The following is a 1,153,433-nucleotide window of genomic DNA, read 5'->3' as shown; positions in this document are numbered from 1 at the left end:
AATGACCCTAGACCGTGACAAGGTTGCAACGATCTTCCACCTGCAGGAACCGAGGCAAATAGCAGATGTACGATCATTCCTGGGCATGGCGGGATACTGCGCAAGATATATACCGCATTACGCCACGATCACCGAACCACTCAGAAAGCTCCTCCAGAAGGACATACTCTTCGCTTGGACTGCAGAATGCCAAGAAGCATTTGACACCATCAAGCAATCCCTAGCGGAAGCCAGAAAACTAGCCTAGTTCGATCCAGATTGGCACACCGAAATCGTGGTTGACGCCAGCCCAGTAGGTCTGAGTGCCATTCTTGCTCAGACAAACGGTGTTGACACCCACCTGAGACATGTAGTGGCCTATGCCAGCAGGGCTCTGGCCCCCCCGAGTCTGCATACTCTCAAGCAGAGAAAGAGAGTCTAGCGGCAGTTTGGGCATGTGAACATTTTCACAACTACATAATAGGAAAGAAATTCACGCTGATCACGGACCATCAAGCCCTACTCTCACTGTTTGGGAACCCGCAAACTAAAATGGCCCCCAGAATCGAGCGTTGGGGCATTCACTTACAGGAATACGATTATCAGATCATACTTCATCCGGGGGATGAAGATAACCCAGCCGACTACCTGTCTCGACATCCAACAGGAAAACCTACGCCAAGACAAGGTGACATAGAGTACATAAGCTATGTCACCACAAATGCTTTGCCTCCAGGATTTTCACTAGAAACCGTCGCACTAGCCTCAGCAGCTGATCGGTCCATGGCCCTGGCGATCAACCTCACAGAACACAACAAGTGGAAGGACTACAAGAGGTCACTGCTAACACATCCAGATGCAAATCGAGATGAACTAGACAGACTGGCAAAGATTCATACAGAACTCGCCGTCAAAGATAAAGCCATCCTTCTCAGAGGATGCAGGATAGTAATCCCAGCGGCCCTGCGGTCAGACATAATAAAGACCGCTCATGAGGGACACCGAGGAGCGGACAACACCAAAAGAAAACTCTGCTGCCATGTGTGGTTCCCGATCCTCGACGCTTTAGTGGACCGATGGGTAAGGAACTGCATGACGTGCCAATGCATGGCCAGAGCTGAGGCGCCGATACCCCTTCAGCCAACCCAGATACCGGAACACCCGTGGGAAAGAGTGGCAGTAGACCTTAATGGACCCCTAGAATCAGGAGAGTACCTACTCTTGTTCATTGATGAACACTCAAGATTCCCTAACGTAAAGAAATCGTCATCTACAGCCTTTGCTCAAATCGCAGCCGTCTTTGATGAAGTTGTGAGTGAATGGGGCATACATAATGTCATTAAGTCAGACAACGGCCCACCATTCTGCGGCCACGATTTTGCAACCTTTGCCAAACACCTAGGGTTCAAATATCAGAAAATAACACCCAGATGGCCACAGGCCAACGGGATGGCCGAGAGATTTATGTCATCGATCAAAAAGACATTGCAAAGAGCCAGACTAGAAAACATTGACCCGCACCAGGCCTTATGCAGGATGCTTCGAGACTACCGGAACACACCTCATGAGGCCACCAATAGGACCCCGGACGAACTCATGGTAAAGTACCAAGTTCGCACACAAATCATATGACATCCTACCAACAAACCAGAAACAGATCCAGAAGTCTTAAAGAGGGATGCAAGTTGTGAAGAGCGAACCCGCATCCAGATAGATGAAAAAAGATGAGCACGTCCAAAAGACATTCAAGTGGGAGATGAAGTGCTAGTACAACAGACAACAGTCAAGAAGACTGACCCAAGGTTTGCGCCACAGCCACTCCAAGTCACCGCAGTCAAAGGAACTATGGTGACTGCTGAAAACGAAGAATGAGAGATAACTCGGAACTGCTCCCAGTTCAAACTCATGGCAACTCAGGGAAATGAGAGACTGGAACCCCCAGATCCTGAGCCCATGGTACTGGACCCGCGAGTACTGTGGACACCTCCAAGATTCTCACCTCGCCCAGGAACAAAGAGGACAGAGAGACCAGAAGAGGATCCAGGAGAAGCCACTAGCAGTCGGCCCCAACGAGCCGTGAAGAAGCCAACTCGGCTGGTTGAAGAATGTTGAGAGGGTTGTAAGGACATTTGTCCGGGGGTGATGTTACGCCCGCCATGTCTCTTTAAGAGACTAGGATCGTGTCACGTGGGCGGAGTCACGTGACGCGGTGACGTAAGCGGGGGGAGTGGGAAGGTTTTCACTTTCGTTTGTGTATTGAATAAAGGAAGACGTATACTATTCCACAGCGTGTCTGCTCTTATTCCAGCGGGCCCTCTCCAGGCATAACAAGTGCCAGCAAAGTCAGTTCACAGCCCTTCACACTCAGGGATGGTGGCCGGTGCTATGCATGGGCAGTCTGTGTAGTCACCCAGAGCCCTGTACAGACGGTGGACCCCGCAGGCAGTGGCTGCCACAGCATACTAACTGTCCTTGGGGGGGGGGGTCCTGCCGCAATCCATAATTCCTCTCCCATTATGTACTTTTGTGTTATTGGCCACCAGGATACATGTGACTGGAAGGCACAGGGAATCAAACAAGGTCATGTGACCACTTGTGGTGTGGGAGGGACCTGGGAAATAAAGTTCAGTTTGCAACCAACCTCCTGAGTTGCGTGGTTGCTGCAGCAGAGTGTCCTGTGTCATTGGGGGTCATTACGACCCTGGCGCTAAGGGGTTAACGGCGCCGTAAAAGGCTGCGGTGCCGCTAACCCCTTAGCACCTAATTATGAGGTCCCTTTGCGGGACCCGACCTTAACGGCTGGTCTAGACCAGCCGTTAAAGTAGGGACCCGCAAAGGGACTTTCGAGGTATGTACGGTACCGCAATTTGCAGTACCGTACTTACCGCCTTCCCCATTCCCATTATGCCTATGGGGCAGAAATGGGAATGGAGAAGGGCCATGGTGAAATGGGGAAGTACCGCCCTGCCAACCTTGGAATGGGATGGTATTTCCCCATTTTACCATGGCGGACTTGTTACAATACCGGCACCAACAATGGGGCTAATAGCGCCATGGTTTAGCGCCGGTGTTGTAATGAGGGCCATTGTGTGTGGCATGACCGTGTGGGGACAGAGATAAGCCCGCGTGTGACGCACCACTGTAATCCCGACGAGCGTAGAGGAGATGCTCTGCTCGCGGGTACCCTCCAGTTCGTAATACCGGCGAGCATCGAGCGGGTGCTCCACTTGCAGCTGGCGTAACGGCCGTGCTGCCTGAATGGCACAGAATCCATGCCTTGCCACACACTGGCTGGCACTGGCCCTCACTGAAGCACCCCTTGCAAACGAGCATCCCACCCGCAGCAAGAACGTCTGCCGGGCGGCTGGCGCTGCAAGGAGCCTGACTGTTGCGCAAGGAGTCTGCACGTCACTGTGTCATGATTCCTGCCCCTCTTGTACCCAGCCCTCCAAGATATCAGGTTGGAGTCAGACCACGATCACCTGCATGGCCTTCAAGGGCCTCTCCATCCCTCCAAAGACTCACTTGGAGTCAGACTTGGCGCTTGTTGCACCAGACTCACTCACTCCCATAGGATAACATTGGGGATTGGACTTGTAATGCATTGATGGGGACAAGATGGTGTTACGCTCACCTGGCTCCCACAGGGGCGTCGATCTGAACTGGACAGCTGCGGGCTCCACCAATGTGACGCGTAGTGCCGAGATGACAGACTGGACTGGCCCACCTAGGTTCGTTTGCTTGGCCCGTAGGAGTATTCTTCTGCAAATGGAGAAAGGGAATTAACCACCTGTGGAGTTGAGTGTTAACCCCCACCCCCGCTGTTCTCCCCACTGATTACCTTTAATGTCCCCTCTTATAGTCTCACCTGACGGTTTGGAAAGATGAGCTCTCCATCCTGCATTGAGCGCAGGGGCGCGTAGATAACCAGTTGCTTCACTGGTTCGAAGGAATTGGTGAGTTCCAGAACAATATTGACTCTGAGATTTCTGGCGAGACGCCGTAAGTATATAGTTCGTAAGAGTTCAAATGTCTGACTTTCACTCTTGTCCGATTCCTTGCAGGTTGCAGCTTGACCCTAGCGAAGAGTTCCTCGTGGCAACCGGTAACATTCAGGTAAGGATTTGTATTATCCAACACAGTTTGATAAAATAATGTCAGTATGTAACCTGTTGCTTTCTCCCTTATTCAGGTGCTGATAGAAATTATGAAGTCTCGGGGAATAATGCCTCCGGCGGTAAAGTTAGGTAAGTCTATTGTGGTGAGAAGGATTCCCCTTGTTTGTCCCTTTGTTTCACCTTGCTGTCCTTTTGTTCCCCTTAGGGGCCGGGGTGCGGCGAAGATGCGGTGGAGGCTGCGCCGACCCATGAAGAGGTATAGTACCCCCGGCAGTAAAATCAGGTAAGTCTATGGGGGGTAACTAATATTGCCTCTGTTTATTCCCTTGGCTCACCTTGCTGTTCTTGTGTTCCCCTTATGTGCCGGAGTGCGGCGGGAACATGCAGAAGGATGCAGTGGATAGTGAAGATGCTGCAAAGGCCGGTGAGTTCAGCGTGGCGCTGCAGCAGGCGAGGCGACGCGCATAAAATAACTTCTTTCTTCCAGCTCGAAGGCGCGGTGGATCGGGAATTCAGGTAAGGATTAAAGGTATTGCTCTTGTTCTAGCCTTTTCTCCTTCTTTCTCCCTCTTTCTAGGAGCTCCAGACTCGAGGCGGCCGTGGCAGAAGACTGGATGCAGACTTGCAGGCACGGTGAGCGATACGCTGCTGGATGCAGAATAACGCAAAGCATGTGTTGCTCTTCGGGTGTGGTTTAAATAGCCTCCAAAGTAGTCCCAGGTAAGTATTCCTCCTCGACCCCACCCGAGTAAAAAAATAGTCCCTAGGTAAAGTAGTCCCTTCCAAGCTTCTTTTGGCTTGGAGCTCTTGCAGCATGGTCTGCATCAGGTAAGTTTGCAGCATGGTCTGCATCAGATAAGTTTTAATCTATGAGCCTGGCGCCTATGGCGCCAGGACTGACTCTCCAGATGAGCCTGGCGCTATAGACGCCAGGACTGCACCCAAATAGCCCCTAGCAGGGGTTTTTGGGCTTACTTGGAATAACTTGATGCCTGCTTCCGGGGTTGCTGGACTTGATCTGGATCCCCGGGGGTGGGCATCATGACAGCACTCCCCCCCAAGGCCCCTCCTAAAGTCGTTCTTCCCTGTGGTTTTGGTTTGTCTGGGAAATTTCGGTGTACATTTTTTCACCAATCAGGGTGCATGAACATGGTCACTAGGTTCCCATGACCTTTCCTGTGGTCCGTAACTTTTCCAGTCGATTAAATAAAAAAGCTTCAACTTCACCAGCTTGGAGTCCAGGATGTTCTTAACCTCAAATTCGGGTTCCCCGTCTATAAGGATGGGGTCTGGTGGCTTGGTTAGTCTTGTCCCTGGTTGCACTGGCTTCAAAAGTGACACATGAAAGACGGGGTGAATTTGCATATTAGCAGGTAAGTTCAACTTGACGGCCACTGGGTTGATAATGGCCTTAATAGAGTAAGGTCCCAAATATCTGGGGTTAAAGGTCCGTGTTCCCTTTAGAGGTATGTGTTTTCTGGCCAACCATACTTGGTCCCCTATCTGGTATTGTGGAGTATCACTTCTATGCCGATCAGCATTTTTCTTGTATTTTTCTTTCGCTTGTTTTAAATGTGCAGTTGCTTCCTTAAAGGCTTGTGTAATCGTAGCGTGCAGATGGTCCACTGTGGGCATTTCTAAGTGTTGGGGTGAGTCAAGGCCTGAGGTTCGAGGATGGTGCCCATATAAGGTATAAAAGGGGCTTTGTCCAGTTCCAGAATGTACTGAATTATTGTATGCATATTCGGCGATCCAAAGAATGTCTTTCCAATTACTCTCAGTCTGATGTAACATACAACGCAGGTATTGTTCAAGAGTCTGGTTGGTCCTCTCCGTTTGACCATCGGTTTGGGGGTGGTGACTGGTCGATAACCTCACATCGATTTGCGCCAATTGACAACATTTCTTCCAAAAATGTGAAATGAATTGACTGCCCCAGTCAGAGACCAATACGGACGGAAATCTGTGTATGCGAACAATGTTTTTGAGGAACTCCTTGGCCAGTATTGAAGCTGAAGGTAATCCCTTTAAAGGAATAAAGTGGGCCATCTTGGAAAAAAGATCCACAATAACTAGAATGGTGTTAAATCCATTGCATGGAGGTGGATCAGTAATAAAGTCTAACGATAAGGTGTGCCATGGAGTAGGCGGAATGTCTAAAGGTTGTAAGAGTCCAGCTGGTTTTCTCTTCTGACTTTTGTTTTGGGCGCTAATACACAAGACATTACAAATGATTTAATATCCTTTCGCCAGGTGGGCCACCAGAATTGTCTCTTAATTTTAGCTTCAGGATTTGCGATACCTGGGTGCCCCTCCATTAGGGTGTCATGATAATGGGAAATGACTAGCTCTTGTAGTTCCTTGTGTGGCAGAAATAGCCGCCCTTGGTAATAAGGCAAGTCATTGGTGACAGAGTAGTCCGGGCCTTTCTTTACCTGCAGGGCTGTAGGATCAAAGAGTTGCTGGATCTTTACCTGAATGTCCTCTAGTGTCTGTAGAGTAGTCATGCCAAGAATCCTTTGTTTGGAAATTATAGGTTCTGGTTCTGGGTTCACTTCTGCCTCTCCCATCCCTATTCGGGATAAGGCATCTGCTTTACCATTCTTGCAACCTGGTCGATAGGTTATCACGAAATCGAACTCGGCAAAGAACAATGCCCATCGGAGTTGGTGTGACGATTGTGCCTTGGCTGTCTTTAAATACTGAAAGTTCCAGTGATCAGTGATCACAGTAATGGTATGCCTGGCACTGAGAAGATAGTGCCGCCAAGCCTTCAAGGCGGATTTAATGGCTAATAACTCCTTGTCGGTAACTGCATAGTTTAACTCGGGTGCCGAGAACTTTCTGGACCAAAATGCTATGGGTGAAGATGGCCAGTTTCAGGGTCCTTTTGGGACAGGACAGCTCCCATGGCTAAACTGGATGCTTCAGTTTCCAGTATGTATGGAAGTTCAGGGCGTGGGTGCTTTAGTACAGGTGCAGACATGAATTTCGCTTTCAGCTCTTGAAAGGCATTTTCAGCTTGTTCAGTCCACATAAAGCGTTTGTTTTTTCGCAAGAGTGCTGTGATGGGATGTACAACATGTGAGAAATCCGGGATGAATCTGCGGTAGAAATTGGCAAAGCCGAGCATGCTTTGTACTCCTTTAACTGAACTTGGTGATGGCCACTTAAGAATTGCTCCACCTTTCGTGAGTCCATTTGTACTCCTTTTGGACTCAGGATAAACCCAAGGAATTCAACTTCCGTGGCATGAAAAACACATTTTTCCAGTTTTGCATATAGTTTGTGCTGGCGCAATTTCTCAAGGACTGCTCGGACGTGCTTCACATGGTCAGATTCTGAAGAGGAGTACACTAGAATATCATCGATATATACGACAACACAAAAGTCAATGAGTACACGAAGGACATCATTCATAAAGTATTGGAAGGCTGCTGGTGCATTGCACAACCCGAAGGGCATCACCTGGTATTCGAATAACCCATACTTAGTGCGAAAAGCAGTCTTCCATTCGTCGTCCTCTTTCACACGTACCAGATGGTATGCCCCCCGGAGATCCAACTTAGTGTATATGCAAGCGTCCTTTACTTGGTCTAGTAGTTCGGGGATCAGAGGCAATGGGTATCGGTTCTTAACAGTGATCTGGTTCAATGCGTGGTAGTCTATGCACGTTCTGAGGTCACCTTCCTTTTTGGGCACAAAAAGAAGAACAAAGCTGAAGATGCAGGGAACTTGGATGGGCGAATGAAGCCATTAGCAAGGTACTGGTCTAGGTATTGCCGTAGGTGAAGGTTCTCAGGTTCCGTAAGGGCGTAGATCATGCTACAAGGGGGTTGTGCGCCGGGTATGAGATCGATTTGACAATCGTACCATCTGTGAGGTGGTAAGGTGTTTGCCTGTTCTTTTTGGAAGACATCCTGGAATTCTTGATATTCTGGAGGTAATTGTACGACTGATGTGGTGACTGTGGCAGGCCAGCGTTCAGGATTTTCTTTGGGTAACAGGTTTGTGCACAATCCGGGAAGGTTATTCTCTTCTCTCGCCAAACCACGGTATCCCCAGTATTATTTGGAACTGTGGGGCTTTGATTAGATCAAACACAATAGCCTCTCGATGCCCATCCTGACCCAATAGTGTCAACTCTGCGGTGGAATGAGTTACAGGCCCAGAGGCAATTTCAGTTCCGTCGACTGTGGTGATGACATCTGAGGTGGTCTTTCGGCAGAGGGGTAGATTCATCCTGGAAGCCAATTCGTTGTCCACATAGTTTCCTATGGCTCCGCTATCAATGTATGCCCTTACTGCGTGCATACGTGAAGGCTGCCTTGGATCTACAAGGACCATTGGTATGATGAAATGCAAGGTCTGAGTATCCTTCTTCAAGCTCGGCAAGCGCACCTCTACGCTTGTCGGGCGTGGTCGTTTCCCGAGTCTGACTCCATATGGCTTTTATCAGCAGCTCCTACCACCTTCTTGGATGGTTTTACAGGGCAATCGCGTAGAAAATGCCCAGAATTTCCGCAATATAGACACAATTGCATTTGCCGTCTCCTTTCTCTTTCCTTCTGGGTTAAGGGTCCTTTAACCCCTCCGATTTGCATGGGTTCTGAAGCATCTGCTCCTTTGCGGTTAGCGTGGGTTTTGACCAACACCCGATTCTCAAACTTGGCTCGATCAGCCTTTCTGTTCTGAAGTCTGTGATCTAACTGGACCACTAAGTCTATATATTCAGCGCAGTCTTGAGGTGGGTTCACAACTTGAGCCAAGACATCCTTGAGTTCTCCTCAAAGCCCTCGATGAAATAACGTGATTCGTTTTACCTCGGGCCATCCAGTTTCCACTATCAACCTATTAAAGGTTACGATGTAGGATAGAAGGTCCTGGTTACCCTGTCGTAGGGACAAAAGTTTGTTATCCAGGTCCTGTCCTTGGGAGTGCTGGGCAAATAGTCCTTCCATGCTCATTTGAAAGCCCTGAAAATCCCGAAGAATTGGGTCATCCTGATTAACTAGTGGAATTGACCAATCAGCTGCACTGCCACTCAGATATGACAATACAAAGGCTACCTTGGCTTGATCGTTTGGGAAGGCTCCAGGTCTGCATAAAAAGTGCAAGCGGCATTGGTTCATAAACACGGCAAACCTTTTGGGGTCCACGGCAAAGCGTTCGGGCGGAGCTAATGGAATAGTTCCTGGTAGGTTTATTTGCACAGGGTTACTCGATGACACAGGAGCTGGATTTCCCCCGAGTCCTGGTAGGGGTGTTTGTCCAGCCTGGCTTTTCAGTAGTTGCCTAGCAAGGTCATCAGTTCGCTCCTTTGACAAAATCAGTTCTCTCCTAAGAGCATTGGTTTCTTGACGGGCGGAATGCACTTCAGCCCTCAGTTCCCCTAGTAATTGGGCCAATTGGTCAGTTTCTGAGGTATCCATAACGCCCGGGTGGGAATTTGTAGGTAGGTTTTGCGTTCTGTTACGCTCACCTGGCTCCCAGAGGGACGTCGATCTGAACTGGACAGCTGCGGTCTCCACCAATGTGACGCGTAGTGCCAAGATGTCAGACTGGACTGGCCCACCTAGCTTCGTTTGCTTGGCCCGTAGGAGTATTCTTCTGCAAATGGAGAAAGGGAATTAACCACCCATGGGGTTGAGTGTTAACCCCCACCCCGCTGTTCTCCCCACTGATCACCTTTAATGTCCCCTCTTATAGTCTCACCTGATGGTTTGGAAAGATGAGCTCTCCATCCTGCATTGAGCGCAGGGGCGCGTAGATAACCAGTTGCTTCACTGGTTCGAAGGAATTGGTGAGATCCAGAACAATATTGACTCTGCGATTTCCGGCGAGACGCCGTAAGTATATAGTTCGTAAGAGTTCAAATGTCTGACTTTCACTCTTGTCCGATTCCTTGCAGGTTGCAGCTTGACCCTAGTGAAGAGTTCCTCGTGGCAACCGGTAACATTCAGGTAAGGATTTGTATTATCAAACACAGATCGATAAAATAATGACCTGTTGCTTTCTCCCTTATTCAGGTGCTGAGAGAAATTATGAAGTCTCGGGGAATAATGCCTCCGGCGGTAAAATTAGGTAAGTCTATTGTGGTGAGAAGGATTCCCCTTGTTTGTCCCTTTGTTTCACCTTGCTGTCCTTTTGTTCCCCTTAGGGGCCGGGGTGCGGCGAAGATGCGGCGGAGCCTGTGCCGACCCGTGAAGAGGTATAGTACCCCCGGCGGTAAAATCAGGTAAGTCTATGGGGGGTAACTAATATTGCCTCTGTTTATTCCCTTGGCTCACCTTGCTGTTCTTGTGTTCCCCTTAGGTGCTGGAGTGCGGCAGGAACATGCAGAAGGATGCGGTGGATAGTGAAGATGCTGCGAAGGCCGGTGAGTTCAGCGCGGCGCTGCAGCAGGCGAGGCGACGCGCATAAAGTAACTTCTTTCTTCCAGCTTGAAGGCGCGGTGGATCGGGAATTCAGGTAAGGATTAAAGGTATTGCTCTTGTTCTAACCTTTTCTCCTTCTTTCTTCCTCTTTCTAGGAGCTCAAGACTCGAGGCGGGCGTGGCAGAAGACTGATGCAGACTTGCAGGCATGGTGAGCGTTACGCTGCTGGATGCAGAATAACGCGAAGCGTGTGCTGCTCTTCGGGCGTGATTTAAATAGCCTCCAAAGGAGTCCCAGGTAATTATTCCTCCTCGACCCCACCCGAGTAAAAAAATAGTCCCTAGGTAAAGTAGCCCCTTCCAAGCCTCTTTTGGCTTGGAGCTCTTGCAACATGGTCTGCATCAGGTAAGTTTGCAGCATGGTCTGCATCAGGTAAGTTTTAAACTATGAGCCTGGCGCCTATGGTGCCAGGACTGACTCTCCATATGAGCCTGGCGCCATAGACGCCAGGACTGCACCCAAATAGCCCCTGCTTGCTTGGAATAACTTGATGCCTGCTTCCAGGGTTGCTGGACTTGATCTGGATCCCCGGGGGTAGGCATCATGACAGATGGATGCCCCCACATATTTCGGTTCCCAGAACTGCATGTGTGGTCTAGTCTTGTGGGTGTGGTTCAGCCCAGAGCCATCTGGGATACCCAGAGACTATTTAAGCCACACCCAGGCTGAGAAGCATCCTTTGCGTTTTCTGCACCTGCAGCATGACACTCACCGTGTTCGGATCGGTCTCCAGTGGGCCTGCATCTTTCTTCTGCGCTCAGCTCCTGCAAGAACAAGAACACCGTTAGGAACAGCCTTACCTTGCAGCCCTTCTGCCCATCATTCAATGCTCCTTCTGTTCTGCGGGCATCTTCGGCGGTGTCATTCCCATCCCAGCACGCCGCTTCCTAATGAAGAGGAAAAGAATAGAGAAAAGGCATTAGTAAGCATTTTACAGCTCTTCGCTTATTTTTTTTCAAAATACAGTACGAGCTTCAAACGCTTACCTGAATCCTAGCCGCTCTGGGGGAACTGTGTCTCCGGAACTTCTCATCCATCTGCGGGGGGGAAAAGACACTCCAGATTAGCGTGGAAACATCTAGAGGCGCTGCATACCGTGCTTACTCACTGCATTTGTTCTTCATAACCGGCATCCACACTGACAACGTCGCGGCACCTAAAAGACACAGAAAAAGAACTCAGTTCAATACAAATACGAAAAAGGTGCATCGTGCATCGCGCTCTCACTCACCTTCAGCGCCACTCATCTCAGCAGTACACCGCCATCCCCGGACGCCAGCCATCATCTAAGAAGGAAAGGAACGAAGTTAGAGAACTGTTCAAAGACTCATTATACTTACCAGTCGGACTCTCGCCAGTGAAGTAACTAGGCACCAACGAACCTGCATCAATCAACGCGCCCCTGCGCTGAAAGCAGGACGGAGAGCACACCATCCAAGAAAACAAGGTGAGCTGTGGATCAAAGGGAAGGGTTGGACCCCGGGGAGGAAGGGGTTCAAGCACACAGAGACAATAGGGAGTTAAACTCCACCAATCCTGTGTTTCAGGCCCAGTCGCCAGTCGAATAGCCTCAAGGGAAGGGTTCGAGGTTGTAAGAGGCCAGGACCGGCTGAGTGACGTCTCTGTGGATACCAGGTGAGCGTTACACACTGCTCGCATCCAGCAATGAGTGCTTGCAAAGAGGGGGGAAAGCACAAACTTCACTGGACAATAAGCCCGAAATGCTGGAGCAACATTCAACTGCCTCATAATTGCCAAGATAGCTGAACACAGAGATCACAGCTGTCCCCACCACCGGGCTACCTTGGGCGGACGTGGCTCGCCACCCGACTCACCAATCCTGCGTCATCAGCATGGGAGCTTAACAGTGGAGGGACTCTTTCCTGGTGCCCGCGCTTTTCCTTTTCGACACTACCGGCACCACGAATCTTGGCCCGAGGTGGTCCAGATGGATCAAGGAATTCGACGTATACCTGGCCGCACTAGGCCCGCTAGACGATAAGCGCATAACAGGCATGCTCATCCTCACAGCAGGTCCTGAGGTCAGAGATATCATATTTGAGCTACCCAAAGATGTCGAATACATGTACACAGACTTGAAACACAACCTAGGCTAGCACTTCTATGAGCGTTACATGTTTCACACCACCAGTCAACTCCCAGGTGAAACCATGGACAAGTTTGTGACGAGGCTGAGACCGAAAGTAAAACACTGTGAATTTCACCAGTATTCTAATGAGGAAGCCATCAAGTTGCAGGTGATATCCAGCTCTGAGTCCTTAATCCTTAAGAAAGAATTCCTGCAGAGGCCATATACTCTAGCCGAAATACTATTGCTGGCCCGGACGACCACTGCATTGGAACTCCAGGTCTCGACCATGACCAACCTCCAGATCAGCCTGTCGGTCCTGATTAAAGAAGAATCAGTGCACCCCGCCAGACCGAAGGATGACAAAAGCCACTGCTTCAGGTGCAGATACGACTTCCCACATGAGGGATTGTGCCCCGCCATATGACAGGAATGGTCCGCGTGTGGAAGAGATGACCACTTCAGAGCCATGTGCCATGCTTTAAGGACACATAGTTTCAGGGCACAGAGAATGTAGGACATCCCGCTACAGGTCCCCCTCTTCTCCTCTGAGGGATGACAGACACAAGCAGTATGAGAGGAAGTACCACACCAGAGACAGGCACAGCCCGAGGCCCAGACACTCACCCTCACAAGAAGTAAAGCACAAAGGGAGGAGGCGTGTACACAACCTGCGAACAGCCTTCCCTTCGACGAGTTTGTTGAAATCGCCATCAGGCTCGGAGAGTAGGAAGAGAGGCTACCTTTATGCCCTGGCCATATGCCCTGGCCAACCATAACGCAGTGCAACACTGCCCGACATTGCTGCTCATGGTGGGAGAGAGGGTCTTCGACTTCCTGATAGACTGTAAACGTGATGCCAGAAAGCAAATACAGGTGGCTAGCGCAGCCTCCTTACCTCAAGAAAGCTCAAGAAGACATATATGCGTACAGTGCAAAACATCCACTGCCCTGCATTGGAAATTTCAAAGCCTCATGCTCCTATAAAGACAAACAAAACTGCATCACCATCCATGTTATTAAGGCGGAAGCAGCCTCCAGCTGCATCTTTAGCTTCAGGTCTGCTATCCAGATGGGGCTTATCCATGTTTTATACAACTTGAGGGCCAGCAGATAAATCTCACCAGCAGCAAAAATGAAAGTAGTCTTCCTGGCACTATTCAAAGGGGTTGGCAAACTAAAAGGGAGAAGGATAGAGCTTCATATAGACACCTGCATAAAACCAACTGCACACCACTACAGAGGAATACGATTCAATATCCAGCGCCAAGTAGAGAAGGAACTACAATCACTTGTTGACGCTGACATCATTGAGCCTGCAATTGGTCCCACTCCATGGATCTTGCCGGTTGTGTCCGTTCCCAAGAAAGGCCCAGAAAGACAAATAAGACTCTGCATGGACATCCACATCCCCAACCAAGCCATTTGACGTGAATGCCACCAAGCCTCATGCATCACAGACATGATACACCTACTGAACGGGGCCAGAGTCTTTTCCAGGCTCGATCTCAATAAAGGCTACCACCAGGTTGACATTAGAAAACAGTCACGCTATATCACCACATTCGCTACACACCTTGGCTTTTTCCCGCTATAAACGGCTTAGCTTCGGCATATCATCTGCAGCCGAAATCTTTCAAGAGCAAATTCGAAAAGTAATTTGCCACATTCCGCACTGCATTAACTACAGTGATGATTTCCTCATATTCAAAAAATCACAAGATTTTCACAATGCCACTCTCTTGAAAGTCTGCAAAGCATTCAGTGAGGTGAACTGAATGCTCAATACATATATTTTTTTCAGACACATATTTACAAAGGCATAGAACCAGATCCAGACAAGATCAAAGCTCTATCGGATGCCTCACACCCATCAAATGTGGCTTAGGTCCCCATTCCCCATCAGCCATGTGCTTCACCACAGTGGCACCTGTATATCTCTGTCCATTATTTTGATCAATCCTAGAAGAACCGTAAATAAAAACGATCTCTCCCCCTGCCAAAGCATTTTCTTTTATCCTAGGGATTTCATCATAGAACTCTTCATAGATTGAACAGTCGTGCACAGGCTCACCTTCTGTCATTGGCTCAGCTACAAACATGGCAGGATTCACTATTTTGCATCAGACTATTTTAATCACCAGATTTGATATGACTACCTCATAGGCAGAAGCCTTTTGAGATGTCAACATGCCTTTTGGTTTCTCTAAAATAGCAAACAATGCATGCTCTACAAATAACATCATAGAGCATCCCATCACTATGCTTGTAGCCTTCTCTATGACGAACTTGGTGGCTGCCTAAGATTGTTCATACGGAAAATTACCCCTCATTACTGGGTCTAAAATTCCACTGCAATATGCAAGGGGCTTATACCCCAATGTGGTTCTCTGTGTAAGAACTGCTGTCATAAGAGTACTATCTGTATGCAAGAATAAAAATAATTCCTCAGCATAATTAGGAATCCCTAAAACTGGAGCTGTGCAAATTGCTTTTTTCAATTCGTCAAACCCTTCTTCCATTTCCTCCGTCCACACAATTCTTTCTTGCGTTGCCTGTGCTTTCTTTAAGGCTTGTAATAAAGGCCTTATATATGAGCTGCAGTCAAAGACCCATAGTTATATAATCCCAGAAACCTTTGCATGTGTTTTATCGTGTGTGGCTTTGTGGTCTTCAAAATAGCCTGAGCTCTCTCAGGAGTAACCTTTTTTCCTTTGTGTGAAATCAAATGGCATATATACAACACTTCTTGTTGACATTATTGTAGCTTCTCTTTGTTAGCTTTATATCCTTTGTCAGCAAGTGTAATCATCAGTTGCATGGAATCGCGTCTGCACTCTTCCTCTGAAGTGCTGCAAACTAAAATGTCATCTACATATTGCAACACAACACTTTCTAAATCAATATTGCTGAAATCCATCTGAAGGACTCTATTGAAAATCGATGGAGACTCACAGTACCTCTGAGGTAAACAAGTGCTTTTCAGGTGAGTTTGTCTAAAAGTAAATGTTCTCAGATCCTGCGAGTCTTTGTGCAATGGGATTGAGAAAAATTCATTTTTCAAGTCAATCACAGTGAAATATCGTGCCTCAATAGGTATATTACACAAGAGTGTAGCAGGATTAGGAACTAGAGGGAACTTGGCCTCTACAAGCTGGTTAATTGGCCTCACCTCGAATCTTGAATTAGCCTCCATGCCCCCTCCTTCCCCTTTTTACAGGATAAATTGCTGTATTACAGGATGGCTCTGACGTCACTTAGATACCATGATCCATCATGGTGGAAATTGTCTTAAAAATACCTTCATCTGCCTCTCGAGACATGGGATACTGTCATGCTCGAAGTAAAATTGCTCCTGGTTTCAATTTAATGTTCATGTCTCCAACCCCCTTCAACAGGCATACGTCATAGGGGCCTGTGGTCCATAATGAAACTGGCATTTTCGCAATGTCGTCATCAAAATACTCGGGACGCTTTTGTGCTATCATCATCTTCTGAGGAACTTCTCGCTTGATTGCTCTCACCCAATAAGTAATGCTCATTTCAAATATTACTTCTTCATCAGATAGATGATCTCTAAACATATCCTCATCAGTGCCATCAGTTAATCTGTAACCTTCCCCAATGGCTATCACTACACACCATTGTCTGCCTTTATTGTCAACTCCATCAAGCAAAGCCATTTCTCCTCGCACTATGGCTGCTTGTAGCTCTATGGGAAAGACTTGTCCCTCTTCAAAAATAGGTATTCTTGGTCTAAATAAAAATTTATCAAGTATTCTCATATTTCTGCCTGCTAGGCCTGGTAGCCATGTCAACAGAATGCGTATTCCATAATGAAAAGCCACTCGTTCTAAAGGTGTTGCTTGCATGGCCAATTGTCCTGGATATGCCATAATAAATTCACTCACGTTTAAATAATGCATTCCTGGTGTTGAACACACTATGCCTTCATCAGTAAATGAAATTGTCTTATTCAACTTTGTCATTAAATCTCAACCCAATATATTGACAGGTGTCTGCCTTGAATATAGCAATGGCACTGACATGTCACAATCTCCTATAGAGACTGGTACTTCTTCAGTAAAAGGAACTCTGCATGTAGCTCCTGTGAAACCTTGAGTATTCATGGCATTTCCAGACATCGAAAATTTCCCCTGTCGTATATATGAGCGTGTTGCACCCGTGTCTACTAAAAACAAAAAAGATTTGCCTCCTATACTGACGTCTACCCTTGGTTCCTCATGAGGATTGGACATCACAGATAGTATTGAACACCTTACGTCTCCCAGTGAGCTGTCCTATTGCGGATACAGTCTCATTCCAGTCATTAGCTGTCCTGTGCTCGTGCTCTGCTGAATTTGCATAGGTGACTGCTGCGACTGCCCTTGTGGCGGATTGACTGCTACCTGCTGTGTTTGCAAGACTTGCTGCACTCTTGGCGCTTGTGTCTGTTGCATCGTTTGATTCTGAGCAAACCCATCTCCATTCTGCTGTGAATACGCAGGCGGGTTTGAAGTCCTCCTTCTTGAAAATTTACCATTTTGCACAAAACCTTGACTTCTGCACATGCAAGCAAAATGCCCTGTCATCCCACATGCCCCAACAGATAGGAGGAGGTCTCTTAACCTGCCCATCCTGCATATTTTGATTGTCGGTCTGTATATTTTGAAACCCACCCTGATTATTCTGCCAATTCCCTTGATTGTTCTGCCAGCTTCTTCCTCGAAATCCTCCCCTTCCCTGTGGAGCAAATCCATTATTGCCTTGATGAAACTGCCTTTGATTATTCATCTGCGGCATAGTCGCTGTCTGCTGGGAATTCGATCCGTCTACACCAGTCAGCATTGCCCCTTCAATGGAATACTTGGACAATTTTTTCTGTACTAGCTTTGCCTCTTCGCCTTTCCTAGCATCATCTTTTTTGTGATTCTTTTCCTGCAAGAGTCTGCAATAATGCGCAATGGTCAGCTGAATTTCTGACCACGGTTTTGCTTCCATACCCACTAACTTCTTGAGCTGCTTCTGTACTGGGTCTGGTAGCCCTTGGCATAATATGTGATAGAACACAGGTATAGATTTCCCCCAACCCTCACATGTCCCCAAGGCCCACTGCTCTTGGAAATTTTGAATGTAAAAAAGCGGATCATCCCCTTCTTGCATCTTTTTCGTCATTATAGCTCCCATATCAGACGTGTCCAGATATAGGGCCTCATTACACGGATGGCGTTAGGGATTTACCGGTACCGGTAAATCCCTACCGCCTTACTACGAGGTCCCTTTGCGGGTTGGGGGATTTAACGCCTGCTTTTTGCAGGCGTTAAAATCCAACCCGCTAAGGGACCTCGGAGCTAATTACGGCACCGCAAAATTGCGGTGCCGTAATTAGCGCCTTCCCCATTCCCATAGAGCCCTATGGGGCAGAAATGGGAATGGGGAAGGGCAATGGCGGAAGGGGGATTTACCGCCCCTCCAACCTTGGAATGGGGCGGTAAATCCCCTTTCCGCCAAGGCGGTGCCAGTATTTTACCAGCATGAGCCATGGCGCTAATAGCGCCATGGCTCACCGCCTTCCGTGTAATGAGGCCCATAGTATTCTAAGGGCCTCATTAAACAGTAGGCGGTGGACCAAGGTGCTATTAGCACCTTGGTCCATGCCAGTAAATTACCAGCACCGCCTTGGAGGAAAGGGGAATTACCGCCCTATTCCAAGGTTGGCGGGGCGGTAATTCCCCCTTCCTCCATTGCCCTTCCCCATTCCCATTTTTGCCCCATAGGGCATAATGGGAATGGGGAAGGTGCTAATTACGGTACTGCAAATTGCGGTACCATAATTAGCACCCTGGTCCCTTTGCGGGTCCCTACTTTAACGGCTGGTCTACACCAGCCGTTAATGTCGGGTCCTGCAAAGGGACCTCATAGTAAGGCGGTAAGGGTTAACGGTCACCGGTACCATTACCGGTGACCGTTAACCCTTACCGCCTTCCGTGTAATGAGGCCCTAAGTGCTTTCCAGATTGCCGCCCTGCAGTTATTAAATGGTGCTCCAACGTGAGCAGTGTTAACTGTAGTAACACCAGCATATCCTGCTCTCGACCAAACGTCATCAGCTCTTTCTCCAGGAATGGCGATTAGGAGACCCTTAATGTCCCCTATAGACAATGTATTTCCTCTGGTCATCTTTTTTAACTCATGTATCCATTTCCCAGCGCCAGAAGTTAAACTCGGGAGTTTACACCTTAAGTTACCTTTGTCCATCTGGGGCCATGGTATATACTGTGGTCTGGCCCCCCCTTTCTCTAGCAAGGAAAGCTGTGAAGCCCCAAACTCATTTTCATTTCTCATCATTTGTCTGTCCACCACAGGGACAATATTCCTGCACCGCTTTCTTCCTGCCAGCAACTTTAATCTGATCACGTATGGTGGTGATTCCCCCCTATCGCCCTGGAGGTGGCCTTTAGATCAGTCTGACTGTGTCAATGGTTCTGACGCCATATGTATAGGTGTGTTTAAATCCAACAATTGTACTTCTTTGTCCATTGAAAAACATCCCTCAGGACCACATGCATCACCTCTCTCTTCCCCACGAAAGGTATCTCTGTCTTCGTCTGACATTTTATGTGCCCAACTTGTGCAACTTCTCTCTTCTTCATCCCTATTCTGAGTCAGTCTATCTAAAGACTGCTCCTTGTGCTTCGCACTACATGGGGCTCCCTCTGTTTCGTACAACTGTGTACTCTCAAGTCAATCATTTTTTCCCTTCCCCTTTGATTCTTTCTGGACTCTTGTTTCATGATATACTTTATCTATCGCTTCCCCAATACTTTGCTCGAGACGGGCCTGGTAATGACTTGTATTCTGGGAGAACTCCTCTTTATCTTCCCTTACTAAATCTGGATCAGGATTCCTTACTTCCTTCTCCCGGCAATCAAGATCGTGTGCTCTCTGCCTTCTTTTACGTTCTAAATCATCATCAAATTCTCTTTGTTTCCTTGCTTCCTCTCTCACTGTGTCTTCCTCTTTTTTCTTTGCATCTCTTCTCTCGTTTGCCCTTCGTATTTCCTCATCCTTTCGTCTTTGTATTATCTTATCCCTCAGCTTTTGGTTCCTCCTCTTCTATTCTTTTTCTTTCTAGCCTTTCCTGCTCATTGATTGCTCTCTGTCTGTTATCGCGCTTTCTTTGCTCCTCTGCTCTCTCTTGTTTCTTTAATTGATCTTGGTATAAATGCTCCCGTTTCGGTCTATCTTTCCTTTTTGTTCCTTCGTCTTTCAATCATTCCTCCCTTTCTTTATCCTTTTTGTCTTGCTCATCTTGATCTTCACTTTGCCTTACGTCCTCAATGCTTTTACCATCGGGTTTGAGCAAAATCTGACCACCCATCCATTTGTTCTGTAGAAGTGCTAACTGATCAGTTTTATCTCTTTCTCATTTCCATCCCTTTATTTCTCTTCCTATATCTAGAGATGTGCTTGCTCGATCACTTCTCTCTTTACCGCGTCTCTCCTTGTCGCTCGGGACCTTAGAGATTACATCTCTCTCAATATTTCTCTCCGGACCTTTGTCACTGCTTTGCGCAGGTGACTCATATGCCAGGTTGCTATACCCTGCTGCTGCTTTGAGCTACCTCAATGGGTATAACCCATTGTCTTTCTTATTTTTGCCTTCCATTTCAGATGGGGCGGGGGGAGCAGAGGGCTCCTCACACCCCTCTTTGCATACATTGAGTTTCCAATCTACAGGAGGCGGCTCATCTTGTTCCTCCTGCTACATTTTCCAAAGCTCTAAGCTCGCTAGTCACTTGTCTAGCTTCTTCCCCGTATATGCTGCATGCAAATATATTGTCATATGCTGCAGAACTGCCTTCGATAGGGACCCTCCTTGCGGCCATGGCATAAACATTTTGTCTGCAGTTCCTTTAACCCATTTTGTGCTATACTGTCTAAGCTTAGGTGCATGTTTCGGCAACTGCTTGCAGAGGTGCACAAGTGGAGTAATATCCTCCATTCTTATCTCATCTTTTTTGGACTTCTAACACTTGTTTGCATTTATCACAAATTTTGAAAAAGGTATGTTTCAGAAAAACAGCACAATATGAGCGTGCACCACTTGTTGCAGGCTCCAATCCTTTAAAATAATGTTTTTTACTTTAATCTTTCTAAAAAACACCATCGACTTTAATTTCAAAACAATTCGTTTTCTCAACTTTGTGCTTCTCCTTTTGCCATCAATTTCTTTTGCTTATGATTTCATCATTTTCATAATCATATAAACCAAACAGACAAACAGACATACTCGACCGGTCACATATATTCTTCTCTACAGTCTTCCCTAAGACCTGTCTTACCCCCTAACATCCCGCTAAGGAGTTCAAATTAATCTTTTTAGATTCGTCTTTAATCAAATACGTTTTCTACGCCATCCGCTACGGAACTCTAGGTTCAGATTTCTTCTGTTACGTTCTATAAAGCGCAGGCACGGGGCGTACTCTATTATTGTGGTCTCTCCTCACGATACCTCTATTGCTTGGCCTCACTCAAGTCAATGTCTATTCAATAACATTCTTATTCTCAAGTTATGTTTACCCCGCCTCCCTCAGTTGCTCACTTTTCCCTTATTTTACTTCTTTTCTTCACTCATCTCCAATATGTTTTGCCAGCTCTCTCAGTTTTTACACACCATTTGCATGTTTTTCTTCCGGCACTCGGGATCGTATGCCTCTTTTACCGCCTCTTCAACTTTCTGTCCGATCAGCTTCCTGTAGACCATGGGAGGGGATTCTGTGGAAAGCAGGGGACCCGTCACACCGTGCTTGCAAGCCTGGTAATTAAACTAACCACTATCTACGGGGAGCTTAACGTCCTTTCAGCCGAATGGCAGAGGTTGTGCGATATTTCTGGGAGCCCAAAATGTACTTATGTCGATGGGTCTGAACCATCCTCTCCGCTACCATGTGAACTGGATAACCCAGCCCTTTAAGATGAGTAGCAATTACCCTGGAGATGGATGTGGATGCAGATGTTATTCATACATCAATAATCGAAACGACTCAGGTAGTTGGCAAAAGGATAACTGTTTTAATGTCAATTATCTAAAACAGGGAGTACAACGAACATCAACGAATTCTTTCGATCCTGTTACTCAACATATTTAATAAAAAACTGAGATTATATACTCAAAACACGTCATCGGCGACGTTAACCTACGTGTCACTAACGTCATCCTACATTGCAAACTACAGAAACCTATGAGTATGGGTGACAGGCTTTTACTGATCATCTAAGTATATGATAGATACTAGTCTAAAAAGGTGAAACTATGTGATTGGTTACTTAAAGGACTAGTGGACTCAAAAATATTATTGTCCCGAGTGTTCAGGCATGTGGTTTTAAGAAAACTGTGATCGATCGTAAAAACATTTCCTATGCACCTTAACTTCGTTTTCCTCACTTTAACACACGCGAAGTCAAGCAGCTGGGTGCAGCCATTTGTGCTGATCTTATCCATTGCTGCATCACCCTAAGCTCAAGTGCCCTTGCGGCACTAAATCATATCGCCCGCCCCTGAAGCTGACATCACTATTCCTAGCAATATTCTCCACCTATTTTCATGACGTTAGTGGGCAGCATAACCAATCGTGCCCAGTCATCACCTATGTCTTTACGTCAGTTGACGCAGAACCCGGAATATCAACACACACATACTCTCACAGCACAGGGCGTCCCAAAGCGGAATAGAAAACACTATTTTTAAAGGAAACACCAATACTCTGCCATTTATAATATGCTTTTATTTCCCAATAAACGCTCCAAGAACATCCGCCAATTTAGATTATTTAACCACATTTTTAATTTCGTTGTGTTTGAGCATCAAATCTTAATTATGAGTCACACAGTGTCCCTTTCGGTTGAAGAAGTGCATTCGAAGCACCTTAAATCGCAAGGATTCGGCATCAGCTTCTTGCTAGACCACCGTAAACAATGACAGATTGCTCCTTGTCACTGGTACTGCCAAAGGGTATATTGGTCCAGGGCGATCGTCCCACATCAGTGTAATCAAAATCCATCTGTTTAGGTGTATCTGCTACTGCCGGTTGAAGAAACCATCACTCGGTATCTGAAAACAATGACCTTCGCAGAAAGGAAGAATGTAGCTGTGTAGAAAACATAACAAAAATATATTCCAGTAGCTGTTCTTTATTCAACTGTATCCATTTACCCTTTAATTCTGCACCAGGTGAAACATAATAATGAACACAAACCAGAAACAATGGAAACACAGAGAAAACATAGTGGAAAGTTGGAGTCTACCATGTGCTTGAGAGGTTAGTGCTGTGGAGTATGTTTAGCTCGCAATGGGATGACGGAAAAATTCGAACAACACATAGACGGAATTAGAACGGAATATTAGCAACAAACTTGGGGATAGTGGAACCTGGGGGAATCCAGACGTAGACTCCATGCTCACTGTGCTCAGAGAGGCACAGCTCCACCTCACGGATGAGGAACAACAAGGCTGAAACACGTGTATGGGGTTGCTGTAGGTACTCTAGTTAAGAAGGGAATTGCCATAGCATTTCGGTGCTGGACTGCCCATATGCCCGGGACAAAGACAAATACATACAGGCTGTGTTTTCGTGTCTGTCACGATGCCTGCCCCCAGACATCCGGAACAGATCCATCTATCCAGGGAACAGGCATCCACGAAGACTGAGGAATTCCCAAAACCCATTCTAGGGGCTATATGGGTTCAGTCCTGGCGCCGTAGGCGCCAGGCTCATATTGCCATCTTTAAACTGTGCAGGTCATCCTGCAAAGAACTCACGTACAGGCCATCATGAGGCCATGAAGGGACTACTTTCCTTTAGGAACTATTTTACTACTTAGGTGTGGTACGGGAACCCTTTACCTGGGTACTACTTTTTTGATGCTATTTAATCCACGCCCGAAGAGCAGCACACGCTTCGCATTATTCTGCATCTCAGCAGCGTAACGCTCACCGTGTCTGCAGTCCAGTATTCAGTCTACAGCTACACCCGTTTGTGTCCGGAGCCGATCCTAGAGAAAAGGAAAGAAGAAGAGAAGGTTAGAACAGAAAGATTCCCATTTGGTCATCATCTTCTCCTGGAGCAGCCGCACCTGTGAGAAAGGGAAAAAAACAGTTAAAACAACCGTGTCGCATTGCCAGCTGCAGTGCCGCGTCATATTTACCTATCATTAGAGCATCTTCACGACCCAGCACGGTGCCCGTTGAATCGCCGCTCGCAACATCAGCATCTGAAAAAACAAGAATAAACAAAAGGTGAGCGGGGTTCCACCAAAGGCATTCATTTACTTACCGCAAGATACTTACTTGGCATATTACCGCTCAAGGCAGCGCTGGTCACCATTCTACGCTCGACATTTTCGCAAAGGCGCCGCACCTGCAACGAAGATAGAGAACTATTGGTTAATCGCACTTGGAACAATATTACTTGCTAAACAGTGCTTGGTGCAAACTGACTCTTACCAAGGCACTACCTTCATCCATCGAGGCGAACTCGCTCCTCGGACCACGCTGCATGGGGAAAGGTATGAAAGGAGCATGAGTGAATAAACAGACATTTGAACACTAAAATAACTATACATTTGGTTTACACACAACTTACCTCGGAGTTATTATTTGTCTGGAACTCTGCCAAATACCTTCGGATCAACGCGCCCCTGCACTCCAAACGCAGGATGGAGAGTTCATCCTTCCTAACTATAAGGTGAGACTTTACGAAGGGGAATACTAGAAGTTTTGGACGGGTGGCTAATTCCCTTTCCTGCTCCTAGGAAAATCCTCTTGCGTGCCAGGCAGACGAAACTGAGTGGGCAAGTGCAATCGATCATCACTTTGCTACGAGTCACACTGGTGGAGACCGCAGCCGTCCAGCTTCCTTTGGCGCCCCCGTGGAATCCAGGTGAGCGTGACAGAATGCGAAGCCTTCCTACAAATCTCCACCCGTGCATCATGGAGACCTCAGAGACTGACCAATTAGCCCAACTGCTGGGGGAATTTAGGGCTGAAGTGTATTCCGCCCGTCAAGAGACTAATGCTCTCAGGAGAGAACTGATTGTGGCAAAAGAACGTACGGATGATCTCGCCAGACAATTACTTCAAGCTCAAGTAGGACACACACCTTTACCTGGACTTGGGGGAGCTCCTGCCCAAGCTCAATCAAGTAATCCAGTACAAGTAATTTTACCAGGGACAGTCCCTTTAGCACCACCAGAACCCTTTGCGGGGGACCCTAAAAGGTTTGCCGTGTTTATGACCCAGTGCCGCCTGCACTTTTTATGTAGACCAGGAGCCTTTCCGAATGATCAAGCAAAGGTAGCCTTTGTACTATCGTATCTCAGTGGCAGTGCTGCCGATTGGTCTATTCCACTAGTCAACCAGGATGATCCTCTTCTTCAGGATTTTCAGGGTTTTCAATTAAGCATGGAAAGACTATTTGCCTGACATTCTCAAGGCCAAGCTTTGGATAACAAACTTTTGTCCTTGCGTCAGGGTAACCAGGATTTGCTGACCTACATCGCAACTTTCAATAGGTTGGTGGTAGAAACTGGATGGCCAGAAGTCAAGCGGATTACGCTATTTCATCGTGGGCTACGAGGTGAACTAAAAGACGTTTTAGCACAAGTAGTGAACCCACCTCAAGAATGTGCTGAATACATTGACCTGGTTGTTGAGTTAAATCACAGACTTCAGAATCGAAAGGCTGATCGGGCTAGATTCGAGAATCGAGTTTTGGTAAGACCTAAGGACAACGTCACCCCCAAAGGAACTGATGTACCAGAATCTGTGCAAATTGTGGGGTTTAAAGGACTTTTGACTCAAAAAGAAAGGGACAGAAGGCGACAGTTACAATTGTGTTTGTATTGTGGAACCTTGGGCCATTTTTTACGGGATTGCCCAGCAAAACCACCTAAGAAGATGGTAGGAGTCGCCGACAAAATCAATATGGAATCAGAGCCGGGAAACGACCACGCCCGACAAGCGTAGAGGTCCGCTTGCAGAGCATGAAGAAGGACACTCAGACCTCGCACCTAATCATACCAATGGTCCTTATAGATCATCGACAGCCATCTCGTATGCACACAGTGAGAGCATACATTGATAGCGGAGCCATAGGAAACTATATGGATCAAGAATTGGCTACAAGGATGGACCTGTCTCTTTGCGAAAAAACCACAACTGATGTAATCACCACCGTCGATGGGACCGAAATAGCTTCCGGTCCAGTAACTCATTCAACTATGGAGATGCCACTGTTCGGTCAAGATGGGCATCGAGAGAACATTGTGTTTGACTTAATCAAGGCCCCACAGTTCCAAATAATTCTGGGGTTGCCATGGTTGGAAACTCATAATCCTTGTATTGACTGGCGAGAAAAGAGAGTGACCTTCTCGGATTGTGCACACACTTGTTACCCTGAAAGAACTTTGATAAAAAAACTGGCTACGGTCATGAATCCGACAACTCTGCTACCCCAGGAGTACCAGGAATTTCAGGATGTTTTCCAAAAAGACCAAGCAAACACGTTACCACCCCACAGATCATACGATTGCCAGATCGATCTCCTACCTGGCGCTCAAGTCCCATGCAGTAGAATCTATGCCCTCACAGAACCCGAAAATCTTCATTTACGGCAATATTTGGATCAATACCTAGCTAATGGCTTAATTCGCCCCTCCAAGTCTCCGGCGGCATCGTCTTTATTCTTCGTTCCTAAAAAGGAAGGGGACCTCAGGACTTGTATTGACTATCGCGCATTAAATCAAATAACGGTAAAAAACCGATGCCCGTTGCCCCTGATCCCAGAACTACTGGACCAAGTGAAAGATGTTCGTATCTACGCTAAGTTGGACCTTCGAGGGGTGTATCATCTGGTACGTGTAAAAAAGGGCGACGAATGGAAGACTGCCTTCCATACCAAATACGGATTGTTCGAACACCAGGTGATGCCTTTCGGGCTTTACAACGCACCGGCAGCTTTCCAGTATTTTATGAACGATGTCCTTCGCAAACTCATAGACGTCTGTGTTGTTGTATACATAGACAACCTCTTGATATACTCTTCATCTGAACAAGACCATGTGAAACATGTTCATGCTGTATTAGAAAAACTATGTCAGCATAAATTATATGCAAAATTGGAAAAGTGCGTTTTTCATACTTCGGAAGTCGAATTCCTTGGATTTCTCCTGACCCCAAATGGAGTTCGAATGGATTCACGAAAGGTGGATGCAATCCTCAAGTGGCCCTCACCTACCTCCATTAAAGGGGTACAGAGTATGCTTGGATTTGCTAATTTTTACCGCAGATTCATTCCTGATTTTTCACATCTTGTACACCCCATCACAGCTCTTTTGCGGAAGGATAAAAGCTTCCACTGGACTGAAGAAGCAGAAAAGGCCTTTCAATACCTAAAACGGAAATTCACTTTAGCTCCTGTTTTAAAGCACCCATGCCCAGAACTTCCATACGTGGTTGAAACAGATGCATCCAGCTTAGCCATGGGCGCTGTCCTTTCTCAAAAGGATCCTGAGACTGGTCAACTTCACCTGGTGGCATTCTGGTCACTGAAGTTTTCAGCACCTGAGTTAAACTATGCAGTTACCGACAAGGAATTACTGGCCATCAAGTCAGCGTTCAAGGCCTGGCGGCATTATCTTCTCGGAGCTCGACTCACCATCACCGTAATCACGGATCACAGGAACTTACAATATTTGAAGACAGCCAAGGCTCAATCATCACGCCAACTTAGATGGGCCTTATTTTTTGCGGAATATGATTTTGTGATAACTTACCGACCTGGTTGTCGAAAAGGCAAAGCAGATGCTTTATCTCGTATTGGAATGGGAGAAGCATATTCAAATCCAGAAGCAGTACCCATAATCTCAGAGAGAAGAATTCTTGGAATAACTACTCTACAGACTCTGGACGATGTCCATAAAGAGATTCAGCAGCTTTTCGACACTGCAGCCTTACAAAGCTGGTTAAACAAAGGCAAAGATTATTCAGTCATCGATCACCTACCATACTATCAAGGACGTCTTTACCTACCAAGTAAAGAACTGCAAGAACATGTTATCTCCAATTATCATGAGTCTTTGGTAGAAGGGCATCCTGGGATCGCTAAAACCGAGGCCAAGATCAAAAGACAATTCTGGGGCCTACTTGACTGAAAGACATTAAGTCAATTGTACTGTCTTGCGGTATTTGTGCCCAAAATAAGACCCAGTAGAAGAAACCAGCAGGTCTATTCCAACCTTTGGACATTCCACCTACGCCTTGGCATACCTTATCTCTTGACTTCATTACTGACCTTCCCCCATGTAATGGGTACAACACCATCCAATAGTGGATCTTTTTTCCAAAATGGCTCATTTCATTCCATTAAAGGGTCTACCTTCAGCCTCAACCTTAGCCAAAGAATTTCTAGAACATATTGTCCGAATACACGGATTCCCCTCCGTACTGGTTTCAGACCGAGGAAGTCAGTTCATTTCTCAATTTTGGAGGAAATGCTGTCAATTGGCCCAAATCGATGTAAGACTATCAACCAGCCACCATCCTCAAACCGATGGTCAAACTGAGAGGACCAATCAAACACTAGAGCAATATCTACGGTGCATGTTACATCAAACCAAAGGCAATTGGAAGGAAATTTTGTGGATATCCGAGTATGCCTACAACAACTCATTGCACTCAGGAACAGGACTAAGTCCGTTTTACACTATATATGGACGGCATCCTCGAAACTCTGAACTCGACCCGCCTCAACACTTAGAGATGCCCGCCGTGAGCAACCTACACGCCACTATAACACAGGCTTTTAAAAGTGCAACCGAACATCTGAAACAGGCTAAAGAGAGATACAAGAAAACCGCAGATCAACATAGAAGCGAAGCTTCGAAATACCAGATAGGAGACCAAGTTTGGCTAGCTTCAAGACACATACCTTTAAAGGGGACTCGCACCTTTAACCCCAAGTATTTGGGACCTTACACTATTAAAGCCATTATTAATCCCGTGGCTGTCAGATTGGAGTTACCGTCAAATATAAAAATTCATCCAGTCTTTCATGTTTCACTTTTAAAGCCAGTACAGCCAGGGACAAGGCTAACCAAACCACCTAATCCTATCCTAATAGACGGAGAACCAGAATTTGAAGTAAACAATATTTTGGACTCAAAAATAGTCAAATCAAGACTTTTTTATCTGATTGACTGGAAAGGTTATGGTCCACAAGAAAGGTCATGGGAACCAAGTGACAATATTCATGCACCTCGACTGGTGAAAAGGTTCCACCAGAATTTCCCTGACAAGTCGGGGCCAGTAAGGAGAACCGCCTTAGGAGGGGCCTTGGGGGGGAGTGGTGCTGTCACGATGCTTGCCCCCAGACATCCGGAACAGATCCATCTATCCAGGGAACAGGTTTCCACGAAGACCCAGGAATTCCCAAAACCCCGTCTAGGGGCTATATGGGTTCAGTCCTGGCGCCATAGGCGCCAGGCTCATATTGCCATCTTTAAACTGTGCAGGTCATCCTGCAAAGAACTCACGTACAGGCCATCATGAGGCCATGAAGGGACTACTTTACTTTAGGAACTATTTTACTACTTGGGTGTGGTACGGGAACTCTTTACCTGGGAACTACTTTTTTGATGCTATTTAAACCACGCCCGAAGAGCAGCACACGCTTCGCGTTATTCTGCATCTCAGCAGTGTAACGCTCACCGTTTCTGCAGTCCAGTATTCAGTCTACAGCTACACCCGTTTGTGTCCGGAGCCGATCCTAGAGAAAAGGAAAGAAGAAGAGAAGGTTAGAACAGGAAGATTCCCATTTGGTCATCATCTTCTCCTGGAGCAGCCGCACCTGTGAGAAAGGGAAAAAACAGTTAAAACAACTGCGTCGCATTGCCAGCTGCAGCGCCGCGCCATACTCACCTATCATTAGAGCATCTTCACGACCCAGCACGGTGCCCGTTGAATCGCCGCTCGCAACATCAGCATCTGAAAAAACAAGAATAAACAAAAGGTGAGCGGGGTTCCGCCAAAGTCATTCATTTACTTACCGCAAGATACTTACTTGGCATATTACCGCTCGAGGCAGCGCTGGTCACCATTCTACGCTCGACATTTTCGCAAAGGCGCCACACCTGCAACGAAGATAGAGAACTATTGGTTAATCGCACTTGGAACAATATTACTTGCTAAACAGTGCTTGGTGCAAACTGACTCTTACCAATGCGCTACCATCATCCATCGAGGCGAACTCGCTCCTCGGACCATGCTCCATGGGGAAAGGTATGAAAGGAGCATGAGTGAATAAACAGACATTTGAACTCAAAAAGAACTATACATTTGGTTTACACACAACTTACCTCAGAGTCATTATTTGTCTGGAACTCTGCCAAATACCTTCGGATCAACGCGCCCCTGCACTCCACACGCAGGATGTAGAGTTCATCCTTCCTAACTATAAGGTGAGACTTTACGAAGGGGAATACTAGAAGTTTTCGGGAAGATAGTGTTAGTGTTAACCCCTCTACCTCGGGTGGCTAATTCCCTTTCCTGCTTCTAGGAAAATCCTCTTGCGGGCCAGGCAGACGAAACTGAGTCGGCAAGTGCAGTCGATCATCACTTTGCTACGAGTCACACTGGTGGAGACCGCAGCAGTCCAGCTTCGTTCGGCGCCCCGTGGAATCCAGGTGAGCGTGACAGTGTCGTCACAATATGCCCCAACCAACAACCCATTACAATGTAAGCAAGCAATACCGGACAGAAAATTAAACCTTAACTCGTTCATCTATAAACTTGTCTCCAGTCAAATTTACATAATATTTGGTATTTCCATTCTCTTGGCGTAATGCAGAGTGTCTGCTCAGATCAACGGTTGTCATATAATGAAAATACATGTTCCTTTGTCCAGTTTCAAAATGGTGAACCTCATCATTTTTGCGGGTATTACACACCAACCATCCTTCAATCCATATCGAATCCTCCCTTTCCTCCAAGGTCGAACAACAATATTAACCTTGTTTGGAGTGCGTATGCAAAGTTTCATTTTGAAGAAGCAAAGCCACAAATCAAAAACATACTGTACACGATGCGTCGGTGTGAACTCCCCACAAGCAACATCAAACACTGTGACCTTCACTCCATGGGAGTAATTAGCCCGGCCGAACAACGTGGCATTTGAAATATGTTTGAAAAATTAACAAATTGTTTGCTGGCATTCACCAATGCCGCGCTATCGTGAATACTTTTTTACTCATCTATATTGATAGTGAAGGCTGGCACCTTAACATGCACGTGTCTAAATAGACAGAATAAAGGACGCATCCCGCTAGGGAATGAAACCAGGAGAGCAATTGAAAGGGAATCAAATTTTATATAAGCAAAACAAATGGAAGCAAAGAACTCTGCTGTCTGAGAGCGCTTTCCCACATAATACACAAGCAGCACCTTATGAGTAAAAGAAACGTCACGAGTGATGCGCTTACATACAGTGCAAAATAACAATTGTCATTGGTTAACTGGCCTAGTCCAGTATGGTGCATAGGCAATGTCTGTCTACAATTGGCCGAGGATTCAGAGGCGATCAGTTGGCACGTGGGTCAGGTGGGCTCATCTTCGCAGGGTGAAGGTCGGTTGAGGATCTCAAGATGACATAATTCTGACTGAGCTAAACTAAACAATGAAGATCGGCATGTGAAGAATAATAGCTGCCATAAAATCTATTACATCAAAAATAGGTTGCTTTTACAATGAAGGCAAATATATGTGCATTCCGACCCGAGATGTAGTGGGTGCATGGGGCAAGGGTCCTGCTTTCAGGAGTCTTATCAGAAGGTTCGATCAGTGATTTGTTGCCCCCGGCCCTCTTGATTCCAGACACATGGGAGATAGGAATAGGTTTCAGAAGAGAATATATGGCCACACTTGATTTGTTATATGGTGGACAATTTAGGGTGGTCCAAGGGATGGGTCAGGTAAGCAGATGTGTTCAAAGGGATTTGGGGGCATTAGGCCCGTGGACCATGTCTTAGCAAGGAGGGGGGGCATGAGTCGGTCAGCAGAGATGGATGGGGCATTGGGTCTGGAGCAGGCCTTGGTCTCACACCCTGCGATGAGCACATCCTTTCAGTGTTTGATACTTGCTAAAAGCAACATTGGATGACTGTATTTTCTATGAGAAATGAGTCGCGCAGTGCTGGCAAAGGGTGGAGGTGGTGGGGGCTGGCTGTGCGCAGCTCTGTGAGAGGGAGAGGCTGATAATTTGGCAGAGTAGCAGAGTCCTAGAGAAAGAGGGCATTCGGAAGAGACAAAATGAGGTCCACTCTACACACATTAGTAATGCTTTTATACACATATAACTAGGATGGGGCATGCAAATATATGCGATAGGGGTGGAGATGTCTCCCCTCTTACCTCATATCTCATTTACTTATGGCGAGAATGATGCGGGGGTGGAGCAACGGCCACTCCCCCAACATTAGTGATTTCGTTATTTTGCGACAACAGTTCCAGTTAGGGTAAGTAAAGCAGATAACGAGGAAACCATTTTCAAATAGGCCCAGTGACATCTTTCTACTAGGCCCGAAAATCCCTCTCTCTGTGAAAATGCAGCTCTGCAATCCACAGCGCCTAGCTCAGCCAGCCCACACCATTTCCTCCCCATTGCCACATTTGCGTGCACCCTGTTTTCGCAGAGGAATGTGCTCTGCGGATAACGTGAGACACTGACAAGTCATAAATGCAACTGCCCTTCCATCTCCACTGAAGTTCCCGTGCACTAAATACCTACATCACGCCAGGCCTGAGCCGACCGGCTCAGACCCTGGAGTCCCTTTCATGCTGATATCCATCTGACTTTCTCGTGCTCTGATCAGTGAAGGATCCGCAAGAGCTGGCCAAAAGCGGGAAAGGGTAAAACACAGAATGACACTGTATGGCATCCAACAATAGGCACTTCTTACAGAAAAAATGTGACAAAGAGGATACATTTGAAAAGACAATTTGGACGCTATGGCCATCTATGTCGAGCTTTACAGGCCCCAAGCAACCACAGACATGCATGTTTTCTTTCAAGATTTAAATGAATGATTCATAAACAGGATTAATTGTGCATAATTAAATACTTCTTAATACTTTTAATAGCTTTGAAATTCAAGTTTAATAGCATTCCATTGTTCATGTACAATGTTCAAACATTGGGAAACATATCCCAACAGTTATAGTCAGCACATTAAAATCACAGCTGCACCTCATTTATACCGGGAAGTCAACTGTTGAATAAGTTCTGCTTTAGTTGGACAGGGCTCGTTTGCAATGTTTTGTGGCAATGTACATGTCCTAGGAACAAAATCAGGATCGATTCCATGAGTATGCATGGCCAACACAGTCAAAGTGAGATCTTTCAAAGAATCGAATTCCATTTCTGGTATATTGGCTTGGCCACCCATTTTTTGCTTCGTTTTGCAAAGGCCAAGGTGTAACGAGGCATCCCAAAGTTTTCTGCAGTTCTCAAATGTTCTCTCCCAAAGTTCTCGTTATACGCTAATACAGCTAGTAATGTTCTAGCTTGCATTCCGTCTATGCCAAAATGCAACCTTTTGGGTCTGTACTTTAGGCACATATTGTGGAACACCTCCAAATCTCTGGTGTGACAGAATTCTGTGAGTCCCTTTAGGTCTCTTGAAAGAGTTTTATCAAACACGATCTTCTCCAGAGCTTTGTGTGTAGGTGAAGATCGAACCAACCACTTCTTCTTGCGTTCCTGCTCCTCTGATAAAGGTCCATGTGCACATTTGTGAAAATGTAGGTTTTCTGTCCATGATTGAACTTTGGAACAGTGGTGCATCAATGAGTGCCATTTTTCAAGTAGAATTTCCACAGACCCATGACAAGTTTTGGATCTCCACCAAAGATGGTTGCTGAAAGACTGAGACAACTGTAAAATATTTTCCAAACCAGCAGCATTAATTTTGTTATTTACTGATTTGGCAACGTGCCATACATCAAATTGATGACAAATGTTTGGAAACTGCTCTCGCATGGCCTTGGCTATAGAAACATGTCTGTCAGTGGCTTTGAGGTCTATTTGCATCCCCCCCCCCGATTGAAGATGTTCGCCGGATTTTATGAAACCATGTTTCTCCATGGCCACAAAGGATTTACATTCAGACACCTGCACAATCTCCAAACTCATAGTTTTCTTAGTTTCCATGTCTTGAAAGTGGTATGTGCAGTACTTTGCTGAAATTCCTGGGCTATCACACTGTCCATCACCAGCTAGCCTGAACCGTCTGCCAGAGAATGTGCTTTCAATTGACATTTGTTAAATTGTCCAGGCTTGACTAATAGCAGGGAATAAGAATTCTCTCTGATATTTGTAGTACTGGATTTCATCAAGGAACTGAACTCCCACAAATTTACAGAAACTGGACCACTTGCTAAAAGTGGAGCCCCTGAAAAGTAAAGCTGCTGAACATAGTAGATTCCCAGCTGGCACTTTGCCCAGCATCAGTAAAGCGGACCATGAAAATGTATAATGGAGGTTGACACAAGAGGCTTGGATTTTCAGGTTACTGCAATACACAAGTCACATTCAGCAATGGCTCCCCGCATATTTTCCCACTCACTGGATGGATAAATTTCAACATCAGTATAATCCCTATTAGACAGCTGTTGAATACAATGTATTTGTGCTCCTTCATTAGCCAATCGTCCTACATGAATGTGCTTTGTGACTCAACTGTGGTGGACAAATCGCCCAAACTGCCCACACTGAAGTCGAGATCTTTGGCAAGTTCCCCTGTCAATTGCGTTGAAGTTTCAGTCTCTGTTAGTTCAGCTTGTGCAATTTGCACACAAATTGGAGGAACCGTCAACATCGAATGTTTATTTGGTGGATTTCTTTTTGTAGGTGTAGATTGTGTCAAGTGGTCTGTGAGGTATTCCAATGCATCTTCATTATATTCAGTTTCATCTTGTGTATTTCTCACATTGTAGCTATTGTGCAGGAACACTTTGCTGGCTTCGCCGGTCACATTCAATCCAGTTTCAGGCCATTGGACAAAAGCATCGCGAGTCTGCTTATTGACTGGACCACGATGCGCCTCAAATAGTAATTGCTCCACGGTGAAATCTGTTTGGCAAACGGCATCTTTGGTTTCATTTGTTTTCTGTGTCTTTATACTTCTTTTCCATCTGGCCCTCTAAGAAATGGGTTGTAAAAACATGTTCAATGTATAGCACACACACAACAGATAGCAAGCACTTCAAATACAAAACCATGTTATGAAGAAAAGACCAGCCTAAAACACTTCTAGAAAATGAAGTTTGTTATTTACCCTTGTTTTCTTGATTGTGTGTGAAACTGTGGTCTTCTCTGTAACGACCGAACCTGCAAGCTGATCCACCACCTATGATCCCTGTGCCTCCACTTCTAATTCCACACCTTGTGTCCATTCCTTAAATAGAATATTCATTAAAAAAAATAGTCAATCGTATTGGAAATTAAAAACTTTCATCGCACACAGCGCTTACACACACCCTCGCAAACAGTGTATGTCATTTTGTCAAAATATACATTTCAAATTTCACTTAATTGATGGCAAGTGTACTTGATCACAGATCACCGTGCAAAACATACTGATTCTAATGTTGCCCTCAAACATTTTGCAATGTATTCTGCATTAGGGAGAAAGTGTAACATTAGAACTGAAATCATAAAAGTTAGAAACACTGCATGTTTATATGAATGTCACTGTCTAATAGTATCCTATGTAGGATTTACTTTCTTTCATTCAAGGGAACTGTCAGTATGCATACTTCATACTCTGGACCTGCTCCAAATGATGATGTAATTGTAGTCGAAGTACCAGCATCCCCCTGTAACACAGTACTTGTTTTAGTACGGATGAAAACAGCAAAATCGAACAGAGACAATGGGATGAAGACAATGGTACATATAAAAAGAAACTCATAAATGACACATAGGGCCTCATTACGAGTCCGGCGGTAATCGAGGCGGTAAAACTGCCTGGTTACCGCCGGACTCGTATTACCATTCTGCCTCTGTGATTCCCGGAATTGCCGGGGCATTACAACCCCGGTTTTCCGGGAATCACGGAGGCAGAATGGTGTTAATCCCCATTCCCATTGAGTCCTATGGGACTCAATGGGAATGGGGATCATGGAAACACCGGCAGCATCTCGTAATGCTGCCGGTGTTTCCTCGTCCACCTGCAGGCGGGCGGTGTTAAACCCGCCAGGTCAGACCTGGCAGGAACATCACCTCCCGCCTGCAGGAGTTGTGATCGCCCAGCATGGAAACAACGGTGGCGGCGGGTTTACCGCCAAAGTTGTTTCCATACCGGGTGATTTGTAATGAGGCCCATAGTGTAAACAACCGACTGGATACATAAAATATTTCATATTATTTTAAATTCCAAGCATAATACATTTTCATGATTGAAAAGTGAAATAATATTGCCTGAGAGGCGCTTGAAGTTATTGTTGACGCCGGTAAATAAATGGATGCAGAATCTAGCTCCTTCATTTTCGGTGCATTGTCATGAAGTGGTAAAAGGGAAAATAAGATTTGCATTAGATATGTGGGAAGATCCAACTGTCTAGAATATGAACTTCTGCAAGTCTGTAGGGTTCACTATTGTTATAAGGGACGTGTCAGTGGTTTCGTCACATGCTAGGGTCTGTGCTCCTGTCAGTATGCTCTCCTAGAAAAATGGACATGTCAAGCAACCGATTATGAAAAGATTATGCTTCTTGTGAAGGGCACTATGGCATCGTTTTCTATGGTCATAATTAGTTTCTTTGATGCTCCATAAACCCGGAACAGATGTGTAGTAAAATGTTGTATAGTGAAAAAGTCATACAATCTGGTAAATATACAAACTTTAGTAAGACACATTTACACCGAAAGCACCAATTCGTTCATGTAGTTACCTGTTCAGTACCCCACCGCCTACAGCTAATTCATCCTCCGGGACTCACCTGAGGCAGTGTGTGCATGAATAGAGTTGGAATTGCATTTGGAAGCAATTTACGAGACGTTCTGAGGCGATGCTTTTTTGTGTACTGCGATTGGCCGTACATATCGCCTGTAAAGTGCAGGCTGCAGATGTGGAATCGATTGGCCTTCAAGTCTCCAAAAACAGCCTGGGGTCTACTTTCAAACTCGTCCATCGGAAAACCCCAATGTAGAACCCATTCTCTTATTAAATCAATATCCCTCGGGAATGTATGCAGGATTGTGTCTTTACTTTTGACATGGCTCCTAGAACGGCAACCGAAAACCATACAAGTAGGCATTCTTGAAAAATCTATAAGATCTGTATTTTAAAAAAATACACATAATTACTAAAATATTTACTGAATGCATGAGATCGATGGAATTATATCAAAGTTTTCTATGCAATGTTTGTTTTTGTCAAAGAAGCAAAACCTGTGTAGCGTAGTCGAATATACACTGGGATAACTTTCATACAGAATTGATTGATGTAACACAAATCGTAACGTGTTACTCGTCCGTTGAATGTATTTTCATGCATCAAAAGGAAACATGCTTATAGACATGGTCCGAGAAAGATGCGTTTCTATCACAATTTACACTGATGAAATTTGTTATATGTCGAGATCAGAACACTTGAAACCTTATACAATGGTAAAGTCATTCAGATGAATGAACATTTCACTACTGGGTACATTCGGTCAAAATAGAACGAAATTTTGAGATCAAAGAAAGAGATGATTATAGTGAAGTTAATAGGTGACCTGCCTTTACCTTGACTAACCAACAATTAGATTCAGCAAGCAGGGTAGTTAGTAGCAGGAGAACAGGTAGCACGATCAATAGTTCACTTCCAGTGCTCACAGATGTTCACAGGTAGCACGATCACGAGTTGACTTTCAGTGCTCACAGATGTTCTCAGGATAAATAGCAAGGGGTTTATAAAGAATTAGAAAAGTGGATGTGTATGTGAATGAGTGGCATGTTTCTGGCGAGGTCTGAATCAGGGGAGCCTGGAGACACTGTGTCTGGCCAGGCCATGTGAACAATGGCCCCTGTCCGGAAGATACCTTTGAAGTGTACATGGTGTTTGGCACCTTGGCCGTTCCCACCCTGCCAGCCCCCTTGCGAGGGGAGGGGCAAAGGGGCAAACTGCCATTGATACTGGAGGGGGATGGATGGGCATTAGGCATGCGGAAAACGGATGGAACACTGCTGAAGGGAGACACACTTATGTGGATTGCAGGGGTGGGGTCTGGAAGAGGGAAGCCTGCAGACACTGGGCCTGGGGAGGCCATTTGAACAATGGCCCCTTTGCAGAGGTTACCTTTGAAGTGTACATGGTGTTTGGCACCTTGGCCGTTCCCACCCTGCCAGCCCCCTTGGGAGGGCACGGCCAAAAGGTGCGAACTGCCATTAATACTGGAGCGGGATGGATGGGCAGGAGATGTGTGGAAAAGGGACGGAACACTGCTGAAGCGAGACACACTTAGGTGGATTGCAGGGGTGGGGTCTGGAAGAGATAAGCCTGCAGACACTGGGTCTGGGGAGGCCATTTGAACAATGGCACCTGTGTGGAAGATACCTTTGAAGTGTACATGGTGTTTGGTACCTTGGTCGTTCCCATCCTGCCAGCCTCCTTGGGAGGGCACGGCCAAAGGTGCGAACTGCCATTGGTACTGGGGGGGATGGATGGGCATGAGGCGTGCAGTAAAGGGAAGGAACACTGCTGAAGGGAGACACACTTATGTGGATTGCAGGGGCGGGGTCTGAAAGAGATAAGCCTGCAGACACTGCATCTGGGGAGGCCATTTGAACAATGGCCCCTGTGTGGAAGATACCTTTGAAGTGTACATGGTGTTTGGCACCTTGGCCGTTCCCACCCTGTCAGCCCCCTTGGGAGGCCACGGCCAAAGGTGCGAACTGCCATTGATAATAGAGGGGGGATGGATTATTGCAGAGGAGGTGAGCTTAAAAGGGCACCAACCATTGTTGCATGTCACTCATAGACAAGTGAGCATGTCCTTGATTCACTGAAAAATTGAAACAACTATTCATAAAAGATGATTTGTATTTTATTTTGTTGTTCATGTTGATGGCACAAATGTACTACAAATTGTATACTTTGGGTTGTAGCACAGTGTGGGAAAATCCCCTGTACTGACCGCTGTTACTGTGCAATATGGCTCGAAAGGCACCAACGACACAGGCGGGTATTACTCATCCAATGCGGTATCCAAGCCTCCCATTTACCCACCATGTAAACGGATGATAGGCCACTAGCCTGTTCCACTTGTGGAAGAGAAACATACATACTGTATTTAAATGAACCTGGTAAGTGTACAAACCTTATTTCAAAATGCATCCTGTATCCTAAGGCATAGATGCCCGTACTAATGTTACTTCATGGATCAATGAACTTGGGCTTTAAAGTGTAGACACATGACAAAAGTTAACACCCATGCAATCCATAACGTTTGGGGCACAGAGAAATATTGTTACTTGGTTGTACATGAAAGACACATAAGATGACCACTATGATGTCCCCAAAGCGTGAGAGATGTATTGAATTGCGAGACTACATTCATTTGGCAGTGATAGATCAAAGTTATGACAGTATAAGAGACAAACATGAAATGTTAGTGGCATCAGTGGTCAAAGTGACATCACATGTAGCGTACACTTACCCGTTACTTGGATTGCGAGGGCGTCGCAGGTTCGAATCCCGGCAAGGCCAACTCAGCCTTTCATCCTTCTGAGGTCAATAAATGAGTACCAATTTCCGTTGGGTGATATTGTATGTAAATATGTGCTCTGTAAAGCGCTTTGGATTAAGGTGCTATATAAATAACACATCAATGATCAATATAATCCTCAACACGGACCTTGTGAGGCAGGCTGCCCGGAAGTCATGCAGCTCGGTAACGCACGGCGGTGGTGTATCTTCTTCCGATATGTAGACCAAGCATCCAGAGTTTTCTCTGCAGCAACAGTTCTCCTCCTCGCTCGGCATGACCTTGCACCGATTGCAGGTACACCAGGTGGGAACATCTTCCATGCAACTAGGCTCAGGCTCATGATCCGGTGATTCGTCCTCCCAACTGTCATCCGATGCCCCATTGTTTCCGCATCTTTCTCTTTCAACTAATTCTGCCTCGGAATACTGCGGCTCGTACTCGTAGGGCTGTATTGTTGCCATTGTACAACAACATTTAAATCAATGGTAATGATAGTACTAGTATCTGTTCAAGCGGGCTACGAGCAACGAAGATAGCTGAACAGAGCAGAAACGAGTCACAGGCTATACAAAAAAAGACAGTGAAACTATTGAAGAAGCAACTCTGATGTTGTCTGATGAGAAGCGGTCTGTTCATACTTATTGAGGGAAGAGGTGACCTGCCATTTCCATGGAGACACGTCATTAGCTGGGGCACCGGTAACGTGGACACGAGGCGTGCATTCGCGTTGTGAAATGGACCGTACACGTCTAGTGATGTCAGCTTCAGGGGCGGGTGATTGTGATTTAGCGCCGCAAGGGCACTTGAGCTTAGGGCGATGCGTCAACGGACAAGATTAGCACAAGATGGCCGTGCCCAGCTGCTTGACTTTGCATGTGTAAAAGTGAGAAAAACGAAGTTAAGATGCATAAGAAATGTTTTTACGATCGATCAATGCTCAGGAGAGCCACAGTAATAGTACAGATCGTTCCTCCATCTGTTTTCCCTTACTGCCGCGGTCACAGGGTCCCGTATTGCCCCGATTTGCATGAGTTCGGCTTCCTTGCTCACAGGGATATCCGAAAGTGCAGAAACCGGGATTTGAGGTCTTTTCTCACCCTTCCTCTCTGCTTTTCTTGCATCAATTTGCAATACCAAATCCAAGTGGGAACAACCTGAACAGTGGCCAAGGTGTCTTTCAGGGATCCTGAAAAGCACTTATAGAAGATGGCTGATTTCCTTTCTACTGGCCACCCCGTTTCGGCCACTAGTTGGTTGAACTTGGCTAGGTAGGACAGAAATGAAGACACCCCTTGACATAGATTAAGGAGTTCTAGGTCTGTGGCTTGAGTTTTGTAACGGGTATCGAAAACCTGTCCCATGGCATGGATAAGAGCGCCACAATCATACAACATGAAGCTGTTCTCTTCAAGCAGTGCATTAGCCCAGGCCGTGGCTGTTCCACCCAAATAACAAAGAACAAAGGCTGCCTTGGTGGTGGAGTTGGGAAATGCGGCTGGGCGACATAGGAAATGGAGTCTGCATTGGTTGATGAAAGTGCGGTATTGTTTCGGGTCGCCGTTAAACCGCTCTGGGGGGGCCAGACGGAACTGTGTTGACATGATTACTGATACCGGGTTAGGCTGTGGTACCGGAAAAGCCACACCAGAAGCCCCCAAAGACAGACCTGAAGCACCTGCTCTGTCAGAGGTGGAGGAGGCCTGTAATGCATCGATACACCAATGTATTGCCTCATGAGCGGCGTTCATGTCAGCATGGAGTTCTAAGACCAACTGGACCAAGGTATCTAGGGCATCAGCTGTTTCCATCTTTCTATGAAATGGCTTCTGAATTTGTCAGGCTTACCCAGGTCTTGCCTGGTTGCCCACAAGTAGAACCGTCTGTGAATACGCAAATTCTAGTTGCTGACGAATTCTTCCCACAAATGTACCCCTCTTGATGTGTAATGACAAGTAGAAGGATCAATTAGTTGAAAGATGGAACACAGGTACCCTCGATTCGGTGGCTGTAGAAGGAGAGAAAGACAATCCTTAGAACCAGTTATACACCAATCATATACCAACAATAGGTAAAGGCGACTAAACCAACCTTGAGTTGGTGGAAGAGAAATTCCACTAGGCAAGGTGCAGGGTGTGGCAATAGGTGTTCCTGAATCTCTCCTGGCGTAATGGTCTGCAATATGAGGGTAGGGAGTAATGAATACGAGGGAACCAATGATAGAAATAGAACACAGGAAAGAATACCTAATGATTGACTGTTCTTACCAGCAGATCCAAAGGCGGTAGTCAGGGCTGTGCTTGGGGTGATCCGTAGCAGGAGAACCTGTCCCGACAGCATGAGGATGCCTGTCCAGGTCTTCAAATTTTCCACAGTTCAGCAATCCTATCCCGACAGCATGAGGACGCCTGTCAGGATCTCTCAATGTTCCAGAGTTCAACAATCCTACCCCGACGGAATGAGGAAGCCTATTCCAGGTGGTGTACCAATGTCTCAAGTCCAAATCACTGATTCTGGTGGCTGGCAGTAGTAGGCAGAGAACTTGGTTGAGGCACATATTGCAGAATAAGGAGGATGGAAAGGAAGGGGATGACTGCAAGCAGTCCATCTGAGGAGTATACCAATGCAATCCTTAGGAGAATCCGGGTCTGGAAGGGTGCGGGCACAAACCAAGGACAAGAACGTGTAGCAGACTCAAGTCTGTGAAGCAAGCCGGGTCAAAACGGGAGCGGACAGTTACCAATGACAGAATCAGAGTGTGGATGCAGTCTGTGATTGCAGGCCGGGTCAAAGGACAGAGCGGGTGATAACCAGGGACAGAATCAGAAGGCAAAAAACAGTCCTTTAAGCAATCCGGGTCAATAGAAGGGTGCAGGTGGCTACCTGGAGCAGAATCGTGCGGCAGAGACAGTTGTTAAGGCAAGCTCAGTCAGACCAGTTTCAGGTACCAATTAGGATGATGGTCTCGATACCGGACCAGAGAGTTCGGCGGACCGGATCCCAAGGACAAAAGGCACAGAGACTAGTAAGCAGGATACGCTAACAAGAAACTTGGAACCAAACAATGAAAGTGGAAACGTGAGCGTAGCAACTTCATTCAGAAGCACCGAGGCTTGAATGAATCTTAATTTTATGCATGCCACGTCTCAGGAAACGTGTCACATGACTTGGGGCCAAACGCCTCCTCGCTACGCTGCGGCGTACGAGGCAGGGCTTCCATCTTTTCCATGGTAGCTACCAATACGCCAGAAAGGCAGCCGTTTCCGTTTTATGTTTTGGGGGAAGGCAGCTCTAGATGAATGGACTGTCCGCTCTTGTGCCCTCTGGGATATGCTGCCATGCGGATTCCTAACACTGGAGACCATGAAATCGAGCTTCTGGTGTCTTTAAAATACTATTTTTTAATAGACCTCTAACTTCTTCTTTGTTCTGTTCATGCCTTCTGAACAGGAGCTCTGTTCTTTCACACGATTGGTATCCAATGTCAGTTTGCTCCAGTCTTATAAGACCTTGGCTTCTTTGGTTCATCCAACTTTGTTTGAATCTCAGGAGGCGGTTTTCTAACTGCGACACACTAGAAATTAGGCCTTCTTGCTAAAGTCCAGCAATGCTATAATGCGTAGTGCAAACATCTATCCTTTACTTAATCATTTCCATATATGCATATATTGGCGCTTGCCGCAATCTATTCACTATGAAGCTAGCCTCAAGATCACTTTGTCTGCTTGCGTTTCTGCTGCATCTGTGCACGTGTAAAATAGCCTGATGTCTTCATTAGTTCTGTGGCATAAGCTTCTTCACCTCGATCCCAAGATGTCACTTACCCTCAATACTTTCTTGATGCCTTATAGTATATCTTCATTATCTTATGTCTCTACATCCATTATGTACGTCAGCTCTTCTGTGTGACTTCACCATTCGTCTTTGCTGTTTATTTGCTCTGCTTCTTCAGGAATTTCATTTAAACGACCATCATATTTCCTTGTATGCAGGTATGGTTTCATCAATGGGAATCTTGCTTCTAGAATTCTCTTAGGTATCAGTATTCTTAAAGGTACTGCACTGTTTTCACACTCTGATTCCCAACATATTGGTAATATGGGCGAAACAGTTGAGGTGGGGGTACTTGGCTCCTCCTCTACAGTAACGCCCCACATAGCTCCACAGGGGTATGCCCTGCTGAACTGATGTTTGGCCGTCCTGTTTGCACATGTCTTCCCCATGATGCTGGAACTCAAACTGCATGGAAATTGAAGCCAAGACGAGAGATGACGCCACAAAAAGGAAAATGAAAGAATACGCTGATACCCGCCAGAAGGCACGGACGTCAGACCACCAACTGGGCGAGAGCATCATAGTGAAACAAATGGCCACCCACAAAGACATGCCTGCATTTGACCCGAGACTGTTGATAATTACAGACCGGAAAGGCTCCATGATCACTGCAGCCTGAGCTGACAAGCGAGTGAATTGGAATTCCTCCTTCTTCAGAGGTCAACAAAGGACACACTTGAAATACTCGAGGACGACAGCGACAAGGAAAGAGACAAAATTAGGATATACAGGAGATGAAGAAGAATCTACAGCTGAAGGAGAGAGCGGAGGCACCCCCGAACGCCAGCGTGCCGATGGGCGACCCTAACAAGCCATAAAAATACCTCGAAGATGGATCGAATTAATGGGGTAGAACATTGTTATTTTGGGGGGAGATGCACTGTTGTGTTATTGGCCACCAGGGCACATGTGACTGGAAGGCACAGGGAATCAAACAAGGTCATGTGACCACCTGTGGTGTTGTATGGACCTGGGAAATAAAGTTCAGTTTGCAACCAAGCTCCTGAGTTGTGTGGTCGCTGCATCAGAGTGTCCCGAGTCAGTGTGTGCGGCATGACCGTGTAGGGACACAACACACCCTGTCTGAGACACCGACAACTCTCCCTCCATCCAAGGCCCGGGCCTGAAGACAACAATCCTTCTCTCTCCCTGACGCCCAGCACAAACATTCCGGAAGGTCCCAAGGCTCTGCAAATCCTTAAATACTCAACACTCTTTTTGTTATTGGTAGAACATTTAAATGGAGAAGATCCTTAAGTGTGATCTTTCATTTGAATAACCCTTGTTTCCACAAGACCCTAATACGTTTTAACAGTTGAGTATTTAGGTGTCTTATCTATGATGGGTGAATTTTTCTTATGAAAGCCTACACAATGCTACAGTTAGCTCCCCAAATCTGTGTCTTCTTTCAAGACAATAAAAATGTGTCATGAAAAAAACATTTGTAAACTCCCTTATTTGACACACCAAACGCATGTTTGTGGTATTTCACATTGTCTTCACATACAGAATATGCGTATCAAACAATGACTACAACCTGTTAACAATACCACACAGTAACATTTGTGTCTTTAAGTGTTAAAAGTACATTGACAAAAATTCAGAGTCCATTTTTTATCCTCATTTTTTGTATTCTGGTTATTACATTTTTTCATTTATTCGACATGGTGAAAAAGAAAGCTATGCTCATATTCGTTTTGCTTAGCATAGTTTTGTGAGGATTTACATAGTTGTCGGAGTGTTTAACTCTGTTTTGTGTGCTCTTAAACGAGTACGCTTTAAAGACAAACAAAACGTATTTCTACTAACTAGAGCGTGTAAGGTAGCTTGTAAAGGGCCTAAATTGCAGACTGGCTTTGTCACTTAAGTAAAGTATGTGATCCTGGGCAAATCCTCATGTAACTGACAAAATCCTTGGAAGTGATCCAGTTCACGCTGTACAACACAGTTCATTTAAAAGCATCACTAATTACATTGCTCGATTTTTAATAGTCATAATAATAATGACAACTCCATTATACATCACAAACTTTGACTCTTGACTCACTGGTGACACATTCCTGTAATGTAGTATCAAGGGCTCATGTCACTGCCTCGGACGTATTTTTCTTGATGCCAAGCTGATGCCAGTGCATCCAGAATGATCCCACATAGTCCAGTAAGTAGAGCATTTCACCCTGGACATTGTGGATGAGGCTTAGAAGGGGCGCAATAACACTTTCCACTGGCCACAAAGCTATTAACATGTTCAATGGGCAGTGCAGTGGTAGTATCCAGTGGCAGATTTAAGGCAAAGGGCCCTGTAGACAAAATTGGCAGAGGACCCTGGGTAGGCGGAGCTTAGGGTGGGAGGAGTTAATGGCTATCACAAGTGTGACTTTAGTAACAAATGAGCCTGTTAAAAGGATAAGATCTCAGTGTCTTGGAGGTGAGAAAGTCAGAGCAGCCCCCCACCACACACCCCCTCCCCCAGACCGCATCCCATAACAGGCACGCATGACGCCAGGAGTGCACCTAGGCTAAGACTTCAGGAGGCTGGGGGGGGCTAACCCTTAAAATGTTGGGAGAGGCGAGGCGCTATGTTCAGAGACTGTGGGGGAGGGGCAAACATACTTGTGTGGGGGCATCTAATTTCTTTACACGTTCTAATGTTACTTTTATAGGGCAGCTTCAATGTTACACACAGTTAACTCTCTCCTTTATGTTGGAAAGCACCCACTTAAGAACTGCTGCCAGAATGAGTGGTCTCCTGTCCCCTCTCTACCCTTACAGTCACTTCCTTGATTGGAAGTACTAACCCCACATCACGATTTCAATTGCCTTAAAATGTATGCATATGAATGCAGGTGCTAACAGTGAAATGTGTGGGTTAGTAATTGCAGGGCCTTAGTTAACAGGGAAGCCTGGGCTCCATTTAACATCTGTGTCCTGTTCTGTCAGGTCGAGTCAACATAGCCCAACATTTGAGGGTGGGGGGAGCGGGTTGAAGCCTGGGTGGCTCAATGGTGTTCCGCCACTGGTTAAAATCTTGGTGGGTCCACTCAGCCTGCCATCTTAGTGAGGTAGAAGAAACGAGTGCTATTGAGTTGGATAGTGATAACTGACGTTGTCAGGGCTTACAGACGATTTAAATAGCAAAGTGTGCTATACATATAGTGATTATGATTACTTTCCTACCTGTCAAAGTACCTAGTGGTAGTTTTCGTGAAGGAAAGGTGGTACTGATCTTGTGTCATCAGAAAATACCAATAAATGGATGATTTTCCCTCTGCCAATCTATGGTGAGTGGTGTGCAGGATTGATGGCGTCATCAAGATGGACACCTAAAAAGTTCTTAAAATCTTCAATATTTCTGTTATTTATGGACAGATTTTGTTTTCTGCGGCCTCGTTTGAAAGGTATATTCGGGCCTAAACAAGTGTTCCTAACTTTTACTCTGAAGCCAATGTTGTCTCCAAACTTCCCATATTCATATTATGAAACCTCATTAGTATTTTAATTGGATGCACACCTGGAAATCCACCAGTATGAAATGTAAACAATTGCTACTTTATTTTAACCTGTGAAATTTGATTATATACTAGGACTGAACTGTCAAAATGACTCCCATTTCAATAACATACATATAAAGTGTCCGTTAGTGGATCACTAATTGTGATCCACATATGTGCTGTTCACTGTCAGTCTGCTAAGCTCTGCGGTGCGAGAATCATTTTCACACCGCTCATTGTTTCCTCCACATTCACACATGTCTGTACAAGGTAGGTTGTCTTATAGTAACGCGTGCAAAGGACCTGGCCAGAGCATCGCTGCACTGCCACACAGCCCCCCAAAAATGTGCAAAGTAACTTCTGTGGATAAGGTGACTTGCACATTTCTTAAAGTGGTGCAAGTAAAAAAAAAAGCACATCCTCTGGCATGCTTTATGAAAATGTACATCAAAAAGTGTCTACGTACTGCAAGACAGAAACATCTACTAAGGGTATAATAATAATAATCCTATAAACCCGGACCACGACTTCAGCCAAACCCATCTCTCATTGCCACGTCCAACTCTTATGAAGACCGCATGCAGCTGGGGGGCATTAGAATGGAGACAGAAGAGACTGTACGTGTTTCTGCATGTAATGAGGGGGAAATGGACAGTTGGTACAATTATGTCCACTGTGTTCCTCCAAGGATCCGGGAAACTAGTTCATCCTTCTCTCATGGGTAGAGAGATGGCTGGTGCCCGTTTCATACTTCTGGCAGCCGGTGCTATACAGTACCCTATTCCTGAAATAAAGCTTTGCTCCTGCAGTGGTTACCATGAGAGATGATGAATGATTTTGGACATAGGCATAGGTGACAAGGGACTGAGCCTGACCTTAAGGGTGGATGGTGAGGTTGCCGAGGGGTCCAGGTGCTGCTACATGCCTTGTGGTACTGCCTCGGGGGCAGAGTGGGCACAATTCCCCGACTACCCCCAGCACGCCACTAGCGGGAGCCAGAGCATCACCAGATGAGATCCCCACTGGAGATTTCCCTTTAAGGGGAAAACCTCTAGTATGGAAAAGGTGGTCAGAGTTAGTGGACCATATGTGACCCCGCCATACCCCTCAGAATACACCCTGAAGGGACCATAGATCACAGTACAACACAGTACAGGGAGATAGGCCCTAGTCCGCATCAGCTGCAGGGAGGGTAAGGTGAGGCCATACTGCAGAGGACAGCTATTCACATAAACTCACAGACTTACAGGAGACAGGATCAGGCAAACAGAAGAGTGCTGAGCTGGGGCCACGAACTGTGAGTCTATCTTTTCCCACTCATACGCAGTGTGAAAATTCAAGATGGTGGTTGGGCTGAAAGAAGGCTCGTTCTGCAGCGGCAGGTGGAGTGGAACTAAGTATTATAAATTGCAAGATCGCTGTCTAGGTATCAAGAGTAGCCAATCGCAACGATCCAGGCAGGATTACCCACACTTGAACCCAACAAAGGGAGTGAAACGCCAAGGCATAGATAATTAACAATCCCGGACTCTCCAACTGCAAATTGCTTTAACCTAAAACCAGTAAGGACTGAAATCTTGCTAGGGCTGGGCCACCAAAACATGTGTAAAAGGGGAAAAGTAAGAGAGACATCGGGGACGAATTTGGTGAAGGATCTTATTTGAAAATGCGGGACAGAAGAACAGGAGTTGGAACAGGAGGCATGGACTCTGTGAAGAAAAGTAGACAGGGGACAGGGGAAGAGACCCAGGAGCCTGGTGAGAAAATGAGATGAGTAGCTTGAGGCGAGATCCAGAAGGCAGCGGAGTAAGTGGATAATGAGATAGTATCTGAATCAGGGGCACCCGACCAGGTGGTGGTGAATAGTGAGGAGGAGGTGATAAATAGTGAGGAGGCGGTCGTTCCTGATATAGTGATGCTTAGGGATGAGGTGATTTAAGGGGGTGGTGACCAGAGAGGTGAAGTGAGGATGAACGTTTTCAGGAGTTGCAAAGAGGAGAAGAATGGTGAGAAAAGAGGAGAGGTGAAAAGGAGGTGGAAAAAAAGAGAAAAAAGAAAAGAAGGGTTGGAGAAAGGCAGAGGTGGACACAAGAAAAGAGGAGAGGAAGAAGATCGTGTGTTGAATAGGTGAACAACAGAATGTGGGGGAGATTGAGAGGAGAATGCTGTCAGTAGAGGATAGCAGAACGGTATGTCAGATCCTGACAAAGGTAACGTGGTAGTATGGTGAGAGGTGATGCCTGAGCCTGAAAAGGGTGAGCCTGTAGAGGATGGAGGAATGAGCATGTGGCAAAGCTTCGTGGAGGTGCATTTGAAGCATAGGGACAGATATAAAGAAGATCATCCAATCAGGGTAGATACCCCAGGTACGAGTTTGTGGCAAGATGTCAAGGAGGAGAGAGAGAAATTGGGTTGGTGGGCCATAGAACTAGAGCCGTGAGAGCAGAAGGTGGTAAGAAGCCTAGTAGGAACCCCTTTGACGCGCTAACATAGCTTGCTGTTTTCCTATAGCTCAGGGCCTTAGTTTAAGGCTGCCTCCAATGCAACGCTCAATATAGAACCAGCCAACAGACTCCTCTTCAGACTAGTGACCCAAGAAAAGCACTCCCCACCATACTCTAGCTACACAACAACACCACCAAGGAAAGTGCAAATAGCAGAGACTGAAATGCTGCCTAAAGACTGAGAATGACAGAAAGGGACTTCATATGGAATATCTTATATTTTTGTTTTGGCCAATTGATTCCAGTATCTTCCTTCTGTTGTGTTGTGTTCAGCTTCAAAGAAAGACCAGGACATAGGCTTAGCAAGAATTAAGACATTTTGTTTTGAACACTTTCAATCTCCAGTAGAGACACTGATCCTATTGTTTGATCCGAGAACTGACCACAATCTGGTGAACGACTATCCTGACACTAATTATGGAATTTTATGCACACCCTGATGGAATGGGTTTGGATTTCCTCTGTAAGAATTTCGGATACACAGGTGTCAGCAAAACGTATTTTACCATCAGACACATGTTTGATGCTGATCTCCTCTGTGACATGGAGCCGATCCACAGTGCTGGTTAGCGTGCTGCCAGTCTTCATTCCTGGACCTAGGACTAGGCTAGGTGGCTATTTCTAGAGTTTGAAAATAAAAGTGAGAGGGGACTGTGACTCTGCCATTCCATTATAAGGTATGATGATTATAGCAGCTGGATGCGTCTGCATTAGCACCAGTGCTGTTAGATTGGAAGCCACCGAGAAAGTATAAGTTTAAAGTTTGGACCTATAGCAAAAGTGATTAAAGAAGTAACACATGATCTGGGCTATGTGGCAATGCCAGGAAATGAAGTGTTGGCTTAATTTTGACCAGGTCCGTATTAACATTCTCAATGTAAGGATTTGGCCCATGTAAACACCTGTAAACACCTGTAGGGAATAGGGAAGTAATCTAGAAATAATAAGGTTGTGATTAATAAAGTAAAGTCAAGGATGGGATCACTTAAAATTGCATTCTCCCGGCGCTCCCTGAACCTCAGGGTGATGAGTTCCATTCCTATAAGTCTCTCTTCCTCCACGGATGCCGGATGCTTTTGAACAACTCCACTCAATATTACCAATTGTCAAGGAGTTCCCCCCTTCTCACCTGGGTCCGGTGTTTGTCGGTGTCTTCGATCGCTGCCTTCTTGCAAACACTCCTGGTCTTGAACAGTGCTGCTCGAGTCTCGTCTGGTTCCAAGTTGCATTTAGTTCTGGGATCGCGGAGTCCAGGAATCCGGGAGACTGAAGGCTAGAAATGCCCGGGACCAGGAAGGGGGGAAAGGGACAGGAGTGGGTAATAGCACTGGGATAAGGAAACAATACCGCGGGCTACGAACACACATCTGGGCTACTCTGCAATAGCATTGAGATGCGCGGAGCCGCGGAAGGCGTGGTCTATAAATAGATCACGCCGCGCTCAGCGCATGGAGCGAGCAAGGGCTACGGCTCTGAACGGCCAGGTTGGAAGTAGTACTGAATGTAACCCCGTTGAGACAATGACCAGGAGGTCCAAAAGGGGTGTGATCTGAAGTTCATGACAGCATGCCTCCTCCGAAGGCCTTCCCCTCCAGGTTTGCCCGGGTGTATTAGGTGGAATCTTCTGAGCAACCGAGGATATCCTTTCCACTCCACTAGGTATTGAAGATGGCCCCGCTTATACCTGGAGTCACAAATCCGGGACACCTCATATTCCAGTTGGTTGTCAACCAGTAGAGGAGGTGGTCTACTGGATTTTCGAGAGGATTGGATGTAGGGTTTCAATAGGGATGTGTGAAAAACTGGATGAATTCTTTTCCCGGAGTCAGGTAGCTTGATTCGATATGAGACAGGATTGATAATCTCCTTGATGGGAAATGGACCATAGTAGCGGGGAGCCAGCTTGTTTGGTCGTAAGTGTCGGGGAAGTAGTTTTGATGACAACCACACTCGGTCACCAACCGTATAGGAAGGACCTGGTCTTCTCTTGGAATCCGCATACCTCTTGGTTTGTGATCTGGCTTTCTCTAAGTGTTCTTTAGCCTCCCTGTGAATGTTGATAAGAGTTTTGATCCAGGAGTCAACAGTAGGTACTGGTGTAGGGTAAGGAAGAACCGAGGGTAAGACCGATGGATGGAACCCCTGGCTACAATAAAAGGGGCTGGTCTGTAGCGCTGAGTGTTCGGAGTTGTTGTGAGCAAATTCCGCAACGGGTATCAGGAGAGACCAGTCATCCTGGACCTTGGTGGCGAAACATCAGAGATATTGTTCCAGGGTCTGATTTGCACGTTCTGTGGCTCTGTTGGTTTGGGGGTGATATCCTGAAGAGAGGGCACGTTGGATTCCTAGTACCCGACAGAGGTGTTTCCAGAATTGTGAAATGTATTGGGGACCCCGGTCAGATATGATCTTGGAAGGAAGCCCATGTAGTCAGAATATGTGTTCCAGAAATATTCCAGCTAGCTCTGAAGAGGAGGGTAGTTTCATCAGTGGCGTAAAATGGGCCATATGGGTAAACAAATCTATGGTGACCATGATGGTAGTATATCCTCGGGAAGGTGGTAACTCCACTATGAAGTCTGTAGCAATGATTTCCCATGGTTTAGAGGGTAGAGTAGGCTGCAGAAGAAGACCCACCGGTCTTTTGGTATCATGTTTATTTTTGGCACAGGTTATACAAGCCTGGATATATTGCTGTACGTCAGACTTCATTTTAGGCCACCAGAACTGTCTCTGTATAAGACGGAGGGTGTTGGTGATACCTCGGTGCCTGGAATGGAGTGTGTCATGACAAAGGTTTATTATTTTTTGCTGTAATGTCCGTGTAGGAATCAGTAGTGCATTGTCCTTGAATAAGTAGCCTTCCTTGGCTCTTAATTTCCAGAGATTTTGTGTTGAAATGTCCTTCCATAATTCCGAGGATTGAGTTTGCGATCGGACTTCTTCCAGGAGATCAACTGCTTGGGCTACGAAGATCGTGGGAGAGAACATTTTAGGAAATGCCTTATCTTCAGTGGTCACGTAGTCAGGGCGGCGAGACAAGGCGTCAGCGATCAGGTTCTGTGATCCAGGGACATGGGTAATGTGGAACTGATACTGGGCAAAAAAGTAGGCCCAACGTGCCTGACGACTGTTCCTGCACTCCAGTGACTGTAGAATCTGAAGGTTTCGATGATCAGTACAGACTTGGACAGGATGTCTGGCTCCCAGAAGTAGGTGTCGCCATTCAGTGAAGGCTTGGCGAATGGCTAAGAGTTCCTTTTCTAGAACGGAGTAGTGCGTTTCACTAGGAGTTAAGGTTCTTGACAAATAAGCAACGGGGTGTTCCAAATCGTCCTCCATCTTCTGCTTCAACACTGCTCCTATAGCGTAATTAGAGGCATCCGTTTCCACTAAAAAGGGTCGACTTGTATCAGGTTGAGCCAAAATGGGAGCTTGTGTGAACTCAGTCTTTAAACGCTGAAATGCAGTTTCTTGTAATGTTGACCAGACACATGGGGTGTCCTTCTTTAGCAGAGCCACTATGGGTTCTACAATCTCGTAAAAGGTGGCTATGAACTTCCGGTAGAAATTGGCTAGTCCTAGGAAGGATTGGATTTGTTTCACGGATGTGGGAGTAGGCCAGGCGAGAATGGCCTTTACTTTTCAAGGGTCCATGCCAATCCCCTCTGGACTAAGGATGAATCCCAGATAGTGCACAGAGGTAACGTGAAACAAACATTTTTCAGGCTTGGCTAAGAGGTGATGTTCCCGGAGTCTTTGTAGAACTGCCTTAACATGTCCTTCATGCTTCAGAGGGTCTTTGAAAAAAATCAATATGTCATCCAGATAGACAATGACGAAGAGAAACAACATATTAGAGAACACCCTATCCATAAAACGTTGGAATACTGCTGGGGCATTGGCTTTTCCAAAGGGCATGACCAGGTACTCGTAGGACCAAAGGGTGTTCTAAAGGTGGTCTTCCACTCGTCTCCTTCCCGGATACGGATCAAATAATAGGCACCCCTGAGATCCAATTTGGTGAATATTACGGCTCCTCTCACAGCTTCCAGGATATCCGAGATCAGGGGCAGTGGGTACCGATCCTTGAGGGTGCATTGATTTAAGCCTCTATAGTCGAGGCAAGGTCTGAGTTCCTTGGTATCCTTCTTGGGAACGAAGAACAGTGAAGCACTCGCTGGAGATTTCAAGGGTTTTATGGTGCCGTTTTCAAGATTAATGTCTAGGTATTCCCAAAGGGCCTTTTTCTCGGGTTCGAAAAGAATGAACATTCTGCCGAAAGGAATTACAGCTGAGGGATCCGTATCTATGGCACGGATCCTGGAAGTCTTCGGGCCTGTGAGGGGGTAAGGCCTGGAAAATGTCAGTAGAAAATACATCAGCATATCCCTGATAGGCCTCTGGAACTTGTATGACATGGAAACCATGAGTGTTTTTTCTTGGTCTCTTGGTAGCTCTTTAGGAGTTACCGAGGAGGGATCCAGGGATAGACAGTAGGACATACAGAACTCTGAGCCCAGGAATAATGATCCTGCTGTCCAATTGATATACGGATTGTGCTTTTGTAACCAGGGGATACCCAAAACCATGGGGTAATGGGCTGACTTAATGATGTCGAATGTAATCCGCTCTTGATGATGGTTTATGGAAAGTTGGATCTCTTTAGTCTGCAGGCTTATGGGTCCTGAAGAGAGGGGTCTTCCGTCAATTGCTTCCACCGGCTGCATGGTGTTTCGTGTCTCGTACGGAATATGATGACTAACAACCCAGTCTTGATCAATGAAAATTCCCATAGCTCCGCAGTTCACCAAGGCCAGAATGGGATAGGTCTTGTCTTTGGAGGGCGACAGGAAGGCTTGTAGTATCACCAAACTCTTTTGTCCAGGAGAGTTCAAGGATGGAATTGATGTGGAGCAAACATCTCTCTCCCGAATCTCTGCTCCATTTAAGATCAGGAGTTGGCGTTTCCCGAACGCCGAGGTGGTGCCAGAGGACATTCCCTGACCAAATGTTTGTCTGGAGCACAATACATACACAAACTCGTATGGATCCTTCTCAATCTTTCTTGAGGTGATATGGGTCCACGAAAGGCTCCAATTTGCATGAGTTCAGGTTCTGGGGCTGGACTTGGGTTTGCGTCTGTTCTGGCTGTGCTCTCAAAGGACGTCTTGGGTGGGTTTCCCTTGGATTTCTTCCTTTCAGCCTTCCTTTCCTGGATGCGAAAGTCTATTTGCAAAGCCAAGTCCATTAGTGCTTGGAATGAATTTGGTCTGGCCACCCTGGCCAGTTCATCCTTGATCTCTTCGTTTAGGCCTCTCCTGAACAGGGTAAAACTAGCCTCAGAGGACCAATCTGCTTCCTTAGCCAATTTTTTAAATCTGGTCACATAAGTGAGCATATCTTGGGAACCCTGTTGAAAATCCAGCAAGCGTTCTTGGGCAGTATAGACCTGTTCTGGACGATGAAACATGCCTTTAAGGGCCTGTATGAACCCATCGTAGTTGTCTAGGAGGGCATCGCCGGAGTTAACAAGGGGTGTTGCCCAAGTTAAGGCGTTGCCGGAAAGGTGGGATATGATGAAACCCACCTTAGCCCTAGGAGTCGAGAAATAATAGGGCTTAAAGGTAAAATGGACCAGGCATGAATCCAGGAATCCGTAAAGTGTTTTTGCCAAACCATCATACTTGTGAACAATACCGCCCAACAGGGCACCCTCCTTTGTAGCAGAATCCTGGGACAAGACCAATTGTTTGAGCGCGGCGTTTTCCGCTTTAAGGTTTTTAACCTCAGTTGATAACTCTTGCATGCCTCGCATTAAGTCCTGCACGGCGGCTTCCATCTCGTTTTTAGGTTCGATCAGGTGGCGTCTCAAACTGTCAAGGAGTTCCCCCCTTCTCGCCTGGGTCCGGTGTTTGCCGGTGTCTTCGATCGCTGCCTTCTTGCGAACGCTCCTGGTCTTGAACAGCACTGCTCGAGTCTCGTCTGGTTCCAGGTTGCATTTAGTTCCGGGATCGCAGAGTCCAGGAATCCGGGAGACTGAAGGCTAGAAATGCCCGGGACCAGGAAGGAGGAAAGGGACAGGAGTGGGTAATAGCACTGGGATAAGGAAACAATACCGCGAGCTACGAACACACGTCTCGGCTACTCTGCAATAGCATTGAGACGCGCGGAGCCGCGGAAGGCGTGGTCTATAAATGGATCACGCCGCGCTCAGCGCATGGAGCGAGCAAGGGCTACGGCTCTGAACGGCCATGTTGGAAGTAGTACTGAATGTAAGCCCCGTTGAGGCAAGGACGAGGAGGTCCAAAAGGGGCGTGATCTGAAGTTCATGACACCAATTCACCAGCCATGTCCTCTTTGAATGTCCTTCTCTGTCTGATCAGCAGAGATGGCCCTTAATTTGCTGTATCCAAATGGGTCACTCAAAATGAAAGTCTTCAAGCATTACAAGCCTTTGCCTTCCCTTTTGTTCTAAGATACAGTGGGTCACTTTGATTCCCAACATTAATTGCACAGAGGACACTACTTCTGTTTGCACTTTTGTCCAAAAGGTCCCTGCTGCGTAATGTTCCTCACTTTCACCACGTTGTGTAAAATTGAGAATAACAAAAAGGCGATATCCGCCTTTACACTTCACTTTTGCACTATGTGGTGGAAAAGTGTACATGCTGCCCTCAATTAATGACTGCAGGAGGCCTTTACAATGGACTGTAGAGGAATCTGCATGCTTTTGCCTGGTTAGTGGCCATTGCTGCTTGTCAGAGATTCAAGGAGGAAATGGCTGGTGAGGTGGCTGTATAACCTATTATGTCTTGGGGGAGTGACGTGGCCAATTTCCGAGCCATACTATCTGGTATGGCTCGTAATTTCATATGGCCTGCAAATTGGCCAATGAAAAGGGGAACTGTGTGGCTCCCCTGGTCACCGCCACTGTGTAGTGGGAGAAAGCACGTCAGGCGCCCTATTATTTAATGCGCCTGCGGCGTATTTAACAACAATAGTGTGCTGATGCAAAAGCATCAGCACACTAATGAGATGATACCTCCCCTTCCGACGTGGGAGCGAGGTGGTTTTCATTAGAATAGGGCGCTCATGAATTAGCCCAACATTTCAGGGGGTAGAAGGGTTGAAACCCGGTCAGGTCAATGGTGTTGCGCCACTGGTTAAAATCCTGGTGGGTTCCCTCAGCCTGTCATTTTAGTGAGGTAGATGAAATGAGCGCTATTGAGTTATCAGGGCCTAGAGATGATTTAAATAGCAAGGTGTGCTATAAATATAGTGATTATGAGTACTTTCCCTAACTGTCAAAGTACCTAGTGGTAGTTTTCGTGAGGGAAAGGTGGAACTGATCTTGTGTCATCAGAAGGTACCAATAAATGAATGATTTCCCCTGTGTCAATCTATGGTGAGTGGTGTGCAGGATTGATGGCGTCCTCAAGATGGACACCTAAGAAGTTCTGAAAATATTCAACATTTCTGTATTTATGGACAGATTTTAATTTCTGCGGCCTCGTTTGAAAGGTCTATTCGGGCCCCTAAACAAGTGTTCCTAACATTTACTCTGAAGCCAATGTTGTCTCCAAACATCCCATATTCCCAAACCTCGTTTGTATTTTAATTGGATGCTCATCAGGAAATCCATCAGTATGAAATGTAAACAATTGCTACTTTATTTGAAGCCGTTAAATATGATTATATACTAGGACTGAACTGTCAAAATGCAATAACATAATTAGTATGAGCACCCTATTCCAGTAATTAAAATTCCCTGCACAGGCGCTGGAAAGGGGAGATTAAAAACAAATTGGCACCTCATTTTTCTTAAACCGCCTGGGCCACTGCCGCCGCTAATGTCGGCACTGTGCACCGTTATGGCTTGCCTAGGCCACACTTGACAGACGTGGCCCAGGCACCAAAGCATTTCTCTTCCCCCGGCTCATTACCTTGGTGTGGTGGGGGCAGATGGCTCTGCCGCCTGCCTCATAATCTTCACTGGGTTGCCCGCAGTGTTGCTCCTCCACCTCGCCCCCGGACCGTCTCCATTACATTGCTGGGCCAAACCTGACAGATGCGGCCCAGCTGGCTTCTAAGCTTCACCACCCCACCCTCAACCCATCGCTGCCTGGTTGCTGGTAAATAGCCAGTTCCAGCAAACACTCGAGGCAGATTGCTTTTTTTTTAACTCCCCCTTCATTACTGGAACATAATAGCTTTACAGACCCTGTCCTCGAACTGTACCTGGAGTTATGGGCCCTTAAACCTTGTAAAACACCCTCGCTGCACTCTGGCCTTTAACTCGGTTTTCAGGCCACATAACTCCCAGTACAGCCCTCAGGCTAGGTCTATACAGCTTACATGTCAAATGAAGTTGTCCCATCACTGAATCAGGAACAATACACTAGGGATGTACAGATTATGTACAATACTCGTGATTACAATTATTTGGAAGCCATGTTTACACAGAACGTTGCTGTGTGCTATACATTTTGCTAATACCGTGATACTAGGAGGATATTGTGGGGGCGTACCTACTTAGCATCCCGGATGTGCTCAATAGGCAGTCAGCTCGTTTGGAACACGAGTTGTTCTGCGGGAACAAGCCTCTGTTTTGGGCAAGCTGTATGCCTCTCCTGCTCTAGCCTCCAACTGACTTCAGAAGGTTCTGTGTAATGTAAGCTTTTCTTTCTGTGCTGGGCTTTCCTTACCACTCCCCGGCTGTGCCACATTAGATTCAACATCGGGCCCATGGAAATGTAAGATGGCTCTTTTTATAGCTTCTTTTCCATTTCCTTTACGGGCCTTTTGGTTGGGGTGTTCTCTTCTTTCATTAAAACACGCCTGCGTGTGTGCCCCCCCCCCCACAAAAAAGGGGTGTGTGATAGCCAGCTGATGACCTCAGCTGCTATTAGACATACTACTCTTGGCAGCAACAGAGCACACCAATTGGTGACGGCACCGCATGCCGCGTTAAATAGTCCCACATTTGATCGTGCCTTTAACACCGGCTGGCGGGCCGTTACCATCCGATACAGCCCGCTGTCGTGGGTGCTATTGACCATGTAACGCGCAGAGACTCGGGCGATCATTTACAGACTCTTTATGGCAGTGGTCTTCAAACTTTTTTGGCCAGGGCACCCCTGAGCAAAATTTGGGCAGGTCGGGACCCCCCAGAAATGCCAAATGGACAGTATATATTGCGCGCCGTCACCTGCTCCCATCAAAGTCGCTGGGCTCCCTCATCCCACTCCTACCCAGTCGCTGGTCTCTCCCCACCCCATCACACACCCAGGGCTCTCCCCACTCTGCTCCCATCACTATCCCATGGTTCCCGCCCATTGTGCTCCCACCATAGTCCCTCGGTTCCCCCATCCCGTTCCAAACACAGTCTGAGGGCCAGTGGCGGCTGGTGAATCTTTTTTAAGTGGAGGGGCATTAAGGGGAGGTTCGGGGGGGTTTCCCCCTGTGAATTTTTTTTTAAATAATAGGTTAAAATGTTGCATTGTAGAGCATACTTTTAACAAAAAATGGGTAAATAGCCAAACAGTTTGCAATTGTTGCTGGGAGTCCAGGGGGCAGGCATTGATATTTTATTTCTATCGCGCTCGTACACAAGTGTTTCAGAGCGTGACAAGGCAAGGGAGGGGAACAGAGGAGAATAAAACAGCGATCTTACTAGGCCCAGTGACATTGAGAACGCGCAAGTGTGAGGGGAAAAGTGCATGGAAGGGGGGAGAAGTGGAAAGTGCGAAGCAGAGGAGAAACAGATAAATAACAATAAATAAATAATAAAGGCAACAAACAGTGGTAGTGCAGCCAGCAATTTGCAAGTGCTACGTTTAAGGCAGCAGACAGGGTAGGTCTGATAAGTGCAGGAAGAAAGATGGTTCTCCTCAAGTTTTAGAGTGGCAGGGCGCTGTTCCAGAGGGAGGCCCCAGCCGAAGACGGAGATCTACCCCCAGCTCGTTTCTTTGATAAACGACTGACCCTGAGGGAGTTGGAGGTAGAGGAGTGAAGAGCTCGAGAGGGGAGGTATTTGCGGAGGAATAGCTGAAGGTATTTTGGACCGAGGCCCCAGAAAGCCTTGTGGACAAGGCAGAGGGTTTTGAATGATAGATGTCCGGTAAAAAGATACCATCCCTGTCCCCTGGGCCCCACTGGTCCTAACACAATGAACATGATTATGTGTATATGCAAGGCGCTGCACATTCATACAGCAATCACTCTATCATTCACATGAGCATCCATCACCATACACTCACTCATAACGCATCCATACACATGTTTAAATAAAAACAATGAACATAAACGTACCTTCTGCATTGGCCTGTGTGTGGGTGCTGCTCCAGCTGCTCTGTCCGTATGTGCGAGGAGGCGCAGGAGCTCCCCCTCGGACATGCAGACATGCAGTGCCCCAGCCAGCATTTCCAATGAGCTATGCAATGCTGGCGAAGCAAAACGCCCCAGCACTTGCATGGCTCAGTGAGCATGTGCGGCTGGGGAACTAAACTGAACTGTCAAAGGGAAACAGTGTTTCCCTTTGACAGTTCAGCCAGCCCAGGAGCACTCCATTAGCTGGATAAAGCAGCTGAGGGAGTGCTCACTGTTTCACTGGGCTGGCTCCTTAGCTCCTCCATAATGGGTGAGGGGCCACTATGCAGTTAGTAATGTTGACCATTGTTGCTGAATATATCACAATTTACTTACATTTTAACACAAAGCACCCCTTTGGGTACTATTGAAACAGTGGGCTTCATAACTACTCTGGCGGTAGCTGTGCCGGTAAAACCGGCACGGCTGCCACTGGAGTTGCATCCGGGTCTGGCACCCGCGAATGGGCAATTACTAGGTCATGCCGAGTTAGGCGGACATGATAATTGCCCTTTCGAAGGTGCCGGTAGATCCCCATTCCCATTTGAGCCCCATATGGCTCAAATGGGAAGGGGGAGCTCGGATGCACCGGCACCGTTAATAACGGTGCTGGTGCATCCGACGAGCTGAGGTCAGACCTGGCGGGGGCTGTCAAGCACCCACGAGCACAACTCTTACTATGGCGGAACGGTAGCAACGGTGCCGGTAGCTTACCAGCACCGTTGTTACTGGTCCGCCATAGTAGTAATGAGGCCCAGTCTGTGACTAAAGGAATGAATATCCATTTACAACTGTGGGCCACTTTTTCATTGTTGCCTGAGACAGTTTCATGCTTCAGCCCGCCCATGTGGGCCACCCCTACCCATTTCTTCCAATCTAAAAAAAAAAAAAAAAAAAAAAAAAATCTTTTTTCATGCTGAGCTCTCAGGGCCCCCCTGGGATGCACCCGCGGACCCCTAGGGGGTCGCGACCCACAGTTTGAATACCACTGCTTTATGGGTATTGGTATGAAGTGAAATCACATGACACGTTACTTCCGGAAGCAAGACGTCTCGGCCGCAGTACACACCAGGATGTCACTGGATACTTGCCATGCCCACCCACATTTTAAGGGCGTTTTATTCAAGCAGTTTCTGTTGATAACTGGGGGCAAGCAGCTGCCACCTCTTTGGCTGACACTCTGTACCTTAGCTCTTGTTGTGGAATCCATGCCCATCTGGTGCGGTGCAGCAGATCTCAGCTATCAGAAACTTGGCACAAGAACGCTTGTATTTATAGGCATGGCTATATTTTCGCTGTGTGGAATGTGCACACATATGGGTACTGCTAAACACGTACACAGAGAAGAACGTTGTAATTAGGGCTAATGTACAGTAAAGACGAAAGGTCTGCGGAGCCGGGAGGGATATGAATCAGCATTTTCGAAACATACTTCTGTTAACAAATATATATAGTATGCCCAAACGTTATTGTATTGTATTTATTGTGTTTATATAGCGCTTTAATCCAAAGCGCTTTAAAAGTATATATGATATAATGATACATAAATCTTCCAGGAAATTGCATGCAACTGGTTCGAAATTAGTATAACACACAAGGAAACCATTATATTGCATGATGAAATAGTGATATCAAAGACTGAAAACTCCTGTGTACACAATGAAAGGAAATGCACTAGCAAGTAAGAAAAAAATGTCATATTCCGGATGTTTGTGCTCACTACTTGAAAACGTTATGATTTGCGTTGACATTTTTGGGGGTATTTTTGAAGTGCAGATCTAGCTACAAGAAGCAGAGGACTTCTGTAGAACAAAGCGTTAATAGGAATACAGGCAAGGAAGCATCGGGTACAGGAGAGCTGTGTTGTATACAGTTAAGCAACAGAAGCAGTAATTAGTGGTGAGGTGGGGTTAACTAGCAAGTAGGCTCAGAGGTGTTTACGGTGCATGAAGAAGGTGCTCCCCAAAGAGGAGGTACACATGAGCTCCTTTCTGAATTGCATGAGAGTGGGTGCTATTCCAATGTTGACAGAAACGAGGTTCCACAGTGAACGCCTGATTCCTGTTTTTTTCTTTTTTGTATGTTTGCATCTCTAATTGGATAGGTCCTGACTTCTTGTGGAGTGTTGGCCGCCAGAGATGGTAACCTTGTCGGCTAGGTAGGAGAGAGCATGCAAAGTGACTGCTTTGTAAATGATGCAGCTGGTCTTGAAGGTGATGCATGCTTGCAGGAGCATCCAATCTAGTTCTATTAGTGTGGGTGTAATGTGGACGAATGTGCAGAGGTTCTTGAGGTGGGCTGCAGTGTGGAGGACTCTTCTCATTCTGTACCATGGTGGAGGTGGGTAGGTCGGTGAGTAGGACGTTTGTATCATCCAAGTGAGAAAGGTCGAGGGCCTGTACTGTGGATAGAAAGTTATTGTCTACAAGCAAGGACTTCATTTTCCACAAAAGACTGTGTTGGTTCCAAGCTGTGTGCGCTTTCTTTGTTGTGTGCATTGTGAAGGAGAATGCTGTCAATGTAAAATCACAGGGACTTGGTGCAAGGTATCAGCAGTAAGGAGAAGCCCTTTAGGTGGACATCCAGGTCTTGACGTGCATCTGTTCGGTGTTATTAGAGAGGAGTTTGGCATAATTTGGTTTGAGGTAAACACTGGACATCCAGGCCTGTATCAGGTTAAGACAGGCCTTGTCCTCGTGGATGTCTTCGATGGAAGAGATTTTGAAGTAGGATTGAGTTTCATCTGCGTATTGATGGATGTGGATTTGTAGTTGCCCAGGCGGAATCCCAGGGGCTTCATATAGAGGTTGAAGATCAAGGGGAACATGATGTATCCTTTTGGGACTTAACAGGTGACCAGGAAAGGCAATGATCTGCAGGTATCTATCTGGTTGAATTGATTGTAGTCTTCTGCATATGAGGTGAACTACTAGCAAACCGTCTCACTGATTCCCATGACGTTGTGCAATATGTTGATGAGGAATTGATGATCAACTGAGTTGAAGGCTGAAGAGAGATCGTGAAGCACCAGGAAGCAGGGGTGGACATCATTGAGGATGTGGGCAGTATTGTCTACTACTTAGATGATGATAGCCTCCATCCTGCATTTGGGTCTGAAGCCATATTGGTTGGTCTGTAGGTTATTGCTATCAATGTGTGTTTGAAGTTTGCTGGCTTTGTTTCTTTCGAGGATATTTCAAAGGAAAGGAAGGTGCATAATCTGTTTACAGTTGCTGAGGTAATCACAGTCCAGTTTTGAATTGTTTAGGAGCAGGAGTATTTGTACGTTCATTGATTGAGGGATGCATTGACGATTGCCAGGAATGGATGGTGTGCTACTGTGGAGATTATCTTGAGAATGGAGGTGGGCAGGATGTCATCAGAGTAGGAGGTAGCAGTGAGGGATGCTAGGTTATTACTCAGGTCATTCATGGATGGAGGTTTGAAGGTGGTCCTTTTTGTCATCTCACATGGTGGCATGAGTGGGGTGCTGTGTGTAATGTGGTTGGTTTCAATGTTTTGGCTGATCTTCCGGTTCTTGTCAATGAAACAAATGTTAATGGCAGTAGATTTCTCAATGCAATGAGGGATTGGAGGGCCAGGTAGAGGTTGACCCAGTGTTTGACTGCATTGAAGAGTGCTTTGCTTGAATTCTTGGATTCAGCTATGGTCTTCTGGTTGTAGGTGGCTTTCGCTGTGGTAATCAGTTGTCTGCAGGCAGTTTGTAGTTTTCATTACGTCTTCTTACATCAATTGAGGACTTGGACACGCAGCATGTTTTCTGTTGTTTCGGATGCCTCTTTTGAAGACATTAAGTTCTTGTGTGTACCAGGAGGGGGTTGATTGTTAATGTCTGATGGCTTGTTGTTTCTCTGGGGCATGTATGTTGAAGTTGATCTTCAGGGCGTTGTTGATTACTCCTAGTATGCTCTTGCAGTCCTTGTACTGGGGACTGATAGAGAACAGGTGAGGTTGAGGAAGACATCAAGGAGTGGTTCTACAGAAAATTCTTTGAAATAGTGGAATATCTGTGTGATAGGCTTAGGTTGTGTGCTGTTGGTTGGAGCGACGTGGTAGATGGTGAAAGGCATGGCAAAGTGATTAGACCAGTCAAGGGGTATGTATAGTAATGAAAGGTCAACATGGCATGATGATGAGCCCTAGGATGTTGGGTTGGTTGTGTGCTGGGTGAGGACCAATTGTCGAATAGGCTGAACAGTTTTTCGTTCATAGTCTTCATGGCCATGCTTTCTGTAAGGTTGAAGTCCATGAAGAAGACGTTGTTGGGGCGTGTGAGGGAAATGGTTGCGACTAGGCAACCAGAGTTGCCAATAAAGGAGGTGTTGTGCTTCAGTAGTCTATCTAGGAGACTGAAGATGGAGTTTTCACTGGGTGAGAGAGGAAAGTGGCAAGATAGTGGTTCAAAGGTGCTCATACTGGCTACTTTTAGTCTGGAGCATGGCTAGGAAGATTTGTGGATGAAAGGGATTCTTCCACAAGTCTTGTTTGGCCTGTCCCTGGTTTGAATGATATAGCCATTGTGGGTGAGGGCATGTAAGAGATGGACTGAGGCGGTGGGAGCCAGGTTTCATAGGCAAAGAGTTTGTTCATGTGGTAGGTAATGATGTCTGCAGTGCTGCATGTGCGGTTGCTCAGCAGATGTTGATAAGAGGCATTCTGTGAGTTTAGGCCGCCTGTGCTATGAAGTAACGGAAGTGAGACATAGTGGCCCTCATTACGACCCTTGCGGAAATCGACTGACCAGAGCGCCACAGCGTAAATAGCGTTTCCGCCATTGCACGAAGGAGCAAAGTGCGGCCCATTCCGACCCATCGGGCACGAGCACCACGGCATGGCGGAAGTGCAAAGTCCGCGATGGCGGAAATGACCCCAAAACGGCCCACACCGCCGCCGTACGGCGCCCCAGGTGCAATACCGCCACCCCTCTTAGCGGTCACCGCAGTGTGCGCCTACCGGAAAGTACGGTGGCCGGAAATATACGGAAACGGAAGTTAAAACACGGGCCCGGAACGGGAAACATCCCGGCGTACACCTATAAATACACTAAAACCACACAACCACTAAAAACACTACCCTGAGACACACCCCACCCCGTCAACCACCCTAGCGAAACCAAGAAAAATGGGAAAAGCAGCGAAGAAAGCGTGCGACCGCAAGCGGCAGGTCCACTTCTCCCGTGAGGAACTCACCGTGCTAACAGAGACCCTCCAGGAGAATGCTGCCGTGGTCTTCTCCACGCAAATGACCAGGACGGCACTTGCAAACAAGAAGGCCATATGGGCTCTGGTGGCACAGCGGGTAAGTGCGGTGGGGACCGCACCCCGCACCCCACAGCAATGCCGCAAGCGATGGGACGACCTGCGGATACGCGTCCGCGGCATACTCTCTGCCAACCGCAACATTGCCACAGCCACCGGGGGAGGTCCAGAATCACCCATCAAGTTGACCCCCTGGGAAGAAATCTGTGCCTCCACCATCGGAATGGAGAGCATTGAGGGAGTCGGAGGGATGGAGAAAGGAGTGCAGACATCCGAAGATTCAGGTAGGTGGGCCAGATAAAACAATCCACACAGTCCATCCATGTGAAGTACCATGCGTCCACATAGTGCAACAGAAACACATGTCCAGGAGAACGTCCACACACATCGGCCTGATAGCGCACGTTAAAAACCACAATAAATACATAAATAATTAAAAACCCCTAAAACACGCACTACACGTGCAGCAGGCACACCCTAACTGCAGGCTGCCAAACAACTGCACCCTCACTCCACACACAAATCAATGCACCTCCAAGGCCCCGACCCAAAACACCCTCAGGTACCACCCCAAAGCATGTGATACTATGCCATTCCAATTCCCACAGACCCATCAATAACCCTCGCTCTCCTTAACTCCACCACAGGGTCCGATCCAAACGACGAGCAACAGGACACCCCTACCAGCACACCTGCAAAGAGGGCCAAGACCAACGGCCAGAGACCCTCCACCTCAGCTGCACGCATCAAGACACGGCAGCAGCACAAATCAGGTGGCAGCACACAGGAGGGGACATCAACAGGCACCCCAGCAGCCAGCATGCCCACAACACCACCACCACAGGTCCCCCCAATGGATGCCACAGAAGGCACTGCCTCTGGTGGCAGCAGCACCATAGGTGACACCCCATTGATGGCAGCATGCTCGGACACAGAAAACGGGGATGCCGAAGTCAGATCCATCCATGACCTGTCCCAATCCCCCTGTCTGTCCCATCCCGTACAACATGAGGATACCACGCAGGGGCACCCACAAGACGACGACTGGCCATCCCCCCCAAGCCCTGTGGGAAGGCAACATGAGGTCAACAGCCCCTCTGCGACACCCCCGCAAATGGCCATGGCCCAGCAGAGGCAAAAGTCCCTCGACCAGTTGATCGAACAACAGCAGCAACTGTCCACACTCCTCAAGGACCATGCCGATGAATGTGGGGCCACCAAGGCAGACATAGAAACATCAACTGAGACACTTAGGGCAGAAATGGAGAGAGGCACAGAGACGCTAAGGTCACAAATTGAGAGAAGCACCGAGAGCCTGAGGGGGGAACTGCATGCGACGTCCAAAGACGTATGTGCCGAACTTGCCGCAGTGCGCCGTGTGCTCACTGAGCTCTCGCAAACCCTTAGGGACATGCATGGACGTGAGCAGGCAGACACATCATCCGTTGCAAGTTCCGTCCAGGGCAGCCCCCAACGTAGATCTGGGAGGACCCGGCGCTCCACAGGCAGGGGTGGCCCTGATACCCGCAGAGGGGGCATGCAATAGCGACAGCCCACTGACAATGAGCCTCTTTGAACACTGGTGTTCGGGGGGGAGGTAGGAGGGTGGAGGGGGTGTGTTGGGCTCACTTGGGTGGCGGGTCGATAGGGTGTACAACATGATATCACATATGCCATAAACAGTGCACGATCAACCAATGAGATGTGTGGACATTGATCTTTGTGTACTAGGCCATCATAGGCGTATAGTCCATTTCGTGCATGTTCCAGACACACACAGTGCCACGTGTCCCGTGTCCATGTATCAGCCACCAGGCATGAGTGCTAGAAGCATACATCAATGAGATGCTGACGAATGTCACGGGCCTCCGGTGCCTCGCAGACTCCTTGAGGTGCTGCCACATCCCCACCCTCATCATGACCATCATCCGGTGCTTGCAGTTCTGCGTCAGGGGGCATGGGCACATTTCTACGTACGCACATGTTGTGGAGCATGACACATGCCATCACCATCTTTGCAACCTTCTCATGGCGGTACAGGAGTGCCCCGCCAGACCTGCTGAGGCAGCGGAAACGGCCCTTCAGTAGGCCGAATGCCTGCTCAATGACTACACGGGTACGTGAGTGGGCATGGTTGTAGTCCTCCTCATGCTGGTCCCGTGGGTTCCGGACTGGTGTGAGGAGCCATCTCTTCAGTGGATATCCAGCATCACCTGTATGTGGACGAGAAACGTAGGATGTGGGTTGCCATTGATACGTACGCACACCCCCCCCCCTTCCTGCCAGTACATTGCCAAATCACATACCCCACATCATCATGCATGCAATGAGACTCACCGAGTAGCCAGGATCTGTTCCCTGCGTGTCGCTCCATGTAGCGTGGTATGGTAGAGTTCCTCAAGACCATGGAATCATGGGTTGATCCAGGGAATCGGGCACAACAATGCGTAAAGATCCTGTTGGAGTCACACACCATTTGTACATTCAGGGAATGAAATTGTTTTCGGTTGCGGTACTGGGCCTCCATGGCATGTGGCACGACCAATTCAACATGGCTGCAGTCGATGGCACCAATGCAACCCGGTATGCCGCCAAGTGCATGGAATCCCACTTTTGTGTTGGTTATTTCCTGCTCCGAGCGTGGTAGGGAGATGTAGTCGTCTGCGTGCTGCAGGAGGGCATCGAGCACTTGGAATAGTGTCCGTGAGAACAGTGGCTGAGAAATGCCATGCAACTGTCCGACTGTGTGCTGGTAGGTGCCTGTGGCCAGGAAGTGGAGTACAGACACCACCTTCAGTAGGGGTGGGATTGCGGTTGGGCTATCTATCATGCTGACTAGGTCAGCCTGTGTCATGTCCACAATGGCGGCTATGGTGTCCCGGTCCAGACGGTAGAGGGTGTGGATCTGCTCATCAGTGAGGTTGAACGGATGTGCTCGGAGGCGTGGGATTGCGGGCTGCCTGCGTGGTGGTAGTGGCTGTGCTGCTGGCCCTTGCTGGCCCTGCCTTGGCCTCCTCCTCCTCCTGCGTCTCCTCCGTGCGGCTGGTTGTAGTTGTTGTTCGTCTTCTTCTTGGAGTCGGAGCACTTGCAGTGCTATCAGGTCCCCCAGTGCCAACATCGCGAGTCCTGCCGGTAGCATTTCGCTGTGGTTGTGGGAGGAGACTGGGTGTGCAATTTATGTGTTTCCAGGCTGTATGGCCTCCACCTGTGGTGATTGATTCCACCTGTGCAAACTGCTCTCCCCTTTGGCCGAGCACGTCCCGCGCACAACGCTGCAATTCGGGGAATGGTATCTTGCTATTGCAACCATGTATTTGTACCCGATGGGCGTGTAAGATTGGTTGATATGTTCATTCTGCTGTGGTCCCATTGTTTCCCATGCTATCTGTGCAGTCGCGAACGGACTTGTGAAGGGTCAGTGGAACGTAGTACTCGAGTAACGGTGGGCCCTCATGCATCACTGTACCGAGTTGCAACGACGGGCGGGGCGTCCCATTTGTGGGTGAAGGCAGTTGCCATTTTCACACACAGCCGCACTCGATGGAATAATTAGTGATTTCAAACGGCCACAGATGCCTTTTCGACGTGATGTTGCAAATGAGGAATTCGAAGGGCGGCGCTTTCGGTTTCCAGCTAGCGGCGAGGAGATGCCCACAGGTCTGACTGCAAATATAACGTTCTATTGTTCTATGTCCTTGAGACAGGGCCCATGGCGAGGGAGCAATGATTGATATGAATAGTTTGGGATGCGCAATAGCTACGTGGGCGATGAGGCCGGCCATTCCCAAATACATGTTACTTCACAACACTGGATTTACGGGCTGGGGCACTGTGGATTTAGCAGGCTGCATTACGCACAGACTCAATGGACGTTTCTAATGTCATGTGAGTAATTATTCAGGCGTTTTGATCCCGGGATGAGGGAATGATGAATGGATGCATGGGCAGGTGATTTGATGCAGAGTTTGCCATGTACAGGGCTTCTTGGGATCTATCCGCCTCCCCTACGCTATGTGATGCAGGGCTGCCATAGTGGGACCATCGTCTATCTGGCCTTGTTGAGCCCTCCCTGTCTCGACGCGCCCTCAGACACTTGTGTCCATGCACGTTAACATTCCCATCTGATGGATTCTGTTTTGGCAGACGCATGCACAGGTACACTCGTTCGTGATGGTGTTTACACCTAGGTATAGATGGTTATGAGTCGCAAGTGGCTTTGGGGTGGTGATGATCCTTTGGAGTGGGCTAGCATGCATATGGCTGTGGATTTCGTGTGCTCATTGAAGTGAGTTGTTCGAATGTAGTTCTGATGGCCATTCTGTTCTTGTTCTTTTCTTTTGGTTGACAGGTATCTCCTCCCCTTTTGCCACTGCCATCTGTATGCCACTCCTGCAGATGGATTTTACTCCCGACACCTGCTGCTTCGTGTTAATCGGTGGAGCAGCATTACGATCTTATGGGACGATCGCCAGTGGCCCACATGCCCTTACGCAGTACTGGTGGCTCGGAGCAACATTTCGGCCTTTCAGCTGGACTAGTGCCTCCCCATTGGGACGGCCCTGCGGTTGTGTGCGCTTCCTTTTTGCCTTTTCGTACGTGATTGTGGCTCTGTGTACCATGATGGGACAGGGCGTCACACAAGTAGTGGCTGGTCATTTCTTGCGGATGCAGCCCACAATGGTGATTGGTGTTTTGGAGTTCATGGCCTGATGGCTGTATGGGCTTGGTGATTTTGTTGTGCATTAAATTTCTATTCTGATTTGGCCCGTGTAGCGTTTTTCTTTGCAAGTGATGTGGCATGTGCCTATATGTGGGGCGATGTATTGTGAGGAGATCTGCATTGGGTTCCTGCTTCGGGGTTTAGTTGCGTGGTACTGTGCTGGGCGCGTTTGCCTACTGAGCCCGTGAGGTCAGGGATGGGGGCTGCCTATATGACAGTTTGGATGTTGTCATGCTCAGGGGCGGGGGATTGGGTTTTGTGTGACAGATGGCGGTCAGCCAGGTGGACTGGTGGAATGATGTGAATTTCGGAATGTTGCTGGTCACAGGTGCCTGTGTTTGCGTGCGTTTCTTGGTGGGGGACTGTGGTCATGTCCATTGGGATGGCTTCTGTATTCGTGCCATCTGTGACCTGCAGCTCCCATTGGCCCCTCTTGTGTTGCTTTTGTTCGTTGGCATGCATGGGTGCTTTGTACATTTCACTGGTTGCATTGTGACTTCATTGCACCTACAGGGAGTTGTACTTTGTGGGCAGGGAGCGGTGTACAGGCACTCAGTGGGGCCGTTTACGGTTGATTCGCGATGCCGTACTTCTCGCCATGGCGGAATGGTCCATTCCGCCATGCCTGATGGCGTTAGGTACATGTCCGCTAGGGTCGGAATTGGCGTACCGTTGCACCATGGTGGTGTTTGCGGTTTGGCATGGCGCGCGCGCGCGTGCTTAGTGCAGTTAGCGTTGGCGTTCACTACGGTGTCGCTAATGGCTTCGTACTTTGCGGTGACGGGTCATAGTCGCACCGAGCGCTATTCGATGGCGGTATTGCATTTCCGCCATCGTTTTCCCCTTTCCGCAAGGGTCGTAATGAGGGCCAGTGTGTTGCTTATGTCTGGTGTAAGGGGTCTGGCTCTTCTAGGCCTGAGCAACGTCAAACAGGAGTCACAATTGGCTTTGTCTGCCCTTTGCTTGAGGCGAGTAATGCCCTGAGGAGGAAGAGTTAAGAGCAGAATGGGGAACAGAGTAGCTTCACATAGGGCTATAGGTGGGTGAGGGAAGAAAGTAGAGAGAAAAACACCAGAAAAAGCTCAAAGAGAAAAGGATGGAACCACAGAGAGCTGCGGGGGGGGGGGGGGCAAACAGAGAAAAACAGGCAGATGTGGCCCATTAGCAAAGGCCACGGGACCTGTTGCTAATGAGCTCAGAAAGCATGCAGACACAGATACAGGTTAGTGGTGGAGTCACCCAAAGATCTGGAGCAGGTGGGGGGAAAAACAAAGAGTAAAACACCAGAAACGTAGGAAGGGAGGAGGTGCTGAGAGGGATAAAAGCAGGTCTTGGAAGAAAGCAGAGAGAAAAACACATGAACAAGTGGTACGAGAGAGGGAAAGTGCGGCACATATGGCTGGAGGAGGGTGAGGTTAGAAACCAGAGAGAGAAAAAACCCAAAAAGCAGGAAGGGTGAAGGGAGAAGCTGCACAGGGGGCTGGAGGCAAGTGGTGGGAGAAAATAGAACTAAATCCAGGCATACGTGGGCCAATAGCAGGGGTCAAGTGACCTGTGTGACAGTGTGAGGTGCTCGATCCTGCCAGGAGGAAACCAGGGCCCCTCCTGACTTAGTATTCAGTTTGCGAGGGTCTATGCTAGAGCTGATCCTACCCTAGAGATTGGGTGAGGAAACCTGGGCGGAGGACCCTGTTCCTGAACCCCTGAATGTGCCTTGCTTGCAAATGTTGGTACCACTGCCAATCACTCAATGCCTTCGAGCCTCTTTTCTCTCCAGAGTTCTTTTTACTGATTGTAGGAATGCACAATCCAGAGTACAACGTGCCAAAGGAGAAACACAGCAAGCAGGTAGAGAGAGATGACAAACATGACACAGACCACAAGACCTGGCAGAAAATAGCACTAAAATACTACAATATGTCTGTAAAACACCACAAACATGCTCTAAACTCCTTACCAAGTGTTTTTTTTAGCAGGATGGGTGCAGATTGAGTGCAGCAGAAACTGGGAAGATCAGTAAGAGCTGCTGTTTGGAAGTGTTAACAAAACAACATGTATTACATTGGGTGGTAAGACAGCGATAGGAGATGGACACAAGGACATATTCAAACAGTATACTTTATTTTAACTCTAATTAAACCTCCCCTAACTCCTAACACTACAGTGAATTCCCTATTCTCCAAAATAACAAACATTTGCTTGTCAGAATGTCCAACAAATAAAGCTTGTTCCTCCATCAAACCTATGCCAACTTAATCTCTGCCCACTGAATAAAAAGAAACACACTCTAAGTTGTCAATTAGAAAAAGATCACTCTCCCCTTCTGGTGTATATGTGATAGCTGGTTTCCTGACCCCCACTACAGAGTACTCAAGAGTCTATTCGAGATATGGGCCTGGTAATAAGCAGAACCAGGTTTCTGTCAGCTTGTCTAAACAGTTCTTGGTTTGTCTCTCTCTTCTGGGATTTATTAAACACAACCACTTCCTCTGATCTCTATCAATTCCCAGCTACAGGTAGGCTAAGGGATTGCTTAGCTGACCTTTGTTCTCACTCTGCTTGTAGTTTCTCACCCCCTTGTGATGAATCCTATGGAGCCATCACTGACAACCAGCCTAAAGTCCCCATGTGGCATGGGGAAGGCAGCCACTACATGATCCTGACCCTGGGGGTGGTACGATGAGGGAGGATTACATGGGAGGAGATGACTGTCGGGGAGATGTGGTGACTCCATCAGTGGAGATGCAGGATTCTTCCCTTCTATGTGAAGAAGACCCTATAATTCCAGGGATCCTGATGTCATATTGTCATTATTCACATCTCTTCTGTTGTAAAACCTTAAACCCCCTTTTTGTTAGTCACCATAAGCACAATACCATTCACACCCCATATATACATGAAACACACTTAACACTTCCTGTTTCCAATGGATTGTATTTATACACAATTTCAAACAATACAACTATAAAAGGTCTAAAACTCCTGTCGACTTAAAATCTCATAAAATCTCAAGTACTGAGAAGAGGAAGCTGAAGAAAGGAGTTAATGATGAATGAAGGAAACATCAAACTAAACGCGCAGATTAGTGATTATGGAAAGACTCAGCTGCACGGGACATTTAAAACCGCTGAACACCTGAAGGTAGAGATAGGAGTAGGAGGCTGCAGAGCGAGCGAAGCAGGAAGCGGCACAGACAGCAGAAGCAGATGTGTGCAGATGAACCGTGTTGGGTGAACCAGAGGCTTACGAGAACCCGCTTGGAGGCACGCTTACCCGGGAAGACGTGAGACCGGGAAAGGTGCTGCAGAGGTTCAAGAGGAGCCACTGGAAGGTCTACAGCAGTGGCGAGGCTGTTGCAAACAGAGCTCAATATGGGGAAAGCTGGAGTCAATGTAATCCTCAGCAGATGAAGAAACTGAAAGGCCAATTTTGTACAAGTCTCCTTATATGAGAAGTCAATTTGGAGAAAATTGGAACCAGCATTGCCAAAAGCAAAAGAGTATTAATGAAGAAGGTCAGAGTGAAGAAGCTGAAAGGCAAATCTCGTACAAATTTCCTTATATGAGAAGTCAAGTTGGGGAACATTGGAACAAGCATTGACACAAGTAAGAGTATTCATGAAGAAAACCAATCTCCATATACGAAATGTGTGGGGGAAGTTGGAACAAGTAGCAACTGAAGCTGAAGAGGTATAAAAAAACAGTGAAGAAGTACAGTTGTGTTATACTTTGAAAGAAAGGGCACATTGTGTGAAGTCCTGATGGAAGAGACACATCAGGCAGTCAGTCCTTTTAGGAGAAAGATACCTGCCAGGAGAGTATACATGGGGCTCTAGAAGGCCCAGAAGGGCGGGGGATTCCTGGCAGGGAAGTATACCAGGTAAGCCACTCAAAAACCTATGAAAGGAAAAGACTTGATGAAGAGATCCCTGGCAGGAGAGTACACCAGTGGATCTAAAGATGTTATCCTTATTACTTTTTAAAGTGGGAGAGACACTGTTTCCCATCCTTAGACAATCCATCCTTATACAACCCACAATAGCTGTGAAAGACATTCATTTTTAAGAGAGTGTTGGGATGTGCTGCTCTTGGGGAACCGTTGTTTGAAAAAAAATCCCTAAGAAGGGGTCACAACACGACTACTTAAGTTGCAAAGAGATCCTTTTGCTACTCATAGGACCTCATTGTTTGGAAGAGACATTGTTCACCTTTAAGGAAGTGTTGTGTGGAAAAGATATTTTTGCCACTCTTCAAGAACTATTGTCTGAACTGAGCATTTCCAGTATTTTTATCTGAAACAGTTCAGGGGAAGGGAACCATCCCCTGGATCCAAGGATTGTTTTGTTGGATTTATATATTTGATTTTGCACAGTATTTGTTTAGCGATTCTAAAATAAAGACATTTGCCTCACACATTTTTGTTATTCACTTTTAGTGTGAGGGTCAGATACCTTAGACACAGACTGATCCCTAGTTTTGATTTCATAGGCGGGAAACTCTCATTTCGATTTGGCTTTTATCCAACCTCTTTTAGTTAATACAAATTTCTAATGTTGAAAACATTATAACTTAGTGTCTGCCTCTCATTTCTGACCGCTCACACCCTTCAGAAGTCTTCTGATGCTCGGCATGTTCGACCTTGTATCCTTCATGGTTTCTCGTACCCCCCTTCTGAGGCTCTCTGATTATCAGCTTGGACTCACTCAGCACTGGTTAGGTTGAAGTTTTTCTGAACCTTTTCAGGGATCTTCTGACAATCATCCATGAGGGGGCACGCTCAGTCATGATTCGGTTATGGTTCCACTCACCCCCTTCTGGGGCTGTGTTTTCAGACCTCGGTAGGCTTCGGGCTTGCTCAGCGCTGCTTTGGATGTCTTTTTCATGTACTCCCTTTACAGGTCTTCTGGTGATCAGCCCTGCATGGGATACAGGCTCGCTCTCTCACGATCCGATCCCTCCTCTTCACCTAATGAACTTGTAGTGGTTGTGGAGGAGCGCAGAGGCGTTGCTAGGGGGGGCCTAAGGGGGCTATAGCCCCTGATCTTTTGGTTGTAGCCCCGGATATAATCTCAGGAGCTACAGCCAAAAGGCTAGCTAGCCCCCAGTCCCAACAGTTCCGACATCAGTGTAGCCCCGGGTCTTTTCCAGACCTAGCAACTCCTCTGGAGGAGCGTAACCTTGGCGCAGCTACAGTGTTCTTTCTTTGTGTGGATCGCCGGCCCTCGTGAAGATAGCGTCTATCCCGGGAGGAAGCCACTATGCTCGTCTGTGTAACCAGCAAGTGCAAGGGACCCCTTCAGGCATAGCTCAGCATGGGAGAAAGGCCAAGGCAGCAAAAACAAACATGTTCCACAATGCAATGCAGGTCTTCTAGATGTAGAGCAAGGAACAGTAGGTAAAGACTGATGCCAAAGGGAGCAGGCGCAGAGACAGTCAGCCAGAGGCAAGTAACAAAAGAAATCCCCCATCCGAAAATGCAGTGCAGGTGTTCTGGGTGTTGAGCAAAGACCAACAGGCAGGAGCAGAAGCCAGGGAGAACGGGCACAGAGAAAGTCCATACAGAGGCAAGTCGGAGACAGAGTAAGCAGAAATGCTTCCAAGGTTTAGCAGCGGTCAAGATAATAAAACTACCAGCAGAGCCTGACAGCAGGGGCAGAGAGGCAAAAGCGAAGGCAGAGCAGGATGTAGTAGAAAGCAGAGCAAGGTAGAGAAACACTAGCATCAGAACCCTGAAGCGAGTCGAGAGGGTTGTAACGGGGTGAACTGAGGTTCTGGACTTAATGTATACTGTTGTGTATGTGTAAAAGGCTGGCAAAAGCCGTTCGGGACAATTGTGGAGGGACAATCAATGGTGGCTAGTCCAGGAGCGCCACTACTTCCAGGAGGACCGATTCATGGCACGCTCAGCCCTGATCCTGTTGTGGTTTTGTTAACCTCTTTCTGGTAGTCTCCGGTTATCAGTCATTTGTGGGCTACTGTGTCACCCTCCACCCGTTAATCGCACAATGCCATGTACCCTCTGCCCAGCAGCCTTACTAAACTGGGGAGGTGGTCTCTCTGGCCTTCAAGGATCCTTGTACTCATCCTGGTGACAGACTGCATGGTCTGTGTCTTTGCTCCAGTTCTTCCCTTCAACAGCGAAGGGTTTGTCCGCTGGGACTTCCGGGTTGCTTATGGCTACTTCATTTCTCAGCGGCCCGGGATTCATCTGGGCTCCCACCTTGGTCAAAGTGACAGCCTTCCACTGGCTGCCTGTAGTCACACCACACCATGCCAACTGTGTGGCTTTTCTGGTGGTTTTTCCTTTGGGGAGGGACTTTCTCCTTTGCTCTGCAGTGCAGGCTGGCATTTTCTGTTTTCCCGCCCGGATCCTCCCCTTCTCTGGAGTGGCAGGTGTATTTAGATTCCTTATTCGAACAGAGAGGAAGCATCCATTGGTCCTCAGTTCCATAGAGAGGCACAAACTCAAGTAGGTCAGAAACTAAGCCATCCACCTCAGAGGGACCTGGTAACCCTGTTCAGCTCCCATCTAACCTATGAATGCTTGCTACTCTGTCTTGAGGGTAGGTGAAGGAAAATGCTTATTTGGGCATTCCTTGTCCCCATGGAGGGGTCACCTCCAGTGGAATTCTGCTTGCCCTTTCCCTTGCGATGCTGCAAGCAGAGTTTTAATGGGGTCATGGATATGCAATGTGGACAAAATACCCATGGACCTGCAGTGGGGAAAATGTTGCCAGGTCTGGTAGCCACTTTGGGTGGATTCGGCAATTCCACAGACAAAGTGGTCATCGCCAGGGGCACACAGACTTCGAAGGGATGCAAAGGGGCTTATGGGCCTTGACACTGGTGGGTACTGTAGATATGATATTATGTAGCATTACAAACTATGAAATTCAGTGAAACAACCTTCTTACAGGGATGTTATGTTTGCAGGTCAAGAAAATAAAACCCAAACAATTTTCCAATTCTATTTTATAAAACTACCATAAATGTGCCCCCACCATACTAAAACGACCACAGATTTCCCACTGCCCTGCACTGCTCATGAGGCCATATATGCCAATGAAAATGACATCAATTACTTGAGGGGAGAGGACGGGAAGCTACTCCAGTATGGAGTAGAAAGTCGGAGGATCTGGATAAGATCCCAGGAGAGGAAGTAGAATCAAGGTTGGAAAAGCTTGATTCCGAGCTTCACTGTGAAGAGTTTTTCAAGAAGGGGACAGAGATTTTGGAGGAGATTTGTGAAAAATATGCACCTCTAAAATTAAAAGTGATAAAAATATCTAAATCATGGTTTGGACCTGCATTAATTCTTATGCATAAACAGTTACGCCAGGCAAACAAAAGGTGGAGGATTTCCAAACAGGATAGAGATGCAGTGAAGGTAAACATTCTGTCTAAGGAATACAAACTATCTCTCTTCACAGCAAAAAAAGAGTTCCTCCAAAGACAAATTAAACTGGCAGGAAATCAAGCCAGAGCACTATTTGACGTAGTAGCAAAGTTCAGGGATCCTATGTTTATGGAAGCCCCTACCATTGTTTCCCAGGAACAGGCTAACAAATTTAACCATTTCTTTGAAGAAAAGATTCTGGATGCCCAGGAAAATATTTCCAAAGTGAAAATGGGAGAATACTGGGAGGAGCCCCAAGAAGAGTTAAAAAATCTAAGGGGGGAAGCTGAGAGCTTCTATTTTAAAAGCATTGATAAGGAAATGGTGCTGACCCAGATACTCCAACTGAAACCTACCAAGGATCTGGCATTCCCTATACCGACGTGTACAGCTATTCTGTTGGCAGCAAATCTTGCGCCATTCTTAACAAAGTTTATAAACAATTCTTTAATGGAGGGTTATGTTCCACATGCCCTGAAGGGAGCACTGGTAAAACCTTTATTGAAAAAGCCAAATTTAGACCCAACAGTTTTTAAAAATTATCGTCCAGTAGGCAATTTATGTTGGCCGACTAAGGTCCTGGAAAAACTAGTCTGTGGCCAATTTCAGGACTTTGTGGATATTAAGAATATCCTGGATGAATGTCAGTCGGGGTTCCGGCCTAATCATGGAACTGAAAATGCTTTATTAGCAGTTCAGGACGATCTACCGGAAGCGGCGGATAGAGGTAGATCGACAATTTTGCTAATGCTGGATTTATCCACAGGTTTCGATACGATCAATCATAAAATCATTCTCCGATGGATTGGGATGGTGGGAAGAGCTTCAAAAGTAGTGGTAAAATGGTTCAGCTCATTTCTGAAGGATAGGACCCAGCGGGTAACACTGGGAGGGTTTCTATCAGAACTGTTATGGTTAAAATGCGGAGTCCCACATGGGTCATCACTGCCACCATTGATCTTCAATCTATAAATCCGGCCACTATTTGAAATCTTACAGAAGTATGGATTGAGATTCCATTCTTATGCTGATGACACCCAGATATATGTGGAAACAGAGAATATAGAGGAGGCCTTTGAAAAAAATGATCACTGCATGCAGGAAATAAAAAAATGGATGGCATGCAATCAGCTGCAATGAGGCCAAAACAGAGGTAATCCTATTTAGTGCAGGAAGTAAGCTGAGGGCCGAAAAATAAGAAACAACACCACGGATCCTAGGAGAAGATATCCAGTTCTCAAAGAAAGTAAAGAATCTCGGATGTATATGGCAGGAAAACCTGGGCAGCGAAGCCCAAGTAGGCGCCAAGGTGAAGGCCGTATATTATTCACTACGTATGCTTGGGAATGTGCTTCCGTTTGTGGCAGCGGAAGACCGTGCAGTGGTCGTGGGGGTGTTGACTAACTCCCATCTCGACTACTGTAATAGCTTATTGACAGGGATTCCCACCAAACAAATAATGATACTTCAAAGGGCACAGAATGCAGCAGTTAGGCTGATAGCCCATTTGGGAAAAAGAGATCATGTGTCGGCCTCACGGAGATCTCTTCATTGGCTGATGGTGGAGTATTGGGTTAAGTTTAAGATAGCATGTCTGATGCACAAGTGCTATTGTGATAATGCACCAAAATATCTCAGTGCTAGGATTTACCATCTTGAGCCATCCAGAGATCTTAGATCGGGAGATAAAATGCTAATGTCCATACCCCGGACTGAGCAGGTCTCAAAGGGCGATAGGAGGTTCTCAGCCTTTGGCCCAAAGGTATGGAATCATCTACCACTTACCATTCGTTCATGCTCATCGCCGGAAAGCTTTAGAAAGGCATTAAAAACCTTCCTCTTTAAGTAAACCTAAGAAATCTATACACCAGCCGCTACACTGTGAATATTCTGGTCACCCTGATCGATACAAACTTAGTAATCATCTGCGCCCAAATGCAGTTCAGTCTGCCTGGTGCGTGTTAGAAATCCTCAAAATCAAAATCAAAATCAAATAAATGTAACAAAATTTTGAACCATACTTGGAAAAAAAAGAATATTAAAACATATTTTCAAAAAGGGTTAGAGTTGGTTTAAATTTCATGTAAGGGTCAAGACAAGAGAAAGAATACCTTTTATGGTTTGTGTACATTTCATGTTTAGGGCAACACAAATATAAACACTGTGGTAGGTCAGAATCAGGAGACGGACAAGGTGGCATTGTGTCTACCTTTTATTTATTTTCACTCGCAAACCTTTTCTATCCCTGAATCTAAGAATGTTGGCCCTACTCTACAAAGGAAATGTAAAAGAAAGGTGCTTGTCAGGATGTTTTATACAAAAATAACTACAACAAAAAACACAATTAGGCCCTTGGCTCTGTCAAGTAAATGGTGCCTGGTTTCTGGCCCCTGCCCTTATGTGTCTTTCTTAAGAGGACTCCTGCCCCTGATGTACAGTCTAAGCTGATGGAATAACTGTCACTTTGGTACAGTTCCATCCAGTCTATACAAATCTCTCACCCCGCCTTGGGATTTCACTTCTCTTACCCTGCCTTGGGGTCTTGCTTCTGTCACCCCTCCTTGTGCTTGGGGCCTTGTCTCTCTCACTCCGTTTTGGGGTTTCATTTCTCTCACCCCACCTTGGGGTTTTCTTTCCTTCACCCCACTTTGGAGGTCATGTCTCATTTGACCCTCCTTGGGGCCTACGTTTTCTTCCCCTACTTTGAGATTGTGCTACCTTCACCCCGCATTGGGGTCTTGTATCACGTACTGTGACCTTGGGGTCCCTCTTCTCTCACTTACTCCGACTTTGGAGACCCTCTTCTCTCACCCCACCTTGTGATTTTGCTTCGTTCACCTCGCCTTGGGGTCTCGTCTTGCTCACACTGCCTTGGGTCTCCCTTTTCTCACCCCACCTTGGAGTCATGTTTGCTTCACCCCGCTTTCGGGTTTTGTCTTGATTATCTACCGTGGGTGAGACGTATGCTCTGCTGCCTCTGCTGTGCCTCCCAAGCGGAGAGTCTCCTCCTCGTCCAGTTCCGCGGCTGTCTCTCTCCTCCTGCAGTGACTGGTGTTTTATCTTCTCTTGGGCCCGTGGGTGGGCATTCCTACAGTGTTCCCTTTCCTGGTGAGCCGTGTGCAACCAGAGGGTCAGAAACCATGCCAGTCATCCTTACAGTATGTTTCCAATCAACATATAGGTTAAGTCACATGTAGCCAACAAAAATACTGGTATTTTGAACATAGGGAGGATAATGTATATCCCTTTCTAGGGATTTCCTGTCCTTTAAGGGTGGGTTCACCCCCGTGAGATCCCAGCTGCCCTGTCCCATAGGGGGTGTTAAGCTTAGTGGATTCACCTCCCTAGCCCCAAAGGAAGAGTGGGACAAATTCCCCAGATTTGTCACAACACCCTAACAAATGTAAAAAATAAATAGAAGACCACATTTCTAAAGGGAATTAACCTATAAAGAGATGTATTGAGCAGTCCATGATGATAGCTGAGCTACAGTTGTTTAATGATGGCATTGATGCAGTTATGGTTGAAAAAATAACAGGCAGTTTTTGTGGATTCTGCTTTCTTTTGCAGAAACCATAACACTGCTTTAAGAAAGTTTTGTCACTGAATTGTCACAGGGAGGCAAGGGTGCAGGGTGTCTTCTGGAAGCTGGGGCCTTTCTCCATTGCTGCTGCTGTCGCTGGCCTGTTGGCCCCTCTCACCCGCCCGCCAAGCAGCTAAATATCCCCTGTCTTCCCTGCTGGGAGGCAAGGGCACAGGGTGTCTGCTGGAGGCTGGAGCTTCTCTTCATTGCTGCTTCTGTCGCCGGTCTGTTGGCCCCATAAAGCAGTTAAATATCCCCCAGCTTCCCTGCGAGGAGGAAGCCTGCGGGGAGGTACGGGCGTGGGGTGTCTGCTTGAGGCTGGAGCTTCTCTCCATTGCTGCTGCTGTTGCCGGCATCTTGGCCCCTCCCACCCACCTTCCCACCTGCCAAGCAGCTAAATATGCCCTGGCTTCCCCGCAAGGGTGAAGCCAGCGGGTAGGCAAGTGCGTGGGGTGTATACTGGACGCTGGAGCCTCTCTCCATTGCTGCTGCTATCGCCGGCCTGTTGGCCCCTCAAGCCCACCCACCCGCCCGCCCGCCAAGCAACTAAATATCCCCCGGCTCCCCGTGAGGGTGAAGCCTGCAGGGAGGCTAGGGCGCGGGGTGTCTGCTGGAGGCTGGAGCCTCTCTCCATTGCTGCTGCTGTCGCTGGCCTGTTGGCTGCTTCCACCCACCTAAAGCAGCTAAATATCCCCGGCTTCCCCGCGAGGGTGAAGCCTGAAGGGAGGCAAGGGCGCAGGGTGTCTGTTGGAGGCTGGAACCTCTCTCCATTGCTGCTGTCGTGGCCTGTTGATCCCATACCACCCCCTCACCCGCCATGCAGCTTAATATCCCCCAGCTTCCCTGCAATGGTGAAGCCCGCGGGGAAGCAAGAGTGCGGGGTGTCTGCTGGAGGCTGGAGCCTCTCTCCATTGCTGCTGCCGTCACCAGCCTGTTGGTGCCTCCCTCCCACCCAACCACCCTCCTACCAAGCAGCTAAATATCCCCAGGCTTCCCTGCGAGGGTGAAGCCCACGGGGAGGCAAGGGTGCGGGGTGTTTGCGGCCCGTGGCGTTCCGACCTGATGCCCCGAAGCTCCAGACACAAGGTTTAATTATGGGCTATGAGGACCTCTGCTGACTGCTGCTGACACCGGATGACTGAGCGTACCTGTGCCTAAACCTGGGGGTTACGTTGGGGGCTATTTCCTGCTCTGTACTGCCAGCCGCTTGGCACTGTGAATCCACAAAGCCAGAGGACTTTGAAACAGTTAACAACGTTACATACATTTTATGTGATTTCCTGGATTTCAATTGTCATTGACACCGGAGGCATTGGGAAACATCGGAAAATTGGGAAATATTGCCATTATACATTTTATCTGCACTTCCATCTTCTACCCCCTGGCCTTTGGTCTCTCTCACTCACACTACCTCTGGAACAGGTGCAGAATTTTGTGGAGTCAACTTGCCCCCTCCCTGAGTTCAGACCAGAGCTTGGACTGGGATTTGGCCTCGGCTTGGTGAAAGAAACCCAAAAATTCTGCCCTGCCCCCTGGGGGGTGATGCTGAGTTAGCACCCTCTACCAGTCCTGACGCTGCTGACACTCAGACACAATGCTCCCTTTGCCACTGTAGTGCAAACAATATGGCCAAACCAGGGGAAGCGACAACCACTCAACGCTTTGGTGGCCGGGGAGAACGGGAGCAACTGGCGGGCATAATGGCGGATGCATAATGGATGTAACGGCACAAAACCCCCTGTGGTGTCCTTCCCCCGCCCTACACGGCAGAATTCCAGCAGATGCGCGCAGGCCCTGCGGATCAGCACCGGCCTGGGTGAGGCATCACTGTACCTGAGGGCAAAATAAACCTTCACCAGCTGATAGAGACAGTTTGATCTCTCAGGAGACAAACAAGTAATCAAAGGTGTGCCCCAACCATCCCGCACCGTGCCTGACTTAATGCTAAGCCATAGCTGAGTGGCCCACAGGAACAGCTCAACTCACCTAAGCAAACATGGGGTGGTGATCACAACCGTTTTCGGAGAAACAGCCAAGCTAAATCCCATCTCCGCCCACGTGTACACAATTACTACATGCATCGGCAGGCAGGGATGCAAGTGGGACCCTGGCACGGAGAGAACTGGGCTCCTGACCCCTCAATTCATACCCGATATGTCCGGGAGCTGTAGTTGCCATGGGCCACCAAGCCTTACCTCCCGACCGATGGCCCGTCGGGGGGTATGGCAAAGAATCTCACCGGCATCAATAGCAAGAGAGACAGCGCACGAGACTCAACTAAACCAGCTATACGACGGTCTGCACAGCAGCATGCCAAAATGGATGTACAAACCCAGCTATAGACACTCCTCACCGAACTGAGAGCAATCGGCCATAGCACCCAAGGAACAAACGTTACAGTGCTGGAAATCAAGCGAGACATCCAGGACATACAGACCCACCTCAATGCCCAAGCGGAACGCACAACTGACAACAAACAGAAAATAAGTGCACTTGAGGATAACAGCGCAGTGGCCGCCACTGATCTCAACAGCCTCATAAAAGAAGTGCAACGCCTTGGGGCGAAAGTCAAAGACCAGGAAAACCGCTCTCGACGTAACAACCTCCGAATCATCGGCCTCCCCGAACAGGCGGATGGCTTGGACCTTGAGGCATTTGCATATCGACTTTTACAGGACCACTTGCATATGCAAGACCCATGTTCACATACAATTGAATGAATCCACAGGGCCCCAGTCCTGAAACCGGCTGCAGGAGATCGTCCAAGACCCATTATAATGCGGCTTCTTATCTTCCAACACAAGGTAGCCATACTCTCTGCCTACATATCTGTGGGCACAATACATGCGGATGGGTCAGAAATACACATTTTCAATGACTACTCCGTAGAAGTGTCCCGCCGAAGGAAAAGGTTTGCCCCATTATTCACTGCACTTCAAGGCACATCCCACAAATATTATCTGAAATTTCCTGCGGTCTGGTGCATCCTACTAGACAAAAAAGGGCCCTCATTTGACGACCCAGAAGACGCCTGGTGCCTGCTCAGACAACAAGACCTCGTCTCCACAGATTTTCCCACCGATAGTGTGGAGGAAAGACCCAACCACCAAATAGACAAAACTCCAATGACAACAAAGACAGCGGGGCAAGCGACCATGCACAGGCAGGCGACTGAACAGCCCTGACCGCGGAGACCCTCTACCGCCAACGTGATGGGTCCTTCCCCATGCAGTTTTTCTCCAACCAACGGTGCCTTGCAATGGCATCTTAGCATATTTTATATACAAGGATAATATATCCAGGGAGAGACTTTACAACCAAAGATGACAAATTTACTTGCCTAGAATGATTGAACCCGAGCGACAGGCGATAAACTAACCTGCCTTCTTATTATACCAGCCCCTGGACCCTCCTGCCGCCAGGGCCATCCAGTAACACTGGCAACCCTGATGAATCCTACCAACATGCCTGAGGGGCGGCTGAGAATTGTATTACCTGTCGCATCTTTTTCAGTTCATGGGCTTTTGAGAAGCAGTATTGGGATACTGTTTGTTTGTCCCAATGTTAATATTACAACCTACCGGTTTAAGGCCATGTTTGGGTTGTTTAAAGTTGTAAGCACACAGACGCACACATAGCATGTTGACCCATTGTGGCTTTCCCTGGTATAGTCGCACCTATAGTTTTCCAATCCGAATCGCTACACGAGTCTGCCCCTGTGGGAATGGCTGATCTACGCCTTGTGACACTGAACGTACAGGGGTTAGGGCACCCAATCAAGAGACGACGAGTGCTCAACCACCTACAGGACATACAATGCAACATCATTTTCCTTCAGGAAATGGACCACAATGCCCATGAATCGGGGAAACGAAACCGAGGATGGGTTGGGCATCAACCCATTCACCACAAAGGGGCAAAAGGGGTGTCTCAATCTTAATACACAAACACGTCCCGTTCCACACATTGCACACCATCTCTGACAAAGATGGTAGATACGCTCTGATCCAAGGGCCTTATCCAACAACACCCCATAACCCTCCTGGACGTTTATGCCCGACCGGCAACAAAACACGTTCTATGTGCAGGTATTCGCGAAATGCGCCCAGTTTCTGGGGAATCTCACATTCATAGGTGGGGACTGGAACACAATCCTAGATGCGACAATGCATCGCCAGGGCACAACACTATCGTTACCCCCAACCCCACGCAAACGTACTACTTACTAGCACTCATGGCCGATCTGGGTCTCACTAATATATGGCGACACCTTCACCCTCAACACCATGATTTCAAATCTTTTTCCAACTGCCATAAGTCATATTCCAGACTGGACTATTGGATGGCCCCTATGATGCTATCAGACCATGCACCAGTATTCCTTCACATTGAGCTGTCAGACACCCCCACGCCTCCGACAGACCACCTTGCCGCCGAAACCTAAGAGCATTGGCATACTCAGATTTCACTAAGAAGCTCGGCAAAGACATAGACCTGTTCTGGCAGACCAACCTGACCCGTGACCTCTCCCCCACCACCTGCTGGGACGCATACAAAGCCTTCCTTAGAGGGCAATACATATCGTGATGGGCCCACAAACCGAAGGGTTGGAGGGATCGAGAAAACCGGATCTGGCTGATATTGCACTTGCGGGAGCTCAACATAAACAGACCCAGGACCCTAACACATAGACGCGGCTCAACAAGCTTATTGAGGAGCTTAAACAAATCACAACCCAACGGGTGCAAAAATCATTCTCTAGCTGGTCAAAGGCATACTACCAAGATGTCGACAGACCACTTCACTTGATGGCGCTTGCTCTTCGCACCAGACAGACCTCCCAACAAATACTTAGCATCAGGGATAAGAATGGGAATTTATTGAGCAACGAAAAAAACATAAACAAATGCTTTGCTGAATTTTATAGCAAACTTTATGCTAAGCCGAGCCCAATTGCCCCTGAATATATAGAGGCGTTTCTTGCCACGCTCCAATTAAAAACGATAAATGACTCACAAAAGTTAGAACTAGCAACGCTAATAACATCTGTTGAAATACCTCAGGCCATAGCCTCATAATCTGTGGTAAAGGCATCTGGATCTGATGGCATACCAATAGATCTATACAAAGCAATGGTGGACGGAATAGCCCCACTGCTTGAGTCGGTATTCGCTGAAGCATTGACTCGGGGTCACCTACCAAAAGCGATGATGGAGGCCAATATAATTTTCTTTCACAAACAGGAGCGTGACCCAGAAGATTGTGGATCTTACCGGCCAATCTTGCTTATTAACGCGGATGCCAAAATATTGGCTAAGTGCCTATCACTTAGAATCCTGCCACAACTTATCCATAAAGACCAGACCTGATTTATCGCAGGCTGTCACTCAGTAGACAATGTTAGACGACTATTACACATGCTCGCCGGACAGGACAACCCAGACGAACTAATCTTAACGGTTGATGCTGAAAAAGCCTTCAACAAAGTATGGTTAGACTTTACGTTTAGTGCACTCACGACCTATGGGTTCCCACCAACCTTATTAGGGCTCATACGCTTATTATACACAAACCCCCAAGCCTTGGTGACCACGAACGGAAAAGCCTCGAACAAATTCAACCTATATTCTGGCACCAGATAAGGCTGCCCTCTTTCCCCCCTTCTATATGCATTGCCCATAGAACTGCTGGCGGAAAAGCTTTGCAATGACCCAATTTGGAACGGCGTGATTAGGCGGTCGTAGGAGCATCAAATATCCCTGTACGCAGATGATCTCCTAGTCTACGTATGGAACCCCTCAGTATCACTCCCACGCTTATGTCATCTGCTGAACGAATTCTGACCCATGACGGGCTACAAGGTAAACTGGACAAAATCAGAGGTTTTCCACCTCAGACCTGACATGATATGGGACCCAAGCAGGGTAGCCCCTTTCCGTCTCCAACCTCATTCTATCAATTAACTAGGAGTCCCTACGCCCCATCGTTCACAAAATCGCGAACCTAAATTATCCACCCACCATGGCAAAGATCAATGCTGATCTCGCTAGATGGAATACATTACCGCTCTCATTAGTAGGTCGCATTAATGCTTTCAACATGAACTCCCTCCCAAAACTGATATATCTGGCAATGATGCTTCCATGCGCTCCCTCGCAAAAAATGTATAATGATGTGGACAATCAATTGGCCAAATTCATAAGGAGAGGCAAAAAGGCTAGTGTCCGGCTGGAAATTTTACAGTCCTCCAAAAGTGATGGAGGCCTAGCTGTACCGGTCTGGCGGACGTATTAGCAAGCCACCCAATTATGCTGACACATCTGACTCATCCAGTTGGAGAACAATCAAACCTTCCCTTATATCGCCATATACGCTGACAGAAATCCTGGCCATCCATTCCCGAACAAACTACCTGAACGAATCAGATCACACCCCCTGTTATGCCCATCGCTAATCCAATGGCATAAGATGAGAGGACAACTTGGATCCGATACCCGGGCTGCCCCAGCCTTGATCAGTGTACGCGCAATTCTCTCGCTAGGCCTAGACCACACCTTACACAAACACCAAAATTCCTTGTGGCCGGAGATTAGGGTGGTAGACCTTTACGATGGGAAAGAACCTCTGGAGTTCCTAGATGCCAGCAAAGTACTCCACCTCCAGCGTACAGAGTGGATACACTATCATACCATACGTGAGTCGATTAGATCTAAAACAACCAAACAGACTATGCAGGATACCGCTTGCAAGTGAACTGAAAATGGCACGAAACCCTACTGAATGCCCACGATTACACTCATTTTACACCCTTTGCACCCCGAACAACGTCCAGCACAATATAACTCTGTCAATGCAATGGTCTAGTGACGTAAACACTGCAGTAGACGTTAGCGACGTCTACGACTATTTTGAAAACATCCCATAATGTCATACAATATCCGCAACAGAGAAACACAATATAAATTAATCCAGCAACTATACTACATACCCAGCAAACTATACCTCATGGGTCTTGTCCGGCCCCCTATGTTCTGGCATCAATGCGGGGGAACAGGCACCATGGGCCATATCATGTGGTCATGCCCGGCGACACAAAAATATTGGAAAATAATTCACAAGATGATCTCTGTGTCCCCATGTTACGCTCACCTGGTCTTTGTGGAGGCATTGGGGCACGGTTGCAGCCCTCCCGGGGGTGAGGTCGCTCGGGTCCGACTTCGCCCTCTGCGCTTATGTGGTGACTGGTGGTAATAGGTGATGCTGCTCAGAACTGCTCCTGCGTGGAGAATAGGGGGCGTGAGTATGCCAGCTTGTGCACCTGATCCCCTTCCAGAGCCCTTCTCCCAAACCGTGGTACCTGTTGGATGCGCTGCCCCTAGAAATCTCACCTGTTGATTAGTTTTGGCAAGCACTCCGTCCTGCTGCTTCTGGCAGGAGCGTTTGTATGATCTGGACTGAGTTCCTTCACTGGTCCCTTGCACGTGGTAGTCCAGTCCTGCTGCAACTAAGCCACTATACTTCAGGTAAGTGCTCCTGTTTGTCTTTGTCTTTTCTCAACTGTTTTTGTTGTATTGTAAAGTTTGTTGTCATGTATTGCTGTCTGTTCCGCTTTTGATGTTTGCTCTTTTGCTTTCTTCTCTTGCAGGTGATGTTGCTGGCCCGGCAGAAGCTGCGGAGCTCGAGGAGGCAGCCGGAGGGAACGAGGAACGAAGCTGCAGCGGTACAGTAGCTGGTAAATTGTTAACTAGGGGGCGTGCAGGGTTCAAATGCGGCGCAGCCCTAGGACAGATGTTCCAACCTTGTCTTTTTTCTTCTTCACAAGGTCCGAGTTGATGGATGCAGGGCGCAGTGTTGCGGCATCGGGATCAAGATCACTGGATGTCAGGAGATGAGTCTGCAGATTAAGTGATGAAGCACTGGTTTCCTGGAGGTGAGTATGCAGGAGAACGCCTGGTTTCAAAGGTAAGTAAACTGGTCCAAGCGGCGGTGAGCGTCACGTTGCACGCGAGTGCACAGTAACGCAAAGCACCGGCCTTAAGGATGGAGCAGCTTATATAGCTGAGCTTCTGAAGCCACGCCTACCAGGTTCAGCCTGCCTGCCACACCCTGCCACACCCGATGAGTCAGCACATGAAGACCAGGCCTAGGGAGCCACACCCGAAGATTCAGCACATGAGGATGTTCTCTGGAATAAAGGCTTTCAGCTCCTGGAAAGTTCTTGTAAAATAAAAGTACTCCTGCACTGAAATGAAGTAAAAGTACTCCTGCACTGAAATAAAGTGTTCCTGCTCACATCTCTATATGAGCCTGGCGCCAAAGGCACCAGGACTGAGTCCAGCCAGTGCTCCTGTGTTTATGGGTCCCAAAGGGACATAAGTGAGTCAAGTGACCCATTGACCACATCACTAGATGGTGTGGTTTTTGTGTTCTGGGGCCTGTGGCTATGACAGCACTCCTCCTCAAGGCCCCTCTCATGGGTGGTTTCCCCCCTGGCCCTGTTTAAGTGGGGTTATTGTGGTGGAACTGCCTGATTAAACGTGGAGCGTGGACATGCTCACTGGGTTCCCAGGTCCGATCATGGGGTCCATAACCTTTCCAGTCTATATGGTAGTATAACTTGGACCGGACCATTTTAGAGTCTAGGATCCTTTTAACTTTGTATTCTGGTTCTCCTTCAACTATTTCGGGATCCGGGGGATACCTGGTCTCAATGGTTTTAGGAGGGAGACATGAAACACCGGGTGGATCCACATGTGAGCTGGCAATTCTAATTTCATGGCCACAGGGTTGATCACAGCCTTGATAGTGTAGGGTCCTAGATATCTGGGACGCAACGCCCGTGGTCCTTTCAGGGGGATGTTTTTGGATGCTAACCAAACCTTGTCTCCGAATTGGTATTTGGGAGCTTCTCTTCGGTGTCGATCCGCAAACTGCTTCTGTTTCTCTTTGGCTCTGGCAAGATGCTCTGCTGCTTCCTTAAGAACCTGGGTGATGGTTTTGTGTAAGGTCGTTACAGCAGGCATTTCTAATGATTCGAGTGGATCAAAAACAGATGTCCATGGATGTCGACCGTACACTATGTAGAATGGGCTTTGCCCCGTACTGGTGTGAATGTAGTTGTTACATGCATATTCTGCTAACCAAAGTATGTCCTTCCAGGTATCCTCAGTTTTTTGAAGCATACACCATATGTATTGCTCGAGGGTCTGGTTAGTCCGTTCGCTCTGGCCGTCGGTTTGGGGGTGATGACTTGTAGATAACCTGAGGTTGATTTTGGCAATTTTACAACACCTTTTCCAGAATGCAGAGACAAACTGAGTTCTTCGGTCTGATATCAATATTGATGGGAACCCGTGTAGCCAGACAATCTGTTCCACAAACACGGTAGCCAGAGTAGAAGCAGTTGGGAGACCTTTCAAGTGAATAAAGTGGGCCATTTTGGAAAACAGATTTACGACGACTAAAATGGTAGGGGGAGGGAAGGTCTGTAATAAAATCCATTGATAGCGTATGCCAAGGTACTGGGGGTACTTCTAAAGGACGTAGCAGACATGCAGGACTTTGTTTTTGGGACTTGTGTTGTGCACAGGTGCCACATGTTGCGATGAACTGGACAATGTCCTTTCGCCAAGTTGGCCACCAGTAATTTTTATTTATTTTAGTTAGGGTTTTGGGTATTCCCAAATGCCCTTCTACTAATGAATCATGATAGTTTGCGATGATTTGATTCTGTAATTTCTTATCCGGGATGTACAATCGTCCTTGGTAGTATGGTAGGTTGTCCACGATCGTATACTGGTCTCCCTTCCCTAGCCATTCCTGTTGCGCTGGTGGACTTATCAAGTGTTGCAGGTCAGATTTTAAGTTGTCTAGAGTGGTTGTGGCAATCATGCCTTGGATTTGTCCTTCTGGCATGATGGCCACAGGGTCTGGAGTAGTTAATGCCTCTTCTCCCTCACTCATACGAGACAGGGTGTATGCTTTACCATTGCGTACACCGTCTCTGTAGGTGATGATGAAGTCGTATTGTGCAAAGAAGAGAGCCCAGCAGAGTTGGCGTGATGATTGAGCTTTAGCGGTCTTCAGATATTGTAGATTGCGATTATCCATGACGACGGTGACTGTATGTCTAGCTCCAAGAAGATAATGTCTCCAGGCTTTGAACGCTGCCTTAATTGTTAGCAGTACTTTATCAGTGATTGCATAATTCAATTCAGGGGCTGAAAACTTGCGAGACCAGAATGTCACGGGATGCAACTGACCTGTTTCGGGGTTTCGTTGTGACAGGACTGCTCCCATTGCTGCGTTGGAAGCATCAGTTTCCACCACGTATGGCAGTTCTGGTCGAGGATGCCGTAGAATTGGTGCTGTGGTAAATGCTTGTTTTAGCCCCTGGAAGGCTTTCTCTGACTCTGCGGACCAATTAAATAGTTTATTTTTCCGTAGTAAAGAGGTGATTGGGTGGACGATCTGGGAGAACCCGGGAATGAACTGGCGATAAAAGTTGGCGAACCCGAGTACACTCTGTAGCTTCTTTATGGATGTCAGTGAGGGTCAGTTAAGGATAGCATCTACCTTGCGCGTGTCCATGCGTACGCCCGTGGTGTGAGAATAAAGCCGAGGATTTCTACCTCTGTCACATGAAAGAAGCATTTCTCCAATTTGGCATATAGCCGGCGTTGCCGGAGTTTCTCCAAAACTGCCCGGACATGGTTGACATGGTCCTCCTTGGTGGTCGAATAGATAAGAATGTCATCAATATAGACAAGGGCGCAGACGTCCAACAGTTCGCGGAGCACATCATTCATGAATAATTGGGACACCGCTGGGGCATTACATAGTCCAAAGGGCATAACCTGATATTCATAAAGGCCATATTTCGTGCGAAAGGCCGTCTTCCACTCGTCTCCTTTTTTGACTCTTACTAGATGGGAGGCCCCTCGTAAATCTAATTTTGTATATATTTGAGCTTTTTTGACTTGATCCAAGAGCTCGGGGATAAGCGGTAACATGTACCATTTTTTCACCATAATCTGGTTAAGTGCTCTGTAGTCAATGCACGTTCTCAGGTCTCCCACCTTTTGAGGCACAAAAAAGAGGGGCGAGGATGCAGGGGACTTGGACGGACGAATGAAGCCATTTGCCAGATACTGATCGAGGTAGGTTTTTAGATGCTGGTTTTCCTGTTCTGTTAGGGTGTAAATCCGGCTGCAGGGAACTTTAGCTCCAGGTACCAGATCAATTTGGCAGTCATACGGTCTGTGCGGAGGTAGGGTGTTCACTTGCTCTTTTTGAAAGGCATCTTGGTAATCCAGGTATTCAGGTGGTAGTGAACTGTTGAGGCCCAGTATGGTTTCTTTCTTTGACGAACTTGGGTTGGTAAGACCTTTTAATGAGAATCCCTTGCTATAACAGGTGTCGGGACAGTCTTGGGGAAAGGTCAGAACTCGTTTGCGCCAGTCAATCCTGGGATTGTGGGTCTCCAGCTAGGGCTTTCCCAACATCATCTGAAACTGAGGAGCGCCGATGAGATCGAAGGTGATGTCCTCTTGGTGACCGTCCTGACACAGAAGCGTGACCTTCTCGGTGTAATGCGTCACTGGGCCGGATGATAGCTGAGATCCATCAACTACTGTGACGTTTTCCGAAACCTGCTTCTGTTGGAGCGGAAGGCCTATCCGGGTAGCCAGATCGCGGTCCATGTAATTTCCCACAGCCCCACTGTCAATGCATGCCTCCAAGGCATGAATTTCCGACGGTTGCTTGTGGTTTACCAGGAGCACAGAGATGACTAGATGTGAGGTCTGTATAGGTTCCTTTTCACCGCTCGACAAGTGGACCCCTACGCTTGCTGGGCGTTGGAGTTTACCCGAGTCCTGTTCTTCTTCTTCACCCTTGTCAGTTGCTCCAGCTGCTTTCCTGGGTGGTTTCACCGGGCATTCTCGGAGATCGTGACCTGCCTTACCACAGTACAAACAAAGCTGTTGCTATCTCCTTTTCTCCCTTTCTGCCTTGGTGAGTGAGCTCCACAAGCCTCCAATTTGCACTAGCTCGAACTGATCGTGGGATTTGGTTTGATTCTCACAGGGTCGCACATAGACCGACTGCCCTTCGGCCTTGGCCCGATCCATCTTCCGATCCTGCAATCTGTAATCGAGCTGTATCAGGTCGATGTATTCAGCACATCTTTCTGGGGGATTTACTACTTGGGCTAATGCGTCCTTAAGTTCCCCTCGCAAGCCTCGGTAAAAGAGCGTAGTTCTTTTCTCCTCTGGTCAGTTAGTTTGTGCTATCATACGATTGAAGGAAGCAATATATGTTAGTAGGTCTTGGTTACCCTGTTGTAGCGATAACAGTTCATTGTCCAGAGCCCGTTCTTCAGCATGCGTGCAAATAGTTTCTCCATTTCATGCTAGAAACCTACGAAGTCTCGAAGCAAAGGATCATCCTGGTTTACCAAGGGTATTGACCAGTCCGCTCCACTACCTCCCAAATATGAGAGTACAAATGCCACTCTCGCTTGATCGTTGGGGAATGCCTTAGGTCTGCACAAGAAATGTAGGCAACATTGATTCATAAAGATGGCATACTTATTCGGATCGCCTGTGAAGCGTTCTGGCAGGGCCAGGGGAACCCCCCTGGAAGAACCACCTGTACTGGTGTGGGCTGTGGAGGCACGACAGGAGGGGCATACCCCGGCAGTGGGACCTGGCCTGCCTGTGCCTGGAGCCTTTGCCTTGCTAGTTCATCTGTCCACTCCCGGTTCACAATTAGATCCCTCCTTAGGGCATTGGTTTCCTGTCTTGAGGCATGTACTTCAGCCCGTAACTCTCCCAGCAATTGGGCCAACTGGTCTGTTTCAGAAGTTTCCATAACGCCCAGGCAGAGATTTGAAGAGGCTTTGCACTCTGTTATTCTCACCTGGTCTCTGCGGAAATGTTGGGGCATGGTTGCAGCCCTCCCGGGGGTGAAGTCGCTCGGGTCCGACTTCGCCTTCTGCGCTTATGTGGTGACTGGTGGTAATAGGTGATGCTGCTCGGAACTGCTCCTGCATGGAGAATAGGGGGCGTGAGTATGCCAGCTTGTGCACCTGATCCCCTTCCAGACCCCTTCTCCCAAACCGTAGTACCCGTGGGATGCGCTGTCCATGGAAAGCTCACCTGTAGATTAGTTTTGGCGAGCACTCCGTCTGGCTGCTTCTGGCATGGGTGCAGGTATGATCTGGACAGAGTTCCTTCACTGGTCCCTTGCATGTGGTAGTCCAGTCCTGCTGCGACAAAGCCACTATACTTCAGGTAAGTGTTCCTGTTTGCCTTTGTCTTTCCTCGTCTGTTTTTGTTGTATTGCAAAGTTCGTTGTCTTGTATTGCTGTCCGTTCAACTTTTGATGTTTGCTCTTTTGCTTTCTTCCCTTGCAGGTGATGTTGCCGGCCCGGCAGAAGCTGCAGAGCTCGAAGCGGCAGACAGAGGGAACGAGGAACAAAGCTGCAGCGGTACCGTAGCTGGTAAATTGTCAACTAGGGGACGTGTGGGGTTCAAATGAAGCACGGCCCTAGGACGGATGTTCTAACCTTGTCTTTGTTCTTCTTCGCAGGGTCCGAGTTTGTGGATGCGGAGCGTGGTGCTGCGGCGTCGGGATCAAGATCACCGGATGTCAGGAGATGAGCCAGCAGTTGAAGTGATGAAGCACCGGTTTCCTGGAGGTGAGTATGCAGGAGAACGCCTGTTTTCAAAGGTAAGTAAACTGGTCCAAGCAGCGGTGAGTGTCACGTTGCACGTGAGTGCACAGTAACGCGAAGCATCGGCCTTAAGGATGGAGCAGCTTATATAGCTGAGCTTCTGAAGCCACGCCCACCAGGTTCAGCCTGCCTGCCACACCCTGCCACACCTGATGAGTCAGCACATGAAGACCATGCCTGGGTAGCCACACCCAATGAGTCAGCACATGAGGACCAGGCCTAGGGAGCCACACCCGATGAGTCAGCACATGAGGATGTTCTCTGGAATAAAGGCTTTCAGCTCCTGGAAAGATCTTGTAAAATAAAAGCACTCCTGCACTGAAATAAAGTGTTCCTGCTCACATCTCTATATGAGCCTGGCGCCTCCAGCCAGAGCCCCTGTGTTTATGGGTCCCAAAGGGACATAAGTGAGTCAAGTGACCCATTGCCCCCATCACTAGATGGTGTGGTTTTTATGTTCTGGGCCTGTGGCCATGACAAAAGCCTATCAAGAGTTAAGGGAATGAAGCAAATCAGGAAGCAAAGGGAAGGGAGATGAAGCCCTAGTCGTCCAATCACAGAGCAAAGAGGAAAATCTGTTCAGTCTCGAGCATAGGGCCTTAAGCAGACTGACCTTAGATAAGGGTGAATGGGACGAGAGCCACACTAGTTGGGGACTAGATATGTCAGACGAGTAGAGAGAATCCTTCCGTGGGGAAAAGGGGGAGGTGCATGTGCCCCCGAAGGTAGCTTGCGAGTGGATAAGGAAGTAAGATGGTCCGATCTAGAGCAACCTAAGGAAAGGACGCCTGACCCTGTAGAATATCCAGAGCATCCCAAAGCATGATCGTATAGTGAGAAGAGAGAATCACTGCCATGTGAGCAGGTTAAGATCATTGCCAGGGAGGAAATGGTCAGGAACTATTGTCCTTACTATGGATAGGCAGACGATGGGAACCGATTGCGGGTTAGGGTTTACAAAATGTCCCTTATTGGAAAAAGGGGGAGCAAGACCACAGTATATTCCATGGCCGCAGATGGATAAGGATAATTTAAGGTGCAAACTCCCCAGTTTAACAGCGGGCACAGGAAAATGGATTTATGAATTAGAAAAAATGGCAGGAGGAAATACTTTGGCAATAGGGGACATTAAGGGTCTACTAGCAGCCATTCCTGGGGAAAGAGCTGATGACATATGGAAGAGAGCAGGCTATTCAAGTGTGACAGCACAGAACACAGCGCACGATTGAGCACCATTCAATAATTGTAGAGCAGATATCTGGAGGGCTCTCAGGGCATAGTATCTTCACACATTAGACATGGGTGCAATTATGACACGTAAGATGAAAGAAGATGGGATCCTCTTGCTTGCATTCAAGACATTCAAGAGTGCTGGACTCTTGAAACGCGCGAGCCATGGGGAAAAACAGTGGCAGTATTTTACCACATTTTATTTCAAGAGCTGCCCGAGAAAGTACAGAGGCAACTCAAGAAGTTATGAGAATGGAAGCAAAGTCATGGGCAGAAATACAGTTGACTATAGTGCATCACTGTTGACTGTTACAGGAGAAAAATGAGAAGAAAGAAGCGGTTAGGAAACTTGAGGAAGCTAGACTAGTTCAGAAGAATTTTTCAAAATATGCCATAGAAGGGGCAGTACTGACAAGCAGAGAAGGGCTGGGAGTACAGCAAGCAATGAGTACATAGCAGGCGAATAATCAGAGCCCGATGGACCAAGGAGGGAATGGGTTTGTACCACGAGGTAGAGGCGTGGGCTACAGAGGTAGGGGTGGATTCCAAAACAATCAAGGTGAGTTTCATAATGTGCATAATGAGAATCAGAATGCGCAAGGAGGTTCAACCAAAGGGGGACTAGTCAGATGGGTTCCTCCAATATTTTGGACATGTGGGATGACAGGGCACATTGCACGTGTATGTGGAAGCCAAGGGTATGTACAGAATGCCAAATTCTGAAGAGGGGGGACAGCTTATCCTCCACCATATAGCTCACAAGCTAGGGAAGGGTTTGCCCAAGATCAGACGGTGTATCAGGCACAAGCGCCACAAATGCAACCGGCACAGCAACCACAGCAAGCACCATTGAATCCACCGCAAGGACAGTCGCAGAATGCCCCTCTGCGAATACAGCAGAATGCAAACACAGGACAGATATTGACACCTAGAATAGGGGGTGTCACTGTGGTGGGAGGAAATCCTTTCACGGGTACAGGGGTATGGATGTATTCACAATAGGACAGCTCACAGGGCGACTTGATGTGTTCAGTACTATCAGTAATACCAGTTCACCAAGAGGAACCAAGGGTCAATGTGACGATAGGAGGCAAATCTTTTTCGATTTTAGTAGACACTGGAGCTACTCTTTCATGTATACGAGAGGGTAAATATCCAATGTCAGGAATTGCCATGAATGCTCAAGGGTTCTCTGGAGCTACAAGTTGAGTTCCTTTTACTCATGAATTACCAGTCTCTATAGGAGAATGTGACATGTCTGTTCCATTCTTGTATTCACGGCATACCAGTTAACATTTTGGGAAGAGACTTAATGGCAAAGATTAACATGACAATTTCTTTTACTGATGAAGGGATAGTGTGTTTCACTCCTGGGATACATTACATGAATGTGGGCAAATTTATATTGGCATTTACAGGGAAAATGGCTCTGCAAGGTGTAACGAAGGAGCCTGGGGTTTTTCTTTATGGGGTGAGCATTCTGTTGACATGGCTTCCTGGCTTAGTGGGATAAACTATAAGGATAACTGATGAATTTCTGTTTAGGCCATAGATACCTATGGACGAAGAGAGGGGACAGATAATGCCTCTAGAGTTAGATGCAGCCATAGTGACGAAAGTAGACCATGGAGAACAGTGATTGCCACTGGGGAAGGGCATAGATTGACTGACGTGACTGACGATGACATGTTCAGAGATGATCTAACATATGATGAAATGGTGTTGTTCATGAGCATTACATATTGGATCAGAATAGAGAAAAGAGAGATCCCACAGCGAATGGCGATAATGCAACAATGTCCAGTATTTTTTGCCAAAGACTTGGAGAAAGTGCCGGTAAGATAGCTGCTGTGAACTGAGCATGATCTGTAGGTCGCAGGTTCGAATCCCAGCAAGGCCAACTCAGCCTTTCATCCTTCCGAGGTCGATAAATGAGTACCAATTTCGGTTGGGTGATATTGTATGTAAATATGTGCTCTGAAAAGCACTTTGGATTAAGGCGCTATATAAATAACACATCATTATGATCATTATCATTATGACGTAGGCTTATTGAAAGGAATAGATGAAGTTAAGATAAAGTTGAAGCCAGGAGCAATTTTACCTCAAGCGAGACAGTATCCAATGTCTCGAGAGGCGGGCGAGAGTATTTTTGAGACTCTTTAATCACTGTTGGAACAAGGTATTCTGCTACCATCAGAAGCATTGTGCAACACTGCAGTGTACCCTGTGAAAAAATCAAAGGGAGGGTCATGGAGATTTATACAAGATATGAGACCGATTAACCAGATTGTAGAGGCAGAGTTTCCTTTAGTTCCGAATCCTGTGACAATACTATGCAGTATCCCAGTAGAACCTCGATATTTAACGGTGATCGATTTGAAAAATTTGTTTTTCTCAATCCCGTTACACATGGACTCATAAGACATGTCTTAATTTATGTTTTGCCAAATTCGCCTGAAACATACTAGTCTGCCCCAAGAGTACTGTGAGTCTCCATCGATCTTCAACAGAGTCCTACAGATGGGTTTAGGCAATATTGATTTGAAAAGCACTGTGATACAGTACGTAGATGACATTTTCATTTATAGCAGGACAGAGGATGAGTGCAGACAAGATTTGATTCAGTTAATGACTATTCTAGCAGACAAGGGATATACAAGCAGAAGTTACAGTACAGTCAAGAAGAGGTGCTGTACATAGGCCAGTATATTTTGCATGAGGGAAAGAGGGTAACGTCTGAAAGAGCTGAGGCGATCATGAAGACTGCAACACCGCACACGGTAAAGCAGATGCAACAGTTTTTGGGACTATGTAATTATATAAGAGCATGGGTGTTTGATTATAGTTCGTACACAAGACCCCTTTTGCAGGATTTAAAGAAAGCACAGGTGAACAAGGAGAAAATAGAATGGACTGAGGAAATGGAGGAAGGGTTTGAAGAGTTTAAAAAAGCTATTTGTACAGCTCCTGTTTTAGGAATTCCCAATGATGCTGAGGAGTTTTTCTTGTTTTCACAAACGAATGGGACAGTCATGACAGCAGTGCTTACACAGAGGACTACATTAGGATACAAACCTCTGGCATATTACAGTGGGATTTTAGACCCAGTTATGAAAGGACACTTTCCTTGTGAACAGTCATTGGCAGCCCGCCGCGTTCGCAATTGAGAAATCCACAAGTATTGTAATTGGCTGCTCTATTTTGCTTTTTGTAGAACATGCTTTGTTTTCCATTTTAGAGAAACCCAAAGGCATATTGACATCCCAGAGAGCTTCTGTCTATGAATAATATCAAATCCAGCGATTAAAATTGTTAGATGTAAAATAGTGAACCCTGCCACATTTGTAGCTGAGCCAGTAACAGAGGGTGAGCATGTACAAGACTGCGCAAATTATGTAGAGATTTATGATGATATACCGCACGTAAATGAGAATGCTCTGTCAGGAGATGAAATTTTCTTATTCTCTTTATTGATGGTTCTTCAAAAATGGATCAAACAAGTGGAAAAAGACATTCTGGCGCAGCTGTAGTGAGACACAGAGCAAACGGCGAGTTCGAAGTTGTAGCAAGTGCAAGACTACTGTCTCACTTTTCAACACAAGCAGCAGAATTGGAAGCGCTCATTAGCACGCTTGAAAATCATGAAGGCAGGAAGTGATGGTGTACATTGACTCCGCCTATGTGACATCAACAGTACACGCAGGGTTAGCATGTTGAAAAAGGAGGGGCTACACTCAGAGCGGATGGCACTCCATTGCAGGACGCATCTTTATTGGACAGGCGTATTAAGGCACTACAACTCCCAGTAGCCATAGCGATAGTTAAATGCACAGCACATACTAAGCAAACTGGCTTTCTCTCTTGTGGGAACAAAGCCGCAGAAGCCAAAAGAGTTGCATATTCACCAGATATTTCAAGTTTTGATACTCCAAATGTTGAGGAAAAGGTAGTCACGGTCATGGTAGTGATTGAAGGATTTAATTATTTACCAAGAATGCAACTAGTGGAGATTCAAGGCAGTGCACCACAGGAAGAACAGGAATTATGGACGCAAAGGGGGTGTTCTTTGTCCCCTACAGAAGCATTATGGTGACAGGACAGCACTGGAAAGCCTGTGATGCCAGTGGCTTTGTTGAGGGCAGCGCTTGAACGGCTGCACTACCGTGTGCATGTAACTAGGGAGAATCTTGCTGCAATAATTGCAGAAGACTGGCTTGTACCAAAACTGATTGAACATTTTATGTAGTAAATTGCATCGTATGTCAAAAATTTGCAGCTGGGCATACACTGGGAACGATTAGAAGAGTAATTCCTCAACCAAGTGGTCCTCTTCAGAATTTACATATCGATTATTTTGATATGCTGCAAGTATGTAATGGATACAGGTATCTGATAGTGGTGGTGTGTCCCTTCTCCAGGTGGATCAAAGCAGGTCCTTGTACACATGCTGATGTCACTTGCACAGTGAAGTTTTTAGTACGTGAAGTCTTCCCAAGATGGGGAGTGTGTGAGGTGCTGAGATCCAATAATGAGCCACATTTTGTCAATGAAGTATTTGAACAGATAAGTCTGTTACTGAATGTTAAACATATGTTTTCCTCTGCTCATCACCCGCAAGCGAACGGAATATGTGAGAGACTCAATGGCCTCCTTAAAGAAAGGTCTGCAAAGCTCAAGCTGACGCTGATAAAGGGATGGTTATATTTAGCTTTACATGCACTAAGGAATCAGCCTGGTTCAGACCACCACCTCCCACACCACAAACTATTGACGGGGAAGCAAATGAGAACGCCTTTATCTCCTCCATCGAAGAGTAGAAGTGATGCACAGAGTACAGCAAAAATGTTAGGAAATTAATTGAATAAATATTTGACATGAATGAACACTTGTATCTCTGTCATTTCAGATCAACTCAAGCACCAGGGTGGTCGGTCTCAGAACACAGATGAAAACCTTTCAGCAACCGGATTTTCTGAAATTTTATCAGCTCCAAAGCTCTTTTCTGGCGACGCTGTGCTGATTAGAAACTTCACTAGGAAGTGGCACGAGCCAAGGTTCAATGAACCGTATGTATTAGAGAACATTACTCCCTCAGCAGTGAAAGTACAAGGCAGACGAGCTTAGATCCACCTAAACAACGTCAAGCTCTACACTGGCGAGGCAGCAGCACCCCAACGATCGATTCAGAAGCAAGACGAGAAGAATTTCAGCGTGTGCAGACTCGATTGATCACAAAGAAGAAGGATGATAAACCAGCTGATGAATAAATGCAGATTGCATTTGGGCTGTGGCTTGGACACTCTTTATAGATATTATAGCAGGAGTGTAATTCTTTGCTTGAGCCACAGGAATCTTTAAAAATGAACTATAGAGAAATGTTGATGAAACACAAAAATGTGTGAACGAAATTTCGAGTTCAGATTTGATAATTGGAAACGGGAGCAGTACCCCGATTCATTTTTCACTGAATATCTGTTTAATTGAATCTATCATCCTGTCAGACAGAGGTGCCCATAGACTTCTACTTGCTGTCTTTGTGTTCATTCTTCAAGCTTATCCTGCTCTTGTTAGAAGAGATGTGGACTTTTGTACTTTCTTACATGATCCTAAAAATTGACCAGTAATCAGAAGGCTGCTTACAGAGACAGTGGAAGAAATCCTGCAGTTGCAAAACCTATCATAATTGTCTCATTAAAAAAGTGTTTTCCTTCCTTAATTGAGTATAGCAAACATGAGAAATGTTTAAAGTGCCACGGTTTTAGAGAAAGAGCAAGAACAACTAAGTCCAGAATGTCGGAAATGGTGGGGATTAATATGTTGGTTTGTGATATACGTATGTGCCTCCATACGTAGTGTCTTTCTGTTTCTTCTGTACTGCTCTTGATTTATTTACTTCCACTAAGGTAGAGACTCATATGGTTCTCCCCAGAGAGAGAACTCTTCTTGATATACTTAATGATTATTATATGAGCACTGATTTGGTAGTAGTGAGAAGCAAGAGAAATGCAGAGGCAGATCATGAAGGGATAAGCATATATCTAGACAGTACAGCACACTTGGGTAAGAACATGTGGTATCAGCACATGAAAAAGGTGGGAGAGAAAACATCTAAGGAGAGTTTCTATGTTTGCGCTCTCATACCTTATGCCATGGATGCAACACAAACTTTCATTTCTAGAGAAATCCCAGAGTATGATGCCAGATGTCTCGTTCATCTTGCGGAATGCATGACAAGAGGCCAATTTCAAGAAAGTTGGGCCACTTTGCGATGGAGATCGAAATGGTCATTTCCGCTCCAGGATGATTATATCAAAACTACACAGATGGAAAAGGAACCCGCATGGAAAAGCAAGGTGCTTACATATCCTGAGAAAGGACATGAAGAGGTAGTAGTTGTGGAGATGAAGAGACTGAATTGCCCTGATAAAGCAGAAGTAGCAGGATGGCCTGGATGTTGGGAACAAACACAAGTCTTAGTTTATGGACAAGTGAAATCTATGAACAAATGGGAAGGAGGTCCGATGTCCTGCACAGCTCAGCTATTGAAGTCAGAATATTTGCCAGATGTACAGAGCATGAACAATGCTTGTTTAAAGTCATGGGCTAACCACGCCAAGCTGTTGACATGGGTAGAAGATGAATCATACCCAATGATGATGGTTCCATTGATAAATGTGACATTATGCTTTCAGAGAAGGGGGAAAAATAATGTGGGAAGAAATAAAGGCTGCAAGACTATAGTTGACATTATTTGAATGGGCGCAGGGAGAGCCATACTGATGGATCGATATTGGGCTTGTGGGTCCAGAGCCTACATGAAGCTGTCCAAGGACTGTGGAGTACTCATACATGTTCCAGCATTAGTGATTCCTAAACGTGACCTGAACTTTGGAGAGTTTCCAAAAGCAGATTCCCATTTGAGGAATACAAGATCACTTGAATTCCTCAACCGGACAAGAAGGGAGAATTACTTTTCAGTAAACCGAATAGAAGCCTTCGATGCCATTCCATATGAGCACAGGTTGTTCAGCCAGACTTCAGCAATATTCCCAACTATTTTTATGCCAGGGATTCAGACGATGGCCAATGCGAAGTGGTGGCAAATCACTCGCTGGGAGCTCCTGCATACGATCAACACTACCATAAAGGGATTCAACGCTATCAACAAAGAATTGAGGGCAATGCGGTTGATGACTTTCCAGAACAGATATGTCCTTGATATGATCACAGCAATGGATGGAGGAGTTTGTGCCAAAATAAGACCATCATGTTGCATGTTCATACATTCTCACGATGACAAGAATGGGACCTTGACAGAGGCCATAACGTTGCTGATTAAACTGCATGATAAGATGGAAGATGAGACAGAAGATATTGGAGATGACAGTTGGCTTGCATCTATCTTTTCATGGGTTCCACAATGGATGACAAACATCTTCAGGTTTCAATGATTGTAATGTTTGGATTCTGTGTGATCAGCATAATAATTACACAGTGCAAGAAGACAACATAAAAAGGCAGTAGGAATGAAGACCATGATCAATGTCGAATCTGGGTTTGGACCCAAAGAGTTGACTGATAAAGAAATCAGAGAATGCATAAAAGCCAGCATTGTAGCACCTGTGGGAACACATTTCCTGTATCCAGGAAATCACAAGAAGTATGTAGGCCGATGGGTCTACTGTAATCTGAATGGCCAGTGCAGCTAAATGACCTGGAGTGTTGATGAACATATAAAATCAGCAGGATCCCTGAAGGCAGTAGTGAGGATCTGGACCCCAAAGAAGCATTTCTTCAAAAGAGGATATCTAGATGTGGAGACTGGTGAAGGTGTGGTTGATGAATCAACCAGGGGGGGGGAGTATAGAGGAGCAGCCGAATGCCTCTACAGTAAGTCCCGCCCCCATACTACCTGTATGCTTTAAACCAGGAGTTGCGGCATGCACAATACCAGTGACTGTGACTATTCCGAGAAGAGTATTTGAGACAAGGTATCCATTAAGAAAACCCTATCTGATGTATCCTCGCAGAGCTGACAATCTCCTGGAGGAGATCCCTGAAGGAATATGAAAATGAGAGAAAGAGAAGCTGGTAAACGTCACAAGAAATGAGCATGACACGCTGAGAAGAGTGGCTGAAGAAGAGAATGCATGGCCCTATAGAATCTGATGACAAAGTAAAGAATCGAGAAGACTTTTATATGCTGATTGAATATAGCACGTGTGAAAAAAATGCAAGCTGTTTTATAACTGTACAGATGCAGAAACATAAGTAGACTAACTAATAATAAGGATGGCTATACGTAGTGAAAAGACTGCAGGAGGTACCGCCATTATATAGAATCTGGATAGTCAATGTCACAATTTTAGTAAGCTCAACCGAAGGAGAAAGAAGGATGGATAGCTATACGTGTGTCGCAGCAAAGAATTAGCTGGAGCTTGAAGCAAGACCTGGTGTCAAAGGCTGAAGCAGCCAAAACTGCTTATCAGTCCTTGAAGAACAGTGAATGTGAGACGCTGAGGCCTCCCTTGTTAAGTTGCAAAGAGAGAACACCATGGGTGCCATGTTTCTTTATTCACGACAATTAAATGCTATAACAGGGCCGATTCATGGTCTCCTGTCACGTGAGCTTAGGATGAAAATAGGAATGGATATGCAGACCTGGGTTATGATAAGGATGTGCCTATACTCCCTTATATTCCCAGAGAAGGGAAGCTACTACAAGGCCGAGTTCAAAGACAATCTGAATGGCAGAAGGCATGAGCGATGAAAGATATGGGGCTAATTGGGTGTGGAGGCACGGTCAAGTCCACCCACCAGCACCTGGGTACCAGCTTACGTGCTGCTAGTGAATCAAATGTTCCAGAAGGCTACAAGCGTGCCAACCAACTTTGCAGGGCCACACAACAAAGGGCCTTATAGTTTAAGAACCAATAGGATTCTGTGTACTTAATAATTGTTGAAGATGACTTATACTAGGGATGGGCATAAGTTGTCCACCTGACTGTAGAGACCCAATCACAACCCGTCCCTATATAGAAAGTATACTTGGATGTTCCCCTTAAGCCAACCACAATCCCTCGTAGGTTTTTCTTGTTTGCCCTGTGGTATGACATCACGTATGACTCGGTTTTTGCTATATAAGAATGCTTTTTTATGAAATGCATTGAGACTGTGCTGTGCGACGTCCATTGATGTCAGTTGTAACTCCTTGTTTTAGACAATTGAAAATAAAACAGTCGAGAGAGACATTTTGGCAACTTCCTGAGTCGGTCTTCCTATTTGGTGTAAGAGTTATTCTGCATCCCCTCCATAGTACGATGTGTTACCTCAATTAAAGGACCATAAGGGTTCCGCTGCATGCTATAATAGACGTGACACAGGAGTGGTCAGAGGGATGTGCAGTGGTGACCCTAGATGCTATAAAGGCATTTGATTCGCTTAGGTGGGTGTGGCTGTCTCCTTGGAAAAATTTGAAATGGGAGCAAAGTTCATGAGGTGGATTAAGATGCCTTATTCTGGGCCCTGGCAAGAGTCCTGGCGGGTAAACACATATCAGAGCGATTCTCAATACGCAGAGGCACTAAACAAGGTTACCCATTATCCCCCATGTTATACACATTGGCCCTGGAACTACTAGTAGAGTTTCTAAGGGTGGAGTTTCAGGGAAAAGGTCTGGTAGTGGACAGAGTACATCATGTGGTCTTGATATATGCAGATGATATGTTGTTTTATATGCAAAGTCCAGAGTACAACCTTGAGGCCTACCTGGAGGTGTTCGACAACTTTGGGAAGCTGTCGGCGATAGCAATTAGTAGGACGAAATCTTGTATTTTCCCATTGGCAGGATGCAGGGGAGTGGATGAAGCGCGTCTCCCTGACCTAGGGTTACAGTGGAAGGTAGCAATGTTTAGGTACCTAGGGGTCAACATATAAAATGACACTAGGGTGAGCAATAGAGAGAGCACACTGAGGGCAAAATATTGAGTAATGAACTTGATTAAGATCTGGAAGAAATGACCACCCTCTGTGATGGGTAGAATCACACTACTGAAAATGGTGGCACTTCCCAGGTGGCTATATCACTTCGTAAATGTTCCGTATCTCATACCAAGAGGGTTCTTCTGAGAGCTGAAAGGGATGATAGGAAGCTTCATATGGGGGTCAGGGAGGCATTGGTTGGCCCTAGACACTCTACATAAGGATTTTGATGAGGGGGGGGATTACTTGGCCACACAATTACATGTGGCTGGGTGGTTAGCAGACACAGGGGTCATTATGAGTTGGGCGGTAAGGGATACCAGGCACCGTTAAGGAGACCAGTTCCAGTAATCCCTTACTGACCACACGTTCTTTACGGGTCCTGCTAAGGGACCAGGGTGCTAATTACGGGCCTGCTGTTAGCAGGCCCGTAATTAGCGCCTTCCCAATTCCCATTGAGCCCTTTGGGGGCTCAAATGGGAATGGGGAATGGTCGGGTGAATGGGGACTTACCAGGACCGCACAGGTCGGAATGTCCCGGTAAGTCCTCATTCACCCAGACCGGACACAGGCCCGGGTTTGGAGGCAGCCATGGTGCAAATAGCGCCATGGCTGCCTCCAAACTCGGAATGAGGGCCACAGTGACGGTTGAGCATACACTCCCGAGCGCAAGGAAACCTCTGTACTTAATGAAGGAGATGCTATGGCTAAGGAAAGGTAGAATTAAGGATCCCCCATACCTCATACAGTTGAGCAGGAGAATCTGGTCAAGGACTAAGGTGTTGTTAAGATTGGTAGACATCCCGCTGGGTGCAATATACAGCAGAAATGCAGGGGACCTGGTACAGATTAGGATACAGTGGGAAAGCAAAGGGATCGCAACTGTGGGTGACCTGTTTTCACCACAAGGATTGCAAATATTTCAAGAGGTAGTGGAGGAGTATGGAGTAAGCAGTGGACAGGTCCTGGCACATTCCAGGTTGATACATGAGGTGGAGAGCAGATGGCGAGACTGCCCGTCTCCCCCGGAGGAGGACAAATAGTGGAATTATTATATGTAGTCTCAGAGGGGGGAAATGGTGTGTCCAGGATATATCAGGGGTTGCTAGAGGCAATATCCAAAACGGAATCCCAAAGGAAGAAGCAGATGGGAGTTGGAGATAGGCAGAGAGTTTGTGGAAAAATAGTGGAATTGGCATTGATGTTCCCAAAAAGGGTCTCTAGGAATGCAAGTTTTAAGCTGACACAGCAGTACATGCTACATAGAGCCTACATGACACCACATCGTTTTTCACAAAGGGGGGAGAAGTGCCCGAGGTGCGGGGAGTGCAGGGCAGATATGTTACACATGTTCTGGATGTGCCCAGTAGTTTGAAAATTTTGGCAGTATATGGAAATCCGGCTTCATAGGGGAGGGATAACTAAATATAAATGCACCCCGGAATCTTGCTTGCTGGGCATGTTTGCACGCCTGAAAAAAAAACTTGCAAACAGACTGATAGACCTTGCCTGGGTTTTGGGGGAAAGGAGGATTGCCATGGCATGGAAATCGAGGGAGGGTCCAAGAATAGAAGGATGGTGGAGTTATTTAAGACAATGGGCCATCGCTGAAGCTAAGGTCTGGTTTAATGCTGCTCACAGTGTAAAGGGTGAGAACCTTGAGAAAATGGCGACCTGGAACACCCTGGTGCACACATTATTTAGCTCCCCGGATGACAAGCCTGTCTGACTTCCCACTACCAAGCAAAAGATGGAGGAGAAGAGAAATTGGGAGCAATAGACATCCATATTGTGGGGAGAGTTAGACTGGAATGGATAGATAGGGAATCACTTGTGAACCTCTAAGAAGTACAAGCTGTGTTTGCTGTTGTTGTTTGTGGTTGCAAACATGTTAGGTTGGTTATGAGTAGGGAAGTGAGAGGAGCTAGGGGGACTCATTTAACTGTATGATATGATATAAGAGCCAATACTGTAATGAGATGTGATATCTGTGAAAATAGAAAATAAAGGAAATATGTATTTCTTTTTTTTTAAAGTTCTGAGCTTTATCACAGTTCCTTGAATCTCAGGGTGCCCTTCCCCCAAGCCTTTAGTTTACACAATGTCTTTAAATTCACACAGCTCCAGGTTCACTGGCCTAGGTGCAGTTGTTAGACTGCACGGTCCACCCAGGTCACGCAACCAGGACACCTAGCTTCCTCAGCCCACACAAGTTTTTCAGGCTTGTCTCTGTGTATAGAGTAATGAGGTGGTTTTTGGACTTACATCCTTTCTGTTTCCCCGTAGAACATTGAAAGGGAAAAGAACAAGGACATGTCGACTTCCTAAGCCGATTTCCTATGAATCAACATGGTGTGGCGGATCAGAAGAAGCATGTGGACTCTCGGAGGGCATCTTTAGAATGACTGTATTAAATGATATGGTGAAAACCTGACAATCCCTATCGCTATGGGGTGTTCCCAACCTACTTTAATAACTAAGGTGCTCGACAGTCGTCTTCAAATGTCCAAAAAGAATGAGTCCATTATCCCAAAACTAATGCCAACTGACCCGACCACTAAGTTGAAATAAAAAAGAATAAAGTCAGGAGAATGTCTACCTACACCCGACAGGTGCTTCTTATACTGTTCTCTTTAGTCTTTTAAACTCCGGTTCAATAAGTGTTTTTCAAATAGTCTTTTGGGACACGTTGTATTTGCTCATGCAACTCTCTCAACAGGCTCTTGCTGCTCCCTATCTTTGATGCAATGACCTTTCTTGAGTCTGGTTGCTTTATTAAGTTAATCTTGAAAGGGTTTGCATATTCAGGCAAAACATAAATCTCTATGGGATTCTTATTTACTTGTCGGTATATTTCCCCTTTCTCTCCTCTGTATTCTCTTCGCAGTTATTATTTGTGAAGGCTTCCTGAGCCTTCTGCTGCATATCTTCTGCTGTTCTTATATACCATTCATTCAATTCAAACACATGGTTAATCTTCCCTTCTTTCCATGATAATGGTATACTTTCTTGTACGTTGTTATCATAAAGGCTTCCAAGCCTTTCTCACTTTCTTTGACTCGTGTTTCAAACCCTCTTACAGTTTTCTTTCCTTTACCCAGGCAGTTTCAGTGTGTCAGATTTACTTTCTCAGTTTTCTCGCTTGCACTGGGACGAGTTTCAGCGTTCTTATAATAATTCCTGCCTCGGTTCCCATTCCTCCACAGTTCCCATTACCTTTTTGTTCAGATGGGAACATCTCTGGGTTGCGTATGATTCGGGTCACTGCGGGAGTTCTCTCTTCTTCCTTTGTCTTCTTGCCGGCTTCTTTGCCCTACGTGGCTTCTCCTCTCTGCCAACTTTGGTATTTCTCACTGTGGAACTGCATCAGCTGTAGCCGTCTCCCTTCAGTGGTCTTTGGACTTCACAAGCTCTGCGCTCGTTCATGGCCCCTCCTCCAGATAAAGTAATGCTGCATGGGGACCTCCCCTGCTTCACCATGTGATCCTCTCTCTTCGCTCTCTCTTTCCTCTTCGGAGTTAACGAACACTCCTCTTTGAATCCACTTGTCTCAGTGGATAAAGGCTTTTCAGTTAAAGAGCCACCTGCTCTTTTCTCTTGTGGATAGCATATGTTCTCTTGTTCCTTCTTCAAGTCTATATGGCTTGGCGGGGGGGCGCTGTTGAGTAGCCGTCAAGATGGCTGCCTAGCTCTTGAGCTCCGTGCACGGCCGCCCTTTATCCGATGACATCTGCGGACTAATACATCTTTGCATCTACTTGACCGACTCCCTGTCCTCCCTACATCTGGGGCTACGTACTACTACGATCCTGACTCGAATCGGACTTTGGGAGCCGGAGATCTTTGCTGCGGGTGCCTCGAGGCTGCCGCGGCGATCAGAGGGCCACCGGGGTCTCTCCGGCCGGTTCCCGCCACCACACTACTGCCTCCCCTGCCGCATCCCTCCACGGGCCCGCCTGCTAGGACATATACTGTGGCGCCTTGCGGTCTGCGCTGGGGGCGCCGGGGCGTGGGCCGCGCCCTTCGCTGGACCGGTGGCTGCGGCCTGGGCCGTGCCTGTGCCGGCCATCCTGGACTCTTTCCCGTCTCGTGTTCGGGCCCTCTGGCCTGGTGGATGTCCTTCCGGCCGGACTGCCTCTCCTCCTGTGGCCCTCCTGTCGGAGCTACGATCGCTGCCGGGCTTGACTGCGCCGCTCGACTGGAGGCCGCCGGCCTGCGCCCGAGGACTGGGCTGCGGCCTACATCCGCCCGTGCTGCGCTGCTGCCGGGACCTGACCCTCCTTCGGCGGCCCTCGGGGACCGGTGGAACTGCACTCACTAACTATTGGATATTCGCGGAATACACATCAGGTGAGGCGCTGCTGGGGCCGCTGCGCGCTGAAGCCACACTAGCCCCGGATCCGCTACTGGCATACTTCTCTCTGGGCCTTCTCCCCGCGCTGCGCGGCCCTCGGACCTGAATTGGCCTATAACCTGGCCTCTATTCCTTGCTGGTCATCGCCTTCGCTGCCCCAGGTAACATCCGCATCTGCACCTAGACCCACACTCCTGCTGTCTGTACTTTCTGCGGTGCTACCCACGATGTCTAACAGGTCCAGGAATAACAATAAAACCGGGGCCATGGACAAATTCGCTAAAGCCGCCCCGAGGCCCGACTCGGCCCACGCGCCGGCCGACCCGTCTGGCGACCCGCCATGCGCCGAGGTACCCACTACCGACCTCACAGCGATAATGGAATCCATGGCTAGGAACTTTGCAGCTTTCCACGAAAAGCTCGATGACATTAATGCCAACGTTGCTTCACTCAGAGCTAAGCTGGATCAGCAGGGGGTTCGAATCACGCAGACTGAAAATAGGATTGGCACCAACGAGGATAATATCTCCACACTCCAGGGCACTGTGTCCACTCTGGTCTCGGATATGAAGGCGGTCAAGGCCAAATGCGATGACCTTGAATCTAGGTCCCGCAGAAACAACATACGCATCGTGGGTGTCCCTGAAAATGCGCTGAAGGGCCGAATGGAATTGGCGGTTGAGGACCTTTTGAAGGAACTACTAGGCAACCCGGACATGTCCCCCTTCTTCACCATCGAGAGGGCCCACAGGGCGCTGTCACCGCGGCCCAAACCCGGTGACTTTCCGAGGCCCATCATCGCCAAGGTTCTGAGCTTCAAAGACCGCGACCTGATCCTCTGCCTCGCCCGGGAAAAAGGCGAGCTACGAATGGACTCGCAGGTGATCAGGATCTTCCCCGACTTTTCCATCGGAGTTCAGCAGGAACGGCGCCAGTTCCTTGGAGTGAAGAAACTCCTCAGGGAAAGGCACATCCCCTACGCCATACTTTTCCCGGCACGCTTGAAGTTTACGTTCAACGGCAAACTTTATTTCTTCACAGTGCCGTCTGAGGCAGTTAAATTCATCGAGGCACATGTTCCCCTGCACCCTCCTGCTGATGACATTGTGAACAATGCGTGAATTTTGTACTTGCTTTGCGATGCCTTGATACTATGCCTATAGGTAGACCGTTTCCTGCCACTCTCGGTTCACACCCGTGAGTGATCACACCTTTGCGTCCACTTGCATACAATGCGCACCTACGCTGGTTCATTTACGCTCCTTGGGGAGCAACTGGTATTTCGCCCAAGTTATTCCCCCACACTTGCTCCTATTGCTCCCTTACATGCAAAGCTTTCCTGCTCTGGCGGCATTCCCTGCCCTCCCTCCGCGGGCATCGTGACCCTTTCATCTCATGGTCTCGACTGGGATGGGATGCTGGAGCCCTGTGATGTAGGTATCGCTGCCTGCGCCCAGCTGGGTGGGACCGGGATGCTCACGGTATGTCCGCTAACAATGTTCGTTCTGTAACGGAACCTGCCGGTTCCTGGCGTGCTTATGCACGGCAACGGCGCACCCCACTGCGATTGCACTGTTCTTGGAAATGCCCTTGTTGTGGATCAGCCCCTGTTGGGCTGCTGGGCAGTATGGGCCAAGTTGGGGCCGGCCCGGCTCTGCACAGTTGCGGGTGGGTAATGTTCACACTGCTGAAGTTGGGTCGGTGGTGAGGGTGGCGGGTGGGAATGGAAAGTTTCAAAAAAACGGCATGCTAGGGCACACGACACGCACACTGGCGCAACATGAGCGCACTTCTGACTTCAACCCCGATAGTATGCATAGCTGTGGATCTGGGAGGTTCATTGATGCGAGTATACGAGTACTAGCTATCCGCCACTGACATGTCTACTGTCATAATGTCCTGGAACATTCGCGGATTAAGCAATCACACCAAGGCCCGCAAGATCATGGCCTTTGCTAACAGGCATGGCTGTAAGATACTACTCCTACAGGAGACACACTCCAAAGCCCACATTCCGGGCACCATGGCCCTGTCGTGGGGTCCCGCCAGATTCTACACTTCCTACTCCTCCCAATCCAGGGGAGTCCTCACAATGATTCACAAATCGATCAAATTCATTCTGCATAAAAGTTACCTATGCCCTGAGGGTCGCTATGTTATACTGCACTGCACGATGGTGAATAAAGAATACCTACTTGTAAACACCTATTGCCCAAACGTTGACTCCCCTGAGTTCTTTGACGCGATAACTGCCATACTGTTGGGCTACGTAGGGGTCCATATTATATAGGGAGGAGACCTAAACCTTATCCTTGACACCGTCCTGGACAGGACTGGCACGTCCCCCCGAGCCCTAACTAGTGCTGCACGTAGGCTGCATGGCCATATGCAGACGCTCAATATCTGCGATGCCTGGAGGACAGTACATCCCCTGCATCGGGAGTATACCTATTACTCCTCTGTCCACGACAGCTCGTCTCGCATAGACCTGTTTTTAGTGTACAATGAAACCATGGGTGGGGTGGAGGGGTCCTGGATTCTCCCCCGCACACTGTCTGATCACGCTCCAGTCACACTCTCTTTGAGGTTGGGTATACCCGCCCCGACACTGAGCACTTGGCGTTTCAAATCTGAGGCCCTCAGGGACATTGTATTTAGGATGATATCCTCGCAGACATTACATCCTTCTTTGACCACAACTCTCTCCAAGACACATCAGCCGGGGTTAGGTGGGAGGCCTTTAAGGTATACATCAGGGGGATGTCCATCTCGGGGGAGGCCGGGGTACTGAAATCTATCCGGGCTAGCCTGGGTCGCTCTGAGGCCAAATTGAAACAGCTGGAGCAGCAGTCCTCCGCTGGCGCTGATCCTGCCTTACTTCTGCAAATTAGCGAAGAATTGCAGGCATACAATGCGCTCGCTACCAACGAAGTCCAGTATTTCAGCCGCCCACAGGCTGCTAGGAAGTATGACGACGGTGACAGGCCGGGGAGGACGCTGGCAGGTGTGGTGAGGGGGGAATTTGGCCGAACCCAGATCACCTCCATCAAGGACGCATCTGGTAACGTGCAGTGGGCTTACCAACAGATCCTGGAGGTGTTCACTGAGTTCTACAGGTCTCTCTATTCTCAGCCTCCTGAACACGCCGAACGCCACATGCGCGAGCTGCTCGCTCAAATCCCCACCACAGAAATATCCCCCGCTGCCCGCGACCAACTGGACTCCCCTGTGACACTGGATGAGATGGTGACTGCCATCTCCAGCCTACCCAAAGGCAAGGCGCCGGGACCTGATGGCCTCACGGCGGAGTTTTACCAAGAGCATGTGGCCATACTGGCTCCCAGGTTACTGGAGGTCTGGGTCGAAGCGCTCCGCCTTTCTATTCTCCCCCCTTCCATGCGAGAAGCGGTCATCACGGTGCTGCTTAAGCCTGGCAAACCGGAAGACGAGTGTGGGTCCAATAGGCCCCTTTCCCTCATGAACCTAGATACGAAAATAATTGCTAAGATTGTAGCTAACCGCTTTCTCCCCATTATGCCATATCTGGTCCATGAGGACCAAGCGGGCTTCGTTCCCGGCAGATCCACCTCCCACAATATAAGGAGATTGTTCAACGTTATGTCCCGCATTGATCCAGACGCCCAGGCCGTGGCGGTAACTCTGGACGCCCAGAAGGCCTTTGACATGGTCTCTTGGAACTACATGTGGCTGGTGCTGGAGACGATGGCAGTTGGCCCACACATGATCCGGTTCATCAAACTGCTATACACCTCCCCTGTAGCCCGGGTCAGGGCCAACTCCTTGACATCCGACCCCTTTGCACTCTTCAGGGGTACCCGGCAGGGCTGCCCCTTCTCCCCGATCCTCTTTGCCCTCGCAATTGAGCCAATGGCGGACTATATCCGTGCCCGGCATGCCCGCAAGGGGATACGGTTGAAGGATGACCCCGAAATCATATCCCTATATGCAGATGACGTGCTATTATACATTAGAGAGCCCTCGACCCACATTGACCCCATACTAAGAGACATCACCCGCATCGGCACCTACTCTGGCTTCACGATCAACTATTCCAAGTCCGACATCTTCCCGCTCACTAAATCCACCCTACAACCTACCACCGAGTATCCCCTTCGCTGGTCCCCGGACGGTGTCAGATACCTGGGGGTTCAAATTTCCTTGACTACATCCACTCTGCTAGCTGACAATTACTCCGCTGCCGCACAAATGGCCGAAGCCAAGATGTTAAGATGGCGATCGCTCCCACTATCCATGGCTGGTCGTCTTTCTCTAATCAAAATGATACTGCTCCCTAAGCTCCTTTACACTTTCAGCAACGTTCCCGTGTGGCCTGGAAAGGGCTACTTCACTAAACTGCACACACAATGCGCACAGTTTTTATGGCACTCCGGCGCGGTGCGTAAGAAGTGGTCTGACATGGTGCTCCCCTATAAACAGGGGGGGCTCACTGCCCCGAATCTACTACTCTACTGGACCGCAGCCCAGGCCCAACACGCCACCCACTGGTACCCGGACTCCCCAACACGTCCACATGTCAAGTTGGAGCGACTAGCGGCCGCCGACACCAACTTGATGTCCCTTATATTGCACCGCCATTGTATACCTGACTCGCCCATTGACCCTGTAGCTGTGACCATCCACGCATGGAGACGCCTGCTACAGCCGACGGACGGGTCCCCTCCATATTACAAATGGCTCCCAGTGTGGCGCTTTCCTGACTTGGAACCAACACATGATAACGCCTTGGCCCAACACTGGGGAACGCTCGGGTATCAAGCATTGTCCAACTTCTACCCGGATGGCAAGTTCATTGACCCTCAAACATGGAAACGAGGCCACACCAGATCTGCCTTAGAGACCCTCCAATACTATCGGCTACGCGCAGCGTTCCGCGATGCGTGGCCCTCATTTCCCGATGAACCCCCGGATAACCCGGCGATCGCATACATTGCCAACTCGGGCGGCGCCCGCGGTGTCATCTCGTCAATATATAGGATCCTTCAGGAGTCTAGCACAGTCCCAGTGCTTAGGGCGCGCGACTGCTGGGCGAATGAGTTGGGCCTGGAGTTGTCCGACGGCGACTGGGGCGTGATGTGCTTACACACCAAAAGAGTCTCCTTCAATTTCCGTTACCGCGCCATGCAATACAAACTCCTTAATAGGCTTTACTATACTCCGCACAGGACTTCGACATTCGCCTGCACCGCGGTGGCCCTGTGCCCGCGCTGTGGAGCCGAGGAGGCCGATCACTTGCATATGTTTCTGTCCTGTAGGGAGCTATCCGGCTTCTGGGAGGGCGTCTTGAAAACACTCTCTGACATAACTGAAACTGTGATTGACCCTGACCCCCCGGCGATTCTGTTCGGGGTCTGGAAAACCGATGAAACCAGACGCCTTGCTAAGTTCCTAAATATAAGCTGCATGATTGCCAAAAAGTGTATACTCCAGAGCTGGAAAAGCTCTGCTCCCCCGGCCTCCCGGAAATGGTTGCGCTTGCTCACCTGGTCGCGTAGCTGTGAGGAAGAATACTTGGCTATGCACCCCGCCCAGTCTCGCCCCAGAAACATCTGGGCTGAATTTAATGCTTACCTTAGCATCCAGAGTGAGGGCACTCCCGTATCTGGTCGGTCCCCCGGCCCATCGGGCCCTGATCACACTACGTGAGGCCCCAATATGTTCCTCTGTTTTCTCTGCTGGTGTACTCCTTCTCGGACATTGCTTGTCTGTTTTTGTTGCAATTGCTGTATCCCTTTATGATGTGCTGCTTCATGATGTAAATGCTAAGTATTCCTAGCCTTGTGTGTGCTTCGTGTACTCATGCCGTCCAAAAATAAAAGTTTTTTAAAAAAAAGTCTATATGGCTTGGCTTCGGGAGTTCTTAACAGGAACGGAAGTCCTTGTCCCCTAGTATTGTAGTCGAATAATGTAGCTACAGTAAGATGGAATACAAATGGGGAATTATCCAGACCCTTTCCGATCCAAAAGGGAGTTCCTCAGGGTTGGTTTCTGGTCCCAAAATTAGTCTGCATATTTATTAATGGAGAAATAAATGAAATCCTGGAAACCCCAATGGATGCTCCGACAATGGGGGCGGGGGATATACAGTGTTATTGTTCGCAGATCACACAACATTGATCCCTCTGTCACCTAAGGAACTAAACAAGGAATTCATGCTATTTGATGAATTCTGCAGGAAAAATTGGTTGAAGATGAATATTAAAAAGACAAAAATTATGGTAATTGGGGGTAAGAGAAGTAAGAACTCGAGGTTGAATATTGGTGAGGCTAATGAACCAATTTATCAAGTTAAATCGTTTGATTATTTGGGACTCTGAATGACCGAAAAAGTGTATTGGGGGAGCCAAGTTGAGAAGGTAGGCATTGTGCTGAAAAGATATAGCAATGCCATTGCAGAATTTGAGAGGCAAAATGCAGGGGGGTGCTGAGAGTATCAACAGAAATGTATAGGGACAAGCAGGGCAGGCTTCCCTATATGGGTCAGAACTATGGGGAGCACAAACTCCACTAGCTTACTAACCATTGAAAATAGGTTTTTAAAGACCATTTTAGGACTACCAGAATCTACCCCCACAATACCTCTAAACATGGAAGTTGGCCTGCTGGCCAGAGATTGTATAATAAAACTGAATTCGCTCTTATATTCAGTGAACATTTGGAACTCGCCATTCCTGGTAGTCCACAGGGAGGCATTAAATGACCTCTTATCCCAGTAAGGCAGATAAACAGTAAAATGTTGCTCCTATATAAAAGCAGCACTATGTAATATTTGTTGTAAGCATCTATGGTACAGACCAGAATCCATGAACATTACATCAAGGGGCTGGTGAAAGGTATGTACACATTGGCTGAGGAAGAGAGGTGAACGGCTATGCTTATCAATTCACAAACTCATAACCTGTATAGGAACAGGAAATGAATGTGGAGTTCTGAATGGTATCTAGATGTTCTAAGACCAAAATATGCACATGCACTTGATATAAAATGTAGGATGGGAAGGACACCCCTGGCGGAATTAAGAAATCTCTTGGACCTGTGAGTGGTCAAAAATGTGAAGTGGACAACTTTGTGAAGGTTTTTCAAAAGATGCCATTTAATTAAACTCAAAAAGGGTTTGATAAACGCTTCACTATAAATTAAGCAAAATGTGGAGCACTGTTGCCACGTGCCAGCAATAGTTTTTCTGGTTTGGTGTATGGCAGATTACTCAAATTGATAACACAGAGGTCAGTAGTTTGGTTAAAAGGACTGCCGTGCTTAATAGACCAGCGCTAGGTCATCGTGCACGCTTATGCAGTGACGTCACTGCGATCTTGCACGTTCCGGTCCCTGTCTGGCTGTTGGTGCCAATGATATCTTGGATTGGCCCATTGTTTGCGTTTGACAGGCAGTACAGAGGAAGAGTGTCTAATACGATTCAAAAGAAACAAATCTGAGTTTACGGGTACACACAACATTAATGTAATAGTGCTGTATATGAAAGTTTATATTCAAAATAACTCACTAACGCCTCAGTATGTCTACCCTGGCGAAGACTTCCCTGCCTAAAATAAACTAAAGGAAACACTCTTAACAAAAGGCTGTTCCTCAGACTTGTACATACAACAAACTCAATAAAGTAACATATGGCAATTCACATACAAAAAAATCAGCAGTTATATTCAAGATCAAATAACTGTTTCTCCTTGTAACCTGAGTGAATCTCCCTTCCCCAAATTCAATCTGGATTTCAACCGACAGTTTGAAAGAATAAGGAAATCCCGTTTTACCCCAAGGTTCCAATAAGTCTTTCAGCGGAATTTAACCAACAGTTCAAAGTGCTCAACAATTTCTTTGATCTCTGTTGAAGTAGAGAGTTCTTCAAAGTATAAGGAAGTTTCTACAGTTCATCAAGAACAACAAAAAGGCTTCCATCAGGATAATTATGTAAGAGTTCACAACATACTTGCCTCAGCAATGTTGATTGGTCAGGATATTTACACAATGACTTACACTGTGCTTATGTGGACTTGCCACTTCTTCAACATGTTTAACCACACCACAGTACTTCAAATACTTCTGCCTGGCTCACTCACCTGCCAGGCCTATAGTTCAAGGTCCCTTGTCCTGGTGAACTCCCCTGCCAGGACAAGAAAAAATGCTACTACTTCTGCAAGTACTCCTGTGGTTTAGTTTTATTTTCATACAGCTCAAAAGGTCAAATGTGTTAATCAACAACAATTTGGACTACTTCTCCTGGGAAAACATGAGATACATTGGTGTTGTTTTTGCCACACTTTTGATTGCCACATGCAATGCAGGTTATGCTCCTCTCCTCCTGAACACCTTTTGCCAGAAGGGCAGCTTTCCTGCCACTCTTGTGATTTTCCTTGATTGTTCGAAAAGTCTTGTTCATGGAATCTTCGGCGTGCAGTGGACACCCAGCCATGCCGAAGATTCCATGAACAAGAAACCCTTACTCAATCAAAGGAATTACAAGAAGGAATGTAAAATCCTAAAATAAGGAAACAGACTGTGTGACTGTGCAACAACAGAATTATTTATAATCCATTGAAAAGTCATGAACATTTATGTAGCTGTTCTGCAATCTTTAAAATAGAAAATCTCTTTGGCGGACATAGCACATGATAACATACAAACTCCACCTCTTAGTCAACATTGATTATATGAATGTGGGTCTATTTTTTACTGTGTAACATATGTAATGTAGCAATTCCATGATGTTTTTTTTAAGATTATAGATGTTTTCTATATTTATTGCTGAATAAAATATGCTCTTATTTTGAATGACACAGTAGTTTGGAGATTACCTGCTTACAGAATGTTTAAAGTATTCAGGTAGTAGATGGCATACTAACCAACAAGCTGAATCAAGAGTGGGGTAACTGCATTACGAGGCCAGGTCGCCCAACTTTCCGTCAATTTTTAATAGGATGCCTCTCCTCCTGTCTGACGAAAGCGCGCATTTTGCATTCCGGTGTCCTTCACCTTCTCTGCAAGGTCCTTTATTTTCACTAATGGACCTGCTATGTCCAGAAGCTTGTCCTGGCATCCCCTCCAAGCGCGGTCGACCCCCTTCCTGATGTCCCGCGTGGACTTTGTCACGAAGGTGACCATCTTTGGGTCCAGATCAGGTGTTTCTGCCAGCTTCCCTGGCAATTCCAGCCTCGGGCATTCCGACCTCATGCACGATCGCACTTCTCTATCCAGCGGCTTCCTTATGTGCTGGGACATGTACGTCGCTACCCTGGGCGATGGCACCCACTCTGAGGACTTTGGGTGCCCGTCTTGAGGGTCGACGCTTTCCTCGATGTGCCGGGAAGTGTCGTCTCCTTCCCCCTCATCATCGGGCGAGTAGCCCTCATCATGATCCCCTGAATTGTCCACCCCTGGGGCAGGGGGTCTGTCCTGGCATTCTTTCTTCTTGTCCAGGAAGGCTCTCTTTAGGCTAGCGATAGAGTTGCTTAGTTCATGGGGCGCAGTATCCTCCCTTCCACTTGTGTCGGGAGGGGTCAAAGAGTGTTTTCTCTTCCGAGTCGCTTTACGCCCCTTTGAATCAACCCCTTCTGTGGGGTGTCTGGCTGACGGCCCCTCTCCAGGGCTCTCTGCCCATCTTTTCCTGGCAGCTAACTGTTGCTTTGACATGATCGCCTCCAAAACTTCTAGCCTTTGAGTAATAGGCTGTACTTCTAGCGAGAATGCTTGCGTAGGCGATTCTCCTAGCACTCTTCTAAAGCTCTTAGATAAGTCAGGCTCCAGTTGAGAGGGGTCCTCCTTCCACTCCTCTTCGCTCCATTCTGGAGATGTTGATGAAGTCTCAACAGGGCTTTTGTATTGCGCCATTCTTATTTGTCGGCAGGGCCAACTTCTGGGATGTCAGCACTGAGGGGTGAGGGGGCTGCACCAGACACCAAATGTTGTCTTGGCTGTAGGCTTTGTGCTTGCCTAGGTCTCCTCTCACAGGGTTAATTCTTCCTGCTTCCCCTCCGTTCGGCAAATCTTTCTCCTTTTTTTTTCTTTATATAAATACTCTGTAAATACACTGGAGGCCCACCATTACTCTCCACTCTGTGATCTCAATGAAAATCATTGCCCACGAGCATCAGAGAGTTTCCCAGGGGACGACGGGAAGCGTAACGCCTTCTGTTCCCCTGGGTCTTAGTGCTCACCGTGTTGTCCGGCGCGGCTTCTACGAGGAGCGGGGCCGGCTGCCTGAGTAGGGCGCATTCGCTCGCGGCTCCGGCTCCGCTCCTCCCCACTTAAAGAAAAGGAATCAACCAGGTTTACTCACCTCGAAGAAACGCCGGCGCTCACACCGAACTTCTTCTCGCATACGCGGCCGCACGCCTGACTGACGCCGCACCTGAGGTAATGTCATGCATGCTGGACGCTACGCTCGTAGAACAGCTAGACCGTTCTATTCCAAATGGAGGTTATTCGATACGTTACCGGGAAAACGACGTTTGCACTTTGCACGTCGCTAAATTCACGTGACTTTGCTTCGTCACGTGAACTACGGTATTACGTATTTAAGCAGCGTAGAAACTTCACTCGCTGCTTCTGATCGAATCTATTGGCATTGTGTAGCTGAACCTCTGATCTGCATCCTGGCATATTCCTACAGCTACTTATGGACCTTCTATAGCGTGTGTTCCGCCGCACGCTGATTCCTGGAGCTATTCCTTCGCGTGATAATTCACACGCGTTCTCTGTCTTCAAGCGTGGCTGGTCCGGATTGCGACAATCCCGCCCGCGTGTACATCCACACGCGCACTCTGTCTTCATACGCGGCTGGCCCGGACTGCGTGAATCCTGCCCGCGTGTAATCCCACACGCGCACGTTGTCTTTAAACGTGGCTGTTCCGGACTGCGGGAACACCGCCCGCGTGTAATTCCACACGCGCACTCTGTCTTCAAGTGCGGCTGGCCAAGACTGCATAAATCCTGCCCGCGTGTAAATCCACACGCGCACGTTGTCTTCACACGCGACTGCCAAGACTGCGTGAATCCTGCCCGCGTGTAATCCCACACGCGCACGTGGTCTTCACACGCGACTGCCAAGACTGCGTGAATCCTGCCCGCGTGTAAATCCACACGCGCACTCTGTCTTCAAGCGCAGCTGCCAAGACTGCGTGAATCCTGCCCGCGTGTAATCCACACGCACACGTTATTTTCTTCGCGGCTGTTTATAACCGCGTGTACTTTGTTTTTCCTTAAAAAGAGCGCTATTTCTAACTCCTGCATCTGTGAGATTAACAGAAGGATTGATCCCTACATTTAGACATTACTTTCCGTGGGAAGGAAGCTTTTCAAGGATTATTGGAAGGTGGCATTGAACTGAACTTTTGGACGCTATCCTGTGGTGAATTCAACCCGTATCTAGCGTGAGCCTCGTTCCGTTCGGGATAAGTCTCCCTTACTAATTTTCCCTTCCTTGCCGTTTGTTCTACTTTCATTTTCATCAAGAGACTTCTGGATTCTTCTATCCTAAACTAAAGGTCAGTGTGAACATTCCTGTCATTATCTAATTCATCATACTCAGGTTGGAGCAGTTATTCATGATACTTTAATTTGTTCTAGGCTGGCTTTCTATACCTTACCCACGCCCTTTCCAGTGATCCATCGCTCTGCCTGTTTTATCAGCCAGAGGGTTGTATCATTTGGAAGGTCTTCAATTGACTTCACAACTATCAAATCGTGTGAACAGGGATCCGGAAGACCCTACCTCCTGTATCCTTTTGAGTATTGTATCCTTTTCAGTTAATACTTTGGTACATTCTGACAGAATCAGAAGCCATGGAGGGTACGGATCCTTTAGCTGTTTTGACACAGTTGATCAGCGATTTGAGAACCGAAATGGTTACAGCACAGGACATGTTACGGCACCGTATGGACGTTATGCAAGACGCCCTGCATGGTATTCCTCAGGGAGCACAGGTGCCAATGGCTACGGCATCTGGATCTGGGACTACGGCACCCCCACAGGAAACTATTAACGTGGTTATGCCCACTCAGTTTCCCTTGGCCCCTCCGGAACGGTTCACGGGTGATCCCAAAACCTATAGAACCTTTGTAAATCAGTGCCGACTCCATTTTCTTTGCCGTCCTACATCTTTTCCTGATCTAACCACAAAAGCAGCCTTCGTGCTTTCCCATTTAGGGGGCACAGCTGCTGCTTGGGCTAACCCTTTGTTGGAAACGAATAGCCCTTTGTTGTACGATTGTGACGATCTCTTGACTGCTATGAGTAAAGTCTTTGACATGCGTTATTCTACCCAAGCCACAGATTTAGAGTTGCTCAACCTACAACAAGGCAACCAACCCCTTATGTCTTACGTTGCCCGGTTCAATCAACTGACGGCGGAAACCCAATGGCCTGACAGCAAGAAAACGGCTGTTTTCTACAAGGGTCTTTCTGAAGAACTGAAAGATGCATTATCTACAGTTCCTGTGGTTCCTACGGGTTTTCCAGAGTTGCTCGATTTGGTTCTACAAATCGACGCCCGAAGGAATGCTCGAAAGGGAGAGAAAAAGCCCTTCATGCCAGTCTCGGGGCGTTCAGAGACACCAGCAGTCATCTCTAACGACCCTGAACCCATGCAGATTGGCGCCGTGAGAGGCCGATTGTCCAATGCAGAACGGGAGAACCGAAGAAAAAACCACTTATGTATGTACTGTGGTTCTTCCGAGCATTTATTGGCGACATGTCCTAAAAAACCCATCAAGCGTTCGGGAAACGCCAAAACTCGACAATAGCAGGAGTCCCTATGTCGAGTGTTTCATCGGACTCCAGTACCATTCCTAAACATGCACCTGTAATAGTTCAGGTGACGTTACGTTGTGATGAGCGAGAAGTGGTTTCCAAGGCCATGGTTGATTCTGGAGCCACCAACAATTACATAGACATCACTTATGCCAAGAACTGTTCCTTACCCCTTGTAAACAAAAAAAAACCTGAAACGGTGAACACCGTGGACGGATCTGTTTTGACTTCTGGTATGGTAACCCAGGAGACGGTACCTGTTCAGATGACATTATCGAATAACCATTCAGAAGAAATCATCTTCGATGTTATTGCTGCTCCACAGTACGAAATCATACTTGGTCTTGCATGGTTAACCCTTCACAATCCTGCTGTTGACTGGGTTTCGGGATCGCTCCAATATCCTTCGATTCATTGCAATGAACATTGCTTTACCAGTCAGGAGGTGTCAAATAAACAACACATATTGGCCTCTATGGTGGAGGATTCAACTATCAGCGTAGTACATCAATGCGACAATACCATACCATGCGAATACGCTGATTATGCTGATGTCTTTGATAAAGGCCAGGCAGAACAATTACCTCCCCATCGACAGTACGACTGTCCTATCGAATTGATTCCTGGTGCCAACATTCCTACAGGCCGTGTTTATTCACTAACACCTAAAGAAGATGTTGTGTTAAAAGAATACATTGATAAAGCGCTAGCAATGGGCTTTATACGGCCTTCACAATCACCTGCTGCATCTCCTCTATTCTTTGTTCCTAAGAAAGAGGGAGATCTCAGGCCTTGCATTGATTACAGGGCACTTAATGATATCACCATCAAAAACCAATACCCCTTACCACTGATAAACGTTCTATTGGATCAATTAGGCACTTCCAGTTATTTCACCAAATTGGACTTGCGGGGTGCATACAATTTGGTTCGCATTCGTGAAGGCGACGAATGGAAGACCGCTTTTAAGACACGGTATGGTCTTTACGAGTATTTGGTGATGCCTTTTGGTCTGTGCAATGCTCCCGCCACATTTCAATTCTTCATGAATGATATATTCAGAGACATAATGGACCAATTTGTGGTTATCTATCTGGATGACATTCTGATCTACTCATCATCTTTATCGGAACACGTCAAACATGTTTCTACAGTCCTACAAAGACTCAGGGAGAACCATCTTTATGTGAAAGCCGAAAAATGCGTCTTTCATTCACAGGAAGTGGAATTCCTTGGTTACGACATTACCAATCTAGGTGCTCGAATGAGTCGTTCCAAGGTGAAGGCCGTCTTGAATTGGCCGATTCCGCATAATGTCAAGTCACTACAGTCTTTCTTAGGCTTTGCGAATTTTTATCGCAGATTTATTCATTCCTTTTCCAAAACAGTAGCTCCTTTGACGGCTCTAACTAGTTCTAAAGTTCCTTTCTGTTGGAACCAACATGCCCAAGCAGCATTCGAAAAGCTGAAGGAAGCATTTACCACTGCACCCGTGCTTCAACATCCGGATCCAGATCGCCAGTTTCTCGTTGAAGCGGATGCATCCAGTGTCGCTATTGGTGCAGTACTCTCACAAGTTTGCACAGAAACCAAGGAGGAACACCCAGTGGCTTTCTTCTCTCGTAAACTTACCTCATATGAACGAAACTACACCGTCACTGAGCGGGAACTACTGGCTATCAAGGATGCTTTCCGAGAATGGCGTCATCATCTTCTTGGGGCCAAACATCAGGTGTTGGTGTACTCTGACCATAGAAATCTCCAAGCATTCAAATCCATGAAATGCCTTACGGCCCGTCAGGCCAGATGGCATGTCTTTTTTGCCCAATACGATTTCCAGGTCACCTATCGTCCTGCCCGAGAACATGTTAAGTCGGACGCCTTGTCCCGTATGAGTGAAGAGGCGCTTGAAGATAAACCAGTACAGATTCAGCTGTTGGCAGACCATGTGATATGTAGTTGTTCGGTTCAACCATCCTTAAAAACCGAAGTACAAGAGTGGGTAAAAAATCATCCACAAGTTGTCCAGGATATGAATCTGGAAGTACATAACGGTTTACCGTTTACACAAGGAGTACTTTATCTACCAACGCCTTCAATGCGGAATAAAGCCCTCAAATGGAATCATGATTCCTTGATTGCAGCCCATCCTGGACGGAAGAAAACACTGGAGCTGCTCAAAAGGTGGTGCTGGTGGCCATCCATGGCAAAAGATGTTATAGAATATGTATCTTCTTGTTCTGTATGCACCCAATGTAAAAATACTCCTGGTAAACCAGTGGGCTTACTCCAGTCCCTACCTGTCCCTAACAAACCATGGGACATGATATCTATGGACTTTGTGGTAGAACTCCCCCCAAATCAGGGATATGATACCATATGGGTCGTAGTGGATTATTTCACTAAATTGGCTCTTTTTATTCCCTGTATTGGTTTACCAACTGCTGCTGTTCTGGCTGAACTATTCATCCAACATATATTTCGTTTCTTTGGTCTACCATCAGTAATCGTTACAGACAGGGGCTCACAGTTTGCATCCCGCTTTTGGAGAGCTTTAACATCTGCATTACTGATTGATGATAGAATGTCCAGTGCATATCATCCTCAAACTGACGGACAGACTGAAAGGGTCAATTGCACTATGGAACAATATCTGCGGTGTCTGTGTTTGCAATACCAATCGGATTGGCTCACGGTACTGCCGGCGGCTGAATTCGCCTATAACAACTCTTATCATAGTGCCATAAGCACTTCACCGTTCTGTGCTCTCTATGGACAACACCCCCGATCAATACCTCTGGATTCCGGTCTATCCTTGGACACGCCTGCCGCAGGCCGTACTTTTCGTGATCTGAAGAGATTACAGAGAAATGTGAAGCAGCAATTGGAGCAGGCTAAACGACGTGACAAGTTCTATGCCGATGCTCATAGAGTACCCGCACCTGTCTATAAGGCTGGTATGAAAGCCTGGCTGTCCACCAAGAACTTAAGAATTCCAGGCAAAAGGAAATTGTTGCCTAAATACATTGGTCCGTATGTAGTGCTCCAAGTACTTAATCCTGCTGCTGTACGTCTGGCTTTGCCACAACGATGGCGAGTGCATCCTGTATTCCACGTGTCACTCATTAAGCCATTTTCTGAAGCTACTAGACTGCCTGTACGGCCTGTTGCTATTTCTGTGCGGGGTTCAGATGAATACGAGGTACAAGACATACTAGATATGAAACTACGTTCTGGTAGACCTTATTATCTGGTGGATTGGAAGGGCTATGGTCCCGAAGATAGGTCCTGGGAACCTCTTTCTAATATTCATGCTCCTGCTTTATTGAAGCGCTTTCACACAAGAAGGGGAGAGGTTGCCCCTTTGGGGGATGGCACTGTCATGCATGCTGGACGCTACGCTCGTAGAACAGCTAGACCGTTCTATTCCAAATGGAGGTTATTCGATACGTTACCGGGAAAACGACGTTTGCACTTTGCACGTCGCTAAATTCACGTGACTTTGCTTCGTCACGTGAACTACGGTATTACGTATTTAAGCAGCGTAGAAACTTCACTCGCTGCTTCTGATCGAATCTATTGGCATTGTGTAGCTGAACCTCTGATCTGCAACCTGGCATATTCCTACAGCTACTTATGGACCTTCTATAGCGTGTGTTCCGCCGCACGCTGATTCCTGGAGCTATTCCTTCGCGTGATAATTCACACGCGTTCTCTGTCTTCAAGCGTGGCTGGTCCGGATTGCGACAATCCTGCCCGCGTGTACATCCACACGCGCACTCTGTCTTCATACGCGGCTGGCCCGGACTGCGTGAATCCTGCCCGCGTGTAATCCCACACGCGCACGTTGTCTTTAAACGCGGCTGTTCCGGACTGCGGGAACACCGCCCGCGTGTAATTCCACACGCGCACTCTGTCTTCAAGTGCGGCTGGCCAAGACTGCGTAAATCCTGCCCGCGTGTAAATCCACACGCGCACGTTGTCTTCACACGCGACTGCCAAGACTGCGTGAATCCTGCCCGCGTGTAATCCCACACGCGCACGTGGTCTTCACACGCGACTGCCAAGACTGCGTGAATCCTGCCCGCGTGTAAATCCACACGCGCACTCTGTCTTCAAGCGCAGCTGCCAAGACTGCGTGAATCCTGCCCGCGTGTAATTCCACACGCGCTCGTTGTCTTCACACGCGACTGCCAAGACTGCGTGAATCCTGCCCGCGTGTAATCCACACGCACACGTTATTTTCTTCGCGGCTGTTTATAACCGCGTGTACTTTGTTTTTCCTTAAAAAGAGCGCTATTTCTAACTCCTGCATCTGTGAGATTAACAGAAGGATTGATCCCTACATTTAGACATTACTTTCCGTGGGAAGGAAGCTTTTCAAGGATTATTGGAAGGTGGCATTGAACTGAACTTTTGGACGCTATCCTGTGGTGAATTCAACCCGTATCTAGCGTGAGCCTCGTTCCGTTCGGGATAAGTCTCCCTTACTAATTTTCCCTTCCTTGCCGTTTGTTCTACTTTCATTTTCATCAAGAGACTTCTGGATTCTTCTATCCTAAACTAAAGGTCAGTGTGAACATTCCTGTCATTATCTAATTCATCATACTCAGGTTGGAGCAGTTATTCATGATACTTTAATTTGTTCTAGGCTGGCTTTCTATACCTTACCCACGCCCTTTCCAGTGATCCATCGCTCTGCCTGTTTTATCAGCCAGAGGGTTGTATCATTTGGAAGGTCTTCAATTGACTTCACAACTATCAAATCGTGTGAACAGGGATCCGGAAGACCCTACCTCCTGTATCCTTTTGAGTATTGTATCCTTTTCAGTTAATACTTTGGTACATTCTGACAGGTAATCACCTCACAAGTTCTTAAACATCATTTGCTAAGCATTCAACCATCAAAGAATAATAACTATTTGTAAGTGTGGCTATTCACTAGCTCTCTTCCGAGTTAACTATCGAACACATGAATGTCATAAAATGTTGCAAAATGTCAGGTACTTATCTCATGGTTGGCAGTAAAAAGAAAGAGGAAGGAACCTGGTGTAAGGGGTTCTAATACTGGGGACTTGATTCAGATAGGTGGAAGATGAGAGGGCAGGACTACCAGACCCCAGAGGATCATTGGGGTCATAGTTCTAAGATGGGACACTGACTTTGAAACTTTAAACCTCTCAGATTTGTTTTTTTTTCATGGCTAGAGAGAAAAAAGCACAAATGTTACGGTTTTAAAGTTTTTGTTGAATTGCTTATATGGCAGTAATAAAGAAAGTATAGCATAATGCGAGCCTCCTGTCTTGACATAGAATGAAGACTTCCTGAGCTGTAAACGTGGGCAATCTTTATTGTGCCACACACACAGAAACCAGACACCTATAACATAGAATGCATATTGGTCACACACTCTATTCACCTAGGTCCCACACCAAGGGGGTCCCCACAAAATACACTCACTGGGAAGGCTCCAACCAGTCTCGCCTGGACTTCCCTACAATATCATATATGATTCTTTCACCCAACAGCCAGTCAGGGAAGGGACAGAGTCAGGGCTTCCCAGGACTTTGGGAAAACAGGAGAACAGGCATTAGGAACCAAGAGGCCCCAGGGGCCATCTTGACTTCTGTCAGGAATCCACTGATTAATATGGCAGGGGCCTGGGTATCCCAAAATGGAGAATACTCAGAGCTGTCATATCAGCATGAAGCTGCCATCAGCCACTATCATGCTCTGTGGGACACACACAGGTGCCCAAAGCATACACTAGTGGTGCAGGGTTGTACCCCCACCCCTGGGTGCCACAAGGGTATCCCAAGGGTCTCTCTTCACCATGACCAAAAAGAGGAAGAGCTGCACTGCCAGAGGTCCCAACTGGACTCTTGTGCAGAAAGTATCACAGAACACACATGATAAGGGAGTACAGGACAAGGACATGGACGTCATGTCCCTCCAATTCATTTCCAGCATCAAAGGCACATATCAGACATATAAAGGTTCAAAAGTGCCAAGACACATCTCTTCCTAAGGCCCCTGTGAGTGCCTATGGGATGTGACATCCTACCCGAGCTGACTAGCCTACTAGTAATCTCAGTATCGAAATAAAGTTGGATGATAAAACTTAATAAAGCGTCCAAAAGGCCCCAGATCTTCAACTTGTTCCACAGCATGTTCATATTGGCCATACAAATAGGCACATTATTTTCATGGGAGTCTAGTTGAAGGAGGCCATTTGTAGCGTTCCCAACCCTTTCTGAAAGCCTGATTGGAACTTAACATAATGGTTGGTAGAATGTGTCCAATTGTTTAGTTCTGTCAGTAAGATAGATCCAAAGATCTTGCCAACTACATCAAGGAAGGCAATGGAACTGTCATTCATGATTGCCCTTCTTGAAAATGGGCACAACAAAAGATACCCTCTGTCAGATGAGGACTAAGGCAGCGAATATGGCAAGGGAAATGTGCACAAAATCACACAATGAGTAGCTTTGAGTCAAACAACATGCACATAGGAACTGAGACTCATGTATACTAAAACCCAGGAGTGCAAACAGAGTGTGACAACAATTCAAATATATGAAAAGGGATGTGGGGTAAGCACTTAGATACTCCTTATGACTGCAAGGAAAGTCGGCAAGTTCCTTACCCTCTATGCTATTACAGATACTGACAGCGCTAAGCCCATGTAGAGGGCAAGCAAGGACAGGATCTGTGAGCTAACATTCTTGATGGTATTGAATAATAGAACTTAAAAACAGTACTCACGAGGACGAGAAATACCACTTGAATATCAGTAAGCCCACGAACCCTGTTGATCAAACAGGGACCCAGAAAGGCTATACCAGCAATGGGGGATAACTAAATACATAAGACTCAAGACAAGGGGCAAGTAGGAATAGTGATTTTAGAATAGTGAGGAAAACATAGGCATTCACACAGGAGCTAGCTACAACAGCACACCACATGTAATAATCAATGGGAAATAAATGCAGAAGTGCAAGGGAAAACATGGAATGGATTCCAAGAGAAAGTAAAGGAGCAGGAGCAGGGAAAACGAAATTACAAAGGCAAACTTCCCCCACCCATCCAAGGAAAAAGGCAGGAAGCTAATATATTAAGAGGAAAGACTAAAGCATCAAGGTTTACAGCAGCAAAGGGCAAAGTCAAAGAAATAAAGAACACAGGCAAACTGGGCTGCACCAAAGGGAAAAGCACTGAGAAAAGCTGCCTGTAAATAGAGGAAGACAGAAAGGGAAATCTGGAAAGCAGAAATCAATTAAGCTCATAAATTCGAAATCCAGGGTAAGGAACAAAGAATAGAAACTAGGAACTAAGCACAAAGCTAAGAACCAGGTACAAGGGAACAGTCACAAACGGGAACACTGCATCAATGACCAGCGCTGGACTGAAGCAAAGTGAGGCTTTTAAAGCTGCTAAACGAGCACAGGCCTCAGGTGTGCTGATTGCTGCACCTGCAGCCACAGGTGTTGCCTATCCTCCACCCAACCTTGTCCTGCAAGGGTGGAGGTGAAGCAGTGGGCCAGGCATTCTGGGAAGCATAGTCATTTGATTAAAGAAGCATGCTGGCTGCCAAAAACCTGGAATGGATCCGGAAGGGAAGTAGCTTGGAAAATAGGGATTTAGCGCTCCCAATTCATCACAGCACTGTAGCATAAGGTTCAGAGGAAAAGTCCAGTAGGGAATAAACCCCAATTCATGTCCCCAAGTGGTGGGAACGGGAGCAAAGGGAGCGAGTCATGACACCCTTCAAGGGGGGAGGGATTTTCCCGTTCTGCAAGATGTCATTATAAAGAGCAGTTAGGATTGTGGCCAATAATGTAGGGTTACTTTTCAAGATTACTTTGGAAAGGCCATCCGAGCCAACTGCTCGTGATGTTTTGAATTTAGTGATCTGATTATAATGTGTTCCCATGTCAACTCAATGGTATAGGGTCTCCTCTGATTATGAGCTGTAATCGTAAAGTTTCCACCTGGGTCTGATTATAGTTCACTATAATATTCCTCATACTTTTTTGTCCTAAGGCAGGACATTTCACATTACCTCTGTGTGCAAAAGGTAGTCCATATCTATAGCACTTGCCTCTTATGGAGTATCTTCTCATCGGTCAATTGTTCCCATGCTTATTCTTGAGTGAGTGTGACATTTGATAGAGTGACTCACCTTTAGCTTCTTTTCCTGTCTCTATTTGCGCAGAGAGTGCTTCAGCTCTCACTTCAGTCATAGGCAGCGTGAGAATGGTGTCTAGGAGAAGGGGCTCACTTCACTTTTTCTGAAAGAGTGGCAATAATAAAGATCCTCAAGTGATGCAGAGTCAAATGGATTCCTCATTCATGACGTTGTGGAGCTCATAGTGAGCACCAGTTTGCGAAGTCTCGTTCAAAATTAATCCATAGATTCTCCTTGTGCCTGACCGGCTGTATCAGTGTTCTGTTTCGGATTGGAATACGCACTTAGAGCATCCTTTTGTCCTTTATAGGAGTCCATATGAGCAGGCAGGAATGTGGGAATGAGCTCTTCCACTTCATGTCCTACTAAGTTGATCATGTTGAGACTTGAATGTCGTGTAGGCAGAAGAGTCCTCTGTCCCCAAATGCCACACAGAGAGAATTCAAAGTCACTCCCTGTGCGACCGTTGAGGCCACAGGTGGAGATGGTGAACTCCAGAACCGCAAACCTCTGGGACCCCAATCCGCTGCAAGAAAATACTGATTAAGTACCAAGCAAATGACAGTAAATGACAGTGCCAAAATAACGTGAAAAAGGTCTTACCAGAGGGGTCAGGAGAAAGGCAATGAACCTATGAGGTAAGGGTCCAGGACTCATGTGGGCAGGTAGACTGTAGTCCCAATAATGACGTGAGAACCACCTGATGAAAAGAACGTGGTTTGATAGCTGTGAAGCTTGAAAGCAGGAAGTTCCAAAGAAAACCAGATGCAAAAGGGAAATCCGTGTTGCAGTCCAAAGAGCAGTCCGAGTTCAAAGCACAGGCAAATCCAATGTAACAAAGCCAGTAAGGTAATCCAAGCGAAGTCCAAGTAAGCAAACCGAGGTCAAAAATCCAAAAAGAGTCAAGAAATCCAAAGGAACACGTAGCGCCAAACAGGTTGCAAAGAACAGCAGTGAAACAGCGAGTACAGGGAGAGGCGTGTTTAAATACTCACGCTTCTGGCATTACTTCCCATCACATGAGGTGCTGCCGCATCACGTGAGCGGATCCCCAGATCACGTGAGCACACAGCGCTGGTCACGTGACGCGGAAGCATAGTAGCATTCCGCCGATAACCTAGGCGCCAAGGAAGCTGCCAATGCAAACAAGGACGCAACCTGGAGAGCATTCTGTTGCGGGTGAAGCGTGCATGTGCACGCGAGTCATCAGGAGGCCCACGTGAGTGCCGGATTGTGAAGGGGGAATGAGATGGGAGAGAGGGAGCGGGGCGAGATATAGTAATTCCATAGTTCTGGGCAATGGCAGGAGTGGCAGTATTAACAGGTGTGTGTACAAGAGAGGGTGTGACAGATCAGAAGTCGCCTGGCAAATTTATCAGAGGAATTCTCATTGTTGGCCTCCAGGTAGTTCCAAATCTTCTCAAATATTGCTCCCATCGTGCACCAAGACCCTGTGGATCCGTCATATAAAAAGGAGTAGGATGACGAAGCACCGCTGCACTGGATAGTTCTGCAGTGGAGACTTCAGTGTCAGACATGGTGGACACTGTCTGTGAGGGTGTGCACTCTGATCAGTTCACTGTCAAGTGGCGGTCACTACTTTTGTGCCTTCTGATATACCGGTGAGCTTGCTGGTGTTCGTAGATGAGAATTTCTTAGTGAAATTCTGCTGAATTATTTCATGAAGATATTATGAAATTATTATTTTTTTCTTTCAGGTGTGAAATGTGGATCTACATCGATCCCACCTCTGTCACCATTCTGTGGAGTAGGCGGGCGAAACTCGGCTCATAACGAGTAGCTGCATATAAAGAAATTACACGGAGACGGGTGTGAAAGCGTACTTCTTTATTCCTTACAGTGCGTGAAATGCCACGCCTCGCGCCTGCACTGTTCTCCCCATGCCGGTCTCTCACAGTCCTGGATGTGCACCGTGTCTGCACGGATCAACCAGGTTAACCTTGATGATGCTGGGATGAACAGCATTCAATGTCTTGTACGGCAGGCATGAATTCATTAAGGGAACTAAAAAAAGAATTACAAGACCCAGAATTCAAAGGAAGGAACAAAAGCATACATGCCAGCAGGCCCCAGTATATTCCTGAGCTACTAGACCAGTCCTGCTTTATTTTATTTATTTTATTTTTGTATTTATAGCAGCGCACAAAATCCTGAGCCATCTAGGCACTGGTTACATATTGGGAGAATGTAATGGATAGAGTGAATAGGAATGGATAGAGTGGATAGGAATGGATAGAATGGATAGAGGGGATTGAATGGGCAGAGTGGATGGAACGGACAGAGTGGATGGAACAGGCAGAATAATGGACGGACAGAGTGGACGGAACCGACAGAGTGGACGGAATTGGCAGAGTGGACTGGATGGAACTGACAGAGTGGATGGACTTGACAGAGTGGATGGACTTGACAGAGTGGATGGAATGGACAGAGTGATGGAATGGGCAGAGAGGATGAATGGACAGAGTGGATGGAACAGACAGAGTGGATGGAACGGACAGAATAGTAGAACGGACAGAGTGGATGGAACGGACAGAGTGGACAGAATGGGCAGAGTGGACGGAATGGACAGAGTGGATGTAACGGACAGAGTGGATGGAACAGACAGAATGGATGGAACAGACAGAGTGGATGGAATGGACAGAGTGGATGGAATGGGCAGAGTGTACGGAATGGACTGAGTGGATGGATGGATGGATGGACGGAGTGGATGGAACTGACGGAAGGGATGGAACGGACGGAACTGATGGAGTGGATGGAACGGATGGAACGGATGCAGTGGATGGAACGGATGGAGTGGATGGAACGGATGATGTGGATGAACGGATGGAGTGGACGGAATGGACGGAGTGGAGGAATGCATAGAATGGATATAGTTGATACAATGGATAGAATGGACAGAGTGGATGGAACTAATAAAATGGGTAGAGCGTGTAGAATAAACTAAATGGATAGGGAGAATGAGATCGACTGAACTGGTAGAGTGGATGATACATTGAACGAGTAAAATGGATGGGGTAGATTGGTTGGAATGGATAGAATGGATGCAATAGATAGAGTGGATCGAATGGATAGAGTGGATGGAATGGATAGAGTGAAGGGTATGGATCGTTTGGATGGTATGGATAGAGCGGATTGTATGGATAGAGCGGATGGTATGGATAGAGTAGATTGTATGGATTGTGTGGATCTTACGGATAGAGTGGATGTTATGGATAGAATGGATGTTATGGATTGAGTGGTTGGTATGGATAGACTGGATGGTATGGTTAGAATGGATGGCATGGATAGAGTGGATGGTATGGATAGAGTGGATGGTATGGATAGAGTGGATCTAATCGATAGAGTGGATAGGATGGCTAGAGTGGATGGTATGGATAGAGTAGATGGTGTGGATGGAGTGTAATAGATAGCATGGATGAAGCGGATAGAATGGATGAAGCGGACAGAATGGATGAAGCGGACAGAATGGATGAAGCAGATAGAATGGATGAAGCTGATAGAATGATGAAGCTGATAGAATGGATGAAGCGGAAACAATGGGCGCTCCAAAAACATCGACAATATCACATCACTACTCTTACTCTCTACTATACCCCATCACTCAAATAGAACACAGCTATACCCCTGAGTAATTCGATCTAGCTGTCCACATACGAATACAACCTCTTCAACACCTCATTACCCTAATAAAACGCAGCTAGCTGATCACATTCCGGCATAGTTGCTCACATAAGTGTCCTTCCGGCCTAACGCAGCCAAAGACCAGTCTGAATGTCCACCCACCAGACTGCACACATCCAACTGACTTCTCCAGCACCACACCTAAATGCTAGCATGCAGCTACCACCCGACAATCACACCAGCTGTACACTTATCTGGTGCACCCTACGACACTATCTCTCTCTACTGACCAGAACTACGGTTCCCGAGGGCGTTCAACCTACCAGCGCTTTCAGGTCATACCAATGATATATAGAGCGCTATATAAATGCCAAATAACATAACATAACATAACATTACAGGGGATATGGAATTGCAAGATGTTATCAAGTGTGAGAGGCCAGTTCTAAACGCAGCACAAGGCTGGAGAGTCAAAGTCAGGTGGGTTGCAGCCATTACATATGCAGTGCAAGGTGGGAGAGATAAATCAGATAGGTTGCAGGCATTACATGTGCAGCATGAGGCTGGTGAGTCAAATCAGGTAGGTTGCAGGCATTACATGTGCAGCATGAGGCTGGTGAGTCAAATCAGGTAAGTTGCAGGCATTACATGTGCAGCATGAGGCTGGTGAGTCAAATCAGGTAGGTTGCAGGCATTACATGTGCAGCGCAAGGCTGGAGAGTCAGATCAGGTAGGCTGCGGCATTACAAGTGCAGCGCAAGACTGGAGAGACAAATCGTGTCTGGTTCAAACAAGTTGCATATGCAGCCCGGGCAAAGGGTCATAAACAGAGAGAGAATGGTATATGGGGTAAGGGATAACCCAGATGAGACAGTATGTAACCAAAAAGCGAAAACTGAGAATGGGCAGCCATTTAGTTACACAGTTCTAGCGACATTGAGAGTTCTTTGCAGCTTTCCCAGCCCTGACAGTGCCCAGACGGGGAAGGACACAGCAAGATATACATTTTTTTCAAAATTAGTTTTATTGGTTTTTACATTTAACTAACAGTCAGCAAACTCCCCTCTGCTCCCCTCTTTTACTCCCCTCATCCTAGGGTACATCAAAACATTTGGTGCCTTCGCTACTCATCTCGTTAGATCTATGGTTGAACTGGTTTCTGAAATGTCCAAGTTTCGTGCCGCATAAAAGTCTTGTATCTCACAAGTATGCTGGGTGGATCGAATAATTCTCTTCTCAAAGCGGGATGTCTGACCTTCCCGGCTTGTCAAGACCCATCAAAGTACCTATGCAATAGCATCCAACAGTTTTATCTTGTACTTAGCAATTTTGATAAGGCCTTACCTCCTTACATTCTCTCCCTCGTCCTACCTCCAAGCCATCAAACAAATCCTACAGGACGCAATTGCTTGGCAACTTCCCGCTTCCACCCTTATGCCTTCAATCAGGGATGTTACTATGTCTCCTTCTAAGTGCATTGTGCTCCCAGTTGGGTGTCGAACATTGCCTGGGTAAGTGCATTCCAAGACAGTGTATATCCTTGCTTTCCTCTCTCCAAACTCTAGCACTGCTCTGTGCCATGTGACTGTTTCTGCTGTTGCCCATCTTGGTACGTCTCCCCACCATGCATCAATACTAGGACCTGCTGCTGACTTCCAGGCCATGGCTATTCTACACTTTGCTAATATACAAATAAGGTCTTTCATTTTCGCTAGGTGTGCAGTGCACTTCACTCGCTCCATCCACTTTTTCCCTATGGGTAATATGCCCAATAGACAAGCCTCAGGTGGCCAACCGTGCATCTCAACTCCTCCCTTGGACTCCCTGTCCGCAATTGATGCCCAGAAAATGTTAATCACAAGGCAAGTCCAGAACATGTGCAGCATCCCAGCCCCCTCCCCGTCACATCTGGGGCAGCCCTGTCTACTCGCTCCTGGAATCAACGATATCCTGTGCAGTGTCATATATACCTACGGTGTGTCAAATACAGTTGTGCAAGCTTAAATCTAGCATTCCTTGAGACTGGTTTCCTGTAAAGTAGGACTCTTGTCCACTCAGCATCTGTAAACGTTCTACCCAAGTCTGTCTCCCAGCCTGCTCGCACTCGCAAGACTTTGTCCCCTGGCCAGCCCAGCAGTAACTCATACAGCCGAGACACCACATGGCGCCTTTGCAACATGCCATACATGGTCTCTAATGTGCTGTCCTTTTCAATCCCAGTCCGCACCACAGGCCACCTCTTTGAAATTATCATAGCCAGGCGTGTGTGCATCAGAAATTGCCCCTTGTGGACACTGCACTCTCGGTGTAGAATTTCAAAATCAACTAACTTCCCTTCCCGTATTAAGTACCTGACGGTGGTCACCCCTTAATCCTCCCAATGCGTGCTAATCTCCTTCTGCCCATCTCGGCGTCCACCCGTTATCGCGGCCAGGGGAATGTGTGGGGAGTAGGGATCTTTGACACCTATTAAGTTCCTGGCCCTCCGACACAACTTTCTGCCACGAGTCAGTAGGTGCAGTTCCTGTGATATGCTCCCCTTATCCACTCAAAGTACCTCCTTCAGATAGTACAGTTCCACCCAGGGCTGTAGGAGCTGCGTATATAGCAGTCTCATCTGCCAGCAAATCCATAATGAACTGCAGCTGTCCCGATCCATAATATGACTCAAAATTGGGCACTTTGATCCCCCCGCCCTTAGAGTCCCTTTGTAAAGTGCTCAGCACAATTCTATTTCTCTTTCCTCCCCATAGAAGTTCCCTAGTGATACTCTCCGCTCTTTGGAAGAACTTCCCCGGTATATCATAAAATATGTTTACCAGGTGATACAGCACATGTGGTAGCGCCACCATCTTCATTAAGGCTGCTCTGCCAGCCATTGACAGCGGCAGTTTCCTCCAGAATTGCATGGTCTTCACGAGACCATCCATTGCCACCTGCGTATTCCACTCATGGGTATCGGTGAGGTCATGCCAAATGTTTATTCCCATGTACCTGAACATCAGCAGGGACCACTGCAACCCTAATTCTGGCAGCTGGTCTTCTCCCAAGTCCTCTCAGGTCCCCCACCGGGTACAAGTAAGACTTCTCCCATCTAAGCTGTATCCCAGAGCGCTCTGTAAACCTATCCAGGACATCCAACACATAGGGGAGATTATCCTCTGGTTGCCTTAAATAAAGCAGCATGAAGCGATATGACATACCTCGTTCCACTTACTATGATGCCAGCCTCCGCGTATTCCGCCCGCAAGGACACCTCCAGCGACTCCAGAGCCAGGAAGGACAACATGGGGGACAAAGGGTACCCCGGTCTGGTTCCCTTTTCTGATTCACAGCTCCGCGAAATGTGCTTCCCCGTCCTTACCCTCGCCGTTGGTGTTGTATAAACTACACACACCCACATCAGGAAACTAGGTCCAATGTCAAAATGCTCCAGTGTTGCGTACAGCCAGTCCTTTCGGACAGAGTCAAATGCTTTTATAGCATCTAGAGAGGCCACTGCGCAATCCTCATGCATTCTGTTAGTGAAGTTTATTATGTGGTGCAATCTCCTTGGGTTTCAGGGCGTGCTTCTGCCCGGAACATACCGCGTTTGGTCTGGGTGCACTAATGTACTTATCACCTTTTGGAGTCTTTTCGCGAGGGCTGCAGTAAGGACTTTGCCATCCAAGTTTATCATGGAAAGAGACCTGTATGAGCCACACTCCAAAGACGCTTTCCCAGGTTTCAAAATTGGTATAATTATGGATTCCTCTAAACTTTGCGGCAGTACCCCCCTCTGATATGCCTCTTCAAACACCTCTAGAAGTCTGGGTTCCAATACCTCTGAGTATTCTTTATAAAAATTCTCCAGGCAGCCCATCAGCCCCCAGTGTTTTGCCAGTGGGAATTGCCTTATTACCTCATGCAATTCCTCCACTGTCAGCGGAGCATCTAGCATTTCCTCCTGCACTGTGTCTAGGCCCAGCAGCACAATTTGTGACAGTGCCCTCTCCATTTCTGAAGGATTCTCTGTCTCATCCTGGCCATACAAGTTCTAATAGTATCGAGCAAACACTGCATTTATTTCTATTTGTGTCCTCCGAGTTATGCCCCTGTCATCATTGATTGTGCAAATAATTTCCCCCGGATACAGCTATGCGAGCAACCTTCCTGGTTTATCACCCCCTTTATGCAGCTTCTCTGTATATTTGGCACAGTAAAACTTGTCCAGCCTATCCCATAGCGCCATGCATTGCTGTTGAAGCTTTACCAGTATCCCCTCTTTTCCCCCTTCCTCAATATGTCTCTGTTCCACCTCAGCTATCTCCCTCTTAGTGTCAGAGAGGGCCTGTAATAAGCCTTTCCTGATACCACCCGCCTTCCCTATTGCTTCACCCCTCATCACTGTCTTAAAGGCTTCCCACTATGTGCCTTCACTATCGACAATTCCCCCACTGTTCTAAAAAAAACCTCTATATTCTCTGCCATGTGTTCCTGGAATGCATCATCCAGCAATGCCTGAGCTCTCAGTCTCCAGCTATGGATTGGTGGCCTATGTGCAGTTCTCGGTCATGCAGTCACTAGTGGAGCTTGGTCGGAGAGGACTCTTGCTAAATATTCCTTGCCCTCGAACTCCCAATGTTTCCTCTCCCGTGAATATTCGATACGTGTATGCACTGCGTTTGGAGCCGAGTAATGTATGTAACCTCGTGTCTGCCCTGCGCAGATCTCTGCATGTCTGTAAGCCTAAAATGGTTCACTAACACTGCCAGGGTTCTAGCCAGCAGAGCCGGTCATCTGTGTTTCCCAACAGACCTGTCAATGGTGGGGTTTAGCATGCAACTGAAGCCCCCCCAGATCCACAGAGCCCCCCTATACATGGTCGAAATGCGGGTACAGTGAATTAAAAAAGGGTCCAGCATCATGGTTAGGTGCATATGTATCTACAAAACACACCTTGCGATTTTCCAGAAAGCTATGCACCAGAACCATCCTCCCCTCATGGTCCCGTTTCCTATCCTGAACTCTAAAGGGGATAGTAGGTGCCACCCAGATCAGGACCCCCCCTAGTGTATGCCGAGTAAGGTGAACCCACCAACCTCCCCTCCCCCGCTTCTTTGCCAAAGTGCCCTGTCTTCCTGCAGTGAGGTGGATTTCCTGTAAAAGCGCTACTCCGATTCTCTTCCTGCGCAAATAAACTATCAAACTTTTTATGTTGCTGTTGAGGCCCCTTACATTCCAAGTGACTATTCTCACTGCACTAGCTATGCCTCTCGGTCTTCAGGCCTACCGATTTCCACACAGGCCTCTGCACACCCGAATTCTTCCTCCCAGCCCGCTTCCTTCACTTCCAATGCTTCGTCTTACAGTAAACATGTCCTTGATATGGTTCCATGTAATAATGTCACAGCAGAAATGTCGCCTGGCAAGAAAGTCGCCAAAAAATTGCTGTTTTTTGCAGGGACATTATTACATTTAACATGCAGCCACGCAACCTCCAAACCCTCTTTTTTTCAAGGGGAGCAGGGGACACCCCCACAACCCTCACTCCCCTTCACCCCATATACATGGTCACATATATAATGTCGCCACAACTGGTTCCCGGGGACATTATGTATGGCGACCATATGTATGGGGACAATATTATCTGATACCCTTGGTACATAATAAGGCCCCTTGCTGAGATATCCCATTCCAGCTGGTTATACCAACCTAACTTAACACCCAAACAATTGGGGAAGACCAACTTGTCATCCCTCATACCCCAGCACAATGGCCCAGTAACCTGCTACGTATGCAGGCCCTGTGGACTCTGTCTCTCCATCCTGAACTAAAAAAACAACCCCACGGAAGACCACCAGGGGGCGCAGACGCGATGGTCGCTTGAGCCACCATCTCCCTCTTCAAGCCCGCTAAAGTCATCTTTTCGAGCAATGCAGGGGCAACCAAAGTTAGGAAAAACCAGCCGACGGAGTAGATAAAGCGACTCAGCACCCACCCAGGCATAACCCAGGAGACGAAACTGCGTGGAGAGGCAGAAATCAGCTCTCGATCGGGAACCCCCGGGCAGCACAGAAGGCCCGTACCCAGAAAAGCGAGGAGAGGGGAAAAAATGTCCGCCGCCATCTGAAATACGCGCCGCGCGCGTAAGAGGAAACTTAACAAGGAATGGTACCAGCCCGCCAATAACGTCCTGCGCCCAGCGGACAGGGGGAATTCCTGCCCTTCAACGAGATACGGCGGCGACGAGGACAGTCACAGCGGACCGCGGCGCCCGGCTTGCCGGAGGACGTTGGGCGGCCGGCCAGGCAGGCGGCGACCGAAGTGGGCGGCTCGGTGAGGGTAAGCAGTGCCCCGCGCGGGCTTTTCCGCTTTGGTGCCCACCCCCCCCTCCATCAGAGCCCGCTCCTCGGATCCTGCAGTCGTGCTGCGCGGTGCGAACCGCAAGCGAGGGCCTTCTCCCTCTACCCACGCCTCACCTTAATGCTTACGAGCTCATTCTGGCCACGCCGTACCTCCACCCAGCAAACCCTCGCGGGCCCCGGCACACGGCCGCCAGACATCATCTCCACCCTTCTCCTGGCGGGCCGTGCGCGGCAGTCAGCCACGAACACTCGGCCACCCACGGAATGAGGCCCGTGCTTCTTTCACCCAACCGCGGCTCCCCCCTCCTCACCAAGCAACGAGGGCGCAGCGCGGCCATTCCCGCGAACCTAAACGCACAGTGACCACAGTGTCCACCCCAACAGCTTCGACCCGCCGCTCCCACACCACGGATCCCTGCGAGCACCTAACCCTGTGGAAGCTCGCCACCACTAGCGGAGCCTCGCAGCCAACCTAAGGACCATCAAGGGTCCTCCACGCACCTCACAGGGCGCAGAGACAGCCGTGCAGCGGGGCACCTGATTTACCCGAGTGGTGCTTTAGGGGGTGGGGGCGAAACTGAGACCGCACCAAAGTTACTTAGGGCAAATACGTTGGCAACGTGCCACAAAGTCCGGGGCAGCCCATCACGGAGCTGAGAGAGACTCCAGCCGAAAAACCAACCACAGAAACACGATCGAGGGAACGAGCACACCTTTGCACAGCAGTCCTTGCTCACTGCAACAATAGCCTGGGGCCTCCGTAGGTAACAAAGCTGGATCCACAAACCTTAGCAACCCTGAGAAAGTTTAGACGTATTAACGCAACCATGGAAGCGGAAGAAGCCCAAAGCACTTCAGATATTCCTGGCAACGACGGCGACAGCGCAACAAAGTCAGATATCCGCCTGCTGCTTGGGGAGATCAGATCAATGAGAAACAATCTAACTGAAATAGTATCAGACCTACAAACGAAAGTGGCCAAAGTTGAGGACCGCCTGGAAGCGGTTGAAAACAACCAACAATCAGGAGACATCGCTACCATGCAATATGAGGCTAGGCTCCTAGACCTCGAGCAGAAGGAAAGGGACATGGAATCAAAAGTAGACAATCTTGAAAATCGGGAGCGACGCTCCAACATCCGCATAATCGGTCTGGAAGAAGAGCGAGGAGAGACACAGTCAGGCCTGGAGAGCATGGTGAAATCCCTAATCTTGTCTCTCTACGAAGAAACCGACCCCCCGAACCTCGAGTTCGACAGAGTGCACAGGGCAGGGGGCTCAGCGAGAGGCCCTCGATCGGTCCTAATCAAATGCCATTACTACACGCAAAGGCAGGACATTCTACAAAAAGCAAGAATAAAGGACACGATCGAATTCCGCGGCTCTACAGTCAAGATATACCAGGATCTCTCAGCGATGACCCTCGCAAAAAGGAGAGGGTGTCGTCCCCTCACGATCTGGCTCCAAGAGAAAGGCGTGAAGTACCGATGGGGCCACCCATTCTCCCTCACATTCGAGTACAACAGCGAAGAATATAGGCTCACCTCGGTGGAAGAGGCGGAACGAGCTTGCCGCCACCTACAAGGCCCAGCAAGGGACTCAGACGTAGAGGGCCGAAGAGAACCAAAGGGCCCGCGCCGAGATCCAGCTGAAAAGCCCTCGAGAAGAGGCCGTGCGCAACAGAAATGGAAATTTAAACGTTTGAACACTCCTTGAACTGCCTACACTGCATCTCGTGTCTGTACACTGTTTTGGTGCTCTAACTCTGGCCGAAACGGTCACCATGGAGCTCCATTGAAGTTTTTTCTCTTTAATGTTTGTTTGCCTAGGTTGGGTTAGGGGCTTGGAGACACACTAGGTCCTTGTCCACTATTACAGACTCCTGTGTACTCTGTCCCTGCACAAAGATCAAAGTCATAACTAGGGCTTGAAGAGGGGCTCTCCTAAAGTGGCCCTCTTTGGACGAGGGCGTCTCTTTTTTTTTTTCTTTACTCTTTTCCCTTTCTTTGTGGTGAGGATGCCCCTTATAGCATTCCACACAAGGGAAGGGGCGGAGGGGACGGGGGGGGGGATTCATTTAACCACTCAACACAGCAAGCTCGTAGCGCACAAAAAACCAACTCAAACGTACCACAATACAAGGCAGTTTTTTACTAGCTCTAATATGGAACAAAGGGGTCAAGCAAGCCACAATACAAAAAACGCTATCCTAACCCTAGAATATGGCTAACTCACAGGGCATAGTCTTCGGCTCCCTCAATGTCAAGGGCTTAAATTCCCCGCAAAAGAGATCAATGCTAGCGAGACAGTTCGCACAATCCAAACTAGATGTCCTCTTCATACAGGAAACGAAATACATTAAGGGTGGAGAAAGAAAGATCATTGGGAGAGACATAGGGGAAGCAATCTGGGCATCTGGCCCGGAGAAGAAGGGGGGTGTGGGTATTCTGCTGCGTAGGTCCCTGGGAATGCAGGTTCTACATATACACAGGGACACACACGGGAGATACGTCGCGCTTAAGGGGACACTGAGAACACGTACCGTCACACTGTGCGCAGTCTATGCCCCCAACCAGGGGCAATCGAGCTTCACTGACCCCCTGTTCGACTTTATTGAAGAATGGAGGGAGGGCTCACTAATCTGTGGGGGAGACTTCAACGTAGTTATAGATCGAGAATGCGATTGGCACTCAGCTCGACCAAATTCCTTACCCCCAAGCACACTTCAGGGCGACAGATTCTCAAGTCAGCTCAGGGAACATCATTTAATAGATACCTGGCGTGCAACTCATCCAGGGGAAAAAGCCTTTACTTTTTATTCTCCACCACACCACTCTTTCTCCAGGATTGATTACCTACTACTGGGGGCGGAAAACGAGGGTGACATCCTAAGTACATCCCTCCAAATAGTAGCCTGGTCAGACCATGACCTGTGCGCCCTAGAATTAGACCTGGGCCCACTCCCCGCCCTGGACCGCCGGTGGCGATGTAACGACCTGTTATGCAGAGACCCAATTTTCAAGGAATTCCTTTCTGAAGCCATCACAGAATACTTTGACATCAACGACACTGACGGTATGTCACTGAACACAGTGTGGGAAGCAGGTAAAGCTACATTAAGGGGCATCCTTATATCTGAGGGAGCCGCCAAAAAAGGACTCCGGCTATTCAAGGAGAAAGAACTTAAGGAACAAATCACTCGACTGGAACGCTCCCTTAGGGAGCTCCCCACTAGCGATAATGATACTGAAATGAGAATTAGGAAAATGAGAGAAGAACTAAAAGATATATGGAAAGGCAAAGCCCTCACCCAGATTAAGTACCTCAAACAGAAGTTCTTTGAAAAGGGAGATAAAGCGCACACCATGCTAGCGAACAGACTCCGTAAACAGAGGGCAGATAGAGCAGTCCACAAAGTAAAAAATGAACAAGGTATCCCACTCACAAATCCCCAAGACATAGTGTCTCGCTTCTCCAATTTTTATGCAGACCTATACGCTGCTGAGACTGATGGTACCTCCCCTGACATCAAAGAATACCTAACCAGTATGTCACGCCCGCCCATCACTGAAGAACACCTAGAAATGCTAAACGCCCCAATCTCGGCAACAGAGGTGCAGGGAGCAATTTCAGCCCTTAAGGCAGGCTCAGCCCCGGGACAGGATGGTTTCACGCCAGCCTTTTACAAAAGAAACTCTGGCACACTCGCGCCATTCCTCGCCAAACTATTTACTTCCATCTTAGAATCGGGACGAGCTCCCGACTCCTTCACTGAATCTATCATCATCGTAATCCCCAAAGAAGGTAAAGACCCCACAGAGTGTGCATCATACCGGCCAATCTCCCTCATAAATGTAGATACAAAAATTTACTCCAGCATATTGGCCGCCCGCCTCGCCCAGATTCTCCCGCAACAAATCCACACTGACCAGGTAGGGTAAGGTAAGAGGCCGTCAGGGGGGCAGATAATGTTAGAAAAACCCTAGACCTCATGGCAACACTCCAAGAGGCCGGTGAGGATCCCCTCTTATTATCAGTAGACGCCGAAAAGGCTTTTGATCGAGTAGAATGGTCCTTCTTGAGAGCTGTTCTAGAGTGGGTGGGGTTGGGAGCTGCGTGGACACAAGGAGCAAAAGCACTATACCGCTCTGCCCGGGCCAAAGTATTAATCAATGGAATTTCATCGCGAACTTTCAACCTTACTCGAGGTACGAGACAAGGCTGTCCACTCTCCCCTCTTATTTATACACTGGTCATTGAACCCTTCGCCCAAGCCATCAGGTCCAACCCGAGCATCAGAGGAATCCCGCGAGGTGGCAGGGAGTACAAGCTGGCAATGTTTGCCGACGACATCCTTTTATACCTGACCGAACCCTCTACTTCTATCCCCGCTCTCTTCCAAGAGTTGTCGCGATACGGACCCCTTTCAGGCTTCCGGGTCAACCTACAAAAAACTATAGCTGTCCCCTTAAAAGACAACACCGACCTAGCGCTGCGTTTAGAGGCAGATTGGAATTTCAAGGTGCAAACCGACTTAGTCCGCTACCTAGGGGTTAATATAACAGTCTCCCTGTCCGACCTTTTCGTAGCCAACTACACACCACTGTGGGTAGCCATTCAAAATGACCTCTCCAGATGGCGCAAACTCTCCATGTCATGGGCGGCGCGCTTTACTGCTATCAAAATGAATGTTCTCCCACGATTTCTATTTTTATTCCAGTCCCTCCCGGTCATTGTTCCCGAATCCTTCTTAGAAGAAGTAAAGCGCACATTATTAAGATTTCTATGGGCTGATAAACGAGCAAGGATCCCATACTCCACACTGATCCAACCTAAGGAGGTGGGTGGCATGAGCTTTCCAGACCTGGGAGAATATTATAGAGCGTCACAACTCCGCATACTCCCGGACCATCTGTGGGAAAACCCAGAGAAACAGTGGGTGGCAATAGAGAACGACATCTTCACTCCGGTCACCCTGGGAGAGTGGTTATGGGTCCCGAGATCAGCCATCACACAAAGGATTAAGCAACACCCCATTCTGAAGGTATTATGGTCTCTCTGGCGTCCATCCCGGGCCATGCAGGGTATCACAACGTGACCCTCACCTTTGAGTTGCATCTGGTCCCCACCTATTCAAAACTCACTGAGAGCAATCCAGCAATCCCAGTCATGGTACGAGGCGGGTCTAAGTCGGGCGGGACAGCTGTGGAAAAATGAAGTGTTTACAACCAGGGAAGAATTGCAGGCTGACTTGCAGGGCACGAATGTCTCCCCTTTGTCCTTCCTCCAGTTGCGAAGTGCCATGCACGACCCTAGGTGGGGTGACTCGTTAAATCGCCCTTTGACACCATTCGAGCAAATCTTAAGCTCCCCCCAAGCATCAAGAGGTCTCATATCAAAGTTGTATAGATCACTAATCACGAGGGGTCATTGTCCACGTCCACCTTCAGAGGTGAAATGGGAAACCGACCTATCCATAGGAACCCAAGGGGAGGTATGGAAAGGAATATATAGAGCGGTATGGTCATCATCGGTCTCCATGCAATACAAAATGCACAACGTGCGGTTACTGATGAGATGGCACTACACACCCCTTCGCCTATCTAAAATGTTCCCCGGGACATCTCCCTACTGCTGGAGGGGTTGCGGTGAGCAATGTGACTACTGGCACCAATGGTGGGGATGTGACAGAGTCCAGGTGTACTGGCGGGAAGTGCTGGGCTGGATTCGAGGAATAGATGGGGTCCTCAGAAACCCAACGCCCACACTAGTTGTGTTTGGAGTAGAGTCGGAGGATGACGAAACATATGAATCACTAATGTACCTACCACGCAATCTTCTATTAGCAGCCCGAGTGTGCCTAACCATAAAATGGAAATCGATGGTCTTACCCTCAAAGAGAGAATGGTTAATAAAGGCCCACGTAATATACGAGATGGAAAGCCCAACGGCAGCGGTAAATGAATCACGCAGAAATATCGAAATGATTTGGTTGCCCTTTCTAGAATATTTTACGGCATACTGGGAGCCCACAGACTAAGGACACTTGTTCACCATCTTAGCCAACCAAAGGAATTAGGGCAGTGCCCCATGCCACCGGACGATTGCTTACCCCAAGCTCTGTATGGGCTTTTTCCTTTCTTTCAGTGGCAACTTGCAGAGCATACGCAATACTGAAATGCCTATAGTTGTTTTGAATTTCTGTTCTGAGTTGTGTACCAAGCGAACGTGTCGAGTGGAGGGAGGAGTGGGGGGAGGCTGGGGAGGGGGAGGGAGGGGAATTAGATACACAAGACTAGAGTTCATCATTGCTTTGAACTTCTCCCTTCTCTATGTTTCTTATATAAATGTTACACGAAAATAATACAAGGGAACATTGTTGATGCAACCATTATTGCAATTGTCTTGTAGTTGAAAATGCAAATAAAAACATATTTTTTAAAAAAAAAACAACCCCACAACCCACCCCCCAATCCAACAACAACAGCCCAGCAGCAGTGTGCCTGCTGTAAGGAAGGCATGGTATCAAGAATAGACAAACACACGTGATCAACGCCTAATCTAAACCTAAATCTAAGATGGGAGCAAGCTACAACCATCAAATAATAATATGGCAGTCCTATTAGCATTGTGTCAAATAAAAGGGCATATACTAAAAAACCTATTGCCAATCCTTACGCTAAATACAAAAAGAGTGTCGGATAGGGTTTCACAAGAAAGAAAGAAATGTTCACAAATTATAAGTCAGGATGTGTTAGCCGGGTTCTCCCTTCCCCACGTTTTGGGCAAAGGTCAAGGCAGGAGTCTTGAGAACAGCACACTCTCAAGCTTTACCAGCACGAGGCAACAGTTCTGGTTCTCGTATCAGGACCTTCAGTGGTTAAGTCTCTTTTCTATAAAAAGTCTCTTGTCCCCCACAAGGACCTAATGGGTTTTAAAAAATAACCAACAATAAGTTCCTTTCGGATTACATTTGAGGTGATGATTCTTCACCCATGGGCCCCCCTCTCTAATATCAGCCTCCCTTCCATCAGGTTCAGTCTGGCTTATATTCCAAATGACTTCACGATTGCGTTCACAAATCTTAATGGGCCTCATTACACGGTAGGCGGTAAGGGTTTACTGGTACCGGTAAAGGCACCGGTACCGATAAACCCTTACCGCCTTACTACGAGTTCCCTTTGCGGGACCCGACCTTAACGGCTGGTTTTACCAGCCATTAAAGTAGGGTGCCGCAAAGGGACCTCGGTGCTAATTACGGTACCGCAATTTGCGGTACCGTAATTACCACCTTCCCCATTCCCATTATGCCCTATGGGGGCAAAAATGGGAATGGGGGAGGGCCTTGGTGAATGGGGAATTACCGGCCCGCTCACCTTGGAGTAGGCCGGTAATTCCGCCATCCACCAAGGCGGACACGTTAAAATACCGGCGGCAAACATGGCGCTAATAGCGCTATGGTTACCGCACAACATATAATGAGGCCCAATGTCTTTTTAAACAGTTCACCGTGGACATCCCTCTGCCGGGTTCACTTTTGTCAACACACTGTTTTTTGGGTCTTTAGACTTCACCTCACTTTATTGGCATCCCTCCGTCGGGTTCACTCTTGCCATTTCCCAATTCCTTTTACTTTCTTCTAATGCAAGATTTACTTCACTTATGTTCTCAATGGTTTGTCGGTCAAAGACTTTCGACAGTATGTGGATTTTGCTAGACCCCTGTATGACCACTTTGACCTTTTCCTTGTGGCTCCCGTAGGGCCTCCTGGTATCAGTCGTTTCATTCAATGCAAGACCAACCAGAGTCTCTCGAGTGAGCACCCACGTGGTGCCTGACCCCTCTGCAGCTGGTTTTCCCTTCACAATTTATAGTTCTTTGAACTTTCCTCAATGTGCCACTTTGCTACAACACACTTGGGCTATTGCTCACAGTCTTATGTTTCCTTCCACAGAGTTCTCTCGGGTATGGGTCGGAAAGGGCGTAAAGGGCAAGGTCGCTTCTATCCTTATCAGACTCTCGCCGCCTTTCCCCTCTTCTTGAACTACCGTGCTTCGATAGCTGTCTCGTTGTGTGGTCTGCCTTGCTCGTACTGTGCTCTCGTGATCCACCTTTTATCCCTGTGGGGAAGGGAAAGAGCCGTCAGGTATGTGTGATTCTGGTCAATTGCCTGGCTTTGTCTGACCCTTGATTGGGACACATCAGGTAAACGGCTCTGGTGTTAGTCTGTTGTCTTTCGTGATGTGGGAAAGTATTCATGTGGAAAAAAGGGGGTGCAGTGTTACTGAATGTCCTACGTGGTGTTGGAAGAAGGGGAATACTGCGTCTCAACCGTCGGTGTCCCACTTCCACTCCCCGAGGACCCCCCATCCACATGATCCTCCCTCACTGGTACACCCTCATGTACTGGATCCAATAGCGATGGCCGTGTTCTGACCACCTGGATGACAGATCCCCGGGGACTAGCTAAGCAGACACCTTCAGTTTTCTCACGCTGCTCAGGCCCAGCTGTGTTTCTCGCACCCGCCTCCCACATACTGGGTAGCATGCAGCAGCTCGATGCTCCACAATTAGCATCTGTAGAAACAACTGGAGTGTCCGACAATCGCCTACAGTAACTGCCGTCAGGACCCTGAACCCTCCTCCTCTGGTGTCCCAGTCTTATGTGCTCCCGCACTAACTTATGTATCTCTCACTCTTGGCTAAGGGCCGCACCTCCACAGTATCCGGCCGCGCAGAGACACGGTACATTATATGTCTGCCTGGAACCTGCAGGATTCCTTGCATGTCCATCCAAGTCTGTGCTTTCCCAGTGCTCTTGAAAAAATTGAATCTGCCATTATGTAGAATCTTCAATTTAGCTGGATAGATCAGCATGCATTGCAGGCTAGTCTTCCGTAGCCTTTCTCTGGAGGGCCCAAACGTAGCTTTCCTAAGCTGCAACCAGCCCCGTGCAGTCTGGGTATATCGCAAATTTTGAGGAGCCTCTGGGGGCTCAAATGGGAATGGGGATATACCGGGTCCAGGTCCCGCGAAAGGGAATTGCCGGGCCCTCCAAGATCAGAATGGCCCACTAAGTCCCCTTTTGCGGGACCCGGTCCTGAGTTTGGAGGTAGCCATGCCGCTAAAAATGGCATGGCTACCTCCAAACTGGTAATGAGGCCCAATGTCTTTTCTCCAGGTTGGCCACCAATAGCCCTTTTGTATTTTAGTTTGAGTCTTGGCAATCCCTGGATGTCCTTCCACTAGTGAATCATGATAGTTTGCTATTATCTGGTCTTGTAATTTCTTGTCCTGAATGTACAGTCTCCATTGAAAATAAGGTAGATAATTTTCAATGGCGTATTGGTCTCCTCTGGCTAGCCACTCCTGTTGTGTTGCTTGATTCATCCGAGATTGGGGATTGGTTTTCAAGTCATCCAAACAGGTGGTTGCGGCAATTTGGGTCTGGATTCGTTCTTCAGGAATGATGGCCACTGGCTCAGACGTGGTGAAAGCTTCTTTGTCCTCACTCATGCGTGACAGAGCGTCTGCCTTCCCATTGCGTTGGCCGGGTCTGTAAGTGTTGATAAAATCGTATGACCGTGTGTCTTGCCCCCAGAAGATAGTGTCTCCATGTTTTAAAGGCTCCCTTAATCGCTAGCAGTTCTTTGTCAGTGATCGCATAATTCAACTCTGGTGCAGAAAACTTACGGGACCAAAATGCTATGAGATGTAATTGTCCTTTATCGGGGTCCTTCGATGATAATACCGCTCCCATGTCTACGCTGGAGGCATCTGTTTCGACGACGTATGGCAGATCTGGTCGGGGGTGTCGAAGAACTGGTGCTGCGGTGAAAGCAAGTTTCAAATCCTGGAAGGCGTTCTCCGCTTCAGGGGCACAGAAGAATTTCTTGTTTTTTCTCAGCAGGGAGGTAATTGGGTGAACTATCTGCGAAAACTTTGGAATAAATCGACGATAAAAATTGGTGAATCCGAGCACACTTTGTACTCCTTTTGTGGATGTTGGTGATGGCCATTGAAGGATAGCATCCACCTTGCGTGTGTCCATGTGTACTCCTCGTGGAGTGAGCATGAAGCCCAGGAGTTCAACTTCTGTTACATGGAAGAAACACTTCTCTAATTTGACAAACAGCCGATGCTGTAAAGGTTTTTCCAAAACTGCTCTTACATGGCCAACGTGGTCCTCCTTGGAAGCCGAGTAAATAAGAATGTCATCTATGTAGACAAGTGCGGAAACTTCCAATAATTCATGAAGCACATCATTCATAAAGAATTGAAACGCTGCTGGGGGATTACATAATCCAAAAGGCATGACCTGGTACTCGAAAAGCCCATATTTGGTTCGGAATGCCGTCTTCCATCCGTCCCCCTTTTTAATTCTTACATCTTACAAGGTGATAGTCTCTTTGTAGGTCCAGTTTTGTGTAAATTTGAGCATTCTTTACCTGATCTAGAATCTCCGGGATAAGTAGCAGGGGGTATCTGTTTTTTTCTGTGATTTGTGTAGGCGTTCTATAGTCAATACAAGTTTCTTAAGTCACCTTCTTTTTTTGTACGAAGAAGAGAGCCGAGGAGGCAGGGGACTTAGACGGGAGGATAAACCCGTTGGCTAGATACTGATCCAGGTAAGATTTTAGATGCTGGGTTTCCTGCTCCCCTAGAGCGTAAATTCAACTGCAGGGAATTTGGGCTCCGGACACCAGATTGATTTGGCAATAGTAAGGCCTGTGTGGAGGAAGGGGGTTCGCTTGCTCCTTCTGGAAAACATCCTGGTAATCCAGATATTCAGGGGGTAGGGAACCAGAGAGTCCCAGAATAGTTTTTGTCTTGGGTTTCAGGTTACTCACATTTTTGTTGTAGCAGATGTTAGCACACTCTTGAGGAAAGGTCAGAACTCGTTTTCGCCAGTCAATTCTAGGGTTGTGGGTTTCCAGCCAAGGCATTCCTAATATCATCTGGAACTGAGGAGCACCGATGAGCTCGAAGGAGATGTCTTCTTGATGACCACCCTGACACATCAGCATGACTTTCTCGGTATGCTGCGTCACTGGGCCGGATGACAACTGAGAACCATCCACTGCTGTGACGTTTTCCAATTTCAGTTTTTGTCGGAGAGGAAGGCCCATTCATGCAGCCAGATCTTGATCAATATAATTTCCCACCACTCCGCTGTCAATGTATGCCTCCAAGGCATTTACCTTTGATGGTTGTGTGTGGTTGACCAAAAGTACCGGGATGACCAGATGTGAGGTCTGTACAGATTCCTTCTTTTCGCTCGACAAGTCGAGCACTATGCTTGTCGGGCATTGGATTTTTCCGGATTTTGTTCCTTTTCAACTGTTGCATTGTCCATTGCGCCAACTAATTTGTTGGGTGATTTTACCGGGCATTCTTGGAGGAAATGTCCTGCTCTACTGCAGTATAAACAGAGCTGTTGTCTTCTTTTCTCTCTTTCTGCCTTGGCTGACTTAAATAGCCTGCCTTCGGCCACACCCCTTAGTTCTGATTCATGGCCCCACTCTGCCACTCCTAAAGGATGCTGCACGTGCTGCCCAGCTCCTTCTCAAGGCCACGCCTGAACTGGATGCACGTGGAGGTCCCTGCAGGGGAGACAAGACACTTGCACAAAAGTAAAAGTGTGCAGTACACTTATTCATGAGCCTCGTGCCAAAGGAGCCAGGACTGGGTCCAACTGGACCCTCTATGTTGTGGGGTCTGTGGTTCCTGGCCAGTGGCCATGACACTCGTACTGAGAAAGCTCAAGTGTCTACTCCGCTAGCTGGAACTGAACTGTCGGCTCGTGCTGGGAAAGCTCGAGCGTGTGCTGTGCTCAGAAATCACACCTTTCCCATGCTGAAAAGGTGGGGAAGGAAGACCCCAGGCAATCACATACTGACTTATTATTTGAGAACACTTCTTTCGTTATTGAAACCCTATCCCACACTCTTTCTGTAATTAGTTGTTTGAACTTAGCAATAGGTTTTTCTTAGTATAGGCCCTTTCACTTGACACAACGCCACTAGGACTGCCTTATTTTTAATTTGATGGTCGACGCTTGCTACCATCTTAAGTTTAGGTTTAGGTTAGGCGTTTTTCCACCCTGCATTCATTGTTCAATAAACACCCTTGAACTGTGATTATTTGTGTTTGTCTTTACTGTTGCTACCATGAGTTCCTTACGTGTGGTGTCAGGAGTGGGCTGCGACTCAACTGAAACTAATTGGGGAACGCTACGATTCCAAAAAGATAGTCATAGATCCTCTAGACCTTCCATCGCCACCAAGGAATCAATAGGGTTTGGTATCTGTAGCAGTAGGGAAGCTACCATTCCTCCTGGGAAAAGAGGAATGATTCCTACAAACCTGGTTTTGATACCCCCTCCGGGGTGTTAGATTCGATTGGCCCCACAATCTGGCCTAGCATGGAGGTTCGGGATAGACATCTTAGCAGGAGTCATTGAGCCTGACTTTAGGGTAGATGTGAAGGTTCTTTTACACAACCATGGCGAGATCCCTTTTGAGGTACGTCGGGAAGATCAAATTGCCCAGGGGATTTTGGCAAGAGCTATATTTACTCAGTTTGAAGAAAGTGAACCAAATGACACCGAAAGAGGTACCTAAGGCTTTGGGGAAGCTGACAAATCAATTAACATCGAGGAAAGGAAGGGAGAGGGACCCACCATCTCATCCGACCTAGGATTCGACCCAGCACAATGATCCAGTTCTCGCTGAAGCGTTTTCAAAAGCTATTCCAGAAGAAGAAGGCTTAGAGAAGGGGAGTCCCTTTTTCTTTCTAAAACAGGGATTGCTTTACCATAGAGAAACCTCCCCAGAAGGTCTGGTAAAAACACAATTCGTCATACCCAAAAGCCATCAAAAGGTTGTACTAGAATTTGCACATTCTTATCTTACCAGGGGACATTTAGGACAATCTAAAACCCAAGCACATAGTAGTGGAAGGTTTTACTGGCCAGGTATCCACGCCGATGTAAAGACTTTCGTACAAACATGTGAAATATGTCAAAAGACCAGTACACACATTCCAACACCTGCCCCTCTGACCCCGTTGCCGATTATAGAAATCCCCTTTTCTAGAATTGGTATGGAAATAACTGGATTACTTGAAACCTCTAGATTAGGCAACAAATATGTCCTTGTGATCATGGATTATGCAACCCGATATCCTGAGGCATTCCCAATTCGAAATAATATCACCCAGCAGATCCTTAAACATCTTCAACTGTATTCCCCCAAGGAAATACTAACAGACCAGGGCTCAAATTTTATGAGTAAGCTTTTGGCCGAAGTCAAAGAGCTACTCCACTTTACCACCTTGCAAACTTCTGTGTACCATCCCCAGACCGATGGCCTGGTAGAAAGATTTTTTTAAAAACGAAAACTAATTCTCCGAAAGCTGGTAGACAAGGATGGGAAAGACTGGCACCAAATGATCCCATTGGCACTATATACAGTGAGGAAAACTCCCCAAGCTTCCATAGGTTTCTCTCCCTTTGAGTTCCTCTATGGAAGAGAGCTCGAGAGATGTCCTGGACATGCCCCGAGAAGCCTAGAAGGAACGAGAGGAGGCCTCTATTCCCATCTCGCAAACTGCCAGCTGAATGCGAGAACATATGAAGTTGGTCTGAGATTTAGTTTGTACCCATATGGAAAAAGCTCAGAGTCAACAAAAGGCCACTTATGACAAGAAAGAGAATTTGAGGTCATTTTCCATAGGACAGAAAGTTCTGGTCCTCTTACCAACCTCAGAGAACAAGCTAGTCTCCTAGTGGCACGGACCTTATGAAGTAGTGGAAAGAACTGGAACCTGTACCTATAGAGTAGCCTAACCGGATAGAAAACAGAAAATCCAATTATATCACGTAAATCTCTTGAAAGAGTGGAAGGAGAAACCGTCAGACACCCATGCCAAAGTCCTAGCCTGTCTGGTCCCCGAAGACATAGATAACATTGATTTAATTCCTTCTGAGTTATCTACTCAACACCAACAAGATTTAAAAGACGTAGTAATTTCATTTCCCGGTGTATTCTCGGAGAAACCAGGAAGAATACATACAACTATATTGGAACACCTAAAGGTAAAGTGGTACACTTAAAACCATATTGACTCCCAGAAGCTCGTAAGCAGATAGTGATCAAGTATTACTTACCACTCTGGTATTTGATTGGAGCGTAGTTAGCAGACCTCACCAAGGAAGGGAAAGCGTGATAGGTACAATCCAGTCTCAGGAATCCAGCTCCCCTGAATTCAAAGATTCAGGCTTCCTCAAAAGAGGGGCTCTTTTCCACGATGTACCCCTCTGCTAATAGGATGAGGACTAGCAGAGAAGTCTATCCCATAAAAGAGCGGGGGAGAAACACACACCGCCAAACCAATGCTGCAAAGGAAATACAGAATGATTAGGAAAGATATGGTAATGTGGAATCAAATCAACACAATCAGATAACTCTGGGAATACCTAGAGGTTGGTTGTCGTGGTGTAGAGATATGTGTTGCACCTACAAGAAAACCCAAATGTAAGAAATCTGTACTAACTAACAAAGATTCTACCTATGACTGTAATTCACAACACAGACCTGAGAAGTGGAATTCCCATGGGATATCAAAAAGGGAAGGAACAACAACGGCAGGTATAAAACAACAAACAGGAAGGTTATTAAAGGGAGTAATACCCGGTCGGCACGAGGGTCGCACTAGTCACGAGAGGTGAATGAACTGGAAAGTGTCACTTAATGCACAGTGGCGAAGTTCAGTAGGTTGAGGAGTCAATGCGGAGTTCCAGGAATCCACACCACGATGGAAGGGAAGTTGTGGTTCGGGTAAGGTAAACAGACAACTGAGGATGAAAGCAGAAAGTGTCTTTACCTTGTTAGGGTGCTGTTTGGGGAGAGAGAAGGCAGAAGCGGACCAGAGGCGTTCCGAGGTCGGCAACCGGAATCAAGGAATGGACCGAAGGAGAGGCAGAAGCAGTCCGGAGGCGTTCCGAGGTCGGCAACAGGAATCAAGGAATGGACCGAAAGAGAAGGCAGAGCAGTCCGGAGGCGTTCCGAGGTCGGCAACAGGAATCAAGGAATGGACCGAAGGGGAAGACAGAAGCAGTCCGGTGTCACACCGATGCGGCCATGGAAGCTATGGGCAAGATGGAGGCGCTATTAGGACTCTACGGCTTGTCTGTTAGCGGTCTAGCCTTTTTTTGTTACGGGCATATATGGAAGCCACGCCCCCTGCGAGTCGCGTTGCAACTCGCTTTCGCTAACTTTTGTATCGTTCCTTACCAGTGCCTTCCTAGATTTCCTCCCGTCTCAGCATTTCCCCTTTTGCTGCTATATATTTCCTCTGCTGCCCTATCCTGCTCGCCGGATCTTGGTTCTCTTCCTTTGCCTTCCTTGCATATCATTCTGTTTACGTTTTCCGGCTTTGTCTAGTTCTGTTTCTGCTATCTGCTTCGCGCTGCCGCAGACCTGCCTTCCCCGGCGGCCGGGTTCCGACTTGTCGGCTCCCACCCGCTCGGGGTTACTTTCACTACATCTCCGTTCTCTCACTCTCTCTCACTCAGACTCACTCGCGCTCTCTCGCTCTCACTCACTCATTCTCTCTTGTGCTCTTTCTCGTTCTGACTTCTGGCTCTCTCTGATCTTACCTGTTTCTCCGGTAGTACTATTCCCGTGCTTACCCTTCTTTGTCCGCTTCCGTGTGTACTGCGGAAGTCCTCTTCAGCGACTCTTCCTTACCTCTCCTTCCCGGGCTCCTTCATCCAGAAAAGCCCCGCATCAGTGCCGCTATCCTTTGGAGTTACAACCAAGATCATTGTAGAAAGTCCTCACCTGCCTCTGGACCTTCTAATCTACCCGGCCATCGTCATCTGCAGCTACACAGGGTTTTTTCTGCCTTTCAGGCCTTTTCCCTGTTTGAAGGAGTGGGCTCCCCAGGGTTCACTTGACTGTTTGTTTTATTAACGGTCAAAGTGGCCTCGGGAGGAGACCGCCCCTATCTCTTTGAACGTAAGAAGGGGAAAGGATCTCTAAAGAAGGAAGGGGAAGAAGAGAAACCTCCAAAGGACCGGAGAAGGAGGCAGAAGGTACTCAGCCACAGTGAAGATCCAGGTGAGGTGATCCCTGGGAAAGGAGCCTTGGGCAGTGACAGTTTGCAACGTCAAACAGCTACTATGGCCTCCTTGGAGCAATAGCAGGAGATGGTGACAGCAATCCAAGGCCTTCAGGCAGAGGTTCAGAGCCTCAGAACAGAGAATATCAACCTACGTCAACAGGTAGCGGCTCGAGAAGATTTCCGAGGCGATTTACCACCACTGACATTCTCCTTTGGGAAATATGATGGCAGTCCTCAACTCTTGAAAGAATTTTTGGATGCCTGTATGATATACTTTACGTTTCGACCTAAAGCGTATGAACTTGACAGAGCCAGGGTAGGGTTTCTGGTCTCCAACCTTGTGGGTAATGCCTTGGCTTGGGCTACTCCACTGATAGCTCAGGCAAATCCTGCTGTTAATGACTACACTCTGTTCACTCAATTGATGCGTGCCAGGTTTGAAAGACCGGAAGTCCAATATTCTTCCTATGAAGCCCTCCTAGACCTCCGTCAAGGAAACCAAGATGTCCAGACTTATGCTTCCACATTTATGAAATTGGCGACAGAGGCAGGGTGGCCGGATTCTGTACAGCAGACCCTCTTCCGACGAGGCTTACATGATGAACTCAAGGACGAGCTTGCTCGGATGGCACGTCCTGCTGCCTTCCAGGATTTGGTCACAATGTCTCTGCAGTTGGAATACAGATTGCACGAGCGAAGGTCTGAAAGAAGGAGGTTTAGACTTCATCAGTCTATAGGAAACCCCACGGCAAATACCCCTACCAGACCACAGACAGAAGAGCCTATGCCAATTGGAACAACTAGAGGTCCGTTGACTCCCGAGGAACGAAAAAGACGCAGAGATCAGGGTCTGTGCATGTACTGCGGATCCTCGAAGCATTTGCTTCGGAGTTGCCCTGAGGTACCCCCGAGACGTTCGGGAAACGCATCTCCCCGGTCTTCAGCAGGGAAAGGAACCGGGCGGAGCTGAAGAATCCCTGCAATTCTAGGCAACAGGACGTGTCGGGAGAGGACCATAGACTTATGGTATTTACAGTTCATCTTATTTTTGAATCACTCGCTTCATTAGAAACCTTGGCTATGTTGGACTGCGGTGCCGCAGGAAACTTTATTGATATTCAGTGGGCGCAAGAACAAGCTATTCCCCTACATCAAAAGGATTGTCCTTTGCCAGTAGAGGGTGTAGACGGAGCTCCTCTCTCATCCGGACCCATCATCCAGGAGACCGGTCCAGCCACCATGTCTTTGTTTCAGCACCAAGAACAGATTACCTTTGATGTAATTAGAGCTGCTCACTTCCCTGTCATCCTGGGCATACCTTGGTTATGCAAACATAATCCCAGGATTGACTGGTCTGCCAACACTGTCAGCTTTTTGTCGCCGTTTTGCTCGGCTTCGTGTCTACCCCTGGCATCTCCTGTTGAGGGGAGGGGAGTCGCAATTCCAACCTCCTCGGCGGTTGTTCAGACGATTCCTCCGTATTACCAGCAGTACGCCGAGATTTTTGAAGATAAACTACCCCGTACTCTACCCCCACATCGAGCAGAGGGATATCGATCTGAAGCCTGAAGCATCGGTTCCTTTCGGGCGTATGTATCAGATGTCCCTCCCGGAAAGAAGGGCACTGAAAGAATATCTAGATGCCAATCTACAAAATGGCTTGATCCAAGAATCTCATTCTCCAGCAGGGGCCTCAATGTTCTTCATTCCCAAGAAGGACACCACAGAACTCAGGCCGTGTATAGATTACCGGGGATTGAACAGCTTGACTATTCGAGATAGATACCCTATGCCCCTTATAAAGGAGGTACTTGAGGCTGTTGAAGGAGCTTCAATATTTACAAAGCTAGATCTCCGGGGAGCCTATCACTGGCTGGGAATCAGGAAGGGGGATGAGTGGAAGACCGCCTTTCGGACTCCTCTGGGACATTTTGAATATAGAGTCATGCCCTTCGGTCTGGTGAACGCCCCTGCTGTATTCCAGCGTTTTGTTGATAAGATTTTTTCGGACTTGTTATATGCCTCTGTAGTGGTCTATCTGGACGATATCCTGGTCTTTTCTTATTCCCTTTCAGAACATCGAAGGCATGTCACTCAGGTCCTCCAAAGGTTATGGGATAATCAGCTCCTGGTTAAGCCAGAGAAGTGCGTCTTCGAGGCTGCCTCAGTGTCATATTTAGGGTTCATCCTCTCAAAGGAGGGGGTACAGATGGATCCCAAAAAGCTACGGGCAGTCCTTAAATGGCCTACACCTAAGAGTCCCAAGGAGATACAAAGGTTTCTCGGTCTGTTGAACTTTTATAGACGATTCATCTCTAATTTCTCTGACATAGTATTGCCCATCACTCGTCTTCTTAAGAAGGGTCAGAAGTTTGAATGGGATTATGAAGCCGACCAAGCCTTCCAGTTACTCACGAAGACCTTCACGACTGCTCCCATTCTAGTGCAACCTAACCAATCTCTCCCCTTTGTGGTCGAGACGGACGCCTCAGGAGGAGCAATTGGAGCCGCCCTCCTGCAGGCTGGCAAGGATGGAATGGAACATCCGGTTGCATATTATTCTAGGTCGCTCACACCAAGTGAAAGGAATTACTCAGTTTTGGAACGGGAACTACTGGCGATCCGCCAGGCCTGCATTGAATGGAGACATTTATTACAGGGAGCTGCCCATCCTTTTCTGGTCCGTACTGACCACCGAAATTTGAAGGTTTTACAGCAGATGGAGTGTCGGAACTCCCGACATGCTCGTTGGGCCTATTTCTTTTCCCAATTCGATTTTGAAATAACTTACCTTCCCGGAAAGGACAATGCCTTAGCGGATGCTCTTTCTCGGAGCCTGGAGTACCAAGAGAATCAGGGCCAGGATGAAATACTTGTGGGCAAGAGAATCCTGGGAATGATTAGCTCCTTCTTGCTTGATATAGAGGTTGCTACCAGTCGTTCCGAAGTGTCATCGGAGTACCAACCACTCCTGGTTAAGAGGGGTATGTTGTACTTTCATCAGGGCGCACTGTTTCTACCGTCTAAGGAACTTCAAACTCAAGCCCTGTATTGGTGCCACGACCTTCCTTCGGCTGGGCATAAGGGCCAAGGGGCAACTCTACATTTGGCTTCTAGATATTTCTGGTGGCCGACAATGACAAAGGACATTAGGGCATATGTGACGGGTTGTCCAGTATGTGCCGCCAACAAGCAAACCACTCACCGACCTTTAGGCCTACTCCAACAGGAACCTCTACCGTCTCAACCCTGGGAACATATTTCTACTGATTTTATTGTAGATCTTCCCCCCTCTAAGGGGTACACAGCTATCATGGTGACTGTAGACACGCTGAGAAAGATGGCACATTTTTCTCCCTTGCCCGGTCTGCCTTCTGCTCCTGCTGCGGCCGAAGTATTTCTGAGAGATGTGGTGACATTACATGGCCTGCCCCGGACCATTGTGTCTGATAGGGGGACTCAATTCACCTCTCGATTTTGGTCAGCGTTATGTAGCTCGTTGGGAATAAAGAGAGCTTTATCTTCTGGTTACCATCCCCAGAGCAACGGCCAAACAGAACCTTTAAATGCCACCCTCAAACAATATCTCCGCTGTTTCTGCCATCAGGAACAGGACATGTGGCAGTCTTATCTAGCATTGGCCGAATTCACCTACAACAATACCCAACATTCCGCTACAGGATGTAGTCCCTTCTTCTTTACCTACGGGTATCATCCGAGACACATACCTCTTTTTGGGGTACCTCCTACTACAGTGCCCTCGGTTGATCAACGCCTTCATGAGCTTCGTTCCATACAAAAGGAGGCAGTGCAGAAGTTGGAGGCTAGTAGGATCCGCTTCAAGAAATACGCCGATAAGAAGAGATCACCTAATCCCAGGTGGACAGTAGGAACTAAGGTGTGGTTATCAACCAAATATCTTCCACGTTGGGTTCACCCAGGGAAATTCTCGGCCCGTTTCATAGGTCAGTTTCCTATTTTGTCTCAGGTGAACCCTGTCGCCTTTCGTTTACGACTACCACCTAGTCTGAAGAAGATTCACCCTGTATTTCATACCTCTCTTCTGAAGACTTATCATCCCGATCCCATGAGTCGTCGTGGGCTCTCCTCTTCAAGGATCAAGGATCCTGACCCTGAAGAGTATGAAGTAGAGAGGCTGATGGATTCCCGCTACAGACATGGCACCGTACAGTATTTGGTCCACTGGAAAGGGTACTCTGCTGCAGAACGATCTTGGGAACCCAGACGTAACATTCACGCCCCACGTCTACTTAGACTGTTCCATCGCCTTCACCCAGGGAAACCTGGAGGAGAAGGGATAAGGAGAGGGCATACTGTCACACCGATGCGGCCATGGAAGCTATGGGCAAGATGGAGGCGCTATTAGGACTCTACGGCTTGTCTGTTAGCGGTCTAGCCTTTTTTTTGCTACGGGCATATATGGAAGCCACGCCCCCTGCGAGTCGCGTTGCAACTCGCTTTCGCTAACTTTTGTATTGTTCCTTACCAGTGCCTTCCTCCCGTATCAGCATTTCCCCTTTTGCTGCTATATATTTCCTCTGCTGCCCTATCCTGCTCGCCGGATCTTGGTTCTCTTCCTTTGCCTTCCTTGCATATCATTCTGTTTACGTTTTCCGGCTTTGTCTAGTTCTGTTTCTGCTATCTGCTTTGCGCTGCCGCAGACCTGCCTTCCCCGGCGGCCGGGTTCCGACTTGTCGGCTCCCACCCGCTCGGGGTTACTTTCACTACATCTCTGTTCTCTCACTCTCTCTCACTCAGACTCACTCGCGCTCTCTCGCTCTCACTCACTCATTCTCTCTTGTGCTCTTTCTCGTTCTGACTTCTGGCTCTCTCTGATCTTACCTGTTTCTCCGGTAGTACTATTCCCGTGCTTTCCCTTCTTTGTCCGCTTCCGTGTGTACTGCGGAAGTCCTCTTCAGCGACTCTTCCTTACCTCTCCTTCCCGGGCTCCTTCATCCAGAAAAGCCCCGCATCAGTGCCGCTATCCTTTGGAGTTACAACCAAGATCATTGTAGAAAGTCCTCACCTGCCTCTGGACCTTCTAATCTACCCGGCCATCGTCATCTGCAGCTACACAGGGTTTTTTCTGCCTTTCAGGCTTTTTCCCTGTTTGAAGGAGCGGGCTCCCCAGGGTTCACTTGACTGTTTGTTTTATTAACGGTCAAAGTGGCCTCGGGAGGAGACCGCCCCTATCTCTTTGAACGTAAGAAGGGGAAAGGATCTCTAAAGAAGGAAGGGGAAGAAGAGAAACCTCCAAAGGACCGTAGAAGGAGGCAGAAGGTACTCAGCCACAGTGAAGATCCAGGTGAGGCGATCCCTGGGAAAGGAGCCTTGGGCAGTGACATCCGGAGGCATTCCGAGGTTGGCAACAGGAAGAATGGATTAAAGGCTGAGGTACTCCAGGAGCGGGAAATAACCGAAGAAGAGTAACACCACAATTAGCAGCAACTAGTTGTTTGAGCTCTTCGGTTTATATCGTGCAGGGGGGCGGGGCCTCCTTAAGCGCTGTCCATGCGCGGAACGCCTCAGCTGACCTGGCGTCCTCCGCTGCACGGCCAGGTGCCATGGCAACTGATACCTGAGCCATAGCGAGGATCTGGAGCGCGTTGTCCCTCGCATGTATTTCCCGGAAAAAGCAGGTACTGCAGGTCCGTGCCGGGGAAATGTAACAACATCCGCCCCCAAAGACGCCGGCAACCCCCTGGCGGAATGGAAAGCCCTCAAAAGGTCAGGACAATGCAGGTTAGGGAGGGGGTTCCCAGGTACGGTCCTCAGCACCAAAGTCCTTCCAATCGACCAGGTAAAGGACAGTACCCCTGGACACCCTGCAGTCAAGGATGCAGGACACTTCAAATTCCTCCTCGCCATCCACCAAAATAGGAGATGAACGTGCCGGAAGCTGGATCGAAGGAACAAACAGTTTAAGGAGGGAAACATGAAAGACAGGATGGATACGCCAGGAACTGGGCAGCGACAACCTGACCGCAACATGATTAATGACTTTGACAATAGAGAACGGACCCACAAAGCGAGGTAACAGGGAGCGCTTGCCTGCAATCTTCAGGTTTCGGGAAGAAAGCCAGACCTTCATGCCCACCTGATAGATGGGTGCCGGGGATCGATGCGTTTTGGCAGATTTCTGGGCACGTTCCTGAGCCCTGATCAGATGACAACGCACATCCCGATGAACTCGGTCCAAATTGTGGAAGCACTCGTGAGCCGCCGGGTTGGAATCAGGTAAGGCTGGGTCTAACGGTAATGTCCTGGGATGACACCCATAAAGGGCAAAAAAAGGAGAGACCCCTGTGGAAAAGTGGATAGAGTTATTGTAGGCAAATTCAGCCTGAGGCAACGCCGTGAACCATGATTGCTGAAACTGGAGACAGAGACAATGTAAGTATTGCTCAATAGGGACGTTGGCCCTCTCAGTTTGTCCATCAGTTTGCGGATGGTAGGATGAGGAGTATCTGTCATCAATGCCCAGTGAGGCCGTAAGAGCCTTCCAGAACCGTGAGGTAAATTGAGTACCCCTATCGAAAACAATGATCGATGGTAAACCAAAATGGCGAAACACATGAGCCATAAACAGACCAGCCAGTTTGGTGCTGAAGGCAACCCGGAGCATGGGACAAACACTGCATACTTTGTGAAGTAATCCACCACCACCCATATGGTGTTGTATCCCCGCATATCAGGTAGGTTGACAATAAAGTCCATCGATATCATCTGCCAAGGCTTATACGGAACCGGTAGAGAATGTATCAACCCCACTGGTTTGGCCCTGGGGGTTTTAGATTGAGTACATATGGCGCAAGTTGATATGTAATCCTTGCCATCACGAGACATAGAAGACCACCAGGCCCAGCGCCGTAACGCCTCCAATGTGTTCTGGACCCCAGGATGTGCGGCAACAAGCGAATCATGAGACCACTGGAGAGGTGCGGACTTGACCGGGCAGAATGAAGACACGCCCCTGAATGAAAGGTAACCCTTGTACCAGATCCATGTTGAGTTCTGTGATCTCACCCGGATGAATAGAGGCCCATTCTGAGATGATGGATCGCAAGGAGGGTTGGACCGAACAACCACAGATGACCTTGTGAGACAAAAGCGGTATAGGTTCCGTCCTTAAGATCCGTTCACCCGCACAGGAGCGAGATAGAGCATCGGCTGCAAGCTTTGTTTTTGCGGGACGATAGGTGATCGTAAACTGATATTGAGAAAAAAACAAGTGCCATCGTGCCTGCCTGGCAGAGAGGCATTTCATAGACTTGAAAGCCAACAAGCTCCTGTGGTCTGAGTACACGGTCACAGGGTGCCTAGAACCAAGTAGGTGATGCCTCCACTCCAAGAAGGCATGCTTAATGGCGAGGAGCTCGCGTTCTGTAATAGAGTAGTTTTTCTCATATTGTGTCAGTTTATGGGAGAAGTAGGCTACTGGATGTATGTCACCGGAATGAAAACATGGTTGTGACAAAACTGCACCAATCGCATATCCCGAGGCATCAGCTTCTACATAAAACGGGAGATCGGGATCTGGGTGTTTAAGCACAGGAGCGGTAGTAAAGGCAGATTTTAGTTGATCAAATGCATTTTGGGCTTCTGACGACCAGTCAAATTGAACTTTGACACTAGTCAAGGAGGTAAGAGGAGCTGATAGGTCAGAAAAGCCGTTCACAAAATTCCTGTAGAAATTTGTGAAACCCAAGAATGACTGCAGGGCCTTAACTGATTTGGGTATTGGCCATTCTAGGATAGCCTTCACCTTACTTTGACTCATCCGGACTCCATGGTTGGTTAAATCATACCCCAAGAACTCTACCTCAGAGACATGAAAAATGCACTTTTCCGCTTTCACAAACAGGTTATGATCTTGTAACCGTTGAAGCACCGTCCTGACATGTTGGACATGTTTGGAGAGAGTCCGTGAGTATATTAGAATGTCGTCTAAATAGACTACAATGTACCGGTCCAAGATATCGTGAAATATATCGTTCATGAATGCTTGAAAAGTGGCCGGGGCATTGCAAAGCCCAAAGGGCATCACCAAGTATTCGAATAGACAGTAACGTGTTTTAAAAGCGGTCTTCCATTCATCCCCTTCTCTCATCCTGACCAAAATATAGGCCCTTCTGAGGTCTAGTTTTGTGAAGATCTGGGACGATCCCAATTGATCAAGGAGGACCGAGATCAGAGGAAGGGGCTATTGGTTTTTAACTGTTACTGCATTTAAAGTGCGATAATCTATACAGGGACGCAGGTATCCCTCTTTGGGACAAAAAAAAGAGAAGCCCCTGGAGATTTTGAAGACCGGATAAACCCCATGGCAAGTGCCTTCTCTATATAGTCTTTGAGCACATCATCTTCTTTGAGAGTGAGAGAGTACACTCTCCCAGCTGGTATCCTCCCCCTGGTATAAGGTCTATTGGACAATCATAGACCCTATGTGGGGGTAGGGTTTCTGCCATTCTTTTGTCGAACACATCAGCAAACTCAACATACTGGGACGGAACCACAGGTGTGAGAGAATTAGTAATGGCTCCAATATGCATCGAAGAAGAAACCAGTGTCCTGGCTGGACCGTCATGACTTATTCCATGTAATGAAGTGCACTGGGTGTTACAAATGTTGAACGGGAACTGGATCTGATGCGTTGACCAATCAATGGCAGGGTTGTGGAATTGGAGCCACGGAATACCAAGAATCACTTTGTAAGCTGGTGCTTTAATAATATCAAAGGATATTTCCTCAGTATGACCATCCCCGGTACTCATGACTAACGGGACTGTCTGATGAGTGACCAATCCCGAGGCAAGAACGGATCCATCCACAACATTGACTGTTTCCGGATGTTTTTTGCACAGTAAAGGAACTCGTGATGCAGAAACATAAATTTGATCAATGTAATTACCTGTTTCTCTGGAATCTATGATTGCGGTTGCTTTAAATGATACACCATGAGCCGAAGAAAAGTCAACGGGAAGTTGGAACAACCGGACAGGATCCTGCAAAGTAGAGTCCATAGTGAAACATCCCGACATAGGGATTCCGTCTACTGGCGGGATTTGGCGTTTCACGCCTTTCGTTTGGGCTTTTTTGGACACTCTGGTAACAGATGATCTGAGGCTCTGCAGTACATACACAAATTGTGTGACTTGCAGTATTCACGTTGGGTAGGTGTCAGAGAACACTGAACTGCTCCTATTTGCATTGGTTCAGGGGCAGGCAGGGTCGTGGAGGCAGCCTCAGCAGCTGCCGGGGCGAGTAGAGTTGTTCTCTTTTCTCCACGTCTCTCAGCTTTACGCGCGTCGATTTGGAGGACCAAGTCAAGTAGTTCGCCGAATACAGTAGGAACAACTGGGACAGTGGATAAGATATCCTTTAGTTCATCTGAAAGACCCTGATAAAAGACAGCCGTCTTCTTTTCTTCGGGCCAGTCAGTCTCGGCAGCCAGCTGATTAAAGTGGGCTAAATAAACCAGAAGGGAGTTATTCCCTTGTTTGTGTTTCAACAACTCCAGATCCGTGGCCTGAGTGGTGTATCAGGTGTCAAATACCTTGCTCATCATAGTGAGAAGTGCATCACAATTATAGAGAACATGACTGTTAGCCTTCAACAACGGATTTGCCCATGCAGCTGCTGTACCACCCAAGTGCAACAGGATAAGTTAGTGGTGGAAGAAGGGAAGGAACCTGGACGACATAAGAAGTGCAGCTGGCATTGATACACAAATGTTCTGTATTGCTTGGGATCACCCAAAAATCGCTCTGGAGGGGCCAGAGGAAACTGAGTGGTGAGCATTACAGGGGCAGCTTCTTGAATAGGCGTCACGCACAGCGGCCGCGGCCGCTGGCAGTTGTGGAGACGCTGGCGCTGGAGCGGCCATTGAAATGGCCGTTACGCCGCTGCACGTTCTCCAGCCGCGGTCCAGCTTTCCGCCGTCGGACCAGCGGCGAACTTTATTACGAGCGCCAACCCGGAAGCCCGCGCGTTGCAACCTACTCGCGTTAGGCTTCCGGGTTGGTACGCTCCAGTCCTTTCCTCTGTGTTCTGCCCCTCTCCCGTTACCTTCTCCTGTGGTTTTGTGCCATCCAGCCTTGCCATCTCGGCTACTCTCGTTCCTCTCTGGCTTCCCTCTTCCTCTGCAGTCCTTCCGACTTCGCTACTATTTTGGCTCCAACATTTCTTCCCTTTCTTTCCCTGTCTGATTGTTACTCACCACTCCCATCCTACCCTCTTTGGGTAGGCGTTTCATTCTGTTGGGTCCTCTCATTCCAATCATTTCGGCCTGGCATCCTGTCATCATACTCAACCAAGAGGGGTTTTTTGTGCCTTTTGGCTTTTTCCCCTTCATTGGTCTGCCCCGTTTCGGGGGCCCCCCTAGGCCCCGAGTCAGAGGGGCAGGGTGGCGTCCTCTCGAGGCAGACCCCATCTGCATTCCAGAGAAGAGGCTTTGAGAAGAAGGAGATTTGGACTCCAAGCAGAAGAAGAGACGGCAGGTGAGCAGGAGGGCATAAGGGTCATTTTGGATAGTGGTGAGGAGTCGATTGACCCAGGGAGTGATTGTGACAGTTTGCAACGCCCAAAAAGAAGTATGGCCTCCCCCGAGCAGATACAAGAATTAGTGGCCGCGGTCCAGGCCATGAATGTTGAATTGCAGAACGTAAAGGCAGATAATGCGGTCCTGAGGCAGATGATCTCTAATCAGGAAGCTAGAGATTCCGACTTACCGCCTATGACCTTATCCGCAGGCAAATTTGACGGCACCCCAAAGCGCTTAAAAGAATTCTTGAAAGCCTGTTCCATTTATTTTGCCTTCAGACCTCTGATGTTCTCTAATGATCAAGCCAAAGTGGGGTATATGATATCTAACATGATCGGAAATGCCTTGGCTTGGGCCACCCCATTTGTGACCAACAATAACCCTATTATCAGAGATTACAGGGGTTTTCTGACCTTACTGCGCCAGACTTTTGAACAACCCGAGATAACACATGTGGTGGCAGAGGAACTTTTGGATGGGCAACAGGGTTCCAGTGACCTGCTGACATACATCTCCACCTTTAAACGTTTGGCCTCTGAGGCAGGTTGGCCAGAAAGGGCCCAGTATACAATTTTCCGTCGAGGATTGAAGGAGGAGATAAAGGATGAGCTGGCCAGAATAGCCCGTCCTACTACTCTGTCGGACTTATTCTCCATTGTAACACAGATTGACTACCGCCTTAGTGAACGCAAGGCTGAAAAGAAGAAGCAGAAAGCGTCGGTCACCCCTCTACCTAGTGCCTACCCTATGCCCTCACTGTCTCACTCCAGTAATAAGGAGGAACCAATGCAAGTTGGGTCCGCACGATCCCCTTTGACACCCGAAGAAAGAAGACGTCGGAGGGATGCGGGCCTCTGCATGTATTGTGGATCCGATTCCCACTTGCTTCGGAATTGTACTGAAGTCCCGCCTAGACGCTCGGGAAACGATCGACCTCGGAACTGAAGGGGACGAGTACCCGAGGTCCGACCACAAGTCCCTATGTTACGGGGACTGTAGCTTCTCATTCAACCACCATGGACTCTCGCCTTATGGCTGTTCCCATCCTGTTGGAAACCCCGACAAAAGCCTTCACCACCATGGCGCTATTGGATTGTGGCGCCGCAGGAGTATTTATGGATACCGAGTGGGCACACAAACATGGTCTCCCTCTGCTGCAACTGGAAGAAGTCCAGAAGGTAGAAGGAGTGGATGGTTCTCCCCTGTCATCGGGGCCTATCACCCATTCCACTGTTTCCTTGAAGGCGTGCATTCTCCAGCATTCGGAACAGATACAATTTGACCTAATTCGAGCAGCCCATTTCCCAGTTATCCTCGGAATTCCCTGGCTAAGGAGGCATAACCCGCTCATCGATTGGGCACAGAACACCCTGGCTTTTACCTCCTCATATTGTAAACAAAACTGTTTACTCCATGCCTCAGAAGATTTGGTACAAGTCCTTACCCCCCAACAAGAAGGAGTACATGAAGTTTGTAAAATACCCTCAGAATTGGCTAAGTTCAAAGAAGTTTTTAAAGACAATCCTGTCTTGGATCTCCCTCCGCATCGGCCGGAAGACTGCGCCATCGAGCTGGTGCCAGATGCCCTGGTTCCGTTTAGTCGCATGTTTTCATTGTCTCTATTGGAGAAGAGGGCGCTTCGAAATTACTTGGACTCTCATCTGACCAATGGCCTTATTCGTCCCTCCAAATCACCGGCTGGAGCCTCTTTATTTTTCATACCAAAAAAGGATTCCTCGGAATTAAGGCCATGTATTGACTATCGGGGTCTGAACAAAGTTACAGTACGCGACCGTTATCCAATGCCTTTGATAGCAGACATACTGGAAGCTGTACAGGGTTCAACCATCTTCTCTAAATTAGATCTCCGGAGTGCCTACCACCTTCTCCGGATAAGAGATGGGGATGAATGGAAGACTGCCTTTCGGACACCGTTTGGCCTTTTTGAATATCGAGTGATGCCATTTGGCTTGGTTAACGCTCCGGCCATATTCCAGCGTTTCATGGATCGCCTGTTTTCTGACCTATTATTCATCTGTATCATAGTTTACCTTGATGACATCTTGGTTTTTTCAAAATCCTCCTCCGAGCATACATCGCATCTTCAGACAGTGTTGCATCGACTACAATCTCAACACCTATTAATTAAACCTGAGAAGTGCCTTTTTTATAAGTCTTCTGTTCCTTATTTGGGTTATATCTTATCCCATGAAGGCATAACCATGGATCCCAGGAAGGTGTCTGCCATCTTGAACTGGCCCCCACCCACGTCTTTGAAAGACGTCCAACGGTTCTTGGGACTAGCCAACTTCTATAGGAAGTTTATCGGACATTTCTCGCAGATAGTGCTGCTCATTACTTCATTACTTAAGAAAGATGCCAAGCCATTTCAATGGTCAGAAACAGCCAATCAAGCCTTTATTGATTTAAAGAGGAGATTCTGTTCCGCACCCATTCTATCCCAGCCTGATCAGAATCAGCCCTTAATAGTAGAGGCTGATGCTTCCGCTAGCGCCTTAGGAGCAGTACTTCTTCAACTCAAGGATGGACTGGAACATCCTATCGCATATCTTTCTAAGACTCTATCCACAAGTCAACAGAATTACTCTGTTAATGAAAAGGAACTTCTGGCTCTCAAGGTGGCATGTGAAGAGTGGAGACACCTGCTTCAAGGCGGTTCACATCCATTTACTTTACGTACTGATCATAAGAATTTGAAGATTCTCCGAAATATGGAATGTGTCAACTCAAGGCAGGTTCGCTGGGCTCATTTCTTCAGCCAGTATGACTTTTCAATCACCTACATTCCAGGCACCCAAAACAGCTTGGCGGACGCCCTGTCGAGGTGCCAGTCTTCCGAATATCACTCTTCTTCACTTAGTCACACTATGTTTCCCCGGAACCGAATAGTGGGGATAATCTCGTCATTCCTTCAAGAGGTTAAGACAGCAACCCAACCCAATTTGGCAACCACTGTGCCGGGTGTCTTACATCCTCAACTTCGTTGGTCTGAAGGTCTTTTACTGGTGGGACAGCGTTTGTACATTCCCTCTAAGTCCTTACAACTGAAGGTTCTAGAATGGGGTCACAACCATGTTACCGCCGGACATAGGGGTGTCAAAGGTACATTAGAGTTGATTTCTCGCTCTTTTTTTTGGCTTTCTCTTTCTCACGACGTGAAGCAACATTGTAAGTCGTGTATGGTGTGCGCCCAAAATTAAGAACTCCACTCACAAGCCCTATGGGTTGCTGTTGCAACCGGACTTGCCAAGCCGGCCATGGTCCCAAATATCCACAGACTTTATAGTAGACCTGCCCCGATCCCAGGGGTTGACATGTCTTATGGTTACCATTGATACATTTACCAAACTGGCTCATTTCTCAGCGCTGCAAGGAGTGCCATCCGCTACTGAAATGGCCGAAGTTTTCCTTAGGGATATATTTAGGCTCCACGGTCTGCCTGATAAGATCATTTCTGACCGGGGCACTCAATATACCTCTCGATTTTGGGGCGCCCTATGTCAACGGTTAGGTATAGAGAGGGCCTTGTCATCCGGTTTCCATCCTCAGACTAATGGTCAGACAGAACGCCTTAATGCCTCCCTGGAGCAATTCCTCCGATGTTATGTCAATAAGAATCAGGACAATTGGGTGAGTCTTCTGCCCACCGCCGAATTCGCGTATAACAACGCTGTTCACTCGGCAACGGGACTCAGCCCTTTTTTTTGTTCTTATGGTTTCCACCCTCGCGGTATACTACCGGTTTTCTCTTCACCCACTAATATACCCACCATCGAATCCACCTTAGATCAAATAACCACAGCCCACACTACCGCCCAACGAAGTTTGGTATCTGCCAGACGCAGGTATAAGGATTTGTCTGATCAAGGTCGTTTACCAGGTCCTGATTGGAAGGAGGGAGAGAGGGTCTGGTTGTCCACTAGATATTTGCCTAGATGGGTACACCCGACCAAACTAACCCCCCGGTTTATCGGACCTTTCAAAATAATCAAGAGAATTAACCCAGTGGCTTATAGATTACAACTTCCCAAGTCCATGTCTCGGATACACCCAGTCTTTCACTCCTCCCTCCTCCGTCCAGTTGATTCAAGCACCCCTGCTAGAAAAGCCACAGGTATAGTGAGTAATCCCAAGTCTATACCAGAAGAATATGAGGTGTCTGCTATCTTAGATTCCAGATATCGTAGAGGCAGATTGGAATACCTTGTGTCGTGGAAGAACTATCCCAGTTCAGAGGATTCTTGGGAACCCAGGTCATATGTACATGCTCCTCGACTGCTTAAGAGTTTTCACCGAACACATCCGGGGAAACCCGGAGGGGTCGGATCCGGAGGGGGGCATACTGTCACGCACAGCGGCCGCGGCCGCTGGCAGTTGTGGAGACGCTGGCGCTGGAGCGGCCATTGAAATGGCCGTTACGCCGCTGCACATTCTCCAGCCGCGGTCCAGCTTTCCGCCGTCGGACCAGCGGCGCACTTTATTACGAGCGCCAACCCGGAAGCCCGCGCGTTGCAACCTACTCGCGTTAGGCTTCCGGGTTGGTACGCTCCAGTCCTTTCCTCTGTGTTCTGCCCCTCTCCCGTTACCTTCTCCTGTGGTTTTGTGCCGTCCAGCCTTGCCATCTCGGCTACTCTCGTTCCTCTCTGGCTTCCCTCTTCCTCTGCAGTCCTTCCGACTTCGCTACTATTTTGGCTCCAACATTTCTTCCCTTTCTTTCCCTGTCTGATTGTTACTCACCACTCCCATCCTACCCTCTTTGGGTAGGCGTTTCATTCTGTTGGGTCCTCTCATTCCAATCATTTCGGCCTGGCATCCTGTCATTGTACTTTTGGCTTTTTCCCCTTCATTGGTCTGCCCCATTTCGGGGGCCCCCCTAGGCCCCGAGTCAGAGGGGCAGGGTGGCTTCCTCTCGAGGCAGACCCCATCTGCATTCCAGAGAAGAGGCTTTGAGAAGAAGGAGATTTGGACTCCAAGCAGAAGAAGAGACGGCAGGTGAGCAGGAGGGCATAAGGGTCATTTTGAATAGTGGTGAGGAGTCGATTGACCCAGGGAGTGATTGTGACAATAGGAGCCGGAAACCCTGACCCTGAAGCTGAAGCTCCAGTGCCAATGGACTGTGAGGCTGGAGTTGTAAGCAGAGATTGAATAGCGTCTACACGTTGACGCAATGCCCCCTGTGCATTGGTCAAGTCCATACGTAAATCCGTGACCATTTGCACTATTTGATTCAATGCCTCAGTGGTCTCTGTAGACATTTTGTTTTGGCTGATAATTCTGTTACTTACCACTCCAGTATTTGATTGGAGAGTAGTTGTCATGACTCCCTACAAGCGCTGGCCTTGGTTGCGCCGTAGGGGGAATATTCGGTGCAGTGCCATTACACCTTTCTCCTCATCCAAGATGGCCACTGTACTGCCTCCCACTCAGACGGGTTTCTGCTTGCCAGTATTGGCGGAATCCGTTGCTCTGTGCTCCGCGAGCCTGCCTTATCAACAGCCGGAGTCAGATGTGCTTTGCGTCGCTACTCCTTACATTGGCGCCCCGAAGTTCGAAACTAGGTACTCTTTGGAAGTTTTCTACTGAGAATCTTTTCGATCCCTCGCAAAACCTCATCCTATCTCACCTCACTTTCCTTCCTTTCTTCTCCAGCTCTAGGCGTGCACACTCGGACATCTCCGGTGTTTACCTTTCTTCCCTCTCCTGCGGTAGAAGCCATAGCAGTTACCACTATCCGCCCAGCTTGGTAAGCATTGGTTCACACCCCATCTCTCTTTCCCACTACACCGGACAGACTTACCGTAATCATTCTCTTCACTGTAGGGTCTCCCTTCAAGTCCTCTCATCCGGTCTGGGGTTCCCCGCAGAGTGTAAGACGGCAACAGACAAACTCTCAGGTTACACTTCTACCTCCTTACATTCTACCTTACCTCCGACTCTTCACTCCGGTAACCTCTTCTTACTTCCTCTTCAGCCTACGCCAGGGAAGACCGCAGCAGAGAGCCATCGGTACTCTGACTCCCCTTCAAGCTCTGCCCGCTCTCGTCCTGACAACCAGAAGACAACGCACCCGACTCCAGCTATCAGGGTTTTCTACCCCAGAGGGTTTCCCTGAGGTCTCTGCTCCTCGAGCACTTATTAACAGTTGGAGGAGTAAGAGTTTCAGGGGAGATTCCTCACAGGCAACTGCTGCACTTGATCCAGGTTACTGGGAACTGATAATTGATTGGAAATTGTGTTTTCCGCATGACAGTAGTAAGCAGACCTCACCAAGGAAGGGAACGCATGATAGGTACAATCCAACTTCAGGAATCCAGCTCCCCTGAATTCAAAGATTCAGGCTTCCTCAAAAGAGGGTCTCTTTTCCACGATGTATCCCTCTGCTAATAGGATGAGGACTAGCAGAGAAGTCTATCCCATAAAAGAGCGGGGGAGATACACACACCGCCAAACCAATGCTGCAAAGGAAATACAGAATGATTAGGAAAGATATGGTAATGTGGAATCAAATCAAAACAATCAGATAACTCTGGGAATGCCTAGAGGTTGGTTGTCGTGGTGTAGAGATATGTGTTGCACCTACAAGAAAACCCAAATATAAGAAATCTGTACTAACTAACAAAGATTCTACTTATGACTGTAATTCACAACACCGACCTGAGAAGTAGAATTCCCATGGAATATCAAAAAGGGAAGGAACAACAACGGCAGGTATAAAACAACAAACAGGAAGGTTAGTAAAGGGGGTAATACCCGGGCGGCACAAGGGTCGCACTAGTCACGGGATGGTGCATGAACTGGAAAGCGTCACTTAAATGCAGTTGTGGTTCAGGTAGGTAAACAGACAACTGAGGATGAAAGCAGAAAGTGTCTTTACCTTGTAAGGGTGCTGTTTGGGGAGAGAGAAGGCAGAAGCAGACGGGAGGCGTTCCGAGGTCGGCAACAGGAATCAAGGAATGGACCGAAGGAGAAGGCAGAAGCAGTCCGGAGGCGTTCCGAGGTCGGCAACAGGAAGAATGAATTAAAGGCTGAGGTACTCCAGGAGCGGGAAATAACCGAAGAAGAGTAACGCCACAATTAGCAGCAACTAGTTGTTTGAGCTCTTCGGTTTATATGGTGCAGGGGGGGGGCCTCCTTACGCACTGTCCGTGCGCGGAACGCCTCAGCTGACCATGGCAACCGGTACATGAGCTATAGCGAGGATCTGGAGCGCGCCGTCCCTCGCATGTATTTCCCAGAAAAAGCAGGTACTGCAGGTCCTTGCCGGGGAAATGTAACATCAAGGAAGTGAACAAAATGTTGAAAGCCAACATTATTGAACCATCCTCAAGTCCTTGGTCCTCTCCTATCGCGCTGGTCACTAAACTTGACCATTCCTAGAGATTCTGTATCGACTTCTGTCAAGTTAATGCCTTATCGGATTTCAATGCCTATCCCATACCACGCATCGACGACCTGATTGATAAACTCGGAGCAGCCACCTTTCTATCTACCCTAGATTTAACCAAGGGGTACTGGAAAGTTCCTGTATATGGACCGGAAAAGGAAAAGAGCGCGTTTTGAACGCTGCTAGGATTATTCCAATTTAAAGTCCTACCTTTTTGGTCCACATGGTGTGCCAGCCACTTTCCAATGCCTCATGGATCAAATCCTACAACCCTATTCTGATTTCTGTGGAGCTTATATTGACGATATCGTCATTATAGTAAGACTTAGGAGGATCATCTCTTACATTTTTATACCATCATGAAAGTCCTCAGAAACGCTGGCCTAACTGCTAACCCAGCTAAGTACAGATTAGCCCAATCAGCCATAAAATATCTTGGCTTCCTCATAGGGAACGGGAATGTACAACCACAACATGAGAAGGTAAAAGACATCTTAGATACACCAACTCCCAAGACCAAAAGAGATCTGAGAGCTTTTCTCGGGTTAATAGGTTATTACCAAAAGTTTATCCCTAACTTTTGGATAAACAGCCTGGCTAACAGATGAACTTAAGAATGCCAAAGTCCAGAAACTTCAGTGGAATGACGAGGATGAGATATGTTATAAGACCTTGAAGCAGACACTGTGTCAGAACCCAATCCTAAAGGTAGTCGACTTCTCTAAGGAGTTTGTTTTACAGACAGATGCCTCCCTTACAGGATTAGGAGCCGTCCTGTCCCAGGTTTGCGATGGATTGAAATAGCCCATATTATTGACTAGCCGCAAGTTGTTCCCAAGTAAAAAGAATTACTCTGTGTTGGAACTGGAGGCCCTGGCCATCAAATGGGCTATTATCCATGTTAGGTACTACCTATTGGGATGACAAGTGACAGAGTGTGGCTGAGTGTTGGCAGAGTGTGGCAGTCAGCAGGATACTCTGCTTCTCTTTGAATTCCTAGCATTCGTCCATACAAACTGCTACAACAATACCAACATCCATTTTGCAGTAGATTACAGCAGTATTGCAGTGACTCTACAGTCTCTACAGCACCCTCTTCCTTGGATGTGGGACTTACCTGATAATACCCCCACTCCCGACGTGGAGCGTCACGGAGTGTTGGCAGAGTGTGGCAGTCAGCAGGATACTCTGCTTCTCTTTGAATTCCTAGCATTCGTCCGTACAAACTGCTACAACAATACCCACATCCATTTTGCAGCGGATTACAGCAGAATTACAGCAGTATTGCAGTAATTCTACCGTCTCGGAGGGACTTACCTACTAAAATCCCCACTGCTGATGCAGAGTGTTGCAGAGAGTTGGCAGAGTGTGCCAGTCAGCAGGATACTCTGCTTCTCTTTGAATTCCTAGCATTCGTCCATACAAACTGCTACAACAATACCAACATCCATTTTGCAGCAGATTACAGTGGTATTGCAGTAACTCTACAGTCTCTACAGTACCCTCTTCCTTGGAGGTGGGACTTACCTGCTAGAACCCCCACTCCCGACGTGGAGCTTCGCCGAGTGTTGGCAGAGTGTGGCAGTCAGCAGGATACTCTGCTTGTCTTTGAATTCCTAGCATTCGTCCGTACAAACTGCTACAACAATACCAACATCCATTTTGCAGCGGATGACAGCGGTATTGCAGTAACTCTACAGTCTCTACAGCACCCTCTTCCTTTGAGGCGGGACTTACCTGCCAAAACCCCCACTCCTGACATAGAGCATTGCAGAGTGTTGGCAGAGTGTGGCAGTCAGCAGGATACTCTGCTTCTCTTTGAATTCCTAGCTTCAGTCCGGACACACTGATACAACAATACCAACATCCATTTTGCAGCGGATTACAGCTGATTACAGTGGTATTGCAGTAACTCTACAGTCTCTACAGCACTCTCTTCCTTGGAGGCAGGATCTACCTGCTAAAAACCCCACTCCCGACACGTGAAGCAGAACTTTGTGTTTGTTTTTTTGGATACATCAGGCCTCGAAGGCAAGCGATTTTTGTTAAAAGAGACTTGACCATCGAAGAAACTGATAGCTAGAACTGAACTGTGAGCTTGTTGTTACGCTTACCTTGTCTCTGCGGGGACGTTGGGGCACGGTTGCAGCCCTCCCTTGAAGTGGATTCCCCTTGTCAGGCTTCTTCCCCTGCTCATGTGCTATGGACTGCGCTGGTTGTTGGCACTGCCCCGCGAGGATATGAGAGACTGTGAGAATGCTGCAATATGATTGCTGTCTCTCTCGAACCCTTCTTCCCAGTATGTGGTGAGCATGGGCCGACCCATATAGTCTCACCTGTTTATTGATGATGGCGAGCTCTCCGTCCTGCTTCTCACTGTAGGGGTGCGTTTGATGGACCGAGTTCCTCCACTGGCCCATGTGCATGGCAACCCAGACCGGCTGTGGCTGAACCACTCTTAAGGTAAGTGTCTTTTGGCTTTTAGATATTGTAGTATTGATTCTTTATTATTGTCCCTATCCTTTTGATAATGTCTTTACTCCGCTTTCTCCCAATAGGTGATATGCGGCCAAGCGGTAGTTGAGGTGCATGACTTGGGGCCCAATGAGAAGAGAATGGAGTTTGCAATGCTCCAACGGAAGTTGAGTGTTGATTTAAGGTCTAGCGGAAGGATTTGTCAAAGCGCGACCTTAAACGTAAAGTCTTTTGCGAATTCTAAACTGTCTTTATCTCTTTCTCTTGCAGGTTCCGTCTTCCGATGGAATGCTCGTGGTGGAATGATGTTGGCATGAATGCTGCCGGAGGTCTCCAAGCGGAGGTCTTCAAGCGGATGAAGAATGCCTGGGTCTACAATGATGCTGGCCGTAAGCTGAAACAGGTAAGGATGCACTCTGCCTACGGTAGCTCGAAATGGTAAGGATGCGTTCAGGCTGCGGTAGCTGGAAACAGGTAAGGATGCTCTCAGGCTGCGGTAGCTGGAATCAGGTAAGGATGCGCTCTGCCTACGGTAGCTGGAAACAGGTAAGGATGCGCTCAGGCGGCAGTGAGCCATAAGCAGATTAATGAAAATTGCTTGCCTGCGGGCGGGGCTGGCTTAAATAGCCCGTCTCTGGCCACGCCCCTTAGTTCTGACTCATGACCCCACCCGGCCACTCCTAAAGGATGCAGCCCAGCTCCTTCCCTAGGCCACGCCCAAACCGGATGCACGTGGAAGCCCCTGCAGGGGAGACAAGCACCTTGCACAAAAATAAAAGTGTGCAGTGCACACTTATTCATGAGCCTGGCGCCAAAGGCGCCAGGACTGGGTCCAACTGGACCCTCTATGTTGTGGGGTCTGTGGTTCCTGGCCAGTGGCCATGACAGCACTCCCCCTCAAGGCTCCTATCACAGCGTTCTTCGTCCTGGTCCTGGCTTGGTGGGATTGTTGCGATGCAATTGTCTGATTAGTCGTGAATCATGGATGAATTTACTAGGTTCCCATGTGCGGTCTTGAGGTCCATAACCTTTCCAGTCTATAAGGGAGTACAATTTAGATCGCACTATCTTGGAATCCAGAATAGCCTTGACCTCGTATTCCGGTTCTCCTTCTATGATGTCGGGCTCGGGTGGTGCCTCAATCCGAGTACCTGGTTTCATTGGTTTCAGGAGAGAAAGATGGAATACCGGATGGATCCGCATATTAGGTGGTAAATCCAATTTCATGGCAGCAGGGTTTATTATGGCCTTAATGGGATAAGGTCCCAGGTACCAGGGACGGAAGGCTAGTGGTCCTTTCAAGGGAATGTTTTTGGATGCCAACCAAACTTTGTCTCCGACCTGAAAATGTGGGGCTGCTCTTCGGTGTCGATCTGCAAATATTTTCTGTTGTTCTTTGGCTCTGGTCAGATTTCCGGCTGCTTCTTTAAGTATTCGAGTGATGGCTTTATGCAAGGTTGTAACTGCTGCCATTTCCAATTCGTCAAGTGAATCAAAAGTGGAGGCTCGAGGATGTGGACCATGCACTGTGTAGAATAGGGTCTGTCCGGTGCTAGTGTGGATGGAATTGTTGTAGGCAAATTCGGTCAACCAAAGGATGTTTTTCCATGACTCCTCAGTTTGTTGCAACATACACCTCAGGAATTGCTGCAAGGTCTGGTTGGTCCGTTCGGTTTGGCCATCAGTTTGAGGATGATGACTAGTGGATAACTGGAGGTCAATTTTGGCTATTTTGCAGCACCTCCTCCAGAGTTCTGAGACAAATTGTGTTCCGCAATCTGAGATTAGTACTGATGGGACCTGACAATCTGTTCCAAAAACACGGTGGCAAGGGCGGAAGCAGTGGGAGGTCCCTTTAATGGAATAAAATGGGCCATTTTGGAGAATAAATCCACAATAACTAGGATGGTGTTAAATCCATTGAAGGGGGAAGATCGGTGATAAAGTCCATTGACAACGTATGCCACAGTGCTGGTGGTACAGTCAAGGGACACGGTAATCCGGCTGGGCTTCACTTCTGAGATTTGTGTTGCGCGCAGACACCACAGGTCGCAATGAATTGGGCAATGTCTTTTCTCCAGGTTGGCCACCAATAGCCCTTTTGTATTTTAGCTTGAATCTTGGCAATCCCTGGATGTCCTTCCACAAGTGAATCATGATAGTTTGCTATTATCTGGTCTTGTAATTTCTTGTCCTGAATGTACAGTGTCCCTTGAAAATAAGGTAGATCATTTTCAATGGTGTATTGGTCTCCTGTGGCTAGCCACTCCTGTAGTGTTGCTTGGTTCTTCCGAGATTGGGGATCGGTTTTCAAGTCATCCAAACAGGTGGTTGCAGCGATTTGGTTCTGGCTTTGTTCTTCAGGAATGAAGGCCACAGGCTCAGACGTGGTGAAAGCTTCTTTGTCCTCACTCATACGTGACAGAGCGTCTGCCTTCCCATTGCGTTCTCGGGTTCTGTAAGTGATGATAAAATCGTATTCTGCAAAGAAGAGAGCCCAGCGAAGCTGGCGTGAGGATTGGGCCTTGGCAGTCTTCAAGTATTGTAGGTTGCAGTGATCCGTGATGACTCTGACCGTGTGTCTTGCCCCCAGAAGATAGTGTCTCCATGTTTTAAAGGCTCCCTTAATCACTAGCAGTTCTTTGTCAGTGATCGCATAATTCAACTCTGGTGTAGAAAACTTACGGGACCAAAATGCTATGGGATGTAATTGTCCTGTTGTCACAACCGCAGGTTCCTGGCGTTTATGGAAGAGGTGGAAACATGGTGGCCGTCCGACTGTGCCGCCACGTTGTGCTCCCAAGCACTATTAGCGGTCTACTCCTTTCCATCTTGGCCGCCGCCGAGTGTATTTCCCTGTTTACGCTCGGCGGCTCGGCGCGTTGCATCTTCTAATTCCTCTTCGTTGCTAGCGCTACTCAGTTCTCTCACTTGGCGGTGTTCCGCTCCTGTCCTATTTTCCCCTGCTTACCTCTCTCTCTCCGTTGTCTTCTCTTCCTTCTCTTGTTCCGCTGCATCGGATATCTACACTCCGAAGGGGTTTTTGTGCCGTAAGGCTTTTCCCCTTGCCTCGCTTGTCTGTCGCGGGGGGAGTCACCGCTGATTCGTTCCCAAAGGGTCGCGGCGGCTTCCTCCCGAGGCCGACCCTATCTACACAAGAAGAGGAGGACTTTTACTCATCGATCCCACTGAAAGAAGTTGGACTTCTCATCATCAACAGGTGAGGAGGAAGGGGAACTTGAAGACTCTCAGGGTTCGAGTGGGGTGGACAACATAACGGAAAACCCTGTCGATACGTCAGGCATTGTTGATAGCTTGCAACGCCAAAATACTGACATGGCAACTCCCCAGCAACTTCAAGAATTGGTCGCGGCGGTACAAAACTTAAACCTGGAAGTTCAAGCCCTTAAGACGGCAAATACCGCTCTCCAACAGAGAATTACCACCAGAGAACAGCAAGTCACAGATTTACCTCCTTTGCCTCTGGTTTCAGGCAAATTCGACGGATCAGAGAAAAAAGTCAAAGAATTCTTGGAAGCTTGTAATATCCATTTCACTTTCAGACAGAACACCTTTTCCTCCGATCATGCTAAAGTGGGGTTTATGATCACACACCTGACTGGTAATGCCCTAGCGTGGGCTACCCCATTGGAGTCCCAGTCCGACCCAGTGTTACAGAACTTTGTAGCATTCAAGGATCTCCTCAAGCAGACATTTCTTCGCACTGAAAGCGCGCACCTGGCTAGTGAAGACCTGTTGGATGTTCGGCAGGGTGGTTCTGACCTACTCACTTACATATCCTCCTTCAAAAGATTGGCTGCAGAAGCTGGCTGGCAAGAAGAGGCTTAATGCACCATCTTCAGGAGGGGTTTGCGCGAAGAGCTGAAGGACGAGCTCGCTAGGATCCCTCGCCCTGATTCTTTCTCAGATCTCATAAAGGCTGTTGTACGGATAGATTTTCGGTTGACTGAACGGAGGAATGAAAAGAGAAAGACCAGTAACTCCAGCTCTTACCCCCAGACTCACCCATCGACCTCTTCACCTGCCGCTCGTCTATCCACCCGGGAAGAACCTATGCAAATAGGAGCAACCAGAGCGCCCTTGACAGCGGAAGAGAAGAAGAGGAGAAGGGAGGGCAGCCTTTGTCTATACTGTGGCTCCTCCACACACCTCTTGAGAGACTTCCCAGATGTACCCCCCAGACGTCCAGGAAACGAACGCCCTCGGTAGTTGGCAGGACGGACTACCGAGGGGCTTTTCCCAGTTCCTACGTCACTCTTTCAGTTACTTCTGCCCAGCCCTCGGAAGACCAACGTCTCATGGTGGTATCCGTCCTGCTTCAGTTCAGAGGAAAGGAAATGGAGACCTTGGCCCTGCTGGATTGTGGAGCAGCCGGGAACTTCCTGGACACCCTATGGGCCGACAAGGTAAGCCTTCGCAGGATAGCCAAGAAGGAAGACCAGAAGGAAGAGGCAGTAGATGGTACCCCTCTGTGCTCCGGCCTCAATACCCACACCACAGAGGAGGTACGGGTATCCATTCAACAACATACTGAAGTACTGAGCTTCGATATCATTCGTGCAGCTCATTTTCCAGTCGTTTTGGGGATTGGTTGGCTTCGACGACACAACCCTACCATAGATTGGTCGGCAAATCTTCTAAGTTTTCATTCTGCTTACTGCCAGGAGAAGTGTCTTCCAGGACCCTTGTTCGAAAGCGTCAAGACGGGGTGTGCCCCTGAGAGGAGCACGATCCATTGTATCCCAACCTGTCTTCAGGAGTACGCCACAGTGTTCCAAGACCTACAACCCATGGAACTTCCTCCTCATCGACCTGAGGACTGTAGGATAGACTTAGTCCCTCAGGCTCTGGTTCCGTTTTGTAGGATGCATCCCCTTTCCTTGTCGGAAAAGGAAGTCCTTAGACGCTACTTAGATGACAACTTAGCCAACGGACTTATCCGACCTTCCAGATCACCAGCAGGAGCATCTCTATTCTTCATTCCCAAGAGGGACTCCAAGGACCTAAGACCTTGTATCGATTAACGAGGCCTTAACCAACTTACCATCAAGGACCGGTACCCTATGCCCATCATCTCGGAGATCCTGGAGACCGTCCAAGGCTCAGTAGTTTTTTCCAAACTCGACCTACGTAATGCTTACCATTTGCTCCGCATCAGGACCGGTGACGAATGGAAGACGGCTTTCCGCACTCCCTATGGGCTGTTCGAATATCAGGTTATGCCGTTCGGACTGGTCAATGCTCCCTCAATCTTTCAAAGGTTTATGGACCGTATATTTTCTGATCTCTTGGGCCAAAACACCGTTGTCTACTTAGACGATATTCTGGTTTACTCCCGTCAGCCCGAAGAGCATACTCGTCATGTGAAGGAAGTATTACACAGGCTGCAGCGACACCATTTATTGGTCAAGCCGGAAAAGTGTGCTTTCGCCAAATCCTCCGTCTCCAGCGAGAGGATCACCATGGATCCCAAGAAGGTCGAAGCTATTCTAGGCTGGCCCTCCCCTTCGTCGGTCAAGGAGATTCAAAGATTTTTGGGACTGGCCAACTTTTACCAGAAGTTTATTCCCGAATTTTCCAGACTCACTCTGCCTATCACCTCCTTACTAAAGAAAGCCTCCATGCCTTTTTGCTGGTCCAGGGAAGCTGAGGAGAGTTTCATCTGCCTGAAAAGAAGGTTCTGTTCTGCCCCTATTCTGAGACAGCCGAACCAACTGCTACCCTTTATTCTTGAGACCGACGCCTCCGCGGGTGCGGTTGGCGCCGTTCTCCTACAATCAAACCAGGGCCAAGAACATCCCATCGCCTATTTCTCCAAGACTCTGAACCCTAGTCAGCTGAACTATTCCGTCATAGAAAAGGAGCTCTTAGCTATGAAATTGGCTTGTCTAGAATGGAGGCATCTTCTCCAAGGAAGTTTACACCCGTTCCTGATATGTACTGATCACAAGAACCTACAGATCCTACGTCAACAAGAGTGTTATAACACCAGACAAGCCCGATGGGCGCATTTCTTTGCACAGTTCCATTTTCTCATCACATACATACCTGGTACCCAAAACCAGGTTGCTGACGCCTTATCTCGCAGAGATGAGACCTCTCCGGGATACGAGAAAGAGCTCATGTTTCCTCATACCAAGATCCTTTCCGCTGTATCGTCTTTCTTGGAAGAAGTGAGGGAAAGAACCCTTTCCCCAGAAGAAACGCTCTTGCAAGTGGGGAGGACTCCGGTGGATGGGAGGGACGGTCTGCACTTCACTCGAGGGAGGCTCATCCTTCCTTCACAGGACCTCAGAATACAAGCTCTCCAGTGGTGTCACGACTCGAAGGTGGCTGGGCATAGAGGCTTACGAGGGACTTTGGAATTACTGCAGAGATCCTTTTACTGGCCCGGTATGCAAGCCGATACTCAGGCATACATCCAGACCTGTCTGACCTGTATGCAAAATAAACATTCCACTCGAAGTCCTCTTGGCCTGCTTCAACAAGACTCGATTCCCTCAGGCCCCTGGAAGCACATTTCTACAGATTTCATCGTAGATCTACCGGTTTCCCAAGGCTGTACCTGTATCATGGTAACTGTGGACTCCTTCTCGAAGTTGGCTCATTTTTCTCCCTTACCCAGGATACCTTCGGCCTCCCTTATGGCGGAAGTCTTCATGAAAGATATCTTCAGGTTGCATGGTCTCCCCAAAAAGATTGTGTCTGACCGTGGGAGCCAATACACCTCAAAATTGTGGACTGCCTTGTGCAAACTGCTGGGTATCGAAAGGGCTCTGTCTTCTGGGTTCCACCTACAGACTAACGGGCAGACGGAAAGGCTAAACGGGACCCTCGAGCAGTATTTGAGGTGTTTCATTAACCAACAACAGGATAACTGGGTTTCCCTCTTACCAACAGCTGAGTTCGCTTATAACAATTCTGTACACAGCGCACTTGGGATCAGCCCTTTCTTTTGTACATATGGGTACCATCCTAAATCTATAGTACCCACCTTCTGGACTGAGACTCCCATACCATCCTTAGAAACCTCTCTGTCTAAATTAAAGGAAGCCCATAACACTGCCAACCAAAGTCTTCTAAAGGCCAACACCCGTAACAAACTACAAGCTGATAAACACCGGAGACCTGTACCAGATTGGAACAGAGGTTCCAAGGTCATGCTATCCACCAAGTTTTTGCCCCGCTGGGTACATCCTTCTAAGCTATCTCCCCGATTCATTGGTCCCTTCGAAGTCCTATCCAGAATCAATCCAGTAGCTTATCGCCTCAGACTGCCTAAGAATCTTAGTCGCATTCATCCGACCTTTCATACCCTCAATTACGTCCCTTCGTATCAGGGAACAGAAGACAGAATACCCCCAAACTCCACACTTTGCCTGCTCCCACCTCTGAGGAATACGAGGTCTCCCAGATCCGGGATTCTCGTTACCACAGAGGTCGCCTTGAATATCTTATTCATTGGAAAGGCTATCCTTCATCTGAAGATACCTGGGAACCTCGGACCCAAGTGCATACTTCCCGCTTGCTACGTCAGTTTCACAGATTACATCCCAGCAAGCCGGGGGGAACCCGACTTCGAGGGGGGCATACTGTCACAACCGCAGGTTCCTGGCATTTATGGAAGAGGTGGAAACATGGCGGCCGTCCGACTGTGCCGCCACGTTGTGCTCCCAAGCGCTATTAGCGGTCTAGTCCTTTCCATCATGGCCGCCGCCGAGTGTATTTCCCTGTTTACGCTCAGCGGCTCGGCGCGTTGCAACTTCTAATTCCTCTTCATTGCTAGCGCTCCTCAGTTCTCTCGCTTGGCGGTGTTCCGCTCCTGTCCTATTTTCCCCTGCTTACCTCTCTCACTCCGTTGTCTTCTCTTCCTTCTCTTGCCTGCGCCCCGTTATTTCACTCGGGGGCTTGGATTGCTCGCCTCCCTTCGCTTCTCCTGCCTTGCCTCTATTGAGATCTCCTCTCTCTGGCTTCCCCCCCTTTTGATTCCATTCAGTTCCGTCCTCTCAACTCTCCTGGCGGAGCCCTTACCTACCGGATTTGCCGGTATCCCATATCCAGCTGGTCTTGGATTATACTCTTATTCCGCTGCATCGGATATCTACACTCCGAAGGGGTTTTTGTGCCGTAAGGCTTTTCCCCTTGCCTCGCTTGTCTGTCGCGGGGGGAGTCACCGCTGATTCGTTCCCAAAGGGTCGCGGCGGCTTCCTCCCGAGGCCGACCCTATCTACACAAGAAGAGGAGGACTTTTACTCATCGATCCCGCGGAAAGAAGTTGGACTTCTCATCATCAACAGGTGAGGAGGAAGGGGAACTTGAAGACTCTCAGGGTTCGAGTGGGGTGGACAACATAACGGAAAACCCTGTCGATACGTCAGGCATTGTTGATACCTGTATCGGGGTCCTTCTGTGATAATACTGCTCCCATGGTTACGCTGGAGGCATCTGTTTCGACCACGTATGGCCGATCTGGTCGGGGGTGTCGAAGAACTGTTGCTGTGGTGAAAGCAAGTTTCAACTCCTGGAAGGCGTTCTCTGCTTCAGGGGACCAGAAGAATTTCTTGTTTTTTTATCAGCAGGGAGGTAATTGAGTGAACTGTCTGCGAAAACCTTGGAATAAACCGACGATAAAAATTGGCGAATCCAAGCACACTTTGTACTCCTTTTGTGGATGTTGGTGATGGCCATTGAAGGATAGCATCCACCTTGCGTATATGTCCATGTGTACTCCTCGTGGTGTGAGCATGAAGCCCAAGAATTCAACTTCTATTACATGGAAGAAACACTAATTTGGCAAACAGCCGATGCTGTAAAAGTTTTTCCAAAACTGCTCGTACATGGCCGACGTACGTGGTCCTCCTTGGAAGCCGAGTAAATAAGAATGTCATCTATGTAGACAAGTGCGCAAAACGTCCAATAACTCATGAAGCACATCGTTCATAAAGAATTGAAACGCCGCTGGGGCATTACATAATCAAAAAGGCATCACCTGGTACTCAAAAAGCCCATATTTAGTTTGGAATGCTGTCTCCCACTCGTCCCCCTTTTGAACTCTTACAAGGTGATAGGCTCCTCGTAGGTCCAGTTTTGTGTAAATTTGCACATTCTTTACCTGATCTAGAAGCTCCAGGATAAGTGGCAGGGGGTATCTGTTTTTTACCATGATTTGGTTAAGCGCTCTATAGTCAATACAAGTTCTTAAGTCACCTTCTTTTTTTGGTATGAAGAAGAGAGCCGAGGAGGCAGGGGACTTAGACGTGCGGATAACCCCGTTGGCTAGATACTGATCTAATAAGATTTTAGATGTTGGTTTTCCTGCTCCGTTAGAGCGTAAATTCGACTGCAGGGAATTTGGGCTCCGGACACCAGATCGATTTGGCAATCGTAAGGCCTGTGTGGAGGCAGCGTGTTCGCTTGCTCCTTCTGGAAAACATCCTGGTAATCAAGATATTCAGGGATTAGGGAACCAGAGAGTCCCAGAATAGCTTTTGTCTTGGGTTTCAGGATACTCACATTTTTGTTGTAGCAGATGTTAGCATACTCTTGAGGGAAGGTCAGAACTTGTTTTCACCAGTCGATCCTAGGGTTGTGGGTTTCCAGCCAAGGCATTCCTAATATCATCTGGAACTGAGGAGCACCAATGAGATCGAAGGAGATGTCTTCTTGATGACCATCCTGACACATCAGCATGACTTTCTCAGTATGCTGCGTCACTGGGCCGGATGACAACTGAGAACCATCCACTGCTGTGAGGTTTTCCGATTTCAGCTTTTGTCAGAGAGGAAGGCCCATTCATGCAGCCAGATATTGATCAATATAATTTCCCACTGCTCCGCTGTCAATGTATGCCTCCAAGGCATGTACCTTTGACGGTTGTTGGTGGTTGACCAAAAGTACCGCGATGACCTGATGTGAGGTCTGTACAGATTCCTTCTTTTCGCTCGACAAGTGGACCCCTACGCTTGTCGGGCTTTGGAGTTTTCGGGATTTTGTTTGTTTTCATCGTTGCCATTGTCTGTTCACCAACTAATTTCTTGGGTGGTTTTACCGGCCATTCTCAGAGGAAATGTCCTGCTCTCCCGCAGTATAAACAGAGCTGTTGTCTTTTTTTCTCTCTTTCTGCTTTGGTGATAGGACTCCATAATCCACCGATCTGCATTGGTTCAGTTTGTTCATGGGTTTTGGTTTGGTTGCCCCGGGGCTGCATATAGACCGACCTGCCTTCAGCTCTTGTGTGATCAATTTTTTGATTCTGCAATCTATGGTCGAGCTGCACAGTCAGGTTGATGTATTCTAGACAACCCTCAGGGGGGTTGACCACTTGGGCTAGAACATCCTTAAGTTCCCCACGCAACCCTTTATAAAAGAGTGTGGTCCTCTTTTCTTCTGGCCAATTTGTCTGTGCTACGAGATGATTAAAAGTTGCGATGTAGGTCAGCAGGTCTTGGTTTTCCTGCCTGAGAAACAATAGTTCATTGTCCAGAGTTTGTCCTTGAGTATGCCTAGCAAATAATTTCTCCATCTCCCGCTGAAATTCCCCAAAGTCTCGAAGTAGTGGATCATCCTGGTTTACTAATGGTATCGACCAGTCCGCTGCGCTACCTCCTAAATATGAGAGTACAAATGCGACTCTGGCTGGATCCTTAGGAAAAACCCCAGGCCGACACAAAAAAATGGAGGTGACATTGGTTCATGAATATAGCATCCTTATTGGGGTCCCCGGTAAAGTGTTCGGGCGGGGCCAGTGGCACTGCACCTGGAAGAACCACTTGAACTGGTAGTGATGGCTGCGGCATGGGAGGTTGGGCAAGCCAAGGTAACGGAACCTGACCCACTTGGGTCTGAAACATTTGTTTTGCCAAGTTGTCAGTTTGTTCTCGAGCTACAATAAGGTCCCTCCTTAAAGCATTGATTTCTTGTCTGGAGGCATGGACTTCAGCCCGTAACTGCCCCAGTAGCTAGGCCAACTGGTCTGTTTCTGAGGTTTCCATAACGCCCAGACAGAGATTTGTGGAGGCTTTGCGTTCTGTTACGCTCACCTGGTCTCTGCGGGGACGGTGGAGCACGGTTGCAGCCCTCACTTAAAGTGGATTCCCCTTGTCAGGCTTCTTCCCTGGTCGTGTGCTATGGACTGCACTGGTTGTTGGCACTGCCCCTGCGAGGATATGAGAGAGCGTGAGAATGCTGCGATATGATTGCTGTCTCTCTCGAACCCTTCTTCCCAGTATGTGGTGAGCATGCGCCGACCCATATTGTCTCCCCTGTTTATTGATGATGGCGTGCTCTCCGTCCTGCTTCTCACTGCAGGGGCGCCTCTGATGGACCGAGTTCCTTCACTGGCCCATGTGCGTGGCAGCCCAGACTGGCCGTGGCTGAACCACTCTTAAGGTAAGTGTCTTTTGGCTTTAAGATATTGGGCCTCATTACACGGTAGGCGGTAACCATGGCGCTATTAGCACCATGGTTGCCGCCGGTATTTTACCGTGTCCGCCTTGGTGGATGGCGGAATTACCGCCCTACTCCAAGGTGAGTGGGGGCGGTAATTCCCCATTCACCAAGGGACTTCCCCATTCCCATTTTTGCCCCCATAGGGCATAATAGGAATGGGGAAGGAGCTAATTACGGTATCGCAAATTGCGGTACCGTAATTAGCACCAAGGTCCCTTTGCGGGTCCCGTCCTTAACGCCTGGAAAAACCAGGCGTTAAGGGAGGACCCGCAAAGGGACCTTGTAGTAAGGTGGTAAGGGTGTACCGGTACCGGTGTCCTTACCGGTACCGGTTAACCCTTACCGCCTACCATGTAATGAGGCCCATTGTAGTATTGATTCTTGATTATTGTCCGTATCCTTTTGATAATGTCTTTCCTCCGCTTTCTCCCAATAGGTGATATGCGGCCCAACGGTAGTTGCGGTTCATGAAGAGGGCCCCAATGAGAAGAGAATGGAGTTCGCAATGCTCCGACGGAAGGTGAGTGTTGATTTAAGGACTAGCGCGAGGATTTGTCAAATCGCGACCTTAAAAGTAATGTCTTTTGCAAATTCTAACCTGTCTTTATCTCTTTCTCTTGCAGGTTCCGTCTTCCGATGGATTGCTCGTGGTGGAATGATGTTGGGGGCAACGCTGCATTCCGGAAGTCTCCAAGCGGATGATGAATGCCTGGGTCTACAATGATGCTGGCCGTAAACTGAAAACAGGTAAGGATGAGCTCTGCCTGTGGTAGCTGGAAACAGTAAGGATGCGTTCAGGCTGTGGTAGCTAGAAACAGGTAAGGATATGTTCAGGCTGCGGTAGCTGGAAGCTGGTAAGGTTGTGCTCTGCCTGCGGTAGCTGGAAACAGGTAAGGATGCGCTCAGGCGGCGGTGAGTGTTACGCAGTGGTCGAAGTGTACGAAAAGAAGTAGTGGAACTATGTTCCCTGCTGGCCTGCCCCTGCTCCCACAAACCCTATTGCCACAACCCCTCCCACACACAATACACCCCCCCAAACACTTGCACTTGCTGTTTAAGGGAACGTTCAGTGTAGTGCACAGAAAGGGAAGATTTCAACTTCTTCCTACACTTATTTTAAAACAAAACCATTCCGGAACGGTTTCTTTTTTAAAATAAAAGTATAGGAGCTGTACAAGGTAATTTAAAAAAGTATAGGAGCACCGCTCCCGACCGCTCCCGCTCACTTCGACCACTGGTGTTACGCTGCCATAAGCAGATTAACGCGAAGCGCTTGCCTGCTGGCGGGACAGGCTTAAATAGCCTGGCTCCGGCTTCGCCCCTTAGTTCTGACTCATGGCACCACCCTGCCACTCCTAAAGGATGCTGCACATGCAGCCCAGCTCCTTCTCAAGGCCACGCCCGAACTAGATGCACGTGTAGGCCCCTACAGGGGAGACAAGCACCTTGCACAAAAATAAAAGTGTGCAGTGCACACTTATTCATGAGCCTGGCGCCAAAGGCCGAATGATCCCATGGGCATTATTTGCAGTCAGGAAAACTCCCCAAGCTTCCACAGGTTTCTCTCCCTTTGAGTTCCTCTATGGAAGAGAGCTCGAGAGATGTTCTGGACATGCCCTGAGAAACCTGGTAGGAACGAGAGGAGGCCTCTATTCCCATCTGGCAAACTGCCAGCCGAATACGAGAACATATGAAATTGGTCTGAGATTTAGTTTGTACCCATATGGAAAAAGCTCAGAGTCAACAAAAGGCCACTTATGACAAGAAAGATAATTTAAGGTCATTCTCCATAGGACAGAAAGTTCTGGTCCTCTTACCAACCTCAGAGAACAAGCTAGTCTCCTAGTGGCACAGACCTTATGAAGTAGTGGAAAGAACTGGAACCTGTACCTATAGAGTAGCCCTGCCGGGTAGAAAACAGAAAATACAATTATATCACGTAAATCTCTTGAAAGAGTGGAAGGGGAAACCGTCAGACACCCATGCCAAACTCCTAGCCTGTCTGGTCCCCGAAGACATAGATAACATTGATATAATTCCTTCTGAGTTATCTACTCAACACCAACACGATTTAAAAGGCGTAGTAATTTCATTTCCCGGTGTATTCTCGGAGAACCCAGGAAGAGTAAAAGGTACATACAACTATATTGGAACACCTAAAGGTAAAGTGGTACACTTAAAACCATATTGACTCCCAGAAGCTCGTAAGCAGATAGCTCGAAAGCCAACATTACTGAACCATCCTCAGGACCTTGGTCCTCTCCTATCGCGCTGGTCACTAAACCTGACCGTTCCTAGAGATTCTGTATCGACTTCTGTCAAGTTAATGCCATATCGGATTTCAATGACTATCCCATACCACGCATCAACGACCTGATTGATAAACTCGGAGCAGACACCTTTCTACCTACCCTAGATTTAACCAAGGGGTACTGGCAAGTTCCTCTATGTGGACCGGTTAACGAAAAGACCGCGTTTTGAACGCTGCTAGGATTATTCCAATTTAAAGTCCTACCTTTTTGGTCCACATGGTGCGCCAGTCACTTTCCAACGCCTCATGGATCGAATCCTACAACCCTATTCTGATTTCTGTGGATATTATATTGACAATATCGTCATTATAGTAAGACTTAGGAGGATCATCTCTTACATCTTTATACCATCATGAAAGTCCTCAGAAACGCTGGCCTAACTGCTAACCCAGCTAAGTACAGATTAGCCCAATCAGCCATAAAATATCTTGGCTTCCTCGTAGGGAACAGGAATGTACAACCACAACATGAGAAGGTAAAAGCCGTCTTAGATACACCAACTCTCAAGACAAAAAGAGATCTGAAAGCTTTTTTCGGGTTAATAGGATATTACCGAAAGTTTATCCCTAACTTTTCGGATAAACAGCCTGGCTAACAGATAAACTTAAGAATGCCAAACTCCAGAAACCTCAGTGGAATGACGAGGATGAGATATGTTATAAGACCTTGAAGCAGACGCTGTGTCAGAACCCAATCCTAAAGGTAGTCGACTTCTCTAAGGAGTTTGTTTTATAGACAGATGCCTCCCTTACAGGATTAGGAGCCGTCCTGTCCCAGGTTTGCGATGGATTGAAATAGCCCATATTATTGACCAGCCGTAAGTTGTTCCCACGTGAAAAGAATTACTCTGTGTTGGAACTGGAGGCACTAGCCATCAAATGGGCTATTATCCATGTTAGGTACTACCTATTGGGATGAAAATTGACACATGTTATATACCACTCTGTGGAGTGTTAGCAGAGTGTGGCTGAGTGTTGGCAGAGTGTGGCAGTCAGCAGGATACTCTGCTTCTCTTTGTATTCCTAGTGTTCATCCGTACAAACTGCTACAACAATACCAACATCCATTTTGCAGCTGATTACAGCGGATTACAGCAGTATTGCAGTAACTCTACAGTCTCTACAGCACCCTCTTCCTTGGAGGTGGGACTTACCTGATAAAACCCCCACTCCGGACGTGGAGCGTCACCGAGTGTTGGAAGAGTGTGGCAGTCAGCAGGATACTCTGCTTCGCTTTGAATTCCTAGCGTTCGTCCGTACAAACTGCTACAACAATACCAACAGCCATTTTGCAGCGGATTCCAGCGGAATTACAGCAGTATTGCAGTAACTCTAAAGCCTCTACAGTACCCTCTTCCTTGGAGGCGGGACTTACCTGCTAAAACCCCCACTGCTGATGCGGAGCATCGCAGAGTGTTGGCAGAGTGTGGCAGTCAGCAGGATACTCTGCTTCTCTTTGAATTCCTAGAATTCGTCCGTACAAACTGCTACAACAATACCAACATCCATTTTGCAGCGGATTACAGCAGAATTACAGCAGTATTGCAGTAATTCTTCCATCTCGGAGGGACTTACCTACTAAAATCCCCACTGCTGATGCGGAGCGTCGCAGAGAGTTGGCGGAGTGTGGCAGTCAGCAGGATACTCTGCTTCTCTTTGAATTCCTAGCATTCGTCCATACAAACTGCTACAACAATACCAACATCCATTTTACAGTGGATTACAGCGGTATTGCAGTAACTCTACAGTGTCTACAGCACCCTCTTCAATAGGAGGCGGGGCTTACCTGCTAAAACCCCCACTCCCGATGAGGAACGTCGCAGAGTGTTGGCAGAGTGTGGCAGTCAGCAGGATACTCTGCATTTCTTGGAATTCCTAGCGTTCGTCCATACAAACTGCTACAACAATAACAACATCCATTTTGCAGCGGATTACAGCGGTATTGCAGTAACTCTACAGTCTCTACAGCACCCTCTTCCTTAGAGGCGGGACTTACCTGCTAAAACCCCACTCCCAACGCGGAGTGTTGGCAGAGTGTGGCAGTCAGCAGGATACTCTGCTTCTCTTTGAATTCCTAGCATTCGTCCGGACAAACTGCTACAACAATACAAACATCCATTTTGCAGCAGATTACAGTTGATTATAGTGGTATTGCAGTAACTCTACAGTCTCTACACCACTTTATTCCATGCAGGAAGGACCTACCTGCTAAAACACTGACTCCTGACGCGGAGCTTTGTGGAACGTCGCAGAATGTTGGCAGAGTGTGGCAGTCAGCGGGATACTCTGCTTCTCTTTGAATTCCTAGAGTTTGTCCATACAAACTGCTACAACAATACCAACATCAATTTTGCAGCGGATTACAGCGGTATTGCAGTAACTCTACAGTCTCCAGAGAATCCTCTTCCTTGGAGGCAGGACTTACCTGCTAAAACACCCACTCCTGACGCAGAGCGTCGCTGAGTGTTGGCAGAGTGTGGCAGTCAGCAAGTACTCTGCTTCTCTTTGAATTCCTAGCGTTTGTCCGTACAAACTGCTACAAAAATACCAACATCCATTTTATAGTAGATTACAGCAGTATTGCAGTAACTCTACAGTATCTACTGGACCCTCTTCCTTGGAGGCGGGATTTACCTGCTAAAACCCCCACTCCCGACATGGAGCGTCACAGAGTTTTGGCAGAGTGTTAGCAGAGGGTCTTGAGGGGTGTCATGGAACATCGTCATTTTCCTAATTCAAAACTTCCCCCTCAAACACGGAGTCAAATGAAGACGGTATCACCGGAATAAGCGAGTGACACCATGAAGGCTACAGATGTCATAGCGTGGGAGGGAGCTGGTGCCCCCATCCACCGTCCACTCCAGGCCGGAGGGAATGTGAAGGTACTGTCTCCTTCCCCATTTCCATAAATTGCACCCTGCGCATTGTTCTATCCCTCTGCCCGGACCCTTAGAACAGCTCCATGACCACGCGATTCCGAAGCCCGTTGCAGCATTACAGGCTGACAATATGCAGGCTGGGATGGAAGAGGTGGAGGGTCTACGTGTACCGTTGTTACATCCGTTACTTGACATGTTACCCGATGGTGGAGACTTATCGCAAGCCGCACCACATGAGACCGATGCAGAATGCGCAGAGTTCACGTCTTCGGACAAAATACTAGAAATGACAAAAAGAAAACACCCCCTACCCACAGTAAATGAGGCAATTCCAGTTGAAAATGAACTTGAAACTCATGTCATTATTTCGGTGAACATGCCCGCAGAACGACCGCCAATCCATAATCGAACTACAACCCACCAAGGCCGAGAATGCCAATCCCAATCAAAGAAAGGCTCCATAGGTCACATACCACATTCCAATCAAATGGGGCCTCCGCGTTAAAAGAAATCGAGCGGGGGAGTAACAAAACAGCGCTCAAAATGATGCCAAGAACATTAGGTGGCATTTCAAACCCAAAGGCTCTATTCCCAGCTCCGCAATCCACCGAGATATGCCGCACACTAGAAAATCTGGAAAGCTCCTGGAATGATATTTCTGATGCCGATGTCCTAGAGGCCTCCGGCGGCCCAGGTCCACTAAATCGGAAAGACCAACACAAACCTGTTCTTGTTTCGCCCGAGAACACCTTGTCCCTCCCACAAAACAAACCGCTCAGAACTTTAGTGTATCCAGCAAATCAGAATATTAAGGGTACCACAGAGTCTCACGCAAATTTAACCCCCACAACCTCAAACTACGAGCACACAAGAGGAGTATCTGCATTCAAGGAACTTGAGGCAAACACTCAATTGAGTCATATGCAAAAAAGGAACGCTACGACACAAGAGATTTTGGCAGTAGAAATGTCCTTGCGACTCATGGGAATGCCAGACAATACCAATAAAGTGGATAATGATCATCACAGCCTATCCCCCAGAGCGGGAATAACCCATATAATCGAGGATAAAAGTCTCGCTCCCAATCAATCGTCGACTTTTCGGGCAAATCTAGGAAGGAACCTACTGGTACCAAGAAGTGTAAAACAAACAATACTGGATGTAAACGCTGATAAATCAATTTCATCTATGGCGCCGGAAAAAAAGGTCAAATTACTGTCCAATGAAAGATGTGATCCCCTTAGTGCTATGAGTAAGACTAAGAGAGTCTCTCACTCGGGAACTAATGTTAAAATTCCCACAAAAGCACAACAGACAAGAGAACAAAATGGAGATTCTTCATCTGATGATTCAGAGGATTCATTTAACGAACGCTCCGATTGCTACAGCGCTCAAAAAAACAAATCACATGACAGAGGGCAGAAGGCCCGAAAGAGTGGACACCAAGGAGCCAATGCCAGATTTTCAAATAAACTACTGACACAGGATGATCAACATGCCACTTTACAGGCAGCCCTGTCTTCCATAGTAACAATAACACTGGCAACCTTTCTCAAATTATACGAATCTTTGCATGACAACTACAAAGATGAAACAACACTAATTGCTTTAATGCAATTAAAACTGACCTTTATTGAAGCACATATTGAAGAAAACATCATGTTCAAGGCTTTGATCGACCTAATTGAAGAAGCCTGAGAGGATAAATCTTTTCTGTCCTGCTTCCGAGATACTGTGAGATTGCTAAAAACACAAGGTCAAGAACAGAAGCCGTACGATGCTTCGCCTCATTCAAACTTACCTTCACTGCAACCACCCACCTCATTTAGTGTATAAGATTTTTCTGCTTCTACTAATGCGACCCGAAGCTCCTTACCTCAAACAACTGGATCAGCCATGCCTGCACAAGCAGTAGCTCCTCCAGCAAAAAACATCACTAGCTTCTCACTACCGAGCAACGAGAGGATGCCTGATAACCTCACGACATGCAACAAAGAGCAAAGGAATCTTGGGAAACAACCAGTTGGAAAACACACCACAAGTTCAATGCAAGAGGTTTTCCTGATATTCGACCAAGAGGCCCCTATGGACCCATGCTCAAAGGACCTAGGAGCGAGACAAAAGCTAAAGGTCGTCCAACTGCAGAAAACAAAGAATCAGCCCAGGTGCAAGCTGACGGCATCTGGTACCACACGTAACTTTATCAGAAACCTGAAACCTTTGCCAGAAAACCAACGAGAGAACATTTGCCGGAAACAAGAAATTATCTATTCATTGGTCATACAAACAGACAAGACGATGATCCAAACTAAACCATAACATCACTTCCTCAATCGGAAACAAGAAGTGAAAAGCTGCAGAGAGAAAATGATCTCCTACTTCAGCTATCTACCTGTGAAGACGAAGACTTTCCAGATGCGGAAAGCGATATGTCCCACAACATCACTGTGGACATAGAACACGAAGAAAGCATGGAGACGCCCTGGGACCACTCTTTTTGCTTTGAAACACTAGAACAAAAAAGGGTGAAATTAGAAGCAAAGGTAACAAAGGATCAACTAAAACAAAACTTGATGGATACCTTGACTGATCAGTCCAAAGAAAAGAGCTTCCAACAAAGTAAATACTTAGAAACACCACGCAGAACAAAACGACATGAAGAGCCAAGAATTGGTTGGCAATACCACTCGCCAAGGAACTCTATGGATACCATAAGTCAAACACATAAAATCATGCATGAACGAGTTCTTAAGGCAAAAGATGGTCTGATAATGAATCGGGCGAACACTATGATTCTCTTGCATAGTGTCCCTTACCTTACAGTCATTGAGCCAAGAGACATTAAAATTGTAGCCTTTCCCAACGAATCGGAAATGGATAAAGTCTGCCTTCATATCACAACCCAAGCAGTCATGACACTGCTTAGATTAGCAAAAGATGACCTCAGAATCCTGGGTTTTGACCTTAAAGTAGACTCCCAGAATGTAATACCACAGAGGAGAGCCAAACAGAAAGTCTCTTGGAAAATAGATCACAAACAGCAGGTCCTAAATGAAGAAGAAAATCATCAAATACCAACAAGATTATCGCTCATAACCCTCCAAGGTCCCAAAGCAGAGGCAGACCGGCAGCTAATAATCCAACTGACAAAACACACACAACCGGCCTGGAAAGACGAGTAGATAAGGAAAAATCCTGGGACTGGCTTGCGACAACTCTGGCAAAGCCACGCATGGAATAGGCCGAAGTAGAAAATGACACCGGAAATCTACAATTCGGCTTGTGGAACACCAAAGGGTTTCTTCATCTGTTTCAACAACTGGACCCAAACCTGACATGCCTCAATGTGCTATGCCTACAAGAAACATGGGTTAGAGAAACACCATTCCTTGACGGCTTCCCCAGCCACTTGAACATGGCAGTAAAAGGAGCAAGGGGCAGACCAACATCAGGCCTACTCACTATTGTCAATAACAACACAATGGGAAAAGTACTAAAAGTACTTAATCCCACTCCTTTATCACAGATTGTGCTAATAAAAGGTAAAGAATCACAGAACCGAAAACAAGGAGTCCTAGCCATCTCCAACCTCTATTGGAATGTTAAAACCAAAGAAGGTAAGAACTTCTTACAGCAAGACATGCACTGGATTGATGATATGAGAGCCGATTTTGAAGAACCCCAAATTATAATTTGCAGAGACCTGAATATTGACTGTCCGGAAACCTTGAAAAATAAAAACACGACGAGAGCAAATAGTGCAAAGCTAACTCGTTCCAACAAGTGGTTAACTGAAACAAAATATTGAGATCTCCACATGGTCAATGGCCATGTGTTCAGAGACCTATTGGATGCCAAAACATTGGTTCTTGGCTCAAACAAGCAGTACTCTTGATTACTTCTTTGTCGACGGTCCAACATTTACCAACGTCATCTCGCTAAAGATCCTAGAGTCCATAAAGAGCGATCACAGACCACTGATACTTACCTGCTCCAACTGCAATGAAAAAAGCCATGCAAACCAAGAGAGAAAATGTTGGACTGGAAGGGTGATTTTAATAATGGATCGAATAGACTATGGATTGACCCACAAGCACTACCAGCCCTGAGATCAGCCCTCATAAACTGTCAAGGCGAAGTCCGTCCCAACGCGGAAGTAGCAAGAACTCCTACCTCCCCTTGACGGTCTTGGCGCCTGGATTAGTTAAAACACAGGTCACCGCGACCCCCACGGGGAAAGAGGGTTAGGGTCCACGGATTGGATAGGTTTCGGGGTGATAGGATAACCGGATTGAGGATTAGGGAGATGTAATGGATAGGGAAAGGGGTTTTAGGGTCAAGTTGTTCCCAAACTCCGACCTTCTGAGTCTGGACTACTGCCTCTTGGTAGTTGTCTTTGTACTTCCAAGGCCATTCAGTCATGCATTCTTACCACATGCATGCTTTACCCTCAGACTGGAACCCAGCACTTGTTCACCACATTCACAAGTTTGCCCAATCTTGGCTTTCTTCCATAGAAACACAATATTCTATCGGGCTTCTAAATGCCTATCATGTTCCCCTCTTGTTGGGTATTTCACAAGCAGAACATATATTCAGATACAATGCTTTTGGTCACATAATGTACTTAGCTCTAGTGTTCTGAGGTTTCCTGTGCGCTTCTTCCGCCCGCCGGCTCCGCAGACTGTGCGTTGCACAACGATCGGGTCGTTGTCGATAGCAGCTCACTCCTGACAAAAAGGGAGAAAATTAGCCTTTCCCTTCAGTGCCTTATGCCTTTCACAAATGTGCGCTACTACGAGTATGGCATAAACGGCCCGCAACTGGCGAGCTTATTACTACGTTTGCACCCGCAACAGGCGAATGCATGTCACATGCAAAGTTTAGTAGGCTAGTTAGTTCGCGAGCTTCCGCGTATCTCCCCTGTAAGTTTCTCCAAAGTCACTGGTAAGCGGACTCCCTTTCCAATGCACACTTCACTCTGGGTAAGTTTAAATGGCAGGCAATGTACTTATCTTTGACATCGCGGGGCCTGAAGATGAATCCAGTGGCGAGGGCGGCCCCGCAAGAGGTTTCACCGGAGGTCCGTAAGATGCGTCCTCTCGGCAGCAGAGTCGAGCACGGACGAGCTTTTGGGGATCGCGCATGCGCGGCAGCATCTTCGCGCATGCGCGTTGTGTCGGGCGTGGTCCTAGGCGTTTCCTGGAGTGCCGGAGCTGTAGTTTTAGGCCCGGGGCTGCTGGGAAACGTAGTGTTTCTGGTTTTCTATGTCCTGCACACCTTGTACCCCTGCACCAAGCACATCTGCAATGGGGACAAAGGTGGCAGTGACTCAGAAATGTTCCACCCACCATCCCAGTAACCACCCTACCTCCATTCCTACCATATGGGCGTAATGCAGCCCGTGAGTTCCTGACAGTACATCCCCTCCCCGCAGAAGGGCCAGGTTTCGTGGGATGATTGTGATGAAACAAACGTACCAATCTTGGGGCATGCACATTAATGGCGGGTTCCCAGGACCTATCTTCAGGGCCAAATCCCACCCAATCAATCAAGTAATGCAATCTACCTCGCCTCACTCGTGAGTTCAGTATGGCCTTAACTTCGTACTCTGGGTACCCTTCTATGAAGACTGGTGGTGGTCTTTCCATGCGCATATGGGGCTTCGCTGGTTTTAGGAGCGATACGTGAAATACAGGGTGAACCCTCATGTGATCTGGAAGGCAAAGTCGCATCGCTACTGGGTTAACTACTTGTGTAATGCGAAATGGGCCTATGAAGCGGGGCTTCAATTTTCGGGAACCTGAGAGGTGCAAATGTCGTGTTGAGAGCCAAACTTTATCGCCCACTTTATATTCGGGATTAGCACGGCGCTTTCTGTCAGCATACTTCTTGGTTGTGTTCTTGGCTGTGATCAGGTTTAGTCGGGCCTTTTTCCAGACCTGCTTTAACTGGGCCGCTTTGGTTTGTACAGAAGGCAATACATCTGGAATTCGTTCTCCGCTTGGCTGTATCAATGGGTTGTATCCGTAAGTCATGAAAAAAGGAGAATATCCTGTAGAAGCATGTTGAGAATTGTTATAGGCTAGTTCTGCTAACCACAAGAGCTCAACCCAGCCCCCTTCAGTGCCTTGTGTGAAACAGCGAAGGTATTGTTCTAGCGTCTGATTTAGTCGCTCGGTCTGTCCGTCGGTCTCGGGGTGGTAACTACTAGACATCTGCAACTGTATTCCTATTTTCTTACTGAAATGCCTCCAAAACCGTGATGTAAACTGCGTTCCCCGGTCCGAGACTATGTGTTGTGGTATTCCATGTAGGCGAACAATATGCTGTAGGAAAAGATTTGCAAATTCCTCCGCCGTCGGCTGGCCGCTACTGGGTATGAAGTGAGCAAGTTTAGTAAATGAATCTATCACTACTAATATCGTGGTTTGACCTTGATCCGGGGGCAATTCCACTATGAAGTCCAATGATATGGTATGCCACGGCTGTGAGGGAGTGGGCAAAGGTCTCAATAGTCCTGCTGGTTTCTTATGATCTGTTTTGTTCCGAGCACATATTTCACAATTTTCCACATGTTCTCGCACGTCTTTGTGCAAGTTGGGCCACCAATAGTGTCGCTGAAGTAGTTCTTGTGTTTTGTGCACCCCCGGATGGCCAGCCAGTGGAGAATCATGGCACCATTTGAGGGCTTGAGCCTGTAGACTCTTAGTCGGTAAATACACTTCTTTGTCTTGGAATGGTATGCCTTCTTGTAACGAGCGTCTTAACTGTGGGTTTTCCCATTTCAGTAATTCTTTGGCTGTCATGGCATTCCCCACTTGTTCCAGTAAGGTATTGATTACACTTCCTACGATCTTGGTTAAGGGCACAATGGGTTTTGCCGCTTCCTCAGGTCCAGGAGAAACTGATGATTCCGGATATCTGGAAAGTATGTCTGCCTTTTTGTTCTCCTGTCCGGGTCGGTATGTTACCAGGAAATCAAAGTCTGCAAAATACATTGCCCATCGTAATTGCCGTGGAGTGAGAGCTCTTGCTGATTTTAAGAACTGGAGATTACGGTGATCCGTCAGCACCGTTATGGTGTGCCTTGCTCCCAGTAAGTAGTGCCTCCATTCTGCAAAAGCCGCCTTAATGGCTAGTAACTCGCGATCTGCTATGGTGTAATTTTGTTCTGCAGGGTTAAGTTTTCTTGAGTAATAAGCGACCGGGTGTAAATGCCCAGATTGGTCTCGTTGGGATAATATCGCTCCCAACGCATAACTCGAAGCATCCGTTTCCACCAGAAACGGTAACGTTGGATCCGGATGTAACAGGACGGGGGCTGTAGTGAACGCCTCCTTTAGTGACTTGAAACTGTGTTCTGCCTCCGTATCCCACACAAATTTTTTCCCTTTCTTGAGCAGACGGGTAATGGCTAAGCTTTTCTCTGCAAACCCCTGGATAAACCGTCGGTAGAAGTTTGCAAATCCTAGTACTGACTGTAGCTCCTTGACATTCTGCGGGGCTGGCCAATCCAAAATTGCTTGTACCTTATGCGTATCCATCTTAACGCCTTCGGGAGAGAGTATAAAGCCCAAGAATTCCACTGTGGTGCAATGAAACGTACATTTTTCTAATTTCGCGAACAGATGGTGCTCTCGCAATCGTTGCAGAACGGATCCGACATGTTGTACATGTTCTTCCTTATTCCTTGAGTAGATCAGTATGTCGTCGATATAAACAACGACAAAAATGTCTAGAAAACCACGTAGGACTTCATCCAAGAAGTGTTGAAAGGCGGCGGGTGCGTTACAGAGACCGAATGGCATGACCTGGTACTCATACAGTCCAAATTTCGTTCTGAAAGCGGTCTTCCATTCGTCCCCTTCGCGCACCCGCACCAGGTGGTAAGCACCTCGTAAGTCCAACTTAGTGTAAATTGTGGCTCCCCGTACTTGATCCAACAGGACCGGTATCAATGGTAGGGGGTATCGATTCTTGATAGTTATGCGGTTTATCGCACGATAGTCGATACACGTCCTGAGATCTCCAGTTTTCTTCGGAACGAAGAACAACGGTGAAGAAACAGGAGAAGTGGAATGACGAATAAACCCATTCTGGAGATTGGTGTCTATATACTCTTTGAGGTGTTGGTTCTCAGATTCCGTCAAGGCGTAAATCCGGCTGCATGGCAGGGCAGCTCCTGGTTCCAGATCTATTCTACAGTCAAACGACCTGTGCGGTGGCAAAGTTTCTGCCGCCTTTTTACTGAAAACATCCTGAAAATCTTGGTATTCTTGTGGTAATCCTGCTAGCGGCTCTCCACTGTTTTCCTGTGTGGCCCCAAGTACCTGCACCATATGTCCTGGTTCTTTCGTGCACTGTGTGCGGCAGAGACTAGAAGAGAAGCACACTGTTCCACGTGCCCAGTCAATCGCCGGGTTATGTAACGCCAGCCAAGGTAGCCCCAGAATGAAACCGAACTGGGGGGCGGCGATGACATCAAATTGAATGCACTCTTTATGCCCTTGGATGTTCAAAATCATCTCCCCCGTTTGCTGAGTCACCGGTCCGGATATCAACAAAGATCCATCGACTGATCGAACCTCTTCATGTATGTTCTTAGTGGCAACTGGTAAACCCAATTTAACAGCACAATCCAAGTCCACAAAGTTACCGGTTGCTCCTGAATCCACCATTAACGTGATGGTTTGATCCCTTTGGCGTGTCTGAAGAATTCCAGTAACGGTAACATGAGCTTTGTGTACTTGTGTCACGTTACCCAATAGATGCTTGGGGGTACTGTGATGATTTTGGCTCGGCAGATCCCCCCTTCTTACTGGCGAGCATTGGCGTTTCCCGACGAAATGGTGTTCTTTGGTTTAGCCCCACATTCCTTCACGAAGTGTCCTGACTTGCCACAGTACATACACAGTTTTTCTCTTCTGCGTTTTTCTTTTTCTTCTTTGGAGAGCGGTCCTCGGATCGTTCCGATTTGCATGGGTTCAACTTCCGAAGTTCTCTCTGTTGCTTTTGAACCAGGTGCAGCTCTTGGGTAATCCGCTCTTGACGAATACTGTTTGGTCTCCCATTTACGTCTGTCTTGCTTCCTTTCTCCTTGCCTGTGATCTAATCGTAGAGCCAACTCAATCATTCCCGTGCAGGTGGTTGGTTGCGGGTCCACCTGCACTATCAGATCTTTCAATTCCTCTCTAAGGCCTTGATAAAAAAGAGCCAGTCTTTTTTCGTGGGGCCAATCTGCTTCAACCACTAATCTATTGAATGTTGTTACATACCAAATGAGTTCCCTACTTCCCTGCCGTAAAGTGAGTAACTCTCGGTCCCGGATCAAGGAGGCCGCCTTCCTATCAAACATTTTCCCGAATTCCTCCTGAAATACCCCCCAATCATACAGTAAAGCATCGTCTTTTTGTACTAGAGGGGTAGCCCATGCCGCAGCATCCCCCGTGAGATAGGAAATCACGAAGGCTGTGCGGGACTGGGCCGAACGAAAGATTGTTGGTTTTGTCAAGAAATGTAACTGGCATTGAGTCATAAATATGGAGAATTTTTGTGGGTCTCCCCCGTACCTTTCTGGGGTGGCTAAGGGCATGGGCGGCTCCGTGGTCACTTGAACCTGTACTGGAGTGGGAGGAGGCCCATCTGGCAGGGGTCTACCTTGTGCCGTGATTTCATGTACACGGTGAGCCAACGTAGCATAATCCTGCCTAGTCGCTTCTAAAGCATCTTTCAGTTCATGTAGGACGCGAGCTATGTCCTCCATGGTGCCGGAGTTCGTGCTACTTGGGCGCGTGAAAATACGTGGGTCCGTGCTTCTGTCAAGGCGAAGTCCGTCCCAACGCGGAAGTAGCAAGAACTCCTACCTCCCCTTGACGGTCTTGGCGCCTGGATTAGTTAAAACACAGGTCACCGCGACCCCCACGGGGAAAGAGGGTTAGGGTCCACGGATTGGATAGGTTTCGGGGTGATAGGATAACCGGATTGAGGATTAGGGAGATGTAATGGATAGGGAAAGGGGTTTTAGGGTCAAGTTGTTCCCAAACTCCGACCTTCTGAGTCTGGACTACTGCCTCTTGGTAGTTGTCTTTGTACTTCCAAGGCCATTCAGTCATGCATTCTTACCACATGCATGCTTTACCCTCAGACTGGAACCCAGCACTTGTTCACCACATTCACAAGTTTGCCCAATCTTGGCTTTCTTCCATAGAAACACAATATTCTATCGGGCTTCTAAATGCCTATCATGTTCCCCTCTTGTTGGGTATTTCACAAGCAGAACATATATTCAGATACAATGCTTTTGGTCACATAATGTACTTAGCTCTAGTGTTCTGAGGTTTCCTGTGCGCTTCTTCCGCCCGCCGGCTCCGCAGACTGTGCGTTGCACAACGATCGGGTCGTTGTCGATAGCAGCTCACTCCTGACAAAAAGGGAGAAAATTAGCCTTTCCCTTCAGTGCCTTATGCCTTTCACAAATGTGCGCTACTACGAGTATGGCATAAACGGCCCGCAACTGGCGAGCTTATTACTACGTTTGTACCCGCAACAGGCGAATGCATGTCACATGCAAAGTTTAGTAGGCTAGTTAGTTCGCGAGCTTCCGCGTATCTCCCCTGTAAGTTTCTCCAAAGTCACTGGTAAGCGGACTCCCTTTCCAATGCACACTTCACTCTGGGTAAGTTTAAATGGCAGGCAATGTACTTATCTTTGACATCGCGGGGCCTGAAGATGAGTCCAGTGGCGAGGGCGGCCCCGCAAGAGGTTTCACCGGAGGTCCGTAAGATGCGTCCTCTCAGCAGCAGAGTCGAGCACGGACGAGCTTTTGGGGATCGCGCATGCGCGGCAGCATCTTCGCGCATGCGCGTTGTGTCGGGCGTGGTCCTAGGCGTTTCCTGGAGTGCCGGAGCTGTAGTTTTAGGCCCGGGGCTGCTGGGAAACGTAGTGTTTCTGGTTTTCTATGTCCTGCACACCTTGTACCCCTGCACCAAGCACATCTGCAATGGGGACAAAGGTGGCAGCGACTCAGAAATGTTCCACCCACCATCCCAGTAACCACCCTACCTCCATTCCTACCATGTGGGCGTAATGCAGCCCGTGAGTTCCTGACATAAACTGGCAGCTAAACTCAGATTTGGGAGTTGACTATGAACAGTGCCTATCTTCTTTCAGAGTTCAGAGTAATACACTCTGGAAAAGACAGAGTAAGGTCCAAGAAAAAACACTTTTTTGACGAGACAATTGCAGAAAAAAAGAAGCAGCTAGCAAAAGATCTTCAGGCAATAAAGCTTGGACCACTCGTAGCCAGAACTGAAAAACAACAACATCGAAACTGTGTGAAGTCTCACAGAGCGCTAATATATCAAAAAGACCCTGAGCACATGTTAATGACCCTAAGCACAAATCACGCTAAGTTTTTTTGGTCATTTCTGAATAATAACGGAAAAAATAATGGTGCTGTAATGCTGAATCCAATTCAAGAATGTGACTGGATAGAACCCTTTGAGTCGATCTGTGTGCAATCGGAAAAGTCTATAGACACAAAAATCAAAACAAAGAAAGATGCCTAGCCATGTTCCATAGACGTAGACAGAAGTGAAATAAAACTTATGATAGCCAAAGTAAGCGCCTCAAGAGCCCCAGGCTCTGACAGCAAATCCAGACTGGAGGGCAGATTTTCTGTTTTGATCTCTTCAGCGGAATTAACAAGACGAGAACCATCCCTGCTGCATGGAAACAAGCAGTAGTGATACCAATTTTTAAGAAGGGAGATAGCTTGTGTCCGATAAATTACTGACCTATCTCACTTCTAAACGTAATAGGAAAAATCTATGCTGGTATCCTACTAAAACACCTAAAAGAATGGATAAAAGAATCAGGCAATTTCGACCCAAGACAATTGTGTTTTGTAGACCAAGTGGATTGCGGCCTAAACCTTTTCCTGCTTAGCCTTATTAAAATACAGGCTCTAAAAGGAAATGCACATTTATTTCTGGCCTTTATTGATAGGGAAGCCGCCTTCGACAAAATAGATTGTGACATACTCTGGTCAAAACTACGCAAAAAAGGCTGCCCGGAAGACCTAATTTCAGCAATCTCTGCGCTACATACCGAAACATCCTTACAGGTCAGGCTTGACAACATAGGCAATCTGACCAGGCAAAAACTGACCAGAAGAGGGCTCAAGCAACGGAGCCCCCTTGCTTCCATTCTACACAACTATTACATCATGGACATACAAGAAGTATTGGTATTAAGTATTGTTGTATTGAGGTTATTGGACAGAACATCAATAGGGCTGCAACAAAAACTGGATGCACTAACAAAATCAACAAAAAGTCAACACCAACAAATCTGAAATCCGGATATTAAAAAAACATTGCACAAAACTAAAAACACCCTTTAGATGGTGCTTGAACAATAAGAAAATACCAGTTTCAAATTCGCTGAAGTATTTGGGGATAATAATTAGTGCTGATCAAAGTGAAAAACCATGGATTGCTAAACTGAAAACGACAATGACCCAATTTACTGCAAAAGCTCTCATCATAAACAAGAAATTTGCTAAATTCTCCATAGAACCGGTTTTGCGCTTCTACAATCAAAAAGTGGCACCCACATAAAATAGGCCTGGGATGCAGGGCTCGTCCTTCACTGGGAAACCTGGGAAAAACTGGAAGGTGAATATTGGCAACATGTACTAAGACGGCCAAACTCTGTTCCAATGGCATGTATCAGGCATGAACTGGGCCTCCGCTCAATATATTCGCAAATCACATGGAGAGCCCCGACAACTCTTCGTAAATTGGAACTTCCCATGTGTCCTCCCCAGTATAGAATTCTTAAAACAGAAATGAACAAAACCACCTCCTGGGCCTTACACATCTGGAGAGAAACATGCCTCGAGATCCTGAAATCTCTAGACATAACGACACAGACTCTATGTGACCATCCTAAAAGAGTAAAGATCGCCTTAGTTTACGCAGACTGAACAGAAACAGAAAGAAACGTTCCATGTCAAAGGAACATACTTTATCAAAAACCTTGATTAACCTACCTGACACTACACTGGAATACTTCACCAAAAGCATCAAATCCAAAACAAAGAGATCTAATTTTGAGATTTAGGCTGAACATTTTTTTACGAACAAAGATGAACCTCTATAAATATGAAGTGACAACAGACACTAATTGCCAACTATGCGGTCTACATGAGGAATCAATTTTACACCTAATCCTCTTTTATAAAGAGATAACAATGGAACGAACCACATTCTTGCTTGATAAGCTAGAAGCAGAATGTGGTTTGAATCTTGTTCTATGGTGGGAGTCCATACATAAGGTGCTTTCTCCAAAAATAATAAGAGCTCTAGGGCCCTTCCTAGAGGCAATATTTGACAACAAATTTGTGTCTGCTCCATTGTATCACTGCGGCCCAACCAATCCCATAGACACGCAGATATCAAAATAAGCCAAGAGCACGGATCAGGAATATCAGGACCTACATTGTCTTTGAAGCGCTAATTGACAGTCCCATTACTTGGACCTTTTAAATAATTCTTTAAATGACTCTCGTTTTTTATGATGTCATCTCTTGGCTTATGCTTGGAATTCATTTAAAGCAACGGTTTGTATTCTAACCAAATGCTGAATACATTTTTTTAAAAATAAAATATACCACTGAACCCTAGTTTGGATTAGCCAACGCAAAGACTCCAACCCTAGGGTCATGCAATGGTTTCTAGACCTACAACCCTATTGTTTCACCATGGAACACTGAAAAGGAAAAGACCAGAGATAATGTGTTTTTTTCTTTCTCGATTCCCCTGCGAAACAAATGCAGCTACATCGCATGGAGGAAGGGTATGTGAGAAACCTGAAGGCGTCTACCTAGCTAGTCCCTGGAGATCTGTCATCCAGGTGGCCAGGACACGGCCATCACTATTGGATCCAGTTCCTGGGGTGGACCAGTGAGGGAGGACCACCTGGATGGGGGTCCTTGGGGAGTGGGAGGGTGACACCGACTGGTGAGATGCAATATTCTCCTTCTTTCAACACTTTTTCCCCATCATATCAAGTAGGATATTCCAAAACACTGCACCCCCCCTTTCCTACACGAACACTTTCACACAACACGAAAGACAGCGGACTAACACCAGAGCAGTTTACTGACATGTCCCAATACAAGGGTCAGGCAGAGGCAGGCAATTGACCAGGATCACACACACACACCTGACAGGCATTTCCTTCCCCATAGGGATAAAAGGTGGAGCACAAGACCACAGGTCGATCAAGGCAGATCGCACGACGTGAGAGCTAACTCAGCAGAGCAGTTCAAGAGGAAGAGAAAGACGGTGCAGACCGAGAGGGTGACAAGGAGAGAAGCGACCCTGCACTTTCCAACCAAGGCACGTGAATCCTCCACAGAAGGAATCATGAGACCGCAAACAATAGCCAGCATGTGTTGCAGCAGATGTCTAGGGTACGCAAAACCCTCCTCCGCTGATAACCAAGCCGGGGAAGGACGCTGGTCTCCGTAGTACCAACTTTGACTCCAAGAATAAAGAAAGTCAAGCAGTTTATCAGAGCCGGTGAGTCGAGAGGAGAATTGATAAGACACCAAACTGTGTTGAACAAAAAGTAGCCAACGGCTAATTTGAACATCTAAAGAATTAAAGATACAATTAAAGAGAGGGGGAAAACCAGCAAAAGAGGAGTCCAGCACCATGTGGGTGCTCAGGCAGGAAACTCTAGGCTATGACCCGATGATAGAAACTACCATAGCCAGAAGACCTTGGGAAGAGGCGAGAAAAGGTCAAAGTGGTCATACAGGGGTTTGTTTGTTTGTTTGTTTATTTATTTGTATAGCGCTCCTGACCCAGGGGTATATGGGGGCTTAAACATCAAGTTACAGGCAATGGTGAGGAACATTTGTACATTAGTGCAACATATGTATAGTTGCAAGAAAGCAGATAGTACCAAGCAGACATAGTACAGGATACATTCGTACATTAGGCATATATACATAATTTTTTATTTATTGAGTAACCAAGTGATGAGCTTAGTTCTGAAAGGTTGGAAGGTGGGGGTGGATTTGATATCCAGTGGGATAGTGTTCCACAGTTGTGAGGCTAGAACTGGGAAGCTAGATCCACCGGCTCTTTTGAGGGAGTATTTGGGCACTGTCAGTTGTAGTGTATTGGAGGATCTGGTGGTTCTGGTATTCTGTCTTAAGTTGAATTTATTGATTAAATAGGGTGGGGCTAGGTGGTTGAGAGCTTTGTAAGTGAGGCAGATGGTTTTTAGGTCTATTTTTTGTTGGATGGAGAGCCATTTGCATGAGGTTCTTGTAGCCGAGATATGTTCTCTTCTAGGGATATTGAGGGCTGCACAGTTTATTGATTACTGTCTTGATGGCACCTACATAAAGGCTGTTACAGTAATCCAGTTTGGATTGTATAAGTGCTCTGGCTAAAATGAGGCAGTTGTTGGGGGAGATCAGAGGTCTGCAGGCCCTAATTAGTTTACCAGTGTAAGCGGTGGCTGAGGCAGTCATATTAATTTGTTTGGCGAGGTTGGTATTCATGTCTAAATAGAAACCAAGAGTTTTTACACATTTGGTGATGGGAATAGTGTTACCGTCAATGGTGAAGCTGGTGTAACTAGGGCTAAGATTCCGGGTGGTGTTAGGTGAGCCGACAAGGAGCAGTTCGGTCTTGTCATCATTCAGGCAGAGGCCATGTGTGGCCATCCATGCCTGAATGATGGAGAAGACTTCACTGATCCGGTTGGCGTCCGAGTTGTAATTGCCGGACAAGGTGAGGAGTATCTGGGTGTCATCTGCGTAGTTAGTGTAGGTGACACTCAGATGGTCCAGCTTGTTGAATAGGGGCTTTGTAAATATATTATACAAAGTGGGTGAGACACAAGAACCTTGTGGGACACCGCAAGTAATGGGAATAGGGTCGGCCACTGCTAGTGGTGAGAAGACCGGCATGGTCCTCTTGTCAAGGAAGGATTGGATCCATGTGACCACGGCGTGGGAGAAGTGTGCTGCCGATGACAAATGGCTGCACAAGATTTTGTGGTCAACCAGGTCAAAGGCAGCGGAAAGGTCAAGGAGAAGAAGGATGGCAGCCCTACCTTTATCTTTGAGTTTGTCTATCTGGCTCTTGAGGACAAAAGCCAGATTGGCGAGTTCCTAGTAGTTGGTTTGTCTCAAGGTACTCCTGAATTTGTAAATAGGTCACTGTGTCAAGAATATTTAGTAGGAATGGGACAGTGGTGATGGGTCTATAATTCGTGGGTATATCTGAGTCAAGAGTTTTTTTTTTAACAGTGGTAGGATCCAAGATTGTTTCAGATTACTTGGGACCGTGTTATTGGCGAATGACAAATTTATTAATTTGGTAATGAAGGGGGAAAGATCCCTAGCTGCATCTTTTATGATCTGTGCAGGGCACCTATCCCCCTTACAGTTCGAGGGTTTCAAGGATGCTATAATTTTTTCGTACTACAGGTATGGTTACCTTTTTGAAGGTGAAGCCAGAGCTCGTGGCGGTGGGTGGAGGAAGGGTGGGTCTGGAGGTAGGACCATGAGTGAGTTGTTGTCGTTTGTTTTTAGTTTGGAGCCCTGAGATTTTATTAGCAAGGGCATTCTGGATCCCTGTGCACCATGGGTGTCCTTAGTGCAGGTATCTGCAGGAGGAATGGGGTTTTCTAGTTCCTTTAGGATGTTAAAGAGCTCTTTTGTGCTAGAGCCTGCCTGAGTGATCCTGGAATTAAGAGATTCTTTCTTAGCGCATGTGATCTCATTTTTGTAGAGGGTGGAGATATTGGTAAGATTAGTTCTATTATCTACTGAGGGCACTGATTTCCATAGTGCTTCAAGTTTACTTTTTTGTTGTCTGAGAGTTTTGAGCTCCAGGGTGTACCACGTATTCAGGTGTGCTTCTAGTTTCCCTTTGCCCATTTTTAGTGGAGCAATGATGTTGATAGCTTTAGCCATGGAATCATTATAGGCATTGACCAGCAGATTTAAGTCAGTTGTACCTGGTAGAGCGTTCAGTATAGGGGTCACCAGGGGTATTAGGGCTTCCGCTGTGATGTTCCTCTTTTTCCTAGTTAGGCAGGCCGGTGCAATGACAGGCCTTTTATGCACTAGGTTACTGATATTAATGTCGAGTGGGAGGAAGTAGTGGTCCGTCCAGATGAGCTGTACGGGGTCTTTCAGGGTGATGTTGCAATTAAGGGCGGTTACCCAGTCAAGGATTCTACCCTTCGAGTGGGTGGGTTTGGAACAGAGTTGTAGGAGATCATGCTCCTCTAGTGCCGTGGCCAGGGCAGTGGCTGGGGTGTCGAGAGGGTTGTTGAACCCAAGATTGAAGTCTCCAGGTATAATCATTTGTGCTGAGGGTTTGGAACTTTCGGCTACTAGTGAGGTGATATCTTTCTCAAATGAGCCAGGTGGGCCCGGGGGTCTGTAAATAAGATGCAACGTGATAGTACTCTTAGGGGAGGTTTGTAATTTAACTGTGAGATGCTCACATGATTTGAGTGGAGGAGAGGAAACTGGTCTAATATCAAGCGAGGACTTAAAAATGATAGCTACATCACCTCCTCAAGCGTTAGGTCTGTCTACTCTGAGGATGGTGTAATTATCAGGGATAGCTAGGGTAAGAGATGGTCCCGCAGCATCATGCAGCCAGGTTTCAGTCACAGCGAGGAAGTCCAGGTTGTTGGTCAGGATGATGTCGGTGACTTCAATGGAATGGGAAACTAATGATCTAACATTTAGAAGAGCTCCTTTTAGTGTAGGAGGAGTGGAATTGATGGAGGTTACAGTGTGATTGTTAGTCTTGTCGGGTAGATTAGCTGGGCGTTTGCTAGTTTTGTGGTGGGTTCTGGCACCAAGTCTATTGTTACGATCGGTAGGGATGAGGGTAGTAGTTTGAAGGACAGTTAGGTCAGTTGTTATGGAGGGGCTGTAGTCAGGGGTAAGGCGGTATGCTCTCGTGTCGGTAGGGTTTCGCTTGGAGCTAATTGAGTTAGGATATCAGAAAAGTGTGCATGGTCAAAGGCGGGATAGGCAGATTGTGAGACCGGGAGGAAGGCTGGTGTAGTGGGCAAGAATGGTGTGGGGCAGATGATATGGTGATGTCTTGGGCAGGCAGGTCTCGCTAGACCATTTTTATGGGCTATGTAGCTGTTAGCAGGCTAAATACAACTATCAAAGCAGGCTAGATACAGCTATCAAGGCAGGCTAAATACAGCTATCAAGGCAGGCTAAATACAACTATCAAGGCAGGCTAAATACAACTATCAAGGCAGGCTAAATACAGCTATCAAGGTAGGCTAAATACAACTATAAAGGCAGGCTAAATGCAGTTTGAAAATTCAATGCAGTGTCAAGTGATATGCGACTAACAGGACAGGCTAAATACAGCTAACAGGCATGCTGAGTGCAACTTTCACAGTTACAGTGTACATTCAAGTAACTAAGTGCCGCTGTCCAGTGTGAAGTAGTCACAAATGAGTGCATGTGCTTGTGCAGCTGTAGGGCCATGTAGTAGGTGTCTCTGACAAGGGGTAATGCAGCAGGTAGCAAGGGAAGGTCTTTGTAGTGGATTGACACAATGATTGCAAGTGTGAGCAAGAAAGAACCAATAAGAAAAGCAGTAATGTTACTAATGCATTTCAAATCTCCAATGTAGAAAAGAGGCAACACGGTTGTAAAGGCATTTGTAAGAGGTCACTCTGTACAGTTATGCAATTATATTAAGAGAAACAATCTAGTTGGAGTAGTGCTGATTTCTCATGCATACGATGTATGATAGGCAGGGCGCCTAGTTATGGGTCGGTGTGAACGAGATCCATGTCGGGAGATGCTTTGGCGTTATACCAGTGTGTCTTAAAATCTCTTGCCGACCAGTGTTAGTAATTGTAGGGGTGCCGGATTTAATAAGCGGCTGCTAGTAGTTAGACCGAGTGTTGTGGTGAGCAGGGATCTTACCTCAGCTAAAGCAGCGCTTGTCACAAATGTGCAGCCTGGCCGGCCCAACGGCCTCGTACGGCCACGACAGGCCAAGACAGGTGTGCTCCTTAGAGTAGGTCCTTAGGAGGAGGTCCGGCTGACGCCTTTCCGGCGATGGTCGACGGGGGAAGTAGAGCGGGTCCTCCAATGGGAGCTGTGCAGCAGCAGCTGCGAGGGTTGCTTAGCAACCAATGTAAACAGGCACGGCGGCGGCCATTTTAATACAGGCCTCGTGTTGTTCGTATTGGCGTCATGGGCAAATCAATGGGGAATGCCTGGATCAGCAGCCCAGTGTAGCGTAAGGCGCAGGGCTGGGAGTGCACATAGGCACAGGCATGGAATGAGGCAGAATAATGGCTACCTTCTGATCTCCGTCGTCGGTGCAGCGGTCCAGCATCTCGTGGGAGGCAGGTGAGAAAGGGCTCCTGCCCTTCCTCAACGGCTCCAGTGCGGTGTAAAATCCTCTGTACCGTCGAAAGTCTTTGAACAACAGATGATTGAGAAGCTAAGGGAAATGAGTCCTATTTGCTGAAGTCCCTATGAACATTGTGTTGTAATGTTGGCAAGAGTGAATCCGGCAGAGGGAAGTGAATGTCTAAAAGAAGTCCGAGCACAAAAGAGGGAGATCGGGGGGGGGAAGGTTGTCCCCCAAAGTGCATTGAAAAAGGAACTGTGCAATCGATTTGTTGCATACGATATTGTGAAGGGTCTACGCTCGGAAGAGGGAGACCCAGGGGTGAAGCCATCACCCAATGTATGCGTGAAGCAGAACTTTGTGTTTGTTTTGATGGATACATCAAGCCTCGAAGGCAAGAGACTTTTGTTAAAAGAGACTTAACCATCGAAGAACCTGATAGCTGGAATGGAACTGTCGGCTTGTGCTGGGAAAGCTCAAGCGTGTGCTGTGCTCAGGGGTTACACCTTGTCCTGTGCTGAAAATGTGGGGAAGGGAGACCCCTGGCAATCACATCCTGACTTATTATTTGAGAACACTTCTTTCTTTATTGAAACCCTATCCCACACTCTTTAATTACTTGTAAGTACTTGGCAATAGTTTTTTCTTAGTATAGGTCCTTTTATTTGACACGCCACTAGGACTGCCTTACTTTTCATTTGATGGTCACCATTTGCTCCCATCTTAGATTTAGGTTAGGCGTTTTTCCACACTGCATTCATTGTTCAATAAACACCCTTGAACTGTGATCACTAGTGTCTGTCTTTACCGTTGCCACCATGAGTTTCTTACACTATACACCACTACTCTGCAGCCCATGTGGTCCAGGGTGCCGGAATCCACCCAAACCACATTCTCCCGGCATGGATGTGTGCAGCTCTCTGGGGTCCAGCTACCTCCTCACCTGCCGAGCCTTCCAGGGCCCGCGTTGCTGCATCCACTGTCTGCAGGGGAGGTCCTCTGTGTCCCAACAGGGAGCCAACTGCCGGGCAGGGTTCTTGCAGCTGTGGTGCTTTTTCGGTCTTGCAGGGGAGTCGCACCTCACTCTCTGCAATGCCAGGTAGCCAAAGGGGGCGAGTCCGCTGACCCGATCTCCTTTACAGAGGGCCTCCGTCACACCCTGAGGTACATTGTCTCTCGGGCCGCGCCATTGCACTTACCTGCCAGCCTCCACCTTTGTGCTCCACTACCTCAGCGCAACAGTTTCCTTATGGGCCGGTCTCCGCTGCGCTCCGGGGGCCCTCTTCTCCTCCGGTGCCGGGCCACCATGATCTCAGGCAGTGCACTGAATGACTGTGGGTGTCATTTTGGATGTCACAATCTCGGCCGCTCGGCAGTCCTTTCCTCTTCAGCTTCCCAGATCTGGCCCCGTAGCCCCTGCAGCACTGGTTTCAGAAGTGTCAGCCCCCTGTTCCTGCAAATGCAAGCGAAATCTGGCAGTGTAAACTGTCTTATAAAAGGATCATGCAGGAGCTTCACAGATTTGCTGCTTTACTGCATGGCAGCTAGCCACGACCTCCTACACGGCAAGATATACCTGAGGGTCTTTTTAAGATTATTGGAGTTCAGATCGTCTCTTCACTGAGACGGATGGGGGAGCACTAATGTAGTAGTATGACAGCTTCATAGGGTTGGCAGGGGGTAAGGCAGCAGGTGCAGCAGTCGAGGCCGGACATGGGTCTCCTCCTGAGACCTTAAAAGCAGGCCTATAAAGGGGCCAGCATCGCCTGCCGGCTCTCTAGGGGCATCCTACTTTTAAAGCTGGCTGGCAAATCAAAGACAGGCAGGGGCAGGCATATTGGGAGGCACACAGCTACTTTGCTGCTAGAAGACATACATTTTCATTCTGGGACTTGTAGTCCTGGGTTTACAATTGGGAACCCCAGACTACAAGTGCCAGAATGTAAAGTTAAAACCAGGGCTGAACTACCAACTCCCGAATTGATATATATATATATAATGACATTTAGGTCCGTTTTCAACCTCCTGGATTACATCAGCATCTCCTGCACAAACTATGCCAATGACACTCAGATCCTCCTCCCCCTGACCGGAAACTATGACAATGACTCCATGACCATCAACAGAATCTATACGACCACCCAGGCCTGGATGGCAACCAACTACCTATGTCTTAACAATGACAAGACCGAGATATTACTGGTAGGAACCCCTGCAATGCTTGATAAGCTCAACCCTCTATTCTCATCCTTCACCATTAATGTAATCCGGATCCTAGTCTCACCTTAGGTAAAGACACTATGAGTCTATCTGGATGCTACCCTCTCTCTCACGCGACAAGTGAATGCTATTGCATCGTCATCTGCCTACACCACAAAGTTGATAAACGCTGCTAGACAATTCCTGACCCCCTCCAGCTCCCTCACCATTGCTCGAGCAGTAATAGGCGCAAGGCTGGACTACTGCAGTGTGCTCTTTCGCAGGCACCACCCAAAAAAACATTTTAAAAATGTAAACTAGCCCAAAACAATGCCCTGCGATCTGCACTTAACATAGCCAAAAGAGACCCCATATCCATAGCCATCGGCAAGCCCACTGGCTCCCCATTCGAGAGAGAATCATCTTCAAGAAGCTCTCTATCACCCACAAATGCCTGTCAGGCACAGCACCAGCCTACCTGGCTCAAAGATTTTGAGAGCAAAACCCTTCAAGAGAGGTCCAAGCATGCAAATCGCCTTGTGTCACCTAAAATTAACCGGATCAAAGGAGGAGGCTGAAGCTTTCCAGCTCTAGCAGCCAAACACTGGAGCTCACTCCCCCCGATTTTACGCCCTGAGGAATCATACTGTAAAGCCCTCAAAATGTTGCTGTTCACCTACCTTTGAACCTGGCTACACATGCCCTAACAGACCGAAGCGGCCTGATGAGGTTCACCCCACAATGTGTGTAATGTGTATCTTTTTCTTTCCTAAATGTATTTTCATATGTAACTGGTTGAAACAGCACCTTAATCTATTCGGGATTATGCGCTTTACAAATACACAAATGAATAAATTAAATAAATAAATATGCAACAGGACTTTAAATACAATAGTGCATAGTCTAAATCCAAGTAAAAGCAAACCACATGCACAAATCTATATTTTCAAAGCTGGAAATCTTAGGAAGCATGAAGTAAAAGGAAGAATGAGACAGGGACGAATACAGGGAAATAGGAAAGGTAAGGGGATGTTGGAGTGTACTGGGAAATTAGTGAATTATTTAATTGCCATTTATATGAGACTGACACTGACTGCAAGAACATAGCTGCACTGTGTTTGTTTAGAAAGCAGGTTTTACGTGTATATTAACATAAAGATGTAAATGCGAAACACACATGTAACGTCGTCCGCGTCCACCCGATCACGGGCCGTACAGCGACGCAATGGTCAAGGTCACATGACCGCAGTCAATGTAGACGCGCGAAGCGCACCAATAAAGCAGTCCTGTAATAACCACAACTGTGTGAGGTTGTGTTCATTACAGCAGAAGCGCGTGTAGGGCTGTGCACCCCCACACAGGCCCAAAACCTGACAATGGCAACGAGGGGAAATCGCTGTGGCCACCTGCGCAGTGTCAGTGTATCACACTGCTCCTGCTGCGCACGGAGGAAGCCTCCTCCATTGCTGGTCCGATAACGCGCCGGCACCTGAGAAGGACGGGGGCCCCATACACATCAGTGTCAGCCAGCAACACTGAAATTGGATGTGCCAGCACCCCGTCCCCTTGCTGGGAGGTGATTGGAGCATCCAGCAGATCGGACAGCAGAAGGACTTGCCTGCTTCCAGCCATGTACTTAGGAGAGCAGCTGGTGAGTCAACTGACAGTGTTCCCACCCTGCACTAATTGCTAGAAGCAGGCACAGCAATCCCAGGCAGCAAACCCCACGCAAACACCCCACATCAGGCCCCTGCCACCAGGCCGCCCTGAGGATCTACGGGAGGAACAAGGCCAAGAGGGAAACATGGTACTCCACCACACTGTGGCCTGGAGCATACCCACAGGAGCTAACATGAAAGCAGGCGCAGGGGGAACAAACAAGAGTAGACCACACCAACGTGACATCGACAGCAGGTCCGACCCAGAGCATGGCCAGGACCAGGCCGGGCCAACGCAAAGAGAGAGGGATGCATTCCCACTGCCATCCCTGCTCCCATTCGACACTACAGACTCCACCAGTCTGGGACCGAGATGGACCAGATGGATGAAGGAGTTTGATGCCTATCCGGACACCGTTGACCCACAGGAGGATAAGTGCATCAGAGGGCTGCTCACCCTCATCGCAGGCCCAGAAGCACGGATCATCATTTTTGAGCTACCAGAAGATGTCGAGTACAAATATGACGGCCTTAAGAAGATACTAAATGAACACATTGCTAAACACAGAAATGTAGATTACGAAAGACACGTATTTCATACCACAGTGCAACTCCCCAGCAAGAGCATGTAAAGGTTTATGATGCACCTCAAATCCAAAGTCAAGCATTGCGAATTCCATCTGTACACCAACGAGGAGGCCGTCAAGTCACACATTATTGTGGGGTGTGAGTCAATACCCTTAAAGAAGACATTTCTGCAAGTGTAGAGTCACACACACTAGCTGAGATCCTCCTCCTAGCAAGAACAACCTCAGCGCTAAACCTTCAAATATCAACTCTGAGCAAAACCCACATCTTGGCAGCACCCACCATCAAGGAAGAGGTCATAAACTAAATAATGACACACTAACACCCGACACAAGATGTACGGCAGGAGAAGCGACGGTGTCTTCAATGTGGATACAATCTCCCTCACAACGGATCCTGCCCAGCCTTCGGCAAAATATGCTCTGCCTGCGGGGTAGAAGATCACTTCCGCGCATTGTTCCGAAATACCAAAGCCAACAGGTCCAGCCCAACGGACCAAAAGTCACATCGTCACAAGTCGTAGCCTGGGCAATACCTGTAACGCTCACCTGATTCCCACAGAGACGCTGACCCGAACTGGACTGCTACCGTTACTTCTATCGTGAGGCGCAGGGCCCGGAAGATGCTCTGGACGGGGCCTCCGAATTTGGATTGCCTGGCTTGTAGAGTACGTTTTCTGCAGGTGGAAGAAAAGGGATTGATTACCAGCTGGGGTGGATATGTGTTCCCACCAATCTCCCGTTTCTCACTCTTCTTGACCCCCAACTTGGTTTCTGCGAGCTCTCACCTTAGGTATTGTAAAGATGAGCTCTCCATCCTGCTTCAGGTGCAGGGGTGCGTAGGATCCAGTTACGTCACTGGATGGGAAATAGTTGCGGACACTGTGTCCTTTCGTCTCTCCTGCGGTAGCCGTAAGTATGAGTGTCTTTTCTCCACAGGAGCCGGGGCCCAGAAACCTAAAGCAGGTAAGTCTCTTGGTGAGTATTTGTTCTCCGTGCTTAGTTAGTGCTCACCATGTATTCCTCTTATGCAGGTGCTGCGATGTAGCTGGCGTCGTGGCCGCGGTGGAGGAAGGTAAGTGAAAGAAAAGCGACTGCTTACTTCTAATGATTGTCTTTTTCTGCTTACAGGTGCCGAGATGCTGCCGGCGACACAGCCGCTGTCGCGCGTGATAAAGCACGTAAGTAAGTGGAAGAAATGTGGCCGCTTTAGAGCGGGCACCTGTAATGACTGTCTTTTTCTGTCTTTCAGGTGCCGAGATGTTGCCGGCGTCGTGGCCGCGGTGGAGCTCGGCGAGGCCAGGGATGGGTAAGGCAAGGCGGTGAGGCTGCGAGCGTTTGAGAGCGCTGCTAATCTTGTACCTTTCCTTTGCAGGATCGTCGGAGGTAGGATTGCTGAGGCCGGATTCCGGTAAGTATAATTTCTAATGCTCGCCTTCTCTTTTCTTGTCTGTTTGCAGGTGTTCCGGGTGCTGGCGGGCGTGTCAGGAGCCAGGATGCAGGAGCCGACTCGGTGAGCGTCCTGCTGCTGATGCAGAATAACGCGAAGCACGTGTATTCCATCGGGCGTGGTTTAAATAGCAGAGAAGTGCTTCAGGTGTGTGTTCTTCCACCGGCCCCACCCAGGTAAGAAAAGAGTTCCTGAATAGAGAAAATAGTTCCTCCCAGCCCTGATGGCTGGGGACTTCAGCCAGAGTGTATTGTTCTGGGTAAGTATGCACCATGGTCTGCCTCAGGTAAGTCCATCCAAGCATTATTACACAGTTTATCAATATGAGCCCGGCGCCTATGGCGCCGGGACTGAAGTCTTTTATGAGCCTGGCGCCAAAGGCGCCTGGACACGGTCCAAAGGGCCCCTGTAGGGGTCTGCTGGGTCCGGAGATGTGGAAGAAGGGTCTGCTTCCGGGGGCGTCGGGCCAGTCCTGGCTCCTCGGGAGTAGTGCTCATGACAGCACCCCCCCTCAAGGCCCCTCCCAAAATTGTCTTCCCCGGGGGTTTTGGTTTATCCGGAAAGGTTCGGTGAAATTTCTTGATTAGACGAGGAGCATGGACGTGGTCATAGGGTTCCCATGACCTCTCTTGAGGCCCGTAACCCTTCCAGTCAATCAGGTAGAACAGCTTTGATCTGATGATCTTAGAGTCCAAAATGAATTCAGGTTCTCCATTCACTTGAATTGGTTCTGGAGGTTTGGTTAGTCTGGTTCCAGATTGCATGGGTTTCAAAAGCGATACGTGAAAAACAGGATGTATTCGCATATGAGCTGGCAATCCTAGTTTAACGGCCACTGGGTTTATTATGGCCGTAACTGGATATGGCCCCAGATATTTGGGATTAAAAGTGCGAGGTCCTTTGAGTGATAAGTGTTTGGTGGACAACCAGACCTGGTCCCCAAACTGGTATTGAGGGGCCTCGCTTCGGTGTTGATCTGCTCCTCTCTTGTACCTTTCTTTAGCTTGTTGTAAATGTGCAGCAGCTTCTTTGAAGGCTTTGGTAATAGCAGTGTGTAACTGATCCACAGCGGGTGTTCCAAGATCTTGAGGTGGATCGAGGTTGGAAGTTCGAGGATGAATTCCATACAAAGTGTAGAAGGGGCTTTGCCCGGTTCCAGAGTGAACGGAATTATTGTATGCATACTCAGCTATCCAAAGGATGTCCTTCCAGTTGCTCTCTGACTGTTGTAGCATGCATCGTAAATATTGTTCGAGAGTCTGGTTAGTTCTTTCAGTTTGACCATCGATCTGGGGGTGATGGCTGGTTGAGAGTCTTACATCGATTTGAGCCAATTGACAGCAACTATGCCAAAAATGGGAAATAAACTGGCTTCCTCTATCTGAGATTAGTACCGATGGGAATCCGTGTAACCGGACAATGTTTTCAAGGAATTCTATGGCTAGTACCAAAGCTGAGGGTAAGCCTTTTAACAGAATGAAGTGGGCCATCTTGGAAAACAAATCCACAACAACGAGAATAGTGTTGTACCCGGAGCAGGAAGGTAAGAAAGGGTGTGCCAGGGAGACAGTGGAATGTCTAATGGTTGGAGAAGACCAGCCGGTCTTTTCTTTTGACCCTTGTTTTGAGCGCACACACCACAGGACATCACAAATTCTTTTATGTCTTTTCTCCACGAAGGCCACCAGAATTGTCTTCTCACTTTCTCTTCTGTTTTGGCAATGCCAGGGTGGCCCTCTATCAATGAATCGTGATAGCAGGAGATTACTTGCCTTTGCAAATCGGCGTGTGGTAGGAATAATCGTCCTCGGAAATAAGGCAAGTCATTGTTTAAAGTGAAATCCATTCCTTTTTGTAGCCAGTTCTGCAAGTCTGTTGGGTTCAGAAATTGTTTAACTTTTGCCTCAATGTCCTCGATGGATTGTGAAGAAATCAGGCCCAAAATCCTTTGTTCAGGAATTATTGGTACAGGCTCTGGGTTGACAATGGTGTCTCCCATTCCAATCCGGGAAAGAGCATCTGCTTTGCCATTTTTGCTGCCAGGGCGGTAAGTGATCACAAAGTCAAATTCGGCAAAGAACAGGGCCCAGTGGAGCTGTCGAGAGGATTGAGCCTTGGCGGTTTTCAGATACTGTAAATTCCGATGATCGGTGATCACCGTGATGGTGTGTCTGGCCCCAAGGAGATAATGACGCCAGGCCTTAAAGGCAGATTTAATAGCTAACAGTTCCTTGTCTGTGATGGCGTAGTTAACCTCAGGCGCCGAGAATTTTCGAGACCAGAACGCCACGGGATGTAATTGGTTAGTCTCTGGGTCTCTTTGTGAGAGGACCGCTCCCATTGCTAAGCTGGATGCGTCGGTTTCGACGATATAAGGGTGACCTGGGCGTGGGTGCTTCAGTATTGGCGCAGAAGTAAACTTGGCTTTTAGCTCTTGGAAGGCTTGTTCAGCTTCTTCAGACCACTCAAAACGTTTATTCTTTCTTAAGAGAGCCGTGATGGGTTGTACCAATCGTGAAAACTCCGGAATGAATCTGCGATAAAAATTGGCAAAGCCTAACATGCTCTGAACGCCTTTTACAGAAGTAGGTGATGGCCATTTGAGAATAGCGTCCACCTTTCGCAAGTCCATGTGGACTCCTTTGGGTGTCAGGATAAAACCCAGAAATTCGACTTCAGTGGCATGGAAAACACATTTTTCAAGTTTGGCAAACAGTTTGTGTTGACAAAGTTTTTCAAGTACTGTTCTAACATGATTACGGTGATCTGCTTCCGAAGAGGAGTAAACAAGAATGTCATCTATGTAGACGACAACACAGACGTCAATGAGCTCCCTGAGGACATAATTCATAAAATATTGGAAGGCGGCCGGTGCATTACGTAGTCCGAAAGGCATCACTTGGTACTCAAATAACCCATATTTAGTGCGAAACGCCGTCTTCCATTCATCGCCTTCCTTGATCCGTACCAAGTGATAAGCCCCCCGTAGGTCTAGTTTTGTATATATGCAAGCATCCTTCACCTGGTCAAGGAGTTCCGGGATCAGAGGTAAAGGGTATCTGTTTTTTACCGTTATCTGATTCAGAGCGCGGTAGTCTATACAGGTTCTGAGGTCACCTTCTTTTTTTGGCACGAAGAACAGAGCCGAGGATGCAGGGGACTTCGATGGACGAATAAAACCATTGGCCAAGTACTGGTCCAGGTACTGTCGCAGGTGAAGGTTCTCGGGCTCGGTAAGGTCGTAGATCCTGCTGCAAGGAGGAGTTGCACCGGGTAGTAGATCTATCTGGCAATCGTATGACCTGTGGGGCGGTAAGGTGTTGCCTGTTCCTTTTGGAAAACATCTTGAAACTCTCGATACTCTAACGGTAATTGCAAACTGTCGGCCGTTACTGACGCTAGGCCAATGTCTGATCGTAGATAGCCGGTTTGTGCACACTCTGGGAACGTTATCGTCTTTGCTCGCCAATCAATCTGAAGATTGTGTTTTTCCAACCAAGGGATTCCCAGAATTATTTGAAATTGCGGAGCCACGTCGAACACTATTACCTCCCGATGCCCGTCTTGGCCTAGTAATGTCACTTCAGTAGTGGTATGGGTTACCGGCCCGGAGGGGATCTCAGTCCCATCCACAGTGGTGATGACATCTTTAACAGCTTTTGGGCAAAGAGGTAGGTACATCCTGAAAGTCAACTCAAGGTCCACGTAATTTTCTATAGCTCCACTGTCCACGTATGCCTTAATTGCATGCAATCTTTCTGGCTGCTTCGGATTTACGAGGACCATTGGCATAATGAAATGCGAGGTCAAAGAACTGGTTTTTAAGCTCGGCAAGCGGACCTCTACGCTTGTCGGGCAAGGTCGTTTCCCGGTCAGACTTTTCGGAATTCTTGTCGGAAGCTCCTACTGTCTTCTTAGGTGGTTTTACAGGGCAGTCTCGAAGGAAATGTCCCGAGTTCCCACAATAGAGACACAGTTGTATTTGCCGTCTTCTGTCACGCTCTTTCTGGGTTAAGGGGCCCTTTACAACCCCAATCTGCATAGGTTTGGTGCCATCGACACTTTTGGAGTTGCTCTGAGTCTTAGTGAAGATTCGGGTTTCAAACCTGGATCGATCCGCCTTCCTGTTTTGAAGCCTGTGATCTAATTTGACCACCAAATCAATATAATCCGAACAGTCCTGAGGTGGATTTACGACCTGGGCCAGGACGTCTTTGAGTTCGCCGCGTAGACCTCGGTGAAATAGCGTGATTCTTTTCTCCTAGGGCCATCCAGTTTCCACAACTAACCTATTGAAGGATGCAATGTAGGCTAAGAGATCCTGGTTGCCCTGTCGTAGGGAAAGGAGTTCATTGTCCAGGGCCTGCCCCTGGGAATGCCTTGCAAAAAGTCTTTCCATACTCGTCAGGAAGGATTGGAAATTCCGAAGGATTGGATCATCTTGTGTAAGCAGTGGAATTGACCAATCGGCAGCACTGCCGCTAAGATACGAAAGTACAAATGCTACCTTGGTCTGGTCATTCGGGAAAGCCACGGACCTGCAGAGAAAGTGCAATCGGCATTGATTTATGAACACTGCAAATCTTTTAGGGTCTCCAGCAAAACGTTCAGGTGGTGCCAGTGGCACATTTCCAGGTAGGTTGATTTGAACGGGATTGGTTGAAGTAACTGGGGTAAAATTCCCCCCTGGATTGGGCAGAGGGGTTTGCCCCGCTTGGCTCTGTAATAACTGTCTGGCAAGGTCGTCAGTTTGTTCCTTTGACACTATCAACTCTCTCCTGAGGGCGTTCGTCTCCTGGCGAGCAGCATGAACTTCAGCCCTTAATTCCCCCAGTAGCTGGGCCAGTTGATCTGTATCAGAAGTTTCCATAGCGCCTGGGTAGGAGATTATTGGTAGGCTTCGCGTTCTGTAACGCTCACCTGATTCCCACAGAGACGCTGACCCGAACTGGACTGCTACCGTTACTTCTATCGTGAGGCGCAGGGCCCGGAAGATGCTCTGGACGGGGCCTCCGAATTTGGATTGCCTGGCTTGTAGAGTAAGTTTTCTGCAGGTGGAAGAAAAGGGATTGATTACCAGCTGGGGTGGATATGTGTTCCCACCAATCTCCCGTTTCTCACTCTTCTTGACCCCCAACTTGGTTTCTGCGAGCTCTCACCTTAGGTATTGTAAAGATGAGCTCTCCATCCTGCTTCAGGTGCAGGGGTGCGTAGGATCCAGTTACGTCACTGGATGGGAAATAGTTGCGGACACTGTGTCCTTTCGTCTCTCCTGCGGTAGCCGTAAGTATGAGTGTCTTTTCTCCACAGGAGCCGGGGCCCAGAAACCTAAAGCAGGTAAGTCTCTTGGTGAGTATTTGTTCTCCGTGCTTAGTTAGTGCTCACCATGTATTCCTCTTATGCAGGTGCTGGGATGTAGCTGGCGTCGTGGCCGCGGTGGAGGAAGGTAAGTGAAAGAAAAGCGACTGCTTACTTCTAATGATTGTCTTTTTCTGCTTACAGGTGCCGAGATGCTGCCGGCGACACAGCCGCTGTCGCGCGTGATAAAGCACGTAAGTAAGTGGAAGAAATGTGGCCGCTTTAGAGCGGGCACCTGTAATGACTGTCTTTTTCTGTCTTTCAGGTGCCGAGATGTTGCCGGCGTCGTGGCCGCGGTGGAGCTCGGCGAGGCCACGGATGGGTAAGGCAAGGCGGTGAGGCTGCGAGCGTTTGAGAGCGCTGCTAATCTTGTACCTTTCCTTTGCAGGATCGTCGGAGGTAGGATTGCTGAGGCCGGATTCCGGTAAGTATAATTTCTAATGCTCGCCTTCTCTTTTCTTGTCTGTTTGCAGGTGTTCCGGGTGCTGGCGGCCGTGTCAGGAGCCAGGATGCAGGAGCCGACTCGGTGAGCGTCCTGCTGCTGATGCAGAATAACGCGAAGCACGTGTATTCCATCGGGCGTGGTTTAAATAGCAGAGAAGTGCTCCAGGTGTGTGTTCTTCCACCGGCCCCACCCAGGTAAGAAAAGAGTTCCTGAATAGAGGAAATAGTTCCTCCCAGCCCTGATGGCTGGGGACTTCAGCCAGAGTGTATTGTTCTGGGTAAGTATGCACCATGGTCTGCCTCAGGTAAGTCCATCCAAGCATTATTACACAGTTTATCAATATGAGCCCGGCGCCTATGGCGCCGGGACTGAAGTCTTTTATGAGCCTGGCGCCAAAGGCGCCAGGACACGGTCCAAAGGGCCCCTGTAGGGGTCTGCTGGGTCCGGAGATGTGGAAGAAGGGTCTGCTTCCGGGGGCGCTGGGCCAGTCCTGGCTCCTCGGAAGTAGTGCTCATGACAGCACCCCCCCTCAAGGCCCCTCCCAAAATTGTCTTCCCCGGGGGTTTTGGTTTATCCGGAAAGGTTCGGTGAAATTTCTTCATTAGACGAGGAGCATGGACGTGGTCATAGGGTTCCCATGACCTCTCGAGGCCTGTAACCCTTCCAGTCAATCAGGTAGAACAGCTTTGATCTGATGATCTTAGAGTCCAAAATGAATTCAGGTTCTCCATTCACTTGAATTGGTTCTGGAGGTTTGGTTAGTCTGGTTCCAGATTGCATGGGTTTCAAAAGCGATACGTGAAAAACAGGATGTATTTGCATATGAGCTGGCAATCCTAGTTTAACGGCCACTGGGTTTATTATGGCCGTAACTGGATATGGCCCCAGATATTTGGGATTAAAAGTGCGAGGTCCTTTGAGTGATAAGTGTTTGGTGGACAACCAGACCTGGTCCCCAAACTGGTATTGAGGGGCCTCGCTTCGGTGTTGATCTGCTCCTCTCTTGCACCTTTCTTTAGCTTGTTGTAAATGTGCAGCAGCTTCTTTGAAGGCTTTGGTAATAGCAGTGTGTAACTGATCCACGGCGGGTGTTCCAAGATCTTGAGGTGGATCGAGGTTGGAAGTTCGAGGATGAATTCCATACAAAGTGTAGAAGGGGCTTTGCCCGGTTCCAGAGTGAACGGAATTATTGTATGCATACTCAGCTATCCAAAGGATGTCCTTCCAGTTGCTCTCTGACTGTTGTAGCATGCATCGTAAATATTGTTCGAGAGTCTGGTTAGTTCTTTGAGTTTCACCATCGATCTGGGGGTGATGGCTGGTTGAGAGTCTTACATCGATTTGAGCCAATTGACAGCAGCTATGCCAAAAATTGGAAATAAACTGGCTTCCTCTATCTGAGATTAGTACCGATGGGAATCCGTGTAACCGGACAATGTTTTCAAGGAATTCTCTGGCTAGTACCAAAGCTGAGGGTAAGCCTTTTAACAGAATGAAGTGGGCCATCTTGGAAAACAAATCCACAATAACGAGAATAGTGTTGTACCCGGAGCAGGAGGGTAAGAAAGGGTGTGCCAGGGAGACAGTGGAATGTCTAATGGTTGGAGAAGACCAGCCGGTCTTTTCTTTTGACCCTTGTTTTGAGCGCACACACCACAGGACATCACAAATTCTTTTATGTCTTTTCTCCACGAAGGCCACCAGAATTGTCTTCTCACTTTCTCTTCTGTTTTGGCAATGCCAGGGTGGCCCTCTATCAATGAATCGTGATAGCAGGAGATTACTTGCCTTTGCAAATCGGCGTGTGGTAGGAATAATCGTCCTCGGAAATAAGGCAAGTCATTGTTTAAAGTGAAATCCATTCCTTTTTGTAGCCAGTTCTGCAAGTCTGTTGGGTTCAGAAATTGTTTAACTTTTGCCTCAATGTCCTCGATGGATTGTGAAGAAATCAGGCCCAAGATCCTTTGTTCAGGAATTATTGGTACAGGCTCTGGGTTGACAATGGTGTCTCCCATTCCAATCCGGGAAAGAGCATCTGCTTTGCCATTTTTGCTGCCAGGGCGGTAAGTGATCACAAAGTCAAATTCGGCAAAGAACAGGGCCCAGTGGAGCTGTCGAGAGGATTGAGCCTTGGCGGTTTTCAGATACTGTAAATTCCGATGATCGGTGATCACCGTGATGGTGTGTCTGGCCCCAAGGAGATAATGACGCCAGGCCTTAAAGGCAGATTTAATAGCTAACAGTTCCTTGTCTGTGATGGCGTAGTTAACCTCAGGCGCCGAGAATTTTCGAGACCAGAACGCCACGGGATGTAATTGGTTAGTCTCTGGGTCTCTTTGTGAGAGGACCGCTCCCATTGCTAAGCTGGATGCGTCGGTTTCGACGATATAAGGGTGACCTGGGCGTGGGTGCTTCAGTATTGGCGCAGAAGTAAACTTGGCTTTTAGCTCTTGGAAGGCTTGTTCAGCTTCTTCAGACCACTCAAAACGTTTATTCTTTCTTAAGAGAGCCGTGATGGGTTGTACCAATCGTGAAAACTCCGGAATGAATCTGCGATAAAAATTGGCAAAGCCTAACATGCTCTGAACGCCTTTTACAGAAGTAGGTGATGGCCATTTGAGAATAGCGTCCACCTTTCGCAAGTCCATGTGGACTCCTTTGGGTGTCAGGATAAAACCCAGAAATTCGACTTCAGTGGCATGGAAAACACATTTTTCAAGTTTGGCAAACAGTTTGTGTTGACAAAGTTTTTCAAGTACTGTTCTAACATGATTACGGTGATCTGCTTCCGAAGAGGAGTAAACAAGAATGTCATCTATGTAGACGACAACACAGACGTCAATGAGCTCCCTGAGGACATAATTCATAAAATATTGGAAGGCGGCCGGTGCATTACGTAGTCCGAAAGGCATCACTTGGTACTCAAATAACCCATATTTAGTGCGAAACGCCGCCTTCCATTCATCGCCTTCCTTGATCCGTACCAAGTGATAAGCCCCCCGTAGGTCTAGTTTTGTATATATGCAAGCATCCTTCACCTGGTCAAGGAGTTCCGGGATCAGAGGTAAAGGGTATCTGTTTTTTACCGTTATCTGATTCAGAGCGCGGTAGTCTATACAGGTTCTGAGGTCACCTTCTTTTTTTGGCACGAAGAACAGAGCCGAGGATGCAGGGGACTTCGATGGACGAATAAAACCATTGGCCAAGTACTGGTCCAGGTACTGTCGCAGGTGAAGGTTCTCGGGCTCGGTAAGGTCGTAGATCCTGCTGCAAGGAGGAGTTGCACCGGGTAGTAGATCTATCTGGCAATCGTATGACCTGTGGGGCGGTAAGGTGTTGCCTGTTCCTTTTGGAAAACATCTTGAAACTCTCGATACTCTAACGGTAATTGCAAACTGTCGGCCGTTACTGACGCTAGGCCAATGTCTGATCGTAGATAGCCGGTTTGTGCACACTCTGGGAACGTTATCGTCTTTGCTCGCCAATCAATCTGAAGATTGTGTTTTTCCAACCAAGGGATTCCCAGAATTATTTGAAATTGCGGAGCCTTGATCACGTCGAACACTATTACCTCCCGATGCCCGTCTTGGCCTAGTAATGTCACTTCAGTAGTGGTATGGGTTACCGGCCCAGAGGGGATCTCAGTCCCATCCACAGTGGTGATGACATCTTTAACAGCTTTTGGGCAAAGAGGTAGGTACATCCTGAAAGTCAACTCAAGGTCCACGTAATTTCCTATAGCTCCACTGTCCACGTATGCCTTAATTGCATGCAATCTTTCTGGCTGCTTCGGATTTACGAGGACCATTGGCATAATGAAATGCGAGGTCAAAGAACTGGTTTTTAAGCTCGGCAAGCGGACCTCTACGCTTGTCGGGCAAGGTCGTTTCCCGGTCAGACTTTTCGGAATTCTTGTCGGAAGCTCCTACTGTCTTCTTAGGTGGTTTTACAGGGCAGTCTCGAAGGAAATGTCCCGAGTTCCCACAATAGAGACACAGTTGTATTTGCCGTCTTCTGTCACGCTCTGTCTGGGTTAAGGGGCCCTTTACAACCCCAATCTGCATAGGTTTGGTGCCATCGACACTTTTGGAGTTGCTCTGAGTCTTAGTGAAGATTCGGGTTTCAAACCTGGATCGATCCGCCTTCCTGTTTTGAAGCCTGTGATCTAATTTGACCACCAAATCAATATAATCCGAACAGTCCTGAGGTGGATTTACGACCTGGGCCAGGACGTCTTTGAGTTCGCCACGTAGACCTCGGTGAAATAGCGTGATTCTTTTCTCCTAGGGCCATCCAGTTTCCACAACTAACCTATTGAAGGATGCAATGTAGGCTAAGAGATCCTGGTTGCCCTGTTGTAGGGAAAGGAGTTCATTGTCCAGGGCCTGCCCCTGGGAATGCCTTGCAAAAAGTCTTTCCATACTCGTCTGGAAGGATTGGAATTTCCGAAGGATTGGATCATCTTGTGTAAGCAGTGGAATTGACCAATCGGCAGCACTGCCGCTAAGATACGAAAGTACAAATGCTACCTTGGTCTGGTCATTCGGGAAAGCCACGGGCCTGCAGAGAAAGTGCAATCGGCATTGATTTATGAACACTGCAAATCTTTTAGGGTCTCCAACATTCAGGTGGTGCCAGTGGCACATTTCCAGGTAGGTTGATTTGAACGGGATTGGTTGAAGTAACTGGGGTAAAATTCCCCCCTGGATTGGGCAGAGGGGTTTGCCCCGCTTGGCTCTGTAATAACTGTCTGGCAAGGTCGTCAGTTTGTTCCTTTGACACTATTAACTCTCTCCTGAGGGCGTTCGTCTCCTGGCGAGCAGCATGAACTTCAGCCCTTAATTCCCCCAGTAGCTGGGCCAGTTGATCTGTATCAGAAGTTTCCATAGCGCCTGGGTAGGAGATTATTGGTAGGCTTCGCGTTCTGTAACGCTCACCTGATTCCCACAGAGACGCTGACCCGAACTGGACTGCTACCGTTTCTTCTATCGTGAGGCACAGGGCCCGGAAGATGCTCTGGACGGGCCTCCGAATTTGGATTGCCTGGCTTGTAGAGTAAGTTTTCTGCAGGTGGAAGAAAAGGGATTGATTACCAGCTGGGGTGGATATGTGTTCCCACCAATCTCCCGTTTCTCACTCTTCTTGACCCCCAACTTGGTTTCTGCAAGCTCTCACCTTAGGTATTGTAAAGATGAGCTCTCCATCCTGCTTCAGGTGCAGGGGTGCGTAGGACCCAGTTACGTCACTGGATGGGAAATAGTTGCGGACACTGTGTCCTTTCGTCTCTCCTGCGGTAGCCGTAAGTATGAGTGTCTTTTCTCCACAGGAGCCGGGGCCCAGAAACCTAAAGCAGGTAAGTCTCTTGCTGAGTATTTGTTCTCCGTGCTTAGTTAGTGTTCACCATGTATTCCTCTTATGCAGGTGCTGGGATGTAGCTGGCGTCGTGGCCGCGGTGGAGGAAGGTAAGTGAAAGAAAAGCGACTGCTTACTTCTAATGATTGTCTTTTTCTGCTTACAGGTGCCGAGATGCTGCTGGCGACACAGCCGCTGTCGCGCGTGATGAAGCACGTAAGTGGAAGAAATGTGGCCGCTTTAGAGCGGGCACCTCTAATGATTGTCTTTTTCTGTCTTTCAGGTGCCGAGATGCTGCCGGCGTCGTGGCCGCAGTGGAGCTCGGCGAGGCCACGGATAGGCAAGGCAAGGCGGTGCGGCTGCGAGCGTTTGAGAACGCTGCTAATCTTGTACCTTTCCTTTGCAGGATCGTCGAGGTAGGATTGCTGAGGCCGGATTCCGGTAAGTATAATTTCTAATGCTCGCCTTCTGTTTTCTTGTCTGTTTGCAGGTGTTCCGGGTGCTGGCGGGCGTGTCAGGAGCCAGGATGCAGGAGCCGACTCAGTGAGCGTCCTGCTGCTGATGCAGAATAACGCGAAGCACGTGTATTCCATCGGGCGTGGTTTAAATAGCAGAGAAGTGCTTCAGGTGTGTGTTCTTCCACCGGCCCCACCCAGGTAAGAAAAGAGTTCCTGAATAGAGGAAATAGTTCCTCCCAGCCCTGATGGCTGGGGACTTCAGCCAGACTGGATTGTTCTGGGTAAGTATGCAGCATGGTCTGCCTCAGGTAAGTCCACCCAAGCATTATTACACAGTTTATCAATATGAGCCCGGCGCCTATGGCGCCGGGACTGAAGTCCTTTATGAGCCTGGCGCCAAAGGCGCCAGGACATGGTCCAAAGGGCCCCTGTAGGGGTCTGCTGGGTCCGGAGATGTGGAAGAAGGGTCTGCTTCTGGGGGCGCTGGGCCAGTACTGGCTCCTCGGGAGTAGTGCTCATGACAATACCAGGAGGAAAGAACTAGGTTCCGAGAAAGACACCACAAAGATAGACATCACACCCGGAGGAAAAACTCTCCATCAACAGACAACCGCCGTAAGGGAAGGAGGGGAGCAGGTGCAAGTGAATCCATGTCACCTGGCCTAAGCCCCGCCCACCTGGTGCCTTCCTGTTTGCCGCTCTTTTCCCTACTTAAGGAGCCCTCCAGCCTCTTTTACTTTGCTGATGGGGAGCAGGTGCCAGTGGATCTAGGTCACCTGGCCTAATGCCGACCCACCTGGTGCGTTCCAGGTTGCCGTTCTTTTCCCCATTTAGCAAGCCCCTTCCACCTGGTGCCTTCCTGGTTTCTGCTCTTTTCCCTACTTAAAGAGCCATCCAGCATCTTTTCCTTTGCTGATGGGGAGCAGATGCAAGTCGATCTAGGTCACCTGGCCTAAGCCCCGCCCACCTGGTGCCTTCCAGGTTGCTGCTCTTTTGCCCACTTAGCAAGCCCCGCCCACCTGTTGAATTCATGGTTGCCGCTCTTTTGCTTACTTAAGGAGCCCTCCAGCCTCTTTTCCTTTGCTGATGGGGAGCAGGTGCAAGTGGATGTAGGTCACCTGGCCTAAGCACCACCCACCTTCTTAGCCCTGCCTCGTCCTTCCTGCTCTTAACTCTTAGATCGAGGGTGTCTCTCGCCCAGGGGTCCGAGCAAAGGGCAGACAAAGAAAAGGGCAGTTCCTGTTCGGACCAGGAGGACCCAGGACCGGACCCCCTGCTCAGACAGCAGGTAAGCATGCACCAACATGTGTTTACTCCCTCTGTCCCCACATTCCATCCCCACCCCTCTGGTCCCCACGTGATGTTCTGTGTGCCCCCCTCGTGCTCAAGGGGTTGCCTGTTTTGCTTGATTCTTCTACCCCCTCCCTACCCCGATCCAGCCTACTTCCCATCTTCATCTTGTTTCCTGGCTTGCAACATTAGGTGTTACTATTGACTTCTGCAATTGTATTTGCTCTACCCTCTTGCTTCTCCTCTCGTTTTGACTGCTTACTCTCTGTTCTCTCCTCCTCTCCCTTTCTCCCTTTTCCTATCTCCTCCCCTCCTCCCCTTACTTTCTTCTATGTACTTACTCTATCAGAATTGTCCCTGGACCTAGTATGATAGCATTCTCGTCTGTCTTCTCCCCCCTCCCCTTACCTATTCCCCCCACCCCCCTCCAGCACTATCTGAAATTTCCTCAGGCCTAGTACGATAGTCGCTTGTTTTGTTCCTCCCCTTCCATTCTGCACCCCTCTCCCTCACCTTTTGTTTTCTCCGGCTCTACCAGAAATGTTGTCAGGCCTAGTACGGTAGTCACCTGCCTGTTTCCCTTTCCTTCCTATTCTCCCCTCCCTTCCTTATCTATGTCTTAGCTCTTGCACTATCTGAAATGTTGTCAGTTCAAGTACAATAGTTAATTTCACCTCCTTACTGTTCATGGCCTGTAAGAATGTCATTGTATTTTCCCTTGTTCCCTCCCTTGCCTTGAAGCGCTTTGAAACACTTTGTGTATAGGCACTATATAAATAAATGATTATATCATATCTAAACACGAACACGCCTTCCACAAGCAAGTTTGAATCCCAGTCCAGCAGGGAACAGAGAAAGAGAGGATATCTCTATGCCCTAGACAACCCCACACCCTTGGCGCACAGCCCCACATTACCACTAACAATCCAAGGAAAAGGCTTCAACTTCCTTGTTGACTCCTGAGCAACAATCAACGGGATGCCAGAATGTGAATACCAAAGACTCACACAATGTCCCAAGCTGAAGAAAGCACACGTAGCGATCTACATATACGGGGCGAAAGAACCACTATCTTGCCTAGGTGCCTTCACAACCTCCTGTTGACACAAAGATAGGCAGGACCGCATACTTATCCACGTCCTAGCCACGGAAGTCGCAAGTGGGTGTGTGTTGAGCTTCAAACCGGCTGTTCAGATGGGGCTCATTCACATACTATATCAAGTGATGGCAGATAAATACATCTTGCCCGCCGTCAAGATAGTGGCGAATTTCCCCAAACTGTTCAAAGGGGTCAGAAAACTGAAAGGACGGAAGATCCAGCTGCACATAAAACATACAGTCAAGCCAATAGTGCAGCACTTCTGAGGAATCCGATTTAACAGTCAACACCTAGTGGAAAAAGAACTGCTCGCTCGTTGAGGCGGACATCACAGAACCTGCTTCAGGACTAACCCCATGGTTCTCACCGGTACTGCCTGTACCAAAAAGGGACAGGAAGGACAAATAAGACTATGTGTAGACATGCGGGCACCAAACCAAGCCATATTCAGGGAACACCATCAAGCCTGACGCATCACTGATATGATGCAACTACTCAACTGAGCCCAAGGCCTCTCCCGCCTAGATCTAAACAAAGGATATCACCAAATAGAACTCTGTGAGCAATCACAGTACATTACAACTTTCACCACCCATCTAAGACTATTCCGCTATAAACGCTTACAGCCGCAGAGATATTCCAAGAAGAAATATGCAAAATCATCTGCCATATACTGCACTGTATTAACTACAGCGATGATAGCCTGATATTCTGACAAACCCAGGAAGCCCATGATGCCACTCTGATAAAGGTCTGCGCAGCCCTCAGCGATGTAAACCTGACGCTTAACAGAGATAAGTGCGCGTTCAATAAGACCACGCTCAATTGTTTTGAACATATCTTTTCAGAGAAGGAATCCAGCCAGACCAGACAAGATCAGAGCGCTAACAGAAGCCATGGGCCCGACCAACGTTGTACACGTGAGTTCCTTCCTGGGTCTAGCAAGCTACTGTACCCGCTACCTGCCAGACTTTGCCACCACAAGCACCCCTCTACGTTCCCTCATGAAGCAAGGCCACCTTTTCGAGTAGGGACCAACACACCAGGGGGCCTTCAAGAAAATAAGAAGGGACATTGCTGCAGCCGTCTGCATGTTCTACTTCGACCCTAATATGCATACCGAGGTGACAGTGGACACGAGCCCCGTAGGGCTCGGGGCAATCCTGGCCCAGCCTTCAGGGAGTGATCACGGACAGAGACGAATAGTCTTGTACGCCAGCAAGGGTCTCACTGAGGCAGAACAAAGGTACTTGCCTGTGTGTGCAAGCACTTCCACTTGTTCCTATATGGCAAACCGTTCACCATCATCACATATCACCAGGCCCTCGTCACCATTTACGGAAAGCTGACCACCCAAATGCCACTGAGGATAGCGAAATGGGAACTCTGCTTGCAAGAGTATAAATACGTCATCATGCACAAGCCCGGTAAGGATAAAAACCTGGCAGACTTCCTTTCCCGCCACCCACTCACCGGCGTCCAGTCACCAAACAACCATGCAGATGGGTACATCAATTACAACATCCACCAGCCAGTGCCACAAGCCATCTCGATGGCGGAACTTACAAGGTGCACCGCGGGAGACGCAACTTTATCCCTTGCAACCTCATGCATTCTGAATGAAAGGTGAAACTTGGCCAAATCGTCAATACGGAACAATCAGTCACTAGACAGACCACTGTTCAGGTTCCTTGCAAGAGCCAAGGATGAACTGTTCCTGTCGCCATCATCGCTGATACTCAAAGGAGATTGGATAGTGCTACCAGCGTCCGTTCACCAGCGAGCAGTGGACATCGCACATGAAACCCAAAGAGGTATAGTGTCAACGAAGAGCATGCTCTGGGGGAAAGTATGGTTCCCTGGTATGGACAAAATGTTCGAAATGACACAGAAATCCTGCCACATATGCCTCAGTTTGCAGCCCCCAGCATCCCCTGAGCCACTACACATGACGCCCCTCCCATAGGGAATATGGTAAGAGGTTGCAATTGACTTTTATAGCCCACTGAGATTGGAAGAATACATACTAGTGGCACTAGATGAGCACTCCAGATATCCAGAAGCTGAGATGGTGCCTTCCACAGCCGCCACAGCAGTGATTCCGGCACTAGACTGGATATTCTCTGCGTACGGGGTCCCCAAGGTGGTCAAATCGGATAATGGTCCCCGGTACACCAGCAAGGACTTCCACAACTTTGCCAACTACATGTGATTCCACCACCGCAGGTCATGCCACTGCACAGATTATAGGAACACCCCCCACAACTCCACAGGAGTATGTCCAGCAGAGCTGATGTTTGGTCGCCCCGTACGGTCAAGGATATGTCATGAAGCCCAGGATACGAAGGACAGCCAAAAAGAACAGGAGGTGAGAAGAAGAGATAACAGGGCCAAAGACAGAATGAAGGAGTATGCAGACCGCTGGAACCAAGCTTGGATGCAGATTTGAAAATAGGTGATCACCTCCTAGTGCTCCAGAAGTCATCTCATAAAGACACGCTGCCATTTAATCCCCAGCCTCTGACAATCACCAGCATGAAGGGATCTATGATAACGGGTGAGAGAGCTGATTAGACTGTAACAAGGAACAGCAGGTTCTTCAGAAGGATAGGCAACAGTGTACCCCTGACTGAGTTGACATTGAGTGTGGACGACGCCCGGGCGAAAGAAGCTTCCGGTTATTAAGGGGATGAGGACGAATCAGACGTAGAGGAGCATATCTCTCTGAGAGAACCACAAGCCGAAGAAGGAACACCACCTCGAACTGGAGACTGGCCATACCACACATCCATAAATCAAGAAGATGGATCAAAGAAATGGGGTAGGACAATGGGATTTTGGGGGAGATGTAACATCTTCCTTGTCCACCCCATCATGGGACATGCAGCGACGTGATTGTCATGGTCACATGACTGCAGTTAACGAAGCGCACCAATAAAGCAGACATGTGATAACCGAGGAAGCGTGTCACAGGCCGAGCAGGCGTGCCACAGGAATCGAACCTCAGACACTTCCTGTTCAACCTTTTCACCAATGACATCGCAAAGAAATCTCCACAAAACCGACCTGGCGCTGTATGCAGACGATGTTGCAGTCATCTCCCAGTCATTCAGCGAAAAGGAAGTGGTGAAGAACCTGCAAGCTTCATTGGACACCATTGCGATGAGGTACAGCGACTGGCGGATAGAACTCAACACCAGCAAGACAACTGCAACGCTGTTCACCAGAAAGAACATCAAGGAGCACCCACACATCAGCCTCAACGGGGAGACCATCAAATGGGAGAGCAGCAGTCGCTACCTCGGTGTGACCCTGGACAGCAAACTCAACTGGGAAAGCCACATCGAGAATACTCAGCAGAAGGCAACAGGAAAGATGGCACCGCTGTACCAACTCCTGAAGACCAAGTCCATGCCCCTCCGGACAATATCAACGTCTACAAGGCGATCATCACTTCAACCCTGTCATATGCCTCCCCAGCATGGATGACCTGCCATGAGCGACATCGGAAGAGTCTTCAGATAGTCCAGTACAAGGCCCTGCGGATATCATCTGGAGCTCCAATCTTCACAGGGATAGCAGACCTTCAGAGACCTGGACATCGAGATGTTGGACGAACATCTAGCGAAGTTGAGTAGAACTTCTGCCAAGGACTGGATCTGAACCCGAACCCTCTGATCAGAAGACTCACTGCCACCACTGCAAACCCCTTAGACCGCTACCCGCATGTGGCGTTGCCCCGTGTGGGACGCGCACGCGGCGGCGTGACGTTGCACGTCGCCGCGTGCGGTTTAAATAAACGGGGCGTTCCCGGACGCAGGAGAGCGACCGGGGAGCCCGAACTAGATAGACGTGTGTCGAGTGTGGTCTGTCTAGTGTGGGGGCTAATGGGCACGCATGGGGGCCAGGACACACCCCCAACAGTGGCGACGAGTGCAGAGGGATGCCTGGGCCCGGCGGTGAAAGGCATTCCAGAATTTTTTTCCATGATACGGAACATTCGTGAGTGTTTCGTTTCACGCCGTGGCTGCGAACCGTACACGCGGCTGGCGGCCATTTTGTTCATGAGGCCGTGGAACTTCACCAGGCTCCGGTTTGGAGGGTGAAGGTGATCCAGGTCTAATTTTTGGATATTCTGATTGCAGGCAGCATAACCTGCATGCCCATGCCTGGTTTGTGTATTTTACTCCAGTTTTGGGATTCCTACGTCGAGTGAAAGCTAGGGGAAGGACTAAAATGGCAGGGCCTGATTAGTCCACTCCACTGTCATAGCTTATTTTTTGGGACATCCACACCACTGTTGCCTGCAGCAAGGTGGAGACACGGCTCTTCTTTGTTCCCTTCATCATCAGGCCGTTGTGGCTTCTTCTTTGTCTCCTTCATCATCACGATGATGGCTGCAGTGGATGCTCTTCTTCTCTTCTGGTGGCTCGTGGTTGCAAGCTATCCCAGGTGAGCTTGGGGACTAGTCATCACTGCCTCTCCCCCAGTTTGGACTGCCATTGTGCCTGGAGAGGGGGAGGTCTGTTGGTGTGGTGCTGGTGGGTAATTGAGTTTGCGGCCCTCAGGACACAAGGTGGGGGTGCCTGTGCGCTCAAGCCCATGAGTGACATTGATTATCTGGAGGGTGGGGCCGCCGCAGCTGCTGAAGATCCTCAGGACGGTGACCAGGTGGCACAGCCTCAGCAGGCCCTACAGCCTCCAGTGCTTCCAGTACAGCAACCAGTGGCACAGCCTCAGCAGGCCCCACAGCAGCCCCCAAAAGGAGGTGGTCAGGCGCCTGCACCCCAGGCTTTACCCATGGCACAGCTAGGTGCTCCACAAGGACTTCCCAGCATGGCTCAGGCTGGAGCCCAGGCTGCCCAAGCTGCCCTGCAGCCCATCCCTGAATTTGATGCATCGGGCCCACCTTCCAGCATGGAGCCTCGGTGGAGGAGGTGGGTTGCCCGCCTGGACATGTATTTCAGAGCTGCTGAGGTGACGGACGATGACAGAAGGGTGGCCACCATGTTGTATTCGGCGGGGCCTGAGGTCCAGGAGATCTTTGAGTCGCTCACCCTGGTGGACCAGTCTTACGATGCGGCCAAGGCAGTCCTCCTTGCTCATTTTCTGCCCCTTGCCAATGTGGACTACGAAATGTCGGCCAAGCAAAAGGACGATGAGACTCTGGATACCTTTTATGGTCGCCTGTGCCGCCTCTCCCAGGGATGTGCATGGGGGGATGCGGAGGGCATGATGCGCACGATGCTGATTCAGGCATGCTCCTCCGGCAAACTCAGGAGGCAGGTCCTGAGAGAGCCGGGCCTCACTCTACCCCACATATTGGAACTGGGCCGGTGCCATGAGGTGGCCGAGGCTCGGGCCAACAAGATGGAAGCGGGGTCACGCTCGATGAAGTCGGAGGAGGTGTGTGCTGTCTGGCGGGGTGGCAGAGGAATGAGAAGACCTGGTGGAGGACCCCGGGACAGGGCAGGAAGATCAGGGGAGTCGTGCCAGAAGTGTGGCTATGACCTCACCCACCCGACAGAGTGCCCGGTAGTGGGGAGAACCTGTGGCCGGTGCGGCCTGCCTGACCACTTCTCAAGAGCGTGCAAAGCGGCTCTGCCAGTGATGGTACCGAGAGTGGACTCTGCGCCAGAACCGACCACCAAATGTGGCCCAGGTAGACCAAGGTGAGGAGGAGGCCCAGGTGGATGAGGCAGATGAAGAGGAGGAAGAGAACATTTTCTTTGTTTCGAGCGTGGGGGTCCTGAAGGGGAAGAGCAGGAGGCAGCCAAGGTGTGTGGTGGAGGTGACCCGCTCGCCGGTTCCGGTGCTGGTGGACACGGGGGCCTCAGTCAATGTCATGGCGAGGGGACACATCGATGCTATGGACCCAGCACCAGACTTGGCCATACCGAGAGCCCGCATATTTGCTTTTGGAGGACTGGAGCCTATACCGCTGGACGGTGCATTTGTGGCAAAGGTGGAGCACGAGGCCTCGACGATCAAAGCTCGGTTCTATGTCACCCCTGTGAGTAACAACACTCTCCTGAGTTGTGCCGCTGCGGAGGCTCTTGGAATTGTCAGCTTTGCGTACTCGGTGTACTTGGAGGACATCAATGACTTGCTCGATAAGTACGCTGCCCTCTTCAACGGCATTGGAATGATGACTGGTGACCCGGTCAGGCTGCATATTGATGAGTCTGTACAACCCATTGCCCTAAAACACCGGAGGGTGCCGTTTCATCTGAGGGAGCAGGTCGACAGGGAGCTAGACAACCTGGTGAGTCTGGATATTATTGAGAAGGTCGAGGGCCCGACGCCGTGGGTATCCCCTATTGTGGTGGCGAGGAAACCGAAACAACCTGACTCTGTTCGTACCTGTGTGGACATGAGGCTGCCCAACAAGGCCATCAAGAGGGAGCGGCATCTCACCCCTACTATCGATGATATTATCACTGAGGTACAGCGGGCCCGATTTTTCTCCAAGCTAGACCTACGAGCAGGATACCATCAGGTTGTCCTCCACCCTGAGTCCCGGTACATAACAACGTTCACCACCCACCGGGGGCTGTACAGGTATAAGAGGCTGAGCTTTTGGGGTGTCATCAGCTGCTGAAGTATTTCAGAACATCATACTGGGCGCCCTCGCCGATCTGGGGGGTGTCCTCAATATTAGCGATGACATTCTGGTATTTGCCAGGACAGAGGTGGACCATCTGAGAAGGCTGGCAAAGACCTTTGAGAGGCTGCAGTCGCTGGGCCTCACCCTTCACAGGGATAAATGTGAGTTTCTGCGCCCCTCCACTGAGTTCTTCGGGTTTGTGTTCAAGGAGGGGGGGGTGTCACCAGATCCGAGGAAGGTCCAGGACATTAAGAAGGCGCAGCCCCCGGAGTCGGTGTCGGACTTGAGAAGCTTCCTTGGCATGGTGACCTACTGCGGGCGCTTCATTCAAAATCTCGCCTTGAGGTCCGAGCCGCTCAGGGCGTTGACAAAGAAGGAAACGGTCTGGCATTGGGGTCCACTGGTGCAGTCGGCTTTTGAGGACATCAAGAGCGCCCTAACAGCGGAGGACACCATGGCGTTTTTCAACCCGGCGCTGGCGTCGGAGATCATTGTGGACGCGAGTCCATTTGGCCTGGGGGCGGTTCTGACTCAGGTGGACCGGGATGGGGGCATTCGCCCAGTGGCGTATGCCAACAAGGCGCTCTCCAACACGGAGCAAAGATACTCCCAAATTGAGCGGGAGGCCCTGGCGGTCCTCTGGGGTTGCAGAAATTTTCGACTCTATGTCCTGGGGCGTCCGGTGACCGTGGTGACTGACCACAAGCCCCTACTCCCGATTCTGGCTGGTTCATGCTCGAAGCCCCCGGCCAGGATTGAGAGATGGATGCTCGCCCTGCTCGAGTATGGAGTCACCCTGGTGTACCGGCCGGGGGCCAACAATGCAGCGGACTACCTCTCCCGGCATCCCGGAGTGCGCGGGTGAGAGGAGTATGACACCTGTGCAGAGGAGGCCGATGACCATGTCCGGATGGTGGTGGAAGGTGCCACGCCAAATGCGATGCCCCTGTCGGAGCTGGAGGCTGCAGCAGCAGCGGACGAGTGCTTCCAGATCTTAAAGCACTCCATGCAGCACGGCTCCTGGAAGTCCATCTTGGAGGCTCTGGCAGGGCGGACCCAGGAGGCCAAGACTGGACTCGAGCAATTGTGGAAGGTTAAGGACGAGCTGTCCTTCTCGGCGTCGGGTCTGCTGCTCCGGGGTGATTGCATCGTGGTCCCCAGTCCAAGGTACAGGTGGTGATCACTCTGGCCCACCATGGACATCAGGGCGCCGCCAAGACCAAGGCGAGGCTGCGGCTGAAGGTCTGGTTCCCGGAATTGGAGAGAAGGGTGGATGACTTTGTAGCAGCCTGTGTGTGGTGCCAGGCGGCTTCCCCTGTGCAACGAAAGCCGACCATCGAGGCGATGTCCCGGGGGACCCGGCCCTTGGAGGTCGTCTATGCGGACTTTGGGTCAATGTCCGTGGGAACCCACTTCCTCGCAATTGTTGATGAGTACTCACGGTACCCGGAGGTGGAGTTTGTGGAGTCGGTGGCCTTCGAGCATGTGGTCGTAGCGGTGGAAAAGATATTTGCGGCCATGGATTCCCCCTGACTCTGTGCTCGAACAATGGGTCGCCATTCAAAAGTGAGTGGTTCTCGGAGTTCAATAAACGGGCGTTCCCGGACGCAGGAGAGCAACCGGGGAGCCGGAACTAGATAGATGTGTGTCGAGTGTGGTCTGTCTAGTGTGGGGGCTCACAGGCACGCATGGGGGCCAGGACACACCCCCAACACCCCGGGCCATCACTGTGAAGACCCTTTGAAACCAGCCCTAATGTGACAAGAACACACAGACCAAGAAGAATAAAAACCCACGACTACATACTTGCCAACCCTACCGATTTAGGCGGTAGGATACCGCTTTTTAAGCAGTCCTACCGCCTACCGATTTTTTGACACCAAATACCGATTTATTTTTTTTTTTTTACATTTTTTTTTTTTGCCCACGCCAGCTCGGGGGAGTCTTTCAAGGGCTCCCCCGAGCTGGCGTACCGGGAGAATGCCCGGTATTCAGGCTTTTAATGTCAAAGGCACCCACGGCGGTGGGCTAAAGCGCCCCTCCACCGCGGGTGCCTTTGGCAAAAGGCGCCATTAGTCCCCCACCACTCCAGCTTGGGGGAGTCTTTCAAGGACTTCCCCGAGCTGGCGTAGTGGGAGAAGGCGTGGCATGCAGGCTGTTAATGTCAAAGGCACCCACGGCGGTGGGCTAAAAGCGCCCCTCCGCCGCAGGTGTCTTTGGCAAAAGGCGCCATTAGCCCCCCACCACGCCAACTCGGGGGGAATCTTTCAAGGACTTCCCCGAGCTGGTGTAGCGGGAGAAGGCGCAGCATGCAGGCTGTTAATGTCAAAGGCACCCACGGCGGTGGGCTGAAAGCGCCCCTCCGCCGCGGGTGCCTTTGGCAAAAGGCGCCATTAGCCCCCCACCACGCCATCTCGGGGAGTCTTTCAAGGACTTCCCCGAGCTGGCGTAGTGGGAGAAGGCGCAGCATGCAGGCTTTTAATGTCAAAGGCACCCACGGCGGTGGGCTAAAAGCGCCCCTCCACCGCGGGTGCCTTTGGCAAAAGGCACCATTAGCCCCCCACCACGCCAACTCGGGGAGTCTTTCAAGGACTTCCCCGAGCTGGCGTAGCAGGAGAAGGCGCAGCATGCAGGCTTTTAATGTCAAAGGCACCCACGGCGGTGGGCTAAAAGCGCCCCTCCACCGCGGGTGCCTTTTGGCCAAAGGCGCCATTAGCCCCCCACCACGCCAGCTCGGGGGAGTCTTTCAAGGACTTCCCCGAGCTGGCGTAGCGGGAGAAGGCGCAGCATGCAGGTCTTTGATGTAAAAGGCGCCCACGGCGGTGGGCTAAGGGCGCCCCTCCGCCGCGAGTGCCTTTCACAAAAGGCGCCATTAGCCCCCCACCACGTCAACTCCGGTGAGTCTTTCAAGGGCTCCCCCGAGCTGGCGTGATGGCAGAAGGCGTGGCAGGCACCTCATTGTCATTGAATGCACCCGTGGCGGCGGGCTCATTCAATAACAATGGGCTGCTGACGCGCCCTATTCCTATCATTACCTCCTCGCCTGACTATTTTTGAAACTTTAAGATTCCTACAGATTTTTGGTCACAGAATGTTGGCATGTATGCGACTACATACTCAACCCGAGAAGATGGAGTAATGAGGCTAAAGCCTTGGTATCCAAAAATCACTGCTGATGGATACAAATCTATCAAAGAAGAAGAAGAAGCGCTGGGGCAATGGTTTGTGGTCGTGACGTGTTCCTTGAAACAGAGGCGCACATAGGTGTGCGCGCCCCAACACCCGCCAACACATTTTGTACATTTTTTGCAGCGTTGTCCGTAGGAAACACTGGGCATTCTGCTGCTGCTTCTATTCCACCAGCATAGCGTCCATGGCCTGCTGACTTTGTGCTAAAACAGGCATAGAATGTTAGCCAGCTGGGTTGTTTGCGATCTTTTTCACGTACAAAAATAGACACGTTTGTTTTTTTTACATGATTAGAAGAATCCACGTTATTGTAAATCAAGCGTATTTTCCTGAAGAACCTGGTAAAACGTATACTCTAAAAGAAACTATTACGGCGAAAAATATGCATGTAAAAAAGTCGATCCCAATTTTTGGCTTGTTTTTAATTGATGTTACTACGTAATTGACTTTTTCCACACGGTGATCAAGAAGATTCATCGCTTCCTTGAAAATAAAGTGCCTTTCCAACATGGCGCCTAAGCTATCAACACCCATACGCAACCTTTTCTTGTTCGACAGTTCGCTCTCGGTGTGACCCCCGACCTCAACGCCCAGTTTCCAGTCTGGCAGCAGATGCAGCACGTGGGCACTGGGCACTCTCAGGGTCTGCTACAATTTGAGCAGGGGAGCCTTTCGTAATCAGCAGCCGTTCTTCTGTCTCCCCATGGCGGCAGCGCACTGCCTGTGCTATGAAGGCTGCAACTTTTTCCGGCAGAGGATTGTTCTGTCCACCCTTAGTGGGAAGCCTGTTAAGATACGCAGGATCCGGCCCAAGGAGGAGAACCCGGGCATTCGAGGTAACGCAGCAGCGCCCTAGTGGTGCATGTAAAGGCAGCGGGGTCGGATGCGGCCAATTTCTTTCATATAAATGCTAACCATGGTGCAGTGTAATCCTGCAGCCTTCCAGGCGCAGGGAATAGCACGTGTGCCTCTTTAGTACCCAGATGTATTGTTTACCCTAGAAACTTTAGAGACCCTCACCCAACTGGCAGCGATTCAATGCACACAAGGTCTGCACATACCAAAGGCTTGTTACTACCTCTTTATCATTCACTGTCGTATCAAGGATCGCTCTCTCTGTATGGTAAACAATGGCACGTTTCCGACTATCATTCTTTTTCTTTTCAATTACCTTGCACCAGTGGAGTGGTCCTAGGCAGATATTTCTAATACCCATGATTGTTGTTTCCCTGTGTATTCTAATTAGTTGTGAAGCGTTCCTTCTCTTTCTAGAAAAGCCATGTTCAGAATTGAAAGACTGCGAGCCCTGGCAGCAGCCTGTGCTGGCTCAGCTCAGTAGTGTTTACTTTCACAAGGTCCCCGCCCCCTGGCAGTACGGTGGGACACGATATGACTTGATCGCTGGACGAAGAGCAAGGTCCACATTACGTGTAAACTAGCCTTTTCGTAATATTTCGAATTGCAGGTAACCTGCTTTATTTTTAATCCTAGCCTTCCTTGATTGGGAATTGCACGTTAACGCGGTTGTTACGCTGCTTCGCCGATTGCAGTCCTGCAAGCTGTTTGGCAGATCGCTGTTTTTGAGCTGCGCAAACCACCACAGGGATCTGCTTGTCATACGATCCTCATGTGGTGTCTGCAAACAACATCTAGACTTAATTAAATATAAAGGGCCTTGCTTCCTTCTGTTCACATTACTCGTATTTATAATCTGGGCTGCCCAACTGGTTTCGCTTGAGGGCTGAATGTATTTATTTGTTTGCTTGTTACGTGCTTATACAATAAGAATATACTGTTTCAAAGCGCCCACAGGGCAAGGAGAGTGGAAAATACATTATAACATTACATCACAATATTTAAGAGCAGAGGGGACGGAGGGGGATGAACCTACTATACTTTGTGAGTACTCAGAATGTGCATGTGCAGAAAGGAAAAGTGGTAAGTGCTGGGGTTTCCGAGCCCATGTCAAAGCCATGGACGAAGTGCTAGGAATGTTGAGTACTAGACGGCTTGTGCCGCAGGAGGTGTAAGTGCGAGTCTCCAAAGTGTAGGGAGTGCACATGCAAGTGCTATGGAGAGACAGGAGCTGGGAAGAATTGGTTTAAGGACCAAGGACACTGATTCAGCAACTGTGGGATTAGCAGAGGAGGGAAGGATGAGGAAAAGAGGAAAGACTCAAGGAGCATCCGGAATTTGCGAAGATCCTACTCCAGGCGCAGGGGGAGGCTGTTCAGAGGCAGGAGCCTACAGAGGAGAGTGAGCGTCCCCCTGCCCTCTGTTTAGCAAAACACTTTACATACAGAGTTGGTGCCAGAGGAGTGAAGTGGTCTTGAGGGGGAGTATTTAGTAAGATGGAGCTGAAGATCGTGTGGTCCCCGGGCCCAGACAGCCTTGTGGATGATGCAGATGGATTTTAATTTAAGCAGCAACCGGGAGCTAGTGAAGACTTTTTAGTGCAGGAGAGATGCAGTCCCTGGGCTTAAGGCTAAGACTAAGTCTTGCGGTCTTATTCTGGATAGGCTGCATGGGTCGCAGAGTGGACGAAGGAAGATTCAGGAGAAGGTTGTTAGAGTAGTCCAGTATAGAGAGAACCAGAGCTTGAGTCACATTGAGTCTGAGGGAACATGGAAAAGGGTAGAATTCCTTTGAGAAGGAAGAGCTGATAGTTGGGCTTCTTGGCAATGTCCTGAGTGTGAGGGAGGAAGGAAAGAGAGGAGTCGAAGAGGACTCCGAGGATCCTGCTTGGAGGGGGAGTGACCATGGAGGAAGGCCAGAGTGAAAGGAAGAAGGATGGAGCAGGGGACCTAATGGGGAAATAACTCTGTTTTACAGGCATTGAGGCAGAGATCATTGGAGGTGTACCACGACTGGATGGCAGATAGGCAGTCGGGGATCATAGAGGGGTCAGCAGGGAGTTTGAAGAAGGGGGTGTGTTGTCTGCGTAACACTGGAAGTTGGAAAAGAAAGAGGAAATGAGGCGTGCAAGGAGAGCAAGGTAGATGTCAGGGGGACACCAAAGGTGGAGCTGGAAGTAGGAGAAGGGGGGCCTAGGATGACTTGGGAGGAGCGGTTAGTGAGGAAGGACGACAGCGAATCCAGTGCCTGTTCCGAGATACCAAGGGTATCGTGGAGCCTTTGTATGAGGATGGAATGGTTAACTGTGTCAAATGCAGAGGAGAGATGGAGGAGGATAAGGGCAGCTGGGGAGTTGGGAGTCCAGAGATGCAAGCAGTTCTTCACTGGTGTTCAGAACAGCAGAATGTATCCCAAAAGCCTCATAAAGTGTGTGGGCCATACTGTCTTTGGGGGTGTGCGGTGATGTTGTTGGTGTGCAACTTTGAGTTAAACAATGAAACATGTGTTTTAAGGTGTAATTATAGAATTGTGGTGTGTTTTGGTCTTTTGACTTTTTTTTTAATGGCATTGTCACTTTCATTTATTAGTATTGTGGGATGGAAAGCATGCAAATACTAACACCGACTTTAGGCCAGGAAACACTTAATCATTAAAGGAATAGTGCGCTCAAAAATTGTGTTGTCTCGAGCGTTCGGGCATGTGGTTTTAAGCAAACTGTGAACGATGGTAAAAACATTTCCTATGCACCTTACCATAGCTTTCTGCACTTTTACACGTGAGAAATCAAGGATCAGGGCATGGTCATCTTGTGGTCATCGTATCCGGTGCCCCATCACCCTAAATTGAACTGCCCCTACAGCACTAATTCATATCCCCGCCCCCTGAAGCTGACATCACTATTCCTAGCGATATTCTCCACCTATTTTAAGGATGTTAGTGGGCAGCGTAGCCAAACGTGCCCAGTCATCACCTACGTCTTAACGATAGTTGACGCAGAACCCGGAATATCAACACACACATCCTCTCACAGCACAGGGCGTTCCAAATCGGAATAGTAATCAGTCTTTAAAGGTAACACTAATGCTTTGCAATTTATAATGTGCTTTTATTTCACAATAAACGCTCTGAGAACATCAGCCAATTTCCATATTCAACCAAACTTTTTTCGAACGTCAGTTGTTTATCATGAGGCACACAGTGTTCATTTCGGTAGAAGCGCATTGGACGCACCATGAATCGCTAGACTACGGTATCAGGTTCTTGCTAGACCACCGTAAACGATGTTAGGTTGCTCCTGGTCACTGGTCCAGTAAAGGGGCATATCGGCCTGGTGCGATGGTCTCGCAACATCGTGATGGATAGCCAGCCATTTAGGTGTATCTGCCACTGCCTGTTGAAGAAGCCATCAATTGGTATCTGGAAACGATGACATTCGCAGAATGGTAGGATGTATCTGTGTAAAAAAAACAATAGAAATGTGTCTCAATAACCGTCCTTTATTCTAATTTAACCATTAATTCTGCACTGTGTGGAAACTAATGATGAACACAAACCAGAAGCAATGGAAACGCAGAGAAAACATGGCAGAAAGTTTGAGTACACATTGTGCTTGAGAGGTTAGTACTGTGGAGTATGTTTAGCTCGCAATGGGATGGGGATGCGGAAGGTGACGGAAGAATTAGAACACCACGTAGATGGCATTTTAACGCAATATTAGCAACGAACTTGGCGTTGGTGCAAAGTGGGGGAACCCAGACGTGGACTACATGCATTTCGGTGCTGGACTGCCCATGTGTTCCAAACCAAGACAAATACATACAGGTTGTGTTTGCGTGTCGTCACAATTTGCCTCCACCAACAACCCATTACAATGTAATCGAGCAATAACGGTCATAAAATGAAACCTTGACTCGTTCGTCTATGAACTCGTCTACAGTAAAACATAGATTCTATTTGGTATTTCCAAACTCTTGGCGTAAAGCAGGGTGTCCGCTCAGACCAACGGTTTTCATAATGAAATTACATGTTACTTTTTCCAGTTTTGAAAAGGTGAACGTTATCCTTGTTGCAGGTACTACAAACCTCCCATCATTCATTCCAAAGTGAATACTCCCTTTCTTCCAAGGACAAACAACAATTGAACCTTCATAGGAGTGCCCATGCTAACTTTTTTCTTCTGGTGAAGGAAAGCCACAAATCAAAAACATACTGTACATGATGCGTCAGTGTGAACAGGCCACAAGCAACTTCAAACGCAGAGACCTTCACTCCCATGGGAGCGATTAGCCCTGCCTGCTGACTAACGTGGAATTTTGAAATATTTTCGAGAAACAAATGAATTGTTTGCTGCGCTACCGTGAATACTATTTTACTCTTCTACATTGATAGTGATTTTGTTATTTTCTGACAACAGGTCCAGTTATTTTCCTCCCCATTGTCACATCTGCGTGCGCCCTGGTTTCGTGGGGGAATGTGCTCTGCGGATAACGTGAGACACTGACCAGTCATAAATCCAAGTGCCCTTCCATCACCATTGAACTTCCCGTGCACTAACACATGTTGGAGGAGAGGCGGTATATCCCATCCCGCCTGCACCATTCTCGTACCTGGCAAATGATGTATAAGCTAAGGTGGGAAACATCTCCACCCCTCAATCACCTATTTGCAACACCCATGTTTCATATAAGTGTATTAACACTGTGCTAATGTGTATACTTTGAACTCCATTTGTGTCCTTCCTACCGCTTTCTTTTTCCTCTGCCCCTCTGGCGAACTGTTCATTCTTCCTCTCCCAGCACCGCGTACAGCCAGCCCCCACCACCGCTGTCAGCTCAGTGCGTGTCCCGTTCTCGCGGAAATGCAGCTATTCATTTTTGCAAGTTGCGATTATCGAGCCCTGACAATATGTGCTCATCCAAGAATGTTACACCAAGGCCTGCTTCAACCTTAGTACCCTATCCATCTCTGATGACTTACTCATCCCATCTCAACCCCTCCCTGTGAGGCCGCGGTCCCCTGAACCCATGACCCCTATTTCCTTTGAATGCATCTGGTCAGCAGACCCTACCTACCCTCGCACCACCTCAAATTCACCTACCATATACCTAATCTAGAGTGGTCATATATTTTGGTAACACATGTCCCCACTGTGTTTGAAAATGTAAGACTCCTAAGGCCGCAAATCAAAGATCAGCCCTTCTGATAAGGCATCTGAAAGCAACAACCCCTAACATATGCCCCCATAAAAATAACGGTCGGAATGCACCTATTTCACACCAATGGCATCCTTTCATGCAGTGTTTTGCTTACAGTCATTAGTTCTTGCATGCCAAGTTTATTTTGCATAGGTATCATTCCTCAGTCGGAGTCAGGCTTGTTCTATCTGGGCACGAGCATGCTAAGGCAACTGCAGACCACGCGGTTGCTTTCATGCTGATATCCATCTGACCCTCCCGTGCCCTGATCAGTGAAGGACCCACAAGAGTGGGCCGAAAGCGGGAAGCAGGAATACACAGAGTTGTATTGTATGGCCTCCCCCAACAGGCACTTCTTGCAAAAAAAGAATTGATGAACAGGATACATTGGAAAAGGCAATTTGGACGTTTAATAGCTTTGAAATTCAAGTGAAATAGATTCAAGTGGTCATGTACTTTGTACAAACATTGTGGAAGATGCACACTGTTGGTAATCATTTAAAACGGGAAATCAACTGTTCAGCGAGGTCCTTTTTTGGAGGACAGGGTACGTTTGCAATGTATGAGTCCTAGGAACAAAGAGCGAGATCTTACACCAGGAAATGGAATTCCATTTTGTGAATCGGCTTGACAGCCCATTTTTTGCTTATTTTTGCAAAGGCCATTGTGTAATGAAGCATCCCAAAGTTTCCTGCAGTTCTCGATTGTTGTCTACCTCTGTTCTCGTTACGCGCTAATACCGCTAGTAATGTTTGATATTGCATACTGTCTATGCTGAAATGCAACCTCTTGGGCCTGTACTTTAGGCACATATTGTGGAATACCTCCAAATCTCCGGTGTGACAGAATTATGTGAGTCCCTTCAGGTCTCTTGAAAGAGTTTTATCAAACGCGATCTTCTCAAGAGCTTTGTGTGGAGGTGAAGATGGAATCAACCACTTCCTCTTGCGTTCCTGTTCTTCTTCTGATAAACGAGCATGTGCACATTGGTGAAAATGTTGGTTTTCTGTCCACGAATGAACATTGGAACAGGGGTGCATCAATGAGCGCCATTTTTCTAGCAGAAGTTCCACAGACCCATCACAAGTTTTGGAGCTCCACCAAAGATGGTTGCTGAAAGACTGGGACCACTGTAAAATATTTTCAGAACCCCCCTTATTTTTATTATTTTTTTTTTTATTTACTTGCAGCTGTGATTTAAATTATTATTTTTTGTTTGTTGATTTGGCAACGTGCCATATATCAAATTGATGGTGAATGTTTGGAAACTGCTCTCGCATGGCCTTGGCTATCGAAACATGTCTGTCAGTAGCTATGAGGTCTATTTGCATTCCCCTTGATTGAAGATGTTCGGATTTTATCAAACCATGTTTCTCCATGGCCCCTGAAGACGTACATTCGGACACCTGCACGACCTCAGACTAACAAATTTCTTTAGTTTCCATGTCCTGAAAGTGGTATGTGTAGTACTTTGCTGAAAATCCGGGTCTGTCACACTGTCCATTGCCAGCTAGCCTGAACCGCTTCCCAGAGAATGTCCTTTGTTCAGTTTTCCAGGCTTGACTAATAGCAGGAAATAAACCTTCTCTTTGATATTGCATTTTAGCAAGGAACTGAAGTCCCACAAATTCACAGAAACTGGACAACTTACTAAAAGTAGAGCCACTGAAAAGTAGAGCTGCTGAACACAGTAGATTTCCAGCTGACACTTTGCCCAGCATCGGTTGAGCGCAGCATGAAAATGTATGATGGAGGTGGGCACATTTGGCTTGGATTTTGAGGTTAGTGTCAGTCCCAATCGCCAATGGCTCCCCATATATTTTGTCCCTCGATGCATGCACACATTTCAGCATCAGTATAATCTCCAGCAGGCAGCTGTCAAATACCGTGTATTTATGCTCCTTTATTAACAAATCGTCCTGCATGATTGTAGATTGTGATTTAAATGTGGTGGACATTTTGATCAAACTAGGCAAACTGAAGTCGAGATCTTTGGCAAGTTCCTTGGACAATTGAGTTGAAGCTTCAGTCTGTGTTAGTTCAGCTTGTGTAATTTGTACACGAATTGGAGAAAAAGTCAACAACAAATGTTTATTGGGTGGACCTTTTGTTGCTGGTGCAGATTGTGTCAAGTGGTCTTAGAGGACTTGCAATGAAACTTCATTATATTCAGTTTCATTTTCATCTTGTACAGCTCTCACATTGTAGCAATGGTCCAACAAAACTTTACTGGCTTCGCCGGTCACATTCAATTCATTTTGTAGCCATTGGACGTAAGCATATTGAGTCTGCTTATTGACTGGACCACGCTGCGCCTCAAATAGTAGTTGCTCCATGGTGTTTGGCAAGCTGCATCTTTGGTTTCATTTGTTGTCTGTGTCTTTTATACTTCTTTTCCTTCTGGGGCTCTAGGAAATGGGTTGTAAAAACATGTTCCTTGTGAATCCCACATACATTAGCTGGCACTTTAAATAAAACAACATGTTATGGAGAAAACATAGTCCCAAAACACTTTGGGAAAACAAAAAAAAAGTTTATTTTCCCTTGTTTTCGTGATTTTCTGTGAAACCGTGGTCCTCTCTGTAACGACCGCACCAGCAAGCTGGTCCACCACCTCTCATCCATGCGCCTCCTCTTCTAATTCCTGACCTTGTACACATTCCTTGAATAGAACATTGATATAAAGAAAAAGGAATCAAACATTTTTTAAATGAAAATCTTTCATCGCACACATGGCTTACATACATAACCTCGTAAACAGTGTACGCCACTTAGTCAAAATATACATTTCGATTTTCACCCGATTGATGGCAAATGTACTCAATCTGACATCACTGTGCCAAACATAGTGATTCTAATGTTGCCCTCAAACATTTTGCAATGCATTCAACATTGGGCAGAGTTAGTAACGTTGGGACTGACATGATAAAAGTATGAAAGAATGCACATTTATATGAATGTCACTGTCTGATAGTGTTCTATGTAGGATTTACTTTCTTTCATTCTTGGGAACTGTCAGTACGCATACCTCATACTCTGGACCAGCTCCAAAGGATGATGAGATTGTAGTCTAGGTACCAGCATCCCCCTGTAACACAGTACTTGTTTCAGTATGGATGAAAACCGCGAAATGGAAAATAGTCAATGGCACATATAAAAGCCTTCAATGACACATAGTGTAAACAACCAACCGGATACGTAAACAATTTCATATTATTTGAAATTCAAAGCATAATGCATTCTCGTAATTGAAAAGTAAAAAAAAAACCTTGTAGGCGCTAGAAGCTGTTGTTGACTCGGGTAAAGAAAAGGATGCCGTTTCTTGCTCCTTCATTTTCAGTGCATTGTCACAAAGTCGCAAAAGAGAAAATTTGATTTGCATTAGACATGTGGGAAGATCCAACTCCTGAAAATATGATCTCCTGCAAATCTGTAGGGCTCACCATTGGTATACTGGACCTGTCGGTGTTGTCGTCACTTGCGAGGGTCTGTGCTCCAGTCAGTATGCTCTCCTAAAAAAATGGACTTGTGAAGCAACCGATTATGAAAAGATTATGCTTCTTTTGAAGGGCACTATGGCATTGTATTCTATGGTCATAATTACTTTCTGTAATGCTACATAAAGCAGGGACAAATGTGTAGTAAAATGTGGTATAGTTACAAAGTAATACAATATGGTAAATATGTAATTCATCATCCGGGACTCACCTGAGGCAGCGTGTGCACGAATAGACTTGGAATTGCATTGGGAAGCAATTTACGAGACGTTCTGAGTCAATGCTTTTTTTGTGTACTGCAATTGGTCGTACATATTCGGGGTAAAGTGTGCTAGCCTCAGCAGACTTCCTCCCTCCCCTCCACCCCCCCTGGCAGCCAAAGAAAAGCAAAATCGGGTACTGTGTAAAATGACTTGGGGCCAATGTGAGAACACATTTTTTTTTAAATGGCACAAAGATTTGGGCACTGGGAGAAAAGAAGAAAGGGCACAGGGAGGACTCTTGCAGTTCCAGCAGCGAGGGTGACAGCTCCGACACAGGGGTCCGAATCTGGGAGCAAGGATGACCAAGGCCACCTCAAAGCATGGGTCGGGCCTAGTAACAATGAGTCCCCAAGGCATAAATCAAATGCCTCATTTGATTTAACCCTTTCAGTGCCATGGGTATTCATTTCTCCCCCAGTGCCAAGGCCTTTTTTGGTGATTTCGGTATGTGGCCATTCAATGGCTTTTAACTTTTTTGTTACTTGAGATATCTCGGCCAAATTTGGATCTTTTGTTCCCACATGTAGGCGGTCGTAACGCCACCCAGGAATCCTAGGTTGCTGTAGGGGGGTGAGAGAAAATAAGCAAAAAAGGCGAACATTTTAGGTTTTTTCAAAAAATTCCAATAAAATGATGTACAAAGAATCCAGTGGTGTTTTCCTTGTAAGAGCTAGGAACAAATGGTTTGCTGTGCTGAATTCCCCAATTTCCTGGCTTTCAAGAACAGGTTGAGTGGAAACGAAAACATTTTATTTTGATGTGGTTTTCAACTGTTTTTTGAGAGAGAGCGATTTTGGCCATTTTTGCCAATTGGACATGCATGGACGGAATGGAAGAAAATGGTAGGAAAGCCGAATTGGAGGGCAGAAAAGCATATATTTCTGAAAAGTAGACAAAATTCCAAGTTTAGTAAGGGGTGATTTACGTAGGTCGGGCAACAACTAGGTAGGGGAAAATGCCATAGATTGGGCGAAAAGCGGCAAAATGACTGAAAATAAAGGTATGTGGTGGACACGGTTGGCTTAGTACGGCAATGGCTTCTATGAATTTTGAGAAAAGCAATGCTCCGCTACATTCCTCCGACTCTTGCAGTTAGGAAAGCACACATTTTTTGTAGTGTTTTACAAAACAAGCAATACCACAAGCCAAACACTGAGCCATGGTACACAGGCGTTTTATGCTTATGGCCTGAACAGACGCACTTAGCATGTGTAAATCAGGAAAACCAATGTGGTGAGGAACGGCAAGCATACATTTTCTGAAAGAGCACAGGCAGACCTTTTCAAGGGTAGGTGACTTGTGCAAGCTACAAACGTGTATGGTGCCTAAAGCAACGACTAAATGTAGGGCACATTTGGGAAATGAACGGGTTGTGTGACAAAGGGCACCAGCAAATGGGTCATAACGTTTATGAAAACCACACAAACACAACAAATGTTGTACCTTCCCGCGTTCCCACAGGTGTCCTGATGAAAACGGTACCTCACATGTGTGGGTGCACCTACCTGTGTTTTAGGCTTTCCCCTTGGCGCCCAGGTAACACCTGAATTTCACACTTTCTGCAGACGGGCTCTGTGCCCCATCCACGAGCAGCAATGCTGTCACAGGGTGTCCTTAGAAAGGGGAGAATCTCCCCTTTCCAACAACACCTCCCTCATTTCTCCGGCTTGAAATACAGACAGAGATCGAGGGGGAGAAAGGTGAACATTTGCGTTTTTATTTTCACCGCAGCAGCCCGAAATGGCTGCTGCAGTGAAAATTACTTTCACTTTCATGTCGGCGTGCTTTATGCACACCGACGTGAAACTGAAGGTAATCCAGCCCCCTGGCAGTGAGGAGGGACCTCCCCCCTCACATAGCCCGGGGGTTGGATTACAGTTTTAAACGATCCCTGCCAGAGGGGCGGCCCACTGTGAGCTGCACCTCTAGCGCCAGCTGCGTGGGCTGGTGCAGCTGCTTAGTGGGGCTAAGCCCTACTATGGCCCCTTCCATAATAACAATAACATTCATAAATCCCCGTAACCTGCTTACCCCCAATGACAAGAGCCAGAGACTTTCTGAAAGTTGGAATCATAATAAACTTTATTGGAAACGCTCTTATGCAGCCTCCCAGTAGGCAAGCACACTGTTGAGGTGCAGCCCGCACCAGGATCTACGCTCCCTCCAATCTTTCAGACGAAGCTCAAGGCCGCGGACGGCGCCTTTCCAAACCGCAGCACAGATCGATTCCGCCAGCCTCCTCCAGCTATTCACTCGATCCGTGGACCACGCTGTCGCCTGTGTTCAGCACAGCCATCCCCATGGCTCAAACTCACTCCACTGGCTCTCTGATCGTGTCGGACTGCGTCCAGCATCAAAGACTCATGATACGAATGGTGTATCAGGTATGCGGCCTCCCCCTTACATGAATGCCTCGCAGAGCTCCGCTATCAGCGGCCATTTTGGTCATGAGCTCTCGAGTGCCCCCTTGAAGAAATATTTTTTAATATTCCTTTCAGCTTGTCTGCATTTAAATCTGAATAAAAGTATAATAGAAGGATAAAGAGAAAAGCTGTTTGATTTTAGTCTAGAAACCCGTACCTTTGAAGCTGCTAAAATAATTTCACACTTCCATGCCCAACGATTTGTCTTGGTTTGTGTGTTTTATTTTTTTTTAATGCGTCATCTCTTCCTGTATGTTGGCGGCAAAATATTTTTTAGCTTTATTTTCAACTCTTTTCTGACATTTTGTTCACTCTTGCCACACTAGTCCATTTGTTTTTGTAGTCCCTTTGAGATTGAATTGTAAGTGTTTTTCTGAATCCATAAAGAATACCAGTATTGCCAGTTGGCTTTATCATGTAAGTGGCTTAATTTGACTTTTATTGTTCAGCAACAATGCTCAAAACTTGTTGTACTGATGGAAAACCAGAGATGGAGGAAATGTCGCAGAATGGCTAAGTTAGACATTGGGCACAGGAGACTTGTGTTTATTAAGGTGAGTTGCAACCTGCTGCTCTCCAGATGTTTCGGACGAAGGCTCACATGAACCTCACCAACTACTGCTAGGGCTGATGGTATTTCAAAACCTTTGAAGGACACAAGGTGTTGGAATCCTTATTTGCACCCTGGCCTCCCCATTTGACCAAACTATGCAATCGTGTACAAGATGGTGGAAACGCATTGTGTTATTCATCTCCTGCCTCACGAATGTCTCACTCTTAAGTGGGAGCACAGGGAGAACAACCTCATTGCATGCCTCCCCACCCCCTGGATCACTACATAGTGGTAGGCAAGGCCTCTGACATGAAGAGCTCTGGGTAAGAGCAGGAAAAGATTAGGCTGGTCTAGCCGTTGCTGGTGAGTTACAGCCCCTACAACAAACTACATTGCCTTTTGTCACAAGCCATACCAACTGGAGCGCTGTTCCAGAGAGTAAGCAGTGTGTTGTAACTTATTGCATGCATCTTGTCTTCTGCGTACATAATTGGGTCTTCCTTTACAATGGTTAATAGATTTCAGGCAGTTTTGGGAGAATTGGAAACATGCTTATTCCTACGCTTTGTCCCCTTTCCTCCATACTTGTGGCACATTCTGTCCATGGGGATGGGACCGGAGCACTTTTAAAGAATCAAACAAGTAACTTCTTTTGTCCTTGTTTTATTTTTAAGCTGGTCCACCACATGTTACCGCAGCCCTGCCTTCCTGTGCTCTGCATCTATCTTCAGTCCTTTTCTCCGCGGGATCGGGGTCGGACGCACTAGCATTTTAGGGAATATTTTTCTTTTTGTTCCCTTATCCTTCATATTTCTGCTCCTGTTCCAGGGTCTTCTTTCTTCCATCTATGCCAGAGCGTCTTTGGATTCGTGTCTTGTTCTACGTGCAAATGTCTTTTTGTGAGGGCGTATCCCCACTCTGTTTGGAGTGCTTGGTCCCGGAATACCGGTGGGACTCGTGCTTCTACTGCAGATCCCTCTCCATCCGGGAACTCCAGCGACTTGTCAGGTGGGAGGAGGTGTTCTAGCGGATTCCTCCTCCACATTTACAGCGGCTCATTGAAAAAAAAAAAAGGAAGCGGCCGGTAAGTTTGTTCCTTTTTAGGGCACCCCGGCCAGGGGACCCCTTCCCGGGGTCTTCGGGTTCCGGGAGGGGCCCAAGTGGCTCTGGTATCGGGCATCTCCCCAAGGTGTTCTGAAAGGGATCTAACCTGGACTCTGGAGTTTCCTCTGAGGTTCCCTGCAAAAGAGCTGCCAGGACCAGATCTTCATCTGAGGTTCCCCATTTGGGTGCTAAAGTTAAGCTCAGTTTTTTATCTGGGGTTGTTGTCACCAGGGATTAACGAGGTTTCTAAATCTGGAACTAAGTGTACCGAGTCTCGTCTCGAGGTTCCCATTAAGGTGACTAAATGTACCGGGGTTACCTCTGAGGATCCCTGAGTTGGGGCTATATCTAAGACCGGCAAGATCGAGGGGGCCCCCTTTGAGGGCTCTGGCTACGGGAGTGTGGGGGGTGACCCCTCTGCCTTCCCACACTCAAGCCTGTGCTCTAACTTATTCTGCTGAGGGGTCAAAGAAGCTGCTTAAAATCTTCGAGTACCGGCTCTGCCGAGGTTCCCTCAGTAAGGGCTAATTCTCCAGCGGTCTCTAAAGGGTCACAAAAGCATTCTAGATCTGCTACTACCGGCTCTGCCGAGGTTCCCTGTCACAGAGCTAAAATGGAACAGAAGTCCCCGGATGCCCTCATACGTCCTAACGGACACTTGTAAAGCAGTTCACCTCAGGCAGTAACACAATGGCGGTCCAACCCCCTCAGTCTGCTGCCGCCATTTTGACTACCTCACACCAACGCGAGGGGCCTGTTTTTGTGGCTGAGCAACCTTTTCTACTCTGATCCCATGAAGGCATACTGGAAATGTATCCTAAGTCACCTGAACTGCATCCTGCTCTGACCGTCCCTCTGCAGGTCCCGGTAGTGCCACCTCCTCAACCACTTCTAGTGGGACCCCCGCCTCCACTGCTTCCGCTTTCACGTGTGCTAAAGACTCCGGTTGCGCAGTCAAGCCTGCCCCCGGGGCCTGAGGTACCACGTGCTGCAGATCAGGATTCTTTTCCCGCCGCACTGGATGAAGATCAAGCGGACCAAGATTGCGACCACCCGCCCCGCTCGATTGGCGCCTTTCACGACCGTGTTGTGGATATGATGGCGTTGCTAGACCTTACAATACCGGAACCTCTGGCTCCACAAGGTTTTTCTCTCTGGAGCTTTTGCTCTTGTCGACACAGGAGCGTACTGGCCTGTTCCTTCAAACGGATGTCCTGGCCGAAGCCTGCAAGGGTGCAACACCTAAACAAGAAAATGACGCTCGCTACAAGGTACATGTGTCTGAAGACATATCCTTGACTGCATGTCCTCTCACCTCATCAGTGGTGGCAGCAGCCACGCTCCAGTCTAAGCGAGGGCCTTCTCTGGTTTCAGATTGTTTCAGGACCGCCAGGCAGATGCTCCCGTTGGTGGCTCTCGCCGCAAGCAGCAAAGGCAAGGTGGCCAGTTTTTTTCTGGCTCAATAGCCTCCTCTTCAGCAACAGGTGGCCTCCCCGCCGATAAAACATCTAAATGATGTCTTCCATCGGTCGCACGAGACTCTGCTGGGAGGACGAATTTCGTCTCTTCTGGAGGCGTGGCAGACCATCACAGAAGACCGATGGGTTTTGTCCGTCGTCTGTGCGGACTTATGCTTGCCCCTGCCCCTTACCCCACCTTTTCATCTCCTCTTCAGCAGACTGGGTCGCCCTCCCTCAGAGCCAAGGTAAAGAAACTTATAGACCTTGGAACAGTGGAGCCTGTTCCCTTGTATGAGCAGGGGGAGGGCTATTAGTCCCATATGTTTACAGTGCCTAAACCCAACCAGGCTGGCCTGCGCACTATCCCCACCCTCTCCAATTTCAATCTTTCTACCCCAAGAGAATTTTAAGATGATTACGCCCAGCCAGATAAAGTCCTCTCTCTTGAAGGGCGATTGGCTCAGCATGGTAGACCTTCAGGATGCCTACATGCATATCCTGATCTGGAGCCTACATCAAAAATATCTGTGGTTCTCCAGGGGAACGGAACACTTCCAGTATCGAGTGGATACCGTTTGGTCTCAGCTCGGTGCCGCGTGTCTTTATGAAGATGGCGGTCCTCTCAGCATTCCTCACACTGCATAGTTTTCATGTATATCCATACTTGGACGATTGGCTCCTGCGCAGTCCTTGCCCACAAGCCGCAACAGCCAATCTTCAGTCACTCCTCCAGCTCCTGTTCCATCTTGGGCTGTCGGTGAACTGGCCGAAATCGTCTGATGGTTGCTCAAGACCTGATCTTTCCAGGTTTCCATTGGGATACTGTCAATACCAAAGTGTTCCTGACGGAGGGCAGGATTGCAGACCTTACAATAACGTGCCAGCTCTTAGTGCAGTACTCCCACATGTCGGCCTGGTGATTCCAGAGACACCTGGGCGTTATGGCCTATTGCGTGTTAGCCCTACCTCTTGCACGACTGAAAATGAGGTGCACTCAGCTTCGTCTTCGGGCCTGCTGGTCTCTGGCTACGGATCCAGACTCCAAGATGATTCCAGTTCCACCCTCCATGGTCGTTCGCCAGCAACCTTTCAATGGGAACCTCCTTCCAGGAACCCTGCCCACAAGTAACGGTTACTACAAACTCCTCCCTTCTAGTGTCGGGAGCGGCACTGCGTCACCTTGAGGGGTACGATTTGTGGACGCCCCAGGACAGGCGGTCTCATATTAATTACCTAGAGCTCCTGGCAGTTTTTTGGGCACTCCAGGCTTTTTAACCCTCTATCAACCAAGAGTGTGGTTGGAATTTGCACAGAAAATTCTGTAGTGATGTTCTACATCAAAAAGCAGGGGGCACCAGGTCTCCTCCCCTTGTGGACCTAGCTATCCAAATTTGGAATTGGGCTATCCAAATTTGGAATTGGGCTATCCAACACAATGTCTGTCTTCAGGTAGTGCACATTCCGGGTCACATCAATGTGGCTGCAGACTCCCTCAGCTGCCAATATGCAGTGAGTTACAAGTGGGAGATGAACACTGTTCTCACCAAGATCTTCCAGCAATGGGGTTCTTCAGTGGTGGACCTCTTTTCAACCTCAACAAACAGGAAACGTCTTCTCCATGCTTCCAGGGACGGTCTCCGAGTGTCTTCCTTGGGGAACGCTCTCGGGATCCCTTGGGACAAAATGAACGCTTACACCTTTCCTCTTTTTTTGCTGCTGATTCAACGCTTGCTCTGGAAACTCGTTGGTGCTTTAAACTGCACTCTCCTCTTCATAGCTCCTTGGTGGACAGCCAGATTCTGTTTTTTGGAATTGCAGCGCCTGTCGGTGTGCTCCCTGATCAGCTTGCCGCAGATTCCCGATAATCACCAGTTGTGGCACCTCTCTCCACAATCCTTCAGCTCGGTGGCCTGGTGCCTGGGTTGCGGTCATTAGCGCAGTTTAACCTCTCTGAGGATTACATCTGCATAATTCAAGCGGCACGTAGGCCTTCTACGAGAGCTCAGTACAGGAGCAAATGGCTCCTGTTTGTCATTGGTGTCTAGCTAAATGGCTTGATCCCGAACAGGCTTCTATTGACTGTGTCTTGTCTTTTGTATCAAACTTTGCAGCCTCTGGCATCCATGTCTTATCATGCCGGACATACCGATCTGCCATTGCAGCTTATCTGTCCAGACAGTTGCTCTTTTTCACTGGCAAACCCAGTCATCGATAGACATTTTGGCAGGTGGTCATCTTTTTCCGCCGGTTCGTCGCTTCATCCCAAATGGGATCTGAATGTGGTCCTCAATGCCTTGTGTCACAAGCCTCTTGAACCTATGGCCACGTCGAACGCAAGTACCTTTCTTGGAAGATGGCTTTCTTGTTCACGGTTTTTGATCGCAGTAACATCTGCAAGACGGATAAGTGAGCTTCAAGCTCTCTGTCGAACATCCGTTCATAACTTTACACAAGGATAAGGTTGTGCTTCACACTCGCCCTTTTTCCTTCCCAAAGTTGTTTCTGAATTCCACTTAAACGGTTTTCTTTCTGAACCCAGTCTCCGATGCAGAGACTGTTTTACAGAGCCTAGACGCCAGATGAGCTCTGAAGTTTTACCTCAACAAGTGAACGTAGAAGTTCTGTACAACTCTTTGTTACGTTTGGTGACCCATAAGTGAAACCAGCCTCGATCTCTCGTTGGATAGCTTTATGTATTCCACAGGCCAACAAAATTCAATGCCTTCAGCCCCCAAAGGTCATTCATGCACATTTGGTCCGTGGCAAAGCGGTTGCTGTTGCCTTCGAAAAATACGTCGCATGGGAGTTCATAGCAAAGGCTGCTAGGTAGGCTTCTCCTTCGGCTTTTTGCAAACATTGTCTTGACCTGAGCTCCCGGGCTGATGCCCAATTTGGCCAGGGAGTTCTTAAGAATTTGTTCCAAAAATTTCCATTCACCCGTTTTTTCCTTTGGTCAGTGCTTGGGAATCTCCCACAAGTATGGAGGAAAGGGGACGGGACGTACGAGTATGACAGTTACTCACTGTAGTGACTACCTTACTCCTAGTCCATATTTTTTGTGTGCAGTTTTTTTTTTTTAAAGGCTTCAGAAAATTAACTTCTGTTTCAGAGCCTTTTCTACATGGCTTGCAATTACATCATGTAGATATTAATCAAAAGAAGTTTTCTGGTCAAGTAACGTGACCTTTGCACTGCCTTCTGCTCTAAGCTTTATCTAAATGTACACAGGAAAATAATAAAGCTACCATATGTACAAGTTTTTCATGTGTAAAAAGGCCCAGTACAAACCTTATCTGGAGGCCTAAAAACAGTACTTGCGGACACAGAGGATTCCTTTGATACTGATGTTACAGGGCTACACACCCCTTCCACCTTTTTATTCCCGACCAAGCAGTGCATCTCCAAGTCAAAAACTTTTGAAAAAACACTTTTCTAAAGCTTGGAAAATGTAAAAACTAGACTAAAACCAGCATACAACTGAACAAGAATCAAATGACCGGATATGTCCAGCCTGTCTAAAAACCCAGACATTGGGCCTCATTACGAGTCCGCCAGACTGGAATCCGGTGATTCCGTGACGGCGGTCACACTGTTACCGCGACCGCAAGGTTGCGGAATGAACGGCCGATTACGGCTTGTCGGTTGCGCGCACCACACTAACGCGGTAACTGTGTCACCGCCGCGACACGGAACACCCACAGACACGGACATACCACCCCAAAAAGCAGTGGAAAACCCATGACCGCTGTCACGGAATCACTGGAAGCAGAAATACCGTGACCGCGATAACCAGAAACAGAGAGGCAGCCATTAGTTAAACCACAATCCACTGCCATCCTCACACACCACAGGCCAGATCACCTCCCTGAGCTCTGAAAATCATCAACCACTATGGCATCCCGGATTCCAGCAAGAAGACAGCGCAAGTAGAGGTTCAGTGAGGCACAGCTCACAGTGCTTGTGGACCATATAGTGGACCATGCCGAAATGCTTTTCAGCGCAGACCAGCGGTGCGCCACTCAGCAACACCGTAAGGAGGTCTGGGCTGAAGCAGCACGCAAGTGCACAGCAGTAGGGTTGACCACACGCACCGTAATGGACTGCCACAAGACGTGGCATGACCTCCGGCTCAGAGTGCGCCACCTCATCGCTGCACAGCACTGGCACCGGTGGAGGTCCAGCAACCTCACTGAAACTGCAGTTGTTCGAGGAGCGGTGCAACAGTGTCCTGCTCCTTGAGAGCATACAGGGCATTGGTGACGCAGAGGCAGGAGTGAGCCCACCTGTTGATGCCCGTAAGTGCACAAAGCCATGAGTGTGAATGGACCCCATGAGTGAACCAATGGACCCACTGAAACTCCCCCTGTGTCAGGGCAGGAGTGACCCCATGGACCCACCAATCACCCAGATGACGAGCAACACACCCCCAATACATGGCCCCTGGACATGCACACAGTGTGTGACACTACACACACACACACACACACGCACTCTGTATCCCCACAGGCATGACAAGTGACAGCGACAATGCCCAACAGGCGACGCACCGTCCACCTGCACCTGGCTAATGCAGCCCTCCTGCCTGGGATGACGAGGCAAGCTGCTCCAGGACACAGGCACCAGCTGCATCTGGCACGGATGCACCAGCCAACGTCTCCATCCCCATGCAGGCTGCTGCCACACACTCCCACCATGGCCACAGATTCCATCCTGCAGGCCGTCTGCACTGCGGAGGAGGCTGCATCCAGTGGCGACAGTGCCCCAGCCATGCAGTCTGAAGTCGGAGGACAGGAGGAGGGAGACAACATGGATGACCTGTCATCCCTCCACAACCTGCAGTTCAGCCCCCCCCAATGCACAGCCCCATGAGGTCACCAACACTCTCCATGGCAGAGCTAAGTGCCTGCATGCAGCGGATGGAGGAACAGCAGGCCACCCTATCGCAGCTGGTGGAAAGGCAACGGGAGGAGGCTAGGCTGCAGCAGGAGAGCAATGCGACATCAGTGCGTCGGCTCTCCAGGGCCATCGGACGTTTCACCACGACCATTGTCTCCTTGGCATGCCATGTCTGGGAGGGCAACAGTGTGACATCCACCATCACTGAGTCCATGTTGTTTGCCCAGGCGTTTCTTGGACGTGTGCCACCAGTCACACGACCAGTGCCGTCCACCAGCACCACCCCATCAAGCTCCGCCACTGCCAGCTCACAGAGGCGCTCCAGTCGGCTTGCTGGACCATCCGGGGCATAAGCGCCCCCGGAAATAGTGCCATGTGGGAATGGCTGTCCACAAGACATTCTGGGACACAATGGGTGTATGGGGTTGGGCGTGTTTGGGTGGTGGGGGAGGTCCATTATAGGGTTAGTGGTTTAGAGCCTGGTTGGGGGTGGGTACGTTTGGGTGGTGGGTGGGCACGGGTGTACAGCTTTCCTATCAATACACCTTTCCTGCTTTGTGTACAATAAATCACCTTTGAAAACTCTTTCACTAGTGGACATCCGTAATTTCATTTGCAATCAATCCATTTATTAACGTGCATCCTCATATTCATGCAATGCTTGTGCCGCATTCTCTCAAAAGTAAATGCGAATGAGTGCATCCCGTGCATGTTGACCATCTTGTGCCCTCCTGCAAGGGAGTGCAGCAATCCCATCCCCATCAACTCCATCATCATCCATTGTGTCTGGGGGCAGTGGAATGTTCCTGCGCATGCACAGATTGTGCAGCATGGCACACACAAGCACTATTTTACCCATCTTCACTGTGTTGTACAGCAGTGATCCGCCAGATCTGCTCAAGCAGCGGAACCTGACCTTCAGTAGGCCACATGTCCTCTCGATCATGCCACGTGTGGGTAAGTGTGCCCTGTTGTAGGCCTCCTCATGCTTGTTCCTTGGCCTCCGTACGGGCGTCATCAGCCATGGCGTGAGTGCATATCCTGCATCACCTACATGCAATGTAAATGGAGGGGGCATGTCAGTGTTTATGGTATACAAGTCTTGATCAGATGCAGTGCTATCATGTGTCATTAGTCAATCATCCGTATGGGCCAAGCAGTGGTCTGACAATGGGAGATTACCATTCCTGGGTCATTGTTGTGCACATTAGCGCTTGGACATTGGCCAACGACTTGCTGTGTATATGTAGTTGCTCTTGTGGCCAGTAGTGGTTGGCGAGTATGGCATTGTGCAGTGATGTACACACATGGAGGAGTCAGTCAATAGACACTGCGATGATGTGGCTGATGCAGATTATCTGATGTGCACACATCATGTGCATTGGGGGGCAGTGGTGCATAGTGTGGGTGGGTGTATTAAGTGGCTCATGTCGTATTAGCTTGTGCTACCAGAACATGTCTTGGTTGTGCATCTCCTTTGGCAGGGTGTATACAGGCACACTGTGCCCACCTGTCATGTGTAGCTTTCTGATGTGTGGGTTGTGGTGACTGTCCATTACATTGGCCAGGGGGTCATGCATTGGCAGTTGTAGCAGCCCAGGCACACAGGTCATTGCTCTGGACACCCCTCCCTTTTACAGGGGCTGTGCATTGGCAGTTGTACTCACCCAATAGCCAGGTGCTTTGTCCAGCATAGCGTTCCATGTACCGTGGCAATGTCGAATTCCGCAGGACCATTGAGCCATGTGTTGACCCCGGGAAACGTGCGCAGCAATGTGTTATCACTTGTCCAGCGTCGCATACCATCTGTACATTCAGTGAATGGTATAGTTTCCTATTGCGTACACCATCTCCATTGCACGTGGTACTGTCAGCTCTATGTGGATGCAGTCTACTGCACCAATGCAATTTGGCATGGCGGCAATGGCATGGAAGGCCAACTTGGTGGCAATGACCTGGGCAAGGGTATGTGGCAGGGCGATGTGTTCCGACACAGGGGGCAGCAGGGCATCCAGTACCTGGCCCAGTATTCTTGAGAAACAGGGTTGTGAGAGCCTGTGCAGCTCACCAACAGTGTGCTGATACGTTCCAGTGCCAAGAAAATGCAGTACCAAGACCACCTTCAGAAGGGGGGGGGGGGGACTGCCATCGAAATGCCAAAGCGGCTGCTGATATTGTTCTCCATCATGGTGGTGATGTACATGATTGTCGGATGGTCCAGCCGGTATAATGTGTGGATCTGTCCTGGGGTCAGGTTCCAGGGTGAGGTCCTGATGCGGGGTATTACAGGCTGCACAATTGGCTTTGGCATGGGTACATGGTTTGATAACTGCTGCCTGCGCCGCCTCCTCCCCCCCCCCCTCCTCCCCCTCCTCCTCTGCACCATTGCTGCCACCATGTGCACTGCTGCCTGTAGGTTCAATAGCCCTAGTCCCAATGCTGCTACAGCAGCTGCCTGCATAGTTGTGTTTGGAGTTGGCCTGGGTGTGGGTATGGCCCATTTGTAGGCTTCCAGTGGCCTGCTGGGTCCAGCTGCGCTCATTTGGTGCACATGTGGCCTGATTCAGCTCACCAGTCACTGTTTAACAACACCTCTGCTGTGGCGGCGATACCGCCACAGTGTCCACGGTGTTTCCGCCATTTTTGTGGCGGAGTTTCCGTGTCCGTGCTACTCATAATGTGCACAGTGTTACATATTGCCGGTAACTGGGGATGTCGTCACGCTGTGTCTGCCGATGCAGTTATCTGGTGCGTTGACTCTGCGATGGCGGTTTCGGGTGGTGGTATTTCCGGGATCGAAGGTCAGAATTCGGCAGCTGATAAAATGAGGTGCCATAGTAGGAATGAACAGCGATGACTATTATGCCATGGTTCATGCTATAGTGAATGATGGAACAAGTGACACTCCCCTCCCAGGAGATCCTAAACAAAATGTGGAGAACATTATTGATCCTCTGGTGGAAAAGGCCCTGGTGGATGGGTGGATCAGCAATAAGGAGGCAGAATTCTAACCATCCAAGCACTCCAACCAATGTTCCCTCTAATAATTTTTCTCTATGTGCGGATCCGGTTGGCTGTTTTGCGCACATTATTTTCCATGTGCGCAACTGACTAATGAGGAAATCCACTTTGTGAGCTATCGTCGCAGAACAGAGTTTGGAAAGGAACTTCCTCTTCCCAGCCACTGCAATTCTTTAAAAATCTTAAACACTTTTTCCAAACACATAGGCTAAAATAAAATGGCATATGTGATTATACAGAAAACTCATCAACCAGTCGAAGCCTTCAATATCTGCCATGATGGTACCTTGCAAACGTACTTCTGTGCAGAGAAAGATTTCGGCCTCATTACGGGTTTGGCGGTAACTCCATTACCGCCAACTTTACCACTATGCCAAATTACAATTTTTGGGCCTTGAGTGGAGGATTTTCCTCCAGGAAGGGAAATGACAGGGCACATAATGAAGTGTATAGTTTTGCCGACCCTTCCGCACCACAGCCTAGATAAAATTAAACAAGAGCCTTAGTGAAGTTCATTATGGAGCCCTGTTGAAGAAAATCACACATATATGCCTTTTAAATTAATTGGACCAATTCATCAGAGAAACAAGTGATTGAGTGCTTTCTTCTGTAACTATGGGTCCCTCTTCTGTATTGCTTTGTGATCAGTTAAATAAGATGCAGGGAGATGCTAGAGACTGCATGCACACAACACATGGCTATATTGAAAAGCCCCCAGCAGTTGAGCATAGAAAGAAAAGAAGGTGCTGTTGTCTAGATGGGTACTAACGTTTCCTATCCTTTAGCAAACAAGCAACACGTTTCTTTCAGTGTACTGCCAAAACGTCTGACTTGGTCTTTGAAATGTGCTGCTTTGTTCATCACCCGCAAGGAGTGATGCTTCCACCCATACACTTCCCGGCCCCTGTGCTTTGCCTCCAATACTAGTTGATAGAACACTGTAAAAAGTGAGGGATTGTAGCAGTAAACACTCACTGGAATATTTGCAGTCCCACCATACTTTGCAAGCAAGGCATATTTAAATGCCTCAACATATAATGTGCATTTTAAGAATGTCATGACTCTGCATGTACACAATTCTTTTGCAGTGTATTCTAGATAGTTTGCAACATACCCCACCCTTATATCATTGTGTAGGCTTACACAAGTGCTCAGTGAAACTGTTTTTGTATAGAAGTGAGTTACCATATTATGGGGGTCATTCCGAGGTTGGAGGTAAGGAATTACCGGCACCGGTAAGGGTGCTGTTGCCGGTAATCCCTTACCTCTGTATTCCGAGGTCCCTTTGCGGGTCCTTCCTTACCTCCTGCTTTTAGCAGGAGTAAAGTATGGGACCCGCAAAGGTACTTCGGAGGTAATTACGGTGCCGTAATTTACAGTGCCGCAATTACCTCCTTCCCCATTCTCATTGAGCCCTATGGGGCAGAAATGGGAATGGGGAAGGGCAAAAGGTGAATGGGGAATTACCGGTCCCTCCAACCCTGGAATGGACCGGTAATTACTCCATTCACCATGCCGGATTTGGGACGGTTTCGGAGGCAACCATGGAGCTAATTACTCCATGGTTAGCTCCAAACCCGGAATGAGGCCCAATGTGTGAAGGTCTATGCCCAAAGAACTCTGAACACTTGGAAACGATGCAGATTGTGTGAAAAGCATTCTTCTGTCTGAATATCCGGTGCCCTGATACTATGGGCGAGTAATCCCAGGCTTAGTCCATACACTTTATCCCTTGTAGGCTAAGTAAATGATATTGCAATGTTGCTCTCTACTTATAGGGTAATGTTAGTAATGCTAAAGTAGGAGACACTGAGCATCACATTTGCCTTTTCAAAATCTTTAGAGGACAAAATAATGTTTTATAATGCGTTAACTTACAAGGGGGCCGGTTCAAAGCACTTGCGTGACATATGTACAAAGACGAGGAAGTATGAGATTTGGTTGCACATCCAAGTAGCTTGCTTACTTATAATCAGTATCTGATATTTGAGCTGGTAGTTCGATTATATAGTGGGGGTGACTCTTTTGGCAAGGCACAACGAGTAACAGAAATTCTGGTGCGTGAACTTATTCATGTTACAACAAACCTAAAACAAGTGGATGTAGGTACACATCTGCTAACCTTTTGCAGAGCCAAGCGAGGAAGAATCAAGGTTGTCCGGTAGTTTCTCAATGTACTCTGGGGCAGGAGTTGGAGTCATATGGTAAACGTGTGGTAGAGTCAGGTTTAGAAGTCATGGGTGGGGAGGGAACATTTTTGGTTAATGTGTGCAGGCATATCTTGGTTAGATTCTTCTGTTCATGGAGCCAGTTTTTCATATTAATTTTTTACCTCTTTTGTTGTATTTTGCTGTTGGGGATTTTGGGTGCATAGTAGTGTAATTCAAATTAGCAGAATATTAAGACTAGTTTCTTATTTTAAGAGAAAGAAAGTGTCTGGCAATTGTTGTGGCTTGTGCCTTATTAAATCTTTTGTATAGGCGAGAATTGTCTGTGTGTGCTGCTGAAAACCACCTGAGCGGCACCCAGAAGGAAGCTGGGCAAGCGCACATGCAAACAGTTTAGAGGGAACATGGACTCCAACCCTAATATGTCCTCCCAAAAATTCATAAAGCATTGAATCCTCTGTCGGGCAATTAGTCAGGCATAGACTCCCCATCGGAACCATTGTTCCAATTTGTTGACTTCTTTCTAGGGGGGAGAGGTACCAAAACGTAGATCTTATATTAAAGACACAACAGCAATGCTGAATGTATTGATTAACCACTCGTTTGATCCCACTACACAAGTATTAGTGACTTAAGACATCAAATCATTAGATATTAAGATCCCACAATGAGAATCACTACTAGCGGTATAAAAGGTCTTGGAGGAACAGTGGCCTAGTCCGCATGTGCCAATACAGCTTATTCTGCAACTTGTCGATTGCATTGACCAGAAATGTCTTCATATTTGAAGAACAGTTAATCGGGAACTGCAATGGGGCACCTTTTGCAGCTAGTCTGGTAAATCTTTGTGTCTGCTTTTGAGAATGAGTACATCAATGCTTTTTCAAGATCCTATTTTACTATGGGTACGATACATTGATACACGATACACAATCTCTTACAGACTTTCACTCTTGGATTCATTCTTGCAATAGACAGTTTACCAAGAACGAAAGTAGGAACATTATTCAGTTCCTGGATCTCATGGTGGAACAAGGAAGATTGCAAGCCACTACATTTCATAAACCGACGACCAACATTCTTTACTTCTCATCACAGCTACCAACCCTGTCAATTGAGACATCTTTCAGTTTTAACAGTTATTACGATAAGGAACTTTTCTAATCAAGTTGATTGACAGTTTGGCATAACAGCTTACCACCAAACTAATACCACATGGCTACCCAAAGCGTATTTTAAAGTAAACAAATAAACGGGCACATAACATTCCCCGAGATATTGCCTTGCAACCGCATAAACTGGATACTACCCATAACAGTACAACCTCTGCAGTTTTGAGATACTCTCCTCTTGTCAACAAAATCAAGAAAAAGAAATCGAGAAACTATGGCCACTTCTTAATGTAGAGTCAGGGGCCATTGCCCCTCCTTATTTTGCAATAAAGACGTGTAGAAATTTGAGAGATGTCCTTGTGCACAGCTACCATGGCTGACGAACACCTGAGCAGCATCAAACAACACTTTGGTTGTTATCTAAAGCCGCAGGACATGGTCCCTGTGGGCCATGCTAAGTGTGCACACAAACGGGTTGTAGCCAGTCGATCAATATCGGTGGTGGTCCACATGGTTCGCAAAGAGGTTTCACCAACTGTAATTCCAGCAATGTGGTACATTTAATCACGTGTCTGGTCTCTGCTATATTGGAATGCCGGCCAGACCAATTAAACAGATTATTGAGCACAAATCGTTCATCTATACGAAAAAGATTACAGCACCCATTGTATCGCATTTTGTGCAAAACATACAGAAGCAGATTTGAAATGGACAATTTTAGAGCAGGTGAAGCTACCAAGAAGAGGAGGCAACATCAACCGTTCTTTGATATGGAGCAAACAACGCTTGATTTACCGATAGAAAATAGACGAGGCTAGTTTAAATGAGGGGCTTCCATGGCAGCAAATGGAAGTTTTGTAATATCTCATTAAAATCTGTATCAGTAATACATTGTTTAAGGTCACCATGGCCTCCCAATATACCAGCAATTTGTTAAGAATAAGAGGTGGCATGTACAAAATGTACTTTCAGGTCCCCTTAGTAGATATGGTACATTGCCATTGATGAAACAATGAACTACAACATCCATACAATCGGTGTGGTATCGGCCCCCCACACCTCTTCTGTGGGCCTTGAAGTGAGCTCATTTCAAGATGGCTCACTTGGAGGTTCGGAGTGATGCCAGTTATCCAATTTAGAGCAATACCATTTTAAGATGGCTCATCATATGGCCATAAATGTTTTAGTACCGCACGCGCTGTTGCTAAAAAGCACTGTGTTGTGACATAACTAAACAATAGATGACTCCTCTCCAATGTTCATCATCAAGCGTTACCAATTTAAGATATCGCTATGTGAAGCTTTAAGTGTTCCAATCTTATACACTCACTGCTGCATAAACACTTTTGTGGTGAAATAATGAAATAACAGATAAATCAGCGCTGATATTCAGCGGGTTGTCGGGTATGCCATATACGTTGTATTCTCAACAAACTGACCTGTTCCAAGCTGGCACTGCGCATCCCTTTGTGGACGTAGTGGGATCACATGATGAGTAGCCCACAGTTTTGAGTTTAAGGGAAACTCTTCTGCACTTAACGGCCAAGGAAGCAGTCTCACACGAAAAGCGAGTGCTTGTAATACCTATGTAGGGCAAGTGGTATTTCTTGCCTTCCTACAATAATCCCTGCAAATGATATTTAGGTACTTTGGTAAAAAATGGTGCTTTCTTATGAATATCCTTTGTGTCCACCCTAGGCACTGAAATGCTATTCCATCCACAAGACATTTGGGACTAGTGATATCCCCACACTTTGAGAACGTTATTGGAACACAGAGGGCGAGCGTACTGCGTACTGTGGTTCAAATTTCCTTGTATGTAATGACTCCATGTTTTTTTCCTCCATTTTTTTAAATAATTGGAGCACATGTTTTTCTCTCCCATGTAAGATGTTCCCAGACTGTTATATTGAAAAGCATGATATGAGAGTTGTTTGATTGGAGTCTTTTCAATAAGGCTAGATTGTCCTGAAGAAGGTGGTCAAGCAGGCATGTACCACTGAAACCGGTCGACACTGAGAAGGGATATAATGAAGGAGTTTATATACCTAGTGAAGAGATTTTGCTTTCAGGGGCAGCAACAAAATTCTAAATGTTCCTCAATGTTCCACACCATTAGTGTGCTATAATTGTCCACCAAGAAATATTAAAGGTTTGGGTGAGAATTTGTTAAGCCTTATTGGTACATGGATGGTCACCATTACATTTTGTTAGCAAGTGTACCATTTTTAAAAAGGGGGGGGGAAGGAAAACAAAATGTAAAATTTAAATGATTCTTTATTAACATTAGTTGGTATCAGTTCACTATTAAAATGTTTTACATAGTGTCCTGCTTTCCAAGTTTGAAGTGCTAAAGAGAAGTAGGGTGAGTTCTGTCTTTTCCCTTTTTCTTAGATAGGCGACCCATAACCGTCCCCTAGGAATAGACTGGCTGAGATAAGGGATAGTTTAGTTCCTTTACAGGGCAAGAGTGACTGTGACTAGTTTGTCTAGCACGTGGAGATTGAACAAAAACGTTCTCTTATGTGTTCTACATGAAAGTGTTTGGCTGTTAGACAGAATAAAAGTACCCAACAGGCCTTTATGATATGGTATTAGACTTTCGGTTTAAGCATCCAGGTTGAATGTGATGACAGTCATGCTCTTTAAAGAATAAGGACCAACGTGGTTGGGGGGGGGGGTAAATGATTTACCACGTCTAAAAATCATGATCTCTGCGTTGCCACTGGCTGCCGAGCTCCCAGTAGGTAATGCCACCATTCTCAATATGCTGCCTTAACATATCTGACTGGAAGGAGTTGGTAATTATGTTATTTGATATTTGTATAGTGCCTTCTGCCATAGTTATGGCTTTGAAGCCTCGTGGTGTGAAATACCCTTCGGAAGACCGCAATCTGAAAATGAAAAGGGCATTACATTGCATCTGAGTAGTAAATCAACAGGTGACTATTCAACTACTAGCAGAGATGACTAGTTATAAAAACCATGCAGAGCATTATGTTCAGACACAAAGATGGCTGCTGTGTCAGTGTCTGTGATAGCTGGACCAAATCTTTCGTGCTACTTGGCTATATTCTATGGGTGGCAGTGCAAGAGGGGGAATGGGTATTACAAATAGTCTATCAACCCCTATGGCACCTCTCTACAGTTGAGGGCTCTGCTATACTTTACATGCACACTGAATAACATTGTCAGGCCAAAGCAACCTGCAACCCTATCACTGGCTTTTGCATACAGGTATAATATCACTAGTTCACACTACATCTGCCTGCCAGTCCAACCGTCCATCCATCCGCAAAACAAGCATCTGTGAGTTGGCAGATGAGGCGGGGGGGAGGAGGGTTGGGCAGTCTGCAAACTCCAGTTAATTAGCATAAGCAACGGCTATGGGCAGCAAGAACCTTTGGTTCAGAGAAAGAGCTACTTGAAATTTGGGGCCGCAGTCGCCCTATTTTATCTCGCTTAGTATATTGGTTGACGGGCAGCTCACGCTACCATACTCCAGTGCTGTGCTCAGTGGCCTCCTGTGAATTCTGCCCGTCATGGTCTGGTCCTTCTTAAGAAGCGCAAGAACGTGTTTGTCAGGCATTGGTCTGGCAAGAGGCTAGAATCCCTGCTCATTTAGCCCGAGGTGTATCTTGATGTCTCCTTCAAGCCCCAAACTCTTCTCACACAGTCCACAGTGAAAATCCCCCCCCCTCCACTGCCATGGTCCGGCACAAACTCGCCAGGTTTTGATGTGGCACCAGACCTTCAGTATCGGTGATGCTGCAACCCTGCAGGGCATTCTTCCATGAGAAAACGTGGGGCAGAAAAGATGTAGGGTAGGGTGGGGTGTGGATTCCGCAAAAGAAAAGTGCTGCACCCTGGCACAAGAAAGGGGGACTGAGGGTGCGGCAGCCACCGGTTGGTGAAGAGTAGTGTGTTGGCAGTGACCAATGGGGTGGGGGCGGGGGTTATAGGGCTGGGGAATATAATGGACTTTCCAATAAGTCTGCATCTCAAGTTTGCAGTTTCTCTAGTATAGTATAGTTTAGTTTATTATTTGATAATGCGCTCCAAAACCCAGGGGTAGCCGGGCGCAGCCGTAGCAAGAATACCTAGGCTTAGGTTACATACATACTGAGGATACAAACAAAGAATGCATTAATTGTGTTATTGGCAAATATACAGTACAAATATATAAGAGAGACAGGATGTATGTCCTTCCCATCTTGTGGGCAGTGCGATAGTTTGTAGCCCGATATTGGAAGAGTAAGGTAGTCATTGTTCCAAAGCCAGCTTTTCACATTCCGTCTGAATCTAGAGTAGGGTAGAGTAGCTCTCAGTGCAGTAGGGAGATCATTCCAGGCACGGGCAGCTCTAACAGGGAAGCTTGCTCCACCAGCTTTAGTTAGTCTAAATCTGGGAGTTTCAAGTAAGGAGTGGTTAGAGGCTCTAGTGTAGTGAGTAAAGGATTTTCTGGTCAGTCTAGCTGAGATGTATGGGGGCGCAGTGTTGTTCAGTCCTTTGTGTGTGAGCGATAGCGTTTTAAGGTGAACTCTGTCACTGATTTTAAGCCAATGATGGTCTTTCCTGATGTTGGATATGTGTGCTCTGCGGGGTATGTCTAGGACTGCTCTAAGAGCATTATTCTGTAGTATTTGCAGTTTGTTTATGACAGTTTTAGCAGCTGCGTATAGGGCCTTACAATAGTCCAATTTGGACATTACTAAGGCATTGGCTAGTGTGATACAATTGGTTTTGGACAAGTAGGGTCTGCAGGCCCAGATTAATTTGCAGGTATAGGCTGTGGAGGAAGCCAGAGAGTTAACTTGTTTTTTGAGGGATAGAGTGGAGTCGAGGTAGAAACCTAGAGTTTTTGCCTCGGTTGCCACTTTGATTATGCTGCCATCTACATAGAAGGCGAGATAATTAGGGCTACGTTTTTTTGAGGTTGGAGTCGGAGCCCAGGAGCAGTATCTCAGTTTTGTCGTCATTCAGGCAGAGGCTGTGGGAAGCCATCCATGCCTGAATGATGAGGTAAATCTTGTTAACTAGAGCTGTGTCTTCAACATAGTTGCCAGATAGGGGTATGAGGATCTGCGTGTTGTCCGCATAATTGGTATAGGTTACCCCCAATCTGTCAAGTTTGTCAAAGAGTGGCTTAGTAAAGATGTTATACATAGTGCGGGAGACACATGAACCTTGTGGGATGCCACAGGTGATATGTATTGGGTCCGCTGAGGCTAATGGGGAGAGCACTCTCATCGTACGGTTGGCTAGGAAGGATTGTACCCAGGCTATAGCTTCACTTGAGAAATAAGCGGCAGACGCTAGATGGTTGCATAACACTGCGTGGTCCACTAGGTCAAAGGCCGCCGATAAATCAAGGAGGAGGAGCATAGCTGTTTTACCTTTATCCTTCAACTCGTCGATTTGCGTCTTGAGGTCAATTAGGGCCGTTTCAGTACCATGTAGTGGTCTGAAGCCAGATTGGTGTGATCCTTGTAGTTTGTTTGTCTCCAGATAATTTTGCATCTGGAGGTAAGCTACTCTGTCGATTGATTTTAAGGAGAAATGGGACTGTGGTGATAGGCCTATAGTTGGTCGGGATGGCTGGGTCAAGGGTCTGTTTTTTAAGGAGAGGCAGTACCCAAGATTCTTTGAGGTTGGTAGGTACAGTACTGGAACTAAAGGAGGCATTTAGTGATTTAGAAATGAAGGGTGCTAGGTCTCTAGCTGCATCCTTAATAACTTGTGCTGGGCAACTGTCACCTTGGCAGTTGGACGGTTTCAAAGATACTATCACCTTTTCAGTTTCCAGTATGGATATGTTGGTAAATCTTTACTTTGAGTGACTGTTCTGGGTGTATCTATGATGTGGGAAGTGTCAGTTCCAGTGGGGTTCAAGGATGCTTTCTTCTTTGCAATTTTGGATTGGAGGGTTGTAATTATATTAGCTAAGGCGTTTTGGATGCTGGTACACCATTGTTTGTCCTTAGGGACATTATCTGTGGGAGCAATTGGGTTTTCCGTTTCCCAGAGGATGGTAAAAAGTTCTTTAGAATTAAATTGGCTTTACTAATTCTCACATTAAATGTATTCTTTTTGGTTTGGATTATTTCCTTCTTATATTTTTTAGCAAGGTTGTCCAGTAAAGTTTTATTCACAACTGAAGGTGTATGCCTCCAAATAGCTTGGAGTTTACGTTTTTGGATCCGTAATTCTTTGAGTTGAGGGGTGTACCATGAGTTGAGATGAGATTCTTGTTTGCTTTTGCGCAGTTTGATAGGGGCAATAGTATCCAAAGCTTTGGACATTGTGTTGTTGAATGTCTCAACTAGCATATTAGGGTCAGTATTAGAAGCGCTAGCAGTGAGAGCAGGTAGGAGGAGTGGGAATAGTTTTTCCGCCGTGATTTCTTTTTTGCCTTCATGTGGGTGACCGGCTCTCGCCTGCCGGCTCTCATTGGGCAAGATGACTAGGTCAGCAGCCAATCGGTGGCCGTGTTGGTGAGGCAGCTGTAGCACTCAGGATGCTTCTGGTGCGTCGGTACGGCGATCGGCCATCTTGGAATACATCTGCCTCATGGCAGACAATGGAGAACAGCTGGGATTAGGCACGGATGTGCTGTGGGAAAATGCTGCGTGATTTTGCCTCCAAGCAGTGCAGCGCAGCTTCAAAGTGCGGCGTATCAGTTATATTGTGCATGAAAAGCTGTTTCTGCACGAGGGGGATGTAGGTGCCATCCGGCTTAATTAGTAGCTGGCTGATGCATTGGCCCTTTGTAGCGCTGCTCCTGCAGTGCTATGGGAGTGAGCTCCAGCTCATGCACGGTGTCGGTGATGGAAATGCGACTGATTCCTTTCTAACTCAGGGTGGTGAGAGGGGCCATATAGTTAATAGATCTAGATATATGGTTTAGTGGCCTTCCATTGAGAAAGCTACTTGGAGAAAAAGGCTGCTTTTTGAAGTTGCACAATCTGTAGGTTGTGCTGAGACTGCACCACCTCCACAGCCATTTTGGAAGCCTCAGCCTTTATGACATTTGGATTTAAAAGCATTGGTTCAGAAATTAAACCTAGTTTGAGATTCTGAAAAGCCTCCTTTCCCTCCAATTACTACTTTTACTCCACCTATCTTAAAAACCTAAGGCTGCCGCCCGCTGCCTCTACCCCACTGGAAGGAAGCCCTGACTGACCAAAGGTGGCCCTGAAGAGTCCGAATAGGTCACTGTCAGCACCTGACCTATCTGCACATGTATGCTTATAGGGCACCTGGTGAGTTTGTCGTGCTTGGCGCAGCTCTGTCTCTCTTACTCTTTCTCACCCCCCCCATTTTTCCATCTCTCTACTCTCTTCCTTTAGCCCTGGTGGTCTCCATCTCACCCATTTACTCCAACTGCTACTCTTATCACCTCTCCTACCTCCCTCTCGAAGCCTGGAAGGTAAAAGTTCAAAAAAGATCTCCTGTTCTCCAATCCAGGCCTGTCTGTTGCTGACACCTTCGTCAATGCGTCTCCCAGAGAGACTGTCACTGACATCCTCTTTGTGGCCCCCTCCCCAGACCTATGCACTCCTCATATGTCCTGTCCTGTCTCTCCTTTCTCTTGGTCTCGCATTAATGGTGGCACTAGATGGGAAGTTCTCTTGGCTGGCTTCTTATCCTCTAGGTTGATCATTGTCTGTCATGGCCCAGGGCTCTTAGCCCAACCCTCTCCTTCTCAATAGGCGACTCCTGTCTCTCATGAACTTCCTACCTTCTCCCGCATTCGGCCACCCCCCCTTTCCCCTCCTCCACTTCGATGGTCGTACCACATCCCTGTAGCCCTCCTGGGAAGACCTTCAAAGGTGGTAACCAGGTACACCTAACTACCCTCAACTTTCGCTCTGCTGTCAAACACGCTTCTGATTTCGAATGGATTGTGTCCTCCCACGTATTCCTCATCTTAGATATTCGTATCGTCAGCTTTGCTGCTTTGGAAAAAAATGTTCCACACCAGAGGGCACTCTGCCCGATGTGGCGTTGACGTCCTTCGAGGGCTGATGTAGAGTGTCAGCGTCATCAGTAGTATAAATGGCTTGAGCGCCCATTGGCTTCAGTTCAGTTTTTTGCGAAAACGGCGCTTCAGTCTTTTGAGATGTCTTCATCTGACCCTTCTACCCCTAAAAGTGGCTTTAAAAAGTGCCAGAAATGCAGGAAGAAAATGTCTATAATTAACCCCCATCCAGTCTCTGGTGCCTAGGTCCGGGCCATCGAGTTGACTAGTGTGTTTCCTGTCAGACTATGACTAACAAAGCTCTCAAGGAATGAAGAGGTAAATTGGTGGTGGGGGAGGAATCTTCGAAGGCCTTTTGGAAGAAAAATAAGGACTCTGCAGAGTCCAGGGAAAGGTCGCAACGTAAATCGAAGAAATCTAGGTGGAGGAGTTGGTCAAGAAAATCTTTGTCTTCTTTGAAGAAGAGGTGTCACGGATCTCGGTCTTCCTCTTCTTCATCGTCCTCTGATACAGGAGTTATCACCTGTCCATAAAAACATGATTCCCCTAGTAAATGGGAGGCTTTTAGAGGCTCGATAATGCACATCTTCGAGAACGCAGCCCAGACCCCCCCTCGAAGAAATCGTGTGAAGAACATACCCCAGCTCATTCTAAACATGAGAGAGGAAGGTGGGAGACTAGACGCTCTCATTCTGGTGAAAAATCACTGTGGGTGGTTGTCGAGAGAACCCTCTCGGACACCTCCGAAGAGGAGCAAGACGGGCCTATCGGTGCATAAACCGAAGGCGATGCCAGACAAAATGGCGTTAGATGCGTCATCTAAGTCAAAGGTCTTCTCGACGCATCTGTCGAAGACTTACCCGACGCTAGTGTCGAAGGTAGCATCAACACCTTCCTTGACGGCGCTTACATTTAAGGCTCCTTCGACTTTATCATAGCCAGCGTCGACAATATCAACACTTTTGTCGAGGGCAACCATGATTCTGGCACCAATATCGACCCCTTTTGGCGAATTCAAGGTCAATGCCTTCCCAAACCATGGGTAACCTTTTTCACCCTGTGCCCAGAACATACTTTTTCAAGTCTAGGGCCTCTATTTATGAGGACCAATCCTCTGAACAGGAGATATCCCCTTTTGGGGTAAAATATGGTACAAGAGATGTCCCAGAAAAATTAATTGACCCTCAGTTGAAAATGTCTGACCTCTGACTGTCTACAAACAGCTAGTGGTATAGACACGTCACCTAAGTTAGAATTTGATAAGCCTGACCCTGCTGATCATGAAGAAATATTATGAACAGGGTGGTGGAGTTCATGGGGTGGAAAATAAATTCACCCACTTACGAACAGGATGACATGACGGACATCCTCAGTCAAGGTCCTCAAAAGGATCCTGTTCTTCCCTTTCACACAGCACTTAAGAGGAAGGTTATGGCTGCATGGGAAACCCCAGAATCTGGACCAGCAGTGAACAAAAAATTTGCTAGGAAATGCAGACCACCTTCTGACCCTCACTATTTAACTAAGCATCCTACACCTGAGAGCTTAGTAGTCCAGGCATCTACATCCACTAGACAATCTGCATACCCTTCTATTACCCCAGATAGGGATGATAAAAGAATTGATGCCTGGTCTCGAAAGATTTCTTTTCTTCGAGCAGTATGGCTTTAAAGTCAACAAATGTGACCTGCACCCTTGCACGATTCATATACACCCTGTGGGATTGTATTAGTGCAGCGGCTGAACACATTCCTGAGGGCGAGGAGTGAGATGACTTCCTTGCGATTGTGAAAGATGGAAAGGAGGCCTTCAGTCAGGACTGGACACTGCTGACAGCATCAGCAGGTCCATGCCGTCTAGCACAGTGCTACGCAGGTTTGCGTGGCTGAGAAAGTTGGGCTTTGCACCGGATGTGCAGGCCAGAATTCTTAATATGCCATTTGACGGCTTGAGGTTGTTCGGCAGCAAGGCGGATGAAAGTTTGGAGAAGCTGCAGACCGCCAAAGCGGCGGCTAAGTCACTTAGCGCCTCCATACGACAACCTGAGCAACACTCCTACTCAGGCTCATCTTCCTGAAGGGGTCGTCCTTTTTGTTTTTATTCCTCATTTGGAAGAGGAAGAGGAAGAGGAAAAGGACAGTCTAGTCAAAGAGGACAAAGAAAATGTCCTTGGGATGGAGGAGGAAAGGGTGCTAGATCAGCCCCAGCAGCGGCATCTGTCTCCTCAGCCGTCGCAAAGCCTCTGAGGCCTTGACCCACAAGACGCCGTTGGGAGGCAGGATCCCTCAGCATCTGAATGAATGGTGGGGCATTACGTCAGATGCTTGGGCACTGGAAACAGTGGCTCAAGTTTACTGCCTTCCTTTTTTTTAAAAAAAGGCCTCAAGACAATCCACCGGGATACAACTCTGTCAAAATTCCAGATCCGCTCGTGTTGCAGGAAATTTTAACCCTGCAGGAGAAAGGTGCAATACATGTACCTTTAGCGGAGAAGGGTTGGTATGCCCCATACTTCCTCGTCCCAAAGAAGGATGGAGGATTGAGACCCATCTTGGACTTAAGAAACTTGAACAAGTTCCTCAGGAAGGTCAAGTTCAAGATGGTGACCCTTTCTCAGATCCTTCGGGCTCTCTGGCTCTCCAGCTCCAGGACTGGTTGGTATACATGGACCTTCAGGATGCTTACTTTCATGTGCTGATCCATCCCAAGCACAGAAAGTACCTGAGGTTCATGATTGTCAGTTCTCACTATCAGTTTTGAGTTCTGCCATTCGGGTTGACCTCTGCCCTGAGGGTTTTCACCAAGCTGATGGCAGTAGTGGAGGTGGGATTCATGTCTACCCTTAGCTGGAAGATTGGTTAATCAGGACATGTTCACCCGAACAGGCTCAGGCACAGCTGAGCATGACCTGCCACTTCTTACACAGACTGGGCTTCTCCCTCAATTAGAAGTCAAATATGATACCATTCCAAAGACTCAAATTCATCAGAACAGTCCTGGATACTTCCTCGGGCAAAGCCTCGCCTCCCGAGGTGAGAGCTAATTACGTTCTGCAGATGGTAACAAAGTTCCAGAATGCCCAGCATCTGCCGGCCTTCGATTTTCTGAGGTTGCTCGGCCTCATGGTATCCTGCATTCTTCTGGTGCCAGAGGCCAGATTGAATATGAGATCCCTTCAATGGGCCCTCAGGTCTCAATGGTCCCAATTCTCAGGGAATATGTCAGATCTTTTGCAAGTTCCGGTCAGAGTGGCTCAAGATCTGCTATGGTGGGCTTGCAAGGACAATATTCTCAAGGGAGAACATTTTTGGCAACCATGGCCGGAGAGAACAGTAGTGACGGGACGCCTCACTCACAGGGTGGGGAGCTCGTACGAATGATCTGACAATCCAACTGCACATCAACCTTTTGGAGCTGAGGGCAATCGGACTAGCACTAGGCTTTTCTGCCCTCTGTACAGGGAAAGAATGTCCTGATAGTGACGGACAACACAGTGGCCATGTACTGCCTCAACAAGAGAGGAGGCGTAGGGTCACTACCATGGTGCAGAAAGGCAATGCAGCTCTGGTTCTGGGCAATACAAGAAGGAATCTCTCTGTCTGCAGTTCACCTAGCCGGAGAGCAGAACACGGCGGTGGACGCTCTGAGCAGGCAGAGCACAGTATCCCACGATATGGAACTAGCTCAGGAAGGTCCTTCAAGAGATCTTCACCCTTTGGGCAACCCCACAAGTGGATCTGTTTGCGACCAGTGTCAACAGGAAGTGCGAACTGTACTGCTCAAGGGAATTTCCTCCACGAGGAGCTCTAGGGGACGCGTTCGTAGTGGACTGGGTGTCATGAACCATCGAACTCGCCCCTTCTGGGCTTCCTGGTCCCTGTCACGTCGGGCCTTGCACTCCATAATCCTACCAACATGGTGGCAAGCTCAGCACTCTGCTTGCCAGTCTTCACGTTCTACGCAGCGTCATCTATAAAGAAGCCACACCCCTGCTGCCCCGCGCTGCTACTAGCTGTGATCGGACGTGTGTTCCGAACTTTCTCTTGTGCTACTTGCTATCCCCTGGCCCCTGGATTCCCTTCTTTCGACTTCTTCCCTCTTTTCTACTTCCCGGAATCTCTGTGCCGCTTTCCCGAGCCCCCAACACCTTCTGGAATACTCCTGGAGTTTCCCGTGATCCGGGACATCGAAGCTGAACGTAATCTGGAAGCTGAGGACAGCCGAGCGGGCTTATTTAAGTCCCGAACCATACGATTGAAGACTCCACCAAAGGAGGACATCGGGCAACATAGACAGGCGAGAAGGGGGGGAAACCTGTGACACTGGGAGTTTCCACTCCTATGTGCGTTTCCTCCGTTACCCGTGATTCCTCACGTAATCAGGAGGTTGAGAAAGTTCATGAAAACCATGATCCTCATTGCCCCGGACTGGGCCAGGAGGACGTGGTACCCGGACCTTCTGGACATGTCCATCTGCCCTCCAAAACGTCTTCCACAAGAGGAAGGTAGGGTTCTCCATCCAGAGGTCAAGACACTCGGCCTTCAGGTGTGGTTTCTGAGAGGCTGAGATATAAGAATTGGGACCACCCGGACAATGTTATGGAGATTTTTCTTTTGGCCAGAAGGCCGGCAACAAAACCTTTGTACCAGTGTCGTTGGAATAAGTTCAGTAACTGGTGCAAAGATAATAATGTGGATCCTTTTCTATGTGGTACACCTATGGTACTTTCTTTCCTATTACATTTGGCCAATCAAGGCTTCCAGATTGGTACAATAAAAGGATACTTGGCTGTGCTTTCTATTTTTAAGCGCTCCTCAGAAGAGGTATCTTACTTTAAATTCCACTGATTGTTCAATTCCTAAAGGGTCTCGCTAACGTGTACCCTCCAGTCCCTTTTCAAGTCCATGTTTGGGATCTAAATTTAGTACTAAAATGTCTTCCATGCATTCCTTTCGAGTCGTTGCATTCTTGTCTGCAAAGGCTTCTCACTTTGAAGACAATCCTACTAGTGGCTATTAAATCAGCCCGCAGGGTGAGTGAGTTACAGGACCTCTCTTGTAAGCCTCCTCACACCATCCTTCATAAAGTCAAACCTTCATTTCTACCAAAAATAGTCTGACTTTCACTTGTCTCAGAAGATCACTTTACCATCTTTCTATCCCCCCCCCCCTCATGCAAGTAAGGAGGAATAAAGGCTTCACAGGTTGGACCCAAAAAGGGCCTCTCAGTTTTTACATTTCTAGACTGGCAAAATTTAGGTAAAGTGACCAACTTTTCATTGGATACACCGGCCACAAATTGGGCTTGGCAGTAACGAAACTGACCTTATCCAGATGGATAATTCTAGCAATTGGAGAGTGTTCCAGAATGGCAGGTAAAGAATCTCCAAATGGGCTAAGAGCTCATTCTACTAGGGGCATGGCGACTTAAACGGCTCTTCAGAGGGGTGTCCCGGTGCAAGATATTTGTGCAGCAGCCACCTGGTCGTCCATGCGCACTTTTGTGAAACACTATTGTTTAGATTCCACCTCATCCCAAGGGGGTCTTTTTGCCACACTGCTTTGGGAGTCTTATCTAAGATGAGGAATACGTGGGAGGACACAATCCATTCTAAGAAAAAGTTACTTACCAACTGTAACGTTCTTTTGATTGGATGTTCCTCCCATGTATTCCTCATTGACCCTCCCAGCCCACCCCTCCGTACAGTCTACGTATTTTACACTCGGTGTTCCTTGCAAGCTTTCGGTCTAAGGGGGACGCCTTGTCAACTCATCATTTTTACCGAAGCCGCAAATTCTTTTCCAAAGCCGCAAAGCAGAAAATACGAATATCTAAGATGAGGAATACGTGGGAGGAACATCCAACCAAAAGAACGTTGGTAAGTAACTTGTTCATCTGTGTCCTTCTTGAAGACTTTGACCTGTAGGTTCTAGCCCTCACTGAGACGTGGTTCACTGCCAGCTCTGTCACTGCTTTTGACACACTCCTTTCTGAGGGCTACAAGATCCTCTATAAGCCCAGGGCTAACTGGTCTGGGGGCAGAATGGCCTTGATGTTCCCTGAATGGACCCCCGCTACTATCAGTCCCACTCAGACTTACTTCTCTTTTGAATGCCTCATCTGCAGGCTCCTTCTCCGTCATTCAACCGATGAAGCGCGTGTCGATTGCTGCTTTTGCCGCCACCTTCATCCCCCTCTCTTGCCATGGACTCCCATACTTGCTCTGCCCTTGCTAATCTCTACTACTCTTATCAATAACACCCTAAATATCCTTGCCCCTTTTATGAAGATCGAATGAATCCTGCTGCCAAGCTCAACATTTGGTATGACTCCGAAATAGCCTCTCTGAAACGCAAGTGCAGCGTGGCTGAGAGGAAATGGCAAGCCATCCGACTCATCCTCTGAAAAACTGACTTGTCGCCTGGTACAAAGGCAATACAGACCCTCCCTGTACTAAGAAGAGGGCTCGTATCCAAGCCTGCATCTCTGAGGCCACTAACAACTTGGACAAATTGTTGGAAATCTGCAAGGAACTTGCCAAACCTTGTGCAGTCTCCACATCTCCCCTGCCATCATTGACCCTACGTACTTCACTGGTCTCCCACTTCCTTTCCAAAACTCACAACATTCTGTCCTCCCTCTCTTCTACCCCCCCCTCCCCAGCTCTCATGCCTTCCTTGGCTCCCCTCTCCCCTTATTTACTTTTCTTCTCTTTCCCACCCATAGCACCTGATTAGGTCTCTATGAAAGTCTCCTCCAAACAGGTGCTTCCCTGCTCCTCCAGAACTAACGAGGACAATATTGCCTCCCTTGCACCTTCCCTGGCTGATTTCTGTAACCACTCCTTTGCCACCTGCTCCTTTCCACCTCAAGCACTCCTTTGTGCATCCCTTCATTAAAAAAAGCCCTCTTCTGACCCCTCCTGCCCTGCTAATTACCACCATACCTCCATTGCCCCCTTCCTGGGCAAACTCCTGGAGAAGCTGGCCATCTCCCAACGGACCCAACACACAGAATCTGTCTGTTGTCTCCACCACCACCAGTCTGGCGTCAGAGGAGCCAGAGGCACAGAAACCGCTCTACTTAAGCACCCGTGAAGACATGCTCTTACATCTTGACTCCAAATCTCCATCTGTTCTTATCCTCCTGGATCTTTCCTCTGCCTTCAACACAGTCAATCATGCCACCCTGAATAATCGACTCTGTGGCACCCATGGCATCATGGGCCAGGCATGGGACTGGTTGACCCCTTTCCTCTCTGACCGACCTTCCCAGGATCAACTGGGTCCTTTTCTCTCCCCTATCACACTTTCTGTTTGCGGAATCCCTCAAGGCTCTATCCTCTCGCCTTGGCTTTTCAACATCCACCTTGCCCCTTTGGCACACTTGATCTTTCTTCTCTACCTCACTTCCAGTGTTATGCAGAAGACCTGCAGCTCTCCTTCAAGCTTCCCTCCTATCCCTCTCTCATTCCTGACTGTCTCACTGCTATTCAGTCATGGTGTGCTGCAATGATCTCTGCCTTAATGCCAGTCACACTGAGATCCTTCTCATTGAGACCCCAGCTACCACCTTCCCTCCCTCCGTCCCTCTGCCTGCCCTTTGTGGGGACCCATATTCTCTTGTGAGGAAAAAAACCTTGCTGTCCTTTTTGATTCCCCTCTTCTTATCTCCCCATATCGCGGACCTTGTCAAGAAGGCCCACTATCTGTTTAACCTCCTCGGAGACCTTCCCACTTTCCCCCAGAAACCATTGTCTCAGAGCTCTGGTACTCTTTAGGCTTGAATACTGCAACAATCTTTTCCTCAATCTTCATTCATCCTCCCTTCGCCTCCTTCAACTAATCCAGATAAGGATTGCAAGATTTATCCTTGGCCTCCATCTCTGGGACTGCATCTCTCCAGCCCCAAGTTCTCTCCACTGGCTCCTGGTTGCTGCTAGGATCAAATTCAAGACCCTCTGCATCATCCACAAGGCTTTCTGGGGCCTGGGACCCCGCTACACCCATATCTCTCCCTAAATACCTCCCTGCTAGAGCCCTTCGGTCCGCTAGCTCCAACTCTCTGCAAATCAGACCCTTCTTTAAGCAAAGAGCCGGGGGTAGATCTCTCTCCCTGGAATGGTCTCCCTGCCCCCCTCTGGCTTGAGTCAGATCTCCCTAATTTCCAGAAGCTCTTCAAAACTCTCATTTTCTCCTCCTTCACTCTTCCCCTCCCCTGTTAACACCTACTTTCTGCCTTAGTGAATGGAGACAAGCTACCCCCCGAAGCCCCGTGCTGACCCTCACCTCTGCTATCCCTGGCACATGCCCTCTGGCCTCCCCTTAGCACTTGTAACTCGCATCTTTCCCCTTCACATCTTGGCATTTCACTTTTGTGCATTCCGGCACTTGAAAGCGCCCCCCACCCCTTTGTCTAACTTATTTTTCTGCACTTGCATGACCCGAATTTAAAGGCCTAGTAGGACCGTTATTGTATCTTCTCCTTGCCTCCTCCCCCACTTTTTTTTTTTTTTCTTGTGCTGCCTTGACACACCATTTGTTGTGTAGGCACCATACAAATTACATATACATTAACAACCGGGTGATGGTTTAAACCTGATGAGAGAAGTCATTTATGAACCTTTGATAGAATTTTGCAAACTGCCCCGCCCCAAAAATCTGTATGTCCTTTACATGAGTGGGATTCAGCCACGTTTTGACAGCCTGGACCTTATAACCATTCATTTCCAATCCACAGGGGAGATGAAGCCTAAGGATTCTACTACATTGATGTGAAATGTACTATTATCTAGTTTAGCATACATATGTTTGCAACACCATTCAGACATGCACTTGATGTTCTGGATCAAGGGCACATTTGACAATCTTCTCCATGTACACTACAACGAAGACGACCCATTTATTCTCTTAAACAAGGCTCAAAATGTGCACTAGCCATTGGCGAGAGATCATTGACTCTTGTCAATGAAAGTAGTGTGCATGTCGTTAACTGGTGATGGGCCATGATCCAAGTAAAGGTAACCCTCATGCCAAAGACAGGATCTCTGGGTGAGAGACGGGCAAAACAAACTGCCCAAAAAGAATGTCTGATAATACGAACAGCCCTTCAAAGGAAAATACAGGTTTCCAGTGAAGGAGGCTGTTTGTTTTAACTGTAGCAGTCATGGTCCTCTAGTTGTTGGGTGACTACACTTTGATCATCCCAAATTGAAATTCCAGGATGGTTAGAAATGTCCAGGATGGTTAGAAATGTAAGACCAAATAGTCATGAGAGCAAGGAAGTTGATCGAGTCTAAACTATCTGATAAGTCAAACCCAGTGTCAAAAAATCAGAAAGGTAAACTCGTACAACATATGACAAGATCTCTGCACCAGGAATTCAATAAGGAAACAAATGCAAACTACCTCAACTAAAGGATCGGAGAAAGGTCATAAGGGCAAAGACTCAAAAGCAACTATAGATGAAATCACTGGAACAGTCTCAAACTTAAAATATTAAAACATCCATTTTATGTAAATTGGTAGAATTGAATCTGCTTGCTGAGGTACTCGCGTGCACTGTTAAGCAGAGTTTGTATCCAGTACCCTCTGGGACCACTACACACAACTAGGACTACAGGTGTAAGCAAAACCAACCCTTGGTATACGTCTGTACCACACAGTTTCTGGTAGCGAGCTGAGCAGCCAGGCTTATCTGAAGACGGAATGTGAGCTTGTAAGGGTGTTACACAAAGGTCCACGATGACAAGTATTCAGATAGACGCTTGTACTCAAGGTTGCTTGGTAAAACAATTATTAATTTATTACACAATCATTTAAAAACAATTCACTAAATAAGGCAACCAATATCACACACAAATTATACTACAATACTGCTTACTAAGCAGTTGAGCTCCCTTGAAGTCGGAGAAAAATAGTATTGAAGTAGGATCAAAAATGCATACGTTGATAAAACGAATATTACAGTTACTTTAAAACAGTGCAAAGAGTAGTTCACCAGAGGAGTTGATTCAATGAAATAGATAGGCCAAAGTCAATGGGCTAGTGTCTTGTATAAGTAAAAATAGTTCTGGTATTTAAAATGGAAAAGTCTTTGTTACGGGTCTTAGAAGTAGTTCACGGAAGAAAGGTTTGTATGTCGGGTCACAAGCTGACTAGGACTGCAAGTTTGTTTATTATTTATTTATAACTTGCCAAAGTTCCACAAACCTTCGCGGTGAGAGGTGAGTTCTCTCGGTCGGGTTTTCACTGTACCTTATATAGAAGATAAAGATGCAGCTGAAGACTTCTGTTCCTGGCAGTTCCTGCAGATCTCGCTGTTCCTGAGCCTCAGTCCTGCGGACAAGAGGGAGGACATCGGTGGACTCCTGCACGGGGAAGGATCACAAAGCGGGCAAATTGGAAAATCTTCGTTCCCTGGTTAATCCTAACCAGCTCTGAGAATGGTATCCAGGTGGCTTACGAGTTGATTGGTCCTGCCAACTGAAAGGAAGAAGTTGTCCTTGAAGGGGCTTCTCTGTCGAGGTGAACTTGGCGATTTGGACCTGCAGCAGGGCTCCACCAGACAAACCAACGGTCCAGTAGTTGTAGCAGTCCTCTTCCAGCTCGTCTTCGGTTCTTTCGTTCCAATGGCCGACTCTGCTTTTCAGTCCAAGAGACTCGCCTTTTAAACAGTTTTCTCCCATTCATTCTAGCCTAGCTGCCACTCAACCAGCAGGTGGCTGTCCTTGCCGGACAGTCATCCAGCCAATCACGCCAGAGTGCATTTGGGTCTCCTAGGATACTAAGCACAGGAAGTTTCGGGCGCCTCCCTCACTTCCTGCCCACCCCAGACACTCAGGCGCCTGAGGCGGTCTTCAGTCCTGAAGCCCACCAAAGGCATAGAAACAAAGGGACCAAATCTAGTTGGGCGCGCAGAGACAAACTCTAGAAGGACTGTTCCAAAAAGTAATGGTGATAAAAGGTGACTGGGACCTATATAAACAAAGGGGGCTTAGGCGGCATCTTGAAAAACCTGGCTCCTGCGATTTGTAGCTACCGGTGTTCGCGGTCGGGAAAAATCATGGTAGTTCGTTGTAAAACCACTGCCACCAGCCATTTCGATAGGAAAGGGTAGCACGTGACTGCTACATGAGTTTCTAGACATGGGGAATACTAAGTAACCCCTCCAGCACTCTATTGTAAGATAGTGTGTGCTGCGTCTAGGAATTTAAAAAGACGTGTAAAGTCAATTCAACTTTACATTCTCTGGAAAACAGTAGTTTATCCCAGAGAAGGTATTTAAAACTTGGGACAGCCTAGAAAGGATTCCCTGTGTCACTGCACTGAGGTTGCTGTGTAACACACATGAAAAGATGATGCCTATGGAGTTGTCTTAAAACACCATAATCAAACACAAGAGTAAAACACACATCAAAATACATGAGAGAGTGGGGAAAAAGGGCTCACTCTCTCAAAGTTAAAAAAAATCGAGTCCTCAAAATCCAGCAAAGTTCCTGGGGGTCTTTAAGGTGAAGGGGATTGGCACTTTTATGAGAATTCTCCCTAACATGCACCATTTTTCTTTTTAGAAAAAATTCAAAGCAATGTTCAGTGCCACCTCAGAAAAAAGTCTTTCCTCCAGGAAGGGCATATACATGGGGCAAAGGAGAGAACCATTTTGTCTAACAGATTATGCTTTCATTACAGAATACCACCATAGCTGGCATAAGAATGGGGCCACCCAGGTAAAAATGTATAGAGATGCATGCTACTAATCGGCATTAAGACACTCCATGGCTCAATTCTTCACACAGTACACTTTATTGTTAACGTGCCAATTATTGGTAGCCAATAGCTAGAGGCAATTGTACATTTTATGGCCTACACTTATGCGTTTAATGATCTCTGGGGAAATATGGTTTCAAGCAACTTCTTTTCAGAAATTAAACGAGTGGTCCGGACTTCATTCTACACCATGTAGCTCCAGTGCTCCTGTTTTATTGGCACTGCTATATTTTCCCTACTGATAGCTTTTCCCCTCAGTCAACCTCGACCCCCTCCTTATTTCTGTCAAAATGAAGGATGGGAGCACGAGGAATATGGCAAGGGAGATTGAAAAATTAACAATGAAAGATAAAGGATGAAAGGAAAGATGAAATGGTACGGTAGCTCAAAAGAAATGAGAGGGAGAATGGGGAAAGAACAGTGACTTGATTGCCTCTGGTCAAGCTTGATTCCTGCCCCCTCCCTCCACCTGAGGTGAGGCTGTGGGAAGTGACATGGAGTCAGTAGTCAAGTTTTGTGATATTAGTACCTGGCGAGGGCGCAATCCGAATGAAAGAGCCATTCTGATTGGCCCTCGCTGAGTCGTTACCAGGCCGGGAATCCCTCCGTCGGGATTCCACGGCCTTTGTCCCCTGCGGGGGGCGTGGCAGCCCCTCAGCCAATGAGGAGGCTCGAAGCGGGGCCATCCCAGCTCTGAGCCTCCCCGACTGAGAGGCTGCCTTTGCCCCCCTCCGGGGACTCGGGTAAGTCTTTCTTTTTTTTTTTTTTAAATTCCCTTCCCTCCCACCCGCCTGCTCACCCCCCAACTTAACTACTTGTTCCTGCGTCCCCGGCGGGGGACGAAGGAAGCCTCCAGCCGTGTGGAGACTCGGAGCGGGGCCATCCCCGCTCCGTGCCTCCACACGGCTGGAGGCTTCCCTCGTCCCTCGCCGGGGACGCAGATACGTATTTTTTTTTTCTTTTTTTTCCTTCCCACTTTCCTTCTTTTTGATCCTTTTTCGGGAGCGGACGCGCTGGGAACACTTGTGTTCCCAGCGCGTCCGCTCCCGATGGCCGCCATGGAAAGGGAAAACGGACTCAGTTTTCCCTTTCCATGGCGGCGGCCATTTTCTTTCTCATCTTTTTTTTATTTTTCTCCTGAAACGCTGCAGCGCTTCGGGACAAAAAAAAGCTTTTAGGTCCCCGGTCACGCACATAAGCCTATGGGCCCTGGGGCATTACCTGAGTCGGTAATGCCCCCGCTGCTCGGGTTATATTGCTTAAATACGCACCCAGGAGGTGACCTAGCGCTTGCGACAGCCTTCCTGAGTGTTTGTGCCTATTAGCATAATTTAGCCAATGCAGCCAGCAAATGAGTGAGGTTCTTTGGACTCTGAGACACCGTTCTAATGCATTACTTAGAAATATGCAATTGACAATGATGGTAGTAGGTTCATAATAATATGTCATATATTTGCAATATTGCATCTATTTTCTACCAGCTCTAATTTGCATTGCACATGCCATAACAGAAGCAACTATAAAATGACACATCACCACACATATGGAGAGAACTACTATATGAGCGAAGAGCATGGTTACATTAAAAGAGAGCAGTACAAGTGATCATTTTAGTTTAGCAGCTTGAGTGACCTGGGATTTATACTATACTATGCTATGCTATGGTGAGCGATGCTATGGTGAGCGATGCTATGGTGAGCGATGCTATGGTGAGCGGTGTAAAATACCAAACGCTTTTAGTGTCAAAATGCACACAGCAAGACTCCACATTTAACTTGCGCTTTAGGTCAAGATGTGCTGCACACAAACCCACCACGGCTCCCTGTCCAGATGGGTCTGCTTATCTCTCTTCTGCTCTGGGATCTGCGACAGAGCTCTCCCTAGCCCCCACAACCCGAGTCTGATGATTGCTGTGCTCACCCCCACCCCTTTAATCCAGCTTGCGTTTTATATGTAACAAAGGAATCAGACCTATGCGTCACATCCGCCATTTGGGAGGTTAAAGCTTGCCGCTTAGTGGTTGTAACGCTCACCTGATTCCCGTAGAGGCGCCGGTCTTGACTGGGCGTATACCGTATCTTCAAAGGTGATGTGTAACACACGGCTGGCTCTTAAGGCTGGACCTCTGTGCACTGTATGTCTGGCTCGAAGGGTAAGATGTCTGCAGATAGAAAATGTGGGATTAATGAACTGGGTTATTGAATGTCTCTCTCTTCTTCCCTTTCTCTTCTCCTGTAGAACCCCAAAGGTTAACGCTCTCACCTTAGGTAAGTGAACGCCGTGCTCTCCATCTGCCTCGAGGCAGGTGCTGTAACCAGTTTCTTCACTGGATAAGGGGAGCAGGCCTCTTGACTTCAGAGGACTGCTGTCCGTCGTTTACTGCACGAACGGTAAGTTTCGAGTAATTCGAATGTCTTTAAAGTCTTTAGTAATGATGTCTCTTGTTTTGCAGGGTTCCGGCGATGGCGGATGGCGGGCTGAAGTGAGTTGAAGATGGAGACCGTGTGATGAATAGAAGCGCCTGGAAACACGTAAGTAAGCGCTTGTTGCCTGCTTCACGATGCGCTCTAACTGTCTTTTTATTTTGCAGGTACAAGTTCGGGGCGGCTGCAGGGTGCCGGAATACCCACTGGGTTAGATGTGGAAAGGAGTAATGGCACGTGAGTATTAAAGTTCCCCAATGTCTTTAAACGCACCTTGTTTTGTCTTTCAAATGCCGGAATGCAGCGCAAGGCGTTGGTGACATCCGATGGACCAGGTAAGTGAAGAGCTGTCACTGAAGACCGTAATGCTAACCTGTTCTTTCTTGTCTTTATAGGTGTTGCTGAAGACTGGATTCAGGATGGTAAGCCTTTTTCCTTAGGCCCAGGATCAGATGCAGAAGACACGATGAGCGTTCTGCTGCTGAGGAAGCAAAATAACGCAAAGCAAGATTCATCCATCGGGTGTGGTTTAAATAGCCTCCTGTAGTGCTTAGGTGTCTCCTTCCACAGCCACGCCTAGGTAAGAAAAGAGTTCCTGCTTTCCAGAAGAGTTCCAGTGTTCTGAATCTAGGGAGTGGCTCCTGCCCCATCCAATAGGAAAAGTAGTTCCAAACCGAAGAGGATCAGAGACTCGACTGGCAGGCAAGTAAGCAGCATGGTCTGCTGCAGGTAAGTCCACCCAAGCATTATGAGCCCGGCGCTTCCAGCGCTGGGACTGGGCATATTTATGAGCCTGGTGCCACTGGCGCCGGGACTGGGTCCAAAAGGTCCCAATTGGGACTGGTTGGCACTCGGAACCTGGGTTATGGATCTGCTTCCAAGGGAGTTGGGAAAACCCTGACCTTTTGGAAGCAGAGATCATGACAGTGGTCCCTTGTCTGTAGAACATACGACATTCCTATGTGCAAACTTATAAGAGACAGGTGTTGTCTGTGTCTACTGGTTGTCTCCACTATAGTAACTGGGCTTCTGTTCAGTCAATTTGTAAAGCATGTCAATTTCTTCCACACAACTTCAAACTACATTATATTAACTGAGCTTCTGAAGGGTTAACGCATGTCACTTGCTTCCACACACTCTTAACTGTGCGCATGTATTTGGTGTCTTTTGGTGCTTCCTGTCCTTTGACTGCTTATCAGATCTAAATGGTGTAAAAAGCATCTTGTGACCTTGCTACGTGCCGTCTAAGACAGGAAGTTGCCACTTGAGGTTAGGTTTCTCTGCTGGAGGGGGCACGCTACTATTTCCCGGCCTCTTGCAACATGTATTTTCTAAAGCAAATGGCTGCAGTTGCTTCTTGTCAAAAGCACTTGCATTGTGTGGAAGCGTGTGCATTGTATTCTATAAACATGCGCAGCCATTTGCCTGATGTGTGACCAACTGTTTTACCAGGCTCGTTGTCCATAATCCATAACACCTCCCTCAAGGCAGTTTGTCACAGATCAAAGATTTGTAGCTCTATGAAGTCACACCTACTGGGAGCCATGTTTATATAAAAAAAGGTTTCCTATATTGGTGGCTAAGCACAATTTAAGCATTCATATCTTAGTAAATAATTGCTGCATGCAAAACTAACATGAGTTGCTTGATAAATTGATGAGCCTCTAGAAGCATGTTATGTGTGCTATACACAATAAAACTCAGCGGCTGCATCACATTTAAAATATTTAGCACTAATTGCCAACACCAGCATGAATGACTACATGTATCTAACATTGAGGTATTCCGAATGAGTCCACTATATTGTAAATGGACTTAACTGAGAATGCATGAATGAATGCATGTATTTAGGTTAACTGAAAATCGTTACTGGCAATAGTTTCAAGATAAGACAAAGGATCCTTTGAGAATCCATTAGCAATTAACAACCAGCATAGCGTAGCTCCTGGCTTTTTGACCCAATGCATTTTCGACTGTGTAATCTTGAGCACATGCTGACATGTGTGAACTGTCAATAGTTTGAATCAATGTCCTCGAAAAGAAACCAATATGTGAATGCTTTTGTTACCCACAGAGATTTGCACGTGGAGGTCATCCAATTTGTACGTTTGCTTTGCACTCAAACTTGCATCTTGAGGTATAATGCAATATATTTTCAGTTCTTTGACCCCTGACTGAGATGCCAGCCTGGGCACGTTTTGTAGAATTTCAGGCATTCTGAACCCTGGATTATCAGCAAGCCTTCTTCTGACATGTTTTACAAAGGTAGCGGGTGCCCCTCTCTCGCAAGAACAGACATGATAACCTGTTCAGTGGTTATTAACCACTTGAGAGTTCGCAGCCACTGCTTTTACTCACTGTGCCTTTCACAGATGGGAAATATCCATTTGCATATCAGTCTTTGTCCTGCCCAGGGGCAGTCCAGCACCGAAATACAATGGCAACTCCAATCTGATCGAGAGTACCACCAGCAACCCCATACACGTGTTTCACCCTTGTTGGGGATCATCAGTGAGGTGAAGCTGATGCCTCTCTAAGCACAGTGAGAGGGAGACCACGCCTGGTTGCCCCCAGGAGACCTAGGGTTACCAATCCCAGGTTCCTTAAAAAATAGTTTTACAAAGGTAGCGGGCGCCCCTCTCTCGCAAGAACAGACATGATAACCTGTTCAGTGGTTATTAACCACTTGAGAGTTCGCAGCCACTGCTTTTACTCACTGTGCCTTTCACAGATGGGAAATATCCATTTGCATATCAGTCTTTGTCCTGCCCAGGGGCAGTCCAGCACCGAAATACAATGGCAACTCCAATCTGAACGAGTGGCTGCGAACTCTCAAGTGGTTAATAACCACTGAACAGGTTATCATGTCTGTTCTTGCGAGAGAGGGGCGCCCGCTACCTTTGTAAAACTTCTTCTGACATGTGTTAGGAAGCACAGAGGGGACAAAAACAGGATGTGCATGTCGTCTTTTTGTACTGTCCTGGGCATAATTTCCATGTGCCATGTACTCCTGGAACCAGAGAAATCCATCAAATGTCTCGCCTGTGTGTGGTCCCTGCGTTCAGGGTTTGCGAGTAGTCATTGATCATCTTGCGGCTGGCTTGAGTCAGGTTTTGCGACCGAGGGTCCAGCTGTTTCCTTGGCTGTGGCGTCAGTTGCATCTGGCAATAGTCAGAGTAGCTTTCGTCATGTCATGAGCAGTTTATCTTGCCGTGGCATATTCCCATGGCGAGGTGTGGTTTCGGGGGGATTTCAATGAACTTGCAGTAGAATACTTGCAGGAAGAAAGAACCTTTGGATTCTGCGAATGTCTCCATGCACAGAAAATGTTTTGGCAAATCTGCTGTGCCACAGTGCAAGCCTAGATGGTGAGCGTTCTTGGCAAGAAGTGATTCCTCAGCAGACACTTCTGGTAATGGCTAATACTGTAGACTTCTTCCTGATCAATGAAAAATGAAATGTTTTTGAAATTGAGCACACTCTTCGTATCCAAGACGTCTGCAGAGTTCTGCTCTGAACCAGAAATGAGTTGCTTCAAGGCCCTTCATATTGCTACTTGTCATGATTTCAGTGTCTGCAGAAATATATAAGACGAATTCCAAGTATTGGCAACAGCCAGCAGTACCACACACTCGATAAAGTCAGTGTTCTAATGACTGTTTCCAAGGCAATCGATCATTTATGTAGAATACTTGTGGCCACTGCTGCCACCACAGAAAGACCAGTATTGATCCCACTGAACTGTGAATCGCTCCTTCCATTGTATCCTCTGAGGCCAGTGAAGTTGCAATCTGTTTGATCACAGCTGAGTGTGCTTGGAGGTATGTATCTTCAGTGCTTCGCACCGCCAAACACATTTTTAACAGCCGTGCTATGTGTAAGCTCAATTTTGGGTATTCTCATTGCCTTAACGTGAAGCTAGGTCAGTGCAATGATTTCAGTTGAAATAATCTAGGCGGATTCAAAGTGAACCCACAACATTTAACTTGTGCATTTACAGTGATAAGAGTTGGCATTCCCACTGTAACATAACAAGATTGATTGTAATGTACCAGATATGAACCATTAGGTAGGCTATGCACTTGACTGTGAAAAGACACAATTGGTGCAACATGCAGTGTGCATTTAGCATTGCTGCCATAGGAATTCACTGGCTCAGCATGTGTACACAACATTCTTGTAGATCCTCTGCATTCACTTAATGAGTACAGTGTTATTTCAGGACTTGATGGTGAAACGCATGCATGTGAATACGGTACAACATAATCTTCTCTGACCCATGTGTAATTTGCCCAATGCACATTACCCCATTAATGTAGTTCCTGACATATCATGGAAGGTGTTGTTTGAATGGGAATGTTTAGCACCCCGTGCATGATTCCATTTGTTGAGGCTGGCGACCAGGTAGATGCTGCTGCCACACTCTTTGCAAGTACACTAAGCAACAAGAAAGTGGAGCCAGACATCGCCTGACAACCTTGGACAAGTTAAGTGCTTGTATTTGTTCTGGCCATGAAATTGCATTCCAATCTGGGACCCCTCTGCTGAGAGTGTCCAGAAAATCTGTTACCACAGAAAGACTTACTGCAGCTTTTTAGTTGCTCCTAATCCTAGATATGTCCATTTTGAATCAATCCACTAAATCTGTAATGACATCTTGTAGCGGATAAAAACCCTGCTGTAGCGCTTGATCATTAGAATCTGCAGCATGAAATCCTAGCTACACTTTGAGTATGCAGGATTTTCTTTATTGCTTGTGACCAACTGTAAATTCTACCTGTTAATGACGCTTGTCCCACCTCACAAGGTACTGTTGGGTGCGCCTCAGACCAACAGTTGACTGCATTTTAGTTGTCTAATTTTCTTCCTTTATGAGGTTATCTAGAGATTGTATCCCCTCACTCGGGTGATACTGTAAAAGCATTCCTTTGTACAGTTTACCTATGGCTATAGCTTGTGTCAGGGAAGTGTTATGGGAATTCCAAGCCCTATATGGGCCCACACTGAGTCCTGCTTTTCTTTTATTGCATTAATTTGCTTAAACTGCCCATAATACAGGTCTCCCTGATGCATGAGTAATCTGCTTGGTGCCATTGCGTTCTTTTGCTTCTCTATAAGACGCACTCCGGAACTCGCCCGTCTACTTCCATTGTGGGTAGAAGCTAAAGTTCCTATTACTACAAGTGGTCTGGTACTGCGTATAATTTTAAAAAATACATCAAATGTGGGAATCTACATGCCATGTCTAACGTGTGAACACCTTTGATTTGCCATACCTGTTGACCCCAGGTAGACCATATAGGCAGTTTCCCGTCATGTTTGAAAAGTATTCTCTGTCAAAAATGACTGAATCTGCAACATTCATGTGTTGTGCATTATGTGGCTGTGGATGGAATTTATACTGATTTTCAAACATATAATCCCCTGCTTGGTATGGCCTCAGTGAAATATATGGGAACTGTGCTTTGAATTCAGGACGGTCGGTTTGAAAGGGCACTGCACAGTCTTCCCAGAACACATATTTGGGCCACAGAATGGGCTCCAGTTTGACAAGTAAAAAGACATTGAAATATCGCACGTAACACACATGGGGCCCCATTTCACGGAGATCCTCCATATCATCTCATACATCAAATAATGCATTTTGCGCAAAAATGTCTGGAGCCTAGTTCTTAACAGTTCTCTGTATGTTCTGGACACAGGATCACTGGGTGCAAACAGTCTATATTCATCAATCGCAGAAAAGGTGTGACTTTATAGCTGGGCCTTTTAAATGTCTTAAATGATGGCATCCCCACGTGACCCATAGTTGGAGGAAACATTTGTATTGAGGCTTGAGTTTCTGGCTCTTGGAGCTCTCTTGTGTGAAGAACCTAAATGCTTTAGAAGAACTTCTTTGCTTGCAGGTGGAGTGGAAGCCTGGCTCTGAAAATCCCCAGAAGTCAGTGAGATGAAGAACAAAGTGAGGCTGAGCCACAGTAGGAGAAAATACACTGCTAGCTTTTTATAACACTGTTACAGAAAGTCTGTCCAAAATAATGATTTCATTATTTTAGCAACTAGAAAGGCTTTCTGTTTCCAAATTGGCAGACCTCCAGTACCTCCTTGAATTGTGGATGTGTAGTCAAGGGTGGCATGTTCTTCCTCGTCTTATGTTATTTTGCATTTATATAGCACCTTATGTACCATTGGTATGGTCTTAAGGCGCTGGTAGGTTGAACGCCCTTGGGAACCGAAGTTCAAGTCAGTGGAGGGAGTCAAAGGTGCGTGTGATCACCGGATATGTGTGCAGCAGCAATGGCTGCTTCTTAGCGGTAGGTGTGGTGGTTGAGAGATCAATAGTATGTGTTTGTTCTGGCAGGATTTATCCAGACCGATTGTGGCTGCATTAGGCCTGAGGAGAACGCCTGGCTGGGGGGGGGGGGTGTAATCAGCAGTGTTTAGTTAGAGTGATGGGGAGTATGAGGCAGATGTTGGTATGAGAACAGCTATACCGAATGGTGTCATAGTATCTCTGTGTTCTAGTTGAATGGTGGTGTAAAGAAGAGAGTAAGTGTGGTGATATATGATGGATTACATGCTCTTCCAAATGTTCCATACACTCTAAACCATTCCATGTAAGTCGGGCAGTTCTATGCACTCCGGTCCGCTCCACACACTCCGGTCCGCTCCACGCATTCGGGTACGTTCCATGTACTCCGATCCGTGTTTTTCTACGTTGTTTTATACACTCCATCCACGTATTTCCTCGTACCATTCACATATTACAGCAGTACCTTCCACATATTTCCTCCGTTCCATCTGCATATTTCCTCCGTTCCATCTGCATATTTCCTGCGTTCCATCCACACACGTCGCTGTAACGCTCACCTGATATCCACATGGACGCCACTCAGCTGGTCCGGACTTCCGACCACTTCGAACCCTTCCCTGGACTTTGCTCAACCAAGCACTGGGCCTGAAACGCAGTATTACCAGAGGTCAATTCCCTATTGGTCTTGCTTGTTTGTCTGGCCCCCCTTTTCTTCCGTGGGTCCCAACCTTCCCCCGGACCTCTCCTCACCTTGTTTTTTGATGTGGGGCGCTCTCCGTCCTGCCTTCGGTGCAGGGGTGCGTTGGGTGATGGAGGCTGGAGGGTGCCTAGTTGCTTCACTGGCAAGGGCCCGGCAGACGGGGCTTGCTGCGATTTCAGCCCGGCCGGTAAGTGGAATGAGTCTTACAAAATTTCTGATGGCTCTAGTCCCTTTAATACTGTCTTTCTTTCCTTAGGTGATGAAGGTCTTGAGGATAGTGACGTGCTGCTGAAGTAAGTAGGAATGCGGAGCGTGATGCTTATTGGTTTCCTTAGCACTAACCAATGTTCGTCTTTTCCGTGTCCTTTTAGGTGCCGCAGTTACCCAGCATGGAAGCGAGCTGAGGAGTTGAGCGGCGGTGAGAAAGCGCGATGTGCGGCGCCTCTTAAATGTTTTGCGCTAACCTGATGTGTCTTTTCCCCTTTTTTCAGATCGGCGGGATGCTCCGGAGCAGAAGTTGTCCGATCGACGGGAGTTCAAGTAACGATTAAACTCTATTTGCAAATTCGAGTGAGCTAAGTATTGCTGAATGCTTACTAACGTCTTTTCTTCTATTCTTCTCCCCTTTTGTAGGGCGCGGCGTGCTGAGATGGAGATGACTCTGCCGTAGGAATCCGCAAGACTGGGAAGAGCCGGACAGAAGTTGGATGCTCTTCGAGATGAGTATTGGCAATAATGTTCTTATTCTTGCAGGTGCGGTGGCGCTGAAGAAAGAAGTGGGCCTCTAGGAGATCCGAGCACGGTGAGTGTCACGCTGCAGGTGCAGAGAAACGCAAAGCATGTTTCTCAGGCCAGGCGTGGTTTAAATAGTCTGTAGGTATCCCAGGTATCCCTGGGCTGAGCCACACCCGAAAGACTAGACCGCTCATCCAGTTCAAGGAACTGAATTACATGGGGGGGGGGGCATCCATTGCCCCATAATACATTGCAAGTCCAATGCTAAGTGGATCTCAGGACTGTTTGTGAGCTTGGCGCTAAGTCTGAGTCCAAGTAGGTGTCTGGGGAGATGGAGAGGCCCTTAGGGGCCGACTAGGTGGTCGTGACCTGGCTCCAGCCTGATATACCGGGGGGCTGGGGGCAGGAATCGTGACAGCCGCACGTTCCATCCACATATGTCGCCCGTTCCATCCACATACTTCACCCGTTCGTTCCGCTCTACGCACTCAACTGCTCAGCCTACTCATCCGCTCTAGGCACTCATCCGCTCTACATGTTCTACGCACTCACCCGCCCTACGCACCCCTCTGCTCTCATGCACCCCTCTGCTCTCATGCACCCCTCTGCTCCCCCTCTGCTCCCCCTCTGCTCCCCCTCTGCTCCCCCTCTGCTCCCCCTCTGCTCCCCCTCTGCTCCCATGCACCCCTCTGCTCTCATGCACCCCTCTGCTCTCATGCACCCCTCTGCTCTCATGCACCCCTCTGCTCTCATGCACCCCTCTGCTCTCATGCACCCCTCTGCTCTCATGCACCCCTCTGCTCTCATGCACCCCTCTGCTCTCATGCACCCCTCTGCTCTCATGCACCCCTCTGCTCTCATGCACCCCTCTGCTCTCATGCACCCCTCTGCTCTCATGCACCCCTCTGCTCTCATGCACCCCTCTGCTCTCATGCACCCCTCTGCTCTCATGCACCCCTCTGCTCTCATGCACCCCTCTGCTCTCATGCACCCCTCTGCTCTCATGCACCCCTCTGCTCTCATGCACCCCTCCGCTCTTAGGTACTCGTTCGTGCTTACGCACTCAACTGCTCCATACACTCGTTCGCTCTACGGACTAGTCTGTTCAACGCATTCATCTACTCTACACACTTCTCCGTTCTTACATACTCCTCCGCTCTGGGCACTCTTCCGCTCTGCGCACTCTTCCGCTCCATGCAGCCATCCACTCTATGCACTCGATCTTTCCACTCATCTGCTCTACAAAGTTGTTGGCTCATACACACTCATCCGCGTTCTATGCACTCATCCGCGTTCTATGCACTCGTCCGCTCAACACACTTGCCTCTTCTATACACTCATCCGATCTACACTCATCTGCTCAACGCGTTCATCCGCTCAGCGCAATCATCCATTCCATGCGGTTCATCCATTCTAACGATTTCATCCACTCCATTCACTTCGTTCATTCATCATGCATTATCGATTCAGGCCATGTCACTTGTCATACGCACTGGATCCGTTCCGTGCTCTCTCTCTGTTTCATGCACTACACCCGTCTCATGTAATTGAATAGTCTATTCTGTACTTTCCATTTATGCCATGCACTCATACAGTCGGTGTCATCTGTCTGTGTACTCATCGGTCTCTTTTATACATCTTTCCATCCTCTTCTCTTTATTCATTTTGCCCATTTTGTCCATTACACTCATTACATCTGGTTCTTTAATTTAAACCTCATTACTGTTTTCATATGATTTATTCCTTTTTTATCCACTTCACTGCTTTGATCTACTTTGCTCGTTCTATTCTGTTTGTCCTTTTAGTTTACATTAGTGGTTATTAGTTGTCGATTTCTCGCATGGATCTCGATGTTGTATTGTTATTTGACTTATTGTTATTCAAGATCTAGTAGTTTGTTGCGTCAGTGTCATTGAGATGGTGTTATTGAGTTTGGGATAGTTTCCGTACGGGTTGGTTTTAGGGGAAGAGTCAAGTTTTCAGTAGTTTGCGGAAAGACATTAGATCTTCAGTTAGGCAGATGTGGGGTGGGAGTGCGTTCCACAGCGTGGGGGCCAAGGCTGAGAATGATGATCCGCCTAACCTGACTGAGTTTGTTTTAGGTATGGCTAGGAGGCCGGCTGAGCTTGATCTTAGAGTACGTGGAGGGCGATGGGGTTTTAGCTTGTCTTGAAGATATTGAGGTCCGTTTTTATGCAATGCTCGATGAGAAATGCATAAGGTTTTGAAAGTCACCCTTAGGGCCACTGGAAGCCAGTGCAGAGTTTTAAGGGCTGGGGAGATGTGGTCTCTCGGACCGAGCGCTAGTAGCAGTTTGGTTGCAGCGTTTTGTGCTCTTTGAAGTTTATTCAGTTGGCAAGCATGGACTCCGAGGTAGAGGGGGTTAACGTTGTCCAGTATTGATATGCCGCAGAGATTCTGTTGGGAAAGGAGGGATATGGGAAGATGCGCTTTGAGTTTTAAGGTGGTAGTGGCAGGACTTTGAGACGTTGTTGACTTGGCGCAAGAGTGTTAGGTCAGAGTCAAGGGTGCATTCAAGGTTTTTTACTGAGTTAAAGGGAGTCGGTGAGTTGCCCATGGCAGACGGCCAGGGTAATGGGTGTGAAAGAAGCACGGAGTTGCCACATACCATGATTTCAGTTTTGGAGGGGTTTAACAAGAGGTGGCTTTGGGTCATCCAGAGTTCTGTGTTGAGGAGGCAGGAGGCGAGGTCAGGTCGGCAGTTGGGTTTTGAGTTCAGGAGTTTTAGAATTAGTTGAGTTTCATCAGCGTAGTTGTAAAACAGGATGTTGTGTGAACGAATTATTGGTGGCAGGGTGATAAAGTAGAGATTGAACAGGAGGGCAGATAGGCAAGCTACTTGTGGAACTCCTGTGTCGACTGGTCGGGCTTGGGAGGAATAGGTGGAGAGTAGCGTTATTTGGTACCTATCTTTGAGGAATGAGGCTATCCATTTGAGAGCGCTTCCACAAATTCCTAGGGAGTGGAGGCGGTCAAGGAAGATTGAGTGATTGATTGTGTCGAAGGCAGCGGATAGGTCAAGAAGGATTAATGCGGCGCATCCCGCGGAGTCTGCCGTGATTTTAAGGTCATCCCATATTGAGGTTAGGGTGGTTTCAGTTCCGTGTCGGGCTCTGAAACCTGATTGTGCGGGGTCTAGGAGATTGTTGGCTTCGACAAAGGCATTTAGTTGGGAGTAGGCGGTTCGGTCAATGAGTTTGGCAAGGAGCCCGGTGTTTGAGATGGGGCAGTAGTTTTTGGGCTCGAGAGGGTCGAGGGAAGGTTTTTTTATTAGAGGTTTGACATGAACCGTTTTGAATGCGTCGGGGGAAAAATACCTGAGGAAAGAGTCATTTATGATGGATCTTGTGCATTCTCCTGCGCAGGTAGAGGTGAACATTTCTTTGAGGGTTGTGGCCAGGCAAGAGTCTAGCGGAGAGCCGGATGGTTTGCGGGCAGAGAAAAGTTTGAGAAATTGGTCGGGTGATATTGGACTAAAGGAGTCGAATGTTGGTTGCGCAGTGGTCGCAGGCGGTGGGTTGGCCGGAATGGGGGGAGGGTTGCCTGGTGGTTGTAAGAGAGCCAGTTTGGTGGTTAGCGCATTTGTTCTTTCGAGAGCCGTGGCATAAAAGTGGAGAGAGTGAGTCGCCTAGTGATTGTGAGGGGGTCGGGACGGTGGTAGTGCATGCCGGTTTGGTGAATTTGGTGATGATTTTGTGAAGTTCTTTGCTGAGGTTTTTGGAGTTTTGGATTCGGGAGTTGTAGTGGGATTTTTTTTTGCTTTCCGGATTTCGGCCTTATACTGATGCAGGTGTCGGGCCAAGGTGGCTCTGCTCTTTTGGATTTTGTCTTTCTGCCATTTGCGTTCTAAGTATTTATATAGTTGTTTAGTGGTCTTCAGGTCAGGTGTGAACCATTTAGGTAAAAGGCCACGGCGGCCTCATGGTTTGCAAGAGGGAGTGAGCCGTGTTAGTGAAGTGTTGAGCCATGAGTCAAAAGCGTCGGGGGTTCGTTGTTTGAGTTGGCAGGTAGGTGGAGGAGACTGGAGGAGTGCGTCGGCTAGGTCAGGAACGATTATTAGTTTTTTTTTCCAGAATTTGCGTAGATTCAGAGATTCAGGTTCGAGTACGGGAAGTGGGTCAAGTGAGCGAGTGGTGAAAGAAAAAGAAGTGATTGGACCAGATGATAGGGGGGGGTTAGATGTATCCGGTTGTGGGAGCTAAAGATGGCATCAAGAGTGTATCCTTTATAGTGAGTCGGCTCGTTTATGTGGGGTTGGAGGTTAATCGCGTCTAGACCGTCAATCAGAGAGTGTGACATAGGGTTGGTGGGATGGCGAGCCATATGTTGAAATCTCCAAGAAGGGTGAGGTTGGGATGGTTTAGTTGAAGGGTGGCAATAGAGTCGCATAGGATGTTTGAGAATTGTCTATCGTAGCCAGGGGGTCTGTAGATTATTAGGAAGCTGTGTCAGAACGACGGGGAGAGGGATAGTTTAACGAGGAGTGATTTGCAGGCAGGAATTGAAGGGTGATTGTCGATGACAGACGGCGATCTTGCTAGGCTAGGTGTCATTCAGATCACGCAAGTGCATGGGAAGGGGGGGAAAGGGAAAAGTGCATGGGGGAAGGGAGAGGGGGAGTGCAGTACATGGGATAGTAGAATAAAAAAATAATAGAACGGCCAGATGGTGGCAAGTGCAGGGTAAGAGCAGACATAAGTGCTGGTAGGAGGATTGTAGGGAATACAGAATAACAGTCCCCAGGTGCAAGTGTGCAATTGGCAGGGCCTGGGCTAAGGTCAGAAAGGGTGGCCAGGTGACCAGTGCAGTTTCAACCAGGAATTCAGCAGGGGAGAAGGGGAGAGAAAGCAGAAGCAAAGAGGAAGGTTTTGAGGTGCTCCCGGAACCGGAGATGGTTCTCCTCAAGTTTCAGGGAGGTAGGAAGGCTGTTCCAGAGGGAGGCCCCTGCCGAAGAGAGAGATCTACCACCAACTCGTTGCTTTGAGAAGCGACTGACCCGAGGGAGTTTGAGGCGGATGAGCTAAGGGCTCGAGAAGGAAGATATTTGGGAAGGGAGAGTTGAAGGTATTGCGGCCCCAGGCGGCCTTGTGGACAATGCAGAGGGGTTTGAACTTAATCCTCGCAGCCACTGGGAGCCAGTGCAGAGATTTCAGTCCTGGATAGATGCGAACCCTGGGCTTGAGGCCAAGGACAAGTCTTGCAGTCCTGTTCTGGATAAGTTGCCGAGGGCAGAGAGTAGAGGCAGGCAGATTTAGATGGAGGCTGTTACAATAGTCCAGCCTAGAGAAAACCAGGGCTCTGGAGACGGTGAGCTTCTGGGGGAAGGAGTGGAAAGGATGAATAGCTCTGAGGAGGTGTAGCTGGTAGTGTGACTTCTTAGAGGCGTCGGAGATGTGAGGAGAGAAGGAGAGTGTGGAGTCGAAGATGACCCCGAGGTTTTTAGCCTTGCTGGTGGGAACAGGAAGAGGGTCAAGAGGCCGGCCAAGAGCTGCAGGGAAGGAGGGAGGGAGTGGGTGTGCCAATGAGTAGAATCCCGGCAGAGGTCATTGGCGGCACACCACTCCTGGATAGCAGACACAGAGAGGAGGGAAGGAGAGGAGGAGGCCGAGGGTAGCCTGAAAATGAGCTTGGCATCAACTGCATAGCACTGAAAACTGGGGCGGAGAGCGGCGATGCAGTGGGATAGGCGTGCCAGGTATTGGTTGAACAGCCAGGGAGAGATGTTAGATCCCCGGGGGACACCACAAGTAGAGAAAAAGTAATCGGAGTTGGACTTGGGAGGGTCGGTCGGAGAGGAAAGACGACAGCCATGCCAGAGCCTGATCAGTGATACCCAGTTTATCACGGAGATGGTTGAGCAGGATAGCATGGTTGACCGTATCGAAGGCAGAAGAGAGATCAAACAAGATGAGGACACACAGGGTGTTTGGGTCAAGGTTGGAGAGCAGGTCTTGACGGATGTTCAGGAGAGCAGTTTCCGTGCTTCTGGCAGCTCTGAAGCCAGACTGATGGTCACGAAGTCAACCAACAGATTCAGTGTGAAGATTAAGCCGGGAGATGGCCAGTTTCTCCAGGAGCTTGCCAAGGAAGGGAGTGATGGAGATTGGGCAGGAGGGGTCGGCAGAGGGTTTCTTAAGAAGGTGTACAAGGGAGTGCTTCAGGGGGGATGGGAAGACTCCAGTGGCGAAGGAGTGATTGCAGAAATCGGCCAGGGCATGAGCCAGGGAGTGGATGTGGTCCTTCATAGTTTTGGAGGAACAGGGGTGAACCTGTTTCGACAAGACTTTCATTGATTGGACTTGTCTAGAAACCTCGTCAGCATAGAAAAGGGGAAAGGCAGAGAAGGAGGGAGTGGCTGCAGAATGGCCAGAGGAGGAGCAGGGGATGGAGGGAGGGAGGCGATAGTAGGAGAGTGAGGACAGGATGTCCTGAGTTTTTGAAATGAAGTAAGAAGCCAGTGCCGTGCAGAGGGCCTGGGAAGGTACAGGGAGGTAGAGACTGCGGCAGGATTGGCTAATTCCTTGCCGATTTTAAAGCGTTCAGCCGAGTTGTTAGATGCTGCAGAGATGCGGGCTTGGATACGAGCTCTCTTCTTGGTGAGGACGGAGAGTCGGTATTGCCTTTTCAGCTGGCGGCAGGCCAGTTTGTCAGAGGATGAACATGAAGCACTCCATTTCCTCTCGGCCACCCTGCAATTGCGTTTTAGGGTGACGAGATCTGAGTCATACCAGGAGTTGCACTTGGCTTTGGGCTTCAGGCGGATTCTCATGACGGGGGCAAGGATGTCAAGAGTATCAGATATAGAGGAGTGGAGTATGGAGGAGGCTATGTCAGGGTGAAAGTCAGCCAAAGGGGGATGAGGGGGTGAGAGGTTGGTGGTGAAAGCCTCAACTGACATGTGCTTCATGGGTCGGATGACCGAGGAGGTGGGTGGCAGTGATGGAGGTGGCTTGGCCTGGGGGGTAGGGAGGGTGAGGTGGGAGGATAGGAGAAAGTGATCACTCCAGGAGAGAGGAGTGGAGAGGGGGACAGAGAGGGGAAGGTCAGAGGAGATCAGAACATCGAGTTCAGGGAGGTAGGAAGTATGCAGTATGAGTCGGGCCAGAGGGGAGAATGGTGAGTGAGAGAGAATCACAAAGGTCGCGAAAGTGTCCCGAGTGGGGACAGGAGGCATCCAGGTGGATGTTGATGTCTCCAAGGAGGAATGGAGTGGTTGTTGCCAGGAGTGATGAGGAGAGGTGAGTGATGAGGAGAGGTCAGCCCACTCGGAGAGAAAGGAAGAAATCTGACCAGGTGGACGATGGATAGTAGCCACAGTAAGGGAATGGCTTGGGAAGAGAGAGAGAGAGAGAGCCGGCAGATGAGGCATTCAAAAGAGGAGTAGGGCTGCGTAGGAGTGATAGAGGCAGGAATCAACTCAGGGAAGATGAGGGCTACACCCCCGCCAGATCTGTTGGGCCTGGGCGCAGAGAGGATCTTGTAGCCGTCAGATAGGAGCGTGTCAAAGCTGGTGACAGAGCTGGCCGTGAACCATGTCTCAGTGAGACTGAGGACATCAAGGTCAAGTTCTTCAAGAAGGCAGCAGATATCAGAGGAATGTTTGACAGCAGAGCGAGAGTTAAGAGTGGCAATGTGGAGCAGGTTGCCATCCTTGAAGGACTTCCGGGGAGGGGTACAGATTAAAGGTATGCCCTGCGGAGGTGTAGAAGGAGCCAGGGAGGGGGAAGGCAAGATAGCCGAGGAAAGGGGAGGGGGGACAGCAGGAGAAGAAAGGAAGTTGATGAGGCGTGGGAAGCGTCTATCAAAGAGGTGAAGGTTGGCCTGAGGGCCTTGGACCAAGACGGTCCCATTAGAGTAAACCTTAATGATGACCTTAGAGGAGTGGAAGGAGGCCAAGAGGACGTCCCAACGGGTGCCACCATTAATAGGAGAAGAGCAGAAAGGAGACAGCACAGAGACCATATGAAGGGTCCATATGTCAGGCGAAGGCACGACAAAGAGGATGTCGGTGAGAGTTTCCTTGGAGGAGGCACTGGTGTAGGTGTCGGCGATAAGGGAGGCCTGGGTGGGAGGCCTGGTTTGGAGACCAGGATGTCCTTTTTAAATTTATTCCTACCAGATTTAGTAAGGAGAGCAGGATAGTCGATAGAGAAGTAGTCAGAAAAGATGGGAGAGAGAGAGCACCATAGAGTAGGTGAGAGAGGGGGAGACACTGGCGAGAGTAGGCCGACAAGATAGCGACAATCAAGTTGCGCAATAAGACAGACTCTGAGGGTTAAAGAGCTCAGAAATGCTCAACTTTAGAACCGGTGAGAAGCCACATAAGTTTGAGAATCCTGAAAGGGGAGAAAAAGGCCTAATTTTCACAGTGCAAATATTTTAAATACAGAAACAGTGCGTATTACAGCAACATGTGGAGAAGCCACCTAAGTTTGAGAATCCTGAAAGTGGCTCGGCTCTACCAATGAATTCTCTACCTTTTGTAATCTCTTTAGAATGGCCTATAACTAAAGATGTGATGAGAGGCGATGTTGCATGCTGTGACATGGCAAAGTGGGACATGATGAAACCTGGTCTCAAAATCCAGCTTCCCCATTTCACTAATTACATAATTCTGTGAAATCGTTTTACTATGTTATGTGGGACAGTTTCCTGGGGTCTGGCTCCAAGAGGCCACAAACCTAACTGAAGGACCTGTTGCATATAAGGAAAGTAATGGCAATAATGTCTACTACATATGCTGAAGAATGTGTGGGAGGGGAGAAGTTGGGGCTGCTGCATTGCCTATGCCTTGAATGCCTATCATCATCATTTGACGGATCATCTTCTGCAGGCTGCTCACTGGGAAGAGCATCGCGTGGAAACAGAGGTAACCATCTGGAGCGGGTTTCAGGTGATCCACAGAAACTTACCTGGTACCTCTCTTGGGTGGTAATGTGGGTAGGACAGCAGTTCTAGAGCCTTTCACTCAGATTACTTGCACTGCTGGTCTGTGGCCAAACAGTTTTATCATGGATCTTCTCCAGGACCCAATCTCCTGCTTTGAGAGAATTTCCAGGACTGGCCTCAGCAGCTTCCATCTGGAGGGATTCCCTCAGCAGCGTTGCTGCCAGCAGTTGCTCTTGCCTGGATAGGGGGCTGGGAAGAGTATGCAGATCAGGCATAAACATCTTTCTCCCAAACAAGAGTTCAAATGGAGTCCTATTGTTGCATAGAGACTGGCGTGGTAAATTATTTAAACTCCTGATCACTAAGGGCACATGGTGTACCCAGTTACCTCCAAGTTACAGAATGCATTTAGTCGGGCACGCTTTTATGGACTGGTTGGCTCTCTCCACAATTCTGTTAGTTTCAGCTCGGAAAGGATGGGAAAATTGCTGGAGCTCTGTTCCCCATGCCTCTAGTGCTTTTCTCAGAGCCTGCCCCGAAAAAGCTGGACCATTATCATGCAACGTTTGAGTTTCCGTCATAGCTACTACACCCGTAAGTGCATGTATGACTAATTTGCAGTCTTCTTTCTTTTGAGGAATCATCCAGGTGAACCTAGTGCAAGAATCCACTATTACTAGAATGTACTTGTACTAATTTATTGCTGGTAGTGGGCGTATGTGATCCATATATTGGATCTCAAAAGGCGAGGCTGCCTTTCTTAAAGGAACCTGCTTAGGTTTTTGTTGTGGTCCACAGTTTTCTTCAAGCATGTATCACAGTTTGCTATATATTTTCACCTGTTATCGTAGCCCTGGCCACCAGTACCGGTCAAGGAGTAGCTGTGCAGTTGCACTCGCCCCAAAACGGGCGGATGCAAGTCCAGCGTTCGTGGCTGCAATCGGCTTTTCCCCGTCTGCTCTATTAGGGATTAATCCTTGAATATGATCCCCTTGTTTCATAGGAATTGTGACTATTGCTTTGTTATTTTCAATGTCATATAATTACTGGGGAAACCTTTTGGCCTAGGTACAATACCTAAAAAATAAAAAAAAAAAAAAAAAGGGCCTCTTTAATTCCTCATCCATTGCAGTCGCTGAGCGAGTTATGGCTGCTATCGTTTTTCTCACTGTGTGCTCTTTGGCATATTTATCTGCCAATGCATTGCCTGTGCTATGAATGGGCCCTTTAGTATGTGCTCTTGTGTGCATCACCCATAGCAAATGGCAAATCTGTTTAAGATCCCAAACCTGCTTCCAGGGTTGCCTGGAAGCAATAGTTGTATACCAATGCAAATCAGTGTTTGTAAGCCCTGACAATGTAATCTGAGACTACTAGTGTGGGCTTCCCTGCATCTGCATAGCGCAATGCAAGCAATAATCCATGAGGTTAGATGCCTCTGCTGGAGGGGGAAGCTACGATTTCCATAATACATAACAGAAGAAAAGGTAAGCGACAATACGAGGACAGACAAAATGAAGGAAAAGTAAAGCAAGAGGGCAAGTTGAAAGGGAGTAGTGGAGGGAACAGTAAAAAGGCAAGAGGACGAGGTGGTGGAAGAATTAAGTTAATTTATCACTCAGAGTATTCATTAATTTACACACAGGCGGGATGTTTCTTGAAAACAACGTTTGTCCAGTCATTAAAAGGATCACTGAAGCCTTTTTTAACCACCTGCAGTGGTGTTTAAATATTGCCTGGTTTCAATTTTCTGAGATGGGATATGTGATTAATGTAGCTGGAAATATAATAGTTTGGAGTGGGCAGGGGGTATAGTGCAGAAGACAAGTTGATGAATACGTAAATATCAAGGGACCATTGAAACATAACCAGTCCACTCCAACTCCAAAATAGACTGTAGGAGGCGTTATTTGATACATTTCTATGAAGAATGATCCCGGTCTTTGGCCAGAAGGTTATGCAATAAGTCGGGACACACCAAATACAGCGCTAGTGGCAAATGGCTCCTTTTGATTGTTTCTTGGTCGGTGTCTGCTGAAATTATAGCGTACCCCAATAAAGGGGTACATCAAGGTAGACAACCTGGAGGGGAAAATGTGTATATTGTAGCAAGAGCTACATAAGTATGCTGTAGTAACAATCTGGAACACTCTGTAGAAGGAAGGACAGAAAATATTTATGCAAACCAATGGGGGGGGGGGGACATCTAATGGCCCAGTAACATCATTGTTGTAACGCCATGTACATGACCACTCTGTTAGAGGACCTACATAGTTCCTTCTTAATTTACTTTCAAAAGAGTAAGAGGAAAAGAGAAATTTGCAATATTGGGAGCATTCCCTGGTTCATTTCAGATTGTGAAAAAAATTGACTAATCCCAGGACAGAATTTAAGTTTTGAAGCGCAAAGTTGGCGAGCTGTACTAATGGAGAGCTTGAGAATTCTTGGAATAAGACGTAAAGACTGTGAACTGGGGGGAGGGACCAGTTAAGGTTAAGGTTGTAGACTATGAATGGACATGCTGCAAATCAATCCTCCTGCAAGCAGAGCCAAATGGGCTTTTTTCAGGAATTGCTGGCTCTACCTAGATGGTATACGTGGAAAGACTGTAAATACTTTGGCAAGGTTTAGCTAAGTTAACCTGTTTATGCAATACACCAAAGTCAGAAATCCAAGGGCTGAGTTGGTGAATGTCGTATAGTGGGGAGAGACTATAGGCCAAATTAATTCACAAAAACGTTCTTAGTATTTTGACTTGTGCCATCTGCATGTTTTCCGGGCACACTAGATTGCTCTGAAACAGTGGGGATGGGAGAGAGGGGGAGAAAAAACAACTTATTCTGTGGTTGTAGGCAGTGGCTCTGGTTGCATTAAACTCTCAAGACTGCACACTTGGGGAGACGAGGGTGGAGGGGAGAATCCGGGATGGGGTAGCTTTGTGATTCCACATCAACTCTGACTAGTGCTGCTGTCCAGATGACCCATTACAGCAAGTGGCTAATTTTCTCTTCCTGTGGATGGAGTGTCCCGTACATGGGCAGTTGTGTCTGTGCAGCTGATGGTCTGTACTGGTTGGTGAGGACCGGTCTGTATTCAAGGTGCCCAGGAGGGTGTCCCACATAGACTCATTTCTGTAGACTGTGCCTGCACTGCTTCAACAGGTGTCTGTGATGTACTGCCTGGTGTGCCTCCTGCATTCTTGTGCCAATTGATGTACAATCACTGTGGAAATGCATTGTTGCACATCTGCATAGTTTCTTTGCCTTGTGATGCTTACAGCAAGATTTCCTCCTCCAAGATGCTAAGCAACCACTTTTACTTTGAAGTGCGTGCCCACAAAGGAAGCCAGCAGGCATTTATGTTCAAATCCAGTACTCGCAGATAACCACGCAAGGTTGAAAGCCGGTCACCCGCTAGTTGTATGACACGTTAGATTCACCTCACAAAACACGGGCCATTACCATGTTGGTCAGGTTGAACTCGAGAAAGTACCCCAGAGGGGAGAGCCTCCTTTTAGGGATGCGTTAATGTGTAACCCGCTTGGTGTCCTCAAAAGGTTGTAGTGCAGAACAAACATTGGAGAGCAACTGCTGCTGAGGTGCTAAAAATGCCCCATCAAGAGCATGCTATGAGCGTTGCGGTAATCTGCAATGACATTGCACTGCTCATGTATGCTTTACAGAGTTCAAATTGGTGGCTGCTTAGGTCTTCAGGTTGTGCAGTGGCAACAACGTGTTAGCACCGTTCGTGTTTGGCTAAAAGGGAAGCTGATCCTCTGAGCCACAACAACAATTTCTCTTACAGGTTCGTTATTTCTGATAAACTGTATCCCCATGAGGTGAACGACATATGTAAAGCAGGGGAAGTGCATTATCTTGCCATTTTCTTAGGCAGCAAGGAGAGTTGATGTATTGTCGTCTGCAACAAAGTCCATGTGGAGGCGCCAGGGTCTTGGCCACTTTGCTCCCCACCGTTCCCCTCCCCCTTCCCCCGAACGTCAACTGCCCCCGTGGCTTGTGTGCTGAAACACTTTTTGCACAACTTTGTCAGGTGTTGAAGTGCGCACAGCTGCTGCTCCCTTGCCTCTGGTCTTTTGGAGAAAGGAAAAAACGCTGTTTACTGCAACAGCTATGTAGTCCAAGCTTTAACTAATGGCCCCCGTGTCCATGGAGAAGTGGAAAAAGTAAGTAGCAACGCCATAGCCACATTGGCATCGAGCAAACACTGTCTCTCATGGGACTTAAACTATTTCTGACCATGCACACATTTTTCAATAACGCTGCTCTGATGCAATGGAGAAGTGGGCAGGGACATCCCAATGTGCTGCTAGGGTATGGTACTGCAAACATGTTTTAAGTTCTTCCTGTTTATGCCTTACACTGCTGCATATTGGTCACCATAGAGGTGGTAGCCAAGTTTGTGTTTGCCTTCCCTCAGCACACTGTTTTCCGGCATTTGCATGTGACCAAATTCAGTTGCTGTTAATTCTTTGAGAAGTATTGCAGCACGTTTTTCGTAGTTGGCTAGCAGCATGAAGGCTGGCTGGATTCATGTGCGTGTGGTGGTGCTGGTGGAGTTCAGGGTCTTCCATATTAATGAGACCTGCTTTCTGATCCGCAACAGGGCGTCCGTATACACATTGGGGTTGGGGGGGGCGCGATCTTCTAGTAATATTGGTGGTGTCGTTCTCTTCACCCATCTCGGAGTCACTTCTTTTCCAACAACAATGTTGGTTTCTGTTTGGGGCTCTAATGAAGCATAAGCCTTTTCTAGATCATAATTACTGTCTGACTCAGTGTATTGTGGCAGCAGTGATCTTTTATTTTCAGTCTCTTCATGCTGTTAAAGTACTCCTGTGTCGTTCTTCCCTGATGAGATGATCTTCACACCTCAAACCTCTGCACCCAAGATGCTGGGTGACTAAAAGCGCAGCCTCCTCTGATGGTATTGGTGGATACTCCTAGACTAGGAGTGTCGGTATCGGCTAATAATGTCCCCATACATGTTTGTTTATTAAGGTATCCTTTTGTCCCCATAAATTAATGTCCCCATACACAATGTCGCTGGGATAAGCCATTGGTAGCATTATATATGGTGACATTATGTATGGGGACGGGTTGCAGGGATGTCCCCTGCTCCAATAAAAAAAAGAAAACTGGGGTTGCAGGGATCCCCTGCATGTTCAATGTAGTAATGACAGGGGTCATTTTTGCAGGGACATTATTACATGGAACCGGAATGTCCTAGACGTGGTACAATACCTGTGTATTTTCTTGTACTGGCGTGTGCTTCTCTGAGCGACTCCTGACATGCGAGTGTGGTGGGACGGGACTTGTATGATGCCCTTAGTTGACTACATGCAATTCGAGCCTCCACCAGTCCACACCTCAAGTGCTGCTGCAGGAGTGAAAAGACAATGAGCAGCAAGTCTTCACCTGACTCTCGCTAGTTTGTGTACAGACTTAGTGTTCAAAATGTATCCAACTGTGTGCCACCCACCGTGTCCCAGATTCTTTGCTGCTCATTGCCAGCAAAACCAGGTGAGCATGCTGCCCCCGCTCCCCACCCTTATGACTACCATCAGGGATTCTCAGATCCTCCTCCCTGGTATCACTATGGCCCGTTTCTCCTCTACGTGCTTCAAGTGACTGACACTGTCTGGTGTCACCCAGGCTCACCCCCCCATGCCCCCAGCCTCGGTAGATGGCACCCACTTCAATTCAGTGAAGGAATTGCACAGCACTGAGTAAAGCAACTCTAAATGTCATTTTTTTATTGGGTTCCAGTCACTCACTACTTCCACCTACGCCTCTCCCTACAGTTCCTTTTAACATCCCTACATTTCTCTAAATATGCTAATCCTTGCTGAAAGCTGCCTCAGACTAAATGGTCGCTCCAGCCATGGCGTCCCTTAAGGCCATGTGGAGGAACCTCAGTCAAACCTCTCCAAAGGTTTATTCTTGATGAAACGCCCACGTTGAATTATTTGTATGTGTTGTGGGAAAGGAGGCTCGATAGTAGCCTTCTCGAATTCTACAGGTTGCGTTCAGAGAGTTGGAACTGTAGGGAGAAAGCCAAGTGACTTTTATGTTCTTTTTGTGAGGAAAGACTTCATCCTGTGTAGTACCACTTCTATTCTCCTAACTAAGGATCTGTGGTTGACCGTGTCGGAGATAACCGAGCATATGCTGGCAGGGTAGTTTTACTGTCTGGTGATGAGGCCGTCCCAGATGGATCAGAGTGCTGGTTTTGTTTGTTGCATTGGCCCGAATCCTACTTGTGCATGATATAAAATGTTGTTGCCCTCTACATGTTACAGGATTTGCCTTTTTGTATGTAGCTTCCTAGGATATTAGCTGGGTGGGGTAGGATGGAAGGTAGTGGGATCCTGCAGGCCTAGGGTGGCATTTTTGGGCAGCGGTTTAATGTGTGCATGCTTGAAGGATCTTGGTACAATTCTCGATTCCAATAGAGTCCTAGAGAGGATCTCTGCAGATTTCAAGGTTAGGGGTACACTGGGAAGCCATTACTTTCACCAGTTTTTTTGAACTTCACTTCAGTGATTAGGTTGAATTGATTGCACATTGCGTTTGTGATTGGGCAGGCATTGGTAGAGATGTCATAAAGTTCTATCAGCCTGTGCTCTGTGTGTTTGGCTTGCTGGATGTTTTTCTGTTTATTTTGGAAGTGCTTGATGATGCTCAATTCCTGGGGAATTGTGGGTGGGGGGGCGGGGTTACCTGGTTTGTTGCATGATGTAGGGTTTCTCGTTTCGTGGAATATTTTGAAAAATACCCTTCTGTGGCTAGATTGCTGTTCTGATGTGTTGTGTATAGTGACTGCTTTTGGCCTTTTATTATTGCTAGATTGGACACTGCATTCTGTTTGATGTGCTGCTTGTCTTTTTGCTTGGAATTTTTACTCCAAAACTGTTCTATTTTTCGGTTTGTTTATTCAAGGTTCTTCGAGGATATAGATGCTATGTGTTTTTAATTCTATGCAAAGGTGTTAAGTTATAGTGGTGTAATGATGTCCAGTGGGCCAGAAGTGTAATTCTGGCGCATCTGTTTTCTTCCAGGAGTGAGAAATGCGTTTCTTGTGGATTTGGTTTGGTTTCCTATAGTAGTATTCAGAGTTTTTCCAGAAGAAGTGTTTTTGTCAGGTCTGGATATAATCGCCATAGAGGTCCGCATACTTTCCTCCTGGCTACGCCAAATGAAGTGATTATAGTTGATGGTTGAGGGGAAAAATCGGGAGAAAACACGTAGCCATGCCACAGTGTTCTCCCAGGGTGAGGTTAAGAAGATGGGAGAAAGGTAGCCGCAAAAAATAGGCCCGAGAAAACTTGTCACACTTGCACCAGCTTCCCATGCACCATACTTTATAGTGGATGGCAGCTGAAGGCTCATGTCGTCAATCTCTGTGCCTGAAGTTGTTGCACCTAGGGCTCTTAGCAGCATTTTGATTAGATTTCACGCAGGTGAGGCATCCAAGGTACATATGGGAGCTTAATTAGCTACAGAGTGGCAATGATATGGCACAGTATGCCAGTCGCCTAAAATATGACACCATTCTTATGTAGTCACTTCTTTAATCTAATGTGGACTGCTTTTAAATGTTTACTTGCTATTCAGCCTTTGATTTATATTGAGTTCTTGCGTAAAGTTCAATTAAAAAAAAGTTTTTGTCCCACAATGCCAACTTCTCGGCCACCTCAAAAGCAGGCATTTTGTATTAGTGGGCCATTCTGTACTGAGCCAATACTATCCATTGTCTTGTGAATGCCAGCGTTTTGTTCTGGATCTCAACGTTTTATAAAGTGCATCAACCATAAGGCTATTGTTTAATGTCTGTATTTAGCTGTCATTCGAGTAAAGGCTGATCTTTTTTTCTGTTTCAGATTTTGAAGCAAGTTTTATCAGACTTATTGATAAAGTGACAAATGGGTCCAGAATTGAAATAAACGAGACTGGTAAGATCATCTATTAATGTTTTTTCTTAACAATGTTCTATGTCTAGGCATGAGCATTCGCTTGTTTGTTCCTCACTTAACCTATCGTCGTATGTATGCAAAAGCGGCAGGCAGGATGGGTGGACCCCTCACCAAGGCAGAAAATATAGAAAAAAACTAGTCCACTTAAAAAATGGTGTTCTTTTTTCAATGAGACACAAAAATTGGCAATTTGCATTTGTGAGAGGCATCAGCCCCTTGGGACACTTAAGCCGGGGGTGTGGGGGCCTGGTGTTACAGATTTGCCAATCCTTGATTATATGTGTGTGCGTGCTTACAGAGTGGCACAACTAGATGGTTTTAAAGCTGTAAATACACTTCCAAAGGATTGATGCATGTGAGCCAGTAGTTTGGTGTCCGCAAGTACAGTTTCTGATCTATATATGTGAATGGGTGCAAAAACATATTGTGTATACTCCAGTGTACATTGAGCACCACTCTGTGCTCCAGATAAGATTTAGAAGTGGGAGTATTGTACTCCCAAAAGTTGCGAGTAAAATGATTTTTTTATGGGAGTGAAAATGTAAGTGATCTAAATAAGTAATAGGTGGGCACCACCAGTTATTTAAGTACACTTGTACTTCATATTCATTTCAGTATTAGGTTCTCAAATTTTCAAAACGCAACACTTATCGGAAACACACTGGTAAAAGCTGTAGGCACTACAGAGAGAAATATAGACAACCCAAAGTTGCCCTTGGGATTCCTGGTGCTCACTTATTTCTAAAACATTTCGGCACCGTCTATATTACACTCCTTAATTCTTATATGTAATCCACAATTCATGGTAACATTTTCATAAAAACTGATTTATTCATCCACTCTTGTGAGAAGCAGACATTCGCAGATATACATGGGTCTAATAAGCCAATGCGTTTCAGACATTTATGCTAGTCTTCAGGGCGGAGACCCCTTTGATACATTGTCCCAAAAAAATGCAAACATCGAAGAAGAAAAGAAAACAAAAAGGAAAGAAGAAAATATGAATCCAATCATATTTACAAGTTCTGCGTCAAAAAACTCTTCAAATTGCTATGATATAGTACCTTATGTCCTTCTGCTCATAAAGCAACTGTAGAAAACAAATACAATGAGTCTGGTTCCAATTTTGAATCCTCTAAGAGATTCAAAGTTATGGTATATTCACCTGCACCTCCTATAATGGCTATGCCAGTGGATTGTGTGCTGTTGTCCTGAAAAAGACCAATCTAAATGTGTACTGTGAAGCCTCAATGCCTGTGTAATACCCAACTTGCTCTAAACCGTCGGCGTAGTGTTAAACATACCCGATACTTGGAGGATTCAAAATTTTAAGCAGATTCCTTACGGGCCTTCACTATCTGCGGTTGCCACTGGGAGCAAGGAGTCTACAGCAAGGCGGACCAGAGGTCAGTGCTGCGTGGTGTGCAGTAATGCAGCTGGCAGCACTCGACTCCATTGGAGGCATTGAGGTGGAGTACAGAATGAAATGGTGAAGTTGGTGCCTTTTGGTTTTTCAGTTGTTATACGAGCAGGACATTAATGTACTATGCTATAGCAATTTGAGTTTTTTTTATGCAGAATGTGTAAATAATAATGTGGTTAATATTATAAGGGTCACAGCCCTGAAGACGGGTGTAAATGTCGGAAATGCATTGGCTTATTAGACCCACGTAGATCTGCAAATGTATACTTTTCACAAGATTGGATGAATACATCTGTTTTATTAAAATGTTATCATGAATTGTGGATTGCATATAAGAATTAAGGAGTGTATGATTCTACAAAGGTTTTGCTGAACAGAATATAAAAGTTGAAACTAAGATTTAGCTATGCGTTCTGTAGGGGAGGCATGGTATCACACGTATGATACAGACGCAATAGGTACAATTTGTAAAGCCTTTTATTGAAGTTTCTGGGGTTGGAAAACTCCTACTCTGCCCTATAACTAAGATGGGGTAGTCACCACCATAAAATAATAAACAAAACAGTACTCTTAGAGTCTGCCAAATAAAAATGGCTTGGTGGACCCAGAGGTCAGTGGTGTGCGGTAATGCAGCTGGCAGCACCCGACCCCCTTGTACCGCGTTGTTCGCGGATAGTGCACTGGGAGGAAAGAACTGAATGCTCCCAACTCCATTGAAGCCACTGAGGTGGAGTACAGAATGAAATGGTGAAGTTGGTGCCTCCATAAGAATTCCCCCGCCCTCACACAACGAGAAAGACTGCGGCACACGCGGTCTGACAAGGAGGACCCACCCCCGCCTAATAAAGTTTAAGGGCAGCTGCCCATAGAGAGCCCCTGACACACCAGCAGGTCTGCTGGCCCCCGCCACAACCAAGAAGAGAAAACTGAGCGGACTCTGCCAGCCGCGACTGCCGCTGGGTGCAAGAGGCTTACGGCGAGGCGGACCCAGAAGCCAGTGGCGTGCAGCGGCCTACCACAGCTGCTAGCACCCGACCCCGCGGTGCGTGCAGAAAGTGCACCATGAAGAAGGACCCGACTGCACCCAGCCCCGCTAAAGCCAGCGGTGTAGAGCGCAAAACGCAATTGTGCAGAGGGTGCATTTTGAGGACCCCTCCTCACCCAACAAGCATCAAAGACCGCAGCCTACACGGCCGGACAGGGAGGCCTCCCCTTCCTGATAAAATTCAAGGACAACAACCCATAGAGGGCCCTCAGCACACCCACGTGCCTGCTGGTCCCCACCATAACGTGAATTAAAAGAGAAAACTGAGCAGTCTCTTGTGGCGTTGAACACGCCAGAGCAGGTGGGGAAACCCAAATGAGTGACTCGACCTAATTGAAATCCCTCTGTAATAATTTCTACCCCATACTTAGGAGCCTGACCCTGCTGATCCCCAGGAAGCACACCATAAAGGATAGTGTACCCAGACCTACCATCACAGTGACAAAAAAAGCCCATACACAAGGTTAAGGGCTACTGAGGAGATCCTCACGAAACCAAGTGTGGGGAAGAGCGCTACAACCATATACAGAGCGGAATAATGTTGTCCAAACCACCAGTCACCAACAGCCAAACCACGTGCCGAAAGAAAACACCCATACACTCTAACAACACCTATCCTTGGAGCCCAGGCAACCCATAGCAACGCATAATGCCAGGCAACTAAGTAAAGACATTCCAACTTATCTTAATTACAGCTGAAGAGGTCCCGGCAAACAACCAGGCCCTGGAACCCATCTGCAATCATCCTCTGATATGTCCACTCAACACGATCTCGCAACCCAGCTTCTCCTAGTGCAAGTGGAAAAGAAAAAGTTGGAACCCACCATACAGAAGGCACGAAAAGGAAAGGCAGTGGGGAAAAGTGTGACCCTAAAATAGAAGATCAAAGAGATACTGAGGAACTGTTCCTGCCCCCAGGCATTCGGGTACACAATGGAATACCTCCCAAACCAATACTGCTGCGCCACAGGGAAGAGCAGAACTAAGGGCCCAAGCCAACAGAACGCAGGGGGGACACGACACTTCCTCTTCAGAGGCTTTAATACTGGCCCAGATCAGAACACACATATTGGGCCCACCCCATAGCACCAATGCTACCCCCCAAGGTCACATGAGAGTAAAGCAGAAACTAGCTCCATTTGCCTACACCTCTGTGCCTACTGGGACTAGCGACCTCAACATGGCAACCACAGACACTACGGCGAGTGAATCAGCTGCCACAAAAGGGGACATTGCTGCTCTATTAGAAGAAATAAAGAAAATGGGGGGCCAACATTGGAGGTAAATAGACAAGATTACACAGCGGCTGGACAACATGAAAGAAAGGCTTGAAGGTGTAGAAAATAACCAATCTTCCATAGACGCCCTGGAGGCACAGCTCAAATCGGAGGATGATGGAACTAGAACAACAGGAAGAAGATTTCAAACTTAAGCTCGGCAACTTGGAAAACAGGGAAAGACGGAACAACCTACGAATTTTTGGGATTCCGGAACGATAAGGGGAAACGGAGAGAGACCGGAGGAAAACCCTACATGACATTATCGAACTCCTAGTCGCCGACGATGCAATTGATGAACCTAAAACAGAGAGGATACACAGAGCTGGAGGCCCCCCCGGGCTGACCAAGATCCGTACTTGCCCGATTCCACCGCTTTCAGGATAAAACCAGGGTCCTTGAAAGAGCCAGAAGCAGCGAGACGATCACTCTAGGAGGGGCCCAGATCTCAATCTACCAAGATTTATCATTTATGACACTTGCACTCCGCCGGATGTGCGGACCTCTTACAAAGCACCTGAAAGAAACGAATATTCGATACAGGTGGGGATATCCCTTCTCCTTCTCCTTTGAATACGAGGGCAACAAAATTAAATTGAGATCGGAAAAAGAAATGAAGGCATGCATCTCCGAACTAATCGGACTGCGCACAGAAGAGGACAACCGGGAAGAACCAAGACGAGAAGATGGAGGATGGCGCATACAGGGCCCCAGGAGAAAACGTGTGAAAGGCTTGATGAAATACCGAAGAGGTAACGTTTCCCCGGAGGGAGACAACTGACCATCCACAAATATGGTAAGATGGCAATTATTCCAACGTAAAAGAAAGAGGCCTGATTGGAGAAGCATGTTTAGAACCACAACATGGTCAGGACACGGACATGAGAGGGGGGAGGACAGAAGTTGCTCAATTAAGACTGAGATGTCATATTAAGTAAGGGGCGTGAAGTAACGGTCCCCACAGGTGGTTCGATGCAGGACCAGTGTTACCACCCGGGTTCGATCGAACGCCACCAACTTGGGAGGGGAATGGGGAGGGAGGGGGGACAGACGATGGAAAAAGGTTGCAGCGTGATAGTTCAAATCACTCAAAACACTGTGGGACTCAATGGGCAAACAATCTACTGGTCATGGAATATAAATTATCACCCAACAAGAACAAATGATGGCATCATCTGATGATCCGAGGGGGAAGGGACTCCCTTAGGGTAGGGACACTTAATGTAAAAGGCTTGAACACACCAACCAAGAGGTCACTGGTAGCTAGGGAGTTCCGAAGATCCAAAATTGATATCCTCTTTCTACAGGAGACAAAGTATGCTAAGGGGGAGGAACGACAAATCCTTGGGAAGCAGGTAGGAAAGGAGTTTTGGGGCTCTGGTTCATTCAGGAAGGGTGGCGTTGGGATCCTGATTAGGACTGGAATTAACTTTGAGGTGGACAAGATATGGTTATTTGTAGGAGGGCACACCCTATTGATAACGGGAAAGGTTGCAAATGTAAATGTAACAATTGCCAGGATATACTCACACAAACCCCCCCACCCCCCCAACACTGGACAGGCTAGATTTCTTCCGAAAATGATTCCTAAAATAATGTTAGAAGCCTCCGGATACGTCATTTTAGGAGGGGACTTTAACCAGTGGGCAGACCCGGCCAAAGACTGGAAACCTGGCAACCCCGAAACGAGAAACCAGATCAGAGGCGACCGTACTGAATTAGACATGATGGACACTTAAGAAATGAAGGTTGTGTGGAGGATCATGCATCCAGACGATAGAGGTTACACTTTCTACTCTATCCCTCACAAAACATTTACCAGAATTGACCTCCTCGATACCACGACGCACTCAGAAATAATCCTGATAACATGGTCAGATCACGAAATGGTCCTGGTAGACATTAGATGGGAAAACATACTAGTCCTGGGAGGGAAGTGGCGGTGTAACGAGAGTCTCTGGAAAGATGTAGTTTTTAAGACCGAAATGGAGGCTGAAATGAATGAATATCTCAAACTGAACAATAACGGTGAGGTATCCAAGCAAATAGTCTGGGAAGCCGGGAAAGCCACTTGGAGGGGTATTTTAATACGATAAGGGTCCTCTAAGAAAAGGGAGCGAAAGATCATTGAACACAGACTCAAACGAAATATGTCAGCTGGAGTGGGACGTCGGGAGGAATCCGGAGGTAGATCCCGATAAAATGAAGAAAGCACAGCGGAAAAGGAGGAACTAAGGCTGTTGGAACACAAACAAATAGTGCGCAAGCTTCGACTCCTAAAACAGAAATTTTACGAAAAAGGGGACAAGGCCGGCGCACTACTAGTCGCCAGACTTAGAGAACAGAGGGCAGAGCGAAAAGTAGTAGAAATAATTAAAGACAACCCCGACATGATGCACACTTCCCCACACCATCCCAAGTGTTTTGCCAACTTCTTTGAAACCCTATATACCTCTGAAACGAACCCTGATCAGTCGGACACAGAACTCTACCTATCCTCAATCGACATGCCCAAAATACCAAGCCCAGAATCTGAGCTGTTAGAATCCCCAATATCGGAACAAGAAGTCCAAGATGCTATAAAGATATTAACCATAGGCAAATCCCCAGGGGAAGATGGGTACACGGCTGGGTTTTACAAAACCTTCAGCACACAGCTAACACCATTTATGACGGAACTATTTAACGAAATATTAGAGACGGGGATAGCCCCAGACTCCTTTACAAGGGCACTGATCACGGTAATTCCCAAAGAAGGGAGAAACCCCAAATATTGCGGATCATACCGCCCCATCTCCCTAATCAAACTTTTTTTTTGTAACGGATTTTATTGGCATTTAGTCAATTGCATACAGAAATTACGTTTAACAAATAAAAACACTGTGAACAGTTAACCAACAACAGTCTTCGTGCTATGTAGTAATGATCTCAGCAATCGATTTGGGCTAGGGATATAATTATCTAAATGTTCGGGAGTTGGATGGGACTCATGTCGGGAGGCTCCTATTACTTGGGTAGAGCATACGTTCAGTTATGTTAGTGTGGGTGGTTTTCTCAGGGGGGCTTGTGATCCGCGGTGAAGTGTGTGTCTCTCAGAAGGGCCTTCCAAGAATCAAGGGTGTCGTTCGCATTATCCCCTACTGTGTTCAGTCCGTCTTGCCAGGCTCTGGTTCTCCCTAATCAAACTTTATGCTAAAATGTATACAAGAGTATTAGCCGCCATATTAGAGACACTAATGCCCCATCTCATACACTCTGACCAAGTCAGGTTAATATTGGGGAGGCAGGGGGCGGACACTATGCGCAAAACACTTCGCCTCGTCCATACATCTCATACCCTGTCCAATGATCCTGCCCTTCTGTCGATAGACGCAGAGAAAGCTTTTGACATAGTGGGGATTCTTGAGGACAGTCCTGCATAAGGTAGGGATAGGGCTGAGGTTTAGGAAAGGAATACAGGCGGTATACACATCCCCCAAAGTGTCAATATTCGTAAATGGAGAATACTCCAGATGGTTAGAATTAGAATGAGGAATCCGGTAGGGAAGCCCCCTCCGCAATTCTCTTTGCACTTTCTCTAGAACCCCTGGCCCAGAAAATGAGAACTGACCCCATGGTAGAGGGTATACGGCTAGGAGTAACGGAATATAAGGTGGCACTTTACGCAGATGATATATTGCTACACATAACTAATCCTTTGGTATCCATTCCCTGAGCCCTTCATTTACTAGAAGAATATGGTCAACTCTCTGGGTTTAAGGTGAACAGGACTAAATCTATACTATTCCCCCTACAGGGATCGAAAGAGCAAAACTAAACTAAGTTCCTCCCACTCTGCCTCAAGATCGAGCATTCGATCTTGAGCATACAGATCACCAAAACCCTGGCCGACCTATATGAAGCCAACTTCCCTCCCCTTCTCCAATGATTCTCTGCTGACCTGAATAAGTGGAACAAGCTCACAATCTCCTGGTTAGGACAAATTAACGCTATTAAAATGGTATGTCTTCCCCCGGTTCCTGTACCCCTTTCAAATGCTACCCGTTGAGATACCAAAAGGTTTTTTTTTTTTCAAGGCCAAAAAAATGATAGTGCGGTTCCTTTGGCAGGGGAAGAAGGCAATAATTTCATACAACACTCTAAACCAAGGACAAAGGCGGAGTGGGGCTCCCTGACCTAAAAAAATATTACGAAGCCACCCAATTACGCATCTTAATCCCTCACCTACGTGACCACATAAACCCCCAATGGTTCCGTGTGGACAATAATTACTTATCACCAGCTATGGTATCAGAGTGGCTATGGGCCCCCACAAAAAAAGCTTCACGCAGACGCAAAGGCCATCCAATACTGAGCACTATATGGAGCATATGGCGTATAGGTAAAGGGATGCACAAGATAACCACCTGGCCATCCCTGCTGAGCCATCTATGGTCCCCCGGCATGAATGACCACATCCCAACGTAAGAAGATTCCAATCGTGGTATGAGGCGGGCCTGGAAAGGGTGGGGCAATTGCAGAAAAAAGACTTTCATCCCACTCCCAGAACTGACTGAGGGCCTGGGAATAGGCCCACTGTGCACCTTCCAATACATGCAGATAAAAGGTGTCTTAATGAAACCTGATGAGCTGAAAAGAGACCTTACCACCTTTGAAAAACTTTTAGACACCAGGACGGAAATGAATGGCCTGATATCAGCAATATATAAAGAACTAATAGAAGCAGGAGATGGGACCACGGAACTCCTGAGAGGTAGATGGGGAAAGAGACATAAGGGATGAGATAAGCCGGAACCTGTGGGAAACAATGTGTAAAGTGGCATCTAAAACATCCATATCAAGCGCCAGTATAAACTACACACTATTAAGATTCTACATAGATGGCAATACGACCCACTCAGGCTCTCCAAAATGTTTCAAACAGCAAGCCCAAGATGCTGGAGGGGAATGTGGGGAGATGGCTGACTACTGGCACATGTGGTGGGGTTGCCCACACATAAAGGTATTCTGGGATGAAGTCCTGGGCTGGATCAAAGAAATAGATGTTATACAAAGGGTTGCTGACCCTCACATGATTCTATTCGGACTAGAGAAAAATGAATACGATTGGACCAGGATTAAAGGACTGGCCCCCCAACTAATGCTAGCTGCTCGGGCCTTACTGGTAACAAAATAGAAATCCACAACGGTCCCGAGTAAAAATTAATGGATCAATGTAGCATCCAACATATGCACAATGGAAATGATTACAGCTTCACTGCATAGTAAAGCATCGCAATGCGAGGCCCTATGGATGGACTTTATAAATAAACCTCTTTCAAATACTTCAAAGTGCCAACCCGACGAATCCCCAGGGACATAATGTAACTCGAAGGAACCCAAAGATGAAGCACCAAGACATTTAAGGCCTGCCCGATGGGAAATCCCCATAAAAGTAGAACTGTGACCACCTTTTGATACTCGCACAGAAAGTTTGTAGGATGTTTGCTCGACAAAGGGGGGGGAGGGCGGGCGAGGGGAAAGTTGTGTTAACTGTTAGACAGAGAATGGTAGCATGTAAAATGACGTATGCAAGTATGACCAAGCTAAAAGCTCCAATCTCGTTATGTAACCATGACCTCGTAATTATATACTATGTTATGCAAACTGTTATGCACAAAAATCAATAAAACCACATTTAAAAAAAAATAATAAAAATAAAGGGGAAATGTATGCAAAGGAAAATCTTTGTTCAAATTAATACAAGGTAGCTAAATCGGCTCTCCTCCCCACGTGAGACCACACAGAGTAAGGCGGTCTTTGTAAGCAGGATGACCCATTCTGGCTCTGATTTTCAGTATACTAAACAGTTCCAAAATGTGGGTCGAGGTCAGCCTGGCCTTCCACATTAAAGTCTCGCATTCAAACCTCCAAATGATATTTCAACACAAAGTTCACATAGGTCCTCCACTGTCAGGCTCAGACCTTTTTGGACCAAGTTCAGCAAAACTTCCAAAGGGGCTCCCTTGCCCAAGTTTATTCCACTTCAGGTCTCCCTTAGCAGGGCTCGGACCACTTTCGGGTGTCGAAGACTTTCGAATGTGCATGGCTTTCTTTACAGACCTCTGCAGGACCACTTTGACTAAAAGTTCAAGATTTCAACTCCCACTCTCCCCTTCTCTAGGAGGTTATTCTGCTTCCTTGGCTTTTTCACTTCATTCGCTTTATCCTTACAAACAATGCACCTTTCACAGACTTTCGAGTGGGCTAATTCCCTTACCTAGACCACTGTCTTACTCGATATCGCTGATTCCACAGCAGTCTTTTACTTCAAAGTTCCTTCACAGGTCTGCCTTTCCTTACGTCCCATCCACACGCGTGAAGCCTTCACTTACAATATAATGTTGCCACTTCGACTTTCTTCCCCGGTCTCTCAGGTCGCTTGCCAACTCACTGGCTTTGTGCGTTTCTTTCTTAGTTTTACAATTTCCACTTCACTTTAAGGTTAGTACCACAAGCTTGGCTTCTCCTCCCCAACTCTGCCGTTCACCCGGGAGGGTCGCTGGCATCCTTGAAACACAATGCATTCTTCACTTGGGGGAACTGGCCTTCTCCACATGTCTTTTGCGGCCTGTCTGGGGCAACGACCTCAAGTGGCTAGTAGGGGTTTTCGACCTGCTGCTATCGTCCCTCAGTCCGTCGCTCTGCTCCAGTATGTTTGCCTTCACCCTGGAAGTCCTGCACGTACTTGTGTTCCGCCTTGCACAGAGTGTCTCTTCAGGAGTTGCCTTTTATCTCTGTGAGGAGATCTAATTGGAATCGGGTGTATGCACTTGAAATCAATTGCCTGACTTCCGGGACATGTGCAGTACGATGTATGAAAGTTAGTGTTACTCTGTCACCCTCTTCCTCCGCCCAGTGTTTGTTTAAAAAGGGGTGGGGAGTTGGGACCTTAGAGAATCCTACAAACTAGGGTCGGGGTAGATGAACAATAAAGGGGAATACTGCGTTTCACATTCGGCTGTCTCACCCCCACTCCCCGAAGACCCCTCACCCAGGTGGTCCTCCCGCACTGGTCCAACCTCAGGGTCTGGATCCAAAGGTGATGGGCGTGCCCTGGCCACCTGAGAGAGATCCCGGGGACTAGCAGATGAGACACCCCCTGGTTTCTCGCAGTGAGAACCTGGCGTCCCAAGGGCAACTTTGTGTTTTCTATAAGTAAAAATGCAAGTCCACTTCCCAATGGGAGTTTCCTTTTTTATTCTTTTTATTTTTTATAAGCAAGCAAAATAATGTTGTAACTGGAAAACAGATTTTGCAATAATTTCTTTGCACCTAGTTATTGGTGCACATTAAGCTGCAGGTATACTTCTTACAATCAGGCAATTATAATAGTTTATTTCTGTGGTACTACGTGCACTACTGGTCCAAACATATCCTTGGACCTGTGTGGGTGTGAGCAGCGGCACAAGGTTCTGTGTCAGTTTGCTGTTTTTTGTTGGGAGTAGTTTTACACCCTATTTTTATTTTTTGGGATGATTTGCCGATTTTTAGGGAGTAAAAGTAGCTGATTCACCGCTTATCTATAGGGCTGGCACCACTTATGAACTCCAAATCTACAAGAAATAGTTTTAAAAAAAATAGGTTGAGAAAAGGACTGTTGGTTCCCAAGTGCTGGGCCTCCCGAATGCCCTTTAACCAAATGGGGAAATAGCCACCACAATGATTGCCCTGATGATGGAGAATCCCTTCCCACCCCATGTCCTATTCTCCAGCAGAGTACAAGTACTTTTATGTTGCGCCGCTTAAGAGTGCTGGCACAGTTGGGCATAAAAACACAGTGGGAATAATAGAATAAATACTTAATTGAAGAGACACTCTTGATATCCCCATTCCAATAGCCCAGTGTGTTCCCTTAAAGTGTTTGTGGGAGGTACTCCATGTGGTGGGGGGCGCACACCCCCATCCACATGATGTCGGGGTCCTAGGTCATTATGGACAAAATGTCCTTATCCCCACACAGTACTTGTATATAACACAAAATGTGTTCTTGGCATAAATCTATTTTCACAATTGCTTCCAAGCGGAAATTGTCATTTCAATGTGGTTATGATTTCTCACTCAGTATGGTTTAAATATTTATTTTTCTTAGATTTGCATTTCAATCATTTTATTTCTTCATGATTATTGTTTAACAAATACAACATATCTCAATTATTTTATCTTCATGATTACATATACAAAAAACATCACATATATGCCACTTTATTTTTAGTCTTTTATTGTAACAATGTGCTTACAACTTTCGTTTTTTTCAAAGTGACCTTCTAACTAAATAGCGCATATGTGCTTTCAAAATTGCATGTCTTTTCAAATGTTTTTAATTTTTTTCTATTTGTTAATACCGTAAGGAGAAATGCAGCAACAAAAAACATTCCTATCTATTAAACCGTACTGCACCCTCCCCCACCTCCTATTGCCTTTCGGTAGTGGCTTTGGTTCCTGTGTCATGTTAATTTAGCTGCGCATGCAGGTCGTGGGAACTCTGCACAGCATCACTGCACAGTCACAGAACGTTTGCGATTGTATCCGCGGTGGTGCTGGCGGCAATTTTCCATTTTCCTAGTCCCAGGGAGGCACTGCGATTATTCAGGACATCCTCCAGTGCTGACGGACAATGCACCTACGTTACGGCACTGCCTTATAATGTCGGATCACGTGACATTACGGCTTGTGGTCATCCGGCCGGCAGAGACTAGGAACTGTGCGTCTTAACACTCCTGTTCCTTCCCATTGGTTGTCTCGTTCTGACCCTCGCTTCTTTGCTCACGCCTTGCCCTTTGTTTGGCCTCTTTCTGCTCCATCCTCTGCTCCTGGTCCATCCTCCACTTCAGGTCTTCTCCCTCTATTTTCTTCCCTTATCCCTTTCTCTGCCTTGGCCTTGCCTTTTCTACCACCATTGCCGTTTGCCATAGGGGTGGCTCCCTACTGGCTCTTTAGCACTGAGACCCACCTTCTCCCAGTTCAGTGGTTTCCACTGCCTTCACATCTTGATAATTCCGGGAGGTGAGCCCGTGGTGTGGGAAAACCGGACCCTAATCCAGCCTGGGCTTGCAGTTTCTCAGGAGGAAAGGGGCTCTGGGTCTCATGGGGTCACTGACCGCAGCATCCTGGATGTCCCACGGGCCGGTGCATCCAAGAAGATGGATAAGTCATCCCTAACCTCCAATCAGCGATCCGGTAAGCAAAAACCTAGTGACCAGGCTCTTGACATTCTGCTGATCTCAAATTAATGCTATAGTCTCCAGTACTGTAGGCTCAACGTTGCCTCCTAGGTGAGAAATAGTATATCAACTTGCACTCCACTAGCTGGACGTTTCAGCTGTATTCCTTTTTCACCACCTTCGTCGGGACCTTGGGTAGACTATGTATTAAAACATCCAAATGGACAACAATTTACTGTATATTCTATTTACTTTAAAACTGCCCTGTTCTTACTAATGTCTAATCCAAGTCATGGACCTTATTCATTTGCCCCAATTTTGGATCGCCCAGCCACAAGATCATGTGTTCTTGCAGGATAGCTCAGGGGCAACGCAGTGACTTGGAAGCAAGACAATGCATAGCAACACAGGTTTGGATACGGGCTAGAGCTTAAAAACCGGTCCGTATTCAGCATTCAGAAGTATAATTATCCATCAAGCCTCACTGGATATGAATCTGATATGCATCATCTTCAGGGACGGATATATAAACTGTCCTGATTTATTTTATAACCGTTAATGATGTACTCTGGAGCCAATTTCCACACCAAGTGTGTGGGTTTCCTCCTACCTCTGATTTGTGACAGACCTGTCCCCCTTTCTGTTTTCTCTAGAAGAGTTTACTCTGCCATCTTTGAATTTCCTCAGTTACATCTCCTGTATGTTCAAGAAAAATAGCAATTTGCTCTGTCGTTTCTGCTTGAATTTTTGTACGAGCACTAATGCGCTCTCCAATAGTATTTGTGTCCTGGGTGAGATGAAACCGACCTCGTATGGCTCCAACTTCTGTGTCAGTCGCTAAGTGACTGCTCGCTCTGGTCTGTCTAGGGCTTCTGCCAATGAGTGTGAAGGTGACGACGGAAAAGAGCTGCCAAAATGGAGGAGGCAACCCGATAACCGAGGCAGGGGCCTGTAAGAGATTTTGTTTAATTGGGGTAAATTTGGGATTTGGCGGTATTTTCTTACCGTAAAAATATTGGCTGTAATTTGGCAGTAAATTAGTCTTTTATATTTTGGGTTTGGTATCACACTATTTTAGTGACCATACCTTGATGGCTTATATTGGTGTTAATTTTAGTGGTATCCTGTTTTGCGGTATTTATACCTGTGGTATAGCGGTGAGCATGATTTTCTTTTTATACTATAACCCCATCATAAAACAAACCTTTCCTTTCTATTAGAATACCTCCTAGTTATAGAGAGCCCCAGACTTCTGCACTGTCGGAACCCAATGATTTTATTCAGAGCGCCACCTACAGTTTGTGGCAGACATTACTGGTACTACTGACTTATGTACATCCAGTAATCTGTCTTATTTACATCCAGTAATCTATGTATCAGATAGAGACCTCCCCCTCAGCATGCAAGGAAGGAAACTTTCATCACACCGCACACAAACCTGCTTTATAACCGTTTATTGCTAGCTTTTTCTTGTTTGCTATTTTACTTGTATTGGTAAACTGGCAAATGCACTACTGCACTGATATGAGCCTCCCCTTCATACGGTTCTACGTTATATCATCGAAGTACTTTTCATCGTGGGACTTTTCATCGCCACTTTTTCATCGACAAACTCTTTTTTTTTTTAAAAAAAAAAATTATTTCTGTGGGGGGTTCCCCGCCCCCAGACCCCACCGTTACTTATATAATCTTACCCCAACCACAAAAAACACCCCACACAAAATATTTTTTACAAAAGAGTTTTGGTCGATGAAAAAGTGGCGATGAAAAGTCCCACAATGAAAACTACTTCGATGATATGCGTGTATACCCTTTATACATCACTTATGTAAATAAACAGATGCACGAATGACACAAAATCCCATTGGTTTTTATAAATACAAAAAATATTTTCTTATTTACAAGTCACCAAGTCTTACCACTACAAATATTAAACAAACAAACAAATAAACCATGATTTAAAATTACAGCACCATCTGTAATACAAGAGAATAAAACAGAACAAGCAGGTATTTTTGGAACATGGATTAGTGTTCACACGTTCTGAAATTGAAGAAAAATAAACATGCAATGATTTCCTAACTTCCCTACACTCTACTAAATTTGTCACACATACGACATTTCACATGGTCCTCACTTAGCACTTATCTTACCAAGATTGCTATTTCTTTGAAATCCCCCGCACAACCTTGCTATGTTCGCAATTGCAGGCCCAGTGTCAACGCGTAATTCTTCAGCAAGCTTGTGTGGGGAGCGCCAGTTTATCAATGTCCCATAGCTAGCGCTCTACCCCTTTGAACTCCGTCAGTCTTCTCAGCCCAGCATGAACTAACGGCCCTCCGCATTTCTTGTTACTAAGAGAGCTCCGATCCATCCCCTTATTGACGTGGCTTGTCTGATTATATATTATAATGCAGTTTCCATACATGAAGTATCTAAAAATACACGGTGCACTTCATTATTTGAACCTGGCAGCACATTAAGTTTTTCTATGTGTGCTCTGAATATCTGCAATTTCAAGTTGGGCCTGGCTGTGTTGTAAATCCTGTAGTTTGCATACTACCAATAATGCTATGGCGGAGTGCGGAGAGTGACAGTCCTGCTCTGCTTGAGAGGACTGCACTCCTTCCCTCTAATTTCCAGAGTCTTTTTTCCACTGCTGTACTCGTGGGAGGACCTACAGTACAAAACCTGCCTTGAACCGCGGAGCGGCCGCGGAGTGACGGAGAGTGACAGTCCTGCAGTCCTGGCAGACTGAGCAGCCAGGGCTGCCATGAGCTCTCCGCTCTCCGATGAGGATGAAGGCTGGTGTCTCCGTAGCTCGCGACTCAGAGCCACACCAACAAAGAAAATAACAAGTCTGAAAGACTTAACCAACCCCAAGGATCAGACATTGGACTTATCATCGTGCCCAAAACCAAAATCAAAAGGAAAATTGAAAAACACTAAATCAGTCCACACACCCCCGATTAACATCAATCACGCCGATGCAACTAACCTGGAGGCATCGAGTAGCGTGATGGGGAGATCCAGTGTCGGGCTCGAGGCCGCAGCAGTAACAACGGAGACCGTGCCTGAAACACGGGTGTCAATAGCGGAGGGGTGCTGTCGCGGGACACAGCGGGAGGGGCCGCGCCGGGGAGGGAGCCATCGCTGGACAAGCACGGCGAGGAAGAAATGCGAGAATCGTGCACCGATGGAGGTACCCCGGACAGCCTTGGCGCCCCTGGTCCCGGCCCGCCACCTTCCGAATCACTCGAATTGGCCCCTTCGGGCATACCGTCGAGGGTCACGGAGGTGGGGGCCGAGCAGGGCGGGGTGTCGCAGGTAGTCGGGGCGTGGCTCCAGAGCAGCAGGAGAGCGAGGGCCTTGATGAACAGCACTGCAGGGGCCAGGGGGGAGTAGAATCTTCCCCGTGGGCGGTTCCCGTGTTGGATGAAGTCCAGAGTCGGGACTCAACTCGGGAGGCGATCTCCGCTCCTCCCCCAGGAAGCAGCCGGGACGTTCAGGCACAGATCCACGCGGAGCCGATAGATTCAACTCTACCGCCCCAGTGGTGGTCGGAATAGAAGCAAGCGAGGACCAGCAATGGAATTGCAGAACACATTCAAGATCCACTATGTTACAAAAACCTGGGAGCACTTGCACTAAAAAAATCACCAAAAACCCCAAAAAGGAGACTTTAATGAAAGGAAAGTGCCAATCCCTGACAAAAAGTAAGACTACCCAAGGCAGCAACACAAAGTTAAGAGACTTTTTCAATCTTAAGTCTGCCACGAACAAAGTTAGAAGGGGCGAACTGTCAAGACTTTGAAATCTTAGAAGCCCTAAATGACTGCATGCCAGCATCTAAGCAGAGGCGGATTGATCAGCCCTCACTACAGGGCCTACTCCTTGCACCTAAGGCGGACGGGGATCAAGTAGGGGGCGGTATCAAGCAACCATCCCCCAAAGTTGGTGGCCCCAGCCCCGAGAAACAGTTGGCCTACTTCTGGATTCAGAGCCAGTTAAATCCACTTGGAGTCTTAACACAACTCAAGCGACTCCAATCCTAACTCCACCCTCAGAAGAAAACACCTTGCTTCCTTCTCTAGTACCTGAGATCAGTGACTTCAATCTGGCAGAAAAGATGGCTGATTTGTACACCACTACAACGCATTTGGAACTTAGACGCCGGAGGTGAGCCCAGACTCAACTACAAAGGCCGGCACAGATGGAGGTGTAAATTTAGCTCCAGCGTTTACATCCTCGAAGTCTACGGAAAATCAGCATCCCGTACAGGAAAAGCTGTCGGCACCAGTGGTCGGGCAGGAGCCGGTGCTCGCTCAATGCGATAAAAAGGAAAACCAAACCCAAAATATCGGTAAAGAACCTCTCGAATCAGCTCAAAGCGACCTGGCTCAAAAAAACAATCAACAGAAAACCAGCACACCACCACGCATCAAAATTAACCTACAAAAACCAAATAGCAACCAAGATCTGTGGGACCCACTAAACGTGGCTAATGCACATAGAAACTCAATAGACTTTGGCAAACCTCGTCTCGTGCGAGTTCCACACTTCACTGGCTCGAATCTTCAGCGAAAGGAAGAACATTGTTACTCGGGAACCTCGACATTAACAAAACCCGACATGCTCTCAATCATGTCGACAGTTACGATCGGTCTTTCACCCTTCATGAAGCTGTACGAAGGGGTAAGCGATACGCTGAAGGACCACACATCAGTAAAAGCGTCACTATTGACAAAACTGACTTTCCTGGAAGCTTACATCATGTCACAGGAAAGCAGCAAAACGAACCAAGCCAACGAGAGAGACTAGTGCCTCGATGAACAGCTATGCCCTGCAGCTAAAAAGACCACCTAATAAAGAAGCAGGCACCCAAACAACCCCTATCATCGATTTAACTAGGAGTTCAAAAGAGTCGCCGCTAATAGTAAAGGACAAAGAAAACGACGCACCAAAGTCCGAAAGGAGTAAAATTACAAAAACACTAGAGCCAGTGTTTGTGTTAAACAAGTTTACCAAGGCGACGCCTAAAGAAAAAGTCAAACCGACAAAGCAGTTGGGAAGAAAAGTACCCTTGGTAACACCAGTGGCAATCACAAGGACAACGGAAGCTTCGGACACAAACGATTCACCAAAGACATAGAAGACTTTTTAGAGCGGGATGACTTGGTGAACCTGAGCACCTACTCTAGTGAAGAAGCTCTCCCAGAACCAAGGTTGGAGAAACCAAGGAAGGAGCCTAGAACCGTGACTCTGCAACAATCAGAAAACCTAGACCATCGCTCCAAAGAAGAAAGAAAACCTTATAGAGGGGAGAGTGCCAACACTAACAGCAGGCATGAATATTCAAAATACCCTACCAACATCATGAAATCGGGAAACTGTGACGGCCCTCGGCGGAAACGCCACAAGAGAAACGAAAGATCACCCTCTCCCCAACGTGCTAGTAAAAGATTTAGAAACTCGGATAAAACATCATCAGCGTCTCGTAAAACCTCGACTGATTATTCTAAACTCCATTACATCTCGAGAACAGAAAAGTACAACAAAGTGCACACAAAAAAAGCAGCCACAAGATGGATTTTGAAACTAGAACAGATAGAGGGGGAAACGACGACGAGATCACTGTAAATCGTGGCTCAGTCATCGCCCTGTTCAGTTATATTCCGTCATTACATTGCATCAGATCGGAGGACTTACTAATTGTTGATCCGAGTCATAAACGAGGAAAGGCCTTGGGTCATCTATACATCGCGTCCTCGAACGTCAAAAGCCAACTGAGAAAAGACTCCAAAAAATTGCTAAAAATGGGTTACGACCTAACTGAGTCATCTAGAGAAATCACTGCAGGACCGGTTACAGACTTTTCGCACAAACTTGTCCCGCATCAAAAGTGTGACATGGAGGCCATAAACCACCCTCAAGACAGAAGGGGAACATTTAAGGACCATTCCAGGGAAACGAGGGACAATAGTCGACTTTATAATCACAGAATGGAGAAGTCTTCAAAGCAAGGATCGAGAGAGCGTGACTTGAGGAAAACGCAGGGAGTTTACCAAAACAGAGGTCCAGAGACTTCATCCTCAAAGAGATCGTCCACCCAGTCACACCAGGAAACACCCAGGCCAAATGCCGGCGGACGAGATGAAAAATCAGCAAAGACGGGAGTCCCTTCAGAGAACCCGTCGGTAAAAAAACTTGTGGGCTTGGCTGCCAAAAGCGCTACAATAACAACATAAAAGCTAGCAGCCCTCGATTCCGGAGTACGACGACCAACTGCAACTAGATCTAAAGCCACCTACAGGAGAAATAAAGCTTTGCTCCTGGAACACAAGAGGCCACAGTCACCTTACGGCACCTAGTGACATACAATTGACAGAATTCGACGTCCTCTGTTTCCAGGAGACATGGCTAACAGAATTGCCCTCTCTGGATGGCTATTGTCATGCACAACAGATCAGCTACAAGACTACGCACCACCCTGCTTAATACCCCGACACACACTGCTAGACTCCCCGGGTCACAGTCCACCTCCCAAGCTATCCCTTCACCTGTGGTGCGGGGGAGTCGTCATCGCCGGTGGTTTCGGGCCGTGCGCAGGGTCGCACCCAGTTTGTTGCCTCGTTTCCATTGGCAACTCCCATGGAGGCTATGGTCGGGCTGGAGCACCCGATCGCGGTTACTTCCTGGTTCCGCGTCGGCTTCACAATCACGTGCTCAGGGTTCCGCTCACGTGATTGGGAGCCGGCGCACGTAAAAGCCGGGAGTTCGAATCGCTCACCGCTTCACAGCTGTCTCACGACTCTGTTCGGCGTTTCAGGATTCACATAGTTTTGCTGCATCGGATCAGGACTCGGGCTTACGAACCACGGATTGGCTTTCTTACTCCACGGACACTGTCACTCGGAACTCTGCACGGATATTGGTACTTTGGACTCTTTTTGCTAACGCTCAATGGATTGCTTTCGGATTTCCCATTTCTGGCTCTTGACTTCTTGGACCCCTCGACCATTGACTCTACGTGATCAGTCCAAGCTCCCTTTGGCTACACCGGAAGGGCTACAGGTTTCAGTCGGTACCGCCCATCTGGTACACGGTTGCCCGGATCTTTGACGCTCCCTCGCACCAGAACCCCAGGCACTATAGCACCATCCTGCTATACTTCGGTAAGAGAGTTTGCACACTTCTTCATATCAAAGTACTGTGTTTGCCTGTGCTAACCCTAACTTCCTTTTAACAGCCTCTGGGGTCCTCGGCGTCATCAGATCCGGTGAACCATCAAACCACCTGTGGCCTCAAAGCTCGCACAGGGAGTTGCTTTACTTTCTCCCTGTGGGTGATTTGTGGACAGAGGCCCATTACTCTCCACTACGCGGCAAGTCTCGACAGCTATGAAGTCTTTTTAGTCCCTGCAAAAAAGGGCCCACTGGGACGCCCCTCGTCGGGAATCCTGACAGCTATTCGGCACAACTGTGGCTTGACACATGCAAAAGTACTGAGAAGAAACCAAGCCCTACTTATGATTAGCGCAGAGTTGACTGAGATAAACACCTACAAAACTAAGAACGTAAAGTCGCTAATAGTAATTCTGAACATTTACTGGAACCCATCCTCTGCAGATGCCAGGAACTTTCTAAATCTGATCGAGCAAGCGATCGACGAAGCCTCCGCTCTTCAGGGAGCTTCACACTTATTGCTGTGTGGAGACATCAACGCTTCTTGTCACCAGGAAAACCAAAAATGCACACTTAAGCCGTAACACCTTGGCCGGCGTCTCAAGAGGGAAAGCTTGGGCAAACTTGATATCATTGCGCGAGCTACACAACACGACTGAAGTTTTGCCTAAAGAAACTTTCCTGCCCACATGGGAAAACGGCCTAGCCAGCGCAACGATTGATTACATATTTGTCTCCGGCAGTTTGGCACGTTTAATCACCACATACGAGGTGGTACGGACCATCAGGAGTGACCATAACTTGCTGTACGTTACCTGGCCAACAAAACAGTGCTCAGCTTTAAAGTCAACCGCGCCGCTGGAAACGAACACTAGAGGATCAAAAATAAAACTATCAGCGAAAGCAATCAATGACCTCCAACTCAAGTATGACGCCCAAAAACCTAGCCCAACGGTGAATTGGATCGATTACCTACCTCTTCTAGAGGCCTACAAAAAGAAGAGGGCCGAAAAACAACATAGTATTAAGGAAACACGTGTTTGACAAACTCTTGGTTGAAAAAAGAAAAGCGTTAAGGAAAGTGAAGAGGTCAGCCCAGGTCCTGGGCCCCACATAATCAAATCAGCTGGTGACAGAGGCCACCAGGCTATACAAATCAAAGCTCAAACATCAATGGTTGACTTTATACCAGCAAGACGCTGAAGAAATTCAATCAGCTATACAAGGAAACAAAAGCCGGGAATTCTGGTCGCTCCTAAACTCAACCACACCACAAGAAAAATCAGCTATAACCAACGACGTAGGGGAATCCACATGGATAAACTTTTTCAGAACTCTTTTTTGCCCAGAAGAACCCAGAAACAGCAAAATGGATCAACTTGGACAACCGCAAAGACCTAACCCGACAGATAAAGCGCCTCAAAAATTCTAGAGCACCGGGCCCTGATGGGATTACGAATGTGGAGCTCAAAGCACATCCTGAAGAGTGGGCAGCGCTCTTGAGTGACATCTTCCGCAGATGTGCCACTTTGAAATCAATCCCGCCATCCTGGAAGTCGGCAACAGTAGTGCCTATTTTTAAAAAAGGAGTGACCCGGCGAATTATCGTCCAATCGCCCTGTTAGACTGCATAGGCAAAGTGTTCGGCTCCCTCCTTCTAAACGAATTCAAAACATGGGCAAAATCGGCACCTTGTGAGGACTATCTACAAACAGGGTTTAAGAAGAACTCTGGAACAAGTGCAAACATCTTGATAATGAACACTCTGAAACATAAAGTCCTAGAAGGGGGCCCGAGAATATTCATCGTCTTTGTGGACCTTACCCAAGCATTTGACAGTGTAGACAGGTCGTTGCTTTCGGATAAACTAGTGGCATGGGACTGCCCGTCTTCCCTCCTTGAACCCATCAAAGCCCTGTACTCGGAAACCAACATGAGGGTGCGGCTGGACCAACAAGGACTCCTCTCCGCCCCAATTTCAATGCAAAGGGGCGTCAAACAGGGATGTCCTTTGGCTCCGGCCCTGTTTCTAGCGTTCCTGGGCGACATTAAAAACAGCGAACTGAGTGTTCGTAGTTTCCCACCAAAAATAGGGAAAACAAAAGTAGGAAGACTCTTGTACGCAGACGATGTAATACTCCTTGATTACACGCCCATAGGACTGCAACGGCAGATGAGTAACCTGCAGTCATACATGGAAAGAAACAACTTGGAAATTAATGAAAAGAAAACTAAACTTATGTCCCTGTCTAAAAATACAAGAAACAACCCAAACACGTTACTAGTGCTGAATAAAAACCAGATCGAAAACAAAGAAGAATTCAGATACCTGGGCGTCATTCTGGACAACTCGAACGAGACAGGCGTGCAAAACCTCCTAAAAGAAAAAAACTAGAAAACTTACGGCACAAGGCAAAGCTATCGACAGGAATTTCGGTCGATTTTCTTTGACGCCTGTGATCAACTTTTATAAAATGAAGGTGGTACCAACCCTAGTCTACGGTGCAGACGCCATGCCCAATATCCCAGCATCTCTCTGGCCGACCCTTGAGGCAATTTTCTGGCGAGAAATCCTAGGACTCCCGAAGTGTCCCAATAGCCTGCATAAGGAAAGAACTTAGCTTGCTTTCCCTTGAGGGAACAGTAAGATGCAACTCTTTGATGCTTTATCGCAAATGCCAGCTTGCAGAAAAACCGTCAGTGTACGCCTTGATTCTACAAGAAATAAATGACTCAAGTTGTAAGATGCTAAACAGTTGGTCAACCCGGATCAAGGAAACCTTACAAGAGGTCTCATCCGATATGGAAACCCTCAACAACAATCCAGCGAAGTACTGAATAGAGTGAAGGAGCTTGACTGGATCAAAACAGGGGAGAAAGCCGCCTCTAACAAACTAATGAGACACTTGCCTGTGTGCCAGCGAAAACTGAGCGAGCTTCAGCCGTACATAAAACAATTTCCATCCAAGCAAGCGAGGTCCCTGTTACTGAGAGCAAGACTGAATTTGTTACACACTAATGAAATCTTGTCAATACGGGGGTTAGCGACAACAAAGGGCTTCAGATTCTGTGGGCAACTGGAAGTGGTGGAATCAATTCGCCATTTGTTACTCTCTTGCCCTGGGACCTCGAGGTTAAGATCACTGTACTTGAAGCACATCTTTTCGCACTACGTGCTGCAGGACAAAGTCCTTTGTTGGGCGAGGTTAATGGCGGGTGACAAGACCTCGTGGCCGTTAGCAACTTACAACATTTTACGCCGTACACAAGAGGCCTTTCCAACTCCATCAGAGTCGGCGTCCTGCGTCTCAACACCCACCATTTAATAACTTGCATTGCCAGCTTTAGATCAAGTTTTCTTCAGACTTTCTTTCTTATAGCGACAAACTACTTTTTGTAAAAATCCTAAGGATTAATATACAAATAAAAAAAAATAAAAAAAAATAATGCTATGTTATACTGGCAAAAACAATGCTAGATTACATACTATCAAAATGCTATATTTTGTTAAAATGCTATATGTCCTTACATACCCTCCTTTTTTCCGACAATTTTGTCTACCTAAATCCACAATTGGAGGAAACCCAAATAGTTTTTCTTTTTTTCCATTATCCTAGAATCTATGCACATTGGGATATCTTTCATTTCCCATTGTTGCCAATATCATAAGTAACATCTTCATCTTTATAGGCAAAATAATCACCATCCTCCTATCACTAACACCACAACTGCTAAACCCACCATAGTGCGTGCCTCCCAGGTTCCCCAGTTAAACACATCCACCTCCATACACCCAGACTACTAACTGTAATGTTGTTCTTTCTCAAATTCATCTCAATAGTGTGCTTTTCCTTATGACTCAATAACATTTCTACATCCGGTCTATTGGAAATGTGTCCCTTTGAAAAAAACTCAATATTTTCCACTTGGCTTTCCCAAATATCATTTGCAATATGGAATAATATTCGATCCCCAACCGAGACAATTGTATCTTTTGGAACCTGCAAGTAAAATACATTATTTCAATTGCTTGACAACAAAAGTTCCATGATTTAAATGTGTGACAGTAAAATCCTTCATAAAGGTGCTGACCAACCATCTATTTTTAACCAGTTTGGCTTGTGCTAACTCCTCCCCACCCGAATTGATAATGACCACTTCACATCCTCCTGATACACCTGGTTCAGATTTTAAACCACAGATAGCGTCTGTAGCATCAGGAACAAATGGTTTACCTGCACACATGTAATTTTGTTCTTTAAACCTTATACTTATACACCTCAGGCTCCCATGACTGAAAGGCCACCACATCTTGAGTTTTAATTTTTATGTATTTCCCTTCTTGCCAAAATCCCACGTTATGTACCCACTTGTTTGGTAAATAAGTTCAGGGGCTATATATGGGATGCACAGCAAAAACACGATTTCCATTCTTTCCAAATTCACATATAGTGGCATTGCACTGCCCATTTCAAATGCAACTTTCACCTGCATCATTTCGATTTCCCTTTTCGTGAACAATATCTTGCGAAACAAAATATAACGGTATATGTCCTTGAATTAATTGGGAAATTGCAGTTTAGACCTCCCTCATGTAATTTGTCAACAATCTATCAAGAGGATTTATTACATTCATGATCTCGCTCAATATTCGGTCATGCTTAATTATTACCTTTGTACTATGTTGTAGAATTTTAGCCTGTTCATTTAGTAATGCCACAGTCTCATTAACAAATTTCACTTGTTCATCCAATCCACCCCTAATTCCATCCAAGGCCTTTTGGATCATTTTTAGATCGTAAGTCAATTGTTGTGCTTTAGCGCTCAATGTCCCTACTGAAATGGCATTGGCTGTTGACATTGTACTACCTATTACAGCTCCAATAATAGACTTTACCAAAGAGACCACAAGCATTACTGCCCCTCTTTCCCCTCCTTTTTTTTTTTATATCCGCTCACAAATGTCTTTTCTAATTGCATTACCAGATCTCTTATTGTCTGCTTAGTGTCCTCTTTTTTCTCAGTTGTAGCCAATCTTTAGTCTGGTCGGTTACGATCCCAGTTTGTTAATTGATCTTTCAATCAAATTATCAGGGTTCATAGGTCTGTGGATATTCTGGAAAATCATCCTTCTATTACCCATAATAAATCCAGGCGCTTCCTCCACTGCAATGCCAGATGCTGGTCTGGCCTCAATGATAACCTGTGCTTCTGTGTCTTTAAGATTCCCTGCAACCATAAGAATCATCATCCATGTTGCTGGTGCCATCATCAGCATCATCCGTCCTGCAGACTTGGTCTTCGCCCCCGCCCAGGGCTTATTCGGAATTTCCTCCTGTGGACTCCAGGACTCCGTCATCTCTCGTGTCCTCCGACCCCAACCAATATTTGTTAATATTCTAAATTAAATGGAAAAAAGACAGATTAAGTACATAGCACAATGCCAATTTTACCCTTTCTACCACACAAAAACAAAATGTAGTCCAAAATATTCCGATTGACTCTTCCGATTTCTGTAACTAAGCACACGTTTGAGAGAAACAATCATACATATGACATCATACATTAAAACAATTTTCATGTAAAATATTTCAGCATTGTACCATAGTAATTCAACCTGATTCAGCACCTTCTATCAATTTTTATCACTGCACCTTTCTTAAATGTGGTATTTTCATCTACATTTATCTCCACCATAATCATTATATCTATTTTTATTTTTATGGCGTGGGACACTATGAAGACAGTCACTGCGTCTTTCTCTTCATGTACTCAGGACACCTAAGCTGTCTCTACTTGCTCAAGTCTCCTGATTGCATGTTTGGGGTGACGGGGCTTAATTTGGTTAACATGAACACATTTTTCTGTCACCATTTCACCCTCTGTCTTTAATATTTTGTAAACTACTGGGGACATTTTATCCACTATTTGAAATGGCCCCTGCCAGTCCGCAAGAATTTTAGAATTTTTATGTTCACCTTTTCCAAAATGAAATTTATATACCTGATCTCCTGTATTATGCTCTTTCACAGACGTCTTTCTTTTAAATCATAATATGACTTTACACTGTCAGCAGCTCTTTCCAAATTTCGCTATGCAAATGCATGTTGTAAATGCTTCCTCGGTTCTTCCACATATTCATGAACTGTAGATGCACTCACAAGTGTGTGCTCATGTGTCCTGTATAATAAATGTTGTGGCAGTACCATCTTCCTTCCTGTTAACACCTCATGAGGACTGATACCTGTTGCTTTAGCAGGAGTCGATCTGATTGCCATCAATACCAATGGTAATCTTAAATCCCAACTAGAACCTGCCTCTGCTACAAACTTCTTTAATATCTCCACAACAGACCTGTTGCAACGTTCAATATTCCCAGAAGAGGCGGGCCGGTACGCAATATGCAGTTTCCTTTTCACACCCAATATCTGCCACACCTTACTCATTAAGGTGCGTGTGAAATGACTCCCTCTGTCTGACTCTATTCTTTGTGGTAGTCCAAATCTTGAAAATATATGATTTTGTCATGATTCCTGCCCCTCATGTCCCCAGCCCTCCAGGATGTCAGGCTGGAGCCAGGCAACGATCACCTACATGGCCCTCAAGGGCATCTCCATCCCTCCAAAGACCCACTTGGAGTCAGACTTGGCGCTTGTGGCACCAGACTCACTCACTCACATAGGATAACATTGGGGATTGGACTTGTAGTGCATTGATGGGGACAAGATGGATGCCCCCACATATTTCGGTTCCCAGAACTGCATGTGCAGTCTAGTCTTTTGGGTGTGGTTCAGCCCAGAGACAATTGGGATAGCCAGAGACTATTTAAGCCATGCCCAGGCTGAGAAACATGCTTTGTGTTTTCTGCACCTGCAGCGTGACACTCGCTGTGTTCGGATCGGTCTCCAGTAGGCATGCATCTTTCTGCGCTCAGCTCCTGCAAGAACAAGAACACCGTTAGGAACAGCCTTACCTTGCAGCGCTTCTGCCCATCATTCATCACTTCTTTTGTTCTGCGGGCATCTTCGGCGGTGTCATTCCCATCCCGGCACGCCGCTTGCTAAGGAAAAGGGAAAAGAACCGAAAAAAGGCATTAGTAAGCATTCAGCAAATCTTTGCTTATTTTTAAAGACTGTACGAGCTTCAAACGCTGACCTGAATCCCAGCCGCTCTGGGGGAACTTTGTCTCCGGAACTTCTCATCCATCTGCAAGAGGGAAAAGACACTCCAGGTTAGCGTGGAACCATCTAGAGCTGCCGCATACCGTGCTTACTCACCGCATTTCTTCTTCATAACCGGCATCTACGCCGAAAATGTCGCGGCACCTAAAAGAACTCAGTTCGATACAAATACGAAAGGGTCGCATCGCGCATCGCGCTCTCACTCGCCTTCAGCGCTACTCATCTCAGCAGCACATCGCCATCCCCAGACACCAGCCATCATCTACGGAAGGAAAGGAACGAAGTTAGAGAACTGTTCAAAAGACTCATTATACTTACCTGTCGGACTCTTGCCAGTGAAGTAACTATGCAGCAACGCGCCCGCATCAATCAACGCGCCCGTGTAGCTGAAAGCAGGACGGAGAGCACACTTTCCAAGAAAACAAGGTGAGCTGTGGATCAATGGGAAGGGTTGGACCCCGGGGAAGAAGGGGTTCAAGCACACAGACAATAGGGATTTAAACTCTACCAATCCTGTGTTTCAGGCCCAGTCTCCAGTCGAGTAGACTCCAGGGAAGGGTTTGATGTTGTAAGAGGTCAGAACAGGCTGAGTGACGTCCCCGGGGATACCAGATGAGCGTTACAGATTTACCAGTAATGTAGCTGCTGTTTGCGCATTACAATCTGGTGCAGGGATACACTCTACCCATTTCGACATGAAACAAACCACGGTCAAAATATAACGGTTTCCCCTACTTGACCTTTTTACAGGCCCTACATAGTCAATTTGCAAATCTGACCATGGAAGGGTTAAGCCTCTTAATCAGTAGAGCTCTATGCATTGGTGAAGCGGGTTTAAATTGGGCACATACCAGGCACCCCCTAGTGTATAATTCCACATCTTGGGACATATGTGGCCAGTAAGCATAATCTTTCAGTATCTATTAAGTCTTTTGTGAACCTCTGTGTCCTGCAGTTATTGTATCATGCGCATGGTGTAGCATTAGCCCTCTGAATGAAAGGGGTACCACCCACTGTATCTGTCCCGTTATGGATTCTCTGATCATAAGTCCATCCTGTAGTCTAATTAGTTTTTTTATTCTTTAATAACACCCTCAACTCTTGTTTTCCCTGTACAATCATTTTCAGTTAAATGAGTTTGTTCAGGGTCCATCAAATGATTATAATAGATCCCCAATATTGAATCATCTTTTTGCGCCTTAATCAGATCTTGATCTGGAGTATCATAACTCCATTGCACTACTGGTTGTTCTACCTCTTTTGGAGTCTTGGAGCATGTAACTGCATCTGTTTGTATTTCACCAATTAAGTGTTCAATGGGTAACAACTCTCCCATGCCAGCCCCAATCTTGGCCAATTGATCTGCTTTATCATTTCATTCCTTATCTTCTCCTGTAGTTTTCAAATGTCCACGAATTTTCCTCCATTATACTGTTAAATCATTCTCTGACACTAATTTGTCTATAGCTTGTATAATTATCCCATGCTCGAGGGGCTTTTAATTATATTTGATCATGCCTCTTGCTTTCCAGCCAGGCAAATATTCTACAAAGCTATTTCTTGCATAATCAGAATCGGTCACCAGGACAATTTCACTTAATGCATTATCAACTGCAGTAGTTATTGCTTTATAAATAGCTGCCAACTCTGCTATCTGGCTACTCGTAGCCCCAATTCTCATCCCTATACTAGGAATGTCCTCACATTTCAACCAGACATTTCCTATCCCTGATACCAGCTGTTTATTGCTGTCATTTTCAATGTGAAAGGCACATCCGTCAACATATACAGTTGCTTTGTGTGGTGATTGTTCAAACTCCTGCAAACTAGATTCTACCTCTACTTCATCTGACACACATTCAGCTGCACAGTCCTGTAAATCTGCTAATCCTTGAGCAACTGGGCTCTTTTTATTCTGGCCATATCTCACTTCTACAGGAAAGCCTTGCAATGCCAATGTCCATGAAGTAATTCTGGACTGTCCTCGATTGCCTGACCTAATCCTTTTACTGTATAAAAACTGCAATGGTTGATGATTTGTCTCAATGATTACCTTTTCCCCTTGAACAATGGGGTGGAAATGCTGCAACCCCCACAAAGTGGTCAAAAGGGCCTTTTGACATTCACTGAATGTATTCTCAACCTGGGAAAATGCCTTACTTGCATAGTTAATGGTTTTGTGGTTCAAATCAAGTTTTTGAGAACACTGCTGAGCTACAATTTTCAGTGAAACCTATTTCTTTAAAGAAATGTCTGTTTTTTATGGGATACGCTAAGCATGGTGCCTTTTATGAGACATTCTTTCAATTTAGCAACTGCCTCAGATTGCTCCTTTTCCCTTTTCCAGGGCGTATTAAGCTTCAATAGCTTGGTCAATGGTTGAGTAATTTCAGCATAATTTTCAATAAACTTCCTGTTATATCCCGTCATTCCTAATAAACATTTTAAACCTTTTCCATTTCTAGGATCTTTCAATTTCTGTATGGCCTCCACCTTTTTCTTTTGTGGATTTAGGCTATGTTCAGTTACCTCACGGCCTAGGAAATTCACCTTTTTCTTGCACCATTGTGCTTTGTGCAAAGATACTTTGGCACCGGCCTTTTGCAATTGGTCAAGTACATGTCTAATTTCATCAAAATGACTTTAGTTCCTCTTTCTGCTGCATCTGGCATAGCCTTTCTCAAAAATATGCCAAATTTGCTCCCACTACTGACATACCCGAATGGTGTTCTAGCCCATGCGTATTGCGTTTTATGAAATTAAAATGAAAATAAATTCTGAATGGCACACACCAATATCCAGATGTAAGATCTAATGTGGTAAATACCTTTTGTGACCCATGCACCTGAGCAAGGCCTTGCTCAATGAATGGCAGTGGCCATCTAGACCCTGGCGCTCTTTTATTTAACTCCCTCAAGTCTGCACACAGGCGCAATTGACCATTTGGTTTTAACACACCCAAAATAGGAGTGTGTATATATATATATATATATATATATATATATATATATATATATATATATATATATATATATATATATATATATATATTCTTTTTTATTAAAACTTCAGCTCAGCGAGCCTGAAAGCAAACTAACAGGCCGCCGAACTTTTATTACAGCAGGACATCATGTTCTTTCATATTTCCCATAAGAACATTGGCAATTTATGAAGCGTCTTCCGTCTTTCAAAAGGTGTTGTGTATCATTACCATTAAGTTGACATTGGTTCACAAGTTCATTTAGAGATCATTTTCTCGTTTAGATGTAAAGAGTCTAAGAAGTTCACAATGGCACAAGTCAACCTGATGTTATGCCCAGCAACCACATAAGACCACCAGTTCTGAATGTCTAGTTCAACAGGTATAAAGTCCCCTAGGTGGCGCAACCGTCGTGAGGTTATCACAGGGCATCCAGTAATTAGGTGTTCAATGAATTCTATTTGAAGGTTGCAAAAACGACAAAGATTGCTGTTTGATTCGTTAGTATGTCAAAGAAATTGAATTTCCCTGGTGTTCAGTACGTTCAAATGCAGCCTCAAGAATTGATCACGATGATGTTGTGATGGACAGGTTATCAGATATCGACATTGAACATTGAGTTTGTGTTCTCCGATTCCTGATCTCAAGAACGTAGGCTTCGTTTGCAACGGGTCGTAATTCTGGATCCAACACCACGAGTCAAGTTTCTTTTTAACATATTGAGGTTGGCTAAGCAGATCGGCTAGATTTAGATCAGCGTTGATTAGGGCTGCTTCTAGTAGCTGCCGGCAGTCTTCAAGGAGGCCAGGTCGCCCACAACCCGGGAGACGTTCAAATATTTGATATGACGGAGTCAGTGGATTCAGCTTCATCTTGCGTAGCACCATCAGGGATTTCCACATGACAAAGCTGTGCATTGAATTTAGTGAAAGTTCATAGCGGAGAGACACCATTGAGATATAAGAGGGTAAGTGCAATACCTGACGCCAAAATAGACCTTGGCGCCTCTGCCAGAACTGGGCTTGGATGTTCCAGCCCGATTCGGACCCAAAGGTGATGGCGGGTGGACCTTTTGTGTGTAAAAGATTAGCACTGGTTCAAGCGGGAATTTTCCATATTGCTTGTTTATTTTTGAGGCTTGAATACTGAATTGAATCATTCGGTTTATGAGGTCCAACTTCCAATGATGTTCATTGAGAGAGGTGTTGAATGTTATACCAAGATAACAAATGGAATTCACCAAACTCAGAGTGATGCCATTAGTTTTCCACAAAAAAGCATTTTGTTTTTTGGTTCCACCTGCCCCAATGGTCACAATCTTGTTTTTTTTCCGTATTTAATACGAGATCGTTCTTGTTAAGATGCTCATGCAGGTTTGTTAGGAGACGTTGAAGACCAATCTGCGTGAGATCTAATAGAACGAGGTCATCTGCGTAGGTTATGCAACAAATTTTAGTATGGTTTATCATTGGCGGAAAGCATCGGACAGATTCCAGATGTTTCGGGAGGTCAGAGGTAAACAGTTTGAAGAGTTCGGCTGCCAGGGGACATCCCTGTTTCACCCCTTTATCGGTTGATATTTTCCTCGAGAAGTCTCCCTGATTGTTTAAGCGAATCCGAATGGAGGTACTGGAGTGCAGCGCCTTGATCGGTTGCAGCAGATTTTGCAGGCAGTACCAATTTGACCTTTTCTGCCAAAGCTTGTCGCGATTAATACTGTCAAACGCACCCCGAAGGTCAATGAATGCCAGATGTAGTTTTCTTTTTGCCCTTAGGGTTTCTGATTTCAGTGTGTTTAGGATCAGTAGATTGACTTCTACTCAGACTCCTTTGGTAAAACCAGTTTGTCGGACATCGTAGATCTCTTCGCTCCTGGACCACTGTACAAGTCGTTGTCGTAAAAAAGAGGCGAACAGCTTTCCTATTGTGTCTAACAGGGCAATTCGGGCGATAGTTGTTAGGATCTGCCCGATTGCCTTTCTTGTGTATGGGCACGATGATGGCTTCACGCCAAGACTCCGGAACTGTCCTTGAAGAAAACAGTAAGGAGAACAAGGCTTCTATGAATACTGACCATTGCGCTTCATTTTGTTTTAGCATCATATTAGATATCATGTACGGACCGGCAGCCTGCAAGTTTTTCAAAGCACGTATTGCAATTTTAATGTCCTCTTGAGAGATTTGCAGGTCCCACGAGGTCACATTGTGGAGTAAATCAGTCGATGGTTCGCTCAAGGGAGTACTAAATATATTCACAAAATGAGTCTCCCATGCGGTTGCTTCGATTTCATTTGACAAAGAAGGCAAGTGGTGCGAGTTTCCTGCGTTCAAAATTGCCCAAATTTCACGTGAGTTCTTTGAGAGTAGATGTTTCATCGTTAGTTCAGCTTTGTCCTGTTCGATGATAATTTTTTGAGATTTTAACCAGATCCTGTATGTTTGGCGTCAAGCTCGAATTGCACTTCCAAGATTGGTGTCACTTAATCTTGTAAGAGATGACTTTTTCAATGCGGTTATGTCTCGACACTATCATCCTTTTTGCAGTTGTTATTAATGAAGATGAAAGATGCCTGTGGGAAATGCCCATCACCCTGTCCAGATATTTTGACAGTGGCGAAGTTAGCCAAGAGTGGTTTATAGTCAACCGACATGACCTCTTTCTGTTTGAAGAGTTGTTGACTCAAAGTGTAAATTGGAGAGTCGTTCATCCGAAGTCGGTTACCCCCTGCATTCACTGATAACGGGAAGGCATAATTCTTAGCGCATTGTGACCCTTCCAACAAGCAGGAGAAGCACTGCAGATCGTGATCGCTATTTATCATCTCGTGTACCACTAACTTAAAATCTTGTGCAAAGAAGGTTTGAGATACCCAAAAATAGTCAATGATTGATCTTGATTTCGAGTTCGACCAAGTTGCGGACGGTGGTTGATCGCTTTTCACATTACCATTAACCATTTGGCAATTTCGTTTTTGCAGTGCCAAACTCCACATCTGACCTCTTACCTTTACCTCTTCGGTCAATAGAGGAAAAAAAGATCTGTGATGCACGGTCGATTTTAAACCAGGTGCAATTTAAGTCACCACAGCATATGATAGAGATATTCGAGTACAATGTTATGACCTGATCCATACAGCATGTGATGGAATTTAGGAAGACCTTTGTGCTGATTATTTTCAGGATTCCAATATTTATGATTAGCAGATGTTTCCTTGTGGATATGTTATCATCACCAGTCCGCATCAGGACCGCTTGAACAAAGGGGTTTGGACAGCGAGAGTTCACAATTGACCACCAAGGATTGATTTTTATTAGTGTCAAAAGGCCAGATGACGGTCACCCTTGTGCACTTTTAATGGCTGGATTCATTAAAGTGGCATAACCATCCCTTTATGGAGCCTCACTTAACCAAGTTTCTTGAAGACATATGGCAAAAACGTTTTCCAATGAGACATCAAACCTGTTGAATAGATGAGTGAATCCTCTTGTGTTCCACGATAGGAATTCACATGTTTGATCACATACCACTTGTCGTGGCTACTTGGAATTCACTCTGTTCTTCCAGGCGTCATGAGTATGGGAGAGTCTCCTTTTGAGAATTGATATTAGTTTGGCCGGAATTGGCAGAAACTTTCATGGCTTTGCGTATCTCACATCTGTCAAATTGAGTGTTATTGGACTCGGGACTCAATCTCGGATTTCTCACACTTGAACAAGTGTTAGACGGTTCTAGAGTTAGATCAAATCCAAATACAAGCAATTCTTCCGCAGCCTTCAGAATTGTTTTGCGCACTGATGCAGATGCAATATGGAGTAGTACTTGATCGCAACATTTCTCCGTCGCATATTCGACTACTTTGATGTCGTCCGACGTGATGGTACGAAAGGAAGGAATGCAGCTGAAAAGTTTCATCACGTTTCTGCGGTTCAGGTTCAGGTTTAAATCCTCATCCTCCGACTGGAGATTCTGTAGCTGCAGTTTACAGTTTGTGGGGCCGGACCTTTCAGCTTGGTGAACACGGGAAATTTAGTGGGTTGAGTTGTTTTTCTGAACACTAGTTTGTTTTGGGTTCAGTCTTGAGGTCACTGACGATTTACGCACCGGCGATCCTCTTTGTCTTGCCACCTGCTTATTACACTGTTCAACCTGTTTTGTGTTTTTTGGTTGGTTTTGAGTTTCTTTTGTGGCGCGGTTAGTCGCCTGTTTGCAACCCGTGGAGAACTCAGGTTGGTCTTCAGAGTAGGTTGATAAGTTACAGAGGTCAGTGACAGATCCGGGTTGAGTCTTCTATAGACCCGTCAACTTCAGAGTCGAGTCTGCGTCATTTATTTGAGGGGTCTGTTAATCGATCGTTCGAGCGACGTAAGGTCCTCGGAATCGATATCTGTAGGGGTCAAAGAGGTCGGCGTACCTTTTCTACTGAACAACCCAGTTTTGGTTAGAGGGCCCATATTCTGATAACATTTTCTTTGTTTCATTGATCCTTGTGCTTTTTTTAAAGCTGGAATTCCTTTGATTTATGGTTGCTTCTGAAGAATTTTTTTCTGTGCAGTTGTTTTAGAATCGAGAGGCGTGAATGGCATGATTGATTTTGCACCGCCCTCAAAAATCCCAAAAGACGCCGGAGTATTGGAGTTACTATGAATGGGTCTGATAATTCCCCTGGATTCCAAGTTCTTAATTATCTCTGCTAACGACTCTAAGCATGCCAGTGGCAATCTATATTGACGCACAAATACTGGATTTCTACCACACCCCTCTGGTAATATGGCAACATGTAAATTAGTAAGGCCGCAATCATAAGCATCTTTGGCAAACACGTCTTTAAATTCCATAAATATTTTTCTCAACTCATTTTTATCCTCTTCGCGATCACATTAATCTGCTAACAGAATCTGCTCCTCTACCATTTTTGAAAATTCTGGGAAATCCTCCAGTGGAGGAACCTCTGTGCTCTCTTCCAACTGTGTGGCTGTATCTCTTTGCAAAGCTGCCAATTTTAAATATTTTGGCATATTAGCTTCCACTTCAATGTGCTGATTTTCTGTTTCATTTTCATTTAAATCAAATATTATACAATTCTCTTGGTGACAGCACACTGTCTCATTGGAATCATAAGGGTACACAGATTGAATATTAAATATCCCTTTGGGTTGAGAATCCAGATATTCTGGCAATATACCCTGTGCATATACATATATTTCAGGGATATTTCCAATCACCATGTTATTGAAATCTGCAGTATAATGTGATATATTTTTATTTTTTTTATTTTTTGTATGGCCTTTCCTAATAAAGAATTATCTTCTAAATGAATATCCTGACACCCTTTATTATTCACCATAATTTTGACCGACCCTTCCCCAACATCTATCAATGGGGTATTCATAATCCAAACCTTGCTGTTTCATGGATTCATTGAAGCACACAAATGCACCAGAATCTTTCATCTGCTGTCCATTCTTGCACTTTTAGTGTTATAGCAACCTGCTTGGTGAATGCAGGAATAGTAATATCCTTCTTCACCTGTAATTCAATTGCATGTGGTACCAATTGTGCACAATAAGCCTTTCTCTTGTCTTCAAATATGGGCACAGGCCCACCTAGTCGGGACCATATTTTTTGGTTAAGGAAATCTAACACCATGCGCATACTGTGCATGATATCATTGCCCAGATAAAAATCATTTTGTGTTCCACTCACTATCCACGCATTGTGGTAGATGGTTTTTTTGTCCAATGTTAATCTTTATCATGCACCTTCCCGCAATTCTATTTTCAAAATCTGGATTGTCCAAACCAGAGACCTATTGGTTTTTGATTCTAAATTTTGGGATCTCCTCCCTCTCCATTATTCTCTGCAATAGTTTCTCTTTAATAAATCTCCTTTCCTGTTCAAGCGCCAACGTGGCTTTGACCATTTTAGAATGGTCATTTATACCAATGTGAACCCATGGCTGCTCATCTTCCATGTGTATTTCAGCAAGTGTGGTGATGTGTTTTTCTGTGTCTGCTTTAGGAATAGTGTTCTGTTTGCATTTATTCTCTTTAAATAGAAGCACAAAGTGTGTTCATCTATTTCAGTTTGCCATTTCTTCCTAGGATCCAAATAAATCTGCACAGATTGTTTTTCTTTTTCACTTTGCATTTTATCCTGACACATCAAAATGACTGACACTGTAGATACACCGCCACCGCATCATTCAATTTGGCTACCGTATGGCATTCATTTACACTGCTGTTTTGGGACTTTATTTTCTTAGGTCTTAGTGTTTTTTTGGTTAAAGACCACAGTACCCCATTTACCCAATCTATGAGAGGAGACCATCTTTTTAGGCAATCTGTCCCCATCAAGAATGGAATTTCACAAATGGATGTGATCAATAAATACTTCCTGTTTCATTCTGTGTTTTCCTATCTTTGTCAACCTCGGTAACACCCACGATAGGCACCTCCTCACCATTAAAGTTGTGCACTGGGTCTTCACTCTGCCTCATTGTGATCTGATTCTGTGGAGATCTTCCTTCATTGATACTTTTTACCAATTCTATGGACATAATTGTGGCCTGTGCGCCTGTGTCAATCATTACAAATGTATTTCATTTCTCTTCCACAGTAATGGGAGCATAATACTTGTCTTCCACTTCCTCTAAAACACATAAAAAGGGCAAATTCTTACTGATTTCTGGATTCACTTTTCTCAGACCCTTCTCACTTTTGGTTAAGCACATTGGTAAATGAAAGGACATTTTTCCCTCCTTTCTGTCCATTTCCGTTTGAGAAACCTTACTCCTCTCCCCATATTCAAGGGTCCTTTGGAGTGTGGCCACTGTTCGCCCTTCCGTCCGGGGATCATCAGAGTTCACACTAATATTCTCCAACTGAATATGCGTAGAAACATCACCTGATAATTTGCCATTTTCTAATTCTGGGTATTTGTGGGTATTTGGCATGGTCCCAATCTTTTTAACTTCCTCAAAAAAATCTGTGGCTCAAAACTCTTCAGGTGACTGATCTGTGCCCTCCTTTTGAGTACTTATTCTTCCTGCCTGTATTTTATTAGCGTCTTGATTGTCAAGTGAGGGCGTTCTAACATGCACACTTACTCCCTGATCAATTGTATTACCCATGCATGAGTTGTATTTCATAAATCTGTCTCTTTGTTCACTTGGAATTTCATGTTTTCCTTTTTCATTTGTACAAATAATCAACGTTTGATTTAACTCCAGGTTAAACCAAACTTCTTTTTTAGATGTATTTGCAATTTCTATCACATGTTCATTTGCCAGTATTTTCATTTTTAAATCATTAAGCATCTCGGAGTCATTATGCAAAACCAGATCAGGGCAATCTGTCTTTTTAGCATTGCTGGTATCATGACGATTTAGTCACTTATTGGAAGCCGCCCGGTCACTACTAGGGCCTTCTGCTCCCTCTTTTGATGACTGTTTTTGGGCCGTACAGAGCTTTCCTATTTGTTCAGCCAACATTTTCACTTGGGCCTCGAGACACTGGAATCTTTCCATCTCTCTAGAATCTTCTTGCTGCTGCCTACAACAATATTAGTTGTTTTCCTCCTGGTTGAGTCTATTCTGATATCTCTCAGGAGAGTGATTTCTATTGGTGTTGTTTCTGAACTCTTGATTCATGTGGGGCAGGGAGCGGGGTGCACTTATCCTTTGGTTGTAGTCCCCTCGTGGCAGTGATTGATTGTATTGATGTGGGGCATAATTCATACTCTGACTCATGTCCTGTCTCTCATTTTGTGAGTATTGTCTCTCCTGATTACCATATATCATGGTGTTGGGGTCAAATCTGCTCCGTGTCGCCAATGTCTGGTAGGGACCATTATTTCTTTGGTCTTGATTTTGTCTCTGATTATTGTTCATACCTGACATATCAACCCGATATCCTGTCTGGGGCCTGTCTCCTAAGTACCTAGGGCTAATGTAGCTCTCCCTATTGCTAGGGTCATGTGACTGAACCATCGGTGTAGCGAGCAGCAACCTCTGTTGATTACCCCTCTGTTCGGGTGTGATATTATTTTTGCCTAGACTTTGAGCGGATTCTAATGACATTTTAGCTGACCTGATCTCCATTACTGTTGCCGAGGATTCTTTACATTTTGGTTTAGTATCTTTCATTTTATCACTCGCTCTACCATGACAGTATAGCACTTCATATAGTTTTGTACTTTGGTGCACAATCCACTCAAGGGACTTGTCCCCATCATATTTGCGGACTAACTGTGATATGTCTTTCTGCAACCCATAGAAATAGGCAGTTTTAAAATCATTTGAATTGGGATCAAAAGATACATCAAAGCGAGAAAAAGCTATTTTTAAGTCTTGCAAAACCTGGCGAGGGGGCGTATTTGGCCCAGCCGTAATCGTGCATGCAACTTTCTTTGCCTCCTGTAATGACTGGAATGGGGAAAATGACGTCTAATCTCTTTTTCAAACTCTGCCCGTGTCCTGTTCTGCTGTTCATTTAATCTTCTAATGATACTGGCTGTGGGAGCGTCCAGAGTTAAGTGAAAGTATTGTCTGTATTGTTCCTTAGGTATCCGGAGGGCTTTAGATATATCGTGCACCGCTTCTAAATGGTCTTCTATACAGCACTCCCCTCCTTTTTTGAATGGTTTGATTAGGGCCTTGATTTATTTCATTATTTTGATAAGGCTACTTGCTGTGCTTTGGATTGCACTACTTTGTGATTCAACCCATGTTTCAGCCATATGAGATTGGTGGCGGCCCCCAATGGATGTGTCGAAGCAACCCCCCATCCCCCAAGGCGCTGCTACCAAGTTCAGACACCGGCACAGCCACTGGGGCACTATCTCTCTGTGTAGAAATAGAATTCACCTCAATTCCATTGAATGTGGTGCCCTGTCTTTTGTCCTGGGACCTGGAAGTGCATATTTGCTGTTCCAAATCCTTGCACTTTTTAAGGAGTCGATCTGCCTCCTTACGCAAGTAGTTGTTTTCATCACCCATTTTATTAATCACATTTTGCATATCGCTCATTTGCATTTGGCATTCATTGAATTCTTTGTCTCTCTTGTCTCTTTCTTGAAACATTTTAACTATCTCTTGTTCAGCATTTTGAAACTTTCTTTCTCGAAATGTTCTTTTTGTAAAACTTGCATTTCCAAAAAACCCTCGTCTTTATCTTGTCTAATATGATCTACCAATCCGTTCAAGTGTTTTACTTCTTGCTCACTATCATCAAACTGTTTCTTTCTTTGGAACAATTGAGTGTCGAGGTCTTTACACTTCGACTGCATGTCCTTTGACATACGTCCAGTTCTGCTCTTAACTTTTCCTCTTGTTAACTAGCTCCATCTAGTTAAATTTTTAATCTACTAATCAGCTTGGCATAATTTTCTTGCATTCGCAGAGACCTATTTAAAACGAACCATGTCTTGGTACATAGCCGTATCCGACAATCTTTCTCTCCATGTTTATCAGCAGCATTTAATAATCTCAAAAGACAGACCTGGTTATGCTACCTTCTGCAAAAATGTTGTCCAATGGTTCTTTCTGCACTTCCCCATAGATGCGGTCATGCCACTCTGTGGCGTTATTTGATGACCATGTTCCATGTGCCTATAACTTTGCCTCCAGATATTGCACTAACTCTGGGAATGTGGCCTCCATTTGAGACATTTTGAGATTCACTTCCAGTGTCGCACTGCTTTCATAAAATGGGTTCCCTTTAATGCACGCATGGTAGTGTTAGACACACTTGCCACGGCCAGTAGGTGCTCTACACCCACTTTCCCGGCCAACACCCCATTATTTGTAAGAGATTTTGTTTCATTGGGGTAAATTCGGGATTTGGCGGTATTTTCTTGCTGTAAAAATATTGGTGGTAAATTAGTCTTGCATTTATATTGGGTTTGGTATCACACTATTTTAGTAACCATACCTTGATGGCTTATATTGGTGGTAATTTTAGTGGTATCCTGTTTTGCGGTATTTATACCTGTGGTATAGCGGTGAGCATGATTTTCTTTTTATACTATAACCCCACCATAAAACAAACCTTTCCTTTCTATTAGAATACCTCCTAGTTGTCTGTAGAGAGCCCCATACTTATGCACTATCAGACCAATGATTTTATTCAGAGCGCCACCTACAGTTTGTGGCAGACATTACTGCTACTACTGGCCTATGTACATCCAGTAATCTATGTATCAGATCAGACACCTCCCCCCTCAGCATGCAAGGAAGGAAACATTCATCACACCGCACACAAACCTCTGCTTTATAACTTTTTGCTAGCTTTTTCTTGTTTGCTATTTTACTTGCGTTGGTAGACTGGCAAATGCACTATTGCACTGATATGAGCCTCTCCTTTTATACATCAGTTATGTAAATAAACAGATGCATGAATGACACAAAATACTGTTGGTTTTTATAAATACAAAAAATATTTTATCTTATTTACAAGTCACCAAGTCTTACCATGAGTTAAATTACAGCACCATCTGTAATACAAAAGAATAAAACGGAACAAGCAGGTATTTTTGAAACATGGATTAATGTTCACACGTTCTGAAATTGAAGAAAAATAAACATGCAATGATTTCCTAACTTCCCTACACTCTACTAAATTTGTCACACATACGACATTTCACATGGTCCTCACTTAGCACTTATCTTACCAAGATTGCTATTTCTTTGAAATCCCCCGCACAACCTTGCTATGTTCGCAATTGCAGGCCCAGTGTCAACGCGAAATTCTTCAGCAAGCTTGTGTGGGGAGCGCCAGTTTATCAATGGCCCATAGCTAGCGCTCTACCCCTTTGAACTCCGTCAGTCTTCTCAGCCCAGCATGAACTAACGGCCCTCCGCATTTCTTGTTACTAAAAGAGCTCCGATCCATCCCCTTATTGACGTGGCTTGTCTGCCTATAATTTCCACCAATCATAGTAAAACAATGTTGTTCTGTATCAGCCCTCATTTTCAGAGCAAAGAAAGCTTCAGGTCTCCCTGTTACTGTTTCAATCTGTTTCCTGCTGCTTGCATTCTTTCTGCACTCCACAAGCTGAAGAAAACACCAGTGTGCATTTAAAAATGAATCTCCGCAGTGCCACCAAAACATGGATTTCACCTCATTTTGCATATGAGACTGCATGTTAATGTTAGAGAAGTTAGAATGAGTATTTTAGTAATGTTAATAACGTTAGTCGGTTATATATTATAATGCAGTTTCCATTCATGAAGTATCCAAAAATACATGGTGAACTTCATTATTTGAACCTGGCAGCACATTAAGTTTTTCTGTGTGTGCTCTGAATATCTGCAATTTCAAGTTGGGCCTGGCTGTGTTGTAAATCCTATACTTTGCATACTACCAATAATGCTATGTTTTACTGGCAAAAAAATGCTATATTACATATCAAAATGCTATCTCATTTTGTGAAAATGCTATATATGTCCTTACAGGCCTCACTCCTATTCCCACTCCCTGTGTAAGGGGTAGGAATAAGCCCAGAGCGCGCCAAGGGCAACAAAAGAAAGGGGCGGGGGCAAGCCCCATATAAGCGGCGGCCGTTCTGCTAGAAAGGACTTTCAGTTTTCAACAACAGGACGCCCCCTCCTGAGGAAGAGTATTTCGTTTTGGTTGGAAGAGGATCTCGCTTGGAGGTTTCGTGGGAGCTGCACACGGTGTGGAGGACTAGTTGTGAGGACGGCATCGAGCAGAGGAGATCAGGAGCAGCGGAGCGGAGACGCGAGTACCAAAGCTGTCAGAGCTGTGAGGGAGATGTGCTGTGACAAAGGAAGTCGCCAGAGCAGCGTGGAAGTTGGGCTGGGGGAGACGCCAGAGCTACGCAAAAGCAGCTGGGAGGAGGAGCAGAGGAGCAGGTAGGCAGCAACGCTTGAAAAGAAAGGTACTTTTTGCTCCGGGGTCCTCCGGTGACTGAATCAGCAGCGCAAAGCAGGCTGCTTAGAGGGTACAAGACAGGGGAGGCCAGAATACGGGACAAACTATTAAAGAGACCGGGCCTGCCTGGGTGAACGGAAACTTCCCCCTTCTGTGACTGAGGGCTCCTAAGGGAAAGAAACCTGGGACAGATCAGGATACGTTGCATATTGTTAGAAATACCGGGATTGCCTGGGTGAACAAATACTTCCCTCTTAATTGATTACGGAGAGCTGCGCAAAGTGGGCTCCCCTGGGGAAACCGTGCTGGAAGGGACTAAACAACGGTTTGCCCTGGTAAAGCAGCACATGTCCTTCTGGGGGTCTCTGGCGACTGGTGTAAGCTGCGCTAAGCGGGCGTACCAGGTGAAGCGCTCTGAGGGACCAGCTGTAAGAATTTGGGCTGCCTGGTAAACTGAGAGGATGAAAGCACAGGGCCAAGGTGCTAAGGGGTCTGCCTGTCCTAGGAAGGACCTGAAGGCTTTCCTCGCCATGGCACACATGGCGGCTGACAAAAATGGCACAAGCTGGATGGAGCTGGTGGCGTCTGAAATGGGGGTTGAGGTTGCGGGACGCAACCAGAGGGCTGAATCACCTCTGTTGTTCCCCTCCACATCCAATGCAGAGGCTTGGGTGGAGATCCATACCCTGGAAGAGAGTGAAGAGGAGGACGAAGAACAGATTGGGGAAGAAGAGCCAGTTGCTAAAAGGAAGAGGGTCATGTCAGAGAAAGCAATGGCCAGCAGGGGGAAGCTGCCAGAAGATGCTAAGTGGCTGGCGCTAAAGGAAAGAGGATGGTGCAGGAGGTTGTAGCCGCAATGGCACCTGTACCTGCTGAGGCTCCGAGTAATCGTTGCAGTGCTCCCAACGCACCTGTAACCAATTCGGCGGTAGCAGCAGAGGGCACCACGACCTTGGAGATGGTAAAAGGTATGTTCATGCAGTTTATGCACGCATCGGGAAATGGGAGTAATTGGCAAATGTTCTCTAATAATATTAATGCATTTAACCAGTTGGGTAGAAATGCGGAGGCAGATCACCTCCAAGGGGAGACCCTGGCATCAAGAGGGGGGGCCGTGGGGTGGGGCAGGCATTGCTTACGCCTGGGGCAGTTTAGGTGGTAGGAGTGGGGCAGTTGGCACATGGGGGCCATCGCCAACAGGCTCCCGGGTGATAGGACCGTCTTGGTGGGGACATGGGTCAGCAGTACAGGGGACCACCCCTCAGGGTGTGGATGGTCAGGGAGTGCGGCCTATAGTGACACCAGCAGCCAGTCAGGTTTTGGGTGGAGCGCCTAGCAATATTACGGTGTACGGGAGGCCTATGCTGGGCTTTGCCCCCGCAAGAGTGCCAGTGAATGCATTAGTATGGCATATACCCTTGGCATACAAGGAGAGGCTATGGCAGAAAGAATTCCTGGATTTGGTGGGGATGGAACCCGAGGGTGAAGGGAGGAAAGGAGGGGGGGTGGAGGAAAGGTGGCAGGTAGGGAGGTACAGGGGGGAGGGAGAGGGAGAGAACATAAACTGGCTGAGGGGGTGGAAATACATTCATAAACTGTATCTAAAACATGGAGCGGATGCCTGGTTCAATTATGATAGGGGGGGGTTTAGACTTAAGATGTAGGTGTGGCCAGCTATGAAGTGGATGTGGGTGGGTACATAAACAAGATGGTACCTGCCAGGGCAGAAGGGGAGAAGCCACAATATGGGAAAAACAGAGGGTCCTATCCTCACAGTGGTAGGGGGGTCTTTTCGAGGGAACTCCTCCTGGAACACCCATTCCAGCTTCCAGGGAGAGCAGCCTGAATGCTGGTTTGCAGAGGGGAACTGTACCTTTTGTGTGCTTGAATCTATAAGCCTTTCCGAAGGGCAAAGGCTCATGGGGAGACAGCACCACAGCTGGGGATGGGAAACAGCGAAGCAGTGTCAAGCCCAAGGAGAAAACAAAGCGGGATTAAAAATAATTTACCCACACCCATACGATTACAGGCCATGATTCCTTTTCTAAATGTGTACCATAACATTAGCGAGGCTAAAATTCTATGGGAAAGTTTTAGGTTGGGGTTCAAGATTCCTTTCACTGGGACGAAGGTCACCAAAGAGGCGAGCAATTTGAAGTCCGCATTGGTGATGCCAGAGTTATTGGCTCAGAAAGTGGACAAGGAAATGAAGTTGGGGAGGGTGGCGGGCCCGTTCACCCCCCCCCCCCCCCTCCGGAGAATTTGGTGGTGTCACCTTTGGGTTTGCTACCCAAAAAGGAGGAAGGGTAGTACAGATTGATACAGCCCTTTTCCTTCCCGCAAGGTGAATCCGTGAATGATGGCATAGCAGAGGAGCAGTGCAGGGTTCATTATGCATCATTTGAAGAGGCAGTTCAGATGGTGAAAGCCACAGGGAGAGGGGCACTGATGGGTAAGGTGGACATAGTCTGCATTCTGGTTGTTGCCAATACACAAGGAACGCTATCATTTGTTGGGTTTCAAGGAGCAAGATGATTACTACTATGATAAATGTTTGCCAACGGGTTGTGCTATTTCATGTGCATACTTTGAGAAATTCAGCACCTTTCTGGAGTTTGCATTATGGCAAAGGTCTTATGTTTACTGCATTACCTTGATGATTTCTTGTTTCTCAGTAAGGAGGGGACGGGTGAGTGTGGGTCATTCGTGAGATCATTTCAGGGATTGATGGAGGAAATGGGGGTACCGCTGGGCAGTAGGAATACAGTCGGTCCGGCCACAACACTGATCTTTCTGGGGATCGAGATTGACTAGGGGAATGCAGTCTGCCTAGTGATAAAGTGCGAAAATCGAAAGACACTATCCAGGTGTTGAGGCGCAAGGGGAAAGCCACCTGAGGGAGCTTCAATCACTGGTGGGCAACCTTAATTTTGCGGGGAAGGTCACCCCGGCGGGGAAGGTGTTCGCAAGGAGCATCAAGCTCAAAACAGTGGGGCTACAGCACGCGGAACAGCATTGTCCGCCTGGGGCCGGAAGTCAAAATGTGGGATGCTTTTTTGGACAACTTTAATGGGGTATTGCTATGGCGAGCGGAGTTGGACAGCAGTAATGGTCTTAAACTGTGCACTGATTCCTCAGGTTCACATGGATTTGGGGCCATTTTGGGGAGAGAGTGGCCAGCAGCATGGCAGCGCGAGGAGATTACTAGAGATACAACACTGCTAGAGTTGTTTCCTATCATAGTGGCGTTTAAATTGTGGGCCTGACAATTGAAAGCTAAGAAGGTGATGATCTGGTCAGACAACCTGGCAGTGGTGTAGATCAATCAATCAAGGGACATCCAGTAATTCCAGGGTGCTTAAATTGCTTAGAGAGCTCACAAGGAGCATGCTGATGCTGAACATGGAGGTGAGGGCATGGCATATCCCAGGAGTTGGAAACGTGGCCGCTGACTCTCTCTCGTTTGCAGTGGGAGAAGTTTCGGGGTAGCTGTCCGGAAGCAAGCGTCACAATGACACCTTTCAAGTTGCAGTTGGGGTGTCATGATTGGGGGGGGATCTAAGTTCCCTGATCAACTCCACTCTGGCACCCAGCACGGCAAGGAGTACAAAGGGTGCTAGGAGCGGTTCTTGGCCTTTCACAGCGAAGTATTGTCAGAATCACAGAAGGATTTGCCGGTACAGGCTTTTGTGGGATGGTGTTGGCGGTCTGGGAGGTCCAGATCCTGGATGGCATATCACTTGGCGGCAATAGCGCATCATTACAAGTTGGGGGGAGGCCAGATCCCACCAAAGAGCACTACATAGTGATGGCAATGAAAGGTTGGGCCAAGCAGGCCGAGAGGAAGCCAGATGAAAGACGGCCTATTGACGACGTGAAATTACACAGTATGATCGAATGCCTGGGAGTAGTTTGTCAGGATATGTACGAAAAGGTCTTGTTCACGGCAGCCTTCACATTGGCTTTCTTTGGGGTGTTCAGAGTGGGCGAGTTGGTACCGGAAAATAGGGATGGCGGGGGGGTCGGGTTCCTAAGGATGGGGGACGTGCACTTTGAGGGGGGACGGTTGAGCATCTTCCTCAGAAAGTCCAAGACCGATCAGAAGGGGAAAGGTAGGATTATCACACTAGGCAGCATGCAAGGCAGTGCGGTGTGCCCAGTAGGGGGTGTGCAGCGTATCTCCAGAAGAGAGTGCCCACAGGCGAGGGGTCTCATTTTCTCTTAGACAGGGATGGGTCGGTTTTGAGCCATTTTCAATTCAAGAGGGTCATGGATATGGCACTGGTCAAGATGGGGGTTACAGACAGGGTTTTTGGAACTCATTCATTTAGGATGGGGGCGGCCACCTCAGCAGCAGGGATGGGCCTCAATGTTGAGGCGATCAAGCAGATAGGGGTGGAAATCGGGATGTTTCAGGAGGTACATCAGCGCGGATAAAATATAGTTTTAACAGTTCCCTCCATCTCCTCTCTAGTAGCTGCCGCACAAAGAAGGAGGCGGTCTGTTTGAGTGGTGGGGCATTCATTTGTGTCAAGGGCCGGGACGAGCTGGACGGCCGATCAGGAGGAGTTGACCGCCGGCGAATACCGGATATGGTGGCACGGGGTGCCTGGCATGAGATGGGCACAGCTGCAGGGTCACGTGCACAAATTGCTGGGTAAGCAGCAAAAACCTGAGGTTTTGATCTTGCCTCTCGGGGGCAACGATTTAACGAGTTTGGGGAGAGGGAGCCTGATGAGGGAGATGTTTTCCCTACAGGACTTATCGGCACAGCTGGGGGAGACCGAGATTGTGTGGTCAGAAATCATTCCACGGCAGGAATGGAATGGAATGGAGGGGAGCGGAGAGTCACTCAGCTGTGGAAAATTCTCGAAGGAAGTTGAATTGCGCAATGGCAAAATTCTGCAGGGGCAGAGGCTTTCCCCACATCAGGCATGGATTGATCAACCTTAAGTCCCCGGAATACTACTTAAAAGATGGAGTGCATTTGTTGGCATTGGGGATGGAGCTGTTTTATTGGAATGTGTGCACAAAGCTCTTGGAACTATGAAAGAGGGAAAGGGGGGAGCCGCGGTGGGCGGTAACCCACCTTTGGCGTGGCAGTGTTTTGGCGACCAGCGATGAGAGACGAACTCCGAATGAGCCATTGCAAAGCCGGAAGAGTCTTCGCTCTTTCGGACCAGCGCCTCTTGGGAGCCCAAGCGGCGGGGGCGTCTGATGGTATCAATGAGTGCTCAGCTTCCACCCAACAAACGGTGCTCTCTCAGCCCAGGAACACATGCAGGGGCAGGCGGGTCTCAGACACAAAGGTGCCTATTATGGACTTTGGGGGAAAAAGGGGGAAGCAGGTTTTGGATATGGAGCAGTTGCTGCAACTTAGGAGCTATTGTCACTATTGTCTGCTGTATTCATTATGTGTGAAAATAAATCTGCAGCCTTTTTTATGCCAAAAAGAAAACTTGTCTCATTCTGCACCTTACTGGAGGGGGAAAAAGAAGGGGCCAAAAGAATGAGCAAGGGTGATGTAAATTGGTGTAACTAATGGACAAATGCCCAGGTTATGTTGTCCTGCCACAGTCTGTACTTCCTGTGTGGGGCCACCTGTAGATTGGAACAAGGGAACAATAAATCCCTCCATTATGTGAGTTGCGCCCGAATGTATCTCATTCGTGATTACTTGTGTAATTATAGGAAAAGGGGGAATCGGGGCACCCACCTCGTATGGTCCGTCTTGCTGGGCCTAGTCTTGCTGCCAGCTTGTAGGGCTTCCTAGATGCAGGTATTGCACCGGACTAGATTCATCTTGTGCGTCAGTCTGTGAAAATGTATATACAAGAAGGCGTAGTTAGCCCCTCGTGCATCTGCCACTCTGGCGTTCAACCTTTAGGTCTACAAAAGTCCTTAATGAGAGACTGATCATTGTACATTAGTCAGGTGCAACTGTATGCGTACTGTGATGTGAAGTGAGGGAGAAAAGCACTTGAGTAACACTTTGAGATACTTGAAGTGCGTGTATCGCAATGAAGGAATTTTGGTGTAACCGGCCTAATACGGGTGCCTCTGGAAAGGTGCCAATTTAGGCATAACATGTTTAACCAGAATTATAAAGACAAGCCTGCTTGACAGGCATGTGTTGTCCTGTATGTCTATAGACACCATCTTTAACCTGTTTCGCCCTTATTTACATCTGTGCTTTTTCAACGGTTCCCATTCGCCTTCAATCAGTACGAGTGTAAACCCCATCGCCAGGGACAGTTACTGACACCGGTTTTCTGTTTCTGATGAAGGTCTACACTGTAAATGAAAGGGGGCATGCACGGCTGTGAGTTTGCAACTACAGCTACTGATGAACTAGACCCCTCAAACGGGGTTGTTGATAACACCTACTTTGTACACATAAAGTGGTCTGCACTGTAAGTGGAGGGAACATACACAAGCAGGAGTCTGCAGCTACACCTTCAGATGAATCTTGGGAGCTACTAATTCAGAGCTGTGATGTGTCTTCATTCTATATACACACCATGCTTTGTGTGAGAGCACTCCAACTATTTAAAGATGCAGTAACTAAATTGATTACCCACCCACCACAGGACATCATCCCTGTGTATGATGTTGATCAATGGTAGTGGGGATGTTGTTCTGCATCTAATGTGCGACACATGCTCTATGATTTCCATCTGGAGCCTCTGCAGGTGAGCATGTGGTGCCATGGACCCTCCTGGGCCTGGCCTTTGAGTTTTTGGCCTCCGTTTATGAGCGCGGACCCGGCCCGCTCCCCTGGCAGTCCCTGAGATCTGCTTCCTCTCCCCTTCCTCCTCCCGCCTCCCAGCCTGCCCCCGTTCCCTGATTGGGTGTTTAATCCAAAAGTTGCTTGGTGTAATCACCGGCGTCTCCCTGCATGCCCTTTCGGTCTGGAGCCTCTGCAGGTGAGCATGTGGTGCTATGGACCCTCCTGGGCCTGGCCTTTGCGTTTTTGGCCTCCGTTTATGAGCGCAGACCCGGCCTGCTCCCCTGGCAGTCCCCGAGATCTCCTTCCTCTCCCCTCCCGCCTCCCAGCCTGCCCCCGGTACTTGATTGGCCAGGTCAGGTCCTAATTGCACACTTCCCCAAGGAAGCCATCTACCCGGTAGCCCCCACGGCTAAGGGCCCCAAGGCAAAGGGCGGCTCCTACATTGGCGGCTCCAAGATGTGTCTGCGGGTGTCTGCAGGGGAAGCAAAGGAAGCTAGCGGCCAACAGACACCAACAAAACTGTAAGTGTGGTATGGGTGGGGTGTAGAGCAATTACTCTACTCCAGAAAGCCCTCACCACTCTACCTTACCTCTCCATCACATAGACTGCCACAAAATTACAACTTGCATACTTAGAGATTTGTGACCACCAGCCTAATTCATTGCATTACGCACTAACATACTAGCCAAATGTTAACTAATGCCGCACCTATAAAGAACGGTCAAGATTAGCCTGCGTCACACCTAGATAGAAATGTGAATGTTAGCATGCGCCACACTTAGATGGAATCCTTAACCCTAGCTTGCCTCACATCTAGATTGGATGACGAATGCTAGCATGCGCCACACTTAGATGGAATTCTAAACTTTAGCCCGCGTCGCATCTAGACAGGATTATGAATTTTAGCATGCGCCACACTTAGAAGGAATTTTTTACTTTAGCCTACGTCGTACCAAGACAGATGTGAATGTTAGAATGTGCCACACTAGATGGAATTCTTGACCTTAGCTCACGTCGTATCTAGATAGAAATGTGAATGCTAGCATGTGCCACACTTGGATGGAATTCTAAACTTTAGCCTGCGTCACATCTAGACTGGCTTATGAATTTTAGCATGTGCCACATTTAGATGGAATTCTTGACCTCAGCTTGCTTCGTATTTAGATAGAAATGTGAAAGTTAGCACATGCCACACCTAAATGGAATCCTTAACCCTAGCTTGCCTCACATCTAGACAGGATCATGAATGCTATCGTGTGCCACACTTGGATGGAATTCTTGACCTTAGATTGAGTCGTATCTAGATAGAAATGTGAATTTTAGCATGTGCCACACCTAGATGGAATCCTTAAGCCTAGCTTGCCTCACATCTAGACAAGATTATGAATGTTAGCATGGGTCACACTTAGATGGAGTTCTTAACTTTAGCCTGCGTCGCATCTGGACAGGATTGTGAATGTTAGAACACTTACAGGAAACTGTGAATGATGACAAGCACAACACCTGAATGGTATCATGATCACTAGCTGGGCTCACATCGAGACAGAATTTTGAAAATTAGCAAGCGCCACACCTAGACATAATTGCAAGTACAGCAATGCCAACTAACCAATCCACTAACAATCTCATCGCTCTGCATACACCTCTCAAACTCTTACCAAATGCAACCACAAACCTAAAACGCAGCAATCCGCACTAACTTCACTACACTGCAACAACCAGTCTGCTAGTTTGTCCAACATATTTCCTGCCACAAGGGCGCTTGATGCAATTGATGACAGTTTGTGTTTTACAGTTGGAGAAGTGTCTTAACTCCCATGGTTTGCCTTCTAATGAGAAGGATTTAACTTTTGTTGTGTGGATTTAACTTTTGTTGTGTATCTGCACACAGTGAACAACCCGCAGGGATAGTGTTTCGCCACTTGCCTCAGGTTCCATAATGTGGTTTTCACTGGCTGCTCCTCGAATCGAGAATGAGAAAGAGGTTCTTTGAGGTTTTTAGACCTTTTTAAAACCATCTTAGGTGGGAGATCGTTGTGTAGTGCCAGCTGTATTAGCAGCCACAGCTTCTTAACAACACTGGAAATTGAGATTGGATTAGCAGAAGCGACGAGCGGCTCCTGGGTATGCAGCAGTAACCAGTCACCAGGAGCTAGCACTGGAGAATGAGGAGCTACTACAAAGTGTTGATGAAATCTAACTTCCACATGAAATGCAAACAAATAAATGTTATTATTTTTGCCCCCTTATGCTTTAAATGTCACAGATGTGCCCTAATGTTTATTTATAGATTGTCCCAAATTTGCATAGTTGTTTGTTCAGCATCAGTTGGCCTGGGAAGCCAAAAGTAGCTCCTGGTAACTGTTGGTTTTAAGCTAACCAGGTTCTTCTAGACTACAAGCAGGAGCTAAATCGCTCCCAGCGCCCCTCAATTTCGAACCCTGTATCTGAGTTGCGGAGTAGTGTTGCAATAAGTAAGCACACATGTAATTTTTCTTTCTGCCTCAGATCTTTCTCTTGGGAGTAGGAATTTCCTGTGGGCTGTATCGTGCTCTTCTTTATTTTTTTTTATTTATTTGAGTGGCTGATCAGTTTTTTCGGATAGCCCCTACCCCGTCTGTTTCAATCTGGCATCTAAGTTGCTAGCATGTGTGTAGATGTTCTCTAAAGGGGAACCGTACCGACACACTTAGATATTGGATTTAAGGTAGGTTCTGTTTTAGAGTGGATGGAAGCTGTTGAAATGTAACAGTGTGTGCCTGTCTGTATTATTTCTGTACAGACTGCACTTCCCTCTCAGCCATGAACCTACACTTGTTCCATAATCATTCATGACTGTACCTTGCCTGGACTTTTTGCATCAATTGTATTTCATGGCTTATTATGTACCATGATGTATGATGTATGATCTGTATCATGTGTCTCATGCAATACTCTGTGTACGAGCACGATAGAAATAAAATATCAATATCAATCTGTAACATGTAACCATATTCTTATACACTAGCGCCCAGATACCTCAGGGTCAGGCGCGCTATACAAGTAAAATAAACAAACTTCATCTTACTTAATCTTCAAAATGTACAAAAGTGGCCATTGTGTCCATCAGGTAAGATTCAATCATGGTACTCATCGGTTTAAGGAAACCATCTTTACTTTTGCACAGGGGCTCAAGAATGGACACTATTGGTATTCCAGGTTGGTGTTTTTCATCTTTGGGAATCTTGGGGATGGTGTAGACTGCCAGAGTTTTTCCCTCCTAGTTTAAGAATTCACATTCGTGTTCGTTCGGAGATCCATTCTCTATTTAGACCAAGCATTGTGGTCTCAAAGATTTTTTGTTTTATCATCTAAGAGGGGTCCCTATCTAATCTTATGTTTTTCTGTTCCTGTTCAAGGAGATCCGTCACAGTACTTGTGGCATGGGTGAGGGGGCCTCCACATTGCTCATGTGGTCACTACTGCCCCTTTTAGAAATCAGACCAAAATATTGCCACAAAATCAATCCAACCTGCTTTTATAACCCTCAGAAACTTACCATGCTAGAGTTGATCAGAAACCTGCTTGTGGCTGACCTGGAGAAAGGGCATCTATGTGTGAAGGAGACCTAGGTCCCGTTGGCTCGAGTTTGCGGGACCCACTATATGTGTTAATGCATGGATGATTTTGGCTGATCCAAGATGGACTGGCCTTATAGAGGCCCTGTCCACGTTTGGGGTTATGCCGATAAAATTGTATTGCACACACCAGGACTCGCAAAGCGCTGGCAACCCACCCAGTTCCTGTATGGTGACGTTCTTCTGCAAGTCATTACAGAAACCCAACCGAGGGGGAAGGGGTTTAGGCGGAGAAGAACCTGCTGCGAAAGCCTACGCAGGGAAGAGTAGTAGTGGTTTGGCTGCACAGGCTTACTACAATAGTGCAAGCTGCTGCCTTTCAACTGATTCTTAAATTCTTTGTTTCTGTCTCCCAACGTCCAGATTATCCTTGTAAATAGTCTTGTATCCTCACGAAATCCAGGAAACACTGGAGGATATAGGCCTGCCCACCCTAGATGATGTAGAAAGGGCAGACCTGGATGCCCCTATTACAATGGAAGAACTTGAGCTAGTGGTTCAGCGCCTGCCCACCTGTAAGGCCCCTGGGTCAGATGGGCTTCCGAGTGAATTCTACAAAACTTCTAAGCAGGAGCTGCTTCCCCCACTGCTGGCTATGCTTAACGAGGCGTACGAGAAAGGCAGGCTAGCAGAGCCCCTACGAGAGGGGTGATTATTCCGCTTTTAAAGCCAGGTAAGCCTAGCACGGACTGTAAGTCATATAGACCCCTATCGATGCTTAACCAGGACAGCAAAATCCTTACTGCTGTGCTGGCAAATAGGCTTAAGACAGTCATTGGTAAACTGATACATACCGATCAAACAGGCTATGTCCCGGGTAGGAATGTAACTGATAATCACAGGAGATTGCATCATATTATTGATCAAACAAAGGAGGAGACAGGTGAATGGGCAAGTTTCACTAGACGCGGTCAAGGCCTTCGATTCAGTAAGGGGGCCCTGACTGATTGCAACTTTGGAAGGCTACGGAATGGGTCCGGGGTACCTCAGGTGGGTGAAAATGTTATACAGCTCTCCAATTGCTAGGGTTAAAACGGGCGCTATCATATAAGATAAATGTCAACTAAGCAGGGTCACTAGACAGGGCTGCCCGTGGTCGCCCATGTTATATATACTAGCGTTGGAACCATTGGCCGTCTGTCTTAAACAGGTAGGTATCCGTACTGCGGGTGGTCTGCATCTTTTTCTTTATATGCTGACGACATACTGTTGTATCTGCGCTACCCAGAAGAGAACATGCAATACATTCTGGATGTGATGGAGCAATTTGCCGCCCTTTCCGGCATAGTGGTTAACCCCAAGAAGTCTAGCATGTTCCCCCTGGGGAGATACAGATTTGTCCTATGCAGGGGCTTGCCGATATTACCAATACCCTGGCGCACCAAGTTGTTCCGATACCTCGGAATTGACATATACCATACGGCAGGAGAAGAACATACACACAATACGGTGAAGGCATTAGAAGGAATTTAAAAAAGCATGGGATTTTGGTCCAGGCTATCACTGGCTATGATGGGAGAGCTGCCCTGCTTAAGATGGTAGTCTTGCCCAGACTGTTGCATTTCTTTGTAAATATCCCGCACGTGATCCCGAGGCGCTTTTTTGCCTAGTCTCCACAGTTTGTGCAGGGGCATTATTTGGAACAACTCCAGGAATAGGGTGGCCCTTTGGAAATTACAGAACTCTTGTGAAACGGGAGGAATAAACCTGCCGAATGTTGAGCTATACTATTTGGCAGGACAGCTGCAGTATGTGGCGAGATGGCTGTCCGAGGAGGAGACTGCAGAAACCAGGCTGCTGTGCAGGGAACCGGTTCCCTTCTTCCTCAGAGGTGTTGTGGCTGTCCAAACCAGGTTCTAAAGATGGCGAGGCTGTTGGTACTTGGCTGGGAGATGTGGCATAGGGTGTGGCAGATGGCGGGATACCCAGCTCTGTTCTCTATGCAGGTGCCGCTAGCAGCACTATGTGGAGAAGATCCCCAACTGATAAAAGGGGTCCGTACGTACTGGGAACCAATGGGCCTGGCCACCCTGGGAGACATATGGCAAGAAGGGGAGGCATTGGAGTTCCAGAGACTGATAGAAGACACTTGGGTGCACAAGGGGCAGTATATAACATACACCAGAATTGTTAAGAGTGCGAGTGAAGTGTGCGCTGGCGGTGCTCATTGAACAACCGGATGCCACCATGGAGATGATATGAAATTTCAGAGGGTGGGCATGAGATATCCCGTATATATGAGCTGTTGGGATCTAAGGTGGGGAGGGAATTGTCCCAATTGAGACAACTTTGGGAAAAAGAGGTGGGAGAGCCCATGTCGGATGGGCTCTGGGATAGAGCCCAAAGATATAAAGTGTCCCGGAACGCAAAGCTCCAGCAGATCCATTTGTATGTCACACATAGAGCATATCTCACCCCTAGTAAGATCGTCAGTTTTGGTAGCCAGACGACTCAGAGATGCCCTAGGTGTGGGGAGGAGGAGGCTGGGTTGCTACACATGTTCTGGGCCTGCCCGGAGGTGGGAAGATTTTGGTCAGAACTGAAGACACGCTTAGCAGGAACCGGTATTATGCTGGAGGTGGAGTCGGCCTGGGCATGCATGTTGTGGGGGTTTCCCTAGGCCACGCAACTTAAGGCACATTAGCAAAATGAAAGACCTAGCATACATCCTGGCCAAACGAAGGATAGCAATGTGCTGGAAGGCAGCCCAGAGGCCAAGGATAGAGTTGTGGTGGGCTGACCTCCTGAAATGAGCAGAGGCAGAAACAGCTGCTTGGTTTGACGCGGTTTGTAGGGGAGGGGAGGAGGAGGTAGGACCCCTAATTGAATGGAGGCAGCTGGTGGCTACTATGGCCCCTCCTTCCCCCCAGTCCGATCAGAGTGATGCTGATATGGATAACGAGAGGACGATAAACCCGCCTGAAGAATTACAGGCTGATGACATGGACATACTGGTTCAAGTTAGGGGGGTGGGAGGGAGTGGGACTGAAGAACGCAGTTTGTAATGTTATGCTGTTAAACCTGAATACGGAAGTTCTAATTATTGTAATGTTTGGTGGGTTGTTATAAAATAAACATTGTTTTAAAAAAAAAAAGAAGTCTTGTATCCTCTAAACTGGACTATTGTAATTTAATCTTCCTAAATCCCCGAAAAATGCCCATTCATAAATGTCAGCATGTTGAGAATCATGCAGCATATCTTCTCTGCAAATTGGGCCCACCCGATAATATATTGGCAATTATTTGTTGCCTTCTCTTTGACGGTATGCTATATATCAAGTTACGATCACTATTGAAATGTCCCCAAGTCCATTTATGGACAGACCACTGCAGCTTGTTAGTTGGAAAAACAGACCAGTCTCCTTGCATGGGGATATGTAAAGACAAGGTGCCAAACTTCCCCTTATTATTTTGCCATCTAGGATTTGGTGGTGGGGGGGAGACTGTTCAGGCCTTCAGACTGTGGAAACTGCTTCCTTTACATACCATAGCAGCATCTAATCTATTGAACCGTCAGTCCTCGATAAAAACATGTTGTACCCCATATTATGGGGAATCTGGCTGTTGTGGCGTCTATTAATCTTTCCACCAACGCCAGGATACCGCTAGGTGAAAGCTGCACTATATAAATGCAATTAAATTATAAATAGGAGTTGGTCAGAATGGGGAGAGAAATGGAGAAAGCAAGGTGAACATCCAGGAGGTGGAAAGGTAGATGGTAGTAGAGGTTCACGCCAGAGAACATCCATGAACAGGAGGGTGAAAAATCAAGAGGTTTTGAGGTGAACACCCAGGAACAGAGGATGCAGCAGACCAGGTAGGAGAAGATAATAAACTGGGGAAATGGAAAAGCAACATGTGAGAGTAAGGTTGAGAAATCTAAAGGAAAAGGAAGGAGGAAAGGAGACCTCTGAAGTGAGAAGAGCACAGTGGGGATATGTCCTTACAAGGTATTTCCTTACAAGATCGACTTGTACCTTTTTTTTTCCCTAGTGGGTTGTATTTGGTTTGTTGTGAGCGTTCAGGGGCGTGCCTTCAATTGGTGACCCCCCGACGTGATTCCAGCGCCCCCTGTATTTGCAGAGGCTTCCAAGCCGCTTCTCCAGAAGGAGCCGCGACCGCTCCCGAAAACAACGCATGTTCCGAGTGGTTTAGCAGGAGCCATTTAAAGAGAAGTCCTCTTTGAAGCCTGGTGCGGCTCTGAGGAGAGTGCATGCTGGTGTTGGAACCCCGTGACGGAGGAGTTCGGGTAAACGCGCACATGTGAGTAGACTCTTGTAAGCGATAACAAGTAGGGGACAGATGCATGGGGAAGATGGAAAGTGCCGGAGGGGAGAAGGAGAGGGTGGGGCGCCAGCGGAGTGCAGGGGATTAAATCCATTGGCAGCATGTCCTGCGGACTTGTACACAAATCCAACCTTTGTACCCAAAATGTCTGAAAATTGTCTTTATTTCTAGCCAATTTCAGAGACATTTCCCTCTGTCCACTCGCCGAAACACATCGCCAACAACAGATGTCATACCTTCCTGCGTTCCCACAGGTGTCCCGACGAAAACGGTACCTCACATGTGCGGGTGCACCTACCGGGTTGCAAAAGGAAAAGGGTAACCCGCTGGTAACCCCAAGCCTTTCGCCACAGCACAATTTGTTCATGTGGGCAACCTACAGATTTGGGCCTAGGGTGTCGAGCCAGCAAGGAAAACGGGGAACCCCATGCATTTCCCAAAAGAGGACACCCGTGGGAATCCAGAGGTCTGACTTAAGCAAATCGGCCCAGAATTTATTACCCAGAACCCCCGGCAAAGACCCACATGGAGAAGGTGCCCAAGGCCAGGGATATTACTGCCGACTTTGCTGGAGCTCTGGCTGCCCTGCATTACAGCTTCTCCCCACCAGGGAGTCCCGGCAGTGTGCCAATACCTCCCCGAAGGGAAAAGCTGTAATGCAGCCCAGCCGCAACTCCAGGACGGTTGGAGGTGATGTCCCTGGCCTTGGACATCCATGTACCATGTGGGTGTACCGTCCCCTAAGCACAGCGGCAGCTCCAGGGAGCCCCGGCAGGATCCCCATTTCTCCCCGGAGGTGACCTCTGTAACGTAGCACAGCCAGAGGTGGAGCCTGGGCTTGCAGACGGACAACCCACGTGGGAGGCATCCGCTCCCAGGGAAACACGAATGTTCTGCTGGCATTGGTTGCAATTTGTGGCCTGCCCCTGCAATTGTGTCCCACTCCCAGCCCACCAAAATATCTGCCCAGACGGCCCATTCCCACCGACACCACCAACAATCCAGCCCCAGTCTCGCCCACCCCACTGACAGTGGGCCCTAACCATAGAATAATAAAAAAATACTCGCATAATTTTGCAGCTGCTCATGTAGAAAAAGTTGTAAACAAAACAAACAAAAAATGTTACCTACGGTCACCCCAGCAAAAACAAATCTACACTCGTACTTTCCAAGCATGCCCCCCCTTGCAATCCAGCTCTGGTGGTCTACTGAACCTCATCCCCCCAGTGAAAACACATTTGTCCCTTCCTACTGGCAGATATCTGCCCCCAGGGAGGGCTGCACGAGGTCCCCCCCCACACTCCATTTGGGGTGGGGGGGTGAAGCCCACCCCAAAAAGTCAGACAGGCTCCTCAATGGATGGGGCAGTAGTGATTGGGCACCCTGGGGCCAGATTGGCACACCAATGTGCCCCTCTGCGCCAAGGCAAAAACAAAGAACATTTTTTAAAATGGCATGCTGCACTTTAGGGGGCTGAGGGGCACCCTACACCGCCGGGGAATTTTTTAATGTGAAGGGGGGATGCACCTCTCCACCCCAATTGGAGGGGCGGCGTATCTCATGTAGCCCTCCCAGGGGGGCTGATGGCCCCCACTCCATTGTGGGTGGGAGGAAGGGGTTCACCAGCCCTTCCCATTAGAAAATTCCCCATCTGTTTGAGGTGCCCCAATGCCCCCCCTAAAATGCGTCTACCATTTTCACTTTTTTCCTTTGGTAACCCAACTCCCCTTGGTGCAGATGGGCCGAATAGTGTGCTAATCTGGCCCCAGGGTGCCCAAACCTTCCTGCTCCACTCACTGGGGGGGCCTGTCCCACAATTATTGGTGGCCGCCTGACCCCAAATGGGTGGCAGGGGCACCTCATGCAGGCCTCCCTGGGCCTCTTACAAACGGCTGCGTGAGGTACACCCCTCTTCATTTGGGGTGCGGTGGGAGAGGCCATCAAAAATTGTGGGACATGCCCCCAAGTGGGTGGGGCAGTAAGGTTTGGGAGCCTGGGGCCAGATTTGCACACCAATGTGCCCCTCTGTGCCAAGGCAAGTTTGGTAAACAAAGAAAAAAATTGAAAATGGTACACTACACTTTAGGGCGGGCTGAGGGGCACCCTAAACCTCTGGGGAATTTTCCAATGTAAAGGGTGGTGGCCCTCTCGCCTACCTCCCCCCCACACCAAATGAAAGGGGGGGGGGGCTGTCAATCAGCCCTCCCTGGGGGCTTCTCATGCAGCTCTCCCTGGGGTCAGATATCCCTTCCTAGGAGCAGATCTCTGCCCCCAGGGAGAGTACAAGGGGTGCCCCCATTTCCCCTTGGGGTGGGGGGGAAGAGGGCCACCCCCCTTTTCCATAAAATAAATCCCTGGTGGCTAGTGGCCACCCCCACCCAAATCTCCCTTTTTTTGTTTTGTTTTTTTCTTTACTTTTTTTTTTTCATTTTGCCCCCTTCTTGGGGTCACGTGATCAGCCATCTGCCCCCAGGGGGCCCTAACCTGCAGGCCCGATCCTTTGGGGCGTCTGCACACTTATTCCTGGTGCCCCCCCCCTCCAATTGGATGGGGGGGCCACCTCATATACTCCTGCCTGGGGGCAGAAATCTGCCCCCAGGGAGGGCTACAAGGGGTGGCCCCCCTTTCCACTTGGTATGGGATGGGGAGGGCCACAACCCTTTCAGGGGGCAAAAAATTATTCCTGGTGTCTAGGGCCCCACCCCACCATCCCTGTTGCATTTCCTATTTTTTTATTTTGGCCCCTTCCCTGGGGGCAGGTGATCAGCCATCTGCCCCCAGGGTTCTGCACATATGTGCCCCCATGCTTTGTGCGTTGGGGGGAGAGGGCTGCATACTGTAAGCAACCCCCAGCTCCCCCCTCTTCTCAGACAGATCCCTGGTGTCTAGTGGGCATTGCTTGGCGCGGATCGAGCATTCTGCGTCTGATCAGCGCCCAGCAATGCTTTCACAAAAGGTGTCGTTGGAAAGGGGAGAATCTCCCCTTTCCAACGACACCTCCCTCGATCTCCGGCTTGAAATGCAGCCGGAGATCGAGGGGGAGAAAGGTGCAGACTCGCCTTTTAATTTTCAGAGCGGCAACCCGAAATGGCTGCCGCAGGGAAAATTACTTTCACTTTCGTGTCGGCGTGCCTTACGCACGCCGACGTGAAATTGAAGGTAATCCAGCCCCCTGGCAGTGATTGTGGGGGGGACCTCCCCCTCACATGCCCGGGGGTTGGATTACAGTTTTGAGCGATCCCTGCTTTGCAGGGATCGCTCAAAACAAGGTGCCAAAAAGAACAAGATATCTCGTCCTTGGCACTTAAGGGGTTAAGGCTCTCCTAATATTGTCCCCAGTTTTCCTTCTGACAATGAACCTTATTTGGTCAGCGTTGATCAGGCAGGGGAGGAGGGGGGGCAGGCGATTAGCCAGTATCTTTGAGTATATATTAGTGTCGATATTTAATAGGGGAAATCGGCCTATACCTGGTTTGAGGGTCCATATCGTGGCTGAGGTCTGCTTTGATGGCGTCACTGTACCCTTAGTACCAAGCGTGTTAAAGAGTGCCACTAGGAGGGAGCCAATTGGGCGCTGAATATGTTGTAAAAGTTCAGTGTGAAGCTGTTGGGGCCCGGGGCTCGTGGTGTTAAAGCTCTGATGACACACTCAACTTCTTCCAGTCGGATTGGGGCTTCCAACCCTGCAATGTCTTCTTCGGTCAGATGCGGTAGAGCAGCCGACGCAATATATTCTTTCTGTGCCACAGGGGATCTACCCTGGTTCCGCATGGCTTCCTCAAAATGTTCCTGCGCCATGCAGAGTTCGTCCTGCTCCCCGTACAGAGTGGTTCCATTCCTGTCCCTAAGGCCCACGATGAAGTTCTGCTTTCTTGTCTGAGCCAATTTACTGGCCAAGAGGCAGTTGGCTTTGTTACCCCTTGCATAGTAATGCTGTTTCACCGCCATGAGAGAGCGGTCCGTTTCCTTTGCATACAAGGCCTCTAATTTATTCCTGGCGATACAGAGTAGCATGGACCTTGGGGGACCATCCCTTTTTATACTTGTCTTCAATCTCCTGGATCCCCTGCTCCAGGTGTTTCCTCGATTGCTCCTTGCGTCTGTAGTAGGCTGCCGTATGAGAGATCAGGAAGCCCCTGATAACAGCTTTCAGGGCGTCCCAGGTTATCGCCGGGGAAGTGAGCTTCATAGGTTTCTCTTGGAAATATTGTTAAATTGCTTTGGCTATTTCATCTTGTAGGGCTAGGTCATTTTAAAATTGGGTTGTAAAGACGCCACTGTGGTCTGGGATCCGGGGCTGGGTTTCAGGCTCTGGTCTGCAGGCATACCAGGGCGTGATCCGAGAGGAACTTTGGGGCAGTCACGTCACTTGTGTAGTATCGTAATTGCGGGGAGGCCAATATCAAGTCAATTCGGGAGGAGGAGTGGTGAACATAGGTGCAGAATGTGAAGTCCCTCTCATGCAGATGTAACACTCTCCAGGAGTCCACCATCTCCAGTGTTCTGAAGAGGTGCAGGATGCAGAGTGGCACCTTAAAGTCTTTTGAAGATGGAGTCGAAGTTCGGTCTTTGTTAGGGTCCGGGACCCTGTTCAAGTCCCCTCCAATACCTGTTATACCTTCCAGAAAGGGGAGAAGGGAAGCCTCCATGTCCTTGAAGCGTTCTTGGCCTACATTTGGTGCGTATACTGATACCAGAGAGTATAGTTGGCCATAGAGGAGACCCTTAATTCTCATAAATCGGCCCTCCGGATCTTTGACCGTATCGAGTTCATCTAACATTTAGCGAAACAAAATTTCGTGGCATGTGGGGTTTCTTTAGTTTGTCGATTCCTGCATGGGCTGAGGGTGAGGCTGGGATAAGTGTTGGTGAAGCCATATCCAAAACTGCAGTTTGTACTTGCCATTGGCCGAGTCCTCTGTTTGTTCATAGGAGGTTGTTGGGCCCTCAAGTCGGCAGACCCTCAGCCACGCTCTGGCATACCTGGGAGTCCCTCCCAACAGTGCCGGTACTGAGGGCTGCATAGTGCCGGCCCATTTAAAGCACTGATCTAGAATGCCGCTCAACAACGTTGGTTATGTGTGCCTGTACAGGAACATTTTAATAGTTTATTAAATTACAGCATATTAATGCTTGAGTTTTTGAAAAAATTACCCACTTTGACCTCTCTAAATTTAACACATTTCTAGATTGGGATCTCTAGCGAACAAAATGGAAGTAAAAGACAAAAATTCAAATGAACATTTCGATATTGCCAATTTTGGTTGCAGATTCTTTTATTTTTTTTATTTTTATAAAGGCAAAACTATGGCCTCATCCTGCAAATTTAGAAGAACTTTGCAAGATTAGAACTTCTTGAACATGTAATGGTGCATTGGCTGGTGCAACACTCTAATCCACATGTCCTGAGGCGTAAAAGCAGAAATGTTTGTTCATCGACTCAAGCTTTTCAAGATGCACTTAACATATATGATCAAGGGCCAGATTATGACACATTGTTATTTTTTTCTAGGTACCACATTGTATTACCAGCCCGGTCTGCTTTATGGCGGTTCTGTTGAACACGACTGCAATCCACATCGTGGCATCGGCTATTACTTGGAAAGCTTGATCTGCCTTGCTCCTTTTGTGAAAAATCCACTAAAGATAGTACTTCGTGGAGTAACCAATGATCAGACTGACCCTTCGGTAAGCTTTTTTTCTTTTTAATGTGACAATGTCATAAAGGTCTTAAACGTCCAGCTGAAGGCAGAGGCATTTCTGAACTTTCTATTTTTTTAAATGTGCATTTTCATGAGGCCATGTTGTGTTTTTCACGTTATAAGAGATGGGGGGCTGCTTAACCGCATTGTACATTAGTCATTTAGAGCTCATTTACCCTTTAAAGAACATTGAGAACACTGACCCAGACTTTACATGTAAATCATCAAGAATGGACTACCATTCCCATAACTACAAGAATACTGGGATGAGGAAGAAGAGCCGAGTAATGCAGAGCAAATCTGACCAAGAACACCAGTTGCACTCTAGCTGTTGTGAACGCATTCCCGTGGCTGGGAATGAAACCTGTCGAAACAAAGCATAAGAGCTCAGCCGAAACTGCAAGAGGCAGAGCAGCCGAGGAACGAAGGTGGCAAGATGGAAAGAAACGCTGAACGACCTCCACCAGCTTGCAGGAAAAATTTAGTACGCCAGTGAGTACACAAAAGGGAAGCGGGGACACCGGGGTGTATTGGAAGCCATGCCAAATGCGAGTAACTGTTAAGGAAGCAAAATAAAATACAGAGACCACATAACAGCAGGAAGAAAGGAATTGCACTGGCTCAGAATAGAGGACATAGTCAAGTTTAAAGCCATGACGATCGTGCATAGATGCCTCTTTGGAGAGGCATCGACCTATTTTAAAAAAAAAAGAAAACAATTCTCACTGTACACGCCTCAGAGATGTCTAAGATCAGCAGACGTAGGTCTCCTAAATATACCTGATGCTAAACGGGCATCTGAATATGGCAGATCTTTTCCGCTCAAGGCCGCAAACTATTGAAACAGGTTACCCGCTGCCTTGAGACAGAAAGGAAACTATCGTAGTTTCAGGAAAGCACTGAAAACGCTTTTATTCCAATAGCTTAAAGTATTCATGATCTGTCTCAGGTTCGCCAGGACACTAAGAACTCGGAGTCTTTACATCCGTGAATTTTGAACCATCGGTTTCTCTGTGCCCTGATGCCTGCGTGCTTACGGCGAATTACAAGCCCACAGACATTGACAAATGAAGTACATGAAAGACAGGGAGCCAGTGAGCGTTTCTTTTAAATGAAAAACTGAACAAAAGTAAGACTTTCAGGTTTGTGATTGTGTGCAATACACATATGGGAGAAACCCTGGCAGTATATCAACCATGGTGTCATCTTCGATTCCACTCTCCCTTTCTCTCCTCACATCATTGACCTTGCTAAGAAGGCCCAGTGCCAGCTGCACCGCCTCAGAGGTATTCTTTCTTTCCTTAATTTCCCCCAGAAGTTCACTGTCTCCAGAGCCCTGGTTCTGTCTAGGCTGGACTACTGCAACAGCCTCATTCTTCCTCTACTCTTGGCCCTCTGTAACTAATCCAGACCACAATTGTGAGACTTATCCTTGGTCTCAAGCCCAGGAATCTTATCTTTCCAGCCCTGAAATCGCTCTGTTGGCTCTTGGTGGTTGCAAGGATCACGTTTAAGACCCTCTGCACTCTGCAAGGCTTTCTGGGGCCAGGGGCCACACTACATCCAACTCTCAGAGGGTCAGACGCTTCTCCAGGCAGAGAGTGGGGGTAGATATCTCTCCTCTGCAGGTGCCTCACTCGGGAATGGCCTCTCTGCCCCTCTCACACTTGTGCTGGACCACCTGAAGTTCTGAAAGCTGCTCAAGACCTTCCTTTCTTCTCTCTTCTTCTCCTCTGTTCTCCTCTCTCCTTTCTTTTTCTCTTTCTTTTTCTTTTTCTCTTTTTCCCTTTCTCTTTCTTTCTTTTTTCTGGTACCAGGCTCCTCCATCGTCAGTCTCCCCTGCACTGCATTCGGGTCTACCACGCACTTAGCGGTTGTAACTGTAACTCCTTGCACTTACCCAGAGCTGCAATGCCTTGGTTGCACTCACTCATAGCTGCCCTGATTGTACTTCCCCCCTTACCTCTCCCTAGCACTCTTTCCCCCCCCCCCCCCCCCCCTCCATCCTCCCCTTGGGTACCCTCCTCCTTTCCCCTGCACTTTTGCGCTGTTGCACTTGCACATTCTGAATTACACAAGGCCTAGTAAGATTGTTTGTCTTGTCCTCCCTCTGTTCCCTCCACCCCCTTGTCTTGTTGCGCCTAGAAACACTTGTGTACAGGCGCGTTACAAATAACATATTTTAGATAAGGCAGAGAATATCAAGTTTGGAAGTGTGTGCAGAGCCCACATGAGAAAAGCTCTAGAAGGAGAGTACACGAGGAAAATATACAAATAAGGAAGACCGGGCAGGAGAGCATACCAGGCAATTGCAAGTGTGTTCATGAAGTGTGTTCATATAAGAGAACCTTGGTAGGGGGAAGGACAAAAGGCAAGGACAAACCAAACAGTATATAAGAAATACATCACCTTACGGGGCCCTTAGAAGAATATATCGGGACCAGTAAAAATGGCTGTGCTGATCAAGTTAAAACCTGGCAGGAGAGTACACCAGGTATCCTAATAGGATAAAGAGCCAGGCTGCTTTGTGTGCCAGTTGTGTTATGGATCAAAAGAAACTCAAGGAACTGCTATCTTTGAATATACAATAGATGGAAGCGAAATCCAGGGGAAGGAACCACCCTCTGGAACAAGGAACTCTATCCTACTGGAACCTTTGTTTTGGAGTTACACATTTTCCTTTTTGAACATTTATAAATCACTCAAGGCCAAAGATATTACCCATTTCACTTTAAAGTTAATTTTATTAGAATGTGAGGGCCAGAATAGTACTTCGGACACAGGACGTTTTACTTTGGACATTCTGACATTCTACATACCCTTAGTTTTGTTTGAGGTAGAGAAAGGCCTCTTAGTGCAGGGACACAAAGGCATTTTCCAAACCCCTTTTCTTTACTCAAAGGTTTATGGCCAAAACCATAAGTCTGTGTTTGTGTCTCATTCCTGCTAACTCAGTTACCCAGGAACATCCCAGTCAACTTGCACCCACGGGTCCACGTCATTTCCATGGTACTCACAGGCACCCCCTTTTCAGCCCTCCTTTCAAAGGGGTTTTAGGTGAGAAAGGTTGGGGTAGGAGTGCAGCCTCTAGAGGCTCCTCTGCCCCTATCCAACAATTTGCTGTTCATTGAGGGTCCTTCCATGTTTCCCCAGTAGGGGGCCGTAATTATTAATTCACCCACGTATGGGATGGAATCACAACAGACCAGTGGGTGTTGTCAACCTTTTCCAAAGGATATTCCATCGAGTTTGAAAGACGACACCATCCGCCAAGGTTCAGAAGACTGACACAGGAGCATCAGCTGATTCCCCACCAAGAAATAGTCTCTTCTACAGAAAGGAGCAATAGAGCTGGTTCCCCTTCACAAGGTAAACTAGGGTATTTATTCAGTATACTTCCTTGTTCCAAACTTAACTGTTCGCCTTGTTTTACACCTGCGTCCTGCAAATACATATGTCAAACCGCAAAGCTTCAAAATGGCAACCCTACAGGAAGTTATCCCACTCGTGGAAAAGGGGATTACATGGCAACATTGGATATGAAAGATGCATATTTTCATTTTTCAATGTTGCCTGTGTACAGAAAGTAACTGCACTTCAAGGTAGGGTCAACCCACTACCAATTAAAGGTACTTCCCTTCGGCATAGCCTCAGCACAACGGGTCATCACAAAAGTACTAGCGGTAGTGGCAGCCCACTTCTGTATGCATTCTATCCCAGTGTACCCTTTTTTGGACGACTGGCTAATAGGAGACACACCTTAGATGATATTGCAGCACATTAGGGAGACTATCAACCTCCTGTTTCAATTGGGGTTTTCAATCGAATAGAAACAAATAGTCTTGTTCTGAGCCAAGTAAAGCAATTCTAGGTGCAATGATTCGAACATATGACACACTAGTCTTTCCCTCCAACGAGAGGGCAGAAAACATGCTGTTCCAAGTCCCTCATTATGAAGCCGGTCGTTGGAGAACTTTCCGAAAGGCAATGTGCCTTTTCTGAATTATGGCTTCCTGCATACTCCTGGGGCCATATGCAAGGTTGTACATGCGTCCAATACAAGAGTGGGTAGCGAAACAGTGGTCACAAACAAGTGGGCACTGGGCTGATCTATGGTATGAGCTATGGTTCAGCCACTGCAGTGGTAGTGAAAAGAAAACCTTTTGAAGGGGAAACCCTTTCTCAACCCTGCAGTGGAGGCCACCCTAACAGACGCATCACTTTCAGGCTTGGGAGCTCATTATCTCGATCAAAGATGGCACAGCATGTGGGCACAGTCTTTCTCAAAGAAGCATATCAACCGTCTAGAGTTACTAGCAGTATTCAAAGCTCTACAAGCCTTTCAGCATCAATTGTCAGGAAAAACGGCTGTAGTCCTCAGACAGCACAAGCGTCATGCCCTATATAAACAGGAAAGACTGGACAAACTCACTTAGTCTATCCAAACTAGTTCAGAGGATATAGAATTGGTCTTTCAACAAAACACTTATTCCTATTGTCACAACATGTTCCAGGGGAACACAATTGTCTGGCAAACGTGTTAAGCAAAGACATACAGCTTCCATCAGAACACGAATAGGAGTTACACGTAAACATTCTACACAGGATCTTCCGAGACCGGGGTCATCCAGAAATAATCTATTTGCATACAACGGCAAACCCCGAAATGCAGCGACTACGCATCCAGGTTTTCCCAAACAGGGTCCGAGGGGAATGCACTGTCAGTGACATTTGCGTACAAAATCCACAAGATGCACCAGGAACATCTCGCAATGATTCTAATAGCCCCAATGTGAGCAAGTCAATCTCACGCCTGCTCAGGTTGTCGGTTTGCCCTCCATTCAAACTGCCCAGCCCCTATAACAAGTTGTCTCAGCATCAGGGGACAACACTCCATCCACAAACTCTGAACTTGGCTGCTTGGTTCCTGAGGCCATAGTGTTTGGCCATTTAATTTCACCTCAAAGATGCATGGACATCTTAAAGGAGGCATGGAACCCAAACACAAGGCTTTGTTATTTCAACAGATGTAAATGCTTTGTTCACCTTCTAACATCATACACTGCCCGTTAGATTTGTTAGTCTCTGGGTTATTGTCCAACTCTCTTAAACTCTCTTAAAGTCTGTTTAGCTGCACTCTCCGCATGCACCACCTCACAAAAAAGGTATCTTGGTGGAGTGGTCCCTTAAAGCTTTCATGCAGGGGGTCAGAAGACTATATCCCCCAATTTGAACTTCACCCCCAGGGAGGGACTTGCATGTCATTCTTAAAAAGCTTATGGGGACCCCCTTTTTGAACCTATGCATAAAGCTACTCTTAAACATCTCACCTATATGACTGCTTTTCTATTAGCCATGGTACAAGAGCTATTTGTAACCATAAGGACCAAGGTAGTGTTAAGTACACAGCCACGGTTCTCACCTAAATGTATATCCAGGTTTCATGTTAATCTGTTGATGGAACTACCAGCATTCTTCCAAAATCCACAAAACTCAGCAGGACGAAGCCTCCATACACTAGATGTTAGGAGGACAGTAATATACTACCTAGATAAAACAGTCAATAAGGACGACTGATCAATTCTTTTTCTCCTTAGCTGCTGGAACAGAGGGGATTTTGTCTCTAAATCAGCCATTTCAAGATGGATTTTAAATTGCATCCAACTGTGCTGCTAGATGCTATTTGCAATGCAGTAACATGTAGTCCAATCCACAATTTCACGCAACATTATTGCATAGATGCTCATACAAGGAGTGATTCTCAGGTGGGACAGGTGATGTTTAGTCATATTTTTGCCGCTGTACCTTCTAACAACCCACCTCCTTCTCCAGGTACTGCTCGCTAGTTTATGGAAAGTATGTGATTCGAAGCAGATCCACAAGCCTCTGAAGACAAATATTACATACCTGCAATCGTCTTTCTGACACTTGTATCTGCTTAGATTCACATGCGCCCACCCTTGCTCCGCACTTGAAGTTACATGCCGATGTCCCTTTTCAAACTTCGAAAACAAGTCATGCAATACTTTATCTACCACTAGATGTCAGCCTATGCAAAGCATGTGAATCTAAGCAGAGACAAGCGTCAGAAAGACTATTACAGGTATGGAATATTATATATATATATTTTTTCTTAGCCTTGTGGATATGCTAATGGTTTGTGCATATTACATGTCTTGTTTTCCAAATCGAAATGGAAAATCGACAGAGTGTGATGTGTACTGTACCCATGGTCTTTCACGCGTCAAGGTCCTCCAATTGTTTTGTTTCTGACCGGAGGTTGCAGGAAGTATATAGTCGAGTATAAGAGAATGAAGGTGTAAGTTGTCTATGTACCTTCTCCCAACAAGGGGAGAAAGGGTGGGTACATGTGAATCCTAAGCAGGTATAAGCATCAGAAAGACGATTACAGGTATATAATGTTTGTCTTCTGAGGCTTGTGGATCTTCTTAGAATCTCATGCTTTGCCGAGACTAGCAAGCAGTACCAGGAGGAGGAGGCAGGTTGTTAGAAAGGACTGAGGCCTTAACACTGCTTGTCCTACTTGAGTCGTTCCTAGTCTGTGTCCACACAGTAATGTTGAATGAATGTTGCTGACCTACAGATTGCTTCTAAGGACACATTTGCAATGAAGTTTAATGTGGCACCAATGCCACGTGTAGTGTGCTCTAGGTCTAAATGGTAGTTCTTTGTTGGATAACCTGTACATTGTTATATGCATTTTACAATCCATTTAAAAATGGCTGCTTTGGAGACCAGACCACCTTCTCTCCCTTCAGCTAACAAACCAAAGGAACTGGTCTGTATTTTTGATTGCTTTAGTCTTATTGAGATTTTCGTTGACGCTCTCCTAACGTCTAATGTATGGAGAGCTCTCTCTCCAAAGTTCTACCGGTCTTGAAAAAATGCAGGCAGTTCAATGGATTGGTTGACATGGAATCTAGAAATTAACTGTCAAACATTTCTGGGTGTGTTCCTAGGACTACTTTGTTCTTGTGTATCGTGACAAAAGGCTCTGACACTGATAAAGCTTGGAGCTCACTTACCCTTCTTGGGTGATGCCTATAAGAAAAGTGGCTTTACATGTGGGATCTTTGAGGCTTGCTTTGTGCATGGTTTCGAATGGGGAACACATACGTTTTATGCAAGACCATGTTTAAATCACACCCTGGGGGTAGATTCACAATTAGGCGGTACATTCTTTTAACCCCTTCTATGAAGGCTTTCACAACTGGAATCTTCCACCATGAAACCTTGCTCTGTGATGTTGTGTATGCAGAAAAAGCCGCTAAATGGACCTTTAGGGAACTGTACAATAGGCTTGAGTCCAACATGTGCAGTAGATGGTGCACTATGTTAGAAGATGAACAGTCCATTGGATTAACATTAGACTTTCTACACCATGTAACAAATCATTTCCACTGGTTAAAGTAGCAGTGTCTAGTGTAAGGCATACAGTGACAGTAGTGAGATGTCATAGGTTAGGAGAATGTCTCACTTTAATTATCGTGCTGTTCTCCAGCATTGGTGATGGAAAACACTCCCTTCAAGTTCTACGAAGACGTACGAAGTTGTACGAAGACATTTCCGTGGAAAGACACGGATATGGTGTGTAATTATTGCCTTCCTTGCTACCATCGGGAAGAGCAATGACGATTGTGCAAGCTCTTTAGGTTGAAAACACTCGAGGATCGGTGTTCAAAACGCTGGGCGGCATTTGCGTTGCAGGCTGATGCCTCGTCCGATTACCCTGCTGTTGTGGAGGAATCGGAGCTCGAACAAGAGGACTCCATTGGCATTCTTTCAGACGCTGAGGATATTTCTGATCAGGAAACGGAGTGTTCGGTGGAGCCAGTCACCAGCTCAGAACAGATGCCTCATTCTGTTATGGAGGCTCCACCTGGTGAGATTGGTTCATACAGTAAAAAAGGCACATGGGTCGATGCCTACAGTAGAGATGCCAAGTAAAACTAAACGCAGGATAAACTCGTAACCCCAAAGCCAGTTTTGACACATTCATTGACATTCGCTAAATCCATGGCAGAGAAATGTTCTCATCTCCTACCGGGACTGCGTCACTTAAAACATCCTCTGGTTTGAAAACACCCAATGCATGTTACTAAAGGGTTGTCTGTCAACTACCTCCACAAGCATGGATCGTCAGGGTCCATCATTCAAGCAAGCCTCCTTCAAGGCTGGTCTAGCAGATGCTCGGGCCATTGCGCAGGAGCTTGTGGAGTCTTCGTTCGCCCACATCGATACAGCCAGCGGGCGCCTGTGACATGGGGTGGAGAGATGAGGACGACGGCGTGGATGCACGCCACAAAGTTTTAATCTGCGAATCCTGGATCTGCCCTTTGAGGGCGTGGACCTTTTTCATACATCCACTGATGACGAATTAACTAAGAAGAAAACCTCAGCTCAAGCCGCCAAGTCCTTGGCCATCCTGACAAAACCAGATCAGAAATCATTCCCTCACTTCCAGGGTAGGGCCGAGTTCAAACCCTGCGCTTTCTCCGGCTTCAAGGGGTTCAGAGACCGCAGTAGACGGAGACATGACATGTCACCCAGTGACAACAGAAGGAAGCAGCAGAGGACGTTGCACAGGTTTTTCCGCTCCCCTCCTATGCTGGCAAGATGCAGTGGCGTCCATGTCGGGGAACACAGCTTGCCTGTGGGGGGCCGTTTGGCTCTGGAAGCCCCTTTTCAGCAACCACTGGATCCTATCTGTAGTCTCGACAGGCTTCAGTCTTCCCCTTCCATCCTCTCCTCCTTTGTCAGATCGGGTCCCTTGACCTTTTACGGGAGGTCCTTTCGCTCTTGGAGATGCAGGCAATAGAACCAGTTCCTCTTGTAGACTGGGTCATAGACTAGGTCAGGCTGTGACAAAGCAAACCTTATCCAGAAGGATTAGTCTAGCGATTTTGGAATGCTGCAGGCTGGCGGGCAAGGATTTGCAATGAGGAGTTCCTATTAAAAACTTTTGTGAGGCAGCTAAGTGGTCCAAAATATACACTTTCACTAAGCATTACTGCCTTGATTTAAACCTAAATCAGGCTGGAAGCTTTGGCAAAGCTATACTCAGTTCTGTTCATGGAAACCATTAACGACAAAATTCTTACTCCCTCCACCAAAACTAACACTGCTTTGGGAGTATCAAAGATGAGGAATACGTGGGAGGTCACAATCCATTCTAAGAACAGGTTACTCCCTGGTAACGTTCTTCCGACTGGATGTTCATCCCATGTATTCCCCATCGCCCTCCCAGCCTACCCCTCAGTTGAATTTCCCATGCTATTACAGCTTTCGCTCCTTCAAAGCCTAGTATGGTCAAACCCGTTTTGATGCTGGTAGTTCTACTTGAGAAGGACACGAAAAAAACTGAACTGAAACCAATGGGCACTGCACGTGCTATTTATGCCTTAGATGATATCATCTTCGAGACGGAGGCCCTCAAGGGACATCGAGTCGACTGCACCGACGCACATCACCCTCTGCCAAAAAACTATTCTGAAGCAGCTTAAGCTGGATATTGAATATCAAAGATGTGGAATATATGGAAGGAACATCTAGTCGAAAGAACGTTACCAGGGTTAAGTAACTTGTTCTTATTTCCATGAACCAGGGACCTGGAACAGCTCCCTTGTCCTGGCGAAAAAACGGCTTAGCTACTCTGGCTCCCAGTGTCGTGTCTTACGTGTCCCCTTATTTAGTCTGCCTGGGCTGTACGAAGCAAACGGCCAAAAGTAATGTCTCACTGTGATAGCTAATGAGGCAAGAACAGATGTACACTGATATTTGTTAATGAAACAAGTTCGAAAGGGAACAGAGCTAACGTGTTTTGATCCTCTGGGTCTTTTTCTAGGTAAGGTGATAACAAACTGATGTAGTAGCAAAATTGCAACAAGAAAGGCACAACCTCAAAGGATCGGTGTCCTCCATACAATGGCATATCACAACAATGTAGTGGTTGAAAAACCGTATCAGAATCCAAGGCGTATAAGATGCGACCTGATGAAGCCTGTGTGGCTGACTGTAATGGAACCTGCCGACAATGCGGAAATGCACGGTTTGTAGTGTCCAGCAACGAAGAACAGCCTTTGGGCAAGAAAAAAGTTTTTCAACCATTCAATTCTTGTGGTCTGTCATTGTACGAAGGACACAGATCCATTGAGGTTGTGCCGGTCTTGTTTCAATTTTGCTACTATGTTAGTTGGGAATCTCCTTGCCCAGAAAAGGGCCCAGAGGGTCGAAACACATGTAGGCTGTGTTCCCTTTCGAACTTACGTTTCACTAACAAATATTATTGTACATCTGTTCATGCCTTATTAGCCAGCGCAGTGAGACACGGATTCTACTTATATACTTATTGCTCTTGGAGTCTGTTTAGGGACCGGATCTCTCTTTTTAACTGTCACTTGCAGCAGACCGTCTAGTATTTCTTTTTTAATTGTCTTTATGAGCGCATGGTATTCAGCTTCTAGTGCCTGCACTGTTTTGGTTGTTTATTGAAAAGAAAAAAAAAGTAGCAAAGGGTGACTGCTTGCTGTGCTCTCACCCGATATATTGCACTCTAGTTCTCATGGTTTTTCTATGTGCAACTACCCAAGGACAATTTCTTGTCCTCTGCTATGTTTCTGCCACCATCCTTCTTTATGCTCTTATCCTCCTAACCAGTCTTCCTAGCTTCCATGCCCTCTACTGCTCATATCGTTGCCCTCTTGCCACCCTTTAACAGTCTGTCCTCCTCCCACTGAAACATGCTCACTCCCTTGTGACACTACTGCTCTTGCAGCCTTGAACAGTAAGACTACTACTTTTCCTCATTCCACTGGCCTAAGAAAGGTGTTTACCTAATTTTTTTTATTTTTTAAAAGCCAACTCATCTGCCCCTCTTCTACTCTTGCCTCCTTTTTTGAACACTGAAACTTCTGGCAAGACCCAGCTAATTATTATTTCCATCTGCAGGCTCCTTGGTATCATGAACCGCTTCTTCAATGATTGTGATAACCTCCTTGATTCTCTTACTGGAGTCACATTCTTACTTAATCTTGCCTTAATATGACCAAATCCTACATTCTATCTAGACTCCACTACGACAGTCTTCTGTTTGCTCAGCATTCCTTTCTGGCCCACAACCTCACAAAACGATTGTGGTAATTCACTCTTTATCTTCCTCTCTGCACTCCATTCTTCTGCCCTCTCTTGACCAGTTATCGTCTGACCACTCTTCTGCATAACTCTCTGCCCTCTCTCCCGTCCGCTCTGCCCTCCTGCCCGCTCTGTCCTCTCTCGCCCGCACTTGGAGATTTTGTTGGCCTTGGCCAAGGATGGACTTGTATCCGCATGTTGATAGGTACCCTTGTGGCCATTTCATTTTAAAAACACTCCAGAATAAAGCTGTTGCTTCTCTCTGTCTAATCTAGTCCAATCATAGTTCTATGTGACGATGATTTCTTTTGACCAATTTCATTATCGTAAAATCTTGGGATTTGGATCAAGTCATGGTTCTTGATGGCCTCAGTCTTCGATTCTATTCAATCTTGTTTCAGTCTACTTGCACTGAACCCAAACTTGTGTTGCCCTACTTCTGCTCAACATGTCAGTGTGAAGCAGTCCTTCTGCTTGGCTGCACCTGGTCTCTTAAAAGGTCACCTTAAGATTGTAGACCTCTTTTCTGCCTGATGTAGTGTCAGGTTTCCAGCTAACTCACAAAATGAGCAATTTTCCCCCATTGGACCTGTATAGAAACGTAGGGATGGCATCATGTAGGTTCAGTGATCTCGCTTTTTTTGGTCTAGACTGCACTGGCACTGATGACTTACATTGGTTTGCAAGCTACAAAAAAGAAATCCATCTCAGTAGCATGCCATCTCTATGGATTTGATTGATACGCAAGCCTTCAATGAGCTGCCCTACAGATTTTAAAAGAGATCTGGTTACGTTTAACTCGAAGCCAGGCAGCGCTTTCAAACTAAGGGATATGTTTCCCATTTGGGCTACTAGATCGATTTGTTGCCTTTTTATGTACTGCCTGACTCCATCCCCTAACTAGTTGGATTTTAGTTGTTCGGGGCGCATTTTATTTTTTAAAGATTAGTAATCTGTGGGAGATGAGTATTCATTTGAAAGACCAGACATGTTCTTTTCAGTAACCTTTTTGCGATATATATATTTCTGATGTTAATCTGCTTAGAATCACATGCTGTGCATAGGTCCGACATCCAGTGGTCACTGCGGAGTATTGCATTTTGTTTTCGTAGTCGAAAAGGGACGTCGACAAGGCGTGTCTGAAACACTATCCCTATGGTGACGTGCGTTGTACCCACAATCCCTCACGCGTCGAGGTCCCTCAGATTGTTTTTTTCCGCCCAGCTACTGGTCGCCTTTACGCGGAGCTCCTCGAGAGACATTGCAGATTTCATCTCCTCGACCTTTGGTCGTTTTCCTATATTAATATAGAACATATCGATCCCCCCCCTCGACGCTGTTGTGAAGCTGTCTCCGCCGAGCAAGATCTTCGACGGAGGGGACGAGCGGAGGAGATCCTTCGGCGTTGCCGAACACGTGGCCTGGCCTCGCAGGCCATATACAGTAGGGAGAGTGGGGGTCGTGGGACATCTCTGTTTCTTTTCCTTTTCCCCTTCCTTTCCCTTGGGGTGGTTATCACGATTTATTGCCTCGGCTATGGAGAGGACACCCTTTAGGTTTTGCCCGCTTTGCAAGGGCAAGTTTACTTGGAAGGACAAGCATTCACGGTGTAACCGCTGCTTGCCCCTCGATCACAAAGAGGAAGGTTGCACGGCTTGTCGGCTTCTTAAGCCTAAGACTCTAAAAGACCGTAGGGTCAAGAGGTGGGCGGCCTACGCTATGTCGAAGGCCGACGCTTCACCCACCGTTGCTACCACCGACAGTGACGAGGAACGTGATACCACGACCTCCGCTACGGAAGTCGAAAACCCCCCTAAAGAGCGCACACGCGCTTCGTCGTCTGTCCCCGGCCCCGACGGGCTCGGCTCACGCCCTGCTTATGGGGATGAACACCCCGGCGACATTGACGCACACAAGACCACACATAAGCACACAACCCATGGCTCTTCTTCGTCGAAGGCGAAGAGAGCATCAGCGCCCAAGGAGACGCAGGTTCCACCGGCGGCCTCCTCGGACCGTTCGGGTTCGAAGCCCCTCTCGCAACCGCAGCCGCGACCAGCGACTGGGCTTTCGGCAAATAAGGGCGCCGCCCCCAAATCATCGGCCGGCGCGCATCAGCAGAAAGCGCATGCCGCCATAGAGCGATCGACACCCATAACGTCGAAACCACAGCCCTCCGCTGACAAACGAGTCGCTGAGAGCTTGGCGAGGATCGTGGTAGTCGACGCCCACAAGCGTACGCCGAAAGACACGTCGAGCGCTACGCAGAGGTCGAAAGACACGCCGAAAAAGCCCGAAGAAAGTCAGGGACTACCCCCTTCAGTCGAGGGGACCCCCAACACACCTGAAGGCTTTTCGGAGGGCGACGGGACACTTTCCTCGACGTTGTGGGAGAGGTCGAGCCGTTTTCAGCTACAAGACACTATTTTTCCCCCGCTAGACCGCTCAGGGGTACCCCATGAAACCATGGAGAGGCTCCATCTCTGCATGGAAAGAATGGAGAGGTTTATGAATACACAGAACCCTCCCACTCCCAAGAGAATAAGAGAAGGGCCTCAGGAGGACCCCAGGGCCAAGATTCAGAGATTAGTCAATCCCCACCAGGACACAGCCTCAGACTGCCATAGTGTGTATGACCTCACTGGGGAGGAACATTACTTTGAGGAAGAGGATGATTTTATGGACGAGGAAGAGGGACGGAACCAGGAGGAAGGTCTGGAAGACAGCCCAGACTTGGTAGGAGAAGGCTTCGGAGAAAATCCAGAAGAAGGACCTTCTCACCCCTGGCAATCCCCATCAATATATTCCAACACTGATGTCCTGAACCTAAATCCTCCTGACAATTCACCTATTAGAAACACGTCTCCCATTGACGATCAGCCCACATTCAATGCCCTGTTGCGCAGAGCAGCAGCACATTTCGAACTGGACACTGGGGAGCTCTCTCCTGAATTAGACTTTGTGGAAAGAGTAATTAAGGAGAAACCCCCGGTCAGTCAGACCATCCCCTGCCTCGCTTCGGTGAAGAGAAGAATCATCCCTTCGCTGTCCACACCCGCACTAATCAGAGGGGTCAATCCTAGAATTGAAAAACTTTTCACTCCTTCACCCTCAGACCCGCTGTACATCAGGGGACATTCCATTCCGGATTCCCTGGTAGTAACCAATACAAGAAAGAGGGCAGGGGTACCACTTTCCACCAGTGAGGCACCACCTGACAAGGAGGGCAAGCGGTTATATGCCCTTGCAAAAAGAGTTACATCCTCGGCTGCCTTTTCGGCAAGAATTGCGAACAACAATTCTTTGCTCGCTAGCTATGCGGACACGCAGTGGGCCAAACTGCGCAAAGACGCCGAAGAAGCGCCGGAACCACTACGTACACGCCTGCTTACAACTATTGGCGAAGGAACCCAGGTCAACCAGTGTATTGTAAAGAACTCTCTAGATGCGGCAGAAACAGCGGGACGTTCCCTGGTTCAGGGAATACTCCTTAAACGCCACGTATGGCTGCGCAACTTAGGGTTCAAACCGGAGACACAGGCGTCTTTAATAAATAAACCTGTTGAAGACGCTAACCTCTTCGGAAAAGCGGTGGATGACGCTCTGGAGATGGCTAAAAAAGAGTTCGATACTATCAAAACTCTTGACCAAGTCTCTAAGCCCTCTACCAGGCGCGGCTATGGCAACAAACGCTTTTTTCGTGGCCAACGCCAACAACAAAACCAGCAGCAACAGTACCCTGCCACCAATTTCCAGACCAATAGTGGGCAGTACAGCCAAAGAGGCCAGCGCCGGGGCAAAGGAAGAGGGCGGGGGTCCACCCCCAGAGGCTCCCAAGCCCCCAACAACACCAAGTGACGCGAAGATTCGCGTCCCCTCCCATGCAACACCGGTCGGGGCCGGATAACATCCTTTCTTCCAGCATGGGAGGGTATACCGTCAGACCGCTGGGTACTTTCCACCGTAGCCCACGGATACTGCATCGAATTCAACAGTTCCCCAACATACAAACCCCCGAGGGGACGACGCATGTCACCGGAACATCTTGCCATCCTTCTACAAGAAGTACAACAACTGCTGGAAAAAGGAGCCATAGAGGTCGTGCCTCTATCTCAGGTAACGGAAGGTATTTATTCAGTGTACTTCCTTGTACCCAAAAAGGATCTAACAATGCGCCCTGTATTAGATCTGCGCCCAGCGAACAAGTTTATCAAACCCCAAAAGTTTCGTATGGTGACCTTACAGGAAGTGATCCCATTGCTATCACAGGGAGATTACATGACAACATTGGACATGAAAGATGCATACTTTCATATTTTAATGTTGCCAGCGCACAGAAAATACCTCCGGTTCATGATAGAGGGCAAACACTACCAGTTCAGAGTGCTACCCTTCGGCATAGCATCAGCACCGAGGGTATTCACGAAGGTGCTGGCAGTGGCAGCGGCCCACCTGCGCAGGTTGTCCATCCCAGTTTACCCTTACCTCGACGACTGGCTCATAACAGGGGATTCTTACGAAACATGCTTCTCCAATACCCAAAAGACTGTAGACCTTTTGTTCCAGTTGGGCTTCTCCATCAACGAAAAGAAGTCCAGCCTAGACCCCAGCCAAATCAAACAATTCCTAGGGGCTCTAATTCAAACAAAGGACGGCCTCGTCTTCCCCTCCAAAGAGAGGGTCCAAAACATGCTGTTTCAGATCCCTCAATATGTGACCGGTACGCAAAGCAATGCGCTTGCTAGGCATGATGGCGTCGTGTATTTATTTGGTACCTCAGGCGCGCCTGCGCATGCGCCCAATGCAGGAGTGGCTCAACAGCCAGTGGTGTCAGGCCAGCGGACTGTGGGACGATCTAGTGGTGGTCTCGCAGGCCTTAGTTCTCTCGCTACAATGGTGGACAAAGGAAAACCTGGAAAAAGGAAAACCCTTTGCCACACCCGCGCCGGAAGCCACTCTAACCACAGACGCATCCCTCACAGGATGGGGGGGCTCACCTATCCCATCAGACTGCTCACGGAGTGTGGACTCCGAACGTAGCATCCAAACACATCAATCTTCTAGAGTTACTAGCGGTGTTCAAGGCGCTAAAAGCCTTCCAGGAACACCTACAAGGCAGGACAGTGATGGTCCTTACAGACAGCACCACAGCCATGTATTACATCAACAAGCAGGGGGGAACCCACTCTCCAGGACTGTCCAAACTGGCCCAAAATATATGGAAGTGGGCTCTCAAACAAAACATGTTCCTACTGTCACAACATGTACCAGGGGAACTCAATCTGCTGGCAGACAAACTCAGCAGAGATTTCCCCCTGCCCGAAGAGTACGAATGGCGACTGCACGAAGACATCGTCTTCGAAGTCTTCACACAATGGGGATTCCCAGAAATAGACCTGTTCGCTACCCTGGAGAACTCACAATGCCCAAGTTACGCCTCCAGGTACCCCCAGAACCAATCCAAGGGGAACGGTCTGTCGATGCAATGGTCAGGGAAATTTGTTTACGCTTTTCCCCAGACTCCCCTTCTCAACAAGGTGGTGCACAAGATGCACCAGGAACAAGTAACCATGATACTGGTGGCCCCAATGTGGGCCCGACAGCCATGGTTCGGTTACTTGATGGAGATCTCTCTATCTCCCCCAGTGAAACTCCCCTGCCCATACAACATGCTGTCACAAGACGAGGGCAGGACCCTACATCCATGCCCCCAGAACATGATCTTAGCAGCTTGGCTCCTGAGATCATAGAATTCGGACTTCTACAGCTCCCGCAAAGATGCATGGACATCCTCAGGGAAGCCAGAAAACCTAACACTCGCCACTGCTATTCTAGCAAATGGAAGAGGTTTGTCATCTGGTGCAGGGGTAAGAGCATCAACCCAATTGACTGCTCTCCCACACATATTATTCTATACCTGACCCACCTTTGGATTCAGGTCTAGTGTTCAATTCCATTAAAGTCCACCTAGCGGCACTTTCTGCATACACCACTTCCCAACTCAAGGTGTCGTGGTGGAAGATCCCCGTTATAAAGGCCTTCATGGAGGGAGTAAAGAGAATACACCCCCCCGATAGCTGACCCAGCTCCCGGATGGGACCTTAATGTGGTACTTACCAGACTCATGGGCTCTCCATTCGAACCCATGCACAAAGCATCTCTTAAACACCTCACTATTAAGACTGCTTTTTTAATAGCTATCACCTCCATCAGGAGAGTAAGTGAACTTCAGGCTCTTTCTGTTCTAGACCCCTTCGTTACAGTTCAGAGATAAGGTGGTTCTACGCACTCACCCAAGGTTTGCTCCGAAATTCATCTCAAAATTCCACGTAAACCAGTCTATAGAACTACCAGCGTTCTTTCAAAATCCTTCCAACTTGGGAGAAAGGACTCTGCACACACTAGATGTCCGCAGAGCGGTCATGTTCTACATGGAAAGAACCAGGCCACTGAGGAAAACTAATCAGTTCTTCGTCTCGGTGGCAGCAGGAAGAGAAGGGGATGCAGTTTCAAAGTCCACTATTTCTAGATGGATTGTTCAATGCATCACTCTCTGCTATAATCTTGCTAAGAGAGAACTGCCCTTTAGGCCAAGAGCACATTCTACTCGAGGCACGGGGGCGTCCATAGCATTCATTGCAAATGTTCCCCTTGAGTCCATCTGCAAAGCGGCTACCTGGAGTTCTGTGCACACCTTTACAAAACACTACTGTCTAGATGCACACTCTAAATCTGACTCCCAGGTGGGATAGGCTGTATTAAGACATCTTTTCTCTACTGTTCCTTCTCTTAACCCACCGCCAACTCTGGGTACTGCTCGCTAGTCTATGCACAGCATGTGATTCTAAGCAGATTAACAAACATCAGAAGACAATGCATTACTTACCGTAAAAGCATTTCTGATGGTTGTATCTGCTTAGATTCACATGCGCCCACCCTTCCTCCCCGCTCGGATGGAAGGAACATAGACTTCCTTTTATATCTCTCTTTTCTGTACTCATTCACGTCTAGAAGGCTCCCTCAGGGCAGAAAAATACAAACAGAGGGACCTCGACGCGTGAGGGATTGTGGGTACAACGCACGTCACTATAGGGATAGTGTTTCAGACACGCCTTGTCGACGTCCCTTTTCGACTACGAAAACAAAATGCAATACTCCGCAGTGACCACTGGATGTCGGACCTATGCACAGCATGTGAATCTAAGCAGATACAACCATCAGAAATGCTTTTACGGTAAGTAATGCATTGTCATATATATATATATTTCTGATGTTTGTTAATCTGCTTAGAATCACATGCTGTGCATAGGTCCGACATCCAGTGGTCACTGCGGAGTATTGCATTTTGTTTTTCGTAGTCGAAAAGGGGATGTCGACAAGGCGTGTCTGTAACACTATCCCTATAGTGACGTGCGTTGTACCCACAATCCCTCACGCGTCGAGGTCCCTCAGATTGTTTTTTTCCGCCCAGCTTCTGGTCGCCTTACGCGGAGCTCCTAGAGAGACATTGCAAATACTTACTACGGACCTTGGTCCTTAATTATACTTATTATATTGTTAAAGATCCCTCCCCTCGACGTTAGCTGTGAAGCTGTTTCTCCGCCGAGCAAGTTTTCGACGGAGGGGGAAGAGACGGAGGAGATCCTTCGGCGCTGCCGAACACGTGGCCTGGCCTCGCCGGCCAACATACAGTAGGGAGAGTGGGGGTTCGAACTTTTATCTTCTCTTTGAGAATGTCTTTCTTTCTCCCCTATCTTTCCCTTGGGGTTGTTATCACCAGTTATTATTGCCTCAGCTATGGAGAGGACACCTTTTAAGTTTTGCCCACGCTGTAGGGGCAAATACACTTGGAAGGACAAACACAAGCTCTGTAATCGTTGCTTGCCCCTCGATCATAAGGAGGACAGCTGCGCGGCATGTAAGCTCTTGAAACCAAGAACTCTTAAAGAACGAAAAGTTAAGAGGTGGGCGGACTACGCTATGTCGAAGTCAGTTTCCTCACCCGCCGCCGCTGTTATAGAAAGTGACGAAGAGGGTGATAACTCGACGTCCGTTACGGAAGTCATTAACCCCCAGAAGGAGCGCTCGCGCTCCTCGACGTCCGTCCCCGGCCCCGACGGGCTCGGCTCACGCCTTGCTCATGGGGATGAACACCCCGGCGACAAGGACGCACACAGACCCCATCGGCCTAAGCACACAACCCACGGCTCTTCTTCGTCGAAGACGAAGGATCCATCAGCGCCGAAGGGGAGGCAGGGCACTCCGGCGTCTACCTCAGACCGTAAGGGTCTCAAGCCCCACCCGCAAACGCAGCCGCGACCAGCGATTGGGCTTTCATCAAACACGGGCGCTACCCCAAAATCATCCGACGTAACGCTCCATAGAGCAGCCGTCGAGGAACAACGCGTAACGCAGGCAACGTCGACATCAGAGTCCTCTACTGACAAACTCGTTGTCGAGAGCCTGGTGAGAATTGTTTCCGAAGACACACGTAAGCGGACGACGAAACAAACGTCGAATACCGCACAAAAAGCTATAGAAACGCTGAAAAAGCATAAGAGTATCCAGGAACTGCCCCTTTCATCTAAGGGCACTTCGGAACTACCGGAGGGCTTTTCAGATGGCGACGGAAACCTTTCTTCGACATTGTGGGAGCGGTCTAAGCGTTTTGAAGGTGAAAACACTGATTTCCCCCCTCTAGACTATTCAGGGGTCCCCCATGAGACCCTTGAAAGACTCCATTCTTGTATGGAGAAAATGGAAAGGTTTTTGGGAAACCAAAACCCACCCACACCCAAAAGACTAAGAGAATGGCCCCAGGATGACCCTAGGGTCAAAATTCCTAGGCTGTTTCCCCCTTCTACAGACGTATATGACCCCACGGAAGAGGAGCAATACCTCCAGGAGGATAATGAGTGTTTGGGTGGAGAGGAAGAACATGAGGAAGAGGGGTTTGAAGAAGATCCTTACACTAGTGCAGGAGCTTTCGAAGAAGATACAGCTACCTCGCAGCCTTGGCAATCCCCGTCAGTGCACTCAGACCATGATGTCTTTCACCCTTCTCCTCCCAAGGATTCACCTATTGGAAACACCTCTCCCATGGATGACCAACCTTCACTTAATGCACTATTGCGCAAGGCAGCAGCGCATTTTGAAATAGAAACAGGGGAGACTCATCCTGACATAGACTTTGTAGAGAAAGTTATTAAAGAAAAAGCCCCTGTTAGTTAGTCTATTCCGCTCCTGGCTTCTATAAAGAGAAGAATAACTCCTTCCCTTTCCAATCCTGCCTTAGTCAGAGGGGTCAACCCTCGGATAGAAAAGCTCTTCAGCCCTTCGCCCTCTGACCCGTTGTACATCAGAGGCCATTCTATTCCGGACTCCCTCGTAGTTATTAATACAAGGAAAAGAGCAGGGGTACCACTATCCACTAGTGAGGCACCACCTGACAAAGAGGGCAAAAAGCTCTACGCACTTGGGAAGAGAATCACGACGTCCGCCGCCTTTTCAACTAGGATTGCAAATAACAATTCCCTACTAGCTAGCTACGCAGATGCACAGTGGAGCAAGCTGCGCAGCGAAGCAGAGGACGCACCAGAACCCCTGCGTTCACGCCTGTTAGCTACAATCTGAGAGGGAACTCTTGTAAACCAGGGCATCGTAAAGAACTCCTTAGATGCTGCAGAGACGGCTGGCCGTTCCCTGGTTCAGGGAACACTTCTCAAACGCCATGTCTGGCTGCGCAATTCGGGATTTAATCCGGAAACCCATGCTTCCCTGATAAATAAGCCCATAGAAGAAACACATCTGTTTGGGAAAGCAGTTGATGAGTCCCTAGAACATGCGAAGAAAGAGTTTGCTACCATAAAAACTCTTGACCAAATTTCTAGGCCCCCTAAGAGACGCGGCTATGACAATAGACGCTCCTTTCGTGGCCAACGCCAGCAGCAAAACCAACAGCAATTTTACTCTGCTACCAACTGGCCCTCAAACCAGGGTAACAACACCCAGTTCAGTCAAAGAGGCCAACGCCGTGGCAGGGGAAGAGGTTGCGGCTCCAGCCCCAAAGGTTCCACGCCCAATACCAACAAATGACCCGAAGATTCGGGTCCCCTCCCATGCATCACCGGTCGGGGGCCGGCTAACATCGTTCCTTTCAGCATGGGAGGGAATATCGTCAGACCGCTGGGTATTATCCACCATAGCCCACGGATACTGCATCGAATTCAACGGTTCCCCGAAGTACAGACCCCCACGGAACCGACGCATGACACCGGAACACCTCACCATTCTTCTACAAGAAGTAGACGAGCTACTGAAAAAAGAAGCTATAGAGGCTGTCCCCCTATCTCGGGTAACAGAAGGTATTTATTCAGTGTACTTCCTTGTACCCAAAAAGGACTTAACCATGCGCCCTGTATTAGATCTGCGCCCAGCGAACAAGTTTGTCAAACCCCAAAAGTTTCGTATGGTGACCTTGCAGGAAGTAATCCCACTGTTATCACAGGGGGATTACATGACAACACTGGACATGAAAGATGCATACTTTCATATTTTAATGTTGCCAGCGCACAGAAAATACCTCAGGTTCAAGATAGAGAACAAACACTACCAGTTCAGAGTACTACCCTTCGGGATAGCATCTGCACCAAGGGTATTCACGAAGGTACTGGCAGTGGCAGCGGCCCACCTGCGCAGGTTATCCATCCCGGTATACCCTTACCTCGACGACTGGCTCATAACAGAGGATTCTTACGAAACATGCTTCTCCAATACCCAAAAGACCGTAGACTTTTTGTTCCAACTGGGCTTCTCCATCAACGAAAAGAAGTCCAGCTTAGACCCCAGCCAAATCAAACAATTCCTAGGGGCTCTAATTCGAACAGAGGACGGCCTCGTCTTCCCCTCCAACGAGAGGGTCCAAAACATGCTGTTTCAGATCCCCCATTATGTGGCAGGTTGAGAGGTGACGGTACGCAAAGCAATGCGCTTGCTAGGAATGATGGCGTCTTGTATTTATTTGGTACCTCACGCGCGCCTGCGCATGCGCCCAATGCAAGAGTGGCTCAACAGCCAGTGGTGTCAGGCGAGCGGACAATGGGATGATCTAGTGGTGGTCTCGCAGGCCTTGGTTCTCTCGCTACGGTGGTGGACAAAAGAAAACCTTTTGCCACACCCGCAGTGGAAGCCACTCTAACCACAGACGCATCCCTTACAGGATGGGGGGGCTCACCTATCCCATCAGACTGCTCACGGAGCGTGGACTCCGAGCTTAGCATCCAAGCATATAAACCTGCTGGAACTACTAGCGGTGTTCAAAGCACTGAAAGCCTTTCAGGAACACCTACAAGGAAAGACAGTGATGGTCCTCACAGACAGCACCACAGCCATGTACTACCTCAACAAGCAAGGGGGCACTCACTCTCCAGGACTGTCCAAGCTGTCCCAGAACATCTGGAAGTGGCCTCTCAAACACAACATGTTCCTACTATCACAACATGTACCAGGGGAACTCAATCTGCTAGCAGACAAACTCAGCAGAGACTTCTCCCTGCCCGTAGAGTACGAATGGCGGTTACAAGAAGACATTGTCTTCAACGTCTTCACACAGTGGGGTTTCCCAGAAATAGACCTTTTCGCAACTCTGGAAAACTCTCAATGCCAAGATTACGCCTCCAGGTACCCCCAGAACCAGTCCAAGGGGAACGGTCTATCGATTCCATGGTCAGGGAAATTTGTTTACGCTTTTCCCCCGACTCCCCTTCTCAACAAGATAGTGCACAAGATGCACCAGGAACAAGTTACCATGATACTGGTGGCCCCTATGTGGGCCCGACAGCCATGGTTTGCTCACTTGTTGAAGATGTCTCTATCTCCTCCAGTGAAACTGCCCTGCCCGTACAACATGCTGTCACAAGACAGGGGCAGGACACTGCACCCATGCCCTCAGACCATGAACTTAGCAGCCTGGCTCCTGAGGTCATAGAATTTGGACATTTACAACTTCCACAGAGGTGCATGGACATCCTCAGAGAGGCCAGAAAGTAGAGGGAAGAGTATCAACCCTGTTGACTGCTCTCCCACACAAATTATTCTGTACCTGACCCATTTACTGGACTCGGGTCTAGTATTCAATTCTATTAAAGTACACCTGGCAGCGCTTTCGGCTTACACCACTTCACAACTCAAAGTATCGTGGTGGAAGATCCCAGTAATCAAAGCCTTCATGGAAGGGGTAAAGAGAATACACCCTCCAATAGCAAACCCAGCTCTTGGCTGGGATCTAAATGTGGTACTCACCAGGCTCATGGGGTCACCCTTTGAACCCATGCACAAGGCAACTCTTAAAGATCTCACTCTTAAGACTGCTTTCCTAATCGCTATTACCTCCATTAGGAGAGTAAGTGAACTACAGGCCTTTTCGGTTTTAGACCCCTTTGTAACAGTTCACAAAGATAAAGTGGTTCTACGCACACACCCAAGGTTCGCACCGAAATTCATCTCCAAATTCCATGTCAACCAGTCTATAGAATTACCAACGTTCTTACAAAATCCTTCAAATCTAGGAGAAAAAAGCCTGCATACACTTGATGTGCGCAGAGCTGTCATGTTTTACATGGAAAGAACTAGTCCACTGAGAAAGATTAATCAGTTCTTTGTCTCGGTGGCAGCAGGAAGAGAAGGAGATGCAGTTTCAAAATCCACTATATCTAGATGGATTGTACAATGCATCACTCTCTGTTACACTCTTGCTAAGAGAGAACTACCCTTCAAGCCAAGAGCACACTCTACTCGAGGCACTGGGGCATCCATAGCATTCATTGCAAATGTTCCCCTTGAGTCCATCTGCAAAGCGGCAACCTGGAGTTCTGTGCACACCTTTACAAAACACTACTGTCTAGATGCACACTCTAGATCTGACTCCCAGGTGGGACAGGCCGTATTAAGACATCTTTTCTCTACTGTTCCTTCTCATAACCCACCGCCAACTCCGGGTACTGCTCGCTAGTCTAAGCACAGCATATGATTTTAAGCAGATTAACAAACATCAGAAGACAATGCATTACTTACAGTAAAAGCATTTCTGATGGTTGTATCTGCTTAGATTCACATGCGCCCACCCTTCCTCCCCGCTCGGATGGAAGGAACATAGACATCCTTTTCTATATCTCTCTCTTTTCTGTACTCACTCACGTCTAAAAGGCTCCCTCAGGGCAGAAAAATACAAACAGAGGGACCTCGACGCGTGAGGGATTATGGGTACAACGCAAGTCACTATAGGGATAGTGTTACAGACACGCCTTGTCGACGTCCCCTTTTCGACTACGAAAAACAAAATGCAATACTCCGCAGTGACCACTGGATGTCGGACCTATGCACAGCATGTGAATCTAAGCAGATACAACCATCAGAAATGCTTTTACGGTAAGTAATGCATTGTCATATAAATATATACCACCTTCTCCCTGACCACTCCCATATCATTCCCCCTCGAGTCTTTGAAGTGGATATATTTATGTAAGCGCTTGTAACCCATGTCATTCGAATTTTGATTGTTCTCTTGCCTCTGTGGAACAGTTAAAAGTCAATTTAACTGATGTAAGTAGGAACAGGTGGCTCCATATATGTACTGAGGAGGCCATTCCGGGCCAGTCTTTACTGCGGTACTATGAGAGAGGAACAATGTACGCATTTGAATGCAATTACCCATGCTAAGTAACTTGTTTGTTGTCATGGCGTTAGGATTGTGAATAGAGTAAGTGTGGATTGCCACACCCTCCATGTAGCCACAGAAGCCATATGACACAGCCATTTCCCCTACTCTCCCATGCCTCTCACCTTGGTTGCTGTCAATACCTGAATGTGGAAATATCAGGACACCACAAGGCAGGCAATGAGGAGGGTTGTGGATCAATTCAGGGAATGTAAAAAAACAAAGCAAGTTAGGCAGTGCTCCAGATAAGATTTTGAAGTGGGAGTAATGTACTCCCTCTTTTTTTAAAGTGGGAAGCAAAATTATTTTTTGGAGAGTTGTAATTGTAAGTCCATTTCCGAACGGGAGTAATTTATAAGCGAGTGAAAATGTTTACTTGGAAATGGTTTTGTAATCATTATTTCTTTGCACCTAGTTTTTCATGCACATTAAAATATACCTGTTTCTGATTCTTGTGACAGCTAATGGTAATCGCAGAGTATTGCATCTTGTCTTTAGAGAATCGAAAGGGGGATGTCGACATGGGCATGCTTGTAACACTATCCCTAACATGACGTGTAGTACCCAAAATCCCACGTATGTCGATGTTCCTCAGATTGTTTTTTTTCCACCCAGCTAGCTGTTTGTCCTATGTGAAGCCCGTACATTGCAAAGATATAACTTAATTATCCACGACCTTCAGTAATTTAGTCTTCGTCCTTTCATCATTGACGACTACTTCTGGACATCCGCTGAAGACCACTACACATTTCGACGCCTGGTGCTTCGGTCAACCCTGTCGACCACGTGCCCTCGGCCCTCTGGACGGTCCTATACAGTAGGGAGAGTGGGGCCCCGGGGTTTGATTCTTTGTAGAACTTCATCCCCCCCCCCCCTCTTTTCCCTTCTGATCTTGCTTTTCGCTTTTCACCTCGGCTATGGAGAGGACTCCTTTTTAAGTTTTTCCTGTCCTGCAATGGCAAATACCCGTGGAAGGACACTCACCGAAGGTGTAACAAGTGCTTGCCTCGTGATCCTGCAAGTCTCCCAACTTTTACGTCCAAAGACGCTGAAACGTCGGTGGACGAAGCGGTGGGTGGCCTACGCCATGCAGGCCGAGAGTGGGTCCCTCGTTGGCGCAGGCGCTCCGATGTTGAGGCCATTGACCCCTCTGCGGAACCATCAGCTTCCGAAGTGCCGTCCCCGGCCACGACAGCCAGGCCACCGATGATGCTTTGGGGAGACAATATTCCGGCGACAGGGGCACACCCAAGGGTAAAGCACACAACCCCACAAGCTTCCTCGACGGACACGTCGAGTTAGCTACAGACGTCAATGGGCCCGTCGAAGGTTTAGACGACGCCCACCGATCCTCATGATCGGCTGCCCTGCCCACAACCGTTGTCACGGTATGTGTCTGGGTATACCCATAAGGGCCCCTCTACCAAACAACACGAGCGCGGACGCGCCTTCTAAAAGCACATGAGCCCCAAAGGTTTTGGTGGCGGTGCAAACCTCAACAAAGCCTACAGGCACGTCAAACACTCCCCGATCCGCAGGAGCAGCGCAAGAGTCTCGCTTCCATTGTTTCGACGGCAAATAAACATAAAGACGCATCGAAATGTCAACAGGAGTATTCAGAAGGGTCACTGCCCCTCTCTAAGGCAATGGCTGATAAATATCGACCTCCTAAGGACCTATGTCCTCCATTAGAGCCCCCCCCCCCTTTCAGGCCCTCTGGTTCATCTCAATGGACCAGAGTTAGGTTTGAAGGTTATATGGACAATCTTTCAAAGTTTGCTGACTTCGCTGAGAAATGTATTACCACAGAAAGACCTAGGGAGGAGGATTCCTGCCCAACTCTTTACATTAGAGTATATTTCCCCAGGAAGAGGTTTTAGAATTCTCAGAACCTGAAGAACTCTAGGAGGACCCCTATGGTCCGGAAGAGAATCCTTTTGAGGAGACACCAGACCAGTGCCCAGACTGGGGTCAGGAACAGCCGGCAGAGGAAGCACCATGGCTTTCCCCCACTACAACTCCAGATGCAGACGCCCTTTGTCTAGACCCTCCCTCATCGCCTCCTCCGAGGCAAGCCTCACCCATTAATGACCAAATGGACTTTAACGCAATCCTAAAGATGGCTGTAGACCATTTTCAAATTGTCAAACAAGAGGCAGTACAGGACACAGACTTTGTGGAAGACATCTTAAAAGAGAAACCCACCACAAGTCAGGCGATACCATGGCTTAACTCTATCAAGAAGCGCCTCACACCCTCATAGTTGTCCCCATCTCTTACAAGAACGGTCAACCCTAGAGTAGAAAAGCTTTTTCGCCCCTCACTTTCAGACCCTCTGTACATCAGGTGCCATGTCAATCCAGACTCCCTTATAGTCACTACTACCAGAAAGCTGGCCGGAGTGCCGTTGTCTGCGGCAGAGGCACCACCAGACAAGGACTGTAAAAATTTGTATGCCCTCGGAAAGTGCATCACTACAACAGCCGCATATTCCACTAGGATTGCCAATAACACTACACTGCTGGCAAGTTATAGTGACGTACAATGGAACTTACATCAGGAGGGCCTACAAGATGTCCCGGAGCCGGTACGGTCACGCTTGCTGGCTGTTGTCTCGGAAGGGAGACAGGTCAACCAAAATATCCTGAAGAACACCTTAGATGCAGCTGAAACAGCGGTCCGGGTCATGGCCCTTGCCCAGGGTACCCTTCTTAAAAGGCACGTCTGGCTAAAAAATTCAGGCTTTAAGCCTGAGACACAGACATCCCTTATAAACCAGTGGAGGAGACTAATCTGTTTGGAAAGGCAGTAGATGATGCCTTAGAAATAGCAAAGAAGGAGCATTAGACTCTTAAGTCTCTAAATCAAATTACAGCAAGGCCCTATCAACAATGAGGAGATAATTCTCGCTGTTCCTTTCGGGGACAAGCCTTCTCACATTCCCACCACAACCAGTATGGGACAGGGAGTGCAACATGTTCCTCTGGACAGGGCACAACTGCCACAGGTCAATACCAACAAAGGGGTCAGCGAAGAGGCAAATGCAGGGTAGGAACTCCACCCGATGAGGCTCCCCGGCCTCCGCTCAAAAATGACTCGCCAGTCTGGGTCCCATCCCATGCCTCCCCGGTTGGGGCACGGTATTTCCTACACCCATGGGAGGGGGTCACTTCAGACCAGTGGGTGCTCAAGACCGTTGCCCACGGTTATTGTACAGAGTTCAGCCGGCCACCTTGATACTGTCCACCAACATTCAGACCCCTATCGACAGAAAATCTGAAAATTCTTCTACACGAGGTGGAGATCCTTCAAGAAACAAGGGTATTTATTTCGTGTACGTCCTTGAACCCAAAAAGGATCTCACCGTGCGCCCTGTGTTAGACTTGCGCCCAGCGAACAAGTTTGTCAAGCCACAAAAGTTCAGAATTACAACATTGCAGGAAATAATGCCACTGCTAACACAGGGGGATGGTGTCCAGTCAATTCGTCGACCTCAAATTGGTCGAATGACATTTGGTCGACGCAATTTCGTCAAACCATTTCGTCAAATTTTTTTTTAAAATTATATATTTTTTTTTGTGTGTTCGTTTAGGCAAAAAAAGGTTTTTTAAGGCAAAAAAGGGGGGTTGGGGGGGACCCCCAAAAAAAAAAAAAAAAAAAAGGGTTAAAATAGAAAAAAAAAAATTTCGACGAAATGGTTTTCGACCAATTTGCTTCGACCATTTGTCTGGTCGACCAATTTTTTTCGACGAATTGACTGGCAACCAGGGGGATTACATGGCAACATTGGACATGAAAGATGCATACTTTCATATTTCAGTGTTGCAGCGCAAAGAAAGTACCGAAAAGTTCATGATAGAGGACGAGCACTATCAGTTCAAGGTACTCCCTTTCGGCATTGCCTCCAGCCCCAAGGGTGTTTACAAAGGTACTGGCGGTAATAACGGCTCACCTGAGCAGACTGTTCATCCTTGTCTGTCCTTACCTCAATGACTGGCTAGTAACAGGGGATTTGTATGGAACATGCGTTTCAAATACCTAGAAGACGGTAGATCGCTTCTTCAGTATGGGATTCTCCATCAACAAGAAGTCGTCCAGCCTAGACCCCAGCCAAGTAAAGCAATTTCTGAGGGCTCTAATTCAGACCAAGGACGGCCTAGTCTTCCCCTCCGAGAGGGTTCAAAACATTCTGTTCCAGATCCCTCATTATGTAGCCAATCGCGAAGGTGACCGTATTCAAAGCCATGCGACTGTTGGGGATGATGGCATCCTGCATTTATCTAGTTCCACATGCACATTTGCTCATGCGCCCCATGCAAGAGTGGCTCTCCAGCCAATGGTGTCAGGCCAGCGGACAATGGGACGACCTAGTCGTTGTCTCGGCAGTCCTCGTTTTTTCTGTGCAGTGGTGGTCGAGGGAACACTCCTTGCAGGGGAAAACCTTCACCACCCCTCCAATAGAAGACACTCTCACCATGGACGCATCACTCACCGGGTAGGGTGCCGGGGGCTCACTCCCTTCATCACACGGCGCGCGGCTTTTGGTCCCCAGCAGTAGCATCCAACCACATAAACCTGTTGGAATTGTTAGCAGTGTTCAAATCCCTGAAGGTTTTTCAGACACAACTACAGGGAAAGACACTACTGGTCCTCACGGACAGCACCACGGCCATGTATTACCTGAACAGACGGGGGGGGGGGGGCATTGGTTAAGCAAACTCTCCAGGGCTATCTAAACTGACTGTCTCAGAACATATGGCAGTGGGCTCTCAAACACAAGATATTCCTCCCGTCTCAACACGTTCCAGGGGAACTCAATCTTCTGGCAGACATGCTCAGCAGAGACTTCCCTCTACCCACAGAGTATGAATGGCGATTACACTGAGACATAGTCTCCAACGTCTTTGCAGAATGGGGCTTGCCAGAGATCAACTCTGGAGAACGCACAATGCCCAGATTATGCCTCCAGATACCCGCAGAACCGCTCCAAGGGGAACGGTGGCTATATAACCTGGTCAGGGAAATTTGTTTATGCTTTTCTCCTGACTCTCCTATTCAACAAGATAGTGCATAGGATGTACCAGGAATCGGTCAAGACGGTTCTCGTGGTCCCGCCAACCCTGGCTTTCTCATCTGATGACAATGTCAGTCTCCCCTGCGAGGAAACTGCCAAGCCCGTACAACATGCTGTCACAAGACAACGGGGAGACTCTACATTCATGCCTGCAAACGCTCAACTTAGCAGCCTTGTTCCGTAAGTCAGAGTTCAGACACATCCACCTTCCTCAAAGATGCATGGACATACTTAAAGAAGCACGAAAACCAAACACCAGACACTGCTACTCCAGCAAATGGAAACGCTTTGTGATCTGGTGCAGTTCTAAAAGCATCTATCCTACTGAATGCTCACTAACGCATATGATCCTGTACCTAACCCACTTGTAGATTCAGGCTTGGTTTTCAATTCCTTAAAAGTCCACTTAGTGGCACTTTCGGCTTACACCCACGTCTAATAAAAGGGTTTCCTGGTGGAAAATTCCTGTTGTCAAGGCTTTCATGGAGGGGGTTAAGACTTCATCCCCCAATCTCCAACCCAGCTCCCAGATGGGACCTAAATGTGGTATTATTTAGACTAATGGGATCTCCATTGGAACCTGTGCATAAGGCAAGTCTTAAGGCTCTCACTTACAAAACCGCCTTCTTGGTGGCAGCCACTTCAATATGTAGAGTTAGTGAACTACAGGCTCTTTCAGTCCTAGACCCATTTGTCACGATTCACAAAGAAAAAGTGGTCCTGCGTGCTCACCCACAGTTTGCGCCTAAATTTATTTTGAAGTTCCATGTCAACCAATCAATAGAACTACCCACTTTTTTCCAGAACCCCACTATTGTGGCGGAAACAAGTCTCCACACGCTTGATGTGAGGAGAACTTTCATCTATTATCTGGAAAAGACAAAATCACTTGGACCAACCAGTTTTTCGTTTCAGTGGCAGCTGGTGGAGAAGGGGATCCGGTCCGTAAATCGGCAATTTCAAGGTGGATCGTAAACTGCATCACATTGTTACTCTTGCCAAGAGAGAGATCTGCCCTTCAAGCCTAGAGCACACTCTACTCGGGGCACGGGGGCTTCCATAGCATTCATTGCAAATGTTCCTCTCGAGCCCATTTGTAAAGCAGCAACCTGGAGTTATGTGCACACCTTTACAAAACGGTACTGCCTGGATACATACTCTAGGTCTAATTCTCTAGTGGGACAAGCGGTACTAAGACATCTCTTTACTACTGTTCATTCACACATCCCACCACCATCTGTGGGTATTGCTCGCTAGTCTATGCACAGCTTGTGATTATAAGCAGATTCACAAGCATCAGAAGACATGCATTACCTACCGTAAAAGCATTTATGATGATTGTATCTGCTTAGATTCACATGCGCGCCCACCCTTACTCCCCGCTTGGAGTAGAACGAACATAGACATTTTACTCCTTTCTCTCTCTGTACTCATGATACTCCTAAGGCTCCCTCACGGCAGAAATAACACAACCAGGGGGACCTAGACGCGTGCGGGATTCTGGGTACACTACACGTCACGTTAGGGATAGTGTAACAAGCATGCTCATTTTGACATCCCCCTCTCGATTTTCGAAAGACAAGATGCAATACCCTGCAATTACCACTAGATGTCGGACTATATGCACAGCATGTGATTCTAAGCAGATATAATCATCAGAAATGCTATTACGGTAAGTAATGCATGTCTCTTACTCTTTACATCCGGCAGTAGTAATAGCAGTTTCCTACTCTGGTTCTGTGTGTACTACTGGTCCACACATATCTGTGGAGCTGTTTAGATGAAAGCAGGGGCACAAGGCCCCAAGTGTCTGTTTACTATTTGTTGGGAGTATTTTTGCACCCTATTTTTATTTTTTGGGGGAGTATTTGCCTATTTTTAGAGAGTACAAGTGGCTGATGCACCCCTCATCTGTAGGGCTGGAGCTAAGTGATCTGGATTGTATGGAGATGTCTTGGGTAACACAAAACATTCTTCTTTTCTTCCTTTTGGCACATGTATTAATTCATCCAATTCATACTAGTGCTGACCTGTAGTTTCCCAATGAAGCAAGGAATCCAGTGAATTTTCTTGCTGTCTATTGTTTGCTCCCAGCACTGAGTTAGCATGAGCCCAGCTTCATTGTGTTGGTAAAGCAGCGAGAGTAGCAGGCCAAGAACCTGATGTGCGCGCTAGACACAGACTGACATAAAGTTTATTAGGGATCGAGCTGCATGTTCAGGTCAATATCTGGGCAGGCCTGCTAACATCCAGAAAATGGTAGTCAATACAGAGCAATTGACCTAACAAAATACGCGCTCTCCTTCTAAATAGTAAAATTGAACTATATTATGTTTGAGAAAAATTACTTTGAACTAGTAATTAAGAACAGTATATGAGTATCCAAGGTCCTTTATTGAAGTAAGTTTCAGTATGGAGATCAAAACTATTTTTGATACAATATGGCTTCAGTGAAAATCAGTCTTTTATGATGAGGTATTCGGGATTTATCCCAGTTATTTAGATCGGTCCGTATACAAATAATATGCTAATGACATGCACCCATATAGACCTGTAAGCCAACATTGCTCAAATGAGCTAGAACGCTATATAATTAGATGCATATTTTCCACGAAGACAAAACCATTTGCCCCACTGTGCAATAGTTTTTGTACAATGTTCGAATGCTCAAATCCAAATTTACCTATAGGATGCAAGCCTTTATAACGACTTCATAGTCGAAACACATATCGGCTCAGATCTTTATTAAAGAAGGCTGAGATCTTTATGGCTGTGATCTTCATTTAAGCAGGCTGAGATGTTTATCAAAGAAATACCTCATCATAAAAGACTGTGATTGAATATAGTTCAATTTTGCTATTTAGAGGGAGAGTGCGTATTTTGTTAGGTCAATTGCTCTGTATTCACTCATTGTGTTGGTACGCAAGTCCTGCGGTCCAACAAAGACATAAACCTAACAGCATGATTCCAGCTGCATAGCGGTTAATACAAGACTGAGTGTTAGCAAGAGTTTTGCTGTGCTGCATTAATAGACAAACCAGCAGTAGCCATTCTTTAGTTCCAAGAACCTTGTTGATTTATCAGAAAGTCCTGGTCATGTTGCCAAGTGTTCTTCAGTGCACCCAGAATGAGAATGCTACAGCATCTGGAAGGAATGCACAAATATAGGTATCAGAGTTATTCTGTGAAGCAACACAATAAAAATAATCACACAAGCTTGAATACCTATTTTATCCCTGCAACCCTTGACCGGGAGGTCGCATGGTGAAGGTTAAAGGCTCAAATTAATGTTCTACTGGCTGCCATTGGACGAACGCAACAGGCACTGAGCTTTAAGGGTGCCCAATGAGCAGCCATTTAGCACAGTAAAGAGTTGGTGGGGGGGGGGAGAGCAGCAGCAGTGAACACAGTAAACATTGGAGCTGAGAGCCTAGTGCATGCGCGTCCAATCCAGATGGCCTCAGTTATTGGCACAGAGCATGGGCTGGACTTGTGTAGAATCCCTGGCAAGATGGAGGTCTCCCTGGTGTTCTGGGCTATGAAGCTCCTATGCCCTTCATTGTACATTTCCACGATTTATGAGCCCAGAGGTGTTGTGCCACCAGTGACCAAGGCCTCACAGCTAGTATCTCCTGAATTTCAACAGCAACCCTTATGGTACCAAACCATAATCTACTTTCCCTAAAATCCTGACCGATGGTTTGCACTTTGCTGAGACCGAGTAGGATATTGGGAGCTGGCCTTGATTTGCAAATGTACACGTGTGTGGCTAATGCTTTTTTTCATTACTTCTCAGGTGGATCTCCTCAAGGCAACTGCTCTCCCTTTAATGAAGACATTTGGAATAGATGGTGAACACTTTGAAATAAAGGTAAAATTGCAACCACTTTTCCCCATTACTTGAAATGTTTTGACTTGTGTCTGTATTTTTTTAATTTGGAAACATGACTGATATTCAGGGCCTGGCAGAGTGGCTTCTTTTGCTTGTTGGTTTTCCTTGTCCATTGATCAATAGGTGGGAGTCTGGAAAAGCAAGATGGAATCGGAATTAGGTAGGCAGCACAGCCATTTAAATGAATCGGTGAGTGGATGGTGGGGGGGGGGGGGAGAGGTTGACGGAAGGAGTGGGTACCAGGGGCGGGGAAGGTTAAATCCTATTTTTGGAACACAGGTAATGAACCGGAATGTATGTTCAAATGGGTGGTTCTTTGTTAAATTGGGAGTCCTCAATCATGGGTGTGGGAAAAGGATCACTTTCATTTGAGGAGAGAGGGCTGTAGTCCATGTTTGGAGAATCTGACCATATGAACTTGAATTTCATTCATTAGCAAAGTGTAGCATTCTTCTAAATGGGCAGACTCTAAGTAGAAATACCTTTACTCTGGAGCCTGAGCCAAGATCAGATGACAAAGCAGACCTTTTTGGATTTTGATGGCTGTGAGGGTGTTTAGGTTGTCATATGCAGCCTGTGCACGTTTTGGTTAGCATCTGCCCTATTCTGCAGTTTGAGCACATCATGCAGGGCTGCTGGGGAACACATATCCACTCCTCCCCTCTGCCCTCTGGAGAGTTATTGGGGTTCATCATTCTGGATTTATTAAAGGAGCATAACTAACAAAAGATTTGTGCAAAATCTATTGCGCATGATAGTATGCAGATACCACCACCCACTTGATGTTTCCCCAAACGGTTTAGCGACTCCACCTCCCAGGACATGACCAGATGGCAGGACCCTTGAGTCAGTAAGCACACTATTCTCACACAGGCCTGCACATTAGACACTAGACTGTGCCCAAACTGTTTATAAAGATAAATACATTGGTTTTTCATTTCACTTGGCTATGATGGAATCTGGGCACCATTATATAGATGTGTATAGGCGTGTTATAAATGCCATATAAGTGTTTCAAGGCGCGACGAGGCAAGGGAGGGGGAACAGAGGGAAGACGGACAACAATGTTACTAGGCCAGGTGTCATTCAGATCACACAAGTGCAAGGGAAGGGGGGGGGAGAGTAAAACTATATAAATTCGTGGTGCAGCAACCTGTATACATGGATCCAAATAAAAAGTTTACGAATATCCAATCATTGATTCCCTCAATGGGGGATCTTCTTTAGGAAATACTGAAATTGGTGAATGACCAGAGCCACCCAGCAAGGAAGCATTATTTCGGATGCTTGTTAATCTGCTTAGAATCACATGCTGCGCATATGGTCCGACATCCAGTGGTAACTGCAGAGTATTGCATCTTGTCTTTCGAGTATGGAAAAGGGACGTCTACATAGGTGTCTGTAACACTATCCCTAATGTGACGTGTAGTGTACCCAAAATGCCTCACGCGCCGAGGTCCCTCAGATTGTTTTTTTCCGCCTAGATTACTGGTCGCCCTAATGCGGAACTCTTACATAGAGATAGCGTTATTGTCATATTTATCGACTCATTATTCCCGTTAAATCACTTGGACAGTGAATCCTGTACGACGCTGAAGACTGCTGAGGACTTTCGATGCCTATTGATCCGGCCGGCGCTGCCGTCCACGTGGCCGGGCCTTCTGGCCGGCCTATACAGTAGGGAGAAAGGGGTTGGGGTGGCCATATTCTATACAAGTAGGCCTTTCCTCTTTCACCCTCTTTGCTCCCTGGGTTCTTTCATCACTATACCTGTCTTTCGCCATGGAAAAGATGCCATTGAGATTTTGCCCCTCGTGTAGGGCCAAATATCTGCGGAAAGACGAGCAGCAGCCTGTAAACTCCTGCGACCCAAGACGCTTAAGGAGCACCGCTTGAAGCGGTGGCCGGCCTACGGCATGTCGCAGGCCGAATTTTCTTCCCCGCCTTCGCACCCGCAGAAAGAGATGGGGGGGACTAGCAATGACCAGGCCTCTGTGTCGGAAGCCATTGACCTAACGGCGGTCGAGTTACGCTATGGGGAAAACACCCAGCGACAGGGGCGTATACGATCATAACACCAAACGCACAACCCATTGTTCTGCTTCGGCGGGACCGTCAAGGCGTCCCAAAGCGCCAGTGGACACGTCGCAAACTGACGGGATCCTCTGATCTTTGATTGGCAGCCTTCCCCGCAGCCGCGGCCTGCGACTGGGCAATCTAAAACAAAGGGCGCTAGCACTAAAACGCACTTGGCTGTCGAAACGCACCAGGTGGATGCGCAGACGCCGCTTAAGGCCCCAGTGGCATCGAAATCCACTGCTCAGCCTCCGGGTTAGCCGTCACATCGCCCCGTTTCCCCAAGCATTACCGATAGCATCGCAAGAATTGCCTCGGCAGTTAAACTGAAGGAACGGTTGAAAGAGGCGGCGAAACACAAAGAACGGCCTAGAGACATGCCGAAAGACGCACCCCGAACCCTGCAAGGACTACGCTGAGAGCCCTGTGCCTTTGTCGGGCACATTAGAGGACAAATTTCGACATCACTGGGAAAAGGATTAACCCTTTCCCCTCTGGAACCCTCTGGTTCCTTCTCATGGACCAGGGAGAAATTTGAGCGTTGTATGGACCGATTAGAGACATGTGTCTTATTCTGAGAAGCTTGCTCCCAAAGAGACCTCGAAGACCTTCCTTCTACACCTGTATCCAAGTTTCAAAGGACCTTGGATGTGGACCTTGGGGGATCCACATGAGGAGTATACCTTTTGTCTTCACAGATGATGTTATGGACACATGTGATCAGAATGAGGATGCCACTTTTCTGGAAAACTACAATGTGGATGACCAGGCGGATCTTATGGACAATTGGGAAGGTAGCCATCAGGTTGGTGCTCAACCTTGGATGTCCCCTACTCACACCCAGGATCCTGATGCCCTGTGCATAAATTTCCCCCCTCCACTCCGACCCGCCAAGGCTCCCCAGTGGATGATCAAATGACGTTTAACGCCATCTTGAAGAAGGCAGCTGACCATTTTCAGATTGCCAATCAAGAAGCTTTACCAGATTCTAATTTTGTGGAGGATATACTCGAAGAAAAACCTCCGGCAGCCAGGTTATCGCTTTGAGGAGATTGGCACCTTCCTTGTTCACGCCAGCCCAAGCCAGGGCGGTGAACCCTAGGGTGGAGAAGTTGTTTCTTCCTTCTCTGACCGACCCTGCCTACATCAAGGGACATGCCACTCCAGATCCTTTAGTGGTTACCGCTACTAGAAAAAAGGCTGGTGTTCCCCTGTCTACAGGAGAGACACCACCCGATAAGGAGTCCAAGAGACTATATGCACTGGGAAAGAGGGTCACAACTGCTGCTATGTTTTCCACCCAAATAGCCAATAACACCACCATATTGGCCAGCTATGCAGACTTCTTGTGGAACCTGCTGCAAGAAGGCCTTCAGGAAGTGCCAGAACCTACACAGACCAAGTTGCCCGCCATCGTTTCGGAAGGCAAGCAAGTCAACCAGAATGTGCTCAAGAACACTCTGGACGCTGCCGAGACAGCAGGAAAACCCTGGCACAAGGTACCTTGCTCAAGCGACATGCATGGCTGAGGAACTCTGGTTTCAAGCCGGAGACCCAAGCAGCCCGGATAAACATACCCGTTGAGGAGACCAACCTGTTTGGCAAGGCAGTGGACGATGCACTTGAAACAGCCAGGAAAGAACATGACACTCCAGTCCTAGGTGGGAAAGGTAGGGGACGAGGTTCCAACCCCAGAGGCGCCCTGGCCTCTGGTCAGAAATGACCTTCGGATCCAGGTCCCCTCCCATGCCACCCTGGTCGGGGGGCTTGTATCATCTTTCCTTACTGCACGGGAGGGGATAACTATAGACCAGTGGGTACTCAAGATGGTCGCCCACAGATACTGCATAGGATTTGCCCAACCACCCTAATTAGACCGCCAAATCAAGACGCCGGACCACCTGCGAATCCTACTGTAAGAGGTGGAGACTCTTCTAGGAAAGGATGCCATAGAAGTTGTCCCTATTCTACAGGTAAACAAGGGTATTTATTCAGTGTACTTCCTTGTACCCAAAAAGGATCTCACCATGCGCCCTGTGCTAGACTTGCACCCAGTGAACAAGTTTGTCAAACCTCAAAAGTTTCGTATGGTCACTTTACAGGAAGTAATCCTGCTGTTGAAACAGGGGGATTACATGGCGACACTGGACATGAAAGACAAATTTCATATTTCAATGTTGCCAGCACACAGAAAATGCTTAAGGTTCATGATAGAGGACAAGTGCTATCAGTTCAGGGTACACCCCTTCAGCATTGCCTTTGCACCGAAGGGGTTTACAAAGGTACTGACAGTAGCGGCAGCACACCTGCACAGACTATCCATCTCGGTTTACTGTTACCCTGGCGACTAACAGGGGAGTCCTACGAATCAATCTTCTGGTAGACGTGCTCAGCAGAGATTTCCCACTGCCCGTAGAGTAAGAATGGCGACTACACGAAGACAATGGGCCTCATCACGACTTGGGCGGTAACGGTAACGCTATTAGCGCGGACGGTATTAGCCCTACCGCCGAACTCCCCGGTGCTAATAGCGCCGGATCACGAGTTTGGCAGTAATGTAAGTCCCCATTCCCCACTGAGCCCATTCGGGAATGCCCCATTCCCCATTGGGCTCAATGGGGAATCTTCGCGCTCTTATCACCGGCGGATTTCCCGCCGGCGGTAATAGCGCGAATTTTCAGCGGATTTCCCCCCAGCTCAGAGCTGGGGCGAAATCTGCCGAAGCCCTGATTCGGCAGACCCTTAAATCCGGCAGTAATAGCGCTACCGCTGAATTTAAGGCTTACCGCTGAAGTCGTGATGAGCCCCAATGTCTCCAATGTTTTCGCAGAATGGGGCTTCCCAGAGATCGACTTGTTCGCAACTCTGGAGTACGCTCAATGCCAAGATTACGCTTCCAGGTACCCACAGAACCGCTCCAAGGGGAACAGGCTCGTGATAAGATGATCAGGGAAATTGGTTTATGCTCCCCCACGCCCCCCGACTCCCTTACTCAACAAGATTGTGCACATGATGCACCAGGAACCAGTCACCATGATATTGATGGCCCCCATGTGGGCCCGCCAACCCTGGTTCTTTCGTCTGATGGAGATGTCCCTCTCCCCTTGTATGAAACTGCCCTGCCCGTACAGCATGTTGTCTCAGGACAGGGGAGAAACACTGCACCCATGCCTGCAAACTCTGAATTTAGCGGCCTGGCTCCTGAGGTCTGAGTTTGGACACCTTCACCTCCCTCAGAGATGCATGGACATACTTAGGGCAGCGAGGAAAACAAACACCCGATATTGCTATTCCAGTAAATGGAAACGCTTTATCTGGTGCAATGCCAAGGGCGTCAATCCCATTGACTCCTTTCCTACTCACAGTGTATTGTACCTGACTCACTTATTAGACTTGGGCCTGGTGTTTTATTCCCTAAAGGTTCACTTAGCTGCTCTCTGTCTACACTACTTCCCAACAGAAGGTGCTGTGGTGGAAAATACCAGTTATTAAGGCTTTTATGGACGGGGCTAAGAGGATTCATCCCCCAATTTCAAACCCAGCTCCCTGATGGGACCTAAAATGTGGTATTGACCAGACTTATGGGGTCTCCCTTTTGAACCTATGCATAGAGCAAGTCTCAAAGATCTTACCTATAAGACGGCCTTTCTAGTGGCTATCACTTCTATAAGAAGGGTTGGTGAACTACAGGCCCTCAGTTCTAGACCCTTTTGTTACAGTTCAGAGATAAGGTAGTTCTGCACACTCGCCCTCGATTTGCGCCTACATTTATTTCCAAGTTCCATGTTAATCAATCAATAGAACTACCTACTTTCTTCCACAACCCCACTAACATGGCCGAAAGAAGCCTACACACATTAAATGTGCGCAGGGCAGTCCTGTTTTACCTGGAAAGAACTAAACCACTGAGAAAGACTAAACATTTTTTTGTTTCAGTGGCAGCTGCTAGAGAAGGAGATGGTGTTTCTTAATAAGCAATCTCAAGGTGGATTGTCAAATGCATCACTCGGTTACACTCTTGCTAAGCGAGAACTGCCCTTCAAGCCTAGAGCACATTCTACTCTAGGCACTGGGGCTTTCCATAGCATTCATTGCAAATGTTCCCCTAGAGTCCATTTGCAAAGCGGCTACCTGGAGTTCTCTACACACATTTACAAAACACTACTGCCTAGACACTCATTCTAGGTCTGATTCTCAGGTGGGACAAGCAGTACTAAAACATCATTTCACTACTGTTCCTTCTCACAACCCACCTCCACTCCGGGTACTGCTCGCTAGTCTATGCACAGCATGTGATTCTAAGCAGATTAACAAGCTTCAGAACACATGCATTACTTACCGTAAAAGCATTTATGATGGTTGTATCTGCTTAGATTCACATGTGCCCACTTTTCCTAACTGCTCGGGTGGAAGGGACATGGACGTCTTACTACTTTCTCTCTTTTATGTATTCACTCACGTTAGCCATGGGCTCCCTCATGGCAGAACAAATACACTCGGAGGGACCTCGGCGCCTGAGGAATTTTGGGTACACTACACATCGTGATAGTGTTACAGGCATGCCTATGCCGACGTCCCCTTTCGATCCTCGAAAGACAAGATGCAATACTCTGCGGTTACCACTGGATATCGGACATATGCACAGCATGTGAATCTAAGCAGATACAATCATCGGAAATGCTATTACGGTAAGTAATGCTTGTCTTATGTAACCTTGACTGGGCACGTCTTGCAGGGCTTGCAGAGTACCTGGGCCTACAACACCCAACTCGAGGTTGAGCAGCTGGCAGAGGGGGTTCTGGTTGAAGTCCTCATCCAACGTCCTTCTGCCAAAACGGGGATTCCACTGCAAACCGATGTAGTCTCCCTGGCCAAGAAGGGTTGGCTCAAGCCCCACTCGGTCCAGCCTGTCAATCGACACCTGGAAGCAAAGTACAGGCAGATGGAGGGGGATACACTCTTGCTGTCGATCCATCCTCACCCACACTCCTCAGTGAACGCTGCAGCATCACTATACTCCAAGCCTCAGTTGTCCTCCGCGCTGCTAGGCAAAGAGGAGAAGATCTTCGAGGCGTACAGCAAGAAACTCTAGTCCAACGCGTCCTTGCATCTTTGTCAGGCCAACGCTGCTGCCATGCTGGTAGCTGCTAACCAAAGGTTATGGCGGGAAATCGCAGACTTTTTTCCCAGAACTCCCTACCCAGATCCAATTAGGGTTTTAAGGCCGGACTTGTTGAGGCCAAGCTGGTGGCGCAGGACCTCATGGAATCCATCATGGCCCATATGACACTTCTGGCCGTGCCATCTGTATCGCCACGGACATGAGAAGGACAGCCTGGCTCCAGGCAACAAAATTTAATCCGGACATCCAAGAACGCAAATTAGATCTACTGTTCGAGGGAGGTGGGGGGTCGGGGAGCTTCTTCCACTCCACCATGGACGAAGAGCTGGACGAGAAAAAAAACAGCTCAGAAACGGCCAAGACTTTATCAATCTTGACAAAGACCACGTCCAAACCGTGCACCCAGTCACAGCAGCGCTCTGAGAAGGGGTGTACGTACGGAGGGTTCCGTTGCTTCCAGGAATGGAGATCCAGGCATCCGGACTGCTCGCTGTCTCCGAACCTGCGCAAGAAACAAAAAGAGGGACAGGGGGAGTGAGGGCTTTTTCCAGTCCCCCTCCTCCGCGACAGCCTCCGAGGGAAAGGTATGACACGCTCCTTCGGGTCCACATGTCTCCAGTGGGGGTGCAGGCTTGCTCTCCATGCATATTTATGGTGCCAGAATTTCGTGGAGCCTTGGATCCTCTCTGTAGTATCCACTGGGTACTGCCTCCCTATCCCAGCCTCTCCTCTGCTCCGACAGGTTGGGACAGCAAGTCTTCTGGCGGCGATCCGTTCGCTCGTAGAGAGCCAGGCAGTGGAGGAAGTTCCAGCCTCCCAGTGAGGCTTGGGCTTTTACTCCTAGGATTTTCGCCATTCAGAAGAACCAGGCGGGCCTGAGAGTTGTGCCACACATTTCCACCCTCAACCTCTCCTTACCCCTACAAAAATTCAAGATGGTTACGCCAGCTTTTATAGCAGAGACATTGTGCAAGGGAGACTGGATGTGCTCCCTGGATCTGAAGGACGCGTACCTACACGTCCCGATTTGGCAGCCCCATCGTTCTTTCCTACAGTTCAAGGCTACCATTTTCAATACAAGGTCCTTCCTTGTGGCCTCAACTCAGCCCCCAGGCTCTTTACCTGGCTAATGAATATGGTGGCTGTGCTCTTGAGAGCGCAGGGCCTCCACATCTACCCATACCTCGACGACTGGCTCGTCAGGGCTACATCTCCGGAAGCGGTTCACCACTTTTACCATGCCATTATGAACACGCTGCACGATCTGATCTCTCCTCGCTCAATCTCAAGTCGCAGCTGCACCCCACGCAGACTTTGACATTCTACGGCCTCATCTGGGACACCTGCTCCGAGAAGGTATTTCCTTCGGAGGACAAGATCTCGGCCATCAAGAGGGCACTGCCCACTTCCTCGGCAGAGAGGCGACCTCGGCATGGTGGTACCAGCATCTCCTAGGTCTCTTGGTGGCAGTCCTTTTAGCCGTTCCACACACAAGATTGAGGATGAGGAGGATTCTGCTGCACTTCGCGGCCTCATGGAACCAGGAGCGGGACTCCCAATCCGAGATGATCAACGCTCCTCCATCTCTCCACCCGGACCTAAGATGGTGGGCTAGGGTCTGCAACCTACGGACAGGCAAGCCCTTTCTGCCACCCTCCCTGCCGGCCACGGTCACCACAGACTCCTCGCTCGAGCGCTGGGATGCCACCTTGGATGATCTCTTGAACCACAGCACCTGGACTCGACAGGAGCAGGAATACCACATCAATTGGTTAGAGCTGAACGACATCTGGCTAGCGCTCAGAGCATTCCTACCACTTCTCAAGGGCAAAGTTGTCCTCATCCAGACCGACAACTCGACCCGCATGTACTACATCAACAAACAGGGAGGCAGCAGATCCCCTCCTCTGTGCAGACTGGCAATCGGCATGTGGGAGTCGACCCTGGAAAACGACATCTACCTCAAGGCAGTCCACCTCCCGGGGGAAGCCAACGTGGAGGCGAACAGGCTCAGGTTGGGAACTGACAATTACGAGTGGCAACTAAACAACCTTGACATTAAGGAGATCTTCAACAGGTGGATTTTTTTGCCACCTGGCACAACCAGAAGTGCCCTCAGTTTGCCTCCTGGCAGGGACACGGCCCCGGCTCCCTGGGCGATGCATTTCGGCTTCAGTGGATTGGCATGAAGGCTTACACCTTCCCGCCCACTCCACTGATTCACACAGTGATTTGCAAGATTAAGGAGTCTCGCCAACTCAACATCATTCTAATAGCTCCATGGTGGCCAGGCCATGCCAGGCCATGGTTTTCGGAGCTGCTCAGCCTCTCGGAGGTGCCTCTGATTCACCTTCCGACGGGCCCAGCACCTCTTCTGGCTCAACAAGCGGGCAGGGTCATCCACCCTGCCCCACAGAAGCTAGCCCTCACAGTATGGTACCTGAGCAGGTAATGTTGTGACACCTCAGCCTCTCACAGGCTAATCTGGAGGGGTAAGGCTACCAGCGCCCAGTATAAAAGTAAATGGACCAGATTCTGCTACTGTGCAGTCTCCAAGGAAATCGACCCCCCTGGTATGTTCTTAGGACGACGTGCTCTCCTTCTCGGTGTACCTCGCCCACTCTGGTGTGCAGGTGGACACCTGCCGTATATATCTTGCAGCCATAGGGGCTTACAGGAACTCGGAGGAGGGGGATCTTCTACTCCAATCCTATCGTCAAGAAACATTTCAATGGGCTTGCAAGGCTCTATCCGCCCGTCAAGAGGCTGCACCCTGTGTGGGACCTCAACATAGTCTTGGGCGCTCTGGTGCACACATCGTTTGAGCCAATGGCGTCCACAGACATCAGGCTGGTCACCATCAAGACGGCCTTGCTAGTCGGCCTCATCTCGGCGTGTAGAGTCAGCGAAATACAGGCGATGGTTGCCACTGAACCATATACTACCTTTCACGGGGACAAGGTAGTCCTGCAGACGCACCCGGCATTTATGCCCAAGGTGCTGTCTGTTTACCACTTGAACGAGGAAATGCTCCTTCCTACGTTCTTTCCCGATCCCAAGGACGAAGCACAGAGGCTGCTGCACTGCCTGGATGTCAGGTGTGCCCTGAAATTGTACTTGGAAAGGACCAAGGGCTTCCGCAAACTAGACTCCCGGTTTGTCACTTTCGGAGGCTCAATATCAGGCTATCAGACCTCCAAGGCCTCCATGTCTCGCTGGATGGTCTCGGCCATCAAGGAAGCATACAAGGACCAGCACAAGCTTCTTCCGGTCAACATGCACACCCACGCTGTCAGCGCCAAAGCAACAGCCATCACATTCCAGTGCCATGTCCCTTGGCAAGTCATAAGCAGGACGGCCACTTGGCCCATTTGCTCGGCTTTCTGCAAGCATTACTGTTTGGATGCCGGCTCTAGATCTGATGCGGCTTTCGGACAGGCAGTTTTCAGGAACCTATTTGCTTAAGGAGGTTCTCCTCTGCACCCTGGGGCTACATTCAGTTGTAATCGCCCAATTTCAGTATGGAGGAAATGGGACGGGACGTAAGAGTAATTATAAGGTACTCACCGTGGTGACTAATGTACTTTTAGTCCTTAGTCCCCTTTCCTCCATATGTCCCACCAACCTCCCCCCTAATAATACTGGTTTTATTAGGCAAAGTTTAATCTATTGTCGACACATCAATGGGGACTGAGGTGTGGCGCCAGAGGGCGGAGTCAGGGCAGCGCATGCTCCCTGGGCCGCACACCTGTGCCTCTAAATTTAAAGGGGAAGAAGGTTTTTTCTAGTGAAAAAGGTTTTGTGTCCCGTCCCTTGGAGGGGACACGACGCCCATGCAATATGGAGGAAAGGGGACTAAGGACTAAGAGTATGTTAGTCACTACGGTGAGTAACTTATTTATTGGTCGATGACTTATGCACTTTGAGACAATTCTTGTAGCGAGTGGCAGCCTGTCTTTGTACATTCATTTTTTGTCCCACGTAGGGCAAACATCTTTCTTTGCTTCTACATTTTGAATGGAAGCTCTTTTTTTTTGTCCCTTGTATCGCTTTGTCAAAGTAGCCAACATGTATATTCTTCTCTTTCCCAAATATTGTATTCAAATGCAAATGTTCCTTCAATGTCATCATTAATTTAGTTGGATTCCACTGGTTCATTGCAAGCCATACATAGTTAATTACTATTTGCATAAATAAAATAATGTAATGTTCTATATAGTAGGGTTGCAATATTGTTAGTCCATGTCAAAGCTGCGTGGTCACTGTTAGATCGCGGTCAACATAAACATAATCCAACATGGATTCACTGATACCATTTGTCCAAGCCTTATTGTTGGAGTCGACTCCTTCTTTGATGTCATTTGACCCCGCCCCATGTTAAGTCACAGGAAGTGATGGTACATCACCTTTCATCACTTTACAAAACAGGAAGTTGTATTACATAGTATTGTTCCTCAGTACACTAAGAAACATGGTTATGATATCACAGTAATATGATTTGAGGCTTGCGGAATCTGCTAGGATTCACATGTTGTGCATAGGCCGACATCTAGTGGAAGCTGCAGAGTATTACTGTTGTTTTCGAAACTCGAAAAGGGATGTCGGCGGGGCGTGCCAGTAATACTATCTCTAGTGTGACGTCCACTGTACACATGATCCCTCACGCGTCGAGGTCCCTCAGATTGTTTTTTTCCACCAATCTAGACGGACGCGTATAGCGGAGTTCCTCTTTTGGCATAAAGCTATTGACTTATTTCAATTATCGTTAGTTAATTCTTTCTATCCTTTACTTCACCGACCTTCAAAACATCACACTGGTGAAGACAAAGAAACTGCCCTGTTGAAAGACTACCGTGACGGACTGTTCGGCCTTGGAAGGCCGTTCCGGGCCACGGCCCAGACAGTAGGGAGCGGGGGGCGCACTTTAGGATGCATATGCCCCTTTTTCTACACTACTTTTGCCCAGCTGCCATAGTTTATAGTTATGGACAAGACCCCATTTAAATTCTTCCCCAAGTGCAATCGTAAATTCCAGTGTGTCAAAGCATTTAGTCTGTAACTTGTCTCCCAAGAGACCACATGGAAAAGTATTTTCGAGCGTGTAGTCTCTTCAAGCCCAAGACTTTAAAGGATCGCTCTACAAAACGCTGGGCCCACTACGCCAGGCAGCTCGAGGCCATGGAGGTAGAAGGCGCTTTCAGTGATGGCAGCAACGCCGCAGTTTCGGACGGTGAGGGCGACTGGGTAGCTCCAGCTACCCAAGCGCAGGCCCCCGACCCCGGATGACAGGCCGGTGGCCATGTTGTGGGGGCTACAGCCGGCAGCGGAAGCGCATCAAAATCACACACGACTAAACACATAACCCCAAGTCGAGGTTCGACACATGGGTCGAGTGTTCAACAACGCACGGCACCCAGGAAAAGGTTTGTTGAGTCCCTGTCCTCTGGACGTTCTCACTTGAGATGGCCGCACGACAGGACCCAACCGTCGAAAGACAGCAAGGGTGTCGCGCGTAAAACTCTCGGTGCAGGCCGGTCATCCGCAGACAAGGCTTCGGCCATTCCCACTCCTGAAAGTCGTTGCTCAGCATCAAATAAGGTAGTAGGCCCCAAACAGCCCAAACAGTTGGATACACACGGCTCTGGGCGCCAGGCGGGAGAAACAGTTCATAAGAAGTCATCCTCAAAGACCCCTCATAGGGATAGAAGCCCTCATAGTGAAAAACTTCTCAGAAAGAGAAGCGTAAGGAAACTAGGCCCATCCCTAATGAGGACAAACCTGTAAAGAGTAGGCCTACAAAATCTAGGGTTATTCCTCCCACAGATGAAAATGTAGAGCTTCCTTTCCAACCCTTGATAATCCCAAGTTCGCCAGAATGGTCTTCACAAGACATAGATAGGGTAATGAGGAGGATGTCCTTTATGGCCAATTTCTACAAGAAAGACCCTGCATACTTCCAGAGTTTCCAATCGACCCTGCCCCCACCACAGCTCCCTCTAGGTCTCAAGTCTCTGCTCATCTTTCTCAACCCCCCTTCTAAAAGGTCTCATACAGAAACTCCAGTGCGTAGCACAGTCCTAGAGCTCCATGTCCCGGACTCCGAAAACAAGGACCTCTCAATTGTAGAGGCAGCTGGCCCTCAGTACCGCGAGGAGGCAGCAGACCTTTATTATGGGGATGATGAGGACCAATAGGCTGACCCAGAGGCCAATATGTACCCGATAGATTCACCTATCGATCAGGATCCTCCTACAGTTGATTCTCCTATTGACAACCAACCCCTTCTTAATTAGGTGCTAGCCATGGCGGCAGAGCACTTTCAAATTGACACCTAGGAGGATAAGGACTTTGTGGAACAGATCCTTGGGGACAAGAAAACAATGGCGCAGTTACTCTTAAGTCCCATCCACTTTCCTCCATACTGTATGGGCGTCCCTTCCAAGGGACGGGAGACGGAACCTTTTTCACCAGAAAAACCTTCTTCCCCTTTAAATTTGGAGGCGTGCGCCCTGACTCCACCCTCCAGCGCCACACCTCAGTCCCCTTTTCTGCGTTGACGGGAACGGGCCGAATTCACCAGTGCTCCTGGGTTTGACTTCAGCCATGTAATTCCACGTGCGGATACTTTTGTCTTTTTTTTGTCTTCTCTCAGGTACTCGGTCCTCGGGTGTCATGCCCCTTCCCGGCGCATATCGACTTCTACAGGGTTCAGCAGGTGTCCAGCCTGCAACAGGCTCTTCCCAACTTCAGACCCCAACGCCCTCTGCCTTCGTTGCCTTGGCCCAGACCGCGGTTGGCAATCATGTTCGGCGTGTGACTCGCTGTCCTCGAAGGCACCGAAGAACAGACTAGCCAGGTGGAAGGACCTCTTCCAGAAGTCGCCCCCAGAGGATCTCGAGAACTTCGTGAAACCTCGTCTCGGGTCCAAGGTAGGTCTGCTATTTTCCAGCGCACCCCACAAGGGAGACTCCCTCCCAGGGACTCTCCCGTGCGGGAGGGACTGGTCAGGTCCTTCCACGGACACGTGCACCGAGGCTGGTTCAGCTACCAGCCTTTGGGTCCTCGGATCCTCCTGGACGCAGTGCCGCGGGGCCAGAAGGTTCTGGTACCAGGTCCACACCCGAGGGGCTATGCCCTTTTACAGGCGCAATGGCTGAGGGGCTACGCCCCGACAGGCAGGCCGTCGAGGGATTACGCCCTAATACCGACAATACATCCGAGGGGGGTGCCTATACGCAGCTCTACCGAGCCCCGGGTCGAGTGTCACACCTACCGGTCAGTGTCGGCCTTGTGATCCACACGCGAGAGTTTCGGATGAGGCCGGACCCAGTGGGCTGGGCAACATGTCGCAAGCACGTGGCAGGTAGCTCGACAAAATGGCCGCCGCGCCAGACTGGAACACCCGTCCAACGCCATTGCAGGAGTTCGGCGAAGAACACATGTCAAGGTGAGACTGGTCGCAACCAGGTACGTGGCCTACAGTCTATCCTTCAAATGCTCAGGTCAACATTCCCATGAGTCCATATGGACTGGGTACGCAGCGGCTCCAGCAGCCCCCCGGTGCCCTGTCGGTACCCCCTGCCACCTCTTCGGCCAGCGAGTAGAGGCTCTTCGATAAATTCCTCGGCCTCATGAGGTCTCCTCAGATGGGGGTTATTAGCTAAAGGCTAAATTGGCTAAAGGCGCACAACATAAAAAACCAAAAAAAGTGGCAAGTGTGCCCTTGCCTTGCATTGTGGAAACTGCTTATATGGAACATCTAGAAAGAGAGAGAACCTTGCTGCCTAGTGCAAATATGGCGTCAACAAATGATTTGATCTGTCACAAATTTGCATTTGCCTATGCGCGTGCTCACGGAGAAGCATCATTGCTTCCCTTTTTTTTCCACTTTCGCCGTTTCCCCTCCCACAGTACCCCTTGCTCCTATGTCCTCCAATCGAAAAAGCTTCCTCAGCATGAGGATGGATGAGCCTTGTTCGATCGGCGAGGCCACTAGTGATCCTCTAAGCTCATCCCCCTCTGCCAATTCTGTTCTAGCCCCAGTAGTTTTGGCTGCATTAGAAAAACGTGTACGTCTCTGTTGGCCCCTCCACTCCGGTCACACTACCTAGTTGTAGGAGGGCAGACGTACATCTACATTGCAAGGACAGTGAAATGTATGACAATTCTAACATGCCCCCGGGGCATGTAGCTTGCAAAAAATTGATACTTGCCTCACCAACAGATATACCTCCCAAGATTGCACCCCTCCCTGACAATAACAAATCTATTCCTCTAGTAAATGGCCAGCCTCCTCGCCTTCCTCAAGGACTCCAGCTGCCCCCTTGGGCTTTGATCTCCTTGAGCCATAAGAGGATCTGCAAATGCTGGAAGCATCCTACCCTGTACTAGCGAGAATTTTAAATCTGCTAGACCGAGGGCATGATTATACCCATTACGAATTAAGGGACTGCAAGTCATCACTGAATCAAATTCTATTTAAGATTAATAAACTAGAAGGATTTATTTTTGCAGACTCCCTTCACTGTGAGGGATTGGTGCAGCCCTCTCAGAAGGACATCCCTGTCGGCTCGATAAGTACTGCCATGCAAACTGAGCCCACAGAGGATGAGGCTTCTAGAGGCACGCGGCTCATAATACCACCTACTGTCTACACCTTTGCACAATCATTCGCACAAACCGTTGCTGCCACACAGGAGGCTCCTACAAATCAGATATTCACTCATGCACAATTATGTCAAAGGGTCATTAGCAACTCAACCGGTGAACCATGGCACATGGCCTAATGACTGAGGGGACGTGGCTGCGGCAGTGCCTGAGGGCAAAGAGGCAACTCCCTGAGCCGCTTTGGTATCTCGAGTACCTTGCTTTCCACCTCTGGTACTCCTACGTTGGCCCCCTTGACTGGCAGCTCCTCTCGATCTACCAAAGGAAGAGTAGTACCGAAAGGAACCTCCTCTCCGTTGCTGTCCCCTAGGACGAAAAGGCAGAGGTTGATGTACTGCAGCGCTCAAAGACTTTGCTGCAGCTTTGGAGGTCTGCAACCTCTCAAGGTTCTCGTCAGCCTTGCTGCCAAAAAGATGGACACCATCAAACGGCATGTTGAGAAGCTGGGATTGCACATCAGGAGCAAACCCTGACTTCCGCAACTATGCAAACATGCGTGTCACGGTGCTCGCAGCCATGGACCGACTGACACAGTCTGCTGTGTCCAAACCCAACTGAACGGCTTCACACATGGCATCCTTGACGGCTTCTCTCGAAGGTGCGGACGGAACGGTGCCTTGCGATTCGAAAATCGCCATCGCCTGCTGGCGGAATGCGTCCCATTCGGCCGGCGATGAATACTTGGTGGGTAAAGTCACCTGCTTTTGGGCAGAGTCCTCCAACGAGGATAGGGAAGGCGACCGGTGACAGCGCTTATGAGAATGCCTAGAAGAGGCAGAGGAATGGCGGAAACCACTCCGAGACCCCCTGGTCTTACACCGACGCGGAGAGTCGGTGCTCGAAAGCCCAGCAGATTTCGACTTGCAGGTTTTAGAAACCCCACCTACCGATAGTTTCTTCTTCCGCTCCTGCAAGGCCTTCGATGACAGGGACTGGCAGTTATCGCGGTCGTTGGTGGCGTGGCTTTCGCTGAGGCACCAGAGGCAGACGTCGTGTGGGTTTGTGATGGACATTTTGGAACCGCAGTCCCGACACTTTTTAAAGCCCGACTTCGGGGTAAAATTAGACGAAGACATTTCGCTAATCAAAGTAGAAGAACCGAGCACACCGACATTCCAAAGTGAACACGTTCGCGGAAAAAACAGAACCGAGGCTACGGGCGTCGTGCGTCCTATATATAACATCCGGTGACGTTGACTCTCGACGGAGGCACTCTAAGGACAGCGTAGCGACATCATCGATGCAGGACGACTACCACAAAAATGTTCCGAAGCAGCACAGCTGTGGACATTACTGTCATAGATGTGGAATACGTCGGAGGACACAATCCCCTCGAAAAATTGTTCAGGAATTTAGAAGCTGCATTTGAGTGCATTGGACATGCAGCATGGTCAAAGGTGCATCAGGGATTTCCAGGTGGAGGGGCAGCTGACTGGGTCTGGTTGAAGGGGCATCTGATCAGCAGCAGTGCTAGGAGTGGTGGGGGAGAACGACTGTGTGTGTGTGTGTGTGTGTGTGTGTGTGTGTATATATATATATATATTTTTTTTTTTTTCTGAGGCTTGTGGAATCTGCTTAGATCACATGCTGTGCATAGGCAGACATCTAGTGGAAGCTGCGGAGTATTAGTTTGTTTTTCGAAACTCGAAAATGGGTGTCGACACAGGGCGTGCCAGTAATACTATCCCTAGTGTGACGTCCACTGTACCCATGTCCCTCACGCGTCTAGGACCCTCAGATTGTTTTTTTCCGCCATACTGGTCGGAAGCATTCCGCAGAGTTCCCTGGCCTTAGCCATAATTTTGCTAAAATATATTTCTCCACCCCAACGTCGGGTCACCGAACATCCACACACTACGCCGGCCCGGAGAAAGAATCAACCGTCGAGAGCTGCGCGACGGATTTGGGCCTCGGAAGGCCTCTGGCCTCGACACGGGCCTTGGAAGGCCTCTGGCCTCGGCCCTGCAAGTAGGGAGAGTGGGGGGTGGACATACTCTACACTTTTTTGGTATATAGGTACATTCTTATATATTCCTACACGTATTAGTCCGCTGCCACAAGGTGCGTATGGTGGGTACCCCTTTCCAATTTTGCCCCAAGTGCAACTGCAAGTACCTTTGGGTTGACGGACACGCCACGTGCAATCTCTGCTTACCGAGGGACCACCCCAAGGCTAACTGCAGAGCGTGTAGTAGGTTCAAACCGAAAACACTCAAGGACCGTTCGATCAAGCATTGGGCCCACCACGCCAGGCGTCAAGAGGCCATGGCAGCAGAGGGCGCCTTTAGCGATGGCAGCGACGCCGTGCTTTTGGACGGCGAGGGCAACGTGGCGTGAATTGACAGCCAATCGCAAGTCCCCGACCTCGGAAGATCGTCCGGCAAGGCAGCTATGGGGAAGACCTCCGGCGACACAAGCGCTACCCACAGCACTTCCACAAAACGCATGAAGTCCAACCGAGACTCGACACGCACGCCGAGTACTCGGAAAGAGGCACATAGAGAACGGTCCGAATCGGTGTCCTCTGGGCGTTCTCGATCTAGATCGCCGCATGACTCCAGGCAACCATCCACTGTTGCCAAGAGTGCCTCGCTCCCCAAGGTAACGGAGGTTCGATCGTCGGAAGACGAAGCCGACCTCTACACTTGAGAGATAGGGACACTACCCCCGAACCTTGGCGCCAGGTGTCGAAAGGCTCCGTAGGGGCGATAAAACAGGGTAAACACTCTTCCACCCACGGGGAAAAACAACAAAGGAAGCAGTCTCAGCCTCCTTCCACACCTCAAAGCATTCTACTCCACATCAACAGTTGGACAAGTCTCAGTCTTCTGTTATCCCAAAGACCCCTGTTCAAACCAGTAGGTCTAGTCAAGATAAAACAGGGACAGGCCTCCAAAAACCCTGAACATTTTCTCTCTTATACCCCTGATGGGTCAACAACCTCAGGCTCTAAGGATCCTATACCCACAAGTAAGAAGTCCCGGGTTGAAGTTCCTACTTCAGACCCCTTCAGTATACAGCCCTATTCTCAATATCCGGGAGATCCATCCTTTTGTGAGGATCCAGATTTGGGCATGTTGGAAGAACAAACTGGGACAGGCTACAATGGGGATGACTAGGACCAAGAGGAGGAGGAGGAGGAGGAGGAGGAGGAGAACGACGACCCAGAAACCTACAGGGTAGATTCCCCAGTAGATAAAGAACCCCCGGTTACCGACTCCCCGGTCTACAACCAGCCTCTCTTGAATGAAGTGCTGTCCAGAGCGGCAGAACACTTCCACATTGACACCCAGGGTGCTCAGGAAGAGAGGGACTTTGCCGAGGAGTTAGTGGGAGAAAGGAGACCTGTTGCCCAGGCCATCCCTATCCTTAAGTCAATACAAAGAAGGATAGACCTTCCCTTGTTAATCCCAATCTCACTAGGGCGGTAAACCCCAGAGTTGAGAAGCTGTTCAGGGCAGCCCAAACAGACCCACTGTACATAAGAGGGCATCTGAAACCGGACTCCCTGGTAGTTACAAACACCCGTAAGAGGTCGGGAACACCCTTGTCATCGTCGGAAGCTCCTCCCGACAAGGAGAGCAAGAAGATTTATGGCTTGGGCAGGAAAGTAGCCTCCACTTCCGCATACCAGGCAAGGATTGCCAACTCCACCACCCTGCTGGCGAGTTACAACTGCCACCAGTGGGAAGAAGTCACGGCACTCATATATTCCGCCCCAGAACCCTTAAAAAGCCAATTGGCATGAGTTTCAGCGGAAGGAAGAGTCGTGTCCAGTTGCATATTAAAAGCAACCTTTGATGCCTCGGATAACGCCGGCAGATTGATAGCAGAAGGTACTGTTATCAAAAGGCATGCTTGGTTGCGATGGTCTGGGTTCAAAGCCGAAACCCAGGCATCATTGATGGATAAACAGGTGGAGCCAGAACTATTGTTTGGAAAAGCAGGCAAAGGACGTGCTGAAAAATGCCAAGGACGAGTATGAGCCACTCAAATCCCTAGGCCAACTAACCAATAAACCCCCAAACCAGAGAGTGAATGGCAAGCCCCAAAAATTTCGCATGACTACTCTCCAAGAGGTAACCCCCTCCTAAAAAAGGGGGATTACATGACAACATTGGACATGAAAGATGCCTATTTTCATATTTCCATGTTCCCAGCGCGCAGAAAGTACTTGCGCTTCAAGGTGGACAGTCGGTACTACCAGTTCAAGGTACTGCCCTTCGGGATAACCTCGGTTCCAAGGGTATGCACCAAGGTACTGGCGGTGGCGGCAGCACACCTACGCATGAAGGCAATCCCGGTGTACCCTTACATGGACGACTGGCTCATCACGGGGGAAACCCCAGTAATTTGCAGAACAAACATTCAAAGGACGATCGACCTCCTCGAATTAGGTTTCTCAATAAACGAGAAGTAGTCAAGTCTGGTGCCAAGCACCTCCAAACAGTTCCTAGGAGCTATCCTAGACACGCAAGAGGGTTGACCTTTCCATCAGACGAAAGAATTCGGAATATACTGCTGCAAATTTTGCAAAATCAGGCCGGTCGCCAGATAACGGTACGCAAAGCAATGCGTTTGCTGAGCATGATGGCGTCATGTATTTACCTGGTCCCCCACGTGCGCCTTCGCATGCGTCCCATGCAGGAATGGTTGGCGAAACAGTGGTCTCAGGCAAGTGGTCAGTGGGACGATCTAGTGGTCGTTTCGCCAACACTTGTACAAAGCCTTCACAGGTGGACAAGAGAAAATCCGTCCAAGGGGAAACCCTTTTACGATCCCGCGATACAGGCGGTAGTCACAACCGATGCATGCCTGACAGGGTGGGGAGCTCACCACCTCCACCACACAGCTCAGAGTCTCTGGTCTCACTCAGTGGCCAAGAATCACATCAACCTGCTAGAGCTTCTGGCAGTATTCAGAGCGCTTCAAGCGTTCGAGCCCTACCTGCTGAATCTGTCAGTGCAGATCTGGACGGACAGCACTACAGCCATGTTCTACCTGAACAAGCAAGGAGGGACTTGTTCGCCAAATCTGTCCAAGCTTGCCCAGAAAATTTGGATATGGGCACTCAGACGGAAGATCTTCCTGTCATCTCAACATGTTCCAGGGATCTCAATTCTCTGGCGGATGCTTTGAGCAGAGATCCCCTCCCACAGGAACACGAATGGTGTCTACACAGAGAAATCGTAGAAGATACCTTCTCTCAGTGGGGTTTCCCCCGCTATAGACCTATTCGCCACAAGCGAAAAAGACAGTGCCCAGGATTTGCATCCAGGTTCCCCCAGCCAGACTCCCAGGGGAACGCTCTGTGGATGAACTGGTCAGGGATGTTTGTGTACGCTTTTCCACCAACACCTCTCATCAGGAAGGTGGTCAACAAGATGAACAGTTAATCAATGATTCTTGTCCTAGTTGCTCCCATGTGGGCGAGACAACCGTGGTTCCCACATCTACGCAGACTAGCGGTGTGCAAACCCATCAAACTCCAGGGCTGGTACAACCTACTGTCCCAGCACCAAGGTAAAAACGGTGCATCCTCAACCCAACTCAATGAACCTGGCATCATGGCGCCTGAGGTCATAGAGTTCGGACTTCTCAAATTACCACAGAGATGTATGGACATCCTAAAAGAATCTAGGAAGCCAAACACGAGGCACTGCTACTTGACAAATGGAAACGATTCGTTATCTGGTGCCAGAATAAGCAAGTCAACCCAGTTCATTGCACTCCTTCCACAATTGTCACATACATGCTCCATCTGCTGGATGCAGGACTGGTATTTAACTCACTGAAGGTACACCTGGCAGTGCTGTCAGCATACACCATCTCCCATAACAAGGTGTTGTGGTGGAAGATACCAGTGGTTAAAGCTTTCATGGAAGGAGTAAAGAGACTTCACCCTCCTATTTCAAACCCACCACCAGGATGGGACCTTAACATGGTGCTATCTAAACTCATGGGCACACCATTCGAACCCATGCATGAAAGCAGTCTCAAACACCTGACTTATAAGACGGCCTACTTGGTAGAAATAACATCTATAAGAAGGGTCAGTGAAATTCAGGTTCTATCAGTGCAGGATCCATTCTTTCTCCAGCATGGGGTCTGGCATGGATTCACATGCTCATAAATATTCCCCGTCGTCAGGCCCGGAATCCTCGGTATAGAAAAAAATCAGTATCAGTTTCGTTTCTGAGCTGTCTTTCTCAGTAGTAACCAATCACTGGTCTCTGGGTCATACTGCCCCCAGCCAATGACAGCCCTCTCCCTAAGCCCCGCCCCTGGCAGCCATCCTCAGATCTTTACTGCACGTTCAAGTGCTGGGAGTCCTCGTGCTTAGCTCTCGAGCTTTTGCTGCGTTTTTGCGCTTTTTCAGGAGATTTTCTCATTTTTTCGGTTAAATAGAGCCTCAAGCTCCACTGTTTCTACTTCCGATCAACGGGGATCCGTTTCAGAGTTTCTACGCCCCTCAAGGGTGAAGATTTCATAGAGTTACGCTTTTGGAGGATTCCAGAAGTTCCGAGGCCTACCCCGGACATGGCCCAGGAGAAAGGGAGCTCGACGCCCGGGAAGCTATTCAGGACCTGCCCTGGATGCCAGCTTCAGAACGTTTTCAAGGAGGACGAGCATTTGTTATGCCTCTACTGTCTTCATGAGGACAAGACGCACAAGGAAAAGGACTGCGCGTTTTGTGGGAACATGTCGGAGCGGACCATGAAGGATCGCCACCTCCGTCTCGCCAACTGGCTGGAAGGTAAGAGCCCGCCAGGCGAGAGGAAGAAGAAGTCCGAGCGGTCTTCTAAGTCCTGTGAGGGTGCTCCGGTGACGGGGGCCCAACAAAAGGCTAAGCACCGCGAGTCCGCGGGCACCGGGAGCGCCGAACGGTCGGGCTCCTTGGCTGCCAGGCAGGGCGCACCCTCCCCGGCGCCATCGACCACAAGCCAACGCTCTGGCTCGGGTAAGAGGAAGTCCGAGAACCCGGCAAAACTTCTGGAGAGGCCCCGGTCGATCTCGAAGATTCCGGCAGAGGGGGAGCGAGGCTCGGACCCTCCCCCCAAGGTGAAGGCCCCAGGCGTACAGAAGGTGACGTTGGCCTTAATTCCCCCTGCTAAGACCTCGATTGAGGATGTCGCCGTGGCCCTGGCTCAGCCTGTGGAGGCTACGCCAGTGGAGGCGCCCTCAGGTACCAGAGTCTCCCTGCCACCGCGGAGGGAGTCTTCTTTCAGGCCCATTCGAGAAGACCCCCACGATGTCCTCGTTGGAAAGAGGGGGGGGGGTTGGTGGCCATCGTGGATACGGACACGACCTCTGAAAAGGAGCTCATCCAAGTCGTGGAGGAGGCCCAGCCCATCGGGAGGGATCCCATCGAGGGCGACGAGGGTGACGGTGACGCAGACGAGGCTCCTCAAGAGCCCTCGCTCCCGTCGTTTCCAGCGCCGCAGGACACCTCGGTGGCCATTTTGTCAGCCATCCAGTCCTTATGCTCGGAGATGAGGACTAGGTTGCCTCTTCCCCCGACGGAGGTACCTGAGCCAGACCCGACGGAGGAACCGGAGCCAGGACCTTCGGGGAGCCCACCACTTAAGAGGAGGAGGACGCATCCTAGGCCTCCTCTCCCGCCTCTGCGGCCTTCTCTGCCTTCCCCCGGGTCCACTACCCACAGGGATGATACAGGCATGGACACGACTAAGACGGGTACGGATGACGACGGAGGCGACGACGGGACGTGTCCCCCGTCGCCCCCTGCCCGGGCGTCCCCGCCCGACGAGATTGGATCCTTCCATGCAATGATCTCCAGGGCATCCAAGCTCTTCCAGCTCTGCCCCGAGGAGAAGGAGGGGTTCCTTTACCAGCGGCGCGAGGCTAAAAGGAAGACGGTCCTCGCCGTACCGCTTCTTGATGACATCTGGGATGAGGGGCTCGCCCTCCTCAAGAACCCTGCCACGGCTCCTGCGAAGAGGAACCATTAGGAGAAGTAGTACCGGGTCCCCGACGCTGCCCCCTTGTGCCTTAGGGTGCAACTAACCCCGGACTCGGTTGTTTCGGCGGCGGCCAAGAAGAAAGCGGGGGGGGGCATCGGCCTCGACTTCAACCTCCCCTCCGGACGGCGAGGGTAGGAAGCTGAATGCGGTGGGACGACGGGTCATCTCATCTGCAGCGACGACCATCAAGGCGGCCAACGCCCTGGCCATCATAGCCCGCTACGACAGGGAGTTGTGGTTCAAGATCGCCCCTCTGTTGGACTTCCTTCCGGATGCCAAGAGGGCTGAGGCCCTGGAAATCTTGCAGGAAGGTGAGATTGCCTCGGACCACGCCATTACGGTGACTACGGACATCGCCGACACCGGTTTCCGTCAGTTGGGCAACAGCGTTTGCCTGAGACGATGAGGATGGCTCAAGGCAACGGATTTCCGCCAGGATGTTCAGACCAAGGTTTTGGACATGCCCTTCGATGGGAACAACCTTTTCGGCAAGGCGGTTGATGAATCCCTTCAGGCGATCAAGATGGACACGGAGACAGCCCGTGCACTGGGTGTGCTCCAACAGCGACGGCCGTCCTTTCGGAGCTCCGGAGTCAGACAGGGTGCCTCCAAGGGAGCGGCAGCAGCTCCTCTACGTACCGTCTAGCGGCAAGGTCTTCGTTGCAGGAGGCCTACAGGGGACGCGGCGCGGCAAGTCAGGTGGATCCCGCCGTCGTCGTCAAGGAGGCAAAGCGGCCTCCAAGCAAGATTGAACCGACTGTCGGGTCGGGCCCCTGCCGAAGCACCCCGGTGGGAGGCCGGCTGACGAAGTTCGTCGGCGTGTGGGAGTCCATCTCCACCTACTGTTGGGTGCTGGACGCCCTGGCCCTGGGGCACGCCCTCGAGTTCCAGGAGAGGTGTCCCCGCATTCCTCCCGTGGCCAGGAAGGAAAATCACGTCCCTCAACTGCTGTTGGAAGTACGGGCGATGCCCAGGAAAGGTGCCATCGAGCTCGTCCCAGAGGCTTCGGGGCTCCGGAGTTTACTCAAGATACTTCCTCGTGAAGAAGAAGACAGGAGGATGGCGTCCGATCCTGGACCTGCGACGACTAAACAAATACAACTTCCACATCCCTATTCTAAAGAGGCACCTAAAGTTCCTCAGATTCGTGGTCAAAGGGTGTCACTACCAGTTCAAGGCCCTCCCGTTCAGATTGAAATCGGCGCCCAGGGTGTTCACCAAGTGCCTAGCACCGGTGGCGGCGCGGCTGCGCCTGCAGGGGATCCGCGTCTACCCCTACCTGGACGACTGGCTCATACGGGCAAGGACAAGGGAGCTCGCCGTGGAACACACTGCGAAGACCGTCCAGCTGCTCACGGACCTGGGGTTCTCCATCAACTTTCCAAAATCCCACCTGGTCCCGTCGCAAGTCGCCCTGTTTCTGGGAGCTCAGCTCGACACAGTGGCGCGCCGGGCCTCACCGTCGGAGGAAAGGATAAGGACCATACTAGGAAAGGTGCAACGTCTACTGGCCACGGACGTGGCCTGAGTGAGGTCTATCAAGTCCCTCCTCGGAATGATGTAATCCTGCATCTCTCTGGTGCCCCACTGCAGACTTCGGATGCGGCCCTTGCAAGAATTCCCCGACACCCACTGGATCCAGACGACGGGCAGCTTTGAGGACAGGATCCCGCTCGACGAAGCGTTCCGTCGGGCGATACGATGGTGGGGTGTCCGCGCTCATCTGACAGCGGGAACAGGTTTCCTAGCCCCCGCCCACCAGGTGACGGTGACGACGGATGCCTCCCTGGAAGGTTGGGGAGCGCACACCGGGGGTCTCCACGCGAGAGGCCTTTGGTGCTCGGAGGAGAAGGCTCTCCACATCAACATCTTGGAGCTCTGTGCAGTGTTCTGGGCCCTCCGGTCCTTCCTTCCATCCCTCAAGGGCAAGGTGGTGAGGATCTTCACCGACAACACCACCACAATGTTTTACATTCGGAAGCAGGGCGGAACCAGATCCCCTGCCCTGTCCAAGGAAGCCCAGGATCTGTGGCATTGGGCCGTTGCCCAAGGGATGTTTCTGGTACCCTTTCATCTGGCAGGGATAAAAAACACCATCGCCGACTCACTCAGCAGAGAGCTGTGCTCGTGCCACGAGTGGGAACTGCGCCAGGATCAAGTGGACCGACTCTTCCGACGATGGGGCAAACCCCAGATCAATCTCTTCGCGACGGCGGCGAACTCCAAATGCCGGAGGTTCGCCAGCAGGTTTCCCCAACCGAGAAGCATGGGCGATGCTTTCTCGTTCACCTGGGACGGCCTGTTCCTTTATGCATTCCCGCCGTTGCTACTCCGGCATGTCAACCAGCTCAAGAGATCCCGGTGCAGGATGATCCTTGTCGCACCGGCGTGGCTGAGGCAGTTCTGGTTCCCGGACCTTCTGGACTTGTCAGCGTCCACACCAGTCAAGCTGCCGACGGACGCGGATCTTCTCTCCAGAGAAGGAGGCGCCATTCTTCATCACGAACCAGAGTCCCTGAACTTGCAGGCCTGGCTCCTGCAGCACTAGAGTTTGGAGGATACGACATCCCGGCCGACTGCAGAGAGGTTCTTGCAAAGGCCAGGGCAACCTCAACTCTCAAGTGCTACGGACATAAATGGAAGAGGTTCTCTGTCTGGTGCTGTGCATAGAAGATTAACCCTCTGCGGATTACGACCCTTCAAGTATTGCTGTACCTACTGTCTTTGGCCAAGGCTGGCCTAGCTCACGCTTCCATCAAGGTACATCTGGCTGCCGTCTCACATTCAGCAGAACTACAGGACGGGCGTCCTTGTGGTCTCATCGTCTGGTGAAGGAATTTATGAAAGGACTGTTCCGATCATTCCCGCCGGTGAAGGCCCCTGCCCCGGCGTGGGAGCTCAACGTGGTGCTAACTAGGCTCATGGGGGCCCCATTCGAGCCTATGCATTCAGTTCCGTTGAAGTTTCTGTCGTGGAAGACCGCATTCCTCGTGGCCATCGCCTCTGCACGACGAGTCGGAGAGATCCAGGCCCTGTCTTGCAAGCCTCCATACTTGACTTTTCACGACACAAGGGTGGTGCTGAGGACGCACCCCTCCTTCATTCCCAAGGTGCCGTCAGACTTCCACCTCAACGAGCCCTTGGTGTTGCCAGTTTTCTTCCCGTCGCCTTCGTCGCCGGCCGAGAGGACTCTGCACTCGCTGGATGTAGCTAGAGCGCTGAAGTTCTACGTGGACCGCACAAAGAGTTTTCGGAAGACATCACAGCTGTTTGTGAACTTTGGACCTGTGAATCAAGGGAAGGCTCTCTCGAAGACTTCCATTTCCAGATGGCTCTCCGGCTGCATCATGCACTGTCACCGGTTGGCAAACCGACCATTGCTAGGCCGTCCGAGGGCCCATTCGACCAGAGCGATCGCTGCTACTACGGCGTTCCTGTCTGGTGTGCCCCTGCGCGACATCTGCAGGGCTGCTACGTGGAGGTCGACGCACACCTTCACGAGATTCTACTGCGTCGACCGGGATTCCAGGGAGGTGTCCAGAGTCGGCCAGGCAGTGCTGCGCAACCTGTTCGCCTAAGGTGAGCCTGGTGAGAAGGTAAGAGTTGCTTAATGTTGAGTTGTTGTATTGCTTGATATTGAGCCTTTTGCCACCTCCCGTGGTTGTGCATGTGTATACTGCTATGTATTCTATTCATGAGCATGTGAATCCATGCCAGACCCCATGCTGGAGAAGGAACAAGTTACTTACCTGTAACTGTTGTTCTCCAGCATGGGTCTGGCATGGATTCACATGCGAACCCTCCCGCCTACCCCTCTGCGGCTCTTCACTTGGTCATACTGCCACTTCACGTGCTACCAAATCTGAGGATGGCTGCCAGGGGCGGGGCTTAGGGAGGGGGCAGTCATTGGCTGGGGGGCAGTATGACCCAGAGACCAGTGATTGGTTACTACTGAGAAAGACAGATCAGAAACGAAACTGATACTGATTTTTTTCTATACCGAGGATTCCCGGCCTGACGACGGGGAATATTCATGAGCATGTGAATCCATGCCAGACCCATGCTGGAGAACAACAGTTACAGGTAAGTAACTTGTTCCTTACAGTTCATAAAGATAAACTGGTTTTACGTACACACCCTAGGTTCTCACCTAAGTTTATTTCTAAATTCCACGTGAACCAGTCCATCGAGCTTCCGGCTTTCTTCCAAGACCCACAAAGCTCGGCTGAGGTGAAACTACACACCCTAGGGCGGTCCTCTACTATGTAAATAAAACCAGACCGCTAAGGAAAACAGATCAGCTGTTTGTCTCCGTAGCTACAGGCAGGGAGGGAGATCGCGTCTCTAAAGGTGCCATCTCTAAGTGGATTATTAACTGTATCCAGCTGTGTTACTCTCTTCCTGAAAAAACTCTGCCTTTCACGCTAAGAGCCCACTCTACAAGAGGCATCGGGGCCACTTTGGCTTTCATTGCAAATGTACCCCTTGACACCATTTTCAAAGCATCTACTTGGAGCTCTATTCACACTTTACTCAGCACTATTGCATTGACACCCATTCCAAAGCAGATGCTCAAGTGGGACAAGCGGTTCTAAGACATTGATTTGCTCATGACCCTTCTCACATCCCACCTCCTCCTTCTTCTAACACTGCTCGCTAATCTATGCACAGCATGTGATCTAAGCAGATTCCACAAGCCTCAGGAGGGATACATTACTCGCCGTAATCGTATTTCTGATGCTTGTATCTGCTTAGATTCACATGCGACCCACCCTTCCTCCCCTCTGTGAGAAGGCGCATGGATGCTTGTAGTCTTATCTATCTGCTTGGATTATCTGTACTCGCGCTACTCCTCATGTCAGAAAAAATACAATCTGAGGGTCCTAGACGCGTGAGGGATCATGGGTACAGTGGACATCACACTAGGGATAGTATAACTGGCACGCCCTGTGTCGACGCCCATTTTCGAGTTTCGAAAAACAAACTGTAATACTCTGCAGCGTGTGTGTGTGTGTGTGTGTATATATATATGACATCACAAATGCCATTGATGACATCACATGTTCATTTACTTTTCATGAAAATTTTGTAGAAGGGATTCTTAATATAATGACAAAAACGTGTCAAGGATCATTGGAATACATTTCATGAGCTACTTGTGTAGAAACATAGGTATTGTGTGCAGCATACATGATGGAGGTGCAATATTCAGAATCTTGTCATATTGAATAGTGAAATAACTGCTTTCTTATTAGAGTTTTGCGTACTGTGAAACATGTAATAAGTAGCTAATAAAACCCACTTACTACATAATTGCATTATTACAGACAAAACACAGAGACAACAACACATACAAATAGGAGTATATACAGGGAAAGTGAAGTAAGCAAAAAAGCAGCAGTAGTAGCAGAAAGTGTTCATAAACTGATTATTTTTAAGCAGAGAAATGATTGCTCTGTTTCAAAGCTGCTACTTACCCTATGTATATGTATAACATGGTGTGATTGGACCCTAACGAAAGTAGTGCGAGTACAATGTATAGAAATATGAGCACATACAGGGAAAAAAGTACAGTCATAAAAAAAGAACTATCAGAAAGGGCTGATAACTCTATGGATTATCTTCATGCACAGAAATGATTGCTGTCTTTCAAGCCTGTCTCTTCCCCTATGTATATGTTTCATATGATGTGACTGGACCTTAAGGGAATCACTGTAAGAACATATTTGAAGAATAAGTGTACAAATAAAGTACCTTTTCAATTTTTAGTTCCCGACTGTTACTGAAGAAAACCATGTGGCCTAGATATGTCAGTAAATGAAAAAAGGGTGAGGCAGACATGTGATGTCATCAATGACATTTGTGATGTCATCTTTGATGTCCTGGGTGTTAGTCTTAGTGCACAGTGGTGGCACGGGTTATGGTTGCTTAGCTTACCATAACTGGCGAATTTCATGGGGTTTTCGGTTTTACTTTGAGCCATAATGTCCCGTTTATAAAGGTTTTTTTTACTGAATTGCACAGGTTTTTATTAGGGCAACCTAACCATAACATCCCTTTAACAAAGTTTCTTTTACTGAATATACACTTTAATCATGTGAATTTCGGAGATATGTACTATAATTTCCTTAATTGATATACATGTAACATATAACATCCTGAACCCCCTCGCTAATGATATTTGAAGGGCACGGACTGAGTGCCTGTCTGCAGACGGGCGCGGACGTGATCAGCACTACCCAAACAGTCAGGGGCTATCTGAAATTGTTCTACTATGCCATATGAAAAATGCTAAGTTTAAAAGGGAGCACATAAACACATTATAAGTAGTAATAAGTAACCATTCGAACCTACACGTCTCACACATTACCCATTCATTTAATTACCATGTAGAATAAAATGGATTATACCATAACAAAAAAAGATATGCCTCCAACTTAATTACCTCACAGAAACTGTGCAGCTAGGAGCGACAGTAGAGGAGCATAACACAACGAAGACCAATTACAAGAAAGTAGTAAGTGCACTTCATTTTTCTTGTGTGTATACTGTTTGTATGAGCTGCAGAACAAATAATGTATTTCTGTTGTTTTGACACAGAAATGTGCAGTACTTTGGAGTGGCTGGAGGATAATTTTCCGCATGGCGAAATGTCGGAAGATAGCGATAATAATGGTACACACTTCTCTGAATAAGCAAATTAATAGTCAGTATTTGATGGGCATTTAACATTTATATATATATTTATTTTTAACAGGCCAGATAAAAAATGAAGAAAGTCCACCAAAGGACACACTACAAGACACCCTGAAACGAATGGAAGACAAAGTGGACATGCTAAAAGAGAATTTTAATGGGTTAAGGCAATTTGTGGAGGAAATCGTGAAAGGAAAAATCAGATATCACTGTCCCACCTGCACTTGTCCCTCTTGTCCCCCTTCTCCATTTCCTAGTGAACTATCCCCAAACCCTTAAGAAGAACAAACGTTTTGATGAAACTTCCATCCCTTCATCCCCTCATAACCAGCCTGTGTAAAAACCTAATTCCCCTATATTTGTTTCAGTGTCTCATTCCCCCTCTCTCTCTTGATGCATATGCGTTTAATAAAAAAAAATTGTATGTTACTTTTAGTGGAATTGTTTGAATCTAATTTTTTTTTTTTTAAAAGTCAAAATGTCTGCGGACAGCACGCCTGTTCGGCCTGTCTGTAATCGATAAAATATGGATATTCTAAGGACAATACACATGCCCGTACCATTCGCAACTTTTGCTGGAACACACCAGCGGTCCAAGATGTCTGTAATTCAACAGAATGGGGGCGTCCTAAGGTAAGGACATTAAACCTCTCTGTACTGTTCACAACCAAGATGAAACTTAGAACACAAGAGGTGTGCGGGATGTCTATAAATGATCAAAATGGGAGTCTCCTAAGGACACTATACCTGTCCTTACTTTCCAAAGCCAAGATGGAACTGTCCGTAGAACAGGCGCGGTGGCCGGCATGTCCGTAGTCAAACAAAATGGAGGTGTCCTAAGGACACTGTACCTGGTCTTACAGTCAGCAGAACATCTACGCACATGCGCAACATACCCGTAAGGCTTGCGAACATTACGCCTGTCCGTAACTGTCAGTCTCAGTTGTGTCGCACTTTTAATTACTTTCAGGACCCGAACACTGTCCGTAGAACACCTGCGCGCATGCACATGACCGTTACTGTGCATTTGGTGTCCAACAGGCACCCATTTCCTTCGCGGATATATTCACGGCGTCCTCATGTGACTGCACCCACGCTGAGCGTGTGTCCTAATTTGCGCACTTTGTCTGCTTCCGCAACATTTCAAAAGAACTTGTGCAGACATGACAAATTATTTTACAATGGCCCTAGCTTTCAACATATTGTTTAGAGCTTTTTCAAAGCTTTTGAGTGAACGATATGGTCACGAGGCGCATCCCTCCACCCCTATAAAAGGCCACACCCCCAAGCTCATCTTCATTGTACTTCTGGCTATAGCAGATTGAGTTTTGCTGCCTTTACTGCTGTAGCGAACATTATTTGACCAACCCGAACGGCATCCACGGCTGCTGTTGCCACATCAGCCTTAGCACCACCCCAAACCCTCCTCCTCCACCACCACCACCCCCCCTCCAAGGGCCCGCAGAGGGAAATACGCGTGAGGATGTAGAGAGCGAGGAAGAAGAGGATGAAGAAAATGAGGTGGGGGAACTCCCTACTACCAGCACTCGCCGGGAGTCGTGGGTGTGGCGGTTGTTTACCGTTTTTGGTAACGTACCAAAAGCACGTGCAAACCTGGTCACCTGTAACCAGTGCAAGTTGGTGCTGAGTCGTGGGAGACCTGGTGCGTACAGCTTTGGTACAACAACCATGAAGTGACACCTAACTTCGTTCCACGGTGCGGACGCTCGCAAGGTGGTACCATGTAAAGAACGTAGTAGGTTGAGTTCCTCTGCAGCATCTTCCATGTCTGATCCTCTCACCACAAGAGAAACTCCTATGGGAGAGTGCATCCCTCCAGCTGCCTCACAGGCCATTTGCGATGCTGTTGACCCTTACCTTTCAAAGGTCACAAAATTGTGTATGTACCGCGATGCAGTACTCTGCAGGGGGAGAGTTTTCGAAGTGCTTTCGAGACCACGGTCACGGAGCACCAGAAGATCTGCTAAGGCCCACCCTACATCTTTCTCTCTCCACCTGCCCTTTCTTATCCCCGTAGTTGGTGTCCCTTCCTTACCCTCCTTTACCCTCCTATCCTAGTGTGTCGTGTGTGTAAAAAAAAAATAAAAAAAAAAAAATAAATTAAAAAAATGAAGAAAATAAAATATAAAACAAAATTTAAAAAAAGGCTCTTTTCAAAGCCGCCTTTCTCAGTTTAACAATGGAACTATCAAGTGAACGGTGTAGGCCCCCGCGTATTTTTCAAAAAGTCAGCGGACAGTCGTAGGACACACACAAATTTAGGGTGCAACCGTTGCAAAACCACTGCACATTTCTCTGGGAGTAAGTGGTGCCTCTGAAAAGAGCCTTTTGGTGGTGTTTTGTGTGTTTGAAAAACTTGGATTCGTCAAAATGTCATGCAAAATAGGTGACTATGAATGCAAAAAAGGTTGCAATGCATTTTGTACATTTCGAAGAAAAATCTGATTGCCAGCATATGTAAGGTGGACTCCATCTCTACGAAAAATGAATGTGCTACGAAACAAAATATTTTCATTGTGGAAAGAGGACATGCCAACATCTCTTAGAAAGGCACAAACAGCCTTATTGACATTGCGCCTCGCTTTCTCTATTTGTGGACCAAATAAAGCACTACGGAGCCACATTGGTCTTTGTGCAACACGGGAAAAAACTAGTTGGCAATTTGGAAACATGTCCATGACCTTCGCAAGTCCTTCCTTCATTCCAGAGACATGCCCTAAACTGTTTCCTCCACAATGAATGATAGTTGTATCAGGATGACGCTCTGTCTGTAAAGTAGCACAGAGAGGTACCAAGTCCAGCCACTTCATTCCACTGTCATGATCTCTGCTTCCAAAAGATCAGGACTTGCCCGACTCCCTTGGAAGCAGACCCATAACCCCGGTTCCGAGTGCCAGCCAGTCCCAATTGGGACCTTTTGGACCCTGTCCTGGCGCCAGTGGCACCAGGCTCATAAAGATGCCCAGTCCCAGCGCTGGAAGCGCCGGGCTCATAATGCTTGGGTGGACTTACCTGCAGCAGACCATGCTGCTCACTTACCTGCCAGTTGAACCCCTGATCCTGTTCTGTTTGGGACTACTTTTCCTGTTGGGTGGGGCAGGAGCCACTCCCTAGGTTCAGAACACTGGAATTCTTCTGGAAAGCAGGAACTATTTTCTTACCTAGGCGTGGCTGTGGAAGGAGACACCTAAGCACTACAGGAGGCTATTTAAACCACACCCGATGGATGAATCTTGCTTTGCGTTATTCTGCATTCTCTGCAGCAGAACGCTCATCGTGTCTTCTGATCCTGGGCCTAAGGGAACAAAGGCTTACCATCCTGGAATCCAGGCTTCAGCAGCACCTGTAAAGACTAAGAAAGAAGAGGTTAGCACTACGGTCTTCAGTGGCAGCGCATCTCTTACCTGGTCCATCGGCTGTCACCAGCGCCTCGCGCTGCATTCCGGCATCTGAAAGACAAAGGCTTACCTACTCTTCGCATGCTCCGGAGGTCTTCGCACTGCATTCCGGCATCTGAAAGACAAAAGCTTACCAGCTCTTCGCACGCTCCGGAGGCCTTCGGCGCTGCATCCCGCATCTGAAAGACAAAAGAAGGTGCGTTTAAAGACATTGGGCAACTTTATTACTCGCGTGCCATTACTCCTTCCCACGCCGAATCCAGTGGGTATTCCAGCACCCTTCAGCTTCTCTAAAGCTCCGAACTTGTACCTGCAAGATAAAAGGGACAGTTAGTGCACATCGTGAAGCAGGCTACAAGCGCTTACTTACGTGCTTCCCGGCGCTTCTATTCCTCACGCGGGTTCGATCCTCAACTCTCATCAGCCCGCCATCCGCCATCGCCGGAACCCTGCAAAACAAGAGATATCATTACAAAAGACTTTTAAGACATTTGAAGTGCCCAGAACTTACCGTTCGTGCAATTAACGACGGACAGCAGTCCTCTGAGATCAAGAGGCCTGCACCCTTATCCAGTGAAGAAACTGGTTACGGCACCCTGCCCCGAGGCAGATGGAGAGCTCGGCGTTCACTTACCTAAGGTGAGGGCGTTAACCTTTGGGGTTCTACAGGAGAAGAGAAAGGAAAGAGGAGAGAGGCACCCAATAACCCCAGTTCATTAATCCCATATTTTCTATCTGCAGACATCTTACTCTTCGAGTCAGACATACAGTGCACAGAGGTCCAGCCCAAAGAGCCAACCGTGCGTTACACATCACCTTTGAAGATACGGCATTCACCCAGTCAAGACCGGCGCCTCTGCGGGAATCAGGTGAGCGTTACATCCACTCACTGCATGCATGCATGCCAGTGCACTTCCACATGAGAAAATCCAAGATCTGCAGATATACCACAACGTTCTGCATGCACCTTCAGCCAATGTATCCATGAGTCTCCCAAAATCCAGATAATCTGTTTTCGAGCACACAGAGCCACAGCTGTCTGTTCTCCTCTCAGGAAAAAGACGTTCTCACTAAATCTCTCAGTTCAGAACACACCCACTGAACTTTAGTGACCAATCCCTAGCTTCACTCATTCTCATTTGCATGCGTCTCCACCCCAGAATCCCTGTTGGTAATACGCACTGCCTGCAGACTACCGCCATGTCCGCGGACATGTAGAAGATCGGAGCATGACTGTACATTTAAATAGTATTCCCCTTTTACCCTTTAAGGTGGGCCCTGAAAAGAGCCGGTTTTATTTTTTTTGCAGATGCCTGAGAGACACCTGTTTTTTGTATTTATTTTATTTTTTTTCTTCTTACTTTACTCCTACAATCATCACAGAACCTTCTCCAAAGCAAGTCTTACATTCCAAAAGAACATGGCATTTCCTAAAAAAGATAAAGAAACACCATCTGCTTCAAAATAAGCCGCATTACTGGAAACAATGTTCTCGTGGCTGCAAAAAAACATACCGGCTCTTTAAATGAAAGCACGCATGCCGCGATTGATGGCACACCTACTAATACTTTGATCTGGACAAAAAAACAGAACTGTTGTCCCATTTTGCTCTAGGAAGTAAGCCAGAAAAAATTACTTTCGCATTTGGAAAGATGTTAATGACTGCTTGAACCAACTGCTCCAAATCTCCCAACAAAGAAGGTGAACTCACATAGCCGAAATGGCAAGCACCATAGTGCAAATCTACCACATGGGGACTGGTCATCCTACGCATATCTCTGTAAACTTGGAGAATTGCCGCTAAATTGCTGCGCTCCACACCACGTTCATTCCTCTGACATCGAAATTGTTTGTCACATGCCTACATTCGGAATAGTGCTGTAAACCATGGAGAAAATATCTCCGAGCACCAACACCCTGACTGTCTCCACCTCGGCCATCTTCACTACACACACTCTCTTTCGACACAAATCAATAATGTCAATATCTGATTGGCTGATGCCTACAGTCACCTTTCCATGCTGGATTTGCTGTAGAACCCTGTATGTGGCATGCCCCACACGCGGACAAGCGCAGAGTCCGTGCGGCACCTAACTCTTAGCCAGTCCTTCTACCCTTTCCACAACACTCACAAATCCATTCCCTCATTGGACACAGCTAAGCAGTCACACAACCATCCACCAATCACATCCAAGACCTCTACATCTAACTCCGTCATCAGAGTTCCACACTTCAAATGTACTGTTGATCACTCTGACTACAAGTCGCATGTCATTGCAAAGCACCCACTTCAAAAACTACTGTGCAAGTGTCGCGGATTTCTACTTACAGCTCCATGCATACCCACAGGTATGCATATTTTATTCAGAGAACATGTGCAAATCTTATGATTCCATTTAAACAAATTAATACCACTAAATCTGCATAGCAAATGCATACCAACGCTCCCGCTTTAAGTGCAAGACTTCCGATTTTTCATTGAGAAATCACTCTACTTCTTACGGTCTCCTGCATAACCTGTACATACGTACCAACCCTCCCGATTTATGTGCGAAACTTGATTTTCCACTGAAAAATGTCACAATATTTTACTGACGTCTGCCTAAATTGATGCTACTTCCAATGCGATCGTATGAGAGAAATAAACGTTCCCGATTGCTGTGGTAACATCTCCCTCTCAGGTGCTCCCGATTTTTCGCATTCCTACTTATAATATGAAAGAATTAAATTTTTTCCCATCTACTATAATGACCTATCACTTCCAAACCTCTCTGCTATGGACAACACAGTTTTAAAAAAAAAGGGAATTTCATGAACTGAAAATTGTACTAATTTGCGAAGCAGGTTCAACTAACATACTGCAAATTACATATAAAGGCTGCACATAATGAAATGAAATGCACACATACACTGTGTTGAGATATCAAACGAGAAAACTCCCACGAAAGCTGAAAAATGAACGTGTACATTAACATCACTGCTTTAAACACACAAAATTACTAACTTCTTCCTTTTACAATTGCAGTGAAGACTACTCTCCTGAAAATCAACAGTATCTACACTGCAAACAACATATCCGAAGAAGCCTGCTCATTCCACAAAAAAAGAAGTACAGTACTCCCTTTATATTCTTACTGTTCCTCAAAGAGACTGTGTGGGTTATATATGGAATTTGCGCACCAAAAAAACATTGATTTCTGAACCATTCTGCCCACAAATCCCCATTTATTAAACAAAGAATAACAGCCAGAATGGCACAAATCCCTGTGTTTTTTTAACACAAATAACATACACAAGCCTTAGAATATTAGTAGTACAAAACAAATAGCTGTTTTAATGTTGTACCATTACGTTTACTGTTAATGCTTCTCCTCCCCACTAGCTCACTTTCTACTCTCATCTGAAGCACAGTGTAATAATATACAAACAGAAAAATAGCCTTTCCAACTCATTGTAACTGCCCAATGCACATTCACACACTACCACAAACATCTTCCCCATCAAACTCATACACGCACGCACACAGCACACATACATTGTAAAACAGACCAACCCATGCCTTCTTTTTTTTTCAACAGACCCCAAAGAATGCCTACCAAAAAGCAAGTCTGTAGAAAAGAATGCCGAAATAGAGCAAATAAAAATAAGTGTCCAAAGTAAGCATCCATCTCAAGCAGAGTTTGTACAGAACGTTGAAACAAAACAGCTAATAGTCATTGAGCGAAACAAAGGAAGCTTCAACTACAGAAACTGTAGCTCCTCTATCAAAATGTGGCACGAAACAGAAAATGCTTTACAAAAATCCGGCTACCACTACTACTAACAATGCTCCTGCAAATCCTGATATACTAGCAAGAACCCATAGTAGAAAAAAGTATTTTAGCAAAAATGTTCCGCCACAGAGTCCTTCAGAATCTAATAAGAAGAGTAGCAAAATCATCCTCAACCCTTAAAACCTACTGTAGAAAATTAATCCTACAAGCTCTAGTAGACGGTGCAATCCTTCTCAAAAGGAAGTTATTTATTTTAGTGTTAAATAGGATGAAACCACTAACAAAACAAAGTACTAAACTACAAAAGAAACTGCTCAATAAACGGAATGTCAACAAAAATAACTTCTTAAATATTTGTGGAGGTGAATGGAGTCACACGACCACAGAACCATATTTTAATGAAGAAGCATACAAACAAAATCAAACACAATTGCCATCCATAGCAGTGGACGAGGCTATGAAAAAAGCAATAATACCATCATGGAACAAGAAACACTGCTTACAAAAGTATCACCAGAAAATTCAGAATTACCTCTCCATTCGACTGAACCAGACCGTCCAGTATACAAATGGCCGTGCACGTCAATGTGTAACATTCCTAACAAATCTTTCAAATCTTTACGCCAGTTCCTCAATTAGTATATGAAAGGTAAAGCCAAAATGAAAAGGAAAGTGCTGCAAAATATGGATACCTGTCCAGTGCGCAAATACACAGGACTACAAGGACATTCATTAGGCTGCATTTCAGGACCTATTTGCAAAAGCACCTTCCATGATATCAAAATGATATCAACACATCATTCAAATGTAAGAAATCTAGTCTATTAACTGTACTATGCTTTAGAATTAGCCAATTTAAATAACGATCTTCTGCATGGTACACCCAAATACCTACAAGAAGAAATTGACTGTATCCAGAGAAAATATTTTGGAAGTGAAAGCCACTTACAAAATGCAATAGTTTTAGAACAGACTAGCAACAATTCTGCACATAGCAACCTTCTATTACACACATACAAAAAAGAAATACTAAAATTTAAAAGTACATCCGCTGAAGTACCAATCCGTGTGTATGTTGCCGCAGACCTTTTTACAAAAGTAACACAAAAACTATAGATGTACCATATAAAAATAGTAGACATGAAGATTCCAAATGGTTTACATTAGCTCTCTACCTTTTAGCAGAAAACAAATACGAAATAGGTGAACCCCTAATATATTACAGTTACTGCACTACAAAACTTGACGACAACCAAACTCCTTCACGTGCTTCACAAATAATTTGGAATTATTCCCACTACCAATACCCCTGCAACAACTTAATTTGTATGAGAGCATCATAATTCAAACAGTTCACCCATTTCAAGCAATAATGCGCCTTCAACCAAAAACAGCAAAATTACCTCCCTCTGAATTGGTGAAAGGCATTGGAGGCAAAGTAGTTTTTTGCCATTAGATCTGACAGAGAATGTGCACACTCTAGGAGTGCAACGTCCAATAGAGCATTCTTTAATTGTCTTAGTAAATGATGTACCAACAAAAGAAAAAATAATTTGGCAACACCTCGTGGACTTACATAAAGTTAGACAAGCTTTGCAAAATCTGAAAGACAATAATGAATACTACAAAGAAATAAATACTGAAGAAAGCTTAAGGGAAACAACTGAAGTAATTCAAGAGAAACTGGTCAATTTGAACATCTGGATCCTGCTGCAGTATCCACTCTTTTGGACCATTACACAATTCATCCATTGCACTCTAATGAGAGCATGGATGATGTACTAGAAACTTACCAAATGCGACAAACTAAAGGTTCACCAATAAGCATATGGGAAAAAAGTATAGAAGCACCTGCTTTTCCACTGCTATTTCCTACTGGCAAAGGAGGAAGATATGATGATAGACCCACTCAGATAACAGCATCAGAATACTGCTCATTACGAATGTATTCTGAAGATCCCAGATTTAGACAAAATGTGGAATACATATTCCACCTACTCTTTGAAAGTGAACTAGCAACCCTATGTTACGGAGTTGCACACATATTGAAATATGGAACCCACTTTCAAAATGTAAGCTATGCAATTAATACAAAAAGTGCAAGAAAAAGATGAGGTTTTACAATCCAGTATAACAAATCTGTTTGCAAACATGCGTGGTACGAAAGAATACTGGTTCCGACGGCACGGAGATGTACGTTGTATGATCAGAAACCTTGGATCACCCACTTGGTTTGTTACATTAAGTTGTGCAGAATATGCATGGGAAGATTTATATGATTTCCTACGCATATCAAACAACAAAACCAACATAGATATACTAACACCTGGAGAACTTTGCTCTCTAGATCCTGTTAATGTTTCAAGATATTTCCACCATCGTTTCATTGCTATGCTACACTTTATTTGTAATAAAACTGGTCCGCCCCTCAGAGAAGTGCAACACTTCTTTTGGAGAAAAGAATACCAAGCCAGAAGAGCACCACATATCCACATGCTTTTATGGATCAAAGGTGCACCTAAATTTGGTCAGGACAGTGATGCCACTGTTTTGCAGTTCATCCAAAAATATGTCACTTGTGAAATCCCTTCACAAAGGACACATGGTGACCTTCGTGGACAGATTGTACAATTTCAAAGACACAAATATGGCAAATATTGTCGTCACAAATACAAAAGCATAGGGAAATACTACACCAAATGCCGCTTTGGTTTCCCTAGACCAGTTACAGAAACAGGTGAAGTGAACAACTTCATGTCCTCAGTTGGACATAGTGTTAAAGGTAAATCACCCAAGAACACGTATTACATAAAAAGAACGGAAGAATCAAAATATATCCATGATTACAATGCAATCATTGCCCTCTTATGGAATGCAAACATAGATGTGCAGTACATTGCAGACAATTCCACTGCAGTTGCATGATATGTTACAGCCTACTTAACAAAGTCAGAAAAAACAGAGCTTCAAGACCTCTGGAATGACCTATTGTCATGATGCCTACCCCCGGGGACCCAGACCAAGTCCAGCAACCCCGGAAGCAGGCATCAAGTTACCCCAAGCAAGCCCAACAACCCCTGCTAGGGGCTATTTTGGTGCAGTCCTGGCGCCAGGCTCATAGATTAAAACTTACCTGATGCAGACCATGCTGCAAGAGCTCCAAGCCAAAAGAGGCTTGGAAGGGACCATTTTACCTAGGGACTATTTTTTACTCTGGTTTGGCTGGGGAGGAATACTTACCTGGGACTACTTTGGAGGCTATTTAAACCACGCCCGAAGAGCAGCACACGCTTCGCGTTATTCTGCATCCAGCAGCGTGACGCTCGCTGTGCCTGCAAGTCTGCATCCAGTCTTCTGCCACGCCCGCCTCAGTTTGGAGCTCCTAGAAAAAAGGGGAGAAAGAAGGAGAAAAGGTTAGAACAAGAGCAATACCTTTGATCCTTACCTGAATTCCCGATCCATTGCGCCTTCGAGCTGGAAGAAAGAAGTTATTTTATGCGCGCCGCCTCGCCTGCTGCAGCACCTCGCTGAACTCACCGGCCTTCGCAGCATCTTCACATTCCACCGCATCCTCCTGCATGTTCCCGCCGCATTCCGGCACCTAAGGAGAAGACCAGAACAGTGAGGTGAGCCAAGGGAATACACAGAGGAATATTAGTTACCCCCCCCATAGACTTACCTGATTTTACCACCGGGGGTACTATTCCTCTTCACGGGTCGGCGCAGCTTCCACTGCATCTTCGCCGAACCCCGGCCCCTACAGGGAAACAAAAGGACAGCAAGGTGAAACAAAGGGACTATCAAGGGGAACTCTCCTCACCACAATAGACTTACCTGATTTTACCGCCAGAGGGATTATTCCCCGAGACTTCATACTTTCTCTCAGCGCCTGAATAAGGGAGAAAGAAACAAGTTACATATTGACATTATTTTATCGAACTGTGTTGGAAATTGCAAATCCTTAACAGAATATTACCGGTTGCCACGAGGAACTCTTCACTAGGGTCAAGCTGCAACCTGCAAGGAATCGGATAAGAGTTGAAAGTCAGGCATTTCAACTCTTACGAACTGCATATTTTTCAGAGTCAATATTGTTCTGGAACTCACCAATTCCTTCGAGCCAGTGAAGCAACTGGATATCAACGTGCCCCTGCACTCAATGCAGGATGGAGAGCTCATCTTTTCAAACCATCAGGTGAGACTATAAGAGGGGACATCAAAGGTTATCTGTGGGGAGAACAGCGGGGGTGGGGAGGATTTACACTCAACTCCACGGGTGGTTAATTCCCTTTCTCCATTTGCAGAAGAATATTCCTACGGGCCAAGCAAACGAAGCTAGGTGGGCCAGTCCAGTCCGTCATCTCGGCCCTGTGCGTCACATTGGTGGAGACCGCAGCTGTCCAGTCCAGATCGACGCCTCTGTGGGAGCCAGGTGAGCGTAACACCCATCCTCAGACAAAACACTATCTCAGAAATTGTACAGCCTAGGCATAAAAATGCTCTCCTATAGAGAATGTGGTGCCTATGAAGCTGCGGATCGTTTAACCAGTACTGCTTTGTGTGGAAAATCAGAACATATAGTATGGCTAAGTCTTGGTCCTGCTAAATCTAGCAAGAGTTCTCAAATCATATGAGGACATAGAAACAATTGCCAAAGAATTATCCCAACAGTCAAGACATTTTATAAAACAATTTACTAGAAACATACTACCCGAACAGGACTACCACTTTGGAAACCATGTGTCTATACCACATAGCCCAAAACTTTGCATACAGAAATAATATAAAACCCGGTGAAAGCAAGGGTAGATATAGAGTGACAGATTGTGAAGGCAGCTTAGTGAAACTTACCAAACGAAGGTTAATTAATCATGTCAAATTGTCATTAAAAACTCCTCAACAGAAAGAACTATATTACATGTTCCTGCTACAACTTTTTTAAACCATGGAGAAAAGAGGAAGAAATACTAGTTAACTATGACTGCTCTGAAGACGTTTTCAAAGCAAATGAAAGCGCTATCACCGATGTGAACTTTACCCAGTACAAAACAATGTTGCACAATGAACAGCAACACGAAGAAGTCCAGGCCCAACAGATAAGGACACTTCCGACAGTAGTCAACCTTCTGTAACAGGAAGTAAAGAACCACTAGGACAGCCACTGCTAGCAAATGAGGCAGAATTCGCTATGACAGAAGTGGAAAACACCATATGTCACTATGAAGAAGATATAGAAGACTTAACTGTACTACAATCAAAACTTAAGAAAGATCAGCGCACCATTTTTGAAGAAGTAACAAAAGAAATTGCACATGGTGTACAACACGAAAATAAAGAATGTACCTGTCAAAATTACAAACCTATACTGCTATACGTCATTGGTGAAGCTGGTTCAGGGAAAAACAGTCTTAATCAAAATCATCAGCAAGTTCCTTCAACAATTGACAAACAACAAACTGTCAGCTGTTGTAACTGCCCCCACAGGTTTAGCTGTCTACAACATAGGCGGTGTCACTTTACACCGTTTACTACTCCTTCCATTAGAACACCAAAATTAGACTATTACAAACTTTCTGCAGAAGCTGCAATGGAACTACGCAGAGTATTAAAACAAATAAAAATGCTACTGATTGATTAAGTGAGCATGGTCTCCAACCTAATGTTGGCTTTGATTCACCTCAGATTGCAAGAAGTACTTAAAAGAACTACGAAGAGCTCTTTGCAGGAAAACACATTATCGTTTTCGGAGATATTCTACAATTGACACCAGTAAAAGGTGAACCTATTTTTAAAACCTTAGGACACAAACGCTGCTGTAAACCTGTTGGCAGCATAGGAAATGTCAACCTTTGGCAACGTTTCCAATACAGAGAATTAACATAAAACATGCGTCAATCTGCAGACCTCACTTAGGCCAACATTTTAAAAAGTATTAGAATTGGTGTACTATCTCAAGAAGCACAAGCAGTATTGAAAAACCGGCACATTCATGCACTTTATGGCGATAACGCATGTGCTACCGATGTTATGGAACAATTGGTGCACAAAAATGTCAATTGTATGGCCTTAATGCCAACTCTTGCAAGCTGTTTCAAATTCAATGAACCAATGTTAAAAAAAGAAATGCAACCAATAATTGAAATTTGCTCCACAGACAAACTAGAGGTACATGGTATGACACTACCCATGTGTCAGCAATCCACAACAAGACTAAATACCTTAGAAAATTCAATCTCCAACAAAGCTTAGTTGGAAAAAATATTAAAATTATCCTTAAATTGTAGAGTAATGCTTAAACGGAACCTTGACTTGGAGCAAGGGCTAGTTAATGGAGCACTGGATACAGTTGTTGGCTTTAAAACATACCCACGTGACAACAACTTTCAGTTTGTCAATATTCGCTTTGACAAACTTTCAGAAGTAAAAAGGATAGGGGGCTCAACAGCTTGATTCCTTCTCTTCAAAGACATGTATGTACGTAGAGAACAATTTTCTCTAACTCTTGCATATGCAGTCACCATTCATAAATCCCAAGGTCTTACCCTAGACAAAGCATTGATAGATATAGGAAACCGTCTTTAAAGAAGGCATGAGCTACGTAGCACTATCACGCTTACGTACACTTGTCTGTCTATTTCTAATCAACTTTGATGCAAGTAAAGTGAACGCTGATATTCCTTGCATTTTAGAATACAATAGACTGCGTTCACTGTACACCCCCCATCGGAAATCATATCCTGTTCCAGAAAAAGGAAAATGTTGTAAAAGAAAACTAATTCAAACAGAATCTGACAGCAAATCCTTCAAAGAAAAGAAAAGAAGCTAATACTTCATAATTTACCACAAGCAAAGAAGAAGGTATTAGGGAAAGTAAATCAGTTACTTCTTCAAAGAAGGAACAGAAACTCAAAAAATCACTCAAACAGAACTACCTGGTCCATTCAAATTTTCAAATGAAACTGGTGTAAGTTGCTACGCAAATGTAGCAATGAATATTCTATTACAGTTGCCACCAATTGTTAACAACATTTACTTACACAGTACAGACCAATTGTGTTTGCAAATGTTAGTCCTTCATAGAAACGCAACAAACAATCCTGACAACTCGTATAGTGTTCACGGAATAAGACAAGAATTGGACTACTGTGCTGAAATGATGAGATTCACTATAAACTCACAAGAAGATCCACAAGAATTTCTAATGTACTTACTACAAGTCCTCGAAAACAAAAACATACCTATAAATGAAATCTTCCAGATTTCATACATGTGGAAACATACATGCACGCTCTGTAACAATGTGACACAGGAACAAATCCCAAATGAGCGATTTGTGTATGTATCCATACCTAATTGTGAATCCATTCCATTTCAGCAACTTCTACAAAATGCAAACCACGGCAGATTATGTACTATCTGCAATTCAGATAATCGCTCCCCCCTTACTGATACAAACGCATAGTAACTCCATAATACTAATGCTTCTATGTTACAATGCAGATGGTACCAAAAACAACTGCAAGCTGACTGGATTCACACACGGTCAAGTGTCACTTGGTAAGAAAACCTTCACAACAATAGGTATAATCTACCACGCAGGAGCCACAACCAATGCAGTGATAGTAGCATTACTGTAAAGCAGAGATTACCAGCAAATCTTACAAACGCATATTTAATCTTCTTAAAGCCAAAATTTAATAACTAATGTGTACTTGAACAATAACAAAAATTCAAGTAAGAGACTATAAACAGTTAGAATACGCCAACAGGTAACTAACTGCCCAAGATTGTATAACGATCACACAGATAAATGACTACCACAGATTCGTAACAAAAAATGCACAGTTAGAATACGCCAAGAGGTATCTAACTGTTTAAAAAATCTGCAACAGGCCAACATACATAACATTAATCAGAAACAACAAGTGAACACTCAAAGGATACAAAGAAATAGTTTGTAGCATAGCAAAGGAATGTTTTTTTTTAATCCGACAAGGATTTTTTTTCCCCCAGACCCAATGATTTGAAAAACAAACACAGAAACTGAGCAAAATGCACAGTACATGGGTTTGTAAACTAAATGAGGGTAAAAAAAGCTAAAATGTCTATAATACAATGTAATAAGTCTTTATAAAATACAAACACTAACATGCTCTTTTCTTTTATCACAGAAATAGAAAAAAGGATATTTCCTCCAAGTACTAAAGTCATGTAAGAAATGTATTGAATCTCAACAAAGTAAACAATAAGTATAATTTCACACATTTCATACGTATTTTAATCTATACGTCTGATCTATGGCAGAAATCTGGTGCAGTAGCTGTAGGCAGGGCCCAGAGTCTTGGATGTATAACCTACGACCTACACCCTGCGGTCATGCAACCAAGACTGTAGGTCCTACCCACAACCATCGCAGCATATGAAAACCATGGTGGCTTATAACTGCACTGCCTATAACTTTGGTCTTGGGTGCATGCACCTAAGACTCTAGGTCGTGCACACAACCGCCGCACCACATCACACCCATGCTGACCTATAATGTCAGTGCTTATAACTTCAGTCTTGGGAGCATGGCCTTTGGTCCCAAGACTGTAGGTCCTGGCCACAACCACTGCATCACCATTGTGGCTTATAACTGCAGTGCTTATAACTTTCTTCTTGGGGGCATGGCCTTTGGCCATGCACACAAGACTCTAGGTCCTGCCCACAACCACCACATCATATCACACCCATTGTGGCTTAAAACTTCACTACGTATAAATTTGGTCTTGGGTGCATGCCCTTTGGCCATGCACCCAAGACTCTAAGCCCTCCCCACAACCACCTGATCGATATGCGATACTATGGGGGTATCTATTGCTGTGATATCCTGCAGTGGTTGTGGCCAGAGCCTAGAGTCTTGGGAGTATGGCCTACGGCCAAGTGCCCAAGACTCTAGGCCCTGGCCACAAACACTGCAGCATATCGCATGCATGGTGGCTTATAAATCATAAGCACACCCATAGAATGAAACATTTTAACTTCAGCATACACTCAATTTACAACCAGGACTCTAGGCCCTGCCCACACTTACCAGATAGATATTCAATGGTATGGGTGTGGTGTATGAATGTGATATGCTGTGGTGGTTGTGGGCAGGGCCTGGAGTCTTTGGTGTATGGCCTACGGCCTGCGGCCATGCACCCAAAACTCTACATCCTGCCCACAACCACCGCACTATATAAAACCCATGGTGCCTTATAACTGCAGTGCTTATAATTTTTTTCTTGGGGCTTCTAGGCCCTCCCCACAACTACCTGACCGATGTTCGATACTACGGGTATATGTATAGCTGTGATATGCTGCGCTGGAAGTAGCCAGGGCCTAGAGTCTTGGGTGCGTGGCCATAGATAATTGAATCTATAGGTGTGTAGTATATGAAACCCATGTTGGCTTATAACTTCAGTGCTTATAACTTTGTTCTTGGGTGCATGGCCAAAGGCCATGCACCCAAGACTCTTGGCCCTCCCCACAACCACCTGATCGATGTTCGAAACTACGGGTGTATCTATAGCTGTGATATGCTGCGGTGGTTGAGGCCAGTGTTACGCTCACCTGGACCCCACAGGGGTGTCGATCGGACCCGGACAGCTGCGGCCTCCTTCAACGTGATGTGTAGTGCAGAGATGACTGTCTGGACTGGCCCGCCTAGTCTTGTTTGCTGGACCCGAAGAAGTATTTTCCTGCAAGTGGAGACCGGGATTAACCACCTGTGGGTTTTAGTGATGGCCTCCCAACTGTTCTCGCTCTCCCCCACTAATCACCTCCGATATCCCCTTAGTAACCTCACCTTATGTTCATAAAAGATGAGCTCTCCATCCTGCGTGTCTTGCAGGGGGCGCGTAGATACCAGTTACTTCACTGGTTTGAAGGCGTTGGGAGAGTTCCGGTAAGTATTGACTCTGAAGTCCCTGGTGGGATTGGTAAGTATCAAGTTCAAAGAGTTCAATGTGCCCGATGTTCACTCTTGTCCCCTTCCTTCCTTAAATTGCAACTGAGTTCGTGAGAAGAAGGTCTCTTAGCTGCTGCTGGCGTTCAGGTAAGAGTCTGTGTTACCCAACGCTGTCCGGTAACTATTGCATGCGTTAACCTGTTGTTTTTCTCCCTCTTTACAGATGCGGCATATGAAAATGTGGAGAGTTATGGAATAATACCGCCAGTGGTAAATCTGGTAAGTCTATGGTGGTAAGAGGTTGTATTTGTTGATTCCCTTGGCTCACCTTGTTTTTTCTTGTGTCCCCTAGGTGCCGGATTACGGCGAAGTAATGATGGAGACAGTGCCGGATCTAAAGATGCTGTGAGAACTGGTGAGTATGGCGCTGTGCTGGAGCTGGCGAAGCGACGCGTGCAGGAGTGATGTACTTTCCAGGTCCGGAGATGAAATGGTTCCGGAATTAGGTGAGGAATTTGAAATAAGTTTGTTTTCTAACCTTGTCCTTTTCTTCTTTATTCTAGGAGCTCCGGATTCGAGGCGGGCGTGGCAGAAGACTGGATGCTGGCTGCAGGCACGCGGGCGTGGCAGAAGACTGGATGCTGGCTGCAGGCACGGTGAGCTTCACGCTGCTGGATGCAGAATAACGCAAAGCACGTGCTGCTGTTCGGGTGTAATTTAAATAGCCTCCAAAGTAGTTCCAGGTAAGAAGTTCCCTAGAGCCACGCCCGAGTAAAAAATAGTCCCTGTAGCAAAATAGTCCCATCCAGGCCTCATGTAGGCTTGGACTCTTTTGCAGCATGGTCTGCATCAGGTAAGTAAAAGTCTGAGTCTGGCGCCTATGGCGCCAGGACTGATTTCTATGATGTTCCTGGCGCCTAAGGCGCCAGGACTGAACCCAGACAGCCCCTAGCCGGGGCTGCTGAGGTTTAAACAAATGTCTGGATGCCTGCTCCTGGAGCTGAGGGCCTTGGTCCTGATGCCCGGGGGTAGGCATCATGACAGCCAGGGCCTAAAGTCTTGGGTTTATGGCCATAGATATTTGAATGTATGGGTGTGCAGTATATAAAACCATGGTGGCTTATAACTCCAGTGCTTACAACTTTGTTCGTGGGTGCATGGCCTTCTGGCCATGCACCCAAGACTCTAGTTGCTGGCCATAGCCACCACAGCATATCACACCCATTGTGGCTTGTAACTTCACTATGTATAAATTTGGTCTTGGGTGCATGGCCTTGGCCATGCACCCAAGACTCTCGCTCTCCCCACAACCACCTGATCCATATGCGATCCTACGGTTGTATCTTATTGCTGTGACATGCTGCGGTGGTTGTGGCCAGGGCCTAGAGTCTTGGGAGTATGGCCTACGGCCCACGGCCATGCACCCAAGACTCTAGGCCCTGGCCACAACCATCGCAGCATATCGCACCCATGGCGCCGTATAAGTCAGGAGCACACCCATAGAAACAAAATGTTAACTACGGCATGTACTCAATTTTAATATTTGCTAACACCACGCGTGTCCTTCGAACAGTTTCAAGTTGCCTGGTCAGAGCACGGACGGAAGTACTATCCTTATGAGACCCCTCATTTTCAGTAATTACAAACATCCCGGACAGGGCGGGCATGGCGAATACATCATTAGCACCTGCCGCCTAAATAAATACAGTATTTCACCCATCTCTTACTCTCTGAACCTCCCCAAGCACTCTGACACACCAAAACAGTTTCCGAAACAGCATTTCGTCTGTGGTCGCCACCACGCTTGTCGGCGGATCCAAGATGTTGGGTGCATCCAAATAATCTGACGCACATCACGACTCACTCCAGCCTATCGGCGGACACGTCACGTGTCCGCGGTCATGACGCCAGCCCCTTAGCCAATCGGTATCTTGTCCGCGGAGCTAACAGGGAAGTGTGACCGCGGAGCGGACATAGATATCACACATTTTTTGAGACATACTTTTTGGTTGTTTTAAAGAAAACTACTGGACGGATTAGAACCAAATGTACAAAAGCCCACTTTCTGGACCAAGGTCGTCGTCCTGCCGCAAATTTGGTGAAAATCTGTCCAGAGGTTTGGCCTGTAGGCGTGCGCAAAGTGTTTGTACTTTTCTTTAAAACAACCAAAAAGTATGTCTGAAAAAATTTGTGATATCTATGTCTGCTCCGGACATAGATACCCCATAAAATGTACTCCTTCCCACATTCTAAATTATATGATCCACTTGGTAGACTCTGGGTTAGTAGTCAAATCCATAAAGGTCCACCTGGGAGCTTTATCAGCGTACACCACCTCTCAAAGTAAGGTATTTTGGTGGAAAATTCCAGTCATTAAGGCATTTATGCATGGAGTAAAGAGACTCCACCCTCCAATTTCAAACCCACTGCCAGGCTGGGATCTCAATGTAGTACTCGCAAAGCTCATGGGGCCCCCATTCGAGCCTATGCACAAGTCGAGTCTTAAACACCTGACATACAAAACTATCTTCTTAGTGGCTATTACTTCCATAGGTTAGTGAATTGCAAGCATTGTCAGTGCAGGACCCCTTCTTTGTCATACACAAACACAAATTGGTTTTACATACACATCCTAGGTTCTCTCCCAAGTTAATTTCCAAATTCCATGTGAACCAATCCAGAACCCAACTAGCTCAGCGGAGGTGAAACTCCAAACACTTGATGCAAGGAGGGGGGTCCTTTACTACGTAAACAAGACTAGACCGTGTAGGAAAACAGACAAACTGTCTCCGTAGCACCAGTCGGAGAAGGAGAGAGCATTGCCAAAAATGCCATTTCCAGATGGATAGTCAGATGCATACAACTGTGCTATTAATTATCAAACAAAACACTGCCTTTTACACCAAGAGCTCAGAAGGAGCACAGGAGCTACTCTGGCATTTATCGCAAATGTCACATTATACAGCATTTGCAAAGCGGCTACATGGAGCACAGTGCACACTATCACTCAGCACTGCTGCATTGACTCATTCCAAAGCAGATACACAGGTGGGACAAGCAGTTCTAAAACATATATTTGCCGCTTATCCTTCTCACAGCCCACAACCTTCTCGTAACACTGCTCACTAATATATGCATAACATGTGATCTAAGCAGATTCCACAAGCCTCATAAGGGATACATTACCCACCGTAATGGTATTTCTGATGCTTGTATCTGCTTAAATTCATATGCGGTCCACCCTTCCTCCCCTGAGAGAAGGTGCATAGATGTTATTTGAGCTTCTCTGATATGATATTTATCTGCTTGGATACACCTGTACTCGCGCTACACTTCATGCTACCACATGTCAGAAACAAAACGATCTGAGGGACCTAGAAATGTGAAGGACCATGGGTACAGTGGACATCACACTAGGGATAGTATTGCTGGCACACCCCGTCGACGTCCCTTTTTGAGTTTCGAAAACAACTGTAATACTCTGCAGCTTCCACTAGATGTTGGCCTACACATAACATGCGAGTCCAAGCAGATACAAGCATCAGAAATAAGATTACGGTGAGTATCTATCTCTGGGGAAGAGTGGGGGGAGTGAGCCGCCCAGTAGGTTCTTCCTGGCGTGCCCTCCCTCCATAGGAGATATGAAATGCTAGGTTGTCGGCCTCGCTCTTTTGCTGGACTTTCTCAGCAAATGGAGGGGTGCAGTCGTTCATCTGCTTAATGCAGTGTTTTTAGATTTGGGAACTATGGATACCCCGACCTGTGCAGCTCCTTCCCACCACACCTTTGTTTTATAATATGCTTCTCTGTCTATGTAAACAAAATCCACAACTCGTGTAAGGCCTGCTCCCTAAACACGTCGAACTCTTACCTGCATGCAGCTACCAAGTGGTTTACACTTAATAAACATATACAAACAAAAGTTATTTTTTTGCTTAAAAAAATAATAAAATTCTGAAATTGTGTCTGCTTCAAAGAACTCTGGTTTGCCAGATGAGGGGGGCTGGGGCATACAGAGGCAAAGTGACTTACCCACGATCACACAGTAGTGTTGGGTCGGGAAGCCAGGAGTCAAAGTCACATCGTGTTGAGCCACAGACACTTGGGGCATAATTCACAGAAGCGTTTCATAATGGCAAAATTCCATTGGAAACCGCTCTGTGGATTAGGCCCTTAACCTTCAAATAATTGGTTGCTCCATTGCGAGGTCACGTTCAATTTTATTGTGTTATCTACATATGCTTTTGCAACTATACGCTGAGCACCTTTTCCCTGCAACTGACCAGTAGGGTAACTTAGTGTGTTGGCTCCATCCTGCTAAAGATGTCGGAGAAAGAGCTAAATAAATGGATCATAATAGTTGTACAACACAATTGGACTGATTTGCAAAATCGTGTTCAATGGGATTTTTCCATTGAAAAATGCTTTTCTAAATCGGGCCCAATTTATGCAAACAAACGCTGCTAAGATGTACGCTCAGGCTACAGGTTCAAATCCGAGCATCCTCTGCCAGGTTTTTAGGATTGCGCAGTCAACAAAATGGATGCTATTGACTCAGGCTAATAATAACACATGTGATGCACACTACTTTGAAGTTATATACCTGTCCTTTCCTTTGCCGATTCTGTTTTCTCTCCATGGACAACGCAAAACGGGGGAAGACTGTCCTGATCATGACTGACCACACAGACACTGCACTACCTCAACAAAAGAGCAGTGTGGAGGTCTTTACAACTGCAGGGAGACTGCAGCTCTAGTTTTGGGAGTTGCATGACTGGATCGCCTTGCTGACAGTTCATATAGCCAGTACGGAGAATGTAATGGCGCATGCCCTGAGCAGACATGGCTCAGTTTCCCACATGTGGGAGTTGTGCCATGAAGTTCTTTCAGAAACCATAACTATTTAAGGAACCAGTCAAGTGAATATTTTGTCCTCCCATTTCCAATAGGAAGTGTGAACTTCTTCTGTAGGAATTTCCCCTGAGAGGACCGCTGAGATGAGTTTGTAGTGGACTAGAATTTTGTACTTTAAACGCATTCCCATTGGGCACCGCCATCCTTCATATTTTCAGCAGATTCCTAAGAACCGTAATCCTGATTGCCCCTTTCTGGGCCAGCAGAATGTGGTGCCTGGTCCTTCATGACATGGTCATCTGTCCGCTGTGGTGTCGTTCACAGAGAATGGGCTTGCTCTCATAAGCAGGAGGCCTGGTACTCAACCAGAATATCACAACTGTCAACATTCACGCCTGGCTTACTGGAGCCTCCCCAAAAACCTCATGGATGTATTGTAAGGCCAGCAACAAAATCTCTGTAAAACTGCCATTGGAAGAAATGTTGCAGCTGTTGCAGAGCTAATGAATTAGATACTTATCTGCAATGCAACTACAGCACTGTCCTTTCTCTTGCACCTTGCCCGACTGGGGCCACAGGTGACCACGGTTAAAGGTTATTTGGAATCGCTTTCATTTTTCAAGCAAACATCTGACCAAGGATCGTATTTTACAATGTCTATTGTGATTCAATTTCTTCAATGACTATCTAACACGTTTCCCCTGACTCAATTGTGCCTGCCTGGGATTTGAATCTTGTTCTGACCGATCTAATTGGCCCCCCTTTGAGCCAATGCATTCTGATCCACTCGGGCACCTTACGAGGAAAACTATTTCTGCTTGCAATAACGTCACCATGTATGCTTATGTTTAGTGAATTGCCAGCCCTATCATGCAAGCCTCCCTTCACAGTTTACTTTAGGGGCAAGGTTATGCTTTGAGTACGACCCAATTTTCTCCCCAAGGTGGTCACTGAGTTTAATCTTTCACAGGAAGTCCACCTAGCAGAATTTTACCCTCCACCTCAACCATTGAAGGAAGAGGAGAGATTACCGAGACAATGCCCTAGAAGGGCACTGAGTTTTTATATTTCCAGAACCAAGGACTTCAGAATTGAAGACAGGCTTTTCATACGTTACACTGGTCCTACACCAAGTAAAGCTGTGACATCGCAGACTGGTCATTATGGATAATCCTATGACCGTCTGACTTATTACTACGTAATTTCTTCATTGTAACTCTGTACACTTCATTTGTGCATTCCTCTGTTCTACTTCTTAGGCTGGAGGATTGCTGTCTTCTCCAGAAGGTTCGAAGGCTCCACCAGCCTTCCTTTGGAATGGGTGTTCATCCTCACTGTCTCCCCAGGATACTCACTCTGTGCTTTTCCAGCCCTCTTTATACAAGTTTCTATTAACTCTGTCATTGTTGTTGGACAGAATTGATATAAAAGTAAAGATACTGCAACCTTTCCTGCCATGATGCCCCTAACCTTTCCTGTTTTATTTTAAGTTGTTCTATTTCATTTGTTTTGAATGGGATGATTTAAATGTAGTGTGAGCTACAGTTTTGTCCATTATATCAATTGGTCTGATGGAGAAAATATGAGTTAAGGAAATAATTATTTGAGATGGCTTGTATTTTTTGTTTAACTTTATTTTTCTTGTCATTTCAGATTGTTCGGAGAGGAGTGCCGCCAGGAGGAGGTGGGGAAATAGTTTTCTCTTGTCCAGTAAGGAAGGTTTTAAGACCCATTCAGCTAACAGAACCTGGGAAGATAAAGCGCATTAGAGGAGTAGCGTATCCTTTTATTTTTTAAGATGCTCTTGACCCATCAATAAGCGAGGGACCAGTTTCTGGAAGAAATCCTTGGTATTCCATTAGCTTTGTAATGTTTGGACTATTTCCTATAACTGCCGCTGTCCCTTGCTGGAGAGCACTGTGAATGTGTTGCTCTGTCAAACATCCCAGTGATCAGGGTACTAACAGAGTACTTACTTGTTTGTCTTTGCTCTCAGTAGGCACAAAGATCATGAGAATTTGACATCTACTACCTGGTTTGTGCATATATAGTTGACATATATTATCGAGATGCAAGTGGCAGTATCTAACTAGGTAAGTAAGCCACTCATTTTCGAACAAGCCACTGGACAGGAAGCGGGTTAGTACCATCATTTGCAACTGAGGTGTGCATTTTATATGTACTGGTTAACAGAGAACTCATAAATGTCAAGCCACTCTAAATTTGGAATACCAATCTTACTCTAGCAGGACTGAACATTGTATTTCAAATAGTTAGGGATATTATGCTTAAGCTCTGCAGTGAGGTTATTCAGGTGTCTTCCTGGCGTGTGTGTTGCTAATGATTTCCTTCAAGGTCCCCTGGCTCTCGGAGTGGTGGTCCTGACAGAGGAGCACACTCCCACCTCTCAGAAAGGCGATTAGGTGGTTCACTGGTGCAGTAAACGCTGTCTGTTAAAACAAAATAAGAGAATATCTGCACACTATATTTTTATAAAAATATTTCTGATGCTTGTGAATCTGCTTGGAATCACATGCCTTGCAGATAGTCTGACATCTAGTGGAAATCGCAGAGTATTGGCTCTTTCTTTCGAAGATCGAAAGGGGAAGTCGACATGGGTATCACTGTAACACTATCCCTAATGTGATGTGTAGTGTATCCAAAATCCCTCTTACGTCCGGTCCCTGGGATTGTTTTTTCCCGTCAACCTAGTTAGTCGCCTGTGCGGAGCTCGCAAGAGTTTTATATTGCTAACTTTGTCCCTACGGTCGTCTAGTCTCCTGACTAATCCTCTCGATGACTGCTTTGTGGGTTTCCTGCCGCTGAAGACGTCTACACCTGCTCGGCGACTTTTCAACTGTCGACCGCGTGGACTTGGCCCTCCGACTGTCGACCGCGTGGCCTCGGCCAATCGGGCAGGCCCTTACAGTAGGGAGTGGGGCCCTGGGTTTATTCTTCACTAAGAATGTATTTTCTTTACCCCTCTCTTTCTCTTCTTGGTCTGGCTGCTGCTACCCTCTGCTATGGAGAGGACGCCCTTTAAATTTTGCCTGTCATGTAACAGCAAGTTTTCTTGGAAGGACACCCATCGCCGTTGCAATCTGTGTCTTCCTTGAGACCACGACGAGTGCTCATGCAAGTCCTGTAAGCTCTTTCGACTGAAAACGTTGAGACTGGCGGACTAAACGGTGGGCGGCCTATGTTATGCAGGCCGAAAGCCTTTTCCCCCCTCCATTGGCGCTGTCGTTTCGGAAGAGGAATCCGTCGGCAGCCATGGCTCCGAATTGGAAGCCATCGACTCCCTCAGCGGAGCCTACAGGCTCCCAAGTGCCCTACCCAATCAGGCCACCAGCTCTGTAATGGGGAGGTCACACCCCAGCGACAAGGGCACCCACGCACCACTGATACCAATACACACAACCCCTAAGGCCTCTTTGACAGAGTTCTCGAAGCGCACAATGCCACAGGGCTGCCGAAAGGTTTGATGGCGCCTTCCGACCCTCAGTTTGGCTCCCTCCACGCAACTGCCTTTGCGGCATGCGACTGGGCATCCCTCGAACGGGCATTCACCCCAAAAACATACCATCCTTGACACACCGCCCAAAAGCGCACAAGCACCTAAGGCCTCGGTGTAGTCACAGTTCGATTCAACTGGTGAAAATCCGCAAAAGCCTTTTGGCTATCATTTCTGCAGCCACAGTGCACAAGTGCACCCCCTCTCCTCGAGAGTAGTGTTCTGAAGCCCCCCCACCCAGCTTCTCTCTCAAAGGCCTTATTAGGAAAATCTCCCCCTTCTGGGCAACCTTTTCCACCCCAGACCCTTCTACCTCTTACCTATGGACTAGGGAGAGATTTGAATAATACATGGACAAAATGGCCCAGTTTGACTTTTATGACGGGTAAATTACACCCAAAAGACCCAGGGAAGAGGGCTACCGCCCCATTCCTTAAAAAACTCCAGAAATTCCCCATCTCTGCACAGGGACACCAGGAAGATATCTTGGATGTCCCAGAGGACCCAACAGAGGAGGATACCTATGAGGACATTAATCCCTTTCCACAAGACACAGCTGATCAGGACCCAGACTAGGATCAGCATCAGGCGGGGGTTCGGGGCCCTTGGCTATTACCAATGCATACCCCTGACCCGGGCGTCATCTGTTTGGATCCCCCTTCTTCGTCCTCCACAGAGGGATTAGTCACCCGTTGACAACCAGATGTTTAATGCAATTTTAAAAGAGCAGCCGATCATTTCCAGGTTGCAACACATGAGGCAGCTCCAGACACAGACTTTAAGGATATCCTCAAGGAGAAGCCTCCGGCTAGTAAGCCATCACCTTCTGATCCCCTTCTGAACTCTATAAGGAGGCGCCTGGCCCCTTCCTTGCTGTCACCGTCCCTCCCGCAGACGGTCAACCCCAAGGTTGAAAATGTATTCCACCCATCGCCTTCTGACCCACTCTATATAAGGTGTCATGCTACACCGGACTCAATGGTGTTTACTACCACTCGGAAAAGGGCAGGGGTTCCACTGTCCTGGATGGAAGCCCATCCGGACAAAGACTGTAAAAAGCTTTATGCCCTCGGTAAACGGGTCACCGCCTCTGCGGCCTACTCTACTAAAATCGCAAACAATACCTCACTCCTGACAAGTTACAGTGATGTGCCTTTTCCACGAGGGCCTTCAAGATGCCCCAGAGCCCACCCAATCACGCCTGCTGGCGGTCGTGGCTGAGAGCAGACAATATTCCCATAACATATTGACGAACACTATGGACTCTGCTGAGACCGCTGGATGCACCCTAACCCAGGGAACCTTACTTAAGACACGCCTGGTTAAAGAACTCTGGCTTTAAACCCGAAACTTGGGCCTCTCTAATCAACAAACCAGTTGAGGACTCCAACCTTTTTGGGAAGGCTGTTGACAATGCCCTGGAGACTACGAAAAAAACACGAAACACTAAAGTCGCTCAGCCAGATCACAGCTAAGCCCGTTTAAAGCTCATGGGGCTATCTGCCCCTCTTGGTCCAAATCTGCTGATGTTATCACCTCATTATTATTTAATGCACCCTCTGTCCCAAAGGATAGCTGTTCTGACTGAAACTCTGACCTAGAATGCCTGCGAGTCATAGATGGGGCTAAATGACATACCAGGCCAGGTAATCCCACCAAATTGCCCCCTAAAATAATGACCCATAGAAGCAGTACTAGAGGAGGAGGTGCCCACCTGCTTATGCATTGTTAAACCAAGTTGTTGGAGAAGGAAGGGGAAAGGGATAGAGTAAAAGAAGTTACAAATGCATTGGCAAAATAAAAAAATGGCAGGAAGAAATAAATTAGAAATAACTTTAGAAAGTTTCTTAGAAATATTCATCTACACTCAGCCAGTATTTCTTTTAATGCCGAGCCTTCACAATCCCCTTTTAGGCTTGGTAAAAAAAAAATAGAAATAGGAAGGAGATGACTACTCGGTCTGAGACCCACAATATTTATAAGGGGTCTATTTATTTGACAAAGGTAGTGTCTGATTGAGGGGGTGCGGGGTGGGGTGGTCTTCTTCCTTGAATCTGCAGAGGTCTGAAATCCCCTCTATTTCAGCGAACTTGGTGATGATGGTCTCTAGCTGGACTAAAACTCAGGACTAAATTATACAAACTGAGATTAGGTAAAGTCCAAATTATTTGCTCACTAATGGGGGTGGAGCTTTAGTCCGACATAATGAGGGTTGATTATGGATCAACACATAAAGGCTAATATTCCACAGACTAGTTCTAAGGGTACTGCTCCATTTCTTTCTTTTTTCTGAGGGCTTAATTGGAGCTCTTCCCCAGACTATTTCACACTTTACCCATTTTCTTTATATATATATATATATATATATATATATATATATATATATATAATGTTTATTTTAAACCAGCGCACAGAGGACAGCAGTACAGGTAAATGAACACCTTATAAACCCCCAACCAGTTGTCAACAAAGAGCAGGCAAAGTCCCACCTGTTTATGCCCCACCCCCTCCCCTGATTCCACCCTCCTCCTGGCCCGGCCCAGAGGACCCCTCTGCCGAACCTTCTCCTTCCAAGTTAGTACCCTCCTGGCGTGGAGGGGTTTGTTGGTTAAAGCCGGAAACTTTAGGTCATAGTCTAGAAATGGTGCCCAAATGTCAGAAAAGCGGTGTAGGAGGCCTGCTTTGGCTGAGACCCTTTTTCCACGATCAATATGTCCCACATTTTTATCCACCAAAGCGGCATAAATGGCCCCTCTTTGGCCTGCCAGGAGCAAGCAACTGTGATTTTTTTTTCCCAGCCAGGAGAAATTGGGTCAGCAGCTTGGCTAGTTTTCCGAATCTTGGGTAAACCCCTGGAACCGGGACTCCTAATAGGATGGGCTCTGGTTCTATTGGAATTGCCACCTGCATGATGTCTTTTATCGTCACGATGCATTGTCCAGAAAGCTTTCACAATTGGGCATGACCACCACATGTGGAAGTACGATCCCGGCTGTCCACATAGGTGCCAGCAGCCGGGGTCTAGGGCTTGGTTAATGCGGTGAAGCCTGAGGGCAGGGTAGTACCAGCGTAAGAGTGCCTTATGAGCACATTCCCTATTGGTTTTTAAAAAAAACATTTTATTGATTTATAAACACAACCAAACAATGCAAACCACACAATCAATACATATTTCAACAGATTCATTATACATCTCAACTACAAGTCACTACTTCCCTCTCCCCACCCCCTATATGAGTCTAGTAATTTGAACATTCTGTTTCCACAACCTATGGTACAGTCTCCATCCACAGGATCCGCCGGGTCTTCTATAGAACCGAACAGTTCGGCTATCAATAGCTTCCAGGCCATCAGGGACTCAGTCTCTTCACACCCACCCCTGCTACTCGCGTCTTGCCATGCCATGGTTTCTGCTTCCGCCCATTTTTGTAGATCTCTCCACCATACATCCACATTTGGCATGTGGCACGTCTTCCATCCCATGGCAATTCTCCTTTTAGCAAGCACATAAGCCAGATCCCTCAATTTACCCACATGTTTGAGCTTATATGACCTTGGGAACTCCCCCAGCAAACAGGCCCATACCGTATCCACTACAATCTTAATGCCTTTTTTTTCCAGTCTCCCTTTCACTTCCCTCCAAAAGCGTTCTATAACCGGGCATGACCAGAACATGTGCACCATGCCCGCGTTCTCCTCATCACACTTAGGGCATGCTTGCCGTCCCGTGTTTGCAAATTGCGACATCCTCCAAGGCGTCATGTATGCCCTATGCGTTATATACAGTTGAATCTGTTTCAGTCTAGCATTTCTGGACGCCTTCTTGTGATATCCCTGCACCCGTTCCCACATTCCATCCTCCATTGGGGCTCCCACTTCCGTTTCCCAATCTAATCTAATCTCAACTGCGTGACCTCCTTCCCCACTTTGTGCATCAGCATTTCATATAGTCTATAAATCTCGTGACCACCATCCGCAATTTTATATATCATATCTATGGTGGCGTCTGCTTCCTCTTCCAACACAGTTTCAGGCCATGTTCTCTTGATACACTGTGCCATTCTATGATCTGTAATCTACTGGCCCTCGTGCAACCCAGTTTCTTCTCGCAGCCAGGACTACCCCCCTTGTGTTTTCTCGCCCCTTAAAGGTAATGCTGGAGCCCTCCCGCCAAATGTCTCCCATTGTTGCCACCCCAACCGGTTCCCAATGATACCCGAGTATCCTACGTAGCTGCACATCTGTGCCCGTTAATGCGACCAATGGTATCTCTGGAGAGCATGGGGTCGGGTTCCCCATTATCTGGCATGCCCTGCGCCACATTTTCCACCCCATTACCATCATTGTAGGGCGCCCTATCATTTCCGCCCTGGGTACCCACATCATCTCTTTCAAATAAAATGGAGCACAATCTCGTCCAAACAGCCTAAGTTCTGAGGTCTCCTATTCGCCTTGTTGTTTCTGGCATAGTAGCTTTGCTTGGATTTGGCTAACAAATGTGCTGTGTTCTCTGCGTAATGAGCCTCCAGTCTTTTCCGGGCAGCCTGTATAGCCCGTTGGGTTTTTATGGACCAGCCTTTACGTTTATGATCTGATTCAGCTTTTTGGACCTCCTCTTCAAGGAGTAGTCTGGCCTGTCGCTTGCGTCTGTTGAACACTGCCCCATACGCAATCAATTTCCCTTCGCACCACCGCCTTCATGGCGTCCCAAGGCTGGGGAGGTATCTCCATTTAGGTTTTTCCTTGAAGTTTTTGATCGTTTTGGCAATCGCTTCTCTGAATCATTTAATTGAGAATGGGTTCATGCAGGTTCCATCAGCGTTGCGTGGGTGTATCTGGGTCATTGGCCCGGAGGGTCAAGGTTATTGGAGCGTGGTCGGACAGTATCCTGGATCCGATGGTTACTTTATCGACATAAGCCAGGATCCACAGGGAAGGCAGCAAAAGGTCGAGCCGGGAAAATGTCCTATGCACAAGGGAGTAAAAAGAGAAGTCCTTCTAAGTGGGATGAAGCACTCTCCATGTGTCCACTCCTTCCAGAGTCAGAAAGAAGTGAAGGAGGCTGATTGCGAGTTTGAAATCTTTGGGGGTCAGGGAGTGTGATTTATCTTTTGCGGAGTCAGGGACCCCATTAAAGTATCCCCCAATGATAATTCTGCAAATGGATGGAGAGTATTGCCCAGTGCCTCATAGAAGGCGTCTTGTCTGTCGTTCGGGGCATACACTGAGATGAGTGAATACAGCTGCCCCAGCATGAGGCATTTAACTGCCATGTAACGGCCATTAGGGCATTGTTGGGTCTCCAGAACCTGTGGATTCAGTTCTTTTTGCGAAGAGGATCGCTGTGCCCCCTTTTTTAGTGCCACTGGAGGACAGGAATTGGAGCGGAAAATGCCTGCTGCGAAGACATGCGAAATCCGCTGGCAGAAGGTGTCTCTTGTAGAAAGGCCACTGCGTTTTCCCCATCATGTAGTCTCTGCAGAGCGGATTTTCGTTTGGCGGGGAGTTTAACCCCCCCGTATGTTCAGCGAGACAAACTTCAGCATCAGACGGGGGTTGAGGAGACATCGAGGCATCTGGGGGTCCCAGACGAAGGGACTGGGATGAGCGTGAGTCAATCATCCCCCGGGTAGTTTAGTTAGCATGGTGTCATCTTGTGGCTGGGGTTTTAACATCGACCTCTAACTGGAGGCCGAACTTAACACAGTTTGGGAAGCTGCTTTTTTTGGTCCGGCGTATGCCATGGCCAACGGGGCTAAACCTCTCCGTCCAGCCAACCAGATAGCAAAGTCTAAATTTGACTCCAAGGGAGATTCGGTGGCATGCGCCTTGGAGCAGGGCATGGGCCGTGTGAAGCCTGCAGCGCTATTCTTGTAGCTTCATGTTCCAGGGACGTTTATTTCCCACGGGGACCACAGATGGTCATTTCCCATTCCGGCTCTTCTGCACCTTAGTCCAAGATGATCGCCTCGGTTTAGGGAAAGAGTTGTTAATTTCGCCATCAGTTGAGAGGTTCTTTGTACCTCCAGGAGATTCTGGGTTTAGGATCGCCACAGCATCATCGAGGTGGCTGATCCTGCGCAGAGTTCCTTTATAGGACAATTGTAGGGCTGTCGGGAAAAGCCACTGATATCGGACTTGCTGGTCTTGGAGGAAGAGCGCAAGGGGCCGGAGGGCCCTTCTCTTTTGTAACGTCAAGAGAAAGAGGTCTTGATATATTTGGAGTGGAGAGCCTTGGAATGTCGGCTCATCACGGGATCGACCTATGGCCGAAATGGCTTCTTTGGTGCTATAGAAGTGTATCCTTGTTATCACGTCTGGGGGGTGGGAGTCCGACTCCACTCCTTGGAGAGGGCACAACCCCTGTGTGCGTGATCCAACATAACCTATGCTTTATCCAGGTATGGCAACAATGATTGGAAGAAGTCGCCTACATATTCAGCCAGGTCTTTATCCGGCACAGAGGAGGAGGTGGGGGGACCACTTGGATCTGCAGATTGTTACGCTGGGCCCTGTTTTCAAGATCCTCCAGTTTGAATTTGAGAATCTCGCTTCTACTCAGAAGTGCCAGTATCGAATGTTGCATTTCCACAAGAGTTGCAGAGTGTTCTTGGGTGAGCTCCTCCACTTTGTCCAGCCTCTGCTCTGCGTCTGCGTCCGTGACCCTTTGGTCAGTCCTTTCTATTTTAGTGGAGAGATCCATCATGCATGATCTAAACTCCGACTTGATGTCTGACATGAAGGCTTGGATGTCCTCTTTAGTTGCCAGCAGTGATTTGTCTTCCAAGGTTTCTTGAGGCATGAGTTTTGGGGGCTCTGATTTTTTTTTTTCCCCCATATCCGCTGAAAGCATCATGGTAGTGATGTCGGAGTCTTGGCGGATTTCTTATGCCTGGCCATAACCTTAAGTCTTTGCCGGGGTCTCATCCTTGTGATGTCGGGAGAGGAAAGCTGAGGAGAGGAGGTTGAGGGGGGGAGAATCCAACCATTATTGCTGCTCTGATAGACGGGGAGGGGGCCACTGGGTCTTGCAAGGCCCAATGTGGAGGATCGTCCCGCCTGAGGCGCTGATTCGATCTTGAAGTGGCGAGTATGTGTGTGAACTTAGTTCCTGGGTGAGCGGCAAGGGTACTTGATGGAATCATCAGCGAGCTGGGCCCAGGAGGGAGGATCGCCAGTACAGTGGTGGAGGTTTAGGGCCCCCAGAGACTCACTGGAGTATTAGTGGCCCAGGAGGTGTTGACGGCGGAATGTATTGTATTGTATTGTTTATTTATATAGCGCTCCGAGCCCTCAGGCAACTGGGCGCTTGCAAAGATTTAGTTACAGGTACATAAGAGGCGGATACAAAATATAATGTCATGCAAGGGTCAGGTATACTTTGCAGTGTGAATAAGCAGATATACAAAATACATACAGTAGATATAATATTTACAAATGGAATGCTGATCAGGTACTGCACTCCCTGTCGGCTTTTGCAGTGTTGAGTTCCCAGCCACCCTGGATGGTCATGGCCAGGTCCCGAAATTCCAGGGAAGTGTAGGGTCGTGGGCCAGGGTGCCCCAGGAGATAGGTGCCGGTCTGAAGATAGCCGAGGCCAAGGGAGATGGTACTTGGCGGCGGGGGGGCTGGTGTGGGCTAGGGCCAAGAAGTGGTTATACTCTTGAAGTGCTCCCCCCCGCCCTCCATTGCGACTGGAGATCTCGGGGAGGGGGTGGGGAGGGGGACACTTACACCAGGGGCTCCAGGCGATAGAGCTGGATGGTGCCTCCACTGTGGCCTGCTTTCCCGCCGAGCCCGGCTTGATTGTGGAGAGTAAGCGGATGCGACTCTAGTAGCCCTATGTAGAGCGTAGTAATGGGGGCGGCCCGTGTTGTAAACCGCGAGTACCTTTTCTTAAAGCATGTCTGTAGATGTTCTGCCGTTAAAGAAGCAGCTCTTCTCGCCCCACCCGGAGCACCCAGCAAGCTGAGCCGGGGAAGCGTGGGGAGCCCAGTGTGCGCCGAGCCGCCCAGCGACGTCAGGATGCTGCTTGCGCGGAGGCCGGCAAAGCTCGCCTTCTCCTTCTCCTCCGCCACCGCCTAGCTATTTGTTGTGCGTTTCTCTTCTCCCAGAGGTCGTCCACAGGGCTGGTCCGCCACCCCACCCGGGGCCAAGATTCCATGGATCAGAGCGGGTGGTCTCCCCTTCATGGCGATCGCGGCTGCAAGCGGTCAGGAGGCGCCATTCTCTATGGGGTGTTGGTTAGGCGGGAGACAGTCAGCGGGCAAAGTTCTTTATGCAGCAGATCGCTGCAGTAGGCATCTGCTGCAAGCCTCCAATGAGGCGCTGTGGAGGTGCTTCTGCGGCCCGTCTGCCATTTTGGAACCCCTGGTGGCGGATGCCGCAAGTTTCGCCAGCTGCGTTCCAATGTTTTGCCTTGGTTAGGGACTTGTTTTGCCACCCTGAGCAGCTCTAGCGTTCCGCTCGCCAAAGCAGCCTTCTTTTTCGTCTCTAGGACGGCAGGAACATCATTTAATTAGGCATCGCCGCAGGCTGCTCACAGTGGCCATTAGAGGAGCTGCCACATCGCTGGTGCTCCAGGCCACGGCCCCCCCCCCCCGGTTCTGTTCCTCTGATGAGTAGTACTGAGTGTAGCACCCAGACGGGGAATCTTAAACCTCCCTCCCGTATGGGATTTTGAGCCACAAACACCATTTGATATTGAGTGTCTGTTGAGAATGGGAAGTCAAGAGATGGTGTTTGTATGGCTGGTCGGCCGGACCCGGAAAATTCCTCACTTGGTCTTGGTGACCTGGTGAATATAATACTTAAAACAGTCTGTAATAATTTCGACACTGTCAACTAAAGTTATGATTGGGACTAAAGAGAGCCTTGTGGATGATCAGCAGGGACGGAGATTATATTTTGAACTTCGACTTTAATCCAATTTGAATGTTGTTTTGAATAGGACCAATATTGTGAACATTTCTCGTGAAGTTAGATATAGTATATGTGCTGTGATGAAAGGGAACAGTTTTCCACATGATTCAGGCACTGATTTGGTTGAAGTACTTTTTAAATCTTCCTTTAGTGTTAAATCTATATTGACAGAGACAGAAGCAATCGTATGCTTGGGCTGCACCTTTTTATATAGTGAAAGAAGAGAAGGGGCATCTAATGATGCTGCTGAAACGGTCCAGCAAGTACCATGGATGCCCATTGTGAGTGTGGGGAAGTGTCTGGTTTGTTTGTGAAGGGGACGGAAAATAAGCAAGGGGAGGCTTTCTTGGAAGATTGGGTTAACAAAAACAAAGATGAAAATGGTCAAGCTGGCCCAGCATCTTGGAATCCTATATTGGGAATTTAAGAAGGATGAAGTAGGAAACGTTCCCCAACATCTGACAAGTTGTCTGTTAGTGTGGAATATGCATGGCTTCCACCGTTTTTATAAATTATGACGCTGGAACTCAATTTGGAAAGCATGACATAATTTACCCTCCCGTCCCCTTTCCTCCATCCTGTATGGGCGTCCCTCGCTATGGACGGGAATTGAACCTTTTTTTCACCAGAAAAATAACACTTTGCCTTTAAATTTAGACGGGCTTGGGGTCGCTGCTCTGTGAGCATGCGCTCTACTAACCCCGCCCACCAGCGCCACACCTTTGTCCACTATTCTGCATCAACGGGACTGGATCACTTTCACCAGCGCACTTGGGTGAGGCCTACAGCCTCGTAATTCCATGCACTTTCAATAATCTTTTTGTTTTTTCCAATTTGCCAGGTTGGAAACACAGTCCACCAGTGCCATAGTCTGTCCCCGGCGCATGTCGACTGCGGCTGGCTTCAGCAGGTGCCTGTCGTGCGACGGTTCTTTCCCCATATCAGATCTGCACGCACTTTACCTCCAGTGCCTTGGGGAAGACCATGGATGGGAAGGCTGCTCAGCGTACAATGCCCTCACACCCCGGTCCCTAAGAAACAGGTTGGCGTGGTGGAGAGTCATTCTCCAGGACACCACCAGAGACCATGAAGGAGTACGTACTGTAAGGAACTCATGGTGGCAACAGTAAAGACAGACACAGGTGATCAGTTCCAGGGTGTTTATTAAACTGCAAACGCAGGGTGGAAAAATGCCTAAACTAAACATAAATCTAAGATGGGAGCAAGCTTCAAACATCAAATGAAAAATAAAGCAGTCCTTGTGGCGTTGTCAAAATAAAAAGGCCTGTACTAAAAAAAAAAAAGCCTATTACCAAATCCTTACAACTAATTACAGAAAGAGTATGGGATAGGGTTTTCAATAAAGAATGAAGTGTTCACAAATAATACGTCAAGGTGTGATTGCCAGTGGTCTCCCTTCCCCACGTTTTGAGCACGGGATAAAGTGGATCTCCTGAGCACAGCACATGCTCGAGCTTTCCCAGGATGAGCCGACAGTTCTGTATCAGCCATCAGGTTCTTTAATGGCCAAGTCTCTCTTCAATAAAAAGTCTCTTGCTTTTGAGGCCTGATGTATCCAACAAACACAAAGTTCTGCTTCACGTATACTTTTGGTGATGGCTTCACTCTTGGGTCCCCCTCTTCCGGGTTTAGAGCCTTCGCAAAATTGTATTCAACAATGTTAAGATGGATTTCTGAACTCTGAATTGGTGGGCAGAGGTTCAGGAGGCCAGCCTCGTTTCTTGGAACAGGGTAGCCTTCTGGACAAGCCAGACCAATCAAGGTATCTTGGTGGCGGTCAAGACTAGGTCTCAGGAGGGATGAGGGTCACTGAAGGCCTCAATGAGCACACAGAGTAAAAGACACTTACAAATCACTCAGAGTCAGGTGTAGATATATTAAAAATACATATTCATTTATTTCAAGGCCTTTGAGTTTCAAACACTCAAATCACAGTAATACTTATTAGACCAACACACTCCTATCTAAATACATATATACAAGACCAATGGGGTCTAAAGGGTTAATGCACGAAATGGGTCCACAACCTAAAGGGGAAGGAATCAGGCAGTGCAAATAGTCTTTAGCCCCTTCTACATCCAATACACTCCTAACTAAGAGGCAGTCGGATCTTTAAGACGAGGGGAACCTAATGCTCAAAAGTACAGGCAATGCAAGTGCACGCAGTGGTTCCAATGGGCAAAACAGGGTCTCTTCGGAGGTCTGTAGCAACTCAAGAAGTTGGGTGAGGCGATGACGAATAGGTTCCCACTATTCGAGTAGGGTCTCCACTTGAGGGCAGAGTCGGTTCCAAGAGTTGGGAATAGGTCGCTAGTTCGCACTAGCAGTAGAAAGGAGAGGGGCCCTCAGGGGCCACTTGTGCGTAAAAATGGATGGAGGCGCTAGGGGCCACCAGCTAGGGTTGTGATTACTCTCCGAACCCCGACGCACTCCAGACCAAACAGCAGTCAAGTCCACTTCGGTTGCAGGTTCAAGTGCAGCAATTTGACGGTTCTGCGGCTTTCAGCGGCAAAGATAGTGATGATTCCCAAACGGGACAGTGGCGCTTTCTCCGCTATTGGTGGATGGATCAGGGCAGTTTCACTGCAGCAGGCTTCGGGGCAAGAGGGTCACAAATGCAGCACACCTGAAAAGATCGTCACCACGACTGGGCGACACGGTAACCGCATATGCTGCGGTTCTGGCGTACTCGTCTCACTTCAGACCTGGGAATGCCAAGTGTACGAAATTCGATGAGGGTGCTGGGAACACAGTGCTAGCAATATACCAAGTTTCGAGGGTTTCCTCGAAATGGCGGCAGAGACAGCAAAGGTCCTGCGTAAGCTGGTTAGCCCACTGGATGGCCCAGGGACACTTCCGAGAAGGCTTACTTGCAGGTTTTGTTGAAGGTGCAGTGAATAGTTAGTCCCACTAGTCCAAGGGGTCGAAGCGTCTTCGCAGATTTTCTAGGACGACCAGAAGCAGAGTCCCCCCACGGGACGACAGCGGGCTTAGGGTGCCAAACCTTCCAGCTAGTCACCAGCGGTTCCTCGACTCGGCTTCTTAGCTTCAGGATACTTGGATCCTATCCTTCGTTCAGTGAGAACTCTCCAGAGATCCACAGGGTATGGATGTTTGGGTGCTTCTGTTATCCAGAATCTCCTTCGCGTCAAAACGAAGAGGGCATACCATACGTGGACCAATCACAGACTACAGTGGTCCCGGGCATTCACAGCTCTCCAGACTCTCTGGCACCCAGGATGTGTATTGGGGACAGACACCCCAGCCCACATCCTGGAGGCACACACGAGGCATGCAGAAGCACGCAAAAGCTTGGCGTTTTGCTGGAAAATGCATGCCCAAATAAGGACTGACCCGGGTCGGCTCGACCTGGGGAAGGTAAAGGGGCAAGATGGCTAAAGGACAGGACAAAGTACCTCGTGGCATGGCCATTTTGGAGCCAGGCCACCTATTTGTGCCAAACACGGTAATTGCGGTTTATCTGGCAGGAAATTGTTCAAATTATATGAAAAAGCTGCCACCAGCCCTGTCCATGACCCATCTGCACATCTCCTAAAATAAAATTAAAATAAAATTATAAAAAACAAAATCCTTTGAGTATCTAGGGCCTTTGAAAATGACTAAGAGACCCAAGTGTACTGTACTGCAAGGTACAGTGTACACTTGTTACATGTTGCAGAAAAGTTACAACAGTGAAAAAGCACTAAGGGAAACAAAGTCTCCCAGTACTAACTGTCTTAAGGGCATGTAAAAAAGTGAGTGAAAGCCCAGAGGAGTGCGCAGAAGGCTGGCTAGGCTGCCTCCTCTGGCAATGTCAGACTAAGGTGTTAAAACAGCAGCAAAAAAGTTGGGGGGTACACAACTGGAGGGAAAATTACACATAAATGGAAATCTTTCCTAACAAATGGACTAAACAGTTCCCTTTTCAATGAAGTTTGGGTGATAACTTTCCACCCCGGATCTCCCCCTTTCGGGCTCAGACCACTTTCAGGCGTTACCCTCCCTCCTTCGCGTTCACTGTGGCTTTTCTTACTTTCACAAATCTCAATTTCTTTTTAAACAGTCTTCGGGCTGTGCTGCTTTTGTCGGCTTCCCTCTGCCGGATTCACTCTCGCCAACTTTTACAAAACACTGTTCATATGCTTATCTCACCAAGCGGGACTCATTTTCCTTAGCTTCGCAATCCTCTGTTGGTCAAAGACTTTCGACGGTACAGAGGATTTTACAAGACCCCTGTATGACCACTTTAACCTCTTCCCGCCTTTTCCCAAGGCCTTCTGGTTACGGTTGTTCCTACCATCGGGTAATCGCCCAGAGTTTCCTCCGTGAGCACCCATGTGGTTCTGGCCGCCTCTGTGGCTAGTTCTCTTTCGCTTTTCAAAGTTCAATTTAGTCGTTGGCTATGGCCATTTATCGTTCAACACAGTTTGGTTTCTTATCGACTCTTCCCTCGCCTCACCGGCTGTGATGAACTGCTTGGCTTTCTTCTCCTTTGAGTCAAGGTTGGTACCACAGAGACCTGCGTCTCTCCCTGGCTTGGTTATCAGTGGAGGAGAGTCTCATGTACCGTAGACATCTGCTGCAACACACGCTGGATATTGTTCACTGATTTATAATTCCTTTTGCAGAGGTTTCACAGGCCTTTGTTGGAAAGGGCATGGTCGCTTCTCTCCTTGCCAACCATCTCGGTCTGTGCTGTCTTTCCTTGTATTGGGACATTTCAGGTAAACGGCTCTGGTGCTAGTCTGTTGTCTTTCATGTTGTGCGAAGTGTTCATGTCGGGAAAGGGCGGGGGGCAGCGTTTTGGAATATCCTACGTGGTAGGATGGGGAAAAGGTGTTGAAAGAAGGGGATGCCGCGTTTCACCCGTCGGTCTCCCACTCCCCAAGGACACCCACCCATCCAGGCGATCCTCCCTCACTGGTCCACCCCCAGGAGCTGGATCGAATAGTGATGTTGGTGTCCTGGCCACCTGGATGACAGATCCTTGGGGACTAGGTAGGGAGACACCTCCAGGTTTCCCACAGTATGCAGGAAGACTAAGAAGGTAAGCATACTCTTCTCAAAAGAACCCTGCAGGGGCGACTCCTTCCCAGGGAAGCCTACCGATGGGAGGGGACATTCAGACCCTCGCACCGGCAGCAAGAACACTGAGGCTCTTGTAGCTACAGTTGAGGGGGCATCTACACGAAGCGCAGTCAGCACTACTGGCCCCATGGACGAGGGCCAATTGCCTACCAGGCCCATGCCTTAGGTGCAGGGGGGGGTAATGCTGATGCGTCCATTCATGCAGTCCGAGCCAGGCCCACCTCGTCCTCTGCACGTGCGAAAGGCACGGACAAAAATGGCGGCGCATGCAGACAAGATGGTGCCCTGGACAGAAGCCTGCCAACATGGAGAAGCACCGAGGCGAGAGACTGCTGCCAGGGCAGATTGGGGGTCCTATGACTCTGGTCACGTGGTCCACGTCCTACCTGACATTCTCTGGTCAGTCAAGGTACCAGGAGGGCATGTACTCTCAAGGAGGGAGCAGACAGCAGGCCTTTACTCCACCTCAGCCAGTGCCAGTGCAGGATCACACCCAGCCCGCTTGCGAGGATTGTTTTTCAGACAAATTCTTGACTCTCATGAGGTCCCCACAGATGGGGAACATCCTCGAGGGCATAATCTAGTAGAAGCTGCCTTCCACACAGCCTCCTCAGCCGGTGCCTGACCAGCCTTTACCTCCTCCACCACATGCCCATGCCACCGGTAGTTCCAGTAGTGGTGCCTACCATTGCCAGCGCCCATGCCTTCACAGGCAGAACTGACACCTGCAGACCCAGGGGCCCCTTCTAACACAGGTGGCCAACAAGACACAGAGGAGGAGCAGGACATGCCTTCCTCTGCTAGGGATTTCCAGGACAGGATTGCCGGATTAGCAGTGTACCTGGGCATTCCCCAACCACAATGGGAGCCGCCAGAGTCTGTGCTACTGGCCGAAGTGCTCACTATCAAAGCTGAATCCAGATCTGGCATAGCTTTACAGAAGGACGTGGAGACCCTTGCTAAAAAGGATGGCTCAAGCCCCATTCCACTCAGCCAACAAACAAAAGCGGGGGAGACACTGTTCTTGTCAGTGCACCCCCAGCCACTGTCTTCAGTCATCACAGCGGCACCCATGAATGCCAAGCCCCAGACCTCCACCACGAGGTTCGCAACTTCAGCCTTGCTGGGCAAAGAAGAGAAAATGCTTGTGGCCTATGGGAAGAAGGTCTACTCAAATGCAGGACTTCACCTCAGGCAAGCCAGTGCCAACGCCATCCTGGCAGTGGCTAACCAACAACTGTGCAGAGAGATATCAGATTTCCTGCCGGATATACCGGCTGATAAACAAGCCTCATTCAAAGCAGGACTCGCAGAAGCAGAACTTGTAGCACAGGACATTATGGAGTCCATGGTGGTGCACATAGATACTGCGAGCAGGGTAGCTGTATGGCAACGGACATGAGAAGGACGGCATGGCTCAAGGCAACTAGTTTCAATCCTGATGTCCAGGACAGGATCCTAGATCTACCCATTGAAGGCAGTGGCTTGTTCCACTCCTGATAAGGAACTTGATAAGAACTTGCAGACGGCCAAGTCCCTGGCCATGCTCATCAAACCAGCATCTAACACATTCTCACAGGGCTACTCTCGCTCAGACGGAGGCCAATCTTTGGCGGCTTCGGGGGCTTCCAGGACCGCCGGTCCAGGCAACCGGACAGGTCGGTCAGCCAGCACAGTCCCCCTCTGTAATCTGCCTCGGACCCAAAAAACGAATGACGGCTTGTCGCGGGTCCACTGCACCCAAGTCGGGGGCAGGCTAGCCCTGCACAGTCAAGATTGGCGTTCACTGTTTGCGGACTCGTGGTTGATTTTGTGGGTCTCCTCGGGCTTCTAATTTCCCCCCTCCTCCCCTGCTGTCTAGCCTCCTAAACCCACCCTCCTTCCCACAGATTGGTACTCCCTCACTCTTGGTGGAGATTCGTTCCCTGCTGGAGAGCGAGGTGGTGGAGGAAGTTCCTCCACCTCATCAGGGCAGGGCTTTTACTCCTGCATCTTTGCCATTCAGAACAACCAGGCGGGCTTGCAAATGGTCCTTGTTCTTTCCTTCCTCAATCTATACCTACCTCTGCAGAAGTTCAAAATGATCACACCAGCGCTTATAGCGGACACGCTGTGTGGGAGGCACTGGATGTGCTCCCTGGATCTGAAAGACTCCTATTTACGTGTCTCCATAGTGCAGCACCATCAATCCTTTCACTGGTACCGAGTCATAGGGTTGCACTTTCAATATAAGGTGCTCTGGTTTGGCTTGAACTCTGTGCCGAGGGTATTCACAAGACTGATTAACACGGTGGCGGCCTTGCCCAGATCTGAGGGCCTCTGTGTATCCGTATCTTGAAGACTGGTCGGTCAGGGGGGAGTCCCCAGAGCAAGTCAGGTACTTTGCATGCAGACTATGTAGATATGCCACTGGAGTGACTAACGTACTCCTAGTCCATAATCCCCTTTCCTCCATACGTCCCGGCATCCTTCCCCGTAAATAAGAGCAGCGAGGTTGAGCAGTTCAATGCAGCCGACTCGTCAAAGGGGACTGGGTTGTGGCGCTGGTGGGCAGGGTTAGGGGAGCACATGCTCCCAGGGTAACGCCCCGCACGTGTATACATTTAAAGGGAAAGTGTTGTTTTTGTGCTTAAAGGATAGTTCCGGGACTTTTTTTTTATTGTCCCTACGGGTCGGCCATGTGTTTGTAAGCATAAATCGGTAGATCGTAGGAAACTTTCCTATGGACCTTACCCGACTTTTCGCCCATTATCGCACTCGAAATCAGCCTCCATTTTGTGATAATCCTATCATTCCGCCGCATCGACCTGGCTCACCTGCCTTTGCGGCACTAAATCAAATCCCCCGCCCCTGAAACAGACATTATCAAAACATTCATATTCCCCGCCTCTCTCCGTGACGTTACTGTGCTGCGTAGGCAAACGCGCCCAGGCGTCTTCTACGCGACTCCACACAGACCCCGGAAATCAACACAGATCAGCTCACAATACAGCGCACCACAATTCGGAATATGAAACTGTACTTTGAAATCAAACCGCAAGATTGTAAATGTGGTAAAGTACATTTATTTGACATCAAATGTTTAGAGAATATTCAGCGATTTGCATTTTTATTTGCTCATGTTACAAAAAGTTCGTATTGAGGAACGCGATGGTCCTTTGCTGTACACAGGGTCTTAGAGCATCTCACAATACAGCGCCACAATTCGGAATGTGAAACCGTGGTTTAAAAGCAAACGGCAAGATTGTACATTTGGCAAAGTCCGTTTATTAGACATCAAATGTTTAGAGAATATTCAGCGATTTGCATTTTTCTTTGCTCTCGATCCAAATTAGTTCGTCTTGAGGGAAGCGATGTTCGTGTGCAGTACACAGGGTGTTGGTTTACGATAAAAATAAGCTCTTCGGTCGCACTGATAATCGCATGGCTGTTCCAACAACGAGGCACTAGGCCACCACAACGGTAGGTATGTTGCATCTAACCGTTAGTACCGCGTAAGGGCATACTTGTACTTGGCGATCGTCCCATAAAATGGTCAGGGTGGTAACGTTGTTCACGCGGAGAAGCAACTGGCGGCTGTAGAAGCCGTCCGCCGGTGTCCGGTACTCGTGACACAGACAGTAGTGAATGATGTACCTAAAAACATAAAAAATGAAATTAGTCTCACCATCAGATCCTTATTAAAATCATAGCGAGGACAGCGCTACTGGGTGTACACAAGTGTTTAAAGGCGTGGCGAGGCAGGGAGGGGGGGGGGAGTGGAGTACAAGGTAAGTAGCATAAAATAATAAATAAATAGGGCCAGCTGGTGGCAAGTGCAAGGTAAGTGCAGAACAAGTGCTGGGAAGGGGGGGCTGTAGGATACTGAGACAGTCCCCCAGTGCAGGGGTTGACAGGGAGGCAGTGCAGGTGGAGAGTGGAAGGGCCCAGGACCGAGGTCGCAGACAGTGGACCAGTTGTAGCAGGGGAGAGGGAGAGAGAAAGCAGAAGCAAAGAGGAAGGTTTTGAGGTGCTTCAGTAAAAGCAGATCTTTCTCCTCAAGATAGTGCGCGGTAGAAAACAATATGCCACATAGAACGAACAAGTACAACTGAACCCGTCTTTAAAGCCACTGTATAGTAATGAAATTGCGGTATAAACTCATCAAAAGTTACTTACATTATATTTACATTTTCCATTGTGTCTCTGTGTAGGGCAGACCCGAAACACCACTCCTTCTTTGCCGACGTTACTTCTTCTAATGAACGTGGCTCATCGTTTCGTTTCTGAAATTTTATTCATTATCTTTTCTTAGTCTTTCAGGATGGTCCCGGCCTGTCAAGGTCAAATCACAATAGAACCTTATACTGGGTCGTGGGCCGTTCCGCCACCCGAGCAAAACATCAAAGCAGCTGACCTTCACTTTGAGCGAGCACACATTTCTAGTTAGCTGCAGTTAGTGTAAGGGCATCTTGTCTGCGTGCCTTTTTTTTTATTGTCCCTATGGGTCGGCCATGTGTTTGTAATACGGAAACATTCTATAATTTTTGTAAAAATGATTTATATTACTGTTTGGTTTAATTGCAATGGGCCTGCAACATGAGGAGACTCGAGAGAACAGACAATCAAATTACAATCATTTAAACCGTGATGTGTATTTCTCAATGAGCTCTGCTTTAGGTGGACATGGAACAGAGGCAATGTTGGGTGGCAATGCAGTTGTCCCCTGCATAGGTTCGTTCACCACTCCATGTATGTGCCTATCGAGGACATCTACGATAAGTCTCTCAATAAACTCATATTGCATATCCTCAAACACTGGTTTGATCACCCATTGTTTACTTCTTTTAGTGAAGGCCTTATTGTAGCGAAGCGTCCCTAAAGTTCCGGTCGTCCTACTTTGTTGACGGCCAACATTATGGTTATGTGCCAAGACCGCTAGAAGAGTCCGATTTATCATGCCTTCCATGCCAAAATGCAATCTTTTGGGCCTGTACTTTAGGCACATATTGTGGAACACCTCCAAATCTCCTGTGTGGCAGAATTCCGTGAGTCCCCTCAAATCTCTTGTTATAGTTTTATCAAATACAATCTTTTCAATGGCCTTGTGAGTGGGTGATGAAGGAATCAACCACTTCTTCTTCCGTGCCTCCTCTGTGGACAAATGGCCATGTTCACATTTGAGGAAATGCTCATTTGTCGACCATCGATGTACGTTGCTACAGTGCAACATTACTGACCGCCATTTTTCCAGTAGAATTTCCAACGACCCTTCACATGTTTTTGAGCTCCACCAAAGATGGTTGCTGATTGACTTGGACCACTGTGAAATACCTTGCATATCTTTTTTTTTCCTGCAGCCGACAATTTTTTATTGATTGTTTTTGCAAGATGCCATACGTCAAATTGGTGATTTATATTTTTGTACTCTTCTCTCATTGTCTTGGCAATTGAAACGTGTCTGTCCGTGGCTATCAGGTCGATCACCATTCCCCGCGATTGTAGTTCTTGCAATGATGCTACAAAGCCAACTTTCTCCATGGCCACTGAGGATGTACTTTGTGACACCTGCACGACCACCGAACTCACAATTTTCTTACTTTCCATGTCCTGAAAGTGGTAGGTGCAGTACTTGTCTGAAAATCCTGGGCTGTCGCACTGTCCATCACCGGCTAGCCTGAAGCGTTTGCCCGCGAATGTACTTTCCATTGACATTTTTTCCATTCTCCAAGCTTCGCTGATGGCTGGAAATAGATAATCGGTTTGGTATTTGTAGAACTGACTTTTCGCAATGAAATGGATTCCCACAAACTGAAAGAAATACTGTAACTTTTTAAAACTTGAACCACTAAAAAGTGCGGCCGCTGCACAAAGTAGATTGCCTGCTGGCAGTTGCCCCAGCATGGGTTGTGCAGACCATGCGAACGGATGATATTGTGTACAGGTGGCATGTATTTTAAGGTTAGTGCCTCGAATTGCACGAGTCACATTAATCAATGGCTCCCCACATACTTCCCCACCAACCCAATGCCCACATTTCATCATCATAATAATATCCATCAAACAGCTATCGAATACAATGAATTTGGCCTCTTTCCTTATACTGTCACTCTGCATCCCAGCTGGTTCGGCCTGTAACGTTGAGGACACGTCACTCGCATGAAAGGTACAATCTCTGATATCGTCTTCCGCTATGCTGAGTGATATTGATGGTGTTTCATTGTCGTCCACTTCATTCTCTTCCATTGCAACATCTGTTCCTTGTCCGGAGATGGGAGAAAAAAACAATGTCTTCAACTTTCGCGCGCTCTTATTTTTTGCGGGTGTGGATTCTGTGAATTGATCTCCGACTGCATCCAAACTACCAGGAGGACATTCACTATCAATGGCTGGTGGTGGTATAGCTCCGTTGTCAATCACTTCATATTCTTCCCATTGGCACGATGCATCTCCAGTCTCAAGTCCCTGCCAAAAGGTTTGACAAGCAACATCTCTCGTTCGCTTCACTGTCTGTGTAGATCTAGTTCTTACACCCACTCGCAACTAGAGGACAGATTAGAAAAGGGATGTTCAGTTTAAACACAACTTACAGTATTGAACTATTGACAGTGAAAGACAACATAATATAGTGAACAGGACACTAAACTTCTTTTGCTTTCTTTTCTTTGAAACTTTCTTGCCTCGAACTTCAACATCTGGACGCTGTTGCTCCGACTCGTGTGTGCATGTCTCCACTTCCTCTCGCGCTGCAACGACTATATTTTCATGATAAGCACATCCATCACTCACTGAGGCTCCATCGACTCCCTGAAACATAGAACTTTCATTAGTATGTATAATAATATTGAAAACACAAAATGTACTTGGGGACCAATACCCATACGTACATCTCAATAGCAAAACACAAATGAACGCATTGTGTAGAACATTCAAACGACAATAGTTCACGCATTGTTGATCTAGTTAGATTGAACTGTCAAGATCCATACCTCGGGCTCCGCATAGACTTCCATTGATGATATTATTGAAGATGACGCTTCAGCAACTCCCTGAAACACAGTAATTGCATTAGTATGGTTTTCTATTTTGTTTAAAAGAACATAAACTTTCTGCAGGCGTCAACGGCTCATCTAAATAGACCTGCACAAATGATCAGTTGTCTAAAATAAATAATGGATATCTAAATATGATTCGATTTGCTCCATCGTTGGAAGTGTCACCACCCAGAGATCTGCATCAACTACTAGGGGTGATGTTCTTGTTGAAGAAGCTCCGTCAGCTCCCTGAAACATAGTACTTGCGTTAATAAAGAAGGAAGTATAGCGGATGTAATCACGTCATTTGATCTCGCATGATTGATCTGTCAGTATCCATACCTCGAAATGCATAAGAACATCAAGGGACGCTGTAACTGCGGTGCACACTTCTGCAAGCTGTTGCGCCGGCCCATAACTGCATGCTCCCCCTTCTTCTTGGACTAATGCTCCATCGACTCCCTGAAACATAGGACTTTCATTAGTAATGAACACAATATTGAAAAAAGAAGACACATAGGAGGGCGACGACAGAAGGACATACCAATGGCTAAAAACGAAAGAAACATTGTGTGTAACAATCACGCTACAAGAATGCAAGATCTGATGATCTCCATCGATGGAACTGTCCGGAAACGTACCTCGAGCATCTGAGTGACATCTACGGTTGTCGTCAATGCGTTGGACTCCTCAGCATCTCCCTGAAAGACAGTACTTGCATTATTTTGGATCAATTAAAACTATTGATTTACATGCCTAAAACAAGTCAGTGTCAGAATAGCTAAGTAAGATTACCCGATAGGCGCTTGAAGTGGCTGATGACTGCAATAACGACACGGATGGAGAATCTTCCGCCTTCATATTGAGTGGATACATAAATGGGGAAATTATTGTTAGCTAATGCTACACACTACCGCAAGGCCGAGAGACAAATACGTAAACTTGACTCACCAGTGGAGGGATGTGGACGAATAGAGTGGGAATAGCGGTTGAGAGCAATATTCGCCTCGCCCGCGGTGTTTTCTTCTTTATTAGCAATGATGTGTAGTACATGTCTGGGCTAAAGTGCCTGCTGCAGATGCGGTATCGATCACCCCTCTTGTCCGCAAAGACTTCTAGGACTCTACTTTCTAGCTCAGAGGCTGGATATCCGCAATATCGGACCCATTCTCTTATCTGATCTATTGTCTTAGGGAAAACATGCATTATAGTACCTTCAGATTTGTTATGAGTCTTCGAAGGGCAACCGCCAATGGAACAGGCAGGCATTATGGAAAGTTCTGAAAAGTAAAGATCAACAATTCTCTATGAATACCAATGTGTTAAAACATTAAATGACACATAAAAGGTTCAATGCAAGGTCCGTTTTGGTTCTTGGAACTATACACGTTATTCACATGCGGATAAGTATTTCAATAACTTTCAAAAAATAGAAAAAGTAATTTGACTAAACTCAGAACATGTGACTAGTTCCTTGCATGTACTGTCGTGAACGAAAAGAAAACATGGATGCTATTTGATGACTACTAGCAAATAGATATAAATTAAAAAATTGGACGCAAAATGATTATGGTACATGGACTTACCTTGACGAACAAACAGTTAGATGCAGGGATCAGAGTAGTTTCTTGTCGTAGAACAGGGAGCAGTTCACAGGTTGCAAACTGACGAGTTTGCTCAAAGTGGTCACGGAAGTTCACAGAGACGAAGAGCAGATAACCAGCACCTTCACGGTTGACTAGCAAAGCGCAAAGAAGTTCTCATTAGAAATATGAAGTGGGTTATAAAGAATTCGAAACAGGGGTGTGTTTGTGAATGAATGACGTGTATATGTCGTGGCATTATGCGGATTGCAGGGGGGCGTCCAGCGTGAGGGGGGATGCTTGGCAGGAGACACGGGGTCTGGAGGTAGACATGGGAACAACAACCCATGCTCTATAGACCACTTTGAAGTGTACATGGTCTTTGGCACCTCTTGGCCTTTATCGCTCCCTGACAGCTCCACTTGCCAGCAGCGCAAGTACCCTGGTGCGAACTGCCTTTGATAGGGCGGGGGAGGGGGGTGGATCGGGGCGGTGGTCGTGCAGACAAGACACAGGAAGACTCGTGAATGGAGACACACTTATGTGGATTGCAGGGGGGCGTCCAGCGTGAGGGGGGATGCTTGGCAGGAGACACGGGGTCTGGAGGTAGACATGGGAACAACAACCCATGCTCTATAGACCACTTTGAAGTGTACATGGTCTTTGGCACCTCTTGGCCTTTATCGCTCCCTGACAGCTCCACTTGCCAGCAGCGCAAGTACCCTGGTGCGAACTGCCTTTGATAGGGCGGGGGGGGTGGATCGGGGCGGTGGTCGTGCAGACAAGACCCGTTTGCCGCAGGGCCTCACCAAGGAGAGGCCATCTAACTGAATGTAAGAGGATGGCTGCAGGATCTACTACATGGAAGGCAGGGGGGTGAGTTTATAAATACCTCACCCTCCCAGGAGAATATACACTAGATTCATTTAAAAAATCAAAACAACCATTGTTAAAATATATGTTGGGCTTTATTTTAGATTTTAGTTAAACATAAATAATAAAAATTACACATTGTAAAGTTGAGGTTGCAGCACATCGAGGGAAAATCCGCGGTATTGTCCACTGTCACTGGGGAAATGTTGTCTAATGGCAAGTACCGCACAGGCAGGTATTACTCTCCGAACGCGGTGTCCGAGCCTCCCATGAAGCCACCAAGTGAAGCAACGATAGGCCACCAGCCTGTACCACCTGTGAAAAAAAAAGATGCAAACTGTATTAAACTGACCAAACTTTCTTATCAATGTCGATTCAGGTAACACATGTCATTTTTCTTAGAAAAAAATTATATCTAGAAAATGCACTATATGGAACCAATTTACATGCGTTCGAATGATATGTAAATGTAATTTTATATGTGGGAGACGACCATGAAATAGTGGTGGCATCACTGACATCACAAACAGAGTATACTTACTCGTTACTCGGATTACGCGGACGAACAGTGCCACGAAGTTCGTGCATAAGCACCATCATCATCCTCAACACTGTCCGTGAGAGGCAGGCTTCCCTGAACTCTGGCAGCTCGGTGATGCATTGCGGACTTTGCTCGCCTTCCTGCAGACTTTGCTCGCTTTCCGAAATGTAGGCCAAGCACCCGGAATTTTCACGGCAGCAGCAGTTCTCCTCCTCAGTTGGCATTAGCTCGCACCGATTGCACGTGCACCAGGTGGAGACGCCGTCCATGCGACATGGTCCAGGCTCTTCATCCGTTGACTGGTCCTCCCAACTGCCGTCCGAATCCCCATCGTTTTCGCGTGCTTGCCTTTCCAGTAGTTCCTCCTCGGTGTACTCGGGCTCGTACATATACGGCATTATTGTGGCCATTGTGCGGTAAAGATAGTAAAATAATTTACAGAGATGGTACAGGTGTTCACACGGGCTACAAGCGGCGAAGGTAGCTGACCAGAGCACTGAAACGAGTCACAGAATACTCAAAGTAACACAGAGAGAGGAATGGAATCGAAAATCTGCTGCTGTATGTTGTGAAACGGTCTGTTTATACTTATTGGGGAAAGAGGCGTCCTGCCATTTCCATGGCAACACGTCAATAGCTGAGGCGCAGCGATTGTTGACACGAGACGTGCTTGAAATGGGCAGTACGCGTCTGCTGATGTCAGGCTCAGGGGCGGGGGATTTGATTTAGTGCCGCAAAGGCAGGTGAGCCAGGTCGATGCGGCGGAATGATAGGATTATCACAAAATGGAGGCTGATTTCGAGTGCGATAATGGGCGAAAAGTCGGGTAAGGTCCATAGGAAAGTTTCCTACGATCTACCGATTTATGCTTACAAACACATGGCCGACCCGTAGGGACAATAAAAAAAAAGTCCCGGAACTATCCTTTAAAAGGGGTTCAGTACCCGTCCCTAGCCGAGGGACACCCATACAGGATGGAGGAAAGGGGACTATGGACTAGGAGTATGGTAGTCACTCCAGTGAGTAACACTTAATTTATTCCAGGAGACATTACTTGCCTCCAAGGTTTAGGTAGATGCATTTTCCATTCTTCATCAACGTGCCTCTAATTCTTATGGGGGATGTCCATCGGGTGGTATGCTAATTGCTGCTAGAAATTAAAAATGAAAAGCATGCAGGTAATTTCGGAGGCAACATCCAGCATTTTGGCTGTAGTGATGGAACCTAATGCCGGGAGGAAACATTGTAAAGTGTTGCTAGTAAATGTTTATTGAAATGCTGATCTTTTGGCAGAATGGATGGTTACCAATCAATCGCCAAACATCAGACTAGCGGGTGATTCAAACTTCTTGTCTCTTGGGTCCAGTCGTAAGATAAATGTGTGTAATGTTCGAAATGGTCAAAAATTGATAGACCTCTTCCAAGAATGGGACTTGACATTAGCAAATTCGAGTATTCAAGGAGACAAAATACAGAGAACCACTTGGCAAAATAGTACAAATGCATGAATTATTGTTTTTGTTCTAGAGCTTTGCTGGAGGTTTGCAACTTTTTCTTGATGGTGACAATGCAATTAAGTGACCATAACTTTCTGTTCTAGTCACACCACTCTATAAAACATATGGATCTCACTGTGAATCCTGGTGGGAATTGCATCAGGAAATTCAAGGGTGGAGGGTAGGAAGATTTTGAAAATGTTTTTGGATGCTCCACAAAGGCTACTATATATTGTTTGTACTGATCGAACATTTAAGGAATTTCTATGGCAAAGGGATTCCTGGAAGCTTTGGTGTAGGCATCATACACATACATTTAACCATTTAGTATGGGAAAGAAAAAGACATTCCCGAAAGCAGCTTTGGAGTTTGAGGAAAATGTGTGCTAATAATGACAATTATAGGTTCATAAAGAAAATTCTAATGAGGGATCATAAACATTTTCTTCATGGCCATAAACATTTGATGGCTCAAAAGGATGGGGAGAGAATGTTGAATGCTTTGATACAAAAAAATACTCTGATTTTGGATTCTGGTCAAACATGAAATAAAAACCCAAGGCTCATCACAAAGGAATGTAGTTGGTGAGGGAAGATGGATAGAACACTTTGAAACGGTGTATAGGGCTACAGTTCAGAATGGATGGAGATCCCCTGTAACTTGGGAGGTTAATTTTGAAACGGAAGATATAGTATGCTTGAATACTAAGGCTTCTAGTTCCAGAGCTGCAGGCCCTAATGACTTCACAAGTTCCATACTGACGGTGGATAAACAACTTTGGGCTTCCATCATTTCTTTGATTTTTAGGGATATTCTCACTCATCAACATATGCCAAATAAATGGAAGTTGTCGATAATTGTACCAATGTTCAAGAAGGACAATCGGTTGGATCCTACAAACCATATACCGATTGCCCTTCTTGATGCGGACAATAAGATTGTTGCATCCTTGCTGTTGGAGAAATTGGAAATCTGGGTGGCCCAAAAAGGAATATGGTCTAAGGTACAAATAGGTTATAGAAAGGGTATGTCCACAAATGTAAATGCTCTATTGCTAAGTATCATGCGAGACAGCATATGGTCCAAAATGAACACCTCTTTATATATGGCATTGGTGGACTTTTTTTCGAAAGCCTTTGATATAGTGAACCGGGGCCTCCTGTGGCAGAAGCTAAGTAATTGGTAAATACCGTCCCCATTAATGGCTATACTTGAATCGATTCATGAGAATACACAGGTCCAGATTAAGTTAGATGAACCTGGAGATCTATCTAGTCCAGTAAATACATCGAGAGGACTTAGGCAGGGGTGAATTTTGGCCCCCTGCCTTTTTAGTTTGTACTTGGCCGATTTGGGAAATCTATTACAAAAGGCCGATTTTATCAGTCCAAAAGTTGGGGGGCGAGGAACCTGCTGGCTGGCATATGCAGACAATATTGTTCTGTTGCATGCTACGCTGATTGGCCTCCCGCAGCTCCCGACTGCCTTAGGTAAAGATTGCTTCTGACCCAATTTGGCTTATTTTTTTTCTTTGCTTCTTTGAACATGATTTTAAAAAAACAATCTGAAAACCTGGCGGACTCCTTTCTTGGTAACACCTTGCTTAAGTATTCATTGGTCTGAACTGTACTCGTCAGTTAACTTGACAACAAGCACCCTTCACTCCTACAGCCCATTTCCCCTTAGTAGGGCTGCATTGTTAATAATCAAGCTGTGGCGAATGGTCTGAGTTTAGCAACCTCAAATGCCAAAAAGCATTTAATGTCGATATTGGAAAATTGCCTCAATACGCTTTTGACCATCAGCAATTACTCTAGGAAATCTACAAGACTTTCATTGGTCACTTGTTCTAGAGCAGGGGTCTCCAACACTTTTCTCATCAGGAGCTACTTTTGGTGCAGCGACAATGTGCGAGAGCTACTGGGATGGGATTGTGAACAGCATGTAGAAATACATGGATTCACTATTGCATTGAAATCATTTTTATTTCATTATTTTGTATTAGCCATCACATAATATTGTTCATATCGAATGCAAGAAATTGATCTGGACATTAAGTGTGAAGGCTTTCCAACAGTGCTCTATAATCTGATGTAGCTTGAAACCGCAATTCTAGAGTCACTCTGATAATGGTCATTCTGTCAGGTTCGAAATGTTGAATGCTCATGTCTGGAAAAGGTAGATTCGCAGAAAGAGGTGGAACCAAATTGGAAGACACTTTGTAATACGGTTTGAATGTTTTTGTACTTTTTGGAATCTAGAACTCCAGAAATGTCTTAATTTCCTGTTTTTCAAGTGCATGTTAGCTTCAGGGCTGACGATCTCCCGTTCCATTGCGAAACAGAGTTTCAACCCCTCACTAATTTGCTCCAAATGTTTACCAACATCACCTTGAAGGTTGGACGTCAACATCACACAGGGCTCAGGCTACTCCAAATCAGTGAAATGTTCACTGAACTCTTCCTTAAGCCTGGTCATGAGATGGCGGCATTTCCCAATGTTCAGGAATTTAGCACCAGCTAAAATGAGCACCACACGTAATGCCATACTATGCTGAATGTAGTCTCATATATATGGGCACTGCTGACTAATGCCAGTTATAGCCTCACCTACCAGGTTTAGTCTTAATGCTCTTCACATGTCCGGGTAATATCATAAGATTCCAAGTGCAGTATTAAATGACCCACAGTTTCCATTTTAAGTTAGTAATTGCCTTATTTGGTAATCGCAGCCGGTCAGCATAGGTAAGGTACAGTGGCTCATGTCGAGGTGCAGCCATCGTAGGTAAAGTATAACATCAGTTGTTGAATCAGTCCCTTCCTATGCCAGGTAAAGCCACAGTAATAGGGATAAAAGGCACAGCAACACATTTCCAAGTGCTGCATGACATGCTAAGTGCATCCTCAAATTCCCTCGTATTTTAATATAAACTAGGTAGGTCTTGATGGACTGGTAAGAGTCCCTGTATGTAAGGTACAGCCTAACGGGTTAATGTGCTGCCATAATATACCAAGAGTAGCATCAAATGCTCCAGTAATGGCATCTAAAAACAGTTTGTCGCTCATATGTCCGGTATAGCCTTGCATGTTCAGGTGCTGCTATCATGACCTATATTCCTCTCCATTAACTCTTTCTTCAAAGGGCTTCTTAAACCCTCATTTGGGCACTGCTATGTAAATCACAGATCAAAAGGGGGTGTTTTTGCACCACTTATAAAATTGAAGAAAACACTGCCATTTCAAAGTACATGAACTTAAGTTTAAAGCTACTTTGTACATTTTAAGGATACTGCAAGTACTTTGGGAAGGTGCACGTTACAAGCATATATTTTGGTCTGCAATCATTTTGCCAAAACTATTGTTGTGAGAAGTGCAGAAAGGAGTGTAGTAAGATGAAAGGAGGAACACACATTGTCTGGGTGTTTGAGTATTCGCACACCCCTAGCTATGGTAATCCCCATGGCCATTCCCACTGACTACCTTCCCCTCCCTGCCCAAAACCCATCCACCTGGGATTGCGAAGTCTAGTTCTGTGTTTTCTGAGCAGCATTCTGAAAGGCAATGGCTGAGTTACAGCTATAAACCAGTTCGTCGTGTAATAAACTCTTAACCAAGTGTACATCAGCCACTTGATTTGTGAGCGGTATGTGTCCTTGCATCTGTTCCTTGGACTTAATTTCTGTTCGATCAAACATTGGCAAGCCCAACAGATGTGGCTCTTGTATAGGCATTAAATCGCCACTGCCATGTTATTCCCAGGTACTAGCACCATTTCCAGCTGTTGGTTTCTTATGGTCAGGTAGTAACATTATGACAGTGCCTGAAACTTGCAGAGCCCATGCCTACACAAGCCACAACTGTTGGCTTTGCCAATGCTAATTTTCAGTAGAATGCAGCCTGACCAGCTCATGTCATTAGGGATATATGGTCATTAAATCCCTCCCTTTTTATTTTTTTGACATTCTGAGAATTCGCTTTTCCCATTATAAATCCTGGGCTATAAGTCCCAGAACAAAAAGAGACGAAATGGATAAGTAGGTCTTGAATTAACATGGAGCTTGTTGGCTTTTTGGCGTATATGCAGTAGCAAATATTGACCAATGCAAAACACATAAATGCTCTCAATCAGCTTTTAGTTCCTCTTTCAGGGCAGCGTTCTTTCCCCAATACAAGCTATTCACGTTTAAAATAAAAGCTAGGTTTTTTTAAAATGTGACCGTCAAGATCTTTATACATTATTTCTTGAAATGCTACAGAAAAGCCTATGGTGACGTTGCACAAATGGGACAGAGAGCACTGAGCTACAGGTCAAAGCTATTAGTGCACCTCTCAAACATGACAGATATGTGATCGTGGGCATATTAAGTAGTTGATTGATCTCACGGTTACTTATGTACATTTGGGAAGGTTCTACCAACAACACATTAGTGAAACATAGTGATAAAAACAATACAAGAAGCAAATGCCATAAAAAAAGATTTTACACTGACCATTTTCTTCTCCAGATGCAAATGAATACACTGCCAGTGCTGCATTGTCACCCCAGCCCATACTGGTGTATGTCCTCTTGTGCTGCTGAACCCACCACCAATTTTCAGAACGTAAACCTGGCTCTGAGCTGTGTTTTGATTTCTCTCAATGGCTCTTCTTTTGTGACCTCTGTCTGTTCCACGGCGTCGCAAGAACCAGAGCCAGGGGTACCAAAGAGGAAGTCGGGGGCAGTAGCTGCTACCTCCAGTGACCCTTCAATTATGTCATTGACTTGCCTGCTGCTAATTCACTTTCACCCCCTCCCCTCTGCCCCCTTCCAAGGTGCATGCAGCTGAAGGCCTGCCTGGCTATTTGCTTCACAGAGGTAAAAGGGGGAGGGAAAAGAAACCAAAGGTGGTAAATCAAGCAACTTTATTTTGTTAGAATGTAATGCTAGGCTGCAGTCGGCAAAGAATGTATTGAAACATTGCCCATATATCCTCTACTAGAAACACAAATTGATTACTCGGAAGAGTAAACTGGAGATACTGCATGATTCGCCACTGCACAATCTGCACAGTGTATGGCACTGAAATGTGCTCTACTTCCAGTGGGAATCCCAAAAACCAGGGCACAGAATAACAATCACTACTGCTAGGCAAGATTGTATGCAGTTTGCTTTTGGGTGCACTACAACAACCCTGACCTCCTGCCAATAGGAACCCAACCTTTGGTATAAGTCTGTACTACACAGATTGGTAGCGTGTTGAGCAGCCAGGCTTATATCAAGAGGGGTCTATGTGAGCTGTAGGGGAGTTACGCAGAGATTCACAGTGACAAGTATTCAAGTAAACTCTTACAAGGTGTCTTGCTTAAACAATTATTAATTTAACAGTCCGTTTGAGTAAGCCTTCTTCAGAAGGGGCAATATAACAGTAACACACAAATACACTCCAAAATACACTCTTAATATTTCTAAATCAGTAAGTACCCTTTTGGGATGGCTTTTAGGATGGCACACAGACACTTCCTACACCCTCGGGTGACTTTAGTAAGTAGGACACTGTGGACATTAATATATCACTGTTTGACATACTCTTAAGTCTGGTTCGAAGTACAAAGAAAAAGGTTATTAGAACAAAACAAGAGACCTCACAAATATTCTGAAGTAGGGAAGTACTTTTGGTAACCCCCAATGCAAAGTAAGTTAACCCCTTCCTGGAAGGAAGAAAAAACAAAATGTCAGAGGGAAGAAGAGTCATTCAGGGAGCCAGGCCAGGCCAGTCCAAAGTCAATTGGGGAAAAGTCTAGGTGAGCTGAAGCAATTCTTGCAGGTAAAAGTCTTGCACAATGTTTTAGAAGTCTTTTGTAGAAAAGAAGAAATCAAAGCAGGGCCACAAGCTGATTAGGCTTGTGTGGTAAAGAAGCAGATAGCAACTCTACTGAAGCAACCAAGACAAGTCTCAACTGACAACAAATGTGGTTACACAACAAGAGGTAAGTTCTCTTAGACTTTACAGTACCTTTGGTTTGAAGAAAAGGGCTTTGGCTAGCCTTCTGTTCCTATGCAGCTCTGCAGATCGGGTGTTCTGGGACTTAGACGTGCGCACAAGAGGGAGGACGTCTGGAGGACTCCTGCCCTGCAACGGGACGATCGGCGACAGAAAAGGACCAACTTCTATTCAGTGGCACTTCGTGGTTTCAACTCCTCGCGTCTAAGCAAATAGCAACACTGCAGACTCTTGGCTGTCGAGTTGGGCTTTCCTTGCCTCTGGGGTCCAGTACTCCGAACTAGTTCGGGCTCTGTCAGTTCTGCTTCCTGGGAGTCGGAGGATCTTCCAGGAGCTCTTGGCCAACTTAAAAGCAACGCACACAATCTGGTGTTCCTCTCCCTGGCTATTCGGTTCCAGCAGCAACTGCTGCTTCAGCACAGCAGCAGGGCTTCACCGGGCAAGCCAACAGTCCAGGATTTGCAGCAGGCATCTCTTCCAAGTTCTTCGGATTCCTTCGTTCAGTGGTCGACTCTGCCTTCCAAGCTAAAAAACCTTGCCTTTTTATGCAGGTTTCTCCCATTCATTCCAGCCTAGCTGTCAGTCACCCAGCATGATGGCTGTCCTTGCCGGACAGCCAGCTGGCCAATCACCTAGGAGTGCATTCCTGTCTCCTAGGAGACTAAGCACAGGGAGTTTCGGGCACCTCCCTCACTTCCTGCCCCCACCAGACACCCTGGAGCCAGAGGTGGGCTTCACCCGCGAATCTTGCCAAAGGCAAAACGAACAAAGGGACCAAACCTGGTTTGGCGCGCACAGTAAATCTCAAGAAGGACCTTCCCACAAAGAAATGGTGAAAAAAGAAGACTGGGCCATTTTGACAAAAATGGCACCCTTGGGTGCTTTACTGTAGCTGCGAGCGCAGCCTGCGGTAAAGGCACGCCACGGTAGTTTTAAAGTAAACCACTGCCACCAGCCATTCATCGAGGAAATGGTAACATAAAATTGTTACATGAGAAACTAGACAAAAAGGATACTAAGTAACCCCTCCAGCACCCTATTGTAAGATAGTGTCTGCTGGGTCTAGAAGGTTACATATGTAAGTAAAGTCAATTTCACTTCACTGCTCTTGGAAACAGTAATGTATCCAAGAGAAGGTATTTAAACCTTTGGGAAAGCTGAAAGACTTCCCTGTGCCACTGCACTGAAGGTGCTGTGGGACACAATGTAAAAGATGATGCCTATGGAGTTTGTCAGACTCCACAACCAAAAGAAACAGTGTTCAAATCACATTACAAATACATGAGCGAGTGGGGAAAAAGGGTCTCGCTCTCTCCAGGTTAAAAATTCAAGTCCTCAAAATCCAGCAAAGTTGCTGGGAGTCTCTAAGGTAGAGGGAAATTGGCACATTTCTGAGAATTCTCCCCAACAAGTATGTTGCCCAAAGTAATTTTATTTCTCTCTTCAAAGACTCAGTAATAGACAAGGCACACAAAATGTCAGCCTTGCAAAGCAGAAGCAGCAATGGCAGAAGCATGATCTGGGGAAGCAGCCTCCTCCCAAAAACCCCCCACCCCCCGATTATTATCATGGTATTTATTACGTGCAGACCTAGCGCCGAGAAGCAACGGAACGCTTTACAGAGGTGTACAACAGTACAGATGCATTACAGACTGCTTTTCAGAGGTAACAGATATACAGCGGTGGTAGGATACGGAGGGACACAGAGGAAAGGGGTGGACAGCGTCTAGCGAGTCGAGGGCAACTTGATGGCCTAGGTGTTGAGGTGTAGAGACTCCTTGAAGAGGTGGGTTAGTGAGTTCTGGGCGAGTCTGATGCTTACGGTGAGGAGGTTTTGTCTTGGGGACAAAGGCAGAAAAGGCTGGTTTGCTGGTCCTTTCCTTTTTGCAGCGGCAGATTTCAAGTCTGCACATGATCTGGCTTCTGGTGGTGCTCTGAAGAAAAAAGAAGATCCAATATTAGGGTCCTCCCGTCCCCTGCACACTTTTCTGAACTGAAAATACAGTCAATTCTTAATTAAATCTGTTATTAGTATTCTAGATAATTTAATCATAAACCATTCTTAGAAAAGACACCATTTTAAAAACTTTTAATCACAATCTAGTGACAAACGCATGACAAAAAATGATGAGTCATAAGAAGCCCGCCATTAGCTGACGCGTTTCGAAGTGAAGACCTCTTCTTAAGCAAAGCGGAATGCAAAACCTAAAAATCCAAAAGGACCAATTCAGTATTATATCTTCATTCCAATCATGGCAAACTTTATATACTTATTCCTCCACAATCGTGCACTCATTCCAATAATGATGTGCTGCCAGTTAATTGATCAACCACTTAGCCATCTAGATGTTACCCTTTTCAATAACTATGGGTGATTTCTAAATGTAGCACCCAGTGATTGCCCAGCAAATTTCATGACCTGAGTGGACGGAGTGTCTCATGTACATGCCATCTACGTCAGAGATGCAGAGTTTCTCTGCAAGGTAGCTGGGTGACTTGAGCGTGACTGCCTTATACATGATGCAGCAAGACTTGAAGGTGATTTGTGCATGCAGTGGAAGCCAATGAAGGTTGATGAGGGCTGAGGTGATGTGGTCATATCTGTGTAGGACCTTGATGAGACCCTGATCTGGCTGAGGGGCCAGCAGGGGCAACATAGCAGAGCTACCGATGAGAAGCACTGGGTGAGCTACAAGTAGCTTGAAATCATGTGGGTGTGAGTGGGTGTCTGTGAGAGAGACGCACTCTGGCTCCTATCATACATTCTAAGGCCCTACAGGAGCTTGTTGCTAAACTCTAAACATATTCCATAGAAAGCGTGCCACTGAGGATACCTGCATCTGAAGGCTTGAGTCTGAGAAGCAGACTGAAGAGCTAGTCCCGAATGCTGCCAAGAAGGAAAATAACCCACACCAGATGGCCCTGCTCTCCAAGTGGCACCTCAAAAGCATTGTCCTTACTCCAGAAAGGTTTGCTCACTCTTCCGCTCCAAGGATGGTGATCACACTACTGAGGAATCTCAACCTATACTCCAGGTAAACCCCCCCAATACTCCTAGCCCCCCACCATGGCCTCCACAACCCTCTAAGTCGGGGTCCAGATGCCTGACCTTTTTGCTAAGACCCTGGGTTATGTCTTCGGTGTTGGCTCCAGTGATGGATCCAGGTCCCACTGTCCCTCTTGAAGCTGTTGGAGGCCCATTCAGCCTGCAACAGCACACCTTCTGGTACCCTTCTAGTGCTGCTTGTCTCTGCATTTGTGTGTCAAACCCACAGCGCCAGCTTGCTAGTCTCCGGCTGGCTGCTTTAGATACCCCACTGGATTTTGCCCTGGTTTTCCATGAGTCTCTTGATCGCAAATATGGGTCAGATTATTGTTGAGGGTCCTCGGTCACCTTTTGGTTTCTAGTTGAAGCTCTGAGGAAATCTACAGCCAAGATGAGGATCTGACTGCGCTGGCCTCCGACTTGCAGGATGCCAGTGAATTGCATATCTTTTTCTGTCAAGCCTCACATTACTTTTGAGAAGACTGTTACCAAGTTTATGGAAACCTTTGAGTTGTTTGTACCCATAAAGCCTGTGGTCCAGTTTGAGTTATTTATTTAAAAGGCAGTAAATCTATTTTTTTGGTTGGGTGCATTTCAATGAGATTACCAAAATTGCAGTTATTGGTAATGTTAAAAATTCTATGATGAAAATTGACTGTTAAATTGAACCACGTGGGATAAGTGAGGAGTTTTGTAAGAAATTATAAAATCCAGTGCACCCTCTTTTGGGGCATGTGTTTGGGCACCAGCCTTTTCATCCCTGCGTCTTTGGTGCAGTTACCCATTTGGCATGTCCTGTTAACACAAGGATCTGTCACTGCTGTATTTTCCTTTAAATATTGTCATCCCGAACACTACATTTATTGGTTAGGACGACCATATATTTATGGAATACCCAGCACACTGAGCAAATGGAGCTGCACTTTAACTGAAAACTCCACTCACGTAAGTTGATGTTTCCCGCTTGTTATGACACGTATGCGTGAATGGAGTTTCCATTTACTGAGGATTTGGTGTTTTCTTTAAATATACTGTCATCCTAACCACTACATTTAGTGTTTGGATGACAATATATTTAAAGGATCATACAACTTTGATGGATACCTGGGCCTTGTTGGGAGTGTAAAAAAAGAATGCCATGCCACTGTAAAAGTATATGCAGACGGGTGCCACCAATGTTGGCCATTTTTTAGCCACGTAATGACCCTTGATGCACAGTAAAGAATTCCATGTCACATGTTGGTGCCCCCTTTTAAAAATTTAGAAAACAAGATTTAATAATCAGAGCCAACTTCTAGATGGTGGACTTTGCGACACATGCAATTCTAAGCAGGTACATGACACAGCAAGGTGATTACTAGGTAAGTCAGGTTTGTTATAATGCAAGTTATCCTTCTGTGCTTTGCAGTGACTACTTGTTAACTTTTCCTTGATGATTTATGCAGTTACTCTGTACGAGTATCACCTCAGATTGCCAATAGAATGGTGGACTCTGCAAGGAGCATCCTGAACAAATTCATACCAGATATCTACATCTACACAGATCACTTAAAAGGTGCCAATTCAGGAAAGTAAGTATTCAAACAGACAACACAGATTAGCTGATACATAATACAATAGAGGAGTTCATGAGACCATGTTTATTTACTCCCTGAAGATCCAAACGGTGACAGCTCTTGGTAAACCATTGCTAGACAAGGCATACTGGATGTTCAAAAGACCCATTGATGCAAGCGCTAGGAAGGATTCCTAAAATTGACATTGAAAAGTTAATCGATTCAACAGAAAGATAAAGATCGCTATAAGCAAAGGCTGATTCCACAGATTGAAGTGTTAGTTCCAGAAACAAATTGATGGGTCACCCAAACAGTTAAGCAGAATCTCTTGGAACATGCTACTGGCTGGAGCACTAAAGGAGGGCGCTCAACACTGGGCTGTTTGACTATACTTTTGGCACAGAGCCAAAAAACAGATGCCTTCTGCATCCGCATAAATGTAATGGTTCCATGTGTCCTAAAGGGATATTCTTTTGCTGAAATGCAAACTTGAGGAAAAGAAACCTTTGACACATTTTCTATTTTACATGGTGTTGGGTTTGGTTAGATTTCCTGGCCGGGGGGCTAATTTATAGCAAAATTGTGTTCAATTAATTTCTCTTTGAAGCACACATCTATTGCCCTTTAGTTTTTGTGACAATTCATGGGAACTCGTCACTTCTCCCAAGAGGGGAGCTTTTCCCTATGAGGCTATGGAGGTGAGCCTGCTACGCAGCAATCCCACTAGGGGTGGTGGTAAGCAAGAACTCCCAGGAAGCAACTCCCCTCTTGAGGATAAGGACTCCCGTTCAGCGATGGAACTCCCTAAACCTCTTTCCTTTGAGACGCTTAGACTTTCCATGTCCCAAGAAAAACAACCTGAAAACAAAAACACTGTTTGTTATTGTCAAATCTCCTCTTTTGCTCAACCAAGACTCAAAGCCACCAAGACGAGGAAGAGTAAGAAGAACATGCATAATAACAGAAAAGTACTGAGAAGAAGAGTGAATGAGTTATGAAAACCACTCCTTCATTTACAATAAACAGTACTGGGAAGAGTTGGCCGCAAGGAGGCACTCCTCGGGCGCAAAAGGAGGATTCTGGTCCTCTGCTGGGGAGGACCCTGATACAGGGAATAAAAACCGGGAAAGGGGCTGGTTGAAGGGGAGAGAAGCAGACGTCAAGCCTGCAGAGCCCAGGAATCCTAAACCTGGGCAGGTATTGAAGAGAAGATGGTCCTTGGTCAAGGTGACAACATGGAATGGTCAGATGAGGGCTCTGTGACTCGGCGAGCTGATCCACGTTGAAGCTGGAAGGAGATGGACAGTGGTGTGACCTATGAGATGTGGACCGTATGGTCCATAAACTGCGCTGATACAGACACACCAAAGGCTCTACGGAACCGCAGAAACCCACGAGAGCGGAGAAAGAAGCACAGTAGATGTTTACAGAGAACGAGCCATTCTGCAACCCCAGGAAGAACTGGTGACGTGCCTCCCTCAGATCCAAGTTAACTGGAGTGGCAAGAGAACCGGTAGAGGTTTGGGGCAAAGTAAAGATTGTTACCGGAGTGATCTCCCTTGTCGCAGTGATTGTGAGATCCATGTCAAAAGTAAAGAATACTACGGGAACAATCTCCCTCGTCACAGCATTTGTGAGAAACATATGAGAAGCAAAGAAAGATATGGGAGTAATCTCCCTCGACACAATGATTGTGAGAACCATATCAGAAGTAAAGAATACTACAGGAGTAACCTTGTCATAGTAAGCGTGAAGAAGATAAGGAAAGCTAAGAAGGCTGTGGGAGCATTCTCCCTTGTCACAATAACTGTGAGAGGTGTATATATAAGTCTACGATGGAACACAAGAGAGCCAATCAATACCTCATATATAAGACTAGAATTAGCTTGGACATTGAGAAGGAATAATTGTTGGACACCTAACAAGGCACAAAGAAGCCCGTTTGAGGAACTACAAAGGCTAATCAGAACTAGCTCAAAGGTCTATCTGAAAATCAGTCAGTTAGGCGGAGTCAGTTGAACCAGGAGAACGTAGTCCTACACCTAGACTCTTTGTTTGCTGAATCCCTTTTGATTAGTGGTAGGGTCAGAATAGGAGAGTTTTTGGCAGAGGACAAACATTTTACTTTGGACAACCACCCTGACTACGAGCACCCTGGTTAGAGTTCAGTTAGGAAGGTGCATCCTTTAGTGATGGGGGAATGATGGGCCCTTTTCTTATTAGTTCAATAAAACTTGTCTGTAAAATGCCATCCCCTTGTCCAACTCGTTCTTCTCACGTGCCACGTTTCCTTAACTCCCATCAATCCACCTTTCCCCAATGTCTGACGTTCTTTTTCTCTGTTCCGGAGATGAAACTCCAAAAACACTGTTTTTAAGTTTGTCGGGAGGGTTTCTTCACATCCCTTTTATTTTAAATGTGTTTTGTTTGTCAAATGTTTTCAAGCAGTCTTTTTAAAAAAACATTATTTAATTGACTTTGTTAGAACAATCGGCTTTTCCTTTCTCAATTTATTTATTGTCTCTTTTCTAGGACTCAGAATCCTTTTACATTTGTTTATTGGCACTTTTAAATCCATTCACTTTACTGTTAAATATGTTTTGTTTGCCTTGCATTCTCCAAATATAATTGTATTTTATTTTGTACATTTGTTTTTCATCAAGTTTGCAGTTTGAGATTTATTATCAGACTAACCTAATTCCAAATGCAAGACCAGCCCTGTACCTTCAACCAAGAGTAACCATACCTTCAAAGCTTCAGGAGGCTACCATTAACTTAACATTTCTCAGAGGAACAGGACCTGATTAACTGGCATCAACTAGCCAATAAAGCACATAAACTGGCAGTAGCTTATAAAGGTATATTGTTGGGGATCAGAAGTGGGAGGTGGAGAACCTTCAGATGATTTCTCAATAAATGTAATTTTTATTAAATCGTATGTTTCAATAAACTCCTCACTATCCCTACCCTGACATGGATTTCCCTGCCTAACAAAAATGAAAGCAAACACTCTAAAAGAGAACATCTGTCCCTCACACTTGTACATAAAACACACAAGAACATGTATGGCAATTCACAACAACAATTATTGCATATGTAATATATTCAGTCTCTCTTTGTAACCTGGCTGAACTCCCCTTCCCCAGGTTTTAAGCTGGATTCAGTTCCAATGTTCAACAAAAAGCAACAAGGAAATCTGGGTTTGCAACAAAGTTCCAACGTAATTCTTTGCACCTTGAACTTGTAAAAAGCAAGTCCAATGTCCAACAAATTCCTCTTCCTTGGATAGATATTTCAGTCCATCCAATAGCATCAATGATATTCTTGGTCAGGATTATTTGCCACAATTTACATGATTCAATGAAACACAGCTTCTTGATGTCAGCTTTTCTTGGCTCTCCTTTCAACACCATAGATAACAGTTTGAATCTTTGTCAGGATAACTTCCCAGCACTCAACTCTCACCTGGTTCACCCTCACACCAGGCCTACTTCTACAATTATTCACCATGCAGGCCTACTCTCCTGTCCAATAGCTTTCCACTATCAACCGTGCTTCTGAAGTTCTAGATCTACTGACAAACAAAAGTTCACAACAACTTCAGCAGTTTGTAGTTTTATAACTTTCCGCAACTTTTCAGAAAAGACAGGATTCACATTAGGGCTTTTTAACCTTTTTAACACATTAATGTATGCAAGGCACTCTTCTTCCATACCTTCACCATCCAGAAGGACAGCCTCTTTGCCACTCTTGTGATCAAGAGATTAGAAGAGATGGGTATAACCGACTTAGCACTACTCTGGATAAAATCATTCCTAGCAAACAGAACAGAAACTGTCTGGATAAAGCCATTCAAATCTGCTCCGCGACTTAAAGACTGTGGAGTACCACAATGATCATCACTGTCACCACTATATTTCAACATCTACCAGACTAATCAGGATTTTCAACAAAATACAATCTTATGTGCTACAATTACGCAGACAACGCTCAAATAATCTACAAAGTCGAAGATGCACAAGAAGAACACTAAACTCTAGGAGAGTGCCTGAAAGAAATCTGACTGGATGAATGCCAACAACATAAAAACAGAAATCATGATTGTATCCAAAAGCCAAGAGAACAACACCTACATACTATGGCCGATAGAATTGGGAACCATGCCCACACCATCAAACGTAGTCAAAAGCCTGGGAGTCCTTATGGACCAGCACACCAACATTCGAACCACAAGTAAACCGAATAATTAGATGCTTCTTACTCCTTCACTGAACAAATAGAATCCTACCATTCCTATCCTTCAACCACAAAACCGACAATCATTGCTCTCATCATGTCAAGAATCGACCACGCCAACAGCCTCTACCTCGGAATGCCAGAACACTTGTTGAAGAAAATACAATGCATCCAAAATGCAGCGGCTAGAGTCCTCCTCAAACTATCTAGAAGAGATCACATCACACCAGCGCAAAAAATGCTACACTGGCATCCAATCAAACAACTTATCGCGTTCAAAACAATGTGGATAACCCACAAGGAAATCAGCAGCCAGGGAGCACAATACCTACAAAAGAAAATTACCATCTACAAGCCGACGAGACTCCTTAGATCAAGCAGTGAAATTCACCTGGAACCAAAGCCATACACCAGGAAAAAACTTGGGGGCTCCTCTTTCTCCCACCTGGTGGCAAAAACCTGGAACAACTTTTCTGAAAAAAATAAACAACAAAGACCACCTACAATTCAGGAAACTACTGAAAACCTGGTTCTTCAACACCTCGGAACCAGATGGAAGCAGCTGACGGAACCCATATCGGTACAGATACCTAGACCCTACAGAGAATGGGGTTGGGGGGGCACCCACAAGAACAACAGACATTACTAGGCGGAACCCACCATGAGCAACACCCCAATCGGGACAGAAAAATAGTGAACAAGGCTGACACTAACGGGCACAACCATCAACCTTACCCACTACCGAGCATCCGTAGGACAGATATGACTACATGAACCTTGTGTAAATCCCAACGCAATTGTATATCGGCACTATCCAACTACTACCTCACGCTCACAAGACAACCATTCTCAAACCTCAAACCTACCCCTCCATATAAGCTAACCCGCCATAAGGCACTGACTGGAATGTGCGGGCTGGCCTGCGGAAGAACAAAGATAGAACTGTAGAGACTAACTAATGCAACACATGGACAGAGAGAGGAGGTAGACTTGCCTTGCTGAAACTGGATCAATATAAGGAATACATTTTGTCTAGATCACGAAGGACACACAATGCAAGTGCGTGTTTCTCCATGACAGCAATGCCAGTAACTAAACCTACTAAAACCTTACTCCTTATCACACACCTCTCAAACCCTAACCAAACACAACCATACCTCTTAAACCACAGCAACCCGCACACACTTCACCACCCCAACAAACACAACACGCAGAGCCTTACACTACAGCACATGACTGACTCCGACCGGATACCACACCAAAAAAGCTCAGCGAACGGTGTTAACCGAACTGAAGCTGCCAACAGCACATCACAGCTCCCATGCTCTTTCTCAAAACTTTATCCTACTAAGGCGCCCTAAACTACCCCCCTTTCTTTCAGATCCGCCAGACTGCCAGGGGACAACTACGGTGGTGATAGTGCGCAGTATAAATATCCTTTAACATAAGTGTTGTCTTTCTGCCACACAAGTAATCAAATACCCTTAAGTGTGTGATTCCACCCTTCCTCCTTTTGGCTTTGGCAATGTGTGATTTTATACCAGCTTTATGGAACAATCACGATCAACAAGCTTCACCTTTGAGACAATTTCAGTCGTTCCTTCTCTTCCTGTTGGCCACATTGACTTAAATGCATGCCTTCTTATTCGTCTCTTCTGACTTTGGACAATGCGTGTGCCCCTTTTGGCTTTGGGCAATGCTTGTACCACTCTTAGCTTTGGGCAGTGCTTGTTTGTTACCTGGAACTCACAATTATGAAAGTTCAGTCACTTAGATTTAATGCTACAATGTTTTTTGCTGCTTTTCAAATTATTCTTCAGTTTTCGAGCAGTTTCACTCATGCACAAGTGCTACTTTTGTTGTATTAAATGTCCAACAATCAATGGTCGGGTTTACAGCAATTTCACTTGCATGCAAGGGATTTTTCTTTGCTACTGTTGCCTGCCTTTTTTGCGCAAGGGATTAGAACGCTCTGTACCACTCACTGGCTTCTGTCTTTGATCCCTTTGCGTGCCGCAGGACTTCCACATCGTTTGGCTTTTTCCGAATGGACACACTTGAAGTTGCCTTTGTCCGTGCTAATTGAATAAGTAGCTACACTTGCTCCTGACACTCTCGGGAGTACACCAGACCCCATTCACGGTTTCCTGCACGCTTCCTGCTGCGCAGTCTCTGCAATTCGGTTCACATGGGCGAAAACATTCTTACTTTATGCTTCCCCCTGCGCAACCTCTGAACTTAAAATGTATGGGGAAATGGACCCTGTCAAGACCGGCAACTCAAATCTGCCCTGCAGTTGTCCCGCACCCTCTGTTTCCTCAAACGTCTGCTTGGACTCCCAACAATGAGCCTGCTGCTGCTTTCTCCTGCTGCTGCTACTCAATCCCCAACTACACCTAATGGCTTACACTTGAAGGGGCCTTTTAAGTCTCTCTGCCTCCCTCTGGTGTGGGTAGTTTGTCTTAATAACATTGCTCTTGAGCCCTCTTCCTCATCCGAGTAATTGGTGACTTATGAGACTTGAAGTCTCCAACAACAAAATCAGGTTTTCTAGTCTTTCTAATTTTGAACTTGGTTCATGTCTTTTAAGTTTATTTAAGGAAACCTCACAAGAATTTACTTGTAATGGGAAAGGCAGCTCATTTAAGCCATTAATCACAGATTTCCGTTCACTGTACCTCTGGGAGTTAGGATGATGTCTAAATTTAAAAGTCTCGATGGGCTTTCCTTTTTTAAGATGATTAGGGATTTGACATTAACTTTATCCACACTAGGGGGGCGTGGCTACATGGCCACAGACTAAGACGTGATCTCTATGTGCTCTTGCTGTTCCTGTATCGATCCTAATGAAAAATGCACTTGGAGCCTGCAGAAAGATGCTGTTTTGAAGCTGCAGTCGTGTGAATATGAGAGGCTAGCAGCAGTCGGAGAGCTGGTGAGAATCGTGTACAGCGCGTCAAATTATGAGCCGGAGAAGTTAACAAGATCTAGACGGCATAAGATACAAAATGGTGCCCAGATAAGAACAAAGAGATGAGCCTATGAACTGCTGCACTGAGACATTGTGGAGCTGCGCCGCTATCCAGCAAAAGCGGACTCGGTTCAGTAAACAAGGATCGAAATGAAAGTAATTTGCAGCAGCAGTGCTTACAGTTGATGCGCTCCAGAAGTCTGGCAGGTACGCAGCCGACAGCTGAAAGTATCATCATGTAATAGAAAGGCTGGAAGACTCGGATGCTAGCGCATGAAGCATGTAAGCGCGGAGACAAAGTAGCGGTAGACAAGTGACCTTCAGGATATTGGGAACACCTGCACATAGGAAGCTGAGAATGGATACCACGAGACGGGTGGCTTTACATCGCAACTGATGAAGTATGTTGTAACCGAACAGCCCGGTGACGGATCGCCATACACGCGGTCTGACGCATATCTGCTTTCAAAGTATTGTTAAGCACAACAGCAAGTACAAGACGGGACTGTTCTAAGCCGAAGCAAATATCTGCATGTGCTATGGGGCATTGTGTGTGCGACAAAAGCATGATGATGATACAGGGCCCTATGGTGTAGGCACAATATAAGATGGAGACCGGGGGAGTTGGGACAATGGCAGAGGCTCACAGCGGACCCCAGCCACGATATACATATTAATGGCACACCCTCAGTGCTGCATCCAAAAGTGGAAAAAAGCGAACACTGGAAATGAAACGGCCCAATTCACATATAAACAGTACCTCTAGGTGGCCATTGAGATCACCGTAACAAATACACTGTCTAGCACAGCCTGATGGAGCGTGACAGAGGGAAGTAACAAACAATAAGGTTGTCAGACATGCGCACAGGCGACCGGAACGACAGCAGGGCAGCAACCAGAAGACAGTACCAGGCTGTTTCAACCCACAAGCTGGAAGCGGTCCTCGCTTAGGGGCGGTTGACATTAGTGAAGGTGAGGAACATAACGCCTGCAGGTGCAGCACAACGCAAACTAAACCACTACCTGCACACTCCCCCAACAGAGGGGAGCACTCACGGGGGTTATGGGCAGAGTGAATAAAATCTTTGGAGTACTACTGCTTCCCGAGGCGCTGGCGGACTCGGCGGCACCAGCAAGGATAAAGAGATGTACTAAGGGAGGTGCACAAACCTAGCACGTGGTGCTTAACACTAACCCGGCCAGAGGTAGGCCAACTCAGCTCAGGATGGAGCAGATATCAAGCGGACCAGGTGCAGAAGTGAAAGGGGCATTGGATGTACACAGACTGAGGTGACATGTTGGGCAACTTGTAACGCAGAGTGACTATAAGAGAAGGGTGGCTGGAGCTCTGAAGTAACTTCGAGGCGGATCAACCACGTGAGGGAAAATATTGGGCACCTACCAGTAGACCCGTAAATTGACTGCCAAGTGCGTGAGTTCATTAAAGAAAGTAAGACCACGTGCAGTACATGCACTGAAAGCCCCTGGTGGTACAAACGGTGGTGAGAATCGCCGGACACATAGAAGCTGAGGGTGTGGGCGAGACAGAATCCTGAAGAGATGGGACATGGAGGGTGCCACAACACCCAAGATAGAACGTTATTCCGAGACGGTGTGGAATAGGGGCCCACACGTGAACAGAGGCATAAATGTGCGCCCCAGGCCAAGTAGTCTCTACAATGGCATCCAAAACAAACAAAAGCAAAGGGAAGCAGTCGTCTTTGGATGCGTTTGCCAAACCTACTGTTAGGGCGAATTCTCAAAATGTGCCAATTCCTCTCTACCTTAGAGACCCCCAGCTCTTTTGCTGAACTTTGGGACTCTGTACTTTTTTATTCTGTTTGTTTTCTGTGTTTATTTTCTTTAGTTATGGAATTTTAACTAACTCCATAGGCATCATCTTTATTTGTGTCATACTGCACCCTCAGTGCAGTGACACAGGGATATCTTTTAGACTTCCCAAAGGTTTAAATACCTTCTCTGGGATGAACTACCGTTTCCCAGAGAATGTAAAGTGAAATTGACTTTACTAGTCTTTTCCAAATTCATGGACCCAGCACACCCCATCTTACAATGGAGTGCTGGAGGGGTTACATAGTATCCCCTGTGTCTAAACACTCATGTAGCAATCCAATGCTACCCTTTCCTATTGAAAATGCTGGTGGCAGTGATTTTACAACGAACTATCATGATTTTTCCCGAACGCGAACACCGGGAGCTAAAAATCACAGGAGCCATGTTTTTCAAGATGGCGCCTTAAGCCCCTTTGTTTAAACAGGTCCCGGTCTTCTTTTTTCCCCCATTTCTTTTTGGAAAGGTCCTTCTGGTGTTTGACTCTGCATGCCAAACCATGTTTGGTCCCTTTGTCAGTGTGCCTTTGGCGGGCTTCAGGACGGAAGACCACCATTGGCGCCTGAGTGTCTGGGGTGGGCAGGAAGTGAGGGAGGTGCCCGAAACTCCCTGTGCTTAGTCTCATAGGAGACCCAAATGCACTCTGGCGTGATTGGCTGGCTGACTGTCCGGCAAGGACAGCCTACCTGCTGGGTGAGTGACAGCTAGGCTGGAATGAAAGGGAAACAACTGTTTAAAAGGTGAGTCTCTAGGACTGGAAGGCAGAGTCGACCACTGGAACGAAAGAACCGAAGACGAGCTGGAAGAGGACAGCTGCTGCAACCACTGGACCGTTGGTTTGCCCAGTGAATCCCTGCTGCAGGTTCGAATTGCCAAACTCCATTCGACAGAGAAGCTCCTTCAAGGACGGCTTCTTCCTTTGAGTTGGTGGGACCAATCAACTCATAAGACACCTGGATACCATTCTCAAGGCTGGTTATGTTTAACCAGGGAGAGGGACACCAGTTTGTGTACTTGAATCTGCAGCTACTGGATATGAAGTGACTCCATTTTGTTTGCTTTCTTCAACGATCCTGTGCAGTGCAGGAGTCCCCTGACTTCCTCCCTCTTGTCGCCACAACTGAGGCTCAGGAACGGCGAGATCTGCAGGAACTGCCAGGAACCACGACTTCAGCAACATCTTCAAAAAAAGGTACTGTGCCAACCCGATTGAGAGAACGCCACTCTCGCAGAGAAAGTTTGTGAAAATTTCCCAACTTGCAGGCCTAATCAGCTTGTGACCCCACACATGATTCTTTTTCGCCTAACCTACTTCTTAGAACCTTTGCAAAGACTTTACCGTTTGATACCATAACTGCTCTTTCCTATCCAGAACACTAGCCCATTAACTTTGGCCTGGCCTATTGACTTGAATTGAACTATTCTGGTGAACTGAAACTATTTGCACTGCATAGAAAGTACATATTATCTATTCTACTTACTTTTGTCCTTTTTGCTCACTGCTAAGTAACTGAACTGCCATTTGGTTCCTTTTTTCAAGGGAGCTCAAACTGTCTCAAAAACGTTTGTACTGAAGTTTATTGGTCTAATATATTAAGTTGTCTTCCTCTAGTGAAATGGTTTATAAATGATTGTGTAAATAAATGAATAAGTGTTTTGCCCAGAAACCTTGAGTATAAGTGTCTACTTGAACCACTGTGATTGAAAGTCCTTTGTGTAACTACTTGTACTGCTCACATTCACTCTTGAGATGCGCCTGGCTGCTCAGCTCGCTACCAACAAACTGTGTTGTACAGACATATACCAAAGGTTGGTCTTGCTTACACCTGTAGTCCTAATTGTGTGTGGTGGTCCCAGAGGGTACTGCAGGCAATTCTGCCTAACGCCTACTCGGCTGACAGAAGGTGCAAAGTCACAATTGCAGGATGCAAATGAAGGAAATACACTGGGAAGAATGGACGGGCAAATACTTGAGGCCATTGCAGAACTGAAATCGGCACTGGAATTCAAGATTGATGCAATGTATGAACCTTCTGAGAAAAGATGTTAGGATGCTGGCGAAACGCACTGGGATGTTGGAGAAAGAGGTGAAGGCTAATACAAGTAGCTGTAAGGACAACACCCAGGAAGTTTCCGTACTGAAACAAGTGCAAAACCTTGAAAATGGAGCGGAAGATGCAGGACGACGGGCAGGGAGAAACAACGTGCGGATAATCGAACTCCGGAAGGTGAGGATGGCCAGAACCTGACTACATCGCGAACATGCTCCTGCGGGAAATGGGAGCCGGATCACTCACCCATGGGTTCACAGTGGAGAGGGCGCATAGAGCCCTAACAAGGAGACCGCCGCCTGGAGCCCCGTCCGACCGATCATTGCGAAGATATTGAATTAAAAGGATAGGGAGAGGATCCTGGAACATTTCCGGAAAGGGGAAACTATTAGCCAGGCATCAGCATCTATCACAGCATACCCTGACTATACGTTTATGGTGCAAAAACAAAGAATGAGCTACGGGACTGTTAGAAAGTTACGCAGCGCCAATCTCAAATACATGTTACTGTATCCAGCGAAAATGAAGGTTCTGCACAAAGACCGGGCTTTATTCTTCGATACCCCAGAAAGATGTGAGCAGATGGATGGACTCGCTAAATATGCCGGAGGAGCAACCTGATCAGAGAGGAGAAGGGATAAGTGATGCTGCAAGGGGTGTTTCATGTGCGAGATAAACGTTAAAGGGGGGCTAGCAAATATAGAGGCGTTTAAGACATTTGGACTGATAAGCATATGCGTTTTACAATGATAGCAGAATACAGGAGACACATTGCGCAGCATAGGAGTATGTTGCGTTTAGAATAACGATTTACCCACATTAGGTTAGTTTAGTTAGGATATTAGTAGTCTAGTATCCTCCTGCTGCACTCTGAGTACCGGCAATGGGCCGAGAAAGGGGTGAGATGCGGGGAAGCCTGAGATTCAGTTATGGAGCTCGGCAACAGTTGGGGACGGTTCGGATGGGGGCAAGGCACAAAGTTGGGGAAGTTATGGAGGAGTTGGCCCGGATGTATTCAAATCAGAAAAAGGGGGTGCCAATGGAGGAAAGAGGTAGCATACGGTAGGACAATATGGGTGAACTTAGAATAACAACCTGGAACTTGAGGGGTTTGAATTGCTATATTAAGAGAAACCGGGCCATGACTTATTTAAGGCGTCAGAAAATAGACAGTACTTTTGCAGGAAACCCACTTGACAAACGAGAAACAAGACGGCATAATACAGAAGTGGAGTGGGACGACCCTAGGTTCAACGTATTCGGCGTATGTAGAGGGGTACTAGGGGGGCGTGGCTTGCACGCATGCCGTAAAGACAAGCTCCCGTGGAGCTCTGTCCGAGATCCTGCCAAAAAGAACTAATAATGCTTGATTAGCTCTACAATACACGATCTGCCTGCATAATCCTGCAGCGGAACTAATCCCCATCACTCGACCCGACTCCTGAGCCGAATCGGAAAGGAGAAGACAGAAAACGCGGAGTCCAAAGTCGAGCCCCTGGGGCCTGCAAGATGGCACCGCCCGCTGCGAGCTGTGACTGATGCAGCAGCCGAATCGAGACCCCGTGGAGCCCACAGCAGAGGACGCGCTCGAGCGCAGCGACCGACTGATCGTACCATCGGATCCCTGGCTCCACCTGGGCTCCGGCTGCTGAGTGAGCGGAACACCGGCGAACCCTGCGCAACGGACGTGGGAGAAGCCGCAGCTCCTGAAAGGCGGGAGCGGACACAGACCACTCGAGCCCTGCAGCGCGGAGAGGCCCGCAGCCCCGCGAACGCACACTTGCGCACCGGCGGGGGAGCCGGGCCACGCAATCCCCGGCTTCGCCCAGGCTCCAAATCCAGGGATAAGCAGCGGAGGCTGAGAGTGAATCCCCCATGGCTGCAGAGCAGGGTGCTGGCACGCTGCCCCCCGGACGCGCCCCAGCACAGCGGCGGAGAGTCGACCCTTTTGAACCCGGCCTCCATCAGGACACCGGTCGCTGGGGGGTTGGGGGCTGCCCCCCCCCCGCGACCACAGCGAGAGCTAGCGTACAGCACCTGCGCTGCGAGGCGCGAACGGAGGCCTCGAGGGAGGCAAACGAACGCACACACTACCAGGTGAGGAGGCAGACACAAGAGCAACCCCCCCCCCCCCCGGGGCATGCTAGGCGACACCGCCCGGCCAGAGGGCGCAAAGAACAATCGACCCTGCGATCTTGCGCGGTCTCTTGCACGGGGGGCAGCCCGGATCCGTGTGGCCCTTGGTGCCCTTGGACCGTGAAGGGAGAGGAGGGGGAGAAAGAAGCACAAAAAAGCCCGCGAGGAAGATTCCTGGAGTGGCGGGGGAGCTCTGGGAACCAGCCCACAACGCATGCCGTGGGGACGGGCTTCCATAGAGCTGGCCAACCTAATTTGGGCCCCCGGATGGCTGGATAACGCGGAGGGCCCACATCAATAACTACAGCCCGTCTGGCAGCACGGCAACCGCACCAGCCAGGCCGCTGGGGGGCGCAAGAGCGATCAACGTACCCCTGGGGAGACCGCACTGAAAGCGGCTGAGGTCCGCCGACTATCGGAAGCCGGGGGCACCCTCGGCCACACACTGGGCCCAAATGGCAGGTTAACACCCCCCCCCCCCCCCCCCCGGGACGGAGGCAGCAGCAGGACGGATACGGGGCAATCACCACTGCCTGACGAAACTGCCACAGGGATAATCCCCACCGGAACAAGCCCCAACGAAGCCAGGACCAGACCTAAGCAAGCCGGAGGACCAGCCTGAGCCACAAATCGACAAGCAGGACAGTGAGGCGAGAAGGCCCATATAACTATTGAGGCTGCCAGACACTAACCGGACACGTAGCACCGGAACCACAGCTCTACCTGAAGGCAGTAAGCCAGGACCACACAACCTGCGGGTCAAGACCTGGAACAGGATATAGGAGGGACCCTGGGAGGGAGATGTCACCCCCCAAGAGCAAACTGAAACTGGTCACAATGGACTCATTCAAGACGGCCAAACCCCAGAGACCACCACAGCAGGACCAGGAAACCTCAGGGGAACCCTCCCAGAAGGAAGAAGACCTCAAACATGCGCAGGCCCTACAGGCAATATCTGCCCTCCGCACATCGGTGGAGGGGAAGATAGAGGAGGTGTAATCGGACATACAGCTCATGCGTCAGGATGCCCGTAACCTCACTGAGAGGGTCACGGCGGCGGAAAATACATTACAAGACACCGTGGAGGACACCCAAGAATTGAAAACGAAAGTTCAGGAACTTGAGCAGAAGGTGGCAAGGCAGGAGGCGCGCTCCGAAGATGCCGAGGGCCGAGCCCGCCGAAATAATATTCGCATACTAGGGGTTCCTGAGGACATGGAGGGCCCAGACCCGACCGACTTCGTCGAGATGCTGTTGCTGCAGGAGATAGGCCCAGGGAAGCTCTCCCAGGGATTCTCAGTGGAAAGAGCCCACAGATCCCTCCAAAAACGCCCACCGACAGGCTCACACCCACGACCAATCATAGCTAAAATTCTGAATTTCCGCGACCGTGAAACCATATTACGATATTCAAGAGAAGGAGGAGAAATCAAACGGAAAGACTCAACGATAGTCATATATCCGGAATGCACACCCACTGTGCAACGAGCAAGGAACTCCTTCATCCCAATAAAAGCGCAATTACGGAAACACAACCTAAAGCATATGTTGCTCTACTCGTCACGCCTCAAGGTCCTCTACAAAGCAAGAGCGACATTCCTAGAGACTCCAGCTGCAGCAAATCTATGGCTGGAACATAACCTGGCTGATGGCAAAGCTGATCTACCAAAATCGGATATGGGATGACAACCCACCCACCGTTATAATAAGAAAGGTGGGGCCCCCCCATGCAGGGCCACCAAAGCAGACAATGAGATCCCAGTGGAACACTACTAAGTCGATTGCCGAATCGGACGAGAACTCGGAGGACTACACGAGCACGGAAAAACGACCCACCCCCACGGAAACTGTGTAGGCAACCTACCTACACGCACCCTGATCTGGAAGGCTCGGGATCCCCCAAGCATTGCAAGTTGGAAGCAACTGCTGGGGGCAGTTCAAAGTTACACGGTTTGCTGTTCCCATTCAAAAGAATGGAAGTTAACTACTGTTGGTAAGTCTCCAAGAATGAAAAGATGGGAGAGAGGGACTGAACTGAGGGAGGAGGAAACTTGCATCTTGTCCCACACAGGGAAGGGGCTACTATCGCTAGTACCATGCACACGGACACCAAAAAGAGAGGAGCTGAACGCACACTATGCCCACCTTGAACCACCATGACCACTACAGCAGTTAAAATACTGACATGGAATGTGCGAGGCTTGGGGACATACATTCGCAGAAACAGAATGAAGACCTACCTGAATAGAAAAGGGGTGATGATAGCGCTACTACGGGAGACCCACTGCACGACTGACTCACTGGCCAAACTCCAAACACACTGGGGGGGGGGCAGGGTTTTGGCACTGCTTACTCCAAATATGCCAGAGGAGTGTACACCTGGATACACCCACAGCTCCCTTTCCGCCTGAGAAAATCAGAGGTTGATCCGGAGGGTAGATTCGTGATACTATGGGGGCACATAGAGCAGACAGAAATATGCATAATGAACTCCTATTTTCCCAACAGCAATATACCGGCCCACCTGGACTCACTATACCCCAAAATCGTGCAATACAGGGATAGTCTGCTCCTCTGGGGGGGTGACCTCAACTGTGTATGCGATCCGGCAATAGACAGATCCATCCCCCATCCGAAGGGTCCATCAGCAGCAACAATGTCCCTGACCGCAATGATAGACGGGCTGGACCTGGCAGATGTGTGGCGCGAAACACACCCAACACAGAGAGGATACTCATACTACTCATCCCCGCACAAACTATACACGAGACTGGACCACATCCTCATAGGCAGAGAACACCTACCACAGGTGGAAGGAGCGCAGTATTTAGGAAGAACCATATCTGACCACTCCCCACTCTTGGTGACATGGAACCACAATGGCCCCAGACCCCCGATCCCCATGTGGAAAATGCCAGCGGAAGCACTCAAAGACCCAGACTTTAGGGAGGAGCTACAAGACTCCATAGATAGCTACATAGAAAACAATGCGGGAAGTGTGGAACACAGCAGCACGGTATGGGACGCCCTGAAAACTGTGATGAGGGGGGAAATCATTGCAAAGGCCGGGGGAATCGGGAGACAGCTCAGGAAAGAATTAGACCAGCTGGAAAAGAAGATAGAAAGGCTAGAGGCAGCCCCCATAGGTGACCAGAACAGGGAAACGGAACTTCGGAAACTCAGGGGAGAAAATGATTCAGCGTGGAGTAGGCTGGAAAAGCTCGACCATGTGGCCAAAACGAACAGGGCACATACAGAGGCGGACAGACCCTGCAGGCTGTTGACCTGGCTATGCAGAAGGGAACACCGTAGACACCCCACCACCACGCTGCGAGATGAGGAAGGGAACACACATCACAAGCAGCAGAACATAAACAACACCTTTAAACGTTTCTACACACAACTCTACTCACATGAGGAACAGGCCCCTCCAGAACAGATTACAGACACCCTTGATGAGATAGGACTCCATAAGATACCACCCGAACAAGCTCTGATATTAGATGCTGAAATCACGCTTGACGATATAACAGAAGCTATCCGGTCCCTGGCAACATGCAAGGCGCCTGGCACTGACGGCCTGCCCTCGGAGTTCTACAAAGCATATGAACCCTCCCTTACACCTCTGTTACATGAGGTGTACCAAGAGGCATATGAGAGGGGAGTGCTGCCCGAAAGCATGAGGGAAACACTGGTGGTCCCGGTCCTTAAACCAGGCAAACCGGCAGATCGGTGCGATTCCTACCGCCCGCTAGCAATGCTAAATTATGATGCGAAAATTTTAACAACAATACTAGCCAAGCGACTGTCCAGAATAATAGGGGATATAATACACAGCGACCAGTGCGGCTTTATACCGGGCCGAAACACATCAATAAACCTGCGCAGACTACAACACATCATGGCCCAAACTAATGAAGACAGGAGCTTATATGCACTAATGTCCCTAGATGCCATAAAGGCGTTCGACTCCATCTATTGGGAGTGGCTGGTGGCAGTACTTAGAGAATTCGGCTTTGGGCCCAGGTTCATTAGATGGGTTCAGATATTGTACACCGGACCAAGAGCCAGAGTGAAGTCCGGGAAACACATATCAGAAGCCTGGGACATACAAAGAGGGACCAGGCAGGGCTGCCCGCTATCCCCAATGCTGTACATATTGGGGCTGGAACCCATAGCGATCTATTTTAGGAAGCAGTTTTTCGACGCTGGCATAAGACTAGGAGGGGTAGACCACATCATTTCGCTTTACGCGGATGATGTCCTTATATATGTTAGAGACCCACACCTCAACGTACCCGTCATGCTGGAAGTCTTGGACAATTACTCCAGAGTATCCGGGATCCAATTCAATAAGTCGAAGTCCTGCATGTTCCCCCTGGTGGCCCTAAAACACGTTGAGACGGAGGCACTTCCGAAGGTAGGGATAAAATGGCAAACCACCAAATTCAGATACCTAGGAATCCAGATAATGCACACCCCCACACTGATGCACGAACACAACACAAAGGCAGCACTTCCGACCATACGCAGATCCATGAACTTCTGGTCGCGACTTCCCCTGTCGATGATGGGAAGGGCCTCCATAGTTAAGATGATTGTTTTACCGCGATTCCTGTATGGGTTCCAAAATGTACACTATTATATCAAAAACCCTTCTTCCGACTACTGGAATCGCTGATAAAGGAGTTCATATGGGGAGAAAATAGGCACAAAATAGCACTGTCGACACTAACCCTGCCATACGCCAGGGGCGGCATTCAGCTCCCTAACCTAGAAAAATACTACCTAGCAGCCCAACTCGGCTTTATAACTAAATGGCTCTCAGACGAACCTACTGATGAAAACCCCCTACTGCAGACTGAGCCTCCCTCACCACCTGAAAGAACTGGTCTGGGCACCACCGAAGCTGCTGGGAGAAACACCCCACATAGTCACCCTGGGGAGGGAAGTCTGGCGCAGAGCAAGGACACTCGCCCATGTGCAGAGGGCCTACTCACCAGAGATCCCACTGATTGCAGACACAGCGGCCACAGACCTGAAACAAATCAGATCATGGGAAAGGGAAGGGGTCTACACTTGGGGAGATTTATATGAGGAAGGTACCTTCAAGGAATTTAGCACGCTGTGGGACAGAGAGGGCATACACCCGGGACAGTTCCTCTGGTACCAGAAGATCCGCGCCATGGCACGAAGCAAATGGGAAACATGGCCCGAAGAACCGGATACTGACCCGCTATTAACGCTGCTATACAACATGGGGGAGGGCTGCAGACCAATATCCCAAATATATAGGCAACTGAGCGATACACCTAACCCCCGAAGCATGGACATGAAAAGGAAATGGGAAATAGATATAGGCAGGGAAATGACAGAGGGGGAGTGGAACAGGGCGCTTACATTCCCCAAGGAGGTGTTGAGAAATCACCGGTTCAGGCAAATACAGATGAATGTGATGCACCCAACCTACCTAACTATGAAACGGATAGCCAAATTTAGCAAGCAAATGCAGTCAAACTGCACCTGGTGCAACAAGGAGGAAGCAGACCTAATCCACATGATGTGGGAATGCCACAAAACGAAGACACTTTGGGAAAAGGTGAAACAGACATGTGAGAAAGCAGGCATGACCAAATACAAATGGACACCGGAGGAGTGCTTGCTAGGAACCTACCCCAGATTAGCCAAGATAAAGCACATAGTCAGACTTATGGACATAACGTGCATATTAACCAAACAAACCATAGCCATGTCCTGGAAAAAACAGCCGGACCACAATATAAAGCATGGCATGGAGAAACGGAACAATGGCTCCTGGCTGAGACCAAGGCCTGGGAAGAAAGCGTGGCCAGATCAACAGATGAGTCCAGCAGAGCCTTGGAAGCATGGAAAGAACTCACTAGACATATGTTTCTCCCCTCTGACGACAAGCCCCCCTGAGCCAACGGCTGGGAACGAACATACCTGCAAGCCATACAGGGAGACTCGATGAGAGCTAATGAGAGACGCTACGGGCCTCTGGGAAGCATCGCCCCACACCCTGCAAACAACCTGATTGCCCCCTCCCGAACACCCCTACCCCCCAGGGACGAGAGAAGCTGAATCACGTGAACACTGTAAGGAGATAGTTGTTACTGTTTGTTAAAGTTAAAATTAAAATGTATTTTACATGTACAAGAATAAGGCACAACATGGAAATATGTAACCGATGTCATTGAAAATGCCAATAAACAAATTTTAAAATAAAATGTAGAGGGGTCCTAATTTAGATAGCACCACATGTCCCATTTTTAAGATCCTTCAGACCTTTCTAGACAAAGATGGCAGGATGGTATTCATGGATTGGTGGAAAATAAAGAAATGTGTCATTAATGTGTATGCCCCGTATCGGGACACCACAGCCTATTTTAGATCCCTATATCCTAAGATCAATCCATATAGAGATGGGGCAGTGATATGGGGAGGAGATCTCAACTGTACTTTGGACCCAACATTAGACAGATGGGATGGCAAGCTTACCTGGGGAGCAGGTGCAAGTGGATCTAGGTCACCTGGCCTAAGCCCTGCCCACCTCGTGCCTTCCTGCCTGCTGCTCTTTTTCACCACTTAGCAAGCCCCGCCCACCTGGTGCCTTCCTGCCTGCTGCTCTTTTTCACCACTTAGCAAGCCCCACCCACCTGGTGCCTCCCTGCTTTCCGCTCTTTTTCACCACTTACCAAGCCCTGCACACCTGGTGCCTTCCTGCCTGCCGCTCTTTTTCACCACTTAGCAAGCCCCGCCAACATGGTGCCTTCCTGCTTCCTGCTCTTTTTCACCACTTAGTAAGCCCGCCCAACTTGTGCCTTCCTTCACCATCACTGTATTGTGGCCAATGCTGGATTTGACTTTTATGGACTTCATTCATTCACGGTGCGTCACTCTTTCTCAACTCTCATGCTGGACTTCCTTTGCATCTTGTACTCATGGTGGCCCTGAATCATGCTGTTCCCATCTTCATCTTGTATCCTGGCTTGCAACATTGTGTTACTACTGACTTCTGAAATTGTATTCGCTCTTCACGCTTGCTTCTCCACTCTTTTTGACTGCATACTCTCTTTTCTCTCTTCCTTTCCCTTCTCCCTTTTCCTATCTCCTCCCCTTACTTTCTTCTATGCACTTACTCTATCAGAATTGTCCCTGGACCTGATATGATAGCAACCTCGTCTGTTTCCTCCACCCTCCCATTACTGTTTTTTCCTCCCCACCACGCCTCCAGCACTATCTGAAATGTCATCAGGCCTAGTATGATAGTCGCTTGTTTTGTTCCTCCCCTCCCTTTCTGCACCCCTCTCCCTCACCTTTTGTTTTTCTCCGGCTCTACCAGAAATGTTGTCGGGCCTAGTACAGTAGTCGCCTGTCTGTTTCTATTTCCTTCCCACTCTCCCCCTCCCTTCCTTATCTATGTCTTCGCTCTTGCACTATCTGAAATGTCGTCGGGCCGAGTACGATAGTTAATTTCACATCCTTACTGTTCATGGCCTGTAAGAATGTGGTTGTATTTTCCCTTGTTCCCTCCCTTGCCTTGAAGCGCTTTGAAACACATTGTGTTTAGGTGCTACATAAATAAACGATCATATATCATACCTGCCGACCCCTTCTGTCAATGCTCTGACACGTTGCTGCACACATTCAAGTTAGTAGATGTATGGCGGATGAAGCACCCACAAGACATGGTGTGCTCTCACTATTCGGCCCAACAGAACCTATACACCAGGTTAGACTATGTGTTCATGGGTGAAGAGACGATGAGTGAGGTCATACTTGCCGAGTATAAAGCGAGGGTGCTTGCCGATCATTCTCCCCTGGTCGTGACTTGGCAGGTCCTCACTCCCTCTGCTAAAATTCTGACATGGAAACTGAGAGTCGGAGCATTAAGAGATACAGGGTTCCGACAGGGGTTAAGGACCGAAGTGAGAAATTATTTTGGAAATAACACGGGCAGTGTCGAATCAGCGGGATAGTTGTGGAGGCCTTCAAGGGGGTGGCTTTAGCTAAGTCAAAAGGCATGCAAGACGTCCTAACGAGGGATCTACAAAAAGCAGAGAAGAAATTAGAAACGATTATGAAAGTAGGGACGAGATCCCCTGAGGCGGCTGCAGAAGTAGCTCGCTTACAGCGGGAATGTAGAGTACATTGGGAACGGTTAAGAAACCAGTGTTATAAGAAATACATTGAGAGACAACACACAGAAGGGGACACGCCATGCAGGCTACTGGCCTGGTTATATAAGAGCGAAACCGCTCGGCAAACGATCAGGGGGTGAAGGGGGCAGATGGCACGCTGCAGGAGACCCAAGGAGGTGTGAATAAATGTTTCTAAGACTATTACACGCACTTATATAGAGAGTCCGAAGATGAGGAAGGGTTGGATATACAAGAGGCATTAACGGAGATTAATCTTCCCAAACTCAGTATGGAAGAGAGCGAAAGCCTCAAGCTCCCCATCATGCTTGAAGAACTTGAGTGTGATTAAAAAACTTCCAAGTAATAAAGTTCCAGGTGCGGATGGGCTTCCTGGAGAATTCTATAAAGAATGTCTGAAATTCTCCCGCCATTACTAGCAATGCTGAATGAGGCATTGGACGTAGGCAAGTTACCAGAGTCCCTGCGAGAGTCTATAATTATCCCACTACTAAAACCGAATAAGCCAGAAACAGAATGTGGATCTTATAGACCCCTCGTTGTTAAACATAGACGGGAAGATTTTAACAGCAGTCATGGCGAATAGACTTAGATCGGTCATAAGTAAGCTTAAACATGCTGATCAGACAGGATACGTCCCACATAGGAACATAACTAATAATTTGCGGAGATTACACCACATAATTACACCCATAGAGAAGACCGCGGAGAAGGAAGATGCCCGTCATTTCCCCGAGACCTTCAACGCTGGAAGCAAAGAAGGGGGGGTGCGGTGGCCCTCCAGGGTACAGTTATCTCCTCTGAGGAGCAGCTCACCATTCTGCAAACCATCCAGGTGGAGGGGAACAAAGGTTTGTCGCTCATAAAGAACCCTTCCACAGCCCCGTCGAAGAGGGATCGCCTTTAGAAGAAGTACAGGGTGCCTGACTCCACGCCCAAGTGCTTATGGGCCCAGCCTTCTCCGGACTCTGTGGTGTCTGTGGCAGCCAGGAAAAAGTCCTCGGTTGGTTCTGCTTTGGCGGCCTCCACCCCACCGGACAGCGAGGGCAAGAAGTTAGATGCCATGGAACGACGGGTCATCTGTTCTGTTGCGACTACCATCAAGGCTGCCAACGCCCTCACCATCGTGGCTCGTTATGACCGAGAGTTGTGGTTCAAGATCGCTTCCATCCTGGACTTCCTTCCCGACAAGAGGTCAGAAGCGCTGGAAATTCTGCAGGAAGGCGAGGTGGCGTTGCACCACGCCATCAGTGGCCACAGACATTGCCGACGCAGTGTTCCGCCAGATGGGCAACAGCATTTGCCTTCGTCGTGGCTGGCTCAAGGCCACCAACTTTCGGCAGGACGTTCAGTTGAAGATGCTGGGCATGCCCTTCGATGGGGAATTTGTGTTTGGAAAGGCTGTGGATGAGTCTCTCCAAGCCATAAAGACGGACACGGAGATGGCACGTGCTTTGGGCACTCTTCAACCACAGAAGCCGTCCTTTCGGACCTCAGGCGGCAAGTCCCCAGGATCCTCCAAGGGATTTGGCGGGGGCCCCTCTTACCGCCAACCCTCCTGCTCTTCGACCCAGGTGACCAACAGGGGCCGGCCCGCTCCAAGGCCTTGGAGGAGGAGGACGTCGTCGCCAAGGTCCCCAAGGCAGCCCTTCGGCGTCCAAACAGGATTGAACCTGCTATCGTGTCGGGCCCCCACCCGGGCACCCCATTTGGTGGCCGGCTGGCAAACTTCATCAGTATGTGGAAGACCATCTCCACTGACCGTTGGGTGCTGGATGCTCTCACCCACGGACACACCCTGGAATTTCAACAGAAGTGTCCCCAGATACCACTGGTGGCCCGGCAAGAGAACCACGTCCCTCAGCTGCTGCTGGAGGTTCGAGCCTGCTGGAGGTTCGGGCCATGCTAAGGAAAGGCACGATAGAACTCGTCCCAAAGAGGCTCCGGGGCTCCAGAGTGTACTCAAGGTACTTCCTCGTCAAAAAATGGGGGCTGGGGGCCCATTCTCGTCCTTCGTGGACTAAAATACATCAAGTCACAAAAGTTCCAGATGGTCACTCTTCAGCATGTGCTCGGACAGGTGGAAGAGGGGGGACTTCTGTCGTCGCTGGACTTGGAGGATGCATACTTCCACATTCCCATTCACAAGGGGCACCGCAAGTTCCTGCGGTTCGTGGTTCAAGCAAAGCACTACCAACTCAATGGTGGTGCAGTTGCGCCTACGGGGGATTCATGTCTACCCTTATTTGGACGACTGGCTCATCCGGGCCAGCTCGAAGGATGTCGCAGTCGACCACACAGTGAGGACTGTTCGCCTACTGACGATGAAAAGTCCTGCTTGACTCCATCGCAGGATGCGCTGTTTCTGGGGTCCCGACTCAACAGTGTTGTGCCTGGCGACGCATTCGGAGGAGAGGGTAGCGGCCATATTGGGCAAGGTACAACGGCTGTTGGCCCTGAAGATCGCCAAGGTGAGGTCCATCAAGTCTCTGCTCGGCATGCCGTCATGCATATACCTCATTCGGCTGTGCATGCTACAGATGCGTCCCCTACAGGAGTTCCTCGACGCCCGTTGGATACAAGTGTCAGGAAGCTTTGAGGACGAGTTGGCGCTTCGGCAGGACCAAGTGGATCACCTGTTCCGTAGATGAAGCAATCCCCAGATCGATCTATTTGCGACAGCAAGTGTCAGAGGTTCGCCAGCAGGTTTCCCCAGCCTGGAAGCATGGGGGACGCATTCTCATTCCCCTGAGACGGCCCGTTTCTGTATGTGTTCCCTCCGTTGCCATTGCTTCTTCGACTAGTCAATCAACTCAGACGGTCCCGGTGCAGGATGATCCTTGTCGCACCGGTGTGGCCGAGGCAGATCTGGTACCCGGACCTTCTCGACATGTCAGCGTCCCCTCCAATCAAGCTTCCAGTGGTCGCAGATCTTCTAGCGTGAGAAGGAAGCACAATTTTGCACCACGACCCAGGATCTCTGAACCTGAAGGTCTGGCTCCTGCAGCGTTAGAGTTCAGGGGTTACGACCTCCCATCAGATTGCAAGGAGGTTTATGTCAAGGTCAGGGCATCATCTACTCTTATATGCTATGGACATAAATGGAAGAGGTTCGCAGTTTGGTGCCGTGCACAGAAGATTGACCCTCTGCGAGTCACAGCTCTGCAGGTTCTACCGTATTTGCTGTCGTTGGCCAAAGCAGGACTGGCTCATGCTTCCATCAAAGTTCATCTGGCGGCTATCTCGCGCTACACCAGATCACTGGGATGGTCGTCATTGTGGTTGCACCGTCTAGTTAAGGAGTTTGTCAAGGGACTGTTGTGCTCATTCCCACCGGTGAAGGCTCCAGCCCCAGCATGGGGACTCAATGTGGTTCTGACTAGGTTAATCGGCCCTCCATTCAAATCTATGCAGACAGTTCCACTGAAGTTCTTGTTGTGGAAGACAGTGTTCCTCGTGGACATCACATCTGCACGACAGGTGCGTGAGATTCAGGCCCTGTCCTGTAAGCTACCTTATTTGACTTTTCATGACACAAGGGTGGTGCTGCGGACGCACCCTTCCTTCATGCACAAGGTGCCGTCTGACTTTCATCTAAACAAGCCCTTGGTGTTGCCTGTGTTTTTTCCAACGCCTTTGTCGCCGGCCGAGAGGACTTTGCTCTCGCTGGATGTGGCTAGAGCGCTGAAGTTCTACATGGACCGCACAAAGAGTTTCCGGAAGACGTCACAACTTTTCGTGAACTTTGGCCCTGTGAACCATGGGAAGGCCCTCTCCAAGGCTTCCATTTCCAAGTGGCTCTCCGGGTGCATCACCCATTGTCACCGACTGGCGAACCGACCGTTGCCTGGCCGTCCGAGAGCCCATTCGACCAGAGTGATCGCTGCAACTACGGCCTTCCTGTCTGGTGTTCCCTGCTGGACATCTGTAGGGCTGCTACGTGGAGGTCGACACACACCTTCACGTGATTCTACTGCATCGACAGGGATTCCATGGAGGAGTACAGAGTCGGCCAAGCAGTGCTGTGAAACCAGTTCGGTTGACGGTGAGCCTGGTGAGGAGGTAAGAGATGCTTATGTTGAGCTTTTGCTACCTCCCTTGGTTGTGCATGTGTGGACTGCTATGTATTCTTTATTCATGAGCATGTGAATCGATGCCAGACCCCATGCTGGAGAAGGAACAAGTTACTTACCTGTAACTGTTGTTCTCCAGCATGGGTTTGGCATGGATTCACTTGTGAACCCTCCCGCCTACCCCTCTGCGGCTCTTCTCTTGGTCCTACTGCCCCTTCATGTGCTACCAAATCTGAAGATGGCTGCCAGAGGAGGGGCTTAGGTAGAGGGCAGTCATTGGCTGGGGGCAGTATGACCCAGATCACACTGATTGGTTGTTGGGAGAAAGACAGTTCAGAAATTAAACTGATTTCTTTTTCTTTACCGAGGATTCCCAGTCTGACGGGAATATTCATGAGCATGTGAATCCATGCCAGACCCATGCTGGAGAACAACAGTTACAGGTAAGTAACTTGTTTCTGTTTAGTTTATTACAAACTTTTCATAATATACATTTTGCTTCCAATTCATCTCTTATTTCAAAATTATACGACAATGGTATCAATTTCCCAACATGAGTCCATATAATTTCAAAAATTACAGAACAATGGTTGCAGTCACACTGTGCACAAATCACAAAAGTCCATGCGTAAGTTGCATGTATTTAATTGATTGTAGGTCCGCCTGCAGCCCACACCTTGCATTTTCCCGCAGCTGAATCCACTTCTAACATAACAGTACGAGCGCTCAGGTTTTCAAACTTCTCCCTCTGCCAAACCATCTCAGTCCCATATAATTTCAATCCTTATTACAAAACTTGATTTTAAAAATGTAATTCCCACATAAATCATACAAACGTTTTCTCCACTTAAAAACATATCCCACCAATCCTCTGTCACAGTTTTCATGTTATTACGAATGTCAGCCAGAAATTTGGTTTGCAGCGATGTGAGAGCTGTACATTCCAAAAGTAGATGTTTTCCTGATTTCTTTCGAATCTTGCCTTGTGCAAAATCTGCAGTACGCCTTGCGTCTGGGAATCAACCCCTGAGAACTTAATCTCTCTAGTTGCTAATATATTTAAGCGTAGGCGCAGAAATAGATCTCGCAAAAGGGAATTTGGACAAATAAAGAGGAATTTGGCCAATGGATCTCCTTTCATAGGTCAAGTTCAGGGTTAGTTTATAAATACTGTTTTTATTTTGTGTATTACTGCAGTCTTGTCTTAGTAACTTATTTTTGACCTTTTCTGGGTTAGTCACTAATATCTCCTCCAATAGCTCAAAGGATGTTAACCAGCTTTGGCATCTCTTCTTCCATTTGTCTAGAAGCCATTCACTTCACTCCTTTTGCCTAGTTCTCAAAATCTCAAAAGGAGGAAGGTAATCTAGCATTACACTTTTGCAATACAATGCTAGGTATTTCCAAAGAACAATAGACTGGAGAGAAATATTGCAAGCCCAATACTTCTCTAATTGATGCTATAGGGAGGATTTTGTGGAGATGGAGTAACTTTTTACGAAAGTCACCCTCCAGGAGAACCCAGAACTGCCCCAAATGCTGCTTCCACTCCGTATGTTAGAATAGGAGTCACTATATGCTTATTGAAGGTCGCAATTGGGCACATTGTGAATTTACCAAACCTCCCCTTCAGCACTAGAGCTAGGGAAGCAAGACTTTTAGCTTTAGATCTTAAGAATGACCTCCAACCAATTTCATGAATGTTTTCATTAATAGAGACTCCCAGATAGGTTAAAGAATAGACTGTGTCCAATTTCTGCTTGCCCATGTATCCTTTGGGGTTTTGCTGCCCTGGGCACTAGCCAACACCATCATTTTTGTTTTCATTATGTTGATTCTAAGGCTGTTCTACTCCATATAGGTTTCTTGGATTTAATCTCTGTTGTAATCTTATTGCTGTCTGATCCGTCATAACCAGGTCATTGGCATATAGGATCCACGGGATCGAGATGCCCTCTATTTTTGGAGAAAATGCTTTTGCAATTTGTTGACTCACCCATGTCAGACAAATACATGTTGAACAATACGGGGGCCAGGTGGCACCCCCGCTTTAATCCCCTAAAAGTTAAGGTTCTGTTGCATCGACCAAATCCCAAGGGCAACCCCAAGATCACATCTTTGGCCAAACCTCTCCCTGCTAACATGGTCGAATGCTTGTTCTAAGTCGATAACAGCCATATATATTTTACTCTTTGATCTAATGGCCTTAAATTTCAGCAGATTCAGCAGGGGGAGGATGAGGTTTGTGCCCACTCCCTTTACAAAGCCATCCTGTCTGGGATCCTGTAACACAATGCTGCACAACACACTCAGGACCCAACCTGGCCATCCTGACAATGTCAAAACCCAATGAAAGATATTCCCCATCGTTTCTTATTCTTTTATGAAAAGTCCATAAATTACACGCAGAACCTGTAACACAAACCATATGCTGCATTTAACTTCTCAAAATATGACCACCTCATCACTCAATAGTCCATTAATTGCTTGAGGAACATGAAACATTTATTTTCCATTTGAAATTCCTACATAAAAGTACGGAGGCCATGACACACATAACCACACAACCCACAACTCACGTTCTAGCAGGTTGCACAACATTAATTCCATAACGCAGGCCTCGCATCACAAGAAATTCTTCTAACTGTTAGTTCCTTATAACTCACGAGGATCTCTGAAGTTTCCGAACACATCATCCAGCAAACCAAAAATATTTGCAGCACCTTGCCTCCTACTCTCAAAGCGCTCGACTCTGTTACGGTTGTCCACCGTTTCTTTAGCCCGAGTTAGAGCAGGATCTCGGAAGTTCCCCAAAACTTTATCCAAGAATTCATATCCACCATTTCTAGTACCTTGCTCCTCAAAGGACTGTCTCTTTGCCAGCGCCCTCGACTTCATAATCATGTCAGAGACGTTCCTCTTCTTCGTCAGCTCTAACGTTGCACTTTCCCAGCAGCGCCGTGCTGGAGCCTCTCTCTCCATGACCAAACGCAGTTCTACGGGCTGGCGTAACATCTATGATGACAAGCGCAGGACATGACCTTCCGGCGCACCAACGGCCACACACGTGACCGCGCCACACCTCCTCAGTTCCATGACCTCACCATTTCTCGGATAATCACTGACTCCTGCATGTCTCTGAACCGTACCTCCAGGCCCAGCAGTTCACTCAGTGGGCTCTTCACACCGACCTCTCCTCACCTTCTCCCTAGCTGCCGAGCCCTGGTCACCGGATCGAGGCACCCACAACCACTGAACAGCACTCTGCCTAGGCATTTCATCGGTGGGGGAAAAGGTACTCGCCACTTCTCTGCTTCCCTGACCCAATTACACTTCGCTCTTCGTCCATGACAAATGGCATACCACAGCCCAGCGCTCCTTTACTGCAACTCTTGCGTTATTTATAAATCTTGCCAACTGCCCTCTCTCACTTGCAGTGTCCAACACTTCAATGACCACAGCTATTCCTGGCTCACTGACCCCTGGCTCACTCGCTGCGTTGATATTCCCCAATTCCTGGCACTCTGTGCGTTACCTCCGAGTCCCTCCAGCCTTGCCCCTGATGCCCCTTATCACTTGGGGCATTCCTCTTTTCTGTGGGCTAGGGGTACTCTCACCTTAGGAGCTCCCCCTGAACTCCCCCCTACCCCCCCGCGGTTGCCCTTTTTTATTAATGTCCTGAACTTTATAAGGTACTGGGCCTTCTTGGGGTTGGGGCCGCTCACCTTAGGAGCCCCGGGTCTGGTGGACGTCTGCTTACTCAGCCCTGTTGCGCCCCCCCTCTATCCTTGAGCACCACAAAGCGCTGCTGTTATACTCCGTACCAGTTTCCTTAATCCGCCTTGGCTCTTGACACAGCTCCTTTTAAAATCCTTGTTGCCAATGATACGTTCTGTTGATGGAGTGATGAGCCGGACACAAGCTGTTATTTTGTTTTTTTACTGCAGTTCGTATGTTCACAGCATAATGAGTACATACATTAAGAGAAGTATTAAGTGTAGGGGAAAGTAATCCACCAGCCTCTCACATCGGCCAGCTCTCATCAACCGCTTTCCCTAGAATCCACAGCTAGGAACGTTCCACCTACACTAACGTTCCATAGCTGCAGCACTCACTTATGTGCTCTCTGCTCACCCCGGGCCCACGTGGTTTTACCCAGAATGTCCCCATTAAGCATAAAAAAACTCTAGCTATCAATTTACGAATCCAATTGTTAAGTTAGCTGTTGGAATTGCCAGCCCCTGCTTATCTAAACGCTTCATATTTCTATCTCCACAGATCATCATGTGGGGGTCTTTTAATTTGATGTAGGAATCCTAGATCAAAGATGTTATACAATTGAGAAAGGATTATTTTTTTCACCATATGCCCCAAAGTCTTGGACTTTTTTATATATTTGAATGCTTCCTCGCCGACTTGCCCATACTGAATCTTCTATTCCTCACTTAACTCAAAGGTCAAAGGAAGTAGATATGGGGTCACATCCAATAAGGCCTTTTTCAACAACGTGGAGTTCAAATGCAGTATAACCCAAACAAAGCGGGACTCGTTAACCAACTGAACTATTTTTATGTCATTCGAAATGATCTCTCGCAGTTTAGGAGAACAGTGTAAAGGTTTTAGCACATTAGCTCAATTCAGAATTAGGCCGTCCTTGGAAGCCAGTAGTCTCTCCTAACTACGACAGTTAATCTCCCTCCATCAGAGTGGATGTGTTTAGATGATTCCTTTTCCTCTAGGGATGTCCGTAGATAGGTGGTATTGCTTGACCATGACTTGTGGAAGGATATACTTTCCTCTGCAGAGTTTGCCTTTTTTCTAAGAGTTTGAAAATGTCTGGCACTTTTGTCAATAAAATTCTCTCGCAGAGCGTGTCTTGGTTATTCATGGATGCAGACCTCTTTTTTTTCCCCCAACATGGGGCTCACTAGCACCATTTTCCCCCTTCAGGTGTGGCCCCGCGGACCCCTCGTTCCGCGTAGGCCTGAAGCTCTTCTGAGTATGTCGTAAGATCCAGCAACGCCAACATTCCTGAGTCTGCGCTTTCAATGGATTGATCGGCAACCACACCCCTATAATTCGAGGATCCTGATGCCTCAGGTTGGGGAGGGGGGGGGGCGGGGGAGTCCTTCTCTCCTGGTTGTGACTTAGACTAATTTTTACCTCATGTTGAAATGAAAAATTCGGAATCATTTCCCACTTGACTGGTTCTTCGTTGATATGCAAGAGGAATAATTTCCCTGAATCACGGGATTTGGTAGCCAAGCCTAGCATAGTGGGTAGACTTTCCCGACCTTGTTCCTGTCTAGTAGGAATAATGCCTTCTAATGGAGGGGAGCAAGTCTTTAGTGTTCTCACCCGCCCCCCATGTCCACCTCACCCACCCGGGCAGTCCAAATCCAGGATCGAATATCTTAGGCTGACACTGAGATTTCATCAGTTTTTGGGACACAAGTGGTTCCAATAGAGTAGAAGACCGACAAATCAACATCTGAGTGCCCACACTGGAGGAGTTTTGTCAAGAAATGTCTAACCCCTGGCAAGTTCTGAGCCATTTCACTGACTCTCTAAGATAGCAGCCATCATAATATTTTTATCTCCCTCCTCTCCTTCTGCCAGATCATACAATCTGCCTTGCCATTGGGCTGACAATTCCACTTCTTTATCCAATCTCCGTTGTACATCAGTTGTAAAAGATTCCAAAAAAATCAGCTTGGTGTGAGTCATCGCTAGTAATGGTGCTTTGCCTTTTTTCAAACAATTTGGATTTAGACCAATTTTTAGCACCGACACTGTTAGACTGAATCTGGGCTGTTCTGCTTCCGATAGCTGTTGAATACATTCGAAGCGAGTATGTCGAGGCATATTAATTTCTGATCATTCTGAAGATGACTACGAAGAGGATCTTGTCTCGTATCAGGGACTACACCAAGGTATAGAGAGATTGGAATCAGTAGTGAACACCGTAGGTATTTGATGGGAGAGAGATTCCTGGGCAGCCTAACCCTCAGATCTCTGGGGAGTCCTGCTACCAACTTGGGACTTGACATAAGACCTACACCCACCTTATTTCCGTGGGTTAGGGTCTGGCGAATTCCAATCGCTGAGGCACTGAGTCTTCTCCTGCCACACAATAGTAGTTTTGATCTCTGCAATATCTCGCGATAATTGCGCAGACGAGTTTGAATGCTGGATTGACAATGTCGGTCTCAGCCCTATCTTCAAGAAGAGTGGTAGCGCAATTAATAGTGTTCCCATTCACAAAGTGCTCGTATTTGGGTGGCTCCGGGCGGGTGAAGATTTCTTCTAGAAATGTACAATCATTCTCTACACAGAAGGATGTGTTCCATGTCCATACTGGACCCGGGTCACCTTTAGCGAGACCCGAGGAACCTATTGCAGTCGAGAGTCTGGTGTTCTCACTGTTTCCAATGGGATCCCCCTACTGTTAAGTTCTTCATGCCCCTTATATTTGGGGCCTTTGAAGAACCCACATCAGCAACCGACTCGCACCTCATCGTTGGCTCGGAATTTGCGCATGGTACTGGAACACCCTCCAGACTAGCAAAATTAGACCATGCAGTTGCTAAAGAGCTAGGAACGTTAGTGTCCTTATCCCCAATCTGTCCCACTCCCTCCCCTCCTGAGATATACATGACATGGCATCTTTCTGAGCACACACAATTCCTGTCTCTTGAAGAGTCTCTGTGGGAGTAGGGAAAAGGAAAAGCACATCTCCCGGTAACTTTGCAGGCTCTGCTGCCACATTCAGAATATTGTCAAAAGAAGGGAGATGTGGAGGGAGCTTGCCTCAACCACAGTAATGGACGCTGGAATCGGACCTACCCGCAATTCTTCTGGCGACGGCTACAGGGGTCACTCGACATCGCTGGCTACTTCACTTTGCTTTGGTTCTCCTATGCACTGTATCTCCAGACTTACACAGCCAGCTGTAGAGGAAGAGGGAAACCCCTCCACCAGTTATTGCTGCTTGCTTTCCTCACCCAGCCGAGACTGCCGTGACTGCTCCGCTCTGCTTTGCTCAGCTCTGGGAAGGGGTTTTGAGCTGAGGCACTCCCCTTCAGTATAGACAGTCTAAGGAGACTTGGAGGACCTGGATTACTGATGTGACTGCTTCATTCTGCTCAGACACAACGGGATGTATGAAAAACCGTAAAGGAGTAATAAAAAACCTCTACCCATTTTAAAAGCCAGTGGCTTAAGACTACACCCTGCCTATGCATAGACACAGAGTTTATACTTGCAAAATCCACACGTGCAATCTGCAGCATGAGGGAGGCCCCAAGAGAGAGAGCGATCCCTAATTAGGTGAGTGCAATCTGTGATGAATCCAGGGAATTCTACCCCTTTCCCCAAGAGGGTGCCACCCGCTTTTGGACTAAGGAGGTGATGCCGCTAAGCCAAACAGCCCCTAGGAAACGACGAAAGCCGTATCCCACTGGTGGTGAGCCCCACCTGCCGTTTAGAGAACAGGCCTTCCCTTGACAGGGATATGTCACCCTTGCTTGGCTATGTGGGAATTGCAACAGAACATTCTTTTCTAACCCTGTACTGTTGCAATCATTTTATGATGCGCAGGACCAATGGAGTGTTTGGTCTTCTTTCACAGAGGAACAAGAAAGGCCCAGGAGACGGGCAGTGAGAGAGAGCAGGAGGAGGAGACTCAAGCCTGTGAAGCCAAGACACAGATGGCCCGACCCCCTACAAGGTGGTGTCAGGAAGCTTTGTCACACAGGCTGCGTGGCGCACGTGGGAGCAGAAAAGTGAGAGAAACGCTGCTCCCTGCAACCAGGTTTGTAGCTGGAGAAGCTCTGAACAGAGACAAGACCGCGTAAAATGCGGTCGACTGGAGCCTGATGAACCAGGCATCGAAGTCCCATCACAGAGCACAGAGACCTGCTCTTTGATGCAGAAAATAGAGGGGAAGCCTGGATTGCCCTGCCGCCTTTCCTGAGGAACTCCACCATAGCAAGTTGGACATGTGGTGCATTCAGCATACCAGAAGGGTGGACAGGCATGCCCAAGTCGGTGTGAGGGATCAAAGAGCCCAAGAGGGGCTGAGGCTCCAGATAGCTCGAGATAAGGTGAGAATCTGTATACGCCACACTTGGGTTGGAAGCTAAAGAGCACAAGAGGGGCTGAGAGAGCAGATACCCCTTAACGGGTGTGAAACCACAGACCCCAGGGCAGGGAGAGAATCCATCAGTCCTAGATTGGGCCACTATCGGACCAACCTCAAGAGAGGCGTGGGAAGTTTGAAATCCGAGACCCGGGCAGGGGTAGGAATCAAAGGGGTTCTGAACCAAGCTGGATGAGGCCTTAGAATCTAAGGACCTTAGAGAGGACTTTGTTTGTGCAGGACTCAAACAGAATAACAGACAGGAGCCTACCCAACAGCAAACTTCCAAGGTGACCATTACTCTGGTACCACAATACATTCTTGTTCTAAGTGCCATATGTGTTACAATAGGGACAGTAGATCAGAAAAGGTTTCAGTGATCGGGGCAATTTAGTACAAGGCCCTCTTAAAAAAAAAAAAAAAAAAAAAAAAGTCGGAGCCAAGAAAATCAACAGGGGGAGGCAAACGCAAGGGGGTCCTATAAAATGGGACATGAAAACCACAATAAAATAAAATTCTTTAAATCATGCTTAGATTAAATGTCAAACGAACACCGTTTCTGGAACAGAAAACCACATTATGAATTCTAGTGTCAGACATGCTGTTTGCAAACTTCTCATGTGGAAACGCATTGCTCATGCTCAAGTGTCACCTCTTTCTAAGTTAATGCTGCGCATGGGGAAAGAGATGAACTATGCTTCTTTTACCATTCCTGTTGGGAATGTTTTGATTAATCAAAACTGGTGTGGGGTAGATGCTGAAAAGGCATTTGATTCGGTCTCGTGGCAGTTTTTGTTCTCGGATCTTCACCGCATGTGCCTGGCCGAGTTATATATCCAATGTGTCAGTCTGCTATACTCTTCCCCGAAAACGAGAGTCAGAACAGCTTCCTCCATATTCCCTATATTTCTACTTGCACGCGGCACCCGGCAGGGATGCCCTCTGTTGCTGTTTGCCCTCTCTATAGAACCCCTAGCCTGCATCTTGCGCCTCAGACATATACACCGGGGACTCGTATGACAGGCCCCACACACATAATGCCATTATATGCGGAATGACTCTCTGCTCTACATAAGGAACACAGCAGCGAACCTCGCCCCAATACTAGAAGTCTGCAAATACACCATATTCTCGGGGTACCGTATAAACAAGACCAAGTCAGAGCTGTTCCCCTTGAATGAAGCCACGACCCCTGGGGCTGATCTCCGGGGCTTTAGATGGACGCCGGATAGGTTGAAGTATTTGGGCATATTGATCACACGACAACATAACACCTTACTTCTTGAGAATCATGGGTAATACATGCTCACACTAGCCGATGAGCTGAAAATATGGGCCAGACTTCGGATCTTGTTGTATGGTAGACTATCACTATTGAAGATGATCGTAGTGCGCAAATTACTATACTACTTTGTCAATATCCCGGTGTGGCCGGGGAGGGCGTTCTTCGCTAAGCTCCGCTCAATGTCAATCGGCTTCACTTGGGGTGAAGATACCCCTCTCATGGAATGGGAGTCTGACAAAACCGTACCAACAGGGGGGCCTCCAGGCTCCTGATTTCGAACTGTACTATGAGGATGCTCGGGCACATTTTGCCAGTTATTGGTATATCCCACGTACCCGTCCACTGCACATGGACCTTGAAAGATTCAGCACCTCCCCTACAGACCTGTGCACTATTGTCCTTGGCAATAACCACCCAGACACCTGCACATTTGATCCGGTCCGAACTACTGTCAACGCTTGCTCGATGGTGTTCAGGAGGCTGCAGGTTTCCGAACCTCTGGTTCCATCCCACTTTGGTGCTGTCCTGGGCTGCCCTCGACATAAGATAGCTCTATGCGTAGTGGGTGGGATCTTTCGGGTGTGAGGGTACTGGGGATCGCTTTTCTGACGGTACCATTTTTGTATCTTTACCAATCTTCTCAGAAAAACTGGGTTCTGTCCCGATTAAGACTTTACAGTATTATCGAATGAGGGCTGCAATTAGATCAAAATGGTCGTCTTTCCCCAGGGAACCGGACACGTGTCAGCCTCTCGAGTCGGTGGCGGCTACTGGATACACATGTGGGCTGATCTCCACACTACATAAGAGATGCCAGGATACACACTTCATGCCCAGTGCTGCAAGGATGGGTTGGGAGCGTCACTTGGGCACTCCACTCGATGATGCTAGGTGTTCACGCTGGTGTCATCTCACCAGAGAGGTTTCCCTGAATGCCAGGCATAGGCTAATTCAATTTAAAGTACTTAACATGCTCCACTATACCCCGGAGAAGATCTCCAAATTCACCACCACAGTGAGTGCCAAATGTTACAAATGTAATGCTTCCATTGCTAATGCGTATCACATGTCCTGGTCCTGCCCTCAAATTGTCCAGTTCTGGTCTGAAAAAGCTGTAATATTGAATGAATGTGCTGATGCCCCCCCGGTGTTAACATTCCCCAAGTACCTATTCGGAGATATAGGTAAAGCTTCGATTAAAAAGAGGCGTCCGTTTAATATTGGTTGTCTTATAGCAAAGAAATGTTTACTGCTCAAGTGGAAATCCAAAACTGCTTCGAAAGTCGATATGTGGCTCAAAGAAATGACACATGCTAATGACTGCAAAGAACCCTACATATCGTTTATTACACCAACTTGTAGACCAAAGCATATTTGGGGACCGTTTAAAGAATTTCTGTATAAGCAGAAGGGTTGTACTACTGACTGAGCCCACCTATCATATATATAATATATATAAAATTGAATTTTGCACTGGCTGTGAAACCGCATTGATAATCATATTGCACAATAAAATATGACTGTATCCTAGTTGTATACCATCTCTGTTGCTGGATGTCTTCCACTGTATTGAAAATAAAGTAAAAAAGAAAAAAAACTGGTGTGGGGTTTAAAGTGATCAACATTCTGTATACATGCAGGGTGTCCACAAAACCAGACCACCTCACTGGTAAATGTGACTGATAAGTAAAGCTTTTTGTTGGGCGGGATAAATACTAGTGAAGGATAAAGATCTTGGCCAAGTGGGATCAAGTGTATAATGTGTCCAAGATGGACAACCACACTTTCAATATAAAACAATAGTTGAGTTTACTCAATGGCTACTGTAGCAGGTCGAAAGTGGGTTGGAAAACACTAACAGTAATACATACCTTAAATCACCTGCACTAAACTGGAAACAGAAGCACTTCCCTAGCCCCTAATGTAGAGTTTGAAGTTTCAGGTAAGTAACTTAGCTATGGAATTTTCAAGTAACATGAATTTCTGTTGCTTGTGGATCTGCTTAGATTCACATGTTGTGCATATAGTCCAACATCTAGTGGTAATGGTGTTGTATTGCATTTTTTTTCGACCATCAAAAGGGACGTCAACATGGGCATGACTGTAACACTATCCCTAACGTGACGCGTAGTGTACCCAAATTCCACCAAATCGTTTTTTTTTTCCATCTACCTAGTTGGTCGCTTATGCAGAGCTCGTAAGAGTTCATATTGCCCATCTATTCCCATGGCATACGGTCGTTTAGTCAACTTTCGACCATCATCTCGACGGCTGTTTCGTGGGATTCCTGCTCGCTGGTGCCTCCATCCCAGACTGCTTGGCGACTGTTGACCGTGTGGCCTCGGCCTTCAAGTCTGGACTTTACAGTAGCGGGAGTGGGGCCCTGTTTTCTTCTCTTTTCGAGAATGTATTTCTTTCACCCCTCTTTTCCTTTTGGTCGTGCTGCTGCTCACCTCTGCTATGGAGAGGACACACTTTAAATTCTGGCCGTCATGTAACAGCAAATTAACCTGGAGAGACGCCCATTGTAAATGTAATGGGTGTCTTCCTCGCGACCACGACGAGCGCTCATGTAAGGCCTGTAAACTCTTTCGACCTAAAATGCTGAAAGAAAAGTGGACTAAGCGATGGGTTGCTTTCTTTATGCAGGCAGAGAATCTCTCCCCCGCGGGTGCCGTCGCTTCGGATGAGGAATCAAGTCGGCAGCCATGGATTTGTTTCGGAAGCAGTTGCCCTTTCCGAGGAGCATACGCGCTCCCCTGTCCATCCCCCGACAGGCATGCCGCCGCCACTGCTATGTTCAGATTACTGTCATGATGCCTACCCCCAGGCATCCGGACCAAGCCCATCAGCCCCTTGAGCAGGCATCTAGACATTTAGTAAAACCTCAGCAGCCCCGGCTAGGGGCTATCTGGGTTCAGTCCTGGCGCCTTGGGCTTGTCCTCTGTTTTTGACTACTGTTTATGAGGTAATGAAGTCCACAACAGGAGCAGGGAAACGGGTAAGCTCAACGTCTCCAGAGCTCTGGTTCTCTCTAGGCTGGCCTCTTTCTAAATCTGCCTGCAACCACTCTCCGCAGCTCATCCAGAACAGGGCTGCAGGACTTGTCCTTGGCCTCAAGCCCTGGGATCATATCTCTCCAGCCCTGAAATCTCTTCCTTCGCTCCCAGTGGCTGCAAGGATTACATTCAAGACCCTCTGCATTGTCCACAAGGCTTTTTGGGGCCTGGGTCAACAATACCTTCCACTCTCCCTCCGTGAATACATTCCTACTCGAGCTGTTCGCTCCATCATCTCCAACTCCCCCAGGGTCAGTTGCTTCTCCAAACAATGAGTTGGGGGTAGATCCATTTCCCCGGCTGGGGCCTCCCTCTGGAACAGCCTCCCTGCCTCTCTGAAACTTGAGGAGAACCATCTTCGGGTCCGGAAGCACCTCAAGACCTTCCTCTTTGCTTCAGCCTTCACTCTTCCTCTCCCCTGCTAATCTGTCTTCTTTGGCACTGGGCACATATTTCGGGCCCAGATCCCTGCCCTCCCAGCCACACACCAGCACTGCCTCCTGGCAACCTCTGCACTTGGGTCTGTATCTGCAACCCTAAAGTCCCCTTCCAGCACTTATCAGACACCCGTTGTCTATACCTTATTCTGGCACTTAACACCTGTTGGCCGCACTACCTGTTGTTGTTCTATCACGTGTTCAGCACTTTACTCCCCCTGCCCCTCGCACTTCCTCCTTCCATCTCCCCTTGCACGTTCTCAATGTCACTGGGCCTAGTAAGATCGTTGTTTTGTCCTCCCTTATGGGCGCGATAAAAATAAAATATCATATATATCATTTGTCTTCTCCAGGTTCTGTTAATAGTGCCCCACGAGCAGCACAGCTATCCTCTTCCGTCCCCTCTTAACTGCTCTCCCAGTTCTCTACATTCTCAATCCCTACCACACACTACCATTATAGCCCGTGCTGCCAGCATACGACACAACCCCTTTCATGGACATATGACCATCTTTAGACTTCTCTGATCGCCTCACCAAACTAATAGGTCTTTCGACCTTAGGCCCTGCCTGATCCTGATCCCTAACTCCTGTCAGATCAGCCGCTTCACTGCCATCTCTGCTCACATTCACTCTGACCGTCTATTCACATTCCACGTCTTCCTATCCTCAGTCTTGACAGACTTGTGGAAAGCATCCACAACTTTCTGTGGTTTGGGCCGTTGCATGGGCCCATCCATGAGCAGACAAGGTAGTTTAACACTCAACCACCAGTATCTTTCTGTCCTTTGCAGCCTTTCTCTCATTTCTCACCTTGTACATCTTTCCTCTCCGACATGTGATCTTGCATCATCTCCTCAGACCTGCTTTGCTCCGTTCAACCACGGCGGACACAACTTACTATTGGGCTTCCTCCTCCTACTCATTTCGAAGGGGGACATTCCCGTAGTAACATGCATTTAAATTGTATGAGATACTATTTTATCTACCACTACCTTCTCCCAATCCTCCTGGTTAGCCCATGCCCACCCGATACAATCTTTTATCACCTTGTCAAACCTCTCCATAACACCATTGGCCTGAGGATGATATATAGGCGTAAACTTTATCTCTATACCATTCTCCACAAAAAATGCCTACATCTCACTGGACTTAAACTGAACGCCATTATCAATCAACACTTCACTTGTATACCCTTCATGCTTAAACAATTCTTCCATTAAACTAATCACTTATCTTGTTATGATCCTTCCACCCACTTAGCGTATCGACTAGGACAATAGAATACTTGGGTACTCCTAACTAAGCTCTAAATGGGTCCCACAAAATCCATGCCTGCTCCCTCCCAATGTGGAGTATGGAAACGGGAGTCATGAGACTCTCTTGATTTTAGATTTTTTTCACTTGATCCACATGAAATGCAGTTCCCTTACTATTATCTCGCTCAAAATCACAAACAGGCCACCAATATTCAGAACGAACGTTCCATTTCCTCTTGGTCATCCCCTGATGGCCCTCTTGAGCCACCTTCACAATCCTCTTCCTCACTCCATAGTGAGGTATCACTCTATTACTCTATCACTCCATAGGGCATCTCCAGATCACTTCTTCTCTGATATTCCACAACCCTTCGAAATCTGTTCCTGCCATACTTCTTCGTTATGCTCCCTCTGTCCCCTCTTAACATTTCCTAGAACTGCAGCTCCTTCCATCCTTCCATACTGACCACCCACTCATCCTTGGAAAAAATCCTTTGTTCAATACAAAACTCGCGAAGGACTGCAAAGGGCTGTTTGCTGGTTCCCCGTTCTGCCGCCCGCTCTGCCGCTCATTTGACTTTGCTGGACATTGACCACTTTCTCACCTACTGCTGTGTGTTTGCACGCCGACTTCACTCTGGAGGAAGTCTTTCCGCGCAACACCGCTTTTGCCTGTCTTCCGCGGCTTCAGGTGCTTTAATTGTTACCTCGGAAATTGTGCCTGGAGCATTGTGTATTTAGGGGCTGGTGTTCTTTAGGACACTTACCAGTTATTAATATACTTTATATTTTATATTATAGGTGACTGGTGACACGTTTCCTTTCGTCTGAATTGGAAACGCCTCTTTTTTGTGCCTATTTCTACACGGACCCTCAGCGCACACGCGCTGCGCACTCGCGAAGGACTGCAAAGGGCTGTTTGCTGGTTCCCCGTTCTGCCGCCCGCTCTGCCGCTCATTTGACTTTGCTGGACATTGACCACTTTCTCACCTACTGCTGTGTGTTTGCACGCCGACTTCACTCTGGAGGAAGTCTTTCCGCGCAACACCGCTTTTGCCTGTCTTCCGCGGCTTCAGGTGCTTTAATTGTTACCTCGGAAATTGTGCCTGGAGCATTGTGTATTTAGGGGCTGGTGTTCTTTAGGACACTTACCAGTTATTAATATACTTTATATTTTATATTATAGGTGACTGGTGACACGTTTCCTTTCGTCTGAATTGGAAACGCCTCTTTTTTGTGCCTATTTCTACACGGACCCTCAGCGCACACGCGCTGCGCACTCGCGAAGGACTGCAAAGGGCTGTTTGCTGTTCGCGGTGCGTGGAGCGGGGTGCGGTGGGGGTCGTGTTTTGGTGTGTGTATGGCATACTTCTTGGATACAGGATTTTCAGTGTAGTACTGCATGTGTGTTGAAGCAGTTTATCTATTTGTTTTGCTGTATTAGTTCGAGTTAGGCAATGAGTGACGTGAAGGGCACATTGTCGACTTTAAGAAGTGGTAAATGTTTGAGAAGCACTACAAAGTCTCTTGTAAACATGGAGCATCCACTGACTTTAAAAGAAAATCACTTGCCTACATGTGTTGATATAACCTGCACTGATGATGTTTCAAACGTGTTATTGCAAGGCTCAGGGCCTCCTAGTAATGGCACTTTATTGTATGAGTCCGCAGCGCCCTCTAATGCATTTCCCCTTTTTACATTGAAATCTGCCAACGAGGACAATGTATCGGTGGTAGCTTTTGCAGATGAGACGGGGAAATCTTATCCACCGATTTCTGACATATCAATGTTAGCACCTGGGATAATCGATGCTTTAGAAAGACGCATTAGTTTATCTTTGGGACCATCAACCCCAGTGGCAGTGTCGTGTGGCCTGCATGATCAAGTACATTTTCATCCGTTACCCTCATATAACATGGATGTGTCTCTTAGTAGCAGGGAAGTGCCCAAGGTTTTCGCTAATATGTGTGGTAATCTTCCGGGTGGTTTGCGTTCACCTGGGGTATCCAATTCTGAAGAAGCCTTTAGGGTGACACCTCCCGCTACACAGCTCCCTTTAGGCTTCTCCTTTGGAGCATGCCTTTCCCCACACCTCAAGCTCTCCTATTCTCAATATGGGAAATTCGGTGTCTCAATCAGAACAGGAATTACAATCTTTTCCTGTTCTGACACAAATTCTCAATCTGCTTGATAAAGGCCACGAACTTACTCATGTACTTCTAAAAGATTTGAAAGATTCTGTTGTGGCAAATTCATTGCATCTGGCCAAGATTGAGGGTTTTATGTTGGCTCAAGAATCCTGTCATAATTTCCATGTAAGATGTCCAGAGCGTATGATGGAACTTGTAAGGAGGAATGTGTTCTCTTCTCCTGCTCCGCAGGTTCTTACCTCTCAAAGCACTCAAACAATTAATGCCTCGCTCCTATTACATGGTATGCCTACTTCATTTGCATCTGCGGTAGCCCAAGCGGCGGTTGAGGGTCAGCCTAGTGTGACTTCTCCGCCTATAGAACTTGCAGATCTCGCTAAATTACATCATGAAAGAATATTGCAAATTGAAAATATTATGTATAATTCTAAGCTTTTTAAGTTAGATATGTGTGAGCCTTGTATCAGTTCACCTACATGTATGGCAGACCAGATCATGCCTGACAGTCCGTCGGCTCTTACGAATATCATCGAATCTACCGAGTTGCAGGTAGTAGCCGAAGAAAATGAATTGAATAATCACACATATCATGCGTCCCGTAAAATGAAGAAGGCATTCCAGAGAGCAGTAAAACGCAAAAACAAAGCAAATAAAAACAAGAAAGGTGCCTCTAACATCTCCACCACAGAACATGTTACACAGAATGATGCTTCTAAGGAGGTAGTGACTTTCGGCTCTCCGACTATTTTACATATTGGAGAAGCAGATCTTCAAATTAATGCAAGTCAATTAACTGACGAGAGTCAATTTGCATTACAAATTAAAGATCCTAAAAAAATTCCTAAGAGTAAATTTGAGTGTACTAACAGTGCAAATAAGGTCTCGTCTCTGCTGCAGAAGGTAGACGACAGACATATTCCTGTATGCAACCCCAGTACTGTTGTAGAACCTACATCTGTTGCTATCAGCCAAACAAATTTGAATAAGTTTTTTCCTATGATTGAGAATAAAAAATCTGTTTGTCACACAGTGTTAACTGAGAAGATGCCTGCATCAAGTGTTGATGATGCATCTACCATATCTTTGGGGCAGGCAATGTTTTCTAAGCCTGCTCCTTGTAGTCTTCAGCCTCCTTCTCAGCCTTCTTTCGAGACTTGTTACGAAGCTGGTGTTGTGAGGCCAGATGCTCTTGAACACTTGCCGATAGTACCGAAATTGGAGCATGTAGCAGTACCTGTTGATAACATGGCTAAGATGGTATTGCCGACATTGGGCTTGGCACCTATATCTGCTGCCCTGGCTGAACAGCAAGGAGGGCCTCCTATATCCATATATTCTGCTATAACTGGGCAGTCTGCAATTCTAAGCTCTATACCTGACAAGAGCCTACACGAATTTAATGATATCTCTGAAGAAAATCAGATACTTATTGGATGGATTAGTAACCCTAAGATTAATGGCACGACCCCTATCAATCGTGGTTTTTTGATGAATGCCCTATACAAAATTCCCTCCTTACGTAATCTGGTCTCACATGATGTAGATTGGATTAAATTACCCTTGGAGAATAACAATCGGATGTTGTGTAAAGTAGTCTCTCCGATTTATTGCGAGACTGATTTGGGAACATAAATCCGATTTATTATTTTTGGGACTCGAACTGCAAGCCTTCCACTCTGTGGAAATAGCTATGAAATTCTTGGAATATAGATTGCCTGTGGTGAAGAAACAGGAGCCCAGTGTGGAAGGTTTACCAGCTGTCTGTAGTGAGAATGCACAAATCTTAACCCATCTAGCTTCACTGACTGCTGTATTGAATGGAATATTGGTGAATCTGCCTATTGCAGCCCCTCCGACGAATCTATCTTCCTCAGGTGGAAGGTCCATAGTTCCGTCATAATGTGAAAGCCTCTCCATTTGCTCATGGAACTGCTGCGGTTTTCATAATATTTCAAAATGGTTTCTAGATAGGCATACGAGTGCTTTACCTTCGATCTTGTTGTTACAAGAAACCATGTGTGTTCACGATCTACATGTGGACGGTTTTACGGTTGTACAACAAGGTGCTGCTCGTTTGGTGTCTGGTCGGCCTGTAGGTGGAATTGCCATTCTACTTAATAATGATCTTAGATTTGTAATAAATCATACATTTGCGACCCAACTTTTTCTTTTGGTGGATGTTACCTTTAATGTGGGTGTGCCAAGAAGGATGTTGCTGATATCATTGTATTGGAATCCTCAATCTCTCCCTCTTGTGAATGCTATCAATATGTTGAATGATTCGCTTTTAGAATTTTTCCAGATACAACCAACGATAGAGCTATTGATCGGTGGCGACTTTAATTCCTACTTAGATGCATCGTCTAAGAGCTCCATTCCTTTGGAATCTTCGCAACACTTTAAAACATCGTATCAGAATGGCTTAAGTTGGAGTAACTTTTTGTCTAGTTGGCAATTGTGTATTATCAACTTTATTCGATCTAAATCATCTTGCACTTGGCACAGGGGCAATGCCTCTTCGACCATTGACTACATAGTGAGCTCCAAGAAGCTTTCGGGTTTACTTTCTGTGGTAAATCCATCTATTCTGCCCTATGGAGACCATGCCATCTTAGAATGCACGTTGTCAGGGACAACTGAGTTATTTGATAGGGCCCATTTGTTAGCTTTGGTCCAGGGCGATAGATCGCTGATTTCTATTCGTTGGAACAAGTCCATTTGTCGTCGTTTGACTTTTTTAGTCAATCGTGACTGGTGGCCCGACATGTGTGTTTGTGACACGTCGCTTGGCACAATCCTCGAATGGAATATGCAGATGATTCAGTTTCATCTTAAGCATCTTGCTGATGAAGCTGTGAACCATATCCAGAAGTTACATCCTTTTAATATATTGTCAAACAAACTGTCGAAATTGAAATCTGAAAAGAACATTGCATTACGTGCTCTAAAAAAAGAATTTGAGACCAAGCAAAGGAGTTTGGCTTTGTGCGCAAAAAAGAAGGTGCTCGGGTTATATAAATGTAAGATAAAGGCTACTCGATGTGCTTTTCATCTATCTAACAATCAAAACATGGTTCAGCTTTTATGTAATCACAATATTCGTGCTATTTGGAAAATGCTTAGAACACCAGACAATTCAAACATAGCCCATATGGAACCTGCAATTGATGGTAATACATGGTTTTCATTCTTTGAACAGAAATAGTCTCCCGACGAGTTTCTGTGACGAAGATATGTCATATCTATTGAAATATATACCTGAGCACTGTCCGTGGGTGCTCAACGATGTCATAGTAGCAATTGAGAAGCTGAAACCGTCGAAGTGTGCTGGCCCTGATGGCTTACCGCCATGTGTCATAAAAGATGACCCTATTTTTTTGGGCCAATGTCTTTTTGAGGATATTTAGATCTATTTTTTCATCCAAAGCTCTTCCAAATTCCTGGGTTAAGTCGATAATTATTCCCATACACAAAAAAGGACCCTGCACCGATCCCAATTCCTTTAGGCCATTTGCCCTTATTGATGTCGCTGCCAAGCTTTTTGCCCTTCTTCTACTTAATGAAGTTGAGAAACATATCAAAACAGATAAAGTTCTAAATAAAGTACAGACGGGTTTTAGAAAAAATATGGGGACTCAGCTGAATGCTTCTGTCCTTGCTCATTTACTTGCGGAGGCTCATAATTCTGCACATGGTCCGATTTTTATTGCATCACTCGACTTATCATCAGCATTTGATTCTGTAATTCGTAATAGGTTGTGGAAAAAAATGATAAATCTCAATTTTCCACAAAGTTTGGTAGCGCTCATTGCTCTTTTGCACCAACACACTTCCATTAGAGTGCGCATTTCAAGTAAAGGTACTCTAACAGATTCTATTCCAACGGCAATTGGCGTTAAACAGGGTTGTAATCTTGCAGCAGTGCTTTTTAACTTATACCTCCATGACATTGAAGGTATTTGGGATTCCTCTAAATCTTATTCTGTAAAGTTCGGAAAGATTCATCTCTCGTGGTTGGCTTATGCCGATGACATATTACTATTTGACAGCACGCAATCTGGGCTGCAAAATAAATTAGAGACATTTGTGTTGTATTGTAGGAAAAATAATCTCACTATAAACCCCTCAAAATCAAATATCCTGATACTTTCTTCGAAAAAAGATTCGGAAGTTTCAGTGGCACTTAGAGTCCTCTATTATTCAAATTGCAGGCCAGATAATCTATTTGGGATATAATCTGTCAAATAATTCATCTGCACTCTTTTGGCAACGTGCGATTGCAGAAAAAGTGATACCTTTACAGAATCAAATGCGAATTATCTGTCGTAAACTTTGTAAATTTTCTTTGAGTCCACTATTTGAATTTTATTCAAAAAAAGTTGAATCTATCATTCTTTATGGTTTAGATATGAATTTAAATGATTTAGCGAGGTTTTTGAATAGACTGCAAGCCAAGCTATGGAAAACAACACTATGTCTTCCTTCTTCTCTTCCGAATGCAATACTTCGTCATGAGCTAGGTCTAAACTCACTGGCAGCACGATATAAATGGCGTCTTCTGAAAACTTATTTAAAAATGAGTTTCACAGAGGAAAACTCACTGTATGAGGACTTTTGTCATATGCTAAGAGCATCGCAGCCGCGATCTATTGCTGACTTTAAGCAGCGTACATTGTCTGTCCTTGAAAGTATTAATATCTCTGCTGAAGATCTTCAAAGCAGATTTCACATTGCACATAAGCGTGTTTTTTTGAATGACTGGGCAGAGACTTGCACTCAAATATCGAGTTACTCTTCTTTCTCTGAATATGCACGTTTTAGGCACGCTCAGGTGCCTCGGCAGCAATATCTTGTGCTTATTCCGAGTGCGGAAACTCGTTCAGATTACATGCGCTTTCGACTCGACTTACTGCACACGAAAGTAAGAACCAAGTATTGGGGCACCAGAGATAGAGAAGAGGTTGATATCAGTTGCAGATTTTGTAAAAAACCTGAATGCACAGAGACTCTGAAACACCTTTTTTTGTTCTGTACAATTTTTGAAATGGCGAGAGTTAAAAACATTTCAGCATTTAGTACTACTAATACCCATATGGGAAGAGAATTAATTTGGACCCGTTGTATGTGGGGATCTAGTAATTCCATAATTTTGGCAACGGTGCGATTAGTGAAAATAATTGAGTCCGCACTTTTTTCTCTGTGTTGATGGTAATTGTGTGGTTGGGACATTTTGAGGCCGTTGTTGAGTCCCTGTGCTTCTGCGTTCTATGTTTTTATGTCCGATGTGTTTTTATGATGCGACGGGTTTTGTGGCATTTGTGTAAGTAAAGAATATGTTTGTGATTAAGCAACAGTAAGGGAATATAAATGCCTGCTTTATATAAATGCTAGTTCTTAAACAATATGTATTAATGTGAAATGTAATTGGTTGTAAGTGTTGTAAATTAATTTTGTAAAGATGCGTTAGCATCAAAAACAAAATAAAAATATATAAAAAAAAAAAAAAAACTCTCCCATTTTTCTTTTTTTTTAAAAAAAACTTTATTAGTTTTAGAACAGATAGAATAACAAAACATTTCCAAACTCCCCACCTAATTACCCCCCCCCCCAAGGCAGCTTCGTTTTAATTGTTGGCAGGAAATGTCATAGTTCAGATAGCTCAGAGTGCCTCGCGTAAACAATCCCCTCATTACTCCCCCCACCCCCTTCCCCCACATCAGGTTCCACCTTATCCATAATCCAGCACGTCCTTCTTTCCTTCAACAGCGCTCACCCCAAGTCCAGTAGTCTTAGGCGCTAAGGACGCCAACCAATTCGGAAATCGTCGTTTAGAAAGCGCAGGGTTTCCTCCCAGTCACCTGCAAAGGACTGCAGCTTATTGTCTTTTGCATATGTGGCCCATTCCAGAGACACAATGTCCCAGATTTTCCATAACCAATCCTGAAACAGAGGGACCTCCCCACTTCTCCATCTCTGAGCTATCACTGTCATTGCAGCGAGGACTAGGATTACTCTCGCCTTCTCTCGAGACCTAGGCTCCCCTACACCAGTGCTCTTCCCCACTCCCAGTAAAATCTCCTTAGGGGACCTGCTACTTCCTGGCCCATAGGCCTGCTCCTGGGCCCTCTGCACTTCAACCATAAGAGTCTAATGCGTGGGCACGTCCACCAAATATGCTGGGCCGTACCCTCCATCCCTCACCGTCTCCAGCACTCCCCCGAGGTAGCAGGGAATATCTCCCTAAGCCTAGCTGGAGTGTAGTGCCACCCAAACAGAATCTTGTACCACATTTCCTGGATCTGAGAGGCTTTTGCTAACTTGGGAATTACCCACCATAGACGTTCCCATTCCTCCCGCTCAATTGACCTACCCAGCATCAGGTCCCATCTTCGCATATATGCCCATGGGGCCCTATCCAGAGTTTCGTCTAATATTCTGTATAGATTGGAGATAAGGCCCCTGGATCCATCGTTCGAGAGAAGAAACCTCTCAAACCTCGTTTTCTCCCTGGTGGCCGCCAGCTTATTTACGGGATGCATAACCCAGTGGCGCAATTGCGCATACCGGAGCCTCTCCCCCTCCCCAAACTCCTTTTTACAGTCCTCGAAAGAAAGTATCTTCCCTCCTCGGAACATATCTCCCAGCCATCTGCAGCCTCCCTCCTCCCATTGCTGAAAAGCCCCTAATTCCATACCCGGGGTAAACTCTCCATTGCGGAACAGGGGTTTGAAGGGTGAGGGGAATGTCATGATTCCCTTGTTTTTAACCAATGTATCCCAATTCCTAACCATCAGACTGGTAATGGTGCTCTCGTATATATGACCAGGTCTTAGCTGCTCTGGGAGACATAGAACCTCCGCGAGTCTGCGATGTGCCACCGCCCTATCCATTGCCACCCATAGCTTGTTTTGTGTGACTTCCCCCTCCCGTAGTCAATCCCTGACCACCCTTAACTGTGTCGCCTCTTAATATCGTTGAAAGTTCGGCTGGGCTAGACCTCCTTCCCGCCTGGGAGCCAGCAATATTTGCTTACTAACCTGTGGCTTTTTTCCCAGCCCACAGGAACTCTTTAGTGAGCAATCCCAATTTCTTTAAAAAATCCTGTGGGACTACTTGAGGAATTGCCTGAAAAAGATATAAAAGACGGGGTAGTGTCACCATTTTAACCGTTGCCACCCTACCCAACCATGTGATCGGGAGATTCCTCCACCTGCGAAAATCCCCTTCAGTGCTCTTTAGTAAGGGAGGATAATTAGCCCTATACCATCCTGCCAACCTTGGTGTGATTTTTACCCCCAGATACCTAATTCCATTCGGGACCCAAAGAAACGGGATAGACTCCCTCAGGGCTGCCTGCTCCTCGCCCTTCAATGTCAGGTTCAGTAACTCCAATTTGCCGTAGTTAATCTTGAGACCTGAAGCCTCCTGGAAGGTTTCAAACAGGCCTCTACTTGACTGGATACATTCAGCTGGGGCCGTGAGGGTCAACAAAAGGTCATCCGCAAATGCCGCCACCTTTTGTTCAATCCCCCCAAATGGAATACCCTTTACCCCCTCCGCCTCTCTAATCGCCTGTAACACCGGCTCCAGATAAATCGCATAAAGCATGGGGGATAGAGGACAGCTTTGTTTGGTTCCCCTACTCGCCCCAAAGGACCTAGACATAGTTCCATTTACTGCTATTCTTAGCTTGGGCGTCTGATAGTTGGACTGTACCATACGCAGAAAGGTCCCCCCGATACCCATCCACCGCATCACCTTAAACAGACCTTAAACAGAAAGGACCACTCCACGCGGTCGAAAGCTTTTTCCGCATCCAGCGACAAGAGGACCGTGGGAGTGTCCGTTCTGTGAGACTTTTCCACCAGGTGAGCAATCTTTTGTATATTGTCTGCAGTCTGCCGGCCCTTAACAAACCCTGCTTGGTCCGGGTGAACCAAGTCAGGAAGTAAACCCTCCAGCCTAATTGCCAGCACCTTCGTGAAGATTTTAGTGTCAATGTTAATCAGCGCTATAGGCCTGTAGGATGTTCGCTCCTCGGGACTCTTATTGGGCTTCAAAACGAGGGTCAGCCGAGCCTCCTCCATGGAGGGAGTCACTCTCCCCGTCTCCCCAAAGGTATTAAAGAGATAGGTCAGCTGAGGGGCCAAGATATTTACAAAAGTTTTATAAAAGACTGCGCTATAGCCGTTGGGGCCTGGTGCCTTATTCAGCGGTAAACCCCAATCACCCTCCACACCACCTCCTCTCTAATCTCCCTGCTCAGCATCTCCCCTGCCTCCCTCCCTATCCTCTCCAGCTCAACCTTATCCAGGAAATCCTGCAAGTGTTCCCAGGGATTCTGCGATGCGTAGAGAGTTTCATAGAAATATGCCAGTGCTTCTCTTATCTCCCCCGCCTCGGTAACCCTGTCCCCCAATTCTGTTTGCAGGGCTGTGATCCCATTTTTGGCCTTAGCCCCTCTTAGCAATCGCGCAAGGAGGGCGTCTGCTTTGTTTGCTTTCGTGTAGTAGTGTTGGTGTACCCTCAGGAGAGCCCCCTCTGCCTTTTTAGTCCTAAGGACTTCCAGTTGTCCCAACGCCCTGCGGTATCGCCTCATAGAAGGCGTGGACGGCGTCGTCCCTGCCCTCCGTCTCGCTGTTTCCACTTCCTCCTCCAACTGCACTTCCAGCATACTCAATTGTTTCTCCCTGTGTACCGCTAAGGCTATTCACTCCCCCTGTAACATAGCTTTAAAAGCATCCCATCTCATCTCCTCTCCCGTCTCTCCCCTTTGGTTGACGTTAAAGTTCTGAATCTTCTCCTCTATGTCCTGCCGAATTATCGGATCTCTGAGGAGGTGTCCCGGGAATCTCCACGTCCAAATCCCTCTCTCCCTCAGGCCCAAGTCCAATACCATTGAGACTGCTTTGTGATTCGCTATGCCAATGGGTCCTGTCGCAACCTCTCGCACCCTGCCCACCAAGCTCGAGAACACCCAGATGTGGTTGATTCTGGATTGAGATCCGTGGACCCCGGACAGGTAAGTGTATCCCTCCTCCCCTCCCTTGACCTCCTGCCAGACATCCCTCAATCCTACTTCCCGTATCTTATTCTTGAGGACCGTTAACATTACTGCCCCCCCCCTCATCCCCCCCCAAATGACCCAAGCGGTCCCTATCCCTCTCCCATGCTATGTTGAGGTCACCCATTAGGATTATATGTCCCCGAGGTCTTTCCTCTATCAATCCCAGAAGCCGCCTCAAAAAATGCTCTCGCCCCACATTCGGACCATACACTACCACTACCGTATACGGCCTCCCCTGATAAGTCCCTAATGCCAAGATATATCTATCCTCCCTGTCTCGTATACTCTCCGTTAACTGGAGGCCCGCAGAGGTTTTAATAGCCAAAGCTACCCCTCCAGATCTGGTCCCCCCCGATGCATGCAAAATCTGGTCAAATCCTCGAAGTTTAAGGCGTCCCTGATCCTTGGGCCTAAGGTGCATTTCCTGCAAGCCTAAGACAGCTGGATTTTCCTTTCTCGTAAATTGTTCTAACTTTTTCCTTTTCAGGGGAGTATTGAGGCCCCTCACATTATGCGTTAACCACTTAAGAGTATGTTAATAAAGTCCAGCCAGTGAAGAGCCCTGAGACCCCGGGAATTCCCCCCCCCCCTTATGAGTACTCCAATGGCGATACTTTCCATCCGTCCCCCCTTAGCTTCCCCAAACCCCACCAGACCTGTAAAGACACACCCTGAACCATGTAAGATGAACCCTGCCCGCTTCCCCCGCTGCCCAGCCACCCCGTCCTCCCCCCTTCCCACCCTGCCCCCCCTTCCCACCCTCCCCCACTTCCCCTCTCTCCTTCAGGGCACGGATATCTCCTCAGAGGAGGAGCTTGCCTATAGGCCATCCAAGAAGACGATGGCGACGGGGGGGAAAACGGAGCCGCGCCCTCGGACGATTAGACCGACGACCTCTCAGTGGACATTCTCTCTACTCTGCATACACTGGTATCCATGACACACAAGAGGATGCCGGCTATGCTGCCAACTGCCCCTCCCGCAGCGCTGGTGACGGCCGACCCGCTGGCAACGGGGGAGCCACCGGCCAAGAAGAGGAAGAGGCATCTGCTGCCTTCTCCTATGCGTCGGGATGACAGAGCTTGACGCGACGACGACGGGCACAGGCAACAGTTGGATGGGGGTCCTCCCATCTCCTCTGCCGAGATATTCCCCTCCGAACGAGATAGGATCGTTCCATGCGATAATCTCCAGAGCGCCAGAGCTTTTTCAGCTCAACGCCAGAGGAGAAGAAGAAAGAGGGATTCTTGTACCAGCGCTGCGAGGCGAAGAGGAAGACCATCCTTTCAGTCCCTCTCTTGGATGACATTTGGGATGAAGGACTGGTGCTTATGAAGAACCCTTCTACAGCCCCAGCGATGAGGGACCGCCTCGAGAAGTACAGGGTACCGGACTCTGCGCCTGAGTGCTTGCGGGCTCAACCGTCGCCGGACTCTGTGGTCTCTGCAGCGGCCAAGAAGAAGTCATCTGGTTCAACGTCTTCGGCAGCATCCACCCCTCCTGACAATGAGGGGAAGCAGTTGGATGCGATGGGAAGGCTAGTGATTTGCTCTGCACCGACGACCATAAAGGCCTTCAATGCGATCCAACTGGGAGCTGTGGTTCAAGCTCGCACCTCTGCTGGAGTTCCTCCCAGACGATAAGAGGGCAGAGGCGCTGGATATTCTTCAGGACGAGGTGGCATCGGACCATGCCATCACTGATGGCCACGGACATCGCTGGCACAGGTTTCTGCCAGATGGGCAACAGCGTTTGCCTTTGCTGCTGTGGTTGGCTCAAGGCCACCAACATTCATCAGGAGGGCCAGACCAAGGTTAAGGACATGCCCTTTGATGGTGACAACCTCTTGGGAAAGCTGTGGATGAGTCCTACAAGCCATCAAAGCGGACACGGAGACGGCATGTGCCCTGGGCATGCTACAACAACGGGGACCGTCCTTTCGGTCCTCAGGAGGCAAGTCTACCCGCTCTTTGCAGAGTTTCGGCGGGGGATCCTCTTCTCACCGCCAACCCTGCCGTTCCTCGGCCCAGGAATACCGAGGCCGCTCCAAGGCCTTCGGAGGAGGGACTGCAAGGCGGCCCGTCGACCTCCACGCCGAAATTAACCGGCCGGAACGTCGGGCCCCCACCGGTGCACCCCAAGGCAAAATTACCTGAAGTTGACAGTTGCCCTCCATGCCGCAAAATCATACGACGTCTCAAGCTAGGAATTTCCTGTAACACTGTTAACTTTTTAGTTTTATGAAACTTCCCCTTACAAAGCAAAGGAATGGTCAAGCGTACAGTTTGAAGGACACTGCCCTGTACCACACTGACTACACCCAGCCACACAGAGACTTGCACTGAAAAATGTTTTCAGTCTTCATCATATCAATTGTTGTTGCTGTCCATTTATACAGCTGACCTTTGCATTTAACAGACACTCATCACACTAATGTATTACTTCAGAGGTACAAAGAAATTGTGTATTCTGCCTAATGTTATGTCTTGGGTACAAATACCTTCTGGTGACATTTAAAATATAAGTACAACATTGTTTGCTAATCAAGAACATTTTAATTGGCAAATTCTGCTAATCAATTTTTTAAAACTGATTTATGCCTTGCATTTCAGCATTTCTTTGATTATGACTAGATGGGTCCAATATGAGGCCGATGTATTTGCATAGGTAAAATCAAGTGCAGTGAGAGCCAAGTCATGTGCAATCAGTGTATAAAGTGCTCTTTGTCCAGTGTCGCCAGAGTATTTTATTTGTTGGATATTTATAATGCGCCCATACAGTAAAGGGTCTTTCAAGGCGTAACAAGGCAAGAGGGATAGGGGGTGAAGAGAAAACAAAAACGGTCCTACTAGTCCTTGTGTCATTCGGATCGTGCAAGTGCAGTAACAAGTGCAGGGGAGAGGGGAGGGCGGGGGAAGTGCCGGTCAGGGTGGAAAAAAGGGCCCATGGGTTAGGCGAGTGCTAAGGGGACGACACATGGACAAGTGCCAGGGAAATGCAGAGAGTGGAAGTGAAAGAAGGTCCACGTGCTAAGTGTGAGCGACGGGCTGGAAGGGCTCAAAAGGGTGCAGTCCCAGCCAGGCTAGTGCAGGGGAGGGAGCCCGGAAGGGCAAGTGCAGGTTAGGGGGTGGCGGAGATCAGGGGAGACCAAGTGCAGGGGTAGACTGGTCGAAGGGAGGGTCTGGTGCCCTGTAAGAATCAGAAGGAACCAGGCAGCCAGTCAAAAAGAGGCAGAGGGGGACATTAGCATGGGAAAGGGAAGGAGGAAGAGAAAAGGAAGGTCTTGAGAAGCTTCCGGAACTTGAGATCCGGCTCAAGTCGGAGAGGGGCACAGAGGCCATTCCAGAGGGGTGCACCTGCTTGGGAGAGAGATCTACCCCTCACTCTCTGATTGGAAAAACGTCTGATCTGCAGTGAGTTGGAGCTAGAAGACCAAAGGGCCCTAGCAGGGAGGTATTTAGGGAGAGGGAGTTGGGTTTAGCGGGGTCCCACGCCCCAGAAAGCCTTGTGGACAAAGCAAATGGTCTTGAACATGATCCTTGCAGCAACCCGGGAGCCAGTTGAGTGATTTTGGGGCTGGACAGATGCAGTCCCTGGGCTTGAGGCCAAGGAGAAGTCTTGCAGTCCTATTCTGGATTAGTTGAAGGGGGCGAAGGGAGGAATTGGGCAAATTGAGGAAGAGGCTGTTCAATAGTCCAGCCTGGAGAGGACCAGAGCTCTGGATACATTGAATTTCTGGGGGAAGGTGAGGAGATGGAGAATGCCTCTGAGGAGGTGCAGCTGAAAGTGGGCCTTCTTGGCAAGGTCTGTGATGTGAGGAGAGAAGGAGAGAGAGGAGTCGAAGATGACACCAAGGTTGTTTGCCTCACAGGAGGGTGTATCCTCCACACTCTGCAGCAAATCACTTATGCATCAGAGATTAGACACATAACTTGCGGATCTTGACAGTAGCTCTAGGACCTTACTCTTGATTGCAGGATCAATGTATTTTGAAAGGTTCTCCGTGATCCAGCCTGTGCTGCTTACAATGCCTTACCTGTGGCAGATTCTCAAAAGGCTTGTGCATTTTTGGTAAAAAGTAGATCCCAGGGATTACTGCATGCTCTGGTGTTAAGAATGACTTATCCATGAGTTGTCCCCGTCTGTACCAGTAGTCCTCTATAGTTTGTTCTCACAACATTAAATCATTACTTGAGCCACTATGGAGTGCCACCGAGACTAATAAGGGTTAGGTCAGTTTGAGCTTGTGGTGGGATTGGGGTCCAGGCACCAGGAACTGGGAATAAGAAATATTCTGTTTCTATTTCCGGAGTCAGTTGGTTACTGTTTTCCTCAAGACTGATCCTTAAGCAGCTACGTTCATATTTTCTTATTTAATGGATGGAACTGGGGAAAACTGCATTTATGGCACAAAAATGCTTTCAAAATCTTTTAACATTGATTTACAAAGCGGAGGACCAGTGTGCTTAACAATGGGTGAGAGTAGGTGGATTTAAGACCAAATGATGTAGGGGAAGTAGACACCTGAACCAAGGACAGTAGTGCATGCTATAGGAATGGGATAGTGGAGGAACTGCTTTGTTTTATGATGAAAGGGTGAGGAATAAGTGCTGTGGGTTTGTTGTAAAGAGGTAGCGGTAGAGGACAGGGAGAGGTGTTTGCAAAGAATACTATGCAAGTGGTTCTCAAGAAAAAAGAGCTAGGATGTTATATTTAAATGCAGATGGAGTGGGAACAGGGCAGATAGGGAACAGATTTCAGAGTTAGGGAGTGAGGAGAGGAAGAGAGTAGAGGGCATGCAAGGGGCATGAGAGGTGGCAAGCAGGTTAGCCGAGGATGATTGTAGGGAATGAGATGGGCCTATGGGTAGTGTGGGGCAGTCAGTCTATAGTTTTGAAGATGAAGAGAATTTGTTTATACTTTGCCCTCTGTCTCATATATAACCATCCTAACTGATGAAGTGCTGGGGAGGGGGAGGTGGAGGTGGAGGTGAAGTGAGGTAAGTTGAATAGTATACGGACAGCAAAGTTGAGGACTTCGTCGATAGGTGCAAAAGCCTAGTTGTAAAGGCCATATAGTCGACTGGCACAGTAGTATGATCGAGAGAATGCTAAAGAGGAGATTAGGTGCTTAGCAGTGTTGAAGGGAAAAAGATGTCTTATTTTTCTGTATGGCCACAGTGGCAGATTTGGGGATGAAGAGCGAGAAGTTGAGATGGGTCGAAGAGGACATCAAGTTGCTGCGAGCAGAAACCGAGTAGGTAATGTAGTCCGGAGAGAAGATTAAAAGAGGGTCAGAGGAAGGAATAGCCGGTTTGGATGGGAAGTAGAGAACTTTAGTCTTAACGGAGTTGACCATGAGCGAGTGAGATGCCATCCAGTATTTGATGGCTGAGAGACATTTAGAAATAATTATTTTACTGTAACTCTGATGAGAAGATCTGTGTGTAATCAGCCAGTTAAGAAGTGGAGCGGGACTCTCCTTTGCCTGGCCACTAGTTCTTCACCCTTCTCTCCTGCCTACTGGTTTGCAGACTGTTTCGGGTCCTCACGGGAGCTGTCACTGCATCCCGGTCAGCAGTCTTCTCCCCAACCTGAACGGCTTCCTGGCCTTTTGCTCTTCTTGGGAGAATCTCTCTCTCTCTTAACTGCCCTTTTTTAGTTTTTATTAGCATGATGAGCCTATTGGGTCCTTTTTTGTCTAGACTGCTCATCTTGGTTCTGCGGATTAGTCGTCCTCTTCCTACATCCCGTCCCCTTTCCTCCATACTGTATGGACATCCCTCGCTAGGGATGGGAAACAACATTTTTTACCTGAAAAAATTGTCTTTCCCTTTACATTTAGATGTGGGTGGCCCGAGGAGCATGCGCTCCCTTGACTCCGGTCACCGGCACCACTCCTCAGTCCTCTTTTTTTTTTTTTTTTGCGTCGACTGGAACGGACCGATTTCACCAGTGCTCCTGGGGGAAGCCTCAAGCCTCTTAATTCCACGCACACTTCCGCGGAATATTTTTTCCCTTTTTTCCATAGTCAATTCTTTAGAATAAAAGTACTCTGTCCTCTGGTGCCACGCTCCTCCCCGGTGCATGTCGATGACGGCGGGATTCAGCAGGTGTCCGGCCTGCAAGTGTTCCTTCCCCATGTCAAATCCACACACACTCTGCCTCTGGCACCTTGGTCCAGACCACCCTTGCTCGGCGAGCGATACGCTCATCCCGCGTTCGTTGAAGTGCTTGGCCAGGTGGAGGGAGCTGTTCTCAAAATCACTGCCGGAGAAACTCTAGGAGTACGCAGGCCAAAGGTAGGTGCCCTGTTCTCCTCTGCAACCCTGCAAGGGCGACTCTACTCCTTCACTGGGAAGTGTCCAAGAGGGAGGGGCCTTCCAGGTGCTAAGACCAGCAAAGGGAACGAGGCTCCAGAAGCTACCCGCCACCCGGCCGAGGTGTCCAAGTGCCCTCCCGGGCACAACGCTGAAGGGATGCAAAGCTCTAATATCGGGGATCTCCCAGAGGTGCTCTGCTTTTCTACCGGGCTCTATCCCGAGGGGGCGCCTAAACACAGTACCAGCACTACTCGCGTCATGGCCATGGGCACTCCGCCTCCCAGGTCCCTACCTGAGGTGCAGGGAGAAGGTCTGAGCCTTTGGTTTCAAACATGAAGCATGTAGGCAGAGACTGGTCCCAGTACTACATTCAACGTGTAGCAGGCATGTGGCGCAGTACAAGATCAAATGCCCGCCCCGGCCAGCCAAAATGGCGGTGCTTCCAGGGCCTTCCCACCCTAGCATGCAGGCCTCGGAACGCAGGTCAAGGTGGGATTGGTCCACCCCAGTTACCTGGTCCACCTAATACCAAACTGCCTCCGCACAGGGGCAATTCACAGAACCTAGCTACATAAGGCAAGGGGCTGCGAGAGCACAGCAAAAGGTACAGGTCCAAGTATCCAATCCCACGCCAGTGAATTCTTCACCAGTATGCGAGGACCGGTTCTTCGAGAAGTTCCTCAACCTCATGAGGTTCCCACAAATGGGCACCATACTCAGGTGGGTCATCAAAGATATGCTTCCTCCTGTACCTCTTCAACCTCTGGTCTTGGTCCAGACTCTGGTACCCGTGCAGGTCCAGGTTCCTGCACCCACCCCACACCCCCAGGTGCATATTGTTTTGTGGCTCCGCCACTGGCACTGCCGCAGCCACCGGCACTGCCCGTCAGCACGCCACAGCTGCCCGCACCACTCTCCAGCACTCCACCAGCAGCACCTGTCCTGCAAGACACAGCGGGGGACATGGATGACGATGAGGACCAGGACACTTCCTCCGCATCCAGTGCCTTTCATGAAAGGCTGGCCGGCGTCAGAGTGGAACAACAGAGGTCGGGTTATTGGCAGAGGTGTTGACCGTCCACTCAACCACAAAAACCAGCATCTCTCTTCAAAAGGATGTCGAATCCTTGGGAAAGAAGGGCTGGGTAAAGCCACATTCTACACAACCGACACAACTGCCTAGATGCCAAATCCAGGCAGGCATAGGGGGATTCCGTCGTGCTGTTGGTGAACCCTCAGCCTCATTCCTCAGTTATAGTGGTCCTTCTATGTATTCTAAGCCACAAGCCTCCACATCTGCCTCTACATCCGCCATCTTTGGAAAAGAAGAAAAGCTCTTGGAGTCCTATGGAAAGAAGATCTGTTCCAATGCTACGCTTCACCTGCGACAGGCCAATGCGGACACCATGCTTGCAGCGGTGAACCAAAAGTTTTGGCGGTAAGTAGCAGACTTCATCCCTGAGCTTCATGCACACAGTCGGGCAAGAGTTAAAGCAGGTCTGGCAGAGTGAAGATAGTGGCACTGGATATCATGGAGCTGACAGTGGCACATATAGACACAGCAGGCAGGGCTATTTGTGTTGCCACCGACATGAGGAGGACAGCTTTGCTGTAGGCAACTAAGTTTAACCCCGACGTGCAGGAACGCATTCACGACCTGCCATTCGATGGGGGATAGGGAGGGGGCCCGTTTCACTCGGCTACGGACAAGGAGCTTGATGATAAGAAAAACAACTTCCAAACAACTAAGTCCCTGTCAATCCTAATTAAATCTGCACCCAAGACCTATAGCCAGTCACCCATGCTCTTACAGAGGTCGTACCTTCGGCGGCTTCAGGGGCTTCTTGGAGCACTGCTCTTGACAGCCGGACCAGTCGCCCCACCAGCACTGATGCAATCAGCACAAATAATCAAACAAGGGGTATTTCCAGTCCCCCGGCCAGGCACCGCCCTCAAAAGGAAGAAAACTGTAATGGTTCCACCCAGATCCACGTTTCACCCGTGGGGGGCAGGCTTGTCTTTCACAATCAGTCCTGGCGGGCAAGATTCACGGACCCATGGATTCTCTCTGTGGGTTCCTATGGCTTCCCGACTGCCGATATTTCCATCTCCTATTTCCCCCCACAGATTGGGACAGCAACTCTACTGGCAGAGATCCACTTGCTCATGGCAAGTCAGGTGGTAGAGGAGGTTCCAGCCTCACAGCGAGGCATGGGCTTCTGTTCGCATATCTTTGCCATACAGACAGAACCAGGCTGGCCTGAGAGTTGTACTGGACCCGTCAACCATGAACCTTTCCCTGCCCCTTCAAAAGTTCAAGATGGTTACGCCAGCACTCATAGCGGAGACACTGTATGGGGGGGGACTGGATGTGCTCCCTGTATCTGAAAGATGCTTACTTGCACGTCCTGATTTGGGAGCGCCATCTGACCTTCCCCCGGTTCAGGCTCATGGGCTTTCATTTCTAATATAAGGTCTTACCTTTTGGCCTCAATTCAGCTCTGAGTCTCTTTACAAGATTAATGAATTCAGTGGCTGAATGCAGTGGCAGCACTGCTCTGAGTGGAAGGCCACCACCTTTATCCATACCTCGACGACTGGCTAGTACGAGCGGATTCTCCCGAGGGAGGGCAATGCACAACGATCAGCCTCATGCACACACTGTACAAGTTGGGGTTCTCTATCAACCTCAAATCAGTTCCTTCCCACTCAGTCCTTAACATTCTTGTGCCTAATTTGGGATAAGAGGTCAGAGAGAATCTTCCCCTCCCAGGACAAGAGCAATGTGATGAGGTGGGCCACAAGGCATTTTCTCAGCAGATCGGTAACATCGGCATGGTGGTATCGACACCTGCTTGGAATTATGGCAGCATGCCTCCTGGCAGTGCCACACACAATGCTCAAAATGAGGCTGCAGCTACACTTCTCAGCCTCTTGGAATCAGCCCTTGTCAGCATACCAAAGCACCTTCACCAGGATCTTTTGTGGTGGAGATCACCTGTTAGTGCGCAGGGCCGTCCGGGAGCCTCTACCAGCGCTCGCCATTACCACTGACTTGTCCCTGGTAGGATGGAAAGCTATCCTGTCAGTTGCAATGTTCATGGACTCTGGTCAAAACAGGAACATCTAGAGTGCATCAGTTGGCTCGAGATGATGGCCATCTGGCTTGCCCTCAAAGCTTTCCTCCCTATTATCAGCAACAAATCAGTCTTCATTCAGACAGCTCCACCTGCATGTATTACATCAACAAGCAGGGCAGTACCAGGCCTCCTCCTCTCTGCAGGTTGTCCATTGACATATGGGAGTGGGCTCTATCAAAATATTTACCTTTCTGCGGTCCACCTCCTGAGGGAGTCCAACCTGGAGGCGGACAGACTCAGCAGGTTGGGGTCGACAACTATGAATGGCAGTTGAGCAACCATTTCCTGAGGGATATCTTCAACAGGTGGGGCCAATGCAGGTGGACATATTTGCCCCTCGGAGCAACAGGAGATGTCACCAGTATGCTTCCTGGAAGGGACAGGTCAGCGGCTCACTGGGGGATGTGTTGTAGATTCAGTGGAATGACATATGGGCATATGCTTTTCCTCTGACCCTATTGATACACAGGGTCATCTGCAAGGTCAGGGAGTCGCAGCTGCTTCGCCTCATCTTGATTGCGCTGCAGTGGCTGTCCAGACCTTGGTTATCCGGGCTCCTCCAGCTGTCGTGTCAGCCTCCAGTCCTCCTCCCAGTGGGACCAGCCCCACTCTTATGCCAGCAGGGCAGCACAGTGATAAATCCGGCGCCTGAGAAGTTAGCCCTAGCAGCTTGGTTCCTGAGCATGTCACCCTAAGACACCTGCTGTTGTCACAGGACAATTTGGACATTGTTCAAGGGGCCAGAAGCAGCTCCACAAGGAGTCGGTACAAAACCAAATGGACCAGGTTTTGTCATTGGGCCCAGGCAAATGGGATAGAACCTCTGGTATGCACACTAGACAATGCATTGTCTTTTTCAGCACACCTGCCGTACTTATCTGGCGGCCATTGGGGCTTATAGAAACTCCAGAGAATCTCTTCTCCTCTTCCAATCTGGTGGTTAAAAAACACCTAGCTGGCCTGACCAGATTATATACTCTAGTCAAGCGACCACAACCGGTCTGGGACCTCAACGTGGTGCTGGCCGCCCTGGCCCACAAACCTTTTGAGCCCATGGCATCAGTGGACATCAGACTTGTAACCATAAAGACCGTGCTTCTGGTCGGCCTCACCTCAGCGCACAGGATTAGTGAGATCCAGGCCCTGGTGGCATCGGAGCCATATACCACATTCCACCGGGACAAGGTGGTGCTTAGGACGCACACTTCATTCCTCCCAAAGGTTGTCATTCTTCCACCTTAACAAGGAGATAGTACTTCCAACCTTCTTCCCAAATCCGAAGGATTAGGCAGAGAAAGTGTTACACTATCCGGATGTCAGCGGTGCCCTGAGATTCTACCTAGACAGGTCTAAGACCTTCCGTAACTCGGTGGCCCTGTTTGGCACTTTTGGGTGTCAAAACCAGGCGGCCAAGCATCCAAAGCGTCAATTACAAGGTGGATGATGGTCATTAAGGAAACTTATGAGGGGCAGCACATGACGTTTCCAGCAAATATTCATGCCCAATGCGATCAGAGCCACGGCCGTGGCTTTCCAAAGGTACGTGCTATGGCAAACAATCGGCCAGGCGGCTACTTGGGCCTCTCCACTGGCCTTTTGCAAGTACTATTGCTTGGACGCCAGCAGCAGATCAGACACAACATTTGGTCAGACAGTTTTAAGAAACCTGTTATCATAATAGAGGCAACTCTCCTCCCCAGGGCTTCGTTCTGTTGTAATCGCCCATACAGTATGGAGGAAAGGGGACGGGACATATGAGTAATTATAAGTTACTCACTGTAGCGACTAACGTACTCCTAGTCAAAGAACCAGTATCATCAGGCATTTTAACATAGCAGACGCGTCAAAGGGGATGGAGGAGTGGCGCAGTTGGGTGGAGTCAAGGGAGTGCATGCTCCCGGGGCTGCATCCCATGTGCATTTAAATTAAAATGTGAAGACATTTTATTCTGGTGAAAAAGGTTCTGTTTTGCGTCCCTAGTGAGGGATGCCCATACAGTATGGAGGAAAGGGGACTATGGACTAGGAGTACGTTAGTCAATACAGTGAGTAACTTATAATTTACTCCACACCTCTTCCAAACCTTAGTGGCTGTTAGCAGTGTCTTTCAACTCCTCCCTATTCTTTGTCTCAGTTCTTTCTACTTCATGAGTCTTATGGAAGTACATGGTATAGATGGAGAGTGGGGGTGAAGGAGAGATGTAGGAGTTCTCCCACAATACTCATCACTGGTCCGATAGGGGGGTTTCCCTCCACATGAGATCCACCCACTGAGTCCCACCCTCAGGGGAACGTTCGGGTAGCAGCCTCACTTCCCTGGCCTCATGGGAAGGGGTGTCTTCTACGGAAGTAGTGACGATATCCTGGGTTTCGTCACAGCACATATAAAAGTAACCAAAAATCCCATGTCTAAAAAGGTAGGCTGATTCAAATGTTATCCCCATTGCACTGCATTGTAAGATGCTGTGTGCAATTTAAAAATACAAGAATTCCCAAAGGGAAACGTTTCCCAGGACTGATCGTCTAAAGGAATAATCCGTTTCCCCATAACGTTGGCTAAAGGGAAAGTGAAGCTGAAGGCTTGAATTCCCTTCAAAAGCAAAATGAATGGGATTCCATAGGAAAATATGGAGGTAAAGTTGCAAAAAGAAAGTCTTTCCTAACAGCCACCAGGAAGGCTGTTTTTCAAGTAACCGGGCGCAAGTCAACTGATGCCATCAGGCTGAAGGGGCTTGTGCGCGAGAATCCTCAAGACTATATTCAGATCTGTGTATACAAGAGGAGGTCCTGTTAGGGAACAGACGGACAAGGCTACTAAATTGTTGTTTGATTACAGGATCGGCAAAAGAGACTAGCCTGTCTTTTTTTAGAGGTATTCCACGATAGCTGCCAAATACATTTTTGTACGATGAGACCGGAGTCACCAAAAGAACAAGACTTGTCAAGGAGGGGATGTTGTCTATGTATACCTGTAGGGCGATCCTTTGACTTTTCGAACATCCAATAGTTAAAACAAAGCCATTTTCCTTTGTACTGGGATTGAGTGCAGGATTCCTGAACACTGACTACAACCAGGCCCCCCCTCCTTCTACCCACCGTTGTGAATTAGGGGTGGGGGAGAGAAAGAAAGGTGGTCCACTTGCCATAAGCAGAAGGTCGCAGAACCAATGCCTCTGCTGCCAGTAGCCATGGGTATTGGGTGAACACAGGCCGCATGAAGCACAACAGATGAAGAAACACCAAGCAGCAATTTGAGCAGTGAGACAGGAACAGGGCTACTGACGAAAGGACAACCTTTACTATTAAGGCTGAATCCCATAGAAAGCCTATGAACTTCAGCTTCTACGTTGAGATGGGGGTGGATTTCTTTACATTGACAGATGAGCAGTAAATACATCGGGTTGAGAAAGAACTGTAGATGGTAAGAGCCTTGAACAGAGGACTGTGCTCTGATTAGTCAGTCGCCCGAGGCCGAAGGATAAGGCTTTGTACTGATAGTGGCCTATGGACACCCGTAGATGGTTGTGGTGCGGATGCCAAATGGGAATGTATAAATATGTACCCGGCAGGTCCACAGATACCAGCCACTCACCTAGCTGAAGGGATGATCGGATGAGGGTGGCGTGGCGAACCAGGAGTCAGACTAGAGATTCATATTTCAATTGTGTTTATTGGAAATGAAAAGAAAATGCCTACCTGTCCCTATTGCTAAGAGGGCTTTTCCCTCCCTGTTAAACTAAACTAAGGGTCCTCATCAATTGTCCAAATCAAAATAGTTCAGTTCCGAAACCTAACCTCTATCTGGCCCCACCTTTTTGAGAGCAGCTAAACATAAACATTTGCCTGAGCTGTAGCCTTTCACTCGGGCTTCTTCTGGCCAAAGCTACGTGGGTTGCTCCCAAGTACTGTTCATTAGTGTTCATAGTTTGTCAAAGTCAGGTTTTCAGTCCTCTCTTCAGGTTCCTAATAACAAGTTTTAAGTCTTTACATAAATCCAATAGTTCCAGTTCCCTAAAAGGAAAAATTATTCTCTTAGTGTGATTCCACTAACTCGGACATTGTCTTTCGAATTGTTCCTGATTTAGGCTTGAAAAATTGAACCCTCTAGGTTTCCTGTTTTCCAAGTGTTGAAAAATGTTATTTTTGGAGGGCTCCCCAAAGCCTTGTGGCCCTCTGATTGGCTCAACTCAGCATGGTCTCTCTTGGGCGTCTTCCCATGCCCAGCAATCTGGTTTCTCGGGCACCCGTGACCCCTTTTGGCTTTTCCAGCTTCTTGTCTCACTCTTTAGTGAAGCCCCTTTTGGATTTTCTTAACTCAGGGACTTAACTGTCCGTCCCTTTGCCAGACTTTACCTTCTCGGGGGCACTCTCTTCCCTTTGCCTCCCCAGCTCGGCAGTTGCTACACTGGACACTGGGTATTTGATCTCCTTGTCTCTGTTGCCGCTTAACAGGTCCCAGGACCACCACAGCTGCTGTGTGGTGGTGCCGCCCGGCGAGACTCTTTTTTGGTCCCGGTCTGTCTCCTTTCTGGCATTGTCACCCATCAGAAATTCCAGTCTCCCGGAGTTTCTCGATTTGCTCTTTCCTGCCTGGCTCAGCAGTTGCTACCCTTCTCGTATGGAGATTGAGGACTTCGTTTCTCCGTTGTGTACTTTTTTGCGGCATCGGCTAATGGTCCCCAGGCCCACTGTTAGGCAAAGTTTGTATGCAGTACCCTCTGGGAACACTACAAACAACTACGACTACAGCTATAGGCAACCCAACCTTTGGTATAAGCTTGTACTACACAGTTCTGGTGGTGTGTTGAGCAGCCAGGCTTATCTCAAGAGGCGAAATGTGAGCTGTAGTGGAGGTACACAAATATTCAGTTACAGGTATTCAAATAAACTCTTACACTCAAGGTTTCTTGCATAAACAATTATAAATGTATTTATCAGTCAGTTAAAAAGCCTTCTTCAGAAGGGAGCAATGTAATGGTAACACACAAATATACTTCAATACTGTACACTCTGAGTTTCTGAATCAATAAAGACACTTTTGGGATGGCCCACTGACACAATCTACAACCACAGGTGACTTCAATAACAAGGGTGCTGGGGACATTATTATCATACTGTCGGGACCCACAACCGGCAAACTTCACTTGCAGTGGCTGTTGCGTGTTTCAGCTCCTCGTGTCTACCGCAAATAGCAACAACGTGATTTCTGGCTGTCAAGATGGACTGTCCTTGCTTCTGGTGTCCCGCACTCTGCTGAGGGGGCTCAGGGTTGGTCAGTCCTGCTTTCTGGGAGTCCGGAGGATCTTCCAAAAGCTTTAGGCCAGCTTAAAAGCAACGCACATAATCTGGTCTTCCACTCCCTGGCTATACGGATTCCATTAGCAACTCTGTGGCAATTCAGCCAGCTCCGAGATGGATGTCCAGGTGGCTTACTTTGAAGTTAATCGGTCCCACCAACTCAAAGGGAGAAGTCGTCCTTGCAGGGGCTTCTCTGTCGATGTGAACTTGATGTTTCAGCACTGCAGCAGGGCTTCACTGGGCAAGCCAACTGTACAGAGTTGCAGCAGGCATCCTCTTCAAGCTCTTCTTCGGTTCCTTCGTCCAGTGGTCCGCTCTGCCTTCCAAGCCAAAAGACTCACCTTTTATTCAGTTTTCTCCCATTCATTCCAGCTTACCTGTCACTCACCCAGCAAGGTGGCTGTCCTTGCCGGACAGTCAGCCAGCCAGCCAATCACCACCAAGTGCATTTGGGTCTCCTAGGAGACTAAGCACACAGAGTTTCGGGCACCTCCCTCACTTCCTGCCTACCCCAGACACTCTCAGAATTCACTCCTGAATCCCACCAAAGGCGAATTGAACAAAGAGACCAAACCTGGTTTGGCATGCAGAGAAAATCTCTAGAGGGACCTTTCCACAAAGACATGACAAAAAAAGACGACCAGGGACCATTTTGTTAAAGATGGATCTGCACTATTTTGAAAAAGATGACTCCTGTGGTTGCTTTACCGGAGCCGCAAACCATGGTAATTCAAACAAAACCACTGCCACCAGCCATTCTGTGAGGAAAGGGTAATGTAAAAATGTTACATGAGCATCTAGACACAGGATACGAAGTAACCCCTCCAGCACTCTATTGTAAGATGGTGTGTGCCAGTTACATTGGTAAGTAAAGTCAATTTCACTTTACTGCTCTGCGAAACAGTAGTTTATCCCAGAGAAGGCATTTCAACCTTGGGAAATCTGAAATACTTCCCTGTACCACTGCACTGAAGGTGTTGTGTGACGCAATGTAAAAGATGCGCCTATGGAATTTGTCAGACACCATACCCAAAAGAGACAGAGGTAAAATTCACATTAAAATAAATGAGAGTGTAGGAAAAGGGTCACACTATCTCCAGGTTAAAAATGTCAAGTCCTCAAAAGACACCAAAGTTGCAGGGGGTCTCCAAGGTGGAGGGAATTAGCTGATTTTTGAGAATTCTCCCTAACACCCACCACAGCTGCAATATGGTTACATCACCAGGCGAGGCACTCTCCCTACTATCACCATTTTACGTCCCCCTTCACAAAGCTGGCCTTCTGTCTGTCTCTCTGGTCTGCTCTCACCACACTACAGCTGGTTCCACGGTGTAGTGTGCCTCTGCCCCCCCAGGACTTTCACACGTCAGAGGCTCGCTTCTGCGTAGGATTCTTCTTGCTCAGTTTCAGCTTCCTCGTCTCTTTATTCTCGCTGCCATATTCCCACAGGGCGTGATCTCCAACAGCTGTTGCCTTCACAGGGATCTCAGCATTGACGTCAGCCAAATATCTGAGAGTAATGTTAGTATGTTGGGTATGCCAATCCATAATATCATCAGTCTTTTCTAGTCCCAGATAGGCAGACACTGTGTTCTTTGTAGGGAGTTCCTGGTAGGAATGGGAGTCCTTGTCCCCTCTCAGTGAGATCCCACTTTCTCAGACCCCTAGAGAGGGTCTTGTGGATTGTGGATGTAGAAGGTGATAGCCCTGTCTACCACCTGTGAGGACCTACTGTTGCTGGGTAGGTTCTTCCACTGTGCAAGATAACACACTCTTGCTCCAGCTCATGTCACTTAGACTGCTTGGCTTCTGGGGTGCGGAAGGGCTGGGAAAAGAATCCCTGGGGTGACTTTCTTGAGTGGAGCACTCTGAAATCCATCTCGTCTACCCAGGCAGTTGTGGAAGTCCCTAAAATCTCTGGAACTCTTGGAAGTAAATTGCTGTCTCCGAAGGCCTGAAGACGCTGGCTTTGTGAGAGGCTTATTTAGAGCTGATAAAGACTTTACCATTTGGGCACTTTATTTTGCATTGAGTTCTCCATCTGCATCAGGGCTGAAGAGCTCCACCCTATCAAACCACAGATACATGATTTTCTCCTGCACGTCTGGTTGGAACTTGGTGGCTTTGCGCGCAGCCCTTGCTACCTAAGAGACACACATTCACCCATACCCAAAGCAGCTGTGTATAGATGATGATAGGAGGCCTCCATGAGGTCCTGTGCTTCTCGGCAAGCTTCTGTCATGCCTGAGCGAAACCCCGCTTAAAATGCAAGTGGAAGGAGGGAGCTGTAGTCACCCAGCTCTCTGCAGAACTTAAGGTTGGCAGCGGCCGTAACTGCTTTCGTGTTGGAAGCTCAGAGAAAAGTTTTGGTATACCCTTTTCCTGGGTTATCCGGGAAGTGCTCCTTGCACCCCAGAAGTTTCTAGTAAGAGGTAGACTAGGATGCATGGCTTTTACTGAAGGTGTATCTGCTGCCCCCATTGTGGAATGAGTAGGAGGGTGGCTTGTCACACACAGCTTTTCTCTTGGAAGGGACCTGTATCGCGTCCAACCCTTTTTGTGACCAGTTGCACAGAAGCTGGTTTTTGACAGATCGTTATGGCTTTGCCTACCACGTAAGGTGGAAGGTATATACCTAAACTTTGGTTTTCCTTGAGATGACTGAAGAAAGGAATCCTTGGTTGACTGAGGACTCCCTGGTACTGGAATCCCCAAGTGTTAGGGAGAATTCTCTGTAAAGGCTAATTTCCCAAACCTAGCGAATCCCCCAGCAGCTTTGCTGGATTTTTGGGGTTTATTTTTTTCTCCTGCTAAGAGTGAGACTCTTTTTCTCCCACTCTTAGGCATGATTTGAGAATGTCCTTTGACTTTGTAATGTGTTTTATGGGGTCTTTTACTCCATAGGGTTTCATGCGTTTTTGGTAAGTGTGTTACACAGCACCCTCAGTGCAGTAACACAGGGGTGTCATAGTGACCCCCAAACATAGACTCCATACCCTGGGACGGACTACTGTCTCCCCGGGCATGTAAAGTCACCATTGACTTTAGTAGTCTTAAATTGTGAACAGAACCAGTACAAACCATCATATTGTGGAAGTACTGGTAGGGGTAATTAGATTGCCCCTGGGTCTGTTTTTCAAAGGGGCACTGTGCAGTCCCCCTTTGTCGAGTTTCTGGCTGGTGGCAGTGGTTACCACGCAAAATATTCCACCGGAATATTTCCTATAGGATTTTCCCATTCATTTTAAACGCACCACTTTTTTGGTGCAATGTTAAAGATACCGCCGGGTTATTTATTTAATATTTATTCGCCGGTTGGGTCTTTTTGCCAGGACTCGGTTTTAAAATGGCGTTTGTGTTCCCCTCTGTAACTCCAAGTCGAGCCCTTTGTTCCACTTTTGGCGTGCTTCTGCACAGAAGCCTCCAAAAGTGGTGCCACTCTGTCTGGGTCTACAGGATGTGTGGGAGGGGGGGGGGGAATAGGCACCCTGGACTGAGTTGCCTCGGCAACTCAAGTCGCACTCTTGTGTGATTGGCCCAGTAGTGAGCCGCCCGGCTCACCACTTAGCATGTTTGAGTGACATCTAGGACTGATGAATGGGGGTTTTTATCCGAAGAGGGAGAAGCTGAGCCGACCTGCAACGACGACACCACCGGTGGAGCCCTGCTGAACCGACTCACCACTTCCCAACGACAGAGAAGATCTTCTTCCTGGAGAGTCTTCTTCCTTTGAACTGGTGGGGTTAACCAGTTCGCCCTCTTTTCGACTTCCTGGATCGTCTCGTGGTCGAATCGCCTGTGCCAAGCACCCCGGCAGCCGGATAGCCACGCTTCACCACTACCGCGAATAAAAGGGTAGTACCTTTTAACCGGGAAACTCTGCGGCTGGTTTCTTCCCTGGCTGTGCAACGACCTCCTGCTTTCCTCCACGTCAAGATCTTCTCTTCCCCTGGACGAAGCACTGACTTGCACGCGCTGCCAGGAACAACTGCCCCCGCTGGATCTTTCTCACCATTTCAGGTACTGTGTCCCGCCTGGTCTCCCTTGCAACAGACTGTTCAAGGTGTCCCGTAAATCCTTGACTCTCTATCCTGGGGTGGCCTGGGACCTGTTAACTAACTTTTCTGAACTGATCCAACTCCTTTTGAACTATCTGCAAAGACTTTTAAAGTGTACTTCAACTGTGTGATCTTGGGCACATTCCACCTTGCTCTCTCCAAGAGTGGGCCTTGCCTATGAACGTTCTTTCTCAACAGTAGACTCTGCCTTTCTTGACTTGCTGTGGTTCTTTTAAAAGTGTTGGTATTGTGTGCTTTTCTAATTCTGCCTTTTCCCTCCCTTTTTAAATAATTATTGGAGTGCCATCTTGGTTAAGCGCTCACCTCTGTATTTGATGATAAGTGGTGTTCTTTTTCTAAGACTTGTCGAATAATTAATCAGGGAGGTGTACATATTTCTAATGACTGTTTGAACTTGCTTGACATATTAGTGCCAGTGTATTTTTACAAGTGTGTTTTTAAATAAATAATTATGTACTTTTATACCAAAGCTCTGGTCAGTGTTTGCTTGTGCTACTGTATTTTTGTACCTAATGTGTATACTCTATATAGTGCCACTGGTTGAGCAGTCGGGGTGGGGGAGGTGTGACATGCACTTCCTTCATGAGTGACTTAAAATATTGCCTTATGGGCCTGAGTGGGAGTGGCCTTTGAGGGCCCTTGTGTGGTGACTCGGTAAGTGGAGCAGAATCGGACTTGGACCAAGGTCTGGTGTGAGGCGAAATGCCCTCCCAGACAGGATCCCCATTACCAGCCTTGTTAGGAGCCAAAGACCCCTCCGACCTAAGTCCAATAATGGACCCTCATGGCCCCGGGCAGAAGTGCTGCTGCAAGTCACTCCAGAGACCTTGTGGTGCGCCCCGGTACCACAGTGACTAACTGGAACAGGCCCAGAAGGAGCCCTCCCACCTCAGCTTACCCCGGAAGCGTGTCACATCGATGGGGGAATCTGTACTTGCCCTCTTGGATCAGACAAAGTTTGAGATGATCCGGTGTTTTGACGATTGAACGATTTCTTCCCACCGCATCAGACGACATTTGAACGACTTGTAAAAAGTGCTTCACAGAATTCAGACATACCAACAGTGAGGCGGGCCCAAACACTTTAATCAAAGAGTGTGAGAGTCAACTGCCGAGAATGGTCTGTGATATGCGTGCACACAGAGAACCCCTCTTTAGTCTGCATAAACGGATGGAAGCAGAGCAGGGGGGAAAATAAAGAATAAAGTTACCATTTAGAAGTGGTGAATAAAAGATTGAGGCCTGCATTCGACACAGAAGAAGGGGCTGTGGGGGAAGGTGCCTCGGAGGCAGGGGTTCAGGGCTTGATCATGCTATTTGCACGTGGTCTGTGCCTGCTCTCTAAAGTTTTAAAGGGGAAGAGTGCTTGGGCTTGCTATGGCTCGTGTCCTTTCCCCGGGCACTCCCCCAATAAGTATCTGCGAAAGTGGACGGGCCTAGTAGTACTACTTTCTTCATTGTTATTGAGGTTTAGTTAATAGAGAAACCTAATGAGTACATGTTATTTACCTCATGATGGGCTTGAGGATTCCAAAAGAGATAGCTATGACATTCATACTGCATACCTTTTTGATTCATTTATAAACTATTGTAACATGGTTTCTCCAAGAGTGTACGTTGCTATTTCTATTTGCTTAAAAAGTTGAGAACCCTTTTGAAACCAGATAGTCTGCACTCCCTATTGTATTGGTCTACCTTGTTTTAATTTAAAGGCAGTAAAGATTAGGGTGAGTTTTGTAGCATATTAACAAGCAGCTTTGTGCGTTCTACTGCTCCTGCTGTTGACATGATTATCCTACTCTAAATGTTTTTAAAAACGTGCTTTTCATTTATTCATTACACCAATCCATTGCACATCTCAAGATATTTGTGTCCCATCGTTTCGCACATTTAGCAACCAACACTGGTGGTGATAACTTTTTTTTAAAGTAATAACCGTGTGAATTACTTAGTGCCAAAATTTCACCTGAAATATTCTGTGCCCTTTATTTCGTTTGAGCTTTACAAATTGCTTTTAAGTATTTAATGCAGTCTTTTGATCTTTTATTTCCATTTTATTTTGTGTGAAGGTCTCCGGGGTTTGGACTATCACTTGTAGCTGAAACCACAGAGGGAAGTTTCCTAAGTGCTGAGCTTGCTTCTAGTCCCCAGGGCCAAGGACCACCAGTGCTCCCTGAGGACCTTGGTACAAACTGTGCGAAGCTGCTTCTTGAGGAAATATGCAGAGTAAGTAATGCAGTTGTAAATATAACTGTTTCCCACTTAGTGCTTATTTTATTGCTCCATTCAGTAATCTGTATAACCATGGAAAGTGTAAAAAGTGTAACTATTTGTGCTTGCCTCTGTGTGACCAGCCAATTTAGTAATGGTGCAGATGCAGGGAAGGAAGAGTGTGGGCTAGGCAAGCTTGATAAATAAGTTTGACTGAAATGGAGTATTCATGGCTTTCCACTTCAGAGATGAGCTTGCAGCTTCAGGTGCAAATGCGACACATCAATTCTGTTTCAGACCTCTTGAGATGTCATGTGGTGCATGCTGAACATTTTCGGGTTTAAAACATTTTGCTTTATTAGACGAGAGTGAGAACTACTGTCTTGGCACAAAGTGGTAATTTATTGGAAGCTCTTTTGGCCTTTTTCAAACACATCTTTGACCACAGTAGCCTGCCTTTCTGTCTAACCGGGATTAGTTGGAGGGGCGAATGGAGAATCTCTCCCTGCCTCCCGTATGTGTGCTATGCTCGAGGGGTTAAAAACGCAACCATTCGTCCACATGGAAAGCTTTTGGCTTTTGACTTATGGCTTCGACTTATGAATTTTCACGTAAAAAGGCGTCTCTGTTACCCACTGCACAATATCTCTCGAACACATACAAAAGGGTCTGTGGTTTGTTGCCACATGAATTCCTGCGTACTCTTGCGCTTTACTGATGAGGCATGTGTATGATAGTGCCGTCACTAGGTTGCTTGCATTTCCCCTCCAACCGATCCTCTGATCTTCGCCCTACTCTTCTTGCATAGACTAAAGAACGTTTACCGCGGTCACAGTGCGCCAACCTCCAGACAAGGCAGTCATTTAGTGGTGATGTGGCACAGTTAGGAGATTATTACTGCTGTACTCTTCCCTAGCCCCTCTAAGCTTGATGTGAACAAAGGAAGGGAGATGGGGGAGATCCCGTAGGGCATAAGAAGAATGTAGGGTGAGCTGTTTTCGTTGAACACTGTAATTTATATTGCAAGCTGTGCTGCACAAATGACAAAGCAATTAGCAAGCTACAAAATGATTTCGCAAACTGCAAACAATACTGCTTATTTTATGCCTTATCATAAAAGCCTTGTAACATAACCATGGCAGACCCAGGCTGATGGATTGACAGAGACCATTCAGAAATTTCAAGATGAAGAGCAAAGCACTGTGTGAAATCTGGCCCTTCTGCTTAAAAAAAGACAGCATGCTGGGCGAACCTCGGACAATAATCTTGTATTTTAGATTGCGAAACAAGGATCAGTTTCAATAACCCACACTTCAGATGGATGTCACCCTTGAACCCTGACAAGTGTTCAACCTAGCTGGCTCTGGGTGGGCCATACAAAGTGTTGGACTAGAAATGTTAATCCTTCACTTCCGTATTGTAGTATTTCATCCGAAGATGGCAATTGTTATGCTTGTCTTTACTTAATTTACTTGCCAAAAATCTGAATTATTCAATGTGCTGCACAAGTCAGTCCCAACGAAGCATAACCAAGTAAGTGGATGGTGGAAGCTTTACTCTCCTCCTTTCCCCCATAATGCTTCTCACCTTCATATGCCTAGCAGTAAGCATGTGTGTCTACCGGGGCTATATGTACTGGTATATGCCAGAGGTGGGTGAACAGTTTCTAGTTAACCTTTTACCCCACATTTTGTCCATGTTGAAGGTGTTGGGGAGTTTTACAAATGTCCACAAATGGTAGCACTTGTGAATACTCGCACTTGGGACACAGGGCTCCAAATCTTACTATGTCTTAACCACACACGTTTTGTTGATAGCTATGGCTGAGCAGCCAGGCTTCTCTTAGGAGGGAGAAAGGGCTGTAGGTGGTACAAAGAACTAAGAGTATACACATAGGCCAAAGAAACACTGACCCACTAAAGTTAGATAAAAAATAATGGTTTGTTTCATATGTACACTAAGGTAAGTAATTATTCAGCAAGGCAATTACTGTAACACACGCAATAAGTAACTTGAAAAAATGAATGAATTATTCATAGCAAGTAAACTACTATAGCCCGGTTGATTCGTCTTGCTTTATTGGTCCTGCACTCTGTTAAGGGGACTTCAAGGGTGGAATCTTGCCTCTTGAGGTCTGAAAGCAGCCCATCAAAGTTTCTGGAGGATTCGATCTTCGGAAGACGATGCACTGCTTAGTGGCCACAGGTCCGATGGTATTGTCAGTTTGCAGCCCGCGAAGGTCACAGCTCGTCATGGGATGGCTCGAAATGCAGGTCGTATCAAACTGATTAGTACCACCACTCTAAAGGTGAAAGTCGCCCTCTTCGGAGTGCTCCTGATGCTTGGAAGAACTGATCAAGCAGCAGCGATTACACAGAAGATATATCCAGTCGACAAAGTGGCTGCGGACTTCTCTCCTTTTCTTCATTGATTCATCTTCCAGGGGTCAGCTTGTCTTCATCCTTAGGATCTATGCCTTTTATTCAATAACCCAGCCAATCGGCACCCATGCACCATTCAGTCTATGGGGTGCCTGGCTGTCCCCCAAGCCCCCCAGACAAAAGTCAAACCAGGATTCACCCTCCCACCCAGCACAGCAGAAGGACCAAGAAGGGACAAGCAAACATAAAATGGTGGGGGGGGGGGGGGAGAATACAGTCAACATTTTGGGTCAATGGTTGCCCTTCTGTGCAGTACTGTGGCTGCGAGTACAGCCAGGGAGGAAAAATTGCACAAGTGTAGGTAGGGTTAAATGGATCTATGTGATTACTGTGTGAGCCATAATAACACATACAGATATTCTGAATGTGAAAATGGAGCTGTGCAGTAATCGCATAGATCGTACATCTGTGTTTCTGCCCCAATCCCTTCCTTGAGACTGTGAGGGACACCCCCTGAATGGCCCACTCCCCTTCTACGGTATAATGGAATTCAGCATTTTCGTGACTGCCGAATGCGCAGTAAATGTGCTTTCAGCATTTTTCTCTTCAGAATTATGGAGCGATACTGGATAAAATCAGTGCCAAAAGCTATTCGGGTTAGTTTGCCACTTTAACCTAAAAGTTACAGGAGCAGTGAGAATGGGGATGCAAGTGTAGAGGGGGAGCCAAGAACCCCCACCTTAATCAACCTGCCCCTTCTACCTGTATGCTGGAAACCAGAGTATGTGATGTATGCAGAACAGCTGAATCGACAAAGAGCAGAGTATGGACTCAGTCCAGTACCAGTGAAAGGGCCAGTACCTAAGAAAGTCTGGGAGCCAACGTACCCATTGAGAAAACCATATCTGCATAAAAAGAAATATGATGGCCATTTGAATGAAATTCTTGAAGAAGCAGAGCCAGTAAATGGCATGGATGAATGGTAGTGTCAGTAACCATTGCCAGTATGTTATATGGAGCTGAAGATGAAGTACATAAAGAGATGCAGTGACCAGAGAATGTAGATATTCTATAAGGCATCAAGAAAGCAATAAGGATAGGTGACATCTTGGGCTCAAGATGAAGAAGCTTATGTCACTGAAACAGATGAAGATATCAAGTCATTTTACACGTGTACAGATGCAGAAGAAACGCTTGTAGCAAAGTAATCGTGACGCTAGCTCCAAGCTTATAGTAAATGGACTGCAGCAAGCGCCAATGTATACATACATAGGAATGAAAGAATTATGGATGTTTCCACTAAACGTCTTATAGCAGGTTGGACAGTAGCAAAAAGGCCTTGTTTCAGTGTGTTGCAGTTAAAAAGCAGAAATTGAATTACAAGCAGTGTATCAGCGAAAGGCGAGGCTGGACGAGCCAAGAAGCCAAGGTCTTATCGAAACTGGAGGGAACTGACTTTGGATACAAAATCTTGTGAAAGAACAAAACCTCCTGTTCAAAAGGCATGAACATAACAAGGAAGATGTCTGAGGTCTAGTAGAAAATATTAAATACACGAAAAGGCTCTATTTCATGGTCTCTAGTCACATGGAAGCATGAAGTTGGATCAACGAGATGGTCACACCTACGCATGAAGGCAGGCTGCTTTTCACTCCCTAATTCTTCTGCAGGCTGCTAATGTAGGTGGAAAAATACTGAAAGAGGATAGAGTGCCAACCAATTGTAGAGGACCTGCGTATTTAGAGATCCTATAGTGTGTAAACCTATGGGATGTCGTGTATTTAGTGACGTTCATAGTGGTCATTTTCAAGGGAGGGCTTAGTTGCCCCACCTGATGAGTAACCAATCGCATAGTTACACTTTTTTAGACTAGTATGGATCATTTACTTGGAAGTTCCCTCAGAACCAATAGTCCATGCTTATAAGTTTATGTAGTTTGCCACGTAGGATGACGTTAGTACACATGTGATTTAGACGTAATTGATGACACCTGCTTATAAACGTGCAGTTTTTTCTTAAAGTACTTTGAGTTTGAAGATCGAGCGATTGCATTGATGTTCGTTAGATAATTGACATTAAAACAGTCTTCTTTTTGTGAACTTCCTAAATTGGCTCCATTATTGATGTATAAGTAAGGTCTGCATCCCCATACATCTCGAAGGTAAGTGCTGCTCAACAAAGGGACTGGACTATCCAATTCACTATGTAGTCCCTTAGCAATACTCATAAGGTGGGGTGTGCTGATCTTAAAATATAAAAGATAGGAAGGATAAAAATATCCCTCTATAACAAAAAATAAAAAGGGAAGCCCATACGGCTCCTAGCAACACTGCACAGAGTACTGTGTGATGCAAAAGACAGATACCTCAAAACTTGGAGGAAAGTAGAACTCCAAGAAAAATGCATTCAAATAAATACAAAATATCCCAAAAGATAGGGTAAAAAAATGAGTGCGTGTGTAAAAAGGTTCCCACTCACTTGGGGGAACAGACCAAAAAGTGCTGGGGTACTGGCATGTGGAGGAGATGATGCATAAAATTGAAAATCTACCCCAACAGAAGGCTCTTCCCCTTGAAGGTGTCTACCACTGTGGCACTTGGCTTAATGGATTGAAAGATGTTGTACTGGCAGCTCAATGCGTGATTATTATTATTCTCCAGCATGGGGTCTGGCATGGATTCACATGCTCATGAATATTCCCCGTCGTCAGGCTGGGAATCCTCGGTAAAGAAAAAAAAAACCAGTATCAGTTTCGTTTCTGATCTGACTTTCGTAGTAATAACCAATCACTGGTCTCTGCGTCATACTGACCACAGCCAATGACTGCCCTCTACCTAAGCCCCACCTCTGGCAGCCATCTTCAGATTTTTACCGCACGTTCATGTGTTGGGATCCTCGTGCTATTGCTCTCGAGCGTTAGTGCTATTTTTTCACGTTTTTTCTCAAAAACTTCGTTTTTTCGGTCAAAAGAGCCTCAAGCTCCACCGACTCTCTATCCGATCAACGGGGACCCGTGTCGGATTCGTCTGCGCCCCTCAAGGGTGAAGATTTCGTCGAGCTACGCTTTTGGAGGACTCCAGAAGTTTCTCAGGCCCGGTCATGGCCCAGGAGAAGGGAAGCTCGACGCCCGGAAAGCTGTTCAGGGTCTGCCCTGGATGCCAGCTGCAGAACGTCTTTAAGGAGGACGAACACTCTTTTTGTCTCTACTGCCTACATGAGGACAAGACGCACGTGGAGAAGGACTGTGCGTTTTGCGGCAACATGTCGGAGCGGACCATGAAGGACCGCCATCAACGTCTCGCCAACTGGCTAGAAGGGAAGAGCCCTTCCGGCGAGAAGAAGAAGAAGAAATCTGAGCGGTCTTCTAAGACCTTTGAGGACGCCCCGGCGACAGGGGTCCAACATAAGGCCAAGCACCGCGAGTCCGCTGGCACCGGGAGCGCCGAACGGTCGGGCTCTACGGGCGCCAGGCAGGGCGCACCCTCCCCGGCACCATCAACCACGAGCCAACGCTCTGGGTCGGGTAAGAGGAAGGCCGAGCACCCGGCGAAGCTCCTGGAGAGGCCCCGGTCGAGCTCGAAGGCGGAGGGGGAGCGAGGCGGTGTCCCCCCCCCCCCCTCAAGGATAAGGCGGTGAGCGCACCTAAGGTGGTGAAGGCCTTAATCCATCCGGCCAAGCCCTCTATCGAAACTGTCGCGGCGGCCCTGGCTCAGCCTGTGCAGGCTACACCAGTGGTGGCGACCTCGGGGCTCAGAGTCTCCCTGCCACCTCGGAGGGAGTCCTCTTTTGTGCCCATCGATAGGACCCCCGTGAAATCCCCCGAGGGGAAGAGAAAGGGGGGGCAGGGCGTCGTCGTAGATTCGGCTTCAACCTCGGAGGAGGAACTGGTCGAGGTCTTAAGCCACGGCCTCGGCGTGGAAGAAGACCGGCCCGTCGGGATGGATCCCGACGCAGGTGACGACGACATCGTCGAGGGTACCGACGGGGCCCCTGATCGCCCGTCGGATTCCCCTCTGCCAGCACCGCAAGACAACTCGGCGGCCATTTTGTTGGCTATACAGTCCTTATGCTCAGAGATAAGGACGAGACTACACTTGCCGAGGGAGGAACCTCTCCCGTCGGGGGACCCAGAACCGGGACCTTCTGGTGTTCCCCCTACTAAGAAAAGAAGGATCCACCCTCCACCTCCTTTTCAGCCGTCGCGCCCCGTCCAGCCCTCCTCCCCGTCCACCCGAGGGGATGATACGGGGACTGACACGGCAGCGACGGGTACGGACGACGAGGTATACGACGAGGATGTACCGTCGTCGCCTCCCACCAGGGCTTCTCCGCCCGACAAGTTTGGATCGTTCCACTCCATGATCACCAGGGCATCCGAGCTTTTTCAACTCTGCCCTGAGGAGAAGAAGAAGGAAGGTTTCCTTTATCAGCGGCGCGAGGCCAAGAGGAAGACGGTCCTCTCAGTGCCTCTATTGGACGACATTTGGGATGAGGGCCTCACCCTCCTCAAGAACCCTTCCACGACGCCAGCTAGAAGAGACTGGTACGAGAAGAAGTACCGGGTCCCGAACACGGCCCCCCTGTGCCTCCGGGCGCAGCCTACCCCGGACTCCGTCGTCTCCGCGGCGGCCAGGAAGAAAGCGGGGGGGGGGTGCGGCCTCCACATCGACTTCCCCACCGGACGGTGAGGGAAAGAAATTGGACGCTATGGGACGCAGAGTCATCTCGTCGGCAGCGACGGCGATTAAAGCGGCCAACGCCTTGGCTATCGTGGCCCGCTACGACAGGGAGCTCTGGTACAAACTGGCTCCCCTGCTGGACTTCCTGCCGGACGACAAGAGGACAGAGGCCCTGGAGATCCTGCAGGAAGGTGAGGTGGCTTCGGACCACGCCATTACCGTTGCGACGGACATCGCCGACACTGGGTTCCGCCAGTTGGGCAACGGCGTTTGCCTTAGGCGACGTGGATGGCTCAAGGCTACGGACTTCCGTCAAAACGTTCAGACCAGAGTCCTGGACATGCCCTTCGATGGGAACAACCTGTTTGGGAAAACGGTGGACGATTCCCTTCAGGCCATTAAAGCGGACACTGAGACGGCCCGGGCCCTGGGAGTTCTGCAACAACGACGGACGCCCTTTCGGAGCAGCGGAGGCAAGGGCGCCTCCAAAGGTTCCGGCGGCGGTTTCTCCACCTACCGTCAAGCGGCCCGCTCGTCGTCTCAGGAGGCCTACAGAGGACGAGGCAAGTCTGGCGGACCCCGCCGTCGTCGCCAAGGAGGTCAAGGCGGCAAAGCCTCGTCGAAGCAGGATTGAACCGGCCGTGGGGTCGGGACCCCACCGAAGCACCCCGGTGGGAGGCCGGCTGGCGAGCTTCGTCAGCGTGTGGGAGTCCATCTCCACCGACCGTTGGGTGCTGGACGCCTTGGCCCGGGGCCACGCGCTCGAGTTGCAGAGAAGGTGCCCGCGCGTCCCCCCCGTGGCCAGGAAAGAACTTCACGTCCCTCAACTTCTCCTGGAGGTAAAAGCGATGCTCAGGAAGGGCGCCATCGAACTCGTCCCAAAGAGGCTTCGGGGCTCCGGAGTCTACTCGAGATACTTCCTCGTGAAGAAGAAGACGGGGGGATGGCGCCCCATTCTGGACCTGCGACGTCTGAACAAGTTCATCAAGGCGCAGAAGTTCCGGATGGTCACCCTCCAGCACGTCCTGGGTCAGCTGGAGGAAGGAGACTTCCTGTCGTCGTTGGATTTGGAGGATGCCTACTTCCATATTCCCATCCTAAAGGGGCACCGAAAATTCCTCAGGTTTGTGGTCCAAGGGCGTCATTACCAGTTCAAAGCCCTCCCCTTCGGACTACGGTCGGCACCCAGGGTATTCACCAAGTGCCTCGCACCGGTGGCGGTGCAGCTGCGCCGCGAGGGGGTCCACGTCTACCCCTACCTGGACGACTGGCTCATCCGAGCCAAGACGAGGGAGCTTGCCGTGGTTCACACGGCAAGGACCGTCCAACTTCTCACGGACCTGGGATTCTCCGTGAACTACGCCAAATCCCACCTGGTACCCGCGCAAGACGCTCTGTTTCTGGGAGCGAGGCTCAACACAGTGTCCCTTCTGGCCTCCCCGTCGGAGGAGAGGACCAGGACCATCCTGGGCAAGGTGCAGCGGATGTTGGTGGCCGACGAGGCCAAGGTGAGGTCCATCAAGTCCCTCCTCGGAATGATGTCTTCCTGCATCTACCTCATTCCCATGTGCAGGCTCCGGATGCGCCCGTTGCAGGAGTTCCTGGACGCGCGCTGGATCTAAACGACGGGCAGCTTCGAGGAAAGGATCACACTCGACGAGAGTTTCCGACGAGCGATCCGGTGGTGGGGCACCCGCGCGCATCTGACGGCAGGCTTGGACTTCCAGACCCCAGCCCATCAGGAGACAGTGACCACGGATGCCTCCCTGGAAGGGTGGGGAGCGCACACCGAAAATCTGCACGCAAGAGGCCTTTGGCTCCCGACGGAGAAATCCCTACATATCAACGTCCTGGAGCTCCGTGCAGTGTTTTGGGCCCTCAGGTCCTTCCTTCCGTCCCTCAAGGGCAAGGTGGTGAGGATCTTCACCGACAACACCACCACCATGTTTTACATCAGGAAACAGGGCGGAACCAGGTCCCCAGCACTGTCCAAGGAGGCGCAGGACCTGTGGCATTGGGCCATCGCCCAAAGGATATTTCTGGTGCCGTTTCATCTGGCAGGGATAAAAAACACCATCGCCGACTCACTCAGCAGGGAGCTGCGCTCGTGCCACGAGTGGGAGCTACGGCAGGATCTAGTGGATCGCCTCTTCCGACGGTGGGGCACACCCCAGATCGACCTGTTCGCGACGGCGACGAACTCCAAGTGCCGGAGGTTCGCCAGCAGGTTTCCCCAGGCGAGGAGCATGGGCGATGCTTTCTCGTTCCCCTGGGAGGGCCTGCTCCTCTACGCGTTCCCTCCTTTGCCACTGCTAATCCAGCTCGTCAACCAGCTCAAGAGGTCACGGTGCAGGATGATCCTCGTCGCACCTGCGTGGCCGAGGCAGATATGGTTCCCGGACCTTCTGGACTTGTCGGCGTCCCCGCCAATCAAGCTGCCGGTGGACGCGGATCTACTCTCCAGAGAAGGAGGCGCCATCCTCCACCACGACCCGAAATCGCTGAACCTGCAGGCCTGGCTCCTGCAGCGCTAGAGGTTGGAGGATACGACATACCGGCCGACTGCAGAGAGGTTCTTGCAAAGGCCAGGGCGTCCTAGACTCTTAAATGCTACGGACACAAATGGAAGAGGTTCTCTGTCTGGTGCCACGCACAGAAGATTAACCCTCTACGGATTACGGCCCCCCAAGTACTGCCGTACCTGCTGACGCTGGCCAAAGCTGGACTGGCACACGCGTCCATGAAGATTCATCTTGCTGCGATCTCCCGATACACCAGAACCACGGGGCGGACGTCCTTGTGGTCTCATCGTCTGGTGAAAGAGTTCATGAAGGGACTGTTCAGATCGTTCCCGCCGGTGAAGGCTCCGGCCCCGGCGTGGGAGCTCAACGTGGTGCTGACCAAGCTCATGGGACCTCCGTTCGAGCCTCTGCACTCAGCTCCGTTGAAATTTCTGTCGTGGAAAACAGCGTTTCTTGTGGCCATCACCTCCGCACGACGAGTGGGAGAGATCCAGGCCCTTTCCTGCAAGGCCCCGTACTTGACTTTTCACGACACAAGGGTAGTGCTTAGGACGCACCCCTCCTTCATGCCCAAGGTACCGTCGGACTTCCATCTCAACAAACCCTTGGTGTTGCCTGTGTTCTTCCCGTCGCCTTCGTCGCCGGCTGAGAGGACTTTGCACTCGCTGGATGTGGCTAGAGCGCTGAAGTTCTACGTGGACCGCACGAAGTGTTTTCGGAAGACGTCACAACTCTTTGTGAACTTTGGAGCTGTCAATCAGGGGAAGGCTCTCTCGAAGGCTTCCATTTCCAGATGGCTCTCCGGCTGTATCATGTACTGTCACCGGTTGGCAAACCGACCGCTGCCTGGCCGTCCGAGAGCCCATTCCACCAGAGCGATCGCAGCTACCACGGCGTTCCTATCTGGTGTGCCCCTGCTGGACATATGCAGGGCTGCTACGTGGAGGTCGACGCACACCTTCACGAAATTCTACTGCGTCGACCGGGATTCCAGGGAGGAGTCCAGGGTCGGCCAAGCAGTGCTGCGCAACCTGTTCGCCTGAGGTGAGCCTGGTGAGGAGGTAAGATGTTTGATGTGATGCTTAATATTGAGCCTTTGCCACCTCCCGTGGTTGTGCATGTGTGTACTGCTATGTATTCTTTATTCATGAGCATGTGAATCCATGCCAGACCCCATGCTGGAGAAGGAACAAGTTACTTACCTGTAACTGTTGTTCTCCAGCATGGGTCTGGCATGGATTCACATGCGAACCCTCCCGCCTACCCCTCTGCGGCTCTTCACTTGGTCATACTGCCACTTCACGTGCTTCCAAATCTGAAGATGGCTGCCAGAGGTGGGGCTTAGGTAGAGGGCAGTCATTGGCTGTGGTCAGTATGACGCAGAGACCAGTGATTGGTTATTACTACGAAAGTCAGATCAGAAACGAAACTGATACTGGTTTTTTCTTTACCGAGGATTCCCAGCCTGACGACGGGGAATATTCATGAGCATGTGAATCCATGCCAGACCCATGTTGGAGAACAACAGTTACAGGTAAGTAACTTGTTCCTTATAACGTTTTTATATTGCGCAACATGCCCTCAGGCCTCAGTGTGCAGGAAGGGGACAGGGAAGGGCAACAGATCAGGCTGGGGCAAGCACACAAGAAACAAGCGAAGTGGAAGGAAGCACAAAGGGAGTTGGAGAGATCAAACAGAAGCAGACATTATCCAAGGAGGCTGAGGCTCACTCCCGACGGGCCAAGCCAGGGAGCGCAGACTGGGCACAACTAGTCATTGCTGTTAAAAAGAAAAGTCTAGCGATTTCTTAAACTGAGAGCGGTCAGGACAATTTTAAATTTCTGCAGGGATGACGTTCTACAGCCATGGAGCAATGACATCGAAACTCGTACTGCCAAAGCTCTCCAGTTTATAGCATGGTTACTGCCAAAGCTCTCCAGTGTATAGCGTGGTTGGTAAAATAGTTGTTACAGCTAGAGCGAAGGGAATGATTGGAAGGGGCATGCATGGTCCTTTTGGTCAAGTATCCAGGGGCATTAGTTGCCAGGCGTTTATGCGTATGGTTTAGCAACTTATACATAATACGTTGTTTAACAGGGAGCCAGTGCAAAGATCTGTAAGCATTCGTAACATGGTCCCTTCTGGCAAGGCCACATACCGCTCTTACTACATTGTTTTGAGCTACTTGTAGGACCGCAACATTAGATTTAGAAGTATTAGCTCGGAGACTGTTACAATAGTCTAATCTAGAATTCACAAGAGTGGGACAAGCGAGACAATGTTCGATTCAGGCAATTAAGACTTTATTTGCCGAATGAGCCTAGTAGTGAAGGCGTTAGAAGCTTTAACCTATCTCACGTGTTTCTTCATATTAAGATTAGTATCCAGATAAATGCCCAACGTTTTTACCCAGGGACTGATTTTAATGGAGCAGTCTATGATTTTAAATTGGGAGCATCTCTGCTCAAGTTGGGGGCTCTGCGTTGACTAGAGCCTACAAGCATGATTTCAAACTTGCTCCTGTTAAGGGCCAAGAAGTTAGAATTCATCCATCTTTCAATAAGGCTGTATGTAAACGTGATGGTTTGTTGGTCCTTGTCAAAATCTCTAGTCAGTTTAAAAAGTACTGAGTATCGTCGGTGTAATTGGTGCAAATTACGCCGGCGCCATCTAAAAGGGTGAGTGTACAAGTTAAACAGTGTGGCAGAAAGACCAGCCCCCTGCGGGACAAAGCAGTTAAGGGATTCTGGAAGAGATTGAGAACTGCCGGCAGAAAAACACGCAGATCTAGGTCCCAAGAAAGAGGCAAGCCAGGATAATCCACAACATAGGAGATTAGGGATAAAAAATATTTTTTTCAAACATTGTTTTTTGTGAACAAAAGATTGCTAATATTGAAATGCAGTATTTCGTATCTGAGAGCCTCTGAGATAACCCTGAAGAAGCACTGGATGAGTGAAATGCGTGTAGGTCGGCCAAATAGTATGAAAAGGGTTATCTGATTAATTTGTATAGTTAAAAGTGGGGGGCGCTAGAGGGCGGCAGCGGTAATAGTCGCCCAGTTTGGTGAGCTGCTCCTGGGGAGCCAGTAATCCTTCACAGCTTGAGGAGTTGCGGCCTCTCTGCAGCCCAAGTCCTTTGTCGCAGACATCAGGAGTGGCCCGGGAAGCATTTGGATGGCTGGCCGCTGAGGTGCTAGCAATCTCTGGGCTTAGTGGACGATCAGGCCTGCTCACGGCCTGTGTTATGCCTGAAGTGCGGCTCCTTCACCGGGGGTTCCGCGTGGTGATTGCAGCGGCGTGGTGGCAGCGGCGACGTGGTGGCTGATGTTTGACCCCCACATCCCTGCTGCTGAAGGACCTGGTGAGACTGGGGGACCGCTCAGTGTGTGGGAGGAGGTGACGGCTGGCTTACTGGAGGGGCCAGGGTGTCGGACCCTCAGCGCAGCGTGGATCCTCTGTCTGATCACCATATGCGCTGTGGGACACTGCTAGAGTGGTGGTTGCAGCTCGGAGGGGTGTTTACCCATAGGCCTCGGACTGACTAGTGAGTGTTGCTGGAGCAGACACCCTCCCTATGCTGTGCAGCAGTGTGCCTGCCCCTGGAAGTTCTGTGTGGGTTCTGAGCACCGGGTTGCATGTTGGGAGGAGCAACTGATTAGTAGTGCTGCTTGCCTACTGCTGCCTTATTGGACTGGAAGACATTCTGGATCCATGGTGGTGTAGAATGCGCCTGGGTCCACAATACTGCCATATTGCCTGTTGCTGACCCACTTGGCTCAATGATATTCTGGAGATCTACTGGTGTGGGATGCGTCTGGGTTCACTGTGCTGCTGGGTCCTGCTGTACTTAGGTCCCTGCTGACTGCCAGGTGGTCTGTAGTGTCTCCTGCAATTTCTTGGCAACATGCCCGGCTCTAGTGCAAAGAAGCAGAGCCACCTGGATGGGTTTGCAAAAATGGGGGCACACGGATGTGGACAACCTGCAGCTACTAACAGGCCCCCCTTCGCATGGCACTGCTGTAGAGAAGCAGTAGATTGAGCTGCATGTTTTTAGGTGAAAGGCCGTAGAGTAACGCTTGGTGGACTTGAAAACTGGAGTGCTTGCAACATAAGATAGAACAGCTGTGTGGGTGCATGATGGAGGTGGAGACTCTCATTGGGAATGCTGAGGACACGTAGGGCAGACTGAAGTGTAAAGTGGCACTCGTGGAGTAAGAGTTGAAGGCTATTCACAAGAAGACCAATGATCTGGAGTTCTGGGAACTGTGATGAATCCAATGGTATCCTCACTCCTTTCCTGAAGGTGACCACTCCCCATGTGGCCAGGGGACGGCAGCCGCTACCTGATCCTGACTCTAGGGGCGGCTATATGAGGGAGGATAACATGGGGTGAAGACAACCACCAGGGTAGTCGCAGGGCACCATCGGACAAGCCATGGCATTCCCAGTCCTCTCTTGAGGATACCCCATATATACCCAATGCGTTAATGGGATATTGTTACACCTCCCCTCATCCACCTAGGAAGGGTACTGAAGATCTAACAAGATCTGTATGTGAGCCATGAAAATCTGGCTTACCCTCCAGGACTGATGGAAACATCTTTTCTTGCTCTACCTACAAGTTATTCAGAGCTAACTTGCCCTTAAAGACCACTGAGAACACATACCCAGATTTTACATGTAAAACCTCAAGAATGGACTTCCGTTCCCTTAACTACAAGAATACTGGGACGAGGAAGATGAGCCGAGTAATGCAGAGTGTAAAGACCAAGAACACAAGCTACGTTGCAGTTGTTGGGAGCGCATACCTGTAGCCAGGAAACAAAACTGAAGCAGCAGCTGAGAGAGAAAGGTGCTTCTATCGGTAGAGACTGTGGGGGCTACAGGGAGTTCCATGGAGCAATCCGGCTCGAATGGGAAGCTGACAGCGAGAGCGAGCACATTGCTGGAACGCCAGAGTTTACGCAGGGGTCATGGGCATTTGGAGGTGTTGAGCGGCTGCATTTGCTTTACCGAAGCATGACATAAAGCAGGAAGGGCCCAGCAGGAACTGCAAGATTGATTGATATTTTATTTCTATCGCGCTCGTTCACAAGTGTTTCAGAGCGCGACAAGGCAAGGGAGGGGGTACAGGGGAGAACAAAACGGCGATCTTACTAGGCCCAGTGACATAGAGAACGCGCAAGTGCATGGGAGAGGGGGGAGGGGAAAAGTGCATGGAAGGGGGGCCGAGGTGGAAAGTGCAAAGCAGAGGAGAAACAGATAAATAACAATAAATACATAATAAAGGCAACAAACAGTGGTAATGCAGCCAGCAATTTGCAAGTGCTAGGTTTAAGGCAGCAGACAGGGTAGGTCTGATAAGTGCAGGAAATAAAAAGGGGGGGGCTGTATGGGTACAGATACAGACCCCAGTGCAAGGGGTGGCCCGGGAGCAGTGTGGGGGGGTAGCAGGATGAGCAGGTACCTGGGCCCAAAGGACAGAGGGTGGCCAGATGCACGGTCCCAAGAGGCAGAGAAGCCGAGGAACAAAGATCGGCGAGACGGAAAGAAGCACTGAACGACCGGCGCCGGCTTGCCGCAAGAGAAACTTAAGTACGCCAGCAAAAACCGCTGAGTCCACAGAGGAAGCGGGACACCAGGACATTTTGGCAGACATGCTAAAAGTGAATAATTATTACGGGAGCAAATGAAATACCTGGAAAGGAAAAACAGATGGAAAGTAAGAGACCTTCCAATTTGTGAGTGTATGCCATACACATTTAAGAAAAGCCCTGGCAGGATAGTGTACCCGTCAGGATACTGTACCAGGCAGATACAGGATTAGATGGAGCAAACACAAGAAGATGAGACCAGAAAACAAACATTCTCTGCTTGCGTCCCAGAACTATGGAACCTCGTCCGCATCAGACTTGCCCCCACTCTCTAACAATTCAGAAAAGTACTCAAGACCCACCTCTTCAAGGAATCCCGCATCCTCAACACCTAAGCCATCACGTCGCTCCTCACAGCACCTGACTCGATAGACGCCTCCCACCCCTCTCCTCCCTGCCACAGCTGTATCCTACCCCCACTGTATATCTGTACTGTTGTATACCTCTGTAAAGTGCTCTGTTGCTTCTCGAAGCTAGGTCCACGCTCAATAAATACCATAATAATAATAATAATAAAAAATATCACGTTTTGAAGTTTGTGCAGAACCCACATCAGAAAAGCCCTGGAAGGAGAGTACACCAGGCAAAGTACAGCTGCAAGTGTGTGCATTTAAGAAAGCCCTGGCCGGAGAGTTTACAGGCAGTTGCAAGCGTGTTTACAACGGCATACTGGGCACAATGTTGAAATTTCATATGTATCGAGTATAGTTAATGGATGGGATATGTTACTTTTAGTGTTACTTTTTAAATTAGAAATAGTACATAATAGATGTGCACGCCTACAAAAAGATAGCATTTTAAAATAGCCAAATGAAATATAAACACAATTCAGACATCATGTAATATCCAGATTGAGGGCCATGAGTTTTTTAAAATATTATGCACGTGCATGGGGGCCTGTCCTGCTAGAATCCACCCTCAAAGGGAAGGGTATTTACCAGGCATGCATGCCCACTGAGAAGTCATATAAAGGGGATTTATGAATCTACATGTAGTGGGCTTGTTATAAAAGGATTAAAACACAGTATTCAGTGGTTGACTTTCAGAAACTGGTTCTGCAGAGTTTCAAAGGCCAGAGGATGGGTGAATAAGTAAATGCAACCTTACCGATGGGCAACTCGGCTGAAGGAGCTGGCCATAGTTTTTATGGTCTAAGTATCGCAGATAGCAGATGTAATCGCCTGAATGCATGGGAGCTTGACAGAGGATTTTCCTATTTTGTTTTTGACCAGCAGTAAAACATGGGGTATGTCAATGCTTGGGACTAAAGTAATTGAAACCTAGGGTTTCAATTGTATTTTCAGATGTGTGTGCGATAAAATGTCAGTTATTTAGATCAGTGGTGTAACACAAAAATTGGGGGCCCCCTGCTAGCCATGTTGTGATTTTTATTTTATTATTATTATTTTTTCCCCCTCCTCACCCCCAAACTCTGCTACAAATCAAGGGTCGCGCCACCCTATGCATGAAAGTGCTCCTGCAGGGGTATGCCGCACACTGCACTAGGAAAAAGATATAAATGTGTGTGTTAATGCATTATACAGCCCACTTTCTGAGAAAAATTGGCTAACAGGCCAGAGCGTTTTCAATTGTTTTTTAGGGTAATGCCAATCTAAAAATCTGATATATGCAAGTCACCAACCGTGCACAGGAACATTAATGCTTTAATATAATGCTTTGCTATTAAAAATGCCATGCCGTGAAAACACGTCCAACTGGCTGAACAATGTAGACAAGTCTAGACACGTAATAACATATTACAGTAAAGCATGCAACATTTAGGCATACCTAGACTGGCTGCACCAAAATGCCAGTCGAAGTAATAACACTTATCATGGTTATTCTATCACAGATGCCCAGAAAAATATACAATGCTACAGTAAGAAATGGCTAGGCTGGCAGCACGCAAATGCCAGTCTAGCCAGGTAAGTACACTTCGCATGACTGCTTTATCAGAGATGCCCAGTTTAAAAAAAAAAAATTAAAAAAAAAGTCAAGCCAAACTAAGAAATTACTAGACTGGCTGCACCAAAATGCCTCTCTAGCCACTATGCCAGTCAAGTGGCACAGCGAGTAGAGCGCTCGCTTTGGCATCAGTGCAGAGCTTGCTAACACAGGTTTGAAACCCGGCAGGGCCAAACTCCGCCTTTCATCCTTCCGAGGTCGATAAATGAGCACCACACATCGTGGGTGGTAATAAGCAGCGCTCAGATACCTGAGGGTTTGTAGCGCTATATAAATGCCAAATTATTATTATTATTAATACCACATAGCAAGCCTGTTTAGTCTGGACATGGATGACCCATTACAGTTTATTGCACAATCCCCACCTCACACATCCCCTCTCCCAACCCACAAAATAAGCTTCTCGGCCCAGAATTACCTCCACGTCCCTTTTCCTTGTCCCAGGGCTTACATATGAGGCTCCTTGCCTCATAGGTAAGTACTGGGAGGGGGAAGAGTGGGGCTAAGAGTAATGAGGATTACAGGTAACTAACCTAGGGTGCATAACCTCCATGTCTCTCTACCTCATCCCAGTACTTTTTGTATGAGTCCTACTCCTACGTCCCTTTCCATTTCCTCTATACTGTATGGGCGTCCTTCGCTAGGAAAGGAAACTGAACCTTTTTCACCAGCAAAAAGTCTTTCCCCTTTAAATTTAGATGTGCGTGGGGGTGCGGCCCTGGGAGCATGCACCCCCCTGACTCTGCCCACCGGCGCCACTCCTCAGTCCCCATTGACAATATTGGAATTGCCTAATGATACCTGTTATTACAGGGGAGGATGGTGGGACGTATGAAGGAAAGGGGACTATGGACTAGAAGTATGTTAGTCACTGTGGTGAGTAACTTATAATTACTCCTACATCCCGTGTCCTTTCCTCCATACTGTATGGGCGATTACTCCCTGGGGCTGCATTCCGCTGTAGAGTTGCCCCTCAAGAAAAAAAAGTTCTTCAAAACTGCCTGGCCAAATGCCGCGTCAGACCTGGTGCTGGCATCCAAGCAGTACTGCCTGCAAAAGGCAGCGGGGGTAGCCCACGTAGCCGCCTTACTGATTGTCTGCCATGGGATGTGTCTTTGGAAAGCTGTGGCCTTGGCTTGGATGGCATGGGCGTGCATATTTGCTGGCAAAGGCTTGTGCTGCCCCTCATACGCCTTTTTGATGGTCATCACCATCCACCTTGCTATGGAATCCTTGGATGCAACAGTCCGGTTTTGATCCTCCAAAAGTGATGAACAGGGCATCCGATTTGCGGAAGCTCTTAGTCCTGTCCTGACTTTTTTGTTTTAGTCCAAGGGGGCCCCATCCTAGGACATGTGGTGGTGAGGGGCCCCACAATGTGGAGGTGTAGGGGCAAAGGTTGCGGCAGTGATTTAGATTCGAATTTTCCAATGGAGACAAGGAACCAGGGGATGAGATAGACTGGTTTACTCAGCCTTCCTCATATTGCTTGAAGTATTTATGTGAACCATGTACTATTAAGAGTTGAGGTTAAAAGGGCTTAGGGCAGTTATTACTAGTAATGAATTTTCTGATTTGTTAATCTGCTTAGAATCACATGCTGTGCATAGGTCCGACATCCAGTGGTCACTGTGGAGTATTGCATTTTGTTTTTCGTAGTCGAAAAGGGGACGTCGACAAGGCGTGTCTGTAACACTATCCCTATAGTGACGTGCGTTGTACCCACAATCCCTCACGCGTCGAGGTCCCTCAGATTGTTTTTTTCCGCCCAGCTACTGGTCGCCTTTATGCGGAGCTCCTCAAGAGACATTGCCAAATAGTTTCTTCGACCTTTGGTCGTTTGTTATTAATATCAATAACATAGATCCCTCCCTGGACGCAGAGCTGTTTCTCTGCCGAGCAAGATCTTCGACGGAAGGACGAGCGGAGGGGATCCTTTGGCGCTGCCGAACACGTGGCCTGGCCTCGCCGGCCATACACAGTAGGGAGAGTGGGGTTGTGTGGTCTTTCTTTCTCTTTAAGAATGCCTTTCTCTTTTCCCTCCCTCGCTTTTGAGATCATAGTCACACTTCTTGCCCTCAGCTATGGAGAGGAAGCCATTTAGGTTTTGCCTGCTTTGCAAGGTTAAATATACCTGGAAGGATAGCACAAACGGTGCAACCGTTGCTTACCCCTCGATCACCAGGAGGACGGCTGTGCGGCCTGTAAATTACTAAAGCCCAAAACTCTAAAAGACCGCAGGGTCAAAAGGTGGGCGGCCTATGCCATGTCTAGGCCTGACTCCTCGCCCGCTGCCGCCGAATGTGACGAGGACAGTGACTACACGGCCCCCGTAACGGAGGTTGTAGACCTCTCAAAGGAGCGTTCACGCTCCTCGTCGTACGTCCCCGGCCCCGACAAGCCCGGCTCACGCCCAGCTTATGGGGATGAACACCCCGGCGACAAGGATGCACACGGAAAAACACCAAAGCACATACCCCCCGGCAAGCCCACTGGTGTCGGGTGGGTGCCGGGCCCACCGGTGTCTTCCGCCGACCGTAAGGGTCGTCAGCCCTCACCGCCTCCGCGACAGGCGACTGGGCATTCTAAAGATAAGGGCGCTAACACCAAAACCTCTGGCGACGCGCATCGTAAGAGCGCTCACGTTGCCAGCAAGGACTCAACGTTACATAGCGCGACAGCGACCGATCCCTCGGAAGAGAGATTGATCGCCGAAAGCCTTGCGCGCATATCATCTAAGGACGGCCAGACACGTACGGCAAGTGAGACGCCGAAAACCGCGCACAAGGCCAAAGATACGCCGAAAGCGCCGGAAAACAGATCGGGCCAGTTCCCGCGCCGACGGAAGGCCCTAGCCAGCGAGAAGGCTTCTCAGAAGGCGAAGGCTCACTTTCTTCGACGTTATGGGACAGAACCAGACAACTACAGGAGGAAGAAACTCCTTTTTCATTCCCAGACCGTCCTGGCCGACCTCAGTGGACCTTTGAAAGGTTCCAGACCTGTATGGATAAACTAGACAGGTTCATGTCCATCCCAGAAGACAGGGCACCCAAGAGACCAAGGGAGGCACCCCTGGAGAGTCCAAGGGCTAAATACCAGAAGTTTTATAACCCCATACAGGAGGACATATACTCTTACGACCTCACTGAGGAAGACGCCCTCTTCCAGGAGGAAGATGAGTTCACCTATGTTGAAGACCAACAAGAAGAGGATGGTTTTCACGAGGAAACTAACTTAGGTGAGGATGGTTTCCAGGAGGACACAGGCGAGGGCGACCCAAATCCCTGGCAGTCGCCAGCTAGGTCTATAGACACAGGCAGTAGCAGTATAGTCATCGGGTCTACTGAAACTACACCAGTCAGGAACCCTTTGCCTGTTGATGATCAACCCACCTTCAATGCACTGCTGAAGAAGGCAGCAGCACGTTTTGAACTTGAAACTGGGGAGGTCACCCCAGACACCGATTTTGTGGAGAGGATTATCAAAGAAAAACCCCCCACTAGCCAAACTATCCCCATCCTCGCCTCAATTAAGAGACGTATTACCCCTTCTCTGTCCACTCCTGCACTGGTGAGAGGGGTCAATCCGAGGATTGAGAAACTGTTCTCTCCCTCTCAATCAGACCCATTATATATTAAGGGTCACTCAATCCCGGACTCCCTGGTCGTGACCAACACCAGGAAAAGGGCCGGAGTCCCACTATCTACCAGGGAGGCACCCCCAGATAAAGAGGGGAAGAAGCTTTATGCCCTAGCCAAGAGAATCACCACCTCTGCAGCATTCTTTACCAGAATTGCCAATAATAACACACTATTGGGAAGCTACGCTGATGCTCAATGGGAAAAGCTTAAACAGGACATTGAAGAAGCTCCTGAACCCCTAAGAACTTGTTTGCTGGCTACAGTTAACAAGGGCTCTCTGGTCAACCAAAGCATCGTCGAGAATACCCTCGATGCAGCAGAAACGGCTGGCCGCACTTTGGTACAAGGAATTTTGCTGAAGCGTCACGTCTGGCTTCGCAATTCCGGGTTTAAGGCAGAAACACAAGCGTCCCTTATTAATAAGCCCATAGAGGAGTCCAACCTCTTTGGGGAAAGCAGTTGATGACGCGCTGGAGAACGCGAAGAAAGAATTTGACACAATAAAGACCTTAGACCAAATTTCAAAACACCCTAACAGGCGGGGATTTGGTAATAAGCGCTTTTTTCGTGGCCAACGCCAGCAACAAAACCAACAACAGTATTCTGCCAGCAACTACCAAGGAAATAGTGGCCAGTACAATCAGAGGAGTCAACGCCGTGGCAGAGGGAGAGGCCAGGGTTCCACCCCCAGAGGCTCCCAAGCCACCAACACCACCAAGTGACGTGAAGATTTGCGTCCGCTCCCATGCAATGCCGGTCGGGGGCCGGTTAATATCCTTTCTTCCAGCATGGGAGGGAATAACATCAGACCGCTGGGTGCTTTCCACCGTAGCCCGCGGCTACTGTATAGAGTTCAACAGTTCCCCAACATACAGACCCCCGAGGGGACACCGCATGACACCAGAACACCTCGCCATCCTTCTCCAAGAAGTGGACCAACTGCTGGAAAAAGGAGCCATAGAGGTCGTGCCTCTATCTCAGGTAACGGAAGGTATTTATTCAGTGTACTTCCTTGAACCCAAAAAGGATCTAACCATGCGCCCTGTATTAGATCTGCGCCCAGCGAACAGGTTTGTCAAACCTCAAAAGTTTCGTATTGGTGACCTTACAGGAGGTGATCCCACTGCTATCACAGGGAGATTACATGGCGACACTGGACATGAAAGATGCATACTTTCATATTTTAATGTTGCCAGCGCACAGAAAATACCTCAGGTTCATGATAGAGGGCAAACACTACCAGTTCAGAGTGCTACCCTTCGGCATAGCATCTGCTCCAAGGGTATTCACAAAGGTACTGGCAGTGGCCCACCTGCGCAGGTTATCCATCCCAGTATACCCTTACCTCGACGACTGGCTCATAACAGGGGACTCTTACGAGACATGCTTCTCAAACACCCAAAAGACTGTAGACCTTTTGTTCCAGCTGGGCTTCTCCATCAACGAGAAGAAGTCCAGCTTAGACCCCACCCAAGTCAAACAATTCCTAGGGGCTCTAATTCGAACAAAGGACGGCCTCGTCTTCCCCTCCAACGAGAGGGTCCAAAACATGCTGTTTCAGATCCCCCAATATGTGGCAGGTCGAGAGGTGACGGTGCGCAACGCAATGCGCTTGCTAGGAATGATGGCGTTGTGTATTTATTTGGTACTTCAAGCGCGCCTGCGCATGCGCCCAATGCAAGAGTGGCTCAACAGCCAGTGGTGTCAGGCCAGCGGACAATGGGACGATCTAGTGGTGGTCTCGCAGGCCTTGGTTTTCTCGCTACGGTGGTGGACTAAGGAAAACATGATAATAGGGAAACCTTTTGCCACACCCGCGGTGGAGGCCACTCTAACCACGGACGCATCCCTCACAGGATGGGGGACTCACCTATCCCATCAGACTGCTCACGGAGTATGGACTCCGAGCGTAGCATCCAAGCACATAAACCTACTGGAGCTACTGGCGGTGTTCAAAGCACTAAAAGCCTTCCAAGAACACCTACAAGGGAAGACAGTGATGGTCCTTACAGACAGCACCACAGCCATGTACTACATCAACAAGCAGGGGGGCACCCACTCTCCAGGACTGTCCAAGCTGTCCCAGAATATATGGAAGTGGGCTCTCAGACACATGTTCCTACTGTTACAACACGTACCAGGGGAACTCAATCTGCTAGCAGACGAACTCAGCAGAGACTTCCCCCTGCCCGAAGAGTACGAATGGCGATTGCACGAAGACATCGTCTTAGACGTCTTCACGCAATGGGGATTCCCCGAAATAGACCCGTTCGCAACTCTGGAGAACTCACAATACCAAAGTTACACCTCCAGGTACCCCCAGAACCAGTCCAAGGGGAACGGTCTGTCGATTCAATGGTCAGGGAAATTTGTTTACGCTTTTCCCCCGACTCCCCTTCTCAACAAAGTTGTGCACAAGATGCACCAGGAACAAGTTACCATGATACTTGTGGCCCCGAAGTGGGCCCGGCAGCCATGGTTCGCTCACTTGATGGAGATGTCTCTATCTCCCCCAGTGAAACTTCCCTGCCTACACAACATGCTGTCACAGGACAAGGGCAGGACACTGCATCCATGCCCTCAGACCATGAACTTAGCAGCCTGGCTCCTGAGATCATAGAATTTGGACATCTACAACTCCCGCAGAGATGTATGGACATCCTCAGGGAAGCCAGAAAACCTAATACTCGCCACTGCTATTCTAGCAAGTGGAGAAGATTTGTCATCTGGTGTAGAGGAAAGAGCATCAACCCGGTTGACTGCTCTCCCACACATATTGTTCTGTACTTGACCCATTTATTGGATTCAGGTCTAGTGTTCAATTCCATTAAAGTCCACCTGGCGGCACTTTCTGCATACACCACTTCCCAACTTAAAGTGTTGTGGTGGAAGATCCCAGTTATCAAGGCCTTCGTGGAGGGGCTAAAGAGAATACACCCTCCGATAGCTAACCCAGCTCCCGGATGGGACTTAAATGTGGTACTTACCAGACTCATGGGCTCGCCATTTGAACCCATGCACAAGGCAACTCTTAAGGACCTCACTCTTAAGACTGCTTTTCTAATAGCTATCACCTCCATTAGGAGAGTAAGTGAACTACAGGCTCTTTCTGTTCTAGACCCCTTCGGAACAGTTCACAAAGATAAGGTGGTTCTACGCACACACCCAAGGTTTGCACTGAAATTCATCTCGAAATTCCATGTAAACCAGTCAATAGAACTACCTACGTTCTTTCAAAACCCTTCCAACTTGGGAGAAAAAAGTCTGCATACACTGGATGTACGCAGAGCTGTCATGTTCTACATGGAAAGAACCAGGCCACTGAGAAAGTCTAATCAGTTCTTTGTCTCGGTGGCAGCAGGAAGAGAAGGAGATGCAGTCTCAAAGTCCACTATATCTAGATGGATTGTTCAATGCATCACTGTCTGTTACACTCTTGTTAAGAGAGAACTACCCTTCAAGCCAAGAGCACATTCTACTCGAAGCACTGGGGCATCCATAGCATTCATTGCAAATGTTCCCCTTGAGTCCATCTGCAAAGCGGCTACCTGGAGTTCTGTGCACACCTTTACAAAACACTACTGTCTAGATGCACACTCTAGATCTGACTCCCAGGTGGGACAGGTAGTATTAAGACATCTTTTCTCTACTGCTCCTTCTCATGACGCACCGCCAACTCCGGGTACTGCTCGCTAGTCTATGCACAGCATGTGATTCTAAGCAGATTAACAAACATCAGAAGACAATGCATTACTTACCGTAAAAGCATTTCTGATGGTTGTATCTGCTTAGATTCACATGCGCCCACCCTTCCTCCCCACTCGGATGGAAGGAACATAGACATCTTTCTACATCTCTCTTTTCTGTACTCACTCACGTATAGAAGGGTCCCTCAGGGCACAAAAAATACAGAGGGACCTCGACGCGTGAGGGATTTTGGGTACAACACACGTCACTATAGGGATAGTGTTACAGACACGCCTTGTCGACGTCCCCTTTTCGACTACGAAAAACAAAATGCAATACTCCGCAGTGACCACTGGATGTCGGACCTATGCACAGCATGTGAATCTAAGCAGATACAACCATCAGAAATGCTTTTACGGTAAGTAATGCATTGTCATATTTGCTTACATATATTTAACAGATTGCTAATGTCATCTACCACGGACAAATCCTAAAAGGTGTGCTCTACACATGAACTGAAAATGGTAGTTCTGATAATGGCTACCTATGAGAGTGTAGGAATTGGAGAAAATGGGATTTCTTTCCAATTACCTGTGGGGGGTATATTGTAATAAAGTATCTGGGAGATATAGTAGCTGTACCATCGCATATCCGGGGGTGTATTCCAGATACTTCCTGGTGAGAAAAAAAGTCTGGGGGATGGAGACCCATACTAGACCTCAGACAGCTCAACAACTTCCTAAAGTCACAAACATTGTACATGGTCCCAGTAGAACACATTCTCAACCGGCTCGAACAGAGATACTTCCTCTCCGGATTTGGAGGATGCTTATTTCCACATGCATCGAAAACACAGGTGCTTTCTTCGGTTCTAGTGCATGGCAAGCATTATCAATTGAAGGCTCTACCCTTCGGCCTAAAATCAGCACCACAAGTGTTCACGAAATGCCTAGCCCGTGCAGGCATTTATGTCTACTCCTACCTGGACAACTGCCTGGTGCGTGTGTGCATCATCCCTTCTGCTAGTCACCCAGCACACAGAGTAAACCATCTGGTCCCTAACTTATCTGGGGTGCTCAATCAACTTTCCGAAGTCCTGCGTATCACCCACTCGGAAGGCTCTGTTCGTGGGTTCACGGCTCAACACCCTGGCATGTGAAGCTACCCCATTGGAGGAGAGGGTCATCGCCATAATCTGCACGATTTGACAAATGTCCACATTACAGATAGCGACAGTCCGCTCAATCAAATTGATGCTATGAATGATGTCCTCCTGCAACTCATTGGTAACACACTGGAGGCTTCATATGGCACTTTGCCAGGAGTTCCTAGATGCTCAGTGGCAGCAAGTGCCGGGTTTCTGGAACAACAATATTGCCCTCACACCATCATTCTGCCGAACTCTCCAGTAGTGGAATCATTGCAAGAGCCTCACGCAGGGTGCTCCTTTTTGCTTCCCGTTGCACCAGGCTACAGTCACCATCGATGCCTCCCTAGAGGGATGGGGAGCCCACACAGACCAGCACCATGGTAACTCGAAGACAAAGCCCTACACATAAATGTCTCGAAGCAAAGAGCAGTGTTCTGGGCCCTGAAGTCTTCAAGCCGCAACTCTGGTTCGCATCTTCACCGACAACAAGATCACCATGTTTTATGTCCCACATTTTTTTTGTCCTTCTCTTTTTACACGGGGTACCACACGCGTCCGTAACCCCGTCCTCCTGAGCTCCGCACCGCCCTCCCAGTCCTTTTCTCCGCGCGGTCGGGGCTGGACGCACTTGCATCACCGGGGGAACGTTTTCTTGTTCCCGATGTCCTGATCTCCTGCTCCCGCTCCGGTTCTGCGGTCGCTTAGTCCTCTGTCTATGCCGGAGCATCTGGGATTTGTCATGTTCTTCATGCGAACCTCGCTTCGCTAGGGCGAATCCCCATTCTCTCTCCTTGGAGTGTCTCGGGCCGGACCACCGCTGGGATTCGTGCTTCTACTGCGATTCCCTTTCTGTCCGGGCACTCCAGCGTCTTCTTCGGTGGGAGGACGTCTTTCAGCATGTTCCTCCACCTCATCTTCAGCTTTTCATCAGCGAAAAGAAGAGACTCCCGGTAAGTTCATTACTTTTTAGGGCACCCTGACCGGGGACTAATTCCTGGGGTCTTCTCGGTCTGGGCGGGGCTTGAGCTGCTCTACCACCAGGGTTTCCCTTGGGGTGCCTCGCAGGCTTAATAGGCGTACCAAAGTTTTCTCCGAGGGTTCCTACGACGGACCTGCCAAGACCGGAACACATTCCGAGGTTCACCTGTCGGGTGCTAAACTTCAGCCCAGTTCATCTGTGGCTTTGGACAACGGGTTTTGCTCCGAGGTCTGTTTCTGGAGCTCTCCATACAGACACCGGGGCACGCCCTCAGACCTCCTTTTCTGGAGCTTTCTATACCAAGCCACGGCTTGAGGCCCCTCACGAGGAAGCTACACATACTGGACGAAACCCGAGGTTCCTCTTTTTAAGGCTAAGGTCTGTACTGACAAAACCGAGAGATCTGTTCCTAAGGTTTTGTCTGCAAGGGTGATTCCTACGCTTTCCAGCGCTCAGGGTCGCAGTGATACCGGTTCTGTCAAGGGGGCAAATAGGGTGGTCATAGACCGTAAGTCCTCTTCTGGAGCCAAATTTTGGGGCCACTTCCAAGATGTCAAGTAAAGTTACGAGACCCGCCAGTACCGGCTCTGCTGAGGATCCTGTGTCAAGGCTAAGGTGATACTTAAGTCCCCTGACCAGCCTGGGGAGACGATTGCCTCATCTACACATGTGACACAGTTCTCTTCAGGCATCAAGAAAATGGCGGCCCACCCCTCATGGTCCATGGCAGCCATTTTGGATTCTTCCCTTACACCTACGTTCTCGACAGCGGGTGCTGGGAATCCTAATTTTGAGGCTGAGCAGCTTTTTTCACCTCAGGTGGAAGGTAAAAATCTGTTCCACCCTTCTTATGACGGGCATGCTTGGATGCCACTGCCACATACTGTCTCGCTTCCGTCTACTTCTGCTCCGCTGCTCTATGCAGATCCGATTGGTGGTGGGCCTTCCTGGCAACTATCCTCATTGCGTTTGTGAGGGTGTGCCCCATATGAGAGGCCTCTGCCTACCCCAGCGCCATTTTTTTGGGAAATTTCAGAGGCTCATGCATTCAAATGGATTGTGTCCTCCCACGTATTCCTTATCTTTGATCAATCCATTTCCAGCTTGCTGGCCTTGGAAAAATGTTCTCAGTAGAGGGCGCTGCACGTCGACGCCCCTCGAGTCTGTGTCCCTCGAAGGCCTCTGTATCGGCACCCACATCACCATAAGTATAAATAGTCTTGCGCAGCGTCTGTTGCTCAGTTCAGTTTTTCAGTGCTTCGTAAGCCTCGGAGATGCAACGCTCGGTACTACTCATCGAAAAATCTTCGAAAAATACTATATCCTACGATGGCATCTTCGTCCGAAACATCGATGCCACAGTCCGGCTTCAAGAAATGTCGAGATTGTGGTAAAAAGATGTCCTTAACAGATCCACACAGAATCTGCGGTGCCTGGGAGCAGGGAACCAGTGTTTGGAATGTGAGGACTGCATGTCGATGACGGTGAAAGCCTTGAAGGAGTGTAGGGGGAAGCTAGAAAGAAGTAAGACAGTTAAATCTTCTACCCCTTCAAACTTGTCTTCGGCTGAGTCGAGACATTTGTCTCCTCACCACCGAAAGAAACATTCCCGATCGAGATCTAGAGGCAGTTCCCATCACTCTGAGATCGAGACACTCTAAGAAGAGGCGTCATAGATCTCCCTCCTCTTCATCCTCAAATTCCCCAGAAAGGGTCACCTGTCCCACTAAACACAACTCTCCAGCTAAGTGGGAGGAATTTCGCAAGAAAATGCTTGGTGTCTTCAAGAACGCGGCTTTGACCCCCTCGGAGATTCCTAGAGGTGATACCCCGGGTGAAAGACCCGAAAAACCAAAACTCGGTGAATCGTCGAACCCGGCGAACAAAAACCCTTGAGAGCGTCAAGAAACCCTCGAGTAAACACAAAAAGTCATCGGGTAAAGCTGCATCATCTACGCCATCGTTGAAGGTACCTTCGACGCACAAATCTGTCATCGTCGTCGACCTTGATGAAGGATACATCCTCGAGGCCTCAAACCTCAACTATGCTACCAGCACCAGAGGTGACGAAGGTCCCACCAAAGGCGGCGATAGTGACGTCGACCATATAGACGACAGGGTTGGATTCCGGTCCTCTCAAGTACATCGAGGCCCTTTTCGAGTTTTTCAATGCCATTTGCGGGTTTGCTGAGACCTGTAAGGTCTACATCAACAACAACCACCTTTTCCCAAGCAGTATCCACTAATTTGGCTCCTTCTGCTCTGGAAATGGGTTTTACCCCTTATCCAAGATCTGATTATTTCAGAGCTTTATCCTCTGTATATGAGGAAGGGCAGGACTCTGGCAATGAGACCTTTTGGTTTACAAAGAACAGTACCCATTCTAGAGGAACTAATTTCTGAGGAGAATAGATTGAAAGATCTACAAGAATCTTTACAAGAGGCCAATGGTATAGATACCTCTCCAGAGGCAGAATTTGCTAGACCTGAATCTGGAGAACATGCAGAAATGCCTTATAGAGCCCTTATGGCTAGAATTGTGCAATTTATGGGGTGGAAAACACCTGCACCCTCTTTCCAGCAAGATGATCTTACTGACATCTTAGATAAAGGGCCTCAAGAAGACCCTATAGTCCCTTTTCATGCTGCATTGCAGAGAAAAAAAGGTGCAAATTGGGAGACACGTGAAGTTATCCCTGCAGTAAATAAAACGCTCTCTGTGAAGTACAGAGTATCGCCTCAGACCCTGAATATTTAAGTAAGCCCCCAACTCCGCAGAGTTTAGTAGTGCAGGCAGCGATGTCGTCAAATAGTAAATCTGCATACCCCACTATACCACAAGACGGACAACAAAAGATTTGATGCCATGTCTAAAAAAAGTCTTTTCAGCATGCAGTATGGCACAGTCTCCAACGCCACTTGCACGCTAGCTAGATTCAGCCACACCCTTTGGGAGTGTGCTTCATCAGCGGCTGACTGTCTGCCAGAAGGGGAGGAACGAGACGCATTCTTGATCATCAAGGTTGGAAAGGATGCAATGTGTGAGTCCCTCCAAACAGTTATCGACTCTGCTGACAGCATCAGCAGAGCCATGGTGGCGAGTACCACAATCCACAGATTGGCGTGGTTGCGGAAGTCTGGTTTTGCTCCTGACGTACAAGCCAGGCTTCTGAATATGCGCTTTCACGGCACCTCGCTATTTGGCAAAAAAAATGAGGGCCTAGAAAAATTGCAAACATCAAAGGCGGCAGCAAAATCACTTGGGGCTGCAATCCGTCAAACTCCCAAGTCGCCCCACAGGTACGTCCTGGAGGGGGAAGCCCTTTTTGTTTTTACTCTCATTCGGAAAAGGCAGAGGGCAGCCAGCTCAAAGGGGCCAGAGACGATTCACCCGTGGTGGACGGGTCAAAGGTACTAAACCTGCATCAGCAGGTGCCACGAAGAGAGCGACGGTGGTGCCGACGAGACTCCTGTGAGACTCCCGTGGAGGAGGAACCATTGCTCCCGTCGCAGCCAGTGCCAGAGCCTCAGGACAACTCGGTGGCCATTTTGATGGCAATCCAAACCTTATGCACAGAGATAAGGACAAGATTTCCCCTCACCCCAACGGACGACCCAGCAGAACCGGGCCCGTGGGGAAGCCCTCCAAACAAGCAGAGGAGAGTTCATCCCCCCCCTGCCTTTCCAGCCCTCGCGGGCCATTCGGCCTTCATCTCCTTCCCCTGATCCTAGGGATGACACGGGAACGGATACGGCCACGACGGGGACAGATGATGACGGTGGTGACGACGGGATGAGCCTTCTATCACCACCCGCTCAGGCCTCCCCGCCCGACGAAATTGGCTCCTTCCACGCCATGATTGCCAGGGCATCCAAGCTTTTTCAGCTCTGCCCTGAGGAACAGAAGAAGGAAGGTTTCCTCTATCAGGTCCTCGCGGTACCATTGATTGATATCTGGGAGGAGGGACTTGCTCTCCTGAAGAACCGGTCCACGGCGCCTGTCAAGAGGGATCGGTACAAGAAGGTCCCCGATTCTGCCCCTTTTTGCCTTAGGGCACAGCTGACCCAGACCCTGGATTCGGTCGTCTCGGCGGCGGCCAAGAATAAGGCGACGGGGGCATTATCCTCAACTTTGACCTCCCCACCTGATGGCGAGGGAAAGAAGCTGGACGCCATGGGACGACGAGTCATCTCGTCTGCGGCGACGACAATTAAGGCCGCCAATGCCCTAGCGATTGTGGCCCGCTATGACAGGGAGCTGTGGTACAAGATCGCTCCTCTGCTGGACTTCCTACCGGACAAGAGGTCGGGGCCCTGGAGATCCTACAGGAAGGTGAGGTGGTGTCGGACCACTTCATAACGGATATCGCTGACACCGGATTCCGCCAGCTGGGCAACGGTGTTTGCCTTAGACGGCGGGGATGGCTCAAGGCAACTGATTTCCACCAGGACGTGCAAACCAGAGTTTTGGACATGCCCTTCGGCGGGAACAACCTGTTTTGAGAAACAGTGGATGAGTCACTTCAGGCCATCAAGACCAACACAGACACGGCTCAGGCCTTGGGAGTGCTGCAGCAACAACGGCCGCCCTTCCCGAATGCCAGAGGCAGACCGGGTGCCTACAAGGGATCCGGCGGCGGCTCCTCGACGTACCGCCAGGCGGCCCGCTCCTCGTCGCAGGAGGCCTACAGAGGAAGCGGCAAGTCAGGAGGATCTCGTCGTCTCCTCCAAGGAGGCCAAGGCGGCAAGGCCGCCTCCAAGCAGGACTGAACCGGCCGTTGCATTGGGCCCCCACCGGAATACCCCGGTGGGAGGCCAGCTGGCGAAGTTCGTCATTGTGAGGGAGTCCATCTCCACCGACCGTTGGGTGCTGGATGCCCTGGCCCACGGGCACACTCTCGAATTTCAAAGAAAGTGCCCCTGCATTCCTCCCAGGGCCACAAAGGAAAATCACGTCCCTCAACTGCTGTTAGAAGTAAGGGCGATGCTCAAGAAGGGTGCCATCGAACTCATCCCGAAGAGGCTCCGGGGCTCCGGAGTATACTCAAGGTACTTCCTCGTCAGAAAGAAGACAGGCGGTTGGGGCCCCATCCTGGACCTGCGGCGGCTAAACAAATACATCAAGGCACAGAAGTTCAGGATGGTCACCCTCCAGCACGTGCTGGGACAGCTGGAGGAGGGTGACTTCCTTTTGTCGCTGGACTTGAGGATGCTTACTTCCACATCCCCATTCTAAAAGGACACTGAAAGTTTCTCAGATTAGTAGTCCAAGGGCGGCACTACCAATTCAAGGCCCTGCCATTCGGGCTGAAGTCGGCACCGAGGGTGTTTACCAAGTGCCTCGCACCAGTGGAGGCGCGGCTGTGCCTGCGGGGGATCCACGTCTACCCCTACCTGGACGATTGGTTCATCCATGCAAGGACTGGTGCTGGCTGCCGTGACGGACACAGACACAACCTCCGAGGAGGAACTGACCGAGAATTTGGAAGAGGCCCGGCCCCACGGGATGGATCCCGACGAAGAAGGCGATGAGAGCGAGGGTGGCGACAATGAGGTTCCCATGGGGGAGGAACAACCATCACTCCTGGCACGCCCGTCACAACCCGAGCCACAAGGCAACTCGGCGGCCATTTTGACGGCAATCCGAGCCTTATGCACGGAGATAAGGACGAGACTGCCCCTACACCCGACGGACGACCCAGCTGAACCGGGTCCGTCGGGAAGCCCTCCAAACAAGAGGAGGATAATTCATCCGGCTTCCCTTCAGCCCTCACGGCCTTTTCAGCCTTTGTCACCCTCCCCGGTCCCGAGGGATGACACGGGAACAGACACGGCCACGACGGGGACGGATGATGACGGCGGCGACAACGGGACTGACCTCCAGTCTCCGATTCCTTGGGCGTCTCCTCCCGACGAAATTGGAAAAGAAGGAAGGTTTTCTCTAGCAACGGCACGAGGCCACGAGAAAGACGGTCCTCTCGGTGCTGTCGCTGTCTGACATCTGGGATGAGGGTCTTGCCCTCCTGAAGAACCCATCCACAACGCCTGCCAAAAGGGACCGGTACGAGAAGAAGTACCGGGACCCCGACGGCGCCCCTTTGTGCCTTAGGGCACTACCGACCCCGGATTCGGTCGTCTCGGCAGCAGCCAAGAAAGCGGGGGGCTTCGGCTTCAACTTCCCCACCGGATGGCGAGGGAAAGAAACTAGATGTCATGGGACGACGAGTCATCTCGTCGGCGGCGACGATTAAGGCGGCCAACGCCCTAGCGATTATGGCCCGCTACGACAGGGAGTTGTGGTATAAGATCGCCCCCCTGTTGGACTTCCTCCCGGACGACAAGAGGGCAGAGGCCCTGGCGATCCTACAGGAGGGTGAGGTGGCGTCGGACCACGCTATAACGGTGGCCACGGACATTGCCGACAACGGTTTCCGCCAGTTGGGCAACAGCGTTTGCCTTCGACGGCGGGGGTGGCTCAAGGCGATGGATTTCCGCCAAGACGTGCAAGCAAGCCAAGGTTTTGGACATGCCCTTCGACGGGAACAATCTGTTCGGAAAGACAGTGGATGAGTCACTGCAGGCCATCAAGACCGACATGGAGATGGCTCGGGCCTTGGGAGTTCTGCAGCAGCGCCAGCCGCCTTTTCGGAACCCCGGAGGCAAGCAAGGTGCCTCCAAAGGATTCGGCGGCAGCTCCTCGACCTACCATCAGACGGCCCGCTCCTCGTCGCACGAAGCCTACAGGGGATGAGGCAAGACAGGTGGATCTCGCCGTCGTCGCCAGGGAGGCCAAGGCGGCAAGGCTGCTTCCAAGCAAGACTGAACCGGCTGTTGCGTCGGGCCCCCAACGAAGCACCCCGGTGGGAGACTGGCTGACGAAGTTCGTCAGCGTGTGGGAGTCCATCTCCTCGTCAGAAAGAAGACAGGAGTTTGGCGTCCCATCCTGGACTTGCGTCGGGCAAACAAATACATCAAGGCACAGAAGTTCTGTCGCCCTCCAGCACGTACTGGGCCAGCTGGAGGAAGGCGACTTCCTACCGTCGTTGGATTTGGAGGATGCATACTTTCACATCCCCATCCTAAAGGGACACCAAAGGTTTCTCAGGTTCGTAGTCCAAGGGCGGCACTACCAGTTCAAAGCCCTCCAATTCGTATTTAAGTCGGTGCCCAGGATGTTCACCAAGTGCCTAGAACCAGTGGCGGCATGGCTGCGCCTGCAGGGGATCCACATCTACCCCTACCTGGACGACTGGCTCATCCGAGCAGGGACAAGGGAACTCGCCGTTGAACACACAGCAAAGACTGTCTGGCTGCTCACGGACCTGGGATTCTCCATCAACTTCCCCAAATCCCACCTGGTTCCGTTGCAGGTCGCGCTGTTTCTGGGAGCCAAGCTTGATACAGCAGCGCAGTTGGCCTCGCCGTCGGAGGAAAGAACGCAGGCTATCCGGGGCAAAGTACAGCGTTTGCTGGCCACGGACGTGGCCAGAGTGAGGTCCATCAAGTCCCTTCTCGGGATGATGTCCTCTTGCATCAATCTGGTGCGCCTGTGCAGGCTTCGGATGCGTCCTCTGCAGGAGTTCCTCGACGTCCTTTGGATGCAAGCGACGGGCAGCTTCGAGGACGGGATCTCGCTCGACAAAGTATTCTGCCAAGCAATTCGATGGTGGGGTACCCGCGTGCATCTCACAGCGGGCACAGAATTTCAGACCCCAGCATACCAAGTGATGGTGACGACGGATGCCTCCCTGGAGGGGTGGGGAGCCCCCACCGTAGACCTTCACGCGAGAGCCCTGTGGCTTCCGGAGGAGAGGTTGCTCCACATCAACAAACTTGGAGCTCCGATCAGTGTTCTGGGCCCTCAGGTCATTCCTCCCGTCCTCAAGGGCAAGGTGGTGACAACACCACCACAATGTTCTACATCCGGAAGCAGGGAGGAACCAGATCCCCAGCCCTGTCCAAGGAAGCCCAGTATCTGTGGCACTGGGCCGTTGCCCAGGGGATGTTTCTGGTACCTTTTCATCTACCAAGGATAAAAACACCATTGCTAACTCACTCAGCAGGGAGCTGTGCTCGTGCCAAGAGTGGGAACTATGCCAGGATCAAGTGGATCAACTCTTCAGGCGATGGGGCAAACCCCAAATTGACATGTTTGCGACGGCGACAAACTCAGTGCCAGAGGTTCGCCAGCAGGTTCCCCCAGCCGAGGAGCATGGGCGATGCTTTCTCGTTTCCCTGGGACGGCCTGTTCCTGTATGCGTTCCCGCTGTTGCTGCTCAGGCTCATCAACCAACTCAAGAAGTCCTAGTGCAGGATGATCCTCGTCGCACCGAGAGTGGCCGAGACAGATATGGTTCCCGGACCTTCTGGACTTGTCAGCGTCCCCACCAGTCAAACTGTCGACGGACGCAGATGTTCTCTCCAGAGATGGAGGCGCCATTCTTCATCACAACCCGGAGTCGCTGAACTTGCAGGCTTGGCTCCTGCAGCACTAGCGTTTGGAGGGTACTATATCCCGGCTGACATTAGAGAGGTTCTTGCAAAGGCCAGGGCGTCCTCAACTCTCAAGTTCTACGGACACAAGTGGAAGAGGATCTCTGTCTGGTGCCATGCACAGAAGATTAACCCTCTACGGATTACAGCCCCTCAAGTACTACCGTACTTACTGTCGCTGGCCAAAGCTGAACTAGCTCATGCTTCCATCAAGATACATCTGGCAGCGATTTCCCGATACACCAGAACTGCAGGACGATCGTCCCTGTGGTCCCATCGCCTGGTAAAGGAGTTTATGAAAGGACTGTTCTCCAGCATGGGGTCTGGCATGGATTCACATGCTCATGAATATTCCCCGTCGTCAGGCTGGGAATCATCGGTAAAGAAAAAATCAGTACCAGTTTCGTTTCTGATCTTTCTTTCTTCGTAGTAACCAATCACTGATCTCTGGGTCATACTGCCCCCAGCCAATGACTGCCCTCTCCCTAAGCCCCGCCTCTGGCAGCCATCCTCAGATTTTTACTGCACGCTCAAGTGTTGGGAGTCCTCGTGCTTTAGCTCTCGAGTTTCTGATGCGTTTTCGCGCTTTTTCAGGAGATTTTCTCATTTTTTCATTTTAATCGAGCCTCAAGCTCCGCTGTTTCTACTTCCGATAACGGGGACCCGTTTCGGAATTCTTCTATGCCCCTCAAGGGTGAAGTTTTCGTCGAGTTTACGCTTCTTGGAGGATTCTGGAAGATCTGCGGCCTACCTCAACGGACATGGCCCAGGACAAGGGAAGCTCGACGCCCGGATCCAAGCTGTTCAGGTGCTGCCCTGGATGCGGATTACAAAACATTTTCAAGGAGGACGAGCATTCACAATGTTTCTACTGCCTTCATGAGGACAAGACGCACATGGAGAAGGACTGTGCGTTCAAGAACCTTTCGGAACGGACCAAACAAGATCGTCGTTCACGCCTCGCCGCCTGGCTGGAGAAGGGCACAGCAGGTGAGAAGGCGAAGAAAAAGTCTGAGCGGGCTTCTAAGTCCTGTGAGGGCGCCCCGGCGACGGGGGCCCCAACAGAAGGCCGAGCACCGCGAATCCGTGGGCACCGGGAGCACCGAAAGGTTGGGCTCTTCGGCTGCCAGGCAGGGCGCGACTTCCCTGGCACTTTCAACCACGAGCCAGCGTTCTGGTTCGGGGAAGAGGAAGTCCGAGAACCCGGGTAAACTGCTGGAGTGGCCCCGGTCGATCTTGAAGGGACCCGAAGGGGAGCGAGGTGCTGACCCTCCCCCCAAGGCGAAGGCCCAGGACGCACCTAGGGTGGTGAGGGCTTTGATCCAGCCGGCAAAGGCCTCTATCGAAGTGGTTGCTGAGACTATGCCAGTGGAAACGGCCTCTGGGCCCAGAGTATCCCTGCCACCGCAGAGGGAATCCTCTTTCCAGCCCATCGTTAAGACCCCCGTGAAGTCCCCGGTGGAAAAAGAGGGGGGGGGGCCGGTGGCCATTACAGACTCGGAATCAGCCTCTGAGGAAGATCTGGTAGAAACCGGGAAGGGCCTAAACTCGAGGTTCATAGGCCTCAACAAGAATTTTGAGAAGGTTTGATCCCAGGGGACGGTCCCCGCTGATGTGATCGAAGATAGCGACGATGGCGACAAAGTGGGTCCAGTGGAACAGCCATCCCATCCGTCGCAGCCATTACCCGAGCCCCAGGATAGCTCGGCGGCCATTTTGTTGGCGATCCAATCCTTATGTACTGAGATAAGGACGAGATTACCACAGACCCCGATGGAGGATCCAGAACCAGGCCCGTCAGGAAGCCCTCCGAACAAGCGGAGGAGAGTCCACCCTGCTCCTCCATTCGTGCCCGCGAGGCCTGTGGACCCATCATCCCCCTCGCCGGACCCTAGAGAGGATACGGCGACAGATACAGCGACGGGAATGGACGACGATGGCAGCGATGACAAAACGGACATCCCGTCATCGCTCCCCGTTCGGGTTCTCCACCCGACGAAATTGGCTCCTTTCACACCATGATAACCAGGGCATCCGAGCTCTTCCAGCTCTGCCCTGAAGAACAGAAAAAGGAAGGGTTTCTTCACCAACGACGAGAGGCCAAGAGAAAGACGGTCCTCGCGGTGCCGTTGCTCGACGACATCTGGGACGAGGGGCTGGCTATCCTCAAGAACCCTTCCACGACACCTGCCAAGAGGGACAGGTACGAGAAGAAGTACTGAGTCCCCGATGCCGCCCCCTTGTGCCTCAGGGCCCAGCCTACGCCAGATTCCGTTGTCTCGGCAGCGGCTAAGAAGAAAGCAGCGGGTGCGGCGGCTTCAACTTCCACTTTCCCGCCGGACAGCAAGGGCAAAAAGTTGGACTCCATGGGACGACGAGTCATCTCGTCGGCGGCAATGACGATTAAGGCGGCCAATGCCTTAAGCGATCGTGGCCCTCTACGACAGAGAGCTTTGGTTCAAGATAGCTCCCCTGCTAGACTTCCTACTGGACGACAAGAGGGCGGAGGCCCTACAAATTCTGCAGGAAGGCGAGGTGGCGTCCGATCACGCCATAAAGGTGGTAACGGACATTGCTGACCGGATTTCGCCAACTGGGCAACGTGGTTTGCTTCCGACGACAAGGATGGCTCCAGGCAACGGACTTTCGCCAGGACGTCCAGACCAGAGTGTTGGATATGCCGTTCGACGGCAACAACCTATTTGAGAAGACGGTGGACGAGTCGCAACAGGCCATCAAGACCAACTCTGAGACGGCCCGGGCCCTAGGGGTACTTCAACAACGACGGCCCTTTCGGAGCTCCGGATGCAGACAGGGTGCCTCCAAGGGATCCAGCGGTGGCTCTTCTACATACCGCCAGGCGGCCCGCTCCTCATCCCAGGAGGCCTACAGAGGTTGCGGCAAGCAAGGGGGATCCCGCCGTCGTCAAGGCGGCACGGCCTCCTCCAAGCAAGACTGACCCGGCAGTGGCATCGGGCCCCCACCGAAGCACCCCGGTGGGAGGACAGCTGACTAAGTTAGTCAGCGTGTGGGAGTCCTCCTCCACCGACCGTCCACTGTCCTTGCATTCCTCCCGTGGCCAGGAAGGAGAATCCCGTCCCTCAACTGCTGTTAGAGGTAAGGGCGATGCTCAAGAAAGGTGCCATCGAGCTCATCCCCAGGAGTCTCCGGAGTGTACTCAAGGTACTTCCTCGTCAGAAAGAAGACAGGCGGTTGGCGCCCCATCCTGGACCTGCGTCGGTTAAACAAATGCATCATGACGCAGAAGTTCAGGATGGTCACCCTCCAGCACGTGCTGGGACAGCTGGAGGAGGGCGACTTCCTATCGTCGTTGGACCTGGAGGATGCATACTTCCACAACCCCATTCTAAAAGGACACAGAGTTTCTCAGATTCGTGGTTCAGGCACACCACTACCAATTCAGAGCCCTGCCGTTCAGATTAAAGTTGACACCCAGGGTATTCACCAAGTGCTTGGCACCAGTGGCGGCACGGCTGCGCCTGCAGGGGATCCACGTCTACCCCTACCTGGACGACTGGCTAATCCGGGCAAGGACAAGAGAACTCGCCGTCGAACACACAGCGAGGACCGTCCGGCTGCTCATGGAACTGGGATTCGCCATCAACTACCCCAAATCCCACCTGGTTCCGTCGCAAGTAGCACTGTTTCTGGGAGCGAAGCTCGATACAGTGGGGCAATTGGCCTCCCCATCGGAGGAGAGGACGAAGGCCATTCTGGGCAAGGTGCGGCGCCTGCTAGCCACGGACGTGGCCAGGGTGAGGTCCATCAAGTCCCTCCTCGGGATGATGTCCTCATGCATCTATCTTGTACCCCTTTGCAGACTTCGGATGCGTCCGCTACAGGAGTTCCTCGACGCCCGCTGGTTTCAGGCGGCGGGCTGCTTCGAAGACAGGATCCCTCTCGACGAGGTGTTCCGTCGGGCGGTCCTATGGTGGGGTACCCGTGCGCACCTCAAGGCGGGCATGGACTTTCCGACCCCGGCGTTTCAGGAGACGGTGACGACTGATGCCTCTCTGGAGGGTTTAGCGGGCCCACACCGGAGATCTCCACGCAAGAGGCCTTTGGCTCCCGAAGGAGAGGTCTCTCCACATCAACATTCTGGAGCTCCGAGCAGTGTTCTGGGCGCTCAAGTCGTTCCTTCCGTCCCTCAAGGACAAAGTGGTGAGGATCTTCACCGACCACACCACCACAATGTTCTACATACGGAAACAGGGAGGCACCAGATCCCCAGCCCTATCCAAGGAGGCCCAGGATCTGTGGCACTGGGCCGTCGCCCAGGGGATGTTTCTGGTTCCCTTCCACTTGGCAGGAATAAAAACACCATCGCCGACTCACTCAGCAGGGAGCTGCGCTCGTGCCACGAGTGGGAACTACGTCAAGACCAGGTGGATCGGCTCTTCCGACGATCGGGCAAACCCCGGATCGACCTTTTCGCGACAGCGACGAACTCCAAGTGCCTGAGGTTCGCCAGCAGGTTCCCGCAGGTGAGGAGCATGGGCGATGCTTTCTCGTTCCCTTGGGACGGCCTGTTTCTATACACGTTCCCTCCGTTGCCGTTGCTGCTCCGCCTCATCAACCAGCTCAAGAAGTCCATTTGCAGAATGACCCTCGTCGCACCGGCGTGGCCGAGGCAGATCTGGTTCCCGGACCTTCTGGACTTGTCAACGTCCCCACGGGTCAAGCTGCCCGCGGACGCAGATCTTCTCTCCAGAGAAGGAGGCGCCATTCTTCATCACGACCCAGAGTCGCTGAACATGCAGGCCTGGCTCCTGCAGCACTAGAGTTTGGAGCGTACGATATCCCGGCTGATTACAGAGAGGTTCTTGCAAAAGCCAGGGCGTCCTCAAGTGTTACGGTCATAAGTGGAAGAGGTTCTCTATCTGGTGCCGTGCACAGAAGATTAACCCTCTGCGGAATACGGCCCCTCAAGTACTGCCGTACCTACTGTCGCTGGCCAAAGCTGGACTGGCTCACGCCGCCATCAAAATACATCTGGCTGCCATCTACCGATATACCAGGACTACGGGACGGCCGTCCTTGTGGTCTCATCGCCTGGTGAAGGAATTTATGAAGGGACCATTCCGATAGTTCCCGCCGGTGAAGGCTCCATCCCCAACGTGGGAGCTCAATTTGGTGCTGACCAGGCTCATGGGCCCGCCATTCGAGCCCTTGCATTCGGCTCCGTTGAAGTTCCTGTCGTGGAAGACAGCGTTGCTTGTGGCCAACACCTCTGCACGACGCGTGGGAGAGATTCAGGCCCTTTCCTGCAAGCCTCCATACTTGACTTTCCACGAGACGAGGGTGGTGCTGAGGACGCACCCCTCCTTCATGCCCAAGGTGCCGTCGGACTTCCATCTCAATGATCCCTCGGTGTTACCAGTCTATTTCCCGTCGCCTTTGTCGCCGGCCGAGCGGACTTTGCACTCACTGGATGTAGCTAGAGCGCTGAAGTTCTACGTGGACCGAACGAAGAGTTTTTGGAAGACATCACAGCTGTTTGTGAACTTTGGACCTGTGAACCAAGGGAAGGCTCTCTCGAAGGCTTCCATTTCCAGATGGCTCTCTGGCTGCATCATGCACTGTCATCAGTTGGCAAATCGACCGTTGCCCGGCTGTCCTAGAGCCCATTCGACCAGAGCGATCTCTGCTACCACGGCGTTCTTGTCTGGTGTGCCCCTGCTGGACATCTGCAAGGCTGCTACGTGGAGGTCGACGCACACCTTCACGAGATTCTACTGCGTCGACCGGGATTCCAGGGAGGAGACCAGAGTCGGCCAGGCAGTGCTGCGCTCGCTTAAGGTGAGCCTGGTGAGGAGGTAAGAGATGCTTAATGTTGAGTTTTATGTAATGCTTAATGTTGAGCCTTGCCACCTCCCGTGGTTGTGCATGTCTGTACTGCTATGTATTCTTATATTCATGAGCATGTGAATTCATGCCAGACCCCATGCTGGAGAAGGAACAAGTTACTTACCTGTAACTGTTGTTCTCCAGCATGGGTCTGGCATGGATTCATATGCGAACCCTCCCTCCTTCCCCTCTGCGGCTCTTCACTTGGTCATACTGCCACTTTACGCGCTACCAAATCTGAGGATGGCTGCCAGGGGCGGGGCTTAGGGAGAGGGCAGTCATTGGCTGGGGGGGCAGTATGACCCAGAGACCAGTGATTGGTTACTACTAAGAAAGACAGATCAGAAACGAAACTGATACTCATTTTTTCTTTACCGAGGATTCCCAGCCTGACGACGGGGAATATTAATGAGCATGTGAATACATGCCAGACCCATGCTGGAGAACAACAGTTACAGGTAAGTAACTTGTTCCTTACCCCTGGGAACAGTAGTTCACCCAAGGTAACTAAGAGAAATTAAAAAGGGCAGCCGAAAGGCAAACCAGCACCACTGTATTTTAAATGCTGTGTGCTCCCATAGGGGAATACCTAAAGCCCAAAAGTTAAAGGGAACTATACAGCCATACACACACTTTGGAGAGATATAAAAAAGGTCACCCATAAAAAGAGTGAAAGACTTGGTGAGAGGGGAAAGATTCCCACTCGCCTAGAAACAAGGAAAAATAATCACCAAGTCAGCACAAAGTTCTGGGGGGTTGACATAGGTGAGGAAGATTATTCACATGATTGAAAATATTACCTAACACTCGTCCCTCCCAGATTAAGGGACAGGAGAATCTATTCCACTCCTGGATGGATCTCTTGTCGCAGTCTGTTAAACCTACTGTGGAGTCGATCCGATATCTTTTTGGATCTCTTCTTGAAATTAGTTGGAAAGTTAATTATCCTTAAACTATAGGACCTGCAATCATTGCTAGGCAATTTTCTCTTTTTACAAGAAGGGTTGTGATCTAACAGTCCCTCAGGAGATGTTACAGCTCTTGAACCTGCAATAGGCTTTTGAATCAGGTCTTTAACAAAAAGTCCCAGGGACCTAGAGGGGTGTCCATAATTACTCGCCACTGGAGCATGTTGGGTCCCTGGTATCTTAGTTGGAGTTCTAGTGGCAAAGCATGGTAAATGCTTCGACTTCCTCTTAGATCTGATGCTTGTCAATCTGCTTAGTCAATGCTGTGCATATAGTCCGACATATCGTGGTAATCGCCTAGAATTGCATCTTTTTTCCGAAGATAGAAAAAAGAGACGTCGACATGGGCATAACTAACACTATCCCTAACATGACGTGTAGTGTATGCAAAATCTTTCACAAGTCGAGGACCCACCAGATTCTTTTTTTTACACCTATCGAGTCGTATAGTTTATATTGCTTTGTCTACTTCTACGTGGTTCACGCTTAATTTCTTTGAAACTGCTTCGACAACTGATCCTGCCTCACCAACGCCTCAGTGACTGATTTCCTTGCGGCCTTGGCCCTGTGGCCTGGCCTCACAGTAGGGAGAGTGGGGCCCTGTTTATTAATGACTTTCTCCTGAGAATGCCTCTTCTTTGTCCCTCCTCTTCGTTTTCCTTGAGTCTGGCTGCTGTTTTTCTGTTATGGAGCGAACACCCTTTACATTCTGCCGTCTTGAAATGAAAACTTTCCCTGGAAAGATGCCCATCGTCAGTGCAATTGGTGCCTTCCTCGTGACCACGAGCGGCTTTGCAAGGCCTGTAAACATTTTCAGCCCAAAACCTTAAAAGACAGGTGCACTAAGCAGAGGGTGGCCTACGCCATGAAGGTCGAGAGTCACTCCCCTACAGTCGCTGTCACCTCAGACGAGGGCTCTGTTGGCAGCCATGGCTCCGATTCAGAACCCATAGTCTCACCGGTAGAACCTATGCCTTCCCGCGTGCCTGTTCCCGGCCCTGACAAGCATGCAACCGGCAGTGCGATGGGGAGATCACACCCCAGCGACAAGGGCACACACGCTGCACCTAAACACACAACCCCTACGCTTTCCTCAATGGATCTGCCGAGAAAGCCCTCGACACCCATGGGCCCATCAAACTTCGGGGCCTACTGAACCTTGTGGTTCAGCACCTTCTGCGCACCTGCCATCGCGGCCTGCACACAGTGATAATTATTCGTCTTCAGTGTGTGCTCCCATTAAATCTTCGGCCCTCGATGGATTGGCATCGAAAGATGTGCCAAAACAGGCCCATTCATCCAAAAAGCTCCAGAAGCTTTAGGGAGCTCTCTAATGTTTTGTGTACACGGCTCTGTCTCTAAACATGGCTCCCCTTTACCTCAGGGGTATTCTCCAGCCTCTCGCCCTCTATCTAAGGCCCTACAGCAGGATCCTGTTCCAGCTGCTCAGCACTCATCTCCTACTGATGAGTCCACCTCCTCTGGGTGGACTAGAGAGAAATTTGAGGCATGTGTGGATAAAATTGCAAGTGTTTATCAACTTTTCAGGCCAGTTCAATGATATACTCAAGAGACATAGGTCTGTGGTAGATTCTTGTCCTATTCCTATGAAGTCCCTGAGACTCCTTTCACCAAGTGCACAATTTGCATCCCTGGATGGACAACGTTCACAGGAACCTCCTGTAGATGTGTTCATGGACGACCAGTACATCTACTATGTCCCTGACCCTGGTCGGGTAGCTCAGGATCCCATCTCTCAAGACCCAGAATGGAACCCCACTGCTGATCAGAGCACTTGGCACACTGCACCTTCCCATTCCTCCTGTTGTTCAGTCCAAGGACTTGTAACCCATTGACGACCAGATGCTTTTTAACACCTTCTTAAGAAGGCAACTGATAATTTATAAAATAGTCCCCGATTCAGACTTTGTGGGGGATATCCTTAAGGGGAAGGATCTGGTCAGCCAGGCTCCCTCCTTGCTGACACCCTCACTTACTGGGGCAGTCAACCCTCGATTTGAAAAGATGTTCTGCCCGGTGCCATCAGACCCTCTGTATATCAAACGCCATGCTGTCTGGGACTCCCTGGTCTTTACAACCTTCAGGAAATAAGCAGGAGTGCCGCTATCCTTGTCTGAGTCTCCTCCAGACGTGAATTGAAAGAAGCTCTACGCTCTCAGCAAATGTGTAACCACCTCTGCTGCATTCTGTACCCGAATCGCCAACACCACCACGCTCCTTGGGAGTTATACTGATGTACAATGTGGACTCGTACAGGAGGGCCTTCAGAACGTCCTGGAACCAGCCCGCACCCAACTCTTAGCGGTGGTTGCTGAAGGATTCCAGGTCAAACAAAACTTCCTGGAAAACACTCTGGCTTCTGCAGGAACAACGGAGCGTGTCCTCACACAAGGGCTCTTCTGAAACGCCCCGCCTGGCTGAAATGCAGGATTTAAGCCATTGACTCAGGCTTCCCTCATCAATAAGCCAGAAGAAGATTCTGCTCTTTTCGGTAAGGATGTTGAGGCCCTCGAAACCGCAGAAAAAATAGCACGAGACTCAAAAATCACTTCACCAAATCTCGGCCAAACCCTTTGTCCAGCGAGGAGCATTTAATACCCGCCTGTCCTTTTGCAGGCAGTCTTTTTCCCGTTACCCCCAGAGGCATTACGGATCAGGAGGAACCCCTTTGTTTTCTGTTCAGGGTACCTCTAGTGGCTTCCATTCCCCCCAACAGCAGGGATTTCGACACAGGATTGGTAGAGGGAGAAACTCGAGGCTCCCCAACCAAAAAGTGACTCAGCAGTATGGGTCCCCTCCCATGTCTCCCCAGTTGGGGGGCATCTAACATCTTTTACCCACGCATGGGAGGGGCTCACTTCACATCAGTGGGTACTCAAGACTGTCGCCCACGGGTACTGCATAGAATTCCTTCAACCACCCCGCAACCATCCACTCCAGAGCAAACAACTGTTGGCAAAGCATCTGCAAATCCTGCTGGAAGAGGTCCAGGTCCTTCTGGAAAAGGGAGCGATCAAGGTCGTCCCTCTACATCAGGTAAACAAGGTATTTATTCAATATACATTCTTGTACCATAAAAGGATCTAACCATGCCCCCTGTTTTATATCTGCATCCTGCAAACAAATATGTCAAGCCACAAAAGTTCAAGATGCCAACTCTTCGAGAAGTAAATCCCCCTGTTTAAATGGGGATTACATGGCTACATCGGATATGAAAGATGCATACTTTCCTAATTCAATGTTGCCAGTACACAGAAAGTACCTGAGGTTCAAGATGGAGAACACTCCCTATCAGTTCAAGGTGCTCACCTTTGGCATTGCCTCAGCCCCAAGGGTGTTTGCAAAGGTATTAGCGGTAGCGGCGGATGACCTGCACAGGCAATCCATCCCAGTCTATCCTAATCTTGACGACTGGCTCATAACCAGAGACTTGGACGAAACGTGCCTGGACAACACCCAAAAGACAGATTTCCTTTTCAATCTGGGATTCCCCATCAACAAGAAAAAGTCAAGTCTGATCCCCAGTCAAATTAAACAGTTTCTGGGGGCACTAATTCAGACAGAAGACTGCCTTGTCTTTCCCTACAACAATAGGGTACAAACATGTTGTTCCAGATCCCTCACTATGTAGCCAATTGGCGGATAACCATACGCAAAGGCATGCGGTTACTGGGGATGATGGCATTCCGCATCTTCCTTGTTCCACATGCCCATCTCTGCATGCTCCCCATGCAAGAGTGGCTCTCGAGCCAATGGTATCAGGCCAGCGGTCACTAGGACGATCTAGTGTTTGTCTTGACAGCCCTCCCGCATTCTGTGCAGTGGTTGTGCAAGGAAAACCACCTGCAGGGGAGGCTTCTCTCACCATGGACGCATCTCTGTCAGGGTCGGGGAGTGGGGGTGGGGCTCACCTCCTACAACAGACAGCACATGGCATGTGGTCCCAGTCCGTAGAATCCGAACAGATCAACCTGTTGCTACTACTTGCAATGTTGAAAGCCCTAAAAGACACCCAGACACAACTACAGGGGAAGACGCTTCTTGACTTTACAGACAGCGCCACAGCCATGTACTATATTAACCAACAGGGGGGCACTCACTCTCCAGGGTTATCCAAACTGTCCCAGAGCATTTGCAAGTGTCTAAACCCATGTTCCTACTATCACAACATGTTCTAGGGGAACACAATCTTCTGCAGATGTTCTCAGCAGAGACTTGCACCTACCTGTAACGCATGCAAGAATATATTCTACTCAACGTCTTTTGCAGAATGGGGTTACCAGACATAAACTTGTTTGTGACTCTAGAGAATGCCCAATGCCCAGATTACGCACCCAGGTACCCGCTGAGGTGACCCTAAGGGAACGGTCTTGAGATAACATGGTCTGGGAGATTTGCCTATGTTTTGCCCCCCAATGATCCTGGTGGCTCAACGTGGGCCTGGCAGCCATGGTTTCGCTCATCTCATAAAAATGTCAGTCTCTGCCCCTCAGGAAACTGCCCTGCCCGTAAGGGATGCTGTCACAAGACTTGGGGAAAACAATTGTACCCGTGCCCCCAAACGCTCAGTTTAGCAGGTTGGCTCCTGAAATCGGAGTTTGAGCATCAACTTCCTAAAAGATGTATGGACATACTTAAAGAGGCACGGAAGCCTAACGCCAGACAGTGTTACTCCAATAAGTGGAAACATTTTGTCATTTGGTGCAACTCTAAGAACATCGGCTGTATTGACTGCTCACCTAAAGATATTGTCCTTTATCTAACATCCCTATTGGACTCAGGACTTGTTTTCAACACTCTAAAGGTCATCCTCGCTGCCCTCTCTGCGTATACCATATCCCAGAGCAAGGTTTCATGTTGGAGGATTCCTGTAATCAAGGCTTTCATGGAATGGGTAAAAAGACTTCACCCTCCTGTTTCCAATCCAACTTCCGGATAGGACTTGAATGTTGTTCTCACAAGGTTAATTGTACCTCCTTTTGAGCCAATGCATAAGGCTAGTTGGAGAAAGAGTTGAGCAGTCATTGCCGTCTGTGCAGCGTGCCATGTTTCGGTAGACTTGCCTGAAGCTGACTGACTTTCTGTGATGCCTTTGTGCCCTGCAACAGGCTTCTGCACACAACGAAGGTGAGGGCTCTGCAGCGCCACGTAAAAGACTAAAGCTTCCTTTCTTTCAGAAGATGCTACATTGGCTTGTTATAGAACACGTGTCGTGCTGACTTTCCTTTTCCTCGCGGATGTCACTTGGAAAATTTGGCCGTTCATCATTGAACCTCTCCCCCCCGCCCCCAACCTAACAACCCAAAATATTGACTCCCACAATCTTACTCCTAAGGAAAGATCAAAGAAAAGGCCAAAGACGAGGAGGAAACGCTGGAAAGGAACGCATCTTAAATTAAACAATCCATCATAAACCTTGCGGCTTGCGACTGCATTCAGAAGTCTATAGTACAAGTTTGCAGAGTAGCCGCCTACCGTACAATATCTCCCTGCGTGTATGCACATCAACCAATTGGTTTTAGAGGGTGGCCTGCGGGTCATTTTCATTATGAAACTTACCTTTGAACCACTGATTTGACACGAGTGGGAGTTAAAAGGTGGTGATAGTAGGGGCTTGGAAGTTTGCCTACCTAAACGGGTACGAACAAAGCACCTAATTGGGACGTGCTACTAGAGAAAATGACTTGGAACGATAGGGTTGGCCTCCTTTTGGCATTTTTGCAATGACAGTCGGTGTAGAGTCTTTTGTAGTCTTCGTGAGGTCTCGTGGAGGCTGCAGAACCCTTCTGCCTGTGCCCAAGTAAGCTTGTCTCTCACCAACCAGAAACATCTGTGATCCTTTTTTTTCTTTTTTTCTTTTTCCTCCCACCACTCCATTTCTGTTGCTCCTCTGAGAACTCCCCAACTATGGTTTCCTCAACTGGGCCATTGACCAGGCACCGGGCCAGATTCCACTCGACCGTGGAACCCGAAAAAAGCCATCCTGGTCAGATTGATGCTAAGATTTCCTCCCCCCTCATAAGATGGAATATATTACACTTAAAGCTCTATCAACCCAGTCAGAGAGTGCTGATGAACGCAAGCCATTCTTGCTTGACCCCCACACATGTAAACCTGCAGATTCTGCCTTAAGTGCCCACATAGAAGAACTTCCTATAGCGCTGCACCAAACGCAGGATAATGATTTGCGCAGTACTGACATGAAAATTGAAGACTTAGATCATTCTGCTGATCCATCTGTTGGATACAAGTCTTCCCCTTTGAACAAAACTACAACAGAAAAGAATTTGTCCCCTGATGCCAGTGCAAAACCCTCTAGCACCTGATGCTCCCCGCGTAGCATTCAGACAGAAAACCATCTACCAGCTTGGCAGAAATCAACAAGAAACTGACGCCTTAATAGCGAGAAAGCACAAGTACTCTCCAACCATGAACGCTGGCGATTGCTCACCACACTATTCAGACCAAAGAAACGATAGAGAAACCTGCGTTAACACAACAGAAAATCAAGTCAATACACGTGAAAAGAACGTGGCAACAGAATTTCGAACACTCTCGCCACAAATCTTTTAACCATAAGAACGTTGTGCACACTTCAGACAAGGGAAGACTGGCGAGACTCTCTCTCTACATTCTGAGATGGAGTCCATTATGTTAAACCAAGAAAAATGCGACACAATCTTTGGGAATCTAAAACCCTCCAGGCCGGACTTTTAAGAGACCTAGATGGAACGTTCACCCCTAACCAAGAAAACTCTGTTTATGCAGCTGCTCACACAACTGCTCCAATTACAGCTTTGCACACAATCAACCAATCTAGGGAAATCCACAAACTGAAAAATAAAAACACCTGCCTCCTGGGCATGAACGCGTCAACTCTACATCTTCCTAACTAAAATGCTAATCGGAAATGCAAATGCGCACCACCAAGAGAAGTTCTTGACATTGCCATACCCACGACAATGGCTGAATTGCAAATCTGATTAATTGCAGCCACCAGCCAAGCATTAATACCTTTCATAAAATTGTATGAATGTATAAAAGAGACCATGCGCAACCAGGCAACCCTGATTTCGTAATTCATACAAAGCAAATCCACATCGAAACATTCGCCACAAAGATTCAATCTCGCCTTAAGCAAGAAGCTGAGATCTCTGCTCGATGGCAATCAAGGTTGTTCGATGTTGCCCGATCCGACCCTGCTGAGAAAGAACAAATCACAGCCACACTACTCAAACTACTTGCCACCAAGCATCAAGATAGAGTGGATAGAAAAGAGACGAGCCAGGAGACAGATGAACAGACTCAACGCGAAACTTCTTCGGCAAGTGGAGGAAATAACACAGCAAAGATCATAGTCCTTTCCCAACCTTGCAGAGAAGAAAAATCCAACGAGCATCTATCTTACAAACCGCCAATGGGAAACCATCAAAAGGTGGAAAATTCAAAAGAACTTAGAAATTCTGCATTTATTCCAGAAACCTCACAGCCATCAAAAGATCCACTTACCATGACAATATTGAAGACAAGCAACCAAACTGCTCAGCCTGCACTATCTATTCCAACTAACGACGTGGAATCTTTCCCAATATTCAACAGTGCCAGGGAAAAAAACGACAGTCAAAAAAAGCAACAGAACGAAGCGACAAAAAGAAGAAATGCCAGAAAAAATGCTAGAGGATCTTGGGCCTTTTTGAGGAACCTGTTTTTCCCTTCCAATACTACACTACAATTAAAACGGAAGGAAGACACTCAGTCTAAAAAGAAAATCAAATCAAAGGAATGAGATGGAGAAATCTAAAAATCATAAAGAACAAGCAGCAGAGGACAGAGCACTAATGGAGACCATGGTGAATCTCACCACTCATGATGGCGAAATCTGATACCTCCTCAGAAAGAATTGCAACTTCACCGAAAAAAAAGCTCCTCTTTATACATAGTGGATGCATACAAGTAAGGCCAGACCGTCTCAAGCGAAAGTGACATACTATACTGCAAAGAAATATCAGATTGCGAAGACTCCTGGCCCGATTCTCATTTGCCTAGCATCACCGACACCTACCTGACTCGAAATGGACACTTACAAGAACGAGTCACCAACAAATCTGAACCATCAAAAGAAACATCTAACCTTCCTGTGCTAACATCAGACAAAGTAACGGAACATTTAAAACTCCCGATTTTTCTAGATCCTAGGCGTCACAAGCAAGATCCTGATAATTCTCTGAAGACAAAAAGAACTAAGCAATGGACTAATAATGAACAGGACAAACCTACGCGTCTTTCATGCCATTCCTTCTCTCCAATCTTTCAATTCTGCAGACATTAAAGTCATATTGAGATATGCTTTCACAAGCAGCAAAATGTTGATAGAGTACTGAATTGCAAATCCTCATTTGGACATCTAGGATTTTCTTGCTCTATCCCTTCCACACTGAACAGCGACTTCCTTGACAAGCAAACACATATCTCGGAAAGGCATGAAAATGTAGGATCTATAGAAAAACGATATGACAATCCAAGGCAAATAAAACACATGCACTTTGACAAAAGAGAATCACCAGACCTCTCTTCAAAGAATAATTGGGCGCGAAGACGATCCAGAAGCCCTCGCAACCAGGACAGCGCAATATACCGCCCCTATACACCCACAAGCCATCCAATTTGGAAAGATGATGACAAAGGCCAACTGAAGAACTGATCATAACTGCCACTTGAAGAAAACAAACATCAGATCTATCTGTGCTCCTGGAACACCAGAAGATTTTTGCACCTTTATAAAACAGGAAACCAGGACCTGCTGAACTACAAAATCATCTGTTTGCAGGAAACTTGGCTTGTCACTCAACCCACTTACGATGACTACCTAAATTGTATTAATCTCACTCTATTGGGAAAAAAAGGACGACCCCACACGGATCTCTTACTCTCTGGAAAATTGAAGCCAATTTTGAATTATTCCGACCACAATGAGTAACCACTTCAATCTCTCTCAAATGGTCCATTAATCTTCAAAATCTTTCAAAAGGAAACACTACTAATATAGAATCAATTCAGCTTTAAATAGACTCCGAATATCTGTATCCCAATCAAAAACACTGAAAGATATGTTTCACGATTCAACAAGATCGGGCAAATGCAAAATAAATTGAGTGGCTCCTTATTCCCTTTAAAACTGACCAAATGAACGGTAAAAAAATAAAATGGGCATACCCACGCATACTGCGGATTGATTGCCTCCCAGAAAAAACTACAGTGCAAATGTCTCCTTGCAGCCCGAAACCTAGACCCAGGAACAGCTTCTAAGACTGTCCACTTACTGAAACGGAAACACAGCAATTGTGTGAAATCTGTCCTCGCCCAGAATGATGCAGAATCCATGCTCAGGATACTAGGAAACAAAAACACCAGAGATCTTTGGTATTCATCACTGGGAATCCTAGACCGGAATCCCGGTTATTTGCTGACCTCCCGGAAAGAACATGGGTGGAACATTTCACCAAGATCTACAGTGATTCAATAAAAACGAAGGACTTGACTGAGGAAATACCAGAACACAAAAAGATGTGGTATAACAACTGGGACCTAGAAGACATTTTGCATCATATTAGACATCTGAACAGCTCCAGCGCACTGGGACCTGATGGTCTAAGCAATAACACCATCAAACAGCAGCCAGAAGATTAGAATAAATTATGTCTTGAACTTTTTTGCCTTAATTTCTGATCACAAGTACATTCCTCAAACCTGGAAATCTGCTACCTTGATCCCAATATTTAAACGAGGAGAAAGAAATCTGCCTACCAACTACAGACCTCTGCCTATGCTTGACCCTCTTGGCAAAGTATATGCCTCAATTCTTCTAAAAAGGTTAAATGAATGGGCATTCAAAAAGGGCATCTAAGATCTACTCCAGGCTGGATTTGTCAAGAAAATTGGAACCAACATAAACTTGATAATCCTTAATATACTAAAACATGACGTGCATAGAACTGGAACGCAAGCACGTGCTGCTTTCGTGGACTTTCAAATGGCCTTTGACAGTGTTAATATACCTAAACTCTGGAACAAACTACACAATGCCCTGTGGAAATATTAGAGCCAATCAAAGCTCTCTAAAGGGATACCACTGTCCAAGTTCTCCTAACCGCGACCAGAGCTGTTTCATCACCTATTCAAACTGCCAGGGGACTCGAACAAGGATGCCAACTGGCAGCGACTCTTCAACTTTTATCTTTTCGACTTTAAGGAAAGTAAAAATGGAATCATAGCTTGCCTACCAAAACTTACTGGAGTGCAGATACCATACATCTTCTACACTGATGATTTGGTGATCCTCGACAAGGCGCAAATTGGATTTCAGAGGAGGCTACAAGCACTCTAAAAATATGTCGAGGATAACAACTTGACAATAAACACCTCCAAAATGCATATAACGCTAGTAACTACTGAAAAGAACAACAAAGCAAAAACAACTCGGTTATTTCTAGATGGCAAACGACTAGGCAGTCAAAACAACAAAGTACCTAGGTATGTGGCTGAATCAGTCAGAAATCGAAGCCCAGTGGAGTGAAGGACAAAACCTGATCGCTTACTTGGCAAGGCCTATTAATCCACAAATAATATGGCCAGTTTTCTTTGAGACCGATTATTGCCTTTTATAGGCAAAATGTGACGGCCATACTATTGTATGGAAGTGAGTCTCCCCAACACGCTGCACCCAATATGGAACATAGTGGAAGGGATTTTCTGGTGCAAAATACTCTCCCTCCCAAAGTCATATCCAATCCCTAGAATCCGCTAAGAATTGGCAACCCAGTCGCTGGAATCAATTAATACTTGGGAACACATTGCTCTATAGAAAGATCATACTCGATGAAGACATACCAGCAATTTGAATCTTTAAAAACTCCAGTCCAGAGATGGGAAATTCTACTATGGACAGATGGAAAGGATTCTGTCATCAGATTCTTAACAACTATGATATAACCAGCAAACCTCTAATCAACAGACCAATGGAGGCCAAAAACGAATCTGTGAAAAAGACTGGCTAAAAACCACTGAAGAGAAAAACAAATATCATATGTCACTTTATACGGCATTTAATACAAGAGCGCTAAACGAGCTACCCAAATATCTCAGAAAAATTCCCTTGCAAAAGAACTAGAGACACTTTCCAAAGATTCCCCTTTAACATTCTCCTGACTAGAGAATACCTTGTAATGACCAGACAATTGCCAGAAGAGGATCCAGACAAAGTTGAATCACTTGAACACCTTCTAATGGACTGCCCCACCTATCTGATCTAAGAGAAATATTTGGCAATATATTTCCTGCTGAACGAACCCAACACTAACCGTCTGATAAATGGGCACAGATTTTAGGTGCCAACAATGACCTGCTTATATTCAGGACAATGCAATTTTGGGAAAAAATAATTAAAATCTAATGACTGTATTCTAGAAATCCTTGATTGACCAATGGAACTGCATTGCTTAAATACCTCCTCGTTTCTATTTTCATATTTTATATTTTTTATTAACTAATGTGTGAAATGCTAAAAGTTTGAGTACAAACTATAAAACATTAAAATAAAAAAATAAGGCTAGTCTTCAGGCCCTCACCAATAAGAGTGCCTTCCTAGTGGCCATTACCTCCATAAGGGCAGTTGGTGAACTGCAGGCTCTCTAAGTTCAGGAACCATTTGTGACTATTCATAGAGATAAGGTGGTATTGCACACACACCCAGTTTGCGCCTAAATTAATCGCAAAGTTCCACTTGAATCAATCAATAGAACGTACAACTTTCTTTCAGAACCCAACTAACTCAGCAGAAAGAAGCCTCCATGCACTAGATGTTAGGAGAGCAGGGGTATACTACCTTGAAAAGACTAAACCACTAAGAAAGACAAACCAATTATTTGTCTCCGTGGCAGCTGGTAGAGAAGGGACCCTAACTCTTAGCTATTTTCAAGTGGATTGTTAAATGCATCACACTGTGTAACTCCTGCCAAGAGAGACCCACCCTTTACGCCTAGAGCTCAATACTCTAGGCACAGGGGCTACTAAATCCTTTATTGCAAATGTTCTTATAGATTCTATTTGGAACCTGGTGTTCTGTTCATACTTTCACACAACACTACTGCTTAGACACACACTTGAAGTGTGATTCTCAGGTGGGACAAGCGGTGCTAAGACATCTTTTTGCTACTGTTCCTTCACACATCTGCTTAGATTCACTCACGGCCATCCTTCCTCCCCTCTTGCAGTAGAAGGAACATAGACATCTTACACCTTCTTTCTTCTGCACTCTCTCGCACTTCTCTAAGGCTCCCTCACAGCAGAACAAAAACGGATGGGACCTCGACACGTGAAGAATTTTGGGTATACTACACATCTCGATAGGGAAAAGGTTACAGTTGCGTCCATGTCGACGTCCCTTTTCGATCTTCGAAAAAAAGATGTAATACTCTGCGATTACCAGTAGATGTCAGACTATTTACACAGCATGTGAATCTAAGCAGATACAATCAGAAATATTATTACATTGAGCGATGTATGTCTTACCTTTTCTCTCCCAACACTAGGATTTTTAATTGGGTCCCCAGTAGAGGAGCCCACAGTCTTAAGGTGTTTAAAACCTGACTGAGCTTTACTGGTTTTACACCAGCTTAGAGAACCAACAGTGCCCAATGACCTAGAGAGGTTTCCAATGTTCCTGTGTGGGTCAAAGAATGTATATTTGGAATTGAAATGGTAGAGCATGGTTTAGGCTCCCATTTCCCTTTAGCTCTAGTTTTAGTTATGCCAGTTATGCCTTTGTTAGAGGTTGCCCTGCTGACATTAGGACTGGGTCCTCTGTAGAGGAACCCACAGATTTAGAGTTATCTCTTGAGGCAGAAACATTAGCCCTTGCAGTATTCTTATCCATCTCTCCTTTAGGAGCAGTTGGAGTAACAGGCTTGTTAAAAGAAGGCCTAGTTGCCTAGTTAGAAAGTTGTTTAGTCTTCTTATTACTGTTTTGGTTGGTCAGCTTTTCAATCCTTGAAGTTTCCTTCTGGGCACTTCTGAACAAGGAAAAATAATGACGAAATCCAGCAAAAGGTTCTGGTTGAATATCTTACCTAACAACTTGTGCTAAATCACTTTGGGCAAAGGGTGGGAAGCTACCTTCTAGCGGCATGGAGCATGGAATGTGTCAGTATTGCACCATTATCTCACAGGGGACAAGCATTTCCAGTATTCTCTCCCAATCGTTGTCCATATCTTCGAACAAATCACTGTCTGCAACTCCTCTCAAAGGCCGAGTTCAGTCATTGTACAGGACTGTGCGCCATTCAATAGATTGGCTTTCTCCTGCAGATTCCTTATCGGCTAGATATCCATTCCAGCGTCAGCCGCTCAAAACTTTTCGACAGGGGGAGTAGTGCGCATCGACGTGGCCATCAGTTTGCCTTGACTCTATGTTCGGTCATTGACTCCGGGCGTGCCGCCGGTCGTCGTACATATACTGCGTCACTAGCACCCCCCAAACCCCTTCCCCCACCCGTACCTCTGTTCCTTTTTTTCCACACACTCCCCATGCTGCTCTAGAGGAACACTGCATTGATAACTTTGTTTTCACTCAATGTTTTGCCGTTTTTGGGCGTGATGCAAGCTCGACCATGTCTGAGTCACAGTATTCAAACGCTGCAAGGATTGCAGCTCGAAAATGTCTGCGATGGATCCACACGACCTCTGCGTGTGGTGTCTCGGCACCGGTCACGACTGTTGGGCAAAGTTTGTATGCAGTACCCTTTGGGTGCACTACACAGAACTCTGACTACAGGTATAGGAAACTCAACCTTTGGTATAAGCTTGTACTACAGTTTTGTTAGCATGTTGAGCAGCCAGGCTTATATCAAGAGGTGTCATTGTGAGCTGTAGGGGAGTTTCACAGAGATTCACAGTGACAAGTATTCAAATAAACTCGAATAAACAATTATTAATGTATTTATCAGTTAGTTAGAATAAGCCTCTTCAGAAGGGAGCAATATAATAGTAACACACAAATACACTTCAATACTGTACACTCTTAATATTCTAAAATCAGTGACGACCCTTTTGGGATGGCCCACAGACACAACCTACACCCTCCGTTGACTTCCATAGCTAGGGTCCTGGGGACATTAATATCTTACTGTTTGCATTTAGAATACTCTTAGAAGTTGGTAAAAGTAAAAAGCTTATTAGAACAACAAGAGACCACAAATATTCTTTAGCAGGCAAAGACTTTTGGATCCCCTAAGAAGAGTCATTCAGTGCAACAGGCTAAGCCAAAGTCAATGGGCAAAAGTCTTATATGGGATGAAGCACTTCTGGTAGGTAAGTAGAAAAGTCTTTGCACAATGTTTTTAGAAGTCTTTGAAGAAAAGAAGAATCAAATGTAGAGCCACAAGCTGAATAGACTTGAGTAGTAGAAGATGCAAGCAACTCTACAGTAAGAGGTAAGTTCTCTCAGACTTTTTACAGTACCTTTGTATTGAAGAAAAGGTGCAGCAGATGACTTCTGTTCCTGTGCAGCTCTGCCGATCTCACTGTTCCTGGGCTTCAGTCGTGGGGGCAAGAGGTAGGACTTCTGTAGACCCCTGCACTGCAGTGGGGACGGTCATCGCTCGCAACTGGCAATCTTCAAATCAGTGGCTGTTCAGTGTTTCAGCTCCTCGTGTCTACCGCAAATAGCAACACTGAGATTCCTGGCTGTTGAGATGCACTTTCCTTGCTTCTGGGGTCAGCACTCTGTTGAGGGAGCTCAGGCTCGGCCAGTCCTGCTTCCTGGGAGTCCAGAGGATCTTCCTGGAGCTCTAGGCCAGCTTAAAAGCAATGCACACAATCCGGTGTTCCTCTCCCAGTCTATACGGTTTCAAACAACTCTGTGACAATTCAACCAGCTCTGAGAAGGATGTCCAGGTGGCTTACTTTGGAGTTGCTTGGTCCTACCAACTCAAGGGGAGAAGTCCTCCTTGCCGGGGCTTCTCTGTCAATACGAATTTGGAGTTTCAGCACAGCAGCAGAGCTTCACCGGGCAAACCAACAGTCAAGGAGTTACAGCAGGCGTCCTTCAAGTTCTTCGGTTCCTTCGTCCAGTGGCCGACGCTGCCTTCCAAGCCAAAAGCCTCGCCTTTTATGCAGTTCTCTCCCATTCATTCCAGCCTAGCTGACAGTAACCCAGCAGGGTGGTTGTCCTTGCCGGACAGTGAACCGGCCAGTCGCAACAGAGTTCATTTGGGTCTCCTAGGAGACTAAGAGCAGGGAGTTTCGAGCACCTCCCTCACTTCCTGCCTACCCCAGACACCCTGGAGCCAGAGGCGGGCTTCACTTGTGAATCCCGCCAAAGGCAAAGTGAAAAATAGGACCAAACCTGGTTTGGCACGCAGAGTAAATCTCAAGAAGTTCCTTTCCACAAAGAAATGGCGAAAAAAGAAGACTGAGGCCATTTTGACAAAAATGGCTCCCCTGGGTCCTTTTCTGCAGCTGCGAACACAGCCCGTGGTAAATGCGCACCACAGTAGTTAAAACAAAACCACTGCCACCAGCCATTCAGTGAGAAAAGCGTAAATTATACATTTTTACATGAGAAGCTAGACAAAGGGGATACTAGGTAACCCCTCCAGCACCCTGTTGTAAGCTGGTGTGTGGTGGGTCTAGAAAGTTACAAATGTAAGTAAAGTCTATTTCACTTTGCTGCTCTGGGAAACAGTAATTTATCCCAGAGAAGGTATTTAAACCTTTGGGAAATCTGAAAGACTTCCCTGTGCCACTGTACTGAAGGTGCTGTGTGACACCATGTAAAAGATGATGCCCATGTCAAACTCCACAACCAAAAGAAACCGAGTTCAAAATCACATTAAAATACATGAGAGAGTGGGGAAAGGGGTCTCACTCTCTCCAGGTTAAGAAAAGAAAGTCCTCAAAATCCAGCAAAGTTGCTGGGGGTCTCTAAGGTGGAGGGAATTGGCACATTTCTAAGAATTTTCCCTAACAACGACACCGAGAGCTGTATGTCATGTGGCAAAATGAACCCGAAGTCCCTCCGAGAACGGGCGGCGAAGCACGCGGTAGGCCGACCGCACTCCAAATCCCTGGCACGGTCGACCATTGAGTCTTCAGAGGCCGAAACAGGGGGACCTACCCCAGAAAAAGAGGAGAGGTATCAGGGAAAAACTGAAGCAATCTAATTCCTGAAGCCATTCGTCCTTTTCCTCTTCCCAGAAGAAGAAAGGACATCACTGGCGCAAGTGAGATTCTTCTAATGAATGCAGTGAAGTCGTTGGCAGGGCCGACGCCCATGGCTGAATCGGAGGAATTCAAAACCCAGATGTTCAACATGTTTAACAACATGCCGGGTACCGGCGAGCCCTCAGTGCAGCAGGCCCCGATAGCTCCAGTGGCGCTCGGTGATCCTGGCTCAGAGCAAAATCTTGATTGCGTTGGCAGATCCATCTAGCTATGCGCCAAGCAAGGCCGGGTCTCCTTTGGCGCAGTGCTTTCCAGCGCACCTCGAAAACCATGTCTGCGCCGACTGCCAAACTGTCTACCTCCATTCAGCATTCTTTCACGCCAAAATCCAGAACCGACTTTTTCTGCTCCATGGCATACATTTTCGCAGTCGACGACAACCAGGGTGGCTTCAAACCTTTGTATTCAGGGGCTGGTGGAGGATTGAACGGTTTTGTCGACCAGGCAGATCTTGTCGCACTTGCTGAAGGTCTATGCGACGCCATTGGGCTCGACACGTCCCCAGATGTTGAAATGCAGCAGGCCCCATGGCCACACCAATGCCAAATTCAGGGCTTTAGTTGACAGGGTGATGGATACCCTGCAATGGAGTTCTCTGGCCACACTTGACTGACCTCCTTGATGAGGCACCAGCTACGGGGAGGACTATGCCCTTCAACACAGCTGTTGCTGACCCTATCGCCACCTTGTGGCAGCGTCCTTGTACCACACCCCTGCTCAACTCACCTTTTAAAAAAAACAGGCTGCTAAGGGAAGACCCTCCATATCTCTCTTCCTGCCCAACACATGAAGGGTTAGTGGTGCAGGCAGCCACAGTGTCTTCCAGGCCAGCCTCATCCAATCGATAGAGAAGGTGAAAAAGTTGACGCCTTGGCAAAGAAAATCTTTTCCTCAGGCAGTATGGCTTTGAAGGCGGTCAATGTCTCCTGCAGATTCACCAAATATTCTTTCAGTTTGTGGACGGCCATTGGGCAGGCTGCCCAGTATATCCCCGAAGGGGAGCTGCCAGAAGGGTTCCATCAGTTGGTGGACAATGGAAAGGAGGTGGCATGGCAATCTTTGTAGACGGGCCTGGGCGTCGCAGATCGTGGGGTCGGCCACGGTACCCACACACTTCAGGATTCTCACCCAATGTCCAAAATAAACTCCTTGTCATTGCTTTTGGTGAGAATCTATTGGCCACAAGGCCGACGACTCTCTGGAGAAATTCAGAGAGTGCAAGATAGCCGCAAAGTAATTGAGCCTAGCTGTGCAACAGCCGGCCAAGCCTGCCTTTTAGTTTTTCATCAAGGGGTAGAGGCTATTGGCGCTACGTCCCCTGTGGCACGAATGCTCGACCGCAAGCAAGGCAGGGGCAGAGGAGTTTCCCATGCTCCAGAAGGACCTGGGGACCCCTGGAGGACAGCAGCAGTGACTGAGGCTCTGCCCTCAAAGCTGCTTTGGAATCTCCTCCCACGATTCCCCGGTTGGAGGAAGGATATCTGAGCATTGGACTCAATGGCGCAAGATTACCTTCAACGCCTGGGCTCTTCAGCTTGTGCTCGTGCAGTGGGGTTACTGTCTGCCTTTATTAAATAATGCTGGGCAGACTGCCACCACCTTCTCAACAACCAGAACAGGAGCTCCAAGAACCAAGAAGAACTGTGTCCTTGCTTTTGAAGGGTGCTGTGGAAGAGGTACCTCCTGAGCAGAGACGATTGGCCTGGTATTCCCAATATTTCCTGGTACCCAAGAAGTTCCTGAGGAAAGAAAAGTTCAAGATGGTGACATTGAGAGAGATTCTCCATGCTCTTGAGTTGCAAGACTGGCTGGTGTCGATGGATCTGAAGGACGCGTACTTTTATGTGCCGTTCCATCAGAAGCACAGGAAGTTCCTGAGATTCCTCATGGGGGACAAGCAGTACCAATTCAAGATGCTCCCCTTTGGTTTGACCTCCGCTCTGAGGGTCTTCACCAAGCTCATGGCGGTAGTCACGGCTCACCTCGGATGGTCCGGCGTCCACTTGTTTCCGTACCTGGATGACTGGCTTATCAGCGAGAAGTCGACGGGGCAGGTTTTGTCCCATCTCGACACCTGCTCAATACTCTACAGGCTGGGATTCTCCCTGAACTTGCAGAAGCCCCACATACAGCAGCACAGAGGCTCCAGTTCCTCAGGGCAGTCCTCAACACTCGGGTGGGGAAGGTTTTTCCTCCCGAGGAGAGAGTCCCCAGCGTTGCACAGATGGTCCAACTCTTTCAGAACCACGCCACCTTACCAGCGGCGTCCTTCCTCTGCCTCTTAGGTCTCGTGGCCGCCTGCTTTTTTCTAGTACCAAAGACCAGGCTGCGGAGGCGTTGTTGCAATGGCTTCTGTGGGTCAGTGGTCCCAGTACTTCAGCACTTTGTGGGACATTTTCAGAGTGTCCAGGTCTTTTGGTGGGCCAAAAGCAGCAACATATTGGCACGGGACCCCTTCTGGCCTCTGTGGCCCCGGGTCAGGGTGGTCGCGTATGCATCCTTGAAAGTATGGGGGCACTCACTTTCAGGACTTGCAGGTAAGAAGCATTTGGTCAATGATGGAGGCCAGGTGGTACATCAACAGGCTGGAGTTGCGAGCCATCAGGCTAGCCTGAAGACGTTCGCACCCTCTCTGAAGGTGAAGCATGTCCTGATTTTAACGGACAATACAGTGGCCATGCTCTACCTGAACAAGCAGGGTGGTGTGCGCTCCCTCCCACTTTGCAGAGAGGCGATGCAGCTATGGTGCTGGCTATTGGAGAATCTCATTCTCGGTAGTTCATCTAGCAGGTATAGAGAACAGTTTGGCGGATGCTCTGAGCAGGCAGAACACAGTCTCACATGAATGGGAGGTGTGCCAGACAAGTTGTAGAGGAGGTCTTCTCTCTCTGGCCTACCCCAGCAGGGGATTGGTTTACCACAGAAGTCCAACAGGAAGTGCAGACAGTTTTGCGAAAGGGAATTCACAGCAGACAGTGGGCTAGGGGACTGGACTTTCCCCCTCCACTATGCCTTCCCTCCAATTCCCCTCATTCTGTGGGTTCTCAGGAGGTTGAGGAAGAATCCACTCTTCTCCCCTAGTTGGTAACTACTGGGATGTGAGTGCAAGTGTTCCAGTAATGATTATCGTTCTCTACCACTCTTTCTTTACTGGGACAAGTATGAGCGTTCTCGTAAAGATTCCCACTCTTCTCTGGTACCTTTTTTTTTTTAATTTTAATTTTATTTTATTTTTTTAATATATATTTGGTCCCCACTGGGGTGAGTAAGATTCTTCCCTTCGCTACTTTCTGTATCCCTCCCAGGTCTCCCACTTTCTAACTTTGCACGTTATCTTTAGCTTTCATGGTTAGCGTCACCGGGCCTGCAGTCTGGATGGGATCTTCTGTGGCTGTCCGGTTGACTTCTCAACTCCTGTTTCTGGCTCTTCTTCGTTGTGCACGCTTCATGGTGCCCTCAGGTAAGTGGTGTCTGAGTCGATATTGGAATTCGAAGTCCACCGATTCTGTCACGCCACCACTTAGGACTCTGTATCTTACCTGAGACTTTCATCGTTCAATTCCTCTTGCTTTTGGTTTCCACCAGGTAAAGAACGCATGCCAGCTTCCTTCCAGGGTAGGAAATTGCACGACCCTGTCTCTTTCAGCTTCACTCGCACAGCTGACTTAAATTTCCCAGGCTTCTCTCTTACTCAGGACTCCTCTTCTTTGATTTATGTCACCACCGTGGGACTTCCCCGGCACAATGTCAGTTCTTCTTCTTTGTTCTATTGGCAATCTAGATTAGACCAGTGGTTTTCTTCACCTCGGTACCACAGATTCAGGTTTATTCACAGATTCTATCTAGTGAAGGCATGCCCGTGTACGCTCACACCAGAAAAAATACAACCCGCTAGGGAAAAAGGCCCAAGAAACTCTTACAAGGATAACACATTTATTTCCATACAAAAAGGAAAAGCGCCAACAAAGAACTCTGCTGTCACGGGAACCTTTTGCCCTCCGTCCGATTGTGTGACATGTTATAAGCACAAACAGCATCACTGATAACGTAATTACAGATAGGATAATTCTCCAATCCCTAGTGGATGGTACATATAAAAGTAGGGCCTGTTCCATATGGGATACCAGGCCATTGGCCCATCTTCATCTGTCAGTCTTTGCCTGCATGGGCACCGTTGGTCTCGTCATCCGATGCAAGGTTGGCCTAACAATCAATTATACACTAGTGATAGAATAACATTGTTATCATGGCTACACTACACCTGGCATATACATGGAGGGGTTCATGGGAGAGCTGGGGTCACCTTAACTCATTCACTTCACTTTTTCCCAGGCAGATCAGCAACTCCCAAGGTCCTTCACCTTTGTGCTATAATTTAGACGCTACCCTGCACCTCGCTGCACAAATCATGTGACTCACTTGTGAAAGCGCGTAGCAGGGAGTGAGGGCTTGTAACTTCTGCAGAACAAGGGAGAATTTCATGGACTCTGTGGGACCTGGGCGGTGTTCGCTGTCATGCAAGGGGTCTTTTGTTAGAGCATGGAATACGATTCGCTGCGCTAATTCCAACATGGCTGCTAATTCCTAAAATGGCTTCTACATTTGCATCTGTCTACTGCAAGCTCTGGCTTCGCATGGCGTCTTTGTCTACATGACCCACCCCCCCATCTACTCCCTGCATGAGCCCACTAGCGTTTATTTCTCATTCGGTATCATCTAGGGGGGGGGAGGAAAGTCCCTTTCTCCTTCCCAACACTGGCAAGAACAAATATCGACTTATTTGTTTTCTTCCGGTAGATGTTACCAGTAGATTGGTGGTAGTAACTTGGAGCTCTTGTCCCCAGGGGGGCAGTCTCTCCCAGTGAGGTCTCACGCCTCTATCGCTAGGGAGGGCATCGCGTAGTGGGCTCACCTCCCTAGCCTCACAGGGAAAGGTTCCCCCTTGGGGGCATGTGACTGAATCCTGCTATTTATCACAGAGCGGAGGACCCAGTCTTCCCTTGATACTTTTAATTTGGCGGCTGTTTGTGGGCTCTGGGCCCACCACGTCCTATAGGTGGCTGCTCCTACAGGTATGCCTCTTTGTGCGGCCTCTGCCTCGCAGGCCCCTCACGCTGCTTTGCTATTCGGACAGCGTCTCCTTCAGGGCATCTGCTTTCTTCCACGCACAAGCCGGTTCCACTGTTTGGTGCGGCTCTGCCCCTTGCCGACATTCTCATGTCGGAGGCTCACCTTGACGTAGAGTTTCTCCTCCTCCATTCAAGGTTTGTTGGCCCTCTATTCTCGCTCTGAGTTTCAAAAGGGGTGCCAAGCCGGCAGAAAGCTCAACACTACTACCTTGAGACAAACACATAGAAGAAATGTCAGTGTTACCTTGGGACCAACTCATACATGTGATGTCAGTCATTCTTACTCCCATGTAGGCAGATTCTACTTTAGGTTAAGGGAGTTCCCAGTGTGAATGAGAGTCCTTGTCCCCTGAAGGGGAGTCGCTCCCAGTGAGGTCCCTCTTTCCCAAACCCGTAGGGAGGGTTTTGCTGAGCGGGCCCAGCTCCCTAGCCTCAAAGGGGGTTGCGCCCCCTAGGAAAGAAGAGATTTAATCTTCAAATCCATCACAACTCATTGTCCCAATGTGGGCCCGACAAGTGTGATATCCTCCTGTCCTACACTTGTCGCTTCAACCATCAATAAGTATCCAGTATCAACCTGTTGTCCAAACGGTATCAACATAGAACGCACCCCAATCCGCAAGCTATGAACTTGGCAGCCTGGCTTGTTGAGGTCATAACGTTTAGTCCATTAAGCCTACCTTAAGGATGCATGGGCGTACAACATGAGGCAAGGAACCAAAACTTTGCTATTTCAATTAACTGAAAAGGTTTCCTTTATGGTGCAACAAGGTATCAATCAATCAATTGAAATGATTGTTCAACTGCAGATGTTGACACGTACCACCTGTTCTTTTTAGACTGTGGGTTAGTTTACAATTCACTCACAGTACATTTAGCAGCATACACCGCCTTACGGCATTGTCTTGGTGGAGGGTGCCTTTGGTCAAAGCTTTCATGGAAGGGGTAAAATGTTTATATACTGTGGTACTTCCACTGCCAGGCTGGGATCTAAACACTGTTCGACTGAGACTTATGGGCTAGTCATTGCACCCTGTGCCCAAAGCTTCCCTAAACCCTCACTTTCAAAGTGGCTTTCCTCATAGGGATCACATAGATGAGGAGAGTAAGTGAACGCTAAACACTATCAGGAGAAGAACGTTTCGTCACAAAACTGGCAAGTCTATAGAGATACACAATAAATCATTGGTTGTTGGCCACCTTTAATATTATGCTTGTTTCTACATGTGGATGTAGAGATAAGTATGACCTTATCAGGGCCACAACCTATTCCCTGTTAATTACCTTGTGGAACTGCCATTACGAATTCCCCTTTCTACATTGCCATTCTGGTGCAGAAAATGAATAACTACTAGTGAAACACTTAAGTTGAATTTGATTACAAACTCATCCTTAAATGCGACTGCTTAATACAATGTTTACGACTCTGTCTTCATCCAGCCAAAACCTTTCCCACCCGCATGGCGCTTTACAAGGCTAAGGCTAAAGCTATTGTGCTCAATACTTGGTGCCATAGATAAAAATGTGTTTAGTCTGTCTCCATATGCATGTTCTCTATTCAAAGACTTATGTGCCAGCGCTACCTCCCCACATGGGATCCAAAGTACACACACACACACACACGCACTCCTATTACTCAAAACATGCTGGCCATGTCAGAAAAAGAAACAACCCGAGGACGGAGATGTGCGCGGGATCATGGGGTATCTGTACGCCTAGGGTCAGGATAGAAGGCGGGAATGCCCCTGTTGAAGCCCTTTAACTTTGGAAGTGAACGTGTACTTCTCTGGAACAGCCACTAGATGGCAGCCTAGGCAAGGCATGTGCATCTAAACCGATACCAGTCACAGAACGATTACTACTGGATACTTAAATGCCTGAAATAAAGCACTGTCACAGAGAATAGGGTAAGTTACATCCAACTTTACACAGGAAAAATGCAAAAATGTTTCCTCAAAAAATCATGTCCATGAAATGTGAATCTTGGTTGGCTGCCTTCCAGTCATCCACCCCACCCAACCCTTCTTTCCCTTTCCACCCCCATAGGTGGACCGGTCTGCATCCCGGGCATAGGCCCATCTTGCAAAAACTCCATTTCATTTACTCCCAGTGGGAGATGCGTGGCAGAAAGTAGCAGGAAGGAGACAAAATGACAGAGCTTGCCTAGGGCAGAGGGTACCTCCTGCAGACCCCATGTATCCCCAGCAAAATGTGGTGACTTCTTCCTTGCCATAATGTAAGAGTAGGATAGAAGCAAGCAATAACGCCACCAATAGCCTGTCCTACATCTCCCCACTTGTCCCACCTCACTCAAGTTTCAAAGCCAAGGACTTTGAAGCTCAGAAGCACCACAGTGTGTTGCCAGGTGGACCTGGACAGACTACACTCTTGCTGCAGCATTGCTTATAGGGGTGGGAGGGGTCGGGGGTTGTGCCCCTAATCAGCCTGAAGTCACCCCTGCCCTGGGCTCCCGCAGGAACAAGCCGCCTCCCAGCAGTACTAGTACAGCCCCAGCCACTGGGAGGTAGTCTGTTCTGTTATGAAAAAAGTAATACTCAGGATTTCACTTAACTATTTTCTTGCTTGATGAATGAGTTGAACACAGATCAAATACAAACCTGCAATTAATGTTGCTTTAAGGAAGGTAGTTTTAGCTAGATGAACATTTGATCTCTATGAATCGAATAATGGACTGTAACAGACATTGAGGTTCTAATCAAATACAGGGGCAACTTCACAGAAGCTTACTGGTATTAGCACCTGGTATGCATGCCTCAGCCAGTCAGTTCAGAAAGTGGACATTACCCACTTGTAAATCGCTGGCATTCTAACCTCTAAGATTGGCTTTGTGCTCTGCCCAACCCTCGGCCTCAGCATGCCACTCACTGAGCACCCCATCTGCCTCCCCCGTTCCCAATGTGAATCTAGCTGTCTCTACCCACACACGCCTTCCTCCATGCCCTCACCTCCCGACCGGCTACCATTGAAGATGGAGATGGAAAGCTAAGAGTAATGCAGTTACTTTTGGCCACAGGGTCTAGAATCTGGTAAGTTACTTGGAGAAAAAAAACCTGCTTGAAAGTGTACCTCTTGTGTTTTTTTTTTTTTAACCCAGAGGCCATAGATCTATTGATCAGCTCGCCTTTCCAACAAGGACAGAAATTCTTGCATTGAGCAACTATCTGCATTACCAGTCGAATTAACATCAATAGTTTTATGATCAAAATTAAGAATTAAGTTTGAATCGATCAATTTGTCTGAATTTAATTTGTCTTAAAAGACAACTCATGGGAATATTTTTACAGGGGAAAAAATTCTATGGCAGCGCTAAGGTTTTGAGGAAATGCAAAACAAATTATAGTGGCAATTTCTTCTTTCACCATGAGTATTATGGGCGGAAGATTAGAATGAGTTGAAGAACCACAGAGGAAAGCACTGGATATGCATCCAATATTTTTAATTTTTGCTCCATATGAGAGGAATGTCATTGCCTTATAGTGCAGCGAAATACATCTATGCATGGCTTTATCATCCAAAGACCAACAGTTCTTGAAGATGTAATGACACGCGCGTCTCACCCTCTTCGTATCATCAGTGTGGTGTAGTTGATATCTTGTCCTGAAACTTTTCTATTTTGATATGTTTTCTATTGGATAAAAGTATGTGTGTATACCTGTAATGGTGTATTCCCTACTAAATCAAGTATATGTTATATGGTGCATTTAACATAAAACCATTCACTTTTGGGTGTTGCAGACAGTTGGCAAATTGATATGATCATTGCATTGTGCATAAGCAACACTGAACTGGTATATTGTGGTCAATGCAGCAGTGTCTGTCGGAACAGGAATGTTGTTCACTGTATTCTTTGTTCAGTGTTAAAACCACAATATCTGTACCCTTTCCCCACATTGCATGATCTCGCCTGTGTTTTAAGTTTTGCAGCTCTGTTCACAAGTAGTTTGCCTTCTTTCTTGAATTATTTTGTAGTTGAGGAAAAATATATCCTTCCTTGTGCAACTCCTTCATCCCCACAAACTCCTCAGCCACCAATTTCTAAAGCTAATTTCTCAAATCATTCTTTTGAATAGTTGCGAAATTTGCAGTGTGGAAATCGCTTGGCCTCTGTTTGCAAAGCTTGTGCTGGAATGTTTGTTCCTTTTTCTGGTTTGCACAAAGATTAATTATTGAAATGTTGTTTTTACAGGGTGGCTGTGTCGATTCAGTAAATCAGAGCTTAGTTCTGCTCCTCATGACCCTTGGACAGCAGGATGTTTCCAAAGTCCTCTTAGGACCTTTGTCGCCATATACGTAAGTTATCTTTAGTATCGAGGAAATCTACAGCCATAGGTGTAGTATAGGAGACTGCATTGTGTGGTTACTTGTTTACAGTTGGTGCTAGTCTGTTCTTGTGTATAGAAAAATATTTGACATCCTAAATGACACGTGAATGTATTCTGTCCAAGCACTGATTAAGTCGTTTCATGCAAATGAGGAGAACACCATGTATATGCAGTCTGCTTTAAAACGGGCATTCTTGGCTTCCTAGCATTTGTGTTCACTATAATGCGCATGCATGCGTTTATAGAACCTCGCTCATTCAACAATTGCTGACTTCTTGTCTTGTCCCAGTATTCCATGTTTCCAGTCACAAATAATTAGGACGTTTCCGAATTGGTTTGCAAAAGAAGAGCCCTTGAGAAATGGTTGGTGGGATGTTCAGCTTGAAGAAATCTGTCAATGTTCAGAAATTGTTCAGAAGTCGTACATGGCGCAAAGTTTGTTTACATAAATGAAAAGTGAATAGATGTCCAGTGAATTTAGAGTTAAAATTGGGGCAGGGAAATCGTATTACCTGGTTCTGATGGGAAAAGTTAAGAACAGCCATTCTGACAAATCTTGCATTGTATGCACTGCATGGTCTTAATAACTTAATCTACTGACTTATTGGAACGTCTGCATTTTTTCCTGAGAAAGGGGAGTAGTGACTTGCCTTGGATACTGTGGACGGAAATCCCTATGTACCAGCTAGAAAAATGTAAGCTTCCCTTTTTCGGTTATCATGGTACCGGTGCTGGGTACATGGAAGGTACAGTACTGTGATAACTGAAGAATGGTTGTGTCCTCACAAGTCTGCATCCCGCCGATCAATCACCGAGTACAAACAAAACTGGGCTTGGACACACTTCGTCTGGGTGGAAGCATCTGGGACGAGATGGAGTGTCCTGTGACAAGCAGCACTTGTTTGTGTTATAGAGGTATACAATGTTATGAATGTATGCATTTTATTGATTTAACTTTCCTTTGATAGTGAGTTAATCAGTAGTATTTTGAATGTATCACAAAGTGGGGATTTATAAAATAACTTTCTTCAATTGAGTGTAGTACTAACAGAGATGTTTCAAGTTATGTTGATAGTGATATTTGACTAGCAATAGGCACATACTTTGTTCTCCACTTGCTGTAGCATTTAAAATGTTGGTGGGGACCCAAAATGCAAAAAATGTGCTTATATTGCCTATTAGTACCCGGCGAGCTATGCTATGATATGACATGATATGATAGGTTATTTATAACGTGCTTAATACCCAGAGGTTTCTAAGAGCGGACCCAGGGATCGAACCCTTGTTGCTTCGTGTCGTCTTGCTTCCAAGGCGAGCATGTTGCCACTGAGCTATCCTCCGGGACAAAACAATCAATCTGATTGGCCCTCACCGGGTAGTTACCCGACTGGGAATCCCTCTCCCTACTATGTTCCTTTCTTACCCAGTGGTGGTGGGGCAGCCACTCGGCCAATGAGGGGGCTGTGAACGGGGTAATCCCCGCTCCGAGCCACCACATGGCTGGAGGAGGCTGACATCTTCCCCCGCCGCGGATTGAGGTAAGTGTTGTCCCCTTCCCTCGCCCCACCACCCCCCAATCCAAACAATTCCCTCCCAAACAATTCCCTCCCAACCCACCTTCTTTTCTGTCAATTTCGGGAGCGGTCTCGCTGGGACCACTTCTATTCCCAGCGTGTCTGCTCCCGATCCGTGACAGACCGGCATGGAAAGGAAGAAGGGACTACAGTCACTTCTCCCTTTCCATGGCGGCCATTTTGTTTGTTTACCTTTTGCCATTAATTTTGAATGGCCACCATGGAAAGGGAATATGGACTAAAGAAGCAGCCGAAGCGTTTTGGAACCAAAAAACGCTTTGCTCTGGCCTGTAACTATGGGTGCCGGTGCATTACCTGAAGTGGTAATGCCCCCCTGCTCGGGGCCTATTGCTTAAATAAAAACAGCCCATCCCTCCCTTCTTAAAGAGATTCTTCCCCGCCCCAGGTAGATCTTTCTCTGGGCACCAAGAGGTTTGATGGGGAAGGGTAGCTTCACGCTTTAATAACCAAAGGCTTATAGGCTGCTAGGTAGGTAAGGGTGCTGTCTAAATCTCTAACCTGTTCTTAAGTAACATTGTTACAATGGGCAAAATTGAGACCATTTTGCGATGCTGTTTAGGAGATTAAACCCCACACTTAAAAAGGGGCCTCTTTTGATTTCTAGTCCTTTTTAATAGTTAGTGTTTACCATTGATAACTGCCATTACAAATGTTGATGCGGTTCATAACCTTGCTCTTATGTGCTTTTGAGCAGTATTAACCTTGCGGTCATTCCTTTCCCATCTAACCAAAATATCAAGGCTGTTATTTTGCAGTGCATTCATTTACACGTTTCAAGAAAGTACATTGTTCTTAATGGTGTGTACAGTCCTGCAGTTAGCCTTTCACAACCTACGAATCTTTCTGTATTTAGAAATGCCAATTTTCTTGTTGAGCTCTTTCTAAGTAGCCCTCCTACATTCATGCAACTATTCACATATTAAACCTCTTTTTGTTCTTCTAACGGGACCTCGGAAATCCTGATTTTTAGATGAGGTTGGGTATTAGCCAGTTAATGCAAGAGGGTCAGGGGGACCTACGAAGGCCAAAGATTAAAGGCTGAAGTCTGATGCAGCACATCTTTGGAGCGATTACTGCAAGAGTTAATGGAGTTATTGCCACCACTTCAGACCACCATGAATAACTGCTTTAAGGTGAACAGGCAGGCAGGTTCTGGTAGATCATAGAAGAATTGTAATGTAACCCCTGCAAGTGTCAAGAAACCAGCGCACACTTGGTCAGGCTTTTTGTGTAATTATTTGTAGCCTGTATGATCAAGTGCTATCCTTGCTCAACTAGGTATTTTATAAGTCTCAGGCCTACGGTACATATCATGCCTATAATGTAACTGAATATGTTCTGTGCCAAAAATTAAATGAGCCTTGAAAAGGAAACCTGTAAGGGGTGAAATGGCAGGCTGTGGATGTAAAATGATCAGTTCGATAAACTGGGCTAGTGCCCCAGGATTATAATTTATCATAGCAAGGAATAGTCGGCTTCTAAAGAAGAAAACCTTGCCTAAAAATTGAGTGGAACATAAGGTGACAAAATTAGATGTGGAACTGACAGGAGATTTCGTTTTAGAAGTAACTGCTGCATATCATTGGCTGCTGGGAGCAGGGTAATCTTAAAATTCCAAAGGTCGGGTTCTCCTCGACTAGGTCCTAATATAGCACACATGAAAAGGTGACCTGTGTCTCTAGTTCTTGCAAAATAACAATGTTGCTGCTGTTTAACATGCTCACCAAATTCTGGTTTCTACCCTGACACCGCTGAATAATCTAAATCCCTGCAGAAGAATATTTGAAATGGGAACACAGAAATGAAGGACAAGATCCTTAATATAGAAGAATATCTAAATGTATTAAGCAATGAGAGAAACAAAGAACTGTTAGAGGGGTTCGGAGCTGCAAAAAGATCTGAAATGAAATCCAGATCCAGAGTTTGGTCTGGCGGGGGACAAATCAGCCCACAGACATCTGTTGTAAAGGCTCCCCTATAGACTGGGATAAGAAAAGGTCTTGGTCAAGCAAGTCTAATGTTTCAAACGCAGCTGCCCAAAATAACCCACATCATTTAGATATCATCTGATAGCCGATTGGTCTTAAACAATTACATTCTTAAGGTGACAATGCTATATTTACCCTGTTAAGTAACCAATATTAAAACCACTTGGAATGGACTTGAAATATACATTTAATAGAATTTAGATGTCCGCTGATTTAGTCATTACAGGAAGTATTTGGTGGCATTCAGACCCATAACATGACAAGAAAAATATATTTAAGAAGATTAATATAAAATATGATGAGGAGCGAGCCCAGCAAATCACAGGAAGGGAAGTTGCATAGTAGCCTATTATGGCCCGATCAACGATTATCCTACCATTTAACGTCACCATGCTTTCAGTGTCCAGAAAGAGACAGTGCTTGGAGACTAATTTCAGAATGCAGTGGCACGCCTTGTGACTCTACCTCAGTTTGTTGTTACCACCTCTTTCAGGCAATTCAATTCTGTTGAAAGCAGACAAATGTAAACGTACAGTTTAGCTCCCATGAACTTCGTAAAAGTTGGCTAGTGGGTTTGCCATGTTTTTGTCTTTTGCATGCTGTTGTATGTGTAGCTTAAGTAGCCTATTAGTATATCAAACCTATTTCATACATGGACATGCTATCATGAGATCAACGCACATAAATGTATCACAATATATTTACGCACAAGTGTAGAATATTCCCCCACTGTTTGTTGAAAGTTTCATTAATTGTGCCGAACATTTGTCACCTGTTAATGTTGTTCCAATGAGTACTGCTCTTGCCTAAAACTGAAGATGAGAAGCTTAGATTGGTATCAGGATCTAGTCCAAATGTGTGTTGCTTCACACTTCACTACATCACTGCCATTTCCTCTGCTTTTCTTTATTTGATGCGTGTGGACTCGTGCAGCAGGTATGTGACCAAGCTGTTGAGGCTGGACTGCCCCTTTTGGGGTTGGACAAAGCCTGATTTGCATGTAGTCTTTCCCCTTTTGTAATGGCTTGGCACAGGAAGAAGGATGGTCTGGAGGATTGCCCAGAGGTTAAGATTAATTCTAAACCTTCGAGCCATCGCCTTTTGTTTTGCGGCTCTTAATACTGGTGTCCAGTTAATTCATTTAAGAGCACTCACATTTTCCAGATCAAGCTGATGAAGTTGGGGAAAGATTTTCCCAGTCTCGCATTATTGCTCTGTAATGGGGCAGTAATGTGAGTCTTAATGATCAGTGCACTTGAGAAAACCGTGTTTGAAATGGAGTGTCTGTGTCGTAATTAGTGAAGAAATCGTTTTGATGCAATCACCTTGAATTATTTTAAAAATGGTAATGCTTGCTTAGTGTGTCCATACTGTGCATCAAAGTCCGAAACATTTCAAAGTGATCCATAGTTTTTGGCACATATTTTGTTTGGCAGAAGATTATGCCAGCCTGTGTACAAGATGCCCAAGAAACCCTACAACACTGAGCCACAGGTAAGGCACATATCACCAAAACGTTGTCCTTTTAGAGGTAGACCATGTGAAAAAACAAAACTTTAAATGTGTAAGGCTGCTAGGGTTGATGGGGCACAAGCTGTTGGAATGATAGCTGTGCTGCTCTCGGTACAGACTGAAGAAGATTCTGATGACTAGGGAAGCACAGTTTTAGTACCCTTTAAAATAATCTGCAGGGAAAGTTGGCCATTCTGCCACCAACCTTTATGGGATGCCTGTTATTTTTAGAAAAGAAGGCGGCGCAACATTTTGGGACAAACGGACAATTGCATACATGGTAGCCTTGTTTCACAAATCAGGAGTCCTGCCTGAATTGTTTTACTGGATACCTGGGGAGTTGCACAAAGACTGGCTATGACCATTTGATTTCAGAATATAATGCACCATATCCGCTAAAAAGCCACACCCAGCGCCACTTAGTAGCCCATCACTGGAAGTTCACTGCCAGATCAGAACCACAAAGCAATGCATCATAGAAAATCGCCTTTGTCTTATAGCGCACTGCTATTTTATGCATAGCCTTATCAACCCAAAACTGACAGCGCTCAAGAATGAAACCACCAACCACAAAAGTGTTTCACCCTTTTTGGTGATTTTATGTGGCCTAGGTTGTCTGCCTTGTGATTAGAGTATTCTGGAATTTTATCCCATTACTATCATTCTTATGTGATATTGTGATTTCTACCGTGCACCGCTGCCATTTTCATAGTCCCCAGGCTGATCTGAAAAGGAAGGGACTTGGGATGGGTTAGTGGGATTGAGAGGGAAAAGCACAAGAGAGCTTTGTGTTTTTGGTAGCTTTAGTTCGGAAAAACGGTCACTGTGTTCTGGTTTGTTTTTAGTTGATCAACGTTGTGTGTTGTTTGGTGGGTGGTTGTCTGTGGGTGGTTTAAGTGTGTCTTTGATGTTATGGAGAGTCGGAATGCTTGTAGTTTGTGGTGTTTTTGTTTTTTGTGTGCGTAGGTATATCTGGTTTCTTCAGTGTTAGAGGGTGGGTATGCAGAGTATCCGTTTTTAGTAGGGTCAGCGGTTATTTGAGTCTTTTTCTGTGTGTTTGGTTGATCCATTGGGTAAATATTATTCTATGGTGTTTTGGGTTGAGCATTTTATGTCTCTGGTTTATCCAGAGTGTTGCTGAATTGGGAAATGCGGCTTTGTGGCATTTTGAACGTTTGCCTGCTGCCGCCACTATGATCTCAGCATTGCGAGCTGTAAGGGGCTCTTGCTGAGCACCGGCTGCTTCCTGGAGGAGGCGGAGCCTATCGGCGGTCACATGACCAATCACGTGACTTTCTGCACTACAAAGCGCAGACCCAACCATCCTTGCGGCGTTAAGCCTGACGGGGTAAAGGGCGCTGGCTGTTGTGTGGCTGTTGTGTGGCTGTTGTGTGGCTGTTGTGTGGCTGTTGTGTGGCTGTTGTGTGGCTGTTGTGTGGCTGTTAGGCGCTGGAGGAGCACTTATAAGGTAACTGAGTTGAGGTTCATAGCTACATTATTAAGCACTGATAGCTGACTGAGGTTTCTCCAGCACAAAAAACGGCCCCCTATATAAGGCACATACAAAGTATTTTGATGGTCATAGGTGTGTGGGGTGTTGCATTCATAAGCCAGGACCCCACATGAAAGTGGCATTCTGAGGATTAAGTAAGGTTGTAACTTGAAATTAATCCCCTTATTAAAAACCAAACAGTTCACTTTGTGTAAGCTTACTCAGTTCGGCTGATCCAACTAACTTATTTCCTCTTCTTCTTCTCCATTGTGCTAGTAAATGAGACTTTGTAGTTCTCCATTCTTGGAAGACATGTCTGATCAGGAAGGCTCATACTTGGGTGGGGTGGATGAAGTAGGGCAAGCTGCGCCCAACACTCCTACCCCAATACCATTTCAGTCAGCCCCTGTTACCACACATGCTCTTATTCATATGGATGGACAGCAAATAATGGAGGATACTGCTCCTTCATCTCTCATCCAGAAAGGATGGAAGCGAGGGTTTGAATGTACAATTACAACAAAGAAGATTCAGAGCAGAATAAATTATCATTTCTCCAGGAAAAGAAATAAGAGCGCTAACGATCTAGCTGACATAATTGATAACACATGACAGCGCCTCAACTGTGCTCAAGAGGGTGAAGAAAGGACACCACCCATAGAACGACTCCAGAAAAATCCATTGCCATTGGATGCACACTCGCAAAATGAGACCAGATTGCCTACACATCAGGATCACCAAGAAGGTTCCCTTGTCACTTCTTTAGACGGCTCACCACCTGCTAGCGAGAGCACATTGACATCCTTAAGCTATGTGTTAAACTCTCTGGTCTCTGTCTTTGAACTTTTAAAATTGGAGGTGCAAACTCGAGCAGGATTACTGTTGGAACTGTCTAATGAGATGTCCAAGAACGAATCAGCAATGGTAGCGCTAAGCAACATCATGAACACCATTCTGATACCTACCCTAAAAGAAACGCAAGTAGAGGGAGTGAAACAAGGGTTAGACATTGCCCAAATCTTCAGTTTACTGAAGGAGGGGACAAAGGGAAATGTTGTTACACAGGAGCTCCTAAAAGACCTCCCATCGAAAATCCAAAACCTCCAAACCCATGCTCAGCCTACTAGTGAAGAGGGTCTTAAGGATAGTTCAATCTTCGATGATACCCCGCTATCAGAATCGACTTTGGAAGAATTCAGGAGACTGGCAAATGTAGACCTTGATGAAGTTGAAGAGATCACTGATAGTCCATTGAAAGCAAATGCTAAAATCTCTCAAGATCCTTCTCCCAGTGAAGCAAATTGGAACCCAGTGGCCTCTCAAAACTTTAAAGAAAGAAAGCGGCAAAAACGGAAAAAAGGGTGCAGCACCAAGTCTATTACCCCACATCCGCAGTTGAAAAAAGCCCAGAAAAAGTCAAAAAATCCAAATAACTCATTTGCAAAGAATACAGGAATAAATTCATTTTTGAAAAACCTGGTATTCCCAACTGACGAGAAATTGCCAGAAACCAGTGCACCTGCATTACCAGCTCCCGAATCATCTCAAGAGTTCAAACTCCAATCAAGCCACTCCAACCAAATCTGCCCCTGGGAAAAAAGGCAAAAAAAAGGCCTCTCTGTATCATAATGCAGGCCAGAAGAGTCTCAAGGTGCAAACATCAAGCACTGGTATGCAAACAGATCCTGCAATCTCCCCGAAAACGGCTTCGAATAACCAAAGCCAAAAATTGGGGCAAGTTAACATTAAGATTGCCCCAATATGCCTAAAAAATAATGCACAAAAGGCGCAAAAAGATAAGGCCAGTCTGGAGAACTCAAAAAAGACCACAAACATCGCTGTCAAATTGGCTCCTATCTTTTTGAAACCAGTGGCAAAACCAGTGTCCTCCACAGCCATTAGCGTCCCCTATCATCCCTCTCATACTCAAGAGGAGGTGTCATTAAGGCCTATACCAAACGAGAATGACTGTTGGAATGGCTCAGGGAAATTTAGAAACCTTGTGTCCACTCCCCAGGGGGATGGAAGAGAGGGGCAAGATGGAATCTCTTCCATTACAGCTACAAAAAGAGTGGAACCTGATGCGGCTGACTACACAATACCGAAGGCTTGGCTTAGGCTTGTTAAACAAAACAAGAACAAATCACTTTGTAGAACAGTGTTATTGACGGAGATTAAAAAAAAAACATAACCTGTTTCTTTTTACTTCGAAGGATATTGAGTATGTTAAATTTCTTTGTGGAAATCAGTCTGAACTCAAGAAAAGCCCAACGGGCCTTATTCAACAACAAAAATGAACTCGCCAGAGATGGCCTGTTGGTCTATAAGTCAGGGGAGGAAGGCAGCCCTGAGAATCCCTCTAGTATAAAACGGATGGGGACGGAGGATGCAGTTAAAGCGACGGATCTACTGGAACATCAAGAGAGTCCGATAGGATTATGGCCGCTGGGTCAAATATAAATGGGAATCCTATAGCAAAACTCCCAGAGATTATCTCACAAATCATTCTAAAACTTGGGGTGGAGGAAAATAGCCTTTAGACAAAGGGGCTTAAGACTAGTTTCCTGTAATACGAGAGGTCCTAGCTTCCTGAAAAAATTAAGAGGATCTTTTAGGACATATTGATATTCTGCTACTCCAGGAAACGTGGCTTGTCAATCCCATAGAGATGGAGGGCTTCACAATCCTAAATCTTCGGGCCTCGCAAAAACTAAAAGGGAGACCAGCAGGAGGGCTATTTGCACTTTAAAACTCTGGTATTAAAGAGATCATACCACTTTGCAATAAGGATGCGTGAATACAAGCCTGTAAAGTAGAACTGGAAATTGATGTCCCTCGTTTTACTATGGTACTTGTCAACATTTACTGGAACCCTGCCAGCTCAAAACTCAAGTATTTCCTAGAAACCTTGGATTCCGTTCTAACGACGGTGAAGATCGACTATGAGGGAGCCCATATCTTATTAGCAGGGGACTTAAATACAGATCATATAAACCCTGGGAGTGGAAAGGATTTTCTGTCATCCTGGGACCTTGAAATGATACATGAAAAGATCAAGGGAGTGGGAAAAGTGGGAGCAACTTGGCGTCAAGGGTCCCTCCAGTCCACCCTAGACTACATTTTTGGTTCCTCCGGTCTCTCAGTTCTCTGTCCCAGTCTCACCTTAAACTGGGATGGGGGTAGCGACCATGCAAGTTTGGAACTCTTGTTCCCCGACATCCAGAAGCCCCGTGATCAGAATAAGACTCAGGAACTTGAATGTCAAGGTCAATCTGAGAGTCGTAAAATATAAATATGGGGCAAAAATGTTGAATAAACTACTTGAAGCAGTTCCATCCTCAACCTGGACTGACACATTCCACCCGGAGAAATTTGGGAACTTTGTTTGGTCCATATACCCTCCTAGCAAAACAAAGGTCGCAGGTAAACAAGAATATCTTCATCTCTTCGATGAAGAAATACATAAGAAAAACAGACTCCTGCGACAAACACTGCGTTATATAAAAAAAGGGGTTGATGATCCCATCACCTGCAAGCAAGAACTAAGGATGGTTAAACCTGTAGAAATTGGACAAAGAACCGCAAACATCAGAAATTGCAAGAAGATGGTGAGAGAATGCTCTATTTACTTAACGCAAATAACTGTAGACATTTTTGGGCGGCGCTGAGCCAACTTGAGACCGGCTACAACAGCTCTCTATGTAATCTGGTCCCAGAGCAACAATGGGTGGCATATCTGTCTAAAAACTTTAAACCAACGGGGTCCAGAGACTTCATTTTGCCAAACACCAATTGGTCCCTCACTTTCAACGAACAGGACATCGAGGAACTTGTATCATCTTCCTCTACATCAAAAGCGGCAGGCCCCAATGGTCTTACCTATCGGGTGCTAAAAAATTACCCGAAACTGTGGGCAAAGCTGCTAAATCATCTCTTCCAGGAAATCCTCAAGAACAGGGTTTTTCCTCCATCATGGAAGAATGCACTAGTCATTCCATTCTTCAAGGGGGTCGATCGGTTAAGTCCGGCAAACAATCACCCTCCTTGACATTGACAGTAAACTTTTCAAGCTGCTGTTACTAAAATAACTCGCACTCTGGGTGGACTCTAGGCAGATCCTCTCTCAGCACCAAACGGGCTTCAGAAAAGGGCTCTCTACCAGCCTCAATGGGCTCATTCTGAACCTACTCAGCGAAAGAACTAATGAGAAAGAGGGCACCCCGATTTATGAGGCTTGGGCCGATCTGTCCAAAGCATTTGATCTAGTGGACAGATCCCTTCTTTGGCGGAAGCTCCACAGTTGGGGGATTCCAGCTTCCCTCTTGGCAATGCTTATAGAGCTCCACAAGAACACCACCATAAGAGTGAGGCTGGACGATTTGGGTCATCTGTCGGACGTAAAACAGGTTTTCAAAGGAGTACGGCAGGGATGTCTGGGTGCCCACCTATTTTTCAACCTATTCCTGTCAGACCTTGGAGACTTCCTGGCCTCTTCATCATTGGCAAGTCCCAGGATTAACGGGAGGAGATTACATTGGTTGGCTTATGCGGACGATCTAGTCCTATTGGACAGCTCAGCAATTGGTCTACAGCGGCTTTTGTCTAAACTAGGCGAATATGCCACACTGAGCGGGCTTATAATTAACCCTCTGAAGTCCAAGATTCTTGTATTTCTCCAGCATGGGGTCTGGCATGGATTCACATGCTCATGAATATTCCCCGTCGTCAGGCTGGGAATCCTTGGTAAAGAAAAAATCAGTATCAGTTTTGTGTCTGATCTGTCTTTCTTAGTAGTAACCAATCACTGATCTCTGGTTCATACTGCCCCCAGCCAATGACTGTCCTCTCCCTAAGCCCCGCCTCTGGCAGCCATCCTCAGATTTTTACCGCACGCTCAAGTGTTGGGAGTCCTCGTGCTTTAGCTCTCGGTTTTTGCTGCTTTTTCAGGAGATTTTTTTCGGTTTAGTCAGCCTCAAGCTCCACCGTTTCTACTTCCGATAATGGGGACCCGTTTTGGAATTCTTCTACGCCCCTCAAGGGTGAAGTTTTTGTCGAGTTTACGCTTCTTGGAGGATTCCGGAAGATCTGCGGCCTACCTCAACGGAGATGGCCCAGGACAAGGGAAGCTCGACGCCCGGATCCAAGCTGTTCAGGTGCTGCCCTGGATGCGGTTTACAAAACGTTTTCAAGGAGGACGAGCATTCACAATGTCTCTACTGCCTTCATGAGGACAAGACGCACGTGGAGAAGGACTGTGCGTTCTGCAAGAACCTTTCGGAACGGACCAAACAAGATCGTGTTCCCTGCCTCGCCGCCTGGCTGGAGAAGGGCACAGCAGGTGAGAAGGCGAAGAAAAAGTCTGAGCGGGCTTCTAAGTCCTGTGAGGGCGCCCCGGCGACGGGGGCCCAACAGAAGGCCAAGCACCGCGAGTCCACGGGCACCGGGAGCGCCGAAAGGTCGGGCTCTTCGGCTGCCAGGCAGGGCGCGACTTCCCCGGCACGTTCAACCACGAGCCAGCGCTCTGGTTCGGGGAAGAGGAAGTCCGAGAACCCAGGTAAGCTGCTGGAGCGGCCCCGGTCGATCTCGAAGGGACCCGAAGGGGAGCGAGGCGCTGACCCTCCCCCAAGGCGAAGGCCCAGGACGCACCTAAGGTGGTGAGGGCTTTGATCCAGCCGGCAAAGGCCTCTATCGAAGTGGTCGCTGCGACCCTGGCGAAGCCGGCTGAGAGTACGCCAGTGGAAACGGCCTCTGAGCCCAGAGTATCCCTTCCACCGCGGAGGCAATCCTCTTTGCAGCCCATCGTTAAGACCCCGTGAAGTCCCCGGCGGAAAAAGAGGGGGGGGCGGTGGCCATTATAGACTCAGAATCAGCCTCTGAGGAGGATCTGGTGGAAACCGGGAAGGGCCTCAACGAGAGGTTCATAGGCCTCAACGAGAAGTTCGAGAAGATTCGATCCCAGGGGACGGTCCCCGCTGATGTGATCGAAGATAGCGACAATGGCGACGAAGTAGGCCCAGTGGAGCGGCCATCCCGTCCGTCGCAGCCATTACCCGAGCCCCAGGATAGCTCGGCGGCCATTTTGTTGGCGATCCAATCCTCATGTACGAGATTACCACGGACCCCGACGGAGGATCCAGAACCAGGCCCGTCGGGAAGCCCTCCGAACAAGCGGAGAAGAGACCACGCCGTTCCTCCCTTCGTGCCCTCGAGGCCTGTGCACCCCTCATCCCCCTCGCCGGACCCTAGAGAGGATACGGCGACGGATACTGCGACGGGGACAGACGACGAGACAACTGACATCCTGTCATCACCCCCCCTCGGGCTTCTCCACCCGACGAAATTGGCTCCTTTCACGCCATGATAACCAGGGCATCCAAGCTCTTCCAGCTCTGCCCTGAAGAACAGAAAAAGGAAGGTTTTCTTTACCAACGACGAGAGGCCAAGAGGAAGATGCTCCTCGTGGTGCCGTTGATCGACGACATCTGGGACGAGGGGCTAGCTATCCTCAAGAACCCTGCCACGACACCCGCCAAGAGGGACAGGTACGAGAAGAAGACCCGAGTCCCTGATGCCGCCCCTTGTGCCTCAGGGCCCAGCCCACGCCGGACTCTGTCGTCTCGGCAGCGGCCAAGAAGAAAGCAGCAGGTGCGGCGGCTTCAACTTCCACTTCCCCGCCGGACAGCGAGGGCAAGAAGTTGGACTCCATGGGATGACGAGACATCTCGTCAGCGGCGACGACGATTAAGACGGCCAATGCCTTAGCGATCGTGGCCCACTACGACAGGGAGCTTTGGTTCAAGATGGCTCCCCTGCTAGACTTCCTACCGGACGACAAGAGGGCGGAGGCCCTACAAATTCTGCAGGAAGGCGAGGTGGCGTCGGATCGTGCTATAACGGTGGCAATGGACATGGCCGATACCGGATTTCGCCAACTGGGCAACAGGGTTTGCCTCCGACGGCGAGGATGGCTCAAGGCGACGGACTTTCGCCAGGACGTCCAGACCAGAGTATTGGATATGCCGTTCGACGGCAACAACCTTTTTGGGAAGACAGTGGACGAGTCGCTCCAGGCCATCAAGACCGACTCGGAGACGGCCCGGGCCCTAGGGGTACTTCAACAACGACGGCCCTTTCGGCGCTCCGGAGGCAGACAGGGTGCCTCCAAGGGATCCAGCGGTGGCTCTTCTACATACCGCCAGGCGGCCCGCTCCTCGTCTCAGGAGGCCTACAGAGGTCGCGGCAAGCAAGGGGGATCCCGCCGTCGTCAAGGAGGCCAAGACGGCAAGGCCTCCTCCAAGCAAGACTGACCCGGCCGTGGCGTCGGGCCCCCACCGAAGCACCCCGGTGGGAGGCCGGCTGACGAAGTTCGTCAGCGTGTGGGAGTCCATCTCCACCGACCGTTGGGTGCTGGACACCCTGGCCAACGGGCACTCGCTGGAATTCCAAAAGAAGTGTCCTCGCATTCCTCCCGTGGCCAGGAAGGAGAATCGCGTCCCTCAACTGCTGTTGAAGGTACGGGCGATGCTCAAGAAGGGTGCCATCGAGCTCGTCCCCAGGAGGCTCCAGGGCTCCCGAGTGTACTCAAGGTACTTCCTCGTCAGAATGAAGACAGGCGGTTGGCGCCCCATCCTGGACCTGCGTCGGTTAAACAAATACATCAAGGCGCAGAAATTCAGGATGGTCACCCTCCAGCATGTGCTGGGACAGCTGGAGGAAGGCGACTTCCTATCGTCGTTGGACCTGGAGGATGCTTACTTCCACATCCCCATTCTAAAAGGACACAAAGTTTCTCAGGTTCGTGATTCAGGGACGCCCCTACCAATTCAGAGCCCTGCCGTTCGGATTAAAGTCGGCACCCAGGGTATTCACCAAGTGCCTGGCACCAGTGATGGCGCGGCTGCGCCTGCAGGGGATCCATGCCTAACCCTACCTGGACGACTGGCTAATCCGGGCAAGGACAAGAGAACTCGCCGTTGAACACACAGCGAGGACCGTCCGGCTGCTCATGGAACTGGGATTCGCCATCAACTACCCCAAATCCCACCTAGTTCCGTCGCAAGTAGCTCTGTTTCTGGGAGCGAAGCTCGATACAGTGGGGCAATTGGCCTCCCCGTCGGAGGAGAGGACGAAGGCCATTCTGGGCAAGGTGCGGCGCCTGCTAGCCACGGACATGGCCAGGGTGAGGTCCATCAAGTCCCTCCTCGGGATGATGTCCTCATGCATCTATCGTGTACCCCTTTGCAGACTTCGGATGCATCCGCTACAGGAGTTCCTCGACGCCCGCTGGTTTCAGGCGACGGGCTGCTTCGAAGACAGGATCCCTCTCGACGAGGAGTTCCATCGGGCGATCCTATGGTGGGGTACCCATGCGCACCTCACAACAGGCACGAACTTTCAGACCCCGGCGTTTCAGGAGGCAGTGACGACTGATGCCCCTCTGGAGGGTTGGGGAGCCCACACCAGAGATCTCCACGCAAGAGGCCTTTGGCTCCCGGAGGAGAGGTCTCTCCACATCAACATTCTGGAGCTCCGAGCAGTGTTCTGGGCGCTAAAGACGTTCCTTCTGTCCCTCAAAGACAAAGTGGTGAGGATCTTCACCGACGACACCACCACGATGTTCTACATACGGAAGCAGGGAGGCACCAGATCCCCAGCCCTATCCAAGGAGGCCCAGGATCTGTGGTACTGGGCCGTCGCCCAGGGGATGTTTCTGGTTCCCTTCCACTTGCTCGTTCCCTTGGGACGGCCTGTTTCTATATGCGTTCCCTCCGTTGCCGTTGCTGCTCCGCCTCATCAACCAGCTCAAGAAGTCCAGGCGCAGAATGATCCTCGTCACACCGGCGTGGCCGAGGCAGATCTGGTTCCCGGACCTTCTGGACTTGTCAACGTCCCCACCAGTCAAGCTGTTGGCGGTCGCAGATCTTCTCTACAGAGAAGGAGGCGCCATTCTTCATCACGACCCAGAGTCGCTGAACTTGCAGGCCTGGTTCCTGCAGCACTAGAGTTTGGAGGATACGATATCCCGGCTGACTGCAGAGAGGTTCTTGCAAAAGCCAGGGCGTCCTCAAGTGTTACGGTCATAAGTGGAAGAGGTTCTCTGTCTGGTGCCGTGCACAGAAGATTAACCCTTTGCGGATTACGGCCCCTCAAGTACTGCCGTACCTACTGTCGCTGGCCAAAGCTGGACTGGCTCACGCCTCCATCAAAATACATCTGGCTGCCATCTCTCGATATACCAGGACTACGGGACGGGCGTCCTTGTGGTCTTATCGCCTGGTGAAGGAATTTATGAAGGGACTATGCCGATTGTTCCCGCCGGTGAAGGCTCCTGCCCCGGCGTGGGAGCTTAATGTGGTGCTGACCAGGCTCATGGGGGGGCCCCCATTCGAGCCTATGCATTCGGCGCCTTTGAAGTTCCTGTCATGGAAGACAGCGTTCCTCGTGGCCATCACCTCCGCACAGCGAGTGGGAGAGATCCAGGCCCTATCTTGCAAGCCTCCATACTTGACTTTTCATGACACAAGGGTGGTGCTGAGGACGCACCCCTCCTTCATGCCCAAGGTGCCGTCGGACTTCCACCTCAACGAGCCCTTGGTGTTACCAGTTTTCTTCCCGTCGCCTTCGACGCCGGCCGAGAGGACTTTGCACTCGCTGGATGTAGCTAGAGCGCTGAAGTTCTACGTGGACCGCACGAAGAGTTTTCGAAAGACGTCACAGCTGTTTGTGAACTTTGGACCTGTGAATCAAGGGAAGGCTCTCTCGAAGACTTCCATTTCCAGATGGCTCTCCGGCTGCATCATGCACTGTCACCGGTTGGCAAACCAACCGGTGCCCGGCCGTCCGAGAGCCCATTCGACCAGAGCGATCGCTGCTACCACTGCGTTCCTGTCTGGGGTGCCCCTGCTGGACATCTGCAGGGCTGCTACGTGGAGGTCGACGCACACCTTCACAAGATTCTATTGCGTCGATCGGGACTCCAGGGAGGAGTCCAGGGTCGGCCAAGCAGTGTTGCGCAACCTGTGCTTAATGTTGAGTTTTGGATGTAATGCTTAATGTTGAGCCTTTGCCACCTCCCGTGGTTGTGCATGTGTATACTATGTATTCTTTTATTCATGAGCATGTGAATCCATGCCAGACCCCTTGCTGGAGAAGGAACAAGTTACTTACCTGTAACTGTTGTTCTCCAGCATGGGTCTGGCATGGATTCACATGCGAACCCTCCCGCCTACCCCTCTGCGGCTCTTCACTTGGTCATACTGCCACTTTGCGTGCTACCAAATCTGAGGATGGCTGCCAGTGGCGGGGCTTAGGTAGAGGGCAGTCATTGGCTGGGGGCAGTATGACCCAGAGATCAGTGATTGGTTACTACTAAGAAAGACAGATCAGAAACAAAACTGATACTGATTTTTTCTTTACCGAGGATTCCCAGCCTGACAACGGGGAATATTCATGAGCATGTGAATCCATGCCAGACCCATGCTGGAGAACAACAGTTACAGGTAAGTAACTTATTCCTTAAACACCCTAAAAAGAACTTGGGCTCTAGAAACTGGACTTTGGATGGAAAAGTTGTCCCCCGTGTCGATGAACTCACTTACCTGGTTTATGAAATCTTAGCTTCTCCAGCCCAGAATAAAGTGACTCCAGCTATTTTTGACAAAGCCATCAAAATCATTTTGCAGATGAAGAAATTGAATGGAAAATTTTGCAAATTCTCATTACTTCCAATCATCAAATATTATATAGGCAAAGCAGTCCCGGTCCTTCTATATGGCCTGGAAGCGAACCCACTGCTTTGGAACTTTGATTGGAACAAAATTGAGGGTCTCCTGTGGAAAACATCCTTATCTCCCAATGTGTACCCCACTTGTTAGTCTGCGATTCGAACTGGGATTGACCTCTATGGGTTGTCGAGCGGATTGGAAACTTTTGTCTTTATATCGCGAAATAATAACAGCAAGCCAGTCCACTCTCTACTTTGATGTAAACGAACATCTTAAAAAAGCAAAATCTAAGCAACTTCTCGGTTTTGGAGAAGAAAGTAGGAGGTATCTTGCTTAGGCTTGAATTGACATCAGAAACCCTTGCTCTAAATCCTATGAAAGTCAAAAAACTACTAGAAATAAGAGATTGGATCACCACGATTGATGGAGTAAGGAACCTCAATCCTCCAAATTTCTTCTTAAAGGTGGACAGAAAGCTTGGTAGTCTCCCGCACTATCTTCAAAAGTTCCCTGAAAAAAGCATAAGAAATAATTTCCTCAGACTAAGACTGAACATCGCTCACACGGGGGAAATTTTGGTCTGAAGAAACCAGGGGGACAAAGCAAAAAAACTCTGCAAACATTGCGACTCACCAAGCCAACAATCCCTCAGACACTTGTTAATGGAGTGTGAAGGCACCTGGCAAACAGGATTGCTGCTACTTGGGAGATTTGTGGCCAAAGAAGACAGTCTATCACATGATTTTTTTTGGGACAGACTGATCACTGGTCAAGAAATTATGTTCACGTCTGCAATTGTAAACATTTTGGAAACATTTTCCATACTTTCAAGTTATTAAGACACTGTTCCCCTAAATGAGCATAAGAAGGCCTTGATTGGTCTCCCTTTGCAACCCTTGGTTTCTTCTCGGAATATTTCTTCTTGTTTTATTATTGTATTTATTCATATATATTTGTTGGTTTCATATTTTACTGTGGTTTTGTAAAGGTTTTTCATTTAAAACCAAAACAAATAATAACATTTTTTTAAAAAAAAATGTATCCATTTTCGGAGTTTCTTATTGTGTTGCAGTTTTCCTTCTCCGGTGTTCCCTCTTTAGCTTGGTGAGTTAAAGAGCCATGGTTTTAATTTCTTGAATTTTAGGTGATCTTCTGTTGTTCATGTATCCTTTGAAAGCGATTTCCAAAGCCTCATCACTATGAAGAAGAATGCTGATCCCCCAAATTTGTGTTTTGCATATTGTTTCGGTTTGAGGCGAATATCGTTGCTGGACCTTAATGTCTGTGTTGGTCTGTAAATGGAGATTTGTCCCTGTATGAATTCCGCTCGTTGGCCATGGATTGCTCGGTTATCTTCAAAACACTCTGCATCTGTTTTTTTTAATGCTAACCAATGTAGTGTTCTCAGTGCTGGTGTGATGTGTTCTCTCTTAATAAGTCTTTCTGCTGCGTTGGGAATTCTTTGTACTTTTCTCATAAGGTATCCTGGCATTCCGAGATAGATGCTGTTAGTTTAGTCTATTCTTGACATGGCGAGAGAGATGACTGTGAGTGTTGTGTGGTAAAATGAAGGCGAGTATCCTCTTGATTGTGTGCGTGGAAGAAGCATTTCTTAAGTACTGCTTTGACTTGTGGTTCCAGTGTTAATTCGTTGTCCATTAGTCTTCTGAGATTGACCACTTTGCATGGTTCTTGTGGGTTTCTCAGTTCTGTAGGCTATGGAGTGTGGTGATTGTTCAATTGTGATCATGATTTCTGTTTTGTCCGGGTTGAGTGTAAGGCTGTAGATGCTCATCCACTGGTTTAATTCAGTGAGGCAGTTGTTAAGGGTTGGGTTTTGATCTTCGCTGTTGTTGATTTTGTAAATTATTTGAGTCATCTACGTAGGTGTAGAGATGAGGCCATGTTTTTGATGAGATTAATCGGGGGAGTCATGTAGATGTTGAAGAGTAGTGGCGATAGCGATGAGCCCTTTGGTACTTGTTAGGACAGTTTTTCTGAAGTCCAACTAAGGGCCTAGTAAAACCATTCAACTGAGGCAATACAAGACTCCACTCCTAGTATAAGGCTGTACCACCTGAGTTCAGGGTAGTGTAGACAGAGCAGCCAGGCTTATTTTAGGAGGGAGAGAGGGCTGTAGAATCAGTACAAAGAAAGTGTAATACAAATGGTCCAAAGAAACACAAACGCTATGTATTGTAAAATTAAATGGTTTATTTAAATACAAGTAGGCTCAGATAAATCTTGGGGGAAATAAGTACTATCACAGATCATCTAAACACATTATGGAGAAACACAACACTATACTTGAAGGTACACCGACCAAAGTATATAACCTTATTTGGAACACCTAACGGGAGTTCTAGGGATGTCAAAACTAATAGTTACTTTTAGATTACTTTCAGTAATGCTAGGGTAGTAGACCCTATCGGTTGTACCGTGATGCACAGCAAGAAATCACATAGTAATATCAACTGGACATTATACTTTTTGTGATCTAATGAAACACAGATTCTAGGAACAGTATAAACCTATAACTCTAATTCAGCATACCACAGTTATTCTATGGGAGTTGCACCTTGGGGTATAACATTAAATTACAGTTGCTTTTCAGTTCACAGATTAAGGGAAGCAATAACTCTATCTTAGTTTAGGATAACAGTTATACCAAGGTAAGTAAAACCTATACACTATTTACAGGAGCTATAAGCAACTTAAAGGCAGGTATAAAACCCAGACTGTTTTTGTCTGTCTACAACAGACCAGGGAAAGCCGAACCCAGTGTTACAATTTATGAATGACTCAAAGTTATTCTAGGTAGGTAAAACCTAAGACAGACTTATTCTAGACAGACTAACAGCAAGTCAGGGCAAGCTAGACCCAGTTGGGGACACTCATAAGTTTATCCAAACGGGAATAGTGAAGTGAAGCCAACAGCAGTACTTTTGGGAAGGGGCGCAACCAAATCACAGGTGAGTAATATAACCATAGTAGTTTCTGTTAGGATGGCAATACAGTTTCTAAGGAAAGAAAGATGTTGCGTATACTAAGTTAAGTAAAATACCCATACATATACTTTTGAGAATGGCAGAACATTTCTAAGGTAAGTAATAACTTTTGGAACTGTTAACTCTCGGAGTTGAGAGTTGCCAACCAGCTTTTTTTTGCAAGTAAGTAACTTTTAAACACGTATTCTCTTTTCTAAGCAGAAGGCCCAATCCTTAGAAGTCTTTCCCTTATTCTTGGAGCATGAATGTTCTCATTGACAGAAGGGGGGTCGCTAGGGTCTAGTATCCAACAGGCAGGTCAGGATAGGTTTTTACGCAGCAGTCTCTCTGGTCGCTGGAAATCGTTTCAGCTGTACATTCTTCATCTTCCTCTTTGGTTTTGGTTCCAGTGGTCGACTATCTCTTCAGGATCAAACTTTTATGCAGGAACCCAGAAAATCAAACAGCCTTGCAACATTCAAACTTGGGCGGCGGGGGTGGTTGGCAATCCTTTGAGGACAGCCAGCCTCCCAGGTTGAACTGGAATTTCACACTGGAAGACAAAGGACTGCAGAGGTTTGGACTCTCATTCGCTTCCTGTCTTCAGACACTCTGGAGCCTGGGCGAGGAGTCCACAGGACTCCCGCCAAAGATAAAAATCAAACAAAGGAATTTCCCACCCTGGAGTCAGGGGAAGGAACAAGAAAGGACAAGGAACACTAAAATAGTGGGAAAAAAAGACAAGGGCCATTTTGGTAAAATGAGCACCCACGGGTGCCTTTACCGGGGCTGTGCACGGTAAAGGGACACCGAATTTATAAACACTGCCACCAGCCATTAAAGGTAGTTTGTCCTTGTAACATAAATGTTACATTTAAAATGAGAAATGGGATACTCCGTATCTCCCCAGCACTCCACATAAGGTGGGGGGGGGTGCTGGTCTCACTTAATAAAATGTAAAGGGGATCCAAAGATCCTTTCTACACTTGAACTGTAGTTCTCAATAGGTTAGCCAGAGTAAGTTCAAAGGGGAGCCCCTAGGGCAAACCAGCAGCAATAGGCATTTATTGACAAAAAGTTGTCAAAGAGGATAACTTTTAAAAGACACTATGGAGAGTCTTAGAAATTACATCATTACTATGAAAATCTTAACTAATCTGACTCCACATGTTGGTTTTTTGTTTAATCAACTTTAGTTATTCAAGAACATAAATTACAGACATGCATGTGTTGAAAGTAATAAACAATGGCCTTGCCCATGTATGTCTTCCCCTTTATTCGCTCCAGTCTTTAAGTTCTGGTTGCTCGTGAGTTTTACTTATTAGAACTCCCCCTCTACCTCCTCCCCAGCCCCCCCCCCAACATAACCTCCATACAATTGGGTGGAATGCTACCTCTTCCTCAGCTTTCTTGGATGTTCTCCGGGTTGGGTCGCCCTTGCAGGCCCAAGTTCGCACTTTCAGATAAGAGACCTTGCGGAGTAATTTAGGCTTGAAATACATCTGTTCCTTGTCATCTGTGAGTTCATGCAATGGCAGAATAGGAACCATGAACGATTGCCGTTACTTTTTCCATGGACATCACACCCATAGTCTCACCCACCACATAACTATTACAGGCCCATGCTTGTTCTTCCATGCGCTCAGCATGTGGGTAATAAGGCTGGCTTTATTTAGCCCCAGAGCTCGCATAGCACCCTAAACCATTTCCCCCAGTAGAACTACAACCGGGTCCCAAGGCAGATGCGCCCCCTGTTATCTCCTTGATATGGCTCAAGATCTCCTTCCAGTAAGTCTCTGCCACCGGACAGGACCACCACATGTGGATTAAATCCCTAGATTATACTCAATTTCTCCAGCAAGATGTGGGGTAGCCCAGGCTTATGGAATGCATGCGTGCTGGCATCATATACCACCGCAGGCAAAGTTTGTATGCCGCCTTTTTAATTGAAGCACATTTGGAACTTTTAGAGGCCCTATGCCATATTCGGCTCCAGGTCTCCCCATATATTGGTTTCCCCACATCTGCCTCCCATCTTTGCATGTACAAAAGGGATTGCGCTGGGTCCACCGCCTCATCAGTCGAGACAGTTTCGATACTCCTTTTTCTGGCTGGCCTTCTTGTATCGTAAGTTCGAACCCTACTGGGTCCCTAGTTGCTCCCGCCTGGACCTTCGTATTAGAGATCCAGTGTCTGAGCTGGATATAATGGAATCGCTCGCCCTCCGGTATATCATACCTAGCCTTGCAGCCCTCAAATTTTAGGGGTATCCCAGCTTCGAAGAGGTCTTTCAATACCAGGGTGTTCTCCCTCCCCTTCCAATGTGTCCAGAAGTCAGCCTGCATCCCTGGAGTGAAATCTGAGTTATGAGCAACCGGTGCGAGAGGACCTCCCCCGCTTTTACCTTTCTGCCCCTTAGTGCTTTGTCCCCAATACCATAGCATGGCCTTAGTTAATTCAAGTAATGCGCCCTCCTTGCTTCTGTCGCGCCGCTAGAAGCCGAGACTACCCAGGGGAGTCTTAGTTGCATCTCTTTCGATGCTAGCCCATCGGTTGTTTGCTCCGTCAAACCCACATTTCTGCATTGATATTGTGACACAGGCCAGACGACATATGAAAAGTAGTCACGCCTGTGCAATAATGTTACAGTAGGCTGTAGGATCATCAGAAGGAATGGCCTGCTCCAATGACAACCAGGCTTCTTGACGTAGTTATTTCTTCCTTCTATTCAGAGCTTTTCTATCCTGCCGTCTGGCCCTGCCAACCTCACCTGTACCTCTCCACTCCTTTTTCAAAACAAATTAAATGGATCTGTGCTTTGTGACAGCGTCAAACCAACTTTCTGTATGCTCCGGCGGGTTGCACCCCTGAGCGCATATTTAACCTCCATCGCAGTGATGTACGTAAGGATCCTGGAGAACTCCCTCGATTCTCAGCCTTTAAGTCCCAAGCTGATCCCATCCGTGCTGTGGAGTTTCATGTTGGATCCGTGGCTTTGGGTTCTTTATTGCGGCCCCTCGGACGGGGACACGCAGGTTTCCATTGCTCCCTCTTCGGCCTGCCTTCTTGCTCCCTGCTTCCAGATGGGGTACTTTCTTTGCTGTTGCTTTCACTGCCTTCCTCCCCTCTCTATTTCCTCCTCTTTCATGATTGCGAATCGTTGCCCCTTCCATTCAAAGCAGAGCCCGTCGGGTATGCCCACCGGTAACGCATCCCCCCTGGTCCGTAACCAGTCTGTGACGACCCTCAGGCATTTCCTTTTAAAGAGGCTAGTCTGCGCTAGGTCCTTATATAGTTGGATAGGGGAGGACCAGAAGTTTATAGGTTCCTTTTTCCGAGCAGCCTTCATGATGTCCTCTTTCAGCTGGAATAAGTGTATCCGCGTCAATACGTCTGGGATTAGATTTTTGTTAAACTGAAATGTGGAGTAGACCCTATGCGTCCGGTCCAATACGATCTCTTTCGTTCCCAATGTCCAGGATTTGCCGGAACAGATCTATCACATATTGCTGTAGATCGGAGTCCGCCACGGACTTCGGAATCCCCCGGATTCGAAGATTATTTCGCCTAGACCTGTTCTCGGCATGCTCTTGTTTACTCTTTAGTTCCAGTACCTGTTCTGCTAGTTCTTCCTGCTCTTGCTCTTGTTCAGCCACCGCGGTCTCCACCTCATCGAACCTCTCTCTACCACCATGACCCCTTTTATTTACGTCCGTAATGGACGTAGCCAGGTCGGATGCACAGTCCTTGATGTCCTTTTTCTGTTCCTGCAGCATTACAAGCAGATCCGACTTACGGATCAGTGGGTCTTCAGGCTCATACGAGCCTTCCGATGGAGGGGAGTGTATTAGGGCCGTCGCCTGTAGTTGGCTGCGCTTTCGAGTTTCTGCAGATTGCACCATTGCCTTGATGTCTCCCGATGCTACCTCTTTCGATTTCGTTAATTGCTTGGCCATGTTGCCTATATGAGAGGAGTGGAGTATCTGCTTACTGCTTCGGCCTCGGCCGTCGTTGGTACTCCACCAATGTGCCCTGCTCGGGGTGCTCCCTTTAGGTCTGTCGTGGTGTGCCTCTCCTATGCTGTATGCACTCTTGAGGGTCTGCGAGCCCAGCCCGGGGGATTGTCTGATGCTCAGTCCCCCTCCGACTTTTGTCCCCCAAGCCTATGTGCGTCTGCTCGCCCAGGTTGTGAAGCTTTACTGCTGCCCGTGTTGAGGGGGGGGGGGGACACGTGGTTTTCACTCCTTTCTTCCTTGACGCTGTGAGGTTGTGCAAGGCTTGTAAGTTGTGGGGGTTTCTTGTTCGCACTGCCCTGGTGAGAATGACCTGTGCCTTCTCTGCCTTTTCACCCCTGGGGGCACCTCTGCTGAATATCTTCAAGGGAGAGATCAGGGGTTCTCCCAAGTGCTTCCTTCCCGCTTCCACCACATCACTGCCTGTTTGTGCCGTGATTAGCCCTGGTGGCTCTTATTCCCCACTCACCCCGCGGACATCCGTTCATGGGTTGTTGCTCCTGCTTGTGCTCCTGCTAGTGCCTCCCAGCCCCTTTGGGTGGTACCTCATTGATTATACATGCAGTGGCGGCCTCTGATTCCTCCCGCTTCTCCCGGGCCCTTAGCCACTCACTCCAGGCCGTCCCGCTAGAAGTGAGGGTGTGTCTTGCAGCCCACCTTCAGTTATACCATCGGGGCCCGAAGCTGTCCCCTACGCGGGTCCTCCCTGCATCTTTTTCCCGGTCTCCGCCTCAGGGTCGCAGCGATCTTCCCCAGCCCAGACTAATGCCTCACAGCACCAGCTGGACGGCGCCCGGCACAGTCATGTTGGAGCACTCACCGGGGGTGTGGACGTCCACTGCTATCTGTCCCGGGCTGCGCTGTTCTGCTGCCAAAGCTCTGCTGCGCCCGCCGACTGGTGCATGGTGCGCGTGGAGCTGGTACTGGGGGCCCGGGGGCCCCGGGCAGCAAGGCTTTTCGCTGCTTATTTCCAACGCCTTCTCGCCCGACGCCTCCGGCTCCCGTCTGCTTTCGGAGATCGCTCCAGTGCCCCCAGCTTGGGTCATCTGCCCGCGAGGGTGGGGGGAGGGGCCACACACCAGGCTGCTTTGGCTTCGCTCACCGAGCCGGGGTCCCCAGTACACAATCGCCTGCAGCCCAAGCCAGGGCACTTTCAGTAGGTGTGGAGTCTCGCCGGGCTGTCTGCCTAGCTTCTTTACAGGGGCTGGTCTGGCATTTTCTAGTGCTGAGCTGGTTCCCGTCCGCCATTTTGTCCCAGACCCTCGGGCTCTCCGCTCCTCCTCTCGCAGCTCCTTCGTGCAGGCACTTCCACTCTTGAAATTCGAACAGCTCACCCCCCAGGCATTCGGGCACCTGTGGGGTATATTCCTTAATTAATTTGATCATTTTAAAAGGGTTTTGCGGCCATGGGACCGGAAAGGGTCCCCAGCAGTCACTGAAGAGGCATCCGTCGGCGTCCTCGGCTAGCCACCCCCCCCACCTTCCCACGTGGTGTTTTTCGAGGTGCTGATTCAATGGTGGAGTTAATACCATGTTATGTGTAGTTTGAGATGAATAGGCAATTCCAGCTAAAAATCCCTGCTACACACACACACACACACACACACACACACCCACACACCCCACCACACACACCCCACAATTATCACCAAGCCATCACTAGAAGGTGCCCTACAGAGCAACCTTTGGCTCTCCAGATTCCCATCAGGCCTACCCCAGTGTAGCTTATGGTGAGGGTTCATGGGTATTGCTGTCCAAATATCTGGAAAGTCAAAGGTTGCATGCCACTGCACTATGGGTAAGCTCTAATGGGTATGGACATAGTGCTTTTTAATGCTTCCTTTTAGTTCCTCTAGTCCGCTGAGAGAGTACCTAAATACAGAGACCAGCGATTTCTTAGCCTATTCAGTGGAGTGTCTGCAAAAGAACTTTAGTGTCTCATCTAGATATATTAAAGTGAAAATGTGTGTGTGGGTTTGTGGCTCCGACTTTTACTGGCTACATGTTATCTAGACATCCCCCGCCACTTTCCCCAGATTTCAGCAAAGGGAAAATGTGGTTGTGGGTTTGTGGCTTTGCGTATGTTCCCTATACAATTGCACACTGTTTTACCAATCTGCACTAAATTTTGCATAGTTGCCTGTTAGGACCCTCCGGACATTACTAGCTACTTGACATTTGGACACCCCACCCATTTCCCCGGATTGCAGCACCTTCACACATGAGACGGTTACCTGTAATCGGTGAAACATCAATGTTGGCATAAAAGGACCGGTGCCGATGCGAGGAACAAAACTCGAGGTCCATGCCCTCAGATCAGATTCAGGGTATGCTTCTGTGCACAGTTACTGAGTACAACTCAATCGATATGGTGGTGGATGCCGACGAAGCCATAACCTACCCAACAGAACTCGCTCGACCACAACCACCTTCCCCCAAACCCCCCACAATGCCACCACATCACCTTTGACTGAAAGTTGGGTCAATCATCATGCTGCTTCGCAATCTTGACCCACCTAAGGCTATGCGTTACAAAATTGTTGCCCAGCATAATTGAAACAACTGTTCACCGGGAAGGGCAACAAAAAATGTTTATAAACAAGCCTTACAATAAACATGTACTTTAGTAATATTGAACATTAGGTAAATAGTTGTTGGCACCGTCAAACCCACATTTCTGCATTGATATTGTGACACAGGCCAGATGAAGTATGAAAAGTAGTCACGCCTGTGCAATAATGTTCCAGTAGGCTCTAAGATCATAGGAAGGAATGGCCTGCTCCAATGACAACCAGGCTTCTTGTCGTAGTTATTTCTTCCTTATATTCAGAGCTTTTCTATCCTGCCGTCTGGCCCTGCCAACCTCACCTGTACCTCTCCACTGCTTTTTCAAAACAAATTAAATAAATCTGTGGTTTGTGACAGCGTCAAACCAACTTTCTGTATGCTGTGAAATTTCTAACGTTCTTAGTAGTAAGAAGATTACTACCACAATTAACTATTTTCATAAAAGCTTCTGCAACAAGGCTAGCAAAAGAAGCTGGAGAGGCAAAGGTTGATCTCCTTCAAAACACCATTAGTAAATTGAATCGCTTTATCAGCTGGGTCAAGCAAAGATCATTTAAATGTCCCATCTCTTTAAAAAGAAAAAAAAAAGTTAACTATGCTTTGTTTTTTATTTCCTGTGAAACATACAACCAATCCTCAAGTGCAAACGGAACTTCTAACGCGTGCAAAGTACATGCCAACTGCTTAATTGCCTATCTGCCCACCTACCTCTCAACCCTCTCCCCATGCTGGATAGTATTACACCCTTACTTTAGACCCTATAACCGTTCTTGACCAGTTTGGGCATTTTTGTGTCGCCGTACAGTTCAGTTTTCCCATAGCAGCCCAGCAGAGAATGTTCCTGTTTGCATCGTCCATCGGGGACAGACTTCACCACGGATGACGTAGTCAACGGTCAGTCTCCCGTGACGCTCTCATTCAAGTCAGTCATTCTTTAGACCAGAATAAATAGCATTCTTCCTCCATATTGCTAGTGGGATTACTGAACCCATTGTGTTCCCCATGTGGTTTAAGTCCTTTACCTTTTTTAACTATTGTTCCCTTTTCAGTGTAAGCTCTCCCCCCCCCCCCATCACTGGACAAATGCTGGCAGCCAGTAACATAAAGTGCACTATGTGTGGTAGGCAATGAGAGACTTCCTCACTTGGGAGTAGTCCAAATAGAATCAACCATGGGCCATTGGCCTGTTAGTTCAATCATAGTCTTTAATCCAAGTTGGGACCTCCCGCCAGTATCTCTGCACTCTGCTGCCAACTCACCACATGTGCCAGTAAGAGCCCCTTTGCCACATTTTCTCTAGCAGCTATCTCTGACCCCTCTATACATTCTGGCTAAGAGCGCTGCTTGGCATTTCCACTCGTGAAGGAGTTTGAAGCTATAAAGTTTATATTGGTTGGATATACAGACCTCACCCACGTAGCTTTGTGCATAAGGAGAATTTTCTAGCAACGCTCCCATTTACATTTTGCCAATATTTGCTTTGGCCCTTTCACTTTTAGCAGAATTCTAGCATTCTATCTGCCTTATCCCCATTGTCATAAAATTGCGCTTCCAAAAACTAACTTCTTGTGTTTTGATACATTTTGTAAGCATTCAGTGTCATCCTAACTTGATCGTTTTTCGTCTCTGATACTACTCGAAACTGCACACCGCCCATCCTGGAATGCAGGCATTTAAGGTTGTCGCTAAGCTTCCTTTCTGGAAGCATATGTTCCCTTTTCCAATTTTACTCATGGCTGATTGAGACCTCAGATAGTGGCATTAGCAGTATACCATACTATCCCTGTTGATACAGTCTAGTTTTCATCGACTTCAAAGAACGAGTGTCTTTCTTCCTCCAGGAACACTTTCAAAACTCGGTCTCAGGATGAGGCATTTGCACTACCACGTTCAGGAAAGTCTCCCAGGTCTAGGTAAGTGTCACTAAAACATCTCAGGATCTGATCAAGCTATCGGCTGGATGTCTGCTAGCTCTATAGTAGATCCCAAGTCTGCCACCAAGTCATGAAATGCACTCCTGCAGTTGACTTTGTCCAGTGTGCCCCCCCGCCCCAGCCTCCTTGACTTTGTCAGTACTTGGATATATCGCCAGATTACAATCTTCCCACAGTAGTAAAAGTCCTGGTGCCCAGCTCACTAGTTGTGTAGTATGAATATGTATTGATTCCCCTTGCCCCTGAATTGTGGGCTGCTAGTGTGACCTCTACTCCTTCTAGGACCCCATTTCATATCAAAGTCTACCATCCACAAACCGGTTCACCACATACTTCCCCCATCTTAAGTAGTTTATTGAATAGGATACTTACCTCACTTTTTGTCTTCCTGTGAGGCCCAGAATGAGGGACCTGTTCTCCCACCATCATACCCCTTTCTTGTCCTATCCGATAGTAGGTCTCCTGTAGAAACAGGATGTCTAAATTACTTTTTGTAAATGTTTGGGCTGCAAGGGATCTTTTGTTGGGTATATTTAAACCCTTCACATTTAGTGTGGCTACTCAGCATAGCTCCTCTTTTCATCCATCCTGTAAGGGTTTTTTGTGTCCACTCTCTGCCCGCTCTCTTCCCTGTTTCTATTAACTGCTCACCAAGACCTTCCTCAACCAATACCGCAGTATATCAAGTGTCTGAGTTGAGAAATCACCTCCACACCATCTCTTTCGTTCACATTTCCTTTTCCAGCATAACTTCCCCCTCATCAGACAAACCCAGCTGTCTGACTACAAAATACGTTTGAAAGATCCAAACATGCTTGTAGCTTTAGGCCTATTTTTCTCCTTTCCTTAAAGTCTTCAACCTCTCATCCCTATTATCTCCCCTGACATAGTATCAACTGTACCCCATCACCACTATTCAGCCGTCTCTATTTTCTTGCTTCCCTGTGCCTGAAGATGTATTCAGGTGTAAGAAATGATGTCTCCAGTAGTTTAATGTGGCTCTTTCTCAAGCCCTGCATCTAAACTGGTCTATGGACCTCCAGTGCCTGTTGAACCACTTCCAGTTTTTGGAGATTCACCAGCAATCTGGTTGCTTCTTCTATATCTTGCATCTCCTTCAGCACTCTCATTCAGTCATCTCTGTTGCTATGGAGAAGCATAGCTTTGTAAAATCCATTGAACTGCTTGAATCCAGAGGATTGCAAATAGAATGAATTGCCAAAGACAGACGTGGTTATTACTAAAACGTTGAGGGAGAGGTTTCCACATGTCTGTGTTCAGTGCGTCGTTATGGCATGCGTCAGTCGGTTGCCAAGAAAATCAGAGTTGCAAGCAGGAACTAATAATGGTTGCAATCCATAAGTAATCCTCTCTGGTGAAGTTCTAAATGCTGTGAAAGTTCACTGAACATACTAGTGTAAATGTGGCAATAACTTATCCAACAGGTTTCCAACAAGCATTCACTGCAGGCAAACTCACACTATCATGCTTGCCAACATTCACTTCAGTGCGAGGAAGAAGAGTGGAGGAAACGGTGACACCTCCTAAATATAGCCCTTGTAAATATAGCGTGCAACAAAAGGTTGTGCCAGAGATCTGAAGGGCGTGGCTGAATTTTGGGATTTGGAGGTTCTCCACAAGATGTGTTTGAAGTACAGATTGAAAAGGATGCATTTCAGCTTGGACGGTATGCTGGCCAGATCAGGAACGGCCGTCTTGGCTCACAACCAGAATTCCAGACTATGCATGCTATGGTACAGACCCTATCTCTTGAAGGCCTATGCCTTCCCAGACAGATCCCTTGCATATGTCATATTCTGCTTTAACATCTTGGGAGGTATATAAGCCCCACCCTTACCTCCTCCCATGTGTTTGTAGACCATAGACGGCCGTGCCACTGAAGGGCAAGTGTTTGGTTGGGGTCAGCAGGACTGTGACTAGTCAGGAGAACTGTAAGTGATAATTACCATACATACTCTGGCAGTACCTCTCGTTTACCCTCCCTGGTCACAGTCCTCTTGAAACTGTAACCAGCACTGTCTAACATGTGCCATCCAACATATCACAGGATACTCGGATACTGCCAAAAGAAATATTTGGTCATACTGAACTAGCCTGTAGAACTCTGGACTAAAGACCGGCTGACCGGGACCCACCGACTGCCACCTTGTAATGGCAGATAAATGTGTCCATGGAACCCGCTTTGCTTTATTACAGATATCTTGGACTAATGCTCCTTGCACTTCTTCCCAATATTCAGCCATTCCCCATGTTGAGTAGCTTTGAACCTCAGCCGGGCGAGACTTCCCAGCCTCTTGGTGCGAGACGACAATGGCTTCTTTAATCCAGAGACTTACGGTTGCAGTGGAAGGTTTTTTTTCGAGTGAACCTCCCATGGAGACAAATGGGGCATCCATTTTCCAAAATGATGCAGTCCTTTCCAGGTAAATCCTCTGGACCCTGCCGAGGTCCAGTGACTGGGCCGTTGCCTCCGTCTCTGAGGATAACAGCAGCACTACCTTTTTATTGAGGTGGTAGCGGGATTCATACCCATTCTGAATCTCCAGTATGGTTCTGTGTACAAGAGCTCCTCGCTCCCCCATTCACCTGGCTGAAGTAATTGCCACCCCAAAAAAAAGTCTTCCTAAACCGAAACTCAAGGGCCACTGAGTCCAATGGCTCAAAGGAAGGAAGCTGTAGATGGTGTAGAACAAGTGTAAGAGCCCCATCTATCGGGATGGCCTTTCTGGGGGGTTTATGTAACACGAAACTATTAAGCAGGCTGCTGACCGAAGGGTGCACATCACAAGCCCCGAGTAGAAGCCAGTGGAAAGGAGGGGGGGCGTAGAGTAACTCCATTGGCGAGAGGACACGCACGCACGCACACACGAAGAAGGATGGTATTTTCAGACGTGAAGAGGTAGATTGTTGGACACCCCCACTGATTCACCATCCAATGGAAGACCCGTGGCCATAGGATAAAGTTGTCGGAGGGGAAAACCCTGCTTAGACGGCCTGCAGTTTATTTCATTTCCCCTAGAGATAGGATACCCCGAAGTCCATCAGGTGCAGTTGAGCCGATTTAGGTCCAACACTTCTCTAAAGTCCCCAGAAGGCTTCTTGGCCAGGAAAAGTATGTAGGGCTAACCATACCCCTGGGTTTCTAAAGGCTCTTCCATAATAGCCTTTTTTGGAGCAGCTGGTTAATCCCTGACAGCAATGCCTGCTTCCTCAAGAGATTTCTTGGCATCGGGGTCAGCACTGCAATGCTCTTGGGAGGTTGATGAGTGCATTTCAAACCATATATCCTTTTTGAACCAACACCAGTCTATCTAGTACATCTTTCTATGCCTTTGTGAACAGTAGCAGGCGACCCCAATCTCCCCACCAGAAAGCGTTCCAGGTAGTTATGTATTTTTGAGGGGAGGTGGATTACTGTAGGGCGTGCCACTTAACTGATAGTGCAGCCTCTAGGGACTTATCATCCTCTTCCTCTACCCCAAAAGGAAGGCTTTGGTGTTTGTGCTGGAGGTGGAGCTGACATGTTCCTTACTGCTGGTGACATTCTGAAATTTAGTTTTCCATGAAAGAATCCAGCTGAGGGCCAAAAAACTGGCCTAGAAATGTGAACTTTGTCATGGCTGTTTTCCAGGGGCCTCTGCCTTCCAGTGCCTTCTACTTGCTGAGGACAACTGTCACCCCTCTCTTAACATCGTAATTGATGTCATTTATCTACTTCACCTGGCGTTCCATCGTTACCAGGAATGGGTAAAGATCTGCTCCTTCCTCATAGGTGGAATGCAATTCCTGAAAATCGAGTAGGAGGGATTGGGCAGCAGAACCACAATAGGCCCCGGCATTAGGTTGCTTGCGGGATGGGTTCTCCCGAGAGCCCCATCAATCATCAATCTCATCAGCTTGCATGAAGTTGTGCTGGCCTATTACATCTCCCAATTGTTCTTCCAATTTCACATTTCACATATACTTGCCATCAAAATCTGCAATGTGTAAAGTTTGAACAGATATCTAGGTAAAGATGGACGTTCCGTGTCTTTCCATTCTTTCTTTAGGACGTTTTTCATATATGCGGACTGCCAATCAATGCTAGTCCTTGAACTGCCGAAATTCTTTATTTTCAGGTGGGGGAGGAATAGCAGGAAAATCTAGGTTCTGCCTAATGTATTTTGTTGTATTTTTCTGCAAAAACGCCCGCCTTTCTTCCTCCAAACCCTCAGGTACTTCAATGGCCTCCTCTGTCAGCGGTCCCTTCATGTTATTCTTTCTTTGTTTGCTCACCCACAACGCTGTTTCAGGAAGGGGGGCCGGAACTCTCACAATTTTTTCTGATAATTGCCTGGCTTGGACGGCTGGAGCCATAGGAACCATGTTGGCTTTGATGGCCTCTGTCACGGAAGTCTGAACAAGCTTCACTATTTTAGCTTTTAACATCAATTTGAGAATAATGGTGTCTTCTCTGGTGATGGCGTCTCACCCTAGGGATGAGGGTCCCGAAGAGCCAGAACATGAGTATGGGGAGACATGCTTCTGCTTCTGGAGGACTTCTTGTGGTCCATGGTCTCTCGACTGAAGAATCCAGGCGTGCATGTGGTCACTCCTTTTATATAGACCCAAACCTGTGGAACCAATAACCTGAGGCCCAGTCCGCCCCCTTCCTCTTGGATGAAGGGAGGCTAGCCCCAATCCGTCCCCTTTGCCAATCCACATAACTGTTCCCCCTTTTTTCTTGGGAAAGGGGTGTGCGCTGGCGACGGTATGGAACTCTGCCCATATGCACCCGTAATAGCGCCTCACTTCATGAGGCTGCCCCTTAAGGCAATGACATCCACAACAGCACAGCGTTGTAGCCCCGGTGTGGCCTTGTTTAACTTTAACCACCCTGCACCCCAAGAGGCACGGCAAAACCTTTGAACTTCGAGGGGCCCGGAGCGCTCTAACTCTCTCCCCTCCATTCGACAGGCGACTGTCACGGTGAGGCCCAAAACGGTGTCCCTTTCACTGCTGTGCGCCTGCAGTGGCGTGGCTCCATGACTGCCTGGTGCCTAAAACAGCGCGGCCCAGGCATGTCGCAGAGACTCCGCTGTCTGGTGCCCGTAACAGCATGGCCCCATCACTGCAATGGGGTTGGGAGTGGTTTTGAAACCTTCTGCACTCAGCCGGGTCTGACAGCGCAAACAGCTGCCAGCCTGCAACAGCGCCGCCAGGCAGCTCCACGTAAGGTCTCCGTCAGGAGACCGAAAAACACAGGATGTGTTAAAGGGATGATGGAGCTTATATTACTTCCAAGAGGTTAAAGCAGCATATGAAATATGCACGGAACCTCTTGAAGCCCTTCACCTTCCTAGGCAGATGAGGACTGTGACGAGGAAAGAACGGGAGGTAATGCCGTTAGACTGGCTACAAAGGCTGGTGATGAGGGCCAATTGCGTACCAGTTGTAAACAGCACTGGGTCCATCTTTGAACCAACAGAACTTGACTTATTCAGAGCTATCACTTTAACAGTATTGGCGATGGTAAAAAGGTCGGGGTTTTTTTGGTCTTTTTTTTTTCTTCCAAGAGCGTATTACATGCCAAAGAATATTGTTACAGTGGAATGTCCTCCCGAGTCCCCAATTGTACCCAAATTAACCAGCAGATTTAAATGACGTGGTGTGGTCATTTACATTTATTTTATTATACAAAAATAGCCTTCTTTCATTCGATATTTTATTGAGGTCTGTTGAATTATTGTATTTTAAAATATTCTTCATGCGACTAAACGTTAAGGAATGTTATGTTAAGAAAATGCAAATCCTAGTAAATCTAAAATTACATATATTGTTACATATGAGTTTATTTTGACTAGTGCATAAATGCAAAGCATGCAAAAACAAAGGGCTCATGTACTCATTTATGTTTGTGGTGTAAAGCTCTTCATAATTATGCCAGATTCTTAATGTATAAGCGCACAATGCTTTACACAGGTCACTCCCCATTCCCCCTCTTCATCCATTCTGGTTGCATTTGGAGACAGTGGGGCTGATAATCTGCAATATATAAACATCTAGAAAGAAATAATAAAGCGACTACAATTGAAAATCCATAACATGTACTCAGTGTGATTTGATATAAAACTGGTAGGTTTTGAAAGGCCAAAATAATAACTTGATCATAGATAACTGTGAAAATCTTTTACTTGACGATATATGAACCTAAATGCGCAACAGGTGCTACTGTCCTAAGGCGTGATTATAAACGAAAAATTAGCATGCAAAACGAAGATGGTGCCATGTCATTAGTGAACATGTTTTAATGTGGGCAGTGAATTATTGGGACGAGGACCAGGGATGTGATGGTAAGGTTCAGCATGAAAATCGCATACAAGATGAATATATTACACCTGCAGACTTCCAACGTATTTTCGTGGAATTAATTTCTCTCATTGTTCATAACTATTATAATGTTGATTGTTAGCATAAGAGATGGTATTCATAATCTACTCACCAGGTTGAATTGTACATCAAACAAAAAGTGGAGACAAACAAAATGATAAGTTAAACGTGACCAGAGCATAAAAAGTATCACCACTGAACTTCAGCCTTCTCATGAAGGGGATTGTCTGCCATATGTGACCCTTAGCATATAGTGGAGTGCGCCATTCCACAGAACAACACAACATTGCAAACCATCAACTTCGAAACAAGGGTTTCTTTGTTTTAAAGTGAATATTTTGCACGCAGCAAACATAATATTCCAGTTTGTAGAGGGTAGGCTACCAAATGGACGCAGAATGGAAGTAGCTATCATTGCGCAAGTATTATTTTGTACAATTGTATATAAATTGGCAGAACAAAATGAGATTAAAAATATATTTATAATAAATATTAGACTAGACATAAAAATAAATAATTATGTAGATCAAGATTGCGGACCGTGCGCAGCACCATGGGCTGCCCGGAGATTATCTTGGTGGTATTGCAGGCACTGCATAGTGAGAATGAGGCGTGTGTGCACACGGGTGCGGGGGGACACTGCACTGCATGTTTCTCTGTTAGATTTGGTGTCCGCCAAGGGTGTGTCCTAGCTCCGATCCTTTTTATCCTCTATATAAATGGTCTTTTAAAGGCTTCAGTGGACACAAGGGCAGACTTTCCGTATCTGGGGGGCAAGGCATTTCCGGTTCTGGCATATGCAGTTGACACTGTGCTTATTGCCAGAACCCCTAGTTGCCTCCAGGTGCTGATCTCTGCTTATGCAGCCTTCATGAAAGATCTAGGGCTTAAAATCAACACCAAGAAATCCAAAGTAATGAGATGCGCAGGGCAAAGGAGGGCCGGCGAAGATGCATCCAATGCTCTGTAATGAAAAAAAAATTCCCAGTGTAGGAATTCGATTAGAAAATGTGTGAATGAGTGTGCCTTCTATTTGCAGAAACGTGATTTTGTCATTGCATACAAAGTACATTTAGCTCCGTCGTGCAGAAACGTCATAACAAGGGAAGTGTATGTGACAGCTGATGTCACATACTGAGGCATGGGCTATGATATATTGCCGCCAGAGCACTTGACCTTTGGTCTATCACGCAGCCAATTACACTGTCCCAAGATGGCACTTGGGAACCTGTGTGGTTCGCAGATATAAAATGTTAAAAACTCAAGTGAAGCCCAATAAAGAAAAATGATTTCAATACATCGATATGCAGTGCGATGTGGAGGACAGTACGATTATTTGAATTAAGATCGTGTGATAACCAGTCCTTTGGTGATTTCTAAAGTTTTTTTAAGCTTCATGCGATCTGTTGCATTTTAACATAGTTTTACTGTATGAGCATTCAATTTAAAATTCTGGCATTTGGATTTAGGTGTTAAAGGATGAAGTTGGGTTTCATCAAGCAGGGCCCAATGCAACATACAGTACTGATATTCTAGTAAGAAGTAATGTAACCATAACCATGTGCAGGATTGCAACCAAGGATGTACTTGCAGGAGTAGGGTTCGGGGGTTGTGGCTTCGTGTTCCTTCCTCTTACCCCCTCCCAGACTGAGCCAGTACTGGAAGAAGAAGGGGTCGAGAGAGGAGCTTTACTCTGAGCTTGGTGGGTGGCCTGGCTTCGACATGGAGCACCGAAGAGGAGGGTGCAGTGCAAGAAGGTCTATGAGAGGAGTGTCCATTGTGAGGCATCATGGCCAGAAGGTGTGGAGTGGCACAACTGTCCTGCAATGCTTACTAATCCTGAGCCATGGCAACAGAACTGGGATTTCACCTGCCTGTTACCGCACCAGAATGGGATAAAAATACAGCCACCGGGCAAACTAGGACTCATGAGGCCTAGTACCCTCTGGCCCAATTGGTGGATGCGGCAGGAGGGGAAACTGCTCCTGGCAACTGTGGGCGAGGTTCCTCTCTACATTACAGGCAGGGATTGGGCAGATGCACGGTGAGGAGCACTGTAGGAGTCAGTGCTTCCTGCTACCTACATGACTGTTTCCAGTGCTGAATCGGGGGTAGGAGGTGTATCGTGGTCCTCCCTGCCTCTCCCCTCACACCTTTTCGAGCTTGATGTCATTGCAACACAAGTGATGCTTGCCTTGCAGGGGCTTAAATAATTCAGAAGGCCCAACAGTATGAGGTTGGGGGTCCCCTTTGGAGCGGATGGGGTCTTGAATATGTTGCTGAGGGTGGCTGTGGCTGTAGGCAGTGAAGGTCTTGGTGGGCAGTGAAGGCCAGACCCAACTCCTGCCAGTGTGGAGGAGAATGGGGCAGGTGTGGCAACCTGGGTAGGGCAGGTGGCATGAAAACCCAAGGTTGACATCAAGAGGAAATGATTGGAACAAGCCATAAAATGGCTCAACACCCAACAAAATTGATAAATAAAAGGTGAGGATTGGGAAGCACAGGACCTCCCCATGCGCTGGAGGGCTTTGAGGTAAGCGTGGCAATTAGGCAAGAACCGCAACAGAGACAAAATGGGCCTCGCCATACTGGAACACAAGGTGGCAGCTCTGAGTAGTACAACCAAGCCAGAGAAATAAGTGGAGGAGGGCGAAATGTGCTCCTGGAGGAGTAATTTCTGAATAGTTGCTCTGTTGGATTGAGGAGAGGGAAAGCAAATCTAACTTTTAAAATAGCTGGTTGATACATTTGGAAAGGAGGGACTCTTGGCTTTCTTTTTGGCTTCAACACTTCTTTATTTCACATAAACAAAAGCTACAAGACAATCAAAGTCGAATAATCAACATCAAGTCACAAATGGAATCATAAACTTGGTCATAAAAAATGAACTTGTCAAAATGTACTCAACAACAAAGCAAAGAAAGAAGAGACTTTGAAAAGAAGAGAAGAAGAAACAAAGAAATCTAAAGTTCTGATGTTTGTTAATCTGCTTAGAATCACATCCTGTGCATAGGTCCGACATTCAGTGGTCACTGCGGAGTATTGCATTTTGTTTTTCGTAGTCGAAAAGGGGACGTCGACAAGGCGTGTCTGTAACATTATCCCTATAGTGACGTGCGTTGTACCCACAATCCCTCACGCGTCGAGGTCCCTCAGATTGTTTTTTTCCGCCCAGCTTCTGGTCGCCTTACACGGAGCTCCTAGAAAGACATTGCTAATACTTACTACGGACCTCGGTCCTTAATTATACTTATTATATTGTTAAAGATCCCTCCCCTCGACGTTAGCTGTGAAGCTGTTTCTCCGCCGAGCAAGTTTTCGACGGAGGGGGAAGAGGCGGAGGAGATCCTTAGGCGCTGCCGAACACGTGGCCTGGCCTCGCCGGCCAACCTACAGTAGGGAGAGTGGGGGTTCAAACTTTTATCTTCTCTTTGAGAATGTCTTACTTTCTCCCCTATCTTTTCCTTGGGGTTGTTATCACCAGTTATTATTGCCTCAGCTACGGGGAGGACACCTTTTAAGTTTTGCCCACGCTGTAGGGGCAAATACACTTGGAAGGATAAACACAAGCTCTGTAATCGTTGCTTGCCCCTCGATCATAAGGAGGACAGCTGCGTGGCCTGTAAGCTCTTGAAACCAAGAACTCTTAAAGAACGAAAAGTTAAGAGGTGGGCGGACTACGCTATGTCGAAGTCCGTTTCCTCACCCGCCGCCGCTGTTACAGAAAGTGACGAGGAGGGTGATAACTCGACGTCCGTCACGGAAGTCATTAACCCCCAGAAGGAGCGCTCGTGCTCCTCGACGTCCGTCCCCGGCCCCGACGGGCTCGGCTCACGCCCTGCTTATGGGGATGAACACCCTGGCGACAAGGACGCACATAGACCCCATAAGACTAAACACACAACCCACGGCTCTTCTTCGTCGAGGACGAAGGATCCATCAGCGCCGAAGGGGACGCAGGGCACTCCGGCGTCTACTTCAGACCGTAAAGGTCTCAAGCCCCACCCGCAAACACAGCCGCGACCAGCGATTGGGCTTTCATCAAACACGGGCGCTACCTCAAAATCATCCGACGTAACGCTCCATAGAGCGGCCGTTGAGGAACAACGCGCAATGCAGGCAACGTCGACACCAGAGCCCTCGACTGACAAACTCGTTGTCGAGAGCCTGGCGAGAATTGTTTCCAAAGACAAACGTACACGGACGACGAAACAAACGTCGAATACCACGCCGAAAAAGCACAAGAGTAGCCAGGAACAGCCCCTTCATCTAAGGGCACTTCTGAACTACCGGAGGGCTTTTCAGAGGGAGACGGAAACCTCTCCTCGACGTTGTGGGAGCGTTCGAAGCGTTTTGAAGCTGAAAACACTGATTTCCCCCCTCTAGACTATTCAGGGGTACCCCATGAGACCCTTGAAAGACTCCATTCTTGTATGGAGAAAATGGAAAGGTTTTTGGGAAGCCAAGACCCACCCACACACAAAAGACAAAGAGAATGGCCCCAGGATGACCCTAGGGTCAAGATTCCTAGGCTGTTTCCCCCTTCCACAGACGTATATGACCTCACTGGAGAGGAGCAATACCTCCAGGAAGATGAGTGTTTGGGTGGAGAGGAAGAACATGAGGAAGAGGGGTTCGAAGAAGATCCTTACACTACTGCAGGAGCTTTTGAAGAAGATACAGCTACCTCGCAGCCCTGGCAATCCCCATCAGTGCAGCCTTGGCAATCCCCATCAGTGGACTCAGACCCTGATGTCTTTCACCCTTCTCCTCTCAAGGATTCACATATTGGGAACTCCTCTCCCATAGATGACCAACCTTCACTCAATGCACTATTGCGCAAGGCAGCAGCGCATTTTGAGATAGACACAGGGGAAACTCTTCCTGACATAGACTTTGTAGAGAAAGTTATTAAAGAAAAAGCCCCTGTTAGCCAGTCTATTCCACTCCTGGCTTCTATAAAGAGAAGAATACTCCTTCCCTTTCCAATCCTGCCTTAGTAAGAGGGGTCAACCCTCGAATAGAAAAGCTCTTCAGCCCTTCATCCTCTGACCCTTTGTACATCAGAGGACATTCTATTCCGGACTCCCTCGTAGTTACTAATACAAGAAAAAGAGCGGGGGTACCACTATCCACTAGTGAGGCACCACCTGACAAAGAGGGCAAGAAGCTATATGCACTTGGAAAGAGAATCACGACCTCCGCCGCCTTCTCAACTAGGATTGCAAATAACAATTCCCTACTAGCTAGCTACGCGGATGCACAGTGGAGCAAGCTGCGCAGCGAAGCAGAGGACGCACCAGAACCCCTGCGTTCACGCCTGTTAGCTATAATATCAGAGGGAACTCTTGTAAACCAGGGCATCGTAAAGAACTCCTTAGATGCCGCAGAGACGGCTGGCCGTTCCCTGGTTCAGGGAATACTTCTCAAACGCCATGTCTGGCTACGCAATTCAGGATTTAAGCCGGAAACCCAAGCGTCCCTGATAAATAAGCCCATAGAACAAACACATCTGTTTGGGAAAGCAGTTGATGAGGCCCTAGAACATGCGAAGAAAGAGTTTGATACCATCAAGACTCTTGACCAAATTTCTAGGCCCCCTAACAGACGCGGCTATGGCAATAGACGCTCCTTTCGTGGCCTACGCCAGCAGCAAAATCAACAGCAATTTTACTCTGCTACCAACTGGCCCTCTAACCAGGGTAACAACACCCAGTTCAGTCAAAGAGGCCAACGGCGTGGCAAAGGAAGAGGTCGCGGCTCCAGCCCCAAAGGTTCCACGCCCAATACCAACAAATGACCCGAAGATTCGGGTCCCCTCCCATGCATCACCGGTCGGGGGCCGGCTAACATCGTTCCTATCAGCATGGGAGGGAATATCATCAGACCGCTGGGTATTATCCACCATAGCCCACGGATACTGCATCGAATTCAACGGTTCCCCGAAGTACAGACCCCCACGGAACCGACGTATAACACCGGAACACCTCACCATTCTTCTTCAAGAAGTAGAAGAGCTACTGAAAAAAGAAGCTATAGAGGCTGTTCCCCTATCTCAGGTAACAGAAGGTATTTATTCAGTGTACTTCCTTGTACCCAAAAAGGACTTAACCTTGCGCCCTGTATTAGATCTGCGCCCAGCGAACAACTTTGTCAAACCCCAAAAGTTTCGTATGGTGACCTTGCAGGAAGTAATCCCACTGTTATCACAAGGGGATTACATGACAACGCTAGACATGAAAGATGCATACTTTCATATTTTAATGTTGCCAGCACACAGAAAATACCTCAGGTTCAAGATAGAGAACAAACACTACCAGTTCAGAGTACTACCCTTCGGGATAGCTTCTGCACCAAGGGTATTCACAAAAGTACTGGCAGTAGCAGCGGCCCACCTGCGCAGGTTATCCATCCCGGTATACCCTTACCTCGACGACTGGCTCATAACAGGGGATTCTTACGAAACATGCTTCTCCAATACCCAAAAGACCGTAGACCTTTTGTACCAACTGGGCTTCTCCATCAACGAAAAGAAGTCCAGCTTAGACCCCAGCCAAGTCAAACAATTTTTAGGGGCTCTAATTCGAACAAAGGACGGCCTCGTCTTCCCCTCCAACGAGAGGGTCCAAAACATGCTGTTTCAGATCCCCCATTATGTGGCAGGTCGAGAGGTGACGGTACGCAAAGCAATGCGCTTGCTAGGGATGATGGCGTCATGTATTTATTTGGTACCTCACGCGCGCCTGCGCATGCGCCCAATGCAAGAGTGGCTCAACAGCCAGTGGTGTCAGGCCAGCGGACAATGGGACGATCTAGTGGTGGTCTCGCAGGCCTTAGTTCTCTCGCTACGGTGGTGGACAAAAGAGAACCTGTTATTAGGGAAAACTTTTGCCACACCCGCAGTGGAAGCCACTCTAACCACAGACGCATCCCTCACAGGATGGGGGGCTCACCTATCCCATCAGACTGCTCACGGAGCGTGGACTCCGAGCTTAGCATCCAAGCATATAAACCTGCTGGAACTTCTAGCGGTGTTCAAAGCACTGAAAGCCTTTCAGGAACACCTACAAGGAAAGACAGTGATGGTCCTCACAGACAGCACCACAGCCATGTACTACCTCAACAAGCAAGGGGGCACTCACTCTCCAGGACTGTCCAAGCTGTCCCAGAATATATGGAAGTGGGCTCTCAAACACAACATGTTCCTACTATCACAACATGTACCAGGGGAACTCAATCTGCTAGCAGACAAACTCAGCAGAGACTTCCACCTGCCCGAAGAGTACGAATGGCAATTGCACGAAGACATCGTCTTAGACGTCTTCACGCAATGGGGATTCCCGGAAATAGACCTGTTCGCAACTATGGAAAACTCACAATGCCAAAGTTACGCCTCCAGGTACCCCCAGAACCAGTCCAAGGGGAACGGTCTGTCGATTCAATGGTCAGGGAAATTTGTTTACGCCTTTCCCCCACCTCCCCTTCTCAACAAAGTGGTGCACAAGATACACCAGGAGCAGGTTACCATGATACTAGTGGCCCCAATGTGGGCCCGGCAGCCATGGTTCGCTCACTTGATGGAGATGTCCCTATCTCCCCCAGTGAAACTTCCCTGCCCGTACAACATGCTGTCACAGGACAAGGGCAGGACACTGCATCCATGCCCTCAGACCATGAACTTAGCAGCCTGGCTCCTGAGATCGTAGAATTTGGACATTTACAACTCCCGCAGAGATGTATGGACATCCTCAGGGAAGCCAGAAAGCCTAATACTCGCCACTGCTATTCTAGCAAGTGGAAAAGATTTGTCATCTGGTGTAGAATTAAGAGCATCAACCCAGTTGACTGCTCTCCCACTAACATTGTTCTGTACTTGACCCATTTACTGGATTCAGGTCTAGTCTTCAATTCCATTAAAGTCCACCTAGCGGCACTTTTTTCATACACCACTTCCCAACTTAGTGTCGTGGTGGAAGATACCAGTTATCAAGGCCTTCATGGTGGGGGTAAGGAGAATACACCCTCCGATAGCTAATCCAGCTCCCGGGTGGGACTTAAATGTGGTACTTTCTAGACTCATGGGCCCGCCTTTCGAACCCATGCACAAGGCAACTCTTAAAGACCTCACTCTTAAGACTGCTTTCCTAATAGCTATCACCTCCATTAGGAGAGTAAGTGAACTACAGGCTCTTTCTGTACTAGACCCCTTCGTAACAGTTCACAAGGATAAGGTGGTTCTAGGCACACACCCAAGGTTTGCACCAAAATTCATATCGAAATTTCATGTAAACCAGTCAATAGAACTACCAACGTTCTTTCAAAACCCTTCCAGCTTGGGAGAAAAAAGTCTGCATACACTGGATGTACGCAGAGCTGTCATGTTCTACATGGAAAGAACCAGACCACTAAGAAAGACTAATCAGTTCTTTGTCTCGGTGGCAGCAGGAAGAGAAGGAGATGCAGTTTCAAAGTCCACTATATCTAGATGGATTGTTCAATGCATCTAGATATAGATGTTACACTCTTGCTAAGAGAGAACTACCCTTCAAGCCAAGAGCACATTCCACTCGAGGCACTGGGGCTTCCATAGCATTCATTGCAAATGTTCCCCTTGAGTCCATCTGCAAAGCGGCTACCTGGAGTTCTGTGCACACCTTCACAAAACACTACTGTCTAGATGCACACTCTAAATCTGACTCCCAGGTGGGACAGGCAGTATTAAGACATCTTTTCTCTACTGTTCCTTCTCATAACCCACCGCCAACTCCGGGTACTGCTCGCTAGTCTATGCACAGCATGTGATTCCAAGAAGATTAACAAACATCAGATGACAATGCATTACTTACAACCATCAGAAATGCTTTTACGGTATCTGCTTAGATTCACATGCGCCCACCCTTCCTCCCCGCTCGGATGGAAGGAACATAGACATCCTTTTCTATATTTCTCTCTTTTCTGTACTCACTCACGTCTACAAGGCTCCCTCAGGGCAGAAAAATACAAACAGAGGGACCTCGACGCGTGAGGGATTGTGGGTACAACGCACGTCACTATAGGGATAGAGTTACAGACACGCCTTGTCGACGTCCCCTTTTCGACTACGAAAACAAAATGCAATACTCCGCAGTGACCACTGGATGTCGGACCTATGCACAGCATGTGAATCTAAGCAGATACAACCATCAGAAATGCTTTTACGGTAAGTAATGCATTGTCATATCATTTAACTGTACAACTCGTGAGTAATCACAAAACATATTCCAACATGACGATTTCAGTGGTTAATAAAAAGCAATGGCCTACATGAGTACAAGAACAGATCAATGTATCTTGCAAACAACATTGAATTACAACAAAACAGGTCAGTATATGACGTCGGCTCTGATACATTAGTCGTACGTATCAAGGAAGCTCCCCCATATGTCCATAAACGTATTAGGATCTCGGTTCAGTTTGTGAATTGCCTTTTCGTAAGTGGAGACGGTAAGCAACTCTTCCACCCAATCGTCGATGCAAAAAGAGGTAGGCGATTTCCAGGCCCTCAAAATGATCCTTTTTGCAATCATACAGGCCCAGAGGAACCATATTTTTTTCCTGAATTCAATATCCTCCAACAATGATGCATCTCCAAGTACCAAGAGAGTCGCAGTCATTAGAACTGTACAACATAAGACCAAGCCTAGTCTTTCACAAACTCCCTCCCAGAATGTTTTCATTTTTGTACAGAATCAGATCAGATGACTGAGAGTGCCCCTTGCTTGTTTGCATTTCCAACACAGTTCATTTTCCAGCAGGTGTCTCTTAAACATGCACACCAGTGTTCAGTACGTTCTAAAAAGGAGTTTGGTTTGCAATGCTCTTAGACCCCAGTCTATACTAATCAGTCGCAAATTACGACAGCACCTTAGCCAGCAACCTTGTTCAATCACTCAATTCTTCGGCCCAAACATTCGCAACCTCGGGATCCCTTCTACCACATGATTTCAGGATTCAGTACGTAGTGGCAGCAGGGTGAGCTCCACGTCTGCATGTTTCCAAAGCCGACCAAGTTTTGCATTGAGTCGCCAATTGTGGAAATGATGAGAGCACTCCACCTGACCCCTCCCTCCCCCCCAGCCTAGGTGGGCCTCCATCTTGCACCAGCAGCCCCCCTGCACCCCTCGCTGTCCCGGATCCCCTTCCCTGCATCCACTTCCCTGCTCCACCCGCCTCCAAACCCACCCCAGCAGCCTGATTGTGCCTGAGCCTCCTGGTGCCTCCAGCCCGCAACGCTCGCCGCCTGCACTCAGTATCCTGAGCTGCAGAGCAGGTGAGAGCACTCCACCTGACCCCCCCCAGCCTAGGTGGGCCTCCATCTTGCACCAGCAGTGCCCCTCGCTGCCTCGGACCCCCTTCCCTGCATCCACTTCCCTGCTCCACCCTTCTCCCGCCTTCCAACTCGCCCCAGCAGCCTGATTGGCCCCGAGCCTCCTGGTGGCTCCAGCCCACGGCCCGCAACGCTCGCCGCCTGCACTCAGTATCCTGAGCTGCAGAGCAGGTGAGAGCACTCCACCTGACCCCCTCCCCCCCCCCCCCCCAGCCTAGGTGGGCCTTTTTAGGGAGAATTCTCTGTTAAGGCTAATTTCCCAAACCTAGTGAGTCCCCCAGCAGCTTTGCTGGATTTTTGGGGTTTATTATTTTCTCCTGCTAAGAGTGAGACTCTTTTTCTCCCACTCTTAGGCATGATTTGAGAATGTCCTTTGTCTGCAAATGTGTTTTATGGGTTATGGGGTCCTTTCCTCCATAGGGCTTCATGTGTTTTTGGTATGTGTGTTACACAGCACCCTCAGTGCAGTAACACAGGGGTGTCATAGTAACTCCCAAACATAGACTCCATACCCTGGTACTGACTACTGTCTCCCAGGGCATGTAAAGTCACCATTGTCTTTACTAGTTTCAAATTGTGAACAGAACCAGTACAAACCATCATATTGTGGAAGTACTGGTAGGGGTAATTCGATTGCCCCTGGGTCTGTTTTCCAAGGGGGCACTATCCAGTCCCCCCTTGTCGAGTTTCTGGCTGGTGGCAGTGGATACCACGCGAAATATTCCATCGGAATATTACCTATGGGATTTTCCCATTCATTTTAAACACACCACTTTTTGGTGCAATGTTAAAGATACCGCCGGGTTATTTATTTAATATTTATTCCCCGGTTGGGTCTTTTTGCCAGGACTCGGTTTTAAAATGGCGTTTGTGTTCGCCTCTGAAACTCTAACCGAAGTCGAGCCCTTTGTTCCACTTTTTGGCGGGCTTCTCCACAGAAGCCCTCCAAACGGTGCCACTCTGTCTGGGGCCTACAGGATGTGTGGGAGGGGGATTGGGGACCCTGGACTGAGTTGCCTTGGCAACTCAAGTCACACTCTTGTGTGATGGGCCCAGTGGTGAGCCGCCCGGCTCACCACTTTGCATGTTTGAGTGACAGCTAGGCTGTTGAATGGGGGTCTTTCTGCATAAAAGCAGGGCTTTGGGGACTGGAACTTCAGAAGTCACCACAGGACCTAAAGAATCCGAAGAGGGGAGAAGCTGAGCCATCTACGACGACACCACTGGTGGAGCCCTGCTGTACAAACTCACCACTTCCCCGACGACAGAAGAGATCTTCTTCCAGGAGAGTCTTCTTCCCTTTGAGCTGGTGGGACCAACCAGTTCGTCTTTTTCGCCTTCCTGGAACGTCTCGTGGTCAAATCGCTCGTGCCAAGCACGCCGGCGGCTGGATAGCCATGCTTCACCACTACCGCGAATAAAAGGGTCGTACCTTTTAATCGGGAAACTCTGCGGCTGGTTTCTTCCCTAGCAGTACAACGACCTCCAGCTTTCTTCCTCGTCGAGATCATCTCTTCCTCTGGTTGAAGCCACGACTTGCACTCGCTGCCAGGAACAACTGCCACAGCTGGAGCTTTCTCACCATTTCAGGTACTGTGTCTCACCTGGTCTCCCTTGCAACAAATAGTCCAAGGTGTCCCGTAAATTCTTGACTTTCTAACTGGGTTGACCTCAGACCTGCTAACTTTGCTTTTCTGAACTGATCCCACCTCTTTTGACTTTTCTGCAAAGACTTTGAGTGCATTTCCACTGTGTGATCTTGGGCACATTCCGCCTTGCTCTCCAAGAGTGGGCCTGGCCTATGAACTTTTTGCTCTACAGTAGACCATGCCTTTCTTGACTTGCTGTGGTTTCTTAAAAGTGTTGGTATTGTCTTATTTTCCTACTATGCCTTTTCTCTCTCTTTTTAAACGAATTATAGGAGTGCCATCTACGGTTACGCGCTCACCTCTGTTTTGCTAAACAAGTGGTGTCTTAACCTAGACTTGTCGAATAATTAACTAGGGAGGTGCATATACTTATAGTGACTGTGTTTGAACTTGCTTGATATATTAGTGCCAGTGTATTTTCATAAGTGTGTTTTTAAATAAATAATTATATACTTGGAGGGGATTGGGTCCTCCGACGTATTCCATATCTATAACAAGTAATGTCCACAGCTGTGCTGCTTAGGAAAATCTCCTGCGTCGATGCGCCGTCCCCGAGGACGACCTATGACGGCCGACGTCACCCGATGTGATAAGTAGGACTCACGACGCCCGTAGCCTCAGTTCCTTTTTTTCCGCGAACGTGTTCGCTTCGTGAATCTTGGTACGCCTCGACTCTTTGGAGTTTGCTATATTCTTCTCGGTTCGTTGAACCTGTTCGGTTTTTGTGAAAACCTGTTCGTGACGATGTCTATTTCTTGATGCGTCCGGGCATCAAGAAATGCGGGGACTGTGGGTCCAAGATGTCGGTCACGGACTCGCACGACGTCTGCCTCTGGTGCCTCGGGGAGGCCCACGATACGGGCGACTGTGTCGACTGCCAGTCGCTCACGGCCAAGGCCTTTGCGGGAGCGCAAGAAGCTGTCGGTAGGTCGGGTGTCTAAGCCCCGGAAGTTGACGTCTGCGGGGCTTTCTACGGATGACTCGAGAGGTGACTCTCCGCGTCATCGTCGGAAGTCCAGTGGGTCTCCTGCCAGGAGTCGGTCTCGCCACTCCTCTGCCTCTTCGAGGCATTCCTGGACGCACCGGCATCGGTCGTCTTCCCCGTCCTCTTCCGAGGACTCCGCCCGTCGGCGGGTCGCTTATCCCACCATGCAAGCGACACCGGAGGAATGGGCTTCCTTCGGGAAGCAGATGTTGGCGATTCTTGAATCGCAGGGCACCAGTCCGTCCGCGCCTCCGAATGGGGTCGGTCGGCACTGGTCGAGAGACACCGCTCGTACGACTTCGGGATCGGGTGGTCGGCACGGCTTGCGGGAAAGGTCCCGCTCGGACAAGGGTAGCCGTTCTCGCTATGCCCATTCCAGGTCCCGGTCCTCGACGCGCTCGAGACCGCATGATCCTGTACCGTCTTCGAGGAAGACGTTGACGCCTGTGACGCCGAGGTCGTTGACGATTTCTCTCGAGGCTCCGCCTCCGAGGGGGTCATCGACGCTGTCGGCGCCTAGGTCGTCGAGAGACACGCTCGGAACTCTGGCTTCGAGGCCTGTGTCGACGCCGTTGATGCTGGCAGCGCTGCAGCTGACTTCGGCGCCCTCAGCGCCTTTCGAGGCGGTGGTGTCGGAGGGGCCCTGTGGCACAGAGTTATCCCCTAGAAAGGCTCTGGCTAAAGTCAGGCATAGCTTTGGTCCCCAGGTGTCTTCCTCTCACCGCCTGGAGTACATTTCAGAGGGTGATGAAGGCTCTGATGAAGGCTTGGTTCCGGTTCTGGTACCGGATGAGCTTATCTCAGGCCATAGCCAGTTTGATGACCTGAGGCAGTCACTGCATGATGCCAGTGGACTGGACACCTCTCCGGAGGTGGAGTTTTGTAGGCCGGAGCCCAGCACTCATGCCGATTCTTCATACCGGCTCCTTATGTCTCGGGTCACTGAGTACTTGGGTTGGTCAGCTCCCCCAGGGGAGTTCGTTCAGGATGATCTCACGGACATCCTTGATCTTGGTCCCCCCACTGACCCGGTATTGCCATTTCATATGGCTCTGCAGAGAAGGGTGGCGGCGGCTTGGACTGCTCCGGAGAGTTTCCCGGCAGTGGGCAAGTCTTTGTCGCGAAAATACCGTCCGGCCAGTAGCGACCCCTGCTACTTGTCCAGGCACCTCACGCCGGAGAGTTTGGTGGTGCAGGCGGCTACGGCCCCGGCAAAGCAGGCGTTCTATCCTACCATCCCTCTGGATAGGGACGACAAACGTTCTGAGGGCTGGGCGAAGAAAGTGTTTTCTTCAGGGGGTATGGCGCTTCAGGCGGCCAACTCCATATATGCCTTGTCTCGTTTCACACACTCTGTGGAACTGTGTTGCATTAGCGGCTGAACATATTCCTGAAGGGGACGAACGGGATGGTTTCCTTGCTATGGTTCAGGATGGCAAGGATGCCATGTGTGAGGCCGTTCAGTCGGGTTTGGACATGGCAGATTGTGTCAGCCGGTCCATGGCAGTGAGCACCGTAATATGCAGGTTTGCGTGGTTGCTTAAGTCTGGGTTCGCTCCTGATGTGCAGTCCCGGCTCCTCAACATGCCCTTTGACGGTGAACATCTTTTTGGCAGCAAGGCTGACGAGAGCCTTGAGAGGTTGCAGACCTCCAAAGCTGCAGCGAAGTCGTTGGGCGCTGCAGTTCGACAACCTCTGCCTTTTCGTCCTAGGGGAAAACAATGGAGGGGAGGTTCCTTTCGCTATTACTCGTCCTTTAGTAAAGCGGGAGGAGCTAGCAGTCAAAGAGGCCACCGTAAGAGTGCCAGAGGTGGAAAACGGTACTCGAGGTGCCAAGGCCGCTCGGGCAGTTGCCTCTTTGCCCTCAGGCAACGCCGCAGCCGCTACCACTCAGTCATGAGGCCATGTCCCATGGCTCGCCGGTTGGGGGAAGGCTGGCGCAGCATCTTGTAGAGTGGCGTGCCATTACTTCAGATGTGTGGGTTCTGGAGATCATAACCCACAGCTACTGTATTCCCTTTCGGCAGAGGCCTCACGACAATCCACCTGGGAACCTCTCTTTGAAGAGTCCGGATCCGCTCCTTGCACAGGGAATTCAAGCCCTGCTGGAGAAAGGCGCCATAGAACTGGTGCCTGTAGCGGAGAGGAACAAGGGATGGTATTCCCCTTATTTTTTGATTTTGAAGAAAGACGGGGGATTGAGACCCATCATGGACTTGCGCGGTTTGAACAAACTCCTCAGGAAGGACACGTCCAAGATGGTTACTCTCTCTTGTCCTCCAGGCCCTTCAACTTCAGGACTGGTTGGTGTCTCTCGACCTCAAGGACGCTTACTTCCATTTGCCGATCCATCCCAAGCACAAGAAGTACCTGAGGTTCGCGGTTGGCGACTCACACTTTCAGTTTTGGGTCCTGCTGTTCGGATTGACCTCCGCCCCGAGGGTTTTCAGCAAGGTCATGGTGGTGGTGGCAGTGCATCTCCGGAAAGGGGGGATTCACGTCTACCCCTACCTGGACGATTGGTTGATCAGGGGGAGCTCTCCCGAGCAAGTCCTGGATCATCTGTTCATCACCTACCACTCCCTTCACAAGCTGGGCTTCTCCCTCAATTTAAAGAAGTCCAATTTGACGCCAACACAGCGGCTCCAGTACATCGGAGCAGTGCTAGACACATCCCTGGGGCAGTGTTTTCCTCCCCAGGTGAGGGCTCTTCACATTCAGCAGATGGTGCACAAGTTTTAACTTGCCCAGAATCTCCCAGCGTCCGAGTTCTTGAGACTGCTCGGCCTCATGGCATCCTGCATTCTTCTGGTGCCAGAGGCTCGTCTGCGGATGAGATCTTTGCAGTGGGCACTCAAACTCCAGTGGTCTCAGTCCTGCGGCAGGCTGTCGGACCCTGTTCAGGTGCCGCCCTCGGTCGCCCAGGACCTTCTGTGGTGGGCCATCGAAGGCAATATGATGAAGAGGGCCCCATTTTGGCTGCCCTGGCCGGAGGTGACGATCGTGACGGACGCATCCCTCACGGGATGGGGAGCTCATGCCAACGAGTTGACAGTCAGCGGTCGTTGGTCTCCGTTGGAGTCCAGACGCCATATGAATCTGTTGGAGCTGAGGGCCCTCAGGCTTGCCCTGAAGGCTTTTCTGCCGACTGTGCGAGGAAAGAGTGTCCTGATTCTAACAGACAACACGGTGGCCATGCACTACCTCAACAAAAAGCGGGAGGGGGCAGGGTCACTTCCTCTGTGCAGGGAGGCGATGCAGCTCGAGTTCTGGGCCATCCAGCAGGAAGTTTCGATCTCTGCTGTTCATCTGACCGGAGACGACAACGAGACGGCGGACGCTCTGAGCAGGCAGAGCACGATCTCTCACGAGTGGGTGCTGGCTCAGGAGATTCTCCTGGAGATGTTCACCCTTTGGGGGACCCCTCAAGTGGATCTCTTCGCCTCCAGTGTCAACCGAAAGTGCGAGAGGTTCTGCTCACGGGAATTTCCTCCAAAAGGAGCCTTAGGAGACGCGTTCGTGGTGGAGTGGTCATTCCCACTGCTGTACGAGTTTCCTCCAGTCCCCGTCATCCCGCAAGTACTGCGGAAGTTACGGAGGTTCGATTCCCAGATGATCCTCATTGCTCCGGCGTGGGCCTGGAGGACGTGGTACCCGGACCTTCTCGACTTGTCCATCTGCCCTCCACGTCGTCTTCCCTACCGAGACGATCTGTTCTCACGGGAGAGGGGTCAGGTTCTCCATCCAGAGGTCAGATCCCTCAACCTTCACGCTTGGCTTCTGAAAGGTTGAGGTATAAGGATTGGGACCTCCCTGAAGACGTGATGGAGGTGTTGCTCTCCGCCAGGCGGCCGGCAACAAAGTCTCTGTACCATTGCCGTTGGAGAAAGTTCTGCGACTGGTGCAGAGTTAAGAATGTGGATCCTTTTGAGTGTGACATTCCCATGGTTCTGTCTTTTTTGCTTTCCTTGGCCCACAGGGGCTTGCAAGTGGGGACCATTAAAGGTTACCTGGCGGCGCTGTCCATATTTAAGCGCTAGTCTGAAGAATGTTCCTATTTTGAGAGTCTTTGAAAGGGCTCACTAATGTGTTCCCTCCGTCACCTTTTCTGGTGCCCGGTTGGGATTTGAACCTTGTTCTTAAGTTTCTTATGGGTGCTCCGTTTGAGCCTTTACATTCTTGCCCTTTGAGACTGTTGACTCTGAAAACTGTGTTTTTGGTTGCGGTTACTTCCGCTCGCAGAGTGTGAGTTACAGGCACTCAGTTAAGCCACCCTTCACTGTGTTTCATAAGGACAGGGTTGTCCTTAGAGTTCGTCCTTCCTTTCTTCCGAAGGTGGTTTCGGAATTCCATTTGAGCCAGAAGGTTGTTCTTCCGGCATTCTATCCTCCTTCACATCCTGGTAAGGAAGAGGAGAGGCTCCATAGGCTTGATCCTAGGAGAGCATTGAGCTTTTATATTTCGCGCATGTCCTGGGTCAGAGTGGACGATCAACTTTTCAGTGGTTACGCTGGAAAGCGTTTGGGACAAGCTGTGACGAAACAGACTTTGTCTCAGATTATTTTAGCTATCTCCGAGTGTTACCGCTTGGCGGGTAAGGACCCTCCGGCTGGCTTGCGGGCTCATTCTACCAGGGGAGTGGCTGCGTCTACTGCCCTGCAGAGGGGTGTTCCTATTCGTCACATCTGTGATGCAGCCACCTGGGCTTCAGTACATACTTTTGTACGGCACTACTCCCTAGATTCCATCCGAGGGCAGGATCTGGCCTTTGGCAAGGCAATCCTTTATTCCGCAATTTGATTGGGCATGCTAAATTTGTGTTCTAAATTATTTTCCCACCTCCTTGCTTGGTACTGCTTTGGGAGTCTGTCATAGATATGGAATACGTCGGAGGACTCAATCCCCTCAAAGAATAAGTTACTTTCTTACCTGGTAACGTTCTTTCGATGGGATGGTCAGACGACGTATTCCATATCGCTCCCTCCCTACCTTCCCCGCTGCAGAATTTCTTTTGCGATTGCAGCTTGCGTTCCGCAAGGCCTTGTGTGTCTGACTGGCAGAAAACTGGTGTCACACGTTCTGGGGGAAAAAACTACAACTGCGGCTACGGGCGTCGTACTTATCACATCGGGTGACTTCGGCCGTCGGAGGAGGTCCTCGGGGACGGCTCATCGACGCAGGACGCAGATGCCGAAGATTTTCCGAAGCAGCACAGCTGTGGACATTACCTATCATAGATATGGAATACGTTGTCGGACCATCCCATCGAATGAACGTTACCAGGTAAGAAAGTAACTTGTTCTTTTATACCAAAGCTCTGGTCAGTCTTTGCTTGTTCTACTGTATTTTTAGCCCTATTGTGTATACTCTATATACTGCCTAACTCTTCTTGAGAGAAGTCTGACTGCTCAGCCACAGCTACCAGGTAAATCTGGGTGGTGCAGACTGCTACCAATTAAGTTTACTGCTTACTCCTGTAGTCTTAAACTTTTTGCAGTGGTCCCTAAGGGAGCTGCACAGGTTTCTGCCTAACAGGCCTCCATCTTGCACCAGCAGCCCCCCTGTGCCCCTCGCCGGCCCGGACCCCCTTCCCTGCATCCACCCTCCACCATCCTCCCGCCTCCCAACCCGCCCCAGCAGCCTGATTGGGCCTGAGCCTCCTGTTGCCTCCAGGCCACGGCCCGCAACGCTCGCCGCCTGCACTCAGTATCCTGAGCTGCAGAGCAGGTGAGAGCACTCCACCTGATCTCCCCCCCCCCCCCCAAGCCTATGTGGGCCTCCATCTTGCGCCAGCATCCCCGCTCTGCACCTCGCTGCCCCGAGACCCCCTTCCCTGCATCCACTTCCCTGCTCCACCCTCCTCCCGTCTCCCAACCCGCCCATCCCCATCGATTGGGCCTCGAGTCTCATCACTGGTCCTCCCAGGGCAGCCCCCTGCGGCTGAGGGCCCCAAGACCAAAGACGGCTCCAGGAAGTGTCAGCAGGTGCCCGCAGGGGAACCCAGTGGCCAGTCGTCACCCAGCAACTACAAGGACCAATAAGGTAGGGTGGCTTGGGTTGGGGAGACGTACAGCTCTACCCCAGAATCCTGACTACTAGGCAAAACCAATGTTTAACAATGTGATCACCCCGTTGCCCCAAATTGCATTGTGTGATCTACAAACTGCATTGATAGGCTCCTCTCCCACTATACAGGTGTCTCAAATTTATCAGGGCCTCTGAGCCCGTACTGCATTTCGTGTTATTCAGATCACATTGATAGGCCTCTCTCCCATTATACAGATGTCTCAAACTTAGCAGGTGTCTCAAAGTTAGCAGGGGCTCCAAGCCCAAACTGCACTTTGTGTTATTCAGAACACATTGATAGGCCTCTCTCCAATTATACAGATGTCTCAAACTTAGCAGGGCCTCTGTGCCCAAATTGCATTGTGTGATCTCCAAACTGCATTGATGGGCCTCTCTCCCACTGCACAGGTGTCTCAAAGCTAGCAGGGCCTCTGGGCCCAAAACTGCATTTTGTGTTATTTAGATCACACTGATGGCCCTCTCTCCCACTATACAGGTGTCTCATACGTAGCGGGGCTTCTGGGCCCAAAACTGCATTTGTATTATTTAAATCACTTTGATAGGCCTCTCTCCCACTATACAGGTGTCTCTAACCTGGCGGGGCCCTCTGTGCCCAAATTGCATTGTGTGATCTCCAAACTGCATTGATAGGCCTTTCTCCCACTGTACAGGTGTCTCAAAGTTAGCAGTGCCTCTGGGCCCAAAACTGCATTTCGTGTTATTTTTGATCACATTGATAGGCCTCTCCTCCACTATACAGGTCTCCCAAACTTAGCAGTGCCTCTGAGCCCAAAACCGCATTTCGTGTTATTTGGGACACATTGATAGGCCTCTCTCCCACTATACAAGTGTCTCAAACTTAGCGGGACCTATGTGCCCAAATTGCATTGTGTGATCCACAAACTGCACTGATGGGCCTCTCTCCCACTGTACAGGTGTCTCAAAGTTAACAGGGCCTCTAGGTCCAAACTGCCTTTTGTTTTATTTAGATCACTTTAATAGGCCTCTCTCTCACTGTACAGGTGTAACAACTTACCAGATCGGCTGGGCCGAAGCTGCATTTTTGAGATCCCCAAAGTGCATTAATAGGCCTCTCTTCCACTGTACAGGTGTCTGAAATCTAGCCTACTTTAAAATCTAGCACACTCGCAAATTCAGCTCACTCTCAAGTGAGACAGAACCAATCCACTGAATTACGGTGGAGTGTCACTTTGACTAGGGCCTCTCGCATCACAAGGCAAAAGTCCAAGCTGCGCCCGTCCAAGCCACTCTTCAACCAGCTGATACCCTTCCAAACCCACATAGCCTGCTCACCAGAGTGAACCACGCTCAGGGAGACTGACGGTAAAGAGAGCCACCGATAACACCCAGCTAAATAACCCTTACCACCCCCCACGCCCCTTCCATTCCTAGGACAGCGACTGAACGACTCGCCAACTTCAGCTGGAATACCACCCACAGACAGAGCCCAAACTAGTAGCGGACACCCCCCTCAACCAGACACTACACCACAAGACAACAAGACCAAAGCAGGACCAACTAGACGTCACCAGACAAAGACTAAACAACTCTCAAATCTCATAATGCCGCGCAAACGACCCATTGCAAGGAAAAGACGAAGAGAAGAAAGAACAGACACTCCAGAACAGCAACTAAGAACAGCAACTAAGAACAACTATAGAACGGACCCCACAGACCGGAACACATATCGAAACACTGAGAGAAGAAACAAATCCCTCTACCTAACTCCATACCTCGCTGACAACTGGCCACCACAGCAATCCAATCCAACCCAACGTTAGAAGCAGCAACATCAAACAACCTAACACAAGCAAGTAGAAGAAGGATGAACAAGACAAACGGACGACCGACGCGATAACGCGCTACATCACCAAAGCAAGAGGAACTTTCCAATCAACAACCACAACTCCCAGAAGATGAACCCGATGAAAACAAAAATAACCCAAGACAGAACCTAGAAGAAGTCTTCGAAGACGCTGACACCCCGAATCCCACAGCCCAACAAGAGATAGACCAGGAAGGAAACCTCAACACCGAGCAGAAGACGAACTCAACAAGAAAACCCAAACCAAACAACACCTCTAAACTTCACTGCAATCTAATAAACGCAAGATCCATGTCGAAACACTCAACAGAGATCTTCGACCTACTCGACGACAACGGCATTGACATCCTGTTCATCACAGAAACATGGCTGGACGACAACTACAAAATCACACTCCAAAGCTGCCTTCCAACCAACTTCAAATGCCTACAAATAAACAGAAAAAACAAAAAAGGAGGCGGCATCGCTATAGCATTTAAAGAACACTTGAAAATAAAAACGGACAAACCGCTCAACATCCTCAACTCCGAAACCATGGTAATACACCTAACAGCAAACCCAAAAACCAACATCACATTCATCCTGGTATACAGACCGCTGACATATGATGCAGCATTCGTCGACAACTTCATAGAAGCCATCACCAACTTGGGCATCAACCACAAACACCTAATCATCCTGGGAGACTTCAACATTTGGTTTGAAGACAGCCATGCCAACTCCCAAAACTCACTGATTGAACAACTCGGCACCATGAAACTACAACAACTAGTCAAAGGAGCAATGCACTCGGCAGGACACATCCTAGACGCAATTTTCGCCAAATAAAAACTCATCACCACGGCACCACCAATACAAATACTGTGGAGCGACCATCTCATCATCCCATTCGTGATCACTCTGCCTACTCAGGCCTACATCCAACATCCGAAACGCGCAACCACCACAAAAAGAAACTGGAAACACGTCAAAGAAAGCAACCTACTCGAACAACTGGAATTAACCAAACCCTCCACTACAGAACTAGAGCTAACTGACCTAGACGGGAAAGCAGAGATACTACACAAATGGATTGCAGATACAATAGACCAGATCGCCCCAGAAAAACCATTCACCCCATCAAAGAAAAAGAGCAATGGCGAAATGGTTCACCCCACTATTAAACGTCATGAAAAAGGAAAACAAAAAGATGGAATTGGAATGGAGGAAAGAAAACAACCCAGGGAAAAAAAACACTGTACCAGACACAAATCCGCCCATACAAGAAGGAAATTCAAAAGGCAAAGAGAAGACATTACGATGACAGAATCAACAACGCCACCAACACACAAAAAGAAATGTTTAGCATCATTGAAAAAATGAGAAACCCACCAGGGTGCGTTAACACCCCAAAACCCTCAGAAAAACTATGCAACGACCTGGCAGACCACTTAAAAAAAAAAAAATCGGAGGCCACCAGGGGGCGCACAGGCGCGATGGCTGCCTGAAGACGCCGCTCCCGCCGAAACTGGGCCGTATTGAGGGATTGACCCCCCCCCCCCTGCTACCCCTCCACAAAACAGCTGCGGTTCTCAGTGGCGGTGAATTCCGGGAGACCCTCCCGGGTGAAAGAGTCACGTCGAAAGACCCTCGGACGTCTAAGAACGCGGCCCAACGAGAGAATCCGCGGGAGGCCCCGCCCGTCTCCAGAGCTGTGCGGGGAGTCGCGGTACGCAGTAGCCGTTGAGGCCTGCAAGCGCGCCTGACCCCTCCACCCTACTCTGGTCATAGAGCACGCCAGTGCTTCGGCGGGGACTCCGTCGGGGCCCCGCGGCACAGGGGGAAGGTACCAACCAAACCGGCCAGAGGTGAGGCAGCCCGCTTGACCCGAGCGCCCGATTACGGAGTCGAACAACAGGGGCGCCGGGACCCCGACCAACAGACCCTGGAGAGGGCCATCGGAGCGGTGTACTGCGGACAACAGCGGGGCAAGGCCGGTGAAGAAGGTGTGAGACTTGTACAGATGGTGGCCCCTGGGCTCTGTCCGAGGGCGAGTGCCCGCCTGGAGACGAACTCAGAAGAAAACATGGCCTAACCAGCACGCTGTGGGCGCTGCGCCCCCCGCTGGGACCCTCATCCGATCACAAATTTGATACTCATCGCCGTCACAGGGACAGACGACCACAAGCAGCGGGAAAAAGAGCGTGAGGCCCCCGCCGGAGACTGGTGGGGCGTGTGCCCACTCAAAGATAGCCCCACACGGAGCGGTTTTTGCCCGAAGGGCGTTCTCCCAGCAGGATCATCGCTCTTGGCTCCCGAGGACCACCGACCGGAGGGAGAGATAGGGAGATCGGATGAGCTGGCGCCAAACCCTCCAGGAGTATCGCTACCAGGACGCCAGAAGGGAGATTAGCGGCCTGGATCGGACGACTAGAATCTCCCAGCCCAAGACCTCACCCCCGCCCACCCTTACAATGGAAAAGGGCTTTGCCTCGGTCCTGCAGGAGATCAGAGACATGCGGGCGGACATTGCCCAGAAAATGGAGAACATGGACCGCAGGGTGGACAAGGTCGAGGACAGACTGTTGCAGCTGGAGACCAACCAGTCCTCAGCAACGGCCCAAGAGATGGACATGTACATGAGAATAGCTGCGCTAGAAAAAAGAGACGAGGAGAGGGCCAGGCAAATGGACGACTTCGAAAATGGGGAACAGAGGAACAACCTCAGAATTTTTGGGGCCCCGAGTCGGAGGGAGAAACGGAAAGAGAACTGAACCGGACGGTGAGGGACATCACCCTCCTTTTCTCAGACGAGATGACGACTGAACCAACGTCCGACCGGGTCCACTGAGCGGGGGGGCAGAGCTGGGGGCCCCCGATCAATCCTGGTCCGCTTTCATTACTACACCGAGAAAGCGAAGGTTCTGGAGGAGGCCAGAAAGGCATGGGAAATAACCTATAACAACGCACAAGTGTCCATTTTCCAGGACCTCTCTTCATACACGCTGGCCAAACGCAGGATGTGCCGCCCCTGACACAAATGCTAAAAGAGAAGGGGGTGCGCTATAGATGGGGGTATCCCTTCTCCCTCTCGTTCGAGTACGAGGGCCAACGGTCGACCCTGATTACAGAGGAGGACATAAGGGAAGCCATCGAAGGGTATGTGTCGGACCTGGCCCCTCGGAGAGAACCCACGGGATTCGCAGCGGAAGGAGCCAGGGAACGCAGGTCACAAGGAGAGAGGAGAAAGAAGACGGGTCCATGGAAATTTAAGAAACTGAACCCGCCGTCCCCGGCGACGGACAGGGAAGACGCCGACCCCGGCCAGGTAGGAGCGGGCCGGTCGAGCCCAAGGTAGCCTGGAAGTACAAAAGGGTACGGGGAAACCGGGCAAAGAACTCAACTCACGATCACAAACGTCCGGCCTGGCACAAGGACGAGTAGACTTCCAGGACTACGGGGCCTAAGGACATAAGGGGCCTCCCAGAACAGCAAGTATGTCGGTTACCTGGGGGAGGGGGCTCGGTGGGGGGGTGGGGGGTGTACAGAGAGGGGGGGCTCAAGGAGGAGTAATTTCCAACATTAGCCCAGCCGGAGGCGGTAGGCTGGTGGTCCGGCCAATTATCAGCAATGGTGGAACTATTTGGCTGGACGCCGGGGTGGGGGGTCGGGGGTGAAGGAACAGTTGGGGTTGTTCAGTTCGGAGGGGGATCAGGGGGCAGTTGGGGACAGGTTTAAGGCCCACCTGGTGGGCGGGGGGAGTGGGTAAGGGAGATCAGGTTGTAACACAAAAGGAGCAGGAAAGGAAAAGTGCCACAAGCCAGCTACCCAGTAAGATGTTGATCATAGACAATGGCTGAGGATCTGCCCGCCCAGGGTGTGGGTTCCCTTAATGTGTGGGGGTTGAACACCCCAACCAAGAGATCCTTGGTCTGCAGGGAATTTAGGAGGGCAAAGCTTGACCTGCTCTTTCTTCAGAAAACACACTGGGCCCGGGGGGAAGGAACCGAAAATGCGAGGGGGCGGGATCGGGGAGGTCCTCAGTGCATCCCACAGAACCAAGAAAAGGGGGGTAGCCATACTACTAGCAAGGGACGTTGGCTTTGAAGTGGAAGCCATGGTGAAGGACCCAGAGGGCCGATATCTGCTGGCAAATGGCTCTTTGCGGGGTTCCCCCCTGACTCTGGCAGTTGTGTACGGCCCTAATGAGGGCCAGGCACAATTCTGGGAGGGAGTGAAGGACAAATTGAAATTGTTTGTTTACGGGATGTTGGTGGGGCGGGGGGGATTTCAATATGGTCCTAGACCCAACCGCGGATAGGAAACGCTTGGGGCCGCAGCTCACTAGGGCCTCAGATGAAACCATGGCCCGTACATTCTAGAGGGTCAACGCGGAGCTAGGCCTGGTGGACACTATCCTGACTCCCAGGACAGGCCTCCCCTCCTTCACCTACTACTCAGCAATCCACACATCATATTCCCGTATAGATTATGTCCTGGTAGATGAACCCCTTCTCCCCCATGTCTCTGGCCACAGGGTTGACCCGGTTCCTTGGTCCGATCACGACTTGGTCCGTACCACTATAGTAGGGGGATGGCGGAGTGGCAGTAGAGGGCGATGGTAGTGTAATGACTCCCTGCTGAAGGACGAAGTTCTAGTACAGGAGGTGCAGGACGCCATCTCGGAGTATTTCGAGTTGAACGACAACGGCGAGGTGGGCACACACGTGCTGTGGGACGCCTTTAAGGCGACCTTACGCGGCGTCCTCATTAGAATGGGAGCCCAGAAAAAGATGGAGAGGGAGGCCCAGGAAAAATCCCTTAGGGAAAAGATAGCCCAACTCCAACCGGGTGACCTCCCGCAGGCTCCCCTGGAAAGAGAGCAGATTGCTACTCTGGAAAACTACAAACTCCAGTTGAAAGACCTCCTGTTACATAGGACCGAACAGAGCCTCCAGCTAGTGAAACAGAAATATTTTGAGAAGGGGGACAGAGCTGACAAAATCCTGGCCTGGAAACTCAGAGATTCAAAGGAACAGAACGTTGAAGGCAGTGAAGAATGATCAGGGATCATTAGATCACGACACCCCTAGCATTGGAGCAGCCTTTCGCCGTTACTATGAAACGTTCTACTCGTCAGAATATGAAAGGGATGACACTCGGAGGGTTTCCTGGACTCCATCCAGATCCTGTCCTTGGCAGGTGAAATGGCGGAGGGTCTAGAGGGCCGGGTGACAGAAGAGGAGGCGGAGCACGCGATCAGTGGGATGAAGGTGGGAACGTCCCCGGGGGAAGACGGCTTCTCCGTATACTTCTATAAGAGGTTTCAAGCTATCCTAGCCCCTCACCTGGTGAGGGTGTTAACAGGGTGTTAGAGGGGGGCTCTCTGCCAGAGACCATGATGAGGGCCATAATTGTGGTCCTGCCCAAAGAGGGCAAAGACACCACTGAATGCTCCTCATATCGCCCTATCTCCCTCCTCAATATAGATGTAAAGATCCTGGCCAAGGTGATAGGCAAACGGATGTATGGGATAATGCCCAAGCTGGTTCACAGGGATCAAGTGGGATTCATAGGGGGCAGGCAAGGCTCTGATAACATCAGGAAGACGATAGACCTAATCCACCATGTCCAAGAATCAGATCTAGATGCAAGTCTGCTTTCCCTGGACTCCGAGAAAGCTTTTGACAGGGTGGAGTGGAGGTACATGCAACTCCTCCTCCGTCGAATGGGCTTCGGGGCTCACATCAGGAACTGGGTTTCCGCCCTATACGGGGCCCCAACGGCGAGAGTGCAGGTGAATGGAGAACTTTCCGACTCATTCTCCCTCACACGGGGGACGCGACAGAGATGCCCACTCTCCCCTTTAATATATGTCCTGACGATGGAGCCCCAACATTAAAGGGATTAAAAGAGGAGAGGTGGAGTTCAAGCTCTCCCTGTTTGCTGACGATATTTTTGCATACCTGGTGGAGCCCGGCACCTCACTACCCCCCCCCCCCCCCTCCTGCCCTGATGACGACCTTTGGGCAATTCTCGGGGCTAAAAATAAACACATCAAAATCAGTGTTCTCCAGCATGGGGTCTGGCATGGATTCACTTGCTCATGAATATTCCCTGTCGTCAGGCTGGGAATCCTCGGTAAAGAAAAAATCAGTATCAGTTTCGTTTCTGATCTGTCTTTCGTTGTAGTAACCAATCACTGATCTCTGCGTCATACTGACCACAGCCAATGACTGCCCTCTACCTAAACCCCGCCTCTGGCAGCCATCTTCAGATTTTTACCGCACATTCAAGTGTTGGGAGTCCTCGTGCTTAGCTCTCGAGCTTTTACTGCGTGTTTCACGCTTTTTCAGGTGAATTTTCACATTTTTTCGGTTAATCGAGCCTCAAGCTCCACCGTTTCTACTCCCGTTAACGGCTACCCGTTGCGGGATTTTCCTACGCCCCTCAAGGGTGAAGATTTCGTCGAATCAACTTCTTGGAGGATTCTAGAAGATTCGCGGCCTACTTCGAGATGGCCCAGGATGTGAGTTCGTCGCCCGGACCCAAACTGTTTAGCTGCTGCCCTGGGTGCGGGCTGCAGAATGTGTTTAAGGAAGACGAACATTCGCGATGCCTCTACTGTCTTCATGGGGACAAGACTCATGTAGAGAAGGACTGCCAGTTCTGCAAGAACTTGTCAGAGCGGACCATGAGGGACTGTCGATCCCGTCTCGCCAGCTGGTTGGAGAAGAGCTCAACGGGTGAGAAAAAGAAAGGGTCCGAGCGGGCTTCTAAGTCCTGTGCGTGCACCCCGGCGACGGGGGCCCAACACCAGGCCAAGCGCTGCGAGTCCGCTTGCTCCGGGAGCGCCGAAAGGTCGGGCTCTTCGGTCGCCAGGCAGGGTGCACCTTCCCCGGCGCCGTCAACCACGAGCCAGCGCTCCGGTTCGGGGAAGAGGAAGTCCGAGAGCCCGGGTAAGCTTCGGGAGAAGCCCCGTCCGATCTCGGAAGAGGGGGAGCGAGGCGTCGCCCCTCCCCCGAAGGAGAAGGCTTGGGACGCACCTAAGGTGGTGAAGGCCCCTACCCAGCAGGCAAAGGCCTCTATCGAGGTGATCGCGGCGACTCTGGCTAAGCCGGCAGAGACCCCGCCAGCGGAGACTGCCTCCGGTACTAGAGTTTCCCTGCCGCCAAGGAGGGAATCCTCCTTTCAGCCCATCGTCGTGGCCGCCATGGTGGAAGAAGCGAGGGGGGGCACGGCTGCCTCCTCGAGCTCGGAGTCGGCCTCGGAGGCGGAACTGACCGAGGCCGTAAGGAACCTCGAAGTTCAATTCGAGAAGGTTCGATCCTGTAAGGAAGATCCGCGGGAGATAACCGAGGAAGGCGACGATGGCGAGGAAGAGCAGCCTTCCCTTCCGGCGCGGCCGGAACCTAGGCCTCAGGATGGCTCGGAGGCCATTTTGTCTGCGATCCAGTCCTTATACTCTGAGAAGGACTAGATTCCCATGGCCCAGGCCGGAGGACCCACAACCTGGCCCCTCCGAAAGTCCTCAGAACAAACGACGGAGGACCCAACCCTCTCCTCCGCTCGCCCCCGTAAGGCCTACAGTTCCCTCCTCATCCTCCCACGAGTCGGGAGATGACGGTGCGTTGGGCTCGACGACGGGTTCTGAGGGCGACGACGGAACGGGTCTCCTGTCTCCCGTCGCACGGGCCTCGCCACCCGACGAGATTGGCTCATTCCACGCCATGATCGCCAGGGCGTCCGAATTGTTCCAGCTCTGCCCGGAGGAGCAGAAAAAGGAAGGTTTCCTCTATCAGCGCCGGGAGGCCAAGAGGAAGACTGTCATTGCGGTGCCTCTAATCGATGACATCTGGGAGGAGGGCCTATCGGTTCTCAAAAACCCCTCCACGGCACCAGCCAAACGGGACTGGTACGAGAAGAAGTACCGGGTCCCCGAAACCACTCCCCTGTGCCTCAGGGCCCAGCCAACGCCAGACTCGGTCGTCTCGGCGGCTGCGAAGAAGAAAGCGGCGGAGTCAGGAGCCTCGACGTCGAATTCCCCGCCGGACGGCGAGGGAAAGAAGTTGGACGCCATGGGGCGGCGGGTCATATCGGCGGCGGCGATGACGATCAAAGCGGCCAACGCCCTGGCGATCGTGGCCCGTTACGACAGGGAGCTCTGGTTTAAGCTGGCCCCCATATTGGACTTCCTGCCGGACGACAAGAGGTCCGAGGCCCTGGAAATACTGCAAGAGGGCGAGGTGGCATCGGACCACGCCATAACGGTGGCAACCGATATTGCCGATACCGGGTTCCGCCAGCTGGGCAACGGTGTTTGCCTACGACGACGGGGTTGGCTCCGGGCGACCGACTTCCGTCAGGACGTCCAGACCAGGGTGTTGGACATGCCCTTCGACGGCAGCAACTTGTTCGGGAAGGCGGTGGACGAATCCCTCCAAGCCATAAAAACGGACACGGAGACGGCCCACGCCCTAGGAGCCCTTCAGCAACAGCCCTTTCGGAGCTCGGGAGGCAGACAGGGTGCCTCCCAGGAATCCAGCGGTGGCTCGTCGTCCTACCGCCAGGCGGCACGCTCCTCGTCTCAGGAGGCCTACAGGGGTCGCGGCAAGCAGGGTGCGCCTTGCCGCCGTCGGCAAGGTGGCCAGGGCGGCAAAGCCGCCACCTCCAAGCAGGACTGACCCGGCCGTGGTCCCAGGCCCCCACCGAAGCACCCCGGTGGGAGGCCGGCTGACGAATTTCGTCGGCGTGTGGAAGTCCATCTCCACCGACCGTTGGGTGCTGGATACTCTGGCAAGAGGACACTCTATCGAATTCCTGAAGAAGTGCCCTCACGTTCCACCTGTGGCCAGGAAGGAAAATCACGTCCCGCAACTGCTGTTGGAAGTACGAGCGATGCTCAGGAAAGGCGCCATCGAGCTTGTCCCGAAGAGGCTCCGGGGCTCCGGGGTGTACTCAAGGTACTTCCTCGTCAGGAAGAAGACGGGCGGCTGGCGCCCCATCCTGGACCTTCGTCGTTTGAACAAATACATCAGATCACAAAAGTTCAGGATGGTCACCCTCCAGCACGTACTGGGATAGCTGGAGGAAGGCGACTTTCTATCGTCGTTGGACCTGGAGGATGCATACTTCCACGTTCCCATCCTCAAAAGTCACCGAAAGTTCCTCAGGTTCGTTGTCCAGGGACGCCACTACCAATTCAGAGCACTGCCGTTCGGATTGAAGTCGGCCCCCAGGGTCTTTACCAAGTGCCTAGCACCAGTGGCGGCGCGGCTGCGCCTGCAGGGGATTCACGTCTACCCGTACCTGGACGACTAGCTCATCCGCTCAAGGACGAGGGAACTCGCCGTCGAACACACTGCGAGGACCGTCCAGCTACTCACAGACCTCGGATTCGCCATAAACTACCCCAAGTCCCACCTGGTGCCGTCGCAGGTGGCCCTGTTTCTGGGGGCGAAGCTCGATACAGTGAGGCGCCTGGCGGCCCCGTCGGAAGAACGAACGAAGACCATTCTAGTCAAAGTGCAGCGCCTGCTAGCCACGGACGTGGCCAGGGTGAGGTCCATCAAGTCCCTCCTGGGGATGATGTCCTCTTGCATCTACCTGGTGCGCCTCTGCAGACTTCGGATGCGCCCTCTTCAAGAATTTCTCGACGCCCGTTGGAGGCAGGCGACGGGCACCTTCGAAGACAGGGTCTCACTCAACGAGGTGTTCCGGGGGGCGATTCAGTGGTGGGGCGTTCGAGCGCACCTCACGGCGGGCAAGGACTTTCAGATGCCGGCGTACCAGGAGACGGTGACGACGGATGCCTCCCTGGAAGGTTGGAGTGCCCACACCGGAGATCTCCACACAAGAGACCTCTGGCTCCCGGAGGAGAGGCTCCTGCACATCAACGTCCTGGAACTCCGAGCCGTGTTCTGGGCTCTCAAATCGTTCCTCCCGTCGCTCAAGGGCAAGGTGGTGCGGATCTTCACGGACAACACCACGACAATGTTTTACATACGGAAGCAGGGAGGCACCAGATCCCCAGCCCTATCCAAGGAGGCACAGGATCTGTGGCACTGGGCGGTCGCCCACGGGATGTTCCTGGTTCCCTTCCATCTGGCAGGAGAAAGCAACACCATCGCCGACTCGCTCAGCAGGGAGCTGCGCGCGTGTCACGAGTGGGAACTGCGCCAGGATCAGGTGGATCAACTCTTCCGACGATGGGGCAAACCCCAAATCGACCTGTTCTCAACAGCGACGAACTCTAAGTGCAAGAGGTTCGCCAGCAGGTTTCCCCAGCCGAGAAGCATGGGCGATGCGTTCTCGTTCCCCTGGGACGGCCTATACATGTATGCGTTCCCTCCGTTGCCGTTGCTGCTTTGACTCGTCAGCCAACTCAAGAGGTCCCGGTGCAGGATGATCCTCGTCGCACCGGCGTGGCCGAGGCAGATCTGGTTCCCGGACCTTCAACGCCCCCTCCCATCAAGCTGTCGGCGGACGCGGATCTTCTCTCCAGAGAAGGAGGCGCCATCTTCCACCACGACCCGGCGTCGCTGAACCTGCAGGCTTGGCTCCTGCAGCGCTAGAGTTTGGAGGCTACGATATACCGGCCGATTGCAGAGAGGTTCTTGCAAAGGCCAGGGCGTCCTCGACTCTCAAATGCTACGGTCATAAGTGGAAGAGGTTCTCTATCTGGTGCCGAGCACAGAAGATCAACCCCCTACGGATTACGGCCCCTCAAGTACTGCCGTACCTGCTATCGCTGGCAAAGGCTGGGCTAGCCCATGCTTCCATTAAGATTCATCTGGCGGCGATCTCCAGATATACCAGAACCACAGGACGGACGTTCCTGTGGTCCCATCGACTGGTAAACGAGTTTATGAAAGGACTGTTCCGGTCGTTCCCGCCGGTGAAGGCCCCGGCGTGGGAACTTAACGTGGTGCCGACCAGGCTCATGGGGCCCCCATTCGAACCGATGCACTCCGCACCGATGAAGTTTGTGTCGTGGAAGACTGCATTCCTGGTGGCCATTACCTCCGCACGACGAGTGGGAGAGATCCAGGCCCTATCCTGCAAAGCACCGTACTTGACTTTCCATGCCTCGAGGGTGGTGCTTAGGACGCACCCCTCCTTTATGCCCAAGGTGCCGTCGGACTTCCATCTTAACGAGCCCTTGGTGTTACCTGTTTTCTTCCCGTCTCCTTCGTCGCCGCCCGAGAGGACTTTGCACTCGCTGGATGTGGCTAGAGCGCTGAAGTTGTAGGTGGACCGCACAAAGAGTTTCCGGAGGACATCACAGCTGTTCGTGAACTTTGGACCTGTGAATCAAGGGAAGGCTCTCTCGAAGTCTTCTATTTCCAGATGGCTCTCCGGCTGCATCATGCACTGCCACCGGTTGGCTAACCGACCGCTGCCAGGCCGTCCAAGAGCCCATTCGACCAGAGCGATCGCTGCTACTACGGCGTTCTTATCTGGTGTGCCCCTGCTGGACATCTGCAGGGCTGCTACGTGGAGGTCGACGCACACCTTCACAAGTTTCTACTGCGGCGATCGGGATTCCAGGGAGGAGTACAGGGTTGGTCAAGCAGTGCTGCGCAACCTGTTCGCTTAAGGTGAGCCTGGTGAGGAGGTAAGAGATGCTTAAAGTTGAGTTTTTTGTATTGCTTAATGTTGAGCCTTTTGCCACCCCCCGTGGTTGTGCATGTGTGTACTGCTATTATTCTTATATTCATGAGCATGTGAATCCATGCCAGACCCCATGCTGGAGAAGGAACAAGTTACTTACCTGTAACTGTTGTTCTCCAGCATGGGTCTGGCATGGATTCACATGCGAACCCTCCTGCCTACCCCTCTGCGGCTCTTCACTTGGTCATACTGCCTCTTCACTTGCTACCAAATCTGAAGATGGCTGCCAGAGGCGGGGCTTAGGGAGATGGCAGTCATTGGCTGTGGTCAATATGACGCAGAGATCAGTGATTGGTTACTACTACGAAAGACAGATCAGAAACGAAACTGATACTGATTTTTTCTTTACCAAGGATTCCCAGCCTGACGACGGGGAATATTCATGAGCATGTGAATCCATGCCAGACCCATGCTGGAGAACAACAGTTACAGGTAAGTAACTTGTTCCTTACTCCCTATGAGGGCTCGGGACCCGGGGCTGGACCACCGGGATGGGTGTGCGGGGATTGTGGTGGGGAAGGACTCCATCAGGTACTTGGGTGTACTCCTCACAAGGGATCTCTCTAAACTGGCTTTGGCGAATTATGGGCCCATTATGGCAGATATAAAGTCAGACCTGAGGAGGTGGGGAGGTATGATCCTGTCCTGGTACGGGCGCATGACAGCAGTGAAAATGAACATCCTCCCAAGACTGCTGTATCTTTTCACGGCACTCCCAACGGGGGTCCCCGACCAGATGTTTCGAGAGCAAGGGAGCAACCCGAGGATAGGGAAGGCCATTCTAACGTTACCTAGGGAGGAGGGTGGTTTCGGGCTGCCGGACTTCCTTCTCTACCACCGGGCCGCCCAGCTAAGGATCTTGTTGGAACACATGAGGGAGGGATGGGCACCTATTGGTCTCATCTGGAGGACATGGATGCCCACCCTCTGAAAGTACGGGAACCTTTTGTGGCTGCCGCGTAAAAACATCCCAAATAAATTGCAGACCCACCCAACTCTGGGAATACTCTGGTCGATTTGGAAGGAGGGACCCACAACTGCGCACCTCACGTCCTGGCCCTCCCCGATGTCTTCGCTCTGGGGCCACCCGCTCAAACTAGGTAGCAGGGGATTCAGGAATGCCCAGTCCTGGTCGGATGGGGGGCTGGAATGGGCGGGGCAGCTGTTCAAGGAGGGCGAGTTCCTCGAATATGAGGAGCTGCGAGAAGCACTTGGGCGGGGGTCTCTTTCATTCTTTGAATATCTGCACCTGAAGGGCATCCTCTGTGACCAGACTTGGGGCCTGAATCTGCTGAGACAGCTGACCCCCTTTGAAAAGTCATTAGTCACGGCCACAACGAGGAAGGGGGTAGTATCCCAAATGTACCAAATATTGAACACTGTTAACTTGGAAGGGAGGAGAGGGTTTCGTGGGTTCTGGAATGACCTGGCAGGAGAGGCCCTCTCGGAAGACGCATGGTCCAGGGTGTTTAAAATAGCTTTCCATGGGAACCTGTTCACGTCGGACATGGAGCACAACTTTAAGATTTTACAGAGATGACATGGGGACCCATCTAAGTTATCCAAGATGTTCCCGTGGGTGTCCCCCAGTTGCCCAAGAGGATGTGGGGACGAGGGGTCACATGTGGTGGTCCTGCCCTAAGGTACAGGAGTTCTGGGAGAAGGTTCGGGGATGGATGGCGGAGGTCACCGAAGAACTTCTCCCACTCAATCCACTGACGATGTTGTTGGGCCTCCCACCGGAGGAGGCAGAAATATATAGGAACCCAAGAATGTGGGAGACCATGTTGCGAGCAGGAAGGGTGGCCCTAGCGCAAAGGTGGAAAAGTCCAGAGACCCCCACTAAGGAAGACTGGCTAAAAAAACTGAAGAACATGTTCCTCATGGACAAACTGACAGCCATGGTAAACAACGAATCGAGCACCTTCCAGGCAAATTGGTATGGGGTTTACCAGGCATGGGGTTGGGAGGCTCACTGACATTACGTGGACAAACCGGGGCGGGGGGGCGATGGAGCCCGGAGAGAACCACTCAAGAACAATGGGGTAGCCCACGGCCCGGGAGACAGCGGATCCGTCTAAGCCAGCATTTAAGGGAACGCACAGCATGGCTCCAAAGCACTGAACTTCGAGTATGGTTGACGACTCCTGCGATTGGTTTTACGATGGGACTCTGATCTGGTGGGGGGGTGGAGTTGGAGAGGGGGGGAGGGGGAAGGGGGACTACGGGGGTTCGATGATGATGTTAATGTGATATTCCTACTGCTCCCGGTGTTGTCTTTGTTTCTTTTTCTGAAAAATTACCAATAAACCAAAGTTAAAATTTTCGCAATGCTGGTAAGATGAAGCAAGAAAGCAGGATCACCCATGGACCCCTGTCCCCCAGACATCTACAGATCAATACTAGCGCAAGGATCGCCAGCAGAACACTACAGAAACCTTCTAAATCTATCACTGGCATCAGGGACTGTTCCGAGGATCTTCAAATCAGCATACATCAAGCCACTCTTGAAAAACACAAGTGGTGACGTAGACGACCTTTCCAACTACAGGCCGATCTCGAACATCCCCTACCCAGCAAAACTTCTAGAAACCTACGTATACAAAATAACCCAAGAACACGTAGAAAAACACCACCTGCTGGACCAAGCTCAAGTCAGTTTCAGACCAGCAAGAGGAACAGAAACAGCACTACTATCCATCTGGGACCACCTCAAAACTAACGCAGATTTTTTCTGCAACGACACCCTGCTCAAAAGACTAGAAGACATAGGCATAACAGACACAGCACTACGCTGGACCAAATCATTCCTAGCAGACAGAACAGAAACCGTATGGATGAAACCTTTCAAATCCACCCCACGAGTTAACGACTGTCGAGTACCACAAGGATCCTCACTATCTCCACTATATTTCAACATCTATCAGACTCCGGTCATCAGAATCTTCAAAAAATACAACGTTACATGTTACAACTACGCAGATGACAATCAAATCATCTACAAAATCAAAGACACCGATGCCGACCATTTGTCAGAAATCCGGGAGCCTGGTTCCGCGTTGACCCGTCGTGAAGAATATATTTCTTCCTACCAATGTGATTCTCAGGAGTACGAAAGGACAGTCTAAGAATCCAATTGATCGGAAGATGGTGTAGAGTCGTTGGGATCGTAGAGCTGAGCGGCCCGCAACTTCCCGGTAGATGATGTTTCCAGGTTCCGTCCAACGACTACAGAATATTATACTGATTACAATCAAATACACCCCTTTCAAGAGAACACGTAACAAAATCTCAACAGACTAACCTGCAGAAAACGGTTTAACCAGAAGTGTTTCATGCAAGAATGTCCTCTATACTGGGGTACTCTGGAGACCAGAAGAAGAGAAAAGACAATCAGTACCAGAGAATGAGTGAAAGATAAAAATGGTAAGGAAAGGTAGGTTTCTTACCCTGGTTTCCCTGGAAGTGAACGTCTCTGGCAAAGTCCTTCTTTTTCCTGTGGGAACAGTGATGGTATCTGCCCTCTGTTCGGTGGACCAAACAATCCAAGGTGTAAGAAGTCACTAATCCAGCAACCACCTATTCCCGCCGGCACGAGGACGCCTAAAAGGTGCTCAGGAAGTCTCTAGTCCAGCACCAAGCCTATACCCGCCGGCACGAGGACGCCTACAGCACCCTGGGGAAGGACAGGGAAGGGATCGGAGGGGGAAAAGGAAGGAAGTAAAGAAGAAGGTAAGAGGTCACCCCAGCTTCGAGGTCCGATTTCGACAAAACCAAATCACTAGGCAAGAGTAATCCATAAACAATCCGAGGTCCAGATACAAGAACAGGTAAGGGAAATCCAAGAGCAATCCAGTAAACGTAATCCGAGATCAAACAAAACCACAAAATCCGAGCAAGAAAAACCACTGTCACTATTGGATCAGAAGCAGCGAGAAGTGGGCGCCAGCCCATTAAGTACTTGAAGTACCGGCACCAAGATGGTCACGTGACCCAACACGTCTTCTATCACGTGGAAGATGCTGCGTCCACTGACGTAGTCTCCATGGCAACTTCCACGTGAGGCGTCGGGAACTGCGTTCCCGACGCAATTGTGTTCCGTGCGTAGAGCGTGGATACCGCAAGCCCGCCTTCTGTATGGTGTTATAACGGGACAGATGCTTTTGGTGAGGATGAGACACGTGAACCGCAGGGGTGATACGAGACCTGGAGCGTTTTCTGACACCATTCGACCCTAATCGACTGTCTAAAGGAAGTCTTCAACTGGATGGATGCCAACAACCTGAAAATCAACCCAGGAAAGACAGAAATCCTGATCATATCCAAAGACCAAGAGAATGAAACCACCATCCTGTGGCCTACGGAAATGGGAAACGCACCAACTCCATCGAAGGTAGTAAAATAATCGGAGTCCTAATGGACAACACCCTAACCCTAGAACCACAAATAAATCCAACAGTGAAGAGATGCTTTTTCCTCCTCAATACGGCAAGAAGAATTCTACCTTTCCTCTCCTTCGCGCACAAAACGCTCACTATCGTCGCCCTAATCATGTCAAAAATAGACTATGCAAACAGCCTCTACCTCGGAATACCAGAATACCTCCTGAAGAAACTGCAACAGATCCAAAATGCAGCAGCAAGATTACTCCTCAAACTATCCAGGAGAGACCACATCACTCCAGCCCTAAAAACTCCACTGGCTCCCAGTAAAACATTGCATCACCTTCAAAACAATGTGCATAACGCACAGGGCAATCAGCGGACAAGGAGCAGAATTCCAAAGGAAAATAACTGTCTACAAACCGACGAGACCCCTCCGATCAAGCAACGAAATCTGCCTGGAACTCAACCATACCTCAAGAAAAAAACTTGGAGGCACCTCCTTCTACCACTTAGCCGCAAAAACCTGGAACAACATCCCAAAAGAAATAAGAAACACTGAAGATCACCTAAAATTCAAGAAATCGCTAAAAACCTGGCTCTTCAACACCACAGATGAAAAACTAAAAACCGAAACAGGAAAAAGGATGACTAAACTAGAAAGGACACGGACAACCCCGAACCGACAGGGAAGCTCCCGCGGCACCTGGACGGGTGACACCGGATAGACCTGAACACAGGTGACACGCACGGAGACTGGGTCAACTAACCCAGCCAACCACACCAATACTTCCGGCCCTCCCGTTAGTTACAGCCAGGTGCCACAGTGTTGTGGAATTGTCGAGATATTGGCAATCACCACACTACCTGAGATGTTGACATGAGCGGGTGCATTGGCCACAGGACCTTGTAGGGAGGACAGGGGGGGCTATGAGGGAAAGTGATAGAGGTGGGGGCGAGAGGAGTAAGGAACCTTGTTTGCCAGCCGGACCCAGATCGGGACAGAGGCGCATCAATGAAGACTACGCAAGCCGAGCACCTCCATTCAGGACAGAGAGGAAAACTAACCAACCCCACTAACAATTTCCCTTTCTTCATACACCTCTAAAACTCCAAACCAAAACACAACCAAAACCTACAGCACAACAAACCGCATAAAATTCACTACATTGCAACAACAAAACAAAAACACACATAGACTCACACAACAGTAAACAACAACTACCGGCCGTAAACACTCCAGGCCCAGCCAACGGACCCACCGGGCTGAGGCCGCCAATAGCACATCACTGCTCTCTTGCACTTTTCCTGCTTTGACCCACTAACTCAACCCCCCCCCCTCCCCCTCCTCCTCCTTTCAGAGCCCCCAGCCGCCAGAGCACCAGGGGACCACTCCGGTGGTGATAGTGCGCAGTACAAATGTCCTTTAACATTAACATATACTCTGCATAGGTGCATTCACTCATATCAAAAGTGCGGCATAATCGCGCAAATGGAATACATTCACCATCTGCATCCATATCGTTGATGTACTTGACTCCTGCAAGAAACCACGCCAGCCAGAACAGTACTTTAATTTGCGATTTCAATGCTGGATTGAGCCAAATGGAAGCATCTGGGAACAAGAATGGATCCGTACCAGCACACTTAGATATGACGCACCAGCATTCCTTCATAAAAGCAGTCAGCGGATTTTGCCCTTTTGAATGTTTTGTCACTGTAGTCAGTAAAGCTTTTGAAGCCAGTTAGGCAAATTCATTCCACCATATTTTTGTGGAAGATGCATTTTTCACAGTGCCAGTCTTAGCGGCTTACCATCCCGTATGAATTTCTGCATAATCCTGTCAATCTCCTTGAAGAAATGCATTGGCACCTTGATGGGAAGCATCGAAAGGAGATAATTTACACGTGGTGCTAAGTTAATTTCAATACAATTGGTTTTCCCCACGTTGATGGTCTCAAAAGACTCCACCTATCCAGGTCTGATTGAAGTTTTGGCAAGATCACCTCAAAGTTCATTTTCGATAACTTCACCACCTCGGGTCCTATCCAGATACCCAAGTACTTCATTCTTTCCTGACACCAAGTAAACTGGAACTAATTATTGCATACACAAGTTATTGATTGGGAGGATTTCAGCCTTGTTCCAATTTACTTTATAACCTGACACAGCAGCAAACTGTTGAATATCTCGCATTAGATAAGGGATGGCAAGTTCAGGATCACGTAAAGCCACTAGCAGGTCATCCGCGTTTAGTCAGATTTTATTCTCCTGATCCTCCTGTATTATTGCGCAGAGATTGGCTTTCTTTTTAATTTGAAGAACAAATAACGTATCTTTCAGTAATGTTCTTTCTGTTGGCCATTACTCCCAGGGACTCATCTATGATCTCAAACAGGGGGTGTAGCGTGGCACCACTTCAGCACCTCTATGCGCCCTGTGCCGCACATGGTGTTTGGGCCTGCATATATCAATCCATGGGGAGAAACATCCATCAGAAAGAGTATTAGTGAAAGATAAGTCATTTTTTGTGATGGATTCCTCATCTGTGATGGACTCCTATAGCAATACATACATCTGGAGGAGGAAATACATTGATCTAGAGGAGGAAGGAGAGCAAGAGGACACCACCTACACCAGAAAACTCTAGAGGAAAGCTCATCAACTGTCCTGTCCTCACAGGGAATACAAGCAGTAGTGTTTGAATTATGCTCATTACCTTAATATGTTGAGCTCTTCAGTTTCCAAAACTAATAAACCGTTCTCCCCTGTTCCCGCTGCCTCTCGGTCCATTGTGCTCCTCTATTTCCAAAACCAATAAGCTCTTGTCCCCCAGTTCCCTCTGTGCACTTACCAAAATCAATGGGGTTCAGGTCCCCCTCTCCCAGCCATGATATCTGTAGGAATCGCGGCCGCTATTTAGTTTGCCTAATATACTTAGTTTAACAGCCTGAAGCCCGTCCCTCAATCGCTCATACCATTAGTACTGGGTGTGTTCCATCCGTTACTATTCCATGTTTTTTTGGATAAAATATTTTATTGTTTTGGTTACAAACATACAACACCAACAATTTTCCCCATCACCCTTCTAACCCTGAGTGGGCCCTACAAGCCGCCCTTTTGTGCCACTATACACTCGTCCCTGTAAATTCGTGCTCCCTTGCCATGACCCATTATACACTCAGTTGCCCTGCCCTCCCTACTTACTGAAGGAATTCTCAGTCTGCTCCCTCTTCCCATTTTCCCCATATCTTGGCAGCTTTAGCCGGGCATCCTCTTTCAGTGAATATTCTGTGCTCTTTAGCTGCACAACTGTCCATTTCCGCAGACCATTGAGCCAAGGTTGGGATTTCCGGAGCTCCCCACTTCTGTGCAATATCCCGCTTTATCAATCCCAGTGCTGTAGACAGGAAGATACCCTCCCATTTGTTCGTAGTGTTCTCATCTGGGACACCTAGAAACAATGTTGCTGGTTCTACTGGCACTGTCCGACCTAGAATCCTTGTCAGTGTTTGGCAACATTGTGTCCAGAAGATTTTGATTCGGGGGCATTGCCAGAGGATATTAAAAAAAAAAGTGCCCTCCTCCCCATGGCATCTCAAACTTTTAGGATCAGTCGCCCGCTCCCAGCCGTGCAGGGTCACGTGGGGATAGTAAACCTGGTGAAGTATCTTAAGTTGTACCAACCGGATTCTTGAGTCTATTGCAGTTTCACCGGGTGCATAAGAACTTAGATCCAGTCCTCTGGTTCTATATTCCGGGGTGGAGAAGGCAGATATGACCTTTTTATAGGATGGAAGTGACTCTAGTGGGAATGTGTTCTGTGAGTAAATTGTGTTCCAGTGGTGTAAAGTCTGGTGCGTCAGTGAGTGCCTGCAGGTGTTTTGTTTGTGTATTTATTTATAGCGTGCACCAGACCCGAAAGGTATCCGGGCGCATGTGCAAGAATACTTTAAGCTTATGAGTTACAGTTACACATTTCAAGTAGTTACAAGATACTTTGTTGCTTACACTACAGTTTGCACACGGGTAATATACAGTTTGTGAACAGGGTAATATACAGTTTGTGCAAATGGTAAAGAACAAGTTACTTTCTTACCTGGTAACGTTCTTTCGACGGGATGTTCCTCCGATGTATTCCTTATCTTTGATATACGTTTCCAGCTTGCTGGCCTCGAACATTTTTTCTGTAGAGGGCGCTGCGCGTCGACGTCCACCGAGTCGATGTCCCTCGACGGCCACCGTATCGGCGCCGACGTCACCATGCCCATAAATACACGCGCTGTGTCCGTTGCTCAGTTCCGTTTTGTAGTATAAGAAAGACATGCCTGAATTGGTTAGTAACCTTGAAGGAGCGAAAGCTGCAACTACAACGGAAGTTATCACTGCGGGGATGGATGGGAGGGGCGATAAGGAATACGTCGGAGGAACATCCCGTCGAAAAAACGTTACCAGGTAAGAAAGTAACTTGTTCTTCGAAGGGATTGTGTCCTCCGACGTATTCCTTGTCTTTGATAGACTCCCATAGCAGTGGTATGTAATTGGAGGAGGGAGTGATAGTGTTGTCTATCCCTTTAGGGATGGACCGAGTGTAATACGGCTTTGCCAAATCTGGTCTCTTGAGCAGTGGAGGAATCCAGATTGTAAAATTTTGTGAATGTATGTGCGGACGACCATGTGGCAGCCGCACATATGTCCCGGACCGGTACCCCTCTCTGGAGAGCCGAAGAAGCTGCGATACCCCTGGTTGAATGAGCCCTGAGGTTTTTTGGTGGCTCTTTCCCTGCTAGTTTATAACATTCCAGGGTGGCCAAGATAATCCACCTGGAGATGGTTTGTTTTGTTATGGGTAGTCCCAATTTGTGACCTGAGTATCCTACAAACAGCTGGTCTGCTTGCCTGATTCTAGCCATTCTGCTGATGTAAAAGCTGAGAGCTCGCCTAGGGTCCAGCCTGTGTAGCCTTTCCTCCTCTTTCCCCGGATGGGGAGGAGGGTAGAATGAAGGTAAGGTAATTTTCTGAGTAATATGGAATTCAGAAACCACCTTTGGGAGAAAATTAGGCTTCACCTGAAGGATAACCTTGTCCTTGTGGAAGATTGTATGAGGGGGTTTACAGGAGAGAGCTTGTAGCTCACTCACCCTCCTAGCCGATGTTAGTGCTACACGTAGGACAGTTTTAAGTGTGAGAAATCTTAATGCGCAAGAGTGAAGTGGCTCGAATGGAGTGCCCATTAAGAAGTTTAAGACTAAATTTAAGTCCCATAATGGAACCTGGAATGGTTTTGGAGGGTAAACATTAGTCAGACCCTTGAGAAATTGTACCACTAGAGGAATTTTGAAATACGATGGTTCCTCCGCAGTGCGCTTGAAGATGGAAAGCGCTGCGAGATAGCCTTTTACAGTGCCAACTTGAAGGCCTGAGTTTGCCAAGTAGAGTAGAAACGATAGCACCGTTGGTGTACCGCATGAAAAAGGGTCGACATTCTCTTCCCTACACTAGCTGCAAAACTTGTTCCAACGGCAGCGGTATAAAGACTTTGTTGCCGGTCTTCTGGCTGAAAGCAACACCTCCATGACGTCATCAGGGAGATCCCAATCCTTGTACCTCAACCTTTCAGAAGCCAAGCGTGAAGGTTGAGGGTTCTGATGTCTGGATAGAGAACCTGACCTCCCTTCTGCGAGAGAAGATTCTCTTTGAGTGGAAGACGGATTGGAGGACAGATGGACATATCTAGAAGGTCCGGGTACCACGTTCTCCTGGCCCAGTGCGGGGCAATTAGGATCATGGTTTTCCGGAATCTTCTCAACCTCCTGATCATTTGAGAATAACGGGGACTGGTGGAAACACGTAGAGGAGTGGAAACTCCCAGCCCACTACGAACGCGTCTCCCAGAGCTCCTCTCGGGGGAAATTCCCTTGAACAGAACAGATCGCACTTCCTGTTGGTGCTTGTGGCAAATAGAATCACCTCAGGGGTTCCCCAAAGGGCGAAGATCTCTTGAAGGACTTTCCTGAGCTAGCTCCCATTCGTGGGAGACTGTGCTCTGCCTGCTCAGAGCGTCCGCTGTCAAATTCTTCTCTCCGTCTAGATGGACTGCCGATAGCGAGATTCCTTCCGGAATTGCCCAAAACCAGGGCTGCATTGCCTCTCTGCACAGTGGCAGTGAACCTACGCCTCCTCTTTTGTTGAGGTAGTGCATGGCCACCGTGTTGTCCGTCATTATCAGGACATTTCTCCCCTGTACTGATGGCAGGAAAGCTTTCAGCGCTAGTCTGATCGCGCTCAGCTCTAATAGGTTGATATGACCGCTGATGGTCAAGTCGTTGGCATGGGCTCCCCACCGTCTGTGACTAATGTTATCTCCGGCCATGGTTGCCAAAACAGTTCTCCTTTCAAGATGTTCTCTGAATAGGCCCACCACTGAAGGTCGTGGGCTACCTTGTCCCGAATCCGGAGGAGGTCTGACATTCTCCCTGAGAATTGTGACCACTGACTTCTCAGTGCCCACTGAAGAGATCTCATTCTCAGACGAGCCTCTGGCACAAGGAAGATGCAGGATGCCATGAGGCCTAGCAACCTCAAAAAGTCGAAGGCTGGGAGACGTTGGGCATTTTGAAACTTGGTGACCATCTGTAGAATATCCTGAGCCCTCACCTCTGGTGGCAAGGCTTTTCCCAGGGAAGTGTCCAGGACCGCTCCAATGAACTGGAGTCTCTGAGATGGTATCATCTGTGACTTCTTTAAATTGAGGGAGAAGCCCAGTCTGTGAAGGAAGAGGCAGACATAATCTAGCTGGGTCCGGGCCTGTTCCGAAGATACGGCCCTGATCAGCCAATCATCCAGGTAGGGATAGACGTGGATCCCTTCCCTCCTTAGACTCGCCGCCACTACCGGCATCAGCTTGGTGAAGACCCTCAGGGCGGAGGTCAGCCCAAATGGCAGAACTCGAAATTGATAATGAGAGTTGCCAAATGCGAACCTCAGGTATTTCCTGTGCTTGAGATGGATTGGCACATGGAAATAAGCATCCTGAAGGTCCAGAGATACCAGCCAGTCCTGGAGCTGGAGGGCCTGAAGGATCTGAGAGAGAGTTACCATCTTGAACTTGTCCTTCCTGAGGAACTTGTTCAATTCTCGTAAGTCCAGGATGGGTCCCAGTTCTCCGTCCTTCTTTGGTATGAGAAAGTAGGGGGAGTACCAGCCCTTGTTCCTGTCCGCTACAGGTACCGGTTCTATGGCACCTTTCTCTAGCAGGTCCATCATTTCCTGCAAGAGGAGCAGATCTGGAACTTTTCGGGAGCTGTTTCCCGGTGCATGACTCTGAGGAATGTGTAGAAAAGGTAGGCAGTAACCTTGGGCAACTGTCTCCCAACGCCCAAGCATCTGACGTTATAGCCTGCCATTCCGTCAGATGGTGAGTTAACCTGCCCCCCACAGGTGTCTTGTGTGCGAAGGCCTCAGTGGTTTGGGGGCGGTTGATGCAGATGCCGAGGGTAAAGAGGCACCTGCTGCTGCTGCGGTCTTAGTACCTTTGACCCGTCCACCTCGGGTGGATCTTCTTTGGCCTCTTTGAGCCGGCTGTCCTCTGCCTTTTCCGAATGCGGAATAATAGCGAAAGGACTTTCCTCTGCCAGAGGTTCCTGAGGGGCGAAAAGGAGTCTGGCTGATAGCAGCTCCTAAAGATTTTGCTGCTGCCTTGGAAGTCTGTAACTTTTCCAGACTCATCAGCCTTTTTTCCGAATAACGAAGAGCCGTCAAAGGGCATATTCAAATGTCTGGCCTGTTCATCTGGAGCAAAGCCCGACTTTCGCAACCACGCATGCCTGCGGATTGTTGTACTAGCCGCCATGGCCCTGCTGATACTGTCAGCGGAATCGATGCCAGTTTGAAGAGACTCGCACATGGCATCTTTGCCATCTTGAATGATGTTAAGGAAGGCTTCCTTCTCCTCTCCATCGGGTATGCAGTCAGCCGCTGATGAAGCACACTCCCATAATGTGTGACTGAACCTGGCGAGCGTACAGGTGGCGTTGATGGACTTCAACGCCATACTACAGGCAGAGAAGACTTTCTTTGCCATAGAGTCGTATCTCTTGTCATCCCTGTCCTGTGGGACAGTAGGGTAAGCAGCCCTACTGCTGGATGAAGTTGCCGCTTGAACCACCAGCCTCTCTGGGGTCGGGTGTTTTGACAGGTATTCAGGGTCAGCAGCCGCTGCCCTATACTTTGTCGACAGTCTTTTATTGACTGCTGGGATGACTTTCGGGAGTCTCCCAATTGGATGCAATTTTTCTTTGCAGGGCTGCATGGAAGGGGACCACCGGGTCCTCCTGTGGACCTTTGTCCAATATATCCGTTAGATCATCCTGTTGGAAAACAGGTGAAAGCGCAGACCAGCCCATAAACTCAATTATTCTTGCCATCAGGGTTCTATATGGTGTTTCGGCATGTTCCCCTGGGTCTGGCTTTACAAATTCCACTTCTGGGGAAGTGTCAAGTCCACTGGCCTTATGAAGTGAGTCTTGTAGTTCCTTCAGCCTCCTTTCTTCAGAGGTGAAATCCTCTGCAGCAGGCAGTGAGGATCTCTGTAAACCAAAAGTTTCTTGGTCAGAGTCTACTCTTTCTTCATAAATTGAAGCAAGACCAGGGTATTCTGATCTCTGAAATGGAGTAAAGCCCATTTCTAGGGCTGAAGGAGCCCAATCTCGTTGTTATTGGACGGGAAAATGTCGAAGTCGTCGACGCCGATGTAACTGGCCTCGAAGGCGCCGAAAATGGCATCAAAAAAACTGGAAGGGGCCTCGAAGAATTCGAGAGGATCGGGATCCTACTCGAGGGCATCAACGACAGTCTCGGCGTTCTGCCGGAGGCCCTTGAAAACACTGTTGGCTGTGGAGCCTTGGTCCTCTCTTTCGTCGACGATGGCGTCGAGTCGATCGACCGATGCGTCGAGGAACCCTTCGACAACGGCGTCGATGGCGCCGACCCGTGCGTCGAAGGAATCTTCGGCGTCGAAGGAACCCTCGACGACGGCGTCGAAGACAGTGCCTTCTTACCCGATGGCTCATGGCGCTCTCGGGTGGAATGTTCCGCCGGGTGCTGCGACTCGCGGCGTTTTGATTTTTTGGGTTTTTCACCCGAGGTATCACCCTCAGCTGTCTTCGAGTGGGTCGAGGCCGCGTTCTCGAAGACGCTTAACATTTTCTTTCTGAATTCCTCCCACTAAGCTTGAGAACTGTGTTTGGTGGGACAGGAAACTCTTTCTGGGGACACCGAAGACGACGAGGAATGAGACCTTCGACGTCTCTTTTTTGAGTCTTTAGATCTCGACGAATGGTGGGAGCTGCTTCGAGATCTGGAATGGGAGTGTTTTCGACGGCGAGGAGACGAATGCCTCGACTCGGCCGACGAAACCTTTGAGGAGGATTTGGCTGTCTTTCCTCTCTCGAGCTTCCCCTTTTGCTCCTTCAGGGCTTTCGCCGTCATGGACATGCAGTCCTCACACTCCGAACAATGGTGCTCGGACCCCAAGCACCATAAACAGACCCTGTGTGGATCCGTTATTGACATTTTTTTACCGCAGTCTAGCCATTTCTTGAAGCCGGATCGCGGCGTCGTCGGTTCTGATGAAGAAGTCATCGAGAACGATGAGGAATATTCATCGAAATAGATTTAGATAAACCTGACTGAACTGAGCAACGACGTTCCGAGGCCCCACGAAGCGCGGAAAAACGGAACTGAGCAACGGACGCAGCGCGTGTCTATTTATGGGCATGGTGACGTCGGCGCCGATACGGTGGCCGTCGAGGGACATCGACTCGGCAGATGTCGACGCGCAGCGCCCTCTACAGAAAAAATTTCCGAGGCCAGCAAGCTGGAAACGTATATGAAAGATGAGGAATACGTCGGAGGACACAATCCCTTCGAAATACAGAGTTATTTACACAGGTATTAGTGCATGGAGATGTATACACAGTATACGTTGGGCACGAAACAGGTTGAGTAGGCTCTGGTGGATGGGCATGTAGGTATGCGTTCACTCCAGGTTAACAGGTGGGTCAGGTGAGGGTAGTCTTGGTGTCGGTCAGTTACAAGTAATTTTCTTTGAACCATTTAATACAGTCGCGTCTAAAGTGTAGGTAGGATTGGTCAGACCATAGCAATGTAGGGAGGGAATTCCACAGCTGGGCTGCATTGACAGGGAAACTGTTACCTCCGGCGATGCTCAGTTTGAAGGGGGGCACTACTAGCTGGTTGTTGTATGCTGCTCTGGTGGGTCTATTGGAAGTTTTTCTTTGGAACCTTTCTGTTAGGTATTTAGGGGCTAAGTCATTAATACTTTAAGTTAGTGAGACAGTTTTGAGTTTCATTTTGTCCATGGTGGAGAGCCAGTTGGAGCGTCTTCTAATGTTTGAGATGTGCTCTAAGGGCATTGTTTTGCAGGGTCTGGATTTTTTGCAACGTATGTTTGTTTGATCCTATATATATATATAGTGCGTTGCAATAGTCCAGTTTGGATAGTACCAAAACCCTTGATAAGGTGAGGCAGTTGGTGGTGGACAGGAATGGTTTAGCTGCTCTGATCAACTTGCAGGTGTATGCAGTACTGGAGGCCATTGCACTCACTTGCCTTGATAGAGAGACACAGGAGTCAAGGTAGAAGCCTAGAGTTTTTACCTCTTTAGCTACTTTAATGGTGTTGCCATCTATGACAAATGATGAGTAGTTATCGTTCAGTTTTTAATATTTTGAGTATTCCCCAGTATGATGAGTTCCGTTTTATCATCATTCAGGCATAGACCATGGCAGGCCATCCATGCCTGAATGATGAGGTATATCCTATTCACCAAGGCCAAATCCTGTTCATAATCCCCCGAAAGTGGGATGAGAATCTGAGTGTCATCTGCATAGATAGTGTAGGTGACACCCAGAAGGTCTGAATCGTCGAACAGGGGCTTTGTGAAGATGTTATACATAGTGGGGGAGACACAGGAGCCCTGGGGGACGCCACATGTGATGGATACAGGGTCAGCTGCTGCAGAAGTAGAGAAAACCCTCATGGTTCTACCACTTAAGAATGACTTGATCCAGGCAATGGTGTGTGTGGAGAAGTGGGCTGCAGATTCCAGGTGGGTACAGAGCACATCATGATCAACCAAATCAAAGGCCACTGAGAGATCTAGTAGGAGGAGTAATGCTGTTTTACCATGGTCTCTCAGCTCATCGATCTAGGTTTTGAGATCGATGAGCGCGGTTTCTGTACCATGCTTTTCTAAGGGCGTGCATCATTTGTGTGCAGTGGTAGTGTTCCACCTCAGGAATTCCAAATTTCTGTTGCTGCGTTTCAAAGGGGACAATAGTACCATCAACTACAACATCCCCTACTGTAGTTATCCCGGCCTCCACCCACCGGTCCCAGGCTGTCAGCTTATGTAGTTCAGTGAGTATATAATTGTGCTATAATGGTTGTGCGAGAGTTACTCTATTCTTTCAGCCCATGTGGTTGTGTGCCCGTCTCCAGTTGACCACTATATGTGCCATCATTGTTTGCGGGGGGATCTGGGGAGGGTCTGATACAGTACATAGAGTGGTGGGGTATCATGGGTATCGGGTGTCTCCGCCCTAATGTGTGGGAGTTCCCGATTCCCATGGAGCAGGTCATTGACCACTGTTAATTGGCTGGCCCAGTAGTAAGACTGGAGGTGCGGGACCCCAATACCTCCCTCCCACACGTACCTCTGTAGCTTATTTAGTGCAATGCAGGGTTGCCCGCCCTTCCACAAGAGCTTCCTGAGGAGGTGCTCGACTCGTATGAATTCCGGGTCTGGTATCCCTAATGGGGCATTCTGCAGCACATATACAAAGCGTGGGAGAGCCAACATCTTAAAGAGCGCCGCTATGCCCATAAGCGTGAGGGGGAGGAGGATCCAGTGTTTCACGTCTTCCGCAAAACGATCAGTTAGTGGGTGCAGATTATGGAGTACATAATCCGGAAGATTCCCGGAGACCCATATTCCAAGGTAGCAGAAGCCTTCCCTCTATTCGGTATGGGCAGTCCCGAGGAATTGTCAGGTCCCCTCCCTTTACTGAGAAAAGAAAACGATTTTCCCCAATTCACCTTCAGGCCACTAAATTCGCTGAAGGATGTCAGCATTCACGGTTCAGGCAGGCACGGTTCGGGTCACTCAGATTAGCAAGTCGTCCGCATAGAGGGAGAATGTCTTCGCTCCCCTCTAGCCACCGGAACCTGGACCACGTGGCGACTTGTTGAAGCCACTGAGCCAGCGGCTCAATTGCCAAGGCAAAGAGGAGGGGAGAGAGAGGACAGCCCTGCCGTGTGCCCCTGCCCAGAGGGAAGGTCTTGGAGGACCAGGCGTTCACTCTAACCTCTGCGTTTGGAGCAAAGTATACGAGTTTTCCCCAGCTGAGGAAAGCCTCTCCAAAGCCCATGCGCCTATCGTTGCCCCAGAGACTTTCCCATATCACTGAATCGAACCCCTTCTCGAAAGCGATTGCAAGGAGAGCGAGAGGCAGATCAAGAATTGGGGTCCGTTCCAGCAGTAGTTTGAGACGGCGTATGTTCATTCTCGTTGACCTTTTTGGCATGAAGCCACACTGTTTAGGATGCACTAAAGAGGAAATAACCAGTTGGAGTCTAATGGCTAGTAATTTGGCTAGGATTCTGGCCTCGCTATTAATAAGCGAGATCGGCCTATATGATGTACATAAGTCTGGGGTTTTGCCTGGTTTGGGAATGACTACAATACTAGCTTTCCGTGGGTCCGGCGGGAGGGTGCCTTGTTCTTTGGCTGCGAGGAACATTTTATGGAGGGGGCCGCCATCTTGTCGCCACCCAGCTTTTTCCACGTCTCGGCCGGGAATCCGTTGGGGCCCGGTGTGTTCCCAGATTGGAGCTGGGACAGGGCCTCTACAATTTCATTTTCCTCTAGGTCTCGATCAAGATGTGCCTGTTGCTGCTCCGACAATTGCGGGAGCACAACCCCATCCAGAAAGGACGGGTCCGTTGGGGATTCTGGGGCCCTATAAAGAGCAGCATGAAAATTGGTAAATGCTTCTGCTATGTCTGTGTCTGTTTGGGCCAGCCCATTTTGGCTGTTAGTAATCTGCCGGGCGTGTCGATGCCCCCCCTTACATTTCTCCAACCAGGCCAGTAGTTTTCCGGCTTTATCGCCACATTCATAAATCCTGGTTCTTGATTCCCAGTGTGCCTGTTTCGTGTTGTCTTAACGCTGTATTGTGGAGGGTCTCACTAGCCTTCACAAGAGAGTGGTGTGTCTCTGGGGTGGCATCCTGTATGTACCGGACTTCCCATCTCTCTACCTCCTCCCCCTGTATAACTTTCCTGTGATGCTCTCGTATTCTGTTGGCGATCCAGGTTATCATCTCCCCCCTAAGCACAGCTTTATGTGCCTCCCACAGTATGACTGGGTCGTCCACTGTGCCTGCATTTATTTTAAAGAATTCATTAGATTTCTCTGTGATGTGTTCTACGAATTCAGGTAAGTCCAGATAGTAGTTCAGTCTCTGTCTTGGGGGGCAATGGCCGCTCCGTACGGAGCACCACCTCCATGGGTGAGTGGGCGGAGATACCGCGGATGAGCAGTTCCGCAGAGATTACCCTGTATGCTTCCAAGTTAAGGAGAAGGAAGTAATGTAATCTAGAGAGGGATGCATGGGCGCTCGAATGAAAGGAGTAACCCTTCTCTGTGGGATGTAGTTCTCTCCACACGTCACAGAAGCATAATGCAGATGTAAAAGTCGCCAATTTGGTGGGTGTATTTGGGTTGCGACTCCAGATGTGGGTCCGATCTCGAGTATTGCACATCACATCACATCACATCATTGAAGCCCCCCTCCCAAGAATCCAAATATCCGGTTGGTGGTTCGCTAATAAGGCGGTTACATCTCCTAGAAGACTGTTTCCCAGCCCCGGCGGGGAGTATATTGCTAGTATGGCTAATGTCTCTCACAAATCGACCGGAGGGATCCTGCACCACCGCACCCACCTCGAATGGAAGATGTTTGTGCAGGAGGATCAGGACTCCCCGAGTTCCCCTGGTTTACCCCGCGTGAAATACTGAACGATAGTTGGTTCCACGGAAAAAATTGCAGGTCGATCCTGCCAAGTGGGTCTCAGTAAGAAGGGCCACGCCCGACAAATGTCTATTAAGGAATTGGACTATAAGACGACGTTTGATACCCAAGCCCATACTGTTCACATTCCAGTTGAAGAGTTTGGGGGACCTATGGCGGTCAGTGGTTGCCCTTGGAGTTTGTGTGTCTACCATGGAGAAACCGTAGTTGTATGGTGGTTGCAGCTATATCGGGTAGTGGGTAGTGAGTGATTGGTGAGCTTGCAACTGGAAACCTGGTGCTCACGCGAAAGGGTGGCATGAGTAGTGAATACAAGGTGAGTGAGGGCAACCGGGTTGGCAACAAAGTGAGGTAAAGTCCCCAAAAAGAAAAATTTCATGAACAGCAACTTTTCCTCCCCTCCTCCCCATACTCCTCCCCAACATGAAGTATCTGTCGCCCGAACTCTACTGACGACCAAAAAAGAAAAGGTTATGTTGCCAGTTAACTTGATTAGTATAAACTTTTTACTCTATCCCTCAGACTTACTGCCCTTAACGTGGGTCAACCATACTGGGTTGGGGGCGCGGGGGGGTTCCTTGGTGTCCGCCCGAAGGTTTAGTCTATAGGCTAAGATGACATGCGGCTGCCTCTCCCAACTCCGATGCCGGCTCCAGGTTGTTATCGGCAGATCACACTTCCATGCTACGATGTGAATTGCTAAAAGACAAACTGTTCCTAGGGTGTGCCGCCCATGCCTTTCTTGTTTGATCTGATTAACATTGATGTCAATCCTGCCCATTAGGGTATGATACTGTCACTGTTTTAGAGTGTTTTATTTAGTGATTTACATGTTTTTATGTCTTTATTAAAATACTAAATGTGTCGTATATTGTATTTCTTGTTTTGCGCCAGTAGGATACTAGTCTTAAGGATGCTAGCGGACTGGGTCCCTTTTCGGTTTGTCCTGGGCCAGTGGTACAGGCTGTCGGGGAGATCTGTCCCGCCTAGGTCGTGGTCCTGGTCTTCCCCGGGGGTTCGGATCAGTCTTTGTCCAATCCCCGTCGATGTGGTTTTCAGCCCATTTCCAGGCTTCTGCCAGATCAGTGAAGTGCACCATGGTTCCACCGTGTTGGATCCTTAATTGGGCCGGGAAGAGAAATCCATATTTAACATTCATGGAATGCCTCAAAACTCGGGCCCCGGGCCCAGATGGTTTCTCCTCAAGAGTCTACAAAGTGTGCAGATCCCAACTGATCCCCCCGATGGTGACACTTTTTAACTCATTCAAGGAAACGGGCTCAGTGACCCCCTCAATGCAGGAGTCTATTACTATCCTCCTCCCCAAGCCTGGGAAAGATCTGAGAGAGCCAGCCTCGTATAGGCCAATTGCCCTGCTGAACATAGACGCCAACCTTTACTCTAAGATCTTGGCCAATCGGCTGCTGCATATTCTTACGGCCCTAATTCACCCAGACCAAACAAGCTTTATCCAGAACAGAGCGTCGGGGGACGATATCAGGAGAACCCTGAACTTGGTGGACATCGTCCACTGAAACTCCTAGGGCCTAGCACTGATGGCCTTAGATGCCACCAAAGCTTTCGACAGGGTAGACTGGTCATACATGAAGCTCACTCTAGAGGCCTTTGGCTTTGGCCCAACATTCCGATCCATGATACTGGCAAACTATAAATCCCCTAAAACCCTCTAAGGATCAACGGCTCCCTGTTGGCTTCGATCCCCATGACCTGTGGGACAAGGCAGGGCTGCCCATTATCACCCCTTCTCTTCGCTCTGACGATGGAGCCCCTTGCCCAAAGAATCCACCGAAACAAGCTTATCAAGGTCCCCAAGTAGGGCCATCCCAACACAAAATTGCACTATATGCTGGCGACGTCCTTCTGACGCTCTCAGAGCCCACCTCCTCAGCTAAACACGCCTTGGCGGAGATTACCAACTTCGGAATGGTTATGGGGTTCACCGTGAACTTCTCTAAATCAGTAGCCCTGGGCATTGGCCTCCGCCGGGAGGTACAAGAGGCACTAACCAGGCTGTGCCCAATCAAATGGAAGAGCCGCGCCATCCCCTACTTGGAAGTCCACATTACAGCAAACCCAAGAGACGCATACCAGGCAAACTTTCCCAGATTGTTCCGGAAACTGGAAGGGGACCTGAAGCGCTGGTCTACTCAGGAAATCTTTAATGGGAAGGATCACGGCAGCCAAAATTAACCTGCTTCCGAGATTCCTCTATGCTTGCTCTTCCCTCGCGGTGGCCATCCCAAGGCCGGCTCTTCAGGACCTCCAGAAGAAAATGCTGAAGTTCATATGGAAAGGCAGGAAAGCTAGAATCCCCCCACAAAACTTTGCTTGGTAGCTAGAGACTAGGAGGACTGGGGGTCCCCGATCTTCATGCCTACAGGGCAGCAGCACAGCTAGCACATGTCCACGCTTGGCAGGTTATCACAGACCGCCCCAGATGGGTGGTACTGGAGAAAGCGCAACTACCTTGTGGTGGTTCCCGCATATTCAGCCCGCCCTGAGAGATCACTGGAAGACACTCCTGCTAACAACCAAACACACTCTAAGCTAATGGGACTGGGCCCTGAAACAATAAGGAATTCCGAGAGGGCTAAGCCCACTCTCCCCTATTTTCCATAACCCCAACTTCTCCCCGGGGTTGAACCCCCGTGACTTCTGGAATTGGATCAACGGAGGCCTCGAGACCCTGGAACAGTTTGTATGTCGGTAATACTCCCCGCACCTTTGAGCAATGTAAGGCGGAGTTCCAACTACAGGAAAGGGACAGGTTTTCCTACTGCCATTTTAGGCACTGGTGCTCGCACCCCCGGACCTTCCGGGCTGCCACTCGCCCCCTTGTCCCCTTGAACTGACGCTTAGGATCTTCCATCCCAGAGCCGGATTTCAACCCTGTAAAGGCGCTTTCTGGGGGACTACCTAAGCACGAGAACGCAATGCATGGCCTGTGCTGGAAACGGAGCGAAACTGGTAACCCAATGCCTCCTGGCAGGCAAAATTGTGCTGGCCCGCTTCTGGAAGTCCCAGGACGGCCCATGTATGGCCCATTGGTGGGGAAAAATTTGGGACATCCTGATCGCAGAAAAAGTGACCGCAGCAAGGGCGGGAGTCCTGCACCGCTTCCAGAATGTATGGGCCCCTGTGCTAGATTATGACCAGCAATTCCCTGCCTTGACATTCAAACTGATTGACGCTCGAAGGGTCCTGGGAGTTCTGGGGGTCCAGGGGCTCACTTGAGGGGCGAGGGTGGCGGGCGCTCCCGCGGGACTGGGGGTGGGGGGGGCGGGAAGGAGTATAAGCCTTGGGGAGGTGGCTGAAAGGAGTAAAATGTTCATGCAATACTGTTTGTAATTTGTCCTGTCTTGGTTTAAAATGAACATATTTAAAAAAAAAACATTAATGGAATGGAGCTTCTGGCCTTCTGGACCTCGCGGATGTAGGCCGGGAAGAAGGAAATTCTGGCTCTGTTATATGTAACAGTTCTTTTCGTTCTGGCCATCTGCAGAATTGCGTCCCTATTGCGGTAATTGAGAAGTTTGGCGATAACGGTCCTTGGGGATGCGCCAGGAATAGGTCTTCCCACTGGTATACAATGTGCACGTTCTATAGAGAAGTTGGAAAGGGATTTTGGCACTAAGAGGTCGGTCAACCATTTTTGTAAGAATAGTTCCATGCAGGGCCCCTCTGTTTGTTCCGGGAGGCCGAGGATACGGATGTTATTCCGACAGGGGACCTGCCCTCTCCCTCGTCGACTCGCTCCTCCAAGGTCTTCAGTCGGGTCAGCGCCTATTGAGGAGCGAGAATTGGCAATGACTGCCATTGCATCTTTCAGCGTCAGTGATTCCTGTGACGAGGACGACGTCTCCGGTTCCGGGTCGGCCGGTACATTAGGCGCACTCTTGGCATACTGGTCCATGGTGCTCTGCGTCGACGTTTTCTTGCTCTTAACTTTACCCATGGTGTCGCCCCACACAGTCTGGCGGTGCTGTACAGATACAGGCAGTGTTTTCTGCTCCGCACCGGGATGTGGGCCCTCATGGTGCCACCCACCAGGACCCTGCACGCAGTGGCAGGGTCGCAAACGGGTCCGGCCCAGCCTTGCGGGTGTTCCTGTATTGTTTGCGTCCCGGCCTGTGTTATGGCAGTCTCATGCAGTTCCCAAGGTGTCCCAGATTGCTTACACCTATCTGCAGAATCGGGGATGAAATGTCTCCTTCCGTGGGGTTGCGACTCGGTGGATCAATTTTGGTGTGTCTACAATCCAGTATTTTGCCCTGGGCCCCTCCCTGGTGTGCTTCATGCCGTGCTACAGCTCCTAGGGGTGTGTGTTCACTATACTCTTATACATTATGCAGCTGCAGACCTTTGGGCCTGCAACACTTCTCAGATCTTCTCTGCCCGTGTTAGGGCCAAGGGAAGGATAAGTCTGTCCGCAAGTTTGGGAGATGGCAGGAGGTCGTTTCACCCCACGTTCCTTTAATTCAAGGGCGGGGTCCCTCTGCCCTCTTATGCCCTTCGGGTTCCAGCACCCAGTGTTGGCTGGAGGGGGTTGATCGCTGGAGTCGCTGGCGGAACCTCCCATGGCGTGCCCGGGGAGGCATTCCAGCTGTTCCTAGAGCAGGTGCCTAGCAGCACTTTGCCTTCTATGGATGCCGCTCCAGACCTCCCCCTTGCAGAGAGAGACAAGATGGCAGCCCGCCACTGCCATGGGACGAACAACCAACGCAGAGGTGATCCAGCCACCTGTCCGCTTTCCAGCACGTATCCCCCGGGGGTCCCTTTCCACCTCTCTGCCCGTCTACTTTCTGGCACGCTCCAGGCACCGTCGATTCTTGCAGCACTAGGTGGGGCCTCACGGGCCCAGGGCTGGTGGGTGCGTTCTACTTCAGATGCCCGGCAGCCACCAGCACCAGGTCGCGCAGTCTGAAGTGCTCCTGCTTCTCAAACCTCGCCTCCCCGTCCGTCCACTTTCTGGCTCTCTCCAGGCATCACCGAACCTTGCTGCACTAGGTGGGGAGTCGCGGGCCCCAGAGCAGGTGGGTGCGTTCCATTTCCGCCACCCGCCCGCCACCAGCACCACGGGGAAGGCGCTGGTCGCTCGGGCCCAAGGAAGGCGGTCCGGGTCACTCGGTCCAGTGTGCTCCTGCTTCTCAGACCTCTGGTCCGCTCCAGTGCCTCTGTCCGCCGATGCCTGCAGCCGGTGTCTGCAGCCTTCCCGTGGGCACTGTTACACTTGTTGTCCTCTGCTGGTGGCTTCACTTATCAGGCAAAGTGCGCTGCACTGATTTTTGGCTTTGATCGTCCTGCCCGCCGGGGGCAGAGGTCTGGATGTCGTAGCTCTCCCCACGCTGGTCGCCTCTAAATTGGGCTTCAGGCTATGACGGCCATCTTAGCAGGGGGCCTGCGCTCTAGGAGGCAGAGAGACGCCGCCATATAACTGCGGTTTGGGGTTGTTTCGAGCTCCGCAATTTCACACTGAGACGCCGCAGGTTATCACAATTCAGCATCTATTCTCCCAGCAAGTGTTGGCTTCGCCAATGAGGATATGTGACAGGATGATGTTGGCGGTCCACCGGAGCAGTTGGGACTCACGTCCTGCCTGCTCGCATGCTGGGCACGCCCCCATTACTATTCCATGTTGACAGTAGTCCTCTTCATCTGCAGTATGATATAATGTATCAGCCCATTACATATTGCGCAATGTCATTGCGCTGCAGTGAAACTTTCCTTCATTCCCCAATGCCTTACTGAAATTTCAGTATAAACATTTATACATGCTGTTCCTTTGTCTCCACACTTTGACTGCTACCACACTCCTCTTGCCTTATTGCCCACTTCCTGTAACACTTTTCAATTAATAAAGGTTCATGTTAACAGATTCTAATATTTGTGAGTACCTCTTTATCTCCATACTGTGACTGTTATACTCATCTCTCCTTATTGCCTACTTTCTGTAACACTTTCCGATTGATGAAGGTTCATGTTAAGAAATTCTGATATTAATGAGGTACCTGTAATTTTTTATACACCGTATAAATTATCAGAAAATTAGATATGAATACACAACTTGTAAATTACCCATCTGCTAGTCATTACAGAATGTTTCACTCCCCCTCACTTCATTCCCCCATTCATGTGTCCCTTTAGGAAGTAATCTGCAACTACTGTTATTGTCCTCATTTTATTTTATCTTAGCATTCCTTCATAGAAAGGCACTGAGCTCATGGTCAAAATTCCGTCCTTTTTCCGTTGCCCAGAAATAGCAAATTATTGTTGCTTCTGTTTGGCGCAAATTTCTCTGCTTGTCTCCCCCTCTTTTGCCTAGTGTTGTTTTCTTTAACCCCATAAATCTGATCTGATGTCACTCTTGGGCTCCAGTTGATGTTGCTGTTGCCAGTGAATTGCCATTAGGACTCTCGGATCTTGGCTATTTACTGTTGTGTTTTCTGATCATTGTTCTCGGAGTCAGTTTGGTGCTTCCAATGTAAATTTTGGCACATACACATTTAATCGCATACACAACGAATATAGTTTGGCAATTGGTAAAGTCTGACATTAGCCGCGTTGTACCTTAATCATCACTGAATTTGTCCATGACAGTTCGTGCGTATCTGCACATTGTGCATCTGCCATATTTGTAGACGACTTTTCTGATCGGATTCAACCAGAAAATACCTGCCTCTGTTGTTACTCAGAAGCAATGGACTCCACATATTCTTAGTGTTGGCCCTCATAAACACCAATTCGAGGGGATTGGGTCCTCCGACGTATACCATATCTTTGACAGGTAATCACCACAGCTGTGCTGCTTCGGAAAATTTTCTGCGTCCTGCGTCGATGCGCCGTCCCTGAGGACGACCTCCGACGGCCGACGTCACCCGATGTGATAAGTAGGACGCATGACGCCCGTAGCCTCAGTTCTGTTTTTTCTGCGAACGTGTTCGCTTCGTGAACCTCGGTACGCCTCTACTCTTTGGAGTTTTTGTTGTAATCTTCTCGGTTCTTTGAACCTGCTCGGTTTTGTGAAAAGGCCTGTTTGCAACGATGTCTACCTCGTCTTCAACCCCGTGTCCGGCTTCAAAAAATGCGGGGACTGTGGGTCCAAGATGTCGGTAACTGACTCGCACAACGCCTGCCTCTGGTGCCTCGGGGAGGCCCATGACACGGACGACTGTGTCGACTGCCAGTCGCTCACGGCCAAGGCCTTGCGAGAGCGCAAGAAGTTGTTGTCAGTAGGTAGGGTGTCTAAGCCCCGGAAGTCGAGGTCTGCAGGGCTTTCGACGGATGATTCGAGAGGCGACTCTCCGCGTCATTGTCGGAGGTCCAGTGCGTCTCCTTCCAGGAGTCGGTCTCGCCATTCCTCTGCATCTTCGAGGCATTCCCGGAAGCGCCGGCATCGGTCGCCTTCCCCGTCCTCTTCCGAAGACTCTGCCCGTCTGCGGGTCGCTTATCCCACCATGCACGCGACACCGGAGGAATGGGCTACCTTCGGGAAGATGTTAGCGATTCTTGAATCACAGGGCACCGGTCTGTCCGCGCCTTCGATTGGGGTTGGTCGTGATCGGTTGAGAGACACCGCTTGCACGCCTTCAGGCTCGGGTGGTCGCCACGGTTCGCGTGAAAGGTCCCGCTCGGACAAGGGTAACCGTTCTCGCCATGCCCGTTCCAGGTCCCGGTCCTTGACGCGCTCGAGACCGCGTGATCCTGTGCAGTCTTCGAGGAAGACGTCGACGCCGGTGGCACCGAAGTCGTCAACGGCTGCTCTCGAGGCTCCGCCTCAGAGGGGGTCGTCAACGCTGCCAGCGCCTAGGTTGTCAAAGGACCCGCTCGGAGCTCTGGCTTCGAGACCTGTGTCGATGCTGGCGGCGCTGAGGCTGACGACGCCGATTCACTCGACGTTGGCGCCGATTCGTTCGGCGCCCTCAATGCCTTTCGAGGCGGTGGTGTCGGAGGGGCCCCGTGGCACGGGGGAAGCCCCTAGAAAGGCTCTTGCTAAGGTCAGGCATAGCTTGGGTCCCCAGATGCCTTCCTCTCACCGCCTGGAGTACATTTCAGAGGTTGATGAGGGCTCTGATGAGGGCTTGGTTCCAGTTACGGTGCCAGATGAGCTTATCTCGGGCCATAGCCAATTTGAAGACCTGCGACAGTCACTGCATGACGCCAGTGGACTGGACACCTCTCCGGAGGTGGTGTTTTGTAGGCCTAAGCCTGGCATTCATGCCGATTCTTCGTACCGGCGCCTTATGTCTCGGGTCACCGAGTACTTGGGATGGTCGGCTCCCCCAGGGGAGTTTGTTCAGGATGATCTCACGGACATCCTCGATTTTGGTCTCCCCACTGACCCGGTACTGCCGTTTCATATGGCTCTGCAGAGAAGGGTGGCAGCGGCTTGGACTGCTCCGGAGAATCTCCCGGCAGTGGGCAAGTCTTTGTCGCGAAAATACTGTCCAGCCAGTAGCGATCCCTGCTACTTGTCCAGACACCCCACTCCGGAGAGTTTGGTGGTGCAGGTGGCTACGGCCCCGGCAAAGCAGGCGTCGTATCCTACCATCCCTCCAGATAGGGACGACAAACGTTTTGATGGCTGGGCGAAGAAAGTGTTTTCTTCAGAGGGTATGGCGCTTCAGGCGGCCAACTCTGTATGTGCCTTGTCTCGTTTCACACAGACTCTGTGGAACTGTGTTGCATTAGAGGCTGAACATATTCCCGAAGGGGACAAACGGGATGGTTTCCTTGCTATGGTTCAGGATGGCAAGGATGCCGTGTGTGAGGCCGTTCAGTCGGGTTTGGACATGGCAGATTGTGTCAGCCGGTCCATGGCGGCGAGCACTGTAATACGCAGGTTTGCGTGGTTGTGGAAGTCGGGGTTCGCTCCTGATGTGCAGTCCCGGCTCCTCAACATGCCCTTTGACGGTGAGCATCTTTTTGGCAGCAAGGCTGACGAGAGCCTTGAGAGATTGCAGACCTCAAAGGCTGCAGCGAAGTCGTTGGGTGCTGCAGTTCAACAACCTCCGCCTTTTCGTCCTAGGGGACAACAATGGAGGGGAGGTCCCTTTCGTTATTACTCATCCTTCAGTAAAGCGAAAGGAGCTGTCAGTCAAAGAGGCCACCGTAGGAGTACCAGAGGTGGAAAACAGGGTACTTGAGGTGCCAAAGCCGCTCGGGCAGTTGCCTCTTTGCCCTCAGGCAACACCGCAGCTGCTACCACTCAGTCATGAGGCCATGTCCCATGGTTCGCCAGTTGGGGGAAGGCTGGCGCAGCATCTTGTAGAGTGGCGTGCCATTACTTCAGATGTGTGGGTTCTGGCGATCATAACCCACAGCTACTGTCTTCCTTTTCGGCAGAGGCCTCACGACAATCCACTGGGGAACCTCTCTTTGAAGAATACGGATCCGCTCCTTGCGCAGGAAATTCAAGCCCTGCTGGAGAAAGGCGTCATAGAACTGGTGCCTGTAGCGGAGAGGAACAAGGGATGGTATTCCCCTTATTTTCTGATTTCGAAGAAAGACGGGGGATTGAGACCCATCATGGACTTGCGCGGTTTGAACAAACTCCTCCGGAAAAACAAGTTCAAGATGGTTACTCTCTCTCAAGTCCTCCAGGCCCTTCAACTTCAGGACTGGTTGGTGTCTCTCGACCTAAAGGACGCTTATTTCCATGTGCCGATCCATCCCAAGCACAAGAAGTACCTGAGGTTCGCGGTTGGCGACTCGCACTTTCAGTTTTGGGTCCTGCCGTTGGGATTGACCTCCGCCACGAGGGTTTTCACCAAGCTCATGGTGGTGGTGGCAGCGCATCTCAGGAAAGGGGGGATTCACGTCTACCCCTACCTGGACGATTGGTTGATCAGGGGGGAGCTCTCCCGAGCAAGTCCTGGATCATCTGTCCGTCACCTGCCACTCCCTTCACAAGCTGGGCTTCTCCCTCAATTTAAAGAAGTCCCATTTGACGCCAACACAGCGGCTCCAGTACATCGGAGCTGTGCTAGACACATCCCTGGGGCTGTGTTTTCCTCCACAGGGGAGGGCTCTTCACATTCAGCAGATGGTGCACAAGTTTCAACTTGCCCAGACGCTCCCGGCGTTCGAGTTCTTGAGGTTGCTCGGCCTCATGGCATCCTGCATTCTTCTGGTGCCAGAGGCTCGTCTGCGGATGAGATCTTTGCCGTGGGCACTCAAGATGCAGTGGTCGCAATCTTCCGGCAGGATGTCGGACCCTGTTCAGGTGCCGCCCTCGGTTGCCCAGGACCTTCTGTGGTGGGCCGTCGAAGGCAATCTGATGAAGGGGGCTCCGTTTTTGCTTTCCTGGCCGGAAGTGACGATCGTGACGGACACATCCCTCACGGGATGGGGAGCTCATGCCAACGAGTTGACAGTCAGCAGTCGCTGGTCTCCGTTGGAGTCCAGACTCCATATCAATCTGTTGGAGCTGAGGGCCGTCAGGCTAGCCCTGGAGGCTTTTCTGCTGACTGTGCGAGGAAAGAGTGTCCTGATCCTGATGGACAACACGGTGGCCATGCACTACCTCAACAAAAAGGGGGGGCAGGGTCACTTCCTCTGTGCAGGGAGGCGATGCAGCTCGAGTTCTGGGCCATCCAGCAGGAAGTTTCGATCTCGGCTGTTCATCTGGCAGGAGACGACAACAAGACGGCGGACGCTCTGAGCAGGCAGAGCACGATCTCTCACGAGTGGGAGCTGGCTCAGGAGATTCTCCTGGAGATCTTCGCCCCTTGGGGGACTCCTCAAGTGGATCTCTTCGCCTCCAGTGTCAACCGGAAGTGCGAAAGGTTCTGCTCGTGGGAATTTCCTCCAAAAGGAGCCTTAGGAGACGCGTTCGTGGTGGAGTAGTCCTTCCCACTGCTGTACGCGTTTCCTCCAGTCCCCGTCATCCCCCAAGTACTGTGGAGGTTACGGAGGTTCGGTTCCCTTATGATCCTCATTGCTCCGGCTTGGGCCCGGAGGACGTGGTACCCAGACCTTCTCGACTTGTCCATCTGCCCTCCACGTCGTCTTCCCTACCGAGACGATCTGCTCTCACGGGAGGGGGGTCAGGTTCTCCAACCAGAGGTCAGATCCCTCAACCTTCACGCTTGGCTTCTGAAAGGTTGAGGTATAAGGATTGGGACCTCCCTGAAGACGTGTTGGGGGTGTTGCTCTCGGCCAGGCGGCCGGCCACAAAGTCTCTGTACCGTTGCCGTTGGCGTAAATTCTGCGACTCGTGCAGAGTTAAGAATGTGGATCCTTTTGAATGTGCCATTCCCATGGTTCTGTCTTTTTTGCTTTCTTTGGCCCACAGGGGCTTGCAAGTGGGGACCATTAAAGGTTACCTGGCGGCGCTGTCGATATATAAGCGCTCGTCTGAAGAATGTTCCTATTTTAAGATTCCTTTAATTTCTCAGTTTTTGAAAGGGCTCACTAATGTGTTCCCTCCGTCACCTTTTCTGGTGCCCGGTTGGGATTTGAACCTTGTTCTTAAGTTTCTTATGGGTGCTCCGTTTGAGCCTTTGCATTCTTGCACTTTGAGACTGTTAACTCTTAAAACTGTTTTTGGTTGCGGTTACTTCCGCTCGCAGAGTGAGTTACAGGTACTTTCAGTTAAGCCATCCTTCACTGTGTTTCATAAGGACAGGGTTGTCCTTAGAGTTCGTCCTTCCTTTCTTCCGAAGGTGGTTTTGGAATTTCATTTGGGCCAGAAGGTTGTTCTTCCGGCATTCTATCCTCCTCCGCATCATGGTAAGGAAGAGGAGAGGCTCCATAGGCTTGATCCTAGGAGAGCGTTGAGCTTTTATATTTCACGCATGTCCCGGGTCAGAGTGGACGATCAACTCTTCATTGGGACAAGCTGTGACGAAACAGACTTTGTCTCGTTGGATTATTCCGAGTGTTACCGCTTGCCGGGTAAGGACCCACCGGCTGGCTGCGGGCCCCTTCTACCAGGGTTATGGCTGCATCTACTGCCCTACAGAGGGGTGTTCCTATTTGTAACATCTGTGATGCAGCCACCTGGGCTTCTGTACATACTTTTGTACGTCACTACTCCCTCGATTCCATCCGAGGACAGGATCTGGCCTTTGGCAAGGCAGTCCTTTATTCCGCAATTTGATTGGGCATGCTAAATTTGTGTTCTAAATTCTTTTCCCACCTCCTTGCTTTGGTACTGCTTTGGGCGTCTGTCAAGATATGGAATACGTCGGAGGACCCAATCCCCTCGAAGAATAAGTTACTCTTACCTGGTAACGTTCTTTCGATGGGATGGTCTGACGACGTATTCCATATTGCTCCCTCCCTACCTTCCCCGCTGCAGAATTTCTTATGCGATTGCAGCTTACGTTTCCGCAAGGCCTTGTGTGTCCGACTGGCAGAAGACTGGTGGCACACGTTCTGGGGGAAAAAACTACAACTTGAGGCTATGGGCGTCGTGCGTCCTACTTATCACATCGGGTGATGTCGGCCGTCGGAGGAGGTCCTCGGGGACGGTGCATCGACGACGTCGAAGCAGGACGCAGACGCCGAAAATTTTCAGAAGCAGCAGAGCTGTGGTGATTACCTGTCAAAGATATGGAATATGTCGTCAGACCATCCCATCGAAAGAACGTTACCAGGTAAGAGAGTAACTTGTTCTTTTGGTCTGTCACACACATATTCTGCTAAGTCTTTATCCAAGCGTAGCTAATACCAATGTCTGTTGATTATTCTTTTGCTCCTATAGCAGTTCTGACAAAATGTGGTTATAAATCTAACTTCTGTGTGTTGCTTCTCTTGATCTTTCTTTGTCCTTTGAGCCAAGGTATCTTCCTTTCTCATTATCCTGGCTTTGTCCACCGCCTTTTTTTTTTGTAAACAGATTTTTGAGTTTCAATTTAAACATCACCATTCCCCCAATATCCGCCTCCCTCCTCCCAAACACCCTGTGGCCCTCCTCCACCTTCCTCCCCGGCCGGATTAGAGTTTTCCCTGTTTGTCCAAAGTTTGTGATTCAGGATACGAATAAATCCAAAATTCGAATCTTGTGTGGGCACCATTGTACCATATAGTCACTTTGTAGGAAGGAAAGTACTCCACCCCATTCTGGTGGTTTTCTTGGTTGCCCTGAATCTTATATGTAATCTATTCCATTGTCACATATGCCCACACCCTCTGCAGCCAGTCATAGATTGACGGTAGGGATTGTTGTTTCCATTTTTGCACTATGGCAAGCCAGGCCGCAATCAAACCTATCAACGTCCACAGCCTTTTTGACATGGTCCTCAGCATATCCTCTTTCATAAAAGCGATCTGTCAGAAGTTGGCATTCCTCTTAAAAAATGTCTTCATCTTGACAGTTGCATCTCGCTAGCCCTGACAAATTCTCCCACCGGTATGTTTCGAACCACTGTGTCCTGGTGACAGTTCATGGCATATAGGGTGGAATTCACTTCCATTGATTTTCAGAAAGTTCTTGTCTTCAGTTCATTTCCTGTCACATAGATGGTGGGATCCAGAAAGTCTATCTTATTCACACTGTGTTCCAGTGAACTTGATACCAAAGTTGTTATTATTGATATCTTTGATGAATTTGTCCAATTCTATTGTGTTTCCCTTCCAAATCATTAACACATCGTCAATGTACCTGGCACATAGTGATACATGTTGCGAAAAGCTTGAATTAGTAGGTGACTGTATCCTCAAACAACCCCATAAAGGGGTTGGCCATTGCCGGAGCGTATTTTGTGCCCATCGCTACACCCTGTATTTGCTGATGGTAGTGAGCATTGAAGTAGAACGTATTACGTATAAGTGTGGCGTCTAACATCTCAATTAACATGTTGATATGATAATGCGAAGCCAAGCTATCTCTGAATACATATCTGATAGTTTCAAGTGCCAGATCATGTCTGATAGATGTATATAATGCGCAAACATCTAGAGTTACCAGCAGGTCTTCTTGGTCCCATTGGAATTCCTGAATGATGTTCAAAACGCTTGTTGTAGCCTTCAAATATGATTTCAATTTGCCAACATGAGAACTTAACATGTTATCAATATTTTAATCTAGAGGTTGTGTTGCCCAGCTAATCCCGCTAAGGATCGGTCTAGCCTCCGATATTGTCATATTCCTTATGGATCTTAGGCAAGAAGTACATTGCTGGAAGTACCGGTTTCTTGATCACCAAAAACGTTCTCTCAGTATCTGTGACCAAGCCCTGTCTATGCCATTTGGTAATCAGTTCCTGAAGATGTTAGACCACTTCCCTTTTAAGATTCTCTTTGAGTACTTTGTGGCAGCCGGGGGTGTTGAGGTGTCGCATTGCCATTTGTATATACTTCTCTCTATCCATTAGGACAATATTTCCCCCTTTATCTGCCTCCTTTATGATCTTTTTGAGGGGCATATAGTGCCTGTCTTTCCTGAGTCGAAAGATTGCTTTTTGTGAAGATTGGAAAGGTAACATGGTTCAGATTCCTCTCCCAACACCAAGCCGAGAATGTATGCCATTGCAGCCATACATGGATTTAGTGGCCTGCCTCTGAGCTGAAAGGAGTACATCCAGGATGTCGTTTGAAATCTTGCACCTCAGCCTCTCGACACCCAAACATGAAGGTTCAGGCTGCAGAGTATTGGGTGGAGGACAATCTGCTCTGACTGGGAGAGCCAATCTACCCTCGACTGCGCTAGGAAGGGCAAATGGGCATGTCCATTTCAGAGTACCACGTTCTGAGCCCAGTTGGGAGCAGTCCGAATCAACGTGGACCTACACAAATGGTCTGATGGGCATCGGTGGGAATGCATTGAGCAGATCTAAGTACAACTGACGCATTGCTTCTCTGCACAAGACCCTTCACTCCCTTGCTTGTTGAGGTAATGCATGACCACTGTGTTTTCTATCAAGACCTGCACTGGATAGAGGGCAGGATGCAACCATGCCAGCCTTCAACACCCTTGGTTCCAGCAAGTTGATGTGTTCCCAAGACACTGAGAACCACAGTCCACTCAGTCTGATTTGAAGGTGAGTGCCCCAGCTTTTCAATGATGCATCTGTGACCGCCGTCAATCGGAGCCGGATTTGCAGAAGTAGCAAACCCCCACCACACCACCTACAGAAGGTTGTCTCTCATGGACCACCATATGAGGTTGCGAGACGCGCTAAAGTCTGTTTCCCTTAAATTGAGACCACTGACAACGGAGTAGCCACTGAAACGACCTCGGGCGCAACTGAGCCTCCCGGCACTATCAAAATATGAATGTTATGAGGTCCATTAAGCGCAGTAAGGCACAGGCGGCAGAACCTGTTCTTAAAATTTGAATACATGAGCCACCTCGAAGATGTTTGGCCACTCTATCCTCGGGCGGGAATGGCCTGCCCAGTCGTGTCCACGACTGCACCGATAAATCAGAGTGTCGGGAAGGCAAACCTTTGGCTTCTCCTGGAAATTCAAGAACTCTCAAACTGCAACAGGCTTCACGTGTGGTACAGATGTGCCGACTCCTGTTTGGCGGTGCGAGCTCTGGGAGCCAGTTGCCCAGGTAAGGAAAGGCATAGATGCGTTCCCACCTACGGTGAGCTGCAACCACTGCCAGCAGTTTGGTTAAAACCCTGGGTGCCAAATAAAGGGCAAACGGTAGGCGCCTTAACTGATAGTGAGAAGACCCCACTGCAAATTGCAGGTACTTCATGTACTTGAGATATTATATGCACATGAAAATAGTCAGTCCTGCATATCTAGGGCCTGATGAATCTAGGCTAGACTGACAATCTTGAAATTGGTCTTGTACAAGTTCAAGAGCCTCAGATCCAAGTTTGCACACAGAACTCCTGTCCTCATTTGGAACGATAAAATGCAAGGAATACCAGCCTCTGCCTCATTCAAAGCTGGGCACCAGTTCTGTGGTGTCATTTCTTTGTAGCTGTTGAACCTCCTCCAGCAGGAGGGTGACTGGTGACAGTCTGGGGCTGACACGGAGGAGGTCTGGAGGGCCTTTGAAGAAAAGGGAGGCAATACCCCTGATTCACAGCCTGTAAGGACAGAGTGTCGGATGTGGTGCAGTGTCACTTCTCACGGAACAGGAATATTCTGCCCCCTCCCCACAGTAGAGTACTGGGTATGAGGTCTTCATAGGTCTTTGTACCTGATGGTGCAGTTGGGCCCTGCTGCAGCAGCAAGCCCCTCTCTAGACTCTAGCTTGGCAGTGGGGATGACATTGCTGTTGCTTACCCGAGGGTGCCTGTCTTCTGCTGCGGGGTGGGGTTGTAAGAAGTGATAAAACCTACTTCCCCTAGTGGAAGCCACAGAGTGTTTAACAGCTAAGTAAGTCCAAAGACTTTGCTGCGGCTTTGGATGGCTGGAAAATTAAGTATTCATCCTCTTCAGCCCACAAAGAGGTTGTGCCCTTCAGTGTCCAAGAGTTTCACTTGGATGTCTATAGTGGGCCCTGAAGTCCTCCTCCACGAGTGCCTTCTGATAACTGTACCCAAACGATTTCATGCGCCACACAGTTTAGTGTCCAGGCCAGACAACAAGGTCTGACGCAACACCTCTGCAATTCTTGACAAGGATGTTTAAAACCTTGTCTCCTATCCCCCTCCAGCAGATTCTCAGCCCCCTTTGACACTACCATCCAAAGACGGAGCAAAATCTGACCAGAGCACAGGATGCATACACTGCCACAGCTCAAGGCTGCCAGAGGAGAGTACCTTATGCCCCCAGGCATCCTATCTCTTGCTCTTCCTGTCAAGGGGTAAAAAGCAGAAGGATGTGGTCTTCAGGTTGGCTGTAGTGGCCTGAAGCACCAAGCTTTGAGGTGTGGGAGGAGAGAAATGGTGGGTCCTAAGGTGCATGTCTCTTTCCTGGCCAGGTCTCCATCTACTACATGGACTAAGGCTAAATTCTCCAAAGCCCCCAACTGCCGGGTTGAAGGGTAGTCCAGTTTCTCTCATCCAGGATGTTTGTTAGCTCAAATTGAGCTTTTGGTCTGGTGGGGACTGATAGTCCAAATGTACCCATGGCTTTCCCAATCAAGTTGAGGGATGAGTGAGGCTTTCCCATTGTCTACACTGGCAGGAAGTCCAATTCCGGGGCAGCATTGAGGCTGCTTGCTGCTCATAAATTAGAGGATCCTCTTCCTTCAGCATAGAATAACTCTGCAAAATCTCATGTCTCTTTGGTGTCAAGTGGTCCCAACCCAAACTGAATGGGATCACCATCTCGTCAAAGACGTCCGTTATCCTTGACATGAACTTGCTCAACTGGAGTGTGATGTAGAACACTAACGCAGTGGGGCGAGGAACCAGCACTGTGGACTTGTTGCCGAATGGGGAGCTACTATGCGTCTTGTCGGATCTGGGTCCTTTTGAACCTGAGCTGTGCCTGTAGGATGTGGCCTCATTCCCTTAGGGATGCCTGCTGGCTCGTCCCAATGCGGTAAGGCCCATCTGAGCCTCTGAAGCTGCCAGGGCCTTGGCAAATATGTCCACCTTTAAGCTGGAAAGTCTCCCATTCCTCAGCGGTTGAGAATTGGGTGGGGAACGGTACCAAAATCCTCTGTGGAGTCCTTGTATCGCTAGCTCCTCTTCTTTGACGACAAATGGTCATACCCTCCAGGATATTGCCGCATGAAATGGTACAATTTGTGGCATAAAGAAACACATTTTGTGGCACAAACGTATAGTTATTGCAGCTTTTTTTGCAGCACATTTGTTATTGATTGGAGGGTGTAAGTTTGGCACATTGCAGAAAAGAGGCAGTGTTCAGCACCACAGGAGAGTAAGATTGTTATTTGTACCTTTTGTATTAGTTTAATAGGAAGAGACCCAGATGTTCACTTGACAGAAGTGTTTGTTTAGCACTACGTTTTTTGTTTAACCCTTTAAGTGCCAAGGGCGAGTATACTCATCCTTTTTACATAGACTTCAATAATAGCCGGCACTTGTGCATGCCTATTTAATATTATTCACTGTATTGATAATTAGCAGTTGTAATGGAAATGTCCCATTTCTGTGTTCCCCAAACACCCACATACCTCTCACCAATACCCCTGACACTCACCAGTATCACAATTAAAACTCTTGAACCTCTCACTCTGTCATACACATACTCACATGCTGTCACGCTGCCAAGTCACAATTTGCACTCCACAGTCCCTGCCACACTCAAAATCATAATCTCACTGTACGCTCCCCAGTTTCTTCCGCATTCTACAGTCCTTGATTGTTTCTTGCTACTTCTGCATCTTGCTTGCTTCCTCCCATTCTGTCGCACTCTTCCATCATCTTTTTTACCAATCTGCAGCTCACTGCCTCTTTTCGTTCAACCGCTCCCTCTCTGCTTCTGGCCCACCTCTCCCCCTATAGTCTGTGTTCCCTATGCTTTCTGGTCCACTGCCCCTCTGCTTTCTCTATGCTCCCTTGCTGACTGCTTCCTCCTCTCGCCCAATGTTCTCCCTCTGCTTTCTTTCAAATCACTCCCCATCTGACGCATAACTCCCCCCCTCTCTCTCTCTCTCTCCTTTCCCTCTCATATTGTGACTATTTTTACATTTTTTTTTAAAATCTACATTCAAATGGATTGTGTCCTCCCACGTATTCCTCATCTTATGATAATGATATCTCGAGCTCTGCTGATTCCGTTTGTTTTTGTTTGTTTTTTTAATAGAGGGCGCTGTGTGCAGTGTTGTCGATGTCCCTCGGGGCACCTCCTTTTGACATCACCATCAGTAGCGCACGCAGTGCAAGTTGGCTCCAATTCCGTTTTTCCGAACTAATGCTTAGTGAATTACGGCGCGCTTCAATGAAAGATTATCTTTAGAAACTGTCTTCGTCTTCGACTCTGACGCCCAAGTCGGGTTTCAAAAAGTGCCAGGACTGCAGGTCGAAAATGTTGATCACCGGCCCCCACTGTGTTTGTCTGTGGTGTCTGGGCTCTGGGCACCGTACCACCGACTGTGGATCCAGTCAGGCGATGACCGAGAAGGCTCTCTGGGAGCTTAGAGGTAAAATGGCGGTGGGGAGTTTAGCGTCGAAGTCCCCTTCGAAGAGCGAGAAAAAGACTGATGAGTCGAGGAATTCTTCCCAACGCAAAAAATCAAAAAGGTCCCGATGGGGGAGTCGATCGTGCCATTCTTAGTCTTCCTATAAAAAGGCAAAGAAGAGGCGTCACAGGACACCTTCGCCCTCCAGCGATTCCTCGACGGAGGTAATCGGGTGTTCTACGAAATCAGATTCCCCTGCTAAGTGGGACGCATTTCGTAGTGAGATGATGCAAATCTTCCAGAATGCAGCCTGGACCGCCTCGAATGAAAAGCAAATGAGCCATGCCCCTGTCACTCCGCATAAGGATGACAAGGGGAAGTCTTAGACTAAATCTTCAAAGTCAAAGTTAAGCCGGTGTTACATCGAGAAAGTTCTCGATCCGATGAAAAATCGTCGAGAGCTTTGATGAGTCGAGAACCTAGCCCATCTAGGGTTCCGTCGAAGAAGCACAAGGCGTCAAAATCTTTGACGCTTTCTCCAACAGTTGGCGTCAGAGCTGTCGACACTGACATCGATGTCGACACCCACTATACCGGTACCGGTTTCAAAGCCGTTGTCGACTACTTCGACATTGTCGAAGCCATTAACAGTCGAAGATAGGCTTACAAGCCTTTACCTAAACAAGACTATTTGAAGTCTCTGTCAGCTAAATGTGAGGAATGTTAGGGAATATTGTATGCAGTACCCTTTAGGTGCACTAAATCAACCCTGACCACCTGGCAATAGAAATCCAAACTTTGGTATAAGTTTGCACTACACAGGTTGGTAACGTGTGGAGCAACCAGGCTTATCTCAAGAGGTGTAAATGTGAGCTGTAGGGTAGTTACAAAGAGATTCACAGTGACAAGTATTAAAATAAACTTACACACAAGCTTTCTTGATAAAAAAATTATTAATTTATCAGTCAGTTAGAATAAGCCTTCCTCAGAAGGAGCAATATAAAACAGCACACAAATATACTTAAAAAATACACACTCTTAGTTATCTAAATCAGCAAATACCCATTTCGGATGACACACAGGTACTACATACACCCTCGGGTGACTTAACCCTTTAAGTGCCATGGGTATTTCTCCCCAGTGCCACGGCCTTTTTTGGGGATTTCGGTATGTGGCCATTCAATAGCTTGTAACCTTTTTGTTACATGAGATATCTTGGCCAAATGTGGCTCCTTTTTTCCCACATGGTTGCTGTAGGGGGGTGAGAGAAAATAAGCAAAAAGGGCGAAAATTTTGGGTTTTTTCAAAAAATGCCAATAAAATGATGTACAAAGAAGCCTGTATTTTTTTCCTTGTAAGAGCTAGGAACAAATGGTTTGCTGTGCTGAGTTCCCCAATTTCCTGGCTTTCAAGAACAGGTTGAGTGGAAACGAAAACATTTTTTTGTTTTATGTGGTGATCAACCGTTTTGTGAGAGGTAGGCGATTTTGCCCATTTTTGCCAATTGGACATGCATGGACGGAATGGAAGAAAAGGGTAGGAAAGACGAATTGGAGGACAGAAAGACATATATTTCTGAAAAGTAGACAAAATTCCAAGTTTAGGAAGGGGTGATTTGTGTAGGTCGGGCAACAACTAGGTAGGGGAAAACTGCCATAGATTGGGGGAAAAGCGGGAAAATGACCGAATAAAAAGGTATGTGTTGGACATGGTTGGCTTGGTACGGCAATGGCTTCTATGAATTTTGAGAAAAGCAATGCTCCGCTACATTCCCCGACTCTTGCAGTTAGGAGAGCACACATTTTTTGTAGTGTTTTACAAAACAAGCAATACCACAAGCCAAACACTGAGCCATGGTACACAGGAGTTTTACGCTCACGGCCTGAACAGACGCACTTAGCATGTGTAAATCGGGAAAACCAATGTGGTGGGGAACGGCAAGCATACATTTTTTGAAACAGCACAGGAAGACCTTTTCAAGGGTAGGTGACTTGAGCAGGTTACAAAAGTGTATGGTGGCTAAAGAAGCAAATAAATGTAGGTCACATTTGGGAAATGAAAGGGTTGTGTGACAAAGGGCACCAGCAAATGGGTCAAAACATTATGATAACCACACAAACACAACAAATGTTATACCTTCCCGCGCTCCCACTAGTATCCAGATGAAAACGGTACCTCACATGTGTGGGTGCACCTACCTGGGCGCCCAGGGGAAAGCCTAAAACACAAGTAACCCCAAATCTGTTTTCAGACCGAAATTTTAGAGACTCTGCTGACCGGCACACCATAAAGATATGGGCCTCGGGTGTCCAAGCCACCAAGGAAAACAGGGAACCCCATGCATTTCCGAAAAGAGGACACCCGTGGGAATCCGCAGAGGTATGATTTGCGCAAATCGGCCCAGAATTTATTACCCAGAAGCCCCGCCAAAGTCCGAAATGTGCCGAATAAACCCACATTTTTCACTTTGTCGGGGGTTCTGGGTAAAACATTATGGTCTGCTTCGTGCAATTTGGACCTCTGTGGTTTCCTACTGGTGCCCTCTTTTCAAAAATGCATGGGGTTCCCAGTTTTCCTTGGTGGCTCTGTCACCCTATGCACAAATCTGTAGGTTATCTCCTCAAACCCTTTTGTGGTTATCAGTGGGTTATCCTTTTCCCTTTGCAGCTAGATTGGTGAACCCACACATGTGAGGTACCGTTTTCGTTGGGACACCTGTGGGAACGCGGGAAGGTATGACTTCTGTTGTTGGCAGCGTGTTTCGGTGGTTGAGCAGAGTGAAATGTCTGGAAATTGTGTTTTTTACCCCCAAATTTGGAATTTGCCAGGGGTTCTGGGTAGTAGATTCTGGGCCGATTTGCGCAAGTTAGACCTCTGTGGATTCCCACGAGTGTCTTCTTTTCGGAAATGCATGGGATTCCCTGTTTCCCTTGCTGGCTTCAACACCCTAGGGCCAAATCTGTAGGTTGCCCACATGAACAAAATGGGCAGTGGCGAAAGGCTTGGGGTTACCAGTGGGTTACCCTTTTCCTTTTGCGCCCCCGGTAGGTGCACCCACACATGTGAGGTACCGTTTTCATCGGGACACGTGTGGGGACGGGGGAAGGTCGGCCATGTGTTGTTGGCGGTATGTTTCGGTGGGTGGCCAGAGCGAAATGTCTGAGAATTGTCTTCATTTCCAGCCAATTTCAGAGACATTTCCCTGTCTCCACTCACTGAAACACATCGCCAACAACAGATGTCATACCTTCTCGCGTTCCCACAGATGTCCCGACGAAAAAGGTACCTCACATTTGTGGGTGCACCCACCGGGGGTGCAAACGGAAAAGGGTAACCCGCTGGTAACCCCAAGCCTTTCGCCACTGCCCATTTTGTTCATTTGGGCAACCTACAGATTTGGGCATAGGGTGTCGAAGCCAGCAAGGGAAACCGGGAACGCCATGCATTTTCCAAAAGAGGACACCCGTGGGAACCCACACATGGCCAAATTGGAGGGGTGGCCCATCTCATGTAGCCCTCCCCAGGGGCAGATAATGGGGGGGGCTGTCATGCATTCCCCCCTGGGCTCAGGCGTTCGTTCCTAGGAGCAGATATCTGGTCCCAGGGAGGGCTGCATGACATGGCACCCACTCCATTGCGGCTGGAGGGGAGGGGGTCAATGCCCCATCCCATTAGAAAATTCCCAGACCCTTTGGGGTGCCCCACAGCCCCCCCTAAAAAGCGTTCCACCATTTTCCATTTTTTTCTTTGTTTACGAAACTTGCCTTGGCGCAGAGGGGCACATTGGTGTGCCAATCTGGCCCCGGGTGCCCAAACCTTACTGCCCCACCCACTGGGGGGGCCTGTCCCACAATTTTTGGGGGCCCTCTCCCCCCTTACCCCAAATGGGTGGCGGGGGCACCTCATGCAGGCCTCCCTGGGCCTCCTACAAACGGCTGCATGAGGTGTCCCCCCCCCCAGCCATTTAGTGTGGGGGGGAGAGGGCCACCACAAATGGTGGGACAGGCCCCCCAATAGATGGGGCAGTAGGGTTTGGGCACCCTGGGGGCAGATTGGCACACTAATGTGCCCATCTGCGCCAAGCCAAGTTGGGTAAACAAAAATAAAATACAAAATCGTAGGTTGCTTTTTAGGGGGGGGAGAGGGCCACCACAAAAGGTGGGGCAGGACCCCCAATAGATGGGGCAGTAGGGTTTGGGCACCCTGGGGGCAGATTGGCACACTAATGTGGCCATCTGCGCCAAGCGAAGTTGGGTAAACAAAAAGAAAATACAAAATCGTAGGCTGCTTTTTAGGGGGGGGCTGAGGGGCACCCTACATTTCCAGCAGATGTTCTACTAGAACGGGGGTGGCCCTCTTCCCCCCCCCCCCCCCCCCGACCCCAAATGGAGGACCCCACCTCATGCATCCCTCCCTGGGGTAAGAGCAGATATCTGCCCCAAGGGAGGTTTACAAGGGGGTAACCCCTTTCTACTTTGGTTGGGGGGGGCAACCCCCCTTTCATTCAGTAAAAAATCCATGGTGGCTAGTGGCCCCCCACCCCCTTTTCCCATCATTTAATCTTTTTTTTTTTTTTTACATTCCCTGGGGGCAGATGGTCAGCCATCTTGGGGGGCCGGGAGGGGAGAGAGGGCTGCTTACTTGAAGCAGCCCCCTTTCCCCCCAACTCACAAACCGATCCATGGTGGTCCAGTGGGTTGCTGGTCACGGATCGAGCGCTCTGCGCCGATCCTTGACCAGCAATGCCTCATGTAGATGGTGTCCTTGGAAAAGGGAGAACCTCCCCTTTCCAAGGACACAACGTTTTGCCATATCCCTGGTGGTCTAGTGGGCCCCAGCCAGGGCCCCAAGCCCCCCTCCCACCTCCCCCCTTCCCTCGATTACTTTTTTTCTTTTGGTCCTTTTCACCCCTGGGGGCAGTGATCATCTGCCCCCAGGGGTCTCTGGCACTGTGGCCCCATGCTTTAGGGCCACGGGGGAAGGGGGCCTAAGCAGCCCCACCTCCCCCGTGTCACAAACGGATCTGTATTGATCCGGTGACATTGCTGCCCGCGGATTGCGCGCCCTGCACCCGATCCGCGGGCAACAATGCCACACAATGGGTATCGTTGGAAAGGGGAGAATCTCCCCTTTTCAACGATACCCGCCTCCATCTCCGGCTTGAAATACAGCCGGAGATCGACGTGGAGCAAGAAGGGCTCATACCTTCTCTCTTCACCGCAGCAGCCGAAAATGGCTGCTGCGGTGAATTTACTTTCAGTTTCACGCCGATGTGCTTGACGCACACCGACGTGAAACTGAAGGTAATCCAGCCCCCTTGCAGGGATCGGGCAAAGCAGAGTGCCAAAACCGACGAGCTGGCTCGTCTGTGGCAACCTGGAGCGGTTTCCACTGACGAGCCGGCTCGTCGGTGGCACTTAAGGGGTTAAATAGCTAGGTTGCTGTTGACATTAATATATCACTGTTGCATTTAGAATATTCTCAGGAGTAGTGTTAAAGAGAAGAGAGTTCAGAATGAAAAGTATTCCATTATTCTCAAGCAGGTAAGTACTTTCAATACAACCCCTCAATGCAAAGTCAGTTAACCCTTTCCTGGAAGGAAGGCAAAACAGATAAGCAGCACAGAGAAGTAATTCAGGGAGCCTAGGCCAGCCAATGTTAAGTTAGCAAGTGTCAAGGTGAACTGAAGCACTTCTTGCAGGTAAGTAGAAAGTATTTTCCAATGTTTAATAAGTCTTGGTAGAATAGAAGAAAATCAAAGCAGTGCCACAAGCTGATTAGGCTTGTGAAATAAAGAAGCTGGCAGCAACTCTACACATGCAACCAAGCAAGTCTCCAAAGAGGCCAAGTGGCTACACAACAAGAGGTAAGTTCTCTTAGACTTTACAGTACTATTAGGTTGAAGAAAAAGTGCAGCAGATTTCTGTCTTTGTTCCTGGGCCTCCGTCGTGGGGACAAGAGGGAGGACTTCTGGGGACTCCTGCACTGCAATGGGATGGTCGCCGCTCGCAACCGGTAAACTTCAAACAATTGGCTGTTCGGTGTTTCAGCTCCTCGCATCTACTGCAAATTGCAACAACGCGTTTCCTGGCTGTCAAGATGGGCTTTCTTTGATTCTGGGGTCCTACACTCTGAGGGAGCTTGGGCCCGGTCAGTTCGGCTTCCTGGGAGTCCGGAGGATCTTCCTGGAGCTCTTGGTCAGCTTAAAAGCAAGGCACACAAACTGGTGTTCCTCTCCCTGGCTATCCGGTTCCAGCAGCGACTGCAGTAGATACTCGACCAGCTTTGAGAGGATGTCCAGGTGGCTTACTTTGGAGTTCATTGGTCTCACCAACTCAAAGGGAGAAGTCGTCCTTGCAGGAGCTTCTCTGTCGATACGAATTTGGAGTTTCAGCACAACAGGGCTTCACCGGGCAAACCTACGGTCCAGGAGTTGCAGCAGGCGTCCTCTTCAAGTTCTTCTTCGGATTCCTTCGTCCAGTGGTTGACTCTGCCTTCCAAGCCAAAAAGCCTTGACTTTTATGCAGCTTGCTCCCATTCATTCCAGCCCAGCTGTCAGTCACGCAGCAGGATGGCTGTCCTTGCCTGCCAATCACCACAGAGGGTCTTGGGTCATTTGGGTCTCCTAGGAGACTAAGCACAGGGAGTTTCAGGCACCTCCCTCACTTCCTGCCCCCGCCAGACACCATGCAGCCAGAGGCGGGTTTCACTCGTGAAGCGCGCCAAAGACAAAACGAACAAAGGGACCAAACCTGGTTTGGCGCACAGAGTAAATCTCAAGAAGGACCTTTCCACAAAGAAATGGTGAAAAAAGAAGACCAGGCTCTTTTTACAAAAATGGCACCCATGGGTGCTTTACCGTGGCTGCGAACGCAGCCCGCGGTAAAATCCCATAAGGGTAGTAAAAAGTAAACCACTGCCACCAGCCATTCATTGAGGAAAGGGTAACATTAAAATTTTACATGAGAAGCTAGACAAAGGGGATACTAAGTAACCCCTCCAGCAACCTATGGTAAGATAATGTGTGCTGGGTCTAGAAGTAAAGTAAATTTCACTTTACTGCTCTGGGAAACAGTAGTTTATCCCAGAGAAGGTTTTTAAACCTTTGAGAAATCTGAAGGACTTCCCTGTGGCACTGCACTGGAGGTGCTGTTTGACACAATGTAAAAGATGATGCCTATGGAGTTTCAGACTCCACAACCAAAAGAAACAGAGTACAAAATCACATTAACACACATGAGTGGGAAAAAGGGTCTCACTCTCTCCAGGTTAAAAAAAAAAATCAAGTCCTCAAAACCCAGCAAAGTTGCTTGGGGTCTCTAAGGTAGAGGGAATTAGCACATTTCTGAGAATTCTCCCTACCTAGGAAGATCAACCCTCTGTTGACAATACAACACCTTTTTGTCTACAGTTTGGAACCCCCAATGTGCTAGAGGAACTTGTATCTGATGAGCCCAAGCTAAGAGGTTTGTATGATAATCTTCAGTAAGCTAGTAGTTTGTATACCTCACCAGAGTTAGCTTAGCAAGCCTGATGCCTCGGAGCATGCTGACTCAGCGTACAGAAAACCTGTGGGGAAGGTTATTGAATGTATGGGATGAGTAGGCCTACTCCATCTTTCGAGCACGATGATAGACTGACATCTTCGGCCAGGGTCCTCGGACCCAATTTTACCTTTCCACATGGCTTTACAGAAAAGAGTCTCTGCTAATTGGGAGACCACGGAAACTGTGGCTGCAGTAAATAAAAACTTTTCAAGGAAGTAAAGACCTTCCAGTAGTGACCCGGAATATCTTACCAAGCATCCCACACCTGAAAGCTTGGTGGTTCAGGTGGCTACGTCTACCAGGCAATCCGCTTACCAATCCATCCCTCCTGACAGGGATGACAAGAGGGTGGATGCCTGTGCGTGAAAGGTTTTCACTGCAGGAAGTATGGCTTTGCAATCCATTAATGTGACTTGTACATTGTCTAGTTTTACGTTTACCCTGTGGAACAATGTTGCTGTGGTGGCTGAACACATCCCGGAAGTTGAAGAAAAAGGCTGCTTCCTGGCAATAATTAAGGATGGTAAGGAGGCAATGAGTGAATGTCTTCAGTCAGGTTTGGGTACTGCAGACCGCATCAGCAGAACCATTGCTGCTAGCACAGTACTACACAGATTTGCCTGGTTGAGGAAGTCGGGGTTTGCACCGATGTGCAGGTAAGGCTACTTAACATGCCCTTTGATGGTTCGAGGTTGTTTGGCAGCAAGGCAGACAAGAGTTTGGAGAAGCTGCAGACCTCAAAGGTGGTGGCTAAATCCCTTAGCGCCGCCATTAGACAGCCTCAGCAACCCTATTCAAGCTCATCTTCTTGGAGCGGTAAATCCTTTCGATTCTACTCAGTTGGAAGAGGACACGCCGGCCAAATGGGTCAGAGAAGATTCCCTAGTGGTGGACAAGGGAGAGGTGCGAAGTCAGCCCAAGCAGCAGCCACTTTACCTTCAGCTGCTGCTTCAGCCGCCCCTAAACCATTCTGAGGCCTTGGCCCACAAGACCCTGGTGGGAGGCAGACTTTCTCTGTTTCTGTATACTTCAGAAGCTTGGGCTTTGGAAACTGGCCCAAAGTTACTGCCTTCCTTTTCAAACAAGGCCTTAGGATGATCCACTGGGAAAAAACTCTGTCAAAATTCTGGATCCGCTTCTTGTGCAGGAAATCTTGACCATGCTAGAGAAAGGTGCAATAGAACATGTACCTGTAGCGGAGAGGACCAAGGGTTGGTACTCCCCATATGTTCTAATCCCCAAAAAGGACAGAGGTGACTTAAGAAACTTGAACAAGTTCCTCAGGAAGGACACGTTAAAGAAAGTTACGCTTTCTCAGATCCTTCAGGCTCTCCAACTCCAAGACTGGTTGCTATCATTGGACCTTCAAGATGCCTACTTTCATGTGCCAATCCATCTCAAGCACAAAGTGCCTGAGGTTCTCAGTTAGCGGTTCTCATTTTCAGTTTCGATTTCTGCCATTCGGGCTGACTTCTGCCCCAAGGGTCTTCAAGCTGATGATGGTGGTGGTGGCAGCGAATCTCGCGAGAGGGAGGATTCGCATCTACCCCTACCTGGATGATGGGCTGATCAGGGCTCGTTCACCCAAGCAAGCCCGGGAAGATCTCAGCGTAACCTACCACTCGTTACACAGACTGGGGTTCTCCCTCAATTTCAAGAAGTCCCACATGATACCATCCCAAAGACTCCAATTTATTGGAGCAGTCCTGGATACTTCCTCGGGGAAAGCTTTGCCACCGGAGGTGAGAGCTCAACACTTTCTGCAGCTGGGTACCAAATTCCAGAGTGCTCGGTATCTCCCGGTCTTTGATTTTCTGAGGTTGCTCGGTCTCATGGCATCCGGCATTTTCCTGTTGCCAGTGGCTCGCCTGAGAATGAGATTCCCCTTTGGGCTCTCAGGACTCAGTGGTCCAAGTTCTCAGGCAAGATGTCAGACCACCTGCAAGTTCCGGGCAGAGTTGCTCAAGACCTTCTGTGCAGGGATTGCAAAGACAATATTCTCAAGGGAGAATTTTTTTGGCAACCATGGCCGGAGATGATAGTAGTGACGGACGCCTCACTCACGGGGTGGGGTGACCACACAAATGATCTGACAATCACCGGTCGTTGGTGTCCATTGCAGTGAAAACTACATATCAACCTTTTGGAACTGAGGGCGATCAGACTAGCGCTGAAAGCCTTTCTGCCCTCTGTACGGGGAAAGAAGGCCCTGCTAATGACAGACACGGTGGCCATGTACTACCTCAACAAAAGAGAAAATGTTGGGTCACTACCACTGTGCAGAGGCGCAATGCAGCTCTGGTTCTGGGCAATACAAGAAGGAATCTCACCTAGCAGGAGAGCAGAGCATGGCAGCGGACGCTCTGAGCAGGCAGAGCAGTCTCCCACTAGTGGGAACAAGCTCAGGAAGTCCTTCAAGAGATCTTCACCCTTTGCAGAACCCCTTAAGTGGATCTGTTCGCGACAGGTGTCAACCGGAAGTGCGAACAGTATTGCTCCTAGGAATTTCCCCCAAGAGGAGCTCTAGGAGACTCATTCGTGGTGGACTGGGATTTTCCTCTCCTGTATGCGTTTCTTCCAGTCCCTGTCAGTCCTCATGTGATTAGGAGGTTGAGAACACTTGGGAAATTCATGATCCTAATTGCTCCGGATTGGGCCAGCAGGACGTGGTACCCGAACCTTCTGGACATGTCCATCTGCCCTCCAATACATCTTCCACAAAGTGAAGGTCCGGTTCTCCATCCAGAGGTCAAAACATTCGGCCTGCACACATGGTTTCTGAAAGGCTGAGATACAAGGATTGGGACCTTCCGGAGGACGTAATGGAGATTTTGCTTTAGGCCAGAAGGCAAGAAACTAAATCTTTGTACCATTACCATTGGAACAGGTTCAGCAACTGGTGCCAGGATAAGAATGTGGATCCATTTGTATGTGACACACCTACAGTGCCTTCCTTTCTGTTACATTTAGCAAATCTGGGGCTCCAGATTGGAACTATTATGGGTTACCTTGCAACGCTTTCCATTTGCAAGCGCCCCTCAGAGGAGGATTCATATTTTAAGATCCCACTGATTGTTAAATTCTTAAAAGGCCTTATTAATATTTCGGATGTTTGTTAATCTGCTTAGAATCACATGCTGTGCATAGGTCCGACATCCAGTGGTCACTGCGGAGTATTGCATTTTGTTTTCGTATTCGAAAAGGGACGTCGACAAGGCGTGTCTGAAACACTATCCCTATAGTGACGTGCGTTGTACCCACAATCCCTCACGCGTCGAGGTCCCTCAGATTGGTTTTTTCCGCCCAGCTACTGGTCGCCTTTACGCGGAGCTCCTCGAGAGACATTGCAGATTTCATCTCCTCGACCTTTGGTCGTTTTTCCTATATTAATATAGAACATATCGATCCCCCCCTCGACGCTGTTATGAAGCAGTCTCCGCCGAGCAAGATCTTCGACGGAGGGGACGAGCGGAGGAGATCCTTCGGCGTTGCTGAACACGTGGCCTGGCCTCGCAGGCCATATACAATAGGGAGAGTGGGGGTCGTGGGACATCTCTGGTTCTTTTCTGAGAATGCCTTTCCTTTTCCCCTTCCTTTCCCTTGGGGTGGTTATCATGATTTATTGCCTCGGCTATGGAGAGGACACCCTTTAGGTTTTGCCCGCTTTGCAAGGGCAAGTATACTTGGAAGGACAAGCATTCACGGTGTAACCGCTGCTTGCCCCTCGATCACAAAGAGGAAGGTTGCACGGCTTGTCGGCTTCTTAAGCCTAAGACTCTAAAAGACCGTAGGGTCAAGAGGTGGGCGGCCTACGCTATGTCGAAGGCCGACGCTTCACCCACCGTTGCTACCACCGACAGTGACGAGGAATGTGATACCACGACCTCCGCTACGGAAGTCAAAAACCCCCCTAAAGAGCGCACACGCGCTTCGTCGTCTGTCCCCGGCCCCGACGGGCTCGGCTCACGCCCTGCTTATGGGGATGAACACCCCGGCGACATTGACGCACACAAGACCACACATAAGCACACAACCCATGGCTCTTCTTCGTCGAAGGCTAAGAGAGCATCAGCGCCCAAGGAGACGCAGGTTCCACCGGCGGCCTCCTCGGACCGTTCGGGTTCGAAGCCCCTCTCGCAACCGCAGCCGCGACCAGCGACTGGGCTTTCGGCAAATAAGGGCGCCGCCCCCAAATCATCGGCCAGCGCGCATCAGCAGAAAGCGCATGCCGCCGTAGAGCGATCGACACCCATAACGTCGAAACCACAGCCCTCCGCTGACAAACGAGTCGCTGAGAGCTTGGCGAGGATCGTGGTAGCCGACGCCCACAAGCGTACGCCGAAAGACACGTCGAGCGCTACGCAGAGGTCGAAAGACACGCCAAAAAAGCCCGAAGAAAGGCAGGGACTACCCCCTTCAGTCGAGGGGACCCCCAACACACCTGAAGGCTTTTCGGAGGGCGACGGGACACTTTCCTCGACGTTGTGGGAGAGGTCGAGCCGTTTTCAGCTACAAGACACTATTTTTCCCCCACTAGACCGCTCAGGGGTACCCCATGAAACCATGGAGAGGCTCCATCTCTGCATGGAAAGAATGGAGAGGTTTATGAATACACAGAACCCTCCCACTCCCAAGAGAATAAGAGAAGGGCCTCAGGAGGACCCCAGGGCCAAGATTCGGAGATTAGTCAATCCCCACCAGGACACAGCCTCAGACTGCCATAGTGTGTATGACCTCACTGGGGAGGAACATTACTTTGAGGAAGAGGATGATTTTATGGACGAGGAAGAGGGACGGAACCAGGAGGAAGGTCTGGAAGACAGCCCAGACTTGGTAGGAGAAGGCTTCGGAGAAAATCCATAAGAAGGACCTTCTCACCCCTGGCAATCCCCATCAATATATTCCGACACTGATGTCCTGAACCTAAATCCTCCTGACAATTCACCTATTAGAAACACGTCTCCCATTGACGATCAGCCCACATTCAATGCCCTGTTGCGCAGAGCAGCAGCACATTTCGAACTGGACACTGGGGAGCTCTCTCCTGAATTAGACTTTGTGGAAAGAGTAATTAAGGAGAAACCCCCGGTCAGTCAGACCATTCCCCTCCTCGCTTCGGTAAAGAGAAGAATCATCCCTTCGCTGTCCACACCCGCACTAATCAGAGGGGTCAATCCTAGAATTGAAAAACTTTTCACTCCTTCACCCTCAGACCCGCTGTACATCAGGGGACATTCCATTCCGGATTCCCTGGTAGTAACCAATACAAGAAAGAGGGCAGGGGTACCACTTTCCACCAGTGAGGCACCACCTGACAAGGAGGGCAAGCGGTTATATGCCCTTGCAAAAAGAGTTACATCCTCGGCTGCCTTTTCGGCAAGAATTGCGAACAACAATTCTTTGCTCGCTAGCTATGCGGACGCGCAGTGGGCCAAACTGCGCAAAGACGCCGAAGAAGCGCCGGAACCACTACGTACACGCCTGCTTACAACTATTGGCGAAGGAACCCAGGTCAACCAGAGTATTGTAAAGAACTCTCTGGATGCGGCAGAAACAGCGGGATGTTCCCTGGTTCAGGGAATACTCCTAAAACGCCACGTATGGCTGCGCAACTCAGGGTTCAAACCGGAGACACAGGCGTCTTTAATAAATAAACCTGTTGAAGACTCTAACCTCTTAGGGAAAGCGGTGGATGAGGCTCTGGAGATGGCTAAAAAAGAGTTCGATACTATCAAAACTCTTGACCAAATCTCTAAGCCCTCTACCAGGCGCGGCTATGGCAACAAACGCTTTTTCGTGGCCAACGCCAACAACAAAACCAGCAGCAACAGTACCCTGCCACCAATTTCCAGACCAATAGTGGGCAGTACAGCCAAAGAGGACAGCGCCGGGGCAAAGGAAGAGGGCGGGGGTCCACCCCCAGAGGCTCCCAAGCCCCCAACAACACCAAGTGACGCGAAGATTCGCGTCCCCTCCCATGCAACACCGGTCGGGGGCTGGATAACATCCTTTCTTCCAGCATGGGAGGGTATAACGTCAGACCGCTGGATACTTTCCACCGTAGCCCACGGATACTGCATCGAATTCAACAGTTCCCCAACATACAAACCCCCGTGGGGACGACGCATGTCACCGGAACATCTTGCCATCCTTCTACAAGAAGTACAACAACTGCTGGAAAAAGGAGCCATAGAGGTCGTGCCTCTATCTCAGGTAACGGAAGGTATTTATTCAGTGTACTTCCTTGTACCCAAAAATGATCTAACCATGCGCCCTGTATTAGATCTGCGCCCAGCGAACAAGTTTATCAAACCCCCAAGGTTTCGTATGGTGACCTTACAGGAAGTGATCCCACTGCTATCACAGGGAGATTACATGACAACATTGGACATGAAAGATGCATACTTTCATATTTTAATGTTGCCAGCGCACAGAAAATACCTCCGGTTCATGATAGAGGGCAAACACTACCAGTTCAGAGTGCTACCCTTCGGCATAGCATCAGCACCGAGGGTATTCACGAAGGTGCTGGCAGTGGCAGCGGCCCACCTGCGCAGGTTGTCCATCCCAGTTTATCCTTACCTCGACGACTGGCTCATAACAGGGGATTCTTACGAAACATGCTTCTCCAATACCCAAAAGACTGTAGACCTTTTGTTCCAGTTGGGCTTCTCCATCAACGAAAAGAAGTCCAGCTTAGACCCCAGCCAAATCAAACAATTCCTAGGGGCTCTAATTCAAACAAAGGACGGCCTCGTCTTCCCCTCCAAAGAGAGGGTCCAAAACATGCTGTTTCAGATCCCTCAATATGTGACCGGTCGAGAGGTGACGGTACGCAAAGCAATGCGCTTGCTAGGCATGATGGCGTCGTGTATTTATTTGGTACCTCACGCGCGCCTGCGCATGCGCCCAATGCAAGAGTGGCTCAACAGCCAGTGGTGTCAGGCCAGCGGACTGTGGGACGATCTAGTGGTGGTCTCGCAGGCCTTAGTTCTCTCGCTACAATGGTGGACAAAGGAAAATCTGGAAAAAGGAAAACCCTTTGCCACACCCGCGCCGGAAGCCACTCTAACCACAGACGCATCCCTCACAGGATGCGGGGCTCACCTATCCCATCAGACTGCTCACGGAGTGTGGACTCCGAACGTAGCATCCAAACACATCAATCTTCTAGAGTTACTAGCAGTGTTCAAGGCGCTAAAAGCCTTCCAGGAACACCTACAAAGCAGGACAGTGATGGTCCTTACAGACAGCACCACAGCCATGTATTACATTAACAAGCAGGGGGGAACCCACTCTCCAGGACTGTCCAAACTGGTCCAAAATATATGGAAGTGGGCTCTCAAACAAAACATGTTCCTACTGTCACAACATGTACCAGGGGAACTCAATCTGCTGGCAGACAAACTCAGCAGAGATTTCCCCCTGCCCGAAGAGTACGAATGGCGACTGCACGAAAACATCGTCTTCAAGGTCTTTACACAATGGGGATTCCCAGAAATAGACCTGTTCGCAACCCTGGAGAACTCACAATGCCTAAGTTACGCCTCCAGGTACCCCCAGAACCAATCCAAGGGGAACGGTGTGTCGATACAATGGTCAGGGAAATTTGTTTACGCTTTTCCCCCGACTCCCCTTCTCAACAAGGTGGTGCACAAGATGCACCAGGAACAAGTAACCATGATACTGGAGGCCCCAATGTGGGCCCGACAGCCATGGTTCGCTCACTTGATGGAGATGTCTCTATCTCCCCCAGTGAAACTCCCCTGCCCGTACAACATGCTGTCACAAGACGAGGGCAGGACCCTACATCCATGCCCCCAGAACATGAATTTAGCAGCTTGGCTCCTGAGATCATAGAATTCGGACATCTACAGCTCCCGCAAAGATGCATGGACATCCTCAGGGAAGCCAGAAAACCGAACACTCGCCACTGCTATTCTAGCAAATGGAAGAGGTTTGTCATCTGGTGCAGGGATAAGAGCATCAACCCAATTGACTGCTCTCCCACACATATTATTCTATACCTGACCCACCTATTGGATTCAGGTCTAGTGTTCAATTCCATTAAAGTCCACCTACCGGCACTTTCTGCATACACCACTTCCCAACTCAAGGTGTCGTGGTGGAAGATCCCTGTTATAAAGGCCTTCATGGAGGGAGTAAAGAGAATACACCCCCCGATAGCTGACCCAGCTCCCGGATGGGACCTTAATGTGGTACTTACCAGACTCATGGGCTCTCCATTCGAACCCATGCACAAAGCATCTCTTAAACACCTCACTATTAAGACTGCTTTTTTAATAGCTATCACCTCCATCAGGAGAGTAAGTGAACTTCAGGCTCTTTCTGTTCTAGACCCCTTCGTTACAGTTCACAGAGATAAGGTGGTTCTACGCACTCACCCAAGGTTTGCTCCGAAATTCATCTCAAAATTCCATGTAAACCAGTCTATAGAACTACCAGCGTTCTTTCAAAATCCTTCCAACTTGGGAGAAAGGACTCTGCACACACTAGATGTCCGCAGAGCGGTCATGTTCTACATGGAAAGAACCAGACCACTGAGGAAAACTAATCAGTTCTTCGTCTCGGTGGCAGCAGGAAGAGAAGGGGATGCAGTTTCAAAGTCCACTATTTCTAGATGGATTGTTCAATGCATCACTCTCTGCTATACTCTTGCTAAGAGAGAACTGCCCTTTAGGCCAAGAGCACATTCTACTCGAGGCACGGGGGCGTCCATAGCATTCATTGCAAATGTTCCCCTTGAGTCCATCTGCAAAGCGGCTACCTGGAGTTCTGTGCACACCTTTACAAAACACTACTGTCTAGATGCACACTCTAGATCTGACTCCCAGGTGGGACAGGCAGTAGTAAGACATCTTTTCTCTACTGTTCCTTCTCTTAACCCACCGCCAACTCCGGGTACTGCTCGCTAGTCTATGCACAGCATGTGATTCTAAGCAGATTAACAAACATCAGAAGACAATGCATTACTTACCGTAAAAGCATTTCTGATGGTTGTATCTGCTTAGATTCACATGCCCCCACCCTTCCTCCCCGCTCGGATGGAAGGAACATAGACTTCCTTTTATATCTCTCTTTTCTGTACTCACTCACGTCTAGAAGGCTCCCTCAGGGCAGAAAAATACAAACAGAGGGACCTCGACGCGTGAGGGATTGTGGGTACAACGCACGTCACTATAGGGATAGTGTTTCAGACACGCCTTGTCGACGTCCCTTTTCGAATACGAAAACAAAATGCAATACTCCGCAGTGACCACTGGATGTCGGACATATGCACAGCACGTGAATCTAAGCAGATACAACCATCAGAAATGCTTTTACAGTAAGTAATGCATTGTCATACCCACCAGTCCCATTCAATGTCCCTGTAAGGGACCACAATTTTTTTTTTAGGTTTTTAACATGTATTCCCTTTGAGCCCTTGCACTCCTGTCCTTTGAATCTTGACATTAAAAACTGTTTTGCTTATTGCCATAACGTCAGCCTGCATGGTAAGCAAGTTGCAGGCTCTTTCTTGCATACCTCCTCATACAGTGTTTCATAAAGACCATTATTCTCAAGGTAGTCTTCTTTTTTACTGAAGGTAGTCTCCAACTTCCACTTGTCACAACAAATTACCTTACCAACCTTTTATCCACCCCCTCATCCAGGAAAGGAGGAGGAGAGGCTACATAGACTGAACCCAAAAAGGGCTCTCAGTTTTTATAATTCCACAATGGCAACATTTTGCCACGATGACCAACTATATGTTGGCTATACTGGTCCCAAATTGGGCCTTGCGGTTACTAAACAGACAATATCCAGATGGATCATCCTGGCTATTGGCGAATGCTACAGAACAGATTAGCGGCCAAGGACCCGCCGGAAGGTCTAAGGTCACATTCCGCAAGGGGCATGGCAACCTCTGCTGCTCTTCAGAAGTGTCCCAATCAATGACATTTTTCAGAGGCCACTTGGTCGTCTATCCATACATTTATAAGTCATTATTGTCTGGATTCATCTTCCAGTCAGGGAAGACATTTTGCAAAAGCCATCCTCCATTCGGTCCATGATTAGATATAAAGTTAATTGGTACTCCCACATCCAAATTATTACTGCTTTGGGAGTCTATCATAAGATGAATATGTGGGAGAACGCAATCCATTCGAAGAACAAGTTACTTAACCCTGGTAACTTTCTTTCAATTGGATGTTCCTCCCACATATTCCTCATCGCCCCTCCCAGCCTATGCCACCATACAGTTTACGTGTTCTTACACTTTATGCTTTCTGGGAGCCTACGGTCTAGGGTACGCCTGGTAACTCCTCTTCTGAAAGGGGGAAAAACAGAACTGAAGCCAACGGGGGCTGCGTGCGCTACTTATACTGATGGTAACGTCGAACGGAGGCCCTCGAGGGGCATCGACTCGACACTGCACACAGAGCCCTCTGTCGAAAAAATTCTGAAGCAGCAAAACTGGTGAGATAATTATCATAAAATGAGGAATACGTGGGAGGAACATCCAATCGAAAGAACATTACCAGGGGTAAGTAACTTGTTCTTTTGGCACTGATCCTCAAAAAATGGGGCATCTAAAAATAAAGCAGAGGATATGCTATTTTTAGATGACCCATTTTTGGAAATGGGCAGGCAGCTTATTCTCGAAGATGACCTGCGCATTTCCACAAGGCTGAGCTGTAGCGCAAACGATGAGCTGGCCAGCCACCTTAAATGTATTGGTGGCGGAAAGCGCTCTCCGGCCAATATGTTCAACAGGCACCCAGCGCATTTCACTGTGACGGGCCCTTATGGGGCCTGTCATTGCAAAATGCGATCCAGAAAGCAAAACATTTCTATCCCATTTGAGGAGAAGAAATGCAGGTGAGCTAGCAGCGGTTCAGCCATGCTGTCACACAAAAAAAAAGTTGTTTCAGGAAAGACCCAATCATGCAGTGTGTATCTCCTACCATGCACCTATTCAAAGTAGGTGCATGGGGTTGCCTTGGTTTTCTGCACATTTAAAAGCACATTGCATTTGTAAGTTTGGGATGCACTTTCAAATGTGCAAAAACAGCCAGTGATTTGCACAAATCCATCCACAAAAAGAACAGGAGGAACAAGTGCAAAAACAGGGCAATACTAAAAGACGAGTTAGGTTTAGAGGAACCTCCTATTGCTCCAGCGAAGATAGCACGGGAGATGGTAACAACACAGGAAGAAGGGGACGTGCTCCAAATTATAATACAGGCAGAAGGGGCTCAAGGAGGGGAGGTGGCGCAAGAAGGAATAGCAATAGAGGACACCCCGTTGGACATCATTTTTTAGAGCAGGACCAACAAGAATGGGACCCAGACCAACGAGTAATGATTCAAAGCATGAAGACACTGTGGTAAACCTATCAAATTACGAACTGACTCTAGAAGAGGCAAAGGCCCTGAACAAAGGCCTAGGGTTTGTCACCACTAATATACACAATCATTTCCAATTCCGAGAAGAATTCTCTGAGTTTGAGAAAAGTTCATTTGAAACAATTTTTTGCAGACAAAAGTGACAACAGCGAATTAGACAGTGGCTTATATAGGAAATCTGATTTTTGTCCCCCAACACAAACACAGATGGCTGAAGCTCTGGTTTTTGAAAGTAGGTTGATCCAAGAAGTCGCCGCTTTGGAAGACAAAACTAAGACAGAAAAAAATGTTTCAAAACCTTAATCAGGCAGAGAAAGCCACCCTAAAAGCATTATTTAACGATCAGATAGTAATCAGAAAAGCAGATAAGGGTGGAGCTACGGTCATTTTGAATAGAAAGGACTACATAGATGAGTGTATGAACCAACTGGGTGATAACAACTATCAGCAACTGGAAGAAAACCCTACGCAAAAACTTGAAAAATTGATCCATTTAAAGGTAACAAAAGTGGAAGAAAGAAGATGGATAACGAAAAAAGAGGCGGGTTTCCTAGTAGTAGATAAACCAAGGATTCCACAATTCTATATACTCCCCAAGATACATACGTCCCTGACTAGACCACCAGTGAGACCTATAGTGTCAGGGTGCGACTCAATTTTGGAGCCACTATCGAAGTTTGCAGACCATTTTATGCAACCAATGGTGAGGAAGATGGCTTTGTTTGTCAAAAACACTACACAGATAATGAACGAAATTGAAGGCAGACCTTTTGACAGCAATATTGAGTTTTTGATCAGCCTAGATGTAATAGCCTTGTACACGAATATACCACAGAGAGCATCTCTTGATGTGTTGGAAGAAAGATTGCTGACAGAAACGATGAATACCAATACTTTGGTGTCTTTCATTATGTGGTGTGCCGAAATGGCTCTGATGGAAAGTTATTTCCATTTTAATGGTTCATTCTATAAACAAATACAGGGCACGGCCATGGGAGCCACTGTAGCCCCAAGTATTGTGAACCTGTATATGGAGGCTTTTGAAAAACACTGCATCTATAGCGATACCAATCCATATAAGAAGAACATACTGCTATGGAAGAGGTATATAGATGACGTGCTGATCTGGAGAGGAGAAGAAGATGCTGCAACCAGTTTCTTTGATTGGATTAATCAACAAAACCAACACTTGAGATTTATGGAAAACACAAGCAAGGTAGAGATTAATTACCTGGATATTACCATTAAAATGGATCTACTAAAGGGAGAACTTTTTGTGAAACCTTATAAGAAATCCACTGATCGTAATGCTCTGCTGCACTATACAAGTTTCCATCCGAGGCACACACGTGATAACTTACCTTTTGGCCAGTTTCTACGGCTAAAAAAGAACAGTACCAACAGTGCAGACTATAAAGAAGGAGCACAAAAACTGAGAACCAATCTACACAAAAGAGGCTACCCTACTAGGCTGACAAAAAAAGCAATGAAGAGAGCAGACAACAATAACAGAGAGGCAATTCTTGAGCAAAACCCTAGAGAGAAAAACAAAGACAATTTAGTGTTTGTTAATACGTTTAGTAATCTCTCGAATAGAATCCAAAAAATTATCCATCGTAATTGGGGGATTCTTGAGAAAGGTAAAGTACCACTGCAGAGACCGTTGATGGCATTCCGAAGAAGTAGATCCATAAAAGACCAGGTTATGCAGAATGATATTACTAAACTAATCAAACCACAAATGACCCTAACAGAAACCTGGGGGATGCGAGCTCCAGATGGGCACTACCCATGTGGATCTTACGCCTGCTGCCCACAGACTAAAAAAGCAACGGAAATAGACCTAGGTCTGAAGAACCCATGGAAACAAAGTTCTGACCAATTGTAACTCTGTTTGTGGTTTGTCATCTGGTGCCCCTGTAAAAAAATATATATAGGGAAGACGGAAAGAAAAATCAAAACCCGTATCACAGAGCACAAGAGTTGTATAAGAAATAGAGTGCACTCGGCTCCCCTTGTGGGACATTTTATAGAGATGATACACAAAGAAGATCTAAGATGGTCTGTTGTTTACGTGGTAAAACCGACAAACGACTTGAACCTTGACAGAAGAAAGCTAGCTCAGAAAGAAAAAGAATTGATCTTTCTAACAAAAAGTACAGAATTGGGCCTTAATGAGAAGAGTGAATGAAAAATCAACCCCGGTACCCGCTGTTGCACTTAGCACTTTAGGAAGACTAAGGATGAAAGATAACCCATAGTAAGAATAAGTCTGTTATAAGAAATGGAGATTTTATCTTAGCTTGCATAGTTAGGCAATTCTGACTACATATAGTAACATGAGCTCCTGTCCATACTAATAATATTTAATTAGGCAAACCAGTGGTGTTTGGTGCTGTATATGCATCCCCACAGAGATCCATGAACCACGGAAAAATGGTTCCAATGCCCTAACATGCCGTTACCCCCCTTAGATAAACGATATACATATCAACATAACCCATCGAGTGAGAGCTAAGAGTATGCATTCCCATGGGGACTTATGAACCACGGAAAAATGGTTCCAAAGCTCAAATGTGCCGTGATCCCTCCTTAGACAAACGAAACACATATCAACATAACCCGCCTAGTGGGAGCTAAGAGAGGTGAGTTTGAGTCGTTGAATGGCTTTTGTCGGGCTTGTGAGGTGGAAGGTTGCGCCACGCTGAAGGCTCGAGATACGAAACACAATTGATGGAACTTACCGAGCGGGAGACATGCGAGGTGAACGCCGTTGACTGGTGCGTTCTCGAACTGTGTGTGAAGCGCGAGGTTGTGCCGCGCTGGTGTGATTATTTAGCGAGTACACTCGGCTGGGTCAAACTGGGGCCGAAGGCAGGATATGTGACAACATCATTGAAATAGAAAAAGAGATTACTGAGACACCGCCTCCCGATCAGGTGACTTTATGGTCACGTAGGGGGCCCAATCCAATAAAAAGCGAAGACAAATAATGAAAATGGAAAGAAACGGATAATGGACAGAGAGGGAAACGTAACTCGGCAGAGAAGATGGTGGATGGCTACAGAGGAGCAGTGAAAAGAGAGTTTCTGAACCCCGGACAGGGCGGCAAGGACAGATGAACTAAAGGTAAGAATGGAAGACCTTAGGTTAAACAATATCCCAATGTAAATGCACGGCGGTACAAAGGAGTGTAATTGTGTACCCGATGTGTCCTTCTGCTTTAGAAAAAGATATACAGATGGCTTCTCCCCCCGAGACAAGATGAGAAGTCTGACTCGACCTGACTAAGAAAGAGAGATTATACGAGAGAAGTGAATCAATACAGAGAACAGGAGCCTACAAAATAAGATCACTAGGTTAGTTTGAAGGACTGTATTGTGGTCTATAGCGCTAGGAGCTGATAATATAACAATGATTAAGTCTAAAAAAATTTTTTTATGGCTAACGTGATGTTTTCCGAATAGGAACGCACCCAAATGATCCTAGATACTTCCACCTGGTGGAGAGCTATGCAATATAAACATCAGAGGGGTCTGGAGGTTGAACATAGACTCAGATGGACCATCTAAAGATGACCTGAAAGAAGAAGTGAGCCTGTTAAAGGTAAAGACATAAAGATACACTTGGACATCTAATGATGTATCATGTAACTTTAGTGACTGGCTAAAATACTACGATATACCCAGAATAAGAGCAAGGTGAAGACTAGACCATATGTGACAATATTATGGCTTTTTGTAATGTTGGTCTCTAATGTTGGGTGATATAAATACTTACCCGGAACGAATCGTTCATGTTGAACCTGTTTGTTGACCAAGGCAGAGATTTGATGTAATAACAGATGTAAAGAAGAAGATAGTCAAAGTGAAGACACCCTTGTGCTGATAATTGATATACAGCAGGTTGTACATAATATAAATGTCGACCGGGATGATATCTCGAGTACTAAAATTCGATTATCCCACACTTGCTTCGCACAGTGTATCCGTTAGAAGGTTGGTCCTTAAAGAAAGGAATGACGGGATCCCATTGAAAGCTGATCCCTACAAGAGATTAAGTCTATAAGAAGACAAATGCAACTGTACATTTAATTGAATGTGGTGTAAATTGTACCCCTGAAGAATTTCCTTGTTAGTAGTTTGTAAGTGTGAAAGTAATGAAACATGTCGGGTATAGTATGAATGTGGTATGAAGGTGTCCAGACATTTAGTCGACTGAAAACTGGTCGAAAGACATTTGGTCGACGCAATTTGGTTGAAAACCAAATGGTCGAATTTGTTTTTTTATTTATATATATATTTTTTGGGTTTTCGTTTTTAAAAGAAAAAGGGGTTTTTAGAAAAAAAAGAGGTTGGGGGGGGGGACCCCCGCCCCCCCAAAAAAAGGGGGTGAAAATAAAACAAACAAAAAAAATATATTCGACTATTTGGTTTTCGACCAAATTGGTTCGACCATTTGTCCAATCGACCAATTTTTTGCGACCAAATGTCTGGTAACCCGGTATGAAAGTAAGCATGGGTTTTATGATGACAAAGTGAAATGTTTTATGGACTGAGATGCATCTAAAAATAAAGCAGAGGATATGCTATTTTTAGATTACCCATTTTTGGAAATGGGCAGGCACCTTATTCTCGAAGATGACCTGCGCATTTCCACAAGGCTGAGCTGTAGCGCAAACGATGAGCTGGCCAGCCACCTTAAATGTATTGGTGGCGGAAAGCGCTCTCCGGCCAATATGTTCAACAGGCACCCAGCGCATTTCACTGTGACGGGCCCTTATGGGGCCTGTCATTGCAAAATGCGATCCAATAAACAAAACCTTTCTATCCCATTTGAGGAGAAGAAATGCAAGTGAGCTATCAGCGGTTCAGCCATGCTGTCGCACCAAAAAAAAAAAGAGAGAAGTTTCAGGAAAGACCCAATCATGCAGTGTATATCCCCTCCCATGCACCTATTCAAAGCAGGTGCATGGGGTTGCCTTGGTTTTCTGCACAGCACATTTAAAAGCACATTGCATTTGTAAGTTTGGGATGCACTTTCATATGTGCAAAAAACAGCCAGTGATTTGCACAAATCCACAAAAAGATAAAAGGCCCATCTAAATGGGTGCATATAAGAAGCGCCCATTCTGATGTCCTATGTGGATTGTGCTACTTTTTTGGGCTCACGTGATGAGATGTGCTTGCCCATTCCATTACTTGCATCAAAAGTTTGGAGAGCATGGCTTCTTGTGCCTTTTTTTTTTTAAAGCTGCAGTTTTTTGGGTTGTTTCTGCAAAAACTGCCAATTTTGCGCTTTTTAAAAAACAGAGTTGCAAAATCGCTATAAGCTGGATGGTCTGAATGGTAATTAAAAAAACTGCTCGTGGATCAAGACTTCATCTATGCATCTTCTCTTTCTGAGCCTGAGATGGGTCTTCCTCTTGGACCTGTTACACACCCGATGACTTCAAAGGAGTCCTCTTGTTATTCTGGCAAACGGTGAACAGCTTTGTGGCATGGTCCTGCAAGGCTTTAGGATGCATGGATTGGCACAATCTGCAATGCTATGGATCATGTTACTCCACCAGGCAGTAAAGCCAAATTCTGTGGGGGTTTGAGGCATAGGTTCGCCGTATTCCATGCAGGACATAAACCCCTCAGCCCTACTGGAGTGGAGCAGGATGCACTGGACATGTTTAAGAAATGGTGTTCCGAGTGTGCCGAAAAAAGGACTTAATGGGGTGCATCACTTTGAGGTATACTGGCCCTGACATTCGCCTGGTGCATGGTTCGTAGAGCCGTTGTGGCGAGCAGACTGAAACCACTGGTGGTGAATAATATTGTGAAGGACAGCTTTGCTGTAGATTAATATCCTAGATGAGCAATCCATGGGAAGAAGGAATCTATTAGAAAGGGCTCACTGTGGGGCACCTAGAATGCCCCTCAGCCCTACGAGCACTTCCAAGAATCACCATAGCAAGGTCTTGAACAGGGATGCCCTAGTCCGGAAGGCGTAGAGGTTAGGGTCCTGTGATGGTGGCAACGCAAGGGACTCCATAGACTCAGGCTTCACGTGAGAGGTGCAAAATCAGAGACATTCGTGCATGGGTGAGGTGAGACCTGAGGAAATAAGATCTGAGGTTGATGCTTCCAAAGCTGCAGAGAGGCATGGTATTTCAGTTGCACAAAGGAGATTTGGCTATGGTGTACAGAAGTAAATTATCGGGAGGAGGAAGGGGTTAGAGGTTTTGGGATCTGAGCATAGAGTACTTGGGATAGCATCAAAATAGAACGGGACACTAGAACATCAGAGTAATTTGTGGCTGAAGATTGCACCCTCACCCTGAGGATGTCAATAGTGGGGATTTGGTTGCTATGGTTGGAGGTATCTGTTGTGTATATGGTGGTGGGGGGGGGGGCGTGTAGAGAAAGGATGGACATGGAGATGTAAGGGTGCAGAAGTAAGCGATTGACACAATGGTGGTATGTTTATTGCTATGAAGGTTTTTAAAGAAATGAGGGTTGGGTAAAACCGAACTATCCCTAATACTAAGATGTTTCTCTATCTCAAAGAATAACTATGTCCATGCATGCTGCACCAATATATGCCAGTATTGCCATGGATGGCCTCCTATCCAGTAATTAATGTGATGCCACAGAAATAAAGTACATCCAGACTGGCTATACTAAGATAGGCTAGTGTACCGCACAATCACCTTCCTGTACACTTGTACCCTTGATGCAAAGTACAAAACTGCCATGACACACACATAATATATGGCTAGATTGGAGCCACAAATGAAAGCAAGTGTAGCCGTGTCATAACACATCACATTTGCTTTACCCTTGATGCCAAGTGCACTTCTCCATGCCACGTTAAGACAGTATATGCAGACTTACCATAGTAGTACCAGTCTGCATATATATAGTCTTAATGCAGCATGGCATGTTTTACTTTGCATAAAGGGTAAACGAAATATAAGTGTCAGTACCTGGCTTGACTACCCTACATTAAATTAAATGTAGGCCAATATTGCCAGGTAATAACACCTATGTTTGCTGTATCAGGGGTAAAGCAAACATGACACTTATGTTTGTTTTGCACTTGATGCACATGCATTGTGCATCACGGGTAAATCAGACTGAAGTGTTACTACCTGGCTAGACTCGCCTACGTTGATTGTGTGCCAGTGACAACACTAATGCTTGCTTTACCCTTGATGCACAGTAACTCGTTAAGGCCACATGTTGTGGTCTTAACCATTCATACAGGTTTTGTGGAAAATGGGGAAAACGCAATGTAACAACCCAATTTGTCAACTTGTGGTGTGGGAGCCCAGAGGGAAGCGTTCTAACCAGGGTAGTTGACAAATGGATTCATCTGTATGGAATGGTATCATCGGTGGGAAGGGTATATTGGGTCGGGGGGGGGTGGCCTTTAGGAATGCTGTTTCGGGAGTTTGGGAAGGGCTTAGGGGAGAACCATATCTTCATGGATGATTGTTTTCATTTATTCTGAACAAAATTAATAAGGCATGGTTTAAAAAGGATGTTCTTGGAACAAGCCAGGGCTGTGTCGAAACAATATGATACAGAGTGGCTGTTAACCTATATTGCCAGATTAGTGAAAACCTGTGACATACTAAAATGTCATCTGCACTACACTGCTTTACATCAAATAACGAAAATGCAGCAATCTGGAAATGGGCATAATTTCTTGCTGAGTTGCAGAGTCCATATCTAGAGTTTTGCGAGGAAGTGCTCTCCACACACTCGGGCGTGGGTCTGTTTCCCCTCCTAATGATAAGTGCAGTCATGGTGCCTGGGGATGTGTGTGCCACCTGAAATGTCTTTAAGGCTGTGTGCACTGCTGGCATCGCTTGCTCTCTTGACATGTCTTTGCATGAGGGCTGTTTTTGTGTGGTGCCCCTTGCCTGACCTTTCAAGAAGGTGCTTGCCTGACTCGGAATTCGCACATTTTGAGGTGATCTGTATCTTTTGTATTATAGATGGAATTTGTTTTGCTTTTCCCAAGCCTAGCCCTTCTTCATGCACTTGCATCATGCCTGTCTTTTTCTCCAGGCCATTTCATGTTTGCAGTCATCATTTCACTTATTTGTAAAAAAAAAAAATAAAAAATAAAAACGGGAGTGTCCACGATATCTGACATTATCAAGGCCTTTACAGAAGGCTCGCCCAGTTACTGCTCTGATGTTTTTAGCGCCCACTAACCACAAAACCTATTTTGTTTCAAGTTGTTATAGAGCAGCAGTTTTACTGTCAAACAGGATTGTGCTGCAAGGAAGGGGACATATTTCAGTGGGTATAATGTTACTTGTTGGGTCCCTCAATTGCATTTCGATAATTTTGTTTTAATGTGCCCGCAAGCAAATGTTGATTTAAAATCTGATTTTTCTTTTTCACTGTACATAGGATTGAGTTTCTGCGTCACTTACGGAGCTTTTTTCAGATAATGTTCAAAATTGAAACGGTGACTTACAATGAGGAGCAGAAAGGTGGAGAGAAGGTACTGCTCACGTGTGTCGGAGTTGGATTTTCTAACTTGAGCAAGGCAATAAAATAACAAGCGCTCCTGCCAATTTGCTCTCTTGATACTGTTGTTGGACTGCGGATCTATGGGGTATTAAAGACATTCCCTGTAATAATTTTGTCAAAGTGCAGATGTGATTCGGTTAACTGAAAGAGAGCAATAGCCTGGTGCTTGCACCATCCTACCATACATGTCATGTGCAGTTCTATAAACAATTTATTTTGTGCGGGTTGCTTCGCCTATAATCGACACAACATGAGCTCTTGTTGCTCTAAGAATTGACTCTTTAAAACACTTGACTTTAGTTTTTCTTCATTCGACCAAGAAGTAATGTTTGACTTGGATCTGGCCTCATGCCATACCCGTTTGAAAAATATATTTACTGTAAACAAAAGCAAAACGGACATTTTTTGTATTATGTTTCGGGAAATAGGGGTGTGAAATGCCCTGATAACATTGAAAAAAGATTGAAATGTTTCAAAATTGGAATTATTTACTACTATGGGAACAAAACTGTCACATTCCTTAGAATAAAAAGTAGCAGTATATCAAATTAAGTTGTGGGGAACTTATACAAGTTTTATTTTTAACCCTGTGTTGTGGTATTGTAATGGTCATTTGAATATATTCTCCAACTCAATGCCTCTAGTAGAATATGCTGTCCCTTAAATATTTAAGCAACATGTGGATTTTGTTTTTTAAAAAAAAGTGAAAGAATGTAAATGTTTGTCTTGCATTATATTTTGATAACATTTATATTTTTGTATTTTCACCATATTAAACATGTTTTAAGTTAATGAGGACATATTCATTCTGTGGGAATTTGCTTGGATTTGGACTTTGTATGTTTCACTGTGTGCTCTTCTTTCATTGAAGTAAATGGCCTTCTGGTTATTTACCTCGCTAAAATTACATTGTGACGATGAAAGATATATGTTTATGAGGCTTGTGATTCTGCTCAGATTCATATGCTTTGCATAAGCCACCATCTAATGGTTGCTGGAGTATTCCCTCTCGTTTTAGAATTTGAAAAGGGGACGTCGACAGGGGTGAAATTTAAACACTACCCCCACTTTACGGGTCCATGATCCCTCATATGACGAAGTCCTCTTTGTTTTTTTTTGTTTTTTTCAACCTTTGGGATGGACGCAAAACGTGAAGTCTGTTGATGCACAATACATGCTTGCTTTTCTGTCGTGGTTGAAGCTACAATTGCATCCGCATGAAGATGGACGGCGGCAGTGACAACAATTGACATCCCCATCACACTGAAAGGTGATCAGTAGGCATAGTGGGCCAGGGTGAAAAGATGGAACACTTTCTTTGCTTTCATTTTAGACTGCCTCTATGCCCCCATAATGTAACCCTATTAAGCTTGCTTGATTTCTTCGTCTCCCATAGAGAATACTCTGTTTAAATTCTGACCGTCTTGCAATATTAAATGCCCTTTGACGGACATGCACTTTGTGTAACAGCTGTCTTCCAAGGGATCAAAACAATTCTCGGTGTCGAGCACGTAAGTTCTTTAAACTTAAGGCACTTAACGAGCATAGAACTAAACGTTGGGCAGCATAAGGTATGCAGCGGAAATGTATGGGAATCCACTGCTACCGTCGAAGAACTTGAAGCTGAGGAAACTAGCATCAGCTTGGAAAGTGGCACTGAAGAGCAAACTAAAGAGTAAATGCCAAATGTTTCCTTGCAGCCGGCCATCAGCTACATAAGGCTGCCATTAGGTTGTGCTTTGGAGGCATTCCCTGGTGTCCCTAAGGTGGAAAAAAGCAGTCTAACACAAAAATAAACCGGACAACACATGCCCAAAGCAAATGTCAGAACAATCGTCCTAAGCCAATGGGCCAACATAGATTGAAAACTAAAACCGGAGCATACAATCAGCAGTCGAAGTCCAGTATGATATCGGCAATGAAAACCCAACCCAAAACATACTCATCAACAGTAAGAATAGTGAACACTTTTCAGCTGCAATGCAGAATAGGGGCATAATCTTATTCTGACTTGGAAGGGGGAATTGGGGAGGACGGGTTACACAAGAAAGCAACCCCTTCACAACAAGGTGATCTGCACGGAAAGCCATAGTCTAAAGTGAGTTTCTTCCCAATTATGGGTAAACTGGAGTACTTTATTGATTTTTATGAACGCCTCTCAAAAAATAGGAACAAGGATACCTATATACATTGTGGAATAGTCATTTCAACAAACTTCAATTAGTATATAGTCTACTTGAATATTGTGTTGATGGAAACATCGCTCTAATGTAAATTTTGTACATATCTTTCCCTAGAACTTTTGATTTGCCCCTGATGAAGAGTGTTGTACCACTCGAAACGCGTTGGGCCATCCACAGTTTCAACATCAAGAATAAAAATGAATTTTGGTTCTTGTGACCTAATTTGATTGAATGTTTATTTCTTTAATATTTGACTTTTTTGAACTTTATTTAATACAAAGGTTCCTATTGATACAATTAGAAACATTGTCTAAATAACAAACCAATTGTTGGTCTGGTTTTGCAGATATTAGAAAGTGTGCAGGGGACGTGAGTTCCCATACTTCTTAACAAGCCAATCGAAAATAAAGTCCTATTCGGCAAAGCAGTAGATGTTGCCCTCGAACCAGCTAAAAAGGAACATGATACCCTTACAACACTAGCACAAATTTCCAATGAACCCTTCATGCAGAGAGGGTCACATGGTAACTGCCGTACCTTTTGCGCACAAGAATTCCGCTAGAGCCTCAGTCCAGCTATGCATCCGGAGCAAATACCAGCCCATGGTACTCCGACCAGGGGCAACTACCAGTTTCATAGTCTTCTTTTCAAAGGGCATTCGGGTGAGGGCATAGTAGGTGTAGAGGCCAGACCACCAGAGATTCGACTACCCTCACCAAGCAATGACTCTCTGCTTCAGGACCCATCCCATTTCACCCCAGTTGGGGATCACATATCTCGGTTTACCCACCCCTGCAGTGGATCACATCAGACCAGTCTGTATTGTCAACTGTTGAGAATGGATATTGTGTGTAATTTATAGAACTGCTGCACAATCATCCTCCAAAATACAGAAAAATGTCTTTCGAACACCAGCAAATTCTACAAGCAGAGAGGGCTCTTATGGAAAAAGGGCCAGACTAATAGGAGTCGGAAACGGCTGCTAATTGATTTGAATTAGGCGGTGTCTGCATCGCTGTATGCTGTGCTGTGCAGTGTGGCTTTACTCCTGATCTCTGTGCTTTCCTCAAGCCGGCGACCGATCCAGATGAGGGAGAGGTGTGGGCCGGTGTGGTACAGACTAAGTGGCTTCCCGGAGCGGTGCTGTTGTGGTGCAGAGGTGCCGACCCCAGTGCCGAGCTCCCTGACCTGAGGCCGTACTGGTGAAGTCGGTCTGGAAACGCTGGATGTACCAGATGGCTGCAGTAGCCCGAGAGAGGTGATGCGCTCAGAGCCCTGAGACAGACTTGGTGGTTTTGTGTGCTGGGCAGAGCGGTGGTGAGTGCAGACCGCACCATGCCATTCTTCTCAGGGTTCACAGGCCAGTGTGTTACTAGCAGCAGTCATGGTGCAGCTTCCATGTCACCTATGGAGAAAAGCCTTACCCATTAGTGTGATATCTGGAAGAGGGCGGACTGCACTTGTTCAGCCCACGTAGGCGGCTCTCTGCAAGACTATTCCACCAGCCGAGATTTGAAGCTACAAGGAGCTAGCCACAGAGGGGCAGGGAACTGCAAGTACTCTTCAGGCTCAGTGGGAGTGTGTGGGGGAATGTGGTTTCTCTGTGATTAGTGGAGTTTCCATAGCCTGCCGTAGCATGATCGGTATGCAAGTGCCCGCGGTGTATAAAAGGTGTGTGGTGATGTGAGGGGGTGGTCACTGTCACCTGAATTGGCACTCTGCATACACAGGATGAAACGTCTAACACGGCATCCAAAGGCGAGGAGTTGAGCTGGCCTCAGGTCGACAGAGCTATTACTTGGGGCGGCAGCCATTACCCTTACTCTTGCTTCCTTGGCCCCAACTACCTTTTCTTCCCCACTCTTTCCCCCCACTTTCCTAGTGAACCTTTCCCCCATATTTCCCTACCTCCATCCAAAGGACCTTGCATATTGCAACCTAATTAAATGCTGCAGCAACACTAGGTCTCGTGGTAAACGAGATCGCAGCCCATGCAGCAACAAGTGTACAGTTAATACTGCACCAAGCTGAGGTGTCCGGGCTGAGAATCCCTGATGTGGCCGCCCCACAATTAACGATAAAAGATTACTTTGGTAATGCCCCAGCGACCAAGTCAACACTAAAGGGACCCCTTCTTGGCAAAACACAAATTGAGGAAAGGATAGAGGATGGTTTGGATTCCAACACTTCTCTTGATAACAATGGGTCCCTCTTCATATTGTCACATTATCCAATGGAACTCTATGATCCTTGCTGACTTTATCTTCGACAAAATTCTACCTTCAACTCTCTCTGACCCCCCCAGACTTGGAACATCTCGGACAACCTCTGAATCCCTGGACTGGGATAGTGAAGATGAGGAGCGCTCCGGCACTCTTAGTGCAACTGTACAGCATCCTCCCCAGACTCCTAGAACCGTACTGAAAGCCCCAACGGTGACCATAGAAGCTAAGCTAGATGCGCTCTTCTTATGATGATCTAACATGGCACAGGAGGTAAGGAAGGTACGTTTACAGGGCACACTGGTTGGATGGCTGGGAAAGAATGCTCCAGACCCTGAGTCAAACCTAAAGCCAAAGGCTGGACATCGTTCCCCACTAGTGCAAGGGACCCTTGTTCTCCCTCTGCCCAAGGCAACTACTATTCCCATTGCTCATTCCCCAGAGGCACGGGTCTATAACAAGGAGAGTGCAGGGCTTTGATCAAGAGCGATTGTTGGCCACAAACTTAAGCGTCAACCTACAGGAGGCCAGTCCCCAAGGGGGCAAGTGCACTTGCTAAAGATTACTGCAAAGGGAAACATCCGTCGGGGGGACGCCAAAGGTTATGATTGCAGTGCATCCCAGGTCTCAGGCTCTCCCTCAGCCTGGACCATTGACAAGCCCACACGAAATACCTGGTCAGCCAGGGTGGAGGAATCTTGGTCCGCCCCTTCAGGAGCTCCAGTCCTTAATCCTGATGTGGCTTGGTACACAGACCTTCAGTACATCAAATTTGTGGAAAGAAACCCTTCAGATCATAGTCCCTTCCTGAACCGTTCTTGGCTATTGGAACATTTGCGCCTTGTACCAGATTTATTCTTCATTTCATCAAGACATACAAAGTTTGGAACTACTAAGCTGTGATAGTCTTGTTAGTTGGTCATTAGTATCTTTTGCTTCTCCTCTGGCGGTAGAGCTCATCTGTAGAAACGCTGAGGCACTCCTTGGCTTAGGTTTTGTAATCCTGGTGTTCCAGCCCTTGTCTCAAAATGCTACATCTAGTTCTATCACTCAATCTGCAGGTATGGGCAAGCGGTTGCCCGAGGCGAGACATATTAAATATTGAACTTTTGCAACGTTGATGAATATACAATGTTTTTACTTGGCTAAGTTCATCCTTTGATCTGGACGGTTACACAACACTGTTCTGTTCCTATGTGCCCTCGGTCAGTGGTCATCCTAAAGGTGGGTTGTGCATCAGTGCCAAAGTCACGTATATTTTAAGTGAATATTCAGTGTGCAGGCCACATAGAAACTTCCTAGCGAGTCGCATTAATAATTTCTGGCCTGGCCAAGAATCCATTCTGGTCACCACCTTCTATGATCCCCTAGTATGTGACCTGACGACTGAACTAATATCAGTGGTTGTATCAGTCGATCTTGGCTCAAGCACTCTCCCAAGGGATCGATTGCACTGACCAGCGATTTCAATGCTGATTGCAGCATAAAACCCCAATATAAGGCCAGAGAGGGAAGGCCAGGCGGCCCAAGGCATAGGTCGGTGGCATGGAGGGACGCCCTGGTGAAGTTTGAGCTCACGCCTATGGATGACAAAGGGGGGGGGGGAAAATAAGTATACTTGGTCTAATTGCCAGTACAGCAGTTACATCGATTTCATTTCTGTTAATCCACTAATTGCCAGACTTATGCCGGAGCTCAAGTGTGGGGACCCGGTAGCTAGTGACCATTTAATGTTAACAATGATTAGCACAGCTCCGAAAGTAACACCTAAGGCCAGATTACTCTATAAGCCCACAGTAAATCACCAAGGGAACAGGCTGCGCTGGTCAGTGGGCAGCAATATTGAGAAATGTAATATGCTACTGGGTCATTGTGGGCTCGACCATGGGGGAATCTTGAGAAAATGTAATGGCGATCTGGGTAAATTACAGGCCCTTTTTGGTCCAACAGACCGTAGGTATTTGTTAAAGAGCTACCAATGCACCAATCCTGGGCTAACCTCCGACTGCTATTGCGAAAAAGAAAAGCAAAGCTGAATGCAGAGCTGAGGAAGATCAAACGTATCCACATTTTATCAGGAAGGGAGGAATGCCAGCACCTCTGGTCAGCTAGGCTGAGGTATAGGTCCTGGTTCAAGGGACATAGATCCTTCACCAATAGCGCAGGCTGGAAGTTTATTGCTTGATTTAAGACTCATGATTCAAAAAATATTTGGCATCTCATTCGTAGTCACGGGAGAGTGGGAAGGTTTATGCTATACCAGAAGTGCAGTGGTGTCAGCACATTGAGACTTTGTTTGGGAGAGTGGAGGAACATAGTGGGGCTGCAGAACATAAATCTGTGTCTGAGTCGGTGCAGAGTCTCGTGAGTCTGCTTTGCCTGCTGGACTGTTGGACTGCTGTTGGAACTTTACAGTCCTCTTTCTACCTCTATCAACTGATAGGGGTGTGCTTATAACCCCCTGTACTCCGCGGAGCGGTGCAGAGTCTCGTGAGTCTGCTTTGCCTGCTGGACTGCTGTTGGAACTTTACAGTCCTCTTTCTATCTCTATCAACTGATAGGGGTGTGCTTATAGCCCCCTGTACTCTGCGGAGCGGCGCGGAGTCGGTGCAGAGTCTCGTGAGTCTGCTTTGCCTGCTGGACTGCTGTTGGAACTTTACAGTCCTCTTTCTATCTCTATCAACTGATAGGGGTGTGCTTATAGCCCCCTGTACTCTGCGGAGCGGCGCGGAGTCGGTGCAGAGTCTCGTGAGTCTCTGGAGGCTCCCGAGGCTCAAGGGGTTCAAGGGGCACAACCCTCATGGATCGAGGGAAAATATCCAAAGTGCCGACAAAAATCGTACATCACCCCCTTACTCGTATGCAGCTGAAGCGTGCTGAAGAGGGATCGGAAGGAACTTTACCTGCGTCTTGGAACCACTTTGCCGTGTCTACCACAATAGCGGGGAGCAATCAAGTAAGGAAATCCAAATCCCATTCCTCTCCAGTCGCACGCACAATATCATTGCCGCGCGTGTCAATGGAGGACACGAGCGTTTGTGCTGGCGACATGCGAACCACGCACGCTGCTGCCTCTTGTGTGGATCAATCGTGCAGTGAGCCAGACTGCAGCCTTTCCGCCAATAGCCTATTGAGCTTGAGGAAAACGGGAAATGTTTCTGTTGGTTCTGCTTGCAGAGTGAATGAAGGGGGGCCCTGTGACGGTGAGGTGTGGAGAGAGGGTGATGGTGTCCCACTAAGCGACACGAATGTGAGTGCAGGTTGTCTTCCTGGGAGTGGTGTACAAGCGCTGGGAGAGTCCTCATGTGTGGACGATGTTCCCAGCTCTGATGGAGTCCAACTCCCATGCGTACGGTCCGTTGACTTGGCTGGGCCTGTACGCTTACCGGGAGATGTAGAACTGGCTGTCGATATGCGGGGTTCAACGAATCGCAAATCGCAACGGCTAACCTCGGAAGCCACTGGATCATGGCTTGAATGTACTTCTGATACCACTTCCCTGATAACTATGACCTCCCATGCCGGGAGTCCTTCACTGTCCCTCAAATCTTGTGCCACTCATCCACTGCCAGATGCTACCAGCCCCTCGTCTTCCAATAAAACTTCCTCCAATGTGGAGAAAAGAGTCCACGTCAATGAAGCACCGTCAAGTAACTTGGCTGAAATTATGACAGAAGTAGAGGAACGAGGCGCTAGAGAAGCTAAATGCAATTATCCCTCTTCTAACTGTATCAACCCTAATGTCTCAATCTCATTACGATCAAAAAACCAATTCCTTGGCCATAGCGAACAAACTCCTCTTAGATCTGACAAAAATGAACAGCTCATTGAATGCCAAATCGGTATCAAATGATAGTGATCCGAATAGTGGACTAACCACCATTGAAACCCGTTCCATGGCAAATGAGCTGGAGGTTAATGTACAATCAAGTAGCGAATGGCCTAGGGGTCCTAGAAAAAGAAGACGAATGGCTTCCAGTGCATCTCCCCCCATACCATGCTCCCAAAATAGAAACCAACGGAACCAAATTTCTCTGTCTCACACCTCCCCAGCGACACCCAGAGGTTACACAAAAACCATTACAAGGCCGCCTATATCCTCATGTAATGAGGAGCTGTCCGACTTTTCATCTCTGGACAAATCGCTGAATGCCTTCCCTGTTAGACATCAGCTTCTCAAAGGGAAATCAACCAACTACAGAAAAACTGCCTCCCAAACATTGAAAGACCTCAAGCTGCAAAACATGGTGAAAGAAGCCTTAAATGATCTTAGACCGTTTGTTTTATCCTCACTGACCATAGCTATGGCTCCAATGCTCAAACTGTATGAACAATTGAATGACAATGTCAAAGATCTAACTACACTAGCAACATTGACAAACTCTAAACTGGCAACAATAGAATTATTGCAAAATGGAGGAAATTCCAAAATACAGGATTATATCCAAAGATTCGAAACCTTAACCAAGGATCTTGCGGATCAGAAACGCTCAAACGTTGATGAGAAACGCCTAATGTCTGAAATAACATTGGAAGCGTTAAGCCTATTGAAACAGGCCCAACCACCAAGGAGAATGTATGACGAGTCCCAACCAGCTTCTTGGGAGTCTGCGACGGCCCCACTAATGGCAGACACCTTATCAACTGAGCGGGAAGGCTGTGTCTTTCGCAAAAATGATCCAGGACAGTCATTGAGGACAATTGTTCAATCCTCAATAATGAATGGACGAGAGGAGCCAAATACCTCTAGGCCTCAAATAATGCAGCTGAATGGGAGTATTCCCCAGAGGGTTCCCCTGGGTGATGAAAGATATACGAGCGAGGGAGACAATCTCTCGGATGTGTCTCACTCAGACTCGTCACAGAAGCTACCACCGACTATTCGGGTTGCAGATGTTGTTATTCGTTTGCCAGATGTAAACATATCATCTCATATCGAGCAATCAGAAACCCCAATGAAATCCCCCTCAGGTATTCCATCTACTCAACCTGAAAACAACCTGTTGGATGTAAGTATCCCTGTGCCATCTACGTCTGCAAATACTGAAGGAATCACTGGACTTTCAGAACATGAAGCAGACCGCTGTTCTGAAACAAAAGATAAAACCTATGAAATATTCCAGAAAGCACATATTGCCGATGTAAGCAAACTGCAGGAAAAAAAAACAAAGAATCAAAAATGCAAACGAAAAGGCAATAACATGGGATCAAGGAAATTTCTAAGAAATCTAAAATCAGTCAATGTATTTGTTAATACAGAAAAAGCAAATGAATCATCTAAAAAGACCAATATAGAGGTCCAGCAAAAGTGCCCGGACGATTCTGAACCGACAATTGTGATAGATGAAAGTGTCGAAACTGTTGAGCAAGAGCTCTTAAACTTATCAGTCTATGATGATGTGACAAATGCCGAAATAGACGATGAGGAGTCGACACACAAAACCACAAGTCCTGAGGCCTTGGCAAAAATTGACTGGTCAAATTCTTCGAATGGGGCTCCCCGAGCCAGCAACGGGCGAGTTTGCGAACTAATACTCCCGCCAACAGAAGTGATTGTGTTGTCCCCCACTGAAAACTCCAACAAATTCGAAACTATGGCAGAAAAAAGAAGACGCCTGGGAGCTCGGAAAGAAGCCCTAAAATCTGGAACTGAAAATAGCTCAGCCTGCGGGAATGTTCATAGCAAAACGCAGGCTGAAGAACTTGACAAACCAAAACTTAACATGACAGACATGGTTAGTACAATTCAGCCCATCCTGCAGGATTCCAAAATAACCACAACATCAAATGTGGCTAATAAAAACCAGCGAAGCTCGCAACAAAACCTTTTCGAAAACAAAGACAAACTTGCAAAAACTGCGAAGTATATGCTAATACTGGAAAGAATATTGGACACTAAAGATGGTCTAACTTTGAACCGAAACAACGTCCTTAGACTTTTACATCATGTTCCTGGACTCCGGTCAATTGAGTCCAATGACATTCAAACAGTGGCCTTTATTAACGATCATCAGAATGACAAAGTTGCACTGCATATAAATTCCAGACTTGTCTGTGATTCACTCCTAAATGCAGTCTCATTCCTGCTATCTTTAGGCTTTGACATTCATGAGGTCTTCCAAAATAATACTTCAGACTTTAGCTCTACAAAGGCAATGGTAGCATTAGATAACAATTCGTCCTCAACCCCACAAGGTTATCTTTGGAAACGATGCTAATCTAAATCCTCTCACTAAAGCTGCCATTAAGACATCGAACAATAAGCCACAAATCAATAAAGAATTAAACAGCCTCCCCCAAGAAGGAAAATTCTGTAACTTTGGAGAAAACATCAAAATTACAATTCCAGGAACAAATTCTGCAGTTGTAAGCGGGCAAAACAACGAATCACACATTTTGGATGATAATAACACGACAAAAAACTGGAATTGGTTAGCTGGCGTTCTGGGAGGGCAATCTAGCTAATGCCACCAGGGACACTGTAGTCCCTACATGAATGTCCTCTCATGGAACACCCGAGGATTCATGCATTTATTTAATGAATCAAAAATAAATCCATTGAATCAAACAGTGATTTGTCTGCAGGAAACGTGGCTGACTCTGTGCCCATTATCAGATGAGTATGAAATAGTTATGAACCCAGCCATAGTGAGAAAAAAAGGTCGCCCATCTGCTGGTTTAATAACAATGGTGAAAAAAAACTTGGGTTGGACAGTGAAAAGTGTCTGTAATTATACTCCTTACATCCAACATACAATTGCAGAGGCTACTTCAATGAATCCCGGGAAAAAAATCCAGCTCAACATAATCAATTTATACTGGCATCATAAAGAAGCCGGTACATAAAAATTTATGAATACAGTATTGGATCTAATTGATGCGATTAATAGCGAGCAACAAGTACCCAACGTAATTTGCTGTGGTGATTTCAACTTATCATGCTTGAGGAACGTGCAAGATTCTGCAGCATCAACCACACCGCAAAAGTTGGCAGAAAAGTGGTGCTCGGCTCTACAAGAAAGAAACTTAATAATGGCAAATGGGAACACTTGTGGAGACATTCCAGCACAAACAACATGGAAAAGTGGAAAGGCAACCTCCACTATAGACTATTTCTTTATTTCTGACAATCTGAGCCAACGAGCTGTGGAACTAACGATACTAGAAGATCCAAATAGTGACCACAGTAAGTTAACACTCACTCTGCTTTCTCCGATAGTAGTGAAGCCAAACATCTGGAGGAACCAGGGTGAAGTAGAATCTAACAGAATTCGCCTGAAAATAAAGCCATCTGAGGTGAAGCGGATTACAGATTTATACTATAACCTCATAACGAACTCAACAGACGTCAACCCTGAGTACACTGTTGTATTAGAACAGTTTGACCATTCATAATGGTTCAAAGAGACCAGACTTTGCTCCTAAACACTGTTACAATCACGAAATTGCAGTAAGAAAGAGGCAATTAAGAAAAGAGCTAAGACATCACGCACAACTTGACACTGATCAGCGACAGCTTGCAAAAAAAGCCTCAATGCAGAAATACAAAAACTGGCTAATCTCGCATAAAACCATCCAATACCAACAGGATAGCGAAGCCATGTTAGCGGTGCTTAGCAATAAGAAGTCAGCCGACTTTTGGAACCTGATCAACAACATGAACTGTCAACAAAGCGCAATTCAAACAAACATGGTCCCACAAGCGGAATGGGTTACTCATTTCGATTCGGTCTATAGAAAAAACAGCTCAACAACTGAACCTAAATTTCCGAAGCTCACCAAATGGGACTTAAGGTTCGACAAGGAGAGCATAGCACAGAGCATCCTACGAGCTTCCTCCTCAAGAGCATCGGATCCCGATGGACTTACCAACCATCTAATAAAACAAAACCCAGAGGATTGGTCTGAGTTCCTCATGCTATTGTTCACACAGATCATGGAAGAAGCCACTATACCATCTAGCTGGAAATCAGCAATTATAATTCCCATCTTCAAGAATGGAAACAGAGCAGACCCGAAAAACTATAGGCCCATAGCATTACTAGATGTCCTAGGAAAAATCTTTGCTACCCAACTACAAAATCAAGTAATGAAATGGATTGAATCTACAAAACATCTAGACCTCCGGCAAACTGGTTTTGTCCGAGGTGTTGGCTGCGGCCTAAATCTGCTACTGTTGAACATTTTGAAAATGGAAACTATAAGAGCAAACAAAAAAATCTATCTTGCATTCGTGGACTTATCCCAGGCATTTGACAGTATTGACCGGGAATTATTATGGAAGAAAATGGCTACCTGGAACTGTCCTCTCAGTCTACTTTTGGCTATTAAAGCACTTCATACCGACACAGTGATAAGGGTGAGACTGAATCAACAAGGACTCCTCTCCGAGCCAATAAATTCTTATAGAGGAGTTAAACAGGGCTGCCCACTTGCTGCTATAATATTCAATCTGTTCATCTCAGACCTGGGGGCTGCCTTTGCAAATATCAATGCCTTTGCGCCAAAAATAAACGGAAACGAAGTAAATTGGCTCCTGTATGCGGACGACCTAGTCCTATTGGATTTAACACCAATAGGACTGCAACGGAAATTGCAGATTCTTGATCAATATGTCACGCAAAACGGCTTAGTCGTGAACTCGAAAAAATCCGTAATTTTGACTCTGCAAGATCTTCAAAAAAACAAAAAGAGAGAGGGCCGGAAAACATTTAAATGGGGAATTGGGAAGGAGGTCTTACAATGCGTTGACCAGACTATGTATCTTGGCATGTGCATTAGCTCAAGTATCAATGAGTTTCCTTGGGTTGCGAAAACAAAGGATAAATGTAAACAACTAACAGCACAGGCCTGTATACTTAATAAAAAGTTTGGTAAACATTCATTAAAACCTGTCATGGACTTCTATAAAAATGAAATTCATTCCGGCAATTACACATGGAGCCAATAGTGCTCTGGGATGTCCAGACACACTATGGTCATCGCTTGAACATCACTTCTGGTCCAAAGTTTTGCGCCTTCCAATGGGTGTACCAACAGCTTGCATAAGATACGAGCTAAGTCTCTTGTCAATCAATGCAATTGTAACGTGGACCACTCTAAATGAATTTAGAAAAATAACCTCTGAGTCAACTGCTCCTCAATACCAGATTCTAACAAGTGCCGACACAGGACCGACAAACTGTATTCTGTTCCAATGGATAACATGCTGTGACACCATCCTCAGTGATCTATGCACCAACAGAGAGTTACTCCATACGAATCCTGTCAAAGTAAAATCACTATTATGGCAGCAAGATTGGATTGACACGGGACATAAGAGGAACTCATAGAATTATGAAAATATGCCCAGCTGAAGCAAGAAAATTAAATGACCCTCAATCCTACTTGCTTAAGTTCCCAGACACTGCCCATAGACTTCTTTACATGAAATTTCGCTTGAACCAATTCCCAACAAGAGAAATGTTGGCAATTCGTCAAAAAGATGGAGCTCCAATATTGACCTGTCGCTTATGCGGGGAGGAAAATGAAACACTGAAACATCTTATTTTGTGTTGCACACAATTGCGACAAGAACGATCTATTCATTTGAGAAAATATATTGTGGCAAGACCAACCCTGTCTGCTGAGGACTGGTGGGATATGATGCATCAAGACGTGGAACGCAGTCTAACAATCGAACTGACTTTCCTTCTTGAAAAGATGATCAAAAAGCTAGAAAAATATGAAAACGACATCAAAGTCGCCGTAATCTCTGCTCGAACATTGGCAATCTAAGCGTGCTTTGGACTCCAAACGCTCCTTACTAAGTCTTATGCCTCTCCCTTTTGCCTTCCTCCAGTCTATCTGTCTATCTTTGCCCTTATACTTCGATTGGAGCTCCTTCTGTAAATCTCTTTTCTTTAAGAATGAATACTTCTAATGTTTTTTGAGATTTTCCTTTTTCTTTTTCTCTTTCTTTACTTTTTAAAGGTTTGTAACAAACCAATAAAAAAATAAATAAATAAATTAATAAATCTGTGTGCGATGCTCAGGTCAGTGCCTACATTCGGCAGGCTGATTTGACTGCTAACATCATGAAGTCGAAGGCATCTAGGGCCATGGGCCCCAACAGTCTCTGTAATTTAGTCCTGAAGGGCGATTCACCATAGTGGGCCTCTCTCCTTCGCCGATTGTTCCTCCAGATTTGTAAAATGGGGGTAGTCCCCCATTCTTGGTAACCATCTGTTCTCCAGCATGGGGTCTGGCATGGATTCACATGCTCATAAATATTCCCCGTCGTCAGGCTGGGAATCCTCTGTAAAGAAAAAATCAGTATCAGTTTTGTTTCTGATCTGTCTTTATTAGTAGTAACCAATCACTGGTCTCTGGGTCATACTGCCCCCAGCCAATGACTGCCCTCTACCTAAGCCCCTGGCAGCCATCTTCAGATTTTTACCGCACGTTCAAGTGTTGGGAGTCCTCGTGCTGTAAATCTCGAGCTTTTACTGCGTTTTGTGTTTTTTCTAAGATTTTACTCTTATATTTTCAGTCAATCGAGCCTCAAGCTCCACCGATTCTACTTCGGATCAACTGGGACCCGTTTTCAGAATTTTCAACGCCCCTGAAATTTTCACTTCTTGGAGGATTCTGGAAGATTTTTGAGGCCTACCCTGTGTGGTCATGGCCTAGGACAAAGGAAACACGACGCCTGTTGGATCCAAGCTGTTCAGGAGCTGCCCTGGATGTGGATTACAGAATGTCTTCAAGGAAGATGAGCACTCCCGGTGCCTCTATTGCCTTCAAAATGACAAATCGCACGTGGAGAAGGACTGTGCGTTTTGTAAGACCATGTCCGAACGAACAATGAAGGATCGTCGTGTTCGACTCACCAACTGGCTGGAGGGGAAGAGCCCAGCAGCAGGTGAGAAGAGGAAGAAGTCAGAGCGGTCTTCCAAGACCTTTGGGTGCACCCTGGTGATGGGGGCCCAACAAAAGGCTAAGCACACACAAGTCTGCGGGCACCGGGAGTGATGATTGGTCAGGCTCCTCGGCTGCCAGGCAGGGCGCATTATCACCAATTCCATCAACCACGAGCCAATGCTCTGGCTCTGTGAAGAAGTCGGAGAACCTGGGTAAGCTTCGGGAGAAGCCCCGGTCGATCCCGACAAACAGCCGAGGGGGAGCGAGGTGGTGACCCTCCCCCAAGGAGAAGGCCTCATGCGCGCCCAAGGTCGTGAAGGCCCTAATTCACTCGGCTAAGGCCTCGATTGAAGGAGTCGTGTCGGCCCTGGCGAAACCTACAGAGGCTTCCCCAGTGGAGACGGCTCCAGGCGCTATAGTTTCCCAGCCACCACAGAGGGAATTTTCTTTTCTGCCTATCGAGAAAACCTGCGTGAAACCCCAGCAGGAGAAAGGGGTGGGGGCACAGTAGATATAACGGACACAGATACCACCTCTGAGGATGAATTGGCTAGCGTCCAAAGGATCCTGGACAGGAAGTCCGAAGGATCCTGACAAGGCCGACGAAGAGAGCAACGAGGGAGCCGATGAGGATATGGCTGCGGAGGGCCCCATGCCCCAGCCTTCGGCCCCATTGCAGCCGGTACCCAGACAGTGGACGAGTCACTGCAGGCCATCAAGGCGGACACCGAGACGGCTCGGCCCTTGGGTGTTCAACGACGGCCGTCCTTTCGGAACTCCGGAGGCAAGCAAGGTGCCTCCAAAGGATTTGGCAGCGGTTCCTCGTTGTACCGCCAAGCGGCCCGCTCCTCGTTGCAGGAAGCCTATAGAGGACGCGGCAAGACGGGAGGATCGCATCGTCGTCGCCCAGGAGGCCAAGGCGGCGATGAAGCAGGACTGAACAGGCCAGGGCGTCGAACCCCCACCCGAGCACCCCAGTGGGAGGCCGGCTGGTGAAAATTCGTCAGCGTGTGGGAGTCCATCTCCACCGACCGTTGGTTGCTAGATGCCCTGGCCCACGGGCACACTCTGGAATTTCAGAGAAGGTGTCCCCATATACCACCCGTGGCCAGAAAGGAAAACCACATCCCACAACTACTCCTTGAGGTACGAGCGATGCTAAGAAAGGGGGCTATAGAACTCATCCCAAAAAGGCTCAGGGGCTCCGGAGTGTACTCGCGGTACTTCCTCGTCCGGAAGAAGACCGGCGGTTGGCGACCCATCCTGGACCTTTGCCGCCTCAACAAATACATCAAGTCCCAGAAGTTCCGGATGGTCACCCTTCAGCACATGCTGGGACAGCTGTAGGAGGGCGACTTCCTATCGTCGCTGGACTTGGAGGATGCCTACTTCTACATCCCCATTCTAAAGGGACATCGCAAATTCCTACGATTCGTGGTCCAGGGGCGGCACCATCAGTTCAAGGCCCTTCCCTTCGGATTGAAGTCGGCACCCAGGGTATTCACCAAGTGCCTGGCACTAGTGGCGGCGCGGCTGTGCCTGCAGGCGATCCACGTCTACCCCTGCCTGGACGACTGGCTCATCTGAGCAAAGTCAAGAGATCTAGCCGTCGATCACACAGCGAAGACCGTCCAACTGCTCACGGATCTGGTATTCTCGATCAAAATCCCACTTGGTACCGTTGGAAGTCGCCCTGTTCCTGGGAGCCAGACTCCACACAGTGGCTGGATTGGGCAAGGTACAAAGGCTGTTGACCATGGACGTGGCCAGGGTGAGGTCCATCAAGTCCCTACTCGGCATGATGTCCTTGTGCATCTACCTCGTGCACCTATGCAGGCTGCGGATGCGACCACTGCAGGAGTTCCTTGATGCCCGTTGGATGCAAGCGGCGGGCAGTTTCGAAGACAGGATCTCACTCAACGAGACTTTCCGCCAAGCGATCCGGTGGTGGGGCACCCACGCGCATCTAGCGGCAGGTATGGACTTCCAGACCCCGGCACATCAGGAAACCGTGACGACGGACGCCTCCCTGGAGGGATGAGGAGCGCACACCAGAGATCTCCACGCAAGGGGGCCTTTGGCTACCGGAGGAGAGGTCACTACACATTAATGTCCTGGAGCTCCGAGCCGTGTTCCGGGCCCTCAGGTCGTTCCTTCCGTCCTTCAAGGGCAAGGTGGTAAGGGTCTTCACCGACAACACCACCATGATGTTTTACATCCAGAAGCAGGGGGGCACCAGATCCCCAGCTCTATCCAAGGAAGCGCAGGATCTGTGGCACTGGGCCGTCGGCCAAGGGATGTTTCTGGTACCCTTCCATCTGGCAGGAATAAAGAACACCATCGCCGACTCACTCCGCAGGGAGCTGCGCTCGTGCCACGGGTGGGAGCTGCGGCAGGATGAAGTGGAATCTCCTATTCCGACGATGGGGCAATCCCCAGATCGACCTATTCGCAACGGCGAAAAACGCCAAGTGCCAGAGGTTCGCCAGCAGGTTTCCCCAGCCAGGGAGCATGGGCGATGCCTTCTCATTCTCCTGGGACGGCCTGTTCCTGTATGCGTTCCCACCTTTGCCATTGCTGCTGCGACTCATCAGTCAACTCAGACGGTCCCGATGCAGAATGATCATCGTCGCAATGGCGTGGCCGAGGCAGATTTGGTTTCCGGACCTTCTAGACATGTCGGCGCACCCCCCAACCCCCCAGTCAAACTGCCGACGGACGTGGATCTTCTCGCCAGAGAAGGAGGCGCCATCCTCCACCACGAACCGGGGCCAGGGGGTCCTCGACTCTAAAGTGCCATGGACACAAATGGAAGAGGTTCTCTGTCTGGTGCCATGCACAGAAGTTTAACCTTCTGCAGATTACGGCCCCTCAAGTGCTGCTGTACTTGCTATCGCTGGCCAAGGCGGGGCTGGCACATGCCTCCATCAAGATCCATCTGGTGGCTATCTCCCGCTACACCAGAACTCCGGGGCGGTCATCTCTATGGTCTCATCACCTCGTGAAGGAGTTAATGAAAGGACTGTTCTGATCATTCCCACCGGTGAAGACCCCTGCCCCGGTGTGGGAACTCAACGTGGTGCTGACCAGGCTCATGCGGCCACCATTCGAGCCGCTGCATTCGGCACCGCTGAAGTTCCTGTCGTGGAAGACAGCGTTTCTTGTAGCCATCACCTCCGCATGATGAGTGGGAGGGATCCAGGCCCTCTCCTGTAAACCTCCATACCTGACATTCCACGAGACGAGGGTGGTGCTGAGGACGCACCCCTCCTTCATGCCCAAGGTGCCGTCGGACTTCCATCTCAACAAGCCCTTGGTGTTACCTTTTTTCTTCCCGTCGCCTTTGTCGCCGGGTGAGAGGACTTTGCACTCGCTGGATGTGGCTAGAGCGCTGAAGTTCGTGGACCGCACAAAGAGTTTTCGGAAGACATCACAGCTGTTTGTGTACTTTGGACCTGTGAACTAAGGGAAGGCCCTCTTGAAGGCTTCCATTTCCAGATGGCTCTCCGGCTGCATCATGCACTCACCGGTTGGCAAACAGACCGTTGCCCGGCCGTCCGAGAGCCCATTCAACCAGAGCGATCGCTGCTACCACGGCGTTCCTCTCTGGTCTGCCCCTGCTGGACATCTGCAGGGCTGCTACGTGGAGGTCGAAGCACACCTTCACGAGATTCTACCGCGTCGACCGGGATTCCAGGGAGAAGTCCAGAGTCGGCCAGGCCGTGCTGCACAACTTGTTCGCCTGAAGGTGAGCCTGGTGAGGAGGTAAGAGATGCTTAATGTTGAGCCTTGCCACCTCCCATGGTTGTGCATGTGTGTACTGCTATGTATTCTTGTATTCATGAGCATGTGAATCCATGCCAGACCCCGGGCTGGAGAAGGAACAAGTTACTTACCTGTAACTGTTCTCCAGCATGGGTCTGGCATGGATTTGCATGCTAACCCTCCCGCATACCCCTCTGCGGCTCTTCTCTTGGTCCTACTGCCACTTAAGTGCTACCAAATCTGAAGATGGCTGCCAGAGGAGGGGGTTAGGTAGAGGGCAGTCACTGGCTGGGGCAGTTTGACCCAGAGAGAAGTGATTGGTTACTAGTGGAAAGACAGTTCAGAAACGAAACTGAAACTGATTTTTTTTCTTTACCGAGGATTCCCAGCCTGACGACGGGGAATGTTCATGAGCATGTGAATCCATGCCAGACCCATGCTGGAGAACAACAGTTACAGGTAAGTAACTTGTTCCTTATAATCACCGTCCACAAGAAAGGTGGAGCAGGCCGATTTGACTGCTAACATCATGAAGTCAAAGGCATCTAGGGGCATGGCCCTGACGGTCTCTGTAATTTAGTCCTGAAGGGCGATTCACAATAGTGGGCCTCTCTCCTTCACCGATTGTTCCTCCAGATTTGTAAAACAGGGGTAGTCCCCCATTCTTGGAAAAAATCTGCTATAATCCCCGTCCACAAGAAAGGTCTACGCACTCAGCCAGCAAATTATAGACTTCTGGCTATGCTGGATTGCAGCTCAAATATACTTGCTGACATACTTCTGTAGCTGCTCTCCAAATGGTTCACAGAAAGGATTATTGAATTTTCAGCAAACGGGTCTCAGGATAGGATGTGGGACCACACACTCAATATGGACTCTGCTGACCTTGATCTCTGACTCCCAGCGTTACGTGCGAGCTACGCTATACATATGTTTCATGAAATACTTAGCTGCATTAGACTGTGATTAGAACAAAACTTTGGGAAATGTGGGCGCAAAGGGTTAAAGATCTGTCAGTTATATACTTTATCAAGGCGCTCTACAGTGAGACGCAGGTCAGAGTAAGACTGTGTCAAGAGAGGGCGCTCTCTGACCCCCTTGTCACCACATGGGGGCTGAAACAGGGGTGCCGTATGGGCCCCCCTGCTTTTCTATCCCTACATCTCAGAGCTGCCCCAGGCACTGAAGCCAGTTAATAATCATCCCCATATGTTTGGTGAGGACCCTGTCCCCTGCTTAACATATGCAGGTGACAGTGATCCTAGATCGCACACCAGTAGACCTGCAGTGCTCGCTTGATGCCTTATTCGCATTCTCCAGAGATCCTGGTCTCAGGCCTAATGCATCAACACCAAAATAATGGCCTGTGGGAAGGGGGCATATGGCACCCTGCCGTTTGTTTGGAAACTAGGGAACATCAAGTTAGAAAAGGTTCACATATGAAAATATCTAGGGGTCACCTTTGGGGCCTCTGTCAGACTCACAGGTGGCAGAGAGGATATTGCATAAGGCCTGGCATAAGTGGCTTTCATTGAAAAGAATTGACAGCCATGCGGGATGGTGAACAGAAGCAAAAATCAATGCTTATAAAGATTCAATCATCCCAGGCACACTGTATGTACTGGAAGTATTCCCACAGAGATCAGCGGCTTGGCTCCCTAAGTTGGAAGCAAGAATCCTTGTTCACTGTTGGCTCTTCAAGGCTGTGTCCCTGCTGAGGCCATGAGGTTCGAGATGGGAGTCTTGTCACTGCTCTCACTCTGGAAGGCTGCAGTCTGTAGGTTGTGGGCTAAAATGCATTACGACCATGGTGATGATTGAGTCCGGCACACCCTCCCCCCCCAATTCCATCAGATTCTCCCATGAGTACATGGTTTAGGACCCTATCGGCAACAGTGAAGTCCCATCTAGTTGAAATTGGTGTGCACAGAGCCCTAGCATCATGGATATATTTTTATTTTCCGAAAATGGAAGAGAAAACAAATCGCCAAGATGCTGCTGAGGCCCTGGACTACTTGGTCAAACTTTCTAAGTTTGGTTTATTTTCACAACAGTTTCGGCCTGGGCTCCCCCCTCCATCCCCCCGAGGTCTTACTTGACAAAGCTCCACTCACCATCACTGACTAGGTTTATATTATCACTGCGACTGTCCACGCTCCCTGTCTGAGAAATTACAGGGGCTTGGGCAGGGGTTGCCAGGGGGGAAAAGACTGTGTGGACTTTGCCATAAGTGGGTGGAGATGCCAAGACACATCCTAACACTTTATTTATTAACATTTATAAAGCGCACATCAGCCCTTTAGGCATAGTGGCACTGTTACAGTAAACATGTCTGGTTACATCGTGCATAACAGTTACAGAGGGCAAAACAGTTAGAGGTGTACAAGGGCATTATTTAATACAGAGCTGTCTGTCGTGTTATACAAGCTTAGTTACGCAGGATCCATGTGTAGGTGTATGTGATGTGGGTGAAGTGTCAGTTGAATAGTGCAGTTTTGAGGCTTTTGCGAAATGTAGTGAGGGATGTTTCTGCTCGAAGAGCGTTGGGCATTGCGTTCCATAATTTGGATGCTAGGTGAGGGAAGCCTAATCCTCCTGCTTTGATTATTTTGATGGGCGGAATGCGCTATTTGTTTGTGTACTGTGTTCTTCTGGGCCGAGTGGAGATGTCTCTGCTGATGGTTTCGGATTGGTAGGGGGTGCAGAAAGGCTGAGGCATTTGTGCGTTAAGGTGAGGGTCTTGAATACAATTCTTTCCTTAACTGGGAGCCAATGGGCGTCTCTTCTGGCTTGTGTAATGTGATCCCTTTTGGGTATGTTGAGTGCTGCTTTGAGTGTGTTGTTCTGGACTGTTTGGAGCCGGCTTTTGATTTTAGCCGAGGTGCCTACAAGGAGAGTGTTACAATAGTCAAGCTTGGCACCGATGGTGGCCCTTGCAATAGAGTGACAGTTTTGGCTAGAGAGGAATGGTCTGATGGCATTTATACGTTTGGTGGTGTGGGCGGAGGCAATGGCACTTACTTGTCTGTTCATGGATAAGGTGGAGTCAAGATAGACCCCGAGGGTCTTTACTGTTGGGGAGGCTGTGATGATGATGTTGTCAATGAGGAAGTAGTTGTATTTAGGGTCCAATTTGTTCAGTGTTTATTTGGGGCCTAAGAGAATGATCTCTGTTTTTTCGCCATTAATTGAATAAATATATTTTCCAAACCCACCACCCTTGATCATAAACTCTGTTTAAAATTGGTCCAGGACAATGCACAGCGCTCGCTATAGAGTACAACAGACTGTACAGTCATTTTACAATTCACGAGTCAGAACAATTCTGGAGTGCAATTTATTGGACAGTCTTTAGTCATCACGGTGATGGCCTACCAAATGTGGCAATTAGTGGTTAGGAAATTGTCCATCGAAGACTAAGGGTTTAAACGAAAAGTTTGCAGTGTCCTGGACCAATTTTAAAGAGTTTATGGTCAAGGGTGATGGGTTTGGGAAATACATTTATTCAACTTGGTATATCTGGATGTATTTCTTGAATAGTCTTTTTCCAAAAAAGTGCAACGGTCCATGCAGTACTATGAAATGCTATTTTAACTAATACTTATTATTGTGAAATTCTTATTTTAATGTTAACACTTAATACTTAAAATGTGTGTTGGGGTATTTGAATTTATATTTGTATTTTTGAACAGTGTGAAAGGTACAGTTTTAACCAAAGGCACTTAATTAAAAAAAGAAAGGGCCTTGGAGCTAGTCACTCCATCAGAGGTAAACCAGCTTATTATTCTGTGTACTTCCTTGTTCCAAAGAAAAGCAAGACCAAATGTCCAGTACTCAATTTAGGACCAGGAAACAAATGTCAAACCTCAGAAGTTCAGAATGACAAAATTACCGGAAGTCATTTCTCTTTTCAAGAGGGGAGACTACATGGAAACGCTAGTTCTGGAGCTTGTGGATCTGCTTAGATCACATGCTCTGCCTAGTCCGACACCTAGTGGAAGTTGCGGAGTATTACAAGATTTGTTTTCAAAACTCAAACGGACGTTGACAGCGCGTGATTAGTAATACTATCCCTAGTGTGACATGTACTTTACCCATTGCCCTCCACGCGTCGAGGTCCCTCAGATTGTTTTTTTCTGCCACCGATGTCGGTCGCAAATGCAGAGTTCTCTTCCAGGCTGATGCCTTTGATATACTAAAGTTATACTTGTAGTATTTGTTCCTTTCCTCTGTTTGCCTTGCTGCATGACTGCTCATCCACTCGACTGCTCCTGACGAACACCAACAGCGTTGACGACTGACGATCGATGCCCAGACGCTGCCTTGCAGGCCTCTTTGGGCTTTGGCCCATTACAGTAGGGTGAGAGGTGGGAGGTTTGTTATACTGACTCCTTTCAGAGAAAGTTTATCCCATTATCCCTTTTCTTCTTTTCTCACCCAACTGGCCTTTTAAAACACACTCCGAGTGTGCAATCGCTGTCTCCCGAGGGATCTCGCCGAAAAGCCCTGTAAATCCAGTCTGCTTTTACAGCCAAAAACCCTAAAGGATCAGCGGACGAAACGCTGGCCCGCTAACGCCATGCAGGCTGAGGCCTCCATAGACGTGACGGAAGATTCCAGCTATGGCAGTTACGAAGTCATGAGTGACACAGAGGGCGATCAGGATCCATCGGGATCCCAAGTGCAGGCAGGCCGGTGGTCCTGTATTGGAGAAGACACCTGGAGAACATGACACACACAAGCACGCTAAGGACATACCTCACGGCTGCCTCTTGATGACACCGTCGCGCGTCAAGGCCCCATGCTGTGACTGGGGATAAAGCCTCGGGTTCCTCGCTGTCCTCTGGGCCATCGAGCGCGCTTTCACCTACCGACAGTTCCCAAAAACCGAAAGCGAAGGTCGGCTCGGTAACCGCATATAAAAAGACCTTCCTTTCGCGCAGCGAAGAACAGTGGTCGAAAGGCATCTCGTCAAATGCAAGCGTTAATTCAAAAACACGTTAGCACTTCACTATACTAAAGGCAAGGTTGCCAAAAAAACTCAACATTTCGATGCCCCTCACCCCCAAAGTCACCCAAACAGAGGTTTCTACTCCCTTAGGTACCCTCTCTGGGGCTATGCACCATAAAGATACTATTCCCTCAAAGCCCACCCCTGCTAAAGATGCCACTCCCTCCCAGTGCTCTGTCATCTCAGGTTTCCAACCAGAATTTCATTTTACACCAGAAAAATGTAATAACATTTTAGGGCAAATGTCCTGTTTTGTGAACCTTATGGACAAACACCACGACCAACTAACGGCACTTAGATGCCTCACAGCCAGGGGCATCCAAAGAGCCACCCCCTGCCAAAAAGTCTTGCTTTGAGCCACGGCCGAGCACCTCTGCTCTAGGCATTCCAGCCTCAGCTTTCTCCAGCATGGGGTCTGGCATGGATTCACATGCTCATGAATATTCCCCGTCGTCAGGCTGGGAATCCTTGGTAAAGAAAAGGTATCAGTTTCGTTTCTTATCTGTCTTTCTTAGTAGTAACCAATCACTGATCTCTGGGTCATACTGCCCCCAGCCAATGACTGCCCTCTCCCTAAGCCCCGCCTCTGGCAGCCATCCTCAGATTTTTACCGCACGCTCAAGTGTTGGGAGTCCTCGTGCTTTAGCTCTGGAGTTTTTGCTGTGTTTTGCGCTTTTTCAGGAGATTTTCTAATTTTTTCGGTTTAATCGAGCCTCAAGCTCCACTGTTTCTACTTCCGACAACGGGGACCCGTTTTGGAATTCTTCTTCGCCCCTCAAGGGTGAAGTTTTCATCGAGTTTAAGCTTCTTGGAGGATTCCGGAAGATCTGCGGCCTACCTCAACGGACATGGCCCAGGACAAGGGAAGCTCGACGCCCGGATCCAAGCTGTTCAGGTGCTGCCCTGGATGCGGATTACAAAATGTTTTCAAGGAGGATGAGCATTTGCGATGTCTCTACTGCCTTCATGAGGACAAGACGCACGTGGAGAAGGACTGTGCGTTCTGCAAGAACCTTTCGGAACGGACCAAACAAGATCGTCGTTCCCGCCTCGCCACCTGGCTGGAGAAGGGCACAGCAGGTGAGAAGGCAAAGAAAAAGTCTGAGCGGGCTTCTAAGTCCTGTGAGGGCGCCCCGGCGACGGGGGCCCAACTAAAGGCCAAGCACCACGAGTCCGCGGGCACCGGGAGCGCCGAAAGGTCGGGCTCTTCGGCTGCCAGGCAGGGTGCGACTTCCCCGGCACGTTCAACCACGAGCCAGCGCTCTGGTTTGGGGAAGAGGAAGTCTGAGAACCCGGGTAAACTGCTGGAGCGGCCCGGTCGATCTCGAAGGGACCCGAGGGGGAGCGAGGTGCTGACCCTCCCCCCAAGGTGAAGGCCCAGGACGCACCTAAGGTGGTGAGGGCTTTGATCCAGCCGGCAAAGGCCTCTATCGAAGTGGTCGCTGCGACCCTGGCAAAGCCGGCTGAGACTACGCCAGTGGAAACGGCCTCTGGGCCCAGAGTATCCCTGCCACGGCGGAGGGAATCCTATTTCCAGCCCATCGTTAAGACCCCCGTGAAGACCCCGGCGGAAAAAGGGGGGGGGGGGGCGGTGTCCATTACATACTCGGAATCAGCCTCTGAGGAGGATCTGGTGGAAACCGGGAAGGGCCTCAACGAGAGGTTCATAGGCCTCAACGAGAAGTTCGAGAAGGTTTGATCCCAGGGGACGGTTCCCGCTGATGTGATCGAAGATAGTGACGATGAGGGCCCAGTGGAGCAGCCCTCCCGTCCGTCGCAGCCATTACCCGAGCCCCAGGATAGCTTGGCGGCCATTTTGTTGGCGATCCAGTCCTTATGTACTGAGATAAGGACAAGGTTACCACGGACCCCGACGGAGGATCCAGAACCAGGCCCATCGGGAAGCCCTCCGAACAAGCAGAGGAGAGTCCACCCCGCTCCTCCTTTCGTGCCCGCGAGGCCTGTGGACCCCTCACCCCCCTCGCCGGATCCTAGAGAGGATACGGCAATGGATACAGGGACGGACGACGACGGCGGTGAAGACACAACGGACATCCCGTCATCACCCCCCCCCCCCCCCCTTGGGCTTCTCCACCCGACGAAATTGGCTCCTTTCACGCCATGATAACCAGGCCATCCGAGCTTTTCTAGTTCTGCCCTGAAGAACAGAAAAAGGAGGGGTTTCTTTACCAACGACGAGAGGAAGACGGTCCTCGCGGTGCCGTTGCTCGACGACATCTGGGACGAGGGGCTGGCTATCCTCAAGAACCCTTCCACGACACCTGCCAAGAGGGACAGGTATGAGAAGTACTGAGTCCCCGATGCCGCCCACTTGTGCCTCAGGGCCCAGCCCACGCCGGACTCTGTCGTCTCGGCAGCGGGCAAGAAGAAAGCAGCGGGTGCGGCGGCTTCAACTTCCACTTCCCCGCCGGACAGCGAGGGCAAGAAGTTGGGACTCCATGGGACGACGAGTCATCTGTCGGCGACGACGATTAAGGCGGCCAATGCCTTAGCGATCATGGCCCGCTACGACAGGGAGCTTTGGTTCAAGATAGCTCCCCTGCTAGACTTCCTACCGGACAACAAGAGGGCGGAGTCCCTACAAATTCTGCAGGAAGGAGAGGTGGGGTCTGATCACGCGATAATGGTGGCAACGGCGGCAAGCAAGGGGGATTCCGCCGTCGTCGTCAAGGAGGCCAAGGCAGCAAGGCCTCCTCCAAGCAAGACTGAACCGGCCGTGGCGTCGGGCCCCCACCGAAGCACCCCGGTGGGAGGCCGGCTGACTAAGTTTGTCAGCGTGTGGGAGTCCATCTCCAACGACAGTTGGGTGCTGGACACCCTGTCCAACGGGCACTCGCTGGAATTCCAAAAGAAGTGTCCTCGCATTCCTTCCATGGCCAGGAAGCAGAATCCCATCCCTCAACTGCTGTTGGAGGTAAGGGCGATGCTCAAGAAAGGTGCCATAGAGCTCGTCCCCAGGAGGTTCCGGAGTGTACTCAAGGTACTTCCTCGTCAGAAAGAAGACAGGCGGTTGGCACACCATCCTGGACCTGCGTCGGTTGAACAAGTACATCAAGGTGCAGAAATTCAGGATGGTCACCCTCCAGCACGTGCTGGGACAGGTGGAGGAGGGCGACTTCCTATCGTCGTTGGACCTGGAGGATGCTTACTTCCACATCCCCATTCTAAAAGGACACAAAGTTTCTCAGGTTCGTGGTTCAGGGACGCCATTACCAGAGCCCTGCCGTTCGGATTAAAGTCGGCACCCAGGGTATTCACCAAGTGCCTGGCGCCAGTGGCGGCGCGGCTGCGCCTGCAGGGGATCCACGTCTACCCCTACCTGGACGACTGGCTAATCCGGGCAAGGACAAGAGAACTCGCCGTCGAACACAGCGAGGACCGTCCGGCCGCTCACGGAACTGGGATTCGCCATTAACTACCCCAAATCCCACCTGGTTCCGTCGCAAGTAGCACTGTTTCTGGGAGCGATACTCGATACAGTGGGGCAATTGGCCTCCCCGTCGGAGGAGAGGACGAAGGCCATTCTGGGCAAGGTGCGGCACCTGCTAGCCACGGACGTGGCCAGGATGAGGTCCATCAAGTCCCTCCTCGGGATGATGTCCTCATGAATCTACCTTGTACCCCTTTGCAGACTTCAGATGCGTCCGCTACAGGAGTTCCTCGACGCCCGCTGGTTTCGGGCGACGGGCTGCTTCGAAGACAGGATCCCTCTCGATGAAGAGTTCCGTCGGGCGATCCTATGGTGGGGTACCCGTGCGTACCTCACTACAGACACAGACTTTCATACCCCGGCGTTTCAGGAGACGGTGATGACAGACGCCTCTCTGGAGGGTTGGGGGGGCCCACACCGGAGATCTCCACGCAAGAGGCCTTTGGCTCCCGGAGGAGAGGTCTCTCCACATCAACATTCTGGAGCTCTGAGCAGTGTTCTGGGCGCTCAAGTCGTTCCTTCCGTCCCTCAAGGACAAAGTCGTGAGGATCTTCACCGACAACACCACCACAATGTTCTACATACGGAAGCAGGGAGGCACCAGATCCCCAGCCCTATCCAAGGAGGCCCAGGATCTGTGGCACTGGGCTGTCGCCCAGGGGATGTTTCTGGTTCCCTTCCACTTGGCAGGAATAAAAAACACCATCGCCGACTCACTCAGCAGGGAGCTGCGCTCGTGCCACGAGTGGGAACTACGTCAGGACCAGGTGGATCGGCTCTTTCGACGATGGGGCAGACCCCGGATCGAACTTTTCGCAACGGGGTTCGCCGGCTAGAGGTTCTCCGGCAGGTTGCCGCAGCCGAGGAGCATGGGCGATGCTTTCTCGTTCCCTTGGGACGGCCTGTTTCTATACGCGTTCCCTCCGTTGCCGTTGCTGCTCCACCTCATCAACCAGCTCAAGAGGTCCAGGTGCAGAATGATCCTCGTCGCACCGGCGTGGTCGAGGCAGATCTGGTTCCCGGACCTTCTGGACTTGTCAACGTCCCCACCAGTCAATCTGCCGGCGGACGCAGATCTTCTCTCCAGAGAAGGAGGCGCCATTCTTCATCACGAGCCGGAGTCGCTGAACTTGCAGGCCTGGCTCCTGCAGCACTAGAGTTTGGAGGGTAATATATCCCGGCTGAATGCAGAGAGGTTCTTGCGAAAGCCCGGGCGTCCTCAACTCTCAAGTGTTACGGTCATAAGTGGAAGAGGTTCTCTGTCTGGTGCCGTGCACAGAAGATTAACCCTCTGCGGATTACGGCCCCTCAAGTACTGCCGTACCTACTATCGCTGGCCAAAGCTGGACTGGCTCACGCCTCCATCAAAATACATCTGGCTGCCATCTCCCGATATACCAGGACTACGGGACGGGCGTCCTTGTGGTCTCATCGCCTGGTGAAGGAATTTATGAAGGGACTATTCCCATCGTTTCCGCCGGTGAAGGCTCCTGCCGCGGCGTGGGAGCTTAATGTGGTGTTGACCAGGCTCATGGGGGCCCCATTCGAGCCTATGCATTCGGCGCCTTTGAAGTTCCTGTCATGGAAGACAGCGTATCTCGTGGCCATCACCTCCGCACGACGAGTGGGAGAGATCCAGGCCCTATCTTGCAAGCCTCCATACTTGACTTTTCATGACACGAGGGTGGTGCTGAGGACGCACCCCCTCCTTCATGCCCAAGGTGCCGTCGGACTTCTACCTCAACGAGCCCTTGGTGTTACCAGTTTTCTTCCTGTCACCTTCGACGCCGGCTGAGAGGACTTTGCACTCGCTGGAAGTTCTAAGTGGACTGCACGAAGAGTTTTCAGAAGACGTCACAGCTGTTTGTGAACTTTGGGTCTGTGAATCAAGGGAAGGCTCTCTCGAAGACTTCCATTTCCAGATGGCTCTCCGGCTGCATCATGCACTGTCACCGGTTGGCAAACCGACCGCTGCCCGGCTGTCCGAGAGCCCATTCGACCAGAGCGATCGCTGCTACCACGGCGTTCCTGTCTGGTGTGCCCCTGCTGGACATCTGCAGGGCTGCTACGTGGAGGTCGACGCACACCTACACAAGATTCTACTGCGTCGATCGGGATTCCAGGGAGGAGTCCAGGGTCGGCCAAGCAGTGCTGCGCAACCTGTTCGCCTAAGGTGAGCCTGGTGAGGAGGTAAGAATTGCTTAATGTTGAGTTTTGGATGTAATGCTTAATGTTGAGCCTTTGCCACCTCCCGTGGTTGTGCATGTGTGTACTGCTATGTATTCTTTTATTCATGAGCATGTGAATCCATGCCAGACCCCATGGTGGAGAAGGAACAAGTTACTTACCTGTAACTGTTGTTCTCCAGCATGGGTCTGGCTTGGATTCACATGCAAACCCTCCCGCCTACCCCTCTGCGGCTCTTCACTTGGTCATACTGCCACTTTGCGTGCTACCAAATCTGAGGATGGCTGCCAGAGGCGGGGCTTAGGGAGAGGGCAGTCATTGGCTGGGGCAGAATGACCCAGAGATCAGTGATTGGTTACTACTAAGAAAGACAGATCAGAAACGAAACTGATACTGATTTTTTTTCTTTACCGAGGATTCCCAGCCTGACGGGGGAATATTCATGAGCATGTGAATCCATGCCAGACCCATGCTGGAGAACAACGGTTACAGGTAAGTAACTTGTTCCTTCCAAGACCCCACTCATTACCAGGACCCATCTCAGCACTCCGATTATAACTACCAAGCAGGGTCTCGGGGACCTCTATAGCCATGACCAAGACCAATACGACGATGACTACATTTACATAGTACAGTCACCAGACCATCAGGACGCAGACTCGCCAGTTGACAACCAACTCCAGTACAACGAGTTGTTACTAAAGGTGGCTCAACATTTCAACATTGACACTCAGGCACAAGTCGATAAGGACTTTGTGGAAGACCTCCTGGGGGACAAGAAAGCACCAACTCAATACCTCTCCTGCAGTCAGTCCAGAGACGTATTCAACCTTCCCTAACACCTAATCTTACAAGGGTGGTCAACCCAAGGATAGAAAAGCTGATTCAGGCCCGCACCCACTGACCCTCTGTACATTAGGGACCTGCTCAGACCAGATTCCCTGGTAGTTACCACCACCAGAAAAAGGGCAGGCACTCCCCTGGCGTCAGCAGAAGTGCCGCCAGACAAAGATTAAAAAGATGTAAACATTTGGGAGAAAAGTAGTTTCCTCTGCAGCGTACCAAACAAGAATTGCTAACAATACGACACTGTTGGCTAGTTACGGCTGCCACAAATGGGATGAGCTGGAACAACAAATGGAAGCCATCCCAGAACCACTAATGGCCCAACTGCTTAAGACTGTATCAGAAGGCAAACCGATCTCAAGCTGCATCCTGAAAAACAAACTTGATGCAGCAGATCACGCAGGACGCATCATAGCAGAAGGGGCGCTCATTAAGAGGCATGCCTGGCTTAGGCAGTCAGGGTTTAAGCTAGAGACCCAAGCAACCCTCCTCAACATGCCAGTAGAGCCAAACATACAATTTGGTAAGGCCATAGGGGACGCCCTAAAGAGTGCCAAGGATGAGTACGACACTCTGAAGTCCCTAGGGCAGCTAACTAACAGACCTTCTTCCCAATGGGGTTCCCCAAACTCGAAGAGATTTCGGGGCCAAAGTGGACCACATTCTTTGGGCTACTCCCAGGGAGGACAATCTTTGCCCTGGAACCAGCCTCAAGGCCAAAGTTCCTCGTCCAGCTTTCAAAGAGGGAATAAGAGGCTCAGCCCCACCCAAACAATGACACGCTGTTTCAGGTCCCCTCCCATGCCACTCCAGTAAGAGGATGAATCACCCAATGCACCCACGCATGGAAGGGCATAAAATCGGAAAAGTGGGTGTTGTCCACCGTGATAGGCGGGTACTGCATAGAGTTGCTCTAGAAACCGCCACACCACCCACCAAGAGAAGAAACTAACAGCAGAAGAAAAATCCATACTGCTGGAGGAGATAAAGGTGCTGCTCGAGAAGGATGCAATAGAAATCGTCCCGGCAAACCAGGTAAACAAAAGTATTTATTCAGCGTACGTCCTTGTGCCAAAAAAAGACCTTACCATGTGCCCAGTATTAGATCTGCACCCGCGAACAAATGTTAAACCACAAAGGTTTCGCATGACCACGCTGCGGGAGATGATTCCACTCCTGAAACAGGGGGACTTCATGGCGACATTGGACGTGAAAAATGCATACTTTCATATTTCAATGCACCCTGCACACAGAAAATACCTCAGTTTCAAGATGGTGGGAGTACACTACAAGTACTACCATTCAGCATCGCCTCCGGACCAAGAATGTTCGCCATGGTGCTCACAGTAGTGGCAGCACACCTGCAAGAAAGTCCATCCCAGTACAGCCTTATTTGGACGACTGGCTAATCACCGGGAAATCTCCTCAAATTTGCAAGTTAAACATGCAACAACAAAAATACAATGACCCTACTCTTCAATCTGGGTTTCTCTATCCGTGAGAAAAAATCAAGTCTAGTCCCCAGTGAAATAAAATAGTTTCTGAGGGCTATCCTAAACACAGAGATGGAGCTGGCATTCCCCTCAAACGAGAGAGTACAAAATATGCTTTTGCTGGTACCTCAATACAAAGTCGGTCGCCAGATAACGCTACGCAAAGCAATGCACTTGCTAAGGAGGATGGCCTCTTGCATTTACTTGGTTCCTCACGTGCGCATGTGTCCAATGCAGGAATGGTTAACGCAACAGTGGTCTCAGGCTAGCAGACAGTGGGACGATCTAGTGGTTGTTTCGCTAACCCTGGTTCAGCCTCTTCTGCTAAAAGGAAAATCTTTTCGCGCTCCACCAGCCTAAGCGATCTGAACTACAGACTCCTCACTCACAGGTTGGGGGGCGCACTACCTCCACCACACAGCCCACAGACAGTGGACACACGTTACTTCCCAGAGACACATCAACTTTCTGGAGCTCTTGGCAATCCTCTGAGCTCTTCAGGCCTTTCAGCAACATCTACAGGGTCAGACAGTGCAGGTCCTCACAGACAGTACCATCGACATGTTCTATCTGAACAAGCAGGGAGGCACACACTCTCCAAGTCTGTCCAAGCTATCCCAAAAAATATGGACGTGGGCACTCAAGCGGAACATGTTCCTAACCTCTCAACACATTCCAGGGGAACTCCATTCTCTGGCAGACACTCTAATCAGACACCCACTGCCAGAAGAACACGAGTGGCAACTCGACAGAAATCCTAGACAGAATATTCTCACTTTGGGGTCACCCCCCACGAGACTTGTTCGTCACAAAGCAAAAAGCACACTGCTCAGACTTCGTGTCCAGGTTTCCCTAGCCAGGGCCGAAGGGAAACACCCTGTGGATGAATTGGTCAGGCAAATTTGCGTATGCTTTTCGCCCCCCGACACCACTCCTGAGCAGGATAGTGCACAAGATGCACCAGGAACAAGTAACCCTGATCCTGGTTGCTCCTATGTGGGCGAGACAGCCTTGGTTTCCACATCTGCTCAAACTGGCAATGTGCAACCGAATAAGAACCCGTGCAACATGTTGACACAGCACACAGGGGCATCCCTCCACTCACGCCCACAAACAATGAACTTGGCAGCTTGGCTCCTGAAGTCATAATTTGGCTACTTAAACCTTCCACAAAGTTGTATGGATATCCTTAACCTGACACGAGGCACTGCTATTTTATTAAGTGGAAAAGATGAGTGATATAATGCGCATCACAATCATTAAACCTATTAGAATGTTCTCCAGCTAATATTCTACACTACATGCTTTACTTACTAGACTCTTGCCTTGATGTTGGATCTTGGACTTTCTCAGCTGACTGTAGAACAGACTCATCAACTTGGCAACATTCTGGACTTTGTCTGTGCCCCAACGCTCTCTACTACTGTATCTCCTCCCAGTCCTGTAGTGTGGTCTGACCACTTCTTGGTCCCTTTCTCTATTCTCCAGGAGGCCCAAAGTCCTCCACCTCTGAAACCAGCTATTTTTAAACGCAGCTGGTACAAGGTGTCTAATACTGAGTTAATTGCCTCTCTTCCAGCATGGTGTAGTCGGGCTGCCCCCTGCTCCCTGTTGCACTGGATGCCTCTTCTACAGCAGCTGCTAATCTGCTGCCCCCCTGAGGCTATGTAAACAGAAAAGTTGCTCCCCAGACCCTTGGTTCTCTGATGAACTTAGGGCGGGAAAGCTATTTTGCAGACAAGCGGAGAGAAAGTGGCGGGCTAGTTATTCTTCTGAAGCTAAATCAGTCTTTCACTGCACTCTAAAAGCCTACCAGAAAGCAGTTATTAACGCTAAAAAGGTTTTCTTTAGTCATAAGGTTGAAGGTGCTGTCAATCAACCGAAGGCCTTGTTTGAATTAGTCTGATCCCTATCTACTACTAAGGCGGGCACTCCTCTTTCTTTCATACTAAAATGATGACCATTCGTGAAAACATCGTTGATGGGGTGGGTGAGCTGGCTGGTGATGCTGTTCCTGATTCGTTAACTCCTCCCAACTTGATCTGGTCCACTTTTCAGACTTTCTCGGACTAAGATATACTCAAGGCTATCCAACGTCTTAAATCGGCCTCCCCTGCGGATGCCATCCCCCTGGCCCTCCTGAAGGAAATTTTGGGTGATTTGATTTCTCACATTACTGCGGGAGTAAACACTTCATTTTCTGACTGGTTTATCCCGCATACTCTTAAGCATGCCCTGATGATTCTATTGTTAATTCTTCCTTGGACGCTGAGGTGCTTGCCAACTTTTGACCGATTTCCCTCCTGCCTTTTTTGATGAAGGTATTGGAGGCATTGGTCTCCCCTCTTTTGTCCACTTTTTTTGTAATCTTCTGGGTTCTTTGACTCCTTCCAATCTGGGTTTCGGCCTGGGAGGGGCACGGAATCAGTCCTGAACTCAGTGCTGGATGACCTGGCCTGCTTGTTGGATCAGGGTGGTGTTGGAGCGGTTCTGTTAGATCTCTCTGCTGCTTTCAACGTGGTTGACCATCTCACCCTGATTTCCCAGCCTTGCTGCGGCTGGTCTGTCTGGCCAAGTTCTGGGATGGTTCACGGCCTTCCTGGCTGATCGTTCCCAGTCGGTCTCTTCCCCCTTTTCGCTCTAATCATGTACTGCTCTCCTGTGGAGTTCCCCAGGGATCCGCTCTTTCTCACATCTTGTTCAGTGTTTATATTAGGCCCCTTCTGCTTCTCATTTTGGCCCATGGATTTCGTTACTATTCCTAGGGCAAAGATATGCAAATTTTTGTCTGCCTAGACCTTACTCGATCGGATACGGTGGCGCGGTTTAGGAATTGTCTTGAGGATCTAGGCTCCTGGATAACGACCAATTGGTTAAAATGAAATGGCAACAAGACTGAGGTCCTGGTCGCTGGCACCACCTCTCCTCTCCTTTTCTGGACCGCTGATTTTTGGCCTATGTCCCATGCCATATCCGTCGGTGAAGAACTTGGGGGTTAAAATCACCTCATCCCTCGCTATGGACGAGCAGATTGCGGCTGGCCATTTCAAGCTCTGCATCCTTTCCAGTTCTCCCTTTTATTCCAGCAAAGTGTCAGGCCCCTGTTGTGGCCGCGCTTGTTTTGAGCTCTGTAGACTATTGTAACTCACTCTATTTAGCTCAGCCTCGTTTTCTTGTTAATCGGCTTCAGCTACTTCAGAACGCTGCAGCCAGGTTCAATCTTCACCCTCTGTTTGGAGCTCATATGTCTCCATTGTTGAGACCGCTCCATTGGCTTCCTATCGAGAAACGAATTCTCTTTAAATCCATGTGCACCGTGCCTTCTACGGTCTAGGTGCAGAATATCTTCAGGCAAATTTTCCGTACTATGTTCCCGCCTGGTGTCTGCTCTGTCTGCTCTCCAAGTGCCGGTCCCTCGGTTTAGACTGTCCTGGATGGGTGGATGTGCCTTCTCGTGGTTGCCGCTAAGGCCTGGAATGCTCTCCCCTTCCCTTTAAGTGGGACAGTAGACCATCTCACGTTCAGCTGTTTACTGAAATCTCTTATTTTAAATTCCTCTAAAAAAACTGTTGTTCCCGCTTCCAGTGCCATGATGCCTTGGTTGAATGTGCGCTTAACAAATTTAAATAAAATAACATAAATAAAATTTAATTCCTTAAACCTGCTGGAAAGTCCCTGTCATTAAGGCATTCATTGAAAGGGGTAAAGAGGCTACAACCCCACCCCTCAATTTCCAACCCTCCTCGGCTTGGGATCTCAATGTCGTGCTCTCCAAGCTCATGGGTCCACCCTTTGAGCCTATGCACAAAGCCAGCCTAAAGCATCTTACCTATAAAACTGCATTCCTGGTAGCTATCACCTCCATAAGACGAGTCAGTGAGCTACAGACTTTGTCCATACAGGACTCCTTTTTCATAATATACAAGGACAAGGTTGTCCTCCGAACACAACCTAGGTTTTCAACTAAGTTCATTTCAAAGATCCATGTGAAGCAATTCATAGTACTTGCAACCGTCTTTGAAAAACCATCAAACTCAGCAGAAAGAAGCCTCCATACACTGGATGTACAGAGGGCGGTCTTGTACTATGTGAATGAAACCCCTAAGGAAAACAGACCAACTCTTTGTTTCCATAGCGCCTGGTTTACAAGATAATACCATATCAAAAAGTGCCATCTCAAGATGGATAGTTGGATGCATACAACTATGCTATTCCCTATCCAAAAAGGTTCTACCTTTTACCCCAAGGGCACAGTCTACCAGAGGTACAGGGGCTACCTTAGGTTTCATTGCAAGCGTCCCTCTGGATGCCATCTGCAAAGCTGCTACATGGGGTTCCATCCATACGTTCACACAGCATTACTGCATTGACACACATTCCAAAGCAGATTCATAGGTGGGACAGCGGTTTTAAAACATCTCTTTGCTGCTGCACCTTCTAACTTCCCAACTTCTCCAGATTCTGCTTGCTAATCTATGCAAAGAATGTGATCTAAGCAGATCCACAACCTCCAGAAGGGATACATTATTCACTGTAATCTTATTTCTGGTGCTTTTATCTGCTTAGTTTCACATGTGCCCACCCTTCCTCTCCTACTGGAGTAGAAGGCACATGGATGTTTTCTGGGTCATCACTGTTTCTGCTTTACGACATCTGTACTCGCGCTGTGATTCATGCAACCTCATGTCAGAAACAATCAATCTGAGGGACCTTGACACGTGAAGGACCATGGGTACAGTAGACGTCACACTAGGGATAGTGTTACTAATCGCGCCCTGTCGACGTCTGTTTTCGAGGTTCGAAAAACCAATCTTGTAATACTCTGTGACTTCCACTAGATGTCGGACTGTGCAGACCATGTAAATCTAAGCAGATACAAGCACCAGAAATACTATTACAGTGAGTAATGTATCCCATATGAAAGATGCATACTTTCACATTTCAGTGTTGCCAGCTCACAGAAAGTACCTAAGATTCAAGGTGAGGTCCACACATTGATTAGTATTACATGAGCCCCTTGGGTCTTTAGAGAGGTACTAGCAGTAGTAGCGGCACTTCTATGCAGACAATCCCAGTGTACCCTTATCTGGACGACTGGCTCCTAAACAGAAACACACTACAAATATATCAGCAGCATACTCGGTAGACAGAAAGCCCCAGTTGATGCAGAAGCTCTCTTATCAACGAGAAAAATAGTCGAGCCTAGTTACCAGTCAGATTAAGCCCTTTCTAGGAGCTATAATTTGTACAGAGGCCGCTTTTGTCTTTCTTTCCAGCACGAGGATCCTGAACATTCTGCTGCAGATCCCATGTTATGCAGTCAGTCTTCAGATAACAGGAAGGTGATGCTTCTTCTTGGTATGATGTCATCATGCATCTTGATTGTGCCACCTGCAAGGCTACACATTCATCCAATACAGGAATGGCTAGCGAAACAATGGTCACAGGATTTGGAATGATCTAGTAGTAGTTTCGCAGATTTTGGTATCTGTGCTTCAATGGTGGACAAAGGGGAACTTGTTGAAGGGAAAACCCTTGTCAACCTGCCAACACACATCCCAATCACAACAGACTCACTTTGAGGTTGGGGAGTGCATTATCTCCACCATACAGCACATGGACATAAACTCTAGCAAATAAGCACATCAATGTCCTAGAGTTCTAGCAGTGTGTACTGGGAACTACAAGCTTTCCAGCATCATCTAGCAGGGAAGAATATACTCATTAGCACGGACAGCACCACCACCATGTTTTACATCAATAAACAAGATGGGAAACACTCTCTAAATCTGTCCAGACTAACACAGAGAATCTGGAAATGGAGCCTCCAGAGACATTTTCCTCATGTCACATGTTCCATGGGAGAACAACTGCCTAGCAAACACACTAAGCAGAAACACAGGTCAACCCTCTGAACACAAGTGGGAACTACATTCAAACATTGTAAACATTTTCTCACAGTGGGGTCACCCATACATAGATCTGTTCGCCACAGAAGAAAACGCAAAATGACACACTTATGCCTCCTGGTTCCCCCAGAAGGGGTGCAAGGAGAGCGCACTGTGGATCAGTTGGTCAGGGATATTTGCATACGCTTTTCCTCCAACTCCACTCTGGAACAAAGTAATTCACAAGATGCATCACGAGCACTTGACAATGATCCTATTTGTGCCAATGTGGGCACGTCAAACATGGTACTCCCACCTACTCAAGATGTCAGTTTGCCCTCCAATGAATCTAACCTGCCCTTACGACATGTCACAGAACCAAGGGACAACCCTTCATCCTCCGACAACCAACTGAATCTTTACTCATAATGTCATGGAGTTCGGCCATTCTAATTTACCTAGCAGATGCATACAAATATTAAAAGAAGCATGTAAACCTAACACTATACACTGCAACATTAACACATGGAGAAGAGTTGTAGTATGGTGTAGAAAGTCAAATGTAAATCCCATTGACTATTCACCTTCTAACCTATGCACTATCTATTTCACTTGCAAGCTTCCATGGTGGAAAATTCCATTTGTGAAAGGCTTCAATGAAGCGGTCAAAAGGCTCCTATTGCAAATCCACCCATGGAATGGTATTTAAACATTGTCTTAAGTAAGCTCAGGGGTCCCCTTTTGAGTCTATGCATAAGGGAAGCCTCAAGGATCACACTTACAAAGACGCTTTTCTATAGCTATCACTTCTATAAGAAGGGTAAGTGAGCTTCAGGAATTGTCCATTTCAGAGCTTTTTGTCAAAATACATAAGAGAAAATAGTCTTGAGAATGCTCCTATGTTTCGCACTGAAGTTCATTTCCAGATTCCATGTCAACCAATCTATTGAACTGCCAGCGTTTTTTCAGAACTCTGGAGAAAGAGCCCTCCATACACTACATGTTAGAAGAGCGGTCGTGTACTACCTCAACAAAACTAAGCTGATTAGGAAAAAAGACCAGTTTTCTGTTTCCATAGCTGCAGGAAGAGTAGGGGTCCCTGTCTCAAAGGCAGCCATTTCTAAATATTTAAATGCATACAGCAATGTTCCAGGTTAGACAACAAGGAACTACCATTTACACCTAGAGCACACTCAAGTAGTAAGGTGCCACATTAGCCTTCATTGTTAATGTTCCTGTGGAGGCAAGCTGTAGAACAGCTACATGCAGTTCATTTCACACATTCACTCAATATCACTGTGTGGACACACAAACAAGGAGTGACTCAAGTGGGACAGGTGGTGTTAAAACATCTTTTTGCCTCTCCTTCTAGCAACCTGCCTCCTCTTGCTACTGCTTGCTAGTCTATGCAAAGCATGTGATTGTAAGCAGATCCACAAGCCTGTAATCATCTTTCTGATGCTTGTATCTGCTTAGATTCACATGCACCCACCCTTTATCCCCTCGTTGAGAGTAGAATGTACATAGACAGCGTACACCTCTTAACATCTTTTCTCCTTTTCCTACACACTTCATGCAGCCTTAGTTCAGAAACAAATCAATCTGAGGTCCACGATGCATGAAGGAGCATGGGTACAGTGCACGTCACGGTAGGGATAGTATTACAAATATGCCCTGTCGATGTCCCTTTTCGATTTCGAAAAGAAGTCCTGTAATACTATGCTCCGACCACTAGATGTCGACCTATGCAAAGCATGTGAAGCAGACACAAGACAATTACAGGTGTGTTGTGCATCTTGAGAGAGATGGTTTGGGCGGCGAGCACAGTAGGGGAGACCTCCCATTCTTTTTTTTAAAAAAATGTTTGAAATGTCATTATGTAATTTCAGTGAAGTAAATTACCACTAAGGAATCAACTTCGATGAAAGAGCATGGAATCATATTTCTTACTGGTTATAGATCAGCCAATTAAAAGATTGTGCCATTTTGTCTAAACACAAGAATTACTCAGGAGAGAACAATCTATCTGATTAACATTTTGGCTTTGTACATCTTTGTAATGGATGTCTGCTACAAATTACGGTGCTAAAAATAACCAAAATGTGACACTAAGATTCACATGTGTAGCAGAATTCGTTTCTCAAACCTCTGGACCTTTTGTTAATTTTAAGTATGCTTTTGTTTTCTCTCTTTTACAGTCATCCCCTATTTTCTATAAAAGGATCAAACATTTCCCTGCAGAAATTACAAATCGTCCAATTTACACATTACAGGCTTGGAGACTTGTAAAGGAAATGTCTAAAATTGGTTTCCTGCATAGTGATACACAAAGAATAGCTGAAAGGGACAGCTTAGTGATCGGTCTAATCTGATAAAGAAATCACATCTGAAACTATCATCTTTAAAAGAAAATCCTAAATCATTGCTATTCTCCAGCATGGGGTCTGGCTTGGATTCACATGCTCATGAATATTCCCTGTCGTCAGGCTGGGAATCCTCAGTAAAAAGAAATTGGTTTTGCTTTAGCTTGAAAACTGCATTTATCATCTAAACCAATCACTGTACTCCGGGTCATACTGCCCCCATCCATGACCGTCCTCTGCCTAAGCTCCACTCCTGGTGGCCATCTTCAGATTTTTACCAAAAGCTTCAGTGTTAATTCTCTTCTTGCTCTGTGAGCTATTTTTTTGTCTTTGGAGTTGTCAAAATTTTGACAACTTTTTGACAGATTGTTGCTACATCGTTTGACTGAAGGTCGATTACCGGCAGTGGGGACCCAGTGTCGGCGATGATCATCCTACATCGCAGATCTTTCATCGAGTTTCGAGAAGGCCCAGACTACTTCGCGCCTTCCACCATGTCCGAGGACAAGAGGTCCCTGTTCAAACTCTGCGCAAAATGTAGATTGAGAAATGTGTATGTCGAGGATCGACACCATAAATGTTTATATTGCCTGCATCCGGACCATGATGAGGAGGGAGGCGAGGTCTGTTGTGGATTTTCAAAGAAAACGAAAGATCGCTACAGCAGACAGGCAGCGTGGCTCAAGTCAGGGAAGGCCTCTGCCTCACCCAGGACCGGCCGGTCCCACAAGCAAATTCCCTCCGAAAAGAGATCAAGGTCCTTGGAGGACCCCCAAAGGAAGGGCAAGCTCCACGCCACTGATACCCCCTCCACCCCTCCTTTGGTTTTCTGTGACTGCTGGTCCCAGCTTGGGGAGGACACAATCGGCGTCACAACTTGTCTTACATGACAAGCCTACCTATGAGGGGTGCCCTCTCTAGGAGAAAGTCCCTGCCTCCTTTAAAGCTTTGCTTACCATCTGCGGACAAACCGACGGAGAGATCTTCGGTTGGCCCGTCTCTGCCCCCAACAGCAACTCCTTCGTCCAAGCCTGCAACTCCATTGGCTGCTCAGCCTCCTACAATGGCTCCGTTAACGACCACTTCGTCCACCATCACTACCCTGTCGACGAAGGCTTCTGCGACGACCTCGTCAATGACGTGTCTTCGTCGAAAGGGGGCCTGGTCTTGAAGGTAGTGTCCACTGCTGCAGTGGCCAACCTGCGAGTGTCCCTGCCACCACGGCGTACAGCGGCTGTTGGGGGCGCCAACTAAGGCCGCTGTCACCTCAGGGATGGAAACAACTCCTCTCGCCACTCTGCTCCAGAAGGCTCAGGAGAAGGTTAGGATCCCACTTACGGACCCTAAGAAGGTTGCAGGGCCACAAGCTGTTCCAGAGAAACAGGTACAGATCTGTACGAAGTGATAATCTGCCCGAGGACCACGAAGGGGGTTGTGGAACCGTGTTTGTAGGGAGGGTCCAACAGGGTGAGCCCAATTCTCCACCATGCCCAACGAGGCGTGTCTGCGCGTCAGCCCAGACCCTACGCTTCTCGTTCCTTTCACTCCTCAGCCAAGGGACATGTCATTGGCTATACTAACGACGCTGCACACACTAGTGTCGGAATTCCAGCAGAGACTGCCCACTACACCGGGACCCCCTAGGCCTCAAGCGTAAAACGAAGGGCCCCCCAGCTGTCAACCGACACCACCACCTCCGCATCGCGGTTTAACTTCTGCTGAGGAAATGTCACTGCACATGAACACAGAGGTACTACATCGACGGACCCCGACGAGGCCGATGGCATCGTACCGGCTGACGGGGAGCCACTGAGTGCAGATGGGACCCCCATGGCCTCTCCACATGAGGTTCAGTCCTTTCACGCCATGCTGTCCAGGGCCTCGGACCTCTTTAATCTGGAGCCTGAAGAGACTAAGAAGGAGGGATTCCTCTTCCAGATGGAAGACAATTGTGTCCGTTCCCTGGCTGTATGAGGTCTAGGAGGAGGGCATGGCCCTGGTGAAATCTGAGCATTGTGCCTCCCATGCGGGATAGGTTAGAGAAGAAGTACAGGGTCCCTGACTTGGCCCCCAAGAGCTTGAGGCCCCATCCTTCTCCTGCCTCCATAGTCTCTGCCGCACCAGAAAGTCTTCTGCGAACCTATTGTCTTTGTAAATGGTGCCCCCTAACCAGGAGGGGAAGCGGCTGGATGCCATGGGCACGAGCATCATTTAAACTGCAGCCTCCACCATTAAGGCCGCTAATGCCCTGGCCGTTCTATCCCGCTATGACCCGGAACTGTGGTATAAAAGAGGCCCTATTCCGCCCTGGCCCTGTTCCAGGAGGGAGAGTGTTAGGCAGAAACCTGTGCAGTTCCCTAAGGGAACACTGCAAAATATTTAAGACTACAGGTGTTGGCAGTAAACCCACTTGGTAGCAGTCTGTACCACCCAGATTTACCTGGTAGCTGTGGCTGAGCAGTCAGACTTCCCTCAAGAAGAGTTAGGCAGTATGCAAAGCATACACAATAGGCACTCAGATACAACAATACAAGCAAACACTGACCAGAGCTTTGGTATCAAAGTATATAATTATTTATTTAAAGACACACTGTTGAAAACATTCGAGCACTCTTATTGTAAAATATTCTAAACACAGTTACTATTATAATATATACATCCCTTTTTCCTTATCAGATAAGTCACTGTAAAACACCACTTATTTTCATACAGAGGTGAGTGCTTAACTAGATGGCACTCCAATAAGTTTGTGAAAAAGGGAGGGAAAAAGACAGAATATGGAAAGGTACACCACTCTAAGATTCAGGAACACTATTAGCAAGCTAGAAGAGCAAAAGTCACTGGTGAGCCAAAGTCCAAAGGCTGGGCCCCCTCTTAGAGAGAGCAGAGCACAAATGCACCGAAGATCACACAGTTAAACTAGGCTTAGAAAGTCTTGCAGAGGGTTCAAAAAGAGTTTAGAGAGGCTTAGGAAAGTTTAGCCAGGGTGCCCCAGACTAACCCAGGTTCGAAAGCCGGGGGCTAAATCTACCCCATACAGTCGGTAGCAAGGGAAGCCAGGCGGGACACGATACCTTAAGTGGGAAGGATCCTCCAGCGGTGGCAGTTGTTCCTGGTAGTGGGTGCAAGTTGCGTCGTCGTCCAGGGGAAGAGAAGATCTCATCTTGGAGGAAAGATGAAGGTCGTTGCACTACCAGGGCAGAAATCAGCCGCGGAGTTTTCCGGTTAAAGGTAGTACCTTTGTTTCGCGGTCGTGGTAAAACGTGGTATCCCGGTTTCCGGGGTGCTTGGCACAGGCAAGGCGGCCACGAGGTACGTCGGGAAGGCGAAAAGACGGTGAAACTGGTTATCCCCACCAGTCAAAGGAAGAAGACTCTCCGGCGGGAGATCTCCTCTGTCGTTGGGAAAAGTGGTGAGGCAGTCCAGCAGTGCTCCACCGGTGGTGGTGTTGTGGCTGGTCGGTTCAGCTTCTCCCTCGTCGGATTTTTAGGTCCTGTGGCGACTTCTGAAGTTCCAGTCCCCAAAGCCCTGCTTTTATGCAGCAAACCCCCATTCACTCAGCCTAGCTGTCACTCAAACATGCTAAGTGGTGAGCCGGCCGGCTCACCACTTGGGCCAATCAGGATGGAGTGCGACTTGAGTTGCCTAGGCAACTCAGTCCAGGGTGCCTAAATTTCCCTCCACCCCTCCTAAGTACCCCAGACAGAGTGGCACCACTTTGGAGGGCTTCTGTGGAGAAGCCCACCAAAAAGTGGAACAAAGGGCTCAACTTGGGTTGGAGTCACAGAAGAAAACACAAACGCCATTTTAGAATCAAGTTTTGGCAAAAAATACCAACCGGAGAATTAATATTAATTAAATAAACCGGCGGTATGTTTGAGGCTACCGTAAATAATTAAATAAATATAGTAGCCTAAAACAATGGGAAATCCCATAGGAAAATATTCGCGGTTGAATATAAAAAGTAGTATCCACTGCCACCAGCCAAAACTCGATCAGGGGGGACGGAGACGTGCCCGCTCGACTAACAGACCCCGGGGCAATTGAATCGCCCCAGCCAGTAAGTCCACAATATGATGGTTTGTACTGGTTCTGTTCAGAATTTAAGACTAGTAAAGTCAATGGTGACTTTACATGCCCTGGGAGACAGTAGTCAGTCCCAGGGTATGGAGTCTATACTGGGGGGTCACTATGACACCCCTGTGTTACTGCACTGAGGGTGCTGTGTAACACACATCACAAAAACACACGAAGCCCTATGGAGTAAAATACCCCATAGCCCATTAAACACATCTAGATTCAAAGAAACACACTCAAATCATGTCCAAGAGTGAGAAAAAAGTCTCACTCTTGGCAGGAGAAAAAAATAAACCCCAAAAATCCAGCAAAGCTGCTGGGGGACTCACTAGGTTAGGAAATTCAGCCTAAACAGAGAATTCTCCCTAACGGAGAGGTGGCCTTGGACCATGCCATCACACTACTGTTGGACATCGCAGACACAGGGTTTTCGCCAGATGGTCAACGGAGTGTCCCTTCGTCGGCAGGGATAGCTGAGGGCCACCAACTTCCGATTGGACGTACAATCTAAAGTTGTAGACATGCTGTTGGATGGAGAAAACCTTTTTGGCAAGGTCGTTGACGAGTCCCTACAAACAATCAAGAAGGACACAGAGACGGCACGTTTGCTGGGGACCCTACAGTGGAGTTGATCGTTGTCCTTTCGTTCCTCGAGAGGGAAAGCAGCAGAGCCTCCAACGGGTATACCATCGCTTATCGACAACCTTTCCGCTCCAAGACTCAAGAGTTGTACAGAGGCCGCTTCCAGGCATATGGCAGCTGAGGGCAAGGTCTCCGCCCGCAGAACAGAGCGCAGGCACCCAAACAGGTCTGAACCGGCTGAGGACTTGAGCCCCCACTTGTGCACCCCAGTGGGAGGCCGACTGGCTAAGTTTGTCAGCATGTGGAAGACCATCACCACGGACAGATGGGTGCTGGATGTGCTCAAGCAGGGGCACATCTTGGAGTTCCAATGCAGGTGTCCTCGTATTTCTCCTGTGTCTCGACAAGAACAGAACATGGCATAGCTGCTACAGGAGGTCCACGCCATGTTAAAGAAGGGCTCCATAGAACCCAGCCTCTGGGGTTCTGGAGTGTACTCCAGATACTTCCTGGTCTTAAACAAGACAGGTGGGTGGAAGCCGATCCTGGACTTAAGGAACCTTAACAAGTACTTGAAGTCGCAGAAGTTCAGGATGGTCACGCTGCAGCACGTGCTACGCCAACTGGAGGAAGGCAACTTCCTGGCCTCGCTGGATTTGGAAGACGCCTACTTTGACATCCCCATCCACCGGAAGCACAGAGTTCCTGAGGTTCGTGGTCCAGGGACAACACTATCAGTTCAAGGCGCTCCCCTTAAGCCTGAAATCATCCAAACCAATGCTTTAGTACAGTTGTCACAGGTAAGTAACTTCCTTACCATGATGATGAATTGGTAGGTTAACAGTCTGAACAAACTCATAATTTTAACAATTTCAGCAAGTCCCATAGTAATCCAGCCATAAATCTTTTTGCAGTAGAGATTAAATTGTCCTGGTAATCAGTTTGCTGGATTTAGTGTAATAGTGGCAGGGGAACTCTATCAGTCTCCCTGGCTACATGCAAGAGGAACTAGGCCCTGAAAATCCCCTGCACCAAGAATGGAGGACCCAGCCATAGGACAAAGTTTGCTGTCTTTATTAGCAATTCAAGCCTGTCGTCCTGTTTTGTTGGCACATGACGTCACAGAATGAGCTTACATCCCAGTAAACCTAACTGAGGCAGGGATTGGTTAGTGAGGTGAACTATATGCACATTCTATAAAGGGTTAGTGCGATTATTAGATGAGCCATATCTGGTGGCTCTTCCTGAGACCACTGCTACATGTTATAAATACAAAGTTACAGGTGATTGGCCAGTGCAACAAAGTGTACGCTTATCGTGGAAGGTGGGTAGGGATTGAACAGAAGGGTCTTCTCAGCCTTGGAGCTTGGGACAGTTATCAGACCAAGTGCAACTATTCAACGTAGTGGGAATGACCCTGAAGGTGCTGCATGTTCCCAATAAGTTACCATCTCTGATCTCCTAGGCCTTGAGACAGAACATTCGGCTTTGAATCTGAATTACTTTTTGTTGTAATGTGCTCTCTCCTTCAGAATGTAGTACCAAGCAATGGAATGTGGCCAGCACAAGTAACAGATGGAATGTTATGATTCGGGCAGAGTCGGTTGGAGATTAAGGTGCAGGTGGATGTGCTTGGGGGTCTTATGCTGTACATCCTATGTAAATAAAGGCACATCACTACTTACTTGGTGTGTGGACCTTCATCTTTTCACTGGTGATGAGGAGTGGCCCACAACATGCCCCCACCATCCACCCAACACATTGCTGTGGCCTGGCGAACCATTCCCTGCCCAAAGGGAACCTCTCAGTGGGGAGCGGCAAACTTCAGCCTGGCCTGCTGCATCTCTGCAGTCCATTCCCAGCTGAAAAGAAAGGACATGAAGGAGTGGCGCACGGCGGCTCGTTGTGGTCAATATGAAGTTTGCGGTGAGTGGGTCCCTGCCCCCCACAAGCATTGGGTGCCCATAAGCACCTGACCATAAGTGAATATGGTCATGTCTAATGAGGTTGATCATTGTGACAGTCCATTTGCTGACGTCAGTGTGAATGGAAAATCCGTCCGGATGCTAGAGGATGTCATTACCGACACTGTGTATGTGACTCATGATGGGGTCATAACTCGCAAGGAGTGGTCATGAAGATGGGGTCACTATGCCAATTGCTATAAGAACTATTCCCTTGTAGGTGGGAGAAAGGTGTTATATGTAAATGAGGAGACCCAGCAGTCCTCGGGCGAAGAGGAATAACAAGTTGGGGTGATAACAGTGAATATGGTCATGTGTAATGAGGTTCATGATTGTAACCGTCCATTTGCTGACGTCAGTGTGAATGGAAAATCCGTCCGGATGATGGCGGATTCGGGAGCAAAATTATCATTAATGTCACGTGAGGTATATGAGAAAAGAGGTGGGTGGAAATGTGGGTGAGTTATTGCCATCTGATAAATGGCCTAGTGGGTACAATCTAGGAACAATTGATGTCATAGGATGTTTCATTGCCCATCTACAGTTCAAAGGGAGGGAAACCCATGGCAAGGTATACATCACCAAGAGTGGCAAAACATTATTGGGATGGAGAGGACAAAAAGGTTGTAAAATAAGACTGGATCGGAACCCTGATGAGCCGGCATTACATGTGGGTGAAAATGTTAGCATGGTTGAGAGATATTCCCAAAGTATTCTCGAAGGACATCGGATGTGAGAGGGGGATGGTGCATAAAATAGTCCTCAAGGAGGGGAGTATCCCCATGGCTGCGAAGCTACGACTGGTACCTTTGGTGTTGAGAGATGGGGTAAAGGTTGAGTTAGGGAAATTAAAGGAATCAGGAATAATAGAACCCGCTGGGAGTGTTGAATGGGTGTCCCCCCTTGTGGTGGTGAAAAAGACCAGTGGGGAGTTAAGACTGTGTGTGGATTTGAGAGAGCTGAATAAGTGTGTGGTGGCAGAGACACCCTCTCCCAAATATGTTGGAGATGTTGGCAATGGTAGGGAAAGCAAAGTATTACTCCAAGTTAGACATGGCATCTGCATATCACTAGATAAGGTTGGATGATTGGTCTAAGAAACTAACAGCTTTTATCACACACAAGGGCATATTCCAGTTCTGAAGGATGCCCTTCGGTCTTGTGTCAGCCTCATCAGTATTTCAAAAGGTAATGTATAGGCTTTTGAGGGATCTTCCCGATGTGCATTGTTTCCAGGATGACATTCTGGTATGCGGAGAGAGTTGGAAATACAGAAGGAAAATATAAGGAAAGTTGTGAGCATCCTGGAAAAGATGGACATAACGTTGAGGGCGAAAAAAATGTATGTTTGGTAAATAGGTGGTGGAGTACCTTGGTCACGAGATAACCACTAAAGCGTTGAGGCCTAAGCAAGAGTTGGTGGATGGGATCAAGAAGGTAAGATCACCTGGAAGCAAGTGGGATCTGAGATCGTTTCTAGGAATGATTGAGTTCTACCAAAAATGTGTGGCAAATTTTCAGATAAGATCATGAAAATTAGGGGTTTGCTCAAGAAGGGAGTGGAGTTTGTGTAGGATGCGGACTGTGAAAGGGAGTTTTAGATGATAAAAGGGGCATTGACATGGCAAAGCCTTTGGCCATGTTTAATACTAGGCGGAAGAGTGTCATTTCAGTAGATGCCAGTGACTCAGGTATCAGGGCTGTACATGAATTGAGGAAAACGGTTGAGAAGCAATCGTAACTCATGAATCAAGGATGTTGATAGGAGGAGAAAAAAATAACTGTGTTGGAGGAGGCGGCCCTAGCTTGCCACTGAGATGTAGAGATATTTTGAAACTTTGTGTGGGGTGCAGAGTTTATCTTCGGAACTGATCACAGGCCATTGAAGGTAATTTTTTAAGAGAAGGGACTAGAGAAAGTATCTAGGAGGGTGGCCTGCTGGGTGGCTAGGATGCAGGGGCACAAGTTTGTCATGGAAGTGATTCCCGGTAGGGAACATGTTTCTGCAGACCATATCTCAAGACTGGATGAGAGTGGAAGCGAAAATGGTGATTGTTGTGTGGAGGATGTAATTACCAACACTGTGTTTGTGACTCATGATGGGGTCATAACTCGCAAGGAGTGGTCAAGAACCTTGAAGGATGAGGTGTTGAGAGGGTTATTCAATTCGGACAGGTCGGGTGACAGGAGAAAAGTTTGCTCAGTGGGGAGGAGATAAGGTAATGGGAAGTGAGATCGGAGCTGTGTGAAGAGTGGTATCTTATACAGCTGTTGTACCCCGGGTCCTGAGGAGCAGGTTGGTTGATATTGCCCACGGCGGTCAAATTGGAGTGTTCGTTCTGGCCCAAACAGCCCGATTGAATGCGCACTGGTATGAACTTGTGACTGAACGGGCCTTGAGGAGGAGGTTGGTTGATATAGCCCACAGGGGTCATATTGGAGTTTCAAAAACCAAAGTTTTGAGAAGGGAATATTGGTGGCCTGGATTTGACCAGGACGTGGAGTGAATGGTAGGGAGGTGTATGGAGTGCGACGCTGCGGCCAAGAATACAGTGTTGCATCAACAACCCATGATAAAGGTAGAAACGCCGGAGAAGGTGTGCAATGAGGTAGTGTTGGATATCCTAGGTTCGGAAGATATGGGGAGTAGTCGTGGAAAATTCATTGTTGTGTTGGTCGATCTGTTTTCATGGTGGCTGAGTTCCGAGTTGTGCGAGATGTCTCAGCTCAAGTGATAGTTAAGTTTCTGCAGGATGTGTTTGAGAGGGAAGGTTTACTCAACTCTATTTTGACCGATAATGGTAGGCGTTTGTTGGACGGTACTTCCTAGAATACCTTGAACGTTGTGGGGTAAAGCAGAACAGCGGCCTATCAACCACAAAACAAAAGAATGTTAGAAAGTGTAAATCGCTGTGTGGATGGCAGGAGTGTGTGGGAGGGATAAGAAGGTGGCTGTGAGGGATAGATTATATGCCTTGCGATTAGCTCCACATGATTCCACAGGAGTGAGTCCATTCGATTTAATGAGGGGGAGAAAACCCAGCACCAGAGTTTCACCTCCCTGACTGGGTAGAGCACGGGAGTCTGATTATGTTGTGGAAGTATTGAGAGAAAATGGATGAGAAGAAATGTGAATGGGTGAGAAAGACGAACGAATTTAGGGAGGAGAAGGCTGTAAATTGCAGTGGGTGATTGGGTGCATGTTAAGAAAGGTGTTGTGAAAAGAAAGGGAGATTTGTTGCATTCCAATCTGGTCCAAGTGATGGAAGTCCTGAGAGGGGCGTGAGTGTGCAGGGAGGTCAAGTGTGGAACCTGGCCAGAGTGGCACGGGTCAAATCAATGATAAATTAGAGAACTGTTTTTGAGCTCCCCAGTCCTAAACTGATGTGGGGATCTCCCTCTCCCCAAGAGAAACCTATTATGAATGCAGATGTTCTTTTGTGTACATAGTTCTAGTTCTCTGGTGTACATAGTTGAATTCAACAGTTGTAAAAATAATATGGGGAGGGTGGGAGATGTGTTGTAATGTGCTCTCTACATCAGAATGTGGAACCAAGCAATAGAATATGGGCAGCACAAGTGCAGATGAAATGTTATGATTCAGGGAGAGTCGGTTGGAGATTAAGGTGCAGGTGGATGCGCTGGGGGGGTCTTATGCTGTACATATTATGTAAATAAAGGCACATCACTACTTACTTGGCGTGTGGACCTTAATCATTTCACTTTTTTATCCTCCTGCCTTCAGTTCGATGGGAACAGCCACCTCAGTCTGGCTCAAATGAATAGGCTCTGTCTTGTAATTCAGATCACGTGTGTAGGGACCACAACATGAATTTCTTGTGCTTGCAATTATGAGGATTTTCAGCTTGTTTCCTGCAGGTGTCCTATCGGTCCTGTTGGCTTGAAACCTTCCTTCTCTGTGTCCTTGGCAAGGCTGTGCACGGTGGCAGCACTGGGAGGCTGGTCTGCATGCTTCAGCAGGGTCAGCCGGTCAGCTTTTCTGTGTTCTTGAGTTTTTTCTGCTTCTCCCTTTCACTTAATGTACCTGTGGCATCCATCTTTATTTGCATGGCTGCTCGTGTTTGCGTTTAAGCGTCAGCAAGCAGTTCATATGTACTCTTGCACATCTTGCGATTTCCTCATGGCAAAGGTATGTGTGTCTCTTTCCTCCATCCTGTCTGGGCATCCCTCGCAAGGGACAGGGACAAGAACAGAAGATCTTTTCCACCAGAAAAATACATGTCTCCTTTAAATTTACTGCGTCGCGTGGCCCCAGGAATGCAGGCTTCCTTAACCCTGCCCAACGGTCCCACACCTTAGTCCCCTTTTCTGCATCAACGGGAATGGGCCGTGACCACCAGCACGCCTGGGTGAGGCCTCAAGCCTCATAATTCCATGCGTTTTCCCCCGAAATCTTTTCTGTCTCTTTGTAGATTTGGGAACATCGTCCACTGGTGCCCTAGTTTGTCCCTGGCGCATGTTGGCCTCGACAGGCTTTATTATGGTGCTGGTTACTTCCCCACAGCAGACCTGCACGCACCCTGTCTCCGGTGCCTTGGTGAAGACCACGGATGGGACGGATGTTCTGCATGCAACGCTCACAAAGAAGGTGGGTGTCTCATTTTCCAAAGCACCCCACAGAGACGACAACTTCCTGTGAAAGCCCCCTGGTGGGAGGGGTCAATCTGCTCCTTGCAGCAGCTCAGGGAGCACCGAGGCTCACGCAGCTACCGGCCTCACGGCCAAGGGGTCTAAGGGCTCTACCACTTCCACAACTGAGTGGCCTGTGAGCTCTACCACTACTGGGACTCGTCCTGAGGGGCTTACTCGAGGGGCCACCTATACATACAGCCAGCACTACCGGCCGGAAGGCTGAGGGTGCACAGCCTACCAGGTGTACACCTGATGTGCTGGGAGGGGCAGAGCCAGTGCAGACAAGCATGCAAGCAGAGCCTAGGAACACGCCGGCTACAGGTCCACGTGCTCTAAGCACGGACAAAATGGCAGCAGCACGAGACAAGATGGCCACCACTCCCAATCCTCAAAGGCGGGAACCCACACAGGCAGGTGCGGAGGTCCGCCTGACAGGCGATCAACAGAGACAGTTTACTTCAAGGGCAGTCTGGGTACCAATTACACCCATTTGCTGCACCACGTCATACCCCAAAATCTCGGGTTCCAGGTGCAGTGACCCCATGTAAGCACAAGGGCTGGGGAGGCAGCTGGCATATTCGCCACCGCCCCCGGTGCAGGATCGCACTCAGCCAGCCTGTGAGGATAGGTTTTTCGACAAATCCATGTCTCATGCGGTCTCCACAATGGGGCTCCATACTCGGGGGCGGCATTATCAAGGACATGTCGCCTCCGGCTTCGCTTGCGCAACCCACCGCACACAGACCATGCTCCCGCCTCCAGCTCTGCCTCCACAGCAGCCCATTCCTGAGGCTCCTGTAGCCCTGGTGCAGGTGCAAACCACCCCCACAATGGAAGCACCTCCAAAGGATGCTGGCGTCAACCCTCAAGGGGCAGAGGACCAGCAGGACACAGACGAGGAGGAGCAGGACACGCCTTCCTCAGCAAAAGACTTCCACAACAGCATTGCTGGCCTGTCGGAATACCTGGACATCCCCCAGCCCCAGAAGGAGATTCCTGAGGCAGGAGTTCTGGCGGAGGTCCCAAGCATCAGGGCGGAGGCAAGATCGGGCATCCCCCTGCAGAAGGAATTTCAGGCTTTGGCCAAGAAGGGGTGGCTCAAGCCACACTCCACGCAAGCTGGTCACAAAAAGCTGAATGCTAAGTTCAGACAGGCCGAGTGGGGGACAGCATGCTACTCTTGACACACCTGCTACCTCTCATCAGTTATCGCTGCAGCATCCATACATGCCAACCCCCAGGTGTCCTCGTCTGGTACTGCCACGGCAGCCCTCTTGAACAAGGAAGAAAAGACTCTTGAATCGTACTGCAAGAAGGTCTACTCTAATGCTGGACTACACCTCATGTAGGCCAATGCAGATGCCATCCTGGCTGCGGCTAATCAACACCTGTAGATGGAAATCACAGAATTCCTGCATGACAACCCTCAGGAAAAGCCAGCCGCATTCAAAGCATGCCTAGCGGAGGCGAAATCTGTGGCACAGGACATAATGGAGGCCACAGTAGGCCACATCGACACAGCTAACTGAGCGATCTGTCTGGCAACGGACTTGAGGCGCACTGCCTGGCTGAAGGCTACAAGGTTCAACCCGGATGTCCAGGATAGAATCCTGCACCTTCCCTTTGAAGGAGGCGATCTTTTCCACTTCACAACTGATGAAGAGCTTGACAAGAAGAAGAGCAGCTCTCAGACTGCAAAATCGCTAGCGATTCTTACCAAGCCAGTAGCAAAGCCTTTCTCACAGGCACAGTCCTGCTCAGACAAGGGGCGATCTTTTGGCGGTTTCCGCGGGTTCCAGTACCGCAAAGCCAGGCAGCCTGACAGGTCCCCCAGTCAGCACAGGCAAAAACACCACAAAGCCACCACAAAGCCTCAAATAAGGGGTTCATCCAGTCCCCCTCACACTCATCAGCTTCTGACCAGAAGAAGCAATGACAATTCTTTTCAGGTCCACAGCCCCCCATTTGGGGGCAGGCTGGCTCTGCACAGTCAGGCTTGGCGGGCGAAGTTCGCAGACGCCTGGGTCATTTCAGTGGTGTGCTGGGGCTTCCGGTTACCTCTTCTTTCTCATCTCCTGAGTCCCCCCTCCCCTCTCACACAGATCGGTACACCATCACTCCTAGCAGAGATTTGCTCCCTTGTAGAGAACGAGGCGATATAGGAGGTCCCCCCCCCCCGACCTCCACAGCAGGGCAGGGCTTTTTCTCCTGCATCTTTGCTATTCAAAAAAAGAACCAGGTGGATTTGCGAGTGGTGTTGGATTTGTCTTCCGTAAACCTTTACCTACCCCTGCAGAAGTCCAAGGTGGTGATGCCTGCACTCATAGCTGAGACACTGTGCGGGGGAGACTGGACATGCTCCCTGAACCTGGAGGACGCAGATCTCCATGTTCCTATTGTGCAGCCTCACCGGGTGTTCCTCCGGTTCGGGGTCATGGGCCTGCATTTCCAGTACAAGGTTCTGCCCTTTGGGCTAAATTAAGCTGAGAGTCTTCAAGAGGCTCATGAACGCGGTGGCAGCTCTCCTCAGGTCAGAGGAGCTGCATGTCTATCTGTACCTCGATGACTGGTTAGTTAGGGCCTCGTTGCCGAAGCAGGTTCAAGCCTCAGCAAACAGGCTTATCTCCACCCTATTCGACCTGGGGTTTTTTAATCAACTACCTAGTGTTTCTGGGCCTGTTGTGGGTCACACAGCAGCAGAGGGTATTCCCCACTGGGGACAAGGTTACAGTGATTCAGACTGCCGTCTCCCATTTACGCAGCAGGTCATTCACCACAGCCTGGTGGTATCAACACCTTCTGGGCATTCTGGCAGCATGCCTCCTGGCGGTCTCGTACATCAGACTCCGCATGAGGAGGATTCAGCTGCATTTTGGGGATTCCTGGTATCCGGAGTCGGGCCATCAGAGGGCCCAAATCTCCATCCCGCAACATTTGGACGAAGATCTCAAATGGTGGCAACAGTAGGAGAACGTCTTGGTGGGCAGGCCGTTCCGTCCACCCCCAATGGAGTACACATTACCACGGAATCCTCCACCCATGGGTGGGGTGCCACTCTGTGAACGCACTCTGTGCATAGGCTCTGGACCCAGAGCAACCGGCAGAATCACATCAACTGGCTGGAACTTACGGTAATCTGGTTGGTCCTCAAGTCCTTTCTCCCGACCATCAAGGGCAGGTCTGTGTGCATCCAGGCAGACAACACGACCTACATGTCCCATATCAACAAACTGGGGCACCAGATCCCTGCAGCTGTGCTCGTTAGCCTGTTCCCAGATTTTCAGGGTCATCAGTCAGGAGGTGTGGATCTCGTCAGTTCACCTACTGGGAGAATCCAACCTGGAAGCAGACAGACTCAGTCGCCTGTCTGCCGACCATTATGAGTGGCAGCTGAATGGGAGAGTTCTCCAGGAAGTCTTCAGCAGATGGGGCCATCCCACCACAGACCCACCGTGACAGTAAACAACCGGACGTGTCAGCAATTAGCGTCCTGGGAAGGAAGGGGCGGCATCTCTCTAGGTGACGCACTCCAGATACCCTGGGATGGGATGTGGGCATATGCATTCCCACCTACGCAGCTGGTTCACAAAGTCAGGAACTTGAAGATAATCCTCATAGCACCCCACTGGCCGGCACAACCCAACTCCAACCCTTATCCTGTCTTCGGCCAATCCAGTAGTAAAAAAACATCTGGCGGCTTGACCAGGCTGTATACCCGGTCAAACACCTGCATCCCGTTTGGGACCTCAATTTGGTGCTAAGTGCTATAGCCCACAAACCAGTCAAATCCATGGCAATACCAGGCCTTAAGTTACTCACTCTGAAGACAGCCCTTCTGGTTGGGCTTACGTCAGCTCGCAGAGGGAGCGAGATCCAGGTGTCACCTCAAATCCATACACTAGTTTTCACAAAGACATGGTTGTGCCTCGCACGCACCCCAAGTTCCTTCCAAAGGCGGTGTCATCCTGTCATATCAACGAGAGATTGTGCTCCACACATTCTTCCTGGACCCCAAGGAAAACGCAGAGCAAATGCTCCACTGCCTGGATGTCAGGAGACCATTGAAATTTTATCTGTACAGAACGAAGGACATCCGCAAGATGGATGCACTGTAACATTTGGAGGTTCCAGGCCTGGGCAGCAAGCCTCCAAGGCACCCATAGCTCGATGGATGACAGCAGCGATCCAGGAGTCATACAAGGTGAAACGTAAGGATCCGCCGCAGGGCATGAATATGATAAGAGCCAAGGCGACCCCAGTCACGTTCCAGCACCACGTGCCCTGGCAGGTGATCAGCAGGGCAGAAACATGGGCACCCTGTCAGCTTTTTACAAACACTACTGCTTGGATACCAGTGCCAAGGCAGATGCAGCATTCGGCCAAGTGGTGCTGCGTAATCCATTTGCCTAGAGGGTCAGGCTCTTCCCCCCCCCCCCCAGGGCAGTGTCAGTTGCAATCACCCATACAGGATGGAGGAAAGGGGACGGGATGTAGGAGTAATTAAGTGTTAATCATCAGAGTGACTAATCTACTCCTAGTTCATAGTCCCCTTTTCTCCATATGTCCCACTATCCATCCTCCTATAATAGGACCAGTGAGGTTAAGAGTAATACAGCCGATGTTTCAAAGGGGAATGAGGTGTGGCACTGGTGGGTGGGGTTAAAGGAGTTTGCGCACCAGTAAATTTAAAGGGGAAATGTCTTTTTTTGGTGGATGGAGGAAAGGGGACTATAGACTAGGAGTACGTTAGTCACTACGGTGAGTAACACTTAATTTCGTGTCTACCGGCAATAAAGCTAAATGTCTGCATAACTTTGTGCAGGGATGCACATGTGCTTTATGTTTAGTGCATCTATCTCATGGTGTCAGTTTTGACGTCATCATTGTCCTTTTGAGGTTGCAGTCAGTCAACTTGTTCGATTGATAGCAGCTGTATCTCTTCAATACTGTCATCCAGGTTTGGTCTAAGCGGTTGTCTTAGTGAGAAGCGCTTCTCATACCTGCGATACATCACTGATGGGGAGGAAGGGCCCAAAAGTGATGTACATCTCGCATTTCTCGGTCACGGGCTGAGAGCGGGATGGGTGCAATGAGCCACGTTTGGGTCTCCCTCTTCCATCCACGCCTCTGGTTGACGAGTTGACCACACTTCCTTAACCACCTTCTCTATTCACGTGCAACCTTGGGATGCATACTTTCTCCACTCCTCCCAGATGTATCTCACTTTCTTGTCTAAGCTCCAGGTCATATAGCAGCCATCTCCATCGCGTTTGCACCACACCCATCTTCCCCAATAGTTGCCCACATCTGGGGGAAAGGAGAACCTTGTACCTGATATAAACAGAGGAAACTGCTTTAGGTGTGATTGCAACACATCGCAAAAATGTGTCTCCATCTGTTTTCGTCTCTGTCCAATAATATTTTCATCCCTATTGTTTTTTCGATATTCTTTTTGCTTTGCGCTATAGCTACTCTAACACAGAAGACACATAATATTATTACTAAGGATGCTATCGGCACCTTAAGTCAACTAGCCATCCATGTCATCCAATCTTCATCTTCTATTGGGTTTATCATTGCCTCCATGTTAGCATGTTGGTCTGATAATTGCATGATCGCCTCTGTGAGTGTCCCATTCTCCCCGTCGTGGGAAGGCACGCATGTGCAGCAAGAAGGCCTGATCCTGGTGCAAACGCCTCCTTCCATAGCTCTGAGGAGATCCAGAATGTATCTGTTATGTAAGGTCATCAGCCTGAAAGCTCTCAACTCTTCTTTGATTGCTTTGTACCCCTTGATGGTCTAGTTTGCCTGCAACAATTCCCATCTGGTGATCTGGAGCCGTTTGCTGTTCACGTTGGCCTGAACTCCTGGAATAACTGGCGGAAAGAACATCTCTGTTCTGTAAACAATCTGTGTTCTGGTGCTATCACGTCTAATGCATCCTCCATCCTTGAAGACAGTTTCCTCGCTCTACTCTCGTCAGCTCCACAGATCTTATCTTCCTTTGGTGTGTGTTCATTATGGGGACTCCATCTACCTGTATGTCTTGTCGAGGCACTACCAGCGCTGATGTGTTCAGTTGCACCAGAGCGCATATCCCTCCCCAGTTTGACGGTAGTTGCATGTATGACTTGGACCCGCAGGCCCAGTAGTGATCCATTAGTATTGCGTTACCGACCTTCATGCCTGGTATCTTCAATATTCGCTTGCATCCTCTATTTTCGCCAACCCTTACTGGACCGTCATTCTGGAAGCATTCTCGAGTGGTATGATTGGCATAGGACCTGTTAGTTAAGCAAAGAAGTATCGATGGTTGACACAAATGTAAAGAATAACACAACTCTTTGTAGACGAAAAGCTATTCTTGTTATCCAAAGCCTAAATTAGTAGGCAATTCCCGCACACCACGGATTTTCATACATGTGTAAATCAATACATACAATCGAAATTGGTCCCACATTCACAAAGACAGTTTGTGAATGGCCTGTGCTTGCCCAGATCTCATTACAAAAAAAGCAACATACAATGACAAAGAACAACACTCAATAAAAATCTGGTTCTTATTGTCTACAGACTCACAATGGATAGATACTTAAACAACCGGGTAATATATACAGTTGTACGTCCACCACATAAATACAATAAAAGAAGACATTTTCAATTCTTGTATTCAGAAACAACAGTTAATGTTTGTCTTCAATGCTGCGCTCTAAGAACCCTGTGCTAGTTTCAACCTTGTCCCTAATGGGGACTGGCTTTAATCGGGATTGGAAATAAGATTTTCAGTTTGGCCCATGACTAGTGTCCTTATAGACCAAAGGAACTCCTAGTACCCCTAGGACAAAAACACACAAGAAAAATCAGTGTATTAGGGGAATAATTAATCAATATATTGGCATCAACCTAAACAATTCAAGGGATACTCACTGTTCCAGGGCTGTCCAAGATGAATTGTGCCTCGTTAGTGATTGGATGTACCTTAAACAAACCCCATGTAATAAAATGAGTATTGCGTGTAAAAAAAAACAGAAAAATCTCTCAAACCAGAATAGTATTAAATTCAGTGTGCCAGGGAGGGCTGCACTTAGTGTACAGGGTAGAAGAACCTTCGTCCAGGAAGTGTAGGGCAAAGGGCATGCCTCTGGACCATCATGTGGCACCTGACTACTAGTCTGTGGAGACATAATGGAATGGAGCATGTCAGCATTGTGGGGGAATGCTCTAAATGCTTGGGTTCAAGAAAACTCTTAATGTCCTCGCTTGGCTAATAGCGAGGGATAATTAATATGTCCTGTCACACCCAGAGCTGTTGGATCAGTGGGATGGCATGTGCGCGGGGGAGAAAGGAGCGCTCGAGTGCTGCAACCCCCTCTGTAGCATTGCCGCGTTCACGTCTGTACTGTGGAAAAGAACCAACAGGCATCAGCAGTCACTAAGTAACATGCTGATGCCATCCTACGTGCTGTGAAAAAGGGCGAAGGTTTGAGAAATGCCTAGGTGTTTCTTAGCAACCTGTGCTGACCGAGCTAGAACTTTGCCAATGGAGACTAAAACAAGTCTCCGTTTACACCATGGTGGATGGCGGATTTACCGCCCCATTCCAAGGTGAGTGGGGCGGTAAATCCCCATTTCCCATTTTCCCTTCCCCATTCCCATTTTTGCCCCATAGGGCATAATGGGAGTGGGGAAGGCGCTAATTACGCCGCCGTAAATTACGGCGGCGTAATTAGCACCATGGCAGGTTAGCGCCATGGATTTTAACGCCTGCTAAAAGCAGGCGTTAAAATCAGAATCAGGCGTTAAGGGTTAACGGTGGCGTTAAACCTTAACGCCTGAGTTGTAATGAGGCCCATAGTATCTTATTGCACGATCAGCTGTATTAGCTACAAGTAGTATGAGACCATTCACGCTCATGTATTCCGCCTTAATGTGCATGGTTCAAGATTCATCATTTGTCTTATCTCAACATTTGCGACAGTATAAAGAGTTTCAAGTTCTTTTGTCATTTTTAATAGACGGCCCTATCTTTCTGTTTTTTAACAATTCCTTCCAAATATTAAAATGTGATTACTTTATGCCCCGAATTCAGGCAATACCGCCAAAATGAATCTGACTTAATGCTGTTAAGATTAGAAACAAAGGCCCCCAACCTGCTGACATATAGTGGGCCATGTTCCCTGCACTCCATAAGGACGTGTTGAACCGTCTCCAAATGGTTCACAAGCCCAATGGAACGACAAAACCTCGCCTCCTTTGGAATTTCTTGCTCCGGATCGAGGACTGCCAATGTGGGCAATTTGCTGATCCTCTGGAGGAGCAAAAATCTGCGCAACTCGGGGGAGGGGCACAATAACAAGAATCCCTGGGGAGCTTTATAGCTATGGACAAGTTGTTCCATAATACTATGATAGCTAGTTAGAGTTGCTAGGTGTACAAAGTTCTTACACCAGTCCGATTGCTCGATTTTTCAGGATATGTTCCTGGTTACAGCATTCAGGTTTCCTTCCACCTGTGGCTTCCAGCCCACATTAATAAAATCCCCATATACCAGAACAGATAGTGTTTCAGGTTTGGACGAGGGTGGTTGTTTGCTTAATAGATTCAACAAAGGGCATATTGGTAACTTACAGGACTTTAGGTATAATAGACATCTCTTTTTGATTACCATTGAAGAGAGAGAGAGGTAAGACCCAGCTCTAGGCATACAATTTCAATTGGACCACTGGGCCCAAGCCCTAGCATTTTCTGCCAATAGCTGCCCTCCAGTGCTTTCAGCCAAAGAGCAGTGCACTACAGAAACATTGTTGATAGTGGGTCAGGATGCCTTTGAGGCTAAAGCCTGACGCTGCTCGTACACAGCGTGATATATTTAATTTAGAAATAGCCTTGCGCTTTCTTACTTCTTTCAATTCTGCGTAATCAGTCTTAGTGGTGAATTCCACTCCCAGGTACTTGTAGCTGTGCACTCACTCAATAACTTTCCCCTCAATAACCAGTGTGGGGATCGTCACAGGTTTATATGAGGAATGCATTAACTTAGTCTTATCAAAGTTCACCACAAAACCGTGTTCCAGGGCATATTCTTGTAGTACTCCCATAGCTGTTTTCAACCCTGCGATGGTGGGATTGAAGACCATAAGGTAATTGACGTAGGATAGACAGACACTGACCCCCATTATCTTGGGTGGCAGGGGTGTAGGCAGCGATGAGGGCATTAGGGAGCTCTGACAGGTATATGTTAAAGAGCACAGGGGCAAGGGCACAGCCCTGTTTGACTCCACAGTGGGTGCTGATCGGGGGCCGATATCAGGCCCTTATCAAGTCTGACTTGGACAGTGGTATTCTCATGGAGGCTCATACTGGCATATAGAAGATCTCTTGGGCAATCCAGCCTCTTTATTTTTGTCCTAGGTTTACCCCCTATTGACATTGTCCAAGGCAGCCTTAAAGTCAATTATCACCACATAGAGACCCAGTTGGCCTTTGGATTTAGCCGCCTTGGTCAGGGCATCTAACTGCCATAGACATTGGCTAGTACCTGAACCTGACCGGCATCACATTTGGAAATGACTGAGTAAACCGTTATATTTCACCCAGGATACTAATCTATCCAACAGCAGTGACACAAAGATTTTGCCAGTAACATCTAACATAGCTAATAACCAGAAGTTCTCATGGCTTGTTCTGGGAGCCTTGTTATGAATTGGGACCAAGATTGAACTACATCATGATACAGGGCTCTGACCTTCCTGACTCACTTTGTTAAATAAGCAATACAATATTTCCCCCCATAAGATAGCATTCTTTTTTAGTAGGACGTTCGGAAGTATGTTAGGGCCAGGGGCTCTAGAATGCTTCAAGGAAGTGACTTTTAACCCAATTTCCTTTAGAGAGAAGTTGATGGCGAATTTCTCCCTTGCACAAGGATTGGATTTGTGTAGGTGGTTGTAGGGTCATGAACATTTTTTCTAATGTAGTCAGTCCACACATTTTCCCCGATAACACAGATCCCCTAAAAGGGTGAGTTGGAATTAAAGCCTCTCAGCAATTTCCAAAATGTACACAATGCCACTTTGTACGCAATTAAGGCCAAGTATGTCCACTGTGCAGTTCTACCTGAGGTTAACCAATCCTTTACCCATCTACGGTATCTATTTTTGGCTTTCTTCATTGCGACCATGGCTTCAAAAGGGGAAAAGTTTTGTTTCCTGATAATATTTAATTCACGTTTAATTGATTTTTTTCGTAATCGCGTATTGCTCTATCAAAGTAATATTCCTTATTACTCAGCATAGAAAAATTGCTTTTATAAACAGCTAATGATAGTGTGGGTGGGCTTAATCTTCCCTTCAATTCCATCGGCTGTTAAATCCATTAGAGAGGAGAGCCAACTTTTGTTATGGAAACAGAAATAGTTTCCTGCTTTCTCAATGCTCTTCTCTGTTCAACGGATTCTGCTGCCGGCGGGGTTTATTTCCAAATCCCCAACTGGCCCTTGATGCTGAAGGTTAGGGTTCACTGCTATGTGTAGGGTAAGAATGGTTTGATCACAAAAATGTGTGTGGATGATATCCAGCTTTCTACTTGAGGGATTGCCAGCTGATTACAGAACACATAGTCTAGGGTAGAGGACTTCATCTCAACCCTCCAGGTACTGTTGCCTGGGATATCCCCCTTAAATCTTCCTTTCAGAAGATACCAATCATACATAGTCAACCCAGGATTTGCCTTTATGGTTACCTTTAGCCACAGAATTGGCAACAGACTTGTTTTTAACATTATCCATTTAATTAATTTCATAATGAGTTTCATCATGCATTCAGATCACCCACAACAAATATTTGTGTGGGTTCTTCCGAGCACTGGAAATCACTGATAATATCAAGAACCAAGTCGATTATGTCATCAGTGGCTGTGAGCCTGGAAGTGGGGGATCATAAACATTGATGACATTAATAGCACCCGCCTCATCATTTCCTCTGACATAGACAGCCAATACATGGGGACAGTCAGATGTTGCCTGTATTCTTGTGGCCTTCAGATGGTTCCACACTCCCAAGGTAACACCTCCATAGGGATGGCCTTGAGGACTTTTCTTTGCCAGCACTTGGAAAATTTGGAAGCCATCGACCAAGAGTTCGGATAGTCGTCATACTTCCTGTAACAGGAAAATGTCCTTCATTGTCAAACCATCGATAGACCCCCACACTCGAGAAGATGGACTAACCCTCTGTTGTTCCAAGTGCTTATGGCCATTTCCCAGCTGTTACACCATTACTGCTATTTAATACTAGCCAATTGAGAATACCCAAAATTTTAGATTGAAGGGAAGAGCTGGTATTAGACATGTTTCCAGTGTTGATTTTTTTCTTTGAGGGTTCAAATATCAGGCTGTTATGTTGGTTCGATGACAATGACCTCCTGAGCCACATCTAACTCATAGCCCAGAGCTGCATGGCAGCCACTGTAAGATCGAATCGGTTGTGCGGTTTCATCTGTGGCACAATAGATTTTACTAAATTGGAACTTAATTGGCTCAACAAAGTCGCAGTCCTTGGTGTCAAGGATCCCGAGCTGAAGAATTTTGCACGTCAAGGAAAGGAAATCAGCTCTGTTAATGTGTGGATGGAGTTTAGGGCTACCAGGAGCTTTTTTTCCCAATAGTGATGAAACGTGGGAGGTTATTAGATACTGGTTCCAAGGTGTTATCAGAAACCATGTCCACATTATTTCCAAGATTTGCTGAAAGAACCATAGCATTGACTGGAAATTTGGAGCTTTGAGTTTTTACATTATTCAGTGAGGTAGTAAGAACACGCTTTGTTCATTGTCATTCAGCACCCAGCTTGTAAGTGTACCTGCGGGTCCAGAGGCTTTCTTGTTTTTTCTGACACTTCTTTTTTTGTTATTTTTTTTGTTAGAGGGGCAGTCTTAGAAGTCTCCTGTGGAATGTCATCTGGTTGGACTTGTGTTGGCTCCCGGTTGATTATTGCAGCCTTGCAGGTTAAGTCGCTTCCTTCTACGTTGTTTGCGGGTCAGAAAGTCGAGGATTCACTAGGGAGTTTGGCCATCTCCTCTCCCTCAATCATAATAGGATCAGCATTGGGTGCAATACTTGTTTCACTCATTGAAACGTATAGTGGGCCCGGTTTTCAGTGGTAAACGGTATTACTGCAGCAATCAGTTCGTCCACGGCCCTATCATCCTCAGCTGCACTGCGGCTAGTCAGTACAGAAACCTCCCACAAGATCTTCCCGCACAGCTTCAATAGCACTTTCATGGCATACTGCAATATGGAGATTTGAGCGTGAGAGCCGTACATTGGTGATCCAAATTGGCACCGGAGAGTCCATTAGAGGGCCCCTCATCAGTTGGACACATATTAGGTGACACAGAGAGTCTTTGTCCCCTAATGCTACTAACTCTGGGATCTCCAGTGTAGCCAGATTACCCTCCACCCCATTTGTATGGCCTTGTTGCTCCCTAAATCCCGAGATCCGATGATGTTTTTGTTCGTTAGGAGCAAGAGAGTCCTCTCTTACACAAGGCCAGAAGAGAATGGTTAATGTCCATCACAGAGAATAAGAAATCAAAGTGGGAGAAGTTACTTGTTCTACTGGGTAAATCTTCATTAGTTAGTGACTGGGGGAGGGTGGTACAGTCAATGTTGATAAAGTAGGATTACATTTTGGATCAGACAAAATATAAGAGTCAATAGTGCCAGTAATACCTTCTTTATTCAATTTTCCTCTAGGTGAGCTGGTTGCACGTGCTTTGGAGGTATTTGCATTTGATCCTTTTGCTCGATTTCGAGCACCAGAGTCTACCAGATCTGAATGCAAGATTTTGCACACATCCCATCATTGAAACACCTCTCTGTACTGAAGGCATCGGGGTGTGAGTATGGACCAGCTTCGATCCAGCGAGAAAAAGGGCATACTACTACGATCATATAATCTATACTCTTGGCACACTTGAATCATGTCCACATAATCTATGTGGACATGTTGGAAGGGCCCATTTGGATGCAGTATTGCTCTTCGCACTACATGTGACCCACGTTACATTTTACACACTATGCAAGTGTCCATAAAAGTGGTATTATATACTGCCAGGTTGGGCCAGAGCCAATCTTCCCCAATATGTGCAGCAAGAACATCCATACTAAGGTGAGTAGGGTAGTGCAACGGTGTGAGTGAAATCTGCAACGATGCTGCGAGAATCGCTAGCTTTCCTTTGCATTCCAGAACAGTGCATCTGTAGGGGATATTGAACAAACTATCCTCATCCACAACTCCTTCTCTTCTATTGGTGCTTGCCCCTGAAACGCTACTATCTGGTTAATGAACTATACCCCTCTTGTAATATCATGTTAAGTGCGCACATGTGTGTTAGGTGGGGTGTCAAACTCATTTATTTCTGTAAAGTATGCTGCTTGCTTTGCTCCTGTGTCTGTGACTTTGTTGCTGAGGTAGATTGTGTCTTCTCCCCCCTCGTGTGTGCTTGGCACTTCACGACAGCTATGGCTGATGAGTTGGAGTACTTCTATGAGTCCGGCTAATAGGGGTGTGTGCTGCACCAGTGTGCTGTCAGCACATCGATAGCCCCTCCTTTTCCAACGTGACAGTCCTGCATGTACCGTTGACATCAAGTAGGCGGATTCGGAGTGCACAGTGATCTACTCGTCCTCATGCACTTCTAATGCCATTATAAGAACTACTAGTTCTGTCCCACTCCGTTTTATTTTGACTACTGCTGTACCAGTATGTCTCTCCCCTGTCGTCTGGTCTGTAGTTAAAAACCCATCAATAAAGGGCACCCCCCCCCTCCCCTCCTTTGATGGCATTCTCTCCTGCTCTGGGGATGTCGGCATGGTGTTCTGTGTATGTGGTACAGGCGTGTACATAGTCTCCCTCCTCTACTGGTTCTTCTATGAATGTCGCTGGGTTTACATTTCTGCATCTCACTACTTTTATCGCCCGATTCGAGATAATTACCTCATATCCCCACACTCTGTGTGTGGTCAGTGTGCTCTTGGGCTATTCAAGGATAGCAAAAAGGGCATGCTCCACGTACAACAGCCCATTGTGACATTTGCCGATTTCTCTACTGCAAATGCAGAAGAAGCCAATGCTTGTTCACAACGGTAGTGGCATCTCATTATTGGGTCTAAATGCCCACTATACTAAGCTATTGGTTTGTACCCTGAGGTTGTTTTCTGTGTGAGCATCGCCGTAATCACTACTTCGTTGGAGTGGGAAAACAAGTAGAACTCTTCACTGTAGTTGGGAATCCATAAAACTGGGGCTGTTCATATTGCCCCTTTTAGTTGCTCAAATGCTTCAGTCATCTCCTGTGGCCATGTCAGGTTACTGTCCCCCCTCTGAGTCTCTCAGAGCCCACTTAAAAGGCGTCTTGTGTATGTGCTATAATCGAACACCCATGCCCTGCAATAGGTTGAGACCTAGGAAATTCTGCATTTCCTTTAGTCTGTGGTGGCGGCTTTCTAAAGATTGCCTCAGCCCTTTCTGGGGTTACCTTCCTGTGATATTAACTGTCCAATGTACAAAACTCTGCTTTGGCAATATTGCAGTTTTGCACTGTCCACCTTGTAATCCTTCTCTGCTAACAATGTCAGCAACTGTACTGAGTCCTTCTGGCACTGTTCTTCTGACCTGGTACAAACCAAGTTGTCATCCACGTACTGAATGACTGTGCTGTCCAAATGTATGTTCCATAGGTCCATTTGAAGGACCCCATTACATATAGAGGTTGGGAGACCACCAGGGGGTGCGGGAAACATGGCCACTTAGAACTCAGCTTCTGCACCCTCCAGCACAAAGGAGATGAGAAAGAGCAGCCCCAGCTGACCTGCATACCGACAAGTGGTGGGAAGTAGTGGCCGAAGGGGATACGAGTCCCAAAGAGAAACGAAGCAGACCGCATTGGAGCCGGAGCATTGACTCGCTGATGAGCCCAGTAGAGGTGGCAGCAGCGAGGCATCAATGCAGCTTTGGGCGCTTGACGGCCCTGGTCTCTGGAAGAAGCTGGAGCACCTACGAAGCATGGTGTGAGCCACCAGAGACCCAAACCAACCTGAGGGACGGCGAGACCCATGGTGAGGATAGGCAGCGGTGAGGCAACATGCAAGGAGGACAACACAGCAAGAGAGCGGGCCTGGGCTTGACGAGAAGCACAGGAATGCGGACCTGGAGGCTGCGGCACAGGGAGGTGTGGCTACAGCAGAGAGGAGTAGTCTGCGGCGGGTGATAGAGGTGGGAAGGCAGGGGGAGCTCCGCAGGCAGCTGATTGCTAGAACTAGCCCCCTGCAGAAAGGAGGCAGCAGGAGTAAGGTCGAAGCAGCTGGGGGGGGAACAAAACGGCGCCCCGTCCATAAATAAATGACCTCTCTCTCTCGTTCCTTCCCCTGTCGCAACCCCTGCATCGTGTGTAGCCCTTTTCCGGCTACCCCAACAACACAGAGGTCCGGGCACCACAGACGTGGTCAGCAGTGGTACAGTAGACCAAAAAAGCACAGGGATTACCATAGGGCTTCAGTTGCTGAGGTATGTGAACACAGCCGAACACCAGGGAAAATAGCGTTCCTGATGCCTGGAGATTCCTGCAGGCTCTGGGGATGCCAGGGGGGGGAAGGATTGGCTGGGATGGACCCCCCTCGGTGACCCATGCCCCTTCAGGAGCGGGAGCGCTGTGAAGCAGAGCGTGTGACTAGACCTGTGGTCATGACTGGGGCACCAGAAACTGGCCCCCTCACGTAACGCCCTTGCACCCCACGAATTGCCTGCCTGGGAACCAGCATCAGGGGAAGTCCCCAATCGGGCAGTGCCTGCTCAGACCTGCCCTGTGCACTAGTTGCCGGCCCACATACCGACTGCCCAGTGCTCAGTCCACACACCTATGCTACAGGACGGAGCCCTGCAGCGGCCATACTGAGAAACTTTGGAAGTAACAGGACTAATGAGAAAAGCACACCCTGCTGATGGGAAGGGAAGGGTGAGGCATCCAAAGGCATAGCAGCAAGAAAGGCAAGTGACAGAGCCTATACCCCACTTTGTCACTGGCACCGGACCCCCTGACGCCCCACCAACGCCAGAAGAGAAGAGCAAAGAACACGCTCCCCGATGCTACAACGGCATAGACTAAAGGGGTGGGGAAAAAGAGGCGAAGAGGAGGCAGCCTTTCGACCAGATAGCTGTCATGATCCCTAGTCTTACCACTAGCCGAACATCAACACATAGTGTAGGCAGAGCATATACACTAAGGGTTGCTGGCTGGCGCAAACTGCAGTTCACAAACACTGGTAATTGCCACTACCAAAATGGTCCACAAAGCGGGATCCCATACAGGAACCAAGATGGCGCTTGGCAATCCTCATCAGAAGTTTCCTTGGTGGTCTAGTGGAGCTAGGTGCAGCCCAGGGCTATATAAACTCTGCCCTGGGTCACACCTAGCGCTTAGCGTTTTTTCCGGCTGACAGAGCAGGCAGCGTAACGCTTGCCACCCCGTTCCATGTGCAGTCCTGCACACGGCCTGTCTATTACTATTACTACCCGGCTTTGAAGTCCTGAAAGCACCCAGAGCAGCTGTTTAACCTGTGAATCATCCTGAGCAGGCTGCTATTCCCATACTCGCCTCGTGGCAACCGCTGCAGCCTCTGAACTTGTCCTCTGGCACCTGCGAAGAAGGAAATACAGTAAGCGGTCATCTCCTGCATTCGCAACACCCGCTAAGCTCTGCTTACCTGATTAGGCGTTCCACGGGTCTCGCTTTCCTCATTCTGGATCCGGAATCTCTCCTCGCAACAACCTTCAGCTGACATCTTTATCGGCATAATCCATGCAACAGCACTCACCTGACAACACCTCGCCGGACCTGCAAAGGATAAAGGAGACATTGATCTAAGAGCGAACTGTGCGTACTGCACAGTAAAAACTCAAACATTTGGAGTTCATCAGTAGCACTGCAAAGGACACTTTAAGAGTGAAAAGGCCAGCAAGAACATATATAGGACGCACAAAAGACACTTGAAAGGAATACTTAAAGGACATACAACGTGCAAGCAGGAAACTTACCTTCTCCAGCATGGGGTCTGGCATGGATTCATATGCTCATGAATATTCCCCGTTATCAGGCTGGGAATCCTCAGTAAAGAAAAAATCAGTTTCAGTTTAGTTTCTGAACTGTCTTTCTACTAGTAACCAATCACTGGTCTCTGGGTCATACTGCCCCCAGCCAATGAGTGCCCTCTACCTAAGCCCATCCTCTGGCAGCCATCTTCAGATTTTTACCGCATGTTCAAGTGTTGGGAGTCCTTGTGCTTAGCTCTCGAGCTTTTACTGCGTATTGCATTTTTTCAAAGAGTTTACTCTTATTTTATCGGTCAGTTCGAGCCTCAAGTTCCACCGATTCTTCTTCCGATTAACGGGGACCCGTTTTGTAAATTTCTACACCCCTCAACAGCGAATTTTCGTCGAATTCCACTTCTTGGAGGATTCCGGAAGATATGATATGATATGGTATTTGTAACGCGCCTATACACAGGTGTTTCAAGGCGCGACGAGGCAGGGAGGGGAGGAACAAGGGGAGACAAAAACAAACGATCCTACTAGGCCAGGTGTCATTCAGATCGCGCAAGTGCAGGGGTGGGGGAGGGGGGAAAAGTGCAAGGGGAAGGGGAGGGGGGGAAGTGCAGTAAAGGTAAGTGGCGTAAGTAATAAATAAAAAGGGCCAGCTAGTGGCAAGTGCAAGGTAAGTGCAGAGCAAGTGCTGGGGAAGGGGGGGGGGCTGTAGGGATACAGAGACAGTCCCGTAGTGCAGAGGGGTTCCAGGGGATCAGTGACTGGGACAAGGACCGAAGGCAGTTTAGAGTGGTCAAGTTGCAGGATCAGTGCAGTTTAGTGAAGAATTTAATTAGCTGTTCAGCAGGGGAGAGGGAGAGAGAAAGCAGAAGCAAAGAGGAAGGTTTTTAGGTGCTTCCGGAACCGGAGGTGGTTCTCCTCAAGTTTCAGGGAGGCAGGAAGGCTGTTCCAGAGGGAGGCCCCTGCCGCGGAGAGAGATCTACCCCCAGCTCGTTGCTCAGAGAAGCGGCTGACCATGAGGGAGTTGGAGGCGGATGAGCGAAGGGCTCGGGGAGGAAGATATTTGGGAAGAGAGAGTTGAAGGTATTTAGGACCCAGGCCCCAGAAGGCCTTGTGGACAATGCAGAGGGTTTTGAACTTTATCCTCGCAGCCACTGGGAGCCAGTGTAGAGATTTCAGTCCTGGAGAGATACGGTCCCTGGGCTTGAGGCCAAGGACAAGTCTCGCAGTTCTGTTCTGGATGAGCTGCAGAGGGCGGAGAGTGGAGGCAGGCAGATTAAGATAGAGGCTGTTACAGTAATCCAGCTTCGAGAGAACCAGGGCTCGGGAGACAGTGAGCTTCTGGGGGAAGGAGAGGAAGGGAAGAATACCTCTGAGGAGGTGCAGCTGGTAGTGTGACCTCTTGGCGACGTCAGAAATATGAGGAGAGAAGGAGAGTGTGGAGTCGAAGATGACCCCAAGGTTTTTTGCCTTGCAGGTAGGAGCAGGGAGGGGGCCAAGGGAGGCAGGCCAGAGAGCTGCAGGGAAGGAGGGAGTGGGAGTACCGATGAGTAGAATCTCAGTCTTACTGGCATTAAGGCAGAGGTCATTGGCGGCACACCATTCTTGGATAGCAGACAGACAGTCAGAGATGAGGGAAGGAGAGGGGGAGGCTGAGGGTAGCCTGAAAATGAGCTGGGTATCGTCCGCATAGCACTGGAAATTAGGGCAGAGAGCGGCGATGCGGTGGGCAAGGAGAGCCAGATACTGGTTGAACAGCCAGGGAGAGAGATTAGATCCCTGGGGGACACCACAGGTGGAGAAAAAGATGTCGGAGAGGAAGGACCCCAGTTGGACCTGGGAGGGTCGATTTGAAAGGAAAGAGGTCAGCCACGCCAGAGCCTGACCAGTGATACCCAGGTTTTCCCGGAGACGGTTGAGCAGGATGGCATGGTTGACAGTGTCAAAGGCAGAGGAGAGATCGAGCAGAATGAGAACACACAGAGTGTTGGAATCGAGGTTCAGGAGCAGGTCTTCACGGATGTTCAGAAGAGCAGTTTCCGTGCTTCTGGCAGCTCTGAAGCCAGATTGATGGTCATGAAGACTACCGACAGATTCAGCATGGAGGTTAAGCTGGGAGATGGCCAGTTTCTCCAGGAGCTTGCCCAGGAAGGGAGTGATGGAGATAGAGCGATAGTTAGCCGGGCAGGAGGGGTCGGAAGAGGGTTTCTTGAGAAGAGGGTGCACAAGGGAGTGCTTGAGGGGGGAAGGGAAGACTCCAGAGGCGAAGGAGTGGTTGCAAAAGTCAGCCAGGGCAGGAGCCAGGGAGTCGATGTGGTCCTTGATAGTTTTGGAGGAACAGGGGTGAACCTGTTTAGACGAGACTTTCATTGATCGGACTTGTCTGGAAACCTCGTCAGCAGAGAAGGGTGGAAAGGCAGAGAAAGAGGGAGGAGGGTTGACCGCAGAAGGGCCAGAGGAAGAGCGGGTAGGGGGGGAGGGAGGTGAGAGGAGGAGAGCGAGGACAGGATGTCCTGAGTTTTAGAGATGAAGTGAGAGGCCAGTGCAGTGCAGAGGGCCTGGGAGGGGACAGGAGAGGTAGAGACTGCAACAGGGTTGGCCAGCTCCTTGCAGATTTTAAAGAGTTCGGCGGAGTTGTTTGATGCCGCAGAGATGCGGGCTTGGATAAGGGCTCTCTTCTTGGTGAGAACGGAGAGCCGGTACTGCCTTTGAAGCAGGCGGCAGGCCAGTTTGTCAGAGGATGAACATGAAGCACGCCATTTCCTCTCAGCAACCCTGCACTTGCGTTTTAGGGTGACGAGATCCGAGTCATACCAGGAGTTACATTTGGCTTTGGGCTTCAGGCGGATTCTCATGACGGGGGCAAGGATATCAAGAGTAGCAGATACAGCAGAGTGGAGCATGGAGAGGGCTGTGTCAGGGTGGGAGTCAGCCGAAGGGGCAGGGGGGGGAGAGAAGGTAGCAGCAAAAGCCTCAACTGACACACGCTTCATGGGTCGGATGACCGAGAAGGTGGGTGGCAGTGAAGAGGGTGGCTTTGCCTGAGGGGTAGGGAGGGTGAGGTGGGAGGATGGGAGAAAGTGATCGCTCCAGGAGAGAGGAGTGGAGAGAGGGACAGAGAGGGGAAGGTCAGAAGAGATCAGAGCATCAAGAGTGTGCCCAGCAGAGTGAGTAGGCCCAGACGGGAGAATAGAGAGTGAGAGAGAGTCGCAGAGGTCACGAAAGAGACAAGTGGGGGGACTGGAGGCATCAAGGTGGATGTTGAAGTCGCCAAGAAGGAGGAGTTGAGTGGTTGAGGACAGGAGTGAGGAGGAGAGGTCAGCCCACTCAGAGAGGAAGGAGGAAATTTGACCAGGTGGCCGATAGATAGTAGCCACGGTAAGGGAATGGCTAGGAGAGAGAGAGAGTCGGCAGACAAGACATTCAAAAGAGGAGTAGGTCTGAGTGGGAGTGACAGTGGCAGGAATCCACTCAGGGAAGATAAGGGCAACACCACCACCACATATTTGAGGCTTACCCCGCATTGGACATGGCCCAGGACAAAGGAGATTTGACTCCCACTGGATGCAAGCTGTTTAGGAACTGGCCAGGATGTGGAATGCAGAACGTCTTTAAGGAGGACGAACACTCCCGGTGCCTCTACTCCCTGCATGCCGACAAGTCACACATGGAAGTGGACTGTGCGCTCCTAAAGAACATGTCCGTCCGGACCATGAAGGATCGTCGCAAACGACTCGCTGACTGGCTGGAGGCAAAGAGCCCAGCAGCAGGTATGATATGATATGATATATGATATGATATGGCATTTATAACGCGCCTATACACAAGTGTTTCAAGGCGCGGTGAGAAGAAGTCTGAGCGGTCTTTTAAGACCTTTGAGGGTGGTCCGGCAACTGGGGCCCAACAAAAGGCAAAGCACCGCAGGTCCGCGGTCAACGGCAGCACCGTTGGTTCTGGCTCCTCGGCTGCCAGGCAGGGCGCAATGTCACCGACGCCATCAACCGCGAGCCAACACTCCAGCTCGGTGAAAAGAAGTCTGAGAACCCGGGTAAGCTTCGGGAGAAGCCCTGGTCGATCCCGACAGAGAAAGCCAAGGGGGGACGAGGCGATGACCCTCCCCCCACAGTGAAGGCCTCAGACGCGTCCAAGGTCGTGAAGGCCCTGATTCGCCCGGCTAAGGCCTCGATTGAGGGTGTTGTGGCGGCCCTGGCGAAGCCTGTGGAGGCGGCCCCAGTGGAGACGACTTCCGGGCCTAGAGTTTCCCTGCCACCCCGTAGGGAATCGTCTTTCCAGCCTATCGAGAAGACCCCTGTGAAACCCCGGGATGAGAAGGAGGGGGAGGCACGGTAGTTCTAATGGACTCAGATACCTCCTCCGAGGAGGAGCTGTCTGGCGTCACAGCTATCCTGGACAAGAAGTTCGAGGAGGTCAGGACCTACGGGAAGGATCCCGAAGAGGCAAACGTAGAGTGCAACGGTGAAGCCGACGAGGAGCGGCGGGCTGTGAAGGAAATGGAGGACACCACACCCCAGCCGACACTCCTGTTGCAACCGATGCCTAAGCCACAGGATAGCTCAGGAGCAATCTTGATGGCTTTGCAGACCCTGTGTACAGAGATAAGGACAAGGTTGCCCTTACCCCGAGCGGACGATCCGGCAGCGCCTGGACCATCGGGGAGCCTGCAAACAAGCGGAGGCGAGTCCATCCTCCACCTCCCTTCCATCCTTCACCTCCATCCCCTACGCCGAGGGACGAGACAGGGACGGAGACGGTGACGACGGGGACTGACGGCGGTGGCGACGACAGAATGGATCTCCTGTCCCCTTCCGCCCGGGCATCCCCTTCTGACGAAACTTCCACGCCATGATTGCCAGGGCGTCAGAGCTCTTGCATCTGTGCCCTGAGGAACAGAAGAAAGAGGGATTACTTTACCAACGACGGGAAGCCAAGAGGAAAACCGTACTCTCAGTCCTGCTGTTGGACGACATATAGGATGAAGGGCTGTCCCATTTGATGAACCCGTCCACGGCCCCTGCAAAGCGAGACCGGTACGAGAAGAAGTACCGGGTCCCGGACTCCGCTCCTATGTGCCTTAGGGCGCAACCGACTCCGGATTCAGTGGTCTCCGCGGCAGCCAAGAAGAAAGCGGCAGGGGCGACGGCATCCTCTTCCACTTCCCAGCCGGACGGCGAGGCGAAGAAGCTAGATGCCATGGGATGACAGGTCCATTTATCTGCATCGACGACCATCAAGGCGGCCAACGCCCTCGCGATCGTGGCCCGCTATGATAGGGAGCTGTGGTTCAAGATCGCTCCTATCCTGGACTTCTTCCCGGATGACAAGAGGGCGGAAGCCCTGGAAATCCTGCAAGAGGGCGAGATGGCTTCGGATCACGCCATCACGGTAGCTACGGACATCGCCGATACCGGATTTCGTCAGATGGGCAACAGCGTTTGCCTGCGCCGGCGCGGTTGGCTCAGGGCCACCGACTTCCATCAGGACGTGCAGACCAGGGTACTGGATATGCCCTTTGACAGAAACAACCTGTTCGGCAAAGCAGTGGACGAGTCACTGCAGGCCATCAAGGCGGACACCGAGACGGCCCGTGCCTTGGGCACTCTCCATCAGCGACGGCTGTCCTTTCGGACCTCCAGAGGCAAATCTCAAGGTGCCTCCAAAATATCGTTGCAAGAAGCTTACAGAGGCCGCAGCAAGACCAGTGGATACCGTCACCACCAAGGACCCCAGGGTGGCAAGGCCTTGGCGAAACCGGACTTAACCGGCTGTGATGTCGGGCCTCCACGGGCACACTCTGGAGTTCCAAAGGAAGTGCCCCCGTTTGCCACCTGTGGCCAGGAAAGAAAACTACATTCCACAGCTGCTTCTGGAGGTACGAGCCATGCTGAGAAAGAGCGCGATAGAACTCGTCCCAAAGAGGCTCCGGGGCTCCGGAGTATACTTGGGTACTTCCTTGTCCAGAAGAAGACTAGCGGCTGGCGGCCCATCCTAGACCTTCGCCGCCTCAACAAATGCATCAAATCCCAGAAGTTCCGGATGGTTCGCCTTCAGCACATGCTGGGACAGCTGGAGGAAGGCGACTTCCTATCGTCGCTGGACTTGGAGGATGCCTACTTCCACATCCCCATACACAAAGGACATCGAAAGTTCCTACTTTTTGTGGTCCAAGGGCGGCACTACCAGTTCAAGGCCCTGCCCTTCGGGTTTAAGTTGGCGCCAAGGGTCTTTACCAAGTACCTGGCACCGGTGGTGGCGCGGCTGCGCCTGCAGGGGGATCCACGTATACCCCTACCTGGACGATTGGCTCATCCGAGCAAAGTCAAGAGAACTCGCCGTCGACCACACAGCGAAGACCATCCTCCTGTTCACAGAACTGGGATTCTCCATCAACTTTGCGAAGTCCCACTTGGTACCATCACAGGATGACCTCTTCCTGGGGGCCAGACTTGAAACAGTGGTGCGGTTGGCCTACCCGTCGGAGGAAAGGACAAAGGCTATCCTGGGCAAGGTACAACGGCTGTTGACCATGGAAGTTGCCAGGGTGAGGTCCATCAAGTCTCTGCTCGGCATGATGTCATCGTGCATGTACCTCATTCATCTTTGCAGGTTGCGGATGCGGCCCCTGCAGGAGTTCCTCGACGCCCATTGGATGCAAGTGGCGGGAAGCTTCGAAGACAAGATCTCCCTCAACGAGACTTTCCGTCAAGCGATCCAGTTGTGGGGCACCCACGTGCATCTCGCGGCGGGCATGGACTTCCAGACCCCAGCGCACGAGGAAACGGTGACGACCGACGCCTCACTGGAGGGATGGGGAGCGCACACCGGAGAACTCCATGCAAGAGGCCTTTGGCTCCCAGAGGAAATGTCCTTGCACATCAACGTCCTGGAGCTCCGGGCCGTGTTCTGGGCCCTCAGGTCTTTCCTTCCGTCCCTCAAGGGCAAAGTGGTACGGGTCTTCACCGACAACACCACCACGATGTTCTAAATCCGGAAACGGGGACACCAGATACCCAGCCCTATCCAAGGAAGCGTAGGATCTGTGGCACTGGGCCGTCACCCAGGGGATGTTCCTGGTACCTTTTCATCTGGCAGGAGTAAAGAACACTGTCGCCGACTCACTCAGCAGGGAGCTGCGCTCTTGCCACGAGTGGGAGCTTCGGCAGGATCAAGTGGATCTCCTATTCCGACAGTGGGGCAATCCTCAGATCGATCTGTTCGCGACGGCAATGAACAAGTAGTGCCAGAGGTTTGCCAGCAGGTTTCCCCAACCGGGGAGCATGGGCGATGCATTCTCTTTCCCCCGGGACGGCCTGTTCCTGTATGCGTTCCCACCGTTGCCATTGCTTCTGCGACTCATCAGCCAACTCAGACGGTCCGGGTGCAGGATGATCCTCGTTGCACCAGTGTGGCCGAGGCAGATATGGTTCCCGGACCTTCTAGACATGTCAGCGTCCCCCCCAGTCAAACTGCCGACAGGCGCGGATCTTCTCGCCAGGAAAGGAGGCGCCATCCTACTTCACGACCCGGGATCTCTGAACCTGCAGGCCTGGCTCCTGCAGCGCTTAAGTTCAGAGGCTACGATATCCCGGCGGACTGCAAGGAGGTACTTGCAAAGGCCACGGCGTCCTCGTCTGTTAAGTGCTATGGATATAAGTGGAAGAGGTTCTCTGGTGCCGCGCACAGAAGATTAACCCTCTACGGATTACAGCCCCTCAAGTGCTGCTGTACTTGCTGTCACTAGCCAAGGTGGGGCTGGCACATGCCTCCATCAAAAGCCATCTGGCGGCTATCTCCCACTACACCAGAATTGCGGGGCGATCGTCACTGTGGTCTCATCGTCTGGTGAAGGAGTTCATGAAAGGACTGTTCCGCTTGTTCCCGCTGGTGAAGGCTCTGGCCCTGGTGTGGGAGCTGAATTTGGTGCTGACCAGGCTCATGGGTCCGCCATTCGAGCCCTCGTGGAAAACAGCGATTCTTGTGGCTATCACCTACGCACGACGAGTGGGAGAGATCCAGACCCTCTCCTGTAATCCTCCATATCTGACATTCCACAAGACGAGGGTAGTGCTGAGGACGCACCCCTCCTTCATGCCCAAGTTGCCGTCAGACTTCCATCTCAATGAGCCCTTGGCGTTACCTGTTTCCTTCCCGTCGCCTTCGTCGCCGGCTGAGAGGACTTTGCACTCGCTGGATGTGGCTAGAGCGCTGAAGTTCTACGTGGACCGCACAAAGAGTTTTCGGAAGACATCACACCTGTTTGTGAACTTTGGACCTGTGAACCAAGGGAAGATGCTCTCGAAGGCTTCCATTTCCAGATGGCTCTCTGGTTGCATCATGCACTGTCACTGGTTGGCTAACTAACCGTTGCCCGGCCGTCCAAGAGCCCATTCAACCAGAGCAATCGCTGCTACTACGGCATTCCTGTTTGGTGTGCCCCTGCTGGACATCTGCAGGGCTGCTACGTGGAGGCTGACTCACACCTTCACGAGATTCTACTGCATCAACCAGGATTCCAGGGAGGAGTCCAGAGTCGGCCAGGCAGTGTTGCGCAACCTGTTCGCTTGAAGGTAAGCCTGGTGAGGAGGTAAGAGATGCTTAATGTTGAGTTGTTGAAATGCTTAATGTTGAGTCTTGCCACCTCCCGTGGTTGTGCATGTGTGTACTGCTATGTATTCGTGTATTCATGAGCATGTGAATCCATGCCAGACCCCATGCTGGAGAAGGACTGTTCTCCAGCATGGGTCTGGCATGGATTCACATGCGAACCCTCACGCCTACCCCTCTGTGGCTCTTCTCTTGGTCCTACTGCCACTTTACGTGCTACCAAATCTGAAGATGACTGCCAGAGGGGCTTAGGTAGAGGACAGCCATTGGCTGGGGGCAGTATGACCCAGAGACCAGTGATTGGTTACTAGTAGAAAGACAGTTCAGAAACAAAACTGAACCTGATTTTTTTCTTTACCTAGGATTCCCAGCCTGACGACAGGGAATATTCATGATCATGTGAAGTCATGCCAGACCCATGCTGGAGAACAACAGTTACAGGTAAGTAACGTGTTCTTCCCACACAGCCTCACGTGCATCGCAGCTGGTCTGGGCCACGGCACCAGTGAAGAAACTAGAATCCGATGTCTGTTTGAAGGATTTAGCAACAGCTCTATAGTTGAGGCATCCCACAGTTCTGCCAACCTGCACATTCATGGGAAAAGGAAAGCACGGGAGGTGGGGGGAGAAAGCAGAGTAATAGATATGTCCCCTTGTTTATTGTAGGTCCATATGCAACACTGAAGAGGTGTATCAACACAACCGACCTCCCTCCACCTTATTACCCGCTGGGATTATATCCCAACAGCGGAACATAGGGGAGAGAGTGGTTTCGGTTAGCATCTTATCACCTGAGACTACGCTTCCCACAATCCAGACCAGGCACTCCTGCAGGCCCCCAGAGGTAAGCATTACAGAAAGCAGGACGAAGGAAATGATAAAGAAAGGAAATACAAAAAAAAGGGGAAAAGGGAGGATCCTTCGCCTACCGCAACAAAGAATAGACCCAATGGTGGTGCAATTGGGAAAACAGGGAGGGGTAGCAAATAAGACACTAGAGGGAAAGGTGTTAACGGAGGTGGACAGGCCCCTTTTTTCCATAAAGGAGGACTCTGGGCACACCCTACCACAAATTAAGGCTCCCATGGGGGACCTACAGGCCTCACTGGCAGATCTAACCAGCAGAGTGAGTACCATCAAAAGCAAGGTTGAGGGCCTGGAAAACAACCAGCTCAATGCGGACCTGGTGGAGATACGGCTGGATGCCAGGATGACCGAGCTAGAGCTAAGGGAAGAAGAGGTGATGCTAAAGATGGCCGATTTCGAAAATAGAGAGAAGAGAAACAATGTCCGAATACTGGGACTCCGAGAGATGGCGCGAGAGACCCTGAGACAAGTGGAAGAGTGTGAAGGCCCTTGTGCACCATCTTTTCAAAGCTGAAGAAGGCAAAATGGCGCAACTAGAAAGAGCGCACAGAGGTGGAAGACACTATGAAAACGCCCCCTGCTCTATAGTAGCCACATTTCTGAGGTACAAGGACAAAACAGAGGTGCTGAAGGGTGAAGCAATACAAACTAGTGGACTTCGAGGGTTCAGGGGTGACAATATACCAAGATTTGTCTAATCTCACGCTCTCCCAGCGAAGGGACTGCAGACCCCTCACGAAATGGCTACAAGAGAAAGGAATCCGATACAGATGGGGGTACCCATTCTCATTGCAGTTCGAAGTGGAAGCAGTGAATTATTGCATAACTTTGGCAGATGATGCGCAACAAGCACTGTGCCACCTCACTTCAGACATGGAGGTCGTAATAAAGGACCCTGGCGGACAAGCCACAAATAGGGAAAGACAATTCCCAAACACAGGCCCACAGAGAAGGAAGAAAGGTCAGATGGGGAGAAAATATATGCGCCTGAATGGCTGGTCACCGCGCAGGACCCCTATGACACCGAAGCAGCTGCAGGACGGAAGTGCCCCCGAAGGAACCGGCTGATGGCCAAGTGAATTACAGTATCCCCAGGGGTGATGGAAAGGTAGTGAGAATAAGTGCTGGAGGGAGGGGATCCCCTCTACTACAAGGTGGCCCTCTGCAGAAAAGAGGGCGTATCAGCAACTTTTCCAGCGTTTTACTGGTTAATGTTACATTTTGTTATTATGTTCATAGGGTGGTTTAGCAGGGGGATGTTCCTCAGGGTAGCACGTGTCCGTCAAGACAATAGTAGACTCTGCAGCAGACTGGATGGAGAAAGGTGGGAGTCAGTGGATGATAGAAGAGTGGAAGGACGAGCAAATGGGATGAAGAAAATTGGGTACAAATGAAGGATGCAGGAGTCTGGTCGTGGGTACCCTAAACCAAAAAGGCCTAAACTTGCCAACAAAGAGAATCTTAGTGGCAAGGGAATTTCGTAACGCCTGCTTAGACGTGCTATTCTTACAAGAAACCCGCCAGGTGACTGGGGAAGAGCGAACGTTGAGAGGGGCGAGAATTTGACAGGTCCATTGGGCCGGTAAAACAGGGGGTGTGGGATTGGGAATGATCCTATATAAGCAATGCAGATTACAGAGGTGTGTAGTGACTTAACCTATGGAGGAGGGGCTGCTTGTGATACAGGGCACTCTGGAAGGGGCGCGGTGGTGCTGGCCACAGTTTATGCCCCCAACTAGGGGCAGGCAGGATTTATACAGAAAGCAGTGGCCACCATACAAGTGCTGGGAGCGTAGTTATATATCATCGGGGCAGGAATTTCAACTCCTGGGCCAATTAAGTGTGGGATAGGAAAGCAGTGGGTGAGGATGGGAACCCAGGAAAGGTGGAAAGACTAGGGCACCTGGGGCAGGCAATAGACACGTGGTCTAGTGGACGTGTTGGGATTAAAGCACCTGAGAGAGAGGGATTACACCTTCTTCTCCACACCACATGCAACATACACCAGGATAGATGACCTGCTATTGAACAGAGATCAGGGCGCAAGAATAACAGGCTGCGACATTAGGCCAGTGGGCTTGGCCGATCATGATATGGTCCGGATGACCTTGGACATAGAAGGGATATACAGGCCAGAAGGCAGCTGGCGATGCAATGAGCTTCTCACAGACCAGTTTACCAAAGAAATAGCGGAGTATTTCGAGATAAATGACACTGGGGAGGTGGGCACGAATGTGGTGTGGGACGCGGGCACGAATGTGGTGTGGGACGCGGGGAAGCCACTTGGAGAGGGCTCCTGATCAGGGAGGGTGCGCAAATGAAACTGGAAAGACGGCTACAAGAGGAGAAAATTCAAAAAGAAATAGTAGAGGGAGAGGGAGAGGGATGGATGCATGCAGAGGGGGACGACACGGAAGAGATGCAGGTGGCATTGCAGGCAAAAAGGGCAGAGCCGAGAGTAGGGGAACCCACCCTGGGTAAGCTAAGGTACCTCAAACAGAAAAGGGGGGTTAAAGCAGATGCACTCCTGGCAGCAAGGCATCGGACACAGAGGGCGGAAAGATAGGGAACTACCCTGGATGATCCTGAAGGAGGCCCTAGAAACACGCCAGTAAAAATAGAAGGCTTTGCACAATATTACGAGGTACTCTATAAGTCAGAGTGCCCCGAAGCAAAAGCAGAAGAGTACCTAAGGGGAGTTAATATGATCCGGCTCACATGTCCGGAAATAGAACATCTAGAGAGCCCAATAACCACAGAAGAAGCCCAAGAGGCGATTTCCCGCCTCCCGAATGGGAAAGCCCCAGGGGAAGACGGCTACAGCATAGGATTTTGCAAGAGATTTGCGGGAGTACTCCTGAGTCGCATGTTAAAGCGCTACAATAAGATCCTAGAGACAGGGGAAGCGCCAGCAGCCTTTAGCAGGGCATTGAAAACAGTGATACCTAAGGAAGGGAGGGACCCAGCCCAATGCCCTTCCTACCGGCCCATCTCACTGTTAAATGTGGACAAAGAAATCTTCATGTGCATATTGGCAACCCGACTCGAAGAGAAAATACTGCACATTATACACCCAGACTAAGATTCATAGCAGATAGGCAGGGCCCAGACAGAATACAGAAGACTCTGGACCTCATGGAGTACGTCTCTGGGGATCCGGGTGACTATGCAATGTTGAGCTTAGAGGCGGAAAAGGCCTTTGACCGGGTTGAGTGGGCTTTTTTATTTGCAGTGTTACAAAAGGTAGGCTTTGAGAACAGAATGTGTCGGGCCATAGAAGCAATCCACGCAGATCCCACAGCACTGATAGTTGTGAAGGGGAAAATGTCCAGGGAAATTCCGCCCAGCAGGGACACTAGGCAGGGATGCCCGCTGTAACCCCTGCTCTTTGCACTGACAATGGAGCCCTTAGGTATGAAAATAAGGGAGGAGGACCGGATAGGCGGCATCAAGGTCGGGGATGAGAGTTATAAAATAAGCATATAGGCCGATGATGTTTTACTATACGTCTCGGATGTAGCCGTATCAGTCCACAGGGCCCTCCGGATACTGGAGGACTAATCAGTGAGTATCTGGATTCAGAGTCAACATGAGCAAGTTCGTTCTCTCCCCCTGAGAGGGGAAAAAGGGGAGTAAAGAGGGGAATGGAGCCGCCAGGGGATTCCAGTAGAAGTTGAAAGCATAAAATACTTGGGGGTGAGAATACACAAGGACTTGGACAAATTATATGGGCTCAACTTCCCCCCATTGCTGCACAGGCTCTTTGGGGACCCAGAAACATGGTTGAGGCTCACAATATCCTGGTTGGGCAGATTGAGCGCTGTTAAGATGACGTTGCTCCCCCAGGTTATGTATCTGTTTCAGGCATTGCCAATCGAGATGCCTGACCTCCACTTTGCGTAACTAAACAGAAGAATCAGTAAATTTTATATGGCAAAGGAAGAAACAGAGGGTCTCGTACAAAGTACTGGTGCAATCGAAGAAGAAGGGTGGAGTAGGCCTCCCAGACATGCGTACTTATTATGGAGCAGCCCAATTCAAAGCCCTGGCCCCCCCACCTAAGGATGGATCAGCAGAAACAGTGGGTAAGCATTCAAAACTACCAATGGAGGCCGGTCACACTGGCGGAATGGCTCTGGGCGCTACAGAAGGCGATTTAGAGAAAGGTAAAAGCACACCGAATTTTGGAACCGCTCTGGGCACCGTAGGGGGTCAGTGTGGTTGGAGTCACGACCTAGCCATCCCCACTGAGTCACACATGGGCACCTATGATATGTAACCAAATCCTGAATCACTTGTGCTAGATCTTTCCTCGAGAAATGGTGCTGGTGCCTTTTTCAGTAAGGCTATTCTCTGCAGTACTTCCCTATAATGAATTCTCACCCAGTAGGTCATGCTCATAAAGAACACTGTCTCCAAATCTGAATAGTCCTCTCTGAACAACTGCTTGTCTGTTAGTCCTCTTCGAACAACTCCTCGTCCATAAAGTCGGTCAGTCAGTGCCCTTCTCCTACCTCGATTACTGTTCTCCATGCTTGTCCTGTATCATCAGTCCTGTCCAATACTATCCTCTCGTCCCTCACTATAACCGTCTCTAGTTCTAGTAGAAACACCTGCCCCTCCTTCCTTCTCATCTAAGGGGATCTCTGGTCTGAACCGAAACTTGCTCACAGGCACCCCCTCTGTACAGTCTGACTGCAAAATGTCTGAATGGATTCTCGTGCGTTCATGTAGTGAATTCCTGGGTTGAGCATACTATCCTCTGCTCAGTGAACGAAATGGTCATGTTAGGTCCGCTCATCATGTCCGTTGCCATTATGTTGACCAGTGTTTGTCAGAAATATAACAGTGGCACCGTAAGGTCATGTTCCCCTATAGAGATCGTAAGTTTGTCAGTGAAAGGAACCAAATTTGTAGCCCCAGATATTCCCTGCGCATTCATGGCAATTCCTGTCATTGGGTATCTCCCTTCCCTAATACAGGATTTGGTTGCCCAGTATCCGTGAGAAAAGAGAATGCCTTGTCACCTATGGTCACACTTATACGTGGTGCCTGGTTTGGGTCAGGTGCAACGGATAGGATTGAACACACCAAGTCTGTCTTTGAGCTGTCCTATTGTGGGTATAAAGTCATCCCTGTCCCCGTGAAGGGCTTGCTCCCCACCACGGTCGCTCCCCCAGTTTCTGTATGGGAGTCTAGATTATAGAGTGTGTGTCTCGTGGCTGCGACGTTCTGCTGTGCTGGTGCTTGCTGTACTGTTTGTGCTGGCTGTGTGTAGTCTTGTGTCTGCGTTGCGTACACCATGGGCTGTTTTGACTGTCCTACTGCCTGCTGTGTTGGCACCCTTTGTGGCGCTTGTTTCTACACTTGTGATCTTGGGCATAATAGTTGGACTGCTCAGCCTGATATGTTGGCTGGTATGTCATCCCCCGATTATGCTGTGTTCCACCCCTGATCCTGCACAGGTGCGATATGTGACCCATTCTACCGCAAGTCCAACATTGTGGTGGCTCCCTCCCCAACCCCCCATGGGTCTTGGCTGTCCTCCATTAAGCCAATCGCCACCCTGCTGCATAGGGTATACAAATCCTCTTCAGCGGTGCAGTCCACCCCTCCCTCATTGCCAATAGTTTGCGTCTCCTCTTCCTGCAAAACATCCCCCTGCCACCTGTTGTCGATTTTGTGTGTTTTGAGTAACTACTTACTCTATGCTCATCCCCATTGCCCCTTCCATTGTATACTTTGATAGCTTCTTCTGCTCTAACTTTGCCTCTTGTTTTCTTTCCTCATGTATTAATCGACAGTAATGTACCATAGTCAACTGGATTTCTGACCATGGCTTTGCCTCCATTCCCACTAACTTCTTTAGTTTTTGTATTTGCTCTGGTAGCCCTTGGCTGAATATATGATAAAATAAACCCACTGTTTTATCCCACGGTTCCCTTGTCTTGAGATGCCAACGCTCTTGTATCCCCTGAATGTATTGAAGTGGGTCTTTGTCCTCGCGCATTTTGCGTGCCATAATCACACATCTGTCAGATGTGTCTGGGTACTGAACTCTGAGTCTGCCATACGTCTGCTCTGCCGTTATTATACGGGGCACCATTGAGCGCTGTGTTCTGTGCTGGCTCTCCGGGGTACCTTGCCTGTTTCCAAACATAGGCGGCTACCTCCCCAAGAATGGCTGAGAGTAAGCTCTTCATGTCACCCACTGCCAGTGTCGTCCCTGCCGTCAGTCTTTCTAACTCAGATATCCATTTCACAGCTCTTGTGGTCAACAAGAGTAACTTACACCTCAAATGATCCTCGTCTATCTGTTGCCATGGTGTATATTGTGGTCGTCCACCACCCTTTTCTAGCAATGCAAACTGTGTCAATTGTACTCCTCTGTTGTGCTTCCCTAAGTCTTTGATGGTAGTGAATGCTCTCGTCCTACTCTCTCTTTTCCATCCCGGTAAGTCTCTCAGCCTCAGTGCATATGGAGTAAATTTGTCAGCGCTATGCGATCTGCCTTTGGGGCGCCCAAGGCTTCCTTCGGGTTCTAGCTTGCTTTTCTCAATGTCTTCCTTTCCACCCCACAGTGTCTCCCGCTCAGGGCTTACTTCCGTGGAGGAGCATTTCAGCTAGGTTACGGATGAATTATTTACAAGTTCCTGTTTTTCAAGGTGCTAGCTTAGGTAAGAAGATGAGGTTTCCCTGTTTTCTAGGCGCTAGCTTGGTTTACAGATACATTATTTATGAGTTCCTGTTTTCTAGGTGTTATCTTGGTTTACCGACGATTTGTGTATGGATACCTGTTCTCTAGGCGCTCAGCTTAGCTTACTGATGACTTATTTATGGTTCCCTTTTCTCTAGGCAGTCAGCTTAGTATACGGATGACTTATGTATGGATCCTTGTGTCCAGGCGCTACCCTATGTCGCGAAAGGTGGTTTCTCAGTTTATCTTTTATATATGTATTCCTATGCTATGGTGTAGAAGAAGGACCACATATTTGTTGGAATCCCCTGTGATTTGAAAGCAGGAAGACAGCTGTAGGTCATTTGTGTTATTTGTTGGGGTATTGTGGGACTTGAGAGTGCACTCTAGGTATTGGGATTTTCGCCTTAGGCTTGTGATGTCACATACAAGGTTGTTGAATAGGACATGGTGCGTTGATGTGGGAGCAAAGGCCCGTAGTTGGGCACAGACGTGGTGGCAAGAGGAAAAGAGAAAATAAAACAGAAACGGGAAGAATTGAGAAACAAAAAGTGATGTTTTTTAACTTGACCAGACGATGTTCAAACTGTCAAAGAGTGTTATGCCATTTGGTTTGGGCTCGAAGAGTACGTGAAGGAATGGTGGCTTGGCCTTTAAGGGCTGCGAATACAGTGTGGTCGATATGCAGAGCATGCTCCTATTGATGGTGGTAAGCCAGAAGGGCTGGTGGAATATTTTGAGAAATGTTATGGTTTTGGAGAATTCACCGATGGATTCCAGGAATCAAAATTAAGATTGGATAAGCAGTAGCCCCTCCTGGGTGCCCCTCTGTATCCTAGCCCAGGCTGTATATCTGTTCTGTTACCTCTGAAAAGTGCCCTGTTATGCATTTGTACTTTTGTATACCTCTGTAAAGCGCTCCATTGTTGTATACATCTGTGAAGCGATCCATTGCTTCTCTAAGCTAGGTTCACGCTCACTGAATTCCCATAATAAAAGGCGCTGAAAGCAGTTCCTTGTTATCTAGCATTAACCAGGGACCAGGAGCTATTACTAGGGAGCAAGAAGCTAGTACGCAGCGTTCCACAAATCTAACTGTGACATAAGATGCAAACATATAATCTTGTCCATTATTTATGACCCCCTCATGCTTTAAATGCCATATAGATGTTCTAGTGTTTACTTCTAGATAGTACCAAATGCACAGAATTAAATGTACATGGTTGTGTTTCTGGTAGCTGTTTGTGTCAAGGTACCAGGCTCTTCTAGGCTACAAGCTGGGAGTGAAATAGCTCCCAGCTCCCCTCAATTTTGAACTCTGGATTCTACAGTAGTTAGTCATGGCAAGGGGAGCATAAAACCTGAAAAAGATTAGATTTAATTAGTGAACAGCTGAGGGGAAAAGGACAACATTCTGTCATTATTTTTATCATACCCCACTTGCCTGAGGTGCTGACCTCCGCTCCAGAAGTGGACAACATATCTAGCTGGCAGGATTTGAGGCAGAGAATAGTGGGGTACGTGAGGTGGAAATCTGTGTGCTTATTGCAAGAGAATCCACTATCCCTGAGGGCTTTATAGGTTTGCTATTGGGCAGCTCTATTATCGTGGGCGGTTCCCCAGAACATCTAAGACCTAGTGTAAATGATTAACGTTAGATGTCATTAATAACTTGCATAACCAGTTTTATCACAGACACAATTATTAAAAATATAAATTTAGTGCATATGTGAACAGATAAATAGAAACACACAAAGAATGCCCTCACTCTTTTGTTTAGCTTTTATTTATATTCTCTTTTAGAGACTGCATCGAAAATATTATACTCAAGCAATATGCAGTCTCAAATATTAGAAATAATGGAATTTAATGAAGTCCTCACCTCCTACTCTTCTCCTATTCACTCCAAGCACTCTAAAGCCTACGAGCGACCAATCAACCGTGTGCATAGTCGCATAAAATATGGCTCTGTAAAAATTATACTCCACTGTAATGCCTTTAGGATTGTCATGCCAGTAGAATGGGTAAGGAGAGGAACATGCAGATGGGTGAAACTTCCTCTGACTATTTTATCATGGTGATTTGTGAAGAAGAATTAAATCAAGACAAGTGGTTGTCCACCCAAACATAAAATGACCTCCAGGAAAAGAAGTTCGGCAGACAGAAGGAAAGCATCTCTGATCTCCGGGGAGGGCGTATGGATGAGCCAGATGAGTGTGGAGAAACCTACAAGCAGAGCCACAAGCTTGTTAATTACTTGCTGAGTTGAAGAAAACGTAACAGACCCTGATGTCAAAGGATGGTCTTGATGGAAAACTCCCAAACCTCTAGCCCCACCCCTCTTTCAAATAAAAGTGAGGACAGCAGCATTTGTATCCATCTACACTGGAAGTTGCCTAGGGCCATTACTTGGATGTTAGAAGGGGCTATGTCATTTAGATTGTGTCAAGAAGATAAATGAGACCTCTAACTGAACCGACCTGATCTCAAAATTTGTGGCCCAAGGAAAAAGGTTAGAGAACTATTCTTAGCTTCTTACGCCAGAGGCCTGAGGAGGCAATTGATTGCATGATGGAGCAAACCCAATCTCTCTGGATCTTAAGTATGGCCACGAGAACTGAAACCACTCTTGGGAGTAGGAAAGGAATACATCCCTGCCCAACCTTGCAGGCCGGTGTCCGACTCACTGTAAATTCAAGCCAGTGGGCTAACAGCAGCAGACCTCAAAAGGGACATGCAAGGACAGAAGTGCCTTCTCTTGTAGTGCCCTAAACGCTAACACCCCAAATGATGGGTGAGGCTGGCCAGTATGCCATCAGTGGTAGGGGTCTTTTAAAATAAATATATTGGTTTAATAATTCAAACGTTTTCACAATAACATTAAAATGTAAATAACAAAATATATAAGATACAAAATACAGAGTAATTCAATCCTATTGAAATACAAATAACATTAAATAGCGGTGATTTCAATTTGAATGTCTAGCAGAGCAAATACCCTTAAAAGCGTCCAATATAAATCCAACTGCTTAGGTATACTATTACCTACCATCAGATCACACCACCAAATATGATGTGCTTCACAGGATCAATATTCCCTAAGGTAGCTAGCTTAAGCTTGATAAATGTAGTGACCGCACAATAAATAGCTAGGTGCTTGATTCTCAGACAGATGTTTTGCAGAGGCTACATATTCTATCACTCTTTGGCAATTCAACCATAGGTCCAAGACATTCCAATGTCGGTAGTTGGTTTTGTATTTGTTTTATTTGTACCGCGCAACTATCAGGCCCGGAGGCATCAGGGCGCAAATTACGTTTGAATCTTTTATATTTGTATTTATTTGTATTCTATAATATATATATTTTTATATTTAATAATAATTTATATTTCATTTATTTATATTATATAAATATTCCAAGCTCTACAATAAGGGAATAGAGTAATATATCTGGACAAAAGTGCCCTTTTTCTAGGAAAGTGGCTATATTCATCGAAGAGTGCATAAGTGCTCAGTTTATCCACTGTCTCACACCAGCCGTATTCTTACAGCTTTCTTTTTAAGTTTCCAGGGTTGTTAATAAGATCAAACTTATCAAAACCTATTGTAGTTGGAATAGATAACACATTTGTGCCAAATTTATTTAGGGAAGCAATACAGCTATTTTTTAACAGAGCATTCAAAACTTCAAACAAGGAATTGGTCAGAGTTTCTAAGATCTTGCGAAACAGCCGCATTTTGGCCCAAAGCACTAACGGAGCCAGTGAAGTCAAACAAAACTTGTGGCGGATGACAGAGTTTGATATCGCAAATGAAAGGCTCAATCATAGTTTCCCAATGATTCCTTAGGAGTTTAAATATTCTCCCATATCAGTCAGAACAATCACCATGCTATAAATTACCACAGGAACTACTTTAGTAAGGTAAAACCTCTGAAGAGGAATAAGGGAAAATTGACACAAGCCTGAGTGAATCCTCTTTAGCTGAGAAATCAATGGAAGGGACTTTAATCGCAAACTCTCCTGAATGGCAGATTGCAAATCATTATACGCTACATTAAAGCCCAAGTACTTTATATATTGACTAAGTTCCAATCAGTCATTCCCTATAGACCAGCTCATGATTTTAGATTAATGTTTACGTGAGAAGAGGATATTTTGGTTTACTTCCATTCACAGAAGGTTGTTGGCCTATGTGTAGGTGGACAAAGCAATTAACTTTCATTGAAGACCTATGGGAATTAAATAAAAGAAAATTAGATCGTCAGCGAAGGCCAACCAGTTCAATTTCAGTGGCACTAATCTTACCGGGTAAGATTTCGTCAAGGTCCACAAGGAATCGATGTCAGAAAGGTAAATGTTGAAAAGCAGTGGGGTTAAGACACAACCCTGTATTAGCCCCATACCAGGTTAGCCTAACCTGTACTTTGGTATTATGATGGAGAAGTGAGCTAAGCTTTACCAAAGGAGGTGGCACCCCCCCTATCTAGCAGTTTGAACCAAAGCCTTTGCTTGATGACTATCTAATGTGCAGGACATGTTCATGGACGCCAAATAGACAGTCCTGATAGAGCCATTTAAAACTGAAGCATAAACGTGCACCAGTATAGAGCCATTCAGGGTAGTACCAACCTGTTTCCAGAAAGCCACTTGGAAAATGTGTAAGATGTTTAACTTATCCACCCCTGTTTCAAGTTCTTTAAGTACCACTGATGCAAAGATCTTGCTGGTGGCATCCAGAATGGCGATCGGCCTATAATTTGATGGATTCGACTAATCCACTTTTTTTTTTATAAATGGGGATAATGTTGGATATGCACCAAGTAGGTGGCAATCTGCCAGTGTGAAGAATTTCCTGGCAAACGATGTATAAAATGTTGGACCAAAAGTCTGGGTCTTGTTTTAAAGTAATATGGGTTAGATTAGCGGAGCATGGCACCCTGCAAGATTTACCCCTTTTTAATATGATGTTTTATATCTGAAGGTTCCAAAAGAATCCATATTCGTGGCTCAGAAATATCATCTGGTAGGATGGGATTAAAATCAATTCTAGGATCAGAATAAGCATTAGCGTATTAAGTAGCCCATGCTTATTTATTAATTATGTTTAATCTTCAATGAAGTCCTTTGTTCGCAGTAGTTGATTTCCAAAATTCGGATGCATTTATGTTAATGAAGTAATTTACCACTTGCTGACTGTCATTTAAGGCAAGCTAGTATTTTAGACTTTTAATGTAGTTTCTGTAATGCTTGCAAATTCTTTTTTCTTTAGTGGGGATATAAGCATTCACATCGAGAAATTGACCACATACATTTCTGATTAAAGAGTTTTTCATCTTTTGGCATTTGCCACTCTGATATTGAAATTATGAGTTGTGAATTTGGGATCTAAGCTGGTACCTTTACCAGTACGTTTCTGCAAACATTCCCTGATGGTATCATTTATTAGGTCAATGGAGAACAGACCATGTTCTGCAGGTGAAAAGAACAATCAATTTGCTTCTTTTGTAAATTTGATCAATAGGGAATGATTCAATCTGGCTGCAGTACCCCAGTTACACTGTTCCAAAAACGACAGCCAGGGACGAATTCCCAGAAACTGTAATCAGCCGATGGTCACTTATGTTCCTCGACTTTATTAAGTCTGAACGATAAGCTTGAAGGGAGGTCAAAGCAAAGATGTGATAAATCCAAGAATAAGATCGTTTTAAAGAAATGTCAGAACTGAGAGGTAGTTAGCTCTTATCAACATCTTACAGTCAACATACATTAGATTTGTGCTGTAAACATTACAAATGTATTCATTTTTAATAAACAATTTCATTGAAAAAACACATTGACTTAAAAAAAGCGAAGGGTCAATCCCTTTAACTTTACATAAAACAATCACAAGTTGTCTAAAAACAGACAGTTTAATCGTGACACTATTATCTAATAGCATCTGTCTAGTTAACGGATAGGTGATTCGGTGAACTGTGCAGGAAGCTATTGCTAACTTGCACTGTTCATGGAACCTCTATTTAGGTAACTATTGTGTCAATCTAGTATTGTATCTAGATGGGGGAACTCGACATGTTTCAGTTCTCTAGATAATTTTCGGAACTTTCTTCAGGAGTAGTGTCACTGTATCTAAAAGTATTACATTAAAAAAACAACGATAACTTCAATAGAGTGTGCTATAAGTGCATATCTCTTGAGTTGATGATTCGTGTTAGCAATGTTTTGAATCAAACTTGAATGTTCTTTCTGCAGCTGTTGCTATCAAACCGAGACATACAAAAAAGATATAGGCTATAAGTGCTAGTTATTTCTTTTAGATAAAATTAATTCATCAGATTAGGCTAGGTTAAATAATTACCTAGTCATATCAGGGTGAGTGGTTCTTTAAGAGGTATGTTCCTGTGTATAGCAGGGTGTTATCCTCTTGGTCCTTAATTTGCTTCTGTATAAGTCTCTTAGGACCTGCAAAGTTAATTTGCGTTCATTAATATACTGTCAGTGTAGGTAGGCTTAATCTCATCACGCGCATGAAATGGAATTGGGGGGGGGGGGATTTACCTCTTTTAGACAAGCGGTTCTATATCATTTATAACTTCATATGGCAAAGATAATGTTCTCAATATTTCCAGTGTAGTCAATCCTTATGTATGGTACAGATCCTCAGAGAGGAAGCACTCGCATGGAAGGAATTCCTCAGGGAAAGTACTGACGTGCACATTAAAATCAATTCACTCCCTCAGAGTGTATAATCTCAAGAAACGAATAATTAAGTGCACCAGGGAGCAACATTCACGTCAGTACTTTCCCTGAGGAATTCCTTCCATGCGAGGCAGTCTTTACCGCACTCGGCTAATTCGTAATACTAGAGACACTAGTACTAAACACTCAAAAAGGACCCCATATCCTATATAACGCTCCCCACTCAAGATGGTGACCGTTACTTACATCTAAATGGCGTCCAGGGGTTAGAACGACCGGAGCAAACAGAATCAAGCTGATAGACAGTTTGGAAAAAGGTAATTCTTTTTCAGAGTTTAGAATTCTTAATTAAAAGAATACTAGTTACTCGATGACGAAATGTCGATTAGCTAGACAACCTAATATTGACAACTAAGAATAACAGTCAGTACTGTTCTCGCATGATTGTCTCCCCTAGTACTCAAAGACAACTACCGAACTGGCCAGCCCTACCCAGAAGGACCATACTAGTAATAACCACGAGCGATTTTCCATCGCCCAGGCTACTAACTGTAAATTTACAGGCGAGCCTGAGGGCAACTTCTACCGCTATATGATTCCTAAACTCCAATGAGCCCTTTTGCTAAATAGTAACCCTAGTTTAAATTTTGAATTTTTTGTAGGCACATTTGAGCGCCTGCTTCCTCTCTGAGGATCTGTACCATACATAAGGATTGACTACACTGGGAATATTGAGAACATTATCTTTGCCATATGAAGTTCTAAATGATATAGAACCGCTTGTCTAAAAGCGGTAAGTCCCCCCAAATTCCATTTCATGCGTGTGACGAGATTAAGTCTCGGCGGTTTTCAGTCCCATAAAAATCCCTGAACCAGACGGTCTAGATCTCTCCAATAACCACTCTTAATTTTCAGTGGAAGCATACTAGATACAAAGTTAATTCTGGGTGTCAAATTCATTTTCAGGGCATTGACTTTACCCCACAGGGAAAGATTAAGCAGTGACCATCTTTCCAAATCCATTTTACAATCCCGAATAACCACACTCAGGTTTTCATCAACCATCTGGGAGACAGGATTTGTCAGCCACACCCCTAAGTAGCGCATACGCATACCACACCAAGTAAACCCAAGTCCTGTAACCAGAGTCTTATCACACCTGTTGTACAGGGGCAACACTTCCGACTTCAAGCGGTTAATCTTGTATCCAGAACAAACGTGATAATCAGACAAAATCCTCATCAGACATGGCAGTAACATTTCCAAATTGTGCAGCACCAATAAGAGATCATCGGCATAAAGCCAAGCCTTTTACACCACACTCCAACAAGCAACACCCTGTAAATTCAGTTCATTTTTGATGCAGACTGCTAGAGGCTCAATCGCCAAAATGAATAACGGAGGAGAAAATGGGCAACCCTGACACGTGCCCCGCTTCAAACAAAAAGGCTCCGAAACAACCCCATTAATCTTAACGTCGGCAGTAGGATTGGCATATAGAAGAGCAACCCAAGAAACAAAATCCTCACCCAGATTCATCCTTCTCAGAACCGAAAACAAGTAGTCTCAACTGACTCTATCGAAAGCTTTCTCTGCATCAAGCAAAAGGACAGCGGCATCACAGCCCATTCTATCTGCCGTTTCCATTGTAAGTAACAATCTCCTGATATTACTGGACGCACGCCGATTCTTCATGAATCCAGATTGCTCCTCACCAATCAAAGCGGGCAAGAACTGAACCAGACGCATAGCAAGAACCTTGGCAAGAATCTTGTTATCGGTATTAATAAGGCTGATTGGACGATAACTAGCAGGATGATTACAGTCCTTACTTTTTTTCAAAAAGACTGAAATAGACGCATGGTTAGTACTTTTAGGCAACATCCCTTCCAATCTGCTAGAAACAAACATATCTCTCAAGAGCTCTAAAGCCGAGTTCGGGAGGATCCTATAAAACTCACAAGGGAGGACATCTGGGCCCGGAGATTTACCCACATTCGGCCCTGAAATTGCACTTTTGATCTCATCAACCGTAATCACATTACCGAGAAGATCACATTTAGCATCCTGAATCCTAGGCAAATTCAAATTTCCAAAGAAGTCCTCACCCTTACCTGTTATACCAGCCTCATTGCTATATAGATTCTCATAGAAGTCACGGAAAATCGAATTAATTTTCTTGGGATCAAATGTAATTCTACCCTCCCGATCAATCATAGAAGCAATTGCTGACTCTGAAATTCTTTTCTTCAACCGGTAAGACAGCCATCTGTCACAACGTTCACCCTTTTCGAAATAAGTACATTTAGAATAGAACAGACCACGCTCCGCCCTCTGCGACAAAAAGTCCTCCATTTCTTTTTTAAGTTTTTTCAAATTCGCCAATTTTACTGAGTCAGTTTTATCAAGCATCAGATCCCGAGAGATCTCACCAATACGTAGATCAAGAACTAGCCTTTTACTCTCCTCTGTCTTCCGCTTACCACTAGACAGCCCTAAACAAACACCACGCATACAGCATTTAAAGGCTTCCCACGTGTTCGCCACACTGACTTCTTCTGAGCGGTTCTCCATAACAAAATAGTTTGCTTCCGAAACAATCCGCTCCAAAATATCATCATCCAATAAGATATAGGTGTTCAGCTTCCATGAGAAACTTCTTTTACACTGAAATTTAAGTCTCAAATACATCTCAACAGGGGCATGATCACTCAATAGAATATTACCAATACCACTAGAGACAATATTTTCCGACACATTCCCACCTGTAAAAATCATGTCCAGTCTAGAAAACACACAGTGAGAACTAGAATAGAAACTGTATTGACATTTGTCCAGATTCTCCAGACGCCACGTATCATTCAAATTGTGTTCCACCAAGAGCGATCTAAGCGCACGATGATGATAATCACAATGCTGCACTCTCCGGACCTGACTTCTGTCCAGCATAGGATCAACAACAGTATTAAAGTCCCCTCCAAGAATTACATTGGAATTATCTAAATCTAAGAGGGTCTGTGCAACCATCCTAAAGAAGGATCCATCGTCCACCGTAGGAGCATACACATTGCAGAGCGTCAACAACTCCCCTTGAATCTCCACCAACAAGGCAATCATCCTACCATCCTTATCCGTACATTCTCTTAAACTTTTAACAGGTAGTTTCTTCCGAAACAAAATAGCCACACCTCTTGACCTTGATGAAAAGGAAGAGCCATAAGCAGAACCCACCCACTCCTTTTCCAACCTAGGAATTTCATCCTTCAGAATATGAGTCTCTTGTAAGAAACAGATGTCAGCATGCATATCTCGTAACATGTGGAATACTTTCTTTTTTTTTTAGCAAATTGTTGATCCCATTCACATTCCAAGAGACAATACAGAGATCGTTGGCTGCTGAAGTCATCATTACACTATGTAGCTCTAAAACATTAAAAGTGGAAACTGAACAAAAACAAAATAAAAAAACCAAAGAAATGATATAAACAAAAACAAAACAAAGAATAAAAAACTAAAGAAGAAAGAAGACTGCGAAGTCTATTCAGCCCAAAAAACAATTGAAACATACAGAACAAGCCCCAGGACCCCTCCCCAGGTGCTTATGAAACAATCAATAAAGCATCAAAAAGTATCCCTTCCAAAAAAAGAACTAGAAAAATACATAAGCAGAACCCATAAATAGAACCCCCCCAAAAAAAAACCACACCCCAATACAACCACAATAACATATGTCAGAAAAAGGTTTTCATCTGAACTTCAAAATGTAAAATACCACCACTGAGCTATTAAAACAACCATCCTACTACCAAAATATAAGAAGGCCTTGGTCCCGGCACCAAAATGGACCACCTCATGGATAGAGGCAAAAATCATGTAAAAGAATGAGTGAAAGTAGCAGAAAATCCCATACATAAGGTGCAACAAAAAGGCATGCACAATGAGTGTTAGTTCCAAAACCACAGTCAAAGTTTAGTTATTGCTCAATACATATGGACATCCAGTTATAGTTGGGAACCAACATATCTTTTCAAGAGCCACCAGCGAGCCACCAAGGTATTCCACAGCAGCGAGGATGACAATGCTGCCAAAGTGCACCTCACGTCTCAGCGCACTGATCAGGGACCCGCTCCGGAGACGGCACCAACCCCGCTTGCGGTCCACCCATGAATGAGTGCTAGTTCCAAAACCACAGCCATGTTTAGTTATTGTTAGACACGTGTGGACATCCAGTTAAAGTTGTGAATCAACAAATCTTTTTAAAGTGCCACCAGCGAGTCCCCCCAAGGTGTCCCAAAGCAGCCGTAGATGACAATGCCACCAAGTGCACCTGTCCATGAGACTGCTGCAGGTGTGGGCCTTGCATGCAGTCTGCCGTGACAACAAAAGCCAAGTCCCACATAATGTCGCGTATATCCACCGGCTCCTCTGCACATACCTCACATCACAGCGCACTGAACGGGGACCCGCCCCGGAGACGGCACCAATCCTGCTTGCGGTCCTCCATTATGCAAGCAGCCCATAAGTCTTCTGGCCCTACCCACCATCATTCAGGCGCAGCATCAAATGCAGGCTCCTTCTGATACGTGGCCGGCCCGTAACATGAACAGGATCCAAACGCTGATCAGCTGATTAAAACGCTGTGCGTGTGCCGTCATGCGTGCGCTTATGCCTCACTTGTCACAAAGACAAAGTCCTTTATGCTACCAACGCGGAAGTAGCGCAGAGCACGGGCCGAAGCCCAAGTATGAAAGGAATTTCAAGTAAGTCACAATGCAACATGGCGATTAAAGGCAGATGACCAAAATGAGTTCTAAAGCCTTATTCAAACGCTGAAAACGATAACTGTCATCTCAAAACGGCGCCATTTTAAGCAGTCCAAAACATACAGCATCCAATGTGGAAAACATGAAAATAGAATAAAAAGTCCAAAAACAAACCCATGGGGGGAGGTGGAGGGGGTGCAGGTTCCGGGTTACTCCATAGAAAGAGAAGGCACAGGAAGCCCCCTCTTATAGGTTTCCAACCATTCCAGTGCCAGTACAGAGTCTGATGTGCTTTTGTCACCATCAGGAAAGGCAATAGTGAAGACATTATTTTTACTGAGAAAGGCTCTCAGGGTAAATTGCCTGGCCAATTCCTTAGCACCCCGAAAGGATCTCCTCAGGAGCAAGATTTCTTTAGGAAAGTCAGGATAAACAAAAACAGCTTTACCTTTGAAGGATGCATTTCCAACCAGTCTGGCAGCTTTCATCAAACGTTCCTTAGACCTGAGATTCAAAAAGGAAACCAAAATATGTCTTGCTTTGTCCCCCTGGTGTTTACCAATCCTAAAGATGTTATCAGTATCATCTAGCTTGATTGTAGTGCAATGAAAACTGTCTTTAAAAACTTGAAAAACCAAGGAAGGCAGGTCTTCATCATCACCAGCAGAATCCTCCACACCAACCAATCTGATGTTTCTTGCCCTGATCCTTAACTCCAAATCCAAGCGCTGTTCTTTCTCCTTCTTCAAATCAGACCTCAGGTTATTATAAACCTGAAAGCTGCCTGCTATCTCAGAGCTCATAGTTAGAGAGGACTTTTCCAAATCCGTGACCCTGCCATCAGCCATAGTAAGCTTAATATCACTCACATTTTGAGCCACCTGAAGAATAGTCTTGTAGACATCTGAAAGGCTTGGGGTATCCTCCATCTCAGGAACCTGCTTAGGTTTCTTTGAGGCAGAGTTTTCTGCTTCACCAATCTTTTTCTTGGAACTCATTACAATTTCTTTATAAATATCTTCAGGGAGAGGTCCAGAGCAGTTGAGTTAAGCTGCTACTCCGCTGCCAGCCATTCTAGAATCTGCTACTGGCTTTAATGGAGAAGATTAGCGCTCTCAGGAGGAGCTTTACTGGAGAGTCTAGGCTGATACTCTTGTGAGGCTAAAAACCTTGGTGCCATCTTTGACTCCTCTCTCCCCTCAGATCACAGACCTTGCCAAGAAGGCCCACTTTTAGCTTCACCTCCTCAGAGGCATTCTACCCTTCCTTACCTTTCCCAGAAACTCAATGTCTCCAGAGCTCTGGTTCTCTCTAGGCTGGATTACTGCAACAGCCTCTTCATCTATCTCCCTTTTTCCTTTCTTTGCCACTAATCCAGAATAGGACTGCACGACCTATCCTTGGCCTCAAAACCAGGGAATCTCTCCAGCCCTAAAATCTCTCCACTGGCTCGTGGTGGCTGCAAGGATCACGTTCAAGACCCTCTGCATCATCCACAAGGCTTTCTGGTGCCTGGGACCCCGCTACATCCAACTCTCTCTCTCTAAATACCTCCCTGCTAGAACCCTTCGGTCCTCTAGTGCCAACTACCTGCAAATTAGACATTTTTCCAAGCAGAGAATGGGAGTTAGATCTCTCCTTGGCAGATGCTTCCCTCTGGAATGGCCTCCCTACCACTCTCAGACTTGAGCCGGACCTCCTTAAAGTTCTGGAAGCTTTGCAAGACTGTGCTCTTCTCTACTTCCTTCCCTCTCGCCCTCCCTTGCTAATGCCCCCATCTGCTGCTGCGAATGGTGGCCTGGTCCCCTAGGAGTCTCACAGGGCACCAGGCCCTACTTGATCAGTCTTTACCAGCACCCCCCAAATCAGCACTGCCCTTCCTGGCCCCCTTCCCTGACTAGCCTGTTGGGTGGGTCATCCCTCGCACTTAGCCGGTGGTCCGGCCCCAGCACCCCCGGGGCACTTTCTTACCCTCCCCACTTCATTTTTTGCCCCCTCCCCTTACCGTCAGTTACCACCCCCCTGCACTTCCTGTTACTGCACGGTATGACGTCCTTTCCTCTCCTGCTTTTTCATCCCCAGGCTTTTAAACGTGCACATTACATCAAATGTGCTCATCGAATTTTTTAGGGGGGGGGGGGGGGTGGTGGGAAAGGGCAAATAAGGGTATGGGCAGGTGGGCAATGGTAAAAAATAAGTGTGGGTGGAGAGCTTGGGGGGAATCCCCCCCCCCAAAAAAAGAAAAAAGATGAGCACATTCGATGGAATGTGCACGTTTAAAAGCCTGGGGATGTAAAAGCAGGCGATGAAATGACATGGAACCTACTGCACTTGCACGATCCGAATGTCACAAGGCCTAGTAGGACCGTTAATGTTGTTTATTGCCCCTGCCCCCCCTCCCCCACCTGCATGTCTTGTGGCACCTGGAAACGCCTTTTGCTGTACAGTGCGCCTTATCAATATTCAATAAATACATAAATAAACCTGCTGGTGGAATCTCTTGAACCCCAGAACTGGAGAGTCCAGAAAAGCAAAGAGGAGGTTCAGCTACTCCATCTCATACCCTGCAGGGGGAATGTGAAATCGGTATGGCAAATTTAGAACATTGGTCCTCTCAATTCATAATTAATAAAACTGCGTACCTAACAACTTGCAAGCTCAGTGTCTACTTCACTCGAATGCCGCTTTGATGTTCTGTTTGACAATTCTCTCCCTCCTTGCAATGTTGTCCGACTAATGGTGGCATCTAGGAATACTTCTGGCGCGTGCCAGAGGCCTGGGGAAGGCCAGGAGAGAGGAATTCAGGGGCAAAACAATGGTATGCACCAACAACTGGGGCTTCTTGTGGGGCGTGCAGCTCATGTGGCATGGGTCAGCCGTGATGGTCTAGACCTCTGGCGTGCCTCTAGAAGGGAGGCAAAAAAAGAATTGGGCAATCATAATACCTACCAATGGAAAACATGACCAACAGGAGGCGTGCTGGTTAGAGCACCCCCTTAGGTGGTCCTGCAGGGGGACCGCTGTACAAAAGGGTATGTAAATATTTTTTTTTTCATACTGGGACATTATTGTTGCCTTTCTGAAAGGAGGGGCAACCTAGATTCTTGCAGAATGGGATGAGGCAGAGACACATGGGATAGTGGCTTGTGGGCCCTTTCGAAGTGCCCGATTTGCATAACCACATACAGAGGGACAAGTGGTGTTATACTTGGATAATCTATTTTCTGAGCATGTAGTCACTGCACAGCTCATTGAGCTGCATGTGTCTTGTACAGTGCTTTATGCCATGGTAAAGACATATTACAGTATAGAGGGGGTGAGAAGTCAGCAAGCAGACTTTCGGTTGCAAGGCAGCACAATTTCTCCCAAAAAGGTCTGCTGTGTTGGGCTTTGCAGCCTTGATCAGTTATAAGTGGGCCATCTTGAATACCTTTACATGTTAGTGTGGCATGCAATATACAGGCTCGCTAACTGGGATTATAGCCCTGACTCTGCTGTCAGATTTTGCATCCCTTCCAGCAACCTATGAGAATTTCTGGGTGGCTGTAGGGACAGACTCCCTCTTAGATAGTTGTTGGGCTCCTCTAGGAATAATCTGTATATTTAACATGCCTTTCCAATCACTTTCCTGGTCTTCAGCTGCTTAGTTATGTTGCCAGATGGCAGTAGGGTGAACCTAGATAGCTTTGATAAACCATCTGTTTACCGGACGACCTGCTTTTTCCTCTGAACTGAACCAACACAGTTGGTGAAGGGTGTGAGATTCCTCTCACAAGCCATGTGACAGACTTGCCACTGTCGGGAAATATGCATATTTCTGAATGTGGTTGTTGTGTGTTATGTGGGACCACTGGGAAGTGAATGCTCTGCTTTGTGTGGTGGTATTTCCAAATAGGCTGGGAATGGGAGGGAAGCGGGACAAAGGTGAGACTTTGTGGACCTAATAACAAGATGGTGCATTTTACATATAACCTTTTATTGTAACGGAGAATCTCAAACTTTGGCTACTGTAAAGAGAATACAAAGGTATGTGTAGTCTGGCTGAGAGCCGATTACAAAAACAGGAATTTGACAGGTGTAAGTGGTGGGCTTATGCAATATATTTCAACGGGTAAAGACATGCACACTGTGCTTTATAGTACTGTTGACATTAGGGATATTTACTGTTCGACTAACAGGACAGTAAAGTTGCTTTTCTTGAAAGAAAATACATTTTTGCTTACTTCTTGATGCTTTGAACTGTTTAAAGGAGGAAATGTTCTGATGTGGAAATATATGTTGTACTGATGAAATGTAAAGTATAGAAGAAGTAGCCGGGTCTGTTACTACTATAGATTACAGCATACCAGCCACATCTAGGTCCTAAACCCAGGCAAACACTGCAAGCCACACATATATATTACACGGCCACGGCAGTGGCCTTGTAGTTATGGTTAAGTTGCTGTTTCCATAGGAAGAGCACTTTTTGGGTGGCTTATAACTCTGCTCCCCCTGGAGGAATCCACACCAAACTTTGCATAAAAAGTATATGGGCCACTGTGAATTTCTCTGCAAAGTTTGGTGATGTTTGGTCCAGGTGGGGAAAAGTTATAGGGGGGTCCCAAAACTTATTTTTTTCCCATAGACTGAATGGGGGAAAAACTTTGCGCACACCTACAGCCCAAACCGCTGGACAGATTTTCACCAAATTTTCAGCAGGAGCTTGGTCCCGAAAGCGTGCTTTTGTAAATTTGGTGCCAATCCGTCCAGTAGTTTTCTTTAAAACGACCAAAAAGAATGTTTAAAAAAATTAGTGATATCTATGTCCGCTCTGCGGTCACACTTCCCTGTTCGCTCCGCGGACAAGATACTGATTGGCTAATCCGTAGCGTCATGTCCGCGGACATGTGACGCGTTCACTGATTGGATATTGAACAGCGTGAAGTGCGTCAGATTCTTTTACTGCGCCCGCCATCTTTCATTCGTGTTTTGTTGTACGTGGACATCGCTGCTAACACATATAAAACAACACACCATTACACTTGATAAACTTATGAAATAATGTTTCGGAAGGTGAGGGTTAATGAGGCTGGGATGGGATGTGGCACCAGGAAGTCAAAAAGTGGTGTTTTCTTGTCCGCAAAGTCATACGGTAAATTGGAAGTTGCTGCTCAATATACTGTCCATTAAGTACAGGCGAACATTTACTGCGTCTGTGTTACAATGTATTTAAAATAATATTGCAGTCAGACTGTGTCCTAGAGTTTGAAATCTGAGGCAGCCACCTGCACTGTTTGATGGAAACAGCGGGTCTGCAAGTGTATGGGAGTAGCAGTTCTCATTAATGCATTCAGATATGTTGTTGCAAAGTCAGAATGTATTTGCATTCTGAGTGAAGGTCAGGTGCTTTGCTTTTTTGGTTGTGAGCTCAGTAGGCCCACGCTGAACCCATAAGGGTCAATTGTTTTTTGACCTTGAGCGAAAGGGAAAATTCAGTAAGAATGCAGGGAGTGAAAGTTAGCAAAAAAACCATTTGATAAGGTTATGTATTCAAAACGTTTGTAAGACGCATGTAATATCAGTTCAAGAAGATTCTTTGGTGCAAGTATATTGCTGTCTGAGTTTAACGAAGACCATGGAGACTGTAAATATTGTGTAAATTTACTTTTGACGACTCTACACCGGAACGAGTTTTAATTTTTTATTACCAGAACAATAATTTTGGCAATGTAACTGAAGTATCTTTCTGTGTAGTTGTCATTTTTTTTTACTTATGGAGAGTGCAGATTCTCGGCGTTTGTAGGCTAACACTAGATTCACCCATGTTCAACGCTAATATTTCTTTAAAATGTCATGTATGACCACATCGATTTGTGTACCAGTTTCCACGTTCTTTTTGTCTTTTTGAAATCACGAGATTTAATTTTTTATTACCTGAACATTAAGTTTGGCATTGTAAATGAAGTATTATCTTTCTGTGTAGTTGTCATTTTTTATTTATTTATGGGGATTGCAGAATCTCATCGTTTGTAGGCTATCACTAGATTCACCCATGTTCAACGCTAATATTTCCTTAAAATGTCATGTATGACCACATCGATTTGTGTATCACTTTCCATGTTCTTTTTGTCTTTTTTTAAATTGTTTGGTAAAGGTTGGGTATTGATACGTATTTTCTGTTACGTTTTCCGAACAGCTACATTCTGCCTTACTGTGACCCATTTGTCCACACGCTGCAGTGGCCATTAGGAGTAACATAACATCTTTTATGGTGGTATAGGCCGAAGTTCATGCCGACGTCTTGGAAATCACTGTGCGACCAAAGCAGTTGCTTTATCGAAAACAAATACTTTGTGTATGCGAAAAGGACATGTGCCTCACGATTAACATTTTCGATTACGACCGAAGAAACAGAGTTAATATTTGATTGAAAAGGGGAATAGTCCGATGGTCTCAGTTAATTGTGAAATAAAAGTACTTTACAAATTCTAAAATGTTAATGTTTTCTTTTAAAAACCAGTTTATTATTTCAAAATTTAACGTGCTATGTTGTATGTTGCTGTGTGTTCATTTTCAGGTTCTGCATCACGGCACATAGGTGCTTATGTGCGCATTTGGCTACGCTGGAGAGGAACGTCATCCAAAAAAGGTGTACAATATCATTAGGGTTGGTTATGTGACGAGATGTGGGAGTGTTTTCGTATTACACAAGTGTCGTAATGTAGTTAAAAAACATAGCGGTATATGTTTATTGACTGAGGGGTAGGCTGCAGCCATGGGGAGTGGGCAGAATGTCGGGGTCATGGTATAAGGTCATGATCCGCACAATATGGCTACTGGTCATGACCAGAAGGGAGAAAAGATAGGATTACAGCGGCCATGTCCACCTGGGACTGGCTTTGTGGTAAAGTTGTTTGACATTAGGATACATTTGAAAGGGAAGAAAAAAGTGCTTGTGGTAATATGTTAACAGGGTTTCCTTTTTGCTTTTTGCAGGCTGCCATGGAAAGCAAAGAGGGCCCCTGTATGGAACAACCGCCTTCCCTTTCTATGGTGGCCATCTTGGAAAAGGATTTTGTTTTCTAATCCGGGACGCCACAGGCGTCCCGGGTCAGAACGACAAATCCTCTTTTTTAGTAGCACACATTACTGCTTTGCAAATCTAGATTGTTAATGGCATTCGTCCCCCATTTTAGGGGTATAGGGGGGGTAATGATCCAGAGATCGCGTTATGCACTCTCGCTTCGATTGGCCTGATAACTTGGCCTGCTGGCCCTTTATTCACCGTTAAATAGTACTTTTGCTAAAAGTATGTACTGTGTACTACATTGTTAATGGCTGACTACGAATAGGTGTTGGAGCTGTGCCAGGGAAATGTTGAAGTTGGAAGTCCCTACATCAGTAAAAAATGTATTTCCACACTGTCCACGAGGCATAGATCTTATTGTTAAGTGTGTACGGATTCTCGGACACGTCACCGTGCTGTGCGCCAGCATATGGTCATGTGGCATTCTCTGTAAGGTGCGCAAGGAAGTCAGATGTTAGTTTTCATTATGATTACATGCCACTAATAGAAACCAATGAACTTCAGTAAAAAAAAAACCTTGTTAAAGGGATGTTATGGTTAAGTTGCGCTATTAAAAACCTATGAAATTCACTAAAAAAAACTTTAACGGGACGTTATGGTTCGAAGTAAAACCGAAAAACCCTTGAAATTCGCCAGTTATGGTAAGCTAAGCAACCATAACTTGCGCCACCACCGTGCACTGCTAAGACTAACACCCAGGACATCAAAGATGACATCACAAATGTCATTGATGACATCACATGTCTGGTTCCCCCTTTTTTCCTTTACTGACATATCTAAGCTACATGGTTTTCTTCAGTAACAGTCAGGAACTAAAAATTGAAAAGGTATTATATTTGTACACTTATCCTTCAAGTATGCTCGTACAGTAATACCCTTAGGGTCCAGTCACATCATATGAAACATATACATAGAAGAAGACACAGACTTGAAAGACAGCAATCCTTTCTGTGCATGAAGATAATCAGAAGGGTTATCAGCACCTTCTGATAGTTCTGTTTTTTTATTACTGTACTTTCCCTGGATATGCTCATATTTGTATACATTGTACTCACACTACTTTCCTTAGGGTCCAGTCACATCATGTGATACATATACATAGGGGAAGTAGTAGCTTTGAAACGGAGCAATCATTTCTCTGCATAAAGATAATCAGTCACGTTATGAACACTTTCTGGTACTACTGCTGCTTTTTTGCTTAGTTCACTTTCCCTGTATATACTCATATGTGTATGTGTTGTTGTCTCTTTGTGTTTTGACTGTAATAATGCAATTATGTAGTAAGTGGGTTTTATTAGCTACTTATTACATGTTTTACAGTACGCAAAACTCTAATAAGAAAGCAGTTATCATTTCATTATTCAACATGTCAAGATTATGAATAGTGCACCTTCATCATGTATGCTACACAGAATGCATATGTTTCTGCATGAGTAGCTTAGTATACTGGATAGAACTTCATAATAGAATGGTATTTATATCAATGCATTGCTTAATGCACTAATTAGCTCATGATATTTATTCCAATGACCCTGGACACTTTTTTGTCAACATTATAATAAGAATCCCTTGTACAGACTTTTCATGAAAAGTAAATACACATGTGATGTCATCTTTGATGTCCTGGGTGTTCGTCTTAGTAGTGCACGGTAGGGGCACGAGTTATGGTTGCTCATAACTGGCGGATTTGAAGGCTTTTCCGGTTTTACTTCGAACCATAACGTCCCGTTAACAAAGTTTATTTTTTAGTGAATTTCATAGGTTTCATAGCGCAACTTAACCATAACGTCCCTTTAACAAAGTTTTTTTACATATATGCACAGGGGGTAAAAGATCATCTTTTTTTCACCCACTCACACTTCTGACAAACTAATTAAACTAATTTCCCCTTCTCCTAGCAGAACCAAGTGCCTACTCTGCCAAAGCCTCATACAATCTCTAAACCAAATTCAGATACTCTCACCCTTCCTTCATCATGGTCTTCTGCCACTCACCCGTTCTGTACCTGACCACTGCCAACAGGCCTACCAGACTGCCCACCTACTGAGACTCCTCACCCTAGAAGACTTCCGCTTACCCTTCCAATCGTCAAACCATACTCGTTTACCCTTGTTTCTGTAACCACACTCCATACCCCATTCACTGCATCCAACAAACTCACATCCCTTTCACTACCCATCTCTGTGATGAAATAGCTACTAGTCTGCAGGATCACAAGGATGAGTAGGGGCTAACCAGTCTTACTACAAACCAACAATGTTCCCAATTATAAGGGTTAAATGGGCACAGTTACTTGATATATCGCCTTCACCTTTTGTGGTAATGTGATCCGAGAGCAGGCTAGACTCTTAAGAGTGGTGTGAATGTCATCACAGTAGCAACCCAAAGAGCAAAGGTACAAGTCCAAATTAAAGGACTATGCAATCAAGATTCTATAAAAAAAAATGTACATTTTAATGAAACAAATCAAAATGAATTTAAAAAAAGTTAATACCCCACACGAGGAAGGAACGCAGGAAATGTAGATGTAGCAAATATTCTGAGTACTGTAGCAGGGTTGAAGGGCAAGACATTGCAACAATGTCACTTAAAAGGATATATCTTGGTAGAAAAGATGCAAAGGGGTGGCTTGTCAGTCTCTAGTGTCCTTAAAGCGGTCCATAAGGGCTGGACCTCATAAAGTACTTTAGTATGTTCTGAGATGGTTTGATAAGGTTGAGCCAGGCTTCTCAGCGCTGTGTGCAAGTTGAGCCCGGTTTGCATCAGAGAGATGTGGTGAACCAAGTGTTTAGTCTAGTGTGATGTGGAGTTCAGAGCTGTTCGATGCAGCGGGATGGTGAAGATGCTGGCAGTGTGATGTGTTTGAGACATGGTGGTTCAAAGACGTCCACAGTGGTGAGCTTTCTGTTTGAGCTGGCGCAGGTGATGCACCTGTTGGCTCGATGCAGCAATAAACTGGTTCCATGTGGCAGCACCATGGTTTGAGATTTGGAGCAGGTGCCAAATGCAACATTGTGGGTCCTGATGGTTTGCAGGTGTTTGAATGCGGTTGACTCTTGTACTAAGATGGTTTAAAGTTGCACAGCAAAGGAATTCAGCTTCTATGGTGCTGAGTCTCAATCCACGGGCTCAAGGGCAAGAGGAGGCCTTTCGCTCTTCACTCCCAAGCCGGTACCTGCATGGAGTCCTTCACCTCTGGTGAGGAGCCTGGGTACCAGTGTAACTGGCAGAGAATGCTGATCTTTGTCCAGCAGCAGTCATCCCCAATGTTCCCTGGGAATGGGTAAGAACACCTGACTTCACCTCAAATTAGATTTGGATTTGGAAAGGACTGGTCTCCCAACAGGGTCCAAACAATTTCTTCATGAAAGGCCCAAAGTAATCTAGGAATGAGTGGGAGGTCCATTTGTTATAAAGGTAAACTGTCACCAGCCATTGGATGAAGGCAAACCTGCTTTAAGGGAGTCCAATCCCTATCAAGATGACCAGTGACTGTTGCCTTCTTACATCATGCTCAAAGTGCTCTGCTGTACAGCAAGTAGAGGAGACAGGAAGGACAGAAAAGCACACAGAAAAAGACTATGGAGGAACCCTTCCTCGAGTCCCATCTGCACTGTCTGACTGTTCTAATCTTACCCCTTTCCCAAGCCTGCAGCTTCGAAGACCCTTTGATACGCAACACCGTTGGCCCTTTTTTGGTATGCTTCTTTGAAGGACGAGTCCTATGAATCATCCAACTGGGAGTTTCCTGAGCTTGAGCTTGTTACCCAAGAGATCAAAAGAGACCCCACATTCCTGCCTATTGGCCTTACCAAAACCAGCGAATGGCTTCTTAGAGATACCCTACAACCAGACAGACCGTTCTTCATAAATAATTAGGGTTCTGGCTCAGATGTGCATATTTTAGTGCAAACTCTTTCTGCAGTCACTGGTGTCACAGCAGCTGTCAAACAAGGCACCTGCGACTTTTGAACCTTGCCTGAAAAGCAGGAACTGAAGTTCAGGAAACTGGTGCAACAGGGCACAAGTGTTCAGTATGCTTTTGGCATGGTGCTTTCTGGTTAGCAGACCGCCCTTTTTCAGATGGATTACCTGCATCATTTTCTTATTAATAAAAATAAAACGAACAGGGCCTTTGCACCCTTACCAGATGACACTGCTTCACAACCTCCCTTACCATCATGCTCTCTCCATCCACAATCTATTTAACCACAACCCCAATAGCCTCCTCCCCTTTCCTACTAAACCCTGGTCCCCCACTGACACTTTCTTCACCAAGGTCTGCTGCCATATCACCCTTCCTGTATCGGGAACCTCCCAACAACTCTTCTCCACTCACCCAGACTCTACCCCTAACATAAACCACTCTCCTTTTACCCCACACAGCTGTAATCATCCTTTACACTCACAAACGCCCACCAGCCAGACTGTGCCCCTTACAAAAATCCTCCTCATGCGTCCAACTATCACTCACCATGACTCCCCACCTGACTGTTTCACCAACAACCAGAACGGAATTGCATGCCCCTCCACCCACTAAAGACTCTTCCTCACACTTTCCCAAACACACAAGTCCCATCCTCCCATCAGAGTGTTGGTGGTTATGCTATGTTATGGAATTTATAGAACATGCATTTGCCAAAGGCAGCTTGGCACTAATAGTTCAATACAAGTAGGTAGTGCAGACGTATAGCTACAAATAAGTTTTTCAGGTCGCGCCTAACCATGAGGTGATTCCCAATAATTATGACATCTCATGGCAGTGCATTCCACAGCTTGGCAGCTGCTACCAAAAATGCATGTCTGCCACTCTTAACCAGCTTGTAGCGTGAATCACCAGAAGATAACCATCCTGAGAACGGCGAACCCGGGTAGGAACATAAAGCTGGAATTTAACCTGAAGGTATTCTGCTCCCAGGCCATGTACGGCACGATGAGCGACAGTGATTTAATGATGCTTTTTGTCACCAGAGCCAGTGAAGGTTCCACAGAATAGGTGTAGTATGCGTGCCGTAAGTGGAGCTAGTAGCCACCCGAGCCGCTAGATTCTGGAGTCGTTGAAGGCGCTTGATGAGATACAGAGGCTGTGCCAAATACAGCAAGTTACAGTAATCCAGGTGGCTCATTACCAGGGAGGCTACCACTGGTGCATGAAAGTATCTCGGGAGGAAAGGAAGAACTTTCCCAAGTATTTTTAGCTGCAGGTGTCCTCTCTGGCAAATGGTACCAATTTGGGCTTCCATCGAGGGAGAAGACTGCTTCACTCCCAGATCCCTCAGAACCGTCATTGGAGAGGGAAAGGGTCCCTGCGAGAGAAGCCAGAAGAAGAGGTCCACAGGGCAGCAGCAGCCTGAGGTCCAGCCACAAGGACCTCCGTCTTGTCCCCAGTCAATCTAAGCCAGTTGGAACTCATCCACAGCCCCACGGCCTCCAGGCAACTCCTGAACTGAGATGATGTGTCAGTATGCAGAAGATTCAGTTGGACTACAATCTGTGCGTCATCTGCATATGAGTAACACCTGAAGCCCTGGGAGTGAACAAGACCAAAAAGAGGTTGAATATATACATTAAAAAAGAATGGGGGACCGGTCAGAGCCCTAAAGAACACCACGGGACAGATAAACGGGGGTCAAGTGAAAAAGAAAAAGAGATAGTTTGCGCCCTTTCTGACAAGAAAGGGGAGAGACATGTCAGTACTGGGCTAAGGTGAGGCGATCCAGAAGGATCTAGGTTGGGGGTCTTAGAAGCATAACAGGCACTCCAGTAGAGAAGTGTAAAAGATGGGCAGTCTACTACCAGTAAATGTGGTTAGAGAGAGGGAATCTAGTAGCAGGGAATGATAATTGCGAGTGTGGGCAATCCTGAGGGTGGAAGTGCGAGAGGGGCAAATCTGACTCTGGGTTTCTGTTGAGCACATTTGAGTACAGGGAGTGGTGTAGGAGGAGTGAGTGTTTGCTGTGAGATCTGAGTGCAGGAAACTGGTTGCACAGCGCGTAGTCTAATATGATCAGTCTGGTAAGTGGTGGGAATAGACTGTGCTTGGGAAACCTGTTTCAGGGAATCTGGTAGAGCGATTAGGAGGGGATGAATTAGATTGAGGGAGTCTTGTGAGGAGTACAAGTATGATTGGTGAGAATTCACGTAGAAGACTCTGGGGGCTGAAGTGGTGTGAGGGGGATTGTAGGAGTGGGAAAGTCTTGAAGCAGAGGGTCTGGAATAGGAGATGTTGGCGAGCTGTTCTGCTAGACTAAGTGTGAGTAATTACTGGGAAATCTGAGGGGGTGACTACCGGGCTAGTGTGAAAGGGTGAGTCAGAGCACGAAGTGCAGTGGCAAGGAACCCGTTATGGGAAGATGAGTGGTCAGGGGCTAGCTTGCTGGGGATAGGGGGTCTAGTAGAGGAAGTGGACATAGTTGTAGAAGGTGAAGTGTTAGAGGGGCTATGAGATTGAATTCAATAAAAGGGTTACACTCACTTTTAATATGTGTTCTCTCCTGGCCACTAATGAAATCCGGGTGGTCAGTGACCTCTCAAACTCGAATAAATGCAGACTCTGCAAAAATCAAGTGAAGATCGAAACAATAAGACATCTGCTACTGACGTGCCCTGAAACACAGTCACTCGGAAGATCATATTCAACACACCCATGCTCGCCACTTCTTCTGTGTGAAGAATACACCTGGTGGGCCCGTCTCATAAGTGGAGAAAAAACCTCATGGACAATAGCGACAACAAAAATCCTTTTGATTGCAATGGGAAAAATCAAACAAGGCAACATTTCCACACAAAAAGCACTGGAGGATTCTCTCCCAAATACATAGAGAAACCATCAACTTTCAAATATTCTTTTGCTTTCTTCCTTTCTGCACTTCTCTGACTTCGGAGACGTAAAGATGGACACATTTACTCCTTGTAAAAATCATTAGGTGATTCAAACAAGTAATATAAGAATATATATATAAGTGTTATAGTATACATTATTTTATTTTGTTTATGCTGCTTGAGTTGCCACTGTCCATAGTGTGTTGGATTGTATCGCAACGAGGATTATTCCAGACCCAGGTGTTCCAGAGATTAGGAAAAGGGCAGCAGTCGAAGGGTTGAACACAGATGAAATATGTGTATTTGTAAGGGGAAAAAAAGGCTAACGGTGTAGTTTGAGAGTTTCCCTGTCTGTAGAATCAGTGTGGAATGACTGAATTGGTTTCCAGTAATTTTCATTACTTTGAATCCTACTCTTCCTTATCATAGTCTTCAAGAATCGAGGTGACTTCACCTCCCAGATGGACAATAATGTCAAAATATTGAAAACAATTAACTTACCCTTAGTCCTGTGCAGCAGCCCCACCTCCTGTCCACCTGGCAGGGATAAGAGGCAGCTCCATCCAGCACACCACCTACTATATCTTAGCTGGTGATGAGTCCCAACAGTCCTAGGGAGGAGGGTTGAGAAGTGCAACTTTTAAGTGGAAGAGTAGGACTGAGAGTATTGGAAATTACTGTTAAGTCATCCAAACATTACCCCTTGTCCCTCTTCCTTGCCCTTAAGAATTGCAGGGATTCAAAGCTGAGTCTGGGTACCTCGCACTGGAATAAACACCAGATCTAAAGGATGCCCACTGGTGAAGTCATGCAGTAGAGCCCAAAGCAACACACGCACTTGAGTCCTTGCAGGGGGGCATAAGTAAAGGCTAATGAGACCTTGGAGGGAGACAGCCTGAAATGTATCACCCATGTGGTGGCATAAAACATATCAGTCAAAGAGGCCTGAGCAGTGGTCTAGAATAGCCATCACCCTGATGATTACCTGGGTGGCACAGTGGCAGAGGATCCGGAAGACCCCTAAATCATAGGAAAAGACTGTCAGAGCTACCTAAAGATTCAAAAAAGTGATAAACCTTTTATGACCTTCGCTAAGGAAACAGGAGGGCATGAAAGGGTCTGTTTAAATTCAGTCCTACTGACCTTGAGTCCTGAGAGAACCCTCTTGACATAACTCATCTGACCATGGCCAGGTGGGAACAATCATTACCCTGTCACAAAGAGAAAAACATAGCCTTATGATATAAAGAAGGAGACTTGTGCAGGACCAGCCCCTCCAAAAAGGCCATCGGAGGAGGCTTTACTGAGGAGAGTGAACTATCCTCCTGGTCATAAGGTAATAGATGAGGCAGGAACCATTACAAAAGGAATGCTTCTTTATTAAGTCTTGGTTACAGGTGTAGCTCAGATGTAGGAGAGTGGTAAGCAAGCATCCTTCAGGTTCCTCTCTCCAAGTGTACTAACCGTCACTTCAGGAACTCTCAGCACACTAAGTTCCACATGCATCATACCATTCCATGCAGCCTTTCAGGGGGCCACCCTTGCAGCGGACATGTGAATTGAGTGTATATTGTGAGGAGTTATTACTGTTGGTGTTAGGAGGACACCCAGGCAATGGGCATGTGAATACAATACATGTTGTTAGGAATATTACTGTCAGTGTCTGTGTAGGACTTAGAAAGTGAACATGTAGTATAAACATGTTGTGAGGACACGCATGTAAGTCCGCGTGTGTCAGGACACTCAGGCCGCAAGAAGAATTGGAATTTTGTCTGTGCCGGGAGGACATCAAGACGGTAATTCTGTGGTAAGAAATTTTAGGTTGTTTAGGTGGTCTTGGGTGTCAGAAGTATAGGATATGGTCATCTTCTATGGGAACGAAGATGTTCGCTGAGGTACTGTCATGAGCACTGCTCCCGAGAAGCCAAGTCAAGCCCAGCATCCCCGGAAGCAGGCTCACGACCCTCGTCCCCGGCTCCAGCAAACCCCTATTGGGGCCCTTTGGACCATGTCCTGGCGCCTCTGGCGCCAGGCTCATAAGGAACCTCAGTCCCGGCGCCAGGGGCGCCGGGCTCATAATTCTTGCAAAGGTGCTTGGGTGGACCTACCTGTAGCAGACCATGCTGCATACTCACCTTTGCAAATGCTGGCAGGATGAAGTCCCCAGCCTTCTGCTGGGAGGAACTATTCCCTGAACTGGGACTACTTTCTTACCTGGGTGGGGCTGGTGCCACTCCTTAGCTCTGGAACACAGGAACTCTTTTACCTGGGCGAGGCTGAGGAAGAAGACACCCAATCACTCCAACACTATTTAAACCACACCCGATTGGGAAAACGTGCTTCGCGTTATTCTGCATCTGCAGCAGGACGCTCACTGAGTCAGCTCCAGCATTCCAGTGACATCTCCAAGCTTCAGCTCAGCAACCTGTGGAATAAAGACACGAGAACTATACTTACCATCCAGGAATCCAGACACCGGCAGAACCTGCAAGCAAAAGAAACATAAGGTTAGCAAGTTGCAACACGTTCGCAGCCGCACTCGCTTACCTGATCCATCTGTGCTTTCACGGATTCTTCGCGGCCTTCTCTTCAGCAGCCTGGCACCTGAAAACCGCCGCATTTACTTTTCTTACCTGCTTTTGTGCGCGTATTACGATCTCTTCAACCGCAGCAGCCCGGCACCTGAAAACAAGAAAAGACATTATTTAATTGCCATTAAAGACTGCAAGAAAGCCTAACACTGACATGTTTCCCCACGTGCATCCGCGACTGGGAAAACGCCCGCAAGGTCCCGACACCTGCAAATAAGAAAAGAACATTGTTAGAGGTGCTATAATAAAGTCACAGATCATAATACTCACGTACTTCGCACGTGCAACGGCAACGGTCGAACAACGTCTGCAACATCTCAAGACCTGAAAACAGAAAACAAGGGACATTATTGAGGTGTCATTGAAATTCCCATACCTACGTACTACCGCACGTGTCGCGCTCTCAGTGACCACGCCCTCAGCATCCAGGCACCTGAAAAAGACAATGCAAAGACTTCATTAAAGGTGCCCATCTCTTCAAGACTATAAACTCTTTATACCTACTGGCATCCGCTCGTGCAGTAACGGCGGCATCACCTTTTGGCATCTCAGCACCTGTGCCACTTCTAAGGCCACAAAAGACTTTGAGGACCTCCAGTGACGTAACTGGAACCCACGCACCCCTGCATAAGTCGCAGGATGGAGAGCCCAGCATTTATACGCCTAAGGTGAGAGCTCACCAGGACATTGGACTTTTGGAGAGTTGGCGATTAGTGAGGAGGAAGTCCAGCCAAACGGTCATTAACCCTTTTTTCTTCCGCCTGCAGAAACCTTACCCTGCAAGACAGACGGTCAATAAAAGGAAGCCCAGTCCAGAGAGTCATCCGAGCTCTACGCTTCTCAATTGAAGAGACTATAACAGTTCAGCCGGGACCAGCGCCTCCGTGGGAATCAGGTGAGCGTTACAGAACGCGAAGCCCTCCAATAACCTCCTACCTAGGCGCTATGGAAACTTCCGACACTGATCAACTGGCCCAGTTACTAGGGGAATTAAGAGCTGAAGTACATGCTGCCCGCCAGGAAACGAATGCCCTGAGGAGGGAATTGATTATGTCCAAAGAACGAACTGATGACCTCGCCAGACAGTTATTACAAACACAAGTGGGGCAAACCCCTCTACCTAATTCAGGAGGGACCTACACCCCGGCGGCTTCAGCCAATCCTGTTCAAATCAATCTGCCCGGAAATGTGCCTTTGGCTCCGCCCGAACGCTTCTCTGGTGACCCTAAGAGGTTTGCGGTGTTCATAAATCAGTGCCAATTGCACTTTCTTTGTAGACCAGCTGCTTTTCCGACTGATCAGACTAAAGTAGCCTTTGTGCTTTCGTATCTTAGCATCAGCGCCGCTGATTGGTCGATCCCTCTGGTTACACAGGATGACCCGATTCTTCGCAATTTCCAGGCCTTCCAGGCCAATATGGAAAGACTTTTCGCAAGACATTCCCAGGGGCAGGCCCTGGACAACGAACTCCTTTCCCTACGGCAGGGCAATCAGAATCTTCTGGCTTATATTGCGTCATTTAACAGACTAATCGTAGAAACCAGATGGCCCGAGGACAAGAGGATCACGCTTTTCCACAGGGGTTTGCGTGGCGAACTCAAAGACGTCCTAGCCCAGGTCGTGAATCCCTCTCAAGATTGTTCAGAGTACATAGATTTAGTGGTCCAATTGGATCACAGACTACAAAACAGAAAGGCAGACCATTCCAGGTTCGAAACTCGAGTATTCTCTAAGCCACTAACTCACACCAAAGGAGTTGAAGCCGTAGAACCTATGCAAATAGTGGTCATAAAGGGTCCCCTAACCCAGAAAGAACGCGACAGGAGACGACAATTGCAGCTATGTCTCTATTGTGGAAATTCAGGACATTTCCTCCAAGATTGCCCGGTGAAACCTCCGAAGAAGACAGTGGGAGCTTCTGATAAGAATTCCGAAAAGCCCGAGCCGGGAAACGACCTCGCCCGACAAGTGTAGAGGTCCGCTTGCCGAGCGTAAAAACCAGTTCTTTGACCTCGCACTTCATAATGTCAATGGTCCTCATAAATCCAGAACGACCGGATCGTTTGCATGCCATTAAAGCATACAGTGATAGCGGAGCGATTGGAAATTATGTAGACTGCGAGATGGCTTCCAGGATGAACCTACCCCTTTGTCCTAAGGTAATTAAAGACGTCATTACCACAGTGGATGGTACGGAAATAGCCTCCGGACCGGTAACCCATACCACCACAGAAGCGACGTTATTAGGCCAAGATGGACATCAGGAGGTAATCGTGTTCGATGTGATCAAGGCCCCTCAGTTCCAAATAATTCTGGGGATCCCTTGGTTGGAGAAACACAATCCTCAAATTGATTGGCGAGCAAAGACGATACAGTTCCCAGAGTGTGCACCTACTTGTTATCCTCGACCCAGTATTGGCCTAGCGGTAGCAACATCCGAAGGACCGCAATTGCCTCCAGAGTATCAAGAATTCCAAGATGTCTTTCAGAAGGAACAGGCTAATACCCTGCCTCCCCACAGATCTTACGACTGTCAAATAGACCTGATACCCGGAGCCACTCCCCCTTGTAGTAGAATTTACGCCCTTACCGAGCCTGAAAATCTTCATTTGCGACAGTATCTGGACCAGTACCTGGCCAATGGATTTATCCGCCCATCAAAGTCTCCTGCATCCTCGGCTCTGTTCTTCGTACCTAAAAAAGAAGGTGACCTTAGAACCTGTATTGATTATCGTGCCCTGAACCAGATAACGGTAAAGAACAGATACCCCCTACCTCTGATTCCGGAACTCCTTGACCAAGTTAAGAACGCCTGCATTTATACAAAGCTAGATCTCCAGGGAGCCTACCACTTGGTACGGATTAAATAAGGCGACGAATGGAAGACGGCATTTCGCACCAAGTATGGACTATTTGAATACCAAGTGATGCCCTTCGGACTATGCAATGGACCAGCCGCTTTTCAGTATTTTATGAATGATGTCCTCAGAGAACTCATAGATGTTTGCGTAGTCGTCTACATAGATGACATTCTTGTGTACTCATCTTCAGAAGCAGATCATCGGAAACATGTTAGAGCCGTCCTTGAAAAACTCTGGCAACATAAGCTTTTTGCTAAACTCGAAAAATGTGTTTTTCACGTCACGGAGGCCGAATTTCTAGGCTTTATTCTGACACCCAAAGGAGTCCACATGCACTCGAGAAAGGTGGACGCTATCATCAAGTGGCCATCACCTACTTCCGTGAAAGGTGTCCAAAGCATGTTAGGTTTCGCCAACTTTTACCGCAGGTTTATTCCAGAGTTTTCACGAGTGGTGCAGCCCATCACCGCCCTCTTAAGAAAAAACAAACGTTCCGAGTGGTCAACAGAAGCAGAACATGCCTTTCAAGAGGTAAAAGCCAAGTTCACCTCAGCACCCATACTGAAACACCGACGCCCAGACCTCCCTTACATCGTTGAGACCGACGCCTCCAGCTTAGCAATGGGGGCGGTTCTATCACAGAGAGATCCGGAAACTAACCAATTGCACCCCGTGGCATTCTGGTCTCGCAAGTTCTCGGCGCCTGAAATTAACTACACCATCACAGATAAAGAGCTTTTAGCAATTAAGTCCGCTTTCAAGGCCTGGCGGCACTATCTCCTTGGAGCCAAACACACTGTCACGGTAATCACTGATCATCGAAACCTACAATACCTGAAAACCGCCAAAGCTCAGTCCTCCAGACAGCTTCGCTGGGCACGTTTCTTTGCCGAATTTGACTTTGTTATTACTTATGGCCCCGGCAACAAAAATGGCAAAGCGGATGCCCTTTCCCGGATTGGAATGGGAGATAATATTGTCAATCCTGAACCTGTGCCAATAATTCCAGAACAGAGAATCCTGGGCCTGATTTCTTCACAATCCATCGAAGATATCGAAGCAAAAGTTAAACAACTTGTGACCCCTTCAGACTTACAAAACTGGCAACTGAAGGGAAAGGACTTCATCATAAAAAAAGACCTGCCTTATTTTCAGGGACGACTATTCCTACCACATGCCGATTTACAAAAACAGGTAATCTCTTGCTACCATGATTCCTTGATGGAGGGCCACCCAGGCATTGCAAAAACCTCGGAAAAAGTCAAGAGACACTTCTGGTGGCCGTCATGGAGAAAAGACGTAAAGGAGTTTGTGATGTGCTGTGGTGTGTGTGCCCAAAACAAAGGTCAGAAGGAAAGACCAGCGGGTCTCCTGCATCCGCTAGACATCCCGCCACATCCCTGGCATACCCTCTCCATGGACTTCATCACCAATTTACCCTCCTGTTCCGGATACAACATTATTCTAGTAATTGTAGATTTGTTTTCTAAAATGGCCCACTTCGTTCCACTAAAGAGCTTACCTTCAGCTTCAGTTCTAGCACGGGAATTCCTTGAAAATATTGTAAGATTGCAAGGCTTCCCTTCGGTTTTGATCTCAGATAGGGGGAGCCAGTTTATCTCTCACTTTTGGCGAAGTTGCTGTCGTTTAGCTCAAATCGATGTGAGACTTTCAACCAGCCATCATCCCCAGACCGACGGACAAACTGAGAGGACAAACCAAACTCTGGAACAATATTTACGTTGTATGCTACAGCAGTCGGAAAGTAATTGGAAAGATATCCTTTGGATAGCCGAATATGCTTACAACAACTCGATCCATTCAGGAACCGGAAAAAGTCCCTTTTACATTTTATATGGGATTCATCCTCGAACCTCCAATCTCGACCCGCCCCAAGATCTTGGAACGCCTGCCGTGGATCAACTTTACAATGCTATCACTCAAGCTTTCAAAGAAGCGACAATCCACCTACAACAGGCTAAAGAACGGTACAAAAGGGGAGCAGACCAACACCGAAGAGACGCCCCTCAATACCAGGTTGGAGATCAAGTTTGGTTATCCACCAAACATTTATCACTTAAAGGACCTCACACCTTCAACCCAAAATATCTGGGACCATATCCAATTACAGCCATAATAAACCCATGTGGCTGTCAAAATGGGTTTGCCATCCCACATGAAAATACATCCGGTGTTTCACGTATCTCTACTAAAACCTATGCAACCTGGAACCAGACTGAATAAACCTCCAGAGCCTATTCAAGTAAATGGAGAACCTGAATTTGAGGTTAAAAACATCCTGGACTCCAAGATCATCAAGTCAAAATTATACTATCTGATCGACTGGAAGGGTTACGGACCTCAAGAACGATCATGGGAACCCTCTGACCACGTCCATGCTCCTCGTCTAGTCAGAAAATTCCACCGAATTTTTCCCAATAGGCCAAAACCTCTGGGGAAGACAAGTTTGGGAGGGGCCTTGAGGGGGGGGTGCTGTCATGAGCACTGCTCCCGAGAAGCCAAGTCAAGCCCAGCATCCCCGGAAGCAGGCTCACGACCCTCGTCCCCGGCTCCAGCAAACCCCTATTGGGGCCCTTTGGACCATGTCCTGGCGCTTCTGTGTCCAGGCTCATAAGGAACCTCAGTCCCGGCGCCAGGGGCGCCGGGCTCATAATTCTTGCAAAGGTGCTTGGGTGGACCTACCTGTAGCAGACTATGCTGCATACTCACCTTTGCAAATGCTGGCAGGATGAAGTCCCCAGCCTTCTGCTGGGAGGAACTATTCCCTGAACTGGGACTACTTTCTTACCTGGGTGGGGCTGGTGCCACTCCTTAGCTCTGGAACACAGGAACTCTTTTACCTGGGCGAGGCTGAGGAAGAAGACACCCAATCACTCCAACACTATTTAAACCACACCCGATTGGGAAAAAGTGCTTCGCGTTATTCTGCATCTGCAGAAGGACGCTCACCGAGTCAGCTCCAGCATTCCAGTGACATTTCCAGCTTCAGCTCAGCAACCTGTGGAAGAAAGACACGAGAACTATACTTACCATCCAGGAATCCAGACACCGGCAGAACCTGCAAGCAAAAGAAACATAAGGTTAGCAAGTTGCAACACGTTCGCAGCCGCGCTCGCTTACCTGATCCATCTGTGCTTTCACGGATTCTTCGCGGCCTTCTCTTCAGCAGCCTAACGGCACCTGTAAAGACAAAGAACATTATTAAGTAGGAATCGGGTGAAGGCGGCCGCATTTACTTTTCTTACCTGCTTTTGTGCGCGTATTACGATCTCTTCAACCGCAGCAGCCCGGCACCTGAAAACAAGAAAATACATTATTTAAGTGCCATTAAAGACTGCAAGAAAGCCTAACACTTACGTGTTTCCCCACGTGCATCCGCGACTGGGAAAACGCCTGCAAGGTCCCGACACCTGCAAATAAGAAAAGAACATTGTTAGAGGTGCTATAATATGGTCACAGATCATAATACTCACGTACTTCTCGCGTGCAACGGCAACGGACGAACAGCCCCGCAACATCTCAAGACCTGAAAACAGAAAACAAGGGACATTATTGAGGTGTCATTGAAATTCCCATACCTACGTACTACCGCACGTGTCGCGCTCTCAGTGACCACGCCCTCAGCATCCAGGCACCTGAAAAAGACAATGCAAAGACTTCATTAAAGGTGCCCATCTCTTCAAGACTATAAACTCTTTATACCTACTGGCATCTGCTCGTGCAGTAACGGCGGCATCACCTTTTGGCATCTCAGCACCTGTGCCACTTCTAAGGCCACAAAAGACTTTGAGGACCTCCAGTGACGTAACTGGAACCCACGCACCCCTGCATAAGTCGCAGGATGGAGAGCCCAGCATTTATACGCCTAAGGTGAGAGCTCACCAGGACATTGGACTTTTGGAGAGTTGGCGATTAGTGAGGAGGAAGTCCAGCCAAACGGTCATTAACCCTTTTTTCTTCCGCCTGCAGAAACCTTACCCTGCAAGTCAGACGGTCAATAAGAGAAAGCCCAGTCCAGAGAGTCATCCGAGCTCTACGCTTCTCAATTGAAGAGACTATAACAGTTCAGCCGGGACCAGCGCCTCCGTGGGAATCAGGTGAGCGTTACAGGTACCCATGGAGTGATTATTTTGTTGAAGTAGTAGGGGTTCAGACGTTTTGTCTACGGTTGCGTCCAATGCTAATGGCGGTATTTTCTGATACTCTTGAGTTGACGGGTGCAGAGGCCACGTTCTTTAGAGAAGCTCCAAAGGCATGGCAAAAGACACCCCCTGCAAGGGAGAGAACCCACACCCTTCCAAGTAGGAGGTAGTAGCTACACATGGACCCCCTTTTCAAGGAATCGTAACATAACCTGGGAAGGTGAGGACAAGAAAGCAAGGTAATGCAGAGGTCCAGAAGCCAGGAAGGACCGGGAACCCTCTATTTCTGAGCCGCAGTCAGCTGGGTACAGAGAATGAAAAAGGGTTCAGCAGAAGGACAAGATCCCTTGACAAAGGAGTGGAATGGCTCCCCGTCAGAGTCTGTTCTGTGGTAGCAGGAAAGAGCCTGTTGAGGGCATCTATCTCCCCCCTTGTCCATCTCTGAAATCAAGAGACCCTCAATGAAGAATGGGGGATCTTAAGCACAGTTCATGCTGGAACGGGAAGTTCTCTTAGGTACTGGCCCTAGGCCCCCTCTGAAGGTACAGGGCACCTATGGACTGCTCTTACTAGTCCTCCCTAGATGGTCAAACGGTTCGATGAAAACATTGCAGAGAGATTTGGTAAAATGCCTTCCAATTGATTGAGAAAATCTCCTCACCTGGTGCCCAGAGCACCTGGGTTGGCACGGGTCCCAGCCAGAGTAGCTTTGCATCCTTACCCGGCACTAGTGCTTTTGTCGGGGCCATAAGAGATAGAACCGTAAGCAGGAATCCAACAAAAATATTGAAAGACATGCACCCTTATTGGAAGGCTGAACAAATGGATCTACGTGATCCGACCGCGACTGAATGTCCCGCGGCCGGAAAGTTTGCATGAGAAAGGTGCGAGCTACCAAATGTTTGCACCTTTCTCATGCAAACACACGTACATACCCTCTTCTTCACACTGGGTCCCTGCGGTGCAAGTTCCCTTTCCCTTCTGTGATCGGGAACTGGCACTGCAGGGCTTTTTTTATACTGTAAAGTATAGTGAGTGGGGCGTTGCAGGGGACACCCGCGCAGCCTTCTGTAAAAACAAAAAAAACAGGGGCTGCGGGCGTGTCCCCCACAACCCCTGCTCACTATACTATAAAGTATAGCGGGGCGATGAGGGGGACACCCCCGCAGCCCCTGTTTTTTTTCCAGTGCTACCACCAAAGTATCAAACTTTTGATATTCAAACCTTTGGTGGTAGCATTTTTAGAACTTTTGGTTCATGCGAACCATTATATTCGGTAAAAAGGTACAAACCCGAACAAATGCAGGGGCTCCAGGGAATAGAGGGAGAATGATTGGCGAAGGCCTGCTCCCAGAGTCACAGGAGGAGTAACAAGGGACCTTTAAGAGTAAAATGAGACCTTCCTATTCAATAAGGATGCAGTGTGCAGCTAAACCTCTTGATTCAAGTTCTACTGTTTGACTAGGGGCTAGTATAGAGCTAGAAGTTTCAATGCCTACCAACTGAGCTGACTTATCTCCCCCTCCCCTCTTTCCTGGGTGACGACAAGAGCAGAAGGAGCAAAACGGAGAGCAGAACTTGGAAGTCTAGCTAGAAGGAGAGCAACATCGAGATTGCTGAAGCTTCCTCGGACTATATTTCATGACAGGCACTTGTGACGAAGAGGTGACTGGAGAACATGGAAGTGGTGTACTTGCACCATTAAAACTGATAACGATCAATACTTGTAATATTATAAAGTGGGTATGCACATTAAACTAAAAATGTAGAGAAAAGAGAACTACTCTTTCATGCATGGGACACCTGGTACTCTCTCTGTTAAATTAATAGCAGAGACTGCATAAAAAAATGTGCAAATAATGGCGACCCAGCCCTTATGCAGCTTCATACACACAGCCTCTTTCTAGCGACCTGGCTCTGCACCTTGGCTCTCTAGCACCGTCTAGTTAATAAAAAATGTGCTGCAGAAATTGCTGCAATTAATACAATTTTGTGTTGCAAAATGTGCTCTTTTATACCGCAAAATTAATAACTTCATGCCGCAACATGCTGGAAGGTCTGACTGTAAAGTCAAGCCAGAGTACTGATGGCAGTAGTCCCCCTAAAGGACATATATGGCAAGAAGCACATTCCCGAGCCCTGGCCATACCTCGCACCCCGCTGATGGAAATCCAGGCTGGGCAGGATGCCATGAGTTGTGGTAATCACTTTGTGAAGGAGGAGGCATTGAGCTGGACCCTATTGGGTAATTATCCTCTGTGTAGATTTCTAACACCCCCTGCTCTTTGCACAGCTCTCCCTTCCTTTGAATAAAGGGAAAGCGAGATAAGGAAAACAAAGTTCCGCAATTTCCCCATACAGCCCTGCGGACGGTAAGACATGCCTGCTTCTACTGTCTGCAAGGGAGAAGATGAGCACTCCTGAGTAGTTGCGCTAGAGAGTCTATACTGGTCCCTGTGCAGTCAGGGGAGCCGGAAAAGCCCCAGTAATTAACTTAAAACACCTGCTCTCTGCATCTGAGAGGAGGGTGCAGTGAAGGCCTTGTGAAGAAATTGCTGCCAGAAAATCAAAGAGGGGTTCCAGGTACTCAGTTTCGTACCCTCCAGAGTATACAACTTGGCCAGTGGCTGTAAGAGAAAAGTAGCAGATCCGAGGGCTGTTAACCCTTTAGGTTTATTGACCATTCCATCTGTTTCTTCATGAGGAAACACTCACAGGCCTAATACTATATTATTGTCACAGCAATAGGCTTAGATCCCTCATCGGAGAAATAGAAATAGCATGCAGCGGGTAAAATAGAAATAGCATGCAGCGGGAAAAATAGAAATAGCATGCAGCAAAGTTGCATGAATGGCAGGAAGGAGAGGACAAGCCCCTGAAGAGGGTTGTCAAGGGATGCCACCCCACCTCCCCAATATCATATACATGCACTATTGGGAACGATAAAGAGGAAGGATTGAAGTAGAAAGGTAGTGGCAGATGCATGCTGAATGCACATGCCCCACTGCCATACAGAAGCCACATTTGGAAGAAGACCTGCAGACCAGTGCCAGAGAGCAATAATGGATTGTGTGTGATAGCCAATATTTTAAAATTCAGATAAAGAACTGAACTTCCTCTTCTTGTCCTATAGGCTCTAACTGTAGTATCGAGGGCTGTCCAAGTAGACTGGGGCTCTGTAGATCAACAGACCAATCCAGACTGGCATCTAGGACTGCCCGTGCTTTGCCCGGAGGGAGAGTTTCTTTTGCCGAAATCGAAGCCGGTGTAGCAATCTTTAGATTCCAATTCATAATTCATTCTGAGACCGCAAACCCAGCAATGATTTGCAAGGTTGGTGTCTTCTTCCTCTGAATGCTGCTCTAATGTTCTGGATGGTGATTCTCTCCTTCCTTGCAATGTTTCCCAAGTGACTGCTGGTCCAGGCATGGCTTCCTGGAATACTTCTGGGTTGCACCAGAGGCCTGGGAAGGCCAGATGCCAAGGAATGTTATGGTCCCACAACAGGGGATCCTTGCGACTCATACATCTCATTCAACGGGGGCCTGCCCTAAGGTTAGAGACCTGGGGCACCGTACTAGAAGGAAAGCAAAAAAAGGGATTAGACCACCCTAACCACCAGTGGAAGACTGGAACAGGTGGTGTGCTGGGTGGAACACCCCCTTATCCACATGATGGTCTGGGGACTGCAGCTCAGAAGTGTAAATACAATTTTGTTTAATACTTGGACAACATTGTTGCGCCTCTGAGAGATTGAACCTGCTCAATTCTTGAGGACTGGGTTGAGGAAGAGGACGAGGAGGTAATGAGGTGGCGACACACAAGGAAGTGAATACTGGTGTGTGGGACATCTGTGAGTACCTGACGTGCCTAACTACATACTGCGGGACAAGTGCAATGGGAGAGATTAGTGTAATATTCTGATAATATATTGTCTGAGCATGCTGTCACTGCACAGCTCAGTGGGCTGCATGTGTCTTGTATTGTGATTTGTGCCACGGCAGGGGCACTTCACAGGACTGGGGGGGATGAGAATCAGGCAGGGAGACTTAGAGGCTTCAAGGCATGCACCAACCAGTGCACCCAAAGTGCTGCAGTGGGAAGCCCCTCTGCCACCAACAGCTAGTTGTATAATAGGGATAAGTTGGCCACCTTGAAGACATTGCCGTTTAAGGGTGTCATTCAGTAAGCAGAATCATAATCCTGACCAGAATATAGCCAATGAGCTGCTGCCCGATCAGTCATTGGACCCTTTCCAGCCAACCTATGTGGATTAATGGGAGCTTGTGAAGACTGGGCTCCTTTGGGAATATTCTGCATAATTAACATGTCTATTCACCCACTTTCCTAATCTGCGTTTGCCTAGTGAGGTTAAGAGGAGGCAGAAAGGTGAATCTAGGTAGCTTTAATAATCCATCTTGGTTTACTAGACAATCCTCTCTTTCCACAGAACTGAAATAGACCAGCAAAACTGATGGAGGTTGCAAGAGGAAGATCCGAAATCAATGTATTAAACTTACTTGGCCACCATCGGAAAATAGGCAGATTCCTAGGAATGGTTGTGGTATATTCTGCAGAATCACTGGGAAGTGATGCTTTGTGTGGCAGTATATCCAAATATGCTAGAAATGACCGGGAAGCAGATCAAAGTGGCGAAAGGGTGTTACAATAACAAGCTGTATGCATTTTACATGAAAAGCTTTATTATAACAGAAGGATCTCAAACTTGGGGTACTGTATAGAGAATAGCAAGGTAAGTTTACTCTGGTTGAGACAGAATTAAAAAAAAGCATTTGATGGGGCGTAAGCGGTGGGCATATACAATGTATTTCAGCAATATAATAAAGCACAGAGTAGAAGGTGTCTTTACCTATCTACATTAGGGATATTTACCATTTGAATAACAGGACCGTAAAGTTGGTGTTCCAGAAACATTTTGCTCATGTATTGGAATCTTTGAATTGTGTTTGCATCCTAAAGCCAGACAAATACTCCCAACCAAATACATATATATGGAATAAACATCCTCCCTGTCTCCCACTCAGACTTCACCAACCAAAGTCATTTCCCCTTCACCTGGCAGAACCCTTTGTCTACTGTGCCAAATCCCCCTACACAACCATCCCTCCAGATTCAGACCTTCCCACCCTTCTTGCACCATGGTTTGCAGACACTCACTATTCCTGTATCAGGACCCTCCCTGCATCTCTCCTAGAACCCCTTACCAATCTCCCAGACTCCACCCCTTAGTAGACACCCACCCTCTACATGTACCCACTTCTGAAATCAGCCTCCCCACTCATTAGCTCCCCGCAGCTCACACCACAGGCCAGGTTATACCCCTTATCCTCCTTATGGGTCCACCTATCACACTGACCACAACCCTGCCATCACTCTATTTCTCGCACAACCAGAACCGCACTCCCTGCAACCTTCCACTTCACACTCCAGCTAACCACACCCCTGTCCTTCAGACTCCCCCTTGTGTAGGAAACATAAGTGTAGCTGTTCATTTTATTGTCAGAGACCATTTTTTCATTAATTAAGTGACTCAGTGACATCTAGCTAATGCCGGAGCTGGGAATTGAACTGGGAAAAGAACCGGAGATCTTTATTTATTTATTTTGTATTTATATTTTATTGTATTTTACAGTTTACCATATAGTAAACATTTAATACACTGCTATAAAATCATACATCAGTCTCTAAATCCAAAGTAAAAAAATAGCTAATATCCTTAATATTGCTTCATCTTCTATATTTCATCAAATAAAGGATACATTCATATAATACATCAGTCTCTTAGTACAGAGTCCACATTTTGTTGATAATCCTTAATATTGCTTCAATTATCGTCCACAATTTTGTCAAATGAAAAATACAACCTGCATCATCTCCTGACATAAACATGTCCCAAGTATCGTGGTCCTTGCCCAAAGCCAAGATATACTTCTTCCTTACAGTTTCCATAGTAGGACAATACAACAAAAGATGTTTAGCAGTCTTTATATGCCTTTCATCACATAGACGGCACATTCTGGCTCCCTTTGAAACACCAGTGTATGCTCCAATTATTTCATAGGTCTGGACACAATTAAACTTAATTCTTATGCATGACCAAATAAAATTGTTCCCTGAAAAGTGTTTCGCATACAGTAGATCATGGTCATACCCAAGGATGTGCAAGATGTCTAATTCAGCAGACGATTTACCAGTAAGGTCCACTAGATTTTGCTCTCTACTGTGTTTACTCAGAATCATTCGAGTCACATTCTTAAACTGGGAGTATGGCAATGACAAAACACCATTAGGAGATCTGCTGATCTATGCATTTGAAGTGTCACAGAGTGTACAAATGACACTCACTTGTTCTCATAAAGTTCCTTCACTCTTACTCACAAGGATATTTCTCAGACATCAATGCAGCGTTCCCGGTGAAGCATTCATTACTTTCCAGAACATATGTAAACAGTTTTGGTCCATTTAAACACGAATGTTCGCAATATTATATTCCAACATAATGTACTCATTATGTTGGAGTGTTTTAATTTAGTCCCAAGGGTCTCCGAAGTATACCGCTCTCAAGTAATGCTAGTTTCATTGTCATGCTTAGGCCCCAAAGTTCAATACCATAGAGTATAATTGGGAGCACCCTAGCCAGATACAATTTAATATTTGCTCCAACGGTGTGTCCTCCTGCTCTGTGGGTTAGTGACTTAATAGTCCCCCGTAACCTGGGCTGACCTCCGTTGGAGGTGTAAGACCCTGTCACCCTTCTTTCATCATGGTTCCCTGACACTCACCCTTCCTGTATCAGGACTCTCCCAGCATCTCTCCTATAACCGCTTACCAATCTCCCAGACTCCACCCCTTATCCTCTCCATTTACCCACTTCTGAAATCACATCACAGACCAGATTATGCCCCTTACCCAAATTCTCCTTATGAGTCCACCAATCACACTGACCACAACCCTACGCCCACTCTATTTCTCCAACACCCAGAAAGCACCACGCCCTGCAACCTTCCACTTTGCACTAACCACACCCCTGCCCATCACACCCCCTCCCCCCCAGCTGATGCCCCTCAAGTAGAAAATGTGAGTGTAACTGTTCAATGTATTGCCAGGAACAGTTTTTTCATTAAGTGACACCTTTGACATCCAGCTAATGTCGGATCTGGGAATTGAATTGGGAATCAAATGGTATAACAAGATCCAAAGTCTTCAATCTACCCATGTGGTCTAGCGCTTTCCCGCGGCGCTACCCCGTGGGCTCTCTGTGCCGTAATCCCTCAGCTGGCAGTAACGTTCGGGGAAAGACGGTTGAAGGACAGGGAGAAGGAGAAAGGCTGGCGGGGCCTTTATATATTTTAATAAACCAGTCATGCGTTACCCTAGTTGTGTCTGCAGTGTGTGTCCTTACAATACAAACGTGGCAACGAGGACACTTGCAATGCACTGAGCCCGCGGCCGCTTTACAGCTGGAGAATTCCTGTAAGGGACGAGATCCTGCATCGTCTAACGGTAATACGTACCGTTCATCTTTATCCTTCTTTAAACTTTCATCCTCCATAATCGTGTTGTGGCCACTCCAGTATAATCTCCCCACCACCCCACTCAAGACGTCCCTGAAGGCACACAGGCACGCAATGTACAGCGTGCAGGAAATGTTAGAGAAATTACCATAATAGCCCTAATATACAGGCAACACCTTCTGTTCCCATCTCCAAAAAACGCCTGCCTATACGCGCACATCAGTACTGGGGCCCTACCACTGTAACCCTAATAGGAGCCCACAACACAAGGACTATCCCTACATCACTATTACGCCTTCTGAAGGTGCAGGCCAGCATTACTATACTGTACAGCACATACAAGCAATAAAACAAAATACTGACTCCAATCAGACATCCTCTCAACCAATCAACGCCACAATGGCATTTGGGGGTGTTCCCCACCCACTGTCTTTCTGCCAGCATAGGAGAACCCACAATTCCGTGGGAAGAGGTGGATAAAATCATTTGAACACTACGACAGTGTGATATGTGGTACAAATGACAGCATTGAAAGGAGGAAATCCCTACTACTACATTGTCTGGGACCCGCAGGGCAAGAAAAATTCAAGGATTTACCAGATCTTCCAGAAAACGAGAGTGAAGATCTCAATGAATACGGAAACGCAGTCAAGAAGATGAGTAAACACTACGAAAAGAAGTTAAGCACTATACTGCAACGGTACAAATTTGGGAAAAGAATACAAGAGGAAGGTGATAGTGTAGAACAATATATCACAAGCCTAAGGAAGCTGGCCAGAACATGCAATTTCAATAATCAACTGGATGAACGTCTCAGGGGCCAATTCATGCTAGAGTGCAGCAGTGCAAAGGTCAGAGAGAAACTATGGTCAGGGGATGATCCCCTGTTAGGCACTGTCCTGAGAGTTGCCAAGGAAGTCGAACACACAGAAAAGGGTACCAAAACTCTTGAGAACAAAAAAAAAGACACTAACTTAAAGACAGATGTCGCACCACAGCCTACAACCACACCCAATACCAATGATGCCGTATTGAATATCAATGAAAGTACATACACAAGGAAGAAGACAGGAGAGAGAATGCAAAGAACACAGAAACCCACATGAAGGGAGAACAGGATGGGCATAATACCCTTCCGTGCAAGGAGAAGAAACAGCCCGAGGCAGAGAAGCCCACGAAGATGTTTCAGGTGCGATGGTGCAGATAATTGGGCGGATAATCCAGATTGTCCTGCTTTGAAGATCATATGCCGGATATGTAAAGGTAAAGGTCACCTTGCGAGATGTTGCAGGAACAAGAAACCTTCCAACAAGTGCATTGGCAGTGATCACAGGGAAGAAGAGGGTGATGAGTGTGTATCAATGACCGCAGATGACGAAGAGGAAATACAGTCCCAAAGACAACCTACATATTGACATAGTTCACACATATATGATGATCGATTCAGGTGCCAAGTACACACTCCTGCCACATAAGGAGCGGGAGAGAATGGGTCGAGATTATCTCAATGAAGTCGATATCAACCCCAGAGCATACGGAGGTGCACAAATGTAGTCAATTGGGTAGTTTTGGGCTATTTTAAAGTTCAAAAGTAGAGAAGAAAGGAAAAACCGCCGTATTGAGTTGGACACACCAAAGAAACAAAGTGAAATTAGATCCCAATGCTGAAGAAACAGTACTAGCCATTGAAAATACAAAATATGGGGGGAAAATAATAGATTAAGTATTTCAAGATAAAATAGGCTGCTTGTCTGGTTTTGTCCATATAATAAAGATGAAAGACAATTGCATACCAGTTGCACAGAAACTATGTAATGTTCCATTGTCTGAGGGAAGAGGTCAAGTGTGAACTAAAGAAATTGGAAGACCAAGACATTATAGAGAGCATAGATGCAGCGGAATGGGTATCACCTTTAGTGGTCTTACGGAAGAACTCAGGAAAACTTAGAATTTGTGTACACATGAGAGAACTCAATAAGTGCATTGTCCCAGAGAGACGCCCATTACCCAACATTCAAGAGATCATATCGACAATAGGCCCTGCAAAACATTTTCCGACCTTGGATCTCACATCGGCCTATCATCAAGTAAGATTACATGAGGAATCCATGTTTTTGACCGTGTTCATCACTCCTGAAGGACTGTTCCAATACAGAAGGATGCCACTTGGTCTAGTATCTGCGGCATCAGTCTTCCAGAAAGTTATGCACTGATTGTTCAATGAGGATGAGGGAATTTTATGCTTTCAAGATGACATTTTAATTTATGTAGACAATCTTGAAGTCCACAATGAAAGACTGAATAGAATATTCAAGAAACTACATACTGCAGGAATGACGCTAAGACGTGAGAAATGCAAGATTAATAGACAAGAAATTGAGTATCTAGGTCATGTTTTTACAGCTGTATGGGCAAGACCACTGATCTAGGGAACAAATTGGAGAATGTGGTGATGAACATCAGAACGTGCCAGATGAGAAACAAGAGAGTGAGTGATGGTGTTTGTGCGAGAAAGAGCAATGCTCTTCCTGGAATAGGAGACATGGTGAGAATCAAATTACCACCCGCTCTCAGAAATGGGTGTTGCAGGTGGTCCAAACCTGACAGAGTGAGAGATGTTTTTAAGCATGCAGTCACATTGGATGATGGGAGAGTATGGAACATGGAGAGTGTCCCGTGTGATACAATTGGGAGGGGGAGAAAGAGAGAGAGAAGGGTAGTATGTCACTAAAAAGAAAAAGGAGAAAGTTGGTGAGTTTTCCTTGCCTAGTCATATAGATGCAGGATCCTTCCGCTCTCGGTCGGGAAGGTGCTCTCAGATGCGCAGACATCTCTTTCATGTTCTATTTACTGAATGGACTTGGAAACTTTTAGAAGAAAAAGGGATGTGTAGTGTAGTGCTTTCCCCTGGCACTACTGTGCTGGTACTCTCTGCCGCCATCCCTCAGCTGGCAGGAATGTTCGGGGAGAGATGGTTGAAGGACGGGGAGGAGGAGAAAGGCTGGCAAGGCTCTGTATCCCATATATCTTAATAAACCACCCATGAGTTACCCCAATTGAGTCTGCAGTGTCCCTCCTTGCATTACAACCCACTGCACCACACTGCGATTTGGTTGTCAGAGATTTTTTGCAGACTTAGGACTTCTGCTAGGCCTGTAACATACCCTACAGTGTGCATGTGTACACTTTACATCTTTGGCCAGATAGTAATACCTTGAAAATCCTGCCAGAAGAAGGCAGCCACCATTGTACAGCAGGTACATTGTTTATTTTGCAGCGTGAGAAGCCAGGTTCCCCTCCCACTTCTGGCATTAACAGGGTGTAATATACATAATACAATCCCCCATAATCCAATGGACATTTCTAATTAACTGGTACTGCCTCATCAGATCTAATATAACACAGTCATTGCAATTCAAATAATATTTGCCTTTTTGATAGGGACAGGGGGAGTCATCTGGAGAAATTAATAGGAGTAGTAGACTGGTGACAGTGGTAGGACGGTTACTCTAGTACAGAAGTGTAAGAGTTGAGTGTAGTACTAGGAAATATGGTTGGATGAAAGGAATCTGATAGTGGAGAATTGGAAGTGTGTGGGCGATCTCAAGGTTTGTTTGTTTATTTATTTGTGATGCGCGCCAGACCGAGGGGTATCAGGGCGCAGTGGATACATAAATACTTTCAGCTTAAACAATTACAAACGGGGAAAGACAGGCATTGCAGACAGGGTAGCATCAGTAGGCTATTTGAGAGTTCTATACATACAGTCAGAATAATCCGTAAACATTATATAATATACAATATAATATACAATCAGGATAATCAATACAACATTACATAATATATAAGGTTGAAGTTCAGCCTCTACTAGGCATAGTAGTAACTATTTACAGTACAGGATATAGACACTAGTACAATAGCTGGGTACGTTAGTGGTTATTTTCCCTAAGCCAGTTAATGATGTTATGTCTGAAGTTCAAGTTTGGTCCGCTCTCAGGGAGGAGGGGAGGGAGTTCTAAGTCTGAGCAGCTTTAACTGGGAAACTACTCCCTCCAACTTCGGTCAGTTTGAACCTAGGTACCACTAGGCAGTTTGTATTTGCAGTCCTGGTTGGAGTACTGGATAATTTTCTATTGATTCTTTCCATGAGATAGCGAGGTGCCACATTGTTAAGGCACTTGTATGTTAGTGAGCCAGTTTTGAGCAGAATTGTTTCACTGGTAGAAAGCCAGTAAATCTGTCTCCTTACCTCAGAGATGTGCTCTTTTCTAGCTATGCCTAGTGCCGCTCTAAGGGCATTATTCTGGAGAGTTTGGATTTTGTCGATAATGTACTTATTAACACCTACGTATAGGGTGTTACAATAGTCCAATTTTGACAAAATCAAGGCCCTGGCCAGAATGGTGCAGCTGTTCTTAGAAAGGAATCGTTTACCTGCTCTAATTAGCTGGCATGTGAATGCAAAGGTAGAGGCCATGGAGTTGACCTGTTTGGCAAAGGTGAGAGTGCCGTCAAGGTAACATTTTAGCAACTTTGATGGTGTTGCCATCAATGTTAAAAGAGGTGTATTTGTGGCCAAGTTTATTGAGATTGATGGTGGTTCCCAGAATGATCAGTTCAGCTTTGTCATCATTCAGGCATATACCGTGGATAGCCATCCATGCCTGGATGATGAGATAGATTGTATTCACCAAGGCCAAATCCTTGTCATAATCTCCAGTAAGTGGTATGAGAATCTGGGTATCATCTGCATAGTTAGTGTAGGTCATACCAAGATGGTCCAGATCATCGAAAAGGGGCTTAGTTAATATATTGTACATTGTGGGTGAGACACAGGAACCCTGTGGCACTCCACATGTGATTGGAATAGGGTCTGCTGCTGCTGATGGCGGGAAGACCCTCATGGTCCTGTTACTCAGGAAGGATTGGATCCAGATTATGGCCTCCTGAGAGAAATGAGCTGCTGAGTCCAGGTGATTGCATAGGACCTTGTGGTCCGCCAAATCGAACGCAGCCGAGAGATCTAGAAGAAGTAGTCGGGCCGATTGCCCCTTGTCTCTGAGCTCGTCTATTTGGGCCTTGAGATCAATTAGCGTGGTTTTGGTACTGTAGCCTGATTGTCTGATTGTCGTGTTCCAAGGAGGTGGTTAAGTTCCAGATACTCCTGTATCTGGAGATAGGCCACCCTGTCTAAAATTTTAAGTAGAAATGGCACTGCTGTGATGGTCCTGTAGTTGGTGGGAATGGTGGGATCTGATGTCTGTTTTTTGAGGAAGGGGTGTACCCAGGACTCCTTTAAGTTGATAGGGATGGTGCAAGTAGAGAATAAAGCATTAATTAGCTTAGTTATGAAGAGTGCCAAGTCTCTTGCGGCATCTTTGATGATTTGAGCTGGGCATTTATCTCCCTTGCAGTTCGAGGGAGAGGATGATTTTTTCCACGGTATAAGTGAGGGGCAAATCTGACTGTGGGGCGTTTGAAAGATAATGGTTTATTTTATGTTCTATTGTATATCTAGATTGTCCAAAATGTTCTATTATTTCATTTGTTTATTATGGGGATCTTTTATTCAATATATGAGATCTGCCACTCCCAGAATCCTTGTCACCTGAATTAAATTGTCACTGCTTAGCTGCACCTTCTGGGAGCAATAGCTGTGTTTGAATGATAATATCAATGTAATCCCACTCCTGTAGTTGTGCTCAGTCAAAAACAAGAGAATTACACATCCGCAGGCTTTCTTTTCATTGAATTCAAAATGCAGCACAATAGTTACAAGGCATACGCAGTTCAGACTCGGTAATAATGTTCACATAAACGACAAACATTGCGAAACTCATAGAAAGACATCAAACAAACACTCTTCTGTGTTTTCCAAGTCAATTCCCACTAAGATTTACATTTTATCTATAACACGTGGCTTAGTGTCAATGCAGATGTACAAGTTGCATATGATTCCAAACCTAAAGCACAGCTGGGCCCTTTTACATGTATCATACTGGTGGGTAACGATAATCAAAATAACCACCTGCTCCCTAAAGTTCCTGTAGTTCTCTCCCTGCGATGGTCTCTCTGACTTAAAATATGCCAACTTCCCTTCTTAACATATTGCAAATCGTTCACGTTAAAATGAGCCCCTAACTTAATACTTTCAATTGTGCCTGTCTTGTTGTATTCGGCATGCACCAGGTGGCCTTACATAGAGTTGAAACAAAGCAATCAGAAGTGACTCCAATCTTGGCCCCCCCTTGCTACTCTTCCTTTTTACTATGGTGGAAGCCAGTAGTCCACTCGTGAGGCCTGGGTCTGTCAACGCATGTCTGTTTCCCTTACAAATGTTCAAAAACAGCAGCAGACTTGCATTTTCCGAGTGCAAGTCATAGCCGTCTCTTTGCAGCCAAGAAAACGTAAGCCATCCCCATCTAGCATATATTCCAGGTGGAACAACCGAGAAGACCCTTTTCTAACGTGCAGTAAACTTTTTAAATTTCCCTTTGTCTTTATTTTTAATCATAACGCGCTTTTGCCAAGAGAGAAGAAAAAGAAGAAAAAAAACATCTCATAAGGCATAACACAACATAAATAAGAAGAAAAGATAGAACAAGAAAGAAAATTGTAAAGAGACCAGAAAAGGAGAAGAGAAAGAAACAGAAGAATATGTAACTGTATCATTTGTTAGTACAATTTATAAATAATCACAAAACAAATCCCCACATAACATGGCATGGTCTTGGCTAGCGTAAGAGCAAATCAGAATACAATTCAGGGTAATAGTGAATTTGGACAAAACACACTAGCATATTGAGTCACCATGAGACTTTAACCATACACATTGAGAAAGATCCCCCATATGTCCATAAACTTTTCAGTCTCTCCTTTCAGTTTTCAAATTGCCTTTTCATAGGTGGAGATCGTAAGCAACTCATCCATCCACTCATCGATGCAAAAAGAGCTGGACGACTTTGATGCCCTAAGCATCATCTTTTTCGCAATCATATAGGCCCTGAAGAACCACATTTTCTTTCTAAAGTCAACATCCTCTAACAATGACACATCTCCCAATACTAAGAGAGACGCAACCATTGGAATGGTGCAGCTCAACACCAAACCTAATCTCTCACAAACTCCCTCCCAGAATATGTTAGTCTTGGGACAGAACCAGATCTGATGACTTAAAGTACCTCTTGCTTGTTTTCATTTCCAGCACAGATCATTTTCCAAAAAGCGTCTCTTAAACAGGCGCATTCGCTGTCTCTTAGTTCCCCTTAAGCCATGTTCTCAGAACCCTGTACATAGATGCGGCTGGGTGAGCAGCATGTTTGCATGTCTCTAAAGCTGCCCAAGCTTTGCCCTGGACTGCCAATTGTGCGGGTCCATGTTTACGGAGATGATGCCCTTCAGCTTTCTATACTCTGCGGAGGTGCATTCCTTCAAGTCAAAAGTGCAGCAAAGTTGTGCAAACAGAATCCATTCTTCATCTTTAATTAGGTCTGCAATATGTTTGATCCCTGCTAGAAACCATGCTGGACAGAACAGCACTTTTCCACGTAGCTTCAAAGCTGGATTGAGCCAAATCGAAGCCTCTGGGAATAAGAAGGGATTGGTTCCAATACAGTTAAACAGGTCACGCCAGCACTCCTTCAAAAAAAGCAGTCAGGGTATTTTGCCTTTTGGATTGTTTTGACACTGTAGATAATAAGACCTTGGGGGCCAAATGAGAAGATGCATTACTTTCTCGCAGTAGGTCAACCGTTGGCTCCCCATCAGTGTTGATAATTTTACACAGATGCCTAACCCTGAAGGCCAAATGATATTCTGAAAAGTGAGGTAGATTCATTCTGCCATATTTCTGAGGCTGCATTTTCCACAGCGCAGGTCTTGGAGGTTTCCGGTCCCATATACATTTCTGCATCATTCTATTGATCTTTTTGAAGTAGTGTTTTGGCACTTTGATTGGAAGCATGGAAAGAAGGTAATTTACACGAGGTGCGAGATTCATTTTAATACAATTGATTTTCCCCCCATGTTGACAGTTTCAGGACTCCCATCTATTCATGTCCGACCGTAGTTCCGGCAAAATTACATCAAAGTTCATTTTTGGTAACTTCACCACCTCTGGCCCAGTCCAAATCCCCAAATATTTCAGTCTGTCCTGACACCAAGTAAATTGGAACTGACTATGTGTGAACTGCATACACAAATTGTTGATCGGGAGAATTTCCAACTTACCCCAGTTTACCTTATATCCAGACACAGAAGAAAATCATTGAATGTCTTGCATCAGATAAGGGATGCCATGTGCTGGATCCTGTATAGCCACAAGCAGGTCATCTGCGTATAACCAGATTTTATTTTCATGGTCATCTTCTATTATTGGGAAGAGATTGGCATCAGATCGAAGTAATACAGCCAGCGGTTCCATTGACAAAATTAACAATAAAGGCGAAAAAGGGCACTCCTGTCTGGTACCCCCTGGCAAGGTTGAACGATTCTGATATTAGACAGTTGGTGATTACACTGGACGATGGATCCTTATATAGAAGACACACCCATTTCAAAAAGCCTTGACCAAGTCTCATTTTCTCCAAGCAATTAAAAAGAAAGGCCCATTCAATACGGTCAAACGCTTTTTCGGCACCTAGGGATACCACAGCTGCAGCGGTCGCCTGTGCATGCTCATGTTCAATTGTTAGCAGTAAACGCCTCATTTTGTCAGCTGCAGACCTCCCGGCGACAAAGGCGATCGGATTATTATGGATCAACGATGGTATCAATGGCTCCAGTCTTTTGGCTAGTATTTTAGCCAAGATCTTACAGTCCGTATTGATTAAGCTGATTGGCCTATAATTGGCACATCGAGTAGGTGGCCTGTCTTTTTTTGATAGCACAGTTATCAAGGCCTGCCGCATAGTATCTGGCAGGGAGCCAGCATCAAAGGATGCATTGTACACATCACACAATAGTAGCAGTGCGCTGTCGGACTGCCCACAGAATTGTATAGGATATTGCATATCGATGCAGGTGATTTGCCTACACTGAGTGATGAGATAGCCCACTGAACATCTTCTATGTGTACATAACCCTCAAGAGACCATGTCTGTTCATCAGTTAGGCAAGAGAGTTCTATGGAGTCTAGGAAGGACTTTATAGCCTCCGGCTCGCAGCTCAATTCCGACCTGTAGAGTCTTTCATAAAAATGATGAACCCGTGTATTGGTTCCCTTTTGTTGCATTTAAATCCCCCTTCTGGTTTTCGGATTGCAGTGATGATACAGTCACTCTCAGCCACTTTCAGCCTGTGGGCTAAAAGCCTACCAGCCTTTTCACCATTCTCGAAGTAGTTTATCTTCTGCCTAAATAAAGCATAATCTACTTGGTCCAACATGATTTTGTTCAGTTCATACTTCGTCTCCCTCAGCTGGGTTTTAACCCCTTCATCACGGCTCATGACAAATTGTTTTTCCAATCGTATGGCTTCAGCAGATAAAGTCTTCATCTTGTCTTCCTCATCTTTCTGAATCCACCAGATTTCGCCATCTGCGCACCTCTGATACAACATTATATGCTTCCCAAATAGTAGAGACTGCCATGCCTTCTGTCCTGTTACGAATGAATTCTTCAATTTCATCGACAATCGCCCCTCTGGTTTGCTCATCTTGCAAAACATTTGTGCTCAGCCTCCACCTTGCTGATTTGACCAAAGTACATTGAAGAGAGAGGCATAACGACACAGGTGCATGGTCTGAGATATTGATCAGACCTATTTTGGAATCAGGTGTCACCTGAAGTCAAGATAAAATCAATGCGTGAATATGAGTCATGGCACTTGGAATTGAAACTATAGTCTCTCTCTGACGGGTGTTCCAGACGCCATATATCATCCAGGCGAAATTCAATGATCAAACTCTCTAATGGCTTTTTGCTTTTTTTGGGGTTTCTGGAGCAATCACTGTTAGACTAGTTAAGTAATTGATCTACCACCAAGTTGAAGTCGCCGGCCAACACAATTGAATCAACCTTGCAGTTTTGGATAATTTGTGTAAGTGAATGAAAAAATAGAGGATTATCTGAGTTTGGCGCATATATATTACACAAAAGTAGTATACAGTTTTGTATCTTCACTGTAACACAGACAATTCTCCCCTCCATGTCTGTTTTGCTGGCCAGGACTGTCAGAACCAAACTCTTCCTAATAAGTATTGAGACACCTCTTTTGCTGCTTGAGTGTTTTTATATTTCCTTAGCATAATGTGTTCACTTTCCATAGGCATGACCATAACGTAATGTTGTGTGATGAATGCTCCATTCAGGACACAATAGCCCTTAGCCAAACCAAACGCATTATAATCTAAATGTTCCTTAGTTTCCGTGCTCTGCTCTAATAAAACCTGCCTCATCCTTCCTTTAGCGAACGTGACTGTAACCAATCCTGTCCTTGAGCATGTTTACAGATTTTTGCGGCAGAACACGGTGCCTTTGTTTAACTGAGCAACCCAATTTTGTGGGGTGGGGAGTCCTGATATGAACGAATTTCATAACATACCATAGCTAACTTCTCATTTCATTTCTTGTTTTATTCAAACGTAGCCCTCAGTGGCTTTTACAATCATCAGTCTATAGGTGTGACAATAGTAAAATGTAATTCTGACTTTCACAGTATTTAGAAAAATGCATCTTTAAAGCAGGTTATGCCCTCCCATTATATCAAAGTGGTTTTTAATGCTTTAGAGTATCAAATAAATATCTAATACATTCCTTGCTCATGCCATTATTCCCTACACCTTTCGCTTTATTGTTGACATATTTTCACCCCTTTTTAAAAAACCAACGAACCCAAGATCTTTGAAAATTAGAAAAATGTCACACAATATGAACCCATAATTCCTTTTTACTCTGAATTGTATAGCTTTCCAAGTAGTTCATAATTTGTATTAGTACCCGGCGAGGGCGAATCAGAATGAAAGGACCATTCTGATTGGCCCTCGCCGGGGCATTATCCAGCCGGGAATCCCTGGATTCCATGCCGTTGTCCCCGGCGGGGAGCATGGCAGCCTCTCAGCCAATGAGGCTCGAAGCTGGGCCATCCCTGCTTCGAGCCTCCACGCGACTGGAGGCCGTCTTTGTTCCACGCCGAGGATTCAGGTATGTTTTTTATTTTCCACCAAACCCCCCGCTCCACCACATTTTTCCGTCTACCTGCATTGTCCCTGGTGGGGGACGATGACAGCCTCCAGCCTTCTGGAGCCTCGAAGCGGGGGCATCCCCGCTCCGAGCCTCCACACAGCTGGAGGCTTCCATCGTCCACGAGCCAGGGACCCAGGTACGTTATTTTTGTTTTTCTTTTTTTTCCCCCCTCCCTTCCGCCCTCCCAACCCCACTTACCTTCTTCTCTGTCGTCTTTCGGGAACAGATGCACTGGAAACACTTCTGTTCCCAGCGCCTCCTCTCCCGATGGCTGCCATGGAAAGAGAAAACAGACTCTGTTTTCCCTTTCCCAGCTGCCATTTTCTTGGTTGTTTATTTCTTCTTTTTTTTCTGTCGTACCTCGCTCACGCAGATATTGCGGGCCAGGGTATTAATAGCTATATGCCCCTCGCAGTGGGAGCATTACTGACTCGGGTAATGCCCCGGGGCCTTCGTTAAGGCCCTCGCTTTGCTCGGCCTATAACTATGGGCCCGGTGCATTACCTGAGTCAGTAATGGCCCCACCGCTCGGAGCATATTGCTTAATTAAAACCTCTATCCAACAAATCCGTGGACATGGAAGTTGTAGTGAGTCAGGAGAAGGAGACGGACTACGTGTGGCCATTTTCTCAAAGGTTTATTTAAAATTAAAAAAACAATGCCTCGCTATCCCTATTTTATGGAGTTCCCTACCGTACACAACTAACTAGTGTGCTCCGCAGTAGTGAAGTCCAAAGTAAAGTCTGTCCTCAATCCAAAAGTCTAAGCTGCTCTGATCCTACCACTAGTGCAAAACAACTTAAGTCCAGGAGATTGGCTCCCTTCTCTTGGAGAGGCTTTCTTAGCTCAGTTATTTTTAGTAAAGAATCTTCAGATAGTATTTGCCTAATTTTCTTACAAGTGTGTTCAGTTCTTGTAGGGGATTCTCCTAGCCTACTGGTTTTCCCTGTTCCTGCTTTTGAAGTATTCCTCTGATAAAAGTTCTTTGTCTTGTATTTACTTGGCTGGCTTAGGGCTATAAAAAGACTTTCTTTCTCTTGCTATTCCCAGTGCTTGTTCTTGCACTCTTGGTTATTGGCATTCTTCCACTCTTGGTTATTAGACTTCTCCAGCATTGGATCTTTCATAGATTCCCATGCTGTGAATATTGCCTGTCGTCAGGCTGGAAATCATTGGTAATATAGAGCAGTTTAAACTTAAACTGAAAGCTTTCAGTCACTTCTGTGCTCTAGTACAGTCATTTTGGGTCATACTGCCCAGAGCCAATAGGAACACCTCTCAACTCCTCCCCTGTCAGCCATTTTCAGATTGTTTACTGCAGCTTAGTGTCAAGAGTCCTCATTTATTCTCTCCAACTATTCTTCAAAATAACACGCCACCAGCAAGAGGAAGCATAAAGAAACCTCTGACGACGTGCCCAGATCCTTGCACAAGGACTGGTCTTCACCGAAGGTCAGTGCCCAGGGGGTGTCTACAGGGAAGGACGGCCAAGGGCTTTTCCATCACCCCAAGGCAGCGTTCCCATTAACCAAATCCACTTCTAAATCTGGTGGCCACGCTTCATCTTCAGCGGCAAAAGCTACCCTGTCGACAGTGTCTTTGAAATCGGCGCAGAGTACGTCATCGTCGATGACAAGGCCTCCCTTCAGGTCGTCTATGCCAAGGCCATCGACACATCCACCAGCACCCCGCCGATGAGACAGTCGATGGCAACAACCACGACGACAGGCGGACATGCTACTCTGTCGATGAGGACTTTGTTGACGGCAACCACGTAGACGACTAGGATACCGTCAACAACCGCCCCGTCAATGGGAAAAATTGAGATTTCCCCACAGGATTACTACCATTGCCATAGTGACAAACGTCTCTGACACCCCGACCAGCACAGTATCAGCACTGGCGGCTCGACCATGAGCATCGTACCCTAACCTTGGAGTGTCCTTACTACCAGGAGGTACTATCGTAGCAGAGCCAAGTCTTCCCTCATTGGAGGGTGTAGAGGAATTGGAGGAAGAGGCCATCATGTCACCTCTATCTTCCCCTGTCACGCAGTACACCACCTCCCAGAAGGCGATCTAGTTCTCCATGGGTTGAGGCAAGCCTAATCAGACTGCCACCTTTACCACCTCTGCACACATCTCAGGCACAAGACGACTTGCCTTCTGTGCAGCCGGCTCCATCGTTGCCTCCCCAAAGAGACATGTCAATTGTGCAAGGAACTCGTGGTGGCAACAGTAAACACAGACACAAGTGATCACAGTTCAAGGGTGTTTATTAAACTGTATAAATGGGTGACAAAAACACCTAATCTAAACCTATTTCTAAGACGGGAGCAAGCTGCAACCATCAAAATAATAACACCATCCAAGTCTAGTCTCAAATCAAAAGGGCTCACACTTGCCTTAGTTCACAATATTCACAATCTCAATCGAAAGCGGTTCCCTTCCGAAGCTTTCTATTGGCATCCCTCTGTCGGGTTCGCATAGCCACAGTCTCAAAACAATCTCTTTAGACCCCTTAGGTTCTTCTATTTTCTTAAGTCTGGGTCTCAGCCCTCAGTTAAGCTTTCCTTAAAGCCCCAGCCAGGCTACACACAGTTCTATTAACACCATTCACTTTGATTTCCTCCACGTGTCAAAGACTTTCGGGTGTACGATTTGTTTTGCTTAACCCTTGTATTACCACCTTGACACCTTGCACCGGCCTTCTCCCAAGGCCTCTTGGTTCTTCTAGTTTCAAAAAAGGGGGCCCGCAAGAGTCCTTCGAATGAGCGCTCCTACAGCGCCTGACCACTCTGCAGCTGGTCCTTCACTGGGCTTTCCCAAAAGTTCAAACACACACAAGTTCTTTGTTCACAAGTTCCTGGTGTTCATATAATGTTGCCGATTGCAACCTTCGGCTCAACACAGTCCTGCTTACTATCAGCACTCTCTGACTCACCGGATGTGTTGAACTCGTTGACGTTTCTTGTCTCTGGAGTCAAGGACGATACCACAGTAGCAGGCACATCTTCCTGCCTTTGCTATCGGTGCTATCAGTGTGGGACGGCTTCCGGCACCATTGACATCTTATACCACATGCCAGCTGTCGTTCCTGGTCTCATCATTCCTTTAACAGAGGCTTTGCGGGTCTGGCTTCAAAAGGGCAAGGGCACTTCCCTCCTTGTCGTCCTTTAAGATCACGTTGCCTTTCTTCTCCGTTTGAACTGCCATTCTGGAATAGCTGCTTCCTCATGCGGTTGGCCTTGCTCAAAGTGTGTTCTCATGCTGTCATGATGCCTACCTCCAAGGTGCCAGACAAGACCCAGCTACCCCAGAGGCAGACATCATGTCTTCAAGGGAAGTCACAACAGCCTCAAGTAGGGGCTCTTTGGACTCAGTCCAAATATCGGGCCACAGTCCTGGCGCCATAGGCACCAGGCTCATAAAAGGGGACTTTGTAGGGGCGTGGCCTGGAGCCGACTTGCCTGGAATGACTTCCTGAGTCCTCCCGTCCGGCCCAATGCGCCTTCTCACAAAGACCCCATTTCCAGCCCCCGTTTTCTCCCGAAACTGAAACCACTGGCGGGGGAACCTCTCCTGCTCCCACAGCCCGAGTGGGTCCCGGCTCCATTCTAAAACGGCCGCGGGAGACCCTTCGACAGCCCCGGGACCCACTCGGCGGTAAAATGGCCGCCGCAGCCTCGAGAGCGGGAGCCTTCCCAAGAGGGGGCGGAACGGACTTAGAAGCTGATCCGACTGGCATCCGCCCTTGGTGATTCGGAGCCTGCTGGCTCGTCGCACGCTGTGGAACCACACTGCCCACGGACCCATCCCTCAGCCTCCCCAACCGAGCACAGCCTGAAGCAGCGTTGCACCCAAGGAGGCGAAGGCGCCAAAGCGGACTCTCCCCTCGCCTGCCGGGACACAGCCGCTGGCCGCGATCTGTGCGACCGGGCCCTGACTGGCGTGGAGGGGTTCGACCTGATACACGCCGAGCACACTCGACAAGCACAGACACCCTACAGGCTCCTGCTTGTTCCGGCGGACGCGGGAGTCCCAACAAGAATCCGCAACAGGGAAGCCCGACTGGCAAAGCGGCACCTTGAACAGAGGTACAATCAACTCCCCTCTCGCCCGCTGCCCGGTGCGCAGCCCCTATTCCTCCTGCGCCCAGAGTGAAGCGGTGCCGGCCCCACATACACAACCTGCCTCCACCCCTTCGGCCCGCCGCAGAAGTCCATCAGCCTTCCCCCGCGCCCCCGGATCTCGAGGGTTCGCAACTCGACCAGCCATCAAGCCCGCCAGGGGGGGGCCGCATTCCAAACCCATATCAGTACCACAGAGTATCCGGCTCCCGGGACCCCCGCACCCTGATTAGAAGACTAGATGAGTGGTGGTGCTCCCGTTGGTATTCTCGGATCACCACAGCACTACCCACCTGCTCCATCTCGGTGGCCCAGGGTCCCAGGGCTACTCCGACCTACTCCTCCTGCAGTCCCGGCAATCTCCGAGCCCGGCGGCCATCTTGAGGACCTCCGCCAAGGCCTGAGGCCCGCATCGGAGCAACGGGGCCCCCTGCCCCCCCTCCTTCTCCCAAAACAACAGCAGATCTCGCCTTGGCTCTCCTCCCCCCCGGCCACCACATCAATCACCCCCAGGCCAATTGCCATCTGACCCCCCCTCCTGGACCATCACTCTACAACCCTGCTGGGGCGGAGGCCCCCCAACACCTCCGCAGGTGGATCCTGGCCGCAGAAGATACACGTGCCCACCACAACCGCATAACACCCCAGCACCGGGGCCGAGAGGTGAGGAGTCGGGGGGAGCACGGGAGGGCATTATTCATGCACCGGGGGTGCGGTGAAGCGAGACTTCACGAACTCGCGGCCCAGTCTATCTGAGAGCCCATATCACTAAAGCTTGGAGTCCCCAGCGCCGCCCCCAATCCGTTCGCTGCGCCTTTGCTGCTCCGGACCTCCTCCAGACCCGGATGCGCTTCCCCCCTGGCTCAAATAAGCTTCCGTCGCTGGACTCAGAGGCCCGGTTCTAAAAGCTCCTGAACACCGCCCTGATCTCTCCACCTCGACATCACCGAGGCACCACCACTCAATCCCTCACTACAATGTCTAAAGGCGGGAAGCCACCTAAACAATCTGACATTATCACCCTCATGTCCTCCGCTGCTACCGAAAGAGCTAAGAAAGCCGACCCACCGGGGGATGCGATCAAAAACAGCACGCCACTACCCGTAGAAACAGATCCCATGGCGCCTCAAGCTGCAACCAAAGCTGACTTGCAAGACCTATTAGCAGCCCTAACCAAGGAAATCCAAAAAAGCTCTGAGGAAATCACTAAGAAAATAAACACTCTTGACAAGAGAATGGGGGAAGTGGAACATCGGACCGCCGAAATTGAATCCGAAATCTGTGACCATAGATTCGAAGATGAACATAACAAGGACCGGATAGCCGCCCTCGAAGCAAGATGTAACATGCTTGATGCAAAACAGGAGGACTTGGAAAATCGATCAAGGAGGAACAACATTAGAGTCCGAGGTATTCCCACTACTATCCCGGAGCCAGAACTGAAATCCTACATATCGGATCTCTTTAGATTCATCATCACCCTCCCAGACACCTCCCCTCTAGAACTGGACCGGGTGCACAGAACCACGCCAAGGAAAACCTCTTCGCTCCCCCCGGATGTTTTGGCCAGAATTCACTTCTTTCAGATAAAAGAGGACATTATGCGAGAAGCAAGGCAAATGAAACAGATCACTTTCAGAGGGGCTACGATCTCCATCTACCAAGACCTAGCGAGCACAACATTACTGAAACGGAAAGCAATGCGGCCCCTCACAACATGGCTACAGGAAAAGAAAATCCCATACCACTGGGGATTTCCCACCTCAGTGAAATTTAGATGGGAAGGAACACAAAGACAAATACAATCCTTGAAAGAGGCGGAGAAACTAATGGGCATAACCAGCACCGTCCCCAGCTCCGAACAGGATGAACCTGCTCACCCTCCCCGTGACGACTCCCCAGGAGGGTCATGGTCCAAATCCAACAGACGGCGCAGACTCAGAGGCCCCCCGAAAAAAGATGGCGACAGGGGCTGAGCACACGGCCGCAATGCACCGGTCCACGAGGTGGTGGTTCTCTCAAACAGCGTTCTCCCAAGACCAAACGAGGCCCCCCTGTTAGCACCGCAAACAACTCTAGTGTACTTATACAAGGGTCTACCCTCCGACGAGCCCGCTTCCAGTTCGCCACGACGGCCCAGTTGGCCATATCGAGCGCATTGGTGCCACAAGTTCCCCAGTGGCAGTAGGTAGAAGTTCCATCTACCAGTCCTACGTTGGGAAAGAAGTGAATACACAGAAAGAAGTTCGGAAACTTACAAGAATGTTTTATTTAGCACGGTTACGCACCGTCCTCAGAGTCACTCTTGGACTCTGCAGCACAACATGCAGCAACATGCGAAAACAAGCCCATAACCCTCTACACGCAACAGGCCTTATTCAAACCTTACAGACCAGCCCAGGGATAAACCCCACAACACAACAGCATCACCAAGCCGCCAAAAATGACTAACACAAGCGAGTTAAGGTTTCTCTCCTGGAACATACAGGGGATGAACTCACCAAGAAAACGCAAATCGGTAGAACACCGCCTGGATCAATTGGCCGGAGACATCATCCTACTGCAAGAAACACACCTGCTCACAGAAGATGAACGCCGCATAAAATTCAAAAAATACAAACAGTCATTCTTCGCCACGTCCGGCTCAAAGAAAAGGGGGGTGGCAATTCTACTTAGTGACAAAATTCCACTACTCAATATCACAATAAGAAGAGACCCAGAAGGCCGTTATTTGCTCCTCAAAGGCATCTTCGAAGAACTCCCCATCACCCTAGCCTCAATCTACAGCCCCAACACCGCCCAAAGCAAGTTCTTAAACGACATCCTACCAATAATACTATCATTCCGGGAAGGCCACCTATTCATCGGCGGAGACTTCAACGCCTTCCCCAACCCGCTATTAGACAAAACTCTCCCCGCCACGAATAACGATTATACACAGGCCTTAGCCTTACTTAAACTGTTCAGAGAAACAGAGACAGTAGATGCATGGAGAATACAAAAGGGCAACATAAGAGATTACACACATTTCTCCAACGTTCATAAGGGATACTCAAGAATTGACCTAATCCTGATCCCCGGCTGCCTCGTCCCATGCATCATCAACACGGACATCCACACTCGCATGATCTCCGACCACTCCCCGATATCAGTAAACATATCCATCTCAGGCCAGAAATCACCCCCTCAAAGATACTGGAAACTGAACGACTCACTCCTCCTGGACATTAGTATAAGGGCCGAAGTGGAGGAATCACTGATAAAATACTTCGAAGAGAACACCACACAATCATCCCCCATCAATATAATCTGGGACGCAATGAAAGCGGTGGTTAGGGGAGTGCTAATAGGGGCTGGAGCAGAGCAGCGAAGGATTTCAAACATAGCCTCCTCCAAACTGGAGGAGGAAGCAACCCCCCTTGAATCCCAGCTAAAAACGCACTACTCAAGGAAATCCGAGCGAGCCCTGAGGAAGGCAAAAACGGCCTTGGAAATGCACTGCGCCGACCGGACAGCCAAGTCCTTAGCATACACAAAACAATTTTACTACGCTAAAGGAAACAAAGCGAATAGAATATTAGTACAGAAGCTAAGAGCTCTCCGCAGCCGGAACAATATTCTCAAATTACGAAGTGGAAATGGGAAACTACTCTTCTCCCCATCGGAGAAAATAAATGAACTACTGAGATACCATACCTCTATAATGTCCAGCGATCCGCTAAAACCAAAAGACCTACCAGAATACCTAAATGCACTTCCGCCCCGCAACGCCGACCATCTGGAACACCTAGAGGCTCCCATCGGAGAAGAAGAAATCACCGAAGCCATCAAAGTCCTCAAACCTTCTGCTCCAGGCCCAGACGGCCTTACCGCAACCTTCTACAAAAAATTCGCCAGAGTCCTGGCCCCACAGCTGTCCACCTTGTTCAACTCCTTTCTGTCCACGAAAACCGTCACAAAATCCATGGCTGAATCAATCACGATCCTGCTCCACAAACCTGGAAAAGACCCCGAACTGCCTGACTCCTACCGGCCCATATCACTCCTGAATAACGACGGAAAAATCTTTGCCAAAGTGCTAGCCAGAAGACTGGGCCCGACCCTTCCAGACCTAATCAACCGCGACCAAACGGGATTCATCCCCGGCAGAGGGACCCATGATAACATACGCCGGGTCCTGAACCTAATTGAAAGCGCTCATAAACTCAAAACGAAAATGGCTGTAATCTCACTAGACGCCCACAAAGCCTTCGATCGAGTGGACTGGGGATATATTCGCGAGGTCCTCTATCGTTTTGGCTTTGGCCCCAACTTTACATCATGGGTCATGGCCAACTATCAAATCCCCACCACACAAATCCGAGTTAACGGAACGAGATCTTAACACATCCGCATCACGAGAGGCACTAGACAGGGCTGCCCGCTCTCACCCCTGGTCTTCGCCCTATCCATGGAGCCCTTTGCCGCCAGAATCAGACGAAGTGAAACCATAAAAGGGATCCAGGTGGGAAAACAAGAATATAAAATCGCACTCTATGCCGACGACGTCATGCTCACCATGACAGACCTCCCAGCCTCATTAGGGTCCCTGTGGAAAGAGATCGAGACGTTTGGCTCCATGTCAGGATTTAAAGTCAACTTAACTAAATCCTCAGCACTACCCATCAATCTTTCTCACCTGGACGAGGCCACACTCGCACCACTTTCGCCGATTCCCTGGGCCAAAGACGCCATAGAATATCTCGGAGTCCAGATCACCGGAAATCCAACGCGCCTATACTCCAAAAACATCCCACAACTACTTAGCGCTCTGCAAAGCGACCTCAAAAGATGGAAACAACAAGAAATCTCTTGGTTCGGTCGAATATCAGCCGTGAAAATGAATCTAATACCCAGATGGCTATATCAATGTGCATCCCTACCAATACAAATTCCACCACCGGCCATACAAGCTCTACAGAAGAAGGTGATGGAGTTTGTCTGGGGTGGGAAGAAACCCAGAATCAACAAACGAATCATGTTGAAGAGCAAACCGCTGGGAGGAATGGGAGTCCCGGACCTTGCCGGCTACTCACTAGCGGCCCAACTATCGCATGCCTTCGCCTGGATGCAAGAAGCAGACCCCCCATTATGGCGCCAAATTGAAGAATCCTGGAGCCCGGTCCCACTACATGATCTCCCACACCTACCAACAACAAAAGCTCAGCCCAACTCGGGGCCACTATCGGCCACACTCACCACAATCCAAAGCTGGAAATCCGCAGCGCGGAAATGGGGTCTTCGTGGTCACCTAGGACCTATGTCTCCCATCTGGAACAACCCAGCCTTCTCCCCCGGAAACACACCCCGAAACTTCCACGCCTGGATAGCAGGGGGTTTAGCCAAAACCAGCGACTTTATAGAAGAGGGCTCCCCCATCACATTCGAAAGATGTAAAACAAAATTCAGAGTGGATGAACGAGAAAGATTCCGATACTCACAAATCAGGCACTGGATGTCCCACAAAGCGACCCGAGACAAATGCTCGAGAGAGCCAACAGCCATGGAACTCACCCTAACATCCCCGTCCAACAAAGGTAGAATATCCACCATATACCGTCTCCTAGACAGATCGGATCCAGCAAAGAAAGAAAGATACATGACGGAATGGGAAAAGGATATTGGCCGGGAAATAGCTGCGGAAAGCTGGGAGCAAATTTGGGCTAGACTCCATAAGAGCTCACAATGCGTCACAAATAAGGAAGGAGGCTACAAACTATGCTACAGATACTATGTCACCCCCACCCAAATCAATAAATCCAATCCAGACTTCTCCGCCTCATGCTGGCGGGGCTGCCAAACCGCGGGATCCCTCTACCACTTAGTATGGACATGCCCAAAGGCAGAAGCATATTGGAAGGAAGTGCTGAAGCACATTAAAGAAATCACTGGCCTCTCAATCCCATGGGACCCAGGAATTATCCTTTTGGGCGAAACCGGCAATGGAGCGTTCCCAATCTCAGGCCTTATCTCCCGCCTTTGCACCCACCTACTCCTGGCCGCAAAGATCGCAATGGCTCGATTGTGGAAAGACAGAAATGGCCCCTCAATCGCCCTATGGTGGGCTAAATGCTGGGAGATTGCAGTTGCAGAAAAAATCACTGCTATTCGCACCGACTCCTTAAACAGAACCATGAATATATGGGACCCATTCTTCGACTATGCGACCAAATATCCAACCCTCACCAGGAGGCCGCCACTCACCAGATGGCTCCAATGCAGTCCCATCTACTAACTAATAACGACCGTCCATTCCCCGAACACTCCAGCAAATAAGAGCACACTTAACCAGAAAGGCTCCGCCCAACCGCCATTCCGAGGAGCAACCACCTTCCCCCTACTTTACAATCTACAATAGACTATAAAGGATCTAACTAAAGCTTGTATCGACAGATGTTGCGCTGCTACATGTAATCACTCCATCTTGTAAAACCAATAAAATGTTTTTTTGAAAAAAAAAAAAGGGGACTTTGTGTTAAAGGTGCTTAGTGTTAACTTACCTGATGCAGACCATGCTGCAACATCCAGGCCTGAATGGGACTACTTTATCTTTGGAACTACTTAACCACACGGGTGTGGTCTGGGAAGGAATACATACCTGAGAGGAAGGATACATACCTGGAACTACTTTGAAGGCTATTTAAGCCACGCCCAAGCAGCAACTCACGCTTCGCGTTGTTGTGCATCTAGCAGCTGGACGCTCACCGTGTTTGCTCCTGCATTCTGTCTTCTGCCACTCCTGCCAGCATCCTGGAACACCTGCAAAGAGAGAAGAGAAGAGAAAAGGGTAAAGAAGAGTCCTTACCTGCTAAATCTGCATTCCAGAGACATCTCGCGGACGGTCCTGAAAAGGAAGACATCCATTTAAAAGCACATTGCATCGATCGCTGCAGCGCTGCATCTCACTCACCTGTACAAGGTACCACCAGGTTCTACGGCGACATCTGGACTCGCAGCCACATCACCGCGCCTAGGGAGAAAAAGACAAGAATAAAGGTGAGAAGAGAAAGAAAACAAGGAAACCTTAATTTCCATTACAAAGCTTACCTGTTGGGTTATTCCAACTTCATTTCGGGTCAGTGCCGCATCCTGGCATTTCCGGACCCCGGCCCCTACGGGGAAAAAAAGACATCACCGTTAGTGGGCGCATGAAAAGACGTTACCCAACACCCATTAAAGACTTACCTGATTTCTTCTGGATTGATCTTTGTTTTGGGTCGGTGCCGCATCCAGGCATTTCCGGACCCCGGCCCCTCTGGGGAAAAAAGACATCAGCGTTAGTGGGCGCATGAAAAGACATTACCCAAACGCCCATTAAAGACTTACCGGATTTCTTCTGGATTGAGCTTCGTTTCGGGTCGGTGCCGCATCCAGGCATTTCCGGACCCCGGCCCCTATGGGGAAAAAAGACATCAGCGTTAGTGAGCGCATTGATACAAGGACACTGAGAGAACTCTCATCAAGCTCACCAGAGTCTCATTCTTCGGTTCCACAGCTCTTCTCTGAATAGTTTCCGCACCTGAAAAAGAGACAACGAACAATTATTGTTGCGGAATCATACTCATTAACAGAATCCTTACGGTACTATACCGGGAAAACAAAACTTGAACCCTCTACAATCAAAATCCCAGTGAAGTAACTGGATACAACGCGCCCCTGCATGAGAAGCAGGATGGAGAGCTCAACCTTTCAAACCCTAAGGTGAGACTTCACGTGGGGGTCGCAGGAGGGTTTCGTAGAGGGGTGAGAAGGGAGCGGGAGGCTTATACTTTCTCCCGCAGATTGTTAATACTCCCTTTTCACATACAGAAAGATATTCCTGCGAGCCAGACAAGCCAGATTCGAAGGTCCGGTCCAGTTCATCTTCCAGGTCCTGCGCTTCACCATAGAAGAAGCAACAACACTCCAAACCAGACCTGCGCCTCCGTGGGAGTCAGGTGAGCGTAACAGAACGCGAAGCCTACCTACAATTTCCCACCCGGGCGCTATGGAAACTTCCGAGACAGACCAGCTGGCTCAGCTTTTGGGGGAATTAAGGGCAGAAGTACACTCCACCCGCCAGGAAACTAATGCTCTCAAAAGAGAATTAATCTTATCCAAGGAAAGAACTGATGACCTGGCCAAATAATTGTTGCAGGGTCAAGCAGGACAAACTCCTTTACCTAGTTCTGGGGATAATGCCTAGTCAATGGTTTCGAATAACCCGGTACAAATCAATCTACCTGGAAACATGCCTTTGGCCCCGCCTGAACGTTTTGCGGGGGACCCCAAGAAATATGCCATTTTTATGAACCAATGTCGCCTACACTTTCTATGCAGACCTGGGGCCTTCCCTAATGATCAAACCAAGGTAGCCTTTGTACTATCTTATCTCAGTGACTGTGCTGCCGATTGGTCTGTTCCGTTGGTAAGTCAGGATGACCCAATTCTCCAGGATTTTCAAAGCTTCCAGGCGAGCATGGAAAGATTATTTGCTCGACACTCTCAGGGACAGGCCCTTGACAACGAACTACTATCCTTACTACAAGGTAACCAAGATCTCTTATCTTATATTGCCACCTTTAATAGGCTGGTTGTAGAAACGGGGTGGCCCAAAAATAAAAGGATCACACTATTTCATCGAGGCCTGCGCGGAGAACTTAAGGATGTTCTAGCTCAAATAGTAAATCTGCCTCAAGCCTGCGCAGAATACATAGACTTAGTGGTCCAACTTGACCACAGACTGCAAACTAGAAAAGCAGATCGGTCCAAGTTCGAAACTCGAGTGCTGATCAAAACTCACGCTAACCCTAAGAGTACTGACGTTTCAGAACCTATGCAGATCGGGGGTGTTAAAGGACCATTGACGCAGAAGGAACGAGAGAGAAGACGGCAAAAGCAACTATGTGTCTATTGCGGGGCTTCTGGTCACTTTCTACGAGACTGCCCGGTAAAGCCACCTAAGAAGGTGGTTGGAGTCACGGACAACAATTTAATAGAACCTGATTCGGGAAACGGTCAAGCCCGACAAGCGTAGAGGTCCGCTTGCCGAGCTTGAAAACAGACTCTTTGACCTCGCATTTTGTCATGCCAATGGTGCTTGTGGACCCGAAACAGCCTCAGCAGTTGCATGCTATAAAAGCATACATCGACAGTGGAGCTATTGGAAACTACGCAGATCGTGAATTGGCCTCCAGGATTAATCTTCCTCTCCGTTGTAAAGTTAACAAGGATGTCATTACTACAGTAGATGGAACCGAAATAGCCTCAGGGCCGGTAACACATTCCACTACAGAAATGACACTAGTGGGACAGGATGGACATCGGGAAGCAATTGTGTTCGATGTAATCAAGGCCCCACAATTTCAAGTAATTCTAGGAATCCCTTGGTTAGAAACACATAATCCTCGAATTGACTGGCGAGCAAAGAGAATAACCTTTCCTGATTGTGAACTGACTTGTTATCCAAGAACTCCAGATATGGATCTGGCCACAGTAACTTCCACCACGATACAACTACCGGTTGAATACCAAGAGTTCCAAGACGTTTTTCAAAAAGAACAGGCGTACACGTTACCTCCCCACCGGTCGTACGATTGTCAAATTGACCTGGTACCCAATGCTCAACCGCCCTGTAGTAGGATTTATGCTCTTACTGAACCTGAGAACGTTCATTTGCGTCAGTATTTAGATCAGTATCTTGCCAACGGTTTTATTCGCCCGTCAAAGTCTCCTGTTTCCTCAGCTCTGTTCTTCGTGCCGAAAAAAGAAGGTGACCTTAGAACATGTATTGACTACCGCGCCCTAAATCAAATAACGATTAAGAATCGTTATCCTCTGCCTCTGATCCCTGAACTTCTTGACCAGGTAAAAGATGCTTGTATATACACCAAGTTAGATCTCCGAGGAGCTTATCACCTGGTACGTATAAAAGAAGGCGACAAATGGAAGACTGCATTCCGCACCAAATATGGGCTCTTTGAATATCAGGTGATGCCCTTCAGATTATGCAACGCACCAGCCGCCTTTCAATACTTTATGAATGATGTTCTTCTGGAACTTATCGATGTTTGTGTCATCGTAAATATCGATGACATCCTGGTATACTCCTCCTCGGAATCCAAACACAGAAAACATGTCAGGGCAGTTCTTGAGAAATTGCGCCAGCACAATCTGTTTGCGAAACTCGAAAAATGCGTTTTTCATACCACAGAGGTCAAGTTTCTCAGATTCATCCTGACACCTAAAGGAGTCCAAATGGACTCGCGAAAGGTGGACGCCATCCTCAAATGGCCATCTCCTAACTCTGTTAAGGGGGTTCAGAGTATGCTTGGCTTTGCCAATTTCTATCGAAGATTCATCCCGGAATTTTCTCGAGTGGTCCAACCCATAACAGCCCTCTTACGGAAGAATAAACTTTTCGAATGGACTCCTGAGGCAGAACAGGCCTTTCAAGACCTAAAGGCCAAATTCACCTCCGCCCCTGTATTGAAGCATCCGCGCCCAGATCTCCCTTACATTGTTGAAACCGACGCTTCCAGTTTGGCCATGGGTGCTGTGTTGTCTCAAAGGGATCCAGAAACTAACCAGATGCACCCAGTAGCCTTTTGGTCCAGGAAATTCATGGCTCCTGAAATCAATTACGCAATCACCGACAAAGAATTACTAGCTATTAAGTCCGCCTTCAAGGCTTGGCGTCATTACCTCCTCGGCGCAAAACACAGCATTACGGTGGTTACAGATCACAGGAATTTGCAATATCTAAAAACGGCCAAAGCCCAATCATCCCGCCAACTCCGATGGGTTTTATTCTTTGCAGAATTTGATTTCATAATCACCTACCGCCCTGGTTGCAAGAATGGCAAAGCGGACGCTTTATACCGGATTGGAATGGATGAAACAAATTCAAACTTAGAACCAGTACCAATTATACCCGAACAAAGAATTTTAGGCTTGACCTCTTTACAAACTATAGAGGACGTTCAAACTCGAGTTAAACAACTTTTAAATTCCACAACCTTGCAAGAATGGACTCAAAAGGGGTCACACTTTTCCGTTAATAACGATTTACCGTACTTCCAGGGGCGGTTATTTCTGCCCAACAAATAACTGCAAGAATTGGTCATTGCTCACTATCATGATACATTAATGGAATGACATCCTGGTATCGCAAAAACTAAGGAAAAGATCAAACGACAATTCTGGTGGCCATCCTGGAGAAAAGACATAAAATCTTTTGTGATGTCTTGCGGAGTTTGCGCCCAAAATAAAGGTCAAAAGAAGAGACCAGCCGGTCTCCTACAACCCTTGGATATTCCACCGGCCCCTTGGCACACCTTGTCAATGGACTTTATTACCAACCTGCCTCCTTGCTATGGATATAACACTATCTTGGTAATCGTGGATCTGTTCTCCAAGATGGCCCACTTTATCCCTTTAAAAGGGATACCTTCAGCCTCCATCTTGGCCAAGAAATTTCTGGAAAACATAGTTCGTATGCATGGTTTTCCATCCATATTAATCTCAGACCGAGGAAGCCAATTTATTTCCCATTTTTGGAGGACATGTTGCCAAGTGGCACAAATTGATGTACGCTTATCCACTAGTCACCACCCCCAGACCGATGGTCAAACCGAGAGGACTAACCAAACCCTTGAACAATATCTTCGGTGCATGTTGCATCAATCTGAAAACAGCTGGAAAGATATTCTATGGATCGCAGAGTATGCATATAACAATTCTGTACATTCTGGAACATAACAAACCCCTTTTTACACCTTTTATGGTCATCATCCTCAAAACCTGGAAATGCCTGCAGTTGATCATTTGCATTCTACTATAACCCGAGCCTTCAAGGAAGCTACAACTCATTTGTAACAAGCCAAGAAAAAATACAAAGAAAATGCTGATCTACATCGGAGTGAAGCACCGTCGTACCAGATTGGAGACCAGGTGTGGCTGGCAACCAAGCATTTGCCTCTCAAAGGACCGCGGACTTTTAATCCCAGATACATTGGACCCTATCCCATCAAAGCTATAATTAACCCGGTGGCCTTTAAACTCGATCTACCAGCCAACATGCGAATTCATCCCGTTTTTCATGCATCACTGTTAAAACCGGTGCAGCCTGGAACCAGACTAAGCAAACCACCTGAACCAATTCAAATCGATGGGGAATTAGAATTTTAAGTTAAGGACATATTGGATTCCAAAAAGTTAAAATCAAAACTCTTCTATCTAGTTGATTGGAAGCGGTACGGACCTCAGGAAAGATCTTGGGAACCAAGTGACCATGTACACGCCCCGCGATTAGTGCAAAGATTCCACCGAAAATTCCCAAGCAAGCCGAAACCCCCGGAAAGGACGACCTTGGGAGGGGCCTTGGGAGGGGGTACTGTCATGATGCCTACCTCCAAGGTGCCAGACAAGACCCAGCTACCCCAGAGGCAGACATCATGTCTTCAAGGGAAGTCACAACAGCCTCAAGTAGGGGCTCTTTGGACTCAGTCCTGGCGCCTTTGGCGCCAGGCTCATATCGGGCCACAGATGGGGCCTGAATGGGACTACTTTATCTTTGGAACTACTTAACCACACGGGTGTGGTCAGAGGAGTAATACATACCTGAGAGGAAGGATACATACCTGGAACTACTTTGAAGGCTATTTAAGCCACGCCCAAGCAGCAACTCACGCTTCGCGTTGTTCTGCATCTAGCAGCTGGACGCTCACCGTGTTTGCTCCTGCATTGTGTCTTCTGCCACTCCTGCCAGCATCCTGGAACACCTGCAAAGAGAGAAGAGAAGAGAAAAGGGTAAAGAAGAGTCCTTACCTGCTAAATCCGCATTCCAGAGACATCTCGCCGACGGTCCTGAAAAGGAAGACATCCATTTAAAAGCACATCGCATCGATCGCTGCAGCGCCGCATCTCACTCACCTGTACAAGGTACCACCACGTTCTACGGCGTCATCTGGACTCGCAGCCACATCACCGCGCCTAGGGAGAAAAAGACAAGAATAAAGGTGAGAAGGGAAAGAAAACAAGGAAACCTTAATTTCCATTACAAAGCTTACCTGTTGGGTTATTCCAACTTCATTTCGGGTCGGTGCCGCATCCTGGCATTTCCGGACCCCGGCCCCTAAGGGGAAAAAAAGACATCAGCGTTAGTGGGCGCATGAAAAGACGTTACCCAACGCCCACTAAAGACTTACCTGATTTCTTCTGGATTGAGCTTCGTTTCGGGTCGGTGCCGCATCCAGGCATTTCCGGACCCCGGCCCCTATGGGGAAAAAGACATCAGCGTTAGTGAGCGCATTGATACAAGGACACTGAGAGAACTCTCATCAAGCTCACCAGAGTCTCATTCTTCGGTTCCACAGCTCTTCTCGGAATAGTTTCCGCACCTGAAAAAGAGACAACGAACAATTATTATTGCGGAATCATACTCATTAACAGAATCCTTACGGTACTATACCGGGAAAACAAAACTTGAACCCTCTACAATCAAAATCCCAGTGAAGTAACTGGATACAACGCGCCCCTGCATGAGAAGCAGGATGGAGAGCTCAACCTTTCAAACCCTAAGGTGAGACTTCACGTGGGGGTCGCAGGAGGGTTTCGTAGAGGGGTGAGAAGGGAGCGGGAGGCTTATACTTTCTCCCGCAGATTGTTAATACTCCCTTTTCACATACAGAAAGATATTCCTGCGAGCCAGACAAGCCAGATTCGAAGGTCCGGTCCAGTTCATCTTCCGGGTTCTGCGCTTCACCATAGAAGAAGCAACAACACTCCAAACCAGACCTGCGCCTCCGTGGGAGTCAGGTGAGCGTAACACATGCTCTGCCTTTAATCCCTGTGGGGAAGGGAAAGGGCCGTCAGGTGTGTGTAATTGTTGTCAATTCCCTGACTCTGCCTGACCCTTGTATTGGGATGTCAGGTAAACGGCTCTAGTGTTAGTCCGTTGTCTTTCACGGTGTAAGAAAGTGTTCGTGTAGGAAAGAGGGGGTGGATAGAGCTTCTAAATATCCTACAGAGTAGGATGGGGAAAAGGTGTCATAAGGAAGGGGATACCGCATCTCACCCTTTGGTGTCCCACTTCCACTCCGGGAGACCCTCATCCAGGAGATCCTCCCTCACTGGTCCACCCCCAGGAACTGGATCCAATAGCGATGGCCGTATCCTGCCACCTGGATGACAGATCTCTGGGGACTAGTATGTGAGATACCTTCAGGTTTGTCACACTAGACATTTTATCTACTTTAACCATGCTGGTGGCAACCTTTAAACAAAGGCTGCCTACACCAGCTCCAGTTCCGGAACAGCCTAGGCACAGGACCATCCAGGGAAGAGGACATCCACGCCCCTCCAGGTGGGGTGAACACCAGTCAAGGCCACAGCAACTGTTGGATACAGGGACGGACAAAGATCCCAACCACTTGGAGGACATGGTTTCCACACATTTGTCCCACACTGACGAATTTGAGGATTTCATCACAGGTGACTGGAAACTGATGATATTCCAATCAGGACCTTCCACGCGCTTATGGCCAGGGCAGCCAAGATGTTCGGCCTTACACCGGATGAGCAGCACAAGGACAGTGTACTATATTAACGCAGGAAATCAGTGATATCCATTCCACTGTTAGAGAATGTCTGGGAGGATATCCTAGTAACCTTGGCTCATCCCGTTACAGCCCCAGCGAAGAAGGACCACTTCGACAAAAAGTACAGGACTCTGGAGAGCGCTCCCCCCACCCTCCGCACCCAACCTACACCAGACTCTGTTGTCTCTGCTGCTGCCAGGAAAAAGTCAGCTAGCCCATCGTCATCCTGCTCCGTTCCCTCAGACAAGGGGGGCAACCGCCTTGATGCCTTCGGAAAGAAAATGATTACCATGACTATCAAGGCAGCAAATGCAATGGCCATACTCGCACGTTACGATCGCAAACTGTGTTACAAGATGGATCCCATATCAGAGTTTTTGCCGGATGACAAGAAACCGGAAGCTATGGGCATCTTCCATGAGGGCGAATTGGCATCAGACCATGCCATCGCAGTGTCAGTGGACATCACAGATACCGTTTTTTGCCAGCTTAGGAATGGAGCGTTTCTGCACAGGCAAGGTTGGCTCAAAGCCACAGGCTTTTGACCTGATGTAGATTTCTTTCATTTTTTTAAATTTCTTATTTTATTGTTTGCTTTTTAGGCACTTATACAATAAGAAATACTGTTTCAAAGCACCCTCAGGGCAATGGAGGAAGCAGGAGTGGGAAATTCATTAAAACACATTAAAAACTCAATATAAAGACCACAGGGGGCTGGGAGGAGAGGAAAACATGACAAACCTACTGTGCCTTGTGAGTATTCAGAACATGCAAGTGCAGCAAGGAAGAGGCAGGGGTCAGTGTTGTGGAGTCTGAGCTCATCGGTGAGCCACAGATGAAGGGCTAGGAATGTTGATTGCTACACAGCCAGGAGCCGTGAGGGCTGTAAGAGCGAGCCCCCAGGGTGGAGGGTGTTAGTGCAAGAGCAGAAAGACAGGAGCAGGGCTGATTGGGTGTGGTAGGTCAGGGCCCCGAGAATGCAGAAGGGCCCAGGACACCAATCGCAGGAACTGTGGGATTAGCAGGGGAGAGAAGAAAGGAAGGAGGAGGTAAAGACGAGAGTTTTAAAGAGCTTCCACAAAGTAAGAAGATTGTGCTTAAGGCACAGGTGGAGGGGAGGCTAATCCATAGGAGGGAGCCAGCAGAGGAAAGCGAACGACCACCTGCCCTCTGTTTAGCAAAACACTTTAGACACAAAGAGTTAGAGCCAGAGGAGTGTAGTGATCTAGAGGGGGAGTCTTTAGTAAAGTCGAAGATAGTGTGGTCCCCGGGCCCAGACCACCTTGTGGATGATGCAAAGGAATTTGAATTTAATCCATGCAGGGACATTTTAGTGCAGGAGAGATGCGGTCCCTGGGCTTAAGGTAAAGGATAAGTCTTGCTGCCCTATTCTGGATTTGCTGGAGGGTTCGCAGAGTGGAAGATGGTAGATTCAGGAGGAGGCTATTGCAATAGTCTAGCCTAGAGAGAACAAGGACCTGGGTTACATTGAGCCTCTGCGGGAAAGTGAGAAAAGGGAGAATTCCTTTGAGAAGAAAGAGCTGAAAGTGTAACTTCTCGGCAATGTCCTGAGTGTGAGGGAGGAAAGAGAGAGAGAGGAGTCGAAAATAACTCCAGGGTTTCTGGCTTCAGAAGAAGGCCAAGGGGGAGAGCCCAAAGAGGAAAGCCAGAGTGAAGGGAAGAAGGAGGGAGCAGGGGTCCCTATGGGAAGGATCTCAGTTTTACAGGCATTGAGGTAGAGATCATTGGTGGTGTACCAGGACTGGATAGCAGATAGGCAATCAGGGATGTTGGGCGGTGAAAGAGGGTTAGCAGGGAGTTTGAAAAAGAGCTGGGTGTCATCTGCATAACACTGAAAGTTTGAAGAGAAAGAGCAGATGAGGCGTGCAAGCAGAGCAAGGTAGATGTTAAAGAACCAGAGGGAGAGGATATAACCATGGGGGACACGACAGGTGTAGAGGGAAGTAGGAGAGGAGAAAGTACCCAGGATGACTTGGGAAAGAGCAGTCAGTAAGGAAGGATGTCAGCCTGTCCAGTGCCCGTTCCGAGATATCAAGGGTATCGTGGAGCCTTTGTATGAAGATGGAATGGTTGACTGTGTCAAAGGCAGAGGAGCGATCGAGAAGGATAAGGACAACTAGGGAGTTGGAGTACAGAGATGTGAGAAGTTTGTCACGGGTATTCAGAAGAGCAGTTTCTGTGCCTCTGGATGCACAGAATCCAGATTGATGGTCGTGGAGACCCCCAACAAGTTCAGTGTGTGAGTTGAGTTGGGGCAAAACCAACTTCTCCACCAGTTTCCCCAGGAAGCGGTTGATGGAAATAGGGCGGTAGTTGGCAGGGCAGGTAGGATTTGATGAGTGGGCACACAAGGGAGTGCTTAAGGGAGGAGGGGAAAGATCCTGTGACGAAAGAGTGATTGCAGAAATCAGCAAGAGCAGGGGCAAGAGAGACAATGTTATCCTTGATGGTCCTGGATGAGCAGGAGGAAGCCTGCTGAGACGAGGCCTCCATGAAGGCGACACATCTGGTAACTGCATCAGGTGTGACAGGGGTAAAGGAGGAGAATGAGGACCGAGGAGGGAGTGAGGGTGCAGTTAAGGGGGTGTGGGATGGGTTGTGAGGGATGGGTTGTGAGGGAGAGTAGCAAGGGTGGTAAGGATGTTCTGGGGTTTGGAGGCAAAGTGTGAGGTCAGTGCATTGCAGAAGGCCTGGGAGGGAGAAGGGGAGAAGGGGAGGAGGAGACTGAGGGGTTGGCTAGTTCCCTGCAGATCTTGAAGAGTTAAGCCGTATTATTGGATGCACCCGAAAGCCGTGCCTGAATGTGGGCTCATTTCTTGGCACGGATGGAGTGTTTGTGTTGCCTTTGGATCAGTCGACCATGCCACCAGATATCCTGAGGCCATCGCATTGAAGACTGTGACTGCCAAGTCAGTTGCAAAAGCTTTATTTGGCATATTTACTAGGGTTGGTTGGCTTCCCTAAAGAAGTTGTGTCTGATAGGGGCAGAAACTTTATGTCAAAGTATATGCAGGCCATATGGAAGGAATTTGGGGCTACATATAAGTTTTCATCCACATTCCACCCACAAACCAATGGTCTAGTTGAGCGGTTTAACAGAACCCTTAAAAGCATGATTGGGACTCTAATATAGACCAAAAGAAGAAAACAGGATCTTCTATTACCATGCTTACTGTTTGCCTACGGAGAGGTACTTCAGGAGGGTGTTGGCTTCAGCCCCTTCAACCTTCTTTTTGGTCACCCTGTGAGAGGACCCTTGGCTATAGTCAAGGAGGGGTGGGAGATGCCTACTCCCCCTATCACTACCAATGTAGTTGACTATGTGCTGCGATTCAGATAAAGAATGGTACTCCTGATAGGTCAGGCTAGTGAGAAGATGAAAGCTGGGCAAGCTCTGGTGAAACATTGGTATGACCAGAAGGCTTCCCTGATCAACTTCCCACCAGGCCACCAAGTCCTGATCATGAATCCTATAAGGGTCAGAGCTTTGCAGGACAAATGGCCAGGCCCTTACACAGTGGTGGAGTCACTGGGTGAGGTTAACTATTTAGTGGACCTTGGAAGGGCTGGACAAGCTCCAAAAGTGTTCCAAGTAAATAGGCTGAAGGCTTTCATCCCAAGAATTGAAATAGCTACACTGCTGTTGGCTTCAGATGTTGAGGAGGAGGAGTAAGAACCCCTTCCTGATCTGGTCCAGGGCAGTCCTTCAGATAGCTCCACTGAGGGTGTCAAAGTGGTTCCTCATCTGACTTCTGTTCAACAGGCTGAGGTGAGAAGTTTGCTGAGGCAATTCTCCCCCTGGTTTTCCTTAGCTCCTGGTTTGACACTGTGGTGCAAACATGACATTGACACAGGAGATAGTGTACCTACCAAAAGCAGGGGACAGAAATGTCAGGCAAAGTAAGGTCTTACATCAAGGCAAATGTCAACAAGATGCTAGATCCTGGGGTGAGTGAACCCTCCAGTAGTCCTTTGTCCAGCCTGTGGTTTTGGTTCCAAAATAGGTTCCTCTGAGATGAGGTTGTGTGTGGATTACAGGGCTCTGAATGCTGTCACCAAGACAGATGAATATGATTTGCCTAGACCAGATGTGCTGATGGATACTTTGTGTGCTTCCAAATACCTGAGCACATTTGACCTCAATGCAGGCTTGTGGCAAATAGCCCTTGCAGAACATGTCAAGGACAAGACAACATTTTCAACTCCAGAGAGCCTTTACCAGTTCAGGGTAATGCGTTTTGGGTTGAAGAATGCACCTGCCACTTTTCAGAGGCTTCTTAATCATGTCCTTAATGGGTTGGATGAATTATGTCTAACATATCTAGATGATATAGCAGTTGTCAGTGCCACCTGGGCGGATCATGTGAAACACCTTAGAATTGTGTTGAAGGCTCTTCAGAAGGCCCACTTGACCATAAAGGGCAGTAAGTGCCAGATTGGTCACGGTACAGTGGTCTACCTTGGGTATGAAGTAGGTGGAGGGAGGATACAGCCTCTACCCAGTAAAGTACACGACTGGCCTACCCCCACTACACAAACCCAGTTGAGAGCCTTTTTAGGACTCACAGGGTACTACCGAAATTTCATGGCAGACTATGGCAACATAGCTGCCCCTCTGACTGCTCTCACAACTCCAAAGAAACCCAAGAAGGTCTCTTGGTCTGAGGATTGTGGGAAGGCCGTCATTGGCTTAAAAGACTCCTTGGGCCAGGCCCCTGTTCTCAGGGCACCTGATTACCAAAGACCTTTATTTTGCAGACATATGCCTCTGACACTGAGATAGGAGCTGTACTATCACAAGTAGATGAGAAGGGTAAGGAACACCCTATTAGATTCATCAGTTGCCAGCTTACGGACAGAGAGCCCAGATGGTCCACAGTAGAGAAATGATGTTTCTCTGTTGTGTGGGCCCTAAGGAAGCTGAGGCCCTACATCTATGGGACTCACTTCACTGTGCAAACTGACCACACGCCCTTAAAGTGGCCGATGAACATGAAGGGAGAGAATCCAAAGTTGCTCGGGTGGTCCATAACCCTGCAAGCATTTAACTTCACAATTGAGCACAGGCCAGGTGTCCAACATAGCAATGCTGATGGGTTGTCCAAAATGTTTAACCAACCTGAACATGAGACTCATCGAGGGGTGGATTCATTCCCCCAGTCCTTGGTCTGGGAGGGAGACGAGTGTTAGGAAAGATTCCCTTTTATGTGTAATTTTCCTTCCAGTTGTGTACCCCCAACTTTTTTGCTGCAGTTTAAGCACCATAATCTGACTTTTTCCAGTGAAGCACAGCCTTCCGCTGCACTCCACTGGGCTTTCGCTCACTTTTGTTATGGAGAAACAGACATGCCCTTAGAGACAGTCAGTACTGGGAGACTTTGTTTCCCTTAGTCCTTTCCTATTTTACAACTTTTCTGCAACATGTTACAAGTGTACAAGGTACCTTACAGTACAGTGCGCTTGGGTGTTCCTTTCACTTCCAGAGGCCCTAGACTCCCTCAAAGGATTTGCGGGTAGAAGTGCAGATGTGCCTTGGATAGGGCTGGTGCAGCTTATCTTTTGCATATTTTTTACCCTTTCTTGACAGGCAAACCGCATTTACTGCGTTTGGCACAGGAAGGTGGATTGGCTCCAAAATGGCTATGCCACAAGGTTCTGTGTCCTGTCCTTTGGCCATCTTGTCCCTTTGCCTTCCCCAGGTCGAGAAGACCCGGGTCAGTCCTCATTTGGTCATGCATTTCCCTGCAAAACGCCAAGCTTTTGCGGGCTTCTGCATGCCTTTTGTGTGTGCCCCCAGGATGTGGGCTGGACTGTCTAGTTCCAATACACATCCTGGGTGCCAGAAATTCTGGTGTGCTGGGAATAACTAGGACCACTGTGGTACGTGATTGGTCCACGTCTGGTGTGCCTGTATGTGAGCAGATCTCCCATTGCGTCCTCTTTGTTTTGGCACAAAGGAGATTCCGGATATGAGAAGGCTCCAAACACCCATACCAGGTCGATCTCTTCAGTTCTCACTGAACCTAGGATAGGATCCAAGTATCCTGAAACTAAGAAGCCGAGTCGAGGAATCGCTGGTGACCTGCTGGAAGGTTTTGCACCCTGAGCCTGATGTTGTCCCGCTGAACCCCTCTGCATCTGATCGAACCAGAAGATCTGTAAAGGCGCTTTGACCCATTTGAATAGTGGGACCAACTATTCACGGCACCTTCATCTTGACCTGCAAGTAAGCTTTTTCAGAAGCGTTCCTGGGCCAACCAGTGAACGAACTAGCTTGCACGGGGCCTTTGCTCTGAAACCGCTGCCGTTTCGAGTTCACACTTGAAACTTGAGAAATTGTAAGTTCGGTGTTCACGGCACTCTCACACCGAATTCCATACACTTGGCATTCCCAGGTCTAGAATAAAGAGAGAGTGCCCAAACCCTTCAGTACACGCGGTCACTGTGTCGCCCTGCCATGGTAACAAACTTCGCAGGTGCCTTGCTGCTGTGCCCCTATGTGCTCTGAATCCTGCTGCAGTGAAACTGGCCTGATCCCCTCACCAGGAGCAGAGGAATCACCACTGTCCTGCCCCGGAATCATCACCGTAACTCAGCCACAGAGCCGCACAATTGCCGCATTTGAACCTGCAACCGAAGAGGACTCGACTGCCGAAGTTTGGTCCGCAGTGCACCTGTGGTCGTTGAGTACTAGCAACCCTTACCAATGACCCTAGCACATGCATCCATTTTTACGCACGAGTGTCCCATGTGGGCCACTAACCTTTCCTCAGGTAGCCTGTGCTACCGTCCCATTCCCAACTCCTGGAACCTGTTCTGCCCTCTCTTGGGGAGGCCTTGCACGAATAGTGGGAACTTAATTCTTCATCGCCTCACTCACCTTCCTGAGATGCTACAGCCCTAGCAAGAGACATTGTTTTGCTTTACCGTACGATCACGTGCACCATCACCTGAAAGTACTTTTGAACACTAGGCTCCACTCTTCGTGGGGACTGGACTGCCTCTTAGTTAGCGATTGATTGATGAAGAACTTCCTAAAGTCTATTTGCACTGCTTGCTCTCTTTCCTCATAGTTTGTGGACCCATTCTGTGCACTAATCCTTTAGGCCACTTGGTATTGCATATATGTGTTATAGTAGTGTTGTATTGGTTTGAAGTATTACTGTTGAGATTTGCTTTGTGCTTGATTTCAAAGGCCGCAAATAAATGTATATGTATTTTTAATATATACACCTGACTGGGAGCGATTTGTAGTGTTCTTTATTTTATGTGCTCATTGTGGCTTTTAGTCACCCTCACCCCTCCTGAGACCTAGTCTTGACCGCCCCCAATGCTACCTTGATTGATCTGGCTTGTCCAGAAGGTGACCTTGTTCCAGGAAACTAGGCTGGCCTGCTGAACCTCTGCCCACCAGGTCAGAGTACAGAAATCCATCGAAACAGGTAGATTTCACTTTTTTCCAGTAAGTTGGGTGCAGAGAGACAAGTATGGGGGCTACCAAGGCCAGAATGGACAAAACAAATCCACAACTCTCAGTGGGATTGGAAGAATTGACAGGGCATTAGGTGTGGACTGATCACTCGGGCCTTTCATACACATTTTCAATAGACAAAAAAAATAGAAGGATATAAACATGTCAGCTGGTACGGAACTCGAGTCACCTGCATGTCCAGGCCTATCACTTATGCTACTGGTCTCTTAGCTCATGGGAGCAGGTTTCGGGCATGTATATCTTTCTTCTGCATGCCAATTTGCATTGTGAGACATGCTCACTGTAGCCAGCTAGGATATAACATCTGTCCCTCTGCTACAGCAAGTAACAGCAGTGGCGCAGTGGTTAAGTTCTTGGGCTGCAGCCCCGAGGGCCTGGATTCAAATCCTGTTTTCAACACATGTCTGAAAAGAAATCGTTGGTTAATCTCCTTGTCCTGTTACAAGTAGCCACGTCTTCTCAATGATATATATGTTCAATGGTACATAGAAAAAGGTTCAGAGGGGTGACAGTGTGCTGGTGCAAGAGGCAGAGGTCACTGGGTGCATACTTGCCAACATTCTGTGGCCAAAAAGATGTACAATTATTCACGTTTCAAAAATAATACTTCGCATAACAATCACAGGAAAATAAAAAAAACATACATTATTGGCACGACTGGAGCATTCTAAAATACACAATCAAACAGCACAACATGGAAAAATGTTTAAAATGTACAAAACACCGAATTCAATTACCTAGTTTCACAGAAGGTAATCACACAGAGCTGGTAGGCAACGTTTGACACTGCTCTGCAGCAGGAGCCCTGGCAGTACATATGTATTCCTGCAGTGCAAGATGAATAACTGAACAACATGGCGACTGATAGCCTTCTCAGTCTGAAATGCAGATGATGTGTGATGGTGGTACGCTCTGCCACGTGCCTTCACTGGTGGCTCACCGAAGGTCTGTACCGGCCAGAGTCATGTAGCTGTCGGGTCACTGGATTGGTCTGAGCCCATCACTCAAAATAATTACTTACCCGCCCACAGACAGACTAATGTGTTGCATGCTTTGTCTTGGGCCGGTCTCAAGCAGCCTGCCTTAGTCACATAAATTACCTGCCCATGTAAAAAGCAGTAGGATCTGTCACCCAAATCTGTAGGCGGTCGGACTGCTTAAAAGCAGTAGCCTACTACCTAAACCAGTAGGGCAGGCAAGTAGGTGGGTGGAAAAGAGAGGCAGGCTCCTGGGAAGGGGAGGCAGACAGGAGAGAAGGCCCTGGATAGGCAAGGAAGGTGTTGCGTAGTAATACGCGAGTGCGCGCATGCGTGAGCGATGACGAGGCTCACGTGTGCGCAGTGTGAAATAAAGATGGCCCGCCGGCAGTTAGCACCGGGGGCCCGAGCAACCACACGTCTCCGGCGTGTCTCCTTGTGCGAATGCGGAGCGCGTGAGTGAATGCTAGCGTGGGGCCTGACACCGCCCCCACGCACACAACACTAGCGACGAGGACGGCGCTGGAGCCATCCTCCGCTCCGATAGCGTTCGAGGAGGCGAACGCTGCTGTGTGTCGACACAGACCCACACGTGTGGCCGGCGGCCATTTGGGATCGCACACGGAGTGCAGTGGTTGCGGCCCGTGAGGGTGCTCGTGCGCCACCTGTAATCTGCACCGCGAAGCATCAATTTCTGGAACTCCCACAGCCTCTGCAGCTGCAAGGCTGTGGCACACTGCTTGGAGGTGAGAAGAAGTGCAGGAAGAAGGAACTATGCCACAAGTGGACTAGGCTGACCAGAGCCCCAATCACTGGAGAATTTCGACAATTACCTGTGAGTAACACACTCCAGAATGGGGGAAGAGGATGAAAAGGAAGGCGCCCTTGCCCCCATCCCACGCAGGTTGGCCAGTACACTAGCTCCCATGCCCGAATTCGATACCACGGGCCCTCCATCCAAACTGGGACCTAAATGGCTCCTGTGGGTAAAGAGGTTGGAGATGTTTTTCAGGGCCTCGGGGATTACAGATGATGAAGAAAGGATAGCCACCATGGTGTACTCGGCAGGGGCGGAGGTCCACAAAATGTATGACTCTTTGAACATTGTAGTCGCCACATATGATGCCGTGAAACAAGCACTCAGAGATCACTTTCTTCCCATGGCAAATGTCAAGCAGGTTTGTCATGAGTGCGGAGAAGCAACGTGAGGAGGAGTCGTTGGACCAATTCTGTGCACGGCTCAGAATTTTGGCAAGCTCCTGTAGATGGGGGAACGAAGAAGAGATGATTTGGAACCAGTTGCTGCAGGGTTGCAGCTCGGGAAAACTGAGGAGACAGGTCCTGAGAGAACCAGGTTTAACTCTGCAACAGATCTTGGACACGGGGAGAGCATACGAACTGGCCGATGCCAGGGGAGCGAAGATGGACGCAGCCACACATGGGAGAAAGGAAGATGAAGCTTTTGCAATCGGACGCTCCACCCCAGGGAAGGCAAGATGGGCATCAAGAGGAGGTGAGAGCCCCACGGGGCATGGCAACGCCCCATCGTGTCAATACTGCGGGTATGACCTGCCGCACATGGGTGATTGTCAAGCCAAATCGAGAGTCTGCAGCGGTTTGGCACACCAGGACACTATGCTAGGGTGTGCAGAACAACGACACCAGTCGCAGCATCTAGAGGGCCCGAGAGGATTGGCAGAGGCAACACTCGGAGAATAAGGGGAGTGTCGTCCATTGAACAAGGCATGCAAGATCTGAACATCGCTGAGGAGGAGGAGGAGGATGAAATCTTCTTCATCTGAAGCATAGCCAAGGGCCCAGGAAGAAGACGACAACCCACGTGCACGGTTAACATTGGGGAAACACCCACGCCAGTCTTGATAGACACTGGAGCATCCGTCTGTGTGCTGGCGACTAAACACTACAACGCACTCCCTGGTCCGCCAGGCTTGGCAGAATCCACAGCACGTATATACACCTTCGGAGGACACACACCTCTTCCCATCCAAGGAGTGTTCGTGGCTCCAGTAACTCATGGGCAGAACAAAATAAAAGCGAGGTTCTTTGTCACAAACGTGAGCCCACACTCCCTTCTGAGTTGTGCCGCAGCTGAGGCACTAAACATTGTACATTTCTCATTTGCTGTTTACCGCGCCGACCTGGAGAATCTACTGCACCGTTTTGAGATGATTTTCAGAGGCATAGGGAAACTAAAGGCTGACCCGATACGCCTCCACATCGATGGGTCAGTGAGACCGACAGCACTCAAATACCGCCGCATCCCATTCCATCTGAGGGCACAGGTGGAAAAAAAATTACAATCCCTAATTGACCGGGACATCATTGAAAGGGTGGAAGGCCCCACCCCGTGGGTCTCTCCAGTCGTGGTGGCCCCAAAGCCCAAGCAGCCGGGTGCAGTACGCATCTGCATGGACATGAGGCTGCCCAACATAGCAATTAAAAGAGAACGCCACCTAACGCCCACCTTGGACGACATTATTGGAGAACTCCAGGGAGCAAAAGTATTTTCGAAACTGGACTTGAGATCTGGTTATCACCAGTTAGAGCTCCACCCCGAGTCAAGATACATTACGACCTTTACGACTCACGAGGGGTTATACCAATATAAAAGACTCAGCTTTGGGGTCTCATCTGCGGCAGAGGTCTTCCAGAATGCCATCAGGGGGGCCCTGTCTGGACTCAAGGGGGTGATCAACATGTCGGACGATATCCTAGTCTTTGCCCGATCGGAGGCGGAACACCTAAAGCGCCTAGAGAACACCCTTGAAAGGCTGCGTGACCTCGGTTTAACACTACACAAAGAAAAATGTGAGTTCCTAAAGGATAGGTTGGAGTTTTTCTGATTTGTCTTCCATGCGGGGGGCATCTCCCCTAATCCCGAAAAGGTAAAGGACATCCGAGAAGCGACCCCGCCAACATCACCAGCGGAAATCAGAAGTTTTCTGGGGATGGTGACTTATTGTGGTCGCTTCATCTGCGACTTAGCCTCCTTGACGGAACCCCTGAGAGCGCTCATCAGAAATGACGCTGCATGGAACTGGAGCGGTAAGAAACATAGGGCGTTCAACGACATCAAGAATGCCCTATCGGGGCAAGAAACAATGGCCTACTTCAAACCTGAACGTGAGTCAGAAATCGTGGTTGACGCCAGTCCTGTAGGACTGGGAGCAGTCCTCATGCAAGCAGACAATCAGGGGACCATGAGACCCATCGCCTATGCCAGCAAAGCTCTCACCGAGACAGAGAGGCGGTACTCCCAAATTGAACTGGAGGCCTTGGCCATACTATGGGGGTGCAGGCACTTCCGGATCTACATTTTGGGAAAACCAGTAGTCGTCATAACGGACCACAAACCACTCATCCCGATCTTGTCAGGGACCTCGTCCAAACCACCACCTCGCATAGAAAGATGGATGCTTTCGCTAATGGAGTATGGTGTCAAACTACTATATCGACCGGGTACAGACAACCCAGCAGACTATCTGTCCCGCCATCCAGGCGCTGGGCGACCACGTGACTCAATGGAGGTGGCAGACGGCGTAGAGGCAGTTCACCTAGCAGTTGAATCAGCGCTACCCGTCGTCCTGGCCCGCCAGGAGATCGCGGAAGAATCCAACACGGACGAGACATTCATAAAGATAAAGCATGCAATGGCAAGTGGGGAATGGCGCGAGGTCCTTCAGGATAACTCCCGGAGGAACGCAGGGGCACAGAAAGACCTGCAAGCCCTCTGGAGGGCGCAACATGAGTTGTCCGTAGCTGAGGATGGCCTCCTGCTAAGGGGTCAGCAGATTGTGATTCCAAGAACACTGGTTGACAAGGTCCTACACCTCGTCCACAATGGCCACCAGGGGATGGCCAAGATGAAAGCATGTCAGACTAAAAGTCTGGTTCCCCGACCTAGAAAGTAGAGTGGAGGAATTTGTGAGAATTTGCATCCCCTGCCAAGCAGCATGCCCCGTGGAGAAGGGCCTGCCAATCCAGGCCATGGAGAGGAGCGACCAGCCATGGGGGACGGTTCATGCCGACTTCGGGTCCACAGGCCGAGGGTTATACTTTCTAGCGGTGACGGACCAGTGGTCGCGTTATCCAGAGGTTGAGCTGGTTGAATCCACGGCCAGTCACCACACCATCATGGCCTTGGTGAAAATGATCGACACACATGGGTTTCCCCTGGAGATATGTTCGGACAATGGGGCACCATTCACGGGACAAGAATTTGCCCGCTATTGTGAAGAAAGAGGGATACGACACAGGAAAATCACCCCCCTCTGGCCGAGGGCTAATGGAGAGGTAGAGCGCTTCATGCGAACGCTGAACAAAGTGTTCTGCATATCGGCAGATGGGGGTGAAGACCTCCGACCCAACCTATTTGACTTCCTTCAAGAATACCGCTCGACCCCGCATCAATCCACCGGGGTCGCCCCAGCAGAGGCACTCTTCAAGCGTGTACCAAGAGGGCTGCTCCCGGAAATTGAAGGTCGTCATCCGGCAGAAATTGATAATGAACACGTGCAAACGGAGAGAGCATCTCAAAATGAAAGGGAGACAATCAGAAGGAGACTCCCAGAGAAAGAGATGGCCGTGGGCGACACTGTGCTGGTGCGAAACAGGAGAGCAGAAGGGAAGTTGTTGCTACCATACGAAACGCAGCCCCTGGGAGTGACACACGTCAAAGGATCGATGGTCACCGCCGCCAATGCGCGAGGAACAGTCACCAGGAATTTCTCGTTTTTCAAGCGCATCAGAGCTGCGGAAACGGAGGAGACCGACACACAAGGACCAGAGCAGAACGCAGGATCGACACTGAGACACGATGAACCGCCAGAGACTCAAGGGACACAAGATGTGCCTCAGTCCGAGGCACGCAGATACCCGAGCCGGGCGGGGCGCAAGCCGCCGCAGAGGTTCCAGGACTTCATTATGGACCCTGCCTCGTAGTCAGTACAGTATGGACAGAGAAGGTTTGCAGAGCGCACTGTTAAATATAATGTTTGTTAAAGTTTACTGTTTGGGGGGAAAAGGAGGGATGTTGCGTAGTAATACGCGAGTGCGCACATGCGTGAGCGATGACGAGGCTCGCGCATGCGCAGTGTGAAATAAAGACGGCCCGCCGGCAGTTAGCGCCGGGGACCCGAGCAACCACACATCTCCGGCGTGTCTCCTTGTGCGAATGCGGAGCGCATGAGTGAATGCTAGCGTGGGGCCTGACACCGCCCCCACCCACACAACAGAAGGTAAGGGAAGGCACTGGGGGGGAAGCAGAAGGTTCGGGGTAGGACGGGGGAAGGAGGGAAGCAGAGAACCCTGGGGAGTGGAGGAGAGAGAGAACCCTGTCTAGTGGAGAAAAGCAGGCTCTGGGGAAAGGGAGGCAGATAGAAGAGAGAGGTAGAGCCCTGGGGAGGGAGGGTACTTGTGGGAAACAGAGGGCCATGGGTAGTATGGGGCAAGGGAAGGAGAGGCCCTGGGTAGTGTAGGGTGGCAGATGGAAGAGAGGGCCCTACAAAGGGTGTATGGAGGTGGGATAAAGAAGCCATTTTGGGTAAGGGAAGAGGCCCACAAAGGGATGCCTTTTTTATTTTCTTCAAATTTAAATTTTATTGAAGATTTGAACAACATGACATGCATTACTCACCATAATAGCATTTCTGATGATTGTATCTGCTTAGATTCACATGCTGTGCATATGGTCCAACATCCAGTGGTTACCGCAGAGTATTGCATCTTGTCTTTCGAGGATCGAAAGGGAACGTCAGCATATGCGCGTCTGTAACACTATCCCTAACGTGACATGTAGTGTACCCAAAATCCCTCACGTGCCGAGGTCCCTCCGATTGTATTTTTTCTGCCATGAGGGAGCCCAAGGCTAACGTGAGTGAGTACATAATAAAGAGAAAGTAGTAAGGCGTCTATGTTCCTTCCACCCGAGCGGGGAGGATGGGGTGGGCACATGTGAATCTAAGCAGATGCAATCATCAGAAATGCTATATTGGTTAGTAATGCATGTTTTCTGATGCTTGGTAATCTGCTTAGAATCACATGCTGTGCATAGACTAGCGAGCAGTACTCGGAGTTAAAGGTGGGTTGTGAGAAGGAGTAGTAGTGAAAAGATGTCTTAGTACTGCTTGTCCCACCTGAGAATCAGATTTAGAATGAGTGTCTAGGCAATAGTGGTTTGTAAAGGTGTGTAAAAAACTCCAGGTTTCCGCTTTGCAAATGGACTCTAGGGGAACATTTGCAATGAATGCTATAGAAGCCCCAGTGCCTCAAGTAGAATTTGCCCTAGGCTTGAAGGGCAGTTCTCTCTTAGCAAGAGAGAAACAAAGTGCGATGCATTTGACTATCCACCTTGAGATAGCTGACTTAGAGACAGGATCCCCTTCTCTGCCAGCTGCCACTGAAACGAAAAATTGGTTTGTTTTCCTCAGCGGTTTTGTTCTTTCCAGGTAAAACATGACTGCCCTGTGCACATCTAACGTGTGTAGGCTTCTTTCGGCCATGTTAGTGTGGTTCTGGAAGAAAGCAGGCAGTTCTATTGACTGGATCACGTGGAACTTGGAAATATATTTAGGCACAAATCAAGGGTGAGTGTGCAGAGAAAGGGCCTGTAGTTCACTAACCCATCTAATAGAAGTGATAGCCACTAGGAAGGCTGTCTTATAGGTAAGGTCTTTTAGAGTTGCCTTGTGCATAGGCTCAACGGGGGACCCCATGAGTCTAGTCAGAACCACATTCAAGTCCCATCCGGTATTTGGTTTAGAAATGGGGGGATGAATCCTTTTAACCCCTTCCATGAAAGCCTTGATAACTGGTATTTTCCACCACAACACCTTTTGCTGTGACGTCATGTAGGCTGAGAGAGCAGCTAAGTGAACCTTTAGGGAATTAAAAAACAGGCCTGAATCCAGTAAGTGGGTCATGTACAATACAATCTGTGAAGGAGAGCATTCAATGGGATTTACGATTTGTGCACAATCTTGTTGAGTAAGGGAGTTGGGGGAAAAGCGTAAACAAATTTCCCTGAACATGCTATCCAGAGCCTGTTCCCCTTGGAGCGGTTCTGTGGGTACCTGGAGGCGTAATCTTGGCATTGAGCATTCTCCAGAGTTGCAAACAAATCGATCTCTGGGAAACCCCATTCTGCGAAAACGTTGGAGACTATGTCTTCGTGTAGCCGCCATTCGTACTCTACAGGCAGTGGGAAATCTCTGCTGAGCACGTCTGCCAGAAGATTGATTTGCCCTGGAACATTTTGGGACAACAGGAACATCCTGTGTTTGAGATCCCATATCCAAATGTTTTGGCACAACTTGGATAGCCCTGGAGAGTGTGTGCCCTCTTGTTTGTTCAGGTAGTACATGGCTGTGGTGCTGTCTGTCAAGATCAGGACTGTCTTCCCCTGTAACTGTGTCTGAAAGGCTTTCAGTGCTTTGAATACCGCTAACAGCTCCAACAGATTTATGTGTTTGGACGCTACTTGTGGGGACCACACGCCGTGCTCTGTCTGTTGAAGCAGGTGAGCCCCAGACCCTGTGAGAGATGCATCGGTTGTGAGAGTGGCTTCTACTGCAGGGGTGTAAAAGGTTTTCCCCTTCAAGAAGTTTTCTCTCGACCACCACTGTAGAGAGAGAATGAGGGCGGCGAGACAACTACCAGATCTTCCCATTGTCCGCTGGCCTGACACCACTGGCTGTTGAGCCACTCTTGCATGCGACACATGCACAGACAGGCGTACTGTCACTTCCTGACTGGCTACATACTGCGGGATCTTAAGCAGCATGTTTTGAACCCTCTCATTGGAGGGGAAGACGAGGCCGTCTTTTGTCCGAATAAGAGCCCCTAGAAACTGTTTGACTTGACTGGGGTCCATGCTGGATTTCTTCTCGTTGATGGCGAATCCCAGACTGATTAAGAGGTCTATTGTCTTCTGAGTGTTCAATAGGCATGTTTCGTAGGACTCCCCTGTTATGAGCCAGTCATTGAGGTAAGGGTAAACTGGGACGGATAGTTTGCGCAGGTGTGCTGCCGCTACTGCCAGTACCTTTGTAAACACAAGGCAATGCAGAAGGGGAGTACCTTGAACTGATAAGGCTAGTCCTCTATCATGAACCTTAGGTATTTTCTGTCCACTGGCAACATCGAAATATGAAAGTATGCATCTTTCATGTCCAGTGTTGCCATGTAATCTCCCTGTTTCAACAGCGGGAGCACTTCCTGTAAAATGACCATTCGAAACGTCTGAGGTTTGACAAACTTGTTCGCTGGGCGCAAGTCTAGCACAGGGCACATGGTGAGATCCTTTTTGGGTACACTGAATAAATACCCTTTTTTACCTGTAGAATAGGGACGACTTCTGTGGTGTCCTTTCCTAGAAGGGTCTGCACCTCTTGCAGTAGAATTTGCAGGTGGTCCGGCGTCTTGATCGTGGCGGTCTGAATTGGGGTGGTCGGGCAAATTCTATACAGTACCCGTGGGTGACCGTTTTGAGAACCCACTGGTCTGTAGTTATCCCCTCCCATGCAGTAAGGAAGATGTTATATGCCCCCTGACCGGTGTGGCATGGGAGGGGACCTGGATATGCAGGTCATTTCTGACCAGAGGCTGGAGAGCCTCGGGTTGGAACCTCGTCCTCTACCTTTTTCACGCTGCTGTCCTCTGGGTGGATAAATGGTGGAGGTATTAGCCCCTGGTCCCGAATTGCAGTTGTTTCCTGCATAATAATGATTCTGGGGAAAAGGAGATTGCCCACGAAAGGATCAGCAGGAGCTGCTTCCTCTCTGAGGAGAGGGTTTCTGGGTAATTTGTTGAAGGGACTTGAGTGTTTCATGTTCTTTCTTGGCTGTTTCAAGAGCATCGTCCACTGCCCTGCCAAACAGTTTGGTCTCCTCAACGGGTTTGTTAATCAGTGCTGCTCGGGTCTCTGGCTGAAACCAGAGTTCCTCAGCCATGCAGGTCTCTTGAGCAAGGTACCTTGTGCCAGGGTTCTCCCTGCTATCTCGGCAGCGTCCAGAGTGTTTTTGAGCACATTCTGGTTCACCTGATGCCTTCGGAAACGATGGCGAGCAACTTGGTCATTGTAGGTTCTGGCACTTTCTGAAGGCCTTCTTGCAGAAGGTTCACTGGACATCTGCATAGCTGGCCAATAGCGTGGTGTCATTGGCTAAATGGGTGGTAAACGCAGCAGCAGTTGTTACCCTTTTTCCCAGTGCATAAAGTCTTGTGGACTCCTTAGCGGGTGGTGCCTCTCCTGTAGACAGGGGAACACCAGTCCGTTTTCTATTAGTGGTAACCACTAATGAATCTGGAGTGGCATAACCCTTGATGTAGGCAGGGTCGGTCGGAGAAGGCCTAAACAGCTTCTCTATCCTACGGTTCACCGCCCTGGTCTGGGCTGGCGTCAACAAAGAAGGTGCCAATCTCCTCTTGATTGAGTTCAACAAAGGGCTGGCCTGGCTGGCCGGAGGTTTTTCTTTGAGTATATCCTCCACGAAATCAGAATCTGGTAAGGACTCTTGAGTGGCAATCTGAAAATGGTCTGTCGCCTTCTTCAAGATGGCGTTGAACGCCTTCTGGTCATCCACTGGGGAGGCTTGCCGAGCCGGAGTGGAGGGGGGGGAAATCTATGCACAGGACATCAGGGTCCTGGGTGGGAGTAGGGGACATCCAGGGTTGATCATCAACCTGACAGCTGTCTTCCCAATTGTCCATAAAACCCGTCTGATCATCCATATTGTAGTTTTCCAGAAAGGTGCCATCTTCATCCTGATCATAAGTGTCCATAACATCATCATCTATGAGGACATACGTAAACTCCTCATGTGGATCTTCCAAGGTCCTTTGAAACTTGGATACAGAAGTAGAAGGAAAGCCTTCTCGAGGCTTCTTGGGAGCAAGGGTCTCAGAATAAGACACATATTTTTCTAATCTGTCCATACATCCCTCAAATTTCTCCCTGGTCCATGAGGATGAACCAGAGGGGCCCCCTGGAGGAAAAGGTTCACCTTCTTCCCTGTGAAGTCGAGATTTGTCCCCTAATGTTCCTTAAAAAAAGGCACAGGACTCTCAGCGTAGTCCTTGCGGGGTTCGGGGCGCTGTGGCGTCTTTCGGCCCATCACTAGGCTGTTCTTTGTGCTTCGGCGCTTCCCTCGACCGTTCCTTCAGTTTAACTGCCGAAGTAATCCTTGTGATGCTCTCGCCAATGGTCAGAGAATCTGGACAATCTACTGGCTGAACCATAGGCTGAGCGGTAGATTTTGATACCCCCGGGTGAACCGGAGGCTGAGTGGTTGATTTTGGCGCACCGGGTGAACCGGAGGCTGAGCAGTGGATTTCGCCGCCACCCGGGCCTTAAGCGGCATCTGCGCGTCCTCCTGGAGCGCCTCGACGTTCGCGTGTCTTTTAGTGTTAGCGCCCTTTACTTTGGATTGCCCAGTCGCAGGCCGAGATTGCAGTTAAGGCTATCGATCATGCCGATCAGAGGATCCCGTTGAAGATTTTGACAGTTCCATTGGCGCTTTGGTACGCTTTGACAGTGCAGCAGAAGCAGCACCTTGGGTTGTGTGTTTGGTGTTATGATCATGTGCGCCCTTGTCGCTGGGTGTTTTCCCCATAGCGTGACTTGCGTCAGGCCAGGTGGGGTCGAGGGCAGGCATTGGGGACCGAGAGCAGTTCGCCGTTAGGTCAATGGCTTCCGACACGGAGGCCTGGTTATCGCTAGTTCCCCCATCACTTTCGGCAGTTTGCAACAGTGGGGGAAGAACATTCGGCCTGCAACATGCCATAGGCCATAGGCTGCCCACCGCTTCAAGCAGCACTCTTTAAGCATCTTAGGGCGCAGGAGTCTACAGGCCACGCAACTCGCTTCGTTGTGGTCAAGGGGAAGACAGTTATTGCAGCGAGCGGGTCTTTCCATAGATATTTGGCCCTGCATGATGGACAAAATCTAAATGGCGTCTTTTCCATAGCGAAAGACAGTTACAGCGATGACAAAACCCAGAGAGCAGAGAGGGTGAAAGAGGAAAGGCATACTTCTAAAGAATATGTCCACCCCGACCCCACTCTCCCTACTGTGTAGGCCTGCCAGAAGGCCCGGCCACGTGGACGGCAGCACCGCCGGGATCAACAGGTGTCAAAAGTCTGCAGCAGTCTTCAGCGTTGTTTCACAGGATTCAACTGTCAAAGTGATTTAACAGGAATAACGACAAAGTCGATGATGAAAATAACGCTATCTCTATGTAAGAGCTCTGCATTAGGGTGACCAGTAATCTGGGCGGAAAAAAAACAATCCGAGGGACCTCGGTGCATGAAGGATTTTGGGTACACTACACGTTACGTTAGGGATAGTGTTACAGGCACGTCTATGCTGACGTCCCCTTACGATCCTCGAAAGATAATATGCAATACTTCATGGTTACCACTGGATGTCGGACCATATGCACAGCATGTGATTCCAAGCAGATTAACAAGCATCAGAAACAGCAATTTTTGGGGACGGGTTTCAACCGCTAGTCTCCCGTGACCACCAGCAAATAAACGTCTTCAAGTCATTTTTTTTCCCCTTTTTTCTTTCCCCTCCTTCCACCCCCCTTTGGTACAACATTTCCCCTCCATAAAACACACCTTAAAACCTTCTGACAGTTTGACACAAAACAAGCATAGTGGCTGTTGGCCCCCTCTGCGGAGAGCTCGCTTTCACAGCCAGTTGGCGTGAGTTCTATGTTCACTTGTTCCATTATCTATCCAGGTCCATCGCTTCGAAATCCATCCTCCTTGTGACACCAGTTTTAGCCTATTCAATCTATGGGTCTGGGCCCATATACTTTGCAATGAATTCTCCCCATTCCAACTCCAGGGGACCTGCCTAGACCATGGAGCCCTGCTGCAATTTTTTCCATTGTCAATACATTATTTGCAACATTGGTCCCTTACCTTTTGTTTGGGGGTTGTACACTTTTCGATTTAGTAGTTATACATGCCCTTGTGGCCAACAGTAACGCTGCAGCCATTTTCAGGAGTCTAATGAAATCCCCATCCGCCTCCTCAATACCAAACAAGACCAACATGGGTGATTTAATTCAGGCTATACTGTCTAGGTCTTTAATCCACCCCAGGGCCTTGTCCCAAAATATTTGGACCCTCGGGCGCCCCCACCAAATATGCCAGTAGTCAGCTCTCTCTTCACAGCCTCTCCAACATACGATATTTGAGTTTTGAAACATTTTCGAGAGTCTGGCCGGGTCATAATGCCACCTGTGGAGTAGCTTAATGGAGTGAAGTTGGTTATGTTATGTTACTTTGAGATCATACTAGTGGTGCATAAGGCGCTATATAAATGCAAAGCGTTGGTAGGTTGAACGCCCTCGGGAACCGTAGTTCAAGTCAGTAGAGAGAGAGAGAGAGAGAGAGAGAGAGAGAGAGAGAGAGAGAGAGAGAGAGAGAGAGAGAGAGAGAGAGAGAGAGAGAGAGAGAGAGAGAGAGAGAGAGAGAGAGAGAGAGAGAGAGAGAGAGAGAGAGAGAGAGAGAGAGTCATAAGGTGCGTGTGAGCACCGGATATGTGTGCAGCAGGTGTGGCACTTGTATGATAGCTGCTTCTTAGCGGTAGGTGTGGTGGTTGGGAGATCAGGAGTATGTGTTTGTTCTGGCAGGGTGATACCAGACTGATTCTGGCTGCGTTAGGCCTGAGGAGAACGCCTAGGCTGGCGGTTGTGAAGCCAGCTGTGTTTAGTTAGGATGATGGGGAGTATGTGGCAGGTGTTGGTATGAGAACAGCTATACCGAATGTGTCATAGTATCGCTGTGTTCTAGTTGAGTGGTGGTGTATAGAAGAGAGTAAGCATGCTGATGTGATATGGTGGTTTCAGTAGGTGCTTGAGATCAAGCGCACATCTGAACCATTTATTCCATCTGATTAATTCACTCAGTCTGTTCAGTTGGCTTCGTCTGTTCAACTCCATCCGTAGAGTCCACGCCATCCGTAGTGACTACTCCATGTGTTCCATGCACTCCAACCATTCTATGCACTCCAACCATTCTTGCACAATGTCCATTCCATGCCCTTTATCTGTTCCATGCATTCCATCCGTCACCTGTACTCCCTCAGTTCTATGCACTCCATCTGTTCAATCAGTTCCATGTGTTCCTTCTGATCCATGCACTTTGTTCGTTCGTTCGATCCATGCATTCCATTCGTTCCCCCTACTTCCTCCGTTACTCCCACTTCATCCGTTTCGCACACTTCATCCATTCCACACACTCTTCATCCACTCCACACTCTTCATCCACTCCATGCACTCCATCCGTATCATGTACTCATCATTTCCCTCCTCTCGTCCTCTTTATTCCACTCGTCCACTTTGTTCCTCTCGTCCATTTCATTTATTTCATCCATTTCCTTAATTTCATCCACTTCACTGCTTTCATCCAGTTTATTCCTTTCATCCACTTCACTACTTTCATCCACTTCACTTGTTCTATTCAGTTTATCCGTTTTAATTTACATTAGCGGTTATTAGTTTTCAATTTCTCGCTCGGATCATGATGCTGGATTGTTATTCATGATATAGCAGCTTTGGGCTATTGACAAGAGATCAATGTCTTCAATACTCTGCTGCATAGTCTGCCCCAGAGGTCCGAGTCGATACGGACTCCCACATCCCATTCCCATCGACCCCTCAGTCTCTCGGTGGAAACCTCACTCCACCCAACCACGGCCCTGTACATTGCCGAGATCAGCCCCCACGTTCCAGTCCTCCTATCTAGGAGTGTTTTGAAGGGTGTGAGGTCCCTCTGTATCTTTTCCTTGAGACCCGTCCCTATGAGAACCCCTTTTACCTGTAGATAAGAGAATATTGATAATTTGCCTATGCCCAATGCCTTTTCTAGGTCGGTTATGGTGATGAAATGACCCTCCTTCCAGAGCTGTCCGAGCCATTCTAGCCCTACTTCGAACCCTTTCTGCAATCGTTCAGGGTTCGGTATCACGTCCCTCACCCCCGTTACCCAGAGATACCCCAGCGGTTAGGGCCATGTCGTCACCCCCTTCACATCCGCCCCTGGTCTCCAGATGTCCAATATGGTGGGAGAATATTTCTCGGAACCCATAACCATTCACCCACCGTGGCAGGGTGCAACTGCAGGTTATCCAGTGCAATCCACTGCAGGTCTTTCTGGGATTAGAGATGGGGTATCAAAATTCAGAGTTGGGCAGCTTTATAGTAGAACTTCATGTCTGGGAAGCCCACGCCCCCTTTTTACTTTGGTAGTACCAGTACAGTGCTGGGGATACTGCCCTTTTCCCCCTGCCAAAGAAACTTCAGGAGGGAGCCCTTTAACTCTCTGAAGAACAAATCTGGAATCCGGATAGGGAGCATTTGAAACACAAAGGATCCTTGGGAGAGCCACCATCTTCAGAGCATTGAGGCGGCCCAGCAACAATATTGTTAGCTTCTGCCATTTTAGCAAATCCGCATTTATTTTGGACATCCCTTGTGACATTTATGCCTACATATTTCAATGTGTCCAGGGCTGATCTGCACCCCAGTGATGTGAACCTCCTTATTAACCCATCCCTTCTCCTGTCTAGGGGGAAGAGAACAGATTTGGATCTATTGATTTTTAATCCCGCCAGAGAGCCGAATTGTTCAGTCAGTTGGATCGCTGTAGGTATGGAGATCAAAGGATCCCTTAAATGTAGAAGCATGTCGTCCGCATACAATGCAACTTTGTAGTCCTTTCCCCCTATCGAGAGTCCCACCACAACTGGGTCAGCTCTGATCTTCTGGGCGAGAGGTTCTATTGAGAGTACATAGTGTCGGGGAGAGCGGGCATCCCTGCCTTGTTCCACTTCCCAGTCTAAACCATCATGAATACCCTCTGTTAACCATAACACAAGCTGGAGGGGATGTGTATACTACCATTATCCCTCAGAAAAGCCGTTCACCTATTCCAAACTTTACGAGCACTGCCTTGAGAAATCCCCACCCCATCCTATCAAAAGCCTTTTTGGTGTCAGGAGGGTTAGATCCCTGAGTGTCCCCTGGGCTTCCTGGGCCAGATGTAAGGTTTTCCTCATTGTGTCCGCTCTCTGTCGATCCTTAATGAAGCCCACTTGGTCAGGGTGGATCAACCCCGGCATGACACTTCCAGAAATGACTTATAAAACCCAGCAGAGAACCCATCCTCCACGGGGCTCTTCCCAGTGGTAATCTAGTCACTGCATTCTTAATTTCTTCTTCTGTTATGGGAGCTCCCAATACACCCTTTTCCGCGGGAGAGAGTTTGGGCAGTTGGATACAGTACAGGTAATTCTCTATGTCACCCACCTCGGGTTTCACCCCTGACTCGTACAGTTTCTTGTAGAAGGCTGTGAAGGCTTCCGACACCCCATCCCCCGACATTTCCTTTGTCCCTTCCACCCTTTCAATTTCTGCAACCCATTTTACGGCACGCTGCCCTCTTAATCTAGCCGCCAAGAGTACGTCTGCTTTGTCTCCTTTCTCATAATGTTTCTGTTTCAGAAATTGTAGGTTACAGATAATTTTCCCCTCGTCCAGGAGGTGAAGCTCTTCCCTTTTCCCTCCTTGCCTCCAATATACATTCCTCTCGCCTCCCTGACGGCTCGTGCACCCTCCTGTACAGTTGTTTTATCTCTTCCCTCAGCCTACTTTCGACTAGTGACTGTTCTCACATTTTCTTTGCGCCTTCCCTTATCAGAATTCCTCTACAGGTGGCCTTCCCTGCTTCCCACACAATTCTTTTCTTGATGAGAGCACCCACTACACTTTCCTTAGAGGATCAGAGCCCCAGTGTTCCTGACCTATTAGCCACAGGGGATCCTTCTTCCTTTCCCCTTAGTGAATCTGGTCTTTTATAGGAACATGATGTCTAGAACCAACCGAAATTCCCTCACAACCAGTGACCTTTTTGTGGGCAAATTCAGACCTTTTACATTCAAACTGCCCATCCTCAAGAGGTCCCCTCGCGATCCTATTTCGACTGTGGCCATCACTTTATTCCTGTTTCGGGATCTCAATTCTCACCACCTATGAAACCTTCTATGTGCCATAGAAGAGGGACAATAGGGAGAAAGTCTGTACCAAAGTCCCGCCCCATCCTCCCACCCGCCCCCATCCTTCAGACCTTCCCATGGGCGTCTGGTCTTCCCCAGTTGGGATCACCAGGTTGAAACCGAACCACCTACGGCACCTGTTCCAGTTGGATCCCTTTTTTTATCAATCCACTTGTTGTAGAGCACCCACTTCCCCTCCACCCTAACAGTTACATAGAAAACATCAAATACATTGCCCTGATTTTCTCATCCCACTCAAGAACACCATAACCAGCAATATGATGTGAATGGGTTTCAAATAAACCATAACTTAACCCGTAACTGAGACCCCCCCTCACCCCAACATGGAGGTCTCTTAATCTTGCTCTGCCTGCTTCAACTATTAGCCATGGAGACGTGGTACAATGTTAGGTCAGGCCCCCCCTCCAGGGGCGGGGGGGCGGCAGAGGGGGTTGTACAGTTTCCTGAACTTTCGGGAGCCTGTAATGCGTCTCCTTCTCGGACACTTAGTTTGCCAGTGTCCTTCGTCTGCCGCCTTTCCCTTTGAGGTATGTGTAGTCTCTACATCTCCTGTGAGCTCCCTGGTGACCCTTTGAATGTCCTCCTCCGTGACCAGCCTATATTTGTACCCATCCATTTCAAAGGTGATGGAGAAAGTGAACCCACCACCTGTATCTGACCCCTTTCTCATTAAGCCACTGGGTGAGGGGTGAGCAGAGCCTTCTCTTGGTGAGGGTCAATGAGGTCAGATCCTGAAATATTGTAACCTTCGTCGTCCCATATAGCACTGGGCCCTTTTTCCTCGCTCTTTCCAAGATCTTCAGTTTGTCACCATAATTGTGGAAGAAGGTAAGGAGTGAACTGGGGCCTCCAGCCGCCCCTCCGGCTCGACGGATCCTCTCAATCTTTGCTTTGTCTATTGTGTCATTGTCAAAGATGAGTTTGGTGATTTTGTATAGGGTTCTCGTCAGCTCCTTCTCAGTCTCCCCCTCTGCCTGGAATTGCGGTTTTCGAAATCATCCATTTTGAGCATTATCTCCTCCTCTCTCTGAAAGATGCACTTCCATCTGAGTCTCTAAAGTGTCCAGGGATGACTGGTTATGCTCTACACTCCTCCAGTCTTTCCTCCATCTCGTCAATCCTCCGAGTGATTGTCAATCCTGCCCCCAATTGTCTGCTCTCATGTTCCTGATCTCCTCAAGTGCTGCTATGTCTTTTTTGGTTGCGCGAATTCCTCCTCCACCAATGACATGGCATCCCATCTGAATACTCCTCCATCATTTGATCTTGGGGTATATTCGAAATTGGCTAATTTCAGTCTCACGTACATGTGCCACCTCTCAACGTCGTCAGTTTCTGGGTCCGTATCGCGAGACTCATCTTGGTCTCCTGTGTAACTTGCCAACCTAGGAAATCCCCAAAGCACCACTGTACATTGGACAAGCTGTTACTTCGGGCCGTGGAGCCTCTCACACATTCGGGCCACTGCTATGCCTTCTGGGGATGCCACCAAGTTCAGGCCGAGCCCGGTAGCCACTGTCACTTGTCCAGGTGGGTAGGCAGCCATACGCCCCTGAATAGGGGGTCCACACCTTTCCGTTCCACTTGTATTGCACAAGCTTTTGGGTCTCAAGGTGCTGCTGAGACTCCTCTGGGACCCCTCTCCCTCCTCGGGGTACCCTCCGGCTTGTCGGGGGATCCCACGGCTATGGGGCCACAGACCTTCACTGGGTCGCTATGCCATGAGGGGTAGGCCGGGAGATACCACGGCCCCCTCAGTGTGTCCAAGAGCACTCTCCTCTTGTGAAGGCAGGCCCTGGGGGGCTGCACCTCCTATCTCTGCAGGGGCCTACCGGTCCTGTGCATGTCCGCAGGTCCTGCTCCCCCCTGATCATCGGGGGGGGCAGTTCAGAACCCCAATTAGTTGCTCCTGAGGGGCCCCAGGGAGTCGGGGGTCCTGGGTAGTTCACTGTGTCCAGGTGTGGGGCTTGGGTGGGAAGAGAGCCCTGTAATGGCGGAGGGGGGGTGGGGGGGCACTTGCCCACCTCTTTGTAGCTTGGTTGCTCCTGAGAGTGCTCCTACTGCACCCAGATGCAGGCCTGGGGTGGTGTAAGGGCCCAAGAAGGGCAGACGGGGGCCTCTACCGCCTCCCTGTGGGCTGGAAGCTCTGGCCGGCGTTGCTATGAGGTCCTGTTGGGTCCGGGGGCCTGGTGTTTCACTCGGGGTCTGAGTGCAGACCCCGGGCAGTGTGGGGGGCCTGGATGGGCAGGGAGGGGGATTCACCCACATCTATATGGCTTTGTGGCTCGGTCCTCTGGGTCTGCAGGCCTCTGCATGGGCTGGGCGTCCTCTCCGCTTCACTGTGCTCCACGGCAGAGCACTTTCATTTTCTTCAGTGGCTTTGCCTCAACCGTGCTCGGTTGTTACAGGGCGGAATTGCACCGTTGTTTCTGCAGTGGGGTCGGGCAGTAGGGGTCCTCAGGTCTCCCTGGCACAGGCCCGATTCCTGGGGGAAGAGGGGTCGGTAAGTGGGGGCTCTCAACTTTTCGGGCTGACTGCGAGAGAGCTGCGCAATCAGGAACCTTCCATCAGCGCACCCTGGTGGCTTCCGGAAGCCTTTTTATATGCATGTTTAGAGAGTGCCTCGACTGAGTACTTGCTTCCAGCATTGCCTCTGTGTGCATGCAAAGTAGAGCGTTGCACCTGGACTGCATGCATTAGCAAACATATAGCATGCAATGCTGTGAGATAGAGAGCTTTTGCACTGGGAATCCCTCAAATCAAGAAAGAAGCCCTCAAGTTTTCTCTTTCCTGCTACTACCTTCCTCACTATTCTGTAAAGTAAAAGCAGGCATGGGATGCCCACCATAGGCCTCTCCCTCACCTCTAGCAAGTGCATACAGGTGCCTCTCCCGTTCCTGCATTGATATTGATATTTTATTTCTATTGCGCTCATACACAAGTGTTTAAGAGCGCGGCAAGGGAAGGGGAACAGGGGGAGAATACAACGATCTTACTAGGCCCAGTGACATTGAGAACACGTGAGGGGGAGAAGTGCATGGAAAAGGGGAGAAAAGGAGTGTGGAGCAAGGAGAAAACAGATAAATAATAATAAATAATAAAGGCAACAAACAATAGTGCTGCCAGCAAGTGGAAAGTGCTTGGTTTAAGGCAGCAGACTGGGTAGGTCTGATAAGTGCAAGAAGAAAAGAGGGTGAGGGGGACTGTATGGGTACAGATACAGACCCCAGTGTAAGGGCTGTCCCGGAGGCAGTGCGTGAGGGTGGCAGGGTGAGCAGGTACCTGGGCCTGGAGGACAGAGGGTGGCCAGGTGCACAGTGCCGAGGGAGAACAAAATCAGCAGGGGAGAGGGGGGGGCAAGGCAGAAACAAAAAGGAAGGTTTTGAGGTGCTTACAGAACCAGAGATAGTGCTCTTCAAGTTTTAGAGTGGCAGGGAGGCTGTTCCAGAGGGAGGCCCCAGCCGAAGACCGAGATCTACCCCCCAGCTCGTTTCTTTGAAAAACGACTGACCCTGGGAGAGTTAGAGGTAGAGGAGCTGAAAGCTCGAGAGGGGAGGTATTTGCAGAAGGATAGCTGAAGGTATGTTGGACCCAGGTTGCAGAAAGCCCTGTGAACAATGCAGAGGGTTTTGAATGTAATCCTTGCAACCACTGGGAGCCAATGGAGAAATTTCAGAGCTGGAGAGATACAATCCCAGGGCTTGAGGCCAAGGACAATTCTCGCAGTCCTGTTCTGGATAAGTTGAAAAGGGCAGAGAGAAGAGGCAGGTAGATTTAGAAAGAGGCTGTTGCAATAGTCCAACCTAAAGAAAACCAGAGCTTGGGAGACCGTGAGCTTCTGTGGGAAGGAGAGGAAAAGCAGACTACCGCTGAGGAGGTACAGTAGTAATTTTGACTTTTTTGAGACATCAGCGATGTGGGCAGCGAAGGAAAGTGTGGAATCAAAGATGACCCGAGGTTCTTGGCCTCGCAGGTGGGGATAGGAGGTGGGCCAAGGGAGGCCGGCCAGAGAGTTAGGGGAAAGGATGGTGATGGTGTGCCGATGAGGAGGAACTCCGTCTAGCTGGCATTCAGACAAAGATAATTGGGAGCAAACCAATCTTGAATGGCAGTTAGGCAAACGGAGATGAGAGAGGTAGATGAGGTGGCCGAGGGCAGCCTGAAAATGAGTCGAGTGTCGTCCGCGTAGCACTGGAAGTTTGAGCAGAAAATGGCAATGCAGCGGGCGAGAGTTGCCAGGTATTGGTTGAAAAGCCAGGGCGAGAGGTTAGACCCCTGGGGAACACCAAAGTTGGAGAGGAAGATAGATGAAAGGAAGGACCCAAGTTGGACCTGGGAGAGTCGATCAGAGAGGAAAGAGGTCAGACAGGGCAGAGCCTGATCAGTGATAAGCAGTTTATCACAGAGACGGTTCAGCAGGATGGTATGGTTGACCACGTCGAAGGCAGAGGAGCGATCGAGTAGGATGAGGACAGAGGGAATGCTAGAGTCAAGGTTGGAAAGCAGATCTTCACGAATGTTCAAGAGAGCAGTTTCCGTGCTTCTGCCAGCTCTGAAGCCAGACTGATGGTCATGGAGACAGCCAACAGAATCGGAATGATGGTTGGCAAGTGACTTTCACGACAGTCAATCCACTCTAATGCTCTGACTCTTGACGTATCTTCCATTCCAACTACCTTCAGGATTCTGAGGGTTCCCATTCACTGTTTGCAGTCCAGCTAACTTGAGTACTCTCTGCTAATCACTCCAGGATAAGGCCCTGATTATCAGTGGTGAACTGGGGTTACCAACCCAGCCCTTTAAGACGAGGTAGCAATACTTAGACATGAATGTTGATGCTCAAACACTCAATGATCAAAACTGACTCAGGAAGTTGGCAAAGTTCAACTGTTTTAATGTCAATTGTCTAAAACAGGGAGCACAATGGACATCATCCAACATCGCACAAGCAATCTCAAACATAATATGAAAAAACAGCATTCTCATACTCGTCATCATTGACGTCTACCTACGTTGCAAACTACAAAAACTTGGAATGGCGATAGGCTTTCAGGGAACATCTAGGTATATGTTCCATACTGGTTAAGGAAGGTGATTGGGTATCTAATATCAAGTGGGCAACTAAGCCCTCCTCTAGTGCAGGTCAAATGAACGTCACCAAATACACTTCCCATTGGTTACACAAACTATAGGGCTCTCTATTATGTGTCCCTCTATAATTGGTTGGCACCCTTGTACCCCTCTGTAATCTCCGGAATGGATACATTTGCCTGGAGAGCCCAGAAAAAATGTCACTTAAACTGGGAAATAAAGGGCAAGGCAAGGTGCACGCCCTTTCATTTCACTAGGCTGCAGGGGCTTCTGGGAGGAAAAAAGGCATCACTATTCCAGCAAGATCATCATCACCAAAGCCACCATCACTAGGGGTTTGCAGAGCAGGCTGCAATAATCTCCTGGGCCTGGTTGGCCAGGCCAACGCTGCAGAACACAGATCCTCACCCTAAGCTGCGTGGGTCTCTGCACCGGACACAGGTGTTAGAAGGGCGTGCTGTGCATGCAGGCTAAAGGATGACTAGACAGGTCTGGCTCTTTCAACATTTATTAACTAATTAACTCCCCTTCCTTCAACGGGGCTCCTCCTCCCACCTCTCGTTCCTCAACTCTTTCTGTCTCTTTCCGCCTCCCTCATAACACCTCCCCCTCACATATCTCCTTACGTCCCTGTTACACTTCAATGAGTTTGCATAGTCTACTGATGATTCCCTGGGGTCGACCCTATGCTAGGTCTCCGTCCTCTACTACGGCTGGATCGTCCTCTGTTTCTTCCGCTTCTTCTCCGGATGTCCTCGTCTCTTGTCCAGTGTCTTCCTCCAGTTTGAAGTGCCTGAAGAATGATGCGTTCCTTGTAATGACCCTTTGCACGGGCGGGCGTTGTCATGGTCCCTTTTATCTCTGTCACTCTGAGGGGGTTGCCGTCATATGGGGTGTCTGTCTTTCGCTGTGCGTTGCTTCACCAGCACCTCTTCTCTCTCTTCGAAAGTCTCCTCTCTCGCTCTCATGGTCTGATCTGTCCTTTCCTTGGCCACTTCCTTCGCCACTATATCCTGTGCTCTCACCTCGTCCTCCAATACTGCTTGGTTCTCCGGTCCCTGTCGGGTCCAGATGGCCCCTTGGGGTAGACGTGTCTTGGCTTGGTATGCTCTCATTAGGTCCCTGGGTGACACTCCGGTCACTGAGTGTGGTGTGCTTCGGTAGTGGCGGAGCATGCGGCATAAGGCTTGCCGGATTGGCATATCCTCGATTGTTGCTTTCTGGAGGTTTCTTTTGATGTATGGATAGGGTTGTGCATAGGACACGGATAGCACGAGACGTGAGGAGCTAGCAATGGAAACTTGGGATTGGCAGATGAGGTGAAGGAGTGGCGGTGTGCAGAAGGCACATGCGCAGGATTGTGGGTGTGCCCGAGGAGACAGCTAATTAATAAAAGGGGGAGTGCACGGGGCACACCCGGTAAGGTGTGGTGCCCAAGAGGCACGTAGTAAAGTAATAACATTGTGATTGCATTGTGTTCCCCCCTTAACACCGGATGATTGAAACCCTCAATTTGAGGTCAGGCAAATGCAAGAGCAATGTATCAAGTGAAGTGCAGTGGGGGCACCCCCCTCCAGCACCTGTGTACGACACTCCCACCCTATCAGGAGAAGATATGTAAATATAACATTGAATGGTCTAAAGGCACTGGCGATATTCAAGTTGTGGTGCATATTTCAGGTGGGAGAGGGGGGGGCAGCGAGCCGCCAGTGGATGCAGATCCAGCAGGAGGTGCAGGCACAAGGGGTTCTTCCCTCGCCCTCCCCCCACTCCCCACGTAACTCGGAGTGTGGCCTCAGACAACACTGATGATGAACAAGGGATGTACCTGTTAAAAGAAGTAAGAGCATTACTGTAAGTGAGAGCAGCAGAGGGGTATTCAAATCCGACATATAAGCACACACCAAGGAAGAGGGGCCAAGGGGCACAGGGCAGCCAGCTACTGAACGAGAGAGAGTGATGAGGTGCAGAAGGATACAAAGGAGGGGCCAGGAACCACGAATGAATGGATAGGACAGATACTCCTGAAACTGGAAGGGAAGACTGATGGGGAGGATGATGGGACAACTAAGGAAATGGAAGGGCTGGAGGGGAACAGTGAAGCATCTGATTGGGCTGAAATAATGGAGGAAATGGACAGAAAAAGAGAAGGAAAAAGGAGAGGTTAGGAGCGAGGACAGGGAGAGGAGAATAGAAGAGAAATTAGAGTGAGAGGACAGGGAGAGGAGAAGACGGGAGGAGCAGAAGAAGAGAGAATAGAAAGGAAGAGAGGAACAGGAGCAAAGGTACAGAAGGATAATTAAAGTAGAAGAGATAGAGAGGCAGAGGGAAGTAGCAGGGCAGGAAAAACACAAGTTGCTTGAGAGGGAACATAGGAAATTGCAGGTGGACAGATTGCCAAGGGAACACACATGCCAGGAGGCAGTGAAGTCACAATGGACAGTGGATGGGGGAGTGGAGGGTAGAAGAGCAGAACCAGATAGCACCACAGAATGGGACGGGAGCACCACAGAATGGGACAGAACAGGCATAGGAGTCTGGGGAAGGAGGCAGGACAGCAGATATGACTTGTGGTATATCAACATTAGGCTGAGACTCAACACAGACGCGACAACAAGGCTGAGCTTCGCAAACAACTTGTAGTAACATGGTCCCGGGGTCCGACAATGAAGGACGGGGCAGTGGGGATGATAGGAGGGAGCTACATCGACTCCAGTACATGGGGCCAGGTGCAGACAAGCGGGTGACATTAAACATGGGACACATTCAGAGGGAGAAGGAGGCAGCAGCATGGTCAAGCAGCCACCACGGTTGGTGGACTTACATACCCTCAATGACGTAATAGCACATGTAGAGAGGCTCAGAGAGGCTTAGAGACCTCCCAGGACGAAGGAAGGGGGAAGACAACTATAGTGTGCTCAAGAGGGAGGGTAAGGGGGGGAACATGATGACAGTGTCCGGATACCCATATCAGAACCAGTAGATCTGTATGCAGGCATTGAAAGGAGAACATGAGATGTAGACTACCATCGTTAAGCACAAGCGCTGGGAAATGGATTTACAAAATGGAGAGAATAACAGCTGGAAATAGTTTAGCAGTGGGAGACGTAAAAGGGCTAGTTGTGGCGATCCTCGGGGACGCCGCTGACATATGGAAAAGGGCAGGGTTCCCAAAAACATGGCGCACAATGGTTCACCTTTTGCAGATTGCAGAGCAGCCGTATGGCGAGCACTAAGGACAAGGTACCCAGACACATCAGACATTTGGGCAATTATGTCCCGGAAAATGAGAGAAGATGAAGACCCCTTACAGTATATAGAGTCAAGAGCTTTGGTGCTTTGAAACTCGAGAGCCATGGGATAAGACAGCAGCGATATTCTATCACATACTATGTCAGGGGTTGCCAGAGCCCGTTCAGAAACACTTAAGGAAGCTGGTAGGTATGGAAGCAAAAGCTTGCCCAGAAATACAGCTCATGATAGTCCACCACTGTAGGCTGTGGCAAGAGAAGCTTAAGAAAAAGACGGAAGACAGTATACAAAGCAAAACTAGTACAGAAAAAAACGATCAAAGTATGCAATGGAAGAGGCAGTGCTAACTGGCCGAGCACAGAGGGGACGCAGCACCAGCAGCCGCAGCAGTTCACATCACCCATGTGGGGGAAGAGTTTATGGGGCCGGGGAACACACAGCAAAGGCTCAGAAGCAGAGAGGGGAAACCGATTGGATGCGGGTTTGGTCCACAGATGCATCACAACCAATGGGGCTTTCCAGGAGGGTTTTGGGCATATGGGCAGCAGGTGCGGCAGGGCACAGGGGATTTTTCAGGGGGTTTCCAAGGGCAAGGGAGGGATCCACCACAGTGTTGGACATGTGGGCAGATAGAACACATCTCGAGTGTGCGTAGGAGCAGGGGGATGCAGCAGAATTGGGGAGCACAAAGTCAGCAGCCAGGCAGACACCCACACCAGGCCTGCACTGAGGGGTAAGTACACAGGAGGGAGAACGCTCCTCTTCAGGTGGGCTGAATGTTCAGACCCCAAACTAAGCAACACAGGTATGGGAGGGATGACGCTGCTAGCTGTCGCCAGCATTCCAGCAACGGCATTCACTGCCACTAGCTGGATCTCAGGAGGGAAGGACACACCATTTGCAGTGTCAAGGATGGTCATTTTGCTGATTCCACTACCTGCATAATTGCCACAGAAAGGCACAAGAAACAAAAAAAAAGACATTCATCTGCCCTGTGCGCACACTGGAGGGCTCACTGGGAGCATTGGGTGGATCGGTTGTACAGAGACCCAAACCAAACGGGCAAGACTGACGCCTGTCTCCAGTTGGTGGAGTGGAGCCAGATGAATTCTGCTAAGACGGCATTGCGCATGCATGTAAAGAGGATGGGGAAGCCATGCATGATGAATGTTTCAGCTGTGGAAGGACCCAAGGGGCCAGATTCTCCACAAGTTTCAGTGCAAGAGAATATTGCTGTTCCATCAACGGTATGGGCCACCTCAGCACCTTCCAGCATGACTAATAAATGGGCACCTCACAGCTTTGAATCATGGGTGCACTGGTCGGCACTCCTCAGGAAGCTGTATATGGCAACACAAAGTGGGGGACTACCACAAATTCACCTATAGCGGGCCCTTCCAGACAGCCAGACCCAACAAGGCCTTTGGATCCCCAAGAACAACTTCCCTGAACGCAAAAACACAGCAGAGCATGAAGAAAAGTTAGCTGCACTTCTTACCTCTTGCATTGTTTGTATTGCGCAATAAGCCTAGGTCTGACCACCATTTAACGCCTCATTAGGTGGTGACAGGATGGTGCATGCAACTCCCGCTGTATCCTCCCACTACATCACTGAAACTCCCCAAGAACAACGGCACGGAACTGCCGGACTCTGCTGACCTTCAGGAAGAGGGACATGATGACATGCCTCAGTCAATCCGTGTATTCCACAAGAAAGTAGGGGACATCGTGAAGTTTCTGGAACTTCTGTAGGAATTTAGGCTCTGCATTTCAACATCTAGACTCCGGTGTGAGACATAGACATATATATATATATATATATATATATATATACACACACACACGTATGAGATTCAGGCTGAATTTAAATAGATGTCAATGCACAGGACATGCTAGAAAATTATCACTTTGCTCCATGATGCTATTTTAATGGGCTGAGTTGCACTAAAAAAATAATACTAAAATGAAACTAATATACTAATTTATCTCTACCCACTTAACATATAATTCTCATAATAATGTGTAGTGCAAATCAATCCATTATATAAACTGGATGCAGATTGACAGATAATGCATGGTGGTCAGGAAAGAAAAATACATTTTTAACGTGCAGGCTGAATCTGCGCTGTGCTGTAAGATGAGGAATGTGAAGATCTGTTCTTCTAAAGACATCACATTGTTCTGGGGCAGGAAGCACAGGAGAAATATAACAAGTTCTATTCAGCAATGCAGTTTGTGTTTTGGGTAAAGGCACAGTGGAAATCACGTGCTATTTTAGTGGGATTATCTTGTCAAGGGGAGGTGCTTTTTATGAAAGACAGGGGGTTTTGTGAAAAAGGTTTGAAGAGAGAGGACTGGGCATTCATTCTTCCCCTCACTGACGAAGGAGGCATAAGTGCTGGTTCCTGGGCCGACTGAGTCGCCAGTGCTTCCAAGCTGACTGTCTGGTGGGCTGTGGCTGTCTCTCTCCTGGGTTGGCAGTCATTAGAAAAGCTGCAGTCTCGAGCAACCTTATCTGTGAATGACCTTGGGTTACTGCCAAGCTGAGTCATGGAATATCACCAGCTTAACCTAGGTAATTATATTGTTAATTTAGGGGCACATGAAGTGAACATTTGATACTATGTAGCATAGATTAAATAATTCAGTGCATTTTTAGGTGCAGCATTGGTGATTAAGAAGTTAAACATGCATGTGAAACTGTTTATATTAAACCAAGCTTTGCTGTTATTCAGAGTGTATTTATTCTGTCAGTTTTTTTGCGAATTCAAAGGCTGATAACAGGCAGGGCTCTGCACATTATCGCAGATGGATCGTTGAAGTCCATTGCAGGAAAAACCTTGCTTATGTTGTGAATTACACTGTGGGTGCACGTGTCATTCTGTGCAACTTGCCTACTTCTATTTTATGATGCTAAATATCAATTTGAAAAGGCAATTTATTCTCATTGTATTTTTCTGCATTAATTCTCATTGGTTTGGCATGCATAGGGAGATAGAACGTATGGTAAGAAATCTCAAAGCAAAGTTAGGTCACAGTAAATTTTTGAGGCTGAATGAATGGTGTGTATTTAATTTGCATGCTTTACATATTTTGAAACATAGCCAAAAGGGCATAAGTGTGATCTTGTAGATAACATATCACAGAAGAACATGAGCCAATTACTCAGAGTGTATCAAGTCCAGTATTTGTTTACTGTTAGTGACCCTGGTGAAATAATGATCAGGCAGTATTCTGAAGTTAGTCTCACCATTATAAAATAAATACCCTAATAAGTTTACTACACAATACCACCAATGCAAAATACCACAAAATAATAAATATAACCCAAAAGATCTACCACACTTCCCATCCCGAGGCCCTCCCTTAGACCAGGGTTTTGGCTGAGGCCCTCACAAGGTCGGCCAGAAAAAACTAGGATCTGTCCACAGCCGAACATTCTTGCTGAGGCAAAGAAAAACTGGAAGAAGCCTCACAATTTACGTCCCATAAGTGAGGCATTAGATGCCCTTTACAGACTGACTCCTACAAAACGCTGTGTATCGGCATTAATCCACCACCTTACTCGGCTGTGTTTCGGCTGCTCTGTTGTAGGTCAGTGCGTCTACCACCAGTGGTTCATGGTTTGGCATCGCCTCTCTTACCCTTTCAGGCTAGGAGAATGCCCTCGACATGGATGAAAAAAAGATCTACCTAAACAGTGCACTACATCAGAGGTAGGCAAACTGGCACCATACTAGCAGTGTACAATAATAATTTATGGAAAGGGATGGAGGCGTTTGCATGTGACCAAAATGGAGACCAGCAGCAACAGTTCTTTTTAGGAATTTAGGAGGCTGGTATGGTTTCCCCTGACATTCTGGTGTCAGCCGTCGAGCACACAGACACCCCAGTGAGAGGAATGGGAATGGGCCTGGATTTTCATGAAATTGCCTGACGCAGGAGCAGTAAGCTCTTACCAGAATTGTAGGGAAAGGTCAAAGCCTTGCCCTTAGATGGCCTGACTCTTTCACCATAGGACTGAAGAGTTTGCTAAAAATAAGACCCACTCTCACGGCAAGAAGCCTTTTAGCCTACTCTAAGCCTGCAGCACTGGAACAGTCGAGGGGCCCTAGAACCTCATCTGGTTTTGATGGGTTCCTGTCTCATTTTCAATATAGGGGGAGACAAAGACAGAGTTTGGAGCCTCCAGCAAAAAACAAAACCATTCTTGAACACCACGTTGAGCCAGGCTGAAAATCCTAAGATTGAAAGCCCCTCTTCACACACCTCCCCCACCAGTCCCAGCAGCATGCAATGCCAGTGGGCGGACAGGTATACCTCTATTTTTCATGATGAAGTGAAATAGCATCAAACCATTGGACAAGCTGATAACCCCTTCATCACCCTACCCCCTTCAAGAATTTTTATCAAATCTGGATGACAGCCATCAGCAGAAACTCTTCAAGTTAGATGAAATAGAGATGATATGTCTGATCTCACCAAATGGCCTTTTCTCAAGATTTTTTTCCCAGCCCAAGGAGGAGTCGGGTTGGAAGACCATCCTCGATCTCTCAAACTTAAACCAATGCTTTTGGCATATTCTAACTGTTGGTAGTTTGAAAGTTGGTGAGCGTATGTTTGTAGCCCTTTGATTGCTGAAGGTTGATTTTGGCAGTTTGACCGCTGGAAGTAATATTGTAGTACTGCGGGTGTGGTAAAATACAAGTTGGTGTATTCTGGTTATTTATAGTTAGTAAGTGTCGAAGGGCTTCCTCAGAAGAACTTTCATTTTTGCTGGTAGATTTTAAATTGTGTAATAATGGGACGTAACATTGCAGTAATATGGTTGCAGTTAGATACCAGTTGGCATATTCGGTTTACAGTTTCATAGTTTTGCATGGTATGTCTTGAAGCACCTTCATTCTTGTTGGCGGATTTCCATTTTCCACTATTGTGAAGTGCCTTTGCAGTATTATGGGTGTAGTTACATGGAGTTGCCTATTTATTGCAGTGGTATGGGAATTGTTAGACAGTTGTTGCCTTATTCTAGCAGTTTCACAGGTCATTGAGGACAGTTTGTAGACCCTCATACTCAGTACTTTTCTTTTTAAGTACTATGGGTGAAACAATATTAGTATGTCCTTTTCACAGTTATTTCTGTGACTATAATCATTGAGTCATTGGGGAAAAAACTATATAGCAGCGCAACTAATGTCCTTATGGGCCAGTTGGTGTATGCTAAGTTCTTCCAGTTTCACAGGGCAGAAGGTTATTTTTCATTTGCTGTTACATATCTGTTGGTGGGTATTGGGCAGTGGGCTATGCTACATTTATAGATCAGGGAGTACATTTTGGTTTCAAGAATATTAAGTAGGCAGTTGCAAGATTTGCTGGTAATCTCTGCTTCACAGTAATGGAAGTATCATTGTGTTCAAACCACCCACATTTCTTTTTAATGTATGCAGTATGGTGACCTGCAGTGGTTGTGGCGCCCATGTGGTAGATTAGGCCTACTGTTGAGACGGTTTTCTTGCCAAGTGATTCTCGCGCGTGTGTGAAGCTAGTAAACTTGCAGTTGGGTACCATCTGCATTGTATTGTAAAAGCATTACTATTACGTATTGTAGTACATAATATGCCAGGATTTGCATTTTGTACCAGCTGCTGAAATAGAATGGAATGGACTCGCAGTTAGGTATAGATACATACACAAAGCGTTTGTTAGGGACTTGTTCCTGCGCCACATGGCTGCAGAGAATGCGTGTATGTGTCCACGTGTATGACATTTGGAAGATTTCCTTTATTGGTATATTTTTGCTTTCCAGTACTTGCAGTAAGTACATTAGAAATTCTTGTGGATCTTCCTGTCAGTTTATAGTGACTCTCACCATTCCCGCACAGTAGACCAATTCCTGTCTTATTTCTGAGACACTGTAAGAGTTGTCAGGCTTGATTGTTGCATTTCTATGATAGTATTTGAAAACACAACTGGTCTGCGCCGTTTAAGTAAATGTTTTCAACAATTGGTGGCAATTGGAGCAGAATATGGATTGCTACATTTCCATAGCAATTTACATCGGTTGTGTTAGAAAATTTGAATGGACCAGACAGTTCTGTGTCCGAGTCATTTGATGGAAGTCTGTGTGCTTTTTTTGAAGAGGTACTTCTCTTTGTTTGTGCTGTTGGGTATGCATTTGCCTTTTCAGTACATCCTTCTGTGGTTGTGGTAATTGATGAAGTAGCAGCAGCTTTCAAATACTTTGATGGTACTATTGGGAAATCACGTATAAGTTGTGTTTGAACTAGTTTTCTATTACAACTGTTGCCTTTTTGAGGAACAGGGTATATTTTGAGATGGGGTGTGTAGAGTGCACGTAGTCTGTTGTACTCTACGATGCAAGAAATATAAGCCTTGACTTTGCTCACATCAAAATTGACTAGAAATGGTCCTTCAAGTGTACGTAGGCGTGACAGTGCTACTTAACTCATGCCTTCTTTAAAGACTCTGCTGCCAATGTCAATCAATGCTTGATCTAGAGACAGGGTGATTTATAAATAGTGACTGCGTATGCAAGAGTGTCTTCGAAAAGAAGGAATCCAGCTGTTGAGCATCCTATCCTTTTAACTTCTGAAAGTTTGTCAAATTGGATGTTGACAAACTGAATGCTGTTGTTACGCGAGTATGTCTGGAAGCCAACAAACGTACACAGTGCTCCATTCACTAAACCTTGCTCTACATCAAGGTTACGCTTTAGCATTACTCTACAGTTTAAACAGACCGTTAACATTTTCTTGAAACCAGCTTTGTTGGAGATAGAGTTTTCTAAGCTATTTAGTCATCCTGTGGCTTGTTGACACATAGGTACTGTCATACCGTGCATGTCCAGTTTGTCTGTGGAGTAAATTTGCACTATTGATTGCATTTCTTTTTTTTAAAAACATTTTTACATTGAATTGTGCACAGCTTGCTAAGGTTGGCATTAAGGATATACATTTTACATTTTTGTGTGCTCATTCTTCCATGACATCAGTAGCAGATGTATTATGCCTGTATAGCTCATGGATGCGTCTGCTATTTAAGGTAGACTGTGCTTCCTTAGAAAGCACACCAATCCGAATGCTTTTCAAAATGTTGGCATAGGCGAGGTCTGCAGACTGATGCATGTTTTCAGTTAGTTCTCTGTATTGGAAATGTTGCTAGGGATTTACATTTCCTATGCTACCTAGTTTCTTTCGGGACAGTTTGTGTCTTAAGATTTTAAAAATAGGTTGACATTTCACTGGTGTTAATTGAAGATCTCCAAAAACAATAACCTGTTTTCCTCCAAAAAGTTATTCGTAGTCTGCTTCAAGGACCTCTTTCAATCTGAGGTGAATCAAAGCCAACATTAGGGTGGAGACCATGCTCACCTCATCTATTAGAAGCATTTTCATTTGTTTCAAAACTCTAGGTAGCTCCATAGCAGCTTCTTCTGAAAGTCTGCAGTAGTCCAATTTGTTTTGGTATTCTACTGGGAGTAGCAATCAGTGTAAAGTAACACCACCTATGTTGTAGGCAGCTAAACCTGGGGGCGGGGGCAGTTACAACAACTGAAACCTTGTTGTTTATCAATTGTTGGAGGAACTTGTTGATGATTTTTTATTAATGGTCCTGATCCTGGTCCTCCCTACCTTTAACTCCTTCAAACCCATCTCCAGAGACAAGTTCCTTGACCTACAATTAGCCACTAAACCCTCTGGGTCACCCCTCGACCCCCTGCCCAGCCTTTGTACTGAAAGAAATATTCTTGTCTACCTGCGCTGGCAAATGTGCAAGAGCCATTCTAAACGATTCCCTGACCTTTGGCATCTTCCCTGATGCCTTCAAAATTGCACATGTCAAGCCACTTCTATATTAAAAAAAAAAGGCATCCTTTGACCCCAAGAATTACAAACCAATCTCTAACACCAGATTTCTCGCAAAACTCATTGACAGGACTGCATACTCCCAGCTCAACTCGTTTGTAGAATCCAACTGCCGCATCAACCCCACACAATCAGGCTTCAGACTGCAAAATGGAACTGAAACAACTGATATCAATCTGGGATGATCAAGGTCACTGCAGACTCTGAAGGCTGCGTAGCATTGATTCTCCTCAATCTCTCCACAGCCTTTGACACGGTTAACCACTCGTGACCGCCTTCATTCCCTAGGAATCTGTGGCACTGCTCTCAAATGGATCGCATCCTTCCTCAGCAACAGAAAACAACCCTCCTTGCCCATTCTCTCTCAACTGCTCGCCCTGTGAACACTGGAGTACCCCAAGGCGCTTGCCTGTGTTCTCTCCTGTTCAACCTCTATATGACCACTCTACCTGGAATCATTCGCATGCACAACATCTCCAGTTACAACTACGCTGACAATACCCACATTATCCTAAGAACTCCCAAGTCAGGCACTGACCCACTTCCCAACCTTGAAACCTGTCTCTGCATATCGATCGATGGATGGCAATAAACCATCTCCTTTTGAACCCTGCGAAAACAGAAATCATGGTGTGTGGCAATACTGCCCTTCTACCTAATCTGCTCCCATGGCTCCCATCCCTCGGCCCACCTCCACCCCCTCCGACTCAGTGAAAAACCTAGGCTGCACTATGGACTCAAGCCTGAACCTCTCCCGTCAGATCAACGATGTGTCAAAATCCTGTCACTACCACCTCAAACTTCTCAGACGCATTTTTCCCTACCTCTCCTACCCTAACAGACTTGCTGCAGTTTTGTCTATTGTGATGTCGAGACTGGACTATGCCAACTCCCAATACCTAGGAGCCCCGGCATACCATCTCAACAAACTACAAAGAGCCCAAAATGCTGCTGCAAAACTGCTCCTTGCCCTAGGCCCAAGAGACCACATCTCACCCGCTCTCCAAACCCTCCACTGGCTCCCAGTCGGACGAAGGGCAACCTTCAAGCCCCTATGCATATCTCACTGTGCAGTGCATAAGAACGGCCCAATATACCTACAGGATAAGATGAAACCATACCTCCCTTCCCGCACCCTAAGATCAAGCACTTCCCTCCTAGTGATTCCAACCTCTAACACTGTCAGGATCGGAGGCTCTGCCTTCTCAACCTTGACCCCAACTCTGTGGAACTCGCTTCCCCCTTATATTCGACACACCCAAGACTATATGATGTTCCACAAAGCTTTAAAAATGTGGCTCTTTCCGTAATACCAACCACGTCCTTCTGAAGAAATCGAACCATAGCAAGCCGATGACTAATGCTCAATGAGATCCCGAACAATGTCATCCTTGAATACGCTTATCAGTTCACTAAGATGCAACCGCATACCTGAAATGCAGACTATTGATCTCCTTAGATCATAACTCCACACAAACACTCTCCTCCCATATCACTATGCCTACTCTATTCTCTACACCACCACTCACATAGAGTGCAGCTATACCCCTCGGTCAATTCGGCCTAGCCATTCACATACAAACATTACCCCATGAACACCTCATCACTCTAATAAAACGCAGCTACACCCCATGACAAACCGGCCTAGCTGCACACATAAGCATCCGACAGGCCTAACGCAGCCAGAACCCAGTCTCGGTGTTCACCCGACTAACTGCACACATTCAACCTATATCAATACACCGCACCTAGTGCTAAAATGCAGCTTCCACCAGGCAATTGCATCAGCTGCACACATAACTGGTGCACCCTAGAACACCCTACTCCCTCTACTGACCTGGACTACGGTCCCCGAGGGCGTTCAACCTACCAGTGCTTTGAGGTCATACCAATGATATATAGAGTGGTATATAAATGCCAAATAACATATGAAGGGGATCAGGATGACTACTACAAACAGGGCCAGCAGCAGCAAGGGCAGATACAGGGCACACACCAACAGGTGCCACAAGTGCAGGCACAAGCATCACAGATGCAACAGAAGATCGCACAGATGCAATCTCCCATACCACGGTATTTGCAAGCACCACAGGTCCGAGGGAACGCACAATTGCCACAGATACAGAGCAATGACGCAGCAACACACGTGGACCCTATGGCAATGGTCCCTGTTAGATAAGTGGGAGTGACCATGGTAGGGAACAACCCCTTTACAGGAAATGTGATGTCCTTATACCCTCAATAAGACAGCCCACAGAGAGACTTGATGTGTTCCATCCTGTTGATCACACCCAACCCTGCGGAGGAACCTTGCATAGGGGTGGTCGAATGGTGACAAAACCTTTTCCTTTCTTGTAGACACAGGGGAAACTAGGTCCTGCATTTGAGAAGGAGCATTTAAATTGTCAGGCGATGTCATGAATACTCAAGGATTATCTGGGGCTCAGGAAGTGGTTCCTTTCACAGATGACAATCGCTCTTCCTATAGGAGAACACGACCTATCTACGCCTTTACTCTTGACAGACACCGGTAAACATACTGGGACGAGATATTATGAGCAGACTAAACATGACGATTTCATTCACGGACAAGGGGATTGTGTGCTCCACACCATGAATACACATGCTCAATGTAAGAGATCATTCAAGCCTATTTTGGACGAAGGGTACGGGGGGGTGCCAGTGGATGAGGAAATGTTCCAGTACTGGACTGACATTGCTATTGCATGGCTCCCAGGGATTGCAGGAAAGCTGTGGCATATGCCAAACGAGTATTTATTCAGACCTGAGATACCCTTAGACGAGGAAAAGGGAACAATAGTGCCAATAGAAATTGAGGTAGTGGTTGCAAGGGATGATTGGATAGCAGTACATGGGATGTATCTCTCAGGACGAGCATGGAGAGCAGGGATTGCAGTGGCAGAAAGATGCAGGTTCACCACAGTGACAGAAGAGCTATTCAAGGAAGAGAGGGCAGAGACAGACATTGGTGTTCGAGATGAGTGTGACTTACTGGTTGAGGATAGACTACAGGGAGGTATCACAGAGGATGGCAATGGCGCTGAAGCGCCACCACCATTCAGTGAGGAGGATCTGGCCAATGTGCCCAGCATCCTATGGACAACAAGTCCCTGTGCTGTGGGGCTTTTGAAAAGCATAGGGGGGAGTAAAGATAAAACTGAAACCAGGAGCAATTTTACTAAGAGAAAAACAATACCCACTCACGAACGAGGTAGATGAGGGCATTTATGAGACTATTGCAGCACTGATAGAGAGAGGCTTTCTTGTGCCATCAGAGTCCACATGCAACACAGCAGTGAACCCAGTGAAAAAGCTGAAAAGGCCCCCCGTGGTGTTTTATTCAGGACTTAAGTCCTCTTAACCACATTGTAGAAGCAGAGTATCCTTTGGTTGCAAAACCAGCAACAATTTTATGCAGCATTCTGGCGCAAGCGACCTGCTTCACATTCATCGACTTGAAGAATGCCTTCTTCTCAGTACAACTACACCCAGAATCGCAAGACTGCACTTGCTTTATGTATAGAAACTGGAAGTGGAAACATACAAGACTTCCTCAAGGGTACTGTGAGTCACCCTCCATATTTAACAGTGATACTGATGGACATGTGCAACATACAGATGGAGAGCACAGTCCTACAGTACATAGATGACATTCAATTGGCAGCAAAGCAGAAGACTAATGTAGAAAAGACTTGGTACACATGTTGACAGTGTTATCTGACAAGGAATACAAGGTGGACGAGGGCAAGCTACAGTACTCTCAGAAGGAAGTGCTACACATGATCTGCCCAATCTCCCAAAATGGCCGACAGATTACCTGCGAAAGGGTGGTGACAATATGCAAGACAGCTAAGCCCACAATAGTGTGAGAAATGCAGCAGTTCTTTGGGTTGTGCAACTACTACAGAGCATGGTTTTTTGACAAAAGTACATACAAAAGGCCTCTACGGGACGCTCTGAAGGAAGCACAGAAGGGACATAAGACATTGACATGGACTACAGAGATGAATGATGCATTTGACATGCTGAAGGAGGAAATATGCACAGCTCCAGTGTTAGGGATCCCAGACTACAAAAATGTTTTTTTTTTCTGTTCTCACACTGTGCGGTGATGAAAGTGGTATGTATTGACACAGAAGACAAGCTTGGGACACAAACCCATAGCCTACTACAGTGGGAAGCTTGATCCAGTAATGAGAGGACATTATCAGTGCGAACAAGCTTTGGGTGCTGCAGCATTCGTGGTGGAGAAATCAACAAAAATAACCATGGGGTGCATTACCACTCTGTACATGGAGCATGCCCTCTTTGCGATACTGCAGAAGCCAAAGAACAAGGTGACGACACAAAGAGCATCAGTGTACGAGGTGATAGTATCAAATGCACCTCCAGAGATAAAGAGGTGCAGATTGGTCAACCCTGCAATTTTCCTAGCAGACGTCCTACAAGAAGGAGACTATTGTCATGATGCCTACCTCCAAGGAGCCAGGTACGACCCAGCAACCCCAGAGGCAGGCATCATTTCCCCCAGGGGAGTGCCAGCGGGCCCAAGCTGGGGCCCTTTGGACGCAGTCCTGGCACCTTAGGCGCCAGGCTCATAAAGCTAGACATGTGTTCAAGTGTTTTAATGTGCACTTACCTGATGCAGACCATGCTGCTACATCCAGGCCCCCTTGAGGCCTGAATGGAACTACTTTACCTGTGGGACTACTTTCCACCCGGGTGTGGTCGGGGAAGGATACATACCTGATCGGTAGAAGGATACACACTTGGTCTCTTCTTCCAAAGCTATTTAAACCACACCCGATCAGCAACTCACGCTTCGCGTTGTTCTGCTCACCGTGTCAGCTCCTGCATCTGGACCTCAGCCACGCCTGTCAGTATCCTGGGTCACCTGCAAAGGGAGACAAAAGACCTTACCTGCTAAATCAGCACCACGGAGACATCACACCGACGATCCTGAAAAGGAAGACATCATTTTTAAAAGCATTTCGCTACGATCGCTGCAGCGCTGCATTTCTCTCACCTATCCTGAACGCCTCCATTTTCAGCAGCGATCATCCGGATCCACAGCCAGAGCCTAGAGAGAAAAAGACAAGAACAACGTGAGAGAAGGAAAGGAATAGGAAAAGCTCAGTTTCCTTCTAAGACTTACCTGTTGGGTCATTCCCATTTCATTTCGGGTCTTGCCGCTTCCAGGCATTTTCCGGACCCCGGCCCCTATGGGGAAAAAAGACAAAGACATTGAATGAGCGAATGCAAAGACATTACCCGAGCGCTCATCCAGAACTTACCTGTCATTTACTGGAACTGCACGTTTCACTTCGGGTCGGCGCCATATCTCCAGCATTCCGAACCCTGGCCCCTAAGGGGAAAAAGACATAAGCATTAGCGCTTGCTGCAACAAGACAATGAACATTATTTTTAAGCTTGGACTTTTGAACTTGCAGCAGAACTTTTACAGCGCCTTACCTGAATAGTCAAGCTTACCTGAACTCCCATCAATCCTCAATCCAGTGAAGTAACTGGGTTTCAACGCGCCCCTGCATCAGAAGCAGGATGGAGAGCTCATCCTTCCTGACCCTAAGGTAAGACTTCACAGGGAATCGTGGAAGGGTATCGTGGAGGGTTGGAAGAGAGTGGGAGGCATGAGCATAACTCAGTCAGTAGGTAATACTCCCTTTTCACGCACAGGGGAATATTCCTGCGAGCCAGAGAAGCCAGAGTAGAGGGGCCCTTCCTGTCCATCTTCAGAGTCCTGCGCTTCACCATTGAAGAAGCATCAGCACTCGAAGCCAGACCTGGGCCTCCGTGGGAATCAGGTGAGCGTTACAACTATGCACACGGCTGCTCAGAAAACATACAGGCATTCAGTGACACTGGCAAGGTATATGAGGATGCACTTGAAAGGGGGGGGGTAAGACGTGCTGTACATGGACGTGTCGTCAACAATTGACCAGACAGATGGGGTCAGGCATACAGGAACTGAAGTGGTGAGGTTGAGAGAAGATGGAACAAGTGAGGTAATAGCCAGTGCGCGATTACCATCTCATTATTCAGCAAAAGCAGCAGAACTAGTGGCCCTAATGCTAGCATTGGAGCACAGCAAAGAAAAGGAAGTGACAGTATACCCTGACTCTGCTTATGTGACATCAACAGTGCACTCAGGGCTTGCACGATGGACAGGGAGAGGCTTCAGGAGGGCCGATGGACACTAGTACAACACACACTGCTATTGGGCAAATTGATTGACATCATTGAGTACCCTGTGCAGATAGCAATAGTGAACTGCTAAGCACACCCTCTAGGGGATGATTCTATCTCAAGGGGAAACGAAGCAGCAGATTGAGGGAAAATGTGCAGCATATTTTGGAGAACTACTAGAAATGGAGATGGCATCAAATGCTCAAGATTATGCCAGGAACATAGTACTGAAAGAAGGGTACAATGCTTTGCCAGAAACACAAATTATGGAGCTGCACACAGGGAAGAGAAGGAATTGTGGACTAAAAGGGGATGTACAGCATCTCCCACAGATGCCCTCTGGTCGCAGGATAATACAGGGAAAGTGGTCAAGCCACTAGCATTACTGAACACCGCATTGACACAATTACACCACCCAACACACACACTGGAACAGAGGTCATTGCTGCTCGCAATTGGAGAAACATGGTTCTGCCCTAATTTGGCAGAGCACATGGCTGAAATTGTAAGTAACTGTCTAACATGTAAACAATATACAGCAGGGCATACCTTGAGAGTTGCGAGAGGAGCCATACCTCGACCAGTAGGCCCATTTCAGCATTTACATGTTGACTACGTTGACATGATCCAAGTGCGCCAAGGATACTGCTACATGATAGTGGTTGTGTGCACATTCTCCAGGTGGATTGATGCTCTCAGAGCGGCTAAATATTCGGTCAGAGCGGTGTTCCCAAGATGGGGCGTGTGTGAGGTCCTGCGGTCCGACATTTGCCCTCACTTCGCCAATTAAATGTTCAAACACATCACAACGTTGCTGGACATTCAACACAAATTTGACTGTGTGTACCACATGCAAGCAAATTGGGTGTGTGAACGCCTCAACGCAAAAACACAGCAGAGCATGAAGAAAAGTTAGCTGCACTTCTTACCTCTTGCATTGTTTGTATTGCGCAATAAGCCTAGGTCTGACCACCATTTAACGCCTCATTAGGTGGTGACAGGATGGTGCATGCAACTCCCACTGTATCCTCCCACTACAGCACTGAAAGACAGTAGGTCAGATGTGTTAGGTCAAGAAATGTTCAAATATATTACTTCCTTTATTGCTAGTGCCTCTTATCTTTCGCCAAATAGGACACCATGTGCGGGTCTGGGGGGGCAGAAGACAGCAGAGAGAGCAACTGCGACGACGTACCAAAAGACTCCGAAATCAAGAGACAAGTTAATGTGGGGGACCTAGTGTTATTGCAGATTTTCATCCGCAGGTGGAACGGACCAAAGTTTACTGGACCCCACACTGTGGAAAAGATGGCAGACAGAGCTTGAAAACTGGAAGGCAAAACAGTCTGGTACCACCTGTCTGATATCAAGCCCTCCAAAGCAGCAGCCTCACCAGGCACCAAAATCCACAGGGCCAACAACCAGCAGCAAGAGGAGCAAACAAACAATTTCGAATTTACACTGCCGAGTGTAGGACACCCAATGGTTACTCGCTCACGGTCAGCAGAGTTAGGGACTGAACTCTTGATAGAGTGAGGATACACTGTCTGTTATTTTATTCTCTACACACAAGCAACGAGAAAGCCGATGCAATAATTGATGATTGTTCATGTTGCCCACTGACTATCACCCTGATACTTTCTCAGACCAATTTGTCTGACAAGTGAGAAGGCCCAGTAGTTTCCGAGCACAATCACCCAGAGTGTATTACCTTGCCTTTGTAGAATATTTGGCCCAAACATACCCACAACTCAAACAAGGCGACCCTCCTATTTTCGCCACCTTGAGAGACCAAGCAGTAAGAGCAGTGTGGGAACAGGTGTTTATCTTTGCCATTAACAATTATCTAGTATGCAGGGCTTAAGTAGTTACCTAACAATACTAACCAAATAACGCATTTGTTTGCGCATTTCATGCGGGCAACTATGTCTTCAGGCTGCACAAGGATCAGCAGCACAGGTAAAGATGAGTGGAATAATAAAGAAAGTGATTATCATGTTGTGTCTCTTTATTCCAAGTGGAGTTGTTGCATTCATACTTTGGAGAATTTCATTTATTAATAGTGCTACCGAAGTATTCTCTACTAACATTCCCCTGACCTCAGCTGGTGGAACGATCATGTCAGGTAGACAGGAGAGCACTACAGACACGGTACGAAGAGGTAAGTGCAGTGTTGACACAGACCTGAAAGGGGTAAACATGTGTCTCACTGACACTGCCACAGTGTCTACAAGAATACCGAAATAGGTGCACACCTAATGTGTTAGACTTTAGAAGGTAATAAATGGAGTTCTCAATTAAGTTTTCAGGTGCGGGGGAGGAACTGAGATCCTGGCACAAGACCTCCACACATAACAAAAATAGAGAAAGAGAAGATACAAGCTTTTGAACCCTCCCATCCCCTGCACACTATTATGTGTTGGCTAAACCAACTACTATAACATTAAGGTAATAATGTCCATGAATAAATAATGAAATTCAAACAAAACCAATTTTGTAAAAACACAAAAGTGTATATATTTTGTTTTGGATTAGATTGTGCATTGGATACAAAGACAAAAATAATCACAATGTTGTTACAGAGAAAGAAAATAAATTGAGGAAATGTTGCCAGTAGTCCGCTTTGAATTGGCGACGCGTTTCGAGGATGGACTCCTCTTCTTCTTTGGCCTAAACAGACTATAAACAAATATACATTTTATCAAAAACAAAGTTTGACCAAAAGTATTATACAGTGATTCCTAAAAGGTTAAAGAATGATTCCTAAAATGTTGAAGAATCTCTAAATAACAAAAAAGTAACTGTTTCTAAGTTTAGAATCAACACAATGTTAATATATTCACATCCACATCAATTTGTATTTCATAAAGTTTATAAGGACCATAATAGTTCAAAAAGACCAGTCAAATCAATAATTCACAAATGAGTGCCCCTAGAGAGGAGCATGCTGCTTAAGTGGCAAGAGACCCAATATGACTCCCCGTCCGCCTTCCCCAATATCCAGAGTGGAGAAAAATAGAAATAGTAAGTCAAAATTACCTGATGAAGTAGAATGTAGGGAGCGCAATTTATCATGCCCCAAAGAAAACAAGGGGTAGTGCGTATCTTGAGTGCAGAAGGCTGCTTCAAAGAATAAATGATGGTGACCAATCGATTAGTATTTAATGAAGATAGCTCAATCTGAAGGGGAATATTCGAAATAGATTGGACATTGGTATCACGAATCGTGTAAAACGTAGTAAAAACGTAGCAAAAAAAAGTGTCAAAAGTTAGTTAATGTATTTGTGTATGTACAGATAACTAAATCATCCCAAACACGGGGGTGAAGGGATCTCTAGGCAGGTGCAAGGCAAGGTCTTTATAAAATGGATCCATCAACCAGATACTTATGACTTACGCTGTTCTCGTCTAGTTTACGAGTCCAGTTAGATGAGGAGGTATTAAGTAGTCACCAATAGTTGTGGGCGATCGTCCGCGTAGCGCGTAATGTGTCTAGAGCGAGATAATTCAGATAACCAAGATCAACAATAACATATAGTGGACGAAAATGTAGGTAAAGTATAGTCATAAATACGGAAAGATGAAAAGATGGTAGATAAAGAAAGAAGAAAAAATAATAAATATAAACGTACCCAAAATAGTACAAACAAATGAGATCTAGCGTGTCATGCAGTCATCCGCAAATCGAGTCAGAAAAACCATGGTTGTTTGCGTGCCGTAATTTCTGCAGTCAACGAGTACAATCACAGGTCGATATTTCAACTTCCAAGCTAAAATAATAACAGAGATGGGGTAAAAAACAAGGTAATCGGAATAGGGCTAGGTGGGAGCCCCTAGAATCCCGATTGTTCTGTACTGACTACGATAGATATTACCTGTAGGATCGAGAAAGCCGTATAACAGGCAACACGGAAGCATCGGCCACCATTACCATGACAACGTGAATCGCCATTTTAAAAGAGGGCAATGTGTTCCACGTGAACCTTGCGATCCAATGAGAGAGCACGGACTACAAAAATTCAAGAAAGGACAGACCGTGTCTTTCCAGTGGTAATATGGCGGCCATGATAGACTGTATAGAAAAAGTAAACAAACGGATGTGCATCCTGATAGAAAGCACCCTGAAGGACAATAATGCTATATGCTCCAGGGTAATCCCTAAATGTTATAAATTCAACAACAATCGGATTAAGAAGAAAACAACAAAACTCAAAAAGAAAATATATATTTTTTTTTAAAAAATTAAAAAAAATGTTTATATATAAGTTGGGAAATACTGAAAGTAACGAGTAAATGAAAAAAAATGATCTGAACTGAACAGATGTGTAACGCTCACCTGATTCCCGTAGAGGCGCGGGTCTTGACTGGGCGTATACCGTATCTTCAAAGGTGATGTGTAACACACGGCTGGCTCTTTGGGCTGGACCTCTGTGCACTGTATGTCTGGCTCGAAGGGTAAGATGTCTTAGGTAAGTGAACGCCGTGCTCTCCATCTGCCTCGAGGCAGGGTGCTGTAACCAGTTTCTTCACTGGATAAGGGGAGCAGGCCTCTTGACTTCAGAGAACTGCTGTCCGTCATTTACTGCATGAACGGTAAGTTTCGAGTAATTCTAATGTCTTTAAAGTCTTTAGTAATGATGTCTCTTGTTTTGCAGGGTTCCGGCGATGGCGGATGGCGGGCTGAAGTGAGTTGAAGATGGAGCCCGTGTGATGAATAGAAGCGCCTGGAAGCACGTAAGTAAGCGCTTGTTGCCTGCTTCACGATGCGCTCTAACTGTCTTTTTATTTTGCAGGTACAAGTTCGGGGCGGCTGCAGGGTGCCGGAATACCCACTGGGTTAGATGTGGAAAGGAGTAATGGCACGTGAGTATTAAAGTTCCCCAATGTCTTTAAACGCACCTTGTTTTGTCTTTCAGATGCGGGATGCAGCGCCGAAGGCCTCCGGAGCGTGCAAAGAGTTGGTAAGCTTTTGTCTTTCAATTGCCGGAATGCAGTGTGAAGACCTCCGGAGTGCACGAAGAGTAGGTAAGCCTTTGTCTTTCAGATGCCGGAATGCAGCGCGAGGCGTTGGCGACAGCCGATGGACCAGGTAAGTGAAGAGCTGTCACTGAAGACCGTAATGCTAACCTGTTCTTTCTTGTCTTTATAGGTGTTGCTGAAGACTGGATTCAGAATGGTAAGCCTTTTTCCTTAGGCCCAGGATCAGATGCAGAAGACACGATGAGCGTTCTGCTGCTGAGGATGCAAAATAACGCAAAGCAAGATTCATCCATCGGGTGTGGTTTAAATAGCCTCCTGTAGTGCTTAGGTGTCTCCTTCCACAGCCACGCCTAGGTAAGAAAAGAGTTCCTGCTTTCCAGAAGAGTTCCAGTGTTCTGAATCTAGGGAGTGGCTCCTGCCCCACCCAACAGGAAAAGTAGTTCCAAACAGAAGAGGATCAGAGACTCAACTGGCAGGCAAGTAAGCAGCATGGTCTGCTGCAGGTAAGTCCACCCAAGCATTATGAGCCCGGCGCTTCCAGCGCTGGGACTGGGCATATTTATGAGCCTGGTGCCACTGGCGCCAGGACTGGGTCCAAAAGGTCCCAATTGGGACTGGTTGGCACTCGGAACCTGGGTTATGGATCTGCTTCCAAGGGAGTTGGGAAAACCCTGACCTTTTGGAAGCAGAGATCATGACAGTACCCCCCCTCAAGGCCCCTCCCAAACCGGGCTTCTCCGGGGGTTTTGGCTTGTCAGGAAATGTTTGGTGAAATCTTTTGATTAGGCGAGGAGCGTGGACATATTCAGCAGGTTCCCAGGATCTTTCTTGGGGGCCGTAGCCTTTCCAGTCAATTAGGTAGAATAGTTTAGATTTGGAGATCTTGGAGTCCAGAATGCTTTTGACTTCAAACTCGAGTTCTCCATCAACTAGGATAGGTTTTGGAGATTTGGTTAGTCGGGTTTGAGGTTGCACGGGTTTTAATAGAGAGACGTAGAAGACGGGATGTATCTTCATGTGCGGGGGCAAGTCCAACTTGACCGCTACTGGGTTTACTATGGTAGTGATGGAATAGGGACCAAGGTATCTTGGGTTGAATGTGCGTGGCCCTTTTAGAGGTAGATATTTGGTGGATAACCAGACTTGATCCCCTACTTGATATTGAGGGGCTTCCTTCCGATGTTGATCTGCTCCTTTCTTGTATTGTTCTTTAGCCCTTTGAAGGTGAGAAACAGCTTCCTTAAAGGCTTGAGTGATTGTAGAATGCAGGTAGTCTACTGCTGGTGTTTCAAGATCTTGGAGGGGATCCAACTCCGAGGTTCGAGGGTGACTGCCATACAAAAGAAAAAACGGGGTTTTCCCAGTTCCCGAATGGACAGAGTTATTGTAGGCATATTCGGCTATCCAAAGGATGTCTTTCCAAGTTTTTTCAGTTTGTTGCAGCATGCAGCGTAAATACTGTTCCAGAGTATGATTGGTCCTCTCAGTTTGTCCGTCGGTCTGAGGGTGGTGACTGGTCGATAGTCTCACATCAATTTGAGCCGACCGACAGCAACTTCGCCAAAAATGAGAAATGAATTGACTACCTGGATCCGAAATTAGAACCGAAGGAAAACCGTGCAGTCGGACGATGTTTTCGAGAAATTCTCGGGCCAGAGTTGCTGCTGTTGGCAAGCCTTTGAGCAGAATGAAATGCGCCATCTTGGAGAATAAGTCCACGATTACTAGAATCGTATTGTATCCGGAGCATGGAGGTAGATCGGTGATGAAGTCCATAGAAAGCGTATGCCAAGGGCGAGGTGGGATGTCAATAGGGCGTAAGAGGCCTGCTGGTCTTTCCTTTTGACTCTTGTTTTGGGCGCATACTCCACAGGACATTATAAAGTCTCTGATATCTTTTTTCCAAGACGGCCACCAGAAGTAGCGCTTGATCTTTTCTGAGGTCTTGGCCATACCGGGATGTCCTTCCATTAAAGAATCGTGATAACAAGAGATTACTTTTTTCTGTAAATCTGTGCTGGGTAGGTATAATCGTTCTTGGAAATACAATAAGTTGTCCTTTACTGCAAAGTCCTTTCCCTGCAGATGCCAATTCTGTATGTCTGCTGGAGTTACAAGTTGCCTGGCTTTATCCTTAACTTCCTCTATGGATTCTGTGGCGATTACACCCAGAATTCTTTGTTCGGGAATGATTGGTACAGGTTTAGGGTTGATCAAGTGTTCTTCCACTCCCATCCGAGATAGGGCATCAGCTTTACCGTTTTTTGTACCAGGTCGATAGGTAATTATGAAGTCAAACTCGGCAAAGAATAATGCCCTACGGAGTTGTCTAGAGGATTGGGCTTTTGCGGTTTTCAAATATTGCAGGTTTCGGTGATCCGTAATCACAGTAACGGTGTGTCGGGCCCCCAGCAGATAATGCCGCCAAGCCTTAAAGGCAGACTTGATAGCCAGAAGTTCCTTGTCAGTAATCGTGTAATTGATTTCAGGAGGCGAGAATTTGCGGGACCAAAATGCCACGGGATGCAACTGATTGGTTACCGGGTCCTTTTGTGATAGAACTGCCCCCATGGCAAGGCTTGAAGCATCAGTTTCCACGATGTGGGGGAGTTCGGGGTGAGGGTGTTTTAAGATTGGTGCAGAGATAAATTTAGTCTTCAAATCCTGGAAAGCTTGTTCCGCCTCGGTAGACCATTCAAAATGTTTGTTTTTCTTTAACAAGGCAGTGATGGGCTGGACAATTCGAGAGAATTCGGGGATAAACCTGCGGTAAAAGTTAGCGAAGCCTAACATGCTTTGCACACCTTTAACGGAGGATGGTGATGGCCATTTGAGAACTGCATCGACCTTCTTTGAATCCATACGCACTCAGCCTGGTGATAATATGAATCCCAAGAATTTAACTTCAGTCACGTTGAAAACACATTTTTCCAACTTAGCGAAAAGTTTGTGTTGACGCAATCTTTCGAGGACCATTTTCACGTGTTTCCGATGTTCAGATTCCGATGAAGAATAAACGAGGATGTCGTCAATGTAAACAACAACACACACATCTATGAGCTCTCTGAGGACATCGTTCATAAAATATTGAAAGGCGGCCGGGGCATTACAAAGTCCGAAGGGCATGACCTGATATTCAAATAGCCCATATTTGGTGCGGAAGGCCGTCTTCCATTCATCGCCCTCTTTTACTCGTACCAAGTGGTAAGCTCCTCTAAGATCCAGCTTTGTATATATGCATGCTTTTCTGACTTGGTCCAGGAGTTCAGGGATCAAAGGTAACGGATATCTATTCTTAACGGTGATCTGGTTCAGGGAGCGATAATCTATACAAGTTCTAATGTCTCCTTCCTTTTTTGGAACGAAGAACAAAGCCGAAGAAGCAGGAGACTTGGAAGGACGAATAAACCCATTTGCCAGGTATTGATCCAGGTATTGTCGAAGATGAAGGTTCTCAGGCTCGGTGAGGGCATAAATTCTACTACAAGGAGTAGTAGATCCAGGTATCAGGTCGATCTGGCAGTCATAAGACCTATGAGGAGGTAGAGAGTTAGCCTGATCCTTCCGGAAAACATCTTGGTATTCGGGAGGTAACTGGGGAGTCTCTGAAGAAATTGCTGCCAGTGCAACACCAGGTGGAGGGTGACAAGTAGAGACACATTCTGGAAACTGGACCGTTCTTGCTCGCCAATCGATCAGAGGATTGTGTTTCTCTAACCAAGGTATTCCTAGAATAATCTGAAACTGAGGGGCCTTGATCACATCGAACACGATCTTCTCATGGTGTCCATCTTGACTTACTAGCGTCACTTCTTGAGTGGTATGCGTTACTGGCCCGGAGGCTATCTCCGTACCATCCACCGTAGTAATGACGTCCTTTACAGCCTTGGGACAAAGAGTTAGATTCATCCTCAAAACCATTTCATGATCCACATAATTGCCGATGGCACCGCTGTCGACATAAGCTTCAATTGCATGTAATCGATCCGGATTATCAGGGCTGATGAGGACCATAGGTATCACGAAATGCGAGGTCACGGAACTGGTTTTCACGCTCGGCAAGAGGACCTCTATTGTTGTCGGGCGAGGTCGTTTCCCTGCTCAGAGTTTGTAACTTTGGTAACTGCAGCTCCTACTGCCTTCTTGGCAGGTTTCACCGGACAGTCTCGAAGAAAGTGCCCTGAGTTTCCGCAATAGAGGCATAATTGCAACTGTTTTCTCCTTTCCCGCTTCTTTTGTGTTAGAGGACCTTTCAGACCCCCTATTTGCATGGGTTCCCCGGAGTCTACTCCTTTGGAAGGAGTTGGCGGTTTGGAAAATACTCGAGCATCAAACTTGGAACGATCGGCCTTCCTGTTCTGCAGTCTGTGATCTATTTGAACGACTAAGTCTATATAGTCCGAACAATCTTGTGGGGGATTCACTACTTGGGCTAACACATCTTTGAGCTCTCCGCGTAGACCTCTATAAAACAGCGTAATCCTTTTGTCCTCAGGCAGTGAGTTTCCACTATCAGTCTGTTGAAAAACGCAATATAAGCCAAAAGGTCTTGATTACCTTGTCGCAACGAAAGAAGCTCATTGTCCAAGGCCTGCCCCTGTGAATGTCTTGCGAACAGTTTTTCCATACTGAGCTGAAAAGCTTGAAAATCATGGAGGACCGGATCATCTTGATTTACTAGAGGGATCGACCAGTCTGCCGCATTGCCACTAAGGTACGAAAGCACGAAAGCTACTTTAGCTTGATCAGTTGGAAAGGCTGCTGGCCGGCATAAGAAATGCAACCGGCACTGATTGATAAATACTGCAAACCTCTTTGGGTCACCAGAAAATCGTTCGGGCGGAGCCAGAGGTACATTCCCAGGTAGGTTGATCTGCAATGGATTCATAGAGGATGTAGAAGGAAGATTTCCCCCAGATGCGGGTAACGGGGTCTGTCCGGCTTGTGACTGTAGCAATTGTCTAGCGAGATCATCTGTTCGCTCCTTGGAAATAATCAGTTCCCTTCTTAGAGCGTTTGTTTCCTGACGGGCTGCATGCACTTCTGCCCTTAGTTCCCCAAGTAACTGGGCTAGCTGGTCGGTATCCGAGGTTTCCATAGCGCCTGGACGGGAGTTTTGTGGTGGGCTTTGCGTTCTGTAACGCTCACCTGATTCCCGTAGAGGCGCCGGTCTTGACTGGGCGTATACCGTATCTTCAAAGGTGATGTGTAACACACGGCTGGCTCTTTGGGCTGGACCTCTGTGCACTGTATGTCTGGCTCTAAGGGTAAGATGTCTTAGGTAAGTGAACGCCGTGCTCTCCATCTGCCTCAAGGCAGGGTGCTGTAACCAGTTTCTTCACTGGATAAGGGGAGCAGGCCTCTTGACTTCAGAGAACTGCTGTCCGTCGTTTACTGCACGAACGGTAAGTTTCGAGTAATTCTAATGTCTTTAAAGTCTTTAGTAATGATGTCTCTTGTTTTGCAGGGTTCCGGCGATGGCGGATGGTGGGCTGAAGTGAGTTGAAGATGGAGCCCGTGTGATGAATAGAAGCGCCTGGAAGCACGTAAGTAAGCGCTTGTTGCCTGCTTCACGATGCGCTCTAACTGTCTTTTTATTTTGCAGGTACAAGTTCGGGGCGGCTGCAAGGTGCCGGAATACCCACATGGGTTAGATGTGGAAAGGAGTAATGGCACGTGAGTATTAAAGTTCCCCAATGTCTTTAAACGCACCTTGTTTTGTCTTTCAGATGCGGGATGCAGCGCCAAAGGCCTCCGGAGCGTGCGAAGAGTTGGTAAGCTTTTGTCTTTCAATTGCCGGAATGCAGTGTGAAGACCTCCGGAGCGCACGAAGAGTAGGTAAGCCTTTGTCTTTCAGATGCCGGAATGCAGCACGAGGCGTTGGTGACAGCCGATGGACCAGGTAAGTGAAGAGCTGTCACTGAAGACCGTAATGCTAACCTGTTCTTTCTTGTCTTTATAGGTGTTGCTGAAGACTGGATTCAGAATGGTAAGCCTTTTTCCTTAGGCCCAGGATCAGATGCAGAAGACACGATGAGCGTTCTGCTGCTGAGGATGCAGAAAAACCAAAGCAAGATTCATCCATCGGGTGTGGTTTAAATAGCCTCCTGTAGTGCTTAGGTGTCTCCTTCCACAGCCACGCCTAGGTAAGAAAAGAGTTCCTGCTTTCCAGAAGAGTTCCAGTGTTCTGAATCTAGGGAGTGGCTCCTGCCCCACCCAACAGGAAAAGTAGTTCCAAACAGAAGAGGATCAGAGACTCAACTGGCAGGCAAGTAAGCAGCATGGTCTGCTGCAGGTAAGTCCACCCAAGCATTATGAGCCCGGCGCTTCCAGCGCTGGGACTGGGCATATTTATGAGCCTGGTGCCACTGGCGCCAGGACTGGGTCCAAAAGGTCCCAATTGGGACTGGTTGGCACTCGGAACCTGGGTTATGGATCTGCTTCCAAGGGAGTTGGGAAAACCCTGACCTTTTGGAAGCAGAGATCATGACAAGATGCGACAGATGTGAAATTAGAGAGAAATAAGAGGGAACCACTACAGATAGTCTACACAAAGTCGTAAGGATGGTCTATATTAGGGTCTGGCGGTCACTGGTGTCACAGGGTCTCTCGTCACCCAAGCTAATGGCAAAGAGATTATGTAAGAGATAACTGGCTGGCGTAGATGCCTTTCTCCAGTGTGTGGACTGGTGTATATTACGATAAATAAACATTATTTTACAATATATCTGTGGAAGGTGATTTAAGTAGGTACAAGGATTGTTAGATACAGAGATATTAAACAAAGTATTTTTATCCATATGTTATTTGATTCAAATAGATGAATACATAATTTGTAAAGTATAGTCTAGTCAGCAATGCAGAGAGGTAAACAATTCACAATATTGATAATAATACATTGAGAGATACTAAAAAAAAAACTCCATGGTTCAGTACTGTAGAGTACCCAGAATAAAATCACATAAAAGGTTTAAAGTCAATAAGGTGTTGCAGATTCACAGTCAAATTCAAAAACCTTTTTCAAAAGATAGATATTTTATAGGAAACAATTGAGTGACTGTTCTTAGTTAAGACCTTTTGGATATACAGTGTCCAAGTAGTTGATCCAGGACAATTCTCTCCTCAGGAGCATTGAGTGATAATCACCCCCTCTTTGTTTTTTTTTTTACAACCTCAAGGATCTGGAATCTAATCTGAGCAATTGTATGGTGTTCAGAATTGAAATGTCTTGCCACTGGTGATCGTTGGCTATTACATCGTATGTTGGATTCATGTTCTGACCAACGTTCCTTGGCTGGTCTAGAAGTTTGGCCTATTGTAAAGTTTACCACACGGGCACTTGATAGTATAGATAACCCCTGATGTCAAACAGGTGGAATAATCGTGTATTTTAATTTTCTTGCCAGTTTGGGAATGGGAAAGCATATTTCCCCTGGTGATGTTGTTGCAGTGTGTACAGTTAAGGCATGGGTAAGTACCTTTCTTCTGGGTAGTCAAGAATTGCTAGTTTTCTTTAAGTGGTCTTTCTGCTCTAATAAGTTTATCCCTCAGGTTTTTACCTCTTTTAAAACACATCATTGGTGCTTTAGGAAACAAACTCAAAAGTGATGCATCATTATGCAATATTGACCAATGTTTCTTGATGCTTTTACTGATTTGGAAACTCTGACGAGAGAATTCGGATATGAATAGTAAAGGGATATCTTTATCCCGAGATTTAGGTTTCAATAAGTCTGATCTTGACACGTTAAGTGATCTATTCCTTGCCTCATTTAATACTTTGTCTGGATAAGCTCTTTGTTTAAATTTTTCAATGAGTGTAGAACACTCAGTGTCAAGTCCTTCCGGTTCTGAAATGAATATTTTGAGTCTCAGGATCTGGCTGTATGGGAGACTTTGTAACATGGCCTTCGGGTAGAAACTTGAGAAATGTAGTAGATTGTTAGCATCTGTAGGTTTGTGGTAAATATTAGTCGTGATATTACCATTTTAAATCTTCAAGTTAACATCCAGTAAATGGAGAAATGGATTCCCAATTTCCATAGTGAACTTGATTCTTGAATGGACCGAATTAAGGTATGTAAAAAAAGATTTCAGTTCATCATGGGTTCCACACCAGATTCCAAAAATGTCGTCAATAAAACTGTATGGTGACCATTTAGAGTGGTCTAGTACAAAGTCACTTTCAAATTTGAACATGAAGGTGTTAGCATACATTGGAGCCATGGAAGACCCTATGGAGGTTCCTGAAGTTTGTAAATAGTATTTGCCCAAAAAACTGAAATAACTATTGTAGAGTATAATGTTCAAAAAAAATAAAATACACGATTATTCCACCTGTTTGACATCAGGGGTTATCTATGCTATCAAGTGCCCGTGTGGTAAACTTTACGTAGGCCAAACTTCGAGACCAGCCAAGGAAAGTTGGTCAGAACATAAATCCAACATACAATGTAATAGCCAACGATCACCAGTGGCAAGACATTTCAATTCTGAACACCGTACAACTGCTCAGATTAGATTCCAGATCCTTGAGGTTGTAAAAAAAAAAAAAACCAAAGAGGGGGCAATTATCACTCAATGCTCCTGAGGAGAGAATTATTCTGGATCAACTACTTGGACACTGTATATCCAAAAGGTCTTAACAAAGAACATTCACTCAATTGTTTCCTATAAGATATCTATCTTTTGAAAAAGGTTTTTGAATTTGACTGTGGATCTTCAACACCTTATTGACTTTAAACCTTTTATGTGATTTTATTTTGGGTACTCTACAGTACTGAACCATAGATTTTTTTTTTGTATCCCTCTTCATGTAATATCAATATTGTGAATTGTTTACCTCTCTGCATTGCTGACTAGACTATACTTTACAAATTATGTATTCATCCATTTGAATCAAATAACATATGGATAAAAATACCTTTGTTTAATATCTGTTTGTATCTAACAATCCTTGTACCTACTTAAATCACGTTCCACAGATATATTGTAGAATAATGTTTATTTATAGTAATATACACCAGTCCACACACTGGAAAAAGGCATCTACGCCAGCCAGCTAGCTCTTACATAATCTCTTTGCTATTAGCTTGCGTGACGAGAGACCCTGTGACACCAGTGACCGCCAGACCCTAATATAGACCATCCTTATGACTTTGTGTAGACTATCTGTAGTGGTTCCCTCTTATTTCACATCTGTCGCATCTGTTCAGTTCAGATCATTTTTTTTTCATTTACTTGTTACTTTCAGTATTTCCCAACTTATATATAAAAATGTTTTACATTTTAAAAAAAAAAAATATATATATATATATACATATATATTCTTTTCGAGTTTTGTTGTTTTCTTCTTAATCCGATTGTTGTTGAATTTATAACAATTAGGGATTACCCTGGAGCATATAGCATTATTGTCCTTCAGGGTGCGTTCTATCAGGATGCACATCCGTTTGTTTACTTTTCCTATACAGTCTATCATGGCCGCCATATTACCACTGGATAGACAATGGTCTGCTTTCTTGAATTTTTGTAGTCCGTGCTCTCTCATTGGATCGCACGGCTCACGTGGAACACATTGCCCTCTTTTAAAATGGCGATTCACGTTGTCATGGTAATGGTGGCCGATGCTTCCGCGTTTCCTGTTATACGGCTTTCTCGATCCTACAGGTAATATCTATCATAGTCAGTACAGAACGATCAGGATTCCTGGGGCTCACACCTACCTCTATTCCTATTACCTTGTTTTTTTACCCCATCTCTGTTATTATTTTAGCTTGGAAGTTGAAATATCGACCTGTGATTGTACTCGTTGACTGCAGAAATTACAGCACGCAAATAACCATGGTTTTCCTGGCTGCATGACAGGCTAGATCTCATTTGTTTGTACTATTTTGGGTACGTTTAAATTTATTATTTTTTCTTGATCATCTTTCTTTATCTACCATCTTTTCATCTTTCCATATTTATGACTATACTCTACCTACATTTTTGTCCACTATATGTTATTGTTGATCCTGGTTATCTGAATTATCTCGCTCTAGACACATTACGTGCTACGCGGACGATCGCCCACAACTATTGGTGACTACTTAATACCTCCTCATCTAACTGGACTTGTATACTACACAAGAACAGCGTAAGTCATAAGTATCTGGTTGATAGATCAATTTTATAAAGACCTTGCCTTGCACCTGCCTAGAGATCCCTTCCCCCCGTGTTTGGGATGATTTAGTTATCTTTACATACACGATTACGTTAACTAACTTTTGACAATTATTGGCATTTTTTACTATGTTTTACACGATTCGTGATACCAATGTCCGATCTATTTCAAATATTCCCTTTCAGATTGAGCTATCTCCATTAAATACTGATCGATTAGTCACCATCATTCATTCTTTGAAGCAGCCTTCTGCACTCAAGATACGCACTACCCCTTGTTTTCTTTGGGGCATTAGAAATTGCGCTCACTACATTCTACTTCATCAGGTAATTCCGACTTACTATTTCTATTTTTCTCCACTCTGGATATTGGGGAAGGCGGACGGGGAGCCATATTGGGTCTCTCGCCACTTAACCGGCATGCTCCTCTCTAGGTGCGCTCATTTGTGAATTATTGATTTGACTGGTCTTTTTGAACTATTATGGTCCTTATAAACTTTGAAATACAAATTGATGTGAATATATTAACATTGTGTTGATTGTAACCTTAGAAACAGTTGCTTTTTTGTTATCTAGAGATTCTTCAATGTTTTAGGAATCATTCTTTAACCTTTTAGGAATCACTGTATAATACTTTTGGTCAAACTTTGTTTTTGATAATATGTATATTTGTTTATAGTCTGTTTAGGCCTAAGAAGAAGAGGAGTCCATCCTCGAAACGCGTCGCCAATTGAAAGCAGACTACTGGCAACATTTCTTCAATTTATTTTCTTTCTCTGTAACAACATTGCGCATTGAATACAAAGACAAAAATAATCACAATCTAATCCAAAACAAAATATATACACTTTTGTGTTTTTACAAAATTGGTTTTGTTTGAATTTCATTATTTATTCATGGACATTATTACCTTAATGTTATAGTAGTTGGTTTAGCCAACACATAATAGTGTGCAGGGGATGGGAGGGTTCAAAAGCTTGAATCTTCTCTTTCTCTATTACTGCTACAGTGTCTAACAACATGTGGCACAAGCACATGACAAAAGTAGGTAAGGAAACCACTGGGGAGAGCCGTTATGTCTGCTCACTAATCCCCTATGCCACGAGTGCCTCCAGAACGTTCATAGAAACTGAAATACCAGCAGCAAGAGCTCAAAGCCTAGTGTACTTGTCGATGGTAACAACTCGAGGGAGATTTCAAGTTCAAGGGAAGACCGCAACATTGGATGTCTAGAGCAACATTCTTGTATGAAGACAATTCCATAAAGGCACTAGACATGATGAACAATTACTGGCAGTTACATGAAGCTATGCAATACATAACTGATGGGCCAGAGAAGGGAGAAACAAATACTGACACTGAAAGAATTGCCATGTCCACGGACAAGAGTGAAGGAAATACGACAAGAGTCTGGATGCTGGGAAAGACAGCAGATACTTGTATATGGCCAAGTGTACACTGAGGACGGATGGAAGTATGGAGTGGTGGCGAGCAAAGCACTCACACTGGCACAATCACCATTGAACAAGGTACAAGAAGAAAATGACAAGTGCCTGAAGGAATGGGATGCAAAATTGATCACGTGGGTGAAGAACGAAGCTGGACCAATGCTCACAATACCCCTGAAGACGTCAGCACTCCGTTACCAGAATAAAAGTGAAGTGGAAGTTGGCGAAAATGGAGGATGCCTGAGCATAGAGAAGCATGCTGCAATGAAGGCAGGCACAGCAGTACTGATGGATCACTACTGAGTGTGGGGGTCAAAGGCAGATGAGAAGCTGCCACCCAACTGGGGAGGAGTTGGTTTGTTGGTACACATCCATATGTGGTCATTGGCAGTGACACGAAAAGATGTGATGCTCGACGAGTTCCCGAAGATGGACACCAACAAAAGGAAGAAGAGATCTGTGAAGGAGGAACAAATAGGCAAGACAGAGAAGCCAGCTGAATTGAGTAAAGAGGTGGAAATTACTTCTCTGAAGCATCAGAAACAGCACTAGATGAAGTGCCAGCAGAACACAGACTATTCAGAAGGACACAAATGGCTGCAAATAACCCGTTGGGAGCCGATGGTGATGATCAACTCCACAGTGAATGGGTTTAACGCAATAAAAGAAGACCTCCGAGCAGTAAGGTTGGTGGTGCTCCAGAATAGATATCTTCTGGATCTGCTCACAGCAATGGAAGAAGGAGTTTGCACAAAAATTGGGAGTTCCTGTTGCACATTCGTATCTACCAATGATCAAGATAACGGTACTCTAACAGAAGCGGTAACACAGCTATCTCAGATGCATGCCAAAATGGAGGAAGAACCAAAGAGGACTGGGAAGGACCAGAACTGGATAGCACATATGGTCATGGATGTCGTCATGGCTATCAGATGGACTAAAGGTGATACTGGGAGCGCTACTATTGGAAGGAGCGTCAATGTGTGGGGTGAAGATTTGCCTCACTGAGTGCCGGAAGAAAGCAGAAGAAACTATTGGAATGAAGGTATTAATCAATGTGAACATTGAAGGAGCAAGAGACCAAATAGTGGCATAAAGACACGTTGAGAGAGAGAATAGCTACCTGGGAATTGTTCCCGCTTGGGGCAATGAGGTTGGACAACCCATTCGATGTGAAGCACTATGAAGGGAAGTGGCTGTGGTGCAACCTGGAAGGAGTATGCAGTTACATGAAATGGACTTTCGATGATCATGTAAATTATTACAGACACCTTGGAGGAATTACAAAGATATGGCAGCCAAGAGCTAAAGGTTTGACTTCTAAGGATGTGGTTGACAGATCGACAAGAGGGGGGACTGAAGAAAGAGTTTGGGCCTGAGACCACCCCTCCGCCCCAGTAAGTTCATGACGAGACGAAAGGCCAGAAATGCTTGCAGCCACCCAATTTATTTCTGACAAATCCCAAATGCACCAATGATTGACAAGTACCCTCTCAGTCAGCCATACAGACCAAATGCAATACAAGTCTTTCCATGTGGGAGATGAGCCCATGAGCGCGAACAGACACCTATGTGGACAGCCTGGACTAAACACAAAGAAGCCATGTTACTGACGTCATTAGTGACATAGCATAGCAGCATTAGACAAGAAAGCACACGTGCAGTCTGCACTGCACCACACAAAAACACTCAAATACATGAAGAACATGAGCGCACAGTTCACAGTTCTATAGTTAGAGGACAGATACATCCACATACTGTCATTGCTTTTATTATTTTGTCATTAGCCAAATGCAGTAACGCATAACCGCAAGACACAAGAGATCCTGATCAAGATTGCAGATGCTTAATGCAAGTAATCCTATGGAACTGCAGAATATATATATAGAACCTGGCAGAACCAAGTGTGACTAACCTATAGGGAATGTAGTATAACACTGACAATGTAGAAACCGCAGTATAAGGTTTAGGAAAATTACAGCAGGCCTCAAAGGCACTGAGCAAGAGACTAACAAAGCTGTTTCAAGCTGCACAGGGAACTAGACAACACGTGTGACGAAGCCGACGGCCAAAGTCAAGAGCTATGGAGACACATTCCAATCCTCAGACAACAAAGGGACCAGCTGCAGAGAAACGGAATACATCCTCATAATTAGGAGCTGCAGAGTTCGATTTTGTGGTCTCTACACACATGGTACAGCTGAATGAGACAATGGACAGTCTTCCATGGTGGGAAAGAGAAGCCAGTCCCAGCAACCAGATGCAGCTTAAAACAAGTGTTGCTAGCGTTAGGAGAACATTCTCATAAGGCAAGGTGATGTACACTAGTTACAATATAGACACAATCGTTCACATTACCTTGAAAAGGTACACAGCGAGCTGAGAACTTGTTTGAGTCCCAGGACTGGGGGGGGGGGGGGGATCAGCTCTAACCAATCACAGGTAAGTATTCCAGGGGTGGATGGCAACATTCAAGAACCAATGGTAAACCCACTACTCTGCAACAATGTAATAGATACTGAATTGGGGATTGGACAGGCCAGCCACCTGACATTTAAGAGCCAGTAGAATAACGCCTATAGGTGACCTTAGACATCCGATGGCCAATTACTCACACTGATAGGTTTTTGGAGAAGGGCCCAAGTGATAACACGATAATGACAATAATGACGTAATTTTAGAGTAAAACTGGCCTGCGAGCCAGGAGACATTGTGAAGTAATGTGAAGAAGGGAGGCCGTAATCTACTCCTGCTTCCACCCCGAGACGCATGAGCAGAAAGAGCAGAAAGGATAATAAGCATACTCACCATTTTGCACCAGCCCCCAGTGCACCCATGAGTGACAAATATGCTGAAAGATGCCCACTTCCCCAACACTGCAACCTAAAAGCAACACAAAACTTGCCCAGAGTGGATGAAGAGCTTCTAGGTGCGAGCAGAGACACTTCAATTCACAGTATTGACTAAAAGCACTAAGAAGACATGCTACATTAGACTTAATGCAGCAATACCGCCATGCAGAATCTACAAAACACAAGAGTAGCTATTTAAAGGCTTGCAGATGCTCACATGAATTAACGCTATGGAAAATCAAAAGCATTTGAACGCCTAACAGCGCTATAACTAATTAATTCATGCATATAAAATGGCACAGTGGGAGCCATGACTGGCTTCAGGAACATTACAATCGAATACACTGGTCTCTGAATACCAGCAGTGTTGGGATCCAAGCGGGCAACAGGAATGCACCTCACAAATCCAGGCTCTCAGCCAAGGTTGTTTAAGAGATAAAATTCCTTTCTGTAGAGGGCAGTGAACTCAAGTGCAGACAGCATTTTAATACAGCTAATTCAGAGCTGGAAAAAGCCCACAGCATGGAGACCGAACAAGGATTTTTTTCTCTGGGAACGAAAGACAACTTCGCAAAGTCCAGACATTATTTGCAACACTGTGTAACAAGAACATCTGCACGTTGCATTTGAAACCGAGTGCACTCGAATGCAGTGGTGATTCACACATATTTATGACTCAGAAAGAGACAGCTAATTTTACGTGGTGAACACACATTTGGATCTGGGAGCATATTTTCTCTCAGGCCTGGAGACCTCAGCTCTAGCCAATCATCATCATTGGATGCCCCAGGGGTGGGGAGTTTTGATCACTGAACTGATGGGAAAACATTCACAATAGAACATTTTAGAATTAGGTAATTGGGAAACATCCAGACCAGCCCTGTGACAACGCAGGGATAGGTTCTGGGAACTGACACAAACTGTGATATCAGAAGGGCACTGCGTCTTAGAAAAGAGCTTGTAGCCATGCTCTGAGTGAGATAGCGTTTGGATTGGTTTCCCTGCGCAGATCCCTGTGTGTTTTCTGGCCAGAATAAAACCACAGTTAAACTTGCCGTTTGCTTGGACTCCTGCTGCATTATTTTGGCAAAGAAGGGAGGTGTTGGGCCTCCCATGAGTTCTGGATTCAGGGACCCCCAGTAGCCTTCACTCCTACCCAACAACTTGGTACCCTCTGTGAGGCCCTCGGAGTGAGGGAGTGAGTGAGGGTACTGCCTGCGCAAGCTCTGCATTAAATGGCCCCTTCGCTGCCGACCCAAAGAATCTGTGGGACCCTCACATGCACTTCAAAACCACCAGAAAAACTTGTAACCGTAACCGGATACAGGTATCGGGAGCCACTTGTAACCAATCCTGCTTGAGGACAGGTGAGAACCCTGCAGAAGAAGGGGCCGGTGAAGCACCTTGGCGTGGGGTCTGGTAGTCAAGAAAATGTCAGTCACAGAAGAACAAGTAACTTTCTTACGATGGGATGTTCTTTCGACGTATTCCACATCTATGACAGGTAATCACCACAGCTGTGCTGCTTTGGAAAATTTTCACCGGATGTTATAAATTGGACACACAACGCCCGTAGCCTCAGTTGTAGTTTTTTCCCAGAACATGTGGCACCAATCTTCTGCCAGTACGACTACGGAAAGCCTTGCAGAAATATAAGCTGCAATCGCATAAGAAATTCTATAGAGGGGCAGGTTGGGAGGGTGCGATGTGGAATACGTCGGAGGAACATCCCATCAAAAGAACGCTACCAGGTAAGAAAGTAACTTGTTCTTCGAAGGGATTGTGTCCTCCGACGTCTTCCACATCCATGACAGACTCCCAAAGCAGTACACACATATGGAGGTGGGAAAAGAATTTAGAATTTTAGAATGCCCAATCAAATTGCAGAATAAAGGACCGCCTTGCCAAAGGTCAAGTCTTGCCCATGGATAGAATCCAGGGAGTAGTGTTTTACAAAAGTATGGACAGAGGCCCATGTGGCTGCTTCACAAATGTTACGAATGGGAGCACTCCTCTGCAGCGCAGTAGAGGCACCCACATCCCTAGTAGAATGGGCCCGTAAGCCTACCGGAGGGTCCTTACCCACCAAACAGTAACATTAAACAGTAACATTCAGAGATTGTCAAGATAATCCCTCTGGACAAGGTCTGCTTAGTAACAGCTCGACCCAAACGCCTGCCAGCGTATCCTACAAAGAGCTGATCGTCCACTCTGACCCGGGACATGTGTGAGATGTAGAAACTTAAAGCTCTCCTAGGATCCAACCTATGGAGCCTCTACTCTTCCTTCCCAGGATGCGAAAGAGGATAGAACGCCGGAAGAATGACCTTCTGGCTCAAATGAAATGCCGACACAACTTTCGGAAGAAAGGAAGGACGAACCCTAAGGACAACCCTGTCCTTATGGAACACAGTGAAAGGTGGCTTGGCGTATAGTGCCTGCAACTCACTCTGCGAGCGGAAGTAACCGCAACCAGAAATACAGTTGTAAAGGTCAACAGTCTCAAAGGACAAGAATGTAAGGGCTCATACGGAGCTCCCATTAGGAATTTCAGAACTAAGTTCAAATCCCAACCGGGCACCTGGAAAGGTGACGGTGGAAACACAGTTAGCCCTTTCAGAAACGGAGAAATCAAAGGAATCGTCAAGTAAGAGCATTCTTCAGACGAGCGCTTAAATATGGACAGCGCCGCCAGGTAACCCTTAATGGCACCCACTTGCAGGACCTTGTGGGCTAACGAAAGCAAAAAAGACAGAACCACAGGAATGGCACATGAACAAGGATCCACATTCTTTACCCTGCACCAGTCGCAGAACTTTCTCCAATGGCAACGGTACAGGGACCTTGTTGCGGGCCTTGTGTCCGAAAGCAACACCTCCATCACGTCTTCAGGGAGTTCCCAATCCTTATACCTCAACCTTTCAGAACCCTAGCATGAAGGTTGAGCGACTTGACCTCTGGATGGAGAACCTGACCCCCCCCCCATGAGAGCAGATTGTCTCGATAGAGAACATGGCGTGGAGGGCAGATGGACATGTCAAGAAGGTCCGGGTACCACGCACTCCTGGCCCATGCCGGAGCAATGAGGATCATTCGGGAACAGAACCTCCGTAGCACTTGCAGAATGACGGGGACTGGAGGAAACACGTACAGCAGTGGGAAGGACCACTCCACTACGAACGCGTCCCTCCCAAGTCTCCTCTTGGAGGAAACTCCCGCAAGCAGAATCTTTCGGACTTCCGGTTGACACTGGTGGCGAAGACATCCACTTGTGGGGTCCCCCAAAGGGCAAAGATCTCCAGGAGAACTTCATGAGCCAGCTCCCAATTGTGAGAGACCATGCTCTGCCTGTTCAGAGCGTCCGCCACCCTGTTTTCGTCTCCGGCCAGATGAACTGCCGAGATTGAAATTTACTGCTGGATGGCCCAGAACCAGAGCTGCATTACCTCTCTGCACAGTGGAGAGACCCTGCCCCCCGCCCTTTTTTTTGAGGTAGTGCATGGCCACTGTATTGTTCATCAGAATCAGGACATTCTTCCCCCGCACAGGCGACAGAAAGGCCTTCAGGGCTAGCCTGACGGCCCTCAGCTCCAACAGATTGATATGGAGTCTGGACTCCGACGGAGACCAACGACCGCTGACTGTCAACTCGTTGGCATGAGCTCCGCATCCCGTTAGGGATGCGTCTGTCACGATCGTTACCTCTGGCCAGAGTAGCCAAAACGGAGCGCCCTTCAACAGATTGCCTTCGACAGCCCACCACAGAAGATCCTGGGTGACCAAGGGCGGCACCTGAACGGGATCCGACATCCTGCCGGAGGACTGTGACCACTGCATCTTGAGAGCCCACTGCAGAGATCTCATCGGCAGCCTGGCCTCTGGCACCAGGAGAATGCAGGATGCCATGAGGCCGAACAACCTCAAGAACTCGAACGCCGGGAGACACTGGGCATGTCGAAACTTGTGCACCATCTGCAGAATGTGATGAGCCCTGACCTGGGGAGGTGAATACAGCCCCAGGGATGTGTCGAGCACTGCTCCGATGTACTGGAGCCGCTGGGTAGGTGTCAAATGGGACTTCCACTTGAGGGAGAAGCCCCCAGCTTGTGAAGGGTGTGGCAGGTGACTGACAGAACTTGCTCGGGAGAGTGCGCCCTAATCAACCAATCGTCCAGGTAGGGGTAGACTTGAATCCCCCCTTTCCTGAGATACGCTGCCACCACCACCATTACTTGGTGAAGACCCTCAGGCGGAAGTCAATGTAACGCTCACCTGGTTCCCACGGGGGCGCTGGTCTAGTCTGGATTGCTGTGGCCTCTTCTAGCGTGATGCGCAGGACCCGGAACACCGATTGGACAGGACCTCCAAATCGTGCTTGCCTGGCCCGTAGTAATATCCTTCTGCAGATGAAAGGGGATTAACAGTCTGCAGAATAGTGTGCTAGCTCCACCTTTTCCCCCCTTCGTTCCTCTCTAACTTCCTCCAAACCCCGGTTTAAGCTCACCTTATGGTTTGGAAGGATGAACTCTCCATCCTGCTTCTGGTGCAGGGGCGCGCGTTTGTCCAGTTACTTCACTGGTTTTCAGAATGGCGCTGGCAAAATCCACTTGACTTTCCTGAGCGATGCGCCGTAAGTATGAAAATTCAAAGTTCAAGTGAGGCCCCCTTTATGTTGTCTTTCTAACCTGTGATCTGTCCTTTATTTCAGGTGCAGAATGAAGGCGATGCGTCGAGGGGTTAAACTGCCGAGGTGAGTAGTGATGAGGGTGATCCCTCTAAATGTCCTCATCATTCCCCAGAAATGTCTCTTGTCCTTTCCCCATAGGGGCCGGGGTACGGTACCTGCCAACGGGGCGGCGCCGACCCGAAACGTGGAAGAAAAGCCAGTAAGTATTATGGCTGTTAATCAGGCTTTCCTTCTGTGTTCCTTCTGCTCACCTTTTGTTTCTTCCTCTCTCCCCTAGGTGCAGAGATGTGGCGTCCGATGCTGACAGCCGCGATGGAGCCGGGAGATGTCTCGAGGACAGGTGAGTGAAGCGTGGCGCTGCAGCGAGCAACGCGATGGTTTTAAATGGAAGTCTTTCTTCAGGGATGCTGGCAAGATTCCGGATGCAGGTAAGAAGTTTGAAATAGTCCTTGGTTTTCACCTTTCTCTTCTCTTCCTTCCTTGCAGGTCTTCCAGGTTTGAGGCGGGCGTGGCTGGAGTCCAGGAACAGGAGCAGACACGGTGAGCGTTAAGCTGCAGGAAGCAGAACAACGCGAAGCATGAGCTGCTGTCTGGGCATGGCTTAAATAGCCTCCAAAGAAGTCCCAGGTATGTATCCTTCCCCAACTAGGTATGTATCCTTCCCTGGCCACGCCCGAGTGAAAATAAATAGTCCCTATGAAAAAATAGTCCCTTTCAGGTCTCAGGGAGGCCTGAAGCGTGCAGCACGGTCTGCATCAGGTAAGTGCACAAAACACCTCCCTTTATGAGCCTGGCGCCTATGGCGCCAGGACTGATGTCCAACATGAGCCTGGCGCCAAAGGCACCAGGACTGAGACTAAAGAGCCCCTATAAGGGGCCGCTGGGCTTTTACCCGAGGGCATGATGCCTGCTTTCAGGGGTGCTGGGCCTGGCCTGGTGCTCCGGGGGTACGCATCATGACAGTCAATCCAAACGGCAGGACCCGAAACTGAAAATGCGAGTAGCCAACCGCGAACCTCAGGTACTTCCTGTGCTTGGGATGAACCGGCACATGAAAGTAAGCATCTTTGAGTTCCAGAGACACCAACCAGTCCTGAAGTTGAAGGGCCTGGAGGACTTGACAAAGAGTAACCATCTTGAACTTTTCCTTCCTGAGGAGCTTGTTCAAACCACGCAAGTCCATGATGGGTCTCAATCCCCCGTCCTTTTCCGGGATCAAAAAAATATGGGGAATACCATCCCTTGTTCCTCTCCGCTACAGGCACCAGTTCTATGGCGCCTTTCTCCAGCAGGGATTTGATTTCCTGCGCAAGGAGCAATCCGGACTCTTCAAAGAGAGTTTCCCTGGTGGATTGTTGTGAGGCCTCTGCCGGAAAGGAAGACAGTAGCCGTGGGCTATGATCTCCAGAACCCACACATCTAAAGTAATGGCGTGCCATTCTACAAGATGCTGCGCCAGCCTTCCCCCAACCGGCGAACCATGAGACGTGGCCTCATGACTGAGCTGAAGCGGCTGCGGCAGTGCCTGAGGGCAAAGAGCCAACTGCCCAAGCGGCTTTGGCACCTCGAGTATCTTGTTTTCCACCTCTGGTACTCCTATGTTGACCCCTTTGACTGGCAGCTCCCCTCGATCTACCAAAGGATGAGTAGTATCGAAAGGTACCTCCCCTCCATTGCTGTCCCCTAGGACGAAAAGGCAGAGGTTGACGAACTGCAGCGCTCAACGACTTTGCTGTAGCTTTGGAGGTCTGCAACCTCTCAAGGCTCTCAGCCTTGCTGCCAAAAAGATGGTCACCATCAAAGGGCATGTTGAGAAGCCGGGACTGTACATCAGGAGCAAACCCCAACTTCCGCAACCACGCAAACCTGTGCATCACGGTGCTCACCATCATGGACCGGCTGACACAGTCTGCCACGTCCAGACCCGACTGAACGGATTCACACATGGCATCCTTGCCATCCTGAACGAGGGCAAGAAAACCATCCTGTTTCTCCCCTTCGGGAATAGGTTCAGCCGCCAAAGATACACAATTCCACAAAGTGTGAGTGAATCTTGCCAAGGCACAAACGGAGTTAGCTGCCTTTAAAGCCATACCCCCAGATGAAAATACTTTCTTCGCCCAACCGTCGAAGCGCTTGTCGTCCCTATCAGGTGGGATGGTAGGGTATGCCGCCTGCTTCGCTGGGGCTGTAGCTACCTGCACCACCAAACTCTCCAGAGTGGGGTGCAAAGAGCAAGTAGCCGGGGTCGCCACTGGCTGGACGGTATTTTTTTGGCAACGACTTATTCACTGCCGGGTGACTCTCCGGAGCAGTCCAAGCCGCTGCCACCCTTCTTTGTAAGGACATATGAAATGGCAACAACGGGTCAGTGGGTGGACCTTGGTCCAAAATATCTGTCCGGTCATCCTGCAGAAAATCCACGGGTGGAGCAGACCACCGCAAGTACGCCATCACCCTCAACATGAGACGCCTGTACGAAGACTCGGAGTGTGTATCAGGCTCAGGCCTGCCAAATTCGACCTCCGCGGAGGTGTCCAGACCACTGGCGTTATGCAAGGATTGATGCAGGTCTTCCATCTTGCTATGACCAGACAACAGTTCGTCAGGAACCTCAGGAGGGACAAACCATACATCTGACCCTTCATCCACCTCTCAGATATAATCCAAAGGCTGGAATAAATCCCTGGATGAGGGCACAGAAAAAGGTTCAAACACAGGCCTCACCAATTTACTCAGGGCCTTACTCGGAGTTTCCACCGTCCTCCGGGGTACCTCCGGTAAAGCCTCCACAAAAGGCATCGACGGAATCGGCAGCGACATCGAGAGAGGCGCCGACGTCTTCGACAACGGCTTTGAGGCCGGAGCCCCAAGCGTGTCCTTCGACAGCCTCGGCGCCGATGACTTCCTCGGACCCGGAGCCTCAAGAGAGTCCCTCAAATGACATGGCGCTGATGGTGTCGATGTCTTCTTAGAAGACCTCACAGGCTCCAACGGTCTCAAAGGCGTCGAGGACCGGGACCTGGAGCAGGCATGGCTAGAGCGATCCACCTTGTCTGATCGGGACCTCGACGGCTCCCGATGATCACGCCGACCGCCCGAGCCCGAAGGCGTGTGAGCGGTGGCCCTAGCGCATTCCTTGCTGGCTTCTTTGAAAGGCACAGACGGAACGGAGCCCTGCGATTCAAAAATCGCCATCATCTCCTTGCAAAACGCGTCCCATTCCGCCGGAGATGAATGCTTGTTGGGACAAGCTACCCAGCGTCTGGCGGAGTCCTCGGACGAGGAGGGCGACCGGTACTTCCGAGAGTCCCTAGAAGAGGCAGAGGAATGGCGGGAACCACTCCAGGACCAAGACCCCCTGGACTTAACGCCGACTAGGAGAGTCGTCCCTCGAATCGTCGGTCGAAAGCCCAGCGGATTTCGACTTACGGGGTTTGGAAACCCTACCTACAGTCAGCTTCTTCATACGCTCCCGCAAGGCCTTCGACATCAAAGACTGGAATTCATCAACAATCAGGAGAAGAACCGAGGTGCGCCGAGATTCTGAAGCGAACATGTCCATGGAAAAACGGAACAGAGGCTACGGGCATCGTGTGTCCTACTTATAACATCCGGTGACGTCAGCTCGACGGAGGCCCTCGAGGGACAGCGTATCGAGGTCATCGACGTAGGACTCCGACGCCGAAAATGTTCCGAAGCAGCACAGCTGTGGTGATTACCTGTCATAGATGTGGAATACGTCAGAGGACACAATCCCTTTGAAATTTAAGTACAGGTCCAAACAACCACCAACATGGGCTTTGAGGGAGGCTATGAGTATTAGGCAGCATTAGGAAGTATTGTTCCTCAGTATGTTGTAGAACTGTTAAGTTGTAGTGTCTGAATAGGGACTGGAGCTGAGGTAGATGTCCTGTTTTCTGTGCTAGCCTACATTTAGGTTTAGAAGGCTTGGATGGTGAAAATGTTTAACTAAGAAGAGGTATTCCTGTGAGTAGGGCGTTGTAGTCCGGATCACGGATGAGGTATTCCCGTAGTGATTGGTTAGCTGGGGCTAACCTAGATTACAGAAGGTATTTTGTCTGGTTAAGTCTCCTCGGAGAGAGGCATATCAACCGTCAGGCGACGCAGCAGTTGCAGCAAACACAAGAGATAAAAAGAGAATACACCACCCCTGGGGAGGTGGTAAGACAGCTGTGGGGTTTTCTTTGGGGATTATTGTGGGGTTTTGTGTGGGATTGGGAGCAATGGGTTATTGTTCTGTGTATACGTATTTGTCTGTTCATTTGCATTGTGACTTTAGTTGGTGACGTCACCTTTAGGTTAGTGCATAGGACGCAGAGTTTTGATGGTGAGGAGCTAGTGTTGTGGATTTGGGGGAGGCAGAAGATGTGAACCAGTGGTAGTGTGCTTAAGAACACACGCAAGATTGTGGGTGTGTGCTGGAGAAGGCCATGATTTTGTTAAGAGGGGCTGTACGTGGAGTACACTGGCTAAAATGCAGAGCCAAGAAGGCTCATAGAAATTGAAAAGTGTTAAATACCTAATATTTGTTCCCTGAACAGCAGATTATCGAAATCCTCAACGAGGTGAGGTAAAAGTGGTACATAATGCATTTAGGGAATAGTGGGAGAATGACTCCCCTTTAACTGTTAAGTAAGATGCTGCCATCCTACCCAGATAGATTAGCCAATTACAGTATGGAATGGTCCAAAGTTACAGAGGGCAAACTAATAAAACCATGGCCCCCCACAGGCAGCTTCTCCAGGGATGTGCAACAATCCCTACTGACACAGATACAGAGCACTTACAAGGGAAAGAAGCTGAACAGGCGCCTGGCTATATTTGAACTGTGGCGCATGTTCCAGGAAAGGGGGGGGGGGGAGAAGTGGCGAGGTGTCAGTGGATGCTAAACCAGCACGGGGTGAAGGATGAGGGGTTCAAAACCTTCCACACCTCCCACCGTCTCTCTCCCCCCCCCCCCCCCCCCCCCCCCCGAGTGTCATATCTGATGACACGGATGACGAGCAAGGAATGTATCCCATGAGAGAACCGAAGGCAGGAGAAGGATATTCAAACTTCACATACAAACCACAACCATACACTAAAGAGAACAAACAAGAAGGTGCAGAACCACCCACTAGCAGCACAGGAGCGAGCAAGGAAGGGCTGCAGAGTGTGAAAGAGTTTGACGGCATAGGTACAGAGGAATGGATAGCAGCACAAGTACTTTTGACAATTAAGGGGAAGACAACGGGGGGGGTGGAAGGAGTGACCACAGCAATAGAGAATTGGGAGAAGGAGCGCAAACAGCTTGACTGGGCAGAACAAATGGAGGAAGAAGAGAGAAGAGAGAAGGGAGAAGGACCGGGACATGAAAAAGAATTGAAGGAAAGGGAAAGGGTAGAGAGGAAGTTGAAGGGAACTAGAGGAGGAAGAGAGGAGGGAAAAAGGGAACAGAGAAAGTTGCAACTAAAAAGACTGGCAAAGGAACAGGGAACAGACACAAAAGCAGGAGAATGAGCGGCCCATTAAAAGCTGTCAGTGAGCAGGTTGTACTGGAATGGTAAAGGAAGAGACAGGAGGAGGAGAGAAGCACTGAACAGACAGCACAGATAGACATGAAAGAGTGTCAGTAGGGAGTGGTGCAGCATGTATTGGGTTATGGAAGGGAGGCAGCAAGAAAAGCTTGATATACATCGACCGTGTGTATTGTAGATTGTGGCAGAAGAAGGTTAAACAAAAGGCAGAGGAGAGGAAGGCAGATGAGGCCAAGTTGGTACAAAAGGAATTATTAAAGTATGAAATGGAAAGGGCAGTAAAAACCAGCCCCAACTCACAAGCACCAGCATCACAACAGCAGTATCAACAACCACCACAATACACACCACCCATGTGGGGAGGATACATGGGGCAGGACGGGTTGCATCAGGGGTTCAAAGGAAGGGGAGGACTCCAAAGAGGGGACAGGTTTGGACCACAGATGCACCACAATCAGGTAGGATTTCGGATCTATGGACAGCAGGGACTACAGAAGGCAGGGGACCTTCCAGGGGGTTTTCCAGGACAGGGGAGGGAGCATCCAGAGTGCTGGAACTGCGGGCAGTTAGGACATGTTTCAAGAACCTGTCATTTGGGGGAAAACAGCAAAATTTGGGGGGGGGGAAATCGGGGACAACAACAGTATGCAGGCTCACAGGGACATTATAATGCCCAGGGCCAAGAGCAACAAGGGCAGATGCAGGGCTCATGTCAGCAGACACCACAAGCACCAACACAGGCACAGTCACCACTACAGGTATAGACACAGAAACCAGAAATGTCAGCACCACTACGCCTGTACTTACAAGCATCACAACCCAGAGGGGCACAGTGATAAACACATGCAGAACACTGACAAAACGGAGCACATGGACACCATAGCAACTACATGACTAGTGACATAGGTTAGATGACTGAGAGGGTTTACCATGGTGGGGAACAACCCTTTCACAGGAAATGGATTGTCATTTTACCCTCAATTGGACAGCCCACAGACAAACTAGATGTGTTCCATCCTGTGAGTGACACCCAATCCTCAGAGGAACATTGCATAGGGGTGGCGATAGGTGACACACATTTTCCTTTCCAGTTGACAGTGGGGTGACTAGGTCATGCATCAGGGAAAGGACATTTGTGACATCATGAGCAGAATTAACATGACCATTTTATTCACAGACAATGTCATAATTTGCTCAACACCAGGCATACGCATGTTGATTGTAAGACAGATAGTTGAGACAGATTGGGGAAGGAAAATACAGAGGGGGTGCCTAAAGATAGTGCATTGCAAGACAGTACACTCAGCTACATTCTTAGCAGACGTCCTTCAGCAAGGAGACTGGGCTCATGAGTATGCAAATACCATAGAATAATTCAGAGAGACATGCAAGGTGGAGGAAGGTGCACTTGAGGGGGGAGGCATGCTTTACATTGACGGTTCACCAACCATTGGTCAGACTGAGGGGGTCAGGAGAATAGGAACTGCTGTAGTGAGACTGAGGGAAGACCGGACACGTGAGGAGGTTGTGGGTGCACAATTACCATCTCATTACTCAGCACAAGCAGCAGAACTAGTGAACTAGTGACTCTCATACTGGCACTAGAACACAGCATAGAAAACTGAAGGAGAGGCACACTGCCCCGGGAAGAGTGAGGAACATGGTGATGGGAGCAGGGTTCAACAATCCACCAGAGAAACAAATAATGGAATTGCAGGGAGCTGCACCACAGGAGGAGAGAGAACTCTGTGTAAAGAGAGGATGTCCCATGTCCCCAACAGATGCCTTTTGGTAACAGAACACAGGGAAAGTAGTCATGCCAATAGCGCTTTTGAACACAGCACTGACACAAATGCATTAGCCAACACACACCGAGAAAGAGGTCATTGCTGCACGAATTGGAGAACAATGCTTCTGTCCAAAATGTGAATGAAAATGTAGCAAACCTCATTACTACCAGGCAGAATAATATGGGTTTTGTAGAATATATATATCATTAGTACCAGCTTAAAGTGCCAGCAGTCCGCTGCGGGGCACACAAAGTTGTGAGAGGAGCCATACAAAGACCACAAGGCCCATTTCTACACCTCCATCTAAATTAAGTGCATATGAACCATATGTGTTAAGGATACAGCTACAGGATAGTGGTCGTCTGCCCATTTTTCAGGTGGATTTTCAATTGTGCAACAAGCTAGGGTACGACCACCATTTAATGCCCCACAAGGTGGTGACAGGACGGTGCATGCATCTACCTCTGGCTCCTCCCACTAGGACACTGAAAGATTGTGAGAGTAGTGCAAAGATGTTAGGTCAAGAGAATAAATAATATGTCAATTCGCAGGACTCAAGCGCTTCTTTTTTCATCTCTCGTCAGATACAAAGGACCCAGGGCAGGCCTGAAAACAATGGACAACTAAATTCCAATGACTAAGGACTAGAGAATGCACCCAAAACTTTAGTGTAAGTGGGACATTTAGTGCAGATTGGCCCAGAGAGAACTTTTCTGGATACACAAATTGGACGCGCTTACACCCCATGGCCTTAAAGGCATGGTCTAGTAAAAAAATGTATTTAAAAAATAGATAGACAACATAAAATATAAATACTAGCATTCTCTTTTTTAAAACTTCCTATGTAAAATGTTTAACTATTCAAGCTCAAAATTCGCAAAAGCAAGCACATGGGCGCATCCATTTTGTGAAATGGATGCCCTCCTGTGCTTGCTTTTGCGGCACTAATGAAGGAAAAGCCAGCCAGCTGTAGTAAACAAAAGCTACCGCTGGGTGGCTTTCCCTTCATTAGTGCTGTACGCAGAGGACGGGGACCGGAGACCAGAGCAGGAAAGCTGCAGCTGAATCTCGGTAAGTGCTATTTAAGAATAAGAGCCGGAGGAGCCTGAGAAACTTGGAAAGAAAAACCGCAGCGTTTTCCAACACAATAACGTTGTATTTATGTTTGCGGTCACTTCAAAAGCGATCGCAAAAATAAATACAACATTTTTAAAGCTGCGGTTTTATTTGTAAGTTTTCCGGGCTCCTCCAGCCCGGAAAACTTAGAAAAAAAACCGCAGCTAGTGCTTATTTTTAAAAACAAAAAATAGCATTTACCGAGATTCAGCTGCAGCTTTCCTGCTCTGGTCTCCGGTCCCCGTCCTCCGCGTACAGCACTAAAGAAGGGAAAGCCACCCAGCGGTAGCTTTTGTTTACTACAGCTGGCTGGCTTTTCCTTCATTAGTGCCGCAAAAGCAAAAGCCAGCACAGGAGGGCATCCATTTCACAAAATGGATGCGCCCATGTGCTTGCTTTTGCGAATTTTGAGCTTGAATAGCTCAAAATTTTACATAGGAAGTTCTAAAAAAAGAGAATGCTAGTATTTTTTTATGTTGCCTATCTATTTTTTAAATACATTTTTTTACTAGACCATGCCTTTAATGAATATTATTATTTAGGACCCTTCCTTTAAAATTCTTTCTCCTTGAATACATCTTGTCACGTAATACATCCAGCTAGGTCCTAGCCTTTAGGGATAAGACCATCCATCCCAAATCCTTCATGCCCTCAGAAGGGTATACCACCATTAGGTATCATTGCCTACAGATTGTGAACTCCCTGAGGGAGATAGATATTACAAAACTCTGAAATTGAACATTCTTATTTGTATTTTATTGAATTTATATAGCCCTTTAATCCAAAGTGCTTTATCTCATTCTGTTTTCTGAGACCCATCACCTCTAATACTGTGTATTCCCCGCAGTCAGTCTACATCCAATTTACCTTGACCTCTTACTATTTTTCTGCGGATCGAGTGCCAGATAATTATCTATCGCTTTACATGAGTACCAGCAACATGAAATCGAATTGAGTACGGGGCACTAGGTACTTTTTTCATTTCTTTTTTCTTTAATATTATTGTCAGTTATATTTAAGTATCCATCCACTTTGGGATACAACACGTTACCCTGATTTCCACGGAATTCGTGTTTATAACATCGGAAAAAACGCAATACATTTTTGGTAAACAACAGTGACGTCATCCGCGTCAAAAACGTGATGACATCACTTCCGGTCACATCCGGCGTCAATCGTTTATAATCGCCCATTTTCTGCCTCCAAAAACAACCGTGTTGGAACCAGGAATACCCTTCTAACCACTACGGATTTTCTCATCCTCCACGAGTAAGTGCCACCATATCGAATTTAAGGAATTTTTCTTTATAGTTACTAGAGGAGCAATTCATTTATCTAGTTATTCTGTTCCTCAGGAAACCTCCTTATCTTTAGCATTTTTTTTCTTTTTTTTTTTAAGTGCTTATGGCATTTGAAGAGATGAATAGCAGATCTTAATTGGTTTGAACTTCTTCTACCACTTGCCACAGCAGCCCAACTTTCTGAAGACACTAATGGTCCTACACAGCACCGTTCTCCCGTGAGTGTATGTTACCTCATCCGTATTTTAACATTTCCGTCAACTATGTTCCTACCAGATATGCTAATTGGGTGCTCATAATCTTCTTGTTTCTAGAGTTTCACATTCTAACTCCTTGGTATGGACACACATGCTACCCTATAATATTGATCTTCACGAGTACCCTGAGGGTAAGGTTGACATTATCTTATTTTACCTAGCCAGATGAAATTAAGAATTGTTCTGTTAATTCCTCTCTCTAATTACTCTCCATGTCCCCAAAACTGAGCACGTATGGACACCTGTTCGTTCACTCCTAAAGCATCTTTTCAGCTACTAGACTTTAACATGGTCTTTGAACTATGACCAGTACCAATGAACATAAGGAACTATATGATTTGTGATCATTTGTATTGCTGATGAATGATTATATGCACAATGTAAGTTGATTTGAAATATGTTGGAATAAGTGGATTTCTAATTATGAAATATGACTTTAACTAGATTCGGAATTTGAATATTGATCAGCCCCTGAAGGAGAGAATACATCTCGAAACACGTTGGGCAAATTCCCCCTTTTGATCAATAAATCATATGTGTAAAATGTAATAACTTGTAACTTGTTCTCATTACCTTTTTTGCTTTATATATACGAACTACGAATATGTATTAAAAAACATTGTAATCTTTCATTATGCCAACTAGAAATATTTGGCTTACTCAGCCCTAGACAGTGTACAGGGGACGGGAGTTCCCTAATTGGGAACTTATCTTCTTTCTACTTACTACACAGCCCATATGCAAGGGCTGTTCCTTTTCTCCCTCATACCTTAAAATATTTAAAATTCTTCAAACTAAGTCCCTAATATAGAACTACACTCCCAACAACACTAGGTGTGTAAGCGTTAGACCTCTTTTTGCCCTCCTGACAGACTCTTAGATTCCTAAGACGTCAAGCCCTACAAAGCGGTGGCCATCCTGGCCACGAGGGAGCAACAATCAACAGGGCCAACACAACAGATTTCAATGAACTGCAGGAGCTCAAAAACATTCCTGAGTTAGGGAAACCTGGCCATCCTATTGTCCAACGCTCCCAAGCACCTAGAATTGAGACAAACACCCCCATGTGCATAGTATGCTGAAACACGTTTTATATGACCTAGCCCTTTTTTTCACTGCACATGCAGGTCGTGAAGCAGAAAATAATATGTTGTGCACCCGACAGCTGTAACACTGTTTTGTTCTCTCTCGCTTTTCCTCGCACAAGCAGGTTGTTGCGTATGTTAGAATTGTGTATGGAATTTCCTTGATGTTACTGCCCATTAATCACCCTGAAGCATTTTCCACTGGATTTGCCCACTCTATCAGAAGACCCAGAAGCTTTAGAGCACGATCCACTGAAGAATTATTTCCTTACTTCCATTGAATACAAAGCCCAAACCTTTCCCCAACTTTAATACAGAACATAGTCTGTTCTACCCACATTGAAAGACCCCTCAATAAGAAAGGTCTGGGGGGAGGTTTTTATGTTTGCCCTTAGTGTTTAGTTCGCAGAGCTTGAGGGTTCTGACAAGTACTAACCTATTAATGCCTTTCTTGCGAGTTTCAGGCAGGCAACTTTATCGTCTCACCACCTGCAAGGATCCAACAGCGTAAGTGGTTATGGGTGGGTTAATAAAAATGGCTATAATAATGGGGTAATTCATCCTCAGTGCAATAATGGGGGTGATCCTTTGGAAATGATTTGTAATAAGCATTACCGCTGTACCCCCCCCTAACATTTCCCCGACCCAAGCAGGAAGGCCTACTGTGTCAGAGGGAAAGGGAGACACTGCTGCAAGGTAAGGAGAGGTAAGCGCAGTGTTGATGCAGACATGCAGGGAGTAAACATATACCTAACACACGCAGCACGAGTAACTAACATGTGGTATACACACATTTACAAGTTTGGTAGGCACACCACCAGGGAGAGCTGTAACGCCTGCTCTTCAATCCCCAATGCCTTGAGTGAATAGAGAAGATTAATTGCAACTGAAATACCTGCAGCAAGAGCACGATGCTGATGTATCTCGCAATGTTACAAACACGAGGAAGATTCCAAGGGAAGATAGCAACATAGAGATGGATGTTAATGTTAAAGGCTATTTGTACCGCGCACTATCACCACCAGAGTGGTCCCCTGGCGCTCTTGGATGTCAAAAGGGACGTTCCACTATGATGACAATTACATTAAGACATTAGCTGTGATGAACAATTACTGGCAGCTCAATGAAGGACTACAGTATGTAACAAAGGGGCCAGAGACAGAAGAAACAAAGACCATCACACTGAAGGAGTTGCCATGCACATGCACAAGAGCAAAGGAGATGAGAACTTGGTTGCTGGGAAAGACCACAGATATTGATTGATCTATGGACGTGTACACACTAAGGATGGCTGGGAAGATGGAGTGGTAGGAAGCAAAAGCACTGACCCTAGCCAATGCACCAGTGAACAAGATGCAAGAAGAAAAAGACAAGTGCCTAAAGGAGTGGGACAGAAGTGCGAAGTTAGTGACTTGGGTGGAGAATGAAGCTGGACCTATGCCAATAATTCCCCTGCAGACACCAGCCTTATGTTACCAGCACAATCATGAAGTTGGCGAAAATGTAGGATGCAAGATGGTTGAGATGATTCCAGCAATGGGAGCAGGAACAGCAGTGCGTATGGACCACTAATGGGCGTGTGGATCTAGAGCATATGAGAAACTGCCACCGAATTGGGGAACAGCATGTTCATTGGTGCACATCCACATGCCTTCATTGGTGGTACCCAAGAAAGACATGAAGCTTGACTACTTACCCAAGATGGAAAACAGAAGGAAGCAGTGATCACTGAATATAGCGCCCACAGCTCAAACAAAGGAAGAAGAGAGAAAGAAAGATGAGTGAACAGAGGTGGTTGGGGGGGGGGTGACTACTTCTCAAGCAAATGAGAAGCAGTGTCGGATGAAGTACCAGCACACCATAGACTGTTAGCAGGACACAGATGTTTTCTGCATTGCATGATGCAAGAAAATAGCAGAAGAAGCAATCAGAATGCAGATACTGATGGTTGTGAGCATAGGAGGAGCAATGGAAGACATGGTGAAAGGAAGAGACGAGTAAGGGAGAAGATAGCGGTGTGTGACCTGGTTCCAACAGGAATAAAGATGAACAATCCGTGTGATCCGAAGAGGCACGAAGTGAAGTGGATTTCATGCAACCTGAAAGGAGCATACGCCTACATGTACTGGTCCTTGATGATCATGTGTACAATTATGGTCACCTCGGAGGAGTGACAAGGATATGCCGACCTAAATAAGATGAATGGTTGTTTGGTGGTGTGGTCGACAAGTCGACCAGAGGGGGACTGAAGAGCGGAGGCCAAAATATACTCCTGCTCCCCTTCCCCAGACACATAAGCAAAAAGAAGCACAGAAAGGATAATAAGCACACTCACCATTTTGCACCAGCCCCCAGTGTGCCCATGAGTGACAAATATGCTGAAAGATGCCCACTTCACCAACACTGCAACCTAAAAGCAACACAAACCTTGCCCAGAGTGGATGAAGAGCTTCTGGGTGCTAGCAGAGACAATTCAATTCACAGTATTGACTAAAAGCGCTAAGACAACATCTACATTTGTCTCAATGCAGCAATACCGCCATGCAGAATCCACAAAAACACAAGAGCTCCTATTTAAAGGCTTGCAGATGCTCACCTGAATTAACCCTATGGAAAAGCAAAACCATTTAGACCACCTAAAAGCGCTATAACTAATTAATTCATGCATATAAAATGGCACAGTGGGAGCCATGACTGGCTTCAGGAACATTACAATCAAATACACTTGTCCCAGTGAAGACCAGCAGCGTTGGGCTCCAAGCGGACAACACCAATGAACCTTGCAAATCCCAAGGTTGTGTAAAAGATAAGGGGCTGATTCATGGAATTTTTTGCACCAAAAAACTGGGATTTGAGCACCATTCTGCCCGCAAATCCCCATTTGTTAAACGGGGATTTGCGGGAAGAATGGCACACACATCGCTGTTTTCCGGCTCAAATAATTCCATGAATCAGCCCCAAAATTCCTTTCTGTGGACGGCAATGAACTCAAGCGCAGACAGCATTTTAATTCTTATACAATACATCTAATTCAGAGTTGGAAAAAGCCTACAGCATGGAGACAGAACACGTGATTCAGTGGACCCGATAGCAAGCCAAGGATTTTTTCTCTGGGAACGAAAGACAACTTCTCAAAGCCCAGACATGATTTGCAACACTAACATCTGCATGTTGCATTTGAAAGTGAGTGCACTTGAACGCAGCAGTGATTCACACGTTTATGACGCAGAGGAGAGAGTTACTTTTACGTGGGGAACACATTTTGAGCTGGGAGCAGATTTTGTCTCAGGCCTGGAGACCTCAGCTCTAGCCAATCATCATTCGAGACCCCAGGGGCTTTGAACACTGAACCAATGGGAAAACATTCACAATGCAACATTTTAGAATTAGGTAATTGGGAAACAGCCAGGCCAGCCCTCTGACAACATAGCACCAATGAAAATTTCTATAAGGGAATTATATGTGACCCATCACTCAGCACCCAATCGCAGGGTGGGATAGGTTCTGGGAACTGACCCAAGCTGTGATATCATCAGGGCACTGTGTCTTAGAAAAGAGTTTGTAGCTAGGCTCTGAGTGAGATAGCGGTTGGATTTTGTTTCCCTGCGCAGATCCTTGTGCGTTTTCTGGCCAGAACAAAACCACAGTTGAACTGGTTTGCTTGGACTCCTGCTGCATTCATTTTGGCAAAGGAGAGAGGTGTTGGGCCTCCCATGAGTTCTGGATTCAGGGACCCCCCAGTATCCCTACCCTACCTGGGGGTTCACTCCTACCCAACAACTAGAATCCACCTGTGCTCTTGTATTTATCTTTGTTGGGTTAATTTGCAAAAAAAACAGTTATACTGGGGGAGGGAGTTGGTTTCTCCAAGTCCACGGACTTCTGCGGACTTCCAGCATCGCTCTGGCATACCTGGGAGTTTTCCCCAACAGTCATTAACTATTACTCATAGATTTCACTTTTATCCCTCGTTTTCTTCGTCAGTGGGGAGCAGAGCGAAAAGCTTATGTGTGGGGGCTACTGGTCTCTTAGCTTATGGCAACAGTTTTCTATATATATGTATATCTTTCTTCTGCATTCCCCTTTGCATTGTGAAACATGCTCACTGTAGCTAGCAAGGATATAAGAACCAGGCCTATGCTACACCAAGTATCAAGTAACCGCAGTGGCGTAGTGGTAAAGTGCTTGGGCTGCAGCCCTGGGGGATCAAATCCTGCTTTCAGCACATGTCTGAAAAGGAATCATTGGTTAAACTCCTTCTACTGTTACAAGTGCCCACATGTCTTCCCAATGATATATACAATCAAAGGTTTAAAGGTATATAAAAGAAGGTACAGAGGGGCGAATGTGCTGGTGCAAGGGGCAGAGGTCCCTGAGGAGCAGAGAGGGCCCTGGGTAGTAAAGAGAATCAGGCTCCTGGGAAGGGGAGGCAGATAGGAGAGCAGGTACTGGATGGGGAGGGGGCAAGTGGAGGTGCTGGGGGCAGTAGAGGGCTCTGAGTAGTATGGAATGGAAGAGGGAAGCAGAGCACCCTGGGGAGTGGGAGGACCTTGGGTAGCAGAGAAAAGCAGGCTCCTGGAAAAGGGAAGAAGAGCGAAAAGAGGCAGACGGCCCAATGCATGAGGACACTGGGGGAAACCAAGGCCCCTTGTTAGTGTAGGGAGGCAGATGGAAGAGAGAGGCCCTGGGATGGGTGCATGCGGGTGGAATAAAGAAAAAACAGCCATGTTGGGGAAGGGAAAAGAGGCCCACAAAGGGAAGCCTTTTTTAATGCATGTGTAGAGAGTATCTAGCAATCAACTGGACCAAGTACTTGCTTCCAGCACTGCCTCTGTGTGCATGCAAAGTGTGTTGGACCGGGACTACATGCTTTAGCAAACACACAGCATGCAATGCTGGGAGATAGAGAGCCTTTGCACTGGGAATCCCTCAAATCATTAATCCCTCAAGTTTTCTCTTGCCTGCTACTATCTGCCTCATTATTCTGTAAAGTAAAAGCAGGCATGGGATGCCCACCATAGCCCTCTCCCTCACCTCTAGCAAGCATAGACAGGTGCCTCTATCGTTCCTGCATTTCGCAAGCAATGTTGGCAAGTGACAATTACGACAGTCAACCCACTCTAATCCTTTCACTCTTGTCCCATCTTCCTCTCCAACTCCCTTCAGGATTCTGAGGGTTCTTATTCACTGTTTGCAGTCCAGCTAACTAGAACTACTCTCTGCTCGTCACTCCAGGATTAGGAGTTACAAAACCATTATATTAAAAAAAGAAAGTCACAAGGGGGCTGGTTATGAGTGGACTATCCAACCGACCTCCGCTGTGGAGCCCCCATTGTTGCTCCCATAATGCAATCTGCCTCTCCTGCAACTAGAGCTGGCAGTGTAACATGGTTATAAGCAAAGGTGTATTGTCTTAAATAGGTGCACAGAACAACAAAACAGAGAAGACATAGTTGTGTGTGGTATCAATAGATGTGCCAAAAGCCTTTAATGATGACAACAGTAATCCAAGAAAGTCACATCATGTAATGGCAGAGACTGAGCCGGAAACAGTCTTTAGTGTTGCAGCAGGCAAGCAAATACCCAGACTGCCTAGGCATGGTGGGTCTTAGCTGCTGAAAATGTCTGTTAACCTATATGTCTCGAATTCCACACAAGCTCAATTCTGCAGGGTTCAGGTTGCAGGGTGGCATGCAAACTGACACTTAGCATCTTGTGGTTGGACACTTTGCACACAGCTTCCAAAGCCCTTTCAACATCAGCAACCCAATCACCCGTTCACCACTTCTTACCAGTCTCACAGCACCTCCCATAAGTTAGGGATGCATCTTTTGTTGGTGGATTGCCTTCACGAGGCTTAGCTAGGCCTTCAGACCTTCTCAAAGGGCCATATATGAAAGGAAATAAGGAGATGGCATAATAGTCCGGGAAGCAGGTGGAAGAAGAGGGGTGAGGTTAAAATACTACAGTGGAGAATTATTTTATTTTAAAAAGGTTAACATAACTTACACAATATAACAAAAGTGGGTATTCCTTTTATTGAAGGCAATCTCTTAGTCGCCCTAATACTTCACCTTCTACAACAACACCCACTACCAGACCCTTCTCCCCCCACTGAGCTAGCGCCTGAACAATTTCCTCCACTCATACCTCCCCTAAAACGGGTTCCTTATTCTCCAAACATTTCCCTGCTCCGACTCACCCCTTCACACTTTCCCAGTACTCATCTGCCTCTCCCAAACTGCCCATATGAGCTCCACACTCACTTCTTATACCAGAACCCACCCTCAGATTCTCAGCTTTCCCATTCCCGACTGTCTGCCTCCTCTCAAGAGTCTCCCACTCACAGACCCCACTGCTACGTAAACACCATACAACATTTTCCCCCAATCAGACTTGCGACTAGACTGTCCTCCCAAGACTCAAGGGTTCATAATTGCTGGGAGCCATTTAGTGCATGCTTCTAGCTTAGGAGAGCCTGGTTAGTATGAAACCATGAGTACCAGGAGCTACTTTTGACTCCCCAGGTCAAATGGTACCATACAACATACATATGTGAGAATAACTCTGTATGTTTGGTAATATTAATGAAGGCGAATAAAGGACACATCCATGGGACACATCCATGGGACACAAAGCAGAATGGAAAATACCTTATGGATGGACATTTAGTGTTTGCATCTCACGCACAAGTTAACTTTGAGGTGCACTGTGTACTAGCTCCTGGTTCTACGGAGGTAGCTCCTGTGTAGCGGGTGATGTCCAATACCTAGGAACTGCTTTTAAGTCCTGCTCATCAAATCTCAGTTCAGAACCCTGTTATTCATCCCCTCCCAATCGCATTACCAGATTCTCCTGAACTAGGCTGCACCCCAATGCTCTACTTTCACCCCAGACAGCTTATTAGACTATGCACTGAAGAACCAGTTTCACCCACTTAAATTTCCCATCAAACACTCACTCGTCCCGCACCGCTATGGATTAAGACTTGCCCCAACAGATGCCCCAACCAGATTTGCCCCTCTCAAACCTCCGCTCTCAGGTTCACACCCATTCAGATTTTCCTCCCACTACCATATTCCTTTTCTTAGATCAAATTTCCTGGCACTAGAGTCCCCCTCTTACACTTTTCTACCAGAGTTCCCCCTCACACTTTCTACTAGGAGAGTACCACTGTCTCCTCCTTCGAAGCATTTCTCCAGATGACTCCCCTTGCACCACAAAATAGGCATATAGTAATTTGATTGAGGAATAAATATAGGTTATATCTGAAGAGGTGGTACCATTGAATAGGAAATGTCAGTTGAATTAGGGTTATGGTGACTAACCTGTTATATCCTCTGAAGTGCTTTTGAAGGATGGGGATTTGAACCCTGCTTCTCAAAGGCCAAAGTCTTCAATTTACCCACAGTACTACAGCAAGTTCTTTGTCCAGGATGATTGTTCAACTATAGGTTTATTACTATCGGCCTTTGATGCACATACGTCACCGGGCACATGGTTGCAAAGGACAAGCAGCTGACAGTTAAACTTGGCGAGAACACCAGCGCCTAGGCAGAATCAGCTGTGGCTAGAGGGTCAAGAACTTTCCCTTCGGATTCTGGTATCAGGGTTCTAATTCTCCCTTTGGCAAGTGATCAGAATTACTGATCGAATGCCTTAGATGGTAAATTGCGTTGCAGTCTATAGTCTCCAACCACACATATAAATCATACATCTCTGAAGTGCTCTCAGTCAGCGGTATTCCCAAAAAGGTTGAATCTTCAACCTGTGGCTTGACAGATCTTTTGGACTATCACCTGCATGATCCCTCATTCTTGGCAATGCTAAGGTAGATTTAAGTTGTAGTTCAAAATATTAAAGAGCAAAAGGTGGCAGAATCCTGCCCTACAGGTATAGAAATGCATTACCAGAGGAAGGGGGAGAGATAACATGAGGAGAGATGGGGCTCTATATTATTATTTCACACAAGACAACTTCCCGAGAATACCTGGTGTCGGGAAAAGGCTGGGTGAGAAACTTAGTAGTGTTTTTGGTGTTGCAGCAGGCTAGCTAATAAGGACTGGACATGGTGGTCCTTATCTTCCAATAATGTCTATTAGCCTGTGCGTCTCGAGTTTCCACACCTGCATTATTTAAAGCAACTTTTCACAAATGCCACAATGAAGATACTGCAATTGAATTAAAACAAAATAAACATTAGCATCAGTTAAATGTAATATTTATTCACGCAAACATATCACACAAACAACTTAATAATAAAAAAAGGAGTACATCACATACCTAAATGTCACCAACATGTATATATTACAATTTACTTTTACAGGCATATTTGTGCGTTAGGCAGAAGAACACACAGCTACGTGACTGAAGCGTTCCCCAGAGTAGAACAGTGCGACTTCAAGAAACATTTCTGAAGCTTAAATCATGTACCAAAAATAAAACGACAGTTGGTTGCAGTGCATTCTGACATTCACCCAGGCCTAAAGCACAGACAAGCATTTTCTTGCCAACTTACCGAATTTCCTTTGTCACCTGCAATAACTAGTCTGATTAGGGTGGAGGCAGTTTATTTTACATAAAAAGACAGTTGCGATCCGCGCCAAAGTTTCAACAAAGACTACTTCAAGTAAGAGGTGTGTTGAGATTTATTAAGGTAACCAAATCAAGTAGCAGCTTGTAATCAGAGGCAGATAACATATCTGGAAGGTGAAGGAAATAAAATAAACATGTATAGCTTGTCAGTCAGTAGAGAAGGTCTCAATCTAGCTGATTCAATCAATCACTATATGGCTGAGTTTCAGATTTAAGAGTTGGATAAACAGGTAGGCTGCAGCTAGGAGACTACACAAAACAGGACATCAACCTGAATAATTATCCTATGGCAAAAGAAGCTGGGATAAATTTAGGTTCAAACTTTTCCACTCCCTTGTCTGCAGAATCTCTTCTAGGACAGTTGAGTTGCATGGGTGGGCCAAACACTAAAAGGCACCAGTAAGTATCAGTTTACAAAAGCAAAATCTGGAATCCCTACAAAAATAGAATGAAAAATGAAATTAATCTTATTTACCAAGGGTACTACTGGACTTCACGTACCCACCCTCCATGCCTACAAAATAAGTATATTTAGCTCTAAACAGACCCGAGACTACTTTTTATAAAAGTAAAATGGAGCTATGGAACTATGCATTTGTTCAATATAAGAAACTAGCGTGAAGACCAGCAGTAGCATAAGAGGGGCATTATGTCCAGGCCCCACATGATGCAAAAAGCATGTCTTGAGAAGGTAGGTGAACTATGTGCAAGTACACTTGTTCTCATTTTGCTCTCATAATTTAGCGTTCATACAAAAATGTGCTCAACATTCAATACTGTTCTTGTCGTTAATACAGTCCACAATTGAAGAACAGAGTGTCCCCACTCGTTACATGGACCAATATATTATTAAGCAGCAGGAAAATGGAGTAGCTTAATGTTAAATGAAGGGTTTGCAGGAGGGTATAAAGGGTTTGATCGAGTGTGTATTATGGTCTTTTCATCACGCATTTGTTTGCTATGATGATCCAAAAGAGAATGTTGTAGGGGGAAAATTCATTCCTCCATCGCTATTTTAGCATGATTCAATGAAGTAAAGAAAATGAAGGATAAAAGTCTAGTATCAACTATTATCTGTGAAGGAATTAACAGCACACCGACAATTAGAGGTTCGTGACTGGATGTTCTATTTGAAAAGAAGGTGTCTTGTAAATGGTTTTGGTAGTTCCATTTACTAATTCAGTTCATCATACATCCTCACTAGCAAGGAAAGTGCATCATTTACTTAAACTACCAATAATTGTCGGATAAAAGCAATATTTTAGAGAGGAGATATTGCCCTGTTAGTTTAACGGGGGTGGGGGGCTTTGTTTTAAATTGACTGGTGAAACCAAATGTAGATAATCAGCTTCCCCTTACTATGCCGAAGTTAAGAGGGCCTTCATATTAAAGCTAGCATCATCACTAACTGGAGCATCCACAGTTGCCATCTGATGAACCGCTACAATCTCCAAGTTGAAAACAAATGGAACGTCACAAGTTAATGTAGCATGAAGGTGCTTATATATCCATGTCATTAACAGTTGGCAAACAGAAAAGTCCTCATTTAACACGAAAAGCCCGAAAAAATGCTTTAGAAATCCATTAGCCAACAACCCTTTTTACTTCAATTGAAATCGCTATACATTTTAGATTCCAAAAACATGGCAATCAAAAATGTTTTCCAAAGTTTAAGTGGGATCTTAACATGTTCGACGGGGTCTAGGATTTTAAAAAAGGGTAACAATTACCAAACAGAAAGTACACATTTGGCATGGTGTACATGAAAGCACCTACAATGAAAAAGGAAAGGACATATTCAATGGCCAATGAAAATTTAGTAGGAATTCTTTCATTTTCTTGTCCCAAATTGAATACACAGTCATTTAAAGCCTTCATTTAAGGAGACATTTTAGCTACAGTACACTAATAAAAATCAGACAGTTTAATACATTTTCTTATCAGGAAAGTCTTCCTTTGTTGTAGTCTATTTTACCAGTGATCACAGACTCCATTAGGTCAGAGGAGTGAGATTTCACAAAAACCAGGTCACAAAGAAAAAACTCAATTCCCATGTGCGACACGCCGTTAAACTCTGAGGCCATGGAGGCTGGCTAAGGACTATGCTCCAAGGTGTGAGATACGCAACCAATGAGCAAGACGTAAGGTGTTAGTGTAGCGGAAATACTCTAATGGAAGAAGGCATGCTCTCTTGTTTTATGACCATGTTACAATTCCCCAGCATGTTCTAACATTGCTTTGAAGCTTGGTCTAAATGTACAGTTAGCGTAGAAATGGAATAAGCCCCTTTTTAAATATTGTTGTTTTGTTATTTAAATTAGAACCCTGTATACTAGACACGCACCGCTCTACCAAAACCCTCCCACCAACAAGACTTTATTCGAGATTTCTTGGATTAGACAACCTCAGATATTCAGTATCACAAAACCAGCCAGCCATTTTAGGGGTGTACTGATGAACTAAGACTATGCTCAATTCGTTTTTTCCTGTGCCAGTCAAAATGTTCTCCCCCCCCCCCCAAAAACGACAGGTCACTGAAACTCACCACAGTGATGTTGGCAAACAAGCGTTCACTAGAACTTCCAGTTGTGCATGGGCTTCCTCAATGTAAGATCCTTCACACACGTTTACAGTTCTCTGGCAGACATGCAAAGCAGCCTTTCTAAATTAACTGATGCCCCGATTAGGAAGAACCAGATTGCAGACGTTTTGGATATCCCAACAAAATGACAAGGCAGGAGGCTGCACATTTAATTAATTAAACTAGTTGAAAAAAACATGGTGAAAAGTAACTATTCATTGAAGCTACACAAGACAGACCTTCTTGAAATATGTCAGCACCGGAATTAAAGCAAAGACCCCAAACTTTGTAGTGGTTTGACACGTAGGATCCAGTTGGAATAAAAAAATAAAATCCAGCCTGTTTGAAAGGAGATCTCTCTAAAGTTTAAAGATTAAGGCACTCTGCATCATCCGCCCCACATGTACTTCTGGAAAAGAAGCAATTTGGGAAAATATCACCCAAGCAATGTTTAACATTATGCCACACATTCCTAATATATTAACCTTTCAAAAGGTGTCATCTCCCGACTATACGCAATCCAATTTATGTCTTTAAAAGGAAACAGCAAAACATTTAATCTGACAAACGTGTTGTGTCCCTTTACTCTAACAAGTACGCAACATACTGCAACAGTGTCTACAGAGTTGCAGAAATTGTTTTTCTACACCACTTGGTAATTTAGAACTCGACATTTTTTTAAATGTTCACATTGAAGTGCACCGATGTGAATATACTGTGCATTTCTAGCTTAATGATGGAAGCAAAAAGATGTGCATTTTTTCTGTTCCAGATTGTGCACATTAATTTCATTTTCAAAATGCACCAAAATGTATTATCTAAAAGGACACAACGTTAAAAACTGGGCACATGAAAGAATCCATTTTGCTAACAAAGTGGTCAAGTTGTCGAATCCACGTATTGAGATTGTACAATCCCCAGCGAAAGGCCTATGGCTCAGATGTTAAAGCTTTCGCCACAGCCACACGTTCCTTTGATATTCGGGTTGTTGAAAACAAACTCATTTGACAGTTTATCTTCCACATAGTCCATTTCTGTTCCTAAGAGGGATAGCTGGGCTTTCTTCTCGATGAATACTGTAACTCCTGGACGGGGAAAAAACAAAAATATTAATATAGTATTTAAACATCTAAATGAAGTACACAATGTTTCTCCTGCTGCTAGAAAAGTGCTGAGCCTGAGAGTCAGTTGTGGGCCAAATGAATGCGTGTTCCCAGGGAATGTACACCCTTTCAGAGAACACAATCCCGACGGCCCCTCTTTTCCTGCTGCTGTCAAAGTGCCTAATGCATTGTGGTCCATTTTGGATGAAACTTGTGTTTTCAGATTGTAATACAAGTCCCTAAAAAACCACTTATCTTGCTGCAAATTCATTTGGGACACATTAATTTATATTTTCAATCCCAATCTCGCAAATCGGTCTTCAAGCCCGAGTAGATTCTCCCCCCATTTTCAGTCTACCCAGAAATGCAGTGCCACACAGAGAATTCACTTCCAATTGATTCTTATGTGTTTTCAGTATATTCCACTGAATCAGCTATGTTCCAAATGGTGCCAAGTGAGTGAGTTTGGCTCATGGGTTTTGGATCATATCCACCCACATACTTTTTCTCGCTTCTTCCTCTCTTACCCTCCCGAAATTGTGGTCTCCCATTTCAAAGATGTACAAAGAGAAGGTTGTCCAGTAAACAGCTGCTTTGCCAAAGCTATCTGGGTTTACGCTACTGACATTCTTTGAACTAACAAAGCCACTGCAGCGAAGGGAAGTAGTTGGAAGGGGTAGCATACATGCAATTATTTACAGAGTAGCACAGCAACCACCCAAGAGAGTCCGGGTCTCAACAACGCCCCAGGATTCCTGAGGTTTACTAAAGGAGCCCAATGACTGCTCACGTAGCAGTCTCTAGGAACGTGCATACTGAATATCAACTTCACATACACATGTCTTCAGGGTCACACACTTATCCCCATTATGGGACTGGCCATTCTGGGTTGAAGGTCCCTCTAGAATACACCTTTGGGTGAACTGGTGCTCATATTGTTGGCTTTCAGCCTCAAAGATTGGCTCTCTTTCTACCCATTGGTGTTGTGAGGTGGTCTTACGGTTGCATAAAGGGGTATACAAGCAACCAGCATGTCACAGCCTTATGTGATGAAAGTCCTGTACACACAGCCCCCTGTAGACCAGCCTTGAGCAGCAATAGTGCTTGCTCACAATAGATTTCACTACATTATCAGAATATTACATTACATTTTACATAATTATTGTATTCCACCCCTTGGTAGGTGGACCTGCAACTATGTCACTTGGAGACTGTTGTATGGGAGGATAGGTCTAAAAGACCCCCCCTCCCAGACAGGCCCCACCTATGTGAAGTTCGAGGCTTGTCAGGGGCCCCCCTGTCACAAGGGCCCAGGTGACGGGGTGACTACTGATCGACACACAGGACTGATCATGCTGTACCATGGACACCATTTTGGAAAGCATCGGGACTCCATTTTAGATACCGACAACCTGAAACCCAACGAGGCAGCCTGCTTGCGAATGCTGCAGCTTGGCCCCCACTCACAGAGAGCCATGCCCTTCCCCTGGCGCCTCTGCTCCATGGCAGATCCGCTGAAGGCCCGTTCTCACGAACAAGTATCAGAACAAACACTATCATTTACCTTCTGCAGTACATCACTGTCCTAAAGAAACATAGCAGTGTTCGAACGTTCATAAGACTGGTGTGCGTCTTTCACGCTAGTCTTATGAAGGCTATTTGTTAAGAGCTGCAGGCATCAGGGCGCACATCTACAGCGGGACCTTACAGGCAGACGAGACAATACCCTACATGTACGCTCAGACAATAGCTAATCACGCAATAGCCCACAAACAACCCACAAAATTGCTAAATATGATGTGACCACACTAGTCCACTCTGGTAAAATGGGTCATTTGCATGCAATCATAAATTTATAGTATTAATGTCCTTCTCATGCAATGTACTGTATGTCATTAAGAATACGATCTGCCTGAACGCCCATACAACCTATAGTGCTACAAGGCAATAATAATGGCAATCATGCGGTATGCAAGTACCACACAACGTATCTTGTAAATCAACATAAACCAGTACATTGAATTGGTTCTAAGTTTCAAATGCAACAGGCACTGGTTAATTATCAGTACTGAATTATCAAACAGCTGTTCCATTTACTCGCAACCTCGATCTCCGTTCTCCCTCTGCATCAATGTGCGGGGCTGGAGTCCAGGCCTGTTGCTATACTGTCTGTTGCAGCGCCTGTGCTTGATTAAGGTATGGAGGCCCATGAGGCAGGGGTATAGCATGATAGTAATGTCAGTGGTATGGGTGAGCCAGGGGCCCTAGCCTCGGCTAGATCAACACTTTGCACAAGGTGGAGCTTTGCAAGGTGTGCTGTGGTTAGGGGGTGTGGCTTGCACATACATACTTAGCCATGCTATAGACAGAACTGAGTGGGTAGCGCAACCAGTTCCCAATTCTGTACTTTAAGACCATTAGGGACTATTCTTTTTTTAAAACATTTTTCACAATGTTCATCCATCTGTGCAAACTACCAACTTGGTTGAGGATCCAGGCAAATTAAAAAAGTATTAATCCAATGTGGGCTATGTTAGAGGTCTGCTCTCTGGAGCCAGAAACTAAATGCTGAAAGCACTTCTCTCAGCTAATTCAGTTAGGTTACAGCACTTAATAGCTGGGGGAAGCAAACAAAATGTTATATAGAAAGAACAATAGGATGTAGAGTGAACATAGATTGCTGACTTCAGGAGGCAGGGATGACAACCAAAAAAAAGGAGGCGTTACCTAAGTAATTGGGTCAATATCACAGGTAGCCATAGGTTTAAGTTGAGGAATGGACAACATACGAAAAGAGAAGGGGATTCCAATTCCACCAACCAAGAATATTCTGTGCATTTGAAGCCGTGAAGATCAGCAAAAAGACTGATCATGTGCCAGAGAACTAAACTAATAATATCGTTACTCACCATTGGGACTAATTTACTGCCAACCCTTTTTGTTCTAGACTTTCGTGACATGTGTCCAAGGGTGTAGGACAGAAGTCTATTTGTACTGCAAAAAACCCCATATTTTAGGCTAAGAGCTCATATGTGGAATGAACACCCTTCAAGTTCTGCCCTGGCTGCAAGTCCTTTTCCATCTGCCCTGGCTGGTACTAACAGATAGCGAAGTTATCAAGAAATATGCAAGGGCATTTTTCGGAACTAGGACTACACATTAGGCATAAAGTTGTCCCTACGCTGAGATTTGATTTGCTCCTACATCTAGGGAAACCAGGGAGATTGACTATGAACCCTATTCCAACCAAAAGGAAAATATAGGAACGTGGGAACATTAATTCTGGATAACTATCCTAGTCGAGAATCTGCTTTGGTCTGGTCTGTGGTGAATGTGTGCACAGAACTCCACACTGTTGCTTTGCATATGGAGTCTAGTGGAGCACTGATACGAAAATACAGAGTTGCCCTATACCCCTTGCTGATTGGGCTCATCCGGCATAGTGTATAGCACTCATTAATGCATTGTGCAATCAATCTAGCGATGCTAGCTACATGACTGCCATGCATACATCTACTTTGTGTATGTAGGGACCTTTCAGCATTTGACTTTGGCTACATGAAGAAAACCGGTAGTTCAATTGTTTGGTTGACATGACATTTTTATATGACCTTTGGGGAGAATATTGGATAGGTCTTGACGTTGTCCATGCATATTTTAGGGAAAGTTATATAGAGCTATAGTTCTCAAAGCTCACTCACTCTCTAAATTGTAGAGATTGAGATTAAGAATGCTGATCAACACTTAGATGCTGGATCGAGCATTTGTGTAGTGGTACGAAAGGCAGCAACATGAGACTAGGCAGAACTTCATTTAGATTCCATCTTGGTGCTAGCCTATTCTTTGCGTATAACGTTCTTTAATCAACGGCTATTCTTTGAAGGGTTTAACAGAAATGTTTCACTGAAAAACCCATCGTAAAATATAGGGGGGTGTGGTAGGGCATAAAAAGTTGGGGGGTCAGGAATAGTAAAAGAACAATAAGGGATGGCGGGTTTGGTGGGGGATCCCCTAAAAAGAAACATTCAATGTTTTTTTTCTATGAGAACTTTTCGTTAAAAAACCTGTGAAAAAATAAGTAAATCGATGAAAGAACATATAACCATTCATTGGTGGGTATATGAGTTAACTCTTCCACAAACGTCTTTACCATTAGTACCTTCTACCATGCAATTTTGTGCCGAGATGTAGTGTAAGCAGCTAGTACCGAAAGATGCACCTATAAAAAAAAAGTACACATACTAACGCCTACCCCAATAGGTACAACAAATGCTTATCTGTTGATGTACAGTGTCAGATTGATTTGGTGTCATGTATACCACATGAAATATCATGATTTTGTATTTGGCTTTCATACCTACTTCAATATTTTCAAGCATCTTGCTGGCCAAGCCGTGTGGCCAAACTATACTTCAAGGCTGCTAGACTCTCGGAATATGGATTGCAGTCTGTTTTTTTCAGCTGTTCTCAAGTCAGTAAATGTAAGTGTCACTTAATTGTTTTACTATTGCTATGTTTAGCAGATATGGGCACCAAATATGCCTTATCCACTTTGGTGCAATGAGGAAGAGTTACGCAAGGATCACTTTCCGTATGACAATGTAGCAGTGGTGCTGGTTGGAAAGCACATGCAAATCTCCCAAACCAGCTGTTCCATAGTGCACTTCTGAGCACCCACTGATGTGGGTACCTTGAGCGAAGTGCATGCATTTAGCATTCTCTTTTGTAGTAAAATGATCTACGTCTGGAGGCCCACAAATTGCAACATTGCTGCCAATGACTTCCGTGACTTCCCTGGGCCTGGTGATAGTCTTCTAGGCGAAAGTCGATCCTGCGCACGTTTTGCTAATAGAGTCAACTGTCCGATGTGTGAGCATGTGGAAATGTGCCTTCCCTTTCTTGCTGTCGTAAAACCTCACAGTTGTGCTGTCTGTTCACACCAGAACAGGATTCCCTCTGATTTGCACCTGGAAGATTTTCAGAGATGGCAATACTGCCTGGATTCCTAGAAGATCGATGAGCAATAGCGGACGGTGGTTTGTCAAGCTCTTGGACATTAGATTAAGGAACTTGTCAGCCTCACCTTCGGGCTGGACATTTTGAAAGATTGACCTCTTGCGAGGTACTATGTAGTTCCTTTAGTGGTGGTACAACCTGTAACGCCAAAGTCAGTTCGCTGCTTGTCTGTGACCACGGCAAACAACCATCCCTGCATGGGTCTAGTGTGCAAATGTGCACACAGGAGCACATGTACACATGGCATCAGTCCTGAAAGTTTAATTGCATTCCTTGCGTAAATATCCCAATCTGCCAAAGGAAAGCATTGCTGCAACTGCCTTTCTTTTCTCCTGCGAAGGTGAAGCCATCTACTGGATATTCTGGATTCCCTCCTTAAAGGTCTAGTTTTAACCGAGTAGGGGGCTGGATTCTTGAAGATTGATTGTGAATCGAAATAGTACAGGAGTTTTATATTTCTGCTCAGTGTGTTCCAATTAACCAGCCATTCATCCAAGTGTACAAATGTACCACTTGTCTGAATACATGCGCTGCCTCTGCCACAAAGACCTTTGTAAATACCCTTGAAGATTAGCACCTTATACTGATAATGCTAGGCACCTACCATGAAACACAGATGCTGGCAATGACACGATGCATTAAAATATGAATCCTATCTTTCAAACCCAGGGTGGTGATGTGATATCCCTCCAGAAGTAGTGAAATTACTTCATGCAATGGTGTCATTAGAAACTTTATTATCTCTTCATTTTGGCACAGGACTGATCGTATATGCCTTAATGCCCAATTGTTTTTTTGGGACTGAAGCACACTGAATAGAGCCCTTTGTGCCTTTCCCTTTGATGTACTACTTCCGCTACTCATTTTAATAGGAGTGCTTGCAATTCTGCTAGCAGTCGTGGGAGAGGTTCTCTTAATGTTCTGTCATTTGGTGGGAGGGGGTCTTAGTTTTTGCAGGAATGCTACGCAATAATTTCTTTTCACTGCCTTGAACACCCACCAGTCACTGGTAATTTCCCTCCTTTCTGTGGGCTTTAGTGGGTATTTTGCCCCCTACCAGTGTACTATGGAAGGATACCTTAAACGAATGGTCACTAGTTTTCAGGGGATGCTACCCATGAGGGGTTCCATGCCTTGATAAGCCTTCTGATAGCGTTGAGGGTATTTATGCCAGGGGGGATGCCTAGCTTTGAAACAGCTCTTCAGATAATGTAGCCTATGCTCTGTATGGTCAAAGCTTGTTGGGAACCTCTTCTATTTTCTTTTTTCAAATGTGTTATTGGTGAATTTGCATTGTTAGAGCATACTTGATAAACTTTCAAGGTCCAAACATACTTTCACCATACAGTTTTTACATTCCCCCCCCCAACAAGAAACTAGAACTCCCCCCACCCCTACCACCTCCCCTTCCTCCCTCTCTCATCATTAAGTCTCTCAGGGCTGCCACTCCAGTGGTTTCTCTAGTGTCCCACTCTCAGATCGTACCATTGCTCGTTACACTCATAGCTGAGGAAAGACTGTTCCATGTTTCCCGTTAGGGACCCCATTTCAACGCGTGGGTCCCGATTTGGGCACTCCCCTTATATTCTCGCCCCTATCCCTTCACTTTCTGCGTTTCCTTCTTCTCACCCCTTTGTTTCTCATATGTCCCTACATGGCCCACCATTCCACCGATCCCATGACAGGCGCCTCACTCGTCCCACCTTCCCTTCCACCTTTCAGTTATAGTTTCTCTGGATCGTATTTTGCAAGGAAGGCTATCCATTCTATAGCCCTTGCGGGGGTCTAGTCATGTAGTTGTCTGGTGAGTGCCTCCATTCTGTACAGATCCAGTGCCTTTATGGGCCATTCCCTTTCTTTTGGGAGCTCCTCTCTCTTCCAGCCCCCAACCAGGCCTGCTCTCGCCGCTAACAGCAGGTAGTGAGTCATATGTGGGAGTTCCAACCATTCTCCCTCTATTGTTTCCATCGCAAACATTACTAGTAGGGGGTCTGGGGTCCGATCAATTCCCTCCAGTGTCTTTATCCAACCCAGCAGCTCCTTCCAATACCTCTGCACCCTCTCGCATCCCCACCACATGTGCCAATAGTCTGCCAATTGCCCACATCTCCTCCAACAGTGAGGGTCAGCCCCTGAGAACATCTTCGATATCCGCATTGGGTCCCTCTGTCACCTGTACAGGAGTTTGAGCCCATGAAATTTATATTGACTAGAGACTGATGTACGGTGTGAATTGAGACATTACTTCCTCCACTGTTCCATCTCGAGCCCCAGGTCCCTGTCCCATTTATTCCCGAGTGCAGAGATGTCGTCCCCCTTTGCTTCCAACAATGCTTAGTACATTTTGGATACGATTCCCTTTGTCCCCCTCTCAGTATCCAGCAATTTCTCTGTTTGTGTCAAGTCCCTCTGCAACCCCACCTTCCACTCCTCTGACATTAGCACCCCCTTGAGTTGTAGGTACTTGAACACGAAAATGTCCCCTTTCCCCAGGGATTCCTCTAGGTCTGTTATCTCCACAAAGTTGTCTTTTCTTTCTTTAGGACCTGTCCCACCCATTCCAGCCCTGCTTCAAACCAGTCCTGAAACCTCTTGCGGTCTCGTATTGGGGCGGGGGCCCACATATGACTCATTGGTGATGGCCATGTCATGACTCCGCTCATCTCCCTCTTGACCCTCCCCACTCCACAGTCTCCAGAGCAGGCCCAGGATCCTATGTGAGTGTACCCTGACTGGAGCCGCCCTTGCTGGCGCCCAGAGCCTTTCACCCAGAGTGACCGGCCAGAAGAGGAAATTCTCCATCTCTACCCATTGTTTATATCGGTCCATGCATAGGTGGAGAAAAGGGCCCTGAATTGGGCAGCTCTATAAAATGTGTGCACATCTCGGGTAGCCCCACCCCTCCTTCCTCTTTGGGTTGTACCAGTAGCCTGTAGGCTACTCTCGGTTTCTTCCCTTGCCACAGAAACCACACTATCCTCTTTTTTGAGTTCCACAAAGTGTGTGTCTGGGCATTCTATTGGTAGCGCCTGGTATAATACAGCACCCTGGGGAGGATCATCATTTTGATCGTGTTCAGTATACCCAACCATAAGATTGTTACTTTTGACCATGTTTCGAGCTCACTGAAGAGTTTATGCATCAACCCAGGAAAATTACGTTTATATAAATTGTTCAGGTCTTTGGGTATTTTCACTCCCAAGTACTATATTGTCTTTTTCCACCAGTATACCCAGGTCCACCCATTCATCCCCTTGTTGTTCGGAGAAGTCATGCAAGAGGAGGATCGATTTGCTGACATTTACCTTAAAACTTGATACTTCCCTGTATTCCTCCAGTACCCTGAGCACTCTCTGGACCGATCCCTTTATATCCGTTAGGTATAACAGTACATCATCGGCGTACATGCTTACCTTGCAACTCCGCTCCCCCTTTATCTGACTGGCCACTCATATTCTTCCCCTAGTGGTCCCATGGTCAAAGCGAACAGCAGAGAGACGGGCAACCCTGTCTTGTCCCTCTGCCCAATTCAAATTCCTGTGATCTCGTCCCATTTACTATAACCCTCGCCTTGCTGCAATCGCCCAACACATTCCATCTCCTAGCCCCATCTTCTGCAGTATTGTAAAGAGGAAGCCCCACTCTACCCTATCAAAGGCCTTTTCGGTTTCCAAGCTGAGCATTGCACATTCTCCCATCTCCCCCTTGGTATGTTTGATGAGGTCCAGTTTTTTCCCGAATTGTGTCTGGGCCCAGTCTTCCTGCTATGAACCCCATTTGATCGGGGTGCACTATGCGGGGCAACCTCCCCCTCAGAGCGTGTCGCCAGTATCCTCATAAATATCTTTTCGTCCATATTTAGCAACGAAAATGGGCGGTATGAGGCACAGTTGGTGGGGTCTCTTCCCTCTTTTGGGATTACAGTTATTAGGGCATTGCTGAATGTCCCTGGTGCCTCTCCTATGTCTAAAATATGGTTGTATAGTTTTACCATGTGTTGTCCTAAGATTCCTGCATACTTTTTGTAAAACCCTATCGTATTAACCATCTTTCCCTGGCGCCTTTCCGTTGGGGAGGCGTGCCATTGCATCCTTCACTTCCTCAATTGTGATCGGGCTTTCCAAGTGCTCCACTTCTGGGGGTGTAAATGTATTCAGCCTCACTACCCTTAGATATTTCTCCACTGCATTTTACGTGTTGTGTGCTTCAGATTTGTACAATTTCCCATAATACTGTGCAAAGCCCTCAGCAATGTCTTTGGGCAGAGCCTAGTTGCCAGTTGAGAGTCCGCCTTATCCCCCCGTTTCATAATACTTCTGTTTTAGGTGCCTCAGTTTCCAAATGGTTTCTCCCATCCCCAATGCCTTTAATTCTGCCCCATTTGACAACACTTCTTCCCTGCGGCATGCATCCTCTCTTCCCCCTCTATTATTTCTTTCCCGAGTCTGTCTTCTCTCAACCCGCTTTCCCTTTTCCTCCTAGTCCCCTCTTTGACCAGGAGGCCTCTCCGGGTTGCTTTCCCTGCATCCCAAACCATCCCAGTATTCACTTCTCCAGTGTTGGTTTTGAAGTACTCGCATCTCTTCTGCCAGCTGGTCTGCAAAGACAGAGGCGCCCCAAAGTGTCTTGTTACAACGCCACATCCCTTCTGTTCTATGCAGCCCTTCCACAACCAAGGTCGCGATCACATTTCGTGATCCATCCATCTCACCGGCCTAATACTACTACCCATCATCACTCTTGTGCGTTGTTCCTTATTTATGAGCAGGTAATCCATTTGGGTATATCTTTTGTGCGGTGCAGAAAAGAAGGGGAAGTCCTCTTCCTTCGGGTGCTGACTCCTCCATACATCTACCAGGCATCTACTCTCTAGCGTCTGTCCCAGGTGTCCCAGTTTATCCACCCTTTTGTCCGTTTCTTCCCCTCTTGCCTTTCTGTCCCAGGTTTCATTCGCCAAGGATTTCTGGTCCCCACATATGATGTATAGGTACGCCTCCATCCCTTGTATTTTATCAAATGTTTTCCGCAGGAAGACCTCTTGTCCCGGATTTGTGGATTATTTTGCTGCTAATAATATTCTCGCCCCTTCAAGATTACACTGCAGTATTAGCAACCACCCTTATAGCAGGGTCGTAGTCACTATATCCCGCAACCTACATTGTCTATGGAGGACTATGCCAACCCCTCCCCTCTTGGTGTCTCCAGATGGCCAGTGTATCTGTCCTATTTCCCCACCCCCGTCTCTCAATGCTATTTCTTCCCCCGGTTTCAGCCGTGTTCCCTCCAGGAAAAGGGCACTTTGAGGCTTTGCGGAACTCTCTCACAACTAGTGACCTCTTCCTAGGGGAGTTAAGCCCTTTCACATTCAGTGGGCCCACAATTGGACCCTTTCCAGCTTCACCTTTCCCCATTGTGGGTGGACCCCCCCCCCCTCCCCTCCCTCCTTTACCATTTTAGCATGATCATGGGACTCATTTTCAGAAATGTCCTTAGTGTTAGGAAAGATTTCTTAATTGTGGGTAAATTTTCCTTCCATGTGGCAACCCCTAAACATTTTGCTGTTTTCACCATGATCTAGACTTTGCCAGAGAAGTGCAGCCTTCTGCCACACTCCTCTGGGCTTTCGCTCCATTCTTACGGGGAAACTGACATGCCCTTAAGACAGTCAGTACCGGGAAACGTTGTTTTCCGTAGTTTCTTTATCATGTTGCACCTTTCACGCAACATGACACAAGAGGGCACTGTAAGCTAAGTTACTGCTCTCTTGGGTCTCTAGTCTTCTACAGGCCCTAGTTACTCTCTTTGGATTGTAAATGAACGGTGCAAGTGAATCACGGACGGGATTGGTGGCAGCGATAGTTTGTGTTTTTGAGCTCCTTTTGGCGCTTTAAGCACGTTTCTCGCGCTTAGCCCAAAATGGTGGCCTGGCTCCCAAAATGGCCAGACCACGAGGCTCTTTGTCCTGTCCGCTGACCGTCTTGCCCCCTTCACCTCCCCCAGGTCGAGCCGACCCGGGGCCTTCCTTATTTGGGCATGTACTTTCCCTCGAAACACAGATGCTTTCACAGGCTTCTACAGGCCTGGTGTGTGCCTCCAGGTTGGGGGCTGGGATGTCTGGTCCCAATACACATCCTGGGCGCCAGAGAGTCTAGGGTGGTGTGAATGCCTGGGATCCCCGTGGTCCGTGATAAGGTCCACAGATGGTGTGAGTGTTTTATGAGCGGATCTCCCATTGGGTCCCCTCCGTTTTGGCACGAAGGGAACAGTGGATAAGAGGGGGCTGGAAACGCCACTACCATGTCGATCTCCTGAGTTCTCACGAACAAAGGAATACAGGAGCCAAGTATCCTGCAACCACGAGGCTGAACCGAGGAATCGCTGGTGACCCGCTGAAGGACTGTTCCTCTGCACTGCTGTCGCTTTGTGAAACCCTTTCTACCTCCGATTGAACGAGAAGGCCTGTACTGGTACTTCGACCCTTGGAATAGTGGGAACAACTATTCTCGGCATCTTCACCATCTCCTACACGTAAGCCTTCGGATGTGTCTCTGGGCCATCCAGCAGACTGACCAGCCTACCCAGGAGTCTTGCTCTGTAACCGCCGTCAGGTTGTGTTGTATTACGAGTCCTTGTCACTCTCACACGATTTGTACACTTGGCATTCCCAGGTCTGAAGTGAGTAGGGTACATTTGGCTGAAATACACACGGCCGCTCCGTTGCCCTGCTGTGGTAACAAACTGTGTGGGTTCACTGCGTTTGGGACACCCTCAACTCAACTTCTGCTGCGGAATCTACACGACGACGAGACGTCCCCTGCTCCTATCTGAACCTGTCAGCACTGAAACTGACGCGGAGAAGCCTGGGTCTGCTTGCATCGGGGACCGGTGAGTAGCATCGCTATGAACTGGTCGCCCTCCTGCAGGAGCCCATAGCTTTTCCCCGCTGTGTAACAGCACGCCTTTCCATACACGCGCTCTGCTTCTGCCCACAGCGGAGGCTGCACTTGAGTCGCGGAGCTCTGTTCATCTTCATTTGTTCACCGAACTAAACTGCCTGATTCCCTCGAAGAGACTCTCCTTTTTGCCCGTTGGCACCAGCGTGTGCAGGTACTTTTGAGCACAAGGCTCCACTCTTCGTAGGGCTTGGACTTCCTTTTAGTTAGGTGCCTCTGAAGGCAGACTGGGTCTAATTATTATTCGCACTGCCCGTTTTCCTCCACACCTAGGTGGTATACACATTTCGTGCGTCTAACTCGTTAGTATTTGTATATATATTGTATTGTTTTGGTATGTGTTGGTTTACTGGAGTTTTATTGTGATTTCTCGCTACGGTCAATGTTACAAAGGCCTTGTAATAAATGTGTATATATATATGTTTAATATAACACCTGCTTGGAGTAATTTGTAAGTGTCCTTGCTTTGTGTGCTCATTGCAGGCTTTCAGTCACCCTCACCCCTCTTGAGACCTAGTCTTGACCGCTGCGATCGCTACCCTGATTGGTCTGGCTTGTCCAGAGGTTACCCTGTTCCAAGAAACTAGGTTGGCCTTCTGAACCTCTGCGCCTCCAGGACAGAGTTCAGAAATCTGTCTCAACACTTAGCATGGGACTCCTTCACAGTGTATCCAAGGTGTGCCCCCACTCCACCCCCCCAGGGTCAAGCCCTTCTTCGTTGTACAAACATAACTAAACCGTTTTTAACTACTCAAATGTATTGTTTTGAATACATGTCTCTAAGACGCCCTCTTTCTCTCACAGAGGGCCACTTTGGAGCGGAGCTTTCAGCCTCCCTCCAGCAAATCAGCTACTTCTCTTTAGGTGTATCTGTGATTCCATTCCATTGTCCACACGTTGCGATCCCTGGGATCTTGCTCAGGCCGTTGGTCTTGCGTAGAGGGCAACTTACGGAGCGAGGACCCGTTGAGCTGCATGAATTTCCTTCGTTTGTCCTCTCCTCCTCCTTTGTGGACCCGGTGTGGGTCTCGGCTGTTCCCCCGCTTCTGGATGGGCCCTGCGAGCTTCTAGGCATTGCTTCAATGTCTGCCGTTTGATGGCCCAAGGCCTGTTCTGCCTCCTCTGCCGATGTTAGCCTGTAGTCCACCCCTTCCACCTCAAATGGCAACGCGAACAGGTAGCCCCATCTGTATCCAATTCCTTTGTCCCGTAGCCACGTCGTGAGGGGTCTAGAGGCCTGCGCCTGGCTAGCGTGAGGTTTGAGAGGTCCCGATATATTGTAACACTTGATCCTTCAAATTCCACCTCCCATAACTGCTTGGCCCTGTTCAAAACGTCTGTTCTGTCCTTGTAACTTAGAAATGTGGCCATTATGGACAGAGGACCATTCCCATAGGGTTTGCCTCCTCTGTGTGGTCTTTCCAGTTGCACTGCCTTACCCCCTTCTGCTTCAAAGAGTTGGTGTTCTAGTGCCCCTCTTCTATTTTAAGTCTTGGCTGCACTAGCCCCCAGAGACTTGGCAGTCTTAATTCTCTTTCTGTGCTCGCTCCAGCATTTAATCCACCTTGGTCCCAAATAGATGTTCTTCCTCATACAGCATATTCATTATTTTGGCACGAGTTTCTGGCTTAAAGCCTGCAATCTTAAGCCAAGCAAACATTTTACCACTAAGATAGCAGCTGCTTTTCTGGCTGCAGTCTCAGATGGATTTAATTAGGGTATTTGACACACTTTTCCCCTCTTGAAGCTGTGCCTCTTCTGACAACTGTTTTGGAATAAATGGGTAGCGATTTGTCCCATTTTGCCCTTTTTTATCGTGCAAACAGGGCAGAAAGGTTGTACACCGATGCCATTTTCCTGACCAAAGCATGCATGCGCTTTCTTTAGTTGTCCGCTGGTAACGAAAATGATGCCGCTGTTCCACACCTTTTCCTCGCAGTGGTGCTCGTTAGGGAGTCAGCTTTCGGGTGACCTCCTATAAGAATGGGTTCCGATAGAGATGGGCAAGGTTTCTTTTCCGTTCATGCACTGACACAAATCAGTTGCAGGGGTCTGCATGGTTTGTAGGGATTTCCTCTTGTTTGGTCAATGACTGGAAATATCTTTGCTATCAATTTCCCTTTGCCCAACTAGGGTTTCGATTATAAAGTCATCCTTGTTGCCAAACGGGATGTGCAGTCCAAATCGGTCAGCTACTCTTTGCCCCATAGTGTAATAGTTTGCCTATTTTTTACTTCAAGACCACAAAAGGTGGTACTTTATCAGGGGGAGTCCATGATTTAATTGCTGCAATCTTGTTGCTGCTTTTGTACCTATGGGAAGCGCAGCACATGGACATCCTCTCCCAAAGGTTTCACAAGCCTCAGAAAGCCAATGGGTGTTGAAAGGCATATATGTGTTTGCCACATGCCCCTGTCATTTCAGTTTGGGACAATATGAATTTGCGCTTTAGTGCTCGACTCCTGAACAGACTGCTGTTGCTTTGCCCAAGAAAAAGTTTGGTCTGCATCCTTGTTTCGTTTCAAAAGGGCCTTTGGTGCCATAGGCTTTTGCTGGTTGAAAGTGTGCATTCGCACTCGAGTGCTTTGTTGCCTTCCTTTGTTTTTATATACCTCCATTTCGACAGGCAGCCTTCATTTCGGTGCCATCTTGTGTACACGGTTTTCCATTGACATGCACAACATAGGATTACTGATGGCAGGTTTGGTTTTGGCCACTTGGAAGTCATCCGTTTCAAAGCTTGAAGGACCAATGACATCTTCATTTGACACATTTTCCAAGTCAATGTTTTTTGTCCTATACCGCACTTGAGGCTTGAGAGTGCATAGTGTGACTTTTCAGGAGAACCGCTGGCAGCTTCCAAACTGGGATTGGTGTCCTTCACTAAATGGACTTCAACGCCCACCCCAGATTTGGGAGTCACAATGAATCGATTCTCCTGGCAAGCGCCAACTGACTGATGCCATCTATGCCTCAACCTCTCGACTCAGTTCTTCCGGCCAGTAAGAGCTTGCAACCTACAAAACTACGTGGTGTAGGTTTTGCGCAGCTGCTCTCTTCTTGTTTTTAGCATCTTCAACTTAAAACAAGCTTCCCTGTCAATTAGTGAGAATCCTAGCTTTCAAACATTACTGATCTATCCACGAGAACCAATGATTGCAACAAGGACAAAACTTAAACAAGGTCTTGTTCATGGAGTCGAGACTACAAAAACAAAGAATTCGCAACAACAAAAAATCCACCCTATAACTTAAAATCATAAGTGACGATTGTGTGCAATGTTTTTATGTAACGATTTATGTAATGGTTAATATTGGGGTCATCGTATGTCCTACAAGCATGGTTCTGGTGTCATTCTGTTCCACATTTTGCTCACTTTAATGCGTTTCAAGTTTTTACACTGATAAAGTTGTGCATAAGTAACGATTTTGTGTAACTTTTTTTGTTTTTTTAATGCTTTAAATTGGGGTCATTGTATATCCTGCATTGTATATGCCTGTCACCCTAGGTTTGCTTTATGCCGCAAACAAAAAAAAACAAACAAAAAAAAAACACATTTCTGTTGGGCCTACTCCCCCCACACTAGAAGCCTTCACAGAGGCCGAATTGGGAGAAACTTTAATGTCATTTCAGATCTTTCCATAGACAAAGCTCCCCCACACTGCCTCGCCTCCCCTCCAGCTGACTACAAGAACGTGCTGGCATTAGCGCAAACTTTGAGAGATTTGCAGCTTCTAGACGCATCGAGATTTTCCCAGCCAGGGGACAGGGATTTCATGCATTATACCTATGCACAAAAACCATTCCAGAATCTACCTTCTGCTGCTAAGCCCTTTTGTTTCAGAAGTACAGATAGAGCCCAGGGTGATCCCCCACCACAACCCAGTCATGGCTTTGGTTAGAATACTTAGGCTATCACCACCAAAGCATCTGCTATGGCGACTTTGCAACCCCCGTCCTTCAAGATCAGGTTCTCAGGAGGTAATGGCAGCAGTAACCACTCACTAGTTGCATGAGAACTTCCAGCCCAGGAAGAAAATTGGTTCCCTTTGGGACGATTTGAAAGCCATGATAAGGGGAGAATTAATTAGCTGCTCTGCTTTGTATTTCAGATGCAGAGAGAAGCTTAGACTACAACGGGAGGAGGACTTGTGTATAAAAGGAAGGCCGACATAAATGGTTAACTCCAATAAATCCTTCAGGTACCAAGAGACAGTAAGGAATAAGTTAGAAGCCCACTAAGCGGACAGAACCCGCCAAACCCCAATACTGCATACTAGCATATAAACTAAAGGCTGCTGAATATCGGAGGCAGATCGTTACCTTAAGGACACAGATGGGGTAATCAGATATAAGGAAGAGGAAAAGTGATGCTACTGACCATCCTTTCCAATGAACTTATGTGCGGTGGACCCTGGCCCAGACCCTCCAGGATAATTATCTGAGCTGCCTATCCCTCCCTAGGCTTGCAGCCCAAAAGCAGTTCGATCTTGAACAGCCTGCTTCAAAGGAAGTAATAGATGCAGCTATCTCTAGTCTCCACAATACCAAAGCCCCAAGCTGCATGGATTATCCCCATTATTGTTTAAGACATTCAAGTCCCAACTCCTCCAGCCACTGACTCTGATCTTTAATGACTTCGAGAAATCCTGGCCAGATCAATGAGATTTGAAAAAGAAAGCTTTGCTGACCTCAATCATAGCTGAGTCCATAATCTCACTTCTCCTGGAACAAGGAGAAGCCCTCAGACTGTGGGTCTTATTGGCCAATTAGCTTGCTCAATGTGGACGTCAAGATTTATTCCAAAGTATGCAAGACTGGCTAGGGTCCTGCTTAAGCTGATCGACCCAGATCAGACAGGGGTAATCCCCAATCGAAGCACTCATGACGACATTTGCAGGGAACTGAACATTCTTGACCAAGCGGATAGAAGTGAGCTCCTTCGGAGTCTCCTTGTCCTAGATAAATATAAAGCTTTCAATACAGTAGATTGGGCATTTCTCTCTAAAACCCTCTCAAAGTTCAACTTTAGTCCCAGGTTCTGGAATCATATTCACTCCAACTTTGGCGCCCATTCTACATATCCTCGCCAACTTTGGTGCCCATTCTACTAAGTCCCTTTTTCGATTTCTAAAAGGCACACGTCAGGGCTGTCCATTATGAACACTTCCCTTTGTCCTCTCGATGGAGAACTATGTATTTAGAATATGAATGAATGAAGAAATTTGAAGGATCACTTTAAATCCTTAGTTCATAAAATATCCTTAAATTAAGTCTTGTTCAGTCCGACTGATTCTGTGCACACTAGCCACACTTATGTTTGTAAGTGGAGACGCTTGAAGTCCTGTAGCTCAAAGTCAGCCACGCCAAATCCGAAGGCCTCAGCAGCTCTATAACCCAGCCTCGCTGGATGAACCTAGCCAGAGGTTTTCTTTCAAGTGGACCTCAAATCACTAGGATATCTGGGAGTCCATATAAAATACAAGCACAGCAGTCTTTATCGAGCTAACATACTACCCCTGTCCAGAACTTTAAAAAAAAGCAGTATCCCTAAAGGTTGCATCTTGCACCCATATAACCTTCTCGGTAAATTAGATCCCTCAGAATCCTTTCCCAATATGAAGAGGTGGGAGGAAGAACTGGATGTCCCCATTAGCCTGGAATTCTGGGGGCATATTTGGACCAGCGCACAGAAATCATCATGGTGCATCACAAACTGGAAGTGCTCCTACAAGATTTGTTTTCCGTTGTACCTTCCCCCTCTACACATTCATAGATTCTGTTCAAGTGTTTGCGGGGAACTGGGGACACTAGCCCACATATGGTGACTATTCCCCAAAGTCGCGATTATCTGCAAGGAAGTCTTAGTGAAATAACATATTACCGGGATTGTCTTACCCATTGACCCACTTGTGGTACTGCTGAGTGATGTGAAGGAAGAGATATACCGGCAGATCAGCCAAATTAATCACATTCCTTTTAACTGCAGCCAAGTTAACTGTAGCCAAAAATTGGAAGTCAGGAAGAACTCTAGTACTGCAGGAGCCAGACCGTGAGGCTCAGCGACGCCGGGTCATAGTGCAGTAATGTTCAGTTTTCTCAGGAGAGAAGAACAAGTTACTTAGCAACTGTAACGTTCTTTCGATTGGATGTCCCCCCCACGTATTCCTCATCTTAGATATTTGTATCTTCCAGCTTGCAGCTTTGGAAAAAAAAAAATGTAACCAGAGGCCGCCATGCTCGAGGCCGCGGTGTCTATGTCCCTCAAGGGCCGCCGTCGAAAGTCGACGTCATCCGCAGTATAAAGGGCTCGAGCCGCACCAGTTAGCCTCAGTTCTGTTTTTATGATACTAGTAGTGGCATCAGTTGACCAGGCTTTATTGACCTTTGGCTCGTAAGGAACTTTAAGTGCAACTGGCGTAAACTGTACGGCGGGGTAGGTTGGGAGGCTTGATGAGGAATACGTGAGGGGAACATCCAATCGAAAGAACGTTACAGTTGGCAAGTAACTTGTTGTTCTAATGGATTGTGTCCTCCAAAGTATTCCTCATCTTAGATATTCTCCCAAAGCAGTAAGAATTCGGAGGAGGGAGTACCAGGGAAATTAGTCGTGAATCGAGTGAAGGACAGATTTCGCAAAGCGGCCGCCTTGATAAGATGTTGAATCCAAACAATGTTTAACGAATGGGTGCATGGACGACCAGGTGGCCGCTTCACAAATATCCTGCACCGGAACACCCCTCTGAAGAGCCGTTGAAGTTGCCAAACCCCTGGTTGAGTGGGCTCTTAATCCATCCAGAGGCTCTTTTCCAGCCAATTTAAAGCACTCCGTAATTGCCAAAATTATCCATCTGGATAGTGTTTGTTTTGATACTCCTAAGCCCAATCTGTGTCCAGTATGTCTGACAAACAGTTGGTCACTGTCGGAATTTAGCTAATCTGGAAATGTAGAAACTGAGAGCCCTCTTTGGGTCCAGTCCATGTCGTCTTTCTCCCTCTTTACTCGCATGCGGAGGAGGATAGAAAGAAGGTAAAGTAATTTTCTGTGACAGGTGGAAATCAGAGAAATCAGGTGGAAATCAGACTATTTTCGGTAAGAATGAGGGTCTGACCCTAAGAGTTTGTCTCTAAAGAAGACGGTGTGAGGGGGCTTACAAGAGAGTGCCTGCAACTCACTCACCCTGTGGGCTGATGTAATTGCCACTAGCAAAATGGTCTTCAAAGTGAGGAGCCTTAACGGACAAGAATGTAAAGGCTCAAAGGGGGCACCTGTGAAATGTTTTAGAACTAAATTCAAATCCCACATAGGTACTTGGAGGGTACACATTTGTCTGTCCTTTTAGAAAGTGGATAACCAAAGGGCAATTTAAAATAAGAAAACTTTTCAGATGAGCGCTTGAAAATAGATAACGCTGCCAAGTATCCTTTTATGGTGCAAACTTGGAGCCCCAAATTGACAAAATATAGAAGAAAAGCGAGAACCATATAGGTGTGTTACATTGGAATGGATCCACATCCTTGTCCTTGCACCAGTTACTAAGCATATTCCAACGACAACGGTACAAGGATTTTGTTGCTGGTCTTCTAGCCGAAAGCAAAATCTCCATTACGTCATCCGGTAGGTCCCAATCCTTATATCTCAGCCTCTCAGAAGCCATGCGTGAAGGCTGAGAGTTTTGACCTCTGGATGGAGAACCCGATCTTCCTCTTGCAAGAGGAGATCCTCTCTTTGTGGAAGACATATTGGAGGGCAGATGGACAGCTCAGACCCAGAAGGTCCAGGTACCACGTTCTCCTGGCCCAATCTGGGGCAATTAGGATCATGGTTTTCCTGAACTTTCTTAACCTCCTGATTACGTGTGGAATCATGGGGACTGGAAGAAATGCGTAAAGTAGAGGAAATTCCCAGTCCACCACAAACGCGTCTCCTAGAGCTCCTCTTGGGGGAAATTCCCTTGAGCAGAACTGATCGCACTTCTGGTTGACCCTGGTCGCGAACAGATCCACTTGAGGGGTTCCCCCAAAGGGTGAAGATCTGTTGAAGGACTTCCTGAGCTAGTTCCCATTCGTGAGACACTGTGCTCTGCCTGCAGTGTTCTTCTCTCCGGCTAGGTGAGTTGCAGATAGAGAGATTCTTTCCTGTATTGCCCAGAACCAGAGCTGCATTGCCTCTCGGCACAGCAGTAGAGACCATACACCTCCTCTTTTGTTGAGGTAGTACATGGCCACTGTGTTGTCTGTCATTATCAGGACATTCTTTCCCTGTACAGAGGGCAGAAAGGCTTTCAGCGCTAATCTGATTGCCCTCAGCTCCAACAGGTTGATGTGTAATTTGGACTCCGATGGAGACCAACGACCGCTGATTAACAGATCGCTGTTGTGGGCTCCCCACCCCGTGAGTGAGGCGTCTGTCACTAGTGTTCCCTCTGGCCATGGTTGCCAAAAAGGGTCCCCCTTGAGGATCTTGTCCCTGCAAGCCCACCATAGTAGATCTTCAGCCGCTCTGGTTGGAACCCGCAAAAGATCGGACATATCTCACGAAAATTGGGACCATTGAGTTCTGAGGGTCCATTGAAGGGATCTCATTCTCAATCTGGCCTCTGGCACCAGAAAAATGCAGGATGCCATAAAGGCCGAGCAACCTGAGGAAATCGAAGGTCGGCAGATGCTGGGCATTCTGAAACTTCGTTACCATCTGCAGGATGTGGTGAGCCCTCTCCTCGGGAGGTGAGGCTTTGCCCGAGGACATATTCAGTATTGCTTCGATGAATTGGAGCTTTTGGAGTGGTATCATTTGAGACTTCTTGTAATTGAGGGAGAAGCTCAGTGTGTGTAAGAAGTGGCGGATCATGGTCAGATGTTGCTGAGCTAGTTCAGGCGTACTCGCCCTGATTAACGAGTCGTCCAGGTAGGGGTAGACGTGAAACCCCCCTCTCCTGAGACTCGCTGCCACCACAGACATCAGCTTGGTGCAAAAAGTAGGGGGGGGAGAGAGATCACCCCGAAAGGCAGAACTCTAAATTGATAGTGAGAACTGCCGATCGCGAACCTCAGGTACTTCCTGTGCTTGAGATGGATTGGCACATGAAAGTAAGAATCCTGAAGGTCCAATGATGCTAACCAGTCTTGGAGTTGAAGAGCCTGAAGGATCTGAGAAAGGGTTACCATCTTGAACTTGTCCTTCCTGAGGAACTTGTTCAAGTTTCTTAAGTCCAAGATGGGTCTCAACCCTCTGTCCTTCTTTGGGAATGCGAAAATAAGGGTAGTACCAACCCTTGTTCCTCTCCGCTACAGGTACATGTTCTATTGCACCTTTCTCTAGCAGGGTTAAAATCTCCTGCTCGAGGAGCAGGTCTGGAGTTTTGGTAGAGGTGGCTCCCTGTGGGTGGTCGTGAGGCCTTTGTCGAAAAGGAAGGCAGTAAACATGGGTCACTATTTCTAGTGCCCAGGCATCCAAAGTAATGCCTTGCCATTTGTCCAGATACCGAGTTATCCTGCCTCCCACCGGGGCCTTGTGGGTCAAGGCCTCAGAGTGGCTTTGCAATAGCTGCAGCAGTGGCTGAGGGTACAGTTGCCGCTGCAGGGGCTGATCTAGCACCCTTTCCTCTTCCACCACGAGGACATTTTCTTTGTTTCCCTCTTTGACTGGCCTGTCCCTTCCCTCTCCAAAATGAGTAGAATGGAAAGGGACGGCTCCTCCAGGAAGATGACCCCAAGTAGGAGTGTTGTTGAGGTTGTTTTATAGAGGTGCGGAGGTTGTTTTATAGAGGTGCTAAGTGATTTAGCCACCGCTTTTGAGGTCGGCAGCTTCTCCAAGCTCTCGTCCGCCTTGCTGCCAAACAATATTGAGCCGTCAAAAGGCATATTGAGTAAACTGGATTGCAGATACGGTGCAAAGCCAGATTTCCTCAGCCATGCAAATCTGCGCAGGACCGTGCTAGACGCCATGGACCTGCTTATGCAATATGCAATGTCCACTCCTGAGTGGAGGCATTCCTCCATAGCCTCATTCCCATCTCTATTGCCAGGAAACCATCCTGTTCCTCGCTCTCAGCCGCTGTGGTCATACAGTCCCACAGGGTGTGTGTGAACCTTGCCAGGGGGCAAGTCACATTTGTGGACTTTAGGGCCATGCTGCTCGAAGAAAATACTTTTCGGTCCATGCGTCAATTCTTTTTTCATCCCCATCAGGGGGAATGGAAGGGTAAGCTGAATGCCTAGTAGAAGTTGCTGCCTGCACCACTAAGCTTTCAGGCGAGGGATGCTTTGGAAGGTATTCTGGGTCAGAGGAGGAAGGCCTGTATTTCCCCAAAAGTTTCTTATTTGTAGCCGGGCCAGATTCTGGGGTTTCCCATGTGGCTGTGAACCTTTCTTGTAATGCTTTGTGAAAAGGGAGGACAAGGCCTTCATTAAGGATTTCCGTCAAGTCATCTTGGTCAAAATTAGGGGAATTTGACTTCCATCCCATAAACTCAATAACACTGTTCATTAACCTTCTGCACCCTGAGTCTGCAAGATCTGCAGAGTCGGGTATGTCAAAGTCTTCCTCAGTGGAAGTATCTAGACCAATGGCTGTCTGAAGACATTCATATAGATTACTTAATTTGGAGCTAGGGTCAACCAATTCCTCAGGGACATCTCTAGTCCCAAATTTTACTCCAGCTGGAGTAAGTCCCTCTTCATAGGATTGCTCCTTGAAAATAGTGGACATAGACCTGAAAAAAATCTTTTCTAGGTTGTGGTTGGTATACCTTTCTTGGTGAAACAACCGGTTCTGATCTCGGCTTCGACAAGGGTGTCGATTTTGGCACCAGAATTAAAGATGGCCTCGACAATGGCGTTGAAGGTGTCGATGTAATAGGCGTTGGCTTCGAAAGCGTTGAAGGAGGCTTCGAAACTGTTGAGGAAGGCATGTATGCCATCTTCGAGGGTGGCATCGAGGACACCTTCGATAGATGGGTTGATGTGATCTTCGACGACGGGTATATTCCCGGTGCCATTTTGTCAGCCATACCCTCCGATTTATGCACCGGTAGGTTTGATTTTATTTTACGAGGTGTCGGGGATTTTCCTCCGACGACACCCTTGGCGACTTGTTGCCAGATCTCGCGTGTCTGGTCTTTGACCTCCCTCTGGTCACTTTTGGAGTGAGCTGTGGTATGGCCTTCACACAGCTTTTTTGAGGTGGTCTGGGGCACGTTCTTGAAATATTTTAACTGAGGCTCTGAAGGCCTCCCATTTTTTGGGGGAATCGTGTTTTGAAGGGTAGGAGATGACCCTTGTGTCAGCTGATGAGGAAGAAGCAGATCGATGTCATCTCTTCCTCGATTTTTTTGACGAGGAGGAGGATTTCCCCGATCGACTTCTTGATCTCGATTTCCTCGACCCATGTCGAAATTTCCCACTCGATTCTCTCAAATCCTTCTGTTTTCTCGAAGATTCTGAGGATTCCGCCCCCACCGCTAGTTTACCTTTCCATCCCTTACGAGCCTGGTTAGTCATTGCCTGACAGGAATCTCATTTGTCGACCCGATGGCCAGGGCCTAAACACCAGAGGCAAACTCAATGGGGGTGGGGGGCTCGGTGAGTGACATCTTCTTCCTGCACTTTTGACATTACTTAAAACTGGTCTTGGGTGTTGAAGGGGTGGAAGAGAAGGACATTTTCATCGAAAACTGAAGCGCCGCTTTTGTCACACGAAGCAAAGTTATCGAAAAACGGAACTGAGGCTTATGGGTGCAGCTCGAGCCCTTTATACTGCGGATGACGTCAACGCTCGACGGCGGCCCTCGAGGGACAGACACTGCGGCCCCGAGCACAGCACCCTCTGGTGACTTTTTTTTACGAAGCAGCAAGCTGGAAGATACGACTATCTAAAATGAGGAATACGTGGGAGGACACAATCCATTCGAAGGTCGGGAACTGGAGGCAGCCGGACGGAGCCACTGACTGATGGAGAAGGCTCGGGTACCAGATCTGCCGCGGCCAACCCAGTGCGATGAGGGTCACCCTGCAAATGCATGAGTGTGTTGATCACATGTAACAGGAGCAGAATCGGAGGGAAGGCGTACAGGGAGAGTTGTCCTACGGGAATGAGAAAACATCCCCCAGGCTACTCGGTTGAGGATACCTGCTGGCAAACCTATGGCACTTGGAGTTGCCAGATGTAGCTAAGAGGTCGATCTGGGGTGGACCCCACCTGCTGAAGAGAGACATTACGCCTGTTGAAGTTCCTACTTGTGGCAAGACCGCAAGTCTGCTGAGCGAGTCTGCGTAGGTGTTCTTGGGACCTGCCAGGTGAAAGGGGACGAGGAACATGTCCTGAAGAATAGTCCAACGCCACAGGGACTGGGCTTCCAGGGAGAGAGCGGGGAAGAGCATCCTGCCCCGCTTCTGGATGTAGAACATGGTAGTGGTGTTGTCCATGAAGGACCCCCCAACCCCAATCACTTTCCTCCGTAGCCGAGTCTGGAATGACTCGAGGGCCCAGAAGACGGCCCTGAGCTCCAGGAAGTTTATCTGCAAGGCCTTCTCCTCAAGGAGCCAGAGGCTTCTGGCGTGAGGCTCTCCTGTGTGGGCTCCCCAATCCTCTAGGGAGGCTTCCATGGTGACCATAGCCTGGTATGGGGTATCCGAAAAAATCTCCTTGAGCGAGATGTGGACGCACCGACCACCATTGCAGAGCTTGCAGAAGTGCCCGATTGAGGTCGATCTTGTCTGTCCAAGTGCCTGTGACTTGATGCCACATGGCGTCTAGAAATTCCTGGAGGGGCAGGATCTGGAGCCTGCAAAAAGGGGACCAGATGGATGCAGTAGAACATCATGTCCAACAGGGATTTGATGGACCGGACTGTTGTGATGGATGACATGGTCCGTCACTGGACTTCCCTAGGATGGCCTTCACCCTCTCCTCCGAGGGGGTTGCTAGACAGGACACCATGTTGAGAAGGGCACCCAGAAACAGAGCGTTCTGCGATGGTACCACGCAGGACTTTGAATAATTGACGGAGAATCTGAGTGAAGTCAGGTGCATGGTGTCCGCTGTGTGCTTGGTCGCCAGCATGTGGGGGCGGGATCGAATGAGCCAGTCATCCAGATAAGAGTAGACATGTATCCCCTTGCGGCACAGGTGCTCTGTTACCGGGGACAAGAATTCTGTGAAGACCCTGGGAGCCAATTTCAGGCCGATGGACAGGGCCTTGAATTGGGAGTGCTGCCCCTGGATGACAATAACGCAGGAACTTCTGGTGTTTGCGATGAATGCGGATGTGGAAGTATGTGTCCTCCAGATCTACATCATGGCCTGAACCTCTTGTAGTAGTGTGGCCATGTGAAGTTCTTGACGCACTACAGGAGGATCATCTCTTTTGGAATTCTCCACTGCTCGACAAAGTTCGATAACCGGCCTCCCACTGGGGTATGAAAATGAGGGTGCTGTTTCACAGCCGGTTCATGCTTGCTTGGCCATCTGCGTCCTGGATGGTGGACGACTACGGCGTTGGCCTTCACTGCCGAAGTCCTGGGAGCGGCATCTGTAGGCTTCCTGGGTGGAGGAGCAGGAGGGCTGGCAGTAGTTGGTGGAGTAACCCTTGGAAGACCTGGAAATTCTCCCCCTTGGGGAATGAAAGGATGATCTCCTTTGTTGCAGGCTCCCCAGAGAGTGTGCCGTCTCCGTGTTAGTCTCGATAGCCAGGAGGGTATCATCCACTGCCTTCCCAAACAGGTTATCTCCATCAAAAGGTATCTCTACAACCTTGGACTGCACGTCCGCGTAGAGGTTCGTGGCTTTCAGCCACCCCTGTTGCTGAGAGGCCACACCATTCCCCATGTGGCGGAACCCTATGTCCACTGCAACTAACGGCATGATCTAAAGCCACCTCCACTTCCTGGAATAAGGACCTCAGCCTTCTTGTCATCAGGAAGGGAATCCAGGATAGGCCTCAGCTTCTATCAATGCTCCCTGTCGTAACAAGACAGTATTGACAGGGCGTCGGTAGCCTTGATGGTAGAAGCTGTTCTGCAGAAGATGCGCTTGCCCGCCACATCCAGCTTTTTGCCCTCCTGGTCCGGACGCACCATGGATGTAGATGAGGGGGTTGGATGAGTTTTTCCTGGCGGTGGCAGACACCACCGAGTCTGTAGAAGGCTGCGACCAGAGACACCTGGGAGCTGAATCCGGGACCCAGTATTTCTTCTCTAGCCCAGCAGGGCTCCTGGGTGGTGGCCTTGGAGAACTGGGCTGGACCAGGAACAGGAGCAGTAGGCAGCCGTTTCTGAGTTTCCGCCACAAATTATGCAGTGTGGTCAGGATGTCAAACGGTGCAGCCAGGGCAGAGGCCAGATAAACTCCTTGGAGGGGCAAACGCCTGCTATAGCTCATGATACGGGGATCCTTCTTGTGACATGGGCTATGGCCCCCTCCGTGGTCCGAGTAGAAATTCTCAGGCAGGTCATCCTCACAACTGGTAGTAGTCTTCGTGAATGTGTAAACGACAGTCGCTGCCAAACTTTTGCCGATGAAGAAAAGAGCCAATCTCGTCGACGAGGAGCTCGTGGACGAAGCGGTCACTGACGGTGCAATGGTGTCTGACAAAGAGGTAGTCGACGAGGTGGTGGTCTGAGTTGAAGTTGTCATCGATGGGGCTCACGCTGCCGATGGAGATGCCGCTGACTGGCCTCCAGCAGGTCTGTCCTTTGAAGACTTGTGTTTAGAAGGTGTTAGGAACTTCCTCGCAGATGGAGGGAACCCACCAGCTGGCAGACTAACCATCATCAAAGCAGCAGACCTAGACCGATCCCTTCCCGAACTTGATCCCGCAGCTGCCGTGACCTTCAAGGGAGCAGATGGAGCATGGTGTTTCACCTTCTTTTGGATCTCCGAGAAGGAGCTTCCTCAAAGGACCTCAACTTCTTCTCAGAGGGAGCAAGCTCATGGGACCTGCTGGTACTGGATGAGGCATCACTGTTCCCGGAGGCCGCATCAGAGGCCTTCTCCGGGTTGATCCAAGCCACAAACCTCCAGTGTGGCAGATCTCACATCAGTCCGTCTTGCGATCCGAAAGTAGACAATAAAAAGGCACTTTAGGTGCCGATCCTCGACAAAAGTTCAGGCCACCGGACTCACAGACCCTGAAAAGACTCTTCACCACATCGGACATGATTGAGGTGAGATGTAGGCCCAAGCCTGGGCCTGTTGAAGTCACGGAGAGAAGATCCAAAGATGAAAAGACACTCTTTGCTGACAACAAGTCCCTGCTGCCGGTAGTCACCATGTGACGGTTGACGAAGAAGAGATGGAAGAAAACTTTTTTTTAAAAAAACAGCAAAATTCTGAGGAGCAAGGCACACAGAATCCCACACTAGAAACACACAGTAAAAATCTTAAGATGGCCACCAGGGGTGGAGCTTAGGAGGAGGAGTGGCATTGGCTGGGGGGCAGTATGACCCAAAGGACAATGATTGGCTATAGAAGAGACAAGCAGTTTTCATTCTAAAGCAAAACTGCTTTCTTTTTTTAAAAGGATTCCCAGCCTGATGACGGGGAATATTTATGAGCATGTGAATTCATGCAAGACCACATGCTGGAAAAAGTTACCCTTATAACAGTCAGCATAGATCAGCGTGAGCTTAAAAAGATAGTCCAGAGCAGATTTGTTCCAGCAAAAGGGGAACGGACACTGGATCTCAGACATAGCATTACACTGGATCTCAGACATAGCATTCGAAGATTCCAAGACATTCAGCCCCATTGATTTGTCAAAATTGATGAAATAACTGGAAGCCTGTTCAAACAATCGAAGTTCCCAGATGAGGGCTGGAAGGTTTAGAATAAATCTTAACCTCTGGCATTGCTCTGAGCAATCCCCCAGACCATAGTTCTTTGCCTGCTAAGCCATTATAAAAGGGAAAGACCATATGCAAATCAGGCTTGGTCCACCCCAACCCTAACTGCTTGGTCACATCCCTTGTGCACGAGACCACAAGTATCCCCAGGCAGGTTTCAGCCTCATTGTGCCTCAGTGAGCAGTAGCTTGGATCTCTAGGGCCAGCAGAAACTTGACCCACGTCTGAGAATACCCGTCCCACTCGGGGTGATTATAGCCTAGTACCACAATGCGATGCGATCACCCTATACGTGTATTGATGAATAGGCTGGTGGCACCTTTAAGTTAATTGTGGCTTAACAAAGGGTGCAGTCATTTTTACAGAATTTGTAGCCCAATGTACATGTATTTTAGCTGCAGAAATATTCATTCATTATAAACTCTGTTCAGGGCCATTATGTTTTAAACACTTTTTTTGTGTGGACATTGAGGCAGGCCTACAATGACCATTTGGTGATGTGGGCTCACTCCGAACACGGCCATGCACCGTTTAAACTGGTTTTCTGGTTTAAACTGGTTTTCCCTTTCAGGCATGTTCAATACACATCCACTCCGTCGTTGCGGAGAGAGGTTTAGGGGAGATCATCCGGCAAGGAACAAAGATTATTATTCTGTTTTCCCGGTGCAAGGGCGCAGATCACTAGTCTGACAAAATTACTAACGGTAAATACAGAAAAAATAAGAGAAATGCTCCAGGAGAGGAGCGAGTCTGAGAAGAAATTCCTTGACAGGGAAAAACATTTCTCTTCACTTAACCATAATGTCACCCATGTGCCCTTACTTTTTGTTGTTCTTTAAGACCTAGTGTACTCTGGTTAGGGTGTCCAGTTTCTATTGGCACCAGATAACACTAGTTGAAACATATGATCCCACCACTGGAATTACTTATTGTTTTAGTAAATACACAAATTTGATGTTTGCCGGTATCTGTACCCAATGTCCCGCTTGGTGTAGTTCTGGAATGACACTACAAAATACAACAACATAGCAAAACTAACAATGGTTGTAGAAATGTTCCAGAAAAGTGCTGACACTTATTCCATCAATATATTTTTTTCAAAAGACATGTAATATTGAAAATGACAAAATATAAGTAAAGCATTTAAACAAAAATTAACAGAGGGCCAAGGGACCAAACCTTGGATATGAAGCTTAAAGAGAATGGCGTGACCAGATGGGACTAAATATTTAAAGCAGTACTACCTTGCATTCTAGAGACTGGGTAAATTCCCCTTCAAGCAAAACTTGGAAGGGAGCAGACGTTACCAGTGTTGTACTTTGACACACACTATGTCTTCCCCTTAACGCAGACCGCTACCAGTCTAATAAATGACAAAATCAACATGGACAGGTTGTCCATTAACCTTGGCCACATGACCTCTGCAGTCCCACTGGTAACATACTGAGAAACCCACACGTCACGCCCACCTGAAGGATCAAAGACTTTGAAACCTGTCTCAGAGGAGGTTTGTGAATATGCTCCTCATATTTCTGGGAAAAGAGACCATGCCTTTCACACAACGCAAGGAGTCATTAAGAGTGGGGGTAAAGAATAATTCCACCATTGTCAAGTGGCCTTTACATCGTACAATGGAACCAAAGGTCATGCCTCAAAATGTCCACTAGCCATTAGCGAGTAATAATTGACTCTTGGCGAGTAAGACATGATGTGCTATGTGCATGTGGAGAATGCAAGGAAAAGGCAACTTTATGCCTGGTTAGTACCTTACAATTAAATGGGTACCCCTGCTAATATTATTAGACCCCTTAAAGCTTTTGAAAAATGTATATTCTCCTCTGCAGACTTGAAGTGTCTTGCCTCTAAAATATACTTTCACTGGTTATCCTGAAGACAGACGTAACTTAAACTCATGAAAGGGGCCTGGTATTTTAATTTGGCGGAGGAATTAGATAAGAAAGCCAGTTGGCACAAATGAACCAGAGGCAACACAGCAATCATATGCAAGCAATAGAGAACACCCCGAAAAGATGATCTATAGGGATTGGGCCCTACTGCCGTTAAGTAAATGTTTTTCTGGGAGTAACAAACTTGTTTTGAAAAATGTGCTGGGGCACAGGATTATTTTTGCATGTGTGGGGGCAGTGCCCTAAATTGATACATTTTTGGATGGAGGGCTTCAGAACGCTAGCAGTGACAACTGGTCGTAAAATAACCCAGGATTCTGCAACCTGCTTATTGGCCGAACCGACTAAAGGAGTTTGTCTGGCATGGAAAGTGATTTTCTGTCCACATCCTTCATGGCACATTTTTAGACTGCCTCATTCTGGAAATCTCACCTCATTTTGGAAATCTCTACACAAAACCAAACTTGGCAACTGATATCCCAAGATGTGGTACAGTGAGAAACCTAAGGGTATTCTCACTTCTACTCCCCTTGGATCCTCTGTGCAGGTGGCCAGGGAAAGGCCATCGCTCTTGGATCCAGACCCTGTGGGTGGAAAGCCAAGGAGGATCACCTGGGTGGAGGGTCCTTGGGGATTGGAGTGAGATATACTCAGGCGAGATGTGGTACTTCCCATTTCCCTCACAAGAGGAACTTCCTATTCCAGGGGCAGTAATGGTATATTGTTATCCATGTCCCATTGATCAAGAAAAGGGTATGAGATACCATCAGTTCAGGAGCAGCAGAAAGAGGGCAAAAAGGGTTAAATATGAGACGAGTGAGACACCGTACACTCTTTTTCCTATTGATGACAACCATAACCCTCCCCAAACCTTTATCGGCCATTATAAGCCAGCGCCCCTCATTTTCCCTCATGTGTCATTTGACAGTACTGGGACGAGGACGAGATGACCAAGTTATGCACACCAACATGCAGGTACTGAGACAAGGAAGAGGGCCTTAGAGGAGCACCGTTGCAAAGACCAGGCATGTCTCACTAATAAGCCTAACTATAATCAGGCAATTAAGAGAAAGGACACACCTGCAACCCTTTTACACAACACAGGTGTATAAAAGAGGTGTGGACAGGATGGTAAAGAAAGAGAGGAAGACGCTGATGGGAGCCGTGGTGAGCCGTTCTGCAGCCTCAGAAGCACACTGGGGACTGAAGCAGTTGAGAGTCCAGGCGTGGGAGCAGGAGCCCCATGGGGCAGTAGGCAAAGGAAGGAGACCAGATGAGGGGTTGTCCTTCTCAACATCAAAGGGAGTGCTCGTTCTCCCGTGGCACTGCAAGAGCATGAAGAGTGTCTGAGGAGCGGAGAAAGAACCCCTGGAAGGAGCCGCCAAGTTTGTGGCCAGCGCAGTACGGAAAAGGACTTCAAAGTGAGCAGGTGAGTTTCTAAGATCCAGAAACCCGATGCGAGTCTCAAGAAGGGAACCGCTATTGAATCCAGAGGTAATACCCAATTTGATCGAATTTTATTTATTGAATCTGGCTGAATTCGGCCAGTACCATTCGATGAAATTGATTTGATCAAATTTGGTAATCAATACCGAACATGGAAAGTGTGAGTTGCGGGGGTTTTCCCCATGTTCAGTATTGATGGCCTTGGGGTGTTGCAGGGTTGTTCCCTGCTTCCTCCTTAAGATTGGAGGCGGGGGATGAAAAAAAAATAATTCAAAAAAGGAAAAAAAGGAGGGGGAGGGGGTTTCCAAGATGGTGGCCGCGATGGGAGGACGCGCATAAACATCTCTCCCGCTGGGCCGCAACATTAAAGAACGAAAATAAAGTGGATTAAGGGACAACCGCGGTATGAATCCCAGCAGGACCGCATAGTGAAGGGGAGAAGACTCTCAGGACTGCTTCTCCTAACGCGGAGGAACGGCGACACCCCACACACTCACCCTGAGAACAAACAGGAGCGAGCGGGAGAACCCTGCGGTACCATTCCTCCACGGGCTCTCTAACAACAAGAAGCGTGGCACAGGGAAAGAGAACGAGACTGCGGGGCAGCCCCGGCGGGAGACGCAAGGACAGTGGAGCGGGGGTCGGACCTCCCCCACCAATAAGACATCAAAGGCTCACTGAGGTATGGAGTGAGAAGCATGCGCCGCCGATGGGAAAGGAAGGGCAGAAGAACAGACTGGCGGAAGACTGCAAGCATGAGGTGACAGCCGGAGGGGCAGCCGTAAGATTGACAATGGAGCGAAACGAGGACCTGGGACGCCCCACCACCCCCCAGACCGGCGAAGCTAGGCAAGGCCGCTATATCCGATACCCTTGGCGGGGAGAGACAACAGAGGACGGAATGCAGAGGGACAGCATTCGGGACACCCTGCACCCGCCAAAGGTACTGTGCACTCCCCCTCATCCCAATCCCCCCCCCCCGCCCCCCCCCCCCCCCGACACCCCTTCGAGCAGCGTCACCACCCGCCACTCTACCCGAGTGCCCCATAAGCCCAGGGAGACTAATTCCCCGCCCACCCACACTCCCGCAGGTGAGAGGCGGCATAGCACAAACCAGCCAAGCGGAATAAAAAGAGCCCGGGGCACGAATAGCTAGAGGAAAAATATATGGAGGGGACACAGGAAGAAAGCTGTGCCCCCCCCCAACATAAACAGAAGTAAAACATGCAGAGGGGCCACGAAGATCAGACACAACAGTAACCAAAGGAGAGACAACGAGGGGGGGAAACAGCAAGACAGGGTGCAGAGGGATGCCCAAAGGGTCCAGCACAGACAGGGAATGAATCCCCACCCAAATTATAGGACTGAGAGCACAGGCCAGACGAAAGCCGCAGCATAGCTAATCAAGGCAGAAGCACCTTGAGCTCCCCAAGCTCACAAACAATGGGGATAACAGGACATTAAGGGGGACCCCCAGCTAGTGGGCGGATAACAGCAGGAAACACGCGAAGCACCCCCTACAAAACAGGAGCGCCTACACCTGCTAGCACACCAGTTCAGCGTGGAGTAACCAGCCCCCATCCAAGGGATCACAGGCTACAGGGGCACAGAGGGCGAAACAAGGCTCCTTCACGTCTAAGGGCCCACAAAGTCCCCAGCACTAACAAAAGATCTGTTGCCTCACCGAAAGCACACGTCCAAATCAAGGGAGAAAGCTACACAGGCGACAACACAGAATCCCACGCTCAGACAAGATCCAAATCTAATGCAAATGTGGGGCTCAGACATCTACCAAAATGAAAGGGAAGAAAAGGGACAGGAACAATCACAGACAAGGAGAGAGGCACGCCCTATACAATCACAGATGGCCACGAAAGAGGACATGCAATCATGGTTCAAAGAATTTCACGAGCAATCTATGGCCTCAGTACACAACCAATTTGAAACACTAAGAACAGATCTAGCAAAACTCGAGGAAAGAACGGACACACTGGAGAGAATAGTTCAAAATGTGGAGGTGGAAGCGCAGAAAAGCGAAGAAACACAGGAACATATGGTCCTCATTACACACAATCTGGACTCCAATGTGAGGACTTAGAAAACCGCTCCCGCAGATCCAACATAAGGATCAAGAACATGGTGGAAACTGTGGAAGAAAAAGACCTCAAAGAAGCGGTACAGCAAGTATTCAAAGACATACTATCAAACGAGGATGACACAGAAATACTGATAGACGGAATCCATCTAGTGGGCCCGCGTAGAGCAGGGGAGTCAGGGGCACGACCCAGGGACGTCTTGGTCGCACTCCCGTCATTTCCCCAGAAGGAGCAGATCCTCCGTAAAGCAAGAACAATGGAGCCCATCAGAATGGATGGAGTGAAAGTGCAACTTTATCAGGACCTGGCCCAATCGACACTGCAGAAAAGGCAATATATGGGCCCAGTCGTCATGGAACTAGCAGCCAGGCAAATACGATATAAATGGACCTTCCCAATCGGCCCCTTATTCCCGTGGGAGGGAAAGCAACAGAGTAACTATATGTGATGAAGGTATGCAGATCATGAACTCACAGGAAGAAGAAGAAAGAATCATGGAGAGACAAGTGAAAGGGGACAGACCGAGGAGGAGTCCATGGGAATGGGAAATGATACATCAAAGGACAAATCCAAATGACAAGAAAGGATGACCTACACTTGTCTACAGGCATGTTATAAATGCCATATCATAGCATACGCAGACCTCAAGACGAAGATATTTGCTAAAGAATCAGGGGTCCAACTGGGACACACAATAAAATCCAACTCCATTGGTGTCATTGAGAACCAGAATCCAACAAGTAAGTGGCGGCCATGGGGTGGGCGTAGGAGGGGAACGTTCCCAGGGCTAGCCCATGGAACCGGGTGGGGTTTAGGATCCCCCCACAAAGCTATCCCTTAGTTTACCAAGAAACTGGTGCGGTGGGCAACTCGCCCGAGCAGCCATAGGCGTCCGGGCCGCCCTCAGGGCAGTTATGGGTTGGGTGCAGACTCTACAAGTCGGGGACAGTAGAGGGAACGGCCAAAGGGATAAGCAAGAGCCGAAAAGGAGACTTGAGGGGGGAGAGGATCTGAAATGTAAGGGATGAAAATCATGACTTTCAATGTACGGGGCTGAACACTACGGTAAAAGAAAAAAAAAGATACATTGATAGACGTATGGAGGGGGAGGATGTGTCAACAGAAGGGATACACGCACTTCTCACATGTACATAATTCAATGTCCAGAATAGATTATATTTGGGCATCGGCGGAGCTCCTGCAGAAAATCCAGAAGATAGAAAAAAGGAACTATATCAATATCAGACTATGCTCCACTATGGGCCACTATGGGCCAAACTATCTCTAGCACCTAACTTGATTAGAACTGGTATCTTGGAATACCTCACCCAAAATGACTCAGAGAAGACTTCGAGGGAGATGCCTGTAAGGCGGTCACAAGGAGGCAGTTCATTGCGCTCAAGGCGTCTAGAGTCAAACAAAGGCGCCAATGGGAAACAGACCTAGAAGGGAAACTCTGGGAAATCAAGGCAGAAATAGTACAGAAGCCATCCACCAAGTTCAGGAAAGTACTACGACATGTGCAAGGTCAACTAGATACACTCCACACGAAACAGCAGAAAAGCAACTTCTATACTTGAAGCACAGGTACTACACGCAGGCAAAAAGCCGATAAACTCCTAGCTGGACAGTTAAAAGCCAAACAAAACTCTCGTACGGTCAAAAGAAAAGAAAAGTAAACAGCAGGGGGATCACTAAACCAGAACGGAAGAGGTAAGGATTACCTTTAATTTTATCAAGCACTCTATGCATCAGAGAACCCCTCAGTTCGGGACCAGGAAGCATACTTAAACTCCATAAAATTCCCAAGTATATCGGAGGTAGAAAGGAAGCTGCTGGATGAAGAAATTAAATTGGAGGAGGCAAAAAGGCCATGCTAGAACTACCCAGAAATAAAGCTCCAGGCCCAGACAGGTATACAGCATTATTCAACAAGAATAATATGGATATCTTAGTCCCAATTCTTACGGATCTCTTTAATACATTTAAAGAGGGAGGAAACATCACTCCCTCAATGAACGATGCAAAGAGCCTAGTGTTTCACAAACCAGGAAAAGACGCGGAACTTCCAGGCTCGTACAGCCCGATTGCACTATCAACATAGATGCAAAATGAGATACAAAGGTCTTAGCAAACAGGTTAACACAAGTGCTCCCGAAGCTAATACATCAGGATCAGTCAGGTTTCATCCCTAATAGGTAAACACATGACAAAATAAGAATAATAATACACCCAGTGGAAAAGACAGGGATCACCCAGACTCAAGCTATCCTACTCTCTGGACACTGAGAAGGCGTTTGACCGGGTGGAATGGTCACTCTCTTCGGCATATTGAAACACATGGGCTTTGGGAAACCCTTTATTATAATGATCCAGGCAAACTACAATACTCCAAGGGTCAGAATAGCAATTAATGGTGAGATCACGAACATTGGGCGAGGAACGAAACAAGGATGCCCCATGTCCCTCCTTCTCCACACGATCTTAGAACGCCTACTAATTCGGAAGCCCTGAGATGCATAGAAATGGCAGGATTCCCTCAAAGTAGTGGCATATGCGGACAACAAACTAATGGCTCTGTCGGACCCCGAAAAGACACTCCCTGCATTGCTGCATGAGATTACATTAAATGATTCCAAATCTGCAAGCATGTGTCAAGAAGCCTTCAACACAATCAATAGGGGTAATTTCCGAAAAGGATTCGATTCTCCTGCCCTTCATTGTGGATTGAATAGGAAATTAAAAAAGAAAAAAGCCTAACATCTGGGAAACCCCTACACATGCAACACTAGGAAGCAGCAGTATTTATGTAAAGATCTTAATGTAGATTCACTATCTCATACGTTGAAATTGGATGTTACTTTCAAAAGGAGATTGCCTTTCCACTTAATAGGTTTGGGAAAGCTATGAAAACAGATAAATGCTATTATACCCTCCCACACCATATCACATGTTTAGGCACACTGATCCTACCCACCAGAACAGTGCCTCAGTAATGATGGTATGTATGGTCTTGAACGTACATATAACATCTTACACCTTGAAATGTTAAATAGTTACCCACTCTTTGGTTGTCTACCAATGAAGGACAAATGCATGCAAACAAAGGCTTTACACTCACCATCTTGAACCACTTCTTCATCAGACACCCCTTTTGCTTTTGTATACTCCAATGAATATGAGAGGCCATTGCAACCTCTGGTACGGACACCAATTTTCAAACCAACCTGTTAAAAAAAAAAAAAAAGAATAAATCAAAAGTGCGAATGTACATTTTTAGCTTTAACGTGCAATGCTGTGTGCTGATGTATTTATACTTAAGCTACCTTTATTCATGGAAGTGTTCAGGCAAGTGAAGTTCTGACCCTGCCAGCTGCTCCGGCCAGTAAAAACACTTGGAGTGGGGACATTGTGATCAGTGAATTTAGTTGTACAGATTCTGTGCTACAGAGTGAAGTGGTGTGCATCAGCATATGAGGGACTCGGCCACAGGGACCACGCAAGTAAAACAGTTTCTGCATGCCTTCCACCTGCTGCTGGAGTGTGGTTTAGGATGCTAGAGGGACTGCCGAGGAGAAAGCATGTACTGCTTTGTATGCCTCAGAGCTAATCGACACGGAATCAAGATGACTAAAGGGAAGACCAGGAAAAACCAAAGTGGTGTCATAGCAATTTGCACACGAGACAAAATGGATCAGTTTGACATGACAAACAAAAAATGTTTTCAAAATTGTATTAAATCCAAATAAGGAAACCAGTGCTAACACTCCAGCCGACATATTGCCGAAGGACCATGAAGCCGTTCAGACCACATGGGCATCAGTACTTGAGGCAGTGTAGGTATCAAAGGCTAAAATGTGTAAGAGTGCAGAAGAAAGGCTTGGACACAATGGCGGCATGTTTTTGGATATAGACTTCTTAATAAAATTAGGGTTGTCCAAAAACCTACTACTGTCCCAAACACTATTAATATTTTTTTGTAACATTTAGTTTTATTTACAAAACTTTTATTACATCCAATTAAATGAAACATCATTCGTCATCTCATACATTAACCAAAGAAGAAGAAAAAGGAAAGAATAAGTAAAAGAGAAGGCAAGAAAGAAGAAAACGTCATTCAAGCCAGTGTAGAATATACATGGATTGTCAAGGGCAAGTGAAAAAAAAGAAAAGATAGAAGATCACTTTCTACCATGTATCTCTACAATTAGATCCACGATGCTGATTTTCAAAGGCTATCATTGTTCAAGTGTCGATCTTCTTGTTTCACTTTTATGTTTGCTGTCAACTCTTATTATGCTGTCAATTCAAGGATTTTGTCCATGTAGTCAACCACCGCACATGTAAGTTGGATGTTATTGCCCGTTAACAAATATGACCACCACTCTTCCATATTACTGTTTTTTGGAGCAAACCGTCCCAATAATTTGGATCTCTCTGTTGCAGTTGCCGCACATTCGATCAGCAAATGTTTTATTGATTCGGGATGTTGCTTACAGTGACGACAACAGTCATCTTTTGTGTTTTTGTCGCGTCTTAGCCACAGCATCTCTTTAGTCTTGATTGTGTTTAGTTTTAATCTTAAAAACTGGTCTCTGTGATGTCTTGATGGACATCTTACTAGATATCTGGTACGGTGGAGCCGGCTCAGCCAGACACATTTTCCTCAGAGTTGCTAAGGATTTCCATAGCACTGTATTGTGCAGTGGATTTATTGCAAATTCATGTCGCAGTAATGTTATTGAAACATATTGACATATTGAGGCAGCCTCAGGACCTTTCGCCAGAAGTTGCCTTCAAGTACCCTCCATATCTTCTGGTCAAGGTTCCACCCTTCCTTGGCACCAAATGTTACTGTGGGCATTACTTTTTTTTTTTGTCAAAATCTTTTTATTGAAATATTGATTAAACATTAAATTCATCAAATGTCATTACAAGTGGTAGAATAGTTAATCTCAAAAGCTATGAAACAATCAAAACCGGTATCTTTTGCAATTCATCAGTTGTATCGATTTCGACAGCGTTTGTGAGAAGGTTGAGTTCATAGTTTGTCGCTGCAATTATAACAGTTAATTTCTTAATCCAACATCAACATTTCGTTTTAACATTTTTGTAATTCATCAAGTATATAGTATTTCATGAGCATCCTCTGGTAATAGGATAAGGTAGCTCTACAACTAGTAGTACTCTGAACTAAGGAAAGCAGGGGGGGGCAACAAAAAAGAAGAAAAAAACGCCACCAAAGTTACCAACAGTTCATCGCAAAGCCCTGTGAGGGGCTGTGTCTCACTCATTACCAGATGACCATTTGATGGTTACTTTCGCCGTTCCAGTGGCATGTCAGGGCTGGCAAAGGTACTTGATCAATCTCGGCTGGAAAAACATATGTTATTTTTCTGCGACGTGATCTAGGAATGGGCCCCATATGTTTGTGAATTTGGGTTTCTGACCTTCTATTGCAGCTGTTAATTTGTCCACTCCCAGAAGTTCCCATACCTTTACCCACCAGTATGCTATATGTGGGCCCTCCATTTCCTTCCAAAATCGAGCTTGTGTTAAGGCGGGCCGCCATAAGTAATTGAGTAATCAGGCGGGCAGTAGGGCCAGAGCGGGGGTAGGACCCATCGTCTGGTGAGTCGCCTAATAGCATTACTATTGGCTGCATGGGGAGAAGGATTCCACATACGTCTTTGATCTTTGACATAAACTCTAACCAGTAAGTTTGAATGACCGGTCAGTGCCACCACAGGTGACCCAGGTCTCCCTTTGCCCCGCAGCCGTGTCAACACATATCCGGATATTACGGGTTTATAGCATGTAGACTCTGCGGTGAGAAATACCAACGTTAGCAGATCTTGAGTGCACATTCCTTCACAGACGTGCATCTAGAGGCCTTATGTGCTCTGTCCCAGATTCTTTGCCATGCTTCTGGGGGGTATCTCAATTCCTAGTTCTCTCTCCCATGCCATCATATACGGGAGTTTCTCATCTTCTGGGACGTTTTCTAGGAGGCAATAGCAAATTGTTACTCTATGTGAGCGTTGGCCTTCCACAACCGTTAGTTCTAGGCCTGAGGGGGGCCTAGTAGCAGCACATTTTTCAAATGCTTGATGGCGTCATGGATGTCCTCTGCAGATTCCTGTACATTCCAAGACTTGTTATAGATGGTTGGGTCGGCAGATTCCAGTCTCGCTGATTTTTTATATACTACCCCAAAATAGAATTCCCATTCGGCAGCTGAAATTTGATTTGCAATGCTGGGATTACATTTTGAATTCACCTTGTTCAATATTGCCCAGACTTCTCTTGACTTGAGTTTCACGAGTTCCAGTATGTGCTCACCTCTTTCTTGGTCTCGAATTATGGCATTTGATTTTTGCCAATTTCTAAATTGTTGGCGACGATTTTTTATTGCTTTTTCCACTTAGTCATTTGGGCTGGGTTTTTTTTTTTTTTTTTTTAGATGTCTGATGTCCCTGCAAAGTTTTCTTTTAGCAAGCTGCACCACTCTACTGTAGATGTGTTTATGCTTATGTCCTTCAACTCTTTATCGTGTCATGTTCACCGTGTATTGTAGTAGCAGATGTGCATAATTGATGTCGTAATTTTTTTGTTCGTCGAAGAGTTTATCATTTAGTTCTTGTATTTGATAATCTTGGATTCGTAGCCTGTTGCCTCCGGAATTTACTGTGACTGGCTCATCATAGAGCTGAACTTAACAATTTTCCTCATAAAACAAGAGAGTTGCAGCACGTTATTATCGCTTTTGTTCTCATAAAGCACCTGAAGCTCTGCTATTTTTTTGAGATAGATTATTTGAAGCACATATATAATCCAAGATTTTTCGATTTTGTTCTTTGATCCAAGTGAAGTTTGGTGGAACATCACCTTTGACATTACCATTTAGCAGTCTCGGGATTGCAGGACAGAATTCCATCTTTGTCCTTGAAGAGGAAGATCGTTCCACGTCATTGGGATGTTGATTTTCAGCTCATTTTCCCTGAACCAAGAACAGTTCAAGTCTCCGGGCAGACTAACTCGGCAAATAGTTTTAAGCCTGAGAGATATGTTTGATAATTATCAATCACCCAGATGAGCCACACTTGAAAGACTCAACCCAAGTGCCCACATTTAGCTTTAGTAGGGTTCTCCCTACCTTTATTCTACCTCATTTTGGTGTATATAATCATCAACTCCTGTTTTATACTATTGATTAGTTGTACCGGTTTCTCTTCAACCTCCCCCTCTCCTCCCCTCTCTCCTTCCTCTCCCACTGGTTTACCAACTGTGTTTTTGCTCTAGTCCTATGACCTAGTTTTGATTTTGCGTACAACGAAAATTGACGTTTGTATTGTTTTTATGTTATTTTCTTCATCAACACAAAACAACTGTATGTTAATATATTTTCATACATTATAAATATGTCTCTGAATGTTTGATGTTTTTCTGTGTTTCTTCTGGAATACACATGTTTATTTACTTCACTTACTAAATTGAAAATAGAATGATTTAAGACTCTGGTCTCTGTGTTGTTTCGTTCGCTCTGTCGAATAGGTTTCAATCAAATAATGAAATGATTTTACTCCAGAACATAAATGCACTATCTGCATAGATAGTGGTTGACATTAAGTGTTTATCCCAACTATTTAACCCAGTCCTCCTCCTTAAGCACAGCAACAATCCCCATTTTCTGTTTAACAGTTCAAGTCTCCGCACACTATTATCGAAAAATGTGAGTACATTTCTGAATACTCATCAATCATGGTAGTGACTGATTTGATAAACTCTTCTGCGACAATCATTATAGGGTTCCAGTAGCAATTCAGCAGCAACAAATGAGAACGCTCATCAGAGTTGGGTTCCCTTGACTCCAATATGGTTCCCTGCAGAAACAAGTTTGTTTTTTTTTAAATCAAGGACTGACCACCAATTGTTCATTTTTATCATCGCTAGTAACCCTGAATATGGCCGACCCAAATGATTTCTTGCAGGGTTTAAATATACGGAATAACCATCTTTCGTTGGTATCTCCCCGAGCCATGTCTCTTGTAGACAGATTGCAAATTATTTTCTAGGATCACTGCAAAGTCATTAAATAAATGCTGAAAGCCCCTTGTGTTCCATGAGATTAACACACAGGGTTCCTCGGCTACCGTATTTCATTGTTATTTTCTTTGATAACCATAGTCCTCTCCAGTTTTTCTGTCCCGGGCATTTAATCCGAGTTTTTCTTGGATTTGAGAGTTGACAAGTCATCATACTTCTGAGAGATTCCCACACCTTTCTTTGTTACTGGCTCAGAGTTCCCCAATGCACTTAGATCATTCTCTTCAAACACTATTAATATGAGTTAACTGTGCAAGGATGGTCTCTTCTCAAAGTAAAACGAGTTTGTTGTGTTTTCAACCAACAGAAAAGTTCCCAGTTTCGCAGGTAATAAAGAGTGATGCGAAATAATGTTCCAAATACAACATTCTAATGGTAGGGTTCCTTTCCCCTAGACAACGTATCTTAAATCGCAGGATAACTCAAGAATAACTTTCTCAGCTTCACAGTACTTGTTTCCTATCAGCTTTGCATGCTCGGTACCAAGCTTAGGATTCCTTTTATCAGTCCTAGGATCCTTGACCCGGTTATCCTCAACCTCTCATGTGGGTGTGGTCCAAGTCTGCAATATTTTACACAGCTTTTTTCACTCTCCTGCAAAGCAAGTGTTCACCAATGGACGTTTAATTTACTCTCACAGGGTCCCAGACCCTCTTCGCTTTCAACTTTGATTTCTCATATGGTTGCGGGTCCCAGACTCGCACTGGTGCATTGTATCCGCTTTGTTCGCTCTCCTGCCAAGTATACACCTCTCTCTCAATTGCTTCAGAGTTTCAGACCCTCTCTTTCGAGTTCTTAAGCTCACCCCGTTGATCACCCGAACCTCTAACAGCTCCCGGCAATCTGAATACTGGTTTGCTTCCTTCTCTGAGGTATTAATGATTCCTGTGTACGTCGCTTCTGTAGGTTCTGGTAGCCTTTGGGCATCCAGCGGGGGCTGCAGCGGTTCTGCAGTCAGATGCCTTCTACCAGCTGCGCTTTCGGTCTCTTACAAGCCTCACTGGTCGTTGAGAGGCAGAGAGGATTCACTTGCCAGCACCCAAAGTGGCCCTCTCTTGTGGGACCGCAGTCAGGTTTTCTCTTACCTCTGGCTCGGGTCAGTTGTTTCCCTGCACGGCTCCTGCTATTCCTCTTTGGAGGACGACTCTCTCCCTCTCCTTGCACTTCGGCTTGAGCGGAGTTCAAACTTCCGTTTAGGATTGATGTATTGTTGGGGCCAATCACTGGTCTTTGGAAACTAGAATGTTCACTCAGCTTTTTGCGAATGAGCCATCTTTGTTACAGTACCAGCCTTAAAGCTACATGTATGATAGTTTGTACTTTCTGGGTTTTCAGTGTTGTCATGAAGGGTAGGTTGACTGACCTGACGACAAAAATATATCCGCTCTATGCAGGGAGGATTTGGAGAAGGTTTTGAATATGGTAAAGCGGGGTGATACTGCGTTCTCTGGTGCTGATCGTCTCTAATCCCACAGGGGGATTCCTTCCCCATGTGATCCTCCCTCAGTGCACCACTCTGGTTTATTGTTCTGATGATGCACCAACCTCGCCCCTCTGGGAAAGGTCTCCCCCCTAGGGGAGAAGGGATGACATCCTCAGATTCTTGACAACTGGTAGAATTGAGGAAATAGGCCCAGATTTGACCACTAGAGCACACTTGAGTAACAAACTTGCATAGGGGAGTTGGAAGATGTGGTAACAAATGGTGAATGTCACAAGCATGAAAACTGCTACAACGATTTAGAACAGAGGGCCTAAGGGGCAGAGGATTACTCTTGCAGAAACATTAGTGTTATTGGTATGGCAGTAAGTGACATGAACCTATTGAACTGTTTTTCAAAAAGTGGATTATTGAGGAATTTAAGCCTAAAGGCATCTCAGACTTCTCAGTCTAGCTTGCAGATTCCCTGGCATAAATTCTTCTCCAGATGCTCCCCAAAGAACAGTGATAGCAAGATTCCTTAATTATCAAGACCATGATGGTAGTCTGCAGGCAGCAAATAGAACTGGTCTGATCACTCATGGCAATACAAGGCTATTCATTTTCCAGATTACACAAAAAACGTACAGAAACGGGGGGAACCGTTTAAAGGCAGTGAAAAGAATATTGCGAGACCGCAAAGTGAAATATATGATCTGCCATTATATCCTTCTATGCTTAAGGTGCAATGGAATGGTACGGTCATGTTCTTTTCAGAATCATATGAACATTGTGATTGCGCAGAGGACATGCGCCTACCCAGGCTAAAGAAGGTGCCATGGAGTAGAAGGGAAAGAAGAGAAAGTTGAGCAATGGCAGAGACAGAAATCTGTGTTTCTCTACTCGAAGGCGGATCATAACAGGTTATGAAACTTTAGAATGACGGCACACTTGCACAAGAGGTGGAAGCTATGTTGTTGCCACAAGAACAGAATATTGAATAAGAGCAAATCAGGTCGTAGACTGTTTAATCTGAAATGCACTTTCAGATCCTTTGTAATTGAGGCTGCTACTTTACTGTTTCCTGCTTCGCAAGGATTTCCCATACAGTAGCAGCACATAACAGATGCTGGTATGAACTATTCGCACTCAATGCCGATGCAGATTGGGAATTGCACTTAGATACATACACCGACTTAAGTATATAGTCGTAATAATAAATGGTTCCAACTGCCTGTTTACTATATCTCGTACATTTTTCTCTGCATGTCATTGCAAAAGTTGATAAGATGTTAAAGTGAAATGAGTAAGGATATTTCATAGTGCTCAATAGATGTGAAAGAAAATTTTGTTGCAAGTATTCAGGTTTGAAAGTGTACTACATGCCCTTTTCACTAGGTAACCGCGATAGTAACCGACAAAGATAAAAGGACTACGGGAACGGCACTCCACCTGCAACCCCCTCCCCGTTCTAGATTTACTACTTCGCTTTATTCAGGAGGCCAAGGAGCGATGGGGTGTTTGACAGAAGTGTCAGTATGGTTTTTTGTGAGTCATTGCATTATTGAGTTCAGCTCCAATTGGGTGCCTGGGAACTACGTTTTTATCTACGATGGGTTATGGCTGTTGTACTAGCACTGCTTTCCTTTGTAATGTGTCAGGAACAGATTTCCTTTCTTCATCTTATGGTGTACGCATGAATTTGAAATGGGGGCATCGACAGGGGTTTTTCGGTCATACTATACCTATTCTATTTGTACATCTACCCATGATCCCACTCGCGTCGACGTCCTTACATTGTTTTTCTGCTCTGAAGTTAGTGCATGAGGTTTCTGCGTTTTGTTTTTACTGCACTAGTGATGGCTGTAATTTTGGGGGGGTGGGGGGGTGTTTGTCCCACCCCCAACTTTCATGGCACGCCATTTAGTCCCCATTCATTTGGCTGGGGCACCTTTTCTTGAGATGTCATGTCCCCCTCCAACAAAGTTACTCCACTGACTGCAGTGTACCTTTGCTCCCAAGATTCTAGGATGGCTGGGTGCATAGGATTTTAAGCAGCTAGAAGCTACAGAAGGGTTACTACTAGATACGTTAAGTTTGGCTGCTGAAGCTTGTGAATCTACTTAGATTCACATGCTTTGCACAGACTAGACTAATAAGCAGCATCTGGTGAAGGTGGTGGGGGAGCCGAAGGGACCGGTGCAGAACTAGGCTTTAAAACTGCTTGCAAATCTGATCTTGCCAGAGTGTCTACACAATAGTGCTGAGTGAATACGTGCACTGAGCTCTACCTTGCTGCCTTACAAATTGCCTCTGTTGGTGTATCAGCAACTAGCAGGAGTGCATCTCCTATACAACACATAGAGCAAGCTTTTTGTGTAAAGGGAAGAGTTTTGTTTGATAGTGTGTAACATTGCTGTAAAACCAGACGATTCATCACTGTCAGGTCTGGGTCAGATCATTAGTTAGTTTTTCTAATTATTATAAGCTACATAATTGTTATTTTGGTAAAAAGGGGCACAAGTTGGTTTGGGCCTTAACAAGTGTGTTTTCAGAATGAGAGTTTATCAATCCATCATGGTAGAGATGGCCACTGATTGGTACAGATTTGTCGTCTGATGTCCAAGTTAACATTCCAAACTGCCTTTCATTGTCCAGTAATCAGGAAGGTCCCGTTTTATGCATGCTCCAGTGTTTTTAGGGCCTAGGAACAAAGAATTGGATTTTAAGGACGAAAGAAAGAAGATTTACACGATTGACTCCTGCATGGAAAAAGACAACCTGCTAAGTTATTGGGCGCACAGCATTTCTATTGAATACAGTGAAAGAAGCTAAAATGAAGAAAATACTTTAATGACTGTTTAAATATATATTAAAAGTTGTAGGTATTTAGTTAAGAATTCTACTTAAAGTTCTTTTTGATTGAAAACCTCAGTTAGAAGATATTGGGAAATTCATGTTTGAGAGGTCAGGAAAAGATTTGTTTCAAAGTGCGGCTAGCAGCAAGTGAATGCGTGCGTTCTGACTGAAGTTAAGTTTTCCGGGTTTGTCTTTTAATCCTGCCTGTCAAGCAAGTCAGATTAACGGAAAGACACTTCTTTGTTTCATGTCATTGCCCGGAGTTAAATACAGAGGAGTTAAGACTTGGCGTAACATTATAGCAAGTGAAGTGCGCATGTGCGATAATGCAACTGGTACCCAACATCTTGCTTCTTGCCCGACTAGTTAATCTGACAAACATTAAGAGCGCATGCATGGAAGCGGCAAAAGAGCATAGTCATCAGTTTTCCATACGGAACTGACAAATGGTTAACGCGCAGAAAGAGGCTAGTAGCATTTGTCGATCTTTTTTCAGTTCGCAGAAATTAATTTTCTGCAAGCATGTGAGAGCAGCAGTCAAGAAGCATTGATTTTCACAGCATGAGCGCAAATTGAATAACATTTCTTCAAGCTTTCAACCACAGTATTAAAGAAACACCAGAGTTCATTTAACTATTCAGTTAGTTCACTTCAGATGGATGTACAGTAAAGGTTTTCATTCAAGTTAAGGAGAGCAGACTTTGGAAAGACTGAACTCAAGAAGTATCCAATGCAATTAACTACAGCCATTCACATTTGAAACTAATAGGTTTGAAATTACATTTTAAGAGGCGGAGTTTTTAAAGTACATCAACTCTGAGTAATGTTCCTTCAATAAAGTTATGAGCCAATATCAAGTCCTCAAAGCTCTTTGCTTAGGATAACTGGTATAAATATTTGCCAGGGACAGGTGGAGGAAAGTAAGGAGTAGATGAATGATTGGAATTCGTTTTTTGTTCTTTCACCTTCTGCAGATGGTGCCTTAACTGAAGACCAGAATCTGTGTTCCTTTTTATTTTCTTCACTTCCCCTTTCCCCTGGAGAAGTTGGGGGTTCAGCTGTTCTTTTAGTCAGTTGTTGACCACACTTGTTTGGGAGAGTTTGGGGGTTCAGCAGCTTACACTGACAAGAGCCATCAGGACCAGACAATCTAGCAATGGATGCCTTTGTGACTGGATCTCCTTTTTTTCCTGTCACTATGGAGACAAATTGATTAATTTTTCAAAGGTCTTTCGTATTACTGGGGCAATACATGCCTGCAGACATCAAGTGTATGTATGTAGTGCCCTCACTAAGTTCGCAGATTTTGATAGAATGCTGCAAGTGGATCGACTAATTGACTTGTAATGAATCAGAGCTATATTTAGGTGAGACTCTCGGCTGTAATCTGACAACCACCTTGTGCATTAATACAAAAGGTTCTGGCTTAGATAATCCCTATTGCTCTCTAATACTCCTGATGGGTGTGACAGCAACAATGAAAGCCACGATGTACGTAAAGTCTGTAAGAGGCTTTGTACATTGGTACAAGAGGTAGACCCTTTAAAGGGATAGTGCGCCCAAAGGTTTTATTGTCTTAAAAGATGGGCAACAATCAAAAACATATATTAAACATAACATATATTAAACACATTTTTAAAGAACGTTCCTTTGTAAACTTTTGAGCAAATGAGGCTCAAAGTGTTTACATGGGGGCATCCATTTTGTGATTTGAAGCAGCCTCCTCTGTGCATGTTAAGCTCTGCTTTGGCGATACTAATCAAGCAGCAGAAGCCTCTTAATGGGAGCTTTTGCTTACTCCAGCCAGAGCAGAGCGGAACGTGGAGAGAAGGCTGCCTTTGCTTTCCAAGCCCAGGGAAGCACAGAAAACCTAAAATGAAAAGCAGAGCAATTATAAATACTTTACCGACTGCCGTGCACGGGAAACTAGAAAAGAAAGTCGCACCAATTATGAAAACTCTGCCGGATGCCGACAAACTATTCATAATTGCCTTGACTTGCTTACAAGCAAAGGTGCGGCAATTATAAATACAACGTTGTTGTATTTATGATTGCTGTGGTAAGAAAACCATGGAAATCATAAAAACAACAATGGATTTATGATTGCAGTGCTTCAGCTTTGAGTCTCCCGGGCTTCCCCAGCCCTGCGGAGCCCGAGAGACTGAAAGCGAAAGCCACTGCAATCATAAATGCTGTGGTTTTCTTTTTAAGTTTCCGGGGATCCCCTGGGCCGGAGGAGCCCGGGAAACTTAAAAAGAAAACCACAGCATTTATAAGTACAATGCTGTTGTATTTATAATTGCTGTGGTTTACAAAGATAATGAAAATAAAATCACTTACCGGCAGCAGCCTGCCTGTCTGCATCTCTGCTCTCCCGCACTAATGAAGCAAAAGCCGCTGTAATAAATGCTACCAGCAGGTGGCTTTTGCTTCATTAGTGCCGCAAGGGCAGAGATCAACAAGCACAGGAGGCTCATAGATTTCACAAAATAGATGCCCCCCCAGTGCTTAAAATTATTCGGTTTGAGCATTATTTGCTCAAAATGTTACATAGGAACTTTCTTTAAAAAGATGTTTAATATATGTTTTGGATTATTGCCCATCTTTTACGACAATGTAATTTTTGAGCGCACTATTCCTTTAAGCTTACCAAGCACCATGTTTAACTCCCAATGAGGTGGGGGGTGAATGTGTTTTACCCAGACCATGAACGCATTGGCAATTAGTATTTCCCACCAAGATATCTTGTGTTGTGTACACCGATAGAGCTGACAAATGTACTTTGAGTGAACAGTATACTAGCCTGATTCAAGCAAACAAAGCAGGTATGGAACTAGGTTTGTTGGTGTGCAGTTAATGAGACTGAAATGCTTTTGTGTACCCCTTATAACAAGTGCTTCGAATTATTGAAGCAACAATGTATAGTGTTAGGTTTTCTCGCTTCTTTCAGTATTTCCATACATTTTAGGGAAGTTAAAAATGACCGAATACTAGGATCCAAGGAGTTGGCTACTAAAGGGTTTGGATCTGTTATTGGTGCTCACCAATGAAACTTCAATGTTGCACAACCTGTAAACACCTCACCAGCAGAGCCATGCTTAACTGGTGGGTTTACCATGATTGTCTTGTCTACATTGGTGCGATTAGGATCATTGTTAAGTGTTCCCGGAGTAACTTGTGTAAACCTTGTGCAAGTGGTGCTGGGGGAAAAGCATATGCAATTATTACGGACCAACCTATCCATAGCGCACTGTCTAGGGACCTTGGTTCTGGGTACCTGGATTTTAAAGCTTGGGCATTTTGCGTTTTCTGCTGTTGCAAACAGGTAAATAGTTGTTGAGTCCCACTGTGGACAAATCTGTTTTAGTGTACTGGTGTTGTTTTCCCACTTGTGATCCCGTTTTAGGATTCGGCTTTGGCTGTCCAATAGACAACAGTGTTCCCATGGAACACATTGAGTTTAGATGCTATGTTTTTTTTAGCCACCACTGCAACATTTTTTGGGATATGCAAGAAAGTACTATTGAGTGTCCTGCCCTGTTGGTTGACATACAACACAGCTGTAATGTTGTCTGTTTTGAGGGGAACTTCAATGCCCCCCCCACGCTTCCAATCAGGGTGTTTTGAAGAGAACACATTGCCATCTTGATTGCAAGTACCTCTAACATGTGTTTGGCTTGCTCCGCAGTCCACTTCCCCAGGGCAGCGAGGTGCTGACAATACACCCCCCATCCGGTCATCGATACTTCGGTTTTGATGGCTACCTCTATTGGCAGGTTGACAAAAGACATCCCTTTCAACAGGTTTCATTTTGTCCACCACCTGAGGGCTACCACAAATGCTTGTAAGCTTACCACTAGATTGTACCACTAGCCTGTTCCTGGAGACCACTGTTCTGCTAGCCACTGCCGGTTAGGCAGAATCCTATGCAGTTCCCTTAGGGAGCACTACAGAAGATTAAGACTACAGGTATATGCAATAAATCCCCTTTGCTATCAGTCTGTACCACAAAGATTTACAGGCCCATTCATGGAATTAATGTGCGTGGAAAATCGCAGCACAGGCGTGAAAATCGCAGCGCAAGCGTGCAAAGACGCACACATCGATTCATGGAAGACTGTGCGCGTTTAAATCCTGGGATGTGCGCTAAAATCGTGGGTGGCGCACACGTCATCAAACGGCGTGTGCTACGCACACAGCGAAAGCGCACATAGCGCAGCGCACACAACAAAAGTGGGCGTAACACGCCGAATGGGGAACAACGCGTGAAAATATGGGCGTTACGGGAGAAGTACAGGAGGTAAATGCTCGCAACGCCCACACGCGCGCCTACAACACATATTCATGGAATCGAACAGGGGACACGCATGTGCCAAAAAAAGACGCGCTATCCGGAAGCACGTACGGCAGCAGGAGGCAGGCGTACGCTGCCTCGCGCAGCATAAAAGTGCGCGCAAACAAGCTCAGACGCTACGATGAATATACCATTCCTCGCAGCAGTGGTCGTGGGACACCGCAGGAGGAGGAGGATAGCCAGGCCCCGAATGTTTACACCCAGGACCAGCCTTTTTGGGATGCCCGATGACCAGGTGTATGGAGGTACAGGTTTCCACCACACATAATACTCGACCTGGTGAGTGAGTGGGAGGATGACCTCACATCACCCACCCTCTGCTCCCAAGCACTGAGCCCCTTGGAAAAGGTGCTCAATGTACTGCACTTTTTGGCCACCGGTTCATTTCAGCGGACAAGTGCCATAGTGGGGGGGGTGTCACAGGCCACGCAGTCATGCTGCCTACACCAGGTGTTGGCCATCATGACCGCATGCTCCTCAGTCCGCAGGCACATAAACATGCCCAGAACACCTGCAGAAAGGCAGGCTGCCGTCCAGGACTTTTACAGGGTGGCACACTTCCCCAAAGTGCTAGGTGCCATTGATTGCACCCATGTGGCACTACGTCCACCCAGGGCAAATGAGCACATCTATAGAAACCGCAAGCACTGGCATTCCATCAACGTGCAGGTAGTATGTGATGCCAAGGGAATCATCACCTCAGTATATGCCAACTATCCAGGGTCAACCCATGATAGTTTCATTTTCAGAATGTCACCCCTAAACCGGGACCTAGAAGCTGGGCGGCATGGCGATACATGGCTGCTTGGCGAGTATAAATGCCTCTGCACGCACATGCATGTCAGATACGGAGTAATCTCACAACCCCACTAATAAATGCCCATCATCACCTCCCCAGGGGACAGTGCCTACCCTCTGAGCACCCACATGATGACGCCAATTCGGAACCCCACCACACCACCTGAGGTAAGATACAACACAGGCCCTATTGCAACCCAGGGCATAGTGGAGCGCACATTCAGAGTGCTCAAGTCACGCTTTCGCTCCCTTGACCGCTCTGGTGGGCAGCTGCTATACGCGCCCCCAGTAGTGTGCAGGATCATAGTGGCAGCATGTGTCCTGCACAACGTTGCAACCCGCCGGGCCTGCCGGTGGCCATGATGGTGCCCCCCACATCCCCAACCACATGCACGGCCGCTGCGCATGGGAGGTGAAAGGGCATGTGGTGAGGCAGCCCGTACACAGCTGGTGGCTAATTACTTCACCTAAAATCCTACCCCTGTGGAGTGCACACAGCCCTGGCACATACCAGCTGACAATCAATGATGATGACATAAGTGACAGTCAACTGTCACAACCATACTAGCCTGAGATTGGTCACCTGGAAGTGTTACATTTTGTGCATCCCTTCCTACTTAAATACAACCAATGCTGTGACACAAAAAGACACATTCATGCTGCATGAATGACTACCCCCTTGAAAAATCCTACATGAAAATAGTGCCATGTCACCCAACTCCCTCCCCATCTAATCCCAACACACCATGGCATGCCATGCAATGTGAAAGCAACAAAATGAATCAACACATGACACAAGTGTCACAAAGTGCACTGTTCCAAATGTAAACAGGCCACAGACAATATGCTCCCAGTAATCAATAAGAAACAGCACACATGAACAAATACTTACCAGCAACACAGAACAGCAACACAGGATGAAACAGTGTCAAAATACGACAGTACAAAATCAAAGTAGTGCAAGTCTCACAACCCGACTAAGCCAGCACATCAACCTCTTCCCAACTGCAGAGTGTTGCTGTCAGGCAAATGTGTCAGTGTACTGCATACAACATGAACTGCATCTGCAAAGGAGACGGCCTTGTGAAGATGTGAAGAAGGTACATGTGAATAAGGAGAAAGACATGGATGCACAAGCACATATCAATACACCATGCAGTGTTCAATCCAACTACAATCCCCACTAGGGATGTACACACAGTTTTGACTACAGACTGCCCACACAGCTCATGGGAGCCCAATGTCACTGTGTAAGTTACTGTCTCTTTGTCACACCCTTTGCAAGCCCATGGAAAGGGGAAGCAGGAGGGGTGTGTGCGTCAGGAACCCAAGCATCTAACCCAAAGACAGGACAAGCCTGCATGTGCCCAGTTGGAATACACAGTGGATGCCCACGGGAGCCACACAAGGCAACACACTGTAAAAGTAAAAAAAAAAAAAAATCAAAAAAGGGCCATGCGTGGACCGGAGGAGGTGGGGAGAGGCCACCCAGGAGGTTCGAGGACAGGGTGCACACCAACACCCACATGCATGGATGTTGAGAAAATAAAAAATACCTCCATGGGCTCATGGCCTGCACAGCTACGCTATTGTGGGAGTACTGCTGTCGTTCTCTTCACCTTCACCCTGTGCTGCTACATCAGGAGGTGGCCGTGCTATGGGAGGCAGCCCACGCAAAGCCCTGGAATGGTCCTCCATGGCAGCAAGCATGCGGGCGTGGAAATGTTCATTCTGGAGGATGATAGTGCAGAGATCCCCATGCAGCACCTCACGGGTAGCCCGCATTTCTACTTGCATGATGCCCGGATCTCCGCACGGGTTGCCTGGAGCTCTGCTGAGAGTGAACGTGTGAGCTGCTCCAGCTGCTATTCTGACCTAAAATTTCGGGAAGCCTCAAGTTCACCCAGAGTCTCCCTGAGGAAATGGAGTTCTAACCTCAGGGCTTCCCTGTGACTCTACAGATATGGCTTCGCGCAGAGTCTCCAGTGCCGCCCGTCGATCACTGTTGGACACCAACATGTCTTCCCTGTGTGATTGGCAAATGGAGTCTGTTGCCTGCTGTTGGAGCTCCATCTGCCTTTCAGGGGGGAGAATGGAAGTGGCCACCCTATCCATTGCCTGAGCCATCATTTCAACCGATGCTCCCTTTTGTGCTGCTATACTGTAAATGGAATTTTCCCATACAGTATTGCCTGGTGGCGTACGGCCACCGCGTCGGCGGGCACCACACCTGTTTGGGGCAAGGCGATCTGCAACTTGCTGTGCTGGCACTACCTGAGTCTGCAGGACTGCATTCCCCCTCTGAACTGCCGGCCCAGGAACAGGATCAGATGTTGTGGAGTGTGACCCTGCATCCATAACCGCCAAAGGCGGAGTTACCAACACTGACATCCCCGTAGAGGGGTCTCCCCCCGGTGCAGGTGGGTTGGACAGAACAGCATCCTTCCCGGTAACACTCTCCTGCAACGCCACATATGTCTCACTGTCTGATTCAGCACCTGAATCATAGAGGTCTGCGGAGGTGCACCCAGAGACACCCGTGGACAGTATGGTCTGTAAGACAAATGCGTTTTCACCCACCACCCCACGTCCTCCACTGGTGCCCGGTTGTGGCTGAGATTCCTCCTGGGTCTGCACCATCTCCTCCACCTCAACAGCATCAAATGTGTCGTCACCTGCATAAAGACGAAAGACAACAAATGGAAACAGGCATGAGCACCAAAGCACATACATAGGCCTGACAAGCCAGAGATCCAGCACATGAATTACACATGTCCCACATAACTATAACCCTGGCATGCATGCACCGTCAATGAGTTGGAAGGGGAGGAAAAAAGCAGACACTGAGGACTCCAGATGGAAAAGCAACACATTTGCTGCATGCTGGATAGCACTGGCATCACACATTAGCCTGTGAGTGGCATGTCTAATACACATACATGACACATGCCAGCACACAGATGGCACGTAGCATAGCCATGGTACATTTGACAAATACAGCCATATGTTAGTGAATGAGTACTGTCACCCATCCATGTGAGATGGACATGATGAGATGAAAAATGCAAAATAGTGTGCCAAAATACGCATGTGCCACACACTGCAACACATCCAGTGTACAGTTATACGGTGATGGCAGGCAGATGGATAAATCAATGGTTGGTCACTTCAACATGACAGGAAACAACAATCATGTTCTACATTCAAACAGGCCGCAAAAATTAATGTGAGCAGGCACTTAATCAGCCTGAATGGTCAAATCATTCCCATATAATGGTTATAAATGTGGGACATTGTGGGGTGTAATCTATGACAGAAGCATGTCACATATGTGGCATTAGGGCAGAAAACTGTGTTGCAAAAATGGAAAGATTGAAATAATCAGGCTGAATGAACACTGAAAATTCAGAACAAGGTTGTTGCAAGATGACAGTTCAAGGGCAACTGCAGTAATGTGGTGCTAATTGGCTACTGTGGTCAGAAGGGATACTGTCATACCCAAATCCAAGGCCGGTGAATGGTCTGGAGGAAGCACATGTGTCACGACTCGCTCCCTTCGCTCCCGTTCCCACCACTTGGGGGCATGATTTGGGGTTTATTCCCTACTGGACTTTTCCTCCGAACCTTATGCTACAGTGCTGTGATGAATGGGGAGCGCTAAATCCCTATTTTCCAAACTACTTCCCTTCCGGATCCATTCCAGGTTTTTGGCAGCCAGCATGCTTCTTTAACCAAATGACTATGCTTCCCAGAATGCCTGGCCCACTGCTTCACCTCCACCCTTGCAGGACAAGGTTGGGTGGAGGATAGGCAACATCTGTGGCTGCAGGTGCAGCAATCAGCACACCTGAGGCGTGTGCTCGTTAAGCAGCTTTAAAAGCCTCAGTCTTACTTCAGTCCAGCGCTGGTCATCGTTTGCAGTGTTCCTGTTGTGACTAGTCCCTTGTTCCTTGTTCCTTGCCTTTGTACCTAGTTCCTGTTTTCTTGTTCCTCCGCCCTGAATCTCGGATTCATGCGCTAATTGATTTCTGCTCCCTTGATTCCCTTTTTGTCTTCCTCTGTTTGCAGGCAGCATTTCTCAGTGCTTTCCCCTTTTAGATGCAGCCCAGTTTGTCTGTGTTCTATATTTCTTTGACTCTGTCCTTTGCTTCTGTAAACCCGTATGCCTTAGCCTTCCTCTTAGATTAGCTTCCTGTCTTTTCCTTGGAGGGGTAGGGAGATGTTTGCATTGGTTATTTCAATTTTCCCTGCTCCTGATCCTTACTTTCTATTGGGATCCATTCCATGTTTTCCATTGCACTTCTGCATGTATTTCCCATTTGATTATTAGGTGTGGTGTACGGTTGTAGCTAGCTCCTGTGTGAATGCTTATGTTTTCCTCACTAATTTGTAATCACTATTCCAACTTAGGTATTTAGTTTTCCTCCCATTGCTGTTCTAGCCTTTCTGGGTCCCAGTTTCATCAACAGGATTCGTGGGCCAGCTAACATTCAAGAGGTTTATCTCGTCCTCGTGAGTACAGTTATTTAGTTCCCTTATTTAATACCATCAAGAGTGTTAGTTCACAGATCCTGTCATTGCTTGCCCTCCACGTGGGTTTAGCGCTGTCAGTACCTGTAACGGCAATTGGGGGTAAGGCGCTTGCCGACTTTCCTCGCGGTCAGGTGCTTACCCCACATCCCTTTTCATATATTGGTTTTGTTGTCACACTCTATTTGCACTCCTGGGTTCTAGCATACATGAGTCGTTGTTCCTGTGTGCACGTAGTTTAATTCGAAGCTATTCACTGTGTGATTTAGTGCACATTTCCCTTGCAATATTCGCTGCCTTTGTACTCGCCTGACTAATCCTGACAGAATGACCAGCCAAAAATTCCCATTGAATATGGCAAGTTTAAGAAAGAAAGGCAGCAAGGCCTCTAACAAGTTTGTACAGAAAGCTTCCCCTACATTTACCTGTGACAATCAAATCACTAGTCCTGACTTAAATGAACTCCTTGTCACGAATGGGCATTTACGTGCAAAGTATTTTTCCCATAGGATGGCACATCCTACATTGCCTGATCCTAGTTCTATCTTTTGTTTTGATCCCGATTCTATGTCAGCGCAAGCCTTAGCCGCAGAAAACACACTGTTAGACGTATTATACAAGAGTACCTCTGTTGTTGAACCCCATGATTCCAGTTGTGCTTCACCTCAGATAGAACAGTTTCATTATACAAACATAAAGAAAGGAGGGGTTCCTTGCATAACTTCTGTTTTCTACCCTCAGTCTAAAGCATACCCCTTTGCACAGGTACATACTGTAGTCCCTAATGCCAAGAGGTCTAATGTCAATAGTTTGCTTAAGGGAAACACAGACCAAGTTGGTAAGAGAAACTATAGATCACAGAACCTGCAAGCAGTAGAGGACAATGTACAATCGGCGCACATCCAGATTGCTAGTGCAGGATCCAGCCCTGATGCCACTATGCCTCCCCCTGTGCCTACTGATAGTGATGTACAGTTAATGCAGGGCATGCTAAGAGCTAAGCTTGAGGAGTTAAGACAAGAATTCATTTCTTTACAAGAGGAGAATAAAACCTTGCACTCTTTACTGAATACACCTCAGACTTTATCTGTTGATGTTGAGGAAGTGAACACTGTTCAGCCCCTGAGTGCAGAGACTTTGGTAAACCATGATATTTGTCAATATGTTAGATCTATTGGGAGTGAAGGTCTCTCGTCTAGCACAGCGCTTAATCTGGGCACAGTTTCTAACAATTGTTCTGCCGTTTGTCAGGGATTGCAGTTAGCTGAAGATTTACAAGCCACTCCTTTACCTAAAATTTCCTGTGTAGCAGTTTGTCATAATTCTGAGCTAGCACACATACAAGCTTCTGATTTCCAAACACAATCCATAATGGTGGCATACACAGATTCAGTCACTACAGTAGGCTTAGGCCCTGCTCTTGATACAGCTGCTGAGACTGAAGTAGATGTTAAAGCTGATGTGGAAAACGATGTTACCTCTGGGTTCACTCTTCGTTCTGCCAATTCTGATCAATACGAACAGTCAGAGACAGTACAGATTTCATGTTCTGATGGACTCATTCCACAGTATACAGAACCAAAAAAACCGGCAGGCGATTCCTGAACTGTTGATTGTTAATCTGCCTCTTTCAGAAGCTAAAACAGAGGAATGGACAATTGACGAAATCCTGATTAACAGAGACTTTACTATGGTGATTCCACTGGTTGATTTTGACTTCTACAAAGAAAGAGACTCTGTGTCACCCACTAAAGAAAGGGACTGCAAGGGTACAGCTCAGTCTTTGGTTACTGGTGACAAGGAGTCTACTGCCCTAAAGGTGCCCTCCATTCCTGAGCCACCAATGAGTCTGTCAACTTCTGAGACTTCTGTCTGACCTCCTACAACCATTGACTCTTCTATGATCCAATCCACAGCCCTGCAGTCATCTTTGGCACACGTGTCTTCAACCAATGAACAGCTGCCATGTCTGCCATTTACTCAAGAGCCAGTCCCAAAGACCTGGACATGTTTGTATCCAGCAACCGAGATTGCTTCAGCTTGCATGCCATGCCTTCAGCCTCAAGGTTTCCTCTGGCCTGCCTGTCTTCAGCTACAGTGACTCATCCTGCAGATCATCCTTCAGCTTTAGAGCCTCCGGTAGTCCATCAAAAGTGCATGTCTTCAGTCCCGGAGTATACTGAGTATTTGCCTTCAGTTCATGAGACGCCTGTATCCTGCTTAGCCTCGCTGCCATTATCAGAGGTATACCTGTCTACACCATCAGATCCTGCTGTATTTTCTTCTGCTCCAGCGATTCCTCCTGAATCCCAACCATTTACTGTCGATGAACGTCTAGCTTGCCTTTCTTTTGCTTCAGGAGGAGCACCAGAATGCCTGCCTTTTCCACAAGACGATTCTCCCAACTGCTTCACTTTAGCATCAGAGCCCCCTAAAAATGCAGCATCAGAGTTTGAGACTTTTGCCAGCTCCCGCTTCAGAGTCATCAAGCTGGACCAAGTGGTGAGTCAGAACCACTCACCTGGGTATGCACAGGGGGTGGTGCAGACCGGCGTATTACCTACAGGACTTGTGCAACAGAATTCCGCCAAGAAGCACCAGTTGGGTGCTAGTAGCCAAAGGAAGGGAATGACTGCTGCAGTTCAAAATGTCTGTTATTGCTCCTTCTGCGAGTGTGCCTGAAATACCAAGTACTACGTCTATCACTCCTATCAGTATGCCAAACGTCCCTGCTGTTGTATCCCACGTGCAACAAAGTGGCTACACGACTGTCACCAGGAGTACCAGCCTTGTACAACCCATTGGACTTTCAGGTCTCCAAGGCGTAGAACATGTGCAGTCAAACCTTAGTCACTTTCAACCACAAGCCTTTTCCCAGATGAATGACAGAAGAAAATCTGAATCTCTACCTCAGCTGCCACCTTCTCTAGTGGCTGAACATAAACCTTTCCTGAAGCCAGCAATTTCCTCACCTCCCGCATGTCCACTCTCGGCAGAAAGGCTAACAGGGCTTCTACCATTGTCTAAGGCATGTTGCACCAGCCTGCCTCCCTCCTCAAAGACTTATAAGGGTCCACTCCCAGTGACTGAGCTTCCTGGACCTTCCAACTCTGCTTCAGGTCCTGCAAGTCCTTCATGCCTTTCTTCGAACCATGAGTCTCTTCCTCACCAGAAGCCACTGTTTCCATCAGTACCACCTCCAAAGACAAAGCGCTCCTATCATGGAAGTCCATCTGCCTTTGCCCACAGGCCACCATTTCCATCAGTGCCATCTCCAAAGAAAAAGCACTCCCATCATGGAAAGAAGATGTCTCGTGCGGGTGGCGGGCACCCGAAGACGGCCGTGGGAGGGGGTATACTGTCACGACTCGCTCCCTTCGCTCCCATTCCCACCACTTGGGGGCATGATTTGGGGTTTATTCCCTACTGGACTTTTCCTCCGAACCTTATGCTACAGTGCTGTGATGAATGGGCAGCGCTAAATCCCCATTTTCCAAACTACTTCCCTTCCGGATCCATTCCAGGTTTTTGGCAACCAGCATGCTTCTTTAACCAAATGACTATGCTTCCCAGAATGCCTGGCCCACTGCTTCACCTCCACCCTTGCAGGACAAGGTTGGGTGGAGGATAGGCAACACCTGTGGCTGCAGGTGCAGAAATCAGCACACCTGAGGCGTGTGCTCGTTAAGCAGCTTTAAAAGCCTCAGTCTTACTTCAGTCCAGCGCTGGTCATCGTTTGCAGTGTTCCTGTTGTGACTAGTCCCTTGTTCCTTGCCTTTGTACCCAGTTCCTAGTTCCTGTTTTCTTGTTCCTCCGCCCTGAATCTCGGATTCATGCGCTAATTGATTTCTGCTCCCTTGATTCCCTTTTTGTCTTCCTCTGTTTGCAGGCAGCATTTCTCAGTGCTTTCCCCTTTTAGATGCAGCCCAGTTTGTCTGTGTTCTATATTTCTTTGACTCTGTCCTTTGCTTCTGTAAACCCGTATGCCTTAGCCTTCCTCTTAGATTAGCTTCCTGTCTTTTCCTTGGAGGGGTAGGGAGAAGTTTGCATTGGTTATTTCGTTTTTCCCTGCTCCTGATCCTTACTTTCTATTGGGATCCATTCCATGTTTTCCATTGCACTTCTGCATTTATTTCCCATTTGATTATTAGGTGTGGTGTGCGGTTGTAGCTAGCTCCTGTGTGAATGCTTATGTTTTCCTCACTAATTTGTAATCACTATTCCAACTTAGGTATTTAGTTTTCCTCCCATTGCTGTTCTAGCCTTTCTGGGTCCCAGTTTCATCAACAGGATTCGTGGGCTAGCTGACATTCAAGAGGTTTATCTCTTCCTCGTGAGTACAGTTCTTTAGTTCCCTTAATTAATACCATCAAGAGTGTTAGTTCACAGATCCTGTCATTGCTTGCCCTCCACGTGGGTTTAGCGCTGTCAGTACCTGTAACAGCAATTGGGGGTAAGGCGCTTGCCGACTTTCCTCACGGTCAGGTGCTTACCCCACATCCCTTTTCATATATTGGTTTTGTTGTCACACTCTATTTGCACTCCTGGGTTCTAGCATACATGAGTCGTTGTTCCTGTGTGCACGTAGTTTAATTCGAAGCTATTCACTGTGTGATTTAGTGCACATTTCCCTTGCCATATTCGCTGCCTTTGTACTCGCCTGACTAATCCTGACAACATGGGTGACCCATATCACTCATGAGTACACACCCTCACCTGGCACTCGCATCACCCAAGCAACATACACATGGATTACACACACAGGCATGGGCACTCACCGGACAATGCTTCATAATCTGGTAGGTCTCCCACGCCTTGGATCTGTTCCTCTGTGATGAAGGTTCCAGCAACAGACTCATGTTCAGTGAGTTGGTCGTCCTCTGGTGGAGACCCACCGCCAGTCTCCAGAGTAGAGGCATGATTGGAAGCCAGCTTGTTCTTTGCACTGCGTTCCAGGTCATTCCACCGCTTGTAGCAATCATCAGCTGTGCGCCTCACAGTCACCACTATTTTGCGGCTATGTGCCAACACATAGGCCACAAGTCGATCAAGTTCGGCGTCAATGAAGCTAGGCTTCCTTGACGTGCCGGAGGGTGTAGCCGTGTCTGGGGTCTCAGGCTGTAATGCCAGAGCACCCTTCTTCTTGTAAGGTAGTGCGGATCCTGAGTGGCTTACGCAGCTCTGGTCAGTAGGGGCAGAAGTGCAGGTGGACTGGGTACTTGAAGCCTGTAAAGGCACAATGACCAAAGGTCTTGGTGCAGGCATTGGCTGCAGGGTGATGGTGGCAGGGCCAATGTCGGTGTGATGGACCTGGACCCACACTGTCCCAGCTGGGAGACTCGGAGCTGGGGTGGATTGAGCTGCTGCTGCCCCTGCAGCGTCCCCTCCCTGGCTACTTGGGGCAGCAGATGACATTGCTGCCCCAGATCCACGTGGCCTGGTGACTGCAACTTTCACCGCCACACGTGGCTTAGACTTGGTGACCTGGAAGTCAGCCTGGGAGTCATCCTGTGCCGGTGCAGTTGACAAAATGGGCCGGCCCAACAAGGGCTGAGCTGGGATGGTGTCAGCTACGTTTCCCACAACCATTGGGGGGGGGGGCATAGGTGGCCCCAATTGGTCCTCCTCACACTGGGCTCTAGGGGCACTCTGCAAATCCTGGCCACGTCCCCTACCGTGCCCACCACGCTCACCTCTTTGAGATCGGCCACCTTTGCCTCCCTTACTGCTTGGTCACCTCCCAACCATTGCACTGATGTTGTTCTGCGTATGGGAGTTGAAGTAAACAATTGACCTGGGCAATTGGGGTGAAAGGGGTAGGGTACTATGGAATTCGTACCCTAGTGCTCTAGCAAGGCTGTCTTTGACCCCTGGCGGAAGATGACGGGTCACGCAACGCACAGGCACCCCAAAAACAAAAGTACATGTGCATGCAACCCCTGGTAGACCACGTGCGTGGAAAAATGAACCCGCACTACGCGGTGGCACCCAGAAACACAAAAATAAGCATACGCATGTTACACACAGCCTTCAATGAGCTCTGAAGGGGTACGCGAAACACGGGGGCAACCACAGTTGGAAAATACGTGCGCGACTCACCGTCTGCCTTGAAAAAGAACGTGAAACACCCCCGCCAAAAGAAGAAAAGAACGCAGTCTGAGGAAACGAACGGGAAAGGTTGTGAAGTAATCGCGTGTGAACTGACAAGTAGTACAAGAATCACCCGCTCGCTCTCCACAAAAAGCACGTGCAAGAAAATAGCGTCATATTTGTACCTTTTAAGCCAGCCCACACGTGCAACGTCGCTTATGCGCTAAGGCCCTTTCCCCCCAATAGCATGGTGAGGTGCAGTTATCTCACGTGCTGTTTCACTATGCACCCGTGTTGTGGGGAACGCGTGTGTGACGTCACTTATGCGCTTAAGTGCTAAGGGCCTTTCCTCGAATTACACGCCGACATGCACTTTTTTCACGTGCCAAATCACTGTATCAAGCTGGCCACGCGAAAACACACGGAAGACCACACTCCTGCCCAAAAGGCCATTTTCCTGCCCCCAAGAGCCCGCAGCACGCTCTTATCAGCCATCTGCTGCTGCCTGCCTTCTGTCCACGTGCCCTGCTATTTGGTGCCTGCACGTCAGCCATCTGCAGGGGTCCAGTTGCTGTGTCCACCCCTGCTGGAACAGAAGACTCCCGACTGGGATACCATCGCTCCATAGCCCAGCCCCAGGACCCAGTTGCCCACCCACGCCTGCCTCGGAGGTCGCCATGTCGGGGCAAACACCATCCGAGACCACTGGCGACCCCCAGCCAGAGAGGCAGAGGGCCACCAGCTTCAGTGAGAAGGAAGCTGGTGTCCTGGTGAAGCATGTCCTGGGGCATTAGGATGCCCTCTTCACACCATCGTGCGCCGACAAGGAAGGACGGAGGAGGATCTGGACGGACATCGTGGGTGCCATCAACGCGGAGGGGGTGGCACCCCAAGACCCGAAAAACGTCCAGAAGCGCTGGGAGGACTACAAGTCCAGGACCCTCATGAAGGCCCGGCGCCTCTTAGGGGCAGAGGATGCAGTGGGGCGCCGGGGCCAGCTTACCAACCAGCAGATGAGGGTCCTGAAGCGCATTCACCCAGTGCTTCGCCACCAGATCCTCAGGATGCAGGCCCGTCTGGAGTCGAGCGGTAAGTGGCCATGCATTGCTGTGTGAGACAGGGCATGTTGCAGTGTGCTGGTAGTCTGATACTTGCCTGTATGTGTGACATAGGCCATGTATGGATGTGTGTGCAGGGACATCATGGTCATGCATTTGAGACCAGTAATGTGTGAACCACATGGATGGTGCATGTGTTCCAATGCATCATGGGGAGCTGTATGCGGAATGCACACATGAATGCATGCCAGTCTATGTTCTTGGACATGGAAGGGGGGGGTGAGGGATGGGTGCTGCTCTCATGTACATGTATGGTGTGCATGTGTGTGTCTGAGAAGCGTGTGTGCGTGACTTTGAAATGTCATGGATGCATGACACATGTCCGTGATGTGTAGATTCACTCACGCAGTCTGGTCACCGTTGTATCCACTGTGTCTGTGGTGTACGAGCCATGATGCATGACCCTCCGATGATGTGTGTGCATGGGGTCAGTATGAGCCATGATGCATGTGATTTTGAAGGCAACATTTTGGTTAACAGAGGCCCTTGTACATGGATGCTGATGTTGATTGCAGGCGCCGTGCCTGTTTCTGCATGTGTGTTGTGTGCATTCACCCATATGTTGTGGAGGGACAGGATGGAAGTGACGTTTGACAGTGCCTCTCATGTATTATTGCTTCCTGTCTAGGGGGGGCTATTGTACAGTACCCTGATGCTTGTGTTCTAGGTCTTACTCTACGCAGCGTCCAGTGAAGAAGAGGGCAGAGACGGTGCTGTGGAGCTAAGCGGCGGGGATGCCTCCACCGGGCGGTGACGCAAGGCCCAGCCACCCTCCCAGGAATTGCCATCATCCAGGAGAGAGGGGACTGGTGCTGCGTCTGCCACTACGGCTGTAGCGGAAGGGCCGGGTGAGCCCCCACAGGGGCTTGCAATGGCAGAAGACGGTGCAGAGACATCCAGGTTGGTGGTCTCCACAGGAGGAGGAGCCCGCTACTGAGCCGCACATGGGGCCTGGTGGGGGTTAGTACCACTGGTGCAAGTGGTGCAGTCCAGGGCCATGGTCAGGAGGCAGCACAGGTCCCCGCGGAGGGGCCTGTGCATGTCGTTGCACCTGACCCTGTGACTGCACCACCATGCCGCAGCAGGGATGCCCCGTCCCAGGCCCGTCCGCAGGTAGGGGGGAGGCCCACGTCATCTGCCTCTCCACTACCTGCGGACAAGGAGTCCCATGACCGTATGGGCTCCATCCTGATTGGTGTTGCGTTGCGCACGCGTGTCATTCGTGATGACGTGTGTGCTTCCTGGGGGGAGCACGCACACCATCACAAAGAGCAGCGTCGCGACGTGGCACTGTTGGGAGGGGCCCTGGTCGGTGGGTTCCTACATGTCTCGCATTCTGGTGGACCTCTCCTCCTCTGTGGAGACTATGCGCCAGTCGTTCTTCCTGCCATCTTCCGGCCCATATTCCACCAGGGCCCCCTGTAGACCTGGCCTGACCAACACAGCCAGCTTGGTGGAGATCCCATCCCTGCCACAGTCGGGAGTCGGCAGTCCAGCAGGGGTGGACACCGCAACAACTGGAGACCAGCAAATGGAGGATGTGCAGGCATCATCGGACAGGGCACATGGACAGCAGCAGCAGGCTCTAGGAGGGAGCAATGATGGGTCGGGGCCATCAACATCAGAGGGGCAGGCATCGGCCAGAGGGCAGGAGGACCCTGGAATGGGTGTGTCTTCCATGTGGCTGCAGTTGGGCCAGCCTATAGATGCGGAGCGGCGGCGGGCGGAAGAGGCACAGCTCACAATGGTCAGGGCGGAGAACTCCATGCGGAGGGCACTGAGGCGGGCCGAGTGCCTCGAGGCTATTCGCAGGGAGTTGGAGTCCAACATGGAATCGTCCCTGCGAACCATCGGGGCCATGGAAGAGGACCGCCTCCAGGACATTGACCAGGAGTTCGATGATGCCCTGGCCCGGGACATCGGAAAGTGAGCCGTTGGACTAGCTAGCCGCCCTTGTAAATCGTTTTTAGTGTTAGGTTTCGTTTTAATTTCTTTTGGGGTGATTGGACTATGCCCCACACTTTTGTATATAGTTATTTCTTAGATAGGTTTCAGTTCTTTTGTTGGGCTCATGGACCCTTTCAAAATTGCTTGTACACAGTTGGACTTTGGATTTATGTGTACATTTCCTTTGGATTTCACCATGGGGCAATGGATTTGATTTTTACGTTTCCTTTGGATTTGTTTTGGTGGACATAGAATTGGACCATTTTTCTTTAGGATTTATTTGGATTGCATCTACATTTCATTTTTCATATTTTTGGACATGCATTTCATGTCATGTTTTTATTATTATTTTGCCTTTCATTTCATTACATTGATTTTGTTAATACATTTTGATATTTTAATTCCATGTGTGGGATTCGCTCATTGGGTTCATGCATGTTGTGGTGTGAGTGTGAGTGTGAGTGTGAGAGAGAGAGAGAGAGAGAGACATGTGTTGATGTACATGGTTGACTTTTGATTTGTGTCCTGACATAGGCATGTCGGTGTGTGGTGGATTGTTGAAATCATTTCATGTTAAGACTGGGGTGGCGTGCTGTGGTATTTTGGTGCTCATGAGGCCCATGATTGTGCAGCTTCCTTTCGTGTTGCAGGGGGACATGAGTCGGGGCCTGCTGGCAGGTGCCCCTCACTGCTGGGTGGATGGGGGTGCTGGGGGACATGAGTCTGGGCCTGCTGGCAGGTGCCCCTCACTGCTGGGTGGATGGGGGTGCTGGGGGACATGAGTCTGGGCCTGCTGGCAGGTGCCCCTCACTGCTGGGTGGATGGGGGTGCTGGGGGACATGAGTCTGGGCCTGCTGGCAGGTGCCCCTCACTGCTGGGTGGATGGGGGTGCTGGGGGACATGAGTCTGGGCCTGCTGGCAGGTGCCCCTCACTGCTGGGTGGATGGGGGTGCTGGGGGACATGAGTCAGTGCTCACTTGTGCATGGTGACATGGGTGGATGGGCTGCCTGTGGGGCATGGCCAGGGGTGCAGTGTGTACCCCTGTGTTGGGGTCTGCCTGCAGGCCCTGGAGAGGGGGGAGAGGGCACACCTGGGAGGACACACACTGCCAATTCGTTGGGGCACCCCCGAAATACACGTACCCCGCTCGCACAGGGCCAATCACGTGTAAAACTTCCCGCGCACCCTAGAAATACACGTACCTCGCTCGCACAGGGACAATCGCGTGTAACACTTCCCATGCAGCGGGGTATGTGTATTCGGAGGGGTGCGCAGGGATTTTTACGGACGTTTTCGTGGTTGGGGGGCTGTATGCTGGTCCACTGGACTGTGTGCCATGTATGGGATTTGTGCGCTGTTCATGGCGCACGGGGAGGGGTTGGGGGCGTAACTGGCGCTGGTTCAGGGTCGCGGCGCCACGGCTGGTTATGGATGTTGAAATCCATGAATACGCTGTGCGCAGAAATGGATTTTGGCGCACGCGGCTGGCGCAGACTGCCGCACGCGCACACCGTGCACCAGCCACGTGCGCCACTTGTGCGCTGATTTCTATGAATTACCCTTAGTTGGTAGCTGTGGCTGAGCAGTCAGACTTATCTCAAGAGGGAGATGAGCAGCATTCAGGGTTTATACAATAGGACTACAATACTATGGAACAAGGAAACACTGAAAGCTTTGTATCAAAAAGTATATATATTAAAGTAAGTAAAAACAGTCAAGAAAAGTATACACAACTCCCTATTTAATTGCAAAACAGCACAGTGTAAACCAAGCAGAAATGGCACTCTAACAATTTCTTCAGAGGGAGGGAAAGAACAAGTTGTACAGGTTTAGACTCCTAAACACACCAGCAACACTTCCCAATTGGATTGTGAACAAGTTAGGCAAGGCAGTACTTTAGCATCAGCAATACTTAGGAGAAAACCGAGCAAAATGGCACTTCAACAATATAAAAAAGGGAAGGGAAGGTGGTTATAAGAGTTTAGGTGCACCAACACATTTCTTAGTGAGAAGCAATCTAGAGAAGGCAGTTGTAACATATTTAGCCAGAGTCAAGAGGCTTGTGCCAGAGTCAATGGTACAAGGCAAAGTGCCTAGGTTCAAACTGTTCTAGCAGCTGCAGTCAAGTGTTTAACGATTGAAAAGGCGGTTGCAGATGTAGAAAGATAATGTCAGACGAACGGGGCGGCCAACCCAGGAGGTAAGTAAAGGATTTAAAACACATTTAGCAGTACCCAACGAAACGGGAGGCCTGGCGGAACAATGTACCTTGAAAGTGGAAGAGGCTCCTGCGGTGGCGGTAGTTCCTGCAGTTTGGGAGATCCAGTAGAGGAAGAGAGACTCTCGTTGTGGAGGATGGTTCGAGTTACTGCAATGCCCAGGGATGAAACCAGCCACGGTGCTGCCCAAACGGAATAAAAGGTATGCTCCTTTAAAATGACGGTCGTGGTGGACGGGTGCCTGGCTATCCGGACTCCTAGTACCTACCACTGGCGATTCGACCAAGCCAGGTCCTGGAAGGCGATTGACGAACTGGTTGGCCCAACCAGCTCAAGGGAAGAAGACACTTGCAGGTGAAGATCTTCTCAAGTCGTTGGAGAAAAGTGGTGAGGATCTGCAGCAGGGATTCACCGGTGGTTCAGTCGTTGCAGATGTCTTCAGCTTTTCTCCTCTTTGGTTTCTTAGTTCCAGTGGCAACGTCTTGTCCTCCAGTCCTCAGGACCCTGCTTTTATGCAGAAAAACCCCCATTCATACAGCCTAGCTGTCACTCACGCAGTGGGGTGGCTATCCTGTCGGGATAACCCCCCAGTCTATCAGGGCAGAGTGCGACCTGGGTGCCTAGGTAACCCTGTCCAGGGTGCCTATTCCCCCTCCCACACATCATGTCTACCCCAGACTCAGTGGCGCCAAAAGGATGGCTTCTGTGCGAAAACAGCCAAAAGGACGAACAAAGGATCCCCGACCTGGGTTAGGATTTGAGAGAAAGATACGAGAAAGAAATATCAAAGATCTGGCAATAAAAACCTACCGGAGTAAAGTTAATATTAAAATAAACCGGCGGTATGTTAGAGGCTGTCAGTAAAAGTGGTAGCCTCGAACAACGGGAAAATCCCATAGGGAAATATTTGCAGTTAAATATTTACGGTAGTGACCACTGCCACGAGCCAGAAACTTGGAGAGAGGGACTGTATGGTACCCTGTCGAAAATGAACACCAGGGAAAAACTATTAACCCTTTCCAGTACTTCCTTAGTAAGATGGGTTGTCCTGGCATTTTCATAACTATTGACTAGTAAAGTCAATGGTAACTTTACATGCCCTGGGAGACAGTAGTCAGTCCCAGGGTATGGAGTCTATGTTTGTGGGTCGATGTGACACCCCTGTGTTAAAGCACTGAAGGTGCTGTGTACCACACATGTAAAAGGATGATACCGATGAGGGTGAGAAAAACCCTGTAGACCATAAGCACACAAAATAGCCTAAAACACACATCAGCAATATGTCTAAGAGTGGGAAAAAGAGTCTCACTCAGGAGAAAAAAATAAACCCTTCAAATCCAGCAAAGCTGCTGGGGGACTCTATAGGTAAGGGAAATTAGCCTTAGAAGAGAATTCTCCCCAACACTGCCGCATAGGGTGAATGTTGAGGCATGAATTTAGAACTCTAAAGATGCATGATGAGGAGCCTCATTACTTTCCTCTGACCATTATCTGTCAGCAGGCTCTGTAACAAGAAAGCTGCACTAGTAGTGCTTGTGCTCGTGTTGTGAAGGGTAAGCTTTTGCCGTTTGTGTATTCAGCATGGCACCCAGAAAGCATTTGACTGGAGGTAAGACTGGACTTTGTTTCGTTGATCAAAAAAAAAAAATTTGTAGAAGATTTGACACTGTTCTGCACTCTCTCCTTTTATTAGCCAGTCGACTAGATAATGGAACACTGGGATTCCCTCGAGGGGCAGGTGAGCCGCCACGACTGCAAGCACCTCAGTGTACACCCAAGGTGCTGAGGTAATCCCAAAAGGTAGCATTTCGAATAAGAAATATCTTCTATTTTCAACTGAAAAGGTGTTCAGTATATTTTGAAATAAAGATATTTGCGATGTCTTGGGAACATTAAAATATGCATCATTCGATTCCAAGATGGCAGCCAAGCCGGGCAGACGTGCGCAAGCGTAGCTCCGTCCCCCAGCTCAGGCCGCGGCAATAAAGAAAATAACAAAAGCCGGTGATGAGCCCACCGAGACGACTCCTATATCCCTCCCATCTCAGATAGAGATTAGGAGCAAAGTCTCGCCAAACGAAACACCTCGGAGGCGGCAGAGCCGTCACTGCGGACCCGAAATACCCCAGCTTCCCACTGATACGGAGCTCCGCTAGGAACTGGCCGCCGCGGCAGGCGTCCGAGGGAAGTGCGTCCGGCCCGGGATCAGCGGCGGCAGAAGAACCCCTGCAGCGTAGGTCCCGGTCCCCCACCGGTGAGAAATCCGGAGGGAAGCGGTGAAGGACCCCTCCAGGAGTGACGCAGCTGGAGAGGACCGGATGGGCGCCGAGGACACCTCAACGTGGGAAAAGAGGGGAACAGCCATAAGAGAAGCCGCCAGTGAGAGGGAGCAGCCCAGCAGGGAGAAAAGGCACCTCTGCTAGCCCAGCAGAAGGAAACACAGGAGCGAGCAGCGGTGAGAGGCAGCTGGAATCCGGCGGCTCCAGAAGCAGGGCTTGAGTCCAGCAGAGACCAGAGCCCCGAACGGGCACAAAGCAAACAGGTACGCAGCTGCAGCGAGAAGATCCCGGGATACACGGGGAGGGCCTCCCCCCCTGCGCACCTCCCGCACGCCCTGCGGACCCTCAGGGGGATGAGAAGGACCCTCCAACAATCGCCCACAAAAGCAAACAGAGCAGTGGTTCCCCCCCCCCATGAGGTGGGCCTGAGGCGACTCATCGAATCCGGGGGAAAACAGGATAAAAAGGACACGAGAGTCACCGGGGGACCGCCTCGGCCCCCACAGACACTGGCCCACAGTCCCACACAAAACACTCCAACGACGGGCGACCAAGCAGAACTGGGGAACCAAGCCGGCCCAGGGAATCAGGGCAAACCACACCCCAACAGCGGTTGTGCAGAGGGACACAGGCCTTGGCGAAGGGACAAGCGGACCCCCGCAAACGCTCCAAGATCGGGGAGAGGGAGCCATTCCGAGACAACGCCTAGAGAAAGAAAAGACCACTTATGTCCAAACCCGGGACCAGGCAGAAGTCACAGGCTATATCCAAAAACAAAGGAGTGTCCACACAGACACAAGACCTAACCCACATTTGGGGGTTAGGAAACGCAGGAATAAAACAAGCAGCCAAACACTCAAGCCCAGAAAAAAACCCCTCCGGAACGCAACGTAAGCGCGGAAATGGCGACCTCATGAGAGGATTTGAAAAAGTGGTTTAAGGAGCTTCAAGACCAATTTATTGCCTCAACGCAATCCCAATTTGAAAACATGAAGGGGGAACTGAAACAAGCTGTACAGGATTTAAAAAAGGACATCCAATCTCTAGAAGCGAGGACGGACAACTTGGAAAGGACGGTCCAGAACATGGACGAAGAGGCGACTTCGCAGGCCGAAGCACAAGACCGCCTCGCACGTCTGGCGTTGGAACTAGAAACTCAATGCGAAGACTTGGAGAACAGATCTAGGAAATCGAACATACGCATTAAAAATATGCCGGAAACAGTGGAGGACAAAGATCTCCGCACTGCGGTACAACAAGTGTTCCAGAACATACTGAAGGACGACACCAGTGAAGATATTCTCATCGATAGAATACACAGGGTAGGCCCCGGACGGGCAGGGGACCCCGGGTCCCGCCCCAGAGAGGTCTTAGTGGCTATGACCAGATACGCACAAAAGGAACGAATATTGAGAGAGGCCAGGACTCTGGACCAAATAAGAATGAACAGCAAAGACATTTTACTCTTCCAAGACCTGGCACAATCCACGCTCAGAAAAAGAAGAGAAATGGGCCAACTGACCAAGATCTTATCGGAAAGACAAATTCGATACAAATGGACATTCCCCTTTGGCCTTCTATTCTCATGGGAAGAAAGACAACACCGCGTCACTACATGCGAAGAGGGCCTGAGGATCTTGTGATGCCAGGAAAAGGAGCAAGATCCGACAGAAACTAGGGAACCCCCAAAACAACGAAGACAGCCGAAGGGGTGGCAAAAAGTGAAAAGAAGAACGAGACTCCAGTCACGCAACCCAGACCAGATTCGAGAACCCAGAGGGAATAAGCCAAGACAGGTCCGGAGAAGGAGTCAACAAGACTACTGGAACAACAAAGAGGGCAAAAGCCAAAAACTATGCGCGGCGAGGCCATGGGACCATCGTGGAATCGCGTGACATGCAGGGTTTAGGACCCCCTGTGGACTACCACCCTGAGACTTTTGAGGGCATGAAGCAAAGGCGCAACGCCAGAGCAACCATAGGGCCCAGGGCCCTCCTCAGGGGCATTGTTTGGGGAATTGGAAGGGAGGGGGCAGGGGAGGGAGTTTTTGGGAAAATTTGGGAGGGAATAAACTCAACCACCGGATCAAATGCACACCATAGCGAACCACAGGAGGCCCCCACCGAGGAACTTCAAAAACAGAGGACAGAATGGGGCTGAAAATACTAACTTTTAATATCAGGGGGCTAAACACGCCAGTGAAGAGGAAAAAAACAGAACACTTCAAGGCGCTCTCATTGCTTTCGCCAACCACCTGCAAGGTCCAAGTCAAGGAAACACTGGCAGAAAAAAACGTCTGCTATGTCTTTGCTAAGATCCAGATAGACAACCGTAAACTGACCATTGCAACCCTATACGCCCCCAATACGGGCCAGGAGGGCTTCATCAAAGCAACACTCACAAACTCGAAAGCTTCGCGGAAGGGGAGGTGATCCTAACAGGAGACCTCAACATAGTGTGGAACCTACCAGAAGATCGCTCAAAACCAAAATCATCCCAACAGGGGGCCCCGTCACCAGCTCTCAAACAGGCGATGCAGAATCTGGCTCTAGATGACGTGTGGAGAAGACTCAGAGGACCAACTGACGGATACACCTATCAATCACACGTTCACAATACAAGCTCTAGAATAGACTACATATGAGCATCAGGTGCACTACTCGGGGCAATCCGGGACATTGAAAAAGGCATAATATCACTATCAGACCATGCCCCGCTATGGATCACCCTCCCCAAAATGCGAAGCCACTCAGGGCTGTGGCGATGGACTCTCCCAGGTGAAATATTACAAAATCCAGTGTTAAGAGAAACCATCAGGGAAAAAATAGATGAATACTTTGAGCGCAACGATACCCCGGATGTCACCCAGGGCACCAAGTGGGAAGCATTCAAAGTCGTGATAAGGGGCCAACTAATAGCTCTTAAAGCGCGGAAGAATAAGCTCATCCACAGATGGGAGGACGAGCTGGGGGAGAAGCTGGAAGAAATAAGGCAGGAAATAACCAAAAACTCCTCCAGAGAACTGAAGAGAGCATACCGACACACTCAGAGCCAGTTAGACCTGATAAGAACCAAAAGAACCGAGACGCAACTACTCCATGCAAAACACTGGTACGCGATGAAATCAAATAAAGCGGACAAGCTGCTAGCGAGACAACTAAAAGGCAGACGCCAGGATCAAGCAGTGAAAACCCTGATAAACGGGCGGGGAGAAAAGAAGACGCAAACGAAGGACATAAAAGAAGAGTTCCGAGAGTTCTACCAGAACCTATACACGTTGCAGCGGCCGAGTAGAGAGGCTCAAATGCCGTTTCTAACAGGGATTACCCTTCCAACAGTATCACCGTCAGAGAAAACGGCCCTCGACCAACCAATAACGGAGGAAGAGGTGGGGAAGGCAATCAGAGACCTCCCTAGGAATAAAGCCCCAGGGCCAGACGGCTTTAAGGCTGCATTTTATAAAACGTACGCAGACATATTAACACCCCATCTAACTGCACTTTGCAACACCTTCAAGACTTCGGGTAACATCGTACCATCAATGAATGAAGCAAAAATATTAGTCTTCCATAAGAAGGGGAAAGACCCTGAAGCTCGGGGCTCATATTGCCCAATCGCTCTAATCAATATCAATGCCATACTCTATACAAAAGTCCTTGCCAACAGACTAGCTCCTTCACTCCCCAAATTAATCCACCAGGAACAATCAGGCTTCATCCCAAAAAGGAAAACCCACGACAACATTAGAAGAATGATTCACCTCATAGAGAAGACAGGAATCATGGAAATCCCCTCGGCAATAATAGCGCTGGATGTTGAAAAAGCATTCAACCGGGTGGAATGGTCACTATTGTTTGCTACATTGCAGAAAATGGGCATGGGAATGGACTTTATCAACATGATACGGGCCAACTATGATTCCCCAAAGGCCAGAATCGCAGTTAACGGAGAACTCTCGGATCCAGTCAGAATCAGCAGGGGAACGAAACACGGGTGCCCCCTTTCACCCTTTCTCTATGCTATCTTCCTAGAACCCCTCCTAACGCAGATTAGAGCGAACCAAGACATCAGGGGCATAGAAATGGGAGGGCACACTCACAAGACGGCGGCATATGCAGATGACATGCTGCTAACTTTAGCAGACCCAAGCAAAGCGCTTCCCCCTCCTTATCCAACAAATAGACAACTATAGAGTGATCTCGGGTTTGAAGATAAATAAACAGAAATCATCCGTGATGGCTCTGGCAGGCGACAAGAAAGAAATATACAAGACAACGACAGACCAACTACAAAATGCAGAAGCAGGTGTCAAATATCTCGGAGTGACATTGACACCGCGGATACAGGACCTCTACAAAGGAAATTACCCCAAACTTTTAGAAGACGTCAAAACGATTTACTCAGGTGGAACCCCTTGACAATTTCATGGTGGGGCAGAATCAGTCATCAAGATGACAATATTACCAAGATTACTATACTACTTCATGGCTCTCCCCATCCGGGTCCCACCGGAATTCTTTAGAACCCTCTCCAAAACCTTTTCGAAATACGTATGGCAAAACAATGAGTGTCACATCAAACACTCACCGCACATAAGTCGGACGGAGGAATGGCGCTTCCCCACATGAAGAAATACTACGAGGCTGCACAACTGTGGGTCCTACACGAATGGATCACGGATGACTCAGAAAAGTGGTGGGCTGCACAGGACAGAGCAGTGGCAAGAGCAAATCTACACCACCTCCTATGGATGAAACCTGAACACAGACACCACAACATAAACCTCAGCGAAGTCATGAGCTCCGCCATGGAAATTTGGAACAGAGCTACAAGAAAGGGCTCTCTGACGATCTACCCAGCCCCTTTCGACAACCCAGACTCCCCCCCCCCCACCCCCGGCCAGGAGAGAGGCTCCTTTAGGAAATGGCGCGAAGCACACTGCACAAAAGTGGGAGATATGATTGAGGATCAACAAATCAGATCCTTCCAAAACACCCGGGAATTGCTGGGCCTTACGGAAAGGGACAGATATCAATATGAGCAACTCCACCACTGGCTCACATCACCAAGAATTACAAAGGCCTGGTCAAGAGACCTCACCCCATTCGAGACTTATATCATGAACCATACGGGGGAAACAAAATTTGTATCCACTCTATACAAATTTATCAACGCCCAAGAAGAAAACATTACCTGGCAGTACATGAAAAAATGGAAAGTTACCCTAGGGAAACGAATTACGAGGGACCAATGGTCATACCTATGGCAAGTAATCCCGAAATGGACACGGGCAGTACAAACAAGGGAAGCCTGGATGAAAATAATGGTTCAATGGCATTATACGCCGGAGAGAATCCACAAAATGTTCCCAACAACACAAGGCAAATGCTGGAGGGGATGTGACACATTGGGCACCTGGAGACATATCTGGTGGTACTGCATTGAAATACAACAATTTTGGAAGGAAGTGAAAGCACAAATGCAGGTAATCTTTGAGGGCGCGGCCAATCTGGGAGAGGAAATTTGGATGTGCGGCATGTGGGCCCCCCAAGATAAGTCCTATACAAAGACGCAAAAACAGAACTTCATGGGATTTCTCATAGCAGTGTGGCTAGCCATTGCGCAAAAATGGAAACAAAAGGCCCCCCCAACCACCCAAGAATGGCTCCGAAGGATTTGGACACATGTAGCTATGGAAAAGATCACGTACGATCTTCAAGGGGACAGACAGAAGTTCGCCACGGACTGGGGAGAAGCCATCGAATTTCTGCAAGGCGACTATATACAGCAATGGTGCCCCCATAACATCTGCATACTTGATATGTTTACAGCCTAAACAAAACCATCCAAGGTTCGCAGAGACAGTGCAAAGACATTAAGACCGGTGGGGGTGGGGAGTTAAGGGACACTGTTGTGTCCCAATGTTCTTGTTTAAAACAAACTGCCAATGAAAACAATTTTAAAAAAAAAATGTGACGCTATCCAGTGATCCATGACAAGCGAGCGGCCTCTCATATTATTGGATTTCAAAGCCTACTGTGTTGGCGTCTCATTCTGTGTGCCCTACTAGTAGGTAAACTATCCTACTAGCCAAACAGGAAACATACAATACCAGAATATCCCAATCCAAATCAAGTGTCAGAGAACTGTTCAGTATCTTGAAAGAGCTGGAAACCCCCATCACTCCCCAAGATAACTGCACCAAGGACAAAAAAATGGTGCTCAGACATTCATTCAGTTTGCCCTTACCAACAAAGTAGTCAACCTTCAAACTAAAATCGCCCTTAAAAAAAAGCATCTCTCACACCACATGGCGCTCTCACCTCAGCACCTTTACCTAAACCTAAACAAATAACACGATTCTGCTTCTCCAAGGTATCTACCATTGAAGTCGAAAAAGTTATCCTGGGACTCAAACTAATTAAAGATGCTGCGAGAGAATTATCGTCATTCATAACCAAACTCCTCAATTCATCCTTCACCACCGGCACTGTACCGAATAACCTGAAAGAGCCGTGGGTCCTGCCACTCCTAAAGAAGCAAACCCTCGACCCGGTCATTCCCACCAATTTTAGGCCTATCACGACCGTGCCCTTTCTTCTAAAAATTTTAGACAAAGTGACATACATGCAAATACAAAACTTCCTTGAATCCAACCACCTGCTCGGAACCCGCCAATCTGGATTCCGCCCACAGCCTGGAACCGAGACTGCCCTTATCGATCTCAAGGCCCAAATAGATCAATGTAGGGAGAATGGCCAAGCAGCCTTACTCCTCCTGCTAGACCCTTCAGCAACTTTCGATTTAGTCGACCATACAGTCTTATGCAGCCACCTAGACTCGGCTGCTCACTTTTCCAAAGAGGCCATAATATGGATCAAATCCTTCTTGAGTAACCGCACCATGAGAGTCTTCTCTCCATCAGCCTCAGCTGACCCGATCCCTATAAAGTGCGGCGTGCCGCAGGGATCCTGTGTTTCACCAACCCTCTATAACATATTCACAAAGCCCCTCTTCGACGAAATGGATCATTTGGGTATCGCCTACACCAACTATGCAGACGATACCCAAATCCTCCTTCCGCTTTCAGGCGATTACATCGTGGACCTGGCCTTAGTGAATAAAATCTACAGCATCGTTCAGGCATGGATGGCCACTCATAGCTTATGCCTGAACGACGACAAAACCAAGCTCATAATCCTAGGCATCCCGACACACATAACTAAACTTAACCCCGACTATGCAAGCTTCATCATCGACTGTAATAATATCATCAAGGCGGCAAAGGAAGTCAAGACCCTAGGTTTCTACCTTGACGCCACTTTAAACTTTGTCAAGCAAGTCAATTCCCTAGCCTCAACGACGGCATATACTTGCAAACTCATTAGAGCCAGAAAACAATTCCTCTCCATAGACAGCTGCATCATGCTTGCCAGAGCCCTCATACTGTCCAAACTGGACTATTGTAATCAAACAAAGGGGGTCTGGGAATCTCTCTACCAGCACGAACACAGCCCAATGGCCTGTTCTTGGGTGAATAACCCCTGGCAGAGACTCTACCAAGTCTTTAGCTCACTGTCCTTTTCACAGAGAAGAAATTTCCCCGCATATCAGCCTTTGTCCTGCCCAGGGGCAATCCAGCGCCGAAATGCTAGGCAATTCTCCTCTGAACAAGAGTACCATCAGTAACCCCATACACGTGTTTCAGCCTTGTTGGGCATCATCAGCGAGGTGAAACTGTTGTCTCTCTAAGAACAGTGAGCAAGGGGTCCATGTCTGGATTGCCCTGTTAACTTAGGGTGAAACCCAAAGATAATGTATGCAAACAAAGGGGGGTCTGGGAATCTCTCTACCAGCACGAACACAGGACTATTGTAATGGTCTCTACATTGGGGCTAACAAACAGACCATCCACAAAATCCAGGTCCTCCAGAATAATGCCCTGAGAGCTGCTCTCAAGATAAACAGAAAAGAGCATATCTCCTCTATTAGAAGAGAATATAAATGGCTATCCACTCAGAATAAAATCCAACTCAAAATTGCCTCCCTTACTCACAAGTGTCTTAATAACATGGCACCACCCTACCTCATGGACAGGCTACACTTGAGAACCTCATCTAGACCTACAAGAATGGCCAATGCGAACTGCCTTCATGTCCCTCGCTTTAAACGTACCACTATTGGAGGACATAGCTTCGCAGTCAAAGCAGCTCAGCTGTGGAACTCACTACCACATGACATAAGAGAACCCCAGCCCTTCCTGAAATTCAGGCAGAATTTGACCAAGTGGCTGAGAGCCAATGACAGCTAATTACTCTGACCTACTGGACCCGACTGTCTCCACTGGCGATCCACCTGCATGCCCCCAGTACCAATACCTCAGTCGGTATTTACACCAATGTATATTACTGTATTTATTCCACTGTATATTACCTTTATATTCTTAAGTATACCCTCACCTGTATCACCTGCTTGCTGGACCTAGTTCCTGCCTTGTACATATTTTCCTTATTGTATACTGTATTATGACCACGCACATGTACCTGTACATATTTTTTTCTATTGCATACTGTACTATGACCATGTAGATGTACCTGCAACGAAGTTGAGCATATTCTTGTCTTGTGCGCCCTGATGCTCCAGGGCAAGGTGCGCCTTACAAATAATAAACTAAACTATTGTTTAAAAATAAAAAAATAAAAAAATATGCATTATTCATATTGATTGTTCCCATACATACCCCGAGAAGTAGTGTCATTACCTCCTAGATGGTTGTCATTCTGAACTTGTGTGGTTTGACATTTGTTTGTAGGTCTTATATCTATGGACTCTGTTTTGTCTTGTATAGCAAATAAATCTCAGTTTACCTGGTCTGGAGGCGCTTCTTTGATGGCTGCCTCCTTTTGTAATAGCACTTTTATTTCCTTTTGTAGAACGAAAGACGGTGCAACAGTATATTTCTGTGTCATGAGGGCAGATTGCTGGTTTTGGTAGAAACCTGCAGTAATCCTCCCAGAGTATGGCTAGCACGCACTTGTTGGTCGTTATCCCCTCGCATGCATGGGCGAAAGATGTTATTTGTCCCTCTGCAGGGGGTAACATGGGAGGGGTCATCACTGGAGTCATTGCTTCATGACAGAAGCTGCCCCCTCTAGGACCATAGCCTCTACCGCAACCACTGCCTCATCTTAATTGACATGTAGCCTCTGCGCTGTGACTTGTATTGCTCCCTGCGACGACTCCTCCGATGAGAAGAACCTTTTTTCTTTTTAAAAGGTTTACTTGTAATCTGTCCAAACGCTTTTATCGTTTCATATTTCTTTTAGTACTTTCCAGCACTTCATCCACTTTGCCAAAGTGAGGAGTGTCTTCCACAGGCATGTCTAACAGTGTTGCTCAAGTCTCGTGCTCGAAGCTGGGAATTTCAAAGCTATGCATGCCTCCTGGTTATTGTCTCTTCTGTCACTAGCCTAGCCACGGTCTCTGCTTAGTCCAATGCATTCATTATTAACCTCATTCACAAGATAATCTTAACTGATCCCACTGTGCCCAATTAGATCGTACCATTAAAATTATGGCATTAGAAATGTGCACCTCGCAGGCAGTGTTAAGTGAAGACGTTCCACCCCAGAGGATATAAGTTATTGCTTTATTTATCTGGGGGTACCCAGTTGAAAAGATGTCCCACCCATTTCGTGCTGCCGTAATAACCAAAGAATACAATGTTAAATGTCCCCGTAAGGAGGATCGGCGAGTGCTGGCTTATATTTCTTTTCAAGGATTGTCTTAGAAAGAGCCAGATTGGGTAGTGGAGGAGTTATTCTCTTTAACTAACTTGAAATGTACTGTGCCATTTGCTGCTTTTCTTCTATAAGGTCCTCGATAAAATCATGGTCCAAGTCAGACTTGTGCTTCAATGCCAAACCTGCTTGTTGCCCTCTTAAAATGGTTGCTGTAGAGTCCCTAGTCATCCGTCAGGGACAAGGTTATAGGTGGATCCACCACATCAGGGGAGGTAAGGGATATTCTTCAGGGTCAATGTCTTAATTGTCATCTAAAATAACCTACACCTCCAAAAACTCTTCCTCTCCTTGAACCGGCTATTCCAAATACGTTTCGACTTTTCTTTTAATAGGAACACTATTCTCACTGTAACTAGGTTTTCTTTTTAAGGGATGGATCTCCGAATTACATAAAGGAAGACATCTTGTCAATGGTAGTCTGGAATTGGTCTTTGGTTCATGCTTTCTTGAAATTGCATTGTTGGGGTTTACTCCATCTCATCTAGATCCGCCTCTGATTCAGAGAATTCAATAATGCCCTTCTTTTCCATAGCTGCAAAAGGGGAATCCTCCACTTACTCTGTATGTGATTTATCAGTCTACCGTTTTGCTTACTTGAAGCGGATCAGCACGGTTTTGTGTGTTCTGAATGTTTAGTATGTGGATCCAAGTGTTCCAAATTCTACTTCAATCAAACGACTCATCAGATGTATATCTCAGCATAGACATTGAATGGGACGCTTGCAGAATGAAGAGCTTCCACACTCTACTTCAGGCGTGACTCGTCTGTCTTTGCTTTGGGCATAGTTTTTATATGGACAATGTGATGAATTAGATGGAGTCATCACTGATTTCCCAGCAGTGAACTCCTCCTATGTGGCCAGGAAAGGCAGCCACTACCTGATCCTGACCCTGGAGGCGGCTATATGAGGGAGGATCACAGGGGGTGGGTGGGTTGAGTGGAGGGTGGAAGACAACCTCCGTGGAGATTTCATGGCTTCATTGGGTGAACATGGTATCCCCATTTTCCCTTGAAGATAACCCTCCCATATCAAAGACCCCCATGGCCAATGGTCATACCTCTACTCCTCCTTATATGAAGAATAGGGAAAGCCTTTTCTCCAGACACGTAGGGCAACCTTCCAAGATTGGTCTGCCTTATGAAACTGCCTTCTCCAGGTCCACCCATCAATCATCCAGAACTGATTTTCCATTTTAAACCATTGAAAGTGCTTATCCAAGTTTTTCAAACCAAACATCAAAAAGGGTCTACTGTTCCCAGAATTACATGAATATTGGGACGAGGATGAGGGATTGAGCAATGCATTGCAAAATAGGCCACAAGCCCAGCGAGCACCATAGTTGTTGCTGGCATACAGCTGTGCCCGGGAAACAAAGAGCAGATGTAGAGAGATGATGTTGGCATGAGAGAGCTGCACCTCTCTGTGTGCCTCGAGAAACCGAAAAGCCAGGCGGCTCACCAACCAAGAAGAAAGAAGCTGCTGCACGAGCATGACACACTTCAGGAACGCCAGGAGCCGGATAGAGACTTCTGTGCATTTGCAGGTGCAGAAAGCAGCGCTTCACTTAACAGAGCCTGCAGTGAAACAGACGTGTCATGTGGAAGCCGTGAGCGATGGCAAAGCAAAGATTGGTTGAGAGAAGGAAGCAGGCCGGAGTACCTTCACCGACTGACCCGCAGGAGAATCCGGAAATGCCAACAAGGGCCTGTGAGTCCACCCAGAGACAGCAGTGACACCAGGGCGTATCGACGACCGCGCCAAATGTAAATAATTATCAACAAAGTAATAGAGAAAAAAAAGCAAAAAGACTAATTGTAAATGGAGAAATTCAATTACGAACAAGACCCTTGCAAATATGTCAATGTATGCAGTGCAAGTACATGGGAAACCCAAACAGAATAATATATCAGGATGCTTCATTATCCAGAAAAGTAGATGTGTAACTTTGGGAGCGGGCAGAGGCCCTGTATGAACAGAAGTCCTGGCAGGAGAGTATACCAGGCAACCACAAGTGTGTGAATACAAGACATCCCGAGAAGAAATATCAGGACTAAGAAAAGGTGACTGTTGACCAGAAAAGAAGGAGCAAAACAGAAAAGTATACCAGGAATCCAGAAAGAGAATTACAAAGCCAAACAGATGTGTGTCAGTGTTTTTGTGGGCCACGAAAGACACAAGGAACTGAAGTTTGTGAAACATCAGAGAGAAAAGAAGAATGCAGGGGAAGGGAACCACCCTATGGAGCAAGGACCTTTATCCTTGAAAAACCTGTGTGTTCGAGACAATTATTCATTATGAACACTTTTCTAAATCACCCAAGATTAAAAACATTTCCATCTTAGAATTTAGTTTATAGTCCGAGGGTCAGAATAGAACTTTGGACACGGGACAGCTTTTGCTTTGGACATTCCGACACAGCCAGATCCTTAGTTTTTGGTTTAGGCAGGGAGAGTCCTCATAGGGCAGGGTCAGAGGCATTTTCCCAAACCCTTTATTTTCAATAAAAGTCTTTATCCAAAATCATAGCTAACATTGTGTCCGAGTTTCATTCCTGACCCCTCACAGCAGCCTTTTGGATGCCAGGTGCAAAATCCACTGCACAACGGTCTGCCCTATGGAGTTTGGGGCAAGCTAGCTGATGCTTCCTCTGGTACAAACTCTTTGTTTTACTTTCAAAATAGACGCTGGTTTGATCGACCTAGAGGTTGTCCACCTTAGCAATTGACTCACCCTACAATTACTGTGCTTGCATTGCATATGAGGCCCACCACTTTGTTTTGCATTCCTTCAAGGTTTTAGGTTTAAAAAGCTGGCAAGATGTACATCTTTCCTCCCTGTGTGCCAGTGGAAGACAACTATTGCACACACGGTGCGCGTCTTTTCCAGAAAAACTTGGCATTGTATGCAGGGCAGAATTTAATGGGGATGTTCTCCATGGGTGCTGCGAAATACCAAGGAGTAATATTTGAAACCCAAGGAATACCAATCTATTCTACACACTGCCTGTGTGAATGTACCAAAAGTATCCCCACACTCCGCTACTGTAAGCCTTTCAGTGTAGACTCCTCAAACACAGCTCATTCATCGCTTTGGTCAATCTGTGTGCCTCTCTGCGTGTTGGATTTGACGCCAGTCGCAGAGTTGCTCAGGACCGTCACACTCTTCTGGGGTGTATAATCTTAAGAATTCGGTGTTGAAACCAACAGAATGGCAGAAGAAAATGTATCCAAAAAGTAAAAAATAGAGGATGCTGCTCCATTTCAAAAAGAAAAACAAAAAAACAAGACATAAGACACCACAACAATCACTAGATGGCAGCCTATGCAATCATGTGAATCTAGGTAGTTATGATATGATAAGTCATTAATAACGTGCCTGTATAGGACAGCTGCAGCGCTAAAATCATGTGCAGTCATCACAACTATCAATTTAGTACATCTCTTGGCAGTATTGGGCCAAATGAAAGTTTGGAGAACCCTATATGGTGGTTCTAGAGTTTGCCTTTTATTCTGCAGTGCAGAACGTTCAGCCAAACAACAGATTTATACATTTAAAATGGCCAAGTATTTAGCTGCATCTCTCTCAGATCACGCCCAATTGCAACCAGGCTGTAGGATGGGAAGCAAAGGGTCTCCAGTAGTGAAATGGGGATGAAAGCTATCTATGAAGTGTGATATGGCAGTAACAACCTGTATGCGCCAAAGAAATGCAAGATCTCCCTCTCCAAATGAACAGGATGCCATACCATGTATAATAGGAGGCTATGAAGGTTGAGATCTAAGGATTCTGCAACAGACTTGAATCTCAAATTGCTGAGTTGGAACCTGTTGGTAATCAAACATTTAGACAGTATTGGAGTGTGAAAGGCCAGGTATACAGGTGATAGAAGCTCAGGAGAGAGAAGGCAAATTTGAATAATCAGTCAAGATACATAATTATGTAAAACAAACCTGGGCATCTCCTTGTCCCAGCTGGTAAATAGGGAAACAGACCCATGGACTAGTATAGTTGAGACACAAACAGCATGCTACAAGATGAGCTTTTTTTATAGACATTCTACTGTTAATTATGCAGTTGTCAAACTAGAGATAGTATAAAACAGATTGACTGGCTGGGTGAGGCACAATTGCCATTGCTTTCTCCATAGAAAGGAGTAGAGTAAGCTGAGCCATAATAGGGGCACTTTAAGATCTCCGAGTAGGGATGGTCTGCCATTGGAGTTTTACAAGGTATTTTAAACCATCCCAGCCCCTAAGCTCTTAGCGGCATACAATGGGGCATTTGATGTATGCAAAATACCAAGTTAGGTGTGCGAGGATCAAGATCATGCTCTCAAGGCAGGAAACATCAATACAGACTGCACTTGGTATTTATTGCCTCCTTTCTTTATTGAACATAGATACCAACATTGTGTAAAACTGCTAGGGAGATTAAGTTTAGTAATAACAGTTCCAGACCAAGCAGTAAGTCTTTCAGCGTGAACTCCACCACCACAGCTCATCCGTCGCTTTGGTCCATCTCAGTGCCTCTCGGCATGTTAGATTTGACGGCAGTTGTCAAGATGCTCAGGAACGTCACGCTCTTCCGGGGTCAATGTTCTTTGAAATTCTGTGCCGAAAACCCAATAAAAATATAAACCATCTCCAACCCTGCATATAAGCATCCAACAGAACGGCGGGTGAAAAGCTATTTTTCTTTTCTATGGGACATCAGCGCTAAAGTTAGTTGTGGTGAAGGTTAAAGAGTCTGTCGATAGTTTTTAATTCTTAGGTATATGAACATACTGGGACAGGAGCAAAATGTATCAATTGAAAGTACACACATTTCTGGCTAAATTGGAGAAATAATGCACTAGAGGGTATATCCCTACTCTGTCAAGGACTGGGACCGCTAAACCGCAAAACAGAAAAGTGTCCTGACAGGTTCACTAAACATATATATAAATTAAGTTTATAATAAACTTCTCAATACCAGAAGTATGGCACAAGTAATCTAAAGTACTTCCTAGGTATGTGTTTTACATTTTTCTGTGTCCACCTCACTTTTCATTGGGATACATTTTACAAAAATCACCATTTCGTACTTCTGTTTAAACATTACACAGAAGCAACTCTTTATTATTTCAGTTGTTGCTCATAAGCAAGGTCTGTCAATTACCAAGCACTATTAGCTCAATCATAAATTCCACATCAAGCACAATATGTACAAAAAAGAACCAATAAATATCCATGTTCATATACACAGTATTTCATACAATGCAAAAGACAGTTATATACACACATTAGAAAAGAACATTTGAAAAAGACTTTCTCAAAATAGTCAACACTATGTAGATTTTGAAGTTGATAGGCCCCCACTCAGAGGTTGAAACCATATGTCTCTGAATTATAAATTTTTCTGTTCCATTGGGGGCATTTTCAATTGAAAATGCCCCCAATGGAACTGAAAAACTGAACTGAAAAATTTATAATTCAGAGACATATGGTTTCGCAGTGTGTTTTGGTGTGTTTTGGTGAGCCTGAGACTGCCCAGGCTCTTTCTTCTGCTGCCTTACCTGCTACCTGGAGTCTGTCTACCATCACTGTTACTGCTTCCAGGAGGAAGTAGTTTAAAACCCCTAACACATGCGGAGCGCGCGGTGTGCGCAGTGTGTTTTGGTGTGGAGGTGAGGGTGAGGGGCAGGTAGCTCCTTACCGATGGAGGAAACCTTGTCCAGCCACCGTGGGAAAGCTTACATCAACCGTCTGCCCTCCCCCCCCACACTAGACTACAGCGGCGACGCGGGAATAGCGTGGCGGTTCACAGCTACACTGAAGTATTGGCCACATTTCATGTAAGTACTAAACTAACTCTTCTTAATGACACTGTCACGAAACCTGCAAAAGAAACCCATGTGTGCCCTATTGGAACTCACTCAGATGCAGGCTTACTTGCGATTCAGTCGAGTCAGCCGTGTCCCAAGAACTACACGGCGAAGAAAAACACCCTCCAGTCTCTAACCCCATCACTGGTCTCCAAGCCTTCATCTGTAGACATGCTTTCGTGTGCCCACCCTCACCCAAAGCATTGTTCATCGCCTGGTCCCCTGCTCACCCCTCTCCTTTGCTCTCCACTACGCAATGCTGTAGAGGGTACCAAAGACCCCTCATTGCGAGCGTTGCTACCGTGTCCAGAGAAGGAGGGGGGGTATGAGAAGAAGGAGGCCGGCGGTCACGAAGACTGCTTCACGGCCGTGAACACAGCAGAAAACCCAGGACCGCCTTACTCCACTCACTTTGGCCCACGTGGCTTGATTCAGGGGGACGTGAGGGCTGTCGGGGTCACCCCCGGCGGGTGCGGCCCTGTGGCCGGATCGGTGGACGAGGACGGGGTTGCTCCTCGCTGCTGCCTGCCTGCCTCTGCCCCTGCCTCTGCTCTGGAGGTGTCCGCGTCTGACTCGGCGGCGGGCGCTGGGGGGGAGCGGAGTCTGGAGCGGAGTCCCGTGTGTCCGCACCCGTGTCGGACGTGCGTGGCATGGAGCGGGAAGCTGTGTCCACTCCCAGTGCTCCCTGTTCTAGTTTGAATATACTTTACTCACCACCCTCTTTATTGCATCACGTCGGAAATCTTCCCACAGCTTCTTTGCCTAAACTGATGGTACTAGCTTGGCGTGCCCACACAGCGCAAAACTGCGGAAATACTGACAAAATCAAGGGCACACCAGACCTAAATCGGTCAGAACCTTTTGAATCACAAACGTGCCCCTCACATTGTGCGCCCTTTAAAGCAGCTTCGAAAACTTGTGATCAAACTGACTTGGAGAATAGCAATGCTGAGATAACCTCTGAAATAGAAGAAGATGTATTTTGTCCCCTGGCCACGCCACTACACCCCTTAAGCACACCACATGAAGGACACGCCTCTCCGGCTCCCATGAACAACAGGAGAGACTCATTAGAAGTGGTAAACAAAATCCTACAGGGAATTTCACAAATAAATCGAGACCGCAATCTCGCAACTAGAAGGGCCAGCCCTCCAGCAGATCGAGAAAAACAATGGACACCCTGAGTACCCACTAATGATGCACAATTAGGGGTAAACAGGACCACCCTATACCAAAACCCGACGGTCACTTTGAGTAACACACCGCCCCATCAAGAAAAATCTGTGTGCCCAGCTTCACCCAGCATATCTTGCTCTCAAGCACGGGCCCCCCAAAGGTACGACACTTTGCAAACGCGACCAATCAACTCTTGATGTGTAAAATACACGAGCACACAAAATGGCGTGGCAAGCAATTCTTCCACTTCCAGTTCGACCTCTTCTGAGACTCGCTCTTCTGTTTCTTCACTCATAGAACGCGACTACCCAAAAGTCAGAAGATCTAAAGCCCAAGCACACAAAAAAACTTGCTGCTCAAACGTTAGGCTCGACGCGAAATGCATTAAAAGATCTTCAATCAATATTAATGTCTTCTACTGGAATTTCGATTGCCCCCTTTCTAAAGCTTTATGAGCAATTAAATGATAACGTGAAGGACCTGTCAACGTTAGTGGCGCTTATGAACTCGAAACTAATTAACATTGAAAAAGATTTGAACACCGAAATAAGGGAAAACGAGACTGTTAAGGCCAAAATAACCGTAGCCCTGCAAACTCTAACAGATCAGAAAGAAAACAACAAACTGGACAGAAAACTCCTGGCCGAGATCGCCAAAGAAGCCTTAAGCGCGCTCAAACAACAACAGGTCTTACATCAGGACACGAACCAACAAGCGAGATTGGAGCCCCAAGGCCACCTTAAAAACTGCAATGGGCAACTGTCCACTGACCCCCTTGTCTCCATATCTGCCAGCAATCTTTATAAGGACACTGGAGCTCGGAGGCCGCAAATCACTATAGAAGCCCTGGGATCTACAAAGTTCTCTGGCGAGCCAACAGATGTTCTAACAACAACAGCACCTAATGCTGACTGCTTAGTCCCAAACAAACCGACCAGCCCCTCGGGGAGTTTGATCGACTCAGCACCTGCAATCTGGTGTAATCAGGGCCCAACACCTGACATCACAAATCTCTTGCCGGAGGCTCCTGCTCTCGGTCAAAAAAAAAAAAAAAAAAAAAAAAAAAAAAAAAAAAAAAAAAAATCGACCGACGACGTACTCAAACAAATAAACCTTGCCAGTGTCTTGGAAAGTAGCAAGAGCTCATCCAACCCTGCGACGCTGGACCCACAAACACCTTTGACATCAGTATCTACATCGGACAAGGGTGTCCCTTGCGTGTCCAGGGTATCCTCAATTCCACAAACAGACGAGCCAAAAAGTCAAATATTTGATATATTTAAAGGAACCACATTTCAAAAAACAGGATCAAGGGCCTCGAAACCAGCACAGATAAAAAAAACAAAAAATCAAAAAACTAAAAACCAGAGACTTGGAAATAACTCAAGAAAATTTCTCTGGAACTTAAAAACTGTCAATGTCACTGTTAACAATACTCTCACAGATGAACGAGGTTCCGCACCTAAAAAAGATCTTTCCATTGACAGTGCAACTATAAAGAGTAAGATCCCGATATTGCCTTCTGAACCTGCAGATGAAACTTCTATTGACCTCACTAACCTCTCTGTGTATGAGGACCTGGATTCCGAGGTCCTAGCTGCTGACACGGAAGTAGAAGTCCAGGCAGTTGCTCCTGAATTACAAAAAAAAAACAAACGACGAATGTGATTTGGAAATCACCCAACTACCAACTGGAGTCTCAAGAATATGTACTTTACCTGAAATGTCCACTGTACAGGAGATGCAAAAGGTCGTCCCTGTGAGTCCTACTTTTAAAACTTTGGAGGACAGACGAAAAGCCCTTGTGTACTCACAGCCAACCTCTAAACCGATGACGAAAAGGGTTCTAGATCTGGAAGAGGGCCTAAGAAATTATGGCGCCCCAAAAGGAGAAACCTATGATAGGCCTGATCCTAACAAAGAGAACAAAATTAGATCAAGACCGGCCCGACACGAGACCAAGGACTTAGTTCATGGCTTATATTTTAATGAAGAGCGTCAAAAAAACAGAATGGACAAAGGATGCAGCGAAAAAGGCTTATCACTCCACAAAGCCCGGTTGGAACGCATTGAACATAGCGACAATCTCATCTTAAATCCAACAAACGTTCTATGCTTATTCCAGCACGTACCATCTCTTAGAACGATTCGTTCCGACGACATCAAGACCGTAGAATTTGAGAACGAGGATCAAAATGATAAAGTCATCCTCCACTTTAGATCCAGAATTGTCCTGAACATTGTCACGGATGCTGCATCTGCACTCATGTCCATGGGCTACGACATTTCAGAAGTGTCTGAGAACGCCAAAACGGATTACTCGACAGAAACTCAAAAAATTAAACCGGACAATGTACATCAAGAACTGTCTTCTGTAAATAGAGACTCTGAAACCACTTCGTTCGACAACTTAGAAATACTTAGTGAGAGTGAACTATACCTTGGACCCGATTCCAAGAAAATTCAACCATCCTGTAGTTTTACTGGGAATGTTTTGGGAAAACTCTCAAAAGACGACAACATCAAGATCACTATTAAAGGTATTGGTGCCACTGAACAAAGTAGTGGTGACTTAAAAATCCTTAAAAATTCAAGCACTAACCAAAAAGATTGGTCCTGGTTGGCGGAAGCTCTATGCAGACCCTCAAGAAGATAATGCCATGTGGTAGAGGAGCAACTGGAGTTCAGGATTGGATCCTGGAACACCAGGGGCTTCTCCCACCTCCTTGAAGATCCCTGGTCGGATGAGCTTGATGTGGTCCACCTCCAGGAAACATGACTAACTACCTGCCCGACCGTGGACACCTATGAAGTGGCCTTTAATCCGGCCTCCAAAAAAACCAGAGGAAGACCCATGGCAGGCCTGCTGACTCTAGTCAAAAAAAGTTCTGGATGCCGTATAATAAACACTGCAAATTTGTCGCCATTTATTCAAGTAACAACAATAGCTTCGGCAGACCCTAAACCGGACAATATAATACATTTCCATCTACTGAATCTATACTGGAACCATACCCTGGCCGGGACAACTCTGTTTATTGATAAAGTCTCTTCAATAATTAACGACCTAATGATCAAAAATGAGTCACATAACATAATCATATGCGGAGACTTGAATATCAACTGTATAGACGTAAGACGGAAAAACAATGAAGTCCTCAATGTATCAAATAACCTGGCCGTAAAATGGATGGTAGAAATGGAAGCCAGAGATCTTGAAATGCTTAACGGAAATACTGCCGGAGACATACCTGCCGCACCAACATGGAGACGACTCAAACAAAAATCCACCTTGGACTATTTTTTCGTCTCAGAAAAGATCCAACAATCAACCTTGTCATTTGTAGTAAAACAGATGACCCAAAGTGATCATGAGATGATAATTCTAACCTTGCGAGCTGCGAAACAACCCCTTAACAAATGCTGGAACCATCAGATCTTGGTAGAGCCTAACCGTGTGAGGCTCTCACTCCACCCTGATGAAGTCGCCAAAATCTCAGAAAGATTTATCAAGACTGACCTTGGAGTGGAATACGCCCACCTTCTCAAACTGTTTGTGGAAAAAAAACACGGATCGAGAAACCCTGGATTTGCAAACAAACACAAATTCGACGCAGAAGTTATGAGGAGAAAGAGAGAACTTCGTGCAACTATCAGACACATAAAACTCAGAGATCCTACAACGTTTATGCAAGGTACACATGCTGCAAAACAGAACTACAAAAACTGGATTCGCTCTCACAAGGCTCTAATGCTCCAAAACGACGCTGAACTGATGCTGCAAAAGATGAGAAATAAAAACTCATCTGAATTTTGGAGCCTAATTAACAATGAAGGCGCTCCCCAAAGAGCACTGACGGCAAACACAGTTTCAGAAGCAGGGTGGACCTCACATTTTGAAAATCTGTACAGCAAAAAAGGGAAATGGTTGTCCCTGATAACACCAAATCTAACAAAATGGGACCTCACTTTTCCCAAAGCGGATCTACTTCAAATCATCAAGAATGTGAGCGCCTCAAGGGCCCCAGGGCCGGACGGCCTTACTAATTTTACTATAAAGCAAAATCCCGAGCAATGGGCAGAGTTCTGTGAAGAACTATTCACCCGAATCAGCAGAAGATGTGTAACTCCAAATTCTTGGAAATCTGCAATAATAGTTCCTATCTTCAAAAAAGGAAATCGCCTTGAGCCCAAAAACTACCGACCAATAGCGCTTCTGGACGTATTAGGCAAAGTGTATGCAACAATGCTCCAACAGAAATTGTCACAATGGATCAAAGATAGCAACCATTTTGACGAACGACAGACGGGCTTTGTAAAAGGGGTTGGCTGCGGCCTAAACCTCTTGCTAATAAATCTGCTGAAGATGGAAGCAATTAGATCTGGCAAAAAGGTCTACTTGGCCCTGATAGACTTCTCCCATGCCTTCGACTCCATCGACCGAGAACTTCTGTGGACCAAGATGACAAACTGGGGCTGTCCGGAGAGCTTATTAGCCGCCATTAAAGAAATCCACACTGCAACAACCATTAGAGTGCGCCTTGACCAACGTGGAACTCTTACAGAAGAAATCAACACCTTTTGTGGAGTTAAACAGGGCTGCCCCCTGGCGGCAATCATATTTAATTTATTCCTCTCGGATATCGGCATTGCTATTGATAAGCCTCGATCCTTTTCCCCTAAAATACATGGCTCTGCTCTGAGCTGGACGTTGTACGCTGACGACCTAATCCTGCTAGACACTACTCCAATCGTCCTTCAGCGCAAAATGTACGCAGTAGAACGTCACGCGGATAACAACGGTCTGTACATCAACAACACAAAAAGTGAAATTTTGACGCTGCAAAACCTGCAAACGGGCCGTCACCGGAAAAGCAAGAAATTTTGTTGCCATTTAGGAAAAGAAAAACTAATTACGGTAGAAAGCACAAGATATCTCGGCATGCAAGTTAACACAAACTTAAATGACAGCCCTTGGGTGGAGATTGCGAAAACAAAATGCCGAAATTTTGCTTCCCAAGCCATGATCCTAAATAAAAGATATGGGAAGTTCTCGCTTAAGCCAGTGATATCCTTCTACCAACAGAAGGTTGTCCCAGCTCTCATATACAGAGCCGAAAATGCCTTTGGGTGTCCAGTGGAACTCTGGTCAACCCTAGAACACATCTTCTGGGTGAAAACCTTACACCTACCAAACAGCACTTCAACAGTGTGCTTGCGATATGAGCTAGGCCTGATATCCATTGAGGCTCGTATTGCGTGGAACGCCCTGGCTCTATTTAGGAAAATCACGCTGCCTGACGCCGCTCCCCAATATAAAATATTGAGCAATCCTGGAAACGCGAACCCAGATGGGCTGTTAGGCATATGGTCAAAAAAATGTGAAGAGCTTTTGACCACGTACGAGACCAATATCAAAACGCTGCACGACAATCCACTGATGGTAAAGAAAAAGATTTGGGAACTAGACTGGATTCAAACTAGCACAGACCGAAGGACTTCGAAAACAATGAGAGATGCCCCTAGTGAAGCAAGAGCGTTTAACAAACTGCAAAATTATATGGTCTTATTCCCAGACAACAGGAGGAGGGCCACTTTCATGAGATTTCACCTAAATCTGTTTAGAACAAAAGAACGAACAAAGAACTGGGCTGGAAAGGACAAGTCAGACACAGTATGCAGGTTCTGTAAAGCCTGCATTGAAACACTCAAACATCTTGTCCTATTCTGCCCTTTCCATAGATCCCTAAGAACTAAACACTTAGGCCAAATGTTAAATGAATACTCACTGAGGAGTGCTGAAGAATGGTGGCACTTGATGTTTACGGGCTCCAACACAAAACTGACAAGGGCGCTGACCGTATTTTTGCATGAGATTGAAAGGAGCCTTGAGTTATCTGACGCCGCAGTACAGGGACTTCAGGGCAGTGCTTAACACTGTGTAAACTCTCAGATGAAGTCCATAGGGACCTTCTCGATAAGGCTCTGCTAGCACCAAAGGCTTGATCCCTGACAAAAGGATGGAACTTTACCTCATGCTTATATGTTCTGCCTTGTCTAGTCTTGCCTTGCATTTACGATTTGAATTTTGACAAACAATGTATTTTAAAGGTTTGTATAAACCAAAAAAAAAAGAAAAAAAAAAAAAAAATCAAAACCGTCCTTGTGTCCAAAAGTTCGAAAAGGGATGATGATGATGATTCTTCTTCTTCTTCTCCTTCCCCATTGTTGTCGAGTGACATTGATTACTTGAAAAATTACTTTCAACAGTTCCAAATCATACATCAGTTCTACATGGTGAATAATTACAACTTGAAAAGATGGTCTTGGATCTCCCACATTTTAGACCATGGATGGAAGTCTGATCTACAGAGCTTTTGAAAAGGGTTTCTCTAGTTTCCCCAATAGGTGGTGTAGATGTATGGCAGTAGGCCATAAGGGTATTGGGTATAAAGGGGTCATCTTCACGGGCAAATGGGGGATACGTCGTCTCATCCAATGAAGCCATGACATCCATCCCCCCAGAGGCGGTCTCCTCCCATGTAATCCTCCCATATATATCCACCCCCAGGGTCAGGATCAACTAGCAGCTGCCGTCCCCTGACCACATGGGAGGAGGTCACCACCGGGAAATCAGTGGTGACTATTGGATTCATCACAGTGCATTCATAATCAGGTGCTAGTGTGGGGGCAACAAAGGTTATGCTTTTTACAGGAACAAAGGGGCAGGATGGAATAGGGTAAACATTGCATAAATAACTGCTTGGACTGAAATTCCAATATATTCGATTAGAACTTGAACATACACATATGCAGCAGGTAAGCGCATATCTTTCAGTACATGACAAGGAGGCGAGAACAGCATTAAAATTCCTCAGAGATGGAGGTGGTATATGGAGTACAAAGCAAGACACTGCCTGGATCCTGGGCATGCAAAGGTGCAATAATGAATAAGCATATGCGAATGGAGGCCCACATTACTTGTGGTGGTTGGTGACAATGCAGCAAGTGTCTGGATTATTCTGCAGTTTTTGCACCATATGAGGTTCCAGAATCAGGCAGTGGCAGAGAATGCACCACTCTTCCAAGTGAATGAAATACATGCTTTAATAAGAAGTTCCACACAAGTTTAGTGTGTGGGTCTCTGGAAGCCCGTCTGTGCGCAGTAATATTCTGGTCAAACACCACATCGGACTAGAAAGTATGGACAATAGTGCACTCTCAGAAAATGTGAAGAAGGGATACCTGTAGGAAGATTTATATATGGGATACATTATTCACTGTAATCGTATTTCTGATGCTTGTATCTGCTTAGATTCACATGCTGTGCATAGGCCGACATCTAGTGGAAGCTGTGGAGTATCACAAAGGGACGTCGACAGGGCGTGCCAGTAATACTATCCCTAGTGTGACATTCACTGTGCCCATGATCCCTCCTGCGTCAAGCTCCCTCAGATTATTTTTCTGACATGAGGTAGCATGAGGTGTAGCGCGAGTACAGTTGTATCAGAGCAGATATGTATCAGACAAGCTCATAAGCGTTCATGCGCCTTCTCTCCGAAGGGAGGAAGGGTGGGCGCATGTGAATCTATGCAGATACAAGCATCAGAAATACGATTACGATGAGTAATGTAACCCTTCTGAGGCTTGTGGAATCTGTTTAAATCACATGCTGTGCATAGATTAGCGAGCAGTGTTAGAAGAAGGGGTGGGATGTGAGAAAGTTCATGGGCGAACAGATGTCCTAGAACTGCTTGTCACACTTGTATATCTGTCTTGCAATGATTGTCAATGCAGTGACTGAAAGTGTGTATTGAGCTCCATGTAGCTGCTTTGCAAATGCTGTCTAGAGGGACATTTGCAATGAAAGCCAGAGTGGCTCCTCTGCTCCTTGTGGAGTGAGCTCTGGGCGTAAAAGGCAGTGTCTTGTCCGATAGGGACTAGCACAATTGTATACATGTGACTATCCACCTAGAGATGGCATTCTTTGAAATGCGGTCCCTTCTCTGCCTGGCGTTATGGAGACAGTTGATCTGTTTTTCTTAGCAGTCTGGTCTTGTCTAGATAGTAGACGACCGCTATCCTCACATCTAGTGTGTGGAGTTTTACCTCAGCTGAGCTGGTGGGTTCCTGGAAGAAAGCTGGTAGCTCAATAGACTGGTTTACGTGGAATTTGGGGATGAACTTAGGGGAGAACCTAGGGGGGGGTTTGGGGAGTACGTAAACAAAGAACAGCAAAGAAAGCACCCTACACTGACAATGCTTGTATTTCACGAAATCTTCTTATGGAAGTGATGGGCACTAAGAAGGCAGTTTTATAAGTCAGGGGTTTGAGACTCGACTTGTGCATCGGCTCGAATGGGGGGTCCCATGAGCTTAGCAAGTACCGCATTGACATCCCATCCTATCGGCAGGTTCGGAATTGGAGGGTGTAGTCTCTTTACTCCCTCCATTAATGCTTTGATAACAGGTACCTTCCACCATGAGACTTTAATGTGGGAAGTGGTATAGGCTGGCAAAGCCGCCAGATGGCCCTTTAAGGAGTTGAATACTAACCGTGCACCTAGCAAGTGGAGCATATAAGTTAGAATGTGGGAAGGAGTACATTCTATGGGGTTTATTTGTTTAGACTGGCACCAAATTACAAATCTCCTCCACTTGTCAAAATAACAGTGCCTAGTGTTAGGCTTTCTTGATTCTTTTAAAGCTATCCTACAGCTTTGTGGACGATTAAGATGTCCAAACTCTATGACCTCAGGAGCCATTCTGCCAAGTTCATTAAGTGAGGTTGAGGGTGCACTGTTAGTCCCCCGTACTGAGTGAGCAGATTGTACTGGTACAGGAGTTTGATGGGATCGCACATCGCCAGTTTGCACAGATGTGGATTCCAGGGTTCTCTTGCCCACATAGAAGCAACTAGGAGGAGCGTCACCTGTTCCTTGTGGATCTTGTTCACCACTTTCCTCATTAGAGGTGTTGGGGGGGAGGAAGCGTAAGCAAATCTCCCTGACCAGTTAATCCATAGGGCAGTCCCCTTGGAGCCTGGCTGGGGGAACCTGGATGCAAAGTCTGGGCATTGTCAGTTTTCGCTTGTAGCAGACAAGTCTATTGTGGGGAAACCCTATTGAGAGAAGAGGTGTTCTACTACCCCTGCGTGTTATTACCACTCGTGTTCTTCTGGTAGGGGATCTCTGCTCAATGAGTCTGCGAGAGAGTCAAGTTCCCCTGGAACATGCTGTGACGATAGAAAGATTTTCCTTTTGAGTGCCCATTTCCAAATTTGTTGCGCAAGCCTGGACAGATTTGGAGAACGTGTGCCCCCCTGTTTGTTGATGTAGTGCTGTCTGTCAGGATTTGCACAGATTGGTTCACTAAGTGAGGTTCGAACGCCTGAAGGGCCTTGAATACTGCCAGTAGTTCTAGCAGATTGATGTGGTTCTGTGCTGCCACGTGAGACCATGGACCCCGAGCTGTGTGGTGAAGGTAGTGTTAGGCAGAAACCTGTGCAGTTCCCTCTGGGACCACTGCAAAAGATTTAATGCTACAGGTGTTTGGCAGTAAACCCACTTGGTAGCAGTCTGTACCACACAGATTCACTTGGTAGCTGTGGCTGAGCAGTCAGACTTCCCTCAAGAAGAGTTAGGCAGTATACAGAGTATTCACAATAGGTCAAGAGAACACAATAGAACGAGTAAACACTGACCAGGGCTTGGTGTAAAAAAGAGATATAATTATTTATTTAAAACCACATCTAGAAAAACACACACACACACACACACAGTCACTAATAGTAAGCAATTCAAAAACACGGTCACTAAACGATATACACTCCCTTAAAAGAATATTAGACAAGTCTCAAGTAAAGCCCGACTTATTTTCAGACAGCGGTGAGCGCTTAACGTAGATGGCACTCTAAAAATTCGGTTTAAAAGGGAGAGAAAAGCAGAGAACAAGTTGAAACAGATCCCAACACTTTTACCAGAACATAACAAGAGAGGAAGGCAAAGTGAAACCGTGAAGTTAGAGTTCAAGAGGCCGGATCCGCTTTAAGAGGATCAAACTAAATGTGTCCAAGGTCACACGGTTGCAGTGCACAAAAGTCTTGTAAAGGTTCAAAAAGGAGTTGGACCAAAGAAAGGGACCCGTTAGAGGGTCAAGGCAGCCAAACCAGTCCAGAAGGTTAAGGGGTTATTATTACCTTGTAGCAATCTTTAGAAAAGGAGGCCTGGCGGACACGGTACCTTAAAGTGGTGAAAACGCTCCAGCGGGGGCAGTTGTTCCTGGCAGCGGGTGCAAGTCGGTGCTTCGTCCAGGGGAAGAGAGGATCTCGTCGTGGAGGAAGACAGGAGTCCGTTGCACTGCCAGGGAAGAAACCAGCCGCAGAGTTTCTCAGGTACAAGGAGCGGTCCGGTGATTCGCGGTTCAGTGGTGAGTGGCTATCGGCTGCCGGGGTGCTTGGCACGGGCAGTTCGACCACAAACCGGGCTGGAGTGCGAAGAAAGAAAGGAAAACTGGTTGTGCCCACTAGTCAGGGGAAGAAGCCTCTCCAGCCGGGAGATCTTCTCTGTCGTCGGGAAGTGGTGAGTCGGTTCCGCACGGCTCCACCGGTGGTGTCGTCGTGGTAGGTTCGCTCGGCTTCTCAGGTCCTGTGGCGACTTCTGAAGTTCCAGTCCCCAAAGCCCTGCTTTTATGCAGAAAACCCCCATTCACTCAGCCTAGCCGTCACTCAAACATGCTAAGTGTTGAGCGCGACCCGAGTTACCAAGGTAACTCGGTCCAGGGTGCCTAAACCCCCTCCCACACCACCTGCGGTACCCAGACAGAGTGGCACCACTTTTGGAGGTTTCTGTGGAGAAGCCCGCCAAAAAGTGGAACAAAGGGCTCGACTTGGGTTGGAGTCACAGAAGAGAACACAAACGCCATTTTAGAATCGAGTCTTGGCAAAAAAATACCAACCGGCGAATTAATATTAATTAAATAAACCGGCGGTATGTTCGAGGCTATGAGAATTAAATAATTCAAGTTGGTAGCCACGAACAATGGGAAAATCCCATAGGAAAATATTTGCGGTCGAATATAAAAAGTAGTTTCCACTGCCACCAGCCAAAACTCGATCAGGGGGGACGGAGACGTGCCCCCTCGACTAACAGACCCCGGGGCAATCGAATTGCCCCGACCAGTATGTCCACAATATGGTTTGTACTGGTTTCTATTAATAATTTGGGACTAGTAAAGCCAATGGTGACTTTACATGCCCTGGGAGACAGTAGTCAGTCCCAGGGTATGGATCTATGGTGGGGCGTCACTAGGACACCCCTGTGTTACTGCACGGAGGGTGCTGTGTAACACACATAGGAAAAACACATGAGACCCTATGGAGTAAAGGACCCCATAGCCCATAAAACACATTAACAGTCAAAGGAACACCATAAATCATGTCCAAGAGTGGGAGAAAAAGAGTCTCACTCTTGGAAGGAGAAAAAAAAACAAACTCCAGAAATCCAGCAAAGCTGCTGGGGGACTCACTAGGTTAGGAAATTCAGCCTAAAGAGAGAATTCTCCTTAACAGGTAGTGAGCACCCCCCCTCCCAGCGAGTGAGGCTTCCGTCATGACAGTCGCTTGTAGTTCCGGATTGTAAAAGTGCTTCCCCCTTCAGCAGACTTTCTCTTGTCCACCAACAAAGATTTTGTACTAGTGTTGGTGAAACGACCACTAGAACGTCCCCACTGACCACTCGCCTGAGACCACTGATTCGCCAACCACTCCTGCATGGGTCGCATGTCAGGAACCAGGTAAATGCAAAATGCCATCATGCCTAGCAAACGCATCGCTTTGTGCACCCTTATCTGGCGGCAGGCCTGATAATGTGGTATTTGCAGTAACATATTCTGCACTCTTTCCTCTGATGGAAAGATCAACCCCTCTTGTGTGTTTATGACAGCGCCTAGGAACTGTTTGGTTGTGCTTGGCACAAGGCTTGATTTTTTCTCGTTGATGGAAAAGTCCAATCGGAGGAGTAGTTTGATAGTTCTCTGAGTGTTTTGCCTGCAAATTAGGGGGGGGGGGGGGGGGGAAATTTACCTGTAATCAGCCAGTCGTCCAGGTAAGGGTACACTGGGAATCGCTTCCCTGCGCAGGTGTGCTGCCACCACCGCCAGCCAATACCTTAGTGAATACCCTTGCAGCAGATGCTATTCCGAAGGGTAGCACCTTGAATTGGTAGTGCCGGTTCGCCATCTTGAAACGCAAGAATCTTCTGTGCGCTGGAAACATTGAAACATGAAAATAGCCATATTTCATATCTAATGTTGCTATGTGATCCCCCCCCCCTTTTTAGTAGAGGGACTACCTCTTGTAGCGTAGTCATGCAGAAATTTACTTGCAGGGCCCAAATCTAATACTGGGCGCATTGTTAGATCTTTCTTTGGCGCAAGGAAGTAAGTTGAATAAATACCCTTGTTTACCTGGTTGACCGGGACAACTTTGAGGGCGTCCTTTATTAGAAGCGTGGCTACTTCCTTGAGAAGGATACGCTGGTGTTCTTTTGAATGGGTCTTTTGTTTTGGGGGTGGTTCCGGGGTTGCTCGAGGAGCTCTATGCAATATTTGCCTGTTGCAGTGGACAGCACCCATCTGTCTGTGGTGATTGCATCCCATGCGTGGGTGAAGGTGGATATGCCCTCCTACTGGAGAGGCACGGGAGGGCACCTGGAGCGGATAGTCACTGCTTTTTCGGTGGAGTGCTACCTCGGGAGGAGTTGCCTCTCCCGCATCTGCAGGATCTGCACACTGCTCTTGGGTAATTTTGGGAGGACTGACGATTGTTTCCCCAGGTAGTGCCTTGGCTCTGGGTAGAAGTGGAACCCCTCTGAATTTTGGCTGCGTTTGCGATGAAAATTCCTGTTTCCCCTCTGGCCAGTAGGTTTATTGGTAAATTGGCCCAATGACTTCAGAGTATCGTATTCTTCTTTGGCCGTCTTTAAGGCGTCCTCGACAGCCTTGCCAAAGAGCACATTGGGCTCAATGGGCACGTTGATAAGGGTAGCTTGCGTCTCTGGTTTAAAACCCAATTGGTGCAACCAAGCGTGATGCTTGATAATAGTAACCTCTACTATTATCCTGCCTGTATTGTCCGCGTCATCAAGATTGGTTTTTAATAAGCAGTTTGATACTGCTCTGCCTTCTGCGGGCCACCTGGGCAAGCTGAGACCTAAGTGGTTCCAGGGCCGAAGATAGTAGGGCCGAGACCTCATCACATAGTGCCAGTTGTAACTGGCCAACAGGGTAGAATTGTTAGCAATACTAGTCTGGAATGCTGCGGAGGCGGCCACCTTTCTACCCATTGTGTAAAGTCTCTTGCTTGCCTTGTCAGGCGGGGCCTCAGAGGAAGCTAGGGGAGTACCAGCCCTCTTCCTTGTTGTAGTGACAACTAATGAATCGGGCTTCAGTTGCCCTCTGATATACAGCGGGTCAGAAGGGGCAGGTCTAAACAGTTTCTCTATGCAGGGGTTCACTGCCCGCATAAGATTAGGGGTCTCCAACGATAGCTGTATTTTCCGCTGAATGGACTTGTGGGATAAACTGCGCGACAGCCTTCTTATCTCCTTGGATTTCTTCTACAAAATCCTTATCTTGCTGTACTTCCTGAGTTTCTTCCTGAAAATGCTCTGCGCCTTGACAAGCACTTCATTTAGTAGGGGTTGGTTGTCAATGGGAGAGTCCATGACCGGGTGGTACTGATCAACAGGAGAGTCCATGGGATACATATTTGCCTCGGGGTCAACCTCAAGGTCTTCATCATCCCCGTAATAAGGGTCTGTTGCATCATCCCCGTAATAAGGGTCTGCTGCCTCCTGAAGAGAGCAGGGGGTTGAGCAGGGATCTGCGACCCAGAGGGTGCTGTAGTGGGGGTGGGGGGGTCCTTTTCATAGAAGTTGGCCATTAAGGACATCCTCCTCATGACCCTTTCTACATCCTCAGCCGACCATTGTGCAGACCTAGGGATGACCAATGGTTGGTAAGGGAGCCCCTAAATCTTCATCTGTAGGAGGAAGTAATACAGGTTATTTGGGCCTAGCCTCTTGAGATTTCTCCTTATGAGGGGTGGGCCTAGCCTCCTGAGATTGCTCCCTATGAGGGGTCTTTCTCCCTACCCTGGCCCCCGGAAGTGTGTTTCCCCGACTGTTTGGGGCCTAGTACCTGATTTGAGGCACGTTGAATTTCGGGTGCAGGCTGAACCGGAGCCTCGTCCGCGGATGATCGGCACTCGGTGGAAGTTTTTCGCGCAACGTCCGTACCGTCCTTCGACAGCCGGAACCTGTCATGCGGCGATCTCGAACGAGAGTGGCCAAAGGACAGAGATTCCACTGACCTTTCCCTGGACGTCGTGCGTTTCGGTCCGCTCGACACGTGTGTCGAGTCTGGGCCTTGGCTTGTGTGCTTCGTGCTGGATGAAGTGATGGCGCTTCCGCGTGTTGTCCCCATAACAAGGCCACCGGCCTGTGTTCCGGGGTCGGGGCCTGCGCTTGGATAACCGAAGCCACCCTGTCGCCTTTGCCGTCAGAAACCGCAATGTTGTTGCCACCGCTGAAAGCTCCTTCAACTTCCATGGCCTTGAGCACCCTGGCAAAGTGGGGCCAGTGTTTGGTAGATCGGTCCTTCAACGTCTTGGGCTTGAAGAGCCTACACGCTCGACAAGAACCCTCGATGTGGTCTCTCGGGAGACACAGGTTCCAGACTAGGTGTGCATCGACCCACAGAAATGTCCTATTGCACTTGATGCAAAATTTAAAGGGGGTCTTGTCCATTACGGAAAGATACGGCAGCTAGACGAATGTAGTGTAAGAAAAGGGGCATATACATTCTAAAATGACCTCCCCCCTCTCTCCCTATTTAGGGACCTCGACGCGTGAGGGATCATGGGTACAGTGGACGTCACACTAGGGATAGTATTACTGGCACGCCCTGTCGACGTCCCTTTTCGAGTTTCGAAAACAACAACTGTAATACTCTGCAGCTTCCACTAGATGTCGGCCTATGCACAGCATGTCGTCTAAGCAGATGCCACAAGCCTCAGATATATAACGCTTAGGTATTAAACAGCTGATGCAATTCATCAGTGCAAGGTTGCCCTCTGCTGTCCAAATGACAAAGTGTACCTCTATGTGCCCTCCACTTCAACAGCCATCATTTTAACAAATAGAATGAGCATGGTTCTACATGGTCACCTTAGACTATTGCAAACATTCAGAATAATTTCAAGTCACTTAATTCCACCCCCACTTCTCTTCACACTGGGCACAGCGGTTCCAGTGTCAATGAACAGTAAATTCCCGGCTCACCATTACAGTCTCTAAAGGGCTAAACTCTGTAGGACGAATGCCGCTTCACAAGCTAAAACTGAAAATAGGTGCTGTAATTATACTACTACGCAATCTTATGTCATCACGGAGACTCTGCAATGGAACAAGGTTGATAAGTACATGTCTACATAGACACATCATAGAGGCACGTGTAATCGGCGGAACTTAGATACTGTTTTTATACTGCGCAAATACCTCTCATCCCATCCAATACAAATAGTCATTTCAAATTCAAAAGGAGACAGTAACCTATACGTTTAGCCTTTTGAATGACCATTGATAATTCACAGGGACCTACGCTCCTTCCTGGAAGCGATCGCTGGTAATGCTGATATTTTAGAAGGGCGACAGAAATGAACCTATGAATTACCTACCGATATTGACCTTTATGATCTGCTAGAACAGCGTATGTTATGTCGGTATCAGCTAGTTTATTTATATTATTTCAAGAACAGGGATGTCAACTTTGATCAGAAATGACTTACAAAAACACATTTACAGATTAGATGGCAGAGGCATATCCAGGAATGGTGCCTGTACAATAGCGCAAAGATAAAAACAAGTGGTGAGATAGTTTGAGGATGTGAGCTAAGTGAATAAAAAAACCAGGAACACAAAAAAAGGGGACATACAAAAGTTAACATTAACGTGGGGGGAGATGGGGCAAGTGCTGTAAACTAAAGAGGAACACTGTAAAAAAAGACCAAATTACATTACGCGACACTGAGCGTGGGGTATAGCTGGGCAGGCTGCACCAAGCCCCACTTCAATGGTCGATAGGCGAGCAGGTGCGAGATAAGACCCATTGAGAAGTTTCACCTGAAACCAGCTGCGACGCAAATAGGTGGATTTTTCTGGAACATACATAACTGGGACCACTGTTTTTATAGAAATGATTTGGGCGGGAGTGCAGTACCCTGAACCATTGATTTTATTTTGGATTTATTTTATTTTTTTACAATGCACCACACGCCCTTAGCCCTCAGAGCGCACAATAAGAGCATGGAAACAGTGTGCCGACATCTTGAAGCATTCCGAACATATTAGATTGGAGTAGAGTAGAAACGTGTGAGGAGGTCTCAAGCGCAAAACAAGGCCAACATCCCTTACAAACCCTATTCATACTGGAGGGGCACTGCACTCCCCACCCCTCCAGCCCCATCTCTATCCATATCAGGTGCTTAGGACTTGACATTCATCATTTTCAACTATCTATTCCATACTAGAACTTTGTAAGTTTGACCATGTTCATTGCAGTCTTCAAGCACACTGCTCGGGAGAAGAGTGAAAAGAATAATGCTGCATGGATACACGTGGGAAGGAAATCCCAGCCTCACCCCAATATGCCATAAATGGTGCTTATACCACAAGAAATGTTCATATACGGGGAAGCAGACCCCCACTAGGAACACAACTGAATTACAGTATGGCAAACAAGTCTAGGCATTGTGGAATGACTAGCAAGATGAATTAGGAGTGAGCAGAAATGTGGTGAAGAATGTGCCACCAGAAGAACTACCATCTTAATGAGATCTTACCATAAAGAAAGAGGTGGGACACCCAGCACTTAAGGTTTGATTCTTGGATAATTAAGTAAATAGAAAGATGGAGTTCCAAAAGTTTGTTTTCATCCCTGCAGAATCGCAACCCCACATAGGCGATTCACTAATCAGACATGCACCAATATCTACAGAGCAAGTAGTGTACTTCTGCATCACGGAAGAGTGATGGTTCTGAATTGATCAAAAACAATTTGCAAAGCTCCGGGCAACCCTACAGATCATCATTTCAGCCGGACAAGCCATTACGCAGTAAAGGAAAACCATATTCAAATTAAACATGGCCTCGCCCTAAAAAGAGACAATCCAGCAAAACATCTTAGTCACATCCCTTATGTACAAGACCACAAGCATGGTGTCTGAAATTAAATGAGTTTAGTCCTTATAAAAAGGGACACAAAGACTTGCATGAAATAACAAAGCATTTAAGTCACCACTAAAGCAGTTTGACTGCAACATGCCACCAGGACTAAAGTGGTAAAATCAGGGAAGATAGAAAATTGTAAATTCCCACAATGCAAGTCTCCCATTTCTCTGGCTCTGAGAAAAATAAAAAAAAAAAAAAAATAAAAATAATCTCATTTGCAAAAATGTCATCATATGTGAATAGGGATCTATCTATGTACCCTCTCAACAAAGCGTGATGAGAACTTCCCTCAAACTGAAGAACTTTCCTCAGAAAGGCTTCACAAATTCCATGTTGGGTGCAGAGGTGGACTCAGCAAGCCTGAGAATACGGATGGTGTTGCAAAATTAATTCTTCGCTTGCATGCCCTTCACTTCATGGATCGTTTCTCTAAGCAAAAGCTCATCACAATTTCCCCCACCCTCCAGTTTACCAACCCTATCCTCAGCCTTTGATCCTACCGCTGTCCTCATCGATCTTTGTGCTTCAGTGTTTCAACCAAACAGACCAAATAATCACTCTTCAGGCCCATCGTGTTAAACCCCACTATGTCTGTGAACCATGAAAATGGTCAGTGCTGAATCGCTGGTCCCGGGAGGAGGTAAGGATACATTGGCATGGTGAGAATCTGAAGCATCTTTGTGAAGTCCAGCTGGGATTGCTCTATGCCGCCTCATGACACAAAATAGTCTTTAAAAACAAGTATAGACTCAAACAGCAACAAAGACTCTACTGAAGTCTCCAACTGCTTCCAATCTAGAATGTGGATCATTGATGCATAATACCACTAGGGTCAAGAGAGCAAGGACACCAATGTCTAAAACGAAGAAGAGACTGCCGTCAGTACCATCGGAAAAAGTGCAATGAGTCTCCAGCCCCCCACAGAAGCCGATGGTCAAATTTAAAGGAATGCATGCACTGTGTGACAAGGCCAGTCTATTGGCCTGGTCAAGAAGGAGAGGGGGACGTTCACTACAAAGAAGCCCAGAGCCATCCTTGGCACTGAGGGGAAAGGCAGTGTGCCAGTTTATATACGGTTCCAGAACATATTTGTCCCACACCATGCCTCTTCCTAAAGATGCTCGCCTGTCTCTTTCCATCTTTTTTAGAGACTGTGAATCAGGTGAGCAGCAGAATGCCAAATCCCAACCAACGCACCATGTCCCCAACATAGCCAGAGAGACCAGGACACTCGTGAGCAGAAGCAGACCTCCAGAAAGCAGTGAATACAGTGTCCCACAGTGTGGAGAACCTGGGAAGTAGGGAAGGGCATCGCAGGAATAACATGTGCCAATTAGCTTATCGCTTCACCACTCAGGCGAATGCTCCACCAGAGACTTGCATTCAATCCTATACCACCAGCGATATGAAAGAGGGGTCAGACTGCATTTAGAGACTATACTTGTCTAGGACAATGACCGCCACGGGAACCCAGACACATACTGGTACTCTGAACTGTCATACTCAACATGGTTGATCCGCAGTGCCTTCACACAGAGCAAATGGACGCTGCTTACCACCTATTGAATGCCTTTTCTGAATGTAACACCTGCTGGGTGGGGCTAAACCCACTTGTAAAGGCATCCCCTGGCTCAAACACCTCGCAGGAGGGGGAAGGTACATCAGTATTGGCTATGGCAAGTTGGCCAATCAGGGCAGAGGGAGGAAAAGTTAAACGTGACAGAAAACAGGAAGTGTGGGTTATCTGGGAGGTCAGCAGTGGACTACAAGAGGACCAAGACAGCAGCAGGAGAAATGAAGGCGCAAAGAAGTGCAGTGGTGTTTGAAGAAGGGTGAGGCATTGGTGCAATGAGTGGAAGGATACTGCAGAGTTAGAGGGTTTGTTTGTGTGTATGACAGGTAGATAGAAGTTAGTGTAAGGAGTGGACGTGAAGTGAATGCTACTGGATGAAAGGCGGGTGCGTGTAGTGGAACGCAAGGCGGCAGTAGTAGTAGTAGGAGGAGGAGGGGAATAGTAGTGGAAGGAGGGGAGTTGTAGAAGGAGGAGTCAGAGTGGGAGGAGAAATAGAAGGGTTAACATCAAAAGGTGGAGGCAGGCAGAGTGAAATATCAGGGGGACAGGAGGCTGGTTGGGAGGATCCAAGAAGAGAAGGAAGCGGCAGAGTAGAAGGGCAAGGTGAGAGCGTGTGTGACTTGTCTCAGGCAGACCAACAGAGAAGTTGTAATTGTAATTGTTTATTTTTAACACACTTAATACCCAGAGGTTTCTAAGCGCGGAGCCGCGGATCGAACAAGTGTTGCCCCATGTCATCTTGCTTCCAAGGTGAGCGCATTGCCCCAGAGTTATCCTCCCGACTTGTAGGCACTGTTCCCAACTCCCCATTGAATACTAAGCGGGGCTAGGGCAGGGGTATCTAGGAAGTCCCTGGGGGAGAGACGGTGAGCCTGAATTCGTGGAAACTACCCTGGCATAAGACTCAGACTTTAGACTGTAGGGGTTATCGGGCTATAGCACTAACAAGGGGTTACGGACATCTGGGATAGGGTGTGCATCCCAACTGAGACGAGAAAGAGAGGGTCGGCCCTTACACCAATTGTCCCAAAGCACCTGGACCAGCCCGTACCCCAAACCGATCCCAACTGTCTACCTTGCATCTTTGTTCCGTCTACCTTGCATCTTTGTTCTAAGACCAGGCCATACCTTCTGTGTTATTGATCATAAAAACCCTCGGACTGCCTGCAAGTATAGGCCTGGTTCTAAGGGGGTCTGTCACAACAGTGGTCAAGCATAATAATAACAAAAGGGAAAGTCCCTAGTGGAACTAACACTGGGACAGTCAATATTAAATTAAGATGCTAGTTCTGCTTACTATTCAGACAACTGTAATGACAACTGCTTCGACTAATTAAATCAAACTTTTTGGTCCCTTGAATCAATATCCACACGATTACACAAATGAGATTAAATTAATTTTTGAACCAAAAATTCAAGCAAAGATAACTAATGCACAAAACAAGACACTACACACAAGACAATTACATAACTGATCACGAAAAAGACATTCTATTAGACAAAATAATCATCTAAGTGATCAATACTTAATATAGGCAGTAAACAATTGCTACCATCAAAAAGAGGAAAAGAGAAAAGCAAATTCCTTGTACATTCTGTGTTAAAAGACATCGGGCCTCATTACAGATCGGGCGATCTGGAATTAACAGTGGTGGTAAACCCGCCGCCACTGTTAATTCCGGACCGCCCGATCCAGAGTCCTGCAGGCAGGAGGTGATATTCCTGCCAGCTCTGACCTGGCAGATTTAACACCGCCCGCCTGCAGGTCGACGTGGAAACACCAGCACCATCACAAGATGATGCCAGTGTTTCCACTTCCCCATTCCCATTCAGTCCTATGGGACCTAGTCGTAATGCCCTGGTATTTCCGGGAGGCACGGAGGCGGAATGGTAATACGAGTCCGGCGGAAACCGAGGCGGTAAAACCGCCTGGTTACCGCTGGACTCGTAATGAGGCCCATCATCTTAACTTGATGCCTGAGGTCAGCATATGTTGAACGCTGGGATGAATTGCGACGAGAATGGGAAACAGGATTTGTAATATTACAATTGAGCACTGGGAATCAAGGCAGAGAGCATGTTTTAGAGAGAAAATGGATTTTAATTTGAGACAGATTCATCAAAAGATACTGGCGAGATTGTCTTGGTCTCCTTTACACGTGCACAGATTGGGACTGCTACATAATGATTTGTGCTGGGGTTGTGGTGTTGAAAAAGGAACTTTATTGCCTGCCATGTGGGATTGTTCAAGAGTGCACACTTTTTGGAGGGATGTTTTAGATAGGTAGGATTTAATAATGTATGCTTCCCTCGGTTGCCAATGCCTTCCATCTTGCTCTCCAAAATAGAGGGTTGCTTGTGGTCACTATTGCTGGATTGATGGTCGCTAATGGTGGCGGTTAAGCAGATAATGAAGGTTTGGAAGACAAAGAAACCACAGTGGACGATTCGGTGAATGAATTGCAGATTTCATCTAATTTTGATGAGAACATGTTTTAGAGGCAGGGCAGGAGACACAGGAGTATTTGGATTCATGGGCACCGTTTAATGAGCTATATGGGTAAATTGGATTGCATATTACTGCATATTCGTGGGGGTAGAGGATCATAGGATTGTTCGTATTTGGTGTTGGGGTGTGTTTCGTGTGTCTTGCGATTGGATTTAGCTTAGTGGGGGAATTCAGTGTTTTCTGCAGCTTTCAAGTGTAATTACTGTCAAATTTAATATTTTTATTATATTTCTTATAATTTTTGATATGATGTGGCTTGTATTTACAGTTTTTCGACTTGTATTTATTCGATTGTTGCTGAAAATATATAAATAGAATTATCAACAAAACAATAATTCCCACTCCCAACCAGGAATATGCGATCAGCAAGCTGTACTTTTTGAAACAGTTCTAAATTGCCTTATGCTTCAATAGCAACACAATCTTGATATGGTGCAGATCTACAGGTTCTCTCAAATACCCTAGAATTCCATGAATTCAAAAACCCAGATATGTGATCATCATATTGTACTACTAGTTTATCAAGGTTGTTGCTACAGGTTAAACACAAAACTTTTACCAATCCTACCAGTGCAATACTGTTCTCTCTCCACGTTGGCGTGTTAAGACACACAGACAGAGTAGTACTTACATGATCCGGTTTCTCCTTAAGGAGCTGCCTGATCTTGTTTACTGCTGAAGGAGTCTGAAAGAAAGGTTCACAAAAAGCCTTAAACAAGTGCAAAGTTCGAAATACATTTCAAAAATGGCTTTAATGACTAGTAACAGTAGTAAGAAGTAACAGGATGGAACAAGCATTACTGTACAGGCTCACAATTGGGCTTTAAGCGGGCAAGGTGCTTTCGGGTACTGGACCCAGCAAACATCCAAAAGCACCCACAAGAGCAGTCAGAGCAGGTTTTTTTGCAAAATCAGTAATTTCATGTTAGCAATTCAAAAGGCGGTGATATGTTCTAATATGGGTGTTTATATAAATGACTAATTTTAACTAAGTGACACCTTTTTAATTAACTCCATCCTCTCTTGGCCCTCTTCCTACTCACACCTGCAAGGCTAAAAACTTTGGGTCATGTTCGACTCTGCACTCTCCTTCTCCCCTGACATCTCTGACGTCTCTAAGAAGTCACACTACCAGCTGCACCTCCTTAGTGGTATTCTTCCTTTCCTCTCCTTCCCCCAGAAGCTCACTGTCTCCAGAGCCCTGGTCCTCTCTAGGCTGGACTATTCTAACAGCCTCTATCTAAATCTGCCTGCCGTTACTCTCCGCCCTCTGCAACTTATCCAGAACAGGACTGCGAGACTTGTCCTTGGCCTCAAGCCCAGGGATCGTATCTCTCCAGGAGTGAAATCTCTGCACTGGCTCCCAGTGGCTGCGAGGATTAAGTTCAAAACCCTCTGCATTGCACACAAGGCCTTCTGGGGTCTGGGGCCGGAATACCTTCAACTCTCTCTTCCTAAATATCTTCCTTCTCGAGCTCTTCTCTCATCCGCCTCCAACTCCCTCAGGGTCAGTCGCTTCTCCAAGCAACGAGTTGGTGGCAGATCACCCTCTTAGGCAGGGGCCTCTCTCTGGAACAGCCTTCCTGCCTCCCTGAAACTCGAGGAGAACCATCTCCGGTTCCAGAAGCACCTCAAAACCTTCCTCTTTGCTTCTGCTTTCTCTCCCCCTCTCCCCTGCTGAATTCCTGACTGAAACTGCACTGGTTACCTGGCCACCCTTTCTGATCTCTCGGCCAGGCCCAGTCAACTGCCCACCTGCACTGCCTCCCTGGCAACCAGGGGACCGTTTTTCTGTATCCCTTCAGTCCCCCTACCAGCACTTATGTCTGCACTTCCTTGCACTTGCCACCAGCTGGCCGTTTTATTTATCTTATTTATTCCACTTTCCCCATGTACTGCACTTTTCCCTCTCCCTTCCCCCTCGCACTTTTCCTTTTCCCCCCTCTTCCCATGCACTTGTGTGATCTGAATGACACCTGGCCTAGTAGGATCGTTGTCTGTCCTCGCTTTGTCCCCCCTTCAAACACTTGTGTATAGGTGCGTTATAAATGCCATATGATATATCAACTGAAGGGAATATTTGTCCCTGGCAAATCTTTCTTATTTGAGTCGATAATGGATGACACGATTCAGTCGACAAGTCTCTTAAGCAAAATGCATTTTCGAAAACTCAATCAGCAAATCAGCATTCACTTCACACTCGCTCAAGCGGTTCTTCATGATTGTTGACGTTCAGAGAAAGAAGGGGAAAAAAAATGTATATGGGTCTATAGTAATGTAACTACTAATTTGCAATGGTAAAAAAAAAAAGGAAAATAAAATATATAAACACGACCGTCCCATTAAGTGGATTAAATAGGATAGCTGAGTAATGGGTGATACAAAGGAAGCACAAGACAAGGATACTGTCAGCCCCCTCCAACACCTCCTCCCCCAAATTGCCTTGGCACTGGAACCCCCAAAATAGGTGCCCACTTTGAAACAGAGGTATTTTGCTGTATGTCCGTTGACGTATACAAGCCTCTGATCGTGCTGAAAGACAGCCATCATTGTGCAACCATTGAGGAGCCACAACCATGCAAGAGGAGGTGGCGAGGAACAAATAGGGAATGGTTGGCATGTGGCATGTGCACAAGTGTCCATAAATAGGGAGAGTCTAAATGTGCGGGCAGATGATTCTGCAGAAAACAGATTTTAGAGATCTTGCCAGGTGTTGGAGTTTTCCCAACTGGTTCTCTTCCACTCCCTTGTCCATGGCTCCTACTGCCTTCTTTGGTGGTTTTACGGGGCACTCCCGGAGGAAATTACCCACCTTACCGCAACATCTGCTGTCGCTGTCTCCTTCTCTTTCGTCTCGGTTGAGCGGGCGGTGTAGACCTCCCAACTGCATGGGTGCAGCTTTCCCCCTCGAGCAGACATACAACGCTCTACCCTCTGAACATGTTCGATCGACTCTCCGATCCTGCAATCGGAGGATCAAATTATCGTCGACAATGACTTAGAAGTCGATACTGGTGTTGACGGCTCCGATGATGTCAGCAAAGGCGTTGACGTTGTCGACTTCTTATATTTACTCGACAGAACCCTCGATGGGCTGGGTTCCTGACGCAAAGACTTCGACAATTTCTCGTCAAATCGAGATTTTTCCTCGATGCAGGACCGGCTTAAGGCTCAGTTTCAAAGATTTTGTCTTCGACTTCCTTTTGTTGTTATCTTTTTGCAGATCGACAGGGGCATGGGCTTTCCGCTTGTCCTTTGAGGAGGGGGTGGGGTCAAGGTCGCATTCTCGAAGATTTTGAGCATTTCATTAAGAAATGCATCCCACTTTGCTGGGGAGTCCAATCTAGTTGGACACTTGAAGCCTGTTAATGGACACGCGTACACCCAACCAAGCTATCCTCAGAGAGCACCGCCAGTCAACGCGCATCACTGACATAATGCATCTCCTCAATGGGGACAAAGTATTCTCCCGTTTAGATTTAAACAAAGGATACCACAAATTTGAACTCTGAAGTATCGCGGTACATCACGACTTTCACCACCCATCTAGGACTATTCCACTATAAAACGCCCGAGTTCTTCAGCTGCGGAAATATTGCAGGAAGAGATACGCAAGATCAACTGTCACATACCGCAATTTATGAATTACAGTGATGATATCTTAATATCTGAACACCGCCAGAAAGCCCACGATGCCACTAACAAAAGGTCTGTACAGCGCTCACTGACACTAACCTAACACTTATAGACAAACGTGCGCTCAACAAGAGTACACTATGTTCTTCGGTCATATTTTCTCTTAAAATGGAATCCAGCCAAACCCGGACAAGATCCGAACTTTGACAGAAGCGCCTCACCCTGTGAACATTGCACAAGTAAGGACCTTCTTGGGTTGGGCGAGCTACTGTACCAGGTAGCTGCTAGATTTTCCACCACGAGCACCCCACTTCGCTCACTCACAAAGCAGGATCGCCCCTTTGAATGGGGTCCATCACACTAGGAGGCCTTCGACAAGATCCGGAGAGACATCGCCGCAGCTGTGTGCATGTCCTACTTCGACTCCAACATGTACACCCAAGTAACAGTGGGTCTCGGGCAGTCCTAGCTTAACACTGAGGGAGTGAGCATGCGCAGAGGAAAGTAGTGTCATACGCCAGCAGAAGTCTCACAGAGGTGGAAAAGAGATAATCAGAAGCAGAAAAAGAGGCCCTAGCGGTCCTCTGGCCGTGCAAACACTTCCACTTGTTCCTTTACGGGCATTACAGACCATCAGGCCCTCGTCACTATTTACAGGAAACCAACTGCTCAGATGCCACCCAGGATAGCAAGATGGGGATTACGCCTGCATGAGTACAAATATACGTCTCCTCCATAAACCCGGAAAAGGCGAGAATCCGGCAGGTTTTCTCTCTCACCACCCACTAGCTGGCCCGCAGAAAACGAGCAAACAAACAGATGGTGGCATTAATTGTATCATCCACCACGCGGTACCGCCAGCCATATCGACTGGCAGAACTGACAAAGTGCACAGGGAAAGATGCAACGCTCTCCCTCATAACCTTGTGCATCAGAAACGGACGGTGGAACTCAGCCGAAGCGCGTCCATACGAAATAACCAGTCTTTTGATGGACTCCTACTCAAGACACTCGCTAAGTCCAAAGACAAACTGCCTCCATCATCTCTGATACTCAAAGGGGACCGGATTGGGCTGCTAGCATCCCTCCACCAACGCGCAATCGACAACGCGCATGAAAATTATAGGGGTATTGTGTCAACCAAATGCATGCTCCGGAAGAATGATCGAGACAATGCTCAAATCATGCCACTTCTGTCTCAGCCTGCAACCCCCAGCTTTCCCAGAGCCCCTGCACGTGACCCCACTCCCAGAAAAGTTGTGGGAAGAAGTAGCGGTTGACTTTTATGGCCCAATGAGATCGGGCGATTACGTACTGGTACTACTAGATAAACATTCAACATATCCCAAAGCAGAAATAGTGGCCTCCACAGCCGTAATACCCCTGCTAGACTGAATCTTCTCGGCGTTCGGAGCCCCCAAGGTGTTCAAGGCGGACAATGGTCCACCAGTAAAGACTTCCATGATTCGCCACCTACATGCGTTTCCACCACTGTGGCCCAAAGCTAAGAGGGATGTCGAGCGATTCATGGCAAATGTCAAGAGGACCATCCACATAGCCAACATCAGCCACATGCCCGAAAGTCACTGTACCACCTCCTGCAGGATTATCGGAACAGGTCAAACGACTCCACAGGAATGTGCCTAGCTGAACTGATGTTTGGGCGCTTTGTGCGTTCGAGGTTGCCCCAAGAATGCAAACCCTCTGAGGAGAACGCAGAAGAATGCGGAGTAAGGAGAAGAGTTGGTCAAGCAAAGGACAGAATGAAAACATATGCGGACCGAAGGAATCGGGCACGGGAAGCAGACCTCAGGGTAGGTGACCACGTCCTAGTACAGCAGACCCAGTGCCACAAGGACATCTCGCCATTCGACCCTCTGCCCCTGACCATAACTCACATGAAAGGATCCATTGGAACGACGGAAAGAGATGGATGGGCAGTGACAAGGAACAGCTCACTCTTCAGAAAGGCATGCGATGACAGACCACAAATCGTTCAGACATGGAGCGAGGAGGACGACTATGCAAGGAAGATGTCAGGATACTCAGGAGATGAAGAGGAATAGGAAGAAGGGGAGCAAAGCTCACTTGAGGAAGCACAAGGGGAAGAAAGTGCACCACACCAAGTCAATAACAGACCATGCCGCACCATTCAAAAACCGAGACGATGGATCGAGGAAATGGGGTAGGACAATGTTATTTTGGGGGGAGATGTAACATTGCCCATGATCATCTGACCAGGGACACAGCGGTGTGTGTGACATTGTCAGCTGACCAAGGTTTGTGTGAGCAGGCCGAGTACACCAATAAAGCAGTTCCTGCTTGACACATAGTGTGTGGTGGTCTCTTGTGCGGCCGGTGCTGTTAGGCCTGCGCGCGCACCCCCCATCTTAGGCAGCGACCTCACAACCAGGAGCTACATTTGGCTCGCCAGCCCAACTGGTGCCTTACAAACATGCATGTGACACTAACCTTGAGTGTTTTACAATGTAAATAAATAATATGGACACATTTAAATAGAATGGATCAAACCTAATGGGCAAAAAGGTACATCATGTTAAAGTTACACGTGCAGTGCGTGCTCCTGCTTACGTCCTGCCTATTGGGTGATGCCTGACACACACAAGCTGGTTTTAGCTCCTGATCATCGAATCTGAATTTCGAACCCTGTGTTTGCACTATACAAACGGGATGGTCTGTTCATGGAAGCGGCACTAAGTAACTGAGGCTGTATCCCAGTGCTATCTGAACTCGTCAGGATAAAACGACTCCACTCAATTGGCATTCGGTTTAGGGCAGTGCCGCACCCTCGGCTATATACATCTCCATAAGACTGCCTTATGTTAGCTTTGTTTTACATCAGTAGGTTCTCATACATTTAACGGTTAAGGAGGAACTAATGATGTAATCAGGCAACATGCTCTGCGAGCGTTAGATTCAGATGTCGGGCACTGCACAGCCGTCAGGTGAGGGCAGTGGTTCCCTGAACTTGCTAAAAAGGACATTGCAAGAAGGTTGAGTGCGGACATCAAATGCGGTTGTAATTTGAATGCAATTTTCGTTCTAATTTAGAATAGAGAAATTGCTATTTACAAGTCGCGAGAGTCACAGTGGCAGGGCATCGAGAAACGCCAGCGGTGTCATGCTGAAGGGGAAAAGGATAAACACGGATCCCGCACTGCTAGGAGCACACGCATAAGGTCTGAACAGCGATGGTAGTTATACTAGAGAAAGAAAAGCACTTGACTGACTTTCACTCACCAGTGTGAGAGCTGCGCGCGTTGGCTGCAGCTTTCTTTTGCTCACAGCCTTCACTGTGGCCCGAACCATGGAGGCCGCCATCTTGCACTTTCCCCCATCAGCTGAGACGCTGAAGCAGCCTAGACTCTTTGCCAGTCAGTGTTGGGAATCAACAATGACAGGCTGGGCGTGGCGACGAGGGAACAGCCTATCCTGCGCCAGAATGCTCGGCAGTCTCCCGGTCTGCTGCCGCCATTGGAGGGATGGACATTACGGATACAAGAGCACATAATACATGGTTACTAAGCAACATATCCCACCCTCGCAACTCCTATCTCATTTGAACAAGCTGTTACACAACAATAGAATAAAAAAATGCTGTAATGCTAACAAAAGACATGTTTGTTGAAGTTAATAAACGAGTAAAGCAATAACAATTAGGCATGTTCTTTTTCATACCATTTCTTAGTTAAGCTGTTTTTTGCTACGTGTTTTTTGGCCATATCAACGTGCGATTCTAACGTCGAACAGTCGGGGGAGGATCCGAACCTGCTTTCTTTGAGGCATAGCAATTTAGCACCCATCTGCGCAATTATTAAATGCAAATATTTTGCCAATGGCATTGCCCAAAATCAATAGATTTTAAATCCAAAATGCAAATTTTGATGGCACTTGCCATGGTGGTTTTTTGTGATGTGGTGCAGGCTTGGATTTGTTATTTGGTCCATGTTGTGTTAAATGTTATTTATACCACGCACTATCACCACCTGCTTGGTCCCTTGGTGCTCTGGAGGATCTGTAAAGCAAGAGGGTAAGGTAGGGGGTAAGTTAGTAGGACTGAGTGGGAGAAAAGAGCAGAGAGCTATGATGTGCTGTTGGCGCAGAGCTTAGGTGTGTTTTTCAGTTGGTAGCCTTCATGTGCTATTGTGCGAGGCTATGTGTGGTTTGTTTTGTTGTTGCAGTGTAGTGAAGTGCGTGTGGTTTGTTCTTTAGAGGTAAGGTATGATATGGTTGTGTTTAGTTCAGGTGTATGCAGAGGAGTACGCTTTTTTAGTAGGGTTGTTTAGTGGCATCGCTATCTAGATGTAGGGCATGCTGATCCATACATGCCAACCCTCCTGAAATAGCTGTAGCCCCAATGCATTCCTATGGGGAAATGTTGGTCTCCCGATTTCCCTTTGGAAATCTCCCTCCCAGCTGTGTCTGAATGTTGGCATGTATGCTGATCTCCACAGTTCCGTCTAGATTAAAAGCATGCAAATCCTCACAGTTCTGTCCATATGTGGTGCATGCCAATCTTTAGGATTCTATCTAGATGTGACACATGCTAATACCATCAATGCCAACCCTCCCGATTTAGGCAGGAGACACTTGATGTTCCCGTGAAAAATATTGGTATTTTTCACATTCTCCCGCCAAAAATAACTGTAGTCCCAATCAATGTTCCCTCTAAGCTGTGCGCGTGTGCGCTTGCCCAACTTCCTTCTGGGTGCTGCTCAGAAGAGTTTTAGCAGCACACACAGACAATTACCACCTTGTCAAGAATCAATAAGGCACAAGCCACATCAGTTACTTTAATAAAACTAAATTATAACAACTAGTCTTAACATTCAGGTGCCTATTTATATTACCCTACAATGCAAGTATTACCTTATAAACCATAAAAACAGAATAATCCCTCAAGAGATTAAGAACAAATATAAAAAAGTGGCTCCATGAATCGAAGATTTCATTAAGATATGCCTGCAGACATTAACCAAACAGCCTTTATTTTTTATTTTATTGTTTTAAAGCGTGGACCTAGCTTGAGAGTAGCGGAGCGCTGTACAGAGTGAGTCTAGCCATCATTTGGGGAATTCGGGGGTGTTTTCCCCCCCTGTGATTTTCTTTTCAAATAATGGGTTAAAATGTTGCATTGTAGAGCATACTTAAAAAAAAACATGGGTGAATAGCCAAACAGTTTGCAGTTGGTGCTGGGGGTCCCGGGGATAGGCATGACATTTTTTTACTGGACATCTACAATAGATGTCCAGTAAAAAGATACCATGCCTGGACCCTGGGCCCCACTGGGCCTAACACAATCAACATGATTATGTGTGTATGCAAGGCGCTGGGGTGCCAAGGGGGAAAGCATGGTATTTTTGACTGAACATCTATGATAGAAATCCAGTAAAAAGAAATACACTTCCTGTCCCCTGGGCTCCACAGTGCCCGAGAAGGAGAGCTGATTTTGGCAGGTGGGTAGGGGGATTGTGCAACAAAGGCATTAAGGCATTTTAAAATGCCTTTGTTGTACAGCCCTCCCTTCCCCCCTCTATCCACTACTTGCCAAAATCAGCTCAACGGACCAAAACAAACTAACACACACACACAAACACACACACATTCATACAGCAATCACTATCATTCACACGAGCATCCATCACCATACACCCACTCATAGCACAAGCATGCACGCATCCATACACATGTTTAAATTAAAAAAGTGAACATAAACGTACCTTCTGCATTAGCCTGTGTGTGGGTGGGCCCTGCTCCAGGTTGCTCTCTCCGTATGTGCGAGGAGGCGTAAGAGCTCCCCCTCTCACATAGAGACATGCAGTGCCCCAGCCAGCATTTCCATTGAGCTATGCAATGCTGGTGAAGCAAAATGCCCCAACCTTGCATGGCTCAATCACCATGTGCGCCTCGGGAACTGAACTGAACTGTCAAAGGGAATTAGTGTTTCCCTTTTCGATCTAGAAAAGTAGACAACCCTCGATCATAAGGCTATGTATTATGTTGGCCAAAGACCAACCGTCTCATGCATCTAGTATTAGAAATATATAGCCATAAGCTTGACTAAGGTGCGGCCATTTTAAAACGACTGAAATCGTCATTTTGTTTTTCTCTAACATTTGTTTTTTGCCTCATGTAAAACCGCTTTGCTGAAATGTTATTCTGCTTCACTGGTGCACAATGCAAGGCCGCGAGTGGCATGTTGAAACATAACGCAGTAACTCAGACAGAAATATCCGGTCCCCTCCCTCGCATATCCTTGGAGAGTGAGCAGCAAGGCATTCTAATCAGTACAGCAGGTGGCAGCTAGTCTCGGTAAGCAGAGTAGAAACGCTAGAGCAAACATTAAATGACTTGAATTATGCTCTTCTTTGCGGCCCCCCTTCCCTGAGCCTGGTACAGCCCTGGAGAGCAAGTTGACCCCCCGGCGCACAAATAGAAACTAGGAGATAGCAAGGCCTGGAATGTGTCTCTCCCTACGCACAGCTTGCTTGCAGAAAGCAGAAGCATTGTGTTCTTTAAAACACAGACTTAATGTCTGTGGGCTTACAAAATTGCAAACTGTTACACAATGAATGTTTGAAGGTGTCAAACTCGTCACCATTGTCATTCATCGTGCCTAGTTCAAAGGAAATGCAATATGGGCGGTATAAGTTGTGACACTACTGATTACTAGATGCTTGTTTTGTATATATGTAACTGTTGTATGCATTTCGCTCTCTAGCGTCCCCTGAGGTCTGACAGACACACGTCGCGGGGCGTGGGACCAGTTGGCCAATTGAGACTATTTGTTTTGCAATAAACCCTAGATTTTGGGAATACAACCTCGTGTCTGGCGTATCAGTTCGTGTGTGGTGATTGTGCCTTGTTTCCACAAACGAGGGTCCCTCAGGGGCCCCTTCAAGATGGCACCCGAATAGGGACCCTCCCCCACTGTTCCATCGTGTACGTTGAGAGATAAGGAAGGCGGAAAGAACGGCGAGGATGGAACGATCGAGCCCGGATCAAGAGGTGTTCGGTGCGCCCCTGCGTAAGCGATGAGACTCCTATGCAGACCTGCACACATCTGATCCCTGATCGACGTGCCCAGCCAGAGAACAAGGAGGCGAAGGTCCCAAAACGAGGCAGAGTGAGCCAAGATACGCAGACACGACGTCATTGGTTGCATCAGTATACGGACGAATTGTGTCTTGAAAAGACAACTTGACTGATCAGGTGAGTCGTGCCCTGATTCAAAAGTGATCCTGATATTGGTTGAGAGATGATTTTGCAAAATCAAACACCCAGAGTAAGGTTGATTAGCCAAGGGTAAGGTTAAAGCATGCCTGGGGTATTGTCCACTCTAGCGGGTTTTCTTTGGAAACTGGCCAGGTTGCGCCACCGGTGGGAACGCCGGCGTATGAGATGTATGTGAAATACAGTGTGGGAGCGATAATGTTTTGTGAAATTTGGCATAAGCAAACCAGAAAGCAGGAAGATCTTCAGTGGCCAAATTATGGGAGTTTTGAGATGACGAGGATAGATAATTTGGAGAAGGTTTTAATTAAAAAAAAACACGCCCTGCGGCATTCGATGATATCCTTAGGGACTGGAGAAGGGAAGCTATGCTTCATTGGAGAAGTAGAGAGAAACATGAGCGCAGGCATAAATCGAAATCGGAGAGAGCGGAAGAGAGAGAGGAGGAGGAGTGGAATGATAGTTTGAGAAAATCAAATAGACGCGACCAGTTGAGTATAGAAAAAATATATCCACAATGAGAATTGCATTCATCAGATGAATTGATAGAAAAAATATTGACTGATATGAAACAAGGCTCAAGACGAGAGGCTCAAAAAACAGTGTCAGTGGCTATAGCTCAACCCCCTCCTGTTGCTCAGCCCCTCCCGACTGTTCAGATACTAGCACAGCCACAGACTGCACATGCAGCGCCTTCTGTTAGCCAATCAACATCGCAACAGACACTGCCCGTTCCCATGATTCCATCTGCACCTCCCACATTAGAGATCGTTTCAGTCCCATCTGCCCCTCCCATAATTGAACTTGAAGTTGTTGAAATAGAAGAAGGGGCTGAACAGAGGGGATGTACGAGAGTAACTCGTAGTGCGATTAGCAAGGAGAAGAAGTGAGAGTTGCACGAACAGGACGAAATGTATATAGATGGGAATGATGAGACGGTAGCAATGGCTTCCATATTTGACTTCAGGAGGAGCAACGAAAGACAGGTAGTGTTGGAATGCATGGGTGAATATTTAGTGGCTAGATGGAAACAGTTGATTGGGAAGTTACCGCCACAACGATTGTTAGATTTGAATGCATTGGCACGTTGCAGAGGGAGGGATGAAGAGATGAGGGAACATGTAGACCGACTTTTTGAACTCAAGAATGAACTTGATAATGAGTATGCTGAAATGTTTGCCACACCTGGGTATAGGAGTAGAGATATTAGGAGAGATAGAACTGAAGCGGTAGAGCCATATATACAGCAGCGATATTTGTCGTCATCAAGACAGACAGGTGACCGGCTAAGAGTGTGTACACGAGAGGCGTTGAAATGGATTTCAGACCCTAGTATTCCCGCAATGGAGATACATGAGATATTTGATGAGTACACCTTGCCCATGAAAAGAAAAGCATTGCAGATAATGGCTGAACATCTGATAGACAAACATATAAGTGAGAAGAAAGCTAGCCCCCCCCCCCGAAATAATAGCAGTATATAAGAGGGCATTTGAATTCGGAACAGGAGAATCAGCCTTATCACTTGACTTGGGAATATTACTACATATGAGAGAGGGGGGAGGAACAGTGAGTGCAGTATTTCCCATGAGAGAAATCCCACCTACCTTTGTACCGAAAGTAGAGATTCCTGCAACAGGTACCGTAGAGGCGCAGGTAACCCCAGCCCATTACACCGCCCAATATGTACATGTCCCCTTTTCCAGACAGGAAGTGAATGACATAAAACAGACGATTCCCGATATAAGAAAGAATCCTGCGGGATTTTATAAAGAAGTAGAGTCCTGCTTTTAATCATCCGTGCTCACTATGGGTGACATAGATTTAATATTCCCAGTAATATTACAAGCAGATATATAGAAGCAAATAAGGAAAGTGGATGATGCAACGGCCTATGGCGCCACATGGGCGGATTTAGTACTAGAGGATAGGAATAAAGAGGTGGGAGGGAAACCGGGGCCTAATATGGTGGCATTACCAGCACGAATAATACAGAAATTGAAAGGAATTGTTCCAGAGAACAGAATTCAATAGGACAAACTGACTGCATGTTTCAAGGGCAAGGATGAACTAGCCACAGGTTATTTTAATCGATTCGAGGAAGTCTTTACAGATTTTAGTGGACAGGATGTAAGTACAGAGGGGGCATAAATATGTGAGAGGGTTAATACTTCCCATTCAAAACTTAATAATGACATTGGAAAGTGCATGGCAAGCAAAAACGTTGAGTGAAGTATTACATATGGCTCAATATTACGAGAACAGAGTAAACGCTGAGAAAGAGAAAGAGGCGAAGGATAGAACAAATTTAAAGACAAGGGTGCTACTCCAGCAAGTAGCGGGACACAATAGAGGTAGAGGAAACGCCCAAGGCAGAGGTAATTTCGAACATGCATGTAGGGCCCGTGGGATTCAATCAGTGTGCGTATTGCAGAGAGGAAGGTCACTGGCAAGCACAATGTCCACACTTGCAAAATAGAAATGGGTATGGCCAGAGAAGACAGCATAGGGGGAATCCAGGAGCAAATGGGCATAATAGAAATAGCATGCAGCAGAACCAAAATAGTCAAGGGAATGGTGCCCAAAATCAGAACCAAGCTCAAAATCAGACCTCTACTCAGAATAAGAGCCAGCAGAACTTGCAAAATGGGAATAGAGGAAGGGATGGGAACATTGTTGATACTCATGCGAATGCCTACTATAATAACAGCAGCAATTACACGTCGGATGATGTGTTGTTTCCCCAATAGGACAGCCCAAGACAGGGGTCGGAACCAGTGTCTATTCCCGTTAATCAGAAAGGACCCTACGTAGAAATGAAAGTCGGGGATAGTGAGCACAGATTCCTCGTGGATACAAGGGCACAAAAGTGTTCGATAGACCATCACTTGGTTCCAGAAATACCACTGTCAGGGCATAAAAATATTTCAGTAGGGTTCGCAGGTACCCCAGTGATTAATCCAGTGTCCCAACCAATAGTAGTAACATTAGGCCCATTCACTGAATACTGTCCATTCCTTTTAACAGAAAACTGTGGGGAGAATCTGTTGGGTTTAAATTTATTGAAAAAACTAAGTCTAGTTATCCACTGTGCGCCAGATGGAGTATTTTTGACCATTTCTCCACAGAATGTGCCAGTATCTGAATTTTTGTCTAAAACTTTGCCAAGGGAATTAAGTGAAGTGCCAACTTGTATATGGGCGGTAAATGACAATGATGTGGGATGCTTGAAGATAGAGCCAGTGAAAATTACACTAAAAGAAGGAGTAACGTTACCACGTATTCCGCAGTACAAAATCTCAGCGGAAGGAAAAAAAGGATTGAAAAGTATTGTGTCTGATTTGGTAAAATTGAGAGTGATTGAAGAAATTACGGGCAGCAAGTGTAAGAGTCCCATTCTCCCGGTGTATAAGAAAGGCGATAATGAGGTACCATACCGTTTCATAATTGATTTGCGTACATTAAACAAAGTAGTAGATTTGCAATTTCCATTGGTCCCAGATGTTACCACAATTTTGACAATGATTCCTGCTTCAGCAGAATACTTTAGCGTTATTGATTTGAAGAATACTTTCTTCAGTATTCCAGTACACCAAGAAAGTAGATATTTGTTCGCCTTCACATTAGGAGGACGATCGCTCACATTTACGCGCATTCCACAAGGCTACACAGAGAGTCCGAGTATTTACAGTAGAGCATTGAAAGAACAACTAGACATGCTAGAATTACCAGCAGGTTGTGTATTATTACAATATATAGATGCCCTATTAATTGCAGCAGACACAGAAGGGATTTGTAAAAAGAGTACTGTTTTACTATTAACACATTTAGCAGCACATGGCCACAAAGCAAGCTTAAAGAAGTTTCAGTATTGTCGAAAGGAGGTGGCTTATTTGAGTTACCTACTTTCGAGAGCAGCGAGAAGACTAACGCCAGAGTGAATAGAGAGCATTTCTGGTATGCCTATTCCAAAAACACAAAAAGGAGTCAGAGCTATAATAGGCATGGCTTCTTATTGTCGGCAGTGGATAGTGAATTTCGCTCTAATTGTGTAGCCAATGGTGGAGTTGACAAAAAAGGATGCTGTGATGCCTTTGCAGTAGAGTGAAGAATGTCAGAGAGCATTTGGGTTGCTCAAAACTGTGTTGTGTTCCGCTCCAGTTTTGGGCACACCAAATTATGATTTTTTTTTTAGATTGTGCATGAGAATGATGGCTGCACGCTGGCTGTTCCAACACAGGAACAAGGTGGAAGAAATAGGCCGTGCAGCTATTTTTCTTTTGCGCTGGACCCTGTAGCGCATGCATTACCACGATGTTTGCGAGCTGTTGCAGCGGCTGCTGCGTCAGTTAAACAAACGGAAGGGATGGTATTGGGGCACACCTTAATTTTGATGGTGCCACATGCCATAGACGTTCTATTAAATAGAACACAGACGCAACACCTCACCTCTGCTAGATTGATTAGATACGAAATTGTCCTGTTCGCGCCACACATCCAAATTATGAGGTGTAGCGCTTTGAATCTGGCTGAATTAATGCCACTGCCCATGGAAAAATGGAAATGAATCACCTCCCCATGATTGCTTAATCGTTACTGAGGAAGAAACGAAGGGGAGAATCGATTTAACAGACACCCCACAACAAGAGCCAGATGGAGAGTTGTTTTGTGGCGGCTCCTGTTTTAAATTGCCGGATGGAACATCAACTGCTGCCTATGCTACCACCACATTAAAAAGTATTGTGGAGAGTAAAAGAATCCCCTACAACTCTGCACAACCGGCGGAGATAATAGCATTGACCAGAGCTTGTGAGATTTCTGAAAATCTTAGTGTAAACATTTATACTGACAGCCAATACGCCTTTGGCGTGGTTCATAACTTTGGCTGACTTTGGGCTGAGAGAGGTTTCTTAACATCACATGGGGCTAGAATACAACATGGCCCTTTGATTGTACGATTGTTGTCTGCACTTACGTGTCCGAAGCACCTGGCAATAATAAAATGCGAGGTGCATAAAAAAGTAACATGCAAAGTGGGAGAGGGAAACGCATTTGCAGACAGGATTTCGAAACAAACTGCCACTGACCTGAATGCCAGAATGTTCACAGTACAATCAGAGGAAGTGCCCTGCATGATAGAGAATGGAATTGCCACAGTCAAAGAAATACAGGCGGAAGCCACTGCAGATGAAATACAAGGGTGGGCTGAGGGCTCTGCCGAATTAGATCTGGAGGGTTGCTCGGTAGACAAGAAGAATAGAAATTGGATGCTGCCCAACTCCTATGTAACTGCAATGGTCACGATGGCTCACAGCCCTACTCATATTTGTGCCAAAAAGATAGTTCAACACTTAGCCACAGTATGGGAAAATGCACACATAAAGAAAAATGCTAAGAGGTTGGTGCAAAATTGTATCACGTGTCTACAACACAATGTGGGGAAGGGAACGGTGACTCCAACAGGCAGTTTTGGTCCTCCCTCTATGCCGTTTGAGGAAATCCATTTTGATTTCATAGAAATGGAGAGATGCCAAAACTTGAAGTATGTCCTACTGTTCATATGTGCATTTAGTATGTGGGTGGAACCATATCCATTGAAAGACTGCACTGCTATGAGTACGGCGAAAGTAATGTTAAAAGAATACTTTTCCCGTTTTGGCCTGCCCCGTGTCATATGGTCAGAAAACGGTCCACATTTTGTGGGTGCAGTAATATTACAGATTTGTGCAGGTCTCCAGATCGATAAACGATTCCATTGTTCTAGGCACCCAATGTCTGCCGGTCTTATTGAACGCCATAACAGTATCTTAAAATCTAAGATTAGTGTTAGAATGATGGCCCGGACACCAGAGGTACATTAAAGGTTTAATCAGTAAGAGCCATAGTGACAGCAGGCACTGCCTTGGATGGCAGACTCCAAC

At 47.6% G+C, this 1,153,433-nt stretch overlaps 2 protein-coding genes across 2 annotated transcripts; one reads left to right on the top strand and one right to left on the bottom strand.

Annotated features, from left to right (window-relative positions):
* Positions 1-243,773: 243,773 nt before the first annotated feature.
* RCL1 (RNA terminal phosphate cyclase like 1) lies at positions 243,774-778,365 on the top strand. Its single transcript, XM_069625721.1, has 9 exons — positions 243,774-244,096; positions 316,538-316,609; positions 378,963-379,138; positions 412,888-412,962; positions 467,160-467,284; positions 505,029-505,154; positions 576,942-577,098; positions 644,708-644,811; positions 777,451-778,365. Exons 1-9 carry the CDS (start codon positions 243,964-243,966, stop codon positions 777,599-777,601), a joined length of 1,119 nt encoding a protein of 372 aa, XP_069481822.1. The 5' UTR covers positions 243,774-243,963; the 3' UTR covers positions 777,602-778,365.
* A 246,986-nt stretch (positions 778,366-1,025,351) lies between these two features.
* On the bottom strand, positions 1,025,352-1,143,807 carry ISCA1 (iron-sulfur cluster assembly 1). Its single transcript, XM_069625720.1, has 4 exons — positions 1,143,520-1,143,807; positions 1,137,254-1,137,307; positions 1,065,809-1,065,914; positions 1,025,352-1,029,408 (listed from the first exon to the last, which is right to left on the bottom strand). Exons 1-4 carry the CDS (start codon positions 1,143,598-1,143,600, stop codon positions 1,029,260-1,029,262), a joined length of 390 nt encoding a protein of 129 aa, XP_069481821.1. The 5' UTR covers positions 1,143,601-1,143,807; the 3' UTR covers positions 1,025,352-1,029,259.
* Between the last annotated feature and the right edge of the window lie 9,626 nt (positions 1,143,808-1,153,433).

Source organism: Ambystoma mexicanum, chromosome 6p (assembly GCF_040938575.1).
Source record: "Ambystoma mexicanum isolate Mex_15411 chromosome 6p, UKY_AmexF1_1, whole genome shotgun sequence".
Taxonomy (NCBI): domain Eukaryota; kingdom Metazoa; phylum Chordata; class Amphibia; order Caudata; family Ambystomatidae; genus Ambystoma; species Ambystoma mexicanum.
Note: the sequence above shows the minus strand (reverse complement) of the source record. Positions and strands in the feature narration are given on the sequence as shown.

What these genes read in the sequence shown, in the direction of transcription:
- ISCA1 (XM_069625720.1), bottom strand. Translation starts at nt 1,143,600, where the DNA reads ATGGCGGCCTCCATGGTTCGGGCCACAGTGAAGGCTGTGAGCAAAAGA. An exon ending in CGCGCGCAGCTCTCACACTG is followed by an intron (nt 1,137,308 to 1,143,519) that starts GTGAGTGAAAGT and finishes CCTTTCTTTCAG; the next exon opens with ACTCCTTCAGCAGTAAACAA. An exon ending in TGAAGAAGTGGTTCAAGATG is followed by an intron (nt 1,029,409 to 1,065,808) that starts GTGAGTGTAAAG and finishes TTCCCCGTCCAG; the next exon opens with GAGTTACAGTATTCATCGAG.
- RCL1 (XM_069625721.1), top strand. Translation starts at nt 243,964, where the DNA reads ATGGCGGCAGCGCACTGCCTGTGCTATGAAGGCTGCAACTTTTTCCGG. An exon ending in GTGAACACTTTGAAATAAAG is followed by an intron (nt 412,963 to 467,159) that starts GTAAAATTGCAA and finishes TTGTCATTTCAG; the next exon opens with ATTGTTCGGAGAGGAGTGCC. An exon ending in AAAGGTGCCAATTCAGGAAA is followed by an intron (nt 505,155 to 576,941) that starts GTAAGTATTCAA and finishes TTTTGTGTGAAG; the next exon opens with GTCTCCGGGGTTTGGACTAT.